Source organism: Xenopus laevis, chromosome 1S (genome assembly GCF_017654675.1).
Source record: "Xenopus laevis strain J_2021 chromosome 1S, Xenopus_laevis_v10.1, whole genome shotgun sequence".
In the NCBI taxonomy this organism is placed as follows: Eukaryota; Metazoa; Chordata; class Amphibia; order Anura; family Pipidae; genus Xenopus; species Xenopus laevis.
The window spans coordinates 7,364,250-8,517,682 of record NC_054372.1 but is presented as its reverse complement, the minus strand read 5'-3'; the positions used below and the strand labels follow the sequence as shown (position 1 = coordinate 8,517,682).

Here is a 1,153,433-nt window from a genome sequence, read left to right as displayed (position 1 = left end):
ATATTTTCCTCCTTGAATGGGATAATTATAGAGACATAAAAGAATGAATCTGTTTCTTTCCTTTTGCTGGAAGGAAAGTTACTTAAACATGAATATGCAGGGGTTAACAAGCCTGTTTTTGTCTTAAAGCATTTGAAAAACTTTGTTGTAATATATGAAGGTTCTCCTTTTGATCATTCTGTGCATTTCTTTGCATTATCAATACGATCAATTCTACCCGAAGGCTCCCTCAAGTTTTTGAACAAAAGGTAACTTTGAATTCATGTGTAAATTAGGCCAGCCTTGCTTTAGGTCATTCTCTGCTCCACTTACCTATTGTGCAGTGCACATTATAAAAGAATAAGAAATGAAACAATTCAAAAGTTTTCAATAAATGTGGTCCCTTCAAACTAACCTGTACTTTTCATGACCTAAAGGTCAACAGTCTGTTGGAATGAAATAATATGTTGCTTTATTAATAATTGAGTCATAAAACTTGCTAGGGCAAAAGCAAATCATTACAGACAAAATATTGAAAGCTTCTGCTGAAACTGTCCACATAGAAAATGTATGGAGTATTATACAATAAGATTCCAGTAATTTCCCAGTAAATTTCATGGTGTACGATACATTTGCTTTTTATGACTTCAGGTTATCTTTATTGTGTGATAATCGTTGTATTATTATTATTATTATTATTATTATTATTATTATTATCTGGAAGACTTTAAAAAGCAAATAAACAGCAGCATTTATAAACCAGGAGTAAATATAATATGTATATATCCCCCCCCCTTTGCATACTGTTTCCATAACCAGAAATGCTTAGCTACTGGAACAATCTGTTTATAAATTTATAATTATGGGATAAAATATATTAAATAAACATATTAGATAACAGGGATGATGTGATTCAACCTAAAATGCATCTACAGTTACTGTCATTTTATCAGAGTATCAATAATGCTTATAATGTTTGTAATGTATCAATAATGTTTTCTAATGTTCCCTGTTTTGATACAGCAAATAATGAACTACCCATTGTAAAATAAAAGGATACAGGTATGGGATCTGTTATTCTGGAAACCTGTTATCTAGAAAGCACCGAATTACGGAAAGGCTGTCTCCCATCGACTCCATTATAATCAATTAATCCAAATTTTTAAAAACAATTTCCTTTTTCTGTGTAATAATAAAACAGTAGCTTGTACTTGATCCCAACTAAGATATAATTAATCCTTATTGGAAGCAGAACCAGCCTATTGGGTTTATTTAAGGTTTAATTGGTTTTCTAGTAGACCCAAGGGATGAAGATCCAAATTACAGAAAGATCCGTTAGGTCCCAAGCATTCTGGATAAAAGGTCCCATATCGATATTAGAAGTCACCAAGAGGTTCCATGACTATATAAAGGCCAAATGCTGCAGAGTGATTTCTAATATCTTCATATTTTACAACTGCGGGTACATTATCGATTATAATTAGTGATGAGCAATTTTTTTCAGCAGGCATGGTTTTGCATCGAAATTCTGCACTTCACTTCTAATTTTTTATTGAAACTGCGGCAAAAAATCTGTGACAACAAAATTGTTGCAGAGACAAAACAGTCACCATAAGAAAAGAACGGCTATTGAATTTAACGCATTTGGACAAAAAAGTCGCTCGCCGCAAGAAAATCGGCCATTGACTTTAGTGCAATTGGAGTGAGAACAAATTGTTGTGCGTCTAAAAAATTGTTGCACGTAAAAAAATGTGATCTATTCAATACTTTTGCCATTTTGCTATTTTTTTGCTGTTTTTTCAGGGAAGCAAAACAGGACAGATTACTTGTTATAATACACAAATTTAAGCAAGCCGCGTGCCAATGATTACATCACTTAGCACAGATTAAAACTGATAACTTCACTAAGCACCAATTACATATAATTACTGGATATTTCTTATGTAGTATATGTTAATAATGAACACAATACTCGGCTGCTATTTATATCTCATTTTATAATTCAACACATTCTTTTTCCAAACAATTTCCCCATTTTTTGTTTGGAAACTAGTAATTTGACAATGTCTGGAGAATAAGTAGAACACTGAGTCAGGGCATTTTATGTTTGGGTACTGCATTGAGGGTCTCTGTATTTTATACAGATAAAACTTTTATGTAAAGGGGCTTTCCATGTCCTTCATTATACTGTATCTCTATGTAAATAATTGCATTTTCTTCATTACAGTGCTTGTGCAATTATGTGCGCTAAGGTATGGATGCAAATGAATTGATCCATCTGTATACTTATCCATATTAGTTACATAGTTACATAGTTACATAGTTAAATTGGGTTGAAAAAAGACAAAGTCCATCAAGTTCAACCCCTCCAAATGAAAACCCATCATCCATACACACACCCCTCCCTACTTTTAATTAAAATTCTATATACCCATACCTATACTAACTATAGAGTTTAGTATCACAATAGCCTTGGATATTATGTCTGTCCAAAAAATCATCCAAGCCATTCTTAAAGGCATTAACTGAATCAGCCATCACAACATCACCCGGCAGTGCATTCCACAACCTCACTGTCCTGACTGTGAAGAACCCTCTACGTTGCTTCAAATGAAAGTTCTTTTCTTCTAGTCTAAAGGGGTGGCCTCTGGTACGGTGATCCACTTTATGGGTAAAAAGGTCCCCTGCCATTTGTCTATAATGTCCTCTAATGTACTTGTAAAGTGTAATCATACATTATATATACTTCATCACAAAGGTTAGTTGCAGATGTTATCTAAACATATACCTCATCTGTCTTAAATCACTGAAAAACCCTGTGCTCACTGTTTCCCAATGCAATATGTATACACATGAAAGCTTAGCGAATTATATTAACTCAGTCAGCCAAGAAAAGTATCACATAACTATCAATCTGTTTTCATTGAAGCCCTAGTCAACCAGTGTTATGGCCTCCACATCATAGTAGATTTTATGGCCTTAAAAGGCAGATATATTTTTGCATGAGTTGCAAACAATAGCTGGTTGACTTGAAAAACAGTAGAATAAATCGGAATCAATTGACAAATAGTAATACAAAATAAAAGTGTATTATCTATAGAAGTGACTTGCTCTAATACAAAAATACAGTGTGAGCAGGTGGTTTCATCAAATGCCATATGTAAAAATATCATGGAGTAACGATCATGTTGTTTCATTTAGTTAAAAAAAAATAACTTTTTCCTTTTAAATACCTTTAAGAGGGGCTTGGATGATTTTTGTACAAGCATAATATCCACGGCTATTGTGATGCTAAAATCTATAGTAAGGGGGTTATTAGTTAAAGTCCAAATGCCAAAAAATAAAAAAAAAATAAAAAAGGTGTTTTTTTTTTTTTGCTTTTTGTGGGGAAAATACTTAATTTTTCAATTTTGTTAAACATTAGATATTACTCTATTTTGGAATCCATTGTTCCATCAATGTTCACATTCAGATTTCACAAGCTTTAATTGTGCACGGTCTAATTACTGATTTTACATTTTTATTTTAAAATTTTTTTTAGTTTGCAGAACTTTTTTCACAATTTTTTGTTGATCGCTAGCATATTTACAAAAAAAACCCCAGAAAAGTAACGAAAATCACATTGTTCTAATGATTTATTTATTAATAGAGTGAATGTTGAAAACTCACTTTCCATTGACTTTCAAATTTTTTCATTGAAATGTTCTAGATTCTGCTGGGTTTTTTATTGGCTTTTTGTTGTACTGGTAATTCATTTTATTTGATCCATCGAGATTAGGACGTGACGGGAAGTATATATTTCTTAATATAAACAACTGGGAAAAAAAGTACGTTCAGCACAAGTCCTATACATTTAGATCATGTTGAAAGTGGGTGTATATGGTTCCTTTAAGTAGAAAGCACCCATGTGTCAGACAGTAATGTGTTCATCTGGGTTTCTAATTTTGTACAAGAAGCAGAGTATAGTCATTGCCCAAAATGCAATTATCCAAGTAATGGACAGTACGGAAATTAATTTTGTGTGTCTTAGTGCTCCTACACTGTTCATTTGATGAGGTTGCCAAACAAGTGTGTCTCTCCGCAATATGCTCACCTTGAGGTGGGCATTATTGGGCTGATCTGATCGTGGGACCTAAGGCCCAATAATCGGATCACAATGAGGAGAATTTGGACAGTTGGATTGAGGTGGGCCACTGTATTTTTGGTTAAGTGGCCACTGAACAGTAGCCAAATCAAAGATGCTGAATGGAAGCTGAAGCCACCAAATTGGAGCTGAAGCCTAAGCCATAGAATTGGAGCCAAAGCCGCCAAAGAGGAAGCCACTCAGGAGAATATATAAAGGACGTGTAAACCCCCTCCACAAAAATGTAATCTCATGAACAGCCTCTTTGAAATCTTTTGATAACTAACAGTAAGGCTGCAGCATCCCCTTTATCACTTAGAAATCCTTCTCCTCCTCTAACACACTTTTGCCCCTCCCTCAGAAATTTGCTTTGTCTGCTGACTTCTGAGCATGCTTAGTTCTTCCCAGCTCAGATTACTAAACAAAACATCCAGCCAATAAAGAGATACCATTGCTGGTTCCCATAGAAACTTTGCTCTGGCTGTTCGATCCTATTTTTTCTCCTAACCACCTCTCCTGAGCTCAGCTTAACCATTACAGTGCTCAACCCCAGCAGAACTTTTTATCAGAGTATGTTGTGCCTGTGTAAACCTGCATTTTGCAATGCATGAACTTTATAGCATGCATGTCCTGTTTGCAGATGTCAGTGTTATTGATGAAGTGTTAGAGGGAAAATGGTCACCGGGTGAAAGTTTCTATTTTTTTTTTTAGGAAAATGTGATGGCGCTGGCAAATTGAGGGGGTATATGCAGTACAAATGATGTGGCTTGGGGGGGGGAGATATGCCCAACTTATATACATGGTAGGAAATGTAGGATTTACATGTCCTTGTACAACAAATTCCTACAAATGAAGCTGTTATATTGCTAGTTACCCTGAGCAAAACTTGATGATCCTGTTTGTCTCTGGATTGGCTCCTGATGCGGAAATCAAAATAATATGCAAATGTCTATTCATTCATCTGCAAGATTGCATACTGCCTACAAATTCACAGTAAAATAGCATCATAAACAGATTAATTTATGCTATTTAATGGTATCAGGGAACTTCAGTACCTGAGGAATCCATATTTCTAATAAATAAATCAGAAAGGATTCATTTTTACAAATTAACATTTTGATTAAACAATAAGGGCATAAAATTAGGTAAAAACATGAATAAACATAATATAGGGGTCCATAGGGTTAAGTTCCTCTATGGTCTGAAAATACCTCATGGTTTGAAATCCCCTGCTGTGACCAATAAGTGTTGGGCCAAATTCAATATAGTAGGGGGGAACGATTCCTTTGCCCCAAGTGAAGTGGGCCCTTCAGACTCCATATTTGATTAAACAATAAGGGCATAAAATTAGGTAAAAACATGAATAAACATAATATAGGGGTCCATAGGGTTAAGTTCCTCTATGGTCTGAAAATACCTCATGGTTTGAAATCCCCTGCTGTGACCAATAAGTTTTGGGCCAAATTCAATATAGTAGGGGGGAACGATTCCTTTGCCCCAAGTGAAGTGGGCCCTTCAGACTCCATATTTGGCAAGAAGGTACAGTTGTTGCACAATTTCTTTATAAAGCAGAACTACCATGTGCTCTGTGTATTGTCCCTTCCACCCCAGAGGGGTTGGATGCGGCTGGAGTAGAAAGAAGTCAAACAGGTGGCGATGACCTTGGTGGGCTCAGGGATATCAGGACCCTGATAATTGTGTGAGAGCTGAACAAGAGAGATGTCTGGAGTTCAGAGGCAGCAGAGAATATGAAAGGATATGGTGATGAATTCCTGTGTAAAAGGCTTTGGTGTGCTCACATTGTGGATAATTATTGGAGCTGGTCCTGAAGAGCAAAGATTTCTGTGAGACAGTTTGGATGCCTGTACCAGCTCTGTGTGAGTGCTCAGCGAGTCTCTGCCTGAGGATATCAAAAGGCTCCAGCATGTGTCCCCTGTGTGAGAAGAGTTGTGCCTGCTACATGGGAGCTACTGTCTTGTCCAAATGGAGAGGTACTTTGAGGTAAGGAGCTTTTGGGAAGGTACAGTGACTGTATTTGTCCACCAAGAGTGGAGTGTGGGACTGTGTCCTAGGTAGAAACTGTGCCAGGAGTTGGAAAACCACACAGGTACCCCAGTGCAGGGTTTATATTTATTGTTATTTCATTATGCTATCTCTTTTCCAGTTATATAAAGTTCTATTTGTTACTGCACTTGTATTTTTTATTATTGTTTTCTAGTTGGGCCATCCATAAGTGCAATTCTCAGATCCCACTAGGTGGAGGCACTGCATGAGAGAAATTAATATTTAATCTAGGAAAAGGGATTCAGGCCCTGTATTGAAAATAATTTAAATTTTATTCATGAGTGTACATTCTATACTACACGAGGTGTCACAATAGGTTTACAATGTCGAACACTAAACTGTTCCTTTTTGTGTTCTCACCACTAACACCGAGTGTTATTGATCACTATGAATCAGAAAGGCTTTTAATTTCTGCAAATAAAAGAAGATTAATGGAAAGAGGATGAGAGGAATGTGCTGAGTTCAAGTATATTATGAAGCCAATTTTCTCTGGGTTTGTGACACTTCTAGGATAGTTCAAGAGCACTATTGTAGTAACTGGTAGACATTCATTTACAATTCCAGTATTAAAGGTGACTGAAGCAGCAATGGCTCACAAACTTTCCTTTGACTAATTTTTGGCTCTCAACTGACCTGACTGTATATTAAACTGTGACATACAAACCTGGAATCTGTAAATCAGCTTCATCATATTTAATTGGCTGTAGCAGAAAACAAATTAATTGACTGGTGACCTGATTTAGTTTTGGGACACTTGAGTTGCACTTGTCTGAACAAGTGTCCTAATTTGCAAATGGTAAATAAAATGATTTATTTCAATCAACTGAACAAATGAAAGTCAGAGACAGAAACTATAGATTATTATGTCCTTATAAGCGGTGCATAGTGACATCATCATCTATAATTGGTCCTCGACCTGCCATACGACAATAAAAATTAATATACCCTATTATTGTAAAATACAAGGATATACCGTAAGAATTCACTTTAGAATTGTAATGACCTGTACACAAGTCATGGGGGCAAATTCAAGTGGTGAACGCTGGCGAAAATGGGCGCTGGCGAAAATAAGATAGCGAAGGAGATAGACTCTAGCCCAACTTCGCACTCTAACGCCAGGCAAATTTTGCCAAGGCTAAAGATCGTTACTACGCAAAATCCCTAAGAATTTAATTTTACTTAACGTTACCTCTTTCGCCAGACCAGACAGCTCAGACCTGGTGAATTGCAATAGAGTAGATAGGACTTCAAAAAAAAATTCACATTTTTTCTAAATCCCAAAAAACGCTGGCGTCTTTTCCATTTTCATGGGCTCGAAAAGGATGAACATTTTTTTTGGGTACCCTGCTTCCCCCCTACTTTCATAACATATGGCACATAAACTATGCTCTGGGCACATGTGTAGGGCAATAAAACAACTCTATTTGCATTTATTAAGGTTCCCTGGGCTTGTGTAGTTTTATGTATCTGCTGTAACCTATACCTTCAAACTTTAAGTTCCTGACGTATGCAAATTCCCCTTCGCTAGCGCAACTTCGCTTTGCCTGGTGAATTTTCACTAGCGCAACTTCGCTAACTTTCGCTTCACTGAGCGCAACTTCGCATTTTAGTGAATTTGCGGAGCGCTGGCGAAAATTTGCCAGCTGTAGTGCGGAGAAGCCAACGCTGGCGCAACCCCGCAGGTTAGTGAATTTGCCCCATGGAATTTCTTGCCAAATTATAATATTCTTATATTTTACAAAATGTATTTACATTACTTATATTTTACAAAATTGTATTTAGGGATGAGAAAGTGTTTTTGCTTGATACAGATCTGAGTTTTTGCAAGCGGAAAAATTTTTCACAAATATGCGCTAGAATATGCAATCAATATTGTTTGGCAGCAAAAATCATTTGGCTCAACAATACCATTGACTCCAATGCATTTGGAGCAAGAAAACCACTCACATAAAAATGCCCATTGACCCCAATGCATTCTGCAAAATGTTACCACTTTGTGAATTTATACAGTTTTGTGAACTTTACAACAAAGCGAAAAGGGCGCAGTTTTGTTCATCTCTAGTGGTATTATATAAGTGTATTCATATGATAAAAGTAGATAAAAAGTAATATGGGACATAACACATTTATTATTATTAATAATAATAATAATAATAATAATAATAATAATAATAATAATAATAATATCCATTATCATTTTATTAAAAGTTAATCCACTTTTTCTTTAGAAAGAGAACAAGACATAGACATTCATCAAATTATTTTTTCAATAGCCCTTGTTTCAATTTTCTTGTTTATCTCTGTCTTACACTCCGCTATTCTCCTGAACTTTGATGTTCAAAGATCCTTTGTCTCAGATTTGTCCATTTATCTAATAGCAAAAACAAAAGCATTCAATAAACCTTTTCTTCGCCGTACACTTCATATACTCATTATGTGCAGGAAAATTGCTCTAGATTGTTTGTACCTATCACAAAGTGAACAATGCCTGTTAGAGCTATTCTTACTTACCAATAACCTTGCCAATTAACAGAAGATCTAGTACATTCTTTGGCATTCGGTAAATCACAGAGAAATATTTCTTGTTCGTTAAAGCACATTACATTTATTGTCATACCGGTACCGTGATCTTTATGCTACAATTTCACAATTTGTTTTTAATGAACATATTCCTATTAAAGGAGATTGCTGAGCATAAAACACATCAAAGCAAATCCCAGCGCTGCAAAGTTGAGTTAAAAACTAACTTTAAATAGCATAGACTGTTAAAGGAAATTTAACTGTAATACATAAAATTGTAAATGAGCAAGGTAATGTCAACCCTAATTACCTTCTTTGTTTTAATAGACATAATAAGCCAAACGGAGTAACAGGAAATCAGGGGGGAAAGTCCTTTAAACCAGATGTGAGAAGGAACATATTAAGTGTTCTGTGCAGTGTTTGCCAAGCAAACCCTTAGATAATGACGTATGTTTAATATATGGGTATGCAATCTGTTATCCAGAAACCCATTAACCAGAAAGCTCTGAATTATGGAAAAACTTCACTTTATCAAATAATGCTAACTTTTAAAAATAATTACCTTTTTCTGTGTAATAATAAAACAGTAGCTTGTACTTGATCCCAACTAAGATATAATTAATCCTTATTGGAAGCAAAACCAGCCTATTGGGTTTATTTAATGTTTACATGATATTATAGTAGACTTTATGTATGAAAAATCAAATTACAGAACAATCCATTATCCAGAAAACCCCATGTCCCACACCATATGTAGGTTCACTTGACAAAGTTACCCATTTGTACCCTTCAGCCCTTCATTTTATACGAGTAACAACCCTACAATGCAACATGATTTGCAATGGCCCTGCACATGCCCATGATTTTCAGTTATGTGAATGGAGACCTGGCAGTGCTTTATGAAATTTGTAATTATTTAGACATGACCAATATGTAAAGGAAACCATGGGGCATTTGGAGTAATGTGAAAGGCATTATGGGAAAGTCTGTCTTTGTGCATCTGCCACAAATGAAAGGCTATGAAACTTTGTAAAACAGTGATTGTATCAATTAATAAGTCTGCCTTCATGGGTGCTAAAGTCTCAGAGTGCATTATGGGATCCATAGTCCACATATGCCTTGTCTTGAAAGTATTTAACCATGGACCACAATATTTTTAGAGCCAATCCAGGTTTCAGTGGCATTAATCCTCTTACCTTTATATGGTTAATAAAGTCCTCAGTGGCTTTTAATATCCTTATAATTTAAAGTAGGGGGTACATTATCCTCATAATGCATGAGCGATACTCAGAGTTCCCTGTATAACTCAGCCTGCAGCCTTGTGTCTTTATATGGTCACAGAACAACCCCTCAGTGACTTCTAATATCCTTATCATTTACAGTAGGGGGTACATTATCCCTTATAATACATGAGTGATACTCAGAGTTCCCTGTATAACTCAGCCTGCAGCCTTGTGTCTTTATATGGTCACAGAACAACCCCTCAGTGACTTCTAATATCCTTATCATTTACAGTAGGGGGTACATTATCCCTTATAATACATGAGTGATACTCAGAGTTCCCTGTATAACTGAGCCTGCAGCCTTGTGCCTTTATATGGTCACAGAACAACCCCTCAGTGACTTCTAATATCCTTATCATTTACAGTAGGGGGTACATTATCCCTTATTATACATGAGTGATACTCAGAGTTCCCTGTATAACTCAGCCTGCAGCCTTGTGCCTTTATATCATCACAGAACAACCCCTCAGTGACTTCTAATATCCTTATCATTTACAGTAGGGGGTACATTATCCCTTATAATACATGAGTGATACTCAGAGTTCCCTGTACAACTCAGCCTGCAGTCTTGTGCCTTTATATGGTCACAGAACAACCCCTCAGTGACTTCTAATATCCTTATCATTTACAGTAGGGGGTACATTATCCCTTATAATACATGAGCGATACTCAGAGTTCCCTGTATAACTCAGCCTGCAGCCTTGTGCCTTTATATGGTCACAGAACAACCCCTCAGTGACTTCTAATATCCTTATCATTTACAGTAGGGGGTACATTATCCCTTATAATACATGAGTGATACTCAGAGTTCCCTGTATAACTCAGCCTGCAGCCTTGTGCCTTTATATGGTCACAGAACAACCCCTCAGTGACTTCTAATATCCTTATCATTTACAGTAGGGGGTACATTATCAAATACTCAGAGTTCACGGAGTTCAGCTGCTTCTAATATCCTTATAATTTACAGAAAGGGGGGCAATAGTAAGTACAAAATGTTAAAGGTCTTGGCATTTGTTTTAATGTTAGAAACCATTGCTAGACCATGACATAAAAGCTGTTTTTTTGTTAGTTTGGATGCAATGACTTGCTACATTCTACTAGAATAGAGAATCATATGATGTTTTAATACTATGTTTTTGTTTGAATCTTTGAGGTTTTTTTTTTTATAACATAAGCACATAGCCTTTCTGCATATCTTCTATCTGGGGCACTGCCATGAATTAGCAGGTGTCTTTATATCAACTGTTCCATGGACAAAATACTGTAGCACTACAAAACTTATTTCTCACTTTCCCCCAGAGGAAACCGTCTCGTTTCTCCATGAAAAAAAGTAAATGGACAGACAGAACGGATTGCTACTGTCCTAGATTTGGTACTTTTAGCCATCTGCTCACACGACAAAGTATTGGAACAAGGGTTGTAAATGAAACGCTGTCAACTCAAGAGTAATTTGTTTTAGCTCATTGTGTGTTTGACGTTAATAGATTTCACAAGGTATGCACAAATATATTTGTAAGCACTAACCCTAACAGAGAGGAAGAAAAGTAAAGGACACAACTTTGCTTGCATTTTGATGTGGATCAAACTCATTTGCACTGAACATTTTTTTACCCCTGCACAAGATTTTTTAGGCGCATCTGTATTGGATGCTGTAGAACCCTGGTAGTAGTAGTATCAATGCTCACACATGCACTTGATTCGGGACAAGAGGTGTGAAGGATGCAAATATATGGAAGTTAAAGGAACAACATTGGCTGCAAGTACCTTTAATCAAATGCATCAATTAATGGAATGGCTGCGCCCTTTTTTTTCCCACCATCACAATTGCAGTTGTGGTAGTAAAGACTACTGTCACGGTCGGCACCCTAAATCCAGAATCTATGCTAAGCACCCTGTTCTCAGCTCTTGCTTCCACCTTTAACAGCCGCCTTTCACCTCGGGAGGAACCCTCGGCTAATCGGATGCCGCCAGGTGCTGAGAGGTGCCAAGCGAAGGGTTCTGGACAAGCAAAGGGGCACTAATGTAAAGCAAAGTCTTTTGGGCAGAAGGTCACAATACAAGGCCTAGGCAGAAAGCATAGTCAAATCAGGCCTGGTCGGGGCAGACAGAGTACAAGCTGAGTCAGACAGGCAAGGGTCAAACCAGGAGATAAATCAGGAGGGATATGGATATAGAAGAGTCGGTTACCAGGCAGGGTCAGGATTCCAGAGATCAGAATCGTCAAAACAGGCAGGGGTCACAACAGGTATCTGAAACAGACAGAATAAAGCTCAAAATCACCAGGAACTCACAAAATATGATCCTATAACAGGCAGTGAGAAAATGTATTTTGGCCCTGTAAATACTTTTGAATTGCAAACCATTACACGCTGGCGTCAATACGCCAGCGCGTATGCGCCTATAAATAAAAGGAATGCACGCCACCACACCCTAAGCAATCGGCATTTTGGCTGAAGAGGAGCGGCGTTGAGGCCGTCCCCGCCACACCACTAGACCACCAGGGAGGTGAGTTGTTACAACTACAATGTGCAGATTCTTAACTATATGGTGCCAGGCCCCCACCGCAAACAAATCTTTGGCCGATTGCACACTACAACCCCCACCCAGTTAGTTTTGTCCCCCTACCCACATGGTCACCTCCCTTTGTGGTGGAGTGTGGCTGGGGAGAGGGAATGTCTCTACAGCTATACCATATATTTACACCACTACTTATTGGTTAAAACATTCAGCATGAATGCACTGGTGCTTTACATTATCATCAGCTACTTTGGAATAACTTGTTAAGTGTCATCCTATATTAAAACAGTGCACCACTTATGTGATTCCACGAGTGCTGGTCAATTTCCCCAACTATTATCATAAGTAACTAAACTAATTGAGCTTTTCAAACAATTAACAGTTCACAATGGGGATAGCTCATACCTTTCAGCCCTCTTCCTTTTGCCGATCTCTCTGCAGTCTCCCTGTTGAATCAAAAGCAGATTATCCAGTAATGATCAGCGCCCTAAAGCTGGCAAAGGAGTACAACAATATAAAAAAGAGAAATTATATATAGTGTAGTATTTATGTTTAAACTCAATTACCACTTGTGCCACTTAGAAGTGAAGTATGGGTTTAATTGCCCTTTAAACACACAGACCATAAATATTGGTGTATAAGAATTAGTTACAGTTTTGTCTCTACAACAGGCTTTTTCACCAATTTGTACTAATTTGTACTTGAGTTCCTGCTGCTCCCAGAAGTGCAGTTCTTGCCTGACGCGTTTTGATGTAAATCAGCTTCCTTAGAGGCGTGAGTCCACTCTTGCTTCTGTCAAGCATACCCCCATAATTACAAGTATGGATATCTGTACCTGAATATTAAGAGATAGAAAGTTAGAATGGACAATCATGGAAATGTGTCACAATAAGGAAGTTAGTTAGTGGAAGGGACACTCATACAACAGCTTAAGCTGGGTAAGAGATGGAGTGGAATCACGACTCTGATCAGCTGGAGTGAGGGGATTGCCAGCTACCCAGTCACCGAAATCAGGACATTTCACCGCCTCTCTCCTCTTAACTTTCTTATTTGATTTTCATGAGAGGGAATTTTACAGCAAGCAAAACTAATCTTTCAAAGCCACTGGAAGACAGTATGAGTAGGCACTCCTAGTGTGTGAGCAGGCGCTCCTTCCATACAAATGGTGAAAAAGCAAGTTTCGGAGACAAAACTGTAGCTAATCCTTAGACACTAAAAAAAAAAATGAATAAAAAATGGCATAATGGCTAAATTTATATGGCTTATAAATGTACAAAAAGTTCAGAAATCCAAAATGGCTATAAAAAAAAAGTGAATGCTGCTAAGATATTACCAAAAACCTACTGAAATTTATTTTAAACAAATAGTGGCAGATTTATCAAGGGTTGAAATTCAAATTTGAAAAACTTCAAACTTCAAATTCAAAAAGACCAACCGAAATTGAAAAGAAGGGGTTTTTTTTGGCCGAACAGGTAAATTTTTGATCAAATAGGTCAGTTTTTGATCGAATAGGTCAATTTTAGATCAAATAGCTTAGTTTTTTGATTAAATTCGAATTGTACGAATCAAAGTAATAGTGCATTCAAATCATACGATTCAAAGTTTTTCCCCCAAAAAACGTTGACTCCAAATAGGTTCTAGGAGGTTCCCCATAAGCTAAACCAGCAATTCGGCATGTTCTAATCTAGATGGTTAATGGTAGAAGTTGAATTTTTAAAGAGACAGTACATGATACATTTTGAAATTAGAATTTTTGATTTTTTTTTCATATTCAAATCAAACTTGGACTACTTCCTAGTTGAAGTACACAAAAATTAGCTTGAAATTGAAATTTTTAAATTTTCACTTTGACTTTTGATAAATCTGCCCCTTACTGTAGGAAATATACCCAGAACATTTCCATATGGAGTAAAATAGATTGACTCATAGCCAACACACATTAATATTTCCATAGTTTCACTCCTTCTTTAGTATTAAAACTTCCCATCTACCTCTTTAGGGAATAGGGGTCTTGCTCTGTCCCCATTATGTTAATGATAATGTGTCAACTTTCCTTACAATGCCTCTGTAAAACTTCCCCTGTGTTTATCACACTTCTGTACTTGAAAAAAAAGGATCTATCAATTTCTGGATTATCTTCCCTATACAGCATGCAAAGAAATGGACATTAAAACTCAAAAAATTTAGTTCATTACACCCCGAGGCTGCAAAAAGTCTGAATCCAAAAATTCGGCATCTCAGACCTGCCAAGGTTGTATATGTCTGTGGAAGAGGTCCCTATACTATTTGGAAGTTTCTGTGGTCTGTGCTGGAATTATCATGGAAATCTGACTATGTATTTTTTTTTGGAACCTTGGATTCATCTCTACCAGTTAGTAGATACACCAAGGCCAAGTGTCATTTGTAGCTGTTTCCAGATCGGTTTCACCCGTGAACTTAAAAAAGAGCTTGATACCTGAAACAAGTTGCATATATTGTGGGACCCAGTAAAGGACTTTATTTTATATAATGACATGTTTGTTTAATTTTATTTTAATGGAGGATTTTTAGACTGCAAGTCTATGTAGAATTTCCTCTCTGGTATATCAACAGTGCTCTTGTGTCACCTGTGCTTTATAAAAACCATGCAATTTAACAATTAACCTTTTAACTGTTAGTATGATGTAGAGACTAATATTCTGAGACAATTTGCAATTAGTTTTCATTTTTTTATTATGTGTTTTTTGAGTTATTTGCCTTTTTATTCAGTGCTGCAGTTTGCAATTTCAGCAATTTGGTTGCTAGGATCAAAACTACCCTATCAATCATGTATTGATTTGAATAAGAGCCTGGAATATGAATAGGAGAGGCCTGAATAGAAAGATGAGTAATAAAAAGTGACAATACCGATACACGTGTAGCCTTACAGAGCATTTGTTTTTGAAGGGGGTCAGTGACCCACATTTCAAAGCTGGAATGAGTCAGAAGAAAAAGGCAAATACTTAAAAAAACTATAAATAATAAAATAAATAAATAATTAAGACTAATTAGAAAGTTGCTTAGAATTGGCCATTCTATAACATACTAAAAGTTAACTTAAAGGTGAACCACCCTTTTAATGAAATACTATGTCAAGATAATTTATAAGGCTGAGAACAACAGTGGGATTGACCTGGGCAGTGTTAAGGCCACCAGTCTTAACCTTTCCCCATAACCCCATATATAATGATTACAATGACACTTGGGGGGTATTCACTAAAATCCGGACGGGCTTTTAGGGGAAAATTTTTCGGGATTTTTTTTGGAACTCAAATCTTTATAGATTTATAAAAGCCTGACACAACAAATCAGACCTTTTGGGCAAAAATCAGAAAATACAGCTTTTTGGGAAAAAGCGCAAAACTAGCGATTTGGGAAAAAACTCTGAAAAATCGAATAATTCAGGTTTTCGCTTGACTTTATTGAGTTTTTACCTGAACCTATTAAATCAAGATTTTTTTAATAATAAATTCAAATAGTGGATTCTAGTTTGGTCGGACATTTTTTTTTATATAGGAAAATTCGGATTTTGATAAATAACCCCCTTGGAGTCCAGGATTAAGTTTAAAAGGCTGCAGCTTTACTAACCATATCAATATAAACAACATGTAACTGTAGCATGACCCAACAGGAATTCTTGCCAAACCAATTATTCCAACCAGTGAACGGACCACCACCATGCTGGCCACCCAAATGTGCTGAACCTGGATGGGTAAGAAGGAGTGAATGGCCTCACTCATCCTTACCTCCCAGGACCCTTACCCAGAAAGGCACCAGCACACATGACAGATAGGGATAGGGAACTACTGCCCAATTACCCCACTCTGGCAAGCATTCCCCCTGCTCACCCAATTGCTATAGTAGCATACTTACCAACCTACCAACCTTCAAGGATTTCATAACTCGGGTGGGGGGGCAGGATGCTGCTCCGACCTCGCTGATTACGCAAACTGCAGAAATACCAGTCCAAGCTGCTTCTCCCTGCCTGGTAAGCCCTCCCCCTTTTTACTCCTAGCTAAGCATTAACCCCTTGCTCCTCTGGCCTGCCTAATCAGGTCAAAGCTTTCTTCCCTGTACTTATGCTTGTCTGAGAAGCCCTATTATATATAATAAAAAAAAATACTGAGCAAACTTAATGGCATAAATTCAAATTGTAAAATGTTGTTTTTAGGGTTGGTCTCCATTTTGGAGTCAGGAAAGGATTTTGCCCTTTGGTGACAAATTAGAGACAGTTTAATATAAAGCTTTTTTGTCATCCTCTATTACCAACCAGAAGCTAACTGGTTTGACTTGACAGACAAGTCTATTTTCCAAGCTTGGCTATCATGTTACGACTATATATAATTCATATTGCAGAGCATCTCAGTGTTTAATGTCCCCAAAACCCAATTTCTTTTAAAATTACATTTTCTGTATGTAGTTCAACATCAATCTGATGGTATAGTGCAATAAGACAGTTTGGTAGAATACTGCACATCAGTAAAAAGATATGAAGTCAAGTTACAGGGAACCTTAGCCTGGAGCTGAATGAAAAAAAATATATCATTTAACTGGATCATAACACAAACATAGTAATATCACAAACCTAAATGTGTTACTATAAAGGTTACCTTCAATAGGAATTATTTCAAAAAGAATGTGTTATTCCCTATGGATTATTGGCAGAAACTCCTGTTATTATAATATCTAGGACAAGCTTGGAGCTTTCCAGGGTAACAAAGAATTCCCCTTGGAGAAATTAGCATTCTGCATTTTTTTCTGATCTGGAATTTCACTCTCTCAAAGGATATGTTAATTAATTTTATTATGCAGTTTGATCATAGAATGTGTATTTGGATGTAAGGTAATTGTACTCATATGAGAAAATGCCATCGTTTTATGACTAGGAAAGATAACTTTTTATTAAAAATGATGCTTGACAAAATAATGTGAGTCTTGTTCACCGTAGGCTTCATTTCAAGAATTCCCCATGGGAATCTCACAAAACAAATGTATCACTTTTATAACAAATGCTAAATGCTAACTAAATGAAACAAGTATTTCATTTTATTCTTAAAACATATCTCTACAACTGGGCAAAAGAACTAATAATGATAATAAAGTAAAACAGGTATGGGATCTGTTATCTGGAAAGCTTGTCGATCTTTCCTTTTCCAGATAATGGGTCATTCCAGAACATTTGAGCGTCATGCTTTAAAGTTTTCAAAAATCACTGATCACTAATCAGTTTGATTTTTACCGGTCATCTTTAAAAAAATCTAAATGGTCTGGACTGGTTGTTATGGGGTAATAGAGCTGATACATACTTTGGATATATTATTATATTACCCTATTATGTTATTCCTTTAAAGAAACCAATAGTATTGTTTTGCCATCCGTGTGGAGCTTAGTTAACATCAACTAATAAATACTGTCTATACAGTCAAATATGAAAATTGGTACAGCTGTATTGTGGGGCTTTCTGGATAATGACTTTGGTGGTATCTAGAAAACAATTGGTTAAATAATCTGTTAGAAGCATTAATCACCCAGTCTGCCTAAAGAAATTAGCCTGCCCAGCCTGGCAGACATTTGATCGAACTACCTTCTCTCTAACCATTTTACAAACAAGGGGTGGAAATGTTGCCCTGTGGGCCATATCTATATGGTAATTAAGGCAGAAGGGACTCTGGGAGATGCATATGAAATTCTAGTGGTTGTTAAACTACATATTACACAGCCATTTAAATGCAAGAGACTGTGTTTTAGCAAAACCTGGAGGGCTGAATCGACATCCCTAGGGAATATATTGAAATCACTTACAGAAACATTTTGTATTTCTTCACTTGGTGCCTATGTGGTGACCATGTTGTGGGACGGACAAATGTCCTCATATGCTTTGTCTACTTCTTGAACTTCTTGTCGTGAACTTGGCAAACAGTCTCTTAATTCTTAAATGTGTAGCTGAAATGCTTTACTAGAGCCAAAAAAACAATTTATTCATGATACAAAAGGTTTAGGAAGTCTCACGTTTATACGTTATAAGTTAACGTATATTCTCCTAAACAGACTGCTTTCATTGCTCTCGAAGGAGACAATAGTTCTAACTACCACGTATCACAACAGCTAATTATCTTAATTTGTATGATTACTTTTCAAGGAATAACACCTCTGGGTAAATTCACAGGAGGGGAGGAAGGCATAAAATGGGAACCTAACCTTGCACAACTAAACTATATTATATGCACTTAATGAAAAGCAAAGCACAATTACATTTCCAAAGAGGACTAATTAACATCACAGATAAACTACACAAGATTTCAGTTGTTAAAAATCTGGAAATATTCTGTTCTTATAGTGCATTAGGATAGAAAGAAACTACCCTGTAGAAAAAAAAACCCATACCATCAATAGGGTAATTTGAAAAGTTGGAACCAGTTCAAGTTAACCATAGCAACCAATCAACAATGGTTATAAACATCTCATTGTCGTCTATGGGCTACAAAACTATGACCAGTACGAATTTTATTACATTACCCCCTTTACCCACTACCGATTGGTAGAGATGAAAGAATGACTTGAAATCCCCATGATCCTGCTTCCAAAAGTTTACAAATAATTCAGCCCTTAGACATTCAAATCTTACAAAAAATACCAGAAGACATATTGCCTGCACTGCACATATTTTATTCCTTCAATTTTTCAGCCACTGACATAAACAGGTATAATAAAACCCTAGTTTATATGAAACATTTTGAAGTTCTTGTCATATTGCTACATACCAGGGTAAGTGCTATAATACCCCCCCTCACAATATAAGAAAATGGTCTCCATTATACCCTTTAACCTCATTTGTCTCATTAAATATATTCTGCATCTTAATAGTAATTTTAACTCCTTATGATATTCATGTGAAATAAACTATGTTTTAAATTTTACACTCTCATATAGCCCAGAGAAACCTAAAAAATATAACTCTGAAATGTCACAGTAGTTGACAGGAGAATACATAGCATTTATTTATAGCCAACATCTTAGGAAATGTATAAATTGGTGATAGATTCTAGTTCCTATACTTTTGTTCTTTTCTGACATGACCTCAACGTTTCAAAACAGAAGTACAACTTTATAAAGTCATTTTCTTGAAAAAAGAAACTGTTTACTTGAATTAAAACCCATATATTTAGATTTTTCTAAAAACGGATAAAATGGTGGGTGTTATTTCTTACTAGACCAATTGAACACTTTGCTTTATAAGTTGAAGCAAATTCATTAAATTACATTAAAATTATATTAAAATAGCACATGATTAATAAATAGTAGCATCATAGTGCTTTTTATGGAATAAAAAAAAATGGTTCACAAGAACTTGGGGGGCAAGTCAATGTTGCTTAATCATAGAATAAGCCTTTACAAGTGATATGAATCAGACATAGAATACATCTACAGTCTATATTACCAGAACAATTGTCTGCCTTGCCTAACACTTAGGGGCAAATTTACCAAGGGTCGAAGTGAAAATTCGAATTTTGGATTTAAAAATTCAAATTTCTGAGTTTATTTTAGTGTAATTTGATGAGGGAATAGTTAAAATTCGATTCGAGTTTTTAAAAAAATTCTAATTAGAATTTTAAAATTTGTCATGTACTGGCCCTTTAAGAATTTGAATTTGACTATTCACCACTTTAAACCTACCAAATTGCTGTTTTAGCCTATGGGGGTGTCCTGAAATCAATTTGGTGTTGTTTGGTGGCATCTTGAAAATCTGTTTTTTTCTTCAGAGAAAAAATTTGATTAGAATTTGCGCGTCGATCTCATTCACCCAAATTGAGTTTTCTTGAAAATTTCGATTGGTCATTTTTAACTCGAGAATTTATAAACTCCCATAAACTCTAAATTCAACACTTGGTAATTCTGCCCCTAAGCATACTTTATGAAGTCAACATATTAAAATTTTGATCCTGTAATTAGTTACATAACATTCTACATAGACAACCGTGATGTGATTGGTCACTAATTCCTCACAGTGTTGTGTTATCCTTTTAGGTATAATTCATTGAAGCTTCCCTATTTCACAGACAGTTATGTGCTGTCTGAGCATGATATAATTATTACCGATAGGATACACCCAGATTTATCAAGGGTCAAAGTGCATGGGATTTAGTTAAACTAGACCAGTTGCAATTTTTTTTAAAAAATGGTAAATTTTTGAAACATGGGTGAATGAGATTGACCCGCAAACTCAAATCATATTCAAATCAAATTCAAATCAAATTCAAATCAAATTCAAATCAAATTCAAATCAAATTCAAATCAAATTCAAATCAAATTCAAATCAAATTCTAATCAAATTCTAATTGAATTTGAATCAAATCAAATTCTAATCCAATTCAAATTTAATTTGATTTGAGTTTTTTCTCTGAAAAAAACTTGAATGTCAGGAAGGCAACAAACAACTCCAAATTGATCCCAGGACATCCCCCATAGGCTAAAAGAACAATTCTCAGGTTTAAGGTGGAGAATAGTCAAATATGAGTTCTTAAGGGGCCAGTGTATGATAAATAGCGAAAATTAAATCAGTAAAGGTAATCAAAATTAAATTTTTAAAAAAGCTTGAATCAAACCTTAACAATTACCTAGCAAATTTGACAGTTTTAGCTATAAAAAACTTGTAAATTCAAATTTGAAATTCGAATTCAAAAATTCAAATTTTCACTTTGACCCTTGATAAATCTGCCCTGTAAAATTATTCAGGGCTCCATTGTAAAGTACTGGCATGTGGGAAGAGCTTGGAAATATTCTGAGGTGTCTTAGGGGGTTCTTTATTAAAGTTCAATTTTTTTCTGATAGGACACCATTTTTTCATAGGAAAAAAACTAAAAAATTTTCGAGATGTATTGAACCCTGATGGTGTTAAAAATTCAAATAAAAAAGTACTCCAACTCAGACCTGCCGAGTTCATGTAAAAATTGATGGCAGATAAAACCTTAGGGGCCGATTCACTAAGGGTCGAATATCGAGGGTTAATTAACCCTTGATATTCGACTAGGAACTAAAATCCTTCGACTTCGAATATCAAAGTCGAAGGATTTATCGCAGATAGTTCAATCGAAGGATAATTCCTTCGATCGAACGATTAAATCCTTTGAATCGAACTGTTCGAAGGATTTTAATCCAACGATCGAAGGAATATCCTTCGATCAAAAAAGTTAGCCAAGCCCATGGGGACCTTCCCCATAGGCTAACATTGACTTCGGTAGCTTTTAGATGGCGAACTAGGGGGTCGAAGTATTTTTAAAGAGACAGTACTTTGACTATCGAATGGTCGAATAGTCGAACGATTTTTAGTTTGAATCCTTCGATTCGAAGTCCTAGTCGTAGTCGAAGGTCGAAGTAGCCCCTAAAAACTTCGAAATTCGACGTTTTTTAACTTCGAATCCTTCACTCGAAGTTAGTGAATCGGCCCCTCAGTGTGTTTGCATTTGATATGCTCCATGGAGGACAAGAAATGGTGTGACTAATGAACAGCACAGACTCCAGCACAATGTATGGGATAACATCATCGGCAAATACAGTAAGCTGAATCAGTCCTCACGATTGTAGAATGAATTAATTTAAAATAATGAAAATGCAGCAGAGCAGGAAGAGAGAAAGCCTTTACATGTTTCATGACTACACAAAGTCACTTCATTAGATGCCACAGCATCCCCCGCATAAACGTATTCATTAAAAATATATGTACCATTAACCCCATGGGGTCCATAATCATAAAAACATTGCATTTTATCATTATCCATCAGTGGGGTAATATAATAAAATGTGCCGAATTTGATAGAGTTCTTGTGACCCATCGCATTCAGTCAACAGGTAACATTTACTGGTTAGCTGTCCAAAAACCAACATCTGGTTGCTATGGATTTCTAAAGCCAGGCAAACGTTCTACCATTAATTAAATTACCCTGCAAGATCGGTATTGTTATCGGTGCATTGTTCAAACGGAACTCTGTTAAATAATTGCCTGACTTTTAATTAATTTCTCTTTGTCATTTCTGCTTGCTTTGGCAGGTTTAAGTTCAAGATTTCTCTGACTTCTCTCAGGGGAAAGTTACATTTGATTGCTTAAATGAGAAGGGGTTTCTGGAAGTTAGCAAAGGAAATGTAAAAGAAATTAACACCACAAATTATTTAATCAGCATTAGAGAATATTTTTCGGGGAATTACTTGCCTCAGTGCCCCCATGAATAAGCAATCATAAGCAAATGTGAAATGCATAAATTTAGAGACGCTAAAGAAAATGTGTATTTCATGCTGAATGTGCATCGCACACGTGTCCCTCCAGTATCTGCATTGGCAAATGTGCTGGAATTGCTGCAAAGTGCAAATAAATATGCTGATCCTGGCCAGTGCTGCATGAAGGTGTTTACAAAGTTCTCTGCAAAATTCTTGCAGCTTGTAGGTTATAGATTTATAATCCTATCTTGTACAACCACTAATCTATTTATGTCCTTTTGATGTTGCAGAACAACGTCTGCTTCATAAACCCCCTCTTCTGCCTCCATAAGTTTTATGTTTAATAAGTCATCGGCTCTTAAAATGCCGTATCACATCCACTCCCCTCGGCTTGAATGAAAATGTACAGATAGAGTGAACTCTGGAAACAAAAGAATGCATGCTATGCCCTCTGTTGTATCAGGAATTTCTTTTGAAGGGTGCATTTACATAAAATAATGGTATTTTAACAAATAAATCACTTTGCCAAAGACTTATTGAAAACGTGTGCTTTGTTTGAGGGGAATAAAAGGAAGAACTCTATGGTGGTTTTTCACATTTTCAATACTATTTGAATGCATTGTTTTCATATTATATACCACTACTTTTACCCAAAGAAGCACTTAAAGTGGAAACAGCAGTTATGTTGCTCTCCAGACACAGGTGGGAAAATCACAGACACAAAAATCATCTTGATTTAAGCACAAGGGATTTCAAAATGCAAAAAATCTGTGTGTTGAGTGCAACTGGAAGAAACTAAAGGAGAAGAGATGAGTACATTTTAAGCAAATAATTGGCATTTTTAACACTGATTTTCTTTTTCTCTGCAATAATTATACCACAGTACTTTGTACTTGATGGTAACTAAGTGTAATAAAAACTCACCCAGCGGTGCGGCAGGGACGCCCGCCACATGGTTCCTCTTCCTCCGCCATTGCTGGTTCTTAGGGCGCGCGCACCCACATCTCGTTTTCTCTATTGACGCGGACACGCTGGCGTAATGACGCTGACACGCGAAAACACCACTGTATAAAAGGGGAATTCAGTCTTGAGCAAACTGCCCGTGAATGGATTTTGTTCCTGGTGCTTTGTGAGCTGTTTTAATTATGATTCTGATTCTGGTTTTGACCCCTGCCTGGCTATACGATTATCCTGACTTCTATATCTGACCCTTGCCTGAATATCGACTATCCTTCTGCTGAACCCTCCTGTCTGATTGATTAACTGGTTTTGACCTTTGCCTGCCTGATTACAATTGACTTCTGCCTGCCTCGACCCTGCCTGTACTGACTACGATTCTGGTTTCCTGTTTTGTACCGTGACCCTCGGTCTAAAGGCTCATTCTAACAGTCGTGCCCCTCTGCCTATCCAGATCCTCTAGCCTTGCACCTCTCGTTTAAGTCCTGGTGGCATCCAAGTCTCGGGTCTCCTCCCGAGGCCAAAGGCGGTCATACTACAGGTGAAACACAAGCCGAGACCAGGGTGCTTGGCATTTGTTCTGGTGTTGGATCCCGGCCGTGACAATAAGCTTAATGAATCCATATCAATGGCACATCAATCATATTAGGTTCATTTCATGTTTAAATGATTATTAGCAGAATAACATACAGTTGTTCAAATTTAAAAAGCATCCCATATCTGGAAAACCCCATGTCCAAGCATTCCAGATAATAAATCCTATACCTTTACAATAATTGAATATACTGATTGTCATCATAGTTTGTTTATGCTACCCACCCTTACTGGCATATAATATTTTCAATTTATACACATCCAAACCAGAGTTGAATTAAAGGGATTTGCCATTGTTATGGAATTTCAGGCCCCAGAGACCACAAAGTTTATTTGACACAAGCTCAGTGGATTCTAAACTCACAAAGATTCACAATCCCGAACAAAGGAATCACAGACTTTTCATAGAGTTGGGAATGTATTAATTGAAAAGATATGCATAAGGGAGTTAAAAGGATTTACTGGTGGGAGAGCATAGAATTATCCCTCCACAGCACAGGAAAACAAAGAACTGCTCTTACAGCCAATCAGGTGGCTCTTCCCTCAAGGCCAGGGTGCTAGTGACGAGGTCTAGCTTGACAACAGAATTCATCCAAGTCAGGGGGGTCACTAGGGAACCTGCATACACAGAATTTTATTTTTTTTCACTGTAGGTAGATTGTATATGTACAGGGTCGGACAGAAGTATTGGGGGGCGTCTGGGGCTGCAATATGAAGGGTCCTCCTGGCAGTCACAGCCTGGCTTTAAAAACCTCCAGCCTCTGCCGCAGGCATGCTGTCGCCGATTGGGGGAGCAAATCCGGGCTGTCCCGGGCCCACAGGGTTTTTTCCTGATGTCCAGCTGGCCCAGTCTGACTCTGTATATGTAGATATGTATACTAGTATGTAACTAATACTGACTTCTATACACTATCTTCTCAAAAGATCAATGAGTCAAACACCTAAGATTTCAAACAAAGCAAACAAAAAACATCTGTCAATTATAATAACAAAGACTTTTTAGGTAACTAAAGGCCCTATGTTCATGTCACTTTCATATTAATACCACTTGGGAATGGTTTAATTAATTTTTCAGGTAATTATAGAGCATTGAAAATGTGGAATTTTACAGCTGATGCATACAGTTGTGTGCCTTCTGTCCCTATGGGTTTCATCTACTGCTAAAAAAAAATATCAACACTCATAGATCAGACCATTTCTGCACTTTTAAAAGGACAGCAAAATAGATCATGCTTCTAAACTATTTAGCTCTTATTAAACCTAAAATAAACAGCTTTAGAGATAGACACGCTTGTGCCCCGAATCATTAATCTTCCATTGTTTTTTGTCTTCTAAGGATTTCAGCAATCAATGATACTGCAAGTTGTATAGTATATGTTTATTAGGCACTAACAAGTGTCCTTTGATTTTAACATTCCCTCTGCAGTGTTCTTAGATTAATTAGAAATTGTGCTCCCACTGGGGGCCGTTGTAAGTACAATGTGAGCCAATTTAAAATAGTTACAGACATATAGAAGAAAAAGTCTTTCTCACTTTTTAATTCCCAACTCCAGTTTCTTTAATGAGCAGCATATTGAGGTTGACTTGCTTCAAATAAAGGAATGTATCCCTCACCGCATCGGCACAAAACAATGCAATGCGAATTCTTCATGCATGGGATATAAACACACATGGTTAGACAGGTACAATGGAATGCACAAATATCTTTATTGAAAATATATACCGGTAATGCACATTCAAGTTTACCTGCTGTTTGATGTAATGAAAATTTACATTTAAAACAGATACAAAACCAGGAAAACAGAATGATAGCCAATAGTCATGTGTTTGCTGGGCCGATACCCACATGTCCTATGGGGTGGGTAGGTTCGGGTTGACCTTGGCACACCACTTTTGGGTAGCGGGTTAGGGTTGAGCCCTTCCTTGCCTGGAAACTTGCACTGCCAACTTTATAGACTCTCCCTGCCTCGCCCCCCCCCCTTGTCGGTGTGGTAGGTCTTTAATGAAGGGGGGAAGCTGGATCCTGTCGGGCACGGGTCAGGCGGGCATGGGTTAGAGTAGGGTGCAGGTGGAGTTTTTCTCGAACCACACATCACTAATGGCCAACCAGAAATTGCCAACCAAAATTGCTGCACATGGACTGAATAGCGATAAGAAAGCATCTTTGCATGGAATGAGGGAGAAAGAGGTAGAAAACCCTCTCCTTGTTAACATTTATCTACTATTAAATCTCACTTATATCTGCACAATGTCCCCTGTGTTGTCAAGGCAATGTTTCCTAGATGTTATTCAGGACACGGGCTTCTATCAGCTAATTCAGTGGGTAAAACCTGGCCGAGAGATTGAGTAAAAGTTTCCTATAACAAGATACTTTACTTTTGTTTATCAATACGTATATAAAAAATGTATGTGTATATTTATCATGAGACATAACTTTTAACCCCTAAATTGTGCTTATTCCACGTATATGTAATTTTATGCAATTGCTAAAATGAGCTGAAAGCTCCTACTTCTCCCATGTCCAATAAAATACAATTATAGTTACAAACATGGCTGAGCTGCACTCCATTTTGGTGCTAAAGCTGTTGCTAGGTTAAAGTACCCATAATAAACCCATCACTTAGCAACGGCCATGGGGCTTAAATAGAGTGGTCGGGTGAAAATAACTTGCCCTCCTACTGATCTGGTTGCACAATTTGTACTCCTGAATATATATGAAGCTGGCAACTAGTTAATGAATATGTCAGTGATGTTCTCCTTGTGGACTAAATATAGACCATCAACAGTTCACATTGCTGAACTTTTAGTAGAGGTTAAACTGTTATTCCTGAAATGAACGATATAATTGTTGAACTGTTTTGCTATTTACTTGCTCATTGCTGAAATGACATGTCTATTCCCTATACAGGTCAAACTTTGCTTGTTACTGAAGTGGACCATGCTTTGTAATTAGCTTCAACAACTGACAATCTGCAGTTGTTTAACTGTTTTGCACTCCTCATGGTAAAACTACCGGCATTGATGGATTTTCTCAACGTAGTGCTCAAGCTTGAATTGTTTCTGTTGCCATACATATTAACTGCACTGTTTATCTACTGTGATTTCTGTGATATGAACTATTTTGGGGTGTAATGAAAATAACTATTAAAAATACATCTTAGAATATTGAATTGTCTTAAAAACACACTGAATTGTCTATTATATTCCAACTAATGATGAACAAATCTGTCCTGTTTCGCTTCACTGAAAAAAATGCGAAACTTTGAATTTGCGTGAAATGCAAATGCATTTTTACCCAAGCAACAATTTTTCTCTCTCCACGTGCATTAAAGTCAATGGGAATTTTTTCTTATGGTGACTTTTTTGTCCTAATCAGTGTGAATTTCCTGCAAAATTCGCAAAATGGTGGAAAATTTGCAAAAAAAAAATCAAAATTAATGCCTGCAACCAATTTTGGAAATGCGTTTGAAAAGTCGCTAGCATCAATTTTGAGGCTGGCATTAAAGTCAAATAGTGTTGACGTGCTGTGATTTTGACACAATCGACTTTTCGAACGTGCTTCCAAAATATTTTGACGCAGACGAATTTTTGCAAAATGTAGAAATTCCCCCGTGAATATGTGATAGGCAAATTTATTCGCCCATCACTAGTCCTAATGCATTAAAGTCAATGGGCGTTTTTTCTTATGGTTTCTTTTTTCTCCAAATGCATTAAAGTCAATGGGCAGTTTTTCTTATGGCAACTTTTTTTGTCCCACTGCATTAACGTCTATGGGCGTTTTTTCTTATCGTGACTTTTTTCTCTAAATAAATTAAAGTCAATGGGCATTTTTTCTTATTGTGATTTTTTTCTCCAAATGCATTAAAGTCAATGGGTATTTTTTCTTATGGCAACTTTTTTTGTCCAACTGCATTAACGTCAATTGGTGTTTTTTTTTTATTATGGACGTTTTTTCTCTGCAAAATTACCCATGCCAAATTTTTGCCGCAGTTTTGTTAAAAAAAATCACACATGGCGAAATTTGGAATTTTGCCACTATTCCATGGCTGGCAAATAAACTCGCTCATTCCTAATTCCAACAAATTATTTGGAATGCTCAGTGTTCCATCTGTAGGTCAACCTTCTGAACTGTTAAATAGAGGGTTCTAAATAAAGACAGAGCCATTGGGATTTCACATGTTGTAGCGTCATGTCAAGACTTTTTAGTGCTAAGTCCTGCATCTAGATGTTGTTAGATTGCAATTTTTTCAGTACATGGCTTCTGATGGACTTAGGCCATTGAACTCTATCACCATCTAGAGGCAGGATCAAGCACTAAAAAAATTACATGTTGCGACAAAATGTGAAATCCTGATGGCTTCATATGTATAATCCCTAAAACTGTTGAACTGGTTTGCTACTTTCTTAAGAAGTAATAGGTTAACTGTTTCTTCTCCTTTTACTTAATACAAGGTACATAGACAGTCTAAGTCTGGTGGCAGTTTTTTTTTCTATTAATCTTCCACTTTTCACAATTTCAAGTCATTGGGCAGTACTAATGCATGGTCACAGTTCTGTTAATAATATTTACCATGTATGAAAGCTACAGTTTTTTGATGGTCATAATATTCCTTAAATATTTAACAAAGATGCTATTGAACTTTTTCCATTAAAGTGTGCAAACCCGTATCATAAAAATCAATTGGAAGGTGCTTGTCTTCTTTCACGCTTCTATGTTGTTCATATAAAGGTTTGCTTGTAGACATTAACCTTTTATCAGTCTCACATCAAGAGAAAATGCTTTGCCGTATTCTTCTGTGTAATAGTCAGTCAGGGAAAAGAATGTGGGCCGCTGAATTTAGCCAAGAAACATTAAAATGTACACAGAGTGTTCAATTACTTGGTAACTCCATTGATCATTCCTGGAAATCCCAAGAATTCAGAAATGATGACAATTTATTAGTTAATTAACTCATTTCCTAGAATCAATCTGAAACTCTGTTACTATTATCATTATATTTTATTTATGCAGTATAGTGTTCTCATGCTATGCACACTATAGAGATGTTCGTTATCAGTGGCTGCATCAGGAGAGCTTACAATCTAAAGGCCTTATAGAAGATATTGGGGTATTGATTTTTTGTTTTTGATATAACATGTCCTTTTGAAGGAGCTATACATGCCCCACTGTACCCTCTGGTTTCTATAGATAAAGATGATTAAAAAATGTAATTTGAGAAGCAAACAAATTCAACAGTGAGAATGCTGCTTGCTAGCATTATATCAACCATCTTCTGTCAGTTATCTTTCATTCAGAGAGTCATTTTGACTTCAAACAGGGAAAATATACTAGTGTTTAGTTGTTCTTAGTGATGGGCGAATTTGCGGCGAATTTGCGCGATTTGCCGCCAGCGAATAAATTCATGAAACGCCCGCGAAAATTCGCGGCAATTTTTTTTTCCCGAAAAAACGGAAGCCGGCGTCAAAAACGGGCGCCGGCGTCAAAAAAACGGGCGTCGGTGTAAAAAAAACGGGCGTCAGTGTCAAAAACGAGACGCCGCTTCGCCGCGGCGCAAATTCGCCCATCACTAGTTGTTCTCTGTATAAAGTTAGTAGTTTTAGTTGAGTAAAAATAACATGGAACAATATCTCAAAATTACCATAAAATACTGAAATTATTTCTATTAACATATTAAATGCATACAAACCCAATTAATTTGTACCTTGTGCATTTCATACCTCATGGTTAATACTCCTCAAAACTGGGCCTGTGTGTACAATGTATGTGTGTATTCCCACAAGACACCCCCCATTAAAATGAAGATCATTTTGGGAGGGAAACCTTGGAGACCTATCCCAATGAAATACAACCATGTTGCAATCAGCTTTGATGCCTAGTGCATATTACACCCAAGAAAAACCGCACAAAATGAAACCACACATTTCTCGAATGTGCCTTTGCTATGAACAGGGCACATGTACTTGGTTCCATGCTCTGTGGACCTGTTCCACTTTGTAAACCTACTGGAACCCTGTCCTGTGGGATTTATCATTACTACAGGACCAAAGGTTTGTCTACCTGGTATCCATGTACAGGCCTCAACCTTACATCATGGAGATAAATCACACTGAACTGCAAATCCAACCTCCCCCCCTAACTTTCAGTGGGTTTAAGCAATGTGTACTATGTGTAGTATAGAATCAAACATGGGGACCTTGGCTAAGAAGATACCTCCACAGTTATAGGTTCCCCACCAATGGTCTTAATGATGGTAAACAAATGTCATCATGCGAGACTCTGTAATTGCTAATTCCCATCAGTGTCGGACTGGCCCACGGGGATATCAGGAAAACTCCCGGTGGGCCCAGGTGTCAGTGGGCCCTCCTGCTGCTAAACATTTGGCCTATTTCATGGCCATTACCTATTTCTATGAGAAGGAAGTGACTAAATAGATGGAATAATAGATTATAGTATGTAAATAAAAGAGACTAGGAGAATAGCGATTGAGTGAGGAGAGGAAGAATAATAGTACTGAGAGAGGGCCCTTGGTCTAAGATTAATTGGTGGGCCCCTGGTCAAAGGTTTTACAGTGGGCCCCTGGTGTCCCAGTCCGACACTGATTCCCATTATTGTCTCTTTATAATGAAGATGTCATCTGTTGAACTGTACAAGATGTAATTATCTGTAAGTACTCAATAAACATCTGAAAAAGACATTAAACCAATCAGCAATGGAAGGGGGAAAAAGAAATGTCAGTAATGGGCAAAAGTTAAAATATATGACAAGCACTTTGGGAAAAATGTGCTGAATTGCTCTGTAGAAGTGTGTAAAATCCAGAGCCAGGGCAGGCGCATTAACATTTTGTTCCCAGACTAAATTTAACAGATAACTCAGAAATACTTAGACATTATGCATGAGTTATCCTCTCTATTCTCTAACTGCTGATTTATTATTCATTTCCATTTTCCCCCAAACCAGGTCTGTGAGTGTATTTTTTGAAATATAGAGAAACAAACAGTTTTGGGAATCCATTGCGATAAAGAGGCACAGGAATAGTATTGAGCAATTAGGGTCCTAAGACTGTATATATATTGTAAGGGTTTAGGTAGCTGGGATCAGTTTTCTGGGGATAGCACAGCCCATGGCACAAGCATAACTCATGAGAGTATAGTCTCTTTTTGGCAGTTTATTGTCACTTGCAGTAAAACAACATAAACAGTTCAAAATAAAATCCTTGCCACTTAATGGGCTTCTAACTAATACAGGTCATTTCCCCTAACTAACCAGGAGAAGGCCTACTGCCTGTCTTCCCTGGGCTCCTAGTAGTGACATCACCACAATATATATATATATATATATATATATATATATATATATATATATATATATATATATATATATATATATATATATATATATATATATATATATATATATATATATATATATTTTTGGTTTTTTTAGGGCTTGCTATCTTAGTAGACACCTGAAGGTCTGAGGGGCCAGGTGGACATAGCTGCCACATACAATTTAAAGATGGAAAGCGAGGAGGGGGAATTTAAATGTTATCGGGCAAGCCCCCCCCCCACAGGAACTCCTTACCCTATAATTATGCCAGTGTTTACCTGTGCAATATGTGTAGGTATTCTGAGGTGGGGAATTGTTAATAAGAATGTTTGGCAGCAACCCTCCATCCTTCTTCTCTGTGTATATCAACAAGCATATATTCTTCATTTTTTGTGTTTAAGCATTTAGCATTAAGCATTTTCTCTATAATAATAATACAGTACAGGTAGAGTATCCATTATCTGGAAACCTTTTATCCAGAACACTATGGATTACAGGAAAGTTATCTCCCATAGACTCAATTTTAATCAAATAATTCTACATTTTAAAACATACAGGTATAGGACCTGTTATCCAGAATGTTTGGGACCTGGGGTCTTCCAGATAACAGATCTTTCTGTAACTTGGATCTTCATACCTTAAGTCTATTAGAAAATCATGTAAACATTAAATAAACCCAATAGGCTGGTTTTGATTCCAATAAGGATTAATGATATCTTAGTTGGGATCAAGTACAAGCGACTGTTTTATTATTACACAGAAAACGGAAATCATTTTTAAAAAAATATTTATTATAATGGAGTCTATGGGAGACAGCCTTTCCATAATTGAGAGCATTCTGGATAACGGGTTTCCCAATAATGGATTCCATACCTGTATATTCTTTTCTCTGTAATTACAATATACAGGTATAGGATCCCTTATCCGGAAACCCGATATCCAGAAAGCTCCGAATTACGGAATGGCTGTCTCCCATAGACTCAATTTTATCCAAATAATCCAAATTTTTAAAAATGATTTCCTTTTTCTCTGTAATAATAAAACAGTAGCTTGTACTTGATCCCAACTAAGATGTATTTAATTCTTATTGGAAGCAAAACCAGCCTATTGGGTTTATTTAATGTTTAAATTAATTTCTAGTAGACTTAAGGCATGAAGACCCAAATAACGGAAAGATCCGTTATTCGGAAAACCCCAGGTCCCGAGCATTCTGGATAACAGGTCCCATACCTTTAGTACCTTGTACTTGATCCTAACTAGGATATGTTTAATCCTTAGTGGAGACAAAACAATGGTATTGGGTTTGTTTAATGTTTTATTAATATTTAGTAGACTCAGGGGGTGATTTATGTTCAAACTTGAATTTTTGCCATGATTTAATTTTTTTGCAAAAACACACACATTTGAATTATATTTTAAAAGACTTGAATGTATGGTATTTATACAGCATAGAAAAACTTGAATGTAAAACTTTGGCATTGAAAAGCTTGCAAGTTGATGGAGAAGACAATGGGACTTGTCCTTGACAAAATCAAGCCATGTTTTAATTTGAGATTTTCAAGTTTTTTGAATTTGTTTGAGGTCACAAATTTCAGTTTTTTGCACTGAAATTTACACATCAAATTTTTTATCTTATAATCTATGTACTAACAATCTCATTTCTATTTTTTCCACAAATCTAAAAAAAAAATTGAGATTTATGAAATGTCAAAACCATGAAAAACCTTTAATACAAAAAAATTGCCAGGTAAAATTTGTCAGTAGGAGCTGTGCTAATCTTATTGGACCATTTTAATCAATTTGGACTTTTAGAGGGTTTTTGGATTTTTGCTAAAAATCGTCTGAAAAACTAAAAATGTTAGCGGTATTCGTATTGTTTTTCATATTGCTCATCACTTTTTTCTTGGTACATTTTATGTTCAGATCTTTTAATAAATTTCATGCTATTCCTGGTTTTAGAGAAAGTTACTGTATTTTAGTATTGTTTTCAAAAACCTTTAAAACCACTAAAGTGAGAATGTTGATAAATATTGTTGAAATAAACTCACAAATTCTAATGGAATTTGGTGAAAAAATAAATTATATTTTATACAATACAACATATCCTTTATACATTTATTGACCATTTTCCCCTAATGGTTCTGCTGAACTCTGGGACACCTGCACATACATCTTCTCTGCCCTACCCTAAATTCTACCCTGCTTGTGAGCCATCAAGAATTCAGGTAACGCAAATGGAAAAAAATCTCTGAATTCCAGGGCACTGTGCAAGAACAACCAGGTGCTTCATATTCAAACAAATAAGCACAATAAGATGTTCTGAAATATATTATGCAATGTAGAAAACAGAAATGTAATCTGAAAATGACAGACTGTAGTTTCATTTCTTTCTTTTTTTTCTTTAACTTAATATAGCAAATAGCTTTTAATCCCTGAGGTGGGTTGTGAAATGAAATTTATTCTGAACCATAAAAGGGAATCTGTATTGGTTCTATGGATTAATGTAAATATACTTGTTCATAGTTTCCCGAGGGATGAAGAGTAAATGAAGATTTGTTTTGTTAGCAGACACAGGAAATGCAGAAAACAACTATAAAAAGAAACAATATTCTGTTATATGATTAGCAGAATTTTTGGATTTTCCATTCACCCTAAATTTATTATTAAATTACCAGACATACATTGTTGAGCAAATCCTATTAAGATGTGAGTTAAACTGAAAACTTTCTAGGATAAGACATAAACATAAACCGTAGACAAAACCTTCGTATCAGAGGCGCACCTGAAAGCATCCTACCGAAGGATATCCGACACTATCTCAGAGCCCTGTTTTCGAAGCTCTGCCCGGATTTGCCGGTGGAAGCTTGGAGATTCGATAGGGCACACAGAGCATTGGGCCCTAGGAAACCCGGTCAGTCAGCCCCCCGAGACATTGTAGTCTGCTGTCACTACTTTGAGAGTAAGGAAAAAGTGCTTCAGGAAACGCGGAACTCAACGCATATTGAATTTCAAGGGGCGAAGATACAAATCTACAATGACATATCCCCAATTACGTTGGCGAAAAGGAGAGACTTTAGACCTCTTACTCAACATCTGCGAGCACATGATGTTCCTTATAGATGGGGGTTTCCCTTCAAACTAATTGTTTCTGTTAAAGGACAGCAGCACATACTCTCCGACTTACGGAAAAGCAACAAGTTTTTGACTACTCTTGGCCTGCCGACTTTGCCGGCTTCCGAGGACGCCGGTGAAGCACGACCGTCTAGGATGGCTCCGGAATGGGAAATATCTCGCTCTTCCAAGACCCGTCCACTATCTACTCCCCCGCCAAGTTTGGGCTCTCCTACCTGAGAGTTTCCGCAGGCACGGACTCTCTGATTTTGTGGGTTGTTCTGAAGATGTTCGGGACCTGATCTACAGTTTTTTTTTGAGTTTGATATGCCTTGACTGTGGAGGGGCGGTCTCCTCTACGGGTGTTTTTATTGCCTACGACGCTATCCCCGACACTGGTATCTGGATGAGACTTACCCATAGTGTCCCGGTTACCAGGTTCAGGTAACACAAATGTCTGTACAAATTTTGGGTTTTATATTGTTGACTGTTATTTTTGATTCTATTTTTTCTGAGCTTTTTTTTTCTCTTTTTTTATTGACCCACTCCATTAGCCCAGGTCGACAGGCCTATTTGGGCTGTTCCCGCGGCTCTCCCGGGGGATTGACAATGCTAATTTATAGGCAATATTTGTTACTTGGTTGGTATATTTATGCTTTTGGAGAATTGTTTTTTACACTTACTCAGGCCATCTTTTTTGGGAACATTGGTGGCTGTCCACAGGGGCAGGGTGGTCCCTATCTCGGCCTGCAGCTGTTAGCTGAAAGTCTAGTTGGGTGGTTTGAGTTGGGCATTGTTTACTTGTTTATTGATATCACTGTGCAAGGTTTCCTTTTGCCAACGTACGAGCCCATTAGCAGAGCATTCATCTCACACCCTTAGCATGGTCCGGTTATTTTCCCTAAATGTAAAGGGACTTAATAGTCCCAGGAAAAGAACATTGGCACTCCGGGAAGTACGGAGATTTAAGGCAGATGTGGCGTTCCTTCAGGAAACGCACTTTAAAGCGTCTGACAATAATACGCTCAACTCCTCGCATTACTCTAGGACCTATCAGGCATCTGGCCCTCACAAAAAAGCAGGCGTTCTAACTCTGATTCATAAAGATTGTCCTCTGACTATAACAAAACAAGTAGCGGATCCTTCTGGTCATTATTTGCTTTTGCAGGGCTCTTACGTTGGCACTCCGATAACTCTGATCAATGTCTATGTCCCTAACAACAAACAACTCCGCACGATACGCAAAATATTATCCCTGGCAGACAAATACCCTTCCACTATCTTGATAATTGGGGGGGACTTTAATTTGGTTTTTTCAGAAAAGTTGGATAGGGATTCCTATCCGTCTCGCTCGTCCCAGGTTCCACAGAAAGCCAAGCAGTTTCGAGCTGTTCTTAGATTTCATGCCCTCTTTGACCCTTGGCGTATCAATAACCCTAGGGACCGTAGATTCACCTTTTACTCCTCCCCTCATCAGACTTCAATGAGACTAGACTATTTTTTTGTTTCACAACATTGCCTGAAGTATCATATTAACACCTCTATTCAAGCCATCTCTTGGTCGGATCACGCCCCTATTACTCTGTTTATTTCACTCCCCCCAGTGATTCCAAAGCAGTCTCATTGGAGATTGAATGAAACACTCCTCAACGACCCCAACACTAGAGAAATCATAGGGAACCACTTGACCGAATATTTTACTCAGAATAAGGGATCTATTAGCTCTTTAGCCTTGATATGGGAAGCCCACAAAGCCATACTTAGAGGCCATATTATCTCAATCTCCACAGCCAAGAAACGTAATCAACAGCAGGAGACTCATGACTTAGAATCCAAATTGTCCCAGTTAGAATCTCAGAATCTACGACACCCAGACCCTGCAAAGGTCAGTGAAATCAGACGTTTACGTTCCTCTTTAAAACGTGTTGCCATGCAGGCAGCAGAGAAAACTCTGATTTGGTCTAAACGGAAATATTACCAAATGGGGAACAAAGCTCATACCTTATTAGCTAACCAATTAAAGCGACGCTCTCGGCAATCTCAAATTTTGACAATTCGGGCTAACAGTGGGGAGGCACTCCACAACCCGACTCAAATTTCGCAAGCCTTCCACTCCTATTACTCCGCATTATATAACCTATTCCCGACTTCAGCTCATTCGGCTAGCACCAAATCACAACATCTAGCCCAATTTTTAGATGGGTGTCATTTACCCACTCTGACTAGTGAGGACTTAGAGAATTTAAACAGGGACATTACAAGGGAGGAAGTTCTTGAAGTTCTGAAAGCTCTTCCTCTCCACAAATCTCCGGGACCTGATGGGTTCACTAATATATATTATAAAACTTTTCAAGCTACCCTTGCTCCCATTCTGGCTGATTTGTTTAACATCTTTTTACAGGGGAAGGAACAAATACCTAACACTATGCTTTCATCATATATAACAGTCCTTCCCATGGAAGGTAAAGACCTATCGCTCTGCGGGAATTATAGACCCATAGCACTCTTAAACTGTGATTTGAAAATTTTCACTAAATTGCTTGCCCAGAGATTAGCTCCACTTTTGCCAAAATTGATTCACTCGGACCAAGTGGGCTTTGTTGTGGGACGACAAGCGGGGGATAACACCCGCAGGGCGATAGATCTTATTGATGTTATTCAATCCCGAGGCACTCCAGCTGTAGTTTTGAGTTTGGACGCGGAGAAAGCCTTCGATAGGCTGGATTGGACCTATATGACCCAATTGCTCCAGTCATTGGGATTCCAGGGACCCTTTTTCCAAGCTATTAGCTCGCTATATACAACCCCATCGGCCTATCTAAAGTTGAATGGGGATGCTGGCACTCCTATTCCTATTAGGAACGGTACCAGACAGGGCTGCCCGCTCTCCCCTTTGCTATACGCTCTCAGTATAGAGCCATTGGCTGCCAAAATAAGGGAACACCCGGATATTTCTGGAATACTAGTAGGGGATGAAGCTTATAAAGTTTCGCTTTTTGCGGATGACGTCCTGCTTACACTCAGCAATCCTTCTGTTTCCTTACCCAACCTTCACCAGGTATTACAAACTTACAGTCAGGTGGCAGGCTATAAAATTAACTGGGCTAAATCGGATGCTCTTATGTTTCACATTGGAGGATCTGCAAAGAGGACACTACAGGAAAATTTCCATTATAAATGGCAGACATCTCACGTAAACTACCTTGGTGTCAAATTAACCCCACATTATCATCAGTTATATCGAGCAAATTTTGTTCCTTTAGTAGCTCGCATATCGAAAGATATGCAGGAATGGGGTCCTACGGTACGTCGTGGTTTGGTCGTATAGCGGCGGTTAAAATGTCCATACTCCCGAAACTATTATATTTATTTGAGACCATTCCAGTCCAAATTTCCCAAGCTCAGTTAGGCCATATTCAGAAGCTGATTTTCAAGTACATATGGGGCGCTACTAAATCTAGGATACCACGCTCAGTCCTCTTAGCAGGGAGGAGTCAGGGAGGCCTCGCTGTTCCAGACATAGGACGATATTACGTGGCTTCTCACCTGCGCCAAACTTTAGCTTGGCTACAGCCCCAAGCGCCAACTAGGTGGGCACGTTTAGAAGCTACTTGGTTATTCCCATACCATATCAGTACTTTGATATTGATAAATCATCCCAAAGTACAACTCTCAGTTTCAGCCCCAAAGCCTATGAAATTTACCCTCTCAATATGGAAGCTGTGTCAGAGAAAATATCAAATTAGTAAATACCCATCAGCCTTGATATTGCTCTCTGGTAATCCAGAATTCAAGCCGGGCCAGGGGAAAGCATACCACCTAGACTGGGCAGCTAATGCTTTCCATAGGATCCATGATTTTATCAACCCATTGCGACAACGGCTGTATACATATGACGAAATTGCACAGAAATGTAACTGGAGTACTGGTAAAAGGTTGGAATATCTTCAGGTTATGCATTATATCACGACTTTATATGGACAGCAATCCCAGATACTGTTATCTCCATTTGAGAGACTTCTAGGCAGCAGCTTTCCATGTAAAGGCCTTATATCGCAACTATATAGCCTATTAAATGCCTTACCGGTTGAGCCATTCCCTAAACATGCCTATATGCAATATTGGGAAAATGCTTGGGGGAAGGAACTTACCCAATTTCAATGGGGAAAAATGTGGGAAAATGCTCGTAGAATGACTGTATGTACCCTACAGAAAGAAAGTGTGTATAAATCCATGATGAAGTGGTACCTCACCCCGGATCGGCTTTCAAAAATTTTCCCGCAAAGCAGCCCTCTCTGCTGGAGAGGTTGCCAGCATAGGGGTACATTATCTCACATTCTATGGGATTGCCCGAAACTGACTTGCTTTTGGAAGGCAATTGTTGATTTAATAGCAGCGGTCTTTAGAACCTCTTTGACTATAGAGATGCCTCATATGCTGTTAGCCCTCCCTATTACTGGACTCCAGAATGCTGCCCAAAAATGGGTTAACCAGGTAGCGACGGCAGCGCGTTTGGCAATCACTTCCAAATGGAAGTCTTCGGACATCCCATCACTTACAGAGGTTACATTCAGGCTTGAAAACAATAGGAGATTTGAGGAAATGACTGCTCGAATAAGTAATACACTACCACTACATGATAAAATCTGGGGTAACTGGGTTTTCTATATCACAACTAACAGAGTGGAGAGTGATTCGGCCTAAAACTTAGAAGTTGCAGGGGTGGGCCACTTATCTCACCTTTCTCATGTGTGTTCAGTATCACTTTGTGGGACTCATTCCTTATTTTTTTTTTTTGTTTTTGTTTTTTTTGTTTTTTCAGACTCTTGTTGCTTTCCTTTGTATGATTGTTTTGTTTTGTTTTTGTGACAGACTTGTTTATGTGTAAAACACTATGGCTAGTATTGTGCAATCTTATGCAAATGTGGGTCACTAACCCGATTGGATATGTCTGTATTTTATTTCTATTTTATTTTTTTTTTTTTCTGAAAATCAATAAAAAATAAGTTACAAAAAAAAAAAAAAAAGATATAAACATAAGGGCTCATTTATAAAAGAAGGGCTCAAGTGCTAGGGACATCAATAAGCACAAAGTTGCAAGGACTATGGGGGTTATTTACTAAAGTCCAAAAATGTCTCACTATTTTCTTAAAAGCACTTAGACCAAACTCCCATGCACATTTTTACTGCATTTATCGATACATTTACTCAAAAAATCTGGTACGGGAAAAGACTCGATAAAATCGTGAAAAAAACATGAGTAGTGATAGGGGAATTTGCTCCGTTTCGCAAATGGCGAAAAATTCACGAAACGTCCATTTTTTTTGCCAGTGGACTTTTCGTGAATTTATTCACCGGCGAATCGCGCAAATTTGCCCATCACTAAACACGAGTATGATTTTTCAGATTTGATGCCCGAAAACCACTAATTATTCTGATTAATATAAGAATGCAGAGCAGATCATGATATCTTCCAATTGTAAATGGGACATCTTCCATTGACTTCTACATGACCTTGAAGGTCTCTGATGAAGTGCCGTGACACGAAATGCGTCAGACCTCATGGTGCTGTGTAAATGGTGTACCAAGATGTTTAAATAAAGGAAATGTGTTTTAAACGTTAATGTGGAAACGAGCGATTCTGTATGAAGAGGGCCCTGGAGTGCACTGTACAACCAATACTCTGCAAGGTTTGAGATGGATTACTTTTTTATTCAGACTTTAAGCAGCATTGGGGTTTAATAAATCACAAAAAAAATTAGTTTTTCCCCCAAGAAAATAACTAGAAAAAAACTAGAAAAAAAATTAAAAAACTAGATGTGTCAAAGATATCTAACAATTTGCTATGTTTATAACTTTATATTATATTTATATTTTTATTTATATATTTATCATTACATTTATGAAAGCTTCTTAGGGTGTTAGTTTGAGATTTCAGCAGTTGAACACATTAACTGCCTATTTTATGCAGTTCACCAGAGGCACCATGTACTAATACCCATCCAAATGTTTACTCCTTGATGTGTATTTCATAAATGGAGAAAGAATTGTACTATTAGTTGCTGCATGGAAAAGAATTTTTTGTATTTGAAACATTTGTTTAAGGTAACCAAGGAATGATAAATAAGCCAATTATTTATTGAGTACTTGCTAATTATAAGCATACTCAAGTGTGTGAGAGATCAGAGTGTAACAGGGAGCGCACTCCATAGTAACATTTTGGGCAGGCACTGAGGACAGGATCCCACAGAAGTTTGCAGCCTCTCCTGCTCCTAAACTTGCATGTCTGAATCAGTTAGGGTTTGGGTAGTGGGGGGCTCCTCATGATAAAGTGCTAATGTATGCAGTCTTCAATATACTTTTCTGGGCACTCGCAGGTCTCTGTTTAGAGGTTTGAGCCAATTATATGCCACACTGCCTAGAAGGTCATAATTTCTAGAATGTCCTGTGTGCTATTATATGTAGGGGCAGATTTATCAAGGGTCAAAGTGAATTAGAGGGAATTTTCGAAGTAAAATATTCGAAATTCAAAGTAATTTTTTGGATACTTTGACCATTGAATAGGATACTACGACTCTGACATCGACTTTGAATTCAATTAGAAGTAAAATAGTTTGAATATTCGACCATTTGATAATTGAAGTACTGTCTCTTTAAAAAAAACTTTGACTTCAATAATTCGCTAAATTAAACCTGCCAAAGTGCTATGTTAGCCTATGGGGACCTTCTAGAGCAGTTTTCTAAGTTTTTTGAAGTCGAAGAAAAATCGTATTATCGATCGCTGAAATCCTTCAAAACGATTTTACTTCAACTGTAAATGGCCAAATTCGATGAAAAAAACCGTTGACTTCGATATTTGAAGTTGAAGCAATTCAATTCGACGGTCGAATTTCTAAGTATTTTCAACTTCGAAATTTGACCCTTTATAAATCTGCCCCATAGTCTTTTCCTTCATCTATCTTTTTTTTAAAGTACCTTATGTAAAGAAACTAACCACTAGATGGACACAGTGAGCTGTACAAGCAGTATTACAGAACCCACGGCTTGTTCAAACCAAGGGGCAGATTCATCAAGGATCGAATTGAAAATTTGAATTTTCGAATTCGAATTTTGAGTTTATTTTAGTGTAATTTGACTAGAGAATAGTCCAAATTCAATTCGAGTTTAAAAATTGAAATTGAAATTTTTAAATTTATCATGTACTGTCCCTTTGAATTTGAATTAGACTAGTGATCATCTAAAACCTGCCAAATTGGAGTTTTAGCCTATGAGGGACCTTCTACAATCAATTTGGGGGCACATTTACTTAGCTTGAGTGAATGAATAGAAGAAAAAATACTTCGAATTTCGAACTTTTTTTTTTGGCTTCTTTGACCATCGAATTGGCTACTTCGACCTTCGACTACGACTTCGAATTGAACGATTCAAACTAAAAATCGTTCAACTATTCGACCATTCCATAGTCGAAGTACTGTCTCTTTATATTCCAATATTTTTATTGAGTTTACAAAACAAAAACAAAGTTGACAATAGCCGACAGTAGCATAGTAAGAGACAGTACAGATTGAGTCTGCAAATATACCATACTCCACGTGTAGGTACATCAAAACAGCTCACAAATGTACACATAGCTTATAGATAAATTATAAACATCCACAGTTGGTGAATAAAAAACAAAATACTGACAATCAAATGACCATTAAACTAGCTGACAAGTTCTGAAAATCCTATAAAAACAGTGACAAGTGAGATAAGACAGTGGTAACGATTCAAATGCTGAGAAAGGCAGTTGGATAATTAGTACCGTATCTATATTCAATCCAAGGGGACCAAACCAACAGGTATTTCTGGTGGGTATCAAGTAGAATGCTAGACATTTTCTCCTGGACCATTATCCAATCAATTTTACTCTTCGTGGCCTCGACAGAGATATACCTGGTTTTCCAAGCCTTTGCGATTGTTTGTTTGGCAGCCGTCATAATCAGCAGGAAAAGTTGGAATTGGTGTGACGTGAGAGCATCAGGTTTTTTACATAATAGGGCCGTACTAGGATGTTTGGGAATAGGCGTATTAAAAATGGAATAAATCATATTATAAATTCTTATCCAAAATCTTTGAACCACAGGACATAGCCACCAAATATGATACATAGTGCCCTTATGAGTACAACCCCTAAAACACCTATCATCAGCTGAAGGTATAAATCGCGCTATACGTGCGGGGACCAAGTACCACCGGAGTAAAACCTTATAATTTGTTTCTAAGAGTGAGACATTCCTTGAAGATTTCTTGATATTAGACCAAATTACTTCCCAGTCGTCTAAGCCCATTTGACATCCTATGTCCTCTTGCCATAAGTGTGTATATGAAACCTGACGGGTGTCAGTCAGGACAAAAAAGTTATCGTATAAAGTTGAAATCACTCCCCGCGATTTGGGCGCTTTACAACACCAATGCTCAAAAAAGGTCTGAGAACTGTTCACTACCCCAGAAGATTTCTATAAAGATTGAGCATAATGCAATACTTGGATCACTCTATAGCTTTCAACCTGTGGCACACTATATTTCTGAGAAAAGTTCTGAGGGGTATAGGGCCCCAATAAGGAGAAAAGCTGCCCTAGGTACAAAAAGTTCTGATTTTGCCACCATTGAAATAGAGTAGGTTGCAGGCCCGGTGGAAAAAGCGGATTACCCAACAAAGGAGCTGCTGGAGTCAATGGGGATTGCAACCGAAACCGCAACCTAACACTATCCCAAAGCCTAATAGTATGTAATAAGCATACGCTACCTAATTTAGGTCGAAGTTTGGTGGGGCACCAAATTAAAGCCGAAGGAGAGTAGGGATTACAAAAAAGAGCTTCTAGGTGGACCCAGTGAGGGCTATCAGCAATCGTGTGTAAGGTCACTATTTGAGCTAATTGGGCCGCCTTATAGTATAGCGAAAAATCAGGAAAACCTAACCCTCCCTTATCCTTAGGCAACATCATATTCGTTTTGCTAACGCGTGAGAACTTACCAGCCCAAACAAATCGCAAAAGCTTGGAGCTAAACCCAGCAAGATCAGATAATGGAACTGCAACAGGAAGGGTTCGGAACAGATATAAAAGCTTAGGAAGTATAGACATCTTTATCGAGTTGATACGCCCTATCCAAGACAGGTGGTGATGTGTCCATTTCTCCAGCAAGGCACCCAAGGATTTGTACATCGGTAAATAATTGAATTTATACATGGACTCATAGGAATTAGTAAGTTTGACCCCCAAAATAGTAATATAGTGAATTTGCCACACAAAGTCAAAGTTCAGCTGTAGTAATTTAACTTCCTGGTGAGAGAGGGAGAGATTTAAAGCCTCTGTCTTATTATGATTAATCTTAAGCCCAGATAAGGTCCCAAATATGTCCATTAATCTCTACAGGTTAGGAAGAGATGTTAGGGGTTTGGAGAGGATAAGTGTCAAATCGTCTGCAAAAAGGCTCACTTTATGATGGGTACCGGCAATGGCTATCCCAGAAATATCAGAATTGGATCGAATTGCTAGAGCTAACGGTTCAATAGCCAAATTAAACAAGATCGGGGATAATGGGCACCCCTGTCTGGTGCCTCTACGAATTGAAAATGTGTGGAAGGAGAAACCAAACATACCAACAATCGCGGTGGGATTACGGTAAAGTGAGTGGATCCTTTGCAGAAACCCCTCCCCAAACCCCCACTTACCCAAAGTATAATACAAATAACTCCAGTTAAGGGAGTCAAACGCTTTACAAATGTCTAACTTCAACAACATAGCTTTAAGTTTACAGGTTTTAGAGTGTTCCATTAACAACAAAAGACGTCTAATAGCGTCTGAGGCTTGGCGTCCAGGAACAAACCCGACCTGATCTTTGTGAATCACTTGAGGGAAAAAGCTGTTAATGCGTTGAGCAAGAATTTTCCCCAACAACTTCACATCCGTGTTCAACACTGAAATGGGCCGATAGTTCTTACATTCAGATAGATCAGTGTCGGGTTTAGGGATAGCCGAAATCTTAGTTTTGAGCGTTTCAGGGTGTAAGGACTCTCCATTTTTCAGTGCATTCAACATAGAGGTGAGGTGGGGCCCCAATTGTTCAGCAAATTTCTTATAATATAAATTAGATAAATTAAAGCCCCGGAGTTTTACCAGATGCTAAGGTTTTAATAGCAAGAGAAACCTCTTCTAAGGAGACATCACGGTCAATAAGCTGGGCCTGATCAGGGGACAACTCGGGAAGGCTAATCGTAGAGAAAAACTTATCGAACGCCGATTGAGGCACAGATACTGGAGCTGCATAAAGGGTTTCATAGAAATGGGCAAATTGGTTTGCTATCTTACTGGGGTTCGCCGACAAGGAGCCCTGGGATGTTCTAATCCTATGGACAGTGGGAGGCTTACATCTCTCATTCAGTTTTCGAGCCAACATTCTTCCCTGCTTGTCTAGGTTACCATAAAGTTTATGTCTAGCCCATCTCAACTTTTTCTCAGCATAAGTTGTTAACAGCATGTCCAGTTCCTTTCGAAGTTGGGAGATTTGAACAGAATAATCTAATTCAGGGGAATCAGTCTGAGCCTCCACCAAGTTATCTAGTTTCTGAGTCAGGGAATTAATAGCCGCCACTCTAGCCTTTTTGGCCCTAGAGCCCTGTTGTATAAAGACACCCCGGATAACCGTTTTGTGAGCTTCCCAAATAGTAACCGCAGAAGGAACTGTATGGAGGTTCTCCCGAAAGTAATTAACAAGGGATTCTTTGATTATTGCAACTGTAGCAGGTATACTCAATAAAGAGTCATTCAGACGCCAAGCCCCAAAGCTAGACCTTTCCCAAATATGGGAAAGTGTTATACAGTTAGGACAATGATCAGACCAGCTTATATTAAACATTTTGGCAGTACGGAGTGCAGGCAAAAGTGTAGGCGAGAGAAAAATATGGTCGATACGAGAGGATAGCTTGTGAGGAGCAGAGTAATGGGAAAATTGTCGCGTTGTAGGGTTACATTCTCTCCAAGCGTCTATCAGCCGATAGGACGCTAAGAGTTTCTTAAACTTAACAGAATCCCTACTGAATTTCCCGGGACTCTGGGGCTTACCAATTACCAAACGGTCTAAATTTTGATTCCAAACAAGGTTAGAGTCTCCACAGAGAATTAGTTGTCCCTGTTGAATTTGGGAACAAGTATCAAATAACTGCGACAGAAATTTAATCTGATCTAAATTCGGAGTGTAATACGACACAATAGTGAGCGGAACATCCCCAATGCTAACCATGGCTATGACGAATCGACCTTCAGGATCAATAATGGTATCATTAATCGTAACCGCCAATCTGGAGTGGAAGCAAATTGCTACCCCCTTTGTTTTGTTAGGACTAGTAGCTAATAGTACCGTAGGGTACCTCTTATGTAGATATTTGGGGTAAGAGGAATGGGAGAAGTGGGTCTCCTGTAGGCAGAGGATGTCTGCGTCTAGGGACGAGAAGTAGGAGAAAGCTTTAGTACGTTTCATAGGAGAATTAAACCCTTGGACATTCAAACTAAGCACTTTAACCCCCATGAGGAATTATCAATACCTCTATACCATAATTGCCCCCCTCAAGCCATGGTGAGAAAAGGGGAACAGAGTTCTGCCACAATAAGCCACTGCCTATCAATATAAGTAAATATAAAGCAAAAATCGCACTTGTAACATTAAGCCATGTGATAGATAGAAAAGGAATTTCACTTGTCAGCAACATAATATAATTTAACAATAAACCAAAAATTCAACCAGAGTATCAGTTTGTTTCCGGGGAATAGAGAGTCACCGTCAAAAAGCACTCCCGGACCAGCCTCAGGAGCCCTTAGGGGACTCAATTCCAAGGGGGGAAAGCATTAACCAGCCTGCAAGTAACAGAAAATATAAGTCTAAAATCAGCACCCAGTAGGAGGGAGAACCCAGTGGTCACGTAGTGGGTCTCAGCAAAGGTCAGCGGGCGACTGACCCAACCTGGGAAAAAGACCAGGTTAGTATAGCAGTAAACCGTCCAATGTCAACTGTAAAACAAAAAACTGCAAAAGGAGAAAGGGAGAGAACTGAAGCCTCCTGGAGCAGAAGGGGAAAAGGCCAACTGACCAAATGAGTCAAATAAAGTGCCCAAACACATCACGTAGAAAGGACTCCGTGAAAAGCTGAAGGAGTTCAAGTAACGGAGGAACGTGACCTCTGAGAATGGGATCTCACCTTTTCCCAAATGGGGAGAACCTTGCGCTGAGAACTGCTTGAGGGCAAAACAGCCTCCACAGGTGCGTCGGAGAAGCCCAATTTCACCAATACAGCCAAACCTTCCTCTGGGGAAGCAGCGTTATACTGCCTGTTGTTGTAAGAGAACATCAGTCGAAATGGAAATAGCCATCTATAAGGTATCTTACGTAGTTGAAGTACTTTGGTGATGGGTGCCATATTCCTCCGCTTTTGTAATGTAGTCGGGGAGAGATCCATATAAATCTGATAGGGATGAGTACGGAACACCAAATTGTCGACCTTCCTTGCCGCCGCTAAAGCTGCCACCTGGGTTTGGTGGTAGTGCAATCTAAGGATTATGTCTCGTGGTGGATCATCTGGTCGTCTAGGCCTCAGGGCCCGATGTACCCGATCCATCTCCAATCTCGCAGCAGGTAGGGCCGGAAGTAGTTCTTGCAGCAAGTCCATAATCGATTGCTGTAGATCCACAACGAATTCAGGCAACCCACGGATCCTCAAGTTATTACGGCGGGATCTGTTATCCGCTTCTTCAATACGATCATTCGATTCCTTCATCTGTGCCTGCAAGGAAATTATATCCTGTTCATGGGAATCAATCACCGTAATAATATCATCAATTTTGGCCTCCGAATCATTGACCCTCTGGCCCAGTTCAGCAACTTGCTTAGCTAGGTCAGCTACGATTTTAGTAGCCATAGTGTCAAGTTTCTGTTGCAGCAAAAGTTTAAACTTCCCCAACAGTACCTCATCCGAAGGTAGCGAAGCCTCGCCCTGCTCTGAGGAAGTTGATGCCTGGCTCCCGAAAAGGCTGCTCGGTGACGCCATCGGGCTTAGTTTCGGTGATGACGCAGGCCACAGGGCCTTCTCCAAAAAGTCAGAGACTGGGCGTGTCCGGGATGGCGGGGGAGAAAGGGTTTTTCCTCGCCTTCTGCGTGCCGAACGAGTCTGCTGACTTGCCATACGGCTAGCCAGGAGGTTCCCCTTACCGTAGCTACAGACTGCGAGACTGTGGGGTGCTGATCTATGCGTCAGATAGCGAAAAAACTGCACGGCTGGTGTGGAGCTTTCCTAAATGGCGGCCATCTTGGATTGCGCGTGCATGCGCCCCCCCGAAGTACTGTCTCTTTAAAAAAAACTTCGACCCCCTACTTTGCCTACTAAAACCTACTGAACATCAATGTTGGCCTATGGGTAAGGTCCCCATAGGCTTTCTAACAAATTTCTGATTGAAGGAAAATCGATCGATCGATGGATTAAAATCCTTCGAATCGTTCAATTCGAAGGATTTAATCGTTCGATCGAACGATTTTTCCTTCGATCGTTCGATCGAACGAATTGCGGTAAATCCTTCAACTTCGATATTCGAAGTCGAAGGATTTAACGTCGACTGTCAAATATCGAGGGTTAATTTACCCTCGATATTCGACCCTAAGTAAATGTGCCCCTTGGAGTTGTTTGGTAGACTTTTGAAAATTAATTTTTTGTGTGAAAAATAAAAAAATTTGATTTGAATTTGATTTGAGTTTGCAGGTCAATCCTATTCACCCAAATTTAAAAAAATCTATTTTTTTCATAAATCTTGAATTTTCTTTTCGAATTTCAAGTTTATGGGAGTTTTTAAAAAGTCCCATAAACTCAAAATTCTACCCTTGGTAAATCTGCCCCCAAACTAGAATTCATGGTGTGACCTTATTTATTATTTTGAAAGCACAATTTAATTGGATCTAGGACAAACTCAAGCAAAAATCCGAATAGTATGTTTTTTTTCTGAGTTTTTTTTGTGAATTGTAAGATTATTCGGGGCTTTCCCGAAATGCCAGAATTTTTTAAATTTGTGCTTGAAAAGTCCAAAATAGTTGGATTTCTGGGTGAATTCTTGCGTAGACCACAGAAACTTCAAATAGGATAGGGACCTCTCCCATTAACTTATATACAACCTCAGCAGGTCTGAGATGCCGATTTTTCAGATTCTGACTTTTTCCATCCTCTGGGTATAATAAATCTAAAAAAATTTAAGGTTTTTTTCCCACTAAAAATTCGAGGGTTTTTTTTTCACTACAAATTCAGATTTTATAGTAAAAAAAACTTGAATTGTTCAAGGTTTTGGCATTTGGACATTAATAAATAACCCCCTGAGACACTTATACACCGACAATGTAAGTGTAATAATAAAAAATAACCTTGTCCAGGATTTAAACTAAGATATAATTAATCTTTATTAGAAGCAAAACCAGCCTGATGACTTAATTAAATGTTTACATAATTTTCTAGTAGACTTAGGGGGTTGTTTACTAAACTCCGAATGCAAAAATCCCAAAAGATTTGTGATTTTTTTTTATAAAATTGGACTTTTAAAAAAATGTATTAATATTAAAACCCAAATATGGAAAATCCAGCATTTTAGACCTGTTGAGGTTGCATATAAATCAATGGGAGAAGTCCCAATGATTTTTTGATGTGCTCTGGGTTTTCATGCAATACAACCAAAACTTTCTGCGTTTTTGGGAAAAAAAGCATAAGAAATCAGAGTTTTTGGTTGAAAAATCCGGAAAAATCGTGAAAATCGTTTTTTTTCCCGCAAAGCAAATTTTCGTGAAAATGTAATAATAAATAAGCATAAAAAACCCCAGCATTTATGATCGGAGTTTGTAGCAGAAAGTGTTGAGATAAAATTGGACTTTAATAAATAACCCCCTTAGTCTCACTTTTTTAATTATAAATCTGAAAAAAAACAGATTTTGATAAATAACCCCTAAGTGTATTGAAACATTTACCTAGTTTCATTTTTTTACTGAACAGTTCCTTTAAGACTAACCACTAATGAGAATGTGAAGTGAAGTAAAATTAAAAAGGCAGAGTAGTTAAAAAAATAAACATTTTTTACTTTCCTTGCGCTTCGATCATCTTGTGAGCCGGTGTGCATTTTATCTTTGAATCCACCTTTGTTTGATTAAGTAATAATATCTGCTCGAATGTACAGTCTGATGTTCCCAAGCAAATGAATAATGTTCAAATACAACTGTATTTAACATTAAAGAAGTACATGCTGTCTTATTGCTGACTTGCTTTTGTTTGCAACATCCAGGCTCTCTATTAAAATATTCTGAAAGAAATGAAATATTTGTGCACAGGTTGCCAGCTTACACATAACTTCATAGTTTGAGAACTCAGAGATTCTTTGACATTTGAGTAAAACTTGTACCCTGGTCGTTAAGGTTTGAAGGTATTCTGTTTAACCATTTTTATATTCTGAAATAATGTTAAAGGGATACTGTCATGGGAAAACATGTTTTTTTGAAAACGCATCAGTTAATAGTGCTGCTCCAGCAGAATGCTGCACTGAAATCCAATTCTCAAAAGAGCAAACAGATTTTGTTATATTCAATTTTGAAATCTGACATGGGGCTAGACATATTGTCAATTTCCCATCTGCCCATAGTCATGTGACTTGTGCTCTGATAAACTTCAATCACACAGAACAATGGGAAGGTAATGAGATAGCAGCTCCCTAACACAAGATAACAGCTCCCTGGAAGATCTAAGAACAGCACTAAATAGTAAAAGCCAAGTCCCACTGAGACACATTCAGTTACATTAAGTAGGAGAAATAACAGCCTGCCAGAAAGTAATTCCATCCTAAAGTGCAGACACAAGTCACATGACTGGGGCAGCTGGGAAACTGACAAAATGTCTAGCCCCATGTCAGATTTCAAAATTGAATATAAAAAAAATCTGTTTGCTCAGTCTAACCCACCCTGTAGCATTGACCAGCTGCTATAAACACCCTAATGCCAGCACTCGGTCTAACCTACATTCTGGAGTTGACCAGTTGCTATAAACAATAAAAAGCCAATATTTGTACACAAAGAGAAAGAGAAAAATTGCCAGTGCACGGTTTGTCTTTAAAAATAATTATTACAAAAAATAAATTGTTAGTATTACACTTTGGTCACTTTAAGCTCATGTGCCACGTCACTGTTCTAAGTATGTAGAGCATTCAAAATCAAGTCCCCCAGCAAACAGTGTGACTAAGTAGTAAGACCAACAGTGCACTTACTCGAGAAAGCAGGGAGCTTTTAAGCCTCAGTCCATTAACATAAACATGTAAATCATTCCCTGTTTTAAAGGCTGAATAGCAGCTATAGACAAAATTTGGCTACAATTTGTATACTAAATACTGAAAGAAATCACCAGTGCTCGGTCTAACCCATGCTGTGGAGTTGACCAGGTGCTAGAAACACCCTTATGCCAGCGCTCGGTCTAACCCACAATCTGGAGTTGACCAGCTGCTATTAATGATAAAATCAGTACTGGATCTTTCTGCTTCAAATTACCTAAATGCAAAAAGTTGATAAATTTGGCATTCTTCATAATACCATGCAAAAAAGTACTTTACATATTCAAAGACAAAACATAATTAAGAAAGACAAAACATAATTAATATTAATGCCATTTAATACTTTGATGCACCATATGCATCTGATTACTCAAAATATGTGTAGTGTAGAAAGCCCAAATTTAATAGTGCATAAAATGTTTATGGCAAGTATAAATAAAACACACTGCCTGCATTTTATGCATCAAAAATTCCCTTACCAATAATGTAGCCTCACAAATAGATAATTAATACATTATAACACATGATATTTATATTTTATTATATTTAATGACATTTTAAAAATATAGATCCAAAAAATTAGAAACTGACAAATATTTCTTTATACCAAATAAAAATTTGATTGCACAATTTACAATATTCTCCTTAATCAAACACTAGTACAAGAGTACAAGAAGTAAATTAAGTCAGTATTCTAAATATGTATATAACATCTTTCTGGAATTACTAGATATTCCATACTAATAGTAAAACCTAAGAATATTGCTTCTATAATTATAATAATAATTATAATTTATAAATTGTATTTTTATGTCTGACATTTTGCCCCTGCAAACAAATTGTATTGTGAATGCTTTAAACAATGAGGTCCACAATGTCACAAAATCTATTGTTTATTTGAAAATTAGAAGTCCAGAATGATTCAAACTGTGTCAATATGGTATTGTCATCTTGTTTGTTTTAATAAACAGTTAACAAAATAACCCACTTTACAGAATTTTTCTACCATTTTTGTGTTACTAGCTCTTGGGTAGAAAGACAACATATTCTAGCTATGAAATTCCTGCTGCGGGCAAGCAGACTTAAGCTGCTTGACCAATGGGATAGTATAATGTTTATATAGTACAATATTTGAAATACCCCTTTTGGATGCATATTCAATGCCTGCACAATTGCCATACACTTTGAACACATATTTTAACCACAGAAACGGTAATCTCTATATAGAGTTGGGCTTTGAACTAATATAATGGATCTCTATCTTGCCTTAAGGGCCTATTTACTAAAACTCAGTTTTTTCTATTTTTTTAATAGAAACAAATTCAATCTAACCTACATATAGGAATCAACTTTTTTGTTGTCACTTAAAAAGCGCAACTTTTTTTGGTTGTTGTACAAAAATCAGCATCAGATGTCCAAAAATGCAGAGAATCATGAGGGCAAGAAACATATTCCAATTGTAAAAGGGACATCTGCAGTTGACTTAGCTGGAGTATTTTCGGATTCTGATTTTCAGCACAATAAATTATGAAAAAGTCTCTTTTTCTGTCAGAAAAAAAACCTGATGCTAAAAGTCGAGGTTTAATAGTTTGGCCCCTTTATATAAAGGACATCATCCCATTTAAAAACAGAAAACACAAATAAAAAGCACAAAATCAACAAATGTGTCCTGAAAACAAGAAATAATAATACAAAAAGGATTCAAATAATATGCAAGAAAGTTGCAGAAAATAAATTTTTTAAATTTCTCCAGCTGTTCAGCTGTAATATTCAGCAGCTACAGATGAAAATGTTTCCCTGAAGATGCTGGGAGTTGAAGATAAACAACAGCTGAAAGGTTTTAGAACTGACATCTTTGTGATAGAAATATATGTCAAGCCCGATATTGTAAAACTCAGGAGTAAACACAGATCTAATGAATATAAGAAGTTGACATTCTTTTTCCTATGAGATGTAGAGAAGAGACTAGAAACACTCTCTCTTTCTCTCTCTGGATTTATTATAATCACAGAGATTAAATGCATTCAGATGGCAAAGGAGGTATTCAAAGTTTAAAGGAACAGTAACATCAAAAAAAGTTTTAAAAAAATTATTATATTACTATACAACGAAAAAAAAAACCCACCAAACAAATTAAACTTTAAAATCACAAAGTCATTATTAATAAATAACTTACAGAAACTCCACTTCCTGTCCTCTTCAGAAAAGGCAACAGGGCGACCATCAATACTGCTGTGCTCCATTTCTTCTGCCTGGCTATTCTTACTGATAGCATGCGGCTTCTTCTCCTTGTTGGATTCGGTGGATGAAGAAAGAAGACACTCTGACAAGGCAGTGGTGGTGCATTGGGCATGATTTGCCGACCTGCTAGTGATGTCAAAAAACTGAAACTGTGTGAAAACATGAAAATACTACTCAAACACAGTGAAATCACATACCCTTCACTGTCTGCCCAACTGCAAATTGATCTAAAAAAATACCTTGAATTTTAAATTTACGACCCCAATTGACATTTACGAACTTGCAGTTTTGAAACAGTGGTTGTTTAATTGTGGTTAACAAATAACAAAAATGTAAGTTTTAGGATCCCGTATTTGTGATTTAATTTGCAGCAAGAAAATCTGAATCATAATAAAAAAATAGATTTTGGTTCTGTATATATGTAGTCAACACTTAATCGCATTTTTGTAAGCTGAAGCACGAAATGAGAATACCGGTATTACTACCTTTTTCAAATAATTCAGCAGTTATTTATGAACCTGATTTAGTCAATGATTTGCTCATCTTTGAAACTGTAATATATTAATTTCATCAGCTTCAAAACAAATAAGTTAAAAGAGCATATTGTTCTTTAAAAGAATATTAAACATTTTAGTCTTCTTTCCACTCCAGCATTTTAATATGATTTACTCAGTAATGAAAAGCGAACGTGCATTAAAGAACAATTTCAATGCATAAATAGTTGAATAGGCTCTACAACGATCTGAAATTAACTCCGCTGATTTCTTTGCTCTGAAAAGACTAATATGGTTATTGTGATGGTTTGATACCTTATTTTTTTTAGAAACTAAAAGATAAAATGTACAATAGTAGTAATAAAAAGTACATAGTATATTTTTTCTACCTCTACTGGTGAACATTCTGTGAGGGTGCTGAGTGTGCTCATACAATAATCTCTTGCACTGCATTAAGCATGGAAATTGATGGCAATAGTTAAGTTTCCCAAAAACTCTAAAATAAAGCTTTTTTACAGTTACTTTTCTTGCCCCATGGTGAAGATTATCTAATTCAAAAAGCAAAAACAGAATCAATACAACATCTTTTTTTGCTAAATATTCTAAGCCTCATTTACCATACAAGGCTTCCTTTTGTTTGCACTTTGCAGTTGGTTATGGGTTGCACCTAGAATGAAAGGCAAAGAACTGCACTTTTATGTGAATGGACCAATGGGCAGCATGTGGACATCCTTAAAAGCCTAAAAAGGACTGTAAGGGAACGGGAAATTACTGAAAAAAGGGGTCTCACAACTGGGAATATTAATTCAAACACACTTTATTTATTTATTTAAACCATAAAACACACACACAGACACATTTAAAATGTCAGGATAACAGTAATGAAGAGGTGAAACATTTGTCCATTTATTTATCTAAAGGAGGGTTAGATCCAAATGACCCCCCCCCAAATTATTAAAGTTCCCGGGTACTAATTCCCAAATAAATGTGCAAGTGAGCAATAAAACAATTAAATCGAAGGTATCATAATTGCCTTAATTGCCATGCAAGATAGTAACTAAGATAGTTCAACATCATTCACAGCCTGCTACAGTAACCACTAATACAGCACAATCACCAGGTCCTCAACTTTTCACCGCTGTTAAGAACCTGTCCCAAAGAGCATTTCGCCAAAAGCTTCTTCAAAGGGGATAAAGTGTCACAAACTAACGGAAACCTTAAATAAGGCAGTATTTTTTCACGCCATTTCAGAATCTGCCAGACCTGGTTCTCCACAGAAACGAGACATGATATACAGTTGTCCAATCAGAAGCCTTTTAAAGCGAGGCTTGAACCATGCACGTAGATACACTGTCTCAGAAGAGTGCATTGAGAGACCAGAGTGTTGCGTGAAAATGTTCTTCAGTGTCTAATCTTGCGATAACAACTCAAGTCCCACATATAACTGGGGAAGTCCCTCTCCATCTAAATACACCAGTCATCAAACTAAAGGGCAACTAAACCAAAGGCAAGCAACTTCCAAAATTGAATACCCAAAGTCCCTACCCTCCAAAGGTTCACACCACCAAACACATTTTTTGAAATACAATAGGTAACAAAATAATCAGTATAATATAATGAAAAAAGAAAAAAGTATATAATAGCAACCTATGGATACTATTAAATAATAATTGGTTCCTGTCTAAGGAAGTCCTTTAGATTGATCCCCATCTCATAAGCTCATTAGATACATCGAAATATGGTTGCCCACAAAGCAAGTCCAAAGTCCAAGGGTTCAAAAAGTGTGAATAACCATGTTCTCCAGTGGAGATCCAGTGTGAGAAACCAATCAAGAAGAGGGAATGACTCCATAGTACATCCCCATAGGCTTCATATATAGAGATGACTAAAGAGAAAATGCACAAACAAAGGGTTAATATTATATATATATTGCTTCTTATTCAAAATAAAAACCTGGTGAAAGTTAGTTCCTCATTTAAACCACTGAGAGATTTAGCTGCCATTCTAATAACCACACCCTCATCAAATCCTCCCGAGAGTTGTGATGGTGGAAGAAATGTGCCACTAGTAGTGATAGATGTCACTTATCTTTTTGTTCCTTACTAAGATTTCTCAATCTCACCTCATGGTTAATGATGGGTGAATTTGTCCCGTTTTGGTTCGCTGAAAAATTTCCCATGAAATTCACGAAACGGCGAAAAATTAGCTAAACGCTGTCTGTGTCTCGTTTTGAATTCTTGCTGCAGTTTCGCAAATTTGTTCACCTGCGGCAAAACGCAGGTATTCGCGCCTGGCGATAAATTCGCCCATCATGTCCTTAAATGCCCCATGGTTTGTGCGCCATTCATAGAGTATGGCAGGTTACAGATTGTTAGGGGCAACAAGGCACCAGAGATGCTATATTTACCACCTTGCAACATTGGGATCTTTTGGTTCAATTCCATTCAGGCACTATATGCAAGGAGTTTACTGGGATAATTCACTATGTGGAGGCTTATTTGTCAACATTCTCATTTTAGTGGTTTTAAAGGTTTTAGAAACCACAACTAAAGTCTCATTCTCTAAAACCACAATTGTCATGGAATTTGTTAAAAGATCCAATTATAAAAACAAAGAAGGAAAAAAAGCGCTGAATGATGTGCAAAAAAATATGAATATCTCTAAAACTTCAAAAAATTAAATTCCTACCTATCTGAAAATCTAAAAACACTCCCATTGAATTCTATAAGAAATGGGGGAAAACCTTAGAAAAAACAGGAAATCGATTGTTAGTGAATGGGCCCCTTAATGTTAAAGATTGTAAAAAAAAGTATTATAATGATAGGGGTGCTTACCTGATCACAGTAACTCTACTTGGTAATAGTGGGTAGAGAACCAGATCTCAACCCATTGTGCTTTTTTAGTATCTAGGCGGGAAATTCTATTCTTATTGTGTTCATTTTGCAGTATTAATAAGATACAGTAGTTTAAGTTATCATGCATTTGGAAACACATTCAGTCATCATTTAAGAAAAACATGGCTGCATCTGTAAACATCTCAAATGAAGTCTGGGAACAGGATGATAAGTATTAATCACCAGACAGTACTGTTCATCATCCACAAAACAAAGTTCATAATTATCATCATCATATCCTCAACAAAGTAATTTGTATTTTAATTGGGGCTGAATCACAATTAGGAACAGGAAACAACAGCTGGTTCATGTAGCCATACTTGTCTATAATGAAACTTATTTATGCTGTTTCAAAAGCGCAGTAATGTCTTGATGTGCATTTTCTTAAAAAGGTTTGGCCAATATCTCCGCCTTTCTTACCCACACTAAAAACCTTTCCAGATTAATTCGACCACAATAAATATTGAAATTAAATTAATTGGCTATTTGTTAAATTTTTGGTCAACTTTCGGAATGCGTTGAATGCAATGAAATGCAATAGATTATTATAGATTTTAAAATTACACTTTTACAAGATGTTTACATTTTTAAGATGCTTAAATTGTCCTTAATATGAAAAATGTTATCACAGAAATATAATTTATTCATTTCAATTTCACTATAGACATGCCCAAGCAGCAGAGCATTAAATGGAAATATATAGTACCTTCTTCAGTAAAACAATGAAATGCTTTAGACAATTTTAGCCGATTTATTCAAATTTGAGGTTGATTTTTTATTTTATTTGAGAAAATCCATTTTCTTTAATCATGTCAAGATCTATCAAATTTTCATTGAGAAAAATTTAAAATAAATGTTTTCCACATTAAATTTTAATTTAATTTAAGTTGTTGTAGAAGTCAGTCAAAGTTGTAAATAGCATTTGACTTCTGTGATTATTAGTGATGAGCTACAGTAATCTGTCCCTGTCCTGAAACAGTTTGTGGAAAAGCATTGAAGTCAATAGGTGGAAAAACATTTTTACACACCAATTTTTTTTACACGTGTAACAATTTTTTTTCACTTCAAAGTTAATGGGCGTTTTTCTTGTGGCAACTTTTTTGTCCCTTTTTGGCCCTTGTGACTGTTACACTCCACGTGTAGCATGGGACAAACCTGAGCAACTCTACGTTGGTTTGGGGAGAGACTGGGTACTTAGTATTTGATAGCTCAGTGCCTCCTCCTAGTTAGATCCAGCAATGCACCTGATGGGGCCCCACTAGAAACAATAATAAAAACCAAATCAAAATGACTATAAGAGCCTCACTATCTAACTTTACTAGTTAATGCTGTTCCACTAATTAAAAGAATAAAGTCCTTCCACTCCAAAAATAGTAAATTGTAAAAATTTGAATTCAAATGTTGATAAATAATCCCCTTAGGGTATGGCGATCTAAATGATATAGACTATGTTTCTTGTATGTAGAACACCAAACTGATCTGTGTTTCTTACTATGGGTTGTACATCTGCTTATTGCCAATCACTGCAAGTAGCCATTCAATACATTATATCATACAGAGTTTGCTCTAATTTCACCTTTTGATAAATATACTCATGTGTCTCTCAACCCCTTACAGTCACTAAATGAATTTTGCAGTGATACTGTACTATAACAATGCAACACAAATAACATTTATATGACAGACACAATTATCCCCATGAAAAAGGCATGCAAGAGTTATTGTCCCCAGAATAAAAAAAATATACCAGATATATGTCAATTTACACTCTTTTCTATAACAAAATCTTAATATATATTATTAGTGTTCATGCAACACAAACCAGACAAGATAAAAAAAAGTATACTTCCGCGTTGATTTGATGCAATTTATGATTAATGGCATTTTGTCAAATATTAAATTCAGCAGCACAATGTTAATCAAGGGCAGCAGCTTTTTTTCCCCCAGTGATTAAGGGTCATGTCAGAAAAGATTTATACCTTTGATTGTTTATAGGGTTCTTATTGACAGTGATTAACATCATTGCTGATCGGTCAAATTACCTGAAATGATATGTATGTAGTCCCACAGTACCAGCACTCAGACAGATGTTGCCAGTGGTGCACAATCAATAAATCGTATATAGTCATATGAAGGATCAGCACACACTGTTCTGTAGTGAAGTAATAGTGTTTATTTTCAAACAAAACACATTTTTATCCGACGTTTAGGTCCCACCTGGGGACCTTTTTCATCCTTTTTGTTATAGTTCTACAAGAGCAGTGACCAGCTCTATGTTGTAGCTCCCACCCCCTCCAACTATAGTCAGGTGATCCCACTGGTGTCTAATAAAAGGGCAGCCAAGGTTGGGAGTTTTACTTTGAAAGCAGCTAGTAAGTTGCAGGTAAAACGTATTCGTCCCTTTTATAAAATGTATAATTAAACCATAGAATTCTTAATGAATCAGATGAAAATTGAGCATAGGACTGGCCAGATATGGGATGACTTTGACGTAGTTGGCCAGCTTAAATATATTGCAATATATGGACAAACAATCCCTGTTTTGTTTAAAGGGTAAGGCATTTTTCAGTAGCAGTATGCACAAAATGTCTCTGTCTTAAATATATTGATAATGGGTTGAGTGCAGAGGAATCTTGTATTTGTCTATATATATATATATATATATATATATATATATATATATATATATATATATATATATATATATATATATATATATATACACACATTTAAACTTTAAATAAATAAATTTTTATTATTTTTTTAAGTCCTGAGAGTGCGGCTCATCTTCTGTTTATATATATATATATATATGTAGTCCCACAGTACCAGCACTCAGACAGATGTTGCCAGTGGTGCACAATCAATAAATCGTATATAGTCATATGAAGGATCAGCACACACTGTTCTGTAGTGAAGTAATAGTGTTTATTTTCAAACAAAACACATTTTTATCCGACGTTTAGGTCCCACCTGGGGACCTTTTTCATCCTTGAAAAGGTCCCAAGGTGGGACCGAAACGTCGGATAAAAAACAGTTTGAAAATAAACACTATTACTTCACTATAGAACAGTGTGTGCTGATCTTTCATATGACTATATATATATATATATATATATATATATATATATATATATATATATATATATATATATATATATATATATATATATATATATATATATATGCAAATTAAAAGCAAATATAAAGACAATACATAAATGGTGTTATTTAATATAGTCCGAATGCCACAAACTCAAAAAAAAAAAAAGTTGTTTTGACTATAAAGTCCAATTTTTTTGTGAAAAAAAACCCTAAAATTTTTCGAGATTTATTATTATTATTATACCCAGAGAATGCAAAAAGTCAGAATCTGAAAAATCCAGCATATCAGACCTGCCAAGGTTTTATATAAGTCAATGGGAGAGTTCTCTACCCTATTTGGAAGTTTCTGTCGTCTGAGCTGGAATTAGCTAGAAAATATGACTCGGGTTTTTCAGGCAAAAAAAAAAATTCTGATTTTCGGGAAAAAACTGAAAAAAAACTAGTGATCCGAAAAGAAACCTCAGAAAAATTATACGATTCGGGTTTTCACTCGATTTTATTGAGTTTTTTTTAATAATAATAATTATTATTAAAATTGTGCAGTTTGGTCTGACTTTTTTATTTAAAAAAATCAGACACATTCGGATGTTGATAAATAACCCCTGTAATCTTCTGTTACTGGCATTTTAATTACATCTGTTTGTTAATGTATTTCAAATATAAAGTGTATGTATAGTAAATGCAGAGCTTGTCAACTATAGGATAAGGCAGTAACAGAGTATTGTAATGTGCCTCTATATGCTTAATATATCCTATATAATTATGTTGAGTACAGGAGAATAGAAATGCTAGAAATTTCTTTATAGTAATTCTTTTTCCTCACTGATTATTTCAAAAATTGCGTCCGCATAATTTTGACACGTGATAATGTTTAAGTGCGCAACTATCCTGACGTGCTCCCAAATTTTTTCGACGCAGCAGATTTTACAGGAAATTAGCCAGCAAATCGCAAATTTGCGCCTGGCAAATTTATTCGCCCATCACTAATCATAGCATTCAAGGACTACGGATAATTGTCTGTTGGTTTTAATTACATACATTAGCCAATTATTTCATTGGACTTTGATTAAGATAAGTTGGGTTGAAAAAGAAAAGTCCATCAAACATCATACAAAGTACAATATATACAGTATACAGTGTTTCTGAGGCCTACAGGGCAAATCCCACTCGGAATAGTTATTAAACATACATTTTATGAACCCATAAAAATATTGCACAATCTATCCACTTGTGGGATAAAAACAATGTATTTTATAGTTTGTATCAGCACAGTGTATATTAATGAACTAGGAAAATATTTATATTTCATATAATTTAATATATTAAAAAAACTATTCCATTTGTTTACTTAAACCTGAAAGATTTGAAAGATTACAGTATGTCTCTGCCCTTCACATTATTTTTTCTATTTTCCATATCCTTTTATATTATTTAAAGAGCTGTTAATCTGTTTTTGGGAAATTACATGGGAAGTAGAAATTAAGCTGTGATTACATAACTTTCTCAAGTTCAGTTAAGGTATGGGACCTATTTAGTGATGGGCAATAAATAAATTGCGGCGAATTTCTGCTTTTTGCAGCCTGCGAATGCTTTCGCAACACTGCGTCACAAAAAAAATCTGTGTTTGCATAAAAATTGACGCACGTCAAAATTATTCAGACGCCCCATGACTTTAAAGTGGACCTGTCACCTACACATAAAAAGCTGCATAATGAAAGTCCTTTGCAAATTAAATATGAAACCCCAAATTTTTTTTTCATTAAAACATCCATACCTGTTATAAAGGTGTTTAAATATCTAAACTGTCAATCAAATATTACCTGCCCCGCCTCTATGCCCGTGGCATAGTGGAGGGGCAGTCAATTACTTTCACTTTCCATTCAGCACTTCCTACATGTCACTGCTCTCCTCACATTCCCCCTTCCCTCCTCAGGCTCTATAATTGTGTATGGCACTGCACATGGACATTAGGTCACCCATTCTGGTGCATACAAAAGATTTTGGGATGATACACAATTCCCCTTAATAACCGTGTCCACAAAATGGCTGCTGCCTGCTAGCTGTGATTGTATAATTTCAAGACAGGAGGAAACAAAATGTAAATAATAAATACAGTGTAAGTAAAGTTTATTTTGCTCAACGCATTTGGACAAAATAGTTGCGCGTATAAAAATTGTAGCTTGCACCGAAAATTATCGAGTGTCAAAAATTTGCGCCGTTTTGCAAATTTTTATGCCATTTCATAAATTATTCTGTGAAGTGAAACGGGACAGATTTGCCCATCACTAGACCTATTATCCAGAATGCTCAAGACCTAGCGATGGGTGAATAAATTTGTCAGGCATGGATTTTCGGTGAATTTCCTAATTTCTTGGCCCGCAAAATTTGCTGCGTTTCACACATCAAAATTATTCAGATGCCCATTGACTTTAATGCATTCAATGCATTTTGTGAATTTTTCACCGTTTTGCGAATTGTTTCACTGTTTGCACATTTTTCGGCAAAGCGAAATGGGACAGATTTGCCCATCACTATTAATAGGCACATTCTGAAACAGGAAACCCCTATGAATAATGTATTTTTGAGATTCCAGTAGTGTATTATTTCTACAGTCCTTATTTAATACCCATCTTATGGTGGGACCACCTTGCCGTATATTCCATGGGAGTTTTTTTCTTTTTTAATTTTGCCTTAGCTCTAAAGTGAGAAAAAGAAACACTGTATGTCTAGTAATTGGTTGGAAATAGTGAGTCACATCTGTTACAATGTAGACAAAGCCCGAATACACCCAATATCTTTATACCTGCCTCTTCATTAATCAGAATGGCAGAGTTGCAGTGGGCGGCAGAAGCTTCTCACACAATTGTTTAAACATAGTACACCAAGTTTGTTTATAAAATGTACATACCGTGTTATATTCTGTGGGAGGCCAGCAATCACGAAGCAGGAAAATATGCTCTTTCCATTTCCTTAGCAATATCTTGAAGGGATATGAGAATGTGTGATTTGATAGAAGACAATTGGCACCTCGGGATAGCACATAATAAAATGTCAGGGATCTTTCTAAAACGCGAAAGCTGAGAATTATCTCAAATGCAGAAATCAAATGCTTTTCAATTTAAGGGAAAATGTAGAACATTAGGTTATTATAACCAGAAATCAAAGCAGAAAAAAAAGCAAATAAATCCACCCGAAGTGCAACTAACAATTTTACCTTAAGGGTGAAATAATCTTCCTGGAATAGATACTAAATATTTTGAATCATAATTACCGCACATAGTACTACGTTACTCGCAACACATGTATGTAAACATATAACGATATTGTTCAATACAGTTCAATTCCTAACAGCCCCCTCTGTGTTCTTTTGATTTTTTCCCCACCCATGCAAACCCCTATTTCTTATTGGCTTTTGGCCAACCCCTATTTCTTATATGACAGCAAAGAGAGCACATGATTTGTCCAGATCTGCCAGTACCAAAAAGGTGGTTACCAAAGAGCTAGAGAGAAATGTCTGTGTCATACGAGTGCTGTATCTTGAATCCACGGATGGAAATACATTTAGCAGAAAATATATTTCGCTATAACATAAATCTGCATCTGTACTAAACAATATGAAAAGTATTTAGCAAAATGTGAACACACTGCATAGATTTTTTTTTCCAGAAAATTCCAGATCCTAAAATATTCAAAATTATATGTGACACTTGCCAGCTGACACTTAGGGGCAGATTTACTAAGCTCGAGTGAATAATTCCAATGGGAAAAAATTAGAATTTCAAAGTATTTTTTTGGGTACTTCGACCATTGAATTGGTCAAATTCGATCGAATCGAATGATTGGAACGATTCGAAGTAAAAATCGTTCGACTATTCGACCATTCGATAATCAAAGTACTGTCTCTTTAAAAAATACTTAGACTTCATACTTCGCCACTTTAAACCTACCGAGGTGAAATGTTAGCCTATGGGGACCTTCCCAAGCACTTTTCTTTCTTTTTTTATCGAATAAAAATCCTTCGATCGATCAATTAAAATCGATCTAATGCTTTTTATTCGATCGAACCATCTCCGCTTTTGCGGTAAATCCTTCTAATTCGATATTTGAATTCGAAGAATTTTTAGTTTGAGGGTCGAATTCAAGGGTTTTTTAACCCTCAAAATTCGACCCTTGATAAATCTGCCCCCCAGCCTACCAAGGTGTCAAATTTCCATAGAAATACTCCAGGACAGCAAAAAAAAGTATAGGTGTTAGGACTCTATATGGGTGGTGACGGTATGGAAGGTACATAGTGAAATATTGTGGGTCAGAAGTGACTCCCCCTAAGCAGTAAGGTTGTGGAATACCCTGCCGGATGTTGCTGTGAGGGCTGATTTTGTTAACACCTTTAAAAGGGGGCTTGGAAGATTTCTTTGACAAGCATAATATCCAAGGCTATAGTGATACTACAATCAATAAGGATATTGGTATACAGTTAGGTCCATAAATATTTGGACAGAGACAACTTTTATTCTAATTTTGGTTCTGTACATTACCACAATGAATTTTAAATGAAACAACTCAGATGCAGTTGAACTGCAGACTTTCATCTTTAATTCAGTGGGTTGAACAAAACGATTGCATAAAAATGTGAGGGATTAAAGCCTTATTTTAACACAATCACTTCATTTCATGGGCTCAAAAGCAATTGGACAAATTAAAAAGCAGAAAATAAAATGTTTATTTCTAATACTTGGTTGAAAATCTTTTGCTGGCAATGACAGCCTGAAGTCTTGAACTCATGGACATCACCAGATTTTGGGTTTCCTCCTTTTTAATGCTCTGCCAGGCCTTTACTGCAGTGGCTTTAACTTGCTGTTTGTTTGTGGGCCTTTCTGTCCCAAGTTTAATCTTCAACAAGTGAAATGCAGCTCAATTGGCTTCAGATCAGGTGACTTGGCCATTCAAGAAAATTCCACTTCTTTGCTTTAATAAACTCCTGGGTTGCTTTGGCTGTATGTTTTGGGTCATTATGAAACGCATTTGAGCAGACAGTGTCTTTTTTAGATGAGTTTTTTTTTTTAGCAAAGTCCAATGTAGCCTTTCTATTCTTGATGCTTATGAGTGGCTTGTACCTTGCAGTGCCCCCTCTGTATTTACTTTCATGCAGTCGTCTCTTTATGGTAGACTTGGAGATGGAGACTCTTCCTCCTGGAGACTGTTGTTCACTTGTTTGGCTGTTGTGAAGGGGTTTCTCTTCACCATGGAAATGATTCTGAGATTATCCACCATTGTTGTCTTCCGTGGACATCCAGGTCTTGTTGCGTTGCTGAGTTCACTAGTGATTTCTTTCTCAGGATGTACCAAACTGGAGATTTTGCCACTCCTAATATTGTAGCAATTTCTGGGATGGGTTTTTTCTGTTTTTGCAGATTAAGGATGGCTTGTTTCACCTGCATGGAGAGCTCCTTTGTCCTCATGTTGTCTGTTCACAGCAAAATCTTCCACATGCATGCACCCCCTCAAATCAACTCCGGGGCTTTTATCTGCTTCATTGGTAATAACATAATGTGGGAATTGCCCCCATCTGCCCATTAGTCAATTATCCAATTACTTTTGAGCCCCTGAAATGAAATGATTGTGTTAAAAAAGGCTTTAGTTCCTCACATTTGTATTTAATCTTTTTGTTCAACCCACTGAATTAAAGCTGAACGTCTGCAGTTCAACTGCATCTGAGTTGTTTCATTTAAAATTCATTGTGGTAATGTACAGAACCAAAATTAGAAAAAAGTTGTCTACGTTCAAAGATTTATGGGCCTAACTGTACAATAAAATTTACAACATATTTATTGAATTTACAACATATTTATTGCACTATAAGACCTGCAAGTGCTGCTTCTTCTCACTCCTTCTATTCACTTGAACCATGGACTGCACCCAGGCATAACAGACTACTTTTTCCATGAGTGCCGGCATTTTTCAATATATATATATATATATATATATATGTACAGCTATCAAAAAAGGTCCGCACACACAGGGCTTGGATGAAAAAGAAAAATGTAGTTTATTCAACGTTTCGGCCCAGTCACTTGAGCCGTCCTCAGGAAGTGAAGGTGCACCAACAAACATACAGGTATTTATACACAATAAGAGTTGCACAAAGGCGCCAAATGCACACATAAAACAGGTAGTGAGGGAGCGTGTGAGTGGTAAGCTCGTCACACGCTCCCTCACTACCTGTTTTATGTGTGCATTTGGCGCCTTTGTGCAACTCTTATTGTGTATAAATACCTGTATGTTTGTTGGTGCACCTTCACTTCCTGAGGACGGCTCAAGTGACTGGGCCGAAACGTTGAATAAACTACATTTTTCTTTTTCATCCAAGCCCTGTGTGTGCGGACCTTTTTTGATAGCTGTATATGATTGTTTTCTTTGTTCCAGCACCGAGGCATCCATTTTGTGCTCTGGGTGCACCGACCCCATGTTGTTTATATATATATGTATATATATATATATATATATATATATATATATATATACACACACACACACCTAGGACCAAGGAAAGCACTCCCAGGATTTAATGAGTTTTCAAACAGAAAATATAAATGCACAAAAAGAAAGGTTTATTCCTCGACGTTTCAGTCTCACACAGAGACCTTCATCTGGAGTAAAAAACAAACAGACAACTCCCTCCCCCCCCAAATCTATTTACAACCTCTAGAGGAGTTTTGCCACCAAAACATGAAGCTTGATAAAGGGCTGGAAAAGCTCGAAACGTCGCTTAGCTTGAGGCACGAATAAAGCAACAATTTTTTCACCATAATCGGAGTGCTGCTGAAGTATTTTCTTGTACGTGAATCAGACCTGGGCAGACAGGGTCACAGATGGCACCCGACGCTGCAAAGAGCGGTGAGAGTGTGTAGCACTACTTTGTGTTTGTTGGCAGCCAGAGCCTCATTCCCATACATAAACAATACACCGACATATAAAATATCATCTGAAGTCATCTGACAGAATCCGGGTTAGAGTCGGGTAATATTGAAAAAGAGCAGCTCAGAACATAAAGTCAATACAGCAGCAACATAAACACAAGGAGAAAGAAAGAAGAACATTAGCCTGAGGCATGGAGTCAAAGGGGAATCATTTACTGACCATACTCGTATCAATAGTGCCCCCTCAGGACCTTAATTAAAGCCCACATATGGGCCGCAACATAGGATGCCTGAGTAAGAATAATAAAATACGATGGCTCACTATTTTGGAGTGCCGGTCCTTTTGCACTATATATATATATTTATATATATATATATATATATATATATATATATATATATATATATATATATATATATATATAGACAAAATGCAGGGATTGACAGCACTCCAAGGAAATACTTCAAGTCAATAATTCAAATGAAAGTTTTTTTCTTTCCCTGACGAAGGCTTCTGTGCGGAGCCGAAACGTTGGATCACCAATAAATCTCCACTTTCATTTGAATTATTGACTTGAAGTATTTCCTTGGAGTGCTGTCAATCCCTGCATTTTGTCTACATACTTCTCAGACTAGCACCCAGGTTTCTGCATACTAATGGTTGTGCATTCCATTCTGTTTGATTATATATATATATATATATATCTATGTATGTAAATATATTAGGGATGCGCCGAATCCAGGATTTAGTTTAGGATTCAGCCAGGATTCGTCCTTTTTCAGCAGAATTTGGATTTGGCCGAATCCTTCTACCTGGCCGATCAGAATCCGGATCCTAATTTGCATATGCAAATTAGGGATGGGGAAGGAAATCACATGACTTTTTGTCACAAAACAAAAAAAAGAAAGTAAAAAATGTTTTCCCCTTCCCACCCCTAATTTGCATTATACAATTGGCCTTGGGTTCGGTATTCAGCCGAATCTTTCGTGAAGGATTCAGGGGAATCCAAAATATTTTTTGTTTTATTTGTTTCAGATCAGTTTTCTATGCCCACCACACAGGACTCTTAGGCACCTATTTATTAAACTTTGAATTTTTCTGGTCAATTTTTTAAAGGGGAAAACTCACATTTTTAGAGGGAAAAATATATTACGCACCAAAACAGCTAAAAATTCGAATCCAAAAATACTCAAGTGATGTAAAGTCAATGGCAGATTTTTTGGCTTCATGATTGTCAAAAGTTTTGGGCTGTTTGATGTTGATTTTCAATCGATAATCCTAATTCAAAGGGTATTGTTCACCTTTGGGATAACTTTTAGTATGCTATAGAGAGTGATATTCTGAGATCATTTGCAATTGGTTTTACTTTTTTATTGTTTGTGGTTTTTGACTTATTTAGCTTTTTATTCAGCAGCTCTCCAGTTTGTAATTTCAGCCATCTGGTTGCTAGTGCCCAAATTCCACTAGCAAACATGCATTGATTTAAATAAGAAACTGGAATAGGAGAGGCCTGAAGTAAATTAAGCCAGATCGTGGATGGGAGTTTGGTCAAATTTTTATTATTAAAATAATGGTAAAAAATTGAGTTTTAATAAATATTATAAAAATGTTACTTTGAAAATAAGCAAGTTGATGGAGGGTTTGTAGGGATATAGATTGGTCATCCCAGTTAGGTTTGGCGGATTGATGATACGGTTAACAAATCTACTGTCTGGGTGGAAGTGGGGCAGGAGGTATCTTGCATATATAAGTAGCATTCTAAGCCAGAGCACAGGAGTATACTCTATTCTGCACACATTTTTATTGAATTAACTATTTTTTTAACTGCTATTTCCCTGTGTGGTTTGAATTGATTTCCCAATACCTTTTCCACTCTGTATTTAAATGAGCTGAGAATATTATCTTCTTGCCTGGTTGTCAGGGATAGACTGCCTGATTGTGTCAGAAAACTTCTTGATATCAGCACCTGTTCTTCTGCTTTCCAGTCTGTTCCCTGGTCCATGTTGTTACAAGAATCCCACTGCTTTGCTTGATTGCGACTCAACGTGCTTCTTCCTGCAGCTTTCATCTGCACCAACTGCTGAATTAAAGATCAGTTACGATCAGCTAATCACACCCAATCTGATTTGCAATTTGACTCCATATTAGCTGGCGTTCAATCAAGAGGCAAATTAATTAACAACTTACATAACGTATGTCACCTCCTTGCGAATGAACATGTGTGATCCTTACCCTGAGTCATTAACTAAAGGTAGCAGTGTATTATTACAGCCATGGGTCCTGTTTTGCAGAAAGATCGAGATCTTCGGCTTTCTGGATAACGGATCTTTCAATAATTCACCGTTCAGTGTAAAAATAAAAACTTGGTAAATAGATAGTCTGTACAAAATAAAATATGTTTCTAATATAGTTAGTTAGCCAAAAATGTAATGTATAAAGGCTGGAGTGACTGGATGTCTAACATAATAGCCAGAACACTACTTCCTGCTTTTCAGCTCTCTAACTCTGAGTTAGTCAGTGACTATAAGGGGGCCACATGGGACATAACTGTTCAGTGAGTTTGCAATTGATCCTCAGCATTCAGCTCAGATTCAAAAGCAACAGATATGACCCATGTGGCCTTTCCTCAAGTCACTAATTGGTTACTGCCTGGTAACCAATCAGTGGAAAGCAAGAGAGCTGCAGTTTTCAATGTGTTCAGTGTTGATGTCAGGTGTGGGGATGAGGACAAACACACTCTGTATCCCAGGCTGTATACTTAGGATGTATCCCCTGAATGATGCATAGGGAGCATGCCAGTGGATGTCTACTATGCAACTGTGGCTGCTCTTATATGGTCTAGTAGCACCAAAATCTTCAACAACTTCTCTGCTTCTCAAGAATCCATTGCTGCTCTGTCACAAGTAGATATCCCGTTAACTCTCAAATGGTTGAACCATCACAAGTTTGCCCAAGTTCTAAACATCTGTAAGACACAAATGTAAAAATTTTTTAAAAACAATTAAACCCGGAAAATAGCTTGTAGATCATATTCCCTATTTAATCCCTGGGGTCTGAGGGTTTCTAGTCTTCTAATCCACATGGCTTCTTTCTTAAGAAGCCCTTTGGTCCTGTTCCCCCCTTGTCGCATTTTAGTTGCATGATCAATAACCTGATATTTTAACTGCTGCATAGTGATGGGCGAATTTATTCGCCAGGCACGAATTTGCAGCGAATTTGCGCGATTCGCCGCCAGCGAATAAATTCGCGAAACGCCCGCGAAAATTCACGGAAAAAATTCGCCGGCGTCAAAAATTTTTTTTCGAAAAAACGGGCGCCGGCGTCGAAAAAACAGGCGCCGGCATCAAAAACGAGGCACCGGCGCCATTTCCCAAATTTTTCGCCGTTTTGCGAAATTCGCTAATTTTTCGGCAAAACAAAACGGCACAAATTCGCCCATCACTACTGCTGCACTCCGTTGCCCTTCTCTACAAAATGTGAAGCGACTGCCTGCTCCACTTTCTTAGTGCGTATGGCTGACTTATGTTCCCTGATGCGTTCCCTAACTGTGTGGCAAACATCAGGAAAACAGGTGGTCAAAGCAAGGACCACATCAATGAACCAATGTAGTTAAAAATAAAATTTTTTGATTTCTGGCCAGTTTTCAGCCAGATATTGGTCAGGAAAGTCTTTGGAGGGCCCATACATGGGCCATCAAGCTGCTGATTCGGTTCATGTATGACCATCTTAAGTGATATTATGTCTGAACATGTCTATGAAAACAAAATATATCTAGTTATACTGTAAGTAATAGCTTGTGCCAGTACTTAACCATAAATCAGGTATTAGGGTTTGAGATGAGAAATCAAATTAAATTCCAGATTTTCCTATAAAGCACGATGCAATTCAGTGAGTAAAACGTATCTCACAGATTATGGATATAAATAAATATAACAACATGAGGAATTGTATTAGCTAGACCCTGCTCCTTGCTTGCGAGTAGAGCTGGATGCAAAACTATAACTCACAATAGCGAGAGGAATTGTATAAGTGAGCCCCAGCTTCTTGCTTTGAATATTACAATATTAGTTCCCATATCTCTGATACAGACTTTGCAGTTGTTTTGGTGCCCTTAACATCAGGTTGAACGTGTCACCTTTAAAAAGAAAAAAAAAGAATGAGATCAAAAATCATACCATAATGCCAATCAGATGCTTACTTATTTCCTAAATAAATTAACAGTCTATACACGACATTCACATGCATATAAGATAAAAATAGGACAAATACTGCACTTGGGTACAAAACACAGCAGGAATTTAGTTGAATAAGTACAGAAAATTGGCCTGAACCCTAAGGTCCTGTACAACATTTCTGGACACAGTGGAAACATGTTTTCCATTTCTCTTTGCAGATATTACATTAGACTATGAACTATAAATTACGGGAGCAAGAGATAAACCAGAGATCACTGCGATTATTGTAAATATTTCATGCTAAAGATGCATAAATAATTCATGCTAATGCTTTTTTACACTTCGTATAAAAGATGAGATTTCAGAAATGTTATTAGGCTTCATACATGTATCTTAAACTACGCACATGGCAAATTGAAGGAGATTTGCCACAGAATTGTGTCACCGGATTGTGAGCGAGACGTCAACCAATATTCACACATTTCATTAATCTTGTTTCAAAGGTTTGCCACATATATAAGAATACATATAGTTATGTAATACTTTCACAGAACACCCCATAGTACAGTATGTCCTACTAAGTGCTTAAAGGACCAGTAATATTTTATTTTTTTTAAATTAGTTTCTTTTTAATAAAATAATAACACCAAGACAGTTTTCACTTTTAATGCACAAAGCTTTTATTAAAAAATGACTAAGTGATTATTTGCTTGCCCTTCTCTTCAGAAACGGCGACAGGGCGACGATCCATTGTGCGGTGCTCGATTTCTCCTCCCTGCCTTCTATAGGAGATAGCCAGGGAGGAGAAATCGAGCTCTGCATGATGAATCGTCGCCCTGACGCCGTTTCTGAAGAGGAGCGCAAGCAAAGAATCGGTAAATAATTTTTTAATAAAAACTTTGCGATCTAAAAGTGAAAACCGTCTACTTGTTATTTTTTAGTTAAATAGAAACAATTTTTTTTAAAAAAATGTTATGTTACTGGTCCTTTAAGCTTCCATCCTCATAACTATAAGTGCATTCCCGAACATACTGGGGGAAGGGGGGGAGGAAAAAAATATGTTTATATAGTTAAAAAAAAACACAACTAGGAAAAGGGGACATTTACTTCCACAAGTTTGGGGGTCTATTTACATTACATTTTTATTTCTACAACGTCTATTTCTACATCTTTTGCCACGCACAATACCTTGGCATGGGTCTTTTTTTGGGTCGCCCGCTAGTTGCAGTACCCCTGTCATCAATGGTAACATACTAATGTAAACACAATGAACTACAAAGAGAAAAGAAGAAAAAGAAAGAAAAGTTTAAAAATCAAAAGAAAAAAAAGGAGTACATGTAATTTGCATAAGTTTAAGTAACTATAGCTATACAGTATGGCGGTGGGGTATTATTACTACTTATAGGTTGGTCTTAGAGTACTTGGGCTACTTTCTTTCTCCTGAGTATGTCCCCTCATCACGAGTGTAGGTCCAGATAAAGCTGAGAGCCATTTTCATCCAAGGGAGCCAAATTTTATCATAGGCTGCCATATTGTTTTTCAGTGTATATGTAAGCTTTTCATTGGTTGCTATACCAATTATCTTTGTCTTTAGGGATTCCAATGGTAGTCCTGTTTTTTTCAAGTTGCCTGCTAGGATAGGTTTCACTGCCTCAATATATGTCGGCCTATGAGCTGAGTTGGTATATTTTTGGAGTTTTTTCCCCAGTAACATTACTGAATTCAGAATTTAGTATGGAGGACTCTGGAAAGTAGGTTTGTGACTGCGTCCCAAAATTTAGATTCAATCTTGCAGTTCCACCAAATGTGGAGTATAGTCCCAGGGTCTGAGCATCCTCAGAAACATTGTGGGTTGCACGTGGGATAAAGGATGTTTCTCTAATAGTAACACAAATTCAAACCCAGCAGAAAACCTCAAAACAGGGGACAATACCTTATAATATCACCTTCCAGCTGTCCTCCTGTCCTGTCTTGCTGTTGCTGGCTCATTGTTTCTGATTTACTTTACTGTAGCATATTTGAGGTGGGTATGTACATTGCTGTTCATATATTATAACAGTTTCCTTGTTTGTAGGACACGAAACTGAAACATTTCACCTTGGGATGGTTTGATATTTTATGTGAAATAGAAAACTGACATATTATATTTACTAAATTAACAAATAACAGGTTGGTTGGTCACTTATTTCCCTGTAGATTAAAACCCCAATCAAAAACATTTCACTGAGAAATTCTCCATCATCGCACTTGACGTATGTTATTTCATGAAAGGTTGGCATTGAATTACATTTCTTAAAATAACCCCTGAGCGACAACACAATGACATCGTAATCGTATTTATCTGAGCAGTGAATTTCCCCACACAGCAGTGCAAATGGATGCTTGCAGTGTGTAACAAATATTCTCTTACTTGAGTGAAAAATAAAACGAAGCATAAAAAAATTGTTTATGGATTTGAATTGAATGAAGTACAGTATGGTGGTATGCATTGGAGCAATGGGAGAGAAATGAGAATTCGAAGTAAAAAAGATCAACCAAAATTTATTTAAAAAAATCAAAGTTTTTTTCTGCTGGTAAATAGGCTGTATTAGAATTGTTTGAATCTAAGTTTTACTGCATTTGATCAAATTCAAATTGAAGGATTTGCCCCAAAAAACATTGATTTTTCAAAGTCCACCAAATGACTCCAATAGGTTCTAGGAGGTCTGCCATAGGGTAAAACGGCAATTCGGCAGGTTTTAGATGGCGAATGTTTGAAGTTCAAGTTTCAAAGAGACAGTACATGATAAATTTTGACCTATTCGATAGTCAAAGTACACAAAAATAGCTCATAATTCAATTTTATTTACTTCAAATTTTCAATTCGACTCTTGATAAATCTGCCCCTTGCTGTAATTCAACATTTTTTTGGGGAAAAAACTTGAATCAAATTCGATTTGAATTTGATTAGAATTTTCAGCTCAATCCCATTCCCCCCTTTTTAAAAAAAAATATTTATTTTTTTAATACATTTTGATCTTATTTTTTTTTGAATTTCAAGTTCATGGGAGTTGATGGGAGTTTATAGAAACTCCCATAAACTCAAAATTCAACCCTTGATAAATCTGCACCTAAGGTTTACATGGCATGTAGGCTCCTACCACCCAGTTCTATACTTACAACGAACCCTGACATATAACATCCATGCCATGATCTCATTCTTTTAGTTTGGTTAAAGAATGGGGTAAATGCTACCTTTACATTTCTGAGCTCTGGCTATTCTTCCACCAGGAGATTAAAAAGACATTCTAGAGCAGTATATTAAGTGGGAACATTAAAGCTTGAGCTTTCTCTCTCTAAAATACTATATGAAAGATATAGTCGAGAGCTTTAAAAAAGAAGAAAAGGTTAAAACTAAGAAAGCCTTATCAAAAAGGTCTGTATAAATACAACATATGGGGTTCTGTATCAGACTTCCTTCTTTCAGCTTAAACTGGCAGGGCATGGACTTGAGTATGCTCAGTTTGCTTCACTCTCCCTGTCCCTCTTCTCCTCACTGCTGTAATCTGAGCCCAAATTTATGAAGAGCAGGGAGAGAATCAGACAGGAAGTGATGTCACACCAAGTTAATATGGCAGCTGCTATCCTAAACAAAAAGAGAGCTTCTAGAGATGTTTACTCAGGTATGGTAAAGCATTCAATAGAATACATATAGCATTCTATCTTGCACTATTGTGGCTATCTATTGATAATAAACTACCTCTTTAGCTTTCCATCTCCTTTAAAGGGGTGGTTCACCCTTAAAGGGGACCTGCCACCTAAAGAATTATTTCTAAATCCAAACAAAAAATCCAAACAAAATAAATTCCACTTACACTATAAAAAATATTTAAATATTGTTTTTTTTTAGTCTTGTAATTCAAAATCACAGCACTCGGGTCGGTGCCATTTTGTAGACACTGTTATTAAGGGAAGCTTTGCATCATGCCAAAATCTTGTTTATGTGCCAGAATGTGGAACCTAATACTTCTGCCCATCCACTAGCTACACAATTAGATGGGGGAGGGAGAGGGAATGTGAGGAGTGCAGTGAAATTTAGGAAGTGCAGAATGGAAAATGAATGGGATTTCCTGCCCCGACAAGATGCCAAAGGCATAGAAAAGGGGCAGGCAATATATGATTGACAGCTGATGCTTTAAACAAGTATGGATGTTTTATTGTTTTAATAGCAAAAAGAATTTGTGTTTCATTTTTAAAGGACTTTTATTGTACAGCTTTTTATGTCTGGGTGACAGGTCCCCTTTAATGGTAACTTTTTGCATGTTATAGACTGTCCAATTCTTTGCAACTTTTCAATTGGTCTTTATTATTTACAAATAATAAAAAAATGACAAGTCAAAATTGTCTTAGAATATAATTCTGTGGCATATTGTGCTAAAAGTCAACTCAAAATTGAACAGCCCCTTTAACTATGTATATATACTATACATTTATCCAGGCATTAGTCCATTATTGAATGTGGGAGACTATCTCCTTGAAAACACTTCAGATTACTTTTTTATGGATTTTTAAGCAACTGTGTGAGTGAAGGGTTCAACCTGGACATGTTACTAGATATCTTGAGGTGCTACAGCCTTGAGGGCTGCCCTACAGAGTATTGATTGGGGCATTAAGTTTTCAGCTAAAAACACAGAACAGAAATGTTTGTCCTTAAGGAGTAAATGTAGAAGCTCTAAGAATCATCCTATGTGGTTTAATACAGAAGTAAAGAAGTTAATAGGAAAGAAGAGAAAAGCATTTAAAAACTACAAATCTGTTGGGACAGAAGCTGCATTTAATTAATATAAACACTGTAACAAATGTTGTAAATCAGCAATCCGGTAGGCAAAGAAAGGAAATGAAAAGATAATTGCGATGGAGGTGAAAGCTAACCCTAAAAAGTTTTTTTAAATATATTAATAGTAAAAAGATGCAGGTTGAGAGTGTTGCTCCATTAAATAATGGTACCAGTATGGTTGTGACAGATACAGAAAAGGCAAATGTGCTAAATCAGTTCTTTTCTTCAGTATATACAATAGAGGAGTCTGAGTTCCCAGGCTCACTTTATAGCTGTACTAATGGCTCAGCTCAATCTAGTCAGTGGCTGACTCAGGATATGATTCATAAAGCTTTAATAAAAATTTATGTAAACAAGGCTCCAGTGCCTGATGGCATACACCACCGGGTTCTAAGAGAGCTTGGTTCAGTTTTAGACCAACCCCTATTTCTGATTTTCTCAGATTCACTTTCATCTGGCATGGTGCCTATGGATTGGAGAAAAGCTGATGTTATTCCAATATTTAAAAAGGGATTATGATCTCAGCCTGGCAAATATAGGCCAGTAAGCTTGACATCTGTGGTGGGCAAATTATTTAAAGGCTTGTTAAGGGATCACATTCAAAATTTTGTTCTAGTGAATGGCATTATGAGCAGCAATCAGCATGGCTTTATGAAGGATAGGTCATGTCAGACAAATTTGATTGCTTTTTATGATGAGGTAAGTAAGATGCTGGACAGTTGGGGGGAGGACAGTCGATGTGATCTATTTGGATTTTGCCAAAGCGTTTGATACTGTGCCCCACAAACGACTGCTTTCTAAACTAAGGTCTGTTGGGCTTAAAGGGATAATTTTTTTCTCAAAATGAATCAGTTAATAGTGCTGCTCCAGCAGAATTCTGCACTGAAATCCTTTTCTCAAAAGAGAAAACACATTTTTTTATATTCAATTTTGAAATCTGACATGTGGCTAGACATATTGTCCATTTCCCAGCTGCCCCAAGTCATGTGACTTGTGCTCTGATAAACTTCAATCACTCTTTACTGCTGTAATGCAAGTTGGAGTGATATCACCCCTCCCTTTCCCCACCAGCAGCCAAACAAAAGAACAATGGGAAGGTAACCAGATAGCAGCTCCCTAACACAAGATAACAGCTGCCTGGTAGATCTAAGAACAACACTCAATAGTAAAAACCCATTTCCCACTGAGACACATTCAGTTAAATTGAAAAGGAAAAACAGCTGCCTGCCAGAAAGCATTTCTCTCTTAAAGTGCAGGCACAAGTCACATGACATGGGGCAGCTGGGAAACTGACAAAATGTCTAACCCCAAATCAGATTTCAAAATTGAATATAAAAAAATCTGTTTGCTATTTTGAGAAATGGATTTCAGGGCAGAATTTTGCTGGAGTAGCACTATTAACTGATGCGTTTTGAAAAAAACATGTTTTCCGATGACAGGATCCCTTTAATGAAGTTGTTTGCACATGGATAAGAAATTGGCTACAGGATCGGGTACAGAGGGTGGTTGTTAATGGGACATTCTCTACTTGGAGTAAGGTTGGAGTAAGGTTCTTAGTGGGGTCCCCCAGGGCTCAGTATTAGGTCCAATTTTATTTAACTTGTTCATTAATGACTTAGGGGAGGGTGTTGTAAGTAATGTATCAGTGTTTGCGGATGACACAAAACTATCCAGCCCAATTAATTCCATCCAGGATGTGGCACTTGCAATACGATTTTGACAAACTGGCAATCTGGGCAGCTAAGTGGAAAATGAGATTCACCTGGGATGTAAAAATATCCAAGCCACTTATACCCTTAATGGGACTGCACTAGGCAAATCCATTATGGAAAAGGACCTTGGAGTCCTTGTAAATGATAAAATTGGCAGTAGCAAGCAATGCCAGACAGCAGCATCAAGAGCAAATAACGTCTTGAGCTGTATTAAAAGGGGCATAGAGTCACGGGAGGATTGGGTCATTCTTCCACTGTATAGAGCACTTGTAAGGCCCCATCTAGAATATGCCATTCAGTTTTGGTTTTCCATCACTCAAACAGGACATTATTGTATTAGAGAGGGGACAGAGAAGGGCAACTAAGCTGGTGAAGGGAAAATCTTAGCTATGAGGAAAGACTGGCCAAATTGGGGATGTTCACGCTGGAGAAAAGGATCTTAAGGGGTGATATGATAACTATGTATAAATATATAAGGGGATCATATAATAATCTCTCTAATGATTTATTTACCAGTAGGTCTTTCCAGCTGACACATGGTCACCCATTCCAATTAGAAGAAAAGAGGTTCCGCCTAAATATTGGGAAGGGGTTTGTTACAGTGAGAGCTGTGAAGATGTGGAATTGTCTCCCTGAATCAGTGGTACGGGCTGATACATTAGATAGGTACAGTGGTGTGAAAAACTATTTGCCCCCTTCCTGATTTCTTATTCTTTTGCATATTTGTCACACTAAAATGTTTCTGCTCATCAAAAACCGTTAACTATTAGTCAAAGATAACATAATTGAACACAAAATGCAGTTTTTAAATGAAGGTTTACGTTATTAAGGGAGAAAAAAAACTCCAAATCTACATGGGCCTGTGTGAAAAAGTGATTGCCCCCCTTGTTAAAAAATAACTTAACTGTGGTTTATCACACCTGAGTTCAATTTCAAAGGTTATAAAGCCATTTCTAAAGCTTTGGGACTCCAGCGAACCACAGTGAGAGCCATTATCCACAAATGGCAAAAACATGGAACAGTGGTGAACCTTCCCAGGAGTGGCCGGCCGACCAAAATTACCCCAAGAGCGCAGAGACAACTCATCCGAGAGGCCACAAAAGACCCCAGGACAACATCTAAAGAACTGCAGGCCTCACTTGCCTCAATTAAGGTCAGTGTTCACGACTCCACCATAAGAAAGAGACTGGGCAAAAACGGCCTGCATGGCAGATTTCCAAGGCGCAAACCACTTTTAAGCAAAAAGAACATTAAGGCTCGTCTCAATTTTGCTAAAAAACATCTCAATGATTGCCAAGACTTTTGGGAAAATACCTTGTGGACCGACGAGACAAAAGTTGAACTTTTTGGAAGGTGCGCGTCCCGTTACATCTGGCGTAAAAGTAACACAGCATTTCAGAAAAAGAACATCATACCAACAGTAAAATATGGTGGTGGTAGTGTGATGGTCTGGGGTTGTTTTGCTGCTTCAGGACCTGGAAGACTTGCTGTGATAGATGGAACCATGAATTCTACTGTCTACCAAAAAATCCTGAAGGAGAATGTCCGGCCATCTGTTCGTCAACTCAAGCTGAAGCGATCTTGGGTGCTGCAGCAGGACAATGACCCAAAACACACCAGCAAATCCACCTCTGAATGGCTGAAGAAAAACAAAATGAAGACTTTGGAGTGGCCTAGTCAAAGTCCTGACCTGAATCCTATTGAGATGTTGTGGCATGACCTTAAAAAGGCGGTTCATGCTAGAAAACCCTCAAATAAAGCTGAATTACAACAATTCTGCAAAGATGAGTGGGCCAAAATTCCTCCAGAGCGCTGTAAAAGACTCGTTGCAAGTTATCGCAAACACTTGATTGCAGTTATTGCTGCTAAGGGTGGCCCAACCAGTTATTAGGTTCAGGGGGCAATTACTTTTTCACACAGGTTTGGATTTCTTTTCTCCCTAAATAATAAAAACCCTCATTTAAAAACTGCATTTTGTGTTTACTTGTGTTATCTTTGACTAATAGTTAAATGTGTTTGATGATCAGAAACATTTTGTGTGACAAACATGCAAAAGAATAAGAAATCAGGAAGGGGGCAAATAGTTTTTCACTTAGAAATTAGTTTTGAGATTAGAGGAGGGAAAGGGGTGTTACAGGGAGAGCTGGGAAGTGAATCAGTGGTACAGGCTGATACATTAGATAGGTATAAGAAGGGTTTGGATGGTGTTTAGCAAGTGAGGGAATACAGGGATATGGGAGATAGCTCATAGTACAAGTTGATCCATGGACTAGTCCGATTGCCATTTTGGAGTCAGGAAGGAATTTTTTCCCCTCTGAGGCAAATTGGAGAGGCTTTAGATGGGTTTTTTTTGCCTTCCTCTGGATCAACTGGCAGTTAAGCAGATATAGAAAAAAAAAAAAAGGTTGAACTTAATGGACGTGTGTCTTTTTTCAACCTTACTTACTATGTGTGTGTACTAATGTAGGATTCACAGTGTGCAGTGCCTGGCTCCAGAAAAACAGACATTATCCTGTGTGCAAAGTTGCCCTAGAATAATATAATGAAAAATAAAGATACCCCAAAAACAATATAAAGATAAATAAAATGAAATATCCTTCTCATCGTACAGAGTGTATCACTCTCAATTACTTTCTCTTAGACACTTGTTTTTGAGAAGTTTCTTAGCAAACCTCTCTCGATTTTTCAATTCCCCTCTCATCCAGTATATGTCACTTAGCGTCTCACAAAATAAAAGTGTCAAAGCCATCATGAGACTACAAATGTTTTGTGCAGGAAAGGTTACTGTGTACTTGCCCTAAGTGGATTTAAAATTCCAGTCTTGAGTCATCCTCAGCTAATATTTTTTCTCCTTTTTTTTTTGACCAAGCGAAGAAATTACGGTTTGCTGTCAAAGCCATGTCATCCTCTCCAGTAAATTGTAGGTCAACATTTTCACTCTACTGAAAAGCATCTGCAATAAAATATTGTTAAAAAGAACCTGTTTTAATGCATTTAACCATAAGGGGTAGATTTATCAAGGGCGAGTTTCGAGTTGATGGGAGTTATTTTAAACTCGCATCAATTTAAAATTTGAATAAAAAAAGACCTACCGAAATTTACTCAAAAAAAAAAAAATCAAATTTTTTAGCTTCAGGTGAATAGGTTGTATCTGATTGTTTGAATCGAATCAGAACATATTTGATTGAATTCAATTTTAAGTTTTTTCCCAAAAAAACCTTCGATTTTTCAAAGTCCACCAAATGACTCCAAATTGGTTCTAGGAGGTCCCCCATAGGCTAAAACAGCAATTTGGCATGTTATAGATGGTGAATAGTCAAAGTCATATATTTAAAAAGACAGTACATGATAAATTTCAATATTCAAATTTTCTAAAAATTTTTCAAATTTGATTAGAATTTGGACTATTCCCTAGTTGAAGTACACTAAAATAACCTTGAAATCAAATTTAAAAATGTAAAATTTTCAATTTGACCCTTGATAATTCTGCCCCTATGTGTCTATTGAAAAATAAAGTTATTTTAAGAAACATAAACACAAAATGGATTGTGGATAAGATATGGATAGACCATGGGGCTGACATTGGACACTCATTTTGTTTCTTAACATGAAGATATATAGATCCAGTTAGAGCTGGCACAATAGCCCAGTGTTATTAATTCCAATGACAGGCCTTATTATTACTTATCCCAGGAATAAAGGACAACAGAATCTTAAAATGGGACAGATACAGCAATTTGTGAACCCCTTATGTTTCATAGGAACTGTATGCCCCAATGAAATCAATTTTGAAAAATAACAAATGTACATCTGTAATAATTCAAAATAATATAATCTGTATTACTGTTAATACATAACTGAGCTTTATTTTATTAGTATTATTATTTTAGGGAGAGAGAGAAAAGACACATTAGGGTACAGAAATTCATTTAGCTGCAGCACTGGCTTGGCCAAAACACCATGGGTAGTGATGGGCGAATAAATTCACCATGCGTGAATTTGCAGCGAATTTCCACATTTCGCCATCAGCAATTAAATTTGCAGGCAAAAATTCGCCGGCGTCAAAAAATTCCGGACGCGCGTCAGAAAAGTGTTTCTCGTCAATACCATCTTGTGTCAACATTAAGCGGATGCCCATTGACTTTAATGCCGGCATCAAAACTGACGCAGGCATCAAAATTTGCGTTTCACAAATTGTTTGCCGTTTCGCGAATTTTGGGACAAATTCACCTATTACTAACCACGGGGTATATTTATCAAAGAGTGAAGTTAGAGATAGCCACTGTCAGATAGAGTGGAATAATGACTTTCTCCAATCATTTCTATGGGATCATTAACTTTGAAGCAAGTTATTTGCTGTGCAGGGAAGGGGTTAAAACAAGTTGCTGGTTTAATTGGCACTTTGCCGCTAGCGAAAGGATCTGCGTTATGATGTATGCATTTTAATGATGCTAGGTTATAGATCATTCCTATGTTATTAAGAGTCTAGCGATGACCCTTAGGTAATTTAATTGCCTTCGTGAAATATATATGAAAACACATTTGTCATTAGCCGAACACAGGAACCCAGTTAAGTAGCAGAGTAACATGGGAAAAAAAATGATTCTTGTCGACTAAATTTCTTACACGGAATTTATATGTATTCCAGGACTCTGTGTTCGGCGTGTAATCGATGGTGACCTTTTCATATTTGTAATGAAGAAATTTCATTAAGCTTTTAATTCCAAACTGTAAAGCCATGGGAGGTGTAGGCAATGTGTGACAAATACAAAAGGAAATTATAATTGGTTATTAAGTGGGATCAAGTCACGTGTGGAATCCTATACATAGCTTTAAGGTATTGTTGACTGATATAGGGGGCACTGCTCCCCAGGCAGGTTGAAGATATATACTGTATATATAAAAATAAATTAAGCAAGAACATGTATTTTTATCAGTGTTAATTTGTGATGGTGCATGATACACATTTCTCTAACTGGTCTGAAGAATATGTAATAATGCATTACCTGGCATGAAATGTAAGGCTACTACATTCAAGCCCAGAACTAAGGGGAGAACCAAATTCAATTCTTTGTTACTTAGTTTATATGTCATTTAGCACTAATTGGTGGTTGTTATGGGTTACAGCTCTGGGGTACAATGAATCCTATTTTATAAATTTTGTGTGAAGGTGGGTGACAAAATAATACGTCTGTGTCACTTGGTTTTGTTCCAAACCTTACTCCTTGAGCCTGCTGAGCTTACGTTTTTTCCACTCATTCTGTAAGGGCCCAATTGAAGCATATATTAATGGGTCTTGCATTAAAAGGCCAAAGCATGGGTATTGCAGTCATGGGGAGCAGGCTCAGTCATTATTTTTGGAGGCTTCATGGTGTTTAGAAAATGTGTGTCACAAGGAAAGGCTATGTGCATACACGTACATGTTCTTGTTCATGATGTTCCTTCAATAATTACAATGTATGTTAGGTCACAGTCTATGATAAAGATAATTAGATTAGGTAAATTCCATTGTCAGTGCACAGAACATGTAATAATTACTACACAGGTTAAAAGCAAACAAGAATAAAGGTATGTGGTTATAGGATTACTTGCTGCTTTGGTTGGTAAATGCTTTTGATTTTTTGGAAACTGTTTGGTTTTTGGCATTAGCACCTCCACCAGTGGTGGAACTACTGGGGGAGCAGGGGGTGCGAGCTGGCCAGGGCCCGCACCCCCTCAGGACCCCCCGGCAGTCCTGAGGGCAAATTCTGCCGTACTGAGGGGTGGGGCCTGGCTGCGCATCAGGCACCAGGGCCTGCCCCCCTCTAGGATCGCTACTGACCTCCACTGTTCAAATCAGGTCTAAAATTGCAGCACATTTTTGTTCAATTTGAAACAAATGTTTCAGTGAATATGAACAGTCAAAATGAAGCTAAATAACTGTAAATGGAGAGAGCTCTTATCTGTGGTTCATTAAGTGAATCCACTCACATCTCTACTGAACCAGATGGACAAAAGTATTTTGTAAATAATCCTGTACTATGTTGTGGTACCACAGGTAGCAAGTCCATCAGATTTCTCTCCACTGTAATATTACCATTGCCTTGAAGCCCTTTACCGAACACTGAGGACACTCAGGAGCAGATTTATCAAGGGTCGAATTGAAAATTTAAATTTTGAGTTTATTTTAGTGTAATTCAACTAGGGAATAGTCCAAATTTGATTTGGATTTAAAAGAAAATTAGAAATTTGAATTTTGAAATTAATCATGTACTGCACATTTTAGAATTTGAATTTGACCATTCGCCATCTAAAAACTGCCAAATTGGCGTTTTAGCCTATGGAGGACCTCCTACAATGAATTTGGAGTAATTTGGTGGACTTTTAAAAAAAAAATAAAAAAATTGGTGAAAAAACTCGAATCAAATTAGATCAAATTCAATTTGAGTTGATGGGAGTTTTTAGAAACTCCCATCAACTCAAAATTCGACCCTTGATAAATCTGCCCCTCACTGTTAGTATCATTGTCACATTTTTTAAATTGCTGGGCAGCATGTTAACAGCATATCTGGGAAGAATGCCTTAGGCCATCATGCCACATTTAAAGGGAAGAAAGCATGTGGACGAATTCTGTGTGCCTTCCCACTTTTCTATACGGTCGGTCTCATCCTTGGGCAGTCAGTGATTGACGGGTACTGATGTAAACTGCACGTAATCACAAGCTTGATTGTGTTGTGGCTTAGGCCATTATAGAACAATATAAGAATATTCTCAAGTATATTCCTGTTCAAATTTTTTTTTCTCAATTTGTGAAGAAAACTAAAAGGTTTGCTAAATCAGCGCCGTAGTATAGTATACATTTCTGTAAAATGTTGTAAAATAACATTGCATTACATGCATTAAGATGTACTTTATGCTGGTATTTACCGTAGCGTTCCAGGCAGCAGCATTAAGCAGAAAGCAGTATTTACTTATAAACCATGAGCAAGTGGATAAGGGTGACCACTTAAGAAAACCACGTATAACAAATAGTGCAAATTTATTTCTTTATGCCGTTTATGGTTCTCCTGTGCTGGCTTCTCTAATCTGTAGTCTGTAGTCTATAACCAAATTGATGCTGCACAATGTTTGTGTTGCTCACAAGAACATACAATGTGGTAGATTCAACAAAAATCTGAAATGTCACATTCGGTATCCCAAGTACAGGCAAGGGTCTGGGAACAGTAAATCAAATCAGAATCTCACCCAGGAACTTTCTGACAATAGACCTATGTTGGGCAAGGAACAAAAGGCACCTTTAAAGGGATCCTGTAATCGGAAAACATGTTTTTTTCAAAATACATCAGTTAATAGTGCTACTCCAGCAGAATTCTGCACTGAAATCCATTTCTCAAAAGAGCAAACAGATTTTTTTATATTCAATTTTGAAATCTGACATGAGGCTAGACATTTTGTCAATTTCCCAGCTGCCCTGGTCATGTGACGTGTGCCTGCACTTTATGAGAGAAATGCTTTCTGGCAGGCTGCTGTTTTTCCTTCTCAATGTAACTGAATGTGTCTCAGTGGGACATGGGAGTGTTGTTCTTAGATCTACCAGGCAGCTGTTATCTTGTGTTAGGGAGCTGCTATCTGGTTACCTTCCCATTGTTCTTTTGTTTGGCTGCTGGAGGGGCAAAGGGAGGGGTTGATATCACTCCAACTTGCTGTACAGCAGTAAAGAGTGATTGAAGTTTATCAGAGCACAAGTCACATGACTTGGGGCAGCTGGGAAATTGACAATATGTCTAGCCCCATGTCAGATTTCAAAATTGAATATAAAAAAATCTGTTTGCTCTTTTGAGAAATGGATTTCAGTGCAGAATTCTGCTGGAGCAGCACTATTAACTGATTCATTTTGAAAAAAAATTTTTTCCCATGACAGTATCCCTTTAAATATTCAAATTTTGTGCAAAATGTGATTACATCAGAAGTGGTGCATGGAATAAAAGGACACATATCAAAATGAAGAGAATGCACTCAACTAGGAAGGAAGGAAGAACATGAACGTCCCTGCCACCCAACTAGACCACCAGGTATCGTTACAGCATGAAGTGGATGGATGATCTTGGACTATCAGACATGAAGACCGTCAGGGGGTCAGAGGCAAAAAGGTAATCATTGAGGCCAAGATTAAAATCAAAACCATAGAAAAGATACAACTGAATCAAGTAAAAAGTACTAGAACAAGAACATAGTGGCTAAAGCATGGGGTATTGCATCAGTTTTCAAGATAAAGAAAAGAGAAAGATCCTGATGTGTCAATTGCACATTAACTCGTAACTGGGCAACTGAGAGATTCTTTAACACGCTACTAAAAAAGTTGTCCAAGCATTTGACTCTTTCGGGCAGATATACTAAAGGGCGAAGCGTTAATTTGCTAGCGTTACCGCCTGCAGGGACATCGCCAATTTACTAAAGGGCACAGGCACCAATTCGCTAGCGAAAGAGACAGATGCTAGCGGTCATTCACACTCTATCAACAGGCGGATTTTACTGAACATTATCTCTTTCGCCAGATCAGACCAGGTGAAGTGCAATGGAGTGCATAGATCTTCCTCAATCTTCTGTTACTTACATCATATCCTGTGAGTAGAAAATGCATCAAAGTTCAAAAAACGCTGGCGTCTTTTTCAAGTTCCCTGGACATGTATAATTAACAGTGGAAATGTAATGTATTTGCTGTAACATATAACATAAAGACATCCATTTAACTTTAAATATCCCACCGAATGTAAATTAACCTGAGCACAAAACCTCTAGCGAATTTGCCTAGGGCAGAAATGAACGCTAAAGCATCTTTGCTTTGAATTGCTCTCATTGCCGAAGTAAAGCTTCGTCAGCGTTCGGCGCCCAGGGCGAAACTCTGCATGTTAGTGAATTGACGTTGTCTGGGCGAATTATCACCTGACGAAGTGTTGCAATGGGTGTAAATCGGACACTGACAAATTTTTTTCAGTTAGTAAATATGCCCCTTTTTTCAATATCGTTCCTAACAAAATATGTAGGGTTCCTGGTTCAAATTTATATAGTTCACAAATTACAATCACATCCATTTTGACCTTAAAACTAATGACATGCTAACTATTAGAGCTCATTCATGATATACCCATAGTTGTGCTGAGCACCAATTAGTTTAAACATGTCCTTACAAAGGTTCATGCACAAATGCACTTATTGACACTGGGGGAGAAATTTATCAAGGGTCGAAGTGAATTCGAGGGAATTTTCGAAGTTAAAAAATTTGAAATTCAAAGTAATTTTTTGAATATTTCGACCATCGAATAGGATACTGCGACTTCGAATTTACTTCGATTCGAAGTAAAAATCGTTCGACTATTCGATAATCGAAGTACTGTCTCTTTAAAAAAAACTTTGACTTCAATACTTTGCCAACTTAAACCTGCCAAAGTGCTATGTTAACCTATAGGGACCTTCCAGAGCAATTTTAAGTTTTTTATATTCAAAGGAAAATCCTTCGACTTCGAATTCAAATGTCGGAGGATTCTATTCGATGGCCGAATTTCGAAGTATTTTCCACTTCGAAATTCGACCCTTGATAAATCTGCCCCTGGGAGTTTCCTTATTGGGTTGCTTCAATAGGTGATCAGCCTTGCACACAAGAAATCAAATGTTAATGCCTTTTAACACCACATGCCACAACATTTTAGCCGCAACTTCTACCAGATGCAGTTTCAATGAATTATGTGCTTGGCTGCCATGACACTGAAATAGTGGAAAAAAACCTGCATTGTGAGTAAAAACATGGTGATTTACTCCTGAAATTGCACTTGCATGCTGCATTTGAGATTGTGAATTATCCATATCAAGTCACAACATACTGGTAAACGAATCATCAAAAATCAAGGAATCAGAATCTTATTGTGGATAATTATTATCTGATGTGCATATATTGTCTAAACTGTATCATTAATTATCTTTTAGTTTGTAGCAGATCCAAGTCTTTCTGCTGAAACTATACTTTAAATAGAACAGAAATAAAATGATGATTAATTAGAACTCAGCACTTACATAACATACATTCAAATTGATGTATCTTTGCAGTTATTTGTACTAGAACATTTGTAACAGAAAACTTGTGAAAAGAACAAAATTGGCAAAGTGAATTTAAACTGCATTTCAGTTATTTGACCTACTGTAGATTTTACAAGAAATCTTTAAAATATGCATTTTGTTTTTGCAGTCATAGTGGCAATTGGATTGATTTGCAGTGATAATGCTGTCTAAAGATGGATAATTCTATGAAGGTGGTTGTTATATGAATTTTTTTTTAAATGTATTTTTACAAAAGAAAATTTGCAATTGAAGATACATAAATCACATTTCAGATAATGTCTGCACCAGTTTTCCCAGGTGGGTGCCCCTAGTAATTTGCTGCCCTAGGCCCGGGCCTTTGTGGCCTTGCCACAAATCCAGGCCTGGACAATATATCAGACTATTTGCCAGACTAACGTAATTTCTTTTTATGAGAAGGTAAGCAGGGACCTCGATTCTGGAATGGCAGTGGATGTGATTTACTTAGACTTTGCTAAAGCATTTGATACAGTGCCACACAAAAGGTTACTGGTTAAATTAAGGAATGTTGGCCTGGAACATAGTATTTGTACCTGGATAGAGAACTGTCTAAAAGACTACAAAGAGTGGTGGTAAATGGAACATTTTCTAATTGGACCAGTGTTGTTAGTGGAGTATCGCAGGGCTCTGTACTAGGTCCCTTGCTTTTCAACTTGTTTATTAATGACCTGGAGGTGGGCATTGAAAGTACTGTTTCTATTTTTGCAGATGATACTAAATTGTGCAGAACTATAGGTTCCATGCAGGATGCTGCCACTTTGCACAGTGATTTGTCTAAACTGGAAAACTGGGCAGCAAACTGGAAAATGAGGTTCAATGTTGATAAATGCAGGTTATGCACTTTGGCAAAAATAATATAAATGCAAGTTATACACTAAATGACAGTGTGTTGGGAAGGATCTTGGAGTTTTTGTAGAAAACAAGTTGTCTAATTCTGGGCAGTGTCATTCTGTGGCTACTAAAGCAAATAAAGTTCTGTCTTGTACAAAAAAAAGGGCATTAACTGAAGGGATGAAAACATAATTATGTCTCTTGATAGGTCCCTGGTGAGGCCTCATCTGGAGTATGGGGCAGTTTTGGACTCCAGTCCTTAAGAGGGATATAAATGAGCTGGAGAGAGTGCAGAGACTAAGTGCAACTAAATTGGTTAGAGGGAGGGAAGACTTAAATTATGAGGGGAGACTGTCAAGGTTGGGGTTGTTTTCTCTGGAAAAAAGGCTCTTGCGAGGGGACATGATTACACTTCACAAGTACATTAGAGGATATTATATTATTATATGAAAAAGGAAAAGTCACCAGCGTTTTTTAGGACTTAGAAAAATTTTCAACTATTTTTTGAGGAACTCCTATCTACTCTAATGCACATCGCCTGGTCTGAGGTGGCGAAGGCAAGTCTGACGCAAGAGGTAACGGTCAGTAAAATACGCATCTTAGTTATGTCCCTTCGCCAGAGCGATTGAGTGCAATTGAGCGCCAGCTTCAGTCTCCTTCACTAACGAAGTTACGCCTGTGTCCGTTAGTAAATTGGAGAAGTACCGATGCAGATGAAATTGTATGTAAGCCTAGAGGCAGGTTAATTGGCTACTGATATATTTGAATGTGTGTTGTGTGAGCTGAGCACTTGTAAGCTTCACTATGGCAGGAACTTATGTGAATAATGAATAATCTCTGTGATGGTGCCTATACATGGCACTATATTAAAAAAAGGATAATAATGACTAATAAACATAACCACCAATCCCACTACTTTGGGGCTGATTTACTTAAATTTTAATTTGAGTTTGAAATAATAGTGAATCTGAATAAGTAGGTATGTGGCTCCCTTAAAGTCTCTAAGTGACTAAGGGGCAGATTTATCAAGGGTCGAATTGAAAATTAGAATTTTTAAAATTTGAATTTCAAGTTTATTTTAGTGTAATTCGACTAGGGAATAGTCTAAATTTGATTTGAAATTAGAATTTTGAAATTAATCATGTACTGTCCCTTTAAGAATTAAAATTTGACTATTCGCCATTTAAAACCTGTCAACTTGGTGTTTTAGCCTATGGGGACCTCCTACAATCAATTTGGAGTAGTTTAGTGGACGTTTGAAAAAAAATTTTTATTTTTTTTTTGGCTAAAAAGCTTTACTTGGATTCAAATGACTTTGATTCAAATTCAATTCAAATTTGATTAGAGTTTGCAGCTACTGTAGATTCTATTTACCTGTTTTTAAAACAATTATATTTTTTTAATAAATTTTGATTGGTTGTTTTTTTTTTTTCCAATTTCGAGTTTAATGGAGTTGATGGGAGTTTTTAGAAACTCCCATAAACTGAAACTTCAACCCTTGATTAATCTGCCCCTAAGAGTTAGAGAGCTGAAAAGCAGGTTCTGTTCTGGCTATTATGTTACACATCCAGTCACTCCAGCCTTTATACATTACATTTTTGCCTAACTAACTATTTTAGAAACATTTTTCATTTTTCACTTTACCCAGTTTTAATTTTCACACTGAACTGTTCCTAATTTTTGAATTCATCTATCATTTATAATCGTTGATGCAAAAATATATCAGTACAATATTTATTTTACTACAATCAAATTAAATAATTAGACACCAGTTTAAATATAAAACATTAGGTTTTGAGTTATAATCTATACAAAGCAGTACAGAATGTATCTTGCTCCAAGCCAAGTTAGTTCTTGCTCTCAGTTAACAGGAGGGTGGCAGAAAGCTGTCAGTTCTAGGAACAGTAATTAAGATAAGTGTTTTGATGCTTAACCCACAGAGATTACCAATTCTTTGTTGCTTTTGAAAAACTGTGTGTTGAATGTAAGAATATGCATTTGAATCCAATATAGAACTGTTTATCCATTAAACATGTTATTATGGACATAAAAAGAATTATCGGACTTATTTGTGTTTTGCTATAATTAATCATTTCTTGCTAATTAGTTTAATAAATAATGTTATCTAAAGGACAGTAGGGGGTTCTGAAAAAGTTAAGGTCGTTTAAAGACATGCACATAACCATGCTCATTTAGCAAACTGCCTTGGTGTAATTGAGTTTTACATTCAATTTGCAGTTGCAGTTTTGTTCTAAAGTGAATACTTTATGCTTATTCACAGCCTTACCTTACCCTTTTACAGTACTTTCACCTTTTTATAACTGGTAATCCTGACTGCCACTCTCCATATTAGTCAGCTGCCATAACCGTTTCAATCTCACCTATGGACTCCAGTACACAGGATGTTTTGACCACTGTTTCACTATTCCGATGACGATAAATGGAAAACACTCTACCTACTGTATGGCAGACCTGGTGGCAATAGGAGGACCACACTTATAAATGTTTTCTTGGGTAAGCATTAACAGTGATCTACCCATCACCACCTATTCTGCCACAGGTAGAGTGTTTCTTGTACATCTAGGTGACAAAACAGATAGGGGATGTTTATTGTTGATGTTTTCTTTATGATTTTCAATGTGTTATTAGCCTGATGTCACTAAACAAGAAGTGAGCCCAATTTAGCCTCCCAAGCCCAACAAGCTGAAGGATAAATCAGGATTATCCCTTTGTTGGTTCTGGGTTTGCTCCTCATCTGGCAGGTTTTTCTAATCTGACAGATTACATATCTGGCTAGAGATCAGTTGGACTATGATGAGACTGTAGCCAGATTTCAGTTAGACTGTGGACCACATACAATAATTTACTAACCTACAGGGACTGAGTAGGCAGATTTTGTCCACCCATGTATGGCCACCTTTAGAGAGCTTCAGTATATTATTGCCAGTACTGTCTTCATAGCTTTCTTATAATTCCATATCCAGGGCATCTCTTCCATTTTCAATGTTCCCACTTCCACAATTTACAGCTCTCATTCGTTATCTCAAAACTAAAATCAAATCCCATGTCTTAGAGCACTAGCATGTTATATAATTAATTGTGTGCCTTGATTTACAAATGGCTGCACTTGTTACCTTTTGGTCTTGTGTCTGTAAGTTGTTTTTTTTAAATTTCTCTAAAACAATGTGAGACTTATTAAGTGTAAAAAACACAAAAAACTTTAATATACTGCAAAACTCTGCCAAGTGTTAAGGTCCAATGGAAGTCAATGGGAGCTGTGCTGATCCTATTGAACCATTATAAAATCAATTTGGACTTTAAGAATGTTGACATTCTGCTTAAGAGATAGGATAACCGGTAGCTCAATCTCACGTGAGCCTGCAGCTTTCTTTTAGATAGAGAAGAAACTGCACACAGGCACCATGCTTCTCTTGCTTCTAGAAGACATAACTTTAACACTTTTGCATTAGCAGACAAAGATCATGTCACATGACACTATCAGTATTAGATCAGTATGGGATCTGTGTGAGAGCACACCCATTAATACATATCTTAACACCCCCATTTGCTCTCATATTACAGAAAGACATATTTATAGTGATGGGCGAATTTATTCGGCAGGCCCAAATTTGCGGCGAATTCCCGCAATTCACCATGGCGAATAAATTTACAAAACTGCTGTGAAAATTCGCCAGCATTCAAAAAACGGATGCCAGCGTCAAAAACGGGGGCCGGCATGAAAAACAAGATGCCGTTTCGCAGATTTCGTGGGAAATTCGTGAATTTTCCAGTGAAGTGAAACAACCCAAATTCACCCATCACTACATATTTAGCAAAAATGTATAGTATACTGGTTTAAACTCCAAACATGCACATATCCCATTATCAATTTATTAACATTTTGTCACTTAAGCTACTAAAAATGCCTTACCCTTTAAAGAAACAGGGATTGTTTGTCTGTATATTGCAATATATTTAAGAAGACCAACAAAGTCATCCCTGGTATTGCCAGTTCCTAGAATCAACTTGCATCTGATTCATTAAGAATTCTATTGCTTCATTACATATTTTATGAAGGGACTATGTTTTACCCACAACTTACTTGCTGTTTTCAAAGTAAAACTCCCAAACTTGGTTGACATTTTGTTGGATCACCATCAAGAAGACATAACTATGAACACTTCTGCATTAGCAGACAAAGATCATGTCACATGACACTCTATCAGTATCAGATCAGTATGGGATCTGTATGAGAGCACGTCCATTAATACATATCTTAAATGGGTTTTTTTTGCTAGTCATTTTCAGAAAACATCAAACTTTTAGAGGTTTTTGTATTTTTAGTGCATCATTCAGCATTTATGTATGTTTGTACTTTCTATATTCAGATATTTTAATACATAATAAGTTAGGTTGAAAAAAGACACATTTTCATCTAGTTTATGTTCTATGTTCTTTTAGGTCTACAGCATAACTTGATTAACTACTAGTTGATCCAGTGGAAGCCTCTCCAATTTGCCTCAGAGGGGGAAAACATCCCTCCTGATTCCAAGAATGCAATGGGACCAGTCCCTGGATCAACTTGTACTATGAGCTATCTCCCATATCCCTGTATTCCCTCACTTGCTAAACACCATCCAACCCCTTCTTATACCTATCTAATGTATCAGCCTGTACCACTGATTCAGGGAGACAATTCCACATCTTCACAGCTCTCACTGTAACAAACCCCTTCCCAATATTTAGCCGGAACCTCTTTTCTTCTAATCGGAATGGGTGACCTTGTGTCAGCTGGAAAGACCTACTGGTAAATAAATCATTAGAGAGATTATTATATGATCCCCTTATATATTTATACATAGTTATCATATCACCCCTCAAGCGCCTCTTCTCCAACTTGAACTCTTATTACCAATGCCTCTTAAATCCTGGGGATTAATATTTTATGGCATAACCCTACATTTAATTTTTATGTCGTCACAACAGAAAAATACTTAATGCAATAGGGAAAAGGGGTGAGTATTAAAATGAATTCATAATAAAAATGTGTGTGTGTGTGTAAAGAACGTGCTGCACAGTTCAGCTTGTGTTCCCTTTTGAAGCAGTAAGAGCCCCTTTTAAAAAAGTAACAGGAGGACATTTTGCACGTGTTTTCATTTTATCGATAAGGTTATATCAGAAAGATGATAAAAATACTTTTTATGAAGAGAACAATTGTAAAAGCTGAATGTCATAATACTGGGCTTAAAAATATCCCTTATGGTGAATTTATAAGAATATGAATATGTTATAGTAATTACATTGACTTTTCAGAAGATTGGAAGGTTATGAGTAATTGCTTCACAGAGAAAGGACTGAATACACAACCATTAAGAGTAATATAGAATCAGTCATGAAAGATATTCAGGTCACACTTTTAGCAAGTAAAGAAAGGTATGAGAGAAATCCTGCCTCAGACAAGGTTAAGTTATATGCTAAACTGTTAAAAGTACTAAAAAGAACACAATGAAAAAAATGGGCTACTTTAGAAAAAAATGATTCACTACTATGTGATATTCTTCCTTTCATTTGTTATAGTATCACATAGATTCATGGAACAGGGGTGTTTTTCAAAAGTTGTGTTAAAAAAATAAATATATTTGGGGGATTGGAATTTCCCCAATCCTGACACAAAAGTTGGGTTTGAGATTGAGTGAGGATTTGATCACCATGGTGGGTCACTTAGGCTGAACATTAATTCAAAACTTCTTAACCTCTATAATGTGTCTATTAATTAATTAGCTAGCTTCAGTGCTCCAATTTATATCTGGCCAACTACATTCAACAAAACTCAGTTATCTTTACTCATTTACAGCATTTGTTTGGCTTGACTCCTACTGAGGGTTTCCATTTTTTTTGTTAAGTATATGGTCTCTGTACTGTTAGAGAATGTCTACCAGCAGATTAACCAGTTATTTTGGATTGGGGTGTGATCATTAGCATCAGTTAAAGGTCTTCTGGTCTTCTGGGGCTTAGCAACAAGTCATGGACCAAGGCACATTGTCAGATAACTGTAGAATAGAGGCTTTTTTTTGTCTGTAATGGATGTATTCTCTTTTATGTAAACAAACAAAAAAAGATAATCTCCAGGTTTATCAGTATTCTAAAATGCATTAGAAACCAATAAGATGTTTGATTTAAAATTCTATCTGTAGAATATCAGACAAAGGTTGAGGGTTAAGCGCAAGCAATGGAGAAAACTTGCCCTGTTTGTTCATACTCTTTAATATTGCATCCACTAAATGCGTGCTTTAGATCTCACTATGTTTTATATTATTTTCTTTAATATTATATAAATACAATTAAAATATCTATTTTACCATAATTCATGATATTTCCAGTGACTACAGGTTGAAAGCACATCGTTTGGAGTCCATTTATTGAGTTACATGCTGGCACCAGATTATACTGGTTAATATTCCAGGCACTTACTGTACTCTTAAACAAGCCAAGGTTGGGTAGCAGGCAGATACATATCTAATTACAGGTCAGTAGTACTGGTAGGCAGTAGACAAACAGCAGACTCCACTAATCAGAGTAGAGGTCAGAGTGGTGGCAGAAAGGGATGGAAACTAGCTAAACAGGCCCATCTTAGAACCAAGGAAGTCACAAGGTAAACACAAGAGCAAGATAAAAAAAGCTTAATTACCATGCCCAAAGCACTGAAGATGCTGGGTTATATAGGACCCTAATTTAAGGATTACCCCAGCTGTCATAAACAAGATTGCAAGTGAAAACAGAGGAAAAACCATATCCAGATTATTTGGAAAGTGTCAAGGATTATATAGGGGGAGCTGTGGAGACTGATGGGGAAAGGGCGAGTCCTTGAGGCAAGAGCTGTATGAGCCTAGGAACACATAAAGGGAAGGCAGGAACATGTTAATGAGGGTGAAGAGTCAGACTGGATCAGGTGCAGAGAAGAACAGGATGGAGAGGGCAAAGATCAGGACTGGACTAGGCAGGAAGAAGAGGGAGACGACTCAGGACAGGAACAGACTGAATGGAGCAGGAACAGATTGGATGGGACAGGACGGTGCGGGCGTAGATCAGATCAAACTGGGGATAGAAGGAGACTAGAGCAGGATAGCAGGAGAGGACTGGAGAGCAGGAGAAGACTGGAGAAGATAGCAAGAGAGGAGTACAAGGTACAAGGCAGGGTCAGGAAGCAAGAATCAGGAACAGATGAGGCATGGTCAGTACAAGGTGAAGACAGGGCAAGGTACAACAAGAAGCAGAAATCAGGAACAAGCAAGGCAGGGGTCAGGTCAGGAAAGGTAGAACTGGAGCAGAACTGGGAGGGAAAGACCAGGCAGGAACAGAACAAGGAAGGAAGGCAAAAGCTGAAACCCTTAGCTAGGGACAATGCCACACTGCTAGTTTGGGAAACAATGCTCTGGCAGGTGTGTTTGGAGGGCTGACCTTAAATAGGGCAGAGTCAGCCCTGGTTGGCTGATTCTAAATAATCAGATGGCAGCTGGGCTGGGGCTGCAGAGGACAAACAGGCTGCAGCTGAGCTGGGGCTGGAGAGGCCAGATTACACATAGCGAGCAAACCTGCAAGCTACTCACTTGGCCAAATGGTTAAGGCATCGAGCCAGCAACCCAAAGGTCCCCGGCTCGAATCCCAGCAATACCTGACAGAAAGCTAGGCCTACAGTTTCCTATTGCTTAATCAGAAACCATTGAGTCATTCATGGTCCTGAGCCCTAAGCAAGGAGGGCAAGGCTAATATAAGTTATATTATCCACATACATATTCAGCAAGCCCCATCCCTAAATATTTGTTCAGGACTATGTCATATTTTCTCAGACAGAATACAAACAGATAACAAAGCAGACATTCAATTTGTTGAACATTACGGGCCAGATTTACTAAGGTTCAAATTCAAATTTTTTTTTTTGGGCAAAACTCACAAATTTGAATTTAAAAGCACCAACTTGAATTTGAATTAGAAGTCAATGGCAGGGGTCCCTTGAACAATTTAAAGATATTAATAGTAAAGATGAGCCACAAGTTTGAGTTTCACTTTGAAAATGATGCCCCATAGACTCCAATGGGAGAAAAAAAAAAATTGACGCACATCAATAAATAATTTAACATGCAAAAGTTGTTTTTTCTTTTTTGAGGAAAACTCAATGTAAATTTGATTCGAATTTGATTAAAATTTTCGAGTTGGGACTATTTAATCAAAATTTAGGCATTCAAATTTTTTTATAAATTAAAAAAAAGGCACATTACTCTAAAATTTGACCTTTGATAAATAACCCCCTATGTGTGACATGCAGTATTTTACAAATGACACCAAGCAATAGGCCAAGTATTTATAATCAATATTAGAAATAATCATACCGTATACAATAAATCCTTTGACTGATGCAAGCAGTGGCGTAACTACCGGGGGAGCAGGGGGGTGCGATTGGGCCAGGTTCCAGCACCCCATCAGGGCTCGCGGCAGCTCACTTGCCACTGACTCTGATGCTGCTGGCTGATTCCGGGGCAGCAAAAATAGCGTACGGAGGGGGGTGGGGGGCCGACTGCACGTCCCGTGCCAGGGCCCGCCCATCTCTAGTTACGTTACTGGATGCAAGGCAGAATAGATAGGAAAGAATGTTGCTATATTATGTTATGTATTATATTCGACAAAGAGAAAGTCCATTATCTATTTTTTTTGGCTTTAATTAGTGATGGATGAATAAATTCAGCTAGCGCAAATTTGTGGTGAATGTACGCGTTTTGCCGCTGGCGAATACATTTGGGAAACTCCCGGCGTCAAAAATGTTTGGACATGCATCCAAAAAGTCGCTAGTGTCAAAATTGCTACACATCAACACTATTCGGATGCTCATTGACTTTAATCCCTGCGTCGAAATTGATGTGAGCGACTTTTCGGACTCACGTCCAAAATTGACATAGGCGTCAATTTTTGAGTATCGCAAATTTTGCTGAAAATTCGCACATTTTCCGAACGGAAACTGGAGAAATTCGCCCATCACTAACTTGAATCTTTTGTAACACTACATAACAGCTAAAATGTCATCCAGAAAGCACATTTACTCTTGTGGCTATCTTGTCTTGAGGTTGAATTTAGCATGTATGTTCTTTAAATGACCTCAGCTATTCAGTATCAATACGCTTCTTTTGATAGCAATTCTTTCTTCTGCCGCTCTGGGCAATGTGGTTTTTTTTTTTTATCCTTCCCATTCTCTATGTGCATTAAAAGCATTCAGAAAGAATGAATTCTTGTTATTAATATCATATACTTATTTCCAGTCTCTAAATATGGGACAAAGATCGCCGGATATTAATACAACACAAGTCCCTGGGCTGAATGACTGGATGCGTTTTCCACTTGGCTGCAATACCAATGGGGCAACAATAATGAACTAGTATTCAGACTTGCAGCTTATACAGCTTCAAGATGTACATTTCATTCTTAGTTCATTTTTTTTATTTAGTCAGGAGCACTTTAACCCTTTGAGTGCCAGCCATTGTAGAATCTATGGCATCAGCATGCCTATGCTATATATTCTACAGCTCTGTCTTTTGAGCATTGGTGACTTTTAAAAAGCTGTTTACTTATTATTATTATTATTATTATTATTATTATTATTATTATTATTATTAACATGTATTTATATAGTACCAACATATTTTTCAGTGCTGTAAAGTAAATGTGTTTATACAAGTCACATGAATTACAAACATAGAACAAATGTAGTTACATACATCACAACCAATACCGGTACAAAAGGTAAGGGAATAAGACACAAGGTGTGGGAGTGGCAAGATCAGAATTAAGTGGGTAAAAGATGTTGTACTGTATGTAGTATTGCATTTGGTAGTTAAGCAGAGTGAGGGTAGACTTCTCTAAAAAAGTGTGTTTTAAGAGATCTTTTCAAGGCAGAGTTTGGGAGAAAGTCGGAATGACCATGTGAGAGAATTCCAGAGGAGGGGGCAACCCCTTGCAAAGTCTTGAATGCGAGCATGTGAGGAGGTAATGAGAGAGGAGTTGAGTAGCAGGTCAGTAGAGGAGCGTAGTAAGCAGTTGGGTGAGTATATAGAGATGAGTTCAAAGATGTAGGGTGGGGCAGAGTTATCTGTTTCTAGTTTCATACATTCTAATATCTAGCTATTTATCTAGTTATTAATCTTGCATCCTATTTTCCACACTGTCAGATTTGCTAACCTACTCTTGTTAATGCTCCCAATAACATGACTAATTTTCTTTCCCTTACTGCTCAACCAATTATATGATGAATTTAACTAGATAATATAGCAGGATATCCTGCCTATTAAGAGTAAATTCCTGATTTGTTTGTATAATTTGCTGATTTGTTTTACATGTTGGGGTTCAACATTTGCAGCAATTTTAGGTCTAGTTTTTACAAATAGGTTTAGGGGTGGTGAGTAATGAACTGCAGAAACAGAACACACCGGCACAACATGGGTACTGCTAGCAGGTATAACCTTGGTCGTTTATCGCGGATGCCCCGAAACGTTGCATCCGCAATAACGAGCAAGGTTATACCTGCTAGCAGTACCCATGTTGTGCCGGTGTGTTCTGTTTCTACGCTTCTTTTGAGGTTGCCAAGTTCCTCTATCGCTGAGCACCTGGGATTCGTGTGTGTCTGGACGGCCAGGATGTGCGAGTGTAAGTTCTTTTCTTTCTACGAGTAATGAACTGCAACCATTTGCGGACACCTTTGATAGAACGGATTTACACTCAAATATTTAACTCTTTAGTAGCCTGAATTCTCTTTGCATATTGGTGAACGATACTGGGATACTGGGATTTACAGTGCAGTGCCTCCACCTAGTGGGCACTGAGGAATTACACATCAGGGAAATTTAATCAGGAAAATAAACACAAAGTATGCATTAACCAAATTTAACTTTATATAAAACTGAAGAAAAAGAATTTGGGCATCCGAAACACAATGTACTCCTGCACTGGGGACATGTGGGGACCTAACTAACTCACTCTTAGGTATCTCACTGACTGTCTCACTAACACAGTCCTTTTATTATCACAGTCCTAGTAAACTCTGGAAGGGATTAATCACAGCACAGTTCAGTGTAAATGAAATGTCCCTTCCCAAGAGCTCTTATACCCCAGGTAGCACTACCTTTTCCCAAAGTAGCTCTCACTTTGGAACTTTGTAGCTGCTGCCATGTACAGTAGAAGGTGCATGAACACGACCTGTCCTCACACAAGGGCCCCACACGTGTATCCTTGCCAATATAGTATAATATTGGCAAGGATACAATATTGATACTAATTACCCTAATCTTTTTGAAACCATTTAACTGATTGAATATATTATTGGCTGGTAGCCACTGTATTTGTCACTTTAACTAGCCACTGTATATGTTACTTTTACTGAAGAGAGCTTTTCCATAGAGGTATTTTATCAAACAACAATACAACCAATAAATGAGGCAAGTGGTGTTAGTGAGATTTCAAAGATAATACATTTTTAGAAAGGGTCAGACTCCATTACCATAGGAGACAGACAATGCTTAGGAATAGTCACATCACTTAGAAAAATATAAGTAAAACTATCTCCTTTACTGGAAGCCTTTCTAGCTGTAGAACAATATTTAGACAGGTGTCTAAACTTCTCGCAAAGTGAAATACAGCTGGACTATCTATATTGCAACTCCTATGAGTATGTTATGACAGAGCTGTCTACAACTGTGTTTACCTTGTTCACTTGGTCACTGCTCCATGACTTTACTAAGGTTGTTTGTCACCTAAGCGCTCACAACTTGAACCTTTTGCTCTAGCCTCCTTTCACATATTGTCCTAGTACTAGGTGGAGTCCATGTGTTCTCACTCTTAATATAAATTATGTCCAGGAGCTGATCACACTACCCAGGGCTGAATGAAAAACCTTGGTGCTTCTTCAGCTGCAGGGGAAAGGTACTCTTTTGGGTTATCTATATATTCATTTGAAAAATCTTGTTTTGTGTTCCAAATCCTTATAGTGTGGAGTGTTGGGGGTCCCGTTGTGCAGAAACATGGAGAGGCTTATTTAATAAAAATAACCACACTTTTCAGTGAATGTATTAAAATTAGGGGTGCACCAAATCCATTATTTTGGTTTCGGCCAAACCCCGAATCCTTTGTGAAAGATTCGGCCGTATACCGAACCAAAACCGAATCCTAATTTGCATATGCAAATTAGGGATGGAAAAGGAAAAATATTTTTTACTTTCTTGTTTTGTGACAAAAAGGCAAGTGTTTTCCCTCCCCACCCCTAATTTGCATATGCAAATGAGGATTCAAATTTGGTTGAAAAAGGCAGAATCCTGGTCGAATCCTGGATTCGGTGCATCCCTAATTAAAATATCTGAATATAAAAAGTACAAAAAATCAAACTACCTCTAAAAATGTGAGTTTTTCAGACAGTTCCTAGCGGGAAAAAATCTAAAAACCTTTCAAAATCCAAGTTAATTTAAAGCAGTCCAATAGGATTGGAGCAGCTCCCATTGACTTCTGTAGAAACTTGACAACGGTTTTCGTGGTTTTTTACAAATCTAATTTTTTTAGAGCTTTTTAGAAATATAGGAAAACCACATATTTTTTGAGATTGGTGGAAAAAAAATTGATTGTTAGTAAATGGGTCACTGAGGCCCCTGAGTGTAATTCTTGTTTTACTCAAAACAAGCCAGAATGGATTGCAAGACCCCTATTCATATGAATGCCTTACACCAGCATTAATGTAAACATAATACATCTCTTCATGAAAAATATCATATGCTTAATTTTATTTACAAACCTGCACTTCTCAAGTGTCATGTTCTATATTTATATATGAGATATGATAATATGCATGTATAGTCTTTCCTATGAATCTATTAGTACCTGGATTTATACTATTTGCTAAAATAGATATGTGGCCATAATTTAGCTGTGTCGTTTAAGAAGGGAACATGAAACACAGTTAGAGTGGTAAATCTTGTAGAGGGGGAAAAAACACAGAATCTCAGGAGAATGATGAATGGGCTTTATTGCTTTATAAATCAAAAAATAAAGTGGCTGAATAAGTCTAGACTTAAGAGAATCAAAACAATTATTTTACTGTCCATATCAAGGCATAATATTATTCATTTATTCAACATCGATCCGCTATTATTTTGCATTAATAAAGAGGAAAAATGTCTCATTGTTCTCAAAGGAGAAACTTTAAGTACTTTCAGTTAAGAAGGAAATATATTAAACAGCATCATTATACTGAGCATCAAACAACACCAACAACAGCAATGAGGCCTGTTTATGAGATTCAGTGGTTGTAAAACAAACCCTAACCCCATGAGCAAAGATGTTAAAGAGACGTGATCATCAAAATGAAACATATTTCTTTCTGCTTAAAATTATTCTCAAAGCCTAGTGGTAAAACAGCCTTGGAAAAATAGGATTTTATTCAGAATGGGCATTTCATGTTCCAGTGAAGGTGATTGTATCCTGGTTGTCTTTATTTGATTTCTTCCAGTCTTGTTTTATGATAAGATTTGAGTGACAAAAAATGTGATAGATGTCTAATGTCTGACTTAATTCATTTTGATTTGAGCACTTTATAAGACCAAGGCCAGTGTCGGCCTGGCCTGCCGGGATACCAGGAAAACTCCTGGTGGGCCCAGGTGTCAGTGGCCCTCATGCTGCTAAATGTGTGGCCTATTTCATGGCCATTCCCTATTTCTATAGTGGCTAAATAGTTGCAAACATAGATTATGGTATTATAGTTTGTAAAGAAAAGGGACTAGGAGAATAGAAGTTGAGTGAGGAGAGGAAGAAAATAGTACTGAGAGTGGGCCCCTGGTCTAAAAACTTTTGGTGGGCCTAAGGTTTTTTGGTGGGCCCCTGGTGTCCCAGTCCGATAAGAAAATACTTAAGTCTACAAAATGTAATTGAAAGAATACTAGGAAGCAAAACAGACATAAATTTGGTAAAATTAGAGCAATTATGGAGAGGCAGTAATTTCAAAACCATTTTCAAAATAAAAAAACAGATATTGGATACTTCACCATTAAATAGATATCTGCAGCAACACTTTGCATGTTACTCACAATTTTTTACTACCTGTTTTAATATTAAGAAAACACTATTGGTTCAAGCCGAAAGCAAACTGCATTTCCAAGGCTTGATCTCTAAACAGGTCTTATGTGGGGAAAAAAATGCAAAACTTCACCAGTTAAAAGTTGTTACAGAAGTCAATGGGAGCTGCTCTGATCCTATTGGATAATTTTTTTTATCAATTCAGACTTTTAGACATTTTTTTTTTCCCGCTAGGAATTGTCTGCAAAAATAGAATTTTTTGAGGTTTTAGAGATATTCATATATTTTTTTAGCTCCACAAGGCTTATTTATCATTCTGATTTTAGTGGTTTTAGAGGTTTTTGAAACCACAACTAATAATACATTCTCTAAAATCATAAAATGACATTTATTAAAAGATTCAAATGTAAAAAGTAAAAATTAAAAAAGCGCTGAACTATGTACTGAAAATCAGATTTTTTTTGGACAATTTCTAGCAAAAAAATCTGAAAACATCTAAAAGTCTGAATTAATTAAATGTGGTGAATTTTTGCATAAGAGGTTTTGTGGTTTTTACAGGGGGTTATTTATCAAATGTTGACTTTTAAATTGATGTGAATTTTTTTTACTCTAATAAATTGTAATGTACTCACAACTCAAATGGATGATCATTTATGAAAAATTTTGAACGTCTAAAATTTTGAACGTCTAAAATTCGATCGAATGGGAACCATTCTAAAATTTGTTTTGTATTCGAATGATTACGAATGAAACTCCATTCAAATTTTCCTCTGAAAGAAACTCGAATGTCAGGAAGGCTATTAACATATTTAAATAGGTCAATGGACCTCTGCCATTGACTTGTAAATTAATTTGGAATGTTTTAGGTGGCGAATGTTTGAATTTGAGGGTGATAAATCCCCAATAAATTTTTTTTGTATCTTAAATATCCAAAAAACTCAAATATTTAGAGGTTTTTTAAGTATTCCGATTTTTTTCAGATCTTTCAGCTCTTATTTCTTATTTTACATAATCTGAAATTTTAATAAATAGAATAACAATTGTGGTTTTAGAGGTTGTGAGTTTAGTCATGGTTTCAAAAACCTCTAAACCACTTAAATCTGATTAAGCCTCTAAGCCTCATTTTTTGTGAATTTACAAGATCAAAAATTAGTTTGAATAAACAGTTTATGTCTTGGCTAGGACACCTCCCATTGACATGACCTTGAAAGCTTTTAGAAGATGCAGAAGTTTTCATGTTTTTTTTGTTGAAAAAAAAAACAACTAGTTTTATGCGGGGAGTTGTCTTGATAGCATCCCTTTAATGGACTATGAAAACAAGAGAAAGGGTTAATGGTATAAAAAATGTGAATCCTGTTATATCTTAAAACTGATTATTTTTTAACAAGATTCTTTACTTAATCTTTTAGCTTCCCTGATCAGAATCACAAATTTGGATAGCACGCTAGCAAAGGGGAAGCATATAAATGTACATAAAAAAAACAGAAACAAATAAATTGCAGTCTATTAATTGGTCAAGTCAGATGCAAGAGCCAGAGCAATGAGATCCTCATTACCAAGCTGCCGGTGAAAGCCAAGTTTTATTTTCTCATGTTCTTCAAGCAGAGGCTTTGGGCAGTCTGTAATTGTCATTTCCTTTAATGAGTTTACATAAATTCTGTAGCTGTAAGCCAGAACATTTTATCTGAGCTTACTCCTGTGAGGAAACATATGCGAGAATTGCCTGCATGGAATTCTGGGTAAAAAAGCCAATCTACTATAATTACCTTTTTGTGTCACAGATAATCATCACCCACAAAGGCAATAACTCCATAATCTGCATTGGAACCTACCCTTGCTTTCTGTAGTGTTTATTCTATAAACACTGGTGCCATTTACAGTTTTTGTCCAGATATTGTCTTGAATGGTGATCATCAAACAAGTCATCTGTAGTCTACTGCATGCTGCTTCCAGTATTTTTATTAGAAAAATCCAAATAAAAAAGATAATGAATAGTGGATTTGAGTTAGAATTTTTTTTTAGTGAACTCAGTTGTTGATTGAATATTACATCATATTTAAAAAGATTTAAATTCAATTTGAATTATTATACATATTATATTATATAGGGTCAACAGAGTTGAATTGACCAACTGCCTAGCTGTTTTTTGTAAATAATACAAAAACTTTACTTAACGTTACTGGGTACAAAGGCTGGCATGAAATGGACTAAATAGGAAGCTTTTATGTTGTGATAACAGAAGGGGTTTCAAAAGGCCGAAAGCAGTGAAAATGTATATCACACTCAAGCATTCCATTCAAATGTTATATCAATGGACAAAAATGAACCCATAAAACCTTCCCATCCCTATTTTGGCGTCTGCCTATCAGACTGGACTTACATGTAATGCATTTGATTCATATTTTGTATAACTATAAAATATTGTATTTATGGTCAAACTAGAGCTCACAAGTAGGGATGTAGCGAACCGCCGAGTATGTGTTCGCGAACGCCGTTCGCGAACACCGGCAAAAAATGCGAACAGTTCGCGAACTGTTCGCGAACTTCGAACATCCGAAAATCGTTCGTTTCGAACGATCGTAGGATTTTTAATCCCCAGGACCACCGGGACTTGGTTTCTGGGGAAACTTGGAGTGGAAGTCTCTTACCAAACGAGGAGCATGCACATCACGGTGTCCCTCCCAAGAGCATTCTTCGGGGCCAAAGCCCTTCCAATGGATGAGGTATTGAAGGGACCCTCTGGAGATTCTGGAATCAAGGATTCTCTCCACCTCGAATTCTTGTTGACCCTCCACAGAGACGGCAGGAGGAGGAGATTGAACACCAGAGAAACGGTTGGAGACGGTGGGCTTCACCAGGGAGACGTGGAACACGTTGGGGATTCTCATCTCTGGTGGGAGTTGAAGTCTGATGGCTACAGGGTTAATTATCTCCAAGATGGGGAACGGACCCAGGAACTTCGGACCCAACTTGGGAGATGGCACCTTCAAGCGAATATTCCTGGAAGAGAGCCAGACACTATCACCCACCTTGTAGGGAGGAGAGGGCCTTCTACGGCGATCCGCGAAAGTCTTGTGGACTAGAGCACTCTTCTCCAGATTAGACTTGGTTGCAGCCCAAATAGCAAGCATATGGGCTGCCAGATCATCTGCAGCCGGGACGTCCGACAACACGAAGTCCTGAGGAAAGGCTTGAGGGTGCTGTCCATACACCACCATAAATGGAGACCTTCCTGTGGAGGAATGACATGCATTATTATGAGCAAACTCCGCCCACGGGAGGAGGTCAGACCAATCGTCCTGGCAAAGAGACACGTGGTTCCTCAAGAACTGTTCTAAGGCTTGGTTCACACGTTCAGCTGCCCCATTCGTCTGCGGGTGGTAGGCAGACGAAAATTGAAGTGCTATTCCCAAGTCTTTACATAGGGAACGCCAGAACTTGGCGGTAAACTGGGTGCCTCTGTCGGAGACGATCTCCACCGGGAAACCATGCAGGCGGAAGATGTACTTAATAAAGAGTTGGGATAATTCCACCGCAGAGGGTAACTTCTTCAAAGAGATGAAATGGGCCATTTTGCTGAAGCGGTCTATGACAACCCAGATCACAGTATTCCCACCGGAGGGAGGAAGTTCGACAATAAAGTCCATAGAGAGGTGCGTCCACGGACGAGAGGGAACCGGCAAAGGCTGTAACAACCCACTGGGGCGGGAATGGCTAGGCTTAGAAGTGGCACAGACATTACAAGCAGCCACAAAGTCCTTTACATCCTTGCGGATATCAGGCCACCAGACTAGGCGCCTCAAGAGTTCAAGGGTCTTGGCCGGACCAGGATGTCCAGCTTGCCTGGAGCAGTGGGTTTGTTGCAGGATGGCCAGGCGAAGTTCTGGAGGGACGAAGGCCATGCCAATCGGAGTATCTTGAGGAGCCGAGGACTGCCCAGCCAGGATCTGGTTGGCAAATTGGGGATACAGAGAGGCAATGATCTTGACTGGTGGAATGATTGGTTCCTGCCTCTCAGGGTCACGGTCCACCGGAGTGAAGCTACGAGACAAGGCGTCGGCCTTCAGATTCTTGGAACCTGGGCGATAAGTCAAAACAAAGTTAAATCGAGAAAAGAAAAGGGCCCACCTGGCTTGCCTGGGATTTAGCCTCTTGAGGGACTGTATAAACTCCAGATTCTTGTGATCTGTGTAGATCTGGACAGGAATTTCAGAGCCCTCCAGGAGGTGACGCCATTCTTCAAGGGCAAGCTTGACTGCCAAGAGTTCTCGATTTCCGACATCATAGTTCTGCTCTGCGGATGAGAACTTCTTGGAGAAATACGCACAGGGGTGCAATTTTCCATCAGTGGAGTGTCTCTGAGAAAGGATAGCTCCGGCTCCGACTTCTGAAGCATCAACCTCGATGCAGAAGGGTAGTGCAGGATTGGGATGTCGGAGAACAGGAGCGAACGTGAAGGCCTCTTTCAAGGACTGAAAGGCTTCTATGGCAGATGGAGGCCACAGGCTGGGTTTACCCCCTTTCCGGATGAGGGCCAGGATAGGTGCAATGCGGGAAGAGAACCCCCGGATGAACTGTCGATAATAATTAGCAAATCCGATGAATCTCTGGATTGCCTTGGTACTCAGTGGGAGAGGCCACTCCTGGATGGCCGACACTTTCACGGGGTCCATCTTAAATCCCTCTGGAGAGATAATGTACCCTAGGAAGGGGATCTTGGATACCTCGAAGACACACTTCTCCAACTTGGCGAAGAGAGAGTTCTTCCTCAGACGAGAGAGTACCTCCTTCACCTGGGAGCGATGACTTTCAACGTCCTTGGAGAAGATCAGGATGTCGTCCAAGTATACGACTACGAACCTTCCTAGGAGATCTCAGAACAAATCATTAACAAACTCCTGGAAGACGGCAGGAGCATTGCATAGGCCGAAGGGCATAACAAGATATTCATAGTGCCCATCCCGAGTGTTGAATGCCGTCTTCCATTCGTCACCCTCCCGGATGCGAATGAGGTTGTAGGCCCCCCGGAGATCCAACTTGGAGAAAATCTTTGCCCCTTTCAGCTGGTCAAAGAGCTCGGCAATCAGGGGCAGGGGGTACCTGTTTTTCACGGTGATCTTATTCAGGCCCCGATAGTCTATACAAGGCCGAAGGCCTCCATCCTTCTTCTCCACGAAGAAGAACCCAGCCCCTGCAGGAGAGGTAGAAGGGCGGATAAACCCCCGCTGGAGATTTTCTTGGATGTACTCCTTCATAGCGGTAGTCTCTGCAGGAGAGAGAGGGTAAGTGCGCCCTCTGGGGGGCATGGCTCCTGGCAGGAGTTCAACCGGACAGTCATAGGAGCGATGTGGGGGAAGGAACTCTGCAGACTTTTTACAAAACACATCGGAAAATCCCTTGTAAGTGGAGGGCAAAGTCTTTAGTTCCGCAGTGGAGACATTCACCTTCTCGAGGGGTTTTGGCGGAAGGCAATGTTGCAGGCAAAATAAACTCCAACGAGAGATCTGCCCAGTGGACCAGTCTATGGTGGGGTTATGCAGACGTAACCATGGAAGACCCAATATTACTGGAGTAGAAGGACAGGGGATGATGAAGAATGAAAGTTTTTCTTGATGCAGCGCCCCAACTTGTACAGATAGTTCCGCCGTGAACATTGTGACGAATTCAAACTCCAGGGGTTTGTCATCTATGGCGGTAATTCGCAAGGGTGAAGACAATGGAAGCAGGGGAATCTTCATGCGTTCGGCAAAGAAGGCGTCCATGAAATTGCCATCCGCTCCGGAGTCGAGGAAGGCCCTTTCGAAGATAGACTTACTTGCCAGGTGAATCTGCAAAGGAAGGAGAAGTCTGCGTGAATTTTCTTGATACTTCTCCTGAGGCCCTCAAGTGATGCCCCCTACATGAGAAACCTGAGACATACCTCGGGGTACAAAACTCTTGGCTTTGGCAGGACAGGCGTTGGCAAAATGGGAATGCCCACCACAGTACAAACAGAGCCCTGCCATACGTCTTCGGAGTCTTTCCTGCTCGGAGAGGCGAGCTTTTCCTACTTGCATAGGTTCCTCCAGGGGAGACGTGGACACGATTCGAAGGATTTTAATCCATCGATCGAACAAAATTCCTTCGATCCGAAATTTGCTAGAAAGCCTATGGGGAACTTCCCCATAGGCTAACATTGATGCTCGGTAGGTTTTAGCTGGCGAAGTAGGGGGTCAAAGTTTTTTTTAAAGAGACAGTACTCCGACTATCGAATGGTCGAACGATTTTTAGTTTGAAACGTTCGATTCAAAGTTGAAGTCGTAGTCGAAGGTTGAAGTAGCCAATTCGATGGTCTAAGTAGCCAAAAAAACACTTTGAAGTATTTTTTATTCTATTCCTTCACTCGAGCTAAGTAAATGTGCCCTATAAAGTGTTCCAGCAAGACTGAACATAACACATTATGGATGCATTTTCACCCTATTCATTTTGTATGCCAGATTTTTGCTTTTCTGTACTTACCTATTAACAGTGGTTTCAGGGGCGATCCTGGCCCCTCCACCGCCTGAGGCAGCAGCAGGTGACAGCCTCAACTTGTCTCATTGGCGGAGCACCCGTGAGTGGTTTCAGCAAAGATCCAAGGTCTTACTACAGCCATAGATTACAAAAATAAGTAAGAGTAACACAAGGAATTATTTTATACAAGCTATATATCCTAGATTTGAAACTCTTGTCTGGGGAGCAGCATGGTTGGTGGAGAAGCATCGCAATAGAGGAATTCAAAGTAATTATAATGCCTTCTGCTGTTCCTGATTTTTCAAATGCATTTACTGCTGCTGCTTTAAGGGAGCAAGTTATTAACATTCGTTTTATTTCCCCGAATACAAAACACATTTTTTAACTCTAATAATTGTTTATTTTACTAATTACTATAAATCATGAAACTTTTGTTTAATTAACGGGCATATTTATCAACGGTTGAGGTGAATTTTTGAATGAAAAAAATGTGAAATTCAAGTTATTTTTGTGTACCTCGATTAGGGAATAGTCCAAATTCAATTTGAATTTGCAAAAAATTCAAAAATTAGAATTTCGAAATTGATCATGTATTGTCTCTTTAAAAATTCGAATTCGACCATTCGCCATCTAAAACCTGCCGAATTACTATTTTTTTTTTTTATAACTTGTTTTTATTATAGGTGATAAAGTAAAATCACAAGAAATATTCGTATATGTTTCCATAAAGTAGAAAATACAGTGATTACGACATCAAATATAAAACATTTAAACAATTTTCCAAAACAGTCAGCTCAGTTACAGTAAATGGTATGAAAAATAGATCCTATGGGGTGGCCCTTAGATAGGAGGTAGATAATACCTGATGACTTCTGGGAGGCGCAGTATCAGGATGCAACTGATCCTGTTGCATAGTTGCTAGATATTGAGACAATTCCACGATCAAAGGGTGATTTTGCAAAGATTCCATATCATACCATGATGTTTGTCTGAAGGTATAGATTGTGAGGCATCTGATATGCTGCGGGAGATGTGTTATGTAGGGCGACCAATTTGTGAAAAATTGTGAGGTGTTATGTTCTTTCCAGGATATGGTTTCCAACCAGTCCATGTGGAATATATGGTGCAATTTTTATTTCACCAACGGCAGTGATGGGGGGCCAGTGTGTAACCATTGTTGTAGAACGGTTTTCCTGGCTGCCGCAGCCAGTCTACCCAATAGTTGTTTGTCGGGTTTCGCGACTTGTGTAAATGATGTAGTGTTGCTGAACAAAGCCCATTCCATGTGTGCTTGGAGAGGTTTCCCTACCATCTGTGCACCGTATGAAATGACCTCCTGCCAAAAGGGTTGCATCAAAGAGCATGACCATATGGTATGCAATTAGTCCGCTTTAGGAACATGGCATTTCAAACATTTATCGGAGGAGAGGTTACCCATTTGTAAAATCTGCAGTGACATTTCTTGATACCTGCTTGCCGGAAGTAGCGTCATAATTTTGCTATGTTGTTTTAGAATATCTGATTCTGTAGTATTGGGTATGTCTGCAATCCAGTTAAAGTTGGGTTTATCTTTAATATCTACGTCTATTAATGGGAGGTCGTAAGTTTCTTATTTTTGTTTTTCCAAATTTGGTTGAACATGTTATTTTTATCATTATGTGTCAGAAGCCGTACCGTTGCAGTTGCAAAGTGGATAATTTGCAGACTTAGGTACAGATGGTTACGTATAAATGGAAATTTTTCTGTTAGCTTAGTTAAAGAAAGTATTGAATATGTATTATCTAGTAGATCATGTACGTTATTTAAACCGTTTACACTCCATTGATAGAGAACAGAATTCCGTATACCTGGTGAGAAATTTTGGTTGTCTATCCACGATAGGTAGGGGGAGACATATGGTGAGATATTATGTCTTTTTCTAACCGAGTGCCAGGCTTTGTACGTATCCAGGAATAATGGGTTATCTCTTATTCGTGGTGGAATGTTATGTAAGGGTGTATGTAGTAAATAGTTAAAGGAACAATCATCCGAATGATATTGATCCAGGGAGAGTGTTGTATAGAGATCTCTATTGAGAATCCAGTCCCCTGCGTATCGAAGAAGGGCTGGTTCGTTGTACGCTTTAATGTTGGGGAAGTTAAGACCACCTAAAGTTTTGGGTTGTTGTAGTTTAAAGAGACTGATTCTTGGGCGTTTTTTATTCCATATGAAAGATCGGAATATTTGGTTTAGTCTCTTTTGATCAGTCGGTTTAATATAGTAAGGCAGCATCTGTAGTGGGTATAGAAGTTTAGGGAATAAGATCATTTTGATAAAATGTATTCTGCCCAGGAAGGATAGGGTAATATGTTTCCATTGTATCGTTTCCCGTTGTATATCGTCAATTATCTTTCTTATGTTTAAGGAGTAAAGATCTTTATAGTGTGAGGGGATTCTGATTCCCAAATATTTAATGTTTTGTTTTGTTTTCTTGAAAGGGAAATGCGAAGGCCAGTCCGTGTTTTCTGTATGGTGCAGTTGAAGGGCTTCTGATTTGTCTAAATTGATTTGAAATCCTGCTATGGCACCAAATCTCCGTATAATATTCAAGAGGACGGGTATTTCCGTTTTTGGTCTATTGACAAAAAGCATGATATCATCAGCAAAAGCTGTCACACGGCCAATTTGTATCCCCTGTTATTGTTGGCTATTCAATATATGTCACAACAGTGGATCTATGGCTATGTTAAAGAAAAGAGGCGAAAGCGGGCAACCCTGGCGGGTGCCTCTGCTGATTACAAATCTATCAGAATTAGCGTTGTTAACTGTTAGGAATGTAACAGGTGATAAATATAAAGTTTTATACAAATTAAAGGTTTGAATGCCGAAATGTTGGAATTTAAGCAGGCGACGTAAATGTGCATGTGATATCCTATCGAAAGCTTTATCTGCGTCTAGATTTATTAACATTCCATGCTTTCTTTTTTCTAGATTACTATGGTAAAGTGCTGTTATTAATTTCCTAATTGCCTGGACTGGATGACGGTGTTTGATGAAACCTACAGTACTTGGTGTTCGGTAAGTATGGAAGGTAATATCTGTTGTAATCTATCTGCCATTATTTTGGTTAATATTTTGAGATCCTGGTTGAGCAATGATATTGGTCTATATGAAATAGGATTCGTCAAATCTCTGCCTTCCTTAGGGATCAATATTATTCTAGCTACGTTGGCTTCATGAGATAGGGTAGTGCCCTGCAAAGTGTCGTTATATAACTTAGATAGAATAGGTGTTATGTCTGGTGATAGACGTTTATAAAATTCTGCCGAGAAGCCATCAGGTCCCGGTGATTTCCCATTTTTCAAGTGTGTGATTACATGTGATATTTCACCTTCTGTTATAGGGGCATTTAATAATTCGCGATCCTGAACCATCAGCATATGGAGACCAGCTTCCTGTAGAAATTTTACACCATCCAACGGATCATCCGAAGAGGACTCGTAAAACTTTCTAAAGTGTTCTGCCATTATATTTCTTATTTGTTTTGTGTCGTGTGTCCATCCAGTATTAGTTTTAAGTTTTTGTATATATGTGTTGCGAATTTTCCTCTTAGCAATTTGTGCCAATAACTTCCCTGATTTATTACCATATCTGTAAAATTTATTAGCAGTATGGCAAATCGATTTGTGTGCTTTTTCCGTCAATAAAATATCAAAAAGTTCTTTTGTTTCTTTGTATTTATTTTTGTCTTCTTGGGTGTTTGTTCTCTTAAAAGTCTTGTAATGATCAGTAAGTTGTTTCTGTAATAAATTGTATTTCGCATTATAATTCTGTCTTTGTTTGATCAGGTAAGAGATAATCTGTCCTCTCAATACTGGTTTTGCCGCTGCCAATAAAAGCTGTGGGTTATCCCAATGATCAATGTTATCGTCTAAATAATTAGCCCAACTTGTCTTTAAAAAGGATTGGAAGTCCTCACTAGTGCACAGATAGGTTGGGAATCTCCAATTATAGGAAAATGGTTGAGGTGTAGGCAATTTCAATGTGATGGAGATCAGCGCATGATCTGAAATGTCTATGCTACTGATGCTTGCTGATTGCAACATGGGCAGTAGTGTTTGTGATAGGAATAGATAGTCTATTCTGGAGTGTGTGCCATGGACACCTGAATAGAAAGTATAGTCTTTAGTTGTAGGATGAATGTGTCTGTAAGTATCACATAGTTGTAGAGTGTCACAAGTTGTGTGTATAGGTTTAGCTCTGTTACAGGAGTATATAGTAGGCTTGCCTGATTTGTCCATGAAATCATCCCAAACTCCATTGAAGTCTCTGCCTAATACAAGGTTTGAAGTCTCCCAGGAAGTCAGTTTCTGAAGCACATCTGTGAAGAAAGATTTGTTATTATCATTAGGTGCATAAATATTCATTATTGTATATTTAGTACCAGAGATATCCAAGTCTACAATCAGGTACCGGCCATTTTTGTCTTTGCAGGTTCTTACAATATTACATTGTAGGTTTTTGCTAAGCAATATTGCCACCCCCCTTGATTTGGTTCTATAAGAAGCCTCTAGTGTCGTCTGTATCCATTTATCGTGAAATTTTTGGGTGTCAGTACGTTTCCAGTGAGTTTCTTGTAAGAGCACTATTTGGGCTTTTTCTCTATGTAATCTATCTAGGACCTTTCGTCGTTTAATCGGGGAATTCAAGCCTCCCACATTCCAAGAGACTATCTTAAAGTGGTCAATTGGTTTGTCTGGAACGTTATCGGGGCCTGTCATATGTGTAGATTGCATTATTTAACCTATTGCCATTTTTAAATGGATTGATTGTAAGATATGAGTGTGTCTCAGGAGTGGTCTGTCCCAGCGAGCAGACCTAATTCCTGCAATAAAAATCTCATAGGATCGGAGATGAAACCATAATGTATACATTTGGTTCGTAGTAAAAGATATGGTGAACTGACATAAACAGTAACTATTTGACCTGTAAACTAACAGAATAGTCAAGAAAATATAAAAGAACATCAAAATATAAGCATTTCACATCTTGCCCTTTGCAGTATAGTCCAATCGTAATATGTCGCTCATGAGGAGGAGATTGGGTTCAAAGGTTGAAGAAACGTAATCCGTTAGAACATATCCCTCGTAAATATGACAATAAAACAGTTATGTTTCAGAGAGGGACATATGGTTTCCCTTATACGAAAGTACAAAAACAGAGTTTTCAAACTGTTAGATTAGGTGACTCTGGTGTCTCTAGATTTAGCATCGTAGTATTCTTTAGCAAGTTTCGGGTTTTCAAAAAACAAAGGTTTCCCATTGTCTTTATCAATTATTTTCAGTTTCGCTGGGAATAATAGGGAAAACCTGTATCCAGAGTTGAAAAGGGTAGTGCAGATCGAAGAGCATTCCTTCCTTTTCGTAGAGACAGAGGCAGAAAAATCTTGAAATATCAATATGCGGTTAGACTCGTAAGAAATATTTTTTGTTTTTCTGTAGACCGAGAGAATGTTGGTCTTGTCAGTGTAATTGAGGATTAGGGATGTAGCGAACTGTTCTGCTGCGAACTAGTTCGCGCAAACTTCGACCGTTCGCGTCCGCCGAATGTTCGCGAACGTTTGGGAACGTTTGAGTTCGCGTTCGATTCGAATACAAGTCGTTCGACCATTCGACCATTTGAATTCCTTCGACCGCTAAAATCTAACGATTTCCATTCGTTCGAACGATTGTAAGCATTCGATTCAATGAAATGCATTCGATCGAATGAAAATCCTTCGATCGAATGATTAAAATCCTTTGATCGTTCGAATCGAACGATTTTAGCGGGTGTTCGAAGTTCGCAAACTGTCCGCGAATGTTCGCATTTTTTGCCGGTGTTCGCGAACGGAGTTCGCGAACACCAAATCGGCAGTTCGCTACATCCCTATTGAGGAGCTTGAATATGACTTGATGTGGTCTCTTAGCATCAGCAGGTGGTGGGGGGCCAATTCTATGGAATCTTTCGATCAGGAATTGAGATTGAGCTTCCTCCATATTCAAGAGGGACGGAAGAGTAGAGTGTAAAAACGTATCCAGCTCATTTCCTTTGATCGATTCCGGAATACCAACTATGCGGAGATTGTTCCTCCTGCTTCTATTTTCGAGGTCATCAACTTTAGCAGCCAAGATTGTAATTTCCCTCTGCTGTGTATGAGTCAATTGTTGTGTTTTCTCTAGCTCATCTTCCAATGTTGCAATCCTCTGTTCAGCATCTGTTATCCTTTGATTTTGGTTAGTGAGTTGTTGAAGCACTTCTGCCACTGATTCCTTTATAGTATCTAACCGTTGATCCAGCCATGGGCCTAGTATTTTCATCAAGTCTTCTGCTTGATTCGATTCTGTTTCCGAGTCCGTAAGGTCAGCTTCTTGGGCTTCTTTCTTGGTTTTTGTTTTTGCGATTTTGTGGTGGAGCGGCCCAAATATTTATCCATGGTTGGCTCAGGTTCTGAATCTGTCGGGTCAGCCTCTGGAGTCGTCTGTTTAATCTTTAATTTTGGTTGTTTTTGTGATTTTGTGGCAGAACGGCCAAGATATTTGTCCATGGTTAGAAGTGAAAGGATGTAAGGCGGATATTTATAGCTAGAAATCGAGCGAAGTTTCAAGCAGTTTGAAATTGGAATGAATTCTCTGTTGGTCTGGATTGGTGTGTTTGTCTCCTCTTTGTGGGCAAGATGAGAAATTTTAGTCCTTTAGGGTCCCATCACGCTCAATTGGGTAGGGCGGTTTAGTTTTCCGTGCGTCCGCTCACTCGATAGCACGAAACAGCGACGTTGCAGATATATCAGAAACCATATATAGCTAAGAGCAAGCGAGGCTGTATATGTAGAGCAAGGCCCATAGGATGTATGGTCGGCTAAGTAGCGTGTTGGGTAGTAGGTCTTAAAAGTCTCAGTGTTGGTTGTGGCAATTGTAGAGGATGCCAAAGAGTGCACTGAAATCGCATATGAAAGGGCCCAATCGGTACAACAGGTCAGTGGATGTTATAGTGACCCTTAACAGTATATGGTAGTATTGATGGAGTACAGACCTGCACGCCCGAGAAAAATATGAGCTCGGAATTGGCTTAAAGCAGGGCCCAGCGTGCCTGTCTTGGTGTTGGTCAGCTCACTTGGGCTGAATCTGGTGATGGAGTCTGTTCTCTGGGTATCGCCAAATGTATACTGATAAGTCCGTATCCCAGTGGGATCAGGGGGATATGGCGGTTCTGTTAAGGTCTATAGGCTTGCACTCAATGAATGCGGGTTCAGGTGTTGTGAACAGGGGTAAAGCTCGATAAATATAGCCGCACAGGCCCCTCACTACTGCGCCCAAGTGTGAGCAAAGCGGCAGTCTTATGGGCTGTGTTGCGCCCTCCGTTTGATGCGCCTTATAAAGTATGGGGGGACCGGAGTTCAGCCGTCGCCTTCGCCAGTTAACAGGCAGAAACGCTTGGGTACCTGAGACGCTGTCCGGAGTAAATGGCGATGCGGCCTGGACTTCCGGTTTCCGGTAAGTCCGTTTAGGATTTAGGCACTATGCTCCCCGGCTTCCCGTGACCAGGGTTCGTCTCTTGTGCCACGATCGGGTGTTGATGCTTACCGAGCGGTGGCTGAGCAGAGTTGGTTTGAAGCGATTAACTGGTCCGGGTCCACGAGGTGAGCGTAGCACAGGTGATGCAGCGGCTTCCAGGGATCGCAAAAGAGGGACGAGCCAAATAGCTAAAGCTATGTTTTCCCCTCACTATCCTGCTGATGTTGACAGAGAATATCAGTGTTTGCCGTGTATTAAAAGGCTGCGATTGCGGTGGATAGCGATCTCTGTGCAGGAGCTCTGCTAAAACGCGGCCATCTTAGGGTCCGCCCCCCGGAAGTCCCCCCGAATTACTATTTTAACCTGTTTGGAGTCAATTGGTGCTCTTTGAAAAATCTAAGTTTTTTTGGGAAGAAATTTGAATCAAATTCGATCGAATGTGCTATTAATTCGATTTGTACAATTCGAATATCGGTCGAATACGGACATATTAAATCAAAAATGGACCTATCCGACCAAAAAAAAAAAAAAAAACTTAGACTTCATTTCGGTTTGTCTTTTTGAATTCGAATTTAAAAAATTTTTCAATTCGAAATTCGACCCTTGATAAATATGCCCTGTACTGTCCCTTTAAAAATTCAAATTCGACCATTTGCCATCTAAAATCTACCAAATTGCTGTTTTAGCCTAAGGGGGACCTCCTAGAACGTATTTTAACCTGGATTTTAAAAAATCTAAGTTTGTTTGTGAAAATGCGATTCGTACAATGCTAATTCAGCCGAATACAGACCTATTCGATCAAAAATGGACCTAATCGACCAAAAAAAACCTTCAACTTAATTTCGGTTTGTATTTGAATTAGAATTTTGAAGTTGTCGAAGTGTAAAACAAAGAAAAACAACACTTATACAAAACTTTGCTATCTAAAAGCTAGCAAGGTAATGTAGAAGCCAATGGGAACTGTCCTTTATCAGTTGTAAAATCTTTCTTAGAGGGTTTAGAAGCTTTTGTGTGTTTTTTTGTTTGTAATGACACAATAATTCTTACCAAAACTAGGATTTCAAGGTTTTCATATTATAACTTGGATTCTGTCAGTTTATTTATTCATTCACAATTTATAGGCTTTTGACACACGGGCAGATTCGGGGAGATTTAGTCGCCTGGCTACTAATCGCCTCTTCTTCTGGATGACAATTTCCCCGAACTGCCTTCACGTGTGTTCCCGTCCGCTATAATGAAAAGTCTCCTGCATTAAAGCACACACGGCGCTTCATTTTCCGAAGTCGCCCAAAGTTTCATTGTGAGGCACCTTTGGGCGACTTCGGAAAATGAATCGCCCCTGTGCCATAACCCTTATTGTAGGATCTTTAAATAAATAACTTGACATTCATGGTTTTTAAAAAGTAATTATTTTAGTGATGCTTTGCTTTGATCATTACAACCCTTATCATACTTACAGTCTAATTAAATTTCCTGGGCCAATATCAAAAGTCATATTGTTATCAGATAACAGGCACAATTTTTTACCAAAAATGAAAATGTATCACAATTTGATACCTAGGAGAGTATGATAATTTTTGGTGGATTAACTTTTCATTGGCAAACATTGTCTTTGCATGGGCAAACATTCACATCTTTTCACAAGTAAAATTTCTTCAGTGCATAGTCACCAAAAATAATTTTTTGCCACGAGAAATTTCTACAGGTTCAGATCACTGAACTGTAAGAATAAGATTATACAGGTATGGGACCTGTTATCCAGAATGCTTGGGACCTGGGGTTTTCCGGATTTCGGATCTTTCCGTAATTTGGGTCTTCATGCCTTACGTCTACTAGAAATTAATTTAAACATTAAATAAACCCAATAGGCTGGTTTTGCTCCCAATAAGGATTAATTATATCTTAGTGGGATCATGTACAAGCTACGGTTTTATTATTACAGAGAAAAAAGAAATCATTTTTAAAAATTTGGATTATTTGGAAAAAATGGAGTCTATGGAGTCCGTAATTCGGAGCTTTCTGGATAATGGATTTCCGGATACGGGATCCAATACCTGTACCGTATTTACTAGAATAAACTATGCTAGTCACTACCTATTTTGAGTTAAGCAATCGTAATACCTATTAATTTGAATACCTACTTATACTTATGTTTGCAGAAAGTGTACTATTGGTATAAGGTTGACTTAAGTGTTTCCCTTTTTCATTGTAAATAAATTATTGAAATACAAAACAAAGAATTGTCTTTACTTAGCCAATTACTAACTATTCTTCACAAAAGGCAAACACTTTAATAGCACACCCTGCTGCTTTAAGAGTTTTGTATTTTTTTTGCAGGCATGAAATAAATTCATATGTACTTGATTTGCAAGCAGCAGGTGGCTGTACATGAAAAAAAAGACATTAGAAAAACCCGTGAAGCAAACCAGAGTAATAAATATGATAAATGCTTAGAAAAGTTGAAGGAAGAAAACTTATTACATTCATTGAAAGAGCAGCAATCAGCGCTTGCTATTGCTCATCAAATACTGTAAGTGATTCTGCTGTTAATGCAAGCAACATGATTGCTGGAGGAATGACTGGATTCTTATTTATTTATTTTTGAAGGACAGCTTATGAAATGTCAGAAGAAAGATGTCCAAAAGTAAGAAAAGAAAGCTGCTTTGGAAAATATCAGTTTTGCAGTGGCTGACTTGTAAGCAGCCCAGAGGGAGGCAATATACAGTACACATGTGAAAGGAATGAAAATTGCTCTTAGAAAGTTTTGAATAGTGATGAGAGAATTTTTTTCGTGAGTTTCGCCACAAAAATCACACCCATAGAATCTGATGTGTCAAAAAAAAAATTGTCCCCGTAGACATCCAGACCTCATTCCACAATTTTATCTGGGGAAATAAACGTCATAGGATTTCTAGAAACACACTGATGACTCCACTCAAACAGGGAGGCCTTGGAGTCCCTTCACTCCGGTGATACTATGAAGCATCCCATCTCAGACAGCTATTGGCCTGGTCTCGCTGGGACTCACACACTGTTTGGGGACAAATTGAGAACGAACAGATCTCAGGGACTCATCTTAATTCTTATATTTGGTCCTCCAACAGGCCACCAATCTCTGTATTAAATTTTCTACGCTCTACTCAACACACCCTGGGAGTATGGGCTACTCTAAAACATAGATTTCGCTTGACCTCTGCTTACTCGATGAATACTATTTACTTGAACAATGCGGACTTTTATCCGGGCACACTGCGGGAGTTTTACTCTAGATGGCAGAAAACTAACTTACACACGATCAAGGACCTATTGTCTCCCACTAACTCGATCCTCACCTTCAGAGAACTTTCCCAAAAAGTTCCATTGGTTCAAATTCGATTCTTCGAATATCTCCAACTGAGACACTTTCTGCACCCTTATATACAGCAAGCCAAAGCCACGGCTCCTCTACCTTTAGAGCTCCTAGCCAGATCAGGCTTACCACAAAAAGGTCTAATTTCTAGAATCTACAAACTGCTGATGGACACATCACCAGACGATCACTCGGAGCACCCATATATGCTTAAATGGGAAGGGAGCTTGACTGAGTGTGGAGGACTGGTCCGTAATTTGGTTCAATGCCCAGAAAATGGTCACCTGTACCAGACAAAAGGAGAGCATATATAAAGTACTTATGAGATGGTACCATACACCAGACAAGCTTCACTCTCTGTTCCCGGACCATCCGAATGTTTGTTGGAGGCAGTGTGGTGAATTGGAACTTTAGTTCATATTTTTTGGTCTTGTCCTAAATTACAGAAACTATGGGATGACATTGAGAAATTACTAACCAGAATAACTAACCTTACCTTACCCAAAGTTATTTTAACATATCTTTTAGGAAAGCCATTCCCTCGGTTGTCCAGACAGTCCCAGACCTTAGTCAATCACATTCTAACGGCGACTAGATTAGCCATAGCAGCCAAATGGAAAGCCCTAGATCCTCCAACTCTGTCTGAAGTAATAACCCGGCTAAATAGTAATCGATTCTTCGAAGAGAGGATGGCCTTTCTCCAGAACAAAACCCAGAAATATTTAAGGGTCTGGTCTGTTTGGGTACTCGAGGGTCTAGCAGAATGAGACTTTTCCACTTATAGTCTACCCAAGGAATGTCTTTGCTTATTTCCCTTCTTTTTACGGAAGACTTTTTCACATGTTGCTGTTATTAGCTTGGCTGGAATTGACTATCCTAGGCTGTCTATTTTTGTTACCTCCACCCCCTCCCTCCCTCTTTAATCTTTATTCTTTACTCACTCCCCCCCGCCCTACCGTCTGTCTACCCTCCCCTCTTTTCTTTACTTCTTTCCTTTAATCAACCTTCTTTATCGAAGGGGCCTTATGGAACTAGCAACTGTTTAACATTGCTTGCGATGTACTGTACTATTTTGTAAGGCTTATGATTGTGTATGTCTCCTTTATTTCCTAATAAAAAAATTTAAGTAAAAAAAAAAAAATTTTGGTAGACAAAACAAAATTGATGCCCATCGGCAAATTTTCGGCATTTCGAAAATTTTTGGGCGAAAGGAAACTGGTTAGATTCACCAATCACTACTTTTAAATTCATCTCCATCCAGACAACTTGTTATAAAAGAAGAAATATTAAACTTTTTTGGAGATTTTGAGTACTGGACTAACTCAAATTTTAATATAATTTATAGTAATATTTAAATTAACAGTTCATTAATTAAAACTTCTAATATGTGCTTCATTTTAACTACCAAAATAAATTAAAAATCAGTGCTCAGTGGCCTCTTTAATCAAACTAAAGATTTCTGTGATTTAAGAAAATCATGGTTACGTAACAGGTGCAATTTTTTTTTGAATTTAAGTTTTCTGAATTCAAATTAAAAAAAGCTCTAAATTGAAAAATGTAAGCATCTATTCTATATAAGTAAATTATATATTTTTAACATTCAAGCTATTTTATTTTTGAGTTGCATCTGTAAATATGAAAGGAACAAGTTTTGTACCAATTAAGTTTTTTCCACAAATTAAAATTATCAATTTAAATTGAATTTGAAAATTTAAAAATCTGCCTCTCTGTGTTACCTTTTGTAAACTTTTTCTACACATTCAGATTGATGAACTCCTCCTAACTGTTGACCTATTCAGTGGTGACATGTAAAGATATTTATGATTATGATTGCAAGTGCAGTGAGCAAAGTACAAGGGGAATCACCATGTTTTTTCCCACAATTCAGCTTTTTCCCCAGAATTCAAACGTCATTGAAGGTGCAAAAGGGCATTGAATATTACATAATTGTAATGTGCCAATGCAATTGAGCATGATTTGCTTAAATGATATGAACACACTTGTGCTCCATAGAAAATTGGGTGAAGCTGGGCTGAATAATTTCAAAGTCTGCCTGGCATCATTTCTGGTCTTCGGTTTGGAAGTGACATACGAGCACTATTCTTTTGGTGCAACTACACTGCAGCAATCGATGTAGGGGGCTGGGGAACCCTGTAGCTACCATCTAGGAGGTGGTGGTAGTGCCAGGGTTCTCCTGTATCAACAGATTGCAGGAAGGAAAGGAAAATCATGAGGTGGTTTTACACACAACTTATTCTCGAAAAAAGTGTTGTACTGTAAGTTGCCCACTGCATTTGTGGTTGTAAATTAACCCTTACTTACCCATATGGTATTGTCCTTTTGAATATTTATTTATTAATGATGAGTTTCATATTCCTAAAACCACTCATGAGTTTCTAAATTTATGCATGATTTCTGCATCCCAATTTTTTTGGCTTTCTGTAGATCATTATTTTTCTTCCCACAAGGAGGTTTAAAAAACAAAAAAAGAAACACCTGCCAAACTTTTTTTTTGTCAGGAAAAAAAAAACTGACCAATGTATTTGATGCAGAAACCATGCGTGACCAAGCATGAGCATTAATAAATCAGCCTTAAGTGTTATCATTTTGTATGGTGCATGCATATTCATACAAAAAGAGGGGGGGATTGATCAATGTACACACCCTGGTCTCCTGTCTTATAAGTAATCTAATATCTAAGCAAGTGCATTGCAAAAACAGTTTTTTTTTTGTTAGAACGCTGTGATCATAAAATTGGTAGCCATACCATGTCAATGCAAACCCCATATCGTGGTTTTACCTCCGGTCATAGTATTAAAAGTTTGGCACCTCCCTGCATGGAAGCATTTCTTGGCATATGTATTGGTTTCAATTTGAGGGTTTAGTCCTCCTGTCAATAAATTTTAGAAGAGAGAGATTGCTGGGGGTAGGCAGAAGAGGGGCTCAAAGCTTGGGGGGCTCAATTGTGTACAGATGTTGGGATGTGCTCGGGGGGGGCACACCCAGCTGGGTGGGCTGGGGAATCCAACCAGCCTTGCCTGGCCCTGCCTCAGTGACCCCTGGAGACCTCCTTGTGCTGGAAGTGTGTGTGAGTAGTTGGGAAGAAGACTGTGTTCCCACACTGAGCTGCAGTAATTGTGAGCACCAAGTGACTGGAGAGAGGAACAGAAAATCCCACCTAAGAGAGGACTCTGGGACTTATTACTTCCAAGGCTGTAAGCACTGGATATATTTTGTTTCTGTGTACACCATTGTGGGTGTTAAAGCGGGACTGCTAATGATATTTTAAAGCAAGTATTCTAAAGCTGTTGGTTTTTGCTCATAATGAAAGCCAACCAAGCTGCGTTGAACTCTTAAAGGTGGTGTCAGACTCCATTTGTGTCATTGCTACGGTCCCTGCTAACCTGAATCTCACAATATACACACACCCTGGACATGACATTAACTCCAATTTTCCTACAGCAGGTTGGGTCAATTGTCCTTCCGGCTTGTGCTCAGCCAAATGGACACTAATGCTGTTTTTATAGTGTGTTCTTGATAAATAATATATTTATTTATATAATAAATTCCTTTAAAATCCTTGAATAATTGCATATCATGATGCTTTCATCCACGTAAACCTTGACAACCTGCAATCAATTTTAAACGTTCTACAGATGAAGCAGGGATAGCTGAAGCAATTGGAACATTGAGCCACACCCAATGAAATCAATGTTGCACCATAGGAATCAGATATCTCAGTAAAGTTTATTTCTTTTGTGTAAAATTGGAGCAAACTGAATTGTTTACTATAGTTCTCCTTGAATAAAAAAAGCTTCTGTGAGACGTGTGTGCTATGCATCTGCAGAGGGAACTGTAGCAATGTTTTATCCATTGCCTCCATTAGAGCAAAGTGTGATGTATTGTGGAACATTGCTGGTTTGGACAGGCGAATGATGCTTAGTCATTCAGAGTATTATTTGGAGAAACAATATCCAGAAATTGGCCTTTTGCACCACTGCAAAATTTTAAATGCTCTGCCATTTTCTGTTAAGTAGAACTTTATTTCTGCAGCAAACTTTTACAGTTGGAAAGGAGCAGAATTTTTTATACCCTTAATAAAACCACAATGCGACTGCATTTTATTTGATATTTATTTGTTTAAAATGCCAAAATTATGGAATTGCCTTGATAAGAAATGCAGTAGTTTTAGGTGCTTAGTTAGTATTGAGATAATTTTTATATTTTGCTTATTAAAATGTGCGCTCATTGTGGCGTTGTTTATGCACTTTCTTCTTTTTTTAATAAGAAAACCTAGTCAATGTCTTTGGAAGTAACCATATTAAATAGGGTGGTGGAAGGAACCAAGTTTATTACAGGGATGTTATAGTTTATAGCAAAAGTGTAAAGTACATGGAAATGCTGTACAGGCTATAAGATAAATTAGGAAGCTGTTCTGCCTGGATGCTAGAAATATACATATACATTACCTTCTTAACATTCCTTTTATACAAATACAAGTTCTAATGTATATAGTCTATTGCATACTAAGTCTGAACATCCTTCCCTCTCCATATAACAAGAAACAATAATCTATAACAATGTTTTATAACAGTTTTTAACAGTTTTATAACTGAAAAGTTTAAAACCTGATTATTGATGGCGTTCTATCTCCCATATACAGGTATGGGACCTGTTATCCAGAATGCTCAGGACCTGGGGTTTTCCGGATAAAGGGTCTTTCCGTAATTTGGGTCTTCATGCCTTAAATCTACTAGAAATTAAACATTAAATAAACCCTATAGGCTGGTTTTGCTTCCAATAAGGATTAATTATATCTTAGTTGGGATTAAGTACAAGCTACTGTTTTATTATTACAGAGAAAAAGGAAATCATTTTTAAAAATTTTGATTATTTGGATAAAATGGAGTCTATGGGAGACAGCCATTCCGTAATTCGGAGCTTTCTGGATATCAGGTTTCCGGATAAGGGATCCTATACATGTACTAGTATGGGAGATTGCATTTCCCATCAGTATGGCAGTATGCAGCTTACATAAAGGCAAGTGCAAGGTAAGAGAAAAGGATATTCATAAAAAAGAATTGCTTTGCTTAAAATTGATTCAATAGGAGATATTCTTTCCATAATTTTCGGTGAAGCAGACTTGCCCCCTTCACAACGATTTGCCCCCTTCACAACGATAACTGTAAGAATGGAACCAGTAATTTGCTCAAGGCACAAATGTGTATATTTGCATTTGAGCAAACATAATTTTAAAGCTAGTTCTACACTAAACAGAACTTTGTTAGGGGGCTATTAAAGTGAGGAGGACTTGGGGTTTTGTGGATAACAAGCTGTGTAGTTTTAGGCAGTATCACTCTTCTTATTTAAAAATGTGAATTTAGCTGAAATCTTAATTTTGCCTCTTTATAGATCCCTTACATTGTTCCTACTATTAGGCCTCAACTACTCAATGGGATGCATAGGAGAGGCCACAGCTTTACGGATATCATCAGGACCCTGATAGGATGATAGCCGGTTAGTTAGGAAGTTAAAGCATGCTAATTGCAGGGTATTCCATGCATTTAAGAAAATAAATATTTTATTGTAGAACAATTTCAGGCATTTACTTTTGATATCTTTAAGATTTTCTTGTTTGGGAATCATGGTGACTGTTGTTGGAGGAGAGCCAATATGATTTTAATGATTTATTTTAATAATTCAATACTGAAAATATGTTCATAGCTTGGAAGCTACAAGCACAGATACCTTACATCTGCAGCAAAGAAAATATTAGGTTTTTAAAAAGGTTTTGAAAAGGTTTGAAAAAGTATGTTTTTAGCAGTCTCTCTAGGTAAAATAAGAGAAGGGGGCTTTGAAACGTTAGATTTTTTATTCCATTTCTGTCATTATTTATTTTAAAGGTATAGAGCAATAACTTTGTACCATATCCACTGTCCCAACGAGTTTTTACAAGCCTAACACTTTGTGAGTCTTGTGTATTTGATGTTTATAAGGCTTTGTATTATTCTATTAGCAATATATCCAGAATATGAAGAAGAATGTCCCACTGTCATGTTTTTGACACAAGCAGAGGATTGTGATTATACTGCATTAATTGGTACAGCCATGCTTTGATGACATGCAAATTGTGACTAATGCACTGACTGGGCTTTCACAAACACTCAAAAGCAAATCAGCTGTTACAGCCCAGGGACCCACCTGACTGGATGAATTGCCTGAAATTTATGTTTGTTAAAGGCATCAGATAGCTTGGTAGACTTATGTGTTTCCATCATTTCCGCATTTAACCACTGCCATTTAAGCAAGCTAAACTTGACCATTTGTCAAAGGTTTTAGTGGAAACATGATAGTTTCTTGCACTGAGACCATGAAATGTTACTTTTTTGCACATAGAAGTAATTCCAGCCTTACTCCTATGCAAGTTAGATTGACATTTAAAGGGTGTATATCATATTTCCTTATATTAAAAGTCAATGAATGATCATTATGAAATTGCATGATAGCAAGGGATGTCTATATTCATATTACATTATTTTAATTACAACTATGATCATAGAGCATGAAGCTTGTTATAAATAGGAGAACATAATATTTTATAGATATTGGACCTGTAGACTCTGTACTACTAGTATTTATATCACTGTCATTGCTGTCACTGATATCACATAAATGATGGCAGTATTTTTCACAGGTTGAATTATGGTACATAGTATATTAATATGTATATGCATATATGAATATAATATATCTTTCCCAATATATGGTGCCTACCATTGATAACTCTAGTATTTAACAATGACCATTAATTTACACATTTCTTAGTTCCTGCCTACTTCAAAGGATTGTAATTAATCCATAGTTAGGTAGGAGACATCCTGAGTTTTTATGACCCAAACACTAGTAACTCACTCTATAGAATAGGTTGGTGCTATGAAGATTAGTCATCTCCAGACTCAATCACTATTTTCTTTTTTAAACGTATGAATAAACAGCATTTAGTAATAACGAGCAATTATATTATTATTTTGATTGCTCTTCTTTTTATTTGAATATTTCACAACAAATAGTACCAACAATTGCAACGTCATTCATTTTTCAAATAAAATATTGCAAAGGATCTCTTGAAACATGGCAAGGTCCCCTTATCAGCATCTCCCCTTGTCTTTCATTCTGCAGAATTTGCCATATTTACACATATACTATATATTTACACACACACATATAAAATAAAAGAACATGATGCATTGTTTTGGGAAAAAAAGCTTGAAGATGCGGCACTGCTTAATAGAATCTTGCCCTTTTGTTGTAAAATTGCTTCTCAATTATTTATTACCAGTTTATTAAGTTTCCAGATGCGAATGGCTTTCTGAGGCATGCAAAACATCACCAGGCTGTAAAGAAAGCATTGAGAAGCAAATCAATTCACTTCCTTTATTATTTTTCTTCATAGACATTTACTAGTCACACAGCAAAAGGGCAGCACTCCGTACTTTAGTAAAATTGCCTTTATTTCCACATGCAGGGCAACATATACAGCAACGTTTCGAGCCTAGCACGGCTCTTTGTCAAGCTAACATATCACTTTACAACATTTCCTTTATATAGCATGTTATCACAGCACCACCTGGTGGAATTGTAACATAATATTTAAACTTTCAATTAGACAAAGTGTTTCACTTATCTGACAATGTTTCATTTAGAAGTCCAGTAGCAACAAATTATCAATAGTATATCCCCAGTGTGGCTGTGAATAAGGAAAATATTAAAATCATTATAAAACCACAATAAATTATCTAAAAACAGCAGTTAAATCATATTCCATATTTAATCCATTTGGAGTTAAAGTGTCTAGTTTACGGATCCACCAGGCCTCTCTATACAGGAGTTTCTTGACCCTGTTGCCACCCCTTCTTATCTTAGGAACAGCATCTAGGATCTGAAACTTTAACTGTTGTACTGAGTGTCCTGCCTCCACGAAATGTTTAGACACTGGCTGGTCCAATCTTCTACATCTTATGGCTGATTTATGTTCCCTGATCCTGTCTCTGGCCATACGTGACGTTTGTCCCACGTAGACTAAGCCACACGGGCATTTTATAGCATACACCACAAAAGTGGTTGTACATGAATAGTGGCCAGAGACAGGAACAGGTATCCCACTTCTGGGATGATAAATCACCTCCCCTTTCTGTATATTATTACAACAATTACATGAACAACATGTCATCTGACAGTAACCGCTTTATTTCTCTTATGTAGTAATCCGAAGACATCACGACTACTGCACCCCCTTTATCAGCAGCCTTAAACACAAGATCTTTTCTTTTGGACAGATTATCTAAGGCAATAGATTCCTCTTTAGTTAAATTGGATTTAGATGTTCGTATCTCACCATGACGATATGCCAGTTCCAATGCCTTTATGTCCGTAGTAACCATCTTGATATATGTTTCAATGGCAAAATTTTTGGTGTCCGGCATATAGTCACTTAGAGTAGACAAACCTGATAATGATACCTCCCAAATAAGAATGGATGAGATGGCGGATAAATTTGTCGCTAGGAATTACCCTAGGCCAATAATACAGAAACAAAGAATGGAGGTGGAGAAAGTGGAGAGAGAGAAATTCTTGACAAAAAAAGTGCGAGACAACAATTGTAGAATCCCATTTATTTCAACATATAATACACTGAGTGAGAACATCAGTAAAATTATTAGAAAACATTGGGACATTGTAAAGGTTGGCCTTGGAGGGGTCCCAGCTTTCCAGAATCCACCAGTTATGTCATACAAAAAATCCCGTACAATTGGCTCCATGTTAGTGAGAGCGGATATAGGTGGAGGAAATGAGGAAAAACAGACAGTGCTGCGTCCAGTGAAAAAAGGGGACTTTTGCATGTTGTTCATGTAATTGTTGTAATAATATACAGAAAGGGGAGGTGATTTATCATCCCAGAAGTGGGATACCTGTTCCTGTCTCTGGCCACTATTCATGTACAACCACTTTTGTGGTGTATGCTATAAAATGCCCGTGTGGCTTAGTCTACGTGGGACAAACGTCACGTATGGCCAGAGACAGGATCAGGGAACATAAATCAGCCATAAGATGTAGAAGATTGGACCAGCCAGTGTCTAAACATTTCGTGGAGGCAGGACACTCAGTACAACAGTTAAAGTTTCAGATCCTAGATGCTGTTCCTAAGATAAGAAGGGGTGGCAACAGGGTCAAGAAACTCCTGTATAGAGAGGCCTGGTGGATCCGTAAACTAGACACTTTAACTCCAAATGGATTAAATATGGAATATGATTTAACTGCTGTTTTTAGATAATTTATTGTGGTTTTATAATGATTTTAATATTTTCCTTATTCACAGCCACACTGGGGATATACTATTGATAATTTGTTGCTACTGGACTTCTAAATGAAACATTGTCAGATAAGTGAAACACTTTGTCTAATTGAAAGTTTAAATATTATGTTACAATTCCACCAGGTGGTGCTGTGATAACATGCTATATAAAGGAAATGTTGTAAAGTGATATGTTAGCTTGACAAAGAGCCGTGCTAGGCTCGAAACGTTGCTGTATATGTTGCCCTGCATGTGGAAATAAAGGCAATTTTACTAAAGTACGGAGTGCTGCCCTTTTGCTGTGTGACTAGTGGTTCCAGTGTGGAGGGACACTGTGGGACGTGCACCCGGAACAATAGGAGATTGGAAAACAAGTGAGTGCCCCTCTAACTCTACCTTCATAGACATTTACAACAAATTTTATTTTGAACTTTTAAATCATCTGTATGTTTAAAAGACTTGATTGCATGTATCTCTTTTGTCTGTTGTTCATATCCATCTTATTGTCATTTCTCAAACACTATGATAGATATGTTTTGAATGAAACAGTTGGCAGTACTGTATTTGAGCTTAGAGAATGGCTATAAGTGTTCCTGTTAAGCCTGTTTTGTTTTGTCTCAAACTAATTCTATGCAAAAGCAAAAAAATAAATAAATGACAGCATTAGGGAAAATGCCATGTTGCATTTTCTATTTTCTGTACAAATGGTTCCTTACCTCGATATATTCCAACTGGCACTCTCATTCATACTCTCTTATATATGCCAAACAATTTGCTCCTTTCAGGTACAGCAATCAAAGCCATTTCATCCCTGTAAGTGTGTCTCAGTTTAACTTCATGCATGAATGGAGTAAGGATGGTTTTGCCCGAGAGAGCCAGGTAGGTACGGAAACAGAATTCATTCCTGTTGGGAGTGGAGTAGCAAGGAACAAACAGCAAGCATAAATCATAGGAAGCTGCCGATGGATGCTTAAATAATATATTTTGCACTGTTTGCTTCAGATTAGGTTGAGTCTTTACAATTTTTGTAAAATGCAAACGGTTTTATTTCTTTATAGAGCTTTGATCCAAAGGAAAAGCAGTCAGATATCTCACAGTAGCTCAGCAAAGCTAATTGTAAAAATTACAATTTAACAAGCAAAGTTGACAAGGCTTTTAAATGCAGCCCCATTGATGTTATATTAAACATGCTGGTTAGGCAGCCCATTTAAATTCAACCGACATGGCTGGAACAAATTGAGGAAAATATATTGTGTAAAGGAATTAGTATTTCAAAATAGCTAAATTGAAATAAAAAAAAAAGGTTTTTTAGTATATGTTTTATTTTTAGTACTAATTACCAATAAATATAAAAGACACCCAAAAAAGGTAAGATTTATTGTTTTCTAAAAAGCGATGCCAAATTGTGCTTTTGAAAGCAGCATTGTTTTATGGCATCTGTTATCCAGAAAGCTCCAAATTATGGGATGGACCTCGCCCATAGACTCCATTTTAAATAATTCAATATTTTAAAAATGATTTGCTTTTTCTCTGCAATATTAAAACAGTACATCCTACTTGATCCTAACTAATGTAAAAGTAATGCTTATTGGAAACAAACAATTCTCTTGGGTTTAATTCATGTTTACAATATTTTTTAGAAGACTTAAGGGTGTAGATCCAAATTTTAGAAATATCTCATATCCAGAAAACACCAGGTCCTGAGCATAACAGGTCCTATACCTGCATCTTGCCCCATACAGGCTATGAGTAAAGCAGGGGCTTAATTGGATACTAACCATTTTGGCTTCTCATGTGTAATGTCTTGAGGATATAGATAACTTCTCTACCATGAAGCAGGAAAACCCCTGCCAGCATCAGTCTTGACTGATTTCCTTTTGTAGCTGTACAGATAGGGAAACTTCTCACTACAGGTCAACCTGAGAAAGCAACATAAAGAATATGGTGAGGCAAAAAAATAAAATTTAGGGACATGCAAAAGGTTAGGGCTGGTGGTCAAGATCATAACATGGACGGGTATCAAAAAATAGAGAATAACACTAGAATGAGTGTAAGCAGGATCTGATGTAACAGCAGCCATTTTGGGCAAAGCAAAGATGGCTGAAAGAGAATATAAATGCAAAATTGCTAAAAGGCCAGGAAATAAAGGAAAAGGAAAAAAAAAAAGAACCACAAAGCATGCACACATTTCATGAAGGTAGACTAGGAGGAAGCAGAAGGTGCTCTCATCAGCACCATCAGCATGGATTTCTGGTTGCCTCATTCCATATATATACAATTTAATATATTAAATGTGTCAAGGAAAACACAGTGCAATAAATTATGACAAGCTAGGGACTGCTGCATGGTGAATGTGAAAGCATTGTCATTGCTCACTAAAAGGGATGACTTGCCGTTGAAAATAATGTGTTACTTTATGTATGTATGGATACCAATAATAATAAAGGGCCACATTATAACGCAATGCAGCAGAAAAAGTATACACAGAGAGGACAAGCATAATACAATATACTAAATAAGTAATAAACTTAGTAATACATAAGTTTATATATACAAAGATAAACAGTCATGTGCTAGTAGGAAAGAGGTTACTGTCCCATAGAGCTGATAAATTAAGTGGGTGATAAACCTACAGACAGAAATCAGAGGGGAAAATGTACAGAAGTTTGGCTATCGGCTCTTAGGTGTCAGAATTGGACCTGCCATGAAATGTAGGAGTGCTACAAAAGGTAGCATCTGACTTTCTTTTTGAAAAGTGGGATATTTACTAAAATTTGACTCGCTCACTATAATTTAAACCCAAATCCCCATAATTTACTAATAAATCTGATCAAAAAAGTTGGTGCTGGAAAAAGTCGTGACAAAATTGTGCAAAGAATCGAATTACTGCCCAAACTCGACGGATTATCGAACAAAAAACAGCCCAAAACCCTTGAAGATCATGAAGGCAAGAAACAACTTCAAATTGTTCTGCCATCGACTTGACAGGTTTTAGCTGTAGTTTTTTTTTCCAGAGTCAAATTTTTAGCAGCTTTGGAGGATAACAAAGCTCCAAAAGTTTTTTTTTTCCTTTCAAAATTCAAATTTGAAACCTGAAAAATGTGAGGTTTAATAAATAGGCCCCTAAGTGTTCCCTGGTGAGCCACAAGTTGCATTAATATGGTTAAAGATGGAAATGGATTGGTCCAAAATAACCGTGAGACTGTGTCCTGAATATACAGGATTAATTGTAATGTCATCAATAGTTGATTGTTATACTGTTACTTGCAGTCATGTTTTAACTTGACAATCTTTATGTCATACAGCTGTTCAACCTTTTTCACCCTTTGACAAGTCAAGATTTTATTTTCTTTAGTAGCAGCTGAGTGACACTGCCTAGAGTTGCATAGGTTGTTATCCATAAAAATCCCCAAATGCTTCTCAGTCAGGAAGGCCCACAACAAAATATAACTAGCATTTATGTTATTTCTACCAATGTCCACAACCTTCATTACTTCAAACATTGAATATAATCTGCCATTTTACTGCACGGTTCTTCAATTTAGTCAAATCTCTCTACAGTGGCATAAACTTATAGTTCTGCACAGTTTAGCATCATAAGCACAAATCTCTAGGCACATACAAAGCTATACACATATTTGAGTGTATAAGAGGTCTGCATAAATACAGTATGTATGTGCATAAACTGTATGGATATACTCTGTGAATGTGTTGAACTTGATGAACAATTGCATTTTTTCACCCCAAATGAATTATTACATATGTAAAATTATCTGTAAAGTGGCAGCTGTTATACCCATTTGGTATGGTATTACTCAGAAGGACATTGATTTGGTACTGCGCTTTAGTGTATTAGTGCTGGGTGTATCATTTATGAGTACTGGGATATGGCATTTAAGTAAGTAAGTCATAAATAATCACATACTGTATAAGTGTTTCTTTAAACCTAGAATAAAGCTTTGTATTTAAGGGGCACTTTTTTCTAAGTTAATGTAAAGGAGAATGAGTATTGGGGAAATAGTTCTAGTATGCATTCTCTTTCCTTTGAACTCTTAAAAACAAGTGAAGTGTAATTATGAAGGCGTGAGTACAGGTCAGCTACAATGGCACCAGGCGATTTTTATCTCATTTTACAGCTTTATCACTGAGTATTTTCTAATTCTCATAATTGTCTATGTTACTTAACCTATGACTTGTGTAAAGCTATTTTTTAAACCCCATTGAACTTATTATACTTTTCAAAAATGTACTTGACATTTTATAATTGTAATGAACTTTGCATTAAGAACTTAAGACCATTTCTAACAAAAATTGAATTTTTTGTGCTAAACACCTATAGTGTCGTCACTGAACTTACAACTGCAGTATGGTCAGTGACAAATGCAGTAGTAATATTTACAGGCAACTAGAGTTTATTTTGTGTTTGGCTCACAGGTGGGTGCATAATGCTGGACCAACCATATTGGAATGTGTAAATATGATTTGGTTATTTCCCTCTGAAAAAATCAAAACAATCTGTTCTTGCTTGCTTGACTGATCTATTTTATACAGATGTATGGCAAATGTGTAACGGTTTAGGTATAATGGGTGAAAAGGAAAAGAACATCTAAATACCGTATGTTGTGTTAACTTTTAATATAAAAATACTAATAAAGTTCAGTATAATGTAGTATGAGATGTACACACAGAAATAAAGTGAAAATCCAACAAGTTGAAAACTCTACAAATGTTACTTGATTGCAAATAAGAATTTAGTGATTCATCACCTGTCATAATATGAATAGCCTATAGGATTTGGGCAAGCTGAATGTACAGGGCTCCTTACCACTCTGTAATATGTACATCTGAATTAACTTGTAAGGCCAATCCCAAGAGTTTACACTTATAAGTGTAGAAAACCAACACCAATTTGTAGAAGAAAATGTGATTTATTAGCAGGGGATTTGGTTCTCACGTTCAGTTGGCTTTTACATCTTAGTCACACACAGATTTTACACACATTAATTTTCAGGCAGACTCATTACAGCCATGTCAAACATTCCACCAATGAATCATACCACCCCAGTTGCCATAGTCACTTTTCTAGGACCTTGCACCACCATCCGGTCCTAGCAGCCTGGCATATGCTTCACATCCCCCTGCCCTATTCCGGATACAAATTTTCCTGTGTAGCACTTTCCAGTCCTAGCAGTCTGGCATATGCTCTATGCCCCGAGTAAATGTGTAAACTGCTAGTGAATGCAAAAATACATGAATATTATATTCTGAATCAGTGATTTGCATTATCTGGGAAGAAGTGATAGGGTGTAACAACTTACTGCCCTGGTGGTCTAGTGGTGCGTTCCTGGTGCTTTTGATCTGTGATTCTGTTTTCTGATACCTGTTGTGACCCCTGGCTGTTTTTGACGATTCTGACTTCTGTAATACTGACCCTGCCTGGTAACCGACTCTCCTGTATCCGTTTCCCTTCTGATTGATCTCCTGGTTTGACGCTTGCCTGTCGGACTCCGCTTGTACTCTTGCCCCTTTACTCGTCCAGAACCCTTAGCTTGGCACCTCTCTTAATAAGACCTGGTGGCTGTTTTAGGCAGAAGCAAGAGCCGAGACCAGGGTGCTTAGCATTTTTTTCTGGATTTAGGGTGCCGATCATGACATAGGGAAACTGAAGACTGGCAGGAAATTGAGACTCTGCACCAACTAATGATTTCTTAGGTAGATGATGACTGAGGTGACTCTAAGTCATCTCCATTAGGTAAGTATAACTAGGGTTATCAGAAAGAAGCACTAAAAATAAATAACTTTTTATATTAGCAGAGAACCTTAAGGGGAACGGGAGGCTGTAGAGAAAAACTGTATACAGGGAAAGCTGAGAGGTGATTGGATATCTCTGAGCCAGTATTGAAGCAGACTAAAGAATGACAGCATAATCTCAAGAGACCAGACAGCCAAGTAGACCAGTTCAGCATAAGCACTTGACATTAGGGGACAGATTTATTAAGGGTTGAATTGAAATATTTTTTATGGTCAAAACTCTCAAATCGAATTGTGAATAATCCAAACTCGATTCAAATTTCAAAGTTATAGTCGAGGTTGGCAATATTAGTTCGAATTTAAGATATTTTATTTTTTTTATACTTTGTATGGGTGTATGGGTTTCCTGTAACACGTTGGCATCTGAAAGTGATTAGCAAATTTGAGAGTAGTAAGTGAATCTGTTGTGAAATGTCGAAAAATGTGCAAATGCATTAAAGTCAGTGGGCATTTTATCTTATGGTGACTTTTTTGTCTCAACAACAGTTTTGTCTTGGCAACTTATTTGTTGTGGCGGATTTTTGCAGATGGCTAAATGCAGAATTCCACCTCAAATCCTTACATTTGCTCATCATTAGTCCAGAGTACTCATATGTGCTTATTCATTCATTTTTTTTATTTCATCTTAAAAAAATCATACACCTTGGGGATTATTTACTGAAACTCGACTTTTTCTTACTTCATCAGAAAAAGAAATTGACCACCCTCCCAAACCCGAATCCCCTTAATTTACCAATAAAACTTCTCGAAAAAGATTGGTGCACAAAAAGTTGTGACAAAAAATCAACTTGTCACCCCAAAAATATGAATTTATCAGATTATCAAATAAAAACCAACACAAACAGACCACAACTTTTGAGAATCCTAAATGTAAAAAACATGTTCCAACTGTTAAAGGTACCATCTGCCATCGACTTCCACATGATTTAGACAGGTTTTTGATGGAGTATTTTCGGATTCTAATTTTTAGCAGCCTCAAAGCATAATACATTTTGAAAAAAATATTGAGTTTTTTTCCCCTTTAAAAACGTGAAGAATTTGAGGTTTATTAAATAGGTCCCTTTGTGCGCATGACAGTTAAAGAAAGGAATATTAAACAGTTTTTGAAAGTGGCTTGAAAAAGAAAGTAACAACATGGCACTAATAGTTCACCAGAAAAAGAGAACCAGTTTTACTGCCAAAGCAAATGTGATTTCATTCTCCTTGGCTATGACTTGTTTTCTACCATTTCTGCTTGCATCTGGCTGGAATTAAATGGACACAGGTGGTACAATAAATGCTAAGTATCCGCTCACAGACCACCTGCTTCAGGTTCTTACCTACTTGTTTTTCAAAACAAAGATAAAGAAGTAATTTTTATGATGACTTTTTTATTATGAACAGTTTTACAATTTGCAGTAAATCATGAACAGGATGGATTTCAAACAGAATTATTTTAGCAATTCCAAGAATTGTTTTAACAACATTAACAGCTTGGCATCTTCACTGGGCAGAAACAAAATTGATGTAACATAAAAACATCTTTTGCCCATTTAAAGAATCTTCTTCTTATTTTTACTACAGAGATTAACTTTAGTTTAGGGACTTACATTACCATGCATCTAGAAAACATTTCCAGACTTTTCAATCATGGCCACTGAAACCTACTGGTACTGTAACTATAATAATAATAATAATAATAATAATAATAATAATAATAATAATAATAATAATAATAAATGTTGTTGTTATTAAGAAATAGTAAAGTGCCACTTAACTTACTTGGCTATAAAGATATCAAAAATACTTTCCTTGTTCCCAAATAAGTTTGAGATCTTATTTAAAAAACTGTATTCACATATGTTTACACAGTATATGTTGACTTACTGAATAGTTTAGTCCTGGGTCAGCACAGAACAGTTTAATGTAAAGTCCACGTAGATTGGCTGTATGAGTGAATACGTGTAAAAAGAAGTGTGATCTTTCTAGAGTGGTTTAAAATGTGTGAAGTTGTTTCTTAAGAATTTAATTGTTTGCTGATGGGCCTTATGAAATTAGTTCGATTTTGCCTTTTTTTTTTTTGGGAGCGAATATACTGTATGTATATTTTTATTTATACAGTGTAGTGTTAATTATTTACACAGCACTATTCAGCAAAACAACAAATTAATAGAAGAAACGGGGCCTGATACAGTTATCAATACAAAGTACAGTTACAACACCATTTAAAGGGGATACAAAGAAAAAATAAAATAAAATCCCATAATGAAAAAGAAACTTAATGTGTACCATTACCATGCACCATTAACATGCAGTGAAATCCCCCCTCTGTTTTACTTGCTCTGACTGCTGTGGATAGGAATAGTGGATAAGATGGTTTCTAACTGCTCTGCAGGGAAACAATCATACCTTCAAACAGCAGATGTTGCCCCCCCCTCCTTATTTCCCAGAACTCAAGCAGCTTTGTTTGTTTCCTTGTAGAGCAGCTGGCGACCGTTTAGCGATTAATTTCCACTGACCCAGTGCAGTCTGCATTTTCTTATTATTAATCAGTCTTGCTGTATTGGCTTCTGGCACATATTATTTGACTTTGATAATCTATGACGATCCCTAAGCTTAACCTCCCAACTGAAGCCCAGACCACTCTGAGCGTGTGCATGTTCTTAGTCTTGCAAAGATGTTTAACAAAGTTACAAGTTGGTGACCCCCCTATGGCCAACTTTGAAAGCATAATAGAAAGCATAAATAGCATAAATTTGTTTTATAAGTTATGGTGCAGTAAGTTTATATTTATGTTTAGTATACAAAATACAGCATTTCTAGCATTATTCTATTTTCAGACTTTAGTTTCCATTTAAGTGCTAAGACACAAGAAGAAGGAGGTCTCTGCCCTAGAGAGTTTACAGTCTAAATGGTGGCCACAAACAAAAGGATATTATGTGATGCAGGTTACGGTTGGTGATGCTGCAATATTTGTGCCTTCACCTCCTCAGACCAGGCGAAGTTCTAAAAAGAAGCTGGATCTTCCTCAATCTTCTGTCACTTACATCATATCCTGTGTGCCAAAAATGTTCAAAAAATGCTGGCGACTTTTCCTTTTTTTAAAGTGGGATTGGCTGAAAAAGTCCTGACTTTTTTTGGGTAACCGGTTTTCTCCAGACATTTCATAACATATGGAACATTCATTTTACAGCGTGCTCATGTGTAGGGCATTATATTAACTTGCTTGTCTTTATTAAGGTTCCCTGGACCTGTGTAATAAAACATCGTAATTTCAAGCATTTGCACCAACATTTATAATAAATACCTCCATACAACTATAAACTACCCGCCATATGCAAATTGATCTAAGCGCAAGATCACTAGCGAAGGCACATGCGAATGGTAGCGCATCTTCGATATGAAATGCTCGCACTGCCGAAGTAAGGCTAGTGAAAAGTCACCAGCGTTTGGCACCCAGGGTGTAACTTCACATATTAGTGAATTAGCGTAGTAGTAGTGAAGTAGTGTGATGTGTGCAAAGCGGTCGCTGGCGACAATTCGCCCTTTAGTGAATCTTAGAGAAGAGGACAATTCTACAGCAGAATTTAAATCTGGCAGTTAGGATGGCCTGTTAGAAGCAGGTTACAGTGTCCTAGGCAGGATAGGATAAGAGCATACATGAATGGTTCAATCAGATGAATGAGGAGAGCAATCCAAACAGCAGAATACCTGCTACAATGTGATTTAAGAGCATACATGAGCCTTTTAGCTACTGCTTGTGAAAGAAAGGGCAGATTTTGGCAATATTATGTAATGACAGGTTCTTAAAGTAGAAGGAAAGGTTAAAACTAAGTAAGCCTTATCAGAAAGGTCCATCTAAATATACCAGTAAACCCCCAAAGTAGTGCTGCTCTGAGTCCCCTGTCAAAAGAAACACAGCATTTCTTTCCTTCTATTGTGTACACATGGGCTTCTGTATCAGACTTCCTGCCTTCAGCTTTAACCTCATTGCCCTGGGCAAGAGCATGCTCAGTTTGCTCCTCTTGCCCACCCCCTCCCTTCTCTACTGTAATCTGAGCCCAGAGCAGGGAGAGACTCAGGCACGAAGTGATGTCACACCATGTTAATACTGCAGCTCCTATCCTAAACAAACAGAGAGTTTCTAGAGCTTTTTACTCAGGTATGGTAAAACATTCTACAGAATAAATATAGCATTCTAGCTTGCACTATTGCAGCTAATCTATTGGCAATAAAATGCCTCGTAGCTTTCGTTCTCCTTTAAGTATCAGATACTTAAGTAAGACTGAAAAAAGTGCTGGTACTACACAAGACTGGCTTGATCTTAATATGATAATAAAATAAATACAATGTGGCAGCATGTTTTCTGCAAGTTTTTATACTATACATACTGTAACATTTACAGTAACACATGCAATTAAACAAATTATCAAGAGACTAAAGATATAGTGTGAGTATTAAATGGCTTTTAATTTAAATATGTCTTAACTTTTATTATGATTAAAGAAACACGCCAACAGATATGATTTTCCTTACCTCCTCACAACAAAGCAAAAAGTCATAAATGAGAATATAACGTAGAGAAATGAATTATTGTATCCGTTTACAGCATGTTTGATTTTCAATTATGCGCTGGACAAGAACAGCCGTCAACTTTGCTAAATTCTGCAGATTACACAAAGTTGTGCAGTTGCAACTGGACATCTGCCTGAGAGGACATGTCACAGCAGTTTGTTTGCACCCCAGGGCTTACAGATAGCAAAATGTTTTGAAATAAGTGCTCCAAACTGCCTGAAGCAAATGATTAACACAGCCTCCCATGACAGATGAATCCTGATGTGAATTGACTCTTAGCCAAAGTGACAGCAATTATGTGATCAACTGGAAAAAAAAAGCTGTAAAACTTTTTATTACTCAATTCACAGTGGTAACTCCCAGTGGCAAACATTCATGGAAGATCTGTCACAGGCTGTGACACTTTTAAAAGCACTCTTATTAGAAATAATTTAACTACTGTATTTAGATGTGCACAATCCATTTAATCTCATCTAGAACACACATAAAGGAGAAGGATAGGTTAAATTAAGTAAACTTTATCAGAAAGGTCTATATAAATACTACAGTAAACCCTCAAATTAATGCTGCTTTGAGTCTTTGTCAAAAGAAACACCACATTTCTTTCCTTCTATTGTGTACTCATGGGCTTCTATATCAGACTTCCTGCCTTCAGCTTAAACCTCCAGGGCTAGGGCTTGAGCATGCTCAGTTTGCTCCTCTTCCCCTCTCCCTTTCCCCCCTCTCCCTCCTCCCTCTCTGCTGCAATCTGAGCCCAAAGCTAGGAGTGTGCAGGGAGAAGCTCAGGCAGGAAGTGATGTCACACCAAGCTAATATGGCAGCTGCCCTCCCAAACAAACATAGAAGTTCTAAAACTGTTTACTCAGGTATGGTAAAGCATTATGCTGAATAAATATATTGTTATAACTTGCTTTACTGTGGTTAATAGCAATAAAAAGCTTCGGTAGCTTACCTTCTCCTTTAAAAAGTAGTTTTGCTAATTTTGTGTTATTTTGTTCATCATTTTGCACTTTCCAGTCCAAATTGAGTCTAGGGATGCAGTAATTTTTTTAATAACGATCAGTTTCAATTTGCAGTCTTTGCTTGTGAATCAAATAGAAAGAAACATACTTAATCAGAATATGACATGGTAGGTCACTGCCTCACTGGCAGACTAATGATAAAATAGGAAAGAAGAAAGGAAGACTAAGGTCGAAAAATAATGAAGTGACAGTATTCCTGTGACATGCTGAAATATTAATGACATAGCTTGTTCTACTCATCAATTCTCATGTTGAGTCACATGTAACCCAGGCACGGATGTGGCTGTATACAACTCATAGCTCAGAGAAATAACTAAAGACCACTGATAAAAAAAAGAAGGCTTCCTGGTGGGTAATACTTGCCTTTATTTGCTACTGACAATAATAAAAGTTAACAAGAACAAAGTGTCCTATAATATACTGCTGCTGACATAAAATATAAGAAAGATTATGAGACTCCTTTTATAGTTTTATGGTTACAGAACATTAACAGATACTTTGTTTCCCTTTATTGCTCATTTTTGCCTTCTTTACAAGAGTTATTCTGAGCTGTGCCTTCCTGTAATGTGGTTCCAAGGAGAATAGTGTTATTTTAAATATCAACTACACGATGACTTGGTCATTATGGAATTTGTGACGTTCGGTTGATGTAACCGCTGCTGCTCGTGGGAGAGTTGTCACCCACATTGCCTCCATTAATGTCCCCACTGCACCTTGTTTTTCAGTCCCCGATCATTTCAGTCACAATGTTTTTTTTGTTAATACATATAATATTTGATATATGGGCTACCAACTACGACCATGGGCATGTAGTAGTTTCCAGAAGTCAGGAACTACCTGGAATCAAACTCTGAACTTTATGCTTGTAAGTTCCTGCGTTACCTCACTGAGCCACTGGAGAACTTTGGGATTTGATTCTACACAAATGATTATAGACACTCTGGTTTCTTTATGTGTTTGCTCACCTCCTCCTCCTTCATCAAATGCAGGTGTGTGTAGTTTGCCAATTAAGGGGCTTTATAAGCCTATTGCAAACCATGCCCAAGTGCTTGATCATTAAGCATCACAGCCAGATCTAGCTCCTGTTTCTACAGACCTGAGTTCCTGGTTCCCTATTCCTGCCTTTGTTCCTGATTTCTGCCTTTGTTCCTGTCCCCGTCTGGTTCCCTGTTACTTCTCAGTGCCTGTGTTCTCCGCTCCAGTTCCCATTACCAGCTCTCTGTTCAATCTCCTGGTAATTGACCTCGGTTTGTTTACTGGACTACCCTCAGTCATCAGCATGCCACCGACCTCGGCCTGCCATACGGACTTGTTATTGTTTTCAGCCTGCTCCCGACCTCGGCCTGTTACTCGGACTTGCCTTTATTGTTGCCTGTCCTTGACCACTGGCCTGGTGTAAGAAGTCATACCTGCCAGCCACTCACCTGTGGTCAGTCTTGACACCAGAACGTGTTTGGATAACTTTTTTGAAACTAGTGTAGTTGACAACAGCGAGTACTATGGGTTATTTACTTAACTTTGATTTTTTGAAAACACAATCTTTTTACATTTTTCGTGATTTATTAAACCCAGAGGCTGTTTCCATTATCTGTAAACCCATTATACAGAAAGATACAAATTATGGAAAGGCCATCTCCAATTTGTCAGGGGGGCCTATCGGCTCCCAGCAGGGAGTAGTCAGGACCAAGGAGGAAGCTATAGGGTTAAAGTCCAAAATCGTAGTACAAAAAGGGTTCAGGCAGAAAATATAGAGCACCCAGGAACATTTAGCAAACAAATCCTATACGTGGGCATTGAACCAAAGTCCTGGGCGTCCTTTTATTAGAATTTGGCACCATTTTGTGACGTCATCGCGCCGGCGTTCTGCGCCAATGTGGATGCCCACGTGGGACTGAAGGGTGCTGCCATCTTGGATCCATCTTCGCCTGGGAAGGACGCACCGCCAGGCGCTCCTGACATCTTTATAATCAAATAAGTCAAATTTCCTTTTTCTCTGTAATAATAAACCAGTAATTTGTACATGATATCAAGTAAGATATAATTAATCCTTATTGGACTCATACCCAGCCTATTGGGTTTATTTAATGTCTACATGATTTTCAAGTAGACAAAGTATGAAGATCCAAAGTACGAAAAGATACATTATTCGGAAAACTCCAAGTCCTGAACCTTTCTGGATAATAGTTACCATACCTGTACTCCATCTTAAACCTGCCAAGGTCATGTAGACCTTGAGTCTTTTCCCGCACCAGATTTTTTTCTTGAAAATGTATTGATTGATACTGTAAAAAAGTGCACGGGAGTTTGGTGGTTTTAAGAAAATAGTGAGAAATTTTCAGACTTTAGTATTCATCAAAGGTCGAATTTCGAGGTTATGCAATTTTTTTTTAACTCTAATAAATTTGAATGCACTCACAACTCGAATGGGAGGTTATTTATGAAAAAACTCAAACGTCTAACATTCAGATCAAATGGGAACGATGCTAAAATTCAAATCGAATTTGGATCGAGTTTTCCTCCGAAACACACCTCAAATGTCAGGAAGGCAATTAACATCTTCAAATGGTTCAACTGATCTCTGTCATTGACTTGTAAATTAACTCTGCTGGTTTTAGGTGGCGAAGTATCAAATTAAAACTATTTTCATGGTCGAGGTCATGGTGTGATAAATCTCACATTCGAATTCAAATACGAGTTGGTGGTTTATTTTTTGGATTTCTGCCACATTTAGGTTGGTGGAGAGGGTGTGTGTTTATATCCTAAGCTTCATTTATTTCTCTAAGAGCAATGAAGGCAGCAGACAGGTCACCCATAGTGAATGTTTTCGCGAAACTGCGTTGAAAAGTTGCCGGCAAAAAATCCGATGCAACAAAAAAATTCTTGCGCTTCAAAATGATCTGAACGCCCATTTACTTTAATGAATTTGGCCAAAATAGTTGTGCTCATAAAAATTGACGCATGCGTCAAAAATTGTCGCGCGTCAAAATAATTTTGCCGCCCATTGACTTCAATGCGTTTTGCAAATTTTCGCAGTTTCGCAATATTTTTCTTTGTTTCATTAATTATTCAGTGAAGTAAAATGGGACAGGTTCACAAATTCACAGATACAGATTCGCCCATCACTAGTCACCCATAGATCTGTCCAAAGAAAACCCAGGACAAAGTCAGTAGGTTCATGCTCTTGCTTCTTTACTGCTCGCAGCTCTTAGGGAAATAAACCATGCTAACCAAAAGTGAGAACAGGGCAGGCTAAAAGTTATTCATAAAGTAGTGCAAGGAACTTACAGTTTTGAAAAGAAGTCGGCTACCAGGACATCAGAGCGTGCACGTAAGTGCAGGTCGCTATATCGCCTTTTTAAACCAGACCAGAAGTGAGATTTTATTGCATTATTTATGTTTTAATTAAATATTAAAGATGGCAGTCTTATACATTTTTACTGTTACTTTAAGGATAGCTGCTGAACTGAAATACCTTAAACATTTAAATTAAATGTATTTAAATTGTAAAAAGTGCACAAAATACCATTATTATCTTTATACCTTCTTTAAATGAGCATTGAGTACCACTTCTTCTAATGATCAATTGGTCTTGCAGAATAGCCCTGTCTAAAACATGCTTTTATGTGGAAGCAGAGTCGATCCAAAGGCAATTAATCTTACTTGACAATGCTATCTGACTTGTAAAATAATGACTATTTACTTGGTGAACTATGCTAGCCACATTTTAATACAGTAATTGGTCCGACTTCACAGACAGCATATTACTTGTAACATATACTGTACTTCATTATAATAGGATAAGATCTTTCTGAAAAACCTGAAAAGTTTCCTTTATAAAGCCAAGGTTTATAAAACAAAGGTAAATGTTTCAAGTGTGTTGGTTACTATTATTCCTAAAGGAGTTAGCCCCTGATTTATTAATAGACTGTATTTGGTGGATCCACTGTTCAGACATCATCATCCCACATACTGTGTAAAGCCGCCAAAATACTCCACAATAGTTTGATACCACTGAAAACTGAGTACTGAAATCAAAAAATTCCCTTCAATTTATTAACATAAGAACAGTAAACCTTTTATCATTTTTTAATGAAGCTTTACCACCATGATTCTATTGACCCTTGCCTGCCAAGAGCCTGCATACTACCAGTTGGCTACTTAGCCATAACATTCGCTAGTCATAGGCCCCCCAAGGCAAACATTCCACCTCCCACTGCAATGAACTTGATGTCCAAACACCCATTTGCAAGCCCCTACCCAATGCCTACATAAATACCTTGACTTTTTAGTATTCACATATTTATGTGAGAGGCACTCTGCCTAGTCAAAGGCTTTGTTTATTATGCATAATGAAGGAAAGAATAAAATACTGTTTCGGTGTAAAAATAGGACTAACTTGCTGTCAGACAATTAAACATTCAAGTCTACATTTGCCATTAGGTAAAGGAATACAGATCAAGGGGTATATTTATCAAAGAGTGAAGTTAGAGATCACCACAGTGAGATTCCGCCACTCTCCATTTATTTCGATGGGATTTTTAAAAGAGTATTTATCAATGGGTGAAAGTGAAAGTTCACTCTTTGATAAATGTGCCTTTCAAAATGTCATAGGAGTGAATGGAAAGCGGCTGAATTTTACTCTAGTGGACTGTGGCAATCTCTAACTTCATTCTTTGATAAATATACCCCATAATCTGTATTTGTTAAAATAATCTGTAAATATTCACTGAGATGGCTTTTTCGGAAAAGGAACTGAGATAATCTTATTTTTTTGCTAATGAAATCTTTGTGTGGGTGTAAACTCTACTTGGGATAAATGAAGAAACAAGAAGACATTATTAATGCTATTGTTAATGACAATACATGCAGTCCCCCATTTATTTTAGGAGAAAAATACTCAACTATCTGCCAGTTTTAGTTTCTCTTTAGTTGTACAGCACAACCAGTGTCGGACTGGCCCACTGGGATACCAGGAAAACTCCCAGTGGGCCCAGGTGTCAGTGGGCCTCTTGCTTCTAACCATTTGGCCTATTTCATGGTCATTCCCTATTTCTTTTTAGGAAAAAAGAGGCTTAATAATGGAACAATAGAGTATAGTAAGTAGATATAAAAGACTTGGAGAATAAAGAGGTTAAGTGAGTAGAGGAGGAATATTAGTTTGGAAAGTGTGCCCTCAGTCTAAGGTTTTCTGCTGGGTACCTGGCATCTCAGTCCCACACTGGGCAGAGCCATTTACGCAGAACTGTACAGAGACTGATCATCAGTCCCTATTCCAGTGAAGCTTGCAGTGTAAGCCCCCTATCACACAACAAACATAAATGGGCGCATGCTATTTACTTGAATGACATGGAATCTGTAGAAAATTGTAGTAAAACATAACACACCATTTGTTTAATTTCCTTATAAGGAACTGAGCTAGTAAATTGTGAATATTTTAATGAAACAGCAGCAAATGTCTTATGGATGCCTGTGCCACATTTATTTTATTCTTTCCATAGAGGTGGGAAGTAAGTGAAAGGCTTTAATCCATAATGGAGGTAGCTTTTGATGTCCATTCATTTGGAATGCTTAAAGAGCTTATAACTTTGTTACTCGATTAAAAAAATAATGAGTTTATTAGGTGAATGTCCATCTTCTCAAATCATAATCAAAGCTTTATGTTCACCAACCCATTCAATTAACACAGCCATTTAAAACTGTGTTCAAAAACTGAAGAACATCTCCAGATTTTTTTTCTAAATGCTTTAAGATATAAAACGATGATGCCATCAATAATTTCTTTTCAGAATCGCACTTCATGCAGTAAAGTCTTTGAATAGGAAATCATGTGGTTATTGTATGTTGTCAGTCTGATGTGCAGGAATATTAATGTATTGGTATTTAGAGTACAGAAGGAAAATGACAATAATGACAATTTACTTGTGCATCCATAATTCCTTTTCCACACGCCAATAATGTAACAATTCAGTAATTCAGCTTCAGTTCAAAATGGAAAATATCCTTTGCTAAACTTGCAGTTAAACTGATATTTAATTGATTTCCTTAGCTTACCTCTGTTGACAGGTAGGCTGGGGGAGTCACAGAGGCATCTCCTATCCCACCTCCTACTCACTCCTAATTAAAGCATCTCACTAATGTGTGTGTGGTGCTACAGAGTCCTGTCCTTATCACCAGCCAAGAGTCCCTGCTGCAAGTGCTGCATTTTATGCTCAGAAGGCAAACTGCAGTCTCTTCAGCATTGCAGCTAATTATTTCAAGAGAGCTCTTTACAATTAATACCACTGAAAGAACACAAAATGTTAAAACATTAATTTTAGGGCAATATTCATTGGGGTTGCTGGGTCCACTGAAAAACTTAAGCCAAGTCCCCCATCTCCAAAACACAGCAGCCAACTACCACCTCCATACCCAATGCTACAACCTACCTTCCTCCCTCTGCCTCACTGCTGTGGTGACCGATTACCACCAAGAATTGGGGTGGCTGTGGCCACTGAAAAACTCAATAGTACAAGACGAAACAGCACCACCTTCTTTTTAGAAATTAAAACGCCTTTATTGGAACCCTTTAGGGCATTACAGCAACGTTTCGGGTCACACCTGACCCTTTGTCAAGCTTGTCATAGCTTGACAAAGGGTCATGTGTGACCCGAAACGTTGCTGTAATGCCCTAAAGGGTTCCAATAAAGGCGTTTTAATTTCTAAAAAGAAGGTGGTGCTGTTTCGTCTTGTACTACTAAGTGTATACCCGTGGAAAAGTGGCCACTGGATAACTTGCACCACAAGAAAGAAAAAGCCAGGAGGCTGTGCTGACTACCTTGTATATACCACTGAAAAACTCAAGCCAAGTCCCCCATCTCAGAAACACAGTAGCCAAATACCACACCCATGCCAACTGCTGCCACATACAGTACCTTCCTCCCCCCGCCTCACTGCTGTGGTGACTGATTACCACCCAACACAATACAAACTGCATGGCATGCCCCACCTGCTGGTGGCACACTGGGTTTTCTCTAGGTGCCCTGGTGAACAAGTCTGACCCTGTAACTCATATTGTTCAGAATATGATATGTCTGTTGAATAATATGCCTTCCAATGGCCCCATATCAATCAGGGTGGAAGAAACACTCCTTTGAGCTCCAGCAGTAGACAAACACCCCTACTCATAAGGATGGCCACTTTCTGGATCTAGTCTTTACTAAAAAAAACTCTCTCTCTCTCTAGTTTTAACAGTGAACCCTTCCCCCTTTCTGATCACCATTTGGTTACATTTTCCATCTCTCACTCTACGTACCCACCTGTTTCTTCCCCCACTTTCTTAGTCCGGGATACACATGACATTGACCTTCCAGCCTTAGCTCAGTCTTTTAGGTCCAGTCCTCCTTTAAGGAGATGTTTAATCCAGATACCCTGGTAAGTAAATGTAATCACATACTATCCTCAACCATTGGCTCATTTGCCCCTTTACAGGCTAAGCATACACAAGCTCAAAACCCATGACCCTGGCTGAAATCGCAGACCAGATTCTTACACTCCTGTACAAGATCTGCTGAACACATGTGGAAAAACCCCCATAAGCAAGCAGACTTTGTTCACTATAAATTTCTATTGTCCTGCCTCAATTCTGCCTTGTTAAATGCTAAGCAAGTGTACTACAGTACCCTTATAAACAATCACTGATCCAATCCACAATGCCTGTTTTCTCTTTGCAATACTCTTCTCCATCCATCATCAACAGTATCGGTTAACCTGACGCACTCTCCTCAGGACTTTGCTGATGTCTTTGAAGACAAAGTAGAATCCATCCCCAATCAGATCCCTACCTCTACTAATACATACCAACTTCTCCTCCTTCCTAAGCCCCCTTCTCCATGTCTTAATTTCTTCAATGTCTGAAGTCTCCAAGCTTCTTTGGTCCTCCCCACTCACAACTTGCCCCCTTGACCCTATGTCTTCTCTGCTTAAACACTGTGTTGCAGAGCTTACGCCACCACTTACTCACATCTTCAATTCTTCTCTAGCTTCTGGAACCTTCCCTTCTCCTTTCAAACATTCCTGTGTAAAGGATATTCTTAAAAAGGCATCCTGTCTGTTAAATGACCATCCTGTCTCACTAGTACCACTTGCCTCTAAACTCCTAGAATATATTGTGTTCTCCCATATTACTAACTTTCTACACACCTATTATCTGTTGGACCCTCTGCAATCTGGTTTCCGGCCAGGTCACTCTACTGAGACTGCTTTGTGCAGAGTTACAAATGATCTGCAGTTTCCCAAAGTCAAATGTCACTTCTCCATCCTTATTTTCATTGACCTATCATCTGCATTTGATACGGTTGACCACACTCTCCTGATGCAGATTCTCTATTTGCTTGGCATCCATAACCAGGCTGCATCTTGGCTTTCTTCTTACCTTTCTAACCAATCATGCACTGTCTCCTATGATAACAAAACCTCATCTCCAGTTCCACTTAATGTGGGGGTGCCACAAGACTCTGTACTTGGTCCGCTGTTGTTCTCCCTGTACACTCTGTCTTTGGGAGATCTCATGCGATCATTTGGCTTTAATTATCATCTGTATGCTGAATGATACCCAAATATATTTGTCCACCCCTTCATTAACAGCTGAAACAGAGGCTCAAATCTCTAACTGCCTCCTGGCTATCTCAAATTGGGTGAATCAGCGCCACCTCAAACTCAACCTAACAAAAACTAAACTAATCATCTTTCCACCTAAGCCTGGTCCTACTCTCCTTTTTTTTCCCATCACTTTCAATGACAGTGTCAGCTAGCACGCGGTCTGGGGGTAATCTTTGACTCCTCTCTAGGGATGGGCGAATTTGACCCGTTTTGTTTTACCAAAAATTTGCAGCCGGCGAAATGTCACAGACGCCATTACATTTTTTTTGACGCACATCCCATCTCTCCCCTCTACAGTCTGTATTAAACACTGCTGTCAGAATTATCCTCCTCTCATCCAACAAAAAGGGTACAGGCCCCTCCGCTGCTGAAGTCCTTATTATGACTTCCTATAAAACAAAGAATAACTTATAAACTCCTCCTCATAACCTTCAAAGCCCTTCATTCCTCTGCACCTCACTACATCTCTTGCTTCTCTATACATTATGTTCCTGGCCGAAACTTCCGCTCCTCTTAGAGCAACTGCTCGGTTGCACCCCCCACTAGGGATGACTTGTATGGCGTTGTGCGCCACGCGACAACATTTTTTTGACACCCATAGACTTAAATGGGCGTCGGCGTCATTTCACCGGCGGCAAATTTTTGGCAAAACGAAACGGGACAAATTCGCCCATCCCTACCCCCCACTGCAACTGCTGTTTCCCATATCAAACCCTTCTCACTTGCAACTCCTTTTATTTGGAATGCCATTCCTGAATCTCTATAAAGAGAATCCTCCTTCAGTGTTTTTAAAACGAAACTCAAAGACTTCCTCTGGGAGCACCTGGATAACACCTGAACTGGCAGTTGTATAACAGTGTAACAAACTGTAACCCACAGCACCTTAATACCCCTCTGAATTGTGTCTGTATGTTACCCTCCCATTTAGACTGTAAGCCCTACGGGGTAGGGTCCTCTAGCCTTTTGTCTCCTTGACACTTAGCACTTAATCTGTATTGTAATTATATTTTATATTTATGTGAATTGTATTTCTAATACTGCACTTATTGTTACTTTTTATTTCAATAACCCCTTGTTTGTTACTAATAATTTATTGTTTTGCTGTACAGTGCTTTGCCATAAAGATGCATTATGCAAATAAAAATATCCATACATACATACTGGCACACTCCCCTACCTGCTGTTGCACCGGTCCCTGCTCTCTGTCCCCCTCTGGTGACATGTGGCATGATGTCAAACATTTGCGTAACACCACCAAATATTGTGATGCCATTTTCATGCACCAAAATTTAAACCGTTTGTGCCAGTTAATATTTAAATCACCCTTTTCACCATTTTTTAGTGTTTAGCTAGCTTCTATTCTCAGATCCTGTTTTGACCTTTTGCCTGTTGTTGACTATGATTTTTGCCTCCTGTCTGACTGATTTTCCTGTTCAAGACTAAGGTTTTGCCTGATTCATTTTTGTACTTGGCACTGTAGTATCTCTCTGGAATGTTCAGACTCCCTGTAAGTTTCCACAGCAGTTTTGGGGCCCCAAAGGGCATTGGTGAAGACTGGTACCTACAGGGGCTTCCCTGTTCATGAAGGAGTTGGTTGTTCCAGCTGCCTTGTACAGTAGGTCCTTGTGTTACACAAAGATCCCATGATAAATGTGCTATGCTGTACCTAAAAACAGCCCCATTTGGATTTTGTTTTTAAAATGTTGAATGTACTTCTGCTGTTGTTGTCGGGTCTATTAATTGTTGAGTGCCTCTGGCTATTATAATACAGAATTGTCATTAGTGCTTTACATAAACTCATTAGTGCTTTAAGACTACACATGGAATGACTACAGTATCTGCATATTTAACTTTAATTCCTCTCTATTTAAATAAATCCCAACAATAAAATGACATTAAACGATTCCACAGGACTGTACATCTCTAAAATCACCTTGCATTCAGTCTGCCTCCTAAGCAACATTATCAGTCAGCATCATATATCAGAGGCCTCAGCAGGGCTTAATATGAGCTTTGTGCTTCCTGCTGTTTGCTAGTTTTCAAAAACTACAGAGCTTGCTTTGCTTACATTACTAGTTTGTGTCTGCTCCCCGAGCAGAATATTATCTCATACAGATGTACAATATTGTGTCTCTACAGATTTCTCTCACTTCCTCACTCAGACTTATTACAGCACTTTGATAGCAATAAATTGTCTGCTTAGATCACTAGAAGTTCATTGGTATTGAGCCAAAATCTGTGCAAATTGCTCATCAAAAGTTGGAAATGGTGAAAACCTGTAAATTCTTTGTGGGAAAAAAATTGGAGGCAAGAATAAGAAGGAATTACTTAATTTAAAATAAACTGTATTCCCAATAATGGCTGTAGCCTTGTTCAATAGTGATGGGCGAATTTGCGCCGTTTTTGTGAATGTATTCACTGGCGGCGAATCGTGCAAATTCGCCGCAAATTCGCGCCTGGCGAATAAATTCGCCCATCACTATTGTTCAGTTAAATAACAGAATTTTTGTAACTCAAAGGATAAGTAAACCTATAGATTAATTATATAGCTGTATTTTCCTCTTTTTAGCCACACAAAACAGTTACCCCAAAATGGTCATGCTACTCTGTACCTGAACCGAGTTTTGTCAAGATGTCAGAACTCAGAAATTGAGAAATTGAGATGTTTGAGTTTGTATTTGTGCCGGCATTCTGTGTTTCAGTGAAACTAGGGCAACAGTTGGCTGCAAATATTTCCATGGTAAAAAATACAAGAGAAAAAAATGATGTAAGTAAAAAACACTATGGAAAAATAGACTTTAATGCATTTTGTGTTAAAAAAAATGCAGAGAAAAATACCCATTGACATCAAAGTATTTTGTACATCAAAAAAGCAGTCAAAAAAATGTCCATTGACTTCAATGCGCTTTGAAACTGTTTGCCTTTTTTTTGCAGAGATTTGCTCATCGCTAATTCCAAATCATATAGCTTGTGTTAAAACCTAATGTGCCACTCTATGGAACTCCATACTAATACCCTTCTGCCTCTTCATGACCTTATTGCAGGTTCATTGACATCATCATCACTGCCACCTTTGCTTCCTCTCCAGGTAATGAAGATATCCACAAGCTATCTTCCCTGTTGCTTCCACCAGCTATAACTGATTGAATTATCTTCTCACATCTATATTCTGCTTCACGAGAAGCTTCCTGCCCAACATTTCAAGGAGCTCAAGTCTTCAACTAGATATTTTTATTATAACTAGTAGTGATGGGCAAATTTGTGGTGTTTCGATTTGTGGAAAAATTCATGAATTTCCCGCAAAATTCGTGAAACAGCAAAAAATTCGCAAAAAATCGTGAAATATGAAAGTTCCCAAAAAAATTTTGAAATTCGAATGTTTTCACGAAAAAAAACGTAAAATTCTGATGTTTTCACTCAAAAATCGTGAAATTCGAAGGTTTTCACAAAAAATCTTGAAATTTGAAGGATTTCACTCAAAAGTCTTGAAATTTGAAGGATTTCACTCAAAAATCTTGAAATTTGAAGGATTTCACTCAAAAATCGTGAAATTTGAAGAATTTCATTCAAAAATCATAAGATTTGAAGGTTTTCACTAAAAAATCACGAAAATTGGAAATTGACACCAGCGAATTTTCACCAGAGAATTTTCATAGGAGATGTGCGAATTTATTCGCTGGCGGCGAAACACTGGAATTCGCCGCAAATTCGTGCCAGGTGAATTTCTTCGCCCATCACTAATAACTAGCTATTGCACAAATCGGAACCTCTCTAAAAACCAAATTTCCACAATGGACAGTCACTGCATGGCTATTATTATTCTACAGATTTGCTGAAAACTTACTAACTTAAGTACTTGGCTGCCTTTCTACTAGGATCTTTCTACTAACGCAGGCTTAGGCACTTGTTTATGAACGTTATAGTGGTCTGACAGATCAAGTGCTACTTCATTGTGAAACCTTTAGACTGTGTTTTTGACTGATCATACCACCTAATATGCGAGTTACATTCTGTTAACCTAATAGGCAGACATCAGGGGTTTGTTCATAAAGGAAATAATGAATTTTCATACTGTTTCATTCTAGAAAGATTACATGCATATTTATTAAACTATTTGGGAATCTTGTCTTTTACCCAACATATTATAGAGAGATTACCACGCTTAAACTTTCCCTTTTCAATAAAATCTGTTCACACTTCCCTGTCACCCCATTTAAAAATGCTGCACTTTGCAACCCTCAGGTCTACTGACCAGGAGAACTGGCTTCAGGGCAGGTCAGGTTCTCCAATTCATTTAATTATTCATTATTTTGAAAAAAGCAGAGTTGGGTCAAATACATCCTAACGCACCATGAAAACTTTGTTTAATATATTATTAATAAGAATAATGAAACCAAAAATATCATTATAACAGCAAATACATTTAATATTATACATATGGACATTGCTTGAATTAGTTTTTTTTGAATTTTGAGTGATGCTAAATGGGGCACACCTAGGGGCAAATTTACTTAAGGTCAAATATCGAGGGTTAATTAACCCTCGATATTCGACTGTCGAAGTTAAATCCTTCGACTTCGAATATCGAAGTCGAAGGATATAGCAATATTTGTTCGATCGAACGAAAAATCGTTTGTCGAACAATTAAATCCTTTGAATCGAACGATTCAAAGGATTTTAATATATCGATCAAACGATTTTTTGATGCCCAGTGTGCATAGCTTTAGGTAAGTATGTGGCCTGTAGGGACCCCAAAATGAAAATTGTACATGACTTTTCTTGACTGCAATTTCAGCTTCTGAAAACACAGCACCTTGCCCCCAGCATATTTTACATTACCCACATTATTTAATATACAGTATATCATTATCTCACCATTCCTCTGTCTACTACTGCTCTCTACCTTTATTTTCTCTTTTTTGTTTCTCCTATTTTCTTCTTTTCTGTTCTCTATAACACCCTCTGTAGACCACTTCTCCACCTCTTCCCTACTTCTCTCCCAGCAATCTTTTATCTCCTTTTATCTTCTATATGCTCTTTTTCCTTCTGCTTTTTAACCTCTCCATTTTATCTGCATGCAAAAGAAAGCTTTGCTATTACCATAAAAAAGGTTCCAGGATTCAAAACTCTTGCATCCCCCAGTGAGGGCAAGTTATTTCACAGAAATAAAGAAGTGGAGGGATGGTATCCCACATACCTCCCACATTCCAGCACTGGATATAAAGGACACAAACGCATAAAGGAAAGGAAAAAGGAAGAAGGAATAGAACTGCAATATTTTAATTTCATCCATTGGGTACCATAGCATTACACGTTCAGATCCAGTAAGTCTCTCTCTGATATAATAAAATAAATCTGTCTCCTCCCGGTAGGCTATTATCTGTAGCTTCAAGCCACAAAACACTAAGCCAACCTTTACTTCATAAACCTGACCTAAATGTTCGGAGACTGAAATTTTGTCTGAATTCTTTAGTTCTGCGCCAGCATGATCTTTAAATCCCACTTTCAAAAGTCTTTTAGTTCTAGGTATGCTCAACAGGACTTAACAACACTGTAACAGCTACATGTTATACAGTATAACGCATTCTCCTGAGTGTAATGCCCCTTTCCTTTAAAAGACAAAGTCAGAATATGAAGTTTGTAGCTCACAAATAAGGTATCCATTTTGTTTCTTAACGTAAATTAATATTACACCAGGAGTGATTAAAACATAATTTTCAAACAAATCCTACAGAATCATAAGTAGACACCCGGGGGCAGATGTGACTAACGCTAGCGAAAATTCCCCAGCGTGACGTTATTCATTACTTTGCTGATTTACTAATGGTCGCTGGCGTAACTTCGCTAGCAAAGGAGATAGACTCTAATGGTACAAGCTCCCTTAGGCCTGGCGAAGTTGCGAAGTGTTGTGATGTGAGCAAAGCCGTCGCTTGCTAATTTTCAGAGGGTAGTGAATTTGCCCCCCTGGAATCCACAACCATTCCCTTTTTCCTTTGCAGAACATGGTGCAACTTCAATGCCAGAAGAACAAACTTACTCTGTTGTCCAATTCAAGCATCAATCACAGACATTCATTGCAGGTCAAGGTGTCAAGTGCATAAGATTTCATTACTTGAGGTTCCATGTCAGATCTAACCACTCTATATTAGGACCACAAAATCTGGCCTGCCTTTCACACAAGCAATATATCAAAACTGTGGGGTTGGTCCACATATGAGGTCCCAGAGCCAGTTTAGTTAAGATCTTTTCTGAACACTTTTTGGTGCCCTAAATATTCTCCGAACTATGATTGATTGACAAGACCAGCATCAAGGGGGCACAGGGGGGACAGTCTTACCAGGCTTGGTAATTTTTAAGTTTAAAGGGGGGCTATGCCATGCTGCACTTCCTGGATTTATCTGCCCCCCCTTGAGCATAAAGCCAAAGCCATCAGACCTCCAAAAGGATCTGAAGGAATTTGCCAAAAGGATCTGTCAAAGAAATCTGCCAAGAGGATCTGAAGGAATCTGCCAAAAAGATCCAAGGGCATCTGCTGAATTAATCTGAGGAAAACCAAAGGAGACAAAGGAAACTGCCATTTGGATTAGAAGGAAACCACCCAGAGGAGCCAAGGAAACTGGCAAAGGAAGCCGTGAAGGGGCCGAAGCCGCAAAAAAAGCTAAGGGGCCCTGGCCACCAATGTTATATATTTGTTTTAACTTGTAGAGGGGGGGGAATCTGGCCACCATTTTTTTTTCTTGTGTAGGGGAGGGCACAATGTTTTTTACTATATTTGCTGTGTTGGTAGGCAAGGCCTGTTATCATCATCAGCATCATCATCATCATCATCATTTATTTATATAGCACCGACAAGTTACACAGAGCTTTACCTTAGTTTATAACAAACGGGGAATACATGATGAATAACAAACAAGGGATTACAGAGTACAATAAGATTAGAGTGCCCTACATGCGAGAGTTTACAAACTAAAGGTTAGGGTACAACTGAAACTTAAGGATTTCAGAAACAATTTTGTGATTTATGATACAGCAATGATTGATTAATTAAGGTACATTGAATAAGCTTCTTTAAGGCAAGCTTTATAGGAATCGGTGAAGGGATAAAGCAGCCAACGTTTAGAAGAGATACTGGAAGAGTGCAAAAATAGGTATATAAGAAGTGGTGTAACAGCAGAAGGCCAGAGTAGGTAAAGGCTTGAGAGATAAAGTTAAGGTCATGGGAGGAATAAGAACTAGACACAGAATACAAGAAACAGTGGTTAGATCTAGGACCAGTGTCTCACAGCTCGGTCATCACAATAGAAATGGAAAAGGGTTTAAATAGAAAGGTTTCTTGTTCACAATCCAATGGCATGATGCAGCTGGAGTCAACATTAAAGTATGTCCTGTATGTATATAAAAATTAGCAAACCAGTGGAGTAATTCATTCTTATCTAAGTCTGGTTCTAGATTACCCTTGGTGTTTGTTGTTAACTGGCAATTCTTTGGAACTCTGCAGGCAAATTTGTATGCTGAGCAGTTTCTAAGGAGCATGAACCACACTGGGTCCTAATGCCAGGTCACGTATCTGCTACACAACAAGCTGCGAGATGAAAAATATTTTGGGCCTCAAGTCTGCAGAAGGGAATTGTACTGAAGCATTTTATTAGCTAATATCAATGCAGGCAGCACACTCCATCTACTCCAATATTTTCAGCAATAATGAGCAGATATTGTTTCTTATTTTGCTGACCTTCTAGCACAACACTAATGTTCCTGCCTGTTGCAAAATGAAACAAAATTTGACAGACTGTTCTTGCAGCTGTAGGAGGAAATATTGAATGTCAGCTGCATATAATATCACTCAATACGCTTTGAGATCTCATTTGTGGATACATCTCTCACTTCACATTATTCACAGGCTAGAACACAGATTTGCACCCATGACTTCCCCCAACAGTTTATACTGAGCTAAAATAGCAATTTTATGGAATCTTTTTCATCTATTATTTAACCAGGAGACAGCAGTTCCAAAATCCCTTATTTTTTTGGTGTTGGAGGTACAGTATTATACTACTAGGAATAAGATATCAGGGATATACTGGCACTGTAGAGGGACTGTTGGGTCAGTATAAAATAAATGAAAGGCTATAGAAAAAAAGCATGAAATGAGAAATAAGGAGGGGCTGAAGTAGCTGCAAAACTTTTCAAGTTCAATGTTTTATACCCTTAATACAAGTGTGTCTGGTAGGAACTGATAGCTCACAGGGAACGCTAACTAAGCTAGGGCTTATATATGTATGTATAACTTTATTTTTAAAGTGCTGGTAAGAAGCCTCAGTGTTGTAAAATGCATAAAAATACAATATAAATAAAAACACAATATATAAAAATACACAACAAAGACAATAAGTATACACAGTACACAGAGCTCATTTAAAGACACAGAGCTTAAGTGCTATGTGGTAAGAGACCCACAGGGAAGGAGGTTCCCGTGCCCTAGAGCTTATAGTCTAAGTGGGTGGGTAGCTAACATACAGGCACACATTGGAGGGGAAAATGCACAAGGTTAAGGCATTGTCCAATAGGCTCCAAAAGGTAGACTTTTAGTTTTTTCTTGATGAGATTGAGAGAGCAATCCTTATGGAGGAATTCAGGGATGGAATTTCAGAGGTAAGGAGCAGCAAGATAGAAAGGTTTGAGATGAAAAGTGGCAGTAGATGTGGATGGTGTGAAAAGAATGTGGCTCTGAGAGGAGCAGAGAAGACACCCGATATGTACAGTGAGACAAGTGAAAAAATGCAATGAGGAGCAGAGGAGTGAAGTGCTTTGAATGTTAGCAGAAGAATTTTATATGCTATCCTTTGCTTAACAGACAGCCATGCTAATGGCTTTAGCTGGGGTTGAACAGGTTCCCTCTTAAGAGAGAGCTGAAGGATCCTGGAAGTGGAGTTGAAGATTGATTGGAGGGGAGACATATGGGAGTCAAGAAGACCAGGATTGGGCGTTTACTTAATTGAGTAGGATCTAGGGGTATTGTCTTGCATAAAAAAATCATTAACTCAAGGGATGAAAATATAATTTTGCCTCTTTATAGGTCCCTGGTGAGGCCTCATCTGGAGTATGGGGGCAGTTTTGGGCTCCAGTCCTTAAGAGGGATATAAATGAGCTGGAGAGAGTGCAGATGTGCAACTAAACTGGTTAAGGGGATGGAAGATTTTAATTATTGTCAAGTTTGGGGTTGTTTGTGATAAGACGCTTGCGAGGGGACATAGTTGCAGTATATAAATACATAACAGGGCATTATATAACACTAGTAGAAGATCTCTTTTCCATAAAATGGATCATCTGTCCAGAGGCCACCCCTTTAGGAAAATAACCTTTATTTGCAGCCATGTAGGTGGTTCTTTACAGTGAGAGCAGTGAGGTCGGGGAATGCCCTGCTGAAAGATGTTGTGATGACTGATTCTTTAAACACCTGTAAGAGGGGCTTGGATGATTTCTTGGAAAGGCGTAGGGGCAAATTTACTAAAGGGCAAAGTGGCTAACGCTGGTGAAAATTTGCCAGTGTGACTTCATTTCGGCACTTCGCTGATTTACTGGTCGCGTAATATCGCTAGCGAAGGATATAGACTCTGGCGCAACTTCCCACTCTAACGCCAGGAGAATTTTCGATCTGGCGAAAGAGCGTTTCTATGCAAATTCACTAAGTTTTTTTATTTTACTGACCGTTACCTCTATCGCCAGACTTGCCTTCGCCACCTCAGACCAGGCGAAGTGCAATGGAGTAGATAGGACTTACTTGAAATTTTGTTGAACATTTTTTTAAGTCCCAAAAAACGCTGGCGTCTTTTCCTTTTTTCAGGATGATAGCCTGCAAAAGTGCGTAATTTTTTATTAAGGTACCCGGCTTCCCCCCTACATTTCCTTACATATGGCACATAAACTATACACTGGGCTCATGTGTAGGGCAATATAACACCTCTATTTTATTTTATTAAGGTTCCCTGGGCTTGTGTAGTGTAATGAATTTGCTGCAACATATACGTCCATTGTACTTTAATTGCATGTCGTATGCAAATTAGGCAACGCTCGTGTAACTTCAAACTGCTGACTGCATTAGCGCTAGCAAAACTTCCAAGTGTTTGGTACCCTGTGCGCAACTTTGAATCTTCATGAATTAGCGTTGTCCAGACGAATTTACACCTGGCAAAGTGTTACAATGTGCGTGAAGCCAGCGCTGGCAGATTTTCGGAGGTAAGTAAATTTACCCCATAATATTAATATAGATATTGGTATATATAGTTTCCGTGGAGGTGTGTAGGTATGTGCGCTAGGTTTCACTTGGAGGGGATAAATTCCATGGACTTTTTTCAACCCAATTTAACAAAGTAACTATGATTTAAAGTGATCCAATAGGATCGGCACAGCTCCCAATGACTTCTGTAGAACCTCGACAACTTTTACTTGGCAAATTTTGGTATTAAAGGTTTTTGTAGTTTATTCACTTAATAATTTTCAAGAAAAAACAGAAATGTTTTGAGATCCATGGAAAAAAATCGCAATTTAAAAAGGGGCCCCTTAGAGTCTAAATGTCACACTGCAATGATAAATGTAATGTAATTTAGTAAACATACAAACATGGTGCAAGCTTTTTTTAAAGTTTTTTTCTAAACTTACCGTGCATCATAAAAAGCACACTGTGACCTCATTTATATGATTATATAGGTTGACACATGCACTTTCATTCAAAACTGTAAAAGCATTTACATTGGGGTCACTCCTCTGGGAATGCAGACATTATGTCAGGATGGGAATTGGTAGAGTAGATGGAGTGCTTGGTATAAAACATAAATGAACCACACACTATTTCTAGTAGATAATGTAGCTGGATGCATGCAAGTGTTCATGCCAATAATGTGCATTTCACAACATTTAATCAGAATGCATAGGCATACAAAAAAAGTGACTTCCATGCAAATGGTTAACAAAAAAAGGCTGATATGTTGGTAGCAATGCTTGCTCAGACTTTTAGTCCAAGCAAAGTAAAAATAAATAGTCTCCAACTTACATATCTTTTTTATATTTTGACAAAAAAAAAAAAAGAAATAATATAAATGCAAGTTATACACTAAATGGCAGTGTGTTGGGAGTTTCCTTAAATGAGAAGGATCTTGGGGTCTTTGTAGATAACACGTTGTCTAATTCTGGGCAGTGTCATTCTGTGGCTACTAAAGCAAATAAAGTTCTGTCTTGTATAAAAAAGGGCATTAACTCAAGGGATGAAAACATAATTCTGTCTCTTTATAGGTCCCTGGTGAGGCCTCATCTGGAGTATGGGGGCAGTTTTGTACTCCAGTCCTTAAGAGGGATATAAATGAGCTGGAGAGAGTGCAGAGACTAAGTGCAACTAAACTGGTTAGAGGGAGAGAAGAGTTAAATTATGAGGGGAGACTGACAAGGTTGGGGTTGTTTTCTCTGGAAAAAAGGCGCTTGTGAGGGGACATGATTAGACTTTACAAGTACATTAGAGGACATTATAGACAAATAGCAGGGGACCTTTTTACCCATAAAGTGAATCACCGTACCAGAGGCCTCCCCTTTAGACTAGAAGAAAAGAACTTTCATTTGAAGCAACGTAGGGGGTTCATCACAGTCAGGACAGTGAGGTTGGGGAATGCACTGCCGGGTGATGTTGTGATGCTGATTCAGTTAATGACTATAAGAGGGACTTGGATGATTTCTTGGACAGACATAATACAAAGGCTATTGTGATACTAAGCTCTATAGTTAGTATAGATATGGGTATATAGAATTTATGTGAAAGTAGGGAGGGGTGTGTGTATGGATGCTGGGTTTTCATTTGGAGGGGTTGAACTTGATGGACTTTGTCTTTTTTCAACCCAACTTAACTATGTAACTATGTAACTGCAAAGAGGATAAAAGATAATATGGCGGCTGTTAAGTGGTTGTTTTGTTGTAATTAATGGAGCTGAACATCACTGCACATTTACAGCTCAATAATATCCTTCTTATAAAGTGTTGATGAGATTTGCAATGGGTATTGAAGGTATAATCTTACTGGAAAGTTCACTATTTCTATGCACAAGTAAGCTTCTATCCCTGATACAGTATATGCAAAAAGTATTGTCACATAAAGTAGACCTCCTTTTCGTTTACCGTTTCTTTGTTAAACTTTTCCATTTGATTTTTAGAACTAAGCTGTAGTGGCTGGAGTCAGTGCTTTCCCACATGAGTTAGTTCTTGTTGACAGGGCAGATTGGTTTGCAAAGTGAATATATTTGACCTGCGCATGGTTATATTTATAAAGCTGAATAAGAGGGTGCAAACAGAATTATGGATTTTTTTTCACAATGCGAATATCTATAGCAGCTTTTTAAATGTGTCACAATTCGCAAATTGAGAATATTTATGCGCACACTCTGCGACTCAATTATGCCACAACTTTGGTGGCGGATAAAATATTTGCAAAACAGTTTCTCAAACTGCGAATTTAAGTTACTGTCAACCATATTTTCACACACAACAACCTCGCACATTGGATGCGCTTGCGCAAACTCCTGTCTCATTTTCGCGCCATTTGCCAAAATTTATTCACACTGCGAATTTGTAAAAACCGGAAAGACAGGCAGAGCAGTGCAATATATTAGTGTTCAGGAAAAAACATGCGCAATACAACCATTTGCGAAAAATATGCGCTACGCAAACTTTATAAATGGCACCCACTGATGTTTATGACACTGAGATAAAAATTCCCATGACATTCCCATAACAGGAGCATTATAAAAAAAGGGATGTTGGTTAAAAGCCACATTCTGGGGGGGCGGTCCTTAGCCATGGTGGAGACCGGACGCAGATCTTAAGAGCTCCGTGAAGGGATCCTTGCAAACCCGTTTATTAGCAACCTGCAGAGCTGATTAAAAGCTACCGGGACATCTTTGAGTGACTCTACATTATGGGAAAACATGGAACTAGATCGCAATGCCACACCATGTCACCATTCCTGCATAAGACTTCAGGCCGTGGCGCGCTGACTAAATCCCAAGATGGCGCCGACTCTGATACTGCTCCTCAGGGCTCGCCGCGCACCGACACTTCCCCCTCGCAATCAGTGAGTATGTCTCCTTCACTCACTCCTCTACATGACTCCCCACAAAGATCCCCCTCTGACTTAACTGCCTCGCAGCATATGGAGGGCCAGCCAGTAACGCCACAAATTCTGGCGGATCAGTTGGCGCACCTACAGAATGCCTTAACCTCCACCATTACACAAACTGTAGCTACGGCAGTTAATGTGGCCATGAAGGAGGTTCAGAAGGAGGTTACCGATCTTGGGGATCGTACTGACAAACTGGAGAATTACACTGATGATATAGCACAGCGTCTGATGTATGTAGAGGAAGACAATGCTGCCCTTAAAGAGGAAGTTTTTCAGCTACGCGACATGTGCGAGGACCTGGAAAACAGGTCGAGGAGACAGAACTTACGGTTCAGGGGGATTCCTGAAGAAGTCTCCCCACCTGACATATCAAACTACCTTAAAGACCTTTGCTTCCATATTTGCCCAGACTCTCCACCTGATTTCTGGCAATTTGACAGGGCACACAGGTCGCTAGGCCCCAAACCTTTGGCGCCGAAGCCTCCACGCGATATCATCGCCTGCTTCCATTATTTCCAGGGCAGGGAAGCCATTCTGGCTAAGACAAGAGCAACACAGATTCTGGGGTTCCGCAACCACAAAATCCAGATCTTTACGGACCTTTCTCCAATCACTTTGGGCAAAAGAAGAGAGCTCCGTCCTGTTACGCAGACGCTGAAGGAGCATGGTATACTTTACAGATGGGGCTTTCCATTTAAATTAGTTGTCACGCGAGCAGGCCAAACCTATACTCTGCACAATCCACGGAATGGATCTCGTTTTCTGAAGGCGCTTGGCCTATCCCTTAAAGAGGTGTCATCTCCTCGCAAAGTTTCCACGACGGAGGGGCCACTGCCACCACTTGCCCCCCAGTGGACCAAGGTCCGACGACAGGACTCATCGCCACGACTGGCCTTAAGCCCTTCGCCTCCTCGAGACGCCTGATCACCCAACTCGATATGTTTTTTTTTTCCCTATAATATCAAGAAGGTGGGCTTTCACATCTGTCACGACCTAGCCACGAGACGATCCTTGGTCATGGAGACTCTTCTATTTCTCTACCTACTTGGCTTGCGGCGGATCCCGCAGGGCTACGGATCTTCGCCCCTCACCGGAGGTCTACGTTCTACATCCCACAGGTTCTAGACTTTGTGTCGGTGCCTTATTTTCCTTGATTCTGTTAGCTGAGCATACCTTATTGGGCTATAGCCATAAGAGCAAAAAGAGAATCATCCTTTAGTTGTTTAAATTGCTTTACTAAGTTTATACTTAATTGTTATTTTTTATTTTTCAAGTGTGTTTGATTCATTTTACAGTATATGTGTTCGATACTGAAATTGTTTCTTAAGTGCTGGTTTCTGCACTTGCTATTTCACTTTATTCTGCTTGTTATCTTGATTTGCAACATGATTACCCACTTCCGATTTTTTGCTTATGGGGTACTCCAGATGTTCGCTTTCCACTGGGGGGAGACAGGGGCCTCTGGTCGACTGAGCTTAGGGTTCCTAAATCCAAAAAACCATGAGACAGAAGGGCTTATTCCACCCTTAAATAAGTATGGCTAAATTTGTATCCATAAATGTAAAAGGCCTTAATAGCATTCATAAGAGATATTTGACTTTAAAGGAGCTTAAGCATTTACGAGCCGACATTGCTTTCATTCAAGAAACCCATTTTTGTAGGGACAGCCCCAGTAAACTTATTTCTAAACTATATCCTAGAGCCTACTATTCTTCAGGCCCCTCTAAGAAAGCAGGGGTTGCTGTTCTTATACATAAAGATTGCCCTTTGTTGGTCGACCAGACTCTTGTTGACCCGCATGGACACTATTTGATATTGAAAGGAATGTATGCTAATGTTCCATTGTTATTGGTTAATGTGTATTCTCCCAACAAAAAGCAGATTGGTTTTTTACGTAAACTGATTTCTAAGTCCCAACAATTCAGTTCTCCATATGTGATCATGGGGGGAGACTTCAATCTGACATTCTCTCAGGCGACAGATAGATCTGAGCCCTCCCCCGACCAGGCGGCCCATAACATATCTACGTCTTTTAGACAAATTATACGACAGTTCCAACTTTTTGATGCTTGGCGCACTAAACATCCTAAGGACAGACAGTACACATTTTATTCGCCTATTTATAAATCACACTCACGAATTGATTACTTTTTCATATCTTACCCTTGCCTTCATCTGCCGTATGAGTCTGAAATTATGCCGATCACCTGGTCGGATCATGCCCCGATAATCCTAGTTCTGGAATTATTTAAGCCCCCACCCCGGGAAGCCCACTGGCGCCTTAATGAATCCATCCTAAATGACAAAGAAGTGTTTTCCCAAATAGAGGGCAATCTGAAGGAATACTTCAAAATTAATGAGGGCTCCGTTGCCTCTTTGACCACTTTATGGGAAGCTCATAAAGCCACGATAAGGGGACGCCTGATAGGCCTAATGGCACATAAAAAGAGAGTGGCTAATGACAGTTATCTTAAACTTCATAGGCAGTTGAGGGACCTAGAAACACAACTCAATTTGGGGCGAACCGATCCCTTACTGATGAAAATTAATAAACTTCGTAAGGAATTGGCTGCCCTATGACAGCGACAAGCTGAAAAGGCTATAATTTGGACGAGACAGCTATTTTATGAGAAGGCCGACAAACAGCATACCCTTCTGGCACGGAAGCTCAGAGACCAGCAAGTTCGATCCAGAATTACTTCTCTCACATTGCCCTCTGGGACACTTACCTATAACCCGGACCAAATAGACTCTCAATTTCATGACTTTTATCACAAACTATACAATCTGACAGCCCCTACGGAGGACAAAAATCACCACTCCGGCCTTATCACTCAGTTTCTAGCCAACCTCAACCTCCCAGGTCTTACGGAGGTCGATTTAGAAGTACTTAATAAGGACATCTCAATGGAGGAACTATCCACCACACTTAAACATATGCCCGGTGGCAAAACCCCTGGCCTGGATGGTCTGACTTACAAATATTACCAGCTCTACCAACATGTTTTGCTGCCGTACTTATTGCAGCTCTTTAACCAATATCTCCATGGTGAACCTATTCCCCCTTCCAATTTAACTTCCTACCTGACCCTTATACCCAAAGAGGGGAAGGACCACACGCTGTGTACGAACTATAGGCCAATAGCACTTTTAAACTCCGACCTTAAATTATTCACTAAAATTCTGGCAAACCGCTTAGCCCCAATACTGCCCAAACTTATCAACAAAGACCAAGTCGGCTTTATATTGGGTCGACAAGTAGGGAATAATACGAGACGTACCATTGACCTGATTGAACTACTCCAGAGATGTAAAGAAAGCTCTTTAGTGCTTAGTTTGGACGCCGAAAAGGCATTTGACAGGCTGGATTGGTCGTATCTGTTTGACCTATTGCAACACTTAAATTTCTCGGGCCCTTATTTGGTTGCTCTACAGAGTCTTTACAGCTCCCCCTCTACTTATCTTAAACTCCCACGGCAGTCTCGCAGACCCATCCCGATCCACAATGGTACCAGACAGGGTTTTCCCTTTCCCCCTTGCTGTATGCCCTGAGCATAGAACCTTTGGCAGCAGCTATCCGTGCTCATCCAGACATATGGGGGGTCTCAGTGGGCTCTGCACACTACAAAATTGCCCTTTTTGTGGACGATGTCTTGCTCACATTGACTAACCCCCTTATCTCCCTCCCGAACCTTCATCAGGTCCTTGACACGTACAGCAATATTTCAGGCTATAAACTGAACATTACCAAGACGGAGGCACTACCTCTTAATATGACTTCTGGGGTTTTGGAAGCTCTGAAGCCAAAGTTTAGTTACAGGTGGAGGGTGGACTCCCTATCCTATCTGGGGATCCAAATTGCAGCCTCTCATAACCAGCTTTTCAATCTTAATTTTAAGACGCTCATACAACAGATTAGGACCTCCTTTTTGAAATGGACTAAATCTACTATTTCTTGGCTTGGGAGGATAGCAGTTATTCAAATGTCCATCCTACCAAAGTATCTCTATTTGTTTGAAACTCTGCCTATACATATTTCACCCAAAGCTCTTAAGGACATTCAAACTTTATTTCACAACTTTGTATGGTCCTACCGGGGTCACAGAGTTGCGAAATCAGTGATGATGACTGCACAATCGAGGGGTGGCTTAGGGGTCCCGAACCTTCTGAAGTACTATGAAGCTGCACAGCTACGGCAAATTTTGGTGTGGTCAAGCCACCTTCCGTATACTTCTTGGGGCTGTATTGAAAGTTCCGTGGCGGGCGAGTGTCACCTCAATGCTCTTATATGGGACTCTGACTCTCCTACTCGGATCTCCCCAAAAGCCCTGTCAGCAACGAGACTGACTTTTTCAATATGGCTCAAGACCAGATTCAAACACAAGTTGATCTCGGCTAGATCCCTGTTAATTACTTATTTGAATAATCCGGCATTTCCACCAGGGACTGACCCTTCGTTTTGTGCTAAATGGTCTCAACTCCATCTCTTCATGATTAGAGACCTTCTCGACCCACAAACCCGCCTGATTTTACCCTTCCAAACACTCAGAGACAAACAGCTTCAGACCGACATTAAGTGGTTTGAATACTTCCAAGTTCGCCACTTCCTTACGCCATACATTTCATATGCCAAGGCCAACTCTCCCACGCCTTTCGAAATGCTGGCAGCTAATGGACTACCCCAAAAAGGCCTCATTTCCAAAATTTACAATTTACTGACGGTATCCCCAGATGGTTCACAGCCCAGACATAATTATATGGATAAATGGGACCAAGCTCTCCCACAACCGATACAGGCTGATGACTGGCCTCTGATATGGGACAATGCGAAACGGATGGTTTTGTGTGCTCGTCAAAAGGAGCAGATATATAAAGTATTGACCTGCTGGTATTATACGCCTGTACGGCTACACAGGTTATTCCAACAGTCATCACCTCTATGCTGGAGGAATTGTGGTTCCCAAGGGACTATGTTACATACTTTCTGGGACTGCCCATTAATCCAACCGCTTTGGACTGAGGTGGCACAACTTTTAAGCCAGTTGCTGAAGCGTCCCATTGCTATGGATTCTGTAATACTGCTTTTAGGTAAACCTTTACCCAGGCTACATAAAAGTGGACAGGCTTTAGTCAATCAGATTTTGACGGCTACTCGTCTGGCGATTTCATCTAAATGGAAGAACACCACCCCACCGAGTCTTACCGAGGTACTTAATAGGGTGAACGCAAATAGTACGTTTGAAATGGGTATAGCTCACATCAACGATACAATGGATCGGTTTACGAAGACTTGGGACATATGGATACTGAGAGGCTTGGCCAATTCCACCCCACAGGGTTTCCACCCTCCACCTGCCCCTTAATCAAGAGAAGCTTTGGGTTGAACATGTTGCCTTTGTCTTTTGACTATATACTCATTACGATATCCTTGTCTCTGTATGTGCTTTTACTCTGCTGTTGGTTGACTGAATGTGATAACTGTCATATGGATGTATAACTTATGTGCAGCAAATAAAAATTAAGTTACAAAAAAAAAAAAGCCACATTCTGGCGGGGAAGGATTTAGCCCTCAGACTGAAACCAAAGTTCAATGAGACACTGTTTACAAGTAATGCTACTATGCAGAGAAGTAAAAGACTTTTTATACTATGACCAGAGGTAAACAAGTTAGGGACCACTGTATGGGGTTTACCTTGACGTGGCATGGTGGCTTATCAACTTTATGATCATAACTTTGTAACTAAAAACCCCTGTTTTGTTAAAAACCCTGTTTTGTAAACACATGCACTTGCATATGTAGGGATGTGTAGAATAGCCACAACTAGTATTATTTAGCAGGCAGTTTCCCTAGTGTTATAGACACCTAACTGGGTCCTTAAATACAGTTGGGAGGGGTAACTGTTTCCTATTCCTCCTTTAAGATATGCGCCTTGTTGTTTCTCACAGTGACCAGCAGATGGCACTGTGCTAGAGTATAAAAGCCACTGAAGCCATGCTTTCAGTGTCCATTTTGTGCTAGTCCTGGTCTGAGCAAGCAGACAGGACCCCTGTGGAACCTAAACCTAAATAGGGTTTAGTCAGTATAGTTTATCTCTAATAGGTCACTTTAGGAGTGACAGATAGTTAGTTTAGTTAGTTGAGCAGCTTGAGGCTCCTCCGAGGATTGTAGTTGGATTAAGATCCCGGGTACTAATTGCCCAGAAGTAGGGACTAAGTGTACAGACCTAGGGTAGATAGATTCCCCTCAGGTTCCACTTAGGGAAAAGGCTGAAAGCTGGCTGTACCTCCTCAAAAGCTGCATGCATTGTTCTTGTTCACGAGGAGAATCATATTGATCAAACCAAAAAATGTCATCAATTTATATTTGGTAAAATGTAACCTAAAGAGGATTCGATCATTCTCTCGTATATTTATTAAACTATTGACATAAGCCTGAGCTCAAACTAGTTATTATAAATTAGCAGCAATTAAATGTCAGTGGAATAAACGTGTTATGCATTGCGCTGATGTACTAGCCTGCATGACCTACAGCAGAAAATATCCATGCTTTCAGAGTTGTATATGAAACAACATATCATCATGGAGTTCAATACTCAACCAGTGCCAGTAGTGGGGGTCATTTATCAACACTGGGCAAATTTGCCCATGGGCAGTAACCCATGGCAACCAATCAGATTGCTGCATTTATTGTTCTACTTGCAGCTGGCTTCAAAAAGCTAATCACTGATTGGTTGCTATAGGTAACTGCCCATGGGCAAATTTGGCCAGTGTTGATAAATGTGCCCCAATGTAGATATTTCCTACACACATACAATGTGCTAATACATTTTCATATTCAGTTAACATCTTTATCAGCCTAAGGCACATTATGGGGAAAATGTACTAATATTTGCAATTTTTTCAGTAAAGAAAAATTATTTTGAAAATTTAAAAGAAAAAGATCAGAAACTAAATTATTGGAACTACTGTACAATCAAAGTGAATGGGAAGTGTATATACAGCATTCAACAAACGATGCATCTTTATTTCAGAGTTATTATTATTTCTTTTCCTATGAGTTTTTTATTTACTTTTTTTCAATTTGAGTTTTTTTAAATAGAAAATAAAAAGTGATCAAGTTAAATTCCAATGTTTTGACTGTGGTTGAGTTTCAAACAAACTCATATTCAAATTAATTTGGCTAAAGTTAAGTTAAAATGATTGAAATTAGAGACTTAATTTTTTCTTTTTGTATGCTGCTATAGAAGTCAATGGGAGGATGCAACAACCAAAAAACAAATGATCCTGTAAATAAACAGCAATGAAAAAAACATAATGGAAATTAAAAATCCTGAGCATGGGCAGAAAAGGTACTGATTTGGGCTAATCTGAAATATATGTTAGAAGAGTAACAGGTTCACCTACCAGTCTATATGCCAGTCTGTAATGAAACCACTGCACATGAACATTTGTTCATTGAGTTGATAACATGGGTAGTTGTATCTAGCTCCTTACCCCTCTCTTATAACAAATCTGCTGCAAGACGATTTATGAACAATATGATCACTCTGATCTCCTCTGGTCAAACCTGCACGACGTATGAGGCAAAATACCTTATAGATCTGACCAGATGAGAAGCAACTTCAGGAAATATGGGCACAAAATTCTAAATATGGACTATTTTCTCTTGCAAATGTGATTGACTTTAACAGTGCTATTGAACAAAGAACAATGCGAATACCATATATAAGGGAGGAGGGAAATATGTTGGTTCATTTTGTGGACAAACACTTCCATAGACTATAATGCATAGTAAAAAAATGTTCCATGGTTTAAAAACCGTCGCATCAAAAAATGCCAAGGTGAAACAAGTAAAATTTGCCCATCACTACCCCTTTTAGCAAACTGGCTCAAAAACCAAATAATTAAATATTAGGATAAATTTAAAGTCACCATTGAATCTGCCAAAAATATGCAAAGTAGAGCTTCATTTGTAAGTTAAAGTAAATGGAAATCATACTGAAAAATCAGCAATTCTATTAAAAGCTGCTCTTTTCAACTATTATTATTATTAGTAGTATTATTATTAACAAGTATTTCTAGAGGACCGACATATTGTGCAGCGCTGTAAAATGAAAGAAATCACATGAATTATATACATATAAATTACAGAGTTACATACATAACAGCCAGTACCGGTACAAAAGGTGAGGGAGGCTCTGTGCAAAAGAGCTTACAATCTAAAGGGAAAGGGAATGAGACACAATTTGTGGGAGTGGGCAAAATCAAAAATAAGCAGGTGAGAGATGTAGCATATGGTATTGTATTTGGTAGCTAAGCAAAGCGAGGGTATGCTTCTCTAAATATGTGTGTCTTAAGAGATCTTTTGAATGCAGAAAGGTTGGGAGATAGTCGGACAGATCATGAGAGAGAATTCCAGAGGAGGAGTACAGCCCTTACAAAATCTTGAATGAGAACATGTGAGGAGGTAATTAGAGAAGAGTTGAAGAGCAGGTCAGTAGAGGAGTGTAGTAAGCATTTGGGTGAGTATCGAGAGATGAGTTCAGAGATTTAGGGAGGGGCAGAGTCATGAAGTGCTTTGAATGTCAGGGTCATTAGTTTGAATTTTATTCTGAAAGGTAGTGGAAGCCAGTGCAGGGATTGGCAGAGTGGCATGGCAGAGGAGGAGCGGACTATTGGATAAATGTTAACATTTTTAAGCATGAAGTTTATGAAACAAATCTGCAATTACAACTAACATGCCGTAGGTTACAAATTTTATGATGAACCATAAAGATTCCAATCTCAGGTAAACTGACAGAACACCTTAAGCTTACAATTAACAACATGGGGGTGCTTGATATTGTTTCTTATTATGGAAACATATTTCCATACATATTTAAGTTTTTTAATTGTAGTTTTCTACTTTTTTGTTTCTGTTTTTAAATAGATAAAGTCATTGAGTTTCCAAACTGTTACCGGTCAAGCACAGTTGCATAACATAGATTCAACTAATCTGAATCCTGCTTTCTTACTCTATACTAGCCACAATCTCTCAGAACCGCTTATTAAGTGAATGAATAAATCAATCAATCAGTAAATTAATTTTGTGGTATGTTGTGCTTCAGTGTTCTCCAAGTTTGGTCAATCTGCATAGTCTTTCTGAAGAAATAATCACAGATTTTACCATGCAAAAGCAGTATTATTTACGCTTGAAATGCAACTTATTTTTTAAATGCCATTAAGCTCAGCATAGCTCATAATACTAATATCATTAGTCATTGATTTCATTTTTGTATATTGCAGTAATTTAGAAACATTAGAATATTAATATAATAAAAGACTCAAGTTTGCCCTTGATTTCAGTGTCACTCTGACCTTTCAAGGCTCTGCAGTAATGAAAGATGCTCTCAGTGACAGTTGCCAGATATTAGGACATGACAGGACTACATACACTGTTATTGAAGTGTCTTTTAATACCCTCTTAATTAACCAGAGAACTCCTAAGGAAAATATTTCTCTGTGTCGACAAATATTATCCACCTAAAATAATATATTGTGAGTATACATATATTTATAGAATCAGAGTGATGAGCACTTAATTAGGGCCTTAATTTAGGGTCAGGTTTCACGTCACACGAGGGGGCAGATTTATCAAGGGTCTAAGTGAATTCGAGGGAATTTTCAAAGTAAAAAAATTCGAAATTCAAAGTAATTTTTTGGATACTTCGACCATCGAATAGGATACTATGACTTTGAGTTTACTTTGACTTCGATTCGGAGTTTGAATATTCGACTATTCGATAATCAAAGTACTGTCTCTTTAAAAAAACTTCGATTTCAATACTTCACCAAATTAAACCTGTCAAAGTGCTATGTTAGCCTATGGGGACCTTCTACAACCATTTGCTAAGTCTTCACACATCGAAGTAAAATCGTTCGATCGTACGCTAAAATCGTTCAAATCGTTTGATTCGAACGATTTAATCGTTCCATCGAACGATTTTACTTTGATTGTTCGATGGCCAAATTCGGTGAAAAATAATTTGTCTTCAATAATCGAAGTCAAAGTATTTCAATTCGATGGTTGAATTTCTAATTATTTTTTATTTCGAAATTCGACCCTTGATAAATCTACCGCTAGGTGACCTGACTGAATCCAGACTCCTGGACTATTTACAACCCATCCTAATTCATTGTATTATCTTTACAATTGATCTCTATCTATCTGTGTCAGGGCCCGAAGGCACAGTTTGGAGTGCGGACCAAGGAGGAAGCAAGATTAGGCAGAAGAATCATCAGTTCAGGCAAAGGTCGGTCCAGGCAGCAAGATATCGTGGTCGAGGTTTCAGGCAAAGGTCGGTCCAGGCAGTGAGATATCGAGGTCGAGGTTTCAGGCAAGGTCGAGAATCAAGAATCAATAGTAGAAGACAGCCAGGAACTCAAGATAGAAGAACCTATACTCGGGCGCTGAGAGAACCTTCTGGCGTCTTTAAATAGGCAGGATTTCATGGCAAAACGTGCCAGATGACGTCATAGGACATGCGCCAGAATGTGCGCCGGCGCCTGCACGTTTTGGACGCCAGCGTCAAAAGGATGCGCCAGCGTTAATATGCTGTGCGTAAACGCGGGTGTCACGCTGGCGTCCGATGGCCACATGGCCTCTTCTGGGCGCCCCAATCTTGGATGCGCGGAGGACGGCCAGGAAGCCTTACAATCTGTAACTTCCTAATTTATTGCCCATGAACACCTTTCACTGATCTAGCAGAATATATGCGGTGCCTTTCTTGCTTTCATTTGTATTTTGCCTGACGAAGGGGCCTTGGTGCTCCGAAAGCTTGCAATCTATTTATATTGTTAGCCAATATAGGTATCACTTCTACAATACTTTTTGTATTTGTTTGTTTTTTTTATTTGTTATTTTTGCTACTGGCAAACAGGGTACCACAGTTTTTGTTTTAAATAAACAAAAATAATCTACATCATTCAGGACTACTATTTGTGTGCTTCCTCCAATGTGATGTACATGATTATATGTATTATATAAGTGCTCTACAGGAGGCAGACACATTGGAGAAATAGGGTAAAATTACGCACAAGGATGAACCATCACCAACATAAGATAAAGACCAAAGCAAGTGATACACCAGTGGGGCAACACTTTTGCAATCAAAATCCTAGGCTTCAGGACATGAAGTTCTTAATTATAAATGGAAACTTTTTAATTGAATGGGAAAGGAAGACCTATGAATTCAAATGTATGGAGTTATTCATCACATAAACACAGAGCATTAACCTGTTAGCAGAGTACTCCTAATAATCATTTTCCTTAGACTAGAAGGTTGTGTATAAGACAGGAGAAGTAGTTCAGGAAATATTTCTTTTAGTCTGGTATCTGTATGGAGCATGGGTTGCAGGTGGTGATTTCTCTAATAGTTCTAATAATGTTCAGTTGTGGATTGTAGGTAACTATAATAGATACTCTGATGTTTCCTGTCATTTGCATAATTTCTACAATATGTTTTTTTTTTTTTTATAACATGGTACCGCATTTATGTTTTCAGATGAATCTTGAAACAGGAATTGATATATAAATTGCATTTTGCTAATAACACAACCATTGTCTTCTAAAAGTTTTTAGTATCCTACATTAAATTAACCTCAAAGCTTATGAATTAGTGGGTTTTATCACATAAAACCCAGAGAGTTAGAGCTGCTTGTGGTTTAATATGTGGACACAACACATATTTGATAGATATTTTGTTAAGAAACAACTTTAGGTAGGCAATGTATTGCAAATGCAAAACTTGCCCCAGTTCTTGTACTGCTTGTCGCAAGCAATCAGAAGGTATAATAACATGATGTACAGTTTGAAAGCACATGTCTGACTGGTTGCTATGGGCTGGTATCAGTTACTAGACCTTTAACATTTTCAGCATTAAAAAGTCATGGATAAAGAAGATCAGAATGGGAATTCTTGCACTACATAACTGAGTTAGAGAATATGTTGTATGATCTTGTGGAATGTATTTAATATTCCCAGTTATGGCATGGAGTATAATATAGATTGTATTATGGAATCCCATCTACTACTACTAAGAACAGCTTATTTGTTCCATGTCCCTCCTTGAAGAAAAAGAATATTTCAATAGGAGTTCTCACCAAATTTGCATCTTGTTGTGCATTCATTTCATTGATTTAAATACCCAACCAATTTATCTTGCAATTGGTATATGTCTCATTTCATGAATCTTACTCATGTGACATCAGTCTTGGAACTGTAGGGAAAGAGGTGTTTAGTGCTGTATAGTTGAATCTTAATCAGTCATTGAAGATTCCAAATGATAGGATTTCTGATGCTTTGTGACACATGCCTCTAATCAGGCAGTTAACCAATATTCTAGAAGATATGTGCAGAAAGACAATTTGCTTTTTAAGGACATTGTCAAAAGGATCTTAACTCCTGCATTAAGAAATTTTAATCACACAATGAGAACTGGCATTAATAATTCTCCTTCTTACCAGTTTATGAAATTGCTTCATCTTGCAATTACTTTTCGTCAACTAGTCTCACTTTAGATTATTTGTGATGTGTGCATTAGATTGTCTTTGACTTTTAGATGAATGGGTTTTTAAAAACAGATATATCCCCATATTTTAGACATCTTTATGCTACAGAGTTCACAACCCATCATCCCTCTAACCATTCCTCTACTTGGCGCTTGGCTACAGAATAAACTAATCCTCCCTTTTCTTCATAAATTGTCAATTTTTTTCAATTACGGTCAACTATTAACTTTATTATACGGATAACACTTTTTTAATATCCTTCCTTTAAGGGATCTTTCAGATATCAAAATAAAAAATTCTATTTCAACCCAAGCCAATTGTCTCTGCTGCAGGCAATACAGACATCAAAGACTAGGATATAGTCCAGCGACTAGCAAATATGAAGGAAGAAAACAAGTTTCTTAAAGAGGAAGTAATACACTTAAAGGAGAAAAAAAGGTATCGTACACTTGGGGGTGCCAAATGTTAGGCACCTCCAAGTGATTGTATTGACTTACCTGAAACCCCGGGCTGGTGCTCCTATCAGCAGAAAACTGCACCTGCCTGGGGTTATACCAGTGAGCACCACGGAGCGATCTTCTTCCATTTTATGCCTTCCTGGTGCAGTAGAACGAAAAACTGAACATTAATTTTGTCACTTGAAAACCACAACTTTTTCAGACTGTTGCACAAAAACCAGTGTAAAAATGCTCAAACCTCAAAGATCATGAAGGCAAGAAACATCTTCCAATTGTAAAAGGGACATCTGCAATTGACTACTACATGACTTTGACAGGTTTTAGCTGGAGTATTTTCATATTTGGATTTGTCTCAGCATTGTTGCATAATAAATTCCAAAAAAGATTTTTTTAATTTTTTTTTTCATGACTTTTAAAAAAATGTTGTGACAAAAAGCTAGACCATAAAATTGGACCTTTAATAAATGTGCCTCTGACATAGTGATCACAAAATGTTCTGTCTGCGTATGGAAATCAGTCCTTATAGCTCATGTCCGCATCCTATCTCTGTTCCTATTTATTCAGTTAATCCCAAGCGTGGGCTTGATCTCAGAAAAAAAACAATCCACAAGTAGAATGTAATAGTGTACAGTTTGAAAGCAAACAGCTAACTGGTTGCTATGAACTGGTATCAGTTACTAAACCTTGGAAATTTTCAGCGTTAGAAAGTCATGGATAAAGAGGTATTTTTTGATGGAATCCCATCTAATAAGGAACAGCTCCTCTCTTCCATGTACTTCCTTGAAGAAAAAAAGACAATTTAAATAGTAATTGACTTCTCATGAAACGTGCAATCAGTTATCTTCCTTATACCTCTGTACCTATTTATAGAGTTAATCTCCAGACCGTAGATTTTCACAATTCATAATAGGAAGAGTTCTCTGTGATTCAATGGAGAGCAGTTCCTATTGCTGGGTAAACTTGCACCTGTCCGGTGCAGTAAATAGAAAAAACAGTGAACGAGTAGCTTTTAGAGAGCTTCAGAAGACAGAACAATATATATATATATATATCTGCAATGCTACTGCTGCATTCCAAGTAATTAACTTTTCTGATAATTCCGCCTACAGTAAGGATTTCCATTTCTCTCTATAATGTATCTGCTCTTAAATCATCTCCAGTAACAAAACTGTTGCCAATCAATGGGTGCAAGGGCCATACTGCAGTTCATGTAGTTGTTCAATAGAGAAAATGAGAGTGTTTTTTTTGCATGTAAGATTTTTTTTCTATGAGCCATGGCAAAACACAAAGCAATGTGTAAGCAAAATGTCCCTTCATATTATGTAATTCATATCATTTCTGTAATTCCTGCAATAGCATATTTCTTTACCAGATCTGCAACAATAATTCAACCACTTTCTAAATTGTGCTGTCAGCATCTTTGAACAAAGCACCCTCAATTCTTTTGTGCTTGTGAGATAAATCACAGAAGAAGCTGTATGTTCCCATTGAATAATTCAGATCCAATCCATTTTATCCATTTTAGATCAATACCAGCCGCAAAGAGTTACTGTCACGGGGAATCTTTTAAATCCAGTCAACATGAATAATTAAGAGTAAAACCTTGTTTGAAGGTCATCCGTTAAAAATCAGATCATAAGTGCTTGGGTATAAGAGTGGTATTCAGAACACTCTAACCTGTGTTCTTATTTGTTTGTACTAGTGAGGGGCGAATTCGTCCCATTTCACCACAAATTTTCGCGAATTTCGAAAAAAAATTTTTGCAAAGATTTTGATGGCAAAGTTTGATGTCCAAATTGTCACCAGCATCAATTCCGATTATCGTTGAAAAAACTTTGACTTAGTCAGCGAATCTTCGCTGCTGCGAACTTCTGAAACACAGAAGTTGGTCGCAAATTCACGCCTGGTGAATAAATTCGCCCATCACTAGAAATTGCATATATTAACTTTAGAAAAGACATCCTGGTTTCTTTCAAATTGAGGTGTTTTGTTCAAGATGCCAAATTTGAGAATCATTATGATTCGTGTTCCTTATGTTCCTAGTACAGCGAACAGAGTTTCATATAATTTTTGGTTCTGTTTCATAGCTTGTTCAAGCATGAAAAATTGCTCATTGAACTTATTGTCTAATTGTCTAATGTTATGCAAGGCAAAGTGCACACAGTCTTTGATTGTGGAAATTGTGTTCATACTTCATTTATATTCTTGAATATTGTTGAGTAGAACTAAAACATGTGCTCATGTTCTGAAAACACAAAACCCTTTTGCCAGGGTCATATCACATGGCGATGTAATGGATTTTCTATTGATGTTTGGGATTCCTCTGTAAATGGTCTGAAATGACCACAGCGTGACAAACAGATATGTAATAAGCCCTCAAAAGCCAAACAGGATATTGACAAATTCAGACCTCACAAGATATTCATCCATAATCTCTTAACATGTTATCATAATCTAATAATCATTCAACAATAGAATTGCATTGACTAGAGGTTGCAGGGACAGTTGATCTGGTTTTATGCGGTAAGAAGTGTGGAGGACTATTTTTCAACACGCTCATTTAGGGGCAGATTTATCAAGGGTCAAAGTGAATGCGAGGGAATTTTCAAAGTTAAAAAATTCTAAATTCAAAGTAAAAACCGTTAGACTATTTGACCATTCGATTATCGAAGTACTGTCTCTTTAAAAAAAACTTTGCCAACTTAAACCTGCCGAAGTGCTATGTTAGCCTATGTGGACCTTCCAGAGCAATTTTCTACGTTTTTTATATTCAAAGGAAAATTGTACGATTGTACGATAAAATCGTTCGAATCGTATGATTCGAATTATGATCGGAGTACGATCGTACGATCGTACTACGATCGGAATATAATCGTACTATGAATAAAATCCTCCGACTTCGAATTCGAATGTGGGAGGATTCTATTCGATGGTCGAATTTCAAAGTACAGAAAATAAAGTGCTAGAATCCTCAAAAATTCATTGAGGAGGGGGATTTAACAGAAAGAATAAAATATAGTATAGTATTTTTAAAAAAATTTTTTTGTTTTTTGTTTTTTTAGTTTTTTAAAAAAATTAATTATTAACACCCACCGTGATTATTAACAGTGATAAAAGTGTTCTTTTATTTAACTTAGAAGAAGAGAGCCAAAAAATGTGAAAGTTGTGAAATGAAAAATAACAAATAAAGAATAAAAAATTAAAAAGAGTGAGGGGAGTGAATTTGTTCAGTGAATTAATACCAACGATTTCTCTCCAAGTGATAGTGAATGCAGTATTATTCCTTACTTAAAACACATTCAGTGCAGTAGGTGAATATTAATGTGATTAGTGAATATTTAGTGTGGGTTAAACTTCCCCTTAGATTTTTCTCGTTTGAGATCCACACTCTATCAATTAGAGGAAAGGTAACGTAGAATACTATGCCACAATTCCGGTACAACCAGTTGTGCAGCTCACTCACCAAATGTGAGTTAAGGGAGAGCGTCTGATAGGTCCTATTCGCGCTGTTTCCACTCTTTTTCTACTATCCAGGTTGTTGCAAGAGGGATAAAAATAGAGAGGGGCATGTGCAGGGATCACTTTAAAACAGTTTAATAGAATAAAAATACACTCACAAACACGATCGGTAAAACTGCAAAGGATTGGTAAAAGTCCCGCGAAAGTCGCTGTGTCTCCTTGGCGTCCCTCGGAAGGTACAGACGTCTCTCTGGATCGGGTACTCCTGCAAAAGGTTAGCGTGGTCCTTTTCGCTTACGCGTTTCGCCTGAAAAAAAAGAAACGCGTAAGCGAAAAGGACCACGCTAACCTTTTGCAGGAGTACCCGATCCAGAGAGACGTCTGTACCTTCCGAGGGACGCCAAGGAGACACAGCGACTTTCGAGATCGTGGAGATCGTCTCAAACAGGTGGAGGAGGACCTGCAAGTGCTGAACTGTGGGGAAACCAAAGTTTGTCCTTGGATACAACCTGATATATTCGAATTTCAAAGTATTTTCCACTTCGAAATTCGACCCTTGATAAATCTGCCCCTTAAACTCATTTTCTCTACAACCACTAATGTCACGAAGTTTATAAAAAAAATTTGAACAAAAAAATCAGGAACTGGAAAAAGAAAAGCTGTGAAAACTGTGACTTTTTGTTGCACAATAACTAGACATTTTTTAGGTCCATACCAGTAAGTGATTTAATTATTTGAAATATAGATTTTCAATATGATGGGAGTGCATGGCTTCACCATCAAGTGTGTAATGGGGACCTTTTGTATACAGAGTTCCTCAAAAAAATATTTTTACCACCCCTGGTAACATGGTTCTCACCTTGCCCCATGGCAGGAGTGCCTATTGGGGATTGAGTGCTGTCAAGTTTTATTAAAAGCTTTAAAACAGCTCTGTGCACAAAGCTTGTAGTGTACACGTCCTCTCTCAACCATGTCCAGGCCATGTCCCTCCCCCACCTACTTGATTTTTGATAAATCAACCCCTCATTGTAGATTATGTTCTACCTAAGATACAGTCCCTTTGCTGGATATCTATGTTTGCATATATTATATATAATGACTTTATATTATATATAATATATAATGACTTTAAAACTATTTCCAAGTTTTTGAAATAATGCATTTAGTTTATCCAAGTTGGGAATTATGAAAGTTTAAAAGACATGGTTTAAAAAATGTTATCAGCATAACCAAAGGAAGCATGCATATCAAACAAGAGAAAAAATGAATAATTTTATAGTAGATGTAAATGTGTTTTTTATGAAAGTCTTGCTAGGTTACTATCATTCTGTTTGTGCTCAGCTAACATTAAGTGCACCAAAAGGAGTATATAACAAAAAGAAACAAAGCCAGTGGTCCTAAATAATGATGGGTGAATAAATTCGGCTGGCCCGAATTTGCTGAGAATTTCCGTGTGAATAAATTCACGAATCTTGCGCAAAAGTTTACCAGCATCAAATAGTCAACACTATTCAGACGCCCATTGACTTTTAAATCCAGTCAATATGAATAATTTAGAGTGAAACCATGTTGGAAGGTCATCCGTTATCTGTTCGGCGAAGTGAAATGGGAGAAATTCACCCATCACTAGTCCTAAAAAAATATGATAAAATTATTTAAGGAAACCATTTTATATCAGCATTTGTGTTTGTGTGTGCTACTTAATAAATTAAACTATATATATAATAATTCAGTTTTAACCAGATCTTTGAGCTGTAGCTATATGGGGCAAATTTACTAAAGGGCGAAGTGGCTAAAGCTGGTGAAAATTTGCCAGTGTGAAATCATTTTGGGACATCGCTGATTTACTAACGGCGTAATTTCATAGCGAAGGAGATAGACTCTGGCGCAACTTCACACTCTAACGACAGGCAAATTTTACATTTTTTCTAAGTCTCAAATAAACTTAGGTGTCTTACTTTTTACAGGGTTATAGGTTAAAAAATGTTTTTTGGGGTACCCTCCTTTCCCACCACATTTCATAACATATGGCACCTAAACTATACTGTGGACACATGTGTAGGGCATTAGAACAACTCTATAATTTTAATAAAAATATAATTTTATTAAGGTTCCCTGGCCGTGTGTAGTGTAATGTATTTGCTGCAGCATATCCGCCATTGTACTTTAACTGCACACTATGTGCAAATTAGCCAACGCTAACGCAAGCATTTGGTACCCTGTGCACAACTTCCGATCTTCGTGTATTATGCCTGGCGAAGTGTTGCAATGTGCACTAAGCAAGCGCTGGCGCATTTTCGCATGTATGTAAATTTCCCCCTATATATTGTGATGGATAAATGAATGGTTATGAGGTATTGTGTACCTGTATGGACAAAATACAACAAAGATAATTCAGTCAGTTATACTGTAGCTGTGACTAGTGCTGCCTTCAGAAATCATGGGGCTCCATACTTAATTAATTATATGGTCCTTCCCTCCCCAGGGGGCACCAGTTAGTCCACCACCTGCAAGGACCATAGATTGGTGAGCAATTAGGTAGAATTTGAACATAAACAAAAAAAAAATGGTCAACTTCATTTCATACATGACCATTAGTGATGGGCGAGACGCCGGCACAGTTTTGCGAATTTTTCACCATTTCGCAAATTTTGCCGGAAATACGTGAATTTTTTGGCAAAACGAAATGCCCCAAATTCACCCATAACTAATGGCCATGCCTCAGTCCATCCAGCCATGCATCACTACACCAAAAACAGGCCCCTACCACTTCCACACATGGGAGGGTGTTGTAAGTAATTTATCAGTGTTTGCAGTGTTTGCAGATGACACAAAATTATCCAGCCCAATTAATTCCATCCAGGATGTGGCACTTGCAACACGATCTTGACAAACTGGCAATCTGGGCAGCTAAGTGGCAAATGAGATTCAATGTTGATAAATGTAAAGTCAGCCACCTGGGATGTAAAAATATCAACTTATACCCTTAATGGGACTGCACTAGGCAAATCCATTATGGAAAAGGACCTTGGAGTCCTTGTAGATAATAAACTTGTCTGTAGCAAGCAATGCCAGTCAGCAGCATCAAGGGCAAATAAGGTCTTGAGTTGTATTAAATGGGGCAGAGAGTCACGGGAGGAGGGGGTCCCACTGTATAGAGCACTGGTAAGGCCCCATCTAGAATATGCCGTACAGTTTTGGTCTCCATCACTCAAACAGGACATTATTGTATTAGAGAGGGTACAGAGAAGGGCAACTAAGCTGGTAAAGGGAAAATCTTAGCTATGAGGAATTTGATATGATGACTATGTATAAATATATAAGGGGATCATATAATAATCTCTCTAATGCTTTATTTACCAGTAGGTCTTTCCAGCTGACACAAGTTCACCCATTCCGATTAGAAGAAAAGAGGTTCCGCCTAAATATTGGGAAGGAGTTTGTTACAGTGAGAGCTGTGAAGATGTGGAATTGTCTCCCTGAATCAGTGGTACAGGCTGATACATTAGATAGCTTTAAGAAGGGGTTGGATAGCTTTTTAGCAAGTGAGGGAATACAGGGTTATGGGAGATAGCTCATAGTACAAGTTGATCCAGGGAAGGAATTTTTCCCCCTCTAAGGCAAATTTTAGAGGCTTCGGATGGGTTTTTTGCCTTCCTCTGGATCAACTGGCAGATAGGTAGTTAATATATATATAAAAAAAAAAGGTTGAACACGATGGACATGTGTCTTTTTTCAACCTTACTTACTATATTACTATGTATAACAAGCTCCCATTAGCTCAGACCTCCTCATCATTTAAGGTCCCCTCTGCCACAGGGCCCCTGATTGGACTCCCCTCTGTATCCCCTTGTAGGCAGCCATAGCTATGTCATAACTTGCAACAGCATTACACATGCAAAGTGGTGGATAGGGATTTTGCCCATATAGTAATGCTGTACTAGAACTTAGAGGGATATCCACTATGAATAGGTCTGGGTTCTGCTATTTGTATCCACACTGAATTTGTCTGGGTTCTGTTATTTGGAGATTCATTAATTTATGAAGTTATTTTTTTTTATAAAACTCTGACTAATATCTCTGACTTGTTTAGTTGATCTAATTTATTTGTCTTTAAAATAAAATGTTCTGTTCGAGGCCTTCTAATCACCAGATGAAAATCTACTGGTAGATCATGATTTACCTATTTAACATCTCTGTGCCTTTTATTATTAATGCCTTGTTTAAATCATTTTGAACATCTGACTTTTCCCTCACATCGCTTTTGTTTTAGATTGATGTTAAAGAGATAGGTTTCATCTTAAACTTTAGATTTCTTATACTGTACATAGTTGTCCTAACTCTTCCAGAGCAACTGTGGTACTTTGATCCAAGAAACAGATTAAAAACTGGGCACAGGGCACAGAGTCAGGTTCAAGGAAACCCTGTGCATATTAATTGCCATTAGCTCCTTAGCGTGTGCATTCTAAATGATATGCAGGTGTCAGGGGACAGTCATGTGTTGCCCACCTTACATCCTGCAAGAGCCATGAATCACATTTGACCCATGTTAATTGCCCTGGGTAAAGTAGTACAAAGATTGAATATTACAGGGTTTATCAGATATAAAGAAATTATTTTATTTTTGTGTAACTGAACCTTTAATACCAATTTAAAGTTACCTGGTGCATTACCAAATCCTTATCTAGGGCCAAACATAAAATTAATATGTTAAGCCTTAGTTATTTATCTAGGAGCAATATTATTCTCTTACATTCTCTATCTTTTTAAAGCTTTTCAGAACATTCTCAGAAATGTTCCCAATGAAGAATTAATACCATTACCATATCTATTAGTGAGAATAATTGGCATCATTATATAGGGATTTGCAAACGCTTGAATTAAAATAATTGTGATTACATTACCAGAAATAGGTTAAATCTTTGCAGATGTTCGTGTTATCTTTTTATAGGCAATGGCTGCAAAACTCTGAATACGCTTTTACATAAATGTAGAGTTTCTATCACATATTCATGCACCATTTATTGATACACTGTGTTCTGCTGCTTGTTACAGTTAAAGTATTCCAATGTGCATGTTTTGGGGCACACTTGATAATAATAATGGATTCAACTGCGTGTTTAAAAAACAAAAATGGTTTTGGAGTAAGACTAGCCAAAATATTTTCAGCCTAACTGATCAACCAAACAATTTACCATGTACTTTGGGGGTTATTTATTGATTCCCATACTTTTTTATTATTGTTTTACTATAAAATCCAAATTCTCAGACCTGCCAATGTTGTATATAAGTCAATCGGAGAGGTCCCTATCCTATTTCTCAGTCTCTGTGGTCTGCACTGGAATTATCCTAGGAATCTGACTATTTCAGACTTTTCTGACAAAAATCCGAAAAATTCAGGCTTTTCGGGAAAAAGCCCGAAAAAAATCATACGATTTCGGAAAAAAATGCATAAAAATTGGACGATTCGGGTTTTCGGTCGAAATTCATTGAGTTTGTCCCAGATGCATTTAAATCAAGTGATTTTAAAAAAATAAATAAGGTCACAGAGTTCCAGCAACATTGCGGATGCCCATTAACTAGAGCAGGGATCCCCAACCTTTACAACCTGTGAGCAACATTCAGAAGTAAAAGGAGTTGGGGAGCAACACTAGCATGAAAAATGTTCCTGGAGTACCAAATAAGGGCTGTGATTGGCCATTTAGTAGCCCCTATGAGGATTGTCAACCTACATTGAGGCTCTGTTTGGCAGTGCACCTGGTTTTAATGCAATAAAACTCACCTCCAAGCCTGGAATTCAAAAATAAGCACCTGCTTTGAGGCCCCTGGGAGCAACATCCAAGGGGTTGGAGAGCAACATGTTGCTCGCGAGCTACTGGTTGGGGATCACTGAACTAGAGTGTCATTAAACGGGTTGGATAAAAATTCATGATCATTATTATTATTAGCATGTATTTATATAGCGCCAGCATATTTCGCAGTGTTGATCATGTTTTTTTTTCCCACAGTTTTCTTAAATCTTTTAAAAAACACACTCTCAGATTTGAAAAGATCAGTTCGTTAGGGGTAGATTCATTCAAATTCAAGTTTTTTTCTGAACCCCCCCCCCCAAAAAAAAACTGCAATATATTAGTTGTCTCAACAAAGGTGCAAATCTGTTGTGCCTATAGTACTTTGTTTATGCATTTTGAATTTTAATTTTGCTCAAGATGATAAGGGATTGTAACCCTTTCAAAACCCCTTCTGTCGTGTTACACTCCACGTGTGGTAGTTACCTGATGGCAAGCGACAAACCTGAGCCAGTCCACAGTGGTATTGGGAGATACTGGGTACCTGGTACATACTAGCAGTGCCTCCCCCTATTGGGATCTGGGAATGCACCTACGGGTGGCCCCACTAGGAACGCAGTAATACAACACACAGAGTATTTGTTAAACTGAATAACTGTTTATCTAAAATGAATATAAAATGGGCAGCTAGTACAAACAACACTCCTACCAGGTGGCAATAGTGTCTTACAATATAACTTGCTAGCACTATCTATCTAATTATCTATCCTTTACAGTATTCACACCCAACACAGAATCTGTACTCTTCAAGCGCTTCTTTAGGGAACTGTCCTTTAAAACAGAATACTCACTCTTTGGATGGTTCACACTGAGCCTTCAAGCGAGTCCAACACTTGCAGCCCTGCAGTGCGACTACCAGCCCCTTTGGATGTTCAGATAGAAATCTCCTGCTAGTTGTTGCTTCAATCTGGATTTCTTTCACACTCTCTGTCCCTCTAGTATCTGGCATTCTTGTGCCAGCCTGATCCGAATGTCTGCAACCTGCAATCCACAACCTGGACCCTTAACCCGCATTCTTAATGCTTGGAACAGCTACCCGACACTACCTGTAAGAACCTTATCCACAACCCGGACCCGCGACCCGCTGACCATCAAGAATCAGGAAGTGCTGTCATTGTAAACCAGAAGTGACGTCATTGGAAGTAGACATGACCAGAAAAAAGGAGTACATATCGATATTGAGAAGACCCACGGCCTGACCCATGACCTGCAAACCTGCAGAACCGCAGGATAACCTGCAGGTACCCACGGGTACCCAACCCGCTGCAGGACTCTACATTCCAGCGCTCTGGGCCCACCAGCAGTTCATCGTTTTCTGTCCACCACGTGGTTCTCTCTGCCAGGCTGCTTACTGCGAGGCTCTGCTACTTCCTTTTCCTGCCGGCCCCTCCCCACCTGCTGTGTAACTTCCTGCTGCACTGAGATCACTGTACAGCTGATTGCTAGGTAACACACAGGTACAGGATTTGTGTCAGCTGCCTTACAGGGAACTACTGCAGAGGGATAAGTGCAAGGATTTTGCACTACTTCCCTACAGGATCTTAGATGTAATTCCTCCTCAGGGAAAGTGTTACTTTCAGAGTCCTCTTGAATCCATGAGCACACAATTCATCAAAGCAGGGTAAACCAGTAGTGATGGGCGAATTTATTCGCCAGGCGCGAATTCGCAGCGAATTTGCGCGATTCGCCGCCAGCAAATAAATTCGCAAAACGACCGGAAAAATTTGCCCGAAAAAATTTGCCGGCGTCAAAAACGGGCTCCGGCATCAAAAACGAGACATCGGCGCCGTTTCGTGAATTTTATCGCCATAACGGCGCAAATTCGCCCATCACTATAAACCAGCACAGTGGCCTATGTGCAAGTTGTAAGTTGTAAGGAGCAAAATAATTTTGTTGCAAGTATGCACAATTAAAGCCATTTTAACACATTCCCGAGTTATAAATGAGTGTTTTAGTTCAATGAATTAGCAAAAGATCCAGAAGCAAGACATATTGCTGAGAAATTGCGTTGCAGGACAGCCTCGTTGTTAGAATGATGACTTTATCGAAGCCACTCTTTTGTGATGTTCATATTTTATTTATGCCAAGCTACTCCTGTAGTAATGTAGTCACATAAATATCCTGTAGCTCAGTTTGACGGTAAATTGCCTCTTGTCTTTAGAGCGGCTGTGTAAGCATTTTTTTTACACCATTGTCTGACTCTAGGTACGACGCACATCTCCAAGTGTTCTAGAGTGGCCGCTGATTTGATCACATGGCATTTTGTTATAGGAAATAATTTGCAAGATCGTTTTTAGGTTCCTCTGTTCTCTTTCATTATTTATTCCCATCTGCTAACAGATTCAGCAAGAAGTTTACAGAAGCAATCTTCTACTTTGGCCTGCTGTAAATATTTAATCTTAAGTAGTTCCATTGACTTTCCATATTGTCTTATGATATTTTTTACGTTTATGGTGATTTTTTTTTCTGTTGGTTAGCAATTGATAACTAAAACATGATTTATTTACACGTGGACTCTGTGAAAGAAAGAGCTATACACACTCCTACTAGCTTAAATATTATACATTGTACAACAGGGGAAAGTGGTGCCCTAAAAACACTGCAAGCATTAAAGGTGAACTAAAGCCTAACTAAAGAAGTAGCTAGAAATGTTGCACATTGAGGGGCAGATTTATCAAAGGTCAAGGTGAATTTTCGAATTCAATTTTTATTAATTTTTAGCTATTTTTTGTGTACTTCCACTAGGGAATAGTCCAAATTCGATCCAAATTTGAAAACAATTCGAAAGTTCGAATATCAAAATTAATCATGTACTGTCTCTTTAAAAATATGACTTCAACCATTCGCCATCTAAAACCTGCTAAATTGCTGTTTTAGCCTACCGGGGACCTCCTAGAACCTATTTGGAGTCAATTGGTGGACTTTGAAAATCGAAGATTTTTTTGGGAAAAACCTTGATTCTAATTCGATCGAATGCGGTATTACTTTGATTCAAACTATTTGAATTTGGCCAAATATGGACCTATTCGATCTAAAACAGATCTATTGGACAAAAAAAAAACTTTGACTTAATTTTGGTTGGTCTCTTTGAATTTGAAATTTGAATGTTTTTTCAATTTGAAATTCAACCCTTGATACATATGCCCCTATGTTTTATGCTTCTGTACTATCCCAAAGCAATCACAGCCCTTTAGCAGTAAAGATCTCTGTCTCCAAAGATGCCCCAGTAGCTCCCCATCTTCTTTTCTGCTGATTTACTGCACATGCTCTGTGCTGCTGTCACTTACTGAGCTTAGGGAGCCACTCACAATATACAGTACACATAGAATAGAAATGTCACACTATAAGGCTGATTAGTAATTAATACAGATAATACTACATGGCAGCACAGAAAATAGTGCAATTAGCATCAGAATTTAATATTCAGCAAACCTGTAGCATCAGCTTATATTACAGCCAGGGAAGCTCATTTTCTGCTGGATAATTAGTGACGAGCCCTAAGCTTAGCTTCTCAACAGCCAATCAGAGCCCACTGAGCATGTGAGTGTCACAGACACTTTCCAAGATGGTGACCCCCTGTGACAAGTTTGAAGTCCTGGATCATTGCTGCTATTGACAAGCTCAAACTTTAGCCTCGTGCAATAAGTTCACTATATACAATATGTCATTTTTATTTGCAGGGTTTAGTTCTCTTTTAAAGTGTATCCTACATGTACTTACTGTATATATTATGTGATATGTATGTGAAAGATATATAAAGATTAAAAAAATAAATGGATGTATCATGCTACAGACATGTAAAGAGTTAATAAAGTAGGTCAAGGTATAATGAAATACATTTCTTCAACAGATAGTTAACCATGTCATATGGGGGAATGGGAAGCCCACATGGAGAGGGAACTTAGGAAGACCTCTCATAGGTGATGTAGAGGTTATAATAAAAGGTAACTCAAACACATTTATTATCCCAGAAACCATACCTTTTATACAAATACTACAAAACACTAGCTGTTGGTTCAGTACAATATTAGCTTTCAAATGAGTCCAAACATGACAAGGGAACTCCTCAATTTGACCCTTCGCCTTGAGCTATCCCACTGGACCCCATTATTACATATCTTAATGAAACCAGGAGACAGAGATGGGTGTAAAATGGCCACAGCGTTTATTCACATTTAATCAAATAAATAGGACCCTGCCAGCTTAACCCAAGGCAATATTCTAAAGCCAGAATTTAACAAGAGATTGCTACTATGCTGTGCCCCCAACATGAGAGAAGTTCAGCAGCCCTGCTGGCGGACCTGCATCTGCAGTGAGTCAATGATAGGAGATCCAAGCAGGCTGCCCCCTAGCACATGCAGTAGTAGTGTCTGTATCAATCAATCCACCATGCAGTCACAGGAGAGAACCTCCTTTCTTCCTCTTCTAAACTTACCTGTGCAGTACTCTGGCAAAGTCCTACCGCTGCTGTGACAAATAAAACTTAAAATATAATATCAAATGTGCACTGTTTTGCTCTAAAGGAAGGCAGAAAAACCCAGCCCGAAGCCAGTGCCAATTATGCTTCAAGAGGGAATATAATTCCTTCCTGACCCCAATGGCGATGAGAAACATTCCCTGGATCAAGCGATTCACATTCATTTAAAATAAAAACATAAATATAATACAGACTCTTTATTAAAACAGTGTTTTAATACATTTTCTTCCATACTAAACCTTTCCCTTGATGACATTATATGATGCAGTATGTCTATCCATGATTCTACCATATTCTACTATATATCTCATAAGCTCCCCAAGTAAATACCATAACTATGAGTATAAGTATTCCTTTGTACAAAGCACAATTCAGAAGGAAAATCTAAAGGCACGATTCAGCTAAAAGACGTAAGCACTAGGCTTCATCTGTACCTATTCCATAAATACTTTAGCTACAGAATAGGGCATATTAAATGCTGAAGTCAAAAGTTACGCTGCATTAATCAATGCTGAATTGTAATTCTGCTTGGCAGTCAGATCAAAGATTCAGGCTTTGTGCATGAATATCAATACTCCAACTCAGAAAAGGAAGAACATTTCACACAAGGCCATGTATGAGCAATATTTACAAGTAAATAAATACAGAACTAGAAATGAGATAAACAATGCTGAACTAGTTAACGCAATGAGTTTGGGAATCGGTATAAAAGAGGTTGGCACAACAAAACAAGGACAAATTGAATTTTCACTCATGTTCAACATTTTCAACATAAAGGAAACAAATAAAAAAGGGTGTTTAACAATTAAGGGACTACCGTATATACTCGAGTATAAGCCGACCAGAGTATAAGCCGAGGTACCTTATTTTATCTGGAAAAACTGGGAAAACGTATTGACTCGAGTATAAGCCTAAGGTGAGAAATGCAGAAGCTACTGGTAAGGGTTCCTTAATTGGGCCACAAAAAAAATGTAATGATGGAAAAATTTTCAACCTCTGAGTGTTGATGGCCATTCTCTGAACCAGTGGTAGTAGTAATGTTGTTGGATACAGTGGTAGGACAGAATTTGGAGACAAATGAGCTGCTTACTGTAGCAATTAAAATGTGTTTTCCAGATTTGTAAAATAAGCAGGGTAGTTTGTGAAATCAAAACACAATGCTAGCATTACATATTGTTTGTAAACAGCAGGTGAAATGGTTTGTATCAGCAGCTGTGCCTCCCAATTTTAAGGGTTGGGAGGCGGAATGACTACACATCTCCTGCCTCTTGTGAATACTGTACTTGATTCAAAGAGAGAGAGAATAGGCACACTTAACTGCACACCGAACGGCAGCCCCGGATATCACGGAAGATGTAGGAGGGGCTATCGGCCCATGCACATATACGGCCGAGAGCCCTGAAGTCCCATAGTATTGCCACAACGAAGCTCTGAAGTGCGTCGACAACAGCGCATGTCATGCTAGATGTAGGAGGGGCTATCGGCGCATGCCCATATACGGCAGGAACAATTTCATGCACTGAAAATGACGTCTGACTACACTAATAAATACAGCCAGGGACAGGGCAGCTGAGCAGGGCACACAAGGACATTTCATGAGCGCAATTGATGCGCTTTGGGTCATTGTGCACACTCGAGTATAAGCCAAGGTAAACTTTTTCAGCACATTTTTGGTGCTGAAAAACTCGGCTTATACTCGAGTATATACGGTAAATAATAAATGTACATCTGATTACTAGTGATGAGCGATATTTTTTGCCAAGTTTCGACGTGAAAATTACATCCATAGACTCTAATGGGTGAAAAAAATTTCCTTTTTATGCCTATGAGTAAGTGCCACATTAGGCACAAAATGTCTTAGGCTTTTGTCTATCATGGCCTAATAAATGTTGTTTGTATTTTTAAACTTTTTTTTGTTATTTTTGGGAAGACTCATATTCTTTTTATGTTGTAATACACTGTGCGATTACCAACTGATGAAATAAATCTTTATTGATTCACCTGATACACACAGTGCCCATGACACTAAATTCTTTCCACTGGAAAAGAGATGAAGATGTAGTTAATTGGTGCTCCAGGCACATTCTAGGAGAAAGAAGGGTAAATCACTGGAAGTGCCAATTTATTAGTATATAACTATAATCACTTACTTCCCTGGACTGTTGCTCCTCTTTTTGGTGACCATGTTGCCACAATCTTCTTCGGTGCCCTAGATTTTTTTCTGCAATGGTTCAAGATACCTGCATGTGTAGTAGAGGAAGGTCTATACTGCACCCATGCAGCACACTCTGAAGATGTGAACTAGCCCAAGTTAAAGATTATTTTAGACGGGAAAGGATTCGTCTATCTATTGTTATATTTTTTTTAAAAATTCCCCTTTTATATATACAGTGCAAATGATCCAAGAGTTTGTTTTTAGCCTTTCTAAGGCTTCTGGGCCAGATTAAATAATTTTGCTAATCTCCGTGTATTGAAACCATGATATCCTTTTATTGTTGGTTTTCTAGATAAGTATACATATATGAGTTCATACAGGGTGGTTTTAACTTGAAAGGAGAATATGGCTAAATATAGTTTCTCTTATTTCAACGAGTGATCTAAAGAACCAAAGAGAGAACAGAGATTGACTGTTAAATGAAAATGTTCTTAAACAGAACTGTTCTCCTTGTTGTGATTAAAGTGAATTGTACTTTTAACGTGAACTCTGTTTAGTGGGATCCAGTAGAACAAACATATGCATGTGTTTGAATTCTACAGGCAAAAACACAACTGCTGCTGACTGGCCAGGTATCTAGTATATTCAGTGCCTCTGGAAAATACCTGTTCAATTGTCTCCAACTGATACAAAAAATACAGTATATAAAAATATAAAGCTGAATTTATTTTAAGCTGCAATACAGTACGTTTGTCACCTTCAGAGTATGAAACTATTTATCCCAGGGCTTAACTGAGCTCTGAAACAAGTAAGCTATTTTGGTGGGATTCAAATGTCTGCAAACAATTTACCGTAGCTTGTGCGGGAGAGAAAATATGGCTGAAAGTATCAACAAATCAAATAAAAATAGTAATTGCATTTGATCAAATTGATCTATTTCACATTGCGTTTAGCTGTTTTCATGGCAGCTTACAACAAAAGAATTCTGTCCTTGGTATTAAATTAATGATAGGACTGTGGGTTTAGCTGACAAACAGTGGAGTTAGAGCTTAAAATGTATTTATCTCATGTCTATAAATTAACATCTCATGTCAGTAAAAAGACTTATTCTTATATAATTTGTCCATTATGACCAAGATTTATTGTTCCCCATTTGATCCACACTATATCACATGTAAAGAGAAAGAAAGGGGAATAATTTATTTATATCTTTTCTTTCATGGGACTTTACAGAAAGTGAGGCAGCCATTCTAGTCACATTAGGGTTGCATGAGATACACCGTGAAAGGCGGGTCACTTAACCTCTAGGCCAACACTTTCACCCTACCAGACTTCACTTCACCGAAAATTTGCAAAACAGCAAAGAAATTTTTGTATAAATATATATATATATTATAAATAACATAGAAAATATTTTTAGATCTAATTATAATACAGAGTAGTTTCATGCATGCCAACACAGCATTACTTTTCCACTTAAAGAGGTGGTTCACCTTTAAGTTAATTGTTAGTATGTTATAGAATAACCAATTCTAAGCAACTTTTCAATTGGTCTTCTTCATTTATTTTTTTATAGCTTTATTATTATTTGCCTCCTTCTTCCAACTCATTCCATCTTTCAAATGTAGGGGATCACTGACCCCATCTAAAACAAATGCTCTGTAAAACTACAAATGCATTTTTATTGCTACTTTTCATTATTCATCTTTCTATTCAGGCCACTCCTATTCATATTCCAGCCTCTTATTCAAATCAATGCATGGTTGCTATTGTCATTTGGGCCCTAGCAGCCATATTGCTGAACTTGGAGAGCTGCTAAATAAAAGTTAAATAACTCAAATAACTCTACATCATACTAAACGTTAACTCAAAGGTGAACAACATGAGGAGGTATATCTATGAAAATTCTAATTTTTGTGGTTTTTTTTTTTCAAATTAAGCTCAAAAATCTTTTTATGAAAAAAACTTGAAAATCAAAATCTCAGTAGCTTAAAAAATAAAGAGACAAATTGAATGCAGTAAAATCCCATTCTACCCATGACTTTCAATGATTCTGCCAAATTATGTATTCAACTCAAAAACCCAAATCAAAAAAATAGCTTGAATTTTGAAAATACACCTCACCACTATTTCATGCTGATGTTTTATATTTGAGTATTTTTTTTTTTTACTTTTTGCCCTTAATAGGATTCATTTTAGTTTTGCCCTTTAGGGTTCATACATCAAGTAGAGTATCTTGAAGGAGTAGTTATATATATATACTGTAACTACTCCTAAAACAAACAAGGGAAAGTTGTGCTCACCACTAATTTTAAAACCATTAGGTGGGGGTGCAATGAGGGTGTGACAACAAAATACATATAGACAAATACAAGAGTCCTCTGCACTCAACCATTATCAATATATTAAGTACATTGAAACATTTTGTGCCTTAAGCTACTAAAAATGCCTTACATTTAAACAAAACAGGAATTGTTTGTCCATATATTATAATATATTTAATCTGACCAACTACGTCAAAGTCATCCCATATCTGGCCAGTCCTACACTCAACTTGCATCAGATTCATTAAGAATTCTTAATGCTTCAGTATACATTTTACACAGAGAATAAGTTTTACCTGCAATATATATATATATATATATATATATATATATATATATATATATATATATATATATATATATATATATATATATATATTCTGTAGACCAGAAATAATTGATTTTATCTGTTGCCTTGCATGCCCAATATGCAAGTCACATTATCCCACCCAAAAGTATTGTTTTCTTGGATCTCCATTTAATCAGATCTTGATACATTCTTTCTGTTTGTGTTGGTAGAGGGAGTAATAATTTATATTTTCCCCAAACCTCTTTTAGTTACATGGTTGGGTTCTAATTTTTTAAAGTGCCTTTCCTTTCTTAAGGGCACAGACATGAATAAATGACTATAAATAAACTGAAGAAAAAAATATGCCAATTCATAAATTCTTTTAGATTCCTTGTGAGTAATTCACAGTTGAACAACTGAGCCAAACACTCCTGGAGCTGGAACAGTTTTTGACATAGAAATACAGAATTAGAAGAGACAACAATTAACAACATAAGTTCATTTCTGCAGAACTTGGACAGAAGAAAGTTTTTTCAAGAATAAACAGAAAGGATAAATGCAGTCTTTAAAAACTTGTTAAACTATCAGTATGCCCGTGGGAAACAAATAGAATGGAAACAAATCACTGCTATTGCGAATTAAAGAGAGGTGAGGATAAAAATGGATAAATAGAAGAATGCATTTAAAGTTTACTAGGCATAAGGGACAGAAACAACTTTCAATAATTGCATGGATCACAATGGATACAGCAAAATAGCTGTCAGCCTTGTAAAAATAGTAAATGGGGAAAACACTGCCGACGAGAGAAGGACAACATGTTTTTTTTTCCATTTTATAAATAGTCTGAAAGTGATGCTATTGGAATAAAGAGAAAGCAAAATAATAATTTAAAAACATTTAAGAAGAGATAAGAAAAGAAAGTTGAAGGGGCTTAAACAAAGATATTATTAGGCCTTCAATTTTAAACTATGACAAATATTTAAATACTAAAATAAAAAGTCATTATGTATTAGGAATTTACAGACCAAAAGAAATATGCCACTTAACAGGAGCAACCATTACCTGAAGGAAAGAGGTAGACATGTTTTTTTCTTTTTTTTCTCATGGCATGATTAGAGCTGACAACTGTTGAAGATAAAACACAAATTAAGAAGGAGCAATGATAAAAAATAGTTGAACAGTTGGTGACCATGGCAGCTGTCTTTTTTTCTCCACTCTTACTCAACTACTCTTTTATTTTTAATACTTTGGGCTTTTAAGCCTTCTCTGCTTTGGTTCTCCCCCCCCCCCTGCATTAACACACCGTCTCTGAAAATAGACAAAGGACTGGGTCCTAAGGAATTCCATTCTATTCCAGCTGGGATTCAGAGAGCAGTACAATGAGAACTGTATTATGATAAGGGTTGCTATGGTGATAGTGTTACTTATGCTGGAATCGCATCATCATTTTATGTTCAGGATATATTGGGAATTATGGTTTTAGTCTATGCTACAGTTTAATGGGCTCTGTAAATGAAAGTGCTATCCCCTACTGGTGCTCATAATGTAATTTTTTGTGGGAGTTGCTTGTAGTCACAGTACCTTTTTATGGGTTGCTGAGATATCACCTATTTAGAATTTAAAATATTTTTTAATATGTAAAGTATACTTACTTAACTAAAAGAGTAACCTGAGTACTTTTGTGATGAGGTGTTGGTACTTTTCCTTGCACCCTTGGTGGCTAATACAGTACTCTGCAATATGTAGCTTATTCTAGATAAGAGCTTAATATATATGACAAGTAGTCAACTCTCTGTGGTGCAAATTTACTAAAGGACGATTTACTAATGGTTAAATTTGCTAGCAAAGTAGACCTACTCTAGCGCTTCTTCGCACCTTAACGCCAGGCAAAGTTGCACTATGGCGAAGGGACGTAACTATGCATAATTTACTAACTTGCGGATTTTATTGAACGTTACCTCTTGCGCCAGACTTGCCTTCGCCACCTCAGACCAGGCAAAGTGCAAGTCCCAAAAAACGCTGGCGTCTTTTACTTTTTTAAGGGTGATAGGCTGAAAAAGATCATACATTTTTTGGGGGTACGCTCCTTCCTCCCTACATTTCCTAACTAAACTAAAAATAACGACTCTATTTTATTTTATGAAGGTTTCCCAGGCTTGTGTAGTGTAATGTATTTGCTGCTACATATACATCCATTGTACTTTAACTTGGCGCCATATACAAATCAGGCATCGCTAGCGTAACTTCGCTTTGCTTGACGAATTAACTCTAGTGCAACTTCGCTACCTTTTGTCTCCCTGGGCGCAACTTTTTAGTGAATTTGAGCAGCCCTGGCAAAACTACCCCTGGCGAAGTGCGGCGAAGCCATCTCTAGCGAATTTTCTGCGCTTAGTGAATTTGCCCCTAGGTCTGTTTCAGAATATTGATTTTCTCCAGACAATAAACCACTTTTATTTTGGGATAATAGTAAAATGTATAGAATGTAAGACGTGAATCAAACAACCAAATATAGATTTTCTTTAGGATATAGGTTTACTTTGCTAAATAATATTACCAGAAAAGAAGGAGTGGTACAAATATTAATAGTCATGGCCTGTGGCACACATAGAGGCTGATTTTGAATAAAATTACATTTTCGATTTTTTTTATCCAAAAATACTTAAATGTTTGCTTATTTATGAAAAAACTCGAGTATAAAAATACTCAGTCATGTGGAAAACCATGAACAAACAATTCAAACACAGTGAAATCACAGTCTACTCATCAGTCTGCCAAATATCCTATGAATCCCAAAAACTAGTCCTAACACTTTTGTCAGAAATGGGTGTAGATCATCCCAAATTATTAATGACTGATGGGAATGATGTATAATCTCTATGAAGTCAGTGCTATATAAAGTATCATTATGATGAATATAAAAATAATAACAACAACAACAATAATAATAACCTATTTAATAAAGTAAAATGCATTATCTTTACTGTCAGTTGCACTTTAAAATGAAAGGAGATTAAACCAAGGTACTGTATATATCATTGTCACTTTGTCAGTGTTTGCTAAGCAGAACATTACAATATAATCACAAAGAAACAGGCATCTCTGTAATTACTATTCAGAAAAAATATTCATTGATGTTGAATGATTGCAGGATTATTTTCAATAAAGTCAAACTATAATTAATTGCAAGATTTAAAGAACAAAAAAGTAATGATATCTCTGAATTACAGAGAAAACTGATTTACTGATAAATTTAAGTTGATTTATTGTTGATGGAACTAGGGAATACAAAAAGATTTCCAGCTGTTTAACCTAAACTTGACATTTCATAAACTATTGTTATCCCTTTGTAAAATGTACCAACATATACTAAATTAGACTTATAGGGGCAGATTTATCAAAGGTCGAGATGAATTTTCGAATTCAAAAAATTTGAATTTCGAGCTCTTGTGCACTTCGACTAGGAAATAGTCCAAATTCGATTTGAATTTGAAAAAAAATTTGAAAATTCCAATATCGAAATGTATCATGTACTGTCTCTTTAAAAATTCTACTTCAACCAATCATCATCTAAAACCTGCTGAATTGCTCTTTTAGCTTATGGGGGACCTCCTAGAACCCATTTGGAGTCAATTGGTGGACTTTGAAAGATCAAAGTTTTTTTTAGGAAAAACTTTGATTCAAATTCGATCGAATGCGATATTACTTTGATTCGTTTTATTCAAATTCACTAAATAAGGACCTATTAGATCGAAAACTGACCTATTCGGCCAAAAAAAACCTTTGACTTAATTTCTGTTGGTCTTTGTGAATTTGAATTGAAGTTTTTCAAATTTGAAATTCGACCCTTGTTAAATATGCCACATCGTGTATATACAAATTAATACACACATGTAGAGGGAATAAAATAGATATATAGTAATGGGATAAATTATTAAATTGCACATTTTTGCAAAAATCTACTTGGCTTTACCAAATGGGTGGGTCTTTGCCCAGTTTACGAAATGGGCCAAAATGGATCATTAGAAAGGACAAAAACGCTTATTTATAATTATAAAACCACAAAAAATCAGATCAACAAAAACCCAACTTTTTCAGATTGTCGCCCGAAAAAACTAATATTTGCAGCTTTGACGCCCGAAAAGTCCAAATTTTTCTTGAAATTTTTGGAAAAGTCCAAAATGTTTGGATTAAGAAACCTAGTGCAAACAAATATCTTCAAATTGCAAATAGGACCTCTGCCATTGACTTCTACAGGACCTCGACAGGTTGAAGATGGAGTATTTTCAGATTCTGACTTTTTGCAGCCTCAAGGTATAATAAATTTTAAAAAAAATCAAGGTTTTTTTCCAATTAAAAATTTAAATTTTATAGTAAAAAAAACTTGAAGTTTTTACCAGACTTTAATAAATAATCCCACAAATGTCTGATAAGGGAAATATTTGTAACAGCAGCATGCCTTTGGAGCAAACTCTTTCAAACCCTGGATAAAACCTTGAGACAAAAAACAGACATTGGTAATTTGTAAGGGGAGGGAAAGTGGAAGCACTCCAGGCTACCAAGGGAAAAATATAATACATTTAAATACAATGGAAGTGCAACTAGTGGGAGGATCTAGCCCTCTCTTTAAAACCAAACTTAAGGTCAGGAGACATTGATCCCAAGGACTACTGCTTTTACAGTATATTATTGACCAGAGGTAAACAGTTAGGGACCGTATGGGGTTCACCTTGACGTGGTATGGTGGCTTACCAATTTTATGATCATAACATTGTAACAAAAAACCCTTGTCTTTATACACACATGCACTTGCATATATATTGAATCTATTGTGAGACAGGGGACCAGGGAATGTGCATTGATTAATAAGATAAATCAATTGCACTTCCATTGTATTTAAACGTGATATTTTTTTCTTGGTAGCCTGGAGTGCTTCCACTTTCTTTCCCCTTGTAATTGGTAATTTGTAATTTCATATTCTTCTAAGGGGGTTATTTATCAAGGTCCGAATTTATGTCAATATCGGCTGCTAAAAACTCCTATGTAACCCGCTCAAGGTTTTTTTCGGGAATTTTCCCCGAAATCCCCAAATTTTTCGTAGTTTTTACTCGAAAACCCAGAAAACATCGTGAAATTGCTCGAACCCCCCGACACAACCAAAAATCAATGGGACTGTTCCCATTGACTTTTATGCAACCTCAACAGGTTTAAGATGCCTTTTTTTTATATTCGGGCTTTTTAGCCCTCTGGGTTTAATAAATTCCGAAAAATTTTAGATTTTTTTAAAGGTCAGATTTTATAAAAAAAATCACAAATTTTTCGGGTATTCAGAGTTTAGTAAATAACCCCCAAGTGTTCTAGTTTGTCTCTTTTCAATCACTATCACCACATATTGTTTTCATGGATTGTTTCAAGGTTTTCAACATTTCAAGCTTTCATCTCAAAGATTGTTCAGTGTTCTGGTATAGCAAGTGTTTCAGGAATTATTAGAATCATGCTGGGTCAAGGCAAAATAATTTGGAAAAAAAAATGTAAAAATCTGATTTGGAGTTGTTTGACTTTGAATCTACGTGAAGGTTGTGCATAATTATATATAAATTACAACTTTTTTTTCATGTCTGAAGAAAAACATTTGAACAGCAGTGTGTGTTTGTGTGTTATTGTATAAAAGTATATGAGAAATGTAGAGTCCGCAATTTACCACAGCCAGGTAAAAGATGCAACCAAGGTTCCCAGAGATGAAACGATTTATTCAGATTATCCAGCCCAGAGACAGCAAATGATACAGAGATCTTTCAAAATGTGCCCACAGGTTATACTTCCTTCCTTCTCTCTCTCCCTCTTCTTCCCTTCCTCTTCTCCTCTGCTTCCTAATCTCCCCTTTCAACCAAAAACCAACTCCATTGTTATACTGTTTCTAGGCCATTGACCCAAATGGGGAATGGTTCTGATTGGCTGATGACAAGTTAAACAGGAAAACCATCTAATTTCTTTAGATATCCTTTTTACCAATAACAACTGTACAAAGAGTTCCTCTTTGAAATGTAAAAGACCCACTCCAGATGGTCTCTTGGAATGTGTCCCACCTATTTCTTATCTACATTTTATTACAAGATAGGATGTCCTCCTTTGAAGGAGGCAGATAGCTACCTGGGGGGTTAATTACAATCCTTTGAAGCAGGCAGGAACTCCTACATGTGTGAAATGTGTGTACAGCTGTCATTGGAAAAATGCTAGCGTTATAAGATATCTTATCATATATTACTCTGTGTGTGTGTGTGTGTCTCAATTTGTTTTCCTGTTTGGGATGCTTAATAGCAAAGTTTATTTACTATTATTTTTTCCTCAGTTGGAAGTAGGTGGGGTTTGATTAGTGCACCTGATTAGATGGTATAAATAGAACCCCTGGGACTCCAGTGGATCTTGCTCTAGTGAACGGTTACTCTTTAAAAGAGAACTAACCCCCCAATAATAAAAACCCCTACCCACTTCCCTACATAGTCACCCCTCCCTGCTTCCCCCCACATAAGTGATTACCCCTGAAAGGGCCCCTAATTCATTACTCACGCATAGGTGCAGAGTATGCACAGCAGAACTCATGGGCGCCATCTTCCGAGTCTTCTGTATTCTTTAGGAAATGGATATCATATTGACAAACGTGCAGTTGGAGCAGTTTTCTGGGTCATAGCAACTGCACATGCACCAAAAGTGTCGGAAATTGCAGGAGGGAAGGAAGAGGACCAGAACAATAGCAAAGAGCCAGAAGATGGTGCCCATGAGCTCTGCTGCGCTTCTGTTGCACTTATATGTGAGTAATGAATTAGGGGCACTTTCAGGGGTAATCACCTCTGTGGGGGGAAGCATGGAGGGGGGACTATGAAGGGTAGTGGGTATGGTTTTTTTTATTATTGGGAGGGGTTTAGGTCTGAGTGAGTGCTCTGTAAATTGAGTTACAAACATGGGAGTTTCAAACTAAAGGAGTGTCAAACAAGGTAAAAAGTTGTTCATGCATCCCAACAGATGCACCAGATTGTGTGAAGAACATGGGAGTGTGAACCCTGCATTGGCAGTAGTAGATGGAACTGATCTCTCTATCAGCTGGGAGATCATTTTCTCTAGTAGTGGAGAAGAGGAGAGCAGAGCCAGGCCTAAACAGATTGTGGTTATAGCTGATTCAACTTGTTGTTTGCATTGCTACAACCAAACAGTTTGCTGTCTTCTTGGTGCCAGGATTTGCAATGTGATTGATCCGGTAGACAAATTACTGGGTGGGGCTGGGCATGGCCCAGCTGTCTTTGTACATATTGGTTTTAACGACAAAATTAATGGTAGATGGAGGACCTAAAAGAGTGAGTTTAGGTAAAAAGATTAAGGGTTTTCGGGCAATAATCTGAAAAAGTTTGAGCTTTTAGGAGTCAAATCCGAAACAATTGTGCTATTCAGATTTTTTTTAATAATTTTATCGAGTCTTTTCCCGCACATTACATTTTTGTAAAACTGTATTGATAAATAGGTGTGGGAAATCTGTGCAGATTTGGAAGTTTGGCAGTGGTTTTCATAAAATACTGAGAAAATTTCACAATGACAACCTTCAAACTTGCATGTCGCATCATTAAACTTTAAAGCAAGGGTTTTTCACCCTGCCAGCAATACCTGTGTGCCGGTGAATCTTTTCTTCGTACAGTTGCGGGGTTACCGAAGCCCCTTTTTTCCGAGCACCAGGGTTAGTATATCCTCGAGAGGGCCTGGGTGTGCGTGGGCAGTTTTGATTTTTTCCACAACCTTCAAACTTGTCACAGGGGGTCACCATCTTGGAAAGTGTCTGTGACACTCACATGCTCAATGGGCTCTGATTGGCTGTTGAGAAGCTAAGCTTAAGGGTCATCGCAAATTATCAAGCAGAAAATTAGGTTGGCCTGTAATATAAGCTAATGCTACAAGGCTGATTATTAAATTCTGATGCAAGCTGCATTGTTTTCTGTGCTGCCATCTAGTAATTATCTGTAATTACTAATAAGCCTTATATTGAGAAATTTATATTCTATGTGCACCGTTTATTGTGAGTCAGTCCCTAAGCTCAGTAAATGACAACAGCATAGATCATGTGCACTGAATCAGCAGAAAAGAGAATTGGGAGCTACTGGGGCATCGCATTATGGTTGCCTTGGGCTGGTATAGAACCCCAAAACATAATGTACAACATTTCTAGCTTGCTTTTAGTTAAGCTTTAGTTCTCCTTTAACTTGAATTTTATTATTTCTACCAAAGTGCAGAACTCAGGTCACTAATAAAAAAATTTAATTAAAAGCAAAAGACCAAGTCTAGACCCCTGTTATAATAACAACACTGGTTCAATTAGAAAATGTTCTATTTAACACAATGCTTTGTACTCTTATCCTTCAGCCAGTTATCTATCCTAGTACAAATATTATGTTTCAGACCAATATTACTTAATTTAACCATTAACTTTCTGTGTGGTACTGTATTAAATGCTTTTGCAAGGTCTAAGTAGATCTCATTCACTGCCATTCCAGAGTCAAGATTCCAACACACCCCCTCATAAAAGGCAAGATCTGTTATGCATAAAACCATGATGGCACAGACTCATAGGGGCTAGGGATGTAGCGAACGGCGGAAAAAATGTTCGAGAACATATTCGCGAACTTGCGTCAAAAATGCGAACGGTTCGCGAACGTCGTGAACCCCATAGACTTCAATGGGAAGGCAAATTTTAAAAGCTAGAAAAGACATTTCTGGCCAGAAAAATGATTTTAAAGTTGTTTAAAGGATGCAACGACCTGGACAGTGGCATGCCAGAGGGGGATCAAGGGCAAAAATGTATCTGAAAAATACATTGTTGACACAGCGCTGCGTTTTGTGCTGTAAAGGGCAGAAATCACACTACGTCACTCAGGTGATGTTTCTGGACACGGAATGTGAAAAAGCTCACACAGCTAGGTGGCACTTGGTTAAAGACTGGGCAAACAATGCCTGCAAGGGCAACGTATACAGTAGTGGGTACGGAATATATTATTGCTGCTGTAAAAACATCACTCAGGTGATGTTTACGGACACGGAATTATTATTGTTATTTAGACAGAATGTGAAAAAGCTCACACAGCTAGGTGGCACTTGCATACCTCCCAACTGTCCCTCTTTTGACCACTCAACCCCCTGTATCTCTTTTGTACTGGAAAGTCCCTCTTTTCTCTGAACTGAACAGCCAGAAAAAAAACAGTTTCTAACTTAATTAGCTTTTGGCAGAGAGCTCAGAACAGCTAACAGGTGCAAATAAGATACTTTGTAACAATTTTGACTCTGGTTGGTGCTGGTAGTGGTGAACTACTAGGAGGAGCAGCACACCAGTCCCACTCCCCAACACAGCTAGACTAATAGCACTGGGCTCTTACAGTAGCAAAGTAAAAAAAACAAAAAAGAAAATAAAAGCAGTCCTAACAAGGACTATTGGGTTATTACAGCAGTCAGCAGATGAGATCAGAAGCAGTGCCCACAGCAGCTACATACAGAGCACTGCAGTAGAAGGTAGATTACTAGCCAGCAAAGCTACCTAACCTAAACTCACTGTCCCTCAAATCCCTGCAGAGTTCTGTCCCTACAATACAGAGCAGTATCAAGTAGATTACTAGCCAGCAAAGTTACTATCAACTGTCCCTCAAATCACTAAACGGCCGATGTTCGCGCGAATTAGTTCGCGGGCGAACAGTCCACGACATCCCTAATAGGGGCACATTTACTAAGGGTCGAATATCGAGGATTAATATACCCTCAAATTCGACCCTCGAAGTAAAATCCTTCGAATTCGAATATAGAATTCGAAGGATTTACCACAAATACTACAATCGATCAATCAAAGTAAAAATCGCTCGATTGAACGATGAAATCCTTGGTGCCAGGGGTTGCAATGTGATAGACTAGAGAAACATACCTTTTATTTGAAGCAGCATAGGGGGTTCTTCACAGTGAGTGAAATGAGGATGTGGAATGCCCTGCTGGGTGATGTTGTGATGGCAGATTTTATAAACTAGTTTAATTGTTGTTTGGATGATTTCTTGAGAAGGCATATTTCCAAGACGAAAACAGATGAAACAACTGCTCCCCAAGAGAATGACACAGGATAGGAGGGCAAACTCTACAGGGAAAGACTCAGTTGTCTTTCTATAACTAAAAGACACTCCTTTGAAGATAGCAATGTTAACATTTTGGACAGAGTAGACCATTGGTTTGAATGAGGCATAAAATAGGCCTGTTAAGGTAGAGAAAAATTCCTAAACAGAGGAGGGGCCTTCAACATCACCTCTATGCTACAAACAATGCTTTTCTAACATCTTTACCTCATTGGTTTCACAAACTTCACACCTCCATTCATTCATGCAACTCTCACAAGAAACACCTGTCTTTTTGAGTTGCATGACACAATGCTAATTCTATCACGGTAAGTGCAAAGTATTCACAACCGCGGTGAGTTTAACTTGTGACTTCCTTGAATAGTTACACTGCGCCATTGTGTAAGACTATAGATGGGTCATTATAAGTGTATACATATATGTACACTGGGGGGGTTGAACTTTGTGGAGTTTGGCCTTTTTTCAACACAATGTAACTATGTAACTATATGTAACTTCTTTGGTACTGTTTGGTTTCCTTTTTGAGCTGTGGTTCTCCTGATGCTTGCCAAGCTTGTGCTGTTGAGTCCATTTAATATTACTTGCCCCTCTGTTATGGACCTTTCTCATGCTCTACTATTTAACTGTTGCATCAACAATTCTTTTACGCTCCATCATTTCAGTATTTTGTTTTTTTCTTTTATCCATTCCTGCACATTACTTGAAACGCTATTCTGTTTGATCAATATCAGTGTGTAGTCTATTCTATTATCTGTATTATTCCTAGTATTACTATTCAGTAGTTTCATTCTTTGTATTCAAGAGTGTGACTCCATTCATATCTTTGGGCGAATATCAAATCAAATGTGAACCCTAATTTGCATATGCAATTCAGTAAGGGGGAGGGAAAAAGAGAGCCGTGCCCGAAATTTTACTTCCTTGTTTTGTGAAGAAAAGTCACTTGATTTTAAGGATTTGGATTCGGTTCGGCCAGGCACAAGCATTCGGCAGATCCAAATCCAATGGATTCGGTGCATCCCTAAAATTATTATCTGGTTCCTGCTACCTCCTAATTTTGAGATGTCTCTTTCAAAATTCAATCCATATATTACATTGAAATAACTGTACTCATGAGTTACAAAGTCTGTTATTTTTGTATCGAAGGTTCACTCTCAGAGCAGAAAGAACACAACATTTCAATTGGCACAACCTCTGCATACTGCTTTATAATTGTGCTTTGTAATGAGTGCTCCATATGCAGTTAGACTGGCAAAAATGGATAATGCAGCATTAACATAACTTACTCTAGGTAATAAATAGAATGATCCACAGCACATCTAATTTCCCTAGTATAGCCATTTATTATTTCCATGTCAATCTCAAAGGCTATGATGTATTTTACAGAACCACATCAATTGTGTTAATCGTACAATGTATTCATTATGCCTGTCATGTTATTGCACCTGTATATCAAGCATGTGTGATAAATATATATCAAACTTTCAATCATTAATTTCATGGTCAACTAAGAAAACTTGTTTTCCCTGCCAGTGGATTATTTATTGTATAGTTTAGTTAAATAGATCCATTCAAATAGGAAATGTGTACATTCTGTTTTTCAACCAATTCTTGAATGATGTTTGTGGTTGTTTTCAAGGTTATATTGTTACAATAATAATCAAATTGTCAGGTAGATAGAGGTAGACAAACTTTTGTTAATTAAAAAAGCCATATGTATGTATATTAAAATATACTGTAGCATTTAGAGAATTGTCACACTAGCACTGAATCTGATTTTACACTTAAGTTTCCATCTGCTTTTTAATCATTTGGCTGATAAACGCTGGTGACCTTTTGTAGATATCAATGAAAGTGTATTTTCAGATTTCAAGCTATTCTTAAATTTAAGTTTTTGAAACTAACGAGAGACTGCACAGAATCATTGAAAAGTAATAGTAGAATGTGATTTTAGTATGATTGAGTTTTTTGCAAAAATGCTGGCAAGAGTTGAGTTTTTATGTTTTTTTTATTCTAAAGACTCAACAATTCAAGTTTTAGTAAATCTGCCTCTGTATCCAGAAGACTGTTCAGACTACCCTAAAAAGATCATGCTCTAAAGAAATCATGACATTATCAAGAGATCCTTAGCTTATACCATGTATTTTACCTAGTGTCTCCATTTCATTCCATTTGGTCCGAGAAAATTCAAGAAAAGCTAACCCAATGTAGGATGTAAGCATAATACATATTTGTGGTCAACAATGGAGGTAGTCAGTCACAATTAGGCATTAGTATGCACCGAGTGAACTGAATTGAGTTTTGAAATTCAATTTGTTATTTTCAGATAAACATTTATCTGATGTGGCTTTAAAATACTGAATTTGATGTAAAAATGTTACTGAGCTACATCTTCAAGGTCAGAATCTAGAGGCACATCCATCAACTTTCCAGCAAGGGACACTTATTCAATGCCAAAAGAAAAATCAAATTATTCATCAGTGTCACCTCTCTATATATTTCTGTTGTTATTATTAATTGAGAGTTAAAATGAAATTGGGTTATTCCACCTAATTTGCTTCTAAAAGGTGAGAATGTTGGTTCCTCTTATGGTGCTCTCTATTTTAAATGAGGTTTTGCTTATTATTTTCCTATTATTTGCTTTTGTATCACAGACAGTACCATCCATGCATGTATTTTCTTAAAACGCCTTTATTGAGACATAGGCTCTTGACCCAGATAAAACTCAACGTTTCAGACCTGCATAGGTCTTTTTTCAAGCCTATTATTTGCCTTTCAAACACTTAGTAAAAGTTCATAAAAAATGTAAATTCAAGTATTTTCAAATTCGAGATGTCTTAATTTCAAGATTTATTAGCAAAAAAAGCTTGAAAAGTCTAATGAAAATGTTTCTGCAAACTAAAACCATCAACATTTAATTTAAGTCGCTGGATGGTGTTTTTAACAGTCACTATATACTGTATCATAAGTGATTCAAGTTTTCAAGGTTTTTTGTGATGATTGAGATATTTTTCATGAATAAACATGTTCACAATTTTCCATATATGAGTCAGTTGGCTATGGTCACCCTGGGTTTATTCTCAGCCTGCAGATAAATGCAGGTGTAATAAAACCTACCTGGCCTGGTGGTCTAGTGGGGTGGTGGGGACGCCCGCCACGTGGTCCTCTTCCTGCCCCATCTTGCTTTCCTTAGGGTGCGTGTGGCACGCCTGCGTGTTGTTTATAGGCGTAAACATGCTGGCGCGAATGTGCACATTTTTGGCGCAAATTATTTCCCCTATAAAAAGGCCCATTCTGACTGCAGACAGATGCCCGTGATAGAACTTGGTTTCTAGTGGTTTCCTGAGCCTTGTGCATCTGATCTGTATCCTGCTTGTTTGATTACCTGTGTTTGACCCAGTCTGTTCTTGACTACTCTGCATTCTGTATCCTGACCCTTGCCTGCCTACGACAACTCTTCCAGCTTAATCCCTTGATTGACAACCCAGTTTGACCCTTGCCTGCCTGAGGATTCTGATATCCGCCTGCCTCAACCAAGCCTGTCTGACCATCCTTCTGCCTAATCCTTTTATACCGTGACCTTCAGCCCAAAAGACTTTGCTAACAGCCATGCCCCTTTGCCAGCCAGAACATCTCGCCTTGTACCCCTCGTTAAGTCCAGGTGGCACCCAAGTAAGCTGAGGGCTCCTCCCAAAGCCCAACGGTGGTCACACTACTGGTGATCCGAGCCAAGACCAGGGTGCTTGGCACTTGTTCTGGTATTGGGTGCCGGCCGTAACAGCAGGCCAATGATCAGCCCCAACATCCCAATTATTGTTCTTCTGTGTCTGCACCCAGAACCTCTGCACTGACTTAGGAGAAGGCAAACAGAGCAGATTTTGAAGCTACATCATGCAAGCACGCACTGTGGCACCAAAATTTGTTCCTGTGTCTGCACCCTGTTTCACTAGTAGTTTTGTATCTGTGCAAGTACCGTATATACTCAGGTTTTTCAGCCCCCAAAATATGCTGAAAAACTCTACCTCGGCTTATACTCGGGTCAAGCGCAAAAACGGTCGCCGGCGTCTAATAATAGTCGCCAGCATCTAAGAATAGTCGCCGGCACCTAAGAATAGTCACCGGCGTCCAAGACTAGTCGCCAGCGTCCAAGAATAGTCTCCAAGAATATTCGCCGGCGCCCAAGAATGGTCGCCGGAATCCAAAAACAAGATGCCGGCACCTCCAATGGGAGCAGAAACCCTAAATTTTTTGATTGAAACTTACCAGAAGCTGCTGCATTTCTCACCTTCGGCTTATACTCGAGTCAATAAGCTTTCCCAGTTTTTGGAGGTAAAATTAGGTACCTCGGCTTATACTTAAACCTGAACCATATGTTTGAGAATTGCAACAATGTCAGATTTGTTGTATTTTACCTGAATGCCGTCAGCCTTTTAACAATTGTTCTTCAAGCAGAGGTAGAGATATCAACTACTGAGCTGCTCTACCTAAGACCAAGTGGAGATCCCTAATGGGCCAAATCATTGATTTTCTGTAGCTGAAACTAGCTGAAGGTTTATAACTACTGTATGTCCTTTAAGTTCAGAGTGAATCATATTCCTTGCATCTTGAAGGAGGTTCAGAGTTAATCATATTCTTTGCATCTTGAAGGAGGTTCATCTAAGTCCACGGTTTCCCTCATACCAAAACATTGTTGACTTCCAATGACAAGGTACCCAGCTTTTCTTTTTCTAGTTATATACCCCCACTATTTAGACATCATCTCATTTAGTTGGGTGTATGCCAAAGAGTGCATTTTTTTACACTGACATTCCTGATTCCACAGATTAAAATAAAACCATGATAGCCTGCCTGTGTTGCAGAGGACAACTCCTTACCACACCTAGGCTCAATGGTGATTCAACCACACCCTTGCTTGAATGTGAAGTGTTGGATTCTGGGACTATGGAAAGCAGAGTTTTCCTTTCGGTCTTTGGAATCAGGCATTTGTTTAAAAATAAATTTATATTTACATCTGAAAGTTCAGTGTTTATGTATCTTTTCTACATAAGCCCAACTAAATGAATTCATGTCAAAAATAGGTATATATTTTCCATTTAAATTAATAAAAACATTCAATATAAACCACCATAGTGGACCCATTAACTACATTCAGAACAGCATAGAACTGCAGTGAGTGGCTGTTATGACTGTATAATCAACATTTATTTCAATGGAGGGGGGTATAGCACATGCTTTAAGTAGGCCTGTAGTATGACCTCTTTTACAGTATGAGATATTAGCTCACCCACAGAATAACGTCCATTTTCCAAGTGGAATGATTTTACTTCTAATTTTAATAAATTGGGGAAAGAAAGGCTTTATTAAGGCATTCCTTGATAAATCACAGGAGCATTTCATTCTTTCTAAATAATAAGCACTTCTGTTACCCTAATAGATCCAAATAGATAGTTGCCGAACCAGAAGCAAAATTTACAATAATAAGCCAAATACTTTATTGAGTTAGTGAATTCAAAGGCATAAAAGATATCCAGATTCCAAGCTACTGGTGTTGTACATTTTGCTTTTAAGCTGCCACACTGTAATTTTGTTTTCAAACCAACACACATTCACCATAATGTAATGTAATTGCAATTCTAATACAATATGATGCCAGTCACTTTATTGTGCTTCACATTGCACCATACAGATTAAATTTAGTAGTTATTTTCTGGGGTTATAAGGTAACATGTTGTTAAATTACACATTGTAACATACAGAACAAAATACACAAGAATGGGAAGGCATTTTTTTTAAATTCGATTATTATTCTATTTTTTTCTTCATTCCTTTTAGATAGCAACATACTATGACAAAAATGTTAAACTTTATTACTCAGTCATCTGGGCCACACACTAAGGTAAACTGACTATTTGTGCACTGAAACAAAAGCATTACAAGCTGAATGGTCTACCGTTACTCTTTCATTGTTAACCTAGATACCTGCCAACCTAATGTTTCCTGCATGCATAATATATTTTAAAATGAAGCCCTTCTGATGTTTCCAATGAAACTCATTGGCATACAATATTCTTCAGTGTCAAAGCTTGAAAAATATGTTTTTTTCTGGAACTGAACAGGAACTAACAGGTCTCTCAAAACCTTATTTGGCCCTCAAAGATGAGGGTAATAAACTCAGGGGACAACAATGGCCTTAGAAGGGGTTAATACTATATTAGTTATCTCTATATTTGCTTTGTAGCAAATAAATGTTAAATCCAATAAAACCTCAGGTAGCATGCACAATTGACACTATAATTTGTCTTCCTTCATGCCAGACACATACAAGTCGGCAGGTATGCATACAAAAAAATAACTTTTAAAAAATCCTCATATTAAAGCCTAGTGTCTTAGAATGAATCCATAGCTTTAAATTCACTTAGAGCCTGTACAGGAGAGATGTGCTTCTTCTGAGATCCTCTTCTTACTCGTGTCTGGTATTCTTCAGGCTTTTCCCTTTTCACCAGAGGTTTCTTTTCAGGTGCTTTCATCTTCCAAGACACAACAGGTGAGTTTACTGCAGCTGTACCATAAATCTTCTGATATTTTGTAGAGGCCACATAGGAGGCTTTGACAGTGAGGACTACAGCATTCATCAAATTCTTTGCTGCCTGGATTAAGGATGTTGCACTATCCAGCTACAGATATAATTGAAAGAAATAGGATTTTGTTAATTCTATGCAAAAAAAAATAAAGATCCATCAATATATTTTTAGCAATTTTACAATACAAGTATTATATTTGGCATCCTCATTTTTACTTTTATGTAAATCTACAATTATATATGTCCATATCCTAATTTCTTAACTACCATGGTGTTTGTTACACTGCTTTGAATCAAACTAATTTTCAGTACTGTAGTCAAAAGTTTAATGCATGCAGCTTACAAACCCCAAAAAATATGCACTTGATAATGAAAACCTGTGTAAAATGATAAATTTAAGATACATTTTACATTACATATTTCATCAAAATATTTTATATTCCTTGTTAAATTTCTGAGACAAATCATTTAATATATATGTCATAATGTATTTAGAAATTAGGCTACTTCCAAAGTCAGTTCAATTATTCATATACTTCTCATTACTGAATTATTCATGCCAACACACAGCTTGTGAATTCTTACCATTCTCGTAATTCTTATGGAAATAATTCAGTAACCTTGAAATGAATACATTGGTTTTTTTAATACAGTAGGACTATTTTTTATTTTTAAAATTGAATTTAAAAGTTAATATGTAAATTTATTTTTTTACTCAAAGTACATTAAGAATCACAAACAAGTCAACAGCTTATGGTAACAATGTTTTTTTTGTGCCAGCTATATATATATACATATATATATAAATATATATATTTGTGTGTGTTAATGTGATATAAAAAGTGCAATGTATTATAAACATTTCTCCAACAGCAACACCACCACAAGAATTCATACAAAAACATACGTCACATGCTAAAAGTATAAGAGCCCAGCAGGTCCCATGTCTGTACATATATTTGAATATATTTATTTAAATAAATGTATTATATAATACAGGTATAGGATCCCTTATCCGGAAACCCGATATCCAGAAAGCTCCGAATTACGGAATGGCTGTCTCCCATAGACTCCATTATATCCAAATAATCCAAATTTTTAAAAATGATTTCCTTTTTCTCTGTAATAATAAAACAGTAGCTTTTACTTGATCCCAACTAAGATATAATTAATCCTTATTGGAAGCAAAACCAGCCTATTGGGTTTATTTAATGTTTACATGAATTTCTAGTAGACTTAAGGCATGAAGACCCAAATTATGGAAAGATCCATTATCCGGAAACCCCCAGGTCCCGAGCATTCTGGATAACAGGTCCCATACCTGTATCATCAGGAGCCATGAAAATCCTATACAATATATCCTTAATATAAATAAAATCCTAGTTAAATTGTTAGGATTAACTTTCAAAAGGTGTGCAACCCAACTCTATAGGTTCAACATATATCAATCTACCACTGGATTGCACACTATACTAAAATATAGTCTCTAGCAACTTTATGGGAAGATTTTTCCATGGCAACCACAAACTGCTCAAGCAGAAAATAAAATAATATGAATTCAACTGAAAATTCTAGAACAGTTGAGTCATTATTTAAAACCAAAAAACAAAAGATGTGAAAGAGAAAAACCTAGTTCTTGATTTGATGTCAGATTTTAAAATTGTGAGTTCAGTGCTCAACCTAATGCCTGAGCCAGGTGCCAATGGAATAACCCAACCTGCCACAGGTCTATAATATTCATGCACACGCAGGATCTCAATGTAGCACACCAGTCATTTGAAAATTGACTAACAAAGTGTTTTATTGGCTCAAAAAGATAGACAAAAGCTTTTAAAATGCAAGGAGCTACCTAAGTAAATTCATTTGTAAATTCATTTAAAGGGTCGGTTTGCCTTTACATTAAGGGGCCGATTCACAAAGGGTCGAATATCGAGGGTTAATTAACCCTCGATATACGACTGGGAATTAAAATCCTTCGACTTCGAATATCGAAGTCGAAGGATTTTAGCCCAAATAGTGCGATCGAACGATCAAAGGATTATTCCTTCGATCGAACGATAAAATCCTTTGAATCAAACGATTCAAAGGATTTTAATCCAACGATCGAAGGAATATCCTTAGATCAAAAAAACTTAGGAAAGCCTATGGGGACCTTCCCCATAGGCTAACATTGAGTTCGGTATCTTTCAGATGGCGAACTAGGGGGTCGAAGTTTTTTCTTAAAGAGACAGTACTTCGACTATCGAATGGTCGAATAGTCGAACGATTTTTAGTTCGAATAGTTCGATACGAAGTCGTAGTCGAAGGTCGTAGTAGCCCATTCGATGGTTGAAGTAGCCCAAAAAACACTTCAAAATTCGAAGTTTTTTTACTTCGAATCCTTCACTCGAAGTTAGTGACTCGGCCCCTAACTGTTGGTATGTTATAGAATAGCCCATTCTAAGCAAATTTTCAATCGGTCTTCAAATTTTTTATTTTTTAGCATTTTAGAGTGATTTGCTTTTTTCTTCAAACTGTTTCCAGCATTCAAATGGGGGTCACTGACCCCCAAGTGAAAACAAAGGCTCTGTAAGTCTACAAATTTATTGTAATTGCTACCTTTTATTACTCAGCTTTCCATTCAGGGTCTCTGCTATTTGTATTCCACTCTCTTATTGTAACCACTGCATGGTTGCAAGGGTAATTTGGACCCTAGCCACCAGATTGCTGAAATTGCAAACTGAATAAAAAGCGAAAAAACACAAAAACTGCAAATCCAATTGTAAATCAGAATATCACTCTCTACATCATACTAAAAGTTAATTTAAAGGTGAACAACTCCTTTAATGTCTGGAGCTATTTCATACAAGGACTGTAGCAAGTGACATTCAAACACAAGATCATGCCTGAATTTAAGCCTTTGGTGTCCCTAGAGTCCTATCTCCTGTTTTGTGGAAGAGATCATATCAGCAGAAAACCATTCTTGTACAAGTTGCACATAAGCACAAAATTGAAAATTAACAAGATTAATACATTTCCTTGAACCTGTTGCTTTCTGTTTCATATAATTAAGTTCTCATCCAGCCTTTCTGTTCTTTTGACCACAGAAACACGTCACCTGCCCAGACCTGTACTTGTTAGAGGTTTTTTTTATAGCACAAGAAATGACATTGTTTATGGTATGCTGTTTTACAGAATGTTCCGAATTTATTTATGGCTAGACACTTAAATATTTGTCAGTGCTCACCAACACAATGGTCCTTCTTAGACTTTTTTTTAATATACCTGGCTCTCTTCTAAAGCACATGTAGGAGCAGATTTATCAAGGGTCAAATTTCGAAGTGGAAAATATTTTGAAATTCGACCATTTAATTGAATACTACGAAATTTGATATCGAATTCGTAGGATTTTTTGCATTGTAGCACGATCGTACGATCGTACTCCGATCATACGATTCCTACGATGCAAACGATTTTATCGTACGACGGTACAATTTTCCTTCGAATACAAAAAAATTAGAAATATGCTCTGGAAGGTCCCCATAGGCTAACATAGCACTTTGGCAGGTTTAAGTTGGCGAAGTATTGAAGTCGAAGTTTTTTTAAAGAGTAAGTACATCGATAATCGAATGGTCGAATAGTCAAACGATTTTTACTTCGAATCAAAGTCGAAGTAAATTCAAAGTCGTAGTATTCTATTCGAAGTATCCAAAAAATTACTTCGCATTTCTAATTTTTTTACTTCGAAAATTCCCTCGAATTCACTTCGACCCTTGATAAATCTGCTCCGTAGTGTTTCATCTGCTAAAATAGAAGTAAACTGTATTGTGATAATTATTTTGTATGTTTATTTTGTGTGACACTTATTTTACAGGTGGGCAGTAGATATGACTCTTCACCACACTATAAATCTGTCCTGATTATTGTATAAACCTTTCATGTACTGTATGAATAATTCTTCTCTGCTTGTGAGTCATTGTGACATTGTCACTAGACTCATAAATAATGTAGTTTACAGTATGCACTTGATCCAGTGAGTAGCCTGTGAGACTAAATTGTTGCCATTTGGCTAGGGGTTGTTATTGCCTTTCTTTGAATAAAGATGTTTTGGAAATGTTAAACGTGATATATTTTTGTCCCATTTTAAATTAAACTGTTGAACTGTATAACAATTCAATACTTGCAGGCACACATCTCAAATGGTTTGCAAGCTGCAGTCCTGCCCTTTTATACAGCTATGGGACCTGCCATCCAGAATGTAATTTGGATCTCCACACCTTACATCTACTAGAAAATCATATTAACATTAATGGGCAGATTTATCAAAGGTCGAGGTGAATTTTTGAATGAAAAAAATTTTGAATTTCGAGCTATTTTTTGTGTACTTCGACTAGGGAATAGTCCAAATTTGATTTGAATTTGATAAAAATTTTAAAATTTGAATATCAAAATTTATCATGTACTGTCTCTTTAAAAATTTGACTTCTAAAACCTGTCGAATTTCTGTTTTAGCCTATGGGGGACCTCCTAGAACCTATTTGGAGTCAATTGGTGGACCTATTCGATCGAAATGGACCTATTCGACCAAAAACAAAACTTTAACTTCATTTCAGGTTGGTCTTTTGAATCAGAATTTCGAAAGTTTTTTCGATTCGAAATTCGACCCTTGATACATTTGCCCTTAAATAAACCCAATAGGCTGGTAAAGTTTCAAATAAAGATTGGTTACATCTAAGTTTGGATCAAGTACTGTTTTATTATTACAGTGAAAAAGTAAATAATTTTTTAAAAATTGGATTATTTGGATAAAATAGAGTTTATGGGAGATGGCCTTTCCATAATTTGGAGCTTTCTGGATAGTATATGTATAGTATGTTTTTTTTATTTAATGTAATTTGCTCTTTTGAATAGGGAGCCTTCCGGAGTGAATAGCAATTATACTAAAGACAATGATTCACTTTGATACAAAAAACTTTACTACACTATACTAATTCTATAAACTATTCCAAAGTTCTGCCTGCACTACTCTGCACTCTGCAGATATTTCTTTCTCATCTAGTGAAGAGGACCATGAATGAATTTATAGATCACAACTATCATTGCCCAAAATACTATCTTGAAAGTTCACAGCTCCGAGAGAAGCTTAGTAATATGACATCAAGTAAATACTAGTTTGATTTTATTCTGCATAATGTCATCATAAAAAGTGAAAGATTTTACAAATGGGAATCTTGGATGGGCTCCATATGTTCGAGTTAATTTTTTGATTTTAAAGCTACTTTATTTGTTTATCTTTTATAGGAAAACTGAAAGACGGATAGCAACGATTTAAGGGTAATGTGTGCCAATCAAAAAGATAAGTCTGAAATATATCACATTATGTAACTCCATTAAAGACTTTATACTCAGAAATAAAATAGAGGAGGAAGAATATATATGAGTAGGGATTGGATTATGAGTTCTTCCAAGGTAGTTTGTGCAAAGGGTATCAATGAACCATGAAAAATCAATACACAGGTAGAAAAAGAGCTACAGAGGCTGAAGCACTGATGCCCAAATCATTTTCCCTATTAAAATGGTCAGCACAGCGTAATTCTTATATTAGTGTCAGGACCAGCCTAGACTTGAACTCTTATGTGCGCGGTTTGGGACATGCATTTACCTTGTGAGCCACTGGAGGCTCTTGAGGCTGGTCCTTATACGTTCATCTATGTTCCTCCCTGGTCTTCTCTCATCTTGTTACCCTCATGTGTTTCCTATCTCAATCTAATGATTCCTGATTGTTGTTTTCTTCATCACTGCCTGTACTGTGGTTTGCACCTTTTCTGTAAGTTAACTTTTTATTAAACTGTGTTCATTAATGCTTCAAGACTCTGTCCTGCCATCTATGGGTAGGCTTACCTATTACCTCCTGAATATCTCTCTGCAGTGTCGGAGCATTACAATCAGAAGTACATTTTTAGTTTGTAGTTTTAGGTAGTCCATTATTATTATGAGGATATATAGACCTGATCAGTAGACTAGGTCAACAGGGTGCAATTTACACACCTTTCCCCATTATTATAAATAATATTCCTTAGAAATGGTTAAAATGCTACAAACAGTGTTTCATATTAGAAAGCAAAATAGGAGCCACAAGTTGCAACGGTGCACCAATTTATTTGGGCACAGAGTGTGAAAGACAGAGACAATGTTTTGAATGGACAACCCTCCTTCATTCTGAAGGACTTTCTGAAGAACCTTTATAAAGCAACTTGTATGTGTGGTTCCTATTTTGCTCCTGGCAATCATCATAGTGAGCCAGGTATCTAGGGGGATTCTGCATAAACAAACTGCAACTTTGTGTGCAGGGACACCACCACTACAAAAATTCCAAACATCATTTTGCCAATTAAATCTCAGTGACATGATGTGATTTAGTACTGAGTTTCCTGATTCAAATATCTAGATAAAGCATGCTCCATCTGTAGATCTATTCAGGCAAACTAATGCTCAGAAATAGCACAGGCAAGTTCTTGTATTTCAAGGATAAGTTATAAAGTATCTTAAACATGGTGCAAAGGCAACACTGGACTTACAAGCTGGAGCTATAAATTAACTAGAATTAGATTAAAAGCTAGCAATAATGATTAGAGTCTGACATCCCCTGTGCCTAATGAAGAATGATTTGCCCTTGCAACAGGGTTATCAGTGTTATTAGTTTTATCATTTAACAATGCCCTTTGCAATGGGACATTATGTGAAAACGAAAATTAAAGGTCTTGTTCCATGGTTGTCTATTAGGAATTATTAAAGTTAAAGAAGTAATTACAGTATGCTATAATACCTCCCTCTGTAACATATACGATCGGAGATCTATTACCAGGCCGAGACAGATTTTTTTTTAAACTATATGATCCATCCCCCAAAATGTGTATGATCTGCTATAATTTAGTGTTGAATTATCATGACAAGGAAATTGATCAACTAAGTGTCGCATATACTGCAGCTAATTTACTTATCTCTATTTATAAATAGAATGTATTCCCTCTTCCATAATTGTGTTAAACTAAAGGAAGGTGGTTGTGTATTTCTAGGGGCATATAGAAAGGGTGCAGGTGGAAAGGGCACTTAATAGAGTGTCATCAATGCATTAATCAAGTTTTATTGATGGCTTCATGCCAAGCCAATGTTTCAGCATTGATTAATAACAAATAAATATATTCAGGTTTTTTACAACGACATATGACAAGCAATGGGATATGGCTTTCCATTATTATAAACTGTCTAGATGCAACACAAACATTATACAGTACTAGTGTTGGGCGAATTTATTCGCCAGGCGCAAATTCGCGGCGAATTTGCGCGATTCGTGGCAGGCGAATAAATTCGCGAAATGCCCGTGAAAATTCGAGGAAAAAATTTGCCAGCGTCAAAAACGGGCGCCGGCGTCAAAAACGGGCGCTGGCGTTGAAAAAACGGGCGCCGGCATCAAAAACGAGACGCCGGCGCCGTTTCGCGAATATTTTGCCGTTTCGCGAATTTCGCAAATTTTTTGGCGAAGCGAAACGTCGCAAATTCGCCCATCACTATACAGTACTTATTAGCAGAAAATCAAATATCTTCACTTTAAATTGAGGTTTTGTATACAATTACTAGTGACAAGCATATTTTTACACCATGTATAGTATTTACTCCCCCACTGGCCCTCATAGATGCAATACTGCTGGACACAGACAGCGCTGTATTCATGGTGAAGGCCACAGGTCTCTATGCTGCTCAGAGACCAGAAACAATTCATTTAAGCAGGAAGGTAGGCAGTAAGATGCAGAATAATGGTGGATTGCACCCATTGTTGTACTTTGAACCCTGCTGTCCAGTTTGTAAACTGATGAGAAACTGAGTAGTTGATGACAAGTGTAAAGTGTCCAATAATAGAGATAGCATGATATGCATCCACGCAAATCTCAATTTTTATATTCACACTCTAAGGGCTAGTCCACACGGGGAGATCGGCAGGCGTTTGCGGTCGCGGCGACAAAGCGCCGCGCCAGTCGCCGCGACCGGCGCAGGCGACAGTTTTGTATGGGCGCCTATGTAAAAACGCCTGTGCTAACCACACCAGGCGATGCGCTTTTCAAAAGTCGCCTGAAAAAGCCTGGCGAGGCATTTTCAGGCGACTGTTGAAAAGCGCATCGCCTCGTGTGGTTAGCACAGGCGTTTTTACATAGGCGCCCATACAAAACTGTCGCCTGCGCCGGTCGCGGCGACTGGCGCTGCGCTTTGTCGCCGCGACCGCAAACGCCTGCCGATCTCCCCGTGTGGAATAGCCCTTAGTCAAGTTTTCTTAACTCAAATTATTGAGGTAAATCAATCAAAAAGTCTTAATTTAAAAAAAAAAATCTGTGTCTAAAAGTATTTTAAACATTTAAGCTTTTTCTTTTGTATCGAGTTCACATGACTTAAAGCAACAGTAACACCTGCAAATTAAAGAAAATTAGATTATTTGAATATAATGGAGATAAATAATAAAACAGTAGCTTGTCCTTGATCCCAACTAAGATATAATTATTCCTTATTGGAAGCAAAACCAGCCTATTGGGTTTATTTAATGTTTACATGATTTTCTAGTAGACTTGTAGGAAGCTTTAAATTACTGAAAGATCCGATACCTATAGTACCCCAGGCCCCATGCTTTCTTTATATCACCTCTCATACCTGTAATCACAAAAAAAACCTCCAGTATTTTAACATGCATGTGTACACCAGCTCAAATCTATATAAACATACATTTAAATTGCAATGAGGTGAATCTGAGCTTTGTGTAAACAGTAATCAAAACTGCCAGCATTCTCTAGCTTCATATTATTTGTTGTATTATTAAATACAAACACTTTTCTTGTTACGGAGTTTAGAAGTATAAATAAGTAAAATGCCTATCTGTCACAGATGATTGAGACTGAGCATTGCATGCTGACATACTGTATTTGTACATTAGTTATTTGCACAAAATAATACAAATAAACCATTTAAAAAAACATTTTTAAAGAAGGCAGTTATAATGGTTTGACAGCTGCTCTGCTAAATATGTTTCTCTATCATACAGAAGTATAATTTCTCTGTCATTAACTTGTTGCTGAGAAGCACAGTTTAGCATTTCTCTACTGGAATAAATGGAGATTATTTTGTTTCTGTTTGGGTTGTAAATGTAAGCCCATCAACATCAACAGTGAAAGCATAAATACCAACATGGATTATTGTTATCGTTAATTGAATGATTTCCAGTACTGTTCCTTCATTTGCCAAACACCTTTGAATCCTTCAACTGAAATTGTTAATATTGTGCTGGCAGATCACCTCTTAATTGCAGTCTTATATTCCTTTCAATTAATACTGAATACTGAGATAGTGGTAGAAGGATAACTAACATCATGAAAAAAAAAATAAAAAGAGTAAAAACTTCCTAAACCTCAACAATTCATCACTTAATAAACAGGTCTCGATGTTTCATGGACAAGTAGGCTAGCGAGTATGAAGAAAGAGACCATAGTGATTATGAGAGACTAAGGACCCCTTTTAATTATAATCAAATTTTCCCACAAATCTCAAAAAATTGTGGTTTCCTATGTTTCTGAAAAACTTTTAAGATTCGAGATTTATTAAGTTTAAAACCATGAAAACATCTAATACAAAACTTTGCCAAGTAAAAGTTGTCAAGGTTCGATCAAAGTCAATGGGTGCTGTGTTGATCTTTTTGGATCTTTTTGAACTTTTAGATGTTTTCAGATTTTTTTTTTGCTAGGATTTGTCCACAAAACTCACATTTTTTGAGGTTTTTAAACTCTTAGTGCATCGTTCAGCGTTTTTTTCCATCAGTACTTTTTATATTTGGATCTTTTAATAAATTCCATGACATACGTGGTTTAGAGAAACTGCATTCAGTCGTGGTTTATTTTTTGATAAATAAACCGCCAAGTGAATGACAGGCAACTGTCTATCTTGCATCAGCAAGCCTATGCATTGGTGTGAAGGTATGGAAAAATAAAGATGGTTTCAGGATATATTATTGTGTAAACAGACTACCTTACTACTTCATGACAAGAGTCAACTTGTTCAGTCACAATGGTACCTGATGTCCCTGGTGTCACAAGAGGTACTTATAGATCATGATATTTGGTAAAAAAAAAAAGTCAGTGGTTCACAGCAGTTGCAGGAAAATTGTTCTAAGAACATTCAAAATCTTTGATTAGCTTCAGGATACTACTGACCCTTCCACAGTTGATCAAACACATAGGAAATGATTACAACTGAGGCTTTTACCCCTGCAAAGCACAACTAAAGAAAAGTAACAGCCATCCATTTCACAATCACACTTCCATTCCTATGTACACATGGTGGGCATGACCTTTTTGTCCCACACTGACAAATTGAATGAACTCAATTAAATTTGAGAAGAGTCAACTGGATCCCTAATGAATGTTTGTGCACATGTAAGGCTAAGAGGCTGATTATAGTCTGACGTTCACAAATATGGACAGGTGGATGGAGCTGGACTGGATTTCAAACATAATGGTGGCTTTTAAAATTGGTTCTAAAAATATCAACCCAACCTTTCCCATCTGGTCAGCAGAAAACAATTTATGAAGAACATAATGACACTTTCTGTGGATGTGTGAGCCTCGAAGATCTTGTTTGTGGCAGGAACATTTTATTAGAATTATGGGTATCAGTAGTTAGTTGTGGGTGAAAGAAAGAGTCATTTACAACATGGTTATATTTTTTCCAACTTGTTATCCAGAATGCTTGGGACATGGGGTTTTCTGGATAATGGATCTTTCTGTAATTTGGATCGTCATACAACCACAAAAGGCTGGTTTTTCTTTCAATAAGGATTCATTACTAGTGATGGGCAAATTTTCAAAATTTCACTGGCGAATTTTCATGGGAGAGTCACGAATTTATTCACCAGCAGTGAAATGCGAAAATTCGTCATGAATTCTTGCCAGACTAATTTATTCACCAATCACTATTCATTATATCTATTATATCTACAGTATAATATTATAGCTATTGTTTTATTACAGAGAAAAAGGAAATTGTTTTTTTAAAAGCTGCATTATTTGGATAAAATGGAGTCTATGGGAGATAGCCATTCTGTAATACTGAGCTTTCTGGTTAAAGAATCCCATTAGTGATGGGCGAATTTCTCCCATTTCACTTCGCCGAAAAATTCACTAATTTCCGGTAAAATTTGCAACAAATTGTGAAATTACCTTTATTACCTGTTATTACCTTTACATGTTAGGTAGAAATAAGCTGTACATTATGTTTTGTGCTTCTGTATTAGCAAACATCTGTGTCTCCAAAGATGCCCTAGTAGCTCCCCATCTTCTTTCCTGATAATTCACTGAACATGCTCTGTGCTGCTGTCACTTACTGAGCCTAAGGACTGACTCACAATATACCATATATATAGAACAGGGGTGTCCAAACTGCGGCCCGAGGGCCACATGCGGCCCAAGATGCATATGAATGCGGCCCAGCTTGAAACTCTTGGTTCCGAGGAAACGTCATGTCGCAAAGGATATAGGAGGAGGGGGGACTCTGCCCATTGCCCAGTTAGTAATAATAATATAATAAATCTATTTAATATCCAGGTATCCCATATTCCAGTGTATAACTCCATCTGGTTATCCAAATGGCATTGTAGTTCTTTTCTGTGTATTTCCTTTACTTTTACAAATCAAACGTGTTTGTGTATTTCATGTGTGGCCCCAGATAATGTTTCTTTTTCCAATGTGGCCCGGTGAGCCAAAAGTTTGGACACCCCTGATATAGAATATAAAAGTCACAATATAATTCTAGTTGGTAATTAATTCAGATTCTCATTACATGGCAGCTCTGAAAACAGAGCCCACTGAGCATGTGAGTGTCACTGACACTACTAACAAGATCCAAGATGGGGAGCTCCTGTGACAACCTGAGAGCCTGATTCATTACTGTTAAGGTGGCCATACACAGGCCAATAAAAGCTGCCGACAGACCAAGTTCCGACAGGCTTCCCCAATCAATATCTGGCCAAGAGTTGGCCAGTTGTCGATTGGGCAGGGCTAAAAATCCCGTCGGATTATGGACAGCATCTGTTCATTGATGTAGTCCGGCGATCCAACCACCTTTATTACTTTAATTCATTATGATCTGATCCTAGGCCCCATGATCAGATCAGCCCGATATTGCCCACCTCAAGGTGGGCATATTGGGGAGAGATCCACTAATTTGGCTACATAGCCAAATGAGCGGATCTTTCTGTGCATGACCACCTTTATAGCTTTATCTAATATGTAATTCTAGCCACATCTGTTTTTATGGTTTACTTCTCCTTTAAAGGGTAATTTTTATGACTAATTATTTAATGTTTTGAATGACTTGCTAAGCACAGCAAGGGTACATTTACAAAAGAGAGAGATGATTGTCCAAACTGATTGGTCGGTCTGTCAGTCATGCAATCATTTTCCCAAAATGAAGGACAAATTAGTCACCATCAGAGCAACTAGTAGGCTGTGGGCACTGTTACAACAAGACATAAAAATGTAGCGAGAATAGGTTGCCTGTGCAGAATAACCTACAAAATATTTATATCCTTATATAATATACAGTATGTATACCAAAGGCAACACTATTATTCAAGCCTGACATATTGGAGCAGATTTGGGTCTATTCTGATCTCACTTCTATAAATTCCATCATTCTTTGGGGGAGTTGGGAGCATATTGTTCCTTTTGACAAGAACAGCCTTTGAAACATCTTATTGATACTGTTACTGTAGATATTGTTATGGAAACAGACAGAAGAAGCACCAGCATAAAGATATCATTGAGTTGATATTTATACACTGAGTTTTATTGGTACTTTATTAGTATCCTTCTTCGGATGTATGCTGGATTCCAGCACTGCTTTACCCATCGAATCTATCAGTAACTAATATGTAAATTGTGATTTGCGTATCTTCCAGTAGATGGCACTGGCACAAAACTGCAATATATGATGAAAGCATCTGAGAATAAAATACACTTTTTAAATACAAACACAAAATTAACTCATAAATGGCTTCTCTAAATTAATCCGAACAATGTTTTTTTTTGGGGGGGGGCGATATGCAATTAAATAAATGGAAAGTAAACTGATACCCCCCTATCCAAATATAATTGCTTTTATGCTGGTTTTCAATTTGTGAGCTATTTTCATTCAGCTTGACATGAGTGCGTCTGTTTAATTTTGTTCCTGTAACCAATCAGCTCTTATCAGTCAGCTGCACTAAAGTAATACAATATCAAAGAATTAATTTACTTTTAATTGGGCACGGTGCAAAGTAAAAAAAAAAAAAAGAAAGAAAAAGACAAGGCAAAAACCATCTTGTGGGTTATATGTGTGTAATAAAAAGTATTACCAGGTGCAGTAACCCATCGCAACCAATCAGTAGGTTTTACTGGTTACCTGTATACAAGCAAACATCTTATTGGTTGCTATGGGTTACTGCATCTGGATAAACTTAGTTCCTTTTAATAAATATGAGGATAGTCTTTTGCATCTTCCCCCACTATGGAGCATAAAGACCTGCAATTTCCAGATGAATAGAATGCCACCTGTGGAAGCAGGCCTGGATTTGCGGCAAGGCCGCATAGGCCCGGGCCTAGGGCGGCAAAAAAATAGGGGCGGCATGCCGCCCAGCCGCATAATGGGGACGTGTGCGTTCCCATTCAATTACAGCAGCTGCGCCGGCATTTTTTCGCCGGCGTGCTGGGAAGGGGAGGTGAGGTGGGTGCTAGGACCGTGGGTGGGTGCTAGGGGCGGCCGTCAATGAAATCCGGCGCTGTGTGGAAGCCCTGGATAAATGAATATTAGGCATGCCCCCCCCATTCTGACTCATTCACTCCCTGTAACTTTTACATCATTCAGATTGTTAAATATGTTAACGAGGACCAAAAGGCAGAGAGTGCAAATGTCATGCCTGCAGCATTGCACTCTGCAAAATTAGACATGAGTTGCAGAGCACAGCTACTGTATGATCTGGACTAGGGTTCCTATCTCACCCCTTTAGCATCAGCCCCTTATTCAATCCACACCCTACAGTAAAGGACTAGTTTCAATTAATGTTTTCCATAGTTGCTTGGCAGAAGGCAATGTATCATTGGCCAAGAGTCTGATGACCACTTCCTGCCACACTTCATTATGGTGTTGGGCAGATGGTGTATCTTCCTCTTTTGCCTTCCACTTCAGGAGGGAGTGGATGTTGCTGGGTGACTCGGATTTAGGCCTCAGCAAAGGAAAGCCCAAGGGTGGTGAGGTAAAGTCTGGGATACAGAGGCCCCGTGAATGAGGAGTATTCAGGACACAGTAGTTCTCTGTAAGAGCACTCTCTAAAAAGTAAGGCAGATAGAACTAGTGAGCAAGGGCAGACTGTGCTCCAACTAGGAGGGAAAGCAAGGGGGTAGCTCTGCTCTCAGGTAAGACTGGCCTGTAGAGTAGGGATTACAGACTAATAGGGATTTATGTTATTCCCTGATCCAGTGTCAGGTCATGGTACCTATCCATGTGGTACTCTATCTCGACAGGGCTGCCACAAAGTGTTGACTTTAAAATGCTGAGATGTTACCTGACATGTATGTAATAAACCTCAGAGGATTCAGAGTATAAAACCCTGATTTGCTTAAGAGAATAAAGCAAGTTGCTGTTTATTTTGTTCAGTATGGCGTCCAATTCTATTATTTAGCCCCACAGCACAAGAGAGGTGTAGTTACACCATTCCTTCACCCTTTCAAATGTAACCGGTGCTCTGCCCATTTTCTAGCCAGACAGGATTATTCAGCAACTGGGGAGCCAGGCAGTGCAACAGGGAAGGTTCAGTCTTTAAAAAGAGCAGAATCAGTTCTTCCCACCCAATGTGGGGGTCAGTTACACAGAGGATCATTTAGTAACATGTTGGGTCAATAGGTTACAGAAGTGAGTCAGTCAGTAACACAATACAATCAATGTATAACTAAAAATCAGTCAGCGATATATTGGGGGAGGGGGTCAGGTAGTAACACATGGTATGAGTCAATAACAAAGAAATATAGTAAGGACAATAGACTTGATGGATATAATGAGCCTGAAATGTCTAAACTCAAGCGTGCACTTGAAATAATTAAAAAAAACACACACAATGCAAAACTATGATCACTATTTTTACATTCCAAAAGAAAATTGAATGCACACAAGAAAGAATCTTCTACGTTTTGTGGTACCAAACTCACTCCATTAGAGCTAATTGTTGCAGCTGAACGAGGCATTTAAACAGGCTTGTCAATTAAAAGACACACAAAAGGACAATTAAAAACAATGTTTAAACCAACTGATCAATCAATGAGTTCACAAAGAAAGGGAAATATGTACTGGCTGGCTCATCACTCCAATTTACTACATGTTTTTTAGTTTCTTCATTGACAAGCTGTTTAAATGTTTAAATAGATTGTTTGACATGTTTAACAGATAGAATTACAGATGCACAACCTGACTGCTAACTGTACTCATCACAAAACAAAAATTCTGTGCTTTTCAGACATCCAAATAATTGGCACCTACAATAGTCTAGGCATAGCTATATGTGTAGGGCTGCTACCCAGCAATAAATGTAAACTGTGTATATGATCTAGGCCAGTGATCCCCAACCAGTAGCTCGCAAGCGTCACGTTGCTCACCAACCTCTTGGATGTTGCTCTCAGTGGCCTCAAAACAGGTGCTTATTTTTAAATTCCAGGCTTGGAGGCAAGTTTTGTTTGCATAAAAATCAGATGCACTGCCAACCAGAACCTCCTGTAGGCTGCCAGTCCACATAGGAGGCTACCAAATAGTCAATCACAGCTCTTATTTGGCACCCCAAGAACTTTTTGAATGCTTGTGTTGCTCCCCAGCTCTTTTTATTTTTGAACGTGGCTCACGGGTAAAAAAGGTTGGGGACCCCTGATCTAGGCTAAGAAGATAAGGACAATATTTGAAACGTATTACGGTATAATAAATAAAACCTTTATGGCCACAGTAATGATGGCTCATTACAAAAACCCTAGTCTATGGGTAACAGGTTATCACCAATCAGCAACTTAAAGTGGACCTGTCACCCAGACTTAAAAAGCAGTATAATAAAAGTAATTTTCAAATTAAACATGAAATCCAAATTATGAATTCCCAGACTGAAGGAAACAAGATTCAAATAATTTTACAGTGTAATTTTAGTTAGTTTTGCTTGACTAACATGATAAAATAGGATTTAAAATATTTTTTTTGGGTGATGGGTCCCCTTTAAATACAAGAATCATCAAAATGAGCCTCTGAATAAGAACCCCTGTTAGGCATAAAAAATAATTTTCACTACTGCATGAAATTTGTAATGGTTCCTGATTAGGGTTGCTACCCCACCCCTTTAAGAACCATCACAATTAGCCTATGAGTAAGCACCCCTGTAAGGCATGAAACGCGTTAGGCTGTTTTTTTTTTTTGTCCTAATAAATTACGGTTTCATTTTTCAAATTATTTTCACTTCTGCGTAAAATTTGTAATGGTTCCTGCATTTAAGTTGCTGTTTAGGATTGCTACTCCACCCCTTTATGACTGGACACACAAAGTGTACATGCTGCATGGCTAAGTAGCAATTAATTGTCAGGTTTTAAAAGGGAGAAAAGGTTGTATCAATGTAGTAGTATGAGAAGACTCCCTGGTGGATATAAGAAATGTATTGGGCATGGACCTGCAGTGGGACCAACCAGGAGTAACCCTCATACCTAGGCATTCCAGTTCATCCCTTTTTTAAGCTTATGTCAGAAATACAGCTATGATATAGGACAAATCCATGTTTTTCATCTGCTTAGCCTTGAATGCATTTATCCTTTCATCCCAAAGAGCTGAAATCAAAATGAGCCTTTAGTAATAAGACGTCCTGCTTAGACACGACTGAATGCACAGAGAAAGTGTGTGTGATCCTCTCTCTCTGGCTCGCCATGCTTTATGCACCGCACCCCAGGAAGATTCATTAAAACTGGCATTCTCACAAGGTTCACTTCACAACTTGACAATCCGTGAAACAGACGTAATATCTGAGCAGCTGAAGTCGCTAGTGCAACATTTGAAGGGCCGGGTCGATTACAACGAGAACGTTTCACAGCGGGGCTGTGGTCTTTTAAGTTTTTTTCTATTTTGCAACATATAAACCACACCGCCATATAAGCACATTTGCACAATCATCACAAGCAATTATCCTTCGGGAAGCAACCATTCCTTTAGGTTAAAAGAGATCCTGTTCTAAAAGACAGAAGGCAGAGTCATTTAAAAAAAAAAAACGGTTCAGGTTACAGTTTAAGGCGACAATTACGGAGCTACGGTTAGAAAGCCACATTAGTAATGCAGAGACCGTTATCTACAGTCCATTTATGACAGATTCGGTTTGAAATCCTAAAGAAACGTTTGCCTTAAATTTCAATGAACTGGTAGGAGAAAAAGCAAATAATCAAGAAAAGAAAAACATAATGTCCCTCCTGTATAATATTTCAATAATGAAATGCAGACAATCTAAGCAAATAAAGAAAGCCCTTAGGTAGCGGTAAATGCTATCTATGTAAATAGCAAGGCGTTTCTAGAGACTGCCAGTGTAATTCGCTAGTGGGATAGCTTTGTATTGAAAATCATTTTGCTTTATAACCACGTCCCCGTTTAACCTTATTTCTCCATTTCCATACACAGGAACAAAAATGAGCAATTACAGGAGAAAGGGATTGTTAAATTCAACGTATAAGGCAGGGCAAGTTAGTTGTGAAATATATTAAGGGTCACATTTACTTAGGGTCGAATATTGAGGGTTAATTAACCCTCGATATTCGACTGTCGAAGTTAAATCCTTCGACTTTGAATATCGAAGACGAAGGATTTAGTGATATTCGTTCGATCGAAGGAATAATCGTTCGAATCGAATGATTTGAAGGATTTTAATCCATCGATCGAACGAAATTCCTTCGATCACAAATTTGTTAGCTAACATTGATGCTCGGTAGGTTTTAGGTGGCGAAGTAGGGGGTCAAAGTTTTTTGTAAAGAGACAGTACTTCGACTATCGAATGGTCGAATAGTCGAAAGATTTTTAGTTCGAATCGTTCGATTCGAAGTCGTAGTCGAAGGTCGAAGTAGCCAATTCGATGGTCGAAGTAGCCAAAAAACACTTCGAAATTTGAAGTTTTTTTTATTCTATTCCTTCACTTGAGCTAAGTAAATGTGCCCCCATGTGTTGCACACATTCTACACATATACATGTATGTTTTTCATACACCGCATGATACAAATATGCAGTAACATTTCTCATCAATTGATATCATGGATATGTCATATAAACAATAGACATTGGAACTCATTTTTAAAGTTAACGCATCACAGAATGATTCACACAGTAAATATATTTGCCCTGCGCATGGTTATATTTATAAAGCTGGATAAGAGTGGTGTATTTAACATGCAAACAGAATTGCGACTTTTTATTTGCACTGCGAATGTCCATTTAATCTACCCTTTATTTATTAGAAGACCACCAGGTGATGGCATTTTCAGGCCTTCATTTTGTCTTTTGAGACACTTCTTCTTATCCTATCAATCTATCTATATACGGTATATGTCTGTCTATCATCATAATCCTCATCATGAATCTATGATCATCTATTTATATTCTATCATTCATCTGTCTGTTTGTGTCACGGCCGGCACCCGATACCAGAACAAATGCCAAGCACCCTGGTCTCGGCTCGGCTTCACCAGTAGTGTGACCACCGTTGGGCTTCGGGAGGAGCCCTCAGCTTACTTGGGTGCCACCTGGACTTAACGAGGGGTGCAAGACGAGATGTTCTGGCTGGCAAAGGGGCACGGCTGTTTAGCAGAGTCTTTAGGCCGAAGGTCACGGTACAAAAGGTCTAGGCAAACGGATGGTCAGACAGGCTGGATCGAGGCAGGCGGATAACAGAATCGTCAGGAAGGCAAAGGGTCAAAACCAGGTGATCAATCAGATGGGTTGAGGCAGAATCGGAGTCAAATAACAGGCAGAGGTCAAACCGGAACGTCAAACAGGAGGATTAAGCAGAGTCAAGGTCGGTTTCAGGCAAGGGTAAGGTTCCAGAGATCAGAATAGTCAAACAGACAGGCAAAGGGTCAAAACAGATAATCAGGAACAGATTCACACAGAATAGCAACAGCTAAAGCACCAGGAACAAATCCTATCACGGGCAATGCTAACTATGGGAATGCCCCTTTAATACTTTTGAATTTGGCGCCTCTCGCGCTGACGTCATTACGTCAGCGCGCATGCGCCTTTAAATCAGAGAGAAATCTCTGTCTCTCTCTATCTCTGTCTCTCTCTGTCTCTCTCTGTCTCATTCTGTCTCTCTCTCTGTCTGTCTCTGTCTGTCTCTGTTTCTGTCTCTGTCTGTCTGTCTCTCACTCTCTGTCTATCTCTATCTCTGTTTATGTCTCTCTGTCTCTCTCTCTGTCTGTCTCTGTCTGTCTCTGTCTCTCTCTATCTGTCTCTCGCTGTCTCTGTCTGTCTCTCTTTGTCTCTGTCTGTCTCTGCCTGTCTCTGTCTCTCTCCCTCTCTTATCTATCTACTGGACTGCTGCCACAAAGCAAGACAGGACTGATGTTTATTACTAAAAATGAAACAGAGACATGAGATATAGAAAACACACACACATACAAAGAAAATAAATAATAACTTTTTTGCATGTGTGACCAAGCATCACACAACTTGCTCTAAAACTGCTCCAATCCTCCGCCCTTATGGGGAGCTAAAATTCAATTTTTTAAGGGTCTAGATTGCTAAATTGTGACCTGCCATAAGTCCATTTGGAAAACCAGAAAATGAAAAGCAATTAGGCAAACAGCAAATAAATAACATGTCAAACATGTGGGTATTAAACAAGTAAAAATGAACTAGGGCTGCAAGTTCAGACAAAATGACCCTTTTTGTATCCTAATATGTCTCATGCAGGGGAAAGCTTGTTTGATAAACCATTAGCTTTCTGGTTCCTCAGTTGATTCAGGATTACGCATCCATACTTAGTAAATGTTTAATTCATTCAGGTAGGTAGTGTTTCATAGTTGGCCAGTCCACTGATTAATTGTCCTCATTTGCATTTTTTCAATTATAAGTAAGCAAACCATTGGGATCTCTAGGCAAGCTACATTTTATTTAACAAATTCTGATCTTTTAAATTAATATTGCTTCCTGTGCAACACGGCCATTATTAAATGTGAAGTGAGGCACCTGTCAGTACTGCTGGCTATTACACGCAAACCAAGTTATGTTAATTGCCCTCAGAAATTAAGTTTTCATGTGGACAACTCAAAAATTGCTGCATTACATTATGTTAGGTCCATTAATTAGAAAATGACAGTGTACACATACGCTCAGACTGTAAGCTGTCGATTGAACAAAGAGAACAGCTGATGCTGGTAATGCAGGGGCTATACCAGAAAAAGAGGTGGATAGCTATAGAGTTTGGAGGAGGTCACAGACAAGTATTCTTCCACTTTATGATCAATTAAACCAGTTACTTCAAAAAATGGGTCATATAGAGTGCAAATTGCTGATAAAATGAGTCAGTTAGGGCTAAATAAACCTGAATTTAAAATCTGTGCAACCTTTTTATGTCCAGGGCTGTCATCCAGCTCAATATTTGCAAACAACCCATTATTGCCAAGAGTTACAGACTGATAAGCAGATACACCACCTGTCAGGCTATAAAGCAAGCCAAAAGGAGGGACTATGGCTATCCTAATACCTGTTCAGTTTGCTCTACCTGCTTCTGGATATTGAAGATTAATTAACAGGATTCAGCAAGAGGTTCATGAGAAGTAAAGTATAATCATGATATTATGACAACAGGTCAACTAACTCCCATATGCAGTATCTTTTTATTGTTTATTTCTTAACATTTTATCTGATATATTCTTTTATAATTACATTTTATTGAGTTAGATAGATAGATAGATAGATAGATAGATAGATAGATAGATAGATAGATAGATGGAATGATAGATAGATGGAATGATAGATAGATAGATAGATGATAGATAGATAGATGATAGATAGATGATAGATAGATAGATAGATAGATAGATAGATAGATAGATAGATAGATAATAGTCATGTGTGGAGACTGATTGTTAACAATTGTCACATGGTAGAAATAGAATGTTTCACTTTGTATTATTTAACCTTGAAAACAGCTCCAAGCAGGAGCAAAAGCGTGTGTGTAATTTATGGAATAAAGCACAGATATTTGGAGAGTAGACCACCATCATTGTGTGTGTGTGTATATCTATATCTATATATATATATATATATATATATATATATATATATATATATATATATATATATATATATATATATATATATATATATATATATATATATATATATATATTTAGGTGCAGATTGATCAAAATTCCAGATTGTGAGGTATGTGCACTTTTTCTTACCTCAAATTAACTCAAATTCGAATTTCGGGAGATTTATCAAAACTTGAATGCCGAAACTTGTATCAGAAACGTCGGGGGAAAAAAACGTGAATTGATCATGGTCACGCGCTTGAAAACTCCAATAGCTCAAATTGATCAAGTTTAGGGTCCCAAAAAGCTTGAATCCACCACAAAGCTTAAGCTTTGCCTTGGAGAACCCCCATTGAATTCTACAGGACCTCGACAGATTTATCCTGCCAAATTTTTGCATTCTAATTTTTCAAGCTTTTTGGGCATAATAAATACTTGACATTTCAATTTTTATTTAAATGGCAGATTTATCAATGGTCAAATTTAGAGTTCATGGGAGTTCGAAAAAACACCCATAAACTCCAATGAACTCGAAATTTGACCAAAAAAATGATCAAAAATCTTAAACTCGGTCAATGGGATTGACCTGCAAACTTGAATTGAATTCAAATCAGATTTGTTTTTAAAGTTTTTTCTCTGAAAAAAACTTGATTTTCAGGAAGACTGCAAACAACTCCAAATTGATCCCAGGACGTCTCCCATAGGCTAAAACAGTAATTCGGCAGGTTCAAAGTGGCGAATATTCAAATTCTTAAAGGGCCAGTACATGATACATTTCAAAAATGTTATTACATTTTTTTTAAAAAAAAAATATCTAATCAAATTTTAACTATTCCCTAGTTGAATTCCACTAAAAAAAACTAAAATATTCAAATTTGAAAATTCAAAATTCGAATTTTCACTTCGACCCTTGATAAATCTGCCCCTAAATGTAAAAATAAAATAAAATTTTGATATATCAGCCCTAGTGTATATACAATATCGAGATTATAGAAGTCAAAATGTTGGCAGCATCAATCCTTTAGTCAATGGTAAAATGAAAAATATAAAACTATAAATATAAATACTAAGCTATAATTTGCATTTCATATGCATAATAAATAAACCAACATGAATTAGGCTCAAAAGAATCAACATTAGTCACTTAATGGGCAAGTTATAAGGGCTCATTCACTTACCCTGACCGACTGAGCAAAGTCAGGCGCTTTGACACAATGCATGTTTTTCCCCAGAATTTATACAACATTGTGCAGATTTATGGCAGATTTAAGTGCACACTTTGTAAATCCATAAATCTGATGCCATTGCACTGATTCTAAAACTCTGCCTGGTGCCATTTCTAGTGTTTGGCGTGCAAGAAACATCTGCACCCAACTATTTTTTTAGGCAGGGTGCTGATAGACACCCTGGAGCTACAGCCTGATCATGCAGTGATGGTACAGTAGTTCCAGGGTTTGCACAGTTATGTGCATCAAAAGGTGTAGCAACAGTTTGTAATGGAAGGCAGACAGGACTATTCACTCCTAAGCAAGTTACCTTTTAATGACATAATATTGTTACCATTGCTTTGCAAACTTGAACTGATTAAGGGGGTTATTTATTAAAGTCCAAATGCCAAAAACTCGAAAATAAATTTTTCAGAATTTATTCAGACCTAACGACTTCATGTATAAGTCAATGGGAGAAGTCCCAAAAATATCCTAATCTGGGCTGGGTTTCATGCAATAATTGTTGAAAAAAGAGTCCATCAAGTTCAACTCCTCCAAATGAAAACCCAGCATCCATACACACACCCCTCTCTACTCTCAGATAAATTATATATACCCATATCTATGTTAACTATAGAATTTCGTATCACAATAGCATTTGATATTATTTCTAGCTAAGAAATCATCCAAGCCACTTTTAAAGGCATTAACTGAATCAGCATCACCCGGCAGTGCATTCCACAACCTCACTGTCCTCACTGTGATGAACCCCCTACGTTGCTTCAAATTACAGTCCCCATAGGCTTACTAGCAATTTTTATGATCGAAGGAATTTCGTTCGATCGATGGGTCCATATTTTATTAGAACCCATCCCTAATTAGAAGGATAACTGGCCTTTAGAAAAGAAAAAAACCTAAACTAGTTATTTCACATTTGTAACTAGTGATGGGCGATTTATTTATTTATAATTTATTATTATTTATTTATTCACCAGGCGCGAATTCGCGGCGAGTTTGCGCGTTTCTCCGCCCGCGAATAAATTCGCGAAACGCCCGCGAAAATGTGCTCGAAAAATTCACTGGTATCAAAAAATTTTTTGCCGGCGTCGGAAAAAAACGGACGCCGGCGTCAAAAACAGGTGCCGGCTTCAAAAACTAGATGCCGGTGCCGTTTCGCAAATTCGCCAATCACTATTTGTAACCTATCAAAATTTAAAAGTCAGCTACCAACAGTTGCCCTTGTTTTCACTTTAAAGGAGAAGGAAAGCTACTAGAAGCTCTCTGTTTGTTTAGGATAGGAGCTGCAGTATTAATATGGTGTGACATCACTTCCTGCCTGAGTCTCTCCCTGCTCTGGGCTCAGATTACAGTAGAGAAGGGGGGGGGAGGAGGAACAAACTGAGCATGCTCTTGCCCAGGGCAATAAGGTTTAAGCTGAAGGCAGGAAGTCTGATACAGAAGCCCATGTGTACACAATAGAAGGAAAGAAATGTGGTGTTTCTTTTGACAGGGGACTCAGAGCAGCATTACTTTGGGGGGTTTACTGGTATATTTTGATGGACCTTTCTGATAAGGCTTACTTAGTTTTTACCTTTCCTTCTCCTTTAAGGCATTTTTTAAAATAATATTATCATTATAGTTATGATGGACACTGTACTGGGCAGAAGAAGGCATGCCTGGAAGGCAGAGGGGGAGAGAAAGAAGAGGTAGGAAGGGGAAGTGGTAATCAGACTTAGCAGGAGGTGGTGCGGGATATAAAAATAGAAAGTGTGGGAGTTGCCACTTCCTTTTCCTTACCTTCATTGGAGCACACAGACTGGAGCAGGCCCACCCTTCCCACCCTCTTATTTTTTTTTCTTTCTTTTTTTTCCTTCAGGAGACTGTGGAGGTCGAAAATGGTAAGTGACAGGTACTTGGTGACTGGGGTGATTCTTAGGAGATAGGGATAGCATAAGTTTAGTTATTTGTCGCAGCATTGGCAGTGGTCTTGGAAAGCAGGGAGTTAAAAGGAGGAACTGTGAGCGGTTCTGGAGAGAAAGAGAATCATTATATAACTAGCCAACTTGGGCATGGGGTCCCATGGTGGCAAAAAATTGAGTATACCATCGAGTCTGTGTATTGCGGCTGATGGGTAAACAAAAGTACATGAAGGGTGAAGCGGTACAGAGGTACAATGCACAGGATGGTAATCTCAGGACCATCTGCCCAAGATAATCAGAACAGGGAAGAAATAAACAGGTTAACAAGAACTGTTATGGAATGTTATGTCTAATAAAATGTCAATTGTTTTGTAAACAGTTAATTTTTTATTACAGTTTATTGGTGTTCAAAAAAATGTTTGAGCTTGGGGCAATTAATAAAGAAGCTGCGGTCAGCATTATCCAACAAAAATTGGTGTCTCTTTTTGGGAGAGGTTTCAGGGTGAGTATAGGGAACCGGTAATTCCCTCCACTCCAGGGTTTTACAGTCGTGTAAAATAAGGTGGCACTGCAATGAAGGTGGCAAGAATAATTCCTTAGGATCATATTAACACGATAGTGTATTGATCCCAAACACTGCCTCTGGCAATTAGAATAGTTTTATGGTAATGATGATGAGTTGTCTTAAAAGATAAACCTATTATATTCAATTGTCAAAACGAATACATCAATATGTATTAAAGCTTAGAAAGCCTAAAGCAAGGGACAAGCTTGAATAATCTAGTTAATATAAGTTAATGCAAGCCTTGTTCTGTCATTTAAATAGTTAATGTTCTGAGAGGCACGATGAGTCAGCAATATTTCATATTCTATCCATTCTCACCCTTTATGTAGCAAGAAAAAAAAGCCTTCGTCTTTGACATGCCAAGTCTTATGGTTCCCATTTTGCTTGTCCTCTCTTCTACCATTCTTTGTAAGTGTTAAACTAGATATTCAGCCTTTGATGAGGCCGTTGCCTGTTCCACACAGAAACCTTACAGTGGTTCATTAAAGTTTTGTCCATTGTATCTCTGTGCTAAAGTAGCCTTTCATGGCAAATACTTCAGGTAGAACAGAAGGTTAAAAAAAGTAACTTCCCTCATATTTCTGAGTAATTGTCAGTGGATAATTACTTCTCATTTTCATCTAATAATTTCCACTTGTATTTGTTATTAGGTAAGTTACCAGAAAGACATAAACCATGCAAATGGTCCGTTGGAGTGCTGCAGCCTCTGTAATTGGAACAGGAACGTGTTCTTCTCAAGTGGAAAAAAAAGCTTTTTAAGATTATCACAACTAGTACAGAACATTTGGTAATGCACTAATTGCAAACACTTATTAGAATCATAATGCGCTATTTAAAATTCAAAACTTCATCTGCTGCTATGCTAATAAATATTTCTAACAAAATACATTCTACCAGGAACAGAATAGGAACAAAAAAAAATGTAATTGAAATGCCTTAAAACATTTTGTTTTCTTGTGTTTTTTCCAAGAAGAGAGATACAAGTTAAAAATGTTTTCTTGGAGTTCACCATATTATTCTAAGATATAATCAATTCAGTTTTTCATTTTAGGCAAACTGACGTCAACTGGACTGCTAACGTTAATTTCTAATTTGATCCTGAAGTAAGAACATTTTATTTGTTCATCAGTTTGTTCAGCTTTTTTTACGTAAACAAGCTTCTAGTATACTTCAGATAAAAACATATTTATATTAGTCAATTTTTTATATCTATTTTCTTGTTATTTTGCCTTCCTTTATATGAATGTCGAGAATTTGGTCAGTTAACCTGATAACCAGAAAAAGGATAAATTATGAGGCTGAATTTTGTTGTTGTTAATCTTTTTCATTTAAAAAAATATCTTTTTTGTAGTTGAAGGCAGACTAGCAACAAGTTCAAAGAATATTGCATAAAAAAAAATTGTAAATTAAATTATTGTAAAAATACAATAAAAAGAAAACCTAACACTTCTTGCATATGTTCTATATCATGCTAAAAATTAAGGGGCAGATTTACTAAGCTCGAGTGAATGTTCGAAGTTAAAAAAGTTAAAATTTTGAAGTAATTTTTTGGATACTTCGACCATCGAATAGGATACTACTGCAATCTTACTTCGACTTTGATTCGAAGTAAAAATCGTTCGAATATTCGACCATTCGATAATCAAAGTACTGTCTCCTAAAAAAAAACTTTGATTTCATACTTCACCAAATTAAAGCTACCGAAGTCCAATGTTAGCCTACGGGGACCTTCCACAGCACTTTTCTAAGTCTTTGCACATCGAATAGAAATCCTTTGATCGCTCCCTAAAAATCGGTCGAACCGTTCGATTTGAAGGATTTAATCATTCGACCGAACAATTTCTATTCGATCGTTCCATGGAATGACTACGCTTCAAATCTTTCGACTTCGATATTCGAAGTCGAAGGATTTTAATTTGAGGGTTGAATTTTGATGTTTTTTTGACTTCGAAATTCGACCCTTAGTAAATCTGCCCCTAAGTGAAAGCTAAACTTTGTTTATTGGTCTGTCGTTGGTTCAATGTTGATAAATGCAAGGTTATGCACTTTGGCAAAAATAATATAAATGCAAGTTATACACTAAATGGCAATGTGTTGGGAGTTTCCTTAAATGAAAAGGATCTAGGGGTCTTTGTAGATAACACGTTGTCTAATTCTGGGCAGTGTCATTCTGTGGCTACTAAAGCAAATAAAGTTCTGTCTTGCATAAAAAAGGGCATTAACTCAAGGGATGAAAACATAATTATGCCTCTTTATAGGTCCCTGGTAAGGCCTCATCTGGAGTATGCAGTGCAGTTTTGGACTCCAGTCCTTAAGAGGGATATAAATGAGCTGGAGAGAGTGCAGAGACGTGCAACTAAATTGGTTAGAGGGACGGAAGACTTAAATTATGAGGGTAGACTGTCAAGGTTGGGGTTGTTTTCTCTGGAAAAAAGGCGCTTGCGAGGGGACATGATTACACTTTACAAGTACATTAGAGGACATTATAGACAAATGGCAGGGGACCTTTTTACCCATAAAGTGGATCACCGTACCAGAGGCCACCCCTTTAGACTAGAAGAAAAGAACTTTCATTTGAAGCAACGTAGAGGGTTCTTCACAGTCAGGACAGTGAGGTTGTGGAATGCACTGCCGGGTGATGTTGTGATGGCTGATTCAGTTAATGCCTTTAAGAATGGCTTGGATGATTTTTTGGACAGACATAATATTAAAGGCTATTGTGATACTAAACTCTATAGTTAATATAGGTATGGGTATATAGAATTTTAATTAAAAGTAGGGAGGGGTGTGTGTATGGATGCTGGGTTTTCATTTGGAGGGGTTGAACTTGATGGACTTTGTCTTTTTTCAACCCAATTTAACTATGTAACTATGTAAGTTCATTTTAATTTACTCATAAGTTACATTGATTAGAACACTGAGGTTTAGTCTTAAGGGGGTCTATGGGTAACATACTTTGCAGCTCTAGGCAATATCAGTCAGTGTCTTCTAATTCTTCTAATGCTAATAAATTACTCTCTTTTATATAAAGGGGCACTGACTCCAATTACTATTTTGCCTCTTTACAGACCCCTGGTGAAACATGACACTGAGAATACAGTGCAATTTTGGGTGTCAGTCCATAAGGAAGATACACATGAGCTTGAAAGTGTGCTGAAATTAGACTATTAGGTCATTTTGAAAGGCATGAGTTTTGGGTGAATGTTTTTCTTGCAGCAAATAATTAATTGACATTTTTTTTAAATGTGTGAGTTAATTAATATTTGGAGTTTGGAGACACTTCTGCATCTTTTATATGGCAAGGTGCACCCAGGGCTAAATGCTTGGGGTTATATCGCAGCTGGAGAGATGATTTTGGAAACATAACTACTTTTTACATGCAAAAGGATGAAATGATACCCCCTGCTGATATCCATCTGACAGGCAGCCTAGACTTAAAAGGCAAGTTTGAAACAGAAAAAAAGCTGATTTATTGCTACAAATCAGTAAAATTTATTTCTTAGATCACTGCAAAAATATTTTTTTTTACATAAAAAATAATTTAGTAAAAAGGGAACACTGAATAAATTATTTTTAAATTGAGCATACAAATCCTATATACTCTAAAAAAAAAAAAAAAAAAAGATTTGGCAAAATAACGACCCAAACAGCTATTCGCATACTATGAATTGAGCATGAAAGAGTATGTGAACGAAAATTATATCATATTCAATCGTCCACACTTATAAATATTAATAATTAGTTTTTTAATTTACATTTTTCCAAAATGAATAAAAAAACAAAAAAAAATTGTGATGAAATGCACTTACGTTTTTACACATTTTTTTCTTGAATATTATAGTTATGGAAAAACTTCAATTTGAAAAACTTTGCTTTAAGTTGTGGGAATGAAACTTAACTTGCATGAAGCTGTGAGAATTTAGTTCTGGTTTGAAAAGACTGGAGATTGTGGATTTTTTTGGTAAAACTTTATTGAATTGAGAACAATAGCAACCTCACATTTCAACACATCTGTCCTTTAGGGGGAATTTACTAAAACTCAACTTTTCCTCACTATAATAAAAAAAAAAATTAGACCAAACTCCCAAACCTGAATCCCCTTAATTAACCAATAAATCTGATCAAAGAAGTTGGTTCGGGAAAAAGTCGTGACAAAATTGTCAAATCAAATTGTGCAACTTTTTTTGAATTGTTGTCCTGAAAACTTGTTACCTTGTCAACTCAAATTATTGGATTATCTAACAAAAAACAGCGTCAAACTACAAAACATGTAGATGCAAAACATGTTTCAATTGTTAAAGGGACCATCTGCCATTGACTTCTACATGATTTCAACAGGTTTGAGCTGTAGTATTTTCAGATTTGAATTTTTAGCAGCTACAGAGCATAATAATGAATACAAATTCTGATTTATTTCCCTTTAAAACTCAACCAGAAAAATTTGAAATTTGAGTGAAATTTTATCTAAAAATCCAACATTGAGACATTTTAAAAATTAAAGGTTAAACTTGCTTTTAAACCTCAGTCCTCAGTGACTACATACAAGACACATATTAACTGAAGGATTTTTGTTTATCCAAAAGACAACTTTTATTAAAGTCTTCCATTAGAGACTTTTATTAAAGTCTTTTCTAAAATAGAGAGTCATTAAAAACACTTGTGGAGGAGCTAAAGCCCTGAACAAAGGCATAAATATGTTTCTTGTAAAAGCAATGAAAGATAATAAATACATTTTGATTACTAGGTCATAAGTGTTGTAATTATACAAATGTATACAATTAGAATAAAAATAATAATTAGTTGATTAGATGGATTTTATTTTTTAACCTAGATCTAAATAAAACAAAAAGTGTTCATAGTGGAAGTAACATTAATAGAGAATACTGTCTTGTTTTGTAGAATTTAGGACATCAACAAAAGTCTACAGATACAAGACAGACCAACTTTGTTCATCTATAATAGTCTGGTCCTGTTTAAGTCCAGATTATGACTCGATGGAAAATATAATGCTGGCTAATGAATAAATATCTCATATATTAGGGGGCAGATTTACTAAGCTCGAGTGAATTTTCGAATTTAAAAAAGTTCGAATTTCAAAGTAAATTTTTGGGTTCTTCGACCATCGAATAGGCTATATTCGACCATTCGACTTCGAATCGTTCGACTATTTGATCATTCGATAATCAAAGTACTGTCTCTTTAAAAAAACTTTGACTTCATACTTCGCCAAATTAAAGCTACCGAACTGCAATGTTAGCCCATGGGGACCTTCCACAGCACTTTTCTAAGTTTTTTTTGATTGAATAGAAATCCTTCGGTTGATCGCTAAAAATAGTTTGAATCGTTCGTTTCAAACGATTTAATCATTCAATCGTACAATTTCTATTTGATCGTTCGATAATTCGAATACGCTAAAAATCCTTCGACTTCAAAATTCAATAATATTTCAATTAGAGTGTTGAATTTCGAAGTTTTTCTTAACTTGAAATTCGACCATTAGTAAATCTGCCACTAATACAGAGTTTTCATCAGAGATTCTACGCAACTCTACTCAGTGTTTTATCTTCTGTTTGTTATTTTAATATAGGGTCCAAACCCCTTGCAGGGAAATTAAGCTGTTTATTATTTTTTTTTTTGTAACTTAAATTTTTATTAAAGGGAAAATGTCATGGGAAATTTTTTTTTTTTTTTTAAAAAAAGAATCAGTTAATAGTGCTGTTCCAGCAGAATTCTGCGCTGAAATCCATTTCTCAAAAGAGCAGATTTTTTTATATTTAATTTTAAAATCTGACATGGGGCTAGACATTTTGTCAATTTCCCAGCTGCCCCATGTCATGTGACGTGTGCCTGAACTTCAGGAGAGAAATGCTTTCTGGCAGGCTACTGTTTTACCTTCTCAATGTAATTGAATGTGTCTCAGTGGGACATGGGTTTTTACTATTGAATGATGTTCTTAGATCTACCAGGCAGCTGTTGTCTTGTGTTAGGGAGCTGCTATCTGGTTACCTTAACATTGTTCTTTTGTTTGGCTGCTGGGGGGAAAAAGGGAGGGGGGTGATATCACTCTAACTTGCAGTACAGCAGTAAAGAGTGATTGAAGTTTATCAGAGCACAAGTCACATGACTTGGGGCAGCTGGGAAATTGACAATATGTCTAGCCCCATGTCAGATTTCAAAATTGAATATAAAAAAATCTGTTTGCTCTTCTGTTTCAGTGCAGAATTCTGCTGGAGCAGCACTATTAACTGATTCATTTTGAAAAAAAAATTTTTTCCCATGACAGTATCCCTTTAAGCATGAAAATATGGTTTTACAGACAATAGTTATACCAAGCATCAAAATCTTACAGATGGTTTGTAATTAGAACAGTTGCCGAAGAAGATTATAATATTACTCTAGACAATAAGCATGTTTTTTGTATATATGGTAGAGAGAAAAAAAAAAAACCCAAAGGAGACAGAACTACTGTTTATGGGGGTAAGAGGCTAATAATTCCCAAGGTGCCCATATGTCTAAGTGGCGGGGGAGTTTGTTGAGTATTTTAGCAATACCATACTCAAACCTCTTATTGATATGAAGCTGTTTATTAAACCCTCATCCAAACATCAAAGTATTAGCAGGATAGGGGGTTATGCTGGTAAAACTTATTTTTACTAAACATTATCTATAATATTATAAATGTTTGAGATCTGAAATCATTAGCATCTTCTGCCCGACTGTCTCAGCAGTAGACAAACATTTGCTGGCTGAAATGATTATCACTTAAAAAAGCAAGTAAAATACAGTATAGAAGCTGTGATATTTGATAGATGTCATTAGTGTTTAAATATTTATATATTTACAGTTTTGTTCAAATATTTGAAGCAATTTTCAGCTGCACCCAGCTGGGTCCACTGGCAGAAGGTTAGACATATAATATTTACTGTTTGATCTTTATGCCACATTCCTAAACATAGAAAAATGCCATTTCAGGGTCTCCATACAGTATATCAGCCTAATTTATTGTTCAGCAGCAAAATATATGCCATTTGTTATCTTTATAGATCTGACCCCATTAGAAGCATGTCTTCTATATAAATCTTGCCTCATTTTTATCCTGCTGTTTTTTTCATTAGGCTCCAGCTTCTGCTCGCATTAAAATACCTTGTTCATGTATCATTCCGGCATGTGAACAATTACTATGCGTCTTTCAGTTGTCACAGTAATGAGAGAAAGAACTAAATGAGAAATGGATGCTGACATCTCACAGGATGGACAAAGTGCAACTTGATCCTCTCTTGTACAATATAATTGCACCTCAAATGCATATTGCACAAGTTCAGTGTTTTGCATAGCTTTACAATAATATTTACGCATTTGCATATAGGACCTGAAACCAGACGTTTTAGCTATAGATGTTAAAGAATTTTATAAATGTTTATGGTTTTCTATAGGAGGATATTTATTTCATTTTGTCTTACTGAAATGCTTGGAAACTTCATTAAAGGCCAATATGGAATAACATATAAGATATCATATCAAATATTTGTATCTTCTAATTTAAGTTGCCTCTTGTATCCCTGTAAAACAAAATGCAGTTGTAAATAGTTATTCATCCCCTGTTCTGCCTGCAGCCCCTATATTATGAGAATATATTAGTATTGTTATGATAGGTTTTCATGTATTCGGCAAAAACAAGTTACTTTGGGAATGTGCTACTGAAATCTTCTTTAGTCTATTCTCTGGTTTGTAGAAATGGCGTTCTAAGCCTTTTATTAACAACTAATAATTCAAAACAGAATGTGGGAATAAATAATATAATATATTATAATATATTTATTATCTATAATAGAGCTGCGGTAAAATGGAAATAATTTACTATAGCATATTGTGGTCAATAATAGGAATAGAAATGGGAAGACTGAACTTCTAAAAAATCACTCTAAAAAATTCTTTGGAAAAAAAAAAAAAGGTTACAAATTATGATGCAGAGGCCATAGTGGTTTTATAATTTTCCAGAACTTTTCATAACTGAGTTACAAACCAAGATATTTTGACCAGGCAATCTAGGCATAAAATATTTCTACCTAAAAGAGAGATGGACTTTAGAAACATGGAGAAGTTAGAAACAAGGTTCACAACATGAAATCGAAAATAACCTACTTCTATAATGGTATTATGGTGATTAACTCTATAAATGAAACACCCATTCTGCAAATATAAATACATGTTTAAAGGATTAAAACAAAAATAGAAGCATGTTAGCAGTGACTACAAATGCCAGTTGGTTCTGTTGTACCATATACAGTTTCCTCTCTGTAATTGGAGAACACTGATGGCACTTTAAGTCTAAAGGATTTAATACTAATAATATTTTCTCTTTCCATATTTTGTGATGAGAGCTTAACAACAAACTACTACTACTGAAACTACTAGCTGCATCTGTTCCATTGTTTTTGGTTTATCTTGGACCCCCAAAGAAAAAGTACTTATGACATAGGTATAATTTACATAAATAGAGTCTACTCTATGAGTTGTGGCGAAACTTTTATACTTCTTACGTTGATCAAAGAAGCCCATTCCTGAGAGATGAAGGAAATTTCCATGATATGCATCTTCATTCATATAAATCCCACAATGAATATGGAGTGTGGTTAAATTGATGCGATGCATATTCACACTAAGTATAATTCACCTAGATTCACAGCTCAATAAAAATCGAAGAGCATTTTCTTTTTGGAGTCCTTTTTTTGTTTGGAAAATTCTAGATAAAAAAAACATGCATTTGGGGGTTATTTATCAAAATCTGAATTTTTCTCACTATTTTCTGAAAACCACCCTGACCAAATTCAGACAGACTTCTTCTCCTTATTTATCAATAAATTAATGATGAAAATTTATTTTGCGGGAAAAGACTTGATAAAAACCTGCAAAAATCCAAATCAAAAAATTTTTCTGGATTTATGGCAACTTTTTAATATTTGACACCTGAAAACTGCGACTTTTTTGGATTATCGCCTGAAATCCATGACATCTTTAGATTATTGTACAAAACCCAGTGCAGATCAAAATGTCAACGGGACATCTGCCTCTGACCTTTATATGATCTCAGCAGGTCTGATTTGGACTGGTTTTTATTCAGACTTTTAATACCATCAAAGTTTAATAAATCACACACACAAAAAAATTCTCTAATAAATAATCCCCTAGGTCATTCATATATGAATCAGACTCACACCAAACTCATTTCAAGCCCTGATTATTAAATGGACTAATACTGTAGATAGAGTTGCATCAGCTTCTGCCATATTTAAGTTTCTGTTTTGTAACTTGCGTTTTCTATTGTGTCTTTTACTAATATTGTCACTTCATGTGAAGAAGCTCATATATATTGGCAAGGTGATTATTCTTAATATTTGAATGTTCTGTGCTTTTAAAAAACATATGAAGATTTTAAAATATGTAACCAAGGTTCACATGGCCAATTATATTTAGATTTTTCTCGTTTTCAAGTTGTGTCACTATTGTTTAAATTCATTTATAATAAATATGTCTGGGTGCATAATAATGGCACTTTCTTTTCTTGTTTGGAACATAATTATGCCTGTATTTGAAACAGTAATCACCAACATTAATGGCCTGTAATGTACCGAATTAAGCTTGTGTCAATGATGTTGCTGCTATGACTTCTGAGAGACAGAATGCATCAGAAAGTAGCTTTGCATCAGAAAAGATGCTTTTGAATCGCAAAGTGCATATCAAAACCTTGAAAGAAAATTTGCTCAAGCCTGACTGTGAAATTATGAAATGCAGCACTTCGACTCCCAGCATAATAAGATCAGATCAGAAATCTGCACATGTATTCAAGACAAAACCAAACCACTCTGGGAAATGTGGCTGTGAATAAGTACATGTGGAAGTAAACAATTAGGTTGACAGCATTATAAATCAAGATGCAAAGCATTCGGAGTGTCTGCAAATGTGATAAATGTGACTAAACTGGGTTGAAATCTTTACTGTTAGTGGGAGCATGGATGCAATTGTCTATGTTGATAAGTTGTTTGGCATAGAAGTTTTTTCTATTTATTCAGTATTTTGAGATATACAAAACAACGGATTTTGCAACAAAGATATTATATAATGTAGTCAATGAGGTGAGAAATTTATAGGTGTTCTGATTCCTCATTGACAGATTGCCTGTGGCTCAATGTGACTGGATTGGAGATAACATACCAAATTGCCAGTTTTAGCTAGCTAATCTGTTGTTCTGTTGCTCGTTAATCTTTCTGATATAGTGAAGTATAAGTTATTTCTTGTTTCTCTGTTAAATGAAATCACTAATGATGTCTCAGTCAATGTCCGTGCTAGGAATTTCAGACACATAATACAGAAAATTTGATTTGACTTTAGTAAAGGTAATAATCCAAATGGATAATATTAGTAAACTGGAAAAAATATTTAAGGAATATTTATTCGGAAGCCGAGCAGCTTCTGAAAAGTGATTTTACCATTAGAAATGCATTTTTAGCTTTAATAACTTTAAGGTCGTTGTATTATACAAGAATAGCAACATTATCAAACAGTTTAAATTAAAATGTGACAGACTGGTCCCTCATAAAGTATAACACCCATTAAATATGCAAAATAAAAGGTCTTTTTGTTTTGAGTTCATGAGCTTTTGTTTTTTGCCTATATCATGAATTGTCTTTCATTGTGGAATCCATAACACCTTGTAATGTGGTGTCAAATCACCCCCTCTGCTTTGACTGAATATTACGTACACCACTGTCATAGTGCTGGAGCTTGAAGTAGATAATAAATGTTGGTGCCGGGCACACTGGTAACTCACGTATAGATCAGACCAACTTTTTGTAGATAAAAGTAGATACTCTATTTAAACAATCATCTCTTGCCTGACGCGTTTCGTGTCACAAAGGACACTTAATCATAGGCTCAGCTGTTTATCTACCTTCCTTGCCTCCTTCTTGAGTCAATAATGCTGTATCTTAACAGACTTACAGCACTGGGGTCAATCCTACGTTAGGAGCACTGGGATCAGCCCTGTGTTAGGAGCACGTGGACCTATCTAATCTAATCCCTCATCCTCTGTGTTCTTGTCTGGAGAGGTACTTTCAGGTACCCTCTTACCTTCCTTGTTGGAGCTTAGCTGCACAGCTAATTAATTTACACCTAAATCTACCCATCTACAATGAATCTACCCTGTTACTACTTAACCTCTCTAATACCTTTTCTTAGCACCTTTCTGAGGTGGCAGGCCTCAGGCTTTATTGTGTCATACTCTTATTCTTCTTATCAAACATAGAGGAAGCAATGTCCTATTCTCTTCCCAGAGACTTCTGCCATCCAACATTGCCACCTGGTGACTCATTAGAAATAATTACTCTTTACAACCTTGAACTCTGCATTAAAGCAATTGAAACTAGAAAGGAAAATACTGTGTGGAGACACACATAGTGAGTCGCCAAGAAATAGAGATCATCTGAGAGGTGTAAGGTGACTGGTAGAAACTGACACTGAGCCAGAATCTCAAGTTATGCATACAGGTGGCTAATAACATCATTGTTATACCATTTAATTTGTACAGGTTTGCACCAGGAATGTCTAAAATGAAATATTGTTAAACTAGTAATAAAGACTTAAGAAGTTGCTTTAAAGTATAAAGACAATTTACTCTTACTGCATGGCCATATCTAACCTACAGAATATGACCATAAAATCACAAATAAAATGATGTATTACATTTGCATTCTATCTATGTGATCACGGGACCATTCTAGTTTATGATTTGTGTCATTAAATTAAATGGATACAATTCCTCAATTCTAAGTGGAACTTACATATATCTTTGTTCAATTAATGCGCATGAAAACACATTTATACAAGTTATTCTGAACAGGAAGTCTATTTATCTCCATATTTGTGTAGATTCATACAAATGGGAGCTATTGTGAATCGTTTGATGTGGGAAACTCATGTACAGATTGAAAGGAAATTTGCCCGACAGCAAATCTTCAAGAGAAAAGGGAATTCTTTGTTCAGGTCTACAAAGCAAAATGTTAAAAAAACGTCTCTTTAACATGGGACAGTAGCTATGTTTTAAGTAAGAATAAAGTAATCTTAATCACGTACAGCTTTAAATTCATACCTGATAACCATAATGTCCATGCAATAAATGCAGACAAAATGAATTCATCTGAATCAAGGCACTAGAATGCTTTTCATTTAAACTGTTGAGAGATTTGGTACAAAAATCTTTCTCTATATAGTCAGTCACTTTGACATATTCCACTCTTTTAATTCTTCAGCTGTTGAATATATTCACCTAAAAGCAATCTTTACTAAACTTCAGAAAATTTCCCTGTTTAGAGGCTCCATTTTTTTCTATTGCCATTTTGTGCAGGACAGATTGTTCAAGCTATATTTGATACATATAATTTGATATGCCTCTCACATCAGTTAGGGGAGTGCTTCACAGTTCTCTGCAATTTAGAATTCACATTCTGTTCAAGCAACTCCAACCAATATACAATATAACTGAAACTATTATATATCTAGAAACTAAGCTATATAGTTAATATTTTTATATAAAAATGGGCTGCAGAGCTGACAGTTTCTAAGCAATTAGGCATAAATGCAATAAACTAGCCGTTATTGTATTATACCTTCAATTAAGCACCTTGCATAGTTGCATGTTAGTGCAATTCTTGGGGTTATAACAGGATACCTTTTACATCTACAACCTTCAAATAGCCTGGCTTGTCCTTGAGTTCAATACTGTTGACATCTTGTCAGGTTTAATAAGCACACACAAAGAAACAAAAAAACTAGAATAACCCCTAAATGTTTCTATCTTTTAGAAAAACTAATAATGAATAATGACAAAAAAACTCATGATAACTATTAATCAAAATAACAATTCCAGAAATCTAGATATAGCGCTAGATTATTCCTGACGTTTCTTCTTACTCTTTGTTAAGGTTTTTTTCATAAATGTATTTAAATTATCATCAATATATGGTTTTGCATTTATAAAGTCCACCTAAAGAGCACCTAAGGGGAACTGTTTTGTAAAGATGGAATGCAAAACCATTAGTTAGCAGATGAAATTTAGAATTACTTACCATAGTAGAGTCCCTGCTTCCACTTCCGAAAAGAGATCCTTCAGTACAGGAGGGGAGCAGGTCGAGGGAAAGTTGACTGTCCCTGCCTCCTGCTATGACATCACCTGCTACTTCATAAAATGTAGTGAAAGTGCTCTGCACTCCAGTCTGATATCCAAGAGGTACAGAAGAGAGAAAGAGTAAGATAGTGAAAGAAGGGAAGCTGTAGGGTCCTACAGAAAAATGATTAAAGAAAAATGCACCAGGATTCCAGTTTCTAAAAAAGAATCCAACCTTCGTAATCAGGGATGTCCAACTTGCAGCTCTCAAGATATCATTGTTATCATTGTTTTGAACTTCTCACTTCTTCAGTGCTTGTAAACTGTAGGTTGGATATCCCTACACTGATCCATTATACAGGAAATCTGACTGTTATTATCATTATGTTTATATTCTCCACCATGTGAAGAACAAAACTGGGGCAAATCACAATTTGTTTTGGAGAATAACTAACATGCACATCTTGAATTTCATGCAACATTACACACGATAAATTAAGTCTTTCTAATTCTATAGGGGAATTTTATAAATGTAATATACCAGTTTGAGTCAAATATTATTGAGTCTCTCAACTGGCTCTATAACAGAAGCCAGAGAAAAGAGTAGAGCACTTTTACCAACTTTAGAGGCAGCTGATGATATCATCACTAAGGATGGGTGAAGGATTATACATGTATTAAAGAGAATGCAAGCCTTTTGAAAACCTCACAGCACCCCAACCTATATGAATGATATTAAAAATGTAAAAAAATGAATTTTGAACGCCTAAAATTAGATCGAATGGGTATGATCCAAAAATGTGTTTCTTATTCAAAGCAAATATAAACAAAACTCTAATTGAATTTTCCCTCTGAAAATAACTCAAATGTCAGGAAGGCTATTAACATTCAAATGGGTCAATGGACCTCTGCAATTGACTTGTAAATTAATTTGGCAGGTTTAAGGTGGCAAATATTCGAATTAGAACTGTTTCCATGGTCAAGTAGGGATGTAGCGAACTGTTCTGCTGCGAACTAGTTCGCGCGAACTTCGACCGTTCGCGTCCGGCGAATGTTCGCGAACGTTTGGGAACGTTCGCATTTTGAGTTCGCGTTCGATCGTTCGACCATTCGACCATTCGAATTCCTTCGACCGCTAAAAATCGAACGATTTCCATTCGTTCAAACGATTGTAAGCATTCGATCGAATGAAAAGCATTCGATCGAATGGCTTCGATCGTTCGATTCGAATGAAAATCCTTCGATCGAATGATTAAAATCCTTCGATCATTCGAATCGAACGATTTTAGCGGGTGTTCGAAGTTCGCGAACTGTCCGCGAACGTTCGCATTTTTTGCCGGTGTTCGCGAACGGCGTTCGCGAACACCAAATCGGCAGTTCGCTACATCCCTGTGGTCAAGGTGTGATAAATCACATTCAAATTTACATTCACATTGGCAGATTAAAATTCAAATGTGTGAATTTTGACTCCAAAATAAATGCGAATTTACCATTCGACCAGTAATAAATCTGTCCATAAGTGTTTTCTCTTATTCTGCATTTATGTTTTGTCAGCCTATTATTTGTGGTTTACATAGTTATTATATTTTGGTCAGCAGAAATATCTCATCTTAGCCCAATGTCTGCAAAAATCACTTCCTCTAATATACATATCATTACAAATAAAAGATTATCACTAAAAATTGCAAGATAAAAAAGTGCATATCTGTAAATCAAAAACATTTTGATTCTTATTTTCAAAATTGTATAGGCTTCACAAATATATAGGCTGCTGCTCTGTTAGTAAAATACATTTAGAATTGAAGTGACCCACAATATTAAAAAAAGTTTCCTTGGTTAAATGAAAGTACACAATATTGAGCCAAAAGAAACTGAATACTGTATATTTGAGGACCAACAAAAAAGATACAATGCATAAACTTCAGCAAATGCATTCTTTGTAAATCCAACACACTCAGGGAATTTTCTAGCAAATTTATTGTCAATTTGCTGACGTTAAGACAACATGAAGAATGTTTTTTTTTTTAAAAAAAAACTGAGTAACGTAAATAATTTCAGCTGAAAAAAATTCACAACAGAATGTGTGTAAAGAAAAATGAGAGACAGTTGCTTAGGAAGACTCAGAAATAGGAAGAAAATATTGAAAAGTGTAGAATCAGCAAGGAATTAGGAAATCCACTTGACTCATTTCATAGATGAGATTGTTCTGAATTAAGCATAGAGGCTTATTTATTAGAAGTCAAATTTTAGTGGTTTTATAGGTTTTTGAAACCATGGCTAAATGCACAAATGACAATTGTCATTGCAATTATTAAAAGATCAGATTATAAAGTGTGAGCAGAAAAACGCTCTGAACGATGAGGTCAAAAATATGAAAACCTCGAAAAATTGGAGCAATTCAAAAGTAACATTACCCTATGCTAAGCGGATGCGTACAAAAATAGGTAATTGCAGAGTTTAATTAAAAGTATATATAGAGATAAATGATACTTATAATATACAACTGTAGTTTGGACATTTGCTTTGGGTGACCAAGTCTCATGTAAAAATCATTGGAGAAATGATGCATGTAGTGTGAAATTAATAGAAAAGTGATCTTGCCTTTGTACCTCTAGTAGACTGATCAAAGCTAATTACTGAGTGGTAACTATAATTAGTGCACTTTAGAAGATTTGTGATATGGTTTTATATGAGCTCCATTATGAGACATAAATATATCACCTCATGAACAAATCAAGCATCATTTTTTGCGGCGACACTCTGCGAAAAAGTTCTCTCATCGCTTATTTTGAACACAGACACAAATATATAATATGTGTCTGTTATGTAGATAGCTGACATCCTATTTATATTTTTTTAAGGAATTTTTTAAACACATCTTGTTTTTTCACCAATTGATGCATTATGTAACATGACTGTATTATTAGCATCCTAAGGTAAACATTTCTGTCATAAACTGTAATGTCTAGAAAAAATATGTTAATGTTATGATTCTTTCTAAGTTATCAACAGTATCATTGGTTATTGCAATGTATTAATGCTTGATGTTGATAGAAATTATGTAAATATGCTGAAATATTACTTTTAAGCTATGCTGAAATGACTAATTTCAGGAAAAATAACTGCATCTTAAGTCCTATTAACATTTAATCAACTTACATTTTTCATATTTAAAGTTACGTTATGAAGCGAATCCTGTCAGTCTCAGCATAAACTAAATAACAGGGTGTGTAATATTACAACGTTTTTGTAGGATAGTTATAAGGCAGAAGAGCACATCATCAGAATTTAAGCATATATTAAAAATAATTACAGAATTGCTCTTAAAAAGGACAAGCTACACAACACAACAGAATGTATTAGGACTAATATATTTGGCATATAAAATATAAATACATTATATACAGGTATAGGATCTGTTATCTGGAAACCCATTATCCAGAAAGCTCCGAATTACGGAAAGGCAGTCTCCCATAGATGCCATTATAATAAAAAAAAGGACATTTTTAAAAATAATTCCCTTTTTCTATGTAATAATAAAACAGTATCTTGTACTTGATCCCAACTTAGATATAATTAATCCTTATTGGAAGCAAAACCAACCTATTGGGTTTATTTAATGTTTACATAATTTTCTAGTAGACTTAATGTATAAAGATCCAAATTACAGAAAGATCAGTTATCCGGAAAACACCAGGTCCCGAGCATTCTGGATAATAGATCCCATATCTGTATATATAAATAGTGTACATATTTTCAGTAATGTTAAAATAAAAAATAGATCAATCTTCCTTTCATAGATCCTTAATGTTATTCTTTGTATCAACATAACTCCTAGTTACTGCAATCTATAGTTTAGGCCCTTTAAAGAATAAAACCATTTGCTTCTTTTCATTAGATTATTTCTTTTAATGTTATATGAATTTCTCTATATATTTTATATTTTTCAGATGTAGCATTTTCTCAGAAAGATTAACAGACACAAAAGACAATCAAATACTCACAATTTGGTAAAAATTGTATGGTTAAAGTGACATGATAGATTATCTAAAAATAAAATAAGAAAAATTAGAAAATAAGTAAATGTCAAGACCAGTATAGGTGTGTCTTAACTGGCAGTGCCCGCTACCCTTCCTCAGCTAACTCCTCACTGTCTATGTGTGCAAACTGAAAATGTCCTCAATGAGCTAAGAGTGGGCAGTCACAAATTATAGACATTGTTCTGAATCACCAATATTTTACCAATCACCAAAGACAATTAAGGTACAAGACACAATCCATAACTATGACAATATATAGACTTTACAAAAAAGCCCTTTAACTATATTCTGGTCTCCTTAGTCCATAACAAGTTTCAGATCTGTTGAGTCATTAGTGACCCTACTAGAGTTCCAGGAACTTTCAAGACATCAAATAAGCCCTCAACTCAAATCCAACCCCAGCCATATTTCAAGCTACCCCTCTTAATTCAAACAAACAATGGTATAATAGGCACAATACTAAAATTCTAAGAGAATTCAAGGTAAAAAATGAACACATACTCAAAATCTCACTCAATTAATCACCAGTTTCAAATTTTCTTGCATTACTTTGAACCCAAATAATATTGGTATCCTCTGCTATGGCCAGAAGTAATAAAAAAAACTTGCATTTTAACCAATATCAATGCTTGCATACCTTATTGTAAGGTACTCCTTTTAGCTGATGACTAGATCAAAAAGTGCCCAAGTATAGAATATATAAGTATGGAAATTATAATTTGTTGTACATCAAGATTGTTGTTTGCATATACTGTATACTGTGTATTTTTTAAAAATGTTGCTGTACTTTTGCCCTTTGAATGCTGTACATTGTATTAAATAGTTAATCTGTTCATACGCTAGGAGGGCTTTTTATTAAAATTCTAATTTGTGTAGTTGTTGAGGTTTTTTTCAATCTCGACTAAAATCAAATTTCAAAAAGCATAAATGTCTACTTATTTATTAAGAGATCCGAATACAAACCTCATAAAGAAATAAAAAAGCAAAATGCAGAAAGGAGAATGCTTCCCAATACGAATGCCAGAAATAATTTAGAGTTTCTAAAGGATCGCTCCTGTTGGCTACTCCATGACTAGTGATGGGCGAATTTGCGCCGTTTCGCTTAGGCAAAAAATTTGCAAAACGGAGAAAAATTCGCATTTTTTGACGCCGGCGCCCGTTTTTTAACAAGGACGTCCATTTTTTTTTTTACGCCGATGAAATTTTTTTTTGCCGCTGCCGAATTTTTTCGGGCGAATGTTCGCAGGCGTTTTGCGAATTTATTCGCTGGCGGCGAATCGCGCAAATTCACGCCTGGCGAATAAATTCGCCCATCACTATCCATGACCTTGCCAGCTTTTAGATGGAGAAGTTTTGTATCAGAGATTTTTGTGGCTTTCACCAATAATTACTTAAACATTACTTATAAAACCTTTAATGGATATTCACATGTTTTGGAGATGGATTCATTTTGAAATGTGGGTTTTTATACTAACATGAACAGTAAATCCTTTTTTTAAAATAGATCAAAAAGCCATTTAAATTAATTAAAAAATATATATAAAGTAATACATTAGCACAAGCCTCACACAATTTGCAAGATGGGTGTACCAATGGTAATAATAAATCAGTAATAAATCAGTAATCTGTAGGTCAGTTAATGTTTATCTTGGGGACAAAATAATTTGCAATAATTTACTTCAATTTATCTGCCACTCTATAGGGATTTGGACAGCATGTTGATGGACTGAATATCATGAATATAATGACATGATATAATAAAAAAAAGATGATACATGTAGCATTTATCTCCCATGAAACTCAAATTACTTCAAATCAATCAGTACATCCATCTCATCCGTGTACTAAGTACTATATGATGGGACAACAAAAGACAAGCAACATGTCCCTGCTGACATGTTGATAATTTTTCAGTTTTACTGTCAAACCACTTAATACAGCATACTTTAATGACTACATTGTAAAACACATTACTGAGACAAAACTCAACAAATCGATCAACATTAATGTTTGCACAATTGTAAAAAATATTTGTAAGCATTTGTTTTGGGTTTGAAAGAAATTTTTTAACCAGATAATAAAATCTAATTCCTTGTAAGTGCCAACTAGAACAAACTGAATGAAAATTGTAAAAAAAAAAAAAAAAAATTAAAATAAGCATTATTATTATTATTGTTAATGTTTTAACATGCTGGTTAAGTTATCAACAAAAGGCTTACAGAAATAAAATAAAACATTAATAGGCACTATGGGGGCCAATGGAATAAAAATACACAATAAATACTTTTACCAAAAAGATATTATCATCATATATGTTTATCTTCTTATTGTACTATTATAGATACAAAATAGTTCAACATATTTCACCTATTGCTTTTGCTGTAATTGAAAGGAAAAACATTTTATGATATCTTATTTGGAAACAAAAATTACCAGATATAATTCTTAATTTGAATTTGAAAAATAGACACACTGCTGTGGTGCTGCAGTGTGTATATTTTTCAAATTATATACATTTCCCAGGCAGAGACTAGCAGCTTGCACCCGACCCTACAACAAGTGGATTTGTATATTACCTGGGTTTTTTTGGTCTTAATGGAGAACTAATGCTCACCAAAGAATTGGACCAAAAAATTCTACAAATTGAGGCTGATTTATGATGAATCTTAAAAGAAAACCTGCTTGGGTTTCAAAACTTTGGGCCACAAATAGGTTTTGTAATATTTGAAAACTTTTAGGAGCTGAAAAGCAATCAGGCACCATTTTGTTTTGGAATACAGTCTTTTAGCTCTCCATCTTATTTTTGTATTGAGCACAGCACACAAATTGACTGTGAAGGTTCAGTTTTATCTTTATTCTTATTTTTAGACCTCTTTTCTATTTGTTTTTTAGGGTAATCAATTTATAGCAACCAGGTTGTGGTTGAAATTTCAAGCCTACGCATTGACATCATACAGACTCAAAGGAGCTCATTTAAACTGGACAATTTTTCAGTAACTCATAACAATTAGATACGTTAGTTGGTTTCATTTTCTAATAAAAAGTAGATAGTTCAAATTCTATTGCTAAGGGGCCCATTTACCAACAATCAATTTTAGTTTTTCCCAAGAATCTCAAATAGTTTGTGGGTTTCCTATATTTATAACATGCTCTAAAATTCAAGATTTATTAGGTATTAAAACCACAAAAAACTTTGCCAAGCAAAAGTTGTCAATGGGAGCTGCGCTGACCCCCTTTGGATCAGTGTACTTTTGGGGGCAGATTTATAAAAGGTCAAAGTGAAAATATGAATTTAAAAAATTCAAATTGTGAGCAAATTTTTGTGTGTTTTGACTAGAGAATAGTCCAAATTCGATTTGAAATTGAAAAATATCGACAATTCGAATTTCAAAATTTATCATGTACTGTATCTATAAAAATTTGACTTTGACCATTCTAAAACCTACTGCATTGCTGTTTTAGCCTATGGGGGACCTCCTAGTACCTATTTGGAGTCAATTGGTGGACTTATTTATTAAAAACTTTGAATCAAATTCAATCGAATGCGCTATTCCTTCAATTTGTACGATTCTAATTTGGCCGAATATGGACCTATTCAATAGAAAACAGACCTATTTGAACAAAAAAAAACTTAATTTCGGTTGGTCTTTTTGAATTCGAATTTCGAAGTTTTTTCAATTCGAAATTCGACCCTTGATAAATATGACTCCCGGAGACTTATTTATTGAAGGTGGAATTTGAGTGATTTTATAGGTTTTTGAAATTGTGACTAAAGAAAATCTAAAATCAAAAAAAGTACAAATAAAAAAAGTGCTTAACTATCCAAAAATTGTTTATTACCACGAAAGCTAATTTTTTTTTAGTTTTTTAGACAATAAGTCTGAAAACCTGTAGCAGTCTGATTGGTTTAAAAATGGTATAATAGGATCAACGATTGACTTCTACAGCACCTCAACAACTTTTCCTTGGTGAAGTTTGGCAAGAAAGGCTTTCTTAGTTTTCTCACTTGATAAATCTCAAGTTTTTAGAGCTTTTTATAAGAATAAGAAAACAAATTTTTTTTTGTGATTCGTGGAAAAAAAATCACAATTAATTTGTTAGTAAAAGGGCCCCTTAGAGGTTTTTGGATTTTTTCATCACTGAGAAAGCCACAAATTGTTTTAGATTCGTGGAAAAAAATGTACTTTTGATCGTTAGCAAACATCCCGCATAGTGTTTGCTATGGCTTACTTAAATGTGGCAAAATTGTTCCGCTTTTATAAAGTAGCCCCAATTATTCTTGTTACCAACTCTGCATTATGAAGGGAGCCTCTGGTAAAGACTATCAAATATATTTGGAATAACTGGTACTTCTTCTGAAGTTGAAAAATAATACATGTTTACAGTTTAAGGAACATTTTGTTTTATTTACTAAATAGAAAACTAAATGTACAATGTATGTTACATGTTTTTATTTCATTTGTACTTGATTTTTTATTTTCTGTTGTGATATTGGGATACTTAAAAGACTATAGTTCTTGTGAGACTAGTACAGTTCTTGTGAGAATAGTTTTTCTATTTCATAAACAACATATATTATTTTTGTTGTTGAATAAATTTATTTGTAGATTATTTCACTTAGTTTGCAAGAAACAATGAACTTGCACATGTATTAATATGAAAAAATATTGAGATGAAATTAGCATGGTGAAAAATGCAATTACACAACTGTCATGGATTAACCCTTTTCTTACTTGTATGAAAAGAATGTATGAAATAAAATGTATGACATTTGACCCTTTAGTCATCCATCAGAGTTTAGATGAACTCTTTTAAACCTCTGCATCCTCTGGAAAGATTTATTTGTAAATAAGGCACCAGTTTATTGTATGATACCCTTATATTAGTGAGCATATCCCTTAAAAAAACCCACTTCTGCGGGGTAAATAATCACATGTCCAGCCTCCAAATAGCCTAAATATTCAAAGAAATATATTTCATAGTCAGTGAAAAATATTTCTGAATCACTGTTTATTTCTGCTATCTGAGATTTATTCACTTTCTCACAGTTTTAATTTCACAAAAATTAAAACAATCACATGAATAACATTTCAAAAAGTGTTATTTTATTCAGAAATTGTATTATATTTTACTAATGAGCAGTGCTTATTAATTACCACGTGCAATTATAATTTATATGTACACATAATGAGAGGGAACAACATTATCCTACATACTTAAAAAATATTCTATTTTAGCAAAATTCAAGATTAACTTCCCTAATTAAATGACGAGTTCAAATGTAAAAATGCACTTTTCAGCTTTTGTAAAAGAGCATTGAAGATGAAGAGTTAAAGCAACTCAAAGCAGCTTAAAAGGTTGAGTAAGCCAATCAACAGATGTGTGGCAGCAAAGATTGGTTTAAACATTACAGTACGCAGTGTTACAACATATACTGACAAGATAGTTATTCGATGCCCTTTAATTCTGAAATAGAACTCTTGAAACTGTATAGAAGCAATGGGGATATGGTTCATGAATGAACCTGGTAACCTGCATTGTTACCATTATGGAAGTTCAAAGACAGAGATGATTGCAAAGGAGACCTACTGAAAACAGGAAATTAAAGTAACTGCAGTGAAGGTTAAAAGATTGATATTGAAATATCAAGTGTTCTGAGAAAATCTGTAGATGTTAAATAATGGATTGGTCCAAATGAAATAACTTAAACATTCAAGTTAGAAAGATAAAGCTTGCACAAGACAAGATGAGTGCAAGTGTTAAGTTGGATGCATCTTATTGTACATTTCACAAAAAGATTTCTAAAAGATCACAGAGAATTAAGATGAGTGATGTGGTTTAACAAGATTGAATGACCAAAGCAACTTAATAGCACCAATAAAGATTGGTATGAAAATCACAGTGCAAGTGTGAAGATGATTGTGCAATGCCCTGGGCTTCTGAAATGGTATCCTTTAAAATGGAATAAAAGCAATGGAGAGCAATGATAACCATCTCATGAAAGAGAACTTGTATTGTTACCACTGAGGAAGCCCAAGGAGAAAAGTCAAAGAATAAAGACCTTCTTGAAAAGAAGATGAAGTGCTTATAGTGAAGATTAAAATAATAGACAAAAGAGTGTCCACACAGTAAAAAATAATAAGTGGTCAGCAATAACATGTAGCAGTTAAAAGTATCTATCAATGGATTGGGATGAAAGCAATTAGCGTTCACGTTAAGTTCAAAATAAAACGAGAGAAGAGTAAACAAGATTGCTCTCACATTTTGTAGCTTAGTAGCTAATTTATATCTGAATCATGCCTACTTTTGATTCAAGGAACCATATCAATAGTTAACAGCTATTTATGTCATTAGGGATGTAGCGAACTGCCGATTTGGTGTTCGCGAACGCCGTTCGCGAACACCGGCAAAAAATGCGAACGTTCGCGAACAGTTCGCGAACTTCGAACACCCGCTAAAATCGTTCGATTCGAACGATCGAAGGATTTTAATCGTTCGATCGAAGGATTTTCATTCGAATCGAACGATCGAAGCCATTCGATCGAATGATTTTCATTCGATCGAATGCTTACAATCGTTCGAACGAATGGAAATCGTTCGATTTTTAGCGGTCGAAGGAATTCGAATGGTCGAATGGTCGAACGATCGAACGCGAACTCAAAATGCGAACGTTCCCAAACGTTCGCGAACATTCGGCGGACGCGAACGGTCGAAGTTCGCGCGAACTAGTTCGCGGGCGAACAGTTCGCTACATCCCTATATGTCATATTAGAGGAAGTGATAAGGTATGCAGTATTATTTTAAGCTTGTTGTTATGAGTTGCAGGATTTAAACAATTGTTGACTTTTGCAGTGGTATTTAACAAACAAGAACTACCTTACTACACCTTCAGTAAAGCCAAGTATTTTACTTTCTGCAAAGGCAGAACAGTATTTGATACACCTTTTTTTAGGTTAGGCTAGAATTGTCACCTTTTTATATTGTCAAATTATCATTGCATTCATGTGATACAAGTCACAATGAATGGCTTATCAGTTACTATAGGTAACTGCGTTGTGCAATGTAGCATTCATGTTAGTAAATCCGGCTCACTAAGATCAATAAAGCAAAATTATGCTGTAGTGGATAATCTACCCCTTACGTTAATTTAGAAGTCCTATACATATTATTAAAAATGTTCCTCCTCTTAAAAAGTTTGTGTTACAAAATACTGATTTTAAGAACTAGCAAATATAACAAATTAATAGTCCATGATTTTCTGCAAGGCTCTTGATATGCAGTGATCAAGATCTGTTATTTTCTAGCCAGCTTTTATCAGCTTTTCTTTGTATAATTACTACATCATTTAAATTCTGCATCCCCTCTTTGCTGTCCTATATCTAAGGTTTGAACAGAACCTCATTTATAACATAAACAAATAAAAGCTTAGAATTGTCTCAACAACATATAGTACATATACAAACAGTGATTTGTCACTCTTACATAGGATAATTACATTATAATTTCAAGATTTTCAATATTGAAGGACTTTAAGGAGAAGGAAAGCTACGAAAGCAGTTTATTGCCAATAGATTAGCCACAATAGTACAAGCTATAAAACTATATTTATTCTGTAGAATGCTTTACCATACCTGAGTAAATAGCTCTAGAAGCAGCTGCCATATTAGCTTGATGTGATATCACTTCCTGCCTTAGTCTCCCCCTGCTCACTCATAGCTCTGGACTCAGATTACAGCATGGAGGAGGGACAAGGGAGGGGGAGAGGAAGAGAAGAGCAAACTGAGCATGCTCAAGCCCAGGCCCTGGAGGTTTATGCTGAAACAGGAAGTCTGATACAGAAGCACGTGTGTACACAATAGAAGGAAAGTAATGCTGTGTTTCTTTTGACAGAGGACTCAGAGCAGCATTACTCTGAGGGTTTCCTTGTGTATTTATATAGACCTCTCTGATAAAGCTTAATTAATTATTGCCTTTCCTTCTCCTTTAAAGGACATAAATGCATATAATTTCATACTACTTCTAAAGGCCAGGCTATACTTAAAACAAGCTGAATTTTTAATGACCATTTTGTAATCACATTTATACTATCACACATGCACTAAATCGATGGCTTACAGCTTTCATTTATTGTTTCCTTTTGGATATAATGTATATCAACTTCACCAAAAATAATGGTCTTGTTGGAGCTTGTTTTTAGCAAATCAAGCTCAGAAAGAGCTGGTGTGCCATACCTAGCATAAAATAAACTGGCAATAAGACTTTTTTGGACATCAAATGCTACAAAGAAATAATTCAAACATATAGTGTAAATACCAACTTATTTTAAAGCATTTTTCTATCTTAAAGGAATACTGTCATGAGAAAAAAGTTGTTTTTTTTGCCAAAACACAGTTAATAGTGCAGAATTCTGCACTGAAATCCGCGAACAGATTTTTTATATTTAATTTTGAAATCTGACATGGGGCTAGACATATTGTCAGTTTCCCAGCTGCCCCCAGTCATGTGACATGTGCTCTGATAAACTTCAGCCACTTTATACTGCTGTTCTGCAAGTTGGAGTGATATCACCACCTCCCTCCCCCTCCAGCAGCCAATCAGCAGAAAAATGGGAAGTTAACCAGATAGCTCCCTGGTAGATCTAAGAACAGCACTCAATAGGGATGGGCAAATTGTTTTGCCTTGTTTCGCCACAAAAATGAAGCCCATAGACTTGTATGCTGTCGTGAGAAAAAGACGCACATCAAAAAAAATTTTGCTGCGCAACAAATTTTTTTGACGCCCACAGACTTTAATGGGCGTCTGCAACATTTTGCTGGCGGTGAATTTTGGCAAAACGAAACGGGTAAAATTCACCCATCCCTACTTAATAGTAAAATCCAGGTCCCACTCCGACACATTCAGTTAAATTGAGTAGGAGAAACAACAGCTTGCCAGAAAGCAGTTCCACCCTAAAGTACTGGCTCTTTCTGAAAGCACATGATCAGGCAAAATGACCTGAGATGGCTGCCTACACACCAATATTACAACTAAAAAAAATACACTTTTGATGGTTCAGGAATGACATTTTATATGGTATATGGAGTGAATTATATGCAGTGTCAACAGTGTAATTTAGAAGTAAAAACTACACCATAAAAATCATGACAGAATCCCTTTAAGACTGTAAATGTAATTTATATGGATAAATAAGCATATAATTTACAAGATGGTGCATAGATTACTGTTGTTTCCATTACATAAAACTTGGCCTTAAGAGTTGAAATAATCACAGAACTATTCTGTGACTTCTTATAATAATATCATTAGCATTTTATATATAAGTGAAATACCAACTTGTCTGTAATATTTTACTACTGTAACAGACTTTACTCACCCCTGAAACAATTAATTCACCTCCCAGATTCTGAACCTCAGCTTTCACTTTACTGCAAATGTTAAGCTGATGGCAGTAGAGAGCAATCCGCTGAAGATAGGCCAGTAAGTCCTGCTTGCAAGCTGAGTCAGGGCACTGAAAAATAAGTTGAAGAAGGACAGCAAGTAAGGTTTATTGGACACACAGTAGCTTTACAATACAAAACAAAAACAATTTAAAGATCTGTTTGACCTATTCCATCTCCAGGCTAGTGTAGGTTACAAAAGGGCCATTGACAGAGAACCATTGGAGAATCAATTATGTTAAAAGTGGATATTACAAGCAGTTTCTGTTTGTTAGTGACTCACCTAAATAACCCAACTTTATGCTACCTAAATCTGAACCAGGCTGTTGCAACATACAGAAATGATATCTATCTTCTGCTAGAGCAGCGATCCCAAATTGTCACCACTACTTTCTGTGCCTTTATGGCCATTTTTGGCATGTTTTTCTATTGTGCCAAATACATTTATGTAGGTGGGTGATTTTTCTTCTCATATTTTTCCCTGCAAAAAAAGTTTTTTTTTCCTAAGAAACAAAACACATGGCAATGTGTGAATCTGTTTCAACTGAGAAAATTTAGCTCATCTTTCCTACAGTCAAGACAATGACAATGTTAAGCACATTTTGACAATGTCTAGCACACTGCTGTGATTATTATACATATAAGGTGTATGTGTCCATACGGTAAGTTTCCACTATGGTCTGAAAATCCCTGGTATGGTCAGCTAAGAGGTGGGCCTAATTTGGATATGGGAGGGGGAGTGATTAATTTTGCTCCAGTGAAGTGAACCCTGGCATTTCCAGATTTGGCCAGGAGGTGTTACTGTTGTGCAACTCTTTGTATAGCTGAAATGCCATGTGCTCACTTCCTTTGCATATTTACTCCAGGAGGGAGTGGCTGTGGCTGTAGCATGAAAAATCCCAAGGGATGGTGAGGCCATTGGAGGACTTGTGGTACAGAGCCCCAAGCATTGTGGGAGCTCGACCTATAAGATTTCTATTGTTGGAAATAGTGTCTTTAGAACAATCACTGAAACTTATTTCAATAGCAATAACATTTACAAAGAATTTAAGATGAAAGTGAATGTATATAGGAATTCTGCTTATAATAGGTTGACTTTATTTAAATGAAAGAAAAATTTATATCAGCATAGGAAGTTTATTTATGTTAATGTCTGTTATCTAGTTGCATTTTGTGGTTAGGATAAACACTAATCTCAATTGCCTGGCTGGAAATATTGGACATTCTTCAGTAGTGATGAGCGAATCTGTCCTGTTTCCGTTCACTGAAAAATGTGCAAAACTGCTAAAAAAAACTGCTTAAAAATTTGCGAAACAGCTAAAATTCACATAATCCATTGAAGTCAATATCCGACAACACAGTTTTTACACTTGCTTTTTTCCCTCACTCCAAATTCAACGGTCATTTTTTTGTCTTTGCAACATTTTTGTCTAAGCAACTTTTTGTACAAATGCAATAAAGTCAATGAACATTTTTTCGTGTGGCAGGTTTTTTGTCTAGGTGACTTTTTGTCGAAATGCAGTCAATGGATATTTTTTCTTATGGTGACTTTTTCTGTCTCTGCAACAATTTTGCAAAAGTTTAGTGAAAAAAATTGCAGATAGTGAAATGTCACCCTGAATCCATGGCTGGTGAAAAAAAACACTCATAACTTATCTTCAGGGAAAATGTAAAAAAATTAGGGATAACAAAATCTGAAATCCACAATTTAAGGGGACAATTCATTAACTTCGAGTGAAGGAAGAGAAGAAGAAAAAACTTCGAATTTCTAAGTGTTTTTTTGGCTACTTCGACCATCCAATGGGCTACTTCGACCTTCGACTACGACTTCGACGAAGGTCCCCATAGGCTTGGCTAAATTTTTTTGGTCGAAGGCTAATCCTTCGATCGTTGGATTAAAATCCTTCGAATAGTTTATTCCTTCGATCATTCGATCAAAGTATTTGCGCAAAATCCTTTGACTTCGATATTCGAAGTCAAAGGATTTTCATTCCCAGTCGAATATCGAGGGTTAATTAACCCTCGATATTCGACCCTTGATGAATTTGCCCCTAAATGTTTTTTATATTAGAAAAATATCATGAATAATAAAGAATATATAGAGACCCTTAACAAACACTGGATTCCAGATATTCTAAGACATTATTCGAGCTGTCAGAAATAAAAAATAATTACTTGCCCCTAGCCCTTTCAAATGTTGTCATGGCTTTATTTACCACAGGATCACTTGTTTCTACAAATTGTTTAAATGGCATGTTAGTCACCTTTTAGTACTTCTTGCGAGGGCAAACAACTTTAATTAAGTTGCTGCAATTTTGTGATTTAAATGTGTAGGTTAATATAATGTTTTCACTTAGCAGCTTTTCCTCTAAGCAAGATAATATTTGTGGAGCCAAATGGAGTAGATGAGTGAATTATGCTTGTAAATCACATCAATGAATCAGCCATTATTTATTGTTTCTGTATATTTAATGGAAATATCTGGAATATAGATGCATAAAAATGAAAGATTAACTGATTAAAGCAGCAGAGTAATAAAAGGTTTCCATTCCCTTTGTTCACTGCAATGTCTTCTTAATTTATTTATGTTTTGTAAATGGTGGACAAATGAAACCTTAGTGCTTGAATTGCATGTGTCTAAGCAGCCAATCAGTAGACCAAGCACAGTCTCACAACGTGATGCTTCGAGAACTTTAATTTTATTTCATTTCCTTTTTATTTTATCTGCAGACTTCATATTATAATATATAATAAACCCTCCACAGAACATTATAAAAAATATATGACAAATTCCATAAACTGTATAGCTTGGCCTCTTTCCTTTACATGATTCATGGAACAACTTTGTGATTTCTAATAATAATATCATTTATATTCAAGACTGGATGATGCCATATACCCTTTCTAATAAGTTAATTATAATATCTATCTTGTAACATTGTCTGATTAAGAGATCTTTACAGAAAAGTCACAGCTTATTTTGTGGAAAAGAGATTAATCATCTCTGAATTATAAATGCAACTGTACGGTGCAAAGCACAATTTCATATGCAAATGGCTATGTTTTTATGCCCATAATACAGCATTTTTCCAGTAACACCATTATAACCGAAGCTACACTTCTGAAGTGTTCAAAACTATGTTACGTCAGATCCACTGGGTGTAAGCCTGGCATGTCTATTGTTTGAACCCCAGAACTAAGTATTAGAAATTAACATTTTATATTCAGTTTTTTAATTTGTCCAATTACTTTTGAGCCACTGAAATGAAGTGATTTTGTTAAAAAAGGGCTTTAGTTTCTCACATTTTTATGAAATCTCTATGTTCAACCCACTGAATTAAAGCTGAATTAGAGTTCAACTGCATCTGAGTTGTTTAATTTAAAATGTATTGGTGGTATATATATATATATATATATATATATATATATATATATATATATATATATATATATATATGTAATCCCGCAGTACCAGCACTCCGATCATTAAACTGGTTTGTGGTGCACGATCAAATTCAGGATATATAGAATAAGAAGGATCAGCACTCACTATATTGATGTGAAGAAAAATTCGCTTTTTATTATTTACATCATAATCCGAAGTTTCGGTCCCACCTGGGGACCTTTTTCAAGGATACTGTGTAACTGTGATGTCATCATTAAATACCCACCCCCCATTAGTGAAAAATGGGCCTCATAAAAATCATTGTATAGTATGATAGATCAAGATAGCTGAAATTCAGATACAATCTAGAATCCAATCATTAGATTTAATGTTGTGTATTCAATAAAACAACACTTCATTCACTAAGCTAAGGGGAGAGTGCTGATCCTTCACACCAATGTGTATATATATATATATATATATATATATATATATATATATATATATATATATATATATATACATATATATGTTGTGTGTATATATATATATATATATATATATATATATATATATATATATATATTTATATATATATATATATATATTATGTAAAATGGATTCCACAGAGTCCACAGTGATATATCAAACTGTCGCAAGCAGTTATCTCTGCACCTTTTTGTTAAGGATCATCCCTCATAAAAATCATTGTATAGTATGATAGATCAAGCTGAAATTCATTTACAGATGATAATGACTACACCTTTAACACTGCAAGAAAAATAAATAAATACATAAATTCATTTATTAATAACCTTTTCTACAAAATTATAATATTAATATCAAATTTTTAATATATCTATGTATTTATTTATAGAGACCGCCAACATTCAGGGGTACCGTTTCTCTTTAAATGAAGCAATGGCTACCACAAGCGATGACTCAAAATATCCCAGACAGATACTCTTTCTAAGTTTGATACCAAAGGGTTCATTTGATTCAATTTAATATGAACTCATTTGGGTTACTTTTCTAAAACCATTTATATATATTTTGATACATTTGATCATATTATCCGTTATCTGAGAAATATTTCATCGTACTTCACTGAGAAAAAATGCTCATAGACTCGAATACAGTGATCCCCAACCAGCGACTTGTGAGCAACATATTGCTCTTCACTCTCACTGCTCCCAGTGACATCATAGTGCCCATTTTGAAAATCCAGGCTTACAAGTTTTCGACTGTGGTTCACAGGTTAAAAACCCCAGCTCTAATGGATAGTAAAAACAATTTGGAGCGGTTTAAAAAATGGCAGAACAGGATATCTTCAAAAAGTCAACGGGACATCTGCCATTGACTTCTACATGAACTCAGCAGGTCTGAGTTGGAGAATTTTTTCATTCTGACTTTTAGCACCATTGCGGTTTAATACCTCTCAAAAAAAATTCTGTTTTTTTTCTATGTAAATTTTTTCCCTTTAAAAGTCCGACCAGAAAAAAAACAGACCTTTAATAAAATTGGTGAAGTAAAATGGGTCCAATTCGCCCATAACTAGCAGTGCTCTTTATATATTTCAGTGAATTAAAGGGGTTATATCACATTATTAAAAAAAAATCAACCAAACTCTCAAACCCAAATCCCATTAATTTACCAATAAAACTTATTGGAAAAATTTGAGATACAGAAAGTCATGACAAAATTGAGTGTCAATTCGAATTGTGCGACTTTATCGAATTGCTCCCTCAAAAACTCAAATTTATTGGATTATCAAACGAAAACCAGAGCAAACAGCCTGAAAATATTGAGATGCTGAAGGTAAAAAACATGTTCTTAATTATTCAAGGGGACATCTGCCATTGACTTCTACATGATTTTGAGAGGTTTTAGCTGGAGTATTCTTGGATTTTAATTTTTAGCAGCTGCAGAGCATAATCAATTTTGAAAAATGTTAGTTTTTTTCCTCTCTAAAAATTCAAGTTTTTCCCCTTTGAAAACTAAATAGGCCCCTGAGTGTATGGCAATAAGATCTTTTCCTACAGCTGTACGAGCCTTATTAGATATCAAACCTTGATGGGAAAAAAGTAAAAAACTATATTTATTTTATAAACTTGCAAATAGCTGAGGCTCAAAAATAAACATTCCCATAAACGTCATCTTAAGAGTTTTCTCTGAATTTATTTTTCAAACCTTAACAGTCATTTGGGAAAATAAAAAGGCAAAAGCTTTTAGTGAAGAAGCTCTTCCTTCTAAGTATATTATAATGTGTGAATAAGCATGAAATGAAAATTGCGCACAGAACTGTTTCCCTGTAAATCTAAATCTTGTTGTATTCCTATAATTTTTTTTTCCTGTTTAAAAATGTTTAATAAACATACATATATTGTATCTGGACAGGTTTGGCATTTGGTAAGCAATTTCCTCATTATTAAACATTTCCAGGATGACTGTTCTGGGTACTTATGCACATAAAGAACTTCACGTAGATTTTTAACATTTACAGTATTTTAAGGACCAGAACTCTGTCTGAATGAATTGGCATGGAGAGGCACAGCTCAGTGATGTTGATATTTGTAATTCCTCTAACAAAATAACATGCTGCCTGTCTCACGGCCGCATAACTGTTTCACCGTTTAAAAAATAATTATATGCTAAGAACACAATTTAGCAAAATACAATTCAAATTACTTTGTATTATGAGCAGCACTAGACAAGTATTCTTTGCAGCAACATGGAAATCACGATTCTGCTTTAAGCCTATTATAAAAGACTATAAAGATCAATGCTCCTTGTATTGTATTGTCAGCTCAGCACTAAGAAAAATGCAAGACACTATTCTTTGTACAAGGACACTTTTTAAAATATTGCTAGACAATAACCACCATATTATATTCTTGGAAGTTGAATTTAGAGTATGCAGTAGTAACTACTGGCTATTTGTTTTAATTCCTGTTTTGTATTTATATTCATTGTTAGCCTAGAACAGCACTGTCCAACTGGAGGTCTACTGGTTAGATACTTAGGTATAGAACCTGTTATCAAGAATGCTCTGGTTTTCCAGATAAGGGGCAATTCCGTTAAGCTTAAAGGTATTCTGTCATGATTTTTATGGTGTACTTTTTATTTCTTAATCACACTGTTTACGCTGCAAATGATTCCCTACCATGTACAATTTGATTCCTAACCAAGCAAGCATATTTTTTATTGTTGTAATATTGGTGTTTAGGCAGTCATCTCAAGTCCTTTTGACTGGTCATGAGCCAGTGCTGCACTATGGAACTGCTTTCTGACAGGCTGTTGTTTCTCCTGCTTAATGTAACCGAAGGAGTCTCAGTGAGACATGGATTTTTACTATTGCGTGTACTTATCTCTACCAGGGAACTGTTATCTGGTAACCTTTCCATTGTTCTGCTGATGGGCTGCAGGGGGGAAGGGAGTGGGTGATATAACTCCAACATGCAGTGCAGCGGTAAAGAGTTACTGAGTCACATGACTGGGGGCACCTGCGAAACTAACAATATGTCTAGGCAGCCCTATGTCAGATTTTGAAATTAAATATAAAAAAGCTCTTTGCCCTTTAGAAAAATGGATTTCAGTGCAAAAGTCTACTGGAGCAGGACTATTAACTGATGCATTTGGAAAAAAAAACATGTTTTCCAATGACAGTACAGTAGTCTACTAAATAAATCATTTAAACATTAACTAAATCCAAAATGATTGTTTTGCCTCCAATAAGTATTAAATAGAACTTAGTTTGAATCGAGTACAAGATACTATTTCAGAGAAAGGAAATTATTGTAAAAAATGCGAATGCTTTGCTTATAATGGAGTCTATGAGAGTCAGCCTTTCTGATTTCGAAGCTTTCTGGATAACGGGTGTAAAGATAATGGATACAAAAAAGGGGGTTGTGGAAGCACTCCTAAGTCTCAATAAAAATGTATTAAAGTACAATGGAAGTGCTGCTGACTTGGCCAATTGATCAATGCACATTCCCTGGTCCCCTGTCTGATAATTCAGTATATATTCAAGTGCATGTATTCACAAAGACAGGGGTCTTTTTTGCAAAGATAATGAATCTCTTACCTGTAAAACTCTAAGAGATTTTCTTAGCTCTCAGACTGCTCAGTGGCTCCACTGATCTATTTAGATGACAAAGGACCCCTAAACATGCATGTGGTGAATAAATGGCAGACTCAATGGATAATGTTGGACAGTACTGGAGCACTACAGGTTCCTGGTTTTCAATTAACAAATTTACCTGAGCTATCCATTTTTTTTTTTAAATTTATACTGTACATGCTGGTGTTCCATTTCCTCCCCACAATGAACACAAGTATATAAATGTATATTGGCCTTTTAAATGGTTTGTATAAAGTAGGTGTCCTAATATAGAACCCCTAAGATAAATAGAACTTAAACACATATTTATAAATTACTTATTTCAATTAAAAATGTTCTTGAGATCATACTCAGATGTAACATTGGCAACTCACTACAATGGGTCTACCCCAATTGATTAAATTCCAGTCAAAATAGGCAAATAAATACCTGAAAAGCATTTGTATTGACATATGGACACTTTTCCAGGCTACTAATTCTTGGATGTGAATGATAAATATTAGATTCACATTCAAAACTATGTATGGCTGCTTTGGAGTACTAAAAAATTCCCACTTTTTAAAAAGCCTGAAGATCCCTCTGGGTCATTGCCCTTAAAAAATGGACACGTATTAATCCTCATGGTTAACCACTAATTAATTTATTCTAAACCATTTGCAAATTAGACATTAGTCTAGTATAAAACAGTGAGGTGGAAATCCAGGTATTGCCCTGCTTTTTTCAATTAAATATATATTTTTTTTAAATATCAATTTTATTTTTTTTAGCTCCTTTTAAAAATGTAAAGAAAAATCTGGGGGAAAAACAGAACATACTGTAAGAAGTGTAAATACAAATAGAGCATTGGAAGAAGCTGGAAAGCTAATATGCCAGTTTTCATTTTAACCCTAATAGATGCAGTGCAATTTTAGGCACTTATTTACAAGAAAAAAATGTTATTCTGTCTGAGCGAGTTCAGAAAATTGTTTAAAAATAAATTATAGGGTTGGAGGTGCTGCATTAAGAAAAAAAGGACTGTCTAATTATGTTTGATTTCATTGTAAAAGAGGCACCTGCAAGAAGATGTGGTTACTTCACATGAATACATTCAAGGTCAGTACAATGAAATCTCACAGGAACTCCACATTTTGAGAAGGATGCAGAACATAAAAGGCTGTCATTTTATTCAAGGAAAGGAAGTTTAAACATCAACAAAAAAAATTCTTAAAATGGGGAACATAATGCTGGAATACATGATTGGTAGGGATTGTAATGCTATCTTGAATAAAAAAGAGGCACACACTCTTTTTATCAAGATTCAGTCTTTGTCAATATGCAGTTGAAGTTTAAGTGTAGTCAAATAAGAAGTTTCATTTTTTGGTGTTTTTGACTTTTTATAAACTTGACGTCTGTATAAGCTTTGAATATATTGTGCCTGCTTTACAGAAACTATAGATCATTCACATGAGTCCCTGTCACATTGTAGCATACACTTTAAGAACCCTATCCTATGCAAACACTATGGTCAATTTTAGCAGGAGACATTTGCTCGTCTGTATGTTTTTGGTGTATTGGAGGAAACTCGTAGGAATACACAAAAAAAATGTATACAGACTCAACCCCACTTTTTGCAGTTTAAACTGAGGAACAGACAAGTAAGAATCAGTGTGTCCCAACTCATGCTGAACTCCTCCACCTGCAATGATTCAGTACCAACGAAAAAGAAGATACGTTTGTAGACACACTGTCTCGTAAAGTAAAAGTTTATTATATGTATAATAATATGATATCATATACAGTGTTTTTTACTTTACTTTTTTGTCGGTACAGTACTGTGTTGGAGGAAACTGGAATACCTGACAAGCATGGGAAGAACATACAAAGTCCATGCAGAAACAGCCTTGGCTGGAATCAAAGACAGGGTCCCAACTCTTCAAGGCAGCAATAGTATACAATAGTGTTCATCACTGTGCATGCTGTGAGGTTTGGTAGTTGTGTCTCTCCTAAATAAGTCCCTACCTTGTAGGTATCAAAATCCCCTTTAAATGCTGTCTTCTGTCATTATATCCAAGTAATAGTGATGGGCTAATTTATTCGCCAGGCGCGAATTTGCGGCGAATTTGCATGATTTGCAAATAAATTCGCGAAACGGCCGCGAAAATTTGCTTGTGAAAGTTCGCCGGCGTAAAAAAAAACGGGCGTCGGCGTAAAAAAACGGTTTTGCAAATTATACGATGTTTCGTGAATTTTGAGGGAAATTCTCTAATTTTTTGACGAAACGCCACAAATTCGCCCATCACTACCAAGTAACTTCTGTTTTGTCAGATCCTGCTTAAGTCTGTTATTGTATTTTTGCTGTTTTCTCTGCTTTTTGATACTTGCCTGTTCTTAATTATGACACTTGCCTCCTGACCTAACCACTGGCCTGACCATCATTACACATTTGTTTGTTCCAACCTGTACCTCCCTGTTGGCCTAGTTTGTTCTTTGAAGCAGAGTCGGCCCAACATTCTGGTGAAGGTCTCCAAGGAAGGGTTAGACTTGAGCTAGCTGCCAAGTATCCTGCTACCAACATAATACAGTAATTATATTATGCTTGTATGAAGAAATACACTCATACAACCATATATTATCTTTGGGACTTACTTACAGGGACTTGAAATATACACCCCATATCAAGGCAACCTTCCCTCAATACAACGCACTCCTGTTAAGGGGAGTGGATAATACAGCAGATAAGTATGAGCCTCTGATGTGAAAGAAAATAAGAAAAGTTATTTTTATATATTTATGTATCAGCCATTATAGAATCTATGGCAATGACACAAAAGCACCATTGTGTCGTCACACCATATGTGCACTTTAGGGAATCACTTTTTTGAGTATGTTTCTTGTAACACAGATTTTTATATTTTTGCCTAAATGGACCTAGATTTAAATAAGACAACACAAAAATGTATACAAAAAAAGTATACTGTCCATTACATGTTTTTATACATTTTAAATGACTGCTCAAGATGTAATGCTTAATTCACATATTTGTAAGTCAGTGTAGTGGCAGCTCTAAACATTTGCTATTTGTACAACCCTATTCAAAAATATTGTTGAGCACTCTGCTTTTAGAAAGCACTTACAGAAATACAGCATTAACTTTCTTCTAAGCAATCCAACAGTAAGCAAACTTTATGAGCCTGTTATTTTAGTTTACTTTGACACTCATTCGGGAATTGAATATATGAGAACATTGGCCGCAGCATATCCAAAGTAAATTCTGAGCAATTACATCTCGAGTTGATATTAAATTGGAAGGGTGGCCAGCTATATTACCGAACAGATGTTAAGTGACATTAAGGTAATGTTTCCAGCCAGATTCCTTAGACTGCAAGAATTAAGGAACGAGCAGGCCAAGTGAATGACATTACATTATAGATGATACAGTTTGGAGAAAGAAAATGCAAGCATTACGCTCATAATGGCACACACCGATAGTTGTGAAAAGAAAGAGCTGATTCGTGTGTTCTGTTGCCATGGAAATATTATGCAGATACTATAAAAAATTAATAAGCTATAGGGTCTACCAATGATTGTTGTTAGGCCTTTTGGCTACTTATACATGGAAAATGAAATATATTACACCCAGGGATCACCGGATTTATTGCATCTGTTTGAGCATACACATTTCAGACATCAGAAGATCTGCTCTGTGTCTAATGTGCTTCCATCTTTAATCAGCTTACCCTGTCTGGGTGTTTGTGTGAGATCGCTAATGCAAGTGTCGATTATCATTTATGAGATTTTCTTTCTTCACTGCCACAGTACTGAAGGGATAGAAGCAGCAGGTTGCAGTGACTCATACCAACTACAGTATTGTGCCACCTGCTTAGATACTGTTGGTAACATTTTGTTTCTGCTCAGTATCTCTTCTCATGTGCTTCCTTCTGTGGGTTTCACAAAATTTTAATGAAGAGAAATATTTCTCCTCACTGCACAAATAATAAAATAAAATGAGAGATTGGGTACATCAATCACAATTTGCAGAATGTCTTGGCCAGCAGAGGACACGAATACAGAGCAGCATTATTGGACATTTAGATGGAAAATAAAAATCTTCACCTATAAGTCTTTCTTTGGTTTTTCTGCAAGTGTTTGAAATATTCTTGCCTACTCCTCTGCTAAAAGGTTTATTGGATTTACAAAAACATAAGTAAAAGTGTTTACATCTCGATAGAAGCTTTTCAAAGAGTTTGACGACAAGGATGTAGGGTATTTTGTTCAAATAATCTGAACAGACATCTAAACATATTTCTCCCTGCTCTAGTTCTGCCACTAGCTTTTGTTGTTTGTCCTCATCTTCCTCTTCGTGTTCTTTCACAAAGATCAATTGCCCATGCACAGTGGATTCCAGGTTGGCAAAGCTATGTATTGTTCATGCTTGAAACATAGTTATATATCTATTGATCCATACCACCAGTGTCAGACTGGGCCAGCGGGACACCGAGAAAAAACCCAGTAGGCCCAGCCCTTATGGGCTCCCGCTGACCCAGACCTACTCCACCGACTGCCCCATAAAGAAATTAACCTGTGTTGCGGCACTTGTGCATGAGCGCAGTGCAACATGTTCATTCATGCACCCTGTGGGCCAGGGAATTGGAGGGACCGTTGTTTACAGCCCCGGTGGGCCTCCAAGGCTCCAGTCTGACCCTGCATACCACCTTACAGAATAGTCAACCAGCTGAGCAGTAACTGGTGATTATGAAATAAAGAGGTGCATTGACCTCAAATTGTAAATCATATTGTACATGTAAATCATATTGTACATTTTGAGGTCAATTCACCTCCTAATTTCATAATTTAACCCTACCTCTTTGTGCTGCAAGTATTTTCCTTGGTATATGTCTCATGTATAACCAAGCATGTTTCTTATGTGACTGTCTTGATGATGGTGAGCAGAAATGAATTGTTACCCCAGGAAATACTTTTACCTACAAAGATGCTGTTCGAAATTCCCTAATAGTTTATGATTAGGGATGGGCAAATTTCGCTTAGCCGAAAGATTCACGAATTTCCAGAGAAATTCGCGAAACTGCGCAAAATTTGTGAAACAGCTAATTTTCTCTGGCAAATTTTCGTGAATTTATTAGCCGGTGGCGAATCGCGGGAATTCGCTGCAAATTCTCACCTGGCGCCCATCACTATTTATGATAAAAATCAAACACAGGGTGAAATAGTGTTGGATTATTAGAAAGTTATAGTAGCAACAGTTGTTATGAAGTTATGAATGCTGACAAGTATCTGCTTTAAAATGATGACAGTCATTAAGGTTAATTGTAGTCGAAGAAGTTCCTTTTACTTTGTATTTACATTTGGCACTAGTGCATTAACCGAGCCTAATGTCTGAATCACATGCCGAGCCTGATGTCTGAATCACATGCAAGTGCATTTATTGATGCAGGGGGATCCTGGACTTTCCTTCACCTTAAAGCTGAAGGTAATTCCAGGATTCCCTCTGTGCCAATAGGTGAAATAGATGTGGGTCACTGTGAAATACCCAATATCACTATTCCATTTTGACACGTCAGACCCAATTTCTTGGAACACAATAATGAGCTGGTTCCACTGACTTGGAATTTGGGGGGGAAACACTGTATTGTGGTTAAAAAAACATGGCATTTTGCATCCAAAATTGTACAGTGCACTTGCAATCACGAATGAGTCCTGAAAAATATAAATTTCATTGAGCCATGACTAAAGCAACATAAATGCCTTTCCAAAATAGTTAATGGCTAAAAACAAATATCCTATTTACCTTCTGAGATGTATAGGTATGGAATAATTGTGGCCTTGTGGTAACTGCAACCCCTACCCCAAGGGCTATATGTAATAATAATAATAATAATAATAATAATAATAATAATATTGGACCACCTATTGTGACATCAATATTGTCATTGTGTTCACAATATGGCAACATTTTTTATAAAGGAGCCCTGCTGTGTTGTTACAGAAAGAACATTTTGTCACGGCACATCATCTTATTACACAGCGAGTTCCACAAATGAAGACTTATAATTTGACTGGTTGTAAAAAGGGCACCTTGTAATACGTTAAGAAGTAGGTAAAGCCTATTCTGGCGGAATTGTTTAATATTGTCTTACAGGGGACAGAGCAAATACCCAATTCTATGCTTTCATCGTATATAACGGTCCTTCCCAAGGAAGGTAAAGATCTATCGCAATGTGGGAACTACAGACCCATAGCACTTTTGAATAGCGACTTGAAAATTTTCACTAAATTGCTTGCCCAACGATTAGCACCACTTTTGCCCAGATTGATCAACCCTGACCAAGTGGGTTTTGTTATGGGAAGACAAGCTGGTGATAACACCCGCAGGGCGATAGATCTTATTGATATTATTCAATCCCGAGGCACTCCGTCTGTAGTTTTGAGTTTGGATGTGGAGAAAGCCTTCGATAGGTTAGATTGGACCTATATGACTCAGTTGCTCCAGTCACTGGGATTTCGTGGGCCTTTCCTCCAAGCTGTCAGGTCGCTTTACACGACCCCGTCGGCTTATCTAAAATTGAACGGGGATGTTGGTGTGCCTATACATATTAGGAACGGTACCAGACAGGGTTGCCCGCTTTCCCCCCTGCTCTATGCTCTCAGTATCGAGCCGTTGGCTGCCAAAATAAGGGAACACCCGGATATCACGGGAATTTTAGTGGGCAATGTAGATTATAAAGTTTCGCTCTTTGCTGACGATGTCCTGCTCACTCTTAGCAATCCCTCTATCTCCTTACCCAACTTACACCATCTATTACAAACTTACAGTCAGGTGGCGGAATATAAAATTAACTGGGCTAAATCGGAAGCTCTTATGTTCCACATAGGAGGGTCTGCGAAGCGGGCACTACAGGACACTTTCCATTATAAATGGCAAACATCCCATATAAATTACCTGGGGGTCAAATTGACACCACACTACCATCAGTTATATCGGGCGAATTTTATACCTTTGGTGGCTCGCTTATCGACGGATATGCAGGAATGGGGATCCTATGGTACCTCGTGGTTTGGACGCATAGCGGCGGTCAAAATGACTGTACTCCCGAAGTTATTATATCTGTTTGAGACCATCCCAGTCCATATTCCCTGCTCTCAATTAGGTCATATCCAAAAACTGATTTTCAAATACATATGGGGTACCACTAAGTCTAGGATTCCACGCTCAGTTCTCTTAGCGGGGAGGAGTCAGGGAGGTCTTGCTGTCCCGGACGTAGGACGTTATTATCAGGCTTCCCACCTACGCCAAACTTTAGCATGGCTACAGCCGCAAGCGCCAACTCGGTGGGCACAATTAGAGGCTACTTGGTTATTTCCTTACCATATCAGTAATTTGCTATTGATAAATCATCCCAAAACACAACTCCCAGTTTCAGCCCCTAGGCCTATGAAACTTACCCTCTCCATATGGAAGCTATGCCAAAGAAAATATGGAATTAGTACTTACCCATCAGCTTTGATATTGCTCTTCGGCAATCCAGAATTCCAGCCGGGTTTAGGGAATTCATACCAGCTAGACTGGGCAGCTTATGCATTTCGTAGAATCAGCGATTTTATTGACCCACTGAGAAAACGGCTATATACATATGATGAAATCGCACAAAAATGTGTGTGGAGTACTGGAAAAAGGCTGGAATATCTTCAGGTTATGCATTATATTACAACGTTGTATGGACAGCAGACCCAGATACTGTTATCTCCATTTGAGAGGATTTTAGGAAGCAGCTTTCCATATAAAGGCCTTATATCCCAATTATATAACTTGTTAAATGCTTTACCGGATGCGCCATTTCCTACACATGCCTATATGCAATATTGGGAAGACGCATGGGGTAAGGAATTGACCCAACCTCAGTGGGGTAGAATATGGGAGAATGCACGTAGAATGACAGTATGTACCTTACAGAAAGAGAGTGTATACAAATCTATGATGAAATGGTACCTCACACCGGATAGACTTTCCAACATGTTTCCGCATAGTAGCCCTTTATGCTGGAGAGGTTGTCAGCTTAGAGGTACATTGTCCCATGTTCTATGGGATTGCCCGAAACTGACTCAGTTTTGGAAGGAAATTGTTGATTTAATAACAGCAGTCTTAAAAACCTCCCTGAATATTGAGATGCCCCATTTACTATTAGCCCTCCCTATTATTGGAATTAAGAACGCTGCCCAAAAGTGGGTAAACCAGGTAGCGACGGTAGCGCGATTGGCCATCACTTCCAAATGGAAGTCCCTAGAAACTCCATCAATTCGGGAGGTTACATACAGGCTTGAGAGCAATCGGAGATTCGAAGAAATGACTGCCCGAGTAAGTAATACACTACCATTGCACGACAAAATTTGGGGTAACTGGGTCTACTATGTCACGACCAACAAAGCTGTCTCCCTGGATTGCTGAGAGAGGATATGCTTAAAACATGTATGTTACAGTGGTGGGTCGCGTGTCTCACCTTTCTCATGCATATTTAATGCCAAACTGTGGGGGTCTTTTCTTTTAATTTTTTCTGTCAATTCTTTTTTTCGCTTGTTTTATTGCATATGATTCTTCCTTTGACGGACTTGTTTTATGTGAACAATGTACTGGCTAATGTTGTGCAATTCTACGCATGCATGGACACCTGGTACGGTTGGAAATGTCTGTATTTTTCTTTGTTTTATTTTTTCTTTTGGAAATCAATAAAAACTAAGTTACAAAAAAAAGAAGTAGGTAAAGAATGTGCAGTAGGACCTTAACGCCCAGCAACATTCTGTAATAATGGGATAAAATCACTGCACATTATCTTTCTTGTGCTTCTGAAGTCACGGCACAATCATCTTTATATTCTACATATTCTATTTGGTAATGGCGCGGTTGCCATATTTATCAGTGAATGGCAAAATGTGCTATTCTGTGTAGGACCGACTTGCTTTTAAGTGGTAGCTGTATCCATTTAACATAAATGTGCAGTTTGTTCCTTTTCAAGTCAATAACAGTAAATTCCTTTGCCTTTATGATATGCATCATAAGCAGTAATCACTCGGAATGGGCACAAATAGCACGTTACACACCAGGCTTAGTGATGGGCGAATTTATTCGCCAGGCACGAATTCGCGGCGAATTTGCGCGATTCGCCGCTGGCGAATACATTCGCGAAACGGCTGCGAAAATTTGCTGCCGAAAGTTCGCCATGTGTCAAAAAAAAAATTGTCGCCGTCGTCCAAAAAAACTGACATCGGCGTCAAAAACGGGCGTCGGTGTCAAAAAACGGGCGTTGGCATCAAAAAAACGGACGCCGGCGTCAAAAACGAGAGGCCAGCGCAGCTTTGTGAAATGTTCGCTGTTTCACAAAATTCGCGAATTTTTCAGCGAAACGGCGCAAATTCGCCCATCACTAACCAGGCTGCTTGTTGCAGCACAGTCTCAACACATGAGACATTTTACAGCTGTAGTGGGAAATGTTCTGCTAGTATAAAAGGTCACAAAACTTAAAGGTGCTATTCTCTTAAATGCGGGATATTATAAATTAATGATGAGCTTTCCATATAAGCTTTCCAGAGATACAGCTCTGTATGACTGGTGGGTCCAGATAGCAAATGAGAGTCTTGCTGCCCAGCTATAAAAGTGCACTGTTTAGTGAAGCGTTTACTATATGTAGACAACACACAGCTAGGAGTGCATTAATAAAGCAGTGTAGAAATTTCCAGGTCTATAATAATATAATGCAGAAAAGAACCTGCTCAAAACAAGAGGCAGCTTAAAGGGGTTGTTCACTTTTAACCATATTTTACATTTAAAATTTTTTTTTTGCAGATCATCTTTATTATTTAAATGTTCTGTTATTAAGCTACTGACCTGATAAGCCTTGGATCATTCCTACTAAAGTTTTCTCTTCTGTGCTCTCAGCTCTTTGTAGGGGATTTCCCAGCCCGGTACTTGGCGGGCAGCCAAACAACAACAACAGGCGCTCCCAGCCAGAGAGGCAGCAGAGAGCCAAGGAGAGAGACTTTTAGCAGAAGTGATCCACATCTTATATGATCTGTAGCTTCAAAACTATCCAATTAAAATAATAAATGTTTCTTCTGACTGGGGCTATTCAAATTTAGAATCACAACATGAAGCTTAATTATACTGAGATTTGGGCTGTATATGTAATCAGGGGCTGCTGCGTCCTGAGGCAGCTCATGCTTAAAAATCAGCATGGGAGCCGGTCAAAGGGAGCAGCTTTGCTAGTGCATTGAATGTAATAGTGCTATCTGCGTGAGCAGATAGTTAAGACCCGGAAATTCAGTTCTTAAAGTTACAAGAGGCGGCATTTTGCTGCCCCTTATAACAGGACACTCGCTGCCTCCTGAGGCATGGCTCTTCTCTTGCTTTATGGCAGGAGTGTTCCTGTATGTAATTACTGTCCTGAATATTCTTGGAAGCATGACTCAGTGACTGTTACAGGAATGTTTTTATAGAAAATTGAACTAAGGGGTTATTGTCTGAAAGTTGGAATTCAAGGCAGCACCAGGCCTACAGCTGAGGGCTATCCAGTCCCATGTGTGACACCATGGCTTTGATTCTGCACAATGGATGGACTTGCCTAATCTTGAATACCAAATCCCCCCCTCCCCTGTATCTGTACAGTTTGTCCAGTAAAGCATGAGATCTGGAGCTGCCACCACCCAGAATGGGCAGATAATTCCAGGATTCCCATTTGAATCCCCAACAGCTGAACATCAACAATTTTGAACTTAATTGTATGTAATTCCCATTGTGGGATAGCATAATTTACAGCATCACTAGCATCATTTCCACTAGCTCGAGGGTGGCAGTAGCTCTAGGTTTCCCTTGTGAAGATAGGCACACTTGCTAGCAATACATCAGAAGATGGGGGGAAAGAAGTGCAAGCAGTGTTTTTAGGAGTAATAACCTTCAATGACTGGTGTCAACATGGGAAACAGTTGTATATATTTTTGTGCAAGCACGAGTGATGGGTGAATAAATTCACCAGGCATGAATTCGCAGGGAAATTTCCACGTTTCGCTGCTACATTCGCAAAAGTTCGCCAGTGAAAAATCGGCTTGCCACACGCATAAAATTGACAGACACCCATTGACTTTAATGAATTTGGACAAAATAGTTGTGTGTATAAAAATTGTCTTTTGTGTCAAAATTATTTTGACGCCTATTGACTCGAATGCATTTTGCAAATTTTGTGATAAATCCCTGAATTTTTTGGCAAAATGCCACAGATTCGCCCATCACTGGTGAGCACAATTATATCCACTGTGCTTAATATTTTAGCAGAGAAAGTAATGTAATCCGATTATTCCTTAATACAATAATATGAAAAAGCAGGTGATTATAGATTCTAACACTTCTGAAATGCATTTAATCATTTTTTAAGGCTGGAAATTGTAAGGATCTAATTATCATTCCCCAGATTTGGTTTGTCACAGGGATGTCAGGCCACATTAACATCCCTCGGTTCCCCACCTGTCAGCCCTGCGGAAACATACAATTTTACAAATAGCTAGAGAGCATTAAATGATTCATAATACTAATGTCACAGCTTGGAGAGTGTTCTTTGGGGAAGAGTCAACTGTCTGGATGCAGTGATCCCAAATATTGCAGAACATATCTAGAAACAAAGCACGTTGTCTTTACAGAGAAGCCAGGTTAACTGACAGTTTTATTTCTACAATACGTTCCACAGTATCAAAACAGCACAGACTATTGTGGACCGTGAATTCTCAGCGCAATCAGGTTGAGGTTCCTCTGTTGCACTAGGGACCAATACAAGACTTACTATATATATACCTTATGTCAAATATATGTTGGTTTGAAATACTGTATATGGGCACTGGCCATGTGTTTGCAGGAACTATAGATTCCAGCTTTCCCCAGTCACCTATATGCCACGAGCAGTAATGTTGATGGCCATTAAAACATATTGGCCCACAACTAAGATTCACCAATTTGTTGGTCCATAATAGAGAATCCAAGTAAGGTTTTATTTGGCTATACATGGAATACTCTACTTTGCACTACTTTAATCTGGTTGCCTATAAAAGGAGATAACTATCATAATTAACCAGATGGGGAGACTGCATGTTGATATTGCTGCCATATGCTTATACTTTCCTGGTCTGTTAAATAAACTGTTATATCTAATTTAATAATACAGACACAGCTGCAAAGATGATTGCCATTTTACTACTGTGCACTTCATATAAGCACTGGGCAGTACGGTATTATTAATTACAAATTACATAATTTATATGATCTAAAATTACCATGATGTCTTTTCTATTTTTGCCCTGCCTTTGGCTGCTAACGTTATATACAGGTCTTGCCCAGACCCACTCCCCTGATCTGCCAGGCCATTTTCTCTCATTTGACATCTGCAAACATGACATGTATGCTGTGAAGTTCATGCAATGCAGAATGCAGGTTGCACAGGCACAACATACTTTGATAAATAGTGTTGAGCACTGTAATGGTTAAGCTGAGCTCAGGAGAGGTGGTTAAGAGAAAAATAGATTCAGACAGCTAGAGCTTCTATGGGAACCAATAATGCTATCTCTTCATTGGCTGTTAGACTGGAGGGTGTGTTTAGTAATCTGAGCTGAGAAGAACTGAGCATGCTCATTAGCCAACAGCCAAAGTAAATTGGGGGGCAGAGTGGGTTAGAGGAGTAGAAGGAATTCTAAGTGATTAAGGGGATGCTGCAGCCTTACTATTAACCTTTTAACAACCAGAGTGGAAGTTATCTAAAGATTTCAAATAGGTTTTTCACTGATTACATTTTGTAGGGGGGGACATGTCCTTTAAGTAAGTCACTTTGCATGTTGTTTTGATTGATAACCATACAACATGACCACATCTGGTCTCAGATAAAAATGCATTACATATACTAAACTGTTGGTACCAACTGGTATATTATCTGTACCAACAGCCTGAATAATATGCCTCATGCACCAGATCCAAGCAGTAACATCTGTAATATCTGATACTGGCCTTATTTTAATTGTATGCTAACAAAATATAAAGCAGATTTTGCCAAAGGAATACCATATCAATGTTGTTGGCAAGTCATAAGAACATACTCAAAGATATAGACTTTTTTTAGTGGGTAATTTTATTTTGTTACTAGGTAAGTAAAGCATGGAAGCATTATTTTGGCTTATGTAGTAGATAATAGCTGTTGGAGAACTGTAAAAAACAAAAAAAAGCCATCTTGTTCTAGTCAATAATAAATGTGGGAAAGTAATAAGATAACCCCTAATAAAACATGTTTATTACTTTTTTCTTCAGAAAGTAAATTAACTTTAAAGTCAGCCTGGCGTTCTTTATCTAGTTAAACTTCCGCTGTCAGAAATAAAGCTTGTCTTACCTGATCAGCAACAGCCCGTGCAAGCTTGTCCATTCTGGAACCAGCCTCTGCAATCTTCTTGGCTGCATTAATCACATCAGATGTATTCTTCAGTGGACCTTTCCCTCTAGAAAAAAAATCAAACCTTCAATTGCAAATTAATTTGATTACTAAATCAACTGAACTAACATGACCTTTGATTTCAATGTCTTTTTTTTTTTTTGCTATTTCTTAAATGAGTTCTATGTCACAGTGTTACTTCTTAAAGGAAAACTAAAACTTAACAAAGAAGTAGGCTAGAAATGTTGTACATTATATTTTGGGTCTCTGTGCCTCCATAGCTTACCATCTTCTTTTCTCCTTAGTTACCTGAGCTCCGTTACCGACACACAATCTACAGTTTATATAGAATAAGCCACAATACAAGGCCGTTTAGTAAATAATTCAGATTCCATTACATGGCAGCCACATAACAATTTGCATCAGAATTTAATAATATAGCATCAGCTTCTATAACAAACAAATCTCATTTTTTGCTTGATGATTTGAAATAACCCCTAAGCTTAGGTTCTTAACAGCTGCCCAGAACACACTGAGCATGTGCAGTGCCACTGGCACTCACAAAACGGCTAAAATACTTGACTTGACTAAATCCAAGATGGGGAGTTGTTGTGCACAACTGTATCATAAGTCTTAAAATGATGCCGAAACTTTAGGCTGGTGCAGTAATTAAATACAAACTGTTTAGCCGTATTCATTTTTAGGATTTAGTTCTCTTTAACATATAAAAGAACTGGGTTTTTCTTTATACACATACCCTGCCAGCAATTTCGGCAGATCACTTTATAAACTCATAAATTCATAAATTGTATTAGGCATGTCCAAAGTTTTCAATACTCCTGAAGGCCTATTTATTAAAAGTCAAATTTTAGAGGTTTTTGAAACCACTATTCAACTCTATTTCTCTAAAACCATGAATGCCATGAAATTTATTACAAGATCTGAATTTAAAAGTATGATAAAAAAAATTGAAAGCTGTTTTTCAGATAATTTCTAGTGAAAAATAATCCAAAAACCTCTAAAAGTCCAAATTGATTTAAAATGGTCCAATAGGATCAGGGCAGCTCCTATTGATGTCTATAAGACCTCAACAGCTTTTTAATTATCAGTTTTACACAAGTAACAATTATATAGAAAATGCACTAAATTTGACTGCTCCTTAAGTAGATGTGAGATATGGAGTTGCCCAGAGGGAATACTGCCGGAGACCCATGGTATCTTAAAGTTTCTATTGGATGGGGGTTAGACAAGGGGGGAAATATAAAAAAAGTAATTTTCGCTCAGTAACGATAAGCCTTAGGGGCAATGTCACCTTCTATGTTCTCCTGGGCAGCTTCTAATATAGATGTGCTTGTAGTTGCACAAACTATTTATCTTCTGCATTCTGTGACTTACACAACAGCAGGGTGTCTCACTAGATGACAAATTGCTTTAGCCAAAGCCCACTGATTAAGATAGTAAAATGCTGTATTGCTTTTTTTCAACGTTTGCATAATAAATGGATGACTGTCATTACATAAAAGTAGAATTTACAATCACTGGTTGAAACACTGGTGAATTATTAAACCTTCATATACCACTTAGAGTATGGTAACCTTCACTTTACTGGTCTTCCCATTCATTCACATTTGTTAAATGCTGCTAAGCAACTTATTTATGAATTCCTCTGTGGATGTTACTGCATTTGCCTTTAATGCCATGTCAATTTAAAGTGACTATTCTGTAAGCTATGTACCCCATGTACAATAATCACTGTAACTCTCTACCACCTAACATCTCCCCTTTTTCCCTCAAAAGTGTTTTCTAAATATGTGTTCAACAATATTACAAAAACCTTTTCTTGGCCTTGTCTTTCATAATATTATCTTGTACAGTGCTTTACTATTTTTTCTGGGCCATACAGTTAAATTATTATACCCTTTCTACTGGCCTTCCTATCAATTGCAGTTTTACTCTAAAAAGTTATATAAAATTAACATAAAAAGTACATAAATAAGTAAACTCATAATACAAGGGGTTCTGAAATAATGTGTACAATATTATGTAGGGCCATGCAATCCATACATACAACAATAATCCTAAGGGAAATGACCAAACATAAAAGATATTACACCAATCTCACTAAGCATCTGATTGAAAAAGTGGGTGTTATTTCTACCCTTCTACTACTTGGCCTCTATTCTTTGTTCCATGTTTACATCAATAGAAGGTTGCTCTTTTGAACTTAATACTGTAAATAGGGAAATATACCCGAAACTCAACTCCTCTACTTGGCAGAAACATTTACATTTTATGATGCATTATGGGTTAGTATGGTTGACATAAAGTAAGTACATTTATTTCAAAGTGAAACCATCCATTAAAGCCAACATCATGGGGCACATTTACTTAGGGTCGGATTTCGACTGTCGAAGTTAAATCGTTCGACTTCGAATATCGAAGTCGACGATTTTACGCTATTCGTTCGATCGACGATCAAAGGAAAAAATCGTTTGATCGAACGATTAAATCCTTCTAATCGAACGATTCAAAGGATTTTAATCCATCGATCGAACGAAATTCCTTTGATCAAAAAAAGCTTAGAAAGCCTATGGGGACCTTCCCCATAGGCTAACATTGAGGTTCGGTAGGTTTTAGGTGGCGAAGTAGGGGGTCAATTTTTTTTTACAGAGACAGTACTTTGACTATCGAATGGTCGAATAGTCAAACGATTTTTAGTTTGAATCGTTCGATTTGAAGTCGTAGTCGAAGGTCGAAGTAGCCAATTCAATGGTCGAAGTAGCCAAATAAAACATTCGAAATTTGAAGTATTTTTTATTCTATTCCTTCACTCGAGCTAAGTACAGTAAATGTGCCCCCATATGTTAGTTCATTGGAATTTCCACTTGACTTACCTGGTAAAATCTGTCATTTCCATCATGATCATGCACATCTGTTTAGCCAGCACAATGATATCATTCCCGCTGTCATCCCATTTGGCCACTTCAGCATCCAGTTTGCTCTTCTCTTGATGGAAGATCTCCACTTGCTCTGCAATCTTTGCTTTCTCTTCTTGCGGAAGTTGAGCCATGATAGCCTGATTGGGTAAAAAAAGTTTTGAAAATATGAATGGCTGCATGGAGTGATTATTTATTACATGAAAAAATGATGGCATATAGGGAACATACTGTAGACATTAGCATTTAACTAGATGGGTCAACCTGGCAAATTAAATAGTAAGGAGTTACAAACACAAGTGTGAGGATTTATCAGTCTTCCAACACTGGCCTTTATGGAAGCTTCTTCCTTCATTAAGCTATTTCTTTGTTCTAGCTTCCAGAGTTGTGCTTCTGAGTTCCTCCCTGTTTTATGAGTAACTACGTTGTTCCTGTACTCCAGTGCCTGTTCCGTATATACTTTATGTCAACCATACTAACCCATATTGCAATGGATCTCCCTGTTTTGACCTCTGACTTGTTTTCACTGACTTGTATTGCCCGCCCTGATCTCTCACCTGTTTCAAGAACTGGTTTCTGTTTCCTGTCTGCCCTGACCACTGGCTTGTTTAATGGACTTGTATTGTATATTACTTCTTATTTTATTATTCTGTTCAATTTGTATTCGGTAAAGCATTATATGTCTTCTAATATCCATCCTGCCAGCAACATATGTACCCTGGGTAGGCTTGGGCAAATTTGACCTGTTAAGTTTTGCCAAAAATTTGCCGCCGGCGAAATGTCGCCTATGCCCATTAAGGTAAACGAGTGTCAAATTTTTTTTGACATACGTCAATGCCATACAGTTCTATGGGGGTCATTTTTGCGGCAAAACAAGGTGAAAAAAAAACTTAAACAGTTTACATATTTTCACTGTATCAAAGTACAATTACAATTGCATATTATTAAGAAACAGTAGAGGATGAGGACCTGATCACAAGAGCTTACAGTCTAAATTGAGTCAGTGTGGGGAACACAGCAAGGCTAACCAGTGTGGCTTCAGAGGTCCTGCTGGTTAAGATAGAAATGGTAAGTGCATTGTGACAAGTGGAAAGCCATTATTTGTTAAAAGCTTAGGCTTGAAGGAAAGTGAAGGCCTAGAGGTTCTGGGTGTTTATAATAGGACAGGGGAAGGGAGTTCTAGATGATTGGTGCAGCACATAAACATTTTTGGATGCAGAAATATGAAGAGTAAAGAAGCCCCCAGGTGCAGACCACCTTTTCTTCTTTCTAAGAAAAACACTAGTGGAAATACCACTGATCAAAGCCCATTACTCATTTTATTAAACGTCTCTTACTGTTAGGTTGAACTTAATGCTTGCCATGTTTGTTGCGAAACTTCTCAAGAGTAAATATGTTAAATTCATTTAAAAACAATAGATACTTAAGATACTTCTCTTAGTCTGAGGTCAAACATAATGCTTGCCATGTTTGTTGCTAAACTACTCAAGAGTAAATATGGTAAATTCATTTAAAAAAAATAGATGCTTAAGAAATAATTAAAGTTTTAATCATTAAGAGGATAATCCCGAAAGTAGTGGTAAATTTTACAATTCTTCATGCCTTCAGTATTAATTGATATTCAAGATGTGAAATAAGATAGAAACAGTGCAGTTGTGCACAAATACACAAAGTTAAACCGTCTAAAATCTGAAGCTTAGATAGAAATTGCATTGAACAGGAGGCACAGAAGAATAGATAACTTTGCGAATAATGACCTTGGCAAATAGCATTTCTCAGAAATAGAAACAATTCCATGTTTTTTTTAAAAAAAGCATCTGCATAATTAACTCATCTCAGACACACTTATACAATTTATAGAAATGAATTGCTCTAATGAACCCTTTTGCTGTCAAGAGCCTCTAGAATATATGGAGTGTTCCACTGGCAGCAAACAAAAATCTGGAACATTGGAGTGTGAAAACTAATATCCAGTCTTTTAAATATTAAGAGAAATTCTCAATGCAAAACTGCTCCTGTACATGGGGGATAGGAAACAGCTACACACCAGCATTTCATACTGTAAAAGTGTATTAAATATAATGCAAATAAATAAAACATAGTTTGTGGGAACAAATAAAAGTTTAGAATTGCAAAGTTTGGAATTATATGAATACGCTTGAAGCAAAATGTTATTAGGCTTTACGAATTCTCATGATGCTGTATTTGTCATAACTCCAAACGGTGTTGTGCCCAGGAGTATAATGTATGCTAAAGAAAACACGAAAGGTTTAAAATACTTTCAGTTTGATTGGATTGTATAACATGAGTCCATACAGAATATAAAATACTGGATCTCTGTTACTTATGTAGGGTAGGTTTACTAATGTCTCTATGGCTTTTTATCCCTACACTTCCTTATCTCCCTAGTTGCTGGGCAGATGCCCATGTATCTAATTTACATATTTATATCATTGGCCTACTGGCCTATGACCACTTCCTGCCCACTGTAACATAGTGCTTGGTTAAGGGCAGATCTTCCTCTTTGGCTTCTGGTTTCTGACCTGACTGGATCTGTTGCAGGGAGCCTTGGAACACCAATATGTTCTGCTCTAGAGGGACCAGTACCTCTAGTGATAAGTCAGGGAGCAGGGACCCCATGAATGAGGCCAGTCAAAGAAAGGTTATATTCTTGCATTGTACTCTCTAGGAGAGCAAGATAGAGAGGTTAAAAAGCACAAACAGTCTGTGCTGTAGTTGGGAGCAGCTCTCCCAGACTCTGAGTTTGAGTATAGTGAAGGGACTACAGCTGGATAGGGTGTCAGGCTTTACATTTATTCTCCCTTATCATTCCAATGTATGGGATCTTGATCATGCTTGGGCATTCCATCCTATATATATACCTTAACTATCCTGACTACGTCGACATGTGCCTGAACTATCTAGGCATATTAACATCTGAAATACCTTGCCTCTGTGGATCTGTGAGTATTAACCCTGTGGATCATTTGTCTTGGGCAAATAAACATGTTCTATTGTTTGCTGCAAGAACCTCCTGGTGTCCATCATTTGATTTTTAAACAAAGTAGTCAATGCGAGTTGTAGTTCAACTATACCTTTCCTTCCTACCTCCCACATAACAAAAGCTTTGCATGTTGCGTGTTAAAGAGTCAAGTGTAACCATACTAACCCTACTACTGTTTAGCTGGACATAGCCTACTTTAGCCCAAAATATTGTTACACTTAATTGTCATCAACTTAAATTCTAAGATTTACAAGGCTGATGTTACTATTAATTGTTTTGGTGAGCTTAAGTCAAAGGCTTTTTGGGGGTCTGTTTTTTTTCACCTGTAACCTTTATGAGTCAAATAATTTGCTAACTCTAGGTATAGCAGCAACAAAAGATGATCAATGTCTCTCTCTCTCTCTCTCTCTCTCTCTCTGGCAAGAGAAAGAAGAGGATCAATGCGGTGGGCATCCCCGCCAGCCCACTGGACCACTAGGATGAGTCTTCACAGAATCCCCTAAGTCACTAATCTTGGTGAATACCTTGTGGGGAACTACTCCACACAAGATCTTCTTGATGGAGCACAAGCTGTTGTTATAGCTGTACCTGTCTGTCTCACCATTCCCAAAAGGGTGCTAGGATACAATCTGCTATTCAGTATCTACACCTGTGGGTCCCTTTCCCAATTTCACTAAGGGGTCTATTTTCCTTTGGGCACTTTTATCTGAAGCCTTATGCTCCAGGCTCCCAAGCACATGTACCCCTCTTGAAAAGTGGAAGGCCCATGTGCTTCCTAAATTGTATAACCTAAAAACAGAAAACTGTACAACCTCCCACATCTGTGGGATCACATTTTCCCCATAGTATACTGTAGGTTACAGCTATTGACTTAAATTAAATGGGATTTAATAGCATATATACAGATGAGGCAGATTTATGATCTTAATTTTACAGGGTGGTAGTAATAGATTAGATTTAGAGAGCACTAATCATTCCAGCATAGCAAAAGAGTTTTTCAAAATTGTTAACCCACACCCCATTAACTTTTTTTGTTTGTTTGTTTAGGATACTGTAAAATTTCTATATACTTTTTTATACTGTTAAACATACTTATGTATTCTTATTATTTTGTATTATTAATAAATAATAAAATAGTGAGGAAAACGATTTTAAGGTTTATGGTACCCCAGTGAAGCCTGGGATTAATGTTAGATATAGATTTGATCAAACTTGCTGGTATTGTGCATTGAGAGAAAGCCTTAATAGACACCGGATTTAAGATTCAAATTGATAGCACAGCTGATACACTGCTATGATATTTCATTAAACATATTAAATTGTCTATGTAAAACCACATTATCACACGCTTCTGAGATCCAGATGGTAAATGACAAGAATATTTGTTAATGCAATGCCCTACACTCTGCACCAGGCATGTAACGGCGCGTGACCTATATTTAAATGTCATTACATTTTTCTCTTGTTTATGTCACTTTCAATCAACCAGCATTTATTTTCTACATATTACAAAAATGCTCTTGGCTTAAAAAAAAAAAAAAATCCTAATTGACCTTTTTAAAAAAACTGGGATTAAAAAAGGTTATCTCTAAACAGGAGATCAGAGCAAGAAAAAAATATGCAAGTTAATCAAATTAAAATTCAATGCATGCATTTTAATTAGAGCTTATCAAAGAAGCCCAGTCATTTCCAATTGAAACACACTGAAGTATTTCTGATGGAATAATATATCACAACTCAAGCCACCTAAACTATTTTGATGGAGAAAAAAAAGCAGAAATCGTGAAAATGAATGAGCTGTGTTTCAAAAGAAAATGGGCTTGCTCATTCAAATATATTTGTCTGTGCAAAGCTGAAATCATTCTTAAGGCTTTCATTTTTTAGGTATGAACAAAGTCTCAATTATTGGCCAGAATTGCAAAGAGATTGTTTTTATTTTTCTTACTTATGTCAACTTTAGTAGTGATGGGTAGTGATGGACGAATTTCTCCCGTTTCCCCGAAAAATTTGCGAATCTCCCGCAAAATTTGAGAAACCGCAAAAAATTCACAAAAAAAACGTGAAATCAAAAAGTTCACGAAAAATTCGAACGTCTTCACGAAAAATATCGTGAAATTCAAACATTTTCACACAAAAACGTGGAATTCGAACGATTTCACTAAAAAAGAATGAAATTTGAACGTTTTCACTAAAAAAAGGGTGACATTCGGACATTCTCACAGAAAAATCGTGACAATCGGAAATTGGCAGAAGCCGGCACTAGTGACGGGCGAATAAATACGCCAGGCATGGATTTGCTGTGACTTTTCGCTCTTCACCTCCTGCGAATAAATTTGCAAAACTGCAACGAAAAATTGTCGCACATCAAAATTATTTGGATGCCCATTGACTTTAATGCATTTGGACAAAATAGTTGCACATATAAAAATCAACGCTTGTGTCAAAATTGTTATACGTCAAATTATTTTGACATCCATTGACTTCAGTGTGTTTCACAATTTTTTTGCCGTTCACAAATTATTTCCCTAATTTCCACAAATTTTTCAATGAAGTGAAATGGGAACGATTTGCCCATCACTAATCTTTAGTATTATTTACACAGTTCCTAAGAAGAATGCATGATAAAGGCAAGTGTCACTAATGTATACAGTATTGTAAAGCATGTTGGCCTAGGCCTGCTCACACTCACCCATTGCCTATTCTACCCACATATTGTATGCACAATACATCACTAGGTTGAAGAGCAGTGACCCAATTCCCATCAGGCACCCAAAGTATATATATATTTATATCCAAAATGTACCCACGTAGCTATCGTTCTCATTTCATGAAGGAGATTATGGACATCCTACCATAAAACTCCATAACCTTTCTTGCAACAGGACAAACTATTGGGGGTACAGGGAAATTCAGAGGCTCTATACTTGAAACAGAAGGGTTGCCCAGAGTTCTATAAGGTTTGGTCTACTTTTCAATCCTCTTCATTTAGCTCCCTTGCCTTAATGAGGACAGTCATGCCAAAAAACTATCCCCTTGTATGCCATCCATTGGTCTTGTTCAATGTTCAATTTAGAAAAAATAATGCTCCTTTACATACAGTAGCAAAGAAGAAAAGGAATGGAGCACCACACCACTGAACTTTGTTAAAAAACGTTCTCACGGTCTACAATTCATACCATCCACCCCTATTACACCAAATGACACCTGATTCTCCCCAGCTGCCCAGTTCTCAGAAATCCCTTTAAGGACCATAAAATGGACAATCACATCTTCTTGGGGCCCCATTTTACTGGAGACCCCTAAAGACCCCTTCTAATGCCGTATATAAAGTAGAATGTATATATATATATATTTCTATGCATTTTACAAGTAAAAAGAAAATAATTTTACATTTAGGAATTCATGAATGTTTTGTATAACAACGTTTTCACAATAGCTTAAAGTGACAATCCATTCACAATGTCGAAAGCTACATTTTACCTTGTCAAAAAGTGGCTTCAAATAGCTTCCTATATCCACCGAGTAAAATTGTAATTTGTACAGGGAATGGATGTCCTTATTCCTGTGTCTCTTATCATATGTCATTTCTTTTGTAGCATATTTTTGTATATTTATTTATAGCAATGTCTGTCCCATTGTTTGTACAAATGTTCAGTTCTACATATACAGGTATGGGATCTGTTATCCAGAATGCATGGGACCTAGGGTTTTCCAGATAACAGATCTTTCTATAATTTGGATCTTCATACCATAAATCTACTAGAAAATCATGTAAACATTAGTGATGGGCGAATTTATTCACCAGGTGTGGATTCGCGGCGAATAAATTTGTGAAACCGCCGCAAAAATTCTCTGGCGTCAAAAAAAGGACGCCAACGCCGTTTCGCGAAGTTTTCGCTGTTTCGCAAATTTCACCCCAAATTTGCCCATCACTAGTAAACATTCAATAAACTTAATAGGTTGGTTTTGCCTCCAATAAGGATTACTTAAAATTAAGTTGGGATGAAGTACAAGCCACTGTTTTATTATTACAGAGAAAAAGGAAATAATTTTTAAAATTTTGGATTATTTGGATAAAATGAAGTCTATGGGGATGGACATTTCTTAATTCAGAGCTTTCTGGATAATGGGTTTCTGGACAACAGTTCCCAAACCTGTACTGTAGCACAATATATACAATAATATACATACAGTACATGCATGAAAATACTTAAGGTGGTAGCTGGTGCTCCAAGGTCTTGAGGTGCTGGTGCTTTAAGGTTTTAAGGGAATGGAGTTGTTGAAATTTTTCGCCGTTTCGCGAATTTCACGCGAAATTCGCAAACTTTTCGGCGAAGCGAAATGGCCCAAATTCGCCCATCACTAACACAGATGATCGTATCACAGTATGATAGATTATGTCAGTAGGGGACATTAATATTAATTTAAGGTCAAATTGAGTGGTTTCAGAGGTTTTTGGAACTACAAATAAACTCACAAACTCTAAAAACACTTTTGTCACTAAATTTATTAAAAGTTCGGAATATAAAGAATGCGAATGAAAAAATAATGCAATAAAAAATACAAATACCTCTCAAACCTCTAAAATTCTGATTGGATTAAACATGGTCCAATAGTATCAGTGCAGATCCCGTTGACTTCTATAGCACCTTGACAACTTTTATTTGGTGATGTTTGGTATTAAAGGTTTCCATGTTTTTTTTCCCACTTAATAAATTTTGAATTTTTACAGCTTTTTAGAAATACAGAAAAACTACAAGTGTTTCTAAATTCATGGAAAAAGTTGCAATTTGATTGTTAGTAAACGGGCCCCAAAATGTGTTTGAACTGGTCACAGCTGTAAGCATTTTGAGCACTACACTTAGATCGCTGAGTTATTGTCTTCATGAGCAGATGTAGCGGGTGTAAAATTCCCTTTAAAATAAACGTTTTATTCTCTCTGTCTCAATATGTAGTTAATGGTAGACCACTTACCAAACAAACAGACTTTCCAAGCATCAATCAATCTTCTTTTTAGATTTATTATACTTAAAGTCCGATGGGCATGTTAAACCCACAATGTAGAATACTCAATATTTTTATTTGCTCTTTTTATATGGCTCATGACACATTGCGATGGTTAAAAACCAATTATATTATATTGGTCCTCACCAGAGGGAATAGTTGTCTGAATCATATGAAGTGCATCAGAAATACTTTACACTTAAGTTTGCCATGGTAATTAGTTTTTATGCATGTGTTAAACATTCTTTCATGCTCTTTCAACCATAAAAAATAGAAACATTCCTAATGAGTCTATATCAAGAATACAATGTCAAGGGGATGTAGATTTCATAAAACATAGTTTCATATTTATCTAATGTGCTTACCCCTTTTTATTTTCTTATTCTTTTATAAATAGTGATGGGCGGATTCGCGAAATGGCACCTCGTTTTTGATGCCGGCGTCCGTTTTTGACGCTGGTGTTCCTTTTTTTGCAGCAGCAGCAGTTTCGCGAATCGCGCAAATTTGCCACGATTTTGCGCCTGCCAAATAAATTCGCCCATCACTATTTATGAACCCTATTACTATTATTTTACATACTGTAATTAATGAGCTGTTCCAAATCAATTTTTTTAAAGATATCTTGGACATCATAGTTAAATCAGCTGTTTGTCAGGAGTTAAGGGCAGGTTTATTAATTTTCAAACTGGAGAATCCAAAGTTAACTTTAACTCTAAATTTAACTACATAACAAGTGGAGGCTTAATTATTAAAGGTCAGGTTTTAGTGGTTTTAGAGGTGTTTAAACCACAGCTAAACTCACAAACTCTAAAACTATAAATGTTAAAAAAATATAAAAAGTACGAATAGAAAAAAAGGACTGAACGAAATGTAAAAAAAAGTTTTCCTAGTGGAGACAAAAACAAAAAATCTTTCAAAGCCCAAGTACAGTAACGCCAAAAAATGAAAGTGTTTTAAGAGAATGATAAAATATTACACTGTTGCCCTGCACTGGTAAAACTGGCATGCTCCATAAACTCTGATATAGTTTATATAAACAAGCTGCTGTGTAGCCATGGGGACAGCTATATACGTACTATGTATACTACTATAGTTTATATAAACAAGCTGTTGTGTAGCCATGGGGGGAGCCATTGAAGCACAGGATACACAGTAGATAACAGATAAGTACTACTATAGTTTATATAAACAAGCTGCTGTGTAGCCATGGGGGCAGCCATTCAAGCACAGGATCCTCAAATGGGGAATGGCCAGATTATTTTATAATTGTATTGCTAAATATTGAGCATAACAAACAATCTTCCAGCTATGAACTATTTTCTTCAGAGAAACATAGCAATTCTAATGTATCCAAAATACAAAATTATTAGCTGCCCTTTAATCCCTGTCAAAATTATTTTGTCATTTTCATTTTATGCAGGCTAAAAGTCAAACCTTTTTTTCTTAAACTATGCGGTTTAGTTAGTAAAACTGTAATTACTTCAAATAACCTTTTCCCTTGCCATAAAATTACATTTTACATTGGAAAGACCAATGAAACATTTTTAGATTTTAATATTTATGTACTGTTACTAATCACATATTACTCCTGTGTATCTGTCGAAGAACAAAGTGAATTATGATGAGAAATAATGAGGCAAAGATTGTAGCTACTTAAACAAGTCAGAACAATGTGCTCATCTAGGAATGTGCAATGAATGGAGGCTACTGCCAAGAGAAGCACTGACAAATAATCCAGACAGTGCATACAATTAGTGATGGGCGAATTTATTCGCCAGGCGCGAATTCGCGGCGAATTTGCCAAAAACGAGACGCCGGCGCCGTTTCGAGAATTTTTCGCCGAATTTTTCGGCGAAGCGAAACGGCGCAAATTCGCCCATCACTACATACAATAACAGTGCATGACACTCTATTTCTTTTCATATTTCAAAGTAGCTATACTTTTGCCAATCAAGAATGCCCAGGGGAGTGAGCCAGGAACTGGGAACAACAGGGACATGGCAGGGGTTAGGAATGAGGGAACTGGAAGAGGAGGTTGGGGATTATGGGGGTTGTAGTTCCTGGGTTGCTATTGGGATGGGTAGAGACACAAGGGTTTAAAAGAGAAAGGAAGTGAAGAGAGGATGCTCTTTTACCTTGAACAGCTCCTGCCCACCCTCCCCAGAATAAAGAGGGTAGCTGGGTAATTGGGAAATGTTAATGTAATGGAAATGCTTAATGTTGCAGCGGGAGGGACTCCCCTGAGGGGGGAGCCGGTGATAGTGGTAGCAAGTGTAGGGCATAACAGGGGTTAGTCCTGGGGCCAAAAGGATTGAAGAGGCCCAGTGGAAGGGATGTGAGTTACGGAGGAAGGAAGGAAGGAAGGACAGCAGATGGGCCCATGGCTACGCAATTCTTTGCAGCCCTCAGCAGCTATCAGATGTTAAGTTAGTTAATAGTTATATATTTGATAAATGTGATTGCACATTGCCCTATATACAATGGTTTTGGTTTATATTGGCTGATATTTATGTGATTTATTAAATAAGCTACGGCCTTTTTCATCGAAGATATCACATGTTCAAGGAAAGGGGAGAATCTCTGTGTTGTTGGGAGGGACCCATCAGATTGACGCTGCCCCTGTCAGGTATTTGACTGGTCAGCTAATAGGTTAGTTGAGAAATAACACACAAATAGATATAGTTATTGAAATATTCATTTAGACAACCTGATGATTAGAATTGTATACTACCACTTCCTCATCTACCAATGTGCCATGCACCTCCTGAAATGGTCAAGTTATCTGGTCACAGTCTACCAAACTGCTCAGTCAAATGTGGGTACATATGGCTGACTTAAGTCTCCTTTATCCACCACTATCCATGATAAAATCTGAAGTCCCTACGGTGGTGCAAGGCAGCTTTAATTCAACTGAACACTGAGGATTTGACCAAATATGCATCCCGGAATGAGAACTGTGATATAATTTCTCCAGTCGGCCTTTTCATATGTATATAGTGGAACACCAAAGTCCATAACTCTGTAGTAAAGATTTGGGAGGTTATTTATCAAAGTCCAAATTTATCTCAATATTTTCTGCTACAAACTTCGATCAAATCCGCTCAGGTTTTTACACTTATTTATTATTACATTTTGTCAAAAATTTGCTTTGGGGAAAAAATCAGATTTTAAAGATTTTTTGGGGATTTTTCATCCGATTTTCCAGTTTTTTTTTCCGATTTTTCATCCGAAAACTCAGATTTCTTATGTTTTTTGCACAAAAACTTCAGGGTATTGCATGAAACCCAGCTCACATCAAAAAATCATTGGGACTTCTCCCATTGAATTATATGCAACCTCTACTGGTCTGAGATGCTGGATTTTCTGATTCAGACTTTCCATCATTGGGGTTTAATAAATTCTGAAAAATGTGTGATTTCCTCTAACCTGGTATCTTCATACACATCCTACCTCAACTTGCCTATGTTATATTTTAAAAACTAAGAAAGAAACCATGAGTGCTTGGTCTGACCAGCACATTTTATTTTTTTTAATTAAAACTTGGACAAAACCTATATTCTGGAACTGGCCAACCACTACAAGAGATATAAAGCAATTATTTGAACAGATATTTTAGGTTAATTGTTTTTGTCTTTTCATTTTCCCACTCTTAAACTTTATAGGAAATGTTCTTGCTTGGAAACAGCATGGAAACAGCAAGAATAGAAAAAAGGATCTTGACTTGCCCTAAGGAGGAATACTAAAAGGTTATTGGAAGCAATATCTTATTTGAGCAAATGATGAGTAATAAAACCTTGAGGCTCTAGTCACGCTGAATGACCAGTCTGAAGGATTGGGGCATTGCTTTTGGTAATTTAAAGATTTTAAATCAAAATTGTTGACCTTACATTAAAAAATAAATTATTCAGTATGAATCATATATGAATCATAACAATATATCATACGGAATGATAAAAAATGATCCAAATCAAGTTGTGAATGCAGTTGCAGATGATACTTTCTTTAAAGCCTAATTTCACAGTATAGATTAGCAAAAGTATTCTTCAAGGATCTGAAACATGGCCGTTTGAATGGATCTATTGATTTCTTGCAGATTCTGATTTCAGTTACAATAAATCATTCCCAATTCTAACACATTATTGGAATCATAGTATAGTATGAATTTAGGCTAGGGCCAGATGGGGCCAAAATCAGCCTGAAATCTCAAGCCAATTTCAGATCCTCACCACAGTATCTTCTTTCTCATCCAGAAACCGGTGTCGGCTCGGGTGCAAACACACTCAGAATTTCACCCTGAATTCTGTTTTGCAGCGAAAAAAACTTTTGCACCATTAAAAAACACAGAACTATTGCATGTGGATACCTGGCCATGTGTAATTCCCAAGTTTGAGGACAGGTCTTGCTTGTGTACCTGCCACTTGGGAGCAGCAACTAAATCCAAAGGGAAAGGTATTTTGGAGGCAGGTAGCACTACCTTGGGGAAGGGGACAAATTGCTAAGAACTGAACTATGCTGGCATTTTCGACCAGGAGTAGAGTGTAAGACTGTGGCATTGGAAGACTGTGCCAAGGGTTGGATAGTCCACACAGGTTCCCCAGTGCAGGGTTATAGTGTTGCTTGCATTAACATTTATTACTTTTCTTGCTATATGAAGTTACCTTGGTTTACTGCAAACTATGTGTCTACTATAAGTAATTCTAGAGCAACTGGACTTGCTAAGTAATTATTGAAGATGTTTCACTACTCATCCAAGCAGCAAACTGTGTGGTTAATTTTCCTGGTGGAATTCCCCTGGATGCAATTCCTCGGTTCCAACTAGTTGGAGACACTGCACTGTAAATCCCAATTCACAGTATCTTTCACTCAAAGGGAATTCAGGGTCCACTGCATGCTTCAATAGCATTTAAAAATGTCCCTAAAATATTTTTCACCTATCAGTGCAGAGTAATCACAGTGGAGCTTGTGGGCACTGGTCTTCATCTGTAATAGAGTGCTGTATTGGCTCACGTGCAGTTAGAACATTCTTCTGGTTTGTTTGTTGTGCATGGGACAAAAGTGTCAAAAATTGCTGAAGAGGACCCAAATTGCTGAAGAGGACCCAAACATCTGGAAGATGGCGTCCATGAACTAAATCCCCAGCAGGCTAGAAACAGTTGTCCCTCTGCAAAGACATTACTTGGGGCTGGAAGAATTTTTCTTAACTGTGATGTCATTCCTCATTACCTATATGCCACTTTCTGGAGCCCATTCCAAATCTATAGCTAAAGGAATTTCCTGCTTCACATTTCACAAAACACTAGAGGGGAAATGTAATAAAATTCACAAAGAGCAAAACTGTGGGTATAATAATTAGCCTGCCACAATGTAATATTGTTCTTTATGTTTTTATTGTATTTCAAATAATAACTACACATTGAGAACCTTTAATGTCTGCTCTGCAATTTTGATTTATATTTTGTCTCAAAATATGATATGATTGCAAAATCTTTTACATACATTGAGAACGTATGACTATTAAGATTTTCATTCATCAAGGTCATGGTATATCTAGTATAGGTAAATCTAAAAACAACTGGACTTGCTGAGTAATCAATGAAGAAGTTTCACTACTTATTCGAGCAGCTTCTTCAGTTCAACTGACTGGTGTGGGAAGTTCTCGGCATTTAAACTCTTCCACTAATCCAATCACAATGGCACATTGTAACTCTTCAAAGAGGTGACATCTGAAGAAATTCACAGAGGTGTTGATTCTGTGTAGTTACTGTGATAGGATTATCCAATGTGTCATGTGACTCCTAGAAAGAGGTGTAACTTGTGAGAGTTGCATGAATGGATGTGTGAAGTGTTCTGAAACAGCCTGGGTACAGATGTTAGATCAGCATTGTATGTAGCAGACAGGTGGTGTCAAAGGCCCCCGCCTCTGTTCAGGGATGGTTTCTCCACCTTGACATTAATTGCCTTGTTCAAACCAGCAGTCTTCTTTATCCAAGATTTGGACCTTGCTATCTTCAAAGGAGTGTCCCTTGTCTTTTAGGTGTAGAAAGACATCTGAGTTTTGCCCTGTAGAGTTCCCCCCTCCTGTGCTGAGCCATTCGCTTGGAGAGCAGTAGTTGCTACATACAATGCTGTTCTAACATCTGTACCCCGGCTGTTTCAGGTTTGATGGCCAAAACCTTTTTCGGATTTGATGCCCGAAACCATGAAATCTTTGGATTATTGAACAAAACCCAGAGCAGATCAGGATATCTTCAATTGTAAACAGGACATATGTCATTTACTTCTACATGAACCCAGCAGGTCTGAGTTGGAGAATTTTTTGATTAGGACTTTTAACACCATAGGGGTTTAATACATTTAGAAAAAATTGGGGGTTCTTTTCTGTAAAAAAAAATGTTTTTACCCTTTAAAAGTCCACCAGAAAAAATTGAACTTTAATAAATAACCCCTAAGAATTTTGAAACCTGATGTTCAGTTCTGCCTATCTCTATTCTTCAATGTTGTTTATAAGAGTTGGATTGATGACTTGATATCAAACTGTGCAAACAAAACCATTTTTTACTAGATGGCTCAAGAATGGAGTTCCAGTTTGGCCTTTGATGTCCTTTGTCTGTGCAGCCAACACAATGAAAACAGTTCACATTTTCAGAAGCTCCAGTCACTCAAACTATGTCAGTCTTTTCACCAACCTTTTTTCTTAAAAATATATAGATATGTAAGCACCACTCTTTTGAGGAGAAAAATCTTTTCTGCTAGTCTTTCTCACACTGAATACCTGTAATTAGCTGTGCCTTACATGCAGCTAATTTTATTTTGTTACAGCTCTTGTCTGACTTAAAGAATTTAGGTTTGGCTTCTTGCAGAACAAAGAGACCTAATTTCCATCATTACTGTGTGTGAAACAAGAGATAACACAAAAGCATTTGCCTTTCAAACGTTACAGTTATCAATTATTACTGCAAATTGTTGCTAGAAGCTTAAATGGCTTAAGGATCAATAGGGAAAATAAAAGAGTGTGGCACTTACTCTGGCACTTTGGCCAGCAATAAGCTGGTCATCTTCTGTTTGCACACTTGTTCGACTTCTAACATCATAATCCTCCTGTTCAAAGTCTGAATCATCTTCCAGTTCTTCGGGTGTCTATAAAAATAAAAGAAGAATGAGGGGATTACAACGTACAATGGATTTACACTGCAGGATCATGGTGTGCTCTTAGGCCAAGCATATGATTTTATGGTATTAGTGAGGCTATGGGCACTAATCTTTAATCTAGATCTTAGTCAGTATTGTAATACCATGCATTCAGGTCCTACATCTTATTATATACTAAGGGGCTTATTTATTCATTTTCATAGTGGTTTTTTGGTAAATCGCTGCAAAAATTTGCAACTGTGTTTTTGTTCCATTCTTGTTTTATCACATTTGTCTAAAGTATTGCTTGTTTTTCTAAATAAAATTGTGAATTGATCAGTTTATCTTTGTTTTATTCTGTTAGGCCCCAGTGTAATCTTTTAAGTGGTTTAGTGTGGCTGTGGGCATCAAGTGATTTTTAAAAAGTAGGAGATTTGTTAGGTGCTGATTTATTAATTTTATGATAAATTTTTCCCACTATTTCTGTATGTCGCAACATGGCAATTGCTTTTTTTTTTTCATGCAAAAATCAAACATATTTTTTTGCAATTTTGTTGACAGATTAAAATGAATCACTGCAAATTGTGATTATAAAAATGTATACTTCAGCCCCATATTATTATTTATGACTTGGTGACAGGCTACAATCGGGTAGATCACTAATCCACCCATTCAATAAGAGATCTAAAACCAGTCAGTTTTTTTTCTTACAACAAACCATTTTGCCTTTTCTGCAAATTTTCCTACTGATATTACAATGTATAATTGTGCTGACTTACTGTATATATATATATATTCTTCTCTACTTTATTATTGTAATTTTTCACTTACCCTTATCATCAGCACAGCTTTCCGTATGTCTCTGACTCCATCATAAACCAAGCGGGATGCATCAATGAATTCATTCTCCTCAAATGGTTGGGGAATATTTGTACTTAATGCTTCAATGGCAACTTCAACTTGTTCAGCAAAACGGGGCATTACTTCACAAAGAATAGAAAAAAGTTATTTCAGAATGTGTGGATTTTTTTTATAGACATTCTCATTGCGTGCGTCTATTGATTGGAAGAGGCACTGCGCAAACTGCTGTCATAGAGAGTTTCAAGGCACAGAAAGGATAACTGACTCAATTTATATTTCTAGGGTGGTAATGGTCATCTTGTCACTTACACTTTTGAAGAGGGGGAAAAAAAAAAAAAAGAAAGAAATTGCCTGAAGAAGTACCAGTGATTGCATGATGGAAAATACAAGGCACTTTGGCAAACAGCTTTAGTCTGAAATGAAAGATCGACAGTACACTTCATGGTAGTGCGTTTAAAGTAGAACATTGGTTTTAAGACTGCAACATATATTTACAATAAACAACGTAACTCAGAAGAGTTTGTAAGACAAGACATTCTAAAAAATGTATACTCTATATAACAAAAAGATACAGCATTCACTGATACTCTCTATCTATCATCTAACTATATCTCTCTATAGCTCTCTCTCTATTCCTTTCTCTATCTATCTAGACAATGTTATTTCTTGACCTCCTTATTTTGGCATAGTGATAGCCTGTGTCTCAAAATGTTGTACACCTCACTAATTAAATGGGTTTATAGCACTTCTGCTGACAATTGCATCATTTGGTTCTTCTTTCATGTTGATAGAGTGTCATCAAATTTGAAATTGAGAGGGGCTTCAGTTCCCTGCTGTTTCTGTTATGGTCCATGTGTTCTCACCATTGGCTCAAACCACTTGGTTCTGCAGACCAGTAGGTTGAACAATAGTAGGCCAAAGCATGGGTACATTTACATAATGGTCAGTTAAAAGAACAGTGACACCAGAAATGTAAAGTGATTTAAAAGAATAACAATGTAATATCCTGGTACCCTGTACTTGTAAAATTGGTGTGTTTGATTCAGAAACTCTACTATAGTTTATTTAAACAATCTGCTGTGTAGCCATGGGGGCAGCCATTCAAGCACAGGATACACAGTAGATAACAGGTAAGTACTACTATAGTTTATATAAACAAGCTGCTGTGTAGCCATGAGGACAGCCATTCAAGCACAGGATATACAGTAGATAACATATAAGTACTACTATAGTTTATATAAACAAGCTGCTGTGTAGCCATGGGGGCAGCCATTCAAGCACAGGATACACAGTAGATGACAGATAAGTACTACTATAGTTTATATAAACAAGTTTCTGTGTAGCCATGGGGGCAGCCATTCAAGCACAGGATACACAGTAGATAACAGATAAGTACTACTAAAGTTTATATAAACAAGTTTCTGTGTAGCCATGGGGGCAGCCATTCAAGCACAGGATACACAGTAGATGACAGATAAGTACTACTATAGTTTATATAAACAAGCTGCTGTGTAGCCATGGGGGCAGCCATTCAAGCACAGGATACACAGTAGATGACAGATAAGTAATACTATAGTTAAAATAAAGCTGCTGTGTAGGAATAATTCAGAATAAACACATGTTAAGCTTGAACGATTCCTGTCTGAAGAAATATATTTCCATTTGTTCTCTAGTGTGATAGAAATATCTCATATATAAGGTTTAGTTCTTCTTTAAAGGGATACTGTCATGGGAAAACATACTGCTGTACTGCAATTTGGAGTGATGTCACCCCTCCCTTCACCCACCCCCTAGCCGCCTAACAACAGAACAATAGGAAGGTAACCAGATCACAGCTTCCTGACACAAGATAGCTCCCCGGTAGAAGAACAGCACTCAATAGTAAAAATCCAGGTCCCACTGTGACACATTCAGTTACATTGAGTAGGAGAAACAACAGCCTGCCAGAAAGCAGTTCCATCCTAAAGTGCTGGCTCTTTCTGAAAGTTCATGACCAGGCAAAAAAATACACTTGCTGGTTCAGGAATGACATTTTATATTGTAGAATTATTTGCAGTGTAAACAGTGTCATTTAGAAATAAAAATGACACCATAAAAAGTGTGACAGAATTCCTTTAAAGTTATATTAAATGTCACATCTAATTTTTGGTAAAAATACAAAATACTTTTGTCTTTCAGTAAATATATGCACCAATGTCTTATAGGTGGTCTGGAGTAATGGCTGGGTTTTTGAAATGTTAACTTAAAAATAGCGCCATTGCATACGTTTTATTAATATATTAGTCTATAGGTTCTTTTTTTTATAAATGTATAAAACTCTACTTTAATACGGCTGTTAAATATATAGTTTTGACTAAAATTTTCTTGAAATTATTAAAGGGAAGGAGAGTTCCAATCCAAGGGGGGTGACAAATGTTAGAGCACTACACCAAGGATTGTAATGACTGACCTGATACCCTGGGCCAGTGCTTCTGTTAACAGAAAACTGCACAAGCCCAGATCACTTGCAAGTGGGCAATCATTTTCCTTTCTTTGCATGGGCAAGCACAAGCTTTTTCACTCTACTGTGCATGTGGCGGCCCCTGGATTTTGAATATAGAAGAAGGGAGGAAGAGGCAAGTGCAAGTACCCTGGCTTGGTGCAATTTTCTGCTAACAGAAGCACTGGACCAGGGTATCATGTAAGTCATTACAATGCTCTAAAATCTGACACCTCCTTGGATTGGAGCTTTCCTTCTCCTTTAAGCAAATATTCACTTTATGAACTCCATCAACCCAACAAATATCCTCCTGCAAAACAAGTATCTAATTGATGGCATGACCCTTAACCCTGTTAACTCAGCACACTGCTTGGGGGTCATCTTTGATCAGTCTTTCAATTTCTATAATCATATTTATACTACCCCTCAAAACGGTAGCTTCTTCATCTGCAATAAAGCCAAGATACACCCCTACCTTTCATAAACAACATCCAAAACAGAAATCCATGCCCTTATCCTATCCCATTTCGACTATTGCAATTGTCTACTAAATGGTCTTCCTGACTCCCATCTCTCTCCCCTCCAATCAATCTTAAACTTTGCTACTAGGATCCTTCTGATCCTTCTCTCTCTTTCTCCTAAAAAGAAACCTGTTCAACCCCAACTAAAACCCTTAGCATGACTGCCTGTTAAGCAAAGGATAGCATATACAATCCTTCTGCTAACATTTAAAGGCCTTCAAAATCTCTGCTTCTCACTACATTTCTTATATTTCTTTATTTGTCTGACTGTACGTTCCTGGTTGTCTCCACTCCTCTCAGAACCACCTTTTTGTCAAACCATCCTCATCCACTGCCACCTCTAGTCTCAAACCTTTCTATTTTGCTGCTTCTTCCCTCTGGAATTCCATCCCTAAATTTCTCTGTAAGGAGTGATTTCTCAATCTCTTCAAGATAAAACTAATAAACTAATAAGAGTCTATCTTTTGGCACTAGAAAATGAGTCTAGTCCTGGTACCTATTAGACAATGCCTTCGCCTTGTGCACTTCCCCTCACTTAGACTGTAAGCTTTACGGGGCAGGGGCCTTCTTCTCACTGTGTCTCTGACCATATAGCACTTAAGCTCTGTGTCCTAATACTGTATGAGCTCTGTGTACTGTGTATATTTATTGGCTTTATTGCATACCTTTAGATATTGTACTTTTATTTTTATTGTACTTTTATGCCTTGTACATACATACATACATACATACATACATACATGCAACTAATGCAGTGGGCCACCACATGTTTCCTTAGTCTAAAGCTTTGATTAGAAGACAATTGATTCATATTCCATAAATGACATTTGATAAATAAATTAAAAAGACAATTCTAGAAGAAGATTGCTGGTGAAGTTTGTTTGTTTTACTTACCAGTTTCAGATAGTAGTTTGGTGGCTTCTAAAACCTTGTCAGTGTAAACTCCAGCTTCGTAATTTTCCATTTCTGCGTTAATGATATGGATAACTCTGGCAGAGCGGCCCCTTATTGCCCCTGCTGTTCTGTCGAGTGTATCTACATCCCCTTCTTGCAGAGCTATGACACATTTATTCACATCCTCCAGAATATGGTTCTCTTTAAAAACCAAAAACAAGAATGCTGATTAGCAGAATGAATGCGTTGCACAAATAATCTTTAACAAATGGTAACGCTAATAAATCTAACTATACCGCCCTATAGACATATTCTGATGTGTGTTACAGAGATTCTGTGTCACAAATGCTCCATTTTATCAGGAAACAATTAACCAGCCTGTACGTTTTTGGAGCAACATATAAGAAAAACTTAATGCAGACCCAATGGTCACATGGTTTAGTGAAGTTGTGAAAAAAACATTCACCCCTCATGCTCAAGTCTAGTAACCAATAGCAACCAGATGTTTGCATTTGAACAGCTGAACAGTGAAAGCTACCCGATGATTGGCAGCTATGGCTTACTAGATCACTAACACATTTTGGTTACTATGGATTATTAGACCAGTAACTCACTTGTGTTGCTATGGGTTACTAGACCAGTATTTTAAAAAATATATATCTTTTAAAATTGAGGGGGTACACTAGGGGGCAAAATACACCCCTTTGTGTACCTTAGTGATCATGCTTTAAGCACTTATATCTGGGTTGTTGCTGCACTTATTTGCCCCCATGTCACCTCTCATGAATACAGCAATTCCAAATGCAAGCAGTGCTGTATTCATATAAAGTGAAAAAAAATTGGCAACTTTTGCATCTGTTCTCACTTTGCACCCACTGTCAGTAAACACGCCCTTGTATCGTCAGCATTCCCTTTACTATAACAATTCCCACAATGAATATCATTTATTAAACTCATGCAACTTTCCTCATAACATCATGCATGTTAATTATTTTGACTTCAACTGAATTATTGATCCCCTTGACCCACAGCACAAATAAAATGACCAGCATGAAGCTCTTGCTTCTAAAATTGGACATGAAATGATGTTTCCTCTAAATGAGAGTAACAAGATGGCAGGGAACCAGTAGCCATCAGCTGTTTAGCCAACTGCATTTCAGCGCTTTTGTTAACTGCTGGATTGCTCACAAGCTGAAAAAGCCATTGGGGAACCTAAGCCAGCTTACTTTTACTCCATCATAACAAAACAGATGACAACTCAAATTGCCCCAACTTATAGGAGATAATAAGCAATATGAAGAAAATGCAAGGGAGTTTGTAGACCTCATCAAATGTATAAATGGTGAAACACGGCTCCGCAATAACACAATAAGTCTGAAATATGCAAAATCCAAATCTAAACGACTAACAGCTTTGCAAAAAAGTAATGTAGACGAAAGACGGCAGCACTCATATTGGATCTGCGTAGTGTGCAAATATATCAGGGAAAGAAAGAAACAGATGGGCTCATTTTAGCTTTATGTGCAAAGTGCTGTTTTTTTTTTACCTACACCATTCCCTTGATGCTAGTCAACCTGGACTTAAATACAAGGCTGTCTGACCCCTATTTGTCCTCTAACTTTCGTGTCATTCAGATGAATGGTTTCTGTTTAAACAGTAACATTTAAATCAATTCCAGTTGACTTTTGACCAGAATTATCTTAAAATGGGCAAAAGTTGCATTTTCAAAGTAGACATCATCACTAATCTATTGTATAAATCATCCATTTAGAACTGGCTATATTTCTTCAGACCCCAACCTGACTGAAAGGGGGTTATTTATTAAAGTATGAATGCCAAAAGTTTTTTTTGTATAAAATCCAAATTTTTAGTGGAAATAAAACTCAAATTTTTCGAGATTTATTATCCCCCGAGGATGGGAAAAGTCCGATCCGGCAAAATCCAGCATCTCAGACCTGCCAAGGTTGTATATAAGTCAGTGAGAGAAATCCTTATCCTACTTGGACGGTTCTGTGGTCTGTGCTGGAATTAGCCCAAAAATCTCACTATTTCGGGAAAAATCTGAAAAATTCAGGAAAATCATACGATTCAGATATTTTACTCCATTTTATCGGGTTTGTCCCAGATCTGATTAAATTGTGCTTTTTTTTAATAATAAATAAGGTCCAATCATGGATTCTAGTTTGGTCGGACTTTTTTTTATTTAAGTGCTCACTAAAATTTGGATAAACAAGGCCCTAGGTGATAGACTCATCCAACATTCATGAGCAATGATCATTACTTATTATACTTGAATATCACTTACCTGAGACAGAGAGGAAGTCATCAACCGATGTGATGTCATCAACAGCCTCAGTAAGAACCCGAACTTGTTTCTCCCACTGATCCTTGAAGACATCCATATTGTCTTGAGCAACTTTACTCTGGGGCCTGGCAGCCAATGTCAAGGCTGCATTAATGACCTAAATTAGAAATTACTCAATTTCATTACTACTACAAGAGACTATAAGGTATTCCAGCACCCTGGCTGCTTAATAACTGGATCTGCTTTTTTAAAGAATAATTGTCAGATTTCATATGTCCTTTCCAGCTGTCAAGCTTTGGACTGTGCCTTATTATACAGTTAGTGGCTATCCTGGGAAGGGGCTAATTTTCATACAACCAGAGAATAAATAAGATGACTAGTGGAGGCTAATTCATCAACAGTCTTATTTTAGTGGTTTTAGAAGTTTTTGAAACCAACTAAACTCACTTTCTTTAAAACCACAAATGTCATGGAATTTAATTTAAAATTCCAAATATAAAAAATGTGCTAAGAAATACAAATACCTTGAAAACCTGTAAAAAATTGTATTTATTTATAAAAAAAAATGTTAGTTTTTCAAACAATTCCTAGTGAAAAAAATCTAAAAATCTTGAAAAGTCCGAATTGATTAGAGGGTCAATAAACTCAGCTTCTATAGGACCTCAACAACTTTTACTAAGCAAAGTTTTGCCAAGCTTTTTATGGTTTTTAAACTTAATAAATCTTAAATTTGTATGGGTTTTAAGAAATAAGGAAAAACAGAGAATTTTTCAAGATTCATGGATAAAAATTACGATTTGATTGTAAGTAAATCAGCCTCTTAATGATAAGATAATTTTTTTGAATACATTTTGATTGGTCTAATTTTGAATTTATGAGAGTTTAGGGGAGTTTTTAAAAACCAGAGGTAATGTCAAAAGACATGTTTTTAAGGAATTGGCCACATGGAAGCTTTTTTTTATATTTAAAAAACATTTGTAGCATAGTGGATAGGAGGCCCTCTAACAATGTAGGGCACATGTGTAGCAAATGATTGTCATTTTGCTTTTCCATTGGTCCCATCACATTTTGCAAATTTTGACACCGGCTGGAGCATTTTGACAAAAAGCAGAACATGGCAGATTTGCTCAACACAGTCAATAAGACTTGAATTTAAGGAAAATATGTTTTATTGGTAGCCCAAAAGCAGAAAAAAAGGTGCCACAAAAAAATTTCCATAGACTCTTATATTCTTTGCTACAAAAATGTCAACCATAGACTTTTTTTCACAGTTTCGCAAATGTTCCCGTGAAATGAGACAGAGTCGCTTATCACTAATGTCTGTCTATTTTCTATCAAGTTCCTGCTCGTTTTGACTCTGAAAACCCCGAAAAAGTTGCAGTAAAAAAAGACAATTTTCTTTTGCAATTTATTATGCCCCGAATCTGTTCCAAGTCAGAATCCAAAAATCTAAAACCTGCCGAATTCATGTAAACATCAATGGCAGATGTCCCTTTAACCATTTGAAGATGTTTTAACCCTCACTGAGTTTTTGGGGTTTGACATTGTTTTTTCTGTGAAAACTCAAATACTTAGGGGCAGATTCACTAAGGGTCGAATTTCGAAGTTAAAAATACTTCGAAATTCGACCCTCGAATTGAAATCCTTCGACTTCGAATATCGAATTCGAAGGATTTAGCGCTAATCCTGCGATCGATCGATCGAAGGATTTTTCGTTCGATCGAACGATTAAATCCTTCGAATCGAACGATTCGAACGATTTTAATCCAACGATCGAAGGAAAATCCTTCGATCAAAAAAAAGGTTAGCAAGCCTATGGGGACCTTCCCCATAGGCTAACATTGACTTCGGTAGGTTTTATCTGCCGAAGTAGGGGGTCGAAGTTTTTTTTAAAGGGAAAGTACTTCGACTATCGAATGGTCGAACGATTTTTACTTCGAATCGTTCGATTTCGTTCGAATTCGAACGAATTTAACCAATTTGATGGTCGAAGTACCCAAAAAATACTTCGAAATTCGAATTTTTTTCATTCGAATCCTTCACTCGAAGTTAGTGAATCTGCCCCTGTGTGGTTTTCGGGCGTTAAACTCAGAAAAGTCAGTTTTTTCTCGAAAGGGTCCAAAAAAGTTGCAGTATTTCTCCATTTTTTTTTTTTTTCTATTTAAAAAATGAGAAAAATATGAATTTTGATAAATAACCCCAAAAAGTAGTTTAAAAGTGATGATCCTATTTATTAGCATGTACATGATTGTTGGAGGCCACTAACCTTGAAAAACAGATAAAGTATAAGACTTTGGGGTTATCTGTATTCTATTTTTTCTATTACTTATATTTCTAGTTAAGTCCTCCTGTATTTATCTTCCATTTGTACTGCTGCAGAGTCATTGACAATCACAAGTACTGTGTGCAAAGTGCAATTTCACACTCAAATCACCTTTTTTGGTTTCAAACGTACCTGTGGGCAGAGGCTGTCAATTTGCGTTGCTGCCATGCGGACTAACTTTACTCCTTCTTCATTATTTGAAATGGAACAAGCCAGATTAGCCACCTGGTGATTAGAAAATAGAGAGAGAGAATAAATGCATGAAAGATTCAGTTCAACATAAAAAGGGCAGAAAAAATCAGGGCATAAATTCTACATATTGTCTGGTCTAATTTTATCTTACAAATAACAAATCTTATATATTATACAGTATATATATATCTTATATGTTTGAATCTGCCTTTAAAGCCACAAGTAGGCTTAGCACTCTAGCCACCTTGACTATACATTAATCTTTTGTGAAGTATAACCTATATGTAGTGATGGGAAAATTTGCGTGAAATTCGCGAAACGGTGAAAAATTTGCGAAACGGCGCTGGCGTCTCGTTTTTGACGCCGGCGCCTGTTTTTGACGCCGGCGCCCGTTTTTTGATGCCGGTGCCCGTTTTTTACGCCGGCGTCCGTTTTTTTCGACGACGGCGGAATTTTTTTTTGACACCTGCGAAATTTTCCGCCCGAATTTTCGCGGGTGTTTGGCAAATTTATTCGCTGGCGGAGAATCGCGCAAATTCACCGCAAATTTGCGCCTGGCGAATAAATTCGCCCATCACTACCTATATGTAGCATACTTCTATCTTTGGGGGTCCAGCAAGAGATCACTAGTTAGGGGTGCTATGTTGCCTTCACATTTATCCCCTAGCAGGTATTTCTTAGTATCCTGAATCCCTAACAGCATAAATATACTACAATATGGCTCCTGGGAGATATCTAAAGAGGCAATGGTTAAAAGGATAAGTGGGTTTTTGGAGTACAGCATTGTCCTTAGGAGGTCACTGCATTGCATTGAGCATCTTCAATCTGTCTTCCCCACCGATGGGCCACATCTATGTTCTACCTTGGTCACTACACAGTTCTACACTGGCCCTGTTCCCCTATCATGTTCCCTGCTCAGCTGCTTCTGAGGATTTCAGGTGACTTTCTATGTATTGGTGGGTGACAATTGAGAGGGGGCTAAATTTGGGTGATTCCCAAAAAAATGCAGGTGATCTGACATGTCTGTGAATCCCATATTAGTTATTCTCAGCATTCCACCTATTGTAATTGCTTAGAGAATGTTAGATTCTGACACAGAGCAAAGGAGGTGATACATCTCTCCAAAGAACAATATAACTGGTGATCTATTGTAGCATTTATAAGAGAAAGAGTAGTGATGGGCGAATTTATTCGCCAGGCGAGAATTCGCATCAAATTTGCGTGATTCGCTGCCAGCGAATAAATTCGCGGCAAAAACGGGCGCCAGCGGCAAAAACGGACACCGTTTTGCGAATTTTTCGCTGTTTCGCGAATTTCGCGCGAAATTTGCGAATTTTCCGGCAAAGCGAAACGGTGCAAATTCGCCCATCACTAAGAAAGAGCAATAGCACATGCCAATCTCCATACAAGTGCCCAAGTCCCAACTAGAAACAAGTGTTTCCTGTAACTTTCTCCCTGTGGTTCCCTGTGTTTACAATATATAAAACTGAGGGTATTAAAGGGACAGCAACACCAAAAAATGAAAGTGTTTTAAAGTAATGAAACTATAATGTATTGTTGCCCTATACTAGTAACACTGGTGTGTTTTCTTCAGAAACACAACTATAGTTTATATAAACAAGCTGCTGTGTAGCCATGGGGGCAGCCATTCAAGCACAGGATACACAGTAGAGAACAGATAAGTACTACTATAGTTTATATAAACAAGCTGCTGTGTAGTCATGGGGGCAGCCATTCAAGTACAGGATACACAGTAGATAACAGATAAGTACTACTATAGTTTATATAAACAAGCTGCTGTGTAGCCATGGGGGCAGCCATTCAAGCACAGGATACACAGTAGATAACAGATAAGTACTACTATAGTTTATATAAACAAGCTGCTGTGTAGCCATGGGGGGCAGCCATTCAAGCACAGGATACACAGTAGATAGCAGATAAGTACTACTATAGTTTATATAAACAAGCTGCTGTGTAGCCATGGGGGCAGCCATTCAAACACAGGATACACTGTAGATAACAGATAAGTACTACTATAGTTTATATAAACAAGCTGCTGTGTAGCCATGGGGGCCAGTCATTCAAGCACAGGATACACAGTAGATAACAGATAAGTACTACTATAGTTTATATAAACAAGCTGCTGTGTAGCCATGGGGGCAGCCATTCAAGCACAGGATACACAGTAGATAACAGATAAGTACTACTATAGTTTATATAAACAAGCTGTTGTGTAGCCATGGGGGGCAGCCATTCAAGCACAGGATACACAGTAGATAGCAGATAAGTACTACTATAGTTTCTATAAACAAGCTGCTGTGTAGCCATGGGGGCAGCCATTCAAGCACAGGATACACTGTAGATAACAGATAAGTACTACTATAGTTTATATAAACAAGCTGATGTGTAGCCATGGGGGCCAGTCATTCAAGCACAGGATACACAGTAGATAACAGATAAGTACTACTATAGTTTATATAAACAAGCTGCTGTGTAGCCATGGGGGCAGCCATTCAAGCACAGGATACACAGTAGATGACAGATAAGCTCTGTAGTAGTATACAATGGGATTCTTCAGAACTTATCTGTAATCTACTGTGTATCCTGTGCTTGAATGGCTGCCCCCATGGCTACACAGCAGCTTGTTTATATAAACTATAGTAGTACTTATCTGTAATCTACTGTGTATCCTGTGCTTGAATGGCTGCCCCCATGGCTACACAGCAGCTTGTTTATATAAACTATAGTTTTTATTCTAAAACAAACACACCAGTTTAACCAGTGTAGGGCACCAGTACATTTGATTGTCATTCCTTTTAAACAATTTAATTTTTTGGTGCCCCTGTTCCTTTAAAAAAATATGTTTTCCTATTTTGAGTCTTTACAAGTTTTTTTGTGAATATTTAACCATTGTGGGCTGCTTTGGGACATGCTTAATGCATTGCTACAAGACTGAGAAACAATATTGTGCAATGACACACTTAAAATGAATATTTCATTCGGAGTCTTGCATCTTCCTTATGTTCTCCCCCTTGTATCAGTGAGACCACCCAGCGTGGGACGGTTACAGAGTCTCAGCATTGTAACGACAGCTCAGGTCTCCCGCAGAAACCAAAACATAATAACCCGTAATGTTCGGAGATTCTCTCTTTCACGACTTCCCTAATTCAGCAGCTTTTGTTTAAACAACGTCCTTCTCGTGCTTCTTAATTCACATCTGCACCAAAAAACAAAACAAAAAAAAATAGGGCTACATTTTTAAATAGTATGTTTGAGTATTCATTATGCCTTCCAGCCGCGACTAGCAGTCGGAAATGATTCATGAACGAGTTGAAATTCCCTCGTTTTTGCAATTTTCTTCTAGTCACCCCTTGTGGTATTAATCTGTTCCGTTGCCTTAAACGTACATCACCGTATAAGTCCTCATCCATCTGTTTTTCCTAAAGTCCATTCCACTTCACAGCAATTAGGAACGTGGCTTGCATGTATCACTATGTCAAAAACTTCACGACCCTCAGCTCGAAAAACTCTCCGAGGCAGATTCCAGTCAAGATCTTGGCCTAGGGGCTGATTCACTATGGGTCGAATATCGAGGGTTAATTAACCCTCGATATTCGATTAGGAACTAAAATCGTTCGACTTCGAAGTCGAAGGATTTAGCGCAGATAGTTCGATCGAACGATCGAAGGATAATTCTTTCGATCGAACGATTAAATCCTTCGAATCGAACGATTCGAAGGATTTAAATCCAACGATCGAAGGAATATCCTTCGATCAAAAAAAGTTAGGAAAGCCTATGGGGACCTTCCCCATAGGCTAACATTGACTTCGGTAGCTTTTAGATGGCGAACTAGGGGGTCGAAGTTTTTTTTAAAGAGACAGTACTTCGACTATCGAATGGACGAATAGTCGAACGATTTTTACTTCGAATCCTTCGATAGTAGTAGTCGAAGGTCGAAGTAGCCCATTCGATGGTCGAAGTAGCCCAAAAAAAACTTCGAAATTCGACGTTTTTTAACTTCGAATCCTTCACTCGAAGTTAGTGAATCGGCCCCTTTATGTAATCATTTTAATTTCAGGGCGAGACAAATGAGTTAGTCTGTTTATTAACAGCCTCAAAGGTTCATGTCAGAATTTATATTATAACCTGACATTGTCCAAATGATTTGCTCTTTTTTTTTTTCCTTTGATTTCTGGTTTTAGTTCTTTTTTGGACACAAAGGGGTACATTTATCAAAGCGTGAAGTTAATAGTGAAGTTCCGCCACGAGAGTGAAATTCCGCCACTCTCCATTCATTTCTATGGGATTTTTATAAGCGTATTTATCAAAGGGTGAACTTTCACTTTCACCCATTGATAAATACGCCTTTCCAAATCCCATAGAAATGAATTGAGAGCTGCGGAATTTCACTCTAGTGGCGGAACTTCACTCTTTGATAAATTTACCCCAAAGGCAGCGCCTGGCTGTAACATTTCTAACTGAGAAACAAACATCAGCCAAACATGAATAAATCATAGGAAAAAAAAAAACCTCAAGGTAACATTACAGGTGATCTATCCATCCAGAGAGAAATGCTAATCACGTTGTTTATGTAATGATTGGAATGATAGGATTTTATTCCCCAACGTATTTTACAATTGAATCTTTCTCTGAGCGGTCAGCTGTGGAATGGGAAACTCTTTAATGGTTGATTGTTTTATTGCACTTTTAAGAACCCTCTTAAGCTGATGGGGAAGTTTTATTTTTGTACGCCTCCGGATTGCATTGTCTTGCCTTATTATTCACACTGGACTAAAGCATTGGGCACTTAAGAAATAAGAAGAAGATGCTTGAAGTTCAAGCTACAATGTAAACACTTGGGGGCCGATTCATGAAGCTCGAGTGAAGGATTCGAAGTAAAAAAACTTCGAATTTCGAAGTGTTTTTTGGGCTACTTCGACCATCGAATAGGCTACTTCGACCTTCGACTACGACTACGACTACGAATCGAACGATTCGAACTAAAAATCGTTCGACTATTCGACTATTCGATAGTCGAAGTACTGCCTCTTTAAAAAAAACTTCGACCCCCTACTTCGGCAACTAAAAGCTACCAAAGTCAATGTTAGCCTATGGGGAAGGTCCCCATAGGCTTGCCTAAGTTTTTTTGATCGAAGGATATTCCTTCGATTGTTGGATTAAAATCCTTCGAATCGTTCGATTCGAAGGATTTAATCGTTCGATCGAAGGAATAATCCTTCGATCGTACGATCGTAGGATTCGCGCTAAATCCTTCGACTTCGATATTCGAAGTCGAAGGATTTTAGTTCCTAGTCGAATATCGAGGATTAATTAACCCTCGATATTCGACCCTTCATACATCTGCCCCTTGATCATGCAGAGGTTGCTTGGGGTTTCTTAGTGCTAAAGCAGGAGTAACATCCCATTGATAGTGGGCTAGAGAATTGACCTGGGCACATATCTAGCCACCCAGCTGTCTATGTATTAAAGGTTATAAAAATAATAAAGGTCCACTACATCCTTTGAAGGTGACTGTAGCATCATCTGTGTTCAGCATTTCTATCAACCTTTTGTCACAAGGACTATTTATCGGCCACTATGGAAATATAACCAATGTACAATACACCGCTCATGTGCAGCAGCTAACTGTATTGTGCCTGTCTGTGAGTATATATATATATCACCAGTCACACATCTTTACTCCATATCCAGGCTCTAACACTCATCTCTTAAAAAAGAACTAAAGTGTAATAAAAGAAGTAGGCTAAAAAATATTGTACATTATGTTTTGGGCCAAAGCATCCACAGCCATTTACCAGGGACGATCTGTGTCTCTGAAGATGCCCCAGTAGCTCGCCATCTTCTTTTCTGCTGATTCACAGCACATGCTCTGTGCTGCTGTCACTTACTGAGCTTAGGGAGCCACTCACAATATACAGTACACATAGAATAGAAATGTCACAATATAAGGCTGATTAGTAATTAATAAACAAGCTGCTGTGTAGCCAGGAAGACAGTCATTCAAGCACTGCACATTATGAAGAATCCCATTGTGTACCACAGAGCTTATCTGTTATCTGCTGTGTATCCTGGGCCTTTTCTCATTTTTCATCTTTAAATGGTTCCCCTATGGCTACACAGCAGCTTGTTTATATAAACTATAGTGGTACTTATCTGTTATCTACTGTGTATCCTGTGCTTGAATGGCTGCCCCCATGGCTACACAGCAGCTTATTTATATAAACTATAGTAGTACTTATCTGTTATCTACTGTGTATCCTGTGCTTGAATGGCTGCCCCCATGGCTACACAGCAGCTTGTTGATATAAACTATAGTAGTACTTATCTGTTATCTACTGTGTATCCTGTGCTTGAATGGCTGCCCCATGGCTACACAGCAGCTTGTTTATATAAACTATAGTAGTACTTATTTGTTATCTACTGTCCATATTTAATGAGCCAAGTCATAGAACTTTCTGATTTTTCTCCTTATGTAATTGCTTTGTGTATTTTCCTGTTCTGGTATAGTGCTAGCAGGGTTACAAATCTCTCCAAAAAAAACATATCTTTTAATATAGAATTTATATACACATTCACACAAGTGTATAGTTCCAACTAAAAAACAGAGTTTCCGCTCTACTAAAATTCATGTCAGAAAACGAGTATTTTGTCAGCTGTCAAGCTTTGTCAAGTTACAAAGTGTGTATATATAGGGCTGGCTTTAGGGTTTGCCAACAAGTCACTCTAACAAATGAACCCTTAAACTATATCCAGAATGTAACTATTCAAATGACGAGTCAGGCCATGATGTTAATCTCCAATAATAAAATCAAGGGTTATGTATAAAAAAAGTGACTAGTATTTATTTTTCCTCTGTTTATACATTTGTCCTTGTCTAGTACTAGAGAACAGCGACTGGCCTACAGCAAGGCTTTGCTTTCATATATCTTAATAAAATGTTCCTCTTTTTCGTGCAAACAGATTGTAGTATTGCAGCCTACTTTTGTTTTTAAACCAAGTGTCTTGTGTGCAGTGGTTCCTGTGTCTGGTCTAATGAAGTCCATCATCCAATGCACAATCATTATAATCTAATACACAACACTATACTGTACTTCTATAGAAGAGTTCCCTGGCCTGTATAACTCAGCCTGCAGCTTTGTAGCTTTCTATGGTAAAATAATTCCTTAGTGATTTCTAATATCCTTATCATTTACAGTAGGGGGTACATTATCCCTTATAATACATGAGTGATACTCAGAGTTCCCTGTATAACTCAGCCTGCAGCCTTGTGCCTTTATATGGTCACAGAACAACCCCTCAGTGACTTCTAATATCCTTATCATTTACAGTAGGGGGTACATTATCCTTATAATACATGACTGATACTCAGAGTTCCCTGTATAACTCAGCCTGCAGCCTTGTGCCTTTATATGGTCACATAACAACCCCTCAGTGACTTCTAATATCCTTATCATTTACAGTAGGGGGTACATAATCCCTTATAATACATGAGTGATACTCAGAGTTCCCTGTATAACTCAGCCTGCAGCCTTGTGTCTTTATATGGTCACATAACAACCCCTCAGTGACTTCTAATATCCTTATCATTTACAGTAGGGGGTACATTATCCCTTATAATACATGAGTGATACTCAGAGTTCCCTGTATAACTCAGCCTGCAGCCTTGTGCCTTTATATGGTCACAGAACAACCCCTCAGTGACTTCTAATATCCTTATCATTTACAGTAGGGGGTACATTATCCCTTATAATACATGAGTGATACTCAGAGTTCCCTGTATAACTCAGCCTGCAGCCTTGTGCCTTTATATGGTCACAGAACAACCCCTCAGTGACTTCTAATATCCTTATCATTTACAGTAGGGGGTACATTATCCCTTATAATACATGAGTGATACTCAGAGTTCCCTGTATAACTCAGCCTGCAGCCTTGTGCCTTTATATGGTCACAGAACAACCCCTCAGTGACTTCTAATATCCTTATAATTTACAGTAGGGGGTACATTATCCCTTATAATACATGAGTGATACTCAGAGTTCCCTGTATAACTCAGCCTGCAGCCTTGTGCCTTTATATGGTCACAGAACAACCCCTCAGTGACTTCTAATATCCTTATCATTTACAGTAGGGGGTACATTATCCCTTATAATACATGAGTGATACTCAGAGTTCCCTGTATAACTCAGCCTGCAGCCTTGTGCCTTTATATGGTCACAGAACAACCCCTCAGTGACTTCTAATATCCTTATCATTTACAGTAGGGGGTACATTATCCCTTATAATACATGAGTGATACTCAGAGTTCCCTGTATAACTCAGCCTGCAGCCTTGTGTCTTTATATGGTCACAGAACAACCCCTCAGTGACTTCTAATATCCTTATCATTTACAGTAGGGGGTACATTATCCCTTATAATACATGAGTGATACTCAGAGTACCCTGTATAAGTCATCATGTAGCCCTGTGCCTTTATATGGTAATATCATTGGTAACTTTTAATACCATTTTATATAATAATACCAATGACCTCACAGGATAGTCTCTCTATAACATATCCCTATATGATTGTATTGTTTGAAGGTGGAAGACCACAAATTTGTCCTGATTATTAAAGCACTATTTTCCTTTGATCTGCTTTTTTAATATCTCTACATTATGAGGTCATCCTTTTCCTGTAGGATAAATATCTGCCTTTTTAAATCAACATCATTTCTAATGTGCATGCATCCTTCTCCCTTTGGAAGACAAACACGGTGTATTTATTGCATCGACTATACTGTATATTTGTAATGCAGACACAAACGCATGCAAAGGCATTTATTTAACATCATCTATCATATTAAAAACAGCCCACAATGGCAATGTTCTTGTTCAAAGACAGCCAACAAAATCAGCAAACTCTGTTTGTTCGACCGCTACCCTTGAATTAAAGTGATACGTCTGCCCCTGTGACTTTAATATTCAGCCTTAGCTGGTTCTCACTCATGAACAAATTATTGCTTGGGGTCCTCTGCTCAACCACTCAGTATAAATCTAAGCTCCTCATGTATAAAAACATCAGTAGGCTAAACCAATGCAATAAAGCATGATCTAATGGCTTCCTGGTGTAACCTCATTGTAAATGATCTGTCTCCGGATGCAAACAGGATGGTACCGGTGTAAAGCCAGCGTTCAGCATTTAGAAAATGTGCTTTGTTAGTACACCTGAAAAATTAAAAGTCATTAGCGTTTTTTGGGAATTTTCAACTATTTTTTGAGGAAGTCCTATCTACTCTATTGTACTCATTGTGTGGTCTGAGGTGGCGAAGGCAAGTCTGGTGCAAGAGTTAACGTTCAGTAAAATCCACATCTTAGTGAATTTGCGTAGTTACGTTGATTCGCCAGAGCGCAACTTCACCAGGCGTAAGGGAGCGAAGTACCGTTAGAGTCTATCTCTTTCTCTAGCAAAGTTACGGCAGCGACCTTTAGTAAATCGGCAAAGTAACTAAATGATGTCAAGCTGGTGAATTTTCGCTAGCGTTAGTCACTTCGCCCTTTAGTAAATCTGCCCCATAGTCACTCCTAGGGGCTGATTCACTATGGGTCGAATATCGAGGGTTAATTAACCCTCGATATTCGACTAGGAATTGAAATCCTTCGACTTCGAATATCAAAGTCGAAGGATTTAGCGCAAATGCTACGATCGTACGATCGAAGGATTATTCCTTCGATCGAACAATTAAATCCTTCGAATCGAACGATTCGAAGGATTTAAATCCAACGATCGAAGGAATATCCTTCGATCAAAAAAACTTAGGCAAGCCTATGGGGACCTTCCCCATAGGCTAACATTGACTTCGGTAGCTTTTAGCTGCCGAACTAGGGGCTCAAAGTTTTTTTTAAAAGAGACAGTACTTCGACTATCGAATGGTCGAATAGTCGAACGATTTTTACTTCGAATCCTTCGATTCGTAGTCGTAATCGTAGGTCGAAGTAGCCCATTCGATGGTCGAAGTAGCCCAAAAAATACTTCGAAATTCGAAGTTTTTTTACTTCGAATCCTTCACTCCTAGGGGCTGATTCACTATGGGTCGAATATCGAGGGTTAATTAACCCTCGATATTCGTCTAGGAATTGAAATCCTTCGACTTCGAATATCGAAGTCGAAGGATTTAGCGCAAATTCTGCGATCGTACGATCGAAGGATTATTCCTTCGATCGAACGATTAAATCCTTCTAAACGAACAATTCGAAGGATTTTAATCCAACGATCGAAGGAATATCCTTCGATCAAAAAAACGTATGAAAAGCTGCCGAACTAGGGGTCGAAATTTTTTTTAAAGAGACAGTACTTCGACTATCGAATGGTTGAATAGTCGAACGATTTTTAGTTCAAATCCTTCAATTTGAAGTTGTAGTCGAAGGTCGAAGTAGCCCATTCGATGGTGGAAGTAGCCCAAAAAATACTTCGAAATTCAAAGTTTTTTTACTTCGAATCCTTCACTCGAATTTAGTGAATCGGCCCCCTAGTCTTATGGATAAAGTTAAATATGCAACACATGAAGGTGGACATACTTTTTTTTGTATGAGATGCCCTCATGTCTTTAGAATGCGATTCACTTGGTACAAGTGTCAGTAAAGGCTAATGGAGTCCTGCAACCACCACCCAGGCTGGCCAAACTAGCTCATAGAAGTTAATTCTGTAGCTTGACATTTTATCCATGTGTGTGATCCACTATGGTGTCTTAAACTATAAAGTTTGATAAAATGACTCTTTTTTGGTCATAATGTGGGTAGGAGAAACTGGGAGACATTGGGGCACTTTTTTTTTTATATTTCAATGGGTGAAAAGGTCCCCTGATATTTGTCTATAATGTCCTCTAATGTACTTGTAAATAGGTTAATTAGTTCCTGATATGGTCCCATGAAAGAATAATTAGATTCTAGGCTCCACTGGTGCAGCTACAGATATAATAATAAACAATCTCAGTTAAGTGCAGTATGCCATAAGCGCTATATCAATTCTAATAAAGACAATATTAGACTAAAGCTGGCCATAGATGTTGAGATTTTTAAAAGATCCGATCGTCATTGTGAGACCACGATAATCTCGGAACGAATTGTACGAATTGTCCATCAACTAAAAAGACCAATTTGCCAGGAAAACAAAGGGGAGCTGCCTGCTTGGCCCTGCAAACATAGATACATTGCACTGGGACCGACAAAGATTTTTCGACCTGGCCGATCAATTTCCTGACAGATGTCGGCCGAAAAATCATAAGATGTTCGATCATTCGAATCCCACTAATCGCACAATAATTTCGAAGGTTTGGTAGGACTTCGCTAAAATCGGTCGTTTGGCAAGAGAAATCTTTGCGTCTATGGGGAGCTTTCCATGAGTGTAGACTTTGCACACATTCAGCCAGCTGACATCCTACAGCCATCTCACGGGGTGCAGGCAAGCAGATGGCAACCGGGAAACAAATTCATTCAAGGTGGAACCCAAAGTAGGTTAAAACTTCGTCTTTATTGATCCAAATAAAACAATTTGTACACGAGGGCAGGGAGAGTAGCTTGACGCGTTTCGTGACCAATACGTCACTTCATCAGAAGCTCAAGCACCTCCCTTCAAAGATCACATTTATAACCACCACCAATAAAGGAAAAGAGTTCACCAATTAAAAGGTCACAGTAATTGCGTGTTAAGCCAAATCTGACTATACTTGTATTAGTATGAGAGAGTTTTTTAAAACAGTTAAGTAAGGTTAAATGTAGAAGGGTATTTCGAGCAAAAAATAACATGATACAGAAAGTAAACTAATATAATAACAAAATGATACAAAAAATTGCTACATAAAGGAAGGAAGAAAATATCTCACATGATACATAGTAAATCAATATTAAAGTTGCAATAAGTTAAGGTAGCAAGCTATAAATATGTCAAAAAAATTTAACCATATAAATATCACTCTAAGTATCTGTGCAGAGGAGACAAGCACTAGCATATAGGGTATATAGACAAAAATAATAATAAATATATAAATATTAAATATTATTAATATATCAAAATACAACCGGGTATATAATGGTTTAGAATAAGTGACACTGAGGGATTGTGATCCTAAATGTATTTAGGATCTTTGAAGGGAGGTGCTTGAGCTTCTGATGAAGTGACGTATTGGTCACGAAACGCGTCAAGCTACTCTCCCTGCCCTTGTGTACAAATTGTTTTATTTGGATCAATAAAGACGAAGTTTTAACCTACTTTGGGTTCCACCTTGAATGAATTTGTTTCCCGGTTGCCATCTGCTTGCCTGCACCCCGTGAGATTGTTCATTGCCGTTTCAGACCGGCTCTTTTCTTCGACAACCGGAAGTCATGTCTGCCTACCCTTAATGGCGTTCTGCCTGTTTGCCTCGCACGCAGCCAACATATTTACCAACTATACAGAGGGAAAGACCAGATAAAGTAATACACTGCATGGGAATGTTCTCAGTTCCATTCTTACATTGAAAAGCCAACCAAGTTTAGAGTTTGCAGTGCATTTGAATGCACAGGTGTTGTAAGGAGAAGCAAATAAGGAGAGTATTTAATGAGTACACGTACACTCAGCTCCTATCATGTGTGCATTATGAATGATAGCAAACGGTACTTTCAACACAGGTTCTTGATGTTATTTTCCTGTCAAAGGGATGAAATTGTGTTTACTTTGTAAATATCAAGACTTTAATTGGGGGTATTTCAATCTACTCTTTGTTTTATGTAAATGATTAATTAAAGTGCCCATAAGATCCCAATAACGATTTTTTTTTTTTTTATCATTTCTTAACAGCAATAGTTTTATTTTATAGAAGAACTTTTTCAACATGTAGGTTCCCCATACAATTGTAGTGTCAAAATTTCTTGACAATTTATGCCATAAAGAAAACTTACCTTTAAAATTATTGAAAATTCTAGAGAACTAGTTGAGTGGAGTGTTGATGTGCCTGTTAGTCGGATCTAAGCAGCTGTGAGCGCTCTGATTCTTTTATTGAGAAGACACAAGAAGAATTGAACAAAATAGTAATTCTGACCTTTAATAAACTGACCTACGCCTCAACAATTTTTATGCAATTAGTAATTCTTCACTTTTAGAAGTGAAAACAAGCTCTAGGGAAAGATTTCAAAGGAACCATTAACTTTCTGTATGGATTTTATTGACTGGAATTCATCCCCTTTTCCTATAATGCGCAGACTTCATAAAGCAAATCCAGACAAAGAGAGGAAGCAGAAAGCTATCAGCTTGAGTGTACATTATATAAGCAATTTTAGCTCAGAAAAGACTTGGTAGTCGATATATCAAAGTCACGAAAGTGCATGAGAAAATGTGCTCTTGATTTGATGTTTCGTGCATGTCGTTTACTAAGGCTATTAAATTCAGTGCAAAAATGCATTACAAATATTTTATGAAATTGTTAGGCGGATTGATTGAAAAGTTTGAAACTAAACAAAGAATAGTAATTCTAATATGTAGGAGGGCTTTAGAAAAATAGGAACATATACAGTACACATATAGATTAAGAACATTTCTAGGTTGTTTCTTTTTATTTATACATATAAGCAAAAACTGCCATATTATTTGATCTTGTATAGGAATTATAAGTCAACTCCAGCATCAGTAGGATATCTAATGGACATACATAACTTTTGTCTTATTTGGAGAATGCCTCCAAACTTTGCCTTACTAGGGCCTAATGCCTTTAGCTCTTCAGTATCATACACACCCCCCCCTTCAGGAGTCAAGTCTGAAGAGAATAAGAAGATCCCTAACATTTTATACACTAGGGGATTCCCATAAAACCCAGAGCCATATAGACATTTCTCTCCCACAGAGAACATTTAAACTTCTTGGGAATTCCATATCATGGTAGAGGGTGCCTATTTATTTCTGATACACACACGTAAGCATTAGTGATGGGCGAATTCATTCAAAAAAAAAAAACCGGACGTCGGCGTCAAAAACGGGCGTCGGCTTCAAAAAACTGGTGTTTCGGGTATTATAGGCCCTTTATCAGGTGTAACACAAAAGGAAACAATTTGACCTATTTAAACACATCCTGCTTAAGTCCCACCCCTTAGTGTCCAGGTGAAAGTTCAATTAACTACCCAACAAAAGGTTATGAGGTCCATCTAACAACCTATGCTACTTGTTACTCAACACATGTAATATATCTACTGAAATGCCCGTGTGGCCTAGGTTACATTGGACAAACAAAATGGGAGATAAAAATCAGAATTCAAGAACATAGGGGTAATATTAGAAACTTTAAAAAGAATACACAAACAGACACATCGGTTTTGATATCAAATGACACAGGACATTTATGTTTGGACACAAGACAAAGATCGTTGGGATGGAAATGTATTGTGTATTTGTCCTTTTGTATCACTGCATAATCACAATGAATACTTCTGGATATGCTAAATGTTGTATTATATGGTCTTTTGAACTTTCACCTGGACACTAAGGGGGCTTAAGCAGGATGTGTTTAAAAAGGTCAAATTGTTTCCTTTTGTGTTACACAAATGTTTTTGCGAAACGGAGTAAAAAATTTGCCTGTGAAAAGTCTGCGGCATAAAAATTGTTGCGCGTCAACATTATTCAGACGCCCATCGACTTTAATGCATCAAACAAAATTGTCACACATATAATTGTCGCACATATAAAAATTTTTGCAGTTTCGCTAATTATTTGGCGAGGCAAAACAGGACTAATTTGCCCATCACTGCTCCTCTCATTTTCCTAATCTATGGTGCCATGGGTTAGTGATTGTTGTTCCTGTTCTCTACACTATCTAAGGAGATTGTTCTGTCTCTTTGGACTCCACCCAAGGACTGGGGGGGGGGGATGAAGAAAGCCTCAGTACTAGAGAAGCACAAACCCCAAGGAAACAAAATTACAAAAATATTAATACTGGCTGCTTTCAAACTCCATACAAGTCTAAGGAAACTCAAGATGAAATGAAGTTAGTGGCAGCTTGCTCTGTTACATAATGCTCTAGAGTTAAATAAACAGTGTACAGTATAGACAGCTCATAAGTAGCAGCTTTGTGATCCACCAAGGAGGCTTAGTGAGGGCAATTTCCCAGGTGACTAACACAACACTGTAAGCAGTAGGGTAAACTTAGGGGCTGATTCACTAAGGGTCGAATATCGAGGGTTAATTAACCCTCGATATTCGACTGGGAATTGAAATCCTTCGACTTCGAATATCGAAGTCGAAGGATTTAGCGCAGATAGTATGATCGAATGATGGAAGGATTATTCCTTCGATCGAACGAAAAAATCCTTCGAATCGAACGATTCGAAGGATTTAAATCCAACCATCGAAGGAATATCCTTCGATCAAAAAATGATCGAATAGTCGAACGATTTTTAGTTCGAATCCTTCGATTCGAGGTCGTAGTCGAAGGTCGAAGTAGCCCAATCGATGGTCATAGTAGCCCAAAAAAACCTTAGAAATTCGAAGTTTTTTTACTTCGAATCCTTCACTCGAAGTTAGTGAATCGGCCCCTTAGTGTTATCCTTTGTAGCACCCTGTAAAGATTTTACTACACTGGAAGCAGACATATGTGTTTTGAGTAACAGCCACTGTGAACTTTGGGGGTTATTTACTAAAATCCAAAGATTTCTCATTATTTTCTTAGAACCACTTCTACCAAACTGCCTTCCACATTTTTACCATATATCAACAAATGAACTGAAATTCTGGTGCTGGAAGAGACTTGAAAAAATCCTACGATTTTTTTGGGGGGATTTGACGCCCAAAAACTTGTTACTAAACCCAGCGCTGATCATCATATCTTCCAATTCTAAATGGGACATCTGCCCTTGACTTCTACATGATTCAGGTTTGAGATGGAGTACTTTTTTATTCAGACTTTCAGCAGCCTCTGGGTTTAATTAATCACCAAAAAAATTGTGTTTTCCCCTGACCATAAAAAAACAGACTATAATAAATAACCCACTTTGTGGTGATATTATGCTCTTAAATATTTGGAGTATAAAGGAAGTACCTTCTCTTTTGTGATTTCACCAGTAAATATACTGTTCTTGGATATAGTGCCCACTTTTCTTAGTGAAAGTAACTAACTGTGCCAAAAGTTATAGGTCAGACTGTAGACTAGTGATGGTCCAAATTTTTGCTGGTGTATTTTCACGGCGGTTGTGAATTTGCGCCTGCCGAATAAATTCGCCCATCACTACTGTAAACCCTTCCTCCATTATGTAAAAGCCCAGCTGAAGTGAGAAGTTGGATGTAACAGTGATCTATTGTTGCAAAAGGAACCCTCAAGTATCTCTAGTGCTACACACATAGGAGGGGGGGGGAGAGAAAACAGACTTTTCTTAGCAATAGAGTGTATTTTCTCTTTAACTAAAAAGTGACGATACATTCTGCTTATGAAAAGGCTATTTCTTTCCTTTAAGCCATGAGCCAATTTACTCTCTTCTGAAATCTAAAATCTAATTGGAGCTTATTGCCTAATGCATGAGAGATGTTTACAAAAAGAACTGCAAATTTATGTATTTATCTTAAGCAGCCTGCTCTGCTTGGGACAATACACAAGTCATTTTTAATGTGAATTACAGTAATACTCCTTACAGCAAGATGAAGGAGAGAGTGGATTTTAATGCAAATGCAGATTTGTTTGCTGCTCTTTGCCATTTGAAAAGCACATAAAACACTTGTAGTTACCAAGAAATGTACATAAAATCAGATTTTTAAATGCAAAAGAAAAATAGCTGAAAATCAAGAAAAACTCATGGGAAGAAAACAGAAATAGGAGGCCATCATTAAAATAAGCCTAAAGTTTGCTGATTTTGTTGTTATTTTGTGGTTTCATTTTTATGCATCTCATCCCAGAATTAGTTCTGGGCAGTTTTCTGTTTTTCTCATGGATTCGTATAGATTCCTAAAAATGCCAACCCCTAAAAAAACACAGGAAGAAACCAAATCAAATCTAAACCATAATTTCCATATTCAAATTTAAAAAATGTAGGCAATTTACAACATATACATATACATATAAATTGATGGTATCGTTTTTTTATTGTTTTAAAGTCACATGACCTTAAGGCAGCGAGCGGTTTTGGGACTCTTCTTTGCAAGGCCTTTTTGGAGGATCATTATTTGGTCAGGGTCCATTGGCTCACAATAAGGTTATGGCTTATAGTATAAAAACTTTGCTGTCTAGCTCCGCCTACACTGTCAGAACTCACCAATTTCCCTTTAAGCTCACCCTATAGGCTACTTACTGTCCACATATTAGAAGTAGCAAGATTGATTATTGCCCAACATTGGAAGGATGCAGCTCCGCCCACACTGTCAGAACGCACCAATTTTATATTTTACAGAGAAATTGGAGTACTTTGATGCTAGAAATAAATCTTTATTATATATACATAATAGCAAATCGGCTCCATGGAAGCTTCTTGTCGCAAATAAAGAAGAGTAACTCCAACTAGGAGACTTCTGGGAAATTTTGATATATAGTGAATAAAGTACCCCCTCTTGTAAAATATAAGGATATTATAAGTTACCGAGGAGTCGACCGAAGGCCGAGTGTTTTTATACAGGTCATGGAACTCCGAGGTAACTTCTAATATCCTCATATTTTACAACTGGGGGTACTTTATTTATTATAATACACAAATTTCAGTGAGTCATGTGACAGAAATGACATCAGAACTCACCGTTTATAACTGATGACATCAGAACTCACTGTTTATAAGGATATAATTTACAAGATATTCATAGCTTTTGTGTATTATATCTGTATAATCTGATTTAGAGTAGGGATGCACCGAATCCAGGATTCAGTTCGGTATTCGGCCAGGATTCAGCCATTTTCAGCAGGATTCGGCCGAATCCTTGTTCCTGGCCAAACCGAATCCTTAAAATCATGTGACTTTTCATCACAAAACATGCGCGGCACTATTTTTCCCTCCCCTTTGCTAATTTACATATGCAAATTATGGTTCGGATTCTTTCACGAAGGATTCTGCCAAATCCAAAAAAGAGGATTCTGTGCATCCCTAATTTAGAGGTATCTCACTTGCCATTTTCTGTTTTCTTTCTTTTTCTTTCTTTCTTTCTTTCTCTTTCTTTCTTTCTTTCTTTCTTTCTTTCTTTCTTTCTTTCTTTCTTTCTTTCTTTCTTCCTTTCTTTAAGTTAATTATTCTTTATTGTTTCTTCATGACCACTATGGGTCAATTGTATTTTATAATATTGTTGATTCGGCTCATTCATGAATATGTTTCATTATAATATGTGAATCTATTCATATATGTGTTCTAATTTGCAACAATAAAAAATTAAATAATAAATAGACGCCCCAAATGTTTTTAAGAAAATAAAACTTTGCTGTCTAAGACATTGAGCTATAGTTCTTTGAATACCTAGGGCAGAAAAACAGGAAAACAAAAAAAGATTCCCCCCAAATCTTATACCAACTTTCCTTATGACCAAACACCAACAACTGCTCAAAGCTACCCCTTAGGGAGCCAGCCCCATAGTAATAGCTTGGTCCAGCCAAGGGGTAGATTTATCAAGGGTCGAATTTCGAATTTAAAAAACTTCAATATGCGTCCAACCAAATTTATAAAAAACAAAAAAATCATAGTTTCTTTTTGCAGGTGAATAGTCCGTATTATTTCAAAAGCGTCCAAATTAGAATCATACGAATCGGAGTAATATCGCATTCGAATGGTACGAATCAATGTTTTTCCCAAAAAAAACCTTTGATTTTTCAAATAGATTTTTCCAATTAACTCCAAATAGGTTTTAGGAGGTCCCCCATAAGCTAAAACAGCAATTTGGCAGGTTTTAGATGGTGAATGGTCGAAGTTTTAAATAAATTTTGATATTCAGATTTTCAAATTTTTTTCAAATTCAAATCAAATTTGGACTATTCCCTATTCGAAATACACAAAAAATTGCTCAAAATTTGATTTTTTTCATTCGGATTTCCACTTCGACCTTTGATAAATCTGCCCCTAAGAATTGAATTGAATTGTGCAAAAAGTTATTGGATTTGGTCAAGTCCTGAACTGAAGTCTAATGAAGTATATTATGTTGCAACATGCACATTTTTATTTGCAAATTTGTTCTTTTTATATATTTTATTACATTTTCCCCATAGAATGTTCCAGGTCTTGTATCCCATAGCATCCAAATGTTGCATTTGTAAACACCAAATCAGTAACCACTACCCAGGGTCAGACTGGGGGCTTCCACGCTCACCGGGGCTGCACCAGCTGGGCCCACACATGCCCCCTGCCCCCCCCTATAACATGGCCCTACAACCCGGACACAAGACCCCTCTGCCTTTTTACCACCACCTACACATACCTCTACTCTTCATGATCAGGGCAATAGGGAGGGAGCACACTAATCTAATGCAGCCCTGGAGAGTGGGTCTGGGCAAGTGGGGACCACCAGGTTTTTTCCTGTAGTCCTGCTGGTCCAATCCAACCCTGATGTTACTTGTTGATTGCTTTGGGTTTGGGCAAACTTTGTATCTGTTAGTATATTAACCTTATTGCATATGAACTGGTGGAGTGTAAAACATATATATGTGCCTGTGATGTCATTCTAATTAAGAGAACATAACAACATACAATATTATAGTTTTCCTGATCCCCCTTTCATAGATAATAGCAAATAGATGTCTCAATTTACACACGTTTCAATTTATACTTTTATATTCCTTGTCATAAATAGAACTAGGAAACCTCAGCTCTAGTCTCTCAAGCAGAGCATATATTGGTTTCCTATTAATATCTTGCTATGAACGGAACATCTTTGTCTATAATGAATTCGATTACTGTGACACGACCCAAAGCTTGTCAGAGCCAATAAATGTAATGCACGATATAAAAGCTTCTTTGAATGCATTGGGATGATTCATCCTGCTCTACAAAATATAAAGCTCCTCGCAGTTTTCAACTTTCTTTCTAATTATACTGTATCTTCTATCTCCCCCAAGGTTTAGTAAAGTGGTGGAATTAAATGTTTGCAGCATTGAGGGTTTACAATGTGCTTGACGTGATTTTGCAAGTGATTAAGTAATGTTAATTCTTATTTTTATTGAATGAGTATTTGGTATGCATAGAACTCCTCAGTAAAGGGCAAAAACCAAATCTGGTAGAATTAGAGAACACAAGATAACACAACACAGAGACAACAGCCAATTGGGGTAGTTTACAAATGCACCCCCTATTGTAGGTGCTCCAAAGTGGACACAATGGAGAGTGCATATTGACCCGATTCATAAAAGGGGCTCTGTCATGATTTTTATGATGCGGTTTTTATTTCTAAATTACACTATTTATACTGCAAATAATTAATTCTACCATGTAAAATTTCATCCCTAACCCAACAAGATATTATTTTTAGTTGTGATAGTGGTGTGTGGCTGACATCTTAGGTCATTTTGAAGGGTAGACCCTCTAGGAGGGTCATTAATTGCCTTATGTCAAAGCCTTATGACCAAGCACAAGATGGTGTTGCATTGAATAGAGCAGTGATCTCCAACCAGTAGCTCGTGAGTAACATGTTGCTCTCCAACCCCATTGGATGTTGCTCCCAGTGGCCTCAAAGCAGGAGCTTATTTTTGAATTCCTGGCTTGGACGCAAGTTTTGGTTGTATAAAACCCAGGTGCACTGCCCAACAGAGCCTCAATGTAGGTTGACAATCTACATAGGGGCTACCAAATGGGCAGCACTTATTTGGCACCCCAAGAACATTTTTCATGCTTGTGTTGCTTCCCAACTCCTTTTCCTTCTGAATGTTGCTCACAGGTTCAAAAGGTTGGGGATCTCTGTCTTATTGGGGAATGTGTGACTTCCAGTATTCTGCATTAAAATGCCCATAGCTTGTCATTCTTGGGCTGCAAGTGTGCTGCACCTATTGATGCAGCCCTGATACCCTGGCAGCAGCTCTGGGTTTTCTTTAAATTAATAGGTGCTCAATTTTCAAACCAAATAAAACTAGTTACCACTTGTGCAATTTAGCACCTATGTTTGTCAGCCCTTCCCCTGGCCACTATTTAATTTTGCATAGTTTGACTAGAGGATGGTATATTGAAATTACACACCCACATTTCGGTATTGGGTCCACTTTTGTTTAACTTGTTCATAAATGACTTAGAGGAGGGTGTTGTAAGTAATGTATCAGTGTTTGCAGATGACACAAAACTATCCAGCCCAATATCTAGTATAGGTCAATCTAAAAACAACTGGACTTGCTGAGTAATCAATGAAGACGTTTCACTACTCATCCGAGCAGCTTCTTCAGTTCAACTGACTGGTGTGGGAAGTTCTCGGCATATAAACTCTTCCACTAATCCATTTACAATGGCACATTGTAACTCTTCAAAGAGGTCACCTCTTTGAAGAGTTACAATGTGCCATTGTAAATATTGGGAAGGGGTTTGTTACAGTGAGAGCTGTGAAGATGTGGAATTGTCTCCCTGAATCAGTGGTACAGGCTGATACATTAGATAGGTACAAGGAAGGGTCGGATACTTTATTCACCAGTAGCTCCTCCCAGCAGACAGGAGGGAGCCAATGAGATTAGAGGAGGGAAAGGGGTGTTACAGGGAGAGCTGGGAAGTGAATCAGTGGTACAGGCTGATACATTAGATAGGTACAAGGAAGGGTCGGATGCTTTATTCACCAGTAGCTCCTCCCAGCAGACAGGAGGGAGCCAATGAGATTAGAGGAGGGAAAGGGGTGTTACAGGGAGAGCTGGGAAGTGAATCAGTGGTACAGGCTGATACATTAGATAGGTATAAGGAAGGGTCAGATGCTTTATTCACCAGTAGCTCCTCCCAGCAGACAGGATTGAGCCAATGAGATTAGAGGAGGGAAAGGGATGTTACAGGGAGAGCTGGGAAGTGAATCAGGGGTACAGGCTGATACATTAGATAGGTATAAGAAGGGGTTGGATGGTGTTTAGCAAGTGAGGGAATACAGGGATATGGGAGATAGCTCATAGTACAAGTTGATCCAGGGACTGGTCCCATTGCCATTTTGGAGTCAGGAAGGAATTTTTCCTCCTCTGAGGCAAATTGGAGAGGCTTCCGGTGGGTTTTTTGCCTTCCTCTGGATCAACTGGAAGTTAGGCAGATTGAAAAAAAAAAAAACTAAAAGGTTGAACTTGATGGACGTGTGTCTTTTTTCAACCTCACTTACTATGTTACTATGTTACTATGTTACATTTAAATTAGTTACTAAAAATATAGTTTAAATTGCAGTAATAGACGGCACCAATCATTGATTTGTTGTCTTAAAATGCCTTTATTGGGACATAGGCTCTGACCCCAAACACCCGGCAACGTTTTAGACATTTCACGGTCTTTGTCTTGAGAAAAGACCGTGAAAGGTCTGAAACATTGCCGGGTGTTTGGGGTCAGAGCCTATGTCCCAATAAAGGCATTTTAAGACAACAAATCAATGATTGGTGCCGTCTATTACTGCAATTTGAATTGATGAACGGATTGAGGCTGGGAACCGTTGGACGTGCATCATACTAAAGTTTTTTGGAGGTGAGGGTGCTGACTGTGTAAATTGTGAAACTAAAAATATAGTGACAGGCAAATAAAGGAGAAGTTTTATAAAAGTTCAGATACCAGTGGAAATATTATCCTGATTTTTATTTTTGTTCTGGCACATTTACAGAGAATTTCCCTGCTTTGATAAACTTGCTGGCTCATTGGTGGCACTGTTGTGGTCTATTGGCTAATTCTAGAGAATAGTTTGAGAATAGAATATTTAGGAAGATATATAAAAACTGGTGTGTAAGCCAGCCGCTAGGGGCAGCGGTGAGTGGCATTGCTATGCTGTACAAGGTTCATGGTTGTCTGCTAAATGGTTTTATTTAACTGTCTTTTACATTGTCTCACCCATCTGAATATGCTATAAATGGTTATAAAGGAATAACTTGGTTTTTATAATTATTTCTCACATGCAGATAAAAACACAGTTACTTCCAGCTACAAAAATAGTTTTTCTATAATTGAAGATCTATAAGGGCCCTTTCATTCCCGTCTAACACGACAGACGGGGAAGGTGGCATTATTCTGTATAAATATATGCTAAGCAATAACCTTGGAAGCAGTGAGTCCCCAGAAAGTAGGATAGATACCTGGGGTATTCATAACCAGCACACATCTCTACTAAGCTTTATACTTTAGCTGATCTTCTACTGTCTGATGGGGCTTATGGGAAATGAATCTCAGAGGTGACAGCCAGAAATTAATTTGATCGATTTATTTTTCTCTGTTCAAAGGTAGGGGCATAAATGCCTTTTACATCTTGAAAGTGCTGTTCCCTGTGTAGAAACTAAATTTATAGTACCAAACTAAAAGAATTCTTTCTCTGAAGGTCAAGGATAAATGTGTGCATCCATCTAGTTTTACCTGTCCTTGCAGTACGTCTGCCCCTCCGCCCACAAGTTTGCAAGATGCTATCGGATTCTCGTTTCCCGTGTCACAACGCCATAAAAATCCTGAATACTCCGACGGTAACAAGAACGAAAAAAAAAATTCATTGGGGCCAATTTTATTGGCCTAGACAATGAGTAGCAATAAAATGGACCTAAAATATTTAATTTTATGTTCCCGCATACAGATTAACCTCGTCAGACTCTGACCTGCTCCTGTTTATTGGAAAGTTCTCAGAAGAACCGATGCTGTTATATTTAACAATCCAATAAATTCAGTTCTTCCCACCTCGGGGCCTACATATTTGTCATTGCCGCTCAGTCCTCAGTGCACCTTACTGAACAAATCCAGGCCTTTGTGAGACCTAAATACGCTGTGTATGTGCACAGTATACTAAATAGCTGAGAACATGTAAAGAAAGACAAACACAAAGAACACTACAGATTTAGGAGATAGATTGATAGATAGACGTCTTATGGGCAGATTTACTAAACAGTGAAAATTCACCTGCCTCCGATTCAGCACCCATTGTAACAATACGCCAGGCGAAAATTCGGCCAGACAACGCTAATTCACTAACATGCGGAGTTAGCGTTCATCGCAAATTCACTAGAGGTCTTGCGCTCAGGTTAATTTACATACGACGGTTACTAGTTAATGCTAGCGTTATTTCGGCAATTCAAGCAATTCAAAGCGAAGATGTGCTAACGTACTGAGGAGAGTGTGTATCTTACGCATCAAGTCTGGAATACAAACTGTAATGGTGATCACACACAAGCTAATGGAGGGGAATGGAGCCGGGACTGAAGTATACAGACAGATAAGCATTTTATATGCAACTCATGATGAGCGAATCTGACCCATTTTGCTTCGCTGAAAATTTGTGAAATGGTGAATAATTCACCAAATGCATTGAAATCTATGAACAACAGGTTTTTTTTTTTTGACGTGCAACAATTTTTTTTAAAAAAAGGCTACAATTCTTTTCACTCATTGAAGTTTATGGGCTTATAAACCTCCTAGTTACTGGCTGCTCACCCTAACCCCTGGGCCAGGAGAGGAACCAGCAAGTTCACATTTGCTCTTCTGCTGGGTCTCAGGATTAGCCATCTCACCCCAGCATCCTTATTGTTGGGTTGGGATTAGCCAATCAGGGCTGACTCTGCCCTATATAAGGCCAGTCCTCCTCACTACCAGTGTCTGATCATTGTTTTAACTTGAACACTGTGGCACTCTCCTTGGCTCTGGTTCCCTGCTCTGGCCCTTGTCTTTGCCTTGCCTTGCCTTGCTCCTGTTCCTGATTCAGTTCTGCTCCTGTCTCTTTGCCTGCACCATCCTGTTCCTGTCTGACTCTTCATCCTCATCACCCTGCTCCTGCCTTAAAGACTCACCTTTCCCACCTCTGTCTCCTCAGTGCCCCCTACCTATCCTTAACACCTATCTAGTGATACCAATCCCTATTTTAGTAAGAGAATAAAGAAGAACAGACAAAACCCTTCCATTACTTCCTGCCTTCAATCTATTGACAAAATGCTGCATCTGATGGCACCATTAACCATGTCCTTTTCCACTGAATGATGTTATTTGTATATAGTTTGAAAAAAATAATGCTGTCTTATTTATATTCTTATATTTAATCACTTTACCTTGTTCATGTACTTTAAATTGTGTATCTTACAAACTGGCACTGGTTAACATTGCTAATTGTGTTCCTGCATTTGACTATTTTCAGATAACCCATTTAGATCAAAGCAATTATGGGTATAAGGGCTGCAATTTAATGTAGAAAATATTCTCAAGACGGAAAATTAGTTTTTACATGAGGGAAACAACTATATATTTCTGAATGAAAAGAAAAACATATAATTGTCTTAGATTTAACAGAAAATGTTATTATTTAAATCAGCTGGAATTCATCTGCCTAAATTATTAAATTTCTAAATGAGGACATCTAATATTCTACCTTGTAATGCATAATGTTCCTTAAAGAACTTTCCTTAGAAATAAAGATAGTTTTAGATCTGGAAAAAACTGAGCCAAATTATTTAAAGCAACTATGATAATCTCCTTAGTGACTCATTAAAAGAAACATACTTTCGAAAATGTGTCTTGGTTCAACAAGCTTAAATTTGATCTCTGCACTCATTGTTAATACTTAAAAAATATAGAAAACTTTGACTTGAAAAACAAATATATAACATTTCTTTAAAGGATAAACCAACTGCCTATGTGCTTCCCCTGCCTGCACCTTGTGAATGCTGCTCTACTAACAGCTGCCACTGTCTATTCATTGGGGGCAACAAAGCTCCATTAGAAGATTTTGGATTTGTGTTATTTGCCCTGAAGCTTGGTAAAATGTGTCAAGGCACTCTACCATTACTATTTATCTTCAGCACTGTACCTACCATATTTTACGTTCTTCTACTCTTTCATTAGTTTATTAACTTCCATAGTGTAGGTAAAACATCAATGGAAAGTCATTGGAATAATACATCCCCAGAAATGATAGACCAGTATCAGTAACTAGAGTTCTGCAGCTCTAAAGCTTGAAAGTCCCCTCCAAAGTCAACAGCCAAGGTAAGCTTGGAAGCCTCCGCTGATGAGTTTACTATCTGCTGAATAAAAAAATTAAATAAAATAGATACAAAAATAACAAATGAAAGTTATGGAACAGTGGTAGCTAACTTAAGCAATATTAGTATCTAACTTCTTCCATGTAAAAGAATTAATATCTTTTTAGACCATATAGTAGGTTCACTGATCCTTTTAAAATTCTTATTTCAGAGAATTCAGTTGAGATTTTGGACTCGCTTTGGGCATTAACAACGAGCTGGAAAGCCAAACCCATCTCCTGCTAATCCAACTGGACGGCCCAGTTACAGAAGAAGAAAATTGTGCCAAAGCTGAGTTTTAAAATATTTTAATACTGGCTTGTCGTGCAATCTTCAGCATTTTCTTCCAAATTATTCTTGTTCTTTAGAAGACAATTTAGAAAGAATTATCCATAACAAAATGATTGTAAATCTGTTCAGGTTTATAATACATGGTAATTGGAGCGTTGATATTGGATATAGAGTTTAACTTGATTCCCTTTCTTCTTCAATTCAAATAATTGGATAGCTTCTTTTATATTAAAGTGTAGACATTAATTATAGCCCCAACGGTATTAATCATAACATTTAGCCATATTAAGTTTAATCTGAATTAAACTTTAGAACTGCACTGAATTGCTTGTTTCAGTATCACTGTACAAGGCCAATGAGAAAATAAGAGTGTTCAAGGTCTGCTACATCTTCCCATGGTCTGTTAATTTTATTTTGTCGTTTATGGCTGATAATTACTCCTTTCAATACTCCCGAAATGACTGTGGAATATTTACTGTTAGGAAAAGTATCTTATTTTAAACACTAGTTTGGACGAATGAAACAAAAGTAAATTTCAAAATGAAGGTACAGTTATTTATGATAAATTGTTTGCACTAGAACCTTGTACAAAAGGATAGATAGGTAGATATCTTTTATCTCATCTAGAATATAACTGTTTTCTGTACATATTAACTAGAATTTGTCAATGAACGAGTAATTGGAATCTTAAAAAACATTTCTGCTGAACAAAACCAACATGCTGTTCCTGCTGAAATTGAGCACTCCTCCAGTTAAAAAGCATATGCTCAGTTTAATTATGAGTCATGCCATCTAATTATCCTCAAGCAATCCTACATATTTTGCTTTGATCATCCCCCAGCACAATCAGATATTCAGGGAATTCTAATGTCGTTATTTGCATTTTAAATATACAGGGTGGTATAATTATTAAACATGCAGAATTCACTTTATAGCAGTTGCTGTTTGGCATAATGTTTGTGCTGCTTATTTTTGGTGAAAGGAGTTAAAAAAGAGGCCAAACACAATTTGCCTCTTTTCTACATTAACTACATAATTAGTGCTTTCTGGACTTGTCCTTTTTAAAATCAATAGGGTTTCTTAACTCTTCATATATCCAAAATAAGTGTATTTTGTAAGTACAACAATCTTAAAGGAACAGTAACTTCAAAATACGAAAGTTTCCTAAAGTAATGTAAATACCTGTATAATGTACTGTTGTGCTGCACTGAACTGAAAAAGGAGTTCACTGGGACAGAGACTGGTGGGAATTTTATAGGGACATTAGATTATAAACTCACTGGGGCAGGGGCCAATAGGAATGTGATAATAACCTTACATTGTAAACTCACTGGGGCAGGGACTGATGGGAATGTACTAGCAATGCACAGCAGATAACAGATAAGCTCTATAGTATACAATGGGATTCTTCAGAACCTTTTATCTACTATCCTGCGCTTGAATGGCTGCCCCCATGGCTACACAGCAGCTTGTTTATATAAACTATAGTAGTACTTATATGTTATCTACTGTGTATCCTGTGCTTGAATGGCTGCCCCCATGGCTACACAGCAGCTTGTTTATATAAACTATAGTTGTTTTTCTGAAGCAAACACACCTGTTTTACCAGTGCAGGACAGTCATGTCCCCTAAGGGTGATGTCATTGGGATTACAAACTAAAATAAATATATCTTTCTTTTCATTTCTAATGGAGAAGGAGCAACAACCCAAATGTGCCATATGGCATCGCACAAAATATACTTTTGCACTGACAGTGATGGAGAAATAATTTTTACAGACATGAGACCTGTTATGCAGAATACTCAGGGCCTAGTGATTCAGGATAACAGATCTTTCCATAATTTGGATCTTCCTTGATTAAGCATACTAGAAAATCAATATTAAGTCTAGTAATCAGGAAACCGAATAGGCTGGCTTTGCATTCAATAAGAATTATTCGCACTAAAGTAAATAGTCATCACATTTATTTTTTTTTTGTCACAGCGCAATTTTTCGCGGCAGATTTTTGCAGTCGTTTCATGAGAAAATTTGCTGATGGCGAAGTGAAGAATTCACTCATCACTATGAATTATATCTTCATTTGGATCAAGTACAAAGTATTGTTTTATTCTTACAGATAATTATTTTAAAAAATTTGGATTATTTTGGATGCAATGAGAAGATGGCCTTTCCATAATTCAGAGCTTTCTGGACAATGGGCTTCTGGATAACAGATGCAATACCTGTGTAGTAAGATGAGATGCATGCTGTATTTTGTGCTGAAGGGGACACATGCCTGGTATAGCAGTCAAGAACAAAATAGATCACCAAGTCCCCTAAGCATATTTGAAATGAATGGCTAGAAGCCAAAGGAGAACTATGTATTCTGGCTTTTAAATCCCCCCAAAACAGGTCAACTTGATCCAGCATAACAATTATGGCCTACAGTAATATTAAACCTGACCTACAACCTTGATGTGAACTGCTCTTGACAGCATTCTCATACTTTCCACAATACTTACAGGCTTGGTAGTGGTGAATTAGCAATGACTGTGTTTATTTGTCAAGGCCACTGATGGAATCCTTATACAACGTTCAAGCTGGGAAGAGTGAACTATAAATATTAAATGTCACACCTTCATGAATGGCCTATGCAAAACAATCTCGTGTACAGTCTATGGATTCTCATGTAAAATGAATTAGGCAAGGATGCATTAAAACTCAGGATGCAGAAGCAACGCAGCCAACAGGAGAAGCTCACAAGAAAATCATTTCCCCGAGCTAGAGAAATAAAAAAATCACATGCATTTTCAAGAACTCGCTATGTGTCTATAATTTAAAGCTTCCGCGTACAAATTTTATGAATGTCAACGACTGTTCTTTAGTAGCAACATATTACTCTTTAGTTTTCAGATATATTTTGACCTTGCAATCCGCATTTAGCATACAGCACCCAGCTCAATGCTAAATTAGATCAGACCGAGGATGAATCACGGCAGTATAGTGCAGGTTATAATAATAATATAGAGCTAGAAGTCCTCGCAGAGATGTAGGATTCATTATGTGCCAGAAAAGTGCAATTAAATATCATACACCTATTTCTGTTCCCTCAAATAACAACCATGCATCTGATTTTGTGCAACATTAAAGGAGAACTAAAGCCTAATTGAAGAAGTAGCTAGAAATGTTGTACATTAGGGGGCACATTTACTAATCTCCAGTGAAGGATTCAAAGAAAAAAAAAGTTCGAATTTTGAAGGTTTTTTTTTGACTACTTCGACCATCGATTAGGTTACTTCGACCTTCGACTACGACTTAGAATCGAACGATTTGAACTAAAAATCGTTCGACTATTCGACCATTCGATAGTCGAAGTACTGTCTCTTTAAAAAAAACTTCAACTACCTACTTCACCACTTTAAACCTATCGCGCACCAATGTTAGCCTATGGGGACCTTCCCCATAAGCTTTCTAAGCTATTTCTGATCGAAGGAAAATCATTCGATTCAAAGGATTTTATCGTTCGATCGTTTGATTTTAACTTCGATTGATCGATCAAAGTATTTGCGGTAAATCCTCGTCTTCTTATTTTACTTCGATGGTCGAATATCGAGGGTTAATTAACCCTCGATATTAACCCTCGATATTCGACCCTTAGTAAATGTGTCCCTAGGTTTTGTGCTTCTGTACCAGCCCAAGGCAACCACAGCCCTTTAGTAGTAAAGATCTGTGTCTCCAAAGATGCCCCAGTAGCTCCCCATCTTCTTTTCTGCTGATTCACTGCACATGCTCTGTGCTGCTGTCACTTACTGAGCTTAGGGACCCACTCACAATATACAGTACACATAGGGGGTTATTAATCAAAGTCCGAATTGATCTCAATATTTTCTGAAATAAACTCCGACCAAATCAGCACACGTTTTCTGGGCTAATTTAGTAATACACTTTCCCCGAAAAATTAGTTTTTGCAGAAAAAAAATCACATTTTCATTATTTATTTTTTTTTCATTCGATTTTAACGATTTTTTTCAGAAGTTCACCCAAAAACTCAGAATTTTGCCTGAAAACACAGAAAACTTTGGGGTATTGCCAAAAACCCAGCACACATCAAAAAATCATTGGGACTTCTCCAATTCACTTATATGCAACCTCGACAGGTCTGAGATGTCAGATTTTCAGACTTTTCCATCCTTTAAAAAGTCTGATTTTATAAAAAAAAAATCACAAATTTTCCGTGATTTTTGCATTCAGAGTTTAGTAAATAACCCTCATAAAATAGAAATGTCACAATATAAGGCTGATTAGTAATTAATACAGATAATTCCTACATGGCAGAACAGAAACCAGTGCAATTAGCATCAGAATTTAATAATCAGCAAACCTGTAGCATCAGCTTATATTACAGCCAGGGAAGCTCATTTTCTGCTGGATAATTAGTGACGAGCCCTAAGCTTAGCTTCTCAACAGCCAATCAGAGCCCACTGAGCATGTGAGTGTCACAGAAACTTTCCAAGATGGTGACCCCCTGTGACAAGTTTGAAGTCCTGGATCATTGCTGCTATTGACAAGCTCAAACTTTAGACTGGTGCAATAAGTTCATAAAATATGGCATTTTTTAGCCACATTCATTTTCAGGCTTTAGTTCTCCTTTAGGGACATGTGTTAAATATTTTCTCTATTGTCTCTTTGCCTCCCTTCCTTTAACAAGGACCTGTATCTTCAATGTCACTGTATGTTAGATTGCCTCCAAGGCAACTATGTGCTACCTACTACCCTACTACCTACTTACTAAGACTGTTAAGATGTTCATCTTTATGAGTTGGAAGCAATTATAGAGAAACAAAAAGTATCAGATATGCTTTCTTAAGCAATATGCAACATATCAACACTAGGGGGCCCATTCACTAAGTTCGAGTGAAGGAATAGAGGGAAAAATACTCGAATTTCGAGTCGTTTTTTGTGCTCCTTTTTGTGATCCTCGAGCGCAAAAACGCTGCGACTATTCGCCCATTCGATAGTCGAAGTACTGTCTCTTTTAAAAATCATTCGACTGCCTACTTTGCCACCTAAAACCTACCAAATTGCTTTAAAAGCCTATGGGAAAGTCCCATAGGCTTGTTTTCTAAGTTTTTGATAGAATAAAAAGGCATTCGATCGAATGAAAATCCTTAGATCGAATATTCGATCGTGTGACTATTCGCCGGGCGAACATTCGCCCATTCGACTATTCGCCGGCGAGTAAATTCGCCCGAATTGCCTATTCAATTCTATTCCCCAGTCGAATTTCGAGGGATTTAACCCCTCGAAATTCGACCCTTGATACATCTGCCCCTAGGGAAATTGCCTATGAACAATCAATTTGTTGCATTCATTATTCTACCTGCATAGGCCTAAAAAAAGTCAAGCACTGATTGGTTGCTATAAGTTACTGCCCATGGGCAAATTTGGCCAGTGTTAATAAATGATCCCCAGTAAGTCTTAACAGTACATTAACTTTACAAAAAGTATCTAGTAGGGTAAGACCAAATGTTTTTACAGAGAATACCCCCCCCCAAAAAAAAAAAAAAATTAGCCACTACATTGGTGTCTTACATTTAATACGTGGGTATAACTGAGGCTGTAACTTTTACTGTATATCGAAATTATAATCCTAGATTGTAGACAGTGGGATTTTAAGATGATTTTTAGTAATTTTGTTTTCCTGCATTCCAATGCAATGCTCCATTAAATTATGTACATTATATACAAGATGAATTTACATTTCTCAGAATCCCTACAAATGTATGCAGGATTTTCACTGCATCATTTTGCAGCAACAAATCATGAATAATTACTGATAGACCAACTTTGCCTCCATTTTTTTTTTACCTTTTATAATACATTAATTCATATCATCAAGGCCTATTATGATTCTATCCATATAATAATTAAATACAATGCACCACTGCATTTGCATATTAAAAAATAAAAATGTTGAAATTATGTTTTATTTTATTTTTTGGTTGTAATGGTGGTTCTCATAAATATTTCATGAGATAGAGACTTATTTTGTTCAATAAATTGGACTAGGGAACCAAATGAAAGCAAAAACCTGGATGTATAAAGCTTATCAATTGTTTCCTAACCTTTCCTCGGCTGTTCAAACTTCGTAATGCTAAAATAATCCCTTTAATCAGCAGTAAAACCCTTGAAATGTTCATGTGTACATTTCCATGGTATTTTTAGAAAGTGGGATCATTTAAGGAAATACGAGCACTAAAATGGGTGGAAGATTTTAGCCCCAACGCAATTACAGTGCATAAATACTACTACAGGTGTGGGATCTGTTATCTGGAAAACCATTATCCAGAGTTACAGAAAGGTTGTCTCCATAACGCCAATTAATCAAAATAATTCATATTTTTTAAAATTATTTCCTTTTTTCCTATAATAATAAAACAGTAACTTGTACTTGATCCCAACTAAGATATAAGTAATCCTTATTGGAAGCAAAACCAGCCTATTGGGGTTATTTCCTGTTTATATGATTGTCTAGTAGACAAAGTATGGAGATCCAAATTACAGAATGATCCCTTAACCAGAAAACTCCAGGTCCCGAGCATTCTGGATAACAGGTCCCATACCTGTACTACAACAACAAATAATAATCATTATTAGAACACAGTGTATCATTTATGGAAAAATACAAAATGGCAAAAATTCCTTATATAAAATGCTCATAAAATTGCATGGGGTTTTTCTAAGACAGAGGTTTTTCTTAAACTCTTTTTTTTACTACTTGAACTCATCACAAAGGGAAAATGAAAAACTATCACTAATCTTGCTTTAGTTTTGAAAGTTAAGAGATATACACTTCTCGATAATCTGGGGCCAAAAATGGAAGACGGCACTGGACGTAGTTCATAGGAAGGAACTTGGCAGAACTTGAAGAATAGGGTGTGTGAAGGAAAGTAGGAAGGACAAGATGGATGCAGTAGTGTGAGTATTACCCAACCTGCAACTATTCAGTTTATGTACAGTCAACCATCACTCAACCAAACCACTGAAGGCTGTTAAGAGGTTTTGTTAGTAGTTGACAGTTGTTGAAAAACAGCTGATGAAAAATCTAAAAATCATATTTTATATAAATAATGGAGCCTCACAAAGTCTGATTTGCTCCGACCCACTTCCACTTCTACATTCCTATGTCATACTGTTACATACTTTTGTCTATAAAAAAAGAAAGTTCATGCTTTTTTCCGCTTAAATTGTTCTCAAATTCAAATTCAAATTCAGGTTAATACATTTTTATTAATTTAGGCACATTTGTATTCACATTTTTAGTTATTTTTCTAAAAAGTTTACAAAAGTGATCAAAAAGTAATACTTTCTTAAATCATCTAAACAACATATACCTCCTACCCCTACTTTTCAAGGATCCATATTTGGTGAATGGAGTCAAAAGAACTGCATTTCACATATTAAGAAAAATGAGGGTTCCACCTTGCTATAGATTTGAGGCAATAACAAACATACATTCTTGCTAACATTACTATTATGTTAGTTTCTTTATAACAAAAGCATCTGTCCTTGCACCCGTTCAAAAAAAAAAAATCACAAATATACCATGGAAGGCAGATTTATATTTCCTTAAGGCGGGATGTGACTTATCCAGACGCCCTGTCTGCGGGAAAATTAATTAGAACATTCACCTAGTAGCAGGTAGAATTGATTTCACATTTAGATTTTACAATCTAGTCAAGAGGGTTTCACATTTCCTCAGTAGTTTTAATCAAAATAAAATAGGCTCCTGAAAGCAACACCGTGGAAAAGACAGTCCAAAGAATGGAAATAAAACATTATTATTGTTTTCAGGCAATGAATATAAAGGAATGTGAGACAGTCTTGATGACTAGGAAAGGGTTTGCTTAATAGTTTTGCTTGTAATATGTGAATTATTTATTTGGGTCATATCTGCTGATAGACATTCAAGTGAAAAACAAATCAGTCTATCTGGCTACCTATCTGTCTTTCTGGCTGGCTGTCTATCTACCTAATATCTATCATTTGTGTCGCAGGCATTCTGTGTATAGTTGCTTTGGGAACACAATGATTAATGCAAAACTAGAGGCTCCAGGGCCCCAAGGCAACCTCTTATACAATAAAACTACCTATTGGAGACCAATCTATCTTTGCTCATTGTTAGGTCTAATCATTTGGTCTAATTATTGAAACTGTCACAAACGTGACACTTGGAGGTTTATTAATAAAAGTAAAATTTTGGTAGTTTAAGAGGCTTTGGAAACCAAGATTAAACTCAATTCCTCTAAAACTACGAATGCCATGAAAGTTATTAAAAGATTTGAATACAAAAAATACTAATAACCACTGAAAAAATCAGAAAACCACACATTGTTTGTGAACAAACAAATAATTAATATGACAACTAATTTTTATCAAAGACTTTCATTTACCAAAAACCTCTAAAACTATGAGCAAACGTTTCACCTTTGCAATAAAAGAAAGGGAACTGCCATTGCCTTCTAAATGAATTGACAACTTTTACTTGCTGTGCTTTTATATTTGTAGATTTTATGGTTTTTACACTTGATAAATTAACAAAAAATTATGGATTAAGTAACTATACAAATAAATTGCTTTTATGTGCTAAAAATACAATTAGGGGAAATGTTCTATCAACTTCCATCAAAGTGACCCTAAGGGGCTGAAATTCACAAATCATATTTTTTTTCTAAAAACTTGTAGGTTTTTTTTGTATTTTTCTAAAAATCTAAAAATGCAAGTTTTGCTAATGTAAAGACCATGAAAACCTCTTATACAAAACTGTGACAAGTAAAAGCTGTCAGGGTCTCATAGAAGTCAATAGGAGCTGCGCTGATTCTATTGGACCATTTTAAACCAATTCAGATTTTCTGATTTTGTTTTTGCCTATAATCATCCTAAAAGGATATTTTGAGGTTTTATAATCGGAACTTTTAATACATTACATGGCATTTGTAGTTTAGAGTTTAGAGTTTAGAGTTTAATCGTATTTTCAAAAACCTCTAAAACCACAAAAATGCAACGTTTAATAAATAGTCCCCTTAAAGTTTATATACATGCTTGTATCACAAAGCACTAATACAAATGTAATATTGTAATGTTCTGTTATGCTTTATAATTGCTTGAGCAACATATTGAAGTGGGTAGGAGGTTGTTATATATGTCCTGGCAATTATTTTTGCTTCATATGATCAAGTCCTTCCTTCAAACACTATTGAGGTGGGGAGAATAAACTCAGATCTGAACAGTGACATATTGAAAAAAATGTAAATATTGCCTTGAACATGCATTTTCTTAACTACAGTACATAAACATACGTCATCTGCATTTCCCTTATAGAGAAATTAAACCAATGGGGAAAAAAACAAGACGGCGCTTCCCGTGAGGGTAATGAATAATGCATCTTCAAAGAAATAGGATCATTCCTCTATACTTATTTTACTAAGATCCCTGGATTTAATGGCTGATTTGCTTTCAATTCCTTGTATCCATCCTCAGTATATATATGTACTAGGACTTATTTGTGCAGCAACAAACTGGGATTTATTTAGTTATCAAGGGTCAGTGAACACGGAGCAGAGTTTTACAAAATGATATTGAACAGGAAGAAACTGCATTAGAATGAAAGCTGAATAACAATACGACAAGAAAACCGGGGAGATTTTTTTTTTCCATCTTTAGTGTAGACATAGCAAACTGCCCGCTGATTTTTCACTGTCAATTTAATGAATTTTTTTTTCTTGCTCTACCTCTTTGTCTCTTGTTTACTTTTGCCTTTAACTACTGTATTCCGGCAAAAGATAGCAGGGGTTATAAGAGTTGGAAGAGTCAATGGATATTAGAAGAATCAGGCAGCCCTTCAAAGAGCTCAGATATTGGCTCTTACCTGGAAGCGTTCGATAGGGGCTAAGGAATTGTTACAATTTGACATCTGTTCTATGAGCCATGTGGGAGGAATGGCTGGGCCCTTTCAATATTTAATTGAACAGGTGTCTATTCGTTATTCATTTCAGGCAATCAGAGGAAGAAATCTTTACAGAAGTAAAAGGTTCAATTGTTCCATTTACCCATTACCTCTTATCACAAAAGACCTGGCTTCCATTGACAATCAAAATCCAATCAACACAGTTCCTGTGATGATGATATGTTTAAAATAATGTTTGCTGTCAGTTGCCCTGTGTTCTCTTGGAAGATGCAACCCTAGCCCTTCCAAAGCTAAAGAAAAACTCCTTTGCAAATTGAGCTATGTTGAAAAATACATTTTTACAGATCAACAGAAATGTTTTAACCTTTTCTTGCCACCAAAATAAAATGAACTATTTGGCTGCAAATAAAAAATGTATAAAAATTCTCCTTTTTCTCACTATTTTCTGAAAATCAATCCGACCAAATCAGCACAGACTCCCCCCCCCATACTTATCAATACATTTTCTCGAAAAGACTTGGGGGCTGATTCACTAACTTCGAGTGAAGGATTCGAAGTATAAAAACTTCGAATTTTTGTGCTCCTCGACTATCGAATTGGCATAAATTCGCCTGAGTAGAATGATTCGAATAGATCGAGCGCAAAAACGCTGCGACTATTCGACATTCGATAGTCGAAGTACTGGATCGAGCGCAAAAACGCTGCGACTATTCGCCCATTCGATAGTCAAAGTACTGTCTCTTTTAAAAATACTTCGACTGCTTCTTCGCCACCTAAAACCTACCGAATTGCTTTAAAAGCCTATGACAAAGTCCCATAGGCTTGTTTTCCAAGTTTTTGATCGAATAAAAAGGCATTAGATCGAATGAAAATCCTTTGAGCGAATATTCGATCGAGCGCCTATTCGCCTGGCGAATATTCGCCAATTCGACTATTCACCAGCGCGTAAATTCGCCCGAATTGCCTATTCGATTCTATTCCCCAGTCGAATTTCGAGGGATTTAACCCCTCGAAATTCGACCCTTGATGAATTTGCCCCTTGATATCATGAAAAAATCTGAATTGTATGGTTTTTTTTCTGGATTTGACACTAAAGCCACACAATCTTTAGATTATTGAACAAAACCCAGTGCAGATCAGGACATCTTCAAAATGTCAATGGGACATCTGCCATTGACTTCTACATGAACTTGGCAGGTCTGAGTTGGAGTACTTTTTTATTCGGATTTTAACACAATCAGGGTTTAATAAATCTCAACAAATTTGAGGGGTTTTTCCTACGAAAAATCGGTGTTTTTCCCCATTTAAAGTCCGACTAGAGAAAAACAGACTTTCATAAATAACCCCCTTAATCAGTTTGCATTTCATCTGAAATTGCTGTGATTATCAGATAATTGCCAAGCTAGGTGCCTAATATAGTGATGAGTGAATCTGTCCCATTTTGCTTTGCCAAAAAATTTGCAAAAAGCATTGTCAAGTCAATGGTAGACAAAAGTTTTTTACACATGACAATTTTTTATAAGCAACAACATTTTTTCTCACTCTAAATGCATTAAAAATCAATGGGCATTTTTTTTTTCTAATGGACCTGGTGACTTTTTTGTCTCAGCTGCAATTTTGTCTTGGCGACTTTTTTCTCTTGCCTACTTTTTTGTCCAAATGCATTAAAGTGAATGGGCATTTTTTGTTATACCAACTTTTTTGTCTCAGCAACAACTTTGCCGTGGTGATTTTTTTGCCGCTATATTTTCCTTCGCAGGTTTTTTGTCACATTTTCGTGAAAAAAATTAGGAATTTCCCCACAAATCTATGCCTGGCAAATAAATTCACTCATCACTAGCATAAAACAATATTAAACACATTATAAATTTGTACATCAGTAAGTTATAAAACAGAAGAGACTTAATTTTGGATTTAAGTGAAAAATATATTTCTATATTTTTTAATTAAAGAAATTATAATAGAGGTCTGTCATGTTCCTAAAACCTTCATTTGAATGTTAAAAATGAGCAATGGTTGTGTTCTTTGCACACAATGAACTGTGATCCAGCTTACTATGCATTTATGAAAAATACATAAAAGACAAGCACATCATTTCCTTAAATTTGTGTATTTGTTAATTATATACATTTTTGTTATGTAAACAAAAATGCCTTGATATGTATTTGTATATATTTAAAATGTAAAAATAATTTAAATTAATTTAACTCAAAGAGCTCAACGAAATTTTAATGAATGATGAACATTAAAACATTTATAGGGTTAGAATGAACCTATGGGCTACAAAGCAATGAAGGTAACAGTATTTTACCCTAATTTCATAATATCCACCCAGATTGTCTACAGCCAAACCCATTGACATCAAACTAGTTATAGGTTGTTGATAATAATATACTTTACAATAGTACTATAGTGATATTGTTCAATAAACACGTTTGGAGGAGACAAATCAAAAGTGATACAGTATATTTAGAAATTACCAAAGTGCATCCTCAAACTGTAGCTTTTAGGCCAGTTTTTAGGAAATCGGAGGGATTACCAACCACTTACAAATCATAGTATTAGAACACCCATAGGGGTGTGGCCAGGTCAATAGATTTGAAATGTTGATGTTACAAACGGTTAGACTACATACTACAACAGAATCTAACAAAAATGGATGATATGCATCTCCACATAAATTAAAGATTACTGGACTCATTTGGAAGCTTTTGCATTTTCAGATAATTTCAATTTGGTGCTCTTATGGTAGTATATTTAGTTGTAGATGCAAATTTAGCACATTGTATTTAGTTATGTGGTAATTTAGGGGCTCCTTGTGCCCATAGACACCTCAGCTTGAAGGACACCATCATAATGGTTGTTCATGGGTCTATCTATGTCCAACCTCCATACGGCTCCTTGAATGACAGGCTGAACTCATGCCCCCTCTGTACCATTCACAGGTCCTGTTCTAGAATCAGGTGTAGCTGCAATTACAACTGCCTGGAAAACAATGATGCATTTTGGACACAAGGCACCATTTTTGTAAACCAACCCTTAGATTTCAAGTTTCTAAGAAAGAGAAATAAACGTTGTACTTTTTCAGGTATGAAAAAAGGTCAATGAAAATCGATTATGTCTTCTTGCCCGTTAGTGTATTACAGACAAGGAAACAATGTGAATGTTTTTATTGCCTGCATTAGAATATATTTTAAACTTTCAATGTCCTCAAAGAGGGTTGTGTTGTAAGGTTTATTTACAGTATATCCAGAATGGTGCGCATGACCTGATATATATTAGAATTTTTTCATGGGATTCTTAAAAGACTGCTACAAGATTTCAAAAGACCCATTTTGATTAGATGTAAACAAGGACAAATACCAAGTTGCACAACAGTATACAGTAGATGGGTTTCTTAAGGCCTGATCTTTTTTTTTTTAACAGGTGTTCTTTTTATTGAATTTTCAAAAAACGGGGGGGGGAATACAGAAAGGAAGGGAAGGGGGAACAGATACAAGAAAGCAGAAAATAAAATAATAATACAGCAGCAGTCATGACATCACAATCCGTCAAAGTACAGCAATATAAGGACCACACAGTTATGGCAAAGTTAACATATGTGTCTCCATCCAGACACCCCATATCCTATCAAATTTGTCGGGTTGCCCGCTAGCCTCGTAGGTCAACTTTATTAGAGGCAGCATCTTATTAACATAAGCAAACCAGATCGCTTTCTTGGGTGGAGCAGGGGCCATCCAATGCAGTACAAGTACCTTTTTAGCATAAAATAGCAATGTCCTCACCAGAACCCTGGTATTACTGGCCGGTATCATATCGTCTAACAGACCCAGGAGGCAAATTTCCGGTAATTTCAGAGGGGGTAACTGCAGCGTATCAACAATATAGCCTACCACCTTAGCCCAGTATCTAGCTATTATAGGGCACGTCCAGATCATATGCCAGAGAGAGCCATCACTATCCCCACACCTTTTACACAATGGAAGGGGTATTTTCCCCATTCGATGAAGTCTATTCGGGGTCAAGTAAATCCTCATTAAAAATTTGTACTGAATAAGCCTGTCCCTGGTGCTTATTAGGAATTGGTAGAGCCTATCCGTTACTTCCTCCCAGTGCTCTTCAGTTAAACTGGGGATATCAGCCTGCCACTGACTAAAAAGGGAGCGGAAAGGGGGGGACCTGGAGGATTGCAGACAGGCATAGAGCCTGGAAACCATTTTAACTGGGTCCTCCTTCCTCAGTTGGACCAAAAGGGAAGGATCCCCCAAGACCAACTCCCCAGACCCGAATTGTGCCCTAAACATATGCCTCAGCTGTAAATAACGGTACATAGGGAGGTCTGGAACGCCCATCTGATCCCTCAACGGAACCATATCCATGAATCTCCCATTACACACAATATCCCCCAGGTATTTGACATTATGCTGGGCCCAGAACCACATGGCCTCTGATGGAAGGAAGTGCTGGAGGTGTGAATTCCTCCAGAGAGGCAGCCGTGGAGACAGGATAGGGGATGGCATTTTGAGTGTTCTCAGAGCAACTAACCAAGCCGCACGGGGGGCTACCATGCAAGGGGGCAGTGCAGGCGAGTCCCTTGGTTTCCTGAGGATGCAATTACGAAGGGCTTCTAGGGATCCCACTAGACGGGCCTGTAGAGGTACATTAGGATTACTCAAATCCTGCGTTAACCACCAGTTAATATAACTAAGCTGACTAGCAATATAATAGTCATGAAAACTAGGGAGATTCAATCCTCCATTCATTGACGTGGCCATCAACTTGAGTGACGAGATTCTAGGAGCTTTGTTACACCAGAGAAAGGGGGTAATCAGAGCCTGTATGGCCTTACAGGTTTGCTTGGGTATAACCGTTGGGGAGTTATGAAATAGATATAAGTACTTGGGTAGATAGACCATTTTCACAATATTGATCCTGCCCCAGAGTGTTAAAGGGAGATTACCCCAAGCCTGTAACACCGTGGCTAGCTGATGATTAATGGGAGAAATGTTCAAGGGCACAAATTGTTCTGGATCCAGATGGATGGTGATCCCCAAATATTTAAATGAATCAACCCACTTGAGGCGGGAGTCAGCCGCTAGCTGGGGGTCTAAACCCGGGTCCAGTGGAAAGATCACAGACTTAGTCCAATTGATACGGAGGCCGGCATAGATTGTAAATCGGGCAAAGATGTTTAACACTTCCGTTAGAGAGGGACCAGGGTCTGCCAAATAAATTAATACATCGTCCGCATATAGTGAGATTCTTTCCTCTATGCGGCCATACTTAAGACCAATGAGATTAGTGGAAATGCGAAATTGAGTGGCCAGTGGCTCTATCGCCAAAGCAAACAGGAGGGGCGACAGGGGGCAGCCCTGTCGCGTCCCCCTGCCCAGAGGAAAGGACGGAGTGACAAAGCCATTCACTAAGACCTGAGCCGTGGGATGACTGTAAAGCAACTTGATCCACTTAATAAATTGTTTACCAAAACCAAAGGACTCCAACACAGCCCACAAGTATGGCCATTCAATAGAATCAAATGCCTTTTCGGAATCTAAAGAAACTACCACTCTGGAGCCCAGGTTGTCATGAGGGACCTGCAAATTATAATAGAGCCGTCTTAAATTAACATCTGTGGACCTCTTGGGCATAAAACCGGTCTGGTCAGGCTCAATTAACTGAGTAATAACCTGTTGCAATCTGACCGCCAGCACCTTCGCCAGGATTTTGGCATCTACATTTATTAGAGAAATGGGACGGTATGAACCGCATTGCTCCGGATCTTTCCCTTCCTTATGGATCAAAACAATAAGCGCATTAGCAAAGGAGGGTGGGAGTTTACTGGCTTGGTTGGCCTGATTCAGAATTTCACAGAGTGTGGCCGGTGTTTTCTCCCCCAAGGTACGGTACCACTCCAGGGGTAGCCCATCTGGACCCGGGGCCTTGGCTGGAGTCATAGAGGCTATAGCTTCGCGGATTTCACCTGGTGTAATAGGACTGTCAAGTAACGCTACATGTGAAGGGTGTAAAGTAGGCAGGGGAATATCCAATAAAAATTCTGTTAGCTGGGCCTCAGTATAAGACACCCGGGAACAATATAGATTGGCAAAGTACTCAGCAAACACGTCTGCTACTTCACGTGGATCTGTTATCGGATGCCCGGTAGCAGACATTACCCTGTGAATGATTGTTTGTGGATTAGTAACTCTGGATAGATAGGCTAACAGTTTGCCCGACTTGTCACCTTGCTCAAACCCCCTCTGGGAAGCATATAGTAGCTTTTTCTGGGTAACAGCTGTCATTTTACATTGCAGTCTAGTGTGGGCCTGCATCAAGCCCTCATGTAGGTCAGGGGAGGGGGCCTCAACATACGCTAATTCCGCCGCCTCCAACTCCCAAGATGCCTGCTGAACCTCCCGTTTGGCCTCAGTCCTCACTCTACTAATGGATTGAATCAGGGCACCCCTCGAGACCGCCTTAAACGCATCCCATAGCATAGAAGGGGAGGCTGAGCCCTGATTTTCATCCCAATAAGTTTCTGCCGTCTCGCAAACTTTCTCCGCCACCTCTTTGTGCGTGAGCCACAAGGGGCTGAGCCTCCACCTCCTATCCCCGGACCCTGCATAAGGTTGTATAGTGACAATTAAGGGAGAATGGTCGGAAAGGGACCTAGCACCATACTGAATGTGCCCAATTTTGTTAGCCATCTCAGAAGACATCAGGGCCATATCTATTCTCGAAAGAGTTTGGTGCGAGGCGGAGTGACAGGAAAAAACTTTAGTCCCAGGATGCCTGGCCCTCCAGACGTCCTGAAGCCCCATTGAGTCCGACCAGGCCTTCAATTTAGTTGGTTTAGTATCAGCTGAATTAAGCCTATCCAACACAGGGGTCATGCCGCTATTGAAATCACCCACCCAGCACTGAGGGACCAATGGAAGAGCCGCCACCCTCCGCATTACCGTATCCAGAAGTTCCGTTGTGAAGGGAGGGGGTACATATAGATTGATCAATATAAATTCAAAGGAGTAGATAGTACAGTGCATGACAAGATATCTACCATAGTGGTCCACATGAATGTGATGAAGCGAAAAATGAAGGCCCTTCCTGACTAAAATGGAGACCCCTCTTGCATGAGTGGAAAAGGTAGCGTGGTACGCCTGAGCGACCCACGCCCTTTTCAGCGATAGGACTTTTTGGCCCGTTAAGTGGGTTTCCTGGAGGCATACAATCGCCGGGGACCATTGCTTCAATGCATTGAATAGGAGTGCCCTCTTAATTTTATCATTAAGGCCTCTGCTATTCCATGAAACCAAAGTAACCTTAGCCATAGTCAAATAGAAGAATGCTACTGTATGTCAAGACCTCGCTGCTGCACGAGTAAGTAAGAGGGTGGGGGCGAAAGGGGGAAAAACCTGGGGAAGACCCACAACACCCTAGCCCGCCCTGCCCACCCTGGAAACTGGGGTGGGCCTCGACCCCTAACAAAACCTCAATAGCCAGCGCCAGGGACATGGCGACTATAGCATAAACACTATGTAGTTAAACAAAATACTCAACATAAGCACGGGCCCCCAGTCCTCCGGGTTTTGGTGAGTGTCCCCACAGAAAAACAGATGGTACCAATGAGAGACTGTCCAGTAAAGACATGAGTGGTGGTCAGTACATAGGAACACTGCTTGGCACACCACGGGAGGAGGGTATATACTCACGAACCCAAGGCCACAAGTCCGCATCTGAAGAGTGGACAGAAGCCCCCAAGGGTAGGTACACCCCAAGGGGTGAGCAGGATGCAGGAGGGCCTTATCGCCGTTCCAGCCAGTCCATGGCCTCCTGTGGCGTCACAAAAAATCTGGTGTTGTTGCCGTCCACCACTCGCAGCTTGGCTGGGAAAATCGTAGAATAGAGAATGCCTTTATCCCTGAGCCTCTTCCGGACCTCTGCATATTTGGCTCTTTGCCGCTGGACTTCCATAGTATAATCCGGATAGATCATAATCTTGGCATCTCCGACGTGGAGGTCCTCTTTAGTGCGCATCAGCCGCAAGATGGCGTCGCGATCCCTGTAATTAAGGATCTTGGCAATCATGGTGCGCGGGGGAGCCCCCGGGGGCGGTTGCCGCGATGGAATACGATGGGCCCGCTCAACCAGGAACATCTGAGATAGTTGGGCAGCCCCCAGGTGGTCCCTGAGGAGGTTTTCCAGGTACAGTTCAGGAGTGGCTCCCTCCTGTTTCTCGGGTATGCCGACAACGCGTATATTATTGCGTCGCTGCCTCCCCTCGAGGTCGTCGGCCCGCGTCTTACATAGCTGCAGCTGGTTCTGGAGATCTGCAATTGCGCGTGGGACCTCTCTGGTAACGTCCTCTAGGTCCGAAATCCGGCGCTCTGACTCCGCCGTGCGCTCCCTCAAATTTTGGAGATTTTGGCGGAGCAGCGCCAAGTCAATCTTCACCTCCTCCACCCTAGTATCAATCTTTACCTCCACTGCTGTCCGAGTATCCCGAATCGCCTGTAGGACCTCCTGGAGTGTCGGTTCTGGTCGCTCAGGAGGCTCAGGTCCGGCCGGATCAGGAGGGGGTGGAGGTGGCGGGTCAGTCCTACACAAGCGGGCGCCATCTTGGTTCTGATGCCGCACATATTTATCCAGCTTGCTGGTCGTTGCTTCGGCTGACTTCTTAACGCCTCCCATCTAGTGGCATCAGGGGGCACTCGGGCACCCACAGGGAAAATTTTGTAGCCCGTGGGGGCACAGGATCAGCTGTGACGGAGCAACTGCACCGGAGCTCTGAGCAGACGCGTCTCTCTACATCGGCAGTTAGGCCACGCCCCAAGGCCTGATCTTTTTACCCACAACTCACATTTACTATCTTTTCCTCTAAAAAGATTCTGTGAGCTCTGTACTTTCATGAACTTTTTTTTTCATACTCAACCTTCCGCGCTCTCCTTAATTCTCTTTTTTTAAAATCTTTATTTTTTGTCAAGCAAAAAAAAAAAAATATTTCAGCAATTGCACATAGTCATCAAAGACATAGCCAATAGGTCAACATTTCAAAAACAAATTATGTTTGTTGCTACTGAAGTTATCATTACTTGCATATGAATAGAAAATCATAAATGTAGGCTAAGCAATGTATCCTTTCATAATACAGACATATCTGTCTTCGGTACGCTGCCAGTAATATACAATCTTAGTATAGTGCAATCTGATCAAAGAACAAATAAAGGGGGGTAAGAAAAGGGGATAAAGGGGGGGGGGAAACAGTCCAGGCTTATCAATACACTCTGAAAAAGCAATGAATCACAATAGGAAGGGAACAGTGTGACATTATAAACACAGTTTAGGCAAAACTAAGTACCAAATGAGGCAAACAAATGCAGATAAGAGCAGACATGAATTGAACTAAGAGGTGGCCCTGTCATGGTCTGGCAGAGAGCAGCCAACTAGGCAACCGGGTCTAGCCCCTTCCAAATAGTGAGTCCACGGCAGCCAAGTGGCCCAGTGTTTCCAAATAGCTGTTACTGGGTTACTGCATGGATCTCTTCAAACTTTCGAATCTCCTCCATTTCCGTCCACCATTCAGAGATAGTAGGCACCAAAGTAGATTTCCATTTGTGTGGAATCAGGATTTTTGCAGCATTCAATGCATATTGAACCAAGGATTTATTGTAAAGGGATGTTGAAATGTCATTGTGGTGCAGCAATACCACTGCCGCCGTCCTCTCGATCTCCAGATTAAGCTGATCCTTGCATATGGACAGAATCAGCGTCCAGTATTTCTGAATTTCTGTACAGTCCCATAAAATATGGAGCAATGTGCCCTGACCAAGTCCACAACGCCAGCAAATGCTCCTTAATTTTCTTGTCTTGCCATTCATGGCTTCTCTCACATACTTCCACTTACTTTCTATTTATTCTACTGTGCCCTACTTTTTATCCTTTTTTTCTTCAGCATTTCTTTCATCTTTTTTATTGGTCTTGTGTTCCTTTATTTTTCTGCAAAAAAATTATATTCTTCTATTTAAATATTTTCTACCACTTCACTTCTTTATCTTGTCTCTTCTTCATTTTTTTTAATTCACCCCTTCTCCTTTTGATCCTTCAAATCTTCTTCTCACCAACTTTCTTTCTTCTCTTTTGTTATTGCTTTAGTCCTGGTTCACCACTCACCTTATTGTGCTTCAGCCTGTCAAATTAACTCGCAACTGCATTTTTTTATATTCTACTTACCATCTCCCATATCACTCTTTTTATGAATTTTACTTAATTTTTCCATGTGTATGCTCTACCAACATATTCCCAGCCCCTATCCAGAAAACAGTGAAAAGGGAGTAGGATGTGTGAGCACTATACAGCAACCCATGTTCAGAAATTATAGAGTGAAATATCTATGTTAAAACCATGCAATGCAAACTATAGGAATACATACTGTGCTGCTGTATAAAAAAGGAGAATTCTGTCCTAGTAGAGAATCTGCCACCAGTAAAAGATTTCACACACTCATGACTGCACCCTTATTATTAGCCCATTCAATAATATGGAAAAAAAGAATGTTGTCCTTTATATTTGGAAAAGTTTAATGTGAATTTTTGCTACAGTGAACTTTCTCCCCTTATAAATTAAAGTAACTGAAAAAATAAATTGTTCATTACATTAAGGATCGCCATGTGAATGGAGTTTTGCTGTTACTACTGTATCTGTTATTTTAGCCACTTTTGATAGCCGGCAAATGTCACCAAATATATTTTTCTGCCAACTCAATCTAACAAATCTAACATTTACACAACAAAGAGAGATAGAATGAAATATGTGATATTTTTCAGAAATGTTATTCTCATATCTATCCTTGGATAATGATCACTTCTCTAAACCTTGCAAATAAAATACAGTTTTTTTCAATGTTTAACAAATGTATAGGAGACAAATCCAGTATTAAAATTGGTATTTTTCTAAGCTTTCAAATAAATAAAACTTTGTTTACAATATGCTCTATGTTGTCTGTTTCATTTATAATATCATTTTGCATTTCATTAAATATTCTGAGCTTGGACATTACCTGCACATTTAGTTGCAGTTCTTACCCAATCATTCTTGTCTTTACTTTTGCAGAGTTTATTAAAGGTCAAGATACAGGGAAGGTGAAATGAAAAAAAATAAAAAAGAGTTTCTCCAAAAATTAAGGTTTTTCTGGTTTTTATCAGTTTTCTATTGCTACCATTTTCTCTCATGAAACACTGAAAATGCTACATAGATAGAACATGAACATAGAATATTAATTTTATGTGATGGGGCATGCCGATATTTGTTTTATGGAAGATCACTAGACTAACTCAAGAATTTTTGATCTGGCTTAGCAAGTCCATTCAATAGAAGCCTATGTCAAACCCAGCACATTTCTATAAATCTGACCTTAAGGATCCTATTTACAGATGTGATAGTGATTATTACTTTATCTCACTTTTAACTAGTTTCTGTCAAAGTTTTCAATTATTGTAAATTTGTATAGTAAGGTAAATGTATTCATTGCAGTAAAATATAAATGACTTAATTACTTTGACAAAAGTTATCAAGTTATTGATAACTGTTTCCATTTTTTGTATTTTCTGCACATCTTTGTCCTTCCATGTGACATCATTAGACTCTACCATGTCTCTTTTGGAAAAATAATTTCATGGAAGTTTTTGATGACAAGGATGTTTTTAAATATTGCAAAGTAAGGAGAAAGTATGGAAATTTAAGTTGTGGAAAGTTATATCATAACAGAATCTTTCTATCAAAAAAGATGTAATTTATTAAGCATAACACATTTTCTAATTCGATTACATATTTTAACATAGACATGGAGGCTTTGTTATTAAAAGGTAATTTTAGTGGTTTTAGAGGTTTTTAAAATCATGACTAAACTCAAAAACTCTTAAACCCCAATTGTCATTGAATTGATTAAAAGATATGAATATAAAAAGTACAAATAAAAAACACAGAGCAATCCACTAATTAATATGAATAGCTCAAAAACCTCTAAAAATGTGTATTTTTTCAATTCCTAACAAAAAAATTCAAACACCTCTAAAAGTAATTTACTTGGCAAAGTGTTGCATTAGTGGTTTTGATGGTGTTTACATGTAACACATCTCGAATTTTTAGAGCTTTTTAGAAATATAGGAAAGCCAGAAATGTTTCTAGATTCATAGAAAAAAAACAACAAATTTGATTGTTAGAAGATGGCCCACCATTTTTGAAAGATAACCCATGGGATGCATTTTTTTCATCAAACTGAATCTGGCCAAAAATGTCATAAATAGTCAAAGATTGAAGATTTTTCAAATTCCGGCTATTCCTCCAACTTTGATAGTTACAAATAAGCCTCTAGATGAGGACTGGGTGGTTTGTGTGATACAAGTACAAAACACATACATTTCAGCTTAATGTTTTGTTTAATGGTCAAAGATTTTTTTTTTTTTACAAAAAAGCTATTCGGTAAGTTCATTTTTTATTACAGAATGATAGATAGTTCATTCCTAGCCTCATCACTCTTTGACAGCCTAAATGAAGCACAGGAAAAAAAATTAGCAAAGCCCTTGTAAAAACAGCACCTTGATTTAGAATGAATTACTTTGAGCTATCCCTCAGAGAATGCATCCCTCTATGAGGACTTCAAGATGATGTATAGGTGGGGAACTATCCCTAAGATGCAGGTTATTAATAAAGAACCATTGAATAGATCTTTTGTAACCCACCTAGGAAAAAATCGAAGTACAGTATGGATACGTCATGATCTAATTTTGAGTATTGCTAGTGAAAAGCTGATGAAAAGCACATGAGCCAAAATTAATATGTTGTTATTAATAGTGGATGCTAAAATCATATACAACTTCAAATCTAGGGCTTTGTGACCCAAATCATGAATACTAAAGTACAACTCCATGCTATACTACTGTATACTGTATATTATCTGACATTGTATTAAATATAATAGACCAGAAAAGACTTTGACCATAGGCAGCTTATAATGAAAGTCTACAGGCAAATTGATTTTGTTGATGTGTATCTTTTCTTTTAGGCAAAGGTGAAAATCTTGCATAGTGTCATGAAAGCTAAGAAAAGTCATCCTATATTATTCCCTATATCATGCATAAATAAATAGAAAACATAAATATACATTATGTGAGCTTAACCATGTCAGCCTATTTAGGCTATTATTTATATTTACTAAGAAATTAGAGTTCTAAAGAAGACAGTCGTTTCCAAATTGTACACTTTGGGTCATTTTTTTGTGGCCTTTCCTGTCTGCTTTGCAAATGAAAACACTATAATTATATTGTATCAACACCTCTTCTCATTTATTTCCCACAAACAAATTAATTGAACATTTCTGTATGATAATATTAGAAAACAAAGAATAATTTAATCATAAACATTGGCTGAGCTTTATTAGCTGAATAGTCACACTAGAGTTCACACTAGAGTTCATGCACAGTTAGTTTCTGACATACTGTCTAACTATTAATGATCCTTAGCAGGTGATCTCACCACCTCCAATATCATTAGAATTCTCTTGGTGGGTATGAACAGAAATTCTATTCTACCTTTATCTGCCTTCATGGTGTGAATGGGGGTAACAGCAAATCAGGTCTATGTCTGAATGCCACTAAAATGATGAAGCACTTAATGGGGAGGATTCCCATGTTTGATAATATCTGATCATTTAGTCTGCAGGCCCAAATTCAAAGTTCTGTGTATACCTTATGGTCTATAAGATCTACTATTTTCTACAAAACAATAGTGCAAGATAATTATATTGGATCATCTGGTTGTCCACGTACTACCCCTGTAATTTCTCACACTCCAATAAGTACATTTAACCTACTACTCCTTCTTAATTGTGAAGCATAATGGCTGGAAATTTATATATATTTGCCTAATGTGTTCCATACGTTAAGTAAATGTATTTTCTGATTTGGCCACTAAAGTGTTGGACCGAACTGGGAATCTGATGGTCTGGTTCTCATGCTAATGATCATAAAAAAACATGTTCCCTATATAGACCTGTCAAGAAAAAGGACAACATTCAAGGATATATGGCTGAGCTCCATTTAGATACTAACTGAGAAGGCCACCAATTTTTGCCCCATTACACAGCAAGGGAAAATAAATTGACAATTTGTTTGGAAGTGGCAGTCAGCAGCCCATCTTTATTGTTGTGTGTGGCTTAAATGGTACATTTTAGCATAGTATGCACCAAACAAATCTCTTTAATTCAGGAATTAATTTATACAGTATGTGGTTGACATAAAAGTCCATTCACCTTCTTGTCAGTATAAAGTAGTACAGTATTTGATATTCTGATACATGAATAAGTATGACATAGACCTAAAAGCCCTCAGTAATCAAATGCCATCCCATTACAGCCCTTTCCTACTGTACAGTGTACTATGTGAGTATTATTCAGTTGCTAGAACAAATTTCAAGGCTGAACAACAAAATGCTCACACCTCAATAAATAATTCTCCTGCTTTAAGGTCACATAGGTTTCAGGATCATAACTTTTTCTTTTTTTGAGTTTCATTGTGATGTTGGCAGCTCTGTGAATTAAGTAAAAAAAAAAAAAAGAGGAACGAAAAAAAACACAAGGCATACTGTCTCTAGTAGATTAATGTTGGTCTACAAATAGAGCACAAGAAAACAAAGGTCAGGAAAAGTGTAAATGGAAACCTTGAATCACCAGAGTTCCACACATCAGCATTGTAATATCATAGTGGATAGTTGGGAAAATTCGGAACATTGGTATTTCAGACAAATAACACAGTATCTCGAGTCCATATTTTTTATGAAAACAGGGTATTGCTCACACTTAAGAATTAGTGTGGGACATAAAGCTAGTCCTACAAGTCCAACTTTATAAGGGCGCAGAAGATGATTTCCCTGGCTCTAAACAATGTGGTAGTAGTGGCTGCAGAGCTGGAGTTATAATGTTTTTAAGTGAAAAAAGCAGGTATAATGGAGTAAGATGAACATAGTAAAGCAAGATGATTATAGCAAAACTTACATTATTGTTGCCCAAGCTGTGCAGTTTGCAGGTGCTGTGAGGTAAACTATTTATAAACATTTGTTTCCAAGGCTTGTTTTGCACTGGCCATAAGTAGTTTTCTGGCATTGTTGGTTTAAACCTTCCTTTTGGCTTCTAACATTTTTCAGAGCACCCCCAAACCAAAATCATGAGAATGTTGACATATAATATAATGGCAATTACCCCACTATAGTCTTCTTCATAATCCAGAACAGGTAATTCGATTTTACCCATAAACCTATCCTCATTGACAACCAAGCTTGGTATTAGCTCTACTACCTTGAGCAGCATTGTCAATAATTGCTGCATATATTGAAGCTTAGTGCTAACACAAGGCAAGATTTAGAAGAGGTGAAAGGTGGGATGGTAGTTTGGTGACAAATCCATCAGTTTTGGTGACAAAGTAATTAACATTGTTGCCTCAAAGCATTCATGGCATCAGGTTTGATTAATTAAGTTCATTAGCAATCACTATTCTTGAAGTTGCAATAATGTATGCAGTAAACCAACATTATATAACAAACCACCCAGTATTGGTATAATGCAAGGTTGGTGTATAGGGATGGACCTTGTTTGCCGAAAAAATGACACCCATAGACTTAAATGGCGTCTTGTATCAAATTATTTTGATGCCCATAGACTTTAATGGGCATTGGCAACATTTCGCCGGCCGCAAATTTTTGGCAAAGGGGTCAAATTCGCCCATCCCTATTGGTGTAATGGTGTTTGGTAATATTGTTTGGTATATGTCTCATTGATTATATACTCAATACACTGGTTCTTTGCTGATAAGTGGGTTATTTGTTTAGAGTAACGTGATTTTTTTTTAAACTCTAATAAATTTGATTTTTATTCACAATTCGAATGGTATGTTATTTATGAAAAAAATTAGAAAGTCTAAAATTCGATTGAATAGTCCGAACCCGAAAACTGAAATTGAGTTTTCCTCTGCAAAAAAAACCTCTTTTGTACGTCAAATAGTTTTTTACGCGCCACATTTTTTTTCTCCCATTGGAGTCTACGAAGCGTCATTTTATAAGTGAAACTTGGCAAAAATTTGGCTCATCACTACTATTAACATCTTCAAATAGTTCCAAAATGAATTCCAAAATTAAAATCTGAATTCAATTGATAGCGTTTTATATAAAATACATATTTACACATATTTATTTAGCAGTATTTGTTTTGGTTTAGGGTGAGCTCATGATGGATTTGTTGAAAAAGAGTATTCTTCAAAAATAATTATGTGGAAATACTTCTGCTGAGAGTAAAGCTGCACTTTTCATAAGCAAAAGAAAATGTATCATCAAAGACAACTCACTTTAAAATGCAGCATGGCATTTGAGGTCATAGTAACAATTAATTTGATGTAACAGTAGTCAGCAGTTATGGCTTCTGCAGCAAATGATTAGTAATTTGGGGCTCATCTAAGCAAATTATTCCATTCTATCTATTAACTGAAAAATACCTCCCACATTATTTACAATAAATTAACAATTCCCCCTAAGCAAGACAGACCTATCATTTTGCATTTAAGTATTGAAAGAACAGTGACATGCATCAACTAAGATACCATATATACTCGAGTATAAGTCGAGTTTTTCAGCATCCAAAATGTGCTTAAAAAGTCTACCTCGGCTTATACTCGAGTCAGTGGGCAGTAGCTGAGATTGCAGTCACTTTTAATCATTCCTATACCAACAGTTTGCTTGATGACAGACTGCAATATCACACAGCGCCCTCTGTTGGTTATATGAAAGAATAACAGTGCACCCTCTGTTGGTTATATGAAATGTAAAAAATTACACACACAAGACTGAACAACATTATAGGTCCTTCCAAGACCCCTAAATCTGGTCTGATGCAAGTTTTCTCTTTATGAGAACTTTTCTGAGGTTACAGCAAACACATAAGGAAATTATTTGAAAAAAGGCGCTTAGGGAAACGCCCTCCCATGTCTATAATGTTAAGTAAGACTACTATACAAGAACCAAGGACATGAAACTTTAAATGGAGTTTAATGGAGCCAAATGCAACTGTATTATCTGTACTGGTCAAGGCACATATAGAATGATCAAAAATTTCTATTGTGATTGGGGTCTATCAACTGGCAGCTCCCCAGTTTTACACGTCATTTACTGGCATAGATCCACCCATATTCCAATCTGCCATGCTGCATGTGTAGAGAGCAAGCTCTGTGAGGATGCCAAAGAAGGTAAAATGTATTTATCACACACAATTAGGGGCAGATTTACTAAGGTTCGAATGAATTTTCGTAGTACAAAAAGTTCGAATTTCGAAGTAATGTTTTGAATACTTCGACCATCGAATAGGATAATACGTCTTTGAATTTACTTCGACTTCGATTCGACTATTCGACCATTCGATAATCGAAGTACTGTCTCTTTAAAAAAACTTCAACTTCAATACTTTGCCAACTTAAACTTGCTGAAGTGCTATGTTAGCCTATGTTTTTTTATTATTATTTATTATAAGGTAAATCGTACGATCGGAATACGATCGTACGATGAATAAAATCCTCCGAACTCGAATTCGAATGTGGTGATAATGAGCCATTCCTGGATTTTTTTTCCCAATATAAATTCTTCTTTTCACTCAATGGTAACATGAACTAAGGTCTCCAAAAAAATCACATAAGGTTGGTAGATATCTATGTTTGTGGGGTAAAAAGAACCACGCAATGCAAGGTAACAATGCTAATCCCTTGATCATTGTTTATTTTTAAATTTCTTATGCAAAATGTTGGGCAAAACACTTAGGGGCACATTTACTAAGGGTCGAATATTGAGGGTTAATTAACCCTCAATATTCGACCACCGAAGTAAAATCCTTTGACTTCGAATATCAAAGTTCAAGGATTTACTGCATTTACTTCGATCAAAGGAAAAATCCTTTGAACGATTTTCCTAACATTGGTGCTCGGTAGGTTTTAGGTGGCAAAGTAGGTAGTTACAGTTTTTTTTTAAAGAGACAGTACTTCTACTATCGAATGGATCGAATAGTCAAACGATTTTTAGTTTGAATCGTTCGATTCAAAGTCGTAGTCGAAGGTGGGAGTAGCCAAAAAAAAACTTCAAAATTCGAAGTTTTAATCCTTCACTCGAGTTTAGTTAATGTGCCCCTTACACTTATATGCTGTGTCTCCTCTTTCTGAGCAAGTAGAAAGATCTTTAATAGATTCGAAATACAGAAATGTTGCTGAAAATAGTTGCTGTCCCATTGTCACATATAACCACAAGTACAAACATTTCATATCATTATGGGTAAAAAGCTAGAGCATAGACTCTTCAATTTAGCAAAAGTAAATTACTGTTATCAAAGTCAAATTCTACGGAGCAAATTGCGCCTATAAATTCTTTTTGCACTAGAGTTCAAATGCACAGTAAGTGGCGATGAGGATAATACAATATCTGCGGCTGTTATTTTAGGAATTCCTTATTATCTAGGGATCACCCATCACCTGTATCATGGGTCTGTGTGCTTTTACAAATACAAAGTTTATATTTAGTAAACATTCTGAATATAGACATCCCTCATAAAAAAAAAACAAATACAAAATCACATGTTCAGATTAGTTTGATTATAACAATAGGAGACATTCTTTATAAGAAGAAAATATATAATATATTAGGACATAGTCTATCATTTCAACAGAAATTGTAATGATTTGTGGAAACCCCAAAATAAAAGAGTGTATGTTTCAAATTGTATCCAATAACCAGTGTACAATTTTATCTTTACATTTAGCAGAAATTACTAATTTCAGTTTTTTTGTTTTGAATGAAATATAACACAAATGCACAAAATTTCAGTTATTTATGGTGTATGATGTGCAGACAAGAGGGTTCATTTACACTCTCAGAGGCACTGGACAACTTGTGTTTTACCCGCAGTAAGTTGTGTCTAAAATTACTTTAATTAAAGGTCCTTGCAACCAAATACATTCTTTGCACTTCCGTATAATTGCCCTTGGTGCTACTCAGTCCTTCCTGCCTGTTGCAGCAATGCTGGCATTTGATAAATTGGATGCAGTTGCATCAGATGCAACATGTATGAATTATACACAGCGCAATTGCATCTTATTCAATGCGTCTGCAATGATGCTATAATTCTGGGTAGTGATGGGCGAATTTGCGCCGTTTCGCTTCGCCGAAAAATTCACAAATTTCGCGCGAAATTTGCGAAATGCCGAAAAATTCACAAAACGAGACGCCGGTGCCCATTTTTGACGCCGGCGGATTTTTGCAGTGAATTTTCGTGGGCGTTCGCGCCTGGCGAATAAATTCGCCCATCACTAATTCTGGGAGATAATTGTGCATTGCGAGAGGGGGTAATGGTAATTGAGATCAAAATTGCACTTTATAAACTATGTCCTTTAATTTGCTGGACTAATTCTTGAAAGGTTTATGAGCAAGTAGACCCCAGTTTACAAAATGATGATTGTTATTCTGCTTGTATAAAGCCAGTGTATTGTGCCATGCTTAATAGACAAATAAATTATTCAACACTCTTTTACTTGAAGCCAACAATATTATTTCTGTTGAAAATGCACTCAAATACCCACACACTATATGGACAATCTCACAAGGAACTAACTAACCTAACAGTATGTTTTTGGATAAAAGAGGTGCCTATAGCAAATCCATACACAGCCTGTGCAGATAGTGTCCTGATTGGAATTAAACATAGGACTTCATTAAAAGGCACCAATAATGTACATTTTGTAGTTAATTTGCCACTCTTTTCTCAAAAGAGGTAGAATGTCATTCCCATAATGTAAAATAAGTGAACATTATCCAGATGGATTGAAAACATGTACCTATGAGTGCAGTTCTAAAGAATAGAACTTACTGCTGGATACAGCCGCACATTCCCTGTAGTTAAGCTCACAAAAGCATCAAGGACAGGTATAATTAAATCAGCTGGAAGTCTATTCAGAGAGTCTAAATTTGTAATTCTGTTTCTCTGTGAAATCTGGTTCCAGATTGACAATCGCTCATTCACGTATTTTTCTATTGAAACCAAGCATTGGAAAACCCCATATTGACCGATTGTATCTCCACTAGGGATGGGCGAATCTGTTTTCTTCGCAGAGACTTTGTACAATGGCAAAAACTGAAGTCAATGGGGCATTTGTTGTGTGATCATTTTCTAACTGAGCGACAATTTATTATTCAACTAGTCATTTACTGGGGACATTTACTCAAGGGTGAAAATTCGCCAGCGACGGCTTCACACCCATTGCAACACTTCACCATGTGAAAAGTCGTTCAGACAACGCTAATTTACTAAAATGCGAAGTTTCATCCTGGGCATCAGACGATGGTGAAATTTCAATAGCGTTACTTCAGTAATGCAAGCAAAGCGAAGAAGCACTAGCGTTAAATTCCTCCTAGTGCAACTTCGCTAGGGGTCTTGCGCTCAGGCTAATTTGCCTATGCCGGGAAATGTGGGGTTTATTTATCAAAGTCCGAACTTTTCTCAATAATGCTACAAACTCCGATCAAATCCGCTCAGGTTTTTTACTCTTATTTATAATTACTGATTTTATTACAAAAAAAAATCACGAATTTTTCGTGATTTTTGCATTCGGAGTAAATAACCCCCTAAAAGTTGAATGTACTGGCTTTATGTTACATGCTGCATCGAATACATTTAATTCACACTGATAACTACACATGCCAAGGGAACCCTAATAAAGTCAATTGAGTTGTTATAATGACCTACACAAAAGGCCAGTGTAAAATAATGTTCCCATATGTTATAAAATGTACGGGGAAAACCAGTTACAAAAAAAAACAATTTTGCAGCCTATCACCCTGAAAAAGGAAAAGACACCAGCACTTTTTGGACTTAAAAGTTTTTCCACTCCAAAAATATGATGTAAGTAACTGAAGACTGAGGAAGATCTATGCACTCAGTTGCACTTCGCCTGGTCTGAGCTGGTGAAGGCAAGTCTGGCGAAAGAGGTAACATTCAGTAAAATCAACATTTTAATGAATTTGCGGAGAAACATCTAGCGTTAGAGTGCAAATCATCGCTAGCATCTATCCCCTTCGCTAGCGAAGTGACGCCTGTGCCGTAAGTAAATCGTTAAATGCTCTGAAAGGGGTAATGCTGGCGAATTGACACTAGCGATAGCCACTTTGCTCTCGAATAAATCTGCCCCCATAGTGGGTGACAAATTTGGTGAGTTAACCATTTGAATTGAATGTATTGCCGAATTAAAACCCCATTACCCTGTAAGTACTGGTGGCACTAGATACATCATGAACCCTTCACTGACCATTACTCTCTTGTTCTTAATGGGTTTTAAATTCCATCTTTCCATCCACACACTTTCCAGTTCACTCCTCAATGATCCTATTTTCGGAAACAGTAAACTCTCATTAAAGCTGGTCACAGTCCAAGCAAATCATTTAGATTAAGGAAGAACCACACAAACACAATGAGAAACAAAACAGGTGTCAAAAGGATTATGCTTTATTCCCCCAGTAAGCACTTGTAGAACAATCATTTATAAAGATAACCTAAGATCAATAAGAAAGGAGATTCTACTTTGATTGGATTCAGCAGCATACAACATTATAATGTTGGTCAATAGTTTTCATCTTCTGGCATTGTGTCTATATGTGTATATTCTGAAAATAAATTCTTTCAGTTTACACTTATCTATATATATGTACCCAACTTTCCAATACATGTAAAACTGCTAGTCACTAGCATAGGGGATTTACTGTCATGGGAGTTTTTTTTTAAAAACGCATCAGTTAATAGTGCTATTCCAGCAGAATTCGGCACTCAAATCCATTTTTCAAAAGAACAAACAGATTTTTTTTATATTTAATTATGAAATCTGACATGGGGCTAGACATATTGTCAGTTTCCCAGCTGCCCCAAGTCATGTGATTGTGCTCTGATAAACTTCAGTCACTCTTTACTGCTGTAGCAGCCTAACAACAGGACAATGGGAAGGTAACCAGATAGCAGCTCCCTAACACAAGCTGCCTGATAGATCTAAGAACAGCACTCAATAGTAAAATCCAGGTCCCACTGAGACACATTCAGTTACATTGAGTAGGAGAAACAACAGCCTGCCAGAAAGCAGTTCTATCCTAGTGCTGCAAAATGACCTGAGATGCACCTACACACCAATGTTACAACTAAAAAATACACTTGCTGATTAAGGAATGACATTTTGTATTGTAGAGTGAATTATTTGCAGTGTAAACAGAGTAATTTAGAAAAAAAAATCATAAAAATCATGGCAGAATCCCTTTAATGCACTTTAATACGATTATAGCATTTTTTTATATTGTATTTTTATATGATAATGGAATTTTGAAAACTATTTTGGAGGGGGGAGGACATTCTGAATTCTGAAAGATTCTCAGCTGAACAGTTGATGCTCAGTAAAACAATGAAAGGATTTTTCTCCATGGTGATAAGCAGGGCCAACCTGGGCTGAATTTTAATATGGTGGGCCCTAGGCTGCTCCCGCTCTTGAGCCACTCACAAAGCCCCATTTGCTCACCTCCGTGACCTTTGCAGCTTTCCCCAGTTGCTGGCACTGGGGACTGGGCAGCAGGAGATTCAAACTACTGTCAAAATCTCCCACCTAGTCCTGAGAGTGGGCAGCATGCTCCCCCAGCTCTTTGCCACCCTAGACCCAAGCCTTTGTGGCTTGTGCACAAATCTGGGCCTGGGGCCAGCCATATAATATAAGGGCCAACAGAAAACATTGCAGTGGGTGTTCCTCAATAGATTGTTTTCAGAGCATGCAAATATGCTGTATTTAGCAACATAAGGGTACCTGTTTGTAACCACTCTGCCCAGATTGAAGCTCTATTCCTGAAGACATAGCTCATCATGTATCATCAGTCCTTCTCCAACAATTTTAACTGAAGCTTGGAAGAAGGCACCAGCGACATTTTCCAAACCCCCCATGTATCTAAGCACTAGAGATCATGTTTCCATGGTGTCAATGAACACTGTTCAAAACATTCAGAGATCTTGGGGCAGAGGTTACATTCCAGAGGAATTGAGTGTCATTTATTGACAGATAGCACCAACAGTGTGTTATTTGTGCTGTTTTTGTATTAATGAAATGCCTCACAGTTAGGCCAATGAAACACAAACAGAAACCATGGATCATGCCAGACTTCTCTTTTATAGGCTAGGGATCATCACCCATGGCCCATGATTAGTGACCCATGACAATTGCTCTCATTATTTTCTATTAAGAGCTTGTTTATTGTGCGTGGAACAGCTACAATATAAATGATGTGTTGTTTCAATAATTGTGCTCTTCTTTCTGTTTAACTTTTCCTAGGCTGGATTGTTTCAACTATATGAGTAATGTAACCCATAGCAACCATACCACGTTTTTTTTTACTTTTTAGTGTTTAGCTGCAGGTGGTAAGTCTAGTAGTTCATTGGTTGCTATGACTGACAGGACGAAATATAAACTTTTAATTAATATATTTGTATATTCCAGAAAGCTATTAATATATTTGCTAATAGAAATAATTTGAGCATACTGTTTAAACTTTACGGTAGAATTATTGCCTATAAACAAAATGACTACACGCCCTTCTTTTTTATGTGCCAAACTTAGTGCACCAGCCCAGAGGGTCAACAACTTGACATTAATGATCCAGGCCTTCAAAGTTGTCAGCAAGAGATCTCCATCTTGTAATATTATTAAGCAATATGTTGTGTGTCAGTGACACTGCACATGCTCAATGTGGTCTGAATGCTGTTCAGAAGCAATTGTCTGAAATTGTCCAAGTATTAGTAATGAATGGGGCTGTTTGTAGAAAACTGGGCAGCAAACTGGAAAATGAAATTCAATGTTGATAAATGCAGGTTATGCACTTTGGCAAAAATAATATAAATGCAAGTTATACACTAAATGGCAATGTTTTGGGAGTTTCCTTAAATGAAAAGGATCTAGGGGTCTTTGTAGATTACACGTTGTCTAATTCTGGGCAGTGTCATTCTGTGGCTACTAAAGCAAATAAAGTTCTGTCTTGTATAAAAAAGGGCATTAACTCAAGGGATGAAAACATAATTCTGTCTCTTTATAGGTCCCTGGTGAGGCCTCATCTAGAGTATGGGGGCAGTTTTGGACTCCAGTCCTAAAAGGGGTTGTTCACCTTCACACAGATGCAGTTATCCTAGCAGATTAAGTCATTTTAAGAATATATGCAATGCATATGTATTGAAAAATGTCTACCATTTTTTAGATAAATACCTGAGTAGTCAGCATTTCTCTCTGTGGCACAAGTTAACAGAGGTACCTGGGGAGGGGGTCGCCGACCCCTTTTAACACAGGAATGTAGGAGCACTCTGAAACACTGCGTAGCTCTGAGTGTGGGCAGCAGGAGCTTCCAAATCTACTGTGCATGCCCACATTTTATCTACAGATTTGCATATCTTTCCTCCTATTGGTTATTAAGTTTACATGAATCTACCTAGATACAGTAGGTATATAGTGAATAAAGTACCCCCTCTTGTAAAATATAAGGATATTATACGTTACTGAGGAGTTTCATGACCATATAAAAACACAAGGCCGAAGGCCGAGTGTTTTTATACAGGTCATGGAACTCCGAGGCAACTTCTAGGGGCAAATTCACTATGCGCCGAAGCGCCTAACGCTAGCGCCAATTCGCTAGCTTTGGCCATTTTCGTTGCTTCGCAAATTCACTAAAGGATGCTGGCGTAACTTCGCTAGCGTAACTTCGCACCCTTACGCCTAGCGAATTTGCGCAACGGACGTAACTACGCAAATTCACTAACGCGCGCATTGTTCTGAACGCTACCTTTTACGCTAGACTTCATTCGCCACCTCAGACCAGGCGAAGCGCAATAGAAAAATTAATTTTTTTCTAAGTCCCAAAAAACGCTGGCGTTTTTTCTATACTATGGGTATAAAGATCGAAAAAAAATTTGGGGCTCCCCTCCTTCCCCCCTACATTTCCTAACTCATGGCAACTTAACTATACAGTGTGTAGGGCAAAATAAAAATTTTATTTGATGTTTTGAAGGTTTCCCAGGCATTTGTAGTGCTGCTACATATTCCTCCATTGATGCAAATTAACCATCGCTAGCGTAACTTCGCTTCGCTTAGCCAATCAACGCTAGCGCAACTTCGCAACCTTACGCTACCCCTGAGCGCAAATTCGGATTTTAGTGAATTTGCGGAGCGCTGGCGAAACTATGCCTGGCGAAGTATGGCGAAGTTACGCCTGGCGCAACTACTAATCTTAGTGAATTTGCCCCCTAATATCCTCATATTTTACAACTGGGGGTACTTAATCTATTATAATTCACACATTTCAGTGAGTCATGTGACAGAAATGACATCAGAACTCACCGTTTATAACTGATGACATCAGAACTCACCGTTTATAAGGATATAATTTACAAGATATTCATAGCTTTTGTGTATTAAATAGATATATATAGCTCTCTATAGATAGATAAGATAACCAGACTGAAATTGGAATGTCATTATAGAATGTCTCTCTCGCTCTATTTTTCCCATAGGACAGATACATGCAAACATAAATAAAGTGTCCATGTTTACAACAGAAAATTATTTGAGGGTAAAACAAACTGCTTTTTCGTTGTATAGTTCAGGCTCATTTGAGAAGATAAACCGTTACTTTTGCCAATTTTTTATTTTCCTCCCTATGTTAATTGAATCTGACTTCCTTCCAGTGAACCCAAACTAATCTTTAGTTTCCAGCGCCTCCAGTTATGAGATTAAAACCTTGCTTCCCTCAACTCCGCTATGACTGTAGCATGACAAATGGTGTTTTATGTCAGTTCCAGCATTACCTTGCCCAGAGCTGCTGGAAAAAAAAATTGTTTAAAAGTAGTTGCTGTTAAAGGAATCGTGAGCTCCATTTCAGCCACATGTGCCCTATAAATGCCTCCCAAAGCCAAAAACATATAATCATTTGTTCAACAATTTGTATTTTCTAGCCAAAGACTCTGTTTTGTTTGTCATATTCAATTGTCCTGTGAACAATTAAATGTTTAACAGTTTAAATAAATGTGCATTTGTATTTATATTGGTCTCTGTTCGACATGTGGCACTGGTAGAGCATTGTTGGCTTCCACCTTTCATTCACTATAAAGCTCTTCTGTGGGTTTAAACTTGGCACAAATATTTATAAGGCAGAGGTCTGCATTAATTCCAGGATCTTCAGAAATAAAGATTAAGCCAATAATGGGATATTGTAAAAAGAGTTTTATTTTGAGCAGAGCAAGAACAGGCCAATGCCTGGAACCTGCATCTTGGCTTTCAGAATATGTTACTATGTGCCATTAGGCATTATTGCTGGTACCTTAGTTGAATCCAGCCAATATTTTCCTTGCTTGGCATTAGAAGAAGCACATTCATTTCTAAAGTTACTCAAAAAAAGAAAATTGATAATAGAGCTTATTTAGGAAGTGCAATGAGTGAAATCATGCACAATTGTATGCGCATCCTGATACTATTAACAATGGTACTTTTGCCTATGTAACGTCTCCAGTTTGTCAATTTGGGTTGGTCTGGTGAACATTTGGGTTGGTCTGGTGAACAACACACTTTTAAGCGCAAGGTCCATGGAAGCAAGGGAAGACTGGAAGCAATCCCTAAAGAGGAAATGTTACTTCCTGAGCATGTTGCTCATCAACACACATCTTCCTTGCACCTAGTTAATCTTGAGCTTAAATGCTATTGATTTGTGCAGCAACTGTTGTTTTGCTATTGTGGACACTATTATGCTGGAATTTTGGGGGGAAATGTTGAATAAAAGCATAGCTATTCTTGATGAGATTTTGCACTTTCATTTTACTAACTAAAAGCCTTGTATTCCATTTTTTTCATTCCTTAAAGTGTACATATATGTTTGAGCAACAGACAACCCTAGCAAAGTTATCTTTATTAGATATACATAGATTATTTAATATTCAAATATTCTTTATTTAAGTGACAGATCATGCAGCTCTTAGCTGCATGATAGGTCATCTTTCACATCAGTCCCTGTCCCAATAGAGCTTACAGCCTAAGGACATTCATACAACACATGTACTGTGACCGATATATTTAGGACCCAAAACCCTGCCTGTATATTTTTTCGAGTGTGGAAGTAAACTGAAGTATGAAGAGTAATCCAATACATGGGGACAAAATACAAAATACCCCAAGTAGCACCCTGGTTATGGCCAACTCCAGCAGTACAAGGCAGCAATCGGCCATGTTAAGACTTTACCCACTCTTTGGTGCATTTTGGAGCACAGTGACCACCACTGTTTAAATTTAGCACTTCTTGCAGGTGGAGAGGCATATAGGTATCTTCCTCTTCTGCCTGCTACCTTCCCCAAATGGGAAATTTGCACACACATGTTATGGAGTGAATGGAATGTCCTGTCCCAAAAGCAGCCAGGCAGATGTACATAGAGACCCCAACCTGTTCCCTGCCAAGCTGCTAGATTTCCAGGAGTTGCTGCTGTGGATAGTAGCTGTGTTGAAGAGCTGCCTGCCACTGAAAGACTGCAATGGTGGGCCAACAAAAGAAGGATATTGGCAGGGATACAAGTGTGTGGCCTTTTTTGAGGACAAGTCTTGTGAAATACACCCACTTAGGAATATACCACTTTAATTGTATTCCTCAGTGCTCACTAGGTGGAGGCACTGGGTTGTAAAATTTCAGTTTCCCAGTATCTTCCACACACAAAGAGGTCAGATCTGCCGGAGTGCCTCAGTTAACACTCCAAGTATAAGTGAGTGTGTTCCTGTTCTATGAGAGTATGCCAAGAAAGGGTTACACAATAATGATAAAACATTTTAAAAATGCATTCTTCTTGTTTCATGTTTTATTTTGCTTCTGCACCTCTGAAAAATATATGTTCAATATATCTTATTAAATCTTAAAATTTCACTTTGCTAGAATTCTGCAACTGCTGGATTTCAGAGAATACATTTCTAAGAACTACAGAAATGGAACCATGACATGTTCTTGGCTTCATATAAACTGCAGCTTTTTATGCTCAATAATACATGTGGAAGAGTGGTCTCGTGTGCCTTCTATTAGTATGAATGAAAAACAGTATTGAAGCAGAATATATCTCACTGCTCCCTAAGGATTTAGCAGCATAGCTCTTGCTAAAGAGGTGTCACAATGTATTTCCAGCAACATAGTGTGTTAGGTTTTATGCTGGAAACTGAATATGTTTTTCCTGCTTTTTCATCTTGATTCTTTGCTAGATCTAGATGAAATGAAAGAACGGATAACATCTCCCTCTTCATCTCCGTCTTCATATATGTACTCAGCACTGTAGACTTGACATTTCAAAAAGAAGGAAGCTAGAACTCAAATGCAAAGGCCTCATTTTATAAAGAAGATTCTCAGAAAGCACTGCTGCTCCATGTAGGGATATTTAAGTAATTTGTCTTGTCTTAACTGTAGCATAGGATTTTTCTGTTCTAAATTCCATGAAATCATGATTGAATTGAAGCAATACTCATGAGATTAGCATTATTAAATAGTGATAGGCGAATTTCTCCCGTTTGTCTTCATTGAAAAATTTTGCGAAACGGTAAAAATTAAAAAAAAAAATTTGGTGAAATCAAAAAGTTCACAAAAATCATGAAATTCAAAAAGTTTTCACAAAAAAATGCAATTCGAACGTTTTCACAAAATAATAGTGCAATTCGAACATCTTCACAAAAAAATTGTGCAATCTGAACGATTTCACGAAAAAAATCGAGCAATTCGAATGGTTTCATAAAAAAATCAAGCAATTCGAATGTTTTCACTGAAAAATCGAGCAATTCGAACATTTTCACCAAAATCGAGTGATTCAAATGTTTTCACACAAAAAAATTTGCAATTTGAATGTTTTCACAAATAAATCGAGCAATGCGAACGTTTTCACAAAAAAATTGAGCAATTCGAACGTTTCCACAGAAAAATCTTGAAAATCGGAAATTTACGCCAGTGAATTTTCACCTAAATCCCAACAGATTTGAGGGTTTTTTTCCACTAAAAATTTGGATGTTATAGTAATTATAGTACTTTTTAGAGTTTTTTGCATTCGGACTAAATAACCCCCTAAATACATGTCTGATATGTATGTGTGTTTTAAATTTGATCAAGAACAAAAACATATCTTTTTATCTTTTTGTAATCATTTTTCATTAAAACAAAGCAAATGCTCAGATACATCATCTACTTGTAAGCCGTTCCTCAACCTCATCAAATAAAACACATTTTCATCCAAGGGTATTTCTATAATGTTTAATAGTTTTACATGTGTTTTAAGAAACATATAAAGGAAATGTGGCTTGACATTCAGATCAGTTTGTACTCATCTGTATAAGCAAATTCAAACATTTTAATGGCAAAACTAATCAGAGTTGGCTCCATCTGATATTGACTACCTAATCTTGAGCTATATAAAGTGACACTCTGACCTCTAAATTTGAGTGTTTTTCTGTTGTCCTTTCTATTGATCATGACTATTGAGTCATAGAATAAGTAGACATATAAAGACAAACATCTGCAGGAGTAAAGTAAAATAAATACATGAATACATTGATATTTGTATTCTACTTGAAAATAGGAACCATGGGTTTTTTCCCTATAGCAATCACCTGACAATGAAGACCACAATATACATACTGTATTATTTCAGAAAAGACTGTTTTATGAGTTCAACCACGTTACCTCAAATCAAAATGATTTTCTGTTTTTTTCTAGCTTGGCACTTTTTCCATTCCCTTTTCCAATGCGGAGCAAAAATTGTGGAGGCGTACTTTTGCTTCTACAGCATTGACAGCTTTAAGAGGAATCTAAGTTGCATCCATTTTTTAAAAAATGTAGGGATAATACAGTGTATATACTGCCAAAAATGTATTGCAATTTGGATGGACAAAATCTATTCTTTCTTTAGCATGCTAGTCTACAAAAGAACATACTGTATACTGCAAGCAGAGTCTTGCAATAACACCTCATATTACCTAGATGGCATGTAAAGATACATGTAATGCAGTTGGCACTGAATTGAATCCCACATTCATATCAGCAGCGATGCACATTAGGGTCTTTGTTTGAGTTTATTCGTCTATATTAAATGACCATAAATCTCATTTGCTAAAAAAGATATGTAGGCACTTGTGCATGAATGGATACGTTTAATAAGGGCATGAGCTAATATTTTGCTTCCAGAATGAATAGTAATACAGTGATCAAGCAGCATGCAAAAAAAAAAAAACATTATCCGTTAAAGCAAATGTCCATAAAATATAAGACTTTTTTTTATACTAGTTTAGTAGTAATATACTTTTTTGACATATTGTAATATATATCAAATATCAAATTTTAAAATAACTTAGAAGCTTATTTATAGTGTTGGGCGAATTTTCACCGTTTAGCTTTGCCGAAAAATGTGCGAATTTCGTGCGAAATTCGCGAAACGGCGAAAAATTTGCGAAACGAGGCCGGCGTCCATTTTTCGAAAAAATAATTTTTTTGACACCGGCGAATTTTTGCAGTGAATTTTCACGGGCGTTTTGCGAATTTATTCGCTGGCGGCGAATCGCGCAAATTCACAGCAAATTCGCACCTGGCGAATAAATTCGCCCATCACTACTTATTTATCAAAATTCCATTTGTGAATTTTATTTTTTATTTTTTTGCATTCGAATAAACTTGAAAATGTATTAAATTCAAATGTGTGCTTAGTTATGAAAAAGCTGGAATATGAAAAACTCAATATGAAAGAGAACGAAAGTGAGTAAAGCAAAATTGCATTCTACTCATCATTTATAACGGGTCTCAAAAAAAAATTGAAAAACCCAAATTGAAAAATAAAAATAAACCCTTAAATTTTGCCTAGGACAACTTCCATCTCCATGCAATTGATGTCTTTTAAATGCAAAATTTTTACATTGTTTTTTTTTTTTATTTTTTAAGAGCAAAAAAAAAACTGTACACTGTACATGAAAGTGCATTTTCTTTGTAATGTATAGGCCGAATTATTTATACAGTATACATGCGTGTGTAATTATATAAGTCATAGAATTCTAAAAAGAAGTCTTGAATATCATACAGCACTACTGTTATTTTTATGACTGTGCACCTTAAATTGTAATGGAATGTAAATTTCCTCTATTTGCCTTGGGTCTCATATTGCAGTTCTCTGCCATCAAAGCTAAACTTATAATGTAGTGAAACACAGACAGTGATAAAGCCTTTGAAATGTTTCTAGTGTTAAACTTTGCCTCAGTGACATCTCTCTCTAACTTTAGAGTATTTTGCTCTGATATCACTTTATAAATACAAATTATAACTGACATAAGCAGATACTGTATGTGTTGGAAAAGGCAGAAGAAAAACAGTGCCCAAAGTGCTGCAAACTCCTCTTGATATTAAAATGTTTATATAAAAGCAAGTTTCAATACCAAAGTGCCCATGGCAAGTCATACTGAGCCCAGTCCCCAAAGGATTTGAGATTTATTTTAATTATTCTCATGGTACAAGCAGCAACTAGGATTCTGCCAACAATCTGCATCTGTTGTAGGGGGCATGGCTTCAGGGCAAAATAATGTGCTTACACATCTTCAGCTGGATTTTTTAGGAACACCGGGAGCTATAACTTGAGATTTTAAAGTTTACAGGAAGAATGGCTGTGAGCTCTTACTGAACAAAGACCTGTAATCTCATTTGCTGACATCCTATAAATAGTTGTGGCATATTTCCATAAAATAAAACGAGTAGGAGAAGAGTAGTCAGCACATCGATTCTCACCTTTCTTTGGAGATGGTGCACGTTCTACAATGGCCACTTACCATTGGCAAAACTGTGTAGTAGAAGATTGAACAGCACCACCAACTTTTCCAATGGTTAAAAAGCCTTTATTTATGCTTTTGTGGGCATCAAGCTTGATAAAAGGCCTGAAACGTTTCGGTGATGCCCACAAAAGCATAAATAAATGCTTTTTAAAGGACAAGGAAAGGCAAAAAAATAAAATCCCATTTTTACTTTCTTTAATGAAAAGAAAACTATCTCCAATATACTTTAATTAAAAAATGTGTACTGTTTTTATAAGAAAGCTGACTGCATGCAGTGAAATTCTCCCTTCATTTACTGCTGTGGATAGGAATTGTCAGATGGTCCCTAACTGCTGAGCAGGGAAACAATCATACTTATAAACAGCAGGGGGAGCCCCCGCCTTACTTACCAGCCATGCAGAATTCAAGCAGCTTTGTTTATGATGATCCCTAAGCAGCCCAGACCACACTGAGCATGTGCACAGTCTTGGTCTTGCAAAGATGTATAACAAAGTTACAAGATGACAGCCCCCTGTGGCCAACTTTGAAAGCATAAATTATTTGTTTGATTAGGCTTGTGGTGCAGTAAGTTCATGCTTATGTTTAGTATACAAAATACAGCATTTCTAGCCTTATTCTATTTTAGACTTTCCTTGTCCTTTAACCATTTGAAGAGTTGGTGGTGCTGTTCAGTCTTCTTCTATATAAAATAAAATGATCAATGATTAAGGCAGTAACACATTTGATAACCAGTAAAACACATTCTATATGTAGATAAGGGTAACCGTACGGACAGAACCTGCCAGATCAGGACATATTTAGGAACAGAATTTGCTATGCAATCTCATGAGGCCATTACCAAGCAATATTGAATGAACTTTATTTTATTAAAGGCTCATGGAAAAACAGTTTTTTTAAAAAAAAAAATGCATCAGTTAATAGTGATCATCCAGCAGAATCCTGCTTGAAATCATTTTTTTCTAAAAAGCAAATACATTTTTTTAATATTTAATTTTGAAATCTGGTATGGGGCCCTCAGTCATTTGACTTACACTCTGATAAAATTCAGTCACTCTTTACTGCTGCACTGCAAGTTGGACTTATATCACCCTGCCCCCCCCCAGCAGCCCATCAATAGACCAATGGGAAGATAACCAAATAACAGCTCCCTGACACCTGCATTGCTATAATTGTTCCCATACCCCACCTAGTGGAATATATGAGAACATCATTCAATAGTAAAAATCCAAGTCAGAGTAACCCAAGCCACGACTCCTTCAGTTACATTCAGTAGGAGAAACAATATCATATCTGAAAGCAGTTTCACTGTGAAGTGCTAGCTCTTTCTAAAAGCACATGACCAGGCACAATGACCTGAGATGGTTGCCCACACAGCAATAGTACAACTAAATAAAAAATACATTTATTGGTTCAAGAATACAATTTTGGTATAATTAATTACTGGCAATGTACACAGTATAATTTAGCAATAAAAACGATATCATGAAAATCATGACAGAATCCATTTAAATTGGAGCAATGACTTGTGTAACTAAACTGGTTAGAGGGAGGACTTAAATTATGAGGGGAGACTGTCAAGGTTGGGGTTGTTTTTTCTGAAAAAAAAACGCTCGTGAGGGGACATGATTAGACTTTACAAGTACATTAGAGGACATTATAGACAAATAGCAGGGGACCTTTTTACCCATAAAGTGGATCACCGTACCAGAGGCCTCCCCTTCAGACTAGAGGAAAAGAAGTTTCATTTAAAGGAACAGAGTAGGGGGTTCATCACAGTCAGGACAGTGAGGTTGTGGAATGCACTGCCGGGTGATGTTGTGATGCTGATTCAGTTAATGACTATAAGAGGGACTTGGATGATTTCTTGGACAGACATAATATCAAAGGCTATTGTGATGCATTTGGAGGGGTTGAACTTGATGGACTTTGTCTTTTTTCAACCTGATTTAACTATGTAACTATGTAACTATTTAACTATGTAACTTTAGATGTAAATGCAGAGAATGCCTAATGTGCCTTTATAGATTACTGGCTACCATTATGGCATTGTGGTTTGTTTTCATTTTTCATCCTGGATAAAGGAAGCATATAACTGTTATCAGGCCCTTTGTTTCCCAAATCACTGACCGCATTTTGTGCAAAAACAGAATACATTTTGCAGGTGGTTTGATCCCAGAGAATTCAAAGAAAACAATTTTCTCTGCAGTCATGGTCTGTCCAACATATCTGTCCCACAATGAATGACTAGGCACCCTGCAATTAAATCCAGGAGACAGCCATCACTCGCCTTGCCGCTTAAATGGACTTGGCAGGTTCCACTTAATGCTATCAGATTGTCAAAAATAACTAAATTTCAATCTGTCCCAAGACTTCCTAGCTTAATTTTTTTTGCTTTTAAAGAAAGGAGAGTTTTATAGGAAAATAAATACTTTGGACTTACGTTCTCCAATCAATTTTGCTGGAACCTTAGCACAGTGACAATAAAGTAGTCCTTTCTGGTGCAGGAAAATATATTATAATATCATGTAAAGTCATGTTTTTAATTTAATTTACAGTATTGATGTGAGATCAGGGGATACTGTTTTCCTGTATGTACGTTTGCCTGTATTTCCTTTCTGGAAATAAATGCGAATTTGTTGAATGCCTTATGAGAAGTATTCAGAATATAAACTCACAAAAGAACAAGTGCTAGAGCACTAAAGGGAGCAACATTTTGCCTCTTAATGCAAAAGAATGAGCTCTGCTGGTGTATCACATGCAGACCATTCTCTGACCCAAATTTGAGCTGTTTTATAGATACTGTAGGTTGATATGCAGCTCTTATCAGATCATTAGATCTCAGTTTGTTCAAGTTGGAATCAGATGGGGTGCTAATACATTTTGAGAAGCAGTGTTTATATACTCTACACCAGTAGCTTTTCTCAGAAATACCTGTCTATACTAATGGTCAAAGTATACTGCTGCAAATCACCCCAGTAACAATACTCTGCTGGAGAAGAGATTGGCCAGAATAGACAATGAGCAACAGAACTTTAGCACTTTAATGTAACCTAGTGCATCTTTTGAACACAGAACAAAGGAGTCACCTGTGACATTGCAGGGGGACTTAATTAATAAGACATTACTGACATTGATGAACCACATTTTTAAACCACAGTCCAAGTTTGCAAGAGTAAATCCACTTCCCCTGACATGAAAAACATCCCTTTGAAACCGATGCATCAAGATCATACTTATTGAGTGTGTCTGCTTGTCTCAAATTTACTCATGTTCATAATCTATAATATTGCTCAATTTAGCCCACCATCCGCTTAATATGTCCTACTATGTATGTATTCTTTTTATAATATATACAAAACATCCTGTTGAGCTTCATTTTACAGTCTTAACATCCACATGAATAGGTCCCTTTTCTGTTCCTATCATAGGGAAAAGTCAAGTGAAGGCTGACAGTACCTGATGAAGAAATGTCAAGTAAATTAAGCAAATAAAAACCAATGTTAATAACTAGCATTGTCCACTTACCCACCAGCTTTATCATAATTAAAGAAAAAACATTTAACAGATTTCATGATGACAATGATCCTTGACAATGAGCTATCATGATAGCAATGCGCTTTGTTGGATTTAGGCCACTTTATCAATATGTTGAGCTGAAAGAACTCCTCTGTTGTTTGATAACAAAAGCCTACTTAGTTGATTCAGTTAAGTGCAGGCATGTGTGATATCTGAGTCAGTAATACAATAACTTACAGAGATGTCAGTCTCTAGTCAAGGTTAGCATTGCAATATGATTACTACGATGCCTGTCCTAGATGCATAACTGTAATCAACAACATGAAAAGAGAATGTTTTCTGGGTGTTTCTGAGCTAAATCTCTCATTATTCTCTCATTCTCTCATAAATCTCTCATTATCTCTCATTATAAGGAAAGCGGTGTATAAAACCAAGGCATCTAGGGCACCCCAGTCTACAACCTGATGTCAAAACCATACGATTAAGTAATATACTGTATATGAGTGATGAATTAGGTCTTGGATAGAATTTATGAGTAGTGTTGGGCGAATTTGTCACCGAAAAATCAGCGAAATGCATTGAAGTCAATGGGCATCAAAATTATTTTGATGCGTAAATTACTACGCTGGCAAAATTTTTATATGCACAGGTTTCTTGTCCAAATGCATTAAAGTCAATGGGCGTCTGAATAATTTTGACGGGCAACAATTTTCTCGACGGTTTTGTGAATTTATTTGTCAGCAGCGCAACACAAATTCGTGCCTGGCGAATTTATGCACCCATCACAAGCAAGCACAAATGCACAGGGTCTTGGAACCTATGGTGAGAAAAACCAATAGAATGGGTTGTACAGGAAGGGTTAAATATATATCTGAACATGCTGCACTGTGTTTGTAAACCCATTTTTCACCCTAGATCTCAGCACATACCTCCCAACATTTAAAAAATGGAAAGAGGGACAAGAAGATCAGGTTCACATTATTACTACATCCAGTTTGCAAAATTCGTCAGTATATGAAAGTTTGAACACATTTCTACGAGTTTTAGGCCCATGTTTATAGTTTTGCAAATGAAGGTGAAATTACCCTTTAAAATATTAGACTAGATTAGATTAGGCAAAGAGATTTGCTTATTTTATAAAATAGTTAAAATTGTTTCTTTGCTTAACTTAAATTGTTACAAATGTATCTAAGTGCAGCTGTTCAATGTTCCTGGCTCTCTGGTAAAAAGGATCTTATTTTTTTATTAAGTTTCAGAAACGTTGTATCTTTTTCTGGTGTCAGTGCAAGAGATCACAGAGATTTTAATAAAAATCCGGGATTACAGATTAGCCGACTCCTGATTTTTGTTTGCAGATATATCGTTGGGTTTTACTGTCAGAAATTACTCAGATCACCAGACGACTGCCCCTTTCAAATTTCAATTCAATCTCAGTTCTTTTTTTTTTTTTAAATAATAATAATCTGAATATCAAAGATTTGCTATTGAGAACATCTATAAAGATGTGTGAAATAGCAACTTGAAGTTTGTTGTATTTAGGCCACTTTATGGCACATTTTACTTTAGATGTGGTGTACTGTATATACAGTACATGTGGAGACTTACTGTATTAATTAAAAGTAAAATTTTAGTGATTTTAGAGGTTTTTGAAACCATGACTAAACACACTAAAGCTAAAATCATGAATGTCATAGAATTTATTAAAAGGTCCAAATATAAAAAGTTTGAATGAAAAAAAAGCACTAAACAATGCACTGAAAAAATATAAATAACTTGAAAACCTCCAAATTTTTTTAGTTTTCGGACAATTCCTAGCGAAAACAAAAACTGAAAACCTTTAAAAGTCAGAATTGATTAAAAGTGGTCCAATAGGATCTGCGCAGCTCCCTTAGGACCTCGCCAATTTTTACTTTGCAAAGTTTTTGCATTAGAGGTTTCCATGGTTTTTACAATGAGGCACATTCATCAAAGGTCAAATTTCAAATTCTTGTGAGTTTTTTTTAAAAACTCCCCTAAACTCGCATAAATTTAAATTCGACTAAAAAAAGATCTCATTTTTCAAACACTGATGAATTAAATCGACCCGAAAAACTTGAATTGAATTCAAATAAAATTAAATTTGAATATAAAATACTTTATTTGAGTTTTTCTCCGAAAAAAACTCGAATGTCAGGAAGGCTGCAAACAACACTAAATTGATCCAATTCACTTAAACAGCAATTTAGCAGGTTTTAGGTGGTGAATAGTCGATTTTGAGTTATTAAAGGGCCAGAGTATGATAAATCTCAAAAATCAAATTACATTTTTTTTAAAAACTCGAATCAATATGAAAAAATTTGAAAAACTCCCTAGTCAAATTTGAAAGTTTTTAATTCCGAAGTTTGATGTCCAATTTATTTTGGTTTTAAAACATGGGACATTACATATTTGTTTAGTTGATCTTCTTCTAGAACAGGACAGAACCAGGACTGTTCTGATAATTCTAAAACTAATACAATATGGGTAGAATCCAGCCACTTAGTTTGACTTTTTTAGCCTAAACATCAAATGTAGAATTAAGATGCAAATTACAATAAAGGTTATAGAGTCTGTGCTAGAACTACGAACCCATAGCAACAATGCTATCAAAAGCTCCAACTGATCAAAATCTGATTGGTTGCTATTTGTTGACCTTGTACAAACTTTGAAACACACCCCACACCAAGCCTCATTTTCATTATAAAATATAAAACTGCTAATGTGCTAGAGTGACTGTGCAGAAAGAAGACACATGTTTTGACTTTATTTACTCATATTTACACTCAAGGTTATGTTCAAAATCATCAAATTCCCAGCAGAAGAAAAAATTATTGGGGGATGTCTTTTATTAGACATAGTACAAACCATATTATTTAAAAGATAGAATAATTGAATAGATGTGTATGGACTGAAATAATTGTGAAAGGAAGATAAGATCTATCGCCAGCTGACACCTTCACAGCCAGAAGGGTGTTTGTAAAGACGTCTGTATTGGTAATAGATAAAGGCTGTAAAACTGAAATAGAAATGCTACAATTTGATTCCATATGCTCCGAATCACTATTCAAGCTTGTGATTATGTTGATGTGACTGTAGTAGATCAAATTTTAATCATCATAAACCATATATTAATACCGATATGTCATAAGACGTGTTCATCTATCAGAAGACTGGCCTATTTAAAGAGCAGGGCAAACAAGGAAAATCTAGAAGAAGCTCGTTGACTTTTACTATCATTTTGTTACTTGACTTTATTGCCTGCTTACTGGAAAACATATTGAGACACCTCTCAGTTCCTGTTGGGATGGGAGGACTTTCTCAATGAGGAAGGACACAGAAAACAGCAGTATAAGCTCATTGAAATTCCAGTATTAGACGTATGCCAGTTCGTCACTAAGGCAAAAATGTCAATAATGTAATTTCATGTAATTTCTATAAAAAAAAAAAATCACAATAACAATTCCTCAGAATCCATAGCATTTATTTTGACATGCTGACTACTACAGGTTGAACATTGTAGATCAACTGCAACTATTATTTTGGATTGGCAACAAAGACATCAAATGAATTCCAAGTTGAACCAACAATTTATGAGATAAAATGTTTTTCCTTTTTCTATATCCATGTGTAAGGAGTATCATAATTCTCCTTTCTGTGATTTGTACCTCTCTGTCATAGTTCACAGTTAGAATGACACTACATAGGAGCTGTAATTAAGCATCTGTATTTTTAGGCCCGGATTTGTGGAGAGGCCACAAAGACCAGGGCCTAGGGCGGAGAAATTTTAGGGACGGCATCCTTAGGAGCACTGGGGACTCAACACTTCCCAGTGCTTCTGTGCCTGAGAGCGCCACGGCCAGGCACTAGGACCCTGCGGCCACGGGGGTGCTGGGACCATGCAGCTTTGGGGTGCTGTTTCATCAAATCCGCCTCTGAGTATTTTGTTTATTTGTGCTCACTGTGGGATGAGATCTGATAATAAGCCAAATATTCATGGCCCACCGCTATGCTTCAGCCTAAATCTGCTAAGGATGTATATATACATGGATTATGTTGTTTTATTCTGGTTGTGAAAAATCTGCCCTTTTTCTGTTGTTATGGTTATTTATTTTGCATATTAAAGCAGATGGATTCGGAGGATACAACCAGTAAATCCCAATAGACTATTTGAGGGTGCTGGGAATGGCAGATGAAAAGCCAAATGTTTTCTGTTATAGTCGCAGAAAGAAGATTTAGCATTGGCTTTTGTTCCAATCATCTGGTTTCTACGAGTGCAATATTTCTCACGCTGTGCTTCAGAGTTGTACATATGGCAAACTACCCTGTTTAATCACTGACGTGGCAGAAGTTCTTGCCCAGTCACTGCGTGAACAATGGAAATCAGTGCCATGTGAACTGCATTCTGCAAAGCTCTCTGAATCGAAGCCATACTGCTTTCAATGAAAATGTTCAGTTTTAAATGTTCACTGCTGGCTGGGGCTCGTGCTATGTGACAATGGATGACAGGGAAGGTGAGAGGTGAGAAGTGAGAAGTTACAGTTTTACAGACATACTTTGGCGTGTTTGCCATTGAATGGCAAACTGATTGTTGGGCATGTGCCTATATGAACAGTTGGCTGCTTGTGCCATCAAAAGCTGAAGTGCAGAGGAAACTGGTTATTAATCTGGGGAGCTGATCAACCTTCATTATTCTTGAGCTAATAATTTTTTAAATTTTAAAACAGAACTGATCCAAAATAATGCAGCTGGTCTATATTATCATTTCATCCATTAAAATAACAACATACAGTCAAAAGCTGCTTTATAGACTTATTTTGTTGAGACGTTCTGCTAATATACCTATGTAGTAGGTATCTCAAATGATTTTTATACCCCCTCCACTAAATATTTTCTATATTTTCTAAACTGTCTTCCTGGACTAGAACTAAGGTGAGATGAACTCTGTGGACATGCATTTTCCAAAAGAATTCAGTTTACCTTCACCCACCCTAATCAGACTGATATCTAAAAATATAAGAAATCGTATTCCTGGGTTGATAGTGGGAGTCTCAGCGGCTGCTATTGGTTACTATTGATACACAATAAAATGATGTGTATGCAGATTCAGTTCTCAAGCTAGTCTTGGTCACTACTACCCTAGGCTTGAGGGCAGAGCCACCTACGTGGCTGTAAGAGCAGCTCTTTGTTTTTCTGTACTGAGATGTCTCATTGGTAACTCCCTTTTTACTCTTGTATGTTCTCATGTCAGTTGTTCTCAAGTCTACACAACTCTGTGATTCCTTTGTTTGGGGTTCTGACACTTTTTGAGTCCAGAATCCATGGATTTCAAATAAACATTGTCTTTCACCTCAAGTGGTCGCTGGTTCTTGAAATTCCATGACACTACCCTTTTGTAAGCAAAGAAAGAAGATCATTTATTATTACAAATTTGATCAATGACATTTAAGCCATAGGCTAGTAGGACCCTCTCTCTAAAATATCCCCCCATGAAATGCTGAATGCTTGGTGCAAATGGGAACCATTGACCAAACCACAGCTTCCCTTAATACAGATTTATTTTAGTTGTTTTTTTAGACCTGTTTTCCTTTGTTTAAAATAATCCAGTATTGTACAAAACATCTGTACCTAACAAATAGTAAATAGCTTCAAAGAAAATATTGAGCCTGCGTGTATCACAAAGAGTAGCTCTGTCAACATTGTGCTTCCATCTGATTTCATAGTCTTTTTCTCCATTGAAAATGACATTGGGTGACATGTTTTCTATCATGAATAATCTGTGAATTAATGTTTCTCTGAATGCTGCACAGCTGATATTGTACTTTCAGGATTGAGACGTTCTGGAACGACGTTAATGCTTCAAGCTTCTGCCTCGCAATTAATGAGTTGCCCTGCAACTGAATCCTATTCAGCTTCCATGCTTTTGTCATATTTTAATAAGGAACCTTGGGGTTAATACATTTAAACTAGTGTTGATTTTGCATTGTAAGAAAGCATCGTATATGGTGAAATAGAAAACAAAATGTCACATCCGACTCCCTAAATTCAGAACAAGTGCTATGCTCCCTGGTCATGGCTCAATCTTCTGCCTGTAGCAGCCACATTTGGCCTCGGGAGGAGCCCTCGGCTACTCAGATGCCGCCAGGTAGGACTTGAGAGGAGCAAAGCAAGTGTTCTAAACAAGCAAAGTGGCACGTGCCTTTCCAAGGTTTAGGACGGAAGGCAACACTAGGTTCTCGGGAATTAAACAATAAAGCGTAGTCAGGCAGGCTGGGGTCAGTACAGGCCGAGTTTACAGAGTGGTCAGGCAGGCAAAGGTCAGGATTGGCAGAATACAGAAAAGTCAGAGAGGTTGGGATCACAACCAGAATATAGACCTACAAGTTAGACCTAACAATGTGCAAAGACTTCTAGCCCGAAGCCCCTTTAAATAGTTTGAATGTCTCGCAAAAACATAATGAAGTCCTACCCACGGCGCATAAAATGCAGAAATTTGTGCAGTGCGTGCCATAGGAGCCCGCTGCTAAGAAGGAGCAGCACCATGTGGTGGGCGTCCCTGCCAGCCCACTAGACCACCAGGGTGAGTGAGATGTATACATTTTAATATTGTAATATTGCAAAATCCTTGACATAACAATAGATAGATCATTATCTGCTGGTTTGTCCCTAGCCATACACTTCAGTGTCAATATTTCCCAGGGACATTGCAAAAACTCATGTATGTACTTATGTATGTTTCTTAGTATTAGTTGTATCCCTAAAAAATGTCAAGTCCAGACAAAACATTATAAATCATAGGATTATTTCCACCTATCCATCACTAATATACTGACCACCCTGTTTTTCAACAACACGTTCCAATCACAATCCCATAGCTTCAGACCAGGAGTGCCTTTACTTTATTAATGCGAGGTCTACTTTTAGTGATGTTGTCCCATTATGATCCACATTCATAAAAGCATTGTTAGCATTCTGTTCAATTGTAAAAAATACTTGAATATTGATTTATGAGAAAATGTATATTGCATATTTAACAAATAACTATTTCTTATGTTACCTTAACATGATAAATATCCAAATGAAAAGCATGGAATAGGAAGGTAATTTAATCACGCTGTTTGTTGACAGTGTCTTGAGATCTACTGATAACCAACTTAAAGTCTATTGTTAGGTCCCGATCTACCTTTAGAACACCCCTGCTCTAGACTAAACCAAATTATAGAACCCTTTAATGGAATGGTTCCTATTTGCTGAAATCCATTTTTAAGTAAAGAATGAGGTAGCAAATAGTAATGGGTGAATTTGTCCCGTTTCACAGAAAAATTCCTGAATTTCCCACAAAATTTTGACGCCTGCATCAATTTTGACGCCGCGTCAATTCTGGCACCAGCGTTAAAGTAAACAGACATCTGAATAATGTTGACATGCAACGGTTTTGACGCAAGCGACTTTTCCGACAAACGTCCAAAATTTTTTGGAAAATTGCGCTACAAATTTGATCCTGCCGAATTTATTCTCCCATCACTAGTAGCAAACTATAATTTAAATAACAGCCACATGGGCATTCAATTTCAAAAGTGAAGACATGACCTGTGAGTGAAAATCCTTCTGGTGCAGCACTGTCAGGTGGTTTACCATTATTGGTATAACAATGAAAGAAATAGAGCAGGATGAGTGGTGCCAATAGCCTGCGGTAAAAAGAAAGCCCCAAAAGTATATCTATAGGGTAATAGTAGACTTTATTGGAAACTGGGGTAAAGGGTGTTACCAATGATGATTAGCCAGTCAAGGACTCGTTCTTGTGATTGATCCACCAAATAGGTGGATAGAGAGTTAGTCTTCTTGACTTTTTCCATCAGTGTAGGGACTCAAATGTCCAGATTAAGGGTATAAGAGAATCCCTCAGTAGTCAACCTTGGAGGAATCTGTACACTGTGATTGGAACCCATGTGTCAATACTACCATAATATGGGAGCTGTACAGCATAGCTGCATTTAATGGTGAAAATCTTGATTCTATCATGGCATCTGTACCTTCCAAAAAATGTCCTCAAGCATTGAAATGGCCACTTTTAAGCAATTGTGAAGTGCTCCTCTTAAAGGTCAATTAAGGTAACATTAAATCCTACTGTTTCTCCATTAAGTGGACTCACTGAAATAAGAAAAATCTTAGACAAAGCAAACAACCTCGCAGCATATGTGATGATTCATGAAATGAATACAATATAGAACGTTTTATAAATATTCTCAGGTTTATAAATGTAATCTCCTAATAGCTATACATACACAGACAAGACTTTATAGCCTAGTATTAAAAACCTTTCTAGTTGAGACTTCCAGCATGGAAAAATCGAATGGAAACAAAATGCAGACATGCGAACAGTGATTACATACGCTCGAAAATAATAGACAGTTTATGAGAAAGAAAACGAACAATCCTCCCATAATGAAAAATTTGTTTATAGGAAATGATTTATCAGTTGATTTGCCAAAGCCTAAAGACACATTCATATCTCACATAATAGACAATTATCAGTGGCAGATGTCACTGTGCTCCTTGCATTATCTGCAAGGAAACATTATGCAAAACTGGAGAATTTAATATTAGGCCCAATTTTCTTAAGTGTAACAAGGAAAGAGTATGCCTCAAATTGAGCTCCTGGGAACCAACACTAAAGAATAAGAAATAGAGAGAGTTTTTGGCCAAGGAGGAATAAAGTGACCTTGATAAACCAAGCAACAGCTGTAAAATTAAAACATGACTGGCACAGCCAATCAAATAAAATTCAGAACTCAAAAGAAGGTATCAGACAAAATCCTAAGCTCAGTTAAGATGCAGCCTAAGCCAGCTAGAAAAGCAAGCACTGACAGCAAAGACATTACAGGGACATTAATATACACAAGTAGGTTCCAAAAATTCCTCAGCAAAGCTGTGATTATTATTACTAAAGTTCTACTGCAGAGGGAAGCTTGGTTATCTTCATACTTTATATCAGTGGAAGCAACCATGAGAGCTCTTTTGAGGTAACCTCACCCACAGACTCAACGCTCATACTCATGACCATGAAAAGCAATAGAATTCTTACTTAGATTCACCTGTCAATTACTTTGAAACAATATGCTTCTCCCACATGGGAGTAACTTGTTTTATTGAGGGAGAAAAATGCTTTCCAGTGGCTCATTAACAAAGTGACCTGCTGTAAATGTGCAGAATTGCAGCCCCTTCTGAAGTGAAAGAAATTTCTCTATTGGTGCAGCACTATATGGTCCAGCTGCAGTAGCCTGTTGGTAAAAATTATTTGTTTGGATAATTAGATCTAAGGGCTGTAGCACATTTGGTGATTTAGGGTGGCACCAGGGCAATTTTGAGGAGAATAATACTTCATCAATTAAAAATCACATTCAGGGGCAGATTTATCAAGGGTCGATTTATCAATTTTGAGTTTATTTTAGGGGCAGATTTATCAAAGGTTGAGGTGAATTTTCAAATTAAAAAAATCGAATTTCGAGCTATATTTTGTATACTTCAACTAGGGAATAGTCCAAATTCAATTTGAATTTGGAAAAAAAAAAAATTGAATATCAAAATTTATCATGTACTGTCTTTTCAAAAATGTGACTTCGACCATTCGCCATCTAAAACCTGCCGAATTGCTGTTTTAGCCTATGGGGGACCTCCTAGAACCTATTTGGTTGTAGAATAGGTTTTTTTGGGGAAAAACTTCAAAAAAATTTGGTCGAATGCGCTATTCCTTCATACGACTTGAATACGGCCGAATGCGGACCGATTCGATCAAAAACTGACCTATTTGACCAAAAAAACTTTGTCTTAATTTCGGTTGGTCTTTTTGAATTCAAATTTTTAATTTTTAAGTTTTTTTAATTCGAAATTCGACCCTTGATAAATATGCCCCTTAGGGGCCAATTCACTAACTTCGAGTGAAGGAAGGTAAAAAACTTCGAATTTTGAAGTTTTTTTTGGGGCTACTTCGACCATCGAATGGGCTACTTTGACCTTTGACTACGACTTCGAATCAAAGGATTCGAACTAAAAATCATTTGACTATTCGACCATTCGATAGTCGAAGTACTGTCTCTTTAAAGAAAACTTCGACCCCCTAGTTCGCCATCTAAAAGCTACCGAAGTCAATGTTAGCCTATGGGGAAGGTCCCCATAGGCTTGACTAACTTTTTTGATCGAAGGATATTCCTTCGATCGTTGGATTAAAATCCTTCAAATCATTCGATTCAAAGGATTTTATCCTTCGATCGAAGGAATTATCCTTCAATCATTCGATTGAACTATCTGCGCTAAATCCTTCGACTTCGATATTCGAAGTCGAAGGATTTTAATTCCTAGTCGAATATCGAGGGTTAATTAACCCTCGATATTCGACCCTTAGTGAATCGGCCCCTATGTGTAATTCAACTAGGGAATACTCCAAATTCAATTCGAGTTTAAAAAAAATTAGAAATGTATCATGCACTGTCCCTTTAGGAATTCAAATTCGACTATTCGTCATCTAAAACCTGCCAAATTGGTGTTTTAGCCTATAGGGGACCTCCTACAATCAATTTGGAGTAATTTAGTGAACTTTTGAAAATGAAAATATATATATATATATTTTTTTTTAAAAAATTGGTGAAAAAACTTGAATCGAAACTTTGACTCAAATTTGATTCAAGTTTGCAGATCCTTTTCACCTGAATTTAAAAAAAACTCAATTTTTTTTAATAAGTTTGATTGGTTGATTGGTGTGTTGCTTGGAGCTTGTCCCATTATAATTTTCAGTGTTAAAAATCCCTCACACAGATAGGGGCAGATTTACAAAATTCGAGTGAAGAATTCGAATGTAAAAAACGTCGAATTTCGAAGTATTTTTTGGGTACTTCGACCATCGAATTGGTTAAATTCGTTCGAATTCGAACGATTTGAACAATTCGAAGTAAAAATCGTTAGACTATTCGACCATTCGATAAACGAAGTACTGTCTCTTTAAAAAATACTTTGACCACCTACTTCGGTAGATAAAACCTACCGAAGTCAATGTTAGCCTATGGGGAAGGTCCCCATAGGCTTGCCTGTGATTTTTTGTTCGAAGGATTTTCCTTCGATCGTTGGATTCAAATCCTTCAAATCGTTCGATTCGAAGGATTTAATCGTTCGATCGAACGAAGAATCCCTCGATCGATCGATCGCAGGATTTGCGCAAAATCGTTCGACTTCGATATTCGAAGTCGAACGATTTTAGTTCCCAGTCGAATATCGAGGGTTAATTAACCCTCGATATTCGACTATTGATGAATCGGCCCCATAGTGTGTTGAACTTTTGTGCACATTTTTAAAAAACTGTTTGTCCAGGTAAGAATAAAGCCTAAATCATGTGTTTCCACACAAAATTCCTTGGATGCGCCGCATTTTCTTATGTGCACCGGGCTTGAAATTTGTATGGGTGTGCTCAGCTTAGAGAGAACATTGATCTCTCTGTTGACTAAAAAAGTAGTCTCTTTGCCTAGTTTTTGTTTGTTCATAAATGATATTAAGCAAATAAATGTGCTTTAGGTTTGAAGGCAACAGCCTGTTAAATAAATAAGCAGAGTAATTAAAATGTCAACATATCAGACTGGAGAAGCTGTAAACAAGCAGTAAACACTGCATCATTTACAGGTGGGGGAATAAAACTCATCAGCACATATTGCACTTGTAAAAATTTTTGTATGCACATTTTTTTATAATATTCGTTTAATTTAAAAAACTGTAAATGTGAAGACATTTGGATGTCTAGTTACTGAGCTCTGCAGAAGCAAAGATTTATTTAATCATTATTTTAGGGATCAGGAGTAATCGTAGTCAATTCAAGGCAAAAGATCAATAGGCAGGCAGATGCGTAGCAATATCAAAGTTCAGGCAGGGTCAAAAGATTCAGGAATCAGTCAGTAGCAAATGTAGAAGCAACCAGGAAACACAAAAGAAATCCTATATTCTGGCATTGCACCTGTGACCCCGGCATCTTTTTATTTTGAATTTTCGCACCAGATGTTTTTGGATGGTGCGTAGACGGTGATGGGAGCGCCATCGACCACTCCTGACAGTAAGGCATGTTATTCTTGGGAGCGCCAAAAGTTAGGCACCCCAATTGATTGTATTTACTTACCTGAAACCCCGGGCCAGTGCTCCTATCAGCAGAAAACTGCACCAACCTGGGGTTTATTCCAGCGAGCACCATGGAGCAATCCTCTTCCTGCTTCTTCTTTATCAAGTGAAAAAACATGAAAACCTTTAATGCCAAACTTCGCCAAGTAAAAGTTGTCGAGGTGCTGTAGAAGTCAATGCAAGGAGCGCTGATCCTATTGGACCATTTATAAGCCAATCAGAAAGTAAGAGGTTTTCAATTTTTTTGCTGCTCAAATTTTTAAAACTCTCATGGTATTCTGAATTTTTTTTCATGATCGTTCTGTGCTTTTTATCCGTTTGTACCTTTTATGATCGGAACACTTAATAAATTCAATGACAGTCATGGTTTTAGAGTTTGTGAGTTTAGAGTTTGTGGTTTCGAAAACGACTAAAATCCAACCTGTAAAAAACAAGCCTCTTAGTGTGATGTTGTTTTTATTATTATTGTTATATTATTGCTTCTGGGGTTTTTAGATTTAATAGTTCAAGGTAACCTGGACTTGAGTAGATATCCCACTTGGGTTGTATGCATCTATAACATGAGAAAATAACCCTTTCCCTTGAACAACCAACAAACAATCTACTTTCACATTAAATAGCAAAGGTCTATGCCTGGCCTGGTCCATCATTACCAATGGCTTCTGTCTGTCTTCTACTCTACCCAAAAAAACTATTCTGCTGTTCTTCCACCAATGACAGTCTTGCCTTCCAGCCCACTGCCTGCCCTTGTTGCTCATAACTCAGACTCAATCATGTCCTATTTCCCCATGATACTACCAAATGTATGAATATTTTTCTTGATATTGTTCTACTTCTAAACACAGCACTGCACAGCAGAACAATGATTTAATAGAAGAAACATACAATACAGGTGCTGACACATTTTCTTTTCTTTTTTACCAGCCCTCCATTTATATTACCAATAACCACCATGGTTTCCTTTATCCTTTCAATTATTTTACATTAGTCTTCTTTCATTACCTGTTACCTGTGACTGTCCACCTACATCTTAATGCATTCACTGGTGGTATTTTGTTTTTCCACTTTACTAAAATGACCGTATTGCCTAGATGACTTTCTGATGAGCACTGCAATCTTCATTGGTGGTTAGGAATGCCCCCAATCCACTTATTCAATCGGCCATATCCCAAACCAAATCTGGATCCTGGTTTTAATATGCAAATTAGCAAATCCAAATCCTAATTTTAAAATGCAAATAAGTAAGGGGGAGAGGATCTGCAATTTCCAGTGTCATGTCATGTGGTTCTGCCATGCACTTCTATTCAGTTGAATCCCAAACCGAATACTGGATTTGTGAATCTCTAGTGATGGTGTCTGAGGCAAACTACTGTAGGCTTGGGAGTTGAGTATGCTGAAACATCTAATAGAATAACTGAATGTTGCTTGTCGGACAGCTTTGTCGACTAGAGTGCTGCCGTTGCAACACCTTTCCCTACAAGAGATGAATTTCTAATGTTTCATTACTCTTCTTCTGCATTCAATTCTTCTTTGAGCTCCAAGGAGAATGAAGCTTGGGCAGTTGATTCTACTGGCAATCCCTGAAGAAGCTAAATCTGTAAACCTTTGTGTAAGTTGGAGAGTTGTATGTGTGCGCACGTTTGACAGTGTGCAAGCATATGTGTGTACATATGTGAGCAAAGTACATGTAGTTGTGTCTGTCACACGTTAATTCATACGCAGATCTCAATACCTCAATCTTTTTTAATGACTCCACTTAGAGAAAAGGATATTTTATGTGCACTAAAATGAATTTCTGCTAACAATTATGATTCACAGACTGCTCCGATTATGGTTCTGAAGGGAAAAAAGGATCAAATGTTTATTTGCTCTTTAACAAGGGGCTATTCATTTTTTTAGGTTTTTAGTTGCCTTCCCAGGGAGCCTAATAATGATGTAGTGGGCTTATTAATCGATCAAATCCGGATAGCACATGTTGATGCTCAGACTTGGCCCACTGCCTGCGGCAGACAGACCCCTGTAGTACAGTACCATTCCTGAAGTTTAATTAAAATCTAATGCTACTGAAAACCTGACTGACATCTAGGTGGAAGATTTAGTTTAACGTATTTGTAAGTTGGAATAATTTAAAGTAGCAGTTCCGCTTGCTTGCTCTTCTCTTCCTCTCGCTCGCTGTTCATTTTGCAAATTCCTTTCAATTCTTTCCATTTCAAAGGAAGTTTAATCTAACATTAAATTTATTTCCAGAGCCTGTTAAAAAGTCTGTCATTGTAAATTTTCCAAGAAGCGATCATTGCAGAGAGGTAATTGCCTTCCCCGTATGGTACACACCACCCCAAGAGAAATTATATTGATCAGTGAATATTCTGTAGAGTTTGGTGCTGCCACTTATACTTATGAGCTCATTTGTGACTTCAAATTCAATGTACAAAGCTCATAAAATGGGCATAAATCACTTTTGGATAATTTTTGGGTGCCCACAACATTGCATGTTTTTAGCAAACCAATGCTAGTATAGTTTTGGTTTTTTACAGGCATCGAGGTATAAACTACTTAATTTCCAGCAATTGATGGTCATGTAAAGACTATAAATCTTTATGTTTAAGTCAGGTTCAAGGCTGTGTTGTGTATCTGTACTTTGTTCCTTTTTCAGCAGGAAATTTTTTAAAGGAAAGTTTTAATGAATTGCACAAGTGCAGAGAAACATGTATAGATGTAGGTACCTTTATGAATAACCTGCAAATGAATGCAGTTTTGTGTCTAAAATGATTTTCCTCCATCTTGGTGACTATGCAGATTTTTGCTGTTACTAGAAATGAAATATAACTTCTATATAAAGTGTTTAAAAACCAACAAAGTCAAAACTGAAATCCAGTAAAAAAACATATATAAACACCATACATCCTATTGCTATTGGCCTATTATGTTTTCAAACATTATTCAATTTTAGGACTTCTTTAATATGGGTATGTCCAAGTGCATAACTGCTGAGGGTTGCACCTAACCATATCACACCATAATAGGTGTTTAGAGATTAAGAAGCTTAAGCAGGTACTCAAAAAGGATATTGAGCACTCAAACAGGACATTATTGTATTAGAGAGGGTACAGAGAAGGGCAACTAAGCTGGTAAAGGGGAAATCTTAGCTATGAGGAAAGACTGGCCAAATTGGGGATGTTCACGCTGGAGAAGAGGCGCTTAAGGGGTGATATGATAACTATGTATAAATATATAAGGGGATCATATAATAATCTCTCTAATGATTTATTTACCAGTAGGTCTTTCCAGCTGACACAAGGTCACCCATTCCGATTAGAAGAAAAGAGGTTCCGCCTTAATATTGAGAAGGGGTTTGTTACAGTGAGAGCTGTGAAGATGTGGAATTGTCTCCCTGAATCAGTGGTACAGGCTGATACATTAGATAGGTATAAGGAAGGGTCGGATGGTTTATTCACCAGTAGCTCCTCCCAGCAGACAGGAGGGAGCCAATGAGATTAGAGGAGGGAAAGGGGTGTTACAGGGAGAGCTGGGAAGTGAATCAGTGGTACAGGCTGATACATTAGATAGGTATAAGAAGGGGTTGGATGGTGTTTGAGAGTGAGGGAATACAGGGATATGGGAGATAGCTCATAGTACAAGTTGATCCAGGGACTGGTCCCATGGACATTTTGGAGTCAGGAAAGAATGTTTCCCCCTCTGAGGCAAATTGGAGAGGCTTCAAATGTTTTTTTTTTGCCTTCCTCTGGATCAACTATCAGTTAGGCAGGTTATATATAGACTCAATGTTGAAGGATGTGTGTGTTTTTTCAACCTAACTTACTAGGTTACCATTTTACATCTACTTGAGTGTCTTGAAGTAGATAGTGCTCATTGGCCATGCATGTGGATGGCTATGGGCCACCCATACATAGCAGATGCAAATTGGACCTACCAGCTGGCAATTCTATGTCCGGTCCAACCATTCTTCCTTCATACTAAAGGTCTGAGATAACTTTTTTGCACTGATCTGAGTATTACCCTGAACTGTAGCTTCTCAATAAAGCATGAAGGAAAAAGAAACACCCCTGATTCTATTTTGTTGGATGGTCCAACAACTTGTTATCAATATTTAAAATCCATGATTGTAAAAGGGGCTTTTATAACAGGTGATACTTTTTAACTTTTGACAATTTTGCATCTCATGCATCTGTAAATTAGCTGTGAGGAGCTGGTTGTTCATTACAGACCTGATAGAAAGGACACACAATTAATTTGCAATATATAGTGCCCAGCACAAGTAGCATTACTTATCAACAATTGCTAGATTCACAGGTCAGCGATCCTCATTACATTAGCAGCACTTTTTGATGCTTAGTTAATATATTTGCAGCTATGTATACTCAGCTCCTGCTATGGACAGGGATACTTACTGACATTTAATTGCTATATTTACTGGTAAGTGATCACCATTACAATATCGATATTAACACATAATTACTATATTCATAGCTATGGGATCTCTATTCCACCCTAAACTATTACGGTGAATATTTCTAATTCTGTGTACTGTATATTTCTTAATCTTTGTGCCGAACTTAAGAGGAGAGGAGATGCTAATAGGGGAATCGCATCCTTGAAACAAGTTACTGAAGTGATGCTCATTCAAGCAATGACTTAATTTGAATTTTAGCCTGTCAGCCACACTTAGAAAAAGTCACTGATTCTGGGCTAAAAAGGGATTCACTATTTCTCAATTGGTTCTCATTCAATTAACAGCGTACTCACCCAAGTGACCCGAACCACCATAAAAAATTTTCACACAAATCACTTGGATTTCTATCTGCTAAACTCACCTCCACTTTCTACCATTTCTTTTGCCTCTTCACAGTTAAACTAAACTATTAGATGACCGAGACAAAGTGCAGATGCGCATTTTTTCTCTCGTTTTTTTAAGACCGATACCTTTGATTTCTGTAAAAAAAATGTGCCCGCCCGGCCTGTTATATGGACTTTTTTTCCTGCCACCTGGCCCAGCCTGCCTTTTTGTGGACTTGACTCTCTTCAGGCTTTAAAACATGCACTGGTTTTCATCTAAGCAACAAACCCATTAATATATGTTCAGAAGGTTACTGTCACGGCCGGCACCCAACACCAGAACAAATACCAAGCACCCTGGTCTCGGCTCATGCTTCACCTGTAGTGTGACCGCCGTTGGCCTCGGGAGGAGCCTCAGCTACTAAGATGCCACCAGGACTTTAACGAGAGGTGCAAGGCAAGAGGTTCTGGATAGGCAGAGGGGCACGACTGTTAGCAAGAGTCTTTAGGCCGAGGGTCACGGTACAAACAGGAAACCAGAATCGTAGTCAGTACAGGCAGGGTCGAGGCAGAAGTCAATCGTAATCAGGCAGGCAAAGGTCAAACTGGGTAATCAATCAGACAGGAGGGTTCAGCAGAAAGATAGTCGATATACAGGCAAGGGTCAGATATAGAAGTCAGGATAATCGCATAGCCAGGCAGGGGTCAAAACCAGAATCAGAATTGGAATCAGAATCAGAGTAAGCTCACAAAGCAACAGGAACACGATCCTATCACAGGCAAGGTCACACAGCCCCAATGAGCCTTATATACTGTTCAAATTTTGCGCCATTGCGCGCTGGCGTCATCACGCCAGCACGCCTGTGCCTTTAAATTACACAAGAGCACGCCGCGCGCGCCCTAAGATACCAGTGCCTGTGGCCTACGGGAAGCCGCTCGATGCGGTGGGCGTCCCCATCGAGGGGGTGGCAGGCATCCCTGCCGTCCCCCCACTAGACCACCAGGTACGTTCCTCACAGTTACACATGACATATGTTCCTTCTTGCCAGTCATACACGTGTGCTCTTACCTGACACCTCTGGTATAACAAGTAACAGAATATAATTTTGTGTATGCCGATTACCCTCATGAGCCTCCTTGACTTGGATGGATTCTATTCTCAAGCTAGACTTGGTCCCTAGAACACTGCCTTGAGTTAGAGCTGTGTGCTTGGTTGTAAGAGCAGTTCTTTTCTTTTCTGTGCTGTGGAGTGACAAACTCTGTGTTCCTTTTTTCAGGGTTCTGACTCCTTGAGAGTTCAGAATCCATCAAGCTTGTGTCAAATAAATTCTATGTTTCACCTCAAGTAATCTCCAGTTACTGAATTTCCCTGACACAAACATGTTCTGTTTACTAGGGTCAGCAATTAAAACTACTGTCTGTGCTGAAATATTTTGTTTTAATTTAACTTTATTTGTTTTGCCAAAACAATTCTCTAGAAACTCCAAACTTGTACTTGACACACCTGACTCTTTCCATGCAGTTACTTTTGTATGCTTTTTGCCTTTTTCAGAGGCTGACACTGTTGCTTGTCAAGGCTGATTCTATTCATCACTAAATGAGATATTAATAATGTGATACAGTAGTTGTGTTGTTTATTGTTAGCTGAGTCTTTTAATCCTGCCTATCAATTTAATCCCTTTAGTGCACAACATGTCACAGCAGTTCTTTTGGAGACAATTTTTCAAATTGAAAGCATTATTAGTGCTAAAGGAATCATGGAGCATTTGTGATTTTAAATTTCATTTTCACTCAGCATTATAGAGAAGGTCATCTAAGAAAAAAAGAACATCAGAATAAAATTGAGTAGCTAGATCATGTTAGGTGAATATAGGAGATACACCTAGTTCATTCCTATTAGCATTATAATAGGATATCATCTAAATGTTTTATATAAAGGGCAGTGGTAACACAGGCAATTTAGTTATATTTTACCTGAGATGTTTGTTCAACATTCCACATACAAGGTATTGCAACTCAGACATATTGATGTCCAATGCATTTTTGCTTCACTGAAAAATTTGTGAAATGGCAAAAAATTCACCAAACTTTTTTTGTGCAACAAATTTTCAACCATCCAACATTTTTTAAACTGTGCAATATATTTATTACTAGCCATTAGAGTCTACTCAGACTGTTAATATGTATTGAATGAATGTATGTATTATTCCCTCTATAGTAATTGGTACATTTTTGTGTTGATAACAATGTGGGTATTGTGTACTACTCTATGTTTCAAATGGGCATGTACCAATACATATACCAATATAAACATCAACACACTTTGATGGAGCTGTGGCAGAAATCAGAGGGGGCCTCTGGGCTCTCTTGGGAATCCACAGGACCACAAGTAAAAAACACTTAATATTTAAATTCAAAAAAAAAAAAAAATATCCAATGGCCCCATGCATTTTGTACCCTATAGGGCACAAAGCGCGTAGTTCCATTTGAGAAGTTGATTTTTTGAATTGAATATAAATAGCTAGTGTTTTTTTACTTTACACTTGTGGCTCTGGTGATTTTCTAGAGTGCCTGGAGGCCCTTCTGATAGTATTGCTGATGGTTTTCTGCTCCCTGAGCTGAGGATCTGAGGCTGGTGTACCTGGACCACTGCTTCAACTTTACAGTTATTCATAGTGGTCATCTGTGGCCCCTTCTCTGTTGTTACTAACCTTAGTTTATACAGTACCAATAAGAAGTCAGTCTCTGGTGAGGTCTCTGATGAAGTGCAGTGACACAAAACGCATCAGACCTCATGGCGCAGGGCTATACAGTTTGTTAAAATGTTGAATATTTAATAAAATCAAGTTTTTTACCAATGATATGATGACCAAGCGATTCTTTGATGTGATCCGAAGAGTGCGCTTCCAGGATTTTGGTGTGTCCAATAAGAAGTCATACCCACATGACAACAATGGCCAACTATCCCCTCCACTTTTAAATGTCAACCCAATCCAGACTCTTTAAAAACATGAATATATTCAAGTACCAAGTACTGTAACAATGAAGCATAATGGGAATGAGAGAATGCTGATGAAACTTATAAAGTTTCTTTATATGCAGAATGTTCTACTCTACTGTGTTGTCTTTTATGGCTTATTACCAGTGATAATAGCCCTATACTCACTAAGCTCCATTAGCCTACTTAATGCAAAATTACCCCATCCAACTGCATGTTAATAGCACCAGTAATAGTAATATTCTTTCTTCTGTAAACTATTAGCGTGCTATTTGTATTATTTGTAAAATTGCCGCTGCACAATATGCAAAGCTATCGTGCCGATCTTTACAAAAGAAAGCAACCTCAGCCTGAATCGACTTTAAGGTAAAAAGCAATATTTTTACTCAAATTGAATTATCAGAATAATTCAGTCTACTGTGAAAAGAGAAATCTCAAGAAGGCAAGCCCATTCAGCATATTGAAGTAAAGTGGCAGGCGACACAGAAAAGGCAGTGAGGACATTTTGAAATCAATTAGACATAATAGAAGTAATGCATATTCACTAGCTCTCATTTGTGTCTTTTTATCAGCCCTTACATTAAAAATAACAAAATAATTATTTTGACTCAATGGGGAGCTACAGTATGTCTAATAGATTTCTGTCTCCCCCTCCATAATGTAGCTTCTCAGTAATATTACCCCCTTCTTTCATTGGCTAATATTCAGCCTCCAACAGAGCTAATGCTGTGTACTTGCCTACTGACTTTACAGGCTAAATAGTGAACCATTACTTCTTACTGCACTCTAGTTTAGAAGTCAGGCTGTATTTCTTATGTTGCAGGCTATAGTATTGTTGTTATAGTCTGAGATCTGGTGCCCAAGTTATCAGGGGCCGGGTAGTCTCAGAAATCTTACTGTCAAACTGTTATTTGATTTGCCATTTATTTTGTTCAGTGCCTAAAGTGTAAAGGGAGAACCTTTTATAAAATCATTACTAGCTTTTTATATTGACAGTTTCATGTCAAGAATTCCAATAACATTGCATCTTCAGTACCATGGACAGTTGCTTTACTCCAGAAAACTCCATCTGTTCTTTGAATTTACCAATTGCAATGTATTTAATCAGCAACTTTAATAAGGCCCCTTTTTGCTTTGATCTTGTAATATTTGTTCTCTATCCTTTGGGTTTCTTAAGATAAATATTTATTGTGCAAGTCTGTCTTTTAACACTCACATACTACAATAATATGGGGGTTATTTACTAAACTCCTAATGCAAAAATCACGATTTTTTTTTTTTAGACTTTTAAAAAAAATCACAAATGTTTCAGAATTTATTAAACCCCGAGTATGGAATAGTCTGAATCTGAAAATCCAGCATCTCAGACCTGTTGAGGTTGCATATAATTCAATAGGAGAAGTCCCAATGATTTTTTTGATGTGTGCTGGTTTTTGTGCAATACCCCAAAGTTTTTTGAGTTTACGGGTGAAAATTCTGAAAAAAAAATCGTGAAACTCACGAAAATTGGATGAAAAAATCCAAAAAAACTGATTTTAAGAAAATGTAATAATAAATAAGCGTAAAAAAACCCTGACCTATAATATTCAGGGTTAAAACAGCCCTTGGTTAGAGAACTTCAGGACATATATATATATAACTTAATGGCTGGATAAGAACAGAAACTTGATTTCCTGCTGGGAAATTAAAGCTTCCTAGATAACAAGGTTGTTTTGCTGTTTAATAAAACAAAGCTTCACTAATGTCAGTATATTCTGTGTTATCCCTTACCGAACAGTTAATCAATGCATCTCAGACAATTACAGAAATGTTTTTGTTAACTCTGGAGCTGAGTGGATTGAATATGCTCTTGGTTTTGTAGCAAGAAAAGCGACTTTTTTATCACTTTCAGAGGACAATCGATAAAGAATTACAGTAGCCTTACCAAGAGATTATTAATGCATAGAATAACGGTACTGCAGTCTGAGCACAAATAAATAGCTTGGCCATAGAAGAGGAAGAATTATGTTCTGACATTATAAATAAAAAGAATACACAGCCATCCCCACCCTGCCTTGCACAATACAACTCTACATGTTGTACTTCTATCATTTCCAAGCTATACAAGTTTACCCAATGATCATAGCATTCCCTTCTAATCTCCTGTATCATAATATTAATTTGTCTTCAGTTGTGTAAATTCCTATAATGCACAAATGTCTAAAATAATTTGCAATATATGTCCTTATAAATGGTGGTTATCGATATCACATGACTAAGTTACCTGTGTATTATATGAAATGCTGTCCTCCTACTTAAAAAATGCATTATTATGATGCACAGGCATGGGATCTAGTGATGGGCGAATTTATTCGCCAGGCGCAAAGTCACGGCGAATGATGATGCATGATTCGCGGCCGGGGAATAAATTCGCAAAACACCCGCGAAGATTCGCTGTTTTTGGACGCTGATGCATTTTTGCCAAAAAAAAACCTGTTTCGCGAATTTTTCGCAGTTTCGTGCGAAATACGCAAATTTTTGACGAAACGGCACAAATTCAACCTTTACTAATCTGATCCATTATCCACAAACCAGTTATCCAGAAATCCCTGAATTATGGGAAAGCCATCTCCCATAGACTCCATTTTAATAAAATAATTCACTTTATTTTTTTACAAAATGATTTCCTTTTTCTCTTTAATAATAAAACAATCCCTGGTACTTCTAACTAAGATATAATTAATCCTTATTAAATGTAAAATAACCTTATTGAGTTTAATTAAAGTTACAACAGTAGAACTAGTTTGTATTGAGGGCTAAAGGTGAAACAGATTGAAATAATGTTATTATAAGTCGATGATTGATTGTTATATGTTGGTGTTTATAATATATATATATATATATATATATATATATATATACTGTATGTATATATATATATATATATATATATATATATATATATATATATATATACATACAGTATATATATATATATATATATATATATATATATATATATATATATATATATATATATATATATATATATATATATATAAAATTAATAATATAGCTATGACATGAGGAAAAACTGATTTTGTAAATGTACTGTCTTAAGACTTGGTTTGTCTTATTTTTAATTCTATAAATTGTAGCCAAGCCACTTGAAACTTAAAAATGTACCATTTCTCAATTCTTTAAATGCATAATTATCATCAATCATTGACATTCACCTTTATCCGGGAGGCACAACTGTCATTTTCCCTATTATATACTGAGGTAATTGAAAGAATACGAAGAAATACAACCAGATTATAAAGATAATTTCCATTTGGGTGAAATAAAACCAGTTTTATAGGTGGAAATTATAATAAAAGTTTTGTTTTAGGAAATCATCTGTCATTTTGACAAAGCCTTAGGATACATTCATACCTCAAAGAGCAGAATGATCACTGGCAGGAAATGTCATTGTACACTCGGAGCTGGCTGAATACGAGACTACATAACACCCAAAGTAAAAACACAATAGGAAAACACCCTAAAGTAAAAGCATATTAACTGCAGTGAACCAAAATGAACCCTTAGGAATGGGTCTGGAAAGGCAAAATAAGTTCTAACCTACAAAGCATCAACCTTGAATTATCCAAAAATAATACAGTGCTAACGGCAGTGCACACTTTTCAGGTTTCAGTTTAGATCTTTTAATAAATAAAATATTTATGATGAAATAAATGACACTGTGAAGGAGGCATACACTTCATGCCTTTTATATATAAATAAAAAAAGTCCGACCAAATTAGAATCTACAAATGGAACTTATTTATTATTTAAAAAAGCACAATCAATCGGATCTGGGACAAACTCGCTAAAATCTAGCAAAAACCCCGACTTTTTGTCGAAAAGTATAAAATAGTCCGATTTTTGGGCTAATTTGCAGGACAAACCACAGAAAATTTCAAATAGGATAGGGACCTCTCCCACTGACTTATATGTAGTGATGGGCGAATTTGCGCAGTTTCACTTCGCTGGAAAATTTGTGAAACGGAACCGGCATCGAAAACGAGACTTGAATTTTCGCAGGCGTTTTGCGAATTTATTCACTGGCTGCGAATTGCGCAAATTTGCCGCAAATTCACACCTGGCGAATAAATTCGCCCATCACTACTTATATGCAACCTCAGCAGGTCTGAGATGCCGGATTTTCAGATTCAGACTTTTTCCATCCTCGGGGTATAATAAATCTTAGAGAATCCAAGTTTTTTTTCCCACTAATTTCCCACTAATTTCCCACTAATAAGGATTTTCTAGTAAAAAAAAAAAAAACTTGAATTTTTCAAGTTTTTGCCATTCGGACTTTAATAAATAATCCCCTGCCAGTTGGTCAAATATAATAATAAAAAGTACATGGATAATACAATAAATGACACAATGATTTTGCTTCAGCAACAGAGACTTAATTAGCCATCATTAGCCATAAATAATAGTAGACTAATCTGATATTTTTGGATTACACAGAAATTCCTCACCTACACAAGGTTGAAATTGCTGTGGAAAGGATGGACCTGGTGGTTGTATGCTACTTTAGAAAGATTTACAATCTTACTTCACTTTGGAAATAAAAGGATGAAAAAAAAGACTACAAGAAAATAAAATAGGATGGGACCTGGAAGGATTTATCCCAGTGACAGACTTGACAAAATTTATTGAATTAATGTAAAGAATGAAGCTGTGGAACATTGGGGTTAATATCCAGTGAGGTTACAAAAATGGGCCACATAAACTAAAGAGCTGCCAAATTAAATAAAAAGTAACAAAATGAGAAAAAACAAAAAGTAGCAGGAATAAAGTTAAACAAAACAAGAACTGCACAGTTTTCACACATAATAAACCCAATAACATAAAATACTAATATTGTCACAATAAATCAAATGATTTTTTTCATGAAACTGCTGCAAAAATTTGGCGTGGGAAATTTGCAGAGACAATAAAGTTACCAAGACAGAATTTCGAAAAAAAAGAAAAAATACCCAATTGACTTTAATTAGTGATGGGCGAATTTTTTCGCCAGGTGCAAATTTGTGGCAAATTCCCGTGGTTCATGAAACCGCTGCAAAAATTTGCTGGTGTCAAAAAAAAAAACGTGCGTCCAAAAAACGGACGCCACCGCACATTTTTTTTATGCCGGCGAATTTTCGCGGCGGTTTTGTGAATTTATTAGCCGGCGGCAAATCGTGGGAATTTGCCACAAAATTGGCGCCTGGCGAATAAATCCGCCCATCACTAACTTTAATGCATTTAGAGTCACGCACATAAAAAAAAAATTATGTGTAGAAATTTTGACTAATTTTGTTTTCAATGTGTTTGCAAATTTTTTTGCATTTTTTAGAATTCTTAGGCAAAGCGAAAAGGGACAGATTCGCTCATCACTAGTGATGGGTGAATATGCGCCGCTTCGCCGAAAAATTTGTGAATTTCCTGCGAAATTGACGAAATGGCGATTCTCGTTTTTGATGCTGGCGTCTGTTTTTTACGCCGGTGTCCGTTTTTTTTTTACACCGGCAGCCGTTTTTGACGCGACAACTTTTTTTTTTTTTTTACCCCGATGGCGAATCGCGCAAGTTCGCTGAGAATTCACGCATGGCGAATAAATTCGCCCATCACTACTCATCACTACACAGCATGTAACAAAATGTTAATCTCAAGGTGCAAAAGGGGTAGTGCTATGTTCCAGGTGGATGGTTCCTGACAGTTCTATTTAATTAATACAGTAGGGTTTTGATTGTTTTACTTTTATCTTTCATATTCGATACCTCCTAGTTTTAATAAGGCTTGTTCATTGTGTTGCTAATGACAAGAATATATTATTTATGATATGTCATAAATTCCTAGCTAGAAAGCAGGACATGGCTGCTGGTTGTGGACACATAGAAATCACATGACTCCAGGGAATACCCTTCTCCATGTGGACAGCAAGTCAATAGAAATTGAAGTTCTTTTTTAATACATATCTCAAGTTTTCCTTGAATCGAACAAACACAATCACATTTAATTTGCTTTATCTGCTTCTACTGAAATATTTGCAGGGTGTGTCATGATTTATGGAGCCTTAAAAATAAACTTTTCTGGTCTATGAAATATGCTTTTACTATAGCTTCATACACAGTCACACCCAGTGAAGATGATTCATTGATAGTGACGAAGGCCTCTCTTGCTCTGCTATTCCTTTCTTGTATTAGTTAGAATTTCAGTGGCTTCTCCCTTATTCAAGCAGAATTCTACCGGAAAGCTGGCAAAGATAACATGTAGTATATATGAGACATGTTAGGAGTAAAGGAAAACAAATATTTGCTTAATATCTATTTTTTCTACTATAATTAGTGATCTGGTGCCAGTTTGAAACCTCTATGAATTGGGCATTTAACCCAATAATTCTGTTGATGTAAAGGTTTTCCTTGGATAGCATAGATTCTTATGAATTAAATCTTTATTTTTTTAGCAGTGATAAAAAATCCCACATCTCAGACCTGCTGAGGTTGTATATAAGTAAATGGGAGAGGTTCCTATCCTATTTGAACGTTTTGGTGGTCTGCGCTGGAATTAGCCCGAAAATCCGACAATTTCAGACTTTTTTGGCAAAAATCCGAAAAATAGTACGATTAAGAAATAAACTCAGAAAAAATCGTAAGATTCAGGTTTTCGCTCGATTTTATCAAGCTTGTCCCTGATTCAATTAAATCATGCTTTTTTTATTAATAAATAAGGTCACATTGTGGATTCTAGTTTAGTCAGACTTTCTTATTTAAAAAAAATCAGAAAAATCTGATTTTGATAAATATCCCCCTAAATGTACAACTAGTTGGGGAGCAACACAAGCATTAACTATGCCCCTGAGATGCCAAATAAGGGCTGTTATTGGCTGTTTGGTAGCCCCTATGTGGACTGGCAGCCTACAGGACACTCTGTTTGGCAGTAAACCTTTTTATGCAACCAAAACTTGTCCCCAACCCTGGAATTTAAAATGAAGCACCTGCTTTGAGGCCACTGGGAGCAACATCCAAAGGTTTGGTGAGTAACATGTTGCTCACAAGCCACAGGTTGGGGATCACTGGCTTTGACGATTACAGCAATAGTCAGTTCATTACAACAGAAGAGGTGTAAGTTGTAGATCTTTCTGCGTTCTCTACTTAATTATGTCCCTCTGAAATACCTCCATGCTGCTATAATAAAAAGTAGACATAAACACCTGCAGTGAACTCAGGCCATACTGACCTTTGGGGGACCCTATGACTTTATGGTGAATCATAATTGTGGTGTTTATACAAATGGCCTGTAGATGTCAGACATACTGTGCATACTTCCTGGTAGCTTAAAAAGTGAAAGTGAAAGCTTACTGTTGTGTAATGGCTGCATGACTCTTCTATACTGCATACTCTACTCATCCTCGGCTACCCAAAACATAACAATAATCGTACCAGTGTTGGAAGCTGGCCTGTTTGCAAGCTGGTCAGCATATCATTCATTTTGGAAGTTTAAGAGGAAATTTAGTTTATTAGTACATAGGGCATTTACTTTGTCATCATAAGTAGGCTGGCAATACATCAAGCAAGGCCCTTGGGAGGCATTACTATAATCAGGTCTTGCAATTTAATATTACAAGCCAAAAGCCTTCTCTTGTTGAGCTCATTAATAAGCAACAGGGTTGTAAGTACATAGAGAAATTCATGTCTTTCAAACCTTACAAATGTTGTCTTGTATGCTAATGCGGATACAGAACACGTAAGACAAAAAAGCAATTAATTGTACTTCTGAATCACTCAAAATGAATCCCATGCTGAATAACTACAAGTAAAGCTTCAAATTAAAATGGTAAAATGTCATGGTTAAGTGAAGTCCTGCATTTCCTTAATAGATGTTTGATATGGAGGTGAAAACGACTACGTAAAATCTTTTTTATTTCACAGTCACTTGTGGATTGTTGAAATTTAGGGATTGGCAACTTTGACCCGTTTTGCTTCACCAAACATTAGTGAAACATCAAGAGAGTCAGCAAATACATTGAAGTCAATGGCCTTTTTTTTTCGTGCAACATTGTTTTTATTATCCATTATAGTCTATGGGCATTTTTTCTCATTGAGACGCGGCAAAATATTTTGCTCATCCTTATTGCAATTGATTAGTGGTGAGCAAATTTGTTCCATTTAGCTTTGCTGGTAAATTCGCAAAACTGTGAAAAAAAATCAGTGAAATGCATGAAGTCAATGGGCATCAAAAATTAGTTTTTCCAGCAACAAATTTTTACACAAACTTTTGCTTACACCAAATGAATTAAAGTCAAAGTTTTTAGTCTCAGTGACTTTTCTGTCCAAATGCATTAAAGTCAATGGCCGTTTTTTCTTAAGGAGACTTTTCTGTCTCTGTGACAATTTTGTCTTGGCAACAGTTTTGTCACAAGAAATTTTTTCTCAGCAAATTTTTTTCTGCAGTTTTGCAAAAAAAAATCTGCAGATTGCAAAATGAGAAATTAGTTGCAAAACCTGGTGAAAAAAATGTGCTCATCATTTAAATTGATTTTTGTTTTTGCAGAATATTTAAATATGCATCTAACCAACCTTCACAGATCAAATCAAATTCTGGAATTTACAAAGAATCTATAGAGGTCCAAAACATTTTTTTTGAAATCTTGAATTTCTGAGACATTCCAAAATTTGTGCACTTTGATGGATCACTCTGTTAGCCTGTGTAACTGTCACGTTCGGCACCCTATATCCAGAACCCAAGTTAGGCTCCCTGGTCTCGGCTCTCACTTTTGCCTTTAACGGCCGCCTTTCACCTCGGGAGGAGCCCTCGGCTAAATGGATGCCGCCAGGTCTTATTTGAGAGAGGAGCAAAGCTAACGGTTCTGGACGAGCAAAGGGGCATGATCGTCTCACCAGTATACTGGAAGGAAGAACATCACGAGGAACAGGCAGGCCGGGCCAGCACAAGCAGATTAGAATAGACAGACAGGCTGGGTCAGGATTAGAGAGTGTAGAATAGTCAGTGGACAGGCAAATGGTCAGGATTGGAGAGTTTGGAGTTAACAGGCAGGCAAGGATCAGGAATGGAGAAATCAGAAAAGTTACAGGCAGGCAAGGGTCAAACACAAATGATCAATCAGGATTTGAAATAGCAAAGCACCCAAGAACAAGCTTAATTGAACCTACTAATGGGCAGTGTGCTGATACTTGAATTCCCCTTTTATACTGTTTAAATCTCGCGCCATTGCGCATAACGTCATCATGCCGGCCCATAAACCAGAAAAGCATGCCAGAGCGCTAGCCATAGGGAGACCGGACTTGGAAGAAGAAGGAGGCATGCGGCGGGCGTCCCCGTCGAAGGCATGGTGGGTGCCCTTGCATGCCCAGGAGAAAGCCACTTGACCACCAGTGTAAGCGCTAACCACTAGACCACCAGGGTTCCTTACAGTAACTTGGCAGGTTTTTTGCAGCATCTGCAAATCTCATGAGTATCTTTTTTCTTTTTCAACTTTGATAAATTCAGTTTTAAAGCGAGTAGAAACATTTATTAATTACATCTAGATTGGATGTTCTAATAGAAAAAAAACCTTAGGCTCTTCTTTTCTAGTATGATGAAGTATGTAATTTTTTTGAATACCTAACATTGGCCCTAATCCCTTTGGGCTATATTGTCTCTTTACAGAGACAGGCACTCAGAGAAGGCACTTTAATATTTGCTAAGGATTCCATGGGCAGTAAAGAGCTGGGTATACAAATCTACCATACCTGTTCAAGGAAAAGTGCTTCAGTTGATGCAGGCCATGTCCACCTACATATATTTCACATTCAATTCAGTGGGTGCTGGTAGACAACCATGAAATGACCATGAAGGATTAATTCACACTTGACCAGGCCAACATCTGCTATAAGGAGCAAGTTCTTTATTAATATGAAAGGGCAAGAAGTAGCAGGTAGGCATAGAAACCCACGTTGCAGCGGTTCCCATTTCCCCACAGCTCTTTTTTACCTAATGCAGGTCACACTATATTCAAACTTTAGTTTTAGTCTGTTGCTATTCACACATTGTCCCCTGCAGTGGACAATGGGAAAACTAAAAAACTACCAATTGTGACCTCTTCTTTGCACACTGTGTGGGGCATTGTGAATATGCTCTATGTTGTTGTAATTCTGGAGAAGATGAACTAAATGGCTTATTTATGAATGTAGTAAATTTGGCAAGAGTTGAACCCAAATTAGACCCAAAGTTGGACCAAAACATGCCAAATGGGCTCTTATCGATTACTTGCTGGGTTGTTTTCCTAATAGGTGTGGCACTATTTCTTAGGGATGAGCAAAATATTTTACTGCTTTTCACTGAGAAGAAAAAAATTGTGTGGTTTAAAAAAATGTAGTGCCATTTGAAACATTTTTTGCAAAAAAAGCCCCTTGACTTCAGTGTGTTTGGCAAATTTTGGTGGAATGAAACAGATTCGCCCATCATTAATGACTTCCAATGCATCAATATGGGAGTCATCAATAATGTCATTGGCATCCAGTTCACTTGGTGCAAAACTGTTGCATAGGGACACAGGCCACTAAGGAAACCTTGGAAAATTCTAAGATTCCCTTGTTTCCATGTTTTCAATCTCATACAATTGATAAGAGAGGTCTAAGTGTTTGCATTGATGCCTCCCTCAAGTTGATTTATGCATACATGTCTAGTGATGGGCGAATTTGCGCCGTTTCGCTTCGCCGAAAAATTTGCGAATTTTGCGCGAAACGGCGAAAAATTCGCGAAACGGCGCCGGCGCCCGTTTTTGACGACGGCGTCCGTTTTTCAAAAAATATTTTTGACGCCGGCGAATTTTTTCCGCGAATTTTCGCGGGCGTTTCGCGAATTTATTCGCTGGCGACGAATCGCGCAAATTCGCCGCGAATTCGCGTCTGGCGAATAAATTCGCCCATCACTATACATGTCCAATTTTACATCCATTTTTTACACATAGAGATTATGCTCCTAAATGAACCCTTATGTTACAAAAAAGCAGTATGGGATCCATTATCTGGAAACTTGTGATCCAGAAAGATGAATTAAGGAAAGGCTGTTTCCCATAGACTCAATTTTAACCAAATAATTAAAATTTCAATCAAATTCTTTTTCCTCTGTAATAGTAAAACTGTACCATGTACTTGATCCCAACTAAGATATAATTAATCCTTATTGGATTGGGTTTATTTAATGTTTATATGATTCTCTAGTAGACTTAAGATTTGTGATCAGGGCATTCTGGATAACAGGTTCCATTCCTGTATGATATTTAGGAAACATATAATAAAAAAGATAAAATGTAAATGAATTTAAAACAAAGAAGTTGAGTATTGCAATGCTAATTTCATTTCAGGTATCAGTAGTCTCTGTGTCAATAATACAGTAGTTTGAATCACACTTTGTAATCAGTTAAATTGCAGGGCAGAGTCGTTTGGTTTGACAAAAAGTTAATTGTGTGCATTGGGAAAGAACTTATAATTCACGCTATATTGGTTCTACTGATGAGTCCACAACCTTATAGACAGCACAGTTCTGTCTTTGCCCGTGAATGGAACCGTTTTTTTTTTTTCTTTTTAAATAAACCATATGGGCACCATTCAATTACGTGTTCATTTTTTGATGTGCCATCACGAGTTGATTTTGCAGGGAAAAACAAGTTTTACGCAAGGCTTCCTATTCAATTGCAGTTCCGAATTACTAAAAGCGAACATATTTCCCTCTTTCATTTGCTTATTTTCCCTGACTGGAAATAATTAAATTTGCATAATTAGGGGTGTTCAATTGAGGGTGAATGCTTTTTGCATTGGAAATTTGCATGCAAAAACTGCCTTCTGAATTTGGCTCCCTAGAAAGGTTAAGCAGCATAATTTTGTTGCTCACGACAGGTAATACTACTGTATGCCATTTCTACAAACTGGAAAGAAAGCCTAAATAAAGCTTAATACAAATATTTACAGTATAACCTACTCCATCTGTAACATTTAAGATTATCAAGAGTTATTGAAAAGTTTTACAAGGCTGCAGGCTGAGTATCACTCGTGTATTATAAGGGATAATGTACCCCCTACTGTAAATGATAAGGATATTAGAAGTCACTGAGGGGTTGTTCTGTGACCATATAAAGACACAAGGCTGCAGGCTGAGTTATACAGGGAACTCTGAGTATCACTTATGTATTATAAGGGATATTGTACCTCCTACTGTAAATGATAAGGATATTAGAAGTCACTGAGGGGTTGTTCTGTGACCATATAAAGACACAAGGCTGCAGGCTGAGTTATACAGGGAACTCTGAGTATCACTCATGTATTATAAGGGATAATGTACCCCCTACTGTAAATGATAAGGATATTAGAAGTCACTGAGGGGTTGTTCTGTGACCATATAAAGACACAAGGCTGCAGGCTGAGTTATACAGGGAACTCTGAGTATCACTTATGTATTATAAGGGATAATGTACCCCCTACTGTAAATGATAAGGATATTAGAAGTCACTGAGGGGTTGTTCTGTGACCATATAAAGACACAAGGCTGCAGGCTGAGTTATACAGGGAACTCTGAGTATCACTTATGTATTATAAGGGATAATGTACCCCCTAATGTAAATGATAAGGATATTAGAAGTCACTCAGGGGTTCTGTGACCATATAAAGGCACAGAGCTGCACTGCAGGTTGGGTTATACAGGGAACGCTCAGATTTCTGCTCATGCATCCAGAGGCCACCATCGTCCGTTGCCCCCTACCCCTGAATCGCACTCATGTGCATCCTATTTACCTACAGCTGGAGCACAGATATAGGGCGAGTAGTCCCTAGTGCCCCGGATAAGCCCCAACTTCAAGTGTGGGTGGGTAGCAATTTGTGCTTTATTTTGTGCCACCTTAGACCCAAGACTTTATGGCCTTGCCCCAAATCCAGGCCTGGGCCTGGGAAGTATGAAGTATTCAATCAAAACAGAAACTTCAGCCACATCACAAAAACTGATAGAAACTACATTAATGAGCCACAAGAAGAGTAAAACTGATCTTTGATATCTACTCCACTCCTAGCTCTAGCATTAAACCATCAGAAAGTGACAATGATGAGTAAGGGTAAACCTGGTCCGCAACTGGTATCTGTTCAACCCCTACACTGGCTGCTATGGTTTCCTTTAGCTTCACTATTTGCTTCAATTACAAAGTGTCATGCCACTCGTACAGCTGTCCCTTTACTAAATAAGCCTTACCCCTATTAAAACATGGAGCCTTGAACCATAGAATGTTTTATTCCTATAGCCCTCTTAGCAAGTGTAACATGCCATACTGCCATTACTTAGTGATGAGCAACATTTTTTGCATAGCTTTGCTGCAGAAATTACGCTCATAGACTCCAATGGGTGATAAAAATAGTTTTGACGCCCCGTAGATTTCAATGCGTTTTGACGGATTTTCGCCATTTTGCAAATTTTTGGGGAAGTGAAACGGGTCAGATTCACCCATCACTACACTACTCTGATATGCAGCCGCTAAAGAAGCTCGCCTCGTCTGTGACCTTGGTAGGACATGGCTTGCCTCAGCATGAGACACAGTTAATACATGCAGCTTATTACTATTCTAAATGGCTGGCTTCATTTAGATTTTTATTTTATTATATCAGACAACTAATTTTATTAGCTCATACATCTAACTTTAGTTGCCATGCCAAACAACTAATTTGGATGCGAGTAAAACAAACTGTCCGTATTGATTCTTTAATGAGATGTGGCAGTTTACCACAAGAAACACTTCTTTGGAATGTTAACTAAAAGTCAAGGCGGTCACTGGTAAAACCCATCTCCTCCTTAAAAAAAAATAAAATAGGTGGAGAATAATCTATAGCTATAACTGCACAAACCATAAAACTATACATTTATCTCAGCTGAAACAAAAACCATACAAACAAGAATCATTTTGCTATGAAATTTTTTTTCTGGGGGAAATGTATCCATATTAATCTAGGACAGCAAGTAAATATTTGCCACAACTCTATAACCAATATGGTTCCTCCATCAATTGCCTATTTAGAGGCATGGGCCCATGGGTTGTGCGCCATTGTTCTAGTTGAGTACAGAGGTGCATCGGGTTTGTTTATATCAGTCTTCCGTATAGTTACTCTTTGTTTACTGATCAATCTACTCTCCCAACAAACAGAGGTCTGTTCCACCTAGCAGGAGAATAAAAAAGTCTTCTGTAGGCTTAAATATCTAATGGAGACTATTTTATAGTTCGATGACTAAATCGATTTTTCTGTGACTCAAAGCTAAAAATCTATCCAGGGTTCCCAAATCTATGAGAAAATATTCTATTCTGTATTGGTTCATGATCAAGGAGAGATCTCAGAACTAGTGATGATTGAATTTGTCCCATCTGGCATCACCGAAAATTTTGCAAAACTGTGAAAAAATTGGCGAAATGGCAAACCAATTGGCAAATACATTGTCAATGGCTGTCAACAAATTTTTTTTTATGCATGAAAAATTTGTAAACAATTTTTTATCACTCGAATTGTATTAAGTTTTTCTTGTGGTGAATTTTTTGTCTTGGTCACTTTTTGGTCTCAGTGGTTTTTTTTTTGTCCAAATGCATTAAAGTCAATGGGTGTTTCTTTCTTATAGCAACTTTTTTTGTCTCTGAGACAATTTTGTCTTGGAGACTTTTTTGTCAATCTGGATTTTTGCCGCATTTTCGCTAAAAAATGTGCAGATGGCGAAATGCAGAATTTTGCCACAAAAAATTCCTGGAAATTCGTTCATCACTACTCACAACTCCTACTAGCTGCCCTCCACTCCATCCTTAGAAAAAGTTATTTATTTAATTTTCCTTATTTATTAGCACTGACCCAGGCTATCTCTGTTAGCTCTTGCACTAGCTAATATTTTAACTTTCACATTCTTAATTGAAAAATAAAATGGGTTTGTTTATATAATTACAAATCCATTTAGCTCCTTCCTATTTTCGTCAGGGCTACACGCCTGCAATTTTTTTTCAACCTATCTTGCCCATTAAAAATTGCTTTGGTAATAAATGTCAGGTGCTAATGGGACAAATGCTAACTAAGAAAAAAATTCTTATTAATTCTATATGATTTAACTCTTTTTTTGTATAATGTGAGATTTTGGTCGACTAGGTCAAATAATTAGGGCTGCTAAGTGATTTGCTTTATAACCTATTTGTAATTAGGTGAGACACTTCCTTCTCTTATAACCAACAGACCACTAAGACTGTTTACTTGCTTGTGTAACAATATCCCAATTTGTCAGGCAAATGCTCAGTATGGTGTACAGGTATGGGATTCTTTATCCGGAGCCCATTATCCAGAAAGCTGCGAATTACTGAAAGCAGAAAGGCCATCTCCCATAGACTCCATTTTATCCAAATAATCCAATTTTTAAAAAAGAATTTCGTTTTTCTGTGTAATAATAAAACAGTAGCTTGTACTTGATCCCAACTAAGATATTATTAATCCTTACTGGAAGCTAAACCAGCCTATTTGGTTTATTTAATATTGACGTGATTTTCTAATAGACTAAAGTTATGAAAATCCAAATTACAGGAAGATCCATTACCCAGAAAACCCCAAGTCTCAAGCATTCTGGATAACAGATCCCATACCTGTAATATACACAAAACAGTTCCCTGATATAGTCCTGCTTGGACCCATAGCTGCAACCAGCAATTTGACCCACGTGTTCCCACTACCCGACCCACAATAGGCCACTAACCTTCCGACCTGGGGAACAAGCAGAACCGGAAGTGACATCACTCTGACGCTGAATCTTTGCAAAAAATAAAAAAACTGCAAGAACCACAAGGGTGGGAGGGTTCAAGCCCGAACCATTGTTGGGTACCCAGCTGGGTTACCCACAGACTGCCTGCATGGCCAATGAATCAGGGACTTTTTGCACCTAGTGTATCAGCATCTTTTGGCAGACAATTTGTTATAGATGCTAATGCTACAATTAAGACCTTTATGTATTGGAGGGATAATTGCTGGGAATGTATTTCGACAATATCTGGAGCACTGGCTTTGCCAATTCCCTGCCAGATTGAAGTACAGAAAGAGGAATGAATTGGATTTGGGTTCCCTTGCCCAAAAGTAGACATTTCTTGAACCTTTACTAGCAATTTGATAGAGGTACCTCCACCATCAGTATTAACCCAGTTCCCTATAATCCAAACTGCGTTGTAGTAAATATCTATAATATCTGTAGCCGGAGGAACTGGAAACCGCAGGCTGTGTCTATGTACTGCATCCAATTTCTATATGAAAACAGCCAATCATAGCTGAACATTTATAGAAGGGTAAATCCAAGTCACTTTAATTCTATGCACATATACAGTAAATCCTAGAGTGGAAAATGCCTTATTGTTTGTATTGATCAGCTTCAATGGTGACACACCAGCATTTGATGCCATATGGGCTGCTTTAAACATATGATGTGCATGCTAATGATGCCACTGCTATCACTGCTGTGTTATTAAACAGTGTCATGTCGGTACCATAGCTTATATTTCTATGTCAGAATTTACACTGCCGTGGCTTTTATGGCATACTACTGGCAGTCAAGTGATACGCATGGAGGCTATTTTACAGTATGGAAATAAAATAGTAACAGTACTTAATTACATCAATTATGGGATGATTATTGGACAGCGAGGGGTTGAGCGGCTGAATTTGTTGTTGCTCTAAACTAATACGCATTTACCCTTTGTTCGATTTAAAGCACTTTCATTGGAATGGGAGCTTATGTTGCAAATGGTTTCTTCTTAGTGTGTCTCTTTTGAATGATGCATTATAATGTAAAGACAGTTCTATTGGAAATTAACATTATTCATCCAACTTGTTATTGTTCCTACTGCCATATTCCAGGGCTTTTTATGATCTTAAAGGGGATGTGTTGGCAAAATATATTATACCCTACCAAAGGTTCAGGCTAATAGAGCCCACACAGGGGTAACAGTTTTTTTTTAGAATTGCTCCCTGTCAACGCAAGGACACACACACTCGTGTCGAGAGCTCCCGGGGCAAGCAGCCATGTCAGTCAGAGAGCTTGCCCATAACATGCCTCTGACATCACGCATGTGCGAAAAATGAGCAAGTTGAATCATTTGCTCATTATGCGCATGCGTGTGCCATAACATGGCTACTTGAACCAGAGTTCTCTCCCAGTGTGAATGTCTTATCGAAGGTGGAGGGCATTTTTATAGAAAAAAACTACTGTTACCGCCAACCGGAGTGCAGGCTCTATTAGCCCACACCTTTGCTTGGGGATATTTTGCCAACAGATGATCTTTAAATGACTGTATCCTTAATATTTGTGAATATATATATGAGTTGACACCTCAAAGACTTTTCAAAATATAACTAATCACATGATTTCAAAATCCCAGTTTGCTTGAATTCTACTGGTGAAACACAGTGATCATTGGTACTTCATTGTGTTAGCGTTTGTTTTGTCATCAGATGTTAATTTTTTGAGACAGAATATAATGCTATGCCCTATGTGAGACAATCTGAGCTTGAATTAAGGATTGCAACTCACCCTTTTAGGTACTGATGCTGATTAAAACATACCTAATGAACGGATGTATAGGGTTCAACTCAATCCCTGACAAAGGTAGGGGTGGGAGTCTGGGTGAGAGTACAACGTATAAATGTATTCATTAGATATCTATTAACAGTGAGTGTTATTGTACAAATTTCTCTATGACAAAGTGGGGTTTGGGGAACCATGTAAATAAACTTCCAGTGGGGGGGCACATTTACTTAGTGTCAAAGTGAATTTCCGAATTCAAAAATTTCGAAGTAATTTTTCGGTACTTTGACCATTGGATACTCCAAATTCGACTTCAACTTCAATTTGAATTGGAAAAACTTTGAATATTCGACCATTTGAAAATTGAAGTACTGTCTCTTTAAAAAACTTCAACTTGACACTTCGCCGCCTTAAACCTGCCGAATAGCTATGTTCGCCTATGGGGACCTCCTAGAACCAATAGACAACATTTGGCTACGTTTTTAGAAGTCAAAGGTTTTTTTTTTTGAAAATCGATTAAATCGTTCGAATCGAAGGATTTAATCGATCGAACGATTTTACTTCGATCGCATATGCCCATATTTGATCCAAAAAAAAACGTTGACTTTGAATATCATACTACTGCAATTTGATGGTCGAATTTCGATGTTTTTTCACTTCGAAATTCGACCTTTAGTAAATGTGCCCCCTAGTGCCAGCATTGAGCAGTACTTTTAGCTAGTTAATTAAAAAAGCACATTAATTACAGTAGATTACTACAATCATATGTTTTCCTATATGTGTTTCTTTTTTTGGTGGGGGGGGAGTGTTGATACTCCCAACTCTATTACAGGGAGTTCATTACAGATACTAAATATTTATATATCATTAAAGCAAATGATTAACAGGTCTGAGATGTTTTTGCTGATAAGTGCAGAACAATATAGTAACAAACAGTATGAGATACTATACCGTAAGTGGTCTCCAGAAAGACCCTGTTCAAATATACATTCTCTATTCTTCTCTCTAAGTGAAATAATTGCAAGCCTATTGATCTCAGTGTTGGTTATTACTTTTTCAGAAGTCTATTCCTTAAGGCTCATTGTAAGTCAAGTAACTGTACCATTCTTCATTGCAGTATAATTCTGGTTTGAAATTAAGGTTCTCTTGACAGATCCTGAATATTTCTTATAACACTTTTAAATAAAGTAGAACTTTTTTTAAATAAACCTCAGAAACCTGGTGGGCATACGATTGGTTAATTTAGATTTCCACCAAAAATCCACATTAAAATAATAAAGGTGTATTGGACTATTGGGGATAATGGGTCAGATTCAATTTGATGTACTCTAATCTATCATAACCTACAATGTCCCCTTATAGTTCCATGGCTATAGAAAAGCACAATTCTGCAGGCCAAGTGATCTTATATGGTTTATAGATCTCTTAAATGACTTTTATGTACTTTATAACTGTCAACCCAGGAACACATTGAGGCTTATTTATAAACATTGGGCAAATTTGCTCCTGGGCAGTAACCAATAGCAACCAATCAGTGATTAGCTTTTTTTCAGCCAGTTGCAGGTTGAACACTGATAGCAATCATCTGGTTGCCATGGGCTACTGCCCAGGAGCAGATTTGATCAGTGTTTATAAATGACCCCCATTACATCTAAACTGTCTCCCTCCACCTTTCCAATCAGTGGCGTAACTATATGTCACTGGGCCCCACAGCAAATTCAATTTAGGGCCCCAAAATATTGATAAGGTGGCCTGTTCTACCCAGACATATTAAAATTGGCTATTAATTAGGGCCTCACTGGGCTCCCCTATTCTACTGGGCCCCCCTGCAAGTGCAGGGTCTGCTTCCTCTGTAGTTACGCCCCTGTTTCCAATACATTCCAAAATGGCCAGGCAATTCAGTGAACTTGGCAAAACTGCCACATAAAAACTGAACATATGGCCACATTAAATGACTCTCTGTCAACATTCTGAGGCCTTGGATAAGTCACTTTATTTCCATCTTTGAAAGAACAGAAATATTGCATACAACTGGTAAAATATTTAGAGACATGCAAAGCTTACCTCAACCAATTTGTTGGCATGCTCACGGAAGACTTGAGCATATTCCTTTACCTCTTTCTCATTGCCACTCTTTGCTGCCTCGATAAGAACCAGCAGGGGAACATTAGTCTCCAGGAAGGAATCTGAGATATGGTCCATTACTGCCTTCCTAAGCTGTGAAACAAGGTTTAAAAATAAGAACACATTGTTTTATTGGGAAATTTATTTAACATGGAAATCAGCAAAATTAAGCTGTCTTTTAACATATCTTAAAAAGTTTTGATTCTTTTTCTGTTCTTTTATTTTTCCTTTGAGATCTAATTATAAGGATCTAGTGGTGAAGAAACAAATGTATGGAAATGATCAATACTGAGGATACTAAGAAAATTTTCAAATATGTTTGAATGAGTCCATATGGTGAATATATTGGTAAAACAGTCAGATTTACTTGATTTATTATTTGCTTTAAGACTCATATTGGCTAAGGGTTCCCATTACTCCAGACAATGGTTTAAGTTAAATAAAAACTGTATCTGTCCTACTGTATCTGTCTTGTTACTATTACTCCTATAGTTCACCCAGAATTTCATCCTTATGGACCTTTAGGCTTGGCGTCTAGGAAAAATAGGGCAGAAAATAATTAATATCCAATATAGATTGTTATTTGGTTCAGAATAAAAAGACTTCATAATTATTTTGTTGTGGATGTTATTTGTAAATCTTAACCGCTGTCGCAAAATTATGCCAGTTTTGACACAATTAGGCTGAAATTCAGGATGAAAATGTAGCACAAGGAAAAAAAATGAATGATGACGATGGCACCGATTTAAAACACTTTGCCATTGGATGAAAGAAGAAAGACGCATTTTTCAATGTATATATCAGTTAAAAAAAAGCTTCTTATTTTCAATGGTGATATGAACCATTAATTTCTGCTATTGTAGGTTTCTGTATAAATCAACACAAGCTCAGAGAGAATGGAATAGAATAGATCATTCATCTTCATGGTCAAAATCAAGGTGGCCATCTAGGTGATCGACTTGCAGATCTGTAATGTTTACATTTCAACAGCATGAGGTTGAAATTATAAACATTTGCTCACAACGCTTTTCTAAAGGCAAAACCATGTGTGGTCAGAAAACTTCTCATTTGAACCAGATGCTGCTCAGTAGAAGTCGCCATTCATCCTGCAGCATGCCAACTCTCGTGCCATACTCAAGAACCATCCTGGAAACAAATCACTAGCTTGCTGCTATTAGAATTTATTTTACAGGAATCCAAACACTTAAAATGTGAAAACTCAATGAGCTTCTTGCTAATAGATGGGGCAAGAAAGTACACATCTGCATTAATGAGCAAGATTAAGCCAATCTATTGCTCTTAGGAAGGAATTTAACAGACTCAACTCCACAATATATCCATAATGAGAAACTACAAATCTTTGAAGATTAAGCACCTGTTTTATTATGAGAAAACAGATGCTTTGGGGAAATATTACTAAGAATGAGCATTTACATTTCTTCATTTCTCTAAACATGAAAAAAAATTACAGAATTAGTTTGAGGAAAATAATAAGCAACATTTGTTCAACGAATTACTGTTTTTTCTCTGCCAATCATTAAAAAAATAAACAAAGACATTTGTACTTCTATAATATAATTACTAGCATTCGAAAAGAAAAAAATTCCAAATTTCACTTTTTATTACTTGTCACAAGGAGATGAGCACCAGGGATTAGAGAAAAAGAGCAAAAACATTAATTCTAAAATGCCCTAAAGATATGTTACAGACTACTTCTTACTGGGTCTGTTAATGTCTTACAATAAAATTAAAAAAGTGAATGTATAAGGCATAAGACAAGTATCCAACTGTTAAGCAACTCTAGAAATTAAGCATGAAAAAAGCATAAATCCATCAAGTCCAACCAATTGACCCCAAAGGAAGGTAATGTAAACAAAATTTCCAACAGTCAAGGAAACAATTAAGCTTCACAGTAGAAAAAGTCCTTCAAGATACATAAATTGCTATTAGCAATAAAATAATTAAAAAGGGCCTATTAAAGATAAGGAAAACCCAGTATTTTCAATTACAATCACAGGTTCTTTTTTCTGATTTTTGAAAAAATGCACTGGTTCAGGGAAAAAAAAAACCCCCAGCATAGTAAGATCCAAAAATGTTACTCTTTTGAGTATGTACAAGCCTAACGGTGACCATATATGGGCAGATTAAAGCTGCCGATATTGGTCCTTTAGACCTATTCAGCAGCTTATCTGCCCATGTGTGGGGGCTTCCAATGTGTCTCCCCGATCAATATCAGGCCAAAAATTGGGCAGATATCGATTGGGCAGGTTTGATTTTTACTGAGATCCAGGACTCCATTGGCTAGTTAATGTGTTCCTACGACCCGTCGGCACCTATTTCCTTCATATAAAATGATTGGCCCTAGGGCCAAACGTTCGGATTTACCCAATATCACCCTGCCATTGGGCATGTTTGGGAAAGATACGCTCATTTGGTGTATGGCCACATTAAATTTGTCAAGGCACAATCAAGAAAGGTAAGGAACATGGCGACTAAAAGGAATACATAGGGGAAGAGTTATCAACATTTTTTTATCCATAAGCACAACACCAACAAATAAATCAAATAAAATTGTGAAAGCTGGTGAGTTCATGAAGAAGTCAATGGAAGTCAATGGAAGTTGAATTTTTTGAATTTTTGACAGCCATTGAAAATAGAATGTTAAAAAGTGATCAAGTTTTTAAATGTTTTAGTTTCTTCATAAATAAGTGCACATTTAAGATATTTTGTTTTTTAGAATTTCCATAAACCTGCCCATAAGCAATTGTAATCACTAAGTGAATAAATAAATGCATAACACACTGGGAACCTCCCAGTAATTTAGGCTTTTCTTATCCTAAAGAGCAGACCTAATTCAGCTTATACTTCAGAACACTTTTACAGACAGTGTCGGACTGGCCCACCAGGATACCAGGAAAACTCCCGGTGGGCCCAGGTGTCAGGGCGCCCTTGAGCTGCTAAAAATTTGGCCTATTTCATGGCTATTTTCTATTTCTTTGAGAACAAAGAGGTTAAATATATGGAATAATAGATTATAGTATGGATAGAATAGAGACTAGGAGAATAGAGGTTGAGTGAGGAGAAGAATAATAATAGTACTGAGAGTGGGCCACTGGTCTATGGTTCTTTGGTGGGCCCCTGGTCTAAGGTTTTAGGGTGGGCCCCTGGTGTCCCAGTAGAAGATCATTTAGCCAAGTGTAGCATTCATACATAAAAAAGCAGCAGTTTGTATAAAAATGTTGTGTAAAAAACAAAGATTGGCTTTGCTGTTCTCATACATTTTTTGCACCACATTTTCTTGCCTTTTTATCATCTTTTTATCATAATGGTTATGCCATGTCTGAGGTGGTGTAAAATAATGTGCAAATTACAACAATTCCCCATGACTAGTTATACTTAATGAATGATTGCAGGGATCACAATTCACACTTAAAGGGGGAAGGAAACCTAGTCGGCGCAAACCCCCCACCCCCCTCCCGTTTGTTGGACCTGCACAGAAGGGTAAGTAACAAGTTAGGGGCATTTGCCCAGCGGGACGGGTAGGCCAGGGGGGAGGAGGGAGGGTGGGCAACAAACGGGAGGGGGGCTGGGGGGTTTGCGCCGACTAGTTTTCCTTCCCCTTTAAGGAAAGATCCGTTATCCGGAAAACCTCAGGTCCTGAGCATTCTGGATAACAGGTCCCATACCTGTACAATAATTAATTCATTCTAAAACATTACATGTATCCTTTTCACACATATTGCATATTTATAAAAAATTGAATTAATAAAAAAACTGTTGCTTCTTTTGCTTTTCAGTTTAAGATCATTTTCCTGTTTTCTTCTTTAGGGACCCAAAGGGCTACATCTCCTGCTGTTTTGGAGCACAAAAGGGTTCCATTTCCTATTTTACACAAGACAAACTCTGTATATACTGTATGTCACAGACAAGTATGATAACAACATATACACAATAACCTGACAAAATAACCCACCCCCCAGAATTATGCAATTTTTTTTTTTGGAAGTTTGGTGAAGGTGTTTGGCAGCCACAAAAAGGAGCCTTCACTTACCTAGGAGCATTAAGCAAAGTGCACTTTTATAGTATAATCACCATGTTATTTTCCAAACAATGCAGCATCCAGAATTCCAGCTCCATTATGGGCACAATGGGGTATTCTTATTGGCACAACTGTGCTGTGCATAATGTAGTTGTGAGCAATTCACCAAAATAACTGTGTGCACACTTCATCATAAATCGTCTGCAATTGCACAAATATTTTTGAAGTTTGGGGACATTTGCTTCCGCCCCAATTTAGGTGCAGGTTTGATGCAGGGCAAAAAGGGAACCTTGGAGCAACCACCTGGTCAGGAGGTGGAGGTAGCAGCTCCCAATTCAGAACAGAAGGCAGGAAAAAATTAGCTGTACGGAACTAATGTATATAGAAATGCAATGGAAGAATGAAAGATAATACCTTAGCTAATATGATATCTTCTACTCAAAGAGTTATGATATATAGGGGGTTATTTATTGTCTGAATGCCAAAAACTCCAAAAATTTGAGGTTTTTTACTATATATTTTTCCGCACTGGAATTATTGAGGTAAATGTATTGATAAATAAGGGGAAAAGACCCATGTGGATTTGGTCAGAGTATGTTTCAGAAAATAATGAGATAAACTCAGATTTTGATAAATAACCCCCCATAAACTGCATTGTCAACAAATGCATAGAAAAAAAGCATATTATAGGAAGAGCAGTACTAATCACACAGAGCAAGTTGTAATAGATATTTAATAAAGAGACTTAATTGTATCGATTCCTGAGAGAAACCAATATTGACAGCATGGTTACCTCTTCCGCAGTTATACCTCCTCTTAGTTATTTTTCTGTCATTTATCTAGCAATAGGTAATATATTCATGTACAGGTGCTGGGCCTGTGTGACTTAAATAAGCCAATGATTTCTCCATTCTCTGTTGTACCGTTTAATTATCTCTGTCAACATTCTCCCCCCATCTGATTATACAGCTTGATGGTGATTCACTTCTAGGAAACCAGTATCTGTGTTACTATAAATAGGGCTAGTTTTAATTGTTTAGATAGACTGTTACTTCATAGGGGGCCCTACAGATCACAGAGGTCTTCATTTTGCCTCCTTGAGTCTCAACTGAATGACCTGAGAGCACAAGATGTTCATCAAAGTAATCAGTGAGTATTGTACCCATCAGTCAGGTAAGTGGCGACTAGATCCCAGCTACAGACAATACTCACTCTATGGAGTTCAGCAGAAGATTAGGAGCAGCACACAACATTAAGCATATTCTACTTTAGTAAGGATATAGTGGATAGCTATCCTTTCCTAGCGTATGTCTTCTAAGATACTTCTAGCAAACAGATTATGGAATTGAACCTAACTTTCAGTTAGTGTTCCTCTGGAGTAATGAAAGAGCAAAAACAGCTCAAATGGTCATCTTCCTACTCTGGGATCCCATTCAGGAAAAATGAGATCTAGTCCAATGCCTTTTCCCAACTCAGGGCTGAAAATGTCATGAATGAGGAACTAGCCAGTGTAAGGGTTACATACTATGAGTGGTTGTTCAAGGAGCACAAGATACTAAAGGCATTTTAAAGTATATAATATGTATAAGTATATATATTTAAGTAAATATTGACTTTTTACATCTCTTGCCTTGAACCACCATTTTGTGATGGCCTGCCTCAGTGATCACCTGACCAGAAATACTGCAGCTCTAACTGTAAAAGGAGGTGGAAAAGTGTGGAAGATTGGCTCATGTGACCTAATGTATGGTTTGTTTGTGTGCGCCATTAATCCTAGGATCCCAGGGGGGCGGCCCTTATTTTTTAAAATGGCAATTTTCTATTTATGATTACCCAATGGTACATACTACTAAAAAAAGTCTAGGGTAAGAGAGGACACATTGCTGAAAAAAATTCAAAAGGCCATTGGCATTACAAGCTAACGTATATAAAGTCTAATTTATAGTTTTATCAAACAACAATCTTTCTCATGGCCAATGGGCACGTACAAGATTTAGATTAAAAAAAATAGCAATTACTGTAGCTTCATAGTTGAGTCTGTGAGTCTAACCAACAATATCTGTTCCAAAAACTGTTCTGTCTCCACCAAAGTCACTTTGCCTATTGACAGAAGGTGACATCCAGGATTTATCCTCATAATCTCATTGAGCCCAAAGTTTATAAAATGCTTTTACTGCCTTTTATCTTTCTTTAATAAAATGCATCCGACATGAGATTTCTGGAGAGCAAGGAAGACAAATGAGGGAATGGTATCCCGTATCCCCTGGACTCTAGTGAAAAAAGTCTGTTTTTATGGTGAGCATTTCTGAGCACAACGCTTTTGTTTAGACATGACAAAAGAAGCATTTATTCTCTCAGGTCACATTCCAATTATTTTAGTTATATAAAACATCAGCTACCATTTATTTCTGGTAGGATGTGAAAATACAAATCTGTAGAGAATAAGCTGAGTAAAATAAATATAAGAAAAGTATGCACAAATATGTAGAGTAGCAAATTGAGCTCCTGAGAAGATGGAAAAATGAAAATAAAAGACATAGTGGTTTATAACATTAGGGGGCAGATTTATCAAGGGTCAAAGTGAATTCGAGGGAATTTTCGAAGTAACAAAATTAGAAATTAGAAGTAATTTTTTGGATACTCCGACCATCGAATAGGATACTACGACTTTGAATTCAATTTGAAGTAAAATAGTTTGAATATTCGACCATTCGATAATCGAAGTACTGTCTCTTTAAAAAAAAACTTTGTATTCAATACTTCACCAAATTAAACCTGCCGAAGTGCTATGTTAGCCTATGGGGTCCTACTAGAATCGTTCAATTCGAAGGATTTAATCGTTCAATTTTACTTCGACCACACGATACCCAAATTCACTGAAAAAACTTCGAATTTGATATTCGAAGTTGAAGTATTTTAATTTAATGGTCGAATTTTGAAGTATTTTTATCTTTGAAATTCGACTCTTGATAAATATGCCCCTAGGTCATTGGCCCCAGGTATGGGTATTTTATATATGTATACAAACAGATGGACACCCATGAGGCACATTCAATTGCCATTCCTATCATGGAAATCAATTAATTAATTTTTAAAGGGATACAGTCAAGGGAAAACATGTATTTTTTCTTCTTCAAAATGCATCAGTTAATAGTGCTGCTCCAGCAGAATTCTGCACTGAAATCCGTTTCTCAAAAGAACAAACAGATTTTTTTATATTTAATTTTGAAATCTGACATGGGGCTAGACATATGGTCAGTTCCCCAGCTGCCCCTAGTCATGGGACTTGTGCTCTGATAAACTTAATTTACTACTGCACTGCAAGTTGCAGTGATATCACTCCCCCCCCCAACAGAACAATCGGAAGGTAAAAATACATGTCCCACTTCAGTCACATTGAGTAGGAGAAACAATAGCCTGCCAGAAAGCAGTTCCATAGTACAGCACTGGCTCTTTCTGAAAGCACATGACCAGGCAAAATGCCCTGAGATGCACCTACACACCAATATTACAACTAAAAAAAAATACACTTGTTGGGTTCGAAATTAAATTTACATGGTGGAGTGAATTATTTGCAGTGTAAACAGTATAATTTAGAAATATAAACTACACCATGAATATCATGTCAGAATCCCTTTAAACTTTCTGAAATCATAATTGCAAAAAAACTCAATCACTAGCATTTAAAAAAAAAATAAACCAAAAACCTAATCTAAACCTAAAACTTCAATCATCTTAATTTTGCGGGAAAAAACCCTCAATAGCAATGAAAATCCAAACATTTTAAAAATAAATAAGTGGAACATTTTTAGTTGCCAAATTTGAATTAATTATTTTTGATTTTATTGGATAGATCTTTAAAACTCTAGTAAAAAATAAATACAATTCTACATTTTTTATTAAAAATGAGTCTGTAGGTGATGGGTGTGATTTTCTCAGATAATGATTGCAAAATGTTAAATTTTGATATTTGTTGATATTTGAATTAACCTTTACCAGTTTAACAGGACCAAGTCAAGTATACATTAGGCACACTTCAATAAGAAATAACTCTAATCTGCGCATTTTAAAGAAATGGGTTAAAATTGATTAAGAAGGATGACAGCTCAAACCCACATGTAATTAGAGCGGCATATGCTACAGTGTTAAGGTTGGTTAAGGGTTCTTGATATGCTCTGCTTAGGAAATCACACTCCCAGATTGTAATTTGACAATTTGACAACCTATTTATAAAGGGTTTCATCTATCCGATCTGGCCAGAAGGGTGATACACTGATATAATGACTCTCAAAACAGTATATACAGTACGAGCTATTTGTTTTTTACAACATACAAGGCAGATTACAAAGTGCAAAAATGTGGTCATGTTATTGACGGTTCCCCGTGCTTTGCACACTAAGGGACAGATTTATCAAGGGTCGAATTTCGAAGTGTAAAATATTTTGAAATTCGACCATCAAATTAAAATACTTAGGGGCCGATTCATGAAGCTCGAGTGAAGGATTCGAATTAAAAAAACTTCGAATTTCGAAGTGTTTTTTGGGCTACTTCGACCATCGAATGGGCTACTTTGACCTTCGACTACGACTACGACTACAAATCAAACGATTCGAACTAAAAATCGTTCGACTATTCGACCATTCGATAGTCGAAGTACTGTCTCTTTAAGAAAAACTTCGACCCCCTACTTCGGCAGCTAAAAGCTACCGAAGTCAATGTTAGCCTATGGGGAAGGTCCCCATAGGCTTGCCTGAGATTTTTTGATCGAAGGATATTCCTTCGATCGTTGGATTAAAATCCTTCGAATCGTTCGTTTCGAAGGATTTAATCGTTCGATCGAAGGAATAATCCTTCGATCGTTCGATCGCAGGATTTGCGCTAAATCGTTCGACTTCGATATTCGAAGTCGAACGATTTTAGTTCCTAGTCGAATATCGAGGGTTAATTAACCATCGATATTCGACCCTTCATACATCTGCCCCCTAGAATTCGAATATCGAAGTTGAAGTATTTTTCACCGAATTTGGCCATCGAACGATCGAAGTAAAATCGTTCGATCGAACAATTAAATCGTTCGAAACGAACGATTCCAACGATTTTAGCCTACGATCTAACGATTTTACTTCGTTGTGTAAAGACTTAGAAAATGGTTGTAGAAAGTCCCTATAGGCTAACATAGCACTTAGGCAAGTTTAATTTGGCGAAGTATTGAAGGCGAAGTTTTTTTAAAAAGACAGTACTTTGATTATCAAATGGTCGAATATTCAAACTATTTTTTACTTCAAACCGAATTTGAAGTAAATTCGAAGTTGTAGTATCCTATTCGATGGTCGAAGTATCCAAAAAAATTACTTTGAATTTCGAATTGTTTTCCCTCTAATTCACTTCAACCCTTGATAAATCTGCCCCCAAATAAATACTACAAATCTCTGCATTTGTTTTCGGAGCACAGAGACCTGTGCCCATCCCCATGAATACAGCTCTACTGCATTAGGCAGCACTTTATTCATGACGGAACTAAGAGGTGCAGTTTTGCTCCCCTTTAGTGCTCTTGCATTTCTGTCCAGAGTCTTTTTAAATGTCGTTGCAGAATATGGATGTGTGGTGGGTTTATCCCAAAAGTTCAAAAAAGCAAAAGTATTTTAAAAGTACAAAAAAAATTTGAAATTTGTTGTCCTAATAAATTAATTAATACTATATGTGTATATATTTACTATAGGAAAACCCCCTTAGTGACTATGCTTGGAAATCCTTCTTTCTAGTTAATGTCCAAAAGTTGTTATTGGAAGTGGATTCTAAGGGGCAAATTCACCAAGGGTCGAATATCGAGGGTTAATTAACCCTCGATATTCGACTGGGAATTAAAATCCTTGCACTTTGAATATCGAAGTTGAAGGGTTTTAGCTCAAATAGTTAGATCGAACGATCAAAGGAATAATCGTTCAATCGAACGATTAAATCCTTTGAATCGAACGATTCGAAGGATTTTAATCCAACGATTGAAGGATTATCCTTCGACCAAAAAAACTTAGGCAAGCCTATGGGGACCTTCCCCATAGGCTAACATTGGGTTCGGTAGGTTTTAGATGGCGAACTAGGGGGTCAAAGTTTTTTCTTAAAGAGACAGTACTTCAACTATCGAATGGTCGAATAGTCTAACGATTTTTAGTTCGAATCCTTCTATTCGAAGTCGTAGTCGTAGTCGAAGGTCGAAGTAGCCCATTCGATGGTCGAAGTAGCCCAAAAAACACTTCGAAATTCGAAGTTTTTTTTACTTCGAATCCTTCACTCGAGCTTGGTGAATTGGCCCCCAAATGTTGTGGATAAAATAACTAAACAACTCTACAGCATGAGCCCAACTCTAGTGAAAAGGACTATAAATTCCAACCGCTTGTTGCATGTTTTATAACAAACATGTCATACCTCATCGTAATAAGCAAAAGCCAATTAATTATCAAGCAGACTGTTTGGCATCATGTACTCTGATTGCCTCCAGACATTTCTAATAGCGCTCTGCAAAACATTGGCCCCTGCTACATCAAAGAGCAATTAAGTGTACTTATTTGGCTGTTTAACATGCAGGCTGTGTAAATAGCAGCGTCTGACTTATGAATCAAGGAAGTCGGTGGCAAACGAACAATTCATTTACAAAAGCTACAGTAGGCGCTGCCATTTATTTTCCCATGGTGCTGCACTGATTTAAGGTGTTAAGTGTTGGGATTAGATATTGATCAGGTGACAGCACAAGATGCATGTGCAGCCGTAACTGCTTCAAATTCACATATCTTCTTATAGAGTGGGATAAAGTATAACTACTGTACATGGTAAAGACTGCCAACGTAAAAAAATGTTTGGTTTTCTTAATGCATTGTCTTGCTAACAAATGTAGCACTTTTATGTTTATATAACTTTGAAGGCATAATTCTAAATTTTTAGAAGTAGCCAGGGCAGGGAACATGATTGAGGAGCAAGACCTAGGCAGATCTGGGGGTGTGGCTTGAGCAGACCAAGGATGTGACTGGTGATGAAGAAGCAAGGCCAGACACACCATTTAGGACTAGGCATCTCTGCATCATGTTGGACAATTATTTTCTCAAAAAAATTAATTGACATTTTTAAGAAAGGTTCATCTGATCTCCCTGTTCCAGCAGTTAAAATATTTCTTACTATTCATACTACACCTTGGAGTAAAGTAATGGAACCATGATGGCAGGCACATAATTATTATTACACAAAGTCTAACATTAAAGGGACACTGTCATGGGAATTTTTTTTTTTGTTTATAAACCGCATCAGTTAATAGTGCAGAATTCTGAACTGAAATCCGTTTCTCAAAAGAGCAAATATTTAATTTTGAAATCTGATATGGGGCTAGACATATTGTCAGTTTCCCAGCTGCCCCCAGTCATGTGACTTGTGCTCTGATAAACTTACATAGTTACATAGTTAAATGAGTTGAAAAAAGGCATCAAGTCCATCAAGTTCAACCCCTCCAAATGAAAACCCAGCATCCATACACACACCCCTCTCTACTTTTAATTAAATTCAGTCACTCTTTACTGCTGTACTGCAAGTTGGAGTGATATCACCCCCCACCCTCCCCCCCCGCCCAGCAGCCTAACAACAGAACAACAGGAAGGTAACCAGATAGCAGCTCCCTAACACAAAATAACAGCTGCCAGGTAGATCTAAGAACAACACTCAATAGTAAAATCCAGGTCCCACTGAGACACATTCAGTTACATTGAGTAGGAGAAACAACAGCCTGCCAGAAAGCAGTTCCATCCTAAAGTGCTGGCTCTTTCTGAAAGCACATGACCAGGCAAAATGACCTGAGATGAACCTACACACCAATATTACAACTAAAAAATACACTTGCTGGTTCAAGAATGAAATTTTATACTGTAGAGTGAATTATTTGCAATATAAACAGTGTAATTTAGAATATAAACTACATCATAAAATCCCTTTAACTCATATTGATATGTTCTCCATAGCACTTAGTCATGGACAGTTAGGTGTCCACAATGCAACACTAAAGAACATCAATAACAAATGAGAGAAGTTTTATTTAAATTGGGTTTATGGAATTATAATTTCCTAAATTGGTTCTGGAGCATTTTTTTCCCAAAGCCTGCCTTTTCCTTGCCATGGTTTATCGTCTCCCCTCGAGGTGGTGCACCAGGGACCTTCCTGAGTTTTTCATGGTGTCTGGACACTTTCCACATTTATTATTAAGTGTAATTGAAGGAAACCATAACATTCTGTCTTACATAGAAATTCCTAAAGAATTTCTGGCTTATTAGGTTAAGTACAACGTGAGACATTTCAGTCCCACCAACTTACAGTAACTAAGTTGCTGTACTAGCCACTGGTCCAATAACCTCTATGGCATCACCACAAATATTAACCTTACTGACATTTAAGATGGACTGTTAATATTATAAATCCAAAACAACCCTAAATAGACTTAAGGCTGGGCTTCCAAAAGCAAAGTGGCGGCAGCTTTACAAGTTTAGATAGCTAGAGCTATTCTGCAAGAATATACAGAAGTGAACATTCAAAATCTGATCTTATTTGACTTCCATGAACATCTGCACACATTCTCTATACTGTATCTCTGACTTTAACAGGTCTTGAGGCTCTGACCCCCTCAATGGTGGGGTACTTTGGAAAATTTGGAAACAACTGTTCTCTATTTTTAACAGTTAACTAATGAGCAAGAGCAAGGGTCAACATTTTACTGGAGCCTGGAACAACCAGAAATGGTAACCACCAACCCCTTTTGCACAGCAGTTCTGTTTGTGAGCAGGTGGTTGAAGGGGAAGCTATGTGGCTGGGGTTGTGATGTGATGTGATATTGTAGGGGAATCAGGGTTGACAGTTTCATTTTCATGGGGAATTAAGTTCTCCTTTAAGCTACCATTATATGGCTTGATTAAGGGAGGAAACCCACTCAAAAACAGTGACAGTTTACAAATTTCACATTGATATTGCCCTATTTAGAAGCAAATAATACACATGGACTCACTCTAAAGACCCATTTTTACAAACACGACCAAAATTAGCTTTTAAAAATGGGTAGAAAGAGTATTTGCCCTGGGGGCACACAGTATCAAAGAGGTCTCTGAAGGAAATCTCTTGCCAGACCTTCAAGCAGTTTGGCTACTCCTTATTTGTATATTCCCAGACTAAAGCTGGCCATAGACGCAAAGATCCAATCGTACGAATCAACATGCGATCCGACTTTCCCATCTCCCGACCCGCCACTAACCATTCAGATCAAAGTCTTACCAGTCAGATTAGTTAAAGAACAGATCAGCAATGTTCTGCCCCTGACAGCAATCGTACGATATCTATGTCCAACCAAAGCTGGTGACAGTCTCCCACTGAAAATCGTACGATCGGCAATACACGCAGAGATATTATCGGCAGCCGACAGAAATTTTCTAATCTGTCCGATCGACCAAACGACCGATCTCCGCCGGACGAAAAATGTCGGGACTCTCCACACACAGTCCGAAAATCATAGGAATCCACGATTCGTACGATCGGATTGTTGCATCTATGGCCAGCTTTACACCGTGTAGATATCAAGGTTTTAGATGAAATATATAGATATATAAGAGTTACTATAAACTACAATGATTATAGAACAGAAGACAGCCACAGAACAGCTGTGCTAGACTCTATACTTCAAGGTTAAAGACCTTTCTACTTATTAGGGTAGTATAATATTTGCAATGAACAGGGAATACATCTGTTGCCTTATGTCCCAAGCATTCCTAGTGCAAGGCTAAGAAGGACACATAGAGCCTCACACCCACTGCACAGATACCATTCTGGACACTGAGCTACCACAAGATTTACTTATTTGGATACTATACTAAGGTTAGAAAGAGTTTTACTTAAGATAGACATAGAGGCACAATTATGTTAAACCAAGGACGATGATTGGATGTCACAGGATCAGCCCCATGAGAGAAGAAATGGTTAAATGGTTGCATGTTATATTACTAAAATGCCCCCACATCCTCACAAGCTTTCAGAGCTATTATTTAATACTCTGTATTGTAATACTCTGTATTAATGTATACCTCAAATAAAGCTGTCTGGTTAACATCCTGAGTGAATCTGAATGGTTTAAGTCATGCCCAGGCTCGATTTGAGTAAGTATTTATTCAAATCCAAGAGAGTCTTACTCATTGTGGACAAGAATCTTATATCTCTGCACAAGTCTGGACTGAGAATTAAAATAGGCCCTGGCATTTCAGGTACACAGAGGCCCAATCAGCCCACACAGAGGCCCAAACAGCCCCCACCAGCCCACTAAATACTGATTTTCTATGGGACAAATAGCAGCCCCTCTGGCATTTTCCAGAACCCACAGATTGCCAGTCCAGGCCTGGACTCTGCAGGACTATAGGAGAAAATGTGACACACACAACATACACTACAGACAATCCTCCTAACGCATTCCATGTGATCCCACACATACTCACATGCCTATGAGTACGTTTGAGATCACACGAAACGCGTTAGGAGGATCATTTGGTAAATAAAGCTGCTTTTAAAATTCCCCACTGTCTATTGATCCGTGGAGTGCGTGCAAGATTGGAAGTGTATCGGTTGTGAGTTCTCCCCAAGCTGCAGGTTCGGGACACTTCACCCGGACCATAGACCTGGAGCGTTGAGTGACCTGCTTATATTGAATGTATCTGAATTTAAATTCTAATCCCAGTCATAGGGTGAGCATTTCAGCAAATTGAGTCTGCGTATTTTAAATGTGTTTTTGACAGCGGCAGGGTCCAAGCGCATCCAATTTGGTGTGTTGTGGTACACTGCAGACACACACACAGACACACACAGACACACACACACACAGACACACACACAGACACACACACACAGACACACACAGACACACACACACACACACAGACACACACACACAGACACACACACAGAGACACACACACAGACACACACATTCCTGATATCTCTGTTTGCTGCAGCAGCTGTTCTGTTCCTGTCTGCCCAATGAAGCTTCCACAAGTACCTCTCTGATTAGAATTTAAAGCTCCGTGGCAGACTTTCTGGTAATTAATGAAAACATTTAGTGTGTGAATCCATAATTATAAGTCTTTTCACCACATACCAAGAACGCTAGCCTGAGGTGCCCTCTTTTCTATAATTACGACGTACGTCAGTAGATTTTGTTAGGATTTAATGGCGTTTTTTTTTTTTTATTGAAATGTCGCTAGCATGGCCTTAAGATAAACTAGAAATGGATATTCGTAAGAAGCACAACAGGTAATTCAAAATAGCAAGATTAAAATATGGGATTTTATTACTGGAACTATCCACTGAAACAGTTATCTGCAACCTGTGGCTCTACAAGCTGTTGCTTTATTTTTAACTCTCAAAATGGAGAAACAGACTGACCCCAGGGTATGCTACATATAGAGACCCAATTAGCTACAAACAAGGTTACAGATATAGGGAAAACATCAATGTATCAGTAACAGTTCCAAAAATATGTGTGGCATCAAATACTTTTTTTACCCCCCCCCCCCATTTCTCACCTTAATTGACCATTAAGCCGGGCTTTCAGGCAAATAGTACATCAACAATTGGTCTTCTGATCTCACCATGACTGGCCTTCAGACTGTGCCTTCCCTATACTCCAAGCTTCCAGGGGACAAACTACACAGATTGGTAACCAATGCTCTAGAGCATATCTCCAAGATAAGCTAGAATTAGAACCTGGAGACAGACACTTACAAGCCCTGGAGGCTTGGAGTATAGGGAAGGCACAATCTGAAGGCCAATCATGGGGAGATCGGAAGACCAATTGACTATTTGCCTGAAAGCCCGGCTTAATGGTCGATTAAGGTGCAACATTTACCCAGGTCTAATACGCATAGCAACCAAGCAGATGGTTGTGATGATCAGTAAATGATAACTACTGATTGCTGTGGGTTACAGGACATGTTGTTCCCTTGTCAAAAGCTTTAATTTGGACTATTTTCACCATTTTTAAAAGTCCATCTCAAGATGATTAAAATCACTAGGGGTGCCAAGTTGTTAACATCTCCCAAGTGATCTTGTCACTTACTCGTGTCACAGAGCATGCACAGTGCAGTAATCTTATGAAAAGTTCTGTACTACGCATGCGCCCACCCAAACTGAAAGAGGATGCCCCGAAGCAGGACTTGCCCACTGGGATACTAGAAAAATTCATAGTGGGCTCTCCTGCTCACCCAGCCATTTGTTTTGCGTGCCTATTCCATGAACATCATGACACATCCTATCTGGATTTAAACTGGTGACCTGCTGTCTTCTGTGTAGCCTACTTGTCTCTGCTCTATCTGAGCAGGCTGGAGGATGCTTAGTTTTTGCTTTGGTCCCTTTTAGTTTCCAGGCAGACATGAATTCACATGTGGTCAATTTGGTCCCAGGTGTTCAGAGTTTTCCATCAGAGTGGCTATAAAAACCCATGCTCCTCATTCATACATTGCCAGTTGTAAGTCAAGCTTGCTTATTTTTTCTTGGTGCTGATTTCCTACTAGTGAATCCTGCTCTTTGTGATTTTCTTGTTCTGACCCCAGCCTGTTCCTGACCTCGCATTTGTCTCACGTCTCAATGGTTGTTTTTCTGATACTGACCTGGCCTGCCTGACTATGATTATTCAGTTTCTACTGGATCCTTCCCTGCTGTACATTTGGCTCCCTTGCTTTTCCCTGTGGAAGTTGCTGGATTCTTGTGAGGTAAGACCTGGCGGCACCTGAGTAGCTGAGGTCCAGGCCTGAGGCCAGAGGTGGCTGTTAAAGGCAGAAGAGCATGTCTACATCAGAATCCAGTGATACCCCCTGGGGTTTGGGTTCACCATACATGACACATTGACCCATTTCTATATGACAATACAAAGAAGAAATATAAAGAAGTATAAATGATAATGTAATGCTATTTTGGGCTATTTTAAGACAAAATAACTACTGTATTTACAATAGATTAAGGGTTACACTTGACTGCTAACATGCAAGGCAGAACCTTTCCTATGAGAAAATTATAAAGAAAAGGTGTAACTGAACTACATATCCCAAAAGCTACTGTGCACAAAAATAAAATAAAGTATGCCAGGAGGTTCTTGCAGCAATCAAACAGAACAGACTTTATTAACAAAAACAAGGGCCGGCAGGGTTAGCCTAACAAATAGGGGTGGGCGAATTTTTTCGCCTCGTTTCGCCGGAAAAATGACGCCCATAGACTTGTATGGCAGCCGCGCGACAAAATTATTTTGACGCCCGTAGACTTTAATTGGCGCCTGCGACATTTCGCCAGCGGCAAATTTTTGGCGAAGCGAAACGGGACAAATTCACCCATCCCTATTAACAAATCTACAGAGGCAAGGCATTAGCAGATGATAAATATGCCAGAACAGCTCAGCAAAGGCAGAACACTATGGCACCATTTTGAAACAGCTCAGGAAGTTTAAGGTGCACCTCTATGTTGGAATACTAGTCATGGTCCGGATGCCATAAAGTGGAAATAATCAGGGAGAGTAAATCAAAGCCTAATTCCATATCCAGTTGTCATCATTTCACTTTAAGCAGACAAAAAAGCCTAGAGAAGAGCTACTCCCTACTACAGTCATTGAAGGAGCACAGGCTGATTTTTGCCCACTAGCCTAGAGAGTGCGATTAAATCATACTAACCTGTCACTGGCTGGCTTCATGCACGGGGTCCCTGCTATACAACCTATTACTAGAGTTACTGGTCCCTCTAGGGCAGAACAGCTTTACTGGGCCTTGGTGTACCCAGATTTCCTGGAACAGATCCAGTTGGGTCAGCAAAGGGGAAGCCAAAGAGGAAGAGCCACTCCTTAACAGGCTCTATGTTACAGTGTGACATGAAGTTGTCATAGGCCAGTAGGCCAATAATACAAATATGTAAATTAGATAACTGTAGGGCCTTAAAGCCATAAGGGAACCCAATGCTGGGGGTGTTATGGTTCAGGATGATAGGTAGGATGCCAGTTTGACATCCCTACTCTGTATTGTCATTAAAAAAGACACAACTGCATTCTTACACACATACACATAATGTTTTAGTTAATTCTCCAATTTATTTGTGACTTGCAAGGACACACTAATGAGTTCAATTCATTAAATACATGCTTGCCAAGGTTTATACAATAATAGATACCCATAAGTCAATGAAAAAATCTACAGCTCATAGTTGTTTCCACCTTGACCAATGCTGAACTTTATTGGCAGGAGTAAAACAGCAGCAGACATGCAGAGATGATGAATTGCCCGGGGCAGTCCCAGAACAAGCAGGGTCAACTATTATCATGAGTCTAATGGAACAAGATGATTGATAGGTTTCTAAAAGTCCAAAAACAAAAGCCAATGGAGGAAATGGAGTCAGATATGAAGTAATTAACAAAATACGACAGAATTGAGTAACACGAATGCAGAGGATGTTGTCCGTGATGTATGGCTCCAACTATAGAATTCTGTTGTCAAAGGGACCTTTAGTTATTAATAAATTACTTTAATATACATTGTGTTAAATATATTCAGTGGTTGGAGGCGTTGCTTTGATGACAAAAATGTCAGTCACATGTTTGTGAATTTGCTTAGCTGTGTTATTCATTCTTATTCTTCTTGTGTAATGTCATTACTTATCTCATAGCTCCCCAGTGTATCATTAGAATAGTAAGTGTTCTTATATGAACATTAAATGGAAATGGGTTTACATCTATAAAGAAGAGCTATTACCATAGACACAAAGCTCATTGGAATTGCCAGTCATCCATTAACTAGGGAAGGCTTCAATTTATCAACAACTAATGTACTGGAAAATGAGCCAGAAACTGGAGAAATATTTGAGTCAGAATTCATAGGGCAGCAAGGACATTGATCAATAAAATACTAGGGCATGGCAACATGTAGGCATTGTATTTTAGGCAACTAAGGGACATTATGGGGATTATTTATTAAACCTCAAATTTTTATGGTCTAAAAGAGAAAAAGGGGAAAAACTTGAATTTTTAGAGGAAAGTTAAAACTTGAATTTTTTAAAGTTTATTATGCTCTGAAATGCTAAAAATTACAATCCGAAAATACTCCAGCTAACACCTGTCCAGATCAAGTCAATGGCAGATGGTCCCTTTAACAATTGAAACATGTTTTTTTGCCTTCATGCTTCGTGAAAATATCAGGCTTGTAATGCTGGTTTTCGTTTGATAATCCAAAATATTCTCGTTTTTCGGGAAACAGCTCCAAAAAGTTGTACGATACGAATTGACGATCATTTTTTTCCCCGCACCAATTTTCTTTTTTAGAATAATTATTGGAATATTAAGGGGATTCTGGTTTCGGCGTTGGTCGGTTGGTGATAAAAAGTCAAGTTTTAGTAAATATCCTCATAGATGACATTTAGAACAATTTTAGAAATAAAGTTATCGTTTATACAAGGACAACAGTATTATTACTACTAACAGTATCAAGACCAGAATTATCATTCTTCACATTACTAATGAATACTGTGAATTTTGTCTTCATGCCTTAGTATCACATTTTGGAAACATGGTTGTTTTTTTCGGCAATTTCATATAATAACATGTCTACTACAGATTCCAATTATAAGGTTTAACATACTTTATTTGAATTATCAATGTAAAGTAAAAGAATGTTCTTTAGTTAAACACACACACATTTGCAATTAGTCTAATATCCTAATTTTATCTTGCAGGTCTATAAGTTTAATAATTATTTTTATATTGTATAGGGGGGTTTTTTGTGTGTACTTGTGCTAATATGGACTTTTTTCCCTTACTTGGGATAATTTATTATTCACTTCTGCAATTAATTGTACAAATTAAACTAAAACATCCTCCTGGGGAAAATTCTGAACTGCATGCCGAAAACATATTAATTATTACTTTGTTTCTCTTTAATTTTTCTCATTTCTTGTTTAAATATGAATATGTTTACAAAGACTGCAATATCTGTGCTGATATAGAGTGAGTCTGCTTCATTTACAGAACTCATGCCATTTGTCCTGTAATCTGCCTAATTAGAAATGTATTTATTTTGTGTTCTGTGTGTGTGTCTTCTGGCTTTATAATCTCATATTGCTCGGGGTCTGGGGGGTTCTGGATAATGTATATTTTCGTAAATTGGATCTTCCTACCTTACGTCTACTAGAAAAACATTTAAACATTAAATAAACCCAATAGGCTGGTTTTGCTTCCAATAAGGATTAATAATATCTTAGTTGGCATCAAGTAGAAGTTACTGTTTTATTATTAAACAGAAAAGGGAAATTATTTTTAAAAAGTTAGATTATTTGGATAAAATTGAGTCCATGGGCGATGCCTTTCCTTAATTCATAGCTCTCTGGGTAACGAGTTTCCAGATAATGGATCCCATTCCAGTACCAACATTTGCTAATAGAAATCTCTACCCCCCCCCAAAAAAAAAAAATCTGCCTTATGAAGGATATTAAAAAGTTACAACTTGACACTTCTTCTAGAGCTGTTGCTTGTGCAAAGGGGCAATTTGGCGCCTATCACAATTGCATCACATTCACCAAAACTGACATAAATGCATGTGTGCTTTGTCATAAATAAGGTGCTGAAGTCTGACTGGCATCAGTTTTGGTGTTCACTGCCATAATTTTCAGTGTTGTCAATGTGAATGCCCATTTCTTTAGGTTCAAGTGTGCCACGCCTATTGACTCAAGGCGCAAAGGGAACCCTGGAGATACCGCTAGGTCAGGAGATGGTGGTAGCTCAAGGGTTTCTCCTGCACCTTACGGCAATAGATAGCCCTTTGACACAAGTACCTTTAATGAAAGTGGTTTTACGCGCAACGCACTGCGCGAAAAAGCGCAGGCAACAAATTGCACTTGCAGAGGTAGACAAGCCCTATACTCAGTGACAACAATTGGTTGAGTGGAAGGTTGAGTACTAGTGATGGGCGAATTTGCACCGTTTCGCATCGCGGAAAAATTCGCGAATTTCATGCGAAATTCGCAAAACTGTGAAAAATTCACGAAACTGCGCCGTCGTCTCGGTTTTGACGCCGGTGTCCGCTTTTTCGGAAAAAAAAATTTTGACGCCGGCAAATTTTTGACGCGAATTTTCACAGGCGTTTCGCGAATTTATTCGCTGGCGGCGAATCTCACAAATTCAACGCAAATTCGCCCAGCACTATTGAGTACAATAAAAAAATATCAAAAATTAACTCAAGGGTTATTACCCGTGTTTAATGTCAAGCCAAACAGGTTACAACGTTTTGGGGGCATACCCCTTCGCCCCTGACGAAGGGGTATGCCCCCGAAACGTTGTAACCTGTTTGGCTTGACATTAAACACGGGTAATAACCCTTGAGCAGATACGTGTGCTGGATTAATTCTATTTCTGTACCATTTGTTGGAGAGAAGGCTGGTGTCTGTTTTGTGTGCAGACAACAAAAAATACTAAATATTGTGTCTTTTTCATTATTAAGGTGCACAACAATCGGGGACACGGCTGCAGTCAATTTATACAGGATTTAGTTTAGTTACAAATGAAAAAGAAATAAAAGATGAAACCTCCTGCAAAACAGCTATTATGATTGCTTCTTTTTCAATTCAAAGCCAAAAAGTGTCCCAGTAATATTGACATAAATAAACTGATATTAATACCATATTGACATACATTAACTGATATTAATACCAACAAGGCATTTCGCTCGTCTTTGTGCTCTGACTGGTTAAAAGGATGAAGGATCCCAGAAGGCTGTGTATAAACTCGGATCACACGGACATTACCAGGACGAGGAACGTGACACTAGGGTCTCCAGAGAAACAAATTCTCATATTAGAAGCAAAGAAATCAAGACTGAAGCAATTCTACCGTTTCACACCAAAGTATTAATGGATTAAGTTTGTTGTACTGTTTCACCCTGCACTGTTTGCAAAGGTCATTTCGGAGCACTTTGATATTTAAAGTTTTGCTAAAATGTGTTTGAGTGCAACAAGCAACTTTCATCACCTCTAGGAGAAAGCTGTCAACATTGCCAAGATGTCTCAGATAAAGATCCAAATGGAACTCGAATAAATTTACAAAACAGCCGTCGGGGGTCCTGGGATATGTAGTTAGAAAAAAGCTGAAGGTTACAGATGGGACGTACCTAGCTTGTTTTTTGATGCCTTCAGTTAGGGGAGCCAGAATTCTTCTAAATCATGTTCTAGGAAGGTAGACTAATATAACAATGACAAATATAACAGCAGGATTGTCTTCTCTAGAGAATTCACATAAAGTTTGACATACAAAGTATTTTACAGAAAACAAACAGGAGGCAAACATCTCAAATAAGGCAGGACCTCTGTCAACATCTTGAAATTGGTCAGGACCCCTTCAACATCCTAGAGTTAAGTGAAACATTTCACAAGGTTTCAGAATTCTGCAAAAGAATTTGTGAATGCATGGCTACATTTTATTTTGTGACATGTTGATAAAATTTGAGGACCTCAAATCATAAAGGCTACTCCTTCCCTCAGTACCATGAGCCATAATTTTAAAGGACCAGTAAACACCTGGTGGACTTCCATAATGGAACTATAAATAAATAAAAGGGCAGTGATACAAAATATCTTTGTTCTCTTATATCACAAACCTGCAGCCTGGTGTTTTTCGTTAATCAAAAAGACAGCTTTAAAAAAAAAAAAACACAAGATGTGTATGAGTGAAAGGAAGTAAAATAAACCTTTCTTTTGTACATCAAGAAGATTTGCCTATTTCTAGCAATGAGCAAATTTTCTCACCAAAAAAATGCTGCAAAAATCTGCTGGGAACAATTTTACAGAGAGATAAAAAAGTTGCCAAGACAAAACTGTCGCCTAGACAAAAAAAGCACCATAAGAAAAAACGCCCATTGACTTTAATGCATTTGGACTCAAAAGCTGCTGAGACAAAAATCCCCCAAGACACTACAAGAAAAATGCCCATTGACTTGCATCCGGAGCGAGAAAAAATTGTTGCTAGTATACAACATTTTGACGCATATTGACTGTTTCCCAAATTCTTCACACTTTGTAAATTTTTTCTTGGTTTTGTGGCTTTTTCAGTTAAGTGAAACCAGAACAGATTCGCTGATCACTACCTGTTTCCTGTGACTTCTATGAACCGTCTTTTTTGAAAAAAGCTACGTAAAACTTTGGATTTTAAAGGGTCAGTATACCCCCTTGTTAGAGCTGAGCTCAATGAATGGAGCTTGTGATTAACATTTGTTTTGCCTATTGTTTTTACTTTGAAAAATATTTTTTATTTCCTAAGCAAAACAAAATTAAAAATTGTATTTTCTCCATTTTTGGTCCTTGCAAGATAGATAATTGGATTCCTAATGCCCCTGCTTATCTGGAAGCAAAAACAGTAACAAAGCGATGAAGCAGGGTGTATAGTGTCAATCAATGGTTGACCTTGCAAGGACCAAACATGGAGTAGATAGTAGAATATCCAGTTATGCCCATTTATCTCAAGAAATAACAGATTTTTTTTTTTTTTTTACATTACAGGGCCCATTCACTTAGCTCGAGTAAAGGAATAGAGGAAAATAGAGGAAAAAAACTTCGAATTTCAAATGTTTTTTTTGGCTACTTCGACCATCGAATGGGCTATTTCGACCTTCGACTACGACCTTCGACTTTGAATCGAACAATTCCAACTAAAAATCGTTCGACCATTCGATAGTTAAAGTACTGTCTCTTTAAAAAAAACTTCAACCCCCTAGTTTGCCACCAAAACCTACCGAGGCCAATGTTAGCCTATGGGGAACGTCCCCATAGGCTTTCAAAGGTTTTTCTGATCGAAGGATAATTATTCCTTCAATCGTTCGATCGAACAAATTGCACTAAATCCTTTGACTTTGATATTCGAAGTCCAAGGATTTCAATTCGGCAGTCGAATATCGAGGGTTAATTAACCCTCAATATTCAACCCTAGGTAAATTTGCCCCTAAAACTAAGGGCACATCAACATCATTGAACAAAGGGGTAAATGGCCTGTTTTCCCATAAACAACATTTTAAAATAAATAGAATAAATAATGCTGCAAAATCTAGGTTCTACAGAAATATTTGGGGATAGTAAAATAAATAAGAAGACTGTAGTTGACTACAGTATTTCTTTTACTTTCACCATTTTTTCTTCACTTAAACATAGTGGGGGAAGGAATTGGAAAGTTCAAATGTAACCGCACCTGGACATTTTTGTTTTATAGTTTCTGAAGTCAGAGACAAATTAATATCACGCTGTGTGGGACATTTTGTTGGCCATGTGCAAATACATTACTGAAGAAATTCGAGCGACTGAGTGACTTCAGATGAATCAACCTTAGTTTGTACTGCAGCAAAACACATTGGAGAAAACGTTCTCATTTTTCAAGTAGAAAACTCTGCTAGCATGTGTTTATTCAATTTCTCTTTACAAACAGTCCCGTCTGGCACTCGTGTATGCTGCATTGCCTCTAAAATTAGAATTTTGCATGGATTACTATATTTGTACTGCGGTAACACACCATGACCTTGCATAATTAGGCAATAATTCAAACTCTGCAAATGAAAAAAAAAAATTAAAAGTTAAAGTTAAAGGAAGACATTGGGTAATGTTGGTTCTTCTGTACTGCCATCTTTTGGCTAATACCTCTTCAATTTACACTTTTTTTGCTATGAAAAGGCAAAACCTTTTTCATTATGAAAAGCAACTTATCAATAGTGGCCTCTTACAATAAACAATATTATTTTCTGTAAGCTTTACTCTATGTTCCCTCCAGATGAGACTCAATGTACCCAGGTGTAGGCCCTCACAACGTTGTGGGGGCAGGGTTTCGAGGTGCTTTAGTAATTCACAAGAATGGGCACCAGTGGTTCTTAAAACATAACCAGAACTTATTTAGTTGGAACAATCCAAAAAGAAGAGCATTGAGATAATACAGGGAATAATCACTGAGCAGTCAGTACATACTCACGAACAGCACTGAGAGCAGAGCATTTCCTTCTATAGAACCCGTAAAGAGGTATATCATCCAGTCAACCCAATATTATAGCGTTCCCCTTCTTCCTCGGGGGAAGAACCCAGAACCCAGGTGGGGAACTATCTACCCCTAAAACCCGCACACTGGTTCCCTTTATAGACCACAATGCCACTGGGGTTCCAACCCTTTCTAACACTCATTGATGGAACCCAAAAGGCGCTCAGACAAATAGCCTTGAGCCTGACTATGTCTCCTAGAGAGACCTATGACAGGAGATAGCTGCTCACTCACTACTAAATCCTGCACTTATATGGGATCCCCCCTTATGTCTCCCTTCCACCTAGTAGAGCCTCTGGCAAAAAGCCCTTAGACCACACACATGTCTTTTCAATATACGTCATAGCACAGTGCCACCTAGTCACTAAATAGGGAAACTAGGTTTCATGATTTGACCCAGGACCCATTACTCCCTGTATAAACTAAGGGGCACATTAGTGGCCAAACTTCAAGGAATCACACAATAAATGGGGAAAACAATGTATCAGTCCCATACATAGTAAATGGCTGTCCCATCATGTTATAATTGTCCAGTCACTCATTCAGTCATTGTGTAAGTCCCAATGCTATTACCTACACCCTTTGGGAGAAAAGTTAACCTAATTGGACCGGGGTTCTTATGACCAGTTCCCGTTGCATAATGGGAGTGAGCATATGACTCATTCTCTTTGGTTTCCATTTAGTACCATAGGTAGATTTGTTGGGAACCTGGAATCTAAGACCCCATTATCAAGCTTTGGATACGAAAAGAAACAGCAACCTTTGAGAAGTCAGAGAACACAGTAAACAAGGTGACGGCATTGGATGCCAGTTTCTGTATTAGGATACTCATGGGATTTTTGTGTTAGACAGACCAGCTTAGCAAGAGCAGCATTGAGCTGCTTTTAACATTAACTCTTCAAGGTGATACTTGTAGGGACACTTGTGTAGGAATCACAGACTGAAATGGGCTTCAGGCTACTTTTATTCATGAGAATTTCACTGATTTTACATGGAGGTGTGCCTTAGCAGTGAAACGTTATACTTCATAACTTGAATCTCTTGTCTACGCATTTTTAAACTGTTCAACCTTTGCTATAACACTCACTCTCATATTGTCTCAACATTATTGTGCTCAGGAAGTACCTTTACTGCTGCACCGCTGTTGCTTTTGGGATTCTGGGATTATAGGATTTCACCACAGGCAAACCATGACTATTATAGGAAGTGGTATTTATCACATGTATTAGTATTCATAATAAATTCATTTGGCCTTATGTTTGTATGAACACTTATGTTGCTTTTAACTAAACAGTTTACATTATGAATAAATAATTTTATTTTGCAAATCTATAGAGGGGTCTCTTGTTTTGTACATTAACCTGACTCATGTGCATTTTTTTCAGGATCAATATACCAATTAAAATCAGATAACAAATGGGTAATATAGTTGAAATGTGATTATTAGTCTCTTTCTTGCATGGGAAAATGGCGCAGAATGACTGTGGATGACTTAATTTCCTTCTGCTGAGAGTAATTTAGACTGCAGAAGAATAGAAATGAAGCTTCAGACCACTAAAATCCTTTGAATTAATATGCACCTGAGAACACTGGGAATTAAAAGGAATATCAAGGTGACCAACTGGGCCAAATATATGGATGATTCTATTGCATTCACCAGAATGGGCAACAAACAATGTAAACAATGTCAGATCACTTATCCTCTCCTTATGGGGCAAATTCACTAAGAATCGAAGTTGCGCCAGGCACAACTTCGCCGCTCTTCGCCGCACTTCGCCAGGCGAATTTTCGCCAGCGCTCCGCAAATTCACTAAAATGCGAAGTTGCGCACAGGGGTAGCGTAAGTTTGCGAAGTTGCGCTAGCGTTGTTTCGCTATATAAAGCGAAGTTGCGCTAGCGAAGTCTAATTTGCATACGGCGCAAAATTCAAATTTCAATGGAGGAACACGTATCTGCACTACAAATGCCTAGAAAACATTCAAATCAGCAAATAAAATTTTATTTTGCCCTACACATGTGCCCACTGTCTAGGTAAGTTGCCATGAGTCAGGAAATGTAGGGGGGAGGAAGGGGAGCCCCAAAAAATTTTCGATCTTTTTCAGCCTATCACCCGTCATGTAGAAAACACGCCAGCGTTTTTTGGGACTTAGAAAAAATTTTGACTTTTTTTGAAACAATCCCTATCTACTCTATTGCGCTTCGCCAGGTCTGAGGTGGCGAAGGAAGTCTAGTGTAAAAGGTAGCGTTCAGTACACTGCGCAAGTTAGTGAATTTGCGTAGTTTCGTCGCTAGCAAAAATTTGCCTGGCGTAAGGTTGCGAAGTAACACTAGCGAAACTACGCCAGCGTTCATTAGTGAATTTGCGCAGTAGCGAAAATGCCGAACGCTAGCGAAAAACCGCTAGCGTTCGGCGCTTCGCGCCTTAGTGAATTTGCCCCTATGAGTAACATGCCACTAGGGGTAATAAATCAACTTATCCATTCTGGATGACTGGTTGTGGTGTTATTGCACTTAAAGGGATACTGTGATGGGAAAAACATTTTTTTTCAAAATGAATCAGTTAATAGTGCTGCACCAGCAGAATTCTGCACTGAAATCCGTTTCTCAAAAGAGCAAACAGATTTTTTAATATTCAGTTTTGAAATCTGACATGGGGCTAGACATATTGACAATTTCCCAGCTGCCCCAAGTCATGTGACTTGTGCTCTGATAAACTTCAATCACTTTTTACTGCTGTACTGCAAGTTGGACTGATATCACCCCCTCCCTTTCCCCCCCAGCAGCCAAACAAAAGAACAATGGGAAGGTAACCAGATAACAGCTCCCTAACACAAGATAACAGCTGCCTGGTAGATCTAAGAACAACACTTAAAGGAAAACTATACCCCCAAACAATGTAGGTCTCTATTAAAAGATACTGAGTAAAACAGCTCATGTGTAAAACCCTGCTTCATGTAAATGAACCATTATCATAATAATATACTTTTCTAGTAGTATGTGCCATTGGGTAATCATAAATAGAAAATTGCCATTTTAAAAAATAAGAGATCGTAAGATTCACTGTGCACACATACAAACCACATGTAAGGTCACTTAAGCCAATTAACAGACAGAGTTCTGCCTTTTACTTCCTCACTTCTTCCTGTTACAGTTAGTGTTGTAGTATTTCTGGTCAGGTGATCTCTGAGGCAGCACAGATAGAGTCACGAAATGGTGGTTCAAGGCAAGAGATGTAAAAGGGCAATATTTATGTAAATACATATATTTCAGTTTGGTAAGATTCTTTAATATGTCATTCAATTTGATATAAACTATCTGTTGCTTAAGTATTCATTTTGGGTGTATAGTTTTCCTTTAATAGTAAAAACCCATGTCCCACTGAGACACATTCAGTTACATTGAGAAAAACAGCAGCCTGCCAGAAAGCATTTCTCTCCTAAAGTGCAGGCACAAGTCACATGACCAGGGGCAGCAGGGAAATTGACAAAATGTCTAGCCCCATGTCAGATATCAAAATTGAATATAAAAAAATCTGTTTGCTCTTTTTAGAAATGGATTTCAGTGCATAAATCTGCTGGAGTAGCACTATTAACTGATGCATTTGAAAAGGATCCCTTTAAGTTTAGTCATCCGAAGTGTTGTATTAGTTAGACACCTAAGATTTATCTCTTTAAGGTAGATGGCTGATGGCCATGACTACCTTGCAAATGTACTGTTATTCATCAGTGTTATATATGTTTTCCAGTACTCCATTTCAGACTGGTGGATGTTGGCAAGATCACAACGTTCGATCAACATTGAAATCCATTTTGTTTGCTGCCCCTGGGGTTTTCCCCTCAAGCAGGACAACAAGTGCCCCCATAATGCTGTTTACGATCTCAGTAAGTCTCCTGCTAATATTGCAGGTGTCTCAAAAGTAATATTTGAAATGGTAGAATGGAATATTTGTGATGTACACACTGTAATTAAGAAAAAAAACTACACCAAAAAATCATGACAGAATCTTTTTAAAAAAACATGTAAAACAACCGATAGCAGAATAGCAGACAGCAGAAACAAACAGACAATTAAAGGGGTTGGTCACCTTCAAACACGTTTTCCAGTTTAGTTGTTTTCAGATAGTTCACCAGAAATAAAGACTTTTTGCAATTACTTTCTATTTTCAATTTGTGACCTTTTTTCTAATATTTACAAATGATTTTTTTAAGGTGAAAATATCCCGCCTATAACTATCAAACACATATCTAGTAATCAGTAGAGGAATATTTTAACACCACTCAATAATAAGAAATAATATGTACAGCTGTTTCCATATCTTCAAAAGGTCTACTATAATGGAGAATAAACTAAAGTGCAGTGCAATTAATTCAGTTCAAGTCTAAACAATTGGTTAGACAAGACCAATTCATTAAATATGTTTATCTAATATTGAAGTCTAAAGTTTCATTTTTCACCTTCTAAAGCAGCTCGGGGGGGGGGGTCGCTTACTCTTTAACTGTTCTAAATTGATACAGTTAGTGGGTTATTTCTCAAAGTCCCGATTTATCTCAACATGCAAACTCCGATCAAATCCGCTCAGGTTTTTTTACGCTTATTTATTATTACATTTTGCAGGAAAAAAAATCATCATCGTTTTTGATTTTTTACACAAAAACTCCAATTTCTTATGTTTTTTTTTTGCATGAAAACTCTAAAAACTTTGGGGTATTGGGGTACTGCACAAAACCCAGCACACATAAAAAAATCAATGGGGCTTCTCCCATTGACTTATATGCAACCTCGACAGGTTTGAGATGCCGGATTTTTTGATTCAGACTTTTCCATCCTTAAGGTTTAATAAATTCTGAAAAATTTGCTGTAATTTGTACACCCCTTTTCCACAACTAATGGAAGCCTGTGTGCATTAAATATATTTATTGCTGACATCATACAATTAGTTTCCAGTTAGAGATCAGTCAGAGCCAATGGCAAATCTGTTTGAGCCATTTAACATAATGTTCCTGAGACCCATTAGAGATAAATATACTTTGGAGCATAAAACATCGATACAGTTTACCCTTCTAAAGACTTCTTGTCATGGCTATTTATGGTTATTTCCAGATAATGCTAATACAGTCACAGGTCCTGTATTCTACAATAAATTTAATGGGTTTTTTTTATATAATTTAGGTATCTGATATAATCATTTACAAAGCAATCTAACAAGTCTTTCTGGGGAAACAGGAGTACAGAGGAGACTAATTAAATGTTCTTAGACTGTTCTCAAAAATGTAATTTTTACTAAGAAAATATTACTGTGAGCAGCCCTTGTACTCTTTAAATCATGTCAATTGATAGACTACATCCATTCATTTGTGTCATACTTGGAAGTTGGCAGTTCAGCTCCAGATTGTGTTGGCTGTTACTGGCAACTTTCACTTTCTCCCAGGGCAATATCTATGCAGACTGCATTTGAAACTGCGTAGTAGCTTAAAAATCCAACGCAGAGTGCATCATTGCTGGGCTCAAGGCATCCCTGCACGTTAATGAAAACTGCACCCCCAAAATGAATATTTAAGCAACAGTTTATATCGTATTAAGTGGCATATTAGAGAGTATTACCAAATTGGAATATATATTTAAGTAAATATTGCCCTCTCTTGAACCCCCATTTCATGATGGTCTGTGTGCTGCCTCATAGATCACCTGACCAGAAATACTGCAGCTCTAACTGGAGCAGGAAGAAGCATGGAAGCAAAAGACAGAACTCTGTCTGTTAATTGGCTCATGTGACCTAACATGTATGGTTGGTCTGGTTTGTTTGTGTGGAAAGATCACCGGCACACAGGAGTTTGTTCAGCAGGGCAAGCCCTTGCAATTTTAATAATGCAGTGTAATGTTTCGGGGCACGAAACGTTACACTGCATTATTAAAATTGCAAGGGCTTGCCCTGCTGAACAAACTCCTATGTGCGGGTGATCTTTCCACGTACCTTGGCTGGGTGGTTGCCGATTCCCCTACCGCCGAGCACCAGGAAGCTCTGCTCAGGTTTGTGAGGTGTGCGGTCTCTCCAAATTGGCTTGGAACTGGTTTGTTTGTGTGCCCCGTGAATCATAGTATACCAAGGGGCGGTGCTTAGTTTTTAAAATGGCAATTTTCTATTTAAGATTACCCAATGGCACATACTATTAAAAAAGTATATGTAGGGGCCTGTAGGGGGTTAATCTGCCCCTATGGCTTTAAGGCCCCACCCTTTGCTCAGTGTTATTGGCCAAGAGGTGATATGACAACTTCCTGCCACACTGCACTATAGTGTATGTAAGGAGTGGCCTCTTCCTCTTTGGCCTCTGGATGGTGATCCAGCTGGGTGTGCCCAGGGGAGCCTGGGTACAGCAAGGCCCAGAAAGGCATGTGTCCAAGTCGGGGACCAGGCAACCCCGTGAATGATAAAAGCACAACATTTTTAGTGTGGGGATGGCATCATTTCAGGCTCGTCAAATGTGGAACTAATAGCACCATTAAGCATGATATTTTCATATGGAAACCTAAAAACACTGCAGTGTCCAGGCTGGAAGAAAATCCTGGGTTACCTTGAGTCAATACATGCTCTTGCATATAATTTATTGGCACACACAAAAGCAAGAAAAATGTATAGGCAAAAGTGCCATTAATGTGTGTGCATTTTTGCATTTTTTTTTAGCACACTTCACTTGTAGATGTGTTTGTTAAAAAGCCCTACTGTCTCCAGAAGAGCAATGCAGGGGCCAAAGTTCGGAAAGTCCTGACATAAAAGGCTGTTCTTACACTGAGGTAAAATGAGCAATGGGTTGGATGTATAGCATAACTAAATTTGCTTCAATATCAGAACTGGCTACAATAACTGGATTCCACAGATACTGAATAATAGTGATCAGCAAATTTTTTTGGTAGGTATGGATTTGTGGTGAATTTCCAAACGTCACCATCTGCAAATTTTTTTATGAAACTTTTGCAGTGACAAAAAAGTCACCATAATAAAAAATGCCCATTGACTTTAATGATTTAGACAAAAAAAGTCTCCAAAACAAAAAAGTCGCCACAAGAAAAGCGCACATTGACTAACGATTTGGACAAAAAAGTCACTGACAATAAAAGTTGCTACAAAAAAAACACCCATTGACTTTACTGCATTTGGAGTAAGAAAAACCTTGTTGCAAGTGTAATAAATTGTCGCACGTAAATTCACCATGCGCGAATGTGCAGCAAAAAAATCAATAAAATTTGAAAGCGCGTCAGAATAGTCACGCGCATAAAATTGTCATGCGTCAAAATTATTCAGACGCCCATTGACTTGAATGGATTTGTAAAAAATAGGTCCACGTATAAAAATTGCCGCGGGCGTTGAAATTGATGCGTGTCAAAATTATTTTGACGCCCATTGACTTCCATGTGTTTTGCAAATTTTGCAAATTTTTCACTGTTTCATAAATTTAGTGGTAAATTTTTAGGGGAAGCAAAACTGGACAAATTCGCCCATCACTACTCATCACTACCTAATAGGAATAATTATAAATAAAATACAAGTAAGTTACTTTAAAAGTGATATCTGTAGGTTATTCATTTGGGCACTTACAATGTTTCGGTTGTACTTGTAAAATGCATATATGAATAACTCTGCATAGTTGTTTAAAGTGATACTGACACATTCCTGTAAAAATATGGAATCTGTCGGTATATATGACATTTTTCATTTCATTTTTAGCTGGTACCAGTGTACTGATCTGTAAAAAAAATTGAAAGGTGCTAGTAAGGGGCAGATTTATCAAGGGTCAAATTTCGAAGTAAAAAATATTTCGAAATTAAAATATTGTGAATTCAAATATTGAATTTGAACTTTTTTCATCGAATTTGTGTATTCTGCGGTCGAAGTAAAATTGTTCGATCAAACGATTTAATACTTTGAATCGAACGATTCAAACAATTTTAACATACGATCGAATGATTTTACTTTGACTTCAAAGATGTAGAAAAATGCTGTAGAAGTTCCCCATAGGCTAACAAAGCACTTCGGCAGGCTTAAATTGGCGAAGTTTTTAGAAGTCGAAGTAAAATCATTCGATCGATCGACTAAATCGTTCTTATCGTTTGATTCGAAGGATTTCATTGTATGATCGAACAATTATACTTCGACCGAATATGGCCAAATTTGATAATTTGGCCATATTCGATAATACTTAGAATATCGAAGTAATGCATCGAAGTAATGCCATTCAATGGTTGAATTTTAAAGTTTTTTACACTTCTGTCCCCCAAGTGTAGAGTAAATGAAGCTGAGGCTGATAATTAGGCAGTAAGGAAATTGCAGACCAGAAAGAGTAAATCAGCTGGATTAAATATCCTCCATTTGCTCTGAAGCACTTAAGTGGACCATAAAAATCCAATGTCACATAAACATTTTGCAGAAACACATTCTGTCAGAGACAAAAAAAAGAAAAGAAATACACTGAATAAATTAAGAAAACCCTTAAATTTGTATTCTGGGCTGCCTTTAAAATAAAATTTATCATCCATTGGAACGCTTGCAATTTTAGTTAATCTCTCTCATAGTCATGGAAATTGTTGAAATGTTTAGAGATTTCAATGGCCTAATGTAAACATTTTAAATTATTTTCTGTATGGCTCACAAAACACTTGTTGGATAAAGTAAGACGACAAATAGGTTCCCAAATCTAATTATTATACACAATTTTTTTATTTACCTACTTTGTAATTAACATATTTTGAACAGAAAAGGAGGGTAACAATTTTGTTTAAGGAGGTCATCAATATGATACTTTAAATCTGAGTCGTTTTAATCACATGGATCTCTGGGGAAGAGCTTATCTCTTCATTTTTGAAAAAACTAATTCCGACTTTTTTTTCCGCAATCACTTTTATTTTTTAAATTCGTGATCGATAGCAAATTTAAGAACATTATAAATGAAATAATCATAATTGAGTTTAGTTGCAGGATAAAAGCCACATTGTTCCATGTATCTGAAATCTGAAAACTTAAAAAAAAAATAAAGGTGTTTGAAATCTTCAAATATACTTCCCATTGATTTCTAAAGTTGCTCGGCTATTTTTAGCTACAGAAGTTTTTGCCATCATCTTTTATGAATTGCTGGAAAAAGAACCCAAATGTATATTAATCATGATTTTCAAAAAAATTGAATCACACACTGAGGGGCCGATTCACTAACTTCGAGTGTAGGATTCGAAGGTAAAAAACTTCGAATTTCGAAGGTTTTTTTGGGCTACTTCGACCATTGAATGGGCTACTTCGACCTTCGACTACGACTACGAATCGAAGGATTCGTAGTAAAAATCGTTCGACTATTCGACCATTCGATAGTCGAAGTACTGTCTCTTTAAAAAAAACTCCGACCCCCTAGTTCGCCATCTAAAAGCTACCGAAGTCAATGTTAGCCTATGGGGAAGGTCCCCATAGGCTTGGCTAACTTTTTTTGATCGAAGGATATTCCTTCGATCGTTGAATTAAAATCCTTCGAATCGTTCGAAGGAAGGATTTAATCGCTCGATCGAAGGAATTATCCTTCGATCGTTCGATCGAACTATCTGCGCTAAATCCTTCAAATTCGATATTCGAAGTCGAAGGATTTTAATTCCTAGTCGAATATCGAGGGTTAATTAACCCTCAATATTCGACCCTTAGTGAATCGGCCCCTGAGGGGGTTATTTATCAAGGTCCGAATATTCGAACCTCAAATAATTTGTTGTTTTTGGGGCAAAAAAAACCTACGAATTTTATTAAAGTTCCATGTTCAAAAAAATTTGAATCCGAAATCCTGGCATCTAAAAGCTTTCGAGGTCCTGTACAAGTCAATGGGGAAGGTGCCAGTGTCTGCGCTGATGTCCATACCAATATCCCTTGATTTCAGGGTTTGGTGCAAAAAACTCCAAAAACGGGAAAAAAAAATAGTAAAAAAAATAGTAGTTTTTGCGGAAAACTCAAAGAATTCTGAGTTTTCGGGGAAAGCGCCGAAGTTTGCCTGACCCTATTTTTTCGGGCTTTCTATTTCATAAATAAGGTCCATTCGGGAATTTGGAGTTGCTTGAAGTTTGTTATTAGAAATACTGAGATAAATTCGGACCTTGATAAATAACCCCCTAAAAGTAAAATCATATTTTTTCCACAATCACTAGCATATTAAAGTAATTCAGGCATTATAAACTTGCTTAAATGCTGAAGATACTCCTTCCCATAGAGTTACTAAAGATTTTATTGGGGGGTTATAATTTAATTTTATAAGATTTTTTTAAACTATATTTAATCTTGAATATTTGACTTCTAAAAACTCAAACTAGAATATATTTAAGATCAAAATTAATTTGAACAGATTTTGCGAAATTGCTGCAAAATCAAAATATCAAATTTAAAAAATAAAGTTGTTGTAATTGTAATAAATGTTTTGTTGAGTTCTAATGTTTAATTTGTAAGCTGAGTTATACCATTGCAGCTACCCAAAGCAACCAATCAGATCTTTTGTTTTAATTTTTTACTAAAATAAATCAGACTGTGTGTCTAGCAACAAAACATTTGATTTATTGATCCCCTGGAGGGTTGTGAAACAAAAGTAAAATTATTTTAAATACACAGAAATTCAAAATGAAGGTAGTTTAAAAACTGTGTTACAATATCAGTGTTCACTGGGGCAAAACAATCCTGGACCCAACAGTCAAAGGGGGGGGGGATGAGGGATGGGACTTGACTAGTGATGGGTGAATTTCTCCTGTTTCGCTTCCCCGAAAAATGTGCGAATTTCCCACTAAATTAGCAAAATATTTTGGATGCCGGCGACAATTCCAAAGCTGGTGACAATTATGACGCCCATTAAAGTCAATGGTCGCCTAGAATTGTCACTGGCGTCAAATTATAATTTATTTGCTGCCCGTGGAAATTCGCTGCGAATTCGCGCCTGATAAATAAATCCAACCCATCACTAGACTTGACATCCACAATCCATTGGATAGGGACCAGGCAACTAGAAGTTGCTATAATGATGGGATTTGTTGGACATTTCTAGGAGGAAATTATATAAATGGTCTATATATTTAATTTGTTGTGCTGGAAGGAAAGCTTTTAATGGTCAACCGAACTCTAGAAGGAAGAATGATATCAGATCTCGCTCCTGTCTACCAGCCTCAATAGTTGTGCCTCGGGGGCCACTGACATATGACAAGGAAAATCTGGAAAATCATCAGCAGTCAAAGATCAAGTTTTTACATGATTACTTGTTGGATTTCTATAATCCTACCACTTGTTCTTGCAGTCAGCCCTCGGGAGAAATCACTGATATGACTAGAAAATGTCAGCATCAATATCTTGTGCAGCTCAGCAAATGCCTTGCACTTTAGAATCTCATGTTTACAAAACAGCTCTTCTTAGTAATCCATTAGCAATCAAAGTGCTTATTTCTAAGGGAATTTCATATTACTCTTTCATTCTTGTGGATACTTTAGGGCAGTTGTTTTGTTCAAGTCCCCCACTTGATGGCCCAGCCTTTGGTTAGGGTCTGATTTAGCTCATAAGAAGCTTTTAGATTTAGCAATTCCACTAAAATTGACCTTCAAGCTGGCCTTTAATATATATATATAGGAGGCTCTAATAGACATTCTCTGTTTATCTTACTTTAACTGGCCTTCAGGCCCCTCTACCACTGCTCCAGACATTGCACCTCCTGCCCCCCTACACACAGTTTGGGAATTGCTGGATAGTTCAGGTGCAAGGGTAGGAGAACACATGGAAAGGCGTTGAAGCCCATTTCGTAAAGGTTGAATTTTGTGCTTTTAGAGCTTTTAGAAACCACAATTAAAGTCTATTTCTCCAAAATCATTAATGCCATGAAAATTATTTAAAAATATTGGATTATAAAAAAAGTATGAACAAAACAAATATTAGTATCTCTAAAAAAAATTGCATAATTACTAGAGAAAACAAATCCAAAAATCTATAAAAGGCTGAATGGTAAAAAAAAAAAAAAGTCCAATAGGATTAACGCAGCTCCCACTGACTTCTGTGGGACCTCATCTGTTTTTCCTTGAAGAAGTTTTATATTAGAGTTTTTTATGGTTTTAATAGTTCTCGGATCGCAAATTTTTTCAGAGTTTCCGAGAATTTATTTTTTAAAAAAACTTGAATATTTTTTAAAAAAATCTTAATAAATAGACCTCTTAGAGTAAACAGAGTAGCAGTACAGTACATCTCCTTTAGAGAACTTAGTCCTTTAATGTGATGCAAATAGACATGGCTAGAACTAGGGGTAGGCAGAGTAGACCGCAGCCTTTTGGAGGGTGGAACTGGGGTGTCCAGGGCCCACCTGGGCTGCCACCTCAGGGTCCCCACTACAGTCGCTGACAAATTACACCAGATGCTCCAGAACAAACATACACACATCCTACTCTTGCCGTGTCAAATATCTTCTACTTCCTCTTAGTAGGCCAGACTGGAGGTTGGAGTGCCCAACTATCTGTGGCCAGGAGTGTGTCTGGGTTTCTCTCAGTGTCCTGCCAGCCCCAAAAAATATTTGCAACAAACTATACAGGGACTCCACTATCCCACTATCCAGCCTTAGTCTGTAAGTCTGTAGCATATGCCGAATAATGAGATACCCCAGCATCCTCCTACTCACATTCTCAGTAAGCTTGCCATGTGCTTCTTTGGGGCTCCAGAACAGCGGCAGAGAGAGAAACTAGGGGTCATTTATCAACACTGGGGAAATTTGCCCTGGACAGTAACCAATCAAATTGCTGCATTCATTCTTCTACTTGCAGCCAGCTTTCACTGATTGGTTGTTATAGACAACCGCACATGGGCAAATTTGCCGAGCATTTATAAATGACCCCCACTAAAAAGCTGAGAGGAAAATGTGGTGACAGAGAATACAAAAATCTAAATCAATGAAAAACAAAACAAAAAAAAGGATCAGAAACTAAGGGTAAAGTAGATTTTACCAATTGGTGGATGGCTACAGGGATACATATAGTCCATGCGGGAGTGTGATTGTGGGGGTGGACTTTACCCAGTTTGTTGGACTTTACACAGAAACCCTGAGACCCAGCAAGGCAAATAGACATTTCTAAAACAACAACAATGTTTACCATAGAATATAATATATAGGATTGTTAAAAGAGCAACCATACCTGTCTACGCAGATCCCGTGTTTTTTTGGTCATTTTGTCAATGGCGATGTTTAGTGAATCACCTTTTTCTTTTCTTCCACTCTAAATAGAAAGAAAAAAAATAGCGGTGTTATTTGTGCCTGAATACATGCCTGTACTACATACATATATATTTTTAAGCCCAACAATATAATGAAAGATAATCCTCCAATTTTCAAATTCAAAGATATTATGCAGAAGACAAAAAAAATGATATATATAGTTCCAGCTGTGGTGCACTCCAATAGAGTGTTCTCTTCATGCCTGGGTGCTGCCACATATATTATAGATAATAGGTTCCCAAAATCGATGCACTCCAGGAATTTGACAATAAATTTGAAGTCCTGGAGTGCGTCAATTTTGGGAAACTATATATATATATATATATATATATATATATATATATATATATATATATATATATATATATATATATATATATATATATATATATATATATATATATATATATATATATATATATATATATATATATATATATATATATATATATATATATATATATATACACACACACACTCATAAGCATCCTTTTCCTGAAAATGGCATTTATTTGGAGACAGTAAAAATAGCTGTAGCTGCTGCCTGTTCTATTCCACATTAGGGAGTGAGTGGAAATATCAAACTCAGGAGGCAATGTAAGGCATCACCTTCACACATACAATGGTCCATATTATTTCTATAAAATTGTACACAATGCCATATATACAGTACATATTCGATAACATGCTATTAAGTAGAATATGACTTGGTTTTGATGCAGCCATACAATATATGCATTTATATTATATAGACAGGTATAGGATCTGTTACCCGGAAACTCATTATCCAGAAAGCTCCAAATTACAGAAAGGCCATCTCCCATAGAGTCCATTTTATCCAAATAATCCACATTTTAAAAATGATTTCCTTTTTCTGTGTAATAATAAAACAGTAGCTTGTACTTGATCCCAACTAAGATATAATTAATCCTTATTGGAAGCAAAACCAGCCTATTGGGTTTATTTCATGTTTATATGATTTTCTAGTAGACTTAAGGTATGAAGATCCAAATTATGGAAAGATCTATTATCCAGAAAACCCCAGGTCCCATACCTATATATTACCTTCTGTGGGGGACCAGCTACATTTCTTTTATAAAACTCAAAAGCAAATGGCACTTTCCATTTCAGACCATGATCATATTCCTAACAGAGTTGAAAGCCAAACTGATACAGCAGACACAAGAAACGTTTTCATCTTTCACAGCTGCAGTATCAAATGCTTCATAAGGAACAGGAGGAGAAACTATTTTCACTTTACCATCAGAGTTGATAGAAGTGTATTTCCCAACATGAAAAAACATTAAGTGGCATTTTATGTTCTATCACCTTCTATTAAAGAAAGAGAAATGGAATAGGATCTATAAACATTCCCTTCTCTGAAACACAGACAATGTTGCTGTTCTGTGCCCTTTATCATGGGTGTTTAGCAATGACTGTCTGGCCCAGTGGTCCCCAACCAGTAGCTCGTGAGCAACATGTTGCTCTCCAGCCCCTTGGATGTTGCTCCCAGTGGCCTCAAAGCAGGTACTTATTTTCGAGTTCCTAGCTTGGAGGCAAGTTTTGTTTGTATAAAAACCAGATGTACTGCCAAACAGAACCTCAATGTAGGGTGACAATCCACATAGGGGCTACTAAATGGCCAATCACACCATTTATTTGGCACCCCAAGAACATTTTTCATGGTAGTGTTGCTCCCCAACTCCTTTTACTTCTGAATGTTGCTCACGGGTTCAAAAGGTTGGGGATCCCTGGTCTGGCCTATACATCCTCGTATTGGATATAAAGGAAAGCCCTGGACAAGGAATCTGATTGAGCAGCAGCCAAATTACATAAGTTTATGTTGAAAGACTGGCAGAATCAGCTGTGATTGGATGAGAAGGAATGAGTTAAGGCAGGGGGAAGTTGGGCTGGAGAAATAGAGGGAAGTGATGTCAGGGGAAGAAGTAGGTCACTTCCTTATCTTCTGATCCCACCCACCCATCCGATTCCCATTTTTTTTGCACATTTTGTGAAATGTCAGGACATTCTCCTATGATCTATTAATAACTGGAAGTGGATGTTTTCCTGAATGTACTGTTATATTGTGATTTTGGTACTGCTATACAGTATAAATGTGAGAGTCTGCATGGTATTATTCATGTTATATGAATGTGAAATGCCTGATTGAATGTATCCGATCGCATTTGGAATCAGGAAGGAATTTTTTCTCTCTTGAGGCATAATTGGCACTGGCTTCAGGCTGGGTTTTTTTTTGCCTTCCTCTAGATGAAAACAGTGGATATATGATAATGTATTTCAAGTTTTATTTGTCACAGTAGCGGTAGGACCTTGCCAGAGTATTGCGGAAGAGGAAGAAAGGAGGTTCTCTCCTGTGACTGCGTGGTGGTTTGATTGATACAGATGCTACTACTGCTTATTCTAGGTGACAGAATGATTGGATTTCCTATCATCGAGACACTGCAGATTAAGGACTGGCAACACGGCTGCTGAACTTCTCTCATGGTGGAGATGCAGAGCCTGCTGGTAGCGGATTTGGGGGCCATGCTCTCTGTAGTTAGAGGCAGCCTAATACTCAGTGGTGGATATAATGACATAGTGCTGATCTCAATCTTATTGAGGAAAAGCAGAGCATTGTAGCAATCTTTTATGGAATTCTGGCTTTAGAATAATGCCTTGGGTGAGGCTGGCAAGGTGAAACATGAAGGAGAAAATACAAATAAGTACAAGCTACTTTGAAACTTCACATACTTTTATTTTGGCCACTGGGTACTATTTTTTTTCTGGAAAGCCAGTCCAATTTTCTGTGCTGTCACATTGACTTCTAAGACATGCGTGCGGTTTGCTTGTACTCTGCATTGACGTGGTTCACTCGCGCCCATCTGCTCTTTCACTCCTTTCATGTTATTTCCTTGTGTTTTTTTAGCCTCTCATTTTCGATCTATCACTCCCATCAAGAAAGACAAGATTGAACTGGCGCTTTGTTGTGTTTTCAGATTTCCCCATGTTGCAGTGTATTATGAGACTTTATTAAGCTCTGCTGCTAAACACAAGGAGAGGAGGGGGACACAGAATAACAAGAAACAGCTCTGACTGTTCCATTTCACATACAGGACATGGATGAGACTCATGTTTTTCAGACATATTCAATATGGTTGTATAGTCATATCTCAGAAATTGTCCTAAATATGTCTTCTGAAGCTGCTAACCTAATCTTAAATGAACATTTCGCATAAATTGGTGCAAATTGCCACTTTTTAACACTTTTCCCTGAATGTTTCTGGATTGTCACATTGACAACCCAAATCAAGTAAGAGACCTGCCCAATGAATACATGCTGCCTACAAAAATGTTTTCTGATTTCTTAAACCAATTCTTTTGAGCCTTTCTGCAGTTAAAAAGGGAATGTATTGTAGCTGAGCTGGGAAGGGGGTCAGGAATTTCTTTCAGTCCATTGTAATTCACATGTTTAGCGAATGCCTCCTGTGAGATTTAAAGCAAAGTCACACCCCCAGCAGGAGGGAACAACAAGGCGGCAGATGCAGGTATAGAAAGTGATGCAGCCCAGGCTTTCTTGTTCATATGTAATAGGTGGAGAATGTGGCATATACATTAATATGGCACATACATTATGGCAGCAGTCATACAGGTTTATTTGTGAATGATCTTTATAGCATTCTGACAGATTGGGGTGTTTTAACCCTTTAAGACCTGTAAATTGAAGAATATTCTGTGCTGTCATGGACATTCCATTGTGACAACACCAACAATTATAGTCCGGGCTACATGTAGCCCAACTGGTAAAAATAGTTGCCTAACAATGCATGGTGCCAGTTGCAGATATTCTCGGCTGGTTAATTCTTCAACAAACCAGGGTACCCCCAAAGTTACTTGGTAGTAATGAGCATGTTCACCTGAATCCCATGGGCTTGATGGGTTTGGGTCAATAAGGTGCACCCCAGGTGTGGGTTTAATACGCCTGTAGGCATTGAGCCCCAACCATTGCTTGTGAACAACATGTTGCTCACTAAGGCCTTTGATGTTGGTCCGAGTGGCACCAAAGCAGGTGCTCATTTTTGGATTTCTGACATGGAATGAACTTTTGGAGGCATAAAGACCTCCAAAGATTGGGGGGATTTAATAAAAGTCACAAAGAGCAAAACTATTTGCACAAATAGCAATAACATTTTGCATTTTGCAATATAATATTTTTCATTGCACATTGCGCACTCTTAAGAAGTGCTTGAAGGTGTCGTAATCTTTTGGAGCAAACATAACAACGTTTTCAGTAAGAAGTTTTATTACATTCACCGCGCACTGGCGCAAACTATAACATTCGCAAACCTTCTTCCACTGTCGGAAGTGGTCGCTTAACCATTTCTGGCTTGGCAAAAGCGATATTAAATTCATGCAAAGGAAAATTTGTTCACACAGAAGCATTACTTTTTGCATTTCGAATATTTTTTCAGTTACCGACTTTTATTACATCCCCCCACATGCGCCAGGTTTGTAAAATTGTGCCATGTAAAATGGCACAATTTGTTCACTTACAAAAAAATACAGAATATTATCTATATTCCATTGTAAGAACAACACTTTGTATATTCATGTTCCGCTTCCATTGATTAAATGTCTCGCAGGCCTCTCAGTGACATTAATAGCAAAATAAAATCATTCACAAATCACATTATTATTCCTATTGTTGAGGGCTGATGTGGAATTACAACGATCATCTTTAATTATAGACTTGCCAGTCAGAAAGGCAAAGTGTGTCAAATGGAAACATTTGTGTTTGTCTGGTTTGTGACTGAGCTGCTGATGCCGACTTAAACATTCAAACAACATGGTGATCCACAGCATTGCACCCTAATTAGTGTCGCAGAAGTCAAGAAATAAAAGTATATATTCACATATTCACCAATCAATATACATTCCAGGCACTCAGGACAATATTGAGAAAATGTGAAGATATTTACCGTATATACTCGTGTATAAGCCGACCCGCGTATAAGCCGAGGTACCTAATTTTACCTATGAAAACCAGAAAAACTTATTGACTCGCGTATAAGCCTAGACACAACTAAGTCCATCAGAAACTGTCACAGGAAACTAAATGGACAGGTTCTATGGACAGGCAGTTAGGAAAATAGTAGAGAGGGAGAGAGAAAAAAACATGAACGTGAAAGGTTGTAGATGTCCTTCTATCGGAATTACTAGCATATGAACAAGGTAAATGAGCAGATAGCTGTTAGGAAGCTGTGTGAGCCACGCTGTATGGTACATGTTGCAGTCACGGAGTAGCCTGTTAGCATAATGCTTTGACAACTCCATCAGTGCAGTCTCAAGATAGCTGTCAATCAGGATGCATCATTTAATTCAACAACACTCAGAATGTTTAAATGGCAAATATAACGTGGTGAGAACAAACAGTGCAACGGTGGGAGCAGCAGCATGATCAGTGACGTCAGCGTATGCTACTGAATCAGAGTGTGCGCTACTGAGTCCCATGCCCCTGCACCTCGGTTGGGGCCCGCAACCCATCCATGGGGCCCCCTGATCCTGAGGAGCCAACGGAGAACACCCCCCTCCCTGCCAGAAACAATGATGCTTACCCGCGGCGAAGGAGGAGCAGCAGTGCACAACTTTGCGCAAGGAGTGTGGCGCCATATTGATACCGGCTGAAGTGTAGGTGGCGCGCACGCTGACGTTACAGATCATGTGGGTTTTGATGTACCGTAGATTCCCCACTGATCGCGCTGCGGCTCCCACCTTTGCGCTGTTTGTTTTGGGGGTGCGAGATCAAATGTGCTGCTGCGAGGAGAAAGCTTGTTTGGAGCTTTGGCGGAATGTGCACGCCACTGACTCGAGTATAAGCCGAGGTAGAATTTTTCAGCACATTTTTTGTGCTGAAAAACTCGGCTTATACGCGAGTATATACGGTACCTCTACCCAATCCCCTGCAAGCGGTGGGAAGTCATTGGCCACACCCAATGCCACATTCTGTGCCATTACATCAGACCCTTTGGTCCCTGTTAATTTTAGCCTTGCAGAACGGAAATGGGTTCTTTGATAAAGATGAAGCTGCAGTGAGTAACACCTTTAAAACATCTGGAGAATGGACAGTAGCAGGGATATATATATATATATATCCCTGCTTGTGTCCACTCTCCAGATGTTTTAAAGGTGTTACTCACTGCAGCTTCATATTTATCACAGAACCCATTTCCGTTCTGCAATATATATATATATATATATATATATATATATATATATATAAATATATACAAAAATATATAGAGCCCAAACACTCCCACGCCGAAAAAAATTCTTATGCCAGTTATACAAAAATTCACACAAAATGTAGATTCACACTGGGACTTAAAAATATTAAAAACTTTACTATTAAATTAGAACATATTAAAAAGAACAGGCCAATGTTTTGGTCCCCTTCTAGGACCTTTATCAAGACCCCATTTATCATATAAGACCCCTGAATGGGGTCTTGACGAAGGTCAAAAAGGACAGAAATGTTGGCCTGTTCTTTTTAATATGTTCAAATAAACAGTTAAGCTTTTAATATTTTTAAGTCCCAGTGTGCATTTACATTTTGTGTGAATTTCGCACTTCGGCGCCTGCATATTTTTTTTTGAAACTGCTCCAAAATTGTCGCTGAGACAAAAAAGTCGCCATAATAAAAAAAAAACATTGACTTTAACGAATTTGGACAAAAAAGTCACAGAGACAAAAAAGCTGCCAAGACAAAAATTGTTGCTCCCAAAATAAAACGGCCATTGACTTTATTGCATTTGGATAAAAAAGTCACCAAGACAAAAAAGTCACCATAAGAAAAAACGCAAATTGTTCTGGATGTATCAATATTGGCACGGCACCCAAATTACTACTAATAGTGACGTGTGCGGACATAAACGTTTTGCGTTTTTTCAAAGGATCTGGCACATTGTTCAAATATATATTATTATATTATGATCACACATTTTCTATCTTAGACTTCTTTGATTTTGTGTTCCTTTAGTTCCCATTTATGTTTTTTCCTTTTATTTCTTATGTTTCTAGTGTATTATGTATGTTTACGTTGATAGTATAGCACAGTGACATCATCACTACCTCTTTCCCGCCACTGTTTTTTTTGTTTGATTAATAAACACCGCTACATTCTTCGTAAGACCTGTGAGTGCGAGCCTTTCAAAACCTGCTGCAAAAATGCCAACAAAAAATGAATTTATCTTCTTTTGTTTGAAATTCCTGTCCATCTCCATTATAGGTATGGGAAGAAGATGTAATAATAATAAAAAGAATGGACAAAAAGCTGTTATTCTGCTTAGATGGGAATATTTCTATTTCTGATTTTGTTTTCCAGTAGCTTGCTTTGTTCAAGCTTAAATATCAAGGCAGGGGCACAGTCTGTGAGTAGCGAGAGTTCCCGAAGGCACCCCAAAGAGCAGGCTGCCGACTCCACCAGAGCTCCAGGGATCAACATACAAGGTTGGTTGCTGGGCTACGTGCCAAGGCTTCCAGGCCTTTGACCACTGCGGGGAGGAGGATGTTACGCTGAGCTACATATCCAGCTCTCAGTGCAACTTAACCTTACTGAGAAACCAAGGCCAGTCAAAAGGCAATTAAACTCACTGGGGCGAGCAGCTGGGCTGGGCGGGTTCTGATGATAATGCAAGAATAGACGGCATTTAATAGAAGCTTTGATACACTAGCATTTCCCCCACCAGAAATAATCCAATAAGAACAAGCCCCTCCAGTAATATAATGAACTTTATTTATATGTGGACACACACTTTTCTAAAAATACTGAAACTCACTTGGCAGCATCAAAACCCCCCCCCCTTCCCCTATGTAATTACAGGAGACAGAAATACACTGACAGACGTGGATTGTTGCAAGTTTGGGCTGAAAATGATCCTTATTTTATATCTTCCATATGGAAGTATACAAAAAAAACAACTAACGACTCAAATGAACGTTTTTTGTGATTACGCGTTAAAGGGCATGTAAAGGCAAAAAAATAAAATCCCATTTTTACTTTCTTTAATGAAAAAGAAACCTATCTCCAAAATGCTTTAATTGAAAAATGTGTGCCGTTTTTATAAGAAACCTGACTGTATGCAGTGACATTCTTCCTTCATTTACTGCTGTGGATAGGAATTGTCAGACGGTCCCTAACTGCTGAGCAGGGAAACAATCATACCTATGAACAGCAGGGGGAGCCCCCGCCTTACTTCCCAGCCATGCAGAACTCAAGCAGCTTTGTTTATGACGATCCCTAAGCAGCCCAGACCACACTGAGCATGTGCACAGTCTTAGTCCTGCAAAGATGTTTAACAAAGTTATAAGATTGTGACCCCTTGTAGCCAACTTTGAAAGCATAAATTATTTGTTTGATTAGGCTTGTGGTGCAGTAAGTTCATGTTTATATTTAGTATACAAAATACAGCATTTCTAGCCTTATTCTATTTTAGACTTTACATGCCCTTTAAGGGAAATTATTATTATTCATTACTGTTTCTCAGTCTGAGAGGTCTGACTGAACCCTGCACCTCACACTGGCTAAATAAATCTGGCACAGAGTCAGGAGGAGCAAGGCTACCCTGCCTTTACCACCTGCCATAAGTACAGGGCTGGGTGTGCCAATATTCCATAACATGCATGTAATGATGCAAAGATTAGTGGGTAGCATAACTCCTGGGGTAGCAGTGGGTTGCGATTGCACCTGGGTGGGCAAACATCCAGCGCCTGCGAGTTTTCACTGCAATTTTTTATGAATTTATTTGCGAAAATTCACCGCAAATTTGCTCCTGCCGAATAAGTTCGCCTATCACTACTGGGCACCGTTGACATAACTTGATTGAGCAATAGGGATGGGTGAATTTTCCCATTTTGCTTCACAGAAAAATGTGGCGAAATATTGTGAAATCGGAAAGTTCACGGAAAAAACTTGAAATTCGAACGTTGACACAAAAAAATCGTGAAATTCGAACGTTGTCACAAAAAATAGTGAAATTCGAACATTTTCACAAAAAATCATGAAATTCGAACAGTTTCACTAAAAAATCGTGAAATTCAAAAGCTTTCACAAAAAAATTTAGAAATTTTAATGTTTTCACAAAAAAATCTGAAATTCAAACGATTTCACAAAAAAATCGTGAAATTCTAAAATTTCGGAAAATTGGAAATTGACTCCGGTGAATTTTCACCAGCAAATTTTCACGGGAGATTCGTGAATTTATTTGTGGAAATTCACTGCAAATTTGTGCCAGGCGTATTTATATATGAGCAACTTTGACACAGGAGAAACACGGGTTGTGAATGTAATGAACGGAGCTCACCCTTCCTTGTGGCGTCTCGGCCGCAGCTCTCGCGATACTCCGGCAACTCCAAGCCGGTATTTACAAGGCAAAATCTGTGTATCGCTGTTCAGCGCTGGCCCGTCCCCATCAAGACTCGCCACACTTAATTCTTCGAAAAGCGGCTTTTATTCAGCTTGCATAAGTGATAACAGGCAGTGGGTAAGTGGTGCGAACTAACGCGTTTTCGTGCCCTCTCTTATTGGCACTTCATCAGAGAGAACTCTGATGAAGTGCCAATAAGAGAGGGCACGAAACGCGTTAGTTCGCACCACTTACCCACTGCCTGTTATCACTTATGCAAGCTGAATAAAAGCCGCTTTTCGAAGAATTAAGTGTGGCGAGTCTTGATGGGGACGGGCCAGCGCTGAACAGCAACTTTGACACAACCTATGGTGGAAACACTGGAGTCACCTCTTGGTCTAGGGTGGCAGCAGCTCCAGGGTTCACCAGCATTATAAGCATCCTCCGGCCCATAATGATACTAGAATTGTGGGGGAAAAGCTTGGCAAATTGAGTCCAAAAATTGCACTTTGCACAAAGCACTTGCATAATTAAGTGACCCTTCATTTTTTGTAGTGGAGTCAAAGAAAAACGAGGGTCCAACTATGGAATATACAAGCAGAGAAGCAGCATTTCAGAATGAAAGAAAAAAAAACTGTTTCCCATGTAGCAGACCATGTTCCCATGAGTGATATTATCACTGTAATGGCTTCTCGGAGGCTCCCAAATGTACAGCAGCTCTCTCCTCAGATTAGAAGGGAATAGAAGGTCGATGTCTGTGGGTCCATCTCTCTAATCCTGTTTGTGTTGATCACAGCGACACTCAGATGTAGCCCATGTAAGTGAATTAGTCGTTCCGTCGCGTCCTAGGGCGGCTCAGCCAACTCACTTAAATGACTTAAGGGAACGGACAGTGAAAAACCTCAATAAAAATAAATAGATCTATTGGATTTGATAAGGTCTGGTAGAATGGGCACCAGTGCAGAGAGGCGGGAGGGAGAAGGTAAGGACAAGACAAAGCATTATAGAATCAAACTGCCATTTCTGAATTCTAATCCGATTCCGCACTGTCCCTGTATTTATCAGCCTCTGTGACATTTCATAACATCTATTTTTTTTAAACATTTTATTTAGAGCGCAGAGATGATAATTCTCTATGGCTCAGAAATGTGCTGTATATCAACAGCTGGGACTCTTATCACTGTCAGAGCTAAACACGACATTATCTATAAACTTTTATGGCTCTGTTTTCCAACCACGTGACGTGGTAGAAGGTGATGATTAATGTACATCTTGCACTTTCTTGTATTGTCACTTAAACGAAAGGGGGGGACATGGACTGGTGCTGTTCACTGAGAAATATGTCATTATGTGGTTCAAATGCCTGCAAGTTAAAATAATAAATATCTCTGCCATAAAGCAGGGCAGGACTGCTGCTTACTATGGGGATCAGATAGGATCTGTGCAGCCACTGGGACAGAATGTTCTGTTATACAGATAGCTAGAATCTCAGCTGCCATAAAGCAGGACAGGACTGTTGCTTACAACGGGGATCAGATAGGATCTGTGCAGCCACTGGGACAGAATGTTCTGTTATACAGATAGCTAGAATCTCAGCTGCCATAAAGCCGGACAGGACTGATGCTTACAACGGGGATCAGATAGGATCTGTGCAGCCACCGGGACAGAATGTTCTGTTATACAGATAGCTAGAATCTCAGCTGCCATAAAGCAGGACAGGACTGCTGCTTACAATGGGGATCAGATAGGATCTGTGCAGCCACTGGGACAGAATGTTCTGTTATACAGATAGCTAGAATCTCAGCTGCCATAAAGCAGGACAGGACTGCTACTTACAATGGGGATCAGATAGGATCTGTGCAGCCACTGGGACAGAATGTTCTGTTATACAAATAGTTAGAATCTCAGCTGCCATAAAGCAGGACAGGACTGCTGCTTACAATGGGGATCAGATAGGATCTGTGCAGCCACTGGGACAGAATGCTCTGTTATACAGATAGCTAGAATCTCAGCTGCCATAAAGCAGGACAGGACTGCTGCTTACAATGGGGATCAGATAGGATCTGTGCAGCCACTGGGACAGAATGCTCTGTTATACAGATAGCTAGAATCTCAGCTGCCATAAAGCAGGGCAGGACTGCTGCTTACAAAGGGGATCAGATAAAGTGTTCTTACGTATTGTCTCTCTGAACAGATATTATTTGAGAAAATTATTTGACATGTCCAACTTCGATAAAAGAAAAAAAGGATGGGGGTTATAAAAGTGCTTTAATAAGTCAGAACCATAGCCTCTTGTCAAGCTCAGTATTGGAGTATTGGAGTACATATACATTTTACAGACATATCATAATATAAACATCTCCTAGACAGGTCCCCTGAAAATAATCATACTTATGAATAAACTAAATTACTGTTTGTAAATCTGGCTACTTTTGCAGTTGGAGTTAGTTTGGAGTGATTGTTAGTATGGAGAGGTATCTAGACAGAATGGGAGAGCAATGTTACCAGTAACAAGCAGATTTTTATCCTGGTGAAGTCACTATTAATGGTACTTGACATATCTTGTGCTTTAATCTGCAGTGACACTGGTAAATCAGCTCCCTTGCTGCCAGCCAGATCTGCTCGGCATGGAGCGACAGTTTGCGTTGGCTGGCACAGAGGGAATAGTTTGACCTGCTGTCTTTACTACTTTCCTAGTAATAAAAGTGACATTAATATATATATCTATATTCTATAGATGTTATTTAAAAAAAGAAATGTAAAATTGAAACCTCAAAAATCTATTTGTATTGATTATTTTCTCACTGGTCCTTACTGTTTCCACAACCCCAGACTGGTAGGAAGATGAACTTGCCCCACTCTTGTTAGTGACCACAAACTGATCAGTTTCCATAATGACAAATGTACTTCCATTGAGGAGCATCAGCCATCTGCATTGTTGTCATTGGCCATTGTACACATCACATTTTTGACATCTCAACAGATGCTTTAATTGAGAACACAGTAGGATCCATATTGTCCTGGTCACCTAAAGCTCTCAGCACTTTAACTCCAAGCAATCAGCCCTGTGGGTGCTAATGGTTTTTCAGCAAGCAAGATGGATATTAATTGGATGTCCATGTTTTATCATAAAAATCATAAACCTAGTTAGGCTATATTCTCTAGGTTTGAAGAAAACCCTTATACGTTTAGTAAGCTCAAACGAAACAGAGGACTATTCTGTAAGAATAAGAACATTCTCTAACTACATGGTTCAGGCTGTGGTCTCAAAGTGTTTAATCAAGAAACAGCTTCCCACCCTTCAAGCTTGCTGCTCATTTTGTCATAATTAAGATTGTTGGCAAGTTGATTGAGGCCAGCTTTGAAGTGATTTTGACACATCCCATGGTGGAAACACTGGAGTTACCTCCTGGTCTAGGGTGGCAGCAGCTCCAGGGTTCACCAGCATTATAAGCATCCTTCGGCCCACAATGATACTAGAATTGTGGGCGAAATGCTTGGCAAATTGAGTCCAAAAATTGCACTTTGCACAAAGCACTTGCATAAGTAAGTGACCCTTAATTTTTTTGTAGTGGGGTAGAAGAAGAATGAGGGTCCAACTATGGAATATACAAGCAGAGAAGCAGCATTTCAGAATGAAAGGAAAAAAAAAACTGTTTCCCATGTAGCAGACCATGTTCCCATGAGTGATATTATCACTGTAAAGGCTTCTCGGAGGCTCCCAAATGTACAGCAGCTCTCTCCTCAGATTAGAAGGGAATAGAAGGTCGATGTCTGTGGGTTCATCTCTCTAATCTTGTTTGTGTTGATCACAGCGACACTCAGATGCAGTCCCGGATTTACATAGTGGGCGCCCCTAGGCCCCCTACTGTTCGTCGCCCTTGTCCCCTCCAGGGGCACAGCAGCAATGGAGATTGCCGCACGGGAAATTTAAAAATGATTGTATCTCCAGCGTATCCCCATTGTTTTTGAACCAATATGGGTGTGATTGGGCAGCATGCCGCCCCCCCTAAAATCCTGCCGCCCTAGGCCCGGGCCTAGGTGGCCTTTCCACAAATCTGGGCCTGCTCAGATGTAGCCCATGTAAGTGAATTAGTCGTTCCATCGCGTCCTAGGGCGGCTCAGCCAACTTACATAAATGACTTAATGGAACGGACAGTGAAAAACCTGTCCGTAAAAATAGGGACATTCTCTAACTATATGGTTCAGGCTGTTGCCTCAGAGTGTTTAATCAAGAAATAGCTCCCCCCTTTCAAGCTTGCTGCTCATTTTGTCATAATTAAGATTGTTGGCAAGTTGATCGAGGCCAGCTTTGAAGTGATTTTAATCAGCGTCGAATCAATCTCCAACAAAAGAATGCGAGGAAAGGAAACAAAAGATAAAGCCAATGAGATAAAAAAACATGGGAAAGGAACAGAACATTAAAGGCGAACGCCCACCAATAAGCAAATAGACTACATTTTTGGAAATACGATTGACACCTTTTTATTTTGTTTTTGATGCTACAATATTAAAGATAAAGATTAGGTGCCATTCACCATTTCCATCAGAGCAGGATAAAGAACCAGAGCAAAACACTTTCAAACCTATCACAACAACTATCAAAGAAAAAAGTTTCTACTGACTCATTTAGGTCACATAGATAAAAAAATCATCTACAGAGTATCATATAGTTTAGATAGTTATGGCCAAAAGGAGACCATGGAATACAGAGTAAGAGTGTGATGTAGGCATGCACCTGTGACATTACTGCTGATGGAGCTAGGAGTCATAAGTTCCACCTTAAGGAATTGCCACCTGACTTACAATGGACTTTAGCACCTTAGTGTTCTACCAGGAGTTAGTTTTTCCAAGAGCAGGCTGCCTAGGGCTTTTGACTTTCTCAGGTGACTCAAGGTCATATGGAGACTTCCATCAATTGTAGAGTGTCTGAGATGGTTCCTGCTGATTTACAGCCTTAAGACGTCTATACGCCTTGAGTGAGCGATATTGAGAATGCAGTTGGTCCTTGTGAGAGCCACATCAACAAACAGATGCGCTCCTTGATCCAATGGGATTTTTATACCTGACCACTCGACATCTGGATGATTTTCAGACAGATATCGGTTGGGGAAGCCCTCAGAGGACCCCATATACTGGCCAATAAGCTGCCAACTTTGTCTGTCGGTAGCTTTTATTAGCCTGTGTATGGAGACCTATAGAATCATATTTATCTTAGTTCCTACAAAGTTTTATTGGGTATACAGTTCTTATATCTATGGAACGCATACTATACAATCTGCTTACAGACCAGACACTATACAGTGCTTGTACCTACAGATAGAGCTGGATCTACTGGACCACAATTTGTTGCCAGTGAACTCTATCCAGTTCAAAAGGAAAAGGGCAGAGCATGCCTCCCCTGCAATATATTTTAGATCCTTCCTCCCAAAAATAAGGTGTACTTTGCATAGATATATTAAAAATGTACATCTGTTAGATCCTCTACACTCCTGCCATCTTTTTAGTTACAAAATATTATTCCCCATTTATAATCACTAGAACCTGTTTCAAGGTCTTTATAGATTGTACCTGGATTAAACCCATGTCAAACGTTACTAAAATAGTATACAGATCAACAGTTCGTAGTATCAGTTCCCATCATCCCCAGCTAATGTTTGGGGTGGCAAAGCAAGAACAATCTGGTTCCATGGTATCTATAAATTGGCACAGGCTTTACTCCTACTCTACCTTTGTGCTGGAAGTAATATATGCCGGAGCAGCTGTGCCCGCACTGAAATCTTGACAAGGCAAGTAGAGCTCAGTAGAATCATGGCTCAGCTGAGACTTGCTTCTTGCTGATGCAGACACAAAATCCAGATTAGAAGCTACAATCAGCACAAATCTATCAACACTGCTTTGGGGATATGATTTGTCTTCACTTTTATTCCTCTGCTATTAATTGATATTCAGATGTTCTGTGCTACTTAAGGGAAACTGTCTATGGATATAAAATATATTCACAATGTAAAAAACAGATGCTTTGACGAATTTCTTATGATGTTCTTCCAAAAATAAAATCTGCTGAATGAATACCTTTGTTTTTAATGGCGTTCGAATATCAAGGTCATATAAAGGGCCTTGCAAAACGTTCCTCACTGTGCAACATCCTCGTAACAATGGTGCATAAATGCAACGGATATATTAAAATTGTACATCTGTTAGACCCTCTACACTCCTGCCATCTTATTAGTTACAAAATATTATTCCCCATTTATAATCACTAGAACCTGTTTCAAGGTCTTTATAGATTGTACCTGGATTAAACCCATGTCAAACGTTACTAAAATAGTATACAGATCAACATTTCGTAGTATCAGTAATGTTTGGGGTGGCAAAGCAAGAACAATCTGGTTCCATGGTATCTATAAAGTGGCACAGGCTTTACTCCTACTCTACCTTTGTGCTGGAAGTAATATATGCCTGAGCAGCTGTGCCCGCACTGAAATCTTGACAAGGCAAGTAGAGCTCAGTAGAATCATGGCTCAGCTGAGAACACGGAGCAATTGAAAGCATTTTGTCACCCACTCATTCTTCAGTTTGGCAAGATGGGCTGCATTTATTCTTATTTGGTCTAGATGATTGCTATTCAGGTAGGGGAAAGGCAATTGTGAGCATTTTACTGCCTGCCCATTGAACTGGAAATCACTTGGGTGACAAAATGCCCTCGGTGGTAAAGTGTGTCATTGCGATTTTTTTCCTTATGTAATCCAGGGACAATTGTTCAGACTTCTTCGAAAGTATTCTAACCAATGTAATGGCAGTAGAATCTTGCATCGTCATGTAGTGCAGGATAGAATATAAAAGTGCAGCATTTGCCATGTTCAGGATACACTCCAATAAATGGAATGCAAGTTGAGACAACTTACTGTCACCATATACAGAGGTGCCAAGTATGTTTGATGCCCAAGGCAATACTACCAGATGTATTGTTGTGCTTGTATATCCCACGACTTACTCAACCACCCACCACCACATAGCTCAATCTGCAGACCACCCACCCCATGTGCCCTTACTCATCCCCTCCCTTCCTGCTGCTTTACCCCAAACTCCTGTCCCTCCTGTCCCTCTGTCACTTGGTCTGCACAGTCACCATTTGCTCCCCACTGCTGGTATCCACTTGTTTATTACCCCAGGTACATGTCCCATCGGCTTAACCCTATTTTCTTCCCTGCCATTCAAGACATGATTTAGGTTCCTTTAATAACAAGTGAAAAGTTTTTGCCAGGGCTATTAATCTGCAGCAACCAAGCAGTTGCTTTCGAACATGTGGCCTATGATTGCTACATACTCATTGCTTGCTGTGGGTTCCTACAATTGGAACAATTATTCCTGGTGTTTTTACTAGTGATGGGCAAATTTGCGCTGTTTAGCTTCGCCGGAAAATTTTCGAATTTCGCGCCAAATTCGCGAAACGACGAAAAATTCGTGAAACGTCGCCGGCGTCTCGTTTTTGACGCCGGTGCCCCAGCGCGAGTTTTTTCGGGCAAATTTTTGCGTGTGTTTCACGAATTTATTTGCTGGTGGCGAATCGCGCACTAGTTTTTACATAACCTGATTCATTTCTCCTGACATAACATATTTAAACAAATACATATTTACAACTTGGTGGGGAAAGATGTCATTAATTTTATTTTTTTTATTTATTTTTTTAAAGCAGTGGCGTTTGGGATTTTGCAGGGAGAATGTATCTAGAGACACTCTGATTTGCACTTGTGAAAGGTGATAAATGGGTCACTTGGCAAATCCAGCCCTTCTTTTTAACAGATTATTTTATGTTGTTATTGTTAAAATATCCGCCAGCTCACTTAGTATGTACTATTCTGGGCTGCAGCAATAATGCCACAGTACACAATGTCTAATTGCGAGAAATCTATCACAATAACAAGATGGAAAATTGAACTAAGTGCAGTGATTAGAGAACACCGGTGCGTGCAATAAATTAAACATACAAAATTTGTATATACTTCCAGAGCGCCCTGATCGCCTCCTCCGGAATTTTCTATTTCTTAAAGTTCGCAAAAGAAAAAAAAAGCATATGTTAGTACTGGCAGGACCTGTTTTAGGTAGAGAAGTCACCCAAACACCTGTTAAGTCAAAAATGTGTGACTACATTTGATCTTTATATCCTTCTTGTTATCAATTAAAAAACTTTTCAGTCATTGAGCCAAATTTAATTCAGTGTTGATAAATTTATCACATGAAAAGTCATGGATGAGGGTCAATTGGAGATGCAATTCAATTCAGAAAAACCTCATGGTTTTCATGGTTTCATGATCTCATGGTTTATCATGAGAATGTGTCTCCATGTGAGCTCAAAATTTAATTGAGAAATTTATTTTGGCCACACCTGCCATGCCCCTGACCCCACCTCCTTTCTGTCTCCCTGCCATGCTCCCTGATCCACTGCTGCAGATGATTTTGGGGGACTTCAAGAGACAGCAGGAGACAAATCTGTTACTACATGAAACTGCTTAAATCAGGGAGACTCCAGAGAAATATGGGTCAATTGGTAAGGTTGGTAGGTTGGTAAAAATACACAATTGGAGCATGTCTTACTTGCAAACAATTAAACTTTGTGGATAGAGCTAAACATTCACTGAAAAGTGCTGTATATATATATATATATATATATATATATATATATATATATATATATATATATATATATATATATATATATATATATATATATATATATATATAGTGGATAATGTACCCCCGTTCTTTAAAATATAAGGGCAATATTTTTTATAATATACAAGCTTCAGTGAGTCACTTGACACCAAAAAACACAGATTATAACTGAAGACATAACTAAGCACTGTTTATATAGTGAATAACGTACCCCCTAAAACATTAGTATATTATAAGTCACCAAGGAGTTCCATGACCATAGAAAAGAACGTGGTCGAAGGCCAAGTGCTTTTATACAGGTCATGGAACTCTGAGGTTACTTCTAGTATCCTCATTTTTTCCATCAAGGGGTACTTTATTTATTATAATACACAAGTTTTAGTGAGCCATGTGACATTAAAACATCATTAAGCTCCGTTTATAACTGATGACATCATTAAAGGGATACTGTCATGGGAAAAAAATATTTTTTCAAAATGAATCAGTTAATAATGCTGCTCCAGCAGAATTATGCTTTGAAATCCTTTTCTCAAAAGAGCAAACAGATTTTTTTATATTCAATTTTGAAATCTGACATAGGGCTAGACATATTGTCAATTTCCCAGCTACCCCAAGTCATGTGACTTGTGCTCTGATAAACTTCAATCACTCTTTACTGCTGTACTGCAAGTTCTGGTGATATAACCCCCTCCCTCCCCACCCCCAGCAGCCAAACAAAAGAACAATGGGAAGGTAACCAGATAACAGCTCCCTAACACAAGATAACAGCTGCCTGGTAGATCTAAGAACAACACTCAATAGTAAAAACCCATGTCTCACTGAGACACATTCAGTTACATTGAGAAGGAAAAACAGCAGCCTGCCAGAAAGCATTTCTCTCCTAAAGTGCAGGCACAAGTCACAAGACAAGGGGCAGCTGGGAAATTGACAATATGTCTAGCCCCATGTCAGATTTCAAAATTGAATATAAAAAAATCTGTTTGCTCTTTTGAGAAATGGATTTCAGTGCAGAATTCTGCTGGAGTAGCACTATTAACTGATTTTTGAAAAAACATGTTTTCCGATGACAGGATCCCTTTAAGAGCCGTTTATAAGAATATAATTTACAGGATATTCATGGCTTTTGAGTATTATAAGGATATCATTTACAGGATATTCATCACTCGTGGGTATTATATGCATATACTGTAACCTTCACATGACTTTGGGAATGTATTGCATTAAAGGTAGGCATTCCCTTTTATTTCCAAGCAAACACACAGATCTTTAGAAGTCTATTTTTTATTCTATAGACAGTTTTTTCCCCCCAAATTAGTCCTGGGTGTTCTTCTTTTCCCAAATCACTGCTTTGTTCAAATCTTTTCTGCCACCTCTGCAATCCATCTTTAAAACTATAAATTCACTTAGCTTTGATCTTCTGCGAATTATCCATAATTAATCTTTTTAATTTCCAAAACCAACTTCCTGCAGAACTTTAAACGCAGAGGCAATTTTACTAAAAAATGTAATTCACCGAACCATTAATATTCTGATATTTTTTAACACCGTCTTTCAAGGTTGTAATAAAAGCCATAACTTAGGTAAATGGAGTTTGAGAAAAAAAATTACCTTTCCTGTCTCCCAAATCATGTGTTCTTCTATATCGAACTTTTATCACATTAATTACAGTATGAAAAACAGCTGCAACATTTTTGGATATTCCAGTAAAGCGTAGGCACTATCAGTGATGAACATTGCAAATCGGTTTGATCCTGGGAAGCTACTAATGACGGTGTCTTCTCTACAACATAAAGCTACATCAAGTAGACTATAAATGTTATGTTCAAGGCCACCATAGCCCTCCAAAATTGCCCCTAGGAGCTCCCAGTCTTCCTTTCTGATGATTCACAGCACATGCTCTGGGCTTAGGGACCGACTCACAATATACAGTACTTAGGCTAATAACTAATTACATCAGAGTCACATTACATGGAAGATCAAAAATGAGTGCATTCTACATTAAAATTCAATACATAGCCCCATAACTTCCGCTGCTAAGATAGATAAACCTCATTTTCTGCTTGATGGCTTTCAACATCCCCCCATGCTTAGCTTCCCAGCAACAGCCCAGAGCACAATGAGCATGTTTTGTATCAATTATATTCAAATGACGGCCTAACAAGGTCCTGGCCAGCTCCTGTGGACAACTTTGGAAGGCTTGCCTATGTCTTTACTGCCATAGGCTGATGTACCTCCATGCTGTCACAGTAAGTTTAGTATATAAAATACAGAATTTGTTTTTTAATCGAAAAACTAGAGCTATAAGTATGAAATTCTTATAATAATTCAAAAGTCCTTTTTTATCCATATAATAAAAACACATCTACGTCTAGGTGACTACAACATTCCACCTGCATTATTTTAAAGGAGGATATGAGATGAATTACCATTCAAGGAATTGTTGGCAAAATACATATATAGCCCACATCAATTATAGTGATGGAGTAAACCTTATGTTGACATGGGCCAACTCTCATGATGCACATGGAATGCCATAATACAACATTCATTTCAAAGGAAAAGGTCTGTTTGAATGGAGCAGGACATGGTAGGACATGGTAAGCCACCTACTGTAACTCAATGGTTTCATGTCTGTTTGACAAAATTATAATTTAATAGTTAAGTGGTGAGGGGTTTATTCATCAAGACACCCTTATGCTCATGTCCCCTAATGGTCTTAGTTGTTCTGCCTTGACTACATCCTCGTGGAATGCACCTAAAAAACAAATAAAGTTATTTTGTTCTGTTTGGTTTGCAAGAACTTCCTGGTGCCCATTTCTTTATTGGTTAAAGCACAGTAGCCTGTGGGAGTTGTAGTTGCACTACACCGCCTTTTGCGAAGGCCCTGCCTTAAGTATTGAGTCCAGTGTAACCCGTATACTAGCTGGTTGTTAACCCCGTTGACCTGTATAGTCCAAAAAGGTGTTACATTTGTTTGATGAAAAGTCACGTGACCTTAAGAATTCAGATTTGGTTTGGCCAGGCACTTGACTTTGGCTTAATTCAAATCCATCTGAAAAAGTTTGATTCCTGAACTAAATCTTGGATTTAGTAAAAACATGGCAATTTTTGTCAGAAAATTGCACTTTACACTCAACATTTGTGTTCCTAAATTAACATACAATCAGAAATCGGTTGAGTTTATATTGGACCTCAATCACTGCTTGTATCCTATAGCTTGCCTTGTGATACACAACTTTGTGTTCTGTGTTTTCAATAAATCTGTTATGTCTCTATTTGGGAAAGTGGAAGTCTGCAGACACTTCCATTAAAAGGATGAAATCATTTTCTTTGAGAAGCAGCAGCAGAGAGATTGGCATTAGAGAGCCTGGCATCAGACACATTCCCTAGGATTGAGGGCACAAAACGCTTCTAAATTGAGAGCCTGCTGCTAACCAGATGTGGTGCAATCTGTTGCTCTTCCTCTTCAATATTATATATCAGGTTCACAAACACTTAATACCAACCTCTAGGCCTTCGAGATGGGATTTTGAATACATTGCAGTGCCCTAAATTGTTTAATGAGCCTGGGCCACGTATTATTCTGTCGCTGCCGGACAGGTTGCTCGCTAGGCACCTGGAGTTATTCTCACACGTTTTAAAATTGGACAGCAATTGTATTAAGGGAAAAGTATTGTAAAAAAAAATAAAACAATCTTGCTTCCAAGAGTTTACTAGTAAATTGACTATTGTAAACTGTCCAAGGAAGAACTTATCTGAGGGGTGGGAGATGCCCATTCTTTTTTTGCTACTTGTAAATCACATAACCCAGTAACCTCAGTTACTCCACCAAAACACCAAACAGCAGTGCTAATGGGAGATGCCACCACTTACTAATTGAGTTAGGACTCCTAAAGCCATCTTTCTGTAACAGTATGTAAAACTGGCTTCTTGGTAATTCAGAAACGTCTATGTCCCATTGAATTCACGTGGCAGTGTTGTAAGTTCTGCTGGATATGACAAGCAAGAGGTTTTGTTAGGTGGGTGCATAGGTGTCTCCCGTAAATGGCAAAAAATTCTCGGGAAAAATTTGTGAAAATCGGACATTTTCACGAAAAATTTTGAAAATTGGAAATTGACGCCCGCGTCCAAGCTGACGCTAGCGTTAAAGTCAATGGGCGTCTGAATAGTTTTGATGCATTCTGATTTTGATGCAAGCACCTACAAAAATGTTGACGCCGGTGAATTTTCGCTGGAGATTCGTGAATTTATTTGCCAGCGCCAAAACACGGAAATTCGCCATGAATTCTTGCCAGGTGAATTTATTCACCCATCACTAGTCTCCAGTTTCATCCCCTAACTTGTATGTCATTAAAATGTTCAAATTAGGGCACAGCAGAAGATCCAGGTCAAAGTGGGGCCCTATCCTTAAAATCTTGCCTATGGCAGACAACAAGGGTGAGGTTGGCCTACTCCCCCTGACACTGAGCAGTGCACCAAGGGGCTATTACCCCTTTGTTGTTATTTTAACTGACTGGTTTGCATTCAGTTGCACTTGCCAGATTAACTTAATGTATTTTCATGTAGTATAGTAACTTTTACGGGCAGATTTATCATGGGTCAAATTGAAAATTCTAATTTTTAAATTCAAATTTCGAGTTTATTTTAGTGTAACTCAACGAGGGAATAGTCCAAATTTGATTAAAAAAAATATATCAAAATTTGCATTTTGAAATTTATCATGTACTGTCCCTTTAAGAATTCAAATTCGACTATTTGCCATCTAAAACCTGCCAAATTGGCTTTTTAGCCTATGGGGAACCTCTTACAATCAATTTGGAGTTGTTTGTCGGACTTTTGAAAAAAAATATATATTTTTGGTGAAAAAATTTGATTTGAATTTGCATCTCGATCCTATTCAATCATCTTTAAAAAATTCGTTTTTTAAAATAAATGATAAAATAATTGCTTGGTAATTATTTTTTTTGAATTTCAAGTTTATGGGAGTTTAGTTTTTAGAAACTCCCATAAACTCGAAATTCAACTCTTGATAAATCTGCCCCTTATTTAATGCTGGAAAGCCCCTTAAATCAGCATTGCCAAATCTTCTCTGCTCCCCCCATACTCCTTAATCAAAAGGAGACATCTAGGTCCACCCACAAGGTTCTAATATTGTAATGACGTTGCTGTTGGATTATTACAGTAAGGGGCAGATTTATCAAGGGTTGAATTGAAAAATTGAATTCTTAAATTCTAATTACAATCTAATTTTCCCTGCCTTAGCAACCACCAAAAAACCCTACGAAATGAAAACTCTTTCTCGTTCTTTCACAAGCACTATCTCTCTTTTTTTCCAACTGTCACTTAGCAGATCTGCCAGTCAAGCTAGCTTGAAGCAAAGAGATACCTATCTGAGATACTGCAGGATGCTTAGTGTCACTCAGGCTCCAAACAACTGAGTTACTGCTGGAATGTGTGACTGAAAGCTATTCTCCCGCTAACAAAGAGGTGAACTGTATCAGTCTTTTGTAAAGCACAATATATATATTTTAATTGGACGTTCAGAGATGTTATAAAGTCATTACGGAATTTCTTTGGATGATGTTATTCAGCTCCTGGGTCTTCGCAAACATTCAACCGATTGTCCTACCCAATTCATTCTGTATTTCATCCTAGAAATATATTCCATTCATAAGCAGGAATCCATCAGAGAACTGGCACCGGCTGCTCCCGCAGGAATAGGAGGATCAGAATACACGACTAGCTGGCAAGTATAGCAAAAAGGATGTTGTTTGCATATGGAAATGAAGTACAGTACACGTATTCTGTATTCAGATATAAAGGACAATCACTCACATAGGCATGAAGCAGGGATTAAAAAGAGAAAGAGAGAGAAAAATCTCTGCATATGTCATTCCTCCATCCATTCATGGGGGCAATCATGGCCCCTTGAGACTCCTATTTGAGTTTTTTATGTGAGTGCCCCAGAAGCGATGACATGCTTAATGTGTGATCCAGGGAGCAATAGACAGTGAAAGATGCTTAGCAATTAAAGGTGAAACTTTCTCCTTCTCTGCACAGAGGCTGTTGTACAGACAGCGTTTTGTACTTAAAGTCCCTGTTAAATGTTCTCGCTGACTGATCAGATTGATATCCAAGGCAAGATGCCAGCCTGATGATGGAGCTGTGTTTCATGCAGTTAAAGCTAACTTTTCTACTCTTGAAAGATCAAGGTGGTTCCTGCTAAATATGGAATGAAATTAGTCGTAAGTTTGGCCACAGAGGAGCATCTCACTTCATCCTTCCAGTTCTACACTAATCAGCCTGCTGTGACGGACATTTTTTCGTGCACACATATGGATGTCAAGAGCTGTCGAAGAGACATGTCCAAGTGGGTCACACATCAGTTTGATCTTATTCATGGATGAACTTGCACTCTCTATCAATGAAGGTCAGATCCAAACAATGAATAGGAGTGACCCATATTACCAAATGATAAAGACAATATGTTGCTAGATTTAAACATATAGCAGTGGTCCATATGAGGCGAGTTCATTTAATCTCACTCAGACTCGAAACAATAACCAGGGCTCAAAACAATAATCAGGTTTTATATATATATATATATATATATATATATATATATATATATATATATATATATATATATATATATATTTCTGCTACAAATTCCAAATAACCAGAATGAACAGATGTAGATTGTTGCCATATCCCAATATGGGCACCATTTTTAAAAATAGTTGAAGAAATTGACCACAGAACCATTGACATAATGACATGATATAATGACCAAGTTGCTCACATTGCTCCAATGAACTATATCAATTATTTGTTCTTTGCCTTTCTAATGTCTTATTAGTGGCCAAAAACAGTGGTGTAACAATGCTCCACTGGTTCCCCTGCCCCACAAAAAAAAATCTTTGTAAGGGCCCGGCGCACTTCTACTCAGCCCTCCCTCCACTTGCCCACCCACTCAGCCACTCAGGACAGGAAGGTAACTGGGGACAGGGTTTTATTACAGCTATAGAGAAAGCAGACCCCATGATCTGGACCCTCCTGCCCCTCCCTACCACAGACAGAGCTTATGTCTCTCTCTTTGGTGTTGTCTACATTCTTGTTTCTAATATTTGTCCTCAGATATAGTGATGAGTGAATAAATTCCGCAGGCGCGAATTTGTGGCAAATTTCCACGTTTCACCACCGGGAATACATTTACGAAACTGCAGTGAAAATAAGTCGGAGAAAAATTCACTGCTTCGAAAATATAATTGGCGCGCGTCAGAATAGTCGCACGCATAAACATTGTCGCGCATCAAAATTATTCAGATGCCCATTGACTTTAATGCCTTTGGCCAAAATAGGTGTGCGTATAACAATTGTCGTGGGCATCGATATTGACACGCATCAAAATTATTTTGACGCCCATTGACTTTAATGTATTTCACAAATTTTTTGCCGTTTTGCCCATCACGGCTTAGGTCAGTTTAGATCTTGCTACATATTGTTCCATGACTAAGCTTTTGCTCAGTGAATTCAGATGGCCAAGAACACTTACTCAGCCACTTTTTTTTAAGTGACTAATCTCTTTATATATCCATATTTCATTTAGATTTTGCCAAGGGTTTCTGGCAGACCAGGGATGTTAGCATACAGAACAAACTAATAACTTAACACTGCCAGAAGCTCAGGCCAAATCCATCCCCAAACACAACTAACGGATAATGAAGGGAAGCCCATCTCAAACTCGAGCAACATCTAATTAATTTATTTCAAATATAACAATATAATGTTGTGGATTTGAGGGCAAGGAGAACATCAAAACTCTACTATATGATACAAAAAAATAAAAGGAGCCATGTAGGCACCAAGATCAAGTCATGCATAGCAACTAATATTATCCTGGGAGCTCTAATAATGCTGGGACCCCATGGCATCTTCAAGCTTTTCAAACACACTCAGGGGCAAATTCACTAAGATGCGAAGCGCCGAACGCTAGCGTTAATTCGCTAGTGTTTGGCATTTTCGCTACTGCGCAAATTCACTAACGAACGCTGGCGTAGTTTCGCTAGTGTTACTTCGCAACCTTACGCCAGGCGAAGTTTCGCTAGCGACGAAACGACGCAAATTCACTAACTTGCGCAGTGTACTGAACGCTACCTTTTACGCTAGACTTCCTTCACCACCTCAGACCTGGCGAAGCACAATAGAGTAGATAGGGATTGTTTAAAAAAAAGTCAATTTTTTTTCTAAGTCCCAAAAAAATGCTGGCGTGTTTTCTACATGATGGCTGATAGGCTGAAAAAGATCGAAAAATTTTTGGGGCTCCCCTTCCTCCCCCCTACATTTCCTGACTCATGGCAACTTACCTAGACAGTGGGCACATGTGTAGGGCAAAACAAAATTTTTATTTGCAGATTTGAAGGTTTTCTAGGCATTTGTAGTGTAGATACGTGTTCCTCCATTGAAATTTGAATTTCGCGCCGTATGCAAATTAGCCTTCGCTGGCGTAACTTCGCTTTATATAGCGAATCAACGCTAGCGCAACTTCGCAACCTTACGCTACCCCTGTGCGCAACTTCGGATTTTAGTGAATTTGCGGAGCCCTGGCGAAACTATGCCTGGCGAAGTGCGGCGAAGTTGCGCCTGGTGCAACTTCGCATCTTAGTGAATTTGCCCCTCGGTGTATAACAAAGGTAGGGTGGGATGTACCTGTATGGGATTTTGATTGGCTTTAACCTGATTCTGAAGTTGACAATGACTAATGGTTGGCCAGAACTGGAATGTACCTGTTCCCCCTGTTCACAATTTTCTATTGTAGCGGCAGGGAGGTTGTTACGACACTTGGAATACCGTCTTTCAAAACAGTTGTGACACAAAGACACAAAGATCTAGGAAGACTGCATGGATGTGCAATTAGAATGATCAGGGGACTTATTCATCACCATAAAAAGGTGAATGCCCATGGCGTGAAATGAGATTTATTTCATGTCTTTCTCAGGCACGTGCTCACTACCTGCTCACAGAAGACTGCCTAATGGAAGCAATATGAAAATTCCCTCTTAACTAATCAGGAGACTTGACTCCAGCCAATTTATTCACCTCCACCAGGTTAACGTTATCACAGAGTTCTGCAGATAATTGAACCGGGATGACATGCCGCTGGTATGATCAAAGCGCCCTATGTATTCAATTATTTTTTGCAGACCTCTTAGACTTTATTACATATACAGTTATTAAAATGCACTCGAAGCTCCTGCAGCAAGATCAGAATACAGCTTGATCACCGGCTCCGAGTCGCTTCTGAAATGAAACTTGAAGAAGTCATCTGAACATTCCTCCATTATAAGGACAACGTTCAACAGTTCATGTTGATTCCTGCATTTGTTTTCATCAGAAGGAACATTTAATTACAGTTAAAAAAATGTAAAAAGAGGGGGTGACTTTAAAATAGTTCACATCTCACTGGAATGAATTTGTTTTTGTAGCTAACAGGGTAATTGAGACCTAGGATAGAAGACCAGGGCCTTTTCTGCTAAAATCTCTCAGTGTTAGAGAATAGTGATGGGCAAATTTATTCGCCAGGCGAGAATTTGCGGTGAATTTACGCAATTCGCTGCCGGCGGAAAAATTTGCGAGACACCCGCAAATTTTTCGCCAGCATCTTGAAACGCCGAAAAATTTGCGAAACGGCGCCAGCGTCTCATTTTTGACGCCGGCGTCCGTTTTTAAAGCCAGCCTCTCGTTTTTGATGCCGGCATCCGTTTTCCGTCAAAAACGAGACGCCGGCGCCGTTTTGCAAATTTTTGGCCGTTTCAAGAATTATGCGGTAAATTCGCAAATTTTTCGGTGAAGCAAAACGGCGCAAATTCGCCCATCATTATTAGAGAATATAGATATTTGTAGTGATGGGCGAATAACTTTGCAAGTGCAAATAAATTCGCTAAATTGGCATGAAAATTCGCTGGCAAAAATTAAAATTTTGGACGCACATCAGAAAAGTCGATTTTCCTCTACGCCTTTTAGTAAATTTAGTGACAAAAAAAAGCCAGCAGCAGATTTTTCTACCTTTAAAACATTTATTTTGGCCATAGCTAAAGTTGAATGCAACTGACCATTTTTGAGCACTTAAATGCCAATGTGAGACAGACGGGATCCTTTACCAATACAGGTGCCCTGTTTTTATTTTTACCCACAATGCAGTATTTTTTTCCAGAGTAATTGTGGCCATGATGGGAAGTTGCATCTGACAAAAATGTGCCTGTTGGGAACCCTGTAATTACTTCCATTGTAAAGGTGGCAGGAGCCCCAGGGTTCACATTTGGGCATTATTATAGGAGACAGAACAGATGCATGGGTGCCGAGCACAACTATATGGAAGTGCAAAAAACATCTTTTGGGCACAGAAACCCTAAAGAATATGCACAGCAACTGCATCTGTTTTTTTTCTAGGATCAAGCTGTGGTCCTAAAGAGTTTCTCTCTCTACAAAAATGAATGGCTGATTCTTCATCAAATCCCATAAATGCTCATATTTAGCTCCTAACCTTTTGCTGCACCGGGGATGTTAGAAACTCCCGCAAAGCAATTTTCTCAAAATATATTGTCCCTGCACATCCAAGTCATAAACCCAGAAATATTAGTGATGCCTTCAGCCAGCGAGAATTAAAGAACATACCGGACAGATTTAGTAACATAGTAAGTACTGAAATGTTCCGTTCTCCCTAATTTATTTCTGTTCAAGGTAGCAAAGAATATTAATGCAGAGAATGCATTTCATATCATCTCATTGTACAAGATGTTCTCAGCTGTGAAAAGGAAATTTGTAGTTCGTTTACAATAGCGGCCGACGCCAAAACTGTTTTTGTTATTTAAGGAAGCTCGTATTGTACGTATTTATAGCTGCCAAGATCTCGCAACAGCCTGCCCGTAATTCTGCCCATGCGTGAACGTTGGAATATCTCATTAACTAGTAGCAAATGTGGGAAAAAAATGGAAATTTTGTAAGGGGGGCCAGCACTAAAGCGTGACATAGAAAGGACAAAATGGACAAATCTAAAACATAAACTTGAGATACTTTCTCCTACTGAACTGAAGGCCGTAGTTGTTTATCATGGGGATATCGTTTTTGTCATCCGCAGACATATCAGTTATTTCTATCCTGTATCATCTAGTTATTTGTGTCCAAAATCTATCCAATGCATATATTTGCATATCTCAACCTTTATTAATTAATGTCACTTAAAGGAGAACTCAACCCGGAAACTATTATTAGTCACCATAAAAGGAAATGTCATTCTTCGCACCTTTCCAATACACATTCATTACAGATTTAAAATGTTTTTAAAGTTATTTGTAATTGTAATGGCTATTGAAAGCAGTGCCTGTTGCATCCATTTCTGTTCTCTGGTTCTGTCTCTTGTAACAAAGTTACAGTCAATTTTCCAGCAAGTATTTCAATCAGCTGATTTCTGCTACATTGTTTCAGATCAGAGGGGGCTGTGCAAAGAGGAAGACAGACATTGCTCTCAACGGCAATTGCATTTACAAATAATGTTAAAACTATTGAAAATATTTACTGAATGTCTAATGGGAAGTTTCTTAGAATGATTTTTTCTTTCAGTTTGCAAAAAAATTTTTTGGGGTGGTGTTCCCCTTTAAGTAACAATTATAAACAAAGGTAGGAACCTGGAATATCTAATCCAATACTGTATAACATGTTCCTTATCTGTTATCTGTATTATTTATTGTTAGTAGTGATGGGCGAATAAATCCGCGTGGCGCAAATTTGCGGCAAATTTCTGCGTTTTGCAATTTCTGCGTTTTGCAGAATCCGCCGAATAAATTTGCAAAACTCCTGCGAAAATTCAAAACATTTTGGATGCACGTCCGAAAAGTCGCTTGCGTCAAAATTACCGCACGTCAACACTATTCGGACGCTCATAGACTTTAACGCATCAAAATCAAAGTTTATGCAAGTTTTTCACAATGTTTCTCGAATTTCACTGGAAATTCGCAAATTTTTCAGTGAAGCGAAACGGGAGAAATTTGCGCATCACTAACTGCATGCTATAATATCTCTGTGTTGCCTTAGGGCAGGACTAGATGATGCGTTTTGACCCGACACGCCGCAATGCGACTAAACGCATGCACTGCGTTTTCATCTGACAGTCGGATCAATGTAGTTGTTTATGTGCGATTCTCCTTCACTTCCGTTTTCACTAAACCATCCGACACATCGCATGCGTTTAGTCGCATTGCGACGTGTCAGGTCAAAATGCATCCTCTACTCCTGCGCTTAAATCACACAGGAAGTCTGATTGTATCACTTTCCTATGAGCACTAAATGAGATTATTTGAATTCTAATAACATTTACAGTTCCCCCAATCATTAGATGGCATAGCAAGCGTCAGACCCAGGTTGGCTTGGTTTTCTTCCCTCTGTGTGTAGGCGTGTGGGTTAATTACTTAATTGCTTTATTGTAAAGCTCAGAAACCTTTTTTGGCTGCTGCTGACACAATGGTAATGCGAGCCGCGCTGTGTAAATCAGTTATGGTCGGACACATTGCTCGCACTTCTGCTATAGCCAGGTGCTGAGAGATAAACCTGGGAAGGCATTTGCAGCAGCTCGGTCACCTTCAGGAACATCTCCTAATTAATGATTATTTGATTCTGTTAGGACACTGATATTTCAAGGAGAAACATTAATTTATTGGGCACTGTACATGGCTTTGCCGTTAGTACATTAATCTGCGCTGTGTAATGGCAACGGGGAGGGCTTAATTGGCAAAGGCACAGTTTATCACAACATACAGTATCATGAGAACAAAGGCCATGCAAATTAGAAGCCGCAAGCTCAATTAAAATCTGTTAGTGTTCAGAAATGTTTCATAAAGGGAAATTTATTCATTCAAATCTTCGCATTAAAAGGCAGCACCTTTAAAGCAACAGCCAGTGTTGGACCGTGTCACCAGGGAGCCACCAGAGAAGTTTGATCCCGGGGGCCTCTACTAAATGTGTAAGACCACAAAAGGTGCCCCAGTCCGATTCTGTGGGAGAGTTGCCAAGACAGTTCTGCCCTTAGCAGCAGGAATTAGATACAGGGCACAGGTAGGTGGTTATTATATTGGGTTCAGCCCTGGGCCCACCAGGATTTTCTCTGGTTTCCTAGTGGATCCATCAAACCTGTCCGTAGCTCTATACAGTTATTCCACCAAATTACTCACAAGACCTTCAGAAAAGGTCAACTGGCTCAAAAGGACTTCAGAATAAGATTTTGAAAGAAAATGCCATTCTTAGCAATTTTCCATTATACAGGTATCCGGAAACCCATTATTCAGAAAGCTCCGAATTATGGAAAGGTTGTCTCCCATAGACTCCATTTTATTTAAATAATCCAAATTTTCTCTGTAATAATAAAACAGTTGCTTGTCCTTGATCCCAACTGAGATATAATGAATTCTTATTGGAAGAAAAACCAGCCTATTGCGTGTATTTAAGTTTTATGATTTAAGGTATGAACATCTAAATTACAGAAAGAAAAATCCATTATCCGGAATATCCCGTGTCCCAAACAATCTAGATAACAGGTCCCATACCTGTATATTAATTGCACCAACATTAATTACACGAACTGCTCTTAAAAAACAGCAACGGCCTGTCCCTCTCTAGTCTCTTCCCTGGTGGTTATTTTGCTGCATTTCACCACGACAAACACCCATAGACTCGAATTTTTATTAAAAAATAATGCTGCACAGATAGAAAAATGTTGGGTGAAAAAAAGATCATTGACTTAAGTACATTTGGAGAATTCCATGCCGTTTCGTGAATTTTCGGCAAAGCGAAACAGGTCAGATTCGCTCAGCAATACTGTATTAATTATACTGCTTTAAGCCATTATATTGATTACCATAAGGTGAAATGTATAAGATTATTGATTAGTATTGACCTATTAATTCAAACAGGTGAAAGCTGCAATACTGTTGCTCTTTTTTCCAGTACTGTTTAGTAGTGATGGGCGAATTTATTCGGCAGGCGCGAAAATTCGCCAGCGTCAAAAAAATGGATGCCAGCGTCCGGTTTTTGGACGTCGTCGCATTTTCGCCAAAAAAAACCAACACCAGCATCAAAAAAACAGACGCTGGCATAAAAAAAATGATGCCGGCATCAAAACCGATGGTGGCGTCAAAAATTAGACGGCGGTGGCGTTTCGCGAATTTTTCGCCGTTTTGCAAATTTCTTGCGAAATTCGGAAATTTTTCAGCGAAACTGCGCAGATTCGCCCATCACTACTGTTTAGAGTGTGACCATACAAGTGGATGATGCCTGTTTTAGAACAAATAATTGGATTTTGAAAGTGATTTGTTTCAAGTACTATATGCATCTTATTTAATTGTTCTGTTACTTTGTAGGGTCTCCGACCCCAGCACCCAAAAAAAAAAAAAAGATTGACATTGGGGCTTAAACTTTGTCATTTTTATTTATTTATTTATTTTTTTGAGTGGGATTAGTACAACCCTTTCTCAATTTGGATCATAACTTGTGCTTTCAAATTTAACATTTTTCACTTGCCATTGCAAAATCCGCAGCTACAATGCAATTGGAATTGAGGGGGAAAATGTTGCATTGTGGGGGGGTGCCAATCTGTGAATGCTTTTTGCCCTGTGTTTTATATATGACACATATTTACATGTTATTAACATGTATTTATAGCACCAACATATTTCACCGCGCTGTACACATATAGGAAGGCCTTCCTATATCTATGTGTGTAATTGTTGATTGAGTAATTAGAAGTTGCAATTTCCTTCTTTCCCTTTCTATGAACCACTGGAAATCCTCTGATTTTATTTTGGGCACAAATGCAGCCCATGAGATGAAGGCAGGTAGCCTGGCGGAATAAAGCTCCGGCATCGGGTCTGTCATGAATGTAAAATGAAAGCAGCTTCTAAAAATTGTGTGTAATAATCTTTCAAAGATGACATTTGCAATTCAAAATGTGACTACTTGCTTAATGAGTTTCTTTGTTGAAGAAAATTAGCTTTCTTGCCAGTCGCATAACACAATAGTTAGTGCTCTTCTTCTTCTTTTTTTTCCCTCCCCCTTATGCTTTTCTGTTTCCTGATGCAGAACATGCTATTTCTGAAAGTTTACATAGAGGGGTGGAATGACTAATCAGAGCTAATTTTTTGGTGGAAATTGTCAAAGTATGGAAACTCCTGCGGAGTTTGAAAATATTGTATTCTTATTTAATACTCAGCTGGTGGCGAGAATACAGCCTGGATATGGTGCATAAGGGTGGCCAGGGTTTACTTCCTCAAGTCCTACTTCCTCACAGAACACAAAAAATATTTTCTTCATTTCAAAACTAATGATGGCACCTGTAGCATAGTTGGTACATCAAGCTCTTTTTTTATAGTCATCCATCACTTACAGAATACAAGTATACACATGGCCACTACTCATGCTCTAGGTCCCTATGCCATGTCCCCAGTAGAGGAAATATCATACGAGAAGAGGTAGAGGATCCTAAAAGTGTCAGTAGAGTCAAGAACATATTCCTAGAAGCAAGGCTGACCACCTGGGTGACCAAGTTGGGGAAAGTTCTACTTACAGTACGTGGTAGATCTTACCGAATTTTAGATTTTTGCAGCATACCTTATTTTATGGAGAGGCCTTCAAAGATTCTACTGATTATAGCAACTATCAAGGAAGCATCCAAAACTGTCCAGGCCACCGTCTATAAGAACCTTCTTAAAGTACTGCTGGTTCTTGCCCCAAAAGTACACACTTAAATGTTCTCAGGGTGAGAACTGTAAGTACCAACAGGCAGTCCATCTGTCAACTTCAGGTTGACCACCTGGGTGACCAATTTGGGGAAAAATCTCCTTATGTGGTGAACTTTACCAAATGAGCAGATTTTTGCAGCATACCTTACTTTATGTAGAGGCTTTCAAATATTCTACTGGTGTATTGTAGCTATCAAAGAATCGTCCAAAACCGTCCAGGTCACCTTCTTTAGACTGTAAAAAGAAGTAAGAATAAGACGTACTGCTGGTTCTTGGCCCAAAAGTGCACACTTGAGCATTCTCATGGTGAGAACTGTAAGCACCAACAGGCAGTCCATCTGACAACTTGTCCATCTTCAATGAAGATTGAAAATGCACCATGTACATTCAGCTTTAAGGCTGCACTGTAGACCTTTTTGTAAAGGAGCCCAGGCATCCAAAGACAATTGGTGAGGTCAACAAAAGAGTGGATCTTTCCCAAGGTAGTAGACTAAACCAGTCAGATCTAATCATCTGACCTCCCCTCAGACCAAAGATCGAATTACAAACAGGAACAAGTAGATCAGCCCAACAGATATACATTTGCCCAATCCCAGGCCAAATATTGACCATAATGTTTGTTGTTTTGGCCCCACATATTTGCCAACAAGCTGTTGATTTGGTCTGGAGTGGCAACAATGTATGCGTCTGTATGAGCAGCTTCAGTCAGGAAGTTAATAAACCATCTCAGTGCATTTCCATCTATACACAGCGGAGAGGATAAATGAATCCACAAGTGTTAATTTTCTACTTAACTTTACCGTCATGTAATGAAAAATCTATTGATTTAAAAAGGGCCATATGACAGTCATATCCAAGTTACTTAATTAAAATCGCTTTAATATAATGTCTGTCAATCACTTTATTGTATTATACAGGCAGAGTCGAGTGGGGAGAGGCAAGAGCCTGCAGATTAATAAGCTTCTGTTTCCATCTTCCTGAACAGTCAGTGATACCTCTTACCTGTGGTTAAATGGAATACAGTTATCTTTCTTTATAATATCTCTCTCTGCTTTAGTTCCAGGGGTACCAAGGCCACAAATAAGCTCTCGACCCTAATCTCCCCCTAACTGGCCTTCAGACTGGACCCACTTAGCTCATAACAAGGTTACAGATATATAGAAAGATTGGGGTAACAGTCACCCTGCTATAGTTCCAGGGGTACCCAGGGTAAAAATAAGCACTTACCCCAAATCTCTCCCTAACTGGCCTTCAGGCTGGGCCCACTTAGCTCATAACAAGGTTACAGATCATCATTTATTTTCATCATCATTTATTTATATAGTGCTGTCAAGTTACGCAGTGCTTTACTGCAGTTATAGCAAACAGGGAATAAATGGTGGCTAACAGACAAGGATTACAGAGTACAATAGGGTTTACAAACTAAGAGGTTAGGGTACAATTGAGACAAAAGGATCATATAAACACTTTGTCATTTTTGATACAGCAATGATTAATTAAGGTACAACGAATAGGCCTCTTTAAACAGATGGGTCTTTAAGGAGCGCTTGAAAGTTTGGAAGGAAGGAGAAAGTCTGACAGCTTGTGGCAGAGAGTTCCAGAGAAAAGCAGAAGCCCGAGAGAAGTCTTGTAGACGAGAATGGGCAGAAGTGACCAGAGGAGAAGTGAGGCGAAGATCAGAAGCAGAGCGTAGGTTTCGTGAAGGAGTGTATTTGGAGATTAGAGATGAAATATAGGGAGGGGTTTCATTATTAAGGGCCTTGAATGTGAGTGTAAGTAACTTGAATTTGATTCTAGAAGAGATTGGGAGCCAGTGAAGGGACATACAAATGGGAGCAGCTGATGTTGAGCGGCGAGATAGATGAATGAGTCTAGCGGCCGCGTTTAGAACAGATTGGAGTTGTGAAAGGTGACTTGTTGGAATACCTGTGAGGAGTAAGTTGCAGTAATCAAGGCGGGAGATGATGAGAGACTGAATCAGTGTTTTAGTTGATTCTGAACTGAGATAGGGTCGTATTCGAGCAATGTTGCGCAGTTGAATACGGCAAGATTTTGCAAGTGTTTGAATGTGTGGTGAAAAAGACAGATGAGAGTCTAAGATAACTCCTAGGCAGCCTGTGTGGTGGAATGCAGGTGGTGTTGTTTACGGTGAGTGATATCTGAGGGACAGGGGAAGATCTTGGAGGAAATATGATGAGTTCTGTTTTAGAAAGGTTCAGTTTCAGGTGGCGCTGTGACATCCAGGAGGAGACAGCAGAGAGACAGTCTGTGACTTGGGAAAGGACAGAATTAGAAAGATCAGGAGTAGACAAGTAGAGTTGGGTGTCATCAGCATAAAGGTGATACTGAAGTCCAAATGACTGAATGAGTTTTCCTAGTGAAGTTGTATAGAGCGAGAACAGCAGGGGGCCAAGAACAGAGCCTTGAGGAACTCCAACAGAGAGTGGGAAAGTAGTAGAAGTAGAGTTAGAGAAGGAAACTTTAAAGGAACGGTCAGACAGATAAGATGTAAACCATGAAAGAGCAGTGTCCCGAATGCCAGATGAGTGTAGAATGTCAAGGAGGAGTGTGTGGTCAACTGTGTCAAAGGCTGCAGAGAGATCTAGTAGGATTAGAATGGAATAATGACCTTTAGACTTTGCCAATAGAAGATCATTGGTTACTTTGGTGAGGGCAGTTTCAGTCGAGTGTGATGGGCGGAAGCCAGATTGCAAGGGGTCAAGGAGGGAGTTGTGAGTGAGATGCTGGATCAGGCGTTTATAAACAAGCCTTTCTAGTAATTTGGAGGCGAATGGAAGAAGGGAGACCGGTCGATAGTTAGTGGGAGAGCTGGGATCAAGGGAAGGTTTTTTGAGGATAGGAGTGATTAGTGCTTGTTTGTATAATGATGGAAAGGTACCAGTAGAGAGTGAAAGATTGAATAGGTGGGTAAGTGCAGGAGAGAGTGTATCAGAGATTGGGTGGAGAAGGCGAGAGGGTATGGGGTCAAGGGAGCAGGTGGTGGGTTTTGAGCTGGCTAGAAGTTTGCTGACTTCATCTAGAGTTGCAGGGGTGAAGGAGTGCAAAGTAGATGTGAGTGGACTGCACGTTGGTCTGAGATTGTTGTTGGACGGTATGCTCAGCCTAATGAGATTGATTTTTTCATTAAAGAAATGAGCAAGGTCTTGGGCAGTAACATTAATAGGTGGAGGAGGTGGAGGGGGGCATAGGAGTGAGTTAAATGTGGCAAACAGCTGCTGTGGTTTGGAGGACATAGTAGATATTAGATAAGAGAAGTATTGTTCTTTGGCTAATGATAGAGCTCGGTTATAGCAGGAGAGCATGAATTTGAAGTGGATGAAATCAGGATCAGTTCGTGACTTTCTCCATCGTCGCTCAGCTGATCTACTACATCTTCTGAGGTACCGTGTTACACTAGTGTGCCAGGGTTGGGGTTTAGCTGGCCGGCTGTGACGGGTGGTAGAAGGTGCAAGGGAGTCAAGTGCTGTTGAAAGGGCATCGTTGTAGAGAGAAGCTGCCATATTGGGACAGGAGAGAGTATTAATATGAGATATGGATTGTGCTGATACTGTTGATAATTGTTGTGGTTCAAAGTCATTAAGGTTTCTGTACGTATGGGTAGAGAGAGATGGTTGTGAAGGTGCGGGTGAAAGCAGTATCTGAAAGGAGAGTAGATGATGGTCAGACAGAGGGTAGGGAGAGTTTATTAAGTTGGATGGGCAGCATGAGTGGCAGAATATAAGGTCAAGAGCATGACCCTCAATGTGGGTAGGTGAGTCGGTCCACTGAGAGAGACCAAATGAAGCTGTTAGAGAGAGAAGTTTAGAGGTGGCAGCAGAAGCAGAGTTGTCAATGGGGATGTTGAAGTCCCCTAAAATGAGAGCAGGTGTCTCACTGGAGAGAAAGTATGGAAGCCAGGCAGCAAAGTGATCCAAGAAGGTGGAGTAGGGACCTGGGGGGCGATATATGACAGCAACACGCAGAGAGATTGGAGAAAACAAACGTATGCTGTGGACTTCAAAAGAAGTGAAGGAGAGAGAAGACGGTGTAGTTAGATTTTGAAACCTGCATTTGGGAGAGAGAAGAAATCCCACCCCACCGCCATGACGGCCATCCGGTCTAGGAGTGTGAGTAAGTGAGAAGCCTCCATAGCAGAGGGCAGCAGGTGAAGCGGTGTCTGAGGGTGAGAGCCATGTTTCAGTGATTGCAAGAAGGTGAAGGGATTTAGCTATAAAGAGGTCATGGACTGCTGTTAGTTTATTGCAGATTGACCGTGCATTCCAGAGGGCACATGAGAAAGGCAGGGAGGGTGTTGGCTTTATGTGAATTAGGTTTGCAATATTAGAAGTAAGTAAAGTCAGAGAGACTGGAAAAGACCTTGTTGAATGCCTGAGAGTAGGAATAAGTGAGGGTACAAATGAGTGAGTTGGACCAGGGTTTGGGGAGACGTCCCCAGCTGCAAGTAACAGTAATAATGAGAGTGAGACAAGGTGTGACCTAGATTTGACAGTGCGAGCAGTGTGTTGTTTGATGGGATGAGAGGGGATAATAGATTTAACAATACAAGATAGTGTGCTTAGATTGAGAGAGGGTGATGGGAGCAGTGAAGAGGAGATTTCAATTTCAGGATAGTTTGATGGATGTTGGAGTGCAGAGGATATATGCAGAAGTATAGAGGAGAGAGAGAAAAAGAAGGCAATCAGATTAAACATAGTTGGACAGTAAAATCCGGCTTATCTTGTTGATAGAAGAATTGTTGAGCAGTGATGTCCAGTGTTTGCTTGGAGATTCCAATTCAACTCTGTTGTTCAACTCTGTCTAACTCTATATGTTGTACTTAAACTTCTGTACTTGAACTTGATGGACTTAAGTTGTTAAATCTGCCATGGCTCTCCTGCCATGCTCACCCCTGCTATGCTTCCCCTAGAATGAATGTCCTGATATACAGCAAGAGGGTCACATGGGTGAGGGCCAGCAATTGATTAATTAAGACAAGTTAAAGACAGAAGAATCTCTGAGTCTGGTCATCTAACAGACATCAATAGCAATAAAATGGACATACCAAACTATTCACTAAAGCAAGCAACAAATTGCTAGATAAATGTTAACTGATGCATTTTAACACCTACCCACAATTGAATAATTGGCAATGGTAATACAAAGATTTGCAGCAGAGTTGGATGGTGAGATGCAGAAAGCTAGGAGCAGTAAGTTCAATTAGCAGGAATTAGACATACCCACAATTGAATAATTGGCAATGGTAACAGATATATAGAAACATTGGGGTAACAGTCACCCTGCTATAGTTCCAGGGGTACCCAGGGTACAAATAATCACTCACCCCAAATCTCCCCCTAACTGGCCTTCAGACTGGGCCCCCTTAGCTCATAACAAGGTTACAGATATATAGAAACATTGGGGTGTCATCCTGCTATAGTTCCAGGGGTACCCAGGGTACAAATAATCACTCACCCCAAATCTCCCCCTAACTGGCCTTCAGACTGGGCCCCCTTAGCTCATAACAAGGTTACAGATATATAGAAACATTGGGGTAACTCGTCCCACCAACTGACATTCAGGCTGATCCTAACATATACTTTGTTTGGGTCTTACTTGTGGTCCAACCCTACAGTTTTGGAACAGGTACACTAGGTAATCAATTGTAGGTAAAAGCACCTAAAAACAGAACTCTGTAGGTTGGGGTGCAAGTGCTTTACGTTCATGCTTCAGATGATAGTTGGGAGTGAGAGTTGTATACCTGGTCTTGTCAAGGTGTCATTTCCACCTCAACCCTTCCAAATGGTGAACTAAAATAATTCTGAAGCCCCAAAACAAAGAGAGGGAATTCACTTTTCTCTCAATGGGAATAAAGGGATATCATATAAATACTGAATTATTGCATGTGGCTACTTGTCAGAACTCTTTAAAAGCCAGCCATTGAATTCATCAAGGAAACCATCTCCAGCAACAATAGTAATTACTTGATCGCCTCGACTGAATCAAAGGATTGCTGCATGATACAAGCTGAGCTTAGGCCTAGATTAATCAAATGCTGAGAACATTTCCCAGAGAGAAATCTCTCAATAACCTAAATGATGCTTCTGCACGGTGAAATGATCTTAATCTCCTGATGATTGATTCCAAGATGTTTTATTAAAACCTTCCAAAGTTGCCGCAATACCATTTACCAGAGACCAAGGAGGCTAATGTGCCAAGTGCAACCTCTATCAAGAGGCAATCAATAAAGCATCGCCCAATGTAAAACCTGAACTCCACAAGAAGAATTTCTTTAAGGCATTAACGTATCTAAGGGCAAAAATCTCAGACCCCCTTACAATGCTGGCTTCCCAGCGGCTGCTGAACAGACCTAAAAATCCCAGCTGTTCTATAGTATATCTCTTATTTTATATAGAGGAACGTATAACCTAGTGTGCAGTAACCCTACTTAATTTAGACTCACATCAAAAAATTAAAATAATTAAAATATCATGTACTGTTGCCCAGCACTGGTAAAACTGCTGTGTTGCTTCTATAGTTTAGATATATGCTGTGTAGCCATGGGGGCAGCCATTCAAGCACAGGATACACAGTAGATAACAGATAAGTACTACTATAGTTTATATAAACAAGCTGCTGTGTAGCCATGGGGGCAGCCATTCAAGCACAGGATACGCAGTAGATAACAGATAAGTACTACTATAGTTTATATAAACAAGCTGCTGTGTAGTCATGGGGGCAGCCATTCAAGTACAGGATACACAGTAGATAACAGATAAGTACTACTATAGTTTATATAAACAAGCTGCTGTGTAGCCATGGGGGGCAGCCATTCAAGCACAGGATACACAGTAGATAACAGATAAGTACTACTATAGTTTATATAAACAAGCTGCTGTGTAGCCATGGGGGCAGCCATTCAAGCACAGGATACACAGTAGATAACAGATAAGTACTACTATAGTTTATATAAACAAGCTGCTGTGTAGCCATGGGGGCAGCCATTCAAGCACAGGATACACAGTAGATAACAGATAAGTACTACTATAGTTTATATAAACAAGCTGCTGTGTAGCCATGGGGGCAGCCATTCAAGCACAGGATACACAGTAGATAACAGATAAGTACTACTATAGTTTATATAAACAAGCTGCTGTGTAGCCATGGGGGCAGCCATTCAAGCACAGGATACACAGTAGATAACAGATAAGTACTACTATAGTTTATATAAACAAGCCGCTGTGTAGCCATGGGGGCAGCCATTCAAGCACAGGATACACAGTAGATAACAGATACGTACTATTATAGTTTATATAAACAAGCTGCTGTGTAGCCATGGGGGCAGCCATTCAAGCACAGGATACACAGTAGATAACAGATAAGTACTACTATAGTTTATATAAACAAGCTGCTGTGTAGCCATGGGGGCAGCCATTCAAGTACAGGATACACAGTAGATAACAGATAAGTACTACTATAGTTTATATAAACAAGCTGCTGTGTAGCCATGGGGGCAGCCATTCAAGCACAGGATCAGTAGATATGCATTGTATGGTGCATTATGCTATTTGGATTTGGCGCACTGTACTATTTTGGATTATGGTGTGTCATGTTATTTTTAGATATAATACACCGTGTTACAGTATTTTTCCACATGGAACACTATTCTATTTTGGTGTATGTTGTGCCATTCTCTTTTTGTTATATCATTCTATTTTTGGATATGGTATCCCATGATATTTTGGATATGGTACATCATGCCATTTAAGTGTTTCTGATGCACAATGCTATTTTGGGATATGGTTCATCATTCTATTTTAGATTAGGTGTGCTGTGCTATTTTGGATTATGGTGTGTCATGCTATTTTTAGACATTGTACTCCATGCCATTTGGTGTATGCAGTTGATTTACCCTGTGTACAAGACAACCTTGTAGTTAACACCTATAATGTTACATATAGTGCTTCCATCGCATGCCCACCACATGCACAACTGAGTTAGTGAGGTCCATAATTAAATCTTATTTAGAACGTATTCCTCTTGCCTGAACCACCTCTAAACAGAAATAAACAGAGTTTCCGTAGCTGGGATGATTTATGTCGTTTAACAGAAAGGAATTTTCAGACAATGGAGGCAGCGATTCTAAAGACAGGGTCTCCAGGGACAGAGCAATGAGTAATTGTCAGTTGATAAGTTGCTTCATCGTTAAAGGTCATCTGAGGTCAGTTGAAACAGATATTTTTGAAACCTGATATTGTTTTCATTCAGAATTATATTATACAAGAGCGGCAATGGTGCCATTCTGTAACAATATTGGCTGTATCTGGTTCACCTTATCTGATTTGGTGGGAGTTTTTTCCTAACCAATCACATGTTGTCCTTAGAGGACCTATAGCTGTACAATATCTCAAATAATCCCCAGTCCATGAGATTTGGATTAGAGAAGGCAAAGGGTAGCAGGGAATTCCATACGTCAACTTTCTTAGAGGTCAAAGGCATCAATTACTATAACTTGTGCACGAATAGTGATGGGCGAATAAATTCGTCAGGCGCAAATTTGCGGCAAAAGATGGTGAAATTGCTGAAAATATTCACCAGTGTCAAAATATTTTGGAAGCATGTTGGAAAAGTTGCTCACGTCAAAACCGTTGAGCGTCAACATTAACATTGACTTTAATCCGGCATCAAAATTGACACATGCATCAAACTTGACGTAGGCGTTAAAATTTGCATTTTGCAATTTTTTTTTACCGTTGGAAATGAACAAATTTTTCGGAGAAGCAAAACGGGACAAATTCGCCGATCACTTTACACAAGGGCTGCAGAAGTACTATGGGTGCAAATGCTTTCAGTCAAAATCCCTTGCATCCAGGCTTTGGCTCTACACCTAATGCTAGATTGGAAATCCAGATCATGGTGCAGCACCATCAGGCGCAAAATAGTCCTGTCCCCACTGTCTGCCATAGGGCAGGATTGCTCGCTCCAACTGACATTCCCTAACTTGTATATTATTCAAAGCGACAGGGGAAAGGCAGAAAAGGAAATCCTATGTGCCTTATTCCCGCCTGCCACTTGTGAATGCAGTGCTGCTGAATGCAGGCAACAATGTATTCATAGGGCACACACAGAACCCTGTGCTCCAAATAAACGGCAATTCAGAATAGTGTAGGGCGAGGTGCATGTACAGTCCTGCATTTTCTTAACTCCTGTTGTCACATGCAATTTAATTTGCACCAGCTGAATAGTAAATATTCTATATAATTATATAATGTAAGGCAAATCACATGCACCTAACACTTATCCGGTGACAAAACTCTGCAATGCTGCATGGTGAGCGCAGGAGAACTCCGCCCTCTTTTAGTAAATGAGCCCCAATGTAGTGTAATTGCATCTACAGTAGGTTGGCTGCACCAATGATTTATTAGGGAAGACAGCCCTCTTTACTTACACAACCAGCCAATCACAGTTCTGTAGATTTAAGTCAACTGATCCAAATTTGTGAATGTAAGGCTAATGATTTTTTTCTCGTCCAAAGAAGACGAAAGTGATGCAGAGCTGGAAGGAGTCCGTAGCACAGCGATACAGCCAGTTGATAAGAAATGCAACCTTCCCTGGCTGCGCATTATCATGCGACACATCCACTGCCCTGATAACCATTGGGCGTGACTGGAACTTCAGGGATTTCTATGGTTAAAGCCACGCAGACGTCTGCTCAAGGATATGCACAATAAATAAAAGATGAGGGAGCCTCAGCCACAGATTTCAGAAAGTAAGGATCCCAGGACATTATATAAATCAGGTTGAAAAAAGACCAAAGTCCATCGAGCTCAACTCCTCCAAATGAAATGAAACACAGCATTTATACATGTCTTTTTTTAACTAAATGCCTCACATGTCCTAGTCCTGTAGTAACCAATATGTATAAGAAACGGATCCGCACACACGCTGATTAATGCAGTCGGGGAATATCACCTTTTATTCAGCCATCAAACATCAACGTTTCGGGGGGGGAACACACCCACCCTTCATCAGGATCAAATTATTTGTGCAGTAGCCAATTTAAACCCAACTTCCCACGCCTTCTTTTCCCATCATGCAACTTGCCACAAAAATTAACCCTTACGTGGAATGCAAGAAATTTAACCCATATATAACATACAATGAAACAATCAATTTTGATAAGACAGGTTACAAAAGGATCTTTTTCTTTTTCTATCTTAAAGTGTCCAAGTGCAATAATTATTATATATAAAAATGTAGTATCAAAAAATTTTTTTATAAAAACATTCACATACATTAAACACCATCAGCTGAATGATCACTTAGAATATTAAGGGTTATTAGAAAATTCCGAGGGCAGTAAGGTATTATAATATTTATACCACACATGGATTTTTACAATATGGTGTTTAATAGTGATGGGCGAAATTCGCGAAACGGTGACGCCGGCGCCCGTTTTTTCGTAAAATTTTTTTTGACGCCGGCGAATTTTTTCCGCAAATTTTCGCGGGCGTTTCGCGAATTTATTCGCTGGCGGCGAATCGCGCAAATTCGCCGCAAATTCGCGCCTGGCAAATAAATTCGCCCATCACTAGTGTTTAATGTATGAGAATGTTTTTATAAAAACATTTTTTGATACTACATTTTTATATATAATAATTATTGCACTTGGACACTTTAAGATAGAAAAAGAAAAAGATCATTTTGGAACCTGTCTTATCAAAATTGATTGTTTCATTGTATGTTATATATGGGTTAAATTTCTTGTATTCCACATAAGGGTTAATTTTTGTGGCAAGTTGCATGATGGGAAAAGAAGGCGTGGGAAGTTGGGTTTAAATTGGTTACTGCACAAATAATTGTATCCTGATGAAGGTTGGGTGTTACCCCCCGAAATGTTGATGTTTGGTGGCTGAATAAAAGGGGATATTCCCCGACTGCTTTAATCAGCGTGTGTGCGGATCTGTTTCTTATACATATTGGTTGCTAAGGGACCCGGCCGGGTCAACGGAAGGAACGCACCACCAATTGCAGGATTGGTGAACTACAGGTATGCGGTAGGAGAATTACATTCTAGTCCTGTAGTAAAACATTGAGGTGACCCTTCAACACAAAAGAATTTGAGCAAGACGGGTTAATATGATGGATACCTGTGCTGCTTTGGCTCTGAGGGGGAGAGGCTTGATGGTTCTTTAGGGGTGGAAACTAGGTCTCCAATTTTCCATCAGGATCCTGATGAAGGTAGACCCACACCAAAACACTGGGATGGCTAAATAAATGGGTTAAACATAGTGATGGGTGAATTTTCACCACGAATTTCGCAAAATTTCCCACGAAATTCACAAAACTGGTAAAAAATTCACAAAATGCTGATTTTGACTCCGGCAACAATTTTCCATCTTCAAAATGGGCACCTGCGTTGAAACAGTCTCCGGAGTTCAAAAAAAACTATTATTGGTTGCTAAGGGTTACATGTAAATTTTCTGCAAAGCCTCATAGTGTTCCGAGCAGGACTTTCTTTGTACTGATGTGGTTTTAATAAGAAACATATTCAATCACTAAGTCCCAGGCAGAAGATGCTTCAAACCCCATAGTCAGTTGTTAAGCCTCCTGGGGATATTTTCAAAGATGGATCTGACATACAGACACAATTTAATTACCTTTTCTCAGTAATTTGTTAGATAAAACCTACTCAGCCATCAACAGACGGCTATTTTGCTTGGCCTTTGGTATTCATGAGATTAGTCTAATCTATTTTAGTTTTGTTTCTGCACTGAAAAGTGATTGAGGATTCCTTTATTTTTTTTTCCCCCCTCTTCTGGCAAAATTAGATTATCACAAAGAAGTATGCCCCAAAGAAATGAAAGCCTATCTAGATAAAGCCGCAAGAAAAACGCTGATATGAAAAATGCGCTAATTAGCATGGCATATCCTTAATGATATATCCGTCAGATCTGCGAGGGAGAGAGAGTGGCATTTCTGTTCTTTAGAGCAGACACTAAACAACAATTAATCCACTGCTTCATATTTTACATCATATTACACCTTCGGTTTATGAGACTAGGAAGTGGGTAGAAGTCTGTTTGGATTAAGGGATAACCTACTGTGGCCTTTATTTATATTATGAGTGGTCGGGGGAAGTAGTTGCACTTTGCTGATCACCTACATCAAAACAATAAAAATATAGTGAAACACCTAAATCATGGGCTGTGGTGGAGATAAAGTTCATTTGCTCAGTGAAGGAGCCATTCTACTAAACAGGAGCAATATGAAACAATGATTCTACTGAGAGGGCAACAATATCATACAATCCATCCAACGAATAGGAATCAATCTGAAATAATCTTTTCACAGAGTAGGACACAATATAAAACAATCATATTACTGAAAAGGAAACACTACGAGCCATTGCACTGAGCAGTGAACAATTTGAAACAGTCCTTCCAATGAATAAGAAACAGTGTAAAACAATCCTACTGAATAGGAAACAACAGGAAACAGTCATTCTACTGACCTGGAGACAATAGGAAATAGTCATTGTACTCAGCAAGAAACAATAGGAAATAGTCATTCTTCAGAGAAAATAACAATAGGAAACAGTCCATGTACTTAGCAGGTAACAATAGAAACATTCATTCTAGTGAGCAGGAAATAATAGGAAACAGTCCATGTACTGGAAGGAGACAATCATGTACTCAGCAAGAAACAGTAGGAAACAGTCAATCTTCTGAACAGATAACAACATGAAACAGTCCATGTACTGAGCAGGAAATAACAGAAACAGTCATTCTACTGAGCTGGAAATAATAGAAAACAGTCCATGTACTGAGCAGGAAACAATGGGAAACAGTCATTCTACTGAGCAGAAAACAATAAGAAACAGTCCATGTACTGAGCAGGAAACAACAGAAACAGTCATTCTACTGAGCTGGAAATAATAGGAAACAGTCCATGTACTGAGCAGTAGGGATGGGTGAATTTTTTCGCCTTGTTTCGCCGCAAAAATGACGCCCATAGACTTGTATGGCATTGTGTGTCAAAAAAAAGACACGCGTCAAAATAATTTTGGTGCACAACAAAAAGTTTTTGACGCCCATAGACTCTACTAAGCAGAAAACAATAGGAAACAGTCCATGTACTGAGCAGGAAACAATGGGAAACAGTCATTCTACTTAGCAGAAAATAATAGGAAACAGTCCATGCACTGAGCAGAAAACAACAGAAACAGTCATTCTACTGAGCAGGAAATAAGAAACAGACCATGTACTGAGAAGGAGACAATGAGAAACATGCATGTACTCAGCAAGAAACAACAGAAACAGTCATTCTACTGAGCTGGAAATAATAGTAAACAGTCCATGTACTAAACAGGAGACAATGGGAAAGTCATGTACTCAGCAAGAAACAATAGGAAACAGTCAATCTTCTGAACAGGAAACAGTACATGCACTGAACAGGAGACAATGGGAAACAGTCAATCTTCTGAACACATAACAACAGGAAACAGTCCATATACCGAGCAGGAAAAATGGGAAACATTCATTCTAATGAGCAGGAAACAATAGGAAACCGTCATTTGTCTGAGAAAATAACAATAGGAAACAGTCCCTGTACTGAGCAGGAAATAATATAAACAGTTATTCTACTGAGCAGGAAATAATAGGAAACAGTCCCTGTACTGAGCAGGAAATAATATAAACAGTTATTCTACTGAGCAGGAAATAATAGGAAACAGTCCATGTACTGAGCAGGAGAGAATAAGGAACAGTCTTGTACTCAGCAAGAAACAATAGGAAACAGTCAATCTTCTGAACAAATAACAACAGGAAACAGTCCATGTACTGAGCAGGAAAAAATGGGAAATGATCAAACATTGTTATACTAAACAATTCCTTTAAGAACTTTTTGCCAAATGGAACTGTCGCACACTCTCTGAAGGTCCCCATACACAGGCTGATATAAGCTCGATATGGCCGACCTCAAGGTGGGCACATTGGGGAGAGATACGCTTGTTTGGCACACAAAGACAGCAACAAATTTAGAGTGATCCGTGCCCTCTCCTAGCAACAGGTATTGTTGTCTTGATTCCCCCCAAACCAGGGAACATGAGGATGAAACAACATATACAACATAATAATATATGGATGGCTCATTACAACTGGTTTGTGCCTAGGACTGCATATTTACATTCATTGAAATATATTGCAATGTTCCCTGCTAGCAAGATTCTTACACACTTTCCAGAGAAATGTCCATGCATTCCATATTTGCATTTCATATTCCTCTGGTCGAACAAAAGATTTGTAATTCCCAAAGTGCTAGTGATTTCAGAACATACCTGTTTTTAAACCCATCCCTGTCTAATTAATTAGAAGGCAGCCCCCCAGGGGAATGCAATGTTAATTAGAATTCTGCAGCAATAAAGGGTTAATCAGCAAAACCACCAACGCTGCTCGTCTGATGATTTTTAGTGGAACTGAAAGCTTTTGCTGGCATTGAGTAACGACTTCCTATATTAAATAGGGGCTGGGGAATCAATGCTAATGGAGACAAGCACGTTCAGCCATTTGATTTCTCTATGACCACCAATATATTGACATAACAATAAATCTTGCGCTTCCTTGGCAGATAAGGTTACAAACGCCCAATGATTTGACCCTTGGGAAGAAAGCAGAGGACGTTCTTTGGGCAATGACACTGCAATTTTAATTTGCTCAAATGCAGATTACAGTGCAGTTAACTGCGCATTACTGACATTATTTACCAATCCATGTCGGTCTGAACATTAACTCTTCAAATGACCATGAAATAAAGAAAACTTGGTTGTGCCGCAACCGAGCTGTCACTGTGTATGATGAATTTTTGCCATTTTCATAGAACTATCAGTCTGGTATTTAAAAGGAATCTGACATTTCCAGGCAGCAGAATCCAGCTGTTTGTCATTTTACTAGAAATAGGAGGTCAAAAAGCATTCCGCTATAGTCTTTATCTGGGGGTTCTCACCTTGCTTTAACCCTCATTATGGAGTGAAACTATAAGTAATAAAACCTTTTTGAGCAGAGGTGAGGAACACCCACTATGTTTGTGAGAGTTATAGTTCAGCAACCACTATCAGAGTTGTCATTTTGACACTAAATACTGGTTATGGGATAGTAGGTATAGTAGGGAGAGATGGTGCCTATAGTAACAGTGGATAATAGTCTCTGGGAAGGGAGTGTGACTGTGGGATAGCAGGTATAGTAGGGAGAGATGGTGCCTATAGTAACAGTGGATAATAGTCTCTGGGAACGGAGTGTGACTGTGGGATAGCAGGTATAGTAGGGAAAGATGGTGCCTATAGTAGCAGTGGATAATAGTCTCTGGGAAGGGAGTGTGACTGTGGGATAGCAGGTATAGTAGGGAGAGATGGTACCTATAGTAACAGTGGATAATAGTCTCTGGGAAGGGAGTGTGACTGTGGGATAGCAGGTATAGTAGGGAGAGATGGTGCCTATAGTAACAGTGGATAATAGTCTCTGGGAAGGGAGTGTGACTGTGGGATAGCAGGTATAGTAGGGAGAGATGGTGCCTATAGTAACAGTGGATAATAGTCTCTGGGAAGGGAGTGTGACTGTGGGATAGCAGGTATAGTAGGGATAGATGGTGCCTATAGTAACAGTGGATAATAGTCTCTGGGTAGGGAGTGTGACTGTGGGATAGCAGGTATAGTAGGGAGAAATGGTGTCTATAGTAACAGTGGGATAATAGTCTCTGGGAAGGGAGTGTGACTGTGGGATAGCAGGTATAGTAGGGAGAGATGGTGCCTATAGTAACAGTGGATAATAGTCTCTGGGAAGGGAGTGTGACTGTGGGATAGCAGGTATAGTAGGGAGAGATGGTGCCTATAGTAACAGTGGATAATAGTCTCTGGGAAGGGAGTGTGACTGTGGGATAGCAGGTATAGTAGGGAGAGATGGTGCCTATAGTAACAGTGGATAATAGTCTCTGGGAAGGGAGTGTGACTGTGGGATAGCAGGTATAGTAGGGAGAGATGGTGCCTATAGTAACAGTGGATAATAGTCTCTGGGAAGGGAGTGTGACTGTGGGATAGCAGGTATAGTAGGGAGAGATGGTGTATATAGTAACAGTGGATAATAGTCTCTGGGAAGGGAGTGTGACTGTGGGATAGCAGGTATAGTAGGGAAAGATGGTGTCTATAGTAACAGTGGATAATAGTCTCTGGGAAGGGACTGTGACTGTGGGATAGCAGGTATAGTAGGGAGAGATGGTGTCTATAGTAACAGTGGGATAATAGTCTCTGGGAAGGGAGTGTGACTGTGGGATAGCAGGTATAGTAGGGAGAGATGGTGTCTATAGTAACAGTGGATAATAGTCTCTGGGAAGGGAGTGTGACTGTGGGATAGCAGGTATAATAGGGCGAAATCCATATAGAAATTCAGTTTAGTATCACTTATTTGGGTATTTTTGTGAACATGAAGCTTTATTTATCTTTTCAAGTACATAGTTGGTATCTTGTTTTCCCTTGAATAAAGTATCCCTTGAAACTCTTTATTTGCAGCTTGTGTAACAGCTAAATGTGGCTAGTTTGGTTACAGAGAACTCTTTAATCTGGAGTTTGATTTGACCCCTGAGTTCATGCCATTCATCGGGGCTGAGGTCATACAGTGAATTCTAAGTGCAGTAGGTTTATTGATTCTCTGCAGCCAATAATATCCCAGAGTCTTGACCTTCCATGGACAAAGAGCCCTTTATATGGCAAGATGTGCAAAGACCCACCCTGACTGGCAGTAGAATCATAGGGCGAGCTAAACTCAGGGTTCATTCCTAATGATGGGTGAATCTGTCCTGTTTCGATTCACCGAAAAATTTGCAAAACTGCAAAAAATATTGTAAAAATTTGAAGAAATTATTAATTAGTCAATGATCGTCAAAATAATTTTGACTTGTTACAATTTTGACTCGTCAATTTTTGTACACATGACTCTTGTCCAATGCATTAAAATCAATGGGTGTTCCAAAATTTTTGATACGCGCCAATTTTTATGCTCGTGCCAATTTTGACAAGCACCATTTTTTTTGTTGAAGCAAGTTTTCCATGGTGAATTTTTAGTGAAAACATCTTGCAGGCTGCGAAATCTGGAAATTTGCCATAAATCCAAGCCTGGTGAATAAAGTCGCCCATCACTATTCATTCCTTATCTTACACTTTTACTTAAGTGCCAAGTGTTAGGGGACACAAGAGGAGGAGGTACCTGCTCTGCAGAGCTTACAATCTAAGTGTGGGAGTAACAGGCCTAAATAGGAGGGCATGAGTGCTTCTACTATAGTTGGCCTATAGTGTTGGCCTACAAGAGCTAAGATAGCATGCTAGGTACCTTTGATGATGCTTTGAGAGTAATTATGGCAGGCGCAATGGAAAAACATTGCATTGTGGGGAAATAAGCCATGGCTACAGGGTCAGAACCAAGTGGGACACCAGGAAAAAAACCTGGTGGGCCACTACAACCCAGGCCTGATCCCTGTGGCCCAAAAGCAAATAAATGTAAAAGGTATGCAATGCGGCAGTGGCAAGAGACTAAGAGGGGGTTATGTAGGAAGGGGGGCCCTGGAGCCCATTGTCCCATTGTTACAGGCACATTGTCCAATGGTTACAGGCACATTGTCCCACACTTACAGGCACAATGTCCCACGCTTACAGGCACAATGCCCCACGCTTGCAGCCACATTGTCCCACACTTAACGGCACAATATCCAATGTTACAGGCACACCCACGCTTACAGGCTCATTGTCCAATGGTTACAGGCACATTGTCCCATGCTTACAGGCACATTGTACCACGCTTACAGGCACATTGTCCCATGGTTACAGGCACATTGTCCCATGGTTACAGGCACATTGCCCCACTCTTACAGGCACATTGTCCCATGGTTACAGGCACATTGTCCCAATCTTACAGGCACATTGTCCCACGCTTACAGGCACATTGTCCCAATCTTACAGGCACATTGTCCCATGGTTACAGGCACATTGCCCCACTCTTACAGGCACATTGCCCCACTCTTACAGGCACATTGCCCCACGTTTACAGGCACATTGTCCCATGGTTACAGGCACTTTCTTGCCTTCCTCTACACACTCCCCCACAGCTGCAGCCACGTCTCACAAAGTGAAAAGTCTATAGGGCTTTCCCTCTGTAACTACAGATCTGCAGGGGCCTCCAAACAAACGGGGGCACAGGGGCTGTGCGGGTCCTTTGCACTAATACAAAAGAAAAAATTACCGTTATTGTGTGTGTATGTGAGATGTTACAGGATCTTTCAGGAGTGGAGCAGAGAGGAGTTGCCATCTGCTGGAATGTGGAAGGAAGGACAGGGCTCCCAATTCCAGCACATTCACTCCTGTCTCCCTGTACTGATTACCTTACTACCCACAACCCCTCTACACTTCTGCGTCACTCGCTCCATCACACAGGCACAGACGGAGAATGAATAAATCTCTATTCACAGACCATTTCCTATTATAAGGTTTCATTGGGCAGGGCCGGCACTTCCTGCTGTCCCTCTGTGGCCCTGGGTTGTCCATATGTACTCAATGAAGCACGCAGGGTGTGACAGTGCTGAGCCTCAATAAAGGTCACTGGTCGCACATTCAAGCCGGGTTGCTTCTCCTTTTCAACTAAAGCTCAAACACAGAAACACTGCTGATATATACCATCTGTCTGCGGCTAATTAGAATCAATTCTGCATGAGCAATCTTCTGTATGCCCACATGTACTGCAGAGTATTTTTGTATCGCAATTATTATTATCAATTATAACATTAATAATGTGATTCCAAAAAGTCACATGCCATTTGTTTATTAAGGTAATAGTTTCTGTCAGGTTTTTAGTTGGTTTTCCATTGAAAAGAGCATGAATAATTTACAATCCTTAGAGAGAGAGAGAGAGAGAGAGAGAGAGAGAGAGAGAGAGAGAGAGAGAGAGAGAGAGAGAGAGAGAGAGAGAGAGAGAGATTACAATCATTAGATAGATAGATAGATAGATAGATAGATAGATAGATAGATAGATAGATAGATAGATAGATAGATAGATAGATGATAGATAGATAGATAGATAGATAGATAGATAGATAGATAGATAGATAGATAGATAGATAGATAGATAGAGATTTAGCTTCTCCTGCTCAGGGAATCACATTTATTAGTGGTTTCATTTTCTGTCCTTTTCAGTGGGAGCAAAAGTGATTTTTCTGATGAGGAGAATATCATTTAAAGACTCAGTGACCCCTAGAGGTGAAATGATCAGGTAACATGGTAGTTAATGGTAGTAATTAAGCTGGGTTTCTGTATAACAGAACATTCTGTCCCAGTGGCTGCACAGATCCTATCTGATCCCCATTGTAAGCAGCAGTCCTGTCCTGCTTTATGGCAGCTGAGATTCTAGCTATCTGTATAACAGAACATTCTGTCCCAGTGGCTGCACAGATCCTATCTGATCCCCATTGTAAGCAGCAGTCCTGCCCTGCTTTATGGCAGCTGAGATTCTAGCTATCTGTATAACAGAACATTCTGTCCCAGTGGCTGCACAGATCCTATCTGATCCCCATTGTAAGCAGCAGTCCTGTCCTGCTTTATGGCAGCTGAGATTCTAGCTATCTGTATAGCATGCCATGCAATATCACATAAAAAAATTAGTTTGATCCATTGTTTAAAACAGCTGAGTTAGGAAAGCTAAGCAAAGAAAGGGGAAATCAAACCACAGTAGTTTAAAATATCTATGATTCTGAAACTGCATTGTTGAGACAGATACATAAATCTTTACAGTTTTCAGAAGAATGCGTATTTTAAAACTACTGGTGTTCATCATCAAACTTAAAGGGGTTTCCAAAATGAGGGGTGTTATGGGATATCAAACCCTTTCAGATAAACTCATGCTGGATAGGGTATACGTGTACAGACCTGGATAAATGAACATATACAGCCCTTTGATTTCGATTGTCGCTGACCATCCAAGACTGGCTGTAAGATATAAGCATTGCTTATCAGGCAATAATGCAACCCTGTATCCCTTAAATAATCTTAGCTTATATCACTATGGCAGCGCATCCATCAATTCTTCTATTCGGAGGTTAAAAATATTCCGCACTGTAGAGGATGCAGAGAAGCTTATTTTCCTCTCTCGCAGGTTCTTTTTGTTTATGAGAAGCAGGTTCTGAGACTAAATAAGAAAGCTCCATATAAACACACTGTCAAAAACATCTGAAATAATGGCCACATTCTGGCTGTAAAACACCGATACAGACTCCAATATTGCTATGGATACAATGTTACCCCCCATTCAGCTGTCAGAAGAGCTGCATGGAATGTTCCGTCTGCAAAGGAACCGTCATAAAAATGACAGAAACAATTATGGATATAAATCTGACACCCCGTCTCATCCACTCTGGTTTTTTTGTACTTCTCAAGGCGGATGGTTCTTAAACACTCAGACGCTTATTCGCACCTCGGAGTGGAATCCAAATGAAAAGTATATAAATATAGATCCAAATTCCCTAAGCACATGTTGTTAATAACCTGAGCAAATGCTGGAGTCTTAATATTTAAGTGGCTCTAAATAAGGGGGACCTCTTGGGGCCGAGCTGTTAAAGGGCAGCACAGAGCAGGCAGTTGTAGGTAGAAAATATGATGGGTAGTGATGGGCGAATTTATTTGCAAGGTGCAAGTTTGCAGCAAATTTCGGCGTTTTGCCACTGGCGACTAGTTTTTTGACAATTCCGACACCGGCGGCAGTTTAATGCACGGCCATTGACTTTAATGCAATTGGACAAAATAGGCGCACGTCAAATTGTCGTCGGCGTCGGAAGTCAAAAGTTGCGTTTCGTGAATTTTGTTGGAAATTTCATGAATTTTCTTGCGAAACAAAACAGGACAAATTGCCCATCGCTGATAATGGGATAATAGGAAGCCAGGCAAGATGGAGGTAGAGCAAGATGTACCCGTCCGGTTTTGAGCCGGACAGGCAGTAAACTCCTAGATTGACATGTTGATTGGCCAATTGCCGATTGCTATGTCATCACCCCACTCCACAATGTCACAGCCACTCCCCCCTATGATGTCAACTCCTGCTCTCTGTCCAGAAAGGGGGACAGGGAATGGTGGCAACGACTGCCAGGCCAAGGTATTTTGGCACCCTAGGCAAGGGCTTCAATCAGTGCCCCCACCCAGTCCTGCAATACCATTTCCCACCTTACCATTCCTGTTGCCCCCTGTACCTGTGCCAGCAGACATCATAATACCCCCATTTGTACCTGTGCCAATGTCAGTAAATAAATCAGATTGCACCCAAGCCCCCAATCTATGCCTGTGCCAGCATAACCCAAAATATCCATCATATTGTTACACCCAATCTGTGCCTGTGCCAGCAGCAGCCAAAAATCCACACTAATATGTACTTGTGCAAACATGAGCCAAAAATCCATCATATTGCCCCCAAATATGTGCCTGTGCCAGCAGCAGCCAAAAATCTACAATATTGCCCCAAATATCTGTGTACTGTGCCAACAGCCACCATATTGCCCCATGTACCTGAGCCAGCAGCAGCCAATCCCTCATATTGCCCCCAATCTGTACCTGTGCGAACAGCAGCCAAGAAATCCAAAATAATGCCCCCAAATATGTACCTGTGCCAGCAGGGGGGAGTTGGAACAGGCGGTTTATAAAGTTTAAAAACTATTAAAGGCTAAGCATACCAGAGTTAAAAAAAAAAAAAGAAATTCCCCTTCAATGTGCACCCCCCCATGATTGCGCCCTAGGCAGGCGCCTACTCTGTCTACCCCTAGTTTCAGGCCATGATGGCAACCTTAGCAAGATGGCTCCTAAAGAGGAAACAGGGTCAATATTTGGATTTTTTGGGCCCACTGGCTAAGACCCTGTCCTTTCATTATGGTTGTTTTTTTAATTCTTTATACATTTGTGATTCTTTTGTGCGCCATAAGAATTGTTTTCATGTGTGATGCTGCCTATCGTTAGTAATACTAGTATGTTTAGGGTGCCCACTATTGGCCTATGCTCTGGTCCCCTGCTCCCTGCTAGTACCACAGGGGCTACATTCTTACTACAGGTATGGGACCTGTTATCCAGAATGCTCGGGACATGGGGTTTTTTGGACAAAAGATCTTTCCATAATGTGGATCTTCATACCTTAAGTCTACTAGAAAATCATGTAAACATGAAATCCGCAATAAGATGATTTTGCTTCCAATAAGGATTAATTATATCATAGTTCGGATCAAGTACAAGCGACTGTTTTATTATTACAGAGAAAAAGGAAATCAGTTTAAAAAACATGGAGTATTGGATTAGTCTATCGGAGATGGCCTTTCCATAATTCAGAGCTTTCTGGATAATGGGTTTCTGGATAATGGATCCCATACCTGTACAACAATGATGCTGGCAGGCCACCAGAGAATTGAGTTCCTATGCCGCTCCTAACAATTTACCACCCAATCTCTGGCCTTAATTGCTTGCCACAAAATCAAGGTTTTTATTGTGCCTGAGGCCTTTGATTGTTGCTGAAGACCTCAGAGTCCAAAATTGGTAATTGGGGAGCTTCAACCAAGCCCTGGCACCATGGCAGATGCAGAGATACAGGAGTGCCTGAGTTAGTAGCTAATATTGACCTACAGGTGTAAGTCTAAATATCTTTAAAATCTATGGGCAAAGACATTTAGCACATAATCTAACTTGCCTGTGAGAAGATATTCCAGCCCATGAGAGCTTCTCATTGTGGTGAGGGCAGATAAACAGACATATTTAGGTTAGTTTTTCCAGTTGGAGGCCCATTGGCTGAATATGGCAATCCAATAGATTTTTATGGCCTCCAGACTGCTCAGTGACCTCATGGTATGACATCATCATCAATTAGTAGCAATTAGTAAAGTAAATAAATGGCCCTAGATTTGAAAACAGATGGGCAGCTCTAGGTGACTTTGGAAAACGAATGACGCTCAATTATGTAGATCTGTGGCTGCCTCTGGAAATAATGTTATATAATATTGGAGAGGCCTAATTTTGAATTTAAATTAAAATCCAAAACAAATTCAACTAAAATTGAAATATTTTTTTTTGTAATCACTGTAAAGACTTTTCTTGGACATGGTGTAATCTTGTCTCCATTCATGTCTGTCTCAATTCAGTAATCTGGACCCAGGGCCCTTAGTTTTGATATGTGCATGGAAAATCTTGTGTAAATGTGCAGTATAGACTATAGAATTACTTATCCCTCTTGCCCAAATATATGAGAGTTACTAAGTGACAGATATTTATTTACAAGAGACTTACCCAAATACTTCCACAAAAAGTGTAATCATGTTGGATACATGGAAAAGCACCTTGAACAATACAAGTCTCTCCCAAGACAAAGATAAAGGCACGTTCTGGCGTGATATTATTATAAGCAGAGAAGATCAGAGGAAGACATTGTCACAACTTCACGTATCATAGTCAACTCTCGGGAAGTTAATGCAAAAAATATGCCAGGGTTTTCCTCCACATGGCCCTCCTTATACCAATCCCTACAAGCACTGAATAAATGTATATCAATGCGCTCAATTATTCAGACTTTTCTCATGGATTTGCTATGAAGAGGTACATCATTTGTGAGTGTAACTAAAAACCAAGAGAAGCCGTTTCATTAAACGCAGGCCTTCCAATTATTTCAGGTTCTAAGGAGAAGCAAAATGCGTGGGGTTGAGTCATTCAGAGATGGATGAGATAATCTCCTAAAGTAAAAAAAAACAAAAAACAGCTGAAAATGGGCAAAAAATGTCAGCATTGTTGATGTGTTGGTCTTTTTTTGCAGCTCAGTTTTTATTCAAGTTCCGAAAGAGTGAAATGAACTGCGAAGCAAGTGTTTGCGGAACACTGATATCAGCACAGTATGCACCTTTCTTAAAAGGGAATGATGAACAGCATGGGATTATGTTTTTTATTTTTTTCTGTGGCAAGGACAGTTGCCTGGCAAGCAGTTTTTCTGCTTCACTGATATTGATGGGAAATGTTACCTTAAAATGAAATAATAAAAAATTAAGCAGGATGGGGTGGGACCCTTGTTGTCAGAGGAGGGTCAGTTGGTTGATTAGAACAGAAAACAACAGAGATTCTGAACTGTTACTTTACTTTATCTATACTAATAAGGAACCAAGTAATTAAGGATTCCTTCTAAATAGACCCAATTCTATTAATATAACAAATGATGCATGGATCACGCAAGGGAAAATTCAACACTAGAACATGTAAAGATAAACAAGGGTCCGGGACTGGATGGTATTCATCCCAGGGTACTAAACAAGCTTACTGATAATTATATAGAAAATGATGCGATCCGCATCGGAGCTCACCCAGTCTCGCTGTGTCCTCCTGGTCGCAGCCTGTGTGAGACGCCAGCTACTTCCCGCCGGTATTCAGTGTAGAGCACTCGATAGTCTCATCAAATTCGGCGCTGTTCCAGGACACGATTAGCAGACTACAGCATCAGTGCAAAAGGTAGGCTTTATTTGAACACACACATGGTTGGGATATACAGCGGTGGGTGTGCAGGGCTGATTGACTTACGCGTTTCTTGCCGGATCTCCCGGCACTCCCTCAGACTCTGAGGAAGTGCCGGGAGATCCGGCAAGAAATGCGTGGGTGTGCAGGGCTGATTGACTTACGCGTTTCTTGCCGGATCTCCCTGCACTCCCTCAGACTCTGAGGAAGTGCCGGGAGATCCGGCAAGAAACGCGTAAGTCAATCAGCCCTGCACACCCACCGCTGTATATCCCAACCATGTGTGTGTTCAAATAAAGCCTACCTTTTGCACTGATGCTGTAGTCTGCTAATCGTGTCCTGGAACAGCGCCGAATTTGATGAGACTATCGAGTACTAAACAAGCTTAGCTCTGTGATTGCCAAACCTCTTTACTTAATTTGTCAGGAGTCATTGAGGTCTGGCATGGTGCCGAGAGATTTGTGAATTGCTAATGTGGTGCCGCTATTCAAAAAGAGATCCTGTTCTCAGCCTCAAAACTATAGGCCGGTTAGTCTGACGTCAGTGGTAGGAAAGATTTTTGAAGGGGTACTAAGATATAAAACACTTGACTTCATTGCAAATCATAATACTATGAGTTTGTGCTAGCATGGTTTTATGAGTAACTAATCTTGCCAAACAAATTTAATTGTCTTCTATGAGGAGGTGAACAGTTACATCCACTCTGCAATGGCAGTGGATGTGATATACTTGGACTTTGCTAAAGCATTTGATACAGTGCCACAAAGAAGGTTAATGGTTAAATTAAGGAATGTTGGCCTGCAAATAGTATTTGTACCTGGATAGAGAACTGGCTAAAAGATAGATTACAAAGATTGGTGGTAAATGGAACATTTTCTAATTGGACCAGTGTTGTAGTGGAGTACCGCAGGGCTCTGCACTTAGTCCTTTGCTTTTCAACTTGTTTATTAATAAATTAATTTTTTTATGCCAGGCATGCATTTGCAGCAAAATTCATCACTTCGCCAACTGCAAATGTTTCCCAGTTGCCCCAGTCATGTGACTTGTGCCTATATTTTAGGATGGAATTACTTTCTGGCAGGCTGTTATATCTCCTACTTAATGTATCTGAATCAGTCTCAGTGGGACTTGGCTTTTACTATTAAGTGCTGTTCTTAGATCTACCAGGCAGCTGTTATCTTGTGTTAGGGAGCTGCTATCTTGTTACCTTCCCATTGTTCTGTTGTTAGGCTGCTGGGGGTGGGGGTTGATATCACTCCAACTTGCAGTACAGCAGTAAAGAGTGATTGAAGTTTATCAGAGCACAAGTCACATGACTGGAGGCAGCTGGGAAATTGACAATATGTCTAGCCCCATATCAGATTTCAAAATTGAATATAACAAAATCTGTTTGCTCTTTTGAAAAATGTATTTCAGTGCAGAATTCTGCTGGAGCAGCATTATTAACTGAGGCATTTTGAAAAAAACATGTTTTCCCATGACAGTATCCCTTTAATGAATTTTGAGATAACACGTTGTCTAATTCTGGGCAGTGTCATTCTGTGGCTACTAAAGCAAATAAAGTTCTGTCTTGCATAAAAAAAGGACATTAATTCAAGGGATGAAAACATACTTTTTGCCTCTTTATAGGTCATACTCATCTGGAGTATGGGGGCAGTTTTGGACTTCAATCCTTAAGAGGGATATAAATGAGCTGGAGAGAGTGCAGAGACTAAGTGCAACTAAACTGGTTAGTGAGATGGAAGACTTAAATTAGGAGGGGAGACTGTCAAGGTTGGGGTTGTTTTCTGTAGAGAAAAGACACTTGTGAGGGGACATAATTACTCTAAGTACATTAGAGGAGATTATAAACAGATAGCGGGAGATCTATTTTTCCATAAAATGGTTCATTGGACCAGTGCCCCCCTTAAACTAGAGGAAAATAACTTTTTAATTAGGTGGTTCTTCACAGTCAGGACAGTGAGGTTGAGGAATGCACTGCCGGGTGATGATTCAGTTAATGACTATAAGAGGGACTTGGAAGATTTCTTGGACAGACATAATATCAAAGGCTATTGTGATACTAAAATCTACAATCAATATATATATTGATACATTATATAATTTCAGTGGTGTAAATATGTGGATGCTGGGTTTCAATTAGAGTGGTTGAACTTGATGGACTTTGGTATTTTTTCAACCCAACTTAACTATGTAACTCTCTAACTCTCATGCACTGAAAAATAGTCCAAATTATCCCCGCTGTAAATAAATCCTGAAAAGAAAAAGTAGTATAAACTTCTTGTCATGTAATAAGACATTTTCTAACTATGATCAATTAAAATTACCCACATTTTATTTGAAGACTCACAAATGCATGGCAGCCAATGGATAAAATGCCATGCTGTGAGTTGACAGCTGTAGCTCTTTCTGAGACATAAATACTCTCTGGAAAATAGAGGCAATTCTCTCCTCTTGTATTCCCCTTGTTTACTAGGAGACACAACTCAGATTTGTTATAAGAACATTTTCTAGCTGGGAGACAATTCTCAGATTTGCAGCAAGTAAATTGTTTCGGTGGGGCACAGTCTGGCCAGAAACAATTCTCGAATTTGCCTGTTAAAAAACTCTTGGTCAAGAAGACAATTCTACACCTTTACCAAAAGGGAAATAAAATTGTCTCTCAGAATCATATTCCAGCAGATATTGAGACACAGTTCCCAGACTTGTCTCAAGAAAAGACTCAACTCCAAACCATGTCTCTATTATACCTCCTTGTGTATCATATTGTATTCAGACATTTTGTGCAACTTTTTTGAATTTCAAAAATTGTTATTGTTCTAAACTATAAAAAACATCTACACACGACACGTGTGTGTGTGTGTGTATTTCTGATTTTTTTTTAGTAAAACATTTCTAAATAAAATATGACAATTTGTGTGGAATGTGTTTTTCTGTAAAAACAAGATAATTGGTCAATGGCTTCAGTACTTTTGCATGCCTCATTATCTAAAGCCATCAAACACAGATGTAGAATTTCAGGATGAACATCACTGGTTTATGTTCAAACCTTCACCTGGTGATGTGGCTCCAGAATTCTCAGGGGCCCTCACTTCTGCATTTTCAAATCATCTTTATTAGCAAGAAGACCAAAGTCAACTCCTTTGTTATGAGTGTAAAAAGCACAAAGCAACACAAAGCTTTTATTTTTTTTCCCCTTCCTTCTGATGTCTTTTTCTTTGGATTTAGCAGAGAGGGTGACAGCTACTTCACAGAAATCTCTGCATGAATCACTTAATTTGCCACATTCTTCCTGCAGACAATGTTTATTGGATCATTGTCTTATGTCTTTGATTGAATTCTTCTCCAATTTAGGTGTATTTATCTTCACCCAGATAGGTTGAACTGTGGGTTGTTTTGTGAATTTCATTATTCATTAGTTATGATGTGTTATCCATGAGGGCCATTAGTCTACTTGATGATATTTATTGAAGAACCGACATTGCAGTTGCATTACAGTTCGTATGGCCAACATATTCGATTGGGATCCCCATGAATGGATAGACATGTACTAAACATTCATCAAGAACCAAGCAAATCACATTCAAGTAAAAGGGAAGCAGCTACCAATGAACTTGACTGATCTCCAGTGCCATCAACTTTGAAACTATGACAGTATAAATAATAGTACGAAAAGTAATATTAATAAGAATAATAGTAGAAGGCTTGAACAGTAAGATAAATGCAATACTAATGAAACTTAGTAAAACAAAAACCATAGATGACTTCTCCAGCTCACCACTGTGCCCTTGGCCAGGTGCTCAGTCCTCACTGTCCCCACTGTATCCACATAAACTCGGTTATTGGACAGCACTTCTGGAAAAAGGCTTTATTGTAGCAGACTGCTGGTAGAACATCTAACGCATTTCGGGATTATCTCCCTTAATCAATGAAATTTAACTGCCCAGAAATTAAGGGGCTTATTTATTAAAGAATTTTAAAAAATAAAATCTGAATTTTTAGTGGAAAAAAAACTCAAAATATTTGAGATTTATTATACTCAGAGGCTGCAAAAAGTCTGAATCTGAAAATCCGCCATCTAAGACCTGCCAAGTAGTGATGGGCGAATTTATTCGCCAGGCATGAATTCGCGGCGAATTAGCGAGATTCGCCGCCAGCGAATAAATTTGCAAAATGCCCGCCAAAATTCGGGCGAAAAACGAGATGCTGGCGCAGTTTCGCAAATTTTTCGCCGTTTCCAGGCGAAGCGAAACGGCGCAAATTCACCCATCACTACTGCCGAGGTTGTATATAAGACAATAGGAGAGGTCATCTATGTTTCAGTGGTCTGCGCTGGAATCAGCCTGAAAATCCAACTCTTTAGTGATTTTCTGACAAAAATCTGAAAAATTCGGGCTTTATGGGAAAAACACAAATAAATTGAGAGATTTGGAGAAAAAAAATCCGTAAAAAACGTACGATTCAGATTTTCACTCAATTTTATTGAGTTTTTCCCTGATCCGATAAAATCAAGATTTTTTAATAATAAAGAAGATCAAATAGTGGATACTAGTTTGGTCTGACTTTTTTCTATAGAATATTCAGAAAAATTTGGATTTTGATAAATAGCCCCCTAAATGTAAGGTGAATTTAAAGCTTGCTGGCACCACCAGTAACCAACTCTGATGGCTTGCCCTATTCCAATACACTATAGCCGGATAATTCACCTGGAACTTTTTATCCTGGAGAACAAATTGGACATTGTATAAGGAGCATCAAACTTTTAGTGCCAGGGTTGTGGACAATAAATTGTTTGATGACTCTTGCTCCTCCTGCATTTTATGAAGCAAAGTGGAATCAATATATATATTTTATACCGATTTCATTATCACCTCAGGCAGGCTGACATTCCTACTTTATGATCTGATTTCGTAGGTTGTAAAAACAGTGATGGTTAATGCAATGAATTGAAGGGTGACTTTGTTCCATTGGATTTTAGGGAGTGAGGTTGCTCTGACATCAGTTACAATGACGACTGCTTTTTAGCTCAAGAATGAAATCTTGGCTCCTCTTTAGTAGCCACTGCTCTTCATTAAATGCTCATGGAACAGAGGTTCTATCTTGTAGACTGAGTTTACAACCCAATATAATTAGTGCCCGAGGCACGGGGAGGAACCTGCCTATTGTGACCGATGTGTCCGGTGGACTGACCTTATATTCCATCTTTATTAGTGTCTGGCCAAAGTGACAAGAATTATCCACACATGTTCCGGTATTAATGTCTTGTGCCGCAGGACAATTTATTAATAGAGCAAATATTAGAGATCAACAAAGTATTAAAATGCCAATCAGAATGAAAGGATTCAGTGAAAAAATGGTGAAACGGATTCTGGTTTTGGAAATCAAAAATGATGGATGTTACAAATAGGGATGGGCGAAAATCGGGCAAAATGCATTAAAGTCTATGGGCGCCAACATTTTTTGACGCACAAGGGGTGGCAGGAAGGGGTGGGACCCTTACTATCAGAGGGGGGTCAGCTGGTTGATGAAAACAAAATAAATGCGCAGATTCTGAACTCGTATTTTTCATCTGTCTACACAAATGAAGAACCAGTAAGTGAAGGTTTCCTTCTTAACACTCCCAATTCTAGTAATACAACTAATGATGCATGGTTCACATATGAAGAAATTCAAAAGAGACTTGAACATGTTAAGATTAACAAAGGTCCAGGGCCAGATGGTATTCATCCCAGGGTAATTAGCGAGCTTAGCTCTGTGATTGCCAAACCTCTTTACTTAATTTTTCAGGATTCATTGAGATCTGGCATTGTGCCGAGAGACTGGCGAATTGCTAATGTGGTGCCTCTATTCAAAAAAGGATCCCGTTCTCAGCCTCAAAACTATAGGCCAGTTAGTCTGACGTCAGTATTAGGAAAGCTTTTCGAAGGGTTAATAAAGGATAAGATACTGGACTTCATAGCAAATCATAATACTATGAGTTTGTGCCAGCATGGTTTTATGCGTAATAGATCTTGCCAGACTATCTTAATTTCTTTTTACGAGAATGTAAGTAGAGACCTCGATTCTGGGATGGCAGTGGATGTGATTTACTTAGACTTTGCTAAAGCAATTGATACAGTGCCACACAGAAGGTTACTGGTTAAATTAAGGAATGTTGGCCTGGAACATAGTATTTGTACCTGGATAGAGAACTGGCTAAAAGATAGACTACAAAGAGTGGTGGTAAATGGAACATTTTCTAATTGGACCAGTGTTGTTAGTGGAGTACCGCAGGGCTCTGTACTAGGTCCCTTGCTTTTCAACTTGTTTATTAATGACCTGGAGGTGGGCATTGAAAGTACTGTTTCTATTTTTGCAGATGATACTAAATTGTGCAGAACTATAGGTTCCATGCAGGATGCTGTCACTTTGCAAAGTGATCTGTCTAAACTGGAAAACTGGGCAGCAAACTGGAAAATGAGGTTCAACGTTGATAAATGCAGGTTATGCACTTTGGCAAAAATAATATAAATGCAAGTTATACACTAAATGGCAATGTGTTGGGAGTTTCCTTAAATGAAAAGGATCTAGGGGTCTTTGTAGATAACACGTTGTCTAATTCTGGGCAGTATCATTCTGTGACTACTAAAGCAAATAAAGTTCTGTCTTGCATAAAAAAGGGCATTAACTCAAGGGATGAAAACATAATTATGCCTCTTTATAGGTCCCTGGTAAGGCCTCATCTGGAGTATGGGGGCAGTTTTGGACTCCAGTCCTTAAGAGGGATATAAATGAGCTGGAGAGAGTGCAGAGACTAAGTGCAACTAAATTGGTTAGAGGGACAGAAGACTTAAATTATGAGGGTAGACTGTCAAGGTTGGGGTTGTTTTCTCTGGAAAAAAGGCGCTTGCGAGGGGACATGATTACACTTTACAAGTACATTAGAGGACATTATAGACAAATGGCAGGGGACCTTTTTACCCATAAAGTGGATCACCGTACCAGAGGCCTCCCCTTTAGACTAGAAGAAAAGAACTTTCATTTGAAGCAACGTAGAGGGTTCTTCACAGTCAGGACAGTGAGGTTGTGGAATGCACTGCCGGGTGATGTTGTGATGCTGATTCAGTTAATGCCTTTAAGAATGGCTTGGATGATTTTTTGGACAGACATATTATCAAAGGCTATTGTGATACTAAACTCTATAGTTAATATAGGTATGGGTATATAGAATTTTAATTAAAAGTAGGGAGGGGTGTGTGTATGGATGCTGGGTTTTCATTTGGAGGGGTTGAACTTGATGGACTTTGTCTTTTTTCAACCCAATTTAACTATGTAACTATGTAACTATGTAACTTTTTTTTTCTCCCATTGAAGTCATTTCAGCGGCAAAACTCTGCTAAAAAAATCTCTTTTCCCGAATTACAAAAGCTCCAGGAAACGAATCAGGGGCAGTTTGGCCATGTCTAAAGAACAGAAAACAATGTTTATTGTGTGTGGCCATTCAGCACAGACTTGTGACCTCACCTATAGGCTATCATGGAGGGCTCCACTCACAAGAGGGCTAATTGGCGGAATGTAAACAAGTGAAGTGATTGTCTCTCTTTCAGATACACAATTAAGAAGAGGTCAGTGTGTGCTTTTTCTTTCATCCAAGGAAAATCTAAGCAGCTCTAGGCAGCAGAGCACCTGGCTAGTGTCATTATATTAAACAACTGGCACATTGTGTGTCGGTAATAATAACCAGTGATGGGCGAATCTGTGCAGTTTTGCTTCTCCAAAAAAGTCAAAATTTACAGCGAAATTCGAGAAACAACGTAAGTTTCCTAAACGTGTTGAAGTCAATAGGTGCAAAATAATTTTGACGTGCATCAATTTTTTTTTTTTGACGCTGCAGATTTTTTGCCAGCGAATTGTCGCCGCAGTTTCACAAATCAACTGACTTGTGGCAAAACGTGGAAATTCGCCACAAATTTGTGTCTGGTGAATTTATTCTCCCATCACTAATAATAACCCTTTCTGTCCACATACTGAGTATAAATCTATATTTAAGCCCACTGTGCTATCTCTCTTTCTTTCCCGGGATGCATAGTTCAGGAAATATTGATCCTTTATCACCAATCAAATATATCTGGGCCACTTGTTTCAGAGTCTGTGGATGACGTATAAACAACTAGTCCTGGCCCTTTTATGTTGACACATATGGACATAGAGAAAGAGAAAAATTGCCAGCGAACAGTTTGCCTTTAAAAATAATGATTACAAAAAAAGGTGTTAATACCACACTTTGGCCAAAATATGTAAGCTCACGTGCCAAGTCAAGGCCCCATGCCCCTCATTGTATGTGAGTCCTACACTGTTTGTGAGCATTATAAATATGTAGTGCATTTAAAATCAAGTCTCCCAGCAACCAATATAACTGAGTAGTAAGACCAAAGTGCACTTACCGTTAACTCAGGAGCTCTAGTGAGAAAGCAGAGAGCTTTTAAGCCCCAACCACCACCTGTGAATAATTACCTCCTACACTATCTATTATCATTATTAATTATAATTAACTATAATTAGTGATGGGCGGATTTTCTCTGGTTCGGCGAAAAATTAGCGAAACTCTAATTTTGACGACCGCATCCATTTTGAAGCCAGCGTTAAAGTCAATGGGGGTCCAAATAGTGTTGATGTGCGACCATTTTGACGTGAGCAACTTTTCGAATGCGCTTCAAAATTCTGCGAATTCACGTCTGGCGAATTTATTCACCCATCACTATCTATAAGTAATTCCCTGTTTTGAAGGCTCAATGGCAGCTATAGGCAATATTTGGCTACAATTTCTACATGAAACACAGAAAGAAATTGCCAGCGCTCGGTCTAACTCTGTGGCATTGACCAGCTGCTATAAACACTAGTGATGGACGAATTTTTCCTGGCGAAAAATGAGCGAAACCCCGCTGGCTTCTCGTTTTTGACGGCAGCGTCCATTTTTGGACGAAAACTGTTTTTTTTTGCAGAATTTTCGCCTGCAAATTTACGCAGTTTTGCGGTGGGAATTCGGCGTGAATTTGCTCCTGGCAAATAAATTCGCCCATTACTAATAAACACCATTGGGCACAACAGCATGAGTTAGACCGAGGGCTAACTCATGCATAGAGTATGTCAACTTTCCAGGTCATCTTAGGCCCCTGATGAGGAGCAAAAACATCAACTAGCCCCATGTTGGAAACTATTGGTATTTTTAAAACCAAATTTCAATGTACACCAAACACTATCCACAACTCCATCATTGTCTCACTGATGAGCTTGGTTGATGTTATGGAATATATTAGGGAAAATTTGAGCACCACAATACAAGGGATTGATGTTGGTAACAAAGGAAAATCGAGGAAGAGGCTTTCAGTCTGAAATGTTGCCTATGCATATTTTTGGGCAACAACCACAACTCATTAAATGCTCTAGTGATTTACATTCAAACTGCATAGAAACGAGTAAAAGGATTTCTGAGCCACTCCCATCAGGCAAAGGCTGGCTATTTACTATTCAAATGAATGCAAAAGGGCTGCAGGCAAGGAACGGGATTATGATCACTGCTGTTCTTATTGAGAGGGCCAAAACAGTCAAAACATTCCATGTGGCAAGTACCTAATAGTAACTGGAACCTCCCTTTCTAATTCCTTTGGTTGACGCTTGTGCTTTGAACATTGCTCAAATACTATGGGCAGCATCACATCCCACTGTATGGAGAAAATCATTTAGAGTTGCTAAGGCCTAGCAAAAAAAGCAAGCAAGAGGCCAAAGCACATGCATGAGTTCTTTGCTCCTCACTAATTAACTGTTTCTTCTTATTAGCAATTAACAGAACTGGCCAGAGATGTTCTCCAGCCCAGCTGGTACAATGTTATATAGTAATAGTAATACAGTCAATCCCTCTGTTGCCTGATTGCAGCCTCCCTACCTTTTCTGTGGATTTTATTCAAACTGAAATCAGCCCATGCTGCCTAATCAGCGTGCCAGCAATGAACCGACATCCTTGGAACAGCACACGGCTGACTTACTGTGCATTTCATTCAAGAAATAAAAGGATAGATGGCGAGATAACAACCATGTGTTGACTATTGTTTTTGCAGTTGGGTACACAACTCAAGCTAACTCAAATAAACGCTTTCAGCGTCAATAAATAATAATAAATAACTTTGGCACATGTCCTGCTTGTAGAGAGACAAGGTTTCTGATGATTTTATAATACATCTTCTAGGCGAAAGGTGCATCCCCCAAAGGCTATACTGTAAGTCAACTGAAATCAGACTCCTTTGCAGAGAGAACGAAGAGGGACAAAGAGAGGGCGAGTGAAGAGCAACTTGATTATTTCAGAAACAGTACAGAATGTTTAATTTTGTATTGTTTTTATTTCAGTATGATGGAGTTTGTATTACATTTTCATTTTTTGTAGTAGTTCCCCTTCAAATCAAAAGGAGAGTGGTCTGAACCATATATGTGCAACTTGCAACAGCCATGTTGGGGTATAAAACTCTTTTGATGAAGAACTATGCTTTTATGATACCCTAGATGATAATTATGACCCACAGATGGAGCACAACAAGGTGGGCACTTAGACATCTGTTGCAGAATGCTAGTGTTGATCATCCTGAGGGAACTAATGATACTAATGCAAGTTTGAGTGCAAAGTAGTAACCCATGAGCGACTATTCCCTGCAGCATAGAATTAAATAAATATATGATTGGTTTATCTCCATGCCTATTTCTTCCATGTCATGATGATTGCAAACGTGGTGCGTATCCATAATTTTGCTTCTTTACCCGTATTTCACTGTAATTGCAACTGGGTCAGATTGTGATGCCTCACAATTAATGTCCTGTGTATTACATTATCAACCAGGTATCCCAAAGTCATTGCCCATGAGCACTGTTTTGGCCGCCATCACTAGATTTTGTAATTTCAAGCCTTTTTATTACCCAATTTTAAAGTTATTTTCTGTTGGCGTTAAACCACAGGTCTAGACATACACATAAATACTATTTCATATAATATATTGCCCTTTCCAAACACTGTATCCGCTATTGTAAATGAGCCGTGTCAAATTGTGTCTGATAATTAAGAAAGCGGCTTTCAAAGTAAATCCTGGATATATCAGATCTTGTTGATTAATACAGAGATAATTTCAGATAATACCTGTCCTATGAGCGTCGTACAATATGGAAAGTCATTTAGACAGCCGCCAACCTTTTCCCTCTCCTCTCTTCCAAATGTTTTCCCATACAATATGACAGAAGAATATGTTTTGATTGATTTCATTAAGACCTCAGTGTCTCTGACATCTTGACTTTAATTTACATCCTAATTTTACCCTAGCGCTGCTGGAGAGGCTGAGAAGGAACGGAGACTATGAAAGAGAAATATCTCTAGGAAACAGACGGCGCCTGCAAAATTGCCCTCACAAACTGGGAAGGGAGGTGTGTAATGCGCTGAAGGGGGAGAGACAGCAACTAATCCAAGGTTAGAAGGGAAAGAACATTCCAGTCTGGGTACTTTAAGTGGACACTGCCCTAGATTAATGATAATAATGATGATGATGATGATGATAATAATGATGATAATAATAATGATAATAATTGTAGTTGTAATAATAATAATAAGAAAATAATAATAACACGTATTATTATTATTATTATTATTATTATTATTATTATTATTATTATTATTATTATTATTATTATTATTAATAATAATAATAATAATAATAGTGTATTTTATCCACTGCCCCATTTTTGGGGACCCCCCCAACCCCAATGCATGCACTTGCTGGTCACATGCATGTCTTTGCTGGCTCTACCACATTTGGCCCCTGCTTCCCCCCATCCAAACAAAGATTTGCCAAACACCACAGGCTAGTGTAGCGGGGATCCCCTCCAGCCAGCACTGGGGAACTATTATCAGGAGAGACCCAGGGGAAATTAGGTAATTTGTTTTGCTCCCCCCATACTTAACCCACTGATTATCATCTTATTTTCATGTGTGGGACCTGTCTGATATTAGTCCAAAAATGGGCCAGATATCTATCCAATACCGTCACCAAAATGCTCCCAAATGTCAGTGTCCCTTCCCCCAACATCACCAATATGTCCACTTTGTCTAGATTTTGCTTCTGACAAAGGTGCCAACCCTAGACACAAAAAGTCTTTGCAGACACATCAGGTGAGGACACATCAAAGGGCCAAATATGTCCTTAGAAGATGTATCTGCCTGGATCCACCATGTCATCTGATTTTGGCCCAGGAAGACTTGATTTGATCCAGAGCAAAACTTGGGCAAAGATTTGTTTGTTGACCTTGCCAATCAAGTACATGTATCTAGCTTTGGATTTTACAGAGATGTCAACTAACCCAATGTCCATTTTTGAGGAAAAGGCAGTTGTCTTCTGTAGACTAGCGATCATGCACCCCCCCATCCTGGTTTGAGCACACCGAGTACATATGGGGTTGACGGTTTGAGTGGGCGACACAATTCGGCTGCCTTACGAAGCATCAACCACAACAAATGGAAAATGTCTTTTGGGCGTTTAGGCCCTCAATGTTTGTCCTAAAGGAAAACCTATTTGACCCATTAAAATAACACAGGGCCGAGTAGATAAAGAAGGTGCACAAGGGAGCTGGAATCTTTCCTGCAAAGCTCATTTATGTGAGAAAGAAATACAAACTTAAGGCGCATAACAGCAAATGTTCATTTCTCTGAAATTGTTTGTCTAAACAAATTGAAGGGAAAGTAACTGTTATGCGCCATCCTCTGACACGTTTGCATGAACGCTCTGACTGGTGCTTTATGCTTTATGGGACCGTTATTCATGAGTCGTTGGCTGGAAATAAAAAACGTCCCCATTCACTGGGAATCAGAACCAGACTCTCTGGGAGATTTGCAGAGATAAAACCTGACGCTATGTAAATCAACATTAAATCTCATCATAGACAATGTCTGCAGGGGAAATGTGTTGCTTCTGTAGTTGCTTAAATGTGCAATCCATAGGCCAGCTAATGCCAATGCCAAAACCTCATCATAGAACACAAGCTGCACCAAGCGACACTGAGCCATAGTCTTGCACCAACTAAATTGCCCTGGCTTGTTGTGTACACAAACCATTCCTCATTCTTGCATTTGCAGTGGCCAATATGGAAAAGATGGAATTGGTGTCATTGCATTTGTATTGCAAATGTTCCCCATTTGTTTTCCTTCTAAAAGGCAGATAATGTTCAGTGTTTGTGCAGTTCCTGCAGGATTATGCTTAGCATGTGTGAATACCTATGGTTGCATTGTTTTATAGTATATCTCTGTACAGACTATGAGCAAACTTAGGGGCTGTTCCTGTTGAATTGTGCTTAGTACAGGGGAATACCTATGCTGTCATAGTTTTATGGGATCTCTCTGTACAGACTATGAGCAAACTTAGGGACTGTTCCTTCTGAATTGTGCTTAGTACAGGGAATACCTATGCTGCCATAGTTTTATGGGATCTCTCTGTACAGACTATGAGCAAACTTAGGGGCTGTTCCTGCTGAATTGTGCTTAGTACAGGGAATACCTATGCTGCCATAGTTTTATGGGATCTCTCTGTACAGACTATGAGCAAACTTAGAGGACTGTTCCTGCTGAATTGTGCTTAGTACAGGGGAATACCTATACTGCCATAGTTTTATGGGATCTCTCTGTACATACTATGAGCAAACTTAGAGGACTGTTCCTGCTGAATTGTGCTTAGTACAGGGGAATACCTATGCTGCTATAGTTTTATGGGATCTCTCTGTACAGACTATGAGCAAACTTAGGGACTGTTCCTGCTGAATTGTGCTTAGTACAGGGGAATACCTATGCTGCTATAGTTTTATGGGATCTCTCTGTACATACTATGAGCAAACTTAGAGGACTGTTCCTGCTGAATTGTGCTTAGTACAGGGAATACCTATGCTGCTATAGTTTTATGGGATCTCTCTGTAAATACTATGAGCAAACTTAGAGGACTGTTCCTGCTGAATTGTGCTTAGTACAGGGAATACCTATGCTGCTATAGTTTTATGGGATCTCTCTGTAAATACTATGAGCAAACTTAGGGGACTGTTCCTGCTGAATTGTGCTTAGTACAGGGAATACCTATGCTGCTGTAGTTTTATGGGATCTCTCTGTACAGACTATGAGCAAACTTAGAGTACTGTTCCTGCTGAATTGTGCTAAGTACAGAGGAATATCTAAAATAATTAGGTTAGGTGTAGGTAAGAGGCCCTCTTTTCTGTCCTTATAGTGTTAGGTTCCTCCAACAGAGTATAGGAGCCGCCACTTCTCCTTATCTTCATAAATCAGAAATCACCACTCTGGAGAACCAGAGGAATATCTATGCTGCCATAGTTTTATGGGATATTTTTGTACAGACTATGAGCAAACTTAGGGGACTGTTCCTGCTGAATTGTGCTTAGTACAGGGGAATACCTATGCTGCCATAGTTTTATGGGATCTCTCTGTACAGACTATAAGCAAACTTAGGGACTGTTCCTGCTGAATTGTGCTTAGTACAGGGGAATATCATTTTGACGCCGTTCCTTTGGCAAATCGTGGTTCTACTGTATACTGAGAGCTGGGTGACCCTTTAGGTCCAGAGATGTTAGGTTTAAATGATGTGATATTTAAATGATTTGGTCTCATGTGAAATATGCAGTGATGGGTGAATTTATTTGCCACGAAAAATCACCCGCGTCAATGGTTTCTTTTTACGCCAGCAACGGAATCGACGCCAGCGACAATTTAGATCCCGGTGACAATTAATAGACGCCCATTGACTTGCTGGAGTCCGTTTTGCAAATTTTGCAGGAGAAAGCGACAAATGTGAACATCACTAGAAATATACTGTGTGGCCTGTGCCCAGCCTGCTGCACTGATTGTTATCTCTGTGGCCAGGGACTTGTCATATATATAAATACACAGAGATGCCAGAGATGACAATGAGACATATGTCCCACATGTTATACATAGCTGTAATGCCTGATGCATTGTGACTTTCCTGTAAGCATCAAAACACAAACGACTCTCATCATTCCTGCCAATAGGAATCCAGGGATTACACGTCAACCTACAAACGCTGGGCCAAATTGTCCTGGAAATCTCTACAGGGCCAACATGTCATATTTTGAGCCAATCAAACACACTGACAAAATACCTGAGCTGGGATCTTAAACAAATTATAACCTTTTTTTAAAGGGATACTGTCATGGGAAAAGAAAACAATTTTCAAAATGAATCAGTTAATAGTGCTGTTCCAGCAAAATTCTGTGCTGAAATCCATTTCTCAAAAGAGCAAACAGATTTTTTTATATCTAATTTTAAAATCTGACATGGGGCTAGGCTTGTCGATTTCCCAGCTGCCCCAAGTCATGTGATGTGTGCCTGCACTTCAGGAGAGAAATGCTTTCTGGCAGGCTGCTGTTTTTCCTTCTCAATGTAACTGAATGTGTCTCAGTGGGACATGGGTTTTTACTATTGAGTGCTGTTCTTAGATCTACCAGGCAGCTGTTATCTTGTGTTAGGGAGCTGCTATCTGGTTACCTTCCCATTGTTCTGTTGTTGGGGGGGGTGATATCACTCCAACTTGCAGTACAGCAGAAAAGAGTGATTGAAGTTTATCAGAGCACAAGTCACATGACTAGGGGTAGCTGGGAAATTGACAATATGTCTAGCCCCATGTCAGATTTCAAAATTTAATATAAAAAAATCTGTTTGCTCTTTTGAAAAATGGATTTCAGTGCAGAATTCTGCTGGAGCAGCACTATTAACTGATTCATTTTGAAAAAAAATTTTTTTTCCCATGACAGTATCCCTTTAAGGTTAAAAGGTTTTAAAAAAAATTAAAAGTCAAAATGAAAATGCTAATGAAAGAAAATGTCATTCGAAGCAATTTTCCCAATAAATATTCATTGAAACGTCCTGTGGCTTTAAAGTTATTTTGTAAATGTAATTACTATTGAAAGCTGTATCTGCTGAAACAATGTAGCAGAGGTCACCCTTCCTCGAGGGTCATCAACTGACTTCTGCTACATTGTTTCAGCAGAGAGAGTCCAGCGAGGGACTTTCCGTTGTAATTACATTTACAAATAACCTTCAAAGCGCTGAACATTTTAACGAATGCACATTGGGAAGTTGGATAGAATGTCATTTTCTTTCTTTAGGCGCCATTTTTAGCTTTGGGTTTAGGGTCCCTTTAAATCCAGCTGTCATATCAAAGACCAGAAAATAATTTTCCAGGTTGATTCCCCGTAACCTGGTTAAGAAGCCGGAGCGACTCTCAGATTAAAGGAAAAGGCTGATGTTATTAAGAGCCAGCGGATCCAAATGTAAATGAATGGAGGACAATACACAGGCCAAACAATGTTATCAGTAGCCATCGAGTCCTCTAATGACGGCACAATGGACTCTCATTTCAGTCTCTAATAGGATGTGTCATGTAGATGTATTTGAAAGGTAATGAATGCACTCGAGCACTTTCTTCACTTCATTATTATGGAGGCAAATATGTTTAATTTCCGTCACCTTCTTACTAACCATGGCAGCAGCCCAGAGAGGATGGATCGGAGAGTTATGAGAAAAAATAATGTTGCAGGGAATCCATTGGCAACTGCTGCAGGACTACATTTCCCAGCATGCTTTAACAGCCAGCAGGTGGGATATTAATCTGGAACCCTCCCTGTATGCACTCGCGTAACTAGAAAAATCTTCAAAGGGGCCCAGCGCACTCCAATCCCCATCCTCCCGCCCATTTCAGCGCACTCTGATCCCCATCCTCCCACCCATTTCCTGTCCAGCCTCCGCCCCGTCCACATCCCACCTCCACCTCGCCCACGACTCCACCCACTTCTGCCCAACTTGCGTTCCCCTTCCTCACCGCAGCAGGGGAGTAGAGTTTTTTTTATTATCTATAGAGTTAGCAGACCTCACAGTCTATGGGGGTTATTTATTAAAGTCCGAAAATATCTTAATATTTTCTGAAAAAAACAAAATCCGCACAGGTTTTTTCAGCTTATTTATTAATACACTTTCCCGTAGATTTTGCTTGCGGGAAAAAAAATCAAAAAAAAAATTTCAGATTTTTTTTATTCGATTTTTTTCTGATTTTTAACCCGAAAACTCTAATTTCTTATGTTTTTTGCCCAAAAACTCCCGAAAACTTCAGGGTACCCAGCGCACGTCATTGGGACTTCTCCCATTGACTTATATCCAACCTCGACAAGTCTGAGATGCCGGATTTTCTGATTCGGGCTTTCCCATCCTCGGGGTTTAATAAATTCTGAAAAATTATTGTCTGATATATACAATTATATAAAAATATCACGTATTTTTCTCGATTTTGCATTCAGAGTTTAGTAAATAACACCCTAAGACTAAGGAGTATCGTAGGATGAATATAGAGCTTGCCAAATCACCAGATACAGGTCTCTATTCGCTTATTTTGATTTATTTAAAAGAATAATGATGGGTGAAAATATGATATATAGCGATGAGCGATTTCATTCGCCAGGCAAGGACTCCGTACTTCGCCACCTGCACATTTTTTTATGAAACTGCGGCAAAAAATACACTTCGACAAAAAAGTTGCGTGTGTAAAAATTGTCGCATGTAAAAAAAGCCCATTAACTTTAATGCATTTGGAAAAAAAATCGCCAAGACAAAACTGTCGCTGAGAATGTTTTTTTGACGGTCATTGACTTTAAAGGGGTTGTTCCCCTTCCAAAAACATTTTTCAGTTCAATTGTTTTCAGATTGTTTCCCAGAAATAACAACTTTTTTTGATTGCTTTCCATCTTTTATTACAATTATTTGCTCCATTTAGTTGATACATTTAGTTGCTACAATTAGTTGCTACATTTCTCAGCAGTATCTGTGGAATATCAGCAACTATTGTATCAATTCTAACAGCTGCCTGTAATGAAACTCAGGGATTCTGCTCAGCAGGGACAAAGGTAACAAATGTATCAAATGAATGTATCAATTTAGAACTTCTTACAGGGTCGGCGACCCCCTCCCAGAGCTGCTTTAGAAGGTGAAAAATGTAAACTTTACACTTCAATATTAGAAAAATAGTCACAAATAGAAAGTAATTGGAAAAAGTCTTTATTTCTGGTGATGGTGAACAATCTGATACCGAGTGAACTGAAAAAGTGTTTGAAGGTGAATAATCCCTTTAATGCATTTGGAGTGAGAAAAAAGAAGAATCGTCACCCATTGACTTCAATGCATTTTGTGAATTTTTCACTGGTTTACGAATTTTTTCGGCGAACTGAAACGGGACAGATTTGCCCATCACTAATGAGAAAACCCCCTTTTTTCAAGCCTCAATGATGTAAACTGTGCTAAAGAAAGAAAATGAATTTTCTTAATAGGGATGCTCCAAATCCACTATTTTGAATTCGGCCGAACCACTGAATCCTTCGCAAAAGATTCGGGCGAATATCAAACCGAATCGGAATCCTAATTTGCATATGCAAATTAGGGGCAGGAAGGTAAAAACATTTTTTACTTTCTTGTTTTGTGACAAAAAGTCATGGGCTTTCCCCTCCCTGCCCCTAATTTACAGATGCAAATTAGGATTCCGATACGGTTTGGCCGGGCAGAAGGATTCAGCCGAATCCAAATCCTGCTGAAAAAGGCAGAATTCTGGCTGAATCCCGAACTGAATCCTGGATTTGGTGCATCCCTAATTCTTAAGCAGCTTTCACTTTCTCTTGTATTCTATTGTGAATGTCATTGCTATCGGCAGCAGTGTCTGTCTGACCATTTCTGCACTTCTGCTTCCGCCTCGTGAAACATTGTAGCGGTGTAGATGAACATGCTGCACCTGGGAAGAAGCATGCAAGGATTGTTTCTAGACAGACAGACACTGGCTTTAATAGAAATGTATAAATAAACACAAATGTGCAATGAATAGATATTGGAAAGCTGCTTAGAAGTGCATTAAGTTTTATCAGGCAATCTCCTGTTTTAGGGTTTATATCCCCTTGAAGCCGGATCACCTTTTGTTCTATGGCAGGTGCAGCCAGTGATTGGTTAAGTGGTTAATCAGCACCGTATTGATTCGATGTTCTCTCTGAGATTAGCTCATCTGTCCCTGCGGGCTGCGGAAATCCCAATGGGCGTCCTGCAAACACTGGCAACAAGGAAGGCACAGGGCTCCCAGTCTATTGGCAGAGATTTCTTTCAGTCTGAAGAATTAGCCTGTGGCCTATGAATTCCTTCCTTCCCTCCTCCCCTGCCTCTTCTTTTCCCACTTAGACGGACCAGCATCTCTCTAATGGGGTCAGTTTTATTCATGTAAAGGTGGGACATTCATCTCGGAGCAGTCTGTTAGACTGTCACACTGATGTACAAATCATTCAGTGCCGAGGAATTTCCATTCACTTCATCCAATAGTTCTTTGTGCCACACGCAAGGAGACTGGAAATCAGGGTGACGTTATACAACTGCCATCCAGCATTAAGGGATAAGGCAGGAGATAGGGGGCAGCTCACGCCCCAATGGGACTTTCTCTTATTTGGATACCAGGTCTCCTCAAAGGGGGCAACTTCACTTATCAACAATTATACCAGACTGTGCCCATAATATAGAGCACAGATACATAGACCTAACTTTAGTGGAGAAATGTGCAGTAAATATAATAAGGATTTGGAACACTTTATTACAAACATTTATTGCTCCTTGAATGTATCGAACAAATATGGGGAGAACATTCTGTATATTTGTATTTATACATATCGAAGCTTGCCTTAGAGAGTGCAGTATAAGAACATCATTTGTTGGGTGCCCATCGCATTCCTTCCTTCTCTGTATATTTGTATTTATACATATGGGAGGAGGAGGTGCCATATTGATTCCCTTAGACAGTACAGTATGAGGGTATAGCTTATTGTGTGCCCAGAACATTCCTTCTCTGTATATTTGTATTTATACATATGGGAGGAGGAGGTGCCATATTGATTCCCTTAGACAGTACAGTATGAGGGTATAGCTTATTGTGTGCCCAGAACATTCCTTCTCTGTATATTTGTATTTATACATATGGGAGGAGGAGGTGCCATATTGATTCCCTTAGACAGTACAGTATGAGGGTATAGCTTATTGTGTGCCCAGAACATTCCTTCTCTGTATATTTGTATTTATACATATGGGAGGAGGAGGTGCCATATTGATTCCCTTAGACAGTACAGTATGAGGGTATAGCTTATTGTGTGCCCAGAACATTCCTTCTCTGTATATTTGTATTTATACATATGGGAGGAGGAGGTGCCATATTGATTCCCTTAGACAGTACAGTATGAGGGTATAGCTTATTGTGTGCCCAGAACATTCCTTCTCTGTATATTTGTATTTATACATATGGGAGGAGGTGCCATATTGATTCCCTTAGACAGTACAGTATGAGGGTATAGCTTATTGTGTGCCCAGAACATTCCTTCTCTGTATATTTGTATTTATACATATGGGAGGAGGAGGTGCCATATTGATTCCCTTAGACAGTACAGTATGAGGGTATAGCTTATTGTGTGCCCAGAGCATTCCTTTCTTCTCTGTATATTTGTATTTATACATTTGGGAGGAAACAGACAGTACAGTATTACATTAATGTCGCTGTTGGGGTCTACTAGGCTATGCAAAAAGCAACCAATATGGCAGTTCCCACAAGTGCAAAGGAACATTTGGATCACACAGTGAGCTGTGCCAGAATACTCAATGTTTTCAAGGGAAGGAGGAGAACCCGACTTGCAGAAAGGGTCTATTCTCCTACTGACCTTGACTGTTCATTTAATCAAAGAATTGAGACTGCTGAGCGCTCTCGGATTACGAGCAGAGGCCTGGCCCTTTCAGTGGCGTGACCAGCGCATGGTCCTTTCATTCCTTTGTGCAGTCGTTTTATGTCCACCACAGGGAAAGTGTCCTCCGAGGAGTCAGGCTTTGTTACAAACTAATCTCTTGTCTTTCACAGGGTCTTTCATTTTGCTGTGAGGCTTTTGGGATAAACACTTTCCCAACAGTAATGGCACTCGCCGCAGCCAAGCACTTCACTTTCTAAATGGATCACAGACATAAAGAACACGGGTCACCAGGGTCAGCTTTTCTATGATCATCTGTACCAGCGGGTTTAGTCTCATGAGCCCTCAGCTAACTACAACTCCCAGCCACCTCTAGGCTCTGGGGAATGATGAGTGATGTACAGTGTGAGCTGTGAATGTATAACCAAAAGCAAAATTATTGCAACTATACCCTTATAGCAGCGGGTCCCCAATTATAGTGGGGCCCAGAGCAGTTGCAGAGGGACGTAAACTAAAAGCCAGTTAGGGGTTACTGCTCATTTGTGTCCTGGGTACCCCTGACATTATAGCAGGGTGACTGTTACCCCAATGTTTCTATATATCTGTAACCTTGTTATGAGCTAAGGGGGCCCAGTCTGAAGGTCATTTAGGGGGAGATTTGGGGTGAGTGTTTATTTGTGCCCTGGGTACCCCTGGAACTATAGCAGGGTGACACCCCAATGTTTCTATATATCTGTAACCTTGTTATGAGCTAAGGGGGCCCAGTCTGAAGGTCAGTTAGGGGGAGATTTGGGGTGAGTGTTTATTTGTACCCTGGGTACCCCTGGAACTATAGCAGGGTGACTGTTACCCCAATGTTTCTATATATCTGTAACCTTGTTATGAGCTAAGGGGGCCCAGCCTGAAGGTCAGTTAGGGGGAGATTTGGGGTGAGTGATTATTTGTGCCCTGGGTACCCCTGAAACTATAGCAGGGTGACTGTTACCCCAATGTTTCTATATATCTGTAACCTTGTTATGAGCTAAGGGGGCCCAGTCTGAAGGCCAGTTAGGGGGAGATTTGGGGTGAGTGATTATTTGTGCCCTGGGTACCCCTGGAACTATAGCAGGGTGACTGTTACCCCAATGTTTCTATATATCTGTAACCTTGTTATGAGCTAAGGGGGTCCAGTCTGAAGGCCAGTTAGGGGGAGATTTGGGGTGAGTGCTTATTTGTACCCTGGGTACCCCTGGAACTATAGCAGGGTGATACCCCAATGTTTCTATATATCTGTAACCTTGTTATGAGCTAAGGGGGTCCAGTCTGAAGGTCAGTTAGGGGGAGATTTGGGGTGAGTGCTTATTTGTGTCCTGGGTACCCCTGAAACTAGGCTAACAGTAGGATTATCCTGGTTATAGTATAACACACCAATGGCCTATACTTTGTGCCCAAAGTACAGATGTCTCTAAATGTAACGTGGCTCCAGCTGAATATACAGGACACACACACACCAGGCAGTTGGCAAGTTAAAGTGTCACAGCAATTTCCCTGTAAGACACCAAGTTGTCTGATTCAGAGATGGACACCCGGCATTGACATGTCAGATTCCAATTCACTGGGCCCTACATAGAGAACAAAGACACTTTTTTCCCCAAGCTTTGTAAACTGATTGCCTTGTGTTTGGGACCAGCCATGTGTGATCGCCGAAACAAAGAGCTTTAAAGAACCTTTACTTGCTAAATTCTTCCAGCACTCGAAGGCTTGCAAACAGCATGCACCTCGCTTTGTGCTCTCCGTCTCGGCCTCCAGTTCGGCTGATTATACGATTCTTTTGGCTTTATTCTTTTTTTCTAACCCCCTTCCAGACTGCCTACACGGAGTCCAATAAGATGGCAATTTGCATGCTTTTGTAGTTCAACTTAATTGGTTTAATATTCACATGACGCAAGCCATGGCATTAATTCAGAATAAAATATTTTTTCATACTTTTTAGTAGGGAAGACAAGTCTGCAAACTGTTAGCCATTGGCATCATTCCCTGCACCAGGGGAACTTACAATCTAAGCTTCACACATACCAGGTTGCAGAGACTTGGGGCATCGCCTTAGGATCAAGATTGTGTCAGTCAACACAGGATTCTTGAGCAGTGGGCTGGGGAGGCAGCCCCTATTGTGCACATCATTTGCTCATATAAGATGGTAAGGAGAGGACTGAGGTGCATCAATCTTTGCATCAGATTCTTGATCAGTGCAGAGAGCAGCACCCCAGGGTGCAAGTGATTTGTAGTGAGCACTAAGGAACACCGTGTTAGTAAATGACCCCTTGGCAATGGCCAATGCCTCTAAATCCTGATGGAAAAGGGACAGACAGGCCCATAAGAACCTTCTGCAATATCACTGTTTTACCAATTGGAACATAAAACTGAAATGATCTCAATTGCCCCTGGAACTTTGCAGACGTGTAGGCTTGAGGCTGCGGATCTGAGTGAGGACATGCGTGTGTTTGTGTTGTGTGTTTGTGTGTCTGATCACAGGGTGTGTGTAGGGGATGAAAGGGGCTCTTTAATAACACATTGTCCTGCTGGGAGGTCTGTTCTGTTGACGATTCACTTATCCTGCAAACCCAGTATTTACATGTCTAACGACAAGGAAACAAATGTCCAGACTAATGCCACTCGTGTCCCTTGGTTATTAATGACCCCGTAGGGACCTGCTAATTATACAGAAAGGGTGGGGGTCGCTCTCTGCTGGAATCTCTCCCCCTTTAGCCCTGGCACGATTGTAATTTATTCCCTGCTGAGATCCAAGTAACCTCCCCGAATTCTCTGCTCTTACTTTTCCAACCTTAAAGTCTCCTGAAAGCATATTTGGATGCCACCATGAATTTATTGTAGGGATGCACCGAATCCAGGATTCAGCTCAGGATTTGGCCTTTTTCAGCAGGATTCGGATTCGGAAACTGGTATTTTTAAAGCATTTTTCTTCCCATTCAGAATAAGTGTTGTGGAGCTCACTGTGAGACCTGTACAGTAATAATAATACACACGTGCTACGAGCTTGATCTGTTCAACTAACTTCATTACACTTTCCACCGGCAGCTTCTCCCCAAAGGTTTCCTGGGCTCGGAATGGAATATGATATTGCTTATGTTTCACCAAGCAAACCGATTGGTAAACAATGAAATGTTTTTTAAAAAACAGGACACAATATCTGTTTTCTGTCTGTATGTCTCTCTATTCCTTGTCTCAACCTTTTCCTCCCTTTCTTTCTCTTGATCTCTATCTATTTCTGCCCCTTCCTTCCTTTTTTCTGCCTCTGCTCTCACAACTAGTGATGGGCGAATTTGTCCTGTTTTGCTAATTTCCCTCGCAATTTGCTAAATGGGAGAAAAATTTGTGAAAAGTGAATTTTGATGCTGGCATCAATTTGCGGGCGTCAAAATTGGCACTAGCTACAGTCAATGAACTTGTCAATGTTTACTTGTCGCCGGCGTCAGACTGTTCACAGCAATTTTGCGAATTTATTCGCTGGCGGCGAAACGTGGAAGTTCACCGCAAATTCGTGCCTGCCGAATAACTTTGCCCATCACTACTCACAATTATCCCCTGCACTGTCCCTCCTGTCGCACCCCATCTTTTTGTCCTGGGAGTTGCTGCTGCCCCGCCCTCCCCCGTGCGCCTTTTTGCGCCTGAGGGGGTCCAGGGGGGGTCCACGAGGGTGGCAGAGAGGGCCAGTAAACTAGCGCAGAGAGAATAACTGCACTGTCTGTGCTAGAAGAGCCGAATTTCCGGTTTGAAAACTGGAAATTCGCTCTTAAAGTACAAGGAGTGGCATTTTTGCCGCCCCTGATACCTAGTGGGCAGCTGCGGCCTGAGGCGACAGCCTCAACTTGCCTCATTTGCAAAGCGCCCCTGTGTGCCTCCACTAATGGGATTAACTTGCACCCATCACTGCATTGAGTAGTAATAAATGAGCCCTTTATGTATAACTTTTTCTATCCCACGTTCACTCTCTCCTTTCTATTTACGTTCTCTATCTCCCTCTGTTTGTCCTATTTTGGACTATGGTGACCACCTCAAACACTTCCTTTTTTAGGACACAGTGCATGTTCCCAAAGGATTTTATTGAACACCCATGCTAGCTCTCCCTCCCTCCTTCTCCCTCCCTCGCCCTCTTCCTCCCTCCCTCTCTCTCTCTCTCTCTCTCTCTCTCTCTCTCTCTCTCTCTCTCTCTCTCTCTCTCTCCCTCCCTCCCTCTCTCTCTCTCTCTCTCTCTCTCTTTCTCTCTCTCTCTCTCTCTCTCTCTCTCTCTCTCTCTCTCTCTCTCTCTCTCTCTCTCTCTCTCTCTCTCTCTCTCTCACACACTCTACCTCTCTCTCTCTCAAATCAAATGAACTTTATTGGCAGGACCAAATACATTTCTCTCTCCCCCCCCCTCTCTCTATATATTTATTCGCATTCTCTCTATAGCAATTCTGCAATGCTACCCCTTTTTTTTTTTTTCAAACATTCTCTTAAAAAGCTTTTTCATGGTTCTTTGCTTCTTGAAATTAAGGACAAAAACTTAAATATCAGAGAGAAAGTTGTTTGTGCCTGTGAAGGGAAATAAAATCCCTGCCCACATGGCTGCCAGAATTCTTACTACTGAACTGCCTAAAGCATTGGACCGGCAGTTACTAGGAAATTAAGGATTTTCCGGAGAGCAGGCAGTGCAAGGTCTAAGATTATCCCCATTTGACTGAGATGCGAGGTGTCCAGACAAAATGACATACAGACCTTGTCAAATATGAGCACATACCCATAAAAAATACATATGGAGCAATTTTTAACTAGTAAGCAGATCACCCATGGTTGGTGAACCCCACTCACAGACATGATGCTGCTTCAGCAGTTTGTGTTGCAAAGCTGGAGACAATTTGCATTTAACAAACTGTATTTTTTATTGCTGCATTTCCCATTCATACTTCTCTCTTTCTTTCTATGGTGTCTCACCAAGCCTAGACCAACCAGCTCAGTTTAAAAACAGATTGTCCTTCTACAGGTTTCCATCTTGCTTTTTATCTCTGTAACACCCACCATGACCACCACTTAGCACTTAGCAAAGTAACCTCCACACTCACTAACACTTACCAGACTACTACACACTATTTTCCTATTTTTGGCTTCACAAGTGTCTCAATCTTAGCTAGAATTCTTTTTTTTTTTTTGCAAGATTTTCTTTATCGAATTTTTACAATCATAATAGATTAGATAGAGACTGAAAGTAGGAAAAGGGATAAGGAAGAAAAAGATTGTATAGAAAAAAAGGGGGGGATGGGCTCCCCTGTACAGAACGTTAATCAAAGCGTATGTGAGTACCATCCTCAGCAAGAATTCTAATTGGGGCCGGGGATGCACCACTCGCCATACTGACTATATCTCAACCCTAGAGTGAGCCTGGCTCCTGTCTGGTCTTTCACTTCCAAGCCTTGTGGAACTAATCATGGAGAGTTACATAGGTCAAAGTGGTTCTTCCTGTGAGCCTTGCTCCTTATATTATCTTTATTAATATACATTACTAATAATTATAAATATATCAAGCAAAGGAAATATAAGACCTAAATTACTGGCTATCTGGTTTCTGTACTATACATTTTACAAGCTATGGGTTTTTAGACCTAGGGAACAAGGGGGTTGAGCTTCAGCAACAACATAAGAGTAACTTGTAAACTCACTTGGCAAACACTGGAAATGACTAGTGATTAACAAATTTTTGCCAGGACACAGCACAATATTGCTAGGCTTCTGGGAAAAAACACTGCATAATGGGAAAAAACATAGTGATTGTGCATGAAATTGGACTTTGCTCATTGCAGCAAGGTAAGTGAATGCTCCCTGTTAAATACAATTGTGGGGTTCTAACCCTTTGTTACATGCTAATGTAGCCCTATGTCCTGGTATTATGGATGGAAAGAGCCTGATGTAGAAGACTGAAGTTAAAGAACAATCTTTAACCACATTTGTTGCATTTCTCGATTTGCAGAAGGTGGCATTAATGACATCGTCCTCATAAAACTTGAAAAGAAAAACTTGAATTGCATAAGGACTAATAGTTAAAGAGCAATTTTTTGTAGGCATTGAATCCCTATCTTTTTGCGATTGAGGTAGAAGAGCAGAGTGTCCCTTTATGATCAGCTTTGTACTTCCTTCTGCAAGAGGCTGAGTGATTCATGGAGCAAAAATATGGAATTTTAATAATTACATTCTTAATGCTTGCAATTGACAGAAATGATGTAGGATGCACTGAATATATTGAATTAAAGGGAGTCCTCTATTCTTGTATGCACAAGAAAATGACAAGCAGGGGAAAAATAACACAACGAAAATGGTGTTCTGTAGAGTAGGAGTTACTTTTATGTTCCCTTGTGAGTCAGTGTAATATTTTCAATAGATTGGATAGACAAAGCAAAGCTAAAGACTGTTTAATATAACAACTGTCTCTGTATGGAAACAATATTATCATAGGCAGGTGTATGTCCATAAATACCCTCTATAATGCCTAAGCTGACCCTACACTCTTTGTTGGGGGTCCCCAACCCTATTTACCTGTGAGCCACATTCAGATGTAAAACAAGTTGGGAAGCAACACAAGCACGAAAAAATGTTCCTGGGTGGTACAAACAAGGGCTTTGATTGGCTATTTGTTAGCCCGTATGTGGACTGGCCGCCTACAGGAGACTCTGATTGGCAGGACACCTGGTTTATATGCAACCAGTAATGGGACTGAACAGAACATTCTGATGGGAACTTGAAGGAAAAGGTACATTTCAGCTAAAACAATGAACAAGTCAAAAAAAAGCAGTTAATGAGACTTTCCATGAAGATGCAAGGTTTTTCTGTAACCAGTGAGAATGAACTGCTTGAGAACTGAATTATGTTAACTTGGTGGGGAGGCAGGAAATAAAATCAAGACAGAAAGGAAAATTCTACTGTCAATGTACAGAATAGGAAGTATTTAACCCAATAAGAAGACCTGATATCCTGATGGGAGCTTAAAGGGAGAGAAGAAAGAGGAGCTTCAAACACCCTTATCTCAAGAGCATTCTCAGTATTCTGATTGCACCACATGTGGCGAGACAGTGCAAGAAGCCTTTATCAGGGCTATACTAGGGTCTAGGCATGAAGAGATGAGAAAATGTGGTCATGTGACTGCACACTCCAGCCCAACGTACTTATCTCACACAGAAATAAACATTCCAAACTTATTTCTGAGAATTGCTAGGAGGCCGTTCAGATGCAGATCGTGCAGCTCAAAGGCAATTACTATTCCACGGGCAGCAGATCTCACATTCCAGGCTTAGGGAATATTATCAGATTCACTCAATCGCCACTGAAATATTCGGCACAATACAAAAAGTTATTCATGACTCACAATGCACCCGTGCAATTATTTCAGATGATTTGAAAAATGAAAATAGACAATGCTCCACAGATTGTGATACATTTGCAGTAAAACCATGTACTGAATTTCTCCTTTTTTTTTATACTAAGCAAAAAAATATAAGTGTTGAGATCAACAGCTGGGAGCTGGGTCAATAGTTCTTCAAAATATGGAATAAATTAAAAGGTGCCCATGTTTTGAATGACAGTAGAAATAGATGACCTTGACAGAAGAGAGAGTTGAAGCAAACACAATGGATGAGCTTTGTTTTCCTAACTAGGCAGAGAACCCCACCATGGTTGGGGTGAGACAGGCGAAAAGGAGCCAAAAGCCCTTCAAGTGAAAGACATGCAGCATAAAGCCTTCTGATTATTTATTATGTACTTGCCTTGTGACATATACATAGCACTGCTTTAATACCATAATTTAGAGTTTAACTCTTACAAAAGGCATGATGGGTGGAGACATGCAAATAGAAACCCTGTATATTATAAAGTATTTTGTGACCACATAAAATCACAAGGCTGCGAATTGGGTTATATTTGTCATGAGTATCACTCATGTATTATACCCCCTACTCTAAATGATAAGGATATTAGAAGTCACTGAGGGATTGTTCTGTGACCATATAAAGGCACAAGGCTGCAGGCTGAGTTATACAGGGAACTCTGAGTATCACTCATGTATTATAAGGGATAATGTACCCCCTACTGTAAATGATAAGGATATTAGAAGTCACTGAGGGGTTGTTCTGTGACCATATAAAGACACAAGGCTGCAGGCTGAGTTATACAGGGAACTCTGAGTATCACTCATGTATTATAAGGGATAATGTACCCCCTACTGTAAATGATAAGGATATTAGAAGTCACTGAGGGGTTGTTCTGTGACCATATAAAGGCACAAGGCTGCAGGCTGAGTTATACAGGGAACTCTGAGTATCACTCATGTATTATAAGGGATAATGTACCCCCTACTGTAAATGATAAGGATATTAGAAGTCACTGAGGGGTTGTTCTGTGACCATATAAAGACACAAGGCTGCAGGCTGAGTTATACAGGGAACTCTGAGTATCACTCATGTATTATAAGGGATAATGTACCCCCTACTGTAAATGATAAGGATATTAGAAGTCACTGAGGGGTTGTTCTGTGACCATATAAAGGCACAAGGCTGCAGGCTGAGTTATACAGGGAACTCTGAGTATCACTCATGTATTATAAGGGATAATGTACCCCCTACTGTAAATGATAAGGATATTAGAAGTCACTGAGGGGTTGTTCTGTGACCATATAAAGGCACAAGGCTGCAGGCTGAGTTATACAGGGAACTCTGAGTATCACTCATGTATTATAAGGGATAATTCATCCCCTACTGTAATGATACAATGATGACAAATATTAGTAGTGAGAATTATTGATGGGCCAATATGTCCCTCTTCGCCGGAAAATTCTCGAAACGGCGAAAAAGTCGCAAACAATTTGCAAAACGCATTGAAGTAAGTGGGTGTCAAAATTATATAGAAAGTGCGACACATTTTTTGTTGCAGCAAATTTTTTTTGTGCAGCAGTAATGTCACGGCCGGCACCCAATACCAGAACAAGTGCCAAGTACCCTGGTCTCGGCTCGGCTTCACCAGTAGTGTGACCACCGTTGGGCTTCGGGAGGAGCCCTCAGCTTACTCAGGTACCACCTGGACTTAACGAGGGGCACAAGGCGAGATGTTCTGGCTGGCAAAGGGGCACAGCAGGTAGATAGTCTTTTGGGCCGAAGGTCACGGTACAAATGGAGCAGGCAAGAGAATCGTCAGACAGGCAGGGTCGAGGCAGGCAGATATCAAGAATCGTCAGGCAGGCAAGTGTCAAACCGGGTAATCAAACAGATGGGGTCAGGCAGAAAGAGTAGTCGAGATGCAGGCAAAAGTCAGGATTCGGATATCAGAATTGTCAGGAACAGGCAGGGATCAAAACCAGATTTACAGACAAAAGTTACACAGGAACAGACAGTACAAGGCTTCAGGAACCACAGAATCAAGATTCTATCACGGCAATCTACTGTGGACTGAATTGACTTAAATACTTTTTGAATTTCGCGTATGACGTCAGCGCGCCTTCGCCTTTAAATGAACGGAGGCGCACGGCGCGCGCCCTATAGAGCAGCCGGCGCCAGCGAAAACACGCTGGCGCGGCTAGGAAGAGGAATGGTGCGGCGGGCGTCCCCACCGCACAGGTATTCTTACAAGTTAAGTGAAAAAATTTGCAGGTGGTGAAATGTAGAAATTCGCCACAAATCCATGCCTGGAGAATAAATTCACCCATCACTAGTGAGGATCAAATCAAATCAGAATCTCAGTAAAAATATTTTTGTATGCAATATCATTATTATTATAGTAGTATGTTAAATCTCTGTTACCTAAGGACAGAATGTGCTGAATCTGTTAGAAGAGCTACACTATGTTACAAAAACACCTATTTTTCCATTTTCTAAAATATCCCCTCCTTTTTGCAAGGAGCCAACGTTTGCACTGAGGAGACCTACTAAATGTTGTGTTTAGAATAATCCTGAAGAAGTGCTTAAAAAGGTTTGTTGTACTTGTACGTGGATAAGACTCCTCCATCAAGGTAGGTTTAGCCAGTTGTAATTGACCAAGGTAATGGCAAATAACCATTTTCATTTTGAAATATTTGATACCAAAGTCAATGGGTAGAACCCGCAGGTGTTGTCTCTACGCTCCTTAGTCGACCTGTTTCTCCTATAACAATTGAATATGTGCCTCGTATCTTCAGCCAGACTGTAAAGGCATCATGGCGTTTCTCTTGTATTTGCATGGATTTATTGGCCTGTGTAGATCCATTTCAATAGACTGCAATGTTAACCTCGTCTTCGCTTCTGCTGACTTTTTTTTTTTGGCTTTTTTTTTTCTTTTTTAAATCTACAGTAATTTAATAGTTTCTGTTTGCCAGCTGTACTTACATTTTCAAGGATTCTCTCTATTTTTACTTGACCAGCTGTGCACAGCACAAATATATTTCATTTTCAAAGCCATCCTCAGCACACACTTCCTAAGCTTTCTCTGCAACAGACTTAACTGAGGCATCTGGCACACACACACCCAGCAAAACACCTTTATCTATTCAAATGTGAAGTGTACAATGTGCAATATGGGCCACAAATGAAGTCTACTCCATTTCTATAATTATTATTTGGGTGCTAAACAAATTTGGGCATACATATAGATATCCAAACCACGCAGCTCTCTCTCATTATGGTTAAGAATGGTCAAATCTGACCTGTTTCGTTTCGCCAAAAATTCATGAAACACCAAATGCATTGAAGTCAATAATACGTTTGTCGCGTGACATTTTTCAAACTGCACAAGGCTTTTATTACTATATATAGAGTATAAGTAAGTCTAGAGCAACAGGACTTGCCGCGTAATCATTGAAGATGTTTCACTACTTATCCGAGCAGCTTCTTCAGTTCAGTTGACTGAATGGGAAGTACTAGTATAAACTCTTCCAATCCCAATGGCACATTGTAACTCTTCAGAGAGGTGACATCTCAAAACTCACAGAGGTGTGATGTTGTGAACTGAAGAAGCTGCTTGAATGAGTAAGGAAACATTTTTAATGATAGCAGGTCCAGTTGCTCTAGAATTACTTATACTAGATACACCATGACCTGGATGAATGAAATCATATATACATCAGAGTCTATTGGTGTTTCTTTGCTGCAAAATGTGGCAAAATACATTGCTCATCCCTTATTAGCATCCCTTATTATGGTCCATCACTTTACTGTAGGGATGCACCAAATACATAGTAACATAGTAACATAGTATGTTACAGTAGGTTGAAAAAAGACACACGTCCATCAATTTAAACCTTTTAACTTTTTTTTAATCTGCTTAACTGCCAGTTGATTCAGAGGAAAAAAAAAACCCATCTGCAGCCTCTCAGAGGTAGAAAAAATTCCTTCCTGACTCCAAAATGGCAATGGGACCAGTCCCTGGATCAACTTGTACTATGAGCTATCTCCCATATCCCTGTATTCCCTCACTTGCTAAACACCATCCAACCCCTTCTTATACCTATCTAATGTATCAGCCTGTACCCCTGATTCAGGGAGACAATTGCACATCTTCACAGCTCTCACTGTAACAAACCCCTTCCCAATATTTAGCTGGAACCTCTTTTCTTCTAATCGGAATGGGTGACCTTGTGTCAGCTGGAAAGACCTACTGGTAAATAAATCATTAGAGAGATTATTATACGATCCCCTTATATATTTATACATAGTTATCATATCACCCCTTAAGCGCCTCTTCTCCAGAGTGAACATCCCCAATTTGGCCAGTCTTTCCTCATAGCTAAGATTTTCCCTTTACCAGCTTAGTTGCCCTTCTCTGTACCCTCTCTAATACAATAATGTCCTGTTTGAGTGATGGAGACCAAAACTGTACGGCATATTCTAGATGGGGCCAGTGCTCTATACAGTGGGACCCCCTCCTCCCGTGACTCTATGTCCCTTTTAATACAACTCAAGACCTTATTTGCCCTTGATGACTGGTATTATGTAGGGCTTGGATTTGGTCCAGCCAGGACTAAGGATGGAAGATGACCTCTGACGTGCACAAGTTAAGGGCATCTTAAGATCGAAGGCATCAGCAGAGTTGTCTGTTCTAAAGGGATCTGCAGAGAGGTAAAGTAGATCCATCTAAACTGCCTTCTGAGAACTCCAGATGGGGAGAAGGTTTGGTCACAAAAATTTAACTACTGCCTTATATCGCTCCATGTGCCTTTAGCTTTAACACTACTACTTCATTTCTGAGCACAAAGTGTATTAAATGATGTAGGATACCTAAATCTGGCCAATGTGGAGCCATAACAGCCTAACACACCGTAGCATGGAAACCATTTTTTGGATAGTAACAGGCCGCCAGTGCTTTACCATGCAAGTGTGAACTTAAACATACATAAGCTTTTGAAATTCATACAGGGTGAACAGTAAAGCCACTTTTAACACAAGTATATTGTCCCCACTACCAAGAGAAGGGGTTTGATCAGTTATCAGCTTTATGGGGGTGGCCTGTTAGAGTCAATAAATACCCTTTAATCATAGTGGCATCAGTTCTAAAATGTGTTTGGTTTTGTCACATGAATTACTGAAACTTGTGTATACTAAAAATAATGTACAAGTATGGGACGTGTTATCTAGAATGCTTGGCACTTTGTGGATAATGGATCTTTCTATAATTTGGATCTAGTCTACTAGTCTAAACAATAATTAAACCCAATAGGCTGGTTTTGCTTCCAATAATGATTAATTATATTTTGCTGTGGATCTAGTACAAGCTACTGTTTTATTATTACAGATTATTATTTTAAATGAGAATTATTTGGATTATATGGATCCTATGGGAGATGGCCTTTCCATAATTTCTGATAATGGATCACATTCCTGCACCTCCACTTTAAAATACCTGGATAGACATATTACATACAGGTCAAGCTGGAGTTACATAATCTGTCCCAGTCCTGCTAACCAGAAAGTGAGTTCATAAATAGGTAAATAATGCTATCATAATTATGGCAGCAGCACATTCTATTCCACCCATTTCTAATGCATTGTATAATTAGACTCTTAGTAATAATGCTGGTATTGCTTCTGAATATCCCTACCATACAATATATATTCTGAGCAAAATTGCTGCTGTGTCAATTTTCAAAGCTGAATGTAAGGCCCAAATTCTCAATTACAATGGAGCTGTTATGATATCATCATACCCTAAATGGAAATACACAGGGACGGGGGCACCAACAGGGCAAGTGCAGTCTGAAACCCAGAAAGTTCATATTATTTTCTATAAGATTAGAAATGCAAGGGACTGCTTTGGAAAAGCTTAAAAGCAGGATTCTGATCTTTAATATAAATCACTGAGGAAGTGCTCAAGACCCCAGTGTTACTATGACCCAAGGTCTTCACTATCCATGGGACTTGATTACTAACCCCTACATCGCTCTAAGAACCTGCATCTTAGTGTAAACTGGTTTGGATCCCTGGGGCATTGGGGGATTAATGTAATGACACAGTGACAGCAACACTGCAAGGATTATAGTGAAAACAGCATTGCAAACCGAGCAGGTGCCCACACACTCATAGGTGCTTCTCCCTCTGTACAAACATTCTATATGTGCATAGAGATTATGTATGGATTTAGATTTAAGGTTAGATGTGTGTGTGCACATAGATGGAGAGAGAGAGAGAGAGAGAGAGAGAGATAATGGATGGATAGATGCTAGATTAAAAGATAGATAGATAGATGATTGATAGACATAGATAGATGATAGATTGATAGAGAGATAGATAGATAGATAGATAGATAGATAGATGATAGATAGATAGATAGATAGATAGATAGATAATAGATAGATAGTAGATGGATAGATAGATGAGAGAGAGAGAGAGAGAGAGAGAGAGAGAGAGAGAGAGAGAGAGAGAGAGAGAGAGAGAGAGAGAGAGAGAGAGAGAGAGAGAGAGAGAGAATGGATGGATGGATGGATGGATGGATAGATGCTAGATTAAAAGATAGATAGATAGATAGATAGATAGATAGATAGATAATAGATAGCTAGTAGATGGATAGATAGATAGATAGATAGATAGATAATAGATAGATAGTAGATGGATAGATGAGAGAGAGAGAGAGAGAGAGAGAGAGAGAGAGAGAGAGAGAGAGAGAGAGAGAGAGAGAGAGAGAGAGAGAGAGAATGGATGGATGGATGGATGGATAGATGCTAGATTAAAAGATAGATAGATAGATATAGATAGATAGAGAATGGATAGATAAATAGATTGATAATGAATGCATGGATAGATAATAGATGATAGATAGATAGATAGATAGATAGATAGATAGATAGATAGATAGATAGATAGATAGATAGATAGACTGACCAACGGACAGAGTAATGGTAGAAAGATTGATAAATTACAAACTTTTTCCCTCTTGATTAGTAAAATGTTACCATCTTATAACGGGCAACACAAGGACGCGCTGATGCACATATTTGCACAAATGGACACACGTTCATAGTGCAACACTTGCAAGTACAATGCTTTATATTAATATTCTAACAGGGTAAACGCAACTAAAAAGCAAACAAGGGTTGCAGGTACACGTAGGTGTATGCAGGTACAGTACAAGGTACAAGGGTTGCATGTCTACAAATATACCCAAAGATGCATGTTCCCTTACATAAATATTCATCAGCCTGCACTATCGCACACATGTACACACATTGGCACAAATAAGCACAAAGCCTTTTATTCCCGTACACAATCCAAGCCATTGTGCTCTTTAGTAGATGTTGATATTTGCCAAAAAAACTCCTTAATGTCCCTTATCTACAATGTGCTGGGCTCTAACATTATGTGTGCCCTGGACAAGCTGCATGCTTGATTCTTCTGCCTGCCACACAGTCATGTAGAATACTGCAGTGCTCTTCAGTGTCTCTGTAGCTGGGGAGCAGGGGAAACGAGTTGAGAGAGGGAGAAAAATAAACAGAACGAACGACATGGGCATTGAGCAATCAATGATCACTAAAGGAAACTAGACAGAGCCCCCCTTCATCCTCTTTTCTATGTATCCACCAGGAAGCTGGAATTAGCACAGTTCTGATGGTATCAGCAATGCAGGAAAATATTCTATAATTGAAACCCTCATGCCAACATTTGCTTGTCAATAGTGTTGGACATCATCTCCAAAGTAAGATTTACACGAGTGCTTTTAATTCAATGTCGCTAGCCTCTTTTCCTAATTGCACATGCTTCAGAGTAGCAAGATCAACATGAAGACAGTGACAGAAAGAACAGGGAAAAAAATCCATCTCAAGAAAGAGAACAGGCTGAGAAAGGAATACTTGGATAATGAGGACCCTGCAACCTTCTGACCAGCCTTCAACATCAAGGCTGAAATATCAACCCCCCTAAACACAGAATTTGTTTCTAATAAGCATCTACAGATCCATGAAAATCTGAACCTGAAACGAAAACCCACCTTGAAAGAACATTTCCTATGGCAACAGCCCATGTCACCATGTACAGGAATAACATGAAAAAAGACATGATGACATGTTGATAAAGAAATACATTTTCAGTCATTGCAAGAGCATCAGGTAAAACAGACAAACGGATGCAAAGCCTCTAGAGTATAAGAATAAGGATTATCACCAAAAAAATAAAAAAAAATAATAATCTTGCCCTGTTGTTCCTTAATGTAGTTGATTTTAGGGGGGACACAAGAAGGAAGAAAAGCTTCCAGTATTAACCAGCAAGGAATATATATTATTTTACTGGTTCACTAAAATGTTGATTTTATGCCCACCCCTTTCAATCTGCCCATGTCTGAGATTCTCTGTGCAGGCATAGAGTCATGAGTAGCTTACGACACTCAGTGAACGCTAGGTGCCTCTGCATGCTTCAGCAACATACTGCTTCAGCTACAGCAAAAAAGGATCTTTCTGCCTGATTGTCTTTCTCTACCCCTGCTAGAAGCATCAGCTAACAAGCAAAGCAGGGAGGGGAGATAAAGGATTCACAAATTAATCTCCCCATGGTCACCCAGTGAATGACTTCTAAGCTATCGCTGTGGAGTTACATTTTTTTTTTGCCTTTTTGGTCAATGGTGGTGGATTCAGGTGATGGACATTGAACAGACTGCAAGATCCCGGAGAGTCTTTAGCAAAGAGTTTGGAGGCTTTTCCAGAACGTCACTGTGTTAACTGCAGAGGAAGAAGGGAACCGCAGATGAGGGGGAAAGACCCGGGCTCTTAGTTGTTGTGGAACTTGAAGGACCTACAAGTCATCTGAAAGGTAACCAGACCCCCCTTCCTCATTCATCTCATAGAGGAGACGCAAAGTGGGACATTGTGAGCCTGCCAGCATTGTACAAACTGAAAGGCAGCACAGAGGGGTCTTTTAGCCCTGCATATAATTAGCTAAAACACAAAGGGAGCAGCTGAATGGAGCCTGCCACTCTCTGGAAAAAGGGTGGGTAAGACAATTTTTTTTTAAATGAATTTCTTACATGAAGAAATATCTATATTTCAAACCCTTCCCTGCAGCATTTAACATGAACAAAATCTCAGCCTCTCCTCTGCCTTTGACTACCCATGAACTTTAATGCTGCCGACAGTCTCACTGCTGTGAAGTCTGCCCCCACCTGTGTGTCTGTTGATCGATGTATTTTATTAAAATATGATGTAGAATCTGGGAAAGATTCAATGGACATTCTCGAGAAAATCTGGATATATTCTTGCTAATGGATTTCCTTCTCATTGGTTTCTGTTTAAACTGGCTGCTGAGGAAGCCCCCAGGGTTAATACTGTGTACGTTGGGTGTCTTTGTTAAAATGCTTCCACTGGTGAATAGTGGGTGTCCGAGGCTCTGCCGTTGCGAGGGCAGGTTCCTGTACTGTGAATCACAGAATTCCACTGAGATGCCTCACAACCTGTCGGGTGTAATGGGCTTGTCTCTGCGGTACAACAGCCTTTCAGAGCTACAAGATGGACAGTTCACAGGGTTAATTCAGCTCACGTGGCTCTATCTGGATCACAATCACATCCACACAGTAGAGGGAAATGCCTTTCACAAACTGCGTAGAGTGAAAGAACTCACTCTTAGTTCCAACAAAATAACACATCTGGCCAACACCACTTTCCGACCCATGCCAAACTTGCGCAGTGTGGATTTATCTAACAATAACGTACAGTCTTTGGAACCGGATCTCTTTCATGGGCTGCGCAAGCTGACGACTTTGCATATGCGCTACAACGCCATCAAGTTTGTACCAGTAAGAATCTTTCAGGACTGTCGCAGCCTAAAGTTCCTGGACTTGGGATATAATCAATTGAAGAGCCTTGCTCGTAACTCCTTTGCAGGTTTGTTTAAACTCACCGAGCTCCACCTTGAGCACAATGACTTGGTGAAGGTGAATTTAGCCCATTTTCCCAGGCTCCTGTCATTGCACTCTCTATTTATGAGGAGGAATAAAGTCACTATAGTTGTTAACTCCTTGGACTGGGTATGGAAACTAGAAAAAATGGACCTTTCTGGAAATGAAATTGAATACATTGAACCTCATGTTTTTGAAAGTTTACCTCATCTGGAATCACTGCAACTTGACACCAATCGGCTCACTTACGTTGATCCCAGAATCTTAAACTCTTGGAAATCTCTCACCAGCATCACCCTTGCTGGGAACAACTGGGACTGTGGACGCAATGTTTGTGCTTTGGCCTCTTGGCTTAGCAGCTTCAAAGGTCGTTATGATGGCAATATGCAATGTACAACCCCGGAGTATGCCCAGGGTGAGGATGTCCTTGATGCAGTTTACTTTTTCCATTTGTGTGAGGAACTAGTAGATCCCACTGGTGCTAATGCTATTTCTACAGCTCTGAACAACAGTGACAGAATTGCTATTGACAGCCCCACTGCTACAAGTTACGATGTGCAGGACACTGAAGGTGAAAGAACCACCAACGTGCAAACCGCAACCGTGGCCAATGAACACCACGAGAACACTGTTCAGATCCACAAGGTGGTCACAGGGACCATGGCACTGATTTTTTCCTTTCTCATTGTGGTTTTGATGTTGTATGTTTCTTGGAAGTGTTTTCCTGCCAGCCTTAGACAGCTGAGACAGTGCTTTGTGACACAACGTAGAAAGCAAAAGCAGAAACAGACCATGAATCAAATGGCTGCCATGTCAGCCCAGGAATATTATGTTGATTATAAACCCAATCACATTGAAGGAGCTTTGGTTATCATTAATGAATATGGCTCCTGTTCTTGTAATCAGCAGCCTGCAAAGGAGTGTGAGGTGTGATTCTTATGGCAATGAAACATTGTACCAAACGAATAACAATCACAGACAGGTGAATGGGCAATGGTGTGTTTGGTGATGCACTGGATGATTGACATGGAGAAAGACTTGACATTTTAGCTTTATTGTGTCTTAAATCTACAGGACAGTCAACCCTAAAACAAACATACAAAAAAAAAAAATATTCATACGGTATGAAGATCTGTCTATATTCAGGAATATGAAAGTGTAAAAAAAAAAGGTACCCCATTGATTTTTTTTGTAAACTATGATGTTTAAAAATAAAAAAAAATAGCATTTACAATATTGGAAGAGTGATTGACTAAATCGATGACTATAAAAAAAAAGGAGGTATTTTTGTATCCCTCTAAATCTTTGGCAATCTATTATCTGGCTCTTTATAAATAAAATCAACCTTGATTTAGCTAAATGTGGACTAGTGGATCATGATTCCTTGATGCCATCAATGTCTCTGAATGTGTACACTGCAGCCCAACCGGAAACATACCTACTGTCTTCTTGGTAAGAAAATATGGGTTAATGGTCTACCAAAATTCCCTACAGCTGGTGGTCTATGACTGATAGATCGATAGATTATTTTGCATGAGAAGATGCAATATTGTCCACCAGTATAAACCCTAGATTTCTTCTATTTTTACTGAGGGCATAAAGTATATGGTATTTCTTTATTTTTAGAAAGACTTGACTGCAAACCAGTCTAATGGATGAAAACACGAGGCTTTGATGTTAGGAACAGTCAATCTCATCCTAAAAGTGCTTTTTTTTTTTAAAAAAAATATTTCCAATACAGCCATGAAAGACCCTTAAACTCACAGCACACCATATGTTTCTGGTTGCTGGGAATTAATTATGCAGCACTCTAATTACTATTCAGCTACATGGTTCTGAATTCATCCCCCCCCCACCACAAAAAATTTGGGGTCAGTAAATCTTTTTAAGCTCTATAGACTATTTGTACTGATTTTGTAAGTCAGTTAAATGATGTATTCATCCCAACAGCTGGAAAGAGACCCGAGCAAGACTCATTGATTTTGTTCCATGTGTTTATTTATTCCTTCAGCCTAGCTTCTGGTGAAATGGTCTGGTTTAATGCAATTTTGAGCAAAATGTTGTTTTTTTAGTGCAATATTAAAGAGGTCTATTTAGAAAAGTGTGTGTCAGGGGGTGGTCTAATGAATTACACACAGAAAAAAAGTGCAAGCTTATGCAGTAAATTCAAAGCTTTTGTGAGGGGCACATGAATGCCCTGTAAATATGCAATCAGCCGGGAATCTGAAGATGTGAAAAAAAAAAACCCAGCAGATCCTTTTCTGGAAAGTGTTGCCATTAATTTCTGTTACTATGGCAACAGGATAAAATACAAATGTATGGCAAATGAAGAGTTAATAGCTATAGGCTGGTATGTGCCTCCTCTTGGATTGGGAGGGGGCATCTTTTTTCTCTAAATTGTATTTTTCTTTCCCATTCAACAGACATACAGCATATGCAATGAGAACAAATTAGTAATCTGATCAGATCGACCTCTTGTCTTCCAGATAGGACTGCAATGCACTACCAGGCAATCTGTTGCATGCAGCTTCTGGTAGGGAAGGATGGGTTAATATTTTCAGTGCTGGCACAGGAATAGGATGCTACATATGTCCTCTCCCTTGCCTATAAAGCACATAGTTCCTGATTCAACATAAACATGTTTTAAATATCTTTGCAGTTATTTAAAGAGCTCTTCCAGGCATCCATCACTAGACCCAGCCAACATCCCACCCAACACCAAGAAATATCTCATTATCTCTCCCTATGGTGTTCATTTTTCTCTCCACTAAATAGGCTTCGAGCCAAGATTGTTAAAGAATTAAAACATTATTTATAATACTGGGCACAGATCATTCACCCTTTGATGTTCATTGATGCTTCTTCATAGACTAAAACTGACCAAGTACTACATCTTGAATCTGAATTTTACACACATTTTCCAATTTATCTTTACCATGTTTAATGTCAGTATTATTTGATCTCCTTTTTTTTGAGAATTTCATTTAAATAATAATTCTGAGATATTGCCTGCTAGTCTTAGGTTTCCCATTTCTTCAGCCTCCCTCTCTCTCTGTGTGTCTCTCAAAAGTGCTCTTTTATCTTATTAAGGTTTATTGTTAGCACGATTTTAAAGGTTGTGGAGAATTCTAACCTTTTCAATGGATTTTGACATAAAGAAAGTTTGCAGTCGTGAGAGCTGAGAAAATACAATAAACAAGGGTATAGATCTTTAAGAGCACAGTGCCATCTTCAGTAAGGATTCATATTTTTTTTAATATCTCTTTTTCTGAGATTCACAGCACTCATTACAATCATTTGCATATCATTTTTTTAGCAAAAGAAAATAAGATAATAGCATAGTAGATATAATCTTTTTTTGTCATTAAAAAAAAAAACAAGAAATAGTAACTGTGCCTAAGTGGAAGAATTGTTAAAAAAACGAATATTGTGTATTTATCTGATCTTTTTGCAACCCAAACTAAACCAATGAATCACTAAACTTGAGTGGAAGAATTTAGGGATTTGTAAGAAATAAAATAATAATAAATAATAAAATTAGTATATACATATTTTTAAATTAATAAATGTAATGTTTACCTAATTTTAAAATGTGAAAATATTAAAAAAATGTCACTCTGCTTGAGTGGAAGAATTTTAAACTTCATAAAATAATGCATATTTACATATATACATTTTAAAAAAAAAAAGTTTATATTTTGGAAGGTTATTTTTGTGTTTTGTTTTGAATCCTGAAGTTACCTTATTTCAGCCTTGGTAAACTGGACAAATTAGCAGGTTTCCAGCTAGAAATCTCAACAGTGACAAAAAGGTTTATTTATTAAAATATTTCAGCTGTTACAGTCTAACAGGTTTTATTGACTGAACAACCTTTGTGGAAAAAAGGGATTTGAGCTCATTGATTTCCTTAAGAATCTGAATTGCTTCAAATTTTGTGGCTGTTGGACTTATGTTTTATCTGGGCCTACCTTTAGTTTGCAGTAAAATAGACACATACTGATAGATCCTATATTAGGCCTCTCTGCATGTTTTACAATATTTTATAAAGGTTAAAGAGAAATTGATTCCCAAATAGCATTGTTTCCTCCACTAAATCGTGTCACAAAAACGAGAGGTTTCAGTTAAATATTTACAATGATCTTAAACAAGTAATCTACGAGCTATATATACCCCTAGGGACTTGTGATATTCACTGTAGTGTTATTCTTGCAAAGCCCCAACAATTGTACACAGATGAGTACATATACTGTTCAACAATATGTCTACATGAGACAAGGGAATACAACACAAGTTGATTAAAGGTCATTATACTGACAGTTATGGATTTTGGAAAAGTTGAAAGGTGTTCTACGACTTTTCTTCTTTAGTAGAACAATGGTATTTTGATGCCTTACAGTTGCTTTGAAAGTTATGGTCTACTGGTCTACTATTGAGTTGGTTTAATAGGCCATTGGGGTCACTGTCTCCTTGCAATTTATAGAGGATGCTATATTTATCCTGACCAGATAAGTAATATGCCAGCACATATCTTGGAAATTAAGACTCTCAATCCTTAATGACTTATGCCCATGTTTATTATTCTTTTTAGGATATATTTTGTCTTTTGTACATCTAAAATCTGAATCCAATGGATATTGTTTTCTAAAATGTTTAGTTGATCTGGATTATAATATAAAAAAGGTAGTCTTTATAGTCATGTTTCTTTCAGTTGTACTTTTTAAAGCAGTTTCTAGCTTTCAAGCAGTACACATTTTAGTGTTATTAATATTTTGATTTTTGCCTTAACAATATCTTTGAAATATAGATTGGGTCCGCCAGAAAATTCCCACTCTATCAGCCTATATAATCAACATCTGGCCCACCAAGAGGGTGGCTCAATTAGAGGGATCCACATATTTGGCCTTTGACAGTCCATTTTCCATATATGACTAATTAATTCAAAGAGTGACTATTTGACCATCATCATTTACTCCAATCACTTGAACTGGGTATTATAATAATAATAATAATAATAATACTACTACTAATAATAATAATAATAATAATATGACTGTAAAATGGTAGTTCCTAGTACCTAGCCAATTCACCTTCCAGTTTAGGCCTTTTGCTTTATGAGTGAAATTGCTAGCACACACACATGTCCATAATTACTGTATATCCAGGCCAAACCTTTCATCCATGGAAAATCTACATCATTTAGGCTGATCATAACTGTTGATGTGATGAAATTAGGTGTCTCAGCCAATGAGTTCCCAATGGCACTTCTAGCTAATTGTATCCATAATATCTACTTCAGATGTTCAGCATTCCACACAGAGGGGGATGGGTCAAACAATTCATTCCAGAAAAATCAGATTTGATTTTCTTGTCACTCCACATGTCGTCAGTTTAAAATTCAAGATTATATCAGACAGAAACAATGCAAACGAATCTCTTAAGTATTCTTTGTATTAACAAAAAAGTCAATCATTTACAATACAACGTTAAGTGATAAAAAAGCCTTTTTAAACTTTCAATAAAGGTAGCATTCCAAAAAGTTGCAAGAGCCACTACTGGTACCCACAATTGCTTTAATACCACATGCCATAAAAAATTACGGAAATAATTTTCATCCTTGAAAGAAATTATGTATCAAAGTCTGAATGCCAAAAACTCAAAGAAATTTAGGGGGGGGGGTTTATAAAAAAATTGAATTTTTAGTGGAAAAAAACTAAACATTTTTGGGATTTAATATACCCCGAGGCTGCAAAAAGTCAGCTTTTCGGGAAAAATCCCCCCAAAAAAACATACGATTCGGGAAAAATACTCAAAAATAACTTACAATCCATTTTCTTGTATGATTTTTTGTGGTTTTTCCCAAACCGATTAATTCATGCTTTTTTTTTTAATAATGAATAAGGTCAAATCGTGGACTCTAGTTTGGTCAGACCTTTTTAATTTAAATACTTCAAAGGCCTGAAAAGTAAGGATGCCAAGATATCTTTCGCCTTCTAATCCAGGAATAATATATGTTTACTGTGTTTGGGTCAAGATTGATCTATATTTTATTCCAGAATAAAAGTATTTTTCTCTTCTGGATGCTCCTTACCTGGATTGATAGTGAGGGGGTTGCTTACTCTTTTTGACAACTTTGCTTTGTTACTAGTGATGGGCGAATTTATTCGCCAGGTGCGAATTCAAAAAAAAAAGTCACCGGCGTAAAAAAAAAAAAATCGGACGCCGGCATCAAAAACGGACGCCGGCATAAAAAACGAGCCGTTTCGCGAATTTTTCGCCGTTTCGCAAATTCGCCCATCACTATTTGTTACTTGGCGCTGTAGATATTGAAATACTGAATCCGCACAGGCACTTCAGCTTGTTACATCCATACAGTGCTGTCAAAGTCTTGTTCACTCTACTGTGAAAGCCTTTAGAGCACCAGCAAATTAGGAACGGCTTCTAGTGTAATGAAGGACAACCAAATACCAACATGCTGCCTTTACAGAAAGCTTATGCCTTCTTCACCATTTATATATTACAATGAGCAACAGTAAGTATTCTGATGTCTCGTTAGTACCCTGACACCCTGACATAGATAGAACAGGGGTATTAGCTGTCATTCACACCACCTTCTAACTGTCAAAACTGTCATTCTTGCCCTGTGTTATAAAGAGAACCTCCAAAACATCTAATCAAACGGGAAAAAAGGCGTTGCAGGAGTATGGACTGCTTTCTGGGTTTTTCTTATACATTTTGTTATAGAAAAGAATTTCAATGTATTTGCATTGGTTTTATTGATATTCTGTAGATACATTTATATACATTTTAACATTATCTAACTTTTTTTTTTTTTGTAACTTATATTTTTATTTCACACAAAAAAGAAAATACAAGGTAGTAGTATGGTCGGTACAGTCATTTCAGAAGAAGCATATTGAACAGTTGAAGGTCACAAAAATAAGTTCACAGCCACTGCTCGTTATCACAGACCACACTAGATATGGTAAACAGTATCTGTACCGATTAACATTAATGCCATTGTACAAAATAATACAGTAGAAAAGAAAAGGAAGAGAAGACAAAAAGAGACCAACTAGAAAAAGAGGGGCAGAGGTCAGTAGGGGGGAAGGGGGGGGGTCCTAGTTCTCTAAATGCCAGTGATATTTCTAAACAGTTTGCGAGTTAAGTTCCAGGCTGAGTGGAATTCGAGAACAGCTCCCATGGGGGCCAAATCTTAAGATAGAGAGGGACACTATTGCGCAGTCTAGCCAAGTTATATTCATATTGCTTGACGGTATTAACCCGGCGTTTGACTTCTGGTAGGGAGGGAATAGAGGAGGTCCTCCATTTGGCCGCAATGGAGATGCGAGCCGCTGAAAGTATCTGGTTAGCCAATTTTTGAGTGTGTTTCGGTAGACGTTTATAAGGCTTCCCTAAGAGTACATGCAGTATGCATTTATCCAATGTATGGCGGGTCACCTGATTTAACAGGATTATAACTTCATCCCAGAATGACAAAATATGAGGACAAAACCAGAAAATGTGGGGCAAGGTCCCCCGGTGCCCGCATTCCCTCCAGCAGTTAGGAGAAGTATCCGGGAACAACCGGTGGAGCTTGACTGGTGTGTGGTACCAGAACATCAAAATTTTAAAGATATTCTCTTGTTGCCTGACACACGTAATCCCTCGTTTAGTATTATCCCAAATGGCTTCCCATTCCTTGGCATCAATCGTCCGCCCAACACATTCGTCCCATTTTGGCATATAGCTGTGCCTATTTCCTGTACCCGGGGAAGGGTTAATCAGTAATTTATAAATGGAAGAGATTAGACCTTTTTGGGGTAATCCCTGGACTGCTAGACATTCAAAGGGGGTAAGCTGTTCATCCCGCTGTGGTGCCAGTAATGGAGTACAGTAGTGTCTCAACTGAAAATATTCATACCACGAAAGTGAAAGATCTGGTGCCCTATCTAGTAGCGCCTCTCTCGTAGGAAAGGTACCAATGGCTGATGAGGTCAGATCCCGTAGAGTGAAAAAAGGGGCATCTTTCCAGCGTTGTAAATATTGTGGGGTCAAAGCTGGTTGGAACTGAGGGTTACCCAAATGGGAAAGTAAGAGGGAGGGATTGGAGGCCAGCCGGTGTTTGAATCTCAACTTCCACCAAAGTTTCAAAGTAAGGTCTGTAGACTTAAGCATCGGTACTGGGGGTCTACTTTTACTAGGATTGGACCAAAGCCAGGCATTAGGGTGAAAGGGTCGGAAATGTTGTGTTTCAATATTAACCCAAACAATGGCGGAAGACCAGCAAGACCACGCCAATACCTGACGAAGTTGAGCTGCCTCATAATAAAGCCTAAGCCGGGGCACCCCCATACCACCCATCTGAACCGGGGTTGTTAAGGTGTGTCTATTGATTCGGTGCCGTTTCTTTCCCCATATAAAAACGTGGAAGAGTGTCTGAACCTCTTTAAACAGCATCTGGGGGACAGGAATGGGCAGGGTTTCAAAAAGGTAGAGAAATTTAGGGAGGATAGACATCTTGAGAGAGGCTATCTTACCCATCCAAGATATAGAATAACCAGCCCACTTCTGAAGTGTAGATTTTGTCTCTTGGACCAAGGGTGGGAAGTTGTATCGGAAAAGATCGCTATAGCGAGGCGTGATCTTTACTCCTAGGTGGGTAATATAGTCTGTCTTCCAATTATATTTGAAAGTGGCCTGTAGTGCCTCCAAGGACGGAGCAGGGATAAGTAAGGGAAGAGCTTCAGTCTTAGCCACATTAATTTTATACCCAGAGAGAATGCTATATGTATCTAACAATTTATGTAGGGATGGAAGGGACACCTGTGGGTTGGTTATCGTTCAGAGCACATCATCCGCAAAGAGAGCGATTTTGAACATTATCTAACTTGTGGAGCAATCAACTGATTCATACAGTAGCTTAAAGTTGAGGCTCTCCAGCTGTTAAACACATGTAAAGCTCAGCCAGATGATTGTCAGTTTCCCAAGATGATTTTGCACTCCCACCACTATAATGTAGATGTGGACACACTTTGCAGTCTTATATAGCCATTTTATAATACAATTCCCACCCGCAAAAACAAAGTTGGCCTGTATATAAGAAATGGCTCACTATAGGCCATCCCTTGAGAAAGGGGAACTTGTAACAGCAGCTTCACTGGAACATACTGATTCCTTCCATAGGCAAAGTAACGCCTCTAGCCATCACTCTATACAAAATATTAATGGAGGAATGACCATGCACTTCTTCTTCATGAGACTCCCCATTGAACAGGGTCACTTTCTAAATCTCAAAGTATCGCTCAGAGATAAGAACCTACAATATCACAGTTTCTATTCTTAGGTTTGCTTGGTGGGGAGCACATCTATACAATGCAAGTTCTCCAACATTAAGAATAAAAGAGAAGAGAACATTATTATGAACAGACCTTGAGTGTGCATGTTTTAGCCCAGCATGAAGGAACATTTGCATGCATTGCTAAGCATTAGCTTGCTGTGCTGCCGAGATGACTGACAGGCAAAGTCATAGTAATAAGGCATATATCATTAAAAGAAATAGTAAAACGCATTTACATATTAAGGGCATGAAGGCGTTTGGATATTGCAAAGTACAGTTCTGCAACAAGTGTAGCCAACCTGCAACTGCTGAATGGCCAAAACGGTCACTGCTTTAATATTGGGGATTAGTCCTCAAAAAAAGATTCTTAATTATTACAATTAAAGCAGCGTCATGAAAACCAAGTCATCTAAAGGCAAAGACTTGGTTCCAATCAGTAATAGTTTTTAAGATTAGAACCATTTCTACAAGTTTCCAAAGTTCTAGCAACTCTAGATTAACACAAACAAGCAAGGTTTTCTTGACAAGTAGCCTTATAACTATGGAATGTATATCCCAGTACAGCTGCTTCATGAAGAGAATTCCCCACCTTCACAGCCGCCACAATAAAAAAAATCCTTTTTGCACCTAAAGATGAAGCCTCCTTTCTCCTAATCTCAAGGAATGCCCCTGTGGCATCTTAAAGTGTCTAACAGAGAATGAAGAATCATTTATTATTTAGTCCCCTTATATTTTTAGGTATAGTCATCATATCACCCTTGTGTCTCTAGAATCAAACAATCCCAACAAGCCCTGAGGCCTTTTATATGCTTTATCATCTATGACATATGGTTAATTCATTTTGGGAATTGACCTACTTAATAATACCTTTCAGGAATCCTGGCACAGTAATAACTCCAGCCACCCTAGCCAATAAGTGATTTCCTTTTGTTAATTGCAGTAGACTGGTTTGGTTGCTATGGGTTACTGGATTGCATGAAATATACTACCAATCAGAATCAGTAGATTTCCTTATAAGTGCAGTAGACTAATAATGCTAGTTATTAAGTAGTTGCTATGGGTTAATGCACTGGTCTAAAAAACATTTTTTCCTACTTTAAGAGACTCTATATTTAGCTATATCTATAATATATATCAGCCCTGTCCTGCTTTATGGCAGCTGAGATTCTAGCTATCTATATAACAGAACATTCTGTCCCAGTGGCTGCACAGATCCTATCTGATCCACATTGTAAGCAGCAGTCCAGTCCTGCTTTATGGCAGCTGAGATTCTAGCTATCTGTATAACAGAACATTCTGTCCCAGTGGCTGCACAGATCCTATCTGATCCCCATTGTAAGCAACAGTCCTGTCCTGCTTTATGGCAGCTGAGATTCTAGCTATCTGTATAACAGAGCATTCTGTCCCAGTGGCTGCACAGATCCTATCTGATCCCCATTGTAAGCAACAGTCCTGTCCTGCTTTATGGCAGCTGAGATTCTAGCTATCTGTATAACAGAGCATTCTGTCCCAGTGGCTGCACAGATCCTATCTGATCCCCATTGTAAGCAGCAGTCCTGTCCTGCTTTATGGCAGCTGAGATTCTAGCTATCTGTATAACAGAACATTCTGTCCCAGTGGCTGCACAGATCCTATCTGATCCACATTGCAAGCAGTCATGTGTCAGAGAGCTCTGCAATGTCCGGAACGGGCTACCAGACAAAGCGTGGCCCAGGCTTTGGGGCCTAGCCCTCCGGCTGAACATACAAAGCCAAAGCTATGCTCCTCTTCTCTGGGAACCCCAAGATCAAGGAGGAAAAGGAAGAGTCTGGGAAGCCAAGTGAACTGACAGTTGCAGCAGACCTGCAGTCTCAGCATGGGGAATCCAAGATGGCGCCTGCAAACACTGCACAAGGAGTTGGGGGCGTCGGCAATGACATCACAAAGGCTCCTGTCAGTCAAACTGAGCCTCTCACCTGTGCAGGTGCAGCCAATGTTACAGCTCAATCACCAGGGGGAGAGAATGTGCAGGAGGAACAGCTTGTGATTGGAAGTAGGGGGAGGGACCAACATTTAAAGCAACAGTGGCATAGCCAAGCAAAGGAGCCATTCCATGCAAAGGCAAGATTAAAGGCAAAGACAAGAAAATCACTGCAGATGAGGCTGCAAACATTACAAAATGAAAAGAAAAAACTGCAGATATCAATAAAGTGTCTGAATAACCTCGTATCCCTGTCTGATGGGAAGGAAACTGAACTGAACAGGAGAAAGAAAGACAGTTTGTTTGATGAAATGAGCAGCATTGACAAGTGAATAAACCAACTGTATGGGAAAGTCGGGCCGTGGAAAGAAATATATCAGAACAAGCAAAGGTTTGAGTCAATGCTTTCTGGTTATAAAGCAGCGTATCCACATCCTGCTACTGGGCGGCGCCAGACCCGATCCAGTGCCTCTAACAGTCCAGCCACTTTGGATAATGGGAGGACTTCCTGGAGGCAAACCCAGGGCCTGATGTAACTAATTTGGACTTTGAGCCTTTGACAGCTGAGATCACGGAGGATAAAGTTATTTGGATGCCCATTGACTTTAAAGCATTTGGACCAAATAGTCGCATGTATAAAAATTGATGCTCACGTCAAAATTGACTATTTTTACACCCATTGACTTCAATGTGTTTTGCGAATTTTCCACAATTTGATGAGTTTTGCAGTAAATTTGCTAACTGCACAGATTTGCCCGTTACTACCATTGTCTTCTACATGATCTCAGGAGGTTTGAGATGTAGTACTTTTTTTTTCAGACCAGACTTTTAACAGCATCATGTTTTAATAAATCTCAAACAATTTGAGTTTTTTTCTATGAAAAATCTTAGTTTTCCCCTTTAAAACTCTGACCAGAAAAAAAAAATCAGACTTTAATAAATAACCCCCTAAAACTTGGAATCCATTAACAACACATCTTTCCTATTAAGTTCCTATTCCTGTTAAGATCCTATTTAGGGGCCGATTCACTAAGGGTCGAATATCGAGGGTTAATTAACCCTCGATATTCGACTAGGAATTAAAATTTAGCGCAGATAGTTCGATCGAACGATCAAAGGATAATTCCTATGATCGAACGATAAAATCCTTTGAATCGAACGATTCGAAGGATTTTAATCCAACGATCGAAGGAATATCCTTCGATCAAAAAAAGTTAGCCAAGCCTATGGGGACCTTCCCCATAGGCTAACATTGACTTCGGTAGCTTTTAGATGGCGAACTAGGGGGTCGAAGTTTTTTTTAAAGAGACAGTACTTCGACTATCGAATGGTCGAATGGTCGAATAGTCAAACGATTTTTTCGAAGTCATAGTCGTAGTCGAAGGTCGAAGTAGCCCATTCAATGGTCGAAGTAGCCCAAAAAAAACTTCGAAATTCGAAGTTTTTTACCTTCGAATCCTTCACTCGAAGTTAGTGAATCGGCCCCTAAATGTTCTATTCTCTGGAACAGGTAAGAAGTTGAAAAGGAATTACGTTGTTGAGACTTACAATTTAATATTAGCAAATAACAGTTGGGAGCCTCAGTTATACTGTATTCTCTGCTCATTACAGTAGAAAGCTATCTTGATTTCCAAGATTTAGTCTTAATGATCTACGTGTAAAGGCTGTTATGATATTAGAAGAAGAAAAAAAAATCTAAATAGGAAACACAACTCGTGGGGTATTTATCTTACTAGTCATGACTGGTCTTTGAAGTTTAGTGCAATAGAAAATTTACTTCAGATCCAGTTCATTTCCCCAAGCATTTTCTTAAACATAAATTTGTAGACACAGCTAAAAGGCATTTAATTCCTGTTCTAAACAGGCCAGTGAACATTAAATGTTTTGTCCTAATTTAATATAAATGTTCAGCTGCACTGGACATCATTATAGCCAGCAACTGTTCAAAGTACAACAATAGAAACGTTTACTGTGTCTCTGCCCTGAACATTCCTTACTGGTTGCAGTAACCACTGGAAAATGCAACTGAGTTGGAACAGGTGGGTCTCTTAAGACAACATCACTTTTTATTTGTAATTCTAATTAGCTTATGTCTTTACAGCAGTGATAAAACGTTAACGCCATTCAAGATTTGAGAAGATCAACTCAAACTCAGTCACTTCAGAAACTTCAGAAACATCCAACCACTACAAGTAGTGGGGATAGATCATATTTTAAACCCATTACTAAATGATTTAAAATATAAAACAAAATAGCAATTAATTAATAAATAATAACAGACTAGGGTCTGATTTATTAAAAATTGCAATGATAGTTTTATTTTCTTGATTTCAAAAAATTTTGAGAAAATCGATGCAAAAAAATATACCATCACAATTAGGGTTCCATTTACTAACATGGAATTGCCATTTTTTTTTCAATTAATCACCAAAATTTTTTTGAAATGTTTCTAAAAATCTCTAAAAATTTAAAATTTTTACTTGAAAAACCGTGAATGCCAAAACTTTGCGAAGTAATAGTAAAAGTACTATAGGGGTTAATGGGAGGTGCTCTAATCCTATTGGACCAATTTCAATCCAATCAGAATTTTAGATGTTTCTTGATTCTTTGAAAAAAAAATTTTTTTTTTGAGGTATTAGAGATATTTGTATTTTTTTAGCGCATCGTTTAATTTGTACTTCTTATATTCGGATCTTTTAATAGATTCAGTGACATCCGTGATTTTAGAGTCTGTGAGTTTAATCATGGCTTAAAAAACCATTAAACCCACTTAAATTCAACCTTAAATAAATAAATAAGCCTCTTACAGCCACACTTGAGTTTTCCTACTTCACATTTTTGAGATATACCAATTGCAACAATATTAAAAATTAGAATGGAAACATTCTGCGTGTGTATACGTTTTTTTTAACAAGTCATATATGTAAAAATAAAATGAATAATGTGATTTTTGAGGCAACTTTTTTAAAAATATGCAGCATACCAGTTTAACAAAGGTTGATGGTGGAAAAAAACACTCAAACTGAAATTCTGCATATTAAAAAAGAAAAAAAACCTTCAATTTTAGTAAATCAGCACCTGTGAAAAAAAATTTAAATTGCAAAGAAAACAATGGAAGGCAGTAATCCTTTAAAAAAGTGCAAATCAAACCTAAAAGTCATGTACAGTAAGTCATTCATTAGTCCTGTCCAATGTACCCAAAAATTGGGAAGTTTTTTTTTTTTTTTTTCAAATGACTCATAAATTAGTAACAAAATAATATAAAGCCCTGAATTGCTGTAATTTTTAAATAAATTTTTAAATAAAGACTAGTTTGTATCAAGGAATCAATGAATCAAGGAATCAATGTATACGTGATAGGAAAATGGATGCTTTGGAAAACCCAAAATTTACTCACAGTTTTCAAAATTTTTTAACTAAAAGATGTCTATGAATATTGATTTGATTACATCAGTTTTCTCAACTCTACCTTGAGGTAGAAAATAATTTGTGTTGTAGTTTCTCAAGTAGAACAATTTATTCACTGAGCCATTTTTTCAGTTCTTTCGTCTCTCTGTATAGTTTCTCAGTATTATGAAGAGAATTTTATTTGAAGCAAATTTGCCAAGAAAAAGTCCAATACTTCATTTAATGAAAATGCGTAGCCAGCAAAATCAAATTTATTGCGAGATTTTGTACATAATTCACTTTTCTTCCTCTGATAAATGTGCCCCTGTGTCTCAGCTTCAGCCTATTACAGGATAGACATGACAGACTTGAACATTTTCGAAAGTATTATTAATACATCCCTAGAGGTGAGACAAAACACTACATTTCTGCTATTTTATTTTATATAATACAACTCCACTGCCAGCGAATTGCATTAAATCTTTTCTCCTTTCTTCAAAAATCTTTAATTCTGAGAATTAGATACGAATGTCCTACAATGGAATTTATAACATGTATTTTTATTTTTCTTTAAAAGCAAATAAATACAATGATATGGGATAGAATAAAATTAAATTAAAGTTCAATTGGTTATAGATATTTTGGATAAAGATAGAATGGAGACTATTGGTGGTTCGCCTGTATCTAGAAATTATTCCCAGAGTTTATTGTTCCACCAAAGGCTTGAGAGCACCTACCATTAGTAGATTTTGGAGGTCTTTCCTTAACAATATACCTGGTAGCAGTAAGCTTCACTTACAGAAATTGAATGCCACTGCCACAAACAATATTTTTCATACAACATTCAACATTTTGATACCCCCAAAGCTTACATTCAAGACAGGGTACAAGAACATGCACACTGTTCACGCATGGTACAAGAACACGCATACCTTTTAAAGTGTTTTTTTGAGGAAACCATCTAAAAAGTCATAGATTTTTCCATTTGCTTTGTTGTATCTTGGCCATTCCATGTGCCCGAGAGCATTAAAAAGATGTCAGGCCTGAAGGCGCAGTTTGCAGTTGCTGACCAAGGAGGAAGGGGTGCAGATATGAACACAGTTTGTGGTACAAAAGGATTAAGAAGAAGAGTCGTCAATAAGGAAAAAAGTCTATCCAGGCAGCAAGGTTTCGTAGTCAGGGTTCAGGCAAAAGTCGATAACAAGAGTTCAGATAGTAATAATAACACCCAGGAACACGACAGAGTTGAACTTATAATCGGGCAATGACTGAATCCTCTGGCGTCCTTTTATAGGCAAATTTTTGCTGCAAAACGCGCGTGATGATGTCATGCGTCATGTGCTGACATTGCGTGTCGATGCTGTATGTTTTGATGACTGCGCCATGACGCTGCGTCCAAACATGACATGCGTCCAACGTCCATGTGGTTCCCCTGGGCGCCACCATTTTGGGAAGGACGCCAACATGGATGGAGGCAACGGAAAATGCTCCTCACAAAAGACAAATCAATGCAGTGTGCAATGGTATTACAATGCATCTTAAATGTACTCCTACATTGTGCACTTAGTTAACAATTCTTTTTAATTAGCTCTCCTAATGCTTCACTTAAACAACTATCCTTGGAGAAAGGAATTATTGCCAATAAATTGTTTGGGTTATAAAAGAGAGGGAGCCAGTCAATACACAGTACTACTAGCAAATTCTTCAATTGTGAGGTCAACACGAAGGGCAGCTGCTATTCCACTAAAAATCTGCATTATTGGTGAAACTAAAAAAATAGCATTTTGCTCACTGCACTTCATTCTTAAATGATCCCAAGAGGCACTTGTGCTCTGATTATAATAGAGAGGTTTAACTGATGAACCAGCAAAGCAGAATAAACTAATCTGCAAAATGATCTGTTTGCTAGAACCTTCTTCCTTTTGCCTTTGAGACTTTCAGAGGATTCTGTTTCTGTTGAACTTGTCTCCTAAGGACTCTCCATGTTTTCTGTTTCAATTAAAAGAAATCACAGCTCAATCAACATTTTAATGGGTGATCATTTCCCCTTAACTAAAATTACAGTATATCATAAAGGCTACTTAATTGTGAATTAAAAAGTAATTGAGTAGCTATGGGCATGCATGGAATAATAATAAAAGATGGTTTCATAAAACATCCAATACTGCTCACAAAATCTATTAAATTGTTTTTGGGAAAAGAATAAAGGTCGAAAGAGTTTAAGTTCTACACGGGAAATGCTTCATGGAAAACATAAGTAAAAATTAGAGAAACGTTATTTTTTTAGAAAAATAAAAATATATTTTATATTTTGTGTCCCACTAGAATGAGCTTATTTTGAAATAATCATTCCGGAAGCTTTTACCCTTTAATAGGACCACATTTTAGAATTTTTTACCATTTGCATATTCACTATAGATTCTATTTAAAATATTGATCAAATTAAATGGGTTAATTTTGTGTATAAACATAGCAGTAGCCGCAAGTTACAGCTGCATTACTTTCTCAGTCCCCAAAAGAGCCTGGACTTGATGAATGTTTCATCCGACACAATAACTTATACATTTAGGGGCATATTTATCAAGGGTCGAATTTCGATTGAAAAAACTTCTATATTCTAATTCAAAAAGACCAACTGAAATTAAGTCAAAGTTTTTTTGGTAGTTTTTGATCGAATAGGTCTGTATTTGGCTGAATTCGAATCGAACAAATCAAAGGAATAGCACATTCGATCAAATTTGATTCTAAGTTTTACCCCCAAAAAACTTTGATTTTTCAAAGTCCACCAATTGACTCCAAATAGGTTCTAGGAGGTCCCCCATAAGCTAAAACAGCAATTTGGCAGGTTTTAGATGGTGAATGGTTTAAGTCGAATTTTTAAAGAGACAGTACATGATAAATTTCGATATTCTAATTTTCTATTTTTTTTTAAATTCAAATTGAATTTAGACTATCTCCTAGTCGAAGTACACAAAAAAAGCTCAAATTTCGAAATTTTTTCATTCGAAAATTCACATCGACCTTTGATAAATCTACCCCTTAAAATATCTGAATAGTGATGAGTGAACCTGTCAGGTTTCGTCAAAAAAATTTCAAAACATCGGAAAAAACGGTGAAAATTTTGCAAAACGCATTGAAGTCAATGGGAGTCAATTTTTATACGTGCAACTCCAAATGCATTAAAGTCAATAGGCATCCGAATCTTTTTGACGCATGAAATTTTTTTCTGTTGCAGCAAATTTTGCCGTGGTGAATTTTTGCTGCAGTTTCACGAAAACATTTGAGGGCGGCGAAATGTGAAAATTCCCTGGGAAATCATGTCTGCCAAATTAATTCGCCCATCACTAAATCTGAACAGTACTGTAGCTTCCCAGTGGTGAACTATTCTCTATTTCAGGGATGATTGTGAATGATGAGAGTTAAAGTGTAACAATGACTGGAAAGTCTAAGGTTTTCGATGACCCTCCAATATTTCATAGTGTACCAGTTAGTGTTTAATTTATATGGGAGCTGCTGAGCTTTTGCACATTCCACTTTAGTCTCATGATTTACAAGAATCAGCTCCTTTTTGATGAATTATTGAATTAATCCAGTGATCATAACAGCAGTGATCCATTTATTTATTTTTTAACATTGAGGGGGTTATTTATCAAAATCAAAAAGGTCTCAATATCTTCAGAAAATGACTCCGACCAAATCCACACAGACTTCCCCCCCGACCTATCAATACATTTTTCTGAAAATTTATTGTGAGGGAAACAACTCGATAAAATTGTGAAAAATACAAATCGTATATATTTTTCCGATGTCTCACCAAAAACTGTGATTATTGAACGAAACCCCACAGATCAGGATATCAACGGAACATGTGCCATTGACTTCTACGTGAACTCGGCAAGTCTGAGTTGGAGTACTTTTTTATTCAGACGTTTAACATTCGGATCTTAATAAATCTCGAAAAATGTTGTTTTCCCCTTTAAAAGTCAGACAGAAAATATATATATATAATAATATATAACCCCCTGAATGTATTTTACTGTTTTTTTTTTTTTAATATATTTAGTTAAGTGTCCGGTCCCATCATGAATTGTGTATTCTATTTTCTTTATATGAAGTTAAAAAGTGTTTTAATTTAATTTCATAGGAGAATTTTTAGGTGTTGGCTTGAGCCACCAACAAGTGAAATTAAGCCCTATATAACATGATTGGTATATTATTATATCACTTAAGCTCTCCAACATTTAGGGGCAGATTTACTAAGGGTCGAAGTGAATTTGAGGGAATTTTCGAAGTAAAACAATTCAAAATTCAAGTAATTTTTTGGATACTTCGACCATCGAATAGGATACTACGACTTTGAATTTACTTCAAAGTAAAAATCATTCAAATATTCAACCATTCGATAATCGAAGTACTGTCTCTTTAAAAAAACATCGACTTCAATACTTCGCCAAATCAAACGTGCCGAAGTGCTATGTTAGCCTATGGGGACCTTCTACAACATCTTTCAAAGTCTTTACACATTGAATAAAAATCCTTCGATTGATCGACCACAGGATTGCAAAAATTTGTTGAAAAAACTTTTTGCAATTTGAAATTTGACCCTTGATAAATCTGCCCCATAATTATAAGTTAGTTTGTTGAATTCATACTTGTGAGAATATAACAAATTACTGTTTATCATAGTATATGATATGATAGGATATATATGTGCTAGTCAGTATATGATGTTTATGGTATGTATACAATAGGGGTGCCCAATAGATAGATTGTGTCCAGTAGATAAAAGTGTTAACAAACAGCTACATTAAACTATATTGGCTTGAGAAGTAACTATGGCATTGGAGGTAGAAAACCTCAATGTACTGATTTTATTTAAAGAAGATCCCACAATACTAAACTATGGGCACCCTTAATAGACAAGAAGGCTTTTTTTTTTCTATCAGAGTCTTCTAGTTGTTCATATACCTGTTAAACTCTCTGGGGCAAATTCACTAACCTGCGGAGTTGCACTAGCGCAGGCTTTGCCACTAGTGATGGGCGAATTAGCGAATTTCAAAAAAAAAATGTACAATCTTTTTCAGCCTATCACCCTTAAAAAAGGAAAAGACGCCAGCGTTTTTTGGGACTTAGAAAAAATTTCAACTTTTTTTGAAGCAATCCCTATCTACTCTATTGCACGTCGCCTGGTCTGAGGTGGCGAAGGCAAGTCTGGCGCAAGAGGTAACGTTCAGTAAAATGCGCAAGTTAGTGAGTTAGCGTAGTTACGTCCCATCGCCATATCTCAACTTCGCATGGCGTAAGGGTGCGAAGTAGCGCTGGAGTAGGTCCACTTCGCTAGCGAATTTACGCCAGCACCCGTTAGTAAATCGGCGAAGTAACAAAATGACGTCACGCTGGCGAATTTGCGCTAGTGTTAGGCGCTTCGCACTTTAGTGAGTTTGCCCCTCTGTACAGATATTGGGAGAGATGTGAGAGATAGTTTGTGGAGAAAGGAAGGGTATGAATACATTGTCTTGTGGTTTGGGTTTAACTTTTACAGTTGGGTGGATGCACCTACAAATCTCCAAGTTCTACTTCTTCTCTTCCTCAAAAAATAAAAATTTGCAGTTCGTAAAAATCTAATATAAAACATATAATTTTATTTCCTTCCAGGTGAAAAATGTTCTAGTGTGAGTGTTTTGCTATTTCAAAAATAGAAATTATTTTCAACAAATACCCCTGGTGATCCTGAGTTGTATATCAAGATCTTCTTGCCCAAGGAGGTATTTATCTGGATTTTTCAATGAAAGTGGAACACATTAGATTACAGAGTTACTTTACTTCCAGAGCCTTCATATGCTAACAACGTTTGATCAGCATTGGCATGAAATAAATTGCATCTGGTAAATTATGATAAGAAGGAAAAAAAAACCACCTATTAATGTTGCTGGGCGTACATAGAACAACAGCATCTTGTTCCCTCACTTTCCTTGAAATGAAAATGCGAGGGAGTAATTTAATGTAACATGCAACATCAATAACTTACAGCTCGGCATCAAAATAAACAACGTTTGCTGCTGAATTAAGAAGATCCTTCTTTGATGAGACTTGATTTAAGTTAACATTTCAATTCATAGGAAAGAAAAGTAACTGCCTATTATTTTTCTTGTTAATTTTGTACAAATATAACAGTTGACTTTCATAGCTAGCTTATTATTACAATAAAAATATCTTGGATCCCATTGAACTAATCCTTTGAGACCGGTTTTATAAAATACTAAAGCAGTCAATTCACTAGATGATTCTTTTGTTTCTTCTCCATACAATATCTATATATATATATGTATATATTTATTTATTTATTTATATGTCATTCTCTTGTTCTCTTCTTATTGCTAAGCACTTTTCCATCTCCTGGTGGTTGTATTCAAACCAAAGAATTTAGCCGCACACTCGCCATTGCAACAAAAGTGAAGAATTTATTTAGCCCTCGAAAATATCAGGCAGGCAATGTTTCGGACCCCACTGGGCCTTTTCACAAGCCTCAAGTGGTAAGTGGTCAGTGGTGGGTGGTGTAAAAAGAGTTGCCTGTCTGACATTTCGGAGGGTTAAATAAATTCCGTTGCAACCTCTTGTGTGTCACTAAATTCTTTGGTTTGACAACAATCACATCTCAAGTTGCAGGCTAGAGACCTACAAGCGAGCACCTACCATCACAACAGATGACGGCTATGACAGATGATGGTTATACCTGGGTAAGTGCACTCTAACTCCTTATTGCACCAAAACTGTGGTTGAACATGCCATAGCCCCACTTTATGTTAAAGGAACAGTAACACCAACATTTAGGGGCCGATTCCCTAACTTCGAGTGAAGGATTCGAAGTAAAAAAACTTCGAATTTCAAAGTGTTTTTTGGGCTACTTCGACCATCGAATGGGCTACTACGACCTTCGACTATGACTACGACTTCGAATCGAACTATTCGTACTAAAAATCGTTCGACCATTCGACCATTCGATAGTCGAAGTACTGTCTCTTTAAGAAAAAACTGCGACCCCCTAGTTCGCCATCTAAAAGCTTTTAATTAACCCTTGATATTCGACCCTTTGTGAATCAGCCCCTTAAAGTGTTTTAAAAGAATGACAATAAACTATAGTGCTTTCCTGTACTGGGAAAACTGGTGTATTTTCTTCGGAAACTCTACTATAGTTTATATAAACAAGCTGCTGTGTAGCCATGGGGGCAGCCATTCAAGCACAGGATACACAGTAGATAACACATAAGTACTACTATAGTTTATATAAACAAGCTGCTGTGTAGCCATGGGGGAAGCCATTCAAGCACAGGATACACAGTAGATAACAGATAAGTACTACTATAGTTTATATAAACAAGCTGCTGTGTAGCCATGGGGGCAGCCATTCAAGCACAGGACACACAGTAGATAACAGATAAGTACTACTATAGTTTATATAAACAAGCTGCTGTGTAGCCATGGGGGCAGCCATTCAATCACAGGATACACAGTAGATAACATATAAGTACTACTATAGTTTATATAAACAAGCTGCTGTGTAGCCATGGGGGCAGCCATTCAAGCACAGGATACACAGTAGATAACAGATAAGTACTACTATAGTTTATATAAACAAGCTGCTGTGTAGCCATGGGGGCAGCCATTCAAGCACAGGATACACAGTAGATAACAGATAAGTACTACTATAGTTTATATATACAAGCTGCTGTGTAGCCATGGGGGCAGCCATTCAAGCACAGGATACACAGTAGATAACAGATACTTACTACTATAGTTTATATGAACAAGCTGCTGTGTAGCCATGGGGGCAGCCATTCAAAGCTGACAAAGGAGAAAAGGCACAGGATACACAGCAGATAACAGATATGTTCTGTAGTATACAATGAAATTCTTCATTACTTATATCTATGTTATCTACCATGTATCCTGTGCTTAAATGGCTGCCCCCATGGCTACACAGCAGCTTGTTTATATAAACTATAGTAGTACTTATCTGTTATCTACTGTGTGTCCTGTGCTTGAATGGCTGCCCCCATGGCTACACAGCAGCTTGTTTATATAAACTATAGTAGTACTTATCTGTTATCTACTGTGTATCCTGTGCTTGAATGGCTGCCTCCATGGCTACACAGCAGCTTGTTTATATAAACTATAGTAGTAATTATCTGTTATCTACTGTGTGTCCTGTGCTTGAATGGCTGCCCCCATGGCTACACAGCAGCATCTTTATATAAACTATAGTAGCGTGTATGGAACAAACGCATCAGTTTTACCAGTGTAGGGCAATACTACATTATATTGTCATATATTGTCATTCCTTTTAAACACCTTTTGGTGTTACCGTTCCGTTAAAATTCAACAGAAAGGAATTTTATTCTGCTGCAATGTAGTGGAAGGAACTTTCCTTAAATCTGCTGATTTACTAGCACCTTAATAATCATGTACTTGCTTAAAAACACAAATAATATATATTTTTGTTTCTAACAATGTTAAAAAAAAAAGTACAAATATAAATTCATGAATCAAGTAACCCTGTCTTTCAAGCAATATGCACTTTAAGGGAAGCCTTTAAGGACAATAACAGCTGAGGCATGTCCTACTTCTTTGTTATTGATGTTTACTCTATAAAAAGCTTCCTATGTGGTACCCTGAAGCTAACGACTGAGTATTTACTGAGGTAAGATACTGGAGAGAGGCAACTAGACAAATGTCTTCAGTAACAGCTCATTTCACTTAGCTCTGTGCGTGAGTGATCTCTCCATGGGTGACAACAGTGAGAAGAACTAAACAGCTTAATAATACATACACTTGGGCTTGGAAAGTATAACACATAAATACAAATCTAACTGTATATATGTTGGATAAAAATAAGCATTTCTAGACTAAAATAGCATTTCTTGGGATATCTACAGCTAATATATAGTTAACTAGGGGTCATTGAACTAAATGGGATTGAGGTGCTTGATAGGATACTTGGATCATGAGATAATTCCTTCTTCTCTTCCTGTTAAAGCAGGAAGGACCCATCTACTGGAGAAGTCAATGGAATTCTGCAGTAGCGAGAAATGGCCCCATACACTTATGAGAATTAACATCTGAAAAATATGATTTATATATTAGGTAGGGATTTAGTGTACCTGTAGATTATTTTTCTTCTGCTAATAATCTGTGTGATTTACTGATATATTGACCAAACTGCACAGGGAGCCATATCTTTCTCCATGCCATGTTTGTGCTGGGAGCAGCTCAGATGAGTAAATTCTATTAAAAGGCATAGTTACATAGTTACATGTTTAAAGTAGGTAAATAAGACCAAAGTCCATCAAGTTCAACCCTTCCAAATGAAAGCCAGCATCCATACACACACACTGACCCCTCCATACACTCACATAAGATATATATACCCATATCTTTATTAATTGTAGATCTTACAATAGCCTTGGATATTGTGCTTGTCCAAGAAATAATCCACCATTTAAAGCATTAATATAAACTTAGCATTAAATGCTTCATATGAAAGTCCTTTTATTCTAGTCTGAAGGGGAGGCCTCTGGTACGGTGATCCACTTTATGGGTAAAAAGGTCCCCTGCTATTTGTTTATAATGTCCTCTAATGTAAGTGTCATCATGTCCCCTCGCAAGCGCCTTTTTTCCAGAGAAAAAAACCCCAACCTTGACAGTCTACCCTCATAATTTTAGTCTACCACCCCTGTAACCAGTTTAGTGGCACTTAGGGGCATATTTATCAAGCGTCGAATTTCAAATTTGAAAAACTACAAAATTCGAATTCAAAAAGACCAACCAAAATTAAGTCAAAAGTTTTTTTCTGCCGAATGAGTCAGTTTTTGATCGAATGGGTCCATATTCGGCTGAATTCGATTAGTATGAATCAAATTAATAGCACATTCGATCGAATTTGATTCAAAGTTTCCCCCCCCCCAAAAAAAACTTCAATTTTTTAAAGTCTACAAATTGACTCATAGGTTCTAGGAGGTCCCCCATAGGCTAAAATGGCTATTCGGCAGGTTTTAGATGGCGAATGGGTGATGTGTTCTAATTTTTTTAAATTCAAATCAAATTTGTACTATTCCCTAGTCAAAGTATACAAAAAATAGCTCGAAATTCAACTTTTTTGAATTTGAAAATTCACCTCAACCTTTGATAAATCTGCCCCTTAGTCTCTGCACTCTCTCCAGCTCATTTATATCCCTCTTAAGGACTGGAGTCCAAAACTGCCCCCATACTCCAGATGAGGCCTCACCAGGGACCTATAAAGAGGCAGAATTATGTTTTTATCCCTTGAGTTAATGCCCTTTTTAAGACACAAATTACTATAAATGAAACAGTGGCCAAATCATCGTAAAAAAATTGTGTCCTGCTTCAAAAGTAAAGAAATATAAAGATTTAGGAGACATAGGCTTCCTAATAAGAGGACCACTATTTGTAACCTCCCTAAAACAAAATGTCCCCATCCTTGTCACAAGGCTTTATCAAGCAACCCTTCGAACAAAACCGTTTTCAGGTATTATTTACTAGCTGTTATTTATATAGTTCCAAGGCATTTATACAGAGCTTTAAAGAGATTGTCCCTTTCCTCATGGAGCTTGTATTTCAGGGTCTCTATCACTTTCATACAAGTACTGAGGTTCAATTCATCAAAAGCCCACTAGCCTGCTTGTATGATTTTGAGGTATAGGACGAAACTGCAGTATGGGGGGTGGGGATCCCATGCAAACATGACAAAACATGCAAGGGGTCATTTATGTTGGAACACTGCAGAGCACTAAGAGGTGCAAGAACACTTTCAAAAGCCCTTTTCCCTGGTCTGGCTGCAATCTGCAACTTATTCATCCCCCTCCCTCCTCATCCTCACTCAAGGGGCACAAATGTGGCCATTTTTGGCAGTTTCCACATTATGTTCCTTATTGTAATTGTCCCCTACAAACTCCTCGCACATGGGGCCCAATTCTGAAGCTAACACAGATAACCAACACCACAAGGAAGTTACTATTCTGTCCTGGATCTACCCTTGTTTTACTTTTCAAATAGTGCTGAAACCACAACATTTTGAATTATGAAAAATGCTGGAATTCTTGACTATGAAGATTTTCATTCATCCAGGTCATAGTATATCTAGTATAGGTCAATGTAAAAACAATTACTCAGCAAGTCCAGTTGTTTTTACATTGACCTATACTAGATATGCTGGAATTCTTGTACTGCTTCAAAAGTAAAAAGGATGGGAAATCAAAAGTTAACAAATGTCTTGTCTATATTATAGAAACAGGAGAGGCAGCTAAGGTTGCCTATAACCAGGAAGCATCTTGACAGCATCAAGCAACAGGGATCAGCAAGGAAGCTTCACAGTTTACACACTGGACTTGGTTTATGATGTGTAACAGATGCTTTCTCATACACAGCAGATGCATAGACTAGCTAAACAGTATGTTATAAGATCATTATACTATTTATTCTTGTTTCTGAGATGTAATATTTACTTTTTATCATTGTTATATGTTATCAACCTGTATGTAGATATAAATCAATTGTCTTGTACTCAGTTGACTTCCATATTTGTAGCTACTAAATTTGGTAAATATGGAAATTGGTTTAATTGGTTTATTGGAAATTGGTTTAATTGGTTTAATTATTTTTTTCCACCAGGAATTGATCATAGTCATCATTTATAGCTTAAGACTATCCTTAACTGGACATTAGCCCAGCTGCTGGTAAAAGGATAACATTATATGCTGCATTTCAAAAAGTTGCCATGATTATTATCACCTTTAGGCTAACTTTTAGTATGTTATAGAATGGCCAATACTAAACAACTTTTCATTTGGTCTTTTTTTTTAATTATTTGCCTTCTTCTTCTGACTCTTTCCAGCTTTCAAATGGGAGTCACTGGCCCCATCTAAAAAAAAACCTGAATGCTCTGTAAGGCTACAAATGTATTGTTATTGATAATTTTTATTTCTCATCTTTCAATTCAGGCCTCTCCTATTTGGACCCTAGCATCCACATGGCTGAAATTTAAAACGGGGATGCTAAATAACTCAAAAACTGCAAATAACAAAAAATTAAAACCGATTGCAAATTGTCTCAGAATATCACTGTCTACAATCATACTTAAAGTTAACTCAAAGGTGAACAATCCCTTTAAGATGGCCATACAGGGAGCGCTACTTTTCCAAATGAGTAGATCTCTACACAGTTGGATCACTCATGAGCTAGACCTAGGGACCAACAATTAGAATAAACAGCAGGTTTATGGAAACCCATGGGATTTTCAAACCTGCCTGATAGATATCTGACACATACCATATATTAAGAAAAATTAGCAGACCTAATAAGGAACCCATACTTTAAATAAAGTTTTTTGCCAGTGTTTTAACCTTTGTCATCATTTGTTGAAGTATTATAATAGATGTTTAACTCATTTTTAATCTAATGATGAAAAAAAGGAAAATGATTTGTTTTTTGCCTATGAAAGTGTTACTAGTGAATTGAGATTTATAGTGTATCATTAACTACTGAGCAATGCTATCAATCTTGTGTTTTTTAATTCATAACATTAGATTCCCATAGACTTCCTAATGTTGGGAATTAAATATGCATAAAGTAGAGCCACAGTATAACATATTGTGGATTCAATTACAATCCAGTTTGGGAGAAAAAACAAAAAATGTCAGAACATACAATGCCACTAGAAAAAAAAAAAGATTTGATCAACCCAACGTGGGAAAAGCATAAAAATATTATATACAGTATAGTGCATAGATTAAAAAAAAAGCCATATAGAAACATTTATATCAAAGGAGGAAGAGACAAATTTAATAAAATGTGAATGCTTAAAAAGAAATTTAAAATGAATTTACAATGAAATTAGAATTTTGAATGATTTTTTTCATGTAACACATGGATAAAAATACCTTTAACTTTTGTACACCTTATATAATATTCAGAAAACTTGTATATTGCCGGTATGAAAAAATGACAGATATTGTGTATTAGTCAGAGGACTAATATTAATATTATTTTTAATTAATATTATAATAAAGTTAATATTAATATAATTATCAGAGGAAGAACGATGCACCCAGAGATTTCAATTTAAATTAAAATAGTTCTTGTTGTACTGATTTCTGTATTTCAACAGCCCCTACTAAGGCTAGTGTATGTACAGCAATGTGACTTGCTACTGGGTTTGTCCATCAACCAATGTAAATGAAATGATTCTGTTTGCATGCATTCAGTTAAGATTAAAGATACAGTATTCAATACATTTTTAGTATAAGTTGGTTGACACTTTAAATCCTTGTTTTGCCAACATGTATTGCTACAAATTTATACTGTAGGTGATGAGCTTTATAGATGTAGCTCTACAAGTCCATGTCCATACATTGCCCAGTTACTGATGCAAGTGCAGACTGTGATCATTGCCTTGTACAGGTATGGGACCTGTTATCCAGAATGTTCGGGACCTGGGGTTTTCCGGATAACGGATCTTTCCGTAATTTGGGTCTTCATGCCTTAAGTATACTAGAAATTCATTTAAACATGAAATAAACCCAATAGGCTGGTTTTGCTTCCAATAAGGATTAAATATATATTAGTTGGGATCAAGTACAAGCTACTCTTTTATTATTACAGAGAAAAAGGAAATAATTTTTAAAAATTTGGATTATTTGGATAAAATGGAGTCTATGGGAGACGGCCATTCCTTAATTCGGAGCTTTCTGGATATTGGGTTTCCGGATAAGGGATCCAATACCTGTACTGGATTTAGAATTGCAACGTTTCTGACTTCTTCATGAATGACATGTAAATAATTATAAATAAGATGGCATTGATAACAAATATAGGGAATGAAGGTAACCCTAGATCGTTTATTTTTATTCAAATTTGCTTCAATGAGGAGATCAATCTTTACGTTTTGGATCAGTCCTTTAGTACCTGCTAAGATTGATGTTTCTTGGTATTTACATGACCTATGTTCTTTTGAAAGTATTTCTTTTTTGTAGTTATACACTGTATTTGTATTTGTTAGTGATGGTAAATATAGAGATACATATGCAAGAAAATGTTCTCTTTACTTAAAGTAGATAATAAAGAGAACATTTCCTGATTAAAATTCAATTTTCTATTTAAGCTTTAGGCAAACATTTTGTTATATTTCATGTACTTATCAATCCATGTACTCAAAATGTTCTTCGATGTAAGGGTGAATGTATACATATGTTGGGGTTTATTATGAACTCCAATAAAAAGCATTAATAAAGAAAAAGAAGAGTGTATTGACATCCATGGTCTAACCCAGGTATCCCCAACCTTTTGAACCCGTGAGCAACATTCAGAAGTAAAAGGAGTTGGGGAGCAACACTAGCATGAAAAATGTTCTTGGGGTGCCCAATAAGTGCTGTGATTGGCCATTTAGTAGCCCTTATGTGGATTGCCAACCTACATTGAGGCTTTGTTTGACAGTGCACCTGTTTTTTATACAACCAAAACTTGCCTCCAAGTCTTGAATTCAAAAATAACCACCTGCTTTGAGACCACTGGGAGCAACATCCAAGGGGTTGGAGAGCAACATGTTGCTCACGAGCTACTGGTTGGGGACCACTGGTCTAACCATACACACCACTCTTCAATGGAATGCATCATTTGCTCCATTTCGGAGCCATTCAAGTGCTGTGTCTGACAATTCTAAGCTCTGCAAAGGGAAGGCAAGGCGCATTCTGGGCAAATCATTTGTTGTTTGCGCTGAGCATGTTCGAATGTAATGAACCTTGAGCCTCTAAATTGCCCATTCCCATTATCCTCCACCAACTGCAAGGTTTATAAAGATAATGACAGTTGCAGATCTAAAACAGCAGGAGGACTCATGCACTAGTGTTTTAAACATGACCCCTTTGCATTATACGGTAGATCATCATCTGTGTTTCTATAAATAGCGAACAAATACCTTCAATAGCTTTGATCAATTAGCTATTTTTAGGCATGCTGTTCATATACCTGGAAAATTAAATGAAGGACTGATCCCACAGGGACTGAAAAAATAAAACAGATGTTAAATTACAGCCCATTCTCAACTCAGTAGTGTTAGTATGTCAAACATCTGTTCAGTGTATCTCTGTATATTGTCATTAGCACAACCAAAAATCAAAGCAAAAAAAAAAAACAGAAGTGTGAAATGAGGGATTTAGTCACTTAGAATCAGAAAAACACAAAGACATGATTCAACCACACAAAAGGCTTTCCTGTGTTTTGTGTAAAAATAACAAACCACAAATTAAATGGAAATAACCAGAGCAGGCCAAAAAGGGAAAAATGAGATAGATACAAACGATTAGTGATGGGCGAATTTATTCGTCAGGCACGAATTTGCAGCGAATTTGCGCGATTCGCCGCCAGCGAATAAATTTGCGGCAAAAATTCGCTGGCGTCAAAAACAGGCGTCGGCGTCAAAAACAAGACGCCAGCGCCGTTTTGTGAATTTTTCACTGTTTCGCGAATTCCACGCGAAATCCGCAAATTTTTCGGCGAAGCGAAATGGCGCAAATTCGCCCATCACTACAAACGATAATAGGAGAAGAGCCAATGAGCATCTTAGAGAAAGATATATTATGTATTCTCATACACTTAATACAAGGCTCGTCTGATGGGCCATGGAAATGATAAATTCATGAGTTGTGTCGTGCCTCTCCTCAGAATTATATTGTTATGTTTTTGGAATGGAAAAATGCAGGAAATATAAAAAAAAACACACATAGCTCTTTTCAATTTATGCATGAAAAAATAGGACACTGATAATAGATCATATAGTATGTGAACTGTCTACTGGTTAATATGCAATGCAATGTCTGTCAAACAACTGTTCCTACAACATCAGCCACCAACTCTAACCATCAAATACTCAACACCATTCCATTCAATCCCATTGTTTGGAGATACAAAAAGCTGACAACCCCAGTCATTCCCTCCATTTACTCCAGTACAGCTGTGCACTACTGCCATTGGAGAATATGACTAGAAAAGTTAAAAGTAATACAGGGGGTGAAGCTTCCCTTAATTCAGTAACCAACACTTTTCTCATGTTCTTCAACTTTGGTTTCCCTTGACCACAGACCAAAGAACTGTGCACAAAACATAGGCATGTTTATATAAACTTTAATTGAGGATGACTATGATTATTACCATTTTACACGCAAATAAAATGCATACAGTATATGCAGATACATTTTATTTAGAACCAGACAGTAATTGTAATTATTTAAATTAATACAAACTTTCTGATATCCCTGGCCTTGTCTCTTTTTTATAGGTCTGATTTAATGGTACCCTGAGCTTTTCAGTTGCATACACAATACATGCCCGTGACTATCCTTGAGTTTGTCCACAAGCAAGGCCTTTAGTTACCCTTTAAGAAATTTCCCCAGAAAATGGATCATTTAAATATTGATAACTTTGTCTAAATAGCAACTCTTACTTGTGTATTTCTGTTTTTACTCCTAAATTATAGATATGTGCAGTTAAAGTGGAAGCTGCAATATTGAAACACACAATCAAGGGAAGACTTCTAATTAAATTGCAATGAGGAATTTAAAGAACAGAACAACACTGTGAAAATAATTAAATTTATACATAATTTAAAGGCAATTTCATTGAACATATTTTTGCCTATTCTTTTCATTTCAGACGTGTGTAAACGAGAGATATTACAGAACCACGTGTTCTGAACAGTTTGCCACTTATTTGACGCAATTACCACCAAAGTACAACTTATTTAGTATAAAGGGAATAAAAAAAATGATCCACCTTGTATCCTGTAATATCTGACACATTCGAGTAATTTGGTTTAAATGTCTCTAATTAGTCCAGGATGGCAACATGTTTGCTGCATAAATTATACAAAGCAGTTGAATTAAATGTCACCTACTGTGCAAACTTGTTTGAATGAAAAAGCTTCATAAATATTGCATGGTGAGATAATCACATTTCTATATGTTACTTAACAAAAGCAACATGTCAGCCATCACTGAAACACCGGGAGCAAGATGCTACATATGCTAAGAACACAATTAACAACCATAAAGGGGAAAATGCCCACCCTTCTGACATGAGCTCATTTTCTTTGGCTTATATAGAAAAAGTGCAGAAACACTATCTGAACTTCTAAAAATAAATAGAAATGTATATTTTTTGAAAGGAAACCATGACAGTCTGAGTCTGATCTGATTTTTAAGAACAATTTCCCAACTACCCTTAGGCTGGCAGAGTCATGCAACTGCTCCTTCGTGTTCCACAGTGAAGTGATGGATTCTAAGACATCAAGTCCCTCTGCTTTCCATTTTGGGTAGTGCCTTCTTTTTCTGGAAAGTAGATTTCTTATGAGTCAGATTAGACATGTAAGTTTATTTGTGGATTTGTTTTTCACAATTAGCCTAGAAAATGTAGTTATTTATAAATGTTTTTTACAAATTATTTTAGATGGTAAAGCCATAACATTGCCCCTCTCCCCTAAGAAAAGTAATTAGGTATTTTTTTCCTAGAGGAATGAACCTTATTGATCTATGGGCCAGGCACATTTGTATTCTTGATTTTCTTATTATCTATTCATGAAGGGCATGAATAGATCCATCACAATAGTCAATCATCTTTAGAACTATTGAACCTCTATCTGATGCTACCCAAATACTACATAGCCCCATGTTGGTCCAGAGCTGCACTCATAAGGTGTTCCAGCAGCATAAAACCTGCACTGACATTGGATTCTTCCAGCAATAATTCAGATAAAGGTACTACCATAACACCAACATGTTGATACACTAAGGGATCTTTATCCTTCTTCACCCTGATGAGGCCCTTGCATGGATCAAACGTTGGTGTCATGGTGGTATTGTCTGTTATATAAATAGTATCCACTTCCAGAATAAAAACTTCTAGTTGCTTACATCAGGATTTATCATGAGGAGCAAGGTACCACTTTTTCTCATGTTTCTGGAGGAAACCCTTGCAAAGAAGAAAGCAGTCAATGCAGATAATGCCCTAGTTGAAAAAAAGACTCTGTAACACTAATGTTGCTGACGTGTAGTGGTGAGAAAATCTGCCCCATGTCGCTTTGATGAAGAATTTATAAAACTGGCAAGAAATTTGCAAAATAGCGTAAAACACATTGAAGTTAATAGGTGGCAAAATGTTTTTTACTCGTGACAACTTTTTGAACACACAACAAATTTTCTCACTCCAAATGCATTAAATTCAATGTGTGTTTTCCTTATTGCAACTTTTTTTGTCCGTAGCAACTTTTTCGTTTCTGTGACTTTTTTGTCCAAATGCATTATTTTATGTTTTTTTCTTGTGGCGACTTTTTTGTCTCTGAGACAATTTTTTTGTCGCTGCAAAATTTCTTTGCGGTGGATTTTTGCAACAGTTTTACCAAAAAAATTTCAGATGGAGAATTGAGGACTTTTGCCTCGAATCCAGACATGTGTTCTATGTCCTAATCAATGTCCTTATATCCTAGTATATGAATGTCCTAATTAAGCATAGTTACTCCTACAGAAATCCATTTGCACACTCATTTACAAATAATAGATATTGCCCTTATGGATAAGTGATCTGCAATTTGAGCAGCTTGAAAATTCCCCTACTAACTTTCTAAGCTCTACTCTGCTGAATCTTTTTCAGGTCCCTCTGAGGAATTCTCCTTGTCTGCAGAACCACTGAGCAATCAAAGCAGATTTCTGTTCAGAAACGATGAACGTAAAATAATAATAGATTCCTCCACATGGTACAAAGAGCCCACAGCATTTCATGTCTATGCAAAAACATTGATATAATTTGTTCTATCCCCATGACACATAGCAGCCCAGCATATTTTTACTTTTAATATATAAAATCCAACAACTACTTGATCTTAGACTGTGATCAAGTTGTATATAAACAGCCTTACACGCAATTACCTATACTATACACTATACAGGCTCTTTCTGTTCAAAGAATGTTTTCTATAATTTTGCTAAGACTCTTGACTCACATGAATGAGAGATCTCATCCCATGCTGCATTGCAGTTGCCTTGTATGTGAAACACTTCACAAGTTCAAATCCTGATTATTTCATTTCAGTTTCATCTTTGAAGTCTTCAGAACAACGGCTTGGGACATAAGGTGCTCATTTGCATCAAGTGGTAGAAAATATTGACAGAGTTATACTTGGGCTGTACACAGTCTGGATTTGTGATCTCATTTATGGAAAGAGGTATGCTGGAAAATGCAATTACTATCTGTAAATCATTTTGCTCTAACCTTCTATTTCAATATCGGTAAATAGCAGAAAGCAACTGAAGCTATTTTACTTAAAGACTGAAGAGTATAAATCCTTGTGGCAACATTCATCTATCAAGGGATTTGATGTTCTCCAAAGAACTTTGCTGGTATCACCAAAGCGATCATTCTCATGAAAAAGGCGTTCCTATTGATATGCATGACTTATGATTCTTTATTATTTAAAGTAAAATACAATCTTATTTGGTAAAAAAGTTTCATTTTTTTACAGTTTAATTTTCCCATCACCTTTTTTGGATGCTAAAAGCTTTAGTTTTACATTTGATATTCTTCGTCAAAATATTAAAGAAATTCTATCAATTATGTGAATTAATAATACACAGTCTGATAGTTTTCCTTTTTGGGGCCTTTTTATTAAAATTTAAATTTAATTTTTTTTCACAAATCAAATTTGTTTTTCTACTTAGTGTTTTTTTAATTTTATAAAACATTGAAGTCTATGGGCTACAATATTTTTTCATGCGTGTCAAATTGCAGAACAAATTTTTTCACCCATTAGAATCTATGGGCATCATTTTCCCTGTGAAACTTGGAAAAACATTTCACTCATTACTAATAGCAGCCAATTACAAGTTTACATTATAGCAGGTGACCGGTAAATTCTACCTTCTGACTGGTTGATATCATTGATTAGACCAGTAACAAACTTTGCATCTTTTATTACATTACATCATAGGAAGAAAAGGTAGCTACTAAGAACAGCTTTGTACTCAACCGAGGTGGGTAGTTCCGCGGGTGATATTTACCAAGTGTCGGAATTCAAGTAGGTAGGACCTCCTTGGAGTCCCATTTGAGACGAATTGGTACATTGGGAGCAGAGACTACTGACATAAGTAATTCTCATTGTGAACTCAGAATGGGATGTGGAAATTAAAGGGATTCTGTCATGATTTTTATGATGTAGTTTTTATCTCCAAATTACACTGCAAATAATTCACTCTACAATATACAATGGAGAAAAATACCAGTGGCACAATAAAAATGGAAAACATTTTTAGGGTTTATTCACCCCCAAAACATACAGAAAAAAGGCAAAATTTTGGGCAAACGGGGCCCTTTACCAAGCCTAGTACAACAATCATGTTATCCACATTTAAAGTGTAAGGAAGGGGAGTGGATAAAGACTCCTCCATTTCCCAGAAAGTGAATATATTCTAATCCTTGTAAGTATAATCCTCTAAAGTCTATGAAAGTCCATAAAAAGTCCAATATTCAGTGTGTAATTAAAACATTAAGAAATTAGTTGTCGTTGATACTCAAAAAATAGTTTTCAATGCTAACATTTTTTTTTAAAGTAGTGTTATTGAGAAAACTCAGGAGATTCTTATACATTAAATAGTATTTACCTGAGATGCCAGAAAAACCAATTCCACATACTGTACTCAGCACCTTCCTGAGACACATAATAGTATGTTGGAAATGATGTCAGCACTCAGTGCTTGATACTAAGAACCTTAAAAGAAAAACAAAAAACAAAAAAGCACCATTGCTTTTGTCTACAATATACAATTTCATTCCTGGACCGGCAAGTGTATTTTTTTTTTTTGTAGTTCTAATATTGGTGTATAGGCTGCCATCTCAGGTCATTTTGCCTGGTCATGTGCTTTCAAAAAGAGCCAGCACTTTAGGATGGAATTGCTTTCTAGCAGGCTGTTGTTTCTCTTACTCAATGTAACTGAATGTGTCCAGTGAGACCTGGATTTTACCATTGAGTGCTGTACTTATATCTACCAGGCAGCTGTTATTTTGTGTCAGGGAGCTGTTATCTGGTTACCTTCCCATTGTTCTGTTGTTAGGCTGCTCAGGGGAAACGGAGGGGATGATATCACTCCAACTTGCAGTACAGCAGTAAAGAGTGACTGAAGTTTATCAGAGCATGACTGGGGGCTCCTTGGAAATTGACAATATGTCTAGCCCCATGTCAGATTTCAAAATGAAATATAAAAAAATCTGTTTGCTCTATTGAGAAACAGATTTCAGTACAGAATTCTACTGGAGCAGCACTATTAACTGATGTGTTTCGAAAAAAAAAAAAAAATACATGTTTCCCATGACAGTTACCTTTAAACATTAAATTGCTGTACAAAGGAAGAAAGTTATATTTTAAACAGATCTACTGTTCTTGGCTAAGGACCACTAGTGCTCAAGACTCTTTGTGAAAGTGAATGTTTTGAGGGTTATAGTCCAGTATAGAGACCCTTCCTTCAATTCTGTGAGGGCCCAGCTATTTAATAGTGATCTACCAAAAGAGTGCCTGGAAAGGTACCCCTTAATTATCTATAGCACTATAGAATGTGAAATAGAGCGAGCTTGGTGATGTACATAAATTGTAGAGATGAGCTAATTTTTTCGCCAGGCATGGATTCGCTGCAAAATTCTGCATTCTGCAAATTTTTCCATGAAACTGCTGCAAAAATCTGGTGTGAAAAGTTTCACTGCGACAAAAAATTTGACAAGACAAAAAAGTCGCCATAAGAAAAAACATCAATTGACTTTAATGCATTTGGACAAAAAAGTCCATGAGACGAAAAGTTGCCTAGGCAAAAAAGTCACCACAAGTAAAACTCCCACTGAGTTTAATGCATTTGAAGTGAGAAAAAATTGTAGCACGTGAATTTTATATGCCAATGCGCCTCTCGAATTTTTTGCCGTTTCCCAATTTTTGACAGATTTGCTCATCACTAGTAAATTGTATCATGATTATTGTATTCTACTTACAATACAATACAAATCCCCTCAGTGGAGATACTGTATTTCCTTAACATCAACATATTCTAAACACAAAAAAATAAATAGGGGAAAAGGTTTTGGTTTACTGACCATCACAATCTAACAAACTTCATCACAGTGACTAATACAGCTGGCAATTTCAATGCCAAATCAGAATCATAATTGAACAGTATCCAAAAAAAAAAAAAAAAAATTAATAATCATTTTTAATAAAAGTCAAGTTGTTTTCTTTCCCAGCGCTGTACATATGATAAACCATATATCAAATTTTCAAATTCAAGTAGAGCGAGTTTAAAACAGAGTTTGGAAAGTGAAGGTGAGCAAATAATCACACACCATGAAAACGTCTTTACGGCCCCGCTCATATGATAAGTCATTAGTGATGCCATATTAACGCGGGGGAGGCTTGCTCGGTTTCATTTAAAGGGAAAAAGAAAAACTGTCATTAATTAAAATAAAGTATCAAGGACACAATGTGACAACATAAAAAACAGCTAGAAGACTCTTACGGTAAATCAGTCATACTCTACCAACGGTGTATAGGAACACAAACTATACCGAATAGTATAATTATTCAAGAGCAGTAATAACAGGCTTGAGACACATTCTGCTCAATGCTCTTTACATTAAGGGGGTGATTTGTTACTCTGGGTTTGTCTCGCTCGATAAAAAAATGCTCCACCTGAACATCTCCACCGTTTTGTAGAGTCATTAGGAAACCTATCAAGGATTATTACAAAAAGCAGTAAAGTGACAGGTCAGCCGCCAGTGACACTGAGCTGTAATTAAAAATGTTTAATAAATGATGAGGGGCAGGCTGTTCATTAGGATTTTTAATTTGATATCTACTTCTGTTCGGTGGCTTGCTGTAAAGTGTTAGCCATTTCCGCTGCTTTTCAGTTCAGGCACAGGAGGAGAGAATATGAGAAAAGAGAAATGTGGTCATATAGCGCAATTTCTTGTCTGCCCCATGCAGTCTTATAGATACTCACTATTAGTGATGGGCAAATCTATTCCATTTTGCTTCTCTGAAATATTTGCAAATTTACAAAAGAATTTGCAAAACGGCGAAAAATTATCAAAAAGCATTGAAGTCTATGGGCATCACAATAATGTTGACGTGCGAAAATTTTGATGCGAGCGCCAATTTTTCTACTTGCGACTATTTTCTCCAAATGCTTTAAAGTCAATGGGAATCCGAATAATTTTGACGCGCGGCAAACTTATACTCGTGACTAATCGGACAGGCAACAATTTTGTTTGTTCGCTCCGGAGTTTAAGCCGGTGAATCTTAACCACAGAATTTAATCGATGGCTGTGAAATGTGGAGATTTGGCGCTAATTCATGCTTGGTGAATTAATTCGCCCATCACTGCTCACTATCACTGGATGGCGTGGTCTTTGATCATAATATTCTTATATATAAATGCTAATTATTACTGTTGGATGACTTGGTTCTTTTTATATGATAGTACTGACTCTGGCAGCAATGCTATCTTTAAAGCATGACAAGTAAGGATAAGTGCGGCACATTACATTTCCCGGTTATATACCAATCAAAAGCAACAGCAGCTTCCAATAGCTCCCCATCTTCTTTTCACAGCACGCACTCTGGGTTGCTGGCAGTTATCTGGGCTACCCACTCACAGTATAAAGTATTACTGAGTGAGCACATTCAGTGTTAATGATACTCACAAAATGGCCCAACAATATCCAGGATAGCAAGCTACAGTTCACAAATTTGAAGACCTCATTCATTACTTATTACCTACAGTAAGTTGGAGCAACACCTTTCTCCAGAACTATGAGCTTTACCATATGTCTGCCTGGAAAATACATTTTATACTCAGGAATGTGGAGGAAGGGTGTCACAGAACATTTGTGTATAGGAATATACTCACAGCACCAATGGTCAGTATATACAGTATCCCCTCAGGACAGAGGTGCTCCTAGCTTTCAGGCCTTATCCTAAATGAAATCCAAAAGGCACTTCTCTAATCCATGGTTCTATACACTTCATTTCCTACTTCTGATACACCCAGGAATCCAATCCCACTCACACTTGTCTGTGGAGCCTGTGCTGCTAGGATAAATAGTCCTAAACTGTATATCCTTCCTAATGATCTATTAAAGAGAACAACGTTCCAGTTTCTAGATCTGATTTGTCTCAGTTCCACCTCTCCCTTCTTGCCTGCTTAGGTAAGAGAACTAACAAAATGGACCCTGAGCATGTGTTTGTGCTCAGTTTATATATCCTTATATACTATAAGTACATATACAGGGTCTACTTACCTTATGAGGCTAAGGACCCCCTTAGCTGTCCAACATTAGGCCCGCATATCTGGTCTGATATAAGAGAACTATTCTCTTAAAGGGGAAATTAAATTATTAGTCTTCTACACCGGGATGCTGAACATCTAAGCTGGTACAACAAATTCTGTATATAAAATTCTAAATGTTTAGCGATATTTATTTTATGGCTTTATTGCCCCTTAAAGGAATGTATTAACACTACAGTATGAATGCATGTCATTTTTTAATTAGTTCCTTAGGAAAATTAACCATAGAGTGTGATGAGACTATAAGCTCTACTGTGGTAGGGACTTTCTCAAATGATGAACAATCTCTATACAGAGCTGAGGTGGTCCTCTACCAACTAATCTCCATAGAACCCACGTGTTGGCCTTTGGCTAAGAGATCTGATGAGCCCAGTTGAGCCAAACTGGCCACATTGAGGTCATTATTCTAAGTGAAAATCATGACCCCATATCTGGCCTTGTATATCTTCTTACAGTGGAACTGTACTCAGGATACATTGATTAGTAATTAAGGCAAGTTAGGTATAGTGAGTGAAACCAACCAATGGAGCAGTAAATGGATAAAATATTTAGATGGAAAGTTTGATTTCTATAAACCAATATTATTTTCCTTTGAAGTGTGACAAATAAAAGCATTATAGATAAATATATGTTTGTCAGCATTCTAAACTGTACGGGATATCGCCCCAATTTTTAACCAGTATTAGCAACTGACTTATTTAAAAACATAGGATACAATAAAATCTAAATGACTGCATTTTTTTTTTTTAAGAATGAAAAAAAAGAGTGCTAATAATATTAATATAAAAAAAATGACAAACAACATTGGCTGGTTTATTAATGGCCAGATATATTTCTAAGCAATAGCTTTAAATGAGGTATCCAATCCTTAGTTTCAATTAACTATTGTAGAATTAGCTGATCTCAGTGCTAATACTAAATACAAATAGCAAGAGATAGCTACAAAGCAAAGTAAAATATTTACACTGAGTCCTCTCTGACAGCACTCCAACTGCTTTGTAATGAAGCAGTAAATCCAATGAAGCTAATTTCCTTGGGACCGACTAACCTGTACCCTAAAGCTGGCACACAGAAGTCAATAAACTTTTATGGGCCTTTCCTTCTGAGCCATTTTCAGCAGCTAAATTACCAAGTCCCATTACAAGGTGTGCTATGGTCGTCCAACAGTAAACAGACGCTTTATTGAAAAAAGGTCTGCAGCCAGAAGTTCAGAAGACAGTTCTAGTAATATATTATTTTGGCAGTAAGAATACTCTGCCCAAGTTATAAGCTAATCAAATTGCTGAGGGATTTTACTGAAGATGTCTAATACACTAAAGAATAGGAGAGAAAGTCTAATGATCAGCTAATATTGAGCCCGCAATAAATAACATGTGGCTGGCACAAGCCACAGGGGAAATTTTTACTTACAGTAATCTTGGATAGGGTTTGCATATTAAACCACTTTATGCATAGCTCCAACGATCTTGGCATCGACCAACTCACAGAAGACTTCATGACTGTTCCTATTTTTAAAGGGTTTGTTTACCTTTAAAATAAATTTTAATGTGTTGTAGAGAGTGATATACTGAGACAATGTGCAATTGACCTTCATTTTTTTAATTATTGTAGTTATTATTATTATTAATATTATTATTATTTAGCTTTTTATTCAGCAGCTCTCCAGTTTTTAGAAGCTTTCTGGTTGCTAGGATCCACATTACCCTACCAACCAGGCAGTGGTTTGATTTAGAGATAGGAATATAAATATTATAAATATTAAAAATTAGTGGTGAGCACAACTTTCCCTTGTTTGTTATAGTTATACAGGAGCAGTGATCAGCTCCATGTTGTAGCTCCCACCCTTCCCAGCTATAGTCAGGTGACCCCACTGGTGTCTAATAAAAGGGCAGCCAAGTTTGGGAGTTTTACTTTGAAAGCAGCAAGTTAAGTTGCAGGTAAAACTTAGTCCCTTTGTAAAATGTATAATGAAGCAATAGAATTCTTAATGAATCAGATGAAAATTGAGTGTAGGACTGGCCAGATATACAATGACTTTGACATAGTTGGCAGCTTAAATATATTGCAATATATGACCAAACAATCCCTGTTTTGTTTAAAGGGTAAGGCATTTTTCAGTAGCAGTAGCACAAAATGTCTCTGTCTTAAATATATTGATAATGGGTTGAGTGCAGAGGACTCTTGTATTTGTCTATATGTATTTTGTGGTCACACCCTCATTGCACCCCCGCCTAATGGTTTTAAAAATTAGTGATGAGCACAACTTTCCCTTGTTTGTTATAATCTATAAAAATGTAGTTCCATGTATAAAAAATGTAGTTACATGTATAAAATCCAAAAACTTTGGATTATTGAATCCAAAGTTCTAGTGGGAAAAAAACCTTGAATTTTTGGGGATTTATGAAAGCCTGATGCTGCAAAAAGTCAGAATCTGAAAATCAGCAATCTCAGACCTGCTGAGAAATCCTTATCCTGTTTGGAAGTTTCTGTAGAATTCACTGGAATTAGCACGAAATTACAACTATTTCTGACTTTTTGGACAAAAATCAGAAAAATTCTAGCTTTTCAGAAAAAAAGCCTGAAAAAATCGAGCAATTCAGGAAAAAACTCAAAATATTATTTTATCCCTGATGCGAGTAAATAGTGCTTTTTAAAATAATAAATAAGGTCCGATCGTGGATTTTAGTTTTATCTGATGGTTTTTTTATTACTTAAAAAAATTAATTTTTATAAATAATCCCCTAAGTGTAAGAGGTTAATTTTGAAAATATTGGCAAAAATATCAGGAAGATATTAATAGGATTGGGACTGTTAGTCTCTCAGCAGTTGCTCCGACCTATGCCTTTATAAACACTGCTCAACTTGAGAAACACAGTTGGACTGTAAGATTGTTAGACTGTAAGACTGTTAGAATAAGGTTTTTTTTGTGTACGTATAAGGAGTAAGTACCTTGAATACTGGATTAAAGACAACTCTGGGATTGTGCACCTCTCAACAGGGGCAGAACTACTGGGGGAGCAGGGGGTGCGAGCAGGCCAGGGCCCGCACCCCCTCAGGACCCCCCGGCAGTCCGCCCGCCGCATTTTCCCCGGCCAGTTCTGGGTGTACGGAGGGGGGCGGGGGCCTGGCTGCGCGTCCTGCGCCAGGGCCCGCCCCCCTCTAGTTCTGTTTTTGCCTCTCAACTAATTTTGCCATTAAGAAGGCCCATGGAGTTCCAGTCACAATCTCAAATGACTCTGAAGTTTCCCTCAGGTTGCCTTACCCGATACCAGACTCGTAGTTTCAAAGTCTATACGATCTCAGTTTTTGTTGTCTTCTCCATGAAAATCACAGGACAATATGTAGACATTAATAATAGTGATGGGCAAATTTCTCCCATTTCGCTTTGCCGAAAAATTTGCGAAAAAGCAAAAAAAATTGCGAAAAAGCAAAAAAAATTGTGAAAAAATTGTGAAATTCGAACGTTTTTACCAAAAAAATCATGAAATTAGAAGGATTCCAATTAAAAATTGTGAAATTTTAAGGATTTCACTCAAAAATCGTGAAATTTGAAGGTTTTCACAAAAAATAGTGAAAATCTGACGTTTCACTCAAAAAACATGAAATTTGAAGGTTTTCACAAAAAAAGTGAAATTTGAAGGATTTCACTCAAAAATCTTGAAATTTTAAGGATTTCACTCAAAATCTGTGACATTTGAAGGTTTTCACAAAAAATCGTGAAAATCGAACATTTTCACAAAAAACTCATGAAAATCGGAAGTTGGCGCCGGCGAATTTTCACCGGCTAATTTTCACGGGAGATTGGCAAATTTATTCACTGATGGTGAAAAGCAGAAATTCGCCGCAAATTCATGCCAGGCGAGTTTATTATCCCATGACTAATTAATAATTGTAAAAACAGACTCTCAGCAGCTGCTTGAGAAACAGGCAGAAGGTAGACATTTTTTGGCCTCCATGCAAGAGCTAAACACCTGGCTGAACACTGTAGGTACTGCAGGCTCACTGGTAATTTGTGACACAATGTTAACATTCTAAGCTTTTCAAATCCAACATCAATTAGAACTCTGCTATGCACCAATGTCATTTGCAAATCAGGTTTCAATGTGATCCATTAAAAAAAATGAATATTTCGAAATGGGATTTCTACTTGAGAGAGAGGTCCCTCATAAATATATTCACAAGAGTAACTCAAGACAAAAATAAACTTAGTGGGTGGACAAGATGGACTGGTTGCTTGTTTATTGCCATTAATATTACTAAGCTTACTGACAGTTAAAAAGCAAAATGATTTATTCTGGTTATATTTTGACACTGCAAAGTTGTGTATGAAATGCATGAGCCCCTGTTGTTACACATCCTTGTGTGTCATTATGCCAGAAAATAACTGCGCACTCCTACGGTTATGATCCTGTCTACCTACGAGTTTCCAAAAAAAGAATCTAATCAGCCCTTTTCTGTTTCAGACAGAGTTTTAGTGATTTATTTTGTTCCAGCCTAAAATCCCAGACTTTGTTCTTAACACCCCGTGTCTCTTGAGGAACGTAGTATGTGGCCTCCATTGCATATCATTTTTTCCAATCCCTCTTGGCTGTGACCTCTCACTCAAATCCTTGTCCCAGTTTTATTCGTACATTCACATTAAGCTCTTCCTTCTTTTCTCCTTGTCAGATTATTGTAGGACTCGGCTGTCGGCTGATGTAAAAAATATAAAGCACTTCTTTACAAACTTTGTATTCCATTAATCATCCTCTTGATGCCATTTTTGATTTAATTTTTACTGCAATCACTGGTAAGGAGCAGGTGCAATAAAATTCATAATATAATTGTTATTACATAATTGTTATTACAGTCTCAATAGAAGGAACATAGGGGCAAATTCACTAAAGGAAGAAGCGCCTAACGCTAGCGTAGTGCATTTTCGTTAATTTGCCGATTCACTAACGGACACTGGTGTAAATTCGCTAGTGTTACTTCGCACCCTTAAACCTGGCGAATTTGCGCAACGGACGTAGCTACGCAAATTCACTGATGCATGCATTTTTCTGAACGCTACCTTTTACACCAGACTTCCTTCACCACCTCAGACCAGGCGAAGTGCAATAGAGTAGATAGGGATTGCTTCAAAAATTTTTCTAAATCCCAAAAAACGCTGGCGGTTTTTCTTTTTTTATGGGTGATAGGCTGAAAAAGATCTACATTTTTATGGGGGCTCCCCTCCTTCCCCCCTACATTTCTTACTCATGGCACCTTAACTATACAGTGGGCACATGGGTAGGGCAAAATAAAAATTTTATTTGCTGTTTTGAAGGTTTCCCAGGCTTGTGTAGTGATGCTACATATACCTCCATTGTAACTTCAATTTGGTGCCATATGCAAATTAAGCATCGCTAGCGTAACTTTGCTTTGCTTGGCGAATTAACGCTAGTGCAACTTCGCAACCTTATGCTTCCCCTGAGCGCAACTTCAGATTTTAGTGAATTTGCGTAGCGCTGGCGAAAATACACCTGGCGAAGTGCGGTGAATCGGACGCTGGCGCAACTATGAATCTTAGTGAATTTGCCCCATAGACTTGTGTTTTCCAATTGTAATCAAAACCGTAACATCATACAAGTCCCCGAATCACCAAGCAGCAGGGATGCAAGAAAGACTTTATTGTCCAAAGAATGAAACCTCCAGAATGTGCAATATTGTGACCAATTAATTCACTCTGTATATGGTAAAAATTGAGCGTGGCCAGATGTAAAAAGCACAACACATTAGGGATACATTATTGATTGGCCATAAAAATCCTGTGTTGAATTTTAAAAAAAGTAGTTTTCAAGTGTTGTGTTTGAATGAGTAGCTCGGTCCCTAATATTCATCTCCTTAGTCTAATAAGTTCCATAAAATCCTTCACTTCATTCCACCCTTGTTTATTCTAAAAGCTGAAACCGGAAAAACATAACCCTTTCTTAAAAAAAAAAAAAAAAACTTTGTAAAAACATTTAAAAATTTGTTTGAAGTGCCATCAAAATGGCCTTGATTGCTTGTGAAGCCAAGTTCTACTATGCAAAAATGACCCAAACCAAAGTTATTTGCTCTCTTTGTGGGTGTTTTCACATTTGAATGGTATCACAGACTACAAAGAAAAGTGGATATTGCAAATACCATCATGAAGGTTACAGATTCTTTGCTCTCAAACTACAAAATAACTATTTATATTGTTTGTCGGCTCAACCACCAAAGACAAAATGTAAGAACCCTCACCTTTATATCCGCTGAGAAAGATATGTGGCATTGCTTTTTAAAATCAAACAATTCCGCGAAATAATGTTAGCGATGAAAATTGAAACGTAAATCCTTTCCATTAGTCTCGGCATGTGATGATAAATAAGACTAACTGTAAGTAATCAGGATTTATACTTAAAAGGTCTTCCTGGCAATCAGTTCCTCGAAGAAAATGGAATAATAACTATTATAAATCCAATATTATTTGTGCAGATGAACGCAGTGAGCTAATTAAATGAGCCTGAACACTATCAAACACTTTTAGAAATGTGGAATATACTGTACTTAAAATGCAACATTATATTTTTTACTCCTACTTTATTAAGTAGACATCCTATTACAATATTAATGGTGCCTAAATGACCTATTTCCATTCTTTTGTGGCTTTGTGCACAATAAAACTTTTATCTTTTCTAATGACTAGTGATGAGTGAATTTATTCGCCAGGCGCAAATTCATGGTGAATAAATTCATGAAACGCCCGCGAAAATTCGCCGAAAAAAAAATCGCCGGTGTCAAAAATGAGACGCTGGAGCTATTTCGCAATTTTTTTGCAGTTTCCCAAATTTCGCGGGAAATTCAAGAATTTTTCGGCAAAGCGAAAAGGCGCAAATTCGCCCATCACTACTAATGACAGTTTTGTTTACTGGTTTTTGTTTTTGCAAAGTCCTCGTCCACACCTTTATGATTAAAAAATAGGGGGCATTGCTTTCCACTTGCTAGTCTGCATAGGCTAATCCTCATTTTGTTGAAAACTCTGATTTTCACTAATCCAGACTAAGACAAGGTTGGAATTAAGCTCTAACAAACCTTTTCCGAGCATCTGTGACCAGAAATATTTGATTAACTTTATCTCCTTAGCTGTTCATGGTCATTGTGTTGACTTTGCATGCTACATTTCCAGGCCATGGGTCATACTTTACTATAAAGTCATACATGTTTTATTTATACAGGTTAATTATCTAGAAAGCTCCGAATTATGGAAAGGCAGTCTCCAATAGACTCCATTTTATCCAAATAATCCAAATTTTAAAAATCGATTTCCTTTTTCTCTGTAATAATAAAACATTACCTTGTACTGGAAACCAAACAAGATATAAACAATCCTTATTGGAAGCAAAACCAGCCTATTGGGATTATTTAATGGTTACATGATTTTCTAGTAGACTAAGGGGCCCATTCACTAAGTTCGAGTGAAGGAATAGAGGAAAAATAGTTCGAATTTCGAATGTTTTTTTTGGCTACTTCGACCATCGAATTGGCTACTTTGACCTTCGACTACGACCTTTGACTTTGAATCAAACGATTAGAGCTAAAAATCGTTCAAATATTCGACCATTCGATAATCGAAGTACTGTCTCTTTAAAAATTTCTTCGACCACCTAGTTCGCCACCTAAAACCTACCGAGGCCAATGTTAGCCTACGGGGAAGGTCCCCATAGGCTTCCTAACAATTTTCTGATCGGAGGATAATCCTTCGATCGATGGATTAAAATCCTTTGAATCGAACGATTATTCCTTCGATCGTTCAATCGAATGAATTGCGCTAAATCCTTCGACTTCGATATTCGAAGTCAAAGGATTTAAATTCGGCAGTCGGATATCGAGGGTTAATTAACCCTCGATATTCGACCCTAGGTAAATTTGCCCCTAACAATATCAATACTGAAACAGTATCTTGTACTTGATCCCAACTAAGATATAATTAATCCTTATTGGAAGCAAAACCAGCCTATTGGGTTTATTTAATGTTTACTTGATTTTCTAGTAGACTTAGGGGCAGATTTACATAGGGTCAAATATCGAGGGTTAATTAACCCTCAATATTCGACTGCCGAATATAAATCCTTTGACTTCGAATATCAAAGTCAAAGGATTTACCGCAAATAGTTTGATCGAACGAAAAATCGTTCGATCGAACGATTAAATCCTTTGAATCGTTCGATTCGAACGATTTGAATCCATCGATCGAACGATTTTTCTTCAACCAAAAAATCATTAGAAAGCCTTCCCCATATTCTAACATTGCACTTCGGTAGGTTTTAGGTGGCGAAGTAGGGGGTCGAAGTTTTTTTTAAAGAGACAGTACTTCGACTATCGAATGGTCGAATAGTCAAACGATTTTTAGTTCGAATCGTTCGAATCGAAGTCTAAGTCGTAGTCGAAGGTCGAAGTAGCCAATTCGATGGTCGAAGTAGCCAAAAAAAACATTCAAAATTCGAAGTTTTTTTTATTCTATTCCTTCACTCGAGCTAAGTAAATGGGCCCATTAAGATATGAAGATCCAAATTATGGAAAGATCCGTTAACCAGGAAAACCCCAGGTCCCAAGCATTCTGGATAATAGATCCCATACCCGTATAATTTTTTCGTAGGAAATTCAAACATAGAAAAGTATAGCAAATGTAATTGTTTGTTGAGGGAAAATAATGTTTTTACAAATGTGTACTGTATTTGTTAAAATATGTCCTACTGTGCAACATATTCATTGCTAATGGAGCTGTTATATTTATGCCTCGGCATAAATGACTATATCACCTCTAACTGAGAGATATCTAGAAATGTTAGCCTTGCGAGACTGGTGCTTTATTGTAAATACCTCTTAAATCGAAACCATGAAATGATAAATCAAATCCAGCTGGCTGATAAAAAAAGTCTACATATAGCCTCAGCTTCCATGTGTAGGTAAGATTTACTGCTGTTACTAGACTACCATGATGCCTGATTTATTAATGGCCATTACACTAATGTGAGGATACGAGAAAGATACTTAACCCTTTCAAGAATGTGAAATATTGTTAGTTAAACCTTTTCTTCGAAAAAAAAAAAAACGATGAAGTATTCGGGGAACTGCAATTATTTTGGCAGTTTCTTTAAAGGACAAGATCCCGGCAGGATACAAGACTTCACTAATGATAAGCAAGAAAAGCAACAAATCTGATCATCATATAATATTTCTACAGACACATCAGTTGATTTAACCACCACAGTGCTCTCTAAGAGAACCATGATGGTTATACCCTGCCTGCCATAAATTCGCATTAAAATATTGGGACCACTCTGTCTATAAATAATAAATACTTTAGCCCCTTTAACACAAAGTCCCCCTTGTATAGTTCCATATATATATATATATATATATATATATATATATATATATATATATATATATATATATATATATATATATATATATATATATATATATATATATATATATATATTCTAACTTGCAATCAGTTCCACTAACCTGGGGTGGTGATTCTACTTGTTCTCAGAACTTTACATGGACTGATGTTCAACCTTAATAGATTAAATACCAGGTCCACACATTTTCTTCAGAATATTAGGTCTAGCGATGGGCGAATCTGTGATGTTCACATAAAACACATTGAAATCAATGGGCATCAAAATAATTTTGACGAGCATCAATTTTGATTCGAGCGACAATTTTTGCATGCGCAACTATTTGGTCCAAATGCATTAAACTCAATGGGCTTAAGAATCATTTTTGACACACAACAATTTTTATGCGCGCGAGAATTTTGACACGCAAATTAATTAGCTTTTGGCGGACATTCTACATGAATTAGTGTCTGGCGAATTTATTCACCCATCACTAATTAGGTCTATTTAAGCAAAATGGGGGTTTCTAGACCTGCTTATTCTGCTACATCAACTTGAACCAAATGAATCTTCCTTTGTACTGGGGGAAAGCTTTCATATTACAGCTGTCCCACTGAAGTAGGAGTATATACATTGCTTTAAACTTGTGTTTAAGGGGGTTTTTTTTAGATCTTATTCCTCCCATCAACCTAAACCAAATGATTCTCCTTTGTGCTGGGGGCAGGCCTGTATATTACAGCTGTGTAGTTGAAGTTGGAGTATGTGATAGGCGTTGCTTTTAACTTGAGTTTTAGAGAGTCTGCAGCTTGTGTCAGCAGGTTTTCTAAAGAGACATTCAGCTTAACATGCTCTTTTATCCATGAAAGAGAAAAGGGAAATAAAGAGTCTTACAAAAATAATACAACGTGGGGGCTGTTTGATTCCCTCTCTACAGTCAGGTAATAGTAACACATCATACCTGTAGCATCGAGATTCAAATCTCCCCCCATTCAGGATCCCCACAGAGTTGGGAACACTTTATTTCTGAAACTCTTCTGTCTAAGAAGGTGCTTAGTTTCGAGATATAAAGAATGTTCTAGAATAAACCCTCCTTGGCTTTACCTTCTTTTCTTTTAATGGCTCATACATAGTGATGAGTGAATATTTTTGGCTGTATGTTTTCGCAGCAAATTTCTGAGTTTCACCGCCAGCAAAAAGTGATTAGCGGAACGGAGCAAAAGAATCGCCACATGGTCAGTTTTGTGTGGGCGGTGTACAAAATTTCATGGTAGAAAAAGTCACCCATAGACAATAATTATATATTTTGCTACAAAAAAGTCATTGCTACATAAATGTTGCCCACAGAATTCAAATGTATTTCAAAAATTTTTCAAATTTCCTTGTAGTTTTGATGGTTTTTTTTTGCCAAAGAGAAACAGGTCAGAATTGCACATCACTACTCGTAAATCGATCTATGTGCTATTTTAGCTCCTTTTATAACACTTTAGACTCCTAAATAAAGAATCTGTGAGGTATGTGTGGAGGTGAAAAAAAACCTGCATAGCAAAGTGTGAGAATACCTTGTGGCCCAGTGGTGATGTGGTGAGGATGTCTGCCGTGTCTGCTCCCTTGGTGCTCCAATCAGTTAATTACATGAGCTTGCACTGCTTCCAGGTTGAGGGATGCGGTGGCATGAAATTCAAATATTTAAAGGGGCTGTGCCCAAATACACACTCCCCAACATGGATCTATCTCCATAGTTCCTGGGTGCGTTTCTAGTGTTCTGATCTTGTTCCTTGACCTTGCCTGTCCCTGATCATCCCAAGTCTGCTCCCTGTCCTGTATTTTGATTAGAATTTTGGATTCTCCTCTGTACTGCTAAACGGTTGGTTTTTGAACCGATCTGTGACCCCCGACTATGTTCTTGTCTCCTGATTCCGTACTGCTCTGTCTAATTGGTATTGACCTGGCCTGTCCCTTGACAATGATCCTTGTTTCCCGTTCCTCTTGTAAATGTTTGGTCCCCTTTGCTAGCCCAGAACTCTCTCCTTGATCCTCTCGCATTAAGACCCGGGGGCACCCGAGTAGCGGAGGGCTCATCCTGAAGTGAAAGGCTGTGGTTATAGGCAGAAGAGTGAGCTGAGTCTTGGGGTTTGTTCTGGGTTTGTGACACCATACGTTATTTTCCAAATTAAGTAGCTAAAATGCAACTGCAAAGCCCAAACAGTGAGAATGTTGCTTTAATTCCCCAATTCATAATAGTCTGATCAAAGCTAATTACTGATTGGTTGCTATGGGTAAACATGCTTTTTTTAGCATCTATAACTTATGAGCCCTAAGGAATTAAAACATTTTATGCTACCAACATGCCTCTGCCTAAAAACCAGAGGTCACGGCTCACTTAAGGAACTTGAAAAATGCATCCTTTTCTGTTCTGTTACTACCACATTAATTAGCAGGTAGCATTTATCAGATGTTTAAAAGCAAATTTCTCATACATTGCATTTGGTTACTAGGCATGGGGAGGTAAATGTCCTTTAGTATTCAGAAGAAGCTGAAGTTACAGTAACTGTGGGTTATAGTGAATAGTACATATACATACCAAGGCTTGTAATGATATGTTACCTGTCTTAACATACCATATACTTATATATAATGCTTTTTTCTATCCAAATGCCTACTGACTGCATGTGTATGTAAGAAGTTGGCTGACTGTCACAAACAATACTATGCTGATATGTGCGAAAGTAAATAGAGCAATATTTTCCTTTTTTTACATTCGACACATGTTGGAACGTACCACTTTACCACTGTCTATTACTGCTAATGGCATTCACTGTTGTTAGTAAGGCCAGCAATAAAATGGCCATACAGCATAAGCAGACGACAGTCTGTGAAACTTCAAACAGTGCCCATAAAACTGTCAGGAGAAAAGTGCCTCACCATAAATAAAAATGAATGCCTTCCTATTACAGTGTTACATAAAACATTTTTTTTTGAAGAATTCTATTAAAAGTAAAGGGAGGATTTTATAGTCAAGTATGGAACGTGCCGCTTAACTGGCTGACGTTATATAAATACATGATGACAATGATGATGATGAAGAGCTTCATAATATGCAAAGATATAAATGTCATTGGGGTAACCTTACACAGGGCATGGTGAGAAAAGTTGGTGTAACCCTCTCTTCTTAATTAACCATAATTAGAAATAAGTGGAAGGAGGCACAAGGGGGTTTAGATAGTATAGGTCAGGATCAGCTGGTGATGGAGAGACAGAAGAGCAGCAGAGGGGAGAAAGAAGACCTGGGTGGTCATGGAGTGGACCAAGTAGGGATGGTCTTGAGTGTCAATACTATTTGATTTGACTTTGTCATGAACACAAGAGGAGGGTTGTGGGTGCCCTCCAAGACTAAGTATAAATACAATGGAAGTGCTACTGATTTGGCCAATTAATCAATGTACATTCCCTGGTCCCCTGTCTCATAAGTAATTCAGTATCTATGCAATTCATGTGTTTACAAAAACAAGAGTTTTTAGTTACAAAGTTATGATCATAAAGTTGATAAGCCACCATTCCACGTCAAGGTAAACCCCATACGGTGGTCCCTAACTTGTTTACCTCCAGTCATGGTATAAAAAGGCTTGTGCCTCTGCATAGTAGCATTACTTGCAATAAGTTTCTCCTGAAACTTGGTTTCAGTCTGAGGGCTAAGTCCTCCCCCGTTAGGGCTAGAACTAGGGGTAGGCAGAAGAGACACCTGCCTAGGGCGCAATGATGTGGGGGCTCTGGGCAGGTACCTATTCAAAAGTCTTCTGCCTACCCCTAGTCTGGGTGGCTTGCTCTCCTGCTGCTCTCTCCCCTCCCCTCTGTCACTCTCCCCTACCTCCCTCCCCTGCCCCTTACATTCTCCTTTGTTACTCTCACCACCCTTCTATTTTTATGGCACATGGTCACTCACGCTCATGCACAGGGCTGGATTTCCTTTCTGGCCACCCCTTGGCCCCTAATCAGCGTGGCCCGGGGCACCCACACTGCCCCCTTCCCGTTAGCGCGCAAGTGCCAGAACACTGGGGAGTGTCCCCAGTGCTCCTCAGACAGCGGCTGGGTGGCATGCCACCCCTCATTTTTTGCCGCCCTAGGCCCAGGCCATTGTGGCCTTGCTGGGCCTGCTCATGCACGTGCACACAGGGGGCGAAGGTAGCCTACTGGGGTGCCTAGGGTGCCCTGAAGGCTTGGTCCGGCCCTTTCCCCTGTCATTAGCTTTTGTGGCTTTTAAGAAAGAGAGACTGCCCAAAATAACACCCATTTCTTATAGGCATAGGACCCACAACCCTCCTCTTTTGTATTTTGTCATTAACAGACTGGCTACAAGCTTTCTATAGCTGATTTAATCTGCTAACAATAAGCAGGGCAGGAACTAGAAGTTGGCAGAAAGGAGCATGCCTAGGGCACAATGATGAGGTGGGGTGCTAGGCTCTTCCCTCTAGATGAACCAGAGCCGTGAGCAGGGGCAGAATTAGCTTTTGACAAGCAGTGGGTGGCAGGGAAGGGGTATCTTAGTTGTGGATGAGAGAGACAGGGTGTGTGATGAGCATGTGGGGGGCTTCCAGGGACTGGGGTTTGCACAGAGAGGTGTTTCCTTATAGCCTGAAACTAACAATAAGCTTTGCAGGTTGGTACGATGGAGCAGGAGGGCTGCCTATTTAGGAACATCTGAAAATAATTTTATACATTTCTGCAGCACAAAAAACATTATCATCATCATCACATGTTCAAAACTAGTGATGGGTGAAATTCTTCCGTTTCGCTTCGACGAAAAATGTGCAAATTTCCCACGAAACGGCGAAAAATTTGTGAAAGTCGAAAATGGAAGCCCGCATCAAGTTTGGACGCACATCTGAAAAGTTGCTCGTGTCAATTTTGATGCTGGCGTTAAAGTCAATGGGCATCCGCATAGTGTTGACATGCGGCGACTTTTCCACTGCGCATCCAAAATGTTTCGATGTTAGTGAATTTTCACCAGCAAATTCTTATGGGGGTTTCGCGGATGTATTCGCCGGAGGGGAAACGTGGAAATTCGTCACAAATTCGTGCCAGCCGAATTTATTCTCCTATCACTATTCAAAACACAATTCATAAGGAACAGCCCCTAACTTTGCCCATTGGCTGTACAGAGACTTACCAGTATATTATAGCAGCCTAAGTACTAGTAACAATTCAGCAGGATTAGCCCATACACCCCCATAGCCTGTACACATAGCAGCACAATCCTGCAGGGAATATATATTTATATATAAAGAAAATATACTTCTACATCAGGTCATTTTTTCCTTTAAGTCAGCCCTTTTTTTATTTTTACCTAAAAGTTCACAGAAAGAGGAAAAGCCAATGCAAATTCACATAAACATTTAGGTACTTTAAGGAACTTTTAGTTTTACGGGAAATCTTATTTGATTAAATTGCCTCCCGTTGTTAAGTATAAAATGTAAATGACTCTTTTTTTTCCAATACACTTCCTAGTAGCCTTCACCTAAATTACCAGGGCACAATCAATATTGATTTAACGTGTGAGAGCGAGAGCAGGTGAAGTTTCCCTAAATGCCACTTGATAACGGCTGCGCGGGGCCCTTTCTCTTGAACAACTTGATTTTCTCTGCTTTTCTTGTGCTCTGTAATGGCCAGAGATTATGTACCAGAGACTTACAATATCTCATTGCCATGGGGTTTTAGCTTAAATATCTGAAATCAAAAACATACTATTTCTTTTACTTTACATTTGTGTTTAATAACATTATGACTTTCAGTATTTCAGATTTCCTTTTCTTTTTCTGCTCATGAGAGATGAACAAACTTTTTTAAACCTTGTACAGATTCACAATTTAATTTGCCATTTAACCGGCAAATCTTGCCCAGTTTTATAAATATAAACACTTGCAGGGCAAATATGTTTACTGTGTAAATCTCTCTGTGAGTATCACTCATGTATTATAAGGGATAATGTACCCCCTACTGTAAATGATAAGGATATTAGAAGTCACTGAGGGGTTGTTCTGTGACCATATAAAGGCACAAGGCTACAGGCTGAGTTATACAGGGAACTCTGAGTATCACTCATGTATTATAAGGGATAATGTACCCCCTACTGTAAATGATAAGGATATTAGAAGTCACTGAGGGGTTGTTCTGTGACCATATAAAGGCACAAGGCTGCAGGCTGAGTTATACAGGGAACTCTGAGTATCACTCATGTATTATAAGGGATAATGTACCCCCTACTGTAAATGATAAGGATATTAGAAGTCACTGAGGGGTTGTTCTGTGACCATATAAAGGCACAAGGCTGCAGGCTGAGTTATACAGGGAACTCTGAGTATCACTCATGTATTATAAGGGATAATGTACCCCCTACTGTAAATGATAAGGATATTAGAAGTCACTGAGAGGTTGTTTTGTGACCATATAAAGGCACAAGGTTGCAGGCTGAGTTATCACTAAAGCAATATAATGGATACTACTGCAAATAAAATACAAAGTCGCTAAAACTCAAATCCTCAACTCTTTGCAGTAACCAAACTAAGCACTAGTTATTAAATGCAATAAAAGGCACCAAGTTTGCCAAGGACCAGTAATCCATAGCAACCAATAAGTTTTTTTTTTTGCTTTTAAACAGGTGACCAGTAGATGCTGCCTGCTGATTGGCTACTACAGCTGGAGAAATGTAAAGTCTTTTACTTATATAACCCCAAGAGAGTTACTGGCCTTTCTGGTATGCAGTTTCAGCATTTACATATATATATATATAAAGTCCAAAAAGCGTAGATGTTTATATGATTCAGTAAAGGACTTCTAACAACCTCTATGCCATGAGTGCTTCCTTTTATTTTTGGACTTTATATTGAATTGGGTTAGCACCCGGCGAAATGATCGAATAGCGGAGGTGAGTCCCGGCAACCAATGGCTTTATAAATATATATCTCTGTAAGTGTGAGGCAGGCAATACCTAGTCCTATACAGTCAAGCTAGGATGCACCAGTGGGCACAAGGGTCTTGTTCTTACTGCCTGCCTATGAAGTGATCAGTACAGAGTGGTCTGACAGCGATTTGCTCGGCACTTGTTACCAGACTTCCAGGCCTAGGTTCAGAACACAGGCTATGTGCATGGGAACTCATTTTTAGTGATGGGCGAGTGATTGACGCAAAAATTGTGAAAATCGGAAAGTGCGTGAAAAAATCGTGAAAGTCGCTCGCGTCAATTTTGATGCTGTCGTTAAAGTCAATGGGCATCCAAATAGTGTTGACGTGCGGCAATTTTGACCCAAGCAACTTTTCAGACACACGTACTAAATTTTTTGACACCAGCAATTTTTCTCGGGAGAGTCGGGAATTTATTTGCAGGTGGCGAAACGCAGAAATTCCTTGTGGATTCATGTCAGGCGCATTTATTCGCCCTACTCATTTTTTCACTCTTTAGCTCTTGCTTTTGCTTCCAGGGTAACAATAACTAAGCCCTAGTCGGTAATTAATTGCAATTTCAACATTAACTTTAGCTGAAAGAGACCGAACTTGAGCCATTCTCTCCCTCCAATTGCTTTTTGTCAGATTTAGGTTTTCTCAACTTGTCATATTTAAATATAACTGTCCTCGTTATATTATTTTTTTTTTTCTTTCCAATTAATCTTTGCAAGTTAATCAAATGTACTTCTAGCAACCGATAGAAAAACACGACACCGGTTAATCCCATTCATATCCCACTAGTGCTAAGCAAGCCGCTCTACAGCTGACTTTGTATCCTGCGAGGGGAATGATCAGTAACATCAGACTGAATTGCATTGAGTGACATTTCACATAATGGCCCATCACTCCGATTTTACTATCCATAACTCTAAGTCGTCACTGACAAGGCCGATGAATGAATGAATGAAAATATATCTAACTGTATTTGAATAGCAAGAACATAACTCTGATGTGACAAGGGAGCTCTGCTGATGTTGCAGAAAGGCTTAATGCAAGGCAGCACTTTGTTATGGATTGGGTGGTTTGGTGCCATTGACCTGAAACAAGCGCTGACCAAACGAGATAACTCAACATCTCATATTTTATTTCCCACTCTGACTTGTCAAGTCAATGTCTTCAAAAGGAGAGTCATCTGAACAAAGCTTCTGCTATTGGTATTCCGTATCTAAGAGCTAGATAAAAAGAAAGGTGAATAATTTTGCATAAACCGGTGTCTGATTTTATTCCCTGACTTGTGAAGTCTGACGCACCAGCTGGAACATTTCCATTCTCTGAAAAATCACAACACAATTCGGCCTCGTTGCTTCTTAACAAGGTGATTGAACAGCCATTCAAAAACATCAACTTGGTGAAAAAAGATTGTAAAAGATGGGAAGGAGATTGTTGGTGTCATTGGTGCAATAAGGAGGAGGGAGATTCACTAATGGACAATAGAAAGTTGTTCAACATCATTAAAAGTAAGTTGTTATTGTAAGATTGTTTTGTAAATAATGATTGTGACCTCAACCAAATTTTTTTGTTGCAAATAACCAATGGCTGCACCAGGTGAAATTACTAAAGCAATGGTACCCAACATTTTTTTTACTTGCGAGACATGTTCAGGTGTAAAAAGATTTGGGGAGCAAAACAATCACAATAAGGGCTGTGAGTGGCTATTTGATAGCCCCTATGTGGACTGGCAGACTACAGGAGGCTCTATTTGGCAGTACAACTAGTGATGGGCGAATTTGCACCATTTTACTTTGCTGAAAAATTTGCGAATTTCCCATGAAATTCGTGAAACGGCGAAAAATTCGTCCGTTTTTTGATGCCGGCTGCCATTTTTTTCGATGCCCGCGAAAACATTTTTTTGACACCGGTGAATTTTCGCTGGCGTTTCACGAATCTATTCGCTGCCGGCGAGTCACGCAAATTCGCCACGAATTCGCACCTGCCGAATAAATTTGCCCGTCACTAAGTACAAGTGTTTTTTATGCAACAAAAACTTACCTCTAAGCCTGGAATTCAAAAATAATCACCTGCTTTGAGGCCACTGGGAGCAACATCCAAGGGGTTGGGGAGCAATATGTTACTCATGAGCTACTGGTTGTGTACTGTATCACTGTATTAAAGGATTATTTAAATTGATTATACAGGCATGGGATCCATTATGTGGAAACCCATTATCCAGAAATCTCCAAACTACGGAGTGGCTGTCTCCCATAAACTCCATTATAATCAAATAATCCAAATTTTAAAAAATTATTTCCTTTTTCTGTGTAATAATAAAACAGTATCTTGTACTTGATCAAAACTAAGATGTACTTAATCATTATTGGAAGCAAAACCAGCCTATTTATTTTTGTTTACATGATTTTTTAGTTGACGTAAGGTATGAAGATCCAAATTACAGAAATATCCATTGTCTGGAAAGCTCCAGGTCCCAAGCATTCTGAATAACAGGTCCCATACCTGTAGTAATAATAATAATAATACATCAATAATCGTTCTAAACTGAAAATTATAATTATGTATAAAATATTATATATTTTCACCTTTTTATTTTATTATACTACTTATAGATACCAAAATGATAGTTATTACAGAACAATAATAATATTTTTAAATGAATTACTAAATTACTATTCGTTTCTCTACTTTTTATACAGAATTAAATGTTAAAGGAGTAGCTGACGGAGGTAGAAAGTTCGGTAGTGTAATATTAATAAAGCATTTTATTGCTCAGAAGTCTGGCCAATCACCTTTTACAGTGGGAGGGAGACTGGGCTTTAGCCAAAACCACGGTATATGGGAAGATAATCCCATTAGTAAAATGCTGGGAAGAGAGTAAGGTGAACTTTAAATATTCATTCTCCCAACTTTGAAACAGTTTGTTGTACTTCAGGTTTAAATCAGGGGCCTAATAAAGACCGTAATGTCTATTTGCAATATGTGTTGTGGTGGTGGCACAGCCAAGTTCTGGAGGCATGGCTTTTTTTAAGAATTTAAAACAAAAACTCTACAACTGGTGAGAAATAAGCTATTAAAGGCTCAACAGGAGACCTGGAGACTGAGGGGCTGATTTATTTACAATTAAAGTGAATCATACAATAGCAAACACAGTTAGACATATACAGTATGTATTATCCGTTTTTGGTACAATTGGTCCTAGCACTGTGAATAATTGTCTGAATCCTCATTGGGGAGTAAGGGTTTGGATGGGTGATAGAGCCCTACAATCGAACAGAATGTTGTTCAACTGCTCAAAGCAGGGTTTGAATGCTGACTTCAAGAACCAAAAAAAGGTAGAATCAGACTCAAATTTTTTGAGATTTAATATACCCTGAATATAGAAAAAGTCAGAATGCAAAAATCCAGCATCTCAGACCTGCCGAGGTTGTATATAAGTCAATGGAGAGGTCCCTATCCTATTTGGGAGTGAATTAGCCTGAGAATCCAACTATTTCAGGTTTTTCGGGTAGTGATGGGCGAATTTGCGGCGAGAAATTTGCAAAACGGGGAAAAATTTGTGAAATTTTTGACGCCGGCGTCCGTTTTTTCAGAAAAAATTTTTTGACACCGGCGAATTTTTGCCGCAAATTTTCGCGGGCGTTTTGCGAATTTATTCACTGGCGGCGAATCGCGCAAATTCACCGCGAATTCGCGCCTCACTATTTTCGGGCAAAAATCAAAAAAATTCTAACTTTTCAGGTAAAAGCCAGAAAAAAACATACATTTCATGTTTTTGCTCAATTTTATCTAGTTTTCCCTCAATCCAATTAAATTGTGGGTTTTTTTTTTATAATAAATAAGGTCAAATCATTGGCTTAACTTCTTTATTTTAAAAAACCTGATCAATCTGGATTTTTATAAATAACCCCCCCAAGTATTAAGTGATGTCACTGATTTCCATTTGAATTCCATGTTTTTGTCAAGTCATTCATTTCTGTAAATAATAACCTCCCTTTTTCTTAATTATATTTTTCAGTAGTTATTTTTTTTCCACTGTAAAATAACATTTCATAAGTGCCTTGGGCTCAGACAGACCTTTTGATGAAAAGTAATCTAAAGATGAACAATCACTGCTTTGTTTAACCTTAGTTAACTGTTTCATGTACAGACATCTCTCTCCCACTGATCTCTAATGAGATGCTGCACATACCAGACCAGTTCTACAGTACAGTAATGTCCATACGTGACCTGAACCTGCAATAAGCGGCATCTATATCATATAGCATACCAGATTCCTGTGCAACAATTTGCACTATTTATTAAATTCTAAGTAATTGAATGCAACTTGAAAGGGTTGGCACAATGTTGGGATATGGCTTGCACTGAATAGAACTGAAGTTAAATGCAATCAGTACAGCCCTGCAATATTTATTAATTATATGTCCTTGAATTTTCAAGATGATTTGGTAACTTTAGCACATTGGCACACAAATAGACTATATGCAACTTGGTCACCATTTACCCACACTAATTTAAAGCATTAGTAAAAAGCTGCATTGTGGGTAAAAAAAGAAAAAAAATTGCAAAATTTGTTATAATGGACTAAATGCTAAGGGGGTTAATTATCAAAGTCCGAATTTATCTCAGTATTTCTAATATCCAACTCTGAGTAACTCCGAATTCCCGAATGGACCTTATTTATGAAGAAAAAAGCCTGAAAAAATAGGGAAAAATAGGGTCGGGCAAAACTTCAGAGCTTTCTGAAGTTTTTTGCTCCATCTCCCCAAAATCATTGGATATTGGTACGGACATCAGCACAGACACTGGGACCTTTCACATTGACTTATACAGGACCTCGAGAGCTTTTAGATGCCAGGGTTGGTTTGAAAAATAGAGGATAGACTTCTCTTAATCCAAGGGTTCCATATGCAAAGTAACATAAATGACTTAATAATGTAGTACTAACAGAAAGGGAGGTGCTGAGGGCATTGGGGTGAGGGCTCCATGTACCACAACTTTGAAGCTGCCATGTGCTACAGCTGTACTTTTCCTTGTTACAAATTAGCATCAGGACTGAGCCGCTGCTGTGCCAAACTTTGTCTGGCATACAAGCATTAGGATAATAGAATCAGCGGGACACCTTTGCTGCCCTCATCTGTACCCCTGTTAATTTTCTTGATTACAAAATTAATCACAAAACATTTCAAAGGAAAATCTAATCCTCCCAAATCCGTGCACCACCGCAGTCAGTTTACAAAGGACTTTGTCTTTTACTGATATCCAGATAAATCAAACTGGTGCAACCGATTCTATTAACTCTGCAACTTCTGAAAGCATGGGCTTATGGCTAATATAATAAGGTGAATTTCCAGTACTTGAAGGACGGTATCCTATACATGGATGATGGACTCTTAAGGAACAAGGTCAGCTTGGTCAGAGTCAGATACTTGCGATAGTTGTCTATGGGCAGATAAATCAGTCTGGCACAACCAACTCTTTTGACTCCATTACTTCTAAAGGCACAGCTTATGGCTAATGTTATGTGAAATGAATCTCCAGTAGTAAACAATCCATGAAGAAAGTCATTCTATATGTGAATGATGGACTCTAAAGGAGCAAAGCCATCTATGTCAGTGTCAGATACTTGAGATACTTGCCTGTGGGCCTTCAAGATGACACTGATGTGTTGCCTCAAAACCCAACAAGCAGAGGAGGCTGGGATGACTATGTGGAAACTTGAAACCTTGTCACACCATGTGATTAGGGAAACAGACAACAACCAATAATTTGTACAATCAATGATGCCCCCAAGCCTTGGTTCCTGGTGCACCCAAATCAGTGTGCAGCATATACGTCATGCTGATACATTACTTAAAAGCAATTCTTATCTTAAGAATTAAGAGTGATACCTTTGGTCCAGGCCATCCAACTCTTGTCTACAGAAGACATGTTTTGTGAGGACAATAAACTATTCCCTGCTGCTGGAAAACAATGAATCTTGATATGTTACTCTTTTGGTCTACTGTTAATATATTGCCATAGAGTTACAGTCTTTTGTCTGTAACTTATAAATTCTGTTCTGTGGCCTCCAGCCTGTGCAGGGCTCAGGTTAGTTACCTTTATTTGGACCCCCTCTGTCATCTGAACACAAGTTACCCTAAGTAAAACATTCTATACAATGTTCACCACAAAGGTATGGTGGATCAAAGCCATTTTAGACATATTTCCTTGTCAAGTGAATTTCTGTGATCCTTTGCAGAAAATGTATTGTGAGGTCAATTTGCATATCCATTCTACATCTTCTAATATTAAGTCAAGAATAATAATCACACAGGCAGCTATATAATCTCTTCTGTTTTTGAACACTTCAAGGCTACATTAATGTTGCTTGCTTCTTCTAATTGGGTATTCAGCAATAGAAATCCCTGAATATTCTTTATTTTCTACACAAACCAAGGCTTTTCATATCACACTTAAAAAAATACATACAGTATGCTTGTGGCTACATGGAAGATGAGAGGCTTGTTAAACAAGGTGAATATCAGACAGCGTTGGTCTAGGATGTTCAAGCCACCAGAGCCTTCCCAGAGTTTGATGCCATGAAAGAGTGGGATCAATTCAGTGTGCAACTTCTAATGCAGATACAATGCTCTCAGGATAACAAAGAATATTTTGAACTTGATTTTTCTACTAATTACATCTGTCTGGTTGCGCCTTGTGGTTGGAACACACGCTTAAGGCTTCATTTATAAGATGAAATCTGCAGGAATGCATTCGGTAATGAGCCCAGAGCATTGTGCTGACAGACGCAATTTATTCTATACTTTCTTCTTTCCTTAGCAGTAAACAGATTCTATATATAAGATCCAAAGGAAAGGTACAGCTCAAGCTTGGGAGGGCGTTAAAGAGGCAAGGAAGAGAATAAAGAAGAAACAAAGGAGGGAAGGAAGGTCAACAGTTTCAAAGACCCATGAACAATAGTAATGCTTTTCTTTAAGGTATTACAAGGACAATCTCAGGTAAGTAGGGATAATCAATAATAGTTCTCCCACAAGAGACAACCCTTGTACAACAACCCTTTTCTTGTCATCTTGGGAAAGGTAAAGCAGGTATAAAAATCACGTAGGCTGAAGATGGTCATGGTCACTGATGTTCTCCCTAATGTATTGCATAAGCAGTGATTATAATCCAATGTTTTGGGCAGAGGCCAGTGTTCAGATAATCAAGAACTTGCATAGAACGATGTGAAGGACCCATCAGGGAAAGATCATCATACTATTTTTTGTATTTGCCCAGCTTTATCACCTCTACAACATATTTCATTCCAGATATTTTCAATTTTGTACTATTGTAAGCCTAACTTTCTTCCACCACCTATTTTTGTTGATGATTGAACCTTGGAATGGGCTCTCCATGGGTGATATGCCATGTTCATTAGGGATTTAGTCCAATCTATTCTCACAGCTAATCCTAAAAAGGCATACAGTGTAGAGTAAAATGATCAATACAGCTAACCATTGATTTCTATGTCATATGTAAGTTTAGCAACATTGGAGTTGCACCAGTATTGCACTTTATTCACCTCTCCCCCACTCCCCGAATGAGCCAACCGTCTGTAGCAGTTAAAATTTGAAATTGACTCCATTGTTTTCTTTAAATCAATTATTTTAGTCCTTCCTTGTACAGTAATACCCATTCTGCTTGCTAAATAAACGACTTTCAAATAATTTAACAAGAAAAAGAATTAAGTCATGTTTCAACAAAAAACACATTTTTATGCGGGGAGCATAAGGTTAAATTTCAGGTCACTTTACCTTTTAAAAGACAGTTTTTCAGAAATCCTACAAACAAAACACAGGCCTTGTTCTTCAAAACCTGTCTTATTTTGTACAGCAGAGATAGGGAATAGGCTGTAATGGAAAGCAATGCAATCCCCTCTGAATTAGTCCGCCTGACTAATGATTTTATTATGCATGGTAAATTACATATGCAGCTTTACTGCCTGTTTAAGGGAAATAAATGGAAAATAAATGCTGCTTATAAATAGGTATATATTCCCCTTAATCTGAAAATGTTAGATTAGTCTACAATGTTATTTTATCCCATCCCTGTGTAAAGAAGATGAGAGGGGAGGTGAGGGCAGATATAATATGTTGCTCTGTGTACAGAGTCACTCTGGGTAGAGATTAATGAAATATTAATAGTTAATAGCAGGCCATCATGTGGCCCCTACAAAAACCGCAGAGGGGACACATAATAAAACTACAAAAATGACACTATTTTTTTGTTTAACTAGTTGATAACCAATAATGGTCTAACATGTCACAATTGGAAATTCTGGGGGCAGTGATGAGTGAAATTTTCCTCCAAGTTTCGCCATTTTGCTAATTTTTGGCGAAGCAAAACAGGTCAGGTTCGCCCCTCACTACTGGGAGGTATACTGTAATTATGACAATTGCTGCATCTACCGATCTTGTTGGAGCAAACTAGAAGAAGTAGCCCAAAATCATCTGTCTGCTATAGGCAAGTAATAAGTACAGGGCCCTTTAGTACCCTGTATCATGTGCTTGCAAACGTACATGTCACCCATTTCTACCCTGCCACCTCCTCATGAATACAGAGTTGCTAAACACGGCAGTGCTGTATACATTAAAAATGCACAGTTACAGTATTTGTGCTATATTCTGGATCACAGACCTGTTTTGCCAATATATATTGAAATTGTTCATTAATAAGGGAATTATTGGGCCCCTTTAGCTTGATGGTCCCCCTGAGTCTGATTCCTCTGTAGGTAGTTTCGGATCAACTCTTAGTCAACTCCTTTGGTTTGTCTCTTATTACCAGTATCTCTATTCAGGCAAGGATTTGTAAATGTGATAACAGACCTTCTATGTGGGATATGACCTTCAGTAAACACATAATGCAGAGAGTTGCAGTTTAACCACATTCTCTTTATTGTCAAGGCCTTCAGCAGAACATCAGCACATTCACAGGGATCAAACTCCCAGCCTTGTTGCAGAACATTGCCCATAGCAGTACACTGCCAAGGGGGTACATGCTCACAGGCACCTCTCTTGGGTCCTGGATGGCTCTATCCAGCTCTAGCCCTTCCACTTAAACCCTGACTGGTGGACTTCCCACTGGGAACTCTATGCCCAATCACTCCATAGCTGCCCATGCTAATTACCTCTCTCTTACACTCCCTAGAGTGTATTGTTACACCACTAGGCCTTAGTCTACCTAGACTCAGTACCTCTTCCAGGAGATGACTCCTCTGCTCATCTTGCTTCCGATGACACATCTCTGATCTCACTTCCTGAAACCTTCCCTTTTAGAACTTGCTCTATTCTCCACGCACTGGAGGCTTTCCCTTACTAGCTCCCCCTAGTGTCCCACCCCTACATCACCCGGCCTGCCCCTTACTTTACCAAGATGCAAGAATGCAAGATATAAGGCAAAGCAAATAAAACCAATGAAATGCATTCATTGTGAAAACACTAACTTTAAATGTGGCAGAGATGAACATAGTAAAGATTAAGCACGTGTCTGAATTTCAGGAGTATTGTACAATGGAAGCCATTGTTGGATCACAGTATTTCCCTCTAATCCCTGGAGGGTATTTATCCGTGTTTTCCCGTAGAAGTGAATAAAACATGCAGAATTATTTGCTTTTCCTTTACAAACCCTTAGGACTCATTTATGAAATGATTTAGTGAGGACAAGACAATAATTTTATGACTCGCGCACCTGTTATCTAACTACTAAATAATTAATTTGATAAATCACATTTTCATTTATTGGGACGTCACCTCAATTCAACCGTGAAATCTTAAAAGAGAATTGGGAAATAGGAATGCTCCCCTTAGGTGAGATAAATTATTTTGATATCACTCTAAGCAAATGCCTGAAAGGAAATACCCCATATATACGGTATATATTCTCAGGATATCAGATAACATTTTAACAGCATTAAGGACAACTAAACCCCAATGGAGCTCCATGTGAGAGGCTTGAGGGGCAATATTTTCCCTCGTATTCTGTCTATTTGGCAAATACAAATCAGCTCTATCACATCAGACTTCATTCATTCCTTCATACAGTGATTATATTTATATATTTGACTGATGCCATTATATTTTCCCAAGGAGGCAACCCAAGCCCCGCTGGCATGCCCCAGACAAGCCCTTGTGAAATGGCAATAGAAGTCTGATAATCGCTTCCTCCGCAGAATCTTTTGAATCCCATAAGCTTACAGAGTTTAGAGCCAGAGCGAGCTATGAAGAATAAATAGTAGTTGGATAAATAAATAATTGATCAGCATTTATTGAACTACCATTAATAATGAATGTGCATCGTGCAATGCAATGATAGTCCCACATCTTCTCCAAGCAGTCACCTCTAATTAGCTCCTATAGCTCAGCTCAGAGTAGGTCTATTCATTTCCTTTGCTAGACTGGCGCTCTCCGGCCATCGCATTGTGATTAGTCCCGACAAATTTATCCCAAACAACAGCTGTATCAGACAGTCCATAAGCTTAAAGCTCAGGAATAGTAATGGGCGAATTTGCGCTGTTTGGCTTTGCCGAAAAATTAGCGAATTTCGCACGATTTTAACGCTGGCGCCCGTTTTTGACGCCGGCGCCCATTATTTTGACACCGGCGGGCGTTTTTGACGCTGGTGAAATTTTTTTTTTTTTTTTTGACGCCGGTGAATTTTGCCCGCGAATTTATTCGCTGGCGGCGAATCGCGCAAATTCGCCGCAAATTCCCGCCTGGCGAATAAATTCGCCCATCACTACTCAGGAAAATCCAGCTCCGAATGACACAAATAGCACCTCGATATAGCAGTTAGTTCCATTCTGGGAGGAGGGCGTAGATAACTACTTCTTTTTATTAAAAATAATAAATGATCTGTTCACATACTGATCTTGCACAACTATCAGAAATACATATTAAGTGGCTGTGAATGGAGGATAGAGTTGAACAGAAAATATTTTAAATATTTTACCTTATGGAACTAATGAAAATCAACAGAAAAAAAACAATGAGTTCTAGATTGCAGCACTGCATTAATTGGTTCAATTAATCGCTATGGATGTGTACATACAGGCAGATACATGTTCAAATCAAGGGAGATCAAGGGTTAATTTTTCCTGCTTTCAGTGCATACACCCTAGTGACTTATATAATACACTGGAACAATGGCTACATACAACACAATGCAAAAGTAATAAATAGCAACTGCAGCATCAAACATTCATAGAGAGAGAGAAAGAAATTACTAAAAGTGCTAAAAGGAACAGGGTTGAGCAAGAGTTCAATTCTGTCTTAAGAGGGAAGTCAAATTAATTGCTTAGTGCTTTTTTGCCAGAACTTTGATCCTATTCTCCTAGATTGTGTTTCCTGTAACTCCCTATCTTTTACATCTGAATGATGGGAAGTAAGAGGATGGGTAGCAGAAAGGTATGGGGTGGTTATGCATGGGTAGGGGATAAGTAGAGGATGAATAGGCGAGGGGGGTTGACTATTTGCCTTCCTCCCCAGGATCTATTCTTTGAAGTAGCTGCAAGTGCTCCAAAACAAACCACAGAGACTTGCCACAATTCAGCAAGGCAGGAAGGCAGTGTCCAAAGGGCAAAAAAGGGGCACATTTTATCTCTCTATCTCTCTCTCTCTCTCTCTCTCTATAAGATATGATGGGGGGGAGCACGACTGTGTTTTTCTCCATACAAGGAGCACTGTCCTGGGAAATGGGAACTTTGGATTCACTGAGGGTGCCTAAAATTTTCCCACCCAATGACTGGAAATGTAGGAAGCATGGAAAGAACAGAAAGGAAGAGTGGGGAGGGATTGGTGTCCCAAACCCAGAACGAATTCCAAGGTCCTGGTCACAGCTCAGCCAGCTGCCTTTAACAACTACCTTTCACTTCGGGAGAAGCCCTCAGCTACTCGGGTGCCACCAGGTCTTTATATGAGAGTACCAGGGAGAGAGTTCTGGGCAGGTAAGGGAACTGCATGATATACAGAAATGGAGAGTAAGGAGCGCAGTCGAATTCTCAGGCTGGGTCAATACCTAACGGGCAGAGCAGTACAGATTCAGGAAACAAGAGCTTAGTTGGGGTCACAGGCCAGGTCAATACCAAACAAGCTGAGCAGAACAGTAGCACAAGATAAGAGCGTAGTCAGTAAACAGGCCGGGTCATTAACAATATGCAGTGTAAATAGATAATCCAGAAGAATGGTTTAATACAGGCAGAGGTCAGGACAGGCAGCTAGACAGGACAGGATCAGGCAGGGTCAAAACAACTATAAACCCACAGAAATTGCACCCAGGAACTACAAATAGACCTTTACATTGGGCAGCGTAAAGCCTGCGCCTTTAAATATTTGAATCTAGCGCCAAACCACAATGACGCAATTCGCGCAGCTACTTCAAGCCCGGAAACAAGCTGTGCAGCTATTCTTTTACTATGCGCATCAGTGCTGAAATTAGAAGATGTGGTGGGCGTCCCCACTGTGGGTTGACGGACATCTCCATGGCACCCACCCGCTATACCACCAGGGTGAGTTCTTACAGAATGTATATAAGGAAAGGAAGAAAAGGGAAGGGAGAGAGAGAAAGAAGAGAAGGAAGAAAAAGCATGGAGGGGAAGGAAAGGAAGGAAGGAAGGAAGGACACTAATGTCAACCAATCAGCAATTAGCTTTGAACTATCTACTACAGGTAAGGAAATGAAAGCAAATGTCTGAGTAGATAATATTAGCAAATCAGCACTTGTGTAAGTGAGATCTAAAGTGTAGCTTCTGTTTTTCAGAGGATATTCACCTCGTGATTAATACAAAACTTCCAGATTTAGTTGAGGATTTTCCAGCATTACATGTACATAAGCAGACACAGAGCACCACTACCCTAGAGACAAACACACCATTAAGGACATTTTTTATATTTTCTCAACAATTGCATTTTGCTAATCAGAATTTTTCTGGTAGACTTCACATTTTGATTTATGCTTCAATGTTTGCTCCTTAAATAAGAAAACCAGAGTGGAAAAATGAATTGCTCATTTGCATATTTATAATGTGGGTGCAGCTTTGATTCCTGAGTGTTCTCTCCCTAACCGTAACAATCTGTATGTCACATATAATCAGAGATTGAAAGCTTTACTCTTTCTCCAACCACCCGGCCTCCTTAATAATTGAACACAAGTCAGTAAAAATGACACAACTGCTGTTGCACTGCATTGTATTGCATTGCTGAAAGTCAGGTCACTTCCCCGCAATTATTCTCTGTAAGTCCGAAGCGTCTTCTTCTTAAGAGACTAAAATGTTAAGTATCTGAAAATAAATGAGCAAAATACTAATGCAAATCCCACTGCTGTCTACAGGATTACCATAGAAACCTCAGATAAGGCAGGCTAAGAATAAAAATGATGTAGAATAGCAGTATGGTTAAGATTAAAAGAATTCAATAAATAAAAAAGCTGCAATTTTCAATTGCTTTGGTTAGATTTTATTGGACTGAGAAGAAGTTAAGTATTCTTTTCAGAATCCAAAAGATTCCAGCATCCCTCCAATGTCCAAGTGCAGGATGTCAAGCAGGGGTGAATGCCCCAAGCCCTGTGTAAATAGGAGTGTGGAAACCCAATAACCAATTTCAACTGCAGGTAGTGTGGCTGTGGGATAGCGTTATAATGGGGAGAGATGGTGCCTATATCAGCAGTGGGATAATAGTCTCTGGGAAGGGAGTGTGACTGTGGGATAGCAGGTATAGTAGGGAGAGATGGTGCCTATAGTAACAGTGGATAATAGTCTCTGGGAAGGGAATGTGACTGTGGGATAGCAGGTATAGTAGGGAGAGATGGTGCCTATAGTAACAGTGGATAATAGTCTCTGGGAAGGGAGTGTGACTGTGGGATAGCAGGTATAGTAGGGAGAGATGGTGCCTATAGTAACAGTGGGATAATAGTCTCTGGGAAGGGAGTGTGACTGTGGGATAGCAGGTATAGTAGGAAGAGATGGTGCCTATAGTAACAGTGGGATAATAGTCTCTGGGAAGGGAGTGTGACTGTGGGATAGCAGGTATAGTAGGGAGAGATGGTGTTTATAGTAACAGTGGATAATAGTCTCTGGGAAGGGAGTGTGACTGTGGGATAGCAGGTATAGTAGGAAGAGATGGTGCCTATAGTAACAGTGGGATAATAGTCTCTGGGAAGGGAGTGTGACTGTGGGATAGCAGGTATAGTAGGGAGAGATGGTGTTTATAGTAACAGTGGATAATAGTCTCTGGGAAGGGAGTGTGACTGTGGGATAGCAGGTATAGTAGGGAGAGATGGTGCCTATAGTAACAGTGGATAATAGTCTCTGGAAGGGAGTGTGACTGTGGGATAGCAGGTATAGTAGGGAGAGATGGTGCCTATAGTAACAGTGGGATAATAGTCTCTGGGAAGGGAGTGTGACTGTGAGATAGCAGGTATAGTAGGGAGAGATGGTGTCTATAGTAACAGTGGATAATAGTCTCTGGGAAGGGAGTGTGACTGTGGGATAGCAGGTATAGTAGGGAGAGATGGTGCCTATAGTAACAGTGGATAATAGTCTCTGGGAAGGGAGTGTGACTGTGGGATAGCAGGTATAGTAGGGAGAGATGGTGTCTATAGTAACAGTGGATAATAGTCTCTGGGAAGGGAGTGTGACTGTGGGATAGCAGGTATAGTAGTAGGGAGAGATGGTGCCTATAGTAACAGTGGATAATAGTCTCTGGGAAGGGAGTGTGACTGTGGATAGCAGGTATAGTAGGGAGAGATGGTGCCTATAGTAACAGTGGATAATAGTCTCTGGGAAGGGAGTGTGACTGTGGGATAGCAGGTATAGTAGGGAGAGATGGTGTCTATAGTAACAGTGGATAATAGTCTCTGGGAAGGGAGTGTGACTGTGGGATAGCAGGTATAGTAGGGAGAGATGGTATCTATAGTAACAGTGGATAATCGTCTCTTGTGACTGTGGGATAGCAGGTATAGTAGGGAGAGATGGTGCCTATAGTAACAGTGGATAATAGTCTCTGGGAAGGGAGTGTGACTGTGGGATAGCAGGTATAGTAGGGAGAGATGGTGCCTATAGTAACAGTGGATAATAGTCTCTGGGAAGGGAGTGTGACTGTGGGATAGCAGGTATAGTAGGGAGAGATGGTGTCTATAGTAACAGTGGATAATAGTCTCTGGGAAGGGAGTGTGACTGTGGGATAGCAGGTATAGTAGGGAGAGATGGTGCCTATAGTAACAGTGGATAATAGTCTCTGGGAAGGGAGTGTGAATGTGGGATAGCAGGTATAGTAGGGAGAGATAGTACTGGCAATAGCAGTCAAAATAATACCATATGGAAAAAGACAGCAAGAGGAGAGTTGTAACCATAAAGGAGATAGGAAATAGTAATACATATTTTCAATGTTGCCCAATCTTTGTCGCCTGGGGAAATACTCTAACTACTTACTGTTGAACACTATAGGAAGGATGCTAGGAGTTATACAATGCTACTTTATAACTATTATTAAGTATTTTTAATTAGTGGCCCAGCCTCTTTTAAAGATGGCCCTGCTAAGAATAAGATTGTCTACAGAGCCACCTATGTGATGATCACAATAAGCAGTAAAGTGATATTATGAGGTGTATGATGCAGAGTTAGATACTTTAACCCGACACTTGTAAAATCTAACTTCCGTACACTATAACTTATTATTCACCTTACATGCATCTCTGGGATTACTGCCTTAGGTCCACATAGATCGCTGGATATTGGATAGTTCCTACTGGATTGTGTTTATATCTTATACTGATAGATGCATGATATATTTCTTAAATAAACAGTTCCATCTCAAAGCCTAACACTGCATCTCCTGGAATGGAATGTACTTCACTTCAAGCTATAGGCATTGATTTTAAGCAAACTGCAGGTTTTGGAAGGCGCTTTGTATTGGTTTTTTTTTACATTTTTTTAGGTAATTGGGTTCTCACAATAAGTTGATATGAATTGAAATAGTCTCGGTGCTCTTTATTTCTTTATTGCTACTTGTCTGGGTAGTGATAGAATTGATGAGTGATCCATCCATACCATCTGCAGGTTAATCATATCCAACTTGACTTGTCATTGCCATTGCACATACAGTATGACTAATACCCCTTTGGTTTAATGTTTAGTGAAATAATAATGGTATTTGCTGTCTTATTAAATGTTTTGTATTTATCCTTTATTCAAAAAATGTGAGGGGTCTTTACTGCACTAAAAATAAAAGCAATAGAATACAAAAGAATGAAAAGAAAAAAAAAACAGAGGAAAAGAAGTGGTAGGAGCCAGTGTTGGATTGGCCCACTGGTATAGCAGGAAAACTCCTGGTGGGCCCTACTGCTCACCCAACCATTTCAATTATATGCCTATGCCCTGGCCATTTCCAATTCCTAGATGAGAACAAAGATGAGAAGGCAAGAAGGAGAAGCATTTAAGACAATGAAAAATGAGAGGGCCTATACATGCAACTAGCACCTATGCAATGACAGCTATGGCATCTTTTATCCACAAACCCATTATCCAGAAAGCTCCGAATTATGGAAAGGTAATCTCCCATAGACCCAATTATATCCAAATAATCTAAACATTTAAAAATGATTTACTTTAATCAAACAGTTGTACTTGATCCAAAATAAGATATAATTAATCCTTATCGGGGGTAAACCCATTTTTTTAGGGGTTATTTAATGTTTAGATGATTTTCTAGTAGACTTAAGGAATGAAGATCAAAATTACAGAAAGATCCCTTATCAAGGAAACCCCACGTACTGAGCATTCTGGATAACAGCTTCCATACTGGTATTTTCTCTCCAACAGAGGCCTCTCTTGGAAACCCAAGGCATTGTGTATTGCCAATTGTTTAGTTCAGCCATTGAAAGTGACTCAATAAAACAACAAAGAATTCAAAAATGTTATTGGATTCCTATCCCTATTTTCCTACCTCCTTTTTTTTTCTTTTTCATTTCACTTAAGTGCAATATAGTTTGTAGGTAACATTTGCTGTGTAGCCTGGAATGAATCAAGGGAAGTGGCACTTTCGAGAGAATAAGCGTCTCTTAATCAGCTAAATAGAAGGGAGGCATTCTTCAAAAAAATGCAGAGGAATGTGATGAGATGAGTAGGATGACGGGGAACATCTATGTTTAAGCCTTGGAAGCCTGAAATAGAAATATTACGGTACTTCTAATACTAGTGATGGGTGAATTTATTCACCAGGCGCAAATTTGCTGCAAATTTGAACGATTCGCCGCCGGCGAATACATTTGCGAAATGGGCATGAAAATTCACCAGGCGAAAATTCGCCTGCGTCAAAAAAAAAAAAGGACGTTGTTTTTTTGGATGCGGGCACATTTTCACCGGCGAATGTGCACCGACGTCAAAAAAACTCCAAAAAACGCCAGTTGTTTAGCAAATTCGCCCATCACTATCTAATACTATTATTCCACATAAAAAGGATCGATAGGTAAAATGTAATTGGTGGTTCCAAAGTGGAATAGTATAGTATAGCTCACACACAAACACACATACACACGAATATATACACATAAAAATGTGCAGATAAACAACAACATGAAAATGCTGTATTCTCTTTTACAGGAGTAATGTGAATCATCACTAATGCTTCTCAATGCTTCCTATTACAGTACTGTGCTTATTATCTGTCTCATTCCCCCCTTCCATTTGGTGCTGGAGTCTTTTGTGGCAGTGCCCCTGAAGGTACATTAACAAAAGACGTAGCGTGGGTTAAAAGAAACTATGTTCTGACCTGAAAAAGCAATTTCTGCATTCATCTATGCTGACAGTATCTAGAGGCACCATTTAACTCAACCTAAAAGCTGAGAAAAGAGAGCGGGAATGGAATGGCTCTTCCCTAGACAAGGACAACGAGCTAATGAGGCAGTTTTAAGTATGAGGATATAACCAGTCAAAGACATTCAATGGAAACTAGATGGGATCTGTCTTGGGAAGGACATAGAGAACATTTATCCGCTGGCTTCAAAGGGGTTCAACTTGGTAAATTTCAACATTAATATTTTTCATATTTATGATGTTGTTGTTTTTGCTGTCAAAATCAGTAGTGTACAACCTTCAGCTCTCCAGCTGTTACTCAACCTCAGTTCTCAGAACTGTTCTGCCCCTTCATTTGGAAACCCTTTAAAATGATCAGCTTACACCCCTATAGCAAAATATTTTTATTCTAGGAATGCATGACTCCAGTAGCACAACAACACACCACTGGTCGCCCCTGCAAAAAAAAAAAAATCTTATGAGGGGCCTGGCGTACACACTCACACCTGAACCACCCCCTCCCCTCCCACCTGTCCTCGGTTTGTACCTCCCCCCAAACCACTTATCGCTGTAATTTTAGAGAAAGCAGACCCCATGGTCCAAAAATTTTTGGACGAGCGTCGGAAAAGTCAATCGTGTCAACACTAATGCCAATTGACTTTAACGCCAGCATCAAAACTGACGCGAGCATCAAAATTTACTCAAATTGACACAGGTGTCAAAATTCTAGTTTTGCGCACTTTTTTACCGTTTTGCAAATTTTGGCGAAAATTCGTCAATATTTCGGCGAATCAAAACAGGAGAAATTCACTCATCACTATTTCACACATGACCAGATCCAGATACAAAAAGTACTAACCACCGGTGTAAAGATGTATTTTAAGTTGAAATAGATGCTGGTTTCCTGCTGTGACATCATTTCCAGTTACCTACAGCCCCTTTAAAAGAAGTTTGTTGGTTTACTGGAGTTAGTTTGTTGGTTTACTGTGGTTAGAGTCTACAATAGGTTATGCTTATTGTGCTCAGCCTCACTCTATACATTTACTTTTCTTTTGTACATTGATTTTTTTTCCAGCACAATGCAGTAGTGCAACACTTTCGGAAAGAACGTAGCTTCCTAAATAAGCCTCTCAGTGCAAAAAGGTTAATTTCGGGGCCTTAATTCTCATGGGAGTATATTCCGCTGTCGGATATATCAATTATATTGCTGTTGTCGCTAAATAAATATTCCTTGTTAATAACACAATTTGATACCATCATTACAACACAACGTTTTCTGCATTATTACCGGACTATTATCACACATCTTTGCTAATTGAAGATTTGCCTTGTTATTTCTCAATACCTAATTAACGGATAATGAATCATACATTCAGAGAGAGATGAGGAGAAAGTGAATGGAATATAACTGCCTTTGGGAATGCTATCCCCCCTCCCATGCTAATGAGATCAGTTATCTGTAAACCTGTTATCCAGAAAGCTCAGAATTAAGGGAAGGCCACCTCCCATGGACTCCATTACAATCAAATATTTCAATTTTTTTTTTAAATGATTTCCTTTTTCCTCTGTATTAATAAAACGGTACCTTGTCCTTGATCCAAACTAAGATATAATTAATCCTTAATAGGTGAAAACAATTCTATTTTGTGTAATGTTTAAATATATGTTTAGGTCGAGTAGTGATCCAAGTTATGGAAAAATCCCCTTATCTGAAAAAACACAGGTTTTGAGCATTCTAGATAATAGATCCAGAAACCAGAAATCTCTGAATTACAGCTTTCTCCCACCAATTCCATTATAATCAAATAATTCATATTTTTAAAATAGATTTCCTTTTTCTGTGTAATAATAAAACAGTAGCTTGTAATTGATCCCAACTAAGATATAATTAATCCTTATTGGAAGCAAAACCAGTTTATTGGGTTTATTTAATGTTTAAATTAATATAAATCAATAAATTAAAATAAAAATGAATACATTTTTAGCAGGCTTAATTTATGGTGTTACGGAAAGATCCCTTATCCAGAAAACCCCAAGGCCCGATACATTCTGGAAAATAGGTCCCATACTAGTATATTCATCTGTTCTCCTAAGCATTGAGCATTCAGTAAAACAGGGCACTTTATGCAAATAATTTAACGTGTGTTTTAGTTATTTTAGTTTTTAAGTACACAGTCTGTTTCTGAGGTTGTGTATATGTGTGTGTTAAGTAATAAAAACAAATACAAAAGGAGAAGAAGCAACAAATAAAAAACATAATTGAGAAAATAAGGGAAATGGATTTTTCATGATTTTGAAAACTTTTTTTTTTTTTTCAATGGAAAATTTAAAACAGGGTACCCTGTAATTTGTTTCCATATTAGGAGATCATGGGGTGACATAATTACACATGATTTAACATTACTGAACTGCTCTATTGACTTCCCCAAGAGTTATTAATTCATCACCTGTCACCATCTCCCGTGACCTCGCAATCCATTTGTGAACTCAAAGACTAAAATATTCCTTTTAAATATGACTTTATACTGCTAGCAAAGTACCATGTATTCATTGTGATAGAAACTGTTTAAATTATGTATTTACAGGTTGCTAATGGATAGATTTCATTGAAGCCTCTTCAGGTAAGTAACACTTACTCAATACATAAAATCCTCTTGGAATGTTGGCATGTGTATGGAAATTTAGGAAGGGGCAGAGGATGTGAAGCTTGTCTTTGATGTACAAACCCAGTAGGTGACAGAGAGCGAAGAGAAGTTACAGTGATGCTTTGTGTTGGGCTTTCGGACCCAGGCTAATAAATTCTTCTTGTCTTTGAAACAGATGTTTTCATCCCTCTGGTAGACTAGAAACCAAACTTTTGTTGCAGTCATTATTAAATTTTAACAAGCATCTGTAAAGCAAATGGCATGACTTATTGATGAGGTGGCAACACGTTCCTCGGTTGTGTACATCAAAGAGAATGCTGGCAGGCCAACCATGAAATGGTTAAAGCATAATGTTGTGTCTGAGGCAAGTTCTCAACTGTTGATTCCTTAAATGCAAACTGTAGATCAGTTATAAGAAATAACACTGCCCTCTAGCTGTTGAGAGGCCTGCTAAAAGTCAAACTTCAAAAACAGTTTGGAGGAGAATTCATTTTTTTATTTATATACAGTATGTCTCACTGGTATTAGTCTAAAAGCATGAACTCTCCCACACCACCCATACATCTGTAATTTAGCAATTGAATAGACTAGCTTTCCCCTTTTTGAATAAGTAACATGGTAAAACAGCTATGTTCATTATGAACATTTATCTCTTTCTTTTCCACTCTTCTTACCCAGACTTGCCATTCCCTGTTTACTGATGGCTAATGGACACTTTACTTTGCACTCTTGCACTTAATATACAGACAGAGGGTATCTCTTCTTGGACTTACCACATTGTGCCGGTATATTTTTTGCTTTATATGCACTAGTCTTACTATCATTAAGATGTATCCAACCATTAAACATATTTATCCCCCTACCCTGCAGTAAGTGTAAAATGATGATCAATCAATCAAAATGATCAATTAAGACTGTCAAATGCTTCTCCTTTTAGCAGTTAGACTAGAGTCTAGAGTAAATTTCTGGACAATACCAGTATTTCTCATACTGAAGACTTAACACACACCTTTAAATTTCATGCGTAAACCCAAAATTCTTATCCAGGAACATCTTGTAAAATGTTTAGTTCTGTTTTCTAGTGTTAACTCTTGTTCTCGTGTTCTGGTCATGAAAAAAACTCAACCTGCACCCCACCCTAACCTGCAATACCTTAAACTGAACTCGACCCTTATCTGCAAAATGTTGACAGTGTAGGACCAGCATCCAATCTGTACCCTTGTCTTCTCACTCTGTATGCTATGTGTGCTTTTGGTTCCAAGACAGAGAATCGTCAGGAGAAGTGATGGAGTGAACTTCCCCAATCTGACCTACACCCAACCCTAATTTTGCCTTTGTACGACCTGTGCCAAACCTGTTCCCTTGTCTTCTCACTCTGTATGCTATATGCACCTCTGGTTCCAAGACAGAAGTTATGGAGGAGTGTACTTCCCCAGTCTAACCTGCACCCTAAACCACAATGGTTGGGCAGATTTTACCCCGAAACCGCCCAACTGGTGGTCAACCTATGGATCACCTCAGCTTTTGGGTCAACCCATCCATCATTATTTCATATATACTGCTCAGATTCAGAGTACAGAGAAGTCATGAAATGGTGTGGAAATTTTACTCTCACTCTCACTTTTTAATTGTGATTAAAACAGTAAAGGTTCTGTTTCCTCCACTTCTACTTTTCTGATTGCATTTGTGAAAATGACACTGTGAAAAGTATAGTGTATATTAAACTTAGTATACAACATTAAATCATGCGTCTCAGAGATACTGTTTAGCGAATAGATCTCAGGCAGCCTTTTGGCATGCAAAGGAAGGCTCTTATTTTCTCCCCCAAAACAAATAAATATTAATAGTGTCTAGAAGAAAGTAGAGGGCTACATAAAACGTGTCCCATCCTCTAACAGATCAACATATTTTATCTATATAGGTTGTCATTTTTTCTGCTCAGTGTCTGAGAATAATGTAAACAAGTGTTTTATTAAAATATTATTCTATTGCCAGGAATAAAGTTTCATTGTGAAAGATTTACACATCTTTTAAAATGAGAAGTTGCTGGGGGAAAGCAACAATATTTTATTATTTTTAATATTGCCCTATTCTAAAACAGTTTTTTGTTCTAAATAAAATTCTGCTGCCTCCATAAACACCAAGGAGATATGGAGACTTTGGAATATACTTCAAAAAAAGTTCATTTTTCAATTAAAGTTTATTATTCTTTTACTTTACTTTCAAAGAAAAAGTCGCTGTTCAGATAAAACCCACCATTTTCAGTGATGGAAATTAAAGGAAGTGGAAGTTAAAGAGAAAGGCTAACCATTATGTATAAATCCAACAGTGTTTGCATTAGAAGGCCCCAGTCACCCAACCAAACAAGGGCACAATAAAGAGGGTTTAATATATTGTATTCTTAGTAGGGCTTACGATAAAGAATTTTGAACCTTCTACAAAATTTTGTAGGTGATATAATATGTTGAAACTTATTTATACTGCTATAGTTTCCAATAATGTTAAAGGAGATGGAAAGGCTGGATCACTGGGGATGCCAATTTATTAAGTATTCCCCAGTGATGACCTCAGAACCCCAGATTATGCTCCTTTTCATTGAAAAAGTGCTATTCCAGAATACGATATTATTGAATGTCATATCTTCTTTACTTTCACAGGGATCCCTTGCAACTTATCTTAAATGAAGATGTTGGCTGGGGTCTATGGTAAGCAATTATAATCACTAATTACTAAAGGTACACTCTTTAGTAATTCAGCCATTCCTTGTAATTTTAGCTACTTGTGTTGTTGGAGATGAGACTGTGGGGCAGACCATTACCTAAACTTTTGGATTTGCATGTAACAATACTGATTCCTGATCATATAAGCTCAGTTTGGTTATAATGGCTTATTTTTCATTTGTCTTCATGATTTAGTCAAGTGGACTACTATAAATTTAACTGGAAATAGTCTCAAGCTTGCATCAACCTCAAGCATTCTTCAGAACTCTTCCTTCTGTTCAGACTGAGTAGGAAGCTACTGGATTGGAAGAGAAGATAGTGCCCTGCAAAAGTCATCTAGAGCAGACAATGTATAAAATAAATTCACTGGTTGTTATACAACTGAAGGGGACTGATAAATGGTGTCCTCGTTTATGGTGCATTACCCTAAGGATTGGTCACAAAGAGAACCCTTAGTCTATGGAGGGAGACATTCCCCACAAGCTGGGTCAAAGAACAGCCAGTACCTATGCAAAGTTTAGCAACCAGGTAGCAGTAGGCTTTAATATTAAAGAGTAAGCCATATAAATCTAGATGCTTTTTGACAGAGGCTTTTGCCAATGACTCTGCAGAGTGGGAAGAAGTCACCGGTTGAGCCATTGTTAATACAGGACTAGTAAGGGGCAACTTTATCCAGTCACAGGTCTCTCTATTAGATATAGCCATGTATAGGGCTACCTATATGAGCAGCTCTTTGCTCCACTGAGAATTATTAACAGGGATTAGAATCCCATGGGTATTGTTGCCTAGTCAGGGACTCAGTAACAGGTTAAAGGGATTAGATAGCTTCTCACCTGCGTTCCCCTAATCAAGAGTTCGCAGAGGAAGAAGTTCTGGGCCACACTGATTGATTGATAATCCCTTCTCAAGCTGTACATGAGGGAAGGCTCTACTAATAAAATAATAATAATATATATATATTCTCTTTTGGGGATTTGGTCTAATAAATACTGTAGTTCCAAGAACCAACAATGCCCATTCTTTAAAATATATACTGCTTACAGTAATAATGTACCCTGCCTCCACACCATTGTAAGAGCTCACCCATAGGTCTCATCCAAAGCACATACTGTATAGGGGTAAATCTAGTTGGAGTGCTGCTCAATTTACAATAGCCTTACACAATCAATGTGTATTATTTACTGACATGCAACAAGTTCAATGCCATAAACAAATATGTTGACCAAACAAGTGGGAGCTGAAGGAAAGAACCAGAGGAGCTATCCCAAACATTAACAATACTAGATTGATAAAATTGTAGTAGAATACTTTTCATATTCATTTAGCACACATTTAGAAAACATATTAGTGAAAATGATTGAGAAAGTAATTCCCTACCCAAAGGAAGGTTATAGGTGATAAAACTTTTGAAAAAAAGACGCTAAGTGGATCTTAAAGGAGATTTATAGGATAAATTAATCTTCCCTCATTTTGTAGGCAATAATGTATATCATATGATTCTGCTTTTTCTTTTGGCTTTAAATGAATACAGTCTTCAAAAATGGCTCCATTATTGGAGCTCCCATAGATGTTGTCTGGTCTCTGTCTGTGTTTAAAATGGGTGTGTGAGTCTTAACAGTCCCTGCCAGAAGCACTCTAGGAGGGGGACAGACAATCACAGTCACACATGGAAAGACAGGCTTCAGTTCCCTATTAGGTCAGCCCAGTTGCTGATTGGTTCCTATCCTACAGTGCAGTGTGCTGGGTGCCTCTCCTGCACAGCCTGGGAAAGGAGGCAGCGGGAAGTAGAACAGATAATTTTCATAAATTCTCAATAAATCAGCCTGAGACTAATTTTTAAAGCACAATTCTTCTATATATAAAAGAGTATAAAGCACTGGTATGTTCTTGTTTTTTACACAACACTTCTCCTTTAAATCCTGAAATACTAATTTGCTACCGGTCTATTGGCTTTTGTGTATTTCAATTCCATTTTTTCGCATGTATTTAAATATTACTTCTGTTTAGTCATCCTATGATTAAGTGCCATATGGAGGCACAAAACGCATACTACTTTATTTTATGAATCTATTAGAGATGGGGTTCTGATTGTGCCAGTCAAGATGGCTTGAAGTACACCTAACTTTGCTTAATTCTGACCCGAAAAGAACATTTAGACAATGTCATGGGCAATTAGTATATAATTGTGCATATCCACAAATAATATACAGAGTAGGAGAGGGGGAGGTTTCATACTTACAGTCAATTGCCACCAGGTGTCAAGTGTGTACGTTTTGTAGAACATTGCACATCCTGCTCCAGCCAATTTTTTTTCTATTGGAATAGGTTACTGACGTGGTCAACCAATGCCCAATACATACAAACCTAAATGTTTTTTTTATTACATAAATCCACGTGATTTATTTATACCATATGTCTGCCTGTCTTGTAGACATTAAATATAGATCTGTGAGTTTATACTGTACAATTCTGTAGCATAAATGAAAGCAAACATCTAAAAAAAAATAAATAAGCAGATTCCTTGTATTGCTTGGAAAAAACACACATGTAAACCGAAATAGCATACTTGTCGTACATAGCAAAGGCAACTTGTAATTCTCAGCAAATTAAAAAAAATGACAGCTTGCGACAGCTATGGTTCAGAACCTCAAAGTCTCTGAAGATTCAATTATCTTTCTAGTTATATGCGCTATTCATAGCATGGATGAGTGTAAAATAGATAGCATATAAAATGAGTCTAGATAGAATAAAACATATATACATAGAGGATAATGAAGTACATGTCATTTGCTTGAAGTCAAAAGTTCCTGTTTTACTTTTATTGTTCTCTGTCAGTACAGATAGGAGTTTTTTTTAGAGTGGCTGAATAAAATTGTATCAGATCAATAAAGCTTCATTTGGTGCTTTTCATGCTTTTATCAAAAATTTTCATGTACAGTAGTTCACAATAGACTATCTATTGTTAGAGATGAGAAGCTCTGTGTTGGCTAAGAGCTTTCAAGTATCTTCATGACACACTGGCATTTTTTCTGTGGCCAGTACAGAACATTAGATGCAAATTATATAGTTTCATTCCATTCATATTCTGGGTTACACTCATGGCAAGACTATTTGAAGACGTTAATCACGTCTTTTCTTTTCATGGTCTCCGTTGAATGTCTAACAGGTCAGATGTTTTCAGGACACGTTAGTCATTTTGGTTCTGCCCTTTTTCATTTTGAGACTGGCTTTCGAGTTTCTTGGGCCAGTCAAGGTTATATGAGACTGACTTTTCAATTTGCTTGGGTCAGTCAAAGTTATATGAGACTTGCTTTCGAGTTTCTTGGGTCAGTCAAGGTTATATGAGACTGACTTTTCAATTTGCTTGGGTCAGTCAAAGTTATATGAGACTGACTTTCGAGTTTCTTGGGTCAGTCAAGGTTATATGAGACTATATGGAGCACAGTTGTGTTACCCTTATGGGAGTTATCATGAATAGGCATTGTATGATTTTTAATACACATATCTACATGTCATTGTTACTCTTCATTATATCCCATGAATACCTGAAATATGGACATAGCATATGATATGTGGTCTACTCACAAATGCCAATGTTGCAGTGTCCTAACCAAGAGCAAAAGAAAAACCCCTTTAGATGTGTACAGTATGTGCATATGGCTAGAATGGCTAATGCAAAACAAAGAGAAAAATAATTATTATAAGGCACACGTATTCCATCTGCCTGGATTGATGGTAACTGATGGTTTTTCAAACAGAATGAACATATTTTGAAGAGAGGCCAAATAGAATGGAGAACCACAAAGGACACTACAAGCACATAAGTGTATATAGGATTGCTACCATCCTGTCTAATACTAGGATCATCAGAAAGGTCCTCTGAAATCCAGACATATAAGCTTGAATGGTGGCAACCCTAGAGATGCTTAAGCCACATTTTGGTCTTGTGATTGACACAACAACATATGAGGATTTTTACCTTACAGCTCTCATCCATCCAAGTCCCATATCGACACTGTGTGTGGAAAACAAGAAGGTATTAGATATTTCACCTCAAAATTCTGAGGCATATACGAGTAAAAAAAATGTAGCCATGTGTAATTGAGTCAAGAAAGATAGCCTTTAAAACCAGTTATGTTGCACGTTTATCTGCGCCTTGGGTTTCAACCAAGAGCATTTAAGAGAAGAACACATTTATATTATATATGCTTTCCGTAGTGATATAACAAAAATAATAATAATACATATTACATTTAAATAAGAATTAGAATTAATATGAAGCATTGTGTTAAGTAGAGGAAATATAGACAGGATCAGACCTTCATGGATAACACTGAGTGAGTAACAGCAGATACAGTTTTAGTAACACACAAACATTAATCTAGAATTTTGTGGGAAATGGCTGGTTCGGATGTATTTTGTTTTGTTGTAAGAAATGCTGGTTTCCATATTGTGAAGATTGAAGTTAATTAATGTGCTGGGCAGTGAGTTCTGGTCGGGTTGTAATACCCTGTAAATCAGGGTGCATTGTAACTGACTGCAGTTCTTATTATCCTGCAGAATTATGGAAAGTCCTGTACATTTACATGATTCTATGGCCATTCTATAGACAGGTTTGTGCCCTTATATAACAATTAGCCCTTTATTGTTCTTTGCATTAAAAATGGCTCTGTCTATATTTAAGCATCAGTCTCTGTCAGGGCCGGTTACACAGAAGTATTTGGTTGACACATTATAAACCTTTTGGACAGAGTGCTCACTGTAAGGGGACTACCTGGAAGTCACCATAACATGCAGCACTTTATCAGGGCTGGAACTAGGGGTAGACAAAAGAGGCACAATGGTAGGTGTTACTAGGCACATCTTTTGTTGCCCAACCTTAGTCTGAGCCCATGACTCCCACCTCTGTTGCCCATCTTGTGCATGCAAATAATGAGGGCCTCTCTTAGCCCATAACAAGGTCATACTTATAATATCATAATTTAAAACATTGCTGTACCAGCTATTCAGTCAGCCTTACAACAATAGAATAAAACCCCAACTGCCTCTATATTTGACCTTGAAGAAATGCATGCTCCCAAAATCTTACCCTAACTCACATTTAGTACCTTAAAGCAGGTTGTCTCAATAGAATTCTTTTGGTCTGAATCTGGCCTGAAGGATGTTATGGCTGGGGGATTTTTGAATTGTACAGAGTTTCCCATTTACTTTTTTAATGTTTTTTTAACAAATTTATATTTAAGAAATGGTTGTGGCTTTTGTCTTCTCTTTTTCAGCTAACCTTTCTTATTCATCCTACCCTTTGTTTGCCTTATGCAAGAAAATATCATTCTAAGCAACTTTCCAATATGCATTTGCTATAAACTTTCTTTTATAAATTGGATAAACTTTAGTATATATATTTGCTATTAAAAATGTTTAATGATGTCAGAAGTTCATTAGAATTTTTTTTTTCTAGAATGAGACAAAAAAAAAAAATAAAATTTTGGTTTTACTTTCACTTTTTCAGTGTAAATATCAAAAATAAGGAATCAATGAACCCGCCAATTTTATTTGGGATGAGATAGCTACAGAATTTGTTTCCATTTGAAATCCGTATGAGATTTTTTATTGATAACTAAAGTAATAAATAAGACAAAAGTGTACAGAATGAATACCTTAACATAATCTAATACATAAACATGAAGTATATCTAAAATAATTGGGGTGATTTGTATTCCATAATGGAAGGTGTGCCGCTGGCTGCAATTTGTGCAATCTCTGATTGCTGCATGATTGGCGAGCTGGCGGAACATTAGGTAGTAAGAATGTCTCTTAAGACACGACAACTGCCTTTGCAAATACTAAAAGTTTTAAATATTGATCTTGTTCCCTTAGAAATGTTGGCCTTGTTATAATTCTACCCTCAGGCAGCCTACATCTCTAAACACATCACATGTCTCTGCTTGAATCTAACAGTCCAAAATCAGTAAAAAAAAAAAAATTATCCCGATGTGTCAAACTGAAAAGTTTATCTCAAGTTTTTTTTGTACTTGCTTTACATAGGACACATTTCATTTAAATAAACTACCAGATTTTACAGTGCATGTCTCCGATAAACTGATCTTTTTTCAACAAATGCACAACATTTTTATACTCAATAAGGAAATTCTCTGAGTATTTTTGAATTGTTCTAAAATGAGGCAATCAGTATAGCATATATAAATATTTCTACCCCTCCGAAATATGTTTTTACCAAAAAAAAAAAATTTAAACATGAAAGGTATTGAATGTATTTCTCTCAATCATTAAAATATACAAAAAAATAAAAACAAAATAAATAAATACTGAAATAAAAAAAAAAGTTTATCACATTAAGCTGTGGAATAAATCATGATTGCCATCCAAAATTGCATTTTTCTAGGGAGGGGTGAATTTTTTCGCCTTGTTTCGCGGAAAAAAAAAAACACCCATAGACTTGTATGGCGTTGTGCGTCAAAATAAAAAGACGAGCGTCAAAAAAAATTTTTTGACGCCCATAGTCTTTAATGGGCATTGGCGACATTTTCAAATTTTTGGCGAAACGAAACGGGTCAAATTCACCCATCCCTACATTTTTCCCCTCATTTTTACAAATGAGAGTGTTTAAAAAAATTTGGAAAAATAACATAGCCTGAATGTTGAAGATATACCACCCATATAGTTCAATAGAAGCTCACCAGGGTTTAGTTTAGGGATGCACCGAATCTACTATTTTGGATTCGGCCGAACCCCCAAATCCTTCGCGAAAGATTCAGCCGAATACCGAACCGAATCCTAATTTGCATATCCAAATTAGAGGTGGGAAGGGAAAAACATTTTTTTACTTCCTTGTTTTTTGACAAAATATCACGTGATTTCCCTCTCCATCCCTAATTTGCATATGCAAATTAGGATTCGGATTTGGTTCGGCCAGGCAGAAGGATTCGGCCGAATCCGAATCCTGCTGAAAAAGGCCGAATACTGGCCGAATCCCAAACCGAATCTGCATCCCTAGTTTAGTTGGCAATTTTTATTAATTTACTTTTCTAATATTTTTTTGATAAATCACAAAAATTTGATTTTGAAAACTATATTTTGATATTTCCATTGTTAATACTTTTGTCCTACTCTGACCCCTCCCCCCAGTATTATGCCTCGGCATTAGCTCTTGAAACAATCATCCCTACATATTATAATTTCCCTTCCTTATTCGACATGTTTCACAAGAAACAGTCTTTGCTTTCTTGAGTGCTTCCATCCCAAACAACATCATTGTTCACTAATTAATGGTGTACTTGCAGAGAATTAACTGATGGTGATCATGTAGCCACAATTGATTTTTCTTCAACAGACTCGAAAAAACAGCAAGGTATCTGGATAGTAACATCTTTATTAAGTTACTGAGCAAAAACACATAGTTAGCACGAGGGCTTGAAATGAACACTAGCCCAAATTGCTTTTTTTATGTAGCCACTATTACATTCAATGAGTATAAATAGAACCAAACATTGATTAGTTAACAACATATAGAACAAAAACAACATCTCACATAGAAGGTCCAGCTGCACATGCCCTAAACCTCCAACCTACAAAAGGTTTCCAAAACTACTATCCCATTGATTGTATAGACTGGCACAAAATAGACCAAGAGAAAAGTGGTGCAATTAAAAAATGTTTATTTAAAGGGATACTGTCATGGGAAAAAATGTTTTTTTTTCCAAAATGAATCAGTTAATAGTGCTGCTCCAGCAGAATTCTGCACTGAAATCCATTTCTCAAAAGAGCAAACAGATTTTTTTATATTCAATTTTGAAATCTGACATGGGGCTAGACATTTTGTCAATTTCCCAGCTGCCCCTGGTCACGTGACTTGTGCTCTGATAAACTTCAATCACTCTTTACTGCTGTACTGCAAGTTAGAGTGATATCACCCCCTCCCTCCCCCACCCAGCAGCCAAACAAAAGAACAATGGGAAGGTAACCAGATAACAGCTCCCTAACACAAGATAACAGCTGCCTGGTAGATCTAAGAACAACACTCAATAGTAAAAACCCATGTCTCACTGAGACACATTCAGTTACATTGAGAAGGAAAAACAGCAGCCTGCCAGAAAGCATTTCTCTCCTAAAGTGCAGGCACAAGTCACATGACCAGGGGCAGCTGGGAAATTGACAAAATGTCTAGCCCCATGTCAGATTTCAAAATTGAATATAAAAAAATCTGTTTGCTCTTTTGAGAAATGTATTTCAGTGCAGAATTCTGCTGGAGCAGCACTATTAACTGATTCATTTTGAAAAAAATTTTTTTCCCATGACAGTATCCCTTAAAAGAAAATGCATCACAAAAAAAAACAACTGCCTGACATGTTTCGTGCCAAAAGGGGCACTTAAATATAATGAACTCTGATGTTTCGAACATGGTTTTTTTTTTCGTATGCACAATACATCTTCTGCTATTGGATCCAATTACTATGAGCCTTTCTCTACCCCAATAAGGCCAACAAAGATAAACAATAGACTCATAAACAAGCAATCACAGTTCAGCTATAGAGCCTTTTTGTACAGCTGATTATAGATATACTATATTAGAACACAGTGGTGCTACTTATTATAGGAATTTGCAGTGATTTTCTGCATTTCGCCAATGGCGAATAAATTAGCAAAGCTGCCGCGAAAATTCACCGGCATCAAAAATTTTTGGACGTGCTTTGGAAAAGTCGCTCGAGTCATAACCATTGTGCTGCAACATTATTCAGAAGCCCATTGACTTTAACGCCAGCGTTCAAAATTGACGAGGGTGTCAAAATCCGAGTTTTCATAAATTTTTCGCCGTTTCGCGAATTTCACTGGAAATTAGTGAATTTTTGCCCAAGTGAAACGGGACAAATTTGCCCATCACTACATATCGTAATTACTTACAGAAGTCTAAAAGCTGTAACTCTTGCCCTTTCTATTTCTTATCAAAATAAATTAATATAACTTGGTACCAAATGCTTGCATTGACTTCTAAAGGTTGACTTCTGACCTGAAGAGTTCTATGGAAGAAAATGGCAGATAAAAGAGATAAGAATATGGTGTTTTTTTAACAATGCACCCTTTAATATATTTAAGTTTACAATTGATTATGGATAAAATGAATAGTGTCCCTGGTAATTTACACATATTCACCCACAAGCAACCACAATCTGCAGTAAATATCTATGTTCTGCAAGTCTATTATTTTTCATTTTCAGTAGGGATTTGATTTGTCTAAAACCATGTTGTTTCTCCGTATGCAGCCAGCATGTAACCAAAAAAAAAAAAAAAAAAAAACATAAAAGGAAATATATTGGCTTTAACAAAGGCTTAGTTTGCGTCTGCAGGACCGGGAGATAATTATGGAAATAGGATTAGAGATGTGTGCCATCCTTAGTCAACACGCAGCAATAAAAAATTCTGCCTTTTAAGCAGCAGTTTATGATAAGAGAGAATAATCTTTTTAACCTCCACAAAGTAAGCACAGTGCCTCATTCACTAGCACTAAATACATTGAATACAATCATTAGTGTAGGGATACGGCAAATATTGGCATTTAGGCAGTTGTAAAAGTTGGTTGTTCCTGATGTAAGGAGTCATTTACAAGGCAAAGGACAGGTGTTTTAAGTTTCTCCAACTACTACTCTCTGTAAACTGAATGTTACTCATGTTGGGAGTATGAAACAGGAACATACTGTACCTCAAAAGAATAACAGCAAGTCCGACTATGATGACATGTTGGTGTCCAGCTGTACAAAGCAAATTGTTATGTTTCAATAGGGCACAGCTTGTTCTCACACCTCAGCAACTAGTTTAGTTTTTAATTTATGATTATATTTGGTTGGATTGATGACAATCTGAGGCTCTTGAAAAGGCATTGCTACTCCCAGGCTCTCATTTTTTTTTCAGTATAACTTTTTTTTGTTACAACATTGAAATCATCATCACTGGTTGGGCATCTCTAGTGTTCCTCTATCTACAGGTTCTACCTTTGATTCTGTTAAATTAATCATTGTTTTCTTCTTCTCCTCTTTTCTCTCCTACTTTGTTTCTCAATTTTCCCAGTGAGCGTTTCTTATTCCCACCTATCTGTGTGATTCTATTCAGGGGCGACCCTGGGGATGCGGCTGCCCCCCTCTCCTGCTCCGAGCTTAAAAATCAATGTTGGATTGGGTCAAAGGGAGCAACATCGCTAGTGCAATTAGTGCAATAACGTTCTCTTGCACTGGTCACTAAACCGGCTGCAATAGGTTGGTTTTTCCTCCAATAAGGATTAATTAGATCTTAGTTTGAATCGAGTACAAGGTACTGTTTTATTATTACAGAAATAAAGAAATTATTTTTAAAAAGAATGGACACATTCTGGTTGGGGGTGGAGGTTCCTTGTTCTCCAGTGCCACTAAGGTGTCCCAGTCCAACTCTGGATATGTAGCTGTGAATCTTAAATTCTTAGTACAAGAAAAAAACAGGCAGTTAGATGAAGAAATAAGTTCACCTAAACCCTTCCGTTTGTTGCCTTTATGTAAGAATAGCTGCCAAGCATTATGATGTTCAGCAGTTCCAAGCCCCACTCGACTCGCTCATTGCAGGCGCAGTACAGTGTGCACTGAAAATTGAAGGCAAGTCATTCTGATCTAACCGAAAAAAAATCAGGACGGTGCAATTTGAAATCTTTTATTCTAGATATAGTAGTTAAAAAAGACACTTCCTTCCCAGTAACCGAGGTGAAAAAATGATACAAAAGCCAATTCATCACGGTTTCAGGAGAGAATGTGAGCGACAATTTCTATGGAATCAATCAGCATCTGAAACATTTCACACGGGCGGCAGAAAAGGGGGCACTGCTTTTAAAATTGCCTTCAGTATTCACTGTGACAAGATTTGGGCCAATTGCCAGTCAGCTTTAAAAAAAAAAAAGGGAGGAAAAAAAAAAAAAAACCTTAAAAACACGTTACATAATGGGTTTGATTTAAACAGTTTGAGCTTTTCGTTTTTGTGGAATCCCGGCGTGCTTTGTGAAAAACAAAATGTAATTTTGCTTAAAGCAACAAGGGGTGAAATCTTTTTAATCTTCCAAAACACTGACAAAATATACCTGGTGGGTATAAATACTCAACTTTCTACCAACGTGTTAAAAATGTAACTTTGCATACAACCATGCCACCTGCCAAGTAGTTTATTTCACTCGAAAGTCTTTAGCAATTTGCAAAACTGGCCGATGGGATATGAATTGAGTCGACTGGCTGAACCGAATCCTTGAAATCATGTGACTTTAACATCTCACAAACAAGGAAATTGTGATTTTTTTTCCAGCAAGGTATTTTTTGACCCTTAATTGCCCTAATTTGCATGTTTACATCATTTCCTTTTGGATATGTAAATTAGGGTTCAAATTCAGTTCAGGAATTGTCTGACTCCTTCTTGAAAGTTTCAGAATTCAGGAAGATCCCTGAATAGTGGATTTGGTGTATCCATACACTGCCTGTTTTGACCCAGACAACCAGGTTTTTGGAAGGGCTGCCCAGGTCAAAACTGCCTGTCCATTTTTCCAAATTAAGGCAGGATTTTTTTATTCTGATATGGTGATTGACCAATCACCATTTGCCACATATAGCCCCACCCCTGTGATCGTTCCATCCTGCTTCTATGATGTTACCCCCCCACCCAGTGACAGCAACACCTGCCCCCCCACTCAGATCTACTGGCTGGACAAGGTGGCTCAGGAAGGGGCTTGAAGGGGGCCGGTAGCCCTGATGCAGTAACCCCGGTGGGCCCAGATCCCCCCAGTCTGACACTGGTTTCTTTACATCCTTCTGCTGAATTGTTCTTGGAGTTTTAGACTGCATCTCATTAACCCTTACAATAAAACACGAGCTTCAGCTGCTTCAGTTTCTAAGAATATTGATTTCTCTTTTGTATGTCAAAGAACATAGAAGTTTTTACGTTGACCAACAAAACCCCCTTCACATTTTCATCTCCTGTTTCATCTCCTGCCCTCCTTGGTTTCTCACTGAGTTTATGATGTTTCAGTAGAATTTTCTAGATAAGTTCAACATTTTTTTGAACCGTCCTTTTTATTGATATTATCGTGGTGTCATGTCAGTAATAACAACACCGAGTTAATTTCATGAATTCCTTATATGATACTGTGCATTAAAATGCACCTTCAACCAAAAAGTTTTAGCAAATAAATAGTTAATAATCATTTTCAAGATTACATTATAAACTCGGAATAAAGTATTTAAAGTATATCCAAGCAAAATTTAAACCTGGCCGTTTCCCAATTGCCCAGGACCTTGTAAAACTTGTGTCATGGCAGCTTTTCATATTCTTTCTGGAAAGGTTAATATGCAACATTTTATTCAGAGATATTTGCATTAAACCACATACAGTACAAAAATAATCTTTGACCCTTTCTTCTGTTGTTCACTTTTCATGTATATATCATTTCCCAGAACTAGCTCATTTGCTTTAACTAGAAAACTGCTACAAGGCACATTTGAAGAGAGAGAGAGAAAGATAAGGCTCATTTATAATGAAAGATAAGGTGCAATAAACTGGAGCAAATCACCTGGACTTATACCATTGCCCCAGGTGCAAGTGCAAGAGCACTAACTGACACAAAACGTCTCCCTTTATGGCCCATGTGCCTGGGGGAATGGTTTGTGCTGCCTGCACTTTGCACTGAAGCCTTAACTCTGTCCCCAATAGTTACAGTCCCATTAGAGAGAGCAATATAAGATATCCAGATTGACACCATAAACACAATTTCATTAGCAACACATGGTTAATGCTAAGATAAGGCTAAGGTGCTGATTTTCATTCCCGGTCATATGTTAATGCTGTGAATTGGCAACACTACTGAAAGAATAGACTTTGAGAGTTTGAACACAGATTGCTCATCAAGTTTAAGCTGGAACAAATTGACAACATACTGCAAATTACTCACCATGTAAACATTGGGGCTGAATCTAAGCAAACTGTCCATATGGTAGGGTTTCATATATTGTTTTTATATCTACTCTTATTTGTACCAGCAAGGCTACCCTGACCATTTCACACTCACTTCACCAGGGCCCGGGCCAAGGGGTAGGCAGGGTAGGCAACCGGCTAGGGCGCAATCACTGGGCGCGCACTTCTCTCTCTTTTTTTTTTTAAACTTAACAATTCAGTTCCCATGTTTAGTAAAAGCATTACAATACTAAAAAAATCTAATGCCTCCAACCCCTTCTGGGGTTTGTCTAAGCCTTGTATAATTTTGAAAGTCCTCCCCCTCCTGGGAGTGCGACTTGGTGCCTTCCACTTTGATGTGCTGGCACACATGCACATTGGGCAAGATGCCATTGTAGACAGAGTATCGGTTGGGCCTGGCAGAGAGAGGACCTGCTGTGCACGTCTGAGCACTAGTAACTCGGCGCTGAAGACTTGTCTGTCCTGCTGGCCGGGGCCCTGGTTGCTTTGGGCAGCTGCTCCAGTCCTAATCCTTTCATTGAAGTCACTTGCTGGGCACAGGTACAGATAATGGGGGCTTGGGTTGGGGTGGCACAGGTACAGATAATGGGGGCTTGGGTTGGAGTGGCACAGGTACAGATAATGGGGGCTTGGGTAGGGGTGGCACATGTACAGATGTGGGGGCATGGGCCCTATGATGGCTGCTGGGCTGGCACAGATACAGAAGGGGGGCATGGGGCCCTTTGGTAAACATTTGTTTATTTGTAAACATTACATATTTATATAAATTAAACGTTTCATCAATAATACGTTTTCTTTTATTAAAAAAACGTAATGGTAAGGTAGGAAATGCTAATATAGGAGGGGAGGGGCGCTGATTGGAACCCTTGCCTAGGGTGCCAAACTACCTTGTCCCAGCCCTGTCCTTCACAATGTAATAACATGGACTAAACTTAGGGCTCTTACACACGGCCGTTCCGACCTGCGCTCCCCTGCGTTCCGTTTTTTGGCGTTCAGCCGCAGGGGAGCGCAGGAATAGACGCAAGTCATTATTTGAAATGGGGCTGTACTCACTCAGGCGCGTGTAGGCGACGAACGCAGGAAAAATGCAGCATGTTGCGTCTGAACCTGCGTTCGGCGCCTACACGTGCCTGAGTGAGTACAGCCCCATTTCAAATAATGACTTGCGTCTATTCCTGCGCTCCCCTGCGGCTGAACGCCAAAAAACGGAACGCAGGGGAGCGCAGGACGGAACGGCCGTGTGTAAGAGCCCTAACACTGACTAGTTCCTCATTCACAGGGTCCCTGTCCTTGACTTCAACTGAGGAGATCTCCTTATCTCAGGAGGCTTTTCTTCTACAGAAGCCTTCTACCTCAGGCTCCCTGGAACTTGAAATCTCATGCTTGTTACAGACTACAACTCCCTTGGCCCTAGCCCTAAGCAAGAGAATTCCATGGTTCAGCATCTTTTACCTGGGGAGTTACAGGTTCTCAAAACTTCCTTGAACCAATAGACATCCTATTTATTCCACAGAGCAGGTCTACACTAAAAATAGGGATAATATAAATTTGTAATCCTACCTACACTAGAATAAATAAATAAAGCTGTTCCTGGAGTAAGACATTCTAAATATATTCAGATTTATCATAAACATCTGTTTCAACATTCATTTCATGGGAGCACACTCTGTGTTTCATTGTGTTGATATGCTTCTGAAGATAATTAGGTCATATTGAGTATCTGCTATTAGCCATTAGATTCTAATCCTTAGATTCATGAAATATTAAGAAGAGGTTTGAGGGAAAGGACCTTGATTTAAACGGATCAGGGAAGGTTTTGGAAATAAATATAACTCATCATCTCAGACATTCACAATGATCTAATTGGCTGTTTTGTTCAAGCCATCATTAATGTACTTTAAGTGATTAAGACATGACTAAGTAGATTTTTAGTCTGTACCTGGTGACCTTTGAAAGGAAATAAAAGATGACTTGAGCTAACAGAGCAAAACAATGAAACATATTAAATATATTTCAGATAGTAAAATATAAAGCTGAGTTCAGTCGAAACTTTAGACAATAGATTTTGCTTCATCTGAGAAATGGCTGAACAAATTCTTTATACATTCGCTATTATTGTTTTTGGTCAAATGTTATCCATTTATGTTATGGTGCAGCTTTCAAAGGAATGCTTATTTCACTACAAGTCATGCATACAAGTCATTAGGGTTGAGGAGACTGCCTCATACAGATTTAAATAAACAAAAGGAATCCTGGGAATGAATTCCAAACAAGCTCCAAGAAAATCCCATTTACATGGGTTTATCCCATAGGCTAATCTAGTATAGGTAAATCTAAAAACATTAAAAACATAGGCTAAAGCTCACCCACTGGGTTTTTAAAGCAGAAGCCATGATAATAGCTGATCAGATTCCCAACTACAGACTGGTTTCACCTTTCTTGAGGCTCATCAGTGTAGTGCAGGGTTATCTGATCAGCTTAGATAAATACTTTATTTGCTACAAGTCATGGTAATCAAAAATGGACCCAATGACTCAACTTTCTGATCGTTGGCCTGGTTGGAGGCTCTTCTTAGCCAAGACCCATGCTCAACATTGACGCCCAACCAGCTTGCGTATGCTTTTCGACTCCTCTTATCCTTAGACCCATTTAAAAGATTCAATCTTTGCTGTGTTGAACAGATCCAGATAAAAGTACTCAACTGATTTCCAAAAGGTTAATAACATTACTAAAGCTTTTATTTCCACCCTCCAAGCAATGTAAGGCTGCTAGTAAATTTTGGAAAGGCTTTTTATCTCTTGTGCCTATGTCTGTCACTACAAAAGAGATAAAGGGAGTTATAAAAGAAATGCATTAATATGACAGAATGCCCTACATTTATCTTGCTTAACCAGCTATATTTTAAATGTATCGGTTTGTACAGGGCAATAATCATTAGATAAATCAGAAGCTTTAAACTTTAGACTAAACCAATGGTAGTTGCGTTTTACAAAAGCTTACAGGGTTAAGAGTTTGATTTTATTGCAAATTACAACCTGGCTACCTTAACTTTATACGATAATGGATACACAGTGTAGTTAGTGTTGTCCTTCCCAACAGACAATCATCTTCAAAACACAAGTATAGAAACCACTGTGAAATCTAAGTGAATCAATACATATAAGCAGGACCGCCATCAGAAATCGCAGGGCCCCATACGACAAAATTTCCTGGGCCCCCTGGGCTACGCCCCCCGGGAAAGCCCCACCTACAGGTCCGCCCTCCCCACCACACAGTAAAAAAACAAAAAAAATATTGGTGGCTAGGGTTCCCACATGTTAATAAAAAGTAAAAAGATATTGGTGGTCAGGGCCCCAATAAAAAAACATTTGTGGCCAGGGCCCCCCATTAAAAAATATTGGTGGCTAGGACCCCACATGAGAAAAGAAAATTGGTGGCCAAAATTGGTAGCCAGGGCCCCCCCCCACATTATAAGAAAAATGGTGGCCAGGGCCCCTTAAACGTCCATGCCTTCCCAAAGTCAGCAGCTCTCAGAAAGATGGGGGGCCCGGCTAATCAAGTAAGTGTGGTGTGGCCGGGCCCCCCTTACCCTCGGGGCCCCCTACAACTCTCCCCCCTGTCCCCCCCTGAAGGCTGCCCTGCATATAAGGCTTTAGTTTGCCTTTAAAATACAAATTACATGCCAAGATTGCAACAAGGCAGGATTCCAGAGTCTTGCTAATTATGACCATTTGACAGCTCTATTTTTGTTGATGGAACCTTTGTATCTGAGAAGAAAAAAATGGAGTTTCATTCAGTGGCACAAAAGTAGCAGTTAATCAGCATGCGAGAGAGGCTGCTTGTTGATGTTCGCTACCTTCAATAATTTATTATTTTGACTTACACTTTACACATGAGCAGACTTGTCTTAACTGCAGTAAATACCGGCAGTCAGCGAGGAGAATACGCAATTGGCCGGTGACACTAATTATGCTGCCTCAAAGATGAATTAAAACAACATTAAATGAGATTGCTCACCAGTGGTAATCTGCCTTTAACTGTGCTTCAGAATTTAGCTCATTTATTTGGTCATTAGGGTTGGTTTGGAGAACTGGAGGGTCACAGACTGGACACCCTTGGGGTGTATAGTAGAAGTCATTTATTGCATTTATCTAGATTCCACAATTAGCCCCTCCAATACTGATCAGGTAGGTCCAGTCTATCCCCTGTCCCCATACACTAACAGACCCTTCACGGTATCCAATGGATAGGCCCTACCGGACATGCCCACATAGCTGGCAGTTTGGTCTATATGGACCAATCTGCTTCATTATATCCAATCAGATGTGATTATTGGCTGTTTTAAACACTACAGGTTTATATCTAATTACTGGCAAGAAGGCAAGAGTGAACTCTTCTAGTCGCACCCTAACGAGCCAATTTTTGTCCATATAAAAGGATGTTTTTCTACAAAAATGTTTTTTTTTGCTGCGGCAGATTTTTTTTTTCGCTGGCAAATTTTCACCGTGAATCCATGCCTGGTGAATTTATTCACCCATCACTATATGTGACTATTCCTCTGCCCTCTATAACAGGTAATAACTCACAATGCAACAAAGCATCAAACAATCTCTCCTATGGTAGATAGTCAGGGCTAGATCCTACTAGTTCAACAAGCACTCCAGCAGCCAAAGAGTTCATTTACATTCAAACACACTCTCCTGCTAGCGGTACTAGTTATTCAATATATAAATAGGCAACTTTCCCTTTACACACATACAAAGAGTTAATAATACATTTAGGCACAAGCTTTCCTACGGGCGATGAGTTTGTTAGAGCACAAGGACAAAATGTATTTAAATGTTATATTTAATATTACTGCAGAAGCAGTGAATGTATATAAAAAATATATTACAAAGAAGACATACATTAAACAAAGAATTGCTAAACAGTAAATAAAATAAATGGGAGTAAAAAAATTAAGAAAACTCTAGGTAATTAGCCAAGTTTAGGAATTTCCTGTAGTGTCCTCTGAGGCTGCTGTCCCCAACCTTTTTTGGCCCAGGGACCGGTATAAAGGAAATTTTTTTTGCAAGAACTGGGGGGGGGGGGGTCGGGAGGGGGTCAGCGGTGCCAACAGCAACTGTGTGTCCAATTCAGTCCAGTTCAGGACTGTCCGCGGCCCAGTTCTTCGCCATGGCCCGGCGGTTGGGGACCCCTGCTCTGAGGCAAAAGTTGGCAAACACTGGGCATACATTCCACTGATATGGAGCCTCCTTGCATGACATGGGGTACTAGATCTGTCACCTTTTTATTGCCTGCTGGGACATTATCAAACCTTATGTATGAGCTAGGAGTGCCCAGGAACTTGTCATTTACTACCCCCTGTAGGGGGTTGTTATTTTCAGGCCAGATTCCCCAATATAATATTGGTACTTGCCAGTACCCAATATTGTAGTGAAAATATGGGCATGATGTGATCCATATGGGGACAATCAGAATGATACCAAACACGTGTCTCATGTTCTAGTCCCCTTGGCTAGTGTGTGGGGCATCGGCAGACGAGAAAGTGGAGAGGAGCCACTGCTCCGGCTAAAGTTCCAAAACAATAAAAAGTATGACCCCCCCCCTCATACGCTCTCTGTCCTTTTGAACTTGTGCAACAAATAATTAGAGAGCTTAAAAGATCAGCCTGTGTCTGACCAGCTGTCAATTAAAATTGGGGATGGGCACATTTTTTTTGCCTTGTTTTGCAGCAAAAATAGACTTGTATGGCGTCGTGCGTCAAAAAAAAAAAGACGCACATAAAAAAAAATTTTGCCGCCCGACAAATTTTTTTTGACGCCCATAGACATTAATGGGCTTTGACGACATTTTGTCGGCGGCAAATTTTTGGCGAAACTAAACGGGTCAAATCCGCCCATCCCTAATTAAATTACGTTTCTTCCAATGCATTGTCCAAATAATTATGTCTCTAAATCATTGGATGAACAATGACATTGTGCAGCAAGTGGCCAGTGTGTGGTTGGTTCAAGTATTTGCCATATAGAAGTTTGCACAGCTTATGATAGTAGATCAATATATAATACAAATAATTGTTTAGCTTTACTGCTGTACAAGAAGAAAATGAAGAAGCTGATTTATTGTTACAGTAAATATTTCAGTGATAACACACCGTCGTTTATTTGCTCAGAAGTAATTTCTGATTTTTTCCCAGCTGAGAATGATTTGTCACTACGCACTCTTTATGAATTCCAAGCTAAACTCGACGTATATCATTATTTAATACTGGTTTCCCAGATTGATGTGATTATGGAAATAAGCCCCTGCTATGTTTTCACTTGTTGTTACAGGGATCAAGCGCTAAATATCTGTAAGAACTTGAGGAAGGCAAAATAAAGTGAGGTTTCTGTGAACATCCACTCGATGAAAAAAGGATTCCTTCCATTTTCATTCCGACTGTATAGAATTTGTAACTGCTTCACTGCTAAATCCCTTTCTTTATAAACCTAGGAATCTAGGGATTTTAATTCCAACATTACTGGAATGTTTTCTTTGCAGTTTAAATCATAGCGATGGCAGTGCTACACTGGGTTTGGTATTTAATGCAACTAATACAGGTATGGGACCTGTTATCCAGAATGCTCGGAACCTGGGGTTTTCCGGATAATGGATCTTTCTGTAATTTGAGTCTTCATTAGGGATGTAGCGAACTGCCGATTTGGTGTTCGCGAACGCCGTTCGCGAACACCGGCAAAAAAATGCGAACGTTCGCGAACAGTTCGCGAACTTCGAACACCGCTAAAATCGTTCGATTCGAACGATCGAAGGATTTTAATCGTTCGATTGAAGGATTTTCATTCGAATCGAACGATCGAATGCTTTTCATTGGATCGAATGCTTACAATCGTTCGAACGAATGGAAATCGTTCGATTTTTAGCGGTCGAAGGAATTCGAATGGTCGAACGATCGAACGCGAACTCAAACTGCGAACGTTCCCAAACGTTCGCGAACAATCGGCGGACGCGAACGGTCGAAGTTCGCGCAAACTAGTTCGCGGGCGAACAGTTCGCTACATCCCTAGTCTTCATGCCTTGAGTCTACTAGAAATTCATTTAAACATTAAATAAACCCAATAGGCTGGTTTTGCTTCCAATAATGATTAATTATATCTTAGTTGGGATCAAGTACAAGTTACTGTTTTATTATTACACAGAAAAAGGAAAAAAAATTGGATTATTTGGATAGAATGGAGTCTATGGCAGAGTCATTCCATAATTCAGAGCTTTCTGGATATCGGGTTTCTGGATAAGGGATCCTATACCTGTACCAAAGACTATACAATATGCTGAACTCACTTTCAAATCAAGCCTATTTTGTCTACAGCATCTTGCCCGAGCCCGGTAAATGTATCACACCCTGATCTTCAATTTATAAATATAATTTAAAAGAACCAGGACTTATATAAACTGTTCCTCTCTTAAGGCTATAATTATCTGTGTAGTGTGTAAGATCCCTTAGCTCAAGACTCTACAGTGCATAGAACTAAGGCAAACATTTTTGTAACTCTACATTAAAGGGGACCTTTCATTAAAGTACTAGAGAATACGCAATAGTATAGGTATTGTAAGCCCACAATTTAGAAGGCATCAGATATCCCATGTACTGTAGATTATAGGCAGTATAAAACCAGGGCCACTATCACTAACAAAGGGGCCCCATACTGTTAAGTTAGCTGGGAACCAATTATTAGCCTAATGGTCACCTGGGCACCTTGGGAGATGGACCCTGCCAATGAGTGGATTGAGACTCCAATGAAAAACAAAAACCTTACCAATGCATGGTCATGTCCATTATCAACCTCGGCCACTTCATGACAAAAACCCTCCCACAATTAATACAAATTCCACCTACTCAGCCCTGCTTATTTTGTCACCAATGACTTGCACCTTTGCACTTCTCAGGGCCAAGAGGCCCCTGGCTGGACTACCTGCTGTACACACTTGGGGGTAGATTTACTAAAGGGTGAAGTGACTGATGAAGACGCTGATGAAACTTCACCAGCATTATGTCTTTCAGGCACTTGGACCAATTTAAAAACAGGCAGAGGTGTAACTTTGCTAGCAAAAGAGACAGATGCAAATTTCCACTCTGGCGAATGGACGTTACTCCACAAATTCACTAAGATGAGGGTTTTACTGAACGTTAGCTCTTTTGCCAGACTTGCCTTCGCCAGCTCAGACCAGGAGAAGTGCATTGGAGTGCATAGATCTTCCTCAATTTTTAGTGGAAACATTTTCTAAGTCCCAAAAAAACACTGGCGTCTTTTCCTTTTTTCAGAGTGATAGCCTGCAATAGTCCGTAAATTTTTTTTGGGAAACCGGGTTCCCCCCTACATTTCCTAACATATGAAACATAAACTATACAGAGGGCTAATGTGTAGGGCATTATAACAATTCTATTTTCTTTATCAAGTTTCCATGGACTTGTGTAATGTAATGTATTTGCTGCAACATATACGTCCATGCAGCTTTATAAATTCCCGCCGTATGCAAATAAGCCAGCCCTAGCGCATCTTCGGTTTGATTGCCGAAGTAACGCTAAAGAAACGTCCCCAGTGTTTGGCGTCCTGGGTGTGAATTCGCATTTCAGTAAATTTGCATTGTCCTAGTGAATTTACACCTGGCGAAGTGTTGCGATGGCTGCAAAGCCATCACTGGTGAATTTTTGCCGTTTAGTAATTTTGCCCCTTGGGGTTTATTTATTCAGATTTTTTCTTGTCTGAGTTTTAAAGGGGAAAACATTTTTTTTAGAGATTTATGAAAGCCTGAGGCTGCTAAAAGTCTGAATAAACAAGTACTCCTTCTCAAACCTGCCAAGGTCATGTAGAAGTCAATGGCAGATTTCCCATTTACAATTGGAAGATATATTATCTGCTCTAGGTTTCCCACAACAATCGGAATAATTTGTGTTTTTTAATTGATAAATACAATAAAAATGTGTATGGGAGTTTGGTCGAAGTGGTTTTAAGAAAATAGTGAGACATTTTCAGGTTTGAGTAAATAACCCCCTTGATGGCAGCCCTGTGTAGAACCTTGTAAAAACTGTGCTCAGGTCCTTCCATTCAATAAATCTTGTAACTGCTGCAGCCTTGATGTATCCTGGATTTGGTGGGGTAGCCATAAAATAAATAAGCCACATATTTCCGTTTAAAGCACAATTGACACAATTAAATGTACAGGTGCAGTATATTAGTAATGATTTCCTTTGAAAGTCTCAGTGAAATTTCCATTGGCAGCTGTGCTGGGATGAGTGATCTCCAAAGACTTCTTTTTCCTAAATGAATCTGTTGGGCCTCCTAAACATAACTATATCATCCATTAATGATAGTGAACACAATGGTCGGATTGCTCTAATAAACTGCATCGATTTTCATTAGGGGGATAAAATCTTAACTATCTCACACTCATTACGGGCCCTTCAGGATCCTAGAATTCAGTGTTTATTTGGCAACTAATTGAGAGTTTTCGGCATAGCGCTCAGAGAGCAAGCCAGAACCGATTTCATTACTGTGTCATTAACAATTCTACACTGCTCCATTAAAGATAAGTGTCACCGTTTGGACCTCTTGTTTCTTAACATTGAGAGAAATCTCATACATTAGAGGACTTGTATTTGTTGTACCAGATTTGTAAATAACTATGAAGTCCCTTTATTACTTTATCCCCAAGGTGAACAAAAAAATTCAAGTATGGTGGCGATGCTTCTGCTTCTGTTATGATTATTAGGAAATGAAGAGTGTTCCTCGTTCTTACGCAGACACAGTCTCTTTCGGTGGCACTCATGCCCCTGCAAACAATGAATGCATCACAAGAGACATAAATTGGGATTCAGTGATGGTAGAAGGCCTTTTATTTTGAATTACATTTGCGCTCTATGTGAGCTCATTGCCGAGTGAATGTTTAGTGCTCTAAATAACAAGGTTTGGATGTAGATTCCATTCTTCTCATAAACACAACGGAAAATAAAACCAAGCCTTGGGATGAGAGAAGAGGTAATGTATCTGCATAAAGAGATTTTTTCATGATTAGGTTTCACCAGCCTTAAAAAAAACTTTTTGTTTTTTCATGGCACAATGGCCAAAGTCAGGAAGCTTTATAGAAAAACAGATTATAGAGAACTGCATATTAGTTATTACTGATATTTATAGACAGGTCACCTGCCCCTGCTGGTTTATATAGAAAAATATAGCAAAAGAATGTTTGTAGATGAATAATTAGTACTTGTCCTAAGGCATATATGGAAAAAAAGCTAATTAAGAGGAAACAGATGAAAAAAATAAACATGATATAACATGTATATTTAAAATTCACATAAGGGCTTAACAAGTATCAAAGCAACTTAATAAAAAGCCTAGAGATCACTGGGATTGATCTACTAACACGGGTGCTAATCATAGCAACACTTGAGATCTTTGCAATAGTTTTCTAATTTAGAGCAGACTGATTAAATCGAATTAAAACCAATTGTTTGCTAAGAATCAGCAAAGTAACCCCATTTACTCATTTGGAGGGGTTTGGGGGTCATTTGATACGGCTGAACTTTGTAATGGAATAAAGTATTTTTTTTACCTGAATTACATATGTAATGATGTACTGTACCACCTATGCAAGTAAATGAGTCTAACACTCATTGTATGACTAGTGATGGGCGAATTTATTCGCCAGGCGCGAATTCGCAGCGAATTTCCACGATTCGCCACCAGCGGATAAATTCGCGAAACGCCCGCGAAAATTCGCGGCAAAAATTCGCCGGCATCAAAAAAATGTTTCAGAAAAAATGGACGCCGGCGTCAAAAACGGGAGCCGGCGTCAAAAACGAGAGGCAGGTGCCATTTCGCTAATTTTTCGCCATTTTGCGAATTTCGTGTGAAATTCGCGAATTTTTCAGCGAAGCGAAACGGCGCAAATTCGCCCATCACTATGTATGCCAATAAGACCATGAGATCCTGGATGCAAGTTCGATAATCACTCTCCACTATTGCTGCTCATGACTATAATAAAAACGACTGTACTCTCAAGAGGATTGCAGGAGTCTGTGCTCAACGTTGTGCAAAGTGTAAAAATTATGGCAGATTGCACCAATTTTTACTCCTGTGCACCCTCTGTTGCACTTGATAAATAACCCCTTTAGTCCATTTGAGTGAGACGTTATGTGCAACTCTTGGTAGGGAAGAAGTCAACAGTCTGTGTCTAGCAGTGCAGGTCCACCAATTGTTATGTTTCTTTTATTTTAAATCTACAATGTTAGACCAGTGTTAGACATAAAACAAGGTTTTAAATAAGAGACAATTGTGGTAAAATGCCACTAACTGTTTGTACAATCCATGAGTACATCATGTTCTTCAGTGAGTTACAATTACTCTTTTTGTGCTCAATATTGATTTCAGAGGCAAAGTAATCAAGACTAGATATGCACCACTTCAACATAATATTAAAATTGTCTTTTTTCCAATGCTGGATTTTAGCTCTAATTTACTGTATGGTAGAATTTCAACAAGATTCATATAAGGGAGAAATACACATTATAACATTTGCACAAATGCAGGATCCTCCCTCTACCTATATGCCTGACAATATTTTTGTTGCTCTGAAATAAGCTTGTGTGTATTTTACTCAACCCTATGGCTGGGCAAATCTAACCACTAATTTCCTTTAATTTGTGCTTCCAGTGATATTAAGGAATGCCCAGAAGAATTCTCACATTAGGAGGCTTCTTATCCAGTGCTTTGGGTCCTTTACAGAGAACCTGAACCATAACTGGTACACAAACAATCTACAGTAAGTCACCATGGGACATGATTAATATGCCAAAACAATTACTCTATCCCTCACAATCATTAAAATATAACCCTTTACCTTAGTTTGGTAACCAGACTACTGAGTATATGAGCCTCATTTAGTGCTTCCTCCAATTTGATGGTTACTTGGTGGTTAATGAATAACAAAGCATTGTATGCAAGTGTTGGCCAAACAGGTTCTCAGCTGGTATAACAAAAGCCCAACCTTCTGTCAGCTTGGACATTTTCTTAACTGTGTTTGGAAACCATTGTTTTATTTGTAGCACAAAGACACATTTGTATAAGAAAATACAATTTCTTTTAATAATAGCCCAGCTAAAATGGAAGGTGGTTTGAGAAGGACCTGAGAACATTCTATCGAATCAGCAGGTACCACATAGAAGCTAGTTGAAACATGATGAACTACCAACGTCTAGCCAGCTGCTTACATGTGCAATGAAATCTCCCTTCAAGGACTTCAAGTGTACGTGCACCAAGCCCAGGCAGCGGATAGCTGATAAAAATAACAGCTTTTCAAACAGGGAGCCTGGAATGATGTGATGTGAGCTTCTGAGAGTTGAGTAGAATCCAGTTGATCAATAGAGGCATTTGTTGCTTTTTTGGTTTGGAACTAAAAAAAACATCTGATTAAAAGGAAACAAAGTCTTTTCTCAGAAGGTTGATGACTGAAATTCACAATGGAATATAATTATCCAGACAATCTTCTGTTCCATCCCTATTGCAAGATACATTTAAGGCACAAGAAGATACTTGTAATTTCTCCATCATGCATCAAATGCAAATAGCATATGAACTGGGCACTTAGGATGTTGAGAATGGGGAACAGAAAACAGACTTGAATTTAACAGTATGATGGGTTAAAATGAATAGTAGTTTGATGATAAACCCTTAACCAACGAGTGTACCCATAAGACTCTGACTTACCCAAATGGCAAAATGATGTCCTTGGGTTGCAAATATTGTCTCTCACTCATAAAGTGGGCTATTCGAATATCTTCCTTGACACCAGCTACTTCTACTAAGGCCTTATACCTCAGGCTGTCCAGCACCTACCAAGATGTGGGGTCCAAAATAACAAAAAGTCTAAGGTACCTGACACTCTTGGCCAACCACAAAACTGCCAGAGAACCTCAAACCTGGAAAGGGAACAAGCTCCCCTTTCTTCTAAACAATGGAGGGGAAGTTCCTATGTTATAGGCTAAACCTTTATCCTCCTACATCTGCAAAAAAGGTAATTTTGTAAGAATGTATTGTAAGTAGAGAATTAGTTAGAGGATTTGTGGATTAAAAGCAAACCACCTCTCCAGCAAACACTCACCACCTGAAAATAACTCACATCCAGCTTTACTCGTTTTACTTTCTTTCTGATAGCTATAAAGTAAAATGTGAAAACCCTATTCATTCAGGCTTGAAGGTGGGGGGCAGCTACACGAATTGTACATAATTGTTAAAGGCTTACAGTAGGTACACTCCTACATTATCACCACATTTTTCGTTTGTTCAAAGGGATCGTAAGACATCACTATTTAAAGCAAATTAGTTGCAGGACAATGGAACACCCCATGTCTTGTTGAGGAAGAAGACATTAATAGGGACATAGGGATGTTTGAAGATGAAAGTGTGTTAGAAATTAAGAAGGAAAAAAAAGAATGTAGAAAACTGGTTTTCAAAACATCAAGATTTTTTGCCGAAATCCTTACTACTATGTGTGCTGCTGTGTACTTCTGTTGTGATGTTGCCTCCTACCTGATGTTCATTTCTAAGAGTGGCGCAGCAAAGCTGTGATCTTACGCCTTTATTTTTCAACTTTCTTTGCAACAAATATCCCCCCACCTTTCCAAGGGTCCTGAATGCTTTTGAAATGCTTACAGAAAAAAAAAAATACGAAACAAAAACGCTTTCTCAGTATTTGCAGACATAATAAATGGATGTGCTGAAATGAAAGCAGGATCATGCAGAGATAACTAAAAAATAGCTTATTAGGAAAGATAAACAATCTGCAGAATGATATAATACTACAGCTTTACAATGGGATGGCGCAGAATCACAAATGCAAGTTCTTGAGATATTTCTGTTCATGTAGCTAAAGTTTAAAAGGCTCTGGAACTAACTCTTTAGCAGAATATTCTCCAGAATGAATTGTATACATTGAAAATGTAAGGATTAGCACTCTTTCCTGTTCATCAAATTCTTAGTGGCATGGTTGGATTTAAACCACAGCCCAACTGCAGATGGAGAAGACTTTAAAGTATCTGATGAACACCATCCATAAGGCATGGTTACTGGAATAGACTGTCTGTTGACTTTGGGCACACCAAAGCCATTGGGCCTTGACTACCATCCAGATAACCTATATTACAATCCACCATTCGCTTTGTGTGTGATGTCAAAACACAGTTTTGCATATTTTGGTTTCCTATTGTATGCTATTTTGTTAATGTAAATATTAGCAGCTTAATATTTATTAAATGTTTCCCTAATTTCTATAAAAGTTTTTCTCGTCCATATTGCAGTATTTATCTTGTATGAGTTGTTATTTTTTCCATACTGACTAGTCAATACACCTTCACCAACCATTGCACTATGATCTAAGACCCCTATCAAAAAACAGAGGAGGGATGATCTAGAAGCCAGTGATGCATGGTTTGATGCCACTTGGGGCATGGCTGTTTGAATAGGACTGTAAATGGAATTCTCCATCTCTTAAACCATCAGACTTTAGTAAGTATTGTTATATTCAATTTTATGTATCTGCTTGTACTGTATTTCTATTACCTTCCTGCTCCCAAATAGATGACTTTAGCGATGACTCACACACCTCTCATCTCCATATGGAAGCTAACATAGAAATATCACATGAAATTGAAAATTGTACTTGTGCCCATAGCATGAAAAATACAGTTTCTAGAAATGAATTTCCATATGGAAGGGAATACACAGCAGCGATGGAATTCCAGGGACTACATAGGATAATTGTACATACAAATGCTGTGAGGGAGAAAACGAGATTGCGGAAAAAAATGCAGACGTTCAAATTGCAATCACAAAAAAAGACCCAATTGAGTAAAAAAAATTTGCCACAAATCTTGGCAAAATTTAATTTCTTATATATCGCCCTACTGAGTATGATTAAATTAGAATGTCTTCTTCTACGTATAGGGACTATTGATTTTCTAATGATATATTAAATTAAAGAGACAAGTTTTCAGAATTCCCTGAAAGAGACATGAGTAGAAAACTCAACACAATGACATAAATCTTGCAAAAATGAACACATTATTATTGTTATTCTGTTTTCTTTATATTATGATATGGAAATCTAAAAAAATCACTGTAAGCACCTAGCAATTGTCTCGAGTACTTGCACACAACTGCAGGTTTCCTATTCATTAACCATATGTACCGACTAATTATTGCAATTCTTTTAATGTCACTGTCTACATGTGTAATATCAATTAAAGGAAATGAATGTAATTAACTAATACATGGCAGGGTGCAAGAAAAGCTAATGAGTTTGTTTATTTAAAAAAATTATATCTCAGCAGCAAAAAAAAAACATAGCATATCTAAAGTGGGCCAGTTGGTCATGTGATATTGGGAAAACACTAGAGAAGGAGGATTAATCACTTTATGAATATGCAAATGAATCTTGTTAACCTTAGCGAGGCATCTGGAATGAACAGGGAACATAAGTAATATAAAACACGTGCATCTGGAATTTCTATTATTAAATCAAAGAGAGAAACACGTTTTTGTTTATTATGCCACCCAGGTGCTAGAAAAAAAAAGACATTACCTAGAAATGCAATTAATATTTCTGAAAATGAATCAAAGGAACATGCCTAAAAACACATTTCTGAAAAAAACACCAATGACGTTATTAGTCATTGTATTAGTCATTAGTATTAATTTCACAAAGCTAATGCCTTCCTGTTGATTTTGACAAAAATTTTGGTGAGATTTCTCCATTTCTCAAATATTTCTCTGGTTTTGTAAAATTTTCAGCAAATTGAAATGGGCCAGTTTCACTCATATTAACATTGCTTGTACCAAACCACTATGGGGTATATTTATCAAAGAGTGAAGTTAATAGTGAAGTTCCACCACTAGAGTGAAATTCCGCCACTCTCCATTCATTTCTATGGGATTTTTATAGGCGTATTTATCAAAGGTTGAACTTTCACCCATTGATAAATACGCCTTTCAAAATCCCATAGAAATGAATTGAGAGCTGTGGAATTTCACTCTAGTGGCGGAACTTCACTCTTTGATAAATTTACCCCATTATATGCTTGCTGGAGGGGGCAACAATCCTAGAAGATGGGCAATTTATTACTAAACCCACAGACTCAGCAGAAAAAGGAGGATGGTAAAGTAGCACTAAAGAGCTTCAACTGAGCTTGGTTATTTTTGACCACGCTACTGTATATAATAATTCTTCTGCACATAAACCTTCCCTTCCAAGCAAACAAATTTAACCATGAACCAAGGGCCACCAAGAAAATAACAGGTTAACTAATGGCAAGGTTTGTTGGAACATCAAGGTGCAGATTTATCGAGGGTTGAATTTCGAAGTGCAAAAAACTTCAAAATTCAACCATCGAATAGGTTACTTCGACATTCGAAGTTGAAGTCGAACTATTTTTAACATCGTACGATCGTACTTCGAATCGAACATTTCGAACGATTTAATCGTACCATTTCACTTCGACTGCTAAAAACTTAGCCAAATGTTGTAGGAGGTCCCCATAGTCTAACATAGCAATTCGGCAGGTTTAAGGTGGCGAAGTGTCGAAGTCAAAGTTTTTTAAAGAGACAGTACTTCAAGTATTGAATGGTCGAATAGTATTTTAACTTTGAATTGAAGTTGAATTTAGGCCTATTCGATGGGCAAAGTACCCAAAAAATTGTTCGAAATTCGAAGTTTTTAACTTCGAAAATTCACTTAGCCAGGCTTGATCTACAGCATCAGCACTTAACCGCTTGCACATTAATGGAAGTAAATCCTTAATCTCACTAGCAAAGTTCCAACATTAGTGATGGGCGAATTTGTACTGGAAAGTCCGTGAAACGACGAAAAAATTTCAAAATGCATTGAAGTCAATGGGAACCAAAATTATTTTGACTTGTGTCAATTTTGACAACCACAACATTTTTATATGTATGCTTCTTTTGGTCCAAATGCATTAAAGTCAAAGGGCGCAGGACAATTTTTATGTGCGCCAATATTCTGCTGTGCGCCATATTTTGACACAGCAGATTTATTTGCCCATCACTGTCCAGCATATAACCTACCTGGAGCAGAAAGGCAGCTTTATCAGAAAAGAGAGGATTTCATATTAATAATCCTCGGTTGTGTAATGATATTTAAGTCTTTACATCTACTGCACTTTTTACAGATAACTATTCCTTTTACTCATCTTACCTGCTTGGACTATGGTAATCTTCTTCGAAGTAAAAATCATTCGACTATTTGACCATTCGATAATCGAAGTACCGTCTCTTTAAAAAAAAAACCTTTGACTTCATACTTCACCAAATTAAAGCTACCGAAGTGCAATGTTTGCCTATGGGGACCTTCCACAGCACTTTTTTAAGTTTTTTTTTTTTGGTCAAATAGAAATTGTTCGATCGATCGCTAAAAATCGTTTGATCGAACGATTTCTATTCGATCGTTCGATCGATCGAATATGCTAAAAATCCCTCAACTTCGATATGCTTCTTAACAAATTCGGAATTGTTCTGTGAAAAATGTGTTTTCACTTATGGGCAGATTTATTAAAGGTCGGGGTGAATTTTCTAATGAAAAAAAATTCGAATTTCGAGCTATTTTTGTGTACTTAGACTAGGGAATAGTCCAAGTTTAATTCGAATTTGAAAAAAAGTCAATATCGAAATTTATCATGTAAGTCTCTTTAAAAATTCAACTTCAACCATTCACCATCTAAAACCTGCCCAATTGCTATTTTAGCCTATGGGGACCTCCTAGAACCTATTTGGAGTCAATAGGTTTTTTGGGAAAAACATAGAATTTAATTTGATCGAATGCACTATTCCTTCGATTCGAACGATTCAAATTTGGCCGAATACAGACCTATTCGATTGAAAACTGACCATTCAACCCCCCAAAAAAACTTTGACTTAATTTCCGTTGGTCTTTTTGAATTTGAATTTCGAAGTTTTTCAAATCCAAAATTCGACCCTTGATAAATATGCCCCTAGTTATGACCTACAATTAAAAACAATATTCTTTATTTTGTTACAACCCAACAAGATGCAGGATATGTATTTACATTACTCTTTCGTGTGTGATTACTTTAGCATGTAGAGTATATGAAACATATTGAATTGCCTTATGGCCTATATCACAAAATAATTTCTCCAATTTGCTTTTTTTCCTGTCCTCGGAACAACATGTCCTCAGTCTCAGGAATATGCTAGGCCAGCATTAACTACAGTGATTAAAAATCTCCATGGCAACATAACTTTTGCAGTTTTGGCAATGACTGTAAGAGATGCAATTGAGTTCCAGCTCCTATTTAATTTATTGTGATAGGGATTTCAGCACATTTGCTACCAGTTCTACACAAGATAACCTTCCCAAATATAGACAGGCCATATAATGATGGTAATATATATCCCAATATATCTCTGTGCTGCCTGGGCTCATCAGCACTATAAATAATGCTCAACTCTTTAGACATCGGTAAATCAATTATCATCTAAGTAGTTTTATATATATATTGGCTTGTTTTCATTTTGCAATTCTTGTATGCAGTCGACTTCAAAACAGAATATTGTGAAAGGATAATTTAAGCAGAACGCACAGGAGTTCTAATTCATGTCAGTAAAGCGATCATTTCATTCTTGCTGGCGGATCGCATTGTTTGATCCATAACCGCAGTGAAGAGCATCATATAAAAGCATGTTAGTTCCCAGGAAGACCAATAATGATCCTATTATACCTGCCTTTTACAAGGAAAACCTGACAGGCCATCACATACAATACCTAACATCCTTCGTATAGCGTTTTATGTTTATCTCCCCGAAATATAACATCTATGCACAACTAAAATGTTTTCTTCTGTGAATGCACATGTAAATACAACATTTACCAGACACCTGTTGAGATTCTAAAAACGGGACTACATTTTGGAAATTAAATGTTTTTTTGTTTTTTTATGTGATCTTTCTTTCTTGAGACAAATAAAAAATGCAGATACCGTATATACTCGAGTATAAGCCGTCCCGAGTATATGCCAAGGTACCTAATTTTACCTCCAAAAACTGGGAAAGCTTATTGACTCGAGTATAAGCCTAGGGTGAGAAATGCAGCATGCTTCTGGTAATTTTCAATCAAAAAAATTAGGGGTTCTGCTCCCATTGGAGGTGCCGGCGTCTCATTTTTGGATGCCGGCGACCATTCTTGGATGCCGGCGAATATTCTTGGAGACTATTCTTGGACGCCGGCGAATATTCTTGGAGACTATTCTTGGACGCCGGCGATTATTCTTAGGCGCCGGCGACTATTCTTAGACGCCGGCGACCGTTTTTGCGCTTGACCCGAGTATAAGCCGAGGTAGAGTTTTTCAGCATATTTTGGGGGCTGAAAAAATCAGCTTATACTCGAGTATATACGGTACTTCATTTAGCAAGATGGGAAGCCGGTTGCTATTGAGTTTGAGAGCACAAAAAGACTGTGGTATATCAAGGCCCCCTGACAATTTGTCTTGTGTCACTAAGGCTTTTCAACGTGCTATGGTAGGAAGACAATAGAAAAAAATGTAAGATATAATTCTGAAATTCTGCCAGATGTAATTTCTTACATGGCATTTTGATTGATTTCATGCATGCAAAAATGTAGCTTGTGGGTACAGTGTGTTACTCAAACCCTGTATCAGTACAATATGTGCACTGCTATTTTTTTGTGTGGTGCTTACTGTAAATGCATTAAATATGCCTGATCTTGGTATCTAGTGCCATGACTGATAATAGTAAAAGAGATAGAATGTCAGCATTTTGTAAAGAGGTCAGGAGTATTCATGTGAATCATGTACTTTCCTCTCTAAAACTAAACATTATGTAATGTAATGTTGGTCTACAAAAGGTGTTGGGTAGTGATGGGCAACAAAAATTCACCTGGCGTGAATGCATGCAAATTTTCGTGTTTCGCCGCCAGCGAACAATTTGCGAATCTCCAGTGAAAATTTGCCAGCGTCAAGAAACTTTTGATGCATGTTCGAAAAGTTGCTTGCGTCAAAATCTCAGTGTATAAACATTATTTGGAGGCCCATTGACTTCAACGCCGGCATCAAAATTGACGCGGGCATCAATTTTTGAGCTTCACAAATTTTTCACCGTTTCACGAATTTTGCGGGAAATTTGTGAATTTTTCAGTAAAGTGAAATGGAATCACTAGTAGTGGGCGGTTTTACATTTGCTGATAGAGATATTATCCATCCTATGCTTGGAACTATACTTTAGGTCTTTGGTGTGTCCCTCAAGCTGTAGCCACCTATTAAATAAAACTTCTAAATCATGAAGTGGGTCACAGGGAGTGATTACAATTACAATGAAACAATTTAAAATAAGTGTGAGTGAGTATCTAAGTGGTATATATTATATACAAATATAAGGGGTGGTTGAAAGAGGTACAGTTAGTTGGTGAGAAGAGAATTCCAAGAGCCAGTTGGAGAACCAGTAAGTAGATGAAGAAATGGCCAATAATATATTAAAAGAAACAAGTGCTAAACATAAGACATTTCAGAGTGAAAGTCTTTAAAAAATTCAAAGATTATTTTTGACAATAAAATACAGGAGAAGATGATAAAATTGCACCGCTCAGTGGGATATTGCTGGGTCAAACTAAATGTGTAAATGCACAATGATTAAAGTGCCATTGAAAAAGAACGAGAAAAAAAATAGGATTCTGAAATAGCAATAACCTTTTTTTTTTTTCTTAACCAAAAGCTTTTAAAGTTCCATTAAACAGGTAGATAATATACTGTACATCTCTCTATGGTGATTTGCTCTTTCCAAGTCCTAGAAGTCTTACTATAATATTACGGTGCATGCATGTATTCAGTTCTAACCTTTATGTTTGAATTTATTAAGAGATGTTATTTATTGATTTTATTAAGAGAACAATTGCATGGCACTAAAGAGTTAATTTATGAATTAATATATTAAAAGAACAGAAAACATCACTGTAACGGTCGGCACCCAATACCAGAACAAATACCAAGCACCCTGGTCTCGGCTCGTGCTTCACCATTAGTGTGACCGCCTTTGGCTTCGGGAGGAGCCCTCAGCTTACTCAGATGCCACCTGGACTTAAACGAGAGGTACAGGGCAGGAGTTCTGGCCAGCAATGGGGCACGACTGTATAAGTCTTTAAGGCCAAAGGTCACGGTACAGACAGGAGTAGGCAAAATCGTGGTCATACAGGCCGGGTCAAGGCAGGCAGAAAACAAGAGTCGTCATGCAAGCAAAGGGTCAAACCGGGTGATCAATCAGGAGGGTTAAGCAGAATCAAGGTCGGTTTTTGGCAAGGGTCAGGTTTCAGAGATCAGAATAGTCAAAATAGCCAGGCAGGGTCAAACACAGGAATCAAGACAGACTAGAAGCTTTACAGCAAGGTACAAGGCACCAGGAATAAACCTATCACGGGCAACCACATAGCAACCAATATCCCTTCAAATATGTTTGAATTTGGCGCCATTGTGCGCTGACAATCACTGACCATTTGCTAGAGCTACTGATACATTGATTCCAGTATGCTTCAAACTAGTAAACTGGGGGAAAAATTGAAAAAAATACAGACCATCTACAAAATTGTTTACTGTTACCTTCAAGGCAGTGAAAATGTATTGCTTCACATTGAAAAAAAAGCTGCATCTTTATTGGTTTTGTCCATATATTTGAAAACACCTATTACTACACATGCAAATTAGATGAGAAGTGAGAAAAAATCATCTTCATCATTTTTGGCATGAAATCAGCATTGTGTGCACAAGGACAGGAGGTCACCATTAAAGTCAATCAGTAGCTCCGCAGGAGAATCGGAGCTGAGAAACTTGTATTTGAGAAAAAGTTGCAATAGTGGGGAAAAAGTGCAAAAAATATCAGTATTTCAAAAAAATCTTATAGAATAATCAAGACCGTGTTTTGTTTTTGGGAAAAAAGCCTTTCACTAACCAAAATCTCATTGTTTCATGCATTTTCAGTAAAGATGTAAAATCGTAAGGGACAGATTTATCATCTTTTTAATCCAGGTTTTTTTTATATTTAGGCAAAAATTGCATATCCAAGTTTCTGAAACACGAATTTTCAAGATGTATTGTTTTAATAAACAAAAAAGTTTCCTCCATTATAATTACTAATATCCAATTGGTTCCCCGTTATAACTACTGATAAGTAACATGGGCTATTTCCACTGACCTTACTTCCCCTTTCCTTTATAAATAGGGAAATTTGTTAAGTATAACTATCTACCTCTTCTAAAGCAGCATTCTTTGAGCAGCTCATTATCAAGGGCCTCTCGTTGAACTGGTAATTCGTTTTATCAGCTCCTTTAAAGCTCTTTGGGATCAGGAAGTGGCAGGAAGTACTAAAGTGAAATAGGCTTCATATGTGTGTTTAGTTATGGAAACAATAGATATTTCTTAACTTAAATAATAGGCAAAAATATGTCCAGTACAAGCCCTACCTTTCAGATCATGTTTAAAAGGAATGTATACTACTACTACTACTTTAAATGCAAAAAACTTTAAAACCTGAAACAAAAAAAATTCCATTTAAAAGCTGGCGAGTTCCTGAAGAAGTTAATGGGAGTTGAATATCAAAATTCAAATTTTCAAGATTAACTTGAATTTTTTGAAAGTGATATGTGATTAAAATAGGTCATAAATAACTATGTCATGAACAATTGTGTTGCATATCCATTGTCCTCCCTCTTCAATTATAGGAGAAGTGGAAACATAGGAAAGCCAAATACTAGAGCAGGAATGGCAGAAACGAATGGTTCTTTTTCTTGCAGACCTGCTCGGCGTTGCTGTAAATCCATAAACAAACAAAGACGCTATGGAACATGTTTATAATGCTGTTTGAAATTATCTATAGTGTAAAATTAACAACGCATTTATAATGCTCCATTGTTATCCTTACACAAAAATGAACGTTTTGTAGTGGAAATCATCCATTCTAAAAATTTATCACCAGTATTTGTAGAGGTGGACATTTTTGTATTGCCAGACTACATCCCCAACTAAAAGCAAATATCTCATTGGTCTTCAGCAAAAAGTAGAAGGAACAATTATAGCAAGTAAATTCTTGGTTCTGTAGGAACCCCCCCCCCCCCCCAAGACCCAAGTAGACAAAGCAGGGATAAAAGGAGGTTTCAGTATCAGCAAGTTATGGAGAACCCTACTGAGAGAGGTGCCAGTACATAATTAATAGGGTCCAACAAGAGCTGGATGGAGCTGGTATCTTTGGAGTTCTAGGACTTCAGAGAGAGCTCTAGAGTCAAAGAATTGTATAGAATGACTCCCAGAGAAACACAAAATGCAAAGACTAGATTTTATACCCATAGTATATATTGTATCAAATTATACCAATTATCTACCTGTCCTGAAAGCTCCCTGTCCAGATTTCCACATGAGGAAATCCTTCTGGATTTCCAAATTTGGATGTGAAGTGAATGATGCATCAATCAGCCAATTGCTGATCACTGTATCATAGCCCTACCCCCTGACAGCACTGACCAACCTACAAAATATCACCCACCCAGCCCCCATTAAAGAGGAACTATAATGCTCCTCCCAGTTGCTAATTAAAGGTGTGATAGTAATAAATCCTTAGCATGTGTAAGCTTTATGGGTCAGAGGGGAAACTACAATTACGGCAAACAAAAAGAAATAAAAAGAAAAATCTAGGTTCATCAAATAGAAATGTCCTCCTAGGTACAAGGGAACATTGAATGCCCCATTAGTTTGTGCCCATTTCCGTTCCCTATCTAGCCTGTCCCTCAAGAATAGAGCACTGCCCAACTGTATTTATGAGAAACTTGCACTTGTGCTAAATTCGGAAGCTGTTTTTTTGTACTTTACAACCGAGTTTGGCTTTAAATAAGATACTTATATAGTACTCCCCTTTATGATCATTGAGATATTTGTAGAACCAACTAGCTTTGCTTTCGTGAATGCTCCCCCTCCGCATCTCAGCTCTCCATCTGGGTGGTATTATTAGATTATTAGTATAGCAACCGCCATAAACTTGAACATTGTTACACGGCAAAATCAAATCAATCTGGAAAAAAAATATTAATTTATCTCCTATAGCAGCTTTTTGCTTCAAAAATCTTTTGTCTATGCTTACCCTTCCTGAATAGTGACATTTTGAAAGAGCAAGGTATTTAAGCAATAATGACTTCCCTTCCATAAAACGCTAAAGCCTCAATTATTTATGGTTAGCTGAATTTTTATAACCCTATTTCTAACAAGCAGTCATTTTTTCCCTTTTTTACATTATGCTACTTAATGCACTTTTTATTTTCACACCGTTTGACTTTTTCTCGATGGAATGCAGATTTTATTTTATGAAAATGAAGCTGTTTTTTGATTGGCTTAACATGTTTACTTACTGAGTCAGGCAACCTGTGCTCTGAGGAAGGAAGAAAAAGACAGAAATAAAATAGCGCACACACCCAAAAGATTACAGTGTGCTTGAACTGAATCTACCCCCCTAATGATTTATTACTGGATTCTGCTGATCCCATAATCCCGTGCAACATTCTCAGATGCCCTCCATGGTACAAAGTTATCCTAATGTTAGAAACTGATTTAAAATCATCATGCTGTCATCATGTACAGTTACATGAAGGCACAAGGCCATAGACTACAGACCATGGAACTGAGTATCACTCATGTATTATAAGGGATAATGTACCCCCTACTGTAAATGATAAGGATATTAGAAGTCACTGAGGGGTTTTTCTGTGACCATATAAAGGCACAAGGCTGCAGGCTGAGTTATACAGGGAACTCTGAGTATCACTCATGTATTATAAAGGATAATGTACCCCCTACTGTAAATGATAAGGATATTAGAAGTCACTGAGGGGTTGTTCTGTGACCATATAAAGGCACAAGGCTGCAGGCTGAGTTATACAGGGAACTCTGAGTATCACTCATGTATTATAAGGGATAATGTACCCCCTACTGTAAATGATAAGGATATTAGAAGTCACTGAGGGGTTATGTGACCATATAAAGGCACAAGGTTGCAGGCTGAGTTATACAGGGAACTCTGAGTATCACTCATGTATTATAAAGGATAATGTACTGTACCTCCTAATGTAAATGATAAGGATATTAGAAGTCACTGAGGGGTTGTTCTGTGACCATATAAAGACACAAGGCTGCAGGCTGAGTTATACAGGGAACTCTGAGTATCACTCATGTATTATAAGGGATAATGTACCCCCTACTGTAAATGATAAGGATATTAGAAGTCACTGAGGGGTTGTTCTGTGACCATATAAAGGCACAAGGCTGCAGGCTGAGTTATACAGGGAACTCTGAGTATCACTCATGTATTATAAGGGATAATGTACCCCCTACTGTAAATGATAAGGATATTAGAAGTCACTGAGGGTTTGTTCTGTGATCATATAAAGGCACAAGGTTGCAGGCTGAGTTATACAGGGAACTCTGAGTATCACTCATGTATTATAAGGGATAATGTACCTCCTAATGTAAATTTCTGTTTCTTTCTACTTAAGTAGACATTAATGATTAATTGAACACCCCAGATTCATATTGAGCTTGCCATGGCTGACAGATGATGACTATAAACCTCATATACAAAGTGAGTGCAAAGTGCAATATATTATTCATTTGACAATTAGAATTATGCATTGTGCATATGCTGCACTTTAAGACCTGCTCCAATATGGAGGTGTATTTTTGACATTTCTGTTTCCACTAAGTTCTATTACACTGCTCATATTAAAAATTCACAATTTTCCACTAGCAGATGTGGCATTAAATATATTTGTCAGTGTGTAAAAGGTATATTTAATATTAGGACAGGGGAGGGAGGGGAGCACAGCAGAGGGGAGAGTGACAGAGGACAGCGAACACAGACTAGGGGTAGGCAGAAGACACTGCCCAGCACCCCTCTATAGTTGAGCCCTAGGCAGGAGCCTTTTCAGCCCACCTCTAGTTCCACCCTTGGTATCTTCCAAACATGGTCTATGGCATGGGGGCAGCCATTCAAGCACAGGATACACAGTAGATAACAGATAAGTACTACTATAGTTTATATAAACAAGCTGCTGTGTAGCCATGGGGGCAGCCATTCAAGCACAGGATACACAGTAGATAACAGATAAGTACTACTATAGTTTATATAAACAAGCTGCTGTGTAGCCATGGGGGCAGCCATTCAAGCACAGGATACACAGTAGATAACAGATAAGTACTACTATAGTTTATATAAACAAGCTGCTGTGTAGCCGCCAATTCCCGCGATTGGCCCGCAGCGAATAAATTCACAAAACCGCAGCGAAAATTCACCAGCATCAAAAAAAATTGGACGCCAGCGTCAAAAATGAGATGCTGGCGCGGTTTCGTGAATTTTTCGCCGTTTCAATAATTTCGTGGGAAATGCACGAATTTTTTGGCGAAGCAAAACTCCCCAAATTCGCCCATCACTAGCAAATATATATCTGTCTGGGTAAAGAGAAATGCCAATTACTAAATTATCTGTTATCCTTGAGCTCTCTCATAAGCCTTCTCAGGTTTCATTTTAAAGACATCAATTAAGCTATGTTAAATTGCTGTACTGCTTGGTAATCAACACTGAGCATAAAGATAAATAAGCATCAATAAACAAACAAACAGCAACAAAAAACCCACACAGTATCTTCCATTTTCTCAGAAAATTAGTGTTCACATACAGAGAGTTTGCCTAACTTTAGTCTGTGCCAGAAGCCAAGTTGGTAATAATGATGTTATTTATAGTGATGGGCGAATTTGCGGCGTTTCGCTTCCCCGAAAAATTCGCGAAATTGCGCCGGCGTCTCGTTTTTGACGCCAGAGCCCGTTTTTGACGCCGGCGCCCGTTTTTTTGACGCCGGCGCCCGTTTTTGGCGCCGGCGCCCGTTTTTGGTGCCGGCATCCGTTTTTTCGGAAAAAAAAAATTTTTACGCCGGCAAATTCGCGCCTGGCGAATAAATTCGCCCATCACTAGTTATTTAATATGTAGATATTCCAACCTTTATGTAGATGTTTTGTGACATTTAATTGTTATTTCTTCGGTACATTCACCACTTTGAGATTCCCCAATTTGTCTGTAGTGTGTTAGAGGCCTAACTAGTCCTCATGGTGGGACATGGTGGGGGCTTCCATTCCTTGCTCCATTAGGTGGTTTTCAGCTGCCAAGCTAGAGGCAGCTAAGTAATTAAGCTACAGGAGAGCTGTAGTTAAAAGGAGGTGTGGGACAACACCTCCGAGCTTCTTCCCCTGGATACCTCCTGGAGCTGGAGGAGGGTGAGGGGCCACATGAGGACCTTCTTGAGTGAAGAAAGGTGCCTATGTGTAGCTGGCCAGGAAAGTGATTCCCAGCTGACCTGAGTTGGAGAGAGAGCTCCAAAGGACTGGAGAGAAAAAGAGAAACCCCTCCCAAGATACAATCTACAGAGAGGATTCTGGGATTTGTGGTCCACCAAAAGCCAGTGACGGCTAAGGAAACCGTGAGTTAAAGTTAACACCAGTGAGGGTGTGAGTTGGGACTGTTAATGCTAATGTGAAGCTAATGTTATCCCCAATGTGAAGCCAGTGGGCTGAAGATTTGTGTTTGTGCCAAATAAGTCAGCAAAGCTGCATTTAAACTTAAAGGTGGTGTCAATCTCCATTCTCTGTGCTGAAAACTGTGCCACGGCTATGATCTTCGCTACCTGAAGCTCACAAAGAATACTATGATTGTTTATTCAATTGAACTATATGGCTTCATGATCAGAGCAAAATATCAGTGGCAAGACCTATATGACCCTGGATTGGGATGAACACAATAACAATATGCAAATAGACATGGCCCACAGATACGCATGTGCCAAGCTGATGGTGCCAGACATATAATGCTCCACAGTTTATGCTCAAGTTATGGTTTTGTTGCACATTTTTAATGGATTTAAGAAAGACTAATTTGAATTGAACGGATGAATGCTGTGCTACGATCTTCACAACATCCTTTCGCTCTCCCTCTACTTTGCTTGAAAAGTTTATGTTGCTGCTCATGGCCGGATGGTGTTTCTCCAGGGATTGGAGGAGCAATTTGAATGGAACTGAAATGAGTAATGAATACACAACTATACAGCTGCATTTTTTGACTCCATGCAGGAACGAACAATTATGACTTCAAGACCATTTAAATGAGTATTGATATTTGCTAGCTCAACTAATGGTCACAGGCTCCCTACCAAGTACGGTGTTTTTGTATTGTTTCATGGTAATCAAAAGATCAAAGAATAGGCCCAAAAATGTTCCCCAGCCAGGTACCTGACAAGGCGCACAAAACGAGTCAAGCAAGACGTGCTGTTTGCCTATGGACCAATAAAGATTTTGGATTTCAAAGCACTCCAGTGTGCACGGAAATTCAGTTTTTTCTTCTCCTATCCGGCGTGGGATGCCAAGGGACTCCAGCACCCGGCGAAACATTCATGGGCTGCATGTACTATAAAGAAGGCTTGCGGTGAGTCTGAGTGGTATTTTCTATTTACAAACATTAAATAAACCCAATAGGCTGGTTTTGCCTCCAGTAAGGATTAATTATATCTTAGTAGGGATCAACTACGAGTTACTGTTTTATTATTACAGAGAAAAAGGATTATTTGGATTATTTTCGAGTCTAATGGAGAAGGCCTTTACATAATTTGGAGCTTCCTGAATAACCGGTTTCTAGATAACAGATTCCATACCTGTACTGGCAGTAAGAAGCTGCAAGTTGTTGTGAATATCAATGTCTCTGAATGCATTTTGAGTTCAGTCTAGCACTTTCTCTTGTGGTCCTAAATGAGCCATTACATGAGGGTATCTACCTATAATCACTAGAATTAATATTTACATAAATGTGGTATAATTAGGCCTCAAATGCAAGTGGGGACCTTTTAACTGACCCTGTACAAACCAGGTTCTTGAATTGCATAGACCTGGGTAGATCATGGAGCATATTTTCTCTCTCTTGAGTGGAAATATTGCACAGCAATAATTTCAGTATATTTCATATATATACATACATATATATTTATAGGTTGAATTCTTTTAATATAGAGCAATTTTATTTTTTCTATTTGGCATCATCTTTTAGTAAAATCAAATAAACCCCTGCAATATCCTTTCTTCAAGCTTCACTGGCTGTTACATGTGCTGTTTGGTTATGAAGCAGATAAGAATACAAATCCAGCAATGGATTGCCACCACGGTTATTAGCAGAAGTAGATTAGCCATGACGGTGGTCTATACTTGTGGCTCTTATGCTCATTAAGATTTTCATTGTGCATTTTTTTCTAATATCCTGTAGCCCACTGTACATTTAATGGCACAATAGTTTATCAAAAACGAATGACCATTTTAATGATTTATGAAATCTTCTATTGCTATTGTACAACAATTGTCCTATGGCATAGTCCTGGCTGGCCTCATCCAACCTTCAGTGGAGATTTGATATATACTGTATTTGGAATTTGCAAAAACAGATTAGAGTGCTGCAGGAAAGGTTATCTTGCTGAAAATGTTAAAGGCTTAATGCTGGCACCCTCTATCCAATATTTTGCTGTTCTTCAATAAAAGTCATGTGTGAAGGAAAGTATAACCCAATTTGCGCAGCCAAGTGACAGAGAATTACTCACATTGCGGTGAGTTAAATTCTCCAGTTGAAAAAGCAATCATCTTGGCACGAGTACCATCTGAACAATGAAGAACGACTTCCAAAATGATGCTCAACAGAGTGGCACAGCAGCGCTAAACGGAATTATAAATTAATTTTATATCAAATGTGCTCATTTTATGTTTGCAAAAAAAGAAATAAATAAATAAAAATGATTTTCAAAATGAGCATTTGTTGCCGTGGTAGACAATGTAATAATAAAAGTTAAATTGGTGTAGGGAATCCTCAAGGCTTAGACTCAAAATCTAAATGAATGAAATCCCAACTAATAGATATCAGACCTAATGATGAATTTAGCTCTAGAGAAGCCTGCCGAGCAGTGTAGTACTAATAAGCTTCATTACTTGTAGGAAATAATGCGGTTTGTAAAAATATAGCAAGCATTAACCAACCCATAGAGAGCTCTTTATATGTAGTAGAGCTAAAATATTGAATTCATTGATGTAAGCAAATCACAGCTTGCCAGTTGTCATGTTAGGGAATAACTAAGAAACATGTCTTTAGGAGCTAAAAGATTTTGTTTTTTTGATGTGTATTGGATAATTAAGATTTTGATGCAGGGTTATTTAGTATAATGGTTTAAAAACTATTGGTGAGCACAACTTTCCCTTGTTTGTTATAGTTTATACATAAACAGTGGCCAACTCCATATTGTAGCTCCCACCCTTTGCAGCTACAGTCAGGTGATCCCAGTGGTGGCCAATAAAAGGGCAATCACATGGGAGCTTGAAAGTAAGCAAGTTGAAGGTAAAACTTAGTCCCTGAGCAAAATGTATAACAAAGCAACAGAATTTGTAATGAATCAGATAAAAGTTGAGTGTAGGACTGGCCAGACCAGGGGCTTGATAAAGGGCCATAGTAGCCCGAAATGTTGCCTAAGGCACTTTAAGTAAAGATTCGCTTTTTTCAAATCACCCGAGTGCTGCTGCTTTTGTTGATCTGAGTTTATTCTACCCTGGCAGAGGGCACAGCGTGCACCTGGGGCTGCAAAGAGCCGTTTGCTACTCTTGAAGCACACATTGAATTGAATTGACTGGCCAGACCAGGGATGATGTTACTGTCCAGCTTCAATATATTGCAATATATGTACAAACAATCTCTGTTTTGCTTAAAAGTTAGAGCACTTTTTGGTAGCTTAAGGCACAAAATGTCTTAAATACTGTATATTGATATTGGGTTGAGTACAGAGGACTTCTTGCATTAGTTGGTATGAATTTTGTGGTCGCAGCCTCATTTCACCCCGCTTAATGGTTTAAAAATTATTGATTAGCACAACTTTCCCTTGTTTGTTATGTTTAGGATAATGGAGAGTGAAGGCTAGTCTCATTTACAAAGCAAGTGCAAAGTCCAAGGTTTTTCCAAAGATGCAGAATTCTTTCTCAGAAATCAGCCTATAATTGCAGATGCCTGTAAATTAGCATGGCTTTTGCATGTGATTTATTAGTTAAAAAGTGTTTGCTTGTGTAGAAACAGCTTTTTAATTTACAACCCCCCCAAGTTAGGTTTTGACGCCAGGGAAAACATTTTACTCATTTTCTAATTTGAGTACTTTCCAAAACACAACAGCAATAAACTCATTTGAGTTCTATAAAGTTATTTGTTTTTAAAGGGATACTGTCATGGGAAAAAATTTTTTTCAAAATGAATCAGTTAATAGTGCTGCTCCAGCAGAATTCTGCACTGAAATCCATTTCTCAAAAGAGCAAACAGTTTTTTTTATATTCAGTTTTGAAATCTGACATGGGGCTAGACATATTGTCAATTTCCCAGCTGCCCCAAGTCATGTGACTTGTGCTCTGATAAACTTCAATCACTCTTTACTGCTGTACTGCAAGTTGAAGTGATATCACCCCCCTCCCCTTTCCCCCCCAGCAGCCAAACAAAAGAACAATGGGAAGGTAACCAGATAACAGCTCCCTAACACAAGATAACACCTGCCTGGTAGATCTAAGAACAACACTCAATAGTAAAAAAAACCCATGTCCCACTGAGACACATTCAGTTACATTGAGAAGGAAAAACAGCAGCCTGCCAGAAAGCATTTCTCTCCTAAAGTACAGGCACAAGTCACATGACATGGGGAAGCTGGGAAATTGACAAAATGTCTAGCCCCATGTCAGATTTCAAAATTGAATATAAAAACATCTGTTTGCTCTTTTGAGAAATGGATTTCAGTGCAGAATTCTGCTGGAGCAGCACTATTAACTGATTCGTTTTGAAAAAAAAAAAAAATTCCCATGACAGTATCCCTTTAAACTGGAACACCGAACATTTAATAATAAACTCAAAACTCGAAACTCAAATCTCAAAAAGTCAATCACAATTATTTATGGAAAAAATCTTGATTGCCTTTGAATAGTGAAAATACACCTTCATGTGACCCCTCCAGAAGTTTACCAAGTTTTATTTGCCAGTTTTTCATCCAAGTTTAAAGAGTATGTCAATTGATAATTGATCTTGAAAGTTCTAGCTAAAAAAAGTTAACAAAATAAAAATATTTGCAATCCGGGCTTTCAACAAAAATGAATCGAGTTGTGAGAACAATACAAAAAGTTGAGGTAACAAAGCTTTTTTAGTAATTTGTTCAAGCTTTTAGAATCCAATATTAGAAAATCTTAAAGAACTTCATGGAATTATTTATAAGCAGTTAAAGAAAAAAGCAATCCACCTCTGATCAGTCTTGATGGTAAAAGTATGAATGGTCTATAAAGTCAACAGTTTGAACAGTTTCTAGATTGCAATAGCTGTCAGAATGAGATATTCTTTGACTTAACAAACTTTTGTGGAAATCTTTAAAATAAGATCCACAAGTGCTTCAAAAATCTTCGCCCGTTTTGTTGGGGTGCAACAACAAAAAAATTAAAAGAAAAAAATTATAAGATCATTAATATTATACATGTATAAACCTTAGACTTTACAAAATAGCACAAACTAGTCAAGAGATTAGTATCAGAATTATAGAAAGGAGTCTTTCTCTTTATTTGCTATATAGTGGGACATCTCATGACTTCTGATCAGTGTTGCACAATCACGTTAGTCCCATATTGATGATGTGTCAAAGTTGAGGATGGCAAAAGAATAAATTTGTGCAGAACGACAGGGTGATAATAAATAGCTGGAGATAGTCCATACTAATAGGATCAGCCAGGATATATATCACCTCTGGGGATACAAATAATGTCTGTACAGAATGTCTTATGGAAGAATAATGGCAAACGAGATTCCAAAAATGCCTTGATTTTATCTTCTAAACATGTGCTTTTTAATAACTGATAGGGATGTAGCGAACGTCGGAAAAAAAGTTCGCGAACATATTCGCGAACTTGCGCAAAAATGCGAGCGGTTCGCGAACGGTTCGCGAACCCCATAGACTTCAATGGGAAGGCGAACTTTAACATCTAGAAAAGACATTTCTGGCCAGAAAAATGATTTTAAAGTTGTTTAAAGGGTGCAACGACCTGGACAGTGGCATGCCAGAGGGGGATCAAGGGCAAAAATGTATCTGAAAAATCTGCCTGTGTGTGCTTGGAAGAGATAGTGTAGGGGGAGAGCTGTTAGTGATTTCAGGGACAGATGATAGTAAGTTTGCTGGCTAGTAATCTGCTTGATACTGCTCTGTATTGGAGGGACAGAAGTCTGCAGGGATTTGAGGGACATTTTAGCTTAGGTAGCTTTGCTGGCTAGTAATCTACTGTTCTCTTTAAACAACTGCCATACGTTGACCTTGTAGGCATTGTTTGCCCAGTTTTTTTGGACGCAGCCACTGAAGCACAGTTGCCAGAAAAAATATGCCATATAAATGCTGAAAATAGTCATTTTTCGCCATACGTTGACCTTGTAGACATTGTTTGCCCAGTTTTTTTGGACGCAGCCACTGAAGCACAGTTGCCAGAAAAAATATGCCATATAAATGCTGAAAATAGTAATTTTTCACCATACGTTGACCTTGTAGACATTGTTTGCCCAGTTTTTTTGGTTGCAGCCACTGAAGCACAGTTGCCAGAAAAAATATGCCACATAAATGCTGAAAATAGTCATTTTTTGCCATATACGTTGAGTCAACGTATGGCAAAAAATGACTATTTTCAGCATTTATATGGCATATTTTTTCTGGCCTCTGTGCTTCAGTGGCTGTGGCCAAAAAAACTGGGCAAACAATGCCTACAAGGTCAACGTCGTTGACCTTGTAGGCATTGTTTGCCCAGTTTTTTTGGCCACAGCCACTGAAGCACAGAGGCCAGAAAAAATATGCCATATAAATGCTGAAAATAGTCATTTTTTTGGTCGCAGCCACTGAAGCACAGTTGCCAGAAAAATTATGCCATATAAATGCTGAAAATATAAATTTTTTTGGTTGCAGCCACTGAAGCACAGAGGCCAGAAAAATTATGCCATATAAATGCAGAAAATATGCATTTTTTTGGTCGCAGCCACTGAAGCACAGTTGACAGAAAAATTATGCCATATAAATGCTGAAAATATAAATTTTTTTGGTTGCAGCCACTGAAGCACAGAGGCCAGAAAAATTATGCCATATAAATGCAGAAAATATGCATTTTTTTGGTCGCAGCCACTGAAGCACAGTTGCCAGAAAAATTATGCCATATAAATGCTGAAAATAGTAATTTTTTTGGTTGCAGCCACTGAAGCACAGAGGCCAGAAAAATTATGCCATATAAATGCAGAAAATATGCATTTTTTTGGTCGCAGCCACTGAAGCACAGTTGACAGAAAAATTATGCCATATAAATGCTGAAAATATAAATTTTTTTGGTTGCAGCCACTGAAGCACAGAGGCCAGAAAAATTATGTCATATAAATGCAGAAAATAGGCATTTTTTTGGTCGCAGCCACTGAAGCACAGAGGCCAGAAAAAATTAAACCAGTAGGGTTTGCACCCTAGTTTGTAACGGTGGCGGAGGGAGGAGGAGGACGCTAAAGGACAGCTGTGTGTGGAGTCATGAGGCTTGAAGAGAAGGACAGCTGCATAGAAGTCAGAACAAGTCTTCCGGCGTGCAGTAACCCTCCGAGATCCACCCCTCATTCATTTTAATAAAGGTCAGGTAATCGACACTTTTGTGACCTAGGCGAGTTCTCTTCTCAGTTACAATCCCTCCTGCTGCACTGAAGGTCCTTTCTGAGAGCACACTTGAGGCTGGGCAAGACAAGAGGTTCATGGCAAATTGTGACAGCTCTGGCCACAGATCAAGCCTGCGCACCCAGTAGTCCAGGGGTTCATCGCTCCTCAGAGTGTCGATATCTGCAGTTAATGCCAGGTAGTCCGCTACCTGCCGGTCGAGGCGTTCTTTGAGGGTGGATCCAGAAGGGTTGTGGCGCTGCCTTGGACAGAAAAACATTTGCATGTCTGACGTTACAGACTGGCCAAAGGGCTTTGTCCTTGCAGGTGTGCTCGTGGCAGGATTACTGGCACCTCTGCCCCTGGAATGTTGATGAGTTCCTGAAGTGACATCACCCTTAAAAGCATTGTACAACATGTTTTGCAGGCTGGTTTGTAAATGCCGCATCTTTTCGGACTTGTGGTATGTTGGTAACATTTCTGACACTTTATGCTTGTACCGAGGGTCTAGTAGCGTTGCGACCCAGTACAGGTCCTTCTCCTTAAGCCTCTTGATACGGGGGTCCTTCAACAGGCATGACAGCATGAAAGACCCCATTCTCACAAGGTTGGATGCAGAGCTATCCATCTCCGCTTCCTCATTATCAAGGACTGCATCATCCACGGTCTCCTCCCCCCAGCCACGTACAAGACCAGGGGTCCCCAAAAGGTCACCACTAGCCCCCTGGGAAGCCTGCTCCTGTTGGTCCTCCTCCTCCTCCTCCACAAAGCCACCTTCCTCCTCTGACTCCACTTCTGGCACCTCTCCCTGCGTTGCAGCAGGTGCCTGGGTTCGTTCTGGTGATTCCGACCAGAAATCGTGCGCTTCCAGCTCCTCGTCACGCTGGTCTACAGCCTCATCTGTCACTCGTCGCACGGCACGCTCCAGGAAGAAAGCGAAGGGTATTAGGTAGCTGATGGTGCCTTCGGTGCGACTGACCATATTTGTCACCTCTTCAAAAGGTCGCATGAGCCTGCAGGCATCGCGCATAAGCACCCAGTAACGGGGGAAAAAAATCCCCAGCTGTGCAGATCCAGTCCTACCACCCAGTTCAAAAAGGTACTCGTTGACGGCCCTTTGTTGTTGCAGCAGACGTTCCAACATAAGGAGCGTTGAATTCCAGCGAGTCTGGCTGTCAGAAATCAAACGCCTGACTGGCATGTTGTAGCGCTGCTGAATGTCAGCAAGGCGTGCCATGGCTGTGTAGGAACGTCTGAAATGGGCCGACACCTTTCTGGACTGGGTGAGAACGTCCTGGAATCCTGGGTACTTGGAGACAAAACGTTGGACTATTAAATTTAACACATGTGCCATGCAGGGCACATGTGTTAAATTGCCTAGTCTCAACGCTGCCAACAGATTGCTTCCATTGTCACACACCACTTTTCCGATCTGCAGTTGGTGTGGGGTCAGCCACCGATCGGCCTGTGACTGCAGAGATGACAGGAGTACAGATCCGGTATGGTTTTTGCTTTCCAGGCACGTCATCCCCAAGACAGCGTGACAACGGCGTACCTGGCACGTCGAATAGCCTAGGGGGAGCTGGGGTGCACAGGTGTGGAGGAGGAGAAGGAGGACCCAGCAGCAGAGTAAGAAGAAGAAGAAGACGAGGTAGAGAGCGATGGAGGAGTAGAGGTGGTGGCAGAACCGCGTGCAATCCGTGGCGGTGACACCAACTCCACTGTTGTTGTTGAGCTACCCATTCCCTGCTTCCCAGCCATTACCAAGTTCACCCAGTGGGCAGTGTAGGTGACATACCTGCCCTGACCATGCTTGGAGGACCATGCGTCAGTAGTCATATGGACCTTTGGCCCAACACTAAGTGACAGAGATGCGGTAACTTGGCTCTGCACATGTTGGTACAGGTGTGGTATTCCCTTTTTAGAAAAAAAATTGCGGCTGGGTACCTTCCACTGCGGTGTCCCAATTGCTACAAATTTGCGGAAGGCCTCAGAGTCCACCAGCTGGTATGGTAAAAGCTGGCGGGCTAAGAGTGCAGACAAGCCAGCTGTCAGACGCCGGGCAAGGGGGTGACAGTCAGACATTGGCTTCTTACGCTCAAACATGGCCTTCACAGAAACTTGGCTGGTGGCAGATGACTGGGAATGGGAACAGGTGGTCAAGGTGGAAGGCGGAGTGGAGGGTGGTTCAGACGGGTCAAGGAGAGCAGAGGTAGAGCAGTAAGATGCTGGACCAGAAGGAGTGTGGCTTTTAGTTTGCCTGTTGCCTTTGAGGTGTTGCTCCCAAAGTGCTTTGTGCTTGCCGCTCATGTGCCTTCGCATAGAAGTTGTACCTATGTGGCTGTTGGGCTTACCAAGGCTCAGTTTCTGACTGCACTCATTGCAAATTACAATGCTTTTGTCAGAGGCACACACATTAAAAAAATCCCACACTGCTGACTTTTTGGAAGTGTGCGATCTGGCGGTAACAGTAGAAGTTGGCGGAGTTGGCGGTATTGGCGGCAATGGCGGGTGCGTTGGCCGGCTGAACACAGGTGCCGATACATGTTGTTGCCCTACTGATCCCTGCGGGCTGTCCTCCCTGCTTCTTCTAAGTCTTATTCTCCTACTGCCTCTCTGACTCTCCGTCTCTCCATCTGAACTACCCTCCTCTTGCTCTCTTCTACTAGGCACCCACAAAACATCAATCTCCTCATCATCATTCTCCTCAGATGCATCAATTTCTTCTGACACATCAAAGAAGGAAGCAGCAGCGGGGACCTCCTCCTCATCACTCATTATGTCCATCTCTATCGTGTTCTCTGCCAGAATTAAATCTGGTGTAAGGTCCTCATCTCCTTCATCTTCTTCTGGCAATAATGGTTGCGCATTACTCAGTTCAAGAAACTCATTGGAAAATAACTCCTCTGACCCCAGTGAAGAAGGGGCACCGGTGGTGGAGGAAGTGTTACGTGGGGTGGCCATAGCAGTGGAGGATGAGGAGGATGTTGTGGTAAAGTTAGAAACGGTAGAGGATGGGGTGTGCTGTGTAAGCCAGTCAACTACCTCTTCAGCATTTTGGGAGTTCAGGGTCATTGGCTTTTTAAAACTGGGCAATTTGCTAGGGCCACAGGATTGCATAGCAGCACGGCCCCTAGCACGGCCTCTGCGTGGCGGCCTGCCTTTGCCTGGCATTATTTTTAAAAAAACAACAACAACAACAAAAACTCAGTTGGTTTTTCTGGAAACGATAATACACACAGCTAGATGGCGGGTTGAAGAAAACACTGTGCAAATAATGCCTACAAAGTCAACGTATACACTACTACAGCGGTGGATACGGATTACGTAAAATATATGAATGCTGCTTGAAAAAAAGTAACTCAAGTGGTTTTTCTAGAGACGATAATATTATCAATATTTAGACAAAATGTGAACAAGGTCACACAGCTCGATGGCGGGTTGAAGAAAACAGTGTGCAAATAATGCCTACAAGGTCAACGTATACACTACTACAGCGGTGGATACGGATTACGTAAAATATATGAATGCTGCTTGAAAAAAAGTAACTCAAGTGGTTTTTCTAGAGACGATAATATTATCAATATTTAGACAAAATGTGAACAAGCTCACACAGCTCGATGGCGGGTTGAAGAAAACACTGTGCAAATAATGCCTACAAGGTCAACGTATACACTACTACAGCGGTGGATACGGATTACGTAAAATATATGAATGCTGCTTGAAAAAAAGTAACTCAAGTGGTTTTTCTAGAGACGATAATATTATCAATATTTAGACAAAATGTGAACAAGCTCACACAGCTCGATGGCGGGTTGAAGAAAACACTGTGCAAATAATGCCTACAAGGTCAACGTATACACTACTACAGCGGTGGATACGGATTACGTAAAATATATGAATGCTGCTTGAAAAAAAGTAACTCAAGTGGTTTTTCTAGAGACGATAATATTATCAATATTTAGACAAAATGTGAACAAGCTCACACAGCTCGATGGCGGGTTGAAGAAAACAGTGTGCAAATAATGCCTACAAGGCCAACGTATACACTACTACAGCGGTGGATACGGATTACGTAAAATATATGAATGCTGCTTGAAAAAAGTGACTCCGGTGTTTTTTCTGGAGACGGTAATATTATGGATATTTAGACAGAATGGGAACAAGGTCACACAGCTCGATGGCGGGTTGAAGAAAACAGTGTGCAAATAATGCCTACAAGGCCAACGTATACACTACTACAGCGGTGGATACGGATTACGTAAAATATATGAATGCTGCTTGAAAAAAGTGACTCCGGTGTTTTTTCTGGAGACGGTAATATTATGGATATTTAGACAGAATGGGAACAAGGTCACACAGCTCGATGGCGGGTTGAAGAAAACAGTGTGCAAATAATGCCTACAAGGCCAACGTATACACTACTACAGCGGTGGATACGGATTACGTAAAATATATGAATGCTGCTTGAAAAAAGTGACTCCGGTGTTTTTTCTGGAGACGGTAATATTATGGATATTTAGACAGAATGGGAACAAGGTCACACAGCTCGATGGCGGGTTGAAGAAAACAGTGTGCAAATAATGCCTACAAGGCCAACGTATACACTACTACAGCGGTGGATACGGATTACGTAAAATATATTATGGCTGCTTGAAAAAAGTGACTCCGGTGTTTTTTCTGGAGACGGTAATATTATGGATATTTAGACAGAATGTGAACAAGGTCACACAGCTCGATGGCGGGTTGAAGAAAACAGTGTGCAAATAATGCCTACAAGGCCAACGTATACACTACTACAGCGGTGGATACGGATTACGTAAAATATATGAATGCTGCTTGAAAAAAGTGACTCCGGTGTTTTTTCTGGAGACGGTAATATTATGGATATTTAGACAGAATGGGAACAAGGTCACACAGCTCGATGGCGGGTTGAAGAAAACAGTGTGCAAATAATGCCTACAAGGCCAACGTATACACTACTACAGCGGTGGATACGGATTACGTAAAATATATGAATGCTGCTTGAAAAAAGTGACTCCGGTGTTTTTTCTGGAGACGGTAATATTATGGATATTTAGACAGAATGGGAACAAGGTCACACAGCTCGATGGCGGGTTGAAGAAAACAGTGTGCAAATAATGCCTACAAGGCCAACGTATACACTACTACAGCGGTGGATACGGATTACGTAAAATATATGAATGCTGCTTGAAAAAAGTGACTCCGGTGTTTTTTCTGGAGACGGTAATATTATGGATATTTAGACAGAATGGGAACAAGGTCACACAGCTCGATGGCGGGTTGAAGAAAACAGTGTGCAAATAATGCCTACAAGGCCAACGTATACACTACTACAGCGGTGGATACGGATTACGTAAAATATATTATGGCTGCTTGAAAAAAGTGACTCCGGTGTTTTTTCTGGAGACGGTAATATTATGGATATTTAGACAGAATGGGAACAAGGTCACACAGCTCGATGGCGGGTTGAAGAAAACAGTGTGCAAATAATGCCTACAGGGCAAATAATGCCTAAAAGGTCAACTTATACACTACTACAGCGGTAGTAAAATAAAAAAAAGTAAAATAAAAATGAATATTAAAACAACACTGCTAGACTAATAGCACTGGGCTCTTATAGTAGTAGTAGTAGTAGTAGTAGTAAAACAACAAAAAAATAAATAAAAGCAGTCCTTACAAGGACTACTGTTATTGCAGCAGTCAGCAGATGAGATCAGAAGCAGGACAGCTGCCCACTGCAGCTACATACAGAGCACTGCAGTAGAAGGTAGATTACTAGCCAGCAAAGCTACCTAAGCTTAAATGTCCCTCAAACCCCTGCAGACTTCTGTCCCTCCAATAACAGAGCAGTATCAAAACGATTACTAGCCAGCAAACTTTCAACTGTCCCTGAAATCACTAACAGGCAGCAGCTCTCTCCCTACACTATCTCTTCAGCACACACAGGCAGAGTGAAAAAACGCTGCAGGGCTTCGGTTTTTACAGGGAAGGGGAGTGGTCCAGGGGAGAGCTTCCTGATTGGCTGCCATGTACCTGCTGGTCTGGGGTGAGAGGGCAAAAAAAAGCGCCAACAATGGCGAACCCAAAATGGCGAACGTCGCGCGACGTTCGCGAACTTCCGGCGAGCGCGAACACCCGATGTTCGCGCGAACAAGTTCGCCGGCGAACAGTTCGCGACATCTCTAATAACTGACAATGTTCTTGTACCAAAATCACTAACAAATGATTTTTCTTGAAACACATTTGACATAAAAGAAAAGCTAAATGGAGAGGCATGAAAGAAGTCTTTAAAAGAGGTAGCTTGAATAAAAAAAAGACAACAAAGGAACTGAAATTTGGAAGCATAGTCTGTATTCTTTCTCTAGAGAAGAGATCTGCAACTGTTCAGAGTCAAGGATTTTGCAGAATTAGAGAAAATCATCTTTTTCAAGGATACGTGAGGGTTCTGCAACATATGGAGAGTCAAAGGTTGACTATCGTTGTGGGACTTCAAGCAGTAGATGGAGGGGCCAGACTAGAGGCCAGTTAGGATGAAATTTATATGGTGTCCTAAATATTCCTGAAGACTACACAGAAGGACAGTCATCGTTAGGTATTAGCTCTCCTGTAAATTAAAGCTATGGCAGGATAACTGCCAATGTTTTAAAATAACTTCAACTTTTACAAACAGCCTAGGCAACAGAAATGAAAAAAAAAAAGTACTTCAAACTGAATTTAGAAGATCAGATATCCAGTTTTTTTCTATCCAAATTTTTTTGCAGATTGAAAGATATTTTAATTCTGAACAACTTTCCTGCATGCATTATACTGGTTTTAAAAGTTATTTCAAACTAAAAGGAAGTAGGTGTTTGTTGCTTGAAACAATGTTGTGGAAACCAGCTTCAAGCCTTGACGCCAGTTCCCACAATGCATTCTTCTCCAAAGTATCTTAATCAGCTTCTCGTTGGCTAAATTATTTCTAGTGACAACCAGTAGTACATATAACAGGAAGGTACAGACAAACTGAGCATAAAGAGCTGGATCTGGCACTCATGCTTGGCTTATGGATATGCAATTAATAGCCTGGTTACATTTTGACTGCAGCCTGTAGAACGATTATGTCTCTTTCAACATGGCTGACGTATGCAGTTCATGACTGGGGTTGACTTGAATGTGGTTCAAAAAAATTGTGTGGTCAGCATGTCTTCAGAAGGGCCCATCACACTACTAACCCCCTCCTCCCAGCCACTTTCTATCCCGCCTTCACCCCACCCATGCCCCGCCCATTCCCAGACTCTAGCCACTACAGCCCGACTTGAGTACCCCTTCCTCACTGCAGGTAAGAGAGCGGCTGGATAGGAGGGTTTCTTTTATTAGCTATAGAGGAAGCAAACCCCACAGTCCCCTGCAACTGCGGGGTCTGCTTCCTCTATAGTTATGACACTGCCAGAAAGCAAATTGTATTCACTTTTTGAGAACTTGAATTTTTGTTTTAGTGTGTGTGCAGTTATTTAAGTGTAACTCATTGGCTACACCTCTTTTCGATTTAGTTTTTGTTTTAATTTTCATATAAATTGCAACTTTTTCACTTTCACAGTAATTAATATTCTCAGTAATTCAACTTTGAAACTACAGTTTAGAATACAATTACCCCCTGAGGTCCACTTAAAGAGAGGTATAATACAAGAAACTCAATGCTTCTCTTATGTCTACCAAGGAAAGCTATACATGGAATATATTGCTGTAAATTTAACAGAAATTCTTCAATTAGAGGCATGCTGTTAATATACCCTACTTGAAAGTCTTTCTCATTAGCACAGTGAGGGAGGAGTCAGTAAGTTCCTAGCAGTCCTTTTTCTTAAGTGTAGAAGTTTTCTTGCATAGCTCAAGGAAGCCATGCACATTTATTGGATTAGCAACTCAAGCATACTAGATATATACATTTTTTATTAGAGTTAATTATTTTATAATGTTTGCATAAGGTCTAGTAACCCTAGCAACTATTCAGATGTTAAAAATCTGAGCAGTAATCTGTACCTTCTGATTGTTTGCTATAGGATAAATTCTGTCAGACTGGTTATTGGGCATTTTTTATATGGGAATACTGGGCAAAAACCTTACAGGATTAGCCACCTAAACCAGGTTCCTGGAAATCTTATATTGTGAGTCTTACAAGTAGGCGTGAATGTTCCCTGTGTCTGTCAAACTACTGTGGAATAAATTCTATTTTTTCTGATGATCTGCACACACGTACAACTCTGTCCTGACAGTCCACCATTGACTACTATACATTTGTTATATATAAATGTCCATTAGAGAGGGCCAAGTCAGGTGTTGTACATTAGATATAACATTTATTGTTTAATCTTTATGGTTTATTGTGCTGTTATCATCATTCACGGGCAGCATGACGAGGCTTCAAGGAGGCATCACATAAGATAAAGTAATATGCCCGAGGTCACAACGAGTTGACAGACTTGACAAGGAGCTTCTCTGCTTCTTAATTCAGTGTTTAGCTAACCCCCGTTATGCTCACTCTCTAACTGGCTTCCCCTGGATACACATGTGTGTAGAGAAGAAAGAAAGTGAGAAACATGGCATAAAAGAAGCAAGGGTCTACTTGAAAATGATAACTCCCTCTCCTGGAATTTGTAAGGCACCTCCTGGCAGCAGATTACAATAAACAATACCATCAGCGCTATCAGTGCTTTTAAGCGGGGAATGTTTTTCTATATGAAAGAGTCTAATGACACCCTTTGGTAACGATAGGCAAGTTAACAGCTCACCAATTACTTCTATTGGCTCAGATGCACCAAGCCCCGAACCCTGTGCTTAAGAGATAAATCAGCCTCCACTTCAATAGTGTAGTTCAACGACTCACAAAAGATAAAACTCTTACCAAATCGATGTTTTGACCCGGGTGCAGCCGCCCCGAGTCCGTCACCAAGAAATTCACGGCAGCCACAGCAGTCAATCTTTTTGCAACAGCGCACTCCGGATCCCACAAACAGACCGCCAAAGTCAAGAGTTATAGTTAAAAGGTATAAGCTTTATTTGAACATTAGATATATGTAAAAGTGTCCGAGGTCTGACGCGTTTTATGTCTACGCACTTCCTCAGAGACCCCCTGGCAGCAGTCATACTTAAAACATTCCCTTCCTCTTCTCAGCACTTAATTCCCTACACTGGGGGGTGACCCCAAGCTACTAAGCCTTCTACATTCCATGTTGGCGACCCAAGCTGCTCATCTAAATGAGGATCCATAAGTCTTTATACAGTATACCGTATATACTTAAGTATAAGCCGTCCCGAGTATAAGCCGAGGTACCTAATTTTACCTCCAAAAACTGGGAAAGCTTATTGATTCAAGTATAAGCCTAGGGTGAGAAATGCAGCAGCTTCTGGTAAGTTTCAATCAAAAAATTGAGGGTTTCTGCTCCCATTGGAGGTGCAGGCGTCTTGTTTTTGGATGCCGGCGACCATTCTTGGACGCCGGCAAATATTCTTGGAGACTATTCTTGGACGCCGGCGACTATTGTTTGGCGCCAGCGACCGTTTATGCGCTTGAGTTTTTCAGCATATTTTGGGGGCTGAAAAACTCGGCTTATACTAGAGTATATACAGTAACTAAAAAGTAGATAAATCTCACCAGTAGAAATGAGGGTGCAAGTCCTAGATCTGTAGCTTGAAAATTGTAGCAGGCACTCATAGATCCTCAAATATCCACGAGTAGAAGATGATTCACAGATACACTCAATCATAATCTCCTGAGTATATGACTAAGTGCATCTCTACAAAAAAATATGTAAGGCAGTTTTTGTAACACCTAATCTTGAATCTGGGGGTGCCCTCTTTTTTCACTCTATTAATTATCATAAACCTAACTCTTACTCCAAGGAGGAGCTATAACACACAAACTAATCCTAGATTCTCCTATTGACCCCTTCTACCTCAGGCTCTTCAGCACCATACAGCTCCTTTAGAAAGTGTGGTCCAAAGAGGAACAACCACATGGTAAAACCCCATTATAAAGACACCTGACACCCCTGGCCAATTCATAACTACAAGGGCATCTCTAATCTGAAAAGGTAAACAGTTACTCCTTCCCAACCCTGAATAAATCAAAAACAATGCTGGGGTTAATAATGAACAGCAGGAAACTTTAACATGACGGCATAAATCCCATGTAAGTGGGGGCTATATATATTAGTTAAGAAGACCAAGTAAAGAACAACTTTAATAAATTTGGATCTACCTACCACTAGTAAAACAAAAAACTTAAAGATATTTTAACAAGTTTGGAATGTCACTCAATTTAAAGCAGTATTATATGCTTATATTATAAAAAGCTAAAAAATGTAATTCTGAAATGTTCTTAGACAATGCAAAAGATTAGAAGAGAAATATTAAACTAAAGATCACATTCAAAAATGAAGTATTTTAATCATTCTCCTGTTCAGAACAGATTGGCAACATTTAGCTTTGGTTCTGAAATCAATTGAATGCACTTGAATATCATTCTGCATATTAACGAGAAGCCCTTTTAACTGGGGAAATATGCTAGAGATTCATTATGAACTCCACAAGACCCAGGCGCCTTTCATTTTATTTTCCATAGTTATTCACACCTCATCCTTACCATCTGCACACACAACATTAAATTGGATCCCTCCCGGACCTCCCAACAGACAACGTGAAATTGCCTCCAGCTCCGGAGCTCTGACAGTTACTGGTCTCACATGAACCAAACTATTTCACAGTCGCCCACAAGTGCAGCCAATCTGAGCCGGGCAAATAACATTAGTAAGGCGTGGACAGCTGTGCCCTGGGAAGAATATTATCAGCCTTTTGCAAACGCTTCACTAAATCGTGTATCATAAATTTCTCGTTAACTAGAAAAGTTGTGATTTCCTAACATGAGCGGTGAAGGAGAAGCAGAACGACACACAGTATATATTCCATTGCAGGACATACTGTATACGTTTCAGGAATAGAAATAATTTAATAACAGTCCCAAAGGAGCAAAGGGGAATGTAAACTCAAATACAATTATTTATAATGAAAGACAATGGTTCTAAGGAACAACTTGCATTCCTTACAAATGTTTAATGATTTTGGCATGTTTTTTGCACTTCACAATGGAGCAAAAACACCAGTGCCTGCCTTATGATTACAGCTATACCAGCTCTATATTAATGATGGGTGGTAGTGATGAGTGAATTAGTCCCATTATGAAACCTGCGAAAAAAAATTGCGAAGTGACAAAAAATTTGCAAAATGCATTGAAATCAATGGGTGTGTATTGCACTCACCTACATTGCAGTCTGCATCTTATGCTGGATTTGTCATTTAGTGAACTGATGCCATAGTATTTAAAACAACCCCCCCACCCACATATTATTATTAACATGTATTTATATAGCGCCAACATATTGTGTAGCACTGTAAATTGTAATTGTTAGCTATGATGGATACTTCCGGGATGTTACTGGTGTTCGTTGGAGGAAAGAGAATCATTTCAGTTTTAGAGAGGTTTAATTTAAGGTAGCGTTGCGACATCCAGGTAGAGATGGCGGACAGGCAGGAGGAGACGCAAGTTAGGAGTTCTGGGTTGAGATCAGGAGATGACAGATAGAGTATTGTCAGCATAGAGGTGGTAGTGGAAACCATACGAGTTGATTAATTTGCAGAGGGAGGAAGTATAGAGGGAGAATAGTAAGGGGCCCAGGACAGAGCCTTGAGGAACCCCAACAGAAAGAGGTAGAGGAGAAGATGCTACTCCGTTGTAGGATACACTGAAGGAACGATTGGTGATGTAAGAAGAGAACCAGGACAGGGCTTTGTCACGAAGGCCAAGCGAATGGAGGGACTGAAGGAGGAGAGGGTGATCTACAGTGTCAAATGCGGCTGAGAGATCAAGCAGTATTAGTAGTGAGAAATGATTGTTGGCTTTAGCAGTTAAAAGGTCATTAGCTATAGGCTACCCTAGAGCAGGGGTTCCCAACCTTCTTTAACCCATGAGCCACATTTAAATAAAAAAATGTTAGGGAGCAACACAACTATGAAAAAAGTTCCTAGGGGGTGCCCAATAAGGGCTGTAATTGTTTATTTGGTAGCCCCTATGTGGACTACAGATGGGTCTATTTGGCAGTTCACGTGGGCTTTAGACAACCAAAACTTGCAGAAATCCAAAACTAAGCACCTGCTTTATGGCCACTTGGAGCAACTTCAAAAGGGGTGGAGAGCAACAAGTTCCTTGCAAGCCACTGGTTGGGGATCACTGCCATAGAGCTATGTTCATAGGTGGCAGTAGCTCCAGTGGTCCAGTGTTTTTTAATCCAAGCACCAGAAATCGGGCAATAGCATCAAATTTGGGTCACATGGCTACTGAAATTGGCTTGATGCATCAGATGCAATGGCCTCAATAATGCTACAATCATGGTAAAAAAAATGACATTCTAGGTAAAAAAAAAAGTGACAGTTTGTGTCCAAAATTACACTGTGCAATTTAAAACCTGAGTCAACATATTGTTCAAGGCATTGAGGGAATTGGTGTCATAGTTGGAGAGGAGCTAAGTACTGCTATATTCTTTTAAACTATACACATAGAAATAACAGTGCAGAGAATTGCATTGACTGACTGATACCTTGACAACAAAAACATTGAAAAAGTTGAATTGATGAAAATAGTTTACTGTTACATTTATCATTAAAATGTTATACAGTATTAGAATTTTTTTTGCCTTTAAAACACATTAAATTCTTAGCTGTGGCATCTGGTACACCACATATATATTCCCCTCTATAATTAGCAACAGATGCATCAATAAAGTTTGTTTCATCCCATCACATGTATAGTATTGAGCTAAGTATCTTGGCTTATCAAGAAATAATGTTTTCTGTTTCATCGTTTAATGAAATTAAGTCATTTTGTCCTGGGTTTTTTTTTTCATTATCAAAGACAAGGTTCCATGGCAAAGGGTGAACTTGTATGAACACAGGTCATTTCCAGATCCATCCCAGGATGGAACCCATTTAAATTGTCAATACTGATGAGGAAATCCTCTGGGATTTAATGCATGTTGATCAATTTCTGGAACATGCTAATCATGCAGATTTAGTCATAAATTAAACAAATCAGCACCAAATGAGATTTAAGTCACCAGATCAATGGCAATCTGCTTTTAAAAGTCACAAATCCAGAGTTTAAAAAAATATTGCTTTCTGGTTCCAATGCCCTGATATAGCTATTCCCACAAATCACATTTCATATAAAGAAGGACCTCAAACGATCCTGAATAATTATTCATTTTGTCCATATTATCTTCATCATCAATCTAAATCGTACTAACCCCTAGGAATTCACCTTTACACAGTCTAACTCGGTGTATCATGGGAAATCATCTGGAATAGCCAGGGCTCCATTTGTAAGTTGATTCACTTACGTCTCTAAATATTTCTGTAACTAGGCAAGATAAATCCATTACAGGCAGACATCGATGCATGCTACAGGATCATTGCAAAGGTACCACTGGGATCTGATTCTCGGCAAGGCATTTTGCATTTTATAGAGAGATGATCTGAGTTATTCATTTTTATTCATGGATATAATTCGTAAATCAGCCACATTTAGGCTACATTCAATTTGTTGAGAAAAAAATTTCCCTGTAGACCACAATGAAGTTTTCATGAAATAAACCAGGAGATAATGGTTTCTCATACAAATGTGGTCCATTAGGTGAATCTTTAAGGATCTGAGCACCTACAGAATAGTTTTGAACCTGTCCAACAATAGAGGAGGGTTGGACAGATGAAAAGTCCACGCACATACAGTATAGGCATCGTCCCAATTCTCAATGTCAGCAATACCAATACTGCTGGTTGTTTTTTCAATGCTCTATAGAATTTTTAAGAAACAGTGGTTTAAAACTGATAATGGACCAGATATCCTGTTGGTGCAAAGACTACATCTGACTGTCCTCTCCTGCATATGGCCCTCTGTGAGATCTGCCTGCAGGCAAATAATTGGATCAGCAAGATTTTGCCAAACTCTTGAGTGACCAGTTTGGTCAAAGATTCTCTCATTTGGTAACCTCATACAACAAATAGGTCTCCCTGTGTATGGTCATCTTGAGTAGCACGTAGAGGGCAACATGGTGGTTCAACAGTCATCACTACGTCTTTGCAGGGCTAGAGTCCTAGGTTTGATCCAAGTCAGGGTGCTATTTGCAAGGAGTCTATATATTCTCCAGTGTGCATGGGTACTCTTCTAAATTCCAGATTTATTGGTTCCTGATAAAACTGATCATTGTGTGTGAAAATGATAGGGAACTTAGATTGTAAATTCCACTGGGACAGGGACTGCTGGGAACAGGCCCAGATTTGTGGAGAGGCCACCAAAGACCAAAGACCAACTACACCTGCTTTGGTTCAGAAGCTCTGAACATGAGATACAATAGTTTTTTTAAAAAATTTCCCATGCACCGTCCCCAGTGCTCCTGACCTGATGATAAAAATCTGTGCATGTGCACAAAGGAGGGGGAGGGGACAGGGGCGGGCCAAGGGGCGCCTGCAATGTAAATCCGGCCCTGGCTGGGAATAATCTGTATTTTCTGAAACCCCTTTAGAACATGAGTTCTATATGAATAAAAATAATATTGAAATATTTTGACAAAAAAAGAAATCATCACCAAGATTAAAAACAGGATCTGTCATGTAACTAATTAGATGTTTAAATATCAGAACATTGTAAATAGGAATGCATAGAATTTATTAATTTTGATTTGAATCAAATCCTATGTGAATAATTAGTTGAAAATTGAACTAAATCAGTAATTATTTGCATATTCAAATTTGATATATTCTTTTTGCTCATATTTGATTTTGATGCATTTTTTTCCGCCACTCAAGTTTTCGAAACTCCAATTCTTATATTTATGAAATTAAAAGAAATTCAAAAACGATGTATAGGCTAGGCTGTTTCTTTTCAGGCTGGTCACTCAAAATTGTTACTTACCCTTTTATTATGATTCTGTTTTGCAATAGGAAATGTAAAGTGTTGCCATTGACTTAACCTTAAACAACCTACTAATCTAAAATGCAGCCAAGTAAATCTGCTTAGTGATCAGGAAAGTACAGTAAATACAGTGTAAGAGGATATTGATCATTAATCTTGTTAATAGAGTGCCCAAACATTTAGAAAAGTAATTAATGACCACAAAGAATGACCTAATAGCTTAAAAAAAAGAGGGATGTGTGTGAAAAATGAGTTTTTTTTTATAGAGGAGAGGGATATATGAAGTCATAAAATGACAACATACACATAGAACGCAGTTTAATAATATTTCCCTCTCTGTCAGTACTTTATTTCTGAATAGTTATCAGTAAATATTTTTGCCAGGAATGGATTCACAGCATAATTCTGCACTTCGCCATCTGCCAATCTTTTTGCGACTTCGGCAAAAATCCGCCACTAAAAATTCCACTGTGACAAAAAAGTCGCCAAGACTAATTGTTTCCAAAACAAAAAAGTCGCCATAAGAAAAACGCCCAGTGACTTAAATTCATTTGGTGTGATAAAAAAAATTAATTTGTGCATAAAAAAAATGTTGACGCCAATTGACTTCAATGCATTAATGCATTGCATTTTTTAGCAGTTTTGCGAATTTTTCACCGAAGGGTAATAGGACAGATTCTCTCATCACTATTTATAAAGTCTCATTAGAATACTGCAAGAGCCATGGGGTAGTGATGTTAGTTTATGTCTCGTTGTAGCTTTGTTCATGACCAGCTTTATACCTGGAAGAAGTTAAAATTGATTTTTTGTTATTATTTAATAGATACGAGGGGGGCTTTATAATACCCCCCAGGCAGAAGTGCAAGAGCACTTAGGTGTGCAAAAGCATGTCTTTTCGGGGGTTATTTATCAAAGTCCGATTTTATCTCAACATTTTCAGCTGCAAACTCTGATTAAACCCACTCGGGTTTTTTACGCTTATTTATTATTACATTTTCCCGAAAATTTGGTTTGCGGGAAAAAGTCTGGTTTTTATTAAAATTTTTCACCCGAAAACTATTGCACAAGACCCAGCGCACATCAAAAAATCATTGGGACTTCTCCCATTGACTTATATGCAACCCTGACAGGTCTGAGATGCCAGACTTTCTAATTTGTACTTTTCCATCCTCTGAGTTTAATAAATTCCGAAAAATTTGTGATTTTTTAAAAGTCCAATTTTGTAAAAAAAAAAACAAACACATTTTTTGGGATTTTTGCATCCGGAGTTTAGTAAATAAACCCTTAGGGGCTGATTCACTAAGCTCGAGTGAAGGATTCGAATGAAAAATACTTCGAATTTCGAAGTATTTTTTGGGTACTTCGACCATCGAATTGGTTAAATTTGTTCGAATTCGAACGAAATCGAACGAATCGAACGAAATATCGTTCGACTATTCGACCATTCGATAGTCGAAGTACTTCCCCTTTAAAAAAAACTTCGACCCCCTACTTCGGCAGCTAAAAGCTACCGAAGTCAATGTTAGCCTATGGGGAAGGTCCCCATAGGCTTGCCTGTGATTTTTTGATCGAAGGATTTTCCTTCGATCGTTGGATTAAAATCCTTCGAATCGTTCGATTCGAAGGATTTAATCGTTCGATCGAACGGAAAATCCTTCGATCGATCGATCGATCGCAGGATTAGCGCTAAATCCTTCGACTTCGATATTCGAAGTCGAAGGATTTCAATCCGAGGGTCGAATTTCGAAGTATTTTTAACTTCGAAATTCGACCCTTAGTGAATCGGCCCCTCAGTGTTCATGCACTGAGCACTTCTGCTTGTGCCTTCTGCCACTTCATATTTCTGCAGATGAATGAGGAACCTACATGCCTTCCACCATGAATGAGTGGAGATAACCACATAAATGATCACAGGAAACCCAACTGATATGTCATCTAAAAAAAATATGCCATTCTTCCCAGGACATTGACCTGTTCTCTTGTCCATTCCAGGCCTACATTGTGCATTCACCCTGTGGACAATATGGTAGTAAAACAAAACAGAGGCGCCAAAAGGATAAAAATAGCTAAAAGCACTTAAAAACCCAATGGGTAATTCAGAGGAGGTAGTAATAAACTTACCTCCTCCAAGCAGACACCAACAAAAGTGGTAATTTTCAATAGTAGTTTATTCACAAAACTGTATTGCAACGCGTTTCGCAGGCATTTCCTGCTTCATCAGGCAATATGGAGCGGGAGCAAAAACCAACAGTGTCTTTGTATAAACACACCAGGCGCCTCTGTGTCAGAGGCGCCTGGTGTGTTTATACAAAGACACTGTTGGTTTTTGCTCCCGCTCCATATTGCCTGATGAAGCAGGAAATGCCTGCGAAACGCGTTGCAATACAGTTTTGTGAATAAACTACTATTGAAAATTACCACTTTTGTTGGTGTCTGCTTGGAGGAGGTAAGTTTATTACTACCTCCTCTGAATTACCCATTGGGTTTTTAAGTGCTTTTAGCTATTTTTATCCTTTTGGCGCCTCTGTTTTGTTTTACTACCATATCGAGTCCACCCCGAGTGGAGGGGTATCATCCCCACTTTCTTCTTTTACAGAGAGCGACTTCTTATTCCTGAGTGGGGTCAGGATAATTTCCCCATCTGCCTATACAGTGGTTGCCTAGCGGTAACCCTGGTTTGTGAGTATTAACTTGTTTACTCTACCATTACTCCTTGTTAAAACATATTACACTATTGGGGCTCTTGGTGTTCCTTTTTGTCTCCTGTGGACAATATACTGAAGTTACTCCCTTGATTCACTACCCTATGTCAAAGCAGAGCGTACTTGTAAAGAGTATAAGGGGGTAGGGGGAATGCAGGACATGGCTTTGGAGCATATTATAACATTGGTAGCAATTAGACACGCACTCCAAAACGTAATAGATGCGGTAGACGCAGAAGAAGCTTTATTTCACATTGGTCCATTTCTGTTGATGTGAATCAATGTAAGTTTTTTTATTAGTAGCATGAAGCATACAGTGTTTAATTATTCAAATTATTATATTGGATTAATACGTCTTCATCATCTTTATTTACCCAAGAGCGAAGGCCATTGCTCAACTCAGCAATGACGCGTTTCAAGCTAAGACTATGTAGTTGCTGTTGAACTACTGTACCTGGAAGTTGTAGTTTCCCCAATGGCAGATACAACTAAATGAAATAAAGTACATCTGTACTTCTTTTGTATTTTTACCAAAGTGAATTGACCCGCAACTGCTCTCAATAGAACAAACGCTTTCTCTGCTACATCACTAAAATCGGCCCTTTATGTTGCTGCTCAATTCCCTTTCTAAAGAAATCCATTTTAATAACGTTACACTGCTCTTTAATCAGCCATTTATTGATGTTAATAGAAGCAGGGGGTTTGCCATTCAGTATGGGTTCTGCAGTGACACAAAGCAAAACGAGGTATTAGTCAGGAAATAATCTGTATGAACCAAAGCCAAGTTCTTGAAACATCAACAGTTCTTGCACTGGACAAAGCCAAAAACAGAGGCATGAAATACACTCAGAGTGTTCAATCAATGCTCTAACTTTAAATCAGTACAGAGTAAAACCTGTGCCAATTTCCATCCAATCATGATCCTACAATTATCAGCCAAAAATACTCTGACAGCACTGTGCAAAAACGGAATGCTGCTAAAATAAAGGCAATGCAACGAATGCCACTGGTTTCACTTCAGAGATTTACAGTGAGAGGGTTTATCTCAATATTAAAATATTAAAGGGATACTGTCATGGGAAAAAATTTTTTTTTCAAAATGAATCAGTTAATAGTGCTGCTCCAGCAGAATTCTGCACTGAAATCCATTTCTCAAAAGAGCAAACAGATTTTTTTATATTCAATTTTGAAATCTGACATGGGGCTAGACATATTGTCAATTTCCCAGCTGCCCCAAGTCATGTGGCTTGTGCTCTGATAAACTTCAATCACTCTTTACTGCTGTACTGCAAGTTGGAGTGATATCACCCCCTCCCTCCCCCCCCCAGCAGCCAAACAAAAGAACAATGGGAAGGTAACCAGATAACAGCTCCCTAACACAAGATAACAGCTGCCTGGTAGATCTAAGAACAACACTCAATAGTAAAAACCCATGTCCCACTGAGACACATTCAGTTACATTGAGAAGGAAAAACAGCAGCCTGCCAGAAAGCATTTCTCTCCTAAAGTGCAGGCACAAGTCACATGACCAGGGGCAGCTGGGAAATTGACAAAATGTCTAGCCCCATGTCAGATTTCAAAATTGAATATAAAAAAATCTGTTTGCTCTTTTGAGAAATGGATTTTAGTGCAGAATTCTGCTGGAGCAGCACTATTAACTGATTCATTTTGAAAAAAAAAATTTTTCCCATGACAGTATCCCTTTAATGTTACCTGAATTATTGTAATACGCGCCGGGAGATTGCCCCAGTCTTTTACCTCCCGGCATGTCTTTCCCCGTCTCTCTGCCTACGTCACGCGCCATGGCCAGGCGCAAATCATGCTGGTGTCTTTTCACCGGCATTTGATGCTGAGCATCATGACGTCATTTTTGGGCGCCGTATTTAAATTTTTGCGCCAATTCCTCCTTAAAAGGCCTTGGGGTAAATTTATCAAAGAGTGAAGTTCCGCCACTAGAGTGAAATTCCGCAGCTCTCAATTCATTTCTATGGGATTTTAAAAGGCGTATTTATCAATGGGTGAAAGTGAAAGTTCACCCTTTGATAAATACGCCTATAAAAATCCCATAGAAATGAATGGAGAGTGGCGGAATTTCACTCTAGTGGCGGAACTTCACTATTAACTTCACTCTTTGATAAATATACCCCCTTGTCTCCATTGTAACAGTGCCCAAGTTGCTTCTGTTTACAGACCCTGGTGAAGTGTGATTTTCTACTTGATTACTCTGGTTTTTGACTCCTGCCTGGTTTTTGACTTCGATTCCTACCGACTGCCTTGACCCGTTTGCCTGTTTAACTATGTTTTTGCCTAATCCTAGCCGGTACCTCATTTCGGACTTGTTTCTACCAAAACACACTGGTTCCACAGCAGAAAGCCCTGTGCCCCAAAAGGGCATTGATGAACACTGGAATCCGCAGGGGTATCCCTTGTGCATCTGAGTGTAGTTGCCGTCTTCTTAAGGTTCCTGATTGATGAGTAAGTTACAGTTATGAACTTGTAAAGAATTTCTTGTTTCAGTCGAGCTAATATCAATTAAGGATTATGTATACATGGGTATTTGAACTTGTGTTTCAGTGCTGCTGGTATGTTAGGTTCAATTCCAGCCTGGACACTATCTGTGTGTATGTTTGTTTGGGTTTCCTCCAAGAACTCCATTGTCTTTCCACAGTACAAAAGCATTCTAAATTACCTTAGTTGGCCACTAGATTATTGTGGATAACTCTGGTCCCCCAATCTCATTTAAAGTACCCACTACCCCCTTCACTTTAAAGTGATGCTGAAAAGTACTCGTTTTTTGTTGTTTGTTTTTTACAAGAACATGTCAGTACTACCTTTAATGGCTTTCTGGCACTAAGATAATGTCTCCCAGACATTCCTTGCTTACTCCAAAACAAATGCTCATGCTTGTCTAGTATGCCACTTTTTTGCCCAGAAACACAATTATGGACACTCTTTAATTTAATTACCATTCTTGATTACTAAACTTACTCATTATTGATCCAGCCTGCTGTTCTTCTAAACTCCTGTATTTACATGCCTGGTTTCTGCTTTTTTTGTGAATCCCTGACTGGTCCCTTCTGGTCCCTTCCTTGCTCCTGTGCTCCAGCATCCATCCTTTGTATAATTCCTATGGATCCCCTGGTTTTAACCTCCTACCTGATTCTTGGACTCCACTTGCCTTCTGCCTTCCCAGATCTCATCCTGTCTTTTGGACTCTTCCTGCCCTCCTCTGACCTGTTACTAGACTCTTCCTTAGCCTGCCTTTAGCCTCAGTCATTGGCCTGTATTTATTTTCAATTATTGCTTTCGCTTCTCATGGCTTCCAGTCTTTATGCAGTCAGGTTTCATAGTTGCCACTTTAGTGCTATATCTTCAGATGATCAAGGAGTGAGGAAATGGAAAAGCAGCAAAGTTAGAATTTTTGATGCTAGCTATGGCTCAATCCAAAAACTGAAAAAAACCCCAGACAAGTCCATCTCTATTTAAAAAAAAATATTACAAGTCTTTTGTGTCACTCAAGTATGAATTCAGACTAATTGTGTTTGTAACTATCTGTTCTCAGTCCATTACCGATGGAAGAGTCTTTTAGATATCAAAATATATTTTCCCCAGCCAATGTTAGCGAGTTGTGCGCTGCTGGAAAAATCATTTTAGCGGGAGCATTAATGTATTCATAGTTTGATCTCCAGCTGTTAAAAACTTCTCTTTGCCCATTTTTTTTCTTGAAATGAAAGATGAAAAGAAGGCAGAAGCACGCCATTAAGAAAGCATTTCTGTAAGTAGGAATAAAAAAGTGAGTGCTTAACACCGAATTACACCGTGCAGAGTTCCGCTAACAAACAGACTTTTTCTAACTAAGCATCCCTTACTGAAGAAATATTTATTTCCAAATATTTTTTCCCTTAATCTCCAAAATTGTTTATTTTGATGTTTGAAAATGGGCAACCCCTGGTGTTCAAATTTAGTGCTCTACACCTCGTGCCTGATAAATTCTGAGTGGGTGGAAACAAGGCAGAATGAAGATGGGCAGGATAAAACTGCAAACCCTATCACTGCCCTAAGGCAATGTGTTGAAATTGTCCACCCCAGAGGGGAAAGCATCATCTTTATCCCCCAGTCTATTTCCTCTAACTTCAAAACCAACAACTTTGCATGTGCTCCACATTGGACAGCCATGGCCAAACAGAGCTGCTTCCTGGGCAGAACTTTCATAGAATTAAGGGGGGAAAATGGAAGATGCACCTCTTCATACTATCAGACAAAATACCAATATTAAAAGAATGAAGATGTAAAAACTAGGGATGCACCGAATCCACTATTTTGGATTCGGCCGAATAACCGAATCCTTCGTGAAAGATTCAGCCGAATACTGAACTGAATCCGGATCCTAATTTGCATAGGCAAATTAGGGGTGGGAAGGGAAAAACATACTTTACTTCCTTGTTTTGTGACAAAAAGTCATGTGACTTCCCTCCCCGCCACTATTTTGCATATGCAAATTAGGATTCGGATGCGGTTCGGCCTGGCAGAAGGATTCGGCCGAATCCGAATCCTGCTGAAAAAGGCCGAATCCCGAACCGAATCCCGAACCGAATCCCGAACCGAATCCCGAACCGAATCCCGAACCGAATCCAGGATTCGGTGCATCCCTAGTAAAAACTCTAGATGCATAATATCCACTATGCTCCTCAGAATTGACAAATGACAAAATGTATTTTTAATTCCCATTCGTTGAATCAGATTACAACACGTTCTGGCACATTTTCCTCCATGATTCATTCATTCATTCTTCATTTTGGAAGAAGCACATACTTTAAACTTGCGCAATGGGATCCATAAAATTTATTAACCAATACAGAGACACAATTACAGTTTTTTGTTGTTGTTGTTTAAACTAAACATACTGTTCCTTGGGGGATTCGGGAACATCATTCAAGAGCATAAAGTAAATATTCTCTTGTACTGAAGTACATGTTGTGGATTGATTAATCCAAATATACAGTTTGCTTCTTTAACCATTTTCAAGTCATTTGGAATGCCACTCCAATAAACAATAAAAAAAATATACCAATATATAATTAACACCTTAGCCCTCTGGGCAAAACTTCATCACCACAGATGAAGATGAAGCAGAATGTTAACCTTATTGACTGATTTTTTTTAAAAAAACTCTTCTGCTTGCCTTGACTTAACCAGCCCACAAATACCAACACAATGGGGTCTTCTGCTATCCTTTAGGCGAATGGGAACATAATTCTGTAGTAAACTAAATGTCATAGATACTTCTGCGACAGAAGTAAGGAAAGAGATAGAAATGTTGGATGAAGTCACAATGTTGAACCATCGCGACATGACTGTCGAATGAAGATGCTGCACATTGCGTCTGCATCCAACAGTCGTGTCGCGCGGGATCAACGCTGTGACTTCATCCAACATTTCTATCTCTTACCTTATTTCTGTCACATGTGTTTTGTCGAAGCACGTTGGATCACGATGAAAACATCCATGTAGTCCTACCCTTAGAAGTTAACTTCTTTGGACTTTTGTGCGTTACTATTGAACTGCTGATACCTCTTCCCTGTGGGTGGATATGGCACTGGCAAAAATAAAAGGAGAACAACAGCTCTGTCTCTATTCTGTTCTATGTATTTCAGTCTGGGCTATTTGCCTGAGCCATTTGATCAAGACTATTTGTGTGGCTGACCAAATTGGACAATACATAGATGGTTTGCCCATGGGCCAGTTGGCCAGATCCCCAGCAATTCAGCCTATGAATAGCATCCCTTATTATTATTATTCTTTATTATAGCATCAACATGTACTTTAGAGATTATACTTTATTACCACCAGTCCCTTCCCCCTACAGAATCACATTCACACACACAATGGTCTGTTATAAGGATTAGTGAATTTCTCCCGTTTCACTTCACCGAAAAATTAGCGAATTTCCTGCAAAATTCGCGAAACGGCAAAAAATTAATGAAAAAACATGAAATTGGAGAGTTCACAAAAAAATCATGAAATTTGAAAATTTTCGCAAAAACAATTTGAATGTTTTCACAAAAAAATTGAGCAAGTCGAATGTTTTCACTAAAATTGAGCAATTCTAATGTTTTCACAAAAAAATTGAGCACTTTGAATGTTTTCACTAAAAAAATCGAGCAATTCGAATGTTTTTAAAAAAAAATCTAGCAATTCGAACGTTTTCACAAAAACTGGGTGAAATTTTCACCAGCGAAACGCGGAAATTCGCAGCAAATTCGTGCCAGCTGAATTTATTCGCCCATCACTAATAAGGATTCAATAAACCCGCATGTTCATTTTAGAAGTGTGGAAGGAAACCCACCTAGGGGCATAGGACAAATTAGTTTTGTGGCTGAAATCAAGCCCACGACCTCAAAGCTGTTAAAAAGCAGTGGTAACTAGTGACGGGCAAATTTAATCGCCAGGCGCAAACTTCGCAGGAAATTTGCGGAAAAAAAATTCGCCCATCACTAGTGGTAACCACTACACCTGTGTGCTGTCCCCCTTAAAGTTTCTTTATATAGTCTTTAGATAGCACCACTGCATAGCGAGCCCTTGGGTGCTGAAAGTAGAATGGACTGACAAGACAGCAAACCAATTCCAGAACAAACAAAACCTCAACACCTTTAACATTGATCCTTTTATAAAAAGAAATGAACTCTAATGGAACAATGTGTTAAACCTTGTGTAAAAATGATATGGGATTGTATGAAAAAAAAAAAAAAAATTCTACGTGATGACGGGATGCATTTAGGTTCCAGCGGTGGCACAGAGAGCATGGAGCCTTGATCGCTAGCTCAGCAAACTGCTGGGAGGATACAATAAACTAACTGCCAACTGCACTTATGTCATCTTGCAAGGGAGAAGCCAAATAAAAAAAACATGTAAGATAACAGTGATAGCTTATAGGGGGGAATGGATGTGAAGCAAATACTGCTGCAAACTAATTCATACACAATCACATATTTTCTGTAAGTGTTCCCTGCTGCATCCATGCCATTGCTATGTCGCTCTGTAAACCCTCCAAGAGACTGTTGTCAGTTAAATTGCAAATCAGAGGTTAGTGAGTCCCTACAAAACATCTAATATCATGTAAGGTGGCACACTGAGCCCCCCATCTCCAAGAGGCACAGGAATCTGAAATGGATCAGATATGTATGAGTGTGCCTTAAACTTAATGCTTTTGTTCTATGGCAGAGAGACACCTGAGAGAGGATGGGAACAGGAGAGAAGGAACTCATAGCTGAATGAATGAATGTCAGAAACACTGGACTTTGCAACAATAAAAAGGAAAAGGTAAGAAGAGTAATGATGTGTAGTGATGGGCGAATTTATTCGCCAGGCGAGAATTTGCCGCGAATTTACGCGATTCGCCGCCAGCGAATAAATTTGCAAAATGCCCGCAAAAATTTGTCCGAAAAAAATATACCGGCGTCAAAAACCGGGCGTGATGTCAAAAACAAAAATTTGTGAAATTCGCGAATTTTTCGCCATTTTGCGAATTTCACGAATTTTCCGGCGAAGCGAAAATGGTGCAAATTCGCCCATCACCAGAATTATGGCTGGCTAAACGGCAATACGATGCAACAGTGGGACAGCCCTTACTTTTGATTGTTAGTCTTATAGCTAGATGTTCACTTGATGAAACATCTCTAAAATGTGCCCAAGCACTTCAGGAATAGTAGCAAAGGGGCCCTGTGTCATTTACTGTAAGTGGGGGAAATAGAGAAACCTAAGTTGTCACGATAATTAACATTAAATAAAAAGTATTTATCGGAGGCTGCACATGGTTGTTAGTGTAGAGTATGTACACAAACAATAAACCAACACAGCCCTTGATATATAACTGTGGCAGTAATTTAAGGTAGGAAATTGAAAATCCTAAATTGTCACAGTGATTAATATTAAATAAAAAGTAGGATGATTTTTCAAACACCCATGTTCATTGATGGCTGCACATGGTTGTTAGTGCAGAGTATGTACACGAACTGTTAACCATCACAACCCTTCTTATATATTCTGCAGTCATTTAAGGTAAAAAGAAAAGCCCTCAGTTGTCATGGTGATTAGCATGGAAAGTAGGATAATCTTTACTAACACTAGGGATGTAGCGAACTGTTCGCCGGCGAACTAGTTCGCGCGAACTTCGACTGTTCGCGTCCGCCGCAAGTTCGCGAACGTCGCGCGACGTTCGCCAATAGGCGTTCGCGTCAAAATCGGTCGCCCATTCGACCATTCGATCGCTAAAATCGAACGATTTTCGTTCGATTCGAACGAAAATCGTTCGATCGAACGATTAAAATCCTTCGATCGTTCGAATCGAACGATTTTCGGATGATCGAAGTTCGCGAACAGTTCGCGAACAGTTCGCAAATTATGCCGGTGTTCGCGAACGGCGTTCGCGAACACATCGGCGGCGGTTCGCTACATCCCTAACTAACACACATGTTCAACAGAGGGTGCGCATTGGTGTTAGCGTACAGAATGTTCACATATTGTGACCCTCCATTTGTGGAAGTCATTTAAAGGGATACTGTCATGGGAAAAAAAAAAAATTAAAATGAATCAGTTAATAGTGCTGCTCCAGCAGAATTCTGCACTGAAATCCATTTCTCAAAAGAGCAAACAGATTTTTTTATATTCAGTTTTGAAATCTGACATTGGGCTAGACATTTTGTCAATTTCCCAGCTGCCCCAAGTCATGTGAGTTGTGCTCTGATAAACTTCAATCACTCTTTACTGCTGTACTGCAAGTTGGAGTGTTATCACCCCCTCCCTTTTTCCCCCCAGCTGCCAAACAAAAGAACAATGGGAAGGTAACCAGATAGCAGCTCCCTAACACAAGATAACAGCTGCCTGGTAGATCTAAGAACACCACTCAATAGTAAAATCCATGTCCCACTGAGACACATTCAGTTACATTGAGAAGGAAAAACAGCAGCCTGCCAGAAAGCATTTCTCTCCTAAAGTGCAGGCACAAGTCACATGACTGGGGGCAGCTGGGAAATTGACAAAATGTCTAGCCCCATGTCAGATTTCAAAATTGAATATAAAAAAAACAGTTTGCTCTTTTGAGAAATGGATTTCAGTGCAGAATTCTGCTGGAGCAGCACTATTAACTGATGTGTTTTGAAAAAAACATGTTTTCCGATGACAGGATCCCTTTAAGGTAAAAACAAAAGACCTCAGTTGTCATGGGGATCAGTGTGAAATTAGAAGTAGGAATATTTTTACTAACACCCATGTTCAGCGGAGGAAGGATCCGACTTCCACCCACATTGTCTGTGTCAGTGTCTCATTATGAATCAGCCATGTTTGCGGGACCCCGTTATTTAAAGTTAATGTGTGGATTCCTGCCCAATTGGCCTATAGGAAAGAAAGCCCTTTAATCAAATCACAGCAGTTTTATAATCCCATTATGCATTTTATGAGCAGTTACAATGGGAATCTTGGAACAGGAGGCATGGCAGAAATGTAATCTCTTTATTAATAATACACTCCGTTCCAAAGAGGATACAACTTTGCTCTGGAAAGAAACGGCGCTCCGGCTGCTTTTCCAAATTCCTCCGCAGAGTCTCAATTGACTATAGGCCTCTGGAAACCGATGGTTTAAGGAAGAGGTAAAAGCATCTGTTACAGAAAAACAATCTTTGCAGAGAAACTCAACGGGCTCAGCATGGCTTCATATTCCATTTATACACAGCAGCCTGCGAGGAGGATGAAGGGAAGAGCCAGGGGAGGGGATGAGGCTCTGCATCCCTTTACTAGACATTGCTGCTCTGCACTTAAACTGCGAGATAATGTTGCGCAGAACATGGTTTATTCCCAGAATTTTATTCTCTCACTGTTCCTTGGGGCTTGTGGTATTTTTTACAATTTGCGTAATCCTTTCTGTGCCACAGTCAGCTCTCGTGCCATTAAACACACCAGCATCTAAATGTCAAATATAGTAAAGGACAGTTTGGGGTTTTTACATATTTATTTGTCCCTGATACACCTGGAAATATAACAGGGTGACACCCCAATGTTTCTATATATCTGTAACCTTGTTATGAGCTAAGGGGGGCCCAGTCTGAAGGTCAGTTAGGGGGAGATTTGGGGTGAGTGATTATTTGTACCCTGGGTACCCCTGGAACTATAGCAGGGTGACTGTTACCCCAATGTTTCTATATGTCTGTAACCTTGTTATGAGCTAAGGGGGCCCAGTCTGAAGGTCAGTTAGGGGGAGATTTGGGGTGAGTGTTTATTTGTACCCTGGGTACCCCTGGAACTATAGCAGGGTGACACCCCAATGTTTCTATATATCTGTAACCTTGTTATAAGCTAAAGGGGCCCAGTCTGAAGGTCAGTTAGGGGGAGATTTGGGGTGAGTGTTTATTTGTACCCTGGGTACCCCTGGAACCATAGCAGGGTGACACCCCAATTTTTCTATATATCTGTAACCTTGTTATGAGCTAAGGGGGCCCAGCCTGAAGGTCAGTTAGGTTGAGATTTGGGGTGAGTGCTTATTTGTACCCTGGGTACCCCTGGAACTATAACAGGGTGACACCCCAATGTTTCTATATATCTGTAACCTTGTTATGAGCTAAGGGGGCCCAGCCTGAAGGTCAGTTAGGTTGAGATTTGGGGTGAGTGCTTATTTGTACCCTGGGTACCCCTGGAACTATAACAGGGTGACACCCCAATGTTTCTATATATATGTAACCTTTGTGACAAAGAGCTATGTCCCAATAGGCTGCCTGTATATGATGGGAGGTATATAGCACCCAGCCTGAGGTATTGGCTCCTTTAAATCTCCAGGGTAAGACAGGTTAGGACCCTGGAGCAAGGATATAGTTCAGTATGCTGCCCAATTAGTCCGCAGGTGGGGCTGTTTAAGGGAGCCTGGCGGGGAGTGGGTGGGTGTTGTACTGGGAGTCAGAGAGAACCTCTGAACACACACTGTGAAGTGTTTTGTGAAACAAACTGTGTGTTTGACTGCAACTCCAAATGGCAAATGTTTGTTACCACCGCAAGGAACTTTCCTATGGACTGTAACACTGCAAACCGGTGAGGTTTACATTATTATTTGACTGTTTAGCACGGAAATTGTGCCTGTTTAAGTTGTCTGGTTTGAACAATAAAACCCCAGGCAGGAGCCTGTTTCACTTTTGTTGCAAACCCAAGCCTCCTGTCTCCTCTGTAAGAACTGTTTTACCTGAGCCCTACCGGCTGCTTTGAGCTATTCCCCACAAATGGTGTTTCGGATGCGGGCAACAGAGAGACAGTGAGCATAATAGGACAACCATTGTTAAAAGGGCAGTGCTATCTGCTGCAGACTGTGGGAGTTGTAGTTCAACAACATGGAGGAACTTGTGTTGCAGCTGGCCAAAGTCAATGCTAGTCAGCAGGAGGCAAATGCTGCCCAGCAAGAGACCAATACCATCCAGAGGCAGAGTATGGCCACCCAGCAAGAGACTAATTGTTTGCTTGCAGCTCAACTGACAGCATTAGCAAAGGCGGTTGAGGCTGATCGACAACTCTTGACGGATGTGGTACAGCAGATGATTGCACTGGGGTCCAATGTGTCGAGTGGGGCCCCTAACACAGATAGCTCCATTAAGGCCAGTCGTTTTCTGCAAAAGATGACGCCACATGATGATGTTGAGGCATATCTGCATACTTTTGAAAGGACTGCCGAGAGGGAGTCTTGGCCCAAGTCCCAGTGGGCAGGTCTGGTAGCGCCTTTTCTGACTGGGGATTCGCAAAAGGCATACTTTGATTTGACCACAGCCGATGCCAAAGACTATGACAAGTTAAAAACGGAGATACTCCACCGCTTGGGTGTCACCTCAGCCGTGCGAGCTCAACGGGTGCACAAGTGGTCATACCAGCAAGAGAGGTCTCCCCGTGCCCAGATGTATGACTTAATTCATCTTGTGAAAAAGTGGCTGCAGCCAGAATCTCTGTCAGCTCCTCAAGTCGTGGAAAGAATTGCAATGGACTTGGTAGGGCCACTGGTTAAGTCAGCTCGGGGCCATCAGTATATTCTCGTAATTATGGATTATGCTACGCGGTATCCTGAGGCAGTCCCTTTAAGAAACACAGCCTCCAAAAATATTGCTAAAGAGCTGTTCTATATGTTTACCCGCACTGGCATTCCTAAAGAAGTCCTCACAGACCAGGGTACACCCTTTATGTCTCGGGTTATGAAGGAACTATGTAAGCTCTTGAAAATTAAACAGTTAAGAACTTCTGTTTATCACCCCCAGACTGATGGGTTGGTAGAGCGCTTTAACAAAACCCTGAAAAACATGTTAAAGAAGGTGGTAGATAAGGATGGGAGGGATTGGGACTGTCTCCTGCCATACCTTATGTTCGCCATTAGAGAGGTGCCCCAGTCATCCACAGGTTTTTCGCCCTTTGAGCTATTGTATGGTCGTCATCCCAGGGGTCTCTTGGATGTAGCAAAAGAGACCTGGGAGCAAGAGGTAACACCCCATAAGAGTGTGGTGGAACATGTTACCCTCATGCAGGATAGAATTGCTGCAGTCATGCCCATAGTCAGGGAACACATGCAGCAAGCACAGAAGGCCCAGAGTCGGGTTTACAACCGTTCAGCTAAGGTTCGAACTTTCAACCCTGGGGACCGAGTATTGGTTCTTGTCCCAACAGTTGAGAGCAAGTTCCTGGCTAAGTGGCAGGGCCCGTATGAAATAATCGAGAAAATAGGTGAGGTGAACTATAAAGTTTACCAACCAAATAAAAGGAAGAAAGAACAGCTTTACCACGTAAACTTAATAAAACCCTGGAAGGACAGAGAAGTCCTCACGGCTATAATTCAACCCCTTCCTCCTACCCAGGACGGTATACAAAAGGTGAAAATAGCTGAAACCTTGTCAGAGCCACAAAAGCAAGAAGTCAGGGAGTTTCTGCAAAGAAACACTGAGGTGTTTTCTGACATACCAGGTTGTACAAATTTGATAAAACATGATGTCATTACTGATCCTCAGGTTCGGGTCCGCCTTAAGCCCTATCGGATCCCAGAGGCCCGTAGACAGGCAGTCGACGAGGAAGTGCAGAGGATGCTGGATTTGGGGGTAATTGAGAAGTCTGTAAGTGAGTGGAATAGTCCCATTGTGCTTGTTCCTAAACCAGATGGGTCTATACGATTTTGCAATGACTTCAGGAAGGTAAATGAAGTCTCAAAGTTTGATGCTTACCCTATGCCAAGGGTTGACGAGTTGATTGAACGACTAGGTCCTGCTAGGTACATAACAACTCTTGACCTAACTAGAGGGTATTGGCAGGTACCAATGTCAGAAACAGCTAGGGAGAAAACAGCCTTTTCTACCCCACAAGGGCTCTTCCAGTATGTTCGTATGCCATTTGGCCTCCAGGGGGCCCCAGCCACGTTTCAAAGAATGATGGACCAAATTCTTAGACCTCATCAACATTTTGCCTCTGCTTATTTGGATGACGTGGTCATTTTTAGCAGGGATTGGCAAAGTCACCTCCCCAGAGTACAGGCCGTCCTAAATTCCATTAGAGAAGCAGGCCTGACGGCAAATCCCAAGAAATGTGCCCTAGGTTTGGAAGAAGCCCGTTATCTGGGGTACACTATAGGGAGAGGTGTTATCAAGCCTCAAGTGAACAAGGTGGAGGCAATTAAAGACTGGCCCCAGCCACTCACTAAAAAGCAGGTTCGTACTTTTCTTGGTATGGTGGGCTATTATCGTAGGTTCATTCCAAATTTTGCAAGCAGGGCTGCTCCTTTGACCGACCTGACCAAAGGGAAAGGGTCCACAATGATTAAGTGGGGTCCAGAGGCAGAGGAGGCATTCCATGATTTGAAAGTGGTTTTATGCCAAGATCCAGTGTTGGTCGCACCAGACTTCAAAGAGAAATTTGTTGTGCAAACTGATGCCTCTGGTGTTGGATTAGGTGCGGTATTGTCACAGTTAGTTGGGGAAGAAGAGCATCCAGTGGTCTACTTGAGCAGGAAGTTGACCCCTGCAGAAAAAAATTATAGTATTGTTGAGCGGGAGTGCTTAGCAATTAAATGGGCACTGGAAGCTTTGCGGTACTACCTTCTGGGCCGCCAGTTTGTGCTCATTACGGACCACTCTCCCTTAACCTGGATGTCACAGGCAAAAGAAAGAAATGCAAGGGTCACACGTTGGTTCCTTTCCTTGCAGAATTTCAATTTTACAGTGGAACACCGAGCAGGCAAACTGCAAGGTAATGCAGATGCCTTGTCAAGGGTCCACTGTATGGTGGCTAATGGTGTCCGAAACCCCGGGTTCGAACAGAGGGGGGAGGTATGTGACAAAGAGCTATGTCCCAATAGGCTGCCTGTATATGATGGGAGGTATATAGCACCCAGCCTGAGGTATTGGCTCCTTTAAATCTCCAGGGTAAGACAGGTTAGGACCCTGGAGCAAGGATATAGTTCAGTATGCTGCCCAATTAGTCCGCAGGTGGGGCTGTTTAAGGGAGCCTGGCGGGGAGTGGGTGGGTGTTGTACTGGGAGTCAGAGAGAACCTCTGAACACACACTGTGAAGTGTTTTGTGAAACAAACTGTGTGTTTGACTGCAACTCCAAATGGCAAATGTTTGTTACCACCGCAAGGAACTTTCCTATGGACTGTAACACTGCAAACCGGTGAGGTTTACATTATTATTTGACTGTTTAGCACGGAAATTGTGACTGTTTAAGTTGTCTGGTTTGAACAATAAAACCCCAGGCAGGAGCCTGTTTCACTTTTGTTGCAAACCCAAGCCTCCTGTCTCCTCTGTAAGAACTGTTTTACCTGAGCCCTACCGGCTGCTTTGAGCTATTCCCCACACCTTGTTATGAGCTAAGGGGGCCCAATCTGAAGGCCAGTTAGGGGGAGATTTAGATTATGGGCCTTATATTGTTTCAGTTCCCCTTTAATAAAAAAAAATCTTGATAGTTTAAAAAATGATTTTACATGTAAAATGATATGTTTACAAGAAACAGAACAAACTCCTGATTATCTCATTTATATAACCGTGTACTGTATATCTCCCAATTGTCTTGGGTACGTGTAACAGGACGGTACAAAGCAGAAGGCGTAGGACTCATTACCTAGTCCAGGTGAAAGCAAACTGTTCCTAATGAGTGAGGCTTTCCCTTCTCCTCTACCCATTGTCTCGTGGCTTTGGCAAGTGAGTACGGCAGACCTGCCAAGATCAGAAAGGTGCAGATCCGCCTGTGTTCTACTTGCCTTTCACTGCCTCGGGATATAAAGTGAGTTGGAATGCGCAACAAGCCTTTGGCTACATTGTCTCCAGCCACCTGCTGTGTTACTGACAAGATTCTATTGATAGAGAGAGTAGAGCTTCACTGGTGCCGGAGTTTGAAGACAAACGGGAAAAATGTCAATTATTGCCCTTAAAGTATTAAATTTTTTTAAAAAAAATAAATGGAAAATGCAACTCATTTTACAATGCCTGTAGCTGCCATTTAATTTGAAGTGCCAACTCGTTTTGATTACTATGAGTGATAGAAATACTGTGATGAGACACCCAAAGAAACAATGGTAGCTGAGGCAAAGCTGAAAGTGCAAACTGAACCAGTAACATGCCTAAGCCTAGTTTATTTATGGGTGGTGGGTTGAAGGGGATTACAGCAATAGTTGGAGGGGAATATTTTCAGGGCCGGAATTAGGTTTAGGCAGAAGAGACAAATGCTTAGGGTGCAACAGAGTGGGGGCATTGGGCACATACGTCTTTTACCTGCCTTCTCCTAGTTTTGGCCCATTTGTAGTATGGACTCCCATGCACACACCTGGGATATGCACGTGGGGCTGGGATGCATGTGCACATCAAACTGCAAGGGGAGCAAGTGAGGTCGGCATTTGGGTCCTGCAAACCCAGCATTGTAAATTTTGAATATTTGTGATGTATATAGTTACATAGTTACATAGTTAAATTGGGTTGAAAAAAGACAAAGTTCATCAAGTTCAACCCCTCCAAATGAAAACCCAGCCCCATACACACACCCCTCCCTACTTTTAATTAAATTCTATATACCCATATCTATACTAACTATAGAGTTTAGTATCACAATAGCCTTTGTATTATGTCTGTCCAAAAAATCATCCAAGTCCCTCTTATAGTCATTAACTGAATCAGCATCACAACATCACCCGGCAGTGCATTCCCCAACCTCACTGTCCTGACTGTGATGAACCCCCTACTCTGTTCCTTTAAATGAAACTTCTTTTCCTCTAGTCTGAAGGGGAGGCCTCTGGTACGTGATTCTCTTTATGGGTAAAAAGGTCCCCTGCTATTTGTCTATAATGTCCTCTAATGTACTTGTAAAGTCTAATCATGTCCCCTCACAAGCGCCTTTTTTCCAGAGAAAACAACCCCAACCTTGACAGTCTCCCCTCATAATTTAATTCTTCCCTCCCTCTAACCAGTTTAGTTGCACTTAGTCTCTGCACTCTCTCCAGCTCATTTATATCCCTCTTAAGGACTGGAGTCCAAAACTGCCCCCATACTCCAGATGAGGCCTCACCAGGGACCTATAAAGAGACATAATTATGTTTCATCCCTTGAGTTAATGCCCTTTTTTATACAAGACAGAACTTTATTTTCTTTAGTAGCCACAGAATGACACTGCCCAGAATTAGACAACGTGTTATCTACAAAGACCCCTAAGGAAACTCCCAGCACACTGCCATTTAGGGGCACATTTATCAATGATCGAATATCGAGGGTTAATAAACCCTCGAATTCGACCCTCGAATTTAAATCCTTCAAATTCGAATATAGAATTTGAAGGATTTAGCGTAAATCCTTCGATCGATCAATCAAAGTAAAAATTGTTCGATCGAACGATAAAATCCTTCAAATTGAACGATTCGAACGATTTTAAGAGATCGATCGAAGGATTTTTCTTCGATCAAAAAAAAGCTGGAAAAGTGCTTTGGAAGGTCCCCATAGGCTAACATTGTACCTCGGTAGGTTTAATCGTTTCGAATCGAAGTCGAAGGTCGTAGTAGCCTATTCGATGGTCGAAGTACCCAAAAAAATACTTCGAAATTCGAAGTGTTTTTCATTCGAATCCTTCACTCGAGCTTAGTAAATGTGCCCCTTAGTGTATAACTTGCATTTCTATGTCTACCCTCCTCCGTTCTAAGGGGCTCCACATGATCCTGGGGGTCTATTGGGGTATCAGCATACTATATACATTGCATTGTAGATGGGAATAAAGCTTTAAAGAACAGTGCAAGGAATAGACAGTATAGATGTGGCCCCTCAGTGTTGGGCTCCCTCATTTAGGCATCTGATGGACTATTTAACTTAAGCTTTTCTTCCATCCTGCTCCTGGTTCTACTGGGTAACGAGAAGGAAAACAACATCCCTAAGTCAGTGTGTAATGAGCAAAATTAAAATGAATACCTTGTCCGAGGCCGGCATTCCAATTCTTCCTACTTCTTCTAACATTTGCATAATTATATTACCACCAGCGGAAAGGGGAATGCGGCTATAGGGAAGCTAAATGATTCTAACACTGGTATGGAAGTGGAAAAAAAATGATTGCAAAGAATAACACTTTTAGCAATTTTAGGTATAGGAACCCGGGGCTTTATATAAATATAGTTGAGAGCGGCCAAAATGTGACTGTGGAAGTGAGTTCACAGAACATTATTTGGGTTCATATATACATTTAAATACATGCAAATTAAGTCATATGTATTAAAATAATATATGACCACATATGTGAGGAGGAATATCAGTCGGTCTCATTGAATCTCGACTCCAGTATAGAGAAGCACTTACAGGCAGTGGATTAATGCACTGGCTAAAAACGTGTTGTCGGGTTCCCATTTACCCAGGAGTCATGTTTCCCGTCAGTTTGAATGGCAGTCTAAATAATTTGTGGTTGAGGAACATGACTTGGAAATGATACGGGAGGAAGAGAATGGGAACTGTCAGACTGTTTCGTCGTCACACCAGCAACGACTGACACAAGTGAACTTTCTGCTATCATCAGGCTGCCTGTAATGCTTTGGGTTTAGGGAGACAGTAGTGAACATATCTATATTGTCGAATAGGAAAGAAATATGGCAGCTCCCATCCATGCCATCAGTTATCTGCCCCTCTCCCGATATTTATTTTTTTCCTTTGCATTTTAAAATTTATTGCCATGTAGCTGCAGGTAAATTTGTGATATCCCTAACAAAATCCCTTGGCCCGCCCCCAATCCACTCAAAACTTACCTTTTTGCCTCCTTCTGGCCATCGCACGATGTGGCTCTGCCACTTTTTATGTCATGTCTCGCCCCTTTTTATGTCACGGCCCGCCCTTTTGTCCCCACCACCGGCCAGTAGAAATGTTATTAAAAGGTGACAACCCTACGACAACCAGGCTTGCTCCCTTAAAGGAAAACTATACCCCCCAAAAAAACACTTAAGCAACAGATAGTTCATATCATATTAAGTGGCATATTAAAGAATCTTACCAAACTGGAATATATATTTAAGTTAATATTGCCCTTTTACATCTCTTGCCTTGAGCCACCATTTCATGATGGCCTGTGTGCTGTCTCAGAGATCACCTGACCAGAAATATTGCAACTCTAGCTGTAACAGGAAGAGATCACCTGACCAGAAATACTGCAGCTCTAACTGTAACAGGAAGAGATCACCTGACCAGAAATACTGCAGCTCTAACTGTAACAGGAAGAGATCACCTGACCAGAAATACTGCCGCTCTAACTGTAACTGGAAGAGATCACCTGACCAGAAATACTGCAGCTCTAACTGGAACAGGAAGAGATCACCTGACCAGAAATACTGCAGCTCTAACTGTAACAGGAAGAGATCACCTGACCAGAAATACTGCAGCTCTAACTGTAACAGGAAGAGATCACCTGACCAGAAATACTGCAGCTCTAAGTGTAACAGGAAGAAGTGTGGAAGCAAAAGACACAGCACTGTCTGTTAATTGGCTCATGTGACCTAACATGTATGGTTTGTTGGTATGTTTGTGAGTACAGTGAATCCTACGATCCCAGGGGACGGCCCTTATTTTTTAAAATGGCAATTTTCAATTTATGATTACCCAATGGCACATACTGCTAGAAAAGTATATTATTATGAAAATGGTTTATTTACATGAAGCTTGATTTTACATATGAGCTGTTTTATGCAATATCTTTTTATAGAGACCTACATTGTTTGGGGGGTATAGTTTTCCTTTAATCATAATCATTCCTGAAACGTGTCAGGCCTGGTTGTCTAACAGCCTCTTGCAATAACTGATTGCATCTTTTAACTGGAGTGCTGCCTGGTCTTTATTTAAGTGAACTGTGATTACAGCTGGAGGCTGAGCACCCCATAAGTATGTGGTTTGCCCAGGAAATATCAGACGAAGGGTGTAATGGTTATTTCTACTACAATGAAGCCAAAATCCCCTCTTCCTCCATGGAAGACTTCACTTCCCATGAGGCCTTGCACACTTCTGTTATTCCCATTTAATTAGAGACACCAGCAAGGAATTTGGAGAAATAGAGTCTTCTGCGGAGGAGTGGTGAGTACGGATACAATGATGGTATGAGCAGTCAGGGAAAGGAGAGGAGGGAACTGTAAGAGACAGCTATTACTTCTCATTGCAATTTTACCTGCAAATTATTTTAAAATAATTTGGTGTTTTAATGAATGTGTATTAAAGGGTTGCTTAGAATTACGTTTTCTTTCATTATCCAAAAAACAAAATAAAAACAGATTGTAGCACCGAGGGGTAATGATGTAATAAAAGGCACTAAGTTTGCTTAGGAGTAGTGAAGGGCGAATTTCTCCCGTTTCGCTTCTCCGAAAAATTTGTGAAACTTGAAAATCGATGCCCGTGCCAATTTTGACACCTGCGTCAATTTTGACACCAGCATTAAAGTAAATGGACATCCAAATAGTGTTGACGTGCGGCGGTTTTGACACAAGTGACTTTTCGGACTTGCGTCCAAATTTTTTGAATGGCAGCGAATTTAGTGTTGCAAATTTATTTGCTGGAAATTTGATGCGAATGCACGCCAGCCGAATTTATTGGCCCATCACTACCCAGGAGCAGTAACCATAGCAACCAATCAGCAGGTAGCATTTATTGGTCATCTGTTTAAAAGCAAACATCTTATTGGTTGCTATGGGTTACTGTTCCGGGGCAAACTTAGTGCCTTTTATTACATAAGGGGTTTATTATACTATCACTATACTTTACTTTTCTTACTGTACTGTCTCCATACTGTATTATCTCTATACTTTATTGTATTTATACTGTACTGTCTCCATACTGTATTATATCTATACTGTACTGTCTCTACAATTACTGTATACAACATAGGTAGCTGGACAGATATAACATGTTTATTAAAAAAGAGATGTTTTCAATTCATATAGCTCATAATATCAGCAGAAATGGGAATAAGTAATTATTCCTATTAACACAACACGGTTGTCAGAGACAGGCAGAAAGACATATTTTATTTTTATTCAGTTTATGAAAATGTGCCTTTATTGGGGCCCAGGAGGCGGGTGAGGCTGCGTGTCAGAGTGGAAATTGTCTCTGCACCAGGGCTGGGTGATTTCTAATAAATTTGGCCACCAGGGAAAGCCTCCTGTCTATCAGCGCGGCTAGTTTGGTAAAGAGCACAGCTGGTGAGGAATGTCTCAAGGAGCAGAGGTGTCCATCAACATTCTCCTGCACATATTCACCATTTAGAGTTCAGCACACTCCATCCAGTATGAAATAAGCTTTTGCTGGGGAAAAATCCTCGACAGCGTATATCTGTACATCAAGGTCCTATGAAACACACACAGGGCCCGATATACTATTACTAGGGCTAGCGCCCAAGGTTATTTCTGTGCCCAAACAAGGGGCCCATACTCCCATCCATCAGATGTTAGAGGTACCACTTGAGCATTTTGTGCCATTTTCAAAATTGTGTCCCCAAATATCAGGTGCAAAATTCTGTGCCGACATGAGGCAGGTGCGATTTATTTGGGGCATGTTATGTGAGAATCCTGGGAGTAGGGATGGGCCAATTTTTTCGCCTTGTTTTGCCGCAAAAATGATGCCCATAGACTTGTATGGTGGTGTACGTCAAAAAAAAAAAGTTGTGCATCAAAAAATTTCGCCCATCCCTACCTGGGAGTTGTAGTTCAACCTAGAGGGTGGCATAAAGGCATACCCGATTTATGTACAGGTATGGGATCTGCTATCCAGATACCTGTTGTCCAGAAAGTTCTGAGGCTGTGTCCCTCTAGACTCCATTTTATAAAAATAATCCAAATTTTTCAAAATGGTTTCCTTTTTCTATGTAATAATAAAACAATCGCTTGTACTTGATCCCAACGAAGATATAATTAATCCTTATTGGAGGCAAAACCAGCCTATTGGGTTTATTTCACGTTTACATGATTTTCTAGTAGATTTAAAGGCTTAAGATCGAAATCACAGAAAAATCTGTTATTTAGAACACCCAGGTCTCGAGCATTCTGAATAACAGGTCCCGCACCTGTAATTGTTTAGCCCTTCAGAAGGGGGCCCCAATTTTTCTCCATTGCTAGGGACCCCAATCTCTCTCCCTCCAGCCTGTGCTGATATATTTAACATTTTTAATGATGATGCAGCAAGGGAAAGCTAAATGTATGTAATGGCAAATGTGCAGTGACAAGTCTCTAACTGCGATGGATGCTGCCGATTACAAATAGTATGTGGCGCATTATAAACTGATAATTGATGCGGGCTGTAATTTATCAATTTACAGCATTCAAAGGTAGACGCACGTGCATCGACACTGTATATGCCGTATACTTTAGAATTAATGCCTGTCTCTCTTATTTGCCTCTAAATAGACATTAACATACCAGGGCATGGCTGACTGTGTGCAGAGAATATCCCCTCTCTGTATATTTGTGTTAACACCTATGAGAAGGAGCAGTTATATTATTGCGGTTCCTAACTTTGACCCCAGGCACAAGTGCAAGAGCATTGCCGGGTACAAAAGGGCAACACTTATTGCTCATTTTTAAAGCATTTTAATCCAGGTTTTGGTTGAACTCTGTATCTAACGTGGATTGGAAATCTATCACTAGGTGCAAAATGCACTTTACAGCCTACCACAATATAGAGCTCCATTGTGGTCTGCACCCATCAGACCTCCCTAAATTGCACACCTAGGGGCAGATTTATCAAGGGTTGAACTTCGAAGTAGAAAAAGCTTTGAAATTCGACCATCTAATTGGAATACTTTGACTTCAAATTTCGACGTTTTTAAACATCGAATTTGGCTATTAGCAGTTGAAGTAAAATCGTTCGATGAAACTATGAAATCCTTCAAATCTAATGATTCGAAGGATTTCATCCATCGATCGAACGATTTTTTCTTCGACTTCAAAAAACTTAGAAAAATGCTCTAGAAGCATAGGCTCACATAGCACTTCGGCAGGATTAATTTGGCGAAGTAGTGAAAGAGACAGTTCTTTGATTATCGAATGGTCGAATATTCAAACTATTTTACTTTGAATTAAAGTCGAAGTCGTAGTATCCTATTCGATGGTCGAAGTATCCAAAAAATTACTTCGAGTTTTTTTACTTCAAAAATTCCCTCGAATTCACTTCGACCCATGATAAATCTGCCCCCTACTGTACATGACTCTCCCCAGCCTGCCCCTCACGAACACAGCTCTGCCAAACACAGGTAGAGCTGTATTCATAGAGTAAATAAAGGTCTCTGCACCCCAAAACACATGACTGCTATATGTAGGTGTAGCAGAGTGACGTCCTACTGACTGACCGATGAGTCTGATTAGCCTTGGTGGCTAATGGCCACCAAAGCCATTTTTCTTTAAGAGACTTGCTGTCCTGATGCTTACTCTGTGGGAATCTGTCATAGTAGGGCAGAGTGAAAAGTGCCAAAGAAATGCCCTTTTTTGGAATTTGTTCCTGCCTTGCACATAACAAATGTCCCATTATTTTAATTAGTCCGTGCAGAGGAGATTTGGGTAGAGCATTTCCTTAATACTCCTGTACTTTATAGATTAATATTCCATTGTGCACTGTTTGGTTTTTAAGGGTAAATTAACAGAAGAAAGCAAATATTTTCCCTTTCAGTCGGCATCATCTGGGGAGTTTTAAAATGCATGGGGAGGTATTTGTTTCTGTGTATAAATGTTAATCATTTCTGCCCATTAACACTTGAGTTAACCCAACACATTCAACGCGTGCCGTTTACTCCGGATTAACGAAGCTCCATGGCAGAAAATGGGCGTTTCATCCGGAGCGGTGAGATGATCGTTTATAGGAAAGGGCTGGAGGCTTCTCATTTCTTTACAGCACATTAAAACAAAGTCAGTCTTTTTAGCCATTCTTAACCTTGTTTAGCATAGACGGCTGGATCTGAAATTCATCAGCTCGTTCGGTCCGAGAGAGATGTTAAGAAATGCGCCACTGAATAATTCTCTTCAAAGTGAACCTACAGTAAATTTAATTATTAATCACGCAATGTCATTTAAGAACCATTGTTTTTACGCCTTCCGATCCTTGTTGCCTTAAATGTTTGGATATTGCTGCAGTGCACTGGTTCCAGGCAATGTCTTAAGGTCTTCATTAGATGTGGGCCTTGTTTCTTGTGGTCATTACTATGCACCTCTCAAGGTCATTATCCACCTAGCAAGGTCAGATGCTTAGCAGACACGTTGACAGGGTCTCTGCCGCGCTTTCATTTTCCGAGCATTTACTTTTGTACATTTCAAGGTGTAAATGCGAGAGCCTTTATAAGTGGACTCATCACCTTCATTTCACACATTATACAACATTGAACATGGTTACAATCCCCATTAATGTTACCATTACTTTCTGCCTTTGACCTAATTATCTCTTGTGCTTCTGGCTCTCTCAGTAATCTCATTTGATCATGGCACAATATAGAATGATAAAGTAATATAAAAAAGTGGCATCTTTGTATTGTCTATTAAATGTGGAAAACGCTAATTACAAATTACAATTTGGATATACAAATGCTGTAGAGGACTATTTAATACATACAGTACACTTTAACCAGTTTGTTTCTATTAAATTGTTGTTCTACAGCTCTCATTGTCCACCAGTTGGTTGTAGTCCTGCCCTGGCTTACAGAAAAACAAAAATCTGATTTTGTGACAAACCATTTACAGAAGAAGCAGTATTTTACTTTTTTTCAGGGAACCAGATAAAAATAGAGAAAAATTTGGGAAATTTTATATTTAGATAAATTTATAAAAAATGTAAAATGAGGGGAAATTTAAGATCAGGAGATCTAGTATTGAGGTTTACACTCAAGCCATTGACATCTGTATTTCTTTAAATTTAACCTTAAACCCTGGTACCAGAGGATATGTTGGATGTTCCCATCATGGTAGGTGTAACTATTTTTATGTCACGCAGTCAAATTTCAGTTGTATTTGGCAATTACTGATCTGAACATCTTATCACAATGATGGCTACTAAGAAATTGCCAACTGCTAGGTCATGGCTATAAAGATAGACCTTGGCATAGATATTGTCTCAATTAAGGGAAGCCCTCTACAGCAAAACTGCTGACTGAGGGCTTGTGACTGGGGCAGAAAAATCTGCCAGGCAGGGGTGGAGTTTAGTTGATTTGAATCTGTAGCAGCTAGGGGGGCATCCATTTTGGATAGAGCAAACAGAGTACTCCCAGTGTGAACCTAATCATTGTCTACCTTATCCAGTTATTGGGATGTCTGAGCTAGACATTCTGTTCTGAAACAGGCGGCACAATGAAGATCCCGACATTAATAGCTGTGGGTACATCAATGAAATGTAAAACCCCTAGAATTACAGAGGAAAAAAATGCAGTCTACAAAGTAACATTATAATTCAAAGAAATCTAGTTACAATAAGATTCTTGGCCGATTCATACCAAAAGAAATATTTATAAAATGTTCAATCAAATGGAATGTTGTTTTTATGCATTTTGCTGTGTCTTGGTGAAAAAAAGCTACTTCAATACCATTGAGATGTCCTTCTCCTCTTTTAAGTTAGTTATAAATATGCAAAAAAATGTTATAAAATCTTGGCAAACTTCCAAAACACTATAATTTTGATGCATTTACTTCTTATTTATGAAAAGCAAGAAAATATGATGTTTTAGGTTTGATTAGCTCAGATCAATTCTTCAGCCTACAATAAAAAAAAACTCTGTCAGGTACAGGGGTCTTTGCAGTCAGAGACTGTGGGACCCCCTGTTGGAAAGGGGTGGGGCTTACATGGAATGCATGAGGTTTGGGTGGATTGTGAGCAGGGGGTTGGGAGAATTAGCATTGATTTAACCGAAAAACAACACATCCATGAGTTTATAACTTGTTTGTGGCTGATTCGATATTTCTCGGTCTGTCCAACCATTTTACAGCCCTGCTAAAAGAATTTAGTTTTACACATCAGTAAAACTGATGGAGAACATACTACAAACTTGTGGAGAAAAAGGCTATTTTATATTTTATTTTCTCATAAAGTGAATGCCATCCAAATTTTGTCAAATGGTACAGAATCCACCTGAGATGGATGCTTTGCTGTTTACTTGTTTGGATTTTATGCCATCATAAATTACTATGAAACAAGAGACTGGAGGCTACAGAGATGTGATAAGATTGTATTCCCCAATTTCTGTAAATATATATTTTCTTTCAAGTTGCAACCACCACACACAGAGGGGCTGTTATTGCTTACCTCAATAAAAAAACATGTAAGTTCACTCATCTCTCTATATTCAAGGGGAGACCAAAATTTGTAGGCCGTCATATGTAGAGGATATTTAGATGCAGTGGCGTAACTACTCACCGAAGGGCCCTGGTACATAATGAGTACCTGGGCACCCCTGTCAGGCCCTCTCCCCTATGAATTGCACGATGGACTGCAGATGGCGTGCATGCTGTAAAATCTCCCCCTGCCCAGCCACCAGCCATATCCATTTTCTAGGCTCCAGCAGGCCCCACAGGGGGTGCAGGCCCTGGTGCGATCACACCCTTTGCACCCCTGGTAGTTACGCCACTGTTTAGGGTAAGGCCAGACGAGGAGATTCGGGGAGATTTTGTCGCCTGGCGACTTATCGCCACGTCTTTTGCGCGACTATCTCCCCGAACTGCCTCAGTGTCTTTTCCCCATAGGCTACAGCGCAAAATCCCCTGCGCTAATGCACACGCGGTGATGCGTTTTCAATAGTCGCCTAAAGTTGCCTCAGTGAGGCAACTTTGGGCGACTATTGAAAACGCATCGCCGCGTGTGCATTAGCGCAGGCGACTATTCATTCTAGCCTATGGGGAAAAAACGCTGAGGCAGTTCGGGGAGATAGTCGCGCAAAAGACGTGGCGATAAGTCGCCAGGCAACAAAATCTCCCTGAATCTCCTCGTCTGGCCTTACCCTTAGATGTTTCAGAAAACAAGGAAGTTTGTGGTAGGGGATAAGCACATTAAAGAGGGTAAACCCCAAAAAGAGACTCTCATTTTGTTTTATGCAGGAAAATCAGGAATTGGTTTTTAAGACTTTTTAAACTACAATCTTCCACAAGAGGAGGCCTCTCCATGGCCTTCACAGTTCTCAGTACCATAATATAACAGTTTCCAACTAACAGTCAGACTTACGAACAACCTTTTACCCCATACAATAGTAACATCATTAGATGCACCACTTAAATATTAATATTATTACGCTCCAACCAGACAAACTCTAATTGATCAATAACTCTTCACCCCATCTCCATCAGTGGTGGAGAAACTGTCTACATAAAGAAGATATGCTTCATATTTGGTGTATATGCTACTGTACATCCACCTCAATGACACGTCACTACCTCTAACTCTTTGCATGGCAAGTCTAGGAGTCAACAGTCATAATATATGGAATATATGATACATCACATATTGGTTCAGATTCAATTCAGTGAGAAAAGGGTTTCTCCTGTGAAAAGTCATGGACGAGATTCAATTTGAGATGCAATTCAACTTAGCTCACCGTTTGTCACGTGAAAACTCTGATGAAGTCTATGGCTGAAAAAATTGCAACTGAATTTGGAGAAAAAAAATGTTGTCCTCAAATTGAATCTGTTCATGAGGTTTCACATGATGAACCATGAGATAACTTTTTCTCATTGGATTGAAGGCCCATTATTTGCTAAAGATACTACAATAACTGGAGACCATGAACAAATACCGTCTAGAATATCCGGTCTCATGAGCAAATATTCTAAAACCTGCAACTGCTGGTATAGACTCCTTTTGTTAGTCATTAAAACATATCTACATTGTATTTTTTATACGTCCATAACTTGGAAAAAAATAATAAAAATTGAAAATACAAAAATAGGAGAAGCCTCAAAATATAACTGCACATAATACAAAAAAATGTATTTCTTAGCAACATTCCAATATATAGTTTTTTAACGTAAGTGCTATTGTCTTGTCGCAGAAGAATTCTCTTTAGTTTGGACATAGTTTTAATGGAAAGATATTATTTGCAATAAGATTTCAAAAACCTGCCCAAATTGTCAGCACAAGGAACTGTGTCAACTTTATAAATGTTGCTGAACGTTGCGCACAGATTACTCATCTGAGGATATGGAGCAGAAGTTCTGTACTGGATATCAAAAGCAGATGAGCTCTCATATGGACATCTATAGGTGTCATTTTATGAACACACCTGCCAGTACAAGTGCAAAGGAGAGCACATATTGGCTCAATTCATTAAAATACTTATGTCCATACCAGACATACAGATGTGACCATTCTGCCTCATCTCATGAAAGGTGTGCAACTGCACCTATTGACAATGGGGAAATCTGCTGCTACCACCACCCTGGACCTCGCAGAAGCTCCAAGGTTTCCACAGTGGGTTCTGTAAAAAGGCCAAGCAGACTTGCATTCAGTGAATCAGATGCAAATGCTGCTTTTTAAAGGGATCCTGTCATCGGAAAACATGTTTTTTTTCAAAACACATCAGTTAATAGTGCTGCTCCAGAATTCTGCACTGAAATCCATTTCTCAAAAGATCAAACAGATTTTTTTATATTCAATTTTGAAATCTGACATGGGGCTAGACATTTTGTCAATTTCCCAGCTGCCCCAGGTCATGTGATTTGTGCCTGCACTTTAGGAGAGAAATGCTTTCTGGCAGGCTGTTGTTTTTCCTTCCCAATGTAACTGAATGTGTCTCAGTGAGACATGGGTTTTTACGATTGAGTGTTGTTCTTAGATCTACCAGGCAGTTGTTATCTTGTGTTAGGGAGCTGCTATCTGGTTACCTTCCCATTGTTCTTTTGTTTGGCTGCTGGGGGGAAAAGGGAGGGGGTTGATATCACTCCAACTTGCAGTACAGCAGTAAAGAGTGATTGAAGTTTATCAGAGCACAAGTCACATGACTTGGGGCAGCTGGGAAACTGACAATATGTCTAGCCCCATGTCAGATTTCAAAATTGAATATAAAAAAATCTGTTTGCTCTTTTGAGAAATGGATTTCAGTGCAGAATTCTGCTGGAGCAGCGCTATTAACTGATGTGTTTTGAAAATATTTTTTTTTTCCCATGACAGTATCCCTTTAATGGGTGCTTCACAAGTGAAGAACCTCTACTCAACTTGAACCTAATTTGCATCACACAATTTGCATTTGCAGTAAAAATAGTATTCATACCGATGTTGGCCACACAGTCACAATTACACCAGAATAATGTGACTAAATGCTGCATTATGGGTAAAAATATGGCAACTTGGGTCCAAAAATACCCTGTACTTCACTCTTGTTTATAAATGAACCTTTATAACATATACCCAATTAAGCAATGTTACCTCGTCACTTTCCCAACTTTTAGCAAATGCTTCTGTAGTCTTTTAACTGGTTGACAGACTCTGTAGCTGCTGAATATTTTACCTTTACATGTTAGTAGTCAAATGTTAGGAAAATGTTTATCCTCTGCAGCTCTTTGAATCAATCTGGGTGCGAATACAATAAACCAGACTGACAAGCTGATCCAGTGTATTACCTGCTAATTTGAGGCAAGAAAATTGTCCTAGAGAGAATTCCATCTCGGATAATTCACCCTGCTGCCACAGTGATGCTATTTTGCGGTTCGCTGTCACATTTGAAGTACACGGTTCATTATGATATGTACCTCAATCATTTTGTTTATTACAAGTTTCAACTTGCATATTTATCAATTGCGATTCTCTTAACATTGCTCTGTGCTTCTGCTATAAAACATGTCTCCTTTCATCATGTTTATTAGACAAGTTAACATGTGCAGCGTCGCAAGCAAATGTAACTTCCAGCAGAAAAGTAAAATAAGCATTCTTTTTGTTTAGAGATATTAAATAAAGTGATGGATGGGAATGTGTTTTATGAACTTACCACATTCTAGAATTTGTCGGCTACAGAACATTCAACCGGAAATATTAAGTTCCTCCAGCCAACAATTTTCCGTTAAATTCACCCACAATTTTTGGTGGCAATTAGCTTTGAATGCTGAAAGATATGGCCTAATATTGGTTTTTAAAACTGCACACCTGTTCCCCTGTCTATGATAGGATATATTACGCATCTATCATTAGGGATGTAGCGAACGTCGGAAAAAAAGTTCGCGAACATATTCGCGAACTTGCGCAAAAACGCGAGCGGTTCGCGAACGGTTCGCGAACCCCATAGACTTCAATGGGAAGGCGAACTTTAACATCTAAAAAAAAAATTTCTGGCCAGAAAAATGATTTTAAAGTTGTTTAAAGGGTGCAACGACCTGGACAGTGGCATGCCAGAGGGGGATCAAGGGCAAAAATGTATCTGAAAAATCTGCCTGTGTGTGCTTGGAAGAGATAGTGTAGGGGGAGAGCTGTTAGTGATTTCAGGGACAGATGATAGTAAGTTTGCTGGCTAGTAATCTGCTTGATACTGCTCTGTATTGGAGGGACAGAAGTCTGCAGGGATTTGAGGGACATTTTAGCTTAGGTAGCTTTGCTGGCTAGTAATCTACTGTTCTCTTTAAACAACTGCCATACGTTGACCTTGTAGGCATTGTTTGCCCAGTTTTTTTGGACGCAGCCACTGAAGCACAGTTGCCAGAAAAAATATGCCATATAAATGCTGAAAATAGTCATTTTTCGCCATACGTTGACCTTGTAGACATTGTTTGCCCAGTTTTTTTGGTTGCAGCCACTGAAGCACAGTTGCCAGAAAAAATATGCCATATAAATGCTGAAAATAGTCATTTTTCGCCATACGTTGACCTTGTAGACATTGTTTGCCCAGTTTTTTTGGTTGCAGCCACTGAAGCACAGTTGCCAGAAAAAATATGCCATATAAATGCTGAAAATAGTCATTTTTTGCCATATACGTTGAGTCAACGTATGGCAAAAAATGACTATTTTCAGCATTTATATGGCATATTTTTTCTGGCCTCTGTGCTTCAGTGGCTGCGGCCAAAAAAACTGGGCAAACAATGCCTACAAGGTCAACGTATACACTACTACAGCGGTGGATACGGATTACGTAAAATATATTATGGCTGCTTGAAAAAAGTCACTCCGGTGTTTTTTCTGGAGACGGTAATATTATGGATATTTAGACAGAATGTGAACAAGGTCACACAGCTAGATGGCGGGTTGAAGAAAACACTGTGCAAATAATGCCTACAAGGTCAACGTATACACTACTACAGCGGTGGATACGGATTACGTAAAATATATTATGGCTGCTTGAAAAAAGTCACTCCGGTGTTTTTTCTGGAGACGGTAATATTATGGATATTTAGACAGAATGTGAACAAGGTCACACAGCTAGATGGCGGGTTGAAGAAAACACTGTGGAAATAATGCCTACAAGGTCAACGTATACACTACTACAGCGGTGGATACGGATTACGTAAAATATATGAATGCTGCTTGAAAAAAGTCACTCCGGTGTTTTTTCTGGAGACGGTAATATTATGGATATTTAGACAGAATGTGAACAAGGTCACACAGCTAGATGGCGGGTTGAAGAAAACACTGTGCAAATAATGCCTACAGGGCAAATAATGCCTAAAAGGTCAACTTATACACTACTACAGCGGTAGTAAAATAAAAAAAGTAAAATAAAAAAAAAATGAATATTAAAAAAAAAAAATTAAAGTTGGTGCTGCTGAACTACTAGGAGCAGCAGATTAGCACACCAGTCCCACTCCCCAACACTGCTAGACTAATAGCACTGGGCTCTTATAGTAGTAGTAGTAGTAGTAGTAAAACAACAAAAAAATAAATAAAAGCAGTCCTTACAAGGACTACTGTTATTGCAGCAGTCAGCAGATGAGATCAGAAGCAGGACAGCTGCCCACTGCAGCTACATACAGAGCACTGCAGTAGAAGGTAGATTACTAGCCAGCAAAGCTACCTAAGCTAAAATGTCCCTCAAACCCCTGCAGACTTCTGTCCCTCCAATAACAGAGCAGTATCAAAACGATTACTAGCCAGCAAACTTTCAACTGTCCCTGAAATCACTAACAGGCAGCAGCTCTCTCCCTACACTATCTCTTCAGCACACACAGGCAGAGTGAAAAAACGCTGCAGGGCTTCGGTTTTTATAGGGAAGGGGAGTGGTCCAGGGGAGAGCTTCCTGATTGGCTGCCATGTACCTGCTGGTCTGGGGTGAGAGGGCAAAAAAAAGCGCCAACAATGGCGAACCCAAAATGGCGAACGTCGCGCGACGTTCGCGAACTTCCGGCGAGCGCGAACACCCGATGTTCGCCGGCGAACAGTTCGCGACATCTCTATCTATCATTCCTAATTTGCCCCTTGTCAGCCCCTTGTTAGTATATTTTATTATGGTATTTTGTTACACCAAAGATTTCCAAAATGTAGTTGGGTCTCAGTAGTAGGGAATTTTTTTGCCTTGTTTCACCGCGGAAATGACGCCCATAGACTTGTATGGTGGGGTGCGACAAAAAATTTTGGCGAAACTGGTCAACGGGCGAAACGGGTCAAATTCGCCCATCCCTACTCAGTAGCTGGAGAGGGCAAGTCTGAGGGATAATTAGGGTGATATATGCAGAATATGTCAACATTCTCTCCTAGAAAAGTGGATATCAATATTCCATCTGTCTGTCTATTTATCCATCTAGACGGAAGGTATATATTTCCCAGAATGTTCTATGAAAAACAGCAGATGAGGATAATTACAGGGGTTGTGTTTTGCAGGCTGGGGAAGCCAGTTCCGGTTCTGGAATTAATACAGTAAGTTCCACTGGGTTCTTTGGCCAGGAAGTAGGAAGTGAGGTTTGCCTCATGCAGCTGAAAAGTACAGAGGGGAAAACATGTGAGTCCATGTTCATATTGTTGTTAGTTAAATAGCATTAAGAGCGGCTGAGACTCTGTCAAGATCAGGTTATCAAAGTATACAGTCGTCCAATGGACCAGTCAGTTTAAGGAAGAAGAAAATTCAGTTTTGTTAATTCACATATATAGTCAGGGTCAGACTGGGGGGCCCGGGGCCCACCGGGACTGCTGACCAGGGCCCCCTCCAGTCCCCCCTCCCCCTCTTGTGACACGCCGTGCATGAAGGCGCACATGCACACACGGAACCCCTCAGCGCACATGCGCACACGGCGCTGCGTGCAGCTGAAAATACTTTTTTTTTTAACAAACCCGAGCATCAGAAGAGGGGGTCTGGCCCGGAGGGGGCCCATGAGGGTTGGGGGTTGGTTGGGGCCCACCCGGTTTTTTTCCCGGGGGCTCGCTGGGCCAGTCCGACACTGTATGTAGTTAGAATGAAAAAAAATATATACTATGATGTTGAAAACCCTCCAGATGTGGATTTGTGCTAAAACTACATTTGGGGGGTTATTTATTAAGCTCTGAATATCCGAAATTCAAATAAAAAACAACCTATGCATTTTTCTGAATTTATTAAAGCCTGATCTGAATCTGAAACCCCGGCATCTAAAAGCTCTCGAGGTCCTGTATAAGTCAATGGGAAAAGGTCCCAGTGTCTGCGTTGATGTCCGTACCGATATCCGATGAGTTCATGGTTTTTGCATAAAAAACTCCGAAAACTACGAAAATATCATAGTTTTTGTGCAATAATTCTGAGTTTTCGGGGAAAGCACCGAAGTTTGCCCAACCCTATTTTTTCTGTCTTTTTACTTAATAAGTTAGGTCCATTCGTGCAGTCGGAGTTGATCAGATTTTTATGTTAGAAATACTTAGAAAAATTCGAACCTTGATAAATAACCCCCTAGATGTCACTGTCTCTTCCTTTTGAACGATCTACAGTATCTATCTGTCTCTTGAGATGACAAGTCATCAGCTAGTCTTATATGTGAATGAACAGATCTGCTGATCACTTAAACATGGTGGCAGTAAAGTTTTTGTAACCAGATGGGTGGTAAGGCACCTCTTTATCTAGCTGCCATTGATGCAAATTCATAGAATACTTCAATACATGCTACTTACAATGAGAAAGAACCAAGAGTTCTGAATGAACTGCTGCATGGCTGAAAACAAGAAGGTGTCATAATTGGTGATGAGCAAAGTTTTTCACTAAGTTTTGCCGTGAAAATGATACACATAGACTCGCACATAATGGGTGAAAAAAATTGCATTTTGGCAAATTTTCGGTTCAGACTCGACCATCACTAATCAAAATCTTAAGATATCAATGTGGCAATGTATGCTCCAAATATGCAAGGAGCCAATATGGATTTTAATAAAGAGAATTATGATTGTTTTATTGTTTATAATAAACAAGATGTACTGTGTCGTGCTTGTCTATAGAAAATGCCTCAATGAGTAGCCAGAGTTCCTCCAAAGTAGTATATCAGGCTATCACTGATAATGTTTTTGCAGCCATCTGCTAATATGTATTCCTAAAGGTAACTAGTGTAAACATCAACTGAATCCTTCTTTTACATAATGTCTAATGTCTATTTAAGTCAATATGAACAGAGCATATTTTCTCTTTAAAATTCTAAGAATTCTCCTGGAGCGGAGCCTTGAGAGCGGATACTTTCCTTGGCATTTGTTAATGACACAAGAAAAGTTAAATGGCGGAACAGAAAATATAGGGAATGTGAGACCACGTACACCCAATCATCTTTATTAGCTGTCAAATTATATTAAAGCTTCTAGAAGAAACTTGCAGGTCATGTGCAGTCTTTCAGAACTTTAACCTAATGCTTCAAGGTAATAAAGGGATTATTATGACATGTTGCAATGTTGGGATGTGTGTCATATTCTTTATTGAATTTCTTGCTTCCCAGTTAAGGCTGAACACATACAGTATGAGAAGAGTCTAATTTCTATTGACAACGCCGGCTTCAGCAATCAGGTAATGTGAGATCGATAGGCCTTGATGTACAATTAAACAGAGTGAATCAGTTGGGGTATTTTTAGCTGTTTTTCATTATGCATAGGTGACACTTTCAGAATTAAAAATAAGATCTGACAAGCGTGTGTACCTTTTATTATTATTATTATTATTATTGTTATTATTATTATTATTATTATTATTATTATTATTATTATTATTATTATTATTATTATTATTATTATTATTATTATTATTATTATTATTATTATTATTATATAAAAATTGCAAAGCAAAAAAGAGACATGAGGAGAACTGTAGGAATGTAAACATCACCCAGGAGGAATAAAGTAATTCAGGCTTTATATTCAGGGGGTTATTTATCAAAATCTGAATTTTTCAGATTTTGTGTTTAAAAAAAGTGCAACCAAACTAGAATCCACAATGTGGCCATATTTATTATTAAAAAAGCATGATTTAATCGGATAGGGGGAAAATTCAATAAAATCATGCAAAAACCCGAATCGAAAAACATTTCCAGTTTTTTCCCCACATCTCTCAATTTTTCAGGCCTTTTCCCGAAAACCCCAAATTTTTGGTATTTTTGTCCAAAATACAGTAGTCAGATTTTCAGGCTAATTCAAGCACAGACCACATAAACTTAGAAATAGGTTAGGGACCTCTCCCATTAACTTATATACAACCTTGGCAGGTCTGAGATGGAGGATTTTTGGATTCTGACTTTTTGCAGCATCTAGCTCTAATAAATCCCTAAAAATTTGAGTTAAAAAAATTGAGTTTTTCCCCAAAAAGCCTGAAGGGAGTAAATAACCCCCTTAATGTAACAATGAAGTAAATTATGAACACTGATAGAGGCATAAAAACATCAAATTATCAAATTTAAATACAATTTTAAAAATACTTTAATTTTAAATTTAATTAAATGTTATTTAAAAAAAAATATATATATATATATATATATATATATATATATATATATATATATACTGTATATATATATTTTTTTTAAGGGAAAATCATTGTAAAACCTTACCTTTACACTTAAATTGAAATTCAAGTGCTAAAAATGGAAAAGAAATGATCATAAGTGGTCATAACAGTATTAGAAATGTGCATTTGTGTTCATTTGTGCAGCATCGACAACTTTCAACACATCACCAAAAGGGTAAATTATCACAAACTTTGACTGGTAATAATATTTTGACAACTGTGCCAGACTGGTGAATGTGCGGTCAAACAAAATGCAGTCAACTGTAAGAATGAATTGCTATTTGGTGCATGATTAAGTAAGTGAGAGTTGATCAGGGCTTTTCAAAAAGAGACAGATAATCATTTACATTTGGGAAATATTTTGCCCTTGTTATTAAAACTAAACTTTACCGTAAGATGAAAGTTACTGTGCATCATTGCAGTAATAGCACACACCATCTGCATTGAGATACAGTACCAGGTACAGGTAAAGGATCCCCGATCTCCAGAAAGCTCCGAATTACGGAATGGCTGTCTCCCATAGATTTCATTTTATCCAAATAATCCAAATATTTATAAATGATTTCCTTTTTCTGTGTAATAATAAAACAGTAACTTGTACTTGATCCCAACTAAGATATAATTAATCCTTATTGGAAGCAAAACCAGCCTTTTGGGTTTATTTAATGTTTATATGATTTTCTAGTAGACTTAAGGCATGAAGATCCAAAATACGGAAAGATCCGTTATCTGGAAAACCCCAGGTATCCATACCTGTATTTCTATTCTATATTATGTTTTGAAGCCGAATCTTATGTTTTTATTGCAGCCAGTTGGCTGTGAGCTCTGCTTCTTGGGTGAGTGAAACCTTAGATAAAACTTATTTATGATCTAACCCAAAAGTACAACAAAAACATGTATGTATATTTTTTTTTTAAAGCGTTATTTTTGTGTTACTAATCCCTTAATCGGGTATTAGCGAGCAGAATTCACTCTATGACTATACTGACTTATGTTAACTGAAGGCTTTTATACACATGACTTCTAATATTCTTAAATGTAATTTTGGTGGTATGCTAATTTTTTACATGGCCTGTGCTGAGTAATACTAAGGGGCCGATTCACTAAGGGTCGAATTTCGAAGTTAAAAATACTTCGAAATTCGACCCTCGGATTGAAATCCTTCGACTTCGAATATCGAAGTCGAAAGGATTTAGCGCTAATCCTGCGATCGATCGATCGAAGGATTTTCCGTTCGATCGAACGATTAAATCCTTCGAATCGAACGATTCGATGGATTTTAATCCAACGATCGAAGGAAATCCTTCGATCAAAAAATCACAGGCAAGCCTATGGGGACCTTCCCCATAGGCTAACATTGACTTCGGTAGCTTTTAGCTGCCGAAGTAGGGGGTCGAAGTTTTTTTTAAAGGGGAAGTACTTTGACTATCGAATGGTCGAATAGTCGAACGATTTTTCGTTCGATTCGTTCGATTTCGTTCGAATTCGAACGAATTTAACCAATTCGATGGTCGAAGTACCCAAAAAATACTTCGAAATTCGAAGTATTTTTCATTCTAATCCTTCACTCGAGCTTAGTGAATCAGCCCCTTGATATGTGCTAGTATTCCCTAGTATTAAGCATAATTTAGCAGGGAGTGGGACATCAACTACTCAGAAGTTGCCCAGAGCAAGAAGAGAGAAATAATAATAAGAGCCAGTAGAGAGAAATATCATACTGTAACTATACCATAGTGAGTATTTCCTAGTTCTAGTGATGGGCAAATTTATTCGGCAGGCACAAATTAAAATTCATAAGTTGCAAAACTGTTTTGCGAATATTTTCTCCGCCATCAAAGTTGAGGTGTAAGTTTGTGCATATTCGCAATTTGAGTTTTTTCCCATATTTAAAAATCTTTTATGGACATTTCTTAAGGACATTTCTAATGGACATTTCTAATGGACAATTCTTAAGCCCCATGCAAACCAATATGCCCTGTGTAAAGTTTCTAAATCAGCCCCTGTATGTCTAAATCAGAGGTGTAACTGCTGGGGGTGAAATCACACCCCATTGGGGCCTTCCAGACACTTGCGCTGATGCTAAGGGGAGGTGGGGGGCGGCTGCTCTGCCTACACCCGAGCCCCCACAATCAAGTTAAAAGTTATTATCAGTGAAGGACAAATTTGTCCCTTTGGCTTTGCGAAAAATTTACTGCGAAATACACGAAACACTGAAAAAATTTGTGAAAAGCATTGAAGTCAATGGGCATCAAAAAAATTTGGACACGCTACAATTTCGTTGCCGACAACAATTTGTATATGCGCGCCTATCTTGTTCATATGCATTACAGTCAATAGGCATCCGAATAATTTTGAGACGCGACAATTTTTATGCGTGCGACTATTCTGACGCATGCCAAAATTTTTTTGGAGCAGCAGAATTTTCACTGCAGTTTCGCAAATTTATTTGCTGGCAGCAAAACGTGGAAATTCGCCGCAATTTTGCACCTGGTGAATTTATTCGCCCATCACTAGTTGTTATCATGTGTATTTTGTTGAATTTATTTAGATACTGTATTGCTCCTTTTCCTAGTCTAGTACACTAGACACATCATCCTTTAATTGCACTTACATTTTAATGAGACCAAACGTTTGTCATGGTCAGAGCCATGCTATTCTATAGTCTATAACATATGAAAGTACACCTTTTTGAGTTTAAAGATGAATGGTCACTGACACAAACAAGAATCCAATAGGCTTCAAATTCTTAAATAGGTTTTATGATATTTTTTTTGTTCCAGTTTTTTGGATATAAGTGGTTGATGAGCTCCCTCACCCCAACGTTTCGACCCAACCATACTGTTAGTCAGTTCACTGCAAATTGCTGAAACCTGCTGGAATCAGTCAATCTGAGCAGGTGGAATCTGTCAGTGGCTCACAGCAAGGGGCAAATTTACCTAGGGTCGAATATAGAGGGTTAATTAACTCTCGATTTTCGACTGCTGAATTGAAATCCTTCGAATTAGAATATCGAAGTCGAAGGATTTAGCGCAATTCGCTCGATCGAATGATCAAAGGAATAATTGTTCGATCAAACGATTAAATCCTTCAAATCGAACGATTCGAAGGATTATCCTTAAATCAGAAAATTGTTAGGAAGCTTATGGGGACCTTCCCCATAGGCTTACATTGGCCTCAGTAGGTTTTAGGTGGCGAACTAGGGGGTCGAAGTATTTTTTAAAGAGACAGTACTTCGACTATCATATGTTCGAATAGTTGAACGATTTTTAGTTTGAATCGTTCGAATCGAAGTCTAAGGTCGAAGTAGCCCATTCGATGGTCGAAGTAGCCAAAAAAAACATTCGAAATTCGAACTATTTTTCCTCTATTCCTTCACTCGAACTAAGTAAATGGGCCCCCAAGAGTCTGATGTTTGCGATCAGAAAAAATTAGATTAAGGAATTCAAAATGCAAAAAAATAAGGACCATTTATCAAACATAGAAGTGCAGTCAATTTTATCAGTAGGGTTGTTATCCTTTATGTACATTTTTAAAAAAAAAAAACATAAATCCTTAATTTCAAAAGGGATATCATACCTCCATTGTTATGTTTAATTTTAATTTAACATCCATTGTTATGTTTAATTTTCAGAGACCAATGTAATTTTGTTTTGACCAACTTGCTTCCTAATTCACTCTTTGATTTTCCTTGGGGCTCTTTGGTTTGTGCACATGGATACATAGCGCACCAAGAATACATATGTCAACGCTTTAAATGAAGCGAAAGAAAAATCAATGATTCAGGTTATAAGTGTCACCGATCCATCTAAAAATGAGCCTTACTCCCCCTTCCATACGCTTTTAAGATATTAGCTGTTTAACCCTATGATTTGCAGTTAACCTTTAAGGCTTAAGCAAATAGATTAGTTTCGTTACATTCCACACTGCTGTGTGAAAAAAATACAGTACAAAATATTTCACAGTCCCTACAGCAAAACATACAGTACATGTACGGGGCAGATTTATCAAGGGTCGAAGTGAATTCAAAGGAATTTTCGAAGTTAAAAAATTCGAAGTAATTTTTTGAATACTTTGACCATCGAATAGGATACTACGACTTCAAATTTACTTCGAATTCAATTTGAAGTAAAAATCGTTCCACTATTCGACCATTCGATAATTGAAGTACTGTCTCTTTAAAAAAACTTTGACTTCAATACTTCGCCAACTTAAATCTGCCGAAGTGCTATGTCAAAATTATATGGACGCCCATCAAAATTAGATGGACGCCCATTGACTTTAGTGCATTTGGACCAATGCATTTCATGAATTTTTCACACATATAAGAAATATATCATTAGGTGACCATCTTTTTCTTAAAAGAAACACTTAATTGATTAATTCGGACACTGTGCACTGATTGGTTAGTTCAAATGGACAATGGTATTTAAAGTTTGTTGAAATTGTAATATATCATCCTTGAAAAATGTCCCAACGAGGACCGAAACGTTGGACTATGATATAATAAAAAAGTGAATTATTTTTACATGGGTGTGCCGGTTCTTTGATGTTCGTGGATATAAACACATTTTCTGCCATCCATTTCTATGGCTGTTAGAGATAATTATCTCTAGAACCATTTACTCAGCTGTATTTCAAGGTGTTAGATAGATTAAGATAACTTTGAATTCATTTGGGATAAAGGCTGCTCCATCTGTACAACATTCAAACAACCAAAATGATCAAGGAAAGTTCACACATGAAAAAAAGCAAATTAACTGCATAATACATCTGTCCCCATATGGCACTCCATTTTTACATCTCACTCACTTAGAAATGAACTAGCATTAATGTTCAATGACCCTTAATGTAAAATGTTTCCTTAGCAAACATTTCCAGGTACTGTATAGACTTTATTTTTGCCTGGTATGTATGCTTTGGCATGCCGATAATTGCTCTAGAATGTGGCCTAATGTGGTGTTGTGTACCAGGTGACTTGATGTGACATCTTCAAATCTTTGGAACCATTTTTAGGTTGAAGAAAAATCGTTTGAACGATGGATTAAAATCCTTCGAATCAAACGATTCGAAGGATTTAATCGTTCGATCGAACGATTTGCGTTAAATCCTTCTACTTCAATATTCGAAGTCGAAGGATTTCAATTCGGCAGTCGAATATCGAGGGGTAATTAACCCTCGATATTTGATCATAAGTTTATTCGTTTTTGACGCCGCGGGTGTTTTGCGAATTTATTCGCTGGCGGCGAATCGCGCAAATTCTCCGCAAATTCGCCCATCACTAGTTGGCAGAGATCCAGGAATGACATTAAATTGCAGCTTTATCATCAAGGACTAAATTCTTTTGACAGACATGTATTTGCAGAGGAATTCCAAAGACCCAATTGTCACCGAGACAAAAAAGTCGCCAGAAGAAAAAACACCCTTTGACTTTAATATATTTAACTTTTTCTTTGCGCATACGATTTATATGTATGCGCCCTATTCAAATTGACCTAAGTGTAAGTGAACTAACGAAGTTTCACTAGGGAGAAACGAACATTAGTGAAAGGTCGCTATCAAATCCTCACACTGACGAATTAATGCTAGAGAAACTTTACCAGCGTTCGGCTGCAGAGACACAACTTTGCATTTTAGTGAATTAGTGCAGTGGTAGTGAATTTGCGCCTGGTAAACTGCTGTGAAGTGTGGTGAAAATTAGCCCTTTAGTGAATTTGCCCCACTGTTCTTGAAGCAGAGTAATAGGATGCCATATTTACATGAACACTGTATCTAATACTGGTGACATTTGTCAAATTTCGACATCTTGTCAAAGACTTGTCCGTGGTTCTGTTCTGTTTAAAATCATTGGGACTGAAGCTTGAATTTATTGGAAACATTATCACTGCAATTTGTCTTTTTTAGGCAACTAAACTCAAAGAATTTCACCTGAATATTGGGTGGTTTAGTGATTTAGTGGCTAGCATTGCTCATTCCAGCCTGGACATTTTCTAAAAAGGAGTTCTTACAATGGCTCTGCAGGTTTTCTCTAGTGATGGGCGAATTTCTCCTGGTTCGCTTTGCCAAAAAAAATTCTAATTTCCAGAAAAATTTGTGAAAAAATAATGAAAATTGAAATCCAATTTTGGACACGCATCCGAAAATTCTTTTGCGTCAATTTTGACACTGGTGTTAAAGTCAATGGGCATCCGAATAGCGTTGACGTGCCGCGATTTTGACGCAAGTGACTTTTCAGATGTGCATATAAAAAATTTTGATGCAGGCAAATTCGTGACAGGCTAATTTATTCGACCATCACTAGTTTTCTCCCATACTGCATGGGCAGGTTACGGTAATTGGTACCTGATTCAATTGACCCTTATGTGAATGTGATAAGGGCATAAAATTGTAAGCTTCACTGGGACAGGGTCTGGTGTAAATCTTGTTAGCACTATATTAATCATGGAGAATATGTTTTCTTTTAGTTACAGTCCTTTGTTTAAAAGTTGCCCCAATTGAGAACAATTTATAATGTTGACTTTCTTATTTTTATACAGCAGCTTGGCCTTTTTCATGCCTACAATAGACTACTATCTGAGCTGCAGCTACATGGATAGCTTTGGAAAATGCTGCAGGATCCAGATCAATAAGTTACATAAAGACATTTTTTAGATTCAAAACAAAGGCTTAGGGATAGAGAATAGAAACCAGAAAACCCTAAATAAAATCGTGAACAACCTTCGGCCATCGTATTCTCTACTACAGCTCAGTGCACCACACCGACTCCTGACCCTTTGCCCTGAGCACCACAGTGTTCAGTAATTACTTTTAGAGAAGTTCTTGAGTTTCCCTATAATTCAAAGCTATTAAAGAAGTACAATTCACAATAGGATTACATGATAACCAAATGGAAGTCTATTTCATTCAAGGTATATGTGCTTGTCATGTTCCAAGAGACAGGATACTAACATTCCTAGAATTGTCCTGATAAAGAACTTAAAATAGCTCTTCTATGCAATACTTTATGCACTAATTGAGGGGAAAAATGCATCCAGAAAGGATATAATATCTGGAGGAGTTACAGGAAGGTACGTTTGTTTTTAAAATCTACTTAAAGTTAATTCATTGGACTCTATTTTGCTCCATATGGATCGACAGTTGCCAAAACTTGTTATTAAAATTTATAAAGCAAAACTATGATGAATGAAGTATTTCATGGGAGTACAGATCACATGTGAGATTGAGCTTTGGAGTTGAAGAACATCAAATGCAAAGCCAAGAAAGAATATATTTCATAGCATACCAAGTGCAAATGAATTCACAGTGAGCTCATGATGAGTTGGGTTTGTTCATTCCATCCTGTTAGACTAAAACTTACCAAGGTGGCAGTTGCTCTTAATGGCCATTGTTTCATCAGGTCAGTAAAGTTATAAAGTGGTGGGTAAAAATGTACAGTAGCTACTGATGAAGGATTAAAATAGTCATAATGCACATTTAATCATGTGGTATAGCAATGCCAAATGGTTAAATGTCCTCTACTCCATCAATCAAGCTCTTAAGAACTATTTACGTTTTAAAATACACCCCTTATCTAGGGCAGGTGAGTAGTGATAGGCGAATCTGACCCGTTTTGCTTTGCCAAATGTGTGGCCAAAATGCATTGAAGTCTATGGATACCAAATTTTTTACCCATTGGAGTCTATAGGCATCATTTTTGTGGTCAAACTAGGCAAAACATTTTGCTCATCACTACAAGTGAGGTCATTAATGTGATATATTGACTCTTGAGAATATCTCTAATGTTATTTATGCCTGTCCTGATCCCCTGTATCCAAATAAAGACCACATAACTATTCTCAGAGGGTGTCAGCATAGTGTTAAGCTTTATCTATTGGCGTAAAAAGTGTTAGAAATGTGCCTTGATGCTTTATTCATTGTTGATTTTCCTGCAAAACCAGAACAGGCTCTGTTCCAGAGATGTGCGGCAAACTTTAATTTTTAATTTCCCAAGACTTTTTCTTTTCTCAATTTCCTATTTGAAAGATAATGGATTTGGTGACAGAGGGATTAGCACTGGTGAGCAAGAAACACAAGAGCGCCGGTCTATTAGTGATGCCAAACCTTCTGTCTGAGGGTCATTCATTTGTTTTCTGCTCACGTTGATGGTGACAGAAAATCATTGCTGAGAGAAAGTGTATAGTTGGGCCCCTTCATGATGTGAACTGGTGGTCTAAAAACCATGTCCCAAATGAGCAGATCTGACATGACAACAATCAGTACAATTATTAGTACTTCATCTTTGCATCAAGGACACTCATGACTGACTACTGAAGCTGAAAGAGTCTTTCAGTAAAACTGAAGCTGCAGCACAAGGTCATTGCACAGAATAAAGGTATCCTTCTGTTTTGTCTCCACTCTCAAAGAAATCTCATTTCTATTCACAGCCACAAGCCCACCATGTGTCCTTTCTACAATGAAGAGTTAACATTCCTGTAACACTGACTAAAATGTAGTTTGCGCGAGAAGCTTTGTAACCAAAGATGTTGAGTCACAGTTGACTGTTTAACTTGATATTTTCCAAGTGAATGAATCTATGAAAGGGAAAATCTACCATAAGTATTCAGTATTTATCTACCGATTATTTTCTTTATTTTTTTCTCAATAGGCAATTGAGTATATTGGAATATACAGTATAACTGTGTAGGATTTTTATACTAAAGCTAAAATGCCTTCATTAGTGATGGGCGAATTTATTCGCCAGCCGCGAATTTGCGGCGAATTTGCACGATTCGCCGCCAGCGAATAAATTTGCGAAACACCGTGAATATTCGGACTAAAAATTCGGCGGCGTAAAATAATGTTTGTCAAAAAAACGGCCGTCAAAAACGAGACGCCGGCGACATTTTGTTAATTTTTCGCCGTTTCGCGAATTTCGCCCGAAATTCGCGAATTTGCCGGGCGAAGCGAAACGTCGCAAATTCACCCATCACTAGCCTTCATAGGCAACAGTAACAACAGAAACAGAAATATAAGGGAACATATTTAGTGATGAGCGACTCTGTCCCACTTTGCAAATTTTTCAGGTGAAGCACAACAGAACAGATTTGCTCATCACTAAATATGTTCCTTCATATTTCTTGTTCTGTTGCTACAAATGTCTATAAAGAAATGCCTATAAGGTTGGTGGCAGATGGGGGAATTAGTCTCCCAGCGACAAAACTTCTCTACTGTGGGTGACTAATCTCCACGGAAATGCCTTCCCGACGGCAAGAATATGAATCGCCGGCAGAGTGGCATATAAATAGCTTTGGATTTCTGAAGTTTCCTCATGAGGCAACTTCAGGCGACCGGAAATCCTGATGGGAAGGCATTTGGGGAGATTAGTAGTCCACAGTAGAGAAGATTTGTCGCTGTCTGCTACCACCCTTATGAAACAAAATTGCGAAACACATTGAAGTCAATAAGCAACAATAAGCACAACAATTTTTTATGTGCAGGGATTTTTTTTCTCACTCCAAATGCATTAATGGGCGTTTTTTCTTGTTGTCTCTACGACTTTTTGTCCAAATCCATTAAATATGCAGTAGATGCTAGCATACCTTTAGCTGGACTTTTTTGGGGGGAAGTGTTGACATAAGACATTGCATCTTGATAAGGTGTGCAAAAGGCATTTCTGGAGATAATCTGCATCTGTATCTGGTTAACCATGCACAAGTGACAGACCAAGCTTCTTGATGGGTGTTTGCTGTTAGGCTGGAATTCTGGGGGGGAAACGTGTCCTTGTGGGTAAAAAGATGGTGCCTGTGGAAAGAAGTCGGCACCTGTGATTGTGGGCTTGAATGTAAAAGCTGAGGAGGAGGGTTTCCTTAAGTTTCTTCAACCATGAGAAGGAGCCCCTCTTATTGTGCTGCTTGTAACTCCAGCACTTCACAAGATCTGCCAGACCTTTGCTCCAGAATTACCTGGGAGTTGATGGGAACTACCTGGGAGTTGATGGTAATCTCTGGCACCTGATGGAGCTTCCACCATGGGAAGTGAAAAATCTTCGGTTATATATGGAAATTGTACCTGTTACTACTGCCAGTTTCTTTCTCTTAGAGACTGATCCAGAAAAGGCTACCAGAAATGGCTGGGAGATAGTTCCCAAAATGAAAGATTACTGTAACAAATAAGTAAGTGGTCACTGTAAAGAACATCACCCCCACACTCATTTGCCTGATTTATTGCTGCCTTTACATTAAACTTGCATCCCTAAATGAGCCCTGGGGTCTTTGAAAAATGTTTATAAAAGGACATTGTTGCACACATGGCCTTTAAGAAGCTCTATGGGTTTCACACCTGTATATATTTATTGCAGTTTTCGACCATTTCAATAAACCAAGATTAGTTTAGGAGCTACAAAACTGAAAATTGCATCCACCTTATCTTTCACTAACAGAACATGTCAATCTGTAAAACAATGGCCTCAAATTAATTTATTTACCAACTCTCAATAAGTCAGTTCAAAAACTATTTATTAACAGGCTATGCATAATTTAAGGACACTAAATGCATGAGCCATGTGTTAATTCCAGCTCAGATATTGTTATAAAAATATGGATTTCTGCAGCAGGAAACATACATAGCTAATTAGCTACCTGACAAAGTGCTATGGGAGCTGTTAATGGCAAAAGGCGCCTTATAAACAACAGTGATTTATTACTTAGGGGTGTAAGACTCCGTGCATTGCCTTGAATTGCATAAAATTAAAGGCAAGTGTTTGCTCGAGAAAACAATGGTGTCCCAATAACCCAGTCATGAAAGACACAGAGCACTCATGCAACTTGTAATATTTATATTACCATTTGATAAAAAAAAATGTATCCAGTGACTCAAAATTGTTAATGGCTTCCTTGTAATAGAAGAAATCTTGTATCGTGTAAGACTTTTGCTAGATGGGTTCAAGTCGGGACCAGCAGTGAGTGCACAGAGCAGAAATGGACAGATAAAGCTTTGAATTCAATTACATTTACAAAAATTATTGAAAATAATTTGTACTCAAAGTCATCCCTAGAATTCTGGATAATGGATCTCATGCCTATATGTAGCATATAAAGGGTTGCCACCTGACCAGTATTTTACCGTCCTGGCCGGTAAAAATGATGGTTAATCCCAATGTTATTAATAGGGAAAAAAGATAAATATATAGGGAGGCCGGTATTTTTTTTCAGAAACGGCTGCAACCCTAAGCATATCACATAGGTATTGTGCCATATTCCTGTACAAATCTACTACATCTTGAAATATATATTATACAGATGTATTTATGTGAAACCAATTCATGAAATAAATGTTGATCCGTGGAGCCTCGGTAATGTTAGTTTGAATGCATTACTGTAATAATGAATCCACTGGCGGAGTGAAGCTAACAAGAGGCAGATGCATTACGGAGACTTGATCATAGTCTTTGTTTCATCCTCTTATCATTTATCTCTGTTCCCCTGGTAACTATCTCTTGTTCTCTGCCTTCTGTTTATTTTTCCACATGTGTAAATATGCCCACTTTACTGGTTCCAGGGTCTAAGGGGGGCTTTGACCTCTCCCATCTTGTTTTGCAACATCTCTCAACATAATCTTTTATTTACCTTTTTCTATTGTTTCCTTTTTCTTTCTTGCTTGTCAAACTTTTCTCTTGCATCTCTTCATCTTCCTCGTTTCCTCTTGCCATGATGTCGATTTCATTTTGTATCCACCAATTTTATTTTACATTTTCCCTGCACAGTTCTCTGTGACATTTTCTCTCTGTTTAAAGAAAACTCTAAATCTTATCAGCTTTGAGATGTTCCCATTTGTTTGCCCCCATCTTGATATATATCCATGGTATGAGGTCATGGGCCGTTTCAGCATTTGTAAACCAATCACAATTACATTTGGGGCTATCTATGGTCAATCTAAAGGTAATTCCAAAAATGAAATATATTGTACTTTCTAGCACACTAACAATATATTATAGACAAGGGTGGAAGTTCCTGAATGATCCTATAATGTCATACATCACAATTCAGAATAGCAGACAATAGATGTGGTAGAACTTAGGACAACTAAGCACACAAAGTATCCTCTTGGTACTCAGAAAACAGAGATTTGCCGACTTGTGATATACTGTGTCTATAGCCCATGTTGGTACAACATCTTAATAGAAGAACTAGTCATAACTTGTCGAGATCTTATTCACTGTGTCCTCATACTGGGCTTGCTTTTTATTGATGTCTTTTTTTTTAGAATCTGTAGATGCATCAATTTCCTTTCATTTGGGGGAATCCAATACATACACTCTAGCTTTACCTAAACCCATCATGCTTCTGGAGGTCGCAACTAAGCTTATGAATCAAACAAAACTACCCTTCCATTCAAGATCTATATCACCAATGCACTATGGTCTCACAGTATGTCTACCCCTGAAAAAAAAATTCCACAGAGGTGCCATTGTCCCATTTCCCTCTAGGGGCCTGGAACAGGGGACAGACACCCCCTTTGTATGCCCACATTAATGCATTTAACCATTAGTACTAATCTAAGACTCATACATGTACTGTATGGGGTGACTCAAAAACCAGCCTGAAAGGCTAATATTTTGACATTAAAGTGATACTGTCACGATTTGTTATGCTGTAGTTTTTATTTATAAATTACATTGATTACACTGCAAATAATTTACCATATAAAAAATTATTCCTGAACCAAGAAGTATATCGTTTTTTACTTGTACTATTGGTGTGTAGGCAGCCATCTTAACTCATTTTGACTAATCCTGTCCTTTAAGAAAGAGCCAGCCCTTCATGATGGTAGTGCTTTCAGGCAGGCTATTGTTTTTCCAACTCAATGTAACTGGAGGAGTTGCAGTGGGATGGGGATTTGAGTGCTATTCTCATATGTACTTTGGAGCTGTTATCTTGTGTCAGGGAGCTGTTATCTGGTTAGCTTCACATTGTTCTATTGTTAGGCTGCTGGGGGAAGAGGGTGATATTACTCCAACATGCAGTACAACAGTAAAACAAAATGGAATTGTGGCAGAAATTTAAATTTGAACATTGAAAAGTTACCCCTTGAAGTTGACAGGTTAAATTTTTGACCATAAATGTTTCCAAATTGAGTCCAAAATGTTTTCATGAAAACTTCAGTGCAGCAACAGACACTCAGGGGCCTATTAATTAACATTAGAATTGTTATTTTTTCACAAATTTCTAATAATCCATGATTTTGTATTTTTTTTTAAAACTCTAAGAATTTGAAATTTAGCAAGTGAAAAAAAACGAAAAACTCAAATACAAAAATTTGAGGTCCTATAGAAGTTATAGGATAATCAATTCTGATACTTTTTTTCTAGAAATAGGGGTTTTCATATATTTTTTATCGATCAGCACTTTTATTCATTAGTGCTTTTCAGTTTGGACTTTTTAAATAAATTTCATGACATTTATGGTTTTAGAGAAAAAGCAAGAAAATCTTAATTTAAGAGGTTAATTTGGCATTATTCTGCAATATCAAACATTAACATTTGGGCCTATTTATTAAACCTCTAATTTTTCTGGTCAAATTTTTAAAGCAGAGAAACTTGAAAGGAAAAAAAACCTCAACTTTTTTTGAGATTTGTTATGCTCTGAAGCTGCTGAAAATTTGAATCCAAAAATACTCCAGCTAAACCCTGTCGAAATCATGTAGGCTGCTTGCAATTTAAAAACTGGAAAATGTTTTTTTACCATCAGTATTCTCAATAGTTTCAGGCTGCTTGCACTGGTTTTCGTTTGCTAATCAGATAAAATTGAGTTTTTATCAAAAAGTTGATAATCTACAGTTTTCAGAGTGACAATTTGAAAATGTTGGACAATTTAAATTGTTGCTCGATTTTATCACAACTTGTTTTCTTTTTCTTATTGGTAAATTAGGGGGATTTGGGTTTCGAAGTTTGCTCAATTTTTTTTTTTTTTAAAAAAAAGTGAGATAAAGTTGAATTTTAGTATATAACCCCTAAAACTATAAAGCGGTTTAAAGAGTTTTATTTAACACATATTACTTTGAAAAGAAATTAGCTAACAATATTGCACAGGGAGTAAGAAGTAAAATAATAAGTAAAATACTGGCATTTCACTTCAGCTTTACACAGTCACATGTATAGAATATTTCTTTCAATTGTTCTAAACCTAATTGTTAATTTGATAAAATATGTTAATTCTAGCCAGCACTAATGAGGTCCACTGTTTTCAAATTACTCTTAATTTTTTCCCATTGGCTTTTCCAGCAAAATTCAATTTCTATTCAATAAAGGACCCAAGTGTTTATTGATATCAATTATCTAAAATCACCAAATTGATTATTGTGCAGTACATGTTTTCAGTCAGATCTCTTACTTTATTCCTTAGTAAAGACTCACAGAATTAAATCAGGCCTTTCACCATGAATACAATAAGTTACATCTGACCGCTCTGTCTGTGCATACAGTCCAAAAATCCCCCCCCCCTCCGCATTGATCTGATCAGCCAGAGGTCTGTATGGTGGGGTTGCAATAATATTAACCTGTTATAAATTATCTGTTTAGAAAACAAGATCAACAAATTTGATTGTTATGCCACCCACACTGCTTCACTGTTTAACTGCAACAGAACAGAAAAAACAATTATTCACAAGTCTGAAGATTCACTTGGAGGTCCCACTATAAATTGATGGTCATAAAATTCACAGTTGCTATAAATGGAAAAAGGGGTGACTAGTGATGGGAAAATCATACCCCTTTTGCCAAAAATGTGTGAAACAGCAAAAAATAAAACAAATCACCAAAAGCTTTGAAGTCAATGGTTTCAATTGAATAAATTTCACAAAGTATGAATAAAGTCTAACAACTAATAGCAGCCAATCAGATCTTTGTTTAAAACTGTTGACCTGTAAATACTAATTGTTGATTGGGTTTCTATGAGCTGTTAGACCTTTAACTTTAATGAAGCAATAGGCAAGTATCTGTAACAACTTGGTGGTCTAGTGGGGGGACTGCAGGGACACCTTTCGCCCCCCTCAGCGGGGATGCCCGCCGCATCACTCGGTCGTTAGGCTGCAGGCGCCGGTTCCTTAAGGCATGCGTGGTGCGCATCTGTGTAATTTCTAGGCACAGTCGCACTGGCGTGATGACGCCAGCGTGTATTCTAACGCTATGTAAGGCCTGAATGGGCTGGTGATCATTGCCTGTTATAGAATTTGTTCCTGGAGCTTCTGAACATTGTGCTAATCTGTGTATCTGATCTGATTCCTGTTGTGACCCTTGCCTGGCTTATTGACGATTCTGACCTCTGTATCCTGACCCTTGCCTGATATCCGACTTCGCTTATTCTGAATCTTTTCTGATTGATCTCCTAGTTTTGACCCCTGCCTGCCCCGACCCGGCCTGATCTGACTACGATTCTTTCTACGCGTTGTACCGCGACCTTCTGCCCAAAGACTTTGCTTTACCGTTGTGCCCCTTTGCTTGTTCAGAACCCCTCATCTTGCACCTCTCTTAATAAGACCTTGCGGCATCTGAGTAGCTGAGGGCTCCTCCCGAGACCAAAGGCGGCAATACCCATATTGCCATATCTGACTTATTCATCATTATTATTGTCTGCTTCCTCAAATATCCTGGTGCTCACCCAACTATATGTTCCTTTGGCTCTTGATCTTAGTTTACATTGATTAGCTTTGCTATCTTGTAGTGCTGGGTTATTAGGCCTGATTCCAGACAGGTTATTACTTGAAATGGGTTTGTATGCTTCCTTTGTGCTTCAGTTGGTTTCCACTGATGCTCCAAAAGGAACTTCAATTGTCTCCTAATAAAACTGACCATAGTGCATATGAATGAGATATAGGCCCCTAGACTTTAAGATTAACTAGGGCAGGGACCTTGGGAATCATACAGTGTATATAATCTTTGCAAAAAGCAGAAGAATATGTTAGAGCTATATAAAAAATAAAATAATAATAAATAAGTTACGGCACGGGACCTGTTATCCAGAATGCTCAGGACCTGGGGTTTTCCAGGTAACAGATCTTTACGTAATTTGGATCTTCATAAATTAAGTCTACTAGAAAATCATTTAAACATTAAAGGGATACTGTCATGGGAAAAAATTTTTTTTCAAAATGAATCAGTTAATAGGGCTGATCCAGAATTCTGCACTGAAATCCATTTCTCAAAAGAGCAGGGGCAGCTGGGAAATTGACAAAATGTCTAGCCCCATGTCAGATTTCAAAATTGAATATAAAAAAATTCAGTTATTTAGGAGTTTTCGGGATAATGGGTTTCTGGATAACGGATCCCATACCTGTACCAGATAGAAGATAATTTAATGCCAGAGGAAATTGCTAATTCATTCAATTCAGCAACAGTTTTGCTAAAATTTGCACAAATCTGCTATAAACTCTTATTCCTTTTAAACTATACTTTCTTCTTACACTCGCACATATGTAGTGGCTCAATTAAAATATTCCTTTCTTTGGCACAGAGCATGAACACTGTTAAAAACTAAAATTGGTTTCTATTAGAGAAAGGCCTTGTGGCCGCCTGCGTTAGTCTTGGCCTCACAGGTAATCAATAAGGAAACTGATTTTGTTGGTGGGAGCCTTTCTCTAGCTGCAGAGATCAGAAATATAAAAGGATTTATATTCAGGTAAATCGATAATAATACTGACCTTCCAGTGTTATCAATAAAAATTGCTCTAACCTCTGACAGAATATACTGGCTCTCGCTTCATTTGCAATTTCTAAAGCACTGCTGGGAATAATATTTAGGTATCTCAGCTAAAGTGACAGACCAGCGAAAAATGCTTTCCAGAATGAATATTTTAACCACATCAGTTCCTACTGTCTCATTACAGCATAAACCTACCTAAACTCAACTTTACTACACTCGGCATAATAAAACAGTACCTTGTACTCGATCCAAACTAAGATATAATTTATCCTTATTGGAAGCAAAACCAACCTGGGGGGTTTATTTAATATTTAAATGGTTTTATAGTGGACTTAAGGTATGAAGATCCAAATTACAGAAAGATCTGTTATCCAGAAAACCATATGCATGATTCCAGGCAGAATACAAGCATAAATTGGCTTATTAGGATACAATCACGTAGGCAGATGTCAGCCAGTTTGATAAAATAAATTGGAAGTTGGATTAGAAAACATACTTCTAAAAGAGTTTTACTGTGTTTCTATTTGACATTCATATAAATCTCTGATTCAGATTTTATTTAGACAAATAATGAATTCTTTAATGGCAGCAAGTTACAAAGGTAGGTTGTACCTGGAAATTTGGCATTCTTAGATATCAAGTTGACGGAACAAACAGCACCAAGGTTAAAAAAAAAAGGTTATTTCTTTTTGTAAATTAGTTATTCAAAACTAGTTATTCAAGTCAGGTTGTGTTCCCTTTCATAATGTGAAATAGTTCCCAGAAATATCTGTAATGTAGAACTGGCCAAATAGCTACGGCATGTGGGTTTAATTTAGGGGGTTAATTATCAAAGGTCGAATTTCAAACTCTAATAAATTTGAATGTACTCACAACTTGAATGGTTATTGGTTATTTAGGGAAAAACTTGAATGTCTAACATTTGATCGAATAGGAGCGACCCAAAAATTTGAATTGAATTCGAATCAAGTTTTCCTCTGAACAAATCTCGAATGTCACGAAGGCTATTAACTATTGATGGGCGAATTTATTCTTCAGGCACAAATTCGTGGCGAATTTCAGAGTTTCGCCGCCGATGAATAAATTTGTGAAATTGCCCTGATAATTTGCTGGCGTCAAAATCATTTTGTCGCCGGCGACAATTCTAGGTGCCCATTGACTCAAATGGGTGTCAGAATTGTCTACAACATCTGAATTGTTTCAGGCGTCTGAATTGTCGCTGGCGTCAAAAATATTCTGACGCCGGCGTCAAAAATATTCCCGGCGTCAAAAATTGGCGTTTAACATCTTCAAATGGTTCAACGGAATTCTGCCTTTGATTTATACATGTACTTGGCAGGTTTTAGATGTCGAAGTCTAAATTAAAAATTCGAATTTAAATGTATTATTCGAACCTTAGTAAATCTTCCCCTAGTTGTCTGCCATGGGTCTTCTGTCATACAATAATTTCCTTACAACCTCTGAGATGGGGAAGAGTTGACCACCAGTGGAAAAACTACAAGGGTGTTTATTCAGGTTTGACACTCGCCGGTCGTCTCTCATTTATGGTCTATGACCAAACACACACACATTTAATTGGTTGTAAATAACCCCAACAGTATTTATAGGGAATAAAGGCATTAATATGACTAGGTGACTTGAGTATATAAAATTATATATTATAGTAGACCAGTGAAACCTTCATAAAAAAGCTACTGTTAACCATCGTCAATAAAGATGCAATCTGGTGCAAACAAGCATGTTTATAGTGATACACCGAATAAATTGTAGGGATCATGCTACTAAATAAAACCTTAACCCAGTAGTGTGTCAAAGGCAATTTCCTATTGGCATATTGCTTAAGAAAATTAAAATATGTGTGGTTATAATTAGAAATTAATTTGGATAATGTATAAAATAAAAGAGAAATTAGGTTTAGGAACATCAGGTCTTGGGATCAATAAAACCTCTGTGTTTATTTCAGTTTGAAATTGACAGTAGGGCAATGATATAAGAACCACACAAGGTAATGTAAACTAGTCTTTAGTCTCATCGACATCAATTCTTTAAGTAGAAGTGAGAAGTTAGAAAAAGTGTGAAAGTAACAAACCATGGAATGGAGAGATAGAGCAACACTGCATGGGGTCTGTCAGGTGGTTATTTCAGATAAGTGATATCTGTAAACTGGACACGCAGGGAAATTACCCTTAAATTGTGCATCAACTTGCTGAACCAGTAATCTTCACTTTCAAGGTCTAGGGAGGGGAGGGATAACATTAGAGAAGATAAATTACAAGGGATGTACTTAAATGGAGGGCAGCATTTGACAAATGATCAACTCCCCCTTGGTGATAAGTTTAATGATGTAAACAGACATCAATACAACTCCCCAGTGGTCAATAAATTCTGAGAAGCATAAATAAAACCTTTAAAAGATATATGGGATTTTTGTTGATAATACAGTGGTAAGTTGAAATATTTACTACACAGCCATACTGGTCTTGCTTGAATAATAAACACATGGCCATATAGGCCCCTGGAGACTAACACTTTATTCTGCATTTTGATGGGCCATGGCTGAAAGCAAGCTATATGTAAAGGAACAGTTTTTTAGCATAATTGTGGGAAATATTGGGGACAGCACAATGCTGCATTTGAGCAAGAACATTGGTGTTATTTGCAAATATGGCTCATTTTGCAGATAGGGTCATAATAAGAAGGAGGTGTCAGGTCATTCATACATAGTTCTTAGTAAGTTAGGTCAAAAAAAAGACACACGTAAATCAAGTTCAACCTTTTAAATCTATATACAGTATAACCTGCCCTAACTGCTTGTTGATCCAAAGGAAGGCAAAAAAAAAAACCATTCCTTATAATCTGTCAGTAGGGATGTAGCGAACAGTTCGCCTGCGAACTTGTTCGCGCGAACTTCGACCGTTCGCGTCCGCCTAATGTTCGCGAACGTTTGGGAACGTTCGCAATTTGAGTTCGCGACCATTCGACCGCTAAAATCGAACGATTTCCATTCGTTCGAACGATTTCCATTCGTTCGAACGATTAAAATCCCTCGACCGTTCGATTCGAATGAAAATCCTTCGATCGAACGATGAAAATCCTTCAAACGTTCGAATCGAACGAAAAATCCTTCGAACGTTCGAATCGAACGATTTTGCGGGTGTTCGAAGCTCGCGAACGGTTCGCGAACCGTTCGCATTTTTTGCCGGTGTTCGTGAACGGCGTTCGCGAACACCAAAACGGCGGTTCGCTACATCCCTATCTGTCAGGACATTTCTTTTTATTTATAATTTTGATATAAGAAGCCAGAAAGAAATGTAGCCTATCCATTCAAAGGTAAGGTACCAAATCACTGGTGGCTTGGCCAACTTAATTGGGTTACATAGCAGTAACAAATTTCTAATGCACTATAAAACTGTAAAACTTGAAATTCCTTGAAAGTCCTTAAGGGGCAGATTTATCAAGGGTCAAATTTCAAAGTGGAAAATACTTTGAAATTCGACCATCGAATAGAATCCTCCGACATTCGAATTCGAAGTTGGAGGCTTTTATTCATTGTATGATCGTATTACGATCGATGTACGATCGTACTTCGAATCGTGCGATTCAAACAATTTTATCGTATGATCTTATGATTTTCCTTTGAATATAAAAAACTTTGAAAATTGCTCTGGAAGGTCCACATAGGCTAACATAGCACTTCGGGAGGTTTAAGTTGGCGAAGTATTGAAGTCAAAGTACTTCGATTATCGAATGGTGGAATAGTCGAACGATTTGTACTTTGAATCAAAGTCAAAGTAAATTCGAAGTCGTAGTATCCTATTCGATGGTCAAAGTATTCAAAAAATTACTTTGAATTTCGAATTTTTTAACTTCGAAAATTAACTTCAAATTCACTTCGACCCTTGATAAATCTGCCCCTAAGTCTTTCAATCATTTTGAGTGTAATCTGAAAGGAAATAATAATGGGTTATTTATCAAAATCCAAATGTTTCTGATTATTTAAATAAAAAAGTCTGACCAAACTATAATCCATAATTTGACCTTATTTATTATTAAAAAGCTTGATTTAATCAGTTTGGGTCAAAACTCAATAAAATCAAACAAAAACAAAATCTTATGATTTTTTCAGAGATTTTTCCCAAATTGCTCAATCGCCAGATTTTTGGGATTTTTGCCCAAAAAGTCGGATTTACGGGCTAATTCCAATTAGCCTGAATATCCAATAGGAAAGGAGCCTCTGCCATTGACTTAAATACAACCTTGGCAGGTCTTTTGGTGGTTTTTCGAATTCAGACTTTTTGCTGTATCCGACTTTAATAAATGTCTTAAAATGTGAGTATCCAAGTTTTGCACCAAAAAGCCTGACCGGAGTTTAGTAGATAACCCCCTCAATGTTCTTTATAAAATTCTAAAAAACATTCTCATACTACTAATAAATTAATCTCTTATTCTTCAAAATCCAGGGAACATAATATTATAAAGAGACACAGTGATCCATGTCAGAATCTATATTTTATTCCAATTTTCCCTTCCTTTTGTGCTGTGAGCAGAAAGGTTATATCCTTCTAACATATCCTTAGTAATAACCTTCCTGAGGCACAATGTGAGTTTTTTGTTACACAAAGCTTTCAAATGCCACCATTCTTCAGTACAGAACTGGATTCAGTCATTTTGGAAGGAAGAAAAAGACTAAAATAGCCAAACTGCTTGTTGAATTTTTCATTGGTCATGTTTTTGTTATTAAAAAAAGATGAAACCCTACAATTATCGCACCAAGTTCCAGTATTAAACTAATACATACAAGTATTCTTACACTCAGTATTATAATGTGTATCTGTAATCTTCGTCTTCAGAGAGAACGCAATGTTCAGATAAACAGAACAATTTTTTTTTAACATTTTTTTCTTTTTCACAGAGCCTCATCTTTGCCATTTTCAGTTTGGATTTAAAAGAAAAGATAAATAAACTGTATCTTTTATGTATTTCCCCTTAAAAGGACATGACTCATTAGGTACACTGAACATTCTATGGATTAAAGGCTAGCAGTCTGATCTTTAGGTTCTAGCCAGGTCACTATCTGCAGATCTGCATGTTCTCACTGTGGGTTTTGGGGGGTTTTCTTTGACTACTCCATGTTTGCTTACAGAAGGGTTTCCTCTATATCATTTCCCTTTTATAAAGTATTTGCTTGCACCTTTTTGTGTCACCTGTGCATTCCTTTTCTGTATATACAGATGAATGGGAGTTGTTTGTTTCATGAGAGGAGAGCTTTTCTCAAATACTTGAATAAAACAGCAAACCTAATGGTCCATAAGAGTTATTTATAGTGAAGTGCGAATTTGGGGCATTTCGCTTCGGCAAAAAATTCAATGCCGTCTCGTTCTTGACGCCGGCATCCGTTTTTGGTGAAATTGAGTAAAAAAAAGGGACATCGGCGTCCATTTTTTTTTTGGACGCCGGCAAATTTTTGCAGTGGTTTCGCGAATTCCCATCGCTAGTTATTTACGGATGCTTATTATAGAAAATGTCTCAAGGATAGTGATGAGTGAATATAGCGAATCTGTCCCTTTTCACTTTGTCGAAGAATTTGCAAAAATGTGAAAAAATTAGCTAATGCATTAAAGTTAGTAGGCGTCATTTTTTTTTTACATGCGCAACACTTTTTTTCTCACTCCAAATGCATTGAAGTCAACGGGCGTTTTTCTTGTGGCGACTTTTTGGTCTCATCGAATTTTTTGTCTAAATGCATTAAAGTGGACCTGTCATCTACACATGAAAGCTGTATAATAAATGTTGCTTTCATGAAAACATCCATACCTGCTATAAAGGTGTTTACATATCTGAGCTGTCAATCAAATAACACCTGCCCCGCCTCTATGTCTGAGGCATTCAGTACTTCCTAGATGTCCCCGAACACCTCGCATTCCCCCTCCCTCCTAATGCTCTATAATTGTGTATGGCACTGTGTATAGGCATAAGATTTTGGGGTGATAATCAACTTGTCTTAATAACAGTCTCCAAAAAAATGGCTGCTGCCTACTTGCTGTGACTGTGTAATTCCAAGACTGAAGTAAACAAACTGTAAATAATAAATGTAGTGTAAGTAAATTTTACTTTGTTCAACTAACAATAATTTTAAATTATTTCTTAGGGAGACAGGTCCCCTTGTCTTGTCAATGGGCGGTTTTTCTTATGACGTCATTTTTGTCTGGGCAACATTTTTTTTTGCTGCAAAATTTTTTGCTGCAGTTTCTCGAAAAAATTTGCAGATGGTTAAGTCCACCGCAAATCCATGCCTGGTGAAAAAATGTACTCATCACTTCTCAGGGAAAAAGAAGGAATAATGTGGCTCCACTTAAACTATGGATAGGAGGAGAAAGCCTTTTCTGCCTATATAACTATGACACTATATTGTAAGTCAAAGTTTTTTTAAATTTTTCATATATTGCATCTTCTAAAGTTCTCAACTCTGTAAAAAAGAGGTTTGTTGAAGACCAATGGAGACTCTATAAAACTACTAATTGGCTGCATTAGACTATTTAGACAACTAAATTCTAGTGGAATAGAGTATGAAGCCTCCAGTAGCCAGAGGAGCATTGCAGTCCAACAGTAGTCAAAGAGCAGCAAGTTTTGTTCATCTTATACAAAAAGTATAAATGATAGACTTACACATAACTTTAAGATAGTGATCCGCATGAAACATTTCCTCAGGAATTATGACTGTTTCCTACCATTTGTGTCAAAGCTTGCTGATTTATTTAACTGGAAGACACCAAGAAATAAATTGCCTTGGAGATGGGAGACCTTTCACCTCTTGGTTACTACTGAAAATCAATAAAGAACTGTCAGTGACTGGAATGATTACCGCCATGATGATGTGCATTGGTCAGAATGGGACACAAAGCAGAATTTGTGGTTATAGATTTGTGTAATGGGCCAGAGAGCACACGGCAAAAAATTACAATTTTCATCTGATGAATGATGTAATAATGAAGGATGAATTTAGCGCTTGCAGGTTCATTTTTTTACTGAATATCATACTGTAATCAAAACAACAATCTACAAACAGTGGCAATAATGAAATAATATGAAATAATAGTAAATTATGCAATTTCCTTTGTCCTCCTATGGTTTGGTGTTTGATTTACCTTTAGCAAATAGTGATGGACAAATTTATTCGGTAGGCGAGAATTTGTGGTGAATCTCCGTGTTTCGCCGCAGGCAAATAAATTTGCGAATTTGCTGTGAAAATTCACTTTTTTCCCACCGGCGACGGGATTGACACCGGCGACAATTCAGACGATGTTTACGGATGCCCAGTGACTTTAGTGGGTGCTGACATCAACTTTGACGCCATCACCCGTTTTGATGCCAATGAATGGTCAACGCCATCAAAATTGGCGTTTTGCTAGTTTCTTCGCCAGTTTCATGAATTTCGTGGTATTAGCGAATAGTTATTGGCAGGTATATTTTATTAGGAATTGCCATTAGTACAAGAATTTAGGGGCGATATATCAAAAGTTGGGGCATAAAATTTGTTCAGTCATAATTAAAGAAAACTACCTTTCTCACAGAATTAAATATGTATCCATTTTTTTTCATAAAAAAAAATGTAAAGCTCCAAATTGCCAATATCCATTTAAGTCTATTTTATTGAAAAAGTTTCTAGCACTCTTTTGAAAATTTGATAACTGATAATACTCAAGTTGCCTCTCTATTAAACTCAACTTTGGAAACATTGGGTAATGTACAAAGAACATTTCATGTTGCAAATATCTAACGGGGGAGGGGGACATACGCATGCTGTAACCTGCCATGCAGAAGAATTTTTGAATTTTGATATATCTGTCTTACAAAGTTTCGACAAAAAGTAAACAATTTCTTCTAGACTTCATTCCATATTAAACAAATAATTACATTTTTTCAAATAAAATAGTACTTGATGGTAACTAAGCCTCATTAATTCCCCCCTATTGGTGGGAAGACAAGGGTATTGGGTTTATTTATGTTTTTAGTAGATATGGGGATACAATTTATGGATGATAAACCTTATTTAGGAAAAACCCTAGGCCTGCCTAGCTTTATGCATGGCAGGCCAAATACTATACCTGAAGCTACTTCATATGTAATTGCCCTAATTCGACTACCCCTCTGCACCACCCCATCCACTGGTCTAGTGTCTCTGTTTCCAGCTAATGATGGGTGAATAAATTTGCCCCGGCACAAATTTGAGGTGAATTTCTGCATTTGCAAATCTCCCGGGAAAATTGGCCTGCGTCAAATTTTGTACACTATTTGGACGCCCATTGAATTTAACGCCAGCGGCAAAGCTGCGAGATACTTTTCAGACGTGTTTCCTAAATTTGTTTTTCACAATTTTTTCCCGAATTTTTCAGCAAAGTGAAATGGGAGAAATTCGCGCATCACGGTTTCCAACTTCCAACTGAAATTTACTGCAACAGTTTTATCTTTTAACATAAATGATGTTAATGATGTTATGATAACATAAAACCTGGCACTTATCCCACTGCTTTAATTGGTCTAGTACAATTACAATATTAAAAGGGAGCCTCTGATTGGTTGTTATGCGTTGCCAGATCCAGGGCAACCACACCATCACCCTAAGATTCTTTAGCTCCCATTTCCCTTGCAGAAACAGCAATTATGTTAATTACCTTACACTCACAGCTAAGTGAAATGGTGTCATTTGCATATATTCAAGCAACCTGTGACATTCATTTGCAATTAGCCATTGTGAGTTTTTTTAAATTTTAATTCTCCCGAAAATTGACACTTTTTGTGGCACCCCTACATACATACAGCCATATTTCTCAAATAAACACATGCCCACTCCTATGTATTTGGAGATAAGCACAAGCTGTTTGTGTTATATACTGCTGCCTATTTATTTCCATTTAGCTTAGACAAATAAGGCCAGGCTTGCCATGCAAGAGCTTACTGCAGATGCTTGTGCTGATACATGGCAAGGCACAGGCTCAAAAAATAAATGTGTCCACGGAGAGGAATCCAACATTTGGCAGCCTACCCTGTACTAAGCTTCCTTTGCTCACGAAATGAACTAAATATTTGGGTGTTCACTTCAGTATTGTATGGCAAGATGACTTTGGAAGAGCCCTACAATACGGTTGCATTGAGCAGATTTTGTCTCTTATCTAATGGCTCATTAAGCTGATCTTTTGTGATTTTTTTTAAATAAAAAAAATAAAGCATGGTAAACCTCAATCTTTCTTAGAGGCTTTTGAATGAGCCTTGCACATCAGAGAAATGGAGTCTGGACATTAAAAGAGAACTAAAGCTTAACCAAAGAAGTAGCTAGAAATGTTGTACATTATGGGACAGATTTATCAAGGGTCGAATTTCAAATAAAAAAAAACTTCAAAATTTGAATAAATAAAGACCAACCGAAATTATTTTAAAAATAAAGTTTTTTTTCCAGGTGAATAGGCCATTTTTGTTCGAATTAGAATCGTATGAATCGAAGTAACATTGTATTTGATCGTATTCAATTAGAAGTTTTTTTACTTCAGAAGGTAAACCTCATATTCTGTTTGATGATTTGCAGCGACCCTCTAAGCTTAGCTTCTCAACAGCTGCCCAAAGCTCACTGAGCATGTGAGCCACTTCTAACAGAATCCAAGATGGGGAGCTCCTGTAACAACTTTGAAAGCCTGGATCATTACTACTATAGAGATGCTGAACATCTAGGAAGGTGCAATATGTTCAGAACATAAAGCATGCCATTTTTAGGGTTTAATTCTCCTTTAAAAGATGTATACTTGGAGGTTTTACATGCTGAATACAAACAAATGTATGAGCTGTTCCTGCAGAGCTTTGCTTAATACAGGAGACTACCCACACTAATGGTATCTAGGGTTGCCACCTTTTTTTCTCCCTAATACCGTCCTTTAGGCCAAGGGTGGCCTTGATATCACTTGAAGGTGGGGTTATGATGTAGAACGCAGGGAAATGAGTGGGTTGTGGCGGCGAAGGGTTGACAGTTCTGGAAATAAGTGGAGAAATGGACTGAGTGGGTGGAGAAGGTCTGAAGCTAGAAGATGATATTGGCAGCAGAAGGGGTAAGGAAGGGGAGGAACTTTTATGGCATTACAGATTTAGCAATAAGTACATTGCCAGTATTTAATACCACTGCAAGCCCTAGCTGTCAATTTACCAGCTGGGCCGGTCAAATACTGGCCAGGTAGCAGCCATAACGACAATCTCTGTGTAAAATATATGAGCAATGTAGAGTTGTATGTCTGCTAAACAATGCTTAGTACAGAGGGATACATATAGTATCTGGCAGTATCTCTCTGTAGAGCATATGAGTTTGGGTCTGTAGGAATTACCTATGCTGAATCTTTCTATGGTATTCTGAACGCAACAGGGTGTAGCCCACTAGCTGGAGCCAATTATAGTCTTATATAGTCACAGTTTGAGTGTTTATTGCCCTAATATGAAGACCATTGCCTCATGTATAGGCAAATACATACATGTATAACTATTTGGGCTTGGGGGTTTTGCTTGCACTATGTAGAAACCCCAGAAAGCACCCCATCATCCAGTATATGATGCCAATGTCCTAAACCTCTACCAGACCCTATGTGAGTTGATTGTTGACCAGCACTCCTTGAATATGTCAACTAAAGTCAATAAGATGGATTCCAAACATACCTATTCCGCAAACTGCCCAAACAAGGGGATCTTGTCCTCTATGGCCAGTTTTATGCAAAACAATACCACAAGCAAGTGATGACTGAATTTGACCAGTTTCGCCTCTCCGAAACTTCGTGAAATGGTGAAAAATTCACTAAATGCATGAAAGTCTAAAGGCGGCAATTTTTTTCCCACTAATTTAGATCCTAGGGGCATCTTTTTCGTGGCGAAGCCTGATGAAAGATTTTGCTCATCACTGCCGCAAGCTAATTCAGTAGCACTTTAATGAGAGCAAGGTACTGTACAACAAAGCAAAGAGTAAATAAACATTCATTAAACAAAATAGAAAAAAAATGAAAGAGGAGGTATAGTGGCTCCCATTAAAACTGTAAGTCCATTGATTGACGTTGCTTGTTTAACCCTCACATGGTGTCAGCAGTACAACCACACTAATCACATTAATATTACAGCCTTTAAACAGACGGACATAAAAAAAAATGTGCCAAGAGGTAAGCTGTCCAAGTTGCAACCCAACTGCATCCATGGAAGTGGCTGAAATCAAGCAACAGACGTTGGGTGTTGGGGGGGAGGGGGAAGATCCAAACACTTAAATATGGTTGGGCAATAGAAGTCTGGTCATTTGTCCCTGTGTTAAGCTCTTTATTAACAGAACAAGCTTGGGTAAAAGGGTAATTAAAGCAATTTGGTTTATTTCCTTATCAGCGAATACATAATCAGTGCCCATCTAATATGTCATCTACAGACCTGAGCCCTTCTCTCTATGAATGACTGAGCACAGTGATATTCCTCTTACACAACTGTTAGGGAGGTGGCTTGAAATCTTCTAGATTATTTTGCTTTAGACCTAACCGTGGGTAGCATCCGTGGCAAGGCAGAACAGTTGGCTAGAGAACAGCAGAGTTCAGATGTTCCCACTTCAGCCCACCCACCTATCATTATCAGCAATTATTTTGGTAGGAGTCTGCAACCTGAATCCTGCCATAGAATCACTTGCCCAGCAGAGTAATCATAAGAAATATGTAAAATGCAATGTGTTATGAAACAGGATTGTGTCATTTTATAAGGCAAAAAGAATGGAATTAATGTTGGATAAGGAATTAGAAAAGCTGTATTTTTTTCAAGTTAGGTTACTTTTATGAAATGCTTACATTTAAAGGTTATTGCTGAATTGTGCTCAGTATGTGGGATATTAATGCTGGAAGAGTTTGATCTCAGCTCTCTATATATTCGTTTTATGAGTTTTCTTTGTACCGAATAAGTGCAAATTTTTTTGTGATGTGCCCATGAGCAATTTATGACATCATTATAAGCCAATCCCCCACAGCAATTAGGCCACACCTTTCAGGGGGCATACCTCATCTGGATTTCCAATAATATAGGTATAAAGTGTAGCTAAACATGAAATGCAAGTGCTTTTTGAATGAGCACTTTTTTGCACCCATTTAGTGCTTTGGCACTTGTGTCTGGAGTTGTAGTAAACCAGTGGTCCCCAACCAGTAGCTCGCGAGCAACATGTTGCTCTCCAACCCCTTGGATGTTGCTCTCAGGGTCCTGAAAGCAGGTGCTTATTTTTGAATTTCAAGCTTGAAAGCAAGTTTTAATTGCATAAAAACTAAGTATAGTGCCAAGTAGAGCCCCTTGTTGGCTGCCTGTCAACATAGGGGCTACCAAATAGCCAATCACAGCCCTTATTTGGCACCCTAAGGGACTTTTTCATGTTTGTGTTGCTCCCCAACTCTTTTTACATTTGAATGTGTCTCGCAGGTAAAAAAGGTTGGGGACCACTGTAGTAAACAGTTCAGTTGAACTGTTTATTGTAAGTCAATATCTATGATTTTCAGCTGGTTCAGACAAACAGGAAACTTAATGGGGTGGTTCACCTTAAAGTTAACTTGTTATAAAATGGGAACTTGCAAAACTGGAGAGCTGCTGAATATAAAACAAAATAACTCAAAAAACCACGGATAATAAAAAAACGAAACCCAATTGCAAGTTGTCTCAGAATATCACTTTCTACATCATACTAAGGGGCAGATTTGTCAAGGGTCGAATTTCGAGGGTTAAAAAACCCTTGAATTCAACCCTCGAAATAAAATCCTTAGAATTCGAAGGATTTTAGCGCAAAAAATTGTTTGATCGAACGATCAAATAAAAATCATTTGATCGAGGGATAAAATTGTTCAAATCGAACGATTCAAACGATTTTAAGTGATCGATCTAATGATTTTTATTTGATCATAAAAAGTGCCCAAAACCTACATCTACAATGTCCACATAGGCTAACATTCAATTCGGTAGCTTTTATTTGGCGAATTATTGAGTCGAAGGATTTTTTAAAGAGACAGTACTTAGATTATCGAATGGTCGAACGATTTTTACTTCGAATCGTTCGATTCATTCAATTCGATCGAATTCGATCGAATTTGACCAACTCGATGGTTGAAGTACCCAAAAAATTACTTCGAAATTCGAATATTTTTGGATTCAAACTATTCACTCGAGCTTAGTAAATCTGCCCCTAAAAGTTAGCTCAAAGGTGAACAACCCCTTTAAGCGGCTGTGCCCTCTGATCTGTACTATATGGTATTTATCTGTGTAAGATATGAGCAAACTGATTGCTGCACTTAAGTCTTGTGTTTCTCTTTACTGGCCACTTTTGCCTGAAAATACCCCTATCATTGAGTGAGAAAGAGTTTTAAAGGAAAACTATACCCCCAAAATTAATACTTAAGCAACAGATAGTTTATATCAAATTGAATGACATAGTAAAGAATCTTACCAAACTGGAATATATATTTACGTAAATATTGCCCTTTTACATCTCTTGCCTTGAACCACCATTTTGTGACTCTATCTGTGCTGCCTCAGAGATCACCTGACCAGAAATACTACAACACTAACTGTAACAGGAAGAAGTGTTGAAGCAAAAGGCAGAACTCTGTCTGTTAATTGGCTCATGTGACCTTACATGTGGTTTGTTTGTGTGCATAGTGACTCTTACGATCTCAGGGGGTGGCCCTTATTTTTTAAAATGGCAATTTTCTATTTATGATTACCCAATGGCACATACTACTAGAAAAGTATATTATTATGATAATGGTTCATTTACATGAAGCAGGGTTTTACACATGAGCGGTTTTACTCAGTATCTTTTAATAGAGACCTACATTGTTTGGGGGGTATAGTTTTCCTTTAATATATATTTAATAAATGTGTTATTCTGCAGGTTTAGTTGGATAATTGCCTACATAGTATCCAGGCCTGGATTAGTGGGCAGGGTGTGCAAGCAGATCAGAGATGGGAGGGTGCAAGCGGGTTGCGGGTGGGGGAGGGGCCAGCCACACCATTTATGAATCTGGCCCTAATGGTACCCAAAATTCAAGCAAGTTATTGACAGTTATTGCCCATTTCTTTGCCCTCTGCCTCTCCAGCCCCAAGAATCTCAAATTCATTTCTATATCTATATATTATATATTCTCCAGCACATTTATTATTCTGGCGGAGAGCCACTCAACACGAACATGGCATCATTATAATGAACACAAACCATCTTTTTAGGAAGCATTGCAGTATTGCTGATGATGCAACACAGGATAACACACACTTGTTCGGCAACGTATGTGCCACTAACAACCCTTACCTTAAATGAGCTGAAATATGGTCTAAGTCCAAGCGTCGGCTTAATAGACCTGTCAGAATTTACTACCAATCACATGGATATCGTATTACTGCAACACGGAATGACGAGATATATGTAGTGATTATGTAATGACTGTCAAGCAGAACAACTTTATTAACCTTAGCTAGACAGCCCAGAGAATTGTTCTGTATTTTGTAAAAATGAACCTACCAAGGTCACATTTTAATCTATACAAGCCTGGGCCACAGCCAAGAGTCCTCGCAAATGCATTTTCCTACAGATTGCAGATTTCCTGCGCCTGCAGCAGAGCGGGACAGCTCCGGCACACCAATGCGACTCAGCACTTCTCCCAGGCCTCACCTCTGCATAACAATTAGCTTTGCTTAGACAGTATTGACAGAGCACAAGTGATCAGGTCAGTTTGTTTTGTAAGCATGTCGCTAATTACGCCGCAAATTAAATCAGGGGAAAAGACTGCGGTGTAATTAACAAAGGTGTGTCATCAGAGACAGAGAGGTCTAGAATATTCCGCATCATAATGTCAGTGCTCAGAGATGGCAAGACCTTATCAGCAAGACTTCATTTTCTTGTGCATCTTGGTATCAGAGACTGATAAGGCACAGACAGAGGAAACTTATTTGCAATCTTGGCTTCTGAAAGAGATTTTCTGTTGACATTTACATTATTATTATTACCTTTTACTTACTGTTCACTAGTGATGGGCGAATTTGCGCGGTTTCGCTTCGCCGAAAAATTTGCGAATTTCCCGCAAAATTCACGAAATGGCAAAAAATTCATGAAACAGTGAAAAATTTGTGAAACTGCGCCAGCGTCTCATTTTTGACGCCGGCGTCCGCTTTTTTTTACGCCGGCAGCCGGATTTTTATCAGCGAATTTTTGCGGCCATTTTGAGAATTTATTCGCCGGCGACGAATCAAGCAAATTCGCTGCGAATTCGCGCCTGCCGAATAAATTTGCCCATCACTACTGTTCACCAATAATACCTGCATAGAACTTGCACCTGGTTCTGGTGCAGAGAAACTGCAAATTTTGCTCTAGTTCCTGTTGCGTTTTGTGGGCTGCATCCACTGCAAGGAGTAGAGTCCCAAGGGAGATATTTACACCTAATACCTGGTGGTAAATCAGAGGACTCCTTTCATGACTTCATGAATGATACAAAAAGGAGGATTGTGTCTGAGGATGTATACAACTTTCCCATGTGCCATCTCTCCTGTATGAAGTGATATAAGCAAAGAAGGGGTACAACAATTTTAAGACTTAGTAAGGGTAATATACACAAGAAGTAATGTATAGTGATAGGTGGATAAATTCGCCAGGAGTAAATTTGGGGTGAATTTCTGCGTTTCGCCACTGGCGAATACATTTGGAAAACTCCTGCGAAAATTCACCTGCGTCAAAAATTTTTGGATGTGCATCGGTAAAGTCACTCGCATCAAAACAGTCACACGTCAACACTATTCAGATGCCCATTGACAAAATTGACGCGAGCATCAAAATTGACACAGGTGTCAAAATCGAGTCAGGTGCAAATTTTTTAGTTTCACAAATTTTTCGCAATTTCGCAGGAAATTCGAGAATTTTTCAGCAAATCCAAAAGGGAGAAATTCCCCATCACTAGTGATGTATTCTTAGGTGGTCATGTTGGTTGGATATTATAGTGCACGGCAGGGTAAAGAACAAAAACATGGCAGACTGGACCTTTTTACATTTGCTCGCTTCCTGCTCATGTGTTAGCCTAGTTGTTAAACATCTTTGCAAGACCAAGACTGTGCACATGCTCAGTGTGGTCTGCTTAGGGATCATCATAAATTATCAAAACAGCACAAGTCAAATAATATCTGCCAGAACCCGATACAACAAGAATGATTAATAATCAATAATCAGAATATGCAGACTATATAACATTTTGATGTGAGAATAAACAAAATTATTATCTTTTCCCCCATGGATATAACAGCTTTTTTTCCAGTAAATTTCTAATATTCTTTCAGCATATTATGTTGCCTCTTCATACATTTTAACCTTCCCCTCTTGTTTTCCCCTACTGAATGTATCATAAATATTATTTTAAGCTCTTACCCCGAGATCCAGGATCAAATGAAAGATCTATCATGGTCGGTGGCCTTTGTGTGTTTGTCACTGTCCCATAATTGGCAGTTTCCTCATTTTTAGCTCAGTGACTGGAACCGTGTAACGTTGCCTAATGTTAAATTTCATCATCTGTTAACTGTGGGTTTCACACAGGGGTTAGAGTCGCTCTACAGATGCTGCCATAATTTCCCCATAGTTTGTGACCTCTTCCCCTTCTGCCAATTCACGAGTAGAAGGTCACCGGCACTGCTCAACGTCTCGCATGTATAAATGTCAATGTGAATCAATCTGCTTTGTAAGACACATTGTAATTCTACCAATGAACCAAAACAAGTGCAGTTTTACTTCACCAACAAATGTTTTCAGCCCTAACTTTCGATTTTATCTGTTTTGATCCAAGTAATCTTTATTTTAAAGGGTCACTGGCACTAATTTTCCTTTACACTGACTTAGTAGTTACAATGACTTGGTAGCCTAATTTGTCTGCAGTATCCATTCATTTATAATTTCCCCCTTAGCTACCATGGCAGCTTAGTCTTGCCATTGGGTTGAGTAGCCATAGCCTTCCTTGCCCACTCAAGTAGCCTCCTATTTGGTTAAAATTCCCTAACAAGGTGTATATTATCAGCTCATTATGGATATAAATGAAACGCTCCATGACATGGTCAAGTCTCTAGATGTTCTGCTAGCTTGATTCTGGTAGAGTAAGAAGAAATATTACAGACAACAATGATAATAAGAATAAAAATATATGTTTCAGTCTAGAAGATACTACAATTATTCATTAGTCAACTCTTAGTTGATACCATCATCAAACATTCTTCTTTTATAATCCTTTGGTATCTGTTCAATTTGTCTGCAATGTCCAATTATTTCTCTTTTGAACACTTCCTATGACAGCTCCGTCTTGACTGAGATCCCTTGGGTTGGTTGTTGAAAGAATTTCTAATCTATTCCAGTAGTCTCCTATATGGTTGTAATCCACTAACAAGATGTTAAAAAGGGCATAGTTAGGCAACCATGGGTAATGGTCATTAGAAATGATTACTAGTAATTGGTAAATCTGTTGTTGTCCCGATTTGCTGAAAAATTTGTGGAATGGCAAAAATTTCTGACATGCTTTGAAACCAATGAGTAGGTTTTTTTGGTGGCTTTTTTTTTTTTTTTTTACAATAAATTGGAGTCTATGGGCATTTTCTTGTGATGAATATGCTAAAATTATTCATGACTCTTATTTTAGTTGAATGCATGGGACCTGGGTTTTTTTGGATAAGGGATCTTCTTGTAATTTGGATCTCCATAACTTGTTTGCTAAAAAAAATCCTTGAAATATTAAATACACTGATATATAGTTACAATCAAATACAAGGTACTGTTTTATTATACAAAAAAAGGAATGGCCTCCCTGTAATTCAGGGCTTTCTGGATAACAGGTTTTCGTTTAACGGACCCACACCTGTATCAAGATTATATTTTAAGGAAGTACCTGCTTCCCATGTATTGATGAAGATTCCAAATCCAAGTTCAATTTGTAGCATAAAATCGATAAGAAATTAAGGCCTGTTGAGTTGCAGTCAGAGACGGAAGGATGCATGTTCATCTAACATAATTTAATATGCAGGTTGCCAAACAAGGGTAAATACGCGTTTCCATTGATTAGAGATCAGAAAACCCCACCTAAAGGAGCCCTTATTAGATACTGATTGAATAGGTAAGACACATACAAAAGATATTGGGGCAGATTTACATAGGGTTGAATGTAAATCCTTCGCCCTCGAATATCGAAGTCGAAGGATTTACCGCAAATAGTTCGATCGAACGAAAAATCATTAAATCGAACGATTAAATACTTTGAATCATTTGATTCGAAGGATTTTAATCCATCGATTGAACGATTTTTCTTCGACCAAAAAAAGATTGCAAAGCCTATTGGGATTTGATCCAACGATCGAAAGGATTATCCTTCGACCTTCCCCATAGGCTAACATTGAGTTCGGTAGGTTTTAGGTGGCGAACTAGGGGGCCGAAGTTTTTTTTTAAAGAGACAGTACTTCGACTATCGAATGGTCGAATAGTCGAACGATTTTTAGTTTGAATCGTTCGATTTGAAGTCGTAGTCGAAGGTCGAAGTAGCCAATTCGATGGTCGAAGTAGCCAAAAAAACATTCGGAATTCAATGGTTTTTTTTATTCTATTCCTTCACTCGAAACTAAGTAAATGGGCCCCATAGAGTTACAGCTGCAATTTCTGCTATACAATCTCATACAGTCTGCTCAACATTCCCCTGGCCCTGATACTCTTAATAAATCCTCTTTTTGTTTAGAAAATAGATATTTTTTCCTTAATAACCAATTAAGTGCAAATTTCTAAACTACACACAGTGCACAAAAGTAGAATAGTTGAGCAATTCTGTCAGACAAGATGACCAAGGTAGAATGTAGAGGTCGCAGCACAGATTGTAATTGTATCAGATGAAAATCAATACACGTTGGTGAGGCCGTTGATCCATAAACTCTTGTGATTAATGATTAAGGCTTTGCCTTACACTTGCATCAGATTCAGAAATATAATGTGAGGGTCTGTAGGAGAGACAGAAGGAGTTAAAACTAAAAGAAGAAAATTCTCAGTTTAGATATTTGATGTTGGCCTAGCATTGCCTCTCTCTGTGGGTGAGTGAAGGCCTATACCCTAAAGCTACAATTCCGAAGAAGTTTTAGTTTTGTTGTAACTAGTCCAGCATGTCAGGTATCTGGAGACCCAGACAGAACATTGAGGTGAATTAAATCCAGGGATGAGGACATGACTAAATCACAGGATTTAATATAACAAACGGATGGGATTGAATTCTTTAGTAGAACTGAAATATATCTCTGTGGCCTCTCTAGGAAAAAAAAAGCAAACCTTATTGGTATAAAGTTAATACACCTATATATTCACACTATTCTTTATTGACTTTCTGCTAAGCTGAACTGTCTTTGGGTGAGGGTTAGTGATTCACGAAACACATTGGATATGGGCGTCAAAATAATTTTGAGGTGAGTGTCAATTTTTATACCTGTGACTATTTTGTCCAAATGCATTAAAGTCAACGGACGTCTGAATAATTTTGAAGAGCGAAAATTTGTATGCACACAACAATTTTGATGCGTGACAATTTTGTTTTTGTTGCTCAAATTTTTTGCTTGTGAATTTTTGCTGCAGTTTTCCATGTTTCGCTGCCCACGAATAAATTCGCAAATTTGATGCAAATCCAAGCCTGGCGAATTTATTCTTCCATCACTAGTGAGGTTACAAATTCCCTGGGTCCTACAGAAAATAAGGTAGGTAGAAGAAGGGAACATTGTCTGACTTGTAGTCCTTTAGTGCAAGGTGATAAAGGTGTTTAGCTTGGATCCTCGGTATCACTGAAGATGGTCCTTCTGATAAATAATTAATTCTGTGTCAGCACACAACTCCTCCCCTATTTTCAGGTGCACGTTCAGAGGTGGCCACCACACACCATAGATACTTCAATATAGAACACGAACAGCACCTTCTTGATATAATAAAAAGGCCTTTATTCAAACATGGCACAGACCAATCTTAGCAACGTTTCGAGCCGTCTCTGGCTCTTTATCAAGCTTGATAAAGAGCCAGAGACGGCTCGAAACGTTGCTAAGATTGGTCTGTGCCATGTTTGAATAAAGGCCTTTTTATTATATCAAGAAGGTGCTGTTCGTGTTCTATATCTTCTGATAAATAATGTTTGGGTATATGATGATATGATAATCAACAGTGAAACATGTTGAAGCTTTCCATAGATTGCAAAATAGCAGGGTTGTCTTTAGTGGTGGAAGATTTTGGCAATGTACTTGAATGGCACAGATCTTGTCTACTGCAATTATGCTCTATTGTCACCCTCTTGCAATGTAATCCAGAAATCCTTCCATACAGTCTCCATCTTGCCCTTCTTCATATTTGCCTGCTGCCATCATCTTGTCCCATTGTCTTTTAATTTCTCTACTATACCTCCTATCCCCTTTCTCTACATAACAACTGTTGCTCTGCAGAGCCATTCTGCACATATTCAAAGGAGGAAAATTATATATATTTTATATATTAAAATAGTCATTCATCCACAAAGCCCTTAACCTAGTTTTCATAATAATGGCCCGCTCATCTGAAACATCTTCATGAAGCATAATGAATGATTAATGTATACACATAGAAAGACTGACCTGATGCGTGCATTCTCCTAATCAAACCTATGGAACAATTATGCCCTACACCTGCATTTCTACTGATTCAAGGACCCTTCTGACATTATAAAGCCTGAGACAGCTAACTGAGCGCTGAACAAGCATAAGGAATAATGCATCTATAGCTACTTTGCTTAAATTACTTGTGAAGGCCATTAAATATGTTCTAAGATAGCTTCAACTGAGAAATTATTCACCACGTCCTTTGCAGAGCAAAGAAACATCACAAAGGATGTAGGATATATACAACTAAACATTTCAAATTTGAAATATGTCCATTTATATGTTATTAAGATTGACGCAGGCAAGTCCCCACTGACGTCAGTAGAATATTACCCCATGTAGGGTTGCACTTTTCTGTTAATCCTAGGAAGACTTTAGAAAAAATGTGGCAGCTCCACTTCATATAAACATAATGTTCAGAAAATGTTCTGTGCTGCCACTAAGCTGTTAACTTCTATTTAGTGGAAAATAAAAGGAAGATTAAGGGTATTATTTATCAAAGTCCGATTTTATCTCAAATCCGCTCTAGTTTTTTTCCCTTATTTATTATTCCATTTTCCCGGAAATTTGCTTTGCGGGAAAAAAATCAGATTTTCACTTTTTTTTGGATTTTTCACCCGAACTCCAAATTATTATGTTTTTTGCCCAAAAACTCCAAAAACTTCGGGGTATTGCACGAAACCCAGCGCACATCAAAAAATCTTTGGGACTTCTCCCATTGATTTATATGAAACCCTCAACAGGTCTGAGATGCTAGATTTTCAGATTTGGCCTTTTCCATCCTCTGGGTTTAATAAATTCTGAAAAATTTGTGATTTATTTTTACAAAAATTTCAGATTTTATACTAAAAAAACACGATTTTTTCAGGTTTTTAGTATTAGTAAATAACCCCCTAGGACTATGTATGATAAGGAGAATTAGCTATCAATACTGTTTTTTGCATCACCAGTTTACAAGTTGTTTGGATCTCATGAGTGTGCAGGAAAGAAATAGAAGCTTTGTCTCTTTGGCAGACCTTAGGCATATAAAGGCAGTCCGTGTGCCCTAATTCTACAACCAAATTAAGGTGCTACAAATCCAGCACTCATGGAGCTATAAAACACTTTATGAGTTGAAGGATTTTTCAACCCTATTTCTTCTTTAAATTCGTAGCCTTTTGTCAAACAGACAAACTAGTGTTGTTACCCTAGCAAACAACTATACATTGGATTGGATTTTATTACTGCAGTATGAGCAATTGCTCTAGTTCAGTAACATACAGTATGTTGCCTATTTAGGTCCCATAGAGTCATAGCAAAACAGAAATAGATAAAGAGAGAGAGAAAAATATCTAAAATGATCATGTGTATTAAAACCATTTATGTTACACTCTCCCATTACGACTACTAAAGAAGATAAGGCTCATTCACAACTGCCCCTGCTACAAGTCAATAAACTATTTATTATATTATTTATTATATTATTCTAAGAGAATATATTATACTGAGAGAAATCATTTTGGCGCCAGGATGACCACAGGACTGCATCTTGTACATTTGACCCTACTCTGCCATTTATTAGAGGCCTCCAACTGAATGTGTTTTCTTCAGTTTATGGAAAAAGACTTCATGGGGGTTTCAGATTTTATTCACAGCAATATGCACATGGCTGTTAGTGGAGCTGGTCGAGTCATGTGAGACAACATATGTATCAAGGTGTGTCCCAACAGGAGAATTATCGCTACATCTGTTGGGTATGAGGCTTGGCAGATTGTACAACAGTTATTTGCAACAATATAAATCAGCCAACAGTAAAATCCTACACCCAATCCATCAAATAAATAGAAGGAATATCACATCTGCATAGACATCCAAAGGCCAAAGTGAGATTATCATCAATCACTGTACCATCCTTGACTGGGAGGGATGAATAATTAAACCAAATGGCTGAACACCAACATTCAATAAGTGATATCTAAGATGTTTTTTGCATAATGACATTCCTTAGTTGGAAGAATAAAAACTATACACAACATTTAGACAAGTCATGATAGTGTTTATATGCTGTGAACTACAAATCCCTTAATGCTTACTATGTCATCAACAGTTTACAGAGGAAGGTTCTAGGAACCCAGACTGAATTTGCTGTCCTTAATCCAGAACGTTACATAGAAGGGCTCATTTTTGAATGCAAGCAAAAATGGACACAGAATTTGGAAAGTGATCTGGTAACACTACATTAAATATGTAGTGATCCGAAAGCTCATCCACATAAAATATTTGGTATAAAAGCCACATCACAGTTACTAAGTAAATATGTATGAGCCCTGTTTCATGCAACACCAGCCAAGGTTGCTTGCAAAATAAAATAAGCATCCATTTGGATCTGAAGTTTAATGACCTATCAAAATATTGCCTTTTATATAACAAGGGAAATTTGAAATGATTTTGGGGGGTGGGTGGTGGGCAATAGGAAAAGTATATATCTCCTTGAACAATTTACTTAGTCAGTATAACAGGCCGAGGTCAAGATCAGGAATAAAAAGTAATGAATAGTAATATAACACACCCAGGAACACAATAAGTTAAACCTATTATCTGGCAATGACTGTAGGCCTCTGGTGTCCTTTTATAGGCAGATTTTCGTGCCAAAACGTGTGTGATGACATCCCATGTCACACGCTGACTTTGCACGTTGATACCACACGTTTTGATGCCGCGCCAGATTGACGCACCGACGTTTCAGGTGGTTCCCCTGGGCACCACCATTTTGGGGAAGCCTTACAGATGTCACATTAGTTCAAATGACGTTTTTTAAGGTTCAATCGAGGGTCAAATCTTTTCATTCCAACAACAACAAATCCCACTAAACTCCCAACAAACCCTATTGACATTATTTATTGTCCAGCTCCAATATCAAAGTACATAGCATCTTAAAACCTGTTTTACTGTACATATTAGATTATGTTGTTATGACCTTTCATTGCAACTACCTTTGAGTAGGTCACTGGGTATTGCTGATGGAGATAGATGGCAATCCACTCCTTTTTCCTAGATCTGAACCACTGTTATCAGTAAAATGTCAATTTAGTACAAATGACTCTTGAGGTTTTCCTAAGATTCAATCGAGGGTCAAGTCTTTTTACTCCAACACCTCACTAAACCTCAACAAAACCAATTGACTCCTACATCGTCTGGGGCTCATATAAAAGTACATAGCTTAAACCTGTTTAACTTTACATATCAACTAATATGATATTCATATAATAAATAAGATACAAAAAAGGCAACATCTCCAGTTTAGTTTTGAATTTGTTCATAAAAATATATTGCCCTCTTCTCTATCAAATTAAGACTAAAATGAATTATAAAAAAAGTTACACAGGCAAGAATTCCCAATCAGGTGCCTTACTGAGATAACCTTGGACTGAGCTGGTTGCATATCATTAATAACACATTGCATTGTATTCTCATTAGAAATAAAATAATAACAAAATAGTTCATTACTTATTTATAATAGAGTATGGGGTATTATCAAAGGGCTTTTCAGAACGTCATAAAAAAACAGTTCAAGACAGAATATATTTGTGACTAACGTTATTTGGCTCACGTACACCTGTATCTCATTTTATATACTATAAGAGTGATTGAAAAGCCAGTTTCATTTGGCAGTGGATAAGCCAGTGCAGGTTGACAAAAAAGGGAAACTTCTTATGGTATATACTGTATGTATTTTTTAATTATTATTCTTGTATTTTTATTATAATGGAACTTTATCAATACGTGTTCACACTGCTGAGACAACAACTGGTTTACTATGCAAAGCAACAAAGAAATCGGGACCAAGATTCCCTTAGCTGTGCATTGCCTTTTGTCACTTGACATCAGTTGGAAGAAGGTATTGAGTAGACATTATTAAGTAATTCATTTATGTTGCTTACTATGCAGTTGATGCACATCAATGATATTAAATCATACAGGTTAGACAATATCCCAAGAGAAACCAATCAGGTTGAGGTAAAAGGAGTAACCAAACATATAGATGGCACAAGGAGTCATAAATACCGGTCTAGGCCACCTGTTATGCAGTAAAAGTCCAAAAAATGGCACTGAAATTTCCCACAGTGCACTCTTTTAAGAAACAGCACTTCACAGACAACTTGATGTTTGTTCCCCTAGTAATCATAAATAGATTGCACTTTCTAAATTCTTTACAGTGGGGTGTTTTTAGTTGGTGCTATCCTCTTTTTATCTCCAGCCTTTTCTTTACAATAGTAATTGAGGCAACAATCTGTTATACAGTAGCTTGAATTTCAGAAGGTTCGAAGAGGTCATAAGGCAAAAGTAGTTACTCGAAGTAATGGAATAAGCTCCTCGTCATGAAAGTCTGACAAAAGCTCATGAGAATTCATGAGTGTTCTGTGACCATTATAGCTCTTGGAACAAGACCCAGTGCAATTCATCTATCCTCCATTTCTGCAGCTCCCACAGGAGAGCAGGATGCTGATATATTAACTGCCACATATAATGCTAATATTATTCTTTTGAACATGGAGACACGTTAAGGGCCTGACAGGTGCAGAGCTTATTTGTATTGTCCATGTCGAAGGACCTTGGATGTGGCAAGACCTGAATGGGAGGTCAAGGCAGCCAGCATAATACATTTTCCATACCTGCCTAGAACTTGATTGAATGACATGTACAATCGCAAGGCATCAATAAATGAATAACCACCCCAATAGGATCACCACTAACAACCATCCATCTTAACAGGGTTACATTTAATGATTTCTCTGCAACTCTTCAATATATGTAATCATCCATCTTTATAGGGCAACTCCTGGGAATCTCTACTAGTACTTAATATATAAATAACTAGAAATAATCTAATGTTGTATAACACTGCTGGATTGATTTGGCTTTCATTTCTCATATATGGCCATGATGAAGACAACGTTGACCTATCCTCTGAAATTAAAATGAAATTACATTATTGGATTGAGGGGCCTCCGTATTATAACTAACTTTTTTTTTTTTTTACAATGTTTTACATTTATTTTGCCCAAAACTGCCTCCTTGTTGATGGCATTTACTGTTTTATCCAATAGTTACATTGGTTTTTTTTCAAGTATTTTTCATTCTAATCCTTCACTCGAGCTAAGTAAATGTGCCCCTACATGTATCCCTAAATATCTTGGGATTAAAAACAAAATAAACAATGAATAAATGATGCAAAAGTGCTTAGTATAGCCCCTTCATCAATTTTACATTCACCTATTTTATTTTAAACTTACTTACTTATCCTTTTAGGGGAAATAACTTGCAGGACATTAGTCTCTTAGTCCCAACTTTAGGACTAGATTACTTAATAATATCAAACGGAATGCACAAGTTAAATGAGGAACAACTTTACCTACTTATCTATTTAAAGGCACTTTAAATGTATTACATTTAAGATAAAAAATAGTAAATGAAACCCTTATTTGTCATTTACACATGTTTCTGAATGGAAATGTGAGTCCGACAATGCTGAATCCTAATACAAAACCGGAAACACAAAGCCATGAAACAGTTTCACAAAGGGTGTTAAATGATTAAGTCTAGCACTTTTCTAAATTACTAAGCACTTTCCTAAATATAGACAATTAAATTAGTATTAATATTTTGTATAAACTTCCATCATGAGAAGTTCCCTTGTGGGGTAGAATGTTTATATTAAAGGAAAGAATATATTTTACTGTTTCATTATGACGCTTTTATATCTTTGTAATAAACAACAGGGAAGTCCTCTTACTGTCCCCATCCCCAGCTGGTTTTAAACTGAAGCTCAACAACCTGCTGATAGATGAAGGCCAGCTTTCCCCCCATTAAAATAAGGGCTCTTGTTTTTCTGTGTTTCCAAGGAACAACTTCTGCTTTAACTCTGTTCCTTGTGAGTTTAATCATGTTTACATGCAAGTTGGGAATACATTTCCTAATAATATTAAAAAAATCAATGTGCATTAACTGCATTCAGTTCAAACGTATAATGTTTGGCCTCTGGAAAACAAAGACAAGGGTGACAAGCTTGCATGTCATTAATAAGCCACGTAACTCTGAAACCAGATAAATTGCCCTTTGAAACAATAAGGATATTAACACCTTCTCACAGAACATTAACATTTAATAAAATTACAAATGCTACATAGATAAATACAGCAGATACATATTTATTAAGCAATATAAAATCTAAGGATTGAAATGCAGTGCACTAGTAATTTCCTAGGAAATAACATTTAAATGATCCTGATCTTGTCTCTAAATCCCTAATCCCCCTAAGGAAAACAAGATATATCAGTCATCTAAAAGGTTAATGAAAATCCAAAAAACAAATAATTCCTGTTTAAGGAATCTTTTCATTTAAAGGGATAATGTCATGGGAAAACATGTTTTTTTGTTTTCAAAATGCATCAGTTAATAGTGCTGCTCCAGCAGCCTCAAAAAGCGCAAATTAGTTTTTTATATTTAATTTCGAAATCTGACATGGGGCTAGACATATTGACAGTTCCCCGGGTGCCCCCAGTCATCTGACTTGTGCTGATAAACTTCAGTTACTCTTTGCTGCTGTACTGCAAGTTGGCGTGATATCACTCCTCCCCCCATTAGCCCATCAGCAGAACAATGGGAAAGTAACCAACAACCTGCCAGAAAGTAGTACCATCCTAAAGTGCTGGCTTTTTCTGAAAACTTAAAACACATGACCAGGCAAAATGACCTGAGATGGCACCTACACACCAACATTACAACAAAATAAATACATATAAATAGGTTTATATGCCAAGGACTTCCAGTATCAGTCAGTTGAACTGAAGAAGCTGCTCGGATGAGTTGTGAAACATCTTCAATAGTGATGGGCGAATTTATTCGCCAGGCGCAAATTCGCGGCGAATTTGCGCGATTCGCTGCCAGCTAATAAATTCGCGAAACGCCCGCGAAAATTCACGGCAAAAATTTGCCGGCATCAAAAAAAAAATTTGCCAAAAAAAACGGACGCCGGCGTCAAAAACGAGACGCCGGCGCTGTTTCGCAATTTTTTCGCCGTTTCGCGAATTTCGCAAAATTTTTCGGCGAAGCAAAACGGCGCAAATTCGCCCATCACTAATCTTCAATGATTACTCCGCAAGTCCAGTTGCTCTAGATTTACTTCTACTTGACATGCCTTTGTGCAGGTTTTATCAATGAGACCAGTTTGATTGATTAGTAGGAAGACTTAAAACGTAAGCCTCTTCAGGATATCATCTATTCTTAATAACTGTTAGCACAAATCTCCCCCTCTATATCTACTGTATATCATATGGCTGATCATAAGCAGACTAAAGAGCTGTGATTCTAGATGGTGACCTCTAGCTCAAACCCCTTCACAATGTCCTCAATTGGGGCTTTAGGGCAGAAGATACAGTATGATCCAGGTAGCAGCAATGTTTAAGTCAAACTGGTCTTTAAGCAAGCTGGAGGTACATAAATCCTAAGGCTTCATATAATCTGAGCCAAATGTCAAATGCAAAATATGCCACTATACAACGGCAACTTAATAAATAATGTTTATAATTGATGCTATTTTGTGGTGGTGTGGCCAGCTTCGTTAGAGCTTCCATAAAACCAGAGGCCAAAACTAGACAAACTTTATGAAAACATTTGACTGTTTCAGTCATTTTTCCAGTGTTTCTAAAATACAGGGCATAATAATGGCAGTGTTTTAAGTGTATTTTTATTTTCTGTTTTAAGGCTAATTTACGATAAATAGCACAGGGCTCATCTGTTTAAAAGAAGGCATTGTCATGAAAAATATTTGCCCCAGTTAATCTTTTGCACAGCTTTGTCTGGTGAAGGGATTTTATATATTTAAGATTAATTGTTTCTGTTGTAGTTATCCTCTCTGTTTCTGCTTGCTAATGAAATTGCACTTACTATTAATCAAGTGAGCAGCGAAAACATCTCAACCATCAAAAAAAACAACAGCCTCCTATTTTTATAGAAGGGGTTCTCAGTAGATTGCTGGTTGTTGTTAAACAATTAATGAATCCATGGGCAAGACCCAGATATTCTTTCCATCATTAGAGATGTAAGATAAGACCTTCTGTCACAGTCTAAAAAGCAATAAGGCAAAATAGTCAAGAAGAACAATGAAATGTAATGTTAGTAGGAAATGTATAAAAAACCATTTCAAGCTAAATTAAAAAAAATATCTTTTTAACTTGCTTTAGGGATTTATATGTACATGTATTGTATATATGGGAAATAAAATACAAATAAAAAACAGCAAATTATAAAAAAAACTAAATTTTCTTAATAAGGCCAACAAGGAGAACTAGTCATTTTATAGAATATATATGCCAGATGATGTCTGAGATCTATCTGTCAGGATCCTCACCCCAATGGCTGTTTTGAAGACAGGAGGTTATTCCTTAAAATTAGAGGACAACAAGCATCACCTTCATCAATATAAATAGCTTTACATTGGAAGAGCATGTGATATAGGGAATTTTCATTCAAGACTCATAGCAGTAGCAGATATAGGAGATATCAGGGATTTTCAATATAATAATATTTGTATTAAAATGGGAAGGATGATAAGCTTGATTGCATATCTTGATTGATGATAATAATGATGAGGATGATTTATGAAAATTGATGTTGATAGATGATGACAGGCCCGGACTGGCAATTTGTGGGTTCTGGCAAATGCCAGAGGGGCTGCTATAAAGTGCCATAGAAAGTCAGTATTTAGTGGGCTGGTGGGGCTGTTTGGGCCTCTGTGTAGGCTGATTGAGCCTCATTGTACCTGAAATGCCAGGGCCTATTCCAGTCCAGCCCTGGATGATGATGATGATGTTTATTTTCGTATTCGAATATCAGGGCTCATATGATTTAAGGCAATGGCTCTCAAGAGCTCAGTGGATGAAGGCTTGGCCCGAAGACCATTTAGATTCAGATTTGGGGTGAATTCATCTTATATATACTTGAGTCAGACTTAAATGATAATTATTTTAAAAATTACAAGCAAACATATTTTTGGTCTTATGTTGTCATGTATAGTTTCCCACAACAGATGTCAAGGTTACGATCACGGCTTCTGACTAAAACAGCCGTCTTTCGCTTTGGGAGGAGTCCTCCGCAACTCAGATGCCGCCAGGCCTTAAAGTGAAAGAACCAATGCGAGAGTTCTAAGCAGACAAAGGAACTGTAACAAAGTGTAGTCGTAAAATAGACTGGGGTCAAAAACAATCAGACAAAATCAGAAACCAGAAGTGTATTCAAGAACACCGGCCAGAGTCAACCCAAACAGTAACGCAGAACCAAATCAGGATCTGGATATATGGGCAGTAACAGCAGGCAGTGAATCAGCAGTAACTTCAAAGTGCTACTTCCTGTTGGATTTGGGAAACTGGTATAATGTGTTCTACCTGCTTCTTGTGAATAAAGTGTCTTGGACTTCAGCTGGTAAGGCAGCAAACATGATGGCATCAAATCTCTCTGATCAAACTGTCTGAGTTTCTAAACTGGTATTAACAGATTTTTCTGTGCAGGACCAAACAGTTGGGTGCAGAGGGCAACTAGGTAACTACATCCTGCCTATATGTAAAATTAACTTAAGTTCATTAAAATATATTATCTTAATTTTTTAAAAATTTTCTCAGCATATTTGAATTTATAAATGTATTTGGAATGTGCCATGGAAGTTGATCGGATGATGACTACTGCAATCATAGCCGCATAGGCTCCAATGAAATAGGACACCCAAGGTTAGATTAGATTAGATTGGTTAGATTAACCAAACAATAACTTTTGACAAAAAAACATGCACTTGTTTTATAAAGCAAGACAATATATTAAAATGGTGAGCATAATGTCCATAAAGGATGTAAACAGGCAAACACCATATCACAGGAAGCCCAGTTCAAAGAGTTTTTCACAGTAAAGACTTGATGCAAACAAATATATTTTTGGTTTTGAAGACATGCAAATAATACAGATGGAAGGATGCCTCATGCTGAGAAGGGACAGTAAAATTGTTTTTATATGAAAGAGAACATTGCAAATGTTCCCAAACCTCAAAAATAATGTGTTGCACAATCCATTTCTTTCATCAGTTTTAAATTTGCAGTGCCGACTCTCTAGACAATACCATTTCTTTCTATTCTGTATAAAGTTTAATTCAAGGACAATCTGCAAGAACATGTTTATATCTTTAAAGCATATTTCACACCAGAAAATTAATAGAAGTAGGCTAGAAATCTAATTGTAATCTGTAACTGGCTACTGGCCTCTATCTTGGACCCTGGCCCCATGGAACATGTTGAAAAGTATAAATACATTTGTATACCTGTCCTTCATAACAAAATTCTGAACATAGCTACCTTTTGTTATCGTTTTTAATAAAAAAATGTGGCCCACGGTCCTGCATAGGCTCCTGATACTGTGTTGTTAAAACAACACAGATATATTAAAGGGATACTGTCATGGGAAAAAAATGTTTTCCCAAAATGAATCAGTTAATAGTGCTGCTCCAGCAGAATTCTGCACTGAAATCCATTTCTCAAAAGAGCAAACAGATTTTTTTTATATTCAATTTTGAAATTTGACATGGGGCTAGACATTTTGTCAATTTCCCAGCTGTCCCTGGTCATGTGACTTGTGCCTGCACTTTAGGAGAGAAATGCTTTCTGGCAGGCTGCTGTTTTTCCTTCTCAATGTAACTGAATGTGTCTCAGTAGGACATGGGTTTTTACTATTGAGTGTTGTTCTTAGATCTACCAGGCAGCTGTTATCTTGTGTTAGGGAGCTGCTATCTGGTTACCTTCCCATTGTTCTTTTGTTTGGCTGCTGGGGGGGAAAAGGGAGGGGGGTGATATCACTCTAACTTGCAGTACAGCAGTAAAGAGTGATTGAAGTTTATCAGAGCACAAGTCACATGACTTGGGGCAGCTGGGAAATTGGCAATATGTCTAATCCCCATGTCAGATTTCAAAATTGAATATAAAAAAATCTGTTTGCTCTTTTGAGAAATGGATTTCAGTACAGAAGTCTGCTGGAGCAGCACTATTAACTGATTCATTTTGAAAAAAATGTTTTTTCCCAGGACAGTATCCCTTTAAATATTTTTGTTTTTGTGGAACTTTAAAATATTGGCTAACATTGCAAAATAAAGAATATTGTAGGCCTCTCCATCTGTCTTAAAAAAGGTAAGAATAATTTCTAGCAGATATTTTGTGAAAAAATGATACAGTAATTACTTTATCATTTTCACTACAATACAATTATAGGGGTTGGCGCTCCATCATTGTGCCCCTTGAAAGAAATGTGCTGCCCACAATAGGCCAAACGCAATACTGCAAATTATTCTGAACCACAGATGCTTTTTGTCACCTGGACAAGAAAATAACTTATATACTATCCAGTGGTACTTTTCCTCTAAGAAGCTATTATCTTGGCTTTAATAACCTGCAAATAAAGAAATGAAACAGCTAATTTAAATAATCCACATCATGAAGACAAAAGATGAAAAGGTGCACTGCATTAATGGACAAATCATGGTACACTTATTTATAAGCTTCTGGTAAAGGGTAATTAATAAGTAGTTTAATTGTTTGACCTCTTTTACTGCTGTTCCATGAACAAATTATTATAACTGAATTTTATAGCTGGGATATTGTATGTAGAGAATGGGATGGTATTAAAGTTACACTGACACTACAAATTTTCTTTTCAAAATATTAATCTACATTAAGGGGCACATTTACTAAGCTTGAGTGAAGGATTTGAAGTAAAAAAACTTCGAATTTCAAAGTTTTTGTTGGGGGTACTTCGACCATCGAACGATTCAAACTAAAAATCGTTCAACTTTTCGACCATTCGTCAAAGTACTCTTTAAAAAAAACTTTGACTACCTACTTCGGCACCAAGCTACAATGTTAGCCTATGGGGACCTTCCCCATAAGCTTTCTAAGCTTTTTTTGATCAAAGTAAAATCGTTCGATCGATGGATTAAAATCCATCCTATTTGCGGTAAATCCTTTGACTTCGATATTCGAAGTTGAAGGATTTTACTTTGATGGTCGAATATCGAGGGTTAATTAACCCTCGATATTCGACCCTTAGAAAATGTGCCCCTAAAAGTTACCTAGGCTATAGGTCATGTTGATAGTTTTTTGCTAATAGTTCTGCTTTTGTAAGTAATTGTTACTTGAAGTTCCTAAACCTGACTGTTTTGCCAACCTGAATTAGAGGGAATTTTCAAAGTAAAAAAATTAGAAATTCAAAGTAATTTTTTGGATAATTTGACCATCGAATAGGATACTACGACTTCGATTTGAAGTAAAAATCGTTCGACCATTCGATAATCGAAGTACTGTCTCTTTAAAAAAACCTTCAACTTCGATACTTTGCGAACTTAAACCTGATGAAGTGCTATGTTAGCCTATGGGGACCTGCCAGAGCATATTTCTATGTTTTTGGGTTTCGAAGGAAAATCGTACGATCGTATTATGATCGGAACACGATCGTACGATGAATAAAATCCTCCGACTTTGAATTCAAATGTCGGAGGATTCTATTCGATGGTCGAATTTCTAAGTATTTTCCACTTCGAAGTTCGACCCATGATAAATCTGCCCCTTAGAGTTTTTAATGCTAACGAACTATTGTTGCACAAATATGGCATCCCCCTCATAGAGGAAAAGGGTAGTAAGAAATGTAATGTAAGAACAATGGCACTTTGCATGAGTATTAGAAAATGAGTTGGTAAATAAAAATATAGTTTTACAATCACAAAATAAATTCTTCATTTACAAAAAAATAACAAAATTGATTGTATAATTTCAGCATATTTTTGTTCATACAATTTTAGTACTGATCAATTATTTTGTAATGAAAAAATATAATTTATGATGATGTTTAAATGTGAAAAGTAAATGAAAGTAGCTATTAATGCAAAGTTGTTGCAAGGACTGGTCAGTAAGAAATATTTTTCCCCCTTGTGGGAAACTGGAGAGACTTATGATGGATTATTTTTGCCTTCTTCTACGTCAGCCACAGTTAGGCAGGTTTCATTAAGGTAAAAAATTGGATGCGTGTGTTTTTCAACCTCATCTCATAAAGTATATATTTAAGCAATATTTTTTGTGATATTCATTCTAAGAATATAAAATTTATAATTTGACAAAAAAAATATTTCCATAAAAATGGAATTAATTTTGTCAGGGAAAATTTTTTTGAATGCACAATTTATTTATGAGTACAAAATTATTTGGGTTCACAAAAACAGTTTTGTGCTGAAAAAATAATTTCATATAAATTTCATATGTGATTAACAAAAAAAATACAATAATTTAAACCTAGATTTATTTATTTAAATGCATTATACAATCTCCCAAGTACAAACTGTGCCCCATTTATTGATTTAGTTCTCGTGGAAGGACTGCAAAGGGGTAGGGAAGGAATTCAGGCTTCTAATGGGAAGCAAATAGCAAGGGTGCCAAGGAGAGAAACAGACAAGAAAAAGTGAAATATATTTTTCCTAAAAAAGTCAAGCCTAATTATATGAATAGAATACTATCTGCAGGTATGGGACCTGTTATCCAGAATGCTCGGGACCTGGGGTTTTCCGGATAACGGATCTTTCCGTAATTTGGGTCTTCATGCCTTAAGTCTACTAGAAATTCATTTAAACATTTAATAAACCCAATAGGCTGGTTTTGCTTCCAATAAGGATTAATTATATCTTAGTTGGGATCAAGTACAAGCGACTGTTTTATTATTACACAGAAAAAGGAAATCATTTTTAAAAATTTGGATTATTTGGATAAAATTGAGTCTATGTGAGACAACCATTCCGTAATTCGGAGCTTTCGGGTTTCCGGATAAGGGATCCTATACCTGTACTATTTTCTTTTTGCATATGACTGCAAACAGAATATTTGTTTTAGAAAATTAAAAAAAAAATGCAGAAAACCTCCAATGGCAATTTTTTGCAAGACCAACATTTTTCTATGTTTCATGGCACAGTTGCTTTAAAAATATGTTTTTTTCTTTTTTTTTTCTTTGCTGCAGATGTAAGAGAGGAAGACATTCAGCACTTGTAGATATATCATAACAAATGTACTACATTGTTTTCTAACCTTGGAGGTTTATTTGTCAAGGGTCCTTGTGGTCGTAAACATACAATGCTTTTGTTAGAAATAAATTATATTTGTGGTTTATATCTGCTGCTGTTGAGTCTGCTCCTTTCTAACCTCTGGGCAACTGCTGAATAGAGGCATAAAGGTATACAGATGTAAAATCAAGTAGATCCTGGACCTTGTTAGTAATTCTACATCTTCATTCCTATCTGATTTTTACTATACCTTACTTAAAAAAACAATAAAAGAGACATAAATAGTGTGCCATCCAATACCCTTCTCCTCTTAACTCACAATGCTAACATGGGGAGGCCCATTTATCAACAATATAATTTTAGTGGTTTTAGAGGTTTTAGAAACCATAAAACTAACTTACTCTAAAATCACAAATGCCATGCAATTTATTTAACAATCTGAATGTAAATAAAAATGTGTCCCAATGTAATATTCTTCATTAGGCTTTTATTGGATTGCAAATCTTAATTGCGTATTGCAGAACATTACACCTGCTTGAAGGTGGTGTAAACTTAAGGAGCAAACGTAACAACTTTTTCATTGAGAAGTTGTATCACATACACTGCGCTCTATTGCAAACTATAAAATTTGCATTTTCTATCCTACTGTTGCATAAGGGGCAGAATTGCTCACTTTGTAAACCTTTATTCGCATTGTGAATGAATTGTGAATGATTTTTGTGTTAGTGACCAATATTACATTCCCTCAAAATGGGAAATAGGAAAAAAAGCGATCCGCAGAAAAAACTGCCTCCTCAAAGCAGAAGTCTCTATCATACTTCATTTGGGGGGGAAAGAGGCCCAGAATTAAAGCGACAATTATGACCAAGACATAAGTCACTAGGAGGGTTAGGAGTCCCACATGTATAGTATATAGATATTAATTGGCCAGCAGATTAGAGGCTATTATTCATGCCCTGACAGACAAGCCATGGAAAAAAAACTGAGAATCACTATACAGCCCCCTTAAACTTTCTCACCAATTTTGGATACCCAAGACATCCAGAGTTGTCCCTAAGAACCTTTTACCACCATTGTAACAAGCCCTAGATTTGTGGGACTCAATAGCTATCTAGATAAAACTGAGTACACTCAACAGTACAGTAAATATTAAACTATTTTCTATAACAAGGGTTTCCCACCAGACTGTAGCCCAGCTTATTTGCAAATTTAGGGGTAATCTAGACCACTCCATCTGCTTGCTTCAGAGGATGTGGAGAACAAGAGTCTTTTCTACACACATGGTGGACTTGCATAGTAGCGCAGGAATTCTGGAAAATTATAGCAACTCTTCTCTCTTTAGGCATGAAAATCAGAGCCATTTGTCCCAAACAAGCCCATAAACTAGCCACACACATCCTAACAGCAGCAGGATCACTATTAGCTGCAGATTGCAAATATCTACAAACACTAGGGATGGGCGAATTTGACCCGTTTAGTTTTGCCCAAAATTAGCTAACAGCGAAATGTCGGCATCGCCCATTTTTTTTTTGAGCGCAATGCCATACAAGTCTATGGGCGACATTTTTACGGCAAAACAAGGCGAAAAAATTTGCCCATCCCTAACAAACACTAGGTCGGCAAACATTGAAGACCAAGGTGAATTGGATCAGGGCAATGAAATCCATTAGAGATAAACTCCTACACAGGAGATATGAGGGGGAGCTGGAGTGGTATCCATGGGCCCAGTATTTACAGAGTCGCCAACCCAGGACTAACGACATTAAAGTATGTAAGGCATTAATCAAAGAATGTATAAGACATTTTACCTCTCAATAGATGCATTAAGAAGCTGGAACACTATGTAACCCCCTTCCCTTCTACTGTCCCCCCCCCACCCTCCATCACCTGTTGTCCCCCCTTTTTGTCACACCTTTTGTGGCTATATGATAACAGATATAAAGAACTCAAGATGTCTTAAGTGGAGATTTGATATCACTTAAAGATATATTGGATGAGACACATGGAGCTATATATTAATGAAACACAAGTCACTGTTTATATGTTGTATTGCAATTTTGTTTTTATATACATTTATGAAAACCATCAAAACAATAAATAATAAAAAAAAGAAATTTAAATGTTAGTAAATAGGCCCCTTACAGTGCAGTTACTCATAGCAAGCAATTACAAATGTGTTCATCTACTTGCAGAACATTGATTGAAAATTAACACCATGCCTGGTGAAAAAAAATGTGCTCATCAATACTGGTCACTTCTGAGAAAAGGGTGTTGTACAGAAAAGTTCATTTTATAGGTGCCGTTATGATCACAAGAGTAAAAACTTTCAGAGAAGTATTCATAATAATAGAGCAGTCAGTCATGGCGAGTCCATTTTCCCTTACATAATGACTTTAGGCAGGATATTAAAAGAAACCTCTGTGGGAAGAACACAAAGTTTCCTAGTATCTGATTTTTTTTACTCGCTCTCTGCGTTTAAAGATCAATGTTCTCTTCCTGCATTTTCAGCACCTTTTCCTTACCAAGTTTTATGTTCCCTTCATCTCCTCCCAGTTCTATTATTGCATAACTAATATGTCCTTCACCTTGTGCAAGCACTGGAGGAACATTTATTATTTTACGAAGAAGAATGTGTGTCTTCAAATGTGCCCCATCATCAAAAGTGTGATGCCACAGCCAACTATGCTGAAAAGCTATGGTTGAAAATATATTGCACGGCTTCGTCTAGCCTGATCGTAATTTTAAGAGTTCAAAAGGAAAGTGTACTCAAATCTAAGGAAGTTCCCTGCTTTCCCAAGGACTTGAACAGCTTCTAAAACTGAACTGAAGATAATTAACTTCTACCATTGTAGTAAAAAGGGGTGCTTAAAAGATACATTCTACCATAGGAAAAAGTGTTTAATACTAGAGAAGAGATTTATATGAAAGTTAAAGCTCTATAGACTTCAAGGTGAAATCCATTTTTGTTAATATTTTTATCAATGTGGTCATCTTGGAGTCTTCAGATCTAATTATTGTTCTTGTCCGATAGTTGAAAACAACATTTCATACATAGTCTTTTGAAAAGGTGTCCAAACTGTGGCACCTGGTCAAGCTGATAAGGATGAAGAATTGCTGGGGGCCTAAAAATTGATTCAGAAGACATTTATTCCAGGACCCAACCCGAATGTTGACCCACTTGGCACGAAAATGTCCTAGGGCAAATATTATTCTATTTATATTGTTCTAAATAACGGGTTGATTAAATACTTTTTTTTTTTTTTTGCTTTTTGCATTCATCATAATAATGTTCTTTGGTACTTCCATTAGTTTTTGGACTACACTCCACAAGTTGTTGAGAGAATGCTAGGAATAGTAATTTTAAAGGTGGAAGGTCAGTAGCTGGAAATCAACTTTTACAGTTGTCAGAGCCCTTCCCAACATGGGAGTGGATGTACAGCAACAGTGTCATAGACCAACCAGTTGGATATCCACAGTACATGGGTTCAGTGGTTTATTTAACAATCCTCTGTCCTATATGATTTAAAGCACAAATTAACACATTAGCAGATACAATTCTTATATTATAGTGGCAGGGTTTTGGATTGGGACAAAAAAGAAGAAGAGAAAATACCATGTCCTCTGATAATGAAGGGTAGTTTTCTACTTCTTTCCTGGCATCAGACATGTAGAAAAAACAATCTATAGTGTCAATTTGATTTTGCCAATCCTGGGTCGTATTTTCTTCAGTACAGAGAGTGGCAGCCCTAGCCTAGGAGAAATATGCTATCCAAAAATATTTTCCTTACTACATACACTACAGCGCAATTGTCTCCTATTCTATCATTTCACAATACAATTACAGTTACTGTTCCTTTCAGTAGGCTTATACCTGTCTGCTTTTCATTTGCCCTACTGACAGTCTGTTTTACTGCCCCTGATGTCTTTGCTTCAAGAAATTATAATACAACAGGGACTATTCAAAGTCATAATCAATGACTGCTTGGTCAAGGCTGAAGCAAGTTGTATCATAACACACACACATAGTAGCGTGGGATGAAAAAGAAGAATTACATGTAATTAAACTTTTGCTTTTCAATACACATACATAGAGTCTCTTTAACTACAGACATTTCTAAGAGTAGGGTAGCTTATTCTTACCACTAGCCATAGGAAATTTAAGCTCTCCTAAAGGATAGTTTGATGTTTCATTGACCATGGTGCAGTAGCTTCACCCTACATTCAGTATTTAATTCTCCATAGGACAATATCTTTACACTACCTGTACCAATATTGCTGGTCTATTTAAATGTTCTTAAAGTCATTAAAAATGATAAGTAAATCACATATTTCTCTTCTACTTAAAAAGGAAAAACAAAATAAGAACTGACGGGAGCCTCATTGTAATTACTGGCCAGATGGAAAGACAAGACTCACTGTTCCCTCCTGCACCTTTATCAGTGCTCCTCTGACCTCAATAACTGTGACCGTTGCTAATAGAGTGTAGAATTACAGCAGGTTTCTGCTTGTATGATCTTCTATTTTGTGGATTATTAATACAAATTATTTGATTAAACCTGATGATTGTGCTTGTATTTTACGGCACATGAGCATTTCGTCCAACCTGCAAGAATTTCTGATTTGTTTTCACATTCCTGTGAAAAGGAGACTTAACACATGAAAGATAAATGGGTATCAGCATAGTCATCAACAACAATTATATTTCATGTAAATATATATATATATATATATATATATATATATATATATATATATATATATATATATATATATAATTTTTTTTTACAAGGTGAGAAAAGCAAAACTGAGAACGTATTTGCCAGTTTGTTCCTATATTCCTGTGAAAATGGCACTGGGAATTGAAATGACAGCTACTCGTAATGATAAAATGCTAGAAATGTCAATTTGATAAATTCTCTACTGTTTTCCTTGGAGTTAAGTGCTATGCATGCCATCCTACGGAAATCAACCTTTTGAGCTACAGTATTACTTAAAGAACTGGGAGATTAGAGGCATATATAACAACCACCTATGAAAACAAAGGTGAGCTACAAAGCATCCACACAACAGCCGTAGACTATTATTCTAATACCTAGTTAAATTATTTTGTGATTACAAGTGGGGGACAGCCGGACACAATTCAACATACTTTCAATTAAATATTTAAAACCATGGGATCAAAATAGATTTCACATTATCTCAAATTTCAATAGATATTTCTCCCACTTTATACTGTCATTATGCAGAAACAGGTAATTCTGGGACAAAATAGTTTTATGGGTCTAGTGTTAAACACAGGGAGGTCCATTTATCAAAGGTTAAATTTTAGCGGTTTTAGGGGGTTTTCGAAACCACAACTAAACTTTATTTCTTTAAAATCATGAATGCCATAAAAGTTATTAAAAGATCTGAATAGAAAAAGTACGATCAGAAAAAAAAAACACTGTATGATGTGTTAAAAAGTACAAAAACTTATAAAACCTCTATAAATTATTTGAACATTAATGGGATTATTTACTAAAATTCAACTTTTTCTAACTTTATTAAAAATAAAAAGTCAACCAAACTCCCAACGCCATATGCCCTTAATTTACCAATAAAACTTCTCATATAAACAGTGTAACAAAAAGTTGCTACTAAATCGGGCGTCAATTCAAATTGTGCAACTTTTTAGAATTGATGCTTTGAAAACTTTATTAAAATTCAAAGTTATTGAATTATCAAGCAAAACTATTGAGAATCCTGAAGGTATACAACATGTTTTTAAACACCCGACCAGAAAAATGTGAGGTTCAATAAATAAGCCTGAAAGTCCAAATTTATTAAAAATGGTCCAATAGGAACAGTGCAGCTCCCACTGATTTCTATAGGACCTCAACAGCTTTTTCCTGGAGATTTTTTTTTACCGAGACAGACATTACCCTCTGTGCACAGTATAGCAAAACAAAAGAGCTCACCCAAACAAAGCTGGTTGCCATATTCATTTTAACTTATTTCAGAAGAAAAGACTCGAGACAGCTTTTCCATAACATTGACATGTAATATGTAGATGGATCTGACAATGATAAATATTTTGTCTAGTGCACATTGTGGATAGTTGAAGTAGATCACTCTAAAGCCTACAATACATCAGATTTCCGGCTCTTGAACTTGAGGTCAATCAAACACTCCATGATATATTTAAAAACATCTCTGTCACAAAACTTTTTTTCCTAATGAAGATATAAAATGAAGGCATGAACAACTTAAAGTCTGAAATAACTCAGGTGGACAAATGCAGATACCCAGAGGGGATGGGAACATGAGTAGGAGGATGAGTGATGATTCTAGATTAATTCAATTAATAGATGTGTTATATATTTCTGTGTTTCCAGTCTATTTGAGGATTAAGCTATTCTTATCAAATAGTAGTCAAACCTAATTTGGCCACCAGAATTGGCTATATTGCGATGTTCCTCCAGCTAATGACCAGTCTGAAGAGGACCACATCAACTCTCTCATGTGCTCCTCAATTTTCAAATCTGGCTGATTTCTGGTCATTAGTTATGCAGGCTTTAGGATGCACCCCATAGACAGATCAATATGATTCTAACCCAGTCTGAAGAGACCAAGTCATCAGCTTTTATAAGGCCATATATGACCAGTTTTACACCACCACCACCCTATTCCTCTGACCTCAATATACATTTATGGGGATGATAGAACCTTGGAGCTCAGACAACTCACATCTATAATTTGCCCAATCTGACAGTTAGAATAAAAGGCTCTAGTTGTAAACATACATTTCTTCGACTAGAATATGAATTGTCAGTTCAAATATATATGAATTCATACTTATTTTTTCATACTTATTTTTTGCTTTTGGAAAAAATATACAGATCTTTAGAAATGTTTGTCTGCCATTTTTTAAATATTTTGTGGACAATTAAAATGGAATTAAGTTACAGAAGCTAATTGCCCAAGTAACTGCAGTTACCAATAGCAACCAATAAATAATGACAACTGCACTGAAATTATACCAGAAAGGCTTTCATATCCATCTTATTTTGTAACCAGTACCCTTAGAAGCAAGCGGTGCAACAATTGAAATAATAATAAAAGATGGCACCAAAGCCAGAGGTAAGGGCATAGGCAGATAAATCAAATGTAACAGAAATAGTCAATGTGACAGAGAGAGAGAATACATAGGAACGGTGTGGAATCTAGAGAATAAATGGGGTTGAATGATACCTGAACTTAAAGCAAGAAATACAACAGATATGGTCAACAATGGAAAATCAAAGCACTTATGGTTTATCAAAATGAAAGGACTTCTTGGTTCTGTCATACTGTGAGAACCAATAGCATTTAATTATTTTGCACCATTTCAAAGATGTTCTGTCTCTAATAAAAAAAACAAATATTATATGTTTTGTCTGGTTTATTTTACTGTGCTTTGTATACAACCTGTATACAATTAAAGAAATACAGGTTTGGGATCAGTTATCCAGAAACCCTGTTATTCAGAAAGCACCAAATTAAGGAAAGGCATAGACTCCATTATAATTAAATAATCCAGATTTTTAAAATTGATTACCTTTTTTTAATAAAACAGTAGCTTGTCCTTGATCCCAACTAAAATATAATTAATCATTTTTGGACGCAGAACCAGCCTATTGGGTTTATCTAATGTTTACATGATTTTCTAGTAGACTTAAGGTATAAAGAGCCTAATTATGGAAAGATCTGTTATCTGGAAACCCCCAGGTTCTGAGCATTCTGGATAACAGGTCCCATACCTGTACTGCTTTCTTCTTCCAAGTTGAAATAAAGATGATAGTATGAGCTTATGTGGTCACGAAACCATCACCATTTACATGAGAAAAGATTTAAACATATTTATTGGAGCATTTTGGGGAAATAAGATATTTCACTATTGTATTTAACCATCTTTTTAGGTGTCTATAGTGACCACTTCCGATTGATTCTCATAGATACATTTAGGGGGTTATTTATCAAAGGTCCAATTTAGAAGTTATGTGATTTTTTTTAACTCAAATAAATTCGTATGTACTTACAACTCGAATGGGAGGTTAATTTATGAAAAACCCGAACGTATAACATTCGATTGAATAGGAACCACCCAAAATCCATCGAATTAAAGTCGAGTTTTCCTCCGAAAAAAACTGGAATGTCAGGAAGGTAATGAAAATCTTCAAATGGTTCAACAGACTTCTGCCTTTGACTTCTACATGAACTCGGCAAATCTTAGGTGGTCAAGTATTGAATTAGAACTGTGATAAATATCACATTTGAATTCAAATTTGAGCTGGTGGTTATAAATTTAAAACTCTGAGTTTTGACAAAAAAAAAATTCAAATTCGAATTTACCATTGGAATCTTGGTGGATCAGCTGAAGAAACTTTCAACGTACAGCAAAGAATACAATTTCTATCTCGACTTTTAATAAACTGGACCAGTAGGTGAACAGCTTTCCAAACACTCAAAAAAAGCAGTTTGCAACTAAAGTGTGATTAAACAAATGTAATACAGGTATAGGATCCCTTATCCGGAAACCCGATATCCAGAAAGCTCCGAATTACGGAATGGCTGTCTCCCATAGACTCCATTTTATCCAAATAATCCAAATTTTTAAAAATGATTTCCTTTTTCTCTGTAATAATAAAACAGTAGCTTGTACTTGATCCCATTTAAGATATAACTAATCCTTATTTGAAGCAAAACCAGTCTATTGGGGTTATTTAATGTTTAAATTAATTTCTAGTAGACTTAAGGCATGAAGACCCAAATTAAGGAAAGATCAGTTATCCAGAAAACCCCAGGTCCCGAGCATTCTGGATAACAGGTCCCATACCTGTATTGCTCTTCTTCTGTGCATGTTCTTTTGCTAAATCTGTAATCCAAACAGAGTAATTAATTCTGAATGGGGGCAATCAAAGGAAATATCAGCTGGAGACTGCATATTCCAATAAACCAATAATAGAAATACTAAGAGAAAAGTCAATAGAAATGAAAAACTGTACCCAACATGTTAAATGGTTTATTAAGCAAAAAGTAGCAAAAGAGCCGGCAGGAACAGAAAACAATTGTTAACAAAATGAAGTTCAGCAATGCCATAAAACACGGTTAACTGCAGTTTGCATTTAACTGAAACAATGTGGGTCGGGGCATTTAAACATGGTAGTCGGATCAGTGATACATAGCCAAACCTATGTGCCCCATTTTATCATGGAGCTCCTATCTGATTCCCATTGTAAGCAGCAGTCCTGCCCTGCTTTATGGCTGAGATTCTAGCTATCTGTATAATAGGGCATTCTGTCCCAGTGGCTGCATAGATCCTATCTGATCCCCATTGTAAGCAGCAGTCCTGCCCTGCTTTATGGCAGCTGAGATTCTAGCTATCTGTATAACAGAACATTCTGTCCCAGTGGCTGCACAGATCCTATCTGATCCCCATTGTAAGCAGCAGTCCTGTCCTGCTTTATGGCAGCTGAGATTCTAGCTATCTGTATAAAAGAACATTCTGTCCCAGTGGCTGCACAGATCCTATCTGATCCCCATTGTAAGCAGCAGTCCTGCTCTGCTTTATGGCTGAGGTTCAATTGTAAATATATTTTTATAGAGACATAATGATCTGTTGATTTAATCAGCAAACCAGCAAATTGCATATTTGCATTCCAAAAAATACCATTTGTCAGAACTGATTTCTTCACAAGAAAGACTCAGTGTGGGGTGCTAGAAACAGAAGCTCAAACACAGTTACCGTATATACTCGAGTATAAGCCGTCCCGAGAATAAGCCGAGGTACCTAATTTTACCTGAAAAAACTGGGAAAGCTTATTGACGCGAGTATAAGCCTAGGGTGAGAAATGCAGCAGCTTCTGGTAAGTTTCAATCAAAAAATTGAGGGTTTCTGCTCCCATTGGAGGTGCCGGCGTCTTGTTTTTGGATGCAGGCGACGATTCTTCGACGCCGGCGAATATTCTTGGAGGCTATTCTTGGACGCCGGTGACTATTCTTAGGCTGGCGACTGTTTTTGTGCTTGACCCGAGTATAAGCCAAAATATTACCGTATATACTCGAGTATAAGCCGAGTTTTTCAGCCCCCAAAATATGCTGAAAAACTCGGCTTATACTCGAGTATATACGGTAATTGTTTTTGCCCAGGTTAAACACCCCCGTGTGTGATGCATTTGTCTATATATATACAGGTATGGGACCTGTTATCCAGAATGCTCGGGACCTGGGGTTTTCCGGATAACGGATCTTTCTGTAATTTGGGTCTTCATTCCTTAAGTCTACTAGAAATTCATTTAAACATGAAATAAACCCAATAGGCTGGTTTTGCTTCCAATAAGAATTAATTATATCTTAGTTGGGATCAAGTACAAGATACTGTTTTATTACTTCAGAGAAAAAGGAAATCATTTTTAAAAATTTGGATTATTTGGATAAAATGGAGTCTATGGGAGATTCCGTAATTCGGAGCTTTCTGGATACCAGGTTTCTGGATAAGGGATCCTATACCTGTATATATATATATATATATATATATATATATATATATATATATTGTATATACTGTATGTATATATATGTATATATATATATATATATATATATATATATATATATATATATATATATATATATATATATATATATATATATATATATATATATATATATATATATATCCCAGTATATCTGAACCTCTGTCCTGCTGATCAGTTTGGTAAGACCTTAAATAGAGAAAAAGTGTCAGCAGCCTTTTTACATAGCTCTTTTCCTGTTCAATCACATTCAGTGGGAAATGGTAGTTTCGAGGCACCTCTGCTTCTGTCTGATGTGCTTTATGAACCACACATTATGCCGAATGCATCATTGCTTTTTACCAGAATCCTATATTTTTATCTGAAAGCACTCGGCAATATATTCTTTTTATGTGTCTGCTTCAAACAAAGCACTTAATTATTAGACATAAGTGCTGCTGAGCAAACAGAATACCGAGTGCTACGGTGAAAGGAGGTGGAAAGACTTAAGTAGAGCTTCATTGGCCGAGAGCAGAATTATTATCAGCATCCAGTATACATTAAGTATATGCGTACATTATATGGTTTGAGATTATACTAAAATTCCTCCATCCAAACATCCCTATAAATCCTCTCCTAATCATCCCAAAGAGCTTATATTGCGAATTATACAGTGCGCAGCAACACAAAGCACATTATCGGATTATCACCTAATTAATGGTATTAGCGATCCATTCCTTTATTTGCAACAGCCGTGCGGCTAGTGATTATTCGCCTCGCAGCTCTTGTAAAATGCTCTAGTTATTAGAATGTAACGGCCATGATCGCTATTGTACAAAACATCATTATTCATCATCTGCATATGGCAAAACTTTAGGAGTAAAAAAAAAATAAAAAATATAAACCGTTTTTGAGGGCATTCTGAATAAATTTGATTACAGCCGGAAAAAAAAAGAAGCAATTTTCTGGAAGTTGATTTGTATTATTTTCTCTGATTTAGTAGTACATTTCATTCCTGTTCTGTGCAACACCGAATGGCAGTCAGTGGTTGGCCTGTCTCAATTAAATGTCATGATGTTTTGGAACCTTCCAAGAGTAACAAAGAAAATAATTTGGCTCAGTTTGAGGCCACACAGAAGAGAATGTTCTTTTTTTGATTCAATTGGATTCATTCAATGAAAGGGTTTGTTAAGAGCAAACGGTTATGTTACAGGATCTGGGCTTTTTTTTCCAATATAAAGATATAATCATACAAAAGAAAGTTTGATATTCAGTGTGTATGGCAGGAGACAAGGAGACCAATATTGGCAAAAGTCAACTTGTCGGGGAAATTTGGATTGGGAGACTTTCAAGGAATCGCCAGATACAGATAGAATTCTATTGTTGATACCTGTACATCTGATGATTCAGCTCTATAAAACTCCAATTTTTAAAATTGAGTTTATTGTAACATATATGGCCCCCTTAAAGGGGAAGGAAACCTAGTCGGCGCCATTCGGTGTTGCACAGAACAGGAATGAAATGTACTACTAAATCAGAGAAAATAATACAAATCAACTTCCAGAAAATTGCTTCTTTTTTTTTCCGGCTGTAATCAAATTTATTCAGAATGCCCTCAAAAACGGTTTATATTTTTTATTTTTTTTTTACTCCTAAAGTGTTTTCTGGCAAAATGTTGCTGCATTATTTAAAAAAAAAGGAGGTAAAGATAACAGAAATGGATCTCCTTTTATACTACATTTTTCCATACATACTGTATGCATACGCCAATTACCAATCTGGCCTTTCCCAACCAAACTGTCAGGATGTAATAACCCAATATGAGAAGAGTCAGCAGGGAAGTAATAAATACTGGAGACAAGCTGAATATTAATAGGGGCAAGCTGAGGTTAAAGCCAGCTGAACTTCAGAAGACAAGTGGCAGTAAATGTAGTCAGAAACAGGCCAGAAGTCGGAGGCAGGCAGAGTTCATTCGTGGTTGGGACAAGCAGAGTTTAAAGGCAGGCAGATGTCAAGCAGAGAAGGTCCAAGAACAAGTCAAATGGTAATAAAGAGTCAGGAATATCAAGCACAGGATCAGGAGCGAGGAAATATAACCAAGCACAGTTTGTTTCTTTTGGCTTCTATTTAAAGGAAAAGACGCATAGACGCACGCACAGGCAGTGGTCACAGAGGATGCGCACAATAATGCACACTGCCTGCCCACAGGTGCAACTATCGCAATGTGCACCGGAGCCTTGTGCAGTCATACAGTTGTCATCCTGGTTGGCACGCAGGATCACCATTAGAAATGTTGTGAGCACTTTATAGAATCCAGCTAGCCAAAAGTATGTTGACACCTGCCAGTCCACCACCTTATTTCTTAACCAAGGTTATTAATATGCTATATCAGCATCTACTTTAGTGGGAATGCAAACATAGATGCTGGGGATATGTTCTGGCTCACATTTACGGGCACATTTACGAAGCTCGAGTAAAGGATTCGAATGAAAAAACTTCGAATTTCGAAGTATTTTTTTGGGTACTTCGACCATCTAATAGGCTACTACATCGATTCGAAGTAAAAATCGTTCGACTATTCGACCATTCGATAGTCGAAGTACTGTCTCTATAAAAAAAAACTTTGACTACATACTTCGGCAGTTTAAACCTACCGAGGTACAACGTTAGCCTATGGGGAACTTTCCCATCACTTTTCTAAGCTTTTTTTGATCTAAGAAAAATCCTTCGACCCTTAGTAAATGTGCCCCTTAGCATTCTAATTAATCCCACAAGGGTTCAGTTGGGTTGGGGTCAGGGCACTTTGCAGGATAGTCAAGGTATTCCTCTCCCATCTTTGCAAGCCCATTCTCTATGGCCTTTATGAACAAGGTTATTATCTTACTGAAGTAAGACTGGTCCTTCCCTAAACTGTTGACACAAACATAGTGTAACTGCCATTAAAATCTTTATACATTGTCTTGATAGCTGTTGCAAAATAGCCAATTCCAAAAAAGGAGGAGGATTGTCCATATACTTTTAATTAAAAATACTCTATTGTCTTCCTGGGAGCAGAATGTCCCTATAGAAAGTGCTGTCTTTGGTCCCCATAAATCTTCCACCCCTCCAAATTAGTTACACCTGTCTCCAATGGACTGTATGGTGGCCCCATTGATATCAATCCAGAGAAAACTCATTCTGATATTGAGAAGAAGGAGAGAAAACGTAGCTGGCAGCTCTAACAAATATACTGTATATGATTTTATAAAAAGTTTGAATGTTCTTTCCTTCCTACTATATATTACTGTTTCTGGAAAAATATGTCTCAGTAAAACTCACAATATTGTAGGGCACATTTTCTCCAGGCAAGGACAAACCGAGAAGAAATTAGACATGACAAAGGAGAACTGTAACAAGCCATGTAGAACGTGTGCTGCTTTTGGTTAATTATACCTGATTTTAAAAATGACTCATACTGGAGGCTTTAAAAGTGTCTATATTTTGCATGAAATATTTGAAAAAGGTCCCGATCTATGTGCTCCCACACAAAATGGATCAACATCTAGAAAGGTGAACTGTGATCTCACTTGCATTACAGAATTAATCAAGTTCTCTCATCTTTTAATGCCTGGATTTGTATAATGAGTTTGTATTCATGCAAATAGCGATGGGAATAGAGTGATGAGGGAGAAAGAGCTGTTACATAACATAAGACAAAACTAGAAAGAAATAGATCCACACAAAGAGTTCTACATTGACAGGGTGGGTTTAGCAGCAGAGCACTATTCCTAAATATAAACCATTGTAATCCAAAAATGACCTGTACATTTTGGATGTGAATTCAGGTTCTTACATGAGAACAAAACAATACCCACAACCTAAAGGCCCCACTCCCAAACGACACCACCAAACTGGTTTGATCTATGTACCAGGCTAGAAAATGCACAGTGGGGTCCCAACTTGCACTTGTTTCTGTGCAAGTAAGCATAGGAACATGTGGGAGCACATTTACTAAGGGTCGAATATTGAGGGTTAATTAACCCTCGATATTCGACCATCTAAGTAAAATCCTTTGACTTGGAATATCGAAGTCAAAGGATTTACCGCAAATACTTTGATCGAATGATCGAAGGAAAAATCGTTCGATTGAACGATTAAATCCTTCGGAACGAACGATTCGAATTATTTTAATCGATCAATTGTACGATTTTCCTTCGATCAAAAAAAGCTTAGAAAGCTTATGGGGAAGGTCCCCATAGGCTAACATTGGTGCTTGGTAGGTTTAAAGTGCCGAAGAAGTTAGTCGAAGTTTTTCTTAAAGAGACAGTACTTCGACTATTGAATGGTCGAATAGTCAAACGATTTTTAGTTGGAATCATTCAATTCAAAGTCGTAGTTGAAGGTCGAAGTAGCCTATTCGATGGTCGAAGTACCCCAAAAAAAGTTTTTTTACTTCATATCCTTCACTCGAGCTTAGTAAATGTGCCCCGTGTCGTGTAGCAGATATAGACCTAGATTTAACTGAGTCAATAATTGGGAAAGAATGGTGCCTTACGACCCTGTTGCAATGCTTTGCATTTTCCAGCCAGGTATACACATAGGACCAGATGTGAGATTTGAGGGTGGTGCAATTAGGTAGTGGAAAGGGAGGCAGTGTTCTTTCTACTTTAATCATAAAGTGATTGAAACCTCTACTTCTGGTGGACCATGGAGGTCATACAAGGACATGTATCCTCCCCACCTGATCAGCACATGGGCAATAATGATGGAGAGCAAATGAGGGAAAATACAAAGCAAGTCCATATTTCTATTGTTTCAATTGTTTGTGCAACGTGCACAAATCATCAGAAAAACAGAGAATTGGAGGAGTTGCTTTGGCAGATTTTCACTTCACTCATCGGCTAATGAACCATGAAAGAGCTAACATTGTGCATCAGCAGAAGGAATTTTCTACCAAACCTGATTCCCAAAATAACTGATATCCATAGTACCATACACATACATTGTATCATGCAACACAAAGGTTTATACAATATAATTGTATTGCGTAGGGCTAGTAAAAGTAAAGAGTAAGAGGGCTATAAAATGGTTTTGCTGTCTGGCCCAGTAACCCTAAATGGATTCCAATAGTTCATGATCAGGAATGGTGTCGAGATCACTTTAAATAATCTTTATATCTTTCTTTAGCACCTTAAATAAAGTCATATCAACCTTTCTATTGATAAATCAGCACTTGGGCCTCATCACTAACATCAATCAATCACATCAGCATTTTCAAATGGAACACACACAATTTTAGAAATGCAATAAAATCCCATAGCAACATGGTAAGCAATGGCTTGTGTGAAATGTTCTCTGAGATCCAACCATTAATTTAAACTCATAAATAAGAATGTCTATGCATTTTAAGTACCTACTGACACTTAGAGAATCAGAAATATTCAGTTTTTACAGCCAAATATGGTGTTGTTCATGTTTTATTTAAAATAACTAATTTGAGGTTCCCAAATTGCACAACATGTGTGCATGGTCAGAAGATGGGACTCCTGTCTCCTGGACTCCTGTCTACAAACCAGGGTGGTGCCCACTTGAGAAAATAAGTTTAAATCAGCAATATCTAACCTTTGCCCCCATAGCTACTGTTAAATTACAGCCTATTTTAGTGTGATTCTGGGAATTCGTCAACATGATTAGTGATGGGGCGACTCTGACCCATTTCACTTCGCCAAAAATTAGCGAGAAGGGGAAAATTGGTCAAACTGCATTGAAGTCTATAGGCGACAATTTTTTTCATGCAATACATTTTTTTCACCCATTATAGTCTCTGGGCTTCATTTTAGCAAACAGTATTCATAACCTTGACATTAATATTTGGAATGTCCATAAATTAATAATAAATGTAATAATAATAATAATAATAATATAATAATAAAAAAAACATCTTTATTCTTACCCCTGATGTACCATGTCTGTTGGTTGCCTTGTTTTTTCTGTAAGTTTTTGATTACTGATACTGCTTGAATGTTTTTATACAATGGCTATGAGTATTTACCTGTACACTATAATTCCTTGGAGGCCCATTGACAATTTTAGAAATGTCCCCCAAAGGACCACAAAAATGTCCAACAAATATTACTATATGCAAAAATAATTATAATAAAAATAAATTATTTTTCATATGTACTAACTATAGATTTTAGTATTACCATAGCCTTGGATATTATGCTTGTCCAAAAAATCAACCAAGCCCCTCTTAAAGGCATTAAAAGAATCGGCATGGACATGTGTAATGTATGCATTTAAGTATTATGTGTGCTTTAATATGTTGTATGCTGTGTGTTTTACAATACTTGCAACACTTGGTAAGTTAAATGTAATTCCGTAAAATAGCTGCTAGGTGTGTATTGTAGTACAAACCCCAACCACTAGAGGGAGAAGGATAATCTAGGGTATAAAGGGGAAGTCACACCCAGGACAGGGTCATTTTTCTGAGCAGGTGCAGATATACAGAGGTCTCAAGTAAAGGCACTAGGTGAACCTAAGAACCCCAACAAGGAGTAAGTGGTTCTAAGTGGCTTAGGAGTCGTGGTTCAGCCATAGTTAAGGAAAAAGTGTTAGAATAGCACAATGTTGACAACCCAAGCCAGGAGCAGGAAAATTCCTACCAGCACTGACGCAGCGTTGGACTGGCTGAAGGGAGAGAGGTGGCACACAAAAAAGTCCTGTTGGGGCGAAGTGGAGGGGCGTAGAGAGTACACCAGACTGCTTGACCAGCATTAGTCCTAGTTCGCAAGTCCAAATTATTGTTGGGAAGTACTTGGTTCATCTGACAACCTGTAAGAAACTGAACTAAGACCAAAGCAGTGTGACGTTAGAAGAGGCAGTGATTATGAAGAAACTGTTCAAACAAAACATTTTTGTTCTGCAACTCTTGTGTGTGTACTGTGTCCTTAAGAATCAGAGTAGGGCCTTACACACTGAACTACCTTTATATGTAAATCCCATGCAGCAAGTGCCACTTCCATTTATAAGTGCCAAACTGTTATATCAAGCTTAGAACTGAAATAAAAATAATACGTAAAGGAAATCCATCACGCAAGAGTAAAAGTATCCACATTACATAGAAAGCAGCAATTAGCTATGATTTGAAGTTTAAAAGTGGTTGACAGACCAAACTGGAAAAAACTCTTGCCTGATTAGCGATGGCTTAATATAAGCATCTCACCTGTCTGTTTTCTTCCCTCTGCCCCTCGTGGATGCCTGCTCGTGGCACAGCAGATGTGATCTGAGCGTAAGAATGCACTTAGAAGCACATTATGCAGAGCTCACATGCCTACATTTATGCTACTTAATCAACATACATCTCAGGCAGGAGCCAGCTGTACTGTAGAAACATTTTCTGGGTAGTTGAAATGGATTTTTAAGCAAATGCAGTGGCAAAATGAACTCATAACTCCCACCTGCAAGGGCACACTTATCTGTTAACAACCACCATAATCAGGGAGAGCAAGGGATTAATACTAGAAATTGTTCAACTTTCCTTTTACAATGCTTTAAACCATTTCTTTCACTCTCTGCTATTTCGTTAATATATTCATCAATATTATGATATTCCGAGATACAATGCATTACTGTGTACCTTATTGGTTGGAGTAGTCAAGCTTTGCATGCCAGAAAGAGGTGGAGATGAATGGAAAATGTAGAAGTATAGTAGGTCATGAATGTAGCAGGTTGGTACTGGTTAAGGCCTTAGAAGATCACACATGTCACTAATATAATCTGTTTTTTTAATAGGTATGCTGTATGATGAGAGGTATCCTGACCTTTGACTGAAAGCACAGTTGGTTCTTCACCATGAATGTGGAGAGACTGTGGGGAAGCAATCAGGAGAAGTTGGCGGATTCCATTAATGCCTTCAAGTGAGCCATAGATGACTTCTTGGGCAGGCATCTGATCCAGAACTACCAAAATCTCAAGGACGATATGTTTTGTACATGTACAGTCTACATATGTAGTGTGTATGTATATGTGGTAGGAAATCATTTGAAGCGGTTGAACCAATTATGGACTGTTGTATTTTGTCAAACCAAATTAGCTATGTAACTATGTTGGTCTACACAATAATATCTTGTGTCTTACAATTCTAGCACTAACGGTTGGAAGGTATGCTATGTGAGGTTAAAGAGTATCCTATATTTACTGTATGTGACATGTTTGCAAAAAGACATGATATGTTATTCCCCAGAAATATGGAGAGGCTGTGGGGAAATAGCCAGGGGAAGTTGTCGGATTTCTTTAATGCCTTCAAGAGGTGTATGGACAACATCTTGGATACTCACAGCAAAGATTCCTGAGTCCCCAGCCTCTCCAATAAATTAGCTTGGTGTCCGGAAAAGAGGTCGGCACCTCTACAATATACATAGAAGCGAAAAAATCACCAGACACTCAACAGCAAGTGAAGCGGGGCGAACCCCTGCGTGTTTATTCAAGTCTTGTGATGTAACATTTCGGGGGCGGACCCCTTCGTCAGACATGTCTTGGATAGACATCTTATCCAAGACTACAGTAACCTCAAGGACTATACTAGCTTTGCGTTTCAGCAGAAATATGTGGCAAAAACGGGTCAAACACAGATAATTACACTACATATTTTCGACCAGGAGCCCTTTTTTCAAATGTTGAAACCCTTGCTCGAAACATGTAGTGTGCCGATAAAAACACTTACACGTTTGCAGTAATTATCTGCGTTTGATCAGTTTTTGCCACATATTTCTGCTTGATTACAAGGCATCATTGGGCGGAAATGGTGGCATTGGTCTAAATGAAAGCACTGAATCCTCATCCTTCCATTATATTAGTTTTGCTTATGTGCATGCAGTATATGGATGTATGTGTGCTAGGATTTGAAGGGGTTGAAGGGGAGGAACCACCTTTGGAAAGATTAAAAACAAATTAACTGTGTAACTATATTTGTCTACACAATTCTAAATCACTCATAAAATACCTTGACCTAGAAAAGCACATGGACACATGCCAAGGGCATTAAATGGTGGTAGATTCAAGGATCAACTTTACAGAGGAAGATACATTACTACAAAGCAATACTGGCATATGCACAAGGATGATGACTCCCTAAAATCTCTTAGATAAACGAATGTTCAAGCTATGTGACAATCTATTTCTGACATCTGCCATCAAAAGCAATGTTTCTTTGGAAAAAAATAGTTGAAGGATGTTTTTTGAATTGAAACATGTACAGATGCCATTTCTGTAGATGCTGTTCCTTTTCCCGCCTACGCACAGCTACACTACGTCTGACATTCACATGTTATGTAATAGCATTCTAGATTATTATCATATTTAGCCTTAGTTATATTTTATAAGCAGAAATACAAAATTATGTTGGTATTCTAAAAAAAATCCTTTATTTGTTACCAAAATATTCAAAGTAAACTAGGAAATGAGGACAAATATATACTATGCTCTTTCGCAACAGCTTGAGAATTAAAGAAGCATGTAGTATTCCCAAGATCAGTTTTGCTTTCAGGCATGTTGCATTCCATAGATTAAAGAAACAGTTGTATGTTTGAACTTCAATTCATGAGGGGATATAGCTGGCACATATTTATTGTATATGTATCTTTATAAACTACACATGAATTGAAGTTCAAACATTGACCTATTTCTTTAAACCAGTGAAACATTGGCTTGTGACCGCTTGGATGCTGCTCCCAATAGCCTCCATGCAGGGGCTTATTTTTGAATTCCTGTCTTGGAAACAAGTTTTGGTTGCATAAAAAACAAAGTTTACTGCCAAAAAGAGCCTCCTGTAGTCTGCCAGTCCTCACAGGGGTTACCAGTAGTCAACAACATAATTGGCACCATAGGAACCTTTTGCATGCTTGTGTTGCTCTCCAACATTTGAATATGGCTCATGGTTAAAAGAAAGGTTGGGTATCCCTGAGTTAAACTATGGAAGTTGGCAGTGAAGTGGTGTCTGGTAGGTCTTGGTAATGCCATGGATACCTCTTCATTATTATTGTATATTTTTCATACTCTGATATCTCTCTATTTACCATATGAGACTTGAAGCAGAGCCTCAACCTGAAAGTAAGATTTGGTATGAGTGTTCTTCTACATACACCTGAAAGCCCAGCTTGAAGGTCATTTAGAGTGGGTCAGGCACCAATATTTCCTTCATCTCTAACATTGGTATGAGCTGTGGGGGCTCTAACACAATATAATGCATTCTGGTAAAAAAAAAGGCAATTTGTGTCTGAAAACAACATTTTGTACAATGTACTACAATTGAGTATGAGGATTTTCAGCCTTTAATTTATATATCTTGGCTCTTGAGGCTCTGGGTCTACGGATAAATCAGCAGATAGTATTTACTGGTTGGTTATTTGAAAACAAACATCGGATTGATATAAGTAAATATACCCGGGTTGTATCTTTTCTTACTCTACCCTGCCGAATAGAATGCTCAGTCCAGCTCCTGCTCATTTGTTAGTCTTGAGTCATTGTGTGAAGAAATGTATGAACCCTCAAGAAACCATAACTGTACAGTATTCTGGGCTTACTTAGGGTCCTCAGCAATTTAAATTTTGACATATTTGTATAGATGAGTTAACAATTATATATCAACGTTGTGATTAATACATTGGGCAGGATACCCTAAACATTGTCTGATTAAAAACACCCACTGACTTTAATACATTTTGTGAGTTTTTCCACGGTTGTGCTCATTTTTCTGCCGAATCAAAATGGGACAAATGTGTTCACCACTAGTTTTAAGTTTGACTAGTATTAGCTTGTTTAGAAAGACTTTATTTAATTTGGACAATCTCATTTTATTTGTTAGAATATAGCAGATTTATTAAGGTTCGAAAGGAACTTCCGGGTCGTTCATATTTTATCGAATATGAAGGGGTTATTTACTAAACTCAGAATGCAAAAATCACGAAAAATTTGTGTTTAGTTTTTTTATAAAAGGATGGAAAAGTCCGAATCTGAAAATCCAGCATCTCAGACCTGTTGAGGTTGCATATAAGTCAATGGGAGAAGTCCCAACGATTATTTGATATGCGCTGGGTTTCGTGAAATACCCCAAAGTTTTTTCGGGAAAATTATATATATAATCTGAGTTTGTAGTAGTAATTATTGAGATAAATTGTTTGAGTTTCAACCTTTGATAAATCTGCCCCTTAAGGGAGCATCTTCAATGGGCAGCTCAATGCTGAAATAAATGTTTACAGGAAAGATTCATATAAACATCAAGAACTTACTCGCTAAGGTTTGAAGCCTTGTGTCTTTCATTAACAACTGAACTGCACTACAGCAGCACTACAGCATTGCGAGTCAAAACAATATTTCCATAAAAATGATTAGCTAGTAATAAACCAGAGGACTGATTACAATGCAGTCAACATTGGAGAAGGCAATTCATCATGTGTCTAGAGCCCAAATAAAAATGATTGTGGCTCCAACCATAATACCGTCAGCTGGGGAAATTGCAAACATTGCTGGAGCCATGTATGACTGCTAGACTTTGATTAGGCAAATCATTTGTTATACATCCAGGAAGAATATGAGGAGTCATGCTTTTTTCCTCTTCTATGATGAATGCATTTATTAACTGCGTGACGCAAACCTTTCTATTATTAATAAGCTCAGAGAATAAAAATGACTGTGTGGTTTCACTGCATGTATCTAGCCAACATATAATTGACAATGGCACCTTTATGTAAAGAATTATATCATTGGTTCACAAACTCCAGGCCATATGGAGTAGTACATAATAACCTTTAGAAGTGGAGGTCCATATTATTGTAGGAAAATCAGAGGAGTAGAATTATAAAATTTAGATTTTGCGACGTTCCCATTCGATCGTAATTTAGACGCTCATTTTTTTTCATAAATAACCTCCCATTCCAGTTGTGAGTACATCCGAATTTATTAGAGTAAAAAACAATTCATCTACTCAAAATTCAACCTTTGATAAATCTGCCCCAAAGTGTTAAATACAAGTATAAAGCAAACTTTTTTAAAAAAAAATCAAACTTTTTCAATTACAGTTATAAGCCTGGGCCTCCCCCCCCCGCCATCCAAAAGCGAAAAATAATCTACACATTTACTTTTAAGCAGGTTCAGACAAAAGTTGCAAGATTTCAGATTTATTTCTGACTTTTAGTCATTTTACCTGCAATCATTGGTAGGGATAACATAAAAGTTTGCTATTACGAATAGCAAAAGGGAAAGCATTAAAGCCAATCATGTGTCTTCTTTAGAGTTTGTTGCTGATGATATGTCTGAGTTAGACAAAATAGGCAATCAATGGCTCAGATGTACAAGAGCATAACTGACAACAAATCTCAGAAAAGTAGGCTTAAAGGACCAAATTATTTTTCATTCTGCATAAAACTAATAGAATTTTAATAAATAATAGATACATGGAAAATTGCATTTCCATTGACGGGGTTTCCTAAGTGTAAATGTTTTATTGACACATTCTACATGTTTTTATAAACTCCCATAAACTCTAAATCCAACCCTTGATAAATATGCCACTAGGGGGCAGATTTATCAAGGGTCGAAGTGAATTCGAGGGAATTTTCGAAGTAAAAAAATTCGAAATTCTAAGTAATTTTTTGGATACTTCGACCATCGAATAAGATACTACGACTTCGAATTCCATTCGAAGTAAAATAGTTAGAATATTCGACCATTCGATAATCAAAGTACTGTCTCTTTAAAAAAAACTTTGACTTCAATACTTCACCAAATTAAATCTGCCGAAGTGCTATGTTAGCCTATGGGGACCTTCTAGAGAAGTTTTTTGAAGTCAAAGAAAAATTGTTCGATCGATGGATGAAATCCTTCCAATCGTTCAATTCGAAGGATTTAATAGTTCGATCAAACGATTTTACTTCGACCACAAAACGGTGAAATTCGGTGAAAAAAATCATTTGATGGCCGAATTTCGAAGTATTTATCACTTTGAAATTTGACCCTTGATAAATCTGCCCCTAGGTGTTCTATAGTGATGAGGGAATTTGTCCCTTTTCGCTACACCAATGGGCAACAAAAAACAATTCAGCTCAACAATTTTTTGACGTGTGCCACAAAATTTTTATACATTTTATGACAATTGTTTTCTCTTCAAATGGCATTAAAGTCAATGGGTGTTTTTTTGGTTGATGCATTTATTTTTTCTAGGATGAGTTGTTTTTTGATCCAAAATCCGTTGCCCATCGCTAGTGTTCTGCTTTTATTTATACCATATGTGTGGTTTGGAGAGAACTGTTGTAGAAATAGGATTGATATGACCCTCTACTTCCTAGAGGAAAACCCTCAAGGTTATTCTTTTTTTTTTTTTCTTCAATGTAGGTTAAGCAAATACTTAGATGCTAAAGTCTAATTGTATTTTGTCCAGCATCAAACAACTTGCAATGGATAATGCCAAACCTTTCACTGGGATAAGATCATACAGCCTCGCACATATCCTTACTGCATGGCCTGGTTAGTGGAGGCAGCGGAGACAGTGTGTACTGCAGCCAGGGCTCTATGGAAGAGGGGGTCCCAAGATGAAATAATTGTCATTTACAGGTCATGAAGGGGTGTGGCCTAAGTGGATCATGACTGGAGTTTTTGCATATTTGATGGCAGAACTCACTGTCCAGGCGCCCAACTGACCAATGGAATAATAATTGGGATCTCTAAATAGAGTTCCCTGCTAACTCAGTAGTATGGGACACCATAATAACTGATGTCCCTGGGTGGGGTGAATGATTCTGGAGGGCTATGGTTTAAATGTATGGTCCCCAGCACCGAGCGAGTTTGAGCATACAGTACACTTGAATGACAATTAGAATGTCATAGAACAAGAGAGAGAGGCACAGTACAGTATCAATTAAAGAAGACACAATTAAAAAAGTGGAAGACTGTTAAATTATACCCACCTGTTCCCATAAGAAAATAATGCAACTTTCACTTTTAGTATGAATTGCCTTTAAGCCGTATAAAACAGAAGTAACATTTTATATCCTGAATATTTCCTTTTCTTAAAAAAAAATCAATGGTAACTAGAGATGTCGCGAACTGTTCGCCGGCGAACTTGTTCGCGCGAACATCGGGTGTTCGCGCTCGCCGGAAGTTCGCGAACGTCGCGCGACGTTCGCCATTTTGGGTTCGCCATTGTTGGCGCTTTTTTTTGCCCTCTCACCCCAGACCAGCAGGTACATGGCAGCCAATCAGGAAGCTCTCCCCTGGACCACTCCCCTTCCCTATAAAAACCGAAGCCCTGCAGCGTTTTTTCACTCTGCCTGTGTGTGCTGAAGAGATAGTGTAGGGAGAGAGCTGCTGCCTGTTAGTGATTTCAGGGACAGTTGAAAGTTTGCTGGCTAGTAATCGTTTTGATACTGCTCTGTTATTGGAGGGACAGAAGTCTGCAGGGGTTTGAGGGACATTTAAGCTTAGGTAGCTTTGCTGGCTAGTAATCTACCTTCTACTGCAGTGCTCTGTATGTAGCTGCAGTGGGCAGCTGTCCTGCTTCAGATCTCATCTGCTGACTGCTGCAATAACAGTAGTCCTTGTAAGGACTGCTTTTATTTATTTTTTTGTTGTTTTACTACTACTACTACTACTACTACTACTACTACTACTACTACTATAAGAGCCCAGTGCTATTAGTCTAGCAGTGTTGGGGAGTGGGACTGGTGTCCCTGAAATCACTAACAGCTCTCCCCCTACACTATCTCTTCCAAGCACACACAGGCAGATTTTTCAGATACATTTTTGCCCTTGATCCCCCTCTGGCATGCCACTGTCCAGGTCGTTGCACCCTTTAAACAACTTTAAAATCATTTTTCTGGCCAGAAATGTCTTTTCTAGATGTTAAAGTTCGCCTTCCCATTGAAGTCTATGGGGTTCGCGAACCGTTCGCGAACCGCTCGCATTTTTGCGCAAGTTCGCGAATATGTTTGCGAACTTTTTTTCCGACGTTCGCTACATCCCTAATGGTAACCACAAAGGTTACTCTGTACTCCGGGGACACATAGATTTTCACCTGTTGGGTACATAATATGCTCATTTCAATCTGCCAAATGAACCATTAGACTTCACAGAGTCAAATGTCCTGAAGGGCAAGATGACTTGGTTTAATTATGTTTCCCAGCAGAAAAGAAATAAAACAATTATTGGTAATTTCATTACCCCAAACTTGATATGAGGACGTTTGTCACTGAGATTTTCGACATAAAACTATAGAAAGAAAAAAAAAAATCTGGGTGAAAGCAGAAATAAATTAAACCTTTAAGTGTTCTAGTCAAGGTTTCACGTGAGAACAGTAAATGTAATAGTGCACTTTTTAAAATGCAGAGGCCATCAGTGTTTCTTGAATTAACAAGCAGTGCCATTCAGTTGTTTTCTTGATCCCTAGTACCGATCACTTGTCAATGAATGCGAATGCTTGTCGGTGTCGCAAAGTTATGAAATGCATATCACGAATATCTGGGATCGTTTAATGCCACGGCAATTAATTAAATGGACCATTATGACCTCCAAAAGGCTACATGTTCTCTATAATATAATGTGATTAGTATCAGAATATCAGCAAAAGCTCTGGCACACAGATGTGTTGAACTTGCCCAGAAAACAACACAGAACCCCTGAGAATTAATCAGACACTTTGTATATCTATATATAAAAAATGGCTTTCCGGATAATGGGTCCCATACACGATAGATAGAGATATACAGGTCCCATGCCTATATATATATATATATATATATATATATATATATATATATATATATATATATATATATATATATATATATATAGGCATGGGACCTGTTATCCGGAAACCCATTATCAGGATAATGGAAAGGCCATCTCCCATAGACTCAATTTTATCCTAATAATTCAAATTTTAAAAAAAAATATTTCCTTTATCCCTATAATAATAAAACCGTTCCTCATACTTGATACAGACTAAAATATAATTTTTTTGGAAGCAAAACCAGCCTATTGGGTTTATTTGATGTTTATGATTTTCTAGTAGACTTAAGGTATGAAGATCCAAATTACAGAAAGATCCATTATCTGGAAAACCCAGGTCCCGAGCATTCTGGATAAAAGTTCCAATACGTGTGTTTGTGTGCGTGTGCGTGCGTGTGCGTAATCTCAATAATCACAAACCGCACTCCAAGGACTTCAAATAAACACAAAAAAAGAGTTTATTTTTCAACATTTCAGCTCCTCTACTCGAGCCGTCTTCAGGATATATAATATATATATATATATATATATATATATATATATATATATATATATATAAATAAATATTCTCAAAAAATATATATACTGTATAAATGGAGACATTACTGTGAAATTCACAAACAAGAAGCCTTTTGCCTTCTTTCTCTTATGAAATGCTATTTAAACTCATTGACAAATGGATTATTTATGCAGGGTGCAAAGTGCAATTTCAGATGCAATTTGTCATATTTTTCTTACCCATAATGCAGTATTTTTTGTCATTTTTTTAGTCATTGTGGCTGCCAAATTATGTTTGCATGTAATTTTTTCAGTACAAGTGAGCTGTGCTTATTGACATAACTTGCAGTGGGAATCCCCGGGAATTACTGCCACCTTTAAAGTGATGGTATCTTCAGGTTTCCCCTACATTATTGGGAGCAATTCCCATGAGTTATTAAAACAGATTTTGTGAGAACAATGTCGCAAGTGCTAGGAGTTCAACTTCAACCTTAAACTCGAATAAAAAATAAATCTCCCACGGTGGCAGTGGCATAACTAGGGTGCACCGTCTCCCCCTGCAAAAAACATCTTCAGAAGGGCCTTGCGCGCTCTGATTCCCCATCCATCCAACCCTCCCACAAACTTCCCGACTCCACTCACTCCCCACCCTGTGCTAACTTTTTCTTGTTAGCTTGAAGCAGACCCCGCAATCTGGGGCTCCCTGCAACAGTCGGGACTGCTTCCTCTATAGATAAGCCACTGTACTGTGGCCTACTGTGGAAAAATATTAGGAAGTTTTTACAAGTAAAAACTTCAGAATTTCCAGAAATGGATCAGGGACATTGATAATTTGGACGAGGAGTCCTGGGAGCTGATTATGCGTCACATGTTAGCCACCACAACTTCGGCTAGAGACAAGTTGGTACAACTGAAATTTATGCATCGCTCCTACCTCACGCCGGTGCGCCTTCATCATATGGACCCTACCAGAGATCAGAACTGCACCAGAGGCTGTGGGCACCCGGGGACATGGTTCCATGTGGTGTGGACATGCCCCAAATTGACTCGCTACTGGATTGACGTCTTCTCCTTTATCTCTAAAGTTTTGGTTTTCCCTATACTGCCTCAGCCCAGCCTAGCACTGCTTGGATACATGGGGGGAGATGTGAATTCAATTGGCTGTCGGACTTTGCTCCAGCTGCTGTTGTTCTATGCTAGGAAAATGATTGTTCTTCGGTGGAATAAAAAGGAAGCACCCAAATTGGAGGACTGGAAGGACCTTGTTAATAAAGCCCTCCCTTACTATAAAGCAGTATATATGTCTAGAGGATGCACGGACAAATTTATAGCTGTATGGATGCTATGGGTTTTGAACTCTGACACTAATAGCCCACATGTGTTTTAAAATGCCGATCTTTGCTAGCTCCACTAGATTCTAGTCTTGTCTACTGTTCACCCCCTCCACACCCTATTTGGCTCTCTCTCTCTCTTTCTTTCTTCTCCCTCCTTTCCTTTTTCTATTATTGCTTTTACTGATTATGTATGATTTTTTGTTTCTTTCATGGAACAATGTCTGTTTTGATTTTTTCTGTGTGAGAAAACCAATAAAAACACTAAAAAAAAAAAAAAAACTTCAGAATGAAATATCATCCAAAAACTGTCCAGTGAAGCAAAGTATAACATCTCTATCAAATGTACCTTATTTATTCAAGACTAATAAACATTATATGACCTTTGTCTTGACCATGCCATCCCTTTAAACCTTTATTAAAGCGGTGCAACTGTTTATTTTTGTGTTTAATTCAAATTAATTGTACAATTTTTTTTCTCTTATTAGGACTGATCAAGTTTTTTTTTTTTCTTATTACTTTTTGTTACATTTTCTCAGCGTTCAACCAGAAATCTTTTGCTTTGGGAGTGAATCATTTCCACAGCTGTAATTTATTGTTGATAAGGTCAGAAGTGTTTGTGTGAAGAGTCTCATCGCACATATATTTCAAACAGACTCAAGTTAATAACTGTATAAACCAAAAATCAGCTTTTTGAAAAATTAAATTTATAAAATAAATTATAATCATTTCCTAAATGAGCTCAAGTTTGCCCTCTTGTAATTCTTCCTCTGACAAGTTCTTATGTAAAATACGGTTATATTAAGAAATACTGATATTAAGAAATATCCTGATATTAAGAAATATTTGTGTAAGTAACAGTCATCAGTCATCTGATTTTTAACCACTTTCCTGTTGAAGACAGCTAATCCCATGTTTCTATTTTATGGTCCCCATCCTTCCAAACTTTGGGGACAGGGATCTATATTGTATGCGTTAAAGCTTAAATATTACTTTTCTTAAGCAACAGGTTTCCCCCAAGAGCAATATAATTCTCATGCCTTTATCACAATTTCTGAAGAAACCAAATTACTTTTTATAAAATCCGACATTACTTTATTATAGTCAAGTGAATATGAAACTTTTTTTTACTGCTTGGTTAAAACTGTATTTGTAAAATATCTAGGGTTTTCCCATGATGATCTTATGCTCATCCTAGCTGATGAACCTTTATCCTTCCAGCCACTTCACACATTACTTTATATTTCTTTCAGCCCTTCATGTGTATTTAAATTCGGCAATCATATTTTGCTCTCTGTTCTTTCCTCTCAGCCAGGCTCTATATCATCTTCCATCTCCCATCTTAGATTTCATCCAGAGAATAATTGGTTACCTATAATCACTCAGGTTATCTGGACTGAATGCAGTTCAGTGCCACTGAGCTAACACAAGGATTTCCTTCAAAGACACTTGTGACCAAATACATTCCCAAGAATCCAAAGCAAAACAGATAAGTAGGTTTTTTTGTAAATTAATTGATTGATGATCAATAAAACCATATTTCCTTTTCACTTGGTCAATTAACTTTGAATTTAGTAGACTCTGTAAACCATAATTTACATCAGTGTAACATCTAAATGCCATTGGTGCTATTTGAACAGTTCCAAACCTTCTATAACATTTTGTAGGTCACTTCCATTTATCTAATGCAATCCACACACATTATTTTAATAGTTATTTTGCCTTCAGCGATGCCCAAGCACTTAATTGTTCTCTGGTTTCTTACAACTGCCTATTATAAAAAGGGCATTTTGTTATCCATAGCCAGTTTCAGAGTCGGTTGGGGTAGGCAGCCCACAGTGATATAAAAAGTCAAATCTCAGCTCATTCCAGGGTTGGATTGCGTGGGAATCTCAACTAAGTGGCACTATAGTTTAAATGGAGATAAGCCAATTGGTCATCATCGTCTATAAACCAGTTCACACTTTACATATACATAACATCATGTTTGGGCACTTATCTGTATTTCATGTCCCCTGATAATTTTCAGAAAAATTGGTTGCACAACTGCTGGTTTTATTTTGCACAGATTCACGCCCTTTATGGAAATCATGCGTAACATTCTCGGGATTCTCAGGACTGTGGATGCTTATTCCAATATTTAAAATTCAAGTCCCCAAGCTCATACCATTAACATTTCCATGGATATAGCCAAAAGCAGTTCTGACCAAGCAGTGACCATCTTTAAATCGAATAAATCCTCAAACCTTTGGAGGACTTTTTTTTATCAGTAATGAGAAAATGTAGTATGTGCTCTGTTATCTAATTATGGTTCTGGCCCGAGACACTTCCATACACTGTGTTTGATCTCAGGCAAGACTGTATCACGGTGCACTTCAAACAGCAGAAAATTAAACTGAAAGGTATGTGTAATGCCATTTCATTGTGCCGGCAATATGTGGCTCTGAAAAGCAGGGAACATTTCTCAACAAAATTGAAATTGCAGTTTGCTTTCCTTTTTCATAGGTGAGAAGAAAAAATACGGAAGAGAAGAAAAGAAGGGAGTAAAAAGAAGAGTGCGGTCTAGAGAAGTTGATTTTTTTTTAATGTAGAAAATTGTACACAATTGTAAACAAAGCCAATACGATTAGATTTTGAGCTACAGCAGGTTGGTATGAAGGAGGTTTAATAAAATTGCACAATAGATGAGCTTCTTGGAGGAAGGCCAGTCACCAGGGAAAGATCTATCAAGGAGCCTTTAGTATTCTAAAACAAAACAAATCAGGAAATTCATAGGTTTGACTATTTTGTGATTCCAGTGAATAGAACAGAAGTGCACTGTGCTTCTTCCATTTATACAAACTCTATATCATGATAGCGTTGGGTGATCTTTACAAAATGGCAACCACCATTCAGTTAGTTGTTCTCTCTTATTGACATAACTGACATTTTTAAAACATAAAACCCTATATGTAATTAAAGGTGCTAAGTTTGCCCAGCAGCAGTAAACTATAGCAACCAATAATGTTTGCTTTTAAATAAATTCTACCTGCTGATTGGTTACTATGGGTTACTGTTCAAAACTCAGTGCCTTGCCTTGCTCATAAAAGAACTGGTGCAACTCATAAATTGCATGCCCCCAATAAATACAGCACTGCCTGTTTTCAGCAGTGATATATTCATGAGGAGTAGGAGGGGAGATGCATGTAGGCGGCATTCAGGAAGTGCCAGTGGGTGTGGCCCACAATAGGGCCCTCTACTTACTACCTGTCCTATGGTTCTTTTATGGCACTCAGGGGCAGATGTATCAAGGGTTGAATTTCGAGGGGTTAAATCCCTTGAAATTTGACTGGGGAATAGAATCGAATAGGCAATTCGGGCGAATTTAGGCGCTGGCGAATAGTCGAATGGGTGAATATTCGCCATGCGAATAGGCGCACAATTGAATATTCGCTCAAAGGATTTTCATTCGATCGAATGCCTTTTTATTCGATCAAAAACTTGAAAAACAAGCCTATGGGACTTTCCTATAGGCTTTTAAAGCGATTCGGTAGGTTTTAGTTGGTGAAGTAGGCAGTCAAAGTATTTTTAAAAGAGACAGTACTTCGACTATCGAATGGGTGAATAGTCGCAGCGTTTTTGAGCTCGAGCGATACGAATCTTTCTACTCAGGCGAATTTACGCCAATTCGATAGTTGAGGAGCACAAAGAACTACTCGAAATTCAAGCTTTTTCCCTCTATTCATTCACCCGAGCTTGGTGAATGGGCCCCTTATTGTCCTTCCATTTGCAGCCAGGGTGTCAGTAAATGACCCCTATTAAATGAATTTCAACGATGCCCCTAAATACAAACCATATAGGAAATGGCCATATAAACAATGCGCTATCTCCCTAATATGTGTAAAAAATGCTTATTCACAAAACATATTGAAAAGTAACTATAAATTCAGTAAATTGCAAAAAAATATGTAGTCGAAACATTTAAAGCGATGGAGTCCCTGTAAGTACTCCTGATATTCAAGAGAATGTTTGCTTCGTAGAAGATCATTTGTAATGACGCCATCCATAACTTCTACACATTTAATGCTACAAATGACTGCAGAAGTCTGTTTGTATGATCAATGGACTTAAGAAAATGTTTTGCAATTATGTAATGTGAGAGCTTCCATGAAGGTTCCAACCCGATAGACTAATGACTCTTTTCAATTTAGTTTGTTTGCCCTGTTTGTTAAATGACAAAGCCAACTACTGTACATCACGGCTGTCACTAAAACCTTATCATTTATCCTGGAATAGTCTTTAAAATAATAAAATAAATCAAAAATAAAATTCGTTATCTTGGAGAAACTCGGTAATATGACAATAAATCCTCTATGGCCTATAGTATCTGCACCAAGATATGTGTCGGCTGAATATAGCAGAAAACAGCAACTGGCTGCCTCCATTTATTGTGCGGGATAATATGTTGTCAGTATGTAATGAAATGTAGCAAGGTTATCAGATCTCATGCCTACTAAATAGCATTACAGAGTGTACACAGGTTTTAGACTACTGTGACTATTTTTCAGGTTAATAGAACCAAAATCCATCTGGAAGCCATGAGCTTCCATCTTCCCTAGGATTTAATGGAGTTTGTTGCCTAGTGTAGCCTTAGAGCTTGCATATAAGACTCGGAGTAGCTTCCATTCCACTTTAATTCCATGGCTATACGTATAGACCATAAATCAAACTAAAAATGGAAAAATAAAAACTCAATTTAAAACGTTTCTGAAAAAAGAATAACTGACTCCCCTTTTTATGCTTAGGTTAACAACCAATATCCAAAACTTTTTCTTGGTGCCTAAAATGCAGTGTCAGTAAATGTGTAGTATGGGTCATAACCCTTAAAGGGATTCTGCCACAGGAAAACAGGTTCTGCTGCAACATAATTCTGCACTTAAATCTGTTTTTCAAAAGAGCAAACAAATTTTTTTTATATTTCATTTTGAAATCTGACATGGGGCTAGACATGTTGTTAGTTTCCCAGGTGCCCTCAGTCATGAGATATGTCACATGCACAGTATCGCCAGGTAAGATGGGGAGCTCCTGGGGACATCTTCTGAGCACACATCTTCTTTGCTATAGCTGTGGTGAATTGGGCTGCTACCTAGTTCTTTAGTTCTACTTTTAGGGGGGTCACACATTTCACTGTGACCATCTCAATCACCGGATGGACATTACTCACCATTTCAAATAAAATTTGTTATTATTATTTTGATCTGTGCATTATATATGTGCATAGTGGGTGATTTATCTGTACACATTCATTCTTCAGTGCATGAGATTTTTAATCACTGAAATCTGTCTAGCCCAACCAAATTTCAAAATAAGATATAAAAATAAAAATCAGTTTTCTCTTTTAAAAAACAGATTTCAGTGCAGAAATATTAAATGATATTTTATTCCCAGCGACAGTATCCCTTTAATGAAAAAATATTCAATTTGTGATTACGTTTGTTTTGATAATTTGAGGGAAATCTGGAAGTTAAAAACTAAAAAAAAGTCACAATTAGATAATGCTGAAGAGAGGAGCACTCTTAATTCTGATAACTCTTGTCTAATCAGTGTGGTCTAAAAGATTCACATCTAATCACTAGAATGAAGCGTAATGTCTCCCCAAGGCAAAGTGGCCTCTAATTAGCTTCTAATGTGTGTTAGACCCCAAAAGCAAAATAAAGTGTCATCTTGATCTGATGAATTATAGAATTGGAGGTGTTAATTCTGTTTCTTGCCCCAATAAAAATGAAAAAAGGATTATCTTGTTAAAGGGAAAGCAACCACCCAAGTACTCTTTATCCACTGTCCATTCAGTATAGTGATTATCCTTTTGAAAACATGTTTTTTTCAAAACACATCAGTTAGTGCTACTCCAGCAGAATTCTGCACTGAAATCCATTTCTCAAAAGAGCAAACAGATTTTTTTTATATTCAATTTTGAAATCTGACATGGGGCTAGACATTTTGTCAATTTCCCAGCTGCCCCCAGTCATGTGACTTGTGCCTGCACTTTAGGAGAGAAATGCTTTCTGGCAGGCTACTGTTTTTCCTTCTCAATGTAACTGAATGTGTCTCAGTGGGACCTGGATTTTACTATTGAGTGCTGTTCTTAGATCTACCAGGCAGCTGTTATCTTGTGTTAGGGAGCTGTTATCTGGTTACCTTCCCATTGTTCTTTTGTTTGGCTGCTGGGGGGGTGCTTTCACTCCAACTTGCAGTACAGCAGTAAAGAGTGATTGAAGTTTATCAGAGCACAAGTCACATGACTTGGGGCAGCTGGGAAATTGACAATATGTCTAGCCCCATGTCAGATTTCAAAACTGAAAATAAAAAAATCTGTTTGCTCTTTTGAGAAATGGATTTCAGTGCAGAATTCTGCTGGAGCAGCACTATTAACTGATTCATTTAGAAAACAATTTTCTTCCCATGACAATATCCCTTAAATGTGTGCACAACATCTTTTTTACCTTGATCTTTCAAAAAGGAAAGATCTAACAGTCTGATTCAGGTAGCCAATGTATTTCTAAAGCTTGTATGTAATGGCAATACCAAAATATATTTAGGACTATGGGATCTCGTATCCAGACATATGTCTGTTATGATACTCTGACATTCCCAAGCAGGCAGAAATCTATACTGATGGCACAAGAATTAGGTATTAAAAGTAGCCTAAAGGTATAGTGTTCCACATTAAGGAAGACCACTTATCAAGAAACCCCCAAGATAGATAACATTTTTGACAAACAGTTTCTAATATATATGGTAGTCCAACATCAAGTAATAACTCATGTAATGGAAGAGTGCACTGCCTTGAGCTTTCAGCAAGGGGAGTGGTAAAAAAAACAGGAATTGTTGAGCAGGTACTCAAGGCAGTAGAGTTAAGAAGAAAAATGTTTATTATGTCACATATAGCCTTACGCGTTTCATGTTACACACACTTAGTCATAGTCATTAAGCTTATAGCTAAGTGTGTGTAACACAAAACTGGTATATAAATAATATAAATGCAAGTTATACACTAAATGGCAGTGTGTTGGGAGTTTCCTTAAATGAGAAGGATCTAGGGGTCTTTGTAGATAACACGTTGTCTAATTCTGGGCAGTGTCATTCTGTGGCTACTAAAGCAAATAAAGTTCTGTCTTGTATAAAAAAGGGCATTAACTCAAGGGATGAAACATAATTATGTCTCTTTATAGGTCCCTGGTGAGGCCTCATCTGGAGTATGGGGGCAGTTTTGGACTCCAGTCCTTAAGAGGGATATAAATGAGCTGGAGAGAGTGCAGAGACTAAGTGCAACTAAACTGGTTAGAGGGAGGGAAGACTTAAATTATAAGGGGAGACTGACAATGTTGGGGTGTTTTCTCTGGAAAAAAGGCTCTTGCGAGGGGACATGATTAGACTTTACAAGTACATTAGAGGACATTATAGACAAATGGCAGGGGACCTTTTTACCCATAAAGTGGATCACCATACCAGAGGCCACCCCTTTAGACTAGAAGAAAAGTACTTTCATTTGAAGCAACGTAGGGGGTTCTTCACAGTCAGGACAGTGAGGTTGTGGAATGCACTGCCGGGTGATGTTGTGATGCTGATTCAGTTAATGCCTTTAAGAATGGCTTGGATGATTTATTGGACAAGCAGAATATCCAAGGGTATTGTGATACTAAAATCTTTAGTGTATGAGTATACTGTATACAGTTTATGTGAGTGTATGGAGGAGTGTGTATGGGTGCTGGGTTTCATTTGGAGGGGCTGAACTTGATGGACGTTGGTCTTATTTCAACCCAATCTAACTATGTAACTATGTAACTATGTAACTATATGTTGGGAGTCGGCATCAGCAGGGATTGTATTGTTCACAATATAGTTATGACTAACCAGTCAGCACCCTGTTGTTATGTTGTTACACTTTTATTTTTTTTTATTTTTGCAGCCAGCATAATATACTGTACATATATATACTTCATTGATCTTTAAATAGTTAATACAATTGAAGGAGGGGAGCAAGTGCTGTGGGTTCCACGGCTACACAACAGATGACATTAAAGGTAATAGCAGCTATTTATAGTGCCATTCAGTATTTTTGTAATGTGTTCTTGTAATCATAGCAGTTGAAGTAACTCATACCAAGCTGACTGTTGAATGCCTTGTATTGGGATTGATTTTAGCTCCACTGATTGCATATTGCAAAGGAACAGCATAAGGCGGGAAATACAGCAAGGTGATCACGGTGAAACTGCGTGAACCAACAAAGGAATCAATACAGCTTTGTGTATGTTAATTAGCTGGTATGATTAGATTTTTTTTCTTTTAAATATGATTTCACATGCAATCAGCAAAGGGATGGTAAGGGCTAATAGCATATAATAATGTTTGCTTTGAAACAGTAGACCAGTAAAGTCTGCCCGCTGATTGGACACTTTGGGTTCCGAGAATTTGTGCCGACTTTGCGCCATTTGTTATATAACATCTAAACAGTGGGATTCAATTTAGCTCCATTGTAATATGTCTCCTTCAAAAAGGAAGCCTCTATAAGACATCACTGTATATTAAAGGGGACCCGTCACCCAAAAAACGTATTCAGAATCCTGTTTTATCACATTAATCAAGCAAAATGAACTTTAATTACACTATCAATTATTTGAATCTTGTTTCCTTCAGTCTGGGATTTCAAAATTATAACAAGCAGGCAGCAGCCATTTTGTGCACACTGTTATTAAGACAAGTCTCAGAATCTTGTTTGTGCACCAGAATGGGGGACCTGATGTCCATCCCCATGACCTGGTTACACAATTAAATGGTGAAGAGATTGGGGGGAATGTGGGGAGAGCAGTGACATGTAGGAAGTGCTGAATGGAAAGTGAAAGTAATTGTCTAAGGCATAGAGGAGGGGCAGGCAATATTTGATTGACAGCTGAGATTTTTAAATGAGCTTACAACAGCTATGAATGCTTTAATAAAAAATAGAAATTGGATTTCATGTTTAATTTGAAAAGGACTTTTATTAAACAGCTTTTTATTTCTGGGGGACAGGTCCACTTTAAGAGGATATGAAAAATATGGTTCAGATGTAAATATTATTTGCTGTTTATGTCAGGGCTGCCCAGTATGTGACCATTTGGTTGTCTCTCAACCACAGCTCATATCACTGCACCAACAATTGGTTTCAAGGGAGTTTCAGTTAAGTAACAAACAGAGGGTGACAGCTTTACCCCTGCTGGCTCAGATACATGACTTTCTGAAGTGTGGATTCCTCCAGGCTTTGTTCTGGCAGTCGTCATCGCTAACTGTCATTCCATTCTTTTTTTTTACTAGAGATACATCAGTTGTAAAAATTAAGCCTTCTGTAGTTCTACTATCACTACTGTCTCCTTCCCGTAGGCCTTGTCCTTCTAGCCCCATCAGCAGAACACAAGATAAAATTGACTCCAGTATTTAAACAGGTCTATACTGTATAGGGAAAGGATATGAACACTGTAGGTGCAACTACTACAGGTTTACGCCAAGTTTTCCAGGAAATTATTCCAGTAATAAAACACAGTACTTCATTAATAATGCCATTAATAATCTACAGTTCCACATTAGAAGTAGAGGCCCCCCTATACCAAGATACTTTTATGAATTAAACTCTTGCTAACTGAAACTGCCCATGTGTCGAAGGACAAGAGGTCCTCCCTTGAGACCTAAAGAACAGAATTTACACCTTAAGCAATGCAAATTATTATTTACAGTGAGGTTATCAAATTCCCTTTTGGAGGGATGTTGTGATGGCAGATGGCAATGATAATCACTAATCACTTCTTTGACATCATACTCTTAAATACTTGACTTTCAATTGATCACAATGGAATTGAGTTTTTACAGGTGCACCTATCAAGAAGCATTAAATGCATGGTTACCACTTCCTTCCCTTGTGCCATTGGTTTCCCATCTTCCCCGTGCATACGATAACATGTAGTTCATACAGCAAAACAGCAGCCTTCATGGAGCAATAATTTTAAATTTACCAATTGACAGGTCTCAGTCCCAAAGCGGTAGTTAGGGTATCATTACCATAATGGATGTAAGCGATAATGGTGGATTATGCAAATAAAAGGTAATTCTACAACTGTGTGACTTAATGCACTCTAGATCAAAATACACAGCATGTTTTACATTGAAAAAACAAGTACTTTCCCACGGAATACAAGGTTTAATCTTTTCTCTAAATGACTTGCCATTTTCCTCTTACTGACGGAGCACAGTTAAATTTACATTTTGTTGACTCCAATATATCATAAACTTAAAGCAATTATGAAAAAGGCACCAGAGAATGATTCTTAAAAGTTAATGACTCAAGCGCTGTCAGCATCCCCAGAGTTTACATCTTTTATGAGGTGAAATCTATGGGTTTTTCTTGTAAGTTTAGGGTGTCGGTATAATGGCAAGTGGCAGATTACAGCTGGGAATTGTGAAACAACTTCATATAATGCACACTACTTAGCGCACAGTACAAGTATGGGAGGAAATTGCTAAACTTTCTGATCTGATTATTCTGAGCATTTGATATATTCACACCACACAGGAACATGGTTACTTGTAGGACTTATTCTACTTTAAATTAAAGGGACATTGAGCTCACAATTAACTTTACTGATAACATACTGTACATAATGACATTCTACAGCAGTGATCCCCAAGCTCTCAAGCAACATGTTGCTCATTAATCCCTTGGATGTTACATATGGCGGCCTCAAATCAGTTGCCTATTACTGAATTTCAGGGCAATAAGCAAGTTTTTGTTGCATACAAACCACATCTATTGCCAAACAGAGCCTCCTGTAGGCTGCCAGTCCATATAATGGCTAACATCACTATCCATATTTGCCCCCCACCCCAGGAACCCTTTTCATGCTTGTATTGCTCCTCAACTCTTTTTAAATTTGAATGTGGCTCACAGGTAAAAAAAAAGTCAAAAAACAAATTGGTATTCATTTTGAATTTTTAATTGTTTGGCTGATGGCACATGGGCATTTTTCATTTGATATTAGGGATATCAACTTCCCACCTACTGCTTCCCAATCTGCTGTGCCCCAATGGGACCATGGCTACAAATATTTTTTCCTAAGGGCCACAAGTGAATGGAATTAATGTTACTGAATTGATAGGCTGGAATTCGCCCATCACTACTGCCTGCATTCAGAAGCTCTGTACTCACAAAGGACAGTTGAGAGAAAACATATATGTACCCTCTCATTGTTTTTGCCCACAATACAACACTTTCCCAATTTACTATACTAATGACTATCTATGTATGTATATATATATATATATATATATATATATATATATATATATATATATATATATATATATATATATATATATATATATATATATATATATATATATATATATATATATATATATATATATATATATATATATATGGACTGGGGGTGAGGCAGCCATTAAAATCTCTATTGTCTCATCATTATATTGTCCTATTAATACACTATAAATGAAAGTGCACATTAATTAAACATTACCCTTTCATATTGACCACTAAACACTCTATTTTTTTCTGGAACATTATCTCACCGAAGCATTGAACTGAAAAAAATATTCAGAATTTCTTGAGCTAAAAAATATGATATAGGTTGTTTCTGAAAATCTTTACATTTGTGTCCTATAAATAAGCACCATAATCTACTCTTGCAGAAATCTCAATCTCAGATTCGATAACCATTTTTTATTTACAGACACACTCGCTCCCAAAGATGCTCTAGCAAAGCACACCATCAAATGCAATTTATAGACCCATACTTCCCTGCAAAATTACCTGTTTTAATTCGAGCCAAAAATAAATATGTTTCTAATTTTGACTGTTATTCCCGGGCAAAAGCAAATTACATAATTTTCTTTGTCCCATCTGTAGCAAATTGTTGAATTTGTAGGACAAGTAACAGAAAATATGTTTTTCCGTGACAGAGAACATCAATAATTGTCACTCCCTGAACACCGAATTTAAAGCTTGTACAAAACAAAATAAGAAATATGTCATCAGTGGCATTGTTGGACTAAGAATGAAAAACGACTGTGACCAACTGTTCCAGATATATTTTGTAGCGCAGTTGATCCTCTTTAATTACACGTCACATACAAGCATGGGAACTTGACTGGATGCTGTATAAGTTAATACATTACATACTGAAAACAATTTTATATAGCACATGTATCTAAGGGTTGATTCTACCACAGATGAAGGGATTTTTATCAATCCAATCTTTGTGTCAGTGTTTAACAAGATTGTTCCCAATCCGAGTTATCTCAGGGGAGAAAAAATCCTTACTAGCTGTGGAAAGGTAATCAAACCAGCCCCTGGACTTAATATTATGGCACTGATGTAATATCATTTAAAATTATATTTTGAATGATAATTATAATGCAAGATCATATTTTTTCAACAACTTCAGAAATTCATAGAAAAATAATGATCTTACATTTTTTCAAATTCCAGTTTTACTAACTCAGATTTTTAGAACTCTGAATGAAAATATTTGCTGGCTTAAGTCAATAAGAGGCATAATTTCAAAATTCAAACTATTTTATTTTTTGGGTTTCTTTAATTGAAATTAACATTGTCATTTTTATTGTGAAGTTTTTTTTTGTCCATGATGTGGAGTGTTATTTATTGAAGGTTGGATGATAGTGGTTTTATAGGTTTTTAAAACCATGACTAAACTCACAAACTCTGAAAAGAACGAATGTCATTGAATCTATTAAAAGATCATGATATTGAGGGGCCCATTCATTAAGTTCGAGTGAAGGAATAGAAGAAAAAAAACTTCGAATTTCGAAGTGTTTTTTTTGGCTACTTTGACCTTCGACTTCGAATCGAAGGATTCTAACTAAAAATCGTTTGACTATTCGACCATTCGATAGTCGAAGTACTGTCTCTTTAAGGCAAAACTTCGACCCCCTAGTTCGCCACCTAAAAGCTACTGAGCTCAATGTTAGCCTATGGGGAAGGTCCCCATAGGCTTGTCTAACTTTTTTTGATCGGAGGATAATCCTTCGATCGTTGGATTAAAATCCTTTGAATCGTTCGATCAAACTTTTTCCGCAAAATCCTTCGACTTCGATATTCGAAGTCGAAGGATCTTCATTCTCAGTCGAATATCGAGGGTTAATTAACCCTCGATATTCGACCCTTGATGAATTTGCCCCTAAAAGTGCAAATGAAAAAAAAACAATGAGGTAAAAAATATGAATACTTCGAAAACCTCTAAAAATTTTAGTTTTGGACAATTCTTTGTGAAAACAAAATATAAAAACCCTCTAAAAGTCTGATTTGATTTAAGGCAGTCCAATAAGAAAAGACCAGCCCCCATTTAGTTCTATAGCACCTCAACAACTTTTACTTGCCAAAGTTTGGAATAGAAGGTTTTCATGTTTTTTTCACTTAATAAATTTAATTTTTTTTAGAGCATTTTAGAAATATTGGAAAACCATGAATTTTTCGAGATTTATGAAAAAATCCCAATGCAATTGTTAGTGAATGGGCCCCTAAATCAAGTGCTCAAGTTTTTCCAATTTGAGTTTTTTTATATGCTAACAATGAAGAAAAAAAATGTTTTTTTCTTATGATCGCATTTAGAAAGGTATTAAAATAAAAAGAGTTAACCTGCCTCCCTGAGTATTGATTTTGTACTTTTCTTATTTTTTAGTTCGATTTTATAACATCACATTCATTAACTTTAAACGCTTTTGATAAACATAGAATTTGGAACTGTAAAGAGAAAGAAGTAAGGGAGAGAAACAGGGAGGTTTGATATGCTTTGTTTTCTTCACACACTATGTACAACAAATACTGGAAGGCCATGAAATCAGTTTCATGGAACAATCCTTAAAGAGCAGAGAAACCAAAGAAAGAAGTAAACAAGAGTCAGGAAAAAAACATGAATCAGCCAACAACTTTCTTTTGTTGATCAGATTAATGATTAAGCTGAAGAAATTTCCTCAATGTACAACATGAATTTTCAAGACTAAAAACATGCTACGAATAACTAAAAATAAGTCCACATTTTAAGATTGTTTTTACCTTGTTAAAAATAAAAAAAATGAGAGCATAATTAGGAGCAACAAGACCTGTTAACTTTTTTTTAAAGAGTTTGTAGTGAATTTTACACGGGTCACGGACTGACTTGACACAAATTTCACGAGAAGTTTAAATAGCCCATGGAGAACACTAGCATGCCGATTAGTTCACTAGATCCGAGGGCTGAAATCTTGTTTGTGATCACAATTTACAGCCCAAATGAACCACCTACAGAGGGGACAATTAGATAACGCCTGCTGTTTGCTTCCTCTGAGGGTCACAGCGAGCCTGTCCTTACCGAGACATCAGTCTGCTGTGAGTGAGCAGTAAAAATGAACAAGATTAAGGGTATACTAAAAGAGCAGGATGGATGTGTGGGTGGCAGACGAAGGAGAAGGTATCAGGCTCTGTTAACACTTCCAGAAACCAGAAAATATACAACAGTCTGTTCGACAGAAGCTCATTTATTCATGTTCTTCACGTCTGTTTAAAATCCCAGCGTTATTAACAAGTGCATTTCTATTGATGATGCCCTTGAACGATGAGGATTAAAGTGACTTGGTTCTCAATCTCAGAGAGGGGGAATGTGACATCTGAACAGTCACTGGGATGTTACACAATTATATGTACACAATGTTCATTACAGATAAGTACATAGTACATCTATTTTGCTTCTCTCAAACATGTGGCAAAGTGACACTGGATTGTTGCTGAAGGGAATAAGGACTCTGGTCCCTCAACCAGCAATTGTTTTTGTAGCAGGTACTGAGTGTTCATGTGATGACTTTTCACATGTCAAGCGGGTTCATATAGTTTTTCCCTTTGCTATTGGAATTCTAGACAGTCACTCATTTTGCTGACATGTTTTCTCTGAAAATGGAATATCTTGTAAACTGTGTGGAACTCCATAAGGACAACCTTTCAAGATGGCATGATTTCAAGGTATATTTTTTCCTCAAGTAACATGCAACTTTTAGAAAGTGTCTGTGACCACTGAATGTGACAAAATGCTCTATTACAGTGATCCCCAACCAGTAGCTTGTGAGTAACATGTTGCTCTCCAACCCCTTGGATGTTGCTCCCAGTGGCCTCAAAGCAGTTGCTTATTTTTGAATTACAGGCTTGGAGGCAAGATTTGGTTGTATAAAAACCAGGTGCACTGCCAAACAGAGCCTCAATGTAGGTTGACAATCCACATAGGGGCTACTAAATGGCCAATCACAGCCTTTATTTGGCACCCCAAGAACATTTTTCATGGTAGTGTTGCTCTCCAACTCCTTTTACTTCTGAATGTTGCTCAGGGGTTCAAAAGGTTGGGGATCCATGCTCTATTATAAAGAAAATTGTTTTTTTTGGTCCATAGTAGAAGAAGACACTTCCTATCAAAGGAAGAAAATAATGTACCAGACAATACACTCCCCATAAAGAAACAAAAATGTGTCCAAATGTTATGATAATTGTGTGACTCTGTATAACTAAACCTCACACACACAGTTACAGGCATGGAATGCATTATCCAGAAACCATTTATCCAGAAAGCTCCAAATTACAGAAAGACCATCTCCCATTTTATCCAAATCATCCACATATCTGTAATAATAAAACAGTAGCTTGTACTTGATCCAAACGGAGATATAATTAATCCTTATTGGAAGCAAAACCAGCCTATTGGGTTTATTTAACGTTTACATGATTGTCTAGTAAATTTAAGGTTTGAAGATCCAAATTATGGAAAGATTCATTATCTGGAAAACCCCAGGTCCCCGGCATTCTGGATAACAGGTCCCATACCTGTATTCGATTTTGTTGTTTTTTTTGTAGATTTTTTCAAAGTCCTTTTAACTGGGTGACAATGTTTACATTATCTTACATGATCAGCATATGCACAATAGCAGAAATGTTCTGTAAATATTTACCATCTTTTCACAAAATAAAAAAGTGGTTTTGAAACAGAGCCAATACCAGATGAATTCATCTAAATTCCATGGAAATAGACCTGTTTGCCATATGACTAGCAATGCTCTGTTTTTGTATAAAATATTAATGTATTTTGCAGCATTATACAACAGGAACATAATAATCGAAGGGAACACAGAGTTTTGCGCACTTAAACTAATTATGTTTCTCAAAGACATGATTTAAAATTCATCCAGAGCTGTATAAGTGCATTTTATGGTGGTTTTGGCAGTCCTCCAAGGGTGGGTACCACCACCGACAAATGTAAGCACCTCTCTCTCTCTGGTGTGTGCGGTCGTAGCTAAAGAGATTAGCCTTTTATTCAGCATGTAGGGAGCAGAGAATAGGAAATTCACAGTAGCTGCTTTAGTAACTAGTACATAATCAAAGCCTCTCTAAGCAACACATTTTCAGTCACAAATTGGAACACAAAACCAACAAAGTTTTATATATCGAGAGCCCAAGTTTAATCAAATCTAACAAATGTGTGGGTTTCTTTGGAAAAAAAAGCATCTTCTGAAAAGTGGGTTCAGTTTTGGACTGGTGGTTTGGGAACCACCAGGCTCTCCACTTTAAGGGCCCTTGACCCTCATCCCCTTTTCAAACTCACTCCCACCTCCAAATGCCCCATTGCATACTTCCTCTCTCTTCTTGGGACCCACACATTTCAGCCAGCAGGTGTGTAGGAGCCTGATGATCCCAGCCAGCAGGGAGTCTTGAGTCAGCAGGGCCCATAAGACCTGGGGCCCTACTGGCCCAGTCTGACCCTGAATGGGTTTTTAGTATATATATATGTAGTGCTTTGAATAACTTTCTCCTTATTGACTAAACCAGGCTCAGGATATAAAATATAAAGAATTCTGAGCTGTCCGATGAGGACATTTTCTTGGTAATAAATACTTCTGGCATATTTTTTACTAACAATTCCTTGAAGCTTGCGAAAGTTATATATAATGTCAAGCTCTGTACAATTATATAGTTCTGAGGGTTTGGGAATTGAAGCCCTGTTTTGTAGCTCTGGAACCAAATCAAAATTTATATCCTAGATTGGTGCTAGAATTACTGCAAGTCGTTTGAGGGCTCTGGAGAACATTTAAGATAGGGAAAAAGAATTTAAAAGGCACAACAACCATTTATTAGGAGTGCAAACTACACAGGTGCCGTTTTTAACCCAAGGTTAAATCTGTATCACTGTAGGTTAGAAGAATTAAAGTTAAAAATCCAATATGAAAGATACATATTTTAGATGCAATTGATCTTTTCTTGCTGAAAAAAATTTCACATTTGGTTTTGGTACAACATGAAGATCCTTTGGAGAACATCAAAAACAGCTTTGGCTTGGTGTTAGGGAGGGCATTTATCAAGGTGAAGGGTATTATCATTATAACAAGCTTACATTAGCCAGCACTGAGCAAAGGAATGGCCTATTCTGTTTGCCCGACCAAAAGTATGAATCCGTAATTGAAAAGCAGTCATTGACTCATGCTGGTTGTCAGACTGCATAATTGATATGGGGTTCCAAACAGAAGATACGGTTTCCTTTAGGGCGTAGCAAAACAACATGATAGCTCACAAACTGCCAACTAATACTATACTTCTATTTAACATTGTTTTAAAAAAAAAATCACCTACACATTTTGATTGTTACAAATTTGAGGAAATTTTTTTAAAATTCAAGTTTAAACAATACTTGAGCTTGAAAGAAAAATCTTGTGTTTGTGTCTGTAAGCTTTTTAGGAACTTGAATTTCAAAACAGCTTTAATGTTGAAAATATGCCTCCTTTTTGTTTAAATTTTTGAGCTTTTTTGTTGATTGTTAAATCTCAAGAATTAGGGGCCCATTCACTGACAATCAAATTATGATTTTTTAACACGAATCACAAAAAAATTGTGGTTTTCTTATAGTTCTAATAAGTGAAAATTTGAGATTTATTAAATGTAAAAACTAGTGATGGGCGAATTTGCGCCGTTTTGCTTCGCCGAAAAATTTGCGAAATTCGCGAAACAACGAAAAATACGCGAAACGGCGCCGGCGTCTCGTTTTTGACGCCTGCGCCTGTTTTTTTCGATGCCGGCGCCCGTTTTTGACGCCGGCGCCCGTTTTTGATGCAAATTTTCGTGGGCGTTTCACGAATTTATTCGCTGGCGGCGAATCGCGCAAATTCACTGCGAATTCGTGCCTGGCGAATAAATTCGCCAATCACTAGTAAAACCCACAAAAACGTTGATGCAAAACTTGGCCCATTAGTAAATAAGCCTTTTGGGGGTATATTTATCAAGAATGAAATTTGTGAGTTGGGTGAGGATTTTTTTTACCTCGGATAAACTGGAATTTGAATGAAAAAATCCGAATGTCAAAAACTCGAATGAAAAAATATGGGCGAAAAACTCAAATAATTGAGTTCATGTCCTGAAAAAACTCGAATCACTCGAATTGATCCTGTTGATCGAATTGATAGAGTTTTCAGATAAAAACCCTCAAATCAACTAAAAAACTTGAGCTTTGCCTTGGACAATTGGCAATGACTTCTATGACCTTGCCAGCTTTTAGATTTCTACATTTTTAAATTTTTACAATCAAATTTTCTAGATTTTTTTTACTTAATAAATACCAGACATTCAATTTTTTCAAAAATATATCTCCAATGTATGAGTTTGGGTGCAAGAAAATAGTTTGAATCAATTTTGAAACAATTAAAAAAATCTAATTAGATTTCTGATAAATCAGAGTCTTGAAAACAATTTGTTGTGGGTTGTAGCCTAGAAATCTCAAGGGAGGGTAGGGTTGCCACCTGTACAGATTACCGGGTGAAAAATTAGGAAATCTGGGCAGGACATTGAATTAAATGACATCGCAATCAGCCAATTGCTGATTGCCATGTCATCAGTCCCACCCCTGATGCCACCACCACATCCCCCAACATCACTGGCCCCAGACATCACCATCCCCCAAAATCACCCCCAACATCACCCACCCCACAAGGGTGGCAACCCTAGGGTAGGGGGTGAGTGTGGACAAACAAAACATAGAAAACTAATCAAGGCTGGGAGCTAATTCTAACTGTGTATTGAAATGTTTAAGTTGTTAGCCTCATTGTCTTATTTATAATAACTACAGTATAGCCCTTTTCATGTTATACTGTACCTTGTAAAGCACTGGGTACATTTTTGATGCTACATTAATACAATATATGGAAGTGTTCATAGGAAGGAAAACGCCATAGCTTCATAGCTAAATAGAAGGAATATCAAATCAATGACAGTAGACCCCCCGGGTGATTATTTTATTTATCATTTCATTTTATCATTTCGGCCCTTTCCAATGCCAACAAGGCCCAGAACAATTCACAAATCCTTGTCATAGTGGAATAGTGAAATTCCTTCAAATGAATTTGCTCTTTAAACCATGCAGTTCTATGGTATGAATTCCTAATCAATTCATAATTCATGGTACAAGAATTGACTTTGTTTTTCTCTATGGGTTTATATGATTCACAGTCCTATTAGCATAGGGAAAGTGAAGTAGATATTGCTAAAACCAATATAAGGCGTTAGTCCTGAGTGACAGCATGATGATTATCCCCTTCAGTGGTGAGCAGAATAATTAAGTTGCCAGTCAGGCTTATTCAGTGGCAGATATGTATAAATAAAACCTATGGTACATGTATGGAACCTATTATCCACAATACTCGGAACCTGGGGTTGCCCTGATAAGGGATCTTTCTGTCATTAGGATCTCTATGATGTATGTCTATATATATATTTTAAACATTAAGGGGCCGATTCACTAACTTCGAGTGAAGGATTCGAAGTAAAAAAAACTTCGAATGGGCTACTCCGACCTTCGACTACGACTTCGACTTCGAATTCAAACTAAAAATCGTTCGACCATTCGATAATCGAATAACTGTCTCTTTAAAAAAAACTTCGACCCCCTAGTTCGCCATCTAAAACCTACCAAACTCAATGTTAGCCTATGGGGAAGGTCCCCATAGTCTTTCCTAAATTTTTTTGATCGAAGGATATTCCTTCGATCGTTGGATTAAAATCCTTCGAATTGAACGATTCAAAGGAATAATCCTTCTATCGTTTGATCGTACTATCTGCGCTAAATCCTTCGACTTCGATATTCGAAGTCGAAGGATTCTAATTCCCAGTCGAATATCGAGGGTTAATTAGCCCTCGATATTCGACCCTTGGTGAATCGGCCCCTAAATAACCCCAACAAGATTGGTTTGCCTCCATTAAGGTTTAATTATATCGTAGATAAATAGAGAACACATTACTGTTTTATTATTACAGAGAAAGGGAAATAATTCCTGAAAATTTATTTAAAATAGAGTCTATGGGAGATTTTTTGGAAAATGGGTTTCTGGATAATGGGTCCTATACCTATATTTATCATAGGCAGAGATGTTATAATCCCATTTAAGGAAACACAGCAGGACACTAACATTTTTCAGTAGAAATAACTATTCACGGTCTTCACTCAAGGGCCAGGACTTGTGGTATGAAGGCAAGATGTATGTGCCCAGTGACCCCCCAATGTTGCGCCCTAGGCACGTGCCTCTTCTGTCTACCCCTAGTTCCGGCCCTGCTTTGACCTTACCATCCCCTGTGTTGGTTACAAAAGGACACTATGGGGCAGATTTACATAGGGTCGAATATCGAGGGTTAATTAACCCTCGATATTTGACTGCCGAATGTAAATCCTTCAACTTCGAATATCGAAGTCGAAGGATTTACCTCAATTAGTTTGATCGAACGAAAAATCCTTAGGATTTTAATCAATCGAACAATTTTTCTACGACCAAAAAAACCTTAGAAAGCCTATGGGGTAACATTGAGGTTCGGTAGGTTTTAGGTGGCGAAGTAGGGGGTCGAAGTTTTTTTTAAAGAGACAGTACTTCGACTGTCGAATGGTCGAATATTCGAACAATTTTTAGTTCGAATCGTTTAATTCAAAGTCGAAGGTCGAAGTAGCCAATTCGATGGTCATAGTAGCCAAAATAAACATTCAAAATTCGAAGTTTTTTTTATTCTATTCCTCCACTCGAGCTAAGTAAATGGGCCCCATAGTGTGTAGAATTAATATCCCAATTATAGCACCTAAAAATAATGGCAATGAAGAGAAAACATCAATCAATGGACAAAAAATATACCAGTGCAGTTGCTCATAGCAACAATCAGATCTTTGTTTTTCTATTCTAATTGGAAATTTTAGGTATTTGTTAATTTCATTAATTTAATAGCAATTTCTTTTTTAAAACAGGGGCCTGACAAAGTACTGGCACAAAGCCCATTTTTAAAGATAAAAAATAGGTTCTACCCCTTTATTAGGAATAGCTTGGGAAAAAATACAGTTTATCGATTTAATCTCAGATACTAAAAATCATACAAATTGACTTTCATTCCTGCAGGCAAAATCCATAAACTATTTCTCAAAACGAAGCCAGTATTACGGTCCCTTTTCTCTTTTCTTTTGGTTATTTCTTTGTTGATCTAAAAACTTATATGTATTTTAAAGGTCACTCACCTATTATGCACAAAATACAAGAGGCGCCCGCTAAAACATGTCTGCCCTTTAAATACAGTCCTCTATAATTTAGAAGCTGCAAGCACAGAAACCTTTCAGTATCAGATTACAAGCATGTACTTTATTACTAAAGCCAAACTTAATTTCATTTCTATCAGTTGGTGGAACTTTCCTGTTATTATGGGTCCGATGGGTGTAATGAAATTTTATCATGTTACAGTATAACAATGAGAAAACACATCACAAAATCAATATGATGTTTAAGCCCTTGGTGGACTTTAATGTCTCAGAAGTTGCTATCAAAATGCTACAGGTTTTTTTTTAAGTGGATTCCCAAATTTCAGGACATGACAAATATCCAGAAGAGTTCAACAATATGTCTGAGGTGGGGCGGTGTGTTTTGAGAAAATAATCACAATAGATTTAATAAAAATTTAGGGTAACTTCAGGGGATCGAAATGTAAGAAACAAAAGAATTTGATGCAGGCATATTCAAACTGTCTTTTGATTTGGTGTTTCAAATAGCTTTTTTTAGATTTACAATTGAATGTCCTGTTTTTAGTATGTAACTGGATGATATTAACAGATACAACAGCAGTGTTCTTAGGGAATTTACAGGCAGTGTTTATTAGACTGGCCAGACTAGTGCATGCAGTTTTAAAACTGTCTAGTGCTCCATTGGTGGGCTGAAACGCATCCTAACCTGTCTTATCCCCCCCTGGCATGGTATAATCCATTTATACCACTACAGCCATAGCTCCAGATTAGGGATGGGCGAATTTTTTCGCCTCGTTTCGCCGAAAAAATGACGCCCATAGACTTGTATGGAGACGTGCGTCAAAAAAAAAGACGCGCAACAAAATAATTTTTTTGACGCCCATAGACTTTAATGGGCGTCTGCGACATTTCGCTGGCGGCGAATTTTTGGCGAAACAAAACGGGTCAAATTCGCCCATCCCTGCTCCAGATTTAAATCGTTTGTCATAGAGTGTGTTTATTTTATAGTAATATATTTATTTTAAGTCCCCTATTTCTTATATTGTCCTCCTTTCCTCCAGTGGTAATGTCTGTGACCCTAGAACTGCGTTTTGTTTATGTCTTTGTTATAAACTTTACTCGCTAAGAATATATATGATGGCAAGGCAATTATGTCTAGTTATATACAGGTATATGATCTATTATCCAGACTGCTCAGGACCTGGGCTCTTCCGGATAAAGGGGTTTTTCCATACTATCTAAGGGATCTATGTATCTATCCTATGGGCTATTTCTAAGATTCACATCTGAAGGAATGAAGGTACCGGGGGCACAGCTAATGTGAGACAGCATAAGGCTGTCTAACACACTTAAGGGATATTTACTAAAATCCAAAGATTTCTCACTATTTTCTTAAAACTACTTTGAAATAATTCCCATGCACATTTTACTGTATTTATCAATACATTAACTCAAAAAAGACTGGTGCACAAAAAGATTCTAGAAAATTTTGAAAAAAATCCATATCGTACAATTCTTTTGGATTATCACCCAAAAACCACAAATTATTTTGATTATTGTACAAACCCAGTGCAAATCATCTTCCAGTTGTAAACATTGACTTCTACTTGACCTTAGCAGGTTTGAGATGGAGTACTTTTTTTTAGCTTTTAGTAGCCACGGGGTTAATAAATAACCCCATTAAATTATCAGCCAGGGGGGAGACAGAGACGAAGATTCAGCTGTGATGCACAGCTAGGAAGAAGAAGTTTCTTGAGTCAGAGGGGAACAGGAACCGGTGCGTACCACTCCAAACCGGAGGCTTTTGAATCTGATAAGGCTGTGTATTTGTTTCAGGGTTGAAGAATGTGTATGTACCATGGCTTTACTAATGAAAGGATCAGATGTCTGGTTTTTGGAGTAGGTTGCCAGAAATAGCTGAGTGCCAGTTTTTGGAGTGTGCCGGATACTGGGGTTGCCGCATTACCTGTACTGCACTAATAATAACATGTTAAGAAGGCCACTCCAAGCAACAACATACCCAAAACTGTCTAACTTCCTTTTTAAGAACTTCAGTTACTATAAACATTTGAAGGCAAGGCATGTATGACTGCTCATAGATTTCTCTGTTATTAATAATAACATGATAAGATGCCCACTTTGATCTAAATTAGATCCATGATCTATGTCAGCCAAGCTGAAGATTGCATAGGACTCAAAGGTCTCCAAACAAATTGTGGCAGATTTAAAGATCACAACAAATTTCTAGCTACAGAAAAATCTTTCCTCAATGCCAAGATACAGTTCAATGACAGCCTCTAAAGGTTCTTCTTCTTCTTCTAAAAGAGTCTTTTAATTGAGAAAATATATAGATTTACAGTGTTTCCCAAGTACAATGAGTACAAAATGTATAAAGATCCATTTGAGGGAATTGACTGGCCTAGAGTTCAATGACAATTATTCCTAAATGCACTTAGGAAAGTTCTTTAAGCTATGAAATAATTTGGCTTGATAAATCTAAGATGCTTGAGATTACTAACTACAAGCAGGTATACTGAAAAGGCTATTCATGAAATTATTTTGCTTGCACAGCAAAAAGCCATCCATGATTAGTCTGTGTGACCTCTCAAGACTCCAAATAGAGAAGCATGACAGACCACATCCACCACTATAGAGAAATATAACATTATACTCAGATAAGTTTACATTTAGAATGTTTAATACAAAATATAATGTATGGGAGGGTTATAATCATTCAAGAACAAAAAGCAGTGCTTTCAAAGTAAAGACAAATAATTGTAAATGAAATACTTGAGCAGAAAAAATAATAGAAATAATAATAGAGCACTAATGCCAAATTAATCAAAGGCTGATATTAAAAGAATAAGAATAAAAATGTGTTACAATTTAATTTTTTACTTTGTCATATCCTCAAACTATAGAATTCTCTGTATTGGCAACCCATCTTTTAGAAAAATAAAAAGAATATAATGAAGCAAAATAAAGGGCAAAATTGGGTTTTGATAAACAAGTCAAAGTCTAGTATTGTGGATGAAGGTAATTCAAAGTGTTAGGAAAAGCATGTAATATATTCTACCCATACAACTACAATCTAAAGAATCATGGGTTTGAAAAGGCTAGAACCAGTTGGAAACCCTGGAGAAAACATATCTCTGTATTGGGAATTCTCACTTGAAGGGCCCTCTGACCCCATGGTTTTCTTTGCCTTTGCTTGTTGCATGTAGGGAGCTGATCTGACATGGTAATTGTTTTCCCTAATACACAGTACAATACTGCAGAATATGTCAGGGCTATATAAATTAATCAATTCATTAATAAGTATCAACCCTGGAAGAGTGTGTAATTTATTACGATTTTTTTTTTTACAAAAAAAGTTGGGTATTATGTCAATTCATAAAGTAAGGACCATAGCAATCCTAATTTTAAGACACTCACTTATTAGGGTAATACAGTACAGACAGTAATTGAATTACAGCCCCATCATTGGCTTGTCATCAGACACAGTATTTTTTGTCTTTGCAAAGCTTCATGCTGAACATTCTAACCATTCCTGACCTTCCAGAAATCCACTCAACTAATGGATGTATCCTTCTTTCATCCCATAAATAGGTATCTCTAGAATGACTTGATGTGAATCATCTTGTTCTTCATATAGACAATAACAATCAAATGATTATTTCTTAAAATCTCGTAGCCAAAGACAACAATGAGTTTTTTAATTCAAGCACCACTTTGAGATGCAGGTCCCCATAGCTGACAAGAAGGTGATAGATATTTAAAATACAGTCACTATACATTGTTACCTGGTTTAAGGGAAGGTCATCTTTTGAGCAGGCAGACAATATGTTTTAAAGTGACCAAGCCCCACAACTTTCAAAATATATATCCCTGGAGCTCTACAGCAAAAACATCAAAAGGATATGTTGATGTAAATGCATTTTTTGTTTTTTACAAGGGCTACATGGCAGGGAGAAAAGTTGGAAAAAAGATTTGTAATGTCTTCTCTGTGTTCTGATTTTAATGTTGTCCTGGTTGTAAAAATTCTACATTGTTCCTAATTTTGCAATAAATTACAATCCTCAAATATTTGAATTTCCTTTCAAAAATATATTACAATTATTATGCACAATGCAACTTTCCTAGTGTTCCTTGCACACATTACAATCAGGAGTGAAGTTATAACTAACATAATAGGCATGAAGGTGAGACATGGAGTGCACATACATGTGTTTTCATTGGCACAACAGTGAACACCTATAGATTCAACCAATGAAGAACTGGCCCACTGGGATACCAGGAAAACTATCGGTGGGCCCAGGTGTCAGTGGGCCCTCTTGCTTCCAAATATTTGGCCTATTTTATGATCATTTTCTATTTCTTAATGGGAAAAAAATGTGTAATAAATGGAAGAATATAGTAAGTGGATAAGAAAGACTAGAAGAATAGAGATGTTGAGTGAGGAGAGGTGGAATGGAAAGTGGGCCAAAGGTCTAAGGTTTTCTGGTGGCCCCCTGGCATCCCAGTCATGCACTAAACTCAACTTTCACCACCCTGTTGTTGTTACATGCAGATACTTGTCATTTTATGCCAAAAATTATTGTCCATATCATTAATCCCTGCATGAGATTTTAAGGTTTAACATTTCAGATGGGTGTTATTGCTCATTTCTATTGCTAAGTAGCACTGAATACTAATGCACCATAAAAAAGCAACAGAGTCATAAACATCTGGAGTAACTGAAACATCTCTCTGCTTTGACAAGGGGCAAATTTACCTAGGGTCGAATATCGAGGGTTAATTAACCTCGACTGCCGAATTAAAATCCTTCGCCCTCGAATATCGAAGTCGAAGGATTTAGCGCAATTCGTTCGTTCGAACGATCGAAGGAATAATCGCTCGATCGAACAATTAAATCCTTCGAAACGAACGATTCAAAGGATTTTAATCCATCGATCGAAGGATTATCCTTCGATCAGAAAATTGATAGGAAGCCTATGGGGACCTTCCCCATAGGCTAACATTGGCCTCAGTAGGTTTTAGGTGGTGAACTAGGGGTCAGAGTTTTTTTAAAGCTTCTGGGAATTCTTCAGTATTCCGAAAATTCCCTAGCTATTTAATTTATTGTAATAAAATTCCCTGTACAATTATGAGTTACCTATACATCACCCGATGATGAATATTGCTATTACAGAAAAGGGGATAAGAGATGTGAATAGCACATTTAGAAGATATTTCCACAGCCAAAAACTTATCCCAGTCTATAGAAAAGTATATTCAATCATCACTACAGTGATTCATACTGGCACTGGCGTGGGGTTTTAACAGTTATTATTGGTTTTAGTGTGAGTATCTCAGTTTTCTGTTCCTCTATATCAAATCATATTATTGCTTCTTTCTGCTGACATGTTTTTTTTTTCCCCAAACGTTCCCATATCCACTTAAAGTAAAAATCAAATAGAGGAAAGCTGATAATCTTGTTTTACACCTAATCCTGGAGGCTTAGTGTTTTTAGTTTTATGGGAAGACATGTTTTCATACAATTTCTTTTTGTAGTGTAAAAACATAATAGTATATTTCTAATGGTTATAACACTTAACGAGAGATCAGTCAGTTGAGATTTCCTTCTCAACCTTATTCTGATCGGTTTGAATGGAGCAGTGCAGATCGATTTGGGGTGAACAGAGGAGCAAATCAATGTAAATGAGAAACAGACAAAATCGAGCAATAGTTGTACTCAAGAGATAAGAATTTCTTTCCTGCCATGTTCCATTGACCTTACGGATACACACAGTGCAAATCAGGTAGAGTAGTGTGTTCTAAACTCTGTTGGCAAAAATATTATCCCCATCTAAAGGTGCAGGCTAATAGAGCCCACACTCCAGTTGGGAGTAACAGTAGTTTTTTTTTGTTTTTCCAAATTGTCCCCTGCCAGTGCTAGGGGGAAGGGAGTTCCAGTATGAGCGGCCATGTTGGGGCAAATGTATTTGCATAATGAGTGACTGCTGTGACCTGCTCATTATGCACATGCGCGTGAAGTCAGAAGCGCATTTGTGCATGTGTCTGACTGACATGGCCGCTCCCTCCTGGTGCACTTTGCCTACCGCTGGCGAGAGGCTATTTAAAAAAATAACTGTTACCCCCAACCAGAGTGCGGGCTCTATTAGCCTGCACCTTTAGATGGGGATAATATTTTTGCCCACTGAGTTTAGAACACACTACTCTACCTGATTTGCACTGTGTGTATCCTTAAGGTCAATGGAACATGGTAGGAAAGAAATTCTTATCTCTTGAGTACAACTATTGCTTGATTTTGTCTGTCTCTCATTTACATTGATTTGCTCCTCTGTTCACCCCAAATCAATCTGCACTGCTCCATTCAAACCGATCAGAATAAGGTTGAGAAGGAAATCTCAACTGACTGATCTCTCGGCCCTTAAGGCAAATACATACTGCACTGGCATGCAAAAATATGATTTTGTCTGCCTGAAATTTGACATTTCTCTGGTGTTGTTCATATCGTACTTCCAGTCAATAAATAAAAAAATGACAGTTGACATTTAAGAGGTGTTGTTGTTTTTGGAAGCTTCCGTTGATGTGAATTAATGCAGACACCAATATGAAAATGAAAAATGCTTTTTTAACATTATAACCTCTAACAAGCAGGGCCTTCTTTAAAGGAGAACTAAACCCCCCACAATGTTAAGTCCCCACTGGCCTCCCACTGGCCCCCCTCCGTTGGCCCCCTCCCTGCCTCCCCTCTGTGCAGTCTTACTCCGCCCATGCAGAATGAGTGCAGTGGAGCTCACAGGCGCCATCTTCTTCTCTTCGGTAATCTTCGTGAAGTGAGAGGCGTATTGGCGCATATGTAGTTGGAGCAATCTTCTGGTTCACGACAGCTGCGCATGCGCCGAAAGAGACGAAAAATTGTCAAATGGGAGGAAGAAGACCCGAAGATTACCACAGAGAAGAAGATGGTGCCCATGAGCTCTGCTGCACTAGTGCACTACACTATTTCAAGAGGGGACTGAATTCTGGGGTAAGAATCTGCAGGGGTAGGCCAATGGAGGGGGGCCAGTGGGGACTTAACATTGGTGGGGTTTAGTTCTCCTTTAAACTTCTATATCAAAGTAATTGTATTGAATCACTATGTTTGATGTTTAAAACCTTTTAGCATAGTTTGCCACCAAATATGATTTTTTTTTTTCTGAAATTGCTTTTAACTATTTTTTTATGTTTGGATTTTTTTAACAACCTTGCTACCGTAAATTTGGAACAAATCAGAACATCTAAAACCTGCTGAGCGGCCATACAAGTGAGTGGGAAGTGTAACTTCAGATTTCCAGCAAATTGATAATCACATTTTTTCTTTCATTTTTTTTCACAAATTCTCAGCTTGCTTAAACATTATTGGAAAAATGCAATTTTTCACTGAACTCATGATAAATGGATTTTTTATGAATACAATATCATTGGGTGGAGAAATCCAAGGTGAATTTTCATTTTATTTTGCTGTGATTGCACAAATTTAGAAGAAAAAAAATGTCCCTAAGTGTAAATAAATAAACAAATAAGTATATACAGGTATGGGATCCATTATGTGGAAACCCGTTGTCGAAAAAGCTGCAAATTACAGAAAGGTCATCTTACACACACTCCATTTTATCCAAATAATCTAAATTTAAATAAATGCTTTCCTTTTTCTGTGTAATAATAAAACAGTAACTTGTATTTGATCCCAACTAAGATATAATTAATCCTTATTGGAAGCAAAACCAGACTATTGGGTTTATTTAATGTTTACATGATTTTCCAGTAGATCCAAATTATGGAAAAATCAGTTATCCAGAAACCCCAGGTCCCAAGTATTCTGGATTACAGGTCATATATTTATTTAATATGAAAAAGTCTGAATTAAAAAATGAGACGATAAAAAAAGCTGTATCCAAATCTGACCAATAAAAAAAGGGTATAAGAGTTCGGAAAAAACAAAATGTGAGTATAATTGCCATAATAAATGATGTCACACACACCAAGGCCCAATATCCTCTTTAAAATAAATGAATAGAAATTCATATCCACAGTCTGAAAGAAAAAAATAGAAAGATGTTCAAACAGACCTTGGCGTTTGTGCCAGCCTTTAAGTAACACTGTCACGGGGAGGATTGATGACTTCTAGAAAAACATTACTCAAAATGTGCTAATCAGGTTTAACTCCGACTAGACAGAAATACTGTCAGAAATTGAATTCACCATTTAAAAAATGGTTCTTTGTCCTCATGTATCTCAAACATTGAGCAACGAGAAAGGAGGAGGTGGGAAAGTATTTTTCTATCTCCAAATCTGTGGGTAAAAATTCCCAGCATAGATAGTAAAGCTAAAATACGAATTCTTTGTTATCAGGGACGACCCTGGCCCCTTTGCTGCCTGAGGTGACTTGGGGGGTCTATGAATCTTTTGCAGAGAAGTGTGAGTGTGTTCTCTGTGCTAGAAGAACCAAATTTCCAACTTGAAATCTGGAAATTGAACTATTAAAGTTACCATTAGCTGCATTTTTGCCAACCTTGACAACCAGTGGGGCCCTGAGTTTTTCAACTTGCCTCATTGGTACAGAGCCCCTTTTTATATCTCTTTTATAAGATTTATAAAGAATCCAATAATCTTGTGATTAATTGCTGTAATGAGATTTTCTCAGCACATATACATTCTTTGTTTCAAACCGCCAACATTTACTGGACTAAAAAATGATGACTTATCTTGCCTATCTCTACCCACTGGGTACTAGCATACCTGGCTATTAGTGATGGGTGAATCTGTTTCGATTCACTGAAAAATGTGCGAATTTACAGCGAAATTTGTGGGAAATGGTGAAAACTTTGCAAACTGCATTGAAGTCAATGGGTGTCAAAATAATTTTGATACGCGACAATTTTAATGCGCAACAAATTTTCTTTTTGACGTGCCGTGTTTTTCGATTGCGGCAAAACACAGAAATTCACCGCAAGGCATGGGACCTATTATCCAGAATGCTCAGGTACTGGGGCTTTCTGATTAATGGATCTTTCTGTAATTTGATCTCCGTACCTTAAATCGATTAGAAAATCATGAAAAGATTAAATAAACCCAATGGGCTAGTTTTGCTGCCAATAAGGGTTAATTATATCTTAGTTTGGATCAAGTACAAGCTACTGTTTCATTATTACACAGAAAAAGGAAATCATTTTTAAGAATTTGGATTATTTGGATAAAATGGGAATCTATACGTTCTTTCTCTTAAAAAAGTTAGCATTTTCAACAACCAAATTATGATTTAAAAATTGCCATTCAAAGTTTCTATAGAAATGTTATAGAATTTGCCCAAAATTAACCAAAATTTTTGAATTCTTAGCAAAATGTACACATACATTTTCTCTACATGAGCCCTAATATACTGTTATGTCCCAAATATATTTACATTTGATAAGCAGTCTTTTTTTTTGGCTACTTAGTACTTAGCCCCCTCACCAATTTACAGCCCTCCCAAATGCAAGCCAAGCAATACCCAATCACACCTGTATGAACTGGGTAAATGTTAATGTATTCTGTCAAAAACAGATTACCTTCCCCAGCTAAATTACTCAATGTCATTATCTGCAACTGCCATCTGCAAAGCCGAATCCCTTTGTGTTCAAAAATTCCAAACGCCTGCTACACTATTTTTGTTTTACGTTCCTGCATAAATCTGTTAAGCTCAATATGTTACAGCAAATTCCCAAAAGCAAAGTCAATCTGCTAGCCTATAAAACACTGGTTACTGAAAATCTAAGGGCTTAATGTGTTAACAACTCAAGGAGCGACTGAAAAAAATCTTGGTGGGATGAAGGCCGCTCCGTGCATTGTGTTGGCATCTTTGCAACCCATTTTTTTTTTACTTATACCAAAACTCACATGCAGTAAAAATAGAAACAGTTGGGCTGATTGGATTCGAAGTGGTGACAATTTGTGAATCAAGAGGCAGACTCCCTTAAGATTTCAACTATTTAGAATATAATTGTATAGAACGACAAATCACATTTAGAGTGCATTGATGCTTTCCTGGGACAGCATTTCCAAAATTAAAGTGCTGCTTAGGTATTTTAGAGCATTTATAGTGAGACATTGTCAAATTAACTTTGTGTGTGTGGACGACCTGCAGGTGGAGCACAAATAATTGCAGTTTTAGCATGCACCAATGCAATTTGTTTCTGCTCAGACAGTCACATCACTTAGGGGCAGATGTATTATGGGTCGAATATCGAGGGTTAATTAACCCTCGATATTCGACTGCCAAATTAAAATCCTTCGAATATCGAAGTCGAAGGATTTTGCGCAATTCGTTCGATCGAATGATCGGAGGAATAATCATTCGATCGAACGATTAAATCCTTGGAATCGAGCGATTCGAAGGATTTTAATCCATCAATCGAAGGTTTATCCTTCGATCAGAAAAAACTTGGAAAGCCTATGGGGACCTTCCCCATAGGCTAACTTGGACTTCGGTAGCTTTTAGGTGGCGAACTAGGGGGTTGAAGTTTTTTCTTAAAGAGACAGTACTTCGGCGATCGAATGGTCGAATAGCCGAACAATTTTTAGTTCGAATTGTTCGATTCAAAGTCGAAGTCGTAGTTGAAGTTCGAAGTAGCCCATTCGATGGTTGAAGTAGCCAAAAAAATTCGAAGTATTTTTTATTCTATTCCTTCACTCAAATTTAGTGAATGAGCCCCTTAATCTGCACTGCAATAAATAATCTAATTTCTGACATAAAGGTGGTTATTTAATAAAGTCTTAACTTAATTTCTTAACCCCAGATGGTTTTAAAAGTCAGAATAAAAAAGTACTCCAACTCAGACCTGCCGAGTGCATGTAGAAGTCAATGGCAGATGTTCCCTTTTCAATTGGAAAATATGCTGATCTGCGCTGGGTTTCATTCAACAATCCAAAGATTTCGTGATTTTCAGATGATAATCTGAAAAAGTTGCAGGTTTCGGGTGTCAATTCCTAAAAAGTTGCAGTGTTCGGCAACAAATCCAAATTTTTGTGAAAATTTATTTATAAATAGTATGGATTAGGTGGATGTGGTTTTCCAAAAATAGTGAGAAAATCATTTTGTTAAATAACCCCCCTACATGTTAGCATTTTGTGGGAACAATATTCCATTGTATACATTATTGTACACAGAAGGGAACAAATATATATCCAATAACGTATAATAACATTTCTTCATTCTGCAGAACATCTCATGCAATTTCAGATATGCTCAATTCCATCATGGCACGGATGCTTGTACTTCTCAGTGGTACATTCTGAGGCTGATATTGTTTTAATATGGCTTTGTTTTCCCTTAGGGATAGGATCCAGTAAATCTTTTCTGATTTGTTCTGTACATGTCTTCAAGCATGTGATTCATGTATTTATTTATTTTTGTGTATGATCTCGTGGACAACCCCAACTTTGACATATTTAATGTCTTTTGAATATATTATTTTAAAGGAGAACTAAAGCTAAACAAAAAGTAGGGTACACATCCTACACATTATTTTTTGGGGTTCTTTATCGGCACAAGGCAACCATGGCCCTTTAGCCCTTTTCTGCACCTCAGAAGAAGCCCCATTAGCTCCCCATCTTATTTTCTGCTGATTCACTGCATATGATCTGTGCTGCTGTCACTTACTGAGTTAAGAGACCAATGTATATATAGAATATAAAAAAAATCACACTGCAAGGCTGATTAGTAATTTATTCAGATTTTCATTTAATGTCAACTCCGAAACCAGCACAGTTGTTGGCCATATAAAGTTTATACAATATGGCAGGCAAAACTAATTTTCTGCTTGATGATTTGCAACAAACCCTAAGCTTAGCATCTGAACAGTGTCCCAGAGCCCACTGAGCATGAGTATCTGTGCCAGAAATTAGGGAGCCCATGTTACAACTTTGAAGGCCTGAATCATTTCTCTTATAGAGATGCTAAACCTTTGGACTACTAAATCATAAAAATAAAATATGTCAAAATATAGCATTTCTAGCCATATTCATTTTTAGAGTGTAGATTAGTGGAAAAAATCAGAAATTCGATTGTTAGTAAATGCTGAATCCTGACAGAAAAATCCTGGTGGAAAATCCAAACCTATATCTATTGTGAGCTTGTAAAACTAATTCTCGACCCATCTGCCAGTCGGGAAAAAGGAAGATTATTTCATACTTACCGAGATCTTCCTATCTCGGTAAGTATGAAATAATCTTCCTTTTTCCCTAGACGTACTCCATGTCATTACGTTACGGGACATAGCAAGTTAACGTTATCCCATGGGAGGGAATATGCTTTAAGAAGAAACTGTAATAAGGAAAGGAGTATCTCTGACTAGATAGTCCACCATCATGCAAACTCCTTACTTTAATATAGAGAGTCCAGGTGAAAACCCCAGAATAAGTTCACCAGGCTAAGAATAGAGCTATAGTATAGCCTAAACTATAGAGAAAGAGCGCGAGAGAGAGAAGTTAGCCCACTGAGAGTGAGGAACAAGTTAGCTCACTAACCACCACTTCACCCTCCAGAAGAGAGAGAGAGAGGAAGACAATCCTGTAAAAGGCGAATTCAGCAAGCTGAAATACTTACTCTCCTACTCACCAGAAAGCATTCATCACATGTATGCCTAATTTCAGTGCAAATTGCAAGGTACCTGTAAGAAACACTTGGTAGGAGTAAGAACCCAAAACAGACACAATATAGGAATGATCTGCTTAGGATATATCCATAAATGTATGATATCCAATGTACCCTGAGGTACCCAAGGCCAGTACCATAAATATCTTCATATCAGAATGCATGTTAGTCAGGACTGTTCTAACAGAAAACAGATCCTAAAGATCGTAGATAAGGGCACCTGAGAAAATAATTGGGATTAGAATTCCTTACCCTGTGTAAGGTCCTGTGATGAGGCAGACTCAATTAACTGTAAAGAGTTGAGCAACTACAGTACCTGAGAAAGAGCCCCTGTTGGTTGACCCAACCTAGTACTCTGAGAGGTATAACTGAATACCCCTAAGGTTACAGATCCCAATAACCACCGTGCAACTAAAGGACTAATTCCAAGATTTATGGAGGCAGATTATATGCCCTGGATAAATGTTTATAGTCACCCACAAACCTGTGTTCTCTACCCATAAGGGACCCATTTATATGTGGAATCAACTATACTACATATTTAGTCGTTGAGGCTGACCCTGGAACTGGAGGGACCCTATGGATGTTCCAGTAAGTGTCAGAAGGGCCTCTGATCTACTAGAGTCATGCTGGGTAATATGTATCAGGAGTGGCACAGGAATGTGAATCCGAGAACAAACCAGGATAATAGGAGTGTTGTATCTGGAAGTTACCTGGACATTGAGCTCTGTGCGAATGTTTCAGACACAATTTTCAGCGGGTGTAAATGTAATACCCCTAGTATAGGGAACAATGTGACAGACATGGTCAAAACAGACAAAAAAAATACTTCCAAACCTCCCCTTTGAAGCTAGACAAACCTGTAGGACAGATACATAAAATATCCTTAATTCATTCTCAATGAAATTAATGACTGGAAGTGGTAAGAGATTACACTCTACTGTAATGACTGCAACTGTCCCACTTAAGGGAAGACTCTGATCCTGCTCAGAAGAGCCAAGTACATTCTCGGCCGAAGCAATAGGACAGGTAGCAACTGTAGTATGTAACTGAGGAGGAAAGATCCAAAACTGCTGGTGTTCCAAGAGGGCACAGACATAGAGACAAAAAAATAAATGAACGCTCCTAGGATGCCTCCATCTGCTGTCCAATCAGATACCTATCTGGTGTGGAAGAACAGCTGGCCCTGTATTAGTAAACCACTAACTAGGGGATTGAGAAATTGAAGAAAAAATAAATAAATAAATCAAATAAATGGGCCCAAAATAAGTGCCTTCTAGACACAGAGCCTTAAGTCACAAAGCCGTTTTGTTTTGTTGATAGTATAAGGTAGTATAAGCAGAATATCCCTATCCTGGGCCAGACTTGATAAGAGGTCATCCCTAAGAACTAACAAGACACTTTGAGGACTCCTATAGCCTGAAAACCCTTGGTTTGAAATATATACCTTATGCAAATTCCCAGCGGCCTGATATGTATGTGTACCCTGTCTCTATAGACACCCTGTATTGGCAGATAAAATGTCCCATCTATCCTGACATTAAGAATATCAGTAGAAATAGTATAGGAATAACACTGGGTAATGGCTCCCCTCTCTAATTTGTAGGAGGCACCAAGGAGTCACCCTAGAAAACGGAAGAGATACATCTGGGGATCCTTCAGCCAAGCATAAAGAACTGTATACCTTGTTCTTCCTTAAACCTATGAATATGGAATTTCCACAGGTTGCACCCCTAGAAACTAGCCAGATGTCCTGGCTGCTATAGTGAAATTTATGGATGAAGAGTTCAAGTACTGATTGTTCCAGGAATCTGTTGCATAAAAATATAGGTTTATTGAGCCAACGTTTCTGGTTCCAAAAACCCATCCCAAGGACACAAATCATATATAGATATCTGTGCAAACATATATACACACTCATATACATGCCTTAGTATTAAAATATATGCACCTGCCTATGGCCCTCTTATAGATGCAAACATATATGTTGCTTGGTAGGGATGTAGCGAACCGCCGCCGATGTGTTCGCGAACGCCGTTCGCGAACACCGGCATAATTTGCGAACTGTTCGCGAACTGTTCGCGAACTTCGATCATCCGAAAATCGTTCGATTCGAACGATCGAAGGATTTTAATCGTTCGATCGAACGATTTTCGTTCGAATCGAACGAAAATCGTTCGATTTTAGCGATCGAATGGTCGAATGGGCGACCGATTTTGACGCGAACGCCTATTGGCGAACGTCGCGCGACGTTCGCGAACTTGCGGCGGACGCGAACAGTCGAAGTTCGCGCGAACTAGTTCGCCGGCGAACAGTTCGCTACATCCCTATTGCTTGGTAGACCAGCTGTATTATGGAGTTTATCCATTTATTGAGCATTTGTTCTGAAGGCAGTAGAATCCCCCTGCCGGATGTGGGCCATGGTGCAAGCATATATTAAAATATGTGATAATAATATGTACCTCGGTCAGTGTCCTAAGCTCCTGGTAGAGCACAGTACCCCGACCCCAGAACTCGAGCTGCGTGGGTAGTAATAAACCGCACAATTGACTGGGCAAAGCAATTATCTGGTCCTCCATTCGTTCAGGCAGTGATCGGTGATACAAGGCTGCTGAATCTGGAAAAATTTTACATTAAATGGTCCCAAAAGTAGTACATACCTGTGGTTATTGTTAGCCCAGCAATCCTTATGACAGACAGGCTTCAGAACTCCTGTAGTGTTTATCAAGACAAAGTTAAGCTTACCTGCCATCAGGAAAAAATATTGTCTAGTGCTTAATTTATTAAGCCCTATCTTATCCCAGGAGCAATGCCCTGGAATGAAAAGACCTTCATATGTAGGTATTCCTATCAGTACTCATCTGGATTAAACCGGAATGTACCCCAGAAACAATTACAACCCCATGTAATGCATAGTTTAGGTTAGCTGCAGTCAGAGCAAACCTATATCAGACCCTCATAGCCACCCAGTCCAGTGATCTACATCTATTAGAGCTACTGGTTCAAGGTGAGCAATAATTAGAGCATATCATACTGCAGAGAATAGGAGCATACCGATATGATCACAGCAACATGTAATACATAAAATATTAGCTACTGCTTAGGGCAAGCGTAAATCTGGTCCTAGACGTTCCCAGGCCTGTGCTTTACATACCTTAGGGCTACCTATTCCAGGTGAGCCATAGGCAGGGTATATACTGCGGAAGAAAATATAAGCACAGATTCAATCACAGTAACATGAATACATAGTTTATATTAGCTGCTGCTTAGGGCAAGCATATGTCAGGGCCTAGGAACTCAAAAGGCCTGTGCTCTACATCCATTAGGGCTACTTGTTCCATGAGAGAAATAGCCAAATCGTAAACTGCAGAAAACATGTAATACATAGTTAGGTTAGCTGCTGCTTATAGCAAGCATGTATCAGGGCCTAGCAGCAAGACAGATCTGTGCTCTACATCTCGCAGGGCTACGTGTTCTTTGTGAGCAATAGCCAGAGCATAAGCTGTATAACAAAATAGTAGCACAGGTACAATCACAGCAATATGAAATACATAGTTAGATTAGCTGCTGCTTCGAGCAAGCATGTCTCAGGGCCTAGCAGCCAGCCAGACCTGTGCTCTACATCCTGTAGGGCCACGTTTTACCTGTGAGCAATAGCCAGAGCTTAAGCTGTAGAACAAAATAGGAGCACAGGTACAATCACAGAAACATGAGGTCCATAGTTTAGATTAGCTGCTGCATAGAGCAAGCTTATATCGGGCCCTAGCATTCAGCCAGACCTTTGCTCGACCTCCATTATGGCTACCTGTTCTATGTGAGCAATAGCCAAAACATAGAATGCCGAACAAAAATAGCGCAATACATATTATGGATTATCTGATGTTTATAGCAAGTATATATCAGAGCCTAGCAGCCCCCCAGCCCAGTGATCCATATTCAATAGGGCTACTGGTGTCCTATTTGTAAATGGCCTGCAATTATCTGGTCCTCCATTCGAATTCAGCACCCAGCCTGACAGTATACAATACTTGTCAGCATAAGAGAATGTTAGCCCAATTATCCATTTATATAAGGGCTACTGGTTTCAGGCAGGAAACAATCATAACCAGGCACAGTGCAGATAAGCATATGAATATATAGCATGCAAGCAGTTAGTTAGACTTTAGTACACTGCAGAACAGCATATGGACACACTCCTTACCTGCTGCTCATTATGCAAGGCTGGAAGCAGACCCTTTAATGTCACAAATTCCAGGACACTCTATTGTTAACGGGAAAACAGGCCTCACAAGTTTACTGACAACAGCAGGACTTACCTGAGGCTGCAGCTTCCTCGCTTGCTGAGTTAGAGAGTGAGCGGGGCCATCTCCACTTGCTTTAGCTGGACCTGATTATACTCAGCTGGTGTCTGCACTCAGTGGGGAGTTGATTATACTCAGCTGGTGTCTGCATAGGCAGGGAACCCAAAGCAACTGCGTAGGTTATACTGAGGCAAATTGGATAATTAGTGTTGGTGCTTCCTGCACAGGCCCAAGTTTGCTATAATATGAAGCCTATAGCGAAACTTTTTTATATTTTTTATTTTTTATTATTATTATTTTAACTACCTCCACCTTAGGAAAGTCTGTTGAGGGAGGCAGTTGGCCATGACCTGCCCCCATTAAAACAAAAATAAAACAAAGGTAACAGGGGGCAGTAAGGTTCAGGCCCCTAACTAATTCGCCTAAACTAACTGCCACCTCCCTCGCCCATCCGTAAAAATGGGGTGTAGGGGCCACATACACCACTGCCGCCGGACGCCCTCTGGGCAGGTCGGGAGGGCACACGAATGGGGGGACAAGCACCTGCCACCCAATGCTCTTGATAGCAATACGGGAAGGCAACTGAAATACAGGAAGACAAGGAGTAGCAAACATTGCACCTCAGTGCCTTACCTGATTCAAGAGCTGAAGTTCAGAAGACTCCAGGTCTGAGGTAGTGTGCTGGGGGGAAAAAAGGTCCCATGGACCAAAACCCCTGTCCCTAGGACGCCCTTGGGGCAGGCCTAATGCTTTCCTAGGCATAAAAAGAGAAAAAACAAAAATTTGCTTCTAATGATTGAGGCATTTGTTCAGAGAACAAAAGCCAAGAGCATAAGAGAAGGAAAAAAAAGACGCCGGTAGGTGGGTGTGGTTGGCCTTTTAAAGGCTTGGGGAGGTTCCTTCTAATGGGAGCAGGGAGGAGGGGCTATCCCGTAACGTAATGACATGGAGTACGTCTAGGGAAAAGATTGTACATTTTAAAGTCTGAGCACTGCAGTATAACAGTTATACCCCACACACAATTCAGCTAATATTTGTTAAATGAAGAATATCACATTGCAAAAGCTTTAATCGATAGTAGAAGTATACTCCTTAAAAAAAGACAAAAAAAAAATCTACTTTGTTAAACATTACTAGTTGCTAGTGATGAGCAAATAAGTCCCATTTTGCTTTGCTGAAAAATTCACAAAAATGGAGAAAGTCAGATTTTTTTACGTATGACAAATTTTTCTCACTCTAAATGCATTAATGGGAGTTTATGTTTTGGGACTTTTTTGTCTCAGCAACATTTTTGTCTCAGCCACTTTTTTGTTTCCGTGACTTTTTTGTCAAAATAAATAAAAGTCAATGGGCGTTCTTCTCTCATGGCGACTTTTTTTGTCTCAGCGACAATTTTGTCTTGCCAACTTTTTTGTCGCATTGAAATTGTTTTGTGGTAGATTTGTGCCGCAATTTCATGAAAAAAATCTGCAGATGGTGAAATGCGGAATTTCACAGTCAATCCATGCCTGGCACTACTCGGTACAAAAGCAAACATTATGTTTTGATAACAGTGAATTTTACAGGAACATGTTTTACAGTGTACTTAAACCTCTAGAGAAATTCTAAGCAAAAGGATTGTGCATGATGCGCATAAAAATCAGAACATTTAAAAGAATGTCAAGATAAATAAATGTAGCAAGCACACATTTATACTGGGGAGAAATTCGTGAAATGGCGAAAAATTAGCGAAACGTCTCGTTTTTTTTAAAAAAAAAACGGAAGCCGGCGTCCATTTTTTTTTTTACGATGGCAAATTTTCTCTGGCAAATTTTCCCAAATTTATTCGCCGCCAGCGAATCGCGGGAATTCGCCACAAATTTATTGTACATATATCTAATAATAACAACAATAATAATAATACATTGTTAATTGTGTAAAATAGTATTGATTATTACTAAAATATATAAAGATAAACATGTACAATTTTACTTTCATTTTTTTAACCGAGAAAAATTCCATTCTGAATTAAATTAAAATTTTTGCATTAAAGTACAAGGTTGGAATATTGTCCTGAAAAAATTCAGTAGCCTTGTTTCAGAAATGCAAATCATGGGGTATTAATGCTTTTAGAATTACAATATGTTGCCACAGTTAGATTGCAGAAGATTATAATGCGATGCTATGAGATTAAAGTGTGTCTATCCCATTGCCTGGGGACGGGAATTATATTACAATATTAACAAGTTTGGTCCCGGAGCAAGCACAGTGCTTTTGGCCATATTAATCATGCTTGAAATGAGTTAAAATGATACAGAGGAACTTTTCTTTTTTTTTGTTTATTTTTCTTTGTGAATTATAAATGACTGTAATGTGTTATTAATGATTCAGCATTTACAAGGCAACTCAGACAGTTCTTGTTGTCTTGTTCACATATGGCGAATTCGATTTTTAGAAGGCGCACACCCAATTTTAATTCAATAGTGAGGTGCTTGTCCCATGAAGACCGCCCAAACAAAGTCTCCCAAAAATTCAATATAAAGATAAATATAGGGACAAGATATTTGGTAAATTCACACTGCTGCCATATGTGAATAATATAAAGATAAATATAGGGACTGCACACTCAAATTTAAAAAGGCAAAATTTTATTACATTTACAAAAATACACTTACATTTTCAGCTATGGCCCAATATTGGCCCATGGCCCAGTATTGGCAGCAGTGTGAATTTACCAAATATCTTGTAAAAGTTTGCTCAGACAACACAGTGATATTGAGAATTTTGTGGTTGTATCAGCCCAGGCAAACAATGAATATCCTGCATTGGGTGCTGTTAGTGAGCCCAACGACTAAAGCTGAGAAGCCTTTTGTGTAAGGGACACATAATGCTATAACATTGGTGACATTATTATTTCGAAGCACAGAGGAAGTTCTCTATCCTTAGGACATGGCTTCACAATAGCAACCACAACCTATTCTGCCATCCTACTTATAATAAGCATAGATTAGGCCGCCCTGTTAATTTGAGTACATCCAATACCATGCCAACATTGTGCTAGAGCATAAAGGCAACATCATAGCGAAAGTGCACCCATAGTACAATATTGTTTCGAAAGTGCATATTCCTTTGATTCGGCAGTGGTTGACTACCCTTGAGATAAATCTTGAGAAGCAGTTCACAGTGCCTGACATGTGCAAATTGCAAATGCAACTGAGAAAAATACAATAAAAGGGGAACTGAAGAGGAGCTAATTCAGTCCAAAAGGGCCAGACCAAGCCAACCGGGTGCCCTAGGCAACCCAACCTCAACCACGCATGCGCCATAGCAGAGGGGAGAGTGACAGAAGGACGGGAGGGGGGAGCAACAGAGGCAGCGTTATGCAAAACACATTTTAACAGGTACCTGCCCAGTGCTCCATATTGTTGTGCCCTAGTTAGGTGCCTCTTCTTCCTACCCCTAGTTCCGGCCTTGTCAGTCATTAAACATGGGGCATGGAATTAAGCAGGGTCTAACTGGGTCTCCTGAAGGACACAAACATGGCCAATAACATGTATCCACTATTTACACCTTCTTTTCTATGGACACAAATGGGAGGATCCTGACAATAGGTTTTGGCTGCTTTATGCTACAGACCTGCTAATAATATCAGGTACAACAAGGACATCCAACTTAGGCCCTTCTTCGATCTACACACAACTCATATGATTGACCAACAATTTGTCAAAAGGGTAAACAATTAAACAACATTGGAACAAGCTAATCAGGTAAATAACATTTGCAAGTATGCAGTTCCCAAAACAAGTATTTCTTTCTTATTATGGGAATAAGGGGTGCTACGAAGTTTAATTGCTATAAATAGTCTTGGATGTTGGTGTTACAGCACACATATAAATATATAATGCATACATACATACACACATTCTATTTTGCTTTAGCACCACAAGTGATACTATATAACAGCACAGCAACCCTTTTAATGAGAAGAGACATATGGAATAAATTATACATTTTGTTATAGGAGTGAAGTAACTGCCAGAAGGTGCAAGAATTAAGTGATAGGCATACAATTTGCGAAACACATTGAAGTCAATGGGCATCAAAATAATTTTGATGCGCGTCAATGCAAGTCAATGGGCATCCGAATTCTTTTGACGCAGGACTTTTTCTCTGGCGAATTGTCGCTGCAGTTTTGCCAATTCATTTGCCTGTGTCAAAACGCGTAAATTTGCCACAAATTAGTGTCTGGTCGAATTTATTTGTCCATCACTATGCAAGAATCTGTCTTTGCAAGCTTACAAACCCTGAACTAACTCGCTCAACAGATGTGCTAAGACTAAGAGCTGAATTGTATAGTTATCTCAAAGCTATAGTATAATTGTAGTGCAAAGATCAAAACTCCAAATGTCTTATATTTCTCGTTACCATTAATTAAAGTGCAATTTACCAAATCAGGACCAAATTATTATCTACTTTGTAAAGACATACAGAGGTTGCAGAGCAGCTTTCTTCATGTTCATGTGTGAGCAGTGTTAGATTGCTATTCACAAGGTTCAAGTGTACATGTATGTGTGGGTTCCAGGCTCGGATTGGCAATTTGTGGGTTCTGGCAAATGCCAGAGGGGCTGCTATAAGGTCCTATTGAAAGTTAGTATTTAGTGGGCTGGTGGGGGCTGTTTGGGCCTCTTTGTGGGCTGATTTGGCCTCTGTGTACCTGAAATGCCAGGGCCTATTTTAATTCTCAGTCTGGACCTGGTGGGGTCAACATGCAAAGGGAACTCTCAAAGTGGAGAGGTGTCACTTTCAGGACTCTTGCCCTTATGGACCCTGTGTTTTGCACGTTGAATGCAATTACATATGTCCAATCCATCCAATCCATCATCAGCAGAGTCAACCATCAGACTGCAAAGAGGATTAAGTCTTAAGGAACATCTACAGGAGTAAACTACGGTGTGACTATAGCATAAACACTGTGTCTGTGAGCACTGGTTTTATATGTTCAGGTAGAGAGTTCTGTTCTTCACTAGTTTAAATGTATGGAGGGCGTTTGAATGTGTTTCAAAGAGATGTTAATGACCCTCCAATGTGATTTGCTGAAGCAATTTCCCAGATAAATATTATGCTTATCTAAAGAGTGTTATAACCACTGAAAGTATTTCCATCTCATTTTGGGTTATGGCCATTTGTCTGCAGTACAGGTTGGCACTCCTCAACAGGACTAATGATTTACATACCAACTGGTTTAACTTTTATCCACAGCATAATGGCTTTAGAATGGGAAATGCTATTCCAATCCAATCTGGATATCACCTCTGGGAACAATTATGCTCAAAAATGTGTGGATTAGGAACAGAGAGGAAAAATCATATTTTAATCAATATCTAATTTGTACCTAAAGCCAGCCATAATGTGTTGCCCTATCAAGTGAGGCATGTTTAGGACAGTTTAAATCTTGAAATATTCACAACTTTTAAGTCTGTATTTTTTGAAAAAGAAAACATTTTATTAACTAGGGACAGAGGAACATTCTAAACCTCACTTGGATGAAGGTTGATCTAGCCCCATTTATGTTATAAACTCCAGTTAGATGCAGTTTGATTTAATTGTGCATACATTATTATTATTATTATTATTATTAATAGTAGTTGTAGAAGTAATAGTAGTAATAATAAGTGTATATTTATAAAGCAGCAAGATATTCCACTGTGTTGTACATAGATGGGTGTTTTTTATCAAACATACAGATTAAATACAAATAATGATCAGTACAGGAAGTAAAGAGGGTCTACTCAATAGAGCTTACAATTGGCATGAAGAAGTAGTAGGGAAAAACAAGGTGTGAAGATTGGCAACATGAGGAGTCAGCACACTGAGGAATATGAGAATTTGCCATTGAGCACAGTTTTTTAACAGAGGGAAGCATGATGATATGGGGGGAAGCTCCTCTAAATACATCTGTTTTAAGAAATTGTTTTATAGGCAGAGAGTTGAATTAAAAAAATCTGTTATGGATTGAGATTGGGATAGGAGATGACTATGTCATCAATATAGAGGTGATATTCAAATTAATTGGGAGGTATATCAAAAAACTATAATAATTATAATAAGGACCCTAAGACAGAGTCTTGAGGAACCTCAACAGAAAAAGATACCCCAACAATACACTGAAAAAATTATTTGAAATATAAGCGGAAATCCAGGACATGCCAGTATCACAAAGACCAAAAGAATGAAGGAACTGGAGGAGGTGACAGTGATCAATAGGGTCAAAAGCTACCAAGAGATTTAGGAATATTTGTAATGAGAAGTGTTTTGCGTATATAGGGTCATTAGTCAGTTCCAGCAGTTTCTGTGAAATATTGTGGAGCATAGCTAGATTGTAGGGGGTCCAGCATGATCAAAGAGAAAGTCAATCCATTGTATACTAACAGTAGACTAGAGATAAAGGGTCACAGAGTGATAGTATAACGAGTTGAGGGATCAAGAGAGCAATATTTCAGAATTGGGATGATGAGTGCATGTTTTAATTGGAAGGTAATTTGAGGGGGAAATATTTAATTGATGGGTTCACTTTAATGTTGGAAAAATACATACCAACCAAAGGTACAAATTTAAGTAGGACAATCCCAAAAAAATTACTTTAAAATGTTCCTAGTGAACTTTGCTTAGTACAAGGAAATACTTTTGCAGGCAAAGCAGTATAAAATAATTATATGTTTACTCCTTAATACTGAATATCCATTAGAAAAATACGAAAGGGGTATCTACTTTTGTAAAGACATACAGAGGTTGCAGAGCAGCTTTCTTCATGTTCATGTGTGAGCAGTGTTAGATTGCTATTCACAAGGTTCAAGTGTACATGTATGTGTGGGTTCAACATGTAGTACAAGACGAAACAGCACCACCTTCTTTTTAAAAATTAAAATGCCTTTATTGGAACCCTTTAGGGCATTACAGCAACGTTTCGTGTCACACCTGACCCTTTGTCAAGCTTGTGTGGGTTCAACATGCAAAGGGGACCCTCAAAGTGGAGAAATGTCACTTTCAGGACTCTTGCCCATATTATTTATTTATCAAAATCCAAATTGTTCAGATTTTTTTCAATTTAGTCCAACTAAACTAGAATCCACAATTTAACCTTATTTATTATTTAAAAAGCTTGGTTTAATTGGATAGGGAAAAAACTCTAAAATCGAGGGAAATCCTGAGTTATACAATCTTTTTTTCGAAAAGCCAGAATTTTTCATATTTTTGCCCGAAAAGCCCAAAATAGTCGGATTTTCGGGTTCATTCAAGCGCAGACCACACAACTTCCAAATTGGATAGGGACCTCTGCAATTGACTTATATACAACCTCCCAGGTCTGAGATGGAGGTCTTTTAGATTCTGACTTGCAGCGTCAGGCTTTAATAAATCTCAAAAATTTTGAGTTAAAAAAAAAAATGTTGTTTTTTTTTTTGAGTTTAAAAAAAGTAAATAACCCCCTAACATTGCATCTATAGAAATAAGTCAAATCAACTGGACTTGCTGTGTTTTTCTTGAAGACGTTTCACCAGTCATCCAACTGGCTTTCTCAATTCAGAATAATTTGTACATAGGATCTTGCTTCGCTATATATCCTCTGGAATGTTGTTCCAATCAGCATAATCTGTTTATCATAATCCCCAATGATGTCATTAAATTAGGTGTTGATTGTATTAGCAAGCTTGGATGTGTTATTAAACCTTCCAGGGAGAGGTGCCAAAACAGCATTGTATGTGGTAGATTGTAATGTTATCTTTATTTGTTTATCTACTGTATATGCTGTATCTGCTTATTTGTTTTTAGTCCGGCCTTCTCCTAGTCATTTTAAGTCTACTTTGTTTCCTAGGTCATTAAGCCTTGGAAACCACATAGCAGTTTAAATCATAAGAACGAGTGTCACAGCAAAAAGTAAATCATTCAAAATAAATAAAAAATATAGACCAACAGTTAACCGTCTTAGAATATTGCTGTCTATATCATACCAAATGCTACCTCTTCAATCTGTGCAATGTTTTGTTAATTATTTGAACTTCAGATAATGTAAGTGTGTGCTTGTTGAGAAATCCCTTGATGCTTGTTAGGTAGCAAAGCTGGAGATAAGCTCGAACAGAAGGGGAATCTACAGCAAAGAAATTGCATTTGAACTGCAAGCACTGATACAGTATGTAGGCCCATTCAGTTGTAGAGAAGCATAGCCTTCAAAATGTGTGTATTATTTTGTATACTATTATTTGTGTTTTTACATTATGATCTTATGATCTGCTGCTGTGTTTTCAGATATGCCATGCAGACACCAATGCAAAATGCAAATTTCCTTTCCACTGCAAGAATTCACATGTGGTCTTTTAAAAATAAATTGGCATATTCATCAGCGGTGATCGCCGAGCCCCATGAGCAGAGCCATCTGACCATTTGTCTTGGATTGCTTCTGTCTGTTGAGTATAAAGGGCTAATCAGCACCCGTAAGAGCATTTCTGTGTGAGAGGCTCTGCGGAGCTTCAGAAGTTATAAAAATAACCAGAATAATGCGCTTGGAGTAAAGTAAAGAGTGAATCTGAATCTACAGGGAAAGGACTGAGTACTGTGTGTAGATCTTAGCTAGTGAGTCAGCTATTGAAAACCACAGAGAAATACAGGTTGTTTTTAATATTTAATCACATATGTAGATGCAGCATATTTTAGTGTCTCAGCCTTGTACAGTGTACATTGAGATGGGCATTGTGCAAACACAAGCCCATAGGTGCCAAATAATTGTGCATGTAGAGCTAAGGTGCGCACAGACATATCAGGAATGCCAATAAAACACATTTTATAAGGATCTAGTGGTCTTAGCTGAATTTAAAGAGCTTATAGAGCTTAGAGATTTTTCATTTAAGGGTGATAAGGAATCATAACTAGTAGCAGTGTATGTTTTTATATTATCTCGTACTAAAATGTCACAGCAAAGTGAAGATGGTTAGAGCATGAGGGAAACATAAGAAGTAGCTGATATCTGGTAATGGGTTTGATTACTTTGACCATCGTGCAGAGATGTCATGCCTTCCTTCTGTATCCCAATAGAACTACTTATTTGTAATCTAATCTTTCTACAAACAAGTTCTTCTACTTTGTATTGCAGGCACGTTCTGCTCAACCTGAAACAAGTGGTGTTGGATTCTACTATAATGCTTGGGAGAGAAAAGGTGGAATAAAAAGGAACTTGTCTTACAGTATTGGAATTGGGGCACCGTCGTCATTTAAGTGTTAAGTTATGTGTTAAGTAGCTCGGACTAGTGAAGAATGAATATGTCCCGTTTCGCTTCCTGAAAAATCTGTGAAACTCGGAAGAAATTAGTGAAATAGCGAAAAATTTGTGAAACACATTGAAGTCTATGGGTGTCAAAATAATTTTTTTTTTATATACGCACAACATTTTAGACCAAATGCATTAAAATCAATGGCCGTCCAAATAATTATGACGTGCAACAATTTTTATCCATGGGACAATTTTTACACGAGTGACTCTTTTGTCCAAATGCAATAAAGTCGATGGCATCAAGTTAATTTTGACGTGCAACAATTTTGACGTGCAACAAATTTTTTGTCGCAATGAATTTTTCAACTGCCAATTTTCGCAGCAGTTTCGCAAAAACATTCACAGTCGGCAAAGTGTGCAGCAAATCCATGCCTGGCAGATAAATTCACCCATTAGCTGGGACCAGCTTTCTGGGGGTAAAGCATGGCATAGTCACTTAGGGATGGGCAAATTTTTTCGCCAAGTTAAGCCGCGGAAATGACGCCCATAGACTCCAATGGAAGAAAAAAAAACATGATGCGTCAAAAAAATTCACTTCACTTCAACATAATTTGACAAATTTTGCCGGCAGTTGAATTTTGGGCCGAAATGAAATGGGTTTAGATCACCAAAACCTAGAACTCACAACTGATGAGTGTAGTATTTTCAGGCAGTTTATTTTCATTTTAAACAACTAAACAAGGTCATCTATGCCACAATTTTGACAGTAGTTCAAACCCACTAGATCACAGCCACCACCACACAAATTTCCCTGTCCATCCAAAATCAATAATTTTTGTGCAGGTGATGTCTCCAAAAAGGGTTCTGGTGCTACCTTCTTTTTAGTACAGTCTGGTCTGAAAATGGATCAAACAAGCTCATTGCAGATACATTCCTATTCATATCATATTCTGTTAGAAAATAAGCATATCTACAGTAGGTTACACCTTAATTGCAATTTACATATTAGTCCCCTTAAAAATGGAAAAATGGAAATAAGATGGTTTAAGAACATGATCTGATGAGTTTTTTTCCCATGGTTAGCTTATGTTGTTTAAATATATTTTTATTCTGTAAGAGTAATAATATTCTAGTTCAAATATTTTTTCACTCGTTCCACTATGTCTACAACATAAAGTTAATAAAATACTGTAACTTTCAGCAGATTTGTTCAAACACCTTCACCTGTGCAATCGTGCTCACTCTCCAGTCAGGCCACACCAGGAGACCCAAAGGCAATTTCAATAAACAAGGGTATGGATGGAGCACATCAAACGCAGTCTCTGCCGCAAAACATTCTTTATTGCATCACAACAAGTTAATAAAATACTATGAAGTCAAAATAAATAACGAAACCTAATTCTAAACTCATCCACATTTTGGTTCATATTGTGCCTGATATGATATATCAAAGTAGCTAGTATATATTTACAATAAATAGTGAACATTTGTATTTAATGGACATTTAAAGGATAAGGAAACCTTCAAAATAAGTGAATGTAAAATTGATGAGGGTGCTGTTCTAAGCACTTTAGCATTCATTATTTATTTATTTTTAATTCCAAGATATTAAGGGATACATGTATAGAGATGTCGCGAACTGTTCGCCGGCGAACTTGTTCGCGCGAACATCGGGTGTTCGCGCTCGCCGGAAGTTCGCGAACGTCGCGCGACGTTCGCCATTTTGGGTTCGCCATTGTTGGCGCTTTTTTTTGCCCTCTCACCCCAGACCAGCAGGTACATGGCAGCCAATCAGGAAGCTCTCCCCTGGACCACTCCCCTTCCCTATAAAAACCGAAGCCCTGCAGCGTTTTTTCACTCTGCCTGTGTGTGCTGAAGAGATAGTGTAGGGAGAGAGCTGCTGCCTGTTAGTGATTTCAGGGACAGTTGAAAGTTTGCTGGCTAGTAATCGTTTTGATACTGCTCTGTTATTGGAGGGACAGAAGTCTGCAGGGGTTTGAGGGACATTTAAGCTTAGGTAGCTTTGCTGGCTAGTAATCTACCTTCTACTGCAGTGCTCTGTATGTAGCTGCAGTGGGCAGCTGTCCTGCTTCTGATCTCATCTGCTGACTGCTGCAATAACAGTAGTCCTTGTAAGGACTGCTTTTATTTATTTTTTTGTTGTTTTACTACTACTACTACTACTACTACTATAAGAGCCCAGTGCTATTAGTCTAGCAGTGTTGGGGAGTGGGACTGGTGTGCTAATCTGCTGCTCCTAGTAGTTCAGCAGCACCAACTTTAATTTTTTTTTTTAATATTCATTTTTTTTTATTTTACTTTTTTTTATTTTACTACCGCTGTAGTAGTGTATAAGTTGACCTTTTAGGCATTATTTGCCCTGTAGGCATTATTTGCACACTGTTTTCTTCAACCCGCCATCGAGCTGTGTGACCTTGTTCACATTCTGTCTAAATATCCATAATATTACCGTCTCCAGAAAAAACACCGGAGTCACTTTTTTCAAGCAGCCATAATATATTTTACGTAATCCGTATCCACCGCTGTAGTAGTGTATACGTTGGCCTTGTAGGCATTATTTGCACACTGTTTTCTTCAACCCGCCATCGAGCTGTGTGACCTTGTTCCCATTCTGTCTAAATATCCATAATATTACCGTCTCCAGAAAAAACACCGGAGTCACTTTTTTCAAGCAGCATTCATATATTTTACGTAATCCGTATCCACCGCTGTAGTAGTGTATACGTTGGCCTTGTAGGCATTATTTGCACACTGTTTTCTTCAACCCGCCATCGAGCTGTGTGACCTTGTTCCCATTCTGTCTAAATATCCATAATATTACCGTCTCCAGAAAAAACACCGGAGTCACTTTTTTCAAGCAGCCATAATATATTTTACGTAATGGCGAAAAATGACTATTTTCAGCATTTATATGGCATATTTTTTCTGGCAACTGTGCTTCAGTGGCTGCGTCCAAAAAAACTGGGCAAACAATGCCTACAAGGTCAACGTATGGCAGTTGTTTAAAGAGAACAGTAGATTACTAGCCAGCAAAGCTACCTAAGCTAAAATGTCCCTCAAATCCCTGCAGACTTCTGTCCCTCCAATACAGAGCAGTATCAAGCAGATTACTAGCCAGCAAACTTACTATCATCTGTCCCTGAAATCACTAACAGCTCTCCCCCTACACTATCTCTTCCAAGCACACACAGGCAGATTTTCAGATACATTTTTGCCCTTGATCCCCCTCTGGCATGCCACTGTCCAGGTCGTTGCACCCTTTAAACAACTTTAAAATCATTTTTCTGGCCAGAAATGTCTTTTCTAGATGTTAAAGTTCGCCTTCCCATTGAAGTCTATGGGGTTCGCGAACCGTTCGCGAACCGCTCGCATTTTTGCGCAAGTTCGCGAATATGTTCGCGAACTTTTTTTCCGACGTTCGCTACATCCCTATACATGTACTGTTAATATGAATGAATTTTGATTTGAAAAGGAAAAAGTACCCCACTAGCTTCAAACTCGCTCAGCAGTCTCTAGTAATTAAAAATACCTAATTAAGGTCTCAATTGTATGCAATTTTACAAATTACTTTATATAACTCCCAAAAAAAGTGCTTGTGCTAAGATAAGACTGGTTAAATCCAGTGATTATAAATTCATTAAGTAATTGTGATACAGTTCATCTAATTATATATACAGGGGTTAAAAAATTGGGTACGCATATACCCTTAGCTGTAATCAATTCTTATTCCACGATAGTGTATATCCTTTTACTACAGGATATATAATAGTTAATAGTAACCCCCACCAATCACTTTAAGTTAAAAAACTTTAAAGTGCAAGTGCTTAATAATTAATGAAAAATAATTTCATCTGGACTGACCAAAATTCATAAAATTGAAAGTGCTCAATAGTGCTTAGCAATAAATTAATTAAATAGAGACCGCAATAAATAGGATAAATATTAAAAAACACACAATGCTCAAGTTCAGAAGATAAGTCAGAAATGGAAAAGAGGAGGAGGTGGAGTTGTCCCAAATCTACTACATAATTGTTTCTATCCCTGGGACACCACAAAGTCAAAGAAGGCAGAGTACCCGGGACTGTGGTCTCAAATTTTAATCTAGTCCTAGACTGGAAGAGATCTATGTAGGCCTAAAAAAACACAAATCCACGGGCTCTTGTGAGGTTTAGTATCAGATAGATCAGGCAAGAATGAATGAATTTTGTTACACCAGTGCCATCTGCTGGTCAGTTTCCCACCAGTCTGACCAACAAGTAGTCAAGGAAGTTGTCAGGAGAAAGAAAGAGGCTGCTCTGATGTTCTTCTGGTTAGAGAAAAATTAGAAACCTCTAAAATCTTTCCTAACCAAAAGAGCAGCAGAGCAGCAGGTGACCAGCAGGTGGTGCTGTTTTAACTAAATTCATTCATATTAACAGGACATGTATCCCCTAATATCTTGGAATTAAAAAAATAAATAAATAATGAATGTACATTGCAAAAGTTCTTAAAATAGCCCCCTCATCCATTTTACATTCACTTATTTTAAAGGGTTACTTATCCTTTAATAAATGCTTTCTATGGAAAAAAAAATCTAATTTTCTACATTTTTCTTGTTTAAGGGGTAATCTTGTTGCAACTTGAGTCAATATAAAGCCAAACACTGGGCTCCTACAAAAATATCTGACAAAATTGAAAAGCCATTCACTCATGTGCATGACCAAAAACCATTGCCTTCCCAATCCATGGTGGAAAAACTCATTGTCCCAGGGCCAAACATGGTTTAACATGGATAGACAGCTTTAATGTTAAAAAAACATTTTGTACTTTCCTTATACTTTATTGTAGAAGATGGTGTATTATAGTATGAACTGTATTTTTTAATAGATATTCCATAATATATGATCTGCTTTATATTCACAAAAATAGAAAAAGCTTGAAACTTCACAGAACTTGAAAACTGCCATAATTTGTAAAAAAAAAAAAGTAACCTTGTCTGTTGCAAACTACAAATTTGTAACTATAATTCAAACTGACATGGAAAGAGGTTCATGTCAAACAATGTGGAAAGCTGGTCATTTTGTTGAAACCTCCAAACAACCTTTTCTGGACAAAAAATAATAATAATGCACATAAACATATTCCATGTCATATAAAATAAGCCGAAGTATAATAAACTGGAAGTACCACTGCTAATTATCATACTTCCATTTGGTACATTAAAATTCCACTGAAACACTTAGGGGCAGATTTATCAAGGGTCGAAGTGAATTTGCGGGAATTTTCGAAGTTTTAAAATTCGAAATTCAAAGTAATTTTTTGGATACTTCGACCATCGAATAGGATACTACGACTTCAACTTCGAATTCGATTCGAAGTAAAATAGTTCGAATATTCTTCCATTCGATAATCAAAGTTCTGTCTCTTTAAAACAACTTCGACTTCAATACTTCGCCAAATTAAACCTGCCGAAGTGCTATGTTAGCCTATGGGGACCTTCTACAGCATTTTTCTAAGTTTTTTGAAGTCTAAGTAAAATCGTTCGATCGTACGATAAAATTGTTAGAATAGTTTCATTTGAAGGATTTAATCGTTCGATCAAACGATTTTACTTTGACTGCAGAATACCCAAATTTGATGAAAAAAGTTCAAATTCGATATTCAAATTCGAAGTATTTAAATTCGATGGTCGAAGTATTTTTTACTTCGAAATTCGACCCTTGATAAATCTAGCCCTAAAGAATCTTTCAAAATTCTAGCATATAATTCCATTTAACAATGAAGTGTATTTATTGGAAATCTCCACTCCATGGGAGTAAAAACGTCTCCTCTCTTATCGGTAATGTTTTTAACATTGAGAAAAAAAAAGAATCCTGTTCATAGAGTTCACAAGAGATATTGGCTTTTGTAGGAAATAAATTTTAAAAAGCCGGTGCTATTTAAAAACTTGTCTGCCTTTTTATATGGCGCAATTCTTCAAGGTGACAATAAGTCAAGGCTTTATCAATTTGCTCATTTGAGGGGAAGTGTATAAATTACATGCAATAATTACAATTTAGAGTGATTTAACATATTCATAAAGTGTGGTCGTATGATCTGTAGTTTCTGTTCTCCCCCAAGAGACCGGGATAAACAAATCAGGGTATTTTTATGGGCGGAAAGAAGCTGAGGTGCACAAAATGTGATCTATTGACAACATTGCGAAATTAAACTAGATTACCTCAATAACTTCAATCACTTTGCTACAGTAAGAAAAATCTTTACATGTCCATTCGGTATTAAATTAAACAAAGCGGAAGGCCCCATTTGTGTTTATTCTGCAAATACTGTATGTTCATTGAGTGCTGGTGCAGATATTGCACAACTGTCATTTTCTAAAGGGCTTTACGGTTCAGATAACCCATAGATATTAGTGAAATTTAAACTATAGAATTAGATTTGCCCTTACTTCTCTTCCCAAACAAACAGCCGATAACCCCTGTAGCATCCTAAAAAAAGACCAAAAACACCAAAAAAGTATAAAAAATATTCATAACCTATAAAACATCGGTATAAGTAGTGTAAGCAGTTCAGTTATAAATTAAAAATAAAAAAACCTAAATAAACATATACAGGTATAGGATCCTTTATCCGGAAACCCGATATCCAGAAAGCTCCAAATTACGGAATGGCTGTCTCCCATAGACTCCATTTTATCCAAATAATCCAAATTTTTTAAAATGTTTTGCTTTTTCTCTGTAATAATAAAACAGTAGTTTGTACTTGATCCCAACTAAGATATAATTAATCCTTATTGGAAGCAAAACCAGCCTATTGGGTTAATTTAATGTTTAAATGAATTTCTAGTAGATTTAAGGCATGAAGATCCAAATTACGGAAAGATCTGTTATCCAGAAACCCCCAGGTCCCGAGCATTCTGGATAACAGGTTCCATACCTGTATTTAGAAAATGCTATTTTAATAGTAAAGATAGAGGGGCATAGGAGAGGGGGTGGGGTTCTGTCTAAATGATCAACTAGAAGAAAAGAAGTTTCATTTAAAGGAACAGAGTAGGGGGTTCATCACAGTGAGGACAGTGAGGTTGGGGAATGCACTGCCGGGTGATGTTGTGATGCTGATTCAGTTAATGACTATAAGAGGGACTTGGATGATTTCTTGGACAGACATAATATCAAAGGCTATTGTGATACTAAGCTCTATAGTTAGTATAGATATGGGTATATAGAATTTAATTAAAAGTAGGGAGGGGTGTGTGTATGGGGCTGGGTTTTTATTTGTAGGGGTTGAACTTAATGGACTTTGTCTTTTTTCAACCCAATTTAACTATGTAACTATGTATTTGTCCCATTTTATGCCAGACATTAAATTCATACGATAAAATCAGTCCTAGGGATGGGCGAATTTGACCCGTTTAGTTTTGCCAAAAATGTTAAAGTCTATGGGCGTCAAAAAAATTTTGACGTGCGGCGGAATATTTTTTGACGCGCGACACCAGACAAGTCTATGGGCGTCATTTTTGCAGCCATTCAAGCCGAAAAAATTCGCCCATCCCTAACCAGTCCTTCTACATCTACCCAGGACTGACAAAACCTTTTGGAATTTTATATGGCAGCCTCAGTCTAGGTAACTAGGTTACTCTAGGTAAGAGCTTGAATACTGGGAGTGTTCCTTTAACAGCTTTTAGCTGCATCTTTTTGGTAGGTATTAGTTACTAACAATCAAATTTCATTTTTTTCTTCGAATCTCTAAAAATCTGTGGTTTTCCTATATTTCTAATAATCGATAAAAATTTGAGATTTAAGTGTAACAACCACGAAAACCTCTAAAACAAAACCTTGCCAAGTAAAAGTTGTTGGATCACTTTAAATCAATTTGGACTTAGAGGTTTTTGAGTTATTTGTATTTTTTACCTCTTTTTTTTTCATACTTTTTATATTCGGATCTTTTCATAAATTCAATGACAATCATGGTTTTAGAGTTTGTGAGTTTAGTCAAAGTTTCAAACACCTCTAACACCACTAAAATGTGACCTTTAATAATACGCCTTTAAGGGAATAGCAAAAGCAGAAGGGCCAGGTGTCTGTGAGATATGTTGTGATGTCTCTCTAAAAGTTCTGGATTTGAAGTCACTAATAGGTCATATATTCAAAAATTTAAAAATTAAAAAAAAAAAGGAAAAATTTACTCTTTTGAGAAATTAATATTGCCTTTCCTATACTGATAATATTCTTATGCCACTGAATTGTTCCTTTACCTATTGTGATTCACTTGGAGGCCTATTTATTAAAGGTCACATTTTGGTGGTTTTAAAAGTTTTTGAAACCACAATTAAAATCTATTCATGATATGAGATTTGAGGAAAAAAAGGGAAATTTGAATGTTAGTAATTGAGCCCCTTAGTGGTGGCTTAAAGGCTTCAGTCACTTAAAGCATATTAGAGGAAGAGAAAATTTCCCCAGACATTTTGTATAAAATACAGACGTACTAAAGTATAAAAAGGATGAGACTGGAGATATTGTGTGACACAAATAGGGAAAGGGAAAATAAGGCCACCAATGGTGGAGATTCATGCCTCCAAAGCTACTGTTCTTTGTTCCTTCCCAAACTCATGAAAATGACTGGCTAATCAGCTTAAGCATTCAATAATAGTGATGGGCAAATTTATTCGCCAGCCGCAAATTTGTGGCGAATTCCCGCAATTCGTGAAAATTTGCCAGCCGGTATCCGTTTTTTTTGGATGCTGTGAATTTTTGTGAATTTTTCGCCGTTTCAGGAATTTCCCAGGAAATTCGTGAGTTTTTCAGCGAAGCAAAAAGCCCCAAATTCGCCCATCACTATTCAATAGTCATTTTAGGAATGCATGCAATAAACTATATACTATTAATAAGATTTCCATTCTGAATAAACAAAGAGATTGAGGGGCCCATTCACTAAGCTCGAGTGAACGAATAGAGGAAAATAGAGGAAAAAAACTTAAAATTTCAAATGTTGTTTTTGGCTACTTCGACCTTCGACTACGACTTTCGACTTCGAATCGAACGATTCAAACTAGAAATCGTTAGACTATTCAATAGTCGAAGTACTGTCTCTTTAAAAAAAACTTTGAACCCCTAGTTCGCACCCTAAAACCTACCGAGGCCAATGTTAGCCTATGGGGAAGGTCCGTATAGGCTTTACAAGGTTTTTTTGATTGAAGGAATGATTGAACGATTATTCCTTGGATCGTCCGATCGAACGAATTGCGCTAAATCCAACTTCGATATTTCAATTCGGCAGTCGAATATCGAGGGTTAATTAACCCTCGATATTTGACCCTAGGTAAATGTGCCCCTTAGTGTTGCCAGAGTGAATTCATCAGGCAATAACCTCATTATTTTTACATTGGCGCCACAGCCGCCATATTCCTTGTCTTAGTTCCTTTCCTCTCTAGGGTAAAACCTAATTCCACCTGCCACTTGGTGCCCATTGGCATTCTCTATAGGGCATTTAAGACTAAATACATTTGACATAATCCATTCTAATCTAAAAGGGGCAATAGTTTACTGAAAAAGTTTAGATTTGGAAATTCAGTCTACTGGGTATCAGAGTGCTCAAGCAAAGATGCTTTGGAGTTAATTTAATTTCTTTTAAGTAACACATAGTACAAAATCTTTTCTCTTCGCCTATAAACAAATGTAACGGCAAAGTACATTGTGTTCCTTTTCTTGGGAAATAATACAAAATATCTTGCACATTCGCTGCATTCAAAAACTCCCACAGGTCTATCTTAGCTGTAGAATGATGGTATTACTTGTGATGTACAGGCAAATAAAGCTACTGGCATGTGCACATATTTAAAAAAAAATGTGTATAAAATCATTTAAGAGTCATTAGACGGTTGCATTTCTGAGCCGTATTCCCAGCTCATACAATATTTACATTATTTGGTATGTCAGCAGCTCGGAGAAGCGATTGGTATCTAAACACATATTTAACTAACATCACAATTCCGCGTCATTAGGAATGCTGAAGGGAGAAGGTTCATGGCTCGTTCGTCTTTTTAAAGACCGAGTGCTTTGTTTTGTTGTGTCCTGACAAAGCTGTCCCTCAGCAATGCCACTGGCTGCCTTTTCATGTAAAAAAGGGAAAAAAATAAGTGATTTGCCCGAGGAACTAAATCATACTAATGCAGTTAGACTGGTGTGGGGTAAGACATCTGGTATTGTGGCTCATTAGTAGTGAAATGACCCCTATGTATAAAACACAGCTGGGTCATTCCAAGTTAATGAGCCTTCACATTTTATTGTCTGGTACATCTACAAATGGCTGCTCGCTAAAAATCCTCAAATTCTATGATAAAAATAGAATTTTGAAGATGCAGAGCTGACAATAAAGTCACAATGAGCTGGACAATAAAAAAAAAAAGCCATCCATGCAGTTTGTACTCTCCACCATACGTTAATCCGATGAAGGCCACCACATGCTTAAGTTATTTATTTATTTTTTTGTCATTATTTCCCAGAAATAAATACATTGGTTAACTATAGCAGAGTAAAAGGGGAAGTAAAGACATAAAACAAATATTTTCGTCTAAACCTCTCTTATAAAAAATGGTACAGGTTTATCCAGAAATCTGTTATCAAGAAAGTTCCAAATTACTGGAAGACCATCTCCCATAGACTCCATTTTAATCAAATAATTTAAAAGGTAAAAAAAAAAAGAATTCCTTTTTCTCTTTAAAACTAAAGCAGTACCTTGTACTTGACTCAAACTAAGATAAAATTAATCCTATTGGGTATATTTCATGTTTATTATTTTTTAGTAGACTATGGGGATCTAAATAACAGAAAAAATCCTTTTGATTATCTGAAAAAACCCCAGCCGATCAATATAGGCAGAAGACTTTAATATTGGTTGGCTTTTCTATCGGCCTGGCTGGAAAATTTTGATTGGGTGCCTTTGAAAGTATAGGTGAGGCTTTTACCAGGGATCTGTAAAGAGGCAAATACAGGTGTGGGACCCATTATCCACAATGCTCAAATGGTGGTTTTTACTGGATTGAGGCTCTTTACATAATTTGGATCACCATATCATAAACACACATATCACACAAAAGCATTTAAACGTTAAATAAATCCAATAGGATTATTTTGCCTCCAATGTGGATTAATTGTGATTTTGCTGAAGTTTCATGAATGGCCTGTACTTTATCTTTCTGATTTTATAGTGCTGGATTTGAATGGGCCCATTCCAGTACCTCAACTGCCAATTACAACATACTGCTTTTTGCCACCTTATATCCTGATTGTGTGAGTTAATGCATGCACCTAAGGTTGACCAAGTATTCAGTCTACTGCAATGCATACACTACATTCCAAATTCCAACCTATGGCAGTCCACAAATATATATATATTCTCTATGGCAACCTATGTTATCATTTTCACTGTACTATATTTTTTATTGTATTTTCCATGAGCTTTTTTCCTGCTGAACCCTGAAGATCTTAACTTTACTTTATGAGAAAATTCAAATATCACTTATCACTTTTTTTCACACCGAACAGTAATTACTTTACATTTGTATATGTATTCCCCATTTATATTGCATTCCCCTAAAGTTTGGCCACTTAAGGGCCCCTTAGTATACAGGAGCTAGACTCCATTACCTGGGTCAAAGCATGACCCTCTAATTGTCCCGGGTTTAGCCACTAGGTAGCATTGTATTATAATATATAAGATTTGTACACATGTACTCAGGGTCCATTTTACCAAAGCAGGCAGGAAGGGGGAGGTAGAACTTAGACAAGTTAGGTCTAGCAAGTGATAGGCTAGCTCATTTTCATAGATCACTCTGGGAGTGATAGATAGTCAGGGCTATTTTACCGAGCATCTGAGGCTTCATCTAGAACTGGGAGTGGGATTATGATCCCAGGTACCAATTTCCCAGAAGTAGGGACTAAGCGTTTAGGGAAAAAACTGAAAGCTGTGTAGACTCTGTTTATGCAATCTTTCCTGCAGGGACTTATACTGACCAATGGTACTTGTTAGTATATGCCTATCCACTGCGGTTCTACGATGCTGCTTATCTCTGATTTAACTCCTACATGGATTATCTTGTCCTTCAAGAAATCTGTTCTATGGCTAATTGTTCAAGAAACACTGGCACCCAATTATTGACTGTTATAGTTAAACTACACCCTGTCTCCACACCATTTCGAGGGCTGAGAATTAAGGTCTCATCCAGGGCACATATCGAGGTCCAAGCTATAAGTTGGGGCAACGGTGCTGCTCAATTCACTATAATTTAACACACTACTATAATATTTATAATATTTCCTTTGCAAACTAAAAAAAAACCTAAATTCATAGCAGGGGTTCAAATAATTTAAATACAATTAATCACAATGTTTCATACGGTATGACTCTGTGGGGGAAAGACACTCATAATGCTAATTAAAGGTATAAATGCATGACAGACTTTATTGAGAAACATTTATTCTGAGAAACACACATGGGGGCCTAATTATTTTGCTTACAGTTATGCCAGCTTTGTTCACTGAAAACCTAAAACTGCACCCGACCCTAAACTCCAAAATGAAGCCATTGTAGGACCCAACCTGTATCTGCATCATCTTGTTCAGCGGAGGAGTGTATTTCCCAATAATGACTGCACCCAAATCTGAAACGGTGATTGTATACAAAATAGTGACCTGGACCTGTATTTGACTTTAATACCCAACCTGAACCTCCTGTTGAAAATCTTAATTCAAGGGATGTTTTTTCCATCTTTTTTTTTTCACCAAAAAATGCATAGAGTGTTTTTTTTTTCTTATTTTTAATATTGCTGCAGTTTCATGGAAAAATTTGTAGATGGCAAAATGTGGAATTTCTCCAGGAAGCTATATTAGATGTATATTAAATACAACACATTATTTATACACACAGAATAGGACATCTTCTATTTTCTCTTTACAATCACGTCTATTTCTTCTCAACCTCCACTTTTCTCCTCCCCCTAATAAATTTCCTCAGATATGTTGTCTCACTGTAAATATTCCATTGAGCTCACAGTAGGGTATAAAACACACAGGTGGACTGTAGGTGTCATAAAGCGCAGACAGCCCATGCCTGATCGCTTATTGCTCAACACCGATGTTTTGAAAGATTCAATAAATCTTGATTTTGTTTATGAACATGGTGCTCTACTGAGACACGCAGCCTCACGCTGTTCAGAGGAAATTTAAAAAGTTTGCTGAGATGGAGCGGCCAAGACGCAAATTCTTAAGATGCAAAGGCTGAATGGAAACAAAAATCAGTGCTTGGATTTTATAACCATATTTCAATTTCAATCATTTTCTGCATGTCCATTTTAGACTCTGCTGTAAGGCAAAATGAGGTTGTTAGGAAGGCAATCACGTTCACACAGAAAATTGTGCTCTGTAAAACTACCCAACGTTTTCTTTTTCTGTTCAGGAGAAAAATGACCCAAATATCGGCTTTAGTTCATCCTTCTGCAGAGCTTCTCTGTCCTCTTTTGCTCAGTAATGGTTATCAACTGGTCATTTCTGTTCCACTGTGATCTTAGAAAGAACTAAACCTTATTACCTTATGAGCAGTTAAATTAAAATAAAATCAACTGACAGTAGTGTTCACTCTAATGTATAAATGTCCACAAGTACATAAGGGCACAGATTATTCAGCCCAGGAAGCCCAATTTATTGGGAGATTCCACGTTATTCTTATAAATGGGAGGTAGCTAGATAGTTTGAGGAAGACATCTTTTCTGGTTATAATACAAACTATGCAGTGTGCACAACCAATGGTAGAATTTTTTTTAGTAAACACTGGTAATTTGCCTAATTCATATAATTTGCCTTACTAAGCCATTTTTGGTTTATCTTAGAAATATCCATCTTGAGTCACCACTGGCCCCAACAGCACCAATATCAAGCAGTGAAGACATTTTAAGTACCAATTGTTTTTTTCATTGGATGACTTTTTCATTGGCCTTAATGATCCAGTGCTCCACACATTAAATTGGAAGCCTTTGGAAGAGATAGTAGAGAGCAGCAGAGGGGCAGCGAGTTAAAATCAAGAGATGATCCTATCACTCAGACCAGGGAGTTGGGGGAGCTTGTGGTGGTATTAAATGAGTTCATGCCATATGAACGGGGGGACGAGTTGGGTGCACGGCCACATAGCATTGCTTTAGGTGACAATACTTGGCTGAATGTGCTCCCCAGGGATCAATATATTATTGAAATTGACTGAATTCAGCATATAATTGAGAATGCTTGTCATACATGTAAAGCTGAACTGATTGCTTGGCCCTTGTCCAAAAAATGGATTATAGAATTTTTATGAAGACCTTTCAGAAAAGGATGTTATTGTCCCCACCCTACAGGATTTTCTTGTCTACTCAGTAGGTATCTGTCTCATTTTCAGATGGGAAGACCACAAGCCAATTAGTTGCTGACATGGTCTGACCTTGGGTGCATATAACAGGAGTTATATTTATATATTCACAGCGAATTCCCACGATTCGCAAAACCGTAGCAAAAATTCACCAGTGAAAAATCCGGCGTCAAAAAAAATGGACGCCAGCATCTGTTTTTTTTGGACACCGGTGAATGTGTGCCGGCGTAAAAAAAAAACAACGGACGCCGGCATAAAAATAAAGGCGTTTCATGAATTTTTTTCGCCGTTTCGCGGGAATTTCATGAATTTTTCGCCAAATCGAAACGCCCCAAATTTGCCAATCACTAACCATGTCATTATGTGACTCCACTTCAGACCTAGCATAGCCCAATCCAGGGAATGGAGGTTGTTGTGAAAAGCAGTGTGCTTAAATTAGCCTGTGAAAAGTAGTGCTCCAAAATCTTACACTTGGCTACAAATTTGCAGCAAAACATGACAAGAGAAATAACTTTTTTTGTGATGTTTTCTTTTTTTGCCCCAAACATTTTGATTTACAGTAGATTAGAACCAATGAGATTTTCATGAAACGTTGCTGCTGCTACTTTATTTCAGCTCATCAATGTCAATATAGTTGGATGCTAGCATGTGCTTTTCTATGCCCTATAGTTTAGAATGTTTGAAGCATTGTGCGAACCACAGCTTTGATTATATTAATACGTCTCTGGTTAATTTTACCTTATCTTCTTACCCAGCTAAGCCTTAAAACTCAATTAAAATCTAATTTATCTGATATCTGGAGCCAGAATACTATTTGGCAATGACTCCAATAAGCTTGTTGTAACTACATTACCAAGCATGGTGCCTTGAGGTATTGAAGATGATGCTTAAAAATTCAATTACAGACAATTTAAAGGATTCCTGTTCTCTTTTGGGTCATCCAATTTCATAGGAATAAATGACTTTTTTTTTTTTACCAAGACACGTGCTTGTCATATCAGCACGGAAAGATGCTGATTTTAATCAGACGCTTTGTCTTTCTTCATTGACATCAAATAAATAGATTTTTTTTCTACTATCATCCCAAGGATAACAAAAATAAACCCAATCATTAAAGGGATACTGTCATGGGAAAAATTATTTTTTTAAATGAATCGGTTAATAGTGCAGCTCCAGCAGGATTCTGTACTGAAATCTATTTCTCAAAAGAGCAAACAGATTTTTTTATATTTAATTTTGAAATCTGACATGGGGCTAGACATCTTGTCAATTTCCCAGCTGCCCCAAGTCATGTGACTTGTGCTCTGATAAACTTCAATCACTCTTTACTGCTGTACTGCAAGTTGGAGTGATATCACCCCCTCCCTTTTTCCCCCCAGCAGCCAAACAAAAGAACAATGGGAAGGTAACCAGATAGCAGCTCCCTAACACAAGATAACAGCTGCCTGGTAGATCTAAGAACAACACTCAATAGTAAAATCCAGGTCCCACTGAGACACATTCAGTTACATTGAGAAGGAAAAACAGCAGCCTGCCAGAAAGCATTTCTCTCCTAAAGTGCAGGCACAAGTCACATGACTGGGACAGCTGGGAAATTGACAAAATGTCTAGCCCCATGTCAGATTTTAAAATTGAATATAAAAAAATCAGTTTGCTCTTTTGAGAAATGGATTTCAGTGCAGAATTCTGCTGGAGCAGCACTATTAACTGATTCATTTTGATAAAAAAAAACATTTTTCCCATGACAGTATCCCTTTATCTATGCCTAAATATGTAAGAACAGATTACATTGTTGATGCAGAATAATGATGGGCAAATTTCTCCCCCTTTTTGGGAAAGAAAATTGTGAATTTCCTGCAAAATTCGTGAAATGGCAAAAAATTCACAAAACTTGAAATTTGATGCCTGCGTCAATTTGGATGCCTGCGTTGAATCAATGGGCATCCAAATACTGTTGATGCACGGCAGTTTTGACGCAAGTGACTTTTTGGACACGCATCCAAAAGTTTTTCATTTATGCGTTGCGGGGAAAAGCGGAAATTCGCGCCAGGCAAATTTATTCGCCCCTCACTAATGTAGAACCTTCCTGACACAATGCCATTTGCAAATTGTATTCTTTCTGCCTTTATTGTATTGGTTTTATGCCACATTCTCTTCCACTTGGTTCACCGGAATTTCATATTACATATAAGACAAATTTCATCAGCTGAAACTACTGTTTTCTGAAACAAGGAACACATTTTTATCATATCACAAGCCGTGAGAATGGTGTAAATAACTTGGTGATTGTTGTAGAGCAATTAGAGATTTTTTCTTGCAACCTACACAGAGAATTATAGATGTAAACTAACGTACAGGGAAAATTGCCATAAAAGAAGCTGCAGAGGTGGAGTTTTCATCAAAACTCCATTAGATATATATATATATATATATATATATATATATATATATATATATATATATATATATATATATATATATATATATATATATATATATATATATATAGGTCTGAGGTGGCGAAGGAAGTTTAGCGTAAAAGGTAGCGTTCAGTACACTGCGAAAGTTAGTGAATTTGCGTAGTTTCGTCGCTAGCGAAACTTCGTCTGGCGTAAGGTTGCGAAGTAACACTAGCGAAACTACGCCAGCGTTCGTTAGTGAATTTACGCAGTAGCGAAAATGCCAAACGCTAGCGAATTAACGCTAGCGTTCGGCGCTTCGCGGCCTAGTGAATTTGCCCCTATGTATTAAGACAATTGTGTTCTCTGCAGCAAATTAATGGTTATACAGTTTTTGTAAACATAAATGACTAAAATAAAGGGGAGCAGTTAAAAGGGGTAATAAGCTTAAAGGGCATGTAGTCTAAAATAGAATAAGACTAGAAATGCTGTATTTTGTATACTAAACATAAATACTAACTTACTGCACCACAAGCCTAATCAAACAAATAATTTATGCTTTGGCTACAGGTTGGCTACAGGGGGTCAACATCTTGTAACTTTGTTAAACATCTTTGCAAGACTAAGACTGTGCACAAGCTCAGTGTGGTCTGGGCTGCTTAGGGATCATCATAAACAAAGCTGCTTGAGTTCTGCATGGCTGGGAAGTAAGGCGGGGGCTCCCCCTGCTGTTCATAAGTATGATTGTTTCCCTGCAGAGCAGTTAGGGACTGTCTGAAAATTCCTATCCACAGAAGTAAATGAAGGGGGAATTTCACTGCATACAGTCAGGTTTCTTATAAAAACAGTACACATTTTTAATTAAAGTATATTGGAGATAGGTTTCTTTTTCATTAAAGAAAGTAAAAGTCAGATTTTATTTTTTTGCCTTTACATGCCCTTTAAATGGATTCTGTTGTGACACTGCAAATAAATCACTCTACAATATAAAATTTAATTTCTAACTCAAGCAAATTTTATTTTTAGTTGTGATATTGGTGTTGAGGCGCAATCTCAGGTCATTTTGCCTGATCATGTGCTTTCAGAAAGAGCTAGTGCTGCACTATGGAACTGCTTTCAGGCAGGCTATTTTTGCTCCTATTCAATGTAACTAAAGGAGTCACAGTGGGACATGGATTTTTATTATTAAGTGTTGTTCTTATATCTACCAGGGACTTGTTATCTGTTTACCTTTCCATTGTTCTGCTGATGGGCTGATGGGGCAGACGGGAGGGGGGTGATATCACTCCAACTTGCTGTGCAGCAGTAAAGAGTGACTGAAGTTTATCAAAACACAAGTCACATGACTGGGGGCACCTGGGAAACTGACAATGTCTACCCCATGCCAGATTTCAAAATTAAATATAAAAAAAGTTGTTGCTCTTTTGAAAAATAAATTTCACGATTTGACAAAAACATGTTTTCCAATGACATGATCCCTTTAAAATTACCTTTTAATTTCATGTACTAGGAAAATCGTCAAAGTCTTTAGTTTTGATTGGTGGTGGTTTTTGAACAATTGACTTTTTTGTTCTGCAGCTGCAATTAAGATAACTGATAAAACAAACTGATTAGAACAGACATCCCTGGTCAATGTGTATCTTTGTTGAGGGTCACTGACCTTGGCAACCAATTAGTGTTTTCCTTTGCAGGCTGGAGGCAAAGATTCAGTATTAAAGTCATTTGTTCCTAAAAACCTACTGAATCCTAAGCACTTGATTTCATGTGCCAATATGAACTATAATTTTGATGTCCATTAAATGAAATAAACCATGTGAACAAATATATGATTTGCAAAAGCAATGTCATGTTATGTTTTATGTCTGGATTATTTAGGACTCAACACAAATACATTACTCCTATGGGATCATATATATATTCATTAGAGCAACCACCGCATTCAAATTAATTTCTCCGGTGAATTATATTCCACTGCCATAAAATCAAACTTAGGCTGTGCATAGTTTATTGCCATTGATCTAATATATATATATATATATATATATATATATATATATATTGTTTATTACAGATCTAAGTCTAATTAAAATAACAGGCTAATGTGATTGCTGAACTTGAAACAAAGTTTGGAGTGGAATATTGTCACTGTAACCATAACTGCATGTGTCTCATATCTTGAATTATTATAGTTTTTTTTATTATAAACAATTCAGAATAGGATGCCATTCAAGCTTTCCCCAGTGCAACTAGAATAAAGATTGAGGGAATCCTAGTTCTACAACAGGGGAGTGTCAAAAGAAGCCAATACCCGCCTAGCACATAGAGAAAATATATAACTCTGTGCTGGTCAATTAAGGCTTTTGTACTACAACTCTGAGCTTCCTTTCAGTTTTTGGAAGATGACTGGGCATTTAGATAAGAGCATTTGGCTTATACTGGGTCAAGTACCATTACTAGCTATATGGTAGATTACAAGTTTCAATCAAAGCCCTCACACTAGGGAACCCACAAATATACAGGGCCAGAACTGGGGGCAGGCAGAAGAGGCAACTGCCCAGGGCGCAACGATTGGGGGGCACTGGGCAGCTACCTCTTCTGCTTACTCCTAGACTGGACCTGGCTCTAGACTTGCGACCAACAACACCCCTGCCACGCGGAAGCTATTGCAGCACATCGCTAGTGAATGCTAATGCACACATGAGCACCGCAAACGCGTGAGACGGGGATACCTCTGCAAATACATAATATTATACAGAATAGCTTTGAATATCCTTTAAATTATATCCTTATTAACAGTGCTTCATGATGTGGTTTGTGAAAAAAAGTACCCCCTTTTGAAAAATATGAGTATATTCAGTGTCAGACTGGCCCAGCGGCACACTGGGGTCAGATCCCCCTCTAATGTTCCCCTTTTTTTTTTTTTTAAATGGAATATTGGCGACGTGCAGAGCAGTGTGTGCATGTGTGCCAATGGGGAGGCGTGTGAGCATGCACGACAAGGGGGGCGCCGTGTGCGCATGCGTGCTGCATCACAGTAGGGGGGTGGGGGGCCTGTAGGGGGTCCCTGGACTGCAGTGCCAGTGGGCGTTGGGCTCCCCAGTCCAACCCTGAGTATATTAGAAGTCACCATGACCTGTATAAAAGCACTCATTTGCCGGCCTTGTGCCTTTATTTGCTCATGAAACTTCAAATATCTTAATATTATACAATAGGGGGTACATTCCTCCCTATATATACAGTATATACCAGAAGCAAGAATATGTTGAACTTCACATGGGGCAAAATTTGCTTGAGATCCCCAATTTTGGTGGACCATTCATTGGTGTTATTACCCAGCTATGTTTCCTCAATGGAGCATTGGCTTTCTTATCTGCCCTATCTAGGTTTTCTCTAATCCAACCAATTAGAACTGTAAAGCTTTTAATCTTGGTTTTATTTAAGTGCGTTTGTCCTCAGCACATATTTGACCTCATCAAAGCCTTCACAGCCCAAGTTTTGGACACAGTCTTTCCATGAGATTGCAAGTGGGGGGACTCTTGTCTCTTGTCTCATAAACACAAGTTGACTCACTCTTCTGCTCACATAGGACACTAGATACTCCCAGATATATTATTATTAGCTTTCAATCTATCATAAACCTCAAGCAAGCATTTATTCTGGCAGGCAGTGCCCTTACCAACTAGGAGGCAAAAATACAGGGGCACATGTTTACCAGTTTCTATCAGGACATGCAACGCAACTATATTACTAAAGCTCCCTGTTGGCTAAAAGGTTTTATGGAAAATTAAATTCTAAAGGAAAACTTGGTACCCTCTATTTTTAAGAGCAAAGTGGGGATATGCCCTACCTGCTGGTGTATGATGAAGAACGGGGGAAAGGGGAAATTGGCATGGAAGCTGAAGCAAAACTACTTTATTGCAATTCCATGATAAATATGAATACATATTACAGGCATTTTTACAAAGCAATGCTGTTGCAACACTGACCTAAAGGTTTGCACTTCCTCGCTCAGCACAACTTACACTGCTCAATAACAATAAATAAATTAAGATAAAAATGGCAGGGAGAATGTGAATGAGAGATAGGATTAATTACATTTTACAAAGGTTAAACGATTCCTTTTTTTTTTTTTGATGTGTGTAATTACAATTATCTCATTTTTTAAAGCGACGGTTATTTATTGAAGGCACTTTAAAAGAAACGGGAACACTTGTTTATTTAGTATTTGATTGTGCCGGAATAACCAGGCAAGTAAACGAGGATCAAATATACAAACAAGATATAAAATATATAATAATAAAATTAATATATCATGTACTTTTCAGTTTTAGAAAATGTAATTCATTTTTAAGTCTTTATTTCAACATGTTTATATTGTCACAACTACATTTTTTTAAATAAATCTCCAGAAATCCCAATTAACATTTTATTGACAACATAATAAAATAATTTTGCTTTGAAAAGCAGCAGATTAATTAATGAAATGTTTCAATCTAGGGAACTCTACTTTTGAAAACTTCTGGATGTTGAAATTAAGGGGAAAAACATATTTTAAAATAGCATTGCGTTCTGGCTATTTTTGTAATAGAAGGTAAACTAAAGCAATTGTCAATCCCTTCCAGTTTTCCTCAAAGAAAAACTGTAAGAAAATTACCTGGGTCGCGGCGGCGTGTACGACCGCCACGCCGCCGCGCTCCTTCTCCGTCGGCTTCCGGGTCCTAGTGCATGCGCATTATTTAAAGGCGCAGGCGCGCTGGCGTAATGACGTCAGCGCGTAATGGCGCGAATTTCAAACTGTATTTAAGCCCATTCATTGGTACTGCTGGTTGCCCGTGATAGGATTTATCCTGTGGGTTTGCCTGAAGCCTTGTGCTGTTTGTCCGTGTTTATTCTGCTAGTTATCCGGTTTTTGACCTCAGCCTGTTTCCTGACGACGCTCCCATCTGAATCCTGACCTGTGCCTGTTACCCGACTACTCTATTACGCCATACCCCTTCTGCTTGATACCCGGTTTTGACCCTTGCCTGCCTGACGATCCTTGCTATCTGCCTGCCTCGACCCAGCCTGTCTGACTATCCTCTCTGCCTCATCCTTGCCTGTAACCGTGATCCTCGGCCCAAAAGACTCTAGATACTTGCCGTGCCCCATTGCCTGCAAGAACTCTAGCCTTGCCCACTCATAAGTCCAGGTGGCACCCCAGTAGGCAGAGGGCCTTCCCGAAGCCCAAAAGTGGTCACACATAATGGTGAAGAGAGCTCTGACCACGGTGCTTGGCTCTAGTTCTGGTATTGGGTGCCGGCCGTGACAAAAACCCTCTGCTCATTTTAAGCCATAGAAAAACTTGCTTGTTCAGACTAAGGAGCAGATTTGTTGATATTTGTAGGAATTCTGAATCAATTAAATTATGCATTTAAAATTGCTATTAACATTGAATCTTCAAGGGACCCTATCTATTCCGATTTGTTAATGATCAATCACAGAACCGGATTTCAAGAATATACACCCCTAGGCCGCATGGCTTGACCTCCATCCCAAACTGGATCTCCCCTACCATCTCAGTCTCGCTTTCTCCCTGCTACCCTTGCTGCTCTTCCTTCTACATGATCGCTCCACTGGGGACTGGATGGCCAGTCAAACAACTGTCAAATCTCCCACCCAGTTCCTGGTAGAGAAGCAGCCAGTTGGCTCCAAGGTTTTGTCTCCCTCGTCCTGGGCCAATGTGGCCTTTCCACAAATTCGGACTTGATCAAGCATTGCAGTGATAACTACTAATGATTATTACAAAATGAGTCCTTCTGTAATGATCAACCCATCACCAATACATAATACAATTTGATGAGCCAACATGGACCAACATGGGCTAGCAAAGGCCCCCAACATGTATTGATCTGCATACTTTTAAATAATCAGATACTTGAAAACAAATTGGCCTTTTGTGGACATTACAAGTCATTGTAATGTTGTTTACCCCACCCCACTCAAATTTCTAGTTAGATTGACATATAGATGATGGAATAATGAATGAAGATAGAGTAGATACCACACACACATATAGATATATATATTTATATACACACACAGGTATGGGATCTGTTATTCCAAATGCTTGTGACCTGGAGCTTTCTGGTCTTTCTGTAAATTGGGTCTTCATACCTTATGCCTATTAGAAAATCATGTAAACATTAAATAAACTCAATAGGCTGGTTTTGCTTCACATAAGGATTAATTATATCTTAGTTGGGATCAAGTACAAGTGACTGTTTTATTATTATACAGAAAAAGGAAATAATTTCTAAAAATCTGGATTATATGGATAACATGGAGTCTATAGGAGACAACCTTTCAGTAATCTGGAGCTTTCCAAATCACGGGGTTTCTGGATAACTGATCCCATACCTGTATATATGTGTATGTATAATATATAACAGGAGGATCAGCATGGGTTTTCTATATAAATTACTATTATGATACAGCCTAGCGATCCTTGTCCGTGTCCTATATTTCTTGAAAGCACCCAATTCTAAACATGAGGGATGTTTCCATAGCAATGAGAGAGGTTAAAAAAATAACAGACTCATCTGAGCTGTGCAAATGATACCAAGTAGATAAATTCACTTAGAAAAGCACCCGGTGGGGGTGTAGCTGTACTCATTAATATTCTATACATTACAAAAAGACCCCTTATTTGGACATGCCCTCCACCCTGTTTCCAAACATTGCAGATAATAAATACCATCCATTGCTAACATGTCCCACATAGCACAAGTACGAGGTCAGTAGTCACAGGCTTTTGTAATTTTGAAATGGTTCTATTTGAGGTTCTGTTCCTGCCAATTAAGGTGGAGCTATTCAGAGTCTAGGAGACTGTTCCTCACGTATGTGATATGGCTGTGTTACATGTCCATTCCTCAAAGATTTCCCCTCTAGAGCGTCTGTAAAATAGACAAAGTTAAGGCCTTCAGGGCAATGGCATTTGCAGCAATATCTGGCATTTTTCCTCACTGAAAATGCTGTGTCACGTCACCTGAGATCACATTCATATTCAAATAAGAAAAATAAACTAACAATAAATCATTTTATGAAAGAAATTTAATGGACATTAGTGCCTCCATGTGGCTGGTACCTAGGACAAGACGGGCCCTAATCTGATGCATTTAGCCTTAGTTATTACTATGCCAGGTCTTTGATTAAATTGCCTTTGAATCTATTTTCTCATAAAGGGAAACTTTCCATGTATGTAAATCCGTACCCAGAACACAAGTCTATAAATCTGCTCTCGGATGGGATCTGCATCCATGAACAAAGGTCTCAGCGACATTATTGCATTTACCACTGCACTGATTTATGCCCAAATGATTCTTCTGCTCTGCAAATAATTCCCTTCCCCTCGCTGGAGTCTTTAGTCCCTGCCAGCCACTTGTAGCGGAGCCAGAGCGGCAGCGCAAGTTTCATTGGGTGCTCCCTGCGGTAGACATATGTGAGCTGCAGGCAATGTTTAGCTTTGGCACAAACAACCGACACAAAGAGATTCAGTTCCCGTGGCTCATAATTAATAAGGAAACAACAAAATAAAGAATGAGAAGAGGCTACAGGCGAGCGAGCTCCAAATGCAAGCCAGGCGAGGATGCTTTCCAGAGTCTGGTCTGTTGAAAATTAGAGTTTATTATGCTGCACAAGCTGGGAAGGGGTTAAGTCAGCAGTCAGATAGGGCCAGAGACACAGAACAATGCAATGCAAAAGGCCTGAAGTCCCCTAATAATATCTAAATATATCCAGCAACTAAGCAACTTTTATCTTTAAAGGGCATGTAAAGGCAAAAAAAAAATCTTAAATGAAAAAGAAACCTATCTCCATTATACTTTAATTAAAAAATGTGTACCATTTTTATAAGAAACCTGACTGTATGCAGTGAAATTCTCCCTTCATTTACTGCTGTGGATAGGAATTGTCAGACGGTCACTAACTGCTCTGCAGGGAAACAATCATACTTATGAACAGCAGGGGGAGCCCCCGCCTTACTTCCCAGCCATGCAGAACTCAAGCAGCTTTGTTTGTTTTCCTGTAGAGCAGTCAGTGACTGTATAGAGATTTGTATTGGATTTTATTTTTGCCTTTACATCCCCTTTTCTAACTCCAGCTCCAGCTGCAGGGACAAAGATCATGGAGCCAGATTTAAACAAATAAACTTTGATTCTATTTGGAGTATTATTTTGCTGCAGCCACTGGTTCTGCAGAGTTGGATAAAGTTTGTATTAAACAATACAAAAACTATAAAATCCACATTAGATTACATGACAACACAGGGCCCAGTGCAGTCTGTATATTCTGATTATTAATCAGTCTTGCTGTATCGACTTCTGGCAGATATTATCTGACTTGTGCTGCTTTGTTAATATATGATGATCCCTAAGCAGCGCAGACCACACTGAGCATGTGCACAGTCTTGGTCTTGCAAAGATGTATAACAAAGTTACAAGATGGTGACCCCCTATGGCCAACTTTGAAAGAATAAATCATTTGTTTGATTAGGTTTGTGGTGCAGTAAGTTCTTGTTTATGCTTAGTATACAAAATACAGCATTTCTAGCTTTATTCTATTTTAGACTTTACTTCCCCTTTAATGCTATGATGCCCTTTAATGCCCTTACAATCTAAAGGAACGGGGAACAACAGAAAGAGTTATAGATAAGAATTAGCGCTGAGTGTTTATGGAAATGGTTGTTGAACTTTTTCAGTCCAAAACCCACCTTGAAGGTCCAACCGCAGGGTCCCCCTTAGCTCACAGCAACGTTATAATATCTTATATGTCATTCTGCTCAAGAATATCTTGGGCAAAAAATATGTTTTAATCCTAAATATACCCTTAATTAACCATCAAGCTGGGCTTTAGGTGTATCTAGCACAGCCAGGTGTATCTAGACATTGCCTCCAAATCTTAATCTATTTGGGATTTAGACGGAGCCCTCCTGCCACTACTCCACCCCCACACACACACACAAACATACTGCTTCCACTCCACTGCTTCAGTCTACTTATAATAACAATAGCTTGTGGCAAGGAATTTCAGGGACAGAAGCTGAAGAAAAATGTTGTACTGGAGAATGGGATGAATGGCAGGAGAAGAAAGGTGAAGATCAGAAGCAGAGGGTAGGGAGTGCATATTGTAATTAAAGACAAGAATTAGGGAGGGGTTCCACTGTTGATGCTCTTTTATGTAAGTGTTAGGGGTGTGAATTCATTGGGACTTAGACACAAGTGGAAAACTCTAGAAATTTAACCTTTTGAACCCACGAGCAACATTCAGAAGAAAAAGGAGTTGGGGAGTAACACACGCATGAAAAATATTCTTGGGGTGCCAAATAAGTGCTGTGATTGGCCATTTGGTAGCCCCTATGTGGATTGTCAGCCTATATTAAGGCTGTGTTTGTCAGTACACCTGGTTTTTATACAACCAAAACTTGCCTCCAAGCCTGGAATTAAAAAATAATCACCTGCTTGAGGCCACTGGTAGCAACATCCAAAGAGGTTGGAGAGTAACATGTTACTCACGAGCTACTGGTTGGAGATCACTGCCTTAATCCAACTGTTTTATTCTGGGTGTTTGTGTTATCGAATGGTACAGACCTTGGCTATTGGTCTTTGAAGAAGGTCACATGACCAAAAAAATTGAAAAGTTAAAAAAAAGAAGTTAATTGTTTTTTTTCCCGTAAAGCCCTGTGCATTGACGTATATTTATTATCAATATTTTAAACCCCCACAAGTGTATTATTTTCTTAGCAGAAGAGTGTGCTCCTCTATGCTCCCTGGGTCATGTATATATATATATATATATATATATATATATATATATATATATATATATATATATATATATATATATATATATATATATATACTGTATACACACACACACCAATAAATGCAAAGCCATTAATGTATAGTGTAATTAATACTACTTAATTCTCTGTGAAAAGATTCTGACGTTAGTTCTTCTTTCTTCTCAGTCTTCATCCCCACAGGGGACAGAAATAAAGCACCCGGTGGGATACTGAATTGCAGCAGTGTAATTAAACTGCACAAAATGTGATTTATTGACAATACAGCACCAGGGGAGAGAGTGGCCTGTCTCATACCTCATACACTTTATCATGGCACGGCAGAGGGGTCATTGCATCGTGTTAACCCTTGACGCATGTTACAAACAATATAAATACAAAAGAAAGTCTTTGGGATGCTGCAATGTAATATACAGTGTTGGGTCAGTGCAGTAGAAAAGGCGGACGACAATTGCCCTCTTTGGAATGACAAACCTGACCTGTACAGCAAGTAAGACTGGAGAACAGTGAAGTAACTATAGAGTAAGCAGAACCAGGGGCCTAAGAACAGAGGGTCCAGACCACAAAGTCTGCTGTTAGAGAGATACCCCTCCTTAGTCACTGGGAGTAGGGGATGCGAGTGGGTGGGGAGCAGGAGGGCAGGTAGACATAGTGGTGGGTGTCGAGCCCTCTGCAGATTTTTTTAAGAGGGGGCTAACACCCTGTTATTACTCCACTGCTGGAGTGCAAATGCTGAGGCTCTAAGGGGACAACATTTCTGCCCCAAGGACCCATCTACGTCACACTTGCTCCCAATGGATTTTGGTGCACTGTGTTGAGTAAGGTGCTCCTTAGCTTGCTGAGTTTGTGCAACTGAATGACCAAGGGGACACAACGGCGGCACTAACCCCCATAACTTATGAATACAATGCTGGGAGTGAAAACGGCTGAACATTCAGGGTCAATCAGTAGGGCAATATGCAGACACAATGCAGCTTTGTATTTCTTTTTTGCACTTCACACCCTGCCTCAAATTTTGCAAATGACGTCCTTCATCTAAGATGCAAAACCATTATACCAGAAAACTGCAACTGCACATGGAGTCAGGTTAACAGAGGCATTGGGCGCACCGTGCCAAATACATATAGTGCACCATCTTGCTTTTAAACTCTAACGCTTGCCCCTTTTTGTAACACAATAAAAAAATCCAAATAATGTGGTTGCTGAAAGGCTTTTGGGTAAGCCCCATTCCGAACACAAAAAGCAACAAATCAGTCTTCTTAAGGGCAGGATTCCATGGATGATTCAGCCGCGATCAGGCACACTGCGCAAAAACTCAGGCATCACGGAGGATGCAACGGAAATAAGGTAAGTAATGCTATTGTCGGATCGTGTCGCATTGTTGATGCGACGCCACACGACGCAGATGCAGATGCATCGGGCAGCACCTGCGTTTTTGTACAGCGTGTCGGATTGTGGCGGAATCATCCGTGGAGTCCTGCCCTAAAGCTCCCCATAGACGCGACGATTCTTCTTGCCGAACGACCAATTTTAGGGAAGTCCGACCAATCCTTCGAAATTATCATGCGGTTAGTGGGATTCGAACGATCGGACATCTTACGATTTTTCAGCTGACATCTGTCAGGAAATTGATCGGCCAGGTCAAAAAATCTTTGTCGGTCCCAGTGCAATGTATCTATGTTTGCAGGGCCAAGCAGGCAGCTCCCTTTTGTTTTCCTGGCAAATTGGTCTTTTTAGTTGATGGTCAATTGGTACTATCGTTCTGAGAAGATTGTGGTCTCACGATCAGGATCTGATCTTTTAAAAATCTCAACATCTATGGCCAGCTTAAATCATTAAATGTGGCCAGCGCCGTTTCTGGGGAAGGAGCCGCCTGAGGCGGCTCCTGCAATGCCGCCCCCGCACCGACTTACCTGTCGGGAGGGGAGACAGGAACACGATTGCGGAGAGCGCAATTTCGCTCTCTCGCAATAGTGCAGCCGAATTTCCGGTTTAAAAACCGGAAATTCGGCTCTTAAAGGTGCAGGAGCGGCTTTTTGCCGCCCCTGGAATCCTCTCTGGCGCTGCCGCCTGAGGTGAGCGGCTCAGCTCGCCTCATTGGCGGAGCGCCCCTGAATGTGGTCCAGTGTAATTGATTCCCCAATGCACTTCACTTCCAGCAAGTCCTTGAAAAGCATTAGGAGCGGACTGGCTGGTATTCCAGTATTAACAATAGAAATGTATTCATTGCTGCAGAGCTCTGCAACCGGTGTCTCTTCAGTTGTTGTTGTACAGGTATGGAATCTATTATTCGGAAACCCATTATCCAGAAAGCTTCACATTATGGAAAGGCCGTCTCCCATAGACTCCATTTTATCCCAAAACCCCCCCAAATTTTTAAAAATGATTTCCTTTTTCTGTGTAATAATAAAACAGTAGCTTGTACTTGATCCCAACTAAGATATAATTAATCCTTATTGGAAGCAAAACCAGCCTATTGGGTTTATTTAATGTTTACATGATTTTCTAGTAGACTTAAGGTATGAAAATCCAAATTACGGAAAGAACGGTTATCCGGAAAACCTCAGGTCCGGAGCATTCTGGATAACAGGTCCTACAAATCCCATCATCCCTTGCACAGAGGTTGTGCAGCATGGAGCAATGTCTGTTATACAGCATATCAGCACTATATTTATATTAGTTCTTTTCTTTCTGTGACTGACCAGAGAAATCATCAGAATCCCATGACATGTACATTACCCATAGAGACTGCACTATTAGCCAAATTAATCCAGAGCCTTCTGGAACTTGTTACTTGTAATTTATGCAGAGCAGGCCGAACGTTGCTATGATTAGAAACCTGCCCTGCTCTTGCGCCTTGTTAAAACATCCAGAAACAAATAATATAAAGCTTGCCATTTTTTATTGCAGAATGCAATGTATTTATTTTTTTCTTTTTAATGTAGTAGTAGTAACCTTCTCGCATACAGATGCTTTTAATCAGCAGTCGAGTTTTATGGTGTACAAGAGTGCCCTCGACTGGAGAATTACGGAAATGCGGTGATTGGAAGAAAATAATTTAAGTTGGATCTTCCTACAGAATGGAAGCTTTTTTTTTCCTGAATGCCGGTTGGATGCAGGGAGTTTCAGCTTAAAAGCTGGAGGACCTCAATGCACATATCTCTGGTCTAAATTGGAAATTTTTTTTTTTAGAAATTTAGAAATTTTAGAAATTAGATTTGAAGGGGGTGGGATACCGGGCAGATAGCAGAGTGGTATAACTTGGAATATCACTGCTTGTATTAGAAGAAGGATTTTGCCTTTTGGGCTTCCCAAGTGCCTACACAGATGTCCCATCCAAACTTCCATCAAATTCGAAGGTACCATGTGATGTTTCCTTTTTGTTTTACTGATATTGACACCATAACAATACCTTTTTTTTTCAATTTCTCAATACAACTCAATTATAGAGTTGACAACTTTTTTGGAGGAGAAAAACGGTCTATTTTTTTCATAACGGTCTATTTTTTTCATAACTTTGGCAATGAGCATCATTTTTTACGTCCACGCTGGTAACGTTCAAAAGCCTGGTCCGACTGACTATTCCCATAGAGTTTGTATCAGGAGATCCGAGTGTCTGTTCTTATCATTAGGCACTCCCAGAATAAATGGTGTTACACACAGTGTGTTTAATCTAATGGGACCCAGTTGCTGGCTCATATTGTCTAGATCATTATAAAGGAGGATACCCATAACTCACACATAACAGTTCCTCTTATAAGTGCAAAAGTTACTGCTGACTGAACCAAACACCGCGGCTACTTGAGCTGCAATCCATAAAATAAGACGGATATTTTGAATCCTGCCTCCTTGTAAAATGCTAGTGGTTCGGTTCATCTGTTACTAATTTGTCTTTGTTTGTCTAATAGATATTTGTAGGTTAATCAAGAGCTTCTGCCTCTGTCTCTCTTCGACAGTAGGTAACGCTCTGTACCATAAAGGACAAGTATCTATGTAATAAGTGCACTGTTACTGTGTCCAAACTGCTCAGTGAACTGAATTCAATTCATTTTTAACCATTATTATTATTATGAACAATAGGTAATTAAGGTATGGTCCTCAAGCAGACCACAACAACAGACTTTATCAGGGCCTGGAACTAGGGGTAGGGAGAGTAGGCACCTGCCTAGGGCGCAATCATGGGGGGGACACACTTTTAAGGGGAATTTCTTTTTTTTAACTCTGGTATGCTTAGCCTTTAATAGTTTTTAAACTTTATAAACCGCCTGTTCCAACTCCCTCTTGCCCATTATTTGTACTGCGGGTAGAAGCACTCCCCACCTCCCTCTTGGCTCCTGCTGGCAAAGGTACATATTTGGGGGCATTTTTTCGGATATTTTGGCTGATGCTGGCACAGGTACAGATTGGGGGCAATATGAGGGATTGGCTGCTGCTGGTTCAGGTACATGGGGCAATATGGCGGCTGTTGGCACAGTACACAGATGTTTGGGGCAATATTGTAGATTGTTGGCTGCTGCTGGCACAAGCACATATTTGGGGGCAATATGATGGATTTTTGGTTTATGCTTAGACAAGTACATATTTGGGGGAAATATTGTGGATTTTTGACTGCTGCTGTCCTTCTACCTTGGCCCGGCCCTGGACGTTATCTTGATCTCCTAGATAAAATGAAGTTAATGACTGTATAGTCTAGCATAAAAGCACCTATTGATGTTAATAATAACCAAAAATAGCTATCAGTTATAATAAGGAAAGCTGGGACTAGAGCCCCCTCTGAAGCTGAAGAATTAGAAAGAAGCAAGCAATGGAGGATTAGTGTTGCATGGCCACCAGAGGGCACTGTTGCATGACAAGGTTTAGTACAGGTATGGGACCTGTTATCCAGAATGACCTGGGTTTTACAGATAATGTATCTTTCTATAATTTGATCCCCATACCATAAGTCTACTAGAAAATAGTTTAAAAATGAAATAAACCCTACAAACTGGTTTTGCTTCCAATAAGGATTAATTATATCTTAGTTTGGATCAAGTACAGGGTTCTATTTTATTATTACAGTGAAAAAGGAAATAATGTTTTAAAATTGTAATAATTTGGATAAAATGGAGTATATGGGATATGGCCTTTCCCTAATTCAGAGCTTTCTAGATAATGGGTGTCTGGATAATAGATCCCATACCATACTATGACTGTGTGTCACCATATACGAGTACCATTACACAGAGATATGCCCTTTTTATGTACAGAACAAACTATGTCAATATGTTTTAACAACCTGCTAGAATATTATGATGTATTTGGAGTCTATGTAAGATGTATGTAAGATGTATGTAAGATGTATGGAGCAATACATAGATATACAACACTACCCATTTCCTGCCAGGAGAAGAAGAGTTAATTGTTCATGGATATGGCCTAGTTGCATCACAAAGCAGAAACCAGACTAATTAGTAGTCTATTTAGCAGCCCACATCTGATGAAACTGCAGACATAAATCACACATAAAATTACCTATCTCTGAAATGTCCTCCTCCAGCCCCCAGCGTCTAATGGCTCTGAGTACTTTGTGTAACGCTTATCCTGCATGTCCCATAAGTATAAATGGCCATTAGAGCTTCATCTATACATCTTGTGTGGTTAAATTACTGGTCTCTAATGCCCATATTTCCATAACCTTGCCTCTCTCTCTCTCTTAGAGCTTCTTGTGTAGAACTACTTTCTCTTATCATAGCCACATACTTCCTTTATGGTTCAATTAAGTGAAAACATCTCAGGAGACAAATTACAGTGATAAAGAGAGGCTCTTAAGTGCCCAACCTTTCCTTATCTGTGTTTTATTTTATTTGCCAAACTTGGTTGCACAAGAAATATTCTTATAAGAAAAGGGTTGGTGTTCCACTTGTATGTCCAGACTGAAGCCCCTTCTGCTGTTCTTGAATTAAAACTTCAAGGGTATAGAGTATATTCAGTAAGTATGCTTACAATATACTTTAAATCAGTTCAGTGTCATTGATAGAATAAACTTAAAATTAAACAACCAAATTGTTTTGAGCCCCAGTGATAGCTCTACGCTGGTAATGGTCTAGAGTGGACACTTGGAGTCTTCTGTAGAAGACCTAAGCTTGTAGCAGAAAAAACAATAACATTAATTTTCAATTACAAGGATTATAAAAAGGTAAACAGAAATGGAGTCCAAACAATAATTTTTCCCTTTTTTGGATACTTAGACTTTCTGCTAAACTTCCTTGCTTTGTTATTTATTACATATTTATACAAGCCTCATTTAGACTGATGGACAAGCAAAATAATGTGCATATTAATTTCCCAAAATGATACTGACTATTAGGTTGTGTTCTCTTAACAATGTAAAAAACAAATTAAGAAATTGTGACACCTCCAACTAATAATGAGTTCAGAATTTAGCCAGCCTGTTTATGGTCCATTACTGATGACTTAAAAAGAAAAAATGTGAACTTGGCTCAGGTACAAACAAGGTAATCTATGTCTTTGTGGCCCCTTCTGATGACCTACCTGACCTATATCTGCCCAAAAATTTGCTAGCTATTTATGGAGGGGAGAAAATTCTTATAGGTGAGTTCCCTTTATGTAGCCCACTCCAAACAGATCTTTATAGGCCCATATAAGGATCTGATATGGCATGCATGTGTGCAGCCAAATCAGAGAATGAGCAAATCTGTTTGTGTATGGCCACCTTTAGATTAATTATTTTCATTTGATCTGTATTCTTAATCTTTCATAGCACCCCCAAGGAGTTTCCCAAAGTAGGGAATGGGGTGACCCAACCTGAATGCCAGGGAAACATTTGAAATGAATGGTTATTTTGCGTCCTAGGTATTCCCCTAAAGGTCAATAAAGATGAGATTTGAGGTTGAATTAGAAGTCTGTATATAACATTATAAAGCCTTGTTTTGGACCACAATTGTTAGTGCTGCATATAACAATAGATGGAAATTTGTATGATTGGATATTTCATTAATACCCCATGTGACCTTTTTTACTCCCTATTATTAAAGCACCTTGACTAAAGTATTTGTCAACTTATTTTCACTCCTTAGACATGGAAAATATTGTTTTCAAGTATCTGCTGCCTTTTTGTAGTGAAAAAAGAGGTCTATGGCCAAATGAGGCACGGAAATGGGGGAATGTTAAGAGATATTAAAGTCTAAGTTAGTCCTACAAGACAAGCTAAGAATAAAAATGGCAGGTTCAAAGTTTTGTAGGCTTAACCATGCATCGAGTCCATTGCAAGATGTATATATACTCTAGTTTGAGTTTTCTTTGTCTTTGCAGTGCAGGGTGGACTTACTGAGAATGATGGAGAAGTGTTGTTCAAACAACAGCTGGAGAGCCAAATTAAGCAGAATTCCTAGACTGGGTGTATAATATTACATCTGAAAGTAATTATAGAACAAGTGACTGTACGTCTACAAAACAGATGCATGTCAGGCTTTTCATACTTAGTCTCATCAGTCACACGTTCCCTGCTAGAACTTCCATTTTTTTCCTGCTTATAGGCTGGATACCTGTCACCATTTTTATTAGTCCCAGCTGAAATTTGAATTAAAAATGGCTGCGGGAGAGTAAATACCAGCTGATAAAAGGGAAACATCATTTTGCATTTTCATGTGTCAAATGGGATTTCAGAGAGGTTGCTGGAGACAGTTTACTGCTAGGAAAATTGGAAATTTATGATGTTTACTGTATTTATGATGGGGAGGATGCTCCATTTATTTTTACTACACGAAGCAGCAATGTGATAAAATTGCATATTCCTTTAACAAGCAGTTACTTTACTAAAGGAAAACAAGTACAGTATTTTTAATATCAGAAAATATTGACAGTTTTAGTAAAACTCAAATAAGTAAACAGAAGAAAAACAATTTTGTAATGTAGCCTATAGGGAACCAGAATAAGGGGGCTTTGACCTGAAGTCTGTTATAAAGAGTCTTCTAGGCTGTTTTTCGTAAGACATAAAGCCTTTTTATATATCTATATGGCTTACAGTGGCCTCCAGCAGTGGATAGACTACACAAGAGATTTCTGGGAAATCGCACCTAATATGAACCCAATAGACATATTTTAGCTTTATGTGCTATAGACACATGGATTAAATAGATCTGCCCACTATATACAGCTAAGTCTGGCAGATTCCACAGAGAGCTTTCCTGGAGCCATGTTTACCTGCTGAATTGAATGCGTCAACTGATAAAATAAAATGCTGGATTGCTAGACTTAAACCCAAGGTTATACAAATCATTGTGCAGCAAAAATCGCTCCCTTTTTCTACCTACCTTGAAAAATAAATCCTGAGTAAAGGACTGACCAGATAAATTAAGTATGGGAAACCCCTTTGCTGGAAGCTGGAAGATTCTTCTCAGAACTAGGTCTATAAAATATGTATAAATCTAAACAATCTAGACCTCTACTTTTCTTCTAAGTATTCAACTGTATTGTTTATTCTTTATTGGATGACAAACAATTAATGCCTAATTAATTCTTTCCATTCAGATATTTACTGTATTATGTTAAGGTTACATAAGAAATACTTAGTTGTTTGTTAAGTATAGCAATATACATTTTCTCAAATCAATATAAAGGTAAGTAATATTTTCAACGATACAGAATGCTAATGATGCTTTTATAGATGTAGTTCTTGTGGGACAACATCACTAAAAGTAGACCCCGCATTAGTAAAGTATGGGCGCTCCTGCATTTGAAATTTGGAGTAACCATCAAACCACTTGGCTTCTTTTTTTGCTTCAGCAATTTTCCCCAATTGTTCTTGTTATTGGCCTGAGACTTACAGCATGAGTGCTCTACTTGCAGCAGGGAAAATAGGATGCACTGATGGAGTAAACTTTAATAAAAATTTTAGAAAACATGGTCGGATCATTAAGTTGGGAGCCTAATTTATCAAATTCCGGATTTTTAAATAAAAATAGTCCAACCAAACTAGAATCCATGATTGGACCATATTTATTATTAAAAGAAGCACAATTTAATCGGATAAGGGACAAACTCGATAAAATTGAGTGAAAATCCGAATCGTACAATTTTTATCAGATTTTTTTCCTGAATCAACACTTTTTGTGTTTTTTTCTCCGAAAAGTCCAACATTTTCAGATTTTGCCTGAAAAGCCTGAAATAGTCAGATTTTCAGGCTAAATCCAGCACAGACCAGAGAAATTTACAAATAGGATAGGGACCTCTCTCATTGACTTATATACAACCTGGGCAGGTCTGAGAGGATTTTTGGAGGGAGGATTTTTGGATTCTGACTTTTTTCATCCTCGTGGGAATAGTAAAAAATTCGGAAAAAAATTTCAACTAAAAATATGGATTTTATAGTAAAAAAAAAAACTAGAATTTTTTGGGGTTTTGACATTCTGACTTTAATAAATAACACCCTAAGAGTCATGAAAAATGCTCTAACAGCTACCAGGGCTGGAACTAAGCATGCATCTACAATGCAGTTGCAGAGGGGGTGCAGTTCCCAGAAACAACTGGCAGCCAGGGAATTGAGCAAGTGACAGTTGGAGGTAGAGGATTTAACAAACTGAGGAGGTGTGGAGCAGGTGGTGGTGGGAGGAGGGCATTGTGGTGCAGGCAGGCAGGTTGCAGGGTACAAATAATACTTGGCCATAATACTTGGCCTGGCTCAATCAAATTCCCTTTTGAAGCTCAGTTTTATGGTTTTCAGGAATTTCTAGTTTGCACATGTTTGCTCTCCTCAACCATGGCAGGGTGGCAATAGAACATCTGCAACAGTTTGGTGGATGTCTAACAGTGGTAGTACTGTGGTTGCCTTATATCATGAACACTCTATTTGCAATTAGCAAGCCGATAGGGGGTTATAAATATAAAACCCGATTCCCTCAACATCCTCCATTTCTAAATGTAATTAGTGCCTCTGAATATTAGGATATTGCAGTCAGCGACACATACTCAGGTCTGGCTTCAGTGAGGCATCCCTTTAATTTCTGTTTCTGATTTGCCCGCGCCTCCTGAAGAGGAGCAGCATTTCTTTGCTGTGAAGGGTTTCCAGGAGTATCTGCATTTGAGTACCAGGAACTGTAATATCCTAACAAAGATACCAAGTGAGTGAAATTGATGCTTCATAATCTCTGTGATGATAAAGTGTCAGTCGAGATGCGAAACAAACCGGGCTGTAGAAATTGCTTTCTCTCTGTCTCTCTGTAACAGCATGAGTTGAATAGTAACATTCTTATTTATCTAGTGGGTGTTTATTTAGAGGTTAGAGCAGACAATGTACATTGAAACAGAAGTGTTTAACCCTTTCTCTAAAACATTTACATGATGGCAGTTTTCTTATGGCACCTCTAACGCCCAACATGGTCCATTTGCCATAATTTGGAGCAAACCAGGCAGATCAGCCTAGGGACTTGTTCTTGGGGTGTTGAGATACATGTTGCTAGGATAGGTTGTTAATCTAACAGAAGTTCCTGTATGCTTAAAATTGATGAAAGGGCATAATTTTCAAGGGCCCCTCTTATAACTGGTGTAGTGGAAATTCAGTTATCAGAGACCACGAGAGGTAAAAATATAAAGTTTATTTGACAAGAGCTCATTGGATTCTGAATGCACAAAGAGTAAGAACCCCAAACTTAGGGGTCGATTCATTAACTTCGAGTGAAGGATTCGAAATAAAAAAAACTTCGAATTTCTAAGTGTTTTTTGGGCTACTTCGACCATCGAATGGGCTACTGAACCTTCGACTACGACTTCGAATCGAATGATTCGAACTAAAAATCGTTCGACTATTCGACCATTCGATAGTCAAAGTACTGTCTCTTTAAGAAAAAACTTTGACCCCCTAGTTCGCCATCTAAAACCTACCGAACTCAATGTTAGCCTATGGGGAAGGTCCCCATAGGCTTGCCTAAGTTTTTTTGGTCGAAGGATAATCCTTCAATCAATGGATTAAAATCAAACTATTTGCGCTAAAATTCTCCGACTTCGATATTCGAAGTCGAAGGATTTTAATTCCCTGACGAATATCGAGGGTTAATTAACCCTCGATATTTGACCCTTGGTGAATCGGCCCCTAAGTTCTGTAAACTTGAGAACATATGACATGAGAACGTATTGGAGCAAAGGGAATTATTATCTCTGCACTTAGAACCAAGAAGGTGGCTCTGCCTCAAGGCCAGGGTACTAATGACCAAGACTTGCTTGAGAACAGAATCCATCCAATTCAGGGGGGCTCCCAGAGGAATCTGCATACACAAAATTGTATTCTATTTCACCGGGACAATACCATTTCTGCCCTATCCTAATTGGACGAACAAGTCAATGGGGTATATTTATCAAAGAGTGAAGTTAGAGATCTCCACGGTCTACTAGAATGAAATTCCACCACTCTCCATTAATTACTATGGGAATTTTTAAAGAGTATTTATCAATAGGTGAAAGTGAAAACTCATCCTTTGATAAATATAGCTTTCAAAATCCCATAGAAATGAATGGAGAGTGGCGGAATTTCACTCTAGTAGACCGTGGAGATCTCTAACTTCACACTTCGATAAATATACCCCAATGTTCCAAGTGTGTAAGCCGTTACTATTGAATATATCTGGTCGCTCCATAATGCCAGCAATAGTGATGGGTGAATAAATTCGCCAGGCGTGAATTCACGGCGAATATCAACTTTTTGCTGCCGGCTAATAAATTAGTGAAGCTGCAGAGAAAATTTGGTTGATGTGCACATAAAAATTGTTGTGCGTCAAAATTATTTTGACTCCCATTGACTTTAATGCATTTGGACATAATAGGTGCGCATATAGAAATAGCTGCGGGCATCGAAATCGAAATAATTTTGGCGGCTATTGTTTTGCAAATTTTTCGCTGTTTCACGAATGTTGCAGGGAAATTTAAACATTTTTTGGACAAACGAATCGGGACAAATTCGCCCATCACTAGTCAGCAAGTTATAACATTTCTCAGGACTTCAACAAATCTCAAGGGATGTCTATGTCACTGTACTGATCTGAGCTCTCACATCCTATTCATTAGACAGCTGTCCATAACACTGTCCTGTAAGTCCATGACATAAGAGAGAAGAGGCAATAATGTACATTAATATCATGTTCATTTATTTAATTTACTTTTTAACCTGTCATTTTTTCAAGTCAGATTTTATTGTGTTCAAGCCCAAAGAACTTCAGTAAACCAGAGCATTAGTAAAAGCACAGCCTATTAGCCAAGCACTCTCTCTCTCTCCAATTTGCAGAGCAGATTCAAACAAAAACTGTTATTGGAACTGAATGAGTAATTTCAAGGTTGGTACCTTTAACTCATTGTTCAGGGCAACAAAAGCAAAAAGCAGGTTTTTAACAGAACAATACCTCCTGAAATGTGCAATCAGAAGAAAAAAGTGCGGCTGAATGCCGAGTTCACATTTGTTATTGAAAGTTCATTATTTCACCCAGCGGCGATGCCGACTCTCAAATGATTTGATTTACAAATTTGTTCTGAAAGATGTTCAAAAATAAATGTTGATATACTGAGGCTGTTGCATGGATGGTAGGAAGGCATGTAAGGGGGAATGCATAAAGGATTTAACGGCTCACTTACAATGGGATGCAAAATTGAACCCCCCAGAAACCATATCTAAATAAAGTGTGCTAATACTCACTGTGCGAGTTATGTAATAAGATACATTATGTTTGCCCAAGTGCAATAGCCCATAGCTACCAAACTGCAGGTAGAATTGGCTCGTATGTGATCGTATTGGTTGCCATGGGTTACTGCTACTGGGCAACTGCTCTCTGAGTTGAGTGGGACCTGTAGTTAGCAGCTGCCCTTAGTAGGTGTTAACGTTAAGTTGAGGGCTACAGAAAACCTTGCAACCCATAAAGCAAAGCCACCCCAGAGGACACTAGTGATGGGCGAATTTATTCGTCAGGCGCAAATTTTCGTGATTCGCCGCCGGCAAACAAATTCACAAAACAGCCGCGAAAATTCGCTGGCGTCAAAAAATGGACGCTGGTGTCTGTTTTTTGGATGCCGACACATATTCGCCAAAAAAAGGACGCCGGCGTCATAAAAACGGATGCCGGCGCCGTTTTGCGAATTTTTATTGGGCAAACATAGTGCCTCTTATTACATAACTCACACATTGAGTAGGGGCACACTTTATTTAAATATGGCTTCTGGGGAGTTCAATTTTGCATCCCTTTGTAGTTAGCAGCTGCCCTTAGTATGTGTTAACGTTAAGTTGAGGACTACAGAAAGCCTTGCAACCCATAAAGCAAAGCCACCCTAGAGGACACTAGTGATGGGCGAATTTATTTAGACAGGCGCAAATTTGCGGTGAATTCTCGCGATTTGCCGCCAGCGAATAAATTTGCAAAACTGCCGCGAAAATTCACTGGATGCTGACGCATTTTCGCCAAAAAAACAGACGCCGGCATGAAAAAAAATGTACGCCTGCGACGTTTCACGAATTTTTAGCAGTTTCACAAATTTTGCATAAAATTCGCAAATATTTCAGTGAAGCAAAATGGCGCAAATTTGCCCATCGCTAGAGGACACTCATTTCTGGTCCATATGTCTCCTGTCTGTAGCACCAGCAGATATTTCATCACTGCAAACACAGAGGGGCACATTCTTGTTCTTCACTCAAGATGAGCCCAAGAATCACAGAACAGAAAACCGTATTCATATCTCTTGGCCCTCGGCCTCAGTAATATTAGCACAATAATTGGGAAATGACTACACTTGCACCACTATATCTCATCACACACTGCAGACAGGTCAATACAAAGTTTCAGAAGTAGCATACAAAGTACAGGACAATGGAATACAGAGTGCATGGGAACATATTTTAAAGTGGTCAATACAAGAACTGAGAAACAGTGTGTAGTCACCTACTGTATACGCTACTTGTATTACAACTTTCCTTGCTTATGACACAAAAACCTTGGAACTTATAGGATAATCTAGTAGGTCCTTTTCTCACCAAAATAAAAGCTGTCTTGTAGGCCAAGATCTCCATCAGTGAGACCTTTGCTATCTCTACCATGAACCATTAGCTGTTGCTGAAGCCTTGTAGATTCATGCCACATGGGTATGACCCTGACATAGTGTATTAATCCCATTAACTGGTTAGTGGAAACACTTTAAACCTAAACTGCACAGCTGCAGAGATTTGGCACCTGCTCCAAGAGAAGCTCCAGACATGTATTTCTTTGGATCAAAGTGATTATTCTGAGCTTTGAAGACCTTAAAATATGTGAATGGCTGTGTTTTATAGCGTTGTATGCCCTCTGATCTCTCACTGCCTCTTCATTGATTTTATTCATATCCCCTTGGTGCTCCTAAAATGAACATGAGCGTCTTTAACAAAAAGAAAAACACAGACTACAAAATGAAATATTATAGGAAAATCATATTTTCCTCCCCATCTATGTTCTTTGTATTTTTTGGCCATAAAAGGAAAATATCATGTGTGGGAATGAGGGGTTCAGCATGGTTCCCAGGCAAAGGCTTGGATCGGAATTGTATATCATAGTAGTTATAGTTCTTATCCTAAACAATGACAAAAATTTTATTATTTTAACCGTTCAATGTCATAAACAAGAAGCATCCAAAATCATTGACTCTAGTCCCAATGGAGGAGCACTCACATAAAAATATATTGTCTGCCCGGTGCTGGTAGCAAATAATAGTTACCAGCACTCAACAGGCCTTGTGGAAACAAAGATAAGGTTTTTTTTTTAAATTGAATTTTCAAATTATATAAAAATAAACCTTAAAACCTTTTAAATTAAAAAAAACACTTATTGCTATTTTTGTTTGCACAAGACCTGTTGAGTGCTGTACTTTGTAGGAATTTACACTGTATATAGAGGGGTTCTGTGACCATATAAAGGCACAAGGCTGCAGGCTGAGTTATACAGGGAACTCTGAGTATCACTCATGTATTATAAGGGATAATGTACCCCCTACTGTAAATGATAAGGATATTAGAAGTCACTGAGGGGTGTTCTGTGACCATATAAAGGCACAAGGCTGCAGGCTGAGTTATACAGGGAACTCTGAGTATCACTCATGTATTATAAGGGATAATGTACCCCCTACTGTAAATGATAAGGATATTAGAAGTCACTGAGGGTTGTTCTGTGACCATATAAAGGCACAAGGCTGCAGGCTGAGTTATACAGGGAACTCTGAGTATCACTCATGTATTATAAGGGATAATGTACCCCCTACTGTAAATGATAAGGATATTAGAAGTCACTGAGGGGTTCTGTGACCATAAAATGGCTACAGTATGAACACTTTTATACAGGTTATTGAACTCTATTCTATGTTGTTCAACATAAAGTATATTATTTTGTATACAATGCATTACACAAGTTCCAAGGAATGATGTAACACAAGTGACATCACTAAGCAACATTTATAACTGGATGACATAACTAATTATAAGGACATATTTTACAGGTTGGCCATGACTCTTATGTAATGGTAATCCAGTAACCATGTTTCCAAAGCAAAGTCTGCAAGCACACATGTATGCTTATGTAAGCAAAAAAAGAATTACCCTCTTGACCTTTTCCTTAGAAAACAGCATTAAAAAAGAGACAGAAGCTAAATGCTTATAACACTTTCCTACAATTGCATACAAGTTATAGAATGCAGTTTCCTACATACCATTAACTCACACCACAAAAAAACTCCCAAGGCTCAATGACTTTAGTCCTCATTCAGCTTCATATGATATAAGTGCCACTTGACACATCCATACCAGCCTTTTGAGCTATATGATTGAAGACAAGTCCTACAGCACTCAACAGAAAGATATAAAGAAGCAATAATGGAATTGCAAGATGGGTAATGCCTTTAGTAATTACAGGCTCTCACATAAAACACATAATCTTCTCTTTAAATGAAATCTAGGTTACAGAAACCTTGACTTTGGTTGACTTCTATACAACCGTCTCTTAAAAGGAATGCAACAGAAAGACTTGCTTGGTGGCACAGTAGAGTTCAATTGATTTAAATACATGTCACTAAGCAAACATATCATGTAGAGCCCCCCGGTTTACACAAACCTCCCAACTGGGCTTATTATTAATGCCAGTTCATTTCTCCCACTCTTATCAATGTGAGCCACAAACAACACAATAACCGTACAGCATGTTCCTTTACTGTATAAATAACCTTAAAATAAAATGGATTAGGCAAGGTTTATGTGTAATGCATTTATAGTCGGCCCCAGTAAACGCTACGTGTTTGTTCAATCATCTCAACTATCGTTCTACAGAAATTGCTCCAAACAAATGGGAATCAGATAGGCTTCTGCTCTTTTGTTTGTTTTCCGAGCTCATTGAAGACCTGACAATGATTTTGCTCTCAGGCAAAAGGTTTGTGTAAACAGAAGGGAGTCAGATCTCGTGCTTTGCTGTGTACATTCCCATAGCATGACAAATACAGAAATTTGGTATTCTGCTGGATGTGAGTCAGTTTGCAAGTTTATGAAGTCCTATCCATTTTTTATGTGAGTGGTCCTTAAACTCAGGCTAAAACAACAAATGCTAAAAGGCTCATCTGCCATCTCACCAAAGAATTTCAAATATTTGCTGTTCGTTCATATGAAAATTGAAGTACCCAATACACCAGCAGATATTGGTTGATGACTATCTGGTCACTGTTGACCATGCTTGAGTCTGGTTTGAGTTTTTTTAATAACCACTGCCGATAAAACTGTATATGGCCAAGTTTACGTATCTGTTGTGCTTCTGACCTTTCTGGTTCATAAGAGGAGGCATCATGAAACTGTTTGAATTCAAAGTAAAGGATGGCACTATAGAGTAATAAAACAGCAAGAAAAACTGTAATCAAAAGTCATTAAAATGCAAGTATATCAAGGAGATGCAGGAGAACAGGTTCTCTCTCCCCAAGAAATGTTGTCCTCAGCACTGTCCCCACTTCAAATATATGTACCCCATTATATCTAAATAAGTAGCAAATTCTGTGTACCAATGCAGTGTATACAAATATGTAACCAGTATGTGCTGTATTAGAATGCATTGATTGAGCTTACCACTGTGTATGGTGGGCCCGGGTGCTCACATCCAAGACCTTCAGCAAAGGGAGCAGATACCAGGAAACATCAAAGGAGGCTGGCACAAGCCTGGACCCACAAAGTAGTAAAGCCAGAGTCAGATTGTAAAGGGTTAAAAGGCTTACATTTTATTCTCCATAATTAAGAACCAATGCCTGACGCGTTTCATATCTACCAGGGACACTTAGTCATAGGCTCACTTATGAATAAGAGTCCCTGGTAGACACGAAATGCTTCAGGCCTTGGTTCTCAATTTTGGAGAAAAAAATGTAAGCCTTTTAATCTTTTACTATCTGAATCCAGCTTTACTACTTTGTGGGTCCAGGCTTGATGTTTCCTGGTGCTTACCAATGCAGTGGCATAAATATAGACAAAGCAGACCCCACAGACCCCCCGGGTCAGCTTCCTTTGGAGCTAACAAGAAACCCTCCATCTCCAGCAGCTCTTTTACCTGTGGCAGGGAAGGGGGGCAAAGACCAGCATGGGAATAGGTGGAGGTGCAGCAGGAAGTGGGTGGGAGGGTTGAGGATCAGAGTGCTCGGGCCTCTCTGAAGATTTTTTGCAGGGGGTAAAATATGAAGTAGACACACTAGTTTTTAAGAATCATGAATACAAATAGGATCATAAACCCTATATATAATAAAGTTAACCAGGGTAAACTACAAACATCATGCGCAACCAGAATTGTGGGGAGAAATTGAGGTTGTAGACCAACAACATCTGGAGGGAAGCAAACTACCCGTCCCTACTCCATATATTTAAATGACCTAAACTAAACACTACATTCTGCATCCATATGTGATTCCATACTTGCATCACCTTCTTACTGTCTATGTAGTACTTAATACAGCAAAGGCAAACAATTACCTATAAATAAATATTTCCAGAGAGTCAATGTCTTATGCACACCAACTATCCCTCTATACTGTGCTCACTAAGAGATGCCTCTGCCTCTACATTTGAGTATTTTGATTTTATAGAACTTCAAAACATCAAGCAATGATCCCAACTTGAAATCGCCCTTAATTTGTATCAATATGCAAAGTTCATCATTTTTTCATGTTATATTACAAATGATGCTAAAATTGCAAACTCATAGTAGAAGTGTTTTATTATCTCAAAATGCCAGTGTTGAGTTTCTTCCTTATCTTGTCTGATTAATTAGCATTTCCACATCTTACTCATTCCAGTACTAGTATGTCATTAGCATATTAATTGGGATTAGCAAAGCAAAAACAAGTAATAGCTCAGAATTACAATAGGTGTTAACAGCCACATTAGGATTTTGTACACGGTTTCATCTTTAAGCAAAAACACAGATGGATGGGGTTTTTTTTTTAGGGGGAATAAATATTACGTTTTGCATTGTTAAAAAAGATATTCCCAAATCAGAAGTGTTTTGATTCCAAATTATCATGTATCTCCTGTTGTAATATTCAAGGATATTCGTAGTTCTATGACCCATTGACCACATACAAGCACAAGGTTGCAGGTTGAGTTGTTGAATATTTTATCCTACATAATTATTTTATAATATACAATATATTTTAAGTGATTTAAATTTTATCTTATTGCCTTGACTAACAAGTGCGTTTCAAAATGTTAAATGCACAATCACAACATTCTTTTATAATTTCTCTTAATAATATTCCATACTTATCACTCCGAATTTAGAGGAGTTTAGGATTTAGTGGAAACATGCGGCATACAGTAACCACTGATACTAACAAGCATTCGCTTTTATATTGTAATAAAATGTATTAGTACAGGCATGGGATCCATTATCCAGAAAGCTCTGAATTAAGGCCATCTCCCATAGACTCCATTTTAATCAAAATGTTTTAAAAAATGTTCTTTTTCTCTGTAATAATAATAAGTAGATTGTTCTTGATCCCAACTAAGTTATAATTAATACTTATTGGTGGTAAAAAATTGTATTGGAATAAATTAATGTTTCAATTATGTTTAGTAGACTTAGGGGCAGATTTATCAAGGGTCGAACTTCGAGGGTTAAAAAAAAACCCCAATAGGCTAACATTGCACTTAGGTAGGTTTAAAGTGGCATAGTATTTTTTTAAAGAGACAGTACTTTGATTATCGAATGGTCGAATAGTCTAACGATTTTTACTTCGAATCGTTTAAATCATTCGATTCGATCGAATCTGACCAATTGAATGGTCGAAGTACCCAAAAAAATACTTCAAAATTTTTATTTTTTTTTTGTATTTGAATTATTCACTCCGGCTTAGTAAATCTTCCCCTTAAGGTATGAAGATACAAATTATGGAAAGATTCTAAAAACCCCAGGTCCTAAGTATTCTAGATAACAGGCCCCATACCTGTACTGTCAGTTTTTTATTAGATGTTATAGTCACTTGTATGTGATATGAATCAAAAACACACCCTACACAATGTCTGTACCAATAAAACTTGTAGATATAGAGCCGTGTGGCCTATTTATCAAAAATCAAATTTGTCAATTTTAGAGGTTTTTTATTCAAATAGATTCAAATGTTAACAAATATTTGCTTATTTATTAAAAAATGTTAAAACCTCAATCAAATAAAACTGTAATGAAAACATTGAATTCCTATTCTACCCATTTTAATGGGTCTAAAAGTTCTCAAACAACTTTGAACATTTCGAAAAGCCTGAACAGAAAAAACTGATTACATTTTAAAGAGGACAACTTCAATTGTTTTTTTTTTTATGTGAACTTGCAAGCTTTTAGATGCTGAAGTTTTACATTTTATTTTTTCCCCCACTTCGAACAGTCAAGTTTTGGAAATTCTAATTCAAATTTATGAGTTTTAACGCAAAAATATTAGAATTGTGGTAACAAATCCAAATTGTTTGAAGTTAGTGAGATTTAAATTACTGAAGATACGAACTGTTTTGGAATATTTATATTTTGTTCTATTGAATTATATTAACCTCCCCCAATGGAATTTAGTTTAGAGAAAATTAAATGGAGAACACTAACAAAACATTTCAGAGTCAGTACTATTACATATGAGTTTATCAAAGAGTAAAATCAGATTCTAAGCAAAATATTCCAAATATATTTAAAGGTGGGAGAGATATGCACCTGTTTATTTGGTTTGTTTCTTTATATGAGAAGTTTATGAAGAGTTAACTTTTTAGGGTTAAATAAATATTTCCTTAAATCACTTAAAAAAGCATTTTTTTTTGGAATAATAAAATACCTGGGAACAATCAGGCACAATGTTTTGCCAACTGGGGTGCTACAGAAATTAAGATGAAAAAGGTTTTATTAACATAGAAGAGACTGACTTAAAGTTGGATTTTTTTAGGGATGCACCAAATGTAGAATTTGGCTTGGTATTTAGCCAGGATTCCATCTTTTTCAACACGATTCAAATTTGGATGAATCTTTGTGCCTGGCCAAACCAAATCCGAATCCAAAATCACATGACAAAAAAAGTGAATAAAAAAAAAAAAAAATCTTAATCGAGGATGCAGTGCATTGATCTCTTTTTCTTTTCCCATTTAAAAATATATTTTAAGAACAGGAATTCTGTTTATACCTTTCATGATATACTGGAAGTCATAGAGGTCTATTTATCTAAATTTTAATTTGTGAATTGTAGAGTTTTTTTTATTTGAATAAACTTGAAATTTTACTAAATCTAAAAAAAAAATTTCTAAAAAACTTGATTGAATAAAGTGGCAAAAAAACCTTGAATGCATTCAATTTGTAGTCTACTCGTCATTGTCAATGGATCTACAAACTTTTTTTTTTTTTTTTTTTTTAAACGTGAAAATCTCAAATTGCAAAAATATCTTACATTTTGCCTAGGACATCTCCCAATTGCTAATACATGAACTCTCATGCTTTTAGAATCCAACGTTTTGCATTCAAGTTTTTGGAGGTTTCTTTGTTCTTAATAAATACCATACTTCTTTGTTCTTAATAAATAGTTTTAGAAACTATCATTCAAATTTGTAAGTTTTAGTAGGAAAAAAAATCTTATTTGTCAAAAAATTCTAATTTGATAGTGATAAAATAGGCCACTAAGTAGATTTTCCAAGACAATGCATTTCTGTTGACAATAATTAACTTCATTTTCATAGCTACTTTAGTTGGATCTGTATTTATAGAGAGCTCACTGTGGTAGAATTTGCATGCATACACCTCTTTAAAAATAACAACTCCAATAACCTTCTGTAAAACATTAAGGATTCTGGAGACACAACCACTCACTGCAGCCAAATTGACCCCCTTGTTTAAAAATATGGGACATGTAGTCCATTTAGATCTTCTGAAAAGATTTTGTGAATTTATTTTTTACCAATTACCTTTGAACCATTTTCTTGGATGAAAAATTTCAGAAATTGTACAGTTGGCTTTTATGGTAAGTTTATATACAACCCCTAAACTAGCGCAATATTCCCAATTTTAGAGGCTTGCTTACATCATATAAATGATTTTGAAATTCTGATCATTCTTTAGCATCAACAAACTGAAAAACAGCTGGAAGAAATAGAAAGTAATGTTGACTTACATTGTTCATGTACTCGCTCAGCAGATCTTGGAGGGCCTGTCTGACCGAATTGCACTCGGCTACAATTCTTTCTCGGCGGTCGTCACGTGTGCAAGAGGAGTCTGCCATTAGAGCCGCACCACTTATTATACTCTCCAGCCTCTCTTCAAGAGAAGGACGGAACCTTGCTTCACTAAAGGTCAAGGGATCTAGTATGATCTTGTTCTGTTGAAGGACAAAGTCAAATTACGACTGATTATTTATGACTTTGTTTTCTGCATCTCTACGCCTGTCTTCAGTAACATGGCCATCTCTTATCTATCTTGCTCCCACTGAGGGAGTTGAACTGTAGCAGCATTTAGATGACCATGGCAGGAACATGAAAATGAAAGAAGATGTGATATTGATTACATTGTTTTTAATCATTTAGGGGAATATTTATAAAGAATCGAATTTGTGAGTTGTGTGAAGGTTTTTCTACCTCAAATAAACTCGAATTTTGAATGTTTGGGTATTTATGAAAAATTGTTAATGTCAAAAACTAGAATGAAAAACAATGGGAAAAAACTTTAATGATCGGGTTTATGTCACAAAAACTGATTGAGGTTTTCCGATAAAAAGCATCAAATCAACCAAAACTCTTGAGCTTTGTCTAGGATGACTTCCATTGACTTCTACATGACCTCGCTAGCTTTAAGATGATAAATTTTTACATTTGAATTTTTAAATTTTTTTTGAATGTGTGTTTGGGTGCAAAAAATATCTAAAATCAAATTCGATTTTTGATAAATCTGCCCCTTCACTGCAATAGGATGAACAAGAGCTACTGATAGCTCTCCATTGGCCACCGATCCGGAGTATCAAGTCACTTTTTTTCTCTTGTTTATTGCCATCTAGGTGGAGATTATGAGATTATTAGCATCATTTATGAGAAAGTAGATTATCTATCATCAGCTTTGAAACCCCTTCATTTTATGAGCAGAACTCAACTCAGATCTTTAAGACAGTGGCAGTTGTGCATATCTGTGAATGAAATAGTAGCATTTTGTACAGTTATTTTTTTCTTTCAATGCAACCTTGGTCTGATTCAATTGACAATATGCAATTGTTTGAAAAGTACTTTTTTTTGGCAAGAACCTCTCAACAGATGGTTTGTTGAATTAGTTTGTATCAGTAGTCTAAAAAAGAATACCAAGGTGACCTTCAAGCATGGTAAAGAGTAGTCAATTGCACTTTAATTGGGTTCTACGGTGCCTTAAATGTTTTGTCAGCATTGTAACAAGTACTTTCTTAAGTACCCCATAGCGAAAGGTTGAATCTAAATGTTTAAGGAATTTACTAAATTTGGATCAGTTTATTTTATTGTTTCAAACTGTACAAACATGGTGATTTCTTTATTCTGGAGAGGCATGCACAGTCCTCATTTATTTGTTTATTTACTTACCCATAAAGTGGAAGCCGACAGTTAGAGGTTTAAGAAGGTCTTTAATCAACTTTAAAGAGAGGAAAGCTATTGCCAGATGTCCAGTACACCTGCTTTCTTGCAACATTATTGCTGGCAAGATATGGCCATTAGAACTTTGTGAAAATGACTCATTGGGGGCCTATGCTAGGCAGAAAACTTAGATCAACAGACTTTCAACATATTCAGTAAATTGCAGAGTAAACAAGAAGGTCTCTAAGAAAAGGATTCTGAAACACTATGGGGCCGATTCACTAAGGGTCGAATATCGAGGGTTAATTAACCCTCGATATTCGACTAGGAATTAAAATCCTTTGACTTCGAATAGCGAAGTCGAAGGATTTAGCGCAGATAGTTCGGTCGAACGATCGAAGGATAATTCCTTCGATCGAATGATAAAATCCTTCGAATCGAACTATTCGAAGGACCTTCCCCATAGGCTAACATTGACTTCGGTAGCTTTTAGATGGCGAACTAGGGGGTCGAAGGTTTTTTTAAAGAGACAGTACTTCGACTATCGAATGGTCGAATAGTCGAACGATTTTTACTACGAATCCTTTGATTCGAAGTCGTAGTCGAAGTAGCCCATTCGATGGTCGAAGTAGCCCAAAAAAAACTTCGAAATTCGAAGTTTTTTACCTTCGAATCCTTCACTCGAAGTTAGTGAATCGGCCCCTTAGCATTGAACACATGTAATTACCATGTAAATACCAGAAAGGATTAGCACCAACAATGGGCAATTCTTAGGTTGATACTCTATTCACAGAGAGCAATAATTAAAGGGGAAAATTATAATTTGTACAGCCCTCATGTTTAAGGAACCAGTAACACTAAAAATTAAATGGTTTTGGACAAGATAGTTATGGTGGAGATAAATCCTAAAGATATTTAAAAAAAAAAAGTAGAAGACTGAGGACATGTGTGATTTTAAATTAATCCTAAAATCATCATGGATTTATCAGAATAGAATAGTTTGCAAAAATGATCTACTTATATAGCCATGTGAACTGATATTTACTGTAAGGTGAAGTAAAATGGCTGTGCGGTAACATTTACATAACAAATAATATGCATTTTGACCTGTTTGTTTGGGCTACTATACATGTGCCAAAATGCCCCAAATCTCCTATGCTACTGGTCTTAAAGGAGAAATAAGCAATAAGTTATAGCCCCTACCCAACTGGCCTCCCCTCCAACAACATTGTGTTAAAGCTGACAGTGTGTTAAAGTCAAGGCCCTTGACCAAGTCCATGCTTGGTCTCTATATACAGAGTTATATAGTGGGATGGGGTTCACCGTGGCTGACAAGAGCAGCCAAGCTTCTCTATAACATGCCTTCATACTAATCTCATTTCCCTGTTATGGTACTGTCAAAATACCACAAGCAATGCTAAAATATTTAGCACAAGTTGTTCCAATGAATACTGTGTGAGATATTTCACTTTAACCAAAGAAAGAAGTAAGTGAGCATCAGGGTTTGTTGAAAATGAGAAATAATCTACCTCATAAAATATTAAAGGGATTCTGTCACAGTAAAAGTTTTTTGTTTTTTTTAAAAAAAAAATCAGTTAATAGTGCTGATCCAGCAGAACTCTGTACTCAAATTAATTTTTCAAATTTGTCTTTTTAATATTTAATTTTAAAATTTGACGTGGGCTAGACATGTTCTTAGTTTCCCAGGTGCTGTCAGCCATGTGACATGTACCCTGATAAACCTGCGGCGTCGGCGTCCTAGCACCCACGTGGGCCACTTGGGCGCCTCCATCTCGGATTCTACGCTGCCATGAGCAGACACGTCTCTTCGAACTCCCGGCGGTCTTGACAACTGCCTCCCAATAATTTAGGGTGGCAGTGACGTAACTAGAGCGGGGCGGGCCCTGGTGCGGGACGTCGCCCAATCGCACCCCCTGCTCCCCCGGTAGTTACGCCCACTGTATGGTGGTGGCTTTAGGCAATTCTCTACCAGCTAAAATACATTGTGAAAAACTGTCTCATGCCATTAGACTTAATTAGTGTGTACACTACATTCGCCAGCAAATTTTCGCGCCCGTTTTGTGAATTTATTCGCTGGCGGCGAATCGCGCAAATTCGCCCATCACTAATGAGAATAAAACCCAAGCAGGAGAAAATCTGTTTGGTTTTAAACTCACATTGAGTACACTGAGTAGGAGAAGCAATAGCTCATCTGCAAACAGTTCTATTGTGTTGTGTTGGCACTTTCTGAAAACTCAGAATAAGGCAAAATGCGCTGAGATGGCTGCCTACACACCAATATTTCAGCTAAAAAAAGAACACATTTGTTGGTTCAAGAATTAAATCATAAATTATAAAAAGTGAATTATTTCCATTTTAGAAATAAAACATACACCTTAAAAATCATGACAGAATTCCTTTAATTATTCCTTTTATGTGCACAGTCTGCTGTGGAGCAGTAGTAGGTATCCAGTTTATATATTTATATATATTTTTTTACAAGCAAATATTTCTTTTGAGAAACGTAAGCTGCCATATTGATTGAGGAAACAATGGTATATCTGAAACATTGGGTAGCATACTATGGTTGAGAGCAGTGATGGGCTTCGCCGAAAACAGCGGAAAATTTGCGACACGCATTGAAGTCAATAAGCATCAAAATAATTTTGACGTGCATCAATTTTGACGTGAGCGACAATTTTATACGCACAACTATTTGGTAAAAATGCATTTTTTAATTTTTTTTCACTAATTAATTTCACCGCAAATTTGTGTCTGCCAAATGTATTCACCCATCACTAGTTGAGAGTTAGAATACATTCTTCTCAAATGGAAAGCATTTATTGTTCTATTGCTTATAGCATTTGAAATAGACTGGACTCGAGTTTTCTATCTGAAACTGAACTCAGAAGAACGGCAAATTATAAGGTCATTTATGCCTCCAAAGGATAAAGCCGTATCCCCCACCCACTACTCACTTCTAACTTGCACATCATTCAGATGCACAAGTTAGGGAGCAGCAGAGAGCTGGTTCATTAATGACTTAGGAGAAGGTATTGTAAGTAATGTACAAGTATTTGCAGATGACACAAAAATATGCAGCCCAATTAATTCAATCAAGAATGCAGCATCCTTGCAACAGGATCTTGACAAACTCAAACCAACAAACTTGACAAAAGCTTGACACTTTGGCCAGCTAAGTGTCAGATGAGATTCAGAGGGTTCTTTACTAGAATCCAATTTTTTTCTAGCCAAACTAGAATCCACGATTTGACCTTATTTGTTATTAAAAAGTCACATTATAATCAGATTGGGGGGAAACTCTATAAAATCTAGCAAAAACCTGAATCACACGATTTTTTCAGTCTTTTCCATTAAAACCACATTTTTCAGATTTTTACCCAAAAAGCCCAAAAAAGTCAGATTTTTGGGCTAATTCTAGCGCAGACCACAGAAACTTCAAAATAGGATAGGGACCTCTCCGATTGACTTATGTACAACCTCGGCAGGTCTGAGATGGCTGATTATTGGATTCTGACTTTTTTGCAGCATCAGACTTTAAAAAATTCCCAAAAATTTAAAAAAACAAACAAAAACTTTGAGTTTGCATCAAAAAGCCTGACCGAAAATTTGTAAATGTCGATAAATGTAAAGTCATGCACATGAAATCTAAAAATATCCAAGTCACTTATACCCTTTATGGGACAGCGCTAGGCAAATAATGGAGAAGGACCTTGGAGTCCTTGCAGATAAAAAACTTGGCTGTAGCAAGCAATGGCAGTCAACAGCTGCAAGGGCAAACAAGGTTTTGAGTTGTATTAAAAAGGAATGGATTTGCAGAAGGAGAAGGTCATTCCACTGGCAAGGCTCCATCTACAATAAGCCATAAAGTTTTGGTCTCCAGCGCTCATATAGGACATTATTGAATTAGAGAGGGTCCAGAGAAGGGAAGCTAAGCTGGTAAAGCCAAGCTATTATCATTTTGAATATATTCTGAAGTTACATAGTTACATAGTATTTTATTAATTCATTTATTATATCATAGTTTAATGGTAGCTCAATTAATATTTTAATATTGAAAGATTCTCAAACAGGTATGTGTGTGGAGGCAAATTATTGGATAGGGAGCCCCATTTTGAATGCCAATTTGGATAAGAATTAAGGTTTAATGCTTATTTGCTGTACTAGATAAAGTTGGCGGCCCATTCTGAAGGCCAAAAAATAGGCTTTGCTTGCTATTCTGGATATCCTTGGAATTGCAGGATGACATAGATAATAACATATCCATGGATCTGTAACCTTTTTTGGGAATTAGGGATGCAAGAAATCCAGGATTCAGTTCGGTATTCTGTCTTTTTCAGCAGGATTTGGATTCAAACAAATCCTCACACCTGGCTGGACTGAATCCTTTTGTTGGTAACAAAATAGTGAAGTAAAAAAATGTATAACCTTCTTTTTTCCTTACCATGCCCCGTTTGCATATGCAAATTAGGATTCAAATTCGGTTCGGTATTTGGACGAATCATTCATTAAAGATTCAGGGGTTCTGACAAATCCAAAATAGTGAATTTGATGTATCCCCATTGGTATTTCACTCAAATGGCAAAAGTGGTAATATATTTTCCAAAGTGACAAACAGCAACACCTGTTGTTCGAGTGAAGGAATAGTTCGAATTTAGAATGGTCGAATATGGCTACTTCGACCATCGAATGGGCTACTTCGACTACGACCTTCGACTTTGAATCGAACGATTCGAACTAAAAATCGTTCGGGAAGTCCCCATAGGCTTCCTAACAATTTCCTGATCGAAGGAATATCCTTCGATCGATGGATTAAAATCCTTTGAATCGTTCTTTTTATTATCATTCGATCGTAGGAATAGCGGTAGATCCTTCGATATTCGAAGTCGAAGGATTTTACTTCGACCGTCGAATAACGAGGGTTAATTAACCCTCGATATTCGACCCTAGGTACAAGTGCCCCCTAGGGTAACCCCAAATAGGTGCAGATGAAGCCATCATGATTTCACATTTTGTTGCACCGTCATTTTTTAGTGCTAAATCTGACCTCTAGATGGTGCTAGAGTGCTATGGCCTTAGTCTATCAGAAGCAATGTACTGAAAAAATTGCACTCTAGCACCATCTAGAGGTATGATTTTGCACTAAAATGTAAAATTCTGATGGCTTCATCTGTATTTGCCTGTGTTTTCTTTATTGCAGGGTGAAGTAAGTTTCAGAGATAGATTATATTGGCAGATAGGCATCCTGCTTTTTAATAGTGCCTTGAGCAAATTTTCCATAAAATTATATATATCCAACTCAGATTATTTTTCAAACTGCACATGTTGGCATCCCATTTCTTTGTTCCAACTTCCTAGAGCTCACTCGCCTCTACTGGCTTCTTCAGCCTGAGTGAACACATAACTAGTGATGGGAGAATTTGACCTGTTTTGCTTTGCTGAAAATTCATGAAGCAGCGAAAATCATCCGAAATGCATTGTCTATCGCTGACACTTTTTTTTAAATGCGAGAGAAATTTCCTTTCACTCATTGGAGTCTATGGGCATCATTTTCACTGCATAACTTGGTGAAAATGTTTTGCTTATCACTACCCATAACCCTTTCATATTCCCCATCTGCTATGTTTCACCCAGAATTCTGGATGAGAATTACCTAACCAAAAGCTACTATTGTTTTTTTTTTTTTTGTTTTTTTATTAATAATTTTTGCAATTTACAATTATTTAATAAAGGAAAAAAGAAAAGAGGAGAAAGAAAGAAGAGAAGAGACAGTGGAGACTCTCTGCCACAGCAGTTATCAACAAATAGTTTTATCAACAGAGAAAAAAGTACGTTCATGTAGGGCCATACTTTTTATTTCAGCTTGTATGTGTGTGAGATTCGGAAGGCTGGTCTGTTTCCAATTTCTGCTGGCTAGCATAAGTCGTGTAATATCTTTTTGTACTGCTGCACCCCTTAATACTGTTGGCCCCTTATCCTAGGAGGACCATTGCCGGGTTAAGGACAATTTGGTGGCCTGTAATGCCTCTTAGAAGAATGTTCACTCTTTCCCAGAATTCCACTGCTATGGGGCAGGACCACCATATATGAAGGAAGTTTCCTTCGCTCCAAAAGCTACTATTGCATTGGCCTCCCAATATGAAATTGGGAAAATTGTTTCAAATTAAGTTTGGGGGCTATTAGTGACATCTATAAACCTCTTGACATGATCACAAGAACAGGATACTGATCTTCACATCTTATATAAATCTTATGATTTCAGAGTGAATTCTCCCACGTTGGTCTAGCTCCATGGGAATGTTTTATTTCTAGCCCTGAAAACTTTAAAGTTGCTTCCCCCACAGACCTGCAGTGCAATAAAGCGATTAGAATAGGTGTTCGTAAGAAACAGAAATCAGATTCTCCTCCACTTGACCGCGAAGACGCGACAGAAAACAAATCTGTCCTTTTTTTTAGGTAATTACTGAGCTTGTTTGCAGACCTGTTGAGTTTAATTGAAATTAAAGATGGGTAAAAGCAGGACTCAGCTCTCACAGTTTTAGCAGAAGCTGTTGAACTTGTGTTCAGAGAAGCAGAGGTTATTCCAGGTTGTGTGCAAATCGAAAAAGCTCTGCAGCTTCAATTTATCAAGCTTAAAATGGCTTTTTTTTCCCTGAGAGGTGCTGGAAGATATGAACGAGAGACTGCAATGAAAGCACCCTAAGGCACAATATTAATCTGACAAGAGGTCAGGATACTATCGAGCTGGTTCACTGTCTCCTGTACAAGTCTGTTGTCTTTGGTCAATGGAGCAAGAACGTTTCTACCACTACTCTCAGATATCTCTTTTCCCTTTCATTAGACTTTTATTTTTTCATCGGAACTTCTGCTCTGTAGATTTGTAAAAGCACCTTTGAAACAACTCTTCACGCGTTCTTTCTTTCTAGTGGCTTTATATTAAAGCCTTCACAAAGCGCCATTTATGTAAAAGTAGTTTCTTCTACGTTGTCTTTTAAGAGATATTAAAGAATAAAGGCACACCTTGGTCTTTTCATATTTGTTCTGATTAATAGGGGTTATTTATAAAATCCCCTGCTGCAAGTGTTAAAGCCCTAAGGGACACCATTGTAGCCTGTTCCTTGTACTAACTGGCTGTGGGTGCAGTATAGCCCTGTACTTGATGCTTGTGATACAATAGGTGGTAAGTAACCTGCATCCTATACCCATCCTACACCCCTAACTAGCGCTTGTGAATGGTGTACAAGTTAGGGGCTAAATGAGCAGTAGGAAACATAAAACTTTATAGAAGGACAAAGACGTGAGCTAAGAAAAGGTTAACTAAGTTGTTTTATTATAAGATTTCTAACTTATGGGGTGCTGTTTTTCCCAAGTATTTTTTGTTTACAAAAATAAATTCTGTATACAGAGATATCCCCAGCACACAGAATACAGGATACATATGTAATTGTAGCTATGTACACTGGTACAACATATACAAAAGACTCATATGCATTACTGATCTTTCTTTTCGGTGTTTTGACCCACAAATATAGAGAAGGTTTTGATTGTAGGATATAATTAACAAGATGAAAAGCTGCCAGCTCTGCTCCACATGGCTGCATCATCTCTAGCATGTAGGATACTATCTGACCTGCTATAAGGGTGCCCTCTAATGGCCGCTGTGCTGCATAGCAATAAACATGAACAAAAAGTTCTTTCTCTGAAAGGACTACTCATAGTAACATAGTAACCTGGTAAGTTAGGTTGAAAATAGACACACGTCCATCAAGTTCAACCTTTTAACTGTATGTTAACCTGTCTAACTGCCAGTTGATCCAGAGGAAGGCAAAAAACCCATTTGAAGCCTCTCCAATTTGCCTCAGAATGGGAAACATTCCTTCCTGACTCCAAGATGCAATGGGACCAGTCCCTGGATCAACTTGTACTTTGGTGGATCAAGTTGTACTCAAACACTAGTGGTTCTTAACTGGAAGTTCTTACTAATGGATGAGATATTTAATCCTGTACTGAGGCTCTGGCACAAAACCGATCTAATGATGTTTCTAGGGATTTTGTAGCCCTCATTAACATCTGACAAATTCTGAAAGTCACAAAAGATCTTTATTAAAACCCTACCAACATTAGTAGCATAGCTACAGCCTCAATATAGTACAATATATTAAACAGACATGTATAGTACCAATGGTAACTGAGTACCTGTGACACACTAGTAAGTTCAAATTCATCTAACATAAGCTCCCCCCCTCCAAGTATACAGCTAATTAACATCTTTCTACTACAATATGAAGTTGCACAGTTACTACGCTGGAGTAGTGGCCCTAATAAGCTCTGAGGATTATTGTTAGGCTCCAGTGTTCAGTCTTCTCCAAGCTGTAATATTACACCAGTTAGAAGTATTAACGATACAACTACATCAGAACAGAATTATTTTTCTCACCCATTTGTAAGAACATTTGGTTAAACACATGTAGTGGGTAACAGCAGCCCTTGCTCGCACCTTAACGGGGGAACGGCTGTGCTGCACTTTTCGAAAGAGTCGGGCCCCCCTTGACAGCCTGAAGCCCTCGCACCTCTTCAGAATTCCCAAACCGATGAAAAGCCTAACAGCCATAGTCCCAAAGCGGCAAAAAGACCCGAAGCCACGAAAATAGACTAAGTTGAAGTCCTGAAGCGGCGAAAAGACCCAAAGCCATGAAAACAGACTAAGGTGAAGTACTGAAGTGGCGACAAGACCTGAAGTCATGGATATAGCCGAAGTTGAAGTACTGAAGCCACAAGTTCAATTCTACTGAACACCAATGTGTGTGTGTGTGTTTTTTTTAAACCCCTGGCCACCAATGTATTATTTTAATACTCTATAGGCCCCTGTCACCAATGTTTTTTTTAAAACTTGTAGGGGGTCCTGACCACCAATGTTTTTGTAAAAACTTTTATGGGGGGGCCCCTGGTGCAATTTATTATTTTTATCTATAGGGGGGCACCAATATTTTTTTCTTAACTAATAGGGGGTGCTTGACCACCAATGATTTTTTTTAACTTGTAGGGAGGCCCTGAACACCAAAGTTTTAAAAAAAAAACTTTATGGGGGCCCTGGAGCCCCTAGGTTTTTTTTAACTAATACGAGGGCCCTCACCCTCACCCTGTAATGAGACCCTAATGTTTTTGTTTTTTTAAAAAAAAAAACTTTTATGTGGGACCTTGGCCCCCAATTCTTTTTTTTAATTATAAGGGGCCCTGACCACCAATAGCTTTTTGTAACTTGTGAGTGAGGGGGTTTACTGTATTTAATGTTGGTGTTGACTTTTTACTGTGGTGTGAGCAGGATCTGGATGGGCCTTTTGGGTGGGATTTGGGGTGGGCGGGGATCAGGGGGCCCAGAAAATGTTGCTGTACGGGGCCCCATGATTTCTGATGGCGGCCCTGGTCATGGGGTGTTAGCTTACTCTAGTCTACTATAAGATAGCCTGTTCTCCTGACATGGAGTGAATATGTTGGGGTACAGCCCAGGTGAGTGTGTGCCAGTTAGGATATTGAGAGCGCTCAGGTATAGGTAACAAGGAACCTGCACCAGTGCATGACAGGTGTCCTAGAGGCTTTGTAAGAAAAATGCTGTGTAAGAGTATTGTAGAGAATCCCAATAAAAGTCTGCTTTGCTTTTTACCATGTCTACTTTTGTAGCAAAAGCCATGCATTTATTTCTGACTGGAATGGGAAGCACAGGAAGCAACTTCTTATTTAATTCAGTAATTTGACTGAATTTTATTGTTTCACAAAATTGATATGTTGTCAGTTTTGTGTTAATTTTGCTGATAGAATGAATTCTGTGCTATACAATCTTCCTTTCTGTCACAAGGATCTATTTTGCCATTCAAATCTAGTTTGGCAAACGCTAGTCATTTTACTCCATTATGTATTTTGCCCAAGATTTTTCTTTACATAATTCATTCTGTAACGCATCACTGATTTTGTTAAACAGAGGTCAGATGTTTGATAGTGGCTTGTGTGAAGGGATGCGCCAGTCTACTCCAGGTTCTGAGAAAGTAATTAACTTACCAATAGTCATACTCATGTTGAACAAGAGGGTTTAATGCCCCTCTAAGAAAAAAAATAATTTCTCCTACTCTTCTATGGGAATCAACACCCCAAACCTGCCAGGTTCCCCATATGTACTGATTAACCCTTCCTGTGTATTTGGGCACCAAATCTCTATGTTAACTCAGACCCCATCTCTTTACCCATATTTTTTACTCATATTGTCTGACATTATTTGATTTTCAATATTGAGTTTGTTATGGTGATAGAAAATACTGGAACTGTAAAACCTAAAAAACATATGTTCTATGTTAAATTTCATTTTGGCTTATAATAAGAATAAGAATATATTATATATATATATATATATATATTATATATATATATATATATATATATATATATATATATATTATATATATATATATATATATACATATATACACAGTATAGAATGCCTCTCGATTCTTTTAATACAAATTCATTTTTATATAAACAGTAATTATCCATAATTCCAAAGTAAGCTTTGATGTCTCTGCATATATTAAATGGAAAAAAGACATTTCTTCTGATTTCCTTGCTACAATATAATTGGTATTTGTCTTTTCAGACTAATAGAGTTTATTATGTGCCAGAGTTCAGTGAAGGCAAGTAATGAAAAGTGGGATTTCCCACACAGCAATTAGGCTTTAAAGGAGCTCGTTCCTATAAATCTAAAAAATCATGTACATGTTACACTGTTTTGTTACTGGTGTCCTAAGCATACAGTATGTGCAATAAAAGGGAGAGATGGTGCCTATAGTAACAGTGGGGTAATAGTCTCTGGGAAGGGAGTGTGACTGTGGGATAGCAGGTATAGTAGGGAGAGATGGTGTCTATAGTAACAGTGGATAATAGTCTCTGGGAAGGGAGTGTGACTGTGGGATAGCAGGTATAGTAGGGAGAGATGGTGTCTATAGTAACAGTGGATAATAGTCTCTGGGAAGGAGTGTGATTGTGGGATAGCAGGTATAGTAGGAGAGAGATGGTGTCTATAGTAACAGTGGATAATAGTCTCTGGGAAGGGAGTGTGACTGTGGGATAGCAGGTATAGTAGGGAGAGATGGTGTCTATAGTAACAGTGGATAATAGTCTCTGGGAAGGGAGTGTGACTGTGGGATAGCAGGTATAGTAGGGAGAGATGGTGTCTTAGTAACAGTGGATAATAGTCTCTGGGAAGGAGTGTGACTGTGGATAGCAGGTAATGTAGGGAGAGATGGTGTCTATAGTAACAGTGGATAATAGTCTCTGGGAAGGGAGTGTGACTGTGGGATAGCAGGTATAGTAGGGAGAGATGGTGTCTATAGTAACAGTGGATAATAGTCTCTGGGAAGGGAGTGTGACTGTGGGATAGCAGGTATAGTAGGGAGAGATGGTGCCTATAGTAACAGTGGTAATAGTCTCTGGGAAGGAGTGTGACTGTGGGATAGCAGGTATAGTAGGGAGAGATGTGTCTATAGTAACAGTGGATAATAGTCTCTGGGAAGGGAGTGTGACTGTGGGATAGCAGGTATAGTAGGGAGAGATGGTGCCTATAGTAACAGTGGATAATAGTCTCTGGGAAGGGAGTGTGACTGTGGATAGCAGGTATAGTAGGGAGAGATGGTGTCTATAGTAACAGTGGATAATAGTCTCTGGGAAGGTAGTGTGACTGTAGGATAGCAGGTATAGTAGGGAGAGATGGTCCTATAGTAACAGTGGATAATAATCTCTGGGAAGGGAGTGTGACTGTGGGATAGCAGATATAGTAGGGAGAGATGGTTCCTATAGTACAGTGGATAATAGTCTCTGGGAGGGAGTGTGACTGTGGTAAGCAGGTATAGTAGGAGAGATGTGTCTATAGTAACAGTGGATAATAGTCTCTGGGAAGGGAGTGTGACTGTGGGATGCAGGTATAGTAGGGAGAGATGGTGTCTATAGTAACAGGTGATAATGTCTCTGGGAAGGGAGTGTGACTGTGGGATAGCAGGTATAGTAGGGAGAGATGGTCTATAGTAACAGTGGTATTAGTCTCTGGGAAGGGAGTGTGACTGTGGGATAGCAGGTATAGTAGGGAGGATGGTGCCTATAGTAACAGTGGATAATAGTCTCTGGGAGGGAGTGGACTGTGGGATAGCAGGTATAGTGGGAGAGATGTGTCTATAGTAACAGTGGATAATAGTCTCTGGGAGGGAGTGTGACTGTGGGATAGCGATATAGTAGGAGAGATGGTGTCTAAGTAACAGTGGGATAATAGTCTCTGGGAAGGGAGTGTGACTGTGGGATAGCAATATAGTAGGAGAGATGGTTCTATAGTAATAGGGATAATAGTCTCTGGGAGGGAGTGTGACTTGTGGGATAGCAGGATAGTAGGGAGAGATGTGTCTATAGTAAAGTGGATAATAGTCTCTGAGGGAGTGTGACTGTGGGATAGCAGGTATAGTAGGGAGAATGGGTCTATAGTAATCAGTGTAATAGTCTCTGGGAAGGGAGTGTGACTGTGGGATAGCAGGTTAGTAGGGAGAAATGGTGTCTATAGTAACAGTGGATAATAGTCTCGGGAAGGGAGTGTACTGTGGGATAGCAGGTATAGTAGGGAGAGATGGTGTCTATAGTAACAGTGGATAATAGTCTCTGGGAAGGGAGTGTGACTGGGATAGCAGGTATAGTGGGAGAGATGGTGCTATAGTAACAGTGGAATAGTCTCTGGGAAGGGAGTGTGACTGTGGGATAGCAGGTATAGTAGGGAGAGATGGTGTCTATAGTAACAGTGGATAATAGTCTCTGGGAAGGGAGTGTGACTGTGGGATAGCAGGTATAGTAGGGAGAGATGGTGCTTATAGTAACAGTGGATAATAGTCTCTGGGAAGGGAGTGTGCATGTGGGATAGCAGGTATAGTAGGGAGAGATGTGTCTATAGTAACAGTGGATAATAGTCTCTGGGAAGGGAGTGTGACTGTGGGATAGCAGGTATAGTAGGGAGAAATGGTGTCTATAGTAACAGTGGATAATAGTCTCTGGGAAGGGAGTGTGACTGTGGGATAGCAGGTATAGTAGGGAGAATGGTGTCTATAGTAACAGTGGATAATAGTCTCTGGGAAGGGAGTGTCACTGTGGGATAGCAGGTATAGTAGGGAGAGATGGTGTCTATAGTAACAGTGGATAATAGTCTCTGGGAAGGAGTGTGACTGTGGGATAGCAGGTATAGTAGGGAGAGATGGTGTCCTATAGTAACAGTGGAAATAGTCTCTGGGAAGGGAGTGTGACTGTGGGATAGCAGGTATAGTAGGGAGAGATGGTGTCTATAGTAACAGTGGATAATAGTCTCTGGGAAGGGAGTGTGATGTGGGATAGCAGGTATAGTAGGGAGAGATGGTGTCTATAGTAACAGTGGATAATAGTCTCTGGGAAGGGAGTGTGACTGTGGGATAGCAGGTATAGTAGGGAGAGATGGTGCCTATAGTAACAGTGGATAATAGTCTCTGGGAAGGGAGTGTGACTGTAGGATAGCAGGTATAGTAGGGAGAGATGGTGCCTATAGTAACAGTAGAGGGGAGAGGGGCTAATTACATACTAGGTCTAAAGGGTAAAACTTGCTGTATCTTTAAGAGATAATACAAGGTATTATTTATCTGCTCTGTTTCTATTTTATCATTCATTTTTACACTCAAATCTCAGGGGTGAAAAACTTGGCCGAATCCGACAAATTCTATTTAATACACTTCCAAGAAATGTTTTGCAAGAGCAGAAATCAGCAAGAGAAGTAGAAGTTAACAGCCGCCCTACAGACTGAAGGAGAATATGTATAAAAACGCAATTGAAATAACTGCTAAATGTCACTGCTCCAATTAGTTCTTAATCAAGTGGATCAGACGAGGCTCTGGTGAAGACTCGCGAAAATGATGTCGGGAATTGTATGTCGGCTAATGAGGAGATGGGGCTGCGGAGACTTGATGATAAACAATGTTTGGCCTTAGTTCTCTCTCTTCGGAAATTCCCCGGGAAGTTTTATTCTCTATTAAACCTATTTATTCTGTAATTGCAGCGACTGGAGGAGTCTGAACACAAACCTGGGATTCCTCATCCCTAATGACTAATTCCCTAAATATATTGTATCAGGGGAGAGATCCGGCCTGTATTACTCACTACTACTATATACCTGTCATGTGCCACAGTGAGTAATATGTTTGGTAAATTGGGCTGATACTAATTGGGGTGCAGAGGAAAATCTGTTTCTGATGGGATCCGTTATCCGGAAGCTTGTGATGGACGAATCTGTCCCGTTTCGATTCGCAGAAAAATTCACGAAACGGCGGAAAAATTTGCGAAATGGCGAAAATTTTCAAAACGCTTTGAAGTCAATAGGCGTCAAAATAATTCTGATGCGTTGACACAAGCGACTTATTGCGCGCGACTGTTTTGTCCAAATACAATAAAGCCAATGAGCGTCGGAATAATTCTGACGTGCGACAATTTTTATGCGGGCGACAATTTTTAAGTGCGCCAATTTTTTTCTTGGCCAGGAGATTTTTCACTGCCGTTTTTATTTTGCACGCTGCGAAACATGGAAATTCGCCGCAAAACCATGTGAATTTATTCGCCCATCCCTACTGGAAGCCCATTATCCAGATACCCCTTATCCAGAAAGCTGCAAATCACTGGTGTGTCGTCTCCCATAGACTCCATTTTATCCAAATAATTCACATTTTAAAAACTATGAATTATATCTTAGTTGGGATCAAGTACAAGCGACTTTTATTATTACACAGAAAAGGAAATGTTTTTAAAGATTTGGATTATTCGGATGAAATGGAGTCTATGGGAGACGACAATAACGGATAACAGGTCCCACATCTGTACTGATATCTACAATTAATTAGTATAAATATTGGTTTATATAGTTACATATGTGAGTGTTCATTTGAGGAATGTGCCTTTTTTTAAACCTATAATAACTATGTGGCATTAGGACAATCATATTTGATGGATAAGGAGGGCACCATTACTAGTGATGGGCGAATTTGCGGCGTTTCGCTTCTTCTAAAAATTTACAAATTTCCCGGGAAATTCGTGAAACAGTGAAAAATTTGCGAAATGGCCCTGGCGTCCGTTTTTTGGACGCCGACATCCGATTTTGGCGTCCGGCAAAATTGCCCTTCATCAGGCAAAATACAAATAAATTTGTACTTTGCCTGACGAAGGTGCCTTGGTGCCCCCGAAAGCTTGCAATGTATTTTTAATGTTAGCCAATATAGGTATCACTTCTACAATACTATTAGACACAGATATATATATATATAATACACAAAAGCCATGAATATCGTGTAAATTATATCCTTATAAACGGTGAGTTCTGATGTCATCAGTTATAAACGGTGAGTTCTGATGTCATTTCTGTCACATGACTCACTGAAACTTGTGTATTATAATAAATAAAGTACCCCCAGTTGCAAAATATAAGGATATTAGAAGTTATCTCGGAGTTCCATGACCTGTATAAGGTCATGAAACTCCTCGGTAACTTATAATATCCTTATATTACAAGAGGGGGTACTTTATTCACTAATATATATATATATATATATATATATATATATATATATATATACACACACTTTATAGAGTAGGACAAATGATTGGTTGCACAAAAAAATATATATAAATTTGAAGATCTGTACCCACCAGATGCAGATATTTTTATATACTGTTATCCAGAATGTTCAGGACCAGAGGTTTTCCAGATAATGGATCTTCTTGTAATTTGGATCTTCATACCTTAAGTCTACTAGAAAATCATGTAAACATTAAATAAACCCAATAGGCTGGTTTTGCCTCCAATAAGGATTAATTATATCTTAGTTGGGATCAAGTACAAGCGACTGTTTTATTATTACAGAGAAAAAGGAAATCATTTTAAAAAAAATTTATTTGATAATAAATGGAGTCTAAGGAAGGCAGCCTTTCCATAATTCGGAGCTTTCTGGATAATGGGTTTCCGGATAATGGATCATACTGGTACACACAGACATATATATCTGATGTAAAGTAGTCGCACCCACAGGTCTATCTGTAACCACACAATATGCTGGTGCACACACTCACTGCTTGTCAATGCCATATATATATATATATATGTATATACAGTAGATTTATTTATGTATTTAAATATATATATATTTATATAGCAAGTCCTATACCATAAAATGTATTTGGAGCATTGTGCAGTACAACAAATGGCCACAAGATGGAGACCTTTGATAAAATAATTTGCAGGTTTCAGGCAGTTCCTTACAACAGAGCCGATGTGTGTGTGTGTGTATTTATATACAGCATTTGTCAATACAATTTATTATTGTCTTTAATTTATCCTTTTAATTTCTTTCAAATATGCTATCGAGGAGCTTGCGCTTCTATCCACTGATGTGTTTTTGTTTGTTTAGATGTGGTTATTTTAGGCAACATTCTGTGCTCTAGATGCTAAAACAAATAAACTACAATTCCCAGAATTCTCTGACATTCCATAACTGTCAGTTTTATATCCGCTGAATGTACATATGGAAGTGTGACCACATTACTGGGAGTATAGGGGGCAAAGTTTATATATTATAACAATTTTGCTACTGAAAGGAATTGCCCTTTAACACGTGAGACTCAGTTTCCCCATAGACCCTCTTATCTTAAATAGTTGCCATTGTATCTTTGTTTATCTTAGATAGTTACCATTGTATCTTTGTTTATCTGAGATAGTTACCATTGTATCTTTCTTTATCTTAAATAGTTACAATTGTATCTTTGTTTAACTTAAATAGTTACAATTGTATCTTTGTTTATCTTAAATAGTTACCATTGTATCTTTGTGTATCTTAATTAGTTACAATTGTATCTTTGTTTATCTTAGATAGTTACAATTGTATCTTTGTTTATCTTAAATAGTTACAATTATATCTTTGTTTATCTTAAATAGTTACCATTGTATCTTTATTTATCTTAAATAGTTACCATTGTATCCTTGTTTATCTTAAATTGTTACAATTGTATCTTTGTTTATCTTAAATAGTTACCATTGTATCTTTTTTTAACTTAAATAGTTACAATTGTATCTTTGTTTATCTTAAATAGTTACAATTGTACAGTATCTTTGTTTATCTTAAATAGTTACCATTGTATCTTTGTGTATCTTAAATAGTTACCATTGTATCTTTGTTTATCTTAAATAGTTATAATTGTATCGTTGTTTATCTTAAATAGTTACAATTGTATCTTTGTTTATCTTAAATAGTTACAAATGTATCTAAGTGCAGGTGCCGAGGGTTCTCTGCCAAAAAGCCTCTTATTTCAATTAAGTTCCATAAACATTGTATCTTTTTCTAGCATCTATGCAGGAGATCAAAGAGAAACTCTGGATCTTTTTAATAAAAAAAAAGCGGGGACTTCGGACTGAGCTGGCAAAATCGTGACTCTCCCGCAGAAAACGGGAGGTATGAATTTACAAAGTGGCCCCATCAGTTTGGAATCTGACAGTATATATCTTACTCATCTGTATACTCACATCAAACTCATTTAGTGCAGCTGCCAACTCGCCGATGCCAGTGTGCGTCTGCTTCTCATCGGTGGGCGAGGTGGCCTGGGCAGCGTTAGAGATCCCGGCTATGGCCTCTTGCACTTGCTTGAACACATAGTCCCTGTTGGCCCGGGTTGCTGCCACATCAGGGTGGCGTAGGAATGCTTGTGAAGCCGTGTATAACATGGTGGCGTTCTTCTTCAGGGCGCCCCGGGCCGCTGCCATTTCATCCCGGCAATGAGGGTCTTTCAGTTCCTATAGAAAGACATAAATGAGATGAGAGGAGATGAACGACTCGATCATGTTTCATTATACACTAATATCACTATTACTATTATTTGACATGCTGATGTATCTGCGACGTCTATGTGTAGAACTATTGGTTGATATTTCAAAATAGCCTCCTGGAGAATGGCAAGTGCCGCGGCACTAACTGGTCTCCTTAAAGGAGAACTAAACCCTAAAAATTAATGTGGCTAAAAATGTCCTATTTTATATAGTGAACTTATTGCACGAGGCTAAAGTTTGAGCTTGTCAATAGCAGCAATGATCCAGGACTTCAAACTTGTCACAGGGGGTCACCATCTTGGAAAGTGTCTGTGACACTCACATGCTCAGTGGGCTCTGATTGGCTGTTGAGAAGCTAAGCTTAGGGCTCGTCACTAATTATCCAGCAGAAAATGAGCTTCCCTGGCTGTAATATAAGCTGATGCTACAGGTTTGCTGATTATTCAATTCTGATGCTAATTGCACTGGTTTCTGTGCTGCCATGTAGTAATTATGTGTATTAATTACTAATCAGCCTTATAGTGTGACATTTCTATTCTATGTGTACTGTATATTGTGAGTGGGTCCCTAAGCTCAGTAAGTGACAGCAGCACAGAGCATGTGCAGTGAATCAGCAGAAAAGAAGATGGGGAGCTACTGGGGCATCTTTGGAGACACAGATCTTTACTGCTAAAGGGCTGTGGTTGCCTTGGGCTGGTACAGAAGCACAAAACATAGGGGCATATTTATCAAGGGTCGAATTTCGAATTGAAAAAAGAAGGTCTGTCTTCAATCGAATAGTTCCGTATTTGGCCAAATTCAAATCATACAAATTGAAGGAATAGCGCATTCAATGTAATTTGATTCAAAGTTTTTCCCCAAAAAAACTTTGATTTTTCAAAGTCTACCAATTGCCTCCAAATAAGTTCTAGGAGGTCCCTCATGGGCTGAAACAGCAATTCGGCAGGTTTTAGATGGCAAATGGTTATCGTCGAATTTTTAAAGAGACAGTACATGATAAATTTCAATATTCAAATTTTCAAAATTTTATTCTAATTGAATTTGGACTATTCCCTAGTCGAAGTACACAAAAAATAGTTCGGAATTCGTTTTTTTTTTCATTCGAAAATTCACCGCGACCTTTGATAAATCTGCCCCATAATGTATAACATTTCTAGCTACTTCTTTAGTTAAAGGGATACTGTCATGGGGAAAAAAAATGTTTCAAAATGAATCAGTTAATAGTGCTGCTCCAGCAGAATTCAATTTCAATTTTGAAATCTGACATGGGGCTAGACATTTTGTCAATTTCCCAGCTGCCCCTGGTCATGTGACTTGTGCCTGCACTTTAGGAGAGAAATGCTTTCTGGCAGGCTGCTGTTTTTCCTTCTCAATGTAACTAAATGTGTCTCAGTGGGACATGGGTTTTTACTATTGAGTGTTGTTCTTAGATCTACCAGGCAGCTGTTATCTTGTGTTAGGGAGCTGCTATCTGGTTACCTTCCCATTGTTCTTTTTTTTGGCTGCTGGGGGGGGGAGGGAGGGGGTGATATCACTCCAACTTGCAGTACAGCAGTAAAGAGTGATTGAAGTTTATCAGAGCACAAGTCACATGACCAGGGGCAGCTGGGAAATTGACAAAATGTCTAGCCCCATGTCAGATTTCAAAATTGAATATAAAAAAATCTGTCTGCTCTTTTGAGAAATGGATTTCAGTACAGAATTCTGCTGGAGCAGCACTATTAACTGATTCATTTTGAAAAAAATTTTTTCCCATGACAGTATCCCTTTAAGCTTTAGTACTCCTTTAAGTGGGTGGAGTTTGTTTAGCAGTTGGGGGATGTGGCTATACATGGCGGGACAAAAAGACACCTCCCAGTGTAATGGAAAACCTAGATAAAGACATGGAGTAAACTATAAAGATCCTTCGCTATTTCCATGGGGCAGAAGTGCAGCAGTGCTGGGGAAAATGGTAAACGTCGCCAAGTGTTAGCAATAAATGTGAGGGCGCTGGGAGTTTGTATCAGCCTTTACATTCAGGTATTTCTCATTCCTCAGACAGGGGAGCATCAACATCCAGTTCATTATCAGCCAAACCTGTGACGTTATACACAACTAATGAAGCCCCAGTTTTTTAGTCATTTTACCTTTCCTTCTATTCCTTGGCCCCTTCCTCATTTATATTTTTAAAGAGTAGCGATGGGCGAATTTATTGGCCAGGCACGAATTCACTGGCGAATTTCTGCATTTCATGGCCTGTGAATAAATTTCAGCGAAAATTCGCAGACGTCAACAATTTTGCCACCAGTGACAAACGTGTTTGTATTGTAAGTAGTGATGGGCGAATTTATTAGCCAGACGTGAATTTGTGGTGATTCTCCGCCGGCGAATTAATTTGTTTATTTGGACGCCAGCGCATTTTCGCTGGCGCCATTTCACGATTTTTTCGACATTTCGCGGGAAATTCCCAAATTTTTCGGCGAATTTAAACGCCCCAAATTCGCCCATCACTAATTGTAAATGAAAACTCCAGAATATCTCCCTCCTTGCTAAAAGGCTCATTAGATCACCTCCTCTGACACCTAAGATCATTCTTTCTATTCCTTCTACCCTTTCTACCCTTCTATCACGAACACGGTACTCCCAACCGCACGTGACTTCAGGTGTGGATATCAGGGGTCACTCACTCAGTCTCTCACCCACCTTGCACACATGTTAGACTAACCCAAAAGCACCCCAAACACCAACCAACACCCACAAAACTCATTCGCTGCCACCATCTAACATTCACAGGCGATAGAAACCTAATGTGACTATTCCCCTGTTCTCTCTAACAGGTAATAACTCACAATTCACCAATGCATTAACACTCTCTCACTATAGTCAGTTAGTTCCAACTGACTCAACAAGTACTTCAGCATGCAGAGGGTTAAGGCTCACAGTTACACTCTTTCAGGCTAGGTTCGTTTAGAGCATCAAAGACAATCTTATTAAATTCTCTTTAATATTATAAAAGGTATAACAGTGCAAAATACAAAAAGATGTTACAAAAGAGACAGACATTCAATAATACAATTACAAACAGTTTTAAAATAAGAGGGAAAACATGGAAAACCTATACTTAACTCCAAAGATATAGAATTCCTGGTCCTGGAGGCAAGGGGAAACAAACGGGATAACTTCCAATCGCAATTGGTCCTCCAAAGTAAATCCCAGTTTAGTCAGAAGAGCTGACTATTTATTAGTGATTTCAGAGCATCAGGTAACTGCACACTCCCCCCTCCCTCAGGAATGTAAGGGGGCATGGCCTAGCAGGACACAGATTGAGTTTTTATGAGCTCCTGTGAGTAGGAACTGGACCAAGAATATAATGACCATAACTCTCCATTGGAACATAGGAGAAAGATGATATTATATTCATTGGTTATTAATTCTCTCAGGGATTCCATAGATACTAAACATCAATACTGTGTGACCTGCCCCTGCCCAGATATCCATATCTAATACACAGAGTACCAAACCTAGTTATGTTTGGACTCGTTGGAAAGATGAAATTGCCTTGAACCCATCATCAGTTTTTGTTGGTACAACAGGTCTGGGTTCTGTAAGGATAAATATATTTGAGTATACCTTATATGTGACCTTCACTTCACCTTTGAGGGTCTTCCTGGGAACTTTACGTTCTCACTCCTTGGGCTTCCCCCTCCCCATGGAATGGCTCTTATCAGCCAGGACTTAGAGAAGGGCATTACAGCTCTGACCCCTCTGACCATAGTGAACAGAGGCCTGTTATGTGTCTGATTTAGATGCTGGTAGAAATATTTTTCATGATACCTTGGCCTGTTTTATTAACTATTACAGGCCTGTATCATGACACCTTCCTTCAACCTTTCAATCCCACTTTTACAGAGCCAGACCCAATGGTACCAGATTTGCCAGGTGATTTTTACTGGGTCCCCTGAACATCTTCTTGGGCATTAGCTATTAAGTACACTAGGGGCCATTACTATCTTGAACTTCCAACCTGGGCCCTAACTCGTAGGGGACCCACAGAGGTGCTTAACCTTTTTTCTAGGGATGCACTGAATGCACTACTTTGGATTTGGCCGAACCCCTGAATCCTTTGTGAAAGATTCGGCCGAATACCAAACCAAATCTGAAGGGATGGGAAGGGGAAAACATTTTTTGCTTCCTTATTTTGTGACAAAAAATCAAGCGATTTCCCTCCCTGATTCCTGATTTGGATTCAGTTTGGCCGGGCAGAAGTATTCAGCCAAATCCTGCTAAAAAAGTCAGAATCCTGCCCAAATCCCGAACCGAATATTGGATTCGGTGCATCCCTACTTTTCTAACTCTTGGTTGGAGCACGGGTTGCCCTTACAAGCTGTACTCTCATCCCTTGCATGTGCTTTAACATAAGTTATCCCTATCCTATCTAATCCTGACAGCTCCCCATCTGGTGGGTTTCTTCCAGGTCCCTCTAAGTACAGTGTGACTTCTCTGGCTCCCAGTTTGCTTCCATTGCCATAGGGCAAGTGGTAAGTATAGGACCGTGGCGGTCCGTCTCATCTGCCGCTCCCATCTGAATGATGCACAAGTTTGAGTACAAGAGGGGGGGAAACCTACCTGCACCCCTCACTCGCTCCTCTTAGAAAGAATGCTATCAAACAACACTTTTTTTTTGTATTTAGCCCTCAGTTCATGAGGTTGTAAATAGTCCCATATTTCATGATGTATCTGGTGCACACAAGGCACAAGGCTCATTGTGGAAGAAGCTATGAATGTGTGAGCAAGATGCTGCATTCAAACCAGCTTTATGGATTTTGCTTCTGAAATACTTGGGTTCCTCAAGCCAAGCCAAGGCGGTGAATAGCTGAGATCAAGTTAGTGACACGTGGCATTACTGGTGTAATTAGGACATGATAGTCTCCTGGGAGAATTAGAGCAGCGTGTGTGCTGAGGTTTAATTAAGGTACAATCAGTATCTTCATGGGATTCTATGGCCTAGAAAGTAAGGAGGGCAGGGACACCCAGATGTGCCAGATGTGCTGCACAAACACAGCAGGGATGGGAGAGTCAAGTGTAGAGTCTTCAGTAAACCCTACTGACTGGCACTGACACCTGATATGTCCAGTATGTTAATGCCACGTTACCTGTTGCCTCCTTGCCGCCACGTAATTGAGTTTCACCATCTCTTTCCCGAATTCTTTGAAGCGATGGGCCAGGTCCTGCTCATTGGTTGCGTTCTTTACTAATTCCAGAGCTTCTTCCACCTAATCAGCAAAGTCACAAAACAAAAAGAGATTATCATTAAAGTCCCATTATAACAGGAAAAGCCATGTCTTACCCACAATAAATTATACCACAATGACAACAGTCAATGCGAAAATGTGAAGACACAATTGCCCCTCACTTACACATACACATTAGTCTTAAGATGGTACTTCCCTTCAATCATTCTGTGCCATATGTGTAAGTGCCATATGTGTAAGTGCCATATGTGTAAGTGCCAAAATTGTAAGTAAGTGCCATATGTGTAAGTAAGTGCCATATGTGTAAGTAAGTGCCATATGTGTAAGTAAGTGCCATATGTGTAAGTGCCATATGTGTAAGTGCCATATGTGTAAGTGCCATATGTGTAAGTGCCATATGTGTAAGTGCCATTGCTGGGATAGTGTTTTTCACTACAGATTTCCAGCTGGAAACTAGACGAACATCAGGAACATGTGGTTGAGCCAAGTCCAAATTGTTAGGCCGAGAGAGCATGCTGCCTTGTCTAGCAACTGATTCCAACACAAGATAGGGAATTAGAATGCCCAGACTGCAGAAGTAGCTACAGTTGGCTGAAAAATAATTTCTTGGAAAAAGATACATCTTGTGATGTTGCTCTGTTCAGAAAATAAAGTTAGTGAGCAGAGAAGAGTCGTCTGGCATTTCTCAGGTCAGTTCTAACCAGATCAACATCACATCCTTTTCTTACAGTAAAAATACAGTTAACTGAAATGATCTGTAAGAGGCGCAACTGTCTCAGATTTATTATATCAGCAGTCTAACACTTCTCATATATTAAAAACAAACAAAAAATGATCTAAGCAATTACCTATTTTGATGGTTTACATGAATGCCTTAAAGGTTGAGATTTTTACGACAAACAACCTTTTACCCCATAAGCGGAAATTTTTCACATTCATAAAAAAAGTTTAAAAATGTTTTTTAAAATATTTCTCCCCTTTTTGAATTGAGAAAATCCCTCTTGTGCAAAAAAATGCAAAACTTTGAGAGAATTTGAGCAATTGTTCTTCCCAGAGGTGACCTTGCATAAGAGCTGTGTCCCATCCCATAACATGAGCAGATATCTTTGTATTTCCGCGAGCGCCGTAATGAGCCGTTCCACCCGAATCTGCTGAGGTTTTACTTTCAGGCGCAGCAGCATTTATAACGCTTTCTAGTTCCAACTCAAAGAGAAATTGTTAACCAAATATATACTCTGACTTTATGTTCTTCACACTAAAATTCCCACGCCGACTCATCTTCATAAAACTCAAGAAGGTCATATGAGCTAATGTTGCGTGAAATGTTGTGAAAGCGCAGCCGCCAGACTGTAGAGTAAAGCAGCAAATACAACGCACTGCACGGCGGGGCCACCGTCTCCCTGGTACTGATTCAGGATTGGAGTTAAAGGGACACCACCATCAAAATAACATTTCTTGACTGGAGCAAAAGAATAATGTTTGGGGAATACAGAAAAGCATTGGGTTTATTTAGGGCAAATATAGGGGATTATGTGCATGATTTTGTCCCGTTTAGTAAATTAATCAGCAGTCAGTTTAGGTATGGGGGCCGATTCACTATGGGTCGAATATCGAGGGTTAATTAACCCTTGATATTCGACTAGGAATTAAAATCCTTCGACTTCGAATATCGAAGTCGAGGGATTTAGCACAGATAGTTCGATCGAACGATAATTCCTTCGATCGAACGATAAAATCCTTCGAATCGAACGATTCAAAGGATTTTAATCCAACAATCAAAGGAATATCCTTCGATCAAAAAAAGTTAGGCAAGCCTATGGGGACCTTCCCCATAGGCTAACATTGACTTCGGTAACTTTTAGATGGCGAACTAGGGGGTCGAAGTTTTTTCTTAAAGTGACAGTACTTCGACTATCGAATGGTCAAATAGTCGAACGATTTTTACTTCGAATAGTTCGTTTCGTAGTCGTAGTTGAAGGTCGAAGTAGCCCATTCGATGGTCGAAGTAGCCCAAAAAAAACTTTGAAATTCGAAGTTTTTTACCTTCGAATCCTTCACTCGAAGTTAGTGAATTGGCCCCTAAGTGTAGCTTAGTAGCTTAGTACAGCTAAATGGATGAAAGGAAATATCTCATTGATTGACATTTTATTTTACTACTTAAAGGGATACTTTCATGGGAAAAAAATGTTGTTGTTTTTTTTCAAAATGCATCAGTTAATAGTGCTGCTCCAGCTGAATTCTGCACTGAAATCCATTTCTCAAAAGAGCAAACAGATTTTTTTAGATTTAATTTTGAAATCTGACATGGGACTAGACATATTGTCCGTTTCCCAGGTGCCCCAAGTCATGTGACTTGTCCTCTGATAAACTTAAATCACTCTTTACTGCTGTACTGCAAGTTGGACTGATATCACTCCCTCCCTTTCCTCCCCAGCAGCCTAAGAACAGAACAATGGGAAGGTAAACAGATAGCAGTTCCCTAACACAAGATAACAGCTGCCTGGTAGATCTAAGAACAGCACTCAATAGTAAAATCCAGGTCCCACTGAGACACATTCAGTTACATTGAGTAGGAGCAACAACAGCCTGCCAGAAAGCAGTTCCATCCTAAAGTGCTGGCTCTTTCTGAAATCACATGACCAGGCAAAATGAGCTGAGATGCACCTACACACCAATATTACACCTAAATACACTTGCTGCTTCAGGAATGACATTTTATATTGTAGAGTGAATTATTTGCAGTGTAAACAGTGTCATTTAGAAATAAATAGGGATGTAGCGAACGTCGGAAAAAAAGTTCGCGAACATATTCGCGAACTTGCGCAAAAATGCGAGCGGTTCGCGAACGGTTCGCGAACCCCATAGACTTCAATGGGAAGGCGAACTTTAACATCTAGAAAAGACATTTCTGGCCAGAAAAATGATTTTAAAGTTGTTTAAAGGGTGCAACGACCTGGACAGTGGCATGCCAGAGGGGGATCAAGGGCAAAAATGTATCTGAAAAATCTGCCTGTGTGTGCTTGGAAGAGATAGTGTAGGGGGAGAGCTGTTAGTGATTTCAGGGACAGATGATAGTAAGTTTGCTGGCTAGTAATCTGCTTGATACTGCTCTGTATTGGAGGGACAGAAGTCTGCAGGGATTTGAGGGACATTTTAGCTTAGGTAGCTTTGCTGGCTAGTAATCTACTGTTCTCTTTAAACAACTGCCATACGTTGACCTTGTAGGCATTGTTTGCCCAGTTTTTTTGGACGCAGCCACTGAAGCACAGTTGCCAGAAAAAATATGCCATATAAATGCTGAAAATAGTCATTTTTCGCCATTACGTAAAATATATTATGGCTGCTTGAAAAAAGTGACTCCGGTGTTTTTTCTGGAGACGGTAATATTATGGATATTTAGACAGAATGGGAACAAGGTCACACAGCTCGATGGCGGGTTGAAGAAAACAGTGTGCAAATAATGCCTACAAGGCCAACGTATACACTACTACAGCGGTGGATACGGATTACGTAAAATATATGAATGCTGCTTGAAAAAAGTGACTCCGGTGTTTTTTCTGGAGACGGTAATATTATGGATATTTAGACAGAATGGGAACAAGGTCACACAGCTCGATGGCGGGTTGAAGAAAACTGTGTGCAAATAATGCCTACAAGGCCAACGTATACACTACTACAGCGGTGGATACGGATTACGTAAAATATATGAATGCTGCTTGAAAAAAGTGACTCCGGTGTTTTTTCTGGAGACGGTAATATTATGGATATTTAGACAGAATGGGAACAAGGTCACACAGCTCGATGGCGGGTTGAAGAAAACAGTGTGCAAATAATGCCTACAGGGCAAATAATGCCTAAAAGGTCAACTTATACACTACTACAGCGGTAGTAAAATAAAAAAAAGTAAAATAAAAAAAAAATGAATATTAAAAAAAAAAAATTAAAGTTGGTGCTGCTGAACTACTAGGAGCAGCAGATTAGCACACCAGTCCCACTCCCCAACACTGCTAGACTAATAGCACTGGGCTCTTATAGTAGTAGTAGTAGTAGTAGTAGTAAAACAACAAAAAAATAAATAAAAGCAGTCCTTACAAGGACTACTGTTATTGCAGCAGTCAGCAGATGAGATCAGAAGCAGGACAGCTGCCCACTGCAGCTACATACAGAGCACTGCAGTAGAAGGTAGATTACTAGCCAGCAAAGCTACCTAAGCTAAAATGTCCCTCAAACCCCTGCAGACTTCTGTCCCTCCAATAACAGAGCAGTATCAAAACGATTACTAGCCAGCAAACTTTCAACTGTCCCTGAAATCACTAACAGGCAGCAGCTCTCTCCCTACACTATCTCTTCAGCACACACAGGCAGAGTGAAAAAACGCTGCAGGGCTTCGGTTTTTATAGGGAAGGGGAGTGGTCCAGGGGAGAGCTTCCTGATTGGCTGCCATGTACCTGCTGGTCTGGGGTGAGAGGGCAAAAAAAAGCGCCAACAATGGCGAACCCAAAATGGCGAACGTCGCGCGACGTTCGCGAACTTCCGGCGAGCGCGAACACCCGATGTTCGCGCGAACAAGTTCGCCGGCGAACAGTTCGCGACATCTCTAGAAATAAAGACTACACCATAAAAATGATGACAGAATCCCTTTAACCTAATACCTTAACAAGTATTCATACAGTAAACTGGGCCTGGCAAGCCTTGCTCCTCAACACTATATAATTATAGACGAGTGGTCTGGTACACAGTCTTTTGAATGTGAGGAATGTGAGAGAACCTATGTCCAGAGCCTAGGGTAAGAATGTTAAGAAGGATAAATGATGACTGGGGAACAGGGTAAGGACTGACCCACTGCTAGGTTGCTCTAAAACAGAGCCATCCTTTCATGTTCCGAATTTGTTGTGGGCCCCCCTAATCTGATAAATTTACAGACCTTAGAAGCAGTAACTCAGCCAAGAATATCTAGGAAATAGGTGTTTATCGCAAATCTCAACCTCACTGACCTTCATATTAGGCTCCCAGTAGTGATGGGCGAATTGCGCCGTTTCGCTTAGTCGTAAAATTCGCGAAATTCACGAAACGGCGAAAAATTCACGAAACGGCAAAAAATTTGCGAAATGGCGCCGGCGTCTCGTTTTTGACGCTGGCGCCTGTTTTTTTGACGCCGACGTCCGTTTTTGATGCCGACGCCCGTTTTTGACGCCGGCGTCCGTTTTTTCGAAAAAAAAATTTGACGCCGGCGAATTTTTGCCGCGGATTTTCGCGTGCGTTTTGCGAATTTATTTGCTGGCGGCGAATTGTGCAAATTTGCCTCGAATTCGCGCCTGGTGAATAAATTCGCCCATCACTAGCTCCCAGGTGTATTTTGAAGATCTTACTGTCACCCAACTAACCAGCCGCCACTCATTGTCTGTCTAGACTAGAGTTCTGTTGTCATGGTAATTTCATTTTTTGGCAAATTGTGTTACACATACTACCCAGCCATTGCAATCTGTGTGGAACCCCTATTACAAAGACCTCGGAGAACATGCTTGGCTGCAACTGACCATGACCAGGAAACAAGCAGTTGCCGTATGTTGACCTTTTCATACTTCTGATGTGTATTCTTAAATTGGCCAGACAGGGGGATGATTAGTATTATACCTAGAGGTAGCCTTTCATTTTTGATACTTGGTGACTCTTATGGTTATATAGTTCAATTACAATTGCCCAGTATATGTTGCCCTTATATAGAAGATACACAGAAATCAGTCATATAATCATTATAAACAAAGACTAACCTGAGTATATGGTGAGCCTGGGTGTAAATATCCCAGGCTATTGCTTGAAACAAAACAACAGTAAATCACTTCAAGATAGGCCTTCTAGCCAAAGGTCACTCATCAGATCCTTTTGGTTTCCCGGTGCCTCATCCCAAACCTGTAGCTTTAGGGTGAGCAAAACCTCAAGAATAGTATAAGCACTCCATGGAAACACCTCAGCGGAGAGGAAAATTAAGCTTTTATTTCACATCATTAAAACCAACAAAGCCTGATGCGTTTCGTATCTAGATGATACGTATTCCTAGGCTATTGTGAAATAAAAGCTTTGTTTTACTCTCAGCTGTAGAAGTAGTTTCCTTGGAGTGCTTCTACTATTCTTCTTCAGTACCATCAATATATATAGGGAGCCGCTGTTTGCCAGCCCTTCACTAGAACTATACTATACTCCCAATATCAGTATAAAAGCTAAGAAGGAGAAGAGGTACATTGTTTCTTCTTTAACACCCCACCTCCTTAGAGCGCCACCTCTACTTATCACCTGATGTTTTTATTGCAAAAAACATTACAAAACATGGCACTTCTTATATTTTTTACATTTCTTACGTCCATGAACCAAATAGTTACACATTATTTTTTGATATTTCCTCTTTAAAACCACTGCTGCTATATGTAAGTCTGCCATGAGATGGCAGTAGAAAATGGCAAATATTAGTTCACCTACAGTAGAGCTGCCTGTTTTAGAGAGAAAAAAAATATACAAAAGAACCCATGGTTTGCAGAAACGCTGTTGGGATTTCTAAGTTAAACCACGTTCCATTTTGTTATTGCTCATTATTCAGCTTTTCATTTGCCTGAGATCCAGTAAAGCATAACATCAGAATGTTTATAGTTACCGGTACAAGCAGTAAGTAATGTTCGGTGTCTCAATTTCTATATTTATATAGGAATATTTCGGGACTACATATCAGAAACCCCCAGTTCAAGTTAGCCACCACTATCCCCAGCACCTGTCGCATCTAATTGCTGTATATAGGGGAATATTTACTAAACTCAGAATGCCAACAACCTGAAAAAATTGTGTTTTTTAGTATAAAATCAGATTTTTTAGTGAAAAAAAAATCACAATTTTTTCAGAATTTATTAAACCCCGAGGATGGAAAAGTCCGAATCTGAAAATCCGGCATCTCAGACCTGTCGAGGTTGCATATAAGTCAACGGGAGAAGTCCCAATGATTTTTTTTATGTGCGCTGGGTTTCGTGCAATAATACAAATCTTTCGGGGTTTTCGGGCAAAAAGCATAAGAAATCAAGAGTTTGAGGTTGAAAAATTTTGAAAATCGGATGAAAAATCCGAAAAAATAGTGAAAATCTAATTAATTCCAGCAGGAGTTGCATATTTTTGAACTTGCACTTTTTGTCTGTTGTCCGGTACATCTATGTTGTGTTGTGTAGCACCATGGTCCTAGCCTAGAGGAACGTTCTTTAGTTTCACTGTGTAATGTACAAACGTATATAGATGAAATGAAAATAAACTCACTCTTGACTTGACTCAAAGCAAATTTCCGGGAAAATGCAATAATAAATAAGTGTAAAAAAAAACAGAGCGGATTTGATCTGAGTTTGTAGCAGAAAATATTGAGATAAATTCGGACTTTGATAAATAACCCCCATAGAGTAGCTGTTTGTATCTGAATCACCAGGGATTATTTGTCATCTGTAGTATCTAAAGAGCTTTTAGCAACAGAGCTGGAAAGTTCCCTGTTCCACCTTGTAGAGGCCACTAGGAAAAAGTTTTGAGATAATGACATCATGAAAAGCGTGGAAGGTAGTTCACATGTATTTTGAAATAATGATTGGGGGCATTGGCATAAATTAATTACAGCACCTATATCCATATCATTCATTGTCTCATTGTTTTCTCATGGTTGGGTTTGCCCTAACACATTTCACAACACCGCTTTAATACTATGAGATCACAAAATGTTGGCAAACATCTAGAATGTTCTCTCATAGTCATCTAACGTATACTTAGCTCTAAGGTTTCATTCAGGTATTATCATATCATATTCATTTCTAATAATTCATATACTCTACATATTCTACTATAATCAGAGCCAAATGTACCCTAAATTAAGCAACCCTCCACTTCAACCAGCAGGAAGAGCAGCGGAGTTGGTTCAGAAGTGGTTGGAAACTTTCTTGCAAGATAAAAATTATATTGTTATGATGTTAAACAATAATCCATGATCTTGAAATGAGGTCAGGCTGGTGTCTCATTCAGTGAGGTCAAGGTGGTACCTCATCGGGGGACTTTAGCTTTCCTCAGTGAAATTCTCCACCACTGAGGTTGTTTGTCCCGTGTTGGATGCTTTGTTGTCATCCTCTGGATTATTTTTGTATGGGTTTTAGAAGGACTTTAACTTGAATGTAAAATTTTCAACACAATTTTATTCTTTAGGGTAGTTTTACTTACTGGGTGGCGAAGTTAATCATAATGGGAAGATGGAACTATTGCTTGTGTATAGTTCTGCAGATTCAAGAACCGGGTCTTGAATCTGAAATGTATTGAGTCCTACCCAACCCTTCAATCATAATAAACCAAAAGTAATTTAAGCCATCAAAAAATGATCAATTAACTATATAGAATTTCAGTTGTTGGTAAAACCCTTTATTGGGGGCAATGGAACTGCTCTAGAAAAAAATTAATTCAATACGAATTGGGAAAATTCATACTGATGGGGAAATCAATTCAAATTGATTTGCTTTGCCTTCAACAGAGCTTCCCTTGTGATTTGCCAGCAAACTGTAGTTTGTGAACAGATTGCCATGGGTTCATAGTGTTGATGTGTTTGCAGCCATCTAATTCTCTTAGGATTCCGAAGCACATAATTCATATTCGTTGTAAGGATATGGACATTTCCCCCTGATAACGCAACATCGAGCATTCTTAGAAGTCATAAAGGCATACTCTTCGATTAAGTAATACAACCAAAGTATTGTGCACAGCCTATTCATTTATATGTTCCCTATAACCCTATTTCAACTTTAATGACTGCCCCCATGACTCCACAACAGCTTATTAACATAACTCTATATTCAAGCCTCTGCAGCAAACACACAGTAGGTACCAGGGTTATAGTATATTTTATTTAAAGGAGAAGGAAAGGTTAAAACTAAGTAAGCCTTAACAGAAAGGTCCATCTAAATATACCAGTAAACCCCCAAAGTAATGCTGCTCTGAGTCCCCTGTCAAAAGAAACACTGCATTTCTTTCCTTCTATTGTGTACTCATGGGCTTCTGTATCAGACTTCCAGCCTTCAGCTTAACCTCATTGCCCTGGGCATGAGCATGCTCAGTTTGCTCCTCTTCCACCACTCCCTTCTCTACTGTACTGGATTTTAGTGAATTTGCGGAGCGCTGGCGAAACTACGCCTGGTGAATTTGCCCCAATGTATCAGCTGAGCATGCTTCTTCATGGATCAGCTGACAAGAGACAGAAAGGGATAACACATGCTGCTTTCAGTAGTAATTACATTTACAAATAACCTTAAAACCACAGAAAATCTCTTATTCATGTATATTCGAAAATTACCTCAAATTAGAATATCTTTCATTAGGCGACATTTGATTTTTCCAAATGTATCGCCTTTAAGTTTGTGCCTCTTGTTAGGGGGATCAGTGGGATAACTTCCAGGATTTTGTTAGGGAATTCTCCCCTTTTCAACTCGATTCACATTTGGCTAATTCTAAATATTTATAATCTTTCATGAAGGATTTGGGATTCAGCTGAATCCTAAAATATTGGATTCATTGGATCCCTAGTGTGGATGCTACTCTGCTCACTCTTTGTTTGTGAAATTAAATTTCCTTTGGGGTGGGCATTATCAACAATATTACCTCTTGACCCTTATTTAACCGATACGATCATGTTATCCATACATATATACAGTATATATATATTTGCCTACAACTTTCACACACACATAAAAGCTCTGCGGCTTTTGTTTTGGTTTTTATATTCCGTGTAATTAAAAGTCTAGCACCAGAATTTTCTTTCAGTTTGAGACTAAGCAGTCATAAATCATAAAGAAATGGGCATTGCATCTGTCATCTTCATAATAAACCCCTGACTCCTTGGGATACAACACGCGTTTCAAGCCAGAACAAATAACAGAGCAGTAAAAGGCTGTGATTATTCCTCATAGAAAAACAATATATTTTCTGTTCTCAGTTAAGAGAAAAATATATATATATATATATATTTATTACCTGCAAAAGGGGAATACATTGCAGATCTAAATAATTGTATTTAATATTATTCCATTCACTTGGGTTGGAACGATTCTGTAAATTTAGCGGCTGCATGATCAAAAATAAATCAGTTTTGTTCTCATCGTTTACTAATAATAACAGAAGGTAGAACTCGCTCCTCCAATTAAACTTCTTAATAATTTACTTGTACAGCAGGGGGCAGAAAGTAGAAGTCATCAGAGAAATTCAGAAATTAATTAACTGTGATTTCTACTTATGCAGGAGGCTCTCCAAATTTTTCTTTTTATTCTCCTATGTCTTCTCAATAGAAAATTCTGAATTAATTGTAATACTGTATGGCTCGGAAGTCTCTAGGCAGTACATTGAAGAAGACTCTTTCTGGATAATCTTGGGCAGTCTGTGGGAATTTTGCTCTCTAAACCTAGGGTTGGTCTTTCTGATATGGTCTTCAGTTTTGGACTGGTTCCCCCAAATTGACCATCATAGACCCTATCTCCTTACTTCTCTTTATCTTTACTCTTTCTATGTGATTGGGACTGGTAGCACTAGATAGGTACCTAATATATAGGGAGCGAGACAAGAGAGAAGCGATGGAAGGGTTACTGTCTGCTCTGCTCTCATTGCCCCTATGGAAATAGCGATTGGTAGCACTAGATAGGTACCTAATATAAAGAGACAAGAGGAAAGTGTTGGAAGGGTTACTGTCTGCTCTCTCTCATTTCCCTACAGAAATAGGGATTGGTAGCACTAGATAGGTACCTAATATATAGAGACAAGAGGAAAGTGTTGGGAGGGTTACTGTCTGCTCTCTCTCATTTCCCTACAGAAATAGGGATTGGTAGCACTAGATATTTACCTAATATATAGAGACAAGAGGAAAGTGTTGGAAGGGTTACTGTCTGCTCTCTCTCATTTCCCTACAGAAATAGGGATTGGTAACACTAGATAGGTACCTAATATATAGAGACAAGAGGAAAGTGTTGGAAGGGTTACTGTCTGCTCTGATTTCCCTACAGAAATAGGGATTGGTAGCACTAGATATTGGTAGCACTAGATATTGGTAGCACTAGATAGAAACCTAATATCTAGGGATAGAGACTAGGGGGCAGATTTATCATGGATCAAATTTCGAAGTGTAAAATACTTCGAAATTCGACCATTGAATTAAAATACTTGAATTCGAATATCGAAGTCAAAGTATTTTTCACCGAATTTGGCCATCGAATGATTGAAGTAAAATCAAGCGTTTCGAACGATTTTAGCGTACGATCGAACGATTTTACTTCGATGTGTAAAGACTTAGAAAATGGTTAGGGATCACTGCTATAGAGCAAGAAAACATAACATGAAAGTAGTAAGGGATTTTGCCCCTGTGATTTCCCCCTGAACTTCATTTCAGCCCCATGTTTGCCCCCTAATTCGTATCTGGTTTTCTGGAGTTCTCAGTTAAACAATACCTTGCTGAGCCATTTTCCTTAATAAAATAACCTCATGTTTTAATGGGAGTTCCGTTACCCCCCTCACACATAAATCCAAACTGAAGTGTTGCCGCAAAACTCGTTGTGGATACACAGGTTGCTTTCACAGATTCATTTATTTATTTTACTAATCACTAAATCAGAACGTTGATCTCTCCAATTCTCTGTTGCTTCTATAACACCTATGAAATGTGCCAAGTTGCCACTAAAACTTCTTCTACTTTGATGTACTGTATCCAATTTTGATTGAAGTGTTAAAACTGGTGTCGCCATGAACCAGAAGCCATGCGGAGTATCATTTAGTTACATGTAATATACTTTTTAATCCACTAATTCCTAATTATCTTAGCAAGAAAATGTCTTAGCAGTTCATTTATTTTTGGTTTGCTCTCTTTAATGTAAAAAGAACTCCATGCTTTCACAGGAGCAATTATTTTTTGACCACAGGCAATGTCTACTCATCTATAGAGTTCCAGGGCATAGGAAAATGAAGATACGTTCTTTGGCTATTAGCACACCCTTTTCTCCAACACTTTGTTGCAGCCTTGACAGTACAGTGAAACTGTACCTTAAAGGAGAACCAACCCCTTTTTATTAAAATCCCCTACCCCCCTACCCTACATAGACCCCCTCCCTGCTCCTCTCAGCCTAGGGTAAATGCCCCTAACTTTTTACTTACCCCTCGTTGCAGATTAAGGGCATCAGAGATCACAGACGCCATCTTCTTCTCTTCGGTAATCTTCGGGAAGAGAGCGGCGCGCCGAAAACAACGGAAATTGCAGAAGCGCCAGAAGAAGACCCGAATATTACCGAAGAGAAGAAGATGGCGCCCGTGAACTCTGATGCCCTGAATCTGCAACGAGGGGTAAGTAAAAAGTTTGGGGGCATTTACCCAGGCTAACACCTAGGCTGGGGGAGCAGGGAGGGGGGGTCTATGTAGGGTAGGGGGTAGGGGATTTTAATAAAAAGGGTTTGGTTCTCCTTTAAACTATGTCAGCATAAATATTACTCTGCAATGCACCTAATATATTGTCTGTATTAAACACAAGTCAGCAGGAGAAGACCAGTAACTACTACTTTATAAGGAGACATAACATGCCTATGCCAGTATGGATATTTGCCTGCATGGGTGGACATGGGAGCTTGCATCTATATTAAGACTCAAAATGGTATTTCATTTTTTTCATAGGAGGGAACTAAATATATTCCAATAGAATATATTTTGCAAAGCACAGTCATGCTGGGAAATTTGAGTGTATATTTGCCCTCAATTTTTAAAAAAACAATTTGCAATAGTTGATATAATTATCTTTATGATCAAAATTGCCTGTGTATTATTGTTGTACATCTGGATTTTCAGCACCAATTCTAATTTTGGATGTTTTTCTGCCTCTTGTTACTTTTTATAGTGCGTATTCCCCAAAGAGTTCAGTTTCCTTCTGTGCAAAACTCACTGTGTTCACTCATCTACATGACTGTGTCTCTGAAAAACTATTTTTTGAAGAGGATAAATCTGAGAAGAGTCAATCAAACTGCCCACCTACAGTATTTCTCAAGGGGGAGCTTCACAGCTATATTAATATGCTAATATTAGATATATTGTTTTAATTATGGTAAAAGCTTATAGCAAAGTAGTTTGATTTAATAAGATCAATTGAAAGTAATACGATTATTATTCCTATAATTTTAACCACTTCATATACAGCGATCATTATCCTACGCTCTCCATCAGTTGAGCTGAGAGCGCACGAGGGGCCACACTAGTTTTTGCCGCCATTCTATTTATTCAGTTGTTCATGGACAGTGCACAAATGATTGTAACAATGGAAAAAGAAGAGAAACCTATGAGTGTGGTTCTTCTTCCCTTTCTCATCTTCGATGCACCATGAACTGGCCAACATGGTCCTCATTCAGAGGACCATCTGTACAATAAACACCAAGCAGTAGATGCCAATATATCCACTGAGAAAGCCAACCCTGAGTCATGGTATAAAGCCTTATTTACAATGTCCTCATCCATGGCTGACCACCTGTCTTAGGATCCTACCCATTGGGAAACTGGCAAACTGCATGCAGGTGCTGCACGTTTTAGTCTATAGCCCTGGAAAATGTAAATTAACCAATCAAACAGCCAGGTATAGGGGAAGGAGTCTAGACCTTGGCTCCCATTTGGTTGCCTTGGCTTCATTTGAAAGCATATCTCCTGTCTGCCTATCCCTATGATGTCAAGAACTGAAGAGATTACTAGATATGTTTTTTAAGAACTTCTTCTAAACCGACTAACGCTCAAGTAGGAGTCATTACCTAGAACTCCCAGTTATTGTCCTTGTGACATATATGTGCAAGAAAGATGAAAAGGAGCAGAAGTAGACAAAACAGCTGTCATGTCTTCCTACATCGTTACAACATGGCCCCCAGCCTACCCTTCATTATCTTTTTTTTTCTATACTGCTCATCCAATACAGGAACAATGTATTTTGATATTTAGATGAAGCCAAACAAGGTAGATGCCAAGGGCACTACTACAACCCATACAGTAATTCAGTGCAAGCGACAGTTGATTATCTTATCTCACTGGGAGCCATATGAGTAATTATAACTTGTTTGCATCTTATATTTCCCAATAAATACGCACATGAAAGGAACAGAAAATACTTACTTGAAAGTGCCAGCAAGATCTTGGCAGGGTTAATGAAGCCAAAGTACATTTTAAATGCTACTAATAGTACAGTAATTTCCATGCCACTAATACATTCACCGCTGAAAATTAACGGCTTCTCTAAAACTGTCAGGGCAGAAGAAGTGGAAGGTATTTTGGCCTTTTGGGTTCTATTTATTTTTAATGATGTGCCGTGGAAGTGCAAGATCTTTAACTCTTTGTAAGCTCTACAACTTGATTTATCATATTATTTTCTTTTTATATTGGCCTGATTGAAATATTAAGAGGCAAAGGTGATTTTGATTTTATTTCACCCTCCCTAGAGTCATTTCTGGAGAAGATACATACCTATATAGATTAATGGACAGACATGCACTTCCTAACTATATTTATAATGTATATAATAATAGAAAACAGGGTCCCCCAACCTTTTAACCCATGCGTCACATTCAAATGTAAAAAGAGTTTGGAAGCAACACAAGCATTTAAAATGTTAGTAGGGTGCCAAATAAGGGCTGTGATTGGCTATTTGGTAGCCCCTAGGTGGACTGGCAGCCTACAGGAGGCTCTGTTTGACAGTATAACTGGTTTTTATGCTTTCAAAAATAAGCACCTGCTTTGGGAGCAATAGCCAAGATGTTGGTGAGCAGCATGTTGCTTGTGAACCACTGGTTGGGGATCACTGATCCCCACAGCACAATTTTCTCTATAGTTATTATGTAATCAAAGTAGTTAACACTCTGTATTGCTCTAGAAAAATATATGGTGAGGCCAATTTGTATTGACTCCAGTTTTTTTCTGACTATTTTAGTGTCATAGCCATAGATTTTTCAAGACTTTTCTAAAATTGGAGCCCCGTATTTTTTATCACTATTGACTTCTGTGCAGCAACAATTAAACTGGATCTCATGTTAGAGGGGGAAGAATCAAACAGCGCCTGAGCTGATTAATGATAGGCTCTGAAATGTTCTAATGACCTGCCTTAAGGAGAGTCAAGGAGAGTCAACAAGTATAGAATAAGAAGGACTAAGGTAATTCAAGTTGTGGGTTATTAGAAATGATATTCAGGGGGTTCATTTCTAAGAATGTGGCCTTCTTGACCTGCCCTTCAATGCACATGGCCTTCTTGACCTTGACATGGCCTTCTATGGTATATTCTGGTCTGTAACTGTAAAATTCCTTGTGAATCTGATCCTAAATCTCTTTCAATTACTGCATATCAGCTTGTTCTTCTTCTGAGCTGAATGCCTACACAAAGTTTTATGCATTCGTAAATACAAGCATATTTATATTACACTTATACAGTATGTTGTGTTGTAGCAGTGTTTCTCCTATGGGCATTGTCAGGTGTTGGCTTTGGCTTGTCCTGTATCAGTTTCTATACTGGAGAAAACGAGTAGGGAAAAAAAAAAACATATTGATCCAAAGGTAAGTTTACAAGAGTAATTACTTTAATTAGATTTCCCAATAGCATACTTGGGTTTATTAACTCTCCTAATAAAGTGGAAGTTTAAGTGTTTTGCCCTGCAATAAATTCTTTACATCACAATGAAAATGATCTACTTAAGAAGAAATCAGCAGCTTATTCAGACCACTTTCCACAAATAAATATTAACTCCTTAAAGTTTGCGAATGGTGCAGATGATGAAGATCCAGATGTAAATGGTAGACATTTTGGTCACCAGAACAAAACCAAACAAACCCCCAAGGAAAAGTAATCTAAAATTTACCAGAATGCATTTTTCTAATGCAAAAAGCAGATCAAAGTCCCACCAACATCCAGGACTTTACTGAGGGCCAATGAGAACAGGAATAAACAGACCCTTCAACTGCTATAAACTTTAACTGAATTATCCTCCAAATATGGCAGACCACTAATTTTAATTAATATATATACAATTGAAATTGACACCTTTTATTTCTTGACACTCATTTTGTCATTCTGGTTTATCAGCTCCCATGGCTGTTTGTATTGAGTTGATGCACAAGGACCCCTTTGTAAAGTGTCATTATTGGCTGTCTTAGTGTATTCAATTTCACATACTTGAGGGTACTATTGCCACACATATTTTGGGGTGACTGAAGGGTGCTCACCCATCACATATTTGTCCTGGACCCAATGGCAACTTAAAGCAGCCCTGTCTACACCATGTCATGTCCATGGCATTCCAGAAGAGCTATTGCTTTGCCGAGTATTTGAGTGTAGGTCCAAAGCAATGTTCTACATTATCCATTAGATGACAGAAGCTCATGTTTGGTTAGCATTCCTAATCCAAAGGTTACATGAAAGGCACTTGAGTAGTTAACAGTGCAAAAAAAACAAGGAAATAGCTCCCTCCTCTGAAATGCTTTCAAAGAAAATACAAATATTTGAAAGGTCGATAGAACTGTAGCAAACTTTGTTTGATTTTGTGAATGACATAAATTAGGGGTGTCCAAATGGCAATTCTTCAATTTTGAATTTGGGAGGGATGATACTAATAAAAGCTGGATTGTTACAATAGGGATAAGACTAAGGATTGTATTAAACATGCAACAAATAACAGTCTAGGGCCCCTGTGTCCCCTACATTATTTTGTATACAAAAACAGATGTGATATTGTATACTTACAATTTTTAGATGAGTTAAGAGCCTCATGACATCAGCCATGTCTGCCAAGATGAGCAGTCGGGTGACAGCAGAAAGGAGCGCACGGGCCGCCCTCACCATGGTACCACGTTTCACAGAGGAGCAAGGGTCATCTGCAAACTCCGATGAGGCCATTCTCATAGTCTCTCCTAAAGCAAAGCAAATGAGTATGTAAATTATATGAGTCCCAACAAAATCATGTGCTGAAATTACTGTAGTAATTACTGTCATCGCCATATGACACTCGTGCCCATTCATCACCACTGAAACCAGTTTCTGTTTAATGAATTTCTATTATGCCCTCAACACAAACCTTTTTCACATAATTACCCTTTGCCTCCCAGTACAATAAAAATGACATAACAGAATTGCCTATTTACAAATAGGATGTAATAAATGAAGAAAATGTAAATCAGATGTTTTCTTTGCTGGTCTCATACATATGTACAGAAATCCGTAAGGATTCTAGAAATCAACCCCATTTTTTATACCATTTTCCTGGATACTCCGGAGACATCAACTAACACATGCCATGAGGATGCTAATGATTCTTCACCAGGGTTGGACTGGTGCATCCAGTGCCCTTTGGGAGGGTGACTGTCAGGGCCTTACATGAGGACTAAAGTGCTCAACCTCGCATTGCTCCCAGCCCCACCTCTGTGCATGTGATGTAGGCATGGACAACTGTCATATGGTCCAGCCGGGGACGAGGAGAGGGTATGGGCCAGGTGGGACAGCAAGTTTCCTGTGTCCTTCCAGCCCAATCCAACACTGTTCTTCACACTATATGGTAACATGAAATAAGGATTCAAAAAAGTCCTAAGTAGGGATGGGTGAATTTTTTTGCCTTGTTTCGCTGCAAAAATGACACCCATAGACTAGTAAAGACTCACGTCAAAAATAATTTTGCCACACGACAACATTTTTTTGACGCCCATAGTCTTTAATAGGCGTCAACGACATTTCGCTGACGGGGTATTTTTGGCGAAACGGGTCAAATTCGCCCATCCCTAGTCCTAAGAGATGAAGTCAGTTGACATCAATGAATGATACTTGAAAAGTACTTTCAGCCCACCCAATTGATTTTAGTTCAAAGCCAGAATAGGCTCTGGTTATAGGATGTTCCATGAGCATGGACATTTTTTTACAGGGGCTTTCTTCCCAGAATTTATACAACTATGCATACAAATGAGGAGGGCTATCCTCCCATCAAACATTGGGTTCATTGGATTCTCTGGCTTTGCATATAATGACTAGAAACACAGATAAACCCCAACAAACTTGCAACTATGCTGAATACGGAAACTGAGCATCTACTTTGACTTTGCAGATTACAGGGAAGTCAATTCAAGTTGAGATAGTAGGATTTTGTTCCAGAATTAGTTGCTCTGGATCTTGGCTGACTTCTACTATTGGCTTTTGTTTGTTCCCTTGGTTACATGGGATTCCTCTGGGTACTCTGGTTTCCTCCACACTCATACAGAAACATGCAGTAAATACAATAGGGACCTAAGGCAGTAAATAACTCTATGAAAAAATGTTGAAAAATTTTGTGTAATTTGATTCCATTATATCAATAAAAGATAACGCATCAATATTCTTAATATAGTGATTTGAAGCTTAACTGTATAGAAAGATGTATAGTCTGGGTACATTTTAAACATACAGGCATGTTGATTCTGTGAATATTGCACCAGAAAGAGATTATTTTTTAAATCATTCCAAAAAAGTTATACAATCTTTCCATCGGAGTCATCTGTTGAATTTCTGGATGTTGAACATTTTTTGTTTGCATGAAGAACTTAATCACTTTTTTGTTTTTACAATACAATCACATCTCACAACACTGATCACACATGCGGGCGCAGCCTATTTTAACTCGGTTTTCAGGCTTAAAGCCGGAAAATCATTCCGCAAGTCAATTTGTCGAATGACTACCATTTCCTTCAACTACCTTGCTTGATTGAAGGGCCGCTGGAATCGGAAGAATGAAACTGATTGCTCATTTATTTGCAGGGAAAACTGTCGAAACAGCCTTCTTATGTTTAACCTTTAACATCATTTAACATATACCATTCAACCATACTTTCTGAGGGTCTGGACACGTATGGCATGTCTAGGGGGATTAATTATCAAACTCCCAAAATTTATGATAATTATCAGTAAAATAGTCCAACCAAATCTGCACTGTTTTTTGTCTCCTGTGTGGTGAAAAATTTCCTGTGTGGTGAAAAAACTTAATAAAATCATGAAAAAATTAGAATCGTACAAATTTTTCAGATTTGCCATCAAAAAACTCCAATATTTTCAGATTTTTGCCAAAAAATCTTCAGATTATTGTATGAAATCCAGCACAGATCAGGATATCTTCAGGACTTCTCCAATTGACTTCTACATGAAGTTGGAGTACTTTTTTATTCGGACTTTGAACACCTTCTGGGTTTAATAAATTCTGAAAAGTTGAGGGTTTTTTTCCACTAAAAATTCAGATTGTATAGTAAAAAAAACTCAATCAGATAAATAACCCTCTAGGAATCAGGACATACCATTCTGCAGTCCTAATCAGCCCTTATGAATAATCGTTCTACTTGTACATCTCTTCAAGGGCAAAAACAGAAGAAACCATAATCTTTGTAGACATTCTACTCTTCATATTCCATTAGTACTTGATATTAGTGTTACAACAGTTTTCAGAAGGGAAATGATCAGCACATAAATATCTGGTCCGCTGGAACATTCATGGTTAAAATAACAAGGTTAGAAGATCAGTGTTGTGTTTATCAAGCATCTTATGTTGAGTACTGCAGAAATGACTCAGTTATAAACACTTGCTAGAGTATTTGTTATAAAATGCATATGTTTTATTGGGTGGCTGTGCCATATTTTTTGGGGAGTCTTGGAGTAATCTGCTGATCACTGTACTGCTGTGCCAATCACTGGCCTGAAAGCCAAACTATCACTAAATGAGTGAGATGTAACAGAATAGAGAAGGGTGTTTTAAGGGATTTAAATGTTTAAAGGTATTTTAGTAAGTTATTGATGGAGCTACTCTATGATACTGCTGATTTCAAGTTGAACTATCCCTTTAAATTTGCTTAAATGCCATTAAGGCAAAGGTCAAATGCACATTAAATGCGTAGGAGCCCAAAATACCAGCCTTGTATTCACAGGGGCCTGCAGTTATATCTTTTATATCAGGTGAAAAGGTTTTGCTGTACATTTCTGGGCTATGACAGATACGTGTTCCTCTTTGCTTTCATCTCAAAAAAACATTTCCACCGACTGACGGGACCTGACAGCAGAGGAAAACAGTGCGAGGGAAAGTATTTATAAACCCTGAATTATACAGTGCAGGCCATGACTTACATCTTCATCCTGGCATGTCAAGCAGTTACCCTGGCTCTGAGTCTCTACAGGATTCCACAGACTCAGTCACTCATTTCAGAGCCGAAGATTTTATAGGGGCTCATAGATAGATGATATAACTGAGGAAATTATGCACATCTTACCATAAAGGTGGTCAGTTTAGCTCTTTGGTTTTATTTTTGACCTGCGATTATCTTTGTGTGCTTGTTGGGAGATGAAATCAGTGGCACAGACCACTGTATATGGATTGCAGTTGGTCCCTATGGACTAAGAGTATGTATTTGCTATTGCCAAAGTGACTATTCCCAATCCCCCGCCTATAAATGTTACCATAGCTTTGTACTATATGAATTCCTAAGGGCATAGGGTTGGCCAGCCATATCTGTGGATCGGCCTAACCTTGATAGAGCAGTGGGTGGTTAATTATCCACTAACCCTTCTTTCCCACCATTAACTGCAGTCCAGTGATTCAGACTATTATAAGTAGTGATGGGCGAATTTGTCCCGTTTTGCTTCGCCTTGAATGTTGCAAATTTCTAGAAAAATTTGCAAAACTGGTGAAAAATTAGCAATATGGCGATTTTGCTGACGGCGACAAGTCACCAGTGTCAAAGTTGATGCCAGCGCCCATTAAAGTCACTTTGAAACCAGCATTGGAACCATCAGCGACGTCAACATTTTCGACGCTGCGGATTTGTCCAGCAAATTCGCAAATTTATTCGCCGGCAGCGAAACGCGCAAATTCGTCGCAAATTCAAGCCTGCCGAATAAATTCACTCATCACTAATTATAAGTTTATAGAAGAATTAGTCCTTGTGTGGTCGGCTAAACAGTGCGCCAACAAATACAACTTTTAAAGAGTTATGCAAATGTAGGGACGAACCTATATCTATTATTATTGGATTAAGCCCCTGTAACAGTTCACACAGTACACCATTAGTTATTGGTCAAAGGGTGTAATACCACTTCATGCCACACTCCTATAAAGTGTTGTGTAGGGAGTGGCCTCTTCCTCTTTGGCTCCTGGTGTCTGTGCTGCTGGGTGTTTCCCATTAAGCCTGGGATCACCAAGGCCCCAGTAAAGCCATTTACCCCAAAGGGACCTGTACCTTTGGTGATTAAGTCAGGGACCAGGAAACCCTGTGAACTAGGTTAGCTATCATTAGGGCAGATCTTTAATAGACTCACTAGGAGAGTGAGATAGTCAGCTTTATGTAGCATGAGCAGCTGTGTGCTCCATCAAGGATAGTAGCAGGAAGTAGCTTCCCAAAGGCTTCTTGTTTGCCTTTAGTGCAGGGACTCAGTGGATAGGGTGTAAGGCTTTAGACTTCATCTCCCTAACTACTCCCTTGGTGATCCCAATCCCCACAGAGGTATATCTGTCTTCTGGGAATTGATGTACACTTGACTACTATGCCTTAGGGGAGTGACAGTCTTCATTGTGCTGTATCATCTTATGCTATCCTCCCTCCTTTGTTATATGCTACACCTGCTTTAAGTCCTGTGTGAGTAAACCTGTGGTCACTTGCATTATAAATAATAACGCAATGCAATAATACTTGCTAATAAATCCCATCTGTTATTTGCACCAAAGAACTTCCTGGCATCCAATTCCTATCTTTTATATACAATAGCCTGTGTTATGTAGTTCTACTACACCTTAAAGGGGAAGCTTCCACTTGGCGAAGGCCCTGACCCTGTTGTGTAAGTCGCATGTAGCCAATGCTCTTCATACTAGTGGGTATTTGTCTAAATACAGCCAAATAGGTGCTACACAAAGATTTGGCAAAATCTGAGAAAAATCATTTGTGATGAGACTTTCCCAACAGAAGGCAGCTATTATACTAGAAATAATGTACCCCCTACTGTTAACTAGTTTTGCTTCCAATACGGATTAATTATTTCTTAGTTGGGATTAGGGATGTAGCGAACTGCCGATTTGGTGTTCGCGAACGCCGTTCGCGAACACCGGCAAAAAATGCGAACGTTCGCGAACAGTTCGCGAACTTCGAACACCCGCTAAAATCGTTCGATTCGAACGATCGAAGGATTTTAATCGTTCGATCGAAGGATTTTCATTCGAATCGAACGATCGAAGCCATTCGATCGAATGCTTTTCATTCGATCGAATGCTTAAAATCGTTCGAACGAATGGAAATCGTTCGATTTTTAGCGGTCGAAGGAATTCGAATGGTCGAATGGTCGAACGATCGAACGCGAACTCAAAATGCGAACGTTCCCAAACTTTCGCGAACATTCGGCGGACGCGAACGGTCGAAGTTCGCGCGGACTAGTTCGCGGGCGAACAGTTCGCTACATCCCTAGTTGGGATCATGTACAAGCTACTGTTTTATTATTACACAGAAAAAGGAAATCAGTTTTTTTAAAATTTGGATTATTTGAATGAAATGGAGTCTATGGGAGATGTCCTTTCCGTAATCTGGAGCTTTCTGGATAACTGATTTCTGAATAATGAATCCCATACCTGTATATGCCAATGAAATATTTAAAACAAAGAAAGAAACAAAGTCCACACCTTTTTGTGCTAAATTAAAGTTGATTTAGGTTTTAAAACAAATACGTTCCCCCAGAAGAATTAAATATTCATCAGTCTGACAGTTCCTGATTATATTTAAAGCTGTCAGGATTTGCAAATGATGGGGAGTTTATATATTTTTGCATGTTCTAGTTAGGCTCTCGGTGCAGTAAAAGCACAGTGTTTGCATAATGATGCAGTCGGATGAAAAAGCAAACTTCCTTAATAAACATTTTCATCATAAATTAAAAGTTCTTTTCTGGCTGGAATAAAATACATTTTCAACCGCATTAAACAGGAAGCTCATTGGAAATATTTTGTTACCCAAGATGTCGGGGAAAGGGAAAAAAAAAAAAAATCAATTTTCTAGGCCGTATAATTAAATTAAAGTTTCTAGACCATATAATTACCTCACAACTGGAAGAAAAGGAAACAACATGAAAACGGCTCCTTTGGAAATTGTGATTGACAGGGCAGCTAATAATTAATATTGCCGAAGTGCATGCGTTAATGTGGCGAGACGCTTTTTATCTGACTTTGGTCTGCAACATAAAAATTCTCATTGAAGTTGTGTTAGAATTATAAACTCTTGCTTTAAACTCTGAGCCGGATTCAGGAAACATTAAATGCTGCCCACTTGTATCCCATGGCTTCATTAATAATGTATAATGTTTATGCAAAGATTCGTTATTCAGTGAGATTCATCAACTTCCAATTATTTCCTTTCCATCCTACAAAATACAGTGTCACATTTATCAAGGGTCGAATTTCGAAGTGGAAAATACTTCGAAATTCTACCATCGAATAGAATCCTCCTACATTCGAATTCTAAGTCGGAGGATTTTATTCATCGTACGATCATACTCCGATCGTACTTCGAATCGTACGATTCTCATGATTTTATCGTACGATCGTACGATTTTCCTTTGAAACCCAAAAACTTAGAAATATGCTCTGGAAGGTCCCCATAGGCTAACATAGCACATAGCACTTCGGCAGGTTTAAGCTGGCGAAGTATTAAAGTCAAAGTTTTAGTGCTGGGTTGTGATGGCCGAATGTTTTCGCCTGCCATGAATTTGCGTTGAAATTCCTCATTTCGCCATCTGCAAATTTTTTCTCGAATCTGCAACAAAAATTTGCCGCAGAAGTTGCAGAGAAAAAAAACCACCCATTGACTTTAATGCAGATTGACTTTAACGCACAGCAAAAATTGTTGTGGGAAAAAAATTGACACCAATTGACTTCAAGGGGCAAATTTGCAAATTGCAAATTTTTGCAATTTTTTTTTTTTGGTGAAGCGAAATGGGACAGATTCTCTCATCACTAGTGCTGGGGCCCTGAGGTCAATCTACCACACTCCAAAAATATGGTAGCATTTCTACCACACTCCAAAAATATGAAAGCAGGTCACTTCGCCCCTGATTAAAATGACCCTAGTACAGTATGTCCCAATGCAAAAAGAGACAAAAGTCTAAACAATATTTTAAGCACCATCAAGTGACTAAAGTTGTTACCCCCTTTACCCCATCTATAAAATGTGTCGAAACTTCCCTCCAGGGGACCAAACCACTATTTTTCCCTCTACCAGGTTCCCCTTTTTACCTTCCTGTTTTTGGCCAGCGGTTTTTGGAATGTTCCAGTTCAATTTGCCCTTTTTAGGTACAGCATTTGGTCAGGGTCACCCATAACTCTTATGGAGACTACGTATGTCCACTGAGAAGATAAGTGTTCATTCAAAATCACAACCTATCTGGTCTACTGTATAAGTTGAGCTTCCAGTAGTATTTAGGAGATTGAGTAGACCTTCTCCATAAATATCACTTTAAGGTTCTATGGCATATTGTGTCTAGGGTCCTTGCAGATAACATGTTATCCCCAACCAGTGGTTTTGTGTGCAACGTGTTACTCACCAACCCCTTGCCTCAAAGCAGGTGCTTATTTTTGAATTCCAGGCTTGAAGGCAAGTTTTGGTTGTATATAAACCAGATAGTCTGCCAAACAGAGTCTCCTGTAGGCTTCCTGTCCCCATTGGGGCTACCAAATAGTCAATTGCTGCCCTTATTTGGCACCCCGGGAACTTTTGTTTTATACTTGTGTTGCTCCCCAACTCTTTTTACATTTGAATGTAGCTCATGGGTAAAAATGGTTGGGGACCCCTTGATATACATTGTTTGTGAGGGTGCAAACTTTCCAAGTTGAGCACTGGGTCACGGGATAGAAGAGTTATGGGTGTGCTGGTGTTCTTCCATGTTATCAAGCCAAATTTCACAAGGAGGCTATTCTCACAGTTTGAGAACAATTATTTGCATTTGCTTCTATGGTGTTGGGCACAAAATTTGCCCATCTCTAGTAATCTATAGCAAACAACAAGATACAGTTGAACAATTACAACTACCTGCTGATTGGTTGCTATGGGTTACTAGAAAAGTAGTAAATATCTCATACCCACTCTGGATAGCTTATTATGTAATAATAAGCTATCCAGATTTTTACCTTCTTTACTTAGGCTTTAGTTCTCCTTTAAATGAGTAAGGTGAGTGGTAATGACTGGTTAAAAAAAAGAATTGTCAAGACAAAGACTTCTTATAATTAAAATAGAACAAAATTGAATGTTTTTGTACAATTTCCAATACTACCACTTCCTTTAATTATGTTTTTGTTCTTTATAATTTGAGGTCTCAAGAACCTAAAACACAACTGAATTGCCTCTGAATTGTAAGGTTTTACTAGAAACCAAATGTGTACTTAAGCGCACAAATGACTTATTTTTATTGTAATTATAAGTTACAAAAAAGAAATTCAAATTGATATGTTAGTGTATTTAGTAAAACAGACACGATATTTTTGCTTTTTTGCATTTATTTAGTGAAGCATTCGAATATCCTGCAGGTGATTCTTGTGGATGTAACATTTATGCTGTGGGGTTTCTACCGATCAATTCACGTTAATTCATAAAAAGTTAACCTGCCATTTCGTACCATCTGCTTGGCTGAATTCAGAAGTTGACTTTTTGCTAGACAGCTCTATATAGTACATTGCTCCCTGTGCATTTGTACATTCAGCTTACTGTCTGTTTTGTCAGAGCAAAGAAAGAAAAGGAAATATTTGGCAAGAACATAATACTAGCCAGGAGCCTACTCCAAAATTCAGACAGTTTTTAGAAATTCAGAGAGTGTTGAGTGGAAAATACTCTTTGCTGGATAACTACAAATGGGTGAGTGGTCCAAGAAGCTGCCTATACATGGAATGCAGAGCTTCAGATCCCTTTAAGGGGCTAGTAACACTATGGAGTTATTTATCAAAATCTAAATATTTCTGAGTTTTTAAATTAAAAAAGTCCAACCAAACTAGAATCCATGAGTTTACCGGATTTATTATTAAAAAAAACACGAATTTATCCGTTTGTGAAAAAATAGTATTGCACGATTTATCTTGATTTTTCCTGAATCGTATGATTTTTTCGGATTTTTGCCTGAAAAGCCCAAAATAGTCATATTTTCAGGGTAATTCCAGAGCAGACCACAGAAACTTCCATATAGGACAAAGACCTTATATAAAACCTCGGCAGGTCTGAGATGCCGGATTTTTGGATTCAGACGTTTTGCAGCCTCGGGGTATAATAAATTCTGAAAAATTCAAAAAAATTGTGATTTTATAGTTAAAAAAAACTCACATTTTTCGAGTTTTTGCCATTTGGACTTTGATAAATAACCCCATAGAAATTAAAAATGCCAAAAAAACATTTGCAAACTATGAATTCTTGAAAATGTGGCACCATTTCTAGAAAGCATGACACCCCCACATTTTGTTTTTTTTAAATGTATTATCCTTTATTTACAAGCACTAACATGTTTAAACTTCACTTTAGAGAGATTGCTGATCATTCCCATTCATTACAGTCTACAAACCTTCTCTCATGAAGTTCTCTAGTCTTAAACTTTGCCTCTCTATAAACCCAACAAGATTCACCATTGAGTCTCAAAGCTTAGGTTCTATATCAGCCCTAACTACAAATCAAATGATATAGGGAGAAATCATGTTGAGGTGCCAATGGACAGGACCCCAAGGATTAGAAACAATAAACCATTGATCATCAAGTCCAAAAGAATGCACGATAACATATTGCTCTATTAAAAAGTTCCCCTCCGTTTAGTTTGTTGTACCCTAGGAAAGTTCCTTCCCTTTCTCCCCATAGTTTTTTGCCTGAAATAACCTCTCATAATTACATTGGAAATGTAAAGACCATGAATATTATTTTGAAGTCTTAACTGAAGTCTTAATTTTGTTGATATCCAAATAAACCCCTTCATTAAAACCTGATACTAAGACCCAAATCTGTTACTGCATCCTAGCAATCTCCAACTGGATGAACCAACGACAACTCAAACTCAACCTAACAAAAACTCAATCATATTTTTACCTATACATGGTCCTAGTCCCCCTTTTACTAACATTATTGATGGCCTGCTTGTTAGCCCTACCAGCTCATGACATTGTTTGAGGGTAATCTTTGACTCCGCCTTTTACTTCTTTTATCATATAAAAAAATCTGTCACTTTTTATTATGCAATATGATCAAAATCTTTCTTTCATAAGGATGCATACTCTCATCCTATCCTGACTAGACTACTGTAACCTTCTACTTACTGGCCTTCCTAACTCCCATCTCTCCCCTTCACAGTTGTTCACAGTGTTAAATACTGCTGCCAAAATTCTCCTCCACTCATCCAAGAGAGTGCAGACTCCAACCCTGGTGAAGTCCCTATCATGGCTTCCCATAAAATAAATAATAACTTACAAACTCCTTCTCAAAACCTTCAGCCCTTCATTCCTCTACACCCAACTACATATTTTATTTTGTGTTTCAATACGTTCCTGTCCAACCCCTCTGCTCCTCTCAGAGCCACCTCTTAGTTGCACCTCCACTACTACTGCTATTTCCTGCCTTAAACCCTTCTGTCTTGCTGAACCTTACATTTGGAATGACATCCCTGAATCCCACCGGAGAGATTCTTCCCTAAGTCTTTTCAAAAAATGAACTCAACTCTCCCTCTTGGAACACTCATGTATCACCTGACCTGAAAACTGCACTTATATTTCCATGCCAGTCATTGTAACCCATAGCAGTTAATATCCTCCTATTTGTGTCTGTAAGTTACCCATCCACTTAGATTGTAAGTTCTATGAGGGAGAGCCTTTTATCTCTTTGACACTGAGCTCTTAATCGTTAATATAATTGTACTTTGCATGTATTTGTATTTATTACTTGTATAACCCTGGTTGTTCTAATAATCTATTGTTCTGTTGTACATATGAAGCGTTATATAAATATACATATTGTACAAGCATTTGTACATTTGTGCATGCTTTTAAAGGTTATTGTTGTGTTACAGGGTAATTTGTAGAATCAATGATTAAAAGTTGAAGGTCAAGTCAAAATGACTAAGCAAGCAGTGTCTAGATCTAATGCTTAGAAGCTATGGGTGGTGGGAACTTGTGTAGGAAACGTACTGAGGAAAATTAAATGTTTAAATGTGTCCGAATCCCCTAATCTGGTCCTCTTTCCCTTCCTGGAAAATGTCAAACTTCACTTCATTAAAGGTACAAAAACATTCCTGAATTTTATGTTGCTGCTTTAAGAATGCAATGTTAATATTACAGCAAATTTTGAATTTTTGGGGTAAAATTTCATGCACCATTTTATTTATTTTTTTAATTAATTTATTTTATAATGGTCACCCTGTGCTGAAAAGCTTTGAGTCATACATAAGAAATTCACTAAATCAGAGGATGTAAAATTGAGGTTCCACTGTCTAAGTCTTCGATATCAACTCCCTTTGTCAGATTCTGGATCCAGTGCCTCTGGGATGATGTATAGGTACAATATAGATGTTGTATACAATATCACAATATCACAATATCTTTTTACCTTTGGCCAGTTAGAGGGGAAATTATTTTCTGTGCCTGGATCTGAAATTTTCACAGAGAACTTGAACATCTTATATACACTGAACAGGCTGATATTGTCTCCATAAGTTGCATTGGTGAGAGGAAAAGAAAAGAGGACCATGGAGTGACATTTGATTTTTTTCTATTCCTTGAATACTATTAGGTTTATGGGTTCTTGATAATTTTAGTTTTATGTGACTTTAATTTTGGGATGGAAGAGAAGAGAGCATTGAGCACTTTTGTTAATAATATGGTTGGGACCCCTAAAAAACATACTTTGCACCTTCAGTCTTTCCACACTGAAAAGTTATATATATATATATATATATATATATATATATATATAATATATATATTTATATATATATATATATATATATATATATATATATATATATATATATATATATATATATATATATATATATATTGATATATATATATATATATATATATTATATATATATATATATATATATATATATATATATATATATATATATATATATTGATATTATATAAGGGAGTATAGGTTAGTGAAGGCACAGATTGAGCTAGGATCAACTACTTTATTTACAATACACTGTCAACCCCCTCCCAGACTAGCTATTCTTTGCTGTCCAGGCTGCCACCATATTAGCTGGATAGCTGCTAATTTTCTGTTTATTCTACTACATATATTTTTTTTCACTTTGCTTAATCACATGCCATTATTTGCACTTTCCATTGTCCACAGAAATGATACAGTTCCCCAGAAAGCACCTGATAGGGGCAACGTCAATCTGACAGACTTCTCCCAACAACACCAAGCATTTTCACCTTTACCTTAAATAACAAACCAACCAACGACCAACATAAACTCAAACAGTTTAGTGTAGGGCAATCACATTATAAAATATTTAACTAATAACTTTCTTAACAAACAATTGTACCCAAGAGCGAAGGGCCCATCTGCTGTCCTTCCTAGGTGCTTTTTTCCCCTGTAACTCACACCCTTTCCACCAGGCTCCTTCCATTATTTTAGTCTCAAGCCTAACTCCTGTTACACCCTACACTTGTTACAACTATCATGCTCCCCCCAAGGGAGCCCCTGCAACATTACTCTAACATCACCCATCTACGCAGATACCCCCCTCGTTCTGAGGAGGGCGGGCAGGAGAGAAAACACTCCCTTCACTTTCTTCCTCTTTTAAGCTCTTGTGTCTCCACCCATCCCAATAGCAACCCCCAGAAATACAACCCCCACCCACCCTAACCTCTTCTTCTGGCTCCCTCAATCCTAGTCCTGTCATAGCCCATTCTTTCCCAGTTCCTGGCTCACTACCTCAGGCTTATTTCAAATGCTTGATTCTAGCTGTAGATAACTATACTCTAAATAACAAGCCATTAAAATAAGGATTTTATTGCTCTTTCAAGAGATAACACTTTGTTTGGATAACTTCAACAGAATAAGTGGGACATCGGGCTCTTCCTGTTAAAGAAGGTTGCATTTAACAGAATGAAATACTTTATTTTCAGCAAATGTTGTACAAACCTCACTGCAGAGAGATCAACTGATTTTAAAAAGTAGAAAATACTAATGCAATACCAGATCTCAAATAATACAATACAGCTTTTGCTGTTTCAGCACAATTTAATCATTGGTGATGGTTCTAATATTCCAAAATCTCGTTAGTGCTATAGACCTGGTTGGCGAATGCTTCCCCTGCCTTAATAATAACATGGTTAAATAGTAGTTGTGTTTGGCGTATGTAGATGTGTAAGAGCATAAGCATATCAGGCTACAATAAGGAAAAACTGTATTCTAGACTTGTTGGTGTACATTGAAGGTCTTCAGACTGGTTGGGTTCAAAGCCTAGGACCTCCTTAGCTAAGGTTGCTGATATATGAAAACATGATTGTAGTCATTCTTTTATGCTTTCAGTAATGTCTATGGAAGAAAATACTCTGTGCTCTTCAATTTTTATCAGAAAATAAGCATTGCCGACATCAATCACAATGTAGATTTTGCAATCCAAAGATCTTCCCTCGCAGGACTTAGTCGCAAGCTTATACTATTCAAAGACTTCATGTGAAACGTTATTACCCAAATGTCCCACTAATACACCTGCTAACAGGTCAATTAGTTGTGCGGTGAGTTCCGTGTCCACCAGCAAGAGTGCAGTATCTATGGATACCTTTCTGTTTCCATGGTTCCTGTGTTGAAAAGCAGGATTTCTGTATAAATTCCTTTTCTCTAAACCAATTAATGAACCGTAGCTCATGTGCATTGACTTGTGTAGCCCTCCAGAGGTTAATAATTATGAAATGCCTCTAAAGATCACATTGTGGACAGTCAAGGGCACAAAATGAGCTTTCATGGATTTGTCAGATATAATGATATTTATTTGCTAAGCAAATGCCACCAGGCCTCTAGTGTGTCTCAATCATTAGGCATTTATAAAGCTTTCTGGCTGTTCCACAGTTTGCCTTCCCCTTGGCTTTAAACAAAGTGTCACATAGAAGATGGAAAACCTCAATTTCTAGCTGAATAAGTCAGCGTGCCAGCTGTTGGGCGCAATCCCATTCCTTCACTCTCATAAAGCAGTTGCCAAGCATCATATCAGTTGGCCAGACATTTGTATGGAGCTAAACAAGATGCATTTCTCACCCTCGATTCTCTTTCATGTTCAAATATCCAACAATTCAGCTCTTCTTGGAACCAATTCTAATATGATGAGTGTCAATGATCTGTAATCTGTCTGAGGTGAGCCGACTGGGAATGACAGCTGTAGAAATCTCTTGTTCTGCAGTTAATGTACATTTGTATTCACACATGTGGGGGCAGATTTACATAGGGTCGAATATCGAGGTTTAATTAACCCTCGATATTCGATTGCCGAAGCTAAATCCTTCGACTTCGAATATCGAAGTCGAAGGATTTACTGCAATTTGTTAGTTTGAATGATCGAACGAAAAATCGTTCGATCGAACGATTAAATCCTTCGAATCGAACGATTCAAAGGATTTTAATCCATCGATCAAACGAGTTTTTCTACAACCAAAAAAAGCTAAGAAAGCCTATGAGGACCTTCCTCATAGGCTAACATTGCACTTCGGTAGGTTTTAGGTGGCAAAGTAGGGGGTCGAAGTTTTTTTTAAAGAGACAGTACTTCGATTATCGAATGGTCGAATATTCGAACGATTTTTAGTTCAAAACATTCGATTCGAAGTCGAAGGTCGAAGTAGCCAATTCGATGGTCGAAGTAGCCAAAAAAAAACATTTGAAATTCGAAGTTTTTTTTATTCTATTCCTTCACTCGAGCTAAGTAAATGTGCCCCGTAGAGCTTGTTTTTCTTTTATTCTGTTCCAGCTGCAGTAAACAAGGTTCAATGAGAATTTTTGACCACCTTTAGAATAAATTTTAGTATGTTATAGAATGTCTTCTAGCGTTAGCATCTTTTCTGTTGGTCTTACATTTTTATTTTTTTTCTTCTACTATTTACAGTTTTCAAATGGGAGTCACTGACCCCATCAGCCAAAAAAACCCCAAGAATCTATAGCTATGCATGAGGCTACATTATTAAATTATTATTAAAACCAATTTCAAATAGTTTTGTATATGAATGTCTTTATCATAATACAAGCTAATTTAAGGTGACCCACCACAATCAATACAGAAAAACAAATCTGAATCTGCTGTGGTTTCTTGGTCAGTTTTTTTTTTAACCTATGAAATTCCAGGAACTATAGAGGAATAAAGATTAATAGTGAGGAGCAAACTTGCAGTTAGTGATGGGAAAATAAATTTGGCAGGTGCAATTTCACAGTGAATTTCCATGTTTTGCTGGCAGCGAATAAATTTGTGCGCATGTAAAAAATTTTGCCGTGCTTCTAAATAGTCGCAAGCATAAAAATTGGCGTGCGTCAGAATTATTCAGACACCCATTGACTTTAATGCATTTGGACAAAATAAGTGCAAGTATAAAAATTGTCATGGGCGTCAAAATTATTTTGACGCTCATTGACTTCAATTTGTTTTGCGAGAATGTCGGCGTAAATTCACGCAAGCTTTTCAGAGAAACTGGCCGAATTCGACAATCTCTACTTGCTGTGTTTCAGCAGCCAAAATTCAGTCAGTGGGAAGGGAAGGCTCCTTTCAAATATCCTGCAAATGTTCTTCAACCTCTACACTATCTAGATCTGCACAGAAGTGCTCCTTTCTCCTTCTCTGTCTGCTAAATACAAACCCTCAGTGCAATGGCCACCTGGGCAGCTCCATAAAGAGATAGGAGAATGGCTGGGGAGGCTCTAATCCCACTGGTTGATGTGGAAGGCAAGGGCCGGATAATAATGATATCCATGTGTTGTGAGGCAAATTTGTAGGGCTGATTTGCAAAATATCTGCCACAAAAATGTGCTCATCTCTAATGATTAATGCATTTCAACCTTTCCGACCTGACACAGCAAAACTGGAGCACAACCCCACACTTAAATGACTAGATTGTATAAATATTCCGGAGAAGTGCTACTGATGAATATCACACATTGTCCTAGGATCTGACACCATCTACTCTAACTGATAGACAGGAGAAATGTTCACCACCTGAGTGTTTCACCTGAATGTAGCAGGTTAGAGCTACAAAGATTGAGGCCAAGACCTTTGTAGAGTTCTAGCCCAAGATCAGAAAAAAAGATCGTAAGCATAAGGATAGACTACAATCAGAGACAGTTTAGAAGCTTGGCATAGGGTTTAAACCAAACAGTGTGGGCATAATCAAACTTTATGGGTGGGATTAGTGACTCCTGTAGGTTCTGGGACAAAGAGAGTGGGTTACCAAATGACAATGAAACAGTTTCTATAGGACAGGAGACCTCCCTGTAAATTCTTGTAGGAGTTCCTATAGGGATTGGCTTGCTGCTCGCATGTGCAAAAGTGCATGAAGCTAAGGTTGAAATCTACTCTTCTGCTAAATACTGAGATCTACTAAATGTGAAGGCCAAAAGAAATCATGTTGTCTGTTACTTTGCTACAGCTGAAATTTGAGGCCAAAAGTGATTTAATTCCACCTACAATTACAGCACTTCCTTCCCAGTGAAAATCCAGCAGTACAATGGTTTCAGAATAGGATGAAAACATTTAATATTTCAAGTGATTTATTCATCTTGAGACACAGATATTGATATGACGCATTTCGGATACATTATGTATTGTATAAGCCTGTGGGTGTCCTTGAGCTGAAGACGCACTACATGTAATCCAGGTTCTATGTACACTAAATCCCCATCAGAGATAAGTTGCTAAATAACTATGGGGAAATGTGATAACAGCTGTTGAAATAAAATATACATGCAACATTTTTTTTATTAGTATGAATTTAATACTGGATTGCAAAATGGAAATCTGAATGGAACCGGTTCAGTATTTAAGTGAATCTATTTTGGAGGATTCGCTATTTATCTGAATCAAAAAATCAAGAATTTGGTGCAACAGCCAGAAAGGGTTAGACCTGGGAACTATTTTTATATAGGCATTTGAGGACCAATGTTAAGACTGTCCCCTTCAGGGTTCAGCGCACAAGTCCCTATGCCAAAAAACAAAAAGTAATCCCTAAAAAAATCTCACCATCTGGATAGGAGAAGGGGTAGATAAGGGGCATGCCTAGGGCAGCTCCAGGTATTAATCCAATGCTGGGACTATCTACCAATCAAAAGATCCATAACGTAATGTAGAAATTTTAAAATAGAAAATTGTAAATGTATCTGATGTGATAGAGGAACTTTTGAGCTAATGTGATGTTTTGTTGTGGAGGATATGAAAAGCATCAGTAAAATCCCACTAAAAGCGATTAACTTTGCTAAGTGAAAAAAACAATATGAACAAATAGCCTTATCTGAATTTAATTTCACTGCTACAAGTAAATGGTAGTAAAGAAGTGTGTGTAATGATACTGCTTGCAGAGAAATAAATGAACAGAATAAGGACAGAAACATCAAATATTTTCCTCTTTGAGGAATTGAGAAGAAATTGATTCAGTACAAGCACACATACACAAAGTCCCAAGCTTGTTGGCGGCACGGTGCAAAATGTTCTAGTGGCTTTGGGCAATTAATTCCAACATCTGATTTAAATGGTTGGCTGTCTCCCTCCATTAGACATAATAGCTATAGTTTACTTATTGGCTGAATGCAGAGACATTCTTAGCATCCTTTGAAGGAGCAGCAGTGGCTTCAGTTTGCTTCCACCCATCGCCCAACAGTTGCTTGACTCTTGCCCTTCTGTTTGTTGCAAAATTACACATTTTCTTTTGCACTCACAGCTCGGCCAGGATGGGGTGCAAGAAAGGTGGCAATGGCACAGCAGGGGTATATGTTAGGGGAAGAGCAAGTCCTACTTCTCTTAAAGGGGTAAATTTATCAAAGAGTGAAATTCCGCAGCTCTCAATTCATTTCTATGGGATTTTGAAAGGCATATTTATCAATGGGTGAAGTGAAAGTTCACCCTTTGATGAATACGCCTTTAAAAATCCCATAGAAATGAATGGGGAGCGGCGGCATTTCACTCTAGTGGCGGAACTTCACTATTAACTTCACTCTTTGATAAATATACCCCTAAGACTTTAGTTACTTTAATGTTATTGGTTTAGCATCACTGGGAAAAACACAACATGCCTTCCGGCTGTCAACTCTCACTTTTATTAGGGAATAAAAAGCATCATGTTGGACTCAGTATGAATATAAATGGAGCAGTAGTAGGCAAACAACTCAAATATTTGAAACCAATAAAAATATAAAAATGTTATAAATTACAAAAGTGATCAGAGGACTATTTTTAAATAATTCAGTTCATGTACAGTATGGCCACCTTTAGCCTGTCCAAAAAAAAAAAAGTCACTCTCCACAAATGTCAAATCTCCTGTGTTTTTTTAAATTGCTTTATAAAATGAGCCCTCAAATGGCCTAAATCTACAGCATAAAGCACCCGAGGATCTAAAAGTGTCCCAGTATAGAGTTCTACTGAATAGCAGTGACTTCTTTCCCCCTTCCTTTTTTCTCTAAGATAAAAACCAATGGGAAATAGTTTGTTAGATGTATTATTGTGTGAGATGAAGCCTTTCCAAGGCTAAAGGAGAAAGTTTTTCCTCTATCTTACAGTAATTTGTGTGTGTTTTATTGCTGCAAAGCACCTTTCTTCTTTTTTTTATCTACCACCGGGCAAGGAAAGCCTTTGACTATAATATGGACAAATCAGTTCAATAAAAGATCCGTGCTTATGGCAGTTTTGCGCAAAAAAATGTAATCTGTAAAATTACATCTCACAAACACTGATGGTCCTGCATAAGGTGTTCTTGCTGCACTAAATCTTATAGTGTAAATGCCACATTTAGTTGGTACCAGCTGAGTACAGAACATTGAGTACCCTGAAAAATGGATTCCCAAAGCTACAGGAATTTAGGCACATATTATTACTTGTTTATTCATTTGTGTATTATGATTATCGCACACTGTAATATAAATGGCAGTAGCTGAGTTATACTGGGAAGGAAATATTTGCTGTGGTGGAGGTACAGATGATGTTTGAGGGAATGTAGATATACTCTATATAGTATAGTACTCTGTAGATGGAGCAGACTTTATATGATGACACTGCCTTTTCTTGGCCTTTTCTTTGGGGGTTAGTGGGTAGGGTTCTGGAAGGTGCACATGTTACAATTAAGATGATAAGTATTAGGGTTTATGGAAAGATGGTACCCCTGAAGAAGGTTCCCTAGGGCAAGTTTAGGATAGGAGAACCCTAGGGTTCATTGTACTGTTGTACACACTGTTTATTTTATTTGCTAATTGAATAAATATGGCTGCTGCTTTTTCATCCCATCCTGGGTTCTGCGGATTATTTAATAGCAGAAGACACAAGTTCACATTAGTGATAAGCAAATTTTTCCCCAAGCCATGGATTCACTGTGAAATGCAGCATTTAGGTATCTGCAATTTTTTTCCCGTGAAATTTGCCGGGGAAAAATTTGCTATGACAAAAAAGTTGCCAAGACAAAATTGAAATTGAAAAAACACCCATTGACTTTAATGGATTTGGAATGAGTAAAAAATGTCCATTGACTTTAATACATTTGGAGTGAGAAAAAACAGCTTGGTGTGTAAAAATTTGTTGTCTGTTGACTTCAATGTGTTTTGTGAATTTTTTGCCATTTTGTGAATTTTTTAGGGTTTTTTTTTTTGCAGTGAAATGGGACAGATTCACTCGCCACTATTTTCTATTGCTCTGGAGCCACATGGCAGGTAACAGGTTGTATGGGTATAGGTGGTTAGGATGACCAAGGCTGATTCTGGCCCAGCCATGTTGAGAATGGAACCCAACCTGGGTTCTGTGGATTATTAAATAACACGAGACACAAGTTTCAGTCACTTTGGAGCAACCTAGCAGGGAACAGGTGGTATGGGTATAGATAGAGGAGGATGGTCAAGGCTGATTCCAGCTCAATCATGTTAAATATGGAGCTGACAGCTGTAGAAAAAGTCTTGAGTGGTGATGGAGTAAATAGGCAGTATAAGTGGGGAGCTGAGAAGGAGTAGATACAGTATGTTCTAGGTAGATATAATGTAAAAAAATGCAGAGAACTAGAAAGCAGTAGGTGCACTTGAGGGTATAAGGGGTTACTAAGAGGTTGTGCATATATAGGGAAGAAAGGCTGAAGACTTCAGGGAACATCTGAGACTGTATGTGTATATATACATAAGGTGAGCAGATAAATTAGGTGTAATAGTTGTAGTTGAGAAAACAAAGACATAAGTTAGAAGTTAGACGAAAACATATAGGCTGTACTGTAGAAAAGTCACTCCAAGGAGAGAAAAATTCTGTGTTTGTAAGGCAAACCATTCTGAAGTTTTCAATGCATGAATGCGCTGTAGCGTTAACATCAAGTTAAAAGACCTAGAGTCTAGGGGAGGGTTAGCAGAAGGCAGACGGGTGCTCGCTAGCAGGGTAAGCTCTGTTTGCTGCACCGAGCTTCTGTCAAGGAGCTGTCAAAGCCTCATACCACCTCCTGTTCTCCCTGCTATTACTACAGACTTGTTGCATAGAGAGGGATGAGGGATTTATGTTTGGCTTTTGCCTGTGTGCACTCCTAAGCAAGACAATAAAGAGCAAAAGGGCCGCATAACAACTGAAATCTATTCTATTTTTCAAACCCTCTCCCTACGTGTTCTTCAGGGACAGATTTATAGATTGGGCAAGTAAGGACAAAGCATATTTGTAGGCAAAGTGTGGCGGTGCCAACACTGGAACATATCAATCCAACTCCCACATACACTACATGGAATGAGACCAAATTTGAGTGTTAGTAAAAAAAAAAAAATCCTTTTATCTGATATTTTCTGATATAAGCCAGAAATACCAGGACCAGTAATTTAGGGATGTTCTCCTCACAGAGGAATGTTTAATATTTCTGTGCTCCAATGAAATTCATTTAGCAAATCACAGAACCGCTCCAGATTTTTCATGCAATGAGTATTCAAGGCAATATCATAAATGAGTCCATGGAATGTCAAGGGATATGGAATCATTTTCAGCTTTCCCCAAACCATGGTAATTCTGTGCAGAAGCAGGCAGGCTGTGCTCACCGAAAATAATCTTCTTATTGCTGGAAGCTACAATCAGGGAATTGTTCCTTTACAATGGGAATAACTTCTGTCTCTTGTTCCTGTACAATGAAGGGGATTGGGAAGACCACTACGTATACAACCTGTATTACAGGAATGTGAACAAGAGAATGTCCAACCCTTGGTGTGAAGTTAATTTATATCAAGTTAAAGCCTGTTTACAGGGGGAAAGAGAAGCATTTAAGGGTCACATATCTGCTAATTACGTGCAGAATGCTGACAAGATGGATGTTCCTTTAATCCCAGGTTGTCCAGCCAAGATGCCCCAGGCTAAATAGAAAAACTGGTCACCTTGTGGCTTAGGCACAAGTTTTTCTAAGTTCTATATTAGGTACGAGCTCACCATGCCCCTCTGGTATTTCAGGATCTTTGATAATCAATAAAGTCCTGCCATGCAACTTTGCATATCCAAAGGCCTGTTATTGGTTGGCTCAAGGTTTAGATCGAAAGTCTATAGAAGAGCAACTAAGTGTACACAGCAACACTCACCATCACCCACCTGATTCCTATGGAAGCACTTCTTTACAGAAAGAGTCATAAATACCTGTGATAATCTTCCAGCAGATGAAGTGGTTAGTAAAAGAAATCAAGGATAGATATAAAGCAATTTTTAGAGCTTGAAGACAAAGGCAATGTTTCTAAATGTTCTTTTTCTTTTAATACCAATAAAAGGTACCTGCATAAAAATACTCTATAAACAATTAATTTGTAATAAACAAGGTTTAAAGAACTTTGTTCATGTTTAAAGAAAGGCTTAAATAGGCAGCAGTTTGGCACCCACATAACAAAACAACAGTTTGTTTGGATCAGAATACCGCAAGTTAGAAATATAAAAACAAGGATTTGATTGGTTGCTATAGGCAACTGCACTGGCCCATTGTAGGAGTTACAAACATACTGTACAATTGGGGTTCTGCTGTATGGGACTAAATGAACCCTAGTGAATTTCAAATGAGACAAGGTAGACCACCGACCTGTACACTGTTTAGACATATCGCTATCTGTATATACCAGGGGTCCCCAACCACCGGGCTGTGCTAAACCGGGCCTGCTCTGATCCTAGCTGCAAAAGCAATTTAAAGGCCCCAATTATCTGCAATCTCAGCTCCCTGAAGCGCAAGAAACTTTCTACTTATCGCAACAAGGACCAAAACACTGTTTGAACAGTGTTTTTGGTAAGCCTGAAATGCACCCACGCATTATCTCGTCCCCACCTGGTCCTCCGAAAAAGTGTCTGGCTTTAAACTGGTCTGTGATGTAAAAAAAAGTTGGGGACCACTGGTCTATACTATCCTTACATCCTAGTCAAGAGGTCCTTTGATTGAATTTTGTGTGAACAGATAGGAAAATAAATAGATGAGAAATTGTCTACAATGGGTAGGGGTATGGAGTAAGGGAGGTCAAATGGTTTTCCTGCAGTAGAGAATTGTTATATTGCAAGTCTCTCTCTGTCTAGAGAAGGGATGTTTCTGAACTGTAAGGTATGGTGCTGTGACAGAATGTTAGAAATGGGCACCAGTGGTTCTTTACAATGACTGAACAGAAAAGGTACTTCCATTGATTGGCAATAGATTGGGTCTGGATCTAAATAAATCTAGATCTGTCCTCACACATCCAGAATGGGGGTTCAGCCTCACCAGCAGAATAGACACCACAGGGAAATCCCCTCAGTGGAAGCCTCTGGGGATAAGTAATAGCCTGAACTCTCTCCAGCTGTGGTCCCTACACTAAGGTGGGTGTCTTCTTGGAAAAACTAAACCCACACTATCTCTCTTGGTGGAACACAGGACTGCTTTTGTCCACTAGTCCTGACTATGTTACACCCCTATGGTGCACTGTGACATGACGTTAGTCTAGTTCTCCTTCACTGAGCCCCTTTACCCTATTATTATTAAGGGCTTGTTCTCCTGTGTTAAGGCCTACCTCCACATCAGGGCTTCTAGAAGATCCAATGAACATTAAGATGAAGTCCACAAAAAGGCTGAACACTAGGGAACCCTTAACAAGATTTCCACAAGGCATAGTCTACTCCTGAGCAGTAGAGGAACATTTTCACTTTAGATCCCTAAAGATCAAGAATTGTGATAAAACAATTTTATGGTATTAATTAGTGATGGGCGAATTTATTCGCCAGGCGCGAATTCGCGGCGAATTTGCGCGTTTCGCCGCGAGCGAATAAATTCGCGAATCGTCCGCGAAAATTCGCGTCAAAAAAATTCGCCGGCGTCAAAAATTTTTTTTCGAAAAACGGACGCCGGCGCAAAAAACGGGCGCCGGCGTCGAAAAAACGGGCGCCGGCGTCAACAACGGGCGCCGGCGTCAAAAACGGGCGCCGGCGTCAAAAACGAGACGCCGGCGCCGTTTCGCGAATTTTTCGCCGTTTCGCGAATTTCGCGCGAAATTCGCGAATTTTTCGGCGAAGCGAAACGGCGCAAATTCGCCCATCACTAGTATTAATTTGTTAAACATAACTTGCAGTGGTATGCGCCAAAGAACCTCAAGAAACTACTATGTGTCATTGCCCTAAAGCTGTATCTACACTATTAAACCAGCAGTTCTTGATATATAGTTGGCCTTAAGTCTATCATTTGCAAGTTAAAATATCTTGTTTTATATCACGGTTATGTCTACAACATGAGGCATTGGAATCCCTTCTCTTTACAGAAGGCTTTCACTTTATTTGGTGGCACTGTTCTTCTGCAGCCTATGAAAAAGCCTCCTATGAAAAACAGGTGAAATCTGGTACTGCAAGTAGATTTTCACACTGCATTATTATTTTGTTATTGCTTTTTTTTAATATATATACACATTACATGCATGTAAAAAGAATGACTACTTCCCCTTTTATTGTTTTAATAAGTCATTGTTGTGTGTTTTTATAATACTGTTATTGTAAACAGCGAAAGTATAATTGTTGCCCAGAAGAATCACTTATGTTCCATTCAGTTTCTGTCTTTTTTGGGGCAAAATATTAAAGAAAAAATTTAAATTGCTTTTCCATTCCTATTAGGCACTTGCCGCTGTAAAGCAAGAGGCTTTTGGAAATAGATCCCGGATTAACATTGTGCTGTATATTAATTTCATCATTTATTTGTATTCCAGTAGAAGTAGACTGAGCTGCCTGAGACCCAGCAACTATTTTGGAAAGGCTTAGCAGCTGGATACGAGCTGTGTATGGTTTCATGGATTCCTCTGATGGAATCAGAGGCAATTAAATCTCAGTGGCCCAGAAACACACAGGGCACAGAGAGAGCTGAAGATATTGACCGGTGTGCTGATCCAGAACTGCTGCGGCACCTCTTGGGGAGCAAACCTATCAATGTGGGTTATTTTTATGAAGTCCTGCTTACTCAGAGGTTATCCATGCCACTGTGATGCCGGAGAAAGATGATATAGCAACAGCGGAACTGTCTTGGGGAGGGGGGATTAAATCAGGGGTAGCAGAGCAGCAATTTTATGTACAGGAGAAGACAATTCAAAGATTTTTTTGTTTTGTAGGAAGAAGCTTCTCCTATGTCAGTCCTTAGAGCTTAAGTATGCACCAAGAACCAGATTAAAGAGGATAATGCCTGAATTTTAAATGGGTTGGGGGGGGGATGTAAATATTTCAAGAAAAGTCATAACATTTGAAAGTGCACCTTGTTTCCGGACGTCTTCCACCGCAGAGATCAATTCCTCCTTGAGATCGTGGCTGTCTTTTGCAATCTGCTCGCCCTTCTCCAGGAAGTTCTGAGTGGCCTGTTCCACCGAGGCAGCCAACACGTGCGCCTTCTTCGACCTCCCTTTCTTTTTACCAGAGGGGCCCTTGCTGCTGGTGTTCACGAGGGTAGTGACCTGGAGCGACGACAGGACAGAAAGGACTATGAAGATTTTCATTCATCCAAGTCATGGTATATCAAGTTTAAGTAATTCTACTAATAATACAACTGGACTTGCTGAGTTATCATTGAAGACTAGTGATGTGCGGCTCTGGTTTTTCCCGACCCACACCCGACCCTAACCTGCCCTCCCTTAGCCGGTTCCTGCCATCATCCGACTTCTGGGTTCCTTTTATAGACCCGCACCGCTGATGACATCACAAAAGGGGCGGGACGAGCAGGCACATGGCTATAAAGTCAGAAGACGGCATTTGAAGAGGAGTGTGAGGTCGCCCGAACCCGCCCAACCCGTCCAGCAGGTATCAGGTTGGCCCGCACATCACTATTGAAGGCATTTCACTACTCATCCGAGATGCTTCTTCAGTTCAACTGCTCAGATGAGTGGTGAAACGTCTTCAATGATTACTCAGCAAGTCCAGTTGTTTTAGAGACAAGACAGAAAGTGAGCACAAGGGAGAAAAACAACAAGTTCTTCTTCTTAGATAAACAGTATCAATATATAATTACCCCCAAATAATTTAAAAAAAAAGATGGATTTTTAATGCAATATTTAAATTATATTCTGATTCACAGCAGTTTCAGTCGGTTTCCACAACACATTTATGACGCATTTTTTTTTTTTGTTAAAGCAGATAATGAGTTTGTAGAATATATTCAACTGCTTTAAAAGGGTGGCTCATCTTCTGGTTAACTTTTAGCATGTCATGGCTAACTCTAAGCAACCTTTCAATTTGCCTTGAGTTTGCACTGAGATATCTGCATTTTTCTACTGATTATTTCCATCTTTTAAATGGCGGTCATTGACCCCATATAAAAAAAAAACAAATGGTCTGTCGGGCTAAACATTTAGGGGGTTATTTATGAAAGTCCGAATGCCAGAAACTTCAAAGATTTTAGTTTTTTTTACTATAAAAAAAAACTTGCATTTTTCTGGATTTATTAAAGCCAACTGCTGCAAAAAGTCTGAATCAAAACAATCTGGCATCTCAGATCTACCGAGGTTTGTATATAAGTCAATAGGAGAGGTCCCTATACTATTTGAAAGTTTCTGTGGTCTGCCCTGGAATTAGCCCAAAAATCGACTATTTTAGATTTTTTGGGCAAAGATCCAAAAAATTCCGGCTTTTCAGGGAAAAAGCCAGAAAAAAAACTAGAGATTCTGAAAAAAAAACTCAGAAAAAATTGCATACTTAGCGTTAATTTAAAGGTTGAACACATTTCTTGGTGTCAGTACTCAGGGCTATTCAGCAGCAGCACTGAGCACTAATGCCCAACAGAAACCTTAATCCACTTTGCAAATAGCATGCGGGGAGAAAGAATTTAGGCATTCATTTAAGCTCCATATTACTCAGCACATAATGCTCTTTGCTAACCCTGTTTCTTTGACCCACCTTCAACCAATCAATTTCTCTATCTTGGGTTTGCATTGTTTTCACAGTTTTTTTTCCACTGTTTTCACAGAATATTTTTCCCCAGAGCAACAAAGTGTAAAAAATGCAAAAACAGACCAACTGCAGCCGTATATTGCACGCTCCTTACTGCCTTCCCACCCATAGATAAACAGCCATTATATAACTCAGATTTTAAAGGAGAAATAAACCCTAAAAATGAATGTGGCTAAAAATGTCCTATTTTATATAGTGAACTTATTGCACGAGGCTAAAGTTTGAGCTTGTCAATAGCAGCAATGATCCAGGACTTCAAACTTGTCACAGGGGGTCACCATCTTGGAAAGTGTCTGTGACACTCACATGCTCAGTGGGCTCTGATTGGCTGTTGAGAAGCTAAGCTTAGGGCTCGTCACTAATTATCCAGCAGAAAATGAGCTTCCCTGGCTGTAATATAAGCTGATGCTACAGGTTTGCTGATTATTCAATTCTGATGCTAATTGCACTGGTTTCTGTGCTGCCATATAGTAATTATCTGTATTAATTACTAATCAGCTTTATATTGTGACATTTCTATTCTATGTGTACTGTATATTGTGAGTGGCTCCCTAAGCTCAGTAAGTGACAGCAGCACAGAGCATGTGCAGTGAATCAGCAGAAAAGAAGATGGGGAGCTACTGGGGCATCTTTGGAGACACAGATCTTTACTGCTAAAGGGCTGTGGTTGCCTTGGGCTGGTACAGAAACCCAAAACATAATGTACACCTTTTCTAGCTACGGTACTTATTTAGTTAAGCTTTAGTTCTCCTTTAAATGCTTGTTTCCTATGTATTCTGTATCCTATTTTTTAACCACAGGAAACCGGAGGCAGTCCAACAGGAACATCTTCACTTAAAATAGAACTATTTTGTTTTAAGGGCAACAGCCTATTAAATGGTACATTTTCGTGAAAGATTATCCATATTATTATCTTCTCTAGTTGTAGCAATGTCCGTTTTGTAACCACCGCACACACAACTGCAATTGTGCAAGAGACCAGATGATTACAGGCCTTTAAGTGCTTATATTTTAATGTAAATGGCAAAGCAGTCGGATGAGCGCTCAGTTCAGAATTTACAATTTCCGCTAATAGAAAGGGCTAAAGTTTGTCTGCCGTATTATTAGTGAGAAGCAATAACAGCAATTGTGCGTTATAATTGGCAAGGCCTTTGAGGAAAGCATATGTTATATTGTTTATGTGGAGTTCTATTCCATGTAATGCAACATATTCCTCGAGTTCATTGTACAGATCTGCATTCATATAAATCTTGTTCAGGAGCCATTCATGGCAGATCTAAAGCTGATCCATGCAGCTAAATTGGGTCCTGATTTGCATACGTAGGCAAATATGTATGGATGGATGCAGGCACACCTACCTCTTTGCAGTCCATTTCATGACACTTCAAGGGTGAGTCTGAACTTTGTGCTGCGTTACTTGAACATTGGTCTTAGCTATTCTTGAAACCATAGAGGAATGGCTGATACGTTGATGATTACATACTGTTTTCCTGCAAACTTTTTAAGCTAAGGGGAACCCCAAGCAAATGTTGGGTTTCACAAGGCACTTATGTTTACAACTCATTTACAATAAGCAGTGCATTGTGCAAAGTGCAAAAAAAGAAGCTACAATCAGCCATTTTTTTCACTTTGCACACTGTATTTGTCTAGTCCCAAAACTCTGCGTTAGGTTTCAGAAACCTATGAAAGTCAGTAAGGACAAGACTGCACCCCCTTAATTTGTGCTCTACACTTCACATTGGATTCTTAGCCATCATAAGGTGCACGTTCATTCCCCAGGGCAGAAATGTTTCATGTATGATCACTAATGGACATGCTTGTCAGAGTCCTCCCCATCAGTGCATGCATCATTGGTGCAAGATCAAGTGTCCTCACACATACGAATACCCCCAAAATGAATACTCAAAGGAGAATTCAACCAGTAACTAAAAAAAAAAACGCTACCCACCTACTTTATATAGACCCCCTTTAAACAACAGATTTATATCAAATTAAGTGGCAGATTAAAGAATCTTACGAAACTGGAATATATATTTAAGTAAATATTGCCCTTTTACCTCTTGCCTTGAACCACCATTGTGTGATGGTCTGTGTGCTGCCTCAGAGATCACCTGGCCAGAAATACTGCAGCTCTAACTGTAACAGGAAGAGATCACCTGACCAGAAATACTGCAGCTCTAACTGTAACTGGAAGAGATCACCTGACCAGAAATACTGCAGCTTTAACTGTAACGGGAAGAGATCACCTGACCAGAAATACCACAGCTCTAACTGTAACAGGAAGAGATCACCTGACCAGAAATACTGCAGCTCTAACTGTAACAGGAAGAGATCACCTGACCAGAAATACTGCAGCTCTAACTGTAACAGGAAGAGATCACCTGACCAGAAATACCACAGCTCTAACTGTAACAGGAAGAGATCACCTGACCAGAAATACTACAGCTCTAACTGTAACAGGAAGAGATTGCCTGACCAGAAATACCACAGCTCTAACTGTAACAGGAAGAGATCACCTGACCAGAAATACTGCAGCTCTAACTGTAACAGAGAGAGATCACCTGCCAGAAATACTTCAGCTCTAACTGTAACAGGAAGAGAATGCCTGACCAGAAATACTGCAGTTCTAACTGTAACAGGAAGAGATCACCTGACCAGAAATACTGCAGCTCTAACTGTAACAGGAAGAGATCACCTGACCAGAAATACTGCAGCTCTAACTGTAACAGGAAGAGATCACCTGACCAGAAATACTACAACTCTACTGTAACAGGAAGAGATCACCTGACCAGAAATACCGCAGCTCTAACTGTAACAGGAAGAGATCACCTGGCCAGAAATACTGCAGCTCTAACTGTAACAGGAATAAGTGTGGAAGCAAAAGACACAACTCTGTCTATTAATTGGCTCATGTGACCTAACATGTATGGTATGTTTGTGTGCACTGTGAATCCTACCATCCCAGGGGGCGGCCCTTATTTTTTAAAATGGCAGTTTTCTATTTATGATTATCCAATGGCACATACTATTAAAAAGTATATTATAAAGAAAATGGTTTATTTACATGAAGCAGGGTTTTACATATGAGCTGTTTTATGCTATATCTTTTTATAGAGACCTTCATTGTTCAGGGGGTATAGTTTTCCTTTAATGCCTTGATCTACATATTCATAGACTGCGTAATTACCTTTGTGAGTTTTCCTTGCACTCCTTCTGTTCCTCAGCTGAGATCTCCTTCTTATCTCCAGGGAAAATATCACCTTCAGACTCAAATTGGTACCTGGCAAAGCCCTTGCACCCCTTTAGTGCTTTAGAGCTACTTTTTTTTCAACTTCTTCTGTGTACTTTGTGTTTTTGAATGTCAGTGGCATTGATGCCCGAAACGCATTGACAAGGGTTTGTTCGCCTTCAAATGAACTTTTAGTATGATGTAGGAAGTGATATTTAGTGATGGGCGAATTTATTCGCCATTTGCGAATTCGCGGCGAATTTATTCGCGAAACGGCCGCGAAAATTCACTGGTAAAAATTCGCAAATTTTTTGCCGTTTCGTGAATTGCGCAGGAAATTCGCGAATTCTTCGGCGAAGCGAAATGGGGCAAAATTGCCCATTACTAGTGATATTCTGAGACAATTTGCAATTGGTTTTCATTTTTTATTTGTAGTTTTTGACTTATTTAGCTCTTTATCCAGAAGCTCTCCAGTCTGAGTTTTCAGCAATCTGGCTGCTAGGGTACAAATTATCCGACAATTTTTTTTTTTGTCACGTCGGAATTTTTGCCGCAAAATGCAGAAATTTTTCGTGAATTTGTGCCTGCCGAATTTATTCGCCCATCGCTAGTCAGTGGGTGATGTTGTAGTTACAACAACAGAAGTAATGCAAGTTGCAGGTAACACTAATATATCTCTGCTCTGACGATCTTGCCCTACTATCACTATCTTCCCTCACTACTCCCCTTCTTGCCCTACTGCCTTTAACTTGACCTGATCTTGGTGTTTCCCTTACTGTTCCTGTTCTTGCTCTTTAATCACCATCTTGGCCTACAATTAGGGTTGCCACCTGTCCGGTTTTGACAGCCCGTTATTATGAGGCGCTGCCCGGGTCTATACTTCCTGTCCGGTTTTCCAAATAAGGAAAACCAGGTGGGATTCCCTTGATTGACATGGTGATCGACCAATCGCTGATTGCTGTGTCATAGCCCCGCCCACTGATGTCACGGGTCCGACCACTGACGCCACAGACACGCCCACTGACGTCACGGACCCGCCCCCCACCCGGTCTCAGCCAGACCTAAAGGTGGCAACCCTACCTACAATACTAGCCATTGATATGATAATTCCCATGCTATGGCGCCTCTATATTGTACAAGACAAAGGGCCTTTTTATCTAAAGAAGACATGTGCTCCTTTAACCCAGTGAATTCTTATTTACTTATTCAGTAAATTATTATAGCTATTTAATGTTTTTCTCCACGTAGTGATTTTTTCGGGAGTGTTTATGTATTTAATCAAGTCCATTGACACTGTAAGGTACATAATGAATTATTATCCCCAGTGTCAGCCTTTCCTCCTTGGTAAACGACCGGTCGTGTTAAGGAAATTATTATTTTCCTCGGGTAACAGAGGAAACTGCAGAAATGTGAAAATCCTTGAGTACAAAAATATCAACACACTGAATTACATATTTCTAGGCCCATGTACGTTGTATTTATTTAGACAGTCGCTCCATGTAAATGCCAGTGCTCGTGTTTAACCGTTCTTTATTCTTTCTCCTAATGGATCAGCAAACTGCAGGGAACAGCCAATGACCTGAATGGAGGAAGAGCTGACATTTCGGCGTAACGCCATTCTCTCTCAGTTATAACGCCATCATTCCACTTGAATGCCCGGTCTTATTGCCTCGCTGATTAGACTAATAGTATTCATCTCTGTGCCATGCATCCTACTTACTGAGAGCCTCCAAGAAACAAAGCCATAAAACAAGTGCCGAGAAGCTGGAATTATATCTGGCAGGAGTTAAGAAATGTACATTCAAAATTCTGCAAAATATTCAACTTCACCTTTTCTCAAAACCTGCAGTTTCTCTCATGTCAGACTATGAGATTTTGGAAATGTCATTCGGGGCAAAAGACTGGATTCATTACAAAACAGATAAATATATAAGTGCATAGAGGTAGAGAGATTATAGTTAAAATAGATTAATTGTCTATTCACAGAGATCTATATCCTGGGCACTTTATTTGAGTGTATACGATTATTTTTTGTGAACTTTTAATAACTAAGTTGTATAAAAGCAAGAAACTAAGCAAATTACATGATATCAATTCAATAGACATCATCTCTCCCTACTATACCTGCTATTCCACAGTCACACTCCCTTCCCAGAGACTATTATCCACTGTTACTATAGGCACCATCTCTCCCTACTATACCTGCTATTCCACAGTCACACTCCCTTCCCAGAGACTATTATCCACTGTTACTATAGGTACCATCTCTCCCTACTATACCTGCTATCCCACAGTCACACTCCCTTCCCAGAGACTATTATCCACTGTTACTATAGGCACCATCTCTCCCTACTATACCTGCTATCCCACAGTCACACTCCCTTCCCAGAGACTATTATCCACTGTTACTATAGACACCATCTCTCCCTACTATACCTGCTATCCCACAGTCACACTCCCTTCCCAGAGACTATTATCCACTGTTACTATAGGCACCATCTCTCCCTACTATACCTGCTATCCCACAGTCACACTCCCTTGCCAAAGACTATTATCCACTGTTACTATAGGCACCATCTCTCCCTACTATACCTGCTATCCCACAGTCACACTCCCTTCCCAGAGACTATTATCCATTGTTACTATAGGCACCATCTCTCCCTACTATACCTGCTATCCCACAGTCACACTCCCTTCCCAGAGACTATTATCCACTGTTACTATAGGCACCATCTCTCCCTACTATACCTGCTATCCCACAGTCACACTCCCTTCCCAGAGACTATTATCCCACTGTTACTATAGGCACCATCTCTCCCTACTATACCTGCTATCCCACAGTCACACTCCCTTCCCAGAGACTATTATCCCACTGTTACTATAGACACCATCTCTCCCTACTATACCTGCTATCCCACAGTCACACTCCCTTCCCAGAGACTATTATCCACTGTTACTATAGGCACCATCTCTCCCTACTATACCTGCTATCCCACAGTCACACTCCCTTCCCAGAGACTATTATCCCACTGTTACTATAGGCACCATCTCTCCCTACTATACCTGCTATCCCACAGTCACACTCCCTTCCCAGAGACTATTATCCCACTGTTACTATAGACACCATCTCTCCCTACTATACCTGCTATCCCACAGTCACACTCCCTTCCCAGAGACTATTATCCACTGTTACTATAGGCACCATCTCTCCCTACTATACCTGCTATCCCACAGTCACACTCCCTTCCCAGAGACTTATTATCTTATGATGTCCTTTTAAATGTTGATCTTTTTCCTTTACCTCTAATTGAATGACAGTTGGCTTGCTGTTTTTGGGAAGAGCATTCTGAAACTGCACTTTAATAATAATTGGGGAAAAAAGAAATTGAAACCAATCTAGTGCCCACACCACACTTTTCTGACCTCTAGTTTTGTAAGCAGCTAAAATCAATTCTTTGCCTGTCATCAGATCTATAAAAGTGTATGTGCCACAGCTTGTATTCAGCTAATAATGAGACGCATGGCTCAATCAAAGTGAATGGTCATCAGCCTGAATTACAATTAACATCAGTCAAGGTATAATGTTCTCTCCTTGGCAAGTCCATTTGTTGTCATGGGGATATGATTTGGGCAGTAATGCATTCAGATCTCAAGATTTCACATAAGATACATTTCTAGTATTTTCAGAGATGTACGAACTAAAGCAATTAATACCAGTGTGCCTTGGAGTCATGACAAAAATATTCAGTATATTCTCCTTATATATGTAATTTTATTCAAGCTATATTGTTTTATTTTGATATATCAGTGACCCCCAACCAGTGGCTCATGAGTAACATGTTGTTCACTAACCCCCTGATGTTGCTCTCAATGGTCTCAAAGCAGGAGCTTATTTTTGAATTCCAGGCTTGGAGGCAAGTTCTGGTGCATAAAAACCAGATGTACTGCCAAACAGAGTCTCCTGTAGGCTACCAGTCTACATAGGGGCTACAAAATAGCTACTCACAGCACCACTAGAAACATTTTCATGCTTTTGTTGATCCCCAACTCTTTTTACATTTATATGAGGCTCACGGGTAAAAAAAAAAAATGGAGATTCCTGTGATATATGATGAACAAACCATATGAGATAGTATAGACAGTAAACATGAAGAATTGAAGATGACACACTTTTTCTTTTTTTTTAGCAAATTAGGCAGAAGAACATTTCATTCTAGAGAGCATGAACAGACCAAGCAGAGAGGCAGAGAGCAAAGGCTGATGGGATTTATCCACCTACACATCAATAGACCATATCTGCCCAAGTATATTCATTGTTGTCAAAGTGAGTTTAGTTATGATTTCCATTACCATGGTGGAAATAGATACAAGACACAGGGTGACCTTAAAGTTAAAGAGGACAAACACTGGCCAACCTGCCACATCTGACCAATAGAAGTGCAGGTTCAAAAGATGACTATTGTGCAGTTTGTCCAGCCTCAGGAATATCGAAATGCTGCTGGTGTTGGGCTGATGGTCAAACTGAGCTGATCTCACAGAAAGGGAGAAGAAGCCGTTACTTTCTCACTTGGTGCATCAGGGATGAACTTTTTTACTTTTTTCAGACAGAATGATCTTTTGAAATGGCCCTCCTGAGATGCCATAAAGACCAAGATGGCCAGGCAGCATGGTCAAACATGGAATGCCCCAACATATCTGGGGGAAGTAGAATAAATGACTCATGACAATAATAGTAGACTTATCACATTGTTTTTTAGATTGACATCAGTTCTCCATTCCCAGTAAGATGATGAGATTGTTTTACTTGAGCATTTCCAGGTTCCATTCATTTGCCTTTATCAGCTCTGCCGGTTTTGTTTAAATTCTCCCCAGAATTGCCTAAAGAGTGTTTGTTTCTGGTGCTCGAGGCAATCTGATAAAAATAACTTGCCTACAGCTACACAATGCTCTATGAATCCAAAGCAATTTCCTCACATGATACATAAAAAAAAAAAAAAAACTACTGGTTTAATTGGTTTTACTGAGATTAAAATGCAAGGAAATGAGAGCAGAGCAGGCAATGACTCTTCAAGTGTTTTTCTCTTGTCTCTTCCCATACACCTACCTACAGTACCGTGTGATATTGAACCCTCTTTATATAGGAGAAATTAGATCTGAGAGAGTTGTCAGTAACCCCTCACTTTCCCTTGTCTCTGCCCCTATATATTAGGTAAATGTCTAGTGCTACCAATCCTTATTTCTGTTACCTCAAGGTTCCAACAATAAATTTTTTTGCTTCAATTTCTCAAGATTTATTTTACAGAAATTCTCTGCTGCGTTGTATTCCATCCTTTTCGTCTCCAGTGTCTAACAAATGGTTGCAGCGTTTTCCTATTTTGTTTCAACAAGCAATAAATAAATAGGAGTTTATTTAATAGTTTTGCCAATCAAAGTTATTGAGCATCAGCACAACAAAGTGAGTCTGACAAAACCAATGGCTTCAAATGAAGGGATCGGCACAGTCTCTTCAATAATTCTTTCCAATGCTGTAGTATAAGTTTTAATCTTTACAACGATTATATGGTCGTTATATGGTAGTGGTCACACAATAACCAACCAGTCGCTTGAGAGCAACATGTTGCACACCAATCATTTGGATGTTGCTCCCAGTGGCCTCAGAGCAGGAGCTTATTTTTGAATTCAAGGCTTGGAGACAAGTTTTGGTTGCATAAAAAACAGTTGTACTGCCAAACAGAGTCTCCTGTAGGCTGCCAGTCTACACAGTGCTATCAAATAGCCAACAAAAGCCCTCATTTTGCACCCCAAGAACTTTTTTATGCTTGTGTTGCTCCCCAACACTTTTTACATTTGAATGTGACTCATGGGTAAAACAGTTGGGGACCCCTGCCTTACATGGTGGGGCTAGTTTAACCTATTAAAAGCTTCAGGGGGTCATTGAACCCTCATACAGTCATGAAAGGGGTTATAAGCTGGAGAAGTCACTATAAGTTCATATAATCGGGGACTACTGAATCATTTAAGACTTGGGACAGTGTAACCCAATATCCAGGTGTTTACAAAACAATTACATTCTTGGGAGAGGGTGGTCACTGCAGTATTGCATGTGGGGGAGCTAACACTAGCCTTTCCTTGGGAACCACTAATCCCACTGTACCTGTATATTTTTGTAATGACTGTGTTAATGCTTCTCTCATTGGCACTTGCTCCCTCTCACTGTATAACATACTTGGGGTGGTAGTACCCACTGAAGGTTGTATAGAATGTTCTTGTGATGCCAGAACCTCTCACTCTTTAATGCACTTGGAGTACCACTGCTTCTCAATGTTTATTGTGCTTTGGGTGCTATTAATCATTGCTCTCAGTGTATAATGTGCACCGTTGCTAGCAGCCAACTTTTGGCCAGAGGAGGAAATATTCATCGATGACTCTTTATATAAGAATACAGTATTCCATGACATTCAAATTGTGCTGAAAATTTTGCATAAAGAAAAGTCACATTTCCCATTAAATGTAAAAAAAAATTACCCAGAACACTGTAATTACCTGCTGATGACCCCATAAAGAACAGTCGAAGTTTAAAGCAGTGGTTCTGCAGCTTGTTTATTCAGTTGTGTTTTAAAGCATTGAAATTCATGGGCAGTGTACTTTCTCTTTTTTTAATATATTGCAGAAAGCCAGATGATATTGACAGGAATATCCTTTTGACTGCTTAAGATAAGACAGATGAGAATAAAGGAATCTATACATTCTGAGCAGATCAGACTCGATATCGGGAAAGCCTGGCTGGAAGGTATTGAGGGAAGAAGATGAAAGTCTAAATTGTTCTCGTAATAATCTTTTACTATAACAAACAAATGTTCTACACAGTCCATCTCCAGCCTGCTATAACCAATGTTTATCATAGGCAGCTTTTAGGCCTTGCCTACTGCAAAAAACACTATCCAACACTATAAATATTACAGGGCAATGAATACATTACAATTATACTGTATGTTGTGGAGGAGTTACCATAACCCTATGTGTAAGACTTTGAATCTTAAAAAACAGGAAAATTCAGACCATGTCCCCAACTGCCGAGCCCACCCAGTTACCATTAGACTCTTCAGTCCCAGTGAAATGCCACATACTTTATGGTACAGTAAATGTCCTGGAGGTCCACAATTCAACACTGTCCCAACTGGCATAACCATTGATTTTTTTGCTTACAGGAGAGGATAACATTGCTCTTTGAGAAGCCACGTTCTCTAGTATATTACCATATAACTTTCAAAGTAATCAAATTCCTTTTAGAATCAACCTCAGTCGACACCAAACCCCAGCTTTACTAGAGGGATAAAACACTCTGACCATATCATTTCCAAAATAGGCAACCTCTTTTGAGAACCAATCTCATCCTTTACCAAAGCCCAGCATTGCTAGATGGGTTTGATACTTTGATCGCTTTCAAAGTAGGCAATCTTCTTTTAGAATCAACCTTAACCTACACCAAAGCCTTCCATTAATGGAGGGTTCATACATTATGACCATATCACTTTCAAAGTAGGTGACATCTTTTTTTTTTTTAATCATCCTCAACATATGACAAAACAGCAGTCATGTTCAGTCATTCAGGGCTGACTCAGGATTTCCAAAATAGGCAACATTCTTTCAGAATCAGCCTCAGCCTACTGTTAATGGAGGGATCATACACTCTGACCATATCATGTTTAAAGTAAGCTACATTCTTTCAGACTCAACATCAACCTACACCAAAGCCCATCATTTCTAGATGGATAAGATATCCCGAGAGACCATATCACTTCCAAAGTAGGCAACTTTCTTTCAGACTCAACCTCAACTTACATCTAAGCCCATCATTGCTGGATGAATTTTATATTCTGACCATATCACTTCCAAAGTATGCAACTTTCTTTCAGAATCAGCCTCAGCCTACACCAAAGCCTATCATTACTGGAGGGATCATATACCCTGACCATATCACTTCCAAAGTAGTTGACCTCCATTGAGAATCAACCTTAATTTATGCTTTTCCTGATCCAGCAGTCATTCTGGGTTGGGTCATCATACTCTTCATACAGAGTTGGGCTGGTGTACCAATATATTTTCTAATCAAGAACTCTTCACAAATGCAATGTACTAAAAATGTGAAATTAATTTAAGGATATCTTCTTGTGGAACCAGTTTCCCTCCCAACAAAAGCATACACGAGATAGCTTTTATTTACATGCAATGTCAGGTGCAGTCTTGCACATATCTTTTCTCCTACTCATTTTATAGCACTAAAGTCCTTTTACAGATCATCCGTCCATGCATTCTGTATAAAGCACCTTTAATTATCAAAAACTTAATTACAATTTGCAGTCTTCCCAAATCCCCCAAGCTCAGAGATAAGCAAAGGCATAGGTTAAGATTTGACTGCCTTATACAAGCTTTTCTGTAGGCTTTCTGCATTATCTGGAGAGAACTTGCTATCTATTTTCCGAGTGAATGCACACGTTGTCCTTCTTTGCATTCTCTTTACAGAGGTGCAGCCCGGCCTGCATTTAGATTCCGTGCTGCGAATAGATTAAAGCTGCCATTTAACAAGAACAGATATTAGAAGGTTATCACTAAGTCATTTCTAAGAAGGGAGTAGGTACATCAGTTTCCCTCAACAACAGTGAAAGCAGAGATAAGGTTGGAAAGTCTACACAATAAACTAAACTACAAGTACTTTACTAGGGTTGATTCTTAAAGCAACATCTGTCAGCAAACACTATAGCAGAAGGCTAACAATGTAGTGCCAGATAATATTGTGCAAAGCGGGTTACAATCACTGGAAAGAACATTTCAAAATGTAAACAACTTATCAATTGTGGTCAACCAAGCTTAAACTGAAACAAGGGAGACCCCTTTATCAACATTCTCATTTTAGTGGTTTTTAGAGGTTTTAGAAACCAATGATAAACTTGTTTTCTCTAAAATCATGAATGTCATGCAGTTTATTAATACATCCAAATATAAAAAGGACGAACCAAAATAAAAAGAGAAAAGTTGATAAAAGCACAAAAATATATAAAAAAAAACCTTTGAAAATGTGAGTTTTTCAGACAATTTGGTACCTGCAGTTTTTACTTTTTATTTTTAAAATTTCTATAAAATTCTAAAAATGCAAGATTTATAAAGTATAAAAAAAACTGTGCCAAGTAAAATTTTGCTCATCACTAATGCAGACTTCTAGATGTTTTCTGGGTTTTTTACGCTAGAAATTGTCCTACGAATTGTTTTTTGACACATTTTTGATATTTTAATAAATTCCATGGCATTTGTGCTTTTAGAAAAATGGTTGATTAAAAAGGTTTGAATAGGATCAGAACAACTCCCATTGACTTTTTTAGGGCTTTAGGAACTTTTACTTGCCAAACTTTTATATTAGAGTTTTCCAAGGTGCTTAGGGGGCCGATTCACTAACTTCGAGTGAAGGATTCGAAGTAAAAAAACTTCGAATTTCGAAGTTTTTTTTGGGCTACTTCGACCATCGAATGGGCTACTTCGACCTTCGACTACGACTTCGAATCAAGGATTCAAACTAAAAATCGTTCGACTATTCGACCATTCGATAGTCGAAGTACTGTCTCTTTAAAAAAAACTTTGACCCCCTAGTTCGGCAGCTAAAAGCTGCCGAAGTCAATGTTAGCCTATGGGGAAGGTCCCCCATAGGCTTGCCTAACTTTTTTTGATCGAAGGATATTCCTTCGATCGTTGGATTTAAATCCTTCGATCGTTCGATCATACTATCTGTGCTAAATCCTTCGACTTCGATATTCGAAGTCAAAGGATTTTAGTTCCTAGCCGAATATCGAGGGTTAATTAACCCTCGATATTCGACCCTTAGTGAATCAGCCCCTTAATTTAGCATTTTTAGAGTTTTTAGAGGCTTATTTATAAAAAAAAAAATTGTGGATTTAGAAGTTTTCAAACCCACAAACTCTAAAACCACGAATGCCATGAAAGTTATTAAAAGATCCAAACTAAAAAAAAGTACAAATGGGAAAAAGTTTGCGAAAATTTATGACATTTTGACTCGTCACACAACAAACACTTTTTTATATTGTCGCACAATACCCACAATAGCCTATATCAAAACACCTGAAAACCTCAAAAACCATGAAGAAAAGAAAGATCTTCCAGTCATTAAAGGGACATCTGCCATTGACTTCTACAATATTTCGTTTTTTTTCAGTTTCAGTTTTTAGCTGGAGTATTTTCAGATTCGGAATCATCTTACTTTAGTCGAATAATAAATGCCAGAAAATGTGTGGTTTTTTTTCAACAAAAAACACAACCCGAAAACTATGTGATTGAGTCAATTGGCCCCAACGAAGCTTAGGAAATGTAGTCAGACATGAGTAACCAGAAACCAGGCTTGAACCCATATCAGCCCCAAGAAAGACAGAGCAGAAAAGCAAATAATATTGTAGCAAAGGAATACAAAAACTAGCTGCCAGTTATCTTAGATTAATTCAGACCGCAAAACAAATTATATTTTTAGAGAAAAACTTTAATCTATTACAAAAAAATCCAGTTTACAGTACAGGTATGGTATCCTTTATCCGGAATCCCATCCAGAAAGCTCAGAATTACGGAAGGGCTGTCTCCCATAGACTCAATTTTATCCAAAAAACTGATTTCCTTTTCTGTGTAATAATAAAACAGTAATTGTATTTGATCCCAACTAAGATATAATTAATCCTTAAAAGCAAAACCAGCCTATTGGGTTTATTGAATGTTTACATGATTTTATAGTAGACAAGGTATGAAGATGCAAATTATGGAAGGATCTGTTATCTAAAAGGTCTAGTGATGGGCGAATTTCTCCCATTTTCCTTCGCAAAAAATGTGTGAATGTTCCTTGAAATTCACGAAATGGCGAAAAAATTGCAAAACTCGAATTTTGACAATCACATCAATTTTTTATGCGGCGTTAAAGTCGACGGGCATCCGATTAGTGTTGATGCGCGACAGTTTTGATGCAAGCGACCTTTCTGATGTGCGTCCAAATGTTTTTGACACGGCGAATTCTCACTGGAGTTTTGCGAACATATTTGCCGGTGGCGAAGCGTGGAAATTCACCTGATGAATTCATTCCTCCTTCACTACTCTGGTCCCAAGCATTTTGGATAACAATTTTCTACCTGTATAGAAATATTTTTTTTAACTAGTTTACTGCGTGAAACTGGAAGTCCAGGCACCTGCCTCTCAATTATATATACTGTATATAATCCAATCGTATTGAGTGATGGTTGGCAGGCCACGACGGCTGTGACACAATCCTGGCCCAGGAACACAGTTCATAGCGTGAGGTTCAGCCATTGCCTCACTTGTCACTCCCAGAGAAGAAAGAAACACATTTTCATTTGATTAGGAGACAATTGGCTTCAGGCTGAGGTTCTATAACCTTCACCTGCCTTTCCAGCCGTTTCATAAAGATGCTGCTGTTCCAGATTTGCAGACTGTGTTTTCTTATTTAAGCCCCCAAATGCCTGAAATAGGAGTTTCTAAGAACAGCTTAGGCTGTAGCCTTCTGTAGAGTATGAATGAGTAAATAATAATGGCCATTCCCCTGGCTGCTGCACAATATGATTATGCCACAGAGCATTAGATGGATAATAATGAGAGCACTAAAGCTTCCTTCCTATCTGGAGCTCTCTCATTCCCTGGCACTCCTGCCTCTATCTGGAGCTGTCTCGTTCCCTGGCACTCCTGCCTCCATCTGGAGCTGTCTCATTCCCTGGCACTCCTGCCTCCATCTGGAGCTGTCTCATTCCCTGGCACTCCTGCCTCCATCTGGAGCTGTCTCATTCCCTGGCACTCCTGCCTCCATCTGGAGCTGTCTCGTTCCCTGGCATTCCTGCCTCCATCTGGAGCTGTCTCGTTCCCTGGCACTCCTGCCTCCATCTGGAGCTGTCTCATTCCCTGGCACTCCTGCCTCCATCTGGAGCTGTCTCATTCCCTGGCACTCCTGCCTCCATCTGGAGCTGTCTCGTTCCCTGGCATTCCTGCCTCCATCTGGAGCTGTCTCGTTCCCTGGCACGCCTGCCTCCATCTGGAGCTGTCTCGTTCCCTGGCATGCCTGCCTCCATCTGGAGCTGTCTCGTTCCCTGGCACTCCTGCCTCCATCTGGAATTGTCTCGTTCCCTGGCACGCCTGCCTCCATCTGGAGCTGTCTCGTTCCCTGGCACTCCTGCCTCCATCTGGAGCTGTCTCGTTCCCTGGCACTCCTGCCTCCATCTGGAGCTGTCTCTTTCCCTGGCACGACTGCCTCCATCTGGAGCTGTCTCGTTCCCTGGCACTCCTGCCTCCATCTGGAGCTGTCTAGAACTGGGTAGACCTGGGTAGTGAAGGTAGTGAAGTTTCCCCAGTGAAAATGATGCTCATTAATTTCCACCCATAGATTTCAAGGCATTTGGCATTTTGCCAACAAAGCTAAGCGGGTTCAGATTCGCCCATCACTAGACCAGGGCCCATACTTCTCCATGGGGCCTGCAGGGGATACAAAGGAGCCACTTTGTACCGCAGTAAAGAGGATGGAAGGCTCAGGTATAGCTTTGGGAGCACAGAGGATAAAGATCTATACAGGTGGGGTTGGTGTTGAGCAAGGGTTTTGGAGATTATGGGCACCCTTAGCCTGACTATGGGGTTCAGTTACATTATTGGAAATTGTAGAATATACAGCCCAGAAGAGCTGCACTGGTTGCATTTCATTTTAATACAGAATTACAATCAGTGCAGCCAGAAATGAGCATTGACTCAAAGCCTACACCTCATGGCCAAGTAACCTTAATATTTATATAATACACCAAAGCCACGAATATTGTGCCAATTATATCCTTATAGGCCTTCAGCCTGGTGCTTTTATATGGTTGTGGAACTACTCAGTGACTTATAATATCCTTATATTCCCTATTTTATTCACTATATATCATACCACCCAACTGTCCCATTTTTAGAGGGACTGTCCCTCTTTTGACACCTTAACCCGCAGTCCCTCGTTTGTACTGGAAAGTCCTGTTTTTCTCTGCACTGAACAGCCAGAAAAAGAAACAAAGTTTCGAACTTAATTGGCTTTTGGCAGAGAGCCCAGAACAGCCACAGCTGCAGATAACATACTTTTGTAACAATTTTGGGATAAGCAAATAAGTAATTGTAACAATATAAGATAACAGGTCCCTTGGGAAAAGTTAGACTCACAGCTTAAAGGGCAACTCACCTTCATTAGCAAAACTGTAATAGCTAAAAAAAACACAGAAATATGTTCAAACTTTCATAACCTGGCAAATTTTGTAAAATGAACATGGTAATTAGGGGGTGTGGCCACACCAATAGGCGTGGTCCAAAAAAATTTCACTGCGCTACACGCCAACTTTTTTTGTCCCTCTTTTTATTTCCAAAATGTTGGGAGGTCTGATATATTTCATACTATTTGCCTTAAGGTAAAAGTGAGACTGTTCCTACTCTCAATATAACATTTTTAAAGGATTTCTTAAACACATTTTAAAGACATAAGACCACCATTAACAAGGTGGGTTTTGGGGTGCTAGAACGGGATGGTAGTTTGAGCTACACTGTGGGGGTTATTTAATAAAGTCCAAATGCTTAAATCTCAAAAAATTATAGTTTTTTTACTATAAAATCCAAATTTTTAGTGGGGAAAAGAAAATTTGAATTTTTGAGATCTATTATACACCAAGGCTGCAAAAAGTCAGAATCCAAAAATCGGCATCTTAGATCTGCCAAGGTTGTATATACTGTAAGTCAACGGGAGAGGTCACTATACTAATTAGAAGTTATTGTGGTCTGCGCTGGGTTTATCACGAAAATCCGATAATTTTGGACTTTTCAGGCAAATATCCGAAAAAATTGTACGATTCAGGAAAAAGTCTAAAAATATTATACAATGCGATTTTCAGTACAATTTTTGGTGTTTTTACCAGAACTGATTAATTTGTGCTTTTTAAAGGGCATGCAAAGGCAAAAAAATAAAATCCCTTTTTTACTTTGTTTTATGAAAAAGAAATCTATCTCCAATATACTTTAACTAAAAAATATGTACCATTTTTTAAGAAACCTGACTGTATACAGTGAAATTCTCCCTTCATTTACTGCTGTGGATAGGAATTGTCAGACGGTCCCTAACTGCTCTGCAGGGAAACAATCATACTTATGAACAGCAGGGAGAGCCCCCGCCTTACTTCCCAGCCATGCAGAACTCAAGCAGCTTTGTTTGTTTCCCTGTAGAGCAGTCGGCGATTGTGTCGAGATTTGTATTGGATTTTATTTTTGCCTTTATGTCCCCTTTACTGTTTCCAACTCAAGCTGCAGGGACAAAGAACATGACGCCAGATTTAAACAGATAAACTGGGATTCTATTTGTAGGATTAGTTTTGATGCAAACGACTTTTCTGAGGCGCGCCCAAAATTCTTTGATGCCCGCGAAAATTCGTCAAAGAATTTAACACACAGGTTCCAAGATAATGTGGATGAATAACAAATTCCTAGTGAATCCCAGTGGCAGAGTTCGACATTGTTATAAAGTTCACACTGTATATTCCAGAGAAAGAAGTTTAAATGGGTCTGTGGACCTTTTCATCGTTAAATCTCCTAGCTCTGGAAATTATTTTTAATGAGCAGCTGTAAATCACAGTCAGCATTAGGATTTGGCACAAAGGAGTGTGAGTTATTGTAACATCAAGTATAGACTTTGCTCTGTAAAGAGGATTGTATTGCAGCTATTTGGGGGAGTTCTAGGATTGAACTTCTCTACAAAGTGTAATTTATATGATTATATTAAACAAGGGAAGGGGATAAATATCTATTTAAATTCACCTGCCCAAATATGAAAAGAAAAATGTTAAACCCAACTAAAGCTTGTGATGTCACCCCTATAGAATGGTGATGTCATTCCTACAGCGTGGTGATGTCATTCCTACAGAGTGGTGATGTCATTCCTACAGAGTGGTGATGTCATTCCTACAGAGTGGTGCTGTCATTCCTATCAGGAAGGTTGATCTAAATTAGCTAAAAGAGTTCTTGTCTTTTATATTGGAGAAGCGAGGTCACCCTAATGCTAAATCTATATTCGAGCCCATACTCTTGCTTCTTCTACACACTTACGAGGGACTTTTTTTGGTTTTTATAATAATTAGCACAGTAAATGAGGTATATGGGCATTAATATTCCATTTGAACACTCTACACCAGGCAGCAGAACCAGGGCTCAGACTTTCCTACAGGTAATAAGTCGACAAATTAATTACAAATATTCTCTAAGCCTGACCATACAGACAGGCAATTCGGCTCTACATCAGAGTTCCCTTTCATTGTCAGTTTTTAATAACGAGCGTTTGAAATGAAATGTTAACTTGGCCCCATCTTCTGACTAATAGAAGCCGCAAGTACGGGATCCCGTCGGTTCTACACAGTTCAATTTTTAATGCACTTCAATCACACTGCTGCCTTCTCCTTCTCATTCCTGCAAATACCAATCTCTAGGGTAATCACAAAGCTAACCCTCGATTTACCATAGGGAATTAAAACTGGAAATCCTTCATCCAGAGACCAGAGGTTAATGTTAACTGTCTATCTCTAGCCTCCACTTTCTCTTTTATCCAACCTCCCCTCTTACTCTTCTTTCTTTAGACAGCTATGGGACCTGTTATCAAGAATGCTTGGAACCTGAGGTTTTCCGGATAACAAATCTTTCTGTAATTTGGATCTTTATACCTTCAGTCTACTAGAAAATAATTTAAACATGAAATAAACCCAATAGGCTGGTTTTGCCTCCAATAAGGATTAATTATATCTTAGTTGGGATCAAGTACAATCTACTGTTTTATTATTACTCAGAAAAAGGAAATAGTTTTTAAAGATTTGGGTTATTTGATTATAATGGAGTCTACGGGAGACAGCCTTTCTGTAATTTGGATAATTGGTTTCTGGATAACGGATCCCATACCTGTTTTTCACTTTTTCTCTTCTCCTACTCAATTCTTTTTCTCTTTCTCCTTAGATTTTCTCTCTTTTTTACTTCTTGTCTTGTTTGTCTTTCTTTCTGTCTGTGTATTTACCTTACTTTCTGTTTTGTACATTCTTTCTAATACCATTTTCTCTTCCCTTGTTTCCTTTCAATTCCCATTATATTATTTAGCCTTTTCTTTATTTCCTTTGAATCACTATTCTCGCTTTCCTGTTTTTGGCTTTGTAGTTGGTATCTCTGTAGCTCACTGTCTCTTTCTCTTTGATCTCTCTCTTACACTTAGGGGGTTATTTATTAAAGTTTGAAAAATTTGAGGTTTTTTTTTTACTAATTACTATAAAATCCGGATTTTTGGTGAAAAAAAACCCTCACATTTTTCAAGATTTCTTATACCCCGAGGAAAGAAAAAGTCAGAATCTGAAAATACACCATCTCAGACCTGCCGAGGTTGTATAGAAGTCAATGGGAGAGGTCCCTAACCCATTTGGAAGTTTCTGTGGGCTGCGCTGGATTTAGCCCGAAAATCTATTTGTTTTAGGCTTTTCGGGCAAAAATCGGAAAAATTTGGACTTTTCGGGAAAAATCCAGAAAAAAATCCAGCAATTCAGAAAAAATCATACGATTTGGATTTTTGCTTGATTTTATCGAGTTTTCCCCCCATTTGATTAAATAATGCTTTTTAAATAATAATTGTGGATTCTAGTTTGGTCAGAATTATTTAATTCGGATTTTGCTTCTCATATGCTCCTCTTACCCTCACGCACTTCTCTCTTCTTTATTAATCGTCCATTTCTCTCTCTCTCTCTCTCTCTCTCTCTCTCTCTCTCTCTCTCTCTCTCTCTCTCTCTCTCTCCTTTCTATGTGGACACAGATATATATATATATATATTCCTTTCTTACATAGTGATTAGTGGAAAATGTGCTAATAGCTGCTCTACTTGACTATTCAAGTTTCAGCAGGAGGCAGGTAAACAGGAACAGTTGCAGCAGGGGGACAAATGCGGGTTGCAAACACCTAGGCAGTGATAAAGGGGAAAAAAAAGAAGTTCTTGCTGTGAATTGGATTCATTATGAGACAAGCTTGGCTGATAAAGCACTTTCCTGCTGCATGAAGAAATGAATAAGCTCAATCAAACAACCAATTGTACAGCGGGTCAAGTGCATTTTCAGACTTTGAATTGTGTGGTCTTGTCATTGATAATGTACTCGGTCTGTCACAGTGATGCCATAGTCTGTGCCTGGACACATCTACTAAACTGTATTCTATTTGTGGGTACAGCTATAGCTGCAGGGGCATAAAAATACCCCCAGGGGTCTATCAATAAATAAACACATGTTCAGATCTGCCCAACATAAGAGTGCTTTCCTAGAGTCTTAAGCTGCCCAAACCTTATAAGTTCTGCTTGTTTGAAGAGGTCACCTGATGAGTGGAACTGTCCCAGGTACTGTATGCTCACCTTGAGGGAGTTTACCTGTGGGAAATATTGGGCTGATATTGGGCTGATCTGATTGCTTGTTCCTTGGGCCAAACAATGGCAGAAATAAAAAGAAAATATATAAGACAGAGAAAATCAAAAGGAGAAAGAGTAAAAGAAAGAAAGAAATGTTCATGGACAGCATCAACAAGCAGATCCGACAGAAAAATAAAACCTTCCTGATTGACATTTGCCTGATTTTTGGACATTTACTGCCAGGGTAACCTGCTGAACCAGTCTGAAGGACCTGAATCAGCAGCCTAAATCTGTCAGTGTATGGACACCTTAATATGGTTCACTGTAGTTGAGGGGCCCCAGGGCAAATGGCCTTTCTGTTTAGCCTTATCTTATTTTAGTACTTATCTGTTATCTACTGTGTATCCTGTGCTTGAATGGCTGCCCCCATGGCTACACAGCAGCTTGTTTATATAAACTATAGTAGTACTTATCTGTTATCTACTGTGTATCCTGTGCTTGAATGGCTGCCCCCATGGCTACACAGCAAGCTTGTTTATATAAACTATAGTAGTACTTATCTGTTATCTACTGTGTATCCTGTGCTTGAATGGCTGCCCCCATGGCTACACAGCAGCTTGTTTATATAAACTATAGTAGTACTTATCTGTTATCCTACTGTGTATCCTGTGCTTGAATGGCTGCCCCCCATGGCTACACAGCAGCTTGTTTATATCAACTATAGTAGTACTTATCTGTTATCTACTGTGTATCCTGTGGCTTGAATGGCTGCCCCCCATGGCTACACAGCAGCTTGTTTATATAACTATAGTAGTACTTCATCTGTTATCTACTGTGTATCCTGTTGCTTGAATGGCTGCCCCATGGCTACACAGCAGCTTGTTTATATAAACTATAGTAGTACTTATCTGTTATCTCTGTGTATCCCTGTGGCTTGAATGGCTTCCCCATGGCTACACAGCAAGCTTGTTTATATAAACTATAGTAGTACTTATCTGTTATCTACTGGTGTATCCTGTGCTTGAATAACTGCCCCCCATGGCTACACAGCAGCTTGTTTATATAAACTATAGTAGTACTTATCTGTTATCTACCTGTGTATGCCCCCCCATGGCTACAACAGCCTTGAATGGCTGCCCCCATGGCTACACAGCAGCTTGTTTATATAAACTATAGTAGTACTTATCTGTTATCTACTGTGTATCTGTGCTTGAATGGCTGCCCCCATGGTTACACAGCAGCTTGTTTATATAAACTATAGTAGTACTTATCTGTTATCTACTGTGTATCCTGTGCTTGAATGGCTGCCCCATGGCTACACAGCAGCTTTTTTATATAAACTATAGTAGTACTTATCTGTTATCTACTGTGTATCCTGTGCTTGAATCTACACAGCAGCTTGTTTATATAAACTATAGTAGTACTTATCTGTTATCTACTGTGTATCCTGTGCTTGAATGGCTGCCCCCATGGCTACACAGCAGCTTGTTTATATAAACTATAGTAGTACTTATCTGTTATCTACTGTGTATCCTGTGCTTGAATGGCTGCCCCCATGGCTACACAGCAGCTTGTTTATATAAACTATAGTAGTGTTTCTGAATGAAACACATCAGTTTTACCAGTGAAGGGCAACATTACATTATTTATTCATTACTTAAGTAAACTTTAATGTTTTGATGTTTCTGTTCCTTTAACTAGAGCAGTGATCCCCAACCAGTAGCTCGTGAGTAACATGTTGCTCACCAACCCCTTGGATGTTGCTCCCAGTGGCCTCAAAGCAGGTGTTTATTTTTGAATTCAAGGCTTGGAGGCAAGTTTTGGTTGTTTAAAAACCAGGTGTTCTGCCAAATAGAGCCTCCTGTATGCTACCAGTCCATATAAGGGCTACCAAACAGACAATAACAGCCCTTATGTGACATCCCCATGGAGTTTTTCATGCTTGTGTTGCTCCCCAACTCTTTTACATTCAAATGTTGCTCACGAGTAAAAGAAGGTTGGGGACCCCTGAACTAGAGATATGGAAAAACAATCCCCTATTCCTCCTTTGTTGTGACTGTTTTGCCTTAAGGTGGCCATACACAGAGACCTGCTCATTTGGTGATTTTGCCAGACGAGTGCATCTTGCCCTGATACGCCCTGGTCCGATCGTGGGCCCTAGGGCCCAAAAATCGGATCATAATGTATGAAATAAGGGCTGTTGGATCGCAGTACAACATCAACGAACAGATGCGGTCCACATTTTGACAGGATTTTTAACCCTGCCCGATCATTATCTAGTGACTTTCAGCCACATATCAATCGGGGAAGCCTGTTGCAGGGCCCCACACACGGCCCAATAAGCTGCTGCCTCGGTCTGTCTGCAGCTTTTATCAGCCCGTGTATGGCCACCTTTACAGATAAGCGCTGTATTCAAGGGATTTATTTGTGCACTGGTAATCTGATTAAATACCTGCAAAAATGAATATGTTATTTATAAATTGGAAGGCAAAGTGCAAAGAACAGGTGCCATCTGCTCTTGCATCTGGGGTCTCTGAAAATGATCCCCATGGAGTCACTTTCATTTTTCTGCTGTGATAGTGTAGCTCAAATAAATACATACATAAATACATTCATAAATAAATAAATAAATAAATATAAATACATAATTAAATAAATACAGAAATTAGAAAAAAAACATGTTGTTAGAACCATGATCAGTGCCTTCAAAATAGGTAGAACTGGCCTTAGCAATTCTAGGACTGGCTGTTTATGTCATCAGCAACCTCTCCTGTAATCCGACAAGATCTTATGTACAACCCTTGTTCTACAGCAGCATTTTATTTTTCTAATCGTGAATAAGCAGACGGCATTTGGTTTCTGCTGTAAAATAAGTTGTTATTTCTTTTTTTATAGAAAAGAAAAGGGGGAAAACAACGGCGTTAATGTAAGAGGAAACCTGACAAAGCGTTTCCTCTAACATCTGTTTTGCCTATTGACCTTCGGCATAACGAGCAGAATAAAACCTGCTATAAATCCAATTAGTAAATGTGGAGGTAATTCTGAGCACCAGTAAAGGATGGCAAATGAATTCATCCTTGAGATGCCACATTGTGGAACTTTTGGGACGATCAGTAGTTTTATTAATGTGAGTTGCTAATTGTGGTTTTGCTCTCGTGGTGGAAGATCTCCATGTCGTGGTGATGAAGTTGCTTTGATTAATTATAGCGCACACATCTGCTTTCTTCATATTGGATATAGATACGTTTCTTCTTTATGCAACAAACATTTAACCTTCTTTCATACTTTTTGCAGAGTGAAAAGGGGTGACTAATTGTAATGTGTAGCGGGAAGCTTTGGATCTCTGAAGACCCCAAAAAATCAGGTTAGCATGGCAAGCTTTGCAGTACTTGAATTGAAAATTAAAGTCTTGCAAAAAAATATAGGCACTAGAGCGGGGGCTGACTGAGACTAAGGGGCCCATTCACTAACTTCGAGTGAAGGATTCGAAGTTTTTTTTGGGCTACTTCGACCATCGAATGGGCTACTTCGACCTTCGACTACGACTATGACTTTGAATCAAAGGATTCGAAGTAAAAATCGTACGACTATTCGACCATTCGATAGTCGAAGTACTGTCTCTTTAAAAAAAACTTCGACCCCCTAGTTCGCCATCTAAAAGCTAACGAAGTCAATGTTAGCCTATGGGGAAGGTCCCCATAGGCTTGGCTAAGTTTTTTTGATCGAAGGATATTCCTGCGATCGTTGGATTAAAATCCTTCGAATCGTTCGATCGAAGGGATTATCCTTCGATCGTTCGATCGAACTATCTTCGCTAAATCCTTCGACTCCGATATTTGAAGTCAAAGGATTTTAATTCCTAGTCGAATATCGAGGGTTAATTAACCATCGATAGCGATGGGCGAATTTATTCGCCAGGCGCGAATTCGCGCGATTCGCCGCCAGCGAATAAATTTGTGAAACGTTTTCAAAAAACGGACGCCGACGTCAAAAACAGGCGCCGGCATCAAAAACGGGCACCAGCGTAAAAAACAAGACGTCAACGTCTCCATTATTTGCCCATCAATAACCCTCGATATTCGACCCTTAGCCCCTACCTGTAGCTCCTAATTTAATGGAGACATTTGTATTGTGGCTGTTGGCTTGTGCGTCCCCCAGGGAGTCCAACTTTCCCATACGATTCATACACTGAGGAAAGACGTTTCAGCCCTGTTCTTTATTCTGATATATATTATTTTGTGCACATTGCAGTTCAGTTTGTTACAATCGGTTCTGTTCTGCCATCAGTTCTATTGATCTAAATCCAATAAGCAAATACTAAAGTGGGACCATGAAAATAAAGATTAATACAAAGTCACCAATGGAACAGCTCTCTGCTGATTCTGAGCTCTTTGCCTAATCTGGACACGTAAAGGTGAGGACTGCAGTAAAGGTGACCATACATGATAAGATCCGCTCGTTTGGCGACTTCAGCAAACGAGCGGATCTTTCCCTGGTATGCCCACCAAGGGCAGGGCCGAATGAACAGATTGTAACGAAGGAAAAGGACGCTGATAGGACCGTATCAACTAGTCGATGCTGTCCTCGATCCCAAAGAAAAATCAAACCTCCCCCATCAATATCTGGTGGATTTTTTGGCCACACATAAGGCTACATATTGAAATGTTTTTCTCTTAAATAAACTATTTCTTAACTGCATCAATCTCCAAATGATGTCCGGTTTGTGCCAGCCTGCCTTATAAGATGAGGAGGCACATTTATCAAAGCCCAAATTTAAAATTCATGTGAGTTTTTTTCAACTCCCATAAACTTCCATGAACTCGAAATTCGACCGATCTAAACTTATTATTAAAATCAAATTGTTTAAACTTGGCTGAAAAGGATCGACCTGAAAATGCGAAAACAACTCTGAAAAAAACTAGAATGTCAGGAAGGCTGCAAACAACTCAGAATTGATCCCTGGACGTCTCCCATTGACTTAAACAGAAATTCAACAGGTTTTAGGCGGCGAATAGTCAAATTTGAGTTCTTAAAGCACCAGTATGATAAATCTCAAAAATTGAATTCTAATTTTTGATAAACTCGAATCAAATTTGGATAATTCCCTAGCAGAATTTACCAGTTTTGACCATAAAAAACCCCCCTGAAAATTCAAATTTTCAATTTGACCCTTGATAAATCTGCCCTAAGTGTATTCAACACCTCCCTAAGCTGAAGATCTGGGGCATGAGCACCTGTATCCTTGTTAACTTTTGTAAGTTAACCTTCTACAGTAGCTCAAGAAAAAACTGGATACTGTTCTAAAAATTTAAATAAAGGTGGCCATACACGGGCCGATAAAAGCTGCCGACAGACTGTGTCGGCAGATTATTGGCCCGTGTATGGGGGCCCCCGATGGGCTTCCCCGATCGAGATCTGGCCGAAAGTCGGGCAGATCTCGATCGGATGGGTTTAAAAATCCCGTCGGATCGCGGCCGCATCTGTTCGTTGATGCGGTCCCGCGATCCGACCGCCCGTTTGAGAATGCTAGGATCCGATTGTTGGGCCCTAGGGCCCACGATCGGATCTGCCCGATATTGCCCACCTCAAGGTGGATCTATCCATGTATGGGGACCTTAAGTCAGGCATGGCCTAGTTGGCTGCCCTGATAAGCCCACGCCTTATTGGGTAGGCAGATAAAAATATTGACGCTTCCCTGGTTTTATTAGTATATTGAAGAGTTGCAACACACAGGTGAATAGCAATACAATAGTTTCCTTAACTGATGAGATTGATAACTGCCGACAACCCCTCGCTCTAATACTAAACATCCCCTTGACAATAGAGCTTTCTGTTGCCTGGAAAAATTAAATGTATTTCATCATTGTGAAGTGAATGAAACATTCAATTTCTGTTTTATCTTTTCTTATAATAATAAAACCTTGTTTCACTTTATTTACATTGTCAGAACAGAAAATTGTAGTAATTGTGGTTTATAAGTAGGTCAGATACACGAGAGATGTTGTTTGAAAGTGCTTTTATAATATAAAAGAAAGCTGCATTTATGAAACAACAACAACAACACACTTTAGTATGATACTTCCCTCTGGGAACGTAGGAAGGAACTGATACATATAGGTAAACTGAAACAAAAACAGATCAAAAAGAGAGAAAAACATTTACTACTAATGTGATTAAAAAGGAATAGGGACACAAAAAGGAGACTGGAGCCTTGGGAGACAAGTCATTTTTGTATTGTTGGGTTAAGTAACAAGGGAAAGTAAATGTAGACCTTTAAAAAATGGCTCAATTGCTAGCATCAATGGAAATAAGGTGATAGTTTTAAGAGAGGCATGTTCCGACTGTTGGTCACAAATTTCATTTTTGGTGTCTTCACACGTTTGGTGGCCATGGTGGCCACATCAGCTTTTTTTTATTAGCAGCAGAAAAAGAAAGCCTTAGTCCATCTTGTCAGACCAATATATCAAAAAGCACAAAGAAAATTATAATAAAAATAAAAAGTTGTCATCATTTTCATTATTCTTGGTCATCAGAAATTAATTTAGACAAATTTGGAGATCCCATTAGATGGTGGCAAGACAACCTTTCATATCTCTTGCAGTTGTTCGTGAGTCATGTCTTATATACCGTATATACTCGTGTATAAGCCGAGTTTTTCAGCCCCCAAAATATGCTGAAAAACTCTACCTCGGCTTATAATCGGGTCAAGCGCAAAAATATGCTGAAAAACTCTACCTCGGCTTATACTCAGGTCAAGCGCAAAAATAGAATAGTCGCCGGCGTCCAAGAATAGTCGCCGGCATTCAAGAATAGTCTCCAAGAATATTTGCCGGCGTCCAAGAATGGTCGCTGCATTTCTCACCCTCGGCTTATACTCGAGTCAATAAGCTTTCCCAGTTTTGCAGTTTATACTCAAGACGGCTTATACTCGAGTATATACGGTAATCACTTAGCAATGGAGACAAATACAATGAGGGTTGGGGAGGAGAACTATGTGAGGACAACTTGGGTATAGGGCACTGGTCCTTAGACAGTGGCTCCCGAGCAAAATGTTGCTCACCAACACCTTGGATGTTGCATTCAGTAGCTGTAAAGCAGGTGCTTATTTTTGAATTCCTGGCTTGGAGGCAAGATTTGATTGAATAAAAACAAGGTGTACTGTCAAGTAGAGTCTCCTGTAGGCTTCCCGTTTACATAGGGGCTACCAAATAGCCAACCACAACACCCTCTTTTTGAAATACACAGGAACTTTCTTCATGCTTGTATTGGGGTTGGGGTTGACAAAGGCTATTTTGCCGAAACGTTGGGGTCATTCTCATTTAGGCAGGTGTATCCGCTACTTGTATTCCCTTGTCTGCCTTTTCTGTACTTAAGGGTGGTATGTATATTATGACAATGTGAAATGTTTTTTTGTTCGCTGTGATGATGATGTCATTGTCTGTTTTTATTAAGTAAAGCATATCTTAAATCTCACCACCTGAGTCGAAAATTCCTTTTGAGTGTGCAGACCCAATTTTCTGTACTTTCTAATACAACTCCCTGAATTTGATGTTTAAAAGTTCAGCAATAGCCACATGATTCTGTTGTGGACAGTCTGAGCCTTCTTCATCTCCAACTCTGATACTGGATTAGCTCGTTGACATTCACAGTACAGCAGTCTATTTCTAGAAGCTTATACAGGACAGAATAAGATGTGACTTGATCATCTTCCAACACAACTCCATTCCCCATGCCAACCCCTCACTGTCTTGGATATGATTTTTTTATGTTTGACATTGTCCTGGTTAGCGTAACCTTAAAAATCCTTCCATTAGGGTTTCTGAGCCCTAGCTAATCACTCCAATATTTAGCTTTTAGTACTAACATTCACTGGCACAGCTATAAATAATTCATTGGCTACATCCAAAGGGTCGACAGGGATTTTCACATTCATATATTTCAGTGTTAATCTCCTGAAACAACAGCTTCAAAAGATTTCAGTGTACAGACTTTCCATACACAACAGGTCAGGTCAGTCTTAAAGCCTTTAAACAAATAAGGTACAAACTGTAGCCTTGCGGGACTGCAGAGCTTGCAGCCTAAATCTGCCAGGGATTATGGGAGTTGTAGGTCAGCTACAAGTTGAACTGCTCTGTTAATTTTTGTCACCCTTTTGAATCTCCCATCTGAAAATATTTGATGCTAATAGTGATGTTCTTGTAGCATTTCTCCTGGTGTCTTTAAAGGTTTTATTACAAAGACTCTGCCCTGTGTTATTGCCTTTTTGTTTTTCCCTTTCCTACACTTCCTATCCTAAACCTTGGCAGTTCCTTAAGCAGACACAAGTTGAGGGGTACTGTAGGGATGCAACCCAAGAGCATATGGTCAACCAAAAGTGGTTCATAATAGGAAAAACTAATGCAGCAACATTATTACCTTGTCAAAGCTTGTACTGGGAGATACCATCAAACTATGCCCGAATAAATTCTCCCTGAACTAAGCACAATTCAGCAGGAATAGCCCTATAAATGTGCTCATATTGTACAAAGAGATACCATTAATTTAGGGCACCATAAGTATTAAGATATAATAGGCATTGTTCTTCAGGGTAGAGTCCTGCACAAATCTGATTACCCCGATCCCACCCAAACCCTACCTGATTACACCCATTGCAACCCACCCCCACTTACCCACATTTGTGGCCCATCATGAAAAACCTGACCCTCCCACAGCGCCAGCATGACAAAACCAGAAGTTTTCCAAGGAGTAAACTAACATAAAGCAGATTTTCCTTTTTGTTCCCTTCAAATGTCTGCCTACAATGCCCCTGCCTGTACCAAAAAGGTGCCCGTGGGTTGCCCACATGATCATGACATTAATGATATTCCGACTGAGTCCCAACCAATTTGTGGGTGTTCTGCGGCTCCAGGACTCTTCACAGGTAACTAGGGATAGACTTGTGTTCCATACTGGTCACAACTGATGTCTTTTATAGTGATTTATTCACCCCTGGAGGCAGAATACAGTATTTGCAAATAAGCTGAAAGGTGTTGATGACTACTAAACCAGAATCAAGTACAGGCGCATGTCCACATTACAGGGAAAGTTGCCTTAGGGTAGGACTACATGGATGTTTTCAGCGAGATCCGACGCGATGCGTTGATCCGACGCGACACCACTGTCGGATGCAGCATCCAGCGTCTGCATCCAGCAGTTGTGTCGCATCGGAGCAATGCTGAAACACCATGCGACAATGCATTTACTTACCTTATTTTTGTCGCATGCAAAATGTCACAGGCATTTTGTCGCAGCGCATATTGAACCATGCCGAAAACGTCCATGTAGTCCTACCCTTACTGTCAAAACATTGCACTATGTTGCCTGTCTGCTGAGACATAACTGTGTTCTCTTGTGGCTTTTCAGAAGTCCTTTATTCCAAAAAAAAGACAGCATGCATTTTAGACAATATGAAAAATGATGAGCAAAATAATACCAACATGAGTTGTCTGTGGCACAAAAGAGCCAGCTCCATGCTGCGCAAGTCAGGCTCATGTTCCAGTAACGTTCTCTCTGCATGCATTTCCCTAAATATTCAATATTTGTTATAACTTACAGCTGAATAATTGCCAAATCAGTGCCCAGCTGGTGCCAATTTGCAGTATGAATTGCTGAAATATGTACGTTATGTTTATTATATGAAGAAAAATACCATTTTAATCTCACCAAAATGACTTGTTCAGCTATGGGTGCATGCAGGAAAATGGGGAAAGATGGGCAACTTTTATCCTGGCCTAGTAACCAATCAAAAATGTCCTTTTATTAGTCGAACAGCAATAGAGCAACCCCCCCCTCAATAAAAATGTTAGGGTTCCAACATACATTTTTAAGGACCCTGTCATCTTTTCCCAGGAGCCAAGTTATCATTGGATCAGTACCACTGGAACTCTTACTACATTAGAGGCATCTTTTAAATGTGCCATTTATATAAGAGCCGGGTTACCATTGTTTGAAACCCAACAAGAAAGCTCGCCTGAATTATTTGTACCAATAATAATACCTGTGACGCCACTTCTAGAAGTAAGGCAATGTCAAGAGTCCAGTACAGGTATTGGATCTGTCATATGGAAACCCATTATCCAAACAGCTCAAAATTACATAAAGATCATCATCCTAGACTCCATTTTAATAAAACAATCACATTTTCCAAAATTGATGCCGGCGACTATTCAAACGCCGGCAACATTTGACTCGCATTTAAGTCAATGGGTGTCTGTTTACTTGTTGCTGGTGTCGGAATTGTCGAAGTTTTCAAAAAATTGCCTCTGCAATATCTCAAATTTATTCGGCGGCGGTAAAATGCAGAAATTCGCGCAAATCCACGTCCTAGTTTTGGCAGGTACCCTAATACTCTTTGGTATTTATCGTTCTATCTCCAGTGGTTTTTATATTTTGCCTCCCTATTATCTGATACTTGCTTTTGTGGATCTCGTTTCTATTATGGCTTTCTTTATCCCTCTACCTTGTCTAAGTATCCCCTCTTTTTCTCTGTCTCTTATTTCCTTGGTTATGCCTTTTCTTACCCCTCAATTTAAGCAAGCTCCCTCTCTGCCTTTCTTATCCTCTTTCCATGAGACAGTGCTCCTGCTCTATATCCTCCTTCTCCTGCACCTTGGAAAAGAAAAAGCTATGAATAAGAATAAGAATTCAGCACAGCTATGCTCATTGTGAAGCCTTTTTCGCTTTTTAGGTTGTTTCAGGCAATTTAGTAGCAACAAACAGGACATTGTAAGAATAAGCAAACAGAACAATCAGAAAGCAGTTGGAACCCAGATGATCCTCCCTATTCATTAATTTCATTAATTGGAACTCATTTGTGGCTGCAAACAGGCCATTATAGACATTTCTTTTCAGCAGTTCAGTGTCATTAACAAGAAAACTTTAAGCTCTTATTCGTTAATAATTATTTTGCCTGTCATTTGATGTGGGGGGAAAAAGTTTAATGACAACTAAGACAAAAAAAGGGAACAAATAAGAGGTTACGGGGCCTTTTCAATTAATCCGTTAATTGATGAATTTGTACAGTGAGTGAAACGCGGTGGCACACAGTTGGAAAAAAATAAAGGAAAAAGGCCAAGTCTGTAAATCTCCTTGACAACATTGTTCTAACATTACCAATTATTCCCCAGCGTAAGTCTAGAAAGGCTGGCTTGGAACATTTTGTAAAGTCAAGATGCTACATGGTGCACATTAGAGTTTTATTCAAATTCACGGCTGCTCTATGTCGTGGGGGGGAAAGTGCTGCGATTAAATAATACAGCTTGACTTTGATGTATTGTGTTCAGATAATACATCTAAAATTGTGCATATTTACAATTAGGATGTTGAAAGGAAATGGCTAACGGCCTCTATTATCCTTGACCCGCCAGCCATGTAGAATGAAAGAGTTGTAGTAGGCAGGGGCCAGAGAGGGATCTGATATTGATGGAAGAAGGCTGGAAATGATAGTCTGTTCTTCAAGTCGATTAGTAATTCTTGTTCTATACTGGAGGCATGTAGGACATACCTGATAAGGCATCAGAGAGATCATTAAATGGAACAGGTCATACCTGCTGCTTCCCAGGAATTTACTCATTACTCATCCATGACTACAGCTTGGTATCAAACACATGACCAAAGCACCATGGAAATTTAAGCAACATAAACCGAGGCACAGAAAGGAATGCCATCAATCCTTTTTATACTGTAGATAGAAATGTGTATGTCAAACACATAAATCACAATAAAATGCAGTCTCTTGGACTCTTGGACTGCATGGTATGAAGATATTGGTTATTAAGGGCACAGGACAATTCTTATTTGCATATAATTAGTCCTACATCTGGGTAACCATTGTCCTTGTTTTTAAATGTAAGAAGCACAGTATGATAATATAGGTTTTTGTGCGCCCAAACATTCCTCAACTTCTTTATAGACCCCCAAAAACCATATTATCTCAAGTGTCAGACAACTCCCACTCAGATGAACAATGTAGAAGAAGACCTCATTGCCTTTAACAATGGGAGTCAGACAGGACCTCTCCCTATAATCACTGCTGTTTGTGGTGGCCATAAAACCTTTGGCTTGTTACAATGAGCAGATACAAATTATAACAGGACTAAAATTTGGCAGTTTGGAGGACAAGTTGGCCTTATATGACCTCCTGCTCATTCTAGCTGCTTTTCAAAATTCATTACCAGCAGTCCTCGAAAACCAGAGGTTTAGTGTCTCCTTTGGACTTACTGTTAACAAAGAAAAGCCAGTAATATTCACACTGGACCCTGTATTGAGGGGTCATTGGGTCATTAAATGTAAATATCTTGGAAAAACAAGCTAAACTCTCCACTTACGTACACAGAGGACAACATTAAGCCCATTATGGATCAGTTTAGGCACAGGGCTGCAACTTGGTTGGGACTTCTGCTTCCATGGGGAAGCATGAACCTTTTAAATAATATATCTGCCTGAATATCTGTGCAAGTTGCATAACTTTACCCTAACGTAAATAAATCCCCTCATTTCTCCTGGCATCAGCTCACAACCCCATAACAACAGATGAAGGAGGTCTTGCTCTCCTGCATCTATACCACTATTTTTTAGCAAGTCATCATGCCTTGTTGTTTATGATTTTTCTTTCCTCTTCTTTTTCTTGTATTTCTCTGTATCGTGTAAGCTAAATTGCACAAATGAAACCTTTAGAAAAATAGAATGTAACAGAAGAGTAATATTTAACTTCATTGAGAACTCAGATAATATACAATACATTAATGAACCTGTTAAAACAGAATTCTCAACTTTCTAATTAAATAGAAATAAATTGTTGACTCATTCTATCTTGTGCTGAACTTTATAATATAAACCCTACTTCCCAAAAATGAGATACACTGAAATGTATGGAGGGGACATCAGTGGGATCCCTGTGGTAGTAGGAGCCTGAATTTTCCAAGTCGGAAATCTGGTGGGGTTTGTGATGGTAGAGCAGAGGTTTGGACAGGCCATGGGTTAATGGGGCATGACTGAAGGCATGGCTAAGCCTGAGTTATTGGTGAGAAATTTTTCTACTATAGCTTCATTCATCTTAGTTGACAAGGTCAAGCTCCTAGCTGTCTGGGCAGGCAATGGGTTAGCCCTTATCCCTAAGGAGGGGGACTCTGTTAATTAAGTAGTATGTTGCCCCATTATTTCTACTTTTAACACATGAAATCATAAATGACTGCAGTGGTATAATTAACCACCCATCAGGCACATGGGAATATTGTAGTGTGATCTTTTGGGTAAGGAGGACAGGTAGATGAGTGTGTGGGGAGCAGGCATGGGGGGCCGGAAGCACTTGCGCCTATTGAACTACAGTAAAAACTGTTGAATGACTAGATGACTAGATGCATTAACTAAGTACCACACCTTGAAACACAAAAAAACAAACTGATTAGCATATCCAAAAACACCAAAATCCCCTAAATAAGAGCATTCATTGGACCCAAGCATGCTGGAAAAATGAAGCAAACAGAGGATGCACTGCCTACAGAGTCCACTCACTCAATGACTGTTTTAATTGGGGTTCTATGAGTCTCTCGAAAGTAATTCAAACACACCAGCTACATATAAGCAAAGGTTTATTACATACATAGAATGAAGAAGATATACATTACAGAGTGAGCAAAGTATGCAAGCCCCCCTCTCTGCCTATACGACTGGGAGATCCCTGAACAGTCCACAGATCGAGGCTCAAACGGTCTCCAGAAGACCCTGCGCGGGCATGCGTTATCCCCACAGGCGAGTCTCAACTGACCGAATGGAGACCCCCAGTTTATATAGGCTTAGCAAACAATTAGCTCATATAGTAATTTAGTAAGAAGATACAATGATTTGGTTAATAACAGATCTTGCTTCCCATGCGCTCATCAGGATCTGGCCAGACTCCCAACAAGCACATCCGAAGCAGAGATCTTATCTTAGCTAAATGGTAGCTGAATAGCATATTGTGCCCCTATCTTTAATAAAGAAGAGTCTGATAAGGGCTTCAGAAATCATAAGACATAATACATATGAGAATAATGAACAAGTATTACAGATGAAGCCACTTGGATTTGTGAGTTAAATGCGTCATGACTCAGGGTTAATTGAAGAAACTGGGTTATCTAAAGTCATCTTAACTCATTTAATGCATTTAACCTTTTCATTAGCATACCAAAGCACCATTGTTCACAATGGTGAATGCTTTAATTAGATGGGATGTTGTGACACAGTTTTCTGTGTTAAATGAGATAAATGGGATATCTGTGTTTAGTTATTCTGTGTCAAACAGACAAACCAAAGTGGCTGCATCTGTAGGTCATCGAGTTGATTCCTTCCCATGATTTCTCTTGCACAACGCTTCATTATACAGGATTATGGATTATAAGGCCGCCTTGTATACTATGATACAAAGCTTTGTTCTACACAATTATAAGACATAAAGCTGTCTTTTTACACTATATTGGGCTCAATATACGACATTGGGTTCAACAGTAGAACAGTTCTTTGTGTTATATTTTATACAGTTCTTTATCAAAGTATTGCGATGAGCTATTGGGAGTATCAGAGTATCCTATTAATACAATGACCAAAGTCACTGCATAATAATAATAACATATAAATAACTTCCAAATAAACTACAGAGCTATACAAACGTTATTAGAAAGCATGCACTGAAATATGTTTTGCACCTTTATTAAGCAAATAATATCATGATTAGGGTCAGACATAGGTGCCCACTGCATGGCTAAAGGAAGTGATCGCAAAACAATGAAGGCGCAGGAGGTACAGGAGCAAATTTTGGAATTGAGTTGAAATAACTCATTACTGCATTATTTGCATGTTGGAATGAGTAAGAATTAGCGTTTAGCTTCGACAAAGAATTCCTGAATTTTCAGCGAAATTTGTGAAACGTCGCCGGTGTCTCGTTTTTGACGCCGCCGTCCGTTTTTGACGCTGGTGTCCGTTTTTTTTTTTACGCCGGCGAAATTTTTTTTTTGATGCCGGCGAATTTTCACCAGCAAATTTTGCCCATCACTACTAAGAGTAAGACAATTCAACAATTAGTGGCACCTGTTGATAAAAGAGATAGTTTTGCACCATGACTTCACCAGTGAGTTTGGATTTGCTGAATTCTAATATCACTCTTGGTCATGAGCAGGCAGGTCATTATGTCTAAAATATTGCAAAGTGCCCTGAAAAGCATACGCTAGTTGGGTTGTAGGACTTTTGGGCACTTTATGCTGATTTCTTTAATTTGGTGATGGTCTGAAAAGCAATCGTCTTCCTCTAAACAAGATACAGGGGAAGTTAAGTACAGGGGAGGCCAAGATTATCCAAGAAACACAACTTCTGACAACTATTTATCAATGTACGCTTGGTGACATACTTGTGGCATGATTCCAAGAAAAGTGCTACAAACCAAGATCAATTTATTCTGAATGTCCTCTGGAACTACCTCAAATAGTCTGTCTGTGCAGTCAGATGTGGAGATTGATTGTGGTAGTCCCATAACGGACGAACTGACAGAAAGTGATGAGTCACCAGATGCAGATGCAAATGGCCAATTTATGCTGCATTCTGCAACTTCAAAGTTGGTATTTAAGTTTATTTCAAATAGGGAAGCCCTTACTCGTAATAAAAGTTATATCCATGCTTGCTATGTTAGTATTCTGTATGTATATCTTTATTTTATGTTACAACTGTACATTTATATTACAGGTACTGGAAACACTTATTGCAATAAATACATCAAGGTGGAAAAAGTTGGTAATAGCAATTTTAGAAAAAGGATTGTTCCTGTCTGATTGATTACACCGGGGTTTATAATATCTGACCTTGATCATTTAGAAAAGTATATAGGCCTGCTTAAAATTCAATTTAGGTACAAAATCTCATTGCTAAAACAGTTCTGAGTCTTTTAGTCTGAATGATATCAATTCCACGAGTCAGGCCTCGCACTAATCCCAGCAATTTGCTCAAGGCATTGTGGTGTTTAATAATTCAGGTGCTCCGGAAGATACCGCATGGAACGTATGGGATTATTTGCTGAAGGAAACGATCCTGGGAAAGGTAATTATGCTTTTCAAGATCAACAAATGGTACAACTGTACAGAAACATTCATCGCAAGGGCCTCAGCATTGAGGAAAAGCTCCTGTACGGCTCCATTCCTCATATTTGTACCTTCCACCTGTGGCTGATACTGAAATAAACGAGAAAAATCAACAGCCTACAATGTAAAGCAGTTAAACACCTTATTTATGCTAATATTTGAATGGAAATGATGAATAATTATTTCTCACTTGCCCCCTTCCAACTCACTGTCACATGGACAACCCCCTAGATGATTTTAGAACCTCTAAAGAAATATATCATGAAACGATTCCCTTGACCCAAGTCTTCTCACTTTTTCTATACGCTTTCTAGTTCATCCTCTCCTCTCTTAAGTTTGCTCGCTTCTCTCCTTATATTCATTTTCTCTTCTTTTGCCTCCAAAATGCTTGAATATTTTGTTTGCAACTTTGTTATATCATCTAAAAGTTCCAAATGTGGGTACCCACTTAATATACCCAACAGAAAGCTCTGCCACTAACTGGGCAACAACCTTGTCTTAGAAAAATATAAAGCACATTTCTCCCTGCCCTTCATTGTAGGTCTCACTCAATATAATGTGCTCTCTTACTCAATTAATTTCTGTTATGAGACCTTTTCCCAATAAAAAAAGATGTTATTTTGCACCAAAAACTTTATGCCACCTTCAAATGTTTTTTTTTTCATTCTGGTTTTGGAAAATTCACATTGAATTTAGCATCTTTTATCTTTCATCTATTATGTCGGTTAGTTCAAACAGCCTGACTAATTTCCTACCCCTGAACTGAAGAAGCCACTCAGTTGAGTGGTGAAACATTTTTTTTTCCAATTAGTTTTTTTTTATTTGAATTCCAGCACAAATTCATAAATGGTTTTGCAATGATTCATTCATGTAAGTTTTCAATAAATTTATTATTTATATGAAGATCTTTTAAGTTTCATTTTTCAGTATACATTACATGAACAATTGTAAAATACATGGTATTTGGTGACATCCAATGTGTTTACATTTTCATATGCATTGTTACACCTGAGTAGGATAAGTGCATGAGGATCAACATTATTTGCCCTGGATGCAAATATGTAGAAAATCCATAGTCATCCTTTTGTTGGTGGACTCTGGGGGCAGCTATTGTCGTCATCAGGTTGAAGTCGTGGTGGTTAGGAGTAATGGGTTTGCGCCTCGTAGGCATTCTAAGTCATACCATGGAGTATAATGGAAGGTGGAAACTGTCAGTTGCCTAATGTCGGGAGGGAGACTAAAATGTATGTGGTCCATGTGTCAAAAAATCAGTTTGTGTACCTTTATTTAAAGATGCTTCCGACAGTCCATATGAAACAAAAAATGCAGTTTATTCTTAACTAGGTTCATAGATGGTGAGATAGGAGAAAGGCATTCTTGCAATATGGCTTTTCTAGTTGCTGCTTTGGTGAAACATTTTTAAGAAAACTCATAAAAGTCCAGTTGCTTTAGATTTAATTCTACTTGGTGCATTTTTGGGAGCTCCAAGCTTCGTGTTAACTTTACATCCCATATTTTGTTTAGATGGCCCTGCTTGTCTCTGTACTGTATAAAGCACAGAGTGGTCAGCGGTGACAGTCAGGGGTACTTATGTGTTTGTTTGCCCCCTGGGGCGAGGTCCTCAGATGGGTCCCAGGTACTCAAGTCTGACACTAATTGGCCTAGTGATGCCCTTTCCTGATCATGACTATATGTAAGGGTGTAGGAGACAATATCAAATGGATGGCCAGATTTAGGGCTGTCCTTACATCATACACATCTATACACTTTCCACTGTAGTCAATCCCCATCTGACAGTTGTGCAGCCAGCAGCTTAGCCAACCTGACAGGGAACTGCAGTCTATGGGGTATATTTATCAAAGAGTGAAGTTAATAGTGAAGTTCCACACTCTCCATTCATTTCTATGGGATTTTTATAGGCGCATTTATCAAAGGGTGAACTTTCACTTTCACCCATTGATAAATACGCCTTTCAAAATCCCATAGAAATGAATTGAGAGCTGCGGAATTTCACTCTAGTGGCGGAACTTCACTCTTTGATAAATTTAGCCCTATATTTCCCTGTATGAAGGCAGAGTTGGGATTTGCTGCTTCTTAGGAAGGACGATTAGATCACGCTCCCTGCTGATTTATCACACAGACACAAATTGGATTGAATCGGGAGCTCCAATATTCGCAATATTGGCCAAAATTAAACTAGGGTCTGAGATACCCCTTTCCCCCTGTGGTAGTAGGGTCCTGAAACATACTCTGTTGGGGGGCCTAGAATATGAAATGCGACCCACCCCCCGCCAAGCGCATACTGTAGGTATATTCTGTCTTGGATAGTTCTGAAATTCTGATATAAAATCCAGTCCTGTCAATTTATTTAAAATTTCTTCTGAAAGTTTCTTTTTTTCTTAAACTAAACTTTTTGTTTTGCCTTTGCCTCCAGGTTTAACACCTTTTTTGCATTAACCAAATTGTTTTGTTCTCCCCGTGTGTAATAACGGCGGGGCTACAATTTCCTGCCTTAGAACCGGTCATTCCTTTCTTTCCCCAGACGTATAGACTAAGATGAATGGAACATATTAGCAAAAATGAGTTTGTTCTCACAGAAGCAGAGCAGCCTGATTCATAGACTTAGCGGCAAATATTGGAGGCGAGGATAAAGTTGATAAGTGTCAGCGGTTCTGCGGCACGCTTCACAGCTACGCCTAATCATTCATAAACGCCACGTTTCTGTTTTTCCCTATTTAAAACCACCTTGGGGGCCCAAGGATGTTCAAACATTGCACCGGAGATTTCAAAGAGCTTTGCAGTATCCACAGAGCTATTTATTATAAAGTGATTGCAAAGTCAAATCAGCAAGTACCTTCATAATAATTCCTAATGAACGTTCTTATAAATTCTAAATAGATGGGAAAAGGTTCTTACTTGGTTTGTAGGTCACTTAAAACTTTGAAAAAGCTCATGCCAAATGCCTATTGGTTTGGCTTGGCTTATACTTCTTTGATACTCTTGTATAAATTCAGTGAATACAGTGCCTCCGGCATTCGGAAGTGATGTGTTCATGAGGTGAGGGGGAGGGGGAGATGTGGGTGTCAATCTATTAGTTCTCTAAGTTGTGCATTATTCTAGGTACATGATAGGGCACACTGGTGGGACCACAATGCAACAGAGCTCACCAGCTCCCTCCAGCTCTATGGAATTCTGCCCCTAGTGATGGATTTTCAATGTGTTGCCAGGCGCAGAGGGCAGACTATGAACACAAGTGCTTTAAAAGGTGGAACCAATTAGTGATGGGCGAATTTATTCACCAGGCGCAAATTCGTGCCGAATTTCCGTGTTTCGTCACGCGCGAATAGATTTCTGAATTTGCTGCGAAAATTTGCTGGCGTGTAGAAATAGTGGCCGAATAGCTGGCAAATTGTTGCCGGCATCAAATTTCTTGTTTCACAATTTTTTTTGCAGGGAAATTCATGCATTTCATGGCAAAGCGAAACGGGACAAATTCGCTAGAGCCAATAATTACTCATAGTGAGAGCTGGATATAAACGCCTTAAGTACTAAAAGGGACTACGTTCAGGGCCGGCCTTAGGCCAATTGGACCAATTGGGCCCAATAGGGCCCCGCACCTCTGGGGGCCCCGCACCACAGGGCAGCACAGATAATATTTCCCTCAGCACATGATGCTGCCTGTCCTGCCCCCATCTTTGAGAGTTCAGCCCATCCCCAAATCCATAGGTCCAGCCCACCCCCAACTCTGATAAGCCAGTCTATCCCCAACTCCATAGGTCTAGCCTGCCCCCAACTCTCATAGGCCCAGCTTTCCTCCAACCTTGATAGGCCCTGCCTGCCCCCAATCCAACCAAGCCTGCTCCCAAGCTGAATCGGCCCAGCCTGCCCCAAACTAATTGGCCCAGTCCACTCTCCTATTTCCTTCCTCTCTCTCTTACCCTGTGTGTCCCTATTTCATCCCTCTCACTCTCTTACCTTGTCTGCCCCTTTCCTTTCTATTTTGTGCCTGTATGCCCTTATTTTCCTAAATACTTGGTGTGTCAGTAGCCAGCAACACTTTGTCTAGGGGCCCCGCCAACATGGTCCCAATTGGGCCCCACATTTGATAGGATCAGCCCTGACTACGTTTACCCAGGAGCAGGGTTGCTATGCTATGGGTTACTGCACTTGGACAAACTTAGGGGCAGATTTATTAAGGGACAGATTTATCAAAGGTCGAAGTGAAAATTCAAATTTTGAGCTAATTTTTGTGTACTTCGACTAGGGAATAGTCCAAATGCGATTTGAATTTGAAACAAAATTGAAAATTCAAATATTGAAATTTATCATGTACTGTCTCTTTAAAAATTCAACTGCGATCGTTCGCCATCTAAAATCTGCTGAATTGTTGTTTCAGCCTATGAGGGACCTCCTATGACCTATTTGGAGTCAATTGGTGGACTTTGAAAAGTGAAGGTTTTATTTGGAAAAACTTTGATTCGTACGATTCGAATGCGCGATTCGAATTCGGCCGAATACGAATGAATATGGACTATTCACCTGCAAACAAACTTACATTTTTTTTCATAAATTTCGGTTGGTCTTTTTGAATTTGAATTTCAAGGTTTTTCAAATTCGAAATTCGACCCTTGATAAATCTGCCCCTGAGGGTTAAATAGTAAATTTGAATTTTCTATTTTTTTTATGTCAAAATTCACACTTGCAAATTGTAATCTCCCTATTCAAATGTAAATTTGAAGGCAAGATTTATCACAGCTTGACCATGGAAACAGTTCTATTTCGAATATTCGGCACCTAAAAAATGCCGAGTTCATTTACAAATCAATGACAGGGGTTGTTAAACCATTTAAATAAGTTAATTGCCTTTCTGACATTTGAGTTTTTTTCGAAGCAAAAACTCGATTCGAAATTTTTGGGTCTGGACTCATCAATGGAATATTATAAATTCAATTTTTTTTTAAAATAACCTCCCATTCGAGTTCTGGGTATATTTGAATTAAAAAAATTCACATAAATTCGGAATTCGACCTTTGATAAATCTGCCCATTAATGTATTTTACTACATAACCCCGAAAGTAAAAGTAGCAATAACTATATATTGTAGCATTTGTTTTTAGATAGGGTCAGTGACCCCCATCTGAAATCTGGGAAGAGTCAGAAAGAAAAAGGCAAGTAATAAAAAATTATAGAAAAAAAAAGGCCAATTGAAAAGTCATTAGAGTGAGCCTTTCTATAACATACTTAGGGGCTGATTCACTAAGGGTCGAATATCGAGGGTTAATTAACCCTCGATATTCAACAAGGAATTGAAATCCTTCGACTTCGAATATCGAAGTCGAAGGATTTAGCGCAAATACTGCGATCGTACGATCAAAGGATTATTCCTTCGATCAAACGATTAAATCCTTCGAATCGAACGATTCGAAGGATTTTAATCCAACAATCGAAGGAATATCCTTCGATCAAAAAAACTTAGGAAAGCCTATGGGGACCTTCCCCATAGGCTAACATTGACTTCGGTAGCTTTTAGCTGCCAAACTAGGGGGTCGAAGTTTTTTTTAAAGAGACAGTACTTCGACTATCGAATGGTCGAATAGTCGAACGGTTTTTAGTTCGAATCCTTCGATTTGAAGTCGTAGTCGAAGGTCAAAGTAGCCCATTCGATGGTCAAAGTAGCCATTTAGTGAATCGGCCCCTAAAGGTTAATTTAAACTTGAACCACGCATTTAATCACCATATATTTTGGTGACATTTTATAAGCCTTTTATAAGACTCCCTAAGACTGATACAAATGCTCACTGATTCCATTTTGGGGTTCATTAAATAATTAATAATGAAAACAGGGTAAAAGCCTTTATCATGGCAGATATAGACAAGAAATGACAATTCTCTATTTGTAATAACAGTAGCAGCCACTGCTTCTATAAGTTCTAACGCTGAAATCCATCTGCCCTGGGAAGAGTAGTGGCGCCATTCTATTATTATACCAGTTGACATAAGGGGAAAAAACATAGGCAACAGGTCACAATTAGTTGGGATAGTGGGGAAATAGGAAAGGCTCTTTGAGGTTCAGGAAGATATACAGTATGAGACATATACAAATATTTTATTGTATATTTAAGGCATTGGGGCAAATTCACTAAAGGGCAAATTTTCACCTGCAAAGGCTTTGCCTCACTTTGCCAGACGTTTATTCACTAAAATGCGAAGTTGCGTCTCTGCAGCCAAACAATGGCAAAGTTTCGCTAGTTTTAATTCATCAGTGCGGGCATTTCATAGCGAACTTTTGCTAGTGTTCATTTCTGCCTAGCGAAACTTCATTAGTACTCTTATGTAGTGAAGGGCGAATTTCCACCGTTTCACTTCGGCGAAAAATTAGCGAATTTCGCACGAAATTTGCGAAACGGCGAGAATTTTGCGAAATTCGCAGGCGTTTCGAGAATTTATTCGCTGGCAGCGAATTGCGCAAATTTGCCGCGAATTCGCGCCTGGCGAATAAATTCGTCAATCACTACTCTTATGCTTAAGTCAATATGAATAGGGCGGGTACATATAGATCATATATATATATGTCTTTATTAGAGATGTTGCTGCAAATGCTTGAAGTGGCCACTTATTATTACATATGTCCCTCAAATGGTTGGGAAAAAAATGTTAAAACAAAAATTTTTAATACTTACAACTTCTGTTTGAAAATATGAAAAAATGCCAAAGTTTTTTATAATTTTTGATCACTTTTCATCAGACAGGATATCATTTCAAAGAAGATTGAGGAGGATGCAGCTTCATCTTCTCAGTAAACCAGGTCTCAGCTGACCAAGGAAACTCTGGTCGAATGGGGTAACGTTATGGAAAATTTGCACTTTAGTGAATTTGTGGAGTAACGATCGTTCAACCTGAGAGAAAATTTGCCTGGCGATAGGGTGAGTAAGTTTGTTAGCAATTAACTATTAACTTTCTACGCCTGTAAGTTAATAGGTGATGTCCCTGCGGCTTGTATTTCTGGTGAATTTTTGCTAGCGACGGCCACTTAGCCTCTTTCTTTCTTTCTTTCTTTCTTTCTTTCTTTCTTTCTTTCTTTCTTTCTTTCTTTCTTTCTTTCTTTCCCATACTCACATTTAATTCTACACCCTTGTCCTGTAGGCAGCACTGCCACTTAGCCTTTCTTTCTTTTTCTTTCTTTCTTTCTTTCTTTCTTTCTTTCTTTCTTTCTTTCTTTCTTTCTTTCTTTCTTTCTTTCTTTCTTTCTTTCTTTCTTTCTTTCTTTCTTTCTTTCTTTCTTTCTTTCTTTCTTTCTTGCTCTCTTTCTTTCTCTCTTTCTCTTTCTTTCTCTCTAAATGGACTTCACATAATTGTATTTAATTCCACACCCTTGTCCTGTAGGCAGCACTGCCACTTAGCCATTCCTTCATTTTTTCTGTTTTCTTTCTTTCTTTCTTTCTTTTTCTTTCTTTCTTTATATTTCTTTCTCTCTTAATGGACTTCACATCTTCATATTTAATTCTGCACCCTGCCCTGTAGGCAGCACAAGTGCAAAGTTGGAAAGGATGAAACTGAACCCCACATTGTTTAAAGCAACTCCCGACTTCAGGATTCAGCTAAATTTCAATAAACGCTCCAACAATTATTTATTTCCAATTTACCATCCTGATTCCTAAATCATGAAGTAATGTTACAGAAGTTATTCTCTTTGACCAAATATTTGTCTTTGTGTTTCCAAACTACATCAATATCACTTTATTTATACCACTACTTGAAATAACAAGATAATACAACCTGTACAGCGCATAAAAAAAGAACCCAGTATGGCACAGAGTGGGTAAGATTTGACATATTTTGGGCAAGCTGCCCTAAATTACAATCTACAGCACGTCGATGACTCTATCCATTATAATTATTTAACATTCAGGCTGTGTCAGCGGGGAGCAATAGCCAGCCTGTCTTTATCTTGCTCTTAAAGGAGGTGGGTGCCAGTGGATTTGCCAGCCAAGTACAATCACACAGCTGGTACATCTTTGTGTCCCACTGATTGACTGACACCCATATTATCACATTGCACTGACCGACTGCACTCTTACTAATTATTTGTCTGCATGAAAATGAATCAAAGCAAGCTGAAGCCCACATACTATAGGATTGTAACCATGGTGTTATGTAGGAATCTGTGGCTTTTCTCTCATTTTTAACTCCTAAATACTGGAAATCTTCAACAGCTTCATAAATAATGTCAATTTGGTTCAGTACTGGGCTTCTTATGCCCAATAAAGTGAAGGAATACCCCGGGAAAGATGTAAGGACTCATTGTGTGAGTTGATTCAATATTTTATGAGGTTGGGTTGGAAGTTCCTGAAGATGCTAATGGTTATCTGTCATGGGGGGACTGGATTGCATTGTAGGGATATGGAAGAAATTGCTCTCCACTTTCCTGTAGATAAATTGATTAATGCATTTACCCACCCCTATTTACATTAATATTATTAGGATCTGCTTATGGGTGACCTCTCTCATCTACTATGGTATTTACTTAAATATGGTTGATGGGCTTGACTTCTCTGTTAGACATGGTCTTCTACAGAAGGTTCTGCCAAGTATCATTATGGAAGGAGGAAGGATATTTTGTTTTATTCACTTGTTCTTAGTACTTTTGTGCCACCATAATGTGAGCCAGGGGAGATCTCTGTTGTTCTCATATACTGTAGTGACCAAGTGGCCTATGAAGGAGATATTATTTATTTCATGCAAAAACTTTTGCTGTACATTTATATTTGATTAAGGAAGACTCAGCAGGCGCTCACAGATCCCATGGACAGAAGGAACCACATGCTTCATTTTAAGCAAATAGTAGATGTACAGAAGTACTTTTGCACGTAAAGGACCAGTACCACCAAAATTCTTTAATACTTAATCCCCCCCAACTGCTATAGTAGTAGGTAAGTCTTATTTTCTCTTTGTTTTTTTTTAATTTTTTTAACTTGAATCTGACTTGCAAATAGTCCCATAGCAGAAAGGTGAAAAAGTTATCCTCACACCCATCACCTAAGCTTTTTTCAAAATCTGTAGTTTAAATTTATGCTCATAACATTACCCCCAAAGCTGTCATCACCAAAGGTCAGAAGTGTAAAGCTAACTTCCAGTTCACAACAAGGAGGAATGAAAGCCGAGGTTGCCTGTTGGCCCTTCTGCTATAGGACACTTTGCAAGTCAGATTCAAGCTCAAGATTTATAAAAACCAAAGAGAGAGTAAGACTTACCTACTACTCTAGCAGTTGGGGGGGGGTTAAGTATTAAAGAATTTTGTTTTTACTGGTCCTTTAAAGTGCACAAAACGCGTAAGTACTTCTGTACATCTACAATTTGCTTAAAATAAAGCCTGAGGTTCCTTAGCTTTGACTGTCCGTGGGAGCTGTGAGTGCTTGCTGAGTCTTCCTTGGTCTGATACCTCCTCCTTAAGCTGCAGGTCTGAGGCATCCAAGACCCAAACCCTACAATTAAACTGGTGATTATTCTCTACTTGTATGGTTACACACCAAGAATTTATTTATTTTATCTTGATATTTATATTACACTTTGAGAAAGGCCTCGGAGAGGCCGAAACGTTAGTCATTCAATAAAACATTTTTATTTTTATTTAAGTCCTTAGAGTGCGGACCTTCTCTGTGTGATAGATATTCTACATTTTGGACACTGCACCCAGGCACATTTTGAACTAAGTATCGAGAGTGCCGACTCCTCTATGGATGTATATTTATATTTGAGTAACAGTTATCACACACCCTCTGTTCTTATAGGAAACTTTACTTTCCAGAGAAACATACAGTAGAACCCCCATTTTACATTTTTCAGGGACCAGAAAAAAATGGTGTAAATTCCAGAAAAATTTAAAATCAGGGAAATGTATTATGCAAAATATATGGTGGGACTACAAAACAACAATGTAAAATGAGGGAAAACTTAAAATCAGATGATGTAAAATGAAGGTTCCACTGTATTATTAATAGAAAACAATGTTTCTGCAAGCCAAATCTTTATGTGGAAACGCGTGATTTCACCCCCCACAGCAGATTGGATTTCTTTCACTGGCAGCGGCATAATCACAAAATCTATGTTTAAAAAGAAAAGTCTATTCATTATTTGTCTCACTGGTAACAGTTTCAGCACAACATAATACTAGAGGTACAAACAAATGTAAAATCGTTAATAGGCTATTATGGAGCTATCCGATAATTCAAGGTCACCGGGGGACACGCATTAAAGTTTGCATAATGGGGCCACCAAAAATCGTGCAGGCAGGATGGATGAGCCTCAGGCAAAGAACAATTTTTCAGGTTATAAATCAATGCTCAGAAGTAAAATTCCCTTTGAAGCCTGTGACAAAAAACACAAGAAATGAATAGAGATGGGCGAATTCGCCTGAAAATAGTGATGGGCAAATTTGCCTGAAAAAATTCAAAAACGGCCGCCGGAGTCACAAAATGAGACGCCGCGCAATTTTGCGAATTTCTCGCCATTTTGTGAATTTCGCGGGAAATTCGAGAATTTTCCGGCGAAGCAAAACGGCGCAAATTCGTCCATCACTAGAAATGAGCTACAGGTGCAGGTTCTGTAAGGGGCTCCAGCAATATCCCACTGACCTAAAACACATGTACATGATAAATATCCCAGCCATAAGTATTCATGTACTTTACAACAGTTTGGAAAATGTTTTGCTTTGTGCATCTATCTATGGGAAGCTTTGTAAAGAGTATCTCCAGAACCAACATACATTGAGCTTTAGAAGATTAATGGGGCTAGAGGGGGCTGGAGTTAGTGAGAGCAATAGAATATAACCATTCCTCAGACCTATAGATCAGTGGTCCCCAACCAGTGGCTTGTGAGTAACATGCTCACCAACCACTTGTATGTTGATGGCCAAGCTTGTGCCTTGAAGGCAAGTCCTGGTTGAATAAAAAAAACAGATGCACTGCCAGAGTCCACATAAAGCCTGTGGAATGGCCAATCACAGCCCTTATTTTGAACATTTTTCATGCTTGTGATGCTCCCCAACTCTTTTTACTGAATGTTGCTCATGGGTAAAAAAGGGTAGGGGACCTTTGCTGTAGACAATAATAACTTAAAAATATTCTCATGGTTGTGCCATGTATAGGTCTTTGGAGCATAACAATGCACCTCAGTCTCCTTTCCTCCCCTCTCTTTCTTTTCTTCCTCCCCTTTTCCTCTTCCTTCCACTGCATAATAATTGTAAATTGCAAAAATTGTTAATAAAAAAACCAAAAAAAAACAATGCTTATAGACTTAGAACAATCTTTACGAGCACGAGAACATTCCATTAACTAAGTTGTAAAGGAAATACAAAATATTTAGAATGTAGACTGATCACCATATTATGATGTAGCTTTCGTATGACTGATAGACAATATACTCCAGTGATCCCCAACCAGTAGCTCCTGAGCAACATGTTACTCACCAACCTCTTGAATGTTGCTCCCAGTCGCCTCAATGCAGGTGCTTAGTTTTCGATTCCAGGCTTGGAGGCAAGTTTTGGTTAAATAAAAAAGAAAGACTCCTGTAGGCTGCCAGTCCATATAAGAACTACCAAATAGCCAATCACAGCTCTTATTTGGCACTGCAATAAGTTTTTGCATCCATGTGTTGCTCCCTAACTATTTTTATTTTTAAATGTGGCTCATGGGTAAAAAAGGTTGGGGAATGGTTCACTCCCACATTGAGGCTAATATGAATGGGGGCATATGGGTAAATAGCCAAGTGGTATACGGGGGACCATTTCCACAATTCTGCAGGAGCCCCCCAAGTTTGCACATAGCATGTAGAGAGAGATACCATCATAGGATAGGAAAATATCTGCTGTTAACAAAGTATTATCTCCCCTAAATTTAAAATTCAACTAAATATTTGGTTTCAATATTCCATTTTATTATTAATCAGCTAAAATGAATTATTTAAATGAACTTGTGGAAACCCATTTATTTTGATTACAAACGGAGCTGTTTATTAATATTAACTTGATTATTATGTGTGCATATTTTATGTGCTACATTACTAACCTGGGGATATGCTTGGAGCCTGCTTTGCCTTCATCTGCAGGCATCTCATTGCCATAATTTAACATTTCCACGTCACACCTGTTCATGTAGGTGTCATTTTGTCTGGCAATTACAATGAATGAGAAATTTGTTTGATGGTGGGGGGTCACCTAACAGCATATCTAGATCAGGGAATTATGATTGTCTTTCTGTGCTACATAGGTTTAGTTTGAATGGATCTATAATGTTAAGGGGATATATGTATGGCCCCATACCCATAATATCTAGCTGCAGGTGAATATCCTTTCTAATGTTATGTTGTTCAGGTCCAGGGTTCTATGAGTTGTTCAGCCTGGTCGTATTTCCCACTGTCTTTCACAAATAAGACAAACTAAAACATAAACAGAGCTAAGAGTTGACCAGGGTGTAAGAAGAAATTAACCAACTTGATTCTGTTCTAATGTTACTTGCTGTTGAGTGGTTTTTTTTGGTTAAGGAATTACAACACAGGGAAAAGGAGAACCAGGCACCATTTTGCTCAACTAGTAATAAAGCAACAACTATTACTTAGAAGGATGGTGATGCTCCATGGAACAGATTCCTCAAGTTGCAGGTTCCATATCTTCCTACTGCAAGAGAGCAAACAAGTTGGACCTTTCTACTAGGGGTCAACCAGGGTTTTCAATTATCTAAGGTCACAAGATGCTACAACTTATAGCCTGCAAAACTTCAGAGCTTCAGGCTACATTGCCATATCTTATGGTTAATCCATTTGGCATTTACAAGGAATTTATCTGACAATTAGTTCCACTCATATTGACTAACCCTTGAGAACCAAATATGTCATCTATAAATCAGGCTTCCCCCATACTGAGGGCAAGTCAGAATCATTCATTAAAGGGATTCTGTCATGATTTTTTTGATGGCGACACTGTTTATACTGCAAATAATTCACTCTACCATATAAAACCAGCAAGTATATTTTTTTAGTTGTTATATTGGTGTGTAGGTGCATCTCAGGTCATTTTGCCTGGTCATGTGCTTTCAGAAAGAGCCAGCACTTTAGGATGGAACTGCTTTCTGGCAGGCTGTTGTTTCTCCTACTCAATGTAACTGAATGTGTCTCAGTGGGACCTGGATTTTACTATTGAGTGCTGTTCTTATATCTACCAGGGAGCTGTTATCTTGTGTTAAGGAGCTGTTAACTGATTACCTTCCCATTATTCTGTTGTTAGGCTGCTGGGGGGAAAGGGAGGGGGTGATATCACTCCAACTTGCAGTACCTCAGTAAAGAGTGACTGAAGTTTATAAGAGCACAAGTCACATGACTGAGGGGCAGCTGGGAAACTGTCAATATGTCTAGCCCAATATGTCTAATGGATTTCAGTGCAGAATTCTGCTGAAGCAGGTCTATTAAATGATGTGTCCCATGACTAGTGATGGGCGGAAAATTCGCGAAACGGCGCCGGCGTCTCGTTTTTGACGCCGGCGCCCATTTTTTGACGCCGGTGCCCGTTTGTGACGCCAGCGCCCGTTTTTGACGGCGACGTCCGTTTTTTAGAAAAAAAATTTTGACGCCGGCAAATTTTTGCGGCGTTTCGCGAATTTATTCGCTGGCGGTGAATCGCGCAAATTCACCACGAATTCGCGCCCTGGCGAATAAATTCACCCATCACTACCCATGACATATCAGATCTACCACCAACCTCTACAAAAAAATGCCAACACTGTTTATCCAGTTCTGAAGAATCCAAAGCAGCTGCTCCTGGAGCCCCTTGCAGTAACTGCTCCTGTAGCTCACTTCTTGTGTTTTTTGTTTATTTCTGAGCAGATCATACATTGATTAGTAACCTGAGAATTTAAACCTTCACACTAAGTAATTCCTGTGATGATCTACATTTCTACAAGGCACAAATATCCTTAAAACCAACAGGTCATCCAGAAAATCACACACCCATTAATAAATATGGTGTAACAAGTGAACAGTGTAAATATTGTGCTGTTTCTTTATGGCAGTGTCACCTGGTCATTTTAATTTCCTTCTATCAGGATAGAAAGTGCTGAAATCAGTGTTCTGCTTTCCCTTTGACTGGGCAGTGCACTATACTATACAACATACAGTATGGCTAAATGAATGAAGACACACCTTCAAATTATTTGAACTGGCTATTTAAGCCACAGACAGCATTGCCAAAACAGACGCCACTACATAATGACAATGACACTCTTGACCATGCCATTCTTATTACTTTCCAGTATCAGTCAGGGATAGAAGGCCCCTTCCTGTTTGTAGCAGGAGAATAACCCCATCATAAGGGTCCATACAGAATGAGTTGGCAGAGATGGGAATGGAAGAAATTAATAGACAATGGTTTTTTTTCTCCCATCAACAATCTTGTACATGGGTTCTATGTACAGAGTAGAAGCACTATCAGACCTTACAGACTTTACAGCAATTTCACGCTGGAGAACATCATAGACCAACCAGCTATAATTTTATTTTGCAAATGCACATGGAAATGGAAGAACTTGGTTGGCCTGACTGGAGCCTTAACATCAACCCAATACAGTTGGAATAATCTGGAACTCTGAAGTGAGCCAAGCCTGATCCCCAACATTAGTGCTCAACCTTCTACATACGAATCTAGGCATTTCCCATCCAAAATTGTTCCAAAATCTAGCTGAAAGCCTAACCAGAAGAGTAGCATGTAGATTCTGTTTTAGCAGCAAAGAAAGAACCAACTTCATATTAATGCCCTTGGTTTTGGAATGAGATGTTGGACAGACAGGTGTCTACGTTCTTTTGGCCAAATAGATTTCATGGCCTGCTGTAGTGCCACGGATATAACTATAGTTCAAGAGTTTCCAAAGTTCCAAGCATCTTCAGGTACAGTTGGATGTTTTGATTGCCTCTGTCGACCCTCAAAATGATAGCATATTCAATAAAAAGTTTGGCTATTTCTATGAGATATAGATATTTCATGCCAGATAATTTGATCTTGATAAGGGGCCCAAGGCTAATTTTATTATCCTAAAACTTTGCACTGCAGCGTAATCTAAATCTACATTTAATGATGAATGAGCCTGACAGCATGGTTAGCATTGTTAAACCATAAAAAGCTGTAAAATCAGTCGTCAGTAAAATGAATCCGGCCTTCTCAAATCCTCTCTCGTTAATACCTACTCCATCAATTAGCCACCAAGCTGATTGGAATTATCGCTGCACCGTTTTGTGATTAATGGATGAAGTGGAGACGTTGAAGGATATCTGATCATTTTCAACGGGCTCTTTCCAATTGAATTAATGGGCCTTTTGGAAGAGAAAATTGATGATCAGCTACTGATTAACAAATTTCAAGAATTATCTAAGGGTATTAAACTACTATCTACTGTCATGAAAAATAAAAAGGTGATTGCAGGATAGGGAAATCAGCTGGAGAGTGTACTTTTACCAATATCCATTTCCAACCACAAACTGTTTATTTTAAAAGACAAGGACAGGTAGTTGAATACTGCTGTGGTGTCTTCTGCATCTATTTCTTTGTTTGGAGTTGGGGTGGCAATTTATTAAGTTCCCCTAATAAGACAAAATACTTAGGGATGGGTGAATTTGACCTGTTTCATTTCGCCAAAAATTTGCAGCTGGCAAAATGCCGCCAACGCCAATTAAAGTCTGTGGGTGAAACAAGGCAAACAATTCGCCCACCATTAGTAATAGCCTTCCGCTCGCAGCTCTTGCAACTTTTTTGTAAACATTGCATTGGCACGTGGTACTGCGTGGGGGGAGCACTACAGCACCAATATCTATCAATCTATCAAACTCTATCATTTATCTATCATCATAATCATCATCTATGACCACGGTCAGCTATCTATCTATATTGTATCATCTGTCTATCTATCTATTACTCTATTATCTATCTATCTATCTATCTATCTATCTATCTATCTATCTATCTATCTATCTATCTATCTATTATCTATCTATCTATCTATCTATCTATTATCTATCTATCTATCTATCTATTATCTATCTATCTATCTATCTATCTATCTATCTATTATCTATCTATCTATCTATCTATCTATCTATCTATCTATTACTCTATTATCTATCTATCTATCTATCTATCTATCTATCTATCTATCTATCTATCTATCTATCTATTATCTATCTATCTATCTATCATCTATCTATCTATTATCTATTTATCTATCTATCTATCTATCTATCTATCTATCTATCTATCTATCTATCTATCTATCTATCTATCTATCTATCTATCTATCTATCTATCAGCATCATCATCACCATCATCAATCTATCTGTCTATCTATCTAGTCTCATCTATCTATCTTGTATCTATCTATCGTCATAATCATCAATCAAACTATTATCTATCTATTAATCTGTCAATCATTAATCTATCTATGTATCTATCTGTCTGTCTAAACTAGAAAAAGTACAGAGGATGACACTCAAATTAATAGAGTAATTCAACCATTCATCTGTTAAGGAAAGTACTAAAAATTGGCATTGCCCTCACTATGGGCAAGATTAAATTCCTGATGAATTGGCCGCACTCTGATACATTGAAGTCACAGTTTCAATATATATTTCTTTTTTTGTTTGCCATATCCATATGCAATCTACAACAACCAATCAGCAAGTAGCATTCACTGCACTGCTTTTTGAAAGCATAGATTGATGCTACTGATTGGTTGCCATGAATTGAATGTACCTACTTTTTAAATTGAGGATCGGAAACAAAAGGTAAAGGACCGCTACTGCTCACCGCATATACTTATCCAGGTGCCCTGTCAAGCAGTGTCCCCACTGCTAACATTCAATAGACTCAAGACAGGCAGACGGCACTTCTGGAAAAGGTTTATTGGGGTAGCTGCAGCACCCCAATAAACCTTTTCCAGAAGTGCCGTCTGCCTGTCTTGAGTCTACTTTTTAAATTGCACCTCTAAATATTAATGTCCGACTTGCTTTAATTGCCGACAGTGGGGCTCATTTATCAACAATGGGCAAATTTGCCCTTGGGCAGTAACCCATGGCAACCAATAAAATTGCTGCATTCATTGTTTTACTTGCAGCTGGCTTTAAAAAGCTGATCACTGATAGGTTGCTATAGGTAACTGCCCATGGGCAAATTTGCCCAGTGTTGATAAATGAGCCCCAGTGACTCTTCTCCCACTGGAGAGAAAGCCTTGAAAACATTCCATTTACCATGTACATGTTATCTGTTTATTAAGTCTGCCTGGAGTTATTGTATACTATGAACAATCATATCAATAAAATGTTAAATATAATCAGGGATCTGTGCAGCCACTGGGACAGAATGTTCTGTTATACAGATAGCTAGAATCTCAGCTGCCATAAAGCAGGACAGGACTGCTGCCTTTTAAAATGAGAATAAGTCTGTACGAATACACACCCCTATACAAACTGTTTTCATGTGAAAATACAAATGTCATTTTTTTCATGGTGGTGTCTTATTTAAATCAATTTGTATTTTACATATAAATGAATGTTATAGAAAGTGAAAGGAGAAGCATTTTGGTTTGGTGTCTGTGTCATTAATAAACTTCATATAAAGCTGTGGATCAGTTAGTGAAAGATAATAATCCTTGAGACGCTCACATTTATTTCTCGATCTCAAAGCAGCAATTTCCATCACATTTCTCATATATCACATCTTGCCTGAGTGATACAGCTGAATACTAAAACCTTGATTCTTTGCACAATGAAGTTCACACAATAGTTCAGACCCAACAAATAACAAATGGAGTGAAACAAGGGAATTTTTATTTTGAGCAGAAACTCAGCCCTTTTATATGAAAGCTGCTCATATCTCTACCTGTACCTGTATATAGGAGACTGCCCAGGTTATACAGGTTTGGGACCTGTTATCCACAATGCCAGAATTAATTTTTCATGTAATTTGGATCTTCCTACCTTAAGGGACAGATTTATCAAGGGTCGAATTTCGAATTTGAAAAACTTCGGAATTTGAATTCAAAAAGACCAACCGAAATTAAATCGAAGTTTTTTTTTGGCCGAATAGGTCCGTTTTTCGATCAAATTAAAATCGTACAAATCGAAGTGATAGCGCATTCGATTCAACGTTTTTCCAAAAAAAAAACCCCCTTAGATTTTTCAAAGTCCACCAATTGACTCCAAATATCTAGGAGGTCCCCCATAGGCTAAAACAACAATTTAGCAGGTTTTAGATGGCGATTGATCAAAGTCGATTGACAGTACATGATAAATTTCAAAATTCAATTTTCAAACTCAAATCAAATTTGGACTATTCCCTAGTTGAAGTACACAAAAATTAGCTCGCAATTAAAACATTTTAATTTAGAATTTTTAAATTTTTTAAAAAATTGGAATTTTCAATTCTAAATTTTTTAAATTAGAATTTTCACTTTTGATAAATATGGCCCTAAGTCTACTAGAAAATCATGTAAATATTAAATAAACCCAATAGGCTGGTTTTGCTTCCAATAAGGATTGATTTTATCTTAGTTGGGATCAAGTACAAGCAACTGTTTTTTTTTTTTTAAACTGAATAATTTCATTATAATGGAGTCTTTACGTAACTCAGAACTTTCTGGATAATGAGTTTCCAGATCCCATACCTGTATTAAAATTATCATCCCAAGGGGTCAATTAAGCTCTCATCCAATCTCAAGGGCATGAAAATCTATCACAGAAGGGCACATTCAGCCCATGGGCCTCGTGTTGAGTAGTGATTGGCAAATTTGGGGCATTTCGATTCGGCGAAAATTTTGTGAAACTGCACCGGCATCTCGTTTTGACGCTAGCATCCATTTTTTTGGATGCTGACGTCCATTTTTTTTTACGCTGACGAATATTCACAGGCGGTTTCGTGAATTTATTCGCCGGCAGCGAATTCACCACAAATTTGCACCTAGCGAATAAATTCACCCATCACTGCTGTTGAGCAGTTATGCCGGCAAACTTGCTTTTCCGAAGAACCTGTAAATGTATACCACCCAGCATTTGAAAAATGTAAAGAGGAACAAAAACTTTAGCTACGCTACAGTGGAGAAAAAAATGACCACACCCATTTTATGGCCACACCCCCTAATTACCATGTCCATTTTACAAAATTTGGCAGGTTATGACAGTTTGAACACATTTCTGGCACTTTTAGGGCCATGTTGTATGTGGTATAACAGTGTTGTTAATGAAGCTGCAATTTCCCTTTAAACTGTGAGTCTCGAGACCGGCTTATATTAAATTGTTACAATTGTATCTTTACTTATCTTAAATTGTTACAAATACATACCTCCCAGCATTTTGGAAATATAAAGAGGAACTAAAAGTTTTGGAGGGCGGAGCATGGTGAAACTTTTTGAATGCGCCGATTTTGTGGCCACACCCACTAATTACCATGTTCATTTTACAACATTTGGCAGGTTATGAAAGTTTGAACACATTTCTGGTGGTTTTAATGTGTTATTACAGTTTTACTCATAAAGTTGAATTGCCCTTTAAGATGCAAATCACAGTTTCCCCAAGAGACCTGCTTATCTCAAATTGTTACAGTTGTTTCTTTGCTTATCTTAAATTGTTACAAAGGTATCTTTTCTGGGCCAAAAGCCAATTAAGTAAGAAACTTTGATCTAAAGTCGGGACATTTCAGTAACAATCTGGGACTGTGGGTTGAGCTGTCAAAATCGAGACGGTATGCAAATGTATTTAAGTGCAACTGCTCAGTGTTCTGGGATCTCTGCCAAAAAGCCTTAGTTTAATTAAGTTTCAGAAACTTTGCATATTTTTCTGGCATCAGTGCAGGAGATCAAACAGAAAGTTGTGATATTTTAGTAAGAAACCCGGGGGCTAAACTGTGAAAATCTGGACTGTCTCTCAGCAAACAGGACAGTTGGGAGGTAAGTAAATGATTGTCAGCTAAACTTTCATAATCTGTTATGTCCTAATAGGTGTAAATGTGATCAAGGCAGTGGGTTTTATTTGCCAGTGACCAGCGACTGCAACACCTCATTGACTGGAACAGATACTTGCAGTCTTGGAATTATATTATTATTATATTTCAGGGAATACTGACGCCTGTAGGTGTAGGTGCTGTTCACCTTTGGGTACAATTCTAAATACCCGCTGATCTGTTGTAGGTAAATTATTGGATTTGTTGGCCTTTATAAGCAATTACTATAATGTAGGAGGTAGTGCAGAGAAAGCCATGAGGTGGGGAGAGAAAGAGACTAGTGATGGGCGAATGTATTCGCCAGACGCAAATTTGCGGCGTCAAAGTTTTTTTGATGCCGACGACAATACTGATGCCGGCATCAATTCCGATGCCAATGACAATTAAACGCACGCCCATTGACTTTAATATGTGTCAAATTGTTGCCAACGTTGGATTTGTTGCCAGCATCAGAATTGTTTCGCAGATTTTTCTCCGTTTCGCAAATTTCGCACCAAATTCGCAAATTTTCTGGCAAAGCGAAACAAGACAAATTCACCCATCACTAAAAGAGACCAGTGAGCTGTAGGATTGCCCAGAGAGCTGGAAGGCCAACCAAAAACTGTCATTTGGATCAGACTGGCACAGGGAAGGCAGATACTGTGCCTGGAGAGACAGTGTGAGAGGAGTCCAGACTGGAAGATTCAGCATCTGCAGGGGAATCTTATCTGAGTATCCAAAGGGGCTGGTAGTTGCACTGTGTGTCCATAAGTGTTTGACTCGCCTGAAGATTCTGTGTAAAGCATCCAAAGAGACTTCTGGAGTGAATATTATCTTTATTCATAGGAAAGGAGTGTTCCAAGGTTACAGAGACTGCATTTGTTTGGAAATACATGAAAGGACTTTGCATTCTTTACTTATTGAGACAGTTTGCACCTGTCTAGTTAGTTAGTGAGGCTTCTATTGCCACTTGTTAGCAGTGCTGTTTTATTAGTTGGCCATTTACTTTCAGATAAAAAGTTGTTTCGTTTACTACTGTGTGTAGTATTACAGTTTCCTAGTGGGGCCACCCGTAGGTGCATTCCTGGATCCCACGAGGTGAAGTCACTGCGCTTATAAGTACCAGGTACCCAGTCTCTCCCAATACCACTGCGGAGTGGCTCAGGTTTGTCCCGTGTCATCAGATAATTGTATACATGGATGTAACATGACAAAAGGGGTGATGAAAGGGTTACAATAGGAATGGGACACCCTATGCCTGGAGCATGCCTTACTATTCTTATTATTGCTCCTGAGTCCAGTTTCACCTCAATGACCTCCCCATTTCCCCCTACATTTCCCCTACATTTGCATTATTGCTTTGTTTTTCCTCATTGCACTTAGTCCATTTACTACAGTGTATAGCTCCGCTGTGGGCATGCCCGGGGCCTTTCTTTCATCGACATGTCTCAGCATAATCAGTTTTCCCATGACAATTTGTGCCTTCACCTCCATAGACTCGCATTTTGCCACCGCTAGTGCATTGCCTTTGCCTTTTTAACCGACACTTTCTTGAACTCCCAGAATCCCCCACTAGATAGTGATGGGTGAATTTATTCGGCAGGAGTGAATTTGTGGAAAATTTCCACGTTTTGATGCCGGGAAATAAATTTGTGAAATTGCCTTTCAGCGTCAGAATTGTTGCCGGCATCAAAATTTGCGTTTCGTGAATTTTTAACCATTTTGCGAACTTCACGGGAAATTCATTAAATTTTCGGCGGAGCTAAACAGGATAAATGGCCCATCACTGCTGCTAGACTAACTGCCGGCAGAACCATGCAGCCTGAACGGACTGTCACTAGTGAAGTGCAAATTCACAGCAAATTTTCATGTTTAGCTGCCAGCGAATAAATTCACGAGACTGCAGTGAAAATTCAGCGACAAAAAAAATTAGGCGTGTGCAAGAATAGTCGCACGCATAATTTTTTTTTTTAAATATTCGGACGCCTATTGACTTTAATGCATTTGGACAAAATAGGGGCGCATATAAAAATTGTTGCTGGCGTCGAAATTGACTCGCCTCAAATTAATTTTGACGCCCAATGACTTCAATGTGTTTTGCAAATTCGATGTAGCATTTTGCTTTACAGAACTGGATACCAAATTAATTTGGAGTGTGTCTATGTACAGAGAATTAAACCCCCGGTTACACACTGGTAACATCTCCCAAAATGAAAAAGGTTTGTTTAGAAACAGAATCTTGCTGTTTTCTGCACTACTGGTTCTGACTCATGAAACAACGTAGACGAATAGAGACAAACAGAGGGAAAACTGACTTCTGCTACATTGTTGCAAGATTCATGGAAGACAAACGGATAAACCGTTTCCAACTGAGTTTACATTTAGAATTATTTAAAATTGTTTAAAAAAAATGGCTACTTTGTATTTAATTCTTGGAATATTTGCACTGCTGATTTAGTAGGTAAATTATAATTGGTGTGTTCATTGCTTAAAACTAGTGATGGACGAATTTGTCCCATTTCACTTTGCAGAAAAATTCTCAAATTTCCTGCGAAATTCGGAAATTGGTGAAAAATATGCGAAATGCGAATCTTGACGCCTGCATCAATTCTGATGCTCACGTTAATTTTGATGTCAATGGGCGTCCGAATAATGTTGACGCGAGATGGTTTTGATGCGATCGACTTTTCCGTCACGCGTCCAAAATTATTTGACAGCTGTGAATTTTAGAGGCAGTTTCACAATTTTATTCACTGCCGGCGAAATGCCGAAATTCCCCGCAAATTTGTGCCTGCCGAATTTATTCGCCCATCACCACTAAGAACATTGGGGGGTGGGGTAAAGCTGCAGAGTTGCAGTTCACAGTAATGCCACTAGATGGCCAAAGGTTGCATTATCCTCTGCTCTCATTATACATGTGTGCATTCTGCAGAAACCCCCTGTATAATCTATCAGAAGGGATTATTCAGTTTCCTGTGCTTAGAGGGTCACAGGTAACACTTTCTATTCAGGTTAAGCCTTTTATAGCAGCATTATCTCTGACCTGACCCTTTTTAAATCAGTGCCTCGAGGTCACATGCCTGCTCAGCAGAACTAACAGCTTGCGCAGAGGAGAGAAGTGGCATTAGCACTGTGCATTGATCCCATGCCATAGGAAGACTTTCCCCCATATGTAATAAAAGACACTAAATTCACCCAGGAGCAGTAACCCATAGCAACCAATAATATGTTTGATTTTAAACAGGAGACCAGTAAATGCTGCTTTCTGATTGGTTGTTATGAGTTACTGCTCCTGGGCAAACTTAGTGCCTTTTATTATATCACCCCCTTTATGTCAATGTGAATTCAGTAACTATAGGGGAGATAGGCCTGGCCCCTGACACGTCTGGGGGCCCTGCAGGTATAAGGGTCATGTGGGGTACCATTCCCTACCCTCTATAGAGCAAATGCTTCTGGAGATAATGAGGATACACATAGTAGAAATACATGCTAATAAGACTATAAGTTAACTGGGGCTGTTGTCATTCTAGTCTAGGGATCCCCAACCTTTTTCACCCATGAGACACATTCATATGTAAAAAGAGTTGGGGAGCAACACAAGCATGAAAAAGGTTCCTGGGGTGCCATATAAGGGTTGTGATTAGTGATGGGCAAATTTATTCGGCAGACATGAATTTGCGTATTTCCCGGCAAAATTGGCTGGCGAAAATTCGCCGGCGTCAAAAAAAAATTGACGCCGGCAACAGTTTCTAACACAAGTGTCAAAGTTGACTTTAATTGGCGCCGGTGTCACCTTTGATGCCGGTGCCCATTTTGACGCCAGTAAGTTGTTGCCGGCATCAAAATCGCCATTTCGCTAATTGTTCACCAGTTTCGCAAATTTCGTGAAATTTGTGGCGAAGTGAAACGGAACAAATCCGCCCATCACTAGTTGTGATAATCCAAATTTTATAAAATGATTTCCTTTTTCTGTGTAATAATAAAACAGTCGCTTGTACTTGATCCCAACTAAGATATAATTAATTCTTATTGGAGGCAAAACCAGCCTATTGGGTTTATTTAATGTTTATATGATTTTCTAGTAGACTAAAGGTATTAAGATCCAAATTAGGGAAAGATTCGTTATCCATAAAACCCCAGGTCCCGAGCATTCTGGATAACAGGTCCCATACATGTATTGTACTTCCTTTCTATCAAAAAAACCCCCATCATTGCTGTCTTCCTTTATGGCAGGGAATTGTGGGACATTTACAAGCACAGGTGTAGTGTGTAAAGTACAATGACAGAAATCTACATAGGGGTCATATACATCGCAAGCGCAGTGAGCAAAATGCAATGAGCAAAGTGCAATTTGGAGTGCAATTGACATGTTCATTTTTCCATAATTCAGAGAGGTTTTTTTTTCCTGGAATCCCAGCAATCTTGTGCTCACCAGGGGCATTGTTCCTGATGCAACTGTCAGTTTCTGAGTAGTGATGGGTGAATAAATTCACCAGGCTCGAATTTGCTGCACATTTCCGTGTTTCGACGCCAGCGAATAAATTTGTGAAACTGCGGCAAAAATTTGCAGGCGAAAAATAGTAGCGTGCATAAAAATTGTTGTGCATCAAAGTTATTCGGAACGCCTATTCACTTTAATGTATTTGGACAAATAGGCACACATATAAAAATTTACGTGGGCATCGAAAATAAACGCGCATCAAAATAATTTTGACTCCCATTGACTTAATTTGTTTCGTGAAATTTTCGGGACAAATCCGCCCATCACTATTTCTGAGTCCTCTTGGCACCATTTCTGGTGTTTAGCATGAGAGTCAAGTGTACCACCGATTCTGGCCTGGACCTCCAGGGTTCCCTGCGTCAATATGTGTAGCCAGTGTCGGATTGGGAGGTCCAGGGCTGCTGCCTCAGGTGGCCACACATCCCCAGGTCCCCCAACCCAGCTGTAGCCCCCCCTCCACTTTTGGGTCCTCCTCCCCAGCCACAACCCCCCTCTGCCCGCCATGTACCTTTATTTTAACTTGCCATGGCCAGGATCGGGGAGGTAAGGGTGCAGCACCCAGGGCAGGGAGCAGGTCTAGGTTAGCAGGCGCACATAGGTTTTTTACAGTGTTCCACCAGGCCAGACTGACCCTGGGTGCAGCAAAAAAAAATACAGAGTAATGAATAAGCAGCGGGGGGGGGGGGGTTATGGGCCAACCCCAAATTGGGGGAGTTGAATTACAGCTATGTGTGAAGTTCTATCTACTGCAACACCACCAAGTTCAGGGGACAGAAGCTCAATGGTTTCCAATTATATATACGTAAATGCATTTTCATTTGAATTTTGGGGATTATCTAACTGGACAGCAGCCAAACAATAGTATTATAACATGCTGTATTATTGGGCCCTCAAGGAGATTGAAAATAGTGACTACAGTAGCCAGACCTTCAAGTGTTTAGCTGTTAGTGATTTGATTATTAAGCTGCAGAGCATTTGAGTCACCCAACCAGTTGGGCAATAGAAAAATCAAGTTGAGTAAAACACAAACAGCCTCAAGTCTACCCTGTCATATCAGCCTAATGTCCTTAGTCTGAAGGTTGGTTGTGGTGAGATTAGGGCTGAATGATTATTTAGATACACCTGAAAGCCCAGCTTGATGGTGATGGTCAGTTAAGGTGAGATTTGGAATTGAATCTTATTTGCTGTCTTTGATATTCTTAGAACTATTGCTGAATGACTGAAACCTGAGTTTTTTACATCTGCAACCTTTTTATAAGCTCAAGGGAGCTTGGACAGTTTGACCCCTAAGCCAGGCTTGTCCTTAAATACTAGACAACCATTGCTTTAATTCATCCTCCTGCTGCATTGTAATCCTCTTCTACTTTTCATTCAAGATGTAACTGTCTGTACCACAGGGAGCACCCGAAACACTGATTCTGTCTGCTGAACTCACAGTGAACTGACGGCATCTCCTGTACTTCGCTCTACTCCCTGGATATTGCCTGGAGCGGACTGAAAACTCTTACCTGAGAAATGATCCAAACATGGGGAATTCTACCGGCTCCGGGATATGGTTTTAAGCTTTATCAGTGGAAAACTTTATTTATTCAAATCTGATTCAGAGAATGAGTTAGAACAGTGAGATATTCAAGTAGATACTGAGGAGGGGAACCTGTATTTATTATTTAATCTCACCATGCCAGTCAGTGCCTAGGTCCATTGCTGACCTGGTCTAGGTTCTGCATGTTCACTAGAAAGAATGTCTCTAGTTAGGGTGCTGGCGTAAGGCCTATGACTTTTGAAATATGAAATTCATAAGGAGAAAGTGATACCTCCAAAAGGAGCAGCAACAGAACATTTTAAAGCAATAATAATTTAAACATTATTTTCACTTGCTCGATATTTGAAACCAAAACTTTTATCCTTTCAGAATGTCTAATGTTGCTTGAAAAGCACTGGAACCTAAAGTACCTGATCTTTAAAAGGATCTTGTAGCAGAAATACAGTTGTCCCTGATATTGAAGGGTGGGAGGTCCTGCTGGAGGCTGGAGCAGCCAGGGATCAGTGGGGATGTCTCTGTCCCACCCAACCCGTCTTGAAACACAGACCAAGGAGTCTAACGTGCGGGAGTCGGAGGGACTCCAGGGGGAGTCCCAGCAGGTGTACCCCCGGCCAATCTTGCCCGCTCCATCGGGGAGTTGGAGCGTAAGTGAGCATTATAGGATTTGACAGACTGGTAATTTGAGAAAAGCACTGAAGGCAATGGCAACATTTCCAGTGCAAAATACAGTGGATCATGGGCATTTTCTTGGAGCAATTATTTCTGCAACGACTTGTACAACATGTTGGAATCTATGGGTGTTTTTTCACAGCGACTTTTTGCACAAAATACTGTACATTGCGGTCTATGGGCATTTTTTTTGCAGATAATTGTTTTCCTGGTGGAATTTTGAGCAAATTTTAATACAGATCCATACCTGCTGAAAAATGTTGCCCGTCACTAATTGTAATTTTCATTGTCCCATATTTCCATCATTTTGTCCACCTCCCCCCGCAAGGCAATGTTTGACCCAAAATAATGAGTAGATCTTCCGATTCTCAGAATTGTCCAATTGAAAAAGTATCTGCAAATCTAACAGAGCTCAACTCTTATGTTCTTTCTGCATCCGGACTAATAAGCCTACGAGAAGTGTATCTAATAAGCAGCTATAATGGGTGCTTCCTAATCAGCTTTATCTTGCCATTTATCACTCCAGGGATTATTTTCTCAGCTAAAAAAGCCCAGCAGAACAGACCCGAATGAGCAGAATGTAACTCTCAGAAAGCATTGTGTGCACTTTCCGCTACAGTATATGAAGTTTCCTCTTTTAATTGCAGTGAGTGCAAAATGTTAATATTATTATTCTCTCTCCAGACCAGGAGTACATGTAAGGCACTTTCTATTTTTTGCTACATTTAATCCTGACCAATTGAATAAGCATAAGGATAAGCAAACATGATGTCAGAGTGAGAGGCGTTACCATGTCATAGAATCTGAGCCCCATAAAGCAACAATATTTTGCAACCTGCGACTTTTCATGAATCAGTCCCTTTTTGTTGTTCATATCAGATAATAGAGAGAGCAGCTCTGACAGCGTCCAGGCTCACTGCGTGTTGAGCAATCATTATGAATACAATTGCTATTTGCTATTGTTACCAATCAGGCACTCTCTGCGGTTGGTCAATATTAGCCGCCTAAGTCACACTTGTTAATATTGATCATTGGGTTAGACCAGAAGTGGCCATACTTTAATAATGAGAGGTCTACTTTAAGTGTTGTTGTCTCATTATGATCTACATACATAAAAGCATTCTGTTCCATGGAAAATATTACTTAAATATTATATTGATTTATGAGAGATTTTATATTGCTATATTTAACAAACAACTATTTGTTATGTAACCTTAACATAATAAATATCTGAATGAAAAGCATGAAATAGGAATGTGATTTAGACACATTGTTTGTTGACGGTGTCTTGAGATCTACTGATCACCAGCTAAAGGTCTACTGGTAGATCCCAATCTACCTTTTGGGCACCCCTGGGTTAGACTTTAGAGCAGGTTCTACCAAATGGCCAGTGCTCACCTCCTGTAAACAGACGATATCCTACATTATGTTTAAGTTAACCTGACTTCTAGTAATTTTCATGAAATATTGTGATTATATGTAAACCCTGGAAGCTATTGCTAGAGCACCCTAAAATAAGCACTAGGTGCTGAGCGGTAGGCACAACGCAGATCTGCCCTTTCTGTTTTCCCTATGGCACCCTGTTGTGACCTGCAGGAAAGTACATGGTAGGGTGCAAGTGGGCATAATCATGTTGGTTTGCTCCTGTTTATCCACCCTGCCTAGCACTTTGTAAATGGTCCCTCTAATATTGTAATCCTTTTAGTTTCAAGGTAGAGCTTGTGTCATCCACATAAAAAAAGAACATGGTGCCATGTCTCTGCAGAATGCTTTGTTAAAGGGCTAACTGCTCATGAGAGCTTTACTCAAACTAACTGTAGTTTTGAAAGAGCTGAGGCACCCACATATACTTATCTCTCTCTCTCTCTCTCTTAAAGGTTTTAAGAACACAAGATAAGCAATAGAATCAAAACTGAAGCCTCACAGTAATCTGTTATTTTGCTTGTTGGGGAGCCAGTGACCCAGATGTCCAGATTAGCATTTTCAGTTGCAGGCTGGAAATAGGTCATACAAAATAAATAATGAAGACCACAGAAAATTTGCATGGAATATTCCCACCTAGAACAGGGGTCCCCAAACTTTTATACCAGTGAGCCATATTCAAATGAGTTGGAGAGCAATACAAACATGGTCAATACAAACTAAGGTCTATGGTTGGCTATTTGGTAGTCCCTATGGGGACTGACAGCCTTCTGGGGGTTCCAGTTGGCAGTACACCTGTTTTTTATGCAACCAAAACTTGCCTCCAAATTCAAAAATTAAGAGCAACATCCAAGGGGTTGACAAGCAAAATGTTGCCTTTCGAGCTATTGGTTGGGGATTACTGGCCTAGAACATACTAAAAATGTCCTTAAAGACAAACTGCCCCTTCAAAAAGTCAATTCCCATTATTCCACAATGGGAGCTACGATTATCAAACTGCCATATATCATTTTTGAAGAAAGGAATTGATGTATAGACACAAAAGAAAGAACAAAGAAAGAAGTGGTTGCATTCACTAATATTGTGATTTTTCAAAGATTTAAAAGAGCCTTTGAAGCCACATACAGCATACATGTTACTAAATTGGCTCTAGTTCCAAACAGAATCTAATGAGACTCCATAACAGAGCAAATGAAATGCACCTCATCCATGGACATCCCCACTGGTGCTTAGTTATGTATGATAAGTACCTCAACCTTACCTGGGTTACTAGTGGCTCCAACAGGCTTTCCACAGTAAGAGTCCTGATTTCCAAGCTTTTCGGGTCCCATTTCAGAATGATGGGAGATGTTGCAGAAGACATGTTCCTGAAATAAATATGTGCATTGTTAATAAAGCTGGAATTCTTAAAACTTGATTATGATTATTATTTACCAGGGACTTGGCACATTACAGAGATTTTACATCAATAAGTCCCTCAAACTATTAGAAAGCAGAGAAATGCCCAGGTACAGTTAGTTATCTTGTACAGTTCCAGTATGTCATTTTCTTGAAGATGGTGACTTAGCCATGTCATTAATGCAATACAGTTACTCTTATGGGACAATACTATCCTTAAAGAAAACTGCATGCTGTGTCACCAGTCTTTAAGGATTGTAGCCTGTTTAGTGGATTTGTTAACCCTAAAACATTCTTAGGGTAGCACCCAATTCCCCTTTTGAACCACCACGAAACTAAGGTTGAGCAAGTCCAGCTTGGGATGGATGAATGGCACAGATTTCATTAACAAATTAAAATAATTTAACAATTATGAACATATTAGGTTAGGTTATGACAACCTGATGATACAAACAGCCTTCCAAGGAATGCTTGCCATAAATACCGTTAAACTGGGGCAGATTTTATGGTGGGGCATCCCTAGGCCTGTCTCGACCACTTGCACCACCCCTGCTACTACTTACAATCCCCCATAACATGCACCCCTACATCTCAACTGCTGCTCACACCCAGCTGCAGTACTTGGTGCAGATGAAGCCTGGTGGTACATCAACAAGGAATCCTATCACTTTAAAGCCAGGCCTTTGTGGCATTCCCATAAATTCAGGCCCGTACTGAACACAATTCTTTGGTCTACAGGACCACCCAACCAGAGAAAGATGTTCAATGGGCAAGGCAAACATTTGCCACCACCTAGTGGGCCTCTACAATAACCATAACTTACCCATCCTAAGACCTTACAACTCTTCATGTGGTGGTGGAGGAATTCTGTCTTAAGAGAGTTGGGTGACTGTTGCAACCTTCAACCTTGGACTGCTCTGCTTACACAAATGCCACTCCTACCATTCCTACTTTTCTGCACTTAGAGCCAAGATCTCCTTAATGTATTGCTGATAGAGTAACTCAGAAGGATCAAGAACAATTTCTTTTTACAATTGATTAAGTTCAAGATGTTTTCCTCTTTCATAAAACAGCTCTATCAACCTTATTCACCAGCCGTCCCAGCCTCCCACATTGATTTGATTCTGGTTGACTGCTTAGGGCAGGCAAGTTGTGCAATATAATTAATATTTATGTAGACTTCTGCTTAGACTAAAACCTCTGAGCTTGTTAAAGTGTAACTCAAAATACTCTTTGATTTCTCGAGCATTTTCCGACCCGTGAAACCAATTTCAGATCTGTTACGTCTTTAGCTCGCAATGTTTAATGAATGTAAACGCTTCTTCCCGGCTATAATGGTCACCCCCAGTGTCTCCTATTTTGGCTTTATTGGGGGAATCTTTCATTTCAGATTTTGATGCCGTTGTTTATGGTGCCTTGTAACCAGCGGCATTTAAAGCCTTAGGGGCAAATTCACTAAAGGACAAAGCGCCTAACGCTAGTGTTAATTCGCTAGCGTAGCGCATTTTCGTTAATTCGCTGATTCACTAACGGACACTGGCGTAAATTCGCTAGTGTTATGCCTGGACGTAGCTACGCAAATTCACTGACGCGCACATTTTTCTGAACGCTACCTTTTACGCTAGACTTTTTCGCCACCTCAGACCAAGTGAAGTTCAATAGAGTAGGTAGGGATTGCTTCAAAAAAAGTAATCCCTATCTACTCATGGCACCTTAACTATACAGTGGGCACATGTGTAGGGCAAAATAAAAATTTTATTTGATGTTTTGAAGGTTTCCCAGGCTTGTGTAGTGCTGCTACGTATACTTCCATTGTAAATTCAATTTGGCGCCGTATGCAAATTAAGCATTGCTAGCGTAACTTCACTTTGCCTGTCGAATTAACGCTAGTGCAACTTCGCAACCTTTCGTTTCTCCTGAGCGCAACTTCGGATTTTAGTGAATTTGCATAGCGCTGGCGAAAATTCGTCTGGCGAAGTGCGGCGAAGCGGACACTGGCGCAACTACGAATCTTAGTGAATTTGCCCCTTAGCCTTAAAACAGCAAGATTTTACTTTCTCCCAGTGTGAAGCATCGGCATATCCAATATAAATGAACACAGCTGCAAAAATAGTCTTATATGGGCTTTATTTATTAAATGGCAACTATACAGCGGCAACACACAAGCAGGCAGTACACACACACAAAATAACACACATATACATAGGGGATGGGGATTAAAGCCATTTGTATACTTCTGCTCCTATTGTACATTGTTCTGTACATCGTTCTACAATTCAGCTCAATTTGCACAAAGAATATCTACAGGTATATGGCAGGGTGATGGGAAAGAAGTATTGTCTGCACTCACGCCCCAAACAGATTTGCTTGTTGTATACAAAAGCTCATCTAGTAACACAGTAATTTTGGAACAAAGAAGTCTGGACTGATGAGACAAAAATTTAGTTATCTGGTCATAACAAAAAGTGTTTTGCATGGGGGAAAAAGAACACGGAATTCCAAGAAAAACACCTGCTACCGACTGTCACATTAGGTGGAGGTTCCATCATGCTGTGGGGCTGTGGGGCAAGTTCAGGGGCTGTGTGGCTAGTTCAGGGACTACTGGGGCCCTTGTTAAAGTTGAGGGTTGGATGAATTCAACCCAATATCAACACATTCTTCAGGATAATGTTCAAGCATCAGTCACAAAGTTGAAGTTAAGCTGCAGGGGTTGGATATTCCAACAAGACAATGACCCTAAACACAATTGGAAATCTACAAAAACATTTATGCAGAGGGACAAGTACAATATTCTGGAGTCCCCCGACTTGAATATGATGGAAAATCTATGGGATGATCTGAAACAGACTGTCCATGCTCGGCAGCCATCAAATTTAACTGAACTGGAGAGATTTTGTATGGACGAATGGTCAAAAATAACCTTTAAATTTATGTAATATCCTCAAATTTATGCACCCGTCTGTTATGATGCATATTTTCTGTTGATCCAATAAACTTTATGCCACTGCTGAAATACTACTGTTTCCATAAGGAATGTTATATATTAAAAGGAAGTTGCTACTTTGAAAGTTCAGCTAATAATAATAATAAAAAAAAACCTTAACAGAATTAAGAGGGGTTCCTAAACTTTTTAACATGACTGTAAATCACTGCTTTTGAAACAATCACATATACACAGTATTCATCAGTGAAGTTTCTTTTTACTGGAAAGGAAATGTCATTTAAAGAAAATTTCACAAAAGAAAAGGTATTATTACAATTCATTTAAGCAAATCTATTCTTTCATACTTTGAAGCACGAGGCCCTGTAGGTGGGTATAAAAGCCTAAGACTAAAAGCTCAAGCTCACAAATGTCGCCTGATGCAAATAAATTATTGTTGCTCTGCAGGACGTTTATCATTTGTCTGGACTAAACTACAGCTCAGCACAAGCATTTTGAAAAACAAAATATACAGGAGGGAAAAGCACAGATGCACCATTCTATTCATATTTATATCTCATCAGTTTATCCCTTCAAGAAGCACAGGATAGACGGACAGATAAATAATAGATAGATATAAATGGATTATTATCCATTTAGAATTAAAACAGATACATACAACCTCCCGATAATCATTCTAATTCAGTGGAATAATTTCACTATATAGTGCTAAAAAGGAACAGACTTAAAAGAACCCTTTCTTAAAGGCATATTCAACCCTTGTCAGATGCATTCTAATGACCCATGTCTGTAGTTTAAGCCCCATATCTCCATGGAAGGAGAGACTGATTTAGACAGAAAATTCTGTATGCAATATATGGATATGGTTTTATGGGGGCAACCTAAAGTGGAGATCTTTAGCTTTGCATAGAAACCAGCCATGCCACATGAGGATTTTGGGTGGATCTATATTATGAGGGTAGAGGCAGATGTGAAAGCCAAGTGCTAAAAGGAAGGTGGCAAGAAAAGTCAGGGTCGGTAGCAGGAAGGACAGGCAGGAGATGGAGACTTTTAGAGCTCTTGTAGGACAGAAGCAGAGCTTGGCCATACAGATTAATGATGGAGAATATATAAAGGCCATTAGTTAAACTGTACTTCCACACAGTGAATATAACTTCAAAAGCTGAACTTCATGTTTTAACCATAAACTTTGACTTTCAACACTGCAGAGGAGTGAGATGTACCCCCTCTCTAGTGTAATGGAGGAACCTTGCCAAGACCATGGGTTGTTTGAACATAGGAAGCAAGTCAACATGGGGCAGCTGGACTTCCAGGTGGCAGAATTATTTTGAACAGGACATCATAGCTAGAAATGTTTCTACTGACTTGATAGTGAATTGACCAACCAATCCTCCCCATCATCGAGGTCTGTGTTGGAGAACAGGGGGGGTCACTTTGAAGTACAACTTTCAGCTTTCCAGCTACTATGGAACTACAGTTTCTTGTGTACTTGATCCATTGTGAGTAGAAAGCAAAGCATTTTAGTTGGATGGTTAGATAATGGGCATCGAGCTTAAAGCTTTGATTCAGCTTTTCTATTTCATTGTCGATATTAAGCCTTGAGATGAGACCTGCTATGTGCAAAATATTTAACCATGATCAGCTTTAATTTCTTCACTAACAAAGGCACATTTATTTGCAGGACTGAATAGTCCTTGATAGTTCGGAAGGTTCAACCATGCTCTGTAGGTGTGACGTCTTCAATGGATTATAAAGTTCTCTATACTATCAAGATAGAATAACTGTACTTTTATCAGACACTCATGAACTAAATTATACTTATTTCTAATTGTAATTGTGTTCTGTGGGCAATGTTACTCCTATATGATATGCCATACTCTGAATCACTATTAAAACTCTCCTCAACGTGACATTGGCCAACATGATGAAGCAGTTTTAAGATCAACAATTCTAGATTTCAGAACAAAAACACACCAATCACAGGAGGTAGCATGTAATTTCATGTCAGTGCCAAGAGGTATCAGATATTTCTGCGCAGGCTACAATATAATGGTGGAAAAACGTTGCATGTGCCATAGGCCTTATTGTAGGCTTCTGACTGGCATATCCAACACTCATTAAAATAGCTAATGCTGTATTTTGCCATTATTATTATTACAGGTATTGGACCTGTTATCCAAAATGTATGAGACCTGTGGTTTTCCAGATCAGGGGTCTTTCCATAATTTGTATCTCCATACCTTGGGTTTACTAAGAAATGATTTAAACTTTAATTTATCCCAGTAGGATTGTTTTACATTCTAATAAGGATTAATTATACCTAATTGGGATCAAGTACCAGGTACTGTTTTATTATTACAGAGAAACATGAAATAATTTATAAAATGTGAATTGCAATGTAAATGTGAATTATTTTTTTTAAATGAATAATATGGGAGATGGCCTTCCACTAATTTGGAGCTTCCTGAATAACGGGTTTCCATAAAACAGATTCCATACCTGTATCTTTTACTTATATAGCTCCAACATATTCCACAAAAAGTATACATCATTCCCATCAGTCCCTGTCCCAGTGGAGCTTACAATCTAAGGTCCCTACCACATTCTCATACACTTGGGCCAATTTTTATCGGGAGCCAATTAACCTGCCTATGTGACAAAAAGTAGAAATGAAAAGAAAGGCACAACAAATATACAGGAACACATCAAGAAACCCATTAGAAAATATAGAACTCTTTAGAACAATTAGAGCATTTAAACTAATCTGCAATTAGCATTTAACAAGCCAGAGCACGTCAACACACACAATAACCGATACTCTCTAAGTATAAATAAGTAGCCTAAGAATGAATTAGCATAAATATTCATTTCAAAAAAGAGAATTTCAGATTAAAGGTTTTTTCCCCTGCACTTTTGAATTTTCTCTTCACTTAAACTAATTTCATTATGTAATCACGTTAACATACTAGATTAATCATTTCACATCAGCATCAGACTCTTTCCTTTATGTAATATGTTATAGTAATATGTTATAGCACCTGCTAAAATTCAAACTGATTTCAAAATTGCTGGAAACCCAAGAAAAAATATATCACATTGGCAGATCTGGCTTATGTCTTGTTTCAATATGGCGGCAAAGTTTGCTGTGGCTCACTATAAGACCATTGGCTTATGTACACCATCCGTAGACCAAAGGAAGCTCACGTGATTGGTCCCTTTCTCCCATATGCACACATATGGGCTACAGTATGTGGCCTCATTTTGAACATAGCCAAAGAACATACAACTATATCGAATGAGCCACGTTTGGCCTACCATATAAATAAAATCAAGAATGGATCCATTTGTTGGGTGACTAGGCAAAATTAGTTCTTTTTTTCTGTACCTGGACAGCCTTCATGTTCTGGTATCTTGTAAAAATGGACGAACGTGTGCTTAGCTTTTCCGATAAACTTAACTGATTGCTTCTACAATAAGGTCGGCACTAGGCATCTTTCAGACATGGGAGGACTCTTGTCTACTCAACAAGAAAACCCATAAAGAACATTAATATTGTTTTCCAAATCAATAGACAGTCTCTATAATGTCCTCATAATGAAACGTTGGCTTACAAATGTCAATACATATATCGGCACCTGGCCCATAACAGGATAAAAGTGTTATAGTAATGAACGTATAATGGACAAATGCACCTAGTTTAATGGAAACAGAAAAATACTCATCTATTTGTCACTCTTTTATGCTAGATGATTAATAAATCCTACAGATTCAGGACCAGTCACTCAAACCACAGAAATACATCCCACAGTCTACTCACTTCAATGGTCCACCAGCCTCCAGATTTAAAAGAATTAAAGCGAGAACTAATACTACTAACGCAGCACTATATATACCGCAGATGATAAGTTAGAATTAAACAGGTTCATCATACTATATATCTACTTGAAATTCACCAAGAATATAGGCTTCATTTTCTCTTATTATTAAAGGTCATGTATTACACAGTTACAGTGTCATTTTGGTTAAAAAAAGGGACAACTGACCATCAAGCTCAGCACTTTCATGTGATTCTTCACCATCATTGATCAACATTAGGGGTTATTAAAAGCCTGAAGCATTGTGTCTTTATTTGGTTACCGAACCCCTCAGTGACTAATACTATTATCATATACAGTAAGGGGTACATTATCCCTTATAATACATGAGTGATACTCAAGAGTTCCCTGTATAACTCAGTCTGCAGCCTTGTGCCTTTGAAGTGACTTCTAATGTCCTTATATGTAATAGTAGGGTACAGAGAGGTTCTCAAAGAACTTCCCAGTGGCCTCTGCTTTACAGTACAACATGGTTTTTCTAAACTTGTAAGAATGGCTTGGATGATTTTTTGGACAGACATAATATCAAAGGCTATTGTGTTACTAAGCTCTACAGTTAGTATAGATATGGGTATATAGAATTTAATTAAAAGTAGGGAGGGGTGTGTGTATGGGGCTGGGTTTTCATTTGGAGGGGTTGAACTTGATGGACTTTGTCTTTTTTCAACCCAATTTAACTATGTAACTATGTAACTATGAAGTTGACCCATCTTGAAGACCAGTTTGGGTGAGATGGGTAAATGGTAGATATGCCTGGAAGCTCAGTCTGAAGTATAGTTTCTGTATGTGCTTGATTGATGTTCTATATATTAACGTATCAATATTAAGGAGCCTGGTAGGACAATGTTTTCATACAGCTGTAATTCATTTGGGAAATTAGGAGGCCATATCTTATTATTGGACTGTAATGGGGGGCTTGAACCCATTATGTATAAACCTTCAGTAGTACAGTGTTTTGAGGACCTATGCTTTAAAACTCCATCAAGTAGTCTTCAACTCCAAACCCATTTCTAGACCATCTTTCATTTATCTTTGTCCTGAGGACTTTTTTTTTGCTTTGCTATTTTCTCTAGGGCAGAGGGTGCATTTCTGCGAATGAAACTGAAAAGTTAAAGGCGTCAGTGGAAAGTGCTTTGTGCTAAATCTGGGACATGCTTTCAAGCCACCGAATACAAAAGGTGAAGGGGGCTCTATCTGTATGCAGAGACTCGCTTGCTGTTTTTCAATGACTTATTTTATAAGGGTGCAGGAGAAGAAAATCAAAATATCAGATCTTTGTAAGATTTCTTTTTCTGGTTTCTTTGGTTTCACAGTTGGGGTTCAATGACTTATCCATTACCAATACCAAGTAATTGTAAAACACTTGTTACTCTAAACACTTTTGCTACTCTATCATCCCATAAAATTCCCTTTTTTAGCCTTTCTTTTTACTTCTTATGCACAATAAATTAGTTCTTGTGACTTTAGATATCACAAACAACAGCAGTTTGCTTTTTTTTTCACTGACCTTTCTTATCTTAACAAACAAGGCCATTGGCAGTGCAACAATGGGGGACCTAAATCAATGCGTAGGACCCCTCTTTCTTTGTAATTAATCTCTATTGTTTTCTAATTTCTCTGTTAAATACATTTTCCAGCATGGAAAACAACCAGACCAAGCAATTTTATTTTCCGTGGGAGATTAAATTCTCTTCCAATGAACCAACATGTAAAAGTGATTCATCCACAGATTGCTGATAGGAACTATGTTGTAATCCTTCCACAGACAAACTTGCTGAGCAGGCAGCACCAGACACCATGGAAAGCTGCTGACCGTAACACGTGTGCGGCTGTGTCAATGGGAACACAAAGTCAACTCATTTTTCATTTGAACCATGAGAGTCAGCAACATCCGAGATGCATGGTTATTTACACAGAATCTTTATTGGAAAAATATATGCATTCCCTCCCTTTCTGACATGTAAACGCATAATTGTAATGGGACCTTGTATTTGTCTATGAATACAAACAAAACAAAGGAAATAGTTGTTGACTTCAGGAGAACACGTGGGGATCATTCTCCACTGTTCATTGACGGATCTCCGGTGGAAATTGTCAAGAGCACCAAATTCCTTGGGGTACATCTGGCGGAGAACCTCTCCTGGTCCCTTAACACCAGCTCTATAATGAAGAAAGCACAGCAGCATCTCTACTTTCTGCGAAAGCTGAAAAAAGCCCACCTTCCACCACCCATTCTCACTATCTTCTACAGAGGGTCTATTGAAAGCATCTTATGCAGCTGCATCACTACCTGGTATGGAAACTGCTCTGTATCAGATCGCAAGATCCTGCAGCCGGTGGTGAGGACAGCAGAAAAGATCATTGGGGTCTTGCTTCCTGCCATTATGGATATTTACCACACCCGCTGTCTCCAGAAGGCTACCAGCATTGCACATGATCTCTTTACCCATCCTGTAAAAGATACCGCAGTATTCGAGCGCTGAAACAGTCTATTTCCACAAGCCATCGGGTATCTCAACTCCCAAGGACTGAACTGAATATATTCATAAGGAACTGAAATGTCCACTTTGCCCAACATGACCGTGTACTAGAGTTGTTGTATAGCACCGGGGGGTTCTGGAGGAACGCCATTTTGTTTCTACTATGTACTGTATTTACTGTATATGGCTGAAATGACAATAAAATCCACTTGACTTGACTTGACTTGACTATTTGTCCTGACTTTACCCTCCTCTAAGGTCTTTCATGAAAGGAAACTTTATTTTTCCATTATTTAGCTATGTTTTCAATGTTTGAATGAACATGGTGAATGTGGCAAATACTCTGGTTGTTGTTCTTCCAGGGAGACACTGTAGTTGTAGACTGCAAGGCTGTATAATATCAATAACTGTTAGTATTCCCTGGTAACCATGCCCATGATCCAGTTGCAGACAATAGTCCCATTAAGGGGTTAGCTACATAATCCTGCCAAACGAAATAACCTTTGCTCAATCATTAGCCTTCTTGTAGTCTCCATGCTTCGATTTCCTGTCCTGAGTTCCTGTCTCCTGGCCTGTCCTTGTTCCTCTGTTTGTTACATTGGCATTTTTGACCACGTGCCCTGACTCTCTGCCCATCCCACAGACTCTGATTGCCACTTGCAGGAAAGGGTTAAGTCTGGGTAAAGGTACATAGTGCACCATTGTGATATTGGTGCAAGGTTCAACAGTCAAAATGAAAATGTCATTGAACCTAAAGTAAACTTGCTAAAAGTGCATTCTAATGCCATGGCCTCTGTGAGTAGAACAACATATGATAACATTGACCATGGCACCGTCTTGTTTTCTTTCCAGCAATTAAGTTTCTACATGGGGAAGGTGTTAAAAAATCAAGTCGGATCCCATTTATGAATCCTGCATTTCCAATGTGCAACACAAAAGCTTCAGCAGTGAAGCAGAAAATGTGTTTCTCCCTCAGAAATTAGCAACACATCCAGCTGTGTTCAACAAAGGGAATTAATAAGCGAGTAATGTATTTGCTTCTCAAATCTTTCATTACACACGTAAAAAAAGCACAACACCTGTTACTACTATAAAGAGATAAATACCAGATAAAGGAAACAAGAGATACTCTGTACAGTAAGTTGTTGCAGCAAACACATGTCTGCTCCTTTATATAACTATGCAGTCAGCACCCTAGCAACAGGCATGGCTGCATACCCAAAATGTTGGGTGCCACCGGTGAGGGAAGAACAATGAGTAAAATTTCCTGTTTCTTCAGAAAGGAAAAGAGTCAACTGTGGGTGAAGGTACATAAGGCTCCATTGTGATATCTGTACAAGGTTCAACAAGCAAGGCAAAAGCCAGAATGAAAATGAAGTTACTACTGTAAATTTGCATTTTTAAGATATTCACAGTTTATTGCTGATAAGGATGCACCGAATCCAGGATTTGGTTTGGGCTTTGTCCATCATTTGGCCTTTTTCAGCTGGATTTGGCCGAATCCAAGTGCCTGACTGAATCTGAATCTTAAAGGGTCATGGGGAAAAAAAATGCCGCTCCAGCAGAATTCTGTGAAATCCGTTTCTCAAAAGCAAATAGATTTTTTTTTAAATTTAATTTTGAAATCTGACATGGGGCTAGACATATTGTCAGTTTCCCAGGTGGCCCAGTCATGTGACTTGTGCTCTGATAAACACTTTTTACTGCTGTACTGTAAATTTGAGTGACATCACCCCCTCCCCAGCAGCCTAACAACAGAACAATGGGAAGGTAACCAGATAACAGCTCCCTAACACAAGATAACAGCTGCCTGGTAGATCTAAGAACAACACTCAATAGTAAAATCCAGGTCCCACTGAGACACATTCAGTTACATTGAGTAGGAGCAACAACAGCCTGCCAGAAAGCAGTTCCATCCTAAAGTGCTGGCTCTTTCTGAAATCACATGACCAGGCAAAATGAGCTGAGATGCACCTACACACCAATATTACAACTAAATACACTTGCTGGTTCAGGAATGACATTTTTATATTGTAAAGTGAATTATTTGCAGTGTAAACAGCGTCATTTAGAAATAAAAACTACATCATAAAAAATCATGACAGAATCCCTTTAAAATCTTGAGACACAAACAAGAAAGTTATTTCCTTGTTTGTAGGACAAAAAGTCACATGACTTTAAGGATTTGGTTCGGTGCGGCACTTCCTGCACTTGCACCCTTCCTAACCTTAATTTGTCTATGTATATTAGGGTTCAAATTTGTTTCAATATTTGGCCAAATCCTTTCCAAATTCCTAAAATATTATATTCTACTTTTGCATCCCTAGTTTCTGTAGTTCCAGCCCAAGCGTTCATTGAAACCATAAGCAACATCTCCAATCCGATGCACTCATATTCTGGTGTGGGGTGCACAAGGAAACTCCCCTTAAATATTACGTTTCTTACTACAGGTTTGGGATCCGTCATCCAGAAAGCTCCGCGTTACAGAATAGGTGTCTCCCATAGGCTCCATTTTATCCAAATAATCCAGATTTTTAAAAATTGTTTCCTTTTTCTGTGTAATAATAAAACAGTAGCTTTACTTGATCCCAACTAAGATATAATTAATCCTTATTGGAGGCAAAACCAGATTATTGGGTTCATTTAATGTTTATATGATTTTCTAGTAGACTTAAGGTACGAAGATCCGAATTATGGAAAGATCAGTTATCCTGAAAACCCCAGGTCCCGAGCATTCTGGATAACAGGTCCCATACTGTACTTGCTACTTACAATAGACTTCTATTTCACACAGTCAGAGCAAAATCCTTTGTTTTAGCAGCAGAATCAATGCCCAGCCATTTGCCACGTATACAGTAAGTATTTGCTATTAAGCTCCCAAACTAAATGTCTTATTACAAATTATTATGGTTAGAATGTGAGTGGTGAGAGCACATTATAACACTGAGCTGTGGCTTATTTTAGACGGCTCCATTAATCACACCAATTGCTTGAACATCATAGCCACATCATAACAAACATGTTCAGTGCATTGTACAAACTGATTTGCAGTGCTGAGCATTAACGTGATATTGGCATCTCTTCGAAGTGAAAAAGTAACCCTATGTTGTGGTTGTAGTAGGGCCGGAACTGCCTCTCTACAGATCTCTTTCCCTCTCTGCAGAGAAATCAATTGTATCAATCAGGATCATAGCTTTGCCTGCATAGGGCTGCTGTATCTGGAGATCAGTACTGCGGTATGACAGAGCTGTATATAAGAGGGTCACGTAAGCCTCCTTAGTGCTCATTTAGAAAGCAATCAGGTAAAAATGATACCTGATCCCAATGGCCAATTAAGTTACTTTCTGACCCCCCCGCCCCAATTGTGGCCTCATGAAGAAATAAGTAGGTACTGTATGCTGTACTACATTGGGGGGCAGAGCACAACAACTTCATTTCAGGGGCTCAAAAGCAATTGGACAAATACAATGTTTATTTATGATACTTGGTTGAAAAGCCTTTACTGGCAATGACAGTCTGAAGTGTTGAACTCATGGACATCACCAGATTCTGGGTTTCCTCCTGTTTAATGCTCTGCCAGGTCTTTACTGCAGTGACTTTCACTTGCTGTTTGTTTGTGGCCTTTCTGTCCCAAGTTTAGTCTTCAACAAGTGAAATGCAGCTCAATTGGCTTCAGATCAGGTGACATTCAACAATATTCCACTTCTTTGCTTTAATAAACTCCTGGGTTGTTTGGCTCTATGTTTTGGCTCATTGTGAAACGTCTCCCAATCAATGTGAGTGCATTTAGCTGGATTTGAGCAGACAGTGTCTCTGAAGAGCTCACAATTCATTCTTGTGCTTCTGTCCTGTGTCACATGATGGATAAACACTAGTGTCCCAGTGCCACTGGCAGCCATGCACGCCCAAGCCATCACACTGACTCCCAAATCTTTTATACACAACTGTGCTATGCTTTGGATCATCAGCTCTTCCCAAGCCTTCTCCATACTTTTGTCTTGCCATCATTCTGGTAGAGGTTGATCTTGGTTTCATCTGTCCAAACAATGTTTTTCCAGAACTGTGAGGCTTTTTTAGATGTTTTTTTAGCAAAGTCCAATGTAGCCTTTCTATTCTTGATGCTTATGAGTGGCTTCTGTATTTACTTTCATACAGTCTTCCCTTTATGGTAGACTTGGATATGGAGACTCTACCTCCTGGAGACTGTTGTTCACTTGTTTGGCTGATGTGAAGGGGTTTCTCTCCCCATGGAAACGATTCTGTGATCATCCACCACTGTTGTCTTCCGTGGACGTCCAGGTCTTTTTGTGTTGCTAAAGTGATTTCTTTCTTTCTCAGGATGTACCAAACTGTAGATTTTGTCTGTGAAATTCTAACGTTTTCACAAAAAAATCTAGCAATTCGAACGTTTTCAAAAAAAAATCTAGTAATTCGAAAGTTTTCACAAAAAATTCAAGCAATTCGAACGTTTTCATGGATAAATCTAGCAATTCGAACGTTTTCACTAGTGATGGGTGAGTTTATTCGCCAGGCGCGAATTTGGCAAATTTGCGCGATTCGTCGCCAGCGAAACAATTCGCGAAACGCCCGTGAAAATTTGCGGCAAAAATTTGCCTGTGCAGTTTTTCGCCGTTTCGCGAATTTCGCATGAAATTCACTAATTTTTCGGCAAGCGAGACGGCGCAAATTCGCCCATCACTAGTTTTCACAAAATTCAAGCAATTCAAATGTTTTCACAAAAAAAAAATCGAGCAATTCGAACTTTTTCACTAAAAATTTTAGCAATTTGAATTTTCACCGGCGAATGTGAAACTCTGAAATTCGCCGTAAATTCGTGCCAGCCAAATTTATTCGCCCATCACTACTGAGCCCCTGAAATGAAGTTATTGCGTTAAAGAAAAGGCTTTAGTTCCTCTCATTTTTATACAATCTTTTTGTTCAACCCAATGAATTAAAGCTGAAAGTCTGCAGTTCAACTGCATCTGAGTGGTTTCATTTAAAATTCATTGTGGTCATGTACAGAACCAAAATTGGAAAAAAAGTTGTCTCTGTCCAAAGATTTATGGACCCAACTGTATATTACTGGTTGGATTTTTTCCCATCAGACCAGAACAAATTAAAGGCAGTTTAAACAATAGGCTAAACTGGTTTCCAGCCAATGTGTCTCTATGACCCTAAAGGAAAACATAAGTGATTTGTTGTCTCGTTGGTTACAAACGGTGTTTTGAGATACCATTTCTAATACCCTGCTCTTTACTCTCCCAGCACATCCATGTAACTCACATATAAATTCCATGACCTTTTAAACAGAATAATTGATATCACTCAGCTGCCAGTTTCCAGAATGGTGCCTTCTGCCAAACATTTATCTTATACACCGGGCAGTATACATCGGGCAGTATACACCGGGCAGTATACACCGGGCAGTATACACCGGGCACTATACACCGGGCACTATACACCGGGCACTATACACCGGGCACTATACACCGGGAAGGCAATCGCTCAGAGTTTTGGACCTGCCCAGTATAAGTGAATGGCACCCACATTACAGGGAATTGGGTTCCAAGTAGTAGAACAGACAGGGGAAGTGGATCATCAATGTGCAGCCCTGTAATCAAGTTGAAATATTCTACTCTGCTTTAATTCCCTGTATGGAAATAGGGAATAGTAGTGCTACATACATAGTTATGCCTGCTCAACTACAGGAAAAGGCATCGGTAGCAGTAAGTATCTAAATTATAAGGACTAGGACATTTGTCTAATAGAAGTTTATGGACTGTCCATCTTACGGTCCTTGAGCTGTTCATACAAAACGTTCATCTCCGTGTGCTAGAGCTGCCATTTTGTTCTGCTATTCTCTCTCTTAAAGTATGTTCCACTCTGTAACTGCTTCTTCTCAGGGTCCCATCATGTACCCTCCTAAAAGCAGCTCTCATCATTCAATAGGAAGAAGAAGATATCTTTATAACAGGACATGCTGTCACATATCCTATCTGATTCACATTGTAAGCAGCAGTCCTGTCCTGCTTTATGGCAGCTGAGATTCTAGCTATCTGTATAACAGAGCATTCTGTCCCAGTGGCTGCACAGATCCTATCTGATCCACATTGTAAGCAGCAGTCCTGTCCTGCTTTATGGCAGCTGAGATTCTAGCTATCTGTATAACAGAACATTCTGTCCCAGTGGCTGCACAGATCCTATCTGATCCCCATTGTAAGCAGCAGTCCTGTCCTGCTTTATGGCAGCTGAGATTCTAGCTATCTGTATAACAGAACATTCTGTTCCAGTGGCTGCACAGATCCTATCTGATCCCCATTGTAAGCAGCAGTCCTGTCCTGCTTTATGGCAGCTGAGATTCTAGCTATCTGTATAACAGAACATTCTGTCCCAGTGGCTGCACAGATCATATCTGATCCCCATTGTAAGCAGCAGTCCTGTCCTGCTTTATGGCAGCTGAGATTCTAGCTATCTGTATAACAGAGCATTCTGTCCCAGTGGCTGCACAGATCCTATCTGATCCACATTGTAAGCAGCAGTCCTGTCCTGCTTTATGGCAGCTGAGATTCTAGCTATCTGTATAACAGAACATTCTGTCCCAGTGGCTGCACAGATCCTATCTGATCCCCATTGTAAGCAGCAGTCCTGTCCTGCTTTATGGCAGCTGAGATTCTAGCTATCTGTATAACAGAACATTCTGTTCCAGTGGCTGCACAGATCCTATCTGATCCCCATTGTAAGCAGCAGTCCTGTCCTGCTTTATGGCAGCTGAGATTCTAGCTATCTGTATAACAGAACATTCTGTCCCAGTGGCTGCACAGATCTTATCTGATCCCCATTGTAAGCAGCAGTCCTGTCCTGCTTTATGGCAGCTGAGACTCTAGCTATCTGTATAACAGAGCATTCTGTCCCAGTGGCTGCACAGATCCTATCTGATCCCCATTGTAAGCAGCGGTCCTGTCCTGCTTTATGGCAGCTGAGATTCTAGCTATCTGTATAACAGAACATTCTGTCCCAGTGGCTGCACAGATCCTATCTGATCCCCATTGTAAGCAGCAGTCCTGTCCTGCTTTATGGCAGCTGAGACTCTAGCTATCTGTATAACAGAACATTCTGTCCCAGTGGCTGCACAGATCCTATCTGATCCCCATTGTAAGCAGCAGTCCTGTCCTGCTTTATGGCAGCTGAGATTCTAGCTATCTGTATAACAGAACATTCTGTCCCAGTGGCTGCACAGATTCTATCTGATCCCCATTGTAAGCAGCAGTCCTGTCCTGCTTTATGGCAGTTGAGATCTGAAACACACGTTGAAAAAAACCTCAGCACTTATAACAACTACATAAAACTTAAAATAAATTGTGTAAAAAGAAATATTTGGGAATGATACCATGCCTTGCAAAGTAACAGAATGTAAAACTAACGAGTGATCATTTCTCTGCTGAACAAACTGAAATATTTCGCGGTGGCAAGGAGAGCCGAGATGGTTTAAGGGGAATACATTGCGAGTAAAATTGCAGCGTTACTGTTATTTGGTAGTGCCGTTAGATATAATATCTGTAATGCTTCAATCCCTGGCATTTATTAAGGCAGACAGAATAAGGGGAGAGATTCCCTGCAGTAGAACATGTACAAGTTCTGAGCTTGAATGTGCGTATGGAAACTGTGGGAACGGATCTCTAGGCACCTCTCTATTATACAGGTAATGAAATTCTCATTAGCCTCACACCATGTGACTCATCATATGATTCTACTCTCCACTAATACAGGGATATGTAGTGACACGGATTACTTTCCCTGCTTTGCGTTACTATGAAGAAAGGAGCACAATGAGTAATATGACAATAAGTGGCTATACATAGGCAGAGGGTATTCTTGTGATCAGATTAATCATTGGTTACATAAACTGCAGCTGTTCTCTGAGCACAACCTGAATCAACAGCCGGAAAGTCATGAATAACTACAGAGCCAACATGTAGGGTAGGGTGTTGCAAAAAAACAATGGGTCCAAGGTCGGACTGGAGACTTGGGGGCCAACTGGAGCTGCAAAATGAAGGGCCCATGGCTGGTCAGCTGGGGGAACAGGTTTGGGCCGTGAGGGCCGGGGCCCACCGGTTTATTCCGGTGTCCTGCCAGCCCAGTCCAACACTGAAAGGGTCGAAAACTGAAGTAAAACATTTCAAGGATGTCAAAATCTGCAAACCATGAACTGTTTCAAACTAGAACTCTCAATTTCCCCAGACAGCCTTTGGCTGCGCTACTAATCCCTATTTCTGTAGCGGGAATGAGAACAGAGCAGAGAATAAAATCCTGTGTATGTAAATCCCCCCAAGAGTCCTCCTGACTTGGATGGATTCTGTTCTCAAGCAGCTTTGGTCACTAGTACCTGGCCTTGAGGGCAGAGCCACCTGTGTGGCTGTAAGAGCAGTTCTTTGGTTTTCTGCTCTCCCAACATTAACTCCCTATTTAAAACTCTATAAAAAGCCTGTAATTCTTTTTTTCGGGGTTCAGAATCCTGAGTTCAGAATCCACGGCACTTGTGTCAAATAAACTTTGTCTTTTCCCTCAAGTGGTCTCCAGTAACTGAATTTCCCCAACACTATGGGGCAAATTCACTAAGGCGCGAAGCGCCGAACGCTAGCGTTAATTCGCTAGCGTTTGGCATTTTCGCTACTGCGCAAATTCACTAACGAACGCTGGCATAGTTTCGCTAGTGTTACTTCGCAACCTTACACCAGGCGAATCTTCGCTAGCGGCGAAACTACGCAAATTCACGCGCGCAGTGTACTGAACGCTACCTTTTACGCTAGACTTCCTTCGCCACCTCAGACCTGGCGAAGCGCAATAGAGTAGATAGGGATTGTTTCAGAAAAAGTCAATTTTTTTTCTAAGTCCCAAAAAACGCTGGCGTGTTTTCTACATGATGGCTGATAGGCTGAAAAAGATCGAAAAATTTTTGGGGCTCCCCTTCCTCCCCCCTACATTTCCTGACTCATGGCAACTTACCTAGACAGTGGGCACATGTGTAGGGCAAAATAACATTTTTATTTGCAGATTTGAAGGTTTTCTAGGCATTTGTAGTGCAGATACGTGTTCCTCCATTGAAATTTGAATTTCACACCGTATGCAAATTAGCCTTCGCTAGCGCAACTTCGCTTTATATAGCGAAACAACACTAGCGCAACTCCGCAACCTTACACTACCCCTGTGCGCAACTTCGCATCTTAGTGAATTTGCCCCTATATATTAGGTACCTATCAAGTGCTACCAATCCCTATTTCTGTAGGGAAATGAGAGAGAGCAGACAGTAACCCTTCCAACACTTTCCTCTTGTCTCTATATATTAGGTACCTATCTAGTGCTACCAATCCCTATTTCTGTAGGGAAATGAGAGAGAGCAGACAGTAACCCTTCCAACACTTTCCTCTTGTCTCTATATATTAGGTACCTATCTAGTGCTACCAACCCCTATTTCTGTAGGGAAATGAGAGAGAGCAGACAGTAACCCTTCCAACACTTTCCTCTTGTCTCTATATATTAGGTACCTATCTAGTGCTACCAATCCCTATTTCTGTAGGGAAATGAGAGCAGAGCAGACAGTAACCCTTCCAACACTTTCCTCTTGTCTCTATATATTAGGTACCTATCTAGTGTTACCAGTCCCTATTTCTGTAGGGAAATGAGAGAGAGCAGACAGTAACCCTTCCAACACTTTCCTCTTGTCTCTATATATTAGGTACCTATCTAGTGTTACCAATCCCTATTTCTGTAGGGAAATGAGAGAGAGCAGACAGTAACCCTTCCAACACTTTCCTCTTGTCTCTATATATTAGGTACCTATCTAGTGTTACCAATCCCTATTTCTGTAGGGAAATGAGAGCAGAGCAGGTAGTAACCCTTCCAACACTTTCCCTTCCCTATATTTTGGCATCTATGTAGTGCTACCAATCCCTATATCTGTAAGTAAGCCTTTTTTTGAGTCTTGCTATCAACTGAAATATTTCATTTCTAAGCATGTGCCATAACGTCCTTGAATGCAGCACAGAGGGGGGGGAGAGACAGGGTATAACCGGGGCTGCAGTACATTAAGACACATTAAGACACAGGCTAGAAAATAGCAGCATTTGAGCTAATGTCTCAGTAAATGAGGCGAGCTGAGTGGGGAAGTCCAGTGACAATGCAGAACGGCTGCTTCTCTACTCGGCTAAATCCAGGAGCGGCGGCTGCTCTGCACCTCGGGGCGGCACAAAATGTGCCGAGAACAAAGTTAATTGCCCGATCCTTAGACAAACCCTCAAACCATTAACTGGAAGCGACGCGTGACAGCCCTCAAGTACAGTAACGCTCAGCTCTAATCCATCCCCGCTCCAAAGTAGGAAGCCTTTTGTTACTACCACCTCCCAAAATATTCTCCCCACTTGTGCTGCCACTGGCTCTTATTTAACCACACGTTGTAATATTAGCGAATGTAAAAACCAAAGCTAAAAATCACTTCAAGTTCATTGCAGAAGAGACAATACTATGTGTGTTATAGGAGCGCTAATTCTAAGCAATTTTTCAGTTGGTCTTCATTTTTTTTTATATAGTTTTTAAATGATTTGCCTTCTTCTTCTGACTCTTTCCAGCTTTCAAATGGGGGTCACAGACCCCATCTAAAAAAAAACAAAAGCTCTGTAAGGCTACAAATGTATTGTTATTGCTACTTTTTATTACTCCTCTTTCTATTCAGGCCTCTCCTATTCATATTCCTGTCTCTTATTCAAATCGATGCTCGGTTGCTAGGGGAATTTGGACTCTAGAGTCCAGATCAAAACTGCAGAGCTGCTGAATAAAAAGCTAAATAGCGCAAAAACCACACAAAAAAAATTGAAAAACTATTGTAAATTATCTCAGAATGTCACTCTATACTAGTGATGTGCATCAAGACCCGCTGGTTCGGGCAGGGGTGTTGCGCCAATGAGAAACTGGCCTCTGGTGGAAGTGCCCCCACTATATTCCAGGGGCGGAAAAAATGCCACTCCTGTTACTTTAAGAGCCGAATTTCTAGTTCTTCTATCGAAGAGAGCGCAATTATGCTCCCTGCGGTAGCGTTCAGACCCCTTCAGGTGAGAAAAAGGTGATTCCACGGGGGTGGAGGGCGGCAGCAACAGCAAGCTCCTCAGGTGGTAGAGGGGCCAGGACCACCCCTGGCTTTGGGCGGATCTCACTTCGCCATTTGTGGGTCCGGATTGAGCTCTTCTGCCTGCTCTTGCCGGCTTCTGACTTCCTGTTTTATAGACGTGCGCTTTCTTTGCCCTGCCCATTTTGTGACATCATCGGTGAGGCGGGGCAGGCGGCACAGGTTTATAAAAGAAGGGGGAAGTCAGGTGCGGGCGGGCACTAATGGAAGGAGGTCGGGTCAGGTGCGGCTCGGGGAAAACTCAACGCACACCTCACTACTCACTACATACCTCAAAGGTGAACAACCCTTTAAAGGGTCAGGGCACACAGGCAGATTCAGGGAGATTAGTCGCCCGGCAACAAATCTCCTCTTCTTTGGGGCGACTTATCTCCTCGAACTGCCTCCTCTGCCTTCCCGCCGGCTAAAATGCAAATCGCGGGCGGGATGGCACTCGGCGCGATTCATTTTCCAAAGTCGCCCGAAGTTGCCTCACAAGGAACTTCGGAAAACGAATCGCTCCGAGTGCCATACCGCCGACGGTTTACATTTTAGCCGGCGGGAAGGCAGAGGAGGCAGTTCGAGGAGATAAGTCGCCCCAAAGAAGAGGAGATTTGTTGCCGGGCGACTAATCTCCCCGAATCTGCCTGTGTGCCCTGACCCTCGTATATATAATGTTACCCTGCACTGGTAAATATTGTGTTTGCTTTATAGTTTATGTTAACAAAGCTGATGTGTAGTCATGGGGGGGGGAACTTGAATTGGCTGGTTACACAGCAGCTTTGTTTATATAAACAATAAAGCAAACGCGCAACATTTACCAGTGCAGGGTAAAAGGATATTATATTTTAATTACTTTTAAATACTTTGATTTTTTGGTGATACTGTTCCTTTAATCTTGGCTCTCCGGCAGTCTCCGCATGTTGCAGGGTTAAAACCTGGTGGGAGTTGTAGCAACATGGAGGGAGCACACATACCAAGCTCACACAAGATATAGGGGCCTCTAAGCATCTCTATAACCCAACGAGCAACATGGAGGCGCAGCTACAAACACCCACTGGCCTGGTCCCATGGCGCCCCCCATCCAGACTGTGATGGGGAGACATAGAAATGAGTAAGCTGCTGCCCCCCTCTGCGCCCCGCGGTATAAATACTCTGCATAAAACTGATGAATGAGACTTATATTCATTGCAAGTGCTCATTCATGAGGGTACAAGCGCCATAACTCAGCCGAGCCTTTTCCCCGTATGAGATATGGGCTCTCTATACTCACTGCTGAGAACTGATGGAACACAGAGTTCTGCTTATACTGTAGCTGGGAACATTCTAAATTCCACTGTCTCTTCACCTTTACCACAATTCAGTCTCTCATGACCTTTTACTTCCATATATCCTGCTACAAATGACCTTTTTTGCTGGTTAAATTAATAATAAATAATAATATAATAATATATATATATATAATAAATTAATAAATAAAGGTCGAAAAAGTCTGCTCTGGGTCTAGTAACCCAGAGAAACCAATGAGCCGGTAGCTTTTACTGGTAGGACAGCAAACATCCAGTTGGTTGCTATGGGTTACAAGACTTCCATTTAAAACATCACCCCCTTAAAGGAGAAGGGATGGTCTTTTTACTTGGGGGTTCCAAAAGTTAGGCACACTCAAGTGATCACATTTACTTACCTGAAACCCCGGGCCGGTGCAACTATTAGGAGAAAACTGCACCGGCCTGGGATTCTTCCAACAAGCACTAGACTAGTGATGGGCAAAAAAATTTGCCTGGCACGAATTGGCGTCAACTATCCATGTTTCGCCACCGGCGAAAAAATTTGCAAATCTTCAGCGTAAATTTGCCACCGTCAAAATTTTCGGACACGCTTCCGAAAAGTTGATTGCGTCAAAATCGTTGCTCGTCAACACTATTCAGACGCCCATTGACTTTAACACCAGCGTCAGCTTGGATGCGGACGTCAATTTCCGATTTTCACGATTTATCGTGAAAATGTCTAATTTTCACAATTTGTTAGTGAAAATGTCAGATTTTTACGATTTTTTCCTGAAACATCGAAATTTTTCTGCGAATTTTTTGCCACTTCACGAATTTCCCGGGAAATTCGCAAATTTTTTGGCGAAGCAAAACGGGAGAAATTCGCCCATCACTTTGAACTTTGATAAAAAGGCCAACTATTTCATTCTACTGCGCATGCGTCTGACCCGGGAAATTTGAAGAAAGAAGAAGCAGGAAGACGATCGCTCCATGGTGGGAATAACCCTCCTAATAGTTGTGCCGGCCGGGGTTTCAGGTAAGTAAATGCCATCACTTGAGGATGCCTTACTTTTGGCAGCCCCAATTAAAAAGACCATTCCTTCTCCTTTTAGTGGCAATATACTGTAAGACAATGGGCAATCTCTGAATGTTTTATCCTACTGTGACTTTAAAAAGCCTTGACACTTACATTTCCCTATTTAACAAATGAGCAATTTCGTGGAGTTCAAAAGGAAAACAAATCATGACATAATCTCACAGCACGGCTCCCTCTCTCACACTCTGGCAAGAGAACAAAATATTTTCTCTCCCAGCTGTCACATTTCTATTTGTGCTAAAAGCCTGTCCAGCACTGTTACGATGCAGCCTCCTCTGCAGGACATGGCAGTTTAATGAGACCTTATGAAATTATGGCCTGGGGGTGTGAAAGAGAAGAAGGTGAGAAATGACATTCAAGATTCAAGGTGGTGTTTACAATTTAGGCACCCAAGCCTCTCGTGACTACTGCACACAATATCACCCAGGACTCACACCTTGCAGACGGGGGCATTGAGTGGCAGTTGCTGGTGGAGACGGGTGGTTGATGATGGTGAGGCCGTGGAGGTCAGGTCCTCAATGGGCACTTGGTTCTCCAGCCTGACAATGCATTTTTTGTGGTGGTTAACACTAGTATTTTAGTCAGGGGTATTTTAGTCAGGGGGAGCCCAGGAGAGTATAGAAGCCTCTATTGGGATATGATTATAGTAAAGCTTACTTTTTCCTATGACATTTAGGACTGACACTTTGGCTGTATTCCTTTACCCAAGACAGTAAATCATCAGCTAAGATGGGGATCTCATATTGCAAATTGTACTTGCTGATAAAAGTTTTAATTCCCCATAGTTCTGCCCCTGGTCAGCCCCCAGGGGGATGGAGCAGCCAGCTCGCCTCAACCATATAGGCCTGATCTTCCCAATACCCATTCCACTGCAAAACTACCCCCTAAAGTCACCCTACTGCCCCTTCAAGCTTGGGCTGCTAAAAGACATGAGTAAAGGTGCAGTAAAGGTGCAGCCCTAATGATATATATCCTGTAAATTATCTTCTTATAAACGGTGCTTAGTGATGTCATCGGTTTTAATCGGAGCTTAGTGATGTCATTTCTGTCACATGACTAGGGTTGCCACCTGCCGGTTTTCCTAATTTGGAAAACCGGGCAAGATCCTCTAAGATTGATGCGGCGATTGGCCAGTCACCAGCTGCCATGGCATAGCCCTGCCCACCAAACTGCCTGTCCGATGTCACTGTCCTGCCCACAATGTCATAGCCCCACCCCTATGATGTAATTTCCCCCGCCAGGAGCTCCCAACGGGAAAAGGTGGAAACCCCCTGTTTGCACGGGATTCGTTCATTTTCAGCAGGATTGGGATTCGGCCGAATCCTTCTGCCTGGCCGAACCAAATCCTAATTTGCATATGCAAATATATTATACATGACTTATATCTAATGTTACACTAAAAAAGGGAAATTTCACTAAGCTTTTTTTGTATATTGAACAATAATTTTTTTCTTTTTCTAACAGGCGGAATAAGAACGTGAGGAGGATTCACATTGCTGCAGTACAATGTGTTCCTACGGCAATATTGGACCCTGTAATGAATATGAACTCTTTATTCTCCATCTACATGGCAGATCACATGTTCCAGGTGTAGAAGAGACCTGGAGATATAACAGTTCAGTTCAGCTCACATTCAGTTCAAGGCAACGTGGCCGAATACAGTCGGAATCATTTTCTGATTCACTGCAAACCTCTCACTGGGTGGTACATTGCTCTCCCACACATTTTCATTAAATCCATAAATAAACTCAAATATCTGATTAATGATCCTTAAACTTGGACTGTAGAGACAGATTTGCATCTTATGTGCAGCCCTGAGAGGTGCCCGACTGTGCCATTATTTTACCCTTTAGACATTACAAGTAATGCGCCGGCCGTACTGCAATAAATAAGGCAGCGGCTGATTAAAACAAGATAAACAAATGGAAGTAAAACCCGACAATGTATAAAAATAGCCTTTCTCAAAGAATAAATTGAAAGTAAGGGGCCGTGATTAGAATCTGTAGATAAATGGCACTTTTTCATCCAAATTTGAATCGTGCGAAACGAAATAAAAGAGAATTCAAATCATACGAATAAAAGTTTTTCCCCACCAAAAAAACATTGATTTTTCAAATTCCACCAATTGACTCCAAATAGGTTCTAGGAGGTCCCCCATAGGCTAAAACAGCAATTCAGCAGGTTTTAGATGGCGAATGGTCGAAGTTTTAAAGACAGTACATGACAAATTTCGATATTTTAATTTTTTAAAAAAAATTCAAATTCAAATCGAATTCGGACTATTCCCAAGTACACAAGCATTAGCTCGAAATGCGATTTTTTTTTATTTGAATTTTCACTTCGACCTTTGATAAATCTGCCCCTTAGTATGATGTAGCAAATGGGTTTCACTTTTTATTTGTGGTTTTTGACTTATTTAGCTTTTTATTTAGCAGTTCTTAAGTTAGCAGCTTGCAAATTCAGCCATCTGGTTCCAAATTCCCCTAGCAACCATGCATTGATTTGAATAAGAGACTGAAATATGAATAGGAGAGGATTGAATAGAAAGATGAGTAATAAAAAGTAACAATAACAATATATTTGCAGCCTAACAGAGCATTCATTTTTAGATGGGGTCAGTGACCCCCATTTGAAAGCTGGAAAGAGTCAAAAGAAAACGGCAAATCATTTAAAAACTATAAAAAAGTAAAATGAAGACCAATTGAAAAGTTGCTTAGAATGAGCCATTTTCTAACACGCTAAAAGGTAAAATAAAGATGACCCACCCCTTTAAGATTGTTAAGGTGGTTAAACAAACACGGATAGAACGATATAAAAAAAGAATTTTCTGTGCCCACTGATTCCAACCAACATTCACATCCTATGGATATCGGTAAGTTCAGTATTTGGTAAGGTTGGAAAATGTATAATAAATATAGAGAGTCAAGAGGGGTGGCCGCTCCTCTTCAGTTTAGGCTGTCCCCATCGTTCCTGCTTTGCACATTCAACTGAAACAATAGAAAGGCGGCCATGACATGTGGAGCCTTAATTACTTCCTAGGTGATTGGTTGTAAAGTGCACCAGTGAGCTCAACTTTCCACTAAATAAAATGTCTTTTTTCAATGAGCTTGTAAGTCAAGTTGTAAGGCCGAGCAATTATCTACTCACCAACTTTGGCAATCAGCCTACAGCAGGAAGCCTAAGTATGACCAACCGCTGACAGTTTAATATATCTCCTCCGTGTTTTATCTGCCAGCTCAGGCCTGCCTAATTCCACCAATGTCTCTTTGAGCACTGTGGGTTGAGTTATTTGGGTGGGTCTTATAGTGGGTTAACACAAAAAAAGACAATTATTCAAACTAAGAAAATCACAATGACCAACACTTTCTTTCTCACTAAAAACAGATGTGCATCAACCACATATCTTCAGAGGAGATAGTATTGTATTATTTAGATGTTATCTCATCATTATCTGAATCATTATCAACACTAGTGGTCTGGATTAATATCTTTGCATCAGATAATTTGCACATTACTGTCTTACTGTCTTACTATGGATTTTTTAATTTAGCCCCCATTACAGTTCAGCCTATGCACAGGACCCTCTCTAGTGCACCACTAAGTTGACCAGATATCGGAATATGGTCTTAAGCAGTTATTATTCAAGAGTTCCTGGCCTAGTAACCCACTGAATTTGAAGAATTGGCACACTAGGTCACATGGACTGATCGCCCCCCCAACAGGATCTCCCCTGCTAGCTTCCCCATCCCCCCCCCAACCACCTCCTTGCATGCCATCTCCATCCCTTTCTCAACCCTGCCACTCTTGCTGCTCCTCCTTCTACGTGATTGCCTCCACTGGGGACTGGACGGCAAGAAAAGTTTGTCAAAAATTCCCACCCAGTCCCCAGTGGAGATGCGGCCAATAGGTGGCATGACGCCCTCAGGTTTTGCCATCCAAGGCCTGGGCCTTTGTGGCCTGCCCACAAAACTGGGCCTGAAGCCAAAGCTACCAATATGCTGGTAGCAGTTATTGGTCACCAGTTGGGTTACCAGATCTGGGCACCTTTTCTAACACCATCCTCTAACCCAATGTCTGTAGGAAACAGAGAAGTTCTTGTTTCTCTCAAGTGCCAATACTATCCAGTGCCACAGGCTGTTTGAGACTTCTTGGCTGATCGTTAGGAACTGTCACAGTTTTATAAATGACCTCCCTGCATCATCCATCTCCTTGTTTCCCAAAGATCACTTCACCATATGACTAATTCTTAGCATCTCCGAGAGGCTCGATTCGATCACAAAAGACAAAGTCCTCAGTGGGAATCAAAAATAAATAACATGTTCAGGCCATTATCGCATGGAGACAGGGTGCTTTATTGAACAAGACAAAATAGATTTGTCAGAGGTTTTACTTTTATTGAAAAGTGCCGCACAGCAAATCCGCCGCCATCTTTTTGTGATTAAAGGAATAGAGAGTTTTATTGGCGCATGTAAACTTAATATGTACTGTAATATGATTTTGCCAGCACCATATAAAGATTAATAAGAATAAAATTAGAGCCCAAAGATAATTATTATTGGCCTTTTTAATCACTGCTGCCACAATGGATCTTACCAAGGTCCCTATTAACAGGGTCGGACTGGGGTCCCGGTGCCCACTGCAGCTACTGTGCAGGACCCCCTGCTGAGCATACGCACACTATGGTTTTCGGGCAGGTGCAGCAGAAAAGAGCAGCAGGAAGGAGCTTGTAAATCACAGGTCTGGTGCGGATCTGGGTCGATGAGCCCACAAAAGCTGGGTGCCCACCAGGTTTTCTCCTACGACCTGATTGTCAGTGAAGTTAATAGCGTAGCGGGGTTCGGAGGTGGACAGAGGGCTGGCTGGTGATGACTGGTTGTGGCAGTTGCCAGAAGCATCAAACAGCCCCCCAAGGTTCCATGAAGAAAGTGATAACAAAGAAGTGTTTTCCCGACCTGACTTCTAGGTTTCTTCATTAGGTCTCCCTCTTCCATTAAGCTTGGGGCAACACAATGAGCTGATTGCACTAGACCAGAGGTCCCAAACCTTTTTTACCCATGAGCAACATTCAGATGTAAAAGGAGTTTGGGAGCAACAGAAAATGAATAATGTACCTGGGGGTGCCAAATAAGTGCTATGACTGGGCATTTGGTAGCTCCGATGTGGACTGACAGACTACAGGAGGTCTCTGTTTGGCAGTACATCTCGTTTTTATGAAACCAAAACTTGCCTCCAGGCCTGGAATTAAAAAATTTGCTGCTTTGAGGCCACTGGGAGCAACATCCAAGGGGTTGGAGAGCAACATGTTACATGAGCCACTGGTTGGGGAACACTGCACTCAACCTTGCATGAGGTGAAGGATGAGGAAGGTAAGTACAAAGGTGGTGGAAGAGGGGCAATACATTTCTCATAGAACTGCTGATTAGTGATGGGCGAATCTGACCCGTTTTGATTCACCAAAATTTTGCCAAAATGCATTGAAGTCATCAAATTTTTTTTGTCGCGTGACAATTTTTTTCATCCATTGGAGTCTATGGGTGCAATTTTTGTGGCTAAAATTTTGGCTCATCACTACTGCTGATCATAGAAATTGGTAAAGCAGCCCAATGCATGTTGATAAAGTTATGGACAGGGAAAGGTTTTAAACAGGGGCGGATTAATGCACAGGCTCCCCTAGGCTATAGCCAATATGATCAAGGGCCCATCTAGCATTTTTCAATTCTTTTTTTTTTTTTTTTTTTTTAATTTGCCCTACTGGGCCCGGTTGTGCTTTGCATTGAGAAGAACACAGGCAAGGCATATGCGTGCTCCTAAATGCAGAACATCACTGGAGTGCACCCAACCCAGCGGAGAGGGCTCTGGTGCATGTGTGCATGGATCTGCATGTTATTAATCCACCACTGGTTTTAAACCATTACAAAGTATCCTGTCCAGCCCATTTCACTACAAAAGTCGCTGTCATTTAGTTCTGCAGAAAATGACATGAATTAATTAGGCGGCACAGACAGTAAATACATTTTTTTTATGCCGTGGGAATTATATTCCTTTCAAAAAATAATTAACAGAGGCGCCGGTGCTTAAATACGCCGCATTTACAGCACTATAACCAACTCATTTGATATCTTTCCATTTCGTTGATGATGGTGTAACTTTCCCCCCTTATTATTTTGTATTTTTTTTTTGTTGCTTCCTTTTATCTCATTTTAGTCATTTGCACTTTTATGAAGAGCGTGGCCCCCGCGAGAGGCAGAAGGCAATAAAAATAAATGATCACCATGTCGCCTGTGCCATTGGCATGTGGGAGTCGCAAGACTCTGCCTTCTAATATCACTTTTTTATGTATCTGCAAAAAAAATCATTTGCTCTAATTACTCCCACCGGTGTATCGCCATTCCTTGTTTTGCAGGAACGCGTCTCCTTATGAGCAGGGCAGCAGCGCTGGGAAATATACATAAAGATAAACCCTTTCTGCACTCTAACACTGGATATTGCTTTATATCAACATAGGAAATAAATAGAAAGGAGAGTAAAGCTTGAGGATAAAGAGGATAAAGGGAGCTAATAAAAGAGGAAAGAGACAGGTATAATGCAATCATGGGCACTGCACAAACAGGGGCGATTCTGGGGCTGTTGCCACCTGAAGTAGCAGCCCCGTTGCTGCCCACTCTCATGTTCTGTGCTTAAAACATCAGGGTTGGAGTGGAGTCATAGGGGGACCGCATCACAAGTGTGTAGGGATGTTATAATTTAGACACCCTCCCATAATATTGGCAGGCACATCCTAAAGGTTTTAGACACCTAAATGGGTCCTAATGGGGACTTGTGTCATTGTGCTGCTTATGTAAGCACTCCTGATGTTCTCACAGTGTACTATAGATGGCACTGTGCTATAGTATAAAGGTCTAGGAAACCCTGCGGTCTGGGTCCATTGCTTTAGTCCTTACCAAGCAGGCAGGAAGGGAATGTGCAGCGGAACCTAGAGGCTTCGGCACTAGTAAAGTGGATAGCTATACTCTTTCATAGATCACTCTAGGAGTGATAGATAGGTTATATAGCTGAGCAGCTCCAGGCTCAGAGAGTCAGAGGGATTAAGATCCCAAGTACTAATAACCCAGATGTAGGGACTAAGTGCATAGATTTAGGGATGGTAGAATTTCCCCTAGGTTCCACTTAGGGCACAGGCTGAAAGTTAGGTGTACCTTCTAAATTGCTGCTTAACTACTGCCGTAAGTGTTCCCTTGCCTGCAGGGATCAAGCTGTGTTCTTGGTGCTGTGAATATATTGCTATCCTTTATGTTATATGTTCTCTGTACTCCTATGTGGATTGTTCTGTAAATAAACCAAGTTCCAGTTTAAGCATAAAGAACCACTGGCACCCACTTCTTGTGCATAAGTACTTTGTTACAGTTGCACTACACCCTGCCTCCACACTGTTGCGAGGGCTTGCACCTGAGAGAAAGGTCTCATCTGTGGCACAATTATAATTAAAAGTAAGCTCATAGTAGAGATGCAATGAGCGCAATAGCACTTTTTGCACTAGCGGAGCCGTGCATTTGTAACTGGCTGCTCATGTAAATTAACCATTTTCATATTAATATAGTTTCTTTGGTAGTAGGTACCATTGAATAATCCTAAATAGAAAATTGTTATTATAAAAAACAAGGGCCACCCCCTGGGATCGTAGGATTCATGGTTCACACAAACATGCCAAACAAACCATACATGTTAGGTCACATGAGCCAATTCTTTTGCTGCCACAACTTCCTGTTACAGTTAGAGCTGCAGTATTTCTGGTCAGGTGATCTCTTCCTGTTACAGTTAGAGCTACAGTATTTCTGGTCAGGTGATCTCTTCCTGTTACAGTTAGAGCAGCAGTATTTCTGGTCAGGGGTTCTCTGAGGCAGCACAGAGAATATCATAAAATGGCAAAAGAGGGAAAGGACAATATTTATTTAAATATATATTCCAGTTTGGTAAGATTCTTCAATATACCACTTAATATGATGTAAACTCTCTGTTTCTCATGTATTCATTTTGGGGGTATAGTTTTCCTTCAAGTTAACTTTCAGAATGTTCTAGAATGGCTAATTTTAAGCAACTTTTCAGTTGGTCTTCATTTTTCCTTTTTATAGTTTTTAAATGTGTCTTCTTTTTCTGGCTCTTTCCAGATTTCAGATGGGGGTCAGTGACCCCATCTAAAAAGCAAATACTCTGAAAAGCTACACATTAAGGGGCTGATTTATCAAAGGTTGAGTTTTTTCCTTGAATGACCTCGAAACTCAAATAGTATCTTATTTATAAACTCGAATGTCTAAAACTCTAACTAATATTACCCAAAGACTCAAATTGAATTAGAATCAAATTTGACTACGAAGGCTATTAACATCTTCAAATGGGTCACTGGACCTCTGCCATTGACTTCTACATGAACTCGGCAGATTTTAGGTAGCGAAAATTTAACTTCATACTTACCGAAATTTCATTTTCCTGGTTACTGTGGGCAGCCATCAAACTAAGGGTGGGAAAACACCCTTAGTGGGATGGCTGCCACAATGACCGGGGAAGTTGAATTTGAGTTGTTCCCAGGGATAGATTACGAATTTGAGTAGATTATTCCTAATTCGAATTTGTGAGTTTTGACCGAAAATCCAACTTGAAACCTTAATAAATCTGCCCCTTATTGTTATTGCTACTTTTTAGTACTCATCTTTCTATTCAGGCTTTTCCTATTTATATTCAGAGCTTCTGGACAGAAATCTATATAACTCAAAAACACAACTGCAAATTGTCTAAATTGTACTAAGGGGGTTATTTATCAAAAGTCAAATTTTAGGGTAATGTAAATTTTTTAAAAGTCTAATAAATTCAATTATATTCAAAATTCCAATGGTATGTTATTTATGAAAAAATGTGAACATCTAAAATTCAATAGAATAGAATAGAAATCTAATTCAAATAGTGTTTTATGCGTTAATGACATGACATTTTTTTGACACATCTTTTTTCTCTCCTATTGGAGTCTATTGGGATTAATTTTCGCAGTGAAATTTGGCAAAAATTTGGCTTATGACTACAATTAACATCTTCAAATAGTTCAAGGGACCTCTGCCATTGACTTCTACATAAACTTGTAGAACTACATGTTCAGGTGTGATAAATCTCACATTCAAATTCGAGTTGGTGCTTTTAAATCCGAATTTGTGAGATTTGACCGAAATTTTTTTTGAATTCAATTCAAATTTACCATTCGAACCGTAGTAAATCTGCCCCTAAATGTTAATTAAAAGGTAAACAACCCCATTAACAACTAAGCTTGGCTTCCCAACAGCAGCCCAGGGCACACCAAGACTGTGCAGAATATCTAACTCGAAAGCTGGCCTAACAAGAATCAAGATGGCGCGCTCCAATCTTAACAATCTTTAAGACTGCTCGGGTGCCTTTTTTTATAGCTAAAGTCTGAATGGAAGCTATTAATGAACACAGATTATTTTTCTGAGTGCAGCCAAAGTTCCTCCAATTTTATTTTATGAAAAGACAACTTTTGGTTTTTCTCCTTCGGAATGTAAATGGCATAAGTACCAACTAATCAAGCTTTAAGTAGTAGGTCAACTACTGTTTCTTTGGCATTTTTAAAGCTGTTTCCAAGAATTGGAGAAGACTTTAAAAAAAATGTCAATTGCAATTGCAAAGGTACCATTTCAAACTATAGCTTAAAGGTAAGAGGGGGGAAACCTGGAGGAGGCTGACGTGCAGTTTAGAGCTTACCCACATATTTGGATGCAGTATGCTATTACTCACTCTTCAAATGCTTTCCATTAGCAGTTTCAAAAGTTTAAAGTACTTTCGCCCTGAAAGGCGCCACATTAAGTATAATTTGAACGGAAAAGATAGACATTTTGTTACCAAGGCAAAGATGTTTAGAGTTTAAAAAAAAAAAAAAACGAGATCTGACTGTGCGGCACTTTACATATGAAAACCGACAGTTAATACCATAATATCTTACACCGTCTTCGTTAAGTTCAAGGAAGCGCTAAGCAAAACCGGCTCCTTTTCTGAAATGTTCAAGCAGGGTCTTTGAAAAGCTGGATTGGGGCTTAGCGTATCTGCGGCAGACGTGTAATCCATAAAGTATAATGGGAGCAGCAGAGAAATTACCTTTATAAGATACACAACAATAGAAAGCCTCTCGCTCAGAGGGATAAAGAGCCATTAAATCCGATTTTTGGAACGGGAACAACGACGACGACAAAAATGGAGCTTGTACTTCTGAATATATTGTTTTCATGCTTTAACATTTGAACAAAGCTAATTGTTAGTTCTCATTGGCTCCAGAGCATACGCTATATTTCTATTCACAAATGTTTATTTCAAAGTTACCATAGCTTGGCAGAATTTAAAATTAAAAAATAAAAAACTGCACTAGTTATAACTGATTTAATAATTGATTCACTAGTAAATACTTAAGCTTTTGATGGGATCTATAGCAATCTTTCCATGGGAGGCGACCTAGTTTTAATCCTTAAGTACATGTATGGGATCTGCTATCTGGAAACCCATTATCCAGAAAGATCCAAATTAGGAGAAGGCCATATCCCATAGAGTCCATTTTATCCAAATAATTCTAATTTCTAACAATTATTTCCTTTTTCTCTGTAATAATAAAACAGTCGCTTGTACTTGATCCCAACTAAGTTATAATTAATCCTTATTGGAAGCAAAACCAGCCTATTGGGTTTATTTAGGGGCACATTTACTAAGGGTGAAAAAAAACTTCAATATTCTTCTTCGATTTTTTTGATCGAATATGGCCATATTCGGTCGAAGTTAAATCATTTCATCGAGTGATGAAATCCTTTCGATTCGAACAATTTTCAAAAGAAAAAACTTTGACTTCTAAAAACTTAGCCAAATGTTGGCTATAGGTTCTAGGAGGTCCCCATAGGCTAACATAGCAATTCGGCAGGTTTAAGGTGGCGAAGTCAATGTTTTTTAAAGAGACAGTACTTTGATTTTCGAATGGTCGAATATTCAAAGTTTTAAAATTCGAATCAAAGTCGAATTTAGGCCTATTCGATGGTAGTAGTACCCAAAAATTACTTCAAATTCGACGTTTTAAAATTCAAAAATTCACTTCGACCCTTAGTAAATGTGCCCCTAAATGTTTAAATATTATTTTTCAGTAGCAGTAGACTTGAGAAAGGTCCAAATTATGGACACACCAGTTATCCAGAAACCAAGCAGAAAAATGTTCTCCAGAAAGCATTAAAATAGAGAACTGTCATTCAATGTTTAACAACAATTCTTTATTTTGGCTGATTTTGGGGATTTTCTCTCTAATAATAAGGCTTTTTCGTTGTACTTGATGGTATCTAAGCTGTATAAATTCAAATAGCAAAACAGTCCTATTGGGTTTGTAAATGTATCTTGTCCTCTAGTATACTTTTTCCAGATTGTCATCCAAACATCTTCTTGCTAGTCCCTCTTTAAGAAAGTAGAACTGTGCTACATTTATTTCTCATGCCAACATTTACATTTTCAACTCATGGTATGACTGGAAGGAGATCCCAGCCCCCCCCCCCCCCCCCCAGAAAAGCTTACAGTCTATGAGGTTACAATCTGATGTGCTGTGTAAAGTGGGTAATATAAAACCAGAACTTGAAAGGCAGCTGACATGTTGTAAGAATGAAGATTTATTTAAGGAAGGAATACGGCAGTAATTAATGCAGACTCAATAAAATACACAAGTCCTTTACCAGGCCAATGGTCAAGGAAGGCAGATGAAAAGTCTCGCAAAGGGTCTGGGCAGGATGCTGATAAGGAGAGTCCAATTGACAGGCCAAGGTCAATACCAGGAGATCCAACAAGCAATAAGAAATGGAGAGGAGAAACACAGGCACAAAGCAGGGAACCAGGTGAGGACTTAAGAACTATGGAAGGAATCAGGAACAATGGAAGGACTCAGGAACTAGAAACTAAGGAGCAGAATAAAACTAGATCTGGCTCTGAGGCTTCAATGCTCAAGCAACCAGGAGTTTACTTGTATAAAGCCCCTGAATTGAATAATTAAAAACACTTAATATAAATGATTTGGGTGGAGGAAGAGACCAGCAGGAAGAGAGCGACCCATGACCATTGCGATAGTTGACCTGCATCCATTCTGAAAACCTCCAGTGTCTGAGAAGGTTAATGCAGATATAGTTCATCAAGCAGACCAGTATTTAAGAACAGGTAAGCCGTGACAGATAACTTTCTTAGACCCTCTAGGACAGGAAGTAGACAATGGTGTCGTGATCATGATGTCAAAGACACCTGGAAAATTTTGCCACAAGACTTTTGGTGCCGAGGTGCACGGAGGAGTTTGTTTAGACACATAGCTTATTCTGAATGTGCTTTTTTAGTTATATGCCAATAATATGTAGGGCTAAATGTTTGCAGTCCCCCCCCATACACACTCTGATTTCTGTACTCTATATGATGCGCTGTAACATTGGCCGCTAGTAACTCAGTTGTACTTCCCGGTTAACAAGCCATGATTAATAAAAAGATCTACATTTTTAATGACAATGAGAAGGCGAGATGGGTCATTCTGTTCGTGCCTCTAGTTTAATCTCTTGCATTAATGTTTAATTTAATTAGCAGAGTGTATATAATAAAACGTAGGGCTTCTATCCCTCTAGGTCATCTAATCTGCAATTCCTGCCTGGATGGGTAGCGTAAAACCCTTGCTACATAGTATTCCCATGGCATTTTTACGTATATGTTCTTCTGCAGATTCATCATTAGCAATCTCTGGCCTTCACATGTTCATAGTTATAGCTTGTGAGATACCGAACAAGAGACTTGTCCATATTGCCAAGATGAGAACCATCTCAGAAAAGGGAAAAAGAGAGATATTTATATGGGAAATATGAAAATGCACCTAGTAGATATGTAGGAAATACATCTGTGAGCTACCTTTCCAGGAAAGACCTCAAACGAAGTTCACCTGGAATGGATACCTCCTGTATGATATTGTGTACAGGTATGGGACCTGTTGTCCAGAATTCTCGGGAACCTATGTTTTTTTGGATCTTCATAAGTCTACTAGAAAATCATATAAACATTAAATAAACCCAATGTGCTGCTTTTGCTTCCAGTAAGGAATAATTATATCTTAGTTGGGATCAAGTACAAGCTACTGTTTTATTATTACACAGAAAAATTAAATCAATTTGGATTATTTGGTTAAAATAATTTTTATGGGAGATGGCGTTTCTGTAATTTGGAGCTTTCTGTATAACAGATCCCATAGCGCTATATATGCTGAAATCTTCACTGTATATGAAATTTAGAATCCTTGATCACAAGGACATATTATTAATTATTATTAATTGATTGGTAGTTCACTCTGAAATCTACTATATAACTCTATTCAGTATGATGTTTTCCTTTAATTTGCATTTAGCCAAACTGTCTTGAATTGCCTTTTTTATGGCAAACATATATCTAAATGAAGGAGACATCTCCTCAGATTGAAATTGATGGGTGTTATTTAATGGAATGACCAGAAGAGCTCTTCCTATACTGGTATGGATTCCATGTAGATGGCTCATTAATAAAGAGAAGCCATAACTTCACCAACCAGTCTTTGTTATAAAGCATTCAATGAAACCTTTTACTGTTAGAAACTAAAGCCTTTGTAAAATACAAACACCAACACAAAGTGGGAATAAGACTACAATGGGCACAATGGCAATGGTCAGCCTCAAAGCCGGAGGGTAGAACACCACCCCAGTTACATTTTCAAGTCCCATCCCTGCTTTGTATACACAAATCCCATCACACAGTGAGAGCGTCATTGATATTACCAAAGCACAAATTGATTTATGGAATTTTTGATTGAAGAGATGTGACAATCTGAACAGTTTTTGAAGTTATTCCCAGAGGATTCATAATGAGAACAAATTGTGGTTTACTCTGCCATAAATTAAATTAGAACACATTAGCATGAAAACATTGACGGAGCTCGTGCAACCTGTTGGCAGTCAGAGAATTAGGACATTTAAATGACTAGGTTGAAACCTTTTTTAAAACTTTTACAAGCCTATAGTCCCACCTCCAACTTGCAACCAATGAGAACATTAGAAAATACATAGCACTGGACCAATCTGTATCCAACCACATCATAATAATATTGCCAGGGATACACCAACTTGTGGCCTTCAAACAGGCCTTGACTGGCAATCTGTGGGTTCTGGCAAATGCCAGAGGGGCTGCTGTATGGTTCCATAGAAAGTTACCATATAGTGGGCTGATAGGGGGCTGTTTGGGCCTCTTTTGACTCCCAGTCCAAGCCTGCCTTCAAAGCATAACAACCACTGGATTAAACCACCTTGTTGCCAATTGGAACATTAAGACATTCACTAGGCAAGTCTATTTTGTAGACTTGTCTACTCTACTCTGTAGATTGTAGCATCAAAATCTTCTAATTTCATCTATTTTGTGGTATTAAATAAAAATATCTTGAATGCAATTCAGGTGTGCACTCATTGTTGATGACCTCCTGACTGGTCCTCAGCGAGTAATTGATTAAGAGGTTTAGTGAGTGTTTCATATTAAGGAGTTTCTTAGTCAGTATTGTGCATTTCTCTCTTCTGCATAATAGAGGTCTTATATTGTAAGCTCTCACCAGTAGTGATGGGTGAATAAATTCGCAAGCATTGATTTGCGGCGAAAAATCCACCGCAGCAAAAAAAAAAATTTTGCGCTTCAAAATTATTATTACTCCCATTGACTTCAATGTGTTTTGCGACTTTTCGCCGTTTTGTGAATTTTTCCGACCCCTTCATGAATTTTTCCGCCGTTTCGTGAATTATTCGGTAAATCAAAACGGGACTATGTGGACTGTCAGCCTCGTGTAGGCTGCCTGTCCACATAGGGGCTACCAATAAATTGATGGGCGAATCTGTCTGCAATTATTTAGCTGAGTTGAAGAAACAGAAACAGAGGTAACTGCATCACAATAATACAGCCAATTATAAACACAAATCCCTGCTTTGTCTCACTGTGATACAACACAAACACTCTATTTAAATTGCAAGGTCTTGGAAACGTGGCTTTCTGTCATGCTTTACATTATAGTTGCTGCAAGTTCATATAAAATACATGAGTTGTCAAGTTCTATAAAGGATGGATTCCCAGCGGGTTCCATAGCCTGCCAATTCCTGGCATGGGGTAGCACTACCAACCAAGTGAGAGGCCATGATGTAATGAGAGCAATGGGTCCAAAAAATGTATTCAATTTCATTGATCAGAATAGCTGAGAATATCTGCAAGACTTCCAATTTACTTGTATATACTCTCTAATATATAACTCCAAGACAAAACCCTAGACAATGTTCATACTTCTTGACTACAGTCTGGAAGGAGGGAGGCAATGAGAGGACAAATTAAAATCTGACTGGGGATGCCAGAACTTGATTCTAAATAGTATTAAGGATTTTGGAGGTCACAAACACATCTGGCCCATGGGCATTGCAGTTGGAATGCCCTGATGTTGGTAATTAAAAGAATGGAATCATCAGGTCTTGCATGGGGCACCATCCAGAATGGAGGACATTGTGCACAGAAAATGGCTGTCAATGCATTAACTGGTGCAATCATTAACTGGGCAAAGAATCTAACTGGTGTGTCTGTATTGGGTTAATTTTATAGATTCTCCACTCCACAATTGTCTTAGATAGTGATCGGCGAATTTATTCGCCAGGCGCGAAACCGTCGCGAAAATCCGGTGTTTAAACAAAATGGACACTGGCGCATTTTTGCCAGCGAATGTGCGCCGGCGTCCAAAAAACGAATGCCTGCACGTTTCACAAATTTTTCCCCATTTCGTGGGAAATTAGCAAATTTTACGGCGAAGCGTAATGCCCCAAATTCACCCATAACTAGTCTTAGAGTTAGGCACTGAAAGCAAGGTAGATATGCCTGCCACAATGATTCCGAACAAGTACATTTATCTAGGATGTGCCATCCTTGCTAGGAATCTGGACAAACTGGCAACCTAGGCATCTAAATGTCAGCTGATACTCAGTGCCGATTGATGGGACCTTTCACCAGACAAAGTTCAGCAAATCCTTGATGGAGAAGAACCAGGTAGTACTCGTGGATGACAAACTAGAAGCAATGGCAGTCAGCAGCAGGAAGGCCAGAAAGAGACTATGTCTTTATGGTAGGAGTGGGTAAATCTTTCTTTCCCTTATAAGACCTCCATCAAGAAAGTGGTAATTTCTCCAGTTTGTATTTCTGTAAAACTAAAAATAAATAATTTGAGTAGGGAAGTTTTGCTCATCAGTATTCAAAGTCCAGAGAAGAGCAACCAAGTTAAAGGGTATAGATGGCCTCACTTATGAAGAAAGACTATTCTGGTTATCAACACTGGAGAAGGGGCTATAATATATGCGTAGCAATAAACAAGTCATAAAATGAAGTTGGAATGAAGCATATTCTGTCAACGCAAATAGTTTTGCTCGTATTACTTAATTATCTATATTTTATCTTTTTAACAAGCTTTTGTTTTATTCCTGGCATGTACAAATAGGTTTCTCCTCCAGCGAGTGAAATTGTGCGAACAAGCAGAGGAGCAACATATTTCATTCCCAAATATTTATAGCATTTACATAGACCCGACGTACTGCGCTCACAATAAACACCAAATGAAGCTGCGTTAATCATCATTTAAACATCACGGACAGTGTTGAAAATTGGCTGGACTTAAATTGTCTTTGTAACTCTACATCTGCAGATGGTGCCCCCCTAAGGTGCAAAGGGTACGAGATCCAAAGTCTTTATTGTTGATGAGCAATCAGAGGGAGCAGTCAAAGAAGAAGCTGTTTACCAGTGTTTAGATCCAAAGAACCTGACAAAATGAATTTTTGTGAGCATTTAATGTATTTTGGCTACAAAAAGCCATCCACAAAAGCATGAATTTTTGCATTTGTATTTCTAAAGGGCCACCCCGGCGTGTAATCTTGTCCCGCTGACAAAAGAGACTTTCCGGGAAAACGAGAATGGCCGCCAGATCTATCCACTCTAGGGACAGAGTAGAGGCGCACTGGTAAAGTATTTATCTCAGAAATATCTCAAACAATGGGAAACTCAAGCAAAGTAATTGAATCAAATAGACTCCTGTGGTTAGGAAACAGAAAACCACACAGAATTATTGATGGCTAAATCCAAAATAAATCATAAATTGTTATGGTAGCTTCCCCTTCCTCCTCATGTCATATCAAAGAACTGTAACTTCTTCACTGTAACACATTATGGTATTATCTCCCATAATTTACTTATTTCAGGCCATTTGCATGTATATGGTGGTGGGCAAACAAAAATAGTCAGCACAACCTTATTAAATCTTCTTACTTTTCTTTGGATGGGTGCAGGTTCTCCAGTGGCCACTTTCCACCAGCAAATGCAGTCAAAGTACGATATGAACAGCACCACAATTGTAATTGAAGTTAAAATGCCTTTATTGCTCAAGTAACGGGCATTACCGCAACGTTTCAGGCCTCATTTGGCCCTTTTTCAAGCTTGAAAAAGGGCCAAATGAGGCCTGAAACGTTGCGGTAATGCCCGTTACTTGAGCAATAAAGGCATTTTAACTTCAATTACAATTGTGGTGCTGTTCATATCGTACTTTGACTGTATATGGTGGTGGAACACACCAGGGGGTAGATTTACTAAAGAGTGAAGTGGCTAACGCTAGCGACTTTTCCGCAGTATTGACATCGCCAATTTACAGGTGCAGACGCCAATTCGCTAGCGAAACAGACCATCGCTTGCGGTCATTCTCACTCTATTTCCAGGCACTTTTCGCTCTGATGAACGGACGCTACTCTGCAAATTCACTAAAATGTGGATTTTACTGAACGTTACCGCTTTCGCCAGAGTTGCCCTTCGCCACCACAGACCAGACGAAGTGCTATAAAGCAGCGAGATCTTCCTCAATCTTCTGTCATTTACATCATATGCTGTGAGCCAAAAATGCATCAAAGTTCCAAAAACGCAGGCGTCTTTTCCTTTTTTTCAGCGTGATTGCCTGCAAAAGTCCTAACTTGAACTCTTTTTGGGGAACCAAAAATGGACATGTGTAATATAAACTGGTAACTTAAACCATTTGCAGCAACATTTATAATAAAGACGTTCATACAACTTTAAATTTCCCGTCCTATGCAAATTGACCTGAGTACAAGATCACTAGCCAATATTCGCAAAAAGTTGCCAGTGTTCGGCGCCGGGAACAATACTCCGCATATTAGTGAATTAGCATTGTCTGAGCCCATTTGTGCCTGGCAAAGTGTTGCGCTGGGTGCGAAGCAGACGCTGGCGAATTTTCACTGGTTAGTGAATCTGCCCCCAAGACTAATGGCACATGTAAGGGCAGATTTATCAAGGGTCGAATTTCGAAGTAAAAAATACTTCGAAATTCGACCATCGAATTTAAATACTTCGAATTTAAATATCGAATTCGAACTTTTTTCATCAAATTTGGGTATTCTGCGGTCGAAGTAAAATCGTTTGATCGAACGATTAAATCCTTCTAATCAAATGATTCAAAAGATTTTACTTCGACTTCAAAAAACTTAGAAAAATGCTGTAGAAGGTCCCCATAGGCTAACAAAGCACTTTGGCAAGTTTAATTTGGAAAAGTATTGAAGTCGAAGTTTTTTTAAAGAGACAGTACTTCGATTATGGAATATTCGCACTATTTTACTTCTAATCGAATTCGAAGTAAATTCGAAGTTGTAGTTTCTTATTCGATGGTCGAAGTATCCAAAAAATTACTTCGAATTTATTTACTTCGAAAATTCCCTCGAATTCACTTCGACCCTTGATAAATCTGCCCCATAGTGTATTCTATGCTAATAGAAAAAAACTGAATTCTGACATACCAACTGTCACCTGACACCACTGGTAATGGTGAATGTGAGCTTTTTCAGGGTGAAGTCCACCTATACTGACACTGTTGAGTATAGTCAATGACAGGCAGATGGAACCCTAGAGGAGCAGACAGAAGGTGTCAAAGCTCCACTGCTCTCTTTGGAGCGATGTGATAAATGGGACGTATTTGGCAGACCCAGTTCTTTAAATGAATGGACTAACAAATGAATCACTAATCTTTTTAGTATGAGGACAGACAAACTCCCCAATATAGGCTTTAGCAAATGAACTAATGAAGCCCAACCAAACTCTTGTACCACCATGATGGAAATCCTTGGACATTACAAATGGAAATTCTGAGCATCTGGCACCCATACACTGGCAGTGGTCCAGCCTGGCCATCGCGTGAGCCACCTAAACTGCTCAACTTGCTGGTGTTTCATGGGGAATGGTGGGTCAGGTGATGGTAGCATGGACGGCTGAGGTTACGGAATAATCAACTAGGGGCAACTGGGAATCGCTCACTTTTCAACGTTGATGTTCAGAAATTGGTTCAACATTCCCAGCAAACTCTTTCTTCCCAATAACAATATTACATATAGGAAAGAAGCCTCGTAAAACATAAAGCAGAATTTCTCAGCAGTGAAACTATAGTGGGTTTAGAAGGCATTTCCTCGCTATTCCATCTAATATGATCCTTCAGAATATACAGATCATGGACTAAACATGCTGCAAAGTACTTGATTATGCTAATACTCTACACAGTTCATATGCTTTAATGTTCCTCCTGCATTTTTTATTAAGCGTTTCTGTAACAATTTGGCCATAATCTGCATTTTGTTTACCCGTTAGGCTAATGCAAGTCAAACAATGCGCCGGATCAATGGCGGAGACGTGGGATAAAGCTCAGCTAGCCGACTGCATCTCGCATTTATCAGCCGCATAAAATGGAAAGATATGCAAAGCAATAGCGAGGAAGAGCCCAAAACAAATATTGCTTCTATTATCCTCATTCTGACTAAATACAATTGCAAAAAAAAAAAAAAAACCCATAAAGTATCAATGTAATTTCATTTACAAGAGTGTATTAAAGGGTGGAAAAAACTGAAAACGACTAGATTATACAATTAACCTTTACCCCTCTCTTAGAGTAGGCGTAGTTAATTAATATTCCCTGGCAGTTTATTGTAATGCTCCGGCTAATGAACTGGCGGAATTATTATATTGTATACTGTCACCTTTAACCTCACAACAGCTATTTTATTGTGATTTTAAACGGAACCATAATTTACATTTTGTATCACTGAAGCTTGATCTATGGGACAGGATTCATGGCTAAATAAATCAGCAGTTGCACCAACGTAATCCAATTACTGAGGATAGCAAATAAGTTATGTACTGTACCCGCAATTTACTTTCGGAATTAATTCCCTTTTTTGCCAACGCTGAGGATATATATTATGGGGCCGATTCACTAACTTCGAGTGAAGGATTCGAAGGTAAAAAACTTTGAATTTCGAAGTTTTTTTTGGGCTACTTCGACCATCGAATGGGCTACTACGACCTTCGACTACGACTACGACTTTGAATCGAACTATTCGAAGTACCATACGATAGTCGAAGTACTGTCTCTTTAAAAAAAACTTCGACCCCCTAGTTCGCCATCTAAAAGCTACCGAAGTCAATGTTAGCCTATAGGGAAGGTCCCCATAGGCTTGGCTAACTTTTTTTATCGAAGGATATTCCTTCGATCGTTGGATTAAAATCCTTTGAATCGTTCGATTCGAAGGATTTTATCGTTCGATCGAAGGAATTATCCTTCGATCGTTCGATCGAACTATCTGCGCTAAATCCTTCGACTTCGATATTCGAAGTCGAAGGATTTTAATTCCTAGTCGAATATCGAGGGTTAATTAACCCTTGATATTTGACCCATAGTGAATCGGCCCCTTTATGTTTAAGAGATGGGGGGGTATGAGAATAAGGGATCCAGAGAGAGTGAATAAACCTTGTATACGCTGGTCCCTAGTCAACATGTCATCTCAAAAATGTTTCAAATTGCTCAAAAAAGTGAATTTTGGATGATTTTTGACTTGGAAATGCAACCAGGCACATTTTCCAGTGAGAATCAAACGAAAAATTGCCTGTGGGTGCTGTGTGAATTGTTTGATGAGATTAAACTGACATTCCTGAAAGGCAAGAGCACAAGTCAGCATAAATGAAAATACTAAGGAATCTCAGTCTCATCACTCTTTTTTTTTAAATTTTTTTTTTTTTTTCAATTATTGCTTCTGAAAAAAAAAAATATTTTATTGCCAATAGCTGGATGTTACACTCTGAAACTCCACTTCTGGGACTTCATCTAGGACAATGGCTGACTCTTAGATTGTGAAACTACAATAATGTACTTCATTCTCAACATAAGAGCCACTTGATTCTCGATACCATGGCTGAAGCCAGAAGGTTGGGTTTATGATGTAACTATAATGAGGCCTCCTGTAAGTGAATTCAACTCTTTGGGTCTAAAGTGATCATTTCCATTGCTGTCTAATTAGAGATTATGCTCAATCATCTACCTAAAGATGCCTGCTGTGTGGATTCCTATAAGATTCCAAAGCTGACAATAGCCTCACGTAAATGTGATTATTCATGCATGTTCCCTTCATGGTTCACTTATGTTTTTTTTATGTCTCAAAAGAGACTCGAGTGCCATGACTTGAGTTGACTCTAGAAACTTATGCTCAACATCTTCCACCAAATCTGAGATCTCACAGTGACCTAAATAAGATCAAACAAAAATGATATTGAGCCACCAAGAACATTATCTCTTGATCTTTATCCAGACTGTACATGTCTCCAGAAACCATTGTATGTAACATTACAGCCTAACCTGACTTAACATCAGTAGGTTCAACACACCCATTGTCAAGCTCAACAATTAGACTTCTACCTTATAACAACCCCAGCATACCCCCAAACCTAGTCCATACCCCACATAAACTGGGAAGAGGGACACAGTTAACCCCAGTGGGCAGAAAATGTGGCCACAGTCAGTTTGAAGCCACATCCCAAAACACTATACTCAATTAACAAGAACACACACCTTCATGACCACATCATGAGTGTAGAAGCACTAGGTGTATTAACAACAGGCACATTATGGCCCTTACATTTCATGACACACTGTGGCACCAAAAATGTCATGACAGACACAGTGGGAGCCCAAGTCCCAAGCCCTGGTTGTTAACAGACACAATCCCCAGTTCTCTGGTAACCATATGTTCTTTATATAATGTTGGGAGTGAAGCAACATCTCATTGGACATTTAAAAAGCAATTAGGTACTGCAGGCTATGGCTTGATAATTGCTCACCAAAACAGTTGGGAGGTATGTAGGTTTATATGGAACACATCTGACCATCAAACCTGGCTACCACCTAGGAGAGGCCCACCGTGCCCACAGCTGTGACCAGCCATGAACTGAATCAGTGAAAGTAAAATGTGCCATGATTTGAGGAAAACCTCATATAAACTCTTCATTACAGGCCTCACCCACTAGTGATATGCGGGACCCGTGGGTCAGGTTGGTTCGGGCCAACATCTGCAGACAATCTCCATGTTGCGGCCGGACTTGAGATCTTCATTTCGCTCTCTCTGCACTCTGCAGTGTGCCTGCCCTGCTCATTTTTCTGATATCAGAGTGGGATTGGGTTAGGGTCAGGTGTGGGTTCTATTTTTCTAGACCCGCACATTAGACATGTGTCATGTGGTACAGCCAAATCAATGGCCAGCACTCAATCAAGTTCAGATTTGGCATCTTTTTTTTCCCCTGTAATGCCTCATTTTCCTGCTGAATTCCATTGTAATTCTTTTGTATTAGGCACAATTCAGCAGGAACAGCCCCCTAAGATTGCTCATTATGCTCTCTATGCCAGTCTAGGTATTTCCCTGTACTAAGCAAAATGAATTAAGACATAGGGGCAAAATCTGACTTGCGTTACTTCTTATTTTCTTTAGTAACACTAATAGGCTGTTATGGAAAGACCAATGCTAAGGGCACGGGCAATTTGTTTTAATATATTCTGATGATGACCTTGGTAAAGGTCACAGGTGAGAAGAGAACAGACCACTTTGTGGTCATTAATAAACCATGCGAGTTCCATTCGACAGTAAGATCCTGCCATATTTATAAGTTATTTATCGGAGCTTAGGGGCCATTAATATTGCATCGGATTGCGCAAACTCTTTGAGTGATTTCAAAAACATTTTGTCAGAATCCATACTGTGGTTTTTGAGGAAAAATATAAAGATAGGATGGTGGCGTGACAAGCGTTGATGCAAAAGGTTGTATTGTTAAAACAATATATCAATTATATATGTTGGTATTAAGGGAAAAGGAAACTATTCCCATCAAATTGAAAGAGACAGATTTCTCTCTCCGTCGAACTACAAGACATGAATCATTTATAGCTGGTAAGAGAGAAAGCCCGGACTCAATATTCTCCTGGAGTTCATTCATATATTTCAACCGAGTGCAAATAGAAAGCGGCTGTGTGATGTGTGCGGGATATTTCCCATGACTGGAAATGCTCTTGTCCTGTTTTACTTTGCAAGAATTTTGTAAAACGGTAAAAAAAAGTTGCCAAACGCATGGACTTTTTTTCCCACAACATTATCAAAACTGTACCATCCATTATAATCTATGGGCATTTTTTCTAAGGCTAAATATTTTGATCATCCCAATTATTGTGTCCCGGCCTTCCCAGTCCGACCTTGGAGCTCTGCACATTGCACTGCAGGCATAAAGGACCCTCAGTCCAATAAAAAGTTATATCATGAAAAAGCACCTTGCACCAAAACATGGTTTCCCCCACCAGAGGAAAGCCTACATATGTTGTACCCCCCACACACACACCGTGAGCCCACTGCAACGATGGTGAGAAATTCTTGAGTGCAGGCTCTGTTGGCCCAGGTGATAGGTGGCCTTAAAATGGAAGTACAGTGGTCCTTTAAGAAAAGAAAATGGCAGTTGTGGTACATTTGAATGACCTATCACTGGCATCAGACCACTGGGAGTTTAGCAAGGGAAGAGTCTAGGGATGGGCGAATTTGACCCATTTCGTTTCGCCAAAAATTCGCCACTGGCGAAATGCCGCAGATGCCCATTAAAGTCTATGGGCGTCAAAAAAAATTTGTCGTGCGGCGAAATTGTTTTGAAGAGAGTCTTTTTTTTTTGACGCACGTCGCCATACAAGTCTATGGGCGTAATTTTTTCGGCGAAACGAGGCAAAAAAATTCGCCCATCCCTAGAAGAGGCTTGAACAGTTGACGCGAAGGTCACCGTTATAAGTAAAGGGCTAAAGCACTTGAAAGGTTCCCTGACTTAAGAGCCATTGACGAGCTCTAGCTGATGAAAATCTCCCAGTGTTGCTGACCCTGACTCCTCACACAGAATGTTCATGTGAAAGACATGGCAAGTGGGTATTTATTGTTGTAGGACAAAGGTTGGGAAAGATGATTTCTAACTGTCTATTATTGTTATCCATGACATTGCATGTTACGGATAGGGATGTTGCGGACTGTTCGCCGGCGAACTTGTTCGCGCGAACATCGGCTGTTCGCGTCCGCCGCAAGTTCGCGAACGTCGCGCGACGTTCGCCAATAGGCGTTCGCGTCAAAATCGTTCGACCATTCGACCATTCGATCGCTAAAATCGAAGGATTTTCGTTCGAATCGAACGATCGAAGCCATTGGATTGAATGAAATCATTCGATCGAATGGCTTCAATCATTCGATTCGAACGAAAATCGTTCGATCGAACGATTAAAATCCTTCGATCGTTCGAATCGAACGATTTTCGGATGTTCGAAGTTCGCGAACTGTTCGCATTTTTTGCCGGTGTTCGCAAACGGCGTTCGCGAACACATTATCGGCGGTTCGCTACATCCCTAGTTACGGAATGTTCCTTCAGTATCTATACAAAACTGACATGAGAAAGAGAATTTGCAACCAGATGGCTGAAATTGCAAACTGGGGAGCTGCTGCATAAAAAGCTAAATAACTGAAAAACCACAAATAATAGAAAATAAAAACCAATTGCAGATTGTCTCAGAGTATCGCTTTCTAAAAGTTAACAGGGAACTCTGAGTATCACTCATGTATTATAAGGGATACTGTACCCCCTACTGTAAATGATAAGGATATTAGAAGTCACTGACGGGTTGTTCTGTGACCATATAAAGGCACAAGGCTGCAGGCTGAGTTATACAGGGAACTCTGAGTATCACTCATGTATTATAAGGGATAATGTACCCCCTACTGTAAATGATAAGGATATTAGAAGTCACTGAGGGGTTTTGTGACCATATAAAGGCACAAGGCTGCAGGCTGAGTTATACAAGGAACTCTGAGTATCACTCATGTATTATAAGGGATAATGTACCCCCTACTGTAAATGATAAGGATATTAGAAGTCACTGAGGGGTTGTTCTGTGACCATATAAAGGCACAAGGCTGCAGGCTGAGTTATACAAGGAACTCTGAGTATCACTCATGTACTATAAGGGATAATGTACCCCCTACTGTAAATGATAAGGATATTAGAAGTCACTGAGGGGTTGTTCTGTGACCATATAAAGGCACAAGGCTGCAGGCTGAGTTATACAGGGAACTCTGAGTATCACTCATGTATTATAAGGGATAATGTACCCCCTACTGTAAATGATAAGGATATTAGAAGTCACTGAGGGGTTATGTGACCATATAAAGGCACAAGGCTGCAGGCTGAGTTATACAGGGAACTCTGAGTATCACTCATGTATTATAAGGGATAATGTACCCCCTACTGTAAATGATAAGGATATTAGAAGTCACTGAGGGGTTGTTCTGTGACCATATAAAGGCACAAGGTTGCAGGCTGAGTTATACAGGGAACTCTGAGTATCACTCGTGTATTATAAGGGATAATGTACCCCCTACTGTAAATGATAAGGATATTAGAAGTCACTGAGGGGTTGTTCTGTGACCATATAAAGACACAAGGCTGCAGGCTGAGTTATACAGGGAACTCTGAGTATCACTCATGTATTATAATGGATAATGTACCCCCTACTCTAAATGATAAGGATATTAGAAGTCACTGAGGGGTTGTTCTGTGACCATATAAAGGCACAAGGCTGCAGGCTGAGTTATACAGGGAACTCTGAGTATCACTCATGTATTATAATGGATAATGTACCCCCTACTGTAAATGATAAGGATATTAGAAGTCACTGAGGGGTTGTTCTGTGACCATATATATGTAACCTTCCTTCCAGGTGGCGATAGGGCATTTTTTAACTAAATAAGTATAAGGGGAGAACAGACTATTGTCTAGCAGTTGAATATGTGGCTTATATTTGGCTTAGATGCCTCAGGGTGTTATTCTCATTATGGAATGAACGCTGTGATGCAATGGGACATTATTATACTCCCTGTTAGTTGTGTGATGTCATAGCAAAGTTTTGTTTATCCGCTGGTTCCCAAGGTGAACAGGGACATAAGCTTGTACCAGGCTGTAGTTTGTTACTGGATCACAATCCGTAGATGTGAATTCCAAAAGCTTATTTCCTCTATTTCATTTCTTTCAGTTAAATATACCTTAGGCCAAAAGAGGACGCGGCCCTCATTGTAGAACAGCAAATGCAGAAATATTTATTGAAGTCACAGACAAAGGCTTTGTTCCGAAACTCCATTAGTGCTGCCGTTTATCTGGCGTTCTGTGCGAATTACAGACAGACGGGGAACAGACTGTTACAAAAGGGAGCGCTATTCTGTTTTATTTAACGGCAAAGCCAAATATATAAATATAATAAATGAGATAAAAGGAGTATGAGTATTATTCCACTGACGGAGGATTTAGTATTCAGCTTATTTTCTCCGAGCGGCTATTGTCTGCGTTTTTTATATATTGCCCATTGTTTCAAATGGGTGGTTCATCTTTAAGTTAACTTTTAGGATGTTATATAGTGATGGGCGAATAAAACCACCAGGCACAAATTCACGATGAATTTCCACGTTTTGCCGCCGGTGAATAAATGCGCAAAACTGTCGAGAAAATTTGACATTGAAAAATTCGCTGCGGCAAAAAAATTTGGGAACACATAAAATTGTCGCATGTCAAAATAATTCGGATGCCCATTGACTTTAATGAATTTTAAACAAAATAGGCAAGCGTCTAAAAATTGTTGCGGCCGTCAAAATTGACGCTCATCAAAATTTTTTACTTCAATGCGTATTGCTATTTTTTTGCCATTTCGTGCATTTCGCTGGAAATTCGCAAATTTTCTAAGAAACCTTTCAATTGGTCTTTATTTATATCTTTTTCAATTATTGGCCTTCTTCTTCTGACCCTTTCCAGCTTTCAAAAGGGGGTCACTGACGCCATCTACAAAACAAATGCTCTTTCAGGCTACAACTGCATTGTTGTTGTTACTTTTTATTACTCATCTTTCTATTCAGGCCTCTCCTATTCATATTCCAGTCTCTTATTCAAATCAGTGCATGGTTGCTAGGGGAATTTGAACCCTAGCAACCAGATTACTGAAACTGCAATCTGGAAAGCTGCTGAATAAAAAGCTAAATAACACAAAAACCACAAATAAAAAAAATGGCACATTATCTCAGGATATCAGTCTTTGCATTACAGTAAAAGTTAATGCAAAGTAAAGCCACCCCTTTAATAAGGAAAAATCTTGGGCTAAACAAGGTGAACAGAGGAACTGACATTTAATCCCCCAGCATAATGGACTTCTCCTTATCTATAAATCACAATTACACGTGGAGAAGGGGTTTGTTTATGCTGAACCCATTCTCTCTCTCTCTCTCTGTATAAATTATACTGTATTTATATTTAATATTTTTCTATTTTAAAGGTAAAATAGACCGAATGTGTTTTCATTTCTAAATGATATATATATATATATATAAAAAAAAAGGAATATATATCGGTGCATATTGTCCCTTTGAAGCTTGAAATAAATGTACCATTACATCAGAGTCTCCTAAACTCCTAATTGCTTGAGTTCCTGAAGGATAATTGATTGTCTGAGGTGCTATTAGTTCACCATTTAATGTGTTGAAGAAAACTTGACCTCAATAACTGAAATTCAATAGACAATAAGACTTAAGGGGCTGCTTATAGTGGCGTAACTAGATATTACTGGAACCCACAGCAGATTATTTTTCAGGCCACCAGTTTGAACAGTTTTACCAATATTTATTGAAATTGTATATGAATTAGAGTCTCACGGGGCCCCTATAACTCCTGGGCCCCTCTGCAGGCGTAGGGTCTGCTTAATCTATAGTTACAGTCCATTCAAGCACAGGATACACAGTAGATAACAGATAAGTACTACTATAGTTTATATAAACAAGCTGCTGTGTAGCCATGGGGCAGCCATTCAAGCACAGGATACACAGTAGATAACAGATAAGTACTACTATAGTTTCTATAAACAAGCTGCTGTGTAGCCATGGGACAGCCATTCAAGCACAGGATACACAGTAGATAACAGATAAGTACTACTATAGTTTATATAAACAAGCTGCTGTGTAGCCATGGGGGCAGCCATTCAAGCACAGGATACACAGTAGATAACAGATAAGTACTACTATAGTTTATATAAACAAGCTGCTGTGTAGCCATGGGGGCAGCCATTCAAGCACAGGATACACAGTAGATAACAGATAAGTACTCCTATAGTTTATATAAACAAGCTGATGTGTAGCCATGGGGGCAGCCATTCAAGCACAGGAAACACAGTAGATAACAGATAAGTACTACTATAGTTTATATAAACAATCTGCTGTGTAGCCATGGGGGCAGCCATTCAAGCACAGGATACACAGTAGATAACAGATAAGTACTACTATAGTTTATATAAACAAGCTGCTGTGTAGCCATGGGGGCAGCCATTCAAGCACAGGATACACAGTAGATAACAGATAAGTACTACTATAGTTTATATAAACAAGCTGCTGTGTAGCCATGGGGGCAGCCATTCAAGCACAGGATACACAGTAGATAACAGATAAGTACTACTATAGTTTATATAAACAAGCTGCTGTGTAGTCATGGGGGCAGCCATTCAAGCACAGGATACACAGCAGATAATAGATAAGCTCTGTAGTATACGATGGGATTCTTTAGAACGTATCTGATACTCACCTGATAACTGCCCACCAGGGAAATAGTAACATACAGTCAGTTTTTATTTTAGGGGAAAGGGTCACTTTAATGTGTATTACAAACATATTTCATTTATCAGTGTTATGGGCAGTGACATTGATATCCCTTAAAAGAATAATGACAGTTCAATGTAGAAGTCAGGTATATGTTATCTTTACCAACTGTTGGTTTTCTCCAGGAGGGTAGGGCCGAGCCAAGCAGTCCAGTCACCCAAGGCAACCCGGACGGCCTAGTCTCCGGCGCGTGTGTGGTGTGACCAGGGTCGGACTGGGCCGGCGGGACACCAGGAAAAAACGTTGTGAACCCCGGCTCCTGTGGTCCCCGCCAAATATAATTGGCAAGTAGCAGAAAAAAAACTACGCGCACACATGCACACATTGCAGGAAAAAAACTGTACTCATGAGCATGTGCAATTGTGTGGGGGGGAATCTGGTATGCACGCGCATTTGCTGCGCTGCGCACCGCGACGGGGAAAGGGACAGGGGGCCCGGGACAAGGGGCCAGAGACAGTAGCCCCATTGGGCCTCGGGACCCCCAGTCTGACCCTGAGCATGACAATGTGCTGGGGGGAGGAGCATGCAAAAAGGCGTGCCAGAGCGTGCCAGTGAGAGAATAAAGTCCGGACAGGTGTAAGCGAAAGAAGAGATTGGGGCTTGATGCCCCCCCTTCATTACTCCTTGGCACATGCCTCTTCTGCCTACTCCTAGTTCCAGCCCTGGTTCAGGTCAGATAAATCTGTCGTTTAGGACTGATTGTTCATTACTAAAATTTACTAATCTTAATTTTAAAGAGAGCGAGAGAGAATAAGAGAGAGAGAGAGTTGCTTGAGAGGCAGTGCCACCAGCTACACAAGGGCAGTCACCTTACAGCCCAAGATAAAGCAAAGCAGATTAGTAGAGCCGAGTCCCCTGGTTACTATATTTACCCTGGGTCACAAGTTATCCGAGTGCACAGGCTGCGGCACATAAATCACAGAGCCGCTTCCTTCCCCCACACCAAACATCTCATTTGCCAGTTATAGCAAGTGTTTTAGTTGGAAGAATAATAAGGCAAACGCAATATTCCAACTGAAGAGGGAAGAAAGGGAAACAAATCAAAGGTCCATCTGTTCCAGAAAGATCAGAAATGCACCGAATAGATCAAGTAATAAGCGGCATCTTCACAAGGCTCATCCTGAGAACATGACAGAGAAGGTACCGGCGTCTCTGCTGTGATGGAAAACACCGAAATCAAGACTAAGGATTACAAGTCAACAGGAACCCTCGACAAGCCACAATCTCCTGATTTAATCCTGCCCACAGCTATCAGTATTGTCCCTGGACTGGAAGCGCTGATATTTTTTTTTGAAAGCAACGCTGACATGTTGTGACTTACAGATACATTTTTACTGAATTTAACTCATTATCCTTAGGATTAGCTAATTCCCTACAAATTAGTGCTACCACTTTTAGTTCCCGGCTTTTTTTTCCAGGGACCATCCTTTGGTCAGGGCTCCCCTTAGCTCTTAAAGGAGAACTAAACCCTAACAATGAATGTGGCTAAAAATGTCATATTTTATATAGTGAACTGATTGCACGAGGCTAAAGTTTGAGCTTGTCAATAGCAGCAATGATCCAGGACTTCAAACTTGTCACAGGGGGTCACCATCTTGGAAAGTGTCTGTGACACTCACATGCTCAGTGGGCTCTGATTGGCTGTTGAGAAGCTAAGCTTAGGGCTCGTCACTAATTATCCAGCAGAAAATGAGCTTCCCTGGCTGTAATATAAGCTGATGCTACAGGTTTGCTGATTATTACCATACCTCCCAACTGTCCCTTTTTTGGAGGGACAGTCCCACTTTTGACAGCTCAACCCGCAGTCCCTCATTTGTACTGGAAAGTCCCTCTTTTCTATGTACTGAACAGCCAGAAAAAGAAACTAACTTTCTCACTTAATTGGCTTTTATCAGAGAGCCCATAACAGCTAACAGGTGCAAATAAGATACTTTGTAATAATTTTGAGACACAAAAACACAGTTTAGATAAGGAGAAATATTTTCAAACTTTCATAACCTGCCAAATTTTGTAAAACAAACATGGTAATTAGGGGGTGTGGCCAAGGCATGTGGTCAAAAAACTGCTGCGCTACATGCGGAAAAAAATTTTTTGTCTCTCTTTTTACTTCCAAAATGTTTGGAGGTATGAAATTCTGATGCTAATTGCACTGGTTTCTGTGCTGCCATGTAGTAATTATGTGTATTGATTACTAATCAGGCTTATATTGTGACATTTATAGCCTCATTTTCTGCTGGATAATTAGTGACGAGCCCTAAGCTTAGCTTCTCAACAGCCAATCAGAGCCCACTGAGCATGTGAGTGTCACAGACACTTTCCAAGATGGTGACCCCCTGTGACAAGTTTGAAGTCCTGGATCATTGCTGCTATTGACAAGCTCAAACTTTAGCCTGGTGCAATAAGTTCACTATATAAAAATATGCCATTTTCAGCCACATTCATTTTTAGGGTTTAGTTCTCCTTTAAAGAAGAAAAAGGAAATATGTTTTAAAGTTTTGAATTATTTATTTAATTATTATTATTTATTTATTTAAAATTCTGTATATGGGAGATGGCCTTCCCATAATTCAGAACTTTCTGGATAATGGGATTCCGGAAAATGGATCCTATACCCAGTTTTGGACTGGGGGGGTTTCCACCGTGGTTTCTGACTGAGGGCCCCCTGCCCTAGCCACATACCCTATACACTGCCCTCCTCCCCAACTGCAAGTCCCTGCACACCCCCCCTCCCCACCCCTGTATGTCCACCTGGTTTTCTCTTAATGTGGTGTGATCAGGGGGCTGGTGGGGGAGTCAGTGAGTTAGGATTACTGGGTTTTCTCTCTGTGTCCCACCAGCCAGTCCGACTCTGCCTATACCTGTATGTGTGTTTTCTAAAGCAAACAATGCTGTGAGTAGTGAAGCAGTATGGCAGTTTAACTCTAATTTGGTTACTGTCTCTTTAAATAGCAATTAACCCTTGGCAATCCAGGGCCTTAAGTCCCTTTTGTGTATGTAAAGTACTGGGGACTGGAATTTAAAGGGAAACTGTGTGCAGTAGCAGAGAAAATATATATGGTTGAACCCATTGTTGTAAACATATGCTTTTGGAATCCCCCCATTCAGCCCCTCCGTTGGCCCAGCTCAGCTCTAAACAATTAAAGGGGAATGTGTGTGTAATTAACCGGATCTCCTCAGATTTCCCCTCCTCTCTTACCTCCCCCCAAGCAGAACCTTCAGTAGGAATTAAACAGGGAGACAATGTGCAATATTTATGCTGAAAAGATGATTTCAGAGGTCTCCGAGGGGAAACGGCTCTGAACACTGGGACGATTGCATTGAGCTGTCACTTGTGTAAATGGCCCATTGTCACCATTGTGTCACATTCAATCGGACGAACGGTGAAGTGGATAAAAGTACGAGTCCTGCGCCTAATTTTCTTTGTCTCGTCAAATAGGAAATCTTCATTCCAAGCGCCAGGCTGAGCTTTATTGTGGCAGCTTCTGCTCTCTGAATCCCCCCTGATTGGCAGACAGTTAATAAATACTCCTGTTCTACTGGAAACGGGGTTCACAGCTGACAATCATGGGCTGGGGATGTCCATTTCCCCAAACTCAAAGCTCTTCCTTAAAACTGTTTTCTTGTTCATGCTTGTTACAGGACTACAAGTCCCAGCATGCTTTGCCATACTATCGAGGCTTAAAGCATGCTGGGAGATGTAGTCCAACAACACCAGGGTTTGAATTATTGTTTGGTGAAACATTTCCCCAGCTCTCCGTGGCCTGCAAATAAATGAGAAATTAGGATTTCAGTCAGTAGTAGTGATGGGCGAATAAATTAGACAGGCGCAAATTTGCGGCACCAGAGAAAAAATTTGCGAAACTGCTGCGAAAATAAGGAGTCAAAAAATTTTCGGAAAAAAGACGATCGCTTCAAAACCGTCTCTCGTCAACATTATTCAGGAGCCCATTGACTTTAACGCCAGCGTCAAGATTGACGCGGGCGTCAAAATTCGTGTTTTGCAAATTTTACGCCGTTTCTCGAATTTCACTGGAAAATTTTCGGAGAAGCGAAATGGGACACATTCGCCCATCTCTAGCCAGTAGCATTCTCAATCATGAAGTTTTTTGCATTTCTAAGATTTTTGGCCAAATTCTTTAGAGAACTAGGGGGCTCATTGAGAGATACAGATCCTTTAAGCACCAGAGAAAAAATTTGCGAAACTGCAGCGAAAATAAGGAGTCAAAAATTTTTGGACACAAGTCGGAAAAAAGACGATCTCTTCAAAACCGTCGCTCGTCAACATTATTCGGGCACCAAATGACTTTAACGCCAGCGTCAAAATTGACGCGGGCGTCAAAATTCGTGTTTTGCAATTTTTTCATGGTTTATTGAATTTCACTGGAAATTTTTTGGAGAAGCAAAAAGGCACAAATTCGTCCATCACTAGTCAGGAGCATTCTCAATCATGAAGTGTTTTGCCTTGCTGCGATTTTTGGCCAAATTCTTTAAAGAACTCGGGGGGCTCGTTGAGAGATACAGATCCTTTAAGCAATTTTTTTTTTCACTTTTTGTTTACCATAAATAAAGACCTTTTCCAATTACTTTCTATTTTTTGTTTGTGACCGTTTTTCTAATATTGAAGGTTAAAGTTTAATTTTTTACCTTATAAAGCAGCTTTGGGAGGAGGGGTCCCCAACTGTCCAAATTGGGGATGTTCACTCTGGAGAAGAGGAGCTTAAGGGGAGATATGATAACTATGTATAAATATATAAGGGGATCATATAATAATCTCTCTAATGAATTATTTACCAGTAGGTCTTTCCAGCTGACACAAGGTCACCCATTCCGATTAGAAGAAAAGAGGTTCCAGCTAAATATTGGGAAGTGGTTTGTTACAGTGAGAGCTGTGAAGATGTGGAATTGTCTCCCTGAATCAGTGGTACAGGCTGATACATTAGATAGGTATAAGGAAGGGTCGGATGCTTTATTCACCAGTAGCTCCTCCCAGCAGACAGGAGGGAGCCAATGAGATTAGAGGAGGGAAAGGGGTGTTACAGGGAGAGCTGGGAAGTGAATCAGTGGTACAGGCTGATACATTAGATAGGTACAAGGAAGGGTCGGATGCTTTATTCACCAGTAGCTCCTCCCAGCAGACAGGAGGGAGCCAATGAGATTAGAGGAGGGAAAGGGGTGTTACAGGGAGAGCTGGGAAGTGAATCAGTGGTACAGGCTGATACATTAGATAGGTACAAGGAAGGGTCGGATGCTTTATTCACCAGTAACTCCTCCCAGCAGACAGGAGGGAGCCAATGAGATTAGAGGAGGGAAAGGGGTGTTACAGGGAGAGCTGGGAAGTGAATCAGGGGTACAGGCTGATACATTAGATAGGTATAAGAAGGGGTTGGATGGTGTTTAGCAAGTGAGGGAATACAGGGATATGGGAAATAGCTCATAGTACAAGTTGATCCAGGGACTGGTCCCATTGTCATTTTGGAGTCAGGAAGGAATTTTTTACCCCTCTGAGGCAAATTTGAGAGGCTTAAGATGGGGGTTTTGACTTCCACTGGACCAATCGGCAGTTAGGCAGGTTAAAATAGAGTTAAAACTTGATGGACGTGTGTCTTTTTTCAACCTCACTTACTATGTTACTATGTTAATATGTTATTATGACTCTTTAAAGGATGTTCTTTTGGTTAGGGAAAAAATTAGAAACCTCTTTACATTTTTACCTTAAGTACATTTTATTTAACAATATCAAGAACAGAAAACAGAAGTCTTGGCGCCTCTGTACAGAACGAACCGAGCAACAATACGCCCGAACTCGCAGCGCAGAAAGATCGATGAAGAGGAGGGAAGGATATAAGTCAGAGAATGGTACTAAAGAGACTGAGGGAACAAGGCTTTGCGTTAAATGTCAATGTGTGAAATGAATGTTTCCGTCTCTGGGGGCCATTAGGGTCGGCCATTTCAGGATTTCAGCTGAGCCCAGAGAACGGTAAGAAATTGTCAGCGTGTTGCTTTTTGCAGGCGATATTCAGTGAGGAATAAATCAGATTTTAGTGAACCCTCAACCGGATCCATGTTCAGGCAGCTTGGGGGGTAGGGGGCATCCTTTGTGTATATATAGAATATAATGAGTATAATGAGATGCACCATCAGGTGCTCATTATATCCATTCTCAGAATGTTTATGTTTATATATAATATAAACTTAGACTGTAAGCTCTACGGGGCAGGGACCACCTTCCCACTATGGGGCAGATTTACTAAAGGGTGAAGTGACTAATACTAGTGACAATCCGCAGGGACATCAACGCAGACGCCGATTCACCAGCGAAACAGAGTGGCGCACTCTATCGCCAGGCAACTTTTTGCTCTGGGGAACGGTCATTACTCCGCAAATTCACTATAGTGCAGATTTTACTAGGGATGCACCGAATCCAGGATTCGGTTCAGGATTCGGCCAGGATTCGGCCTTTTTCAGCAGGATTCGGATTTGGCCGAACCGAATCCGAATTTGCATATGCAAATTAGGGGCGGAGAGGGAGATCGCGTGACTTTTTCTCACAAAACAAGGAAGTAAAAAATGTTTTCCCACCCCTAATTTGCATATGCAAATTAGAATTCGGATTCGGTTCGCTATTCGGGCGAATCCTTCGCAAAGGATTCGGGAGTTCGGACGAATCCAAAATAGTGGATTCGGTGCATCCCTATACTGAACGCTAACTCTTTCGCCAGAGTTGCCTTCGCCACCTCAGACCAATGTCACTAACATTATATTCTATGAGCCGAAAATGAATTAAAGTTCCAAAAACGCTGGTGAATTTTCCTTTTTTAAGCAGGATAGTCTGCAAAAGTCCTAACTTAACCGGGTTCCCCCATACATTTGAAAACATATGGAACATTAAGGGGCAGATTTACATATGGTCGAATATCGAGGGTTAATTAACCCTCAATATTCGACTGCCGAATGTAAATCCTTCGACTTCGAATATCGAAGTCGAAGGATTTACCGCAATTAGTTTGATCGAACGATTAAATCCTTCGAATCGAACGATTCGAAGGATTTTAATTAATCGATCGGGCGATTTTTTTCTACGACCAAAAAAACCTTAGAAAGCCTATGGGGACCTTCCCCAATAACATTGAGGTTCGGTAGGTTTTAGGTGGCAAAGTAGGGGGTCGAAGATTTTTTTAAAGAGACAGTACTTCGGCTATCGAATGGTCGAATATTCGCATGATTTTTAGTTCGAATCGTTCGAGTCGAAGTCGTAGTCGAAGTTCGAAGTAGCCAATTCGATGGTCGAAGTTGCCAAAAAAAACCATTCGAAATTCGAAGTTTTTTTATTCTATTCCTTTACTCGAGCAAAGTAAATGTGCCCCTATCTATACAGTGGGCTCATGTGTGGGGCATTAGAATTACTCTATTGTCTTTATTGAGGTTCCCTAGACTTTGTAAGTAAATGTGTAAGTTTATGCAGCAACGTTTAACATAAAAACACACACTTTATTTCCCACCCTATGCAAATTGACCTGAGCGCAAGATCACTAGTGAAGTTTCGCTAGGCAGAAATGAACGCTAGCGCATCTTCACTATCAAATGCTCGCATTGCAGAGGTAACAATAGCAAAAAGTCGCCATCATTCCGCGCCCACGAAGAAACTCCACGTTAGTGAATTGGCGTTGTCTGAGCAAATTTTCACCTGGCGAAGTGTTGCGCTGGGTGCGAAGTGGACGCTGGCGAATTTTCTGCCCCTATGTCTCTTACCACATAGCATTTAAGCTTTGTCCTGATATGCAGTGATAGGCGAATTTATTAGACAGATGCAAATTCGCAGCAAATTTGCCCATTTCGGCGCCGGCGGAAAAAATTCTGAATTTGCCGCAAGAAAAAAAAAATTGACACTGGCAACGGTTCCAATGCCAGCGTCAAAATGTTTTTGATGCCGTCGACGGTTCCGCCGCTGGTGCCAAATTTGACACCGGCGACAATAAACAGACACCCACTGACTTTAATAGGCTTTGGCGGCAACTTTGACGCAGGCTTCCATTTTTAATTGTAATTGTTGCAGGCATCAAAATTGCTGTTTCGCGATTTTTTCACCAGGGACAAATTCGCCCATCACTACTGATATGAATTCTGTGTATATTTATTATGTGATTTGTCTGTCCTGTGTATACTTTTATATATACTGTACTCTTGTGCATTGTACAACGCTGCAGCACCTTAACAGCAATTTACGAATAAAGTTATTCATGCTGTATATACATATATACTTACATATGAGTGGGAGCTACCATGGTTCTTGCTTCACAGGAAAAGCAAGACAATCTGCAACAATCTAATACAGGCATGGGACCTGTTATCCAGAATGCCTGCCTAAAGTTTTCAAGATAACAGATCTTTCTGTAATTTGGATCTTCTCACCTTAAGTCTCCTAGATAATCATGTGAACATTCAATAAACCCAATAGGCTGGTTTTGCCTCCAATAAGGATTAATTACTTCTTAGTTGGGATCAAGTACAGGTATGGGACCTGTTATCCAGAATGCTCGTGACCTGGGGTTTTCCAGATAATGGATCTTTCTGTAATTTGGATCTCCATACATTAAGTCTACTAGAAAATCATATAAACATTAAATAAACCCAATAGGCTGGTTTTGCCTCCAATAAGGATTAATTACTTCTTAGTTGGGATCAAGTACAGGTATGGAACCTGTTATCCAGAATGCTTGTGACCTGGGGTTTTCCAGATAATGGATCTTTCTATAATTTGGATCATCATATCGTAAGTCTACTAGAAAATCATATAAACATTAAATAAACCCAATAGGCTAGTTTTGCCTCCAATAAGGATTAAGTATATCTTAGTTGGGATCAAGTACAGGTATGGAACCTGTTATCCAGAATGCTTGTGACCTGGGGTTTTCCAGATAATGGATCTTTCTGTAATTTGGATCTTCATACCTTAAGTCTACAAGAAAATCATACAAACATTAAATAAACCCAATAGGCTGGTTTTTCTTCTAATAAGGATTAATTATATCTTAGTTGGGATCAAGTACAAGCGACTGTTTTATTATTACACAGAAAAGGAAATCATTTTAATTATTTATTTATAATGGAGTCTATGGGAGAAGGCCTTTCTGTAATTCTGAGCTTTCTGGATTAGGGATCCTCTACCTGTAACCATGAGTCTAAGGCCAGCAGTATGACAGCTCTTGCCTGTATGCAGGAGATGAAAGTCTACACAATGACCTATAATAGAATTATCTGCTGCTGCAGTGAAACTATATGACAGCCCACGTAGCAGTAAAGCAGAGTTCTGTACACACAATAAGCAGCTGTGTTATTAGAAGTCTATGGGCAACAACAGGCAGATTGTAACAGGCACAAGAGCAAAGTACTGGCTATAAAAAGTCAAGAAACAAAAGCCCAGACACAGCACAGAGAGGAAATCTACTGCCCCATAATAAACATTTCACTTGTCAGAATAAAAGCAGCACAACGTGCAAAGGCATCGAGATGTGTTATTATATTGACTTCATTCCAGGACAGAAGAGAAAGGGAAAGAATCGGGTCTGAAGTGTTTCGGCTGAATAAAAGATAAGCCAATTTACCTACTCCCGCAGCAGCGCTGCCTCTCAGTGGGTCTCATTTAGAAAAGGTGTTCAGCATTAATAGGCAAGAACATTACTAATGTACATTCTGATTTTTCACACAATTCTACTATTTCTGGCTAAGCAGCAGTCCTGCCCTGCTTTATGGCAGCTGAGATTCTAGCTATCTGTATAACAGAACATTCTGTCCCAGTGGCTGCACAGATCCTATCTGATCCTCATTGTAAGCAGCAGTCCTGTCCTGCTTTATGGCAGCTGAGATTCTACAGTAGCTATCTGTATAACAGAACATTCTGTCCCAGTGGCTGCACAGATCCTATCTGATCCCCATTGTAAGCAGCAGTCCTGTCCTGCTTTATGGCAGCTGAGATTCTAGCTATCTGTATAACAGAACATTCTGTCCCAGTGGCTGAACAGATCCTATCTGATCCTCATTGTAAGCAGCAGTCCTGTCCTGCTTTATGGCAGCTGAGATTCTACAGTAGCTATCTGTATAACAGAACATTCTGTCCCAGTGGCTGAACAGATCCTATCTGATCCTCATTGTAAGCAGCAGTCCTGTCCTGCTTTATGGCAGCTGAGATTCTACAGTAGCTATCTGTATAACAGAACATTCTGTCCCAGTGGCTGTACAGATCCTATCTGATCCCCATTGTAAGCAGCAGTCCTGTCCTGCTTTATGGCAGCTGAGATTCTAGCTATCTGTATAACAGAACATTCTGTCCCAGTGGCTGCACAGATCCTATCTGATCCCCATTGTAAGCAGCAGTCCTGTCCTGCTTTATGGCAGCTGAGATTCTAGCTATCTATATAACAGAACATTCTGTCCCAGTGGCTGCACAGATCCTATCTGATCCCCATTGTAAGCAGCAATCCTGTCCTGCTTTATGGCAGCTGAGATTCTAGCTATCTGTATAACAGAACATTCTGTCCCAGTGGCTGCACAGATCCTATCTGATCCCCATTGTAAGCAGCAGTCCTGTCCTGCTTTATGGCAGCTGAGATTCTAGCTATCTGTATAACAGAACATTCTGTCCCAGTGGCTGCACAGATCCTATCTGATCCCCATTGTAAACAGCAGTCCTGTCCTGCTTTATGGCAGCTGAGATTCTAGCTATCTGTATAACAGAACATTCTGTCCCAGTGGCTGCACAGATCCTATCTGATCCCCATTGTAAACAGCAGTCCTGTCCTGCTTTATGGCAGCTGAGATTCTAGCTATCTGTATAACAGAACATTCTGTCCCAGTGGCTGCACAGATCCTATCTGATCCCCATTGTAAGCAGCAGTCCTGTCCTGCTTTATGACAGCTCAGATTCTAGCTATATTTATAGCAGCCCATTCAGAACATAATAGTTTAGATCACACTCATTGATTGCATCTCTTCCTGCAAAATGTGCAGCTTGCATGGATTAATATGCAGCTAAAAAGTCCAGGGTTTAGTAGAAATGCAACATATCAGCAATATAACAGTTTGTGGTTTTTGCTGTTTATTCCGCCTCAGCTAAGCTGCGTTATCTTTTTTCCCTTCTCATTATTAAACTGGCCACAGGCATTTCCAAACAGCAGTGCAGTAAATGTTAATGAGTCATTGAAAGGAACGACCCTTCAATGATTGTGGGACACAGGGTCTGATGTAGAGATTATTACAAACATCTCTGCCATAAAGCAAGACAGCACAGCTGTTGTTTGCAAGTACAAGGAGTGAGGAATATATTTATAGCTCAGAGGCTTTATAAAGAAAAGAGATTCATCTTCTGGTAATCAAATTATACAAGAAATATTGCCATTGAAAAGACCAAAAAAAAATATGGCGACCTGCAATTCACACTCTTATTTAATAGTGACAAATACGTCGGATTTTTGTAATTTCCCTTTAATAAAACAAGAGGGCGCTTGACGCATTTCACAGCAGATCATTCCCGTTAGAAGGAAGCAAAGAAATTAAAAACTCGTGTGATTTGTTTCGGTTTGAGAGTTGGCTTTACAGGGGGAAGAGAGAAATTTCGGCTCTCAAGCCGGTCATAATGAAAATTGAACGCTACATAAAAAGCAATTATCTCGGCTGAACAAATTTCGGGGAATAAATCTATTAACCCTTTCAGTCGAAAGGCCGTATATACCTTCAGCACGGGGAGAACAGGATCCCGTTTTGCTAATAGTTAATCGCAGTAATGAGAGAAGAAACCCATAAGCTGAAATATATCGACTCTAGCATGGGAACACCTGTATCTCACATTTTCAATATTGGATCATACATTATTAACGACTTCCATAACTTACTGATTTATAATCAACATTCTGCAAGCAAATGAAAGAGCTGGTGATATATTCGTTTAAAGATGGCAAACTATGTCAGAGAATAGAAACCACAATAAATAGCTGATAGGAGCTTACTATAAAGCAAATGAGAAATTCAGGACACAGGAATGGGGCTACACTGTTGCTGAAGAAGTGGATTGTGGTTCTGAATGGCTACAGGTTAGTCTAGTCCTGACAAGGTTCTAACATTTTGAATGTCTACAGGTTGGTCTAGTCCTGAGAAGGTTCTAATATTCTGAATGGCTACAGGTTAGTCTAGTCCTGAGAAGGTTCTAACATTCTGAATGGCTACGGGTTGGTCTAGTCCTGAGAAGGTTTTAACATTCTGAATGACTACTGATTAGTCTAGTCCTGAGAGGGTTTAAACATTCCGAATGGCTAAAGGTTGGTCTAGTCCTGAGAAAGTTCTAATGTTCTGAATGGCTACGGGTTGTTCTAGTCCTGAGAAGGTTTGAACATTCTGAATGGCTACAGGTTGGTCTAGTCCTGAGAAAGTTCTAGTGATCTGAATGGCTACAGGTTAGTCTAGTTCTGAGAAGGTTCTAACATTCTGAATGGCTACATGTTGGTCTAGTCCTGAGAAGGTTCTAACATTCTGAATGGCTATAGGTTAGTCTATTTCTGAGAAGGTTCTAACATTTTGAATGTCTACAGGTTGGTCTAGTCCTGAGACAGTTCTAATGTTTTGAATCGCTACAGATTAGTCTAGTCCTGAGAAGGTTCTAACATTCTGAATGGCTACAGGTTGGTCTAGTCCTGAGAAGGTTTTAACATTCTGGATGACTACTGATTAGTCTAGTCCTGAGAGGGTTTTAAAATTCTGAATGGCTATGGGTTGGTCTATTTCTGAGAAAGTTCTAACATCCTGAATGGCTACAGGTTGGTCTAATCCTGAGATAGTTCTAATGTTCCGAATGGCTACGGTTTGGTCTAGTCCTGAGAAGGTTCGAACATTCTGAATGGCTACAGGTTGGTCTAGTCCTGAGAAATTTCTAATGTTCTGAATGACTACGGGTTGGTCTAGTCCTGAGAAAGTTCTAATGATCTGAATGGCTACAGGTTAGTCTAGTCCTGAGAAGGTTCTAACATTCTGAATGGCTACAGGTTGGTCTAGTCCTGAGAAGATTTTAACATTCTGAATGACTACTGATTAGTCTAGTCCTGAGAGGGTTTTAACATTCTGAATGGCTATAAGTTGGTCTATTTCTGAGAAAGTTCTAACATTCTGAATGGCTACAGGTTGGTCTAGTCCTGAGAATGTTCTAACATTCTGAATGACTACCGATTAGTCTAGTCCTGAGAGGGTTCTAACATTCTGAATGGCTATGGGTTGGTCTATTTCTGAGAAAGTTCTAACATTCTGAATGGCTACAGGTTGGTCTAGTCCTGAGGAAGTTCTAATGTTCTGAATGGCTACGGGTTGGTATAGCCTTGAGAAGGTTCTAACATTCTGAATGGCTACGGGTTGGTCTATTTCTGAGAAAGTTCTAACATTCTGAATGGCTACAGGATGGTCTAATCCTGAGGAAGTTCTAATGTTCTGAATGGCTACGGGTTGGTATAGCCTTGAGAAGGTTCTAACATTCTGAATGGCTACAGTTTGGTCAAGTTCTGAGAAAGTTCTAACGTTCTGAATGGCTAGAGGTTGGTCTAGTCCTGAGGAAGTTGTAAGCTTCTAAATATCTTACGGTTGGTCTAGTCCTGAGAGTATTCTAAAGTTCTGAATGGGCTACAGGATGGTCTAGTCCTCTGAGCTTTCTAATAATCTCATTGGCTTTCAACTGGTCCAGTCCCACAATCATTTTAATGCTCTGACTTTCATAATCTCCAGATGTTCAGATTTTCCACTTGTTAATCTAGTACCATTATCCTTCTTGCTCTAAATGGCTACTGGTTGGTCTAGTCCTTTAAACTTTATAATGTTCTGAATGGTTACTGGCTATTCTAGCCCTGTGAATCCCAAATGATCTAATTGTCTATATACAGGTCTAGTCCCGTGATCCTTCTGATACTCTGGTTGACTATTGGTTTGGTTGGTCTAGTCCTAGGAACAGGTAGGTCAAGTGAACCATCAAATGTGTTCATCTAGTCCTGTGGACACTCTGATAGAATAACAACAGATTGGTCTAGCTTTATACATTGGTTGGTTATAAGTTGGTCTAGTTTTATAAATAGTATAATGTGCTGAATGTCTGCAGGTTGGTTTAATACTCTGAATGGTGGAATTATAGTATTTGCTAAAGGGTGGGCTAGCCCTGTAAAAGATATAAGGCTTATTTTGACTAAAGTTACTATTTATTTAACCCTCTGCAGGGGACATAGTTAACAGGTTACTTAGCCCTGTGAATGGTTACACTATTTTATAGGTAACAGTGCATGTTGCAACTGCAGCACTATCAACCTGACATAAATATGTCTTTGTTCTGAATTTGGAGCTCTAACTATACCACAAATGACCTCTGAGGTTTAAGCCTATAGCGCAAATAATGTTTTTCTGTCATTGTGTTTCAGCCGGAGCCAATATCCCTCCATGCCACCTGTAATTCACATGAATGCAACCAACGGTGACTGCAGTTTCCATTAATGTAAATGACGATGACACAGAAGGGTACAGACTAGGGTATTTCTCCATTAGCTGAAATAGGCCAACCTTACGTGTGCCATTACGCTTATATTCAGTCGAGCAGGATTTACTGGAAGGTTTGTATAAGAGAATGGAGCCAAGCCAACCCTTGGCAGCCCATAAACACAGTCTTGGATAAGATCAAACGTTACAAAAGAGTAAACTGCATGCAATAGAAATAACAATAGGATGATGGTGCAAAATGTGAAAAAAAATAGAGACAGAGGCTAGAGGAGAATCAATAACAGCACATTATGAGAATAATACAAGTTTCATGACAGTGTGCAAAGGAGTAGATATTCGTTTTGCTAATTTGCATTCGTTTACTGCTTTGGTTGATGATGTTGATGATTTGATTAAATGATGATTTGAAATTGATGAGTAGAAAAATTCCTTATACACAATCAGTTATTACCTTACAGCAAATGCCCTAGCCAATCATCTCACACCCCCTCGGCACAATACTCCGTAATAAGAAGCCTAACATTCTTCTTCCTTTTGGAACCCTAAATATTGTACCATTCCTGTATTCTTATCAGTGTATCCCTATGAGTGAACAAGCCAGTGCTCCCTTTCTGTTTCTGTACAGTAAGTGATATTGATAGTTTGGCAGCAAATAGATGTTTTCATTAAGGGACAAGACCCTACTCTCGCCAAAGTGCCAACATCACTTTAAACAAATACTGTACATTCATCTATAATTACCCTGCTGCTCTTTAGTTTTGTCTTGTAGCTACTCAAGTTAAAATACTGCATTCAGTGTACTCACCATTATTATTACTATTATTATTTAATTTAATTGTCAATGTTAATTAAAGAAAAATGCTTTGAGTAACACTTCTAAGATTTCCTTTAGCCACGGTGGAGCAGAAAATTAAACGCACTTTCTCTGTATCAGTTACATCAGGCCTCATTAATTAACCAAGGCAAGTTCTAAAGACAAACTGCATATCCAGGGTGCACAGGAGAACTCTAGTAATGAGTTTCAGCAGGTATTATGGATTTGCCCTGAAATTCTGCATTTTGCCAGTGGTAAATATTTTCATAAAACCTCTGCAAAACGTAGCCAAGAAGATATGCTCATAGACTCCATTATATTCTGAGCAGAAAAAATTGCATTGAGAAGTAAGCCATGAAGAAAGTTGTTTCAAAGAAAACCCCATTGAAATCAAGGTGTTTTACAGATTTGCAATGTGCAAACGGAAATCTGTTTGATGGCAGTTGTATAGTACTGGACTCTTTTGAGCCTCAGAACTCTGCTCCTTACCCATTAGTCATAATACTGCACACAAGTGCTCCAATAAGTCCATCACTCACTAATAAAGGAGGCCATACACTGCTTGTTTGGTGAGATCACCAGATGAGGGGATCCCGGTCTGATTTTGACACCCTTGCGCAGGGAACAGATCGGGTAGATCCAGTTGTTGACTCTGGGGCCAATGTTTGGGTCATGCACTGGTGCCTTTGATAAGGAACAGATCCAAACAGTGATGGTCCTCATCGGGCAGGAGTCTGGAGGGACCAACTTGGCAGCTTTTAATGGCTCGTGTAGGACTATCTTTAGATTTTGTTGTGGCTCTTCACTGGCTGGAGTCAGGGAGTGGGCAGTTCAGAGAAATGCCACCAAATTATTGTTTTTTTTTTTTTAAGAAGCAAACTGTAAATGTTTTTTTGCCTTCCTCTGGATCAATTAGCAGTTAAAATAGAGTTAAAAGGTTGAACTTGATGGACATGTGTCTTTTTTCTACCCTCATTTACTCTGTTACTTCTTATGTTAATATGTCAATGTACTGACTGATTACTAAAGGTAACTACACCTGTTGCAAAATGTGAACCATTTTCTATAACCTAATGCTGTGATTTGTTTTAGGGAAGGCCTTAAAACAGACCTGATTCACACTAAGGGGCAAGGCGCAACTTCGCCGCACTTCGCCGCACTACGCCACACTTCGCCAGGCGTAGTTTCGCCAGGGCTCCGCAAATTCACTAAAATCCGAAGTTGCGCACAGGGGTAGCATAAGGTTGCGAAGTTGCGCTAGCGTTGATTCGCTATATAAAGCGAAGTTACACTAGCGAAGGCTAATTTGCATATGGCGCGAAATTCAAATTTCAATGGAAGAACACATATGCGTTTGCGCAGTAGCGAAAATGCCAAACGCTAGCGAATTAATGCTAGCGTCCGGCGCTTCGCGCCTTAGTGAATTTGCCCCTAGTGCTTTTTTTTTTTTTTTTTTGCTTTATGCACCTTGCACCCCTGTCATAAATAAACCCTGATATCTGTGGTTTTACAGAATTGCCAAAATATTTATTTTACAGATTTTTAATGAAAGGCTGAGGTTACAGGCTGATGGATGACTCACTTCATAACATGGGGCTACACTAAAATAAAGGAAAACACGTCTGATTTATGAGAGGCCTTGGTAGAGTTACTTTTTATTATGCCCACGTTGTGCAGATATTTGGAGCTTAGCTGATGGTTTCCTATCTTTGATGTAAGATGAAACTAGAGTATAATTTACTAAGGTGCTGCACACACACAGTGAATTCTGAAGACTGATTTTTCTGCAATAAAATCAAGAAGTGCATAGCTATATGCTGTAAATATACAGGAGATTATTTTACCCTTTTATTTGTTTTCTGGTAAAATTAAGTGCAATTCTAAACAATTTCCTGGCAAAGCTGCTAAAGAACCATCAATGCATTAGATAACATGAGAGTTAATCTCATGCCTGTTCAAACATCCTTAAAGTCATGGGGCAAGTTAATATTTGAACACAAAACACATGGAATGGATCAACACCAAATAAGCCTATGTCATGCCAAAGACTCTTATGATAGCAGATATATAAAACAAATGAGTATGCAGAGGACAGCTACTGAGCATTGAGCAGGGACGCCATTAATAAGGAGTCTTAGCAAACCTTTGCCATATGTTTAGGTGTCATTAACACATTTATTGTAAACTGCCTGAAGGGCATAAGTATATAACAACCACGTTATCAGGAACCTTGTTCAGTGATTGTACCTGCGGACGCACAGGTAAATCCTGTGGGTTCCGGTATTCACAGATGCCCTTTTGGGGCAGCTTTCTGCTGCAGAAGCCAACAAGAAGTGCGTAACAAGTTAGTAGATGAGGTACCGGCAGGGATTAAGAGAAAACGTAGTCGATGTCAGGCAACGACTTCAAGCCAGGCGGCAGGAGTCGTAGTCAGGAATTGGGCAGAAGTCAAAACCAGGAATTCAAATCACAATCAGATGCTTTGGCAGGAACAGATAACTGAAACCAGCTTGGGCACTTCCAAAATGACGAATTGGCTTTTTAAAGAAGATTTGGCGCCAATTTTCCAAATCCGGCGCCTATCTGTGAAGTCATGATGCTCAGCATCAAACGATGGTGTCAGTGGAGCCGAAGACCCGGAAGTGCACGCCTGCGCACCAGCAGCCAAAGAGAGACGTGCCGGGAGATTGCCGAAATCCCTTACCTACCAGAACGTCTTTCCTCAGCTGCTGGTGCACAGGCGCGCACTTCCGGGGCTTCGGCTCCAATGATGCCAGCGTTTGACGCAGAGTGTCATGACGTCACAGATAGGCGCCATCTTTCGTCTTACAAAGTAGAATCGGTTCTTCCCACCTCCATAACCATCCCGAAGCTTCTCATGACCAGTCAAAATTGAACTCAAACTTCTCAAACACAACAGACCTTCTGACCTTCAAACCTTCTCACCTCAACCATCTTGAAACTGTCCTCTACATAGGTCCAATTCAGAATTCTCTATGTAACATAGAATTACATTTCCAGCCTTTCTAGACATATAATTTTAATTACATTGCCACTTGAGAAAATGCCCACCTACTTGTCGGCTCTACATAATTTTTACAGTCACCTTCTTTTTCGAAATGAAAACTTTATAATCAAAGAATATAAGTGGGTTGTGCCGGCAGTGATTCAGTAGAGCACTATGACACATTCAATGAGAGTGTTTGTCTGTTGTCTTTGCAAGGACCCAATGAAATGAGTCGTCCCATCAGGTGGACAAAAAGACGCACAAGCCCAAGTTTGTTAAGGAAAAGGGCACCAAACAACTTTAGAAGACATTATAGTCAAGCTGATAATATCCAACAATACCCTAAGTTCTATTTTTATTCCTTCATAAGAACAGCCCCAAACCGAGAAATATCCGTGACCTCAGTCTATTAGATGTAGATGTAGTTAGAATGAATACAACAGCTTGAACATGCCGGGAAGCGCAATGACATTGTGTCACTGCTGTCTCTATTCATGCGGAGCTTGTTAAAGGCAACACCAGGGCCATGGGGAGCAATGCTGGTAGATTTATCCACGTATCTGCAAATCTCTGTCCTGTTAATTTCCAACACAATCAACCTCTTGATTACATTATATGAACCATTAAGAAGAGATTGCATACTAAGGCCTATTAAGGAGTTGGCTGAGTGGCACATTGTTTCGCCCTGTTAGAACGACTTTGTGTTATATGGATCAAGCTGAAATTTAAAAAATGTTTAATGTGCAGCAAGAGAGTCACTAAAAGAAAGGCTGATTTATCTGACAAAATATTATCAGGTCTGAGCTCTTTCATAGCTAAAGAGAAGCTTTTCTATGTCTTATTCTGAAGGAGCGGCACTTTATGCCAAGCAATGGATTCATGTTTAATATTGAAGCATTTACAGAGGTACAGAGATGTAAGTAGATGTTGTGTTGGCCAATACAAGGGATACAATCATTAATAGGCAGCAAGTATTTGTTCCTTAACTGTGGGACTGGTTCCCTGATGGTGTCTGTTTCATTGACAGAGGAAGCACAGCCTAAACTGGCCTGGCCATACATGTAAAGCCCAGCTTGATGGTCAACTAGGGTGAAATTTGGGCTAGAAATGTGTCTTCAAGATATTGTTGGAACTATGGCTGAATGACCGATATACCAATGTTTTCTTGTTATATTAATCTTATTATAAGCTAAGAAATGGGAGCCCCGATCAAAGGCTAAACCTCCAAGGGGGCTTGAACTGAAACCACTGCCTAAGAGTTTGCAGATTAAGCTAAAGGTGATACACTTCAAATAAGTTTTATATTTAATGTTAATAAACCTTTCTACACACGCCTTGTTTATATACAGTATAGAATCTTGGCTACAAACTGTCTTGTTGCTCAAAAGGGTAATTTAGAGCAACAGGCAGGAGGCAGGAGGCACAGCCAGCAACAGGGCCCTTGATTGAATTCCCGTCATGAACAGCGGAGTGCAGCTTACCCCAGGGTAAGGTAAATCACCCCAATCTGTTTATAAAAACAAGTGTATTTACCCATAGTAAGACCTTTGTTTTCAGGTTCAGACATAGACCAATCAAAACCTATTGCTGGTTTAATAGGTTATTATGGGTATCTGCAGTGCACCTACGCTAACAAATCAGCCCACATGAGTTAAAGGGGAACTCTGACTTCCAAACGAGAATTTGATAACAAGACCCACATAACACAGAAACCCCTAATATATCCATCACAGTTAACTGTTTCTTCAAAAAGTATGAATAACTGCCATTTTGTATGCTGAAATCCATATGTTTAACAGTTCTTCTCTTTCTGCATCATTTGAAATCCTGGCAGGGAAGGAGGGACTAAACACTGATGTTACAAATAGTAACAACTACTCCACAGCTTACAGACAGCATGCAGGAACTACATCACCCACAATGCATTGCACTGGGATGTTCCTTTCCTTGTTGATATCAGATGTACAGGGAATTGTGGGGTTTGGAGGATGCAGGCTGAGGACAGATGGCTGTTGATACAAAGTAACAGTAGTAAGTCAGCTCAGCAAAGTAGTCAGACAGATCATCAAGAGAGCAGGGGGCTAGGCTTAGGGAACTGTCAGAAACCATTACAAATCATGAAAAGTCTGCATATTTTTTAAATGATATATATTGCAAAGTTGCTTGAAATTATGTTTACTTTTCAAAAAGTTATGTTTTTGTGGAGTTCCCCTTTGATTACATTTTTACTATTTCCTATACAATGATATTTTAATAATTATCATGTACTGTATGTTCATGCCATGGTTTTTTTTTCAGGATTCTAAGCACCAAACTTGTACAACTGAGCTGACTATTCTCTGAACATAAGTTGGGTGTCACTGCTAAGTTTTGCCTGTCCCTGTGGCACGCCACCTTACAATACCTTAAATGCCTTAGTAGCTGTTGTGCTTCTCTGCTAATCTCCAGAGATATTCCATCTGGTTTATTCAAGATAACATTCTCCCCAAAATAGAATTACACGAAGCAGACGCAGTTCAGCATCTTTGTTTTACAGCAAATCACATGTTGCACACAAACTGCTGACATTTTTAGGACGACGGTGCTTTCCCTGGAGCCAATTATCCAAGCAACTAAGCCCTACTGCTTCTTTACTACAAGGGGTGCTTAAGAGTTGAATTATTCCTTTTTTTGATCCCAGCAGTTTAAGAAGCAATTCCAGAATCTGCAAAATGCCTACATGGTACGGTATTGATCTAGATTGGGCCTGAAGAAAAGGAGCTTTGGATATCTTATTCTCATTCTCCATGATAAATCTCCTATAGGGCTGAGAGCGCTGGAACAATCATTATATATAAATACCAATAATTATCTCTAAATTATACAAAATTGATGCAAATCCAATGATAAATCAATCTACAGAGAAATATGATTTCTGGGTTTAAATGGAAATACTGTTATGTACTGAGTTTTTCAAAAAAGTCATGCCATGTAATATACAGTGCTCATTCCTGATTTAGATCTGTGGCCACATTCACCCTTACAACAAGACTAGGCTGTTAGGATCTTCTTTTTTCTTTTTCTCTGACTTGTCCTCAGTTGGAACTCTGCCGAGTTCCAAACTAATCCCAAAAGCACCATGACTATTCAAAGGGTGTGAGGCAGTGGAAATGGCCTTTGGCATGCTAACAGAACATTATTTGCCTGAATACCTAGGGGCACATTTACTTAGCTTGAGTGAAGGATTAGAAAGAAAAATACTTTGAATTTCGAAGTATTTTTTTGGCTACTTCGACCATCGAATTGGCTACTTCGACTACGACTTAGAATCGAACGATTCGAACTAAAAATCGTTCAACTATTCGACCATTCGATTGTAGAAGTACTGTCTCTTTAAAAAAAACTTTGACTACCTACTTTGCCAGCTAAAACCTACCGAGCACCAATGTTACCTTCTAAGTAATTTCTGATTGTAGGAAAATCGTTCAATCGATGGATTAAAATCCTTCGAATCGTTCGAAAAAACGATTTCTCCTTCGATCGTTCAATCGAACAAAATGCAGTAAATCCTTCCACTTCGATATTCAAAGTCGAAGGATTTTACTTCGAACCCATAGTTAATGTGCCCCCTATTGTTGACACTCAATATTGATGGAAGATGAATAATAGTTTGTTGTTTTCCATGGTTTGGGCTAGAGCTTTCCTATATTGTGGCAACTGTTTGGAGAAGGCTTTGCACAATAATGTCCCTGACTGACCACCTGTAGATGGACATGTGGGTGGAAACCAGACTGATCCTCAACATCACTTTCCAACCTCAATAATGCTCTTGTGGCAAAATTGAAGCCAATGGCTTAAATATATGTTACGGAGCCCCACAGCAAATTAGTTTTAGGACTCCCAACATAGCCAGAGGTTGTGGAAATTATTCATTAATTAGGTCCTCATGCTTCCTCTGTAGTTATGTCACTGAATGCCATCAGCAATGTTCTAAAGTCTAGTAGGAACCTTCCAAGAGTAGAGGTTGTATCAAAAGGAAGCCTAACTCATATTAATAAGATGTTGGACAGGCATTCTAGTTTTAGACAAATAGTTCTGTCTAGTTCTTGTGGCAGCTTTTTAGGGGGGGTTACAGGCCAAAACACAAGACACACATTTTGGAGAACGGGACACATCACCAAGAAGGTCTTTGGGATGCAAGAAAAGGAAATTACCACAATCAAAACTATCACAAACAAAAATTAAATGCACAAACACTGACAAAGAGTTTTTTACTTCGAAATTCGACCCTTGATAAATCTGCCCCTAAGAGTCTTTTAGAAAGATCCGAGAAAAAATTGAGCAAAATTAGCAGAGAGGAGCTGCTGCAAGTAAAAGAAAAGAGAAAAACAGAAAACAATCCCCTACTATTTTCAACAAAATACAATCCCCTAGCGCGAGGAGTAGAAAAAATAATAAAAAAACGTTGGAATGTACTAAAATGTGATGAGGAGTTAAAGACATCCATCCCTCCTCAACCAACTGTGGTTTTCAAAAGGGCCAACAACCTAAAACAAATATTGACAAAAAATCATATAGAGACAGATGTGATAAAAAAGAAAAAGAAGAATAGTGGGCTGGTTTCTACCCCTGTGCTAGATGCAAGGCATAGAGATATGGACAATTTATATCTAATGTAACAGGAGTAGAACATAAAATAAAACAATGTATAAGATGTACTTCGAAAAAATCTTATATATTGCATGGAATGACCATGTGGCCTGTGATATACAGGAAAAACCAATAGGAAACTTTGTGACCGAATTAGGAAACGTATAAATAATATAGAAAAGGGGAAGGGATCACACATTGGGGCAAATTCACTAAGCGCCGAAGCGCCGAACGCTAGCGTTACTTCGCTAGTGTTTGTCATTTTCGTTACTGTGCAAATTCACTAACGAACGCTGGCGTAGTTTCGCTAGTGTTACTTCGCACCCTTATGCCTGGCGAAGTTTCGCTAGCGATGTAACTACGCAAATTCACTAACTTGCACAGTGTATTGAACGCTACCTTTTACGCTAGACTTCCTTCGCCACCTCAGACCTGGCGAAGCGCAATAGAGTAGATAGGGATTGTTTAAAAAAAAGTCAAAATTTTTTCTAAGTCCCAAAAAACGCTGGCGTGTTTTCTACATTATGGGTGATAGGCTGAAAAAGATCGAAAAAATTTTTGGGGCTCCCCTCCTTCCCCCCTACATTTCCTGACTCATGGCAAATTACCTAGACAGTGGGCACATGTGTAGGGAAAAATAAAATTTTTATTTGATGATTTGAAGGTTTTCTAGGCATTTGTAGTGCTGATACGTATTCCTCCATTGAAATTTGAATTTGGCGCCGTATGCAAATTAGCCTTCGCTATCGTAACTGCGCTTTATATAGTGAATCAACGCTAGCGCAACTTCGCAACCTTACGCTACCCCTGAGCGCAACTTCAGATTTTAGTGAATTTGCGGAGCGCTGGCGAAACTACGCCTGACGAAGTGCCGCGAAGTGCGGCGAAGTTGCGCCTGGCGCAACTTTGAATCTTAGTGAATTTGCCCCATTGTCTCAAAACATTTCAAAACGCAGCATGAAAAACTCGCTAGATGTATGAAATATTGGGGAATTGAGAAAGTGAACGAGAAATGGAGAGGAGGGGATATTGTAAAAGAAACCCTACGGCGAGAAAGCAGATGGATACATCAATTAGAGACATTAGCACCAAGAGGGCTTAACGTAGACTTCAACCTCAGGGCATTTTTATAAAAAGTAGAATAAAAACCTGGAAAGTGTAGGAGTAAACAAATGTATTAGGAATAAGGGTATTTTATTAGGAGCAAATTCATTTTCATTGTCTAAAATAATTGTTTAAAATAATTTTAAAAGCTGTAATTGTGAAACCCCACTAATTGATGGCAATGGAGCGTTGTTGTAATTCATATGGAAAGATCAAAAGAATGAATAAATTAATAAATACTTTATAATAAATAGTTAAAAAAGAAAAAGTTTTGAAGAATAAAAAAATGACACTTGAATTTCCATCAAAAAGTGCAGTTAAAATAGGTTGTTATAGTATATATGTTCTTTGAGAATTGTAGCTTTAAATTGTGGAGCAAGTGGCAAATATTGTGCTTCAAGTGTAGAGGGTTGCCAAGGACAAGGGGCCTAACAACGGGACAGAGTAAGGCTGGACGCGTTGTTATGGCAACGTATTTCCTCAAGAGAAACGCAACATGCGCACCACTGCCATTGAAGCCTCTGATGAAGTCGGGTCTCCGACGAAACGCGTCAGGTGAATCATAGAAGAAGCAACTGACGTCATCACCAAGCAGAACACGCGGTTGAGCAACGCCACTGGTCGGGGCGAATATCACTGTGAATGCGGGGGGACATTGGACTGGCGGTCTAGTATTGCTTGAACCCTTGCTATTTTTGTGAGTGCATTTTAAATATTTTATACCATTTAATAACGGGTTTTATACTATTTATCTACTCCATATTTTAAGCTAAAACGGAGGAAGTAAGTTGCAGTTGGAGGTCGACATAAAATGATGGGCCTAACTATATCTTAAACGTCTGTGAGTACCCACTCGTTAACCACAGTTGGTGATTAGTGACAGGCGAATTTGGGGCATTTTGTTTCGCCGTAAAACTTGCGAAATTCGCGAAACGGCAAAAAATTCGCGAAACAGTGCCGGCGAATTCCTGTGATTCACTGCCCAGCAAATAAATTCGCTAAACCGCAGCAAAAATTCACAAAACAGTGCCGGCGAATTCCCGTGATTCACTGCCCAGCGAATAAATTCGCTAAACCGCCGCGAAAATTCACCTGCATCCAAAAAACTGACGACGACATCCGAAAAACGGACGCCGACATCAAAGATGGACGCCACCGAATTTTTGCTGAAGTTTCGCGAATTTATTCGCTGGGCAGTGAATCACGGGAATTCGCCACGAATTCGCACCTGCCGAATAAATTCGCCCATCACTATTGGTGATTTGGATGACAGGGTGTGAGAGTCACATGCGTTTAATTTGCCATTTAACTCTGTATATTTGAGAGTTTGGAAAGTGGGCTTACTCTATTTAAAAAAAGGCTAAATATACTACACTATATAATACTATCTGTGAACTGCTAAATCCCCTGAAGCTTTTTTAGCTCTGTCTCAACTATATTTGAAGGGACAGGCATTCTAGTTTTAGACAAATAGTTCTGTCTAGTTCTTGTGTCAGCTCCTGATATTACATTGTCCAGTCTCTTTTGAAAGATATGACTTTGGTGCTAGGGATGGGCGAATTTGACCCGTTTCGTGGCAAAAAAAAATTTTGACGCGCGTTTCGTGGCGAAATTTTTTTTTGACGCGCGTCTTTTTATTTTGACGTACAATGCCATACAAGTCTATGGGCGTAATAAAGCTGTGTCATTAATAAAGCTGCCTATTTAGAATAATATTCATTGACTTTGCGCAGGTCTCCATAAAATAAATATAATCTTAAATTTTCATAAAATAAGAAAAACAAGCAGCAACGTAAGGACATTGTAAGCCCTACAATGATGCTGGTGAAAAGTGGACACCACCAGGGACGGAAGAAATGGATGTTTCTAGATTAGAATAGGAAGGCCTAATCATCGTTAATCTATTTATGCCATTGAATTCATTAAAAGTTGGCTCATTATGGATGGAAGGGCAACATTTTAGGCAAGCATGTATCATAATTGCGAGTAATTGACCTATTTGTGCACAAATTAGATTGGTAATTCCCATTATCTCTAGTTCATCCAGCTAAATTCTAGTTAAGATAATTACAGGAAGATAATAAGAGGCAGATTTATCAAGAGTCGAAGTGAATTCGAGGGAATTTTCGAAGTAAAAAAATTCGAAATTCAAAGTAATTTTTTGGATACTTCGACCATCAAATAGGATATTACGACTTCAAATTTACTTCGATTCAAAGTAAAATAGTTCGAATATTCAAATATTCGATAATCTAAGTACTGTCGTTTTAAAAAAAATTTTGACTTCAATACTTCGCCAAATTAAACCTGCCGAATTGCTATGTTAGTCTATGGGGACCTTCTGCAAATTTTTCAAGTCTTTACACATCGAATTAAAATCGTTCGATCGATCACTGAAATCCTCCGAATCGTTCGATTCAAAAGATTTAATCATTCGATCAAACGATTTTAATTCGACCGATCGATTGCCAAATTTGCTGAAAAAAATCCGAATCGATATTTGAATTCGAAGTATTTCAATTTGATGGTCGAATTTCGAAGTATTTTCAACTTTGAAATTCGACCCTTTATAAATCTGCCTCTAAGGGGCCGATTCACTAAGGGTCGAATATCGAGGGTTAATTAACCCTCGATATTCGACTAGGAATTAAAATCCTTCGACTTCGAATATTGAAGTCGAAGGATTTAGCGCAGATAGTTCGATCGAACGATCGAAGGATAATTCCTTCGATCGAACAATAAAATCCTTTCGAAGGATTTAAATCCAACGATCGAAGGAATATCCTTCAATCAAAAAAAGTTAGGAAAGCCTATGGGGACCTTCCCTATAGGCTAACATTGACTTCGGTAGCTTTTAGATGGCGAACTAGGGGGTCGAAGTTTTTTTTAAAGAGACAGTACTTCGACTATCGAATGGTCGAATAGTCGAACGATTTTTACTTCGAATCCTTCGATTCAAAGTCGTAGTCTTAGTCGAAGGTCGAAGTAGCCCATTCGATGGTCGAAGTAGCCCAAAAAAAACTTCAAAATTCGATTTTTTACCTTCGAATCCTTCACTCGAAGTTAGTGAATCGGCCCCTTAGTGTGAAAGTAAAGCAATTCTCCATGACTGATTCTTTAAAACAAAAAAAATTTAAAAATAAAATAATTAAGCATTGTATTTTTTTTAAGAGGCAAAAATGTATTGTCAGCATAGTTTTTTTTTCTGGTGAAAATAAGGGTGTATATAGGTGTATACTGTCCTTTTAAGTGCATTTATATAAACATAAGAGGCTTGGCAGGGACCTGGGGTGTATGATTGAAGCCTATGTCAGGTAGTGGAGTTACAAGGAAAATATGAATAGCGGGATAGTGATGATATACGTTAAACAGGACAACAGAAAGAGAAAATGGAAGAGACTGGGGTCACTGCTGAGACTGAAGTTTACGGATTGAGCGCTGTATTGGATGTAACAAAACATGGATGTCAATCGCCTGAATTTGTTACAAACGGCCTGGTATTAATGAAGAGGAAGGAAAAAGGGGACAGCGCAGGCGGCACATTTTCCCTTTCAATCAAACACGATTTTAATTACCCGGAGACGGACTTGTGTAATGGAACTGACAACACATCAATGGTGTGCAAGTGTGTTAATTTGTAGCGTGAGGATTTCATGCTTCCTATGGTGAAACGCCAAGTGGGAAAGGTGATCTTTTTGAATAGTGTCATCATAACACATGGCTCATGTCGGCATAAACAAGAACCAGTGACTATATTAACATTTCTCACATGTATTCTCTGTCTATACTGTATATATACACACGTATATATATATATATATATATATATATATATATATATATATATATATATAAATCTGAGCTCATGACCAATGACGTAAAACAAGCAAAAGAAACCGTTGAGATTTATACGTCAATAGGAGGATAGTAGCACAATGGCAGCTATAGTGGAACATCAAAAGCCCCAAACAGAGTATGAAATCTACAGGCAAGGATTTTTTTTTACCATTTCTGTATCTATAGCGAAAGATATCGGGGTCATTACAGCCGCAAGTGTAGTCGCAGTTAAAGAAGAAAATAAAGTGTCGGGGAGGGGGATTTGAAGGCTATAGAGTAAGTAGACCCTGTGGTCAAGGCCCCCCTTTCCCCTAGGCCCCCCCATGACCTGCTTGCTCTATAGTTATCCAACTGCCTGCAGGTATCTGCATCCAAACACAATCCTTGCACTTTTATGTACCAAAGTGACCAGCCAGTCGGCAAATGCACCTATCGATGCCCGGGAACCTTGGAGCCAACTCCAGCCTTAACCTGATGGTAATTCCATGGCTCCTACGGCAGACTGCATCAATATGACTGCTATATAAATGGCAAATGATAGAATCAATGCAACTTCTCAACTCGTCAAAAGGTACACAGGCAGTTTCGCATTTTAATTTCACCCACTGTCCCAATTATACTACAATTATGATATAATAATATTTATGAGACTATCCAAGTGGTTGTTCTTTTTGTCAGAGCGTATAGACTGGAGACATATAATTATATGGTCGTTATATTTGTTGCATACCCATACTGCTTGCCAATCTATCTGCCCTCACAGAGGATAAAATTACAGTTTAACAAAATATTGTGAAAAGCAGTGGAATATCCAAAGAAACCCTTCAATGCTTAAAACTGTGTTTAAGCCAGTCTTCTAGACACCAACAACCATAAAAATAAACTTGAAGAACAGTAAAGCCTAATTGCACTGAAGTCAGTGACTAAGCAATGTGCTCCGCTCCATGTTCCACTCCATGCATACATTTAGCCCTGTACAGTATGTGCTGCTATTTACACAGCCTCCTCCTCCCATAGACAGTTTAGCTCTGGGATATAGAGAGAGAGAGGCCTAATCCTCACAGACTCTTATCAGTTGCTTGTTAATACATTGGCAGCCAACTGCTCTGTATATGAAACCAAAACAGCTGCCCACCAATCACTCTCTGTTCAACACTTGCTCAGATATCATCCAGACCTGATTGGTTGTTTACATATATATGTTACTTATGGATATGTTTACTACAGCAGAAACGCTCAAGGTTAGATTTGCCTACTGCACTGGGTATTACTTCAGGAGCAAGGACTTCAGCACCTCTGGTAGTGGACAGCGGCTATTGCTTGGAAATGTCTTTGAGTCTCTATGTGAGATACATATGAACATGCACACATTTTTACTCCAAATCATAAATAGAAACTACACTAACGAGAATGCTGGGAACACTAGAAACAACCCTTTAAAGATAAATAAAGAAGTAAAAATTCAACATTATCCTGTTTGAGTATGGCTCAGAATTTTGAAAGCTGAAGCCGTGCTCCAGTTCAGCGATTGTCAGGGGTCCAATATTAGAATTCTAGAAACAATAATTAGAATACTGTGTTCAACCAAGTTATGCTGCCCCTCCCATTCATTGCTTCACAATGGCCCCACTATTGGAAGCCTAAATCTGTACAAGTAGAGACCTGCTAACAAGGTGAAAAATAGTAAAAATGGACACAACCATCAATTACAACATCTTTTAACTGATGCATCTTGAAAAAGAAGAGTCGATCCCTCTCCAACTGCCAATGTTCAATTATAGATATGAAACTATGTCCCAGGGGCTGTACATCCCCACTGATGTCATGTGTGTCCCTTCCAACCTAATAATACATTATTGCTGACAACTGAAGGATCATTAATAATCAATAAAAATAGTGCAAAGCTACTAATATGTATTGATGAGGGTGTAAGTGCTTAGAACAGTGACAGATTAACATCACCAATGGAATTTCAGAAAGAATGAGTGGGTGTACAGGAGCTTCATGTGCCAAGGCTACAGACCCTACTACCTGATCTAGTTACCGATATTGTAACCCCTGAAACAGATTCTTTGACGACAGGCAAAATTCAAAACATCCGCTGTATTTAGGGTATTCAAAATACAATATACAAGCCTGATGAAGAATAATTTCCTCTTTATCAGTTTGACTACTAAGCTATAGCGCATAGAGGTCTATTTCCGATTTCCTTTTTATTTTGACATATTTGTTATCACAGGTCATCATTTATTATACATTGAAAAGTACATTTTCAGTTTGGATGCTTTGCGTTATAATCACAAAGCCATAAACCATGAGCCCCGGGTATTGGTCAAACGTTGACAGCTCTGAATTACATTTAAACTTGACTTGTTGCCAAGAACATGATATTCATAAATGTAAGCATTGATAAATGCACTCTACATGCACTCTACAGCAAACAGCAAATGGGACATGCACAGAGGAGGCATTGCAAAGAGCATTCTAGCATTGATATCCCTTGCTCTGCAGCCCAAACCAAAAAAGCATGAACCAAAGGAATAGAGTAGAATAAAATAGACGTCAACATTAACATCCAGCTTAAAGAATATCAGCAGAGATTGAAACACTACCATTTTCATAGGCATAGCAATGGGTGACAATTGAGTAACAGTGGTTGTAAGAAAAAAAATGTAAGAAAAATTTCAAGAAATAGTTGGATGCCTTTTTAATAGGTGTCATTACAAAGGACAATTGCTGAGTTGAGGAAAAACTAGAAGTTAGATGTTATTGAGCAAAATGTTGGGCTTGAGGGCTCATGCATTTTTTCACCAAAGATACTGACACTCTAAAAATACAAGTTAATAATAATAGCTATGCATGGAGTTATGTGGCTTTATTGGCATGTGTAGCTGGAATATTTGGGGAGAGATCTGTGAAGTTGTGTTGTTTCACTCTTTCATAAATATAAAATGAATAAATATGTCGCCAAATTGCAGAGGAGGACCTTTGAAAGGGATATTTCTATAAATGTAAACACTCTAGAGAAGCTTTCAGCGCCAATATGGAAACCAAATGTGAAATGAGAATTTTCAAAAAGGAAAAAAGAAACTCTCCATGCTTCTTCTACATTTCTCAGAATCAGAACCTTGAACAACTTCATTCTCAGCTATCACTGTTAACCGACTCCAAACAAGGCTATACACAGGCGTGTTTTATTTTGTGAGTCTTTGGTGTCACGTTCAAGGATCAACCAAGCCCCAGGTATGTTTATCCAGCACTTATAAAGTCAATAGCTATAGACACACTCTGCCCAGCATGGAGCTCATATTGCACAACACACAAGCACTTGCGTTGCCGAGCAGGCAACATATCCTCACACACACCTTGGTATGCAAATGAAAGCAAAATAAGTGTTATTTCTTCTGTTATAAGTGAGGGGAAAAATGGTAAAAAATCATATGCCTGATCTATGACTTGGCAACACATGGTGATTCCCATAGTCTTCACTACATGCTTTACTAAAGCATAAATCATTAAAACAGTCCTAACGTTTCAGTGAAATTAATTTCAAATTCGGACATTTTACAAGAAGGTTAAAATGAAGTCCGGCAGTGATTGAGGTTGTTGCACCGTTATTGGGATTCAGACAGAAGACAGAAAGGGCAAGTTGGGTTAATATAGAGTATGAGTAAAAGAATAACCTAAAATAACTGGAATAAATATTCAGATTCAACCTCATGGTTAATGTCACGCTGAATGCCCTGGTGACAGATGGACATACATAGACAATGCCTGGGAGTGTGTTCAGACCCCTCCCCCCGCATCTGAATGGGATGTTGAGATACAAAAGGAAAGGTATAAAACTCCATTAAATATCCTACTGCTGCAGCCAAAACATTTGCAACAAAATTCTTTAAAAAAGCCAAAACTCTATCACTTTTCTAGCAAGCTCTAAGTTGATGGTCTCATCCTACAGAAGTTCACATGGAGCTCAGGGGAGAGTGAAGGGAGAGCACAGAGAAAGGAATAGTGGAGACATTAAGGAGTTTTTGGAGCAGGACCACACTGGAGAGCAAGGGATTAGGATGTATTCAGTAGAATAAATGTTTAAATGGAAATTGCACTTGAGCAGTTGGGAAGAAGAATTGGGGGGCTGGAGGCTGAGTGAGAGCCTCGGCAGATGTAAATTTCCAAAATAATTTGTAATCAGGGCAGAACATGAAATGGCAAATATAAACTGAAAACAATGGAAGCTGAGTATAACATTTACTTTAGTGGCGTAAACTGGGGACAGAATCAGCCACCTTGGAGGGGACCTCTATCCCTTAAAAAGAAGAGCAACCCTTTTGTCTGCCTTCCCCTTGGTGCCTCGGCCCCTCTTTGAGGATTCCATCCAAATCAAATATTAAGCGGGTGGTTTGAATGTCTCTGGAAATTAACAGAGGCCTAGAAACAAAAGGATGGGAGGAGGGGAAGAGCCGGACTTTCCCAGTGATGCCGTGTCCATATGAGACGGGCTGTGCCTGGGAAAAAGGGGAGATGTGCAGATGTCGGCTATGAAATGATCCCCTCCTTGTTCTGCACAAAGGAACGGAGAGGAAAAGGCAGGGGGCTCATGTCTGATCAGCTGCACATGGAACAAAAGACTCTGAGCATCATCCTGCATCCCTGGAAATCACAATGATGCTGCTGAGCTGGGAGGACCATTGTGCTCATTATTCTCATGGATACCGGCTGCACACGGATGATGGTGATGAGGATAGGAAGAAGCATGGCATGGACACACAAGGGGCATCTGCATTGGTCTATACACTCACCTCTCTTGCTGAGCTCTCTCCTTCCAGCGGGGATCGAACAAGCACAATCCTAAGGGTGAGAGTCTTGCTGTGTGCACTGCTGCAGGGATCTGTGCGTGTGTGAGAGCAGGACACAAGCAGGCAGGGTCACTCCTGGAAGAGTAGATATCCCTATAGAAGTGGAGCAGAGGATGGAGTCTGAGGATGGAGCCGGGCAGCAATGATCCACTGTAGAGCAGGGAAATCCGTGTGAGCAATGCAGCAGGGCACTGGGATTGTGTGTATTGTCTCTCAGTGAGGCTCCAGCCTGTGACAGCTCCAGCTGCTCAATGTGTTGTATGTGAAAGCTTGGTCTCTAAGAGCATCAGCTGAGCTCCGCCACTCCCCTCCTCACTGCTGCTCAATAGGGTTTTTTTTTCTAATGAAACTTTATTACCAATACCATATCTGATACAGGGAGAGGAAGCAGAGCCCAGTTAAACACAGCGGCGCAATCAGTATTCATCATCATTGGCCATAGCTGCCAGCAAATCACTTCCTTACACTGCACTGCTTGATAGCGACTGCTGACACAATGTAGCTCATCTGCTGCAGAATTTTTTATGTATATATATTGTGGGATAATAGCTTATCATATGTGTGACTCGTTGGCAGTGACACCACGCTGTGTTGCAATAGTGTGCACCATCAGTTATGCATACAGCACCGATAGCTGCAATGCAAAAAGTGTTAGGATAATTGGAAAAATAATTCAATTGACTTTTAATCATTAACATTTAAGTTAACTTTTAGCATGTTATAGAATGACTAATTCTAATTAACATTTCAAGTGCCCTTCATTTTCTTATATTTTTTTTTGCTTTTTTTTTGTTTTTTCTTCAGCTTTCACGTGGGGGGTCACTGACCCCATCTAAAAAAACGAAAGCTCTGTACAGCTACAAATTTTATTGTTATTTTTTTACTTTGTATTACTCATTTTTCTATCCAGGCCTCTCCTATTCATATTCCAGTCTCTTATTCAAATCAATGCATGGTTGCTAGGGTAATTCAGGCCCTAGTAACCAGATTGCAAACTGGAGAACTGCTGAACAACATATTTTATAACTCAAAAACCAGATATTATAAAAAATGGAGACCAACTGCAAATTGTCTCAGAATATATCACTCTCTACATCACACATAGGGGCAAATTTACTTAAGGTCGAATATCGAGGGTTAATTAACCCTCGATATTCGACTGTCGAAGTTAAATTTAGCTCTATTCGTTCGATTGAACGAAAAATCGATTAAATCCTTCGAATCGTTTGATCCGAAGTATTTTAATCCATCGATCGAGCGATTTTTCTTCGACCAAAAAAAAGCTGCCAAAGCCTATGGGGACCTTCCCCATAGGCTAACATTGACTTCGGTGGCTTTTAGGTGGCGAACTAGGGGGTCGAAGTTTTTTCTTAAAGAGACAGTACTTCGACTATCGAATGGTCGAATAGTTGAACGATTTTTAGTTCGAATCGTTCGATTCGAAGTCGAAGGTCGAAGTAGCCTATTCCAGGGTCGAAGTAACCAAAAAAAACATTCGAAATTCAACGTTTTTTTCCTCTATTCCTTCACTCGAGCTAAGTAAATGGGCCCCTTAAAGTTAACTTAAAGGTGAACAACCCCTTAACTTAAAGGAAAAGGTACAAATCGGTCCTAATCCCATAGGCATATAGAGCAACTCTCAACCCTATTTTATTAACTTTATACTTTAGAAAAATGACCTGCGCCAACAGTGGTGTAACTTGGTAGCATCGGGCCCCCCCCCCAAATAATCTACTGGGGGGGCGTTCTCCTCCCCTGCCCCCCCTCTTGACCTGTTGCTCCGCCCCTCACAGAACCAGTCTGTGTGACGATTTTGAAGGTAAAAGGCGAGTTGGGGAGGGGGACTATTATACAGAAGACCACGTGGCCTGGGCCCCTCTCTTGCCCAGGCCCCCACGACTGCAGGGTCTGCTGTATAGGTAGTTACTAGTGATGGGCCAATTTCGCCTGGTTTGCATCGCAGAAAAAGTTAGCAAATTTTGCGAAACGGTGAAAAATTTGCGAAACTCGAATTATGATGCCTGTTTTAAAGTCAATGGGCATCCGAATAGTGTTGACGTGCGATGGTTTTGACGTGAGTGACTTTCCGGCACCTGACGATCCTGACGAATTTTCGCATATTTATTTGCCGGAGGGGAAACATGGAAATTTGCTGCGAAGTCGCGGCTGGCAAATTTATTCGCCCATCACTAGTAGGTACACCAGTGTGCGCCAACGATTCTTAATCAAGATTTAAAAGGTTTGGTAGAACAAATATTTATGGCACAGAATCACACTATAAGTTTGCGGTGTACATAAATGTCACAAAGGGTGCTGGAGTGGAGTCCAAAGAGATGCCACAATGTGAACAGTCCTCTTATATAGAATAAAGAAGAGGAACTACTGTACAATCATACAATCATTACTAGTGATGGGCAAATTTGTCCCGTTTTGCTTAGCCAAAAAATTATCGAAAATCCACGTAATGCATTGAAGTCAATGGGCGTCAAAATTATTTTGATGCGTGTCAATTTCAACGCTCGTGACAATTTTTATACGCTTGCCTATTTTCTCCAAATGGATTAAATTTGTATGCGTGCGACTGTTCTGACACGCACCCAAATTTTTTTTGATGCTCCCGATTTTTCAAAGCAGTTTGGTGAATTTATTTTTCAACGGCGAAACTTGGATGTTTGCAGCAAATTTGCACCTGCCGAATTTATTCGCCCATAACTAATTGTTACCCCTGGAATGCAAATGCAGGAAAATATGAAAAGTGGAGCTCACCCATCCAGCTTACCGAAGCTCGTCTCTCCTCCCTTGACAACACAACACAAAATTAGTTCAGCGCATGGCCGCTCAGCCACAGCAATATCAGAGATGCAAAATCTTCATCCAAAAATGGCTTTATTGTAGCAAACAATGTGATACAGTGGCAATGTCAGCCTATGCGTTTCATGCCCACAACCAACAGAACCCTCCCCTAGAGACTGGCACTTCCTAAACAGTAGTTGAAGTTAACCCTTTGAGACCCCGAATTACCAGCTCTAAAAACCCTTAAGGGTCACTTGAGTTTTGCAGAACACTTGAGAATTCAGGGGCGCCTTTGATAAATGCATGTCGCAAGGCCGCACCGATTACATTTAAATTCAGTCGCAATCAGTGCAGCCCATCTAGCTGGATTTTCTAGACGTGTCCTGTGTTCTTAAACAAAAAAGCTCAATTGCATTGGTCAGAATCATAAGTATATCTTTAACGAATGGTGTGAATGGGCGCGTCCATTTTTACATGACAGCAATTGCCAGTTGCAATGACCCTGCTTGACTATCACGAGAATTTTCTTGGGAATCATGACAGTGTAGATTATTGTGAGAGTCAGAATCTCCAACCGAAATTTTAATATGACCAGTAATATAACTACCCAGTGCGGGGCCCGGGTACAGGCCATACAGCAGCCCCCCTCCAGAAGGAGATATTGTGACAGATTTTCAAGCCTGCAAACCACCAGCGGGCCCTGAGTGGTCGGGCCCTGAGGGGTCAGTCCCCTGGTACAGTCGCACCACCTGCACCCCTGGTAGTTCCGCCACTGAATATGACACTACATTTTTGGAAATGTAGTGTAAAACATTATTCTGATGGTTTCCATTCAAATAAATCTTCCATTGATAGAAGATGAAATCCTGCGAGTGAGTACAAGGCACGTGCTTTAATTGTCCCTGATTTTATCAACGTCGCCTGCCACCGGCACAGAGATCTGGGTAGGAGCCAACTAACGAGCACAAACAGTCTCCCATCATGAAGGAAAGAAGATGGAGTAATTGGGTGAATCAGCAGTTGGCAGGTGCCAAGCCTCACTCGTCAGATCCACAGGCACAAATCGGTTACAGGGAACGGATAAAGAAAGCAAATGTGTCACTTGGATTGAGACTCCCTGACTTAGAGTTGGTTTCGGTACATTATAGCATAGGCAGCTCATTGATATTGGAAAATGGATAGGGAATGATTCAATAATGAACTTGGAACCCATCAGCTTACAATCTATTGTCCCAATCACTCTCACACATACACAATCTACCTCCTCTATGAGAGTGGTCCAAAACAAGTAGACTCCTTACCCCTCACCACTAGTGATGGGCGAATTTGTCCCATTTTCCTTTTGCCGAAAAATTTTTGAATTTCCTACGAAATCCGCAAAAAGTTAGCAAAACGCAAATTCAGAATAATTTAGACGCGCATCAGAATGTCACAAATTTATTCGCCAGTGGCAAAACACGGAAATCTGTTGTGAATCTGTGCATATGCCCATCACTACCCACCACCATTTATACTACTGGGAAGTAACATCTGACATCCTTGCACCAAAAGGAACCTGCCCACCACCAACAGGTCATTGCTCACTTGGATAAGCTACCCCTCCTCCCACCTATACGTACACTGAGCAGTAGTGATAGGCGAATAAATTTGCGGCTAATTTACACGTTTTGCCACTGGTGATGCGCATTTTGGATGCGCATCCGAAAAGTCGCTCACGTCAAAATCAGCGCATGTCAACACTATTCGGATGCACATTGACTTTAACGCCAGCTTGGACGCGGGTGTCAAGTTACGATTTTTCCGTCAAAATGTCCGAATTTCACATTATTTTCTTGAAAGTTTACGATTTCACGATTTTTCCCGCACATTTTTAGCCGTTTCGCAACTTTTTTGAGAAATTTGCGAATTTTTCATCCAAAAGCAAGAAATTCACCCATCACTACTGAGCAGCCCTCTAGCTGAGACTTTTTAACTGCATATAGAAATCCAAACAAATGATTGCAGCTCTGGACCCATATACATAAATAGGAATGTGCATTGCCCAAATCAGATTTACTCTATTGTCTACATGAACAGTATGGCAGCTCCTACCCTTAAGCATGACTATGAATATAGAGATAAAGAATGTCCTGGACACACTCTAAGCTACACATACAAACTTCAGCATCTATACACCTACAATAATCTATACCCCCTCATACATCGTGTCTGAGGTAGCTTCCACCCATACCTATAAATACAAATATAAAGAGAAGGGAAATAATATAGAAGCTCCAACCCATAGGTATAAATGCAAATACAGGTATGGGACCTACTATCCAGAATGCTCGGGACCTGGGGCTTTCCGGATAACGTAATTTGGATCTTTATACTGTACCTTAAGTCTACTAGAAAATCTTGTTAACACTAAATAAACCCAATAGGCTGGTTTTACTTCCAATAAGGATTAATTATATCTTAGTTGGGATCAAGTACAAGTTACTGTTTTATTATTACACAGAAAAAGGAAATCAGTTTTAAAAATTTGGATTATGTGATTATAATGGAGTCTATGGGAGATGGACTTCTCATAATTCGGAACATTCTGGATAACGGGTTTCCGGATATTGGATCCCAAACCTGTATAGAGAGATGGAACAACATCTTTATGCCTATATTGTGCTTTTAAATGGTGGCAGCCCCCCACCCATATGCATAAATATAGAGAAGGAGGGTAATGACCCAGTAAATTTATATGGCATAATCCAAATGTAACTTAATAAAACATATGTCACTGTAAATAGATTTATTTTTATATATACCACAGGGAATCTGGAGCATTATGCGATATAGTCAGTAATACATCAGAAACCATTTCTTCACCCAATTTACCTGTCCTTATTGTATATAATGCTAATATATAAATTGTGTTTGCCTACCGACGCCTGCACAAAACTAATCTTCAATAAACAAACTCATGTCCTGGCACCTAGGAAATGGCTTCTTTGATTTTAATCCCTCGTGCTGTTGGTTTGCCTCATACAGATTAAGAGATTACATAGAGGATGCAAAAATAACTACAAAACAACCTTTTTTGGTTTGTTTTCTCTGTTTAAATAAAGCCCTACAAAACAAATACTTGAGTATGGTCCCTCAGTAAGGTCGACTGAACATAAAACGATTCATCATACCTTTTGGTGAAACACTGAACAAAGCAAATTTGTGAGGGTCCCATTAATTGTATTGTATGGAGCGTTAGCTTTTGTACTTCAACACAACAAATCAAAGGTGCAGGTTTGGCAGCACTGCTGTAAAGTTTTGCTCTAAGGATTTTGACCCCTACTTTTACCAATCTAGGCCTTTGTTGGTCAGCTTGTCCTACTGTTATCTGTCTGTCACTGTTACCATCTTACTCTTATCTATCGGCATCTTGTCCTACTGTCCATATCCTCCTCTATTGTTGGCATCTTGTACTACCATCTTGTCCTACGTTCACAATCTTTCCCTTTTGTTGCCATATAATCCTACTGCAAATATCTTACTCTACTGTTGCATTTTGTCCTACTGTTACCATGTTACTCTACCCTATTACTACCACCTTACTTTACCGCCACCATCTTGTCCTTCAGTCACTGTCACCATCTTACTCTACTATCTTCATCTTGTCCTACTGTCCCTATCCTCCTCTAATTTTGGCATTTTGTACTACTTTCACCATCTTGCCCTTTTTGCCATATTATTCTACTGTAAATATCTTGCGCTACAATTGGTGTCTTGTCTTACCATGGCTATGTTACTCTACAGTCAGAGTTGTATTCTACTGTCACCACCTTACTCTGCTAGCACCATCCATCTTGGATTTCTGTCACTGTCACCATCATTTTCTACTATCACCATCTTGTCATACTGTAACTATCTTACCCTATTGCTGCCATTGTGCCCTACTAGCACCACCTTACTCTACAGGCACCATCTTGTCCTACTGTCACCATCTTGCCCTCTTGTTTTCATATTGTCCTACTGTCACTCTTAATTTACCTTTGGTATCTTTTTACGATGTTACTCTACTGTTTCCATTGTATTCTACTATAACCCCCTTACTCACCATCTCACCTTTTTCCCCAATGTACATGGCGTGGGCATAGGAAGGTAGAAGGTCAGCATGTCTTGTTTTTACCACTATTAATTGTATGGGGTAAAGTAATGGGAATGCCAAGGGCAAGTCTTAAGTGGTAGAATGTACAGTAGTCTAGGGACCCATTTTTTTTCCTTTTATGACCACCAGACATAAGGTTGGATAAACAGGGTTAAAGGTAATTCCATCAAAGACTACACAAAACTTTATAAAACTACACAAAACTTAGGCAAAGATGGAGTGAGCAATAACGTCTTTGTTCGTTCCAGGGGACCCCAGTCATTTATTTATTCATCCTCTTACTCCAAAGCATGACCCTCTGCACAGAAGGAGTTTCAAGAGTCTCCACGTTTATTTGGCTTGCACTAAACTTAGTGAAGAAGGAGAAGAAGGAAGAATGGAGGTCCAGAATGTAACTTTCCAGTTGGAGAATAAAGAATCCAAAGAACTTCAATCCATTTATTTTTCAATTGCCCGTACCCCGCCTCATGGAGGATCAGAAGAAATAAGTGAAATGTCAGGATTTCCCAGTTATAAGAGGATCTGTTGTATCATCGTATTTGACCTTCTCTCTACTCGCTGCACATGATGTAGTGGAAGTGAGGGATGAACCAAACCCCTGGTTATAGGAAGGTCTAACACACATGCTCTTTATGTTAATCACTACAGAGATCAAGATGCTGTAGTGTTAGCTGGGCATTTTGCATTTCAGCTTCTTCAACTATGTGTATTTTAGACTTTAAAGAATGGAAAGTTAAAATTTTGTCAACATTGTTGCAGTTTTCAGCCTAATGAATAATAAACAAGCAGCCCTTTTTTATCTCCAGATGATGGTTGATAGTGTGCAAAGGCAATGCTCAATATTCCATTAGGTTTAGAACGAATGGTTAAAAAAAAACCCTTTTCTCCTTCACCCTTTCTCATAAAATGCACCTGAAAGAAAAACATTTGGCTGTTCTAAAGGGCAGAATTGTTCTAAAGACGACGTGGAGGCAGAATCCTCAGTCTGAGCTTCTTCCCTTTTCATTATCTATCCATCAGAATTCATTTTGTACTTCAGTAAGAGTTGGGCACAAGACAATATCAGCTTGCACTACATTTATTTTCATTCCAGGCTTCCCGCAATGGGACTTGCGGAAATTTGGTCTTTCATTAATTTTCTGACACTTTTTTCTTCCCGTGCTGAGATTGTGGAAATGTATAGCTTGTTTGACACAAGATTCTCAGATTCCAAACAATCAGTGCTGGCTACAGTACTTTTAGGTGATTGAAACACTGATAAGCAACTCTATGCACACCATGTGTTGTTGAACTACAGGAACCAAATTCTACCTCTAGCAAAGAGTAAGGAGACATGTCGGTAAGATCCCAAAAGACATGGATTTTGGAGAGCTGGATCCCTTGTGATTACTAAGGTCTGGGTGCCTTTAGTCAAAACACAAAAACTGGCTATTTAAAACCCTTTCAATTGGCCAGTGTGTTCACCACATGTCAATGAACTTATTGGTTTCAAGAGGTGCTTGATGCATTTAGTCAGGTCTGGACTGGGATTTAAAATAGACCCTGGCATTTCCAGTACACTGAGGCCCAAACAAAACCCCTCCAGCCCATTATTTCTTACAGCAGCCCCTCTGGCATTAGCCAGAACCAACCGATCAATAGTCCAGGCCTGGTACAGTGATATGCCAACAGTAGTGCTGGTCGCTCACCTGAACATTTCTTACACTGGATTTTCCAGCCTCATCTAACCTACCAAGAACATCCAAATATAAGCTTAGTTTTAACTATAAAACACATGTAGAGGACCCAAAAGGTTAACTGTCCCTACTAGACAGAAAGTCCTCAATCTGTTGTCTAAGCTCTTTGGAAGGAAGGTTTCTCTAATAGGCTCGGGGATCTTTAAACTAATTCCTATGTATTGTTAAACAACGTTGGAAAGGGGCATGCGGCTCTTTCTTTTCCTAAACTCCGTCCTAGGAGGTGGATCTGCCAGATGGTCTGAGTTGAAGGTAGACTTTAGTATAAGAGTTCCAGTTGAGGTGAAGTTTGGAAACAGTGACCCCATGAACAAGGTAAAGGCAGTGGATATTAGTTTCTCTTATATGCTCATAAACGTTGGGAAATAGTGAGCTACTGTAGTTAGGAGCAAGAGCAACATACACTCAATCAAGGAGGTAGCTCTCTCTCTCTTAGAAGACTTTTTTAGAAAGTTACTGAGGCCACCAACAATATTTTTTATATTATCAGAAAAAAGTCAATGGAATACAAATATTCTGGAAATACAGAGTGAGAAAAATGCATGAGCCTGGGAGCAACATAACAGTATTAGATCACAAAACACAAAATATTTTTGAACACCAGGAGCCAGATGGCACTGGAATAATCTGCTTCTAATATCAGGGGAGATACAGTAGGTGATCAGAGTCATTTTTTTAAATGAACAATTTCAGAGAAAATATAGCTTCTCAATTGGTCACCAGCTATAAACTGCTAATTACAACAATCTGCTATATTGATAATTTGAGGGTTAAAATATGAAAATAACTTAGCAAAGCTTAATAGTGGTCCAGGTGCACTTGGGGGGCGGAATAAACCGATGGCAATAACGCAATTAGGGATCTAGGCACTATGAAGAAAACCACAGGGCCTCAAAAATATAGTAAAAATCTTATTTTTATTAGTATATAATTAAAAAGTAAACATTTCCCACAGGCCCTACTCATTTCATTTCATGCCCCCAAGGCACTTTGTTATGGGCAGCCAAAATTTTCAGGAAAAATGAAAATTCTACTCAATGCATTTTGTTTTTTAAAGGACAAAATCCAAGGTCAATATATTATCCTTTTAAAGTATGTTTAAAACAACATCATTTAATAAGCGTTCTAGTTTCCAGGCAATGTTAATACATGTTAGTCAAAAATATTTGACAGATTATTTGATGGATTAAATTAACACTTTAATTAAAAAAAATGTCATTACTGATCGAGTGTTTTTTTTTTAATGAAATAGATCCTTGGAATTAGTTACTCATCACCTTCAGATTAAGGATATTAAGGCTATTACAGAGGCAACTCTTGATAATCCCTGGTCTTAATTGCTTTCTCTTCCCCATTGTGTGACATCACAGTTATATCAGATATAAAGCAATGGACGGGTGAATAACAGAATTCCCATTATCTGCAAAATCTCATGGCAATAACAAATAAAACACCTCAGAAACCTATTTCTAATTAAAATAAGGACAATGCCAAGATCATTATCCTTGCAGAACATCAATAAGAAGGTAGAAAACTTCAAGTAAAATCTGACAATTACAAATAATAGTATGGTATTGAGTTTTTAACCAAAGATATATGTTGGCCGGTAGTGATGGGCGAATTTGCGCCGTTTCGCTTCGCCGAAATATTCGCGAATTTCGCGCGAAATTCGCGAAACGGCGAAAAATTAGCGAAATCGCGCCGGCGTCTCGTTTTTGACGCCGGCGCCCGGTTTTTTTTGGCGCCAGTTTTTGCCGCGAATTTATTCGCTGGTGGCGAATCGCGCAAATTCGCCATGAATTCGCGCCTGGCGAATAAATTCGCCCATCACTATTGGCCGGGATTACCATGAATCATCTGAGCTGTTCAATAAGCATTACAGTGATCCGTATATCCTCAATGTACAGGTGCCAATCACATTCCTATTTTTAACAGAAATAGTATTTGGACTGATAGACGTTTTTCAAACCTGAACAGTAGAAAACATAAAAGAGGTTATAAGGAATGATTTTGATCCGAGGTCTTGATCATTGGACTTAGCCTGAGACGATCTTGGGTTATCAGGCTTTTAGAGTCCTACACAACCCAAGATTAATTTTTCTGGAGAGTGTGATAAACTGTAACATAGTTTGTAAGAGGAGGTTTTCCAACAATGCCGTTCTTCAATTTTCACATTCAAATAATTGATAGATAAGTTCCTCATATCAAGATGTGCTTTGCCTTTACTGCTGATTTAGATATGCTGTACAATATAATTAAACTGGATGATCGGTTAGGGGGTTATTTATGAAAGTCCGAATTTATCTTTGTATTTCTAATATCAAACTTAGATTAATTCCGAACGGAGCTTATTTATGAAGAAAAAAGCCCCAAAAAATTAGGGTCAGGCAGACTTCGGAGCTTTTCCCGAAAACTCCGAATTGTTTGGAGTTTTCCGCAAAAACTAAGATAAGAGTTTTATAAGTTTTTTGCGCCGAAACCTCGAAATCATTGGATATCGGTATGGATATCAGCGCAGACACTGGAACCTTCCCCATTGACTTATACAGGACCTTGAGAGCTTTTAGATGCCGGGGTTTTCCGGATTCTGAGTTTTTAGACAATCAGACATCTCGAACAATTTGTAGTTTGTTTTTTTTTGCTCCAAAAACTACGACTTATTCGAGGTTCAGATATTCGGAGCTTGATAAATAACCCTCTAAGTGTTCAGTATTTACAGCAAAATGTTTTATAAAAATGTTTACATCTTTAAGTAATGTTCTGGACATCATGTAGAAACCCTTATAGACATGTAGGTGCTCCCAGGCTTATTTGTATTAAGGTTTCCCTTAATGGTTGAGAAGCATAGGCTCCATAATCCTATCTGATTTAGTTATACAATAGAACACATTCAATAAGAAAAATGGGTAAATAGTTGGGCCTGTGAGAAGTACCTCAAAGCTAAGTGTGTTCAACTTTACAGAATCTGCCCCTTCATCTGGAATATCCACCTATGAAAGGTAACAAAACCTAATATTACAGCATATCATGGCCATTAAAACTGAATGATCGGTAGAGAGTGGTTTATGCATTTGCTAAACTCATTGACAATATACAGCTTTGAACAAATTGAAAGCCTATTGGAGCCCAATATGGCGAGTTTGGGTTCATTCAGGTATCAGTGAAATATCCCATTGTTCCAAGAGCAAAGCAGGCCTCAATCCACAGCTGGTTGCTCTACATGGCTCTCCCATAACACCAAATCTGTGGTGCAAGGATTTATATGGGCCACTCTGAGTTGAGCTGATGATTTAGTCATGTTTCTGATATTTCCATGTATGTTCACTTAAAAAAAATTTAAGATTTTGAAAAATGCATTTTACCCCTCCTAGTCAACAGAATCTTGGTTTCTTCTAGATGAGTTCAACTTCTCAAGAGGAAAATAAACACAAATAATCAGACAAAGAGGACATTGTGACTGTTTAAATTGAACTGTACGGCGATGAAATTCTTGGCTCAAGATTGTTTTAATATAAAGTCAAGCAGAACTGAGCTGGAAGATTAAAATCTTAAAGGTGAATAATAGGGTGAAAACTATTTGACTTAGGAGTGAAAAACTAGATCCTTGTCATATGTGTAACTCTGAGCCAAAGCAAACAAAGAATTTGTTCCTCAGTCAGCGTTTCCTTGTTGTGTATTGTGTTCAAGATGAACTTACGAAAGCGGCACATTATAGAATAAGCAGGTTAAATGTGTGTGTCTACTTGTACAGCATCATTGCAATGGAACTGATTCTCACCACTTTCCTAACAATATACTAACTAAATCAAGGACAGAGGAGCTCTTCAACAGATGGAGAAAATACCACAACGTAGGTGCCATTATTTCACTTCTGAAGTTTCCTTTACAGATGGATATTTATGTATATTCTAACTGGAGGATTTAGTGTCATTTTTAATCTTTGCTGCACTGCAATAATCATCATGGATCCAAGAGAAACCTGGAAACGTAGAATCTCCAGAATGGACACGAAGGAACATCCATTTTATTACCATAGATTTTCTGTTGTGTTTCATGTACAGAGTTAAATACTGTAACTCACCCTCTGTTATTAGCTACATTTCCCACGAGTCACCAGTTTGCTGAGGACATTGGTATTTGTAGCTCACAGTATATTGGTTTCTATTTCCAGATATGCAGAATAAGTCTATTTTGTATGACAAGTTGGATATATGAGCTGAGTTTATTACACATTTTTCTTTCTGTTCCCATTAGAGATTGTTCTTTGCTGTAGAACTCGGAATGATCTAATGCTCTGTAATGTTTCTATAGATTAAGGGGACAGCTGGAACTTGTGTTACTCCTTTTGGGAAACAGGAAGGATCTTGGGGTTTTTTGTGGATTACAAGTTGTCTAATTCTGGGCAGTGTCATTCTGTGGCTACTAAAACATAATTTTGCCTCTTTATAGGTCCCTGGTGAGGCCTCATCTGGAGTATGGGGGGTCAGTTTTGGACTCCAGTCCTTAAGAGCGATATAAATGAGCTGGAGGGTAGGGATGTAGCGAACGTCGGAAAAAAAGTTCGCGAACATATTCGCAAACTTGCGTCAAAAATGCGAACGGTTCGCGAACGTCGCGAACCCCATAGACTTCAATGGGAAGGCGAATTTTAAAAGCTAAAAAAGACATTTCTGGCCAGAAAAATGATTTTAATGTTGTTTAAAGGGTGCAACGACCTGGACAGTGGCATGCCAGAGGGGGATCAAGGGCAAAAATGTATCTGAAAAATACATTGTTGACACAGCGCTGCGTTTTGTGCTGTAAAGGGCAGAAATCACACTACATTTCTAAACCTGTGTAATAAACTGCTTTAAAACATCCGGCGTCTACATGCCAATCAAGTCGTGTAAAGGTTACAGCCTGTTCACACGCAAAGACGAAACGCGGCGCTTACTGCAACGCAAAAAAACGCAAAGAGATTTAATGAATGATACCGTCAAGTGAGCAAATAATAGTTGTTAATTACTAGTTGAGCTTGTCACCTCCAGGATGTTCGTCCTGTTGGTGGCAATATTTCTGTAGTGGTGTGTTTAGCAGTCACCGTGCTTGTGCGCACGTGCACGGTCAGGCAGAGGTAATTCAATGTACAGTGAAGTGAACCAAAAAACACTGATTCTGCAGTGTGGGCCCAGTTTTGGTCTACTTTATTGATCACCTGCGGTGACCATAAAAGATGCGATTTTGCCACTGTTGCAGAACCCTGAAAAATTAGGCATGTGTACTTTCCTGAAAAATTATGTTTTTTTTGTCACAGCCACTGAAGCACAGAGGCCAGAAAAAATATGCCATATAAATGCTGAAAATATGAATTTTTTTTTGTCGCAGCCACTGAAGCACAGAGGCCAGAAAAAATATGCCATATAAATGCAAACAATATTAATTTTTTTTTGTCGCAGCCACTGCAGCACAGAGGCCAGGAAAAATATGCCATATAAATGCTAACAATATAAAAAATCTTTGTCGCAGCCACTGAAGCACAGAGGCCAGAAAAAATATGCCATATAAATGCTGAAAATATGAATTTTTTTTTGTCGCAGCCACTGAAGCACAGAGGCCAGAAAAAATATGCCATATAAATGCTGAAAATATTCTTTTTTTTTGTCGCAGCCACTGCAGCACAGAGGCCAGAAAAAATATGCCATATAAATGCTGAAAATATAAAAAAATTTTGTCGCAGCCACTGAAGCACAGAGGCCAGAAAAACTCAGGATTTACCTGGATTCAAATGAAACCAGTAGGGTTTGCACCCTAGTTTGTAACGGTGGCGGAGGGAGGAGGACGCTAAAGGACAGCTGTGTGTGGAGTCATGAGGCGTGCAGAGAAGGACAGCTGCATGGGGAGTCAGAACAAGTCTTCCGGCGTGCAGTAACCCTCCGAGATCCACGCCTCGTTCATTTTAATAAAGGTCAGGTAATCCACACTTTTGTGACCTAGGCGAGTTCTCTTCTCAGTTACAATCCCTCCTGCTGCACTGAAGGTCCTTTCTGAGAGGACACTTGAGGCGGGGCAAGACAAGAGGTTCATGGCAAATTGTGACAGCTCTGGCCACAGATCAAGCCTGCGCACCCAGTAGTCCAGGGGTTCATCGCTCCTCAGAGTGTCGATATCTGCAGTTAATGCCAGGTAGTCCGCTACCTGCCGGTCGAGGCGTTCTTTGAGGGTGGATCCAGAAGGGTTCTGGCGCTGCCTTGGACTGAAAAACATTTGCATGTCTGACGTTACAGAGTGGCCAAAGTGCTTTGTCCTTGCAGGTGCTCTCGTGGCAGGATTACTGGCACCTCTGCCCCTGGAATGTTGATGAGTTCCTGAAGTGACATCACCCTTAAAAGCATTGTACAACATGTTTTGCAGGCTGGTTTGTAAATGCAGCATCCTTTCGGACTTGTGGTACGTTGGTAACATTTCTGCCACTTTATGCTTGTACCGAGGGTCTAGTAGCGTTGCGACCCAGTACAGGTCCTTCTCCTTAAGCTTCTTGATATGGGGGTCCTTCAACAGGCATGACAGCATGAAAGACCCCATTCTCACAAGGTTGGATGCAGAGGTATCCATCTCCGCTTCCTCGTTATCAAGGACTACATCATCCACGGTCTCCTCCCCCCAGCCACGTACAAGACCAGGGGTCCCCAAAAGGTCACCACAAGCCCCCTGGGAAGCCTACTTCTGTTGGTCCTCCTCCTCCTCCACAAAGCCACCTTCCTCCTCTGACTCCACTTCTGACACCTCTCCCTGCGTTGCAGCAGGTGCCTGGGCTCGTTCTGGTGATTCCGACCATAAATCGTGTGCTTCCTGCTCCTCGTCACGCTGGTCTACAGCCTCATCTGTCACTCGTCGCACGGCACGCTCCAGGAAGAAAGCGAAGGGTATTAGGTCGCTGATGGTGCCTTCGGTGCGACTGACCATATTTGTAACCTCTTCAAAAGGGCGCATGAGCCTGCAGGCATCGCGCATAAGCACCCAGTAACGTGGGAAAAAAATCCCCAGCTCTGCAGATCCAGTCCTACCACCCAGTTCAAACAGGTATTCATTGACGGCTCTTTGTTGTTGCAGCAGACGTTCCAACATGAGGAGCGTTGAATTCCAGCGAGTCTGGCTGTCGCAAATTAAACGCCTGACTGGCATTTTGTACCGCTGCTGAATGTCAGCAAGGCGTGCCATGGCTGTGTAGGAACGTCTGAAATGGGCCGACACCTTCCTGGACTGCCTGAGAACGTCCTGGAATCCAGGGTACTTCGAGACAAAACGTTGGACTATTAAATTCAGAACATGTGCAATGCAGGGCACATGTGTTAAATTGCCCAGTCTCAGTGCTGCCAACAGATTGCTTCCGTTGTCACACACCACTTTTCCGATCTTCAGTTGGTGTGGGGTCAGCCACCGATCGGCCTGTGACTGCAGAGATGACAGGAGTACAGATCCGGTATGGTTTCTGCTTTCCAGGCACGTCATCCCCAAGACAGCATGACAACGGCGTACCTGGCACGTCGAATAGCCTAGGGGGAGCTGGGGGTGCACAGGTGTGGAGGAGGAGGACCCAGCAGCAGAGGAGGAAGAAGAGTAAGAAGACGAGGTAGAGAGCGAAGGAGGAGTAGAGGTGGTGGCAGAACCGCGTGCAATCCGTGGCGGTGACACCAACTCCACTGTTGTTGTTGAGCCACGCATTCCCTGCTTCCCAGCCATTACCAAGTTCACCCAGTGGGCAGTGTAGGTGACATACCTGCCCTGACCATGCTTGGAGGACCATGCGTCAGTAGTCATATGGACCTTTGGCCCAACACTAAGTGACAGAGATGCGGTGACTTGGCTCTGCACATGGTGGTACAGGTGTGGTATTCCCTTTTTTCAAAAAAAATTGCGGCTGGGTACCTTCCACTGCGGTGTCCCAATTGCTACAAATTTGCGGAAGGCCTCAGAGTCCACCAGCTGGTATGGTAAAAGCTGGCAGGCTAAGAGTGCAGACAAGCCAGCTGTCAGACGCCGGGCAAGGGGGTGACAGTCAGACATTGGCTTCTTACGCTCAAACATGGCCCTCACAGAAACTTGGCTGGGGGCAGATGACTGGGAATGGGAACTGGTGGTCAAGGTGGAAGGCGGAGTGGAGGGTGGTTCAGACGGGTCAAGGACAGCAGAGGTAGAGCAGTAAGATGCTGGACCAGAAGGAGGGTGGCTTTTAGTTTGTCTGTTGCCTTTGAGGTGTTGCTCCCAAAGTGCTTTGTGCTTGCCGTTCATGTGCCTTCGCATAGAAGTTGTACCTATGTGGCTGTTGGGCTTCCCAAGACTCAGTTTCTGACTGTACTCATTGCAAATTACAACGCTTTTGTCAGAGGCACACACATTAAAAAAATCCCACACTGCTGACCTTTTTGAAGCTGGCAATCTGGCGGTAACAGTAGAAGTTGGCGGCGTTGGCGGCAATGGCGGGTGCGTTGGCCGGCTGACCACAGGTGCCGATACATGTTGTTGCCCTACTGTTCCCTGCGAGCTGTCCTCCCTGCTTCTTCTAAGTCTTATTCTCCTCCTGCCTCTCTGACTCTCCGTCTCTCCATCTGAACTATCCTCCTCTTGCTCTCTTCTACTGGGCACCCACAAAACATCAATCTCCTCATCATCATTCTCCTCAGATGCATCAATTTCTTCTAACAGCTCACAGAAGGAAGCAGCAGCGGGGACCTCCTCATCACTCATTATGTCCATCTCTGTTGTGTTCTCTGCCAGAATTAAATCTGGTGTAACGTCCTCATCTCCTTCATCTTCTTCTGCCAATAATGGTTGCGCATCACTCAGTTCAAAAAACTCATGTGTAAATAACTCCTCTGACTCCAGTGAAGAAGGGGCGCCGGTGGTGGAGGAAGTGTTACGTGGGGTGCCCATAGCAGTGGAGGATGAGGATGTTGTGGTAAAGTTAGAAACGGTAGAGGATGGGGTGTGCTGTGTAAGCCAGAATGTGAAGCCAGAATGTGAAAAAGCTCACACAGCTAGATGGCAGTTGTTTGAAGAACACACTGGGCAAACAATGCCTACAAGGTCAACGTATACACTACTACAGCAGTGGATACGGAATATATTATTGCTGCTTGAAAAACGTCACTCAGGTGGTGGTTCTGGAGACGGTATTATTATTGATATTTAGACAGAATGTGAAAAAGCTCACACAGCTAGATGGCAGTTGTTTGAAGAACACACTGGGCAAATAATGCCTACAAGGTCAACGTATACACTACTACAGCAGTGGATACGGAATATATTATTGCTGCTTGAAAAACGTCACTCAGGTGGTGGTTCTGGAGACGGTATTATTATTGATATTTAGACAGAATGTGAAAAAGCTCACACAGCTAGATGGCAGTTGTTTGAAGAACACACTGGGCAAACAATGGCTACAAGGTCAACGTATACACTACTACAGCAGTGGATACGGAATATATTATTGCTGCTTGAAAAACGTCACTCAGGTGGTGGTTCTGGAGACGGTATTATTATTGATATTTAGACAGAATGTGAAAAAGCTCACACAGCTAGATGGCAGTTGTTTGAAGAACACACTGGGCAAATAATGCCTGCAAGTGCACTACTATTGGTGCACTACTATGAAGAACAGCAAACAGCACTGGACACGTTAAAGAACAGTAAGATAAGTAAAATAAAAAAAAATATATATGTATATTAAAAAAAAAAAAATTACTCGGGTTGGTGCTGCTGAACTACTAGGAGCAGCACAGTAGCACACCAGTCCCACTCCCCAACACAGCTAGACTAATAGCACTGGGCTCTTATAGTAGCAAAGTAAAAAAACAAAAAAGAAAATAAAAGCAGTCCTTACAAGGACTATTGGGTTATTACAGCAGTCAGCAGATGAGATCAGAAGCAGTGCCCACAGCAGCTACATACAGAGCACTGCAGTAGAAGGTAGATTACTAGCCAGCAAAGCTACCCTAAAATGTCCCTCAAATCCCTGCAGACTTCTGTCCCTCCAATACAGAGCAGTATCAAGTAGATTACTAGCCAGCAAACTTACTATCAACTGTCCCTCAAATCAGTGAAATCACTAGCAGCTCTCTCCCTACACTAGCTCTTCCAAGCACACACACAGGCAGAATGAAAAAACGCTGCAGGGCTTCAGTTTATATATGGAAGGGGAGTGTTCCAGGGGGTGTGGGGGTGGTCCAGGAGGGAGAGCTTCCTGATTGGCTGCCATGTATCTGCTGGTCTGGGGTGAGAGGGCAAAAAAAAGCGCCAGCTAAGGCGAACCCAAAATGGCGAACGTCGCGCGACGTTCGCGAACATTCGGCGAGCGCGAACAGTCGATGTTCGCGCGAACAAGTTCGCCGGCGAACAGTCCGCGACATCCCTACTGGAGGGAGTGCAGACTAAACTGGTTAGAGGGATGGAAGACTTGAATTATGAGGGGAGACTGTCAAGGTTGGGGTTGTTTTCTCTGGATAAAAGACGTTTGCGAGGGGACATGATTAGACTTTACAAGTACATTAGAGGACATTATAGACAAATAGCAGGGGACCTTTTTACCCATAAAGAGAATCACGTACCAGAGGCCTCCCCTTCAGACTAGAGGAAAAGAACTTTCATTTGAAGCAGCATAGGGGGTTCTTCACAGTGAGGTCCGTGAGGTTGGGAAATGCACTGCCGGGTGATGTTGTGAGGGTTGATCCTGTTAATGCTTTTAAGAGGGGCTTGGATGATTTATTTGACCAGCATAATATCAAAGGCTATTGTGATACTCTATAGTTAGTGTATGAGTATGTTTAGTTTATGTGAGTGTATGGAGGGGTCAGTTTGTGTATGGATGCCGGGTTGCATTTGGAGGGGTCAAACTTGATTTTTCAAACCAATCCAACTATGTAACTATGAACCCTTGAAAGCACTGGTCTTCATCAACACCATTTTAAAGCCTGGAATTTTATGTTGTGGTACCAGTAGCAAACCTTTTCACTTCAGAGGTCTGAATAGCAATAGACAAACCCCAACCAGTGGCTCATGGGTAACATGTTGCTCACCAAATCCTTTGGATGTTGCTCCCAGTGGCCTCAAAGAAGGGGCTTATTTTTGAATTCCAGGCTTGGAGGCAAGTTTTAGTTGCACAAAAACCAGGTGTACTGCCAAACAGAGACTTTTGTAGGTTGCCATTTCACATAGCGGCTACCAAAAAGCCAATCACAGCCCTTATTTGGCACCCCGGGAACTTTTTACATTTAAATGTTGCTCACAGGTAAAAAAAAAAAGGTTGAGGAGCCCTGCAATACTGTAAAAGACATCAGGCAAATAGTGTGGTCCCTACACGTACCTTATTTACTGGGTGCCTTGTGACCCCCACTGCTTGTGCACCTTTTATTTCCTTGATTCCTTACTGTGACCAATGACAAATAAAGGCCTAGTGTATACAATATGAAACCCCAAAAATTCTTTCAGTTAAATCCCTACTTCAAACACCATTTCCTATACTGTCTTCTCTGCTTTTCAGCAACCATTTCATAGAGCAAAACTGGATGCCTTTAGGTTAGATGTGGCCCTTCAAGGAATCTTTGAGTGTGCCCAAGGGATCTCAAGAACACAACTGTGTGTCAGAACATTGACCCATTAAATTAAAGGAGTTGAAAGCATAGAGCAAGGGCTATGTGGGTGAGATCTCTGTGTGAGATCCTGCTGTAACCCCTCTTCCTATACAAGAACCTGTAATATTTCAAGGTTTCCCATTTTTATTTGCTCTCAGACCTCTCAGATGTTATTTATTCTGGCATAGTTCAAAGCCACTTATTAATGATACTTCCATTACAGTGTGCCAGTAAATCCATTACTATTAGAGAGCAGAGCTGAAAGATCAGAATAAATTTAGCGAATAGCTAAAGGAATGGTACAGATGCCGGCTATTAATAACAGCCATCATACCACAATAAAGATTTAAATTATATATATATAGAAAGAAATTAATAAAGCAGTAATTTGTGGGGTTTTTTTTTTTCATTTTTCATGTTCCTGCTATACAGTGTGTAGACATTGTGGATTTAAGGGGGCTGCATGTTGCCCAACCATACCCACATTGGTTCAGTAACACTGGGAATGCATAGGAGATACAATAATTCTTTAAATTTCCCCATTGCTCTGGTCCCAAATGAAAATTTGCATGGATAAAGGGAAGGGGACAGGGGCAATGAACAGCACTGAGCTTAGGGGCACCCACTATGTAAATACGACCCTGTACATCACAATCATCTGACCTGCCATTCAGAATAAATAAAGTAGTAAAAGAACAAATCAGTTGATGGTCTCGCCATGACAGCAAATCATACACATGGTACAAAAAATATCAGGATGATCCACACAAGGTATGAAAATCGTACGAATCTAAGGTCCTATTGTCTATCTTTGCATCTATGGTCAGCTTTATTGGCAGTGATGGGCAAATCTGACCTGTTTTGCTTTGTTAAAAATTCGTAAACCGGTGAAAAATTCTCCAAATGCATTGAAGTCAATCAGCATCTTTTCAAACTGTAGTGTACAGCATTTTTTAAACATTTTTACCATGCTTTATAGTCTATGGGTGAGTTATTACATTAATCCCTACTTATTGGTGCATATTTTAACCAGGTCAGTTGGAAACATGAAAGTACAACTGCCCCAATGGAGCCTTTTCTTTCTCTTTATAAAGGACTCTTGGGGCACAGAAAATAAAAGTCCCCTACAGAGAGTTGATGAGCGGAAAGTTGATGACCAACAAACAGTGCTGTCACCCAAGTGTATGGGCAGAAGACAAATCCAGTGGAACTCAATTATAGAATATTCAAAAGGCTCATTCAAGCACTTGTGGCCAGGGTCTGGATGTGAGCTTGTCCTGGCTAGTAGAGGG

At 38.3% G+C, this 1,153,433-nt stretch overlaps 2 protein-coding genes across 7 annotated transcripts; one reads left to right on the top strand and one right to left on the bottom strand.

Annotated features, from left to right (window-relative positions):
* Positions 1–209,411: 209,411 nt before the first annotated feature.
* LOC108706501 (catenin alpha-2) lies at positions 209,412–1,132,172 on the bottom strand. 6 transcript variants are annotated; one of them, XM_018242983.2, is made up of 20 exons: positions 1,131,815–1,132,164; positions 1,046,970–1,047,075; positions 979,051–979,246; positions 953,889–954,055; positions 937,016–937,135; positions 931,584–931,850; positions 912,550–912,753; positions 639,945–639,980; positions 460,667–460,747; positions 422,322–422,474; positions 310,867–310,959; positions 308,412–308,568; positions 306,107–306,307; positions 302,183–302,334; positions 301,247–301,360; positions 286,174–286,355; positions 283,241–283,346; positions 262,269–262,403; positions 248,818–248,964; positions 209,412–210,745 (listed from the first exon to the last, which is right to left on the bottom strand). In XM_018242983.2, exons 2-20 carry the CDS (start codon positions 1,047,069–1,047,071, stop codon positions 210,458–210,460), a joined length of 2,901 nt encoding a protein of 966 aa, XP_018098472.1. In that variant the 5' UTR covers positions 1,047,072–1,047,075; positions 1,131,815–1,132,164; the 3' UTR covers positions 209,412–210,457. The 6 variants fall into 6 exon arrangements, with proteins under 6 accessions (XP_018098472.1, XP_018098473.1, XP_041435298.1 ...); XM_018242984.2 differs by lacking the exon at positions 248,818–248,964 and having other exon boundaries at positions 1,131,815–1,132,165; XM_041579364.1 differs by lacking the exon at positions 639,945–639,980.
* On the top strand, positions 554,891–558,417 carry lrrtm1.S (leucine rich repeat transmembrane neuronal 1 S homeolog). Its single transcript, XM_018242986.2, has one exon. It carries the CDS (start codon positions 556,686–556,688, stop codon positions 558,249–558,251), a length of 1,566 nt encoding a protein of 521 aa, XP_018098475.1. The 5' UTR covers positions 554,891–556,685; the 3' UTR covers positions 558,252–558,417.
* Positions 1,132,173–1,153,433: the final 21,261 nt, after the last annotated feature.

Bases quoted from the DNA above. Each gene is read 5' to 3' on its own strand.
- lrrtm1.S (XM_018242986.2), top strand. From the start codon at position 556,686: ATGGATTTCCTTCTCATTGGTTTCTGTTTAAACTGGCTGCTGAGGAAG.
- LOC108706501 (XM_018242983.2), bottom strand. From the start codon at position 1,047,071: ATGTCTTCTGCAACATCTCCCATCATTCTGAAATGGGACCCGAAAAGC. The intron at 937,136-953,888 runs GTAAGTATACAA...TTTGCTGATTAG, and splicing joins TCTTAACTCATCTAAAAATT to GTGGAAGAAGCTCTGGAATT. The intron at 306,308-308,411 runs GTAAGTGATATT...TGGTTTTTAAAG, and splicing joins TGACTTCCTCTCTGTCTCAG to AGAACCATATTCTGGAGGAT.